At 39.0% G+C, this 970,153-nt stretch overlaps 61 protein-coding genes, 6 long non-coding RNA genes and 3 other non-coding genes across 106 annotated transcripts in view; 33 read left to right on the top strand and 37 right to left on the bottom strand.

Moving 5' to 3' along the window:
* Window positions 1-14,757: 14,757 nt before the first annotated feature.
* On the bottom strand, window positions 14,758-16,306 carry LOC135940411 (uncharacterized). Its single transcript, XR_010574851.1, has 3 exons — window positions 16,112-16,306; window positions 15,909-16,028; window positions 14,758-14,895 (listed from the first exon to the last, which is right to left on the bottom strand). It is a non-coding gene; the product is annotated as an uncharacterized LOC135940411 (long non-coding RNA).
* Window positions 16,307-24,333: 8,027 nt separating this feature from the next.
* Window positions 24,334-129,437, top strand: LOC135938888 (uncharacterized). The gene is made up of 12 exons (XM_065482896.1): window positions 24,334-24,614; window positions 48,502-48,534; window positions 74,374-74,582; window positions 75,027-75,189; window positions 114,061-114,191; window positions 115,010-115,244; window positions 124,502-124,670; window positions 124,903-125,067; window positions 125,448-125,730; window positions 125,784-125,958; window positions 126,018-126,224; window positions 127,103-129,437. The coding sequence occupies exons 3-12, from the start codon at window positions 74,382-74,384 to the stop codon at window positions 127,855-127,857; spliced, it is 2,484 nt and encodes an 827-aa protein (XP_065338968.1). The 5' UTR covers window positions 24,334-24,614; window positions 48,502-48,534; window positions 74,374-74,381; the 3' UTR covers window positions 127,858-129,437.
* Window positions 58,983-60,145, top strand: LOC135940564 (uncharacterized). Its single transcript, XM_065485496.1, has 2 exons — window positions 58,983-59,115; window positions 59,180-60,145. The coding sequence occupies exons 1-2, from the start codon at window positions 59,105-59,107 to the stop codon at window positions 59,943-59,945; spliced, it is 777 nt and encodes a 258-aa protein (XP_065341568.1). The 5' UTR covers window positions 58,983-59,104; the 3' UTR covers window positions 59,946-60,145.
* LOC135941314 (uncharacterized) lies at window positions 70,904-73,430 on the bottom strand. The gene is made up of 2 exons (XM_065486699.1): window positions 72,703-73,430; window positions 70,904-71,556 (listed from the first exon to the last, which is right to left on the bottom strand). Exons 1-2 carry the CDS (start codon window positions 73,428-73,430, stop codon window positions 70,959-70,961), a joined length of 1,326 nt encoding a protein of 441 aa, XP_065342771.1. The 3' UTR covers window positions 70,904-70,958.
* LOC135938889 (uncharacterized) lies at window positions 129,431-131,448 on the bottom strand. Its single transcript, XR_010574700.1, has 4 exons — window positions 131,103-131,448; window positions 130,085-130,945; window positions 129,950-130,024; window positions 129,431-129,896 (listed from the first exon to the last, which is right to left on the bottom strand). It is a non-coding gene; the product is annotated as an uncharacterized LOC135938889 (long non-coding RNA).
* A 1,866-nt stretch (window positions 131,449-133,314) lies between these two features.
* Window positions 133,315-138,164, top strand: LOC135938887 (snake venom 5'-nucleotidase-like). Its single transcript, XM_065482894.1, has 9 exons — window positions 133,315-133,819; window positions 136,224-136,418; window positions 136,475-136,679; window positions 136,810-137,007; window positions 137,066-137,229; window positions 137,283-137,382; window positions 137,442-137,603; window positions 137,656-137,859; window positions 137,952-138,164. The coding sequence occupies exons 1-9, from the start codon at window positions 133,478-133,480 to the stop codon at window positions 138,128-138,130; spliced, it is 1,749 nt and encodes a 582-aa protein (XP_065338966.1). The 5' UTR covers window positions 133,315-133,477; the 3' UTR covers window positions 138,131-138,164.
* A 15,698-nt stretch (window positions 138,165-153,862) lies between these two features.
* Window positions 153,863-158,524, top strand: LOC135939812 (bifunctional 3'-5' exonuclease/ATP-dependent helicase WRN-like). Its single transcript, XM_065484385.1, has 16 exons — window positions 153,863-153,984; window positions 154,035-154,178; window positions 154,236-154,471; window positions 154,520-154,821; window positions 154,874-155,011; window positions 155,792-155,927; window positions 155,977-156,159; window positions 156,209-156,441; window positions 156,493-156,613; window positions 156,664-156,831; window positions 156,889-157,003; window positions 157,057-157,198; window positions 157,396-157,684; window positions 157,749-157,885; window positions 157,937-158,046; window positions 158,105-158,524. The coding sequence occupies exons 1-16, from the start codon at window positions 153,868-153,870 to the stop codon at window positions 158,462-158,464; spliced, it is 2,931 nt and encodes a 976-aa protein (XP_065340457.1). The 5' UTR covers window positions 153,863-153,867; the 3' UTR covers window positions 158,465-158,524.
* Window positions 158,525-159,018: 494 nt separating this feature from the next.
* On the bottom strand, window positions 159,019-159,575 carry LOC135939813 (mitochondrial translation release factor in rescue). The gene is made up of 2 exons (XM_065484386.1): window positions 159,350-159,575; window positions 159,019-159,286 (listed from the first exon to the last, which is right to left on the bottom strand). Exons 1-2 carry the CDS (start codon window positions 159,573-159,575, stop codon window positions 159,063-159,065), a joined length of 450 nt encoding a protein of 149 aa, XP_065340458.1. The 3' UTR covers window positions 159,019-159,062.
* On the bottom strand, window positions 159,474-159,958 carry LOC135939814 (mitochondrial ribosome and complex I assembly factor AltMIEF1). Its single transcript, XM_065484387.1, has 2 exons — window positions 159,679-159,958; window positions 159,474-159,616 (listed from the first exon to the last, which is right to left on the bottom strand). Exons 1-2 carry the CDS (start codon window positions 159,841-159,843, stop codon window positions 159,578-159,580), a joined length of 204 nt encoding a protein of 67 aa, XP_065340459.1. The 5' UTR covers window positions 159,844-159,958; the 3' UTR covers window positions 159,474-159,577.
* A 79-nt stretch (window positions 159,959-160,037) lies between these two features.
* Window positions 160,038-161,941, top strand: Mpi (mannose phosphate isomerase). The gene is made up of 7 exons (XM_065484658.1): window positions 160,038-160,284; window positions 160,347-160,474; window positions 160,531-160,672; window positions 160,726-160,899; window positions 160,958-161,125; window positions 161,312-161,514; window positions 161,580-161,941. Exons 1-7 carry the CDS (start codon window positions 160,077-160,079, stop codon window positions 161,796-161,798), a joined length of 1,242 nt encoding a protein of 413 aa, XP_065340730.1. The 5' UTR covers window positions 160,038-160,076; the 3' UTR covers window positions 161,799-161,941.
* On the bottom strand, window positions 161,930-166,011 carry LOC135940017 (cytochrome P450 4C1-like). The gene is made up of 12 exons (XM_065484657.1): window positions 165,855-166,011; window positions 165,319-165,425; window positions 165,168-165,258; window positions 164,751-164,945; window positions 164,501-164,570; window positions 163,349-163,475; window positions 163,206-163,281; window positions 163,046-163,155; window positions 162,911-162,979; window positions 162,395-162,563; window positions 162,158-162,337; window positions 161,930-162,105 (listed from the first exon to the last, which is right to left on the bottom strand). The coding sequence occupies exons 1-12, from the start codon at window positions 165,997-165,999 to the stop codon at window positions 161,945-161,947; spliced, it is 1,500 nt and encodes a 499-aa protein (XP_065340729.1). The 5' UTR covers window positions 166,000-166,011; the 3' UTR covers window positions 161,930-161,944.
* An 83,464-nt stretch (window positions 166,012-249,475) lies between these two features.
* Window positions 249,476-250,297, top strand: LOC135941385 (uncharacterized). The gene is made up of 2 exons (XR_010574982.1): window positions 249,476-249,684; window positions 250,127-250,297. It is a non-coding gene; the product is annotated as an uncharacterized LOC135941385 (long non-coding RNA).
* Window positions 250,298-255,599: 5,302 nt separating this feature from the next.
* On the top strand, window positions 255,600-326,636 carry LOC135940266 (uncharacterized). 2 transcript variants are annotated; one of them, XM_065485077.1, is made up of 6 exons: window positions 255,600-255,759; window positions 313,156-313,364; window positions 318,289-318,424; window positions 318,585-318,718; window positions 324,094-324,307; window positions 326,151-326,636. In XM_065485077.1, the coding sequence occupies exons 1-6, from the start codon at window positions 255,714-255,716 to the stop codon at window positions 326,246-326,248; spliced, it is 837 nt and encodes a 278-aa protein (XP_065341149.1). In that variant the 5' UTR covers window positions 255,600-255,713; the 3' UTR covers window positions 326,249-326,636. The 2 variants fall into 2 exon arrangements, with proteins under 2 accessions (XP_065341149.1, XP_065341148.1); XM_065485076.1 differs by having other exon boundaries at window positions 318,585-318,736.
* On the top strand, window positions 297,359-298,971 carry LOC135939790 (G2/mitotic-specific cyclin-B2-like). Its single transcript, XM_065484357.1, has one exon. The coding sequence runs from the start codon at window positions 297,439-297,441 to the stop codon at window positions 298,861-298,863; it is 1,425 nt and encodes a 474-aa protein (XP_065340429.1). The 5' UTR covers window positions 297,359-297,438; the 3' UTR covers window positions 298,864-298,971.
* Window positions 326,637-352,445: 25,809 nt separating the features above from the next.
* LOC135938293 (cytochrome P450 4C1-like) lies at window positions 352,446-360,161 on the bottom strand. Its single transcript, XM_065481893.1, has 13 exons — window positions 360,083-360,161; window positions 358,687-358,835; window positions 358,518-358,624; window positions 358,302-358,392; window positions 357,778-357,972; window positions 357,293-357,368; window positions 355,916-356,042; window positions 354,075-354,162; window positions 353,896-354,020; window positions 353,694-353,762; window positions 353,485-353,635; window positions 353,072-353,251; window positions 352,446-352,988 (listed from the first exon to the last, which is right to left on the bottom strand). Exons 2-13 carry the CDS (start codon window positions 358,823-358,825, stop codon window positions 352,774-352,776), a joined length of 1,563 nt encoding a protein of 520 aa, XP_065337965.1. The 5' UTR covers window positions 358,826-358,835; window positions 360,083-360,161; the 3' UTR covers window positions 352,446-352,773.
* Window positions 360,162-360,921: 760 nt separating this feature from the next.
* LOC135938294 (copper homeostasis protein cutC homolog) lies at window positions 360,922-365,121 on the bottom strand. Of its 2 annotated transcripts, none has more exons than XM_065481896.1 (3): window positions 365,040-365,121; window positions 362,122-362,578; window positions 360,922-361,437 (listed from the first exon to the last, which is right to left on the bottom strand). In XM_065481896.1, the coding sequence occupies exons 2-3, from the start codon at window positions 362,563-362,565 to the stop codon at window positions 361,141-361,143; spliced, it is 741 nt and encodes a 246-aa protein (XP_065337968.1). In that variant the 5' UTR covers window positions 362,566-362,578; window positions 365,040-365,121; the 3' UTR covers window positions 360,922-361,140. The 2 variants fall into 2 exon arrangements, with proteins under 2 accessions (XP_065337968.1, XP_065337966.1); XM_065481894.1 differs by having other exon boundaries at window positions 364,921-365,060.
* A 73-nt stretch (window positions 365,122-365,194) lies between these two features.
* Window positions 365,195-366,496, top strand: LOC135938295 (stress-associated endoplasmic reticulum protein 2). Its single transcript, XM_065481897.1, has 3 exons — window positions 365,195-365,392; window positions 365,838-365,910; window positions 365,979-366,496. Exons 1-3 carry the CDS (start codon window positions 365,309-365,311, stop codon window positions 366,014-366,016), a joined length of 195 nt encoding a protein of 64 aa, XP_065337969.1. The 5' UTR covers window positions 365,195-365,308; the 3' UTR covers window positions 366,017-366,496.
* Window positions 366,482-369,017, bottom strand: nst (phosphoglucomutase 3-like protein nst). 2 transcript variants are annotated; one of them, XM_065481892.1, is made up of 2 exons: window positions 368,917-369,017; window positions 366,482-368,839 (listed from the first exon to the last, which is right to left on the bottom strand). In XM_065481892.1, exon 2 carries the CDS (start codon window positions 368,718-368,720, stop codon window positions 367,218-367,220), a length of 1,503 nt encoding a protein of 500 aa, XP_065337964.1. In that variant the 5' UTR covers window positions 368,721-368,839; window positions 368,917-369,017; the 3' UTR covers window positions 366,482-367,217. The 2 variants fall into 2 exon arrangements, with proteins under 2 accessions (XP_065337964.1, XP_065337963.1); XM_065481891.1 differs by having other exon boundaries at window positions 368,966-369,014.
* Window positions 369,018-369,290: 273 nt separating this feature from the next.
* EloA (elongin A) lies at window positions 369,291-373,916 on the top strand. The gene is made up of 8 exons (XM_065481890.1): window positions 369,291-369,519; window positions 370,370-370,553; window positions 370,660-371,567; window positions 371,908-372,044; window positions 372,097-372,188; window positions 372,240-372,439; window positions 372,638-372,787; window positions 372,842-373,916. The coding sequence occupies exons 1-8, from the start codon at window positions 369,451-369,453 to the stop codon at window positions 373,061-373,063; spliced, it is 1,962 nt and encodes a 653-aa protein (XP_065337962.1). The 5' UTR covers window positions 369,291-369,450; the 3' UTR covers window positions 373,064-373,916.
* A 733-nt stretch (window positions 373,917-374,649) lies between these two features.
* Window positions 374,650-377,499, top strand: ATP6AP2 (ATPase H(+)-transporting accessory protein 2). The gene is made up of 7 exons (XM_065484962.1): window positions 374,650-374,769; window positions 374,959-375,089; window positions 375,153-375,407; window positions 375,464-375,571; window positions 376,527-376,799; window positions 376,855-376,960; window positions 377,016-377,499. Exons 1-7 carry the CDS (start codon window positions 374,682-374,684, stop codon window positions 377,093-377,095), a joined length of 1,041 nt encoding a protein of 346 aa, XP_065341034.1. The 5' UTR covers window positions 374,650-374,681; the 3' UTR covers window positions 377,096-377,499.
* A 198-nt stretch (window positions 377,500-377,697) lies between these two features.
* On the bottom strand, window positions 377,698-379,749 carry LOC135939612 (brachyurin-like). Of its 2 annotated transcripts, none has more exons than XM_065484080.1 (7): window positions 379,472-379,749; window positions 379,245-379,299; window positions 379,050-379,197; window positions 378,828-378,997; window positions 378,664-378,765; window positions 378,461-378,609; window positions 377,698-378,402 (listed from the first exon to the last, which is right to left on the bottom strand). In XM_065484080.1, the coding sequence occupies exons 1-7, from the start codon at window positions 379,526-379,528 to the stop codon at window positions 378,226-378,228; spliced, it is 858 nt and encodes a 285-aa protein (XP_065340152.1). In that variant the 5' UTR covers window positions 379,529-379,749; the 3' UTR covers window positions 377,698-378,225. The 2 variants fall into 2 exon arrangements, with proteins under 2 accessions (XP_065340152.1, XP_065340153.1); XM_065484081.1 differs by having other exon boundaries at window positions 379,245-379,340; window positions 379,472-379,587.
* A 282-nt stretch (window positions 379,750-380,031) lies between these two features.
* LOC135940390 (DNA damage-regulated autophagy modulator protein 1-like) lies at window positions 380,032-383,253 on the bottom strand. Its single transcript, XM_065485259.1, has 6 exons — window positions 383,135-383,253; window positions 382,183-382,331; window positions 381,604-381,725; window positions 381,313-381,545; window positions 380,422-380,560; window positions 380,032-380,362 (listed from the first exon to the last, which is right to left on the bottom strand). Exons 2-6 carry the CDS (start codon window positions 382,257-382,259, stop codon window positions 380,145-380,147), a joined length of 789 nt encoding a protein of 262 aa, XP_065341331.1. The 5' UTR covers window positions 382,260-382,331; window positions 383,135-383,253; the 3' UTR covers window positions 380,032-380,144.
* A 398-nt stretch (window positions 383,254-383,651) lies between these two features.
* On the bottom strand, window positions 383,652-395,178 carry LOC135940167 (glycine receptor subunit alphaZ1-like). The gene is made up of 10 exons (XM_065484950.1): window positions 395,018-395,178; window positions 386,942-387,069; window positions 386,819-386,886; window positions 385,922-386,069; window positions 385,705-385,795; window positions 385,444-385,526; window positions 385,242-385,376; window positions 384,812-385,115; window positions 384,519-384,657; window positions 383,652-384,264 (listed from the first exon to the last, which is right to left on the bottom strand). Exons 1-10 carry the CDS (start codon window positions 395,032-395,034, stop codon window positions 384,028-384,030), a joined length of 1,350 nt encoding a protein of 449 aa, XP_065341022.1. The 5' UTR covers window positions 395,035-395,178; the 3' UTR covers window positions 383,652-384,027.
* A 985-nt stretch (window positions 395,179-396,163) lies between these two features.
* Window positions 396,164-398,094, bottom strand: LOC135941369 (solute carrier family 66 member 3). Its single transcript, XM_065486856.1, has 4 exons — window positions 397,743-398,094; window positions 397,094-397,316; window positions 396,873-396,993; window positions 396,164-396,815 (listed from the first exon to the last, which is right to left on the bottom strand). The coding sequence occupies exons 1-4, from the start codon at window positions 397,889-397,891 to the stop codon at window positions 396,679-396,681; spliced, it is 630 nt and encodes a 209-aa protein (XP_065342928.1). The 5' UTR covers window positions 397,892-398,094; the 3' UTR covers window positions 396,164-396,678.
* A 49-nt stretch (window positions 398,095-398,143) lies between these two features.
* Window positions 398,144-400,493, top strand: LOC135941370 (ras-like GTP-binding protein Rho1). Of its 2 annotated transcripts, none has more exons than XM_065486858.1 (2): window positions 398,144-398,257; window positions 398,546-400,493. In XM_065486858.1, exon 2 carries the CDS (start codon window positions 398,640-398,642, stop codon window positions 399,216-399,218), a length of 579 nt encoding a protein of 192 aa, XP_065342930.1. In that variant the 5' UTR covers window positions 398,144-398,257; window positions 398,546-398,639; the 3' UTR covers window positions 399,219-400,493. The 2 variants fall into 2 exon arrangements, with proteins under 2 accessions (XP_065342930.1, XP_065342929.1); XM_065486857.1 differs by lacking the exon at window positions 398,144-398,257 and adding an exon at window positions 398,317-398,484.
* A 171-nt stretch (window positions 400,494-400,664) lies between these two features.
* LOC135941371 (transmembrane protein 208) lies at window positions 400,665-402,150 on the bottom strand. The gene is made up of 5 exons (XM_065486859.1): window positions 401,997-402,150; window positions 401,781-401,939; window positions 401,582-401,718; window positions 401,440-401,524; window positions 400,665-401,383 (listed from the first exon to the last, which is right to left on the bottom strand). The coding sequence occupies exons 1-5, from the start codon at window positions 402,006-402,008 to the stop codon at window positions 401,246-401,248; spliced, it is 531 nt and encodes a 176-aa protein (XP_065342931.1). The 5' UTR covers window positions 402,009-402,150; the 3' UTR covers window positions 400,665-401,245.
* On the top strand, window positions 402,151-404,640 carry beg (malonyl-CoA-acyl carrier protein transacylase beg). The gene is made up of 4 exons (XM_065486855.1): window positions 402,151-402,571; window positions 402,987-403,336; window positions 403,927-404,144; window positions 404,213-404,640. Exons 1-4 carry the CDS (start codon window positions 402,234-402,236, stop codon window positions 404,606-404,608), a joined length of 1,302 nt encoding a protein of 433 aa, XP_065342927.1. The 5' UTR covers window positions 402,151-402,233; the 3' UTR covers window positions 404,609-404,640.
* Window positions 404,641-404,822: 182 nt separating this feature from the next.
* LOC135941367 (sodium-dependent nutrient amino acid transporter 1-like) lies at window positions 404,823-428,627 on the bottom strand. The gene is made up of 16 exons (XM_065486854.1): window positions 428,497-428,627; window positions 420,238-420,510; window positions 417,647-417,943; window positions 408,590-408,701; window positions 408,374-408,505; window positions 408,159-408,316; window positions 408,037-408,092; window positions 407,887-407,979; window positions 407,666-407,822; window positions 407,510-407,613; window positions 406,560-406,812; window positions 406,334-406,462; window positions 406,173-406,272; window positions 406,019-406,116; window positions 405,766-405,951; window positions 404,823-405,235 (listed from the first exon to the last, which is right to left on the bottom strand). Exons 1-16 carry the CDS (start codon window positions 428,542-428,544, stop codon window positions 404,960-404,962), a joined length of 2,472 nt encoding a protein of 823 aa, XP_065342926.1. The 5' UTR covers window positions 428,545-428,627; the 3' UTR covers window positions 404,823-404,959.
* A 990-nt stretch (window positions 428,628-429,617) lies between these two features.
* Window positions 429,618-431,807, bottom strand: LOC135940644 (myosin heavy chain kinase A). Its single transcript, XM_065485614.1, has 5 exons — window positions 431,618-431,807; window positions 430,970-431,206; window positions 430,773-430,908; window positions 430,067-430,221; window positions 429,618-429,999 (listed from the first exon to the last, which is right to left on the bottom strand). The coding sequence occupies exons 1-5, from the start codon at window positions 431,735-431,737 to the stop codon at window positions 429,775-429,777; spliced, it is 873 nt and encodes a 290-aa protein (XP_065341686.1). The 5' UTR covers window positions 431,738-431,807; the 3' UTR covers window positions 429,618-429,774.
* A 978-nt stretch (window positions 431,808-432,785) lies between these two features.
* Ns4 (Nucleostemin 4) lies at window positions 432,786-438,121 on the top strand. 2 transcript variants are annotated; one of them, XM_065485385.1, is made up of 11 exons: window positions 432,786-433,086; window positions 433,150-433,282; window positions 434,184-434,394; window positions 434,449-434,589; window positions 434,645-434,852; window positions 434,934-435,032; window positions 435,092-435,180; window positions 436,149-436,400; window positions 436,468-436,615; window positions 437,294-437,434; window positions 437,541-438,121. In XM_065485385.1, the coding sequence occupies exons 1-11, from the start codon at window positions 432,990-432,992 to the stop codon at window positions 437,768-437,770; spliced, it is 1,749 nt and encodes a 582-aa protein (XP_065341457.1). In that variant the 5' UTR covers window positions 432,786-432,989; the 3' UTR covers window positions 437,771-438,121. The 2 variants fall into 2 exon arrangements, with proteins under 2 accessions (XP_065341457.1, XP_065341456.1); XM_065485384.1 differs by having other exon boundaries at window positions 433,147-433,282.
* A 1,245-nt stretch (window positions 438,122-439,366) lies between these two features.
* LOC135939573 (uncharacterized) lies at window positions 439,367-441,007 on the bottom strand. The gene is made up of 2 exons (XM_065484038.1): window positions 440,645-441,007; window positions 439,367-440,576 (listed from the first exon to the last, which is right to left on the bottom strand). Exons 1-2 carry the CDS (start codon window positions 440,871-440,873, stop codon window positions 439,411-439,413), a joined length of 1,395 nt encoding a protein of 464 aa, XP_065340110.1. The 5' UTR covers window positions 440,874-441,007; the 3' UTR covers window positions 439,367-439,410.
* Window positions 441,008-441,109: 102 nt separating this feature from the next.
* LOC135939574 (mesoderm induction early response protein 1-like) lies at window positions 441,110-444,305 on the top strand. Its single transcript, XM_065484039.1, has 3 exons — window positions 441,110-441,241; window positions 441,744-442,294; window positions 442,736-444,305. Exons 1-3 carry the CDS (start codon window positions 441,235-441,237, stop codon window positions 443,192-443,194), a joined length of 1,017 nt encoding a protein of 338 aa, XP_065340111.1. The 5' UTR covers window positions 441,110-441,234; the 3' UTR covers window positions 443,195-444,305.
* Window positions 444,306-444,308: 3 nt separating this feature from the next.
* Window positions 444,309-446,393, bottom strand: LOC135939572 (RNA-binding region-containing protein 3-like). The gene is made up of 6 exons (XM_065484037.1): window positions 446,146-446,393; window positions 445,943-446,089; window positions 445,776-445,883; window positions 445,031-445,716; window positions 444,562-444,721; window positions 444,309-444,512 (listed from the first exon to the last, which is right to left on the bottom strand). Exons 1-6 carry the CDS (start codon window positions 446,277-446,279, stop codon window positions 444,329-444,331), a joined length of 1,419 nt encoding a protein of 472 aa, XP_065340109.1. The 5' UTR covers window positions 446,280-446,393; the 3' UTR covers window positions 444,309-444,328.
* Window positions 446,394-446,568: 175 nt separating this feature from the next.
* Window positions 446,569-448,886, top strand: LOC135940483 (integrator complex subunit 15). Its single transcript, XM_065485388.1, has 8 exons — window positions 446,569-446,766; window positions 446,879-447,021; window positions 447,167-447,388; window positions 447,447-447,624; window positions 447,686-447,839; window positions 447,901-448,036; window positions 448,090-448,294; window positions 448,752-448,886. The coding sequence occupies exons 1-8, from the start codon at window positions 446,658-446,660 to the stop codon at window positions 448,829-448,831; spliced, it is 1,227 nt and encodes a 408-aa protein (XP_065341460.1). The 5' UTR covers window positions 446,569-446,657; the 3' UTR covers window positions 448,832-448,886.
* Window positions 448,713-450,814, bottom strand: LOC135940485 (EP300-interacting inhibitor of differentiation 3-like). Its single transcript, XM_065485391.1, has 7 exons — window positions 450,598-450,814; window positions 450,002-450,088; window positions 449,804-449,940; window positions 449,532-449,750; window positions 449,274-449,475; window positions 449,111-449,217; window positions 448,713-449,047 (listed from the first exon to the last, which is right to left on the bottom strand). Exons 1-7 carry the CDS (start codon window positions 450,662-450,664, stop codon window positions 448,943-448,945), a joined length of 924 nt encoding a protein of 307 aa, XP_065341463.1. The 5' UTR covers window positions 450,665-450,814; the 3' UTR covers window positions 448,713-448,942.
* A 977-nt stretch (window positions 450,815-451,791) lies between these two features.
* LOC135940482 (PI-PLC X domain-containing protein 1-like) lies at window positions 451,792-454,911 on the top strand. Its single transcript, XM_065485387.1, has 6 exons — window positions 451,792-452,126; window positions 452,193-452,480; window positions 453,269-453,545; window positions 453,721-454,013; window positions 454,064-454,228; window positions 454,281-454,911. The coding sequence occupies exons 1-6, from the start codon at window positions 452,054-452,056 to the stop codon at window positions 454,547-454,549; spliced, it is 1,365 nt and encodes a 454-aa protein (XP_065341459.1). The 5' UTR covers window positions 451,792-452,053; the 3' UTR covers window positions 454,550-454,911.
* A 381-nt stretch (window positions 454,912-455,292) lies between these two features.
* On the bottom strand, window positions 455,293-699,111 carry RapGAP1 (Rap GTPase activating protein 1). 8 transcript variants are annotated; one of them, XM_065485376.1, is made up of 15 exons: window positions 698,609-699,111; window positions 696,004-696,069; window positions 506,038-506,128; window positions 500,865-500,957; window positions 479,237-479,563; window positions 471,527-471,709; window positions 465,208-465,446; window positions 464,147-464,298; window positions 463,596-463,722; window positions 463,367-463,532; window positions 462,922-463,218; window positions 462,724-462,863; window positions 461,960-462,245; window positions 460,926-461,068; window positions 459,172-459,287 (listed from the first exon to the last, which is right to left on the bottom strand). In XM_065485376.1, exons 1-14 carry the CDS (start codon window positions 699,094-699,096, stop codon window positions 460,928-460,930), a joined length of 2,796 nt encoding a protein of 931 aa, XP_065341448.1. In that variant the 5' UTR covers window positions 699,097-699,111; the 3' UTR covers window positions 459,172-459,287; window positions 460,926-460,927. The 8 variants fall into 8 exon arrangements, with proteins under 8 accessions (XP_065341451.1, XP_065341448.1, XP_065341447.1 ...); XM_065485375.1 differs by lacking the exon at window positions 459,172-459,287 and having other exon boundaries at window positions 459,583-461,068; XM_065485377.1 differs by lacking the exons at window positions 459,172-459,287; window positions 696,004-696,069; window positions 698,609-699,111 and adding an exon at window positions 645,039-645,328 and having other exon boundaries at window positions 459,583-461,068.
* Window positions 456,170-459,535, top strand: LOC135940480 (PI-PLC X domain-containing protein 1-like). The gene is made up of 8 exons (XM_065485386.1): window positions 456,170-456,474; window positions 456,563-456,697; window positions 456,760-456,843; window positions 456,910-457,197; window positions 458,070-458,346; window positions 458,563-458,801; window positions 458,864-459,028; window positions 459,081-459,535. Exons 3-8 carry the CDS (start codon window positions 456,771-456,773, stop codon window positions 459,407-459,409), a joined length of 1,371 nt encoding a protein of 456 aa, XP_065341458.1. The 5' UTR covers window positions 456,170-456,474; window positions 456,563-456,697; window positions 456,760-456,770; the 3' UTR covers window positions 459,410-459,535.
* Window positions 498,460-500,383, top strand: LOC135940484 (dipeptidase 1-like). Its single transcript, XM_065485389.1, has 9 exons — window positions 498,460-498,654; window positions 498,711-498,867; window positions 498,921-499,053; window positions 499,189-499,415; window positions 499,482-499,658; window positions 499,723-499,807; window positions 499,867-499,942; window positions 500,052-500,190; window positions 500,240-500,383. Exons 1-9 carry the CDS (start codon window positions 498,527-498,529, stop codon window positions 500,336-500,338), a joined length of 1,221 nt encoding a protein of 406 aa, XP_065341461.1. The 5' UTR covers window positions 498,460-498,526; the 3' UTR covers window positions 500,339-500,383.
* Window positions 664,444-679,321, bottom strand: LOC135939252 (uncharacterized). Its single transcript, XR_010574728.1, has 2 exons — window positions 678,862-679,321; window positions 664,444-667,470 (listed from the first exon to the last, which is right to left on the bottom strand). It is a non-coding gene; the product is annotated as an uncharacterized LOC135939252 (long non-coding RNA).
* A 992-nt stretch (window positions 699,112-700,103) lies between the features above and the next one.
* TRNAT-UGU (transfer RNA threonine (anticodon UGU)) lies at window positions 700,104-700,176 on the bottom strand. Its single transcript has one exon. It is a non-coding gene; the product is annotated as a tRNA-Thr (tRNA).
* A 426-nt stretch (window positions 700,177-700,602) lies between these two features.
* Window positions 700,603-700,674, top strand: TRNAD-GUC (transfer RNA aspartic acid (anticodon GUC)). The gene has a single exon. It is a non-coding gene; the product is annotated as a tRNA-Asp (tRNA).
* A 578-nt stretch (window positions 700,675-701,252) lies between these two features.
* Window positions 701,253-709,213, top strand: LOC135940341 (carboxypeptidase B-like). Its single transcript, XM_065485188.1, has 7 exons — window positions 701,253-701,496; window positions 702,609-702,923; window positions 703,865-703,958; window positions 704,821-704,973; window positions 706,023-706,365; window positions 707,141-707,361; window positions 708,936-709,213. Exons 1-7 carry the CDS (start codon window positions 701,434-701,436, stop codon window positions 709,118-709,120), a joined length of 1,374 nt encoding a protein of 457 aa, XP_065341260.1. The 5' UTR covers window positions 701,253-701,433; the 3' UTR covers window positions 709,121-709,213.
* A 3,080-nt stretch (window positions 709,214-712,293) lies between these two features.
* Window positions 712,294-719,683, top strand: LOC135938948 (carboxypeptidase B-like). The gene is made up of 6 exons (XM_065483018.1): window positions 712,294-712,802; window positions 713,264-713,477; window positions 716,389-716,494; window positions 716,562-716,723; window positions 717,742-718,329; window positions 719,212-719,683. The coding sequence occupies exons 1-6, from the start codon at window positions 712,492-712,494 to the stop codon at window positions 719,592-719,594; spliced, it is 1,764 nt and encodes a 587-aa protein (XP_065339090.1). The 5' UTR covers window positions 712,294-712,491; the 3' UTR covers window positions 719,595-719,683.
* On the bottom strand, window positions 719,650-726,378 carry Ing3 (Inhibitor of growth family, member 3). Of its 2 annotated transcripts, none has more exons than XM_065483019.1 (9): window positions 726,217-726,378; window positions 725,461-725,532; window positions 725,251-725,379; window positions 723,448-723,582; window positions 723,311-723,388; window positions 722,966-723,249; window positions 720,989-721,149; window positions 720,531-720,789; window positions 719,650-720,233 (listed from the first exon to the last, which is right to left on the bottom strand). In XM_065483019.1, the coding sequence occupies exons 1-9, from the start codon at window positions 726,242-726,244 to the stop codon at window positions 720,120-720,122; spliced, it is 1,260 nt and encodes a 419-aa protein (XP_065339091.1). In that variant the 5' UTR covers window positions 726,245-726,378; the 3' UTR covers window positions 719,650-720,119. The 2 variants fall into 2 exon arrangements, with proteins under 2 accessions (XP_065339091.1, XP_065339092.1); XM_065483020.1 differs by having other exon boundaries at window positions 722,990-723,249.
* Window positions 726,379-726,661: 283 nt separating this feature from the next.
* On the top strand, window positions 726,662-731,324 carry LOC135938947 (protein VAC14 homolog). Of its 2 annotated transcripts, none has more exons than XM_065483015.1 (13): window positions 726,662-726,949; window positions 727,000-727,150; window positions 727,460-727,570; window positions 727,619-727,738; window positions 727,786-728,003; window positions 728,059-728,179; window positions 728,239-728,362; window positions 728,431-728,687; window positions 730,096-730,313; window positions 730,372-730,665; window positions 730,744-730,823; window positions 730,876-731,014; window positions 731,073-731,324. In XM_065483015.1, exons 1-13 carry the CDS (start codon window positions 726,849-726,851, stop codon window positions 731,230-731,232), a joined length of 2,094 nt encoding a protein of 697 aa, XP_065339087.1. In that variant the 5' UTR covers window positions 726,662-726,848; the 3' UTR covers window positions 731,233-731,324. The 2 variants fall into 2 exon arrangements, with proteins under 2 accessions (XP_065339087.1, XP_065339088.1); XM_065483016.1 differs by having other exon boundaries at window positions 726,663-726,949; window positions 728,476-728,687.
* A 1,282-nt stretch (window positions 731,325-732,606) lies between these two features.
* by (blistery) lies at window positions 732,607-789,695 on the bottom strand. 11 transcript variants are annotated; one of them, XM_065486777.1, is made up of 24 exons: window positions 789,516-789,694; window positions 776,394-776,499; window positions 772,927-772,964; window positions 758,055-758,123; window positions 757,109-757,330; window positions 755,727-756,070; window positions 754,041-754,209; window positions 753,823-753,986; window positions 753,661-753,761; window positions 753,031-753,237; window positions 745,013-745,386; window positions 743,067-743,476; window positions 741,758-741,850; window positions 737,940-738,107; window positions 737,416-737,568; window positions 736,897-737,143; window positions 736,091-736,171; window positions 735,875-735,996; window positions 735,532-735,576; window positions 735,049-735,212; window positions 734,475-734,687; window positions 734,271-734,414; window positions 733,933-734,215; window positions 732,607-733,557 (listed from the first exon to the last, which is right to left on the bottom strand). In XM_065486777.1, the coding sequence occupies exons 1-24, from the start codon at window positions 789,594-789,596 to the stop codon at window positions 733,386-733,388; spliced, it is 4,170 nt and encodes a 1,389-aa protein (XP_065342849.1). In that variant the 5' UTR covers window positions 789,597-789,694; the 3' UTR covers window positions 732,607-733,385. The 11 variants fall into 11 exon arrangements, with proteins under 11 accessions (XP_065342849.1, XP_065342853.1, XP_065342855.1 ...); XM_065486781.1 differs by having other exon boundaries at window positions 738,000-738,107; XM_065486783.1 differs by lacking the exon at window positions 736,091-736,171 and having other exon boundaries at window positions 789,516-789,695.
* Window positions 789,696-796,056: 6,361 nt separating this feature from the next.
* On the bottom strand, window positions 796,057-798,817 carry LOC135940410 (short coiled-coil protein B). Of its 3 annotated transcripts, none has more exons than XM_065485284.1 (5): window positions 798,692-798,817; window positions 798,505-798,580; window positions 798,320-798,445; window positions 798,172-798,267; window positions 796,057-796,662 (listed from the first exon to the last, which is right to left on the bottom strand). In XM_065485284.1, exons 2-5 carry the CDS (start codon window positions 798,575-798,577, stop codon window positions 796,520-796,522), a joined length of 438 nt encoding a protein of 145 aa, XP_065341356.1. In that variant the 5' UTR covers window positions 798,578-798,580; window positions 798,692-798,817; the 3' UTR covers window positions 796,057-796,519. The 3 variants fall into 3 exon arrangements, with proteins under 3 accessions (XP_065341356.1, XP_065341357.1, XP_065341358.1); XM_065485285.1 differs by having other exon boundaries at window positions 798,172-798,246; XM_065485286.1 differs by lacking the exon at window positions 796,057-796,662 and adding an exon at window positions 796,701-796,768.
* A 581-nt stretch (window positions 798,818-799,398) lies between these two features.
* Window positions 799,399-805,123, top strand: EMC1 (ER membrane protein complex subunit 1). Of its 2 annotated transcripts, XM_065483167.1 has the most exons (14): window positions 799,399-799,518; window positions 799,629-799,875; window positions 799,940-800,055; window positions 800,507-801,129; window positions 801,274-801,460; window positions 801,517-801,633; window positions 801,705-801,722; window positions 802,096-802,442; window positions 802,716-802,997; window positions 803,168-803,366; window positions 803,419-803,616; window positions 803,697-803,822; window positions 803,887-804,120; window positions 804,691-805,123. In XM_065483167.1, exons 2-14 carry the CDS (start codon window positions 799,730-799,732, stop codon window positions 804,849-804,851), a joined length of 2,754 nt encoding a protein of 917 aa, XP_065339239.1. In that variant the 5' UTR covers window positions 799,399-799,518; window positions 799,629-799,729; the 3' UTR covers window positions 804,852-805,123. The 2 variants fall into 2 exon arrangements, with proteins under 2 accessions (XP_065339239.1, XP_065339240.1); XM_065483168.1 differs by lacking the exon at window positions 801,705-801,722.
* Tti1 (Telo2 interacting protein 1) lies at window positions 805,119-811,392 on the bottom strand. Its single transcript, XM_065483166.1, has 15 exons — window positions 811,242-811,392; window positions 810,941-811,137; window positions 810,741-810,880; window positions 810,509-810,686; window positions 810,287-810,461; window positions 809,882-810,174; window positions 809,263-809,465; window positions 808,563-808,736; window positions 808,094-808,403; window positions 807,093-807,450; window positions 806,416-806,766; window positions 805,948-806,216; window positions 805,652-805,808; window positions 805,465-805,593; window positions 805,119-805,227 (listed from the first exon to the last, which is right to left on the bottom strand). The coding sequence occupies exons 2-15, from the start codon at window positions 811,129-811,131 to the stop codon at window positions 805,153-805,155; spliced, it is 3,003 nt and encodes a 1,000-aa protein (XP_065339238.1). The 5' UTR covers window positions 811,132-811,137; window positions 811,242-811,392; the 3' UTR covers window positions 805,119-805,152.
* Window positions 811,393-814,519: 3,127 nt separating this feature from the next.
* hdm (hold'em) lies at window positions 814,520-822,315 on the bottom strand. Of its 2 annotated transcripts, XM_065486560.1 has the most exons (10): window positions 822,041-822,300; window positions 821,281-821,424; window positions 820,940-821,009; window positions 820,686-820,875; window positions 819,983-820,136; window positions 819,731-819,922; window positions 819,249-819,387; window positions 819,016-819,196; window positions 818,520-818,732; window positions 814,520-815,195 (listed from the first exon to the last, which is right to left on the bottom strand). In XM_065486560.1, exons 1-9 carry the CDS (start codon window positions 822,156-822,158, stop codon window positions 818,547-818,549), a joined length of 1,374 nt encoding a protein of 457 aa, XP_065342632.1. In that variant the 5' UTR covers window positions 822,159-822,300; the 3' UTR covers window positions 814,520-815,195; window positions 818,520-818,546. The 2 variants fall into 2 exon arrangements, with proteins under 2 accessions (XP_065342632.1, XP_065342633.1); XM_065486561.1 differs by lacking the exon at window positions 819,731-819,922 and having other exon boundaries at window positions 822,041-822,315.
* LOC135941218 (uncharacterized) lies at window positions 815,090-817,625 on the top strand. Its single transcript, XR_010574970.1, has 3 exons — window positions 815,090-815,217; window positions 815,779-815,965; window positions 816,505-817,625. It is a non-coding gene; the product is annotated as an uncharacterized LOC135941218 (long non-coding RNA).
* A 623-nt stretch (window positions 822,316-822,938) lies between the features above and the next one.
* LOC135941213 (activating transcription factor 7-interacting protein 1-like) lies at window positions 822,939-835,828 on the bottom strand. Of its 2 annotated transcripts, XM_065486558.1 has the most exons (12): window positions 835,685-835,827; window positions 831,384-831,761; window positions 830,156-830,530; window positions 829,972-830,108; window positions 829,781-829,921; window positions 829,619-829,726; window positions 829,354-829,563; window positions 829,161-829,302; window positions 828,924-829,109; window positions 828,817-828,866; window positions 826,302-826,503; window positions 822,939-823,792 (listed from the first exon to the last, which is right to left on the bottom strand). In XM_065486558.1, the coding sequence occupies exons 2-12, from the start codon at window positions 831,742-831,744 to the stop codon at window positions 823,503-823,505; spliced, it is 2,202 nt and encodes a 733-aa protein (XP_065342630.1). In that variant the 5' UTR covers window positions 831,745-831,761; window positions 835,685-835,827; the 3' UTR covers window positions 822,939-823,502. The 2 variants fall into 2 exon arrangements, with proteins under 2 accessions (XP_065342630.1, XP_065342631.1); XM_065486559.1 differs by lacking the exons at window positions 822,939-823,792; window positions 828,817-828,866 and having other exon boundaries at window positions 826,314-826,503; window positions 835,685-835,828.
* RpL18 (ribosomal protein L18) lies at window positions 823,264-936,008 on the top strand. The gene is made up of 6 exons (XM_065486563.1): window positions 823,264-823,267; window positions 935,040-935,050; window positions 935,165-935,251; window positions 935,339-935,545; window positions 935,605-935,728; window positions 935,784-936,008. Exons 2-6 carry the CDS (start codon window positions 935,048-935,050, stop codon window positions 935,927-935,929), a joined length of 567 nt encoding a protein of 188 aa, XP_065342635.1. The 5' UTR covers window positions 823,264-823,267; window positions 935,040-935,047; the 3' UTR covers window positions 935,930-936,008.
* LOC135939606 (uncharacterized) lies at window positions 847,587-851,687 on the bottom strand. The gene is made up of 3 exons (XR_010574766.1): window positions 851,528-851,687; window positions 851,031-851,159; window positions 847,587-849,579 (listed from the first exon to the last, which is right to left on the bottom strand). It is a non-coding gene; the product is annotated as an uncharacterized LOC135939606 (long non-coding RNA).
* LOC135938810 (uncharacterized) lies at window positions 863,882-892,627 on the top strand. The gene is made up of 7 exons (XM_065482747.1): window positions 863,882-863,900; window positions 867,862-867,998; window positions 868,049-868,256; window positions 868,324-868,473; window positions 868,528-868,740; window positions 869,891-870,108; window positions 892,113-892,627. The coding sequence occupies exons 3-7, from the start codon at window positions 868,050-868,052 to the stop codon at window positions 892,126-892,128; spliced, it is 804 nt and encodes a 267-aa protein (XP_065338819.1). The 5' UTR covers window positions 863,882-863,900; window positions 867,862-867,998; window position 868,049; the 3' UTR covers window positions 892,129-892,627.
* On the bottom strand, window positions 870,296-882,696 carry jim. 2 transcript variants are annotated; one of them, XM_065482746.1, is made up of 4 exons: window positions 882,272-882,696; window positions 877,619-877,812; window positions 875,213-875,965; window positions 870,296-873,576 (listed from the first exon to the last, which is right to left on the bottom strand). In XM_065482746.1, exons 2-4 carry the CDS (start codon window positions 877,695-877,697, stop codon window positions 872,636-872,638), a joined length of 1,773 nt encoding a protein of 590 aa, XP_065338818.1. In that variant the 5' UTR covers window positions 877,698-877,812; window positions 882,272-882,696; the 3' UTR covers window positions 870,296-872,635. The 2 variants fall into 2 exon arrangements, with proteins under 2 accessions (XP_065338818.1, XP_065338817.1); XM_065482745.1 differs by having other exon boundaries at window positions 875,129-875,965; window positions 882,272-882,695.
* Window positions 897,565-906,504, top strand: crc (bZIP transcription factor crc). Of its 2 annotated transcripts, XM_065483420.1 has the most exons (3): window positions 897,565-897,726; window positions 898,682-899,002; window positions 905,324-906,504. In XM_065483420.1, exons 2-3 carry the CDS (start codon window positions 898,801-898,803, stop codon window positions 906,028-906,030), a joined length of 909 nt encoding a protein of 302 aa, XP_065339492.1. In that variant the 5' UTR covers window positions 897,565-897,726; window positions 898,682-898,800; the 3' UTR covers window positions 906,031-906,504. The 2 variants fall into 2 exon arrangements, with proteins under 2 accessions (XP_065339492.1, XP_065339493.1); XM_065483421.1 differs by lacking the exons at window positions 897,565-897,726; window positions 898,682-899,002 and adding an exon at window positions 902,426-902,645.
* Window positions 907,584-912,579, bottom strand: LOC135939807 (UBA-like domain-containing protein 2). Its single transcript, XM_065484378.1, has 4 exons — window positions 912,376-912,579; window positions 910,375-910,449; window positions 910,148-910,256; window positions 907,584-908,579 (listed from the first exon to the last, which is right to left on the bottom strand). Exons 1-4 carry the CDS (start codon window positions 912,481-912,483, stop codon window positions 908,395-908,397), a joined length of 477 nt encoding a protein of 158 aa, XP_065340450.1. The 5' UTR covers window positions 912,484-912,579; the 3' UTR covers window positions 907,584-908,394.
* Window positions 913,762-915,733, top strand: LOC135940471 (membrane protein BRI3). Its single transcript, XM_065485370.1, has 3 exons — window positions 913,762-913,981; window positions 914,044-914,189; window positions 914,565-915,733. The coding sequence occupies exons 1-3, from the start codon at window positions 913,921-913,923 to the stop codon at window positions 914,694-914,696; spliced, it is 339 nt and encodes a 112-aa protein (XP_065341442.1). The 5' UTR covers window positions 913,762-913,920; the 3' UTR covers window positions 914,697-915,733.
* On the bottom strand, window positions 915,833-915,905 carry TRNAK-CUU (transfer RNA lysine (anticodon CUU)). Its single transcript has one exon. It is a non-coding gene; the product is annotated as a tRNA-Lys (tRNA).
* On the bottom strand, window positions 927,954-934,757 carry LOC135941212 (neurofilament heavy polypeptide-like). 3 transcript variants are annotated; one of them, XM_065486555.1, is made up of 13 exons: window positions 934,629-934,757; window positions 934,330-934,427; window positions 934,178-934,276; window positions 934,033-934,125; window positions 933,867-933,972; window positions 933,094-933,803; window positions 931,639-931,855; window positions 930,725-931,605; window positions 929,194-929,937; window positions 928,743-928,839; window positions 928,504-928,677; window positions 928,288-928,446; window positions 927,954-928,236 (listed from the first exon to the last, which is right to left on the bottom strand). In XM_065486555.1, exons 2-13 carry the CDS (start codon window positions 934,414-934,416, stop codon window positions 928,019-928,021), a joined length of 3,585 nt encoding a protein of 1,194 aa, XP_065342627.1. In that variant the 5' UTR covers window positions 934,417-934,427; window positions 934,629-934,757; the 3' UTR covers window positions 927,954-928,018. The 3 variants fall into 3 exon arrangements, with proteins under 3 accessions (XP_065342627.1, XP_065342628.1, XP_065342629.1); XM_065486556.1 differs by having other exon boundaries at window positions 930,734-931,605; XM_065486557.1 differs by having other exon boundaries at window positions 931,639-931,843.
* A 674-nt stretch (window positions 936,009-936,682) lies between the features above and the next one.
* CSN3 (COP9 signalosome subunit 3) lies at window positions 936,683-939,067 on the bottom strand. Its single transcript, XM_065486562.1, has 7 exons — window positions 938,972-939,067; window positions 938,515-938,760; window positions 938,270-938,451; window positions 937,835-938,083; window positions 937,452-937,603; window positions 937,046-937,319; window positions 936,683-936,936 (listed from the first exon to the last, which is right to left on the bottom strand). The coding sequence occupies exons 1-7, from the start codon at window positions 939,030-939,032 to the stop codon at window positions 936,766-936,768; spliced, it is 1,335 nt and encodes a 444-aa protein (XP_065342634.1). The 5' UTR covers window positions 939,033-939,067; the 3' UTR covers window positions 936,683-936,765.
* A 382-nt stretch (window positions 939,068-939,449) lies between these two features.
* LOC135939603 (U5 small nuclear ribonucleoprotein TSSC4) lies at window positions 939,450-940,208 on the bottom strand. Its single transcript, XM_065484072.1, has one exon. It carries the CDS (start codon window positions 940,206-940,208, stop codon window positions 939,507-939,509), a length of 702 nt encoding a protein of 233 aa, XP_065340144.1. The 3' UTR covers window positions 939,450-939,506.
* Window positions 940,098-946,871, bottom strand: LOC135939604 (p53 and DNA damage-regulated protein 1-like). Of its 2 annotated transcripts, none has more exons than XM_065484074.1 (4): window positions 946,739-946,871; window positions 946,377-946,668; window positions 946,131-946,322; window positions 940,098-940,238 (listed from the first exon to the last, which is right to left on the bottom strand). In XM_065484074.1, exons 2-3 carry the CDS (start codon window positions 946,624-946,626, stop codon window positions 946,147-946,149), a joined length of 426 nt encoding a protein of 141 aa, XP_065340146.1. In that variant the 5' UTR covers window positions 946,627-946,668; window positions 946,739-946,871; the 3' UTR covers window positions 940,098-940,238; window positions 946,131-946,146. The 2 variants fall into 2 exon arrangements, with proteins under 2 accessions (XP_065340146.1, XP_065340145.1); XM_065484073.1 differs by lacking the exon at window positions 940,098-940,238 and adding an exon at window positions 945,430-945,571.
* LOC135939601 (decapping nuclease DXO homolog) lies at window positions 940,395-943,177 on the top strand. Its single transcript, XM_065484069.1, has 5 exons — window positions 940,395-940,822; window positions 941,837-942,066; window positions 942,339-942,552; window positions 942,649-942,784; window positions 942,846-943,177. Exons 1-5 carry the CDS (start codon window positions 940,509-940,511, stop codon window positions 943,050-943,052), a joined length of 1,101 nt encoding a protein of 366 aa, XP_065340141.1. The 5' UTR covers window positions 940,395-940,508; the 3' UTR covers window positions 943,053-943,177.
* LOC135939602 (cilia- and flagella-associated protein 36) lies at window positions 944,292-946,129 on the top strand. Its single transcript, XM_065484070.1, has 6 exons — window positions 944,292-944,478; window positions 944,529-944,596; window positions 944,668-944,775; window positions 945,350-945,552; window positions 945,601-945,710; window positions 945,768-946,129. Exons 1-6 carry the CDS (start codon window positions 944,355-944,357, stop codon window positions 946,028-946,030), a joined length of 876 nt encoding a protein of 291 aa, XP_065340142.1. The 5' UTR covers window positions 944,292-944,354; the 3' UTR covers window positions 946,031-946,129.
* Window positions 946,872-947,609: 738 nt separating the features above from the next.
* On the bottom strand, window positions 947,610-951,570 carry tej (tejas). Of its 2 annotated transcripts, none has more exons than XM_065483584.1 (11): window positions 951,420-951,570; window positions 951,035-951,135; window positions 950,876-950,974; window positions 950,575-950,819; window positions 950,483-950,518; window positions 950,273-950,350; window positions 949,849-950,202; window positions 949,317-949,473; window positions 949,088-949,221; window positions 948,525-948,826; window positions 947,610-948,468 (listed from the first exon to the last, which is right to left on the bottom strand). In XM_065483584.1, exons 3-11 carry the CDS (start codon window positions 950,964-950,966, stop codon window positions 948,360-948,362), a joined length of 1,506 nt encoding a protein of 501 aa, XP_065339656.1. In that variant the 5' UTR covers window positions 950,967-950,974; window positions 951,035-951,135; window positions 951,420-951,570; the 3' UTR covers window positions 947,610-948,359. The 2 variants fall into 2 exon arrangements, with proteins under 2 accessions (XP_065339656.1, XP_065339654.1); XM_065483582.1 differs by having other exon boundaries at window positions 949,849-950,220; window positions 951,420-951,567.
* Window positions 951,571-951,843: 273 nt separating this feature from the next.
* eEF5 (eukaryotic translation elongation factor 5) lies at window positions 951,844-954,478 on the top strand. Its single transcript, XM_065483585.1, has 5 exons — window positions 951,844-951,974; window positions 952,478-952,616; window positions 952,675-952,842; window positions 952,925-953,059; window positions 953,267-954,478. Exons 2-5 carry the CDS (start codon window positions 952,503-952,505, stop codon window positions 953,336-953,338), a joined length of 489 nt encoding a protein of 162 aa, XP_065339657.1. The 5' UTR covers window positions 951,844-951,974; window positions 952,478-952,502; the 3' UTR covers window positions 953,339-954,478.
* A 12,608-nt stretch (window positions 954,479-967,086) lies between these two features.
* The window catches only part of Ptr (Patched-related), a 31,872-nt gene continuing 28,805 nt past the window's right edge, over window positions 967,087-970,153 (top strand). The window contains exon 1 of the mRNA XM_065482771.1: window positions 967,087-967,316. Within this exon, the coding sequence (XP_065338843.1) occupies window positions 967,314-967,316 (3 nt within the window). The 5' untranslated portion in view covers window positions 967,087-967,313. The remainder of the gene's footprint in view (window positions 967,317-970,153) is intronic.

Here is a 970,153-nt window from a genome sequence, read left to right as displayed (position 1 = left end):
TTTTTCCGACGCGACGGATTTATTTGAAAAATGCCACTACCAGCATTCCCTTTCTCCGACTAACCCTCTTTTTGCCCTCGTTTTTTAACGCAGCAGCGAGAGCGAGTGGCTCTGGCTTTTTGTTTTTCCCGCTGGATCCAGAGAGGGAGGAAAACGAGCGAGCGAGCGAGCGAGAGAGCCGCCTTTATAAATCTTGTGAGAACTTGAACGGCTGATATTCTCGCACAGAAAGAACACAATGGCCGCTTTAATTAAATACCAGATGTATGAACGAGCAACGGCGGAGGAGCAGGAGACGAGGACATGGAGAGCCTGAGAGCAAGCAAGGACAGACGCACAGTCTGCCGGGATTAGCTTTCCTTGCCCAGCGGAAAAACGGCGAGGTCTCGTGCGCGTGACACGCCGTTTCGCAGCTTGCTGCCTTAATTAAGTGTGTGCAAATTTTTAGGACGTTAAAGTTTGTATTCTGTCTGGAAAACACCCCCCTTGCTCGAGCAAGGAGGAAGGGGAGGGAGAAATATGCTAACAGCTATTTAAGTTAGGGTTGCACTTGGAGCATAGTAAAGTGACTTTACGAGATTAAAATATTCTAACATTTATTTATCATTTTCACAGGTTGCTTTTTTAAATTTCTGAGTAAATCAGCTTCTAGTTTGCAAGCAAGCATTTTTCTATTGAAAACAATGATTTATTGCATCAGAAGGGAGAATGTACCTTATAATTAGAACAACGTTGGATTGATCGCGACGAGAGAAATGGAAATAATCGAGCAAAATCCGAAATTAATTTCAATTGTTGCCCTGCATAAATAAAAATGCACTTATCTAAAGCAAACATAAGTAACAAAGATAAAGCATGAGATGCAACAGCAATTTTGTAGCGTACGTGGATTCAATAATTTTTCTACTCGCTAAATCGCAGCATCGTTACCATCGTTACATTAGAAAGTGAATGTGCGCCTGACAAAGTTGGGATGCTGTTCCGCCGAACAGACATTCAATGCGGTTTGCATATTTCCTAACGTCATTCAAAGCTAAAATGTATGTTAAATCAGAATTTTTTTATCGATATTTGTGCTGATAAATAATTTGGCTGCCTTGTTGCATATATTCGGCTATTTTGAATTGAAAAACACTAATTCATTTTTATAAAGAGCCGCCAACTGATGGTATATTTCCAAGCTTTTAGGGAGATCACTTGAGACACTTCTGCTCCGAATTTAAAATAAAATAAGCATGCAATTGGCTAATTCAAATTAGGTAGTTTTTCTCGAATTAATAATAAGTAGTATGGGGAATGGTCGAGATAAGTCAAACCCCACAAATTGTTGCAATGCCTTTATTTGTATTTGCCGTTATTTAGTCTGAAATAATATAATAAATTCCATAAATGCATGGAAAGGAATGTTAAAACTAAACACATTAAAAAGGCAAAAGGCCATTGTCAATTATTAAAATATAATATATAAAAATGACAAGAATAAAACTCAATTAATAAAACACAACACAATATATAATAACATAAGCTTACCCCTCAAAGGGAGTTGTCAGAGATTGTCAATATACAAGCAAGGTAGTTCAATTATTCGTCAATTATAGGGTTCGTAAAAGGGAGCTATGTGCTCAAGGTTAACGAACTCCTAAAATGTGCGGCCGAGGGAGCAATATTTGCTGCTACCGCACACGTTGATCGTCGAGTATAGAATAACTCCTTATCAGGTTAACACGGATATACTCAGGCAGCCAGGGTAGGAGAGAACGCCACCTTTCGGCAGCCACCATAGTAGGATTGCGGTCTGAAATTGGAGCAGATAATATATTTGTGTCTTTCAGTTTAAGATGCAAAATAGCACCTCCTGTTGGACAGGGCTCACAAAACCTGATTATTTCGTTAAAAATAAAAAATGCCCGCGCATAATAAAACATTTACTGTCCCTAAACACTTGCAAATAAATTATCTCCAAAAATAATAGTCAAAATTTGCCTCTGATTTAACAAAATATTGAATTAGTTTGATATTGATTGAATATTCATACTTAAAATTCTAACAATTCGTCCTGGTCCCGGTAAAATTGCGAACCTTAAACAAACACCCAAATTTTCATCGCCGAATTGATTGTTGACCTTTTCTAGCAAAAAGGAAATTCGCGTTAGGTTGTTGAAAGTTGCGCAATTTTACGAGGACTAGGACGAATCGAAAGATTTTATAATTTCGTGGTAAACCTTGCTGTTGGCAACTATCTGTAAAATTTATCTTTCTTCCATTTATTTGGTCTGAAGGGAGCGTGCTTCTCAGAATTTTTGGTATTCTTGTAACAATTAATTTTATATTGTGCAATATGTATTGGCAAAGACACGTAAATTATGGAAATGATTTATTTATTAATTTTGTTAACACTCTTTCCTATTGTCCCCCTCTTATTTCTCCTTCGTGTAACAAATTGTACGCAAGTGAAATTTGTGAAAATGGTGTTTCATTGTTACATTCTTGTCACACATCTAGTTAGATCTTGAGAGGTATAATATCCAGCACACTATTGCGCGTATTGCACCTCTGAATATTAATCAAAATCAGCAATTTAACCGAAACGCACGCAATATGTTTCTTGTTAGCTGCGAGATGATTGCGTTTACGGTTGAGGAAACCATATCAAAGCTACATTGGCCACGCAAGCTAGCTGTCTGTCGGTTGCTGCAATTGCCATCGCTAATGATGCCATATACACGTTGCATTCGAACAGCTTCTCGCTTGTTAAAATTAACCCAGCACGCGCCAATGTGGCGGAGGCGCCTCTTTTCAGGTGCAACTTTCACAGAGCTGCACAAAGAGGAGCACCTGGCGAATCAATATTCATCCCTGCCTCGGGGGTGGTTGCCCCCGCACCGACGACTCTCTCTCTCGCGCGCGCCGACTTTTTCCCGTTGGCCAACTTTGCGTCCCACCAGTGTCGGTCTGCTCGAATTTCGAGCTTCATTGAAAAGAGATTTATCGCCAAAAATACTTGAGCGTAAGTCGCGAGATTTATGGCAACCCTTGGCTGCCGCGCGCGCTGCCGGCGACTGTTTTATGCTACACACTCGCATTATTATGATTATTATTATTCCGCGCGAGCCGCGCGTGGGTAGCTAACCAACTTGTCCTTCTTCAAAAGTGCGTGTGTGTGCGCGGCGAAAATTAATTTCCCCCGCTCGCGGTGTTTTGCCCCCGCTCGTGGGTGGGAGGGTCGGGGCCGTGAGAGGTGGTGTGCTCACTCGTTTCGAAAATTGGTTATCTCTCGGCGCGCACCGAATTTGCAGGTTAAACTGATTGGGTCTGGTAATTCGCGCAAATTGCCCGCCGCAGCCGACGCGCAAAGTTATAGACGACACCTCCTACCAGCCTTGCCGGTGTAATTTTGTTTTATGTTTTGCTGCGTGCAGTTGGTTTTGTGCAGCGCTTATAATTGTTAATTGATTAAGGTACGTGGATGAGCGGAGAGTCTTTTAATCTGAAATACAAATTCGTTGAATTACATTTGATATTAGATATTTTCAATTGAAATATGCACACTTATCTTCAGTATAATATTATTTATCATGCATTTTCCTAGACGAACAATCAAGTATATCAGCAAGCTATTAGTATTTCTGCAATGTACTGATCATAATGAGCTACATGGTTAGAATATATAAATTAATTTAAAAAAGCAAAATCTCTAATTTAAATACTGAAAAAAATAATTCAATATTACGTAACTCTACAAATAAGATTTATTAATGTAAATTTGTTTAATATTTAAAAAAGTATTCATTTTAAAAATTACAATAAAACTTCACTTAATGTATGTTCAATAATCTGACGTAAATAATTTATGATAAAAAAATTTCGTTGTGGTAGCGACTATTGACTCTAATTACGCTTGGTAGCGAGCGCAGAATGACTGGTAATTACAATACCTCCGCAATTTTTTACCTCTAACTGCACAGAAATCGATTTTACAGGAGCAACAAAAAACCGGTTTATTAATATCCTCTTTAAGTTGGACAAATAATATTTTTTGGTATTATGAATCTTCATTATCATCCGGTTATTTTCATGTGTCTTACCGATTATCTATTGGCCCGTTTCTGTTGCCTATTCTCACTCAAACATGGCAACATCTGTGGCAGCTTTATTTTTTAATTCGTTACCGCGTAATAATGTAGACTTCCACGCACGAATTTTAGTTGTAATGAACAATAATGTCGTGGAATATTATTTGAGGGATAAAGGACCTACTGTGATGGTGAATTATCAAGCCCTCAGGTTCGATAAGTGACGATGCATTTGCCAAAATTTCGTTCATTAAAAGACTTACCAAAACAGCTCTTCTTGAGTCAAAAAAAAAAATACCTGAACACTTAACTGAGTCCACACTATATGTATTTATGCTCAGAAAAAAATATTTCAGTTTTCAAAACATTCCAAGGAAGTATTTTTTCGATTTTATATATTATATATGTTCCTAATTAGTGCGTTAAAATTATTTTCCATTCTTTCATATTTTTCTAATTGTTTCATTCAAAAATTTTCAATTATGGAGGGCTCAGTATGATCGACAAAATGTCTTTCCAAAATTTGCGGGTTTTACGGGCCTTCAAATGTCAAAATCTGGGAATTTTGAGCACTTCATAACTTTGCTCAGGGTGGTTCTAGAACAAAAATTTAAAAACCCGTAAGCTCGTCTCAACAAGGCAAACAACTTTTATATTGACCTCAAAGTGGTAGGTCAAAGGTCAAGGTCATAAAAATTTATTTTTTATTTTGAACTCTAATTTGAAAATGAAAAATATCAAGTTTTTTACTTCCTTCATAGCCATTTTTTAGAGCACAAAAAATAGACTAGAAACATTAAAATTTGGAATGGCAATTTGCCTCATTTTTTAATAAAAAATGAAAACTTCGAAAAATCTTGTTTTTCGAGGTTGCTAAAAATCGTTGATCGACTAAATCTCGACTTGTAATCATCCGATTTTGAAAAACCGCATACCGTTAGACTCGTCTTGACATCCCCAAGTGCACTAAAGGGGTATGGGACCCACCAACCCCCTACCCCCTTTTAATCCCCTCAATAACGGGAAATTTAGCATTTTTTGTCCGTTTCAACACCTTAGCACGACGTTGACGAGTAATTGTCTTCTTCAAACCAATTCAGCTACTTAGTTACATCAAAGACGAGTCAAACGAAACTTATTTTTTGTAAATAGAACCACCACAACCTGAGATTCAGGTGCACAAAGTTTTTTTTATCGAGATGGATGCAATAAAATGCTTGATGAGCACCAAATCTCGAATTCTGCAATAAAAATCTCGTCGCAATTATAAAATAAACAGCACACCACTCAACATGCCCTGACATCCCTTTCGGGATTAAAGGGTGCTATCCCATTCAACCCCTAATACACACCCCATCCCAAGCGCGTTTTTGTTCGGAAAATTGTAATTTAACCACTTCTGAGACACTGACAACAGAAATGGAGACCCCAAATATCCATATTTGGCTTCTAGCTTCCCAGAACCATCAACCCATTTAGTGCAGAATTCGAGATTTCGTGCTCATCAAGCATTCTATTGCATCCGCCTCGATTAAAAAAACTTTGTACACCCGAATCTCAGGTTGTGGTGGTCCTATTTACAAAAAATAAGTTCCATTTGACTCGTCTTTGAGTGAAATAAGTAACTGAATTGGTTTGAAGAAGACAATTACTCGTCAACGTCGTGCTAAGGTGTTGAAACGGACGAAAAATTCTAAATTTCACGTTATTAATGGGGTTAAAAAAGGGGTTGGGGTTGGTAGATTCCATACCCCTTTAGTGCACTTGGGGACGTCGAGACGAGTCTAACGGTATGTGGTTTTTCAAAATCGGATGATTAGAAGTCGAGATTTAGTTGATCATCGTTTTTTACCAACCTCGAAAAACCTTGTTTTTCGAAGTTTTCATTTTTTATTAAAAAAAAGGCAAAGTGCCATTCCAAATTTTAACATTCCAAACTTAATTTTTTGTGTTCTACATAATGGCTACGAAAAAAAATAAAAAATTTCAATATATTCATTTTCAAATTTGAGTTTAAATAAAAAAAATCAAATTTTATGTCCTTGACCTTTGACCTACCACTTTGAGGTCAACATAAAGTTGTTTGCCTTGTTGAGTCGAGTTATACGGTTTTTTAATTTTCGTTCTATGACTACCCTGAGCAAAGTTATGAAGTAGTCAAAATTCCCAGATTTTTTTACATTTGAACGCCCGCAAAACCCGCAAAAATTGGAAAGTCAGAGTTTTCTCAACTGTTTTGAAGTTCAATTAGGGCAAAGTTCACGCAACAAAATTTTCATTAAAATCCATCGACAACAATTTGCTGTGTTCAAGAGATTTTGGCTCAATAATTATATATTTTGCAACTCAGCACAGAGTGTGCATGAACGTCGGGAACGAAATATATTATTTTTTATCTAATTGTAAACAAAAGTAATGATTCTGGATGAAGTATTGCCTTTTTAGTCCAAGATATTAATTGGTCGTGACATTTCTCTATACTACTACACTATAGGGCAGATTGGGTAGAAATAATTGCAAGGATTACACTAGATGGCATAAAAATCTTGCTTCCCATCATCAAAACGATGTAAAATTTTGCTATGTTGTGTATAATGGATCAAAAATTCAAAATTCGCGCGAAAATGTCTTTGGTAGCGAAGTGCAATAATTAGAGGTAAAAATTGCGGAGGTATTGTAATTACCAGTCATTCTGCGCTCGCTACCAAGCGTAATTAGAGTCAATAGTCGCTACCACAGCGATTTATTTTAGCAGTATTATAATTTATTTTAAATTTAAAATTGCTTTACTAATGTAAACACAATTTCCTATTAATTTAAGAGGAATTTCTTATTAAAGAAACTGTTGATGATATGATTAAATTAATGTCCCGGAAATCTGAGCCGAATTTATCATTTTCCCTGAAAATAATGTTATAGGCGCTGCAAGTATTTTTCATTTTCTTAGGCAAAAAACTACAAATATTCTGGAAGCCGATTAAATATCTCATATTTTTCTATGCTGGGCAAAATTTTATTACATTTCTTAAAAATCCAAAAAATTACAGTACTGAAAGAACTTAAAATTCCGTTGATTAAAAGAACCTAATGATTTTTTTTCACAAAGATGGAGCAATATTACCAGGTAACCAGTAAAAATGTAATAAAAAATTACTTCCAGCCATCAGCAAGCCATTACCAATTTTTTCCGGACAAAGTCTAAATGTAGGGAATTTCCAGAAGGAAATCATACTTAATAAATTTATTTTCCCCGATATATAGTCATCAATGATTGATCTGGCTTCAAAATTAGGTTTTAAAGCATTTCCCTTGGTTTCCCATTATAATTTTTACATTTTTTTCCTTACCTAAATCCCATACGCCGCCAAAGTAAAAATTTTCCCCTGGTGATTGTTCAGTAGTTTTCGAGCTAAATTAATTCACCACAAACTAAGACGTAGTACATAGCTTTCCTTGTAAGCAAGTATGTTTTGTTTGTATGTACATTTGCGTCGCAACTGCCACACTGCCAACAATTCGCTCAATAAACTTCTCTTTTAAGCATTCTCATGTAGCCAGATAGAATGGTACGCATGCAATTTCAGACATATATTCAATTTCACCGTAACAAGCGAACAACTTTCGTGCAACAACTCTCAGCTTTGTTTGCGCGCTCTCCAACGCCAAATTAACCGCACAACGGCAAGAATTGTAACCGGATCTCCAATGTCTCGAGTTGCCTGCTTTTGTTTTCTCCGGTTCGCCAAATATTTATCCCATTGAAATCGGAGCGGCGTAATCCCGTGCGCGCATATATCACGAATTAGCATGGGGCCCGACCGACGACGGTCGTATAGCGGTCGAGCCGAGGGTGCTGTTTGTTTAAGACGATCTCACAAGGGGCGCAGTTCAATCGTGATCCGGCAGCTCCTTCCCTCCATTAAGTTAATTAATTAGCAAACAGGTCTCAGAGCCGACCCTCCGTCCGTCCGCCACAGGTGCCTCTCGCCGTGGCTGAGTAATGAATACAAATTCGCCCAGGACGTGCCTCTCGCTCTCTCTCGCTGCATGAAAGGGTGCCGCAAGCAGAGCGGATGGCACTTGCCTCCGTGCAGCAATTTGGCCAATTGCGAAAATACGCCCAGCCGGTCGGCTGCAGAAATCGCTGTGCACGGCCGGAATTAAAAATGGCGTCGAATGAATCACTCCCTGCGGACGCCTCACCTGAGCGGCCCTTTACCTTCCGCGTGACTCAATTTTTCTTTCTCTGTTGGGTGGCATGGCATGGCATGCGATTGTCTGCAGTTTTACGGTGCTCAATTTGAAACATGTCAGGCAATGACGCTTCACCGCCCCCAGCAGCTTGCTCTTGCCAGCAATGTTTTATTTAAGTATGCAAATTTTTTTGCATGCCTTGCGAAATTTCTTGCATGTAGATGTGTGGAATTAAAAATTTATGAGGCAGGAAGGAGGTATTAAATTTTCATTTGCGAAAATGAGTTCAAGGCTGACTCGGATTGTGCGGCGTGTGGCAGCTGTTTTTTATAGCTAACTTGCGAGAGTGGAATTTAATTGAACAAATGACGGCTCTTAATTCGTAAATCTTCAGCCTCCAGTGATAATTTTGTTTACCAAATTAAGAACTTTACTGCTAATTATAGGCCTGAGGGGGAAGACACAGCTGCGATTAAAAACGAGAGTGTAACTCTAAACATTCACGAAAAGTGCAGAGTTTAAAAAATAGGAGAAAAGAATATGGATTTTAATTTAAAAAAAAGTTAAGCATCAAATCTAAAAATCAGAACAGGTGCATTTTGTCCTCTTGACGAGCTTGGTAAAAAATAGATCAGGAAGACTTACTCGCCTTTAAGATGAAAGAGGAATGACAACTAGAAACTCCCGAAACTCCTTGTTGTTATTTATGATTGTTTTTTATGCTAAAAATTATTAAATTAAATTACTGACAGTTTTTGAAAAATTTTACCTTTGAAATAAATATTAACTCTAAAAATTGGAAAAGAGCTAAAAATATTCCTAGGTTTCCGCTTAAATTTGGGAAGAAACCTGCTCCAAGGTTTGCATATGCGAACGGCGAGCAGAGTCTCCCTATATTATTGAAAATCAAGATTTATTTCCCCAAGATGGAAATTTACTTCAAAATCCGCACACCGTACGTAACGGCTGCTTCCAAAAATTCCAATGATTCTTAAATTTTAAGACACATGGTAATGTCCGTGAAAATATTATTTATTTTTACATTTTTGCCCTTGAAGATTTACATAAAATCCATTTATTTATATAATTTTTAGTCTTACTCATCCACTTAAAAACTCGATAGCATACTGAAGATATTATTCCTAAAAAAAACTGGAAAACAGAGTCATTTTCGCCTTGCTGTATCATAAAATGTTTTTGCAGCTCAATTTAATTCAGGCGGGGAATTGGACTGATTTAAAAAAAAGAAAGTGTCCGATGATGATTGCCCATTGGCAATGAGCACACATTGCACATTATCCTGTCATGAAGCGAGCGGTCGCAGAAATAACCATTAATAATTCATGAGATTTGTTGGTAAGTATTCCTCTTCTCGACAAGCCGCCATATATTCAAATGGTCGTCCGTTTTACGAGCGTCCATCGCACATCTCAGACGGATTTTACGTCCGGGGTCGAGTGGCGCGGGTTGCATGCAGCTGCACCCGTGTGTTAGCGCGTGTCCATCTGTTCTTGCAGACTGTACACGTGCATGCCTGTATATAAGCATAAATCCACAGCGCCGGTTTTGCAATTTATTCGCTCTCGCTGCTGGAGGAACAGCAAGCTGCTTTTACAGTCGACTCCCGTTTATGAATACAAATCATGTTTTGTATGTAATAGTATAAAGTCTGTGCCGCCCTGCATGCCAATTTTTTGCCAGATACTTATTCTCTCGCTCGCTGTGCTCTGCAACAACAAAACGGACGCGTCTAGCAACGACAACACGAGCCGACTTTTTCTTCTAAGAGACAAATTGAAAAATCATCTTGAAGTTGGGCCAACTTCGCCAGCGGCGGGCGGCTGCTGGATTTTAATCCCGATCGCGTGCAATTTGCAAACACGGCGCGCGGCGTAAAGGCCTCCGGGGAGTTTAAGTCTTCGTGCACATTGATTTATAAGGATGGGCGCGGAAAAGTTGGCTTTTGCAACTTTCCGCGCGCGCGAGACTTGTCGGAGCGAATCGCCTGAAATCCAGTGTCCCAATAAAGTCATGCCCGAAACTTTTTCTAAAGAAACACACCGCGTAGTCTCCCTGCGAGGCGCACAATCGGTCTGATTTGTTGGCCACTCCGGCCCGGCGGCCGCGCGCCTCCGTCGCCCCGTACAATAATTTGCGCGCAGACCCAATAAATCTCGCGCGGGCGTGGGTCTTGCCAAAAAGAGATCGGACCGCAAAAAAAGCTCACTCAGTGCAGAAGAAGGCTCGCTATAAATTGTTCTCGCTAATTACAAGCTGTCGTTAGCATCGCATAATTGCACTCTGTCACCAGGCCGGACGTTTAATTGCTCCGCTCGGCCTCTCTCGGCGCTCCATGTTCTCGTGATTTGTTATGTGCTGTGGCAAAAAAATGGAAAGTGAGCTCGTCCCGCAAAAGCTAGCCACAGCGGAGATCCACAAACCACATAGAATTACAATAAATAAGTCTTTCACACATTGGAGAGTATTGAATTATTTTTTTAACAGTTCCGTAAGTCCAAAAGAACGATCGAATATTATTATGATTCAACAGTTAATTGAACATGAAAAAGGATAGTTTTAGTTCTGTTTGCTTGAAAATTATTTCCTGAACACATTTAATATGTATATTCATGAGATATAATTGAGATTTCTTAATGCTGACAGTGAAATAAATAATACAGTCCTGGAAGCGCATGACTCAAAAGTCAAAGTCAAACTTCATTCGGGCAAGAAATGGGCAACAATCCATTCGACAATGAAATTTGGAGTGTTTATTGAGCGATGCACAAATTCTCCGCTCCAGGACGATATTATAAGATTACTTTAAATGTGCAAGGATTATCGCTAAACCGATTACATACATAGTTCATTTTAAGTAAGTGTCTTTGTTACTTTTATTTTAGTTTTCTACTGTAACTTTGTAATTCATGAACGAAGACTTCAATATGATGTTAAATTATAATAATAACTATAATAATGCTAAGTGATATGCAGCTTTCACAATACTATTAACTAAATTAAAATACATTGTACCTGTAAAAATTGTGTAGTTTAAAAATTTTAAAAAATTTATTTAAATAAATTAATTTTAAAAATTTTAATTATACTTTTTTACTTTTTTTTAAATATTTTTTTAAAAAACTTTTTCAGATTTTTATGCTCTTAAATTTTATTCCATTTTAGTATTTAAAATTTTTATAAGCTTTGAATCATTCCCTTATCCTTTAATAATCTTAGAAATATTTATTTTCTAATCAGTTGCACTATCGGTGGTTTAATAATCTCACCTAAATTGTTATTTAATTAATAATCTGAATGGAACATAATAAGTATAGACTTTCGTAGGCATTAAATTTATACTACGTGGTAATTACCCAACGGAATAAAACAATTAACGCAAGTTAGATACTGCACTAAAAAATCAATCACACCGAAACGTTAGTCAAATATGATGAATATTTTTTTTCCTAATACAACAAAAAAATCTTATGAAACAAATGTTGTCAAAAGGTGCAATTTTTCTTCTTAAACCAAAAACCGAAATTTGACAAAGACAATTTTTCGGGGATAATTGCACCGTATGTACTAAATTTGCAACAATATATTTTTGAAGAATTCAAAAGTGAATGTGATTATCCAGTTTCTTCTTTTTCTTAACACGCGTGAATATTGCGCAACTCGAATTGTATAAAATAATCCAGTCCAATATAAGAGTAATCTCGTCAGTATATAGAAACCAAATATGGTGTTCAATAACAGAGAGCCAGTAATAAGCGCTTGGTTTGGGCAGATTGTGGGATAAAGAAAAAAGGAACCGCCGCTCCTTAAGCTGCACCATAAATCTGACGGATCAGAAGGAATTGAGCGGAACCAATTCGGAGAAAAAAAAGGAGGCTCAGACTGGCGAACCCATTAGAAAAATTAACGCCGAATGTTTGTTTGTGCGCCTAGCTCTTCTCTCCTTCTCACTTTTCTCCACCATCGCAGTGAAGGGGGCAATGGGGCATTCCGACGAGCGCCGCGAGAAAAACATTGTTAAACAAGAATTTACGACTCGACCAGCGTCTATGTAGGCAAATTAATCGTTCGTACATACTGTAGCCGCTGCGAGGGGAGAACGGCGTGTGCAGGAATTCGCTATGATGGAATTGCTCATTGTCCGTAATGCCGACCGCGCTTGCAACTCCGCGGCCATTCAGTCAGATGAAATATCGTCCTGCAAGGTACACACGCTTTACTTCCTTTGAATCTGCTTGTTTGTCGTTTCAAGTGTAATTTATGATGCGAACAAAGACGCCCTTTTGTTTCTTCCAAGTTGCTCGTGCAGAGCGAATGCACCGATTTACTAAATTCCAAATTCCTGCATGCAAAATAACGATTTTTTTTGTACGAGCTCTAATTTTCGGCAGGCATGAGAATTGTAGGAGGAATGACTTGGAATGGAAATCGTGACCTCACAATGAGAAAGGAACCGATGCAGAATTTTCGACGCCCAGGCTTTTAAAATGATCGCAGTGTATTATGAATTTTAGGGATTTTTTTCTTTACTAAATTTCCCTTTTTTGTCTTAGTTCGTACAAAGCAGGGTTTGGCAAAAAGGCAGAAAATTTACAAAACGACTCCATATTCCAGGGTTTAAATTTTGAAAATAAACTCATAATTTTTTAATTTATAAACTTAAATTGTCTTGCTAATGTAACAAATACGCAAACAAAATTATGAGTTGCACCACCAATTTATGAAATTAAAATATAGTAATAAAATTTTATATAAATCTTTTAATTTATATCTTAAATATTATTTTACTATTACCAGTTAAAGAATAAAATGCTTTTACAGATTAACTCAGCATTTAAAACCTTTTTTAACTGTCATATTTTATTTATATATAAATCACACTTTCAAAGGTCTCAGAAAGTTTTTGGCAATAATTTGAACATCAGAGCTCAAGACTTTCTGTTTCTAGTTTTAGAATTTTATATTAACTTAAAATAACAAAAAATTTAATTTCACCAGTAGTTACATATTAACAAAACATCTTCTAAAAACTGCTATTCTTCAAAGAAATGATACACACAGTCCGGGGGCTTTGAGAAAGGTTTTAAGAAAAAATAGAAAAGTGTATTACTAAGAAACAAACAGACTTCTTTGGCTATATATTCTGGAAAAACATTTGGACAAAACAAAATCCACGATGTAAATGCTAAAATCAATATTTTTAGAAAAAATTATTGCGTAAAATCTTTTATTTAATTTTAAGTTTTGGATCAATTTTCAAAGTGCAATTTCTTGAAGGCTTTTGCAGAAAAGTAGTGTTGATTCATTCAATTGTTTAATTTCTACATCAATTTGAAATAAATTATTACCACATTATCGTCATCAACAATTACCAAATGAAATAAATACATTCTGAGATATTACAGGAAACAGCTATATTACCTATGACGACGGTATAAATAATATGATTCACAATGAAGAAGTTTCTTCTTTCAAGTTCAAGGTCTAGGATATTTTTATTTGTCAGCACCGTTAACAAAATCACGTCACCATGAATGTGATCAGAATTACAGAAAGGCTTCCAGCCGTTCAGCATATACGGACGTGTCAAAACATTTCTTAGTAATTTTACAAGTTCAATAAATACATACGATCGTTTGAGAAGCAGTCAGTCACAATTCGAAACGCTGAGCCCGCGTGCACGCGTATATTTTGAGTGCAAACAGCGCTAGAGTCAGTCGGCTGCGCGCGATCGCACAATGCCGCCCTAATGCATTGTGCAGTCGATTCCAGCGCGCGGATATAATTTCATAATCATCGTGATGAGCAGCGCTCTTTCACAGCCGCCACATTTTGTTTATCATGCTCATCTTTGTCCATTGTATTGTTGTCCGCGGCACAGATGCTGGTGGTTTATGCGACTGGCTGGGTGCCCGCGTGTGCGATAATGCCGCGCGCGCAATTACCGCGCAAAATATACATATTATTGTGCTTGGTCAAATTGTTCAATAACCTCGCCACTCGCAATTATTGCCTCTCTTCAGCCGGGAATTTAATCAAATTGACGATTTCCTTTAGCTGCGCGGTGATTCGCAATTAGCCAATTTAGTGTCGGGCGATTTTCAGAATTGCTCCTCTCGCGGCGGGGAAAATTGATTCACAGAAGGTCGGCGGCTATGCGTCCGTCTCCATTAGTGGCATAGTTGCATAAACACTCTCAATCGCCTTCGTGATTCGCTGCTATAAAATTGCAGGCTTAGAGTGGTCTCGTCGAGTCGATGCATTTGAATGCCATAAAACGATCATTATTAAACAACTGGAAATAAAAGAATAAACATGATAAATATGGGTTTGTTTCATAACTTTCTTGCCGAGTCATAAATGTTGCTTTGTTCCACATTTTGGGCAAATTAGAGAAACAATCATAATGCCTTTTAATGTGGGGATTTTTTACTGATCAAAATTTATTTTCAAATTTAGTGAACACCATAGACCAGAGTAGAATATTTTCAAATATAAACAGAAACATGCTTTGTTGGAAGTTTTCTTTTTTTATTTAGAACCTCTGCCGACGGCTATGAGCTCACCAGGTCCCAATAAAACCTCCGAGCGGATAACATGAAGTTTGGATCTGAAAATATAAAAACATTATAGCACGCGTAATGCTTGTTTGAGTTGTAAGAGCATGTTAAGGGTAGTATTTTCGAATTTGGCTAACGGAAATTTATTTTTCTTGAACAGGGAAAAAACAAGAGCTGCAGTTGTTTTGGCCTTTCAAGTCTCATCATCCAGTTATTTACCTGCAAAACAAAGGTAACGCTGATGACGACTTTGCCTCACCAGCCATGGAAAACGATTGAGTTCACTTACTGTCAGTTAAAAAAGCGACAGATTAATTTACTGTCGGCACTCATTCTCCGCCTAAGACAAAATTCCCCAACAATTTTGTCTCTTATTTTGGTTTTTTATTATTTGATATTTTAATTTTGCAAAAAGGAATTTATTAAATTACTCCTGGACCTACATATTTAAGCAGAGTGATATAAAATTTAGGACGGATTTTGAAATTTTGCGATTTAAAAACTTTAAAATTTTGCAATATCAACAGCAAACGAACAACAGAATTTTTTGCAGCCGTCAGAAAGGTGCAGTGTAATTTTACCTTCTAGAATTCTCATGCAAGCAAAATTTCACTCTTCGAAATTAGATTTTCACTACAAATGATGGAATTTTGAGCTTTTGAATCTTTTTTAGAAAAGGATTAATCACAGGGACGGTGAGTGGTGGAGTTGACAAGGTTTCGTTATTCGTCTCCTCTTTCCGAATTTGCTCATTCAGCAATGAGTTATTCTGTCGCACGTTTCCGACGGTTGCTGATTCAAAATTCTCTTCAGTTTATCTTTTGGTTGTGGAGATAAAGTAATGGTGCCGAAACAGCTACTGTACAGGACGTACTAATTAATTTTTCCTTTCATATTTTCAATACCGAGTTATTCCGCGCAGTGCTTAAGCCATTCGTTAATTATAAATTTTTTAAATTACCTCCGTGTTAATTTCTTTCTATTTTCCTGTTCATAAAAGCTGAATTAATTTTGGTTGTAAATCTAAATTGAAAATCAGAATCTATTTCTGGATTTTCCTTACATCCTTACAACCTGTGGAATCACTTGAAAATAATTCAAAGGTTATTCAGGTCTCCTCCAACTTGAACTCCACTCCACAGCGGTAAAAAATTTGGCGGCCAATCATTCCACGTACGTACGTCTAAAAAGAAAAGCACAGGAAAGGTGAGCGAGCGAAAAGTTTGATTGCGTGAAGCAGAAAATGCAAAATAGCTGGCGTGGTACCTGCTGAGCCGGAGTCGTCTTGCAGGATCGCCTAATCAAAAGTTTGTGCGGCGCGCACGGTGAAATGGAGCTCGACCTCACTCAATTAGGCACAATAAAACCCCAGCGTGGAAACCCGACCAGCATGTGTCTCCGCGACCGAGCTGGCTGCAAAAGTGACTTAATTGCCGGCGACAAACGGTCAGAGTCCTGCCTGCGTACAGTGCTGTGTGTACTCGGTGAGCAACGTGACGCCGAGTCCAGCAGGATGACACACTAGAATTGTGTGACGCTGCAAAATTTCAATTTCATTCTTGAATAATTTCCATTATAAACTTCTGCTTGATGCATCTTGAAGCTATAGTGCTTCATCATAACGACTGCTACCAAGACAAGTGGTTTGTTGTCGCTCGAGGAGGTCCGTCAGAGGCGGACGCAGCATCCGGATGCTGCCACAAGAGGCCCTTTGTCCTGCCTGCGTGCTAAAGTGCCTCATTTGCGATTCAGCTTCAATTGTCAATTTACTTCAAGTGAGAAATAAAGTTTTCAATGTTTATATTTTTACATTTTACGTTTTTTAATTCAATTTTTGTTAAAACAATAAAAAATCTTTATGTATTTTGTTTAAAAAAACAAATTTGTTTTGATTATCTTTTTAACAGAATTTTTTCTTTTAATTAGTCCTTCAAAATATCCTGATGAAGTTAAAAATACACCTATTGAACTTAACTCATTTAACATTAAATTTTAAAGAAAAGTAAGAGCTTTTTAGAATTTATTTTATTTAGCCTATAGGGAAAAGGAAAATTTTAATAAATTGTTGTTAAGTAATTATTTATTAACATATAAAATTACAACAAAATGAAGCTTTTTCTTCATAGAAAATTGCCTGCGTGAATCTTTTTCTCTGTGTTGTCCTTACAATTTTTCTCAGGCTGAAACTCAAATTTTGCTCACTGGAGGGAAAGAAACTTAACGACCTTATTATAAAAGCAATTTTTGATGGTTTGTACACGGATTTCAGCCATTTTAATAGATGATTTTGTAGAGCTATGACTTCTTCAAGTCAATCATAAGTTTAGTTCAAAGTTTAAACGGCTTAAAAATTCGTGTTGCATGCTCATTTGATGTTCCCATATCGACGGAACAATTAAAAGGTTCAGATAAAAATAGCCGATCGTTTAAAATTCACAGCCCTCTATAGTTCCAAACCACCAAAAGTGTTACACAGATTGTGGGAAACATCGCCTGTTTCACGAGTAGCATAGTTTAAGTGGCAAATAAAAAAGCAGTCCAGTGCCTGTGCCTGAAGCGTATTTATAAAACAATTTTTTTTTCACATTCTGGATCCCAATCAGCGAGCAGCGCCTTCAATTTCGCCGAGCCGAAAGAGGGCTGCGAGACGCCACTGAGAGACATCATGTCGTTTCATCCGTCGAGAGACAGTGAGAAGCAGCAGCCTCGGCAAAAAGCCGCGTTTTGCTGCTTTAATTTACAAATTACCGTGTGCCACGCATGTTGGCGCGCAAAGGCGGCCGCGCGGCCGGGTTGTTTTTGCGGGCGAGCAAATTAAGAGAGCAGAGGAGTGAGTTAAATCCGCCATATGGTGAAGCCGAGAGCGAAATTGCAAAAAGTAGCGAGCCGCGCGCGGCCATTGCTGACCAGTGCAGTGCACTCGCGACTCTGTCCTCATTATCGAATCAATTCATTTCTGCCATTCAACTACAGTCCCTGCGAAATGCTGAATGGACGAAAGAGAGTGATTAGACCGCTCTGCCGTGCTGTGCAGATTAAAAAAGACAGCAATATATATGCGTTTCGAATGAAAGAGGCGGATTATGGAAGCCTGAAAGAGTGCTGCAGCGGTTTCCACCTAGCTTTTTGGATTTGTGCAAATTACTTTTAAATTGGTTTTAGCTCTTTTGCAAACGTAGACTTTCGAAAGCTGCGATAAAATAAATACAGTCTTCTCATTATATCTTTATGCGAATATTTTGAATATTTGATATTATTTTAAATAGTAAAAAGTAATAAGTTATTAAAAAAATTGTTATCTAAAATTAATAAATCTATATATAGTAATATTACAATTTTGTTTTAACTTTAATTTTACCACATACTTTTAGTTTTTTAGAATATAATTTTTGTTTTAAACTAGAATAGTTAAAATATTTTTCATAAAATTGATTATAAAATTAAACAAAATCAAATTTTTGTAACACAAACTAAACTATATATTTTAATATATAAAATCTCGTAAGCAATTCTGTAATAGATTGGCCATTAAAATCCAAATAGTTTGATATCAAATTTATTGCTCAAATTTTGATGATTAAGATATGGTTTTAATTGTAATGATATGTTTTGGATAATACGGATAATATCTAGACATGATGAAAAATCACTGCATTAATTTGTTCCATAAATTAAATTTGTAGACTGATCGCGTTGGATCGATTTTAAAACGCCGCTTTTTTATATTTTTGGAATTCTGCCAGAGGAGACCAATAGAATTTGATTAAAATAAGGTTACTCTGAATATTTGTGTTGTTTTTGGGGAAAAACATTATTCAATGATTCTTTAAGTCAACTTTTTAACTTTAATTCAATTTGCAAAATAAAAAAATGAAAATTCTGGTGCATACTGTATTAAATTGGGAAATTTAGTGAGTTCGTAAGCGAAAATACGCGTGGGTTGAATAATTAGCAATGCCAGCGGATCGAGCGACACGATCAAAGAGCTGCCGGCGAAAGGGTTAATGAAATGCGAAATGCGCCGTTGAGCGGGCTGGAATTGAAGCCAGCCGCGGACAAATTTATTCACGCACCTCGCCAGTCGAAATTCAAATAAATGATCCGAAGAGAAGGCAGAGAGTGCACAGTGTTTTGAGTAAAAGTTTGGGCCGCGGCGCGCACGTGGCTCGAGTGCACTCGCCAGTTCCGAACACAAACACTTATCCGCGTCTCATCAGCATGAAATGAGTTTTGCAACAACAAAAAGAGCTCGTTTTGTGTGAGCTGCTATGGTCATTATTAAATTCTCTGCGGCGAAAGACGTGCCGGGATTAGCTCCGCCGGCCTGGCAATATAAAGGAAAAGGACAAGCGGCCGGATTGAGCTGTTCCCTCTCGTTGCTCTCTCGCGGGCGTCTTGCTTTATTTCATCCTCTTCTGTGTAAAGCCGCGAATCGAGTGAGGGGCAATTAATGGAACGAGCTTTCGAGCTGCTGCTTGTGCGATCGTGCTGATTTCTTGAGCGCAAATCAAAGGCTTTTAATAAATTCTTGTTTCCTTGTCAGACCATGATTGTTTTTGCGTTCAATTTTATTTTAGAGCATAACTTATTTTCTATAAAATTACAGTATGGTATATATAAAATAATTTAGATATGTTTACGCATTAATATAAAATATTTTAAGTAAAGAGATGCATGAAATAAATTTGGTAGTGAAATTTAAATCTTGGAAAATTTTCAATCGAGGATGGCGTTGTGAAGAGAAACGACGAGCGAGGCAAGGCCATTTGATTTTACTTTTCAATCAATTTCATCGTTTTAACAACTTTTGCCGTATTTTTTTTAATATTTCCTCCTGGCATTATTAACAATAGCAGTTCTTGTTAAATGTAAAAAAAGTAAGTGGGTATTTATCTTTCAGATGGGTTTCCCCGGAAAAATTCTATCAAACGCTTTCCTGCTCAACCGTTTTTTAAATAAGTATTTTTTCTACACTTTCATATAATTGGTTTGCAATATATATTCATTTTCATACACCTCTAATGGTTTTGCGTCATCATTGCTCAATTAACCAACCTAAACATTTAATTCTGCATGTATAACGCAATAAATAGTTTCGCCCAGCTTAAGTCATTAGTTTTCATTTTCGAAACTGACCACTTAGAAGTTCTCGGTACCTTTCTCAATTAGCTAATTGAACATGATTGGTTGATTAGACAATACATGGCACACGGCGTGTCCTTGAACTTGCTGGCGCGGCCATAAAATAGCGCCCAATTAAAGCAGTTTGTGCGATGAAAACGACTTTTACGGCGTGTCCATTAAGGCCGCGAAGCGAGCACATCAAACGCAGAGAGGAAGAGACACCTAAATACTGACCGCACTCTCGTTTTGACGAGCGTAACTGTATTAACAAGTAGTCTAGCAGCTTGTTTTACAACCGTGAAATCAAAACGATCGACTTCTGATACACTCGAGTCTTAGTGTGCGGTCTCTTGGCGCGCGAGAGAGAAAGAAAAAGGAATCGATCTGGCCCGCTGAAATCTCTCCTCTCGGTCCAGGTGGAGGCTGGCTAGCTGGCTGGCTGCGACCACCGCGTCGGAACATGCAAATGGGCGATTCATTCAATTTGCAAGACGCTCGCCGGCCAAGCAGATGGGCCATAAAAGTGTCTCGACCGGCAAAACACCGCGTGCGTGGAGTATAGTATACGCGCAGCTCCCCATCAGTGTTCACTTTTACGGCCGTACGTGCAGCCCTGAATTGAGGGAAGGAAAAGCAGGGTCGCCAATACGACACGTGCTCAACTTTTCACCAAGGTCTGGAATTTATTTTGTCGCCGAATGAAGAAAGAAAATTGCATAGCCAGAACGAGACTCATTTAAAGCGTAAAATTGCGACTGTTACGGACTTTTTAAAGCACTTTATTTTCCAATAAGGTTATCTTTTAAAAGCAACGTGCTTTTTGGTTTGAATGTATTTTATTTTTAAGTCAAACATGATAATTCTAAAAATAAATTAGGGCAATGGAACCATTTAAATCCTCATATTCATTATCGTCTTTCTAAACCGATAAATGAGCATAGATGTTTCAGAGTTTTATAAAAGGTCAACAATCAACGGAGACTATTATATAATCCATTAAATTTTTCCAACCGTTTTTATGGCTTCTAGAGAATGTTTTTAAGTGTAACAATGTATGTTCGTGTCACGCATGGAGGTGGGAATGGAGTACTTTCTTAAATTAGAATTCCTTAATTTTCTAAAAATATTTAAATAATACGAGATTTAAAAATTTAGCTTGTAAAGAGAACTAGTTTCTTTTTATAATAAAGTCTCCTGGAAATTCTATGATCATTTTTTAAATTTATTTACACTAAGTATTATTTCCTTAGTCAAAAACCTGTTATTGAAACAACTATTTTGTTATTTAAGAATGGAAAATTTGATTAATAGTTTGATGAAGGCAAAAAAATCCGTAAAATTTCATTACCGCTCCGTCACACTCGATAAAATGATTCAACACGCAGGCAATAAAATTGTAGTCAACTACAAAAGCCGGGAAGTCAACAAAGTTGAAAGTTAGAGCGCTGTGTAATTTTGTGCTTGCTGGAAGTTTGAATTGCAAGGTTGCTAGCGTGAAAATCTTTGCGTGGCAGCCAGCAGTATCCAACTTTTAATTTGCCTCTTCCTCCGCGGGTGAAAAACTTAATTCCAGCCAGCTGCATGCACATTATTTTTCACCATGCTCAGTTGACAGCGCCGCTGAGGTGCTAACCTCGCAGCGCTTGTAATAATTATGATGATTAGGTGTCACTCAAGCTGTCTTTTAAAAAAATGTGGAACCCGCCGTCCACGACAAGCTGCAGTATTATTATTCATGAGCTGCACGCGGACATTCCTCTCGTATTTCTCGGTTGCGGCAAAACGTTTCTCTCGTTGCTGTTCCATCGCAAAGTTTGCACGGATTCACCACAAAATTTAGCATATAAGTCTAACCAAAAGTTTTGTTTGTGGCTAGAAGTACGAAATTCAATTGCTGCGAGGGGAATTCAACCACCACTGTTGTAAAGTCTGGTAATTTCTTGTCAAACCAGAAAGTGCATTTAGATATGAAATTTAGGAAAGAACGTTCTCTCATGAACTGAAACCAAGAATGACGCACTAAAACTTAAAGATAATTAGAAATTATATTATAATAAAGAATTGAATTTTCTTTTGTCATTTTGAGTGTGAGTTGTTCAATTGGATTTTTGCTCCAGTTTCCGATCTTAAACATTCAAGACATGAAATAAGTAGAGTTTCTCGTCGCAGAAATTTTAGTTAGAAGCACATCAAATTAAATCTTTACATGTGTCTATAGAACGCAATGTAACGGAACTAAATCCGAGGCATAAAATAAAAGAGATGATTTGTGATAAGGGTCAAATCATAGTTAAAATAGTGTTTTCAATTTTATTTCGCAGAGAGAAACTAGATCAATGCAAGCAGGAAAGTATATATTACCCGATTTTTTACTCTCACGCATTATCAGAAAAAAATCTTCTCGAATTTTAGTAAAAATATTTGCTTAAATAGTCAACATAAACTTTGAATCTATATCAAACTTGGCATTTTGACGCTACGGAGGCTTTTCTAACACTCTTTGTCTTCACTCCTAAGTAAACTTAAGCCACACTCTAACTTTTCTTATCTGCTATTTTATGCTCCAAATGCCAAGGTAAAGTCAGTGATCAGAGGATAAACAAACAGGCACTCTTGGCAGATACCCTTAGCTGCTGCGAATGCTTCATTTGTCTAGCGGAAAATTAGCTTTCCATGTTTGCTTCGAATCGGTACCGTGAAACCTCCGTCTTGAATCATTCTCGAAGTTCAAAGTTTTGCAAACAGCAGCAGCTAATTGAATTTATCGCAAGTTTGCCGGCGAGACGCATAGAAATCCGGGCACCCTTTGGCGTCCGTGGGTGCGTGTTTGTGTGTGCATTATTTTCATTTGCGTAGCCGAGCTATTCGGGATAAACAAGCGCGTGGCCAGATTCCCTAGGACGAAATACCCAAAGTTAAACTGTCGGGGCCGGTGCGTGCTTTAATTCTCGCGCTTCACTCAGGTCGACAAGTTTAATTGGATTAATTTAATGTGCTGTTGATGAAGCTGTTTGGAGGCGACGTGGGCTTTGTCCAACAGCGTATTACACAGCGCATATTTGAGCACATTACAGCACACGGCGCTTGCACCCATACATTGGCAGAATGGGATTATTTGTGCACCACGGTTTTAGGCTGATGAGGTGTGAACACCAAAGATACTGCCTCTGATAATCTGGTCTTTAGGGATTAATTATAATGTGATTGTTTTTTCAACAAAAACGACTTTAAATAGACATTTATTTTAGTGATTGCTATACATTATTCATTATACGGTTAGGCCTCTCTAGAAATTTTAATTCGTCTTGAGTTATGCCACACCGGAGTTTAAAAAAAATGCAAGGATCTATTTTCGGCTCCAGCAGATTGGACCAGGCTTAATCATTAAAATCTGCTTTAGGGAAATTCCATAGACAGGCAAGCACATCCTGCGCGAACAGAGTTTGTGATTTGCTGTTTAAGGTTCAAGTCCAAGCAACCTGCTGGTGACCAGGACTGGAAAGGTGCCTTCACAAATAATGCCTTGTATTTATTTGTTAAGCTATTTTTTTAAACAGATGGCAATTCGCCGTCTAAAGAGAGTAATTTCATGAATTGCTGCAGAGGAGACAAAAACAATCAATCGGTAGGGGGCCACGTTCGCCTCTTACAAAATATTCTTGGTCAGTCTGTGTACACATGTGCCAGGCGACTGGTAAGTGCTTAAATTGCCAGGTGTGCTTACGAGGCTTGGGATTAGCCGAAATAGCTCTACAAACCAGTGCTCTGATTGTTCTCCTGGCACAATTTTGAAATTTCCCGCCTGACCGGACAGTAAAATGTGAAAATTTCACTTCCCTCTAGAGAATGTTTCCAAAGTTTGTATCTTTTTCAAAAATTAATAGGTTAAAAAATAATAATTTAGGCTCAGAAACGTATTATTTCCGTTCATCTGGTTCAAGAGCTTTTCTTGCAAATGACTCTTTCCTTGCTAGTCCTTCCTGCAAAACGATCAAATTTTCTGCGATACTAAAATTTCAATCCACCCTCTAATAAAATTATTTAACAGGAAGCTGAGTGTGCTGTACATTTGAAAGCTTGCAAATGAGAGCTCTCTTTGTGTACCGCACAATAATTTATTTTAATTGCCTGCACATTTCGCAACGCTGACTGTGTGTAGGTCCGACGTGCCAAAACAAAAATGCGATATTATTTAGAACCACTTTTTACAAGGTAAATATAAATATATTAATTTATCGAGGTGCGTGTGTGTTGTGGTGTTGGCGAGAGGCGATATCGAGGCATATAGGTGAGCCTGGCGCTGCAGCAGGAGAGTGAGCCGAGCCGAAGCAGAGCAGAGCGGGCGGCGTTATTGGCGCGCCGAGAGCGCAAGAGCCGCGCTGGCTGCTTGGGAGCGAGGGCTCAGCCGGCTGCTGGCTTTGTGTCAGTGTTGTTCTCCGCACCGTTGTGCAGACCAGACTGCGGCGAGTGTCCTCGAGTGCGCGAGACCGGCGTGTGCCCAGCATCCCATCCGTTTCTCTTTCGCTCCACACACTCGGCCGGTGCCAATTAATTATTTCCGATCGCCGTTTGTGCGCATCGTCGGGCGAATGTGCGGCGTGACGAAAATCGGCCCTCGTCAACACGAGTGAGATTGATTCGGCAGGTAGGCAATTATTGCGATTTTTCATTCTGTTTTTCCTAAACTGGAAATTTTATTTTAGTATGGTTTTTCTCTATAAAGAAGTCCTTTTTGGAGATGAATTGGATTTACTTTATGTGCAAATTAATCGTTTCTTTATTGGTAAAAGACTTGTGTTAACAATTCAAAATGTGATTTTATTTGTAAAAATTATATTTTTTGTGAACCGACTTGAATAATTAGTGTTTTGGAGGGGAAGTAACATTCTAATTGAGTTGCCATTAATTTTTATTTGAGTAAAATCACGTATCAACATTTTAAAGAAATAAAATCCTAAAAATTAACCGTCATTTAGGAAATCCCATTGTTTTTGGTATGCTAGTCTGTTTTAATCTTATAAAATTCGATTTTAGTCCGTTTAAATCGGAATTCAAACCATTTTGTCAGTTGTTATCTCTATAGCCATCGTGTTCCTAAATTGCCAAGGGCAGAAAGCCGTTTTTCGTCCACATTTGGAAGTTAGGGAGGGTTTCAATTTTTATTGAGGATTATTTTTTGCGCGTGCCACGGAAAAAATACGCCTGACAGGTGTATATGTGCGGATTTGTTGCTGCTGGGGAAATGTACGTGTATATATATATGTAGCCCATCATGCAGAGTGCCGTTGGATTCTTTAGGGAATATATAGGCTCGTGCGCCTGATTGTGTTTTGATTTGATGCCTTTTTGCAGCAACAGATAGCTTAGTGTGAGTTTATAGCTCCATTTCGTCGCGGCTTTAATCCGGAATCGCGGCCGAAATAATGGGACTGGGAGCTGAACAGAGGAACACACACAACGCACAGAGCACAAAGGAAAGGTTTAGAAAGCAAACATAAACTGTTTGGCTCACGACTGAAAAGGGATCTGTGCAGTTTCAATTGAGAATCACGAGACGAAACATTTGAATTTAAACGTATTTCATGGAAATCCCATAGCGCGAATTTCAAACAGTCACCTTCTACTTATAACCGCAATCGTTGATCTGAACATGGAGGAATTGTATTATTGATACTACATCAAACGCCCATTTAAAAGTTTCTAGATCGATATCAGCCGGAGCAATAACTAACCTAGACATATAATTATAGCATTATTAAAACTGACCTAGTTTCCTCTGAATGCCGTGCAAATTGATTGGAATTATGAAATTATAATAACAACACGCTTTATTTTAGCTTTTATTTTTTTATGAATCGATTTGAATAATTAATTAATCACCGAGTAATAAAAGTAATAATGTTTGGTTGAGAAAGAAAGAAAGAAAAATAAGTTTATTCAGGTGCGATGTAGGCTAGAACTAGATCAATTGCATAATGATATGTACTTATTTTGTATCAATAATGAGCGAGATTTACATATAATTTCATTATGATCTAAGCTGGATTGACTGCTCCTTTGTTCGCCGTATGTGAAAAGTCGTAACAGTGCGCTGCGCACAATTGAAATGTATGGTCGAACGCACTGCAAATGGACACATGCATAACTTCAAAGGGTCTGCTGCAGCTGGAATATGCAATGCAGTGTAACATTTTCTGGTTAACAGCCCTTTTAGTGCCGCAACACTCGGCTCACGCAGTGCTCCATCAGGTGCAGTGGGAAAGAGACAAAAAGAATTAATTAACTAACTATACTCGCAAACACTAATCACCCAAATGGATGGAGTTATAAAGTGCACTCGCAGCAGCCTGCACACACTCTAACTTACAATTAGCTCCGAGCAACACACACGCTAATTAGCGATTTCCGCTAGGCTGGGCACGCGACTTGGAATCTGCTTTTCGACTTTGAACCCAAGAAAACAGACACATGACTTGATTCAGTGTTAATTTATGTATCACAAGCTGCATGCTACATAAAAATCGTTTTAATTAATTATAGATATTTGACGGCCAGACCAAAGTGACGTGTAATTGAACAGCTGCAAAGTTGGCAGAGGCATACTGAAACAGAAAAAATTAAAACGAGCTATTATTTTATGTGGTAAAAATGTTGTTTACCTCTTTTTGAGGTAGCCTTTTTTTAAAGAGCATTAGAAACCATTGGGAGATCGCCTCAATATCTTTTTATAAATCTGTCCAGTTTTTTCCGAAAAAAGGAAAAATAAATAGAAAGAGCTTTCCTAACAATAGAATATTAATTAGAATAATATTTAATATCAAAATATCACTCGATCAAATAATCTAAATCAGAGGTCTCAAGTTTTGAGTGTCATAGACAGAAGTAAAAAATTCCAAATATATATTTTAAAGCAAATAATTAATGTCATTTTCAACCGTGGAAATATAAAATTCCTATTCCAAAAATTACTTCGAAAAATGTGGTTTTAATTCCGAAAAAGCCTTTAACTGTTTTTTTTTTGCCAATTTTTCTTTATACCCTAGAGAAATGTGCCAACTTCAGAGAAAAATGGTGCATTGTCCTAGAAGTGTGTTAATAAAAATTCCTATTTCTATTATTTTAGCAGCCAATTTTTTGTTAAGTATATGACCCAGTTAAGGATAAGAATTAAAATAGGACAAAAAACACAGTAATAATGATTGGAAACTCCTAATCGTCAGTCAGGTGCGCAAAAGGAGAGCATCAATTGGCAAAAATAGCGATCGTCCGCAGCACATCCTTCTTTGTTCTTTGTGCACAAGTAATTGAATTTTTTACAGCAACAGCAGTAGAAAATTGGCGGTCGTAAATAGTAGTGCATGGCAATAATAAAGCATCATCTCAATACTTTTACTGTTACGATTTCCAATAAAAGTTTTTGCCGGCGCACAGTGTGTATCAATTTTTCCCTCTGCTGCTCATTTCTGCACCAGAGCAAAAGAGAGCATCCAACGGGATGAAAGAGTTGACGTAATTTTCAATCAAATCCCGAGTGCCCCCGCGCGCGCGTGTGTGTGGCAGTCGGACGCGAGTAAAAGGGTTTGCTCTCCTCTCGAATGTGCGATCATCTTTATGAGGAAATGAGCCGCTGGATATCATATTCCCCTCAGTGGGCCTGAAACAACGCGATAACGAGAGTGAGAGCGAGCCAGCCAGCCAGCCTCTGTCTATAATATGCATCTCCGGCCCTGTTATGTAGCGTGTTGCAAAAAGCGCCGCGCCGCCATAGCCGTTGGGCGTGCATACACATAAATTATTGGCGAGCACACCGATAAATTTGCATAGAGCTTCTTATCGACCAGACTTGAGTGATTCTCGGCGCTAATTCGATTTCGCGCACTCGCAGAGCTCCGAGATGAGCAAACTCGCTGATTTTCTCTCGCAAACTGTTGAGCTGGAAATGCTGCTCTGGCGCGGCGGTCGGGGTCGCTGAAACTCTGTGCAAAACCTTTGATCCGCCAGAGTCTTCCTATATTGTTCGTAAGAGAACAAGACGATTGTATCGCGCAGCTTCGTTATTTAAGGTCGTTAGCTGAAGCGACAGAGCCCAATTTGGCTCTTCTGTCTTGTTGCCGCAATTTGTACAATACTCTCCGTCTTCAACTTTTATTGGCCTTCGGGAAGAAAAAAATTACGCCTTTTTTCGTTCAAGAAGTGTATGAACCGGATGTTTTGTGATAATTCTGTTAAACTTCTGTTTGTTAGCGCTGCACCATGTTAAATTTTGTCGTACAAACTAAACACTTTATCCACTTTATAAAAAAATGCAAGAACGTCAATTTTCATTTACATATTGCAGGAATTTTCCTGGAAGACGCCTTTTAAAACACAGCTTTGGTTGGAAGCTACTTTTTCAATAGTACGATGGTAATAATTTTCTTATAATTATTTCCCATATTACTTTTCATCACTTTTTAATTATTTTGAGTCTTTTGAATTGCTTTACATGATCTAAAAAAGCTATTTGATTTGGAAACAAAATATTTACAGCAAACACAGATTGGCACACAAAGTTAATTGTTTGCTGACATTGTTCACTTTTACTGCTGAGATTGTCTTTTGTCTCAGTTTATTTGTCTTCTACAGTATTTGTGAGTGCAGCAGTCATACCATCCGAGTTTGAACTTACTACTGAACTAATTTGTGAAAGCTGTTAACAGTGTTTATTCTCCATTCAATTTTAGTGTACTTAAAGTGTTGTGTAATTTGTGAAATCAAACGGACTTTGCACCCCGTGACACTCTACTGTATTATTATTTTTTTTAAAATACGTTTAGCGAATGACACTTTGCAAAAAACATTTAAAACTCAGCTGCAGACCATAAAAGTTTATTGTGGCATACGATTTTAGCTCTCTACGTGGTGAAATCCGGGTTTCGGATGAATACAAAGGCACAACATTTTTCAATCAATTGACTGTTTACTGGTGTTTCTGTTGTCTTCGCTTTTTGCACAGGATCGAGAGTGAGAATGCAAATGAAATTCGCGAAACCTGTTGCGTGCATGTTAACAGAGCAGAAGGAAGAAAGAACATCTTTTTCACACACACGAGTGATAAAGCAATCGTCCGCAAAACGAAACCGAACGTTCGCACGTGCAGAGAAAAGGACCGCAAAAAGCAACAATGTGCGGTGCGAGAGACGCAATTTTCACACACACGCCGCCCTGAGACAATATTGGCAACAAAGAAAAAAGGCTGAACAAGCAATATCCTTGGCGCGAGGTGCAAAAAGAGCCGAGACGAGCTTGCTGACTGGCCGGGGGTGGGTGTCTTTAGGGGAAAGCAGCAGCGAAAGGAAAGGCTTGTTTATCGAAACGCAATTTGCATCGAGCCATCTCAAAGTTTGATGCTAACCCGGAAAACTCACAAATTCATTTCGAGGGTGGCTCCGTCGAGCAGTTTCACTTGCAAATTCCGTCGACATCCCAACTGAGCCCATGCTCTTATTTATTATTTATGCGCCTGAAGTCCTTTCCAGACGCACATGGCTGATTCTGCGGTCCTATTATCATTAGAAAGGGAAAGCCTGTCGGTAAATCCAGATCCCGACGGATTATCCTCCTTCCCATACCTTTCCTCTTGATTTTTTCATTCAAATTATTTACGGCCTTTTTGCCTCGAGACCTAATTTTGCACAAGAAAGTTTTAATGAAGACGCAGCATGTTTTTTCAATTTATTTTATGAATACGAAAAATGGCTGTTTTTGTTGCCTTCAGAGCTTCGCGAGATTCAAAATATGTTAACAGCAGATCTGCGTGCGGAGCCAAATTAGTTATTCTGAAGCAGAACCTTTTGTGATTATCCACTCTTCCGAATTAGAAGCACTGTCTTCTCCAAACAAAACGTTGAACAGTGCGCCTTTTCAGAAGTGGCTACGGTCGTTGAGAGGCTTTCCAAAGGCAATTGGAATTAATGTAACGTGGAGTTTGTTGTGCCAAACATACCACTGCTCACGTAAACTGAAACTTGACGTAATAGATTCTGATATTCAGTCTCTCAAAAGACACACTAGCTGACTGTAAATTTGAGTGGCTCATTTCCAGTAAATTCGAGATTTTCATTTTCATCATTAATATAATTTTATAACACAGAACAAGGCCAATTAAAAGATAATATTGCCCCTGTCGCTGTTCAAATTTATTAATTTTCTGCCCAAAAATAACATTTTCCCTTAATGACGAATTTGTTTAGCACGCTCTCTTTGACGGTCTCGTCCAATTACCTGCTTCAAATAAAATTCGTTTTCATTGGCCGTGCAAAAGAGCAACTTAAACGGCCGTGAATTCCGCACTGCAAATTTAATTGCCTGCTCAGATTATTCAGGTTCCTTCGCCCATTAGCCAGTGTTTGTTTTTGCGTCGAAGCGGACAAAATTCAAATTTCGTCGAGGAGCGCATGAATAATTCGGCGGCATCGTCGCAAACGAAGCAGCTATAGTTGGTCCCTTCGGTGCACGGAACGAAACAGCGGCGCCCACTCTGTGTGTTTTCCATTAGGGTTTCTGCGAGCGCCTCCAACACACAGGTTTGGCCCTAATTTCGTTCCGCAGACCGTTTTGTGTGGACACTGGCTGCTCCGTGTTTGACCCTTCCAATCCGCTCGCAAATGAATTGAAATGTCCCCAGTTTGCGGATTGGCATGTACATGTGCACACCGTGTGCTTGTGACCACACGGTGTGCATTTGACATCAGCTTGTATCGCCCATTCAGTAACCAATTAATTTAGATCCTCTCTAATTTTCTCAAAGAAATAAATTTGCAGAGTATGAGAGAGGAAGAAAAATTGTTTAAAAAAAACCTTTAGGTTTTTTTTAACTTACTGCACCTTGAATAAGATGGGAATTAGTTGGGCTTTGAATTTAAGAAGGATTTTTCGAAAAGAGTCGAATATTTTATGCTGTTTCTCTGTTCATATTAGACGATTTCTGACCCGATTTGTAAAAAATGCATTGCTCTAAAAGCATAAAAAGTAAAATTTAAAGTCGTTAATATATTAAATAAAAAATAGGAGAGTTTCAACTTGATTTACCCCACAAAAATATAATTCAGGCACGAGTAAAACTTTCAGTAATGCATTTCTTTAAAAAAAGCTAATTTTTAGATAGCAAATAAAAACTAAAAATTTCAATGATAGGTTAATCTTTTTACTCTACATGTTATTTATTTGCCATTCATAATAAATTTAAAATTACAAAAAATAAGAATTATAAAATTTGAAATAAGGTTAAATTAAATAATAAAACAATAAATCGATAAAAGTTATACACTTGTTAAAGTCAAATAAAATATTAAAACAGATCGTCTTTGAAAAATAGAAGCATTAAATTGATTCTAAAATCCTGGCACCAAAAAGAGGTTTTTTATATTAAACAATTAATTCTAAATAAAATTGTTGATCGCATAAGGCTTTGTATTTATTTGCTTTGGTTGACGAGGGAATGAAAATTCAGATCTGCTTGACAACTTAATTAAAACCATTCGGCCATAACATAAAAAGCAAACGCGCAAGAATGTAAAGGACACCATTAAAGTCTCATCAGCTCGCGAGTCACATTCTCGCGGTCTGTCTCTTCCAAATACTATTCACATAAATATTTCTGTGCGAATGGAATTAATATTCCGCCGCGCTTCTTAATCACAGACGGCTCAAAAAGAAAACGCCGGGAATGGCCGCATAAAAATTGATCATTACCGAGCAGCTTTGCTGGCTGACAAAGAAAATCCTAGCTGTTTTGTTATTGTGTGAGTGTGTGTATATATAGACGGCACTGATGGCCGTCGGCGAATTTCATTTTCGCGATTTAAATATGCACACACACGGACAAAAAATGCGTTAGCGGTGCCGGCTTGTTTTTTTTTCTGGTCATGGCCGTCGCGAATTGTAATCAATTACTCATCAATGAGATAATTGCTCATATTTTGGCTCATACACACAATCAAAGCGAGACTCGCGAGACGGACGGATTAATCGCCGGCGGGCACCTCTTTTATCTTCGCACCGCGACGACAATGGCACTTCCTTATACGGATGTGCCGGTTATTAAAATCAAGTGTATTGGCGCTTCTGCTCTGCAACACGCACAAAAGGAGCACTCCCTTGGAAGGAAAAAATTGAGATTCTCTTCAAATTACTTTCTGCGCGCTGAGGAATTGTGCCAATGATTTTCACACTGGTTGCTTCTGGGAGCAAAGCCGGGGGATGCGGACGCGGTTATTGAAATGGAAAAATCAATCCGTGCACAGCGAGCTTATGACTGAATTGTCTCTCACCCTTGCTTTGATCTGGAGTAAGTGCAAAATAAAACTCGTATTTTATTACAGCCCCCTGCTTGGCGTTTATTATTTAAATAATCATTCCATTGCAAACCCTGTCAATTGCAAACCCTGCAAGACCGACAAATTCCAAATAATTATTAGCTGTTGTTTCTCGGCTGCACAAGGTAGATCTTGTAAATTACAGTGCTTGACGCAATTTAAACACGCTGAGTTATCTAAACTAAGGGTTTAAGGCAAAGTTTGGACAAATTGAGGAAAATCACACAAAACAACGTTTTTTTATATACTTGGGTTTTTGGGAACAATGTGTGTTTTGCGATCACTACCAATTTTTTATAATTGTTTTTAAATGGAAAATTTCAATATTCTTTCAGCAAATTCCATCAAATGAAAATTTGATCATTTTGTTTGACCGGTCAATCGACTTTTTGAGCCATTTTGTGGTAGAAAATTCTTTGGGAAGAAAATGCAGACAATTTTTACAAAACTTACTCTCTGAAATAAGCTAGGATTCATAATTAAGTGTTAAGGTATGTTTAAACCTTCTGAGAAAAATTCAATTCAATGAGATATCAGAAAATCTTTGATTCTACAAGGATCAATATTTTTCCAGAGTGAAAATATTGAGAGCTTGAAAGGAAAATCAAGATTTCAAAGCGAGTAAATGGTGGGTTTGTGTCCCCATTTTGGACTTCTCGAAAATTTGCTCAACTTTGCCTTAAAATTGGGCTATTTGACTCAAATTCTTAAGTTCAAGCTATGGCAGCTAGATTTTTGTTATTTTTTTTTTCAACATGTTGCGGTATCCTTCCTCTTAACCAAAATTCTGCTTGAACGAAGACTTTTAATTAATTTCATTGCTCCCTTTGAAGCTACATTCCTACACGCAAAATTAATGGTGTATATCTTTCAAAGTTTCTTTCTCAAGGAATTCAATTAGTGGGGGCTCCATTAAAAATTCCAATACAGATGACTCATTAAAGGAATCGACTGCATGGGTAAATAGAAAATCGAGGCAGTTGAGCTTCCAAACACACTCCACCGACGGCAGTCTCACGCGCGCACAAGTTATTTTGAGCCGTTTAATGAAGATGCCGACGCGTGATTGCTCGTTAGGCGAAAGTGCCTGGACGCACGTCGGAATTCAGTTTTGCCGCCATTCCATGTTCGAGCGGAACGGTTCATAATGATGGGTACATATTTATGAATCGCGCACGGGCGGAACGGAAAGTGCTCTCTTGGTACATGTAGTGAGGCAGCAGTTTACGCATCCATTATTATATCGATAATTTATGCACGCCGCCTGCTCTCTTATTGGCGGTGTTTAGCTGCTTTCGCCCTGCGGGCCGCCTTTGTTCTCCGCCGAATTGTTGTCGGCCACTGTCACTCGCAATGCATCTCAATTAATTAGCCGCACGGACAATGGTCCTCAAATCCGGCACCGCCTGCCACTCCTGTCGCGCACGTGTTTCCCAGTATTTTTATCTTTCAAAGGGCTTGTTTGGGTCGGTTGAAAATTTTCAAGTACGAGGTCCTTGAATGTTGGGACATTTCCTCAAGGATTAGAGCCTTTTGGAATCAACGTTACTATGGTTGCAAATCAGTGTCATCCCTACAATCCAGAGGAAGGGAAGCCGGTTTAGGGGCAGGGCGAATTATAAAATAGAAATTGCTTTTGGTGGACCCCTTTGAAACAAAACCAAGAGCAATGTTCAGCAAAATTCTGAAATATCTTAAAAATGGAGGAAAAATCGGGAGAAAGTTGAAATTTGCCCCGAGTACCGTTTAAATTGTTGAGAAATTCTGCTCCAAGGTTTGTATGCAAGTCAAGTGGCCAGCAGTGTTTCCTTATTGAAAATCATAATTGATTTCGCCGCAGAGTAAGGTAAATTTACCTCATAATTTGTACACCGTTGGATATAGATCTCGTCGAGAGGAATTAAAGTAAAAAAAAAATCATTGAGAAGCCGATTAATTTTTCAGTCTCGTTGGCTAAATGAGAAATTATAGTAAAAAACCATTTTGAAAATTAAGAAAAGGCTGTAATTCTAGTACAAGAAACGAATTTCAGCACGTCTCTTTCCTGCAACCAGTTTGCCTTGATCCCTCCCTTGTTATACAGGTTGATGAAAAATGATTGTAAATTAATTAGCATTTTTGGCAACTGAAAAAGGTTGCCGTTTTCGTTAGAGCTCACAATCAGTGATGAAAACTTTCTCAATTAGAATAAATCATTTCGAGTATATCAGAGCCAACAACTCTCTGAATCAAATTTATTTGATATAAGCGAATATCAAAGCGTGAGGCAACCAGCTTTTAAATTTATTGTTAGTACAGTGCTCGGTGGAACACGTTCCTTTCGGTTGCGTCAGCGGCAGGAGCGCGCACATGCATAATTACTTGCTCGTCTGAAAATACTCGTACGCATTCACATAATGAGATGTATTGCGAGAGCTAAGAAGAATCAGAAAGCGTACGCATTCTATTGATTTTATTTCCTTATTTTCCGCTTCCTTTGCCCGTCGTGCTGACGGCGGCAGCGACTGACAGATTCAAAGGCTTCATTACAGCCCAAGCGAGAGAGTGCACGACAGGGCCAAATTGAAAAATGCGTGCAGACATCACAGTTTTAAAGAGCACAACCCTTGATTTTTGTTTTTTTCGCTCACTGGCAAAATACAAATAAAAAGTCGGGCATGTTTTGACATGAGACGGGTACGCTGAAGCGAAAAATCCATTTTATCTGTTTGGAAAGTAAAAAAAATATGGCGCACGCGTTGCTGCCGCTGCTGTCGTGTGTGTTTCACTGGTGCTGTCACATTTTGTACCAGCCGGATGATAAACTAGCGATAAAGTGGATGTGTCTTATGACCTTTTCCAAAAGGGTTGTATATTTGATCTAATTTGGGAAAATTAATATTAAATTTTCCCTTCAGCGAGATTTAAATAATTGTTTAGTGGGTACGTTGAGCCTTGAGATGAGTAAAGCGTCTAATACCTTTAGTTTTTAGTTGGTCGTTTATTGAGATCGAGGCGTAGCATTTGGACTGTAATAATTAAATAAAATATAACATTCATTGATGTTACAAAAAAACAAGTGTAAAAACAATTAAAAATACGCAATTGATTTTTATATAGCGACGAGTCAAATAGTATATTAATTATCACAAGAGAAACTTACCACGGTGTAATCGGATTTTTTTCATTATAATTCGTCACAGCCTCCTAAATACTACGGAAGCACGGTTACTCTTCCAGCCAAGGAGCGTGTTAGCATCATGAACTTTGGGTGCGGTGGTGGAGCGGTCAGTTAATCTGAAGGTAGCGAGAACGTTTACCACACAAAAATAGTGACGTCCGCTGGAGTGATAATGGTAAAAACTAGATTTACGCCAGAGAGCACAGGAACCGCTACAGTTTTAACAGTTCTTTTAATACAAATGAGACATTTTTTGCTGTTACTTCTTCTGAAAATGAGTAGGTTTTACAGGCCTCAGCCGCGTAATTTTAGGCGACTTTTGAGTGATCACATTATTTTTATTTCAACCAAAATAGCACATAAAATTCAACTTGGAAAAATATTCCGTCTTTTTGCTGTGACAGTCCAGCATCAATTTATAGCAGAAGTGTAAGCAAACTGCATTTTTGACATTTCGAAAGTTTTTAATATTTATCCTCTAAACTCACAAGATATATTTTAGTCCGGTCTGTTTCCAAAACATGAGTTTTTTCTACATTATCTATTAGTTATTTTGACGGGTTCATCGAGTTGTTTATATAAATGATGAAAAAAGTTAAGACAAACATTCTTAAAAGTTTGATTATTTAATAAATTAAATTGTCTGGAAAGAGCATTTCTATTTGGAGATTCTTCTTTCTCTCAGTTATATGGGATCGTGCCCTCAAAATGAGGCATCGATCTTGATAAAACTCGATCAGATAGGTGCTCTCATGGAGGCAACAACAAGTTTTCCTGTGGACAAACGCACGGTATAAACAATATTTAGTGTCACATTGGTGTTGCAACGGCGCAGAAGAAGATGGAACGAGTGGAGTTCGCGAACCTCGCTCTGTTAGCAGGGGACGATGAAATCTGGAAACGTCGGTACATATCGAAAAAACAGTAATCGCGTCTGCTGCGTCCAACCTGCCGGCCGCAGCAGCCGTGGCACCGTGCCAACTTTGCAAAGCAGAAGATTTCTCGGCGACGACCGATTTATGCAGAAAAAGCTTTGCTTCAATCCACAGACGTGACTAACGAGCTCTCGACTTATATTATTATTCGATGATTAATTTAATTGAGTAACCGGTTACATGCACACACACACATAGCACGATCGGTCACTTGCACTCTTCTCGCGTCGAGGTCGTTCACACACTCGCCGGATGCATAATTTGCTTTTCAAGCTGGAAACTCAAACACACTCGCGTCCATTAAAATTTAATTGCGAGAGCCGCGCGTTGTGGAATTCTGCTTTTGCCGTCGGTTTATTTGCTGAATACCCTCTCTTCCGCCCACTTGCATACTAACACTGCGGCGGTGGTGATGCGAAATGAATTTCTCGCTTTGTGTGCTCGTTTCATTTCAGACTTTGTTGTGCGTGTGTCGCAAAGAAAGCGCCTTTCGCGCCATATTATTGCTCCGTTTCACAATTTAAATTCTGTGAGCTCGTGCGTTTCACAAAAAATTACTCTTTGCCAAGAAATGGTAGCTTTTATGTTCTTCCCTGCTTTTTATAACACCCTTGTATCTCATACTTTTCTGTTTATAGAATATGAAAATATTATACCTATCAAACTGTAGCAAAAATCAGGGATATTTAATTTTCCTTTTCATTTCTGCAAATTTCAATTCAATTTCCAGGGGGTAAAATCATCCAAATAACGTTTTACTGTAAATTGTTATGGTCTTCGATCATTTATTTTTTGGTAAGAGTTGTACACATAACCAATAGGCCAAGACTACCTTAATTATTAATAATTTTCAATTTCTGGCATGGAGCAAAGAAATTGTTATCTTTCGCACTATTTTACCCTTTATGCAAGCAAAAAGCTCTTTGCTGGGTGCGCGTGATAAGCAGAAAATGTGCAAGGCCAAACATTTTGCCCGACAAGCCCTTATTTGCGTGCAACCTATCCCGGATCGCCTGGTGAATAATTGCCTTTCTTGCACTGCTCTCTCGGTGGTGGCGGCGGCGGCGGCTGCTGTAGCGGAGACGCTTTTTGCACTCTCGATCTCTCTCGCGCGCGCACTGCATGATTTAGTGGTAGCCTCTGCTTGCGTCTGGGGGCAAAAAATTTCATCACTGCCGGCCTGAGAGCGCAAAAGACAGTGCCGCCGCTGGAGAAATATATGAATTTGTAAATGGTGTTCCTCCCATGTTCTTTTCGCGCGCGAAAGCTTATTTGACAGCAGCCACTTCATAAAACTTCATCATTGCGTGGCGTGGAAAAATGTGATATTCAGGCGAGCAAGAGCCGGAGCCGGCACCGGCTCTGGCCATAAATCGTCCCAGGAAGTGTGGGTAAAATATGCGCACTGACCCTTAAATAAAACTGCCAGGGGTATCTCATTCAAATAAAACCTATCTGCCGCCGTCTTTCCCTATTGGAATGTGAGTATGGGAGATTCTCAATTGAAAGCGCTCCCACGACGACCGGTTTGTTGAAAATATTTCCGACCGCTCTGCTGGCAGATGATTATTATGTTCCTGCTCTTAGAATCGAGTCCGGTTCTACAAAAATGACGTGCGCAATTCATTGTCTTCATTTAGTGAGAACAAGTTCTATGTATAGATTAGAAAATTGCTCTGATGTTTCGTGAAACCTTTTGAATTAAAGTGGAATGATACAGGACAAGAATTGAAAATTATTTGAATTGTTGGATGCCATTTACAATTGATCGATAAACAATTTGTTCAACAATTTGCAATAATAAAAAAGGACCTTCCTACAGTAAAAATTCAAATTTTGCCAATTTTCTCCAAAATTTACAGCGCTTGAACATATTTTCTTGGCATATTCCGATTCCTCTCGTCGAGATCTGTCCAACGGTGTTTGCCACTTATTGGGGAAACTCTTGGTTTTGAAATTAAATCGGATTTCAAGTAGGGAGACAGCCATTACCATTTGAAACGCACGGTAACTTTCCAGCCAATTTTCTCAAAAAATTACAGCGCTCCTTAGGTCAATTTAGGCTTTAACTGAATCCTAAGGGATGAGTTTATGCATTGGCAACAAGCATTTTCCAGGCTTCTGCAGTATCATTCCTCTTTAATAGAGCTTTGTAGACCAACAACTGAAAACATTTTGCATTGTTGGCCTTTAGCATTGTGGTCAATTGATTTGTGGAAATAACCAACAATATCTCTATAAGTTGCAATAATCAAATCAGGGCCAAGTAACAGTTAAATTTCTCGAAAAATTATACGGTTTTTCAAAATTTTTTTTACTATCTAAAGACAATAATGACGAGTCGAAGGGTGTGCAGTTTTTGAATATCTGATGGTTAGAATCTAAGATTTGGTGAAAGACGTGATTCTTTCGGCATAACCAAAATCAATGCGTCAACTAATTCTCGGATTCCAAGAGTTGCATTTTGCAAAAATTGCATACCACTCTACTTGTCTCCACGTTCCATGATGTACTGAAGTAGTTTTATGGTGATAAACACTAAATTCCGTTGCGTATGTGAGTTTCAAACAATACAAAATTGTAAAATTTAGGTTTTCCAGATTGAAAAAGGGAGGTTAAGACTACTAAGGTTATCAAAAGAAGGTTGAGACTAGTCTATCAATGTGTGGTTCTTGAAAATCTGACCATTAGAAGCTGAAATTTGGGCGAATATTCATTAAAAAATAATACGAAAATGCATTAATTTTTTAGTTTTTATTTATTAATAAAAAATTAAAACTTAATTTTAAATTTTAACACATATCTGACCTTTTTTGCTCTCTACAAGATGGTAATATCAAAATTAAAAATGTCAATACATTCGTTTTAAAATTTGAGTTCCTTTTTATAAATTTTAATGGCATTGACCTTAAATTACCTCTTTGATATCAACAGAAAAGCTATTATATTCGTCAAGACAAGTTCTACGGTGTCCAAATTTTAGTATTACAACCAACTTGAAACAATTTGGTGATAGCTCAAAAATTTCCAAGCTCGAAATTTAAGTGCCTGTAAAATCCGCAAATATGGGAAAGTCGGGGTTTTCTCAATGGCGTTTACGGTAAAATAGGGCCTAGTTTCAATAAAATACATAAAGATCCCTCTGCCTTTTATATGCTTCCCTAGATATGGTAACTTATATTCCATTTGTATCGCAAAAACAGAGCAGGAAGAAAGTGTTTTTGGATGCGTGGGTTTCATCAAATTTTCTTTGGTCGCAATAATCCAATATCAAAAGGGCAAATGATGAAAACACCATGTGCATACAAAGCAGGTGGTCCCTTTAAAATCCGCTTTTGGGAAGCTCTCCGGTGTTTTTTTTTCGCCGCCCGAAAATCGCGGGGGCAAACTGCGTGGTTTCGGTTTCCATTGGCAAATGCGCTTTGCTGTAACACCCGTGGCGCGTGCGGCCTGGGAAATGGAAGGCGCGTGGGTGGCAAAAAATTGCGGAGCGAAGAAGTGAGAGTGCTGCTGCGGCTGCTGGATGGAGCCGGGCGGGCTCACTTTTCGGGTTATTATTTCACGAAAGCGGCCGACTCACACACACACGCGGGCGAAAAGTAAAAAACGGCGGCGACAGAGTCATTTATGCGCGCGGCGGCGACTGTAAAAGCGAACTGCGCGCCGATCCGACCGTGTGTTTACATTTTGAATTATGACGCCTGTTATTCAGACTTTTATTGCGAGTAATAAAATTATTTCCACCGCATTCGGTAGCGAAGTCGCCGACTCAAAAATAACAGAGCGAATACTAGCCGATTAGTGGACGCCCGCCCGTCAGAGCCATCCATAAAAACTTTATTAAGCCAATTCAATTAAACCTCCGTGTTTGTGAGCGGAGAGATATTATTTGTTCCAGCATTTTATCTGCGTCGCGAACGCCCCATTAAGATAGACGAATATTCGGCGAGATGCTAAAACAAATCTGACTAACTCGGTTGCTTTCGTTTTACGAGTTTTCGGCTCGTTTGCATATTTTTACGATCGCCAAATTGCACAATGCGCGTATAGCGTACTTGCTTCACGAGAGGCGAAATGCTGTTTGTTTGCGAAGAAGACTGCTTCAAGTAATTGGAGTTCATGCGAAAAATTGTTCTCACAGAGATGCGAGGGTACTCTTTCTTCTCGTTATTTTGGAGCCATATTTTGATAGTCTGCTGTGCTGTGTTGCTTAACAGACAAAATCTTCACATGAGTGGCTGTTGGGAAGAAAATTTCCCCAATTACCCTGTGCATCTTTGTGAGCACATTCACTTGCACGCTCCAACTTATTTGCCGAGCATGTAAACTCTACTTATTTTCTTTAGATTAAAGATCATACATATTTAAATTGCTGAAGGATGTTTGCTCGGGGCAGAATTGATAAAATAATTTCACTTGGTCGTGGTAGCACCAGTTTCACAGTGATTGATCGACCTTGCCTCGTTCCACCTGTATAGGTGTTTATCTCGAGAACCGGTGGTCGACTAATCAGAGCATAATTGCAGCTAGTTACTCCTGGCCCATCTGGCAGACAGCCTGATTTTGCGCAAAAATTATAGGTTCCGATTGCATGAGTCGTGGTTTCTGCCCGCAGCTCTCAAGGGTCCAGCGTAACGGTGCTCCGGTATCGCGTAATTATACACAAGTTTGAGGAAAACATTTCGTCCGGAGCTTGTTACCGACTTTGTTGCTTGTGAAATTGATTTTCAACATCAACCGGCCAAAAAGCAACACCCACTGCGACGAAAATGCACGGAATTAAATAAGGTGTTGCAATGCAATAATCTGAAATTTTAATTCTTCAAATTTAAATTGGTTAATCAATTGCAAAAAGTGATGAATTATATTGCAGTTTCTAGATTAGATAACAACTGTTTAGGACCGTTGTTTTTATAATGCAAACTAAATTCAAAACCTAAAAGCAATCTGCGAAGGATTTGCATCAGAAAACTCAATTTCAGTTTGTTCGGTGGGTTGCATGGATAACAAGAATTCATGAATGTATTCGCCTTGCCTTCAACACAACCCTAAAAGGCGCAAGCTTAATTTTCAACTATTTTGAGAACACACCACGTATGGGCCTGATTGAAAAACAAATACTTCGTGCATATCTGAGAGTCACAATCAAAGAGTTGAGTTGCAGCAAATGAAAATACAAGAAATACAAGATTTTTCCATGGTTGCTGTTTTATTAATAATTTAAAATATCTTGGCCGCTTTTGCTCCGTTGTGCGAATGTATCCAAGGCATTAATTTGCGCAAAGAAGTTTTAACTTCATTTGAGCGAACCTTCACCCTTGATTTTCGCCTTAACTTTGTTACTGGTTAATTTCCCATCTGTCTGCAAGGCAGAGAGTTTGTTTTCGCTGGCGGCGCTGACAAATTGGCCTTAACTGTGGGAATATTAATTGGATTGAGGAGGATGAGCAGCCAGCTGCCGTTTTCACTTTGCGTGGGCGGAGTAAACCTTTTGTAAACGGAAGTCATATAATGCGTAGTTAATTTTGCCGTCTTGTATCAAGAATTAATAATACTCCACTGCATGAAATCGATAAAAATACGACAGTGTGTTCAAAAATTCGAATGAGAGAACTAATGACTTGGCCAATCAGTGGTTAATAAAACAGCTCTGTCAGGTTAACTAACTGAGCACACAAAAAACAAAATTCCGGACGGATTAATCCTCTGTGTTGACGTTTGACGACCGACGCTTTTGTCGCAAAACACAAGTGGAAAGCCAGCGACCCGAAATTTTTTTAATTGAATCCCATAATTTGTGTGCGTTTGCTCGCTTGGCCCTACACTTCCCTTCTCTGCAGCGGGGGCGAATTAATTTACTTTTCAGCAGCCCTTTCCGCTTCCAAAAACGAACATTTTGCTGCTCTTGCTCTCTCGTTCCCTATGCTGCTTGCCATTCAAAAGAGCCGCGGTTGCTCTCGTGAATTGTAAATTAGATTTGGCTCCATAAGTTGGACCTCTCGCTTTAGTTTCCACGCATCCAGATGTTTATTTTGGGATGTCAGAGTTCTACATTTACCACGCCATACATAATTCAGACTGTAAATTAGAGCTGTGAAAACATTTCTATTGACACTGTTAAGCCACCATGGACCGCAATTAAATTGAATCAAATCAATCCTGAATGACCAGCTGAATATTTTTGTGAGATTTAAGTAGATCATTACTAAGCAACAATTTTTTGCTCTGACCAAAAATTAAGTTAATTGTTTGTGGGATTTAGCAACAATTCATCTCTTCAGTATACCAAAATCCAATCAGGGGCCTCTTAAATTTCAGAGTTTGCTGAATTTTTAGAAAAGTCAATGATTTTTTTGACTTTTGCTTTCAATTCCTCTCGACGCGATCTATCCAAAAGTGTGATAATTCAGAAGAAAATTTCCCTTCTGGTGAAACAAATAATGATTTTTCAATAGGGAGACAGTGCTTACCTCGTGATTTGCATGTATACTTTGGAGCCCACTTTCTCAGAAATTTAAACGGCAGCCCGGAAAATTTTTAGCTCGTTCCCAATATTTAGAGAATATTTCAAGTATGTAGATATATTAGGATCACAATTTAGAATGCAGAATAAATTTCCTTTCCGACACTGAAAGTCGCTATCGCTATCACAAAGTTCTTTGCGTATAAAGCGGGGAATTTGTCACGTAATTGATTCTCAATTTGCCGAGCACTCGAAACTTTTGCTCAAAGACATCAAACTGGCGAGCACAAAGGGCTACATCGTGTGTGTCAACCAGGCTTTCCCAGCAGCTGCATCAGCTCCGCCAGGACATTGCTCTGAGTAATCTGCGAATCAATCTAGACTCGTGGATTTGACAGATGAACTGACATGGCAAACTTTGCCAATAATAATTTCTTCAATTACCTCTGCGATTATTCGCCGAGCCATGAATATCCGAGAGAGCTGGGTGGAACGTGAAGTCCTACTTACTCGATAGACCAGCTGCTCAAATGCACTCACCAACTTTGCGACTCGAGCGAGTTGATTCCACGCCGTGCGTCAAAACGGAGGAATACTTTTGATGAGATTTTCCATTCAACATAACCATTTCTTGCTGTCTGGAATTAAAGTAATTTTCTGTCTGATTGGACCAAGCTCCGATTCAATTCAAACATCCATCACGATAATGGAAAGTGCACATGCTTGGAAGATTTAATACATCGCATATTTCAGGAAAAATAAGAGATTTTCAAATGTGCATTCATTCAGTTCCTGTTTACCAATTCATTGCAATGAGAAGTGGATTTTTTATCTATACCTTTAGTTAGTAATTTTTATGCATAGCTGGTTAATAATTTTGTAAATCATATTTATATTATATTTCCTTTCTTCAAATGTAAACCTTATTTGAGTAGACCATTACAACATTTCCCATACACATTTTTCACACCAACACTTTAATATATTTTAAAATAATGATATACTCCCTCTGCATTTCAAAACCAACTACCATTTCAGAGTAGGATACATGCTGCACAAATATGAGATTCTTCGAAAAGTTTGCTTCAAGGCACACTTCACTTTCGTTAAAATATTTTCTTAAGCATCTCCAGGAAGGCACCCCCGCGTGTACTTTCCCGCCTCTGCATATTTTCAACCCCAGCACAAACACCAAAAACGTGCTTCGGAAGCCCATTTTACCCGACGGGCCCCTTTGGTAACATCCCTTATCGCTTTTGTTGAATGATATGTTGTGCAATGGACTTCATTGTGCATTTTGTAGCTCAGAGTAAATTGCGAATAATGTGCCATTATGAAACTACTCCGCCATTTTTCCCTCTTTGTGTGTAATATAACTCCATTAAAGTATCCCGCCGGGGGAAGAGTAAATGTTTTTGTTCAAGCGACGGCAAAGGTGGGAAAATGCGCCCATTGCACTGACTCAAAATGTTAACTATATGGACTGCACGCCGTCGGTGCGCGCGATAAAAAGGAAGCGAGAATGTGGAAATATGTGCGAGACGTGCTAAGTGTGACGTTTTTAATCTTTCGCCACGTCGTGGCATTCACCCTGGTGTGAATGAATTTGGTGGTTGGCGACATGCGAGCTCCGCACCTGTTTTATTATTCATTGGAATTTGCCGTGTCGGAAAATCCATCAGGAACCGCAATGTGGGTCACGCGCGTTGCCGGGAGCGGCTTACGAATTTTGGTTTTGGTCCGCAGTCGGGATTTATTTTCAATCCCCATTGTTTGTATTCATCCACCTTAAAAAAATAAATTAATATTCTAAATAGCCAGTTCCTATATCATTTCCAACGAGGATGAATCTACAATCTCGTTTTTCTCGAATGGATCGTTTCAAACCCTATAGTAATTTAAAATTGAAGCTATAAATGCTTACTTTCCTCGTGTACATATCAAACTAAAAATATTATCTAATGCGACAGTAAAATGCCTTTCAGCGGGGTCCAGATCCGTACGACGCGCAGATATGGCATCCAGTGGAGTATGGCGCGAAAAAAAGGTCACGTGAAAATGCGTGAAAAGAACCAAGTTTTCGTCAATATTGTGAAATAATTTTCATTACTTGTACTAATTGTGTCTTTTGGATCGTAAAAACAAACTCTTGACACTCGTACGGCAATCCAAAGAGAGCTTTTTGCTTCCCACATTCAGACGCCATCTTGGATCTGCGCAGTGGGAACCAATTTTATCGCACATCTGGACCCCGCTGACGCCTTTTATTTAAATTAGGTTAATTTGTTAGTTAAAATCTTTCGTAAAATCCATCTCAATCGGCACACCTAACCACAAAGCAACGTATAATTTCTTCACTGGTTGTGTCAGTCACCGTTTTGCCGAGTTAAACAAAGTATCGGGTCCGAACACGACACATGAGGTTGGGAAAGGGTGGCGCAGGACGAAGATCAGGTTGCCGGCGTAATCCGTGTCGGCAAGAATTGCATCTGGTCGAGTGCACTGGCAGTCGAGAGCTTCGACTAATGCGCGCGTGCAACTTGATCCGTCCATTTGTCGGGCAACGAGATCAAGGAGCCGGTGCCGATAACAGTTTGAAAGAGCAGACGAACGAATGCCCGTGCTGCTGCGCTGCAGAGTTTAATTGGCGAAGCGCGTGCAGCAGAGCGTCGCTAATTTTCAATCCCAAAGAGTGCGCATTGGAGATTAGCCTGTACGACCGGCGATCGCGATTTAATTATGCTTCCTGTCAAGAGGGGAATTAACAAGAATCATTCATTGCCGCTTTTGAAAGCAGAGAGCAGGGCTTCGTCTGACATAAAAGTGTTCCTGACAGCATCATCAACTTTTTGCTGAAAGCAGTCGACCGTGTACTCTTTGCACTGCTCTTGCAGATGATTCGCATTTTTAACAATATATTAAAAAATATAATATACTCGCCGGGGCTGGACGTTTCATTTTTCAATTTTTTCTTGTACACGCGCTGGAAAGTAATTCAAATCACTCGCATGAAAATCTAATTTTTGTCCGAAACCCAAAAATATATTAAACTTTTCTGACCTATTCTCTGAAATATATCGTGCTATTCTTGTCATATAACATATATTAAATTAGTATATTTAATTTTTAGTGTTAATCTTACCATTAATTTGAGCGGAATCACATTTCTACGAATGAAATGTTACCTAAAATTTGTTTGACAAAATGACCTGAATTAAATTTTTTATCGATAAACATTTTCAGGTTAAATTAAAAAATAGCACTTCAAATAGATGTTTTCTGAAGTAATACAACATTTCATTATGAACTTAATAATGATTGTAGATGTTATGGGGTACGTGGAAGCCGTGACAGAAATGCGTCTTTTTGGTAGTGCAAATTATTCGTCTTTTATTTAGGTCTCGTGGTTGAGGTATCAGTAATCAAGACCAAGATTTAGACTGTGAAATTACATTAATAATCAAAATCACAAATACAAACAGTAAAAATATCACATTCGAAATACAAACAATTATTACAACTTACCCCGTAGTTCGGGTCTAATAATTATGAAATCGTTTTTATGGAATTTTCTCGCACCAAATCTCATCCTAGCCGGAGAGAGAATATTTGTGTTGCGACTGCTTTGGTGCGAGTCTGATTGTGCAGTGGGGGATATGGTGCAGTAAGGGTGCTCTGCTTGTCGCACACCTTTGTACTGCCACCTGGCGATATGGGTTAAATGCAAGGCAGTTATTAGTGGCGAGAAGGCGCCACACTACTCCCCCCTTTTAAGATGGAGTCTTATAAAAAAACAATTGTTTTGTGAAATTATTGAGCTGCCAATGCGTCCGGACGGGGGTCAATTCTGAGCCAGAACAAACCTTGGTTTGTAAACTAGAGGATAGTGTACCTGGCAACCGTGGCTGCGCAGACTATCAACTGTGCGAAGGGAAGCGAACATCTTCCGGCGTCGGACTCTTGAGTCAGGACGTTACGCGTTGTAAAGACGGGACTGGGGGGTCTGCTGTGTGTGCATGGACCGCGCGCTCAGCCCTCGGCATCCCCGGGTGTTTCAGACTTCATCGCGATCGCCTTGAGGGCGAGTTAGTTACTCGGGATACTCAATGGGCGATATCTAACTCTCGGACGGGTACCGTACTTGGAACGCAATTGGGCAACCATTAATCGTTGACTAGTTGTCAAACGGCAATTATTTTCGCGGCATGCACAGTGTGTGCTGGCGGCGATCACATACAATTGCTTTTGACATGTTAAACACAAATACCGATATCTGGGAATTTGTTAGAAATTTTGACTTAGCATCAATCGTAAATATTTGTTAAAAAATGTTAGCTATTCAATCACGTATTTGGGGAAAAATTGTCACTGGGCTTCCACTATAAGTTTACCACATTTTGTGTTTCTTAAAAATTGCAGGAATTTCATCTTCTGCGCTGAATTTTGTTGTTGGCTGCGTTGAAATTGGAATCTCGTCTATTTGACTTCTCACTAAATATTTGAGGCTTGGCTGGCATCTCAAATTTCCGATTGTTCGTCCTTCGACTTTCTCGCGCGGGTCATGTCTTGGGTTGCTGACCACGCGCGGGTCACAAAGGCAGGTCACCAGTATGGGGTACGTGGAAGCCGTGACAGAAATGCGTCTTTTTGGTAGTGCAAATTATTCGTCTTTTATTTAGGTCTCGTGGTTGAGGTATCAGTAATCAAGACCAAGATTTAGACTGTGAAATTACATTAATAATCAAAATCACAAATACAAACAGTAAAAATATCACATTCGAAATACAAACAATTATTACAACTTACCCCGTAGTTCGGGTCTAATATGAAATCGTTTTTATGGAATTTTCTCGCACCAAATCTCATCCTAGCCGGAGAGAGAATATTTGTGTTGCGACTGCTTTGGTGCGAGTCTGATTGTGCAGTGGGGGATATGGTGCAGTAAGGGTGCTCTGCTTGTCGCACACCTTTGTACTGCCACCTGGCGATATGGGTTAAATGCAAGGCAGTTATTAGTGGCGAGAAGGCGCCACAAGGTAACTACTGTGGCGAAATATGTGAAAAATATAATACTCAAAAGTGTACGGAAAGCAAATTGACTTTGAGAGAAGCATAAAAATTTGTAAAAATTGACGAATTGTAGATATTTAGTGTTGAACGCATATCTGCGTTTTATAAAATTATTATTTTTCATAATAGATGGGGTTTTAAACAATAAAATAAAAATTAGGAGACGACCATTTTGTGTCCTCGAAGCTTCAAGATGTTTGGAATAGTTGTTAGGTTTTCTTTTCATTAACAACCTCACTTTAAAGTATCCGGTATGCTGATTAATTAATTATCACTCCAAAGAAGTGTAAAACCAGCTGTTTAACTGAATAAAATTAAAAAATTGAAAAAATAAACACGTGGGGTAATTTAAGCCATCGTAAAACTAATTTTAGAAGTTAAAATCGGCTATTTTAAAAGGCAAAAAGCGAAGAACTATTTTGACCCAAAAACCCAACTAAACGCGTGGTTCTAATACTCGTCGCCATCTAAAAATATAAATGACTAACGTGTAAAAATAATGTTTAATCAACTGATCTCAACAATAGACGTGCATCTTTTTGTTCCAGATGTTCGTTGGGGCGCAGTTTCTGGAAGATAAGGCAAGTATAATTAATCGTCTTAGCTGGAGTTTAGGTTTAAGTTTCGAGGGAATCCTGCCCCTTTTCCAATTTCACTTTCAGGCAAGTTTCATCCATCCTGAATCCGCAGATTTGCACGCAAAACCGTCTAAAGCAGCTGCAGAGCGTAAAGCAGCAGCAGCTACTATTCAAACAAACTTGCTCGGCGCGAAGCGCATTCGCTGCAGCACGTTCCCGTGTAGCCCGGCCGAAAATTTGCATTTCAGCCGCAAACTTTGTCCAGCACCTTTAAATTTCAGGCGGCGAGCAGTGAAGTAAGTGAAGGGGCTCAAAGTAATTTAAAGTTCCAGCATTTGCATAAAACACGCGCGCACGCTGATTAATCGCGGCCGCAGCAGCGAGTATAATAATAACTGTCTGCCGCCAGCGAAACGGGCTCGCGCCTCATAAAAAGTCTGCAAATCGGACATTTTCACGTCGGCGTCTGCGAATGCCCAAAACAATAGTGCGCGAAAAAGACTCGTTTCGGCCCTCATTCTCGGTATGCAATCGGCACAAAAAACAAATTCCGCTGAAAAATTGAGAAATATACGAGCGCGGACCGTTTTTACAAGACACCGGCGGCGGCGGCTTCTCGGAAGAACAGCACCTGCCAAAGTAAATGAGACGTGACGACGGGCCAAATTGTTCTTCTGGGGGCAAAAATGTCATTAAGACGTGGCACAAGAAAAATTGCCTGCTGCCCCTAATGGAGATAGCTGCGTGCCGGTCATCGATTGTATCAAACTTATTCCATCTCGTGCGGCGGCGGTGGCGACGTGTGCTGCCAATGGATTTCTATTGATTTCTAGCCGCAGCTCTCAGTCTCAGAGATTAATGAAGCACAAGATAAGGTAAACATAGTGGGGAAACAATTTCCATTCGGTTTGTACGTTTTTTGTGGCATGAGATTTCAAAGGCAAAGTCAAGAAATTATAACAAATAAATTTTTATGCGACATAGTACTATGTAGTAAAAAAATTATCTTTAGCAAAATTATTAATAACTTATCTGCTTTTTTTAGAAAAATACTGCACATTTCAAAATAAATTTAGATAAAATATATATTTGTTTATTAATATTAAATTTTATATTTTATAGAATTTTAAAAACATTAAATTTTAATAAAATGTAAAAAATGTTCACTTTGTTTTAAGCTTTTTAACATTTGTTAAACTTTTATATACAGCAACACGCACCTCAAATGAAGCACGTACAAATTCGAATAACTCGATTTTTGTCAAGTGTTGTTACATTTTTTGTATTTACTAGTACTATTTCAAAATAAGGCTTTTGAAGGTGCTCTAATGTAAATTATACACGCGGAATATATATTTTTTTAGAATTTTCCCTACAAATATGAAAATAGGATATGTCCATAAATATCACAATATGAGAGCATTTTTCTGAATTTTCTAAAGGATTTTATTAATTTTGAACTTTAACACCCCGTCAAATTAAAAAATTCCACTGGTTATCTTTCTTTTACCGTCGAAAAGTCCTCTATAAATTTGCTGAGACTTAAATGTAGATCCTTAAGAGTTTCCTTGAAAAAGCACTGTTATTTCCCAAAGGATCTGTGCTTATTTGGTTTTAGAAAGTTCGCAAAAAATATATAAAAATACAGTGATCAAAGTATTTAGATCATTTTATTCCCTGTTTCATGGAAGTCCTCACACTTAAGTCTCGTCTTTGCAACTTCAAACGTTTCGAGCTTTTAGGATCTGAATCTTTTTCTGTAGTCTGTTTACACAGTGTGTTTAAGGTTAATTTCCTCAGCCGCTCTTTACCGCGTGAGTCGGTGTTGTAAAGCAGGCACACGCTCACCTTACAGTCCTTCGACTCAAGTGAATAAATACACAAACACAATATTCCCGAGAGCCTCTCTCTTTCTCGCCAACAACTTCGCCTGCAATGAAACTCGATGTTTCAGAAAGAGAAAAAAAGGAGTTGAAATACTAATTTCATTAAAGAACGAGCTTGGAAGAGTGTCACCCAAGCGGGAAAAAACACACGACGCGACAGAAACATAATAATTCCGTCTGGAATGTTTTGATTGTCATGCACACGCATTAAATTATTTCCCCTCGACGACGCGGCAACGCAATTATCCGCGACGCACCTTCTCTGGTCGTCAGATGCATTCATAATCTTTAAACACACCATAGGTATACGTACTCACGAGTTCAAGTGAGGTCGGTGTGCGAGTGTCGTAAAACTCCATTTTAATTGAGGCAGTCAAAAATTATTACGGCCGACGCTCGGCCAGATGCTCGGCTGGCTAATGCATCGCCGTAACTTCTATTGGTGTGCGATGACGCGTCCAATCAAAAGGTTCAAAGCAGATAAAACACGCGCGGTAAATTTCACTCCTTCCCCAGGGTTTATACTCGCAAGCGGGCCATAAAATGTGCGGAGCCTATTTAAACTGCGCCATTATTGTGCTCGCCGTTTATCGGAAAGTGATTTTTGAGTGAACGTTCACAGGTGCGATCCCAGTTTCAGGAAACAGCTGTTCCACTGAGAGACATTAATTTTTGACAATTTTTAATCTGTGAAAGTCTTCGCTATTTTGTCACACTCACTGAAAATAATTGGGATAAGGAAAAATTTATAGAAACTGTTCAGTAAAACACTTCAACATAGAAAGGAATTATTCCTAAATAATTCTGGGAATTTTCCATATTCTAGTATTATTTTAGGCGTTTATCTCGTTGTATTCTAAGAAAAATAGTATTGTTCTGATCATGGAAATTATTTTCGACATTATTCGGCTACAAAGATGAAGATATGCTTTTTAAATAAGTGTTGAGAATTAACTGTAGTCGGTTTCAAAATATTTTCAGGTTTATTGCTCCATTGGATTTAAGATTAAGTAAATCAATCTGATATTTTTAAGCACCGCGCCAAACGCGGTTTCATCAAAGAATAAATTATAGGTAGACATATAACGTTAACAAAATTTCCTTTCTCTACGTAGGTCGTTAAAAATTGAACACCACATATTGAATAAATATTTCATTGTGTGCAAGAGCATCTCGAAAAGTTCTAAATATTGTTCAATACACATTATAAAAAAAGATTATTCCTGCCTATAGAGTTCTTACAACCGTTCTGAATTTTTCATTCAGGTAGAAGATTATCATGGAAATGCAATATGGTGACTTCCCATTTTATATCCTTATTTCTGACCTCAAAATAAAAGTTTTAAGTTTTAAAAATCATTGTCAAATTTGTAGAAAATTAAAAAAGTGGATTTTAAAAGAGATTGATACTGTAAAACCTCGGGAATCCGTCTTGAACGTGATTTTGTATAAAATGATTATATTATGGAATGTAGCTTTTGTGAGAGAAACTCTCCCTTTAGCGAAATTAATTACGATTTTCGCCACTTAAAAAGCAAAAAAGGTTTGGAGGGAAATTTTTTTCACAGTAATTTTCACGGCAGCTTAGCTCGAGCATATTTTCCAGGGAATAAACATTAAAAGATATAAATAACTTTCCTGAATTACGCAGCTAGCTGGCAGCGTTCTGAAAATTACCATAAAAGAATGGTTCGGACAGGTCGAAACAAACGATTCGTTTGCTTAAACAAACCACATCGGGCCAATTCGCTTCAGAGCAAAAACAGCAACAGATAAAAATTCAAGCTGGCTGAATATCAAAAGGCGTGATGCAAAAATGGGAGCGGGCGCGCTCTGGAAACGGTCGCGCAATTACACGCACGGTGCAATCGCGGTGTGAGAGCGCTCGAAAAATTGGCCCGGCGAGGCGTGTTTTCTTTCCGCGCGGCGTGCTAATTAATTTGTATTATGATTACGCACCTGAGGCCGAAAAAAAATGAGGTGCGGTGCTCATTACCAATTCAGCCGGCGAGCTCACCAACGCAATTTTGGCGCACAGCCACTCGCACCAACACTGCGAATTTTATGGAGTGAATTTCATATGTGCGCCAGTCCTCGAGCAGTTTGTCTGATAAGAGTGTACGGATTTTCTGCCAGTAAATTGTCGATATTCCAATAAAATAGGAAAGCAGCAGCGAGTGCGTGTGTGCAGAGAAAAGGCTTGCCTGCCGGGTAGTCAGCACGTGAGGCGGCCCGACGTTGCGGTGCAGTCTAAAACACATTTTTGGGAGGTGTTCCACCGACACGCGCCGATTTTTGGCTCGCAGCGAGCAAAAGTCGCTTGCGGTCGTTATTCATCGCGCTCTCTCATCTCGAGATAACCTCTCGCTCGTTTTCGCCAACTTTTGCCATCGCGCGGCACGATTTATATGAACCAACTTGCTGCCCTGGCGATGCGGTCGAGTAATTTCATTAAAATCAGATCGGCGGTTCGATTCCGCGAGCTCGTGCTGCGATTTGTGGATTGGGTGTGGGAAGTCCGCTCCGCCGAACGTTTTCCTCTTGTGAGCAGTGAAAATGAGATTAACGTTGTGCGAAAAAAATTGATGTTCTGCAGAAATGATAAAAATAATCAAAAAGTCATCTCTGAAATTTTCACTCGGTAAGTCGTTTTTTATTCAGCCTATTGACAAACCCCAAATATGCCTGGAGCTCTTCTCTATATTTGCCGGATAACGCATCTGCTGCAACGCCTTAACTTTTTCCATCAGTTAAACGAATCCTTGTAACACCTATGTTAATCGGTTGAAACACACGTATCTAATTTTATTTTCAAAATGTCTAACAAGGAAAAATAATTTCCTATTTGGACTACGGTTTTTTCAAAAATGTGCGGTCAGTCTAATGAAATATAATTAAAAGAAATTGATGAAGTTGAGCGAGGCAAATTTTACGAATAATTATATACATCAATACCAGCCGAAAAAATGTATCATCCCATCCAGAGAATATATTAACACATTTAACACCTAAAAAAACAATACAACCTGGTCAAATCGTTTTTCCACAAATTTGAATTTTTTCACTCATAATAATTACAATATTTAAAAAAAAACCTTAATGCATTCCGGCTCATATGAAAATTTATGTAAGCCAATAAGGAAATAATTTTGGACCAAATATATCTAGTAAAAAAATTTGAGATAGCAAAAATTTCGGTGGACATAGTAAAAAAACGCTAAAATGTTGCGAAATAAATCCAGCTCTAATTTTCATTCAAATTAAAAACCTCTTCCTCGGCTTCATTTTGCTTCCAAGAATTTTATGGCAGAAATAGGAAGAATTTCCTGAAAAAATTTAAATTTGACGAAACAATCCATAATTTCATGTGTATTAATTATTTAAATCCAGCCGATTGAATTTAAAATTTCGAAAGGTTTTATAGAACTCGTTCCATGTGGATTTAAAAAGTAATTGTTGGTAAATAAAGCTTATAAAAATGTATACAGACATTTATTTTGCTGGAGGCAATGAATTTTCGTTCGACCTGATCAATATTTAAACAATATTTTTTACATTTTGTTTGTAACGATCCGAGCGTTCACTCAGTAAAAAATGTATCGACATATATCATATCCGTGAGTTTTTTGCGTCCTCATCGTGCAAAAACTCGTTAGCTGGCGTCACGCACGGAAATTCAGAGGCCACAGCAGCTTGAGTGATGAAGCACATGAGAAGAGGGGACCTGCACCGCGGACAGGAGCCACTGACGAGCTCTAATGAGCGCAATTTTACCTAGCGCACAAACCCACTCAACGCGGTCCAGTTCATTTTTAATTTAATCCCTCATCAAGTGAGCGAGATGAGGTGCCCAAGGGCGATGAAAAAAAGTTCAGCCCGGAATGAACATAACAACACTTAACACACGAGATTAAACCTTTCAGCAGGCGGCACCAAATGCAAAATATAATCAAATTCTGCACCCGACAAGTGGATTTTGACTGGCGCTGATGATTTTTCCCATCGGCAGAGTTTATTTTGGCTGGCGAGAGCAAAAAAGCGTCAAGCGCAGGAGTGTGAGAGATGCTCTCGATTTTTTCATCTCCGAAAATGACCCTTAAACATCCACTACTGCTCTCTGCGTCTAGACACATAACGGAGCGGAAGCAAAAAGGGTATTAGAATGAAAAAGAAGTGTTCCGGATCATTTCCGAGCCGCCACCTCTTTTTGCAAACGCGTCAGCTTGTTATTACTCGAGATCTGCTACCAAAGTCATCATTTTGTTGTTTCCCATTCTTTATTGCACGCCAGAGGAAAGAGAAAGAGAGTGATCACCAACTTCACGACATTCCAAGTTTGTAAAAGATAAACGATGATAGAAGAAGCTGAAACTTTCGCTATATTATGTGCATTAAAATTCTTACGCGATTAATTTTTATTACATTAGGGGCTAATTATATACTTGAATCTAAAGTTGTTAATTTTGTCATCAATGATAAAACTTTTCAAAATATAAAAAACATGATCATGATTAAAACCACGATAAATTTAATTATGCAGGAACTTTCTGCCTATGTTTGCAGCATATTTTAATGTTGATTAAAAAATTTGTTCATCATTTTATGCGATACAACATAATTATGAATCTAAATTAATGCGATGTAATGGTTTCCTATCGTGATAAATAATGTAAAACATCTCCCGCGTTGCGAAGAACTCAATGCAATTAATTCGCAAAATAATTTCACAATTCACATTTAATTTTTTTAGGATGCATTCAGCAAAAAACAAATATAGATGAATCAGTTACACGAATGAATATTTAGCACAAAACTCTATTGCTCTAATCCAATAGTATCTCTATTGAAATGATAGATGAGAATTGGCACGCAGAAAAGAATAGCAATTTATCACAGAGACTGACGTTGATGTGGTATACTGTATCTGTGCTCCACATAAGATGAAAAACATGGCTACATATACACGAACGCTTCAAAATGAAGTGCTAGTATGGTATTGCAAACAGGTCTTTGAGCTATTTTGACGAACGACGAACAATAAAGCGATTGTTTTGACGTCTCAGTGTTCGTAATGGTTTTTCGTATAGCTTTGATGTCGTTCATAAAGACACACACGACGCAAATTTACATCCCGCCTGGCGCAATTTAGTGGCGTGTTGTAAACCAGAACAGGAAATTAAAACAAACGAAGTGTTTTCCATATTGATCGCTATCTCATCCTACGAATGCTATGAGTCATCATTACTGACGCTTGCTTTGATGTGCAAACTGATTTTAAAAGATAAGTGCGATCAAGATTAGAGAAGAACACGTTGCCATCGTACGATGTTTTGGTGTTAACAAAGAGTGTTCATTTGAGAGTAATAATTAATGTAGTATGTTTCTAAGAGATAATTTTAATTGCTTATTAAAGTGCCGATAAAAATACCGATGGGATAGGTCATAAAAATAAGTCTTGCCATTGTGAAACTAGCTGTTTAGGTTTTGAAAGTTAATCCAGATAAATATGACGCTTGTTTACTTATTTTATCGAGAAAAATCTATGGCATTTTACTGCTGATAAGATCTTCAGTGTTACAATTTTTTATGACAGTGAGTGAGAAAATTACGCGTGAATCGCGAGTTTTTGCAGCCGTGGATTCACTTTTAGGGCGATAATTATTCTGTTTGAGCAGACGAATCCTAAGGCTGCAGCTTGCCTCGCTAAGCCCTGGCAAAGCTGCTGCGAGAGTAATTAATTTACAAGTCTGGTCGGCTAATGTTTGCCTCCGGCTCCGCGGGATTTGCATGAATTCGGCGCGTAGGAACCGCGAGAAACATTAGAAGCATCCATTCCCCGATCCGCGAACAAAACCGATGGCAAATAATAAAATGCTCTCGGTAATCTCCAAACGCTGCTTTGCTTTCTCTTTGTTTGACTCGATGCATGCCGTGCGGATTTCGTTAGCGCACAGAAGCCGTCCCAACAACCCGGCCTGAAAGCTTACACATGCACGTGTGGCGGAAATTTGCTGCTGTCCAAATATATAAGGGCCGTGTTGACATTCTCCACCTCTTTCGTGTTTGCTGTTCGCGGCGGGGCGGAGAGCCTCGCCGTTGATGATTTGCAACTTGTTCCATAGTTGCGGCGGGTTTTTGCTGTAGTCATCTAAACACTCGAGATTTGCAGTGCTTTTTGCTGCTAGTTAATGGAAGATAATTATTTTTAAAGTGTCAATTGCAGACAAGTGATGCTTTCCAGCGTGTGTATGTTTTGAGCCAAAAGCTTTGAACGAAATTTCGTAAACAACATTTAAAAATAATTGCAAATGTGGAAATGTGTGATTCAACTAAGCGATGTTAAGCTTAAAAAAGATTGATTACGTTTCTTAATAAATGATCAACGCCAACTTCAAAGAAAACTCTTAAAAGGATAAATAATTCGCTTGAGTTATTTTTAGTTAAAATATATTTAAATAGTTTAGTTTAATTTTGAGGGCTTGCACAATTATTATTTACCAAAAAAAAAAGTTTGCAGCCCATTACTAAAATATAAAACTGGTCTGGAAAATAACAAATAACTTCTTGAATTGTGATTGCTATCCGGGGTTTTTAATTATAAAAGTTTTGGCGAACTTAAGGAAAATATGGACGGTTTTAGACTTTTTAAACTCATTTACAAAGCAAAAGTTTTATGATTTTCCCTTGTTCTCAAGTTGAATCGTTTGAAACCTTTAATTGCGATTAATATCCTTTAGCATTTTTTCTTCTTAGCAGGTGTCAAAAGAGTTAGCCCTAGATTAAGAAACTTTATAATTATTCATCTGTTTGAACAATCGTATTCACGATGGCATAAAACTTTTTCGATTTCCGCGTTTAATTTGGCAGAGTTGACTCTGTATGCAAATTGAAACTCTTGTCAAGTGACGGCTGTAATTAAGACGCGCGTGAATAAAGCCAACTTCAAAGCAAACATCGCGTGTATATATATGTATATATCCAAAAGCACTCTCGCTCTTTTTCAGTCAGAGCAGGCAGTGAGCGACGCGCATGAAAAGCGATATCAGCCTCACGATGTCTCGCAATTAAAACTTTGAAACGCCCACGCTGGCTCGCACTCACGGCTTCTTTGCTTTCTTTACTTAATTACTGTAATTGGCTTAATCTCTCCTCGAGATAATTAAAAAAATCGCTATCTTACCTGGGCAGCTTCGACCAATTATAATATACTGGGTAAGCGCAGCGCTGAGTGTATTTTTTGACCAGGTCAGTGACGTCATTGCGGGCAGATTAAATTTATCCCCTGAAATTGCTTTTTGGACCAAATATATGCATGGAAATTCGATTCGCGTGCTATCGGGCTTAAAGTGCCGCTCTTTGCGAGCACTTGAGACTCTTATGAATTTGTAAATTTGCTCGCGAAAATGTAAATATCTAAAATTCATCAAGAAGGACTTGCGCGTGTGCTTCTTCGGCAATTAAAGCTCCGCTCTCCTCTCTTGTAGCACTCTCTCGAGAGAGAATAACTCGCGTCGTTTTGCAACGCTTTTATGAGGCTGTTAATTTTTATGCGAAAACAAACTCTCTGCGCTGTGTGCATGTTCTCTCTTATTTGGACCAAACATACGTTCTTCTCATCGCCCACGCCCTTTTATTATTCTGTGTGTGATCTTTTAAGTCCACGACGGCCGCAATTTCTTCCCTGGAAAATCTTTCTCCCCCACTTAAATGCAAATTTGCCTGCAGAGGAGAAACAGTATTGTTGTGCGCAATTTCCACATTCTGGTGTGCTGTGCAGAGCTAGCTAGGGCGTCAACGAAAACACTACACGTTGAGCCTGAGATCAAATAAACGCGATAAGGTGTAGAATAAGGGTCATACTCGGAACAATAATGTATGCGGAGATCACAATTGAGCCAAGCGTAATTATACGATTGCGCTGAACAAAATTGGCAATCATAATTTTCTATTAAAGTTTTTCTCACAGTATAGAGCTATTATAGCTTCGCTTACAAGATTCAATCTGGAACGAAGCAAATTTATAAAATAATGATATCGAAACATAAAAAACACAATAAGTATGAGCTATGCTAATTCTTATTCCCAGAGTATAACTTAAAATTAAAAAAATAAACTTCCACTGTTTTTAATTAATGATCCATTGCAATTTATTCTTACACATACACACCCACCTTTTTACCCCGTGACTTTTGCCTAGTCTGTTTCAATAAAAATCAATAAATGAAAAGATTAATTCATATCAAACCAAGGAAAAAGATTACGATCTTAGTAGTCAAACAACACGTGTACTCCAAATCTGATATTTGGCAATGTTCTTGTTTTTGCCAGAATATAATCAAGTCTTTTGATACGAATACAAACAAATTTGATTGATTGATTGATATTTCGAAGTTTGATTAATCCTGGAAAATTGCGGCGCAATTCTTATAAGGAAATGGACAGCGACATGTTTTTCCAGACAAATCTCTTTTCGTGCCAAAAAGTGACGTCTTACTATGCTACTTAGACACTTATCTTGAGATCGTTATCAACAAAATAATCATAAAGATGCCACACACTGTGTGACGCATGGAAGTAGTCTCCGCCGACAGGTATAAATGCTGAGCATAATTGCTCCTTCTGGCACAGCAAACTGCTAGTTCATCAAACCGAGCAGCTTCACGTAAACTCTACATTTCAGCAACAGAATGAGGACTGTGTAAGTCTAAACTAGAATTTGACCGCATACGACAGCTTCAACTTTTAATTTCTTATTTTTCCAGATTTGTAGTAGCTCTTGTGTGCTTGGCACTGGTGTGCTTGAGTGAAGGGCGTCCACCGAGAGCTCCCAATAATGGTCGTGGAAATGGTAACGGAGGTGGCAACGGCAACGGAAATGGAAACAATGGTATTGGTAATGGCAACGGTGGCTCAAACGGCAACAACGAAAACGCCGGAGGCAATGGAAACGGAAACAATGGTAATGGAAACGGCAACGGCGGACCAAACAACGAAGAGACAACTAGCAACCCTGAATTGACTACTGAGGGTGCTCCTGAACCTACCGAAGGTGCGACTGAACCTACCGAAGGCGCGACTGAACCCACAGAAGAAGTTACTGAGCCTGCAGAAGAGACGACCGTGGTCGAGGAGCAGACGACCGTTGTAGTCACTGAGGAACCGCCAGTTGAGGTCACTACTGAGGGTGCTCCTGAACCTACCGAAGGTGCGACTGAACCCGCAGAAGAAGTAACTGAGCCTGCAGAGGAGACGACCGTGGTCGAGGAGCAGACGACCGTTGTAGGCACTGAGGAACCGCCAGTTGAGGTCACTACTGAGGCCGAGGTGACCACAGCTCCCGCAGAAAACTCGAGCGAAGAGAGCAACGAGAGCGGAACTAACGAGGAAAACTCGAACGAGGCGAGCCAAGAGTCGGGAGAGAGCAACTCAACAGAGGAGGGCACCGCAGAAAACAACTCAACTGAGGAGGTCAAGTCTGATGAGAGCAACCAAACTAAGGAGAGCCAGGAAAGTAACGAATCCAAGTAATTGACAATTATGCATATTATTGGATTTCTATAATCTCTAACACAATAATGTACAGCAGTACGTAGTTATATAGCTGTTATTGGCCAAAATTATGAAACTGCCCATTGTTGTGTTCTTTTCAATGACTGTGAAAGTTTTTCTCATGTAATAGAAGACCAACCATAACAAGATGAATAAAATCAGCTTTAAAAAATGATAAATCTACTGAGTTTTGATTTTTTTCCGGGAACTTTAGGCTTGCTGAGTTACGTGAAAAGCATACCTTTTAACTCATTTACACAAGTTCCCTCGTCAGCAATTTTCCGCCTCCTGTTTTTCATTAAAATTTTCGTGTGCAGCGCAGCAATTCGTATGCGCGCAGCTGAACCCAAGAGAGGGGCTGCAAAACAAGACGACAACCAGTTAATGCAAAATTCAAAGCAGAGAGGTACAAGAGAGCGAGAGAGGCAAAATTCTAACTTGCTATACAGCAGAGCTAACCATATCCTTGGAGGGAATATTTCTCGAATTGAATTGCATTTATATGAGACACCTGACATCGCTGCTGAGAAAACAAGATGAGTTCGCTGAGAAAACACACGCCTGTAATAGAATAAATTTTCCACACGCACATATCGTTTTTCTCCGTAGCATTACGCAAACGTTGCAACAGATAAAGTACTTTCCTCTTGCGCTAGTAGAATGAATAATAGTTCGGAAAAAGGTGGACAATAGACCAAATTACTACCAAGCATTTTTTCGAAACTTCCGTGAATAACCGCCGTAATTAACCATTTAATAAGACTGAAAACCGGAAGCACCTTAGCATGAAAAATTTCGGGTATATGTTTGTAAATTTGGTAATACAGAAAATTTCCATCATATATTAAAAAACAACGGCGTTTTTCTCTAAACGATAAGCAGATGGACAATTGTGCGAATTCTTGGCTATTTTTCTTGCAGGGGAAATATTGATTTTAGGTGATATTGCTGCCAAATGTGGGGCAAATAAAATCTCAGGAGCAAAATTCTAAGCCTATGTATGGTTGAAGGGGAGTAGGAGAAATAGGCCTGCAGCTGCGCTATCTCTTTCAAGGGGCCAAGAAAAGTGTGTACAAACCATTAGGGAATCACTTTGTACTTGGCATCGGGAAACTAGCTCACAAGGGGTTCCGAGATGATGAAGAGTTAGCCAGCAGAGCGGCTCAGCAAGTAGTTACAACTGGAAGTTGTTTTTTTGCTATTATAAACAAGAAAGAGAAATGAAGGCAAGTGGAGTGGAAGAGCAGCCGGGCAATTATTAGCTCTGCCTACGACACAGAATAATATCGCAGAAGCTGGTCGGAATAGCGCTCCCTTGTTCCGGGCTTTCCGCACAAGCGGCTTCAAGCCGTGCATGTATAAAAAAGAATTTTCCGGCCAACGATGGAAGCGCAAATGCCGCTCAAGTACCTTGTTAAAACAAATGTAACTCGGTTTTGCAAGCAGCCGTGCCCTCGACTCTCGACTGGCGGCTCCTTTTCGGACGGCGCGCAGTTTGTTTTCAGCAATTTTCTTTGCGAGTCGTTTGCATGCTCAAAGACGGAGCAAAAAATGAGCGGAGAGAAAATTAGACTCATTAGAGAGAAGTCGCAGGGAAATTGATTTAATCTCAACTAATTCCGCTGGACGAAAAAGACCCATGGAAATTTCAGCTTCCTTCACTTACGACAAAATTGAAGTGTTTGGATAAAAACTTTTTTGCGGGAGGCCCAAATCAATATTCAAGAGGCCCTCTCTTCTCAAACTGACAAAGCGTCAGTTACGAATGATTTATTCAGTTCCTATTCGCGCGTTTGAGTGCTGGCCGCAACAAAATTCGGAACGTGCTCCGAAGTCCGCACAAGAAAGACCTAATGGCAACTTGAGCTCATCTGCCAACTCGGAATGGGGCGCGAGATGGATATTGTTACGCTGCAGGCTGCATCTGTTGCAGCCAGCCAGCCAGCCAGGCAGGCTAACGTGTTTTGGGTCGCTCCCAAAAGTTAACGCCCGCCGCGCGTGGCGCAAGAGCAACAAATTTGAGCGCGCAGAAAGGGAGATTTATTGAATTTCAGCGTTCGCCTTCACTCCCGGATAATGCAATTAAAAGTTGTCGCTGCGGGATGTCACGTTCAGCTCCATTGGCAGCCAACGTCCGACTGTAGCACTGTACTGACTCTGCCGGAAAAGCTAATCAGCTACAGCTTTGTCAGTCTCGAACGCTATTGTCTAAAACTGAGAAAGAGTTTTCTAGAACTTTGGGAGATACATCAATTAATACATCAAGGCAGAAATTGTGAAAATGCGAATTACAAATGTTTTTTTATCGGCAAATATTTAACTTTTTCGGACTGTTTTTCAAGCAAAATAAATTGTTTCAGACCATTTTTTTTTGTATATTTTTAGCGGTTTTAGATGTTTTGAGTGCTCTGTTTGTTGCAAAATTCCCAAATTATTGATAATTCAATTTATTTTACGGAAATCTCCTTTTGTATCCATTTTTGTTGAAGGGTTTCATTTTCTTGAAGAATTTAAGCCCTATAATCCAAAACAAATTAATTATGTTTTGGATATTTTGTGCACTCCGGTTTAAAAAAGTTAATAGGCTTTTTAATTGGAAAACTGATTTTTTTAAATTTAACTAGAAACATGGCGCAACTACAACATTAAATTTTTTCTCCACCTGTGACTTGGGCCGTAAAAGGGGATGATGCTTATTTAATTAATTGATTAAGTTAACCCCAAACACTCTAGTCCGGTCCGCTGGATGGTCGCCGTGACTGGAAAACAGCCTGTTTATTTTGGGTCGCGGTCAGTTTCAGATGTGGACGTCCCATGGAATAGCTGATTAAGCTTCGATAGGCCGGTTTGCGGTGGCATCCTAAAGCCGGGCACTTACTAGAATGAGCCGGGAAGAATAGCCGTGTCCTCAAACCTCAAACAAACTCCACCACTGCCAGACGGGCGAGTGCAACTCACAATCAGAGATTTACGTAATAAAGATTATCTTTAAGTCAAACTTAAGCTTGGGTCGAATGACTTGAATTGTGTGATCCATGCTTATTTCACGGTCCCGTAGCGATTGGAAGCTCAGAAAAGATTGTCTGATTGTCTGAAGTTCACAAAAACTCCGTTAAATTAAAAAAATAATATATTTTCTCAAGAGCAGAGAGAAATTCCAGACCACATTGCTTTTATAGCATAAATTTTAAATAGAGAGTGCATGAACAAAAGTGGTGAGTTTTGTGTTCGAGTTCTCAAAAGCCGCATATTGCATTCATTCCCAAAGTGTTTTGCTAATTAGCTATGCGTCAAAATGACGACATGCATTTATCAGTCACGTCTTGAGCAACATTCATATCTGGGTTGACGTGAAAACCGTGTTGCCGCGAAATGCGGCTGCCAGGGGTGCCGAAGTGGTTTGCGAATGCGATCTGAATTCATTGACAGTGTTGTGTGTAAGCGGTGGCGGTTTACTGAGCAAATCGATTGGAAGATGCTGCTTTGTGCGGGAGAGAAGTAGAAGACATCAAAAAGATGTGCTTCCTACCCAAATACATGTACACTTCATAAGTGTCTGGCCTGCAAAAAGTGGTCCTTTGTGTGTATGGGGGCCGAGGACGGAGCCATCTTCGCTCCAATGCTTTCTCAGACTCTCGCTCGTGAAAGAAAATAATCTTTCTCGGCAAATAGTGGAGCCTAAGCCCGAAGATGAAAGGGTGCGCGCGCAAAATGTTTGCCTTGCCTCGATGGGAGAAAAGCGACGAAATTAATTAAACATTTTGAGTGGGTCCATATTCGAATATTGATTCGTCCGCAAACACTTGCAAAGCCAACACTTGAGATTGAGATTGCAGGAGTGGAATAGAAAGTGTGGCAACTGATGGAGCGTAAGGGAAATATTTTCATTTCATCCCCCATTAAACGGTGAATTTTGTATTTTTAAATAAAGACGTTGTATGATGAATTTAACGGACCTCTCCATGGATGAAATTTTCCGTTAATCCTTCATTTTGACAGGTTTCGACATCACAGTAGTATGAAACAAATTATATACAAATCAACACAATAAAATTTCAAAACAAATCACAACAATGAACAATGATGCGACAAAATTATAGGAAAGTCCAGAAAAATTCCAAGCTGTGCCTATATCAAAGGCTTAATAGGCTATAAATGACATCCGACAAATTTTTCTTGGCATTAGTTGATAAAGCAAAAATAATACCTTTATTGTTTCCTCAAATCTCAGTGTGTCTCTCTGATAGCACAACTCACTCTTAGTTTATGATGTTATAAAAAGTTTTAATACACACTGGGAGCCGCAAGATTTGATGTAAGCTCTATAAAAACCTTTCCTCTTCTTCAGAGCCTTCTCATAAAACCTTTCCGCCTGCGTCCGAATTCTTTCATTTTAGACGAAACTCTGCACACAAGAAGCTGATTGGATCGGGGAGCCGCGGAAAATCAAATTACCACTCTAATAGAGACAGAAAAATATTGAACGCGCAAGATTGGGATGGAAAAACTAGCAGAAAATTAGATTGGTGTGTCTAGTATATGCGCATTAATGGTTTATGAAAGCAGTGAAATTGGCCATTGGCCCCCTAAATGCATAAAATTGAATTATCTTGGGCGAAAAACGAGCCGTGTAAATAATCGAGGCCGTTATTTACAATTCAGGCGTCGTTAATGCCGCACCAGCAGCTATTTCAAGAAGAATAAGTATTAATTATGAGCGAGTGGTTCTCTCCCTCAAGCACGCTAACCCGCTGAACGACCGCCTTAAATAACCGCACACTAGCTCTTCTCGAGTGGAGTCCGGGGAAACAAAAACTGCCTGCGACGCACTCTAGATCATTATGAATGAGATGCATTTCGCTCTTTATTTCACTGCGAAAAAAAATAGCTGCGCAAAAAAGGGTTCATGTCTGTTGTCACATCACTCGTTCTGAAATGCTTTTCTTGATGATATGGGCGCGGTGTCGAATTCCATCCGCCTTCTCGATTTGTCGGTTTTATCGCCTAAAGCGAGAGTGACATTTTACGTCCAGAAGCGAAGGTGGCCATAAAATTATCCGCGCTGCTGCAGCTGTCAAAATAAATAATCGTGATCCGCATACGTGTTGGTCTCTACTTTCGCGAACGACCTGCTGGCACTGGAGCCAAAAAGATCGCCACCGACTCTCACAGTTTTATTGCCAACTTATCCTGCTTGTTTACTTTGCGCATCAACTGGCTGGCAACGTGTGTTGTTGCATTTCGCACCTGCTACCTTTCCTGCAAAAAAACTAAGAGTTAAATAGAAATTAGAACTTAGAGCTTTATGAAAATAAAGTAATTCGAATTAAACTGATTGAATATTTTTGTTACAAGCATCAACTTTTTATATTACATAATTGAAAATCGATTCTCTTTCTTAATAAATCTTTTTAAACGCACTGGGGTTAAATACTAAAACTACGTATTATTCAGATCAAGTTTTGCTGCTTTCGTTTGAGTGATCAAAGGATGAAAATTAAAAAAATTGTGCTTCAGAAGTTACACAAAAAATTGACTTATATTTTGTTAGTTATCGTAGCTTTTTTTAATTTAATTTTTTATTTTCTTTATTTTAAATTCATAGCAAGATCTTTCATATTTTTAAATGCCTAGGAATTACTTTGAAAAGCGTGTTTTCACAGCTATGTCTACGTTTTCAAGATGATGCACACAGTAGCTTTATTATATAATTTTTTCTCCTATGAAATATTTAATAATTAATCACAAAATGAATGAAATCTTCACAGCCCATGATATTTAAAAAAAAATCCAGTCGAAACTTGAATTTTAGAGCCAAATAATTAAACTCATGTCATAGTATAGCTGTCTACGTGCGTTGTTTAACAAAGTTTGACCATTAGTGTTGGTGAAGTAAAAAAAAACCACAGTGCCTAGCGCACAAATAGAGCGTTCGTATAAGAGTGGTCGTTTGCAAAAACTGTCGGAAATAATGTAAACTGTTCCAACATGATTATTAGCGTTTTGTCCACGCACGGAACGCGGCTTTGATACAACGGGCGTTGGTCATTTGGCCGGGGCCCAAAACGCCAGGAAAGAGAAGCAGCCGCACATGGCACCAAACTTGAGGCCGAAACGAGCAAAATCATCTGCGCTAAAAGGGGTCGTATTCGGCTAAAAAGGATAAGAGAGATGAATCAACATTAACAATGAAGTTTTGCGGATTGGACTAAACAGCAGACGGAGCAGGGGACATTAGCTGAGTCGTCATTGTTATTGCAAACGACTTTTTCGGGCAGACACGCGAGTCGAAAGTTTGCAGCCGCACAAGTTCTTGCGAGAGTAGAGAGACGGCCACGGCGAACTCTCTCTCCCTCTCATTTGGCTGAGCGAGTTTCGTTCGACTAATTGTGCCTGACTGTTTGTTAATATTGATTATTGCCCTTCGAAATGAAGACAAAAGAGAGGCTGCCTGAAGAGAACAAGTTTCTCGATTCGCATTGTTGAATTCAAGAAGGGCTCTTCTGCCACCGCTCATTACTCAAACGCGAATTTTTCGGAGCGAGCGGTGGGTAAAGTCAGTTAGCCAATTAACCGAACAAGATTTGGCTGAGTGCTCACTTACAAAAGCGCAATTTGCTCCTCTAAAATTTTCACCTAATTATAATTTACGTTTATTATTGTAAATAATGGCTTGGCATCCTTTCCTCCCCCAAAATAAAATGGCTAATCGATCTCGGCAGATGATATTTATATTGTTGCAAAAAAGCAAAGTTGAGCAGAATGCCAACTTCCCATATATTCCGTTCGGAGGGAAGCATGTTGAATAAATGAGGAGCATTACCATAAATCCAAAAGATCGAACGAACAAGCAAAAAGTTGGCCCATCAAAAAACTTTTGCATTTCTGTTCATCTTTCTACATCTTTTATACGAACGTAAAAAGCCATGTTTACGACTTGTAACATTGTAAAGGATCAGTCTGCGTATATCGCGACCTTTTTTCATCTCGCCAACTGTAAAATAATACTGCTCAGAAATACTCTGCTTTATTACATGGCAAGAAATGAACTACACACCTAAATTTAAGTTAAAAAAATGAAATAAATAATTTCATTCAACCCGAAATGAATGCAGCACTTTTAATAACAACAAATTGACTGGAAATGGATAAGACAAAAGATATTAAATCGTGGCCCTACCGTCACCTGGCATTTATGTAAATCAAAGAAACATTTTTTATTTAAATAAGAAAATAAAATCCTCATCTAAAAATTCTGCTCTTATTTCATAAATTCCTTTTCGGGATAGATTAGAATTAAAACATCATTTTAACAAATTTATTCTAGATCAAAGATATCTGGTGATGATTGTCATAAAAGTCCAGGAACAGCATCAAGGAAAAATTATCGTCGGGAGTAAAAACGTTTTAACTATATTTCAACAGATAAGAAACCTCCTTATTATTGTTAGCTCAGCAATCTTGGGCTTTATATGAAAGATGAAAAAATATATTTAAAAGATTAGCAACGCGACAGAGAAAATATTTCCCTCCATAGAGGAAGGCTGAAAGCTTCTAATCTCAGCAAAAGAAACAAAATCTGCAATCTATTACCTTGGTTTCCGGCCGCAAGATAAATCTAGGTAGTATTAAAATGCAATCACCTGTCAAGCACGAGTGGCGATAAGTGCAGCGGCTTAACGAGGATCTCGCAGGAATATGGCAATAAGGGTTGTGCGTTGGTGTGCAGCTGAATGGTGCGGAGCAGCAGCAAAAAGCGGTCTAGTAAAAGAGCGTTGCCCCGCTGGAGACACAATGCGAAGGCTCTCACGGGGGGTGGTTGGCGTAATTGCGCACCAGGGTGGCGACCTACATTACACAAACAAGCGCTGCTGCGAGAGGTAGGACGACATCTTTGCTTTGCATTCAGATGAGCTGCTGCAGGCTCAAATTTACTGCCTCCAGGCTGGCTAATACCTGCGCCGGGATTACAGCGAAATGCAAACACGTCATAGCAGCACCCCGTTTCGACGCTAAAGCGCGTGGGGACCACTCTCGTTGGGGGTCGTTAATGCACAAATCCACACCTTCCGTCCGCCGTAAAAATGTCAGCGTGGGTTATTAAACGCCGGACGCAGATCTGCGGCCATTCTTCACTTGAGCACGAAATTGTGATTTTTTAATTCAAATTATGGGTTTTTCCGATTCAGATAAACAAGAGGAGATTTAAAGAGGACACATTAAAAAACCCTTGTTGACACTGAATGAAAAAGCTTTTGAGAATTGAGGTAAAGCCTGAATTAAGCCTGCTGCTTTTCCCAATACAAAATCTTATTTTTCACTATCAAACCCCCAAAATTGGCACACGCTTCCAGATAGGTCTTGACGAGAGGAATTAAAATTAATAGTACAAAATGTGATCACAATAAACTGTTAATTTTCAAATGAATTTGGATCCATTTTATAAACTGTGTAGGAAAAAGATACATTTATTGCCTAAATCATTGCGACAATTTTCAACACACATCAAGTTTAATCGGTCTAATGGACAGAACATAGCGATACATGATCTTTAATTTAAAATTGATATACTGAAATATTTTGGAATTTTGTAAAATTAAAAAAAATCAGCAGTTTGGCTTGCAAAATGGGTTAGCAGTCCTATTTTTTCTTATTTTAATTAAAAAATACATTTTACCTCTACACTAACGAACACTGGCTGAAACCAATTCACTAAACACAGTTCATTTCATGATGCAATTGCAATTAATAATGCAAACAGTGCGAGCTTCATTTATTTATGCCGATTGCAGAAAATTCCAATCACGTGTCGCAAAAACGCTCGCTGTGCGCTGATTCTCTGTCGGTTTAGCTGCATCAGCACAATTACTCACAATGCAGCCACGGAGAGTGCACGTCAAAATATGCTGCAAAATCACTATGCAAATTCATGCCGAGTGCAAATCAGGATGCAATCGACTTTGCCGAGGGCACGTGGTTTTCCATGGAGCGCGGATTCGGTCGAAATCGCCATAATTATAACAGCTCTACGAGCGTGAAATGTAGATTGAATGAATTTGCAATTTATGCTAGGCACTGTCTAATGAATATTTATGGCACCTCGGCTCGTTATTCACAGCGAATATATTCTGGCACGCTCGACTCCCAGCGAGATGAGTGATGTACTGGCTGCGCGCAAGTTCGCGCTAAAGACAGAGAAAAAAAACTGTGAAATTAAAACTGACTCGGTGGTGAGACTCTTTTGCGAGCAGAAAATGACTTACAAGGAAACTCTTAGGATTTGCTTCGTTTTAATTGCCGGGATTTTTTTTAAACGCGAATTCTTTTCAACGATGTTAGTTAAGTCACCAGGGTGAATTATTTTAATTGAACGGTGTTAGCGCGCTATGGAGAAAGATATAAATTACTTGTGTTATTAAACATGAGACTCGTTTTAAAAACAATTTTGGACATGCAAGTTTAACTCAATTTAAAGTTTTTTGAGCCAATATTAACTTTTATTGGAAATCTTCATTTTTTTGGTACTGCCAAAAAGTGGTCAGGATTTCATCAGCTTTTAGGATAGGTGCAATTCATTGATCTACAAAAGAATTTTATAATTATTAACATATAGAAGCACAAAGACATTTTTATATTTTTCTTCTCTTCACTTTTCAAGTGGCGAAACCTGGTTGATTTTGAACGAGTGATAAAAAATTGAACAATCCTTCCGTGATTCCAATGACTTTATGATTTCTGATTTCCATTTTGCCTTTCTACTATTTATACAGACCCATTCACCGTTGTAGATAAGCTGCTTTCAGGCAGGTGAAAATGGGCAAAATATGTGTGTATAGCTTGCTTGCGTCAGACTTAATCCTGACGAATGCGTGAGTGAAGGTGAACAAAACTGACATAATTCCCAGCTGTGACAAATTTTCAGAATGAAAAACTGTTAAACCGATAAAATTTCTATTCAAGGCCATGTTGCAACATCGGGCGGAGGACTGTTAGGGAGTAGGCTCAGTCAGTTAAGTGGCGTTTCAAGCCACCCTCTACTGACGTATTCAACTCTTTTAGCTCTAGCGCTGACTAATGACACGGCATCGCTCTTCTGTCAGGGACTATAAAAGAACCATATCTTGCATTTATGCTGACCACTCATCTTCACATGGCATGCATTTTTCACTCTAATGCCACGCCTCATGCACACCGGGAAAGAGCTCCCGTGCGGAAAAGTGCAAATAGAAGCTGTATGAGAATGCAGGCAGATATTTGAATGAATAATATTATACAAATACGCTTTTAATGTATTTAACGCTCTATATAAATCAAAACTGGAACTTTAAGTCTTTTTGATGATAAAATTAGGATTTTAAAAGGGTGATCTCCTAGATGCTTATTTGGAAAAAATTAATTACATAGATATATATGTTTGATGAAATATTTAAAAACAACAATCTGATCTATGATCTTGATTGTAAATTAAAAAATTGAAGCTATAATGTTATTTGGTCCAAACTGTATCACTCTTGTAATCTTAGATCCAAATCATTGTTGTATTAAATTATAAAAAGGAAACTTATATGTATTGAAAATCTATCTGGGAGCACAATAGTTATATTTCAAATTGAAATTTTAAGAGTGAAATCTTCTGATCCAATGAATTTAAAAATTACCCAAAAAATTAATTGATGACAGTTAGAATTTATTCCTGATTAACAATGAACTCTAACCCATTTTTCCAGAAAAAAATATATGGATATTGGATATTACTGTCCGAAATTGCAATTTTAAATTATAATTTGAGCTTTAAAAAGGCAATTTTCAGAAATTATTGTTTTTACGATGAAAAACTAAAAAAATATATGTAACCATGGGGTTCCCTAGAATGGGAGAGTTTTAAAAATTCGTTTTTCTTTCCACATGGCAAATACAATTTGTGTCTCTATGAAAGATATCGCTGTAGGGTGTGTATTTGTGACGCCAAAATCGAATTTACTTTAATCTCGTTCATTTGTCCCACCGTCGCAGCACATTCTTGTACAGCATAGTGGCGTAATCAAATTTAGTGCCTCCTCCGTTGTCGTTGCCTTCGTCGGCGCCGACGCCTCGCTCTAATTGCGCCAATTTCTCTACAACGCCGAGGGCCTGGGCCGCGTGCTGCCGTCTCACGCGCCTCTCGATCTCTTCCTCGACGGCCGCCACCTGCTTCTCCCTCATTTTCTCGTGCAACGCAATTTTCTCCAGCACGCCGAGCGCCGCGTATTCCTGCTCGCTGGGCACCAGGCTCGCGAGGCAAACTTGCCGCAGCACCTGCACCGACACCGGCGCCGAGATCCACGAGTAGCACTGCTCCAGTCGCAGGGTCTCCTCGGCGTTAGCGAATTCCTTCTGCACCTCGCCGAATTGCACGTCAGGGTCCTCGAAGCGGCTGCGTTGCTTCCACTCCAGCACGATGGCGTCCAGGGTCGGCAGCGGAAAGTCGCGGTTCCGACGGTGCCACAGCGCCTCGTCTGACTTGAATTTCAGGCGGAGAAACTCGAGGTTGTACGTCTTTTCTGCCAGGACGTACTTTGGAGGAATGTATGGAGGAGGAACCTTTTTCGGTCTGGAGAGATCCAAATTTAATGGAGATGTTATTAATAAAAAATATTTTCTTGAAATATATTTTTAAATAAAAAATTGATGCAAAGTTGCTTTTGTGACCCACAAGGATGAACTAAGTTGAACCTAAACAACGTACTTAATTTGTAGTGGTTCATTTCATGTAAGCGAAACCTTTTATTTATCATTACTGCTATCTCCGAGGAATTTAAATTTATTTCATATTTTAGTAGAATGCCATGTGGAGTTCGAAATTAAATTTAAATTCTGAAATTGTACACTTATAAATTTATGTAATTAAAAATAGATGCCTATTATTATAAGAGTTAATTTAAACAAAGTTAGTCTGAGGGAAATTAACATTCATAAGCCAAGACAGATTTTAAAATAAAGCTAGATATCCAATTTTAACCACCAGGAAATTTTCATAATTTATCGGAGAAAGACTGGACTGGTATCAAAATTTTAATGTGTTAAAATATGAGAGCAAACACTAAATAATTCCGGAACAGTCTGTACTAGTCTCTTGGCACTTACAAAAGATTTTTTATATTTTTCTGATCATTCCATTGTTTGCTACATATGGTAAGAGAGTTAAAAAATTGTCTAGATTTTTTTTAATAATCTTACATCGATCAAAATTTTTAATTTAGTAATTTCGCCGATTGCCTTGTATGGCATCGAAGCTATTTATAGGTCTAATTTATCATGAAATGATATAAACGGTTCGTAAATTGCCACCTACTGAAAAAAGCTGAAATTGTGGAAAATAAGAATTTAATCGAGAATCGAAGAGGAGCTGTATATTGATAACTAGGATCTTTATGATATTATATTCAATCATTGCAGGTTCAAAATTTAAATATTTAATTTTTAATACTTTAAAAAAGGAGATTAAAAAGATTGCCCAATAACATACTGAAAAAATCACCACATCCATTAAAATAAAACAAATATTAAAAAAATTAGCAAAAAATATTTTGCAAAATAATTTAAAGTTTAAAATTTTTTAGGTCAAGCAAATTTCTTTTTCTTGACTTAAAAATTTGCTATTTTTTAATTTTTTAACATTTATAATAGCTAATTGTGTCTCAAAATTAATCATTATAATAATTTATCAGAAAATACCATTGGGATTTTCTACTTTTACCTTGGTTTAAAAAGGCACTTCACAGGGGGCTCAGGCTCTATTCCAAGCACATAGTCGGCTCTCTGGTTTTTGACCTGAATCTCGTTGGCCACTATCTCGGCTGCCTTCTGCTTAATCTGCTGGTGCTTCTGCAAAACCCGCTGCACGGCCGTCTGCTTTTGCTTCTTGAGCGCGTCGCAGGCCGCCTGCTTGGCCTTCCTCATCTCGTCCAGCCGCAGTTCCGCCATTTGACTTTTGTAGCCAGAGCCAATCGCGGCCGTCTTCTGATGTTCCCTCAACTGCAGGGCCTTGTTCTCCTGCACCTCCCTGATGTGGCCGTCGTCGTTCTTCAGCCGGCTCTTCCTCGCAGACGCCTTCTTCACCCCGTGATGCTCGTCTTTCAGCTTTTTCTCGAGCTGCAGTTGGCTCTGGCGTTGTTGCTCGAGCTGCTTTTTCCGCCACAAGACCAGCTTCGCGTGCGCCTCCTTCGCCTTCTGCTTTTCCGACGCTGCGACGTCGACGGCCGGCGCCTCTTCGCACGGTCGGCGCTGCAGGTAGTCGACCTTTTCCTGGTGTTGCAGTTCCGCCAGCAGACGCTTCCGCTCGCGAATTTCCCTGCCCCGCTCCTCGCGTTCTTGGAACTTGCATTTTTCAACGGAGAAGTGACGCCGTCTTCTTATCACCTCGCGCGGACACTCGTTTTTGGTGCAGGCGAACTTGAAATCGCCCGAGTTGAAAGCGTTGACCATCGTCTGCACAATTTTTGACGTCACTGTAGGAGCATTATGAAAACGGAATTTGTGAAATTTATAACGTCGATGTTTCAATCAATTTTAAAACCAACAAAAGCTTAAACAATAGAATTTAAGATCACATTAAAATTGTTAGTTATGTTTATCTTCTTACAAAATTGGTCAACAGTGCATTGTTATGTAGGTTTCATTACATTTTTACAACAGCTAGACTTCAACGATCGTAAAGTTAGTTTTTTTTTATTAAATTGAGGATATTAATCCCTTTTCTTAGTAGAAATTCTACAGATTCCCCATCAAAATGTAATTTTCTGAGGGCAAAGCCAAGCTTATTTTTCTGTAAAACTCCACTCATGACTTTTGCTAACTTATATGTGTGCTATGATAATTCCATGCTTGGATTGGCTCACATCGACTATCTAAGATATTTTTTAAGACTATTTATTAATATGTATATTATGTCTAAAGAAAAGAAAATAAAAGGGAAAATTTTAAATTTAAATTCTAGCACTAGACAACAAAAGTACCTCAATTCTGGGCTCTTTACCTTCAAAACGAAATAATAAACATTGTAGCAAATTGCTAGGACTTGGCATCATCGGCTGTGGAGTGTAGAGTGGTTGACTGCAGCTTGGCAAAGCTTTATTAAAAATATAACCACATGGGGAATATTAAATATACTACCCAAAGAACCAATATAAAGATTAATTGTGTAAATCATCAAAGAAGATTTTAATTAAAAATAAACGTGAATCACGTGAATGAAGAATTGATATTAAAAATTCCTATCTATATTAAATTCATAAGCTTGTTAGATGCGCGTTTGATGCTTAAATTAAAATCAAACCTTACAAATTAGTTTTATTTCTTAATGTTAAATTGCCGAATAATAAAATTTATTTCCAGTTTTAACATAAAATTTCCGTGTCTCGTGTTTCAGGTGACTAAATGATGCACAACAAACGAGTCACCGTTGACGTGGAGGGTTACTCGAGCGAGGATATGCCGCACCACCACCATCACCACATGCACCACGAAAATCACCACCAACACCACTGCTCTCCACCTATTTCCCCGTCATTGTCGCCTTCCCCACCGCCACCACCAACACGATGGGCCACCCTTATGCAAGCGAGGAAAAATAGACAGGTAAAAATTACATGGTTTTAAGATGCACACAAGCAAGAAAATTTTTAAATTGGGAAATAGCTAACATTCACGCTAAAAGTAAAATGCTAGATATTATTTTGCCATATCACCGCACGGTTATTTTCATTTATTTTTGTGCTGGAGTTTTTTGGGTCACAGTAAACTGGGTTGCAGATCAATGCTTTTCCAAATTAATATTCTCTCCGCACACTCAAACGCCAGAAGCAGAGAGAATGGTTTGAGCAGTTTTTAATAATAATTCCAGTAGCATTTTGGTGCCACATTAAAGTCCGAGCACACACCTCGCGCAGTGTGAGGCTGTGAAAGCGAGTGCTGGCGCAAAGTTTGCTAGGCAGGGCGGAATGTGCAATTTGAAGGAGCGGCTGCTGGGGCTGCCGGATTTCGCACCGACGAGTCATTAAAAGAGATTCTCTGTTTTCAAAGGAGCGCATCCGAGAGGCAAACTCGGCCCTGTCGTTCTCCGAGTCGGGCGACTCTTGTCCTCACTGCCGGTGCGGCAGGTACTCGAAATTGAACCGGCACAACAGCACCCACAGCAACCACAGCGCCAGCACCACCCTCAACAGCTACAGCACCTCGCACCGGGGTAAGTCATTTCGCCTATTCGGCCTGCCGGCTGGCCGCCCCGCTGGCTAACCACAATACATCAGCGCGGGCACACGCAGCCCGACACTAATGCCGAGTTCACGCGCTCTCTGCAAGTGAGGCAATCACCCGATCCGACCTCTTCGACGGCCATTCATAACCCGTTTGCGCCCCCCTCCGAGCTGGCACACAATCCAAATCAAATGCTGGCTCGGGATTGCGGCTTTTCCTCCCAGTTTATCGTGCTTTCCGCGTTTAGCTCAATTTATATACCACTGCTGGCACTGTCGGTTTGTTTATCCTTAGCTGCAGCGAAGTTTTAGACCTTAAAATTAATGTATGGGTAGGGCTGTGAATTAAAGATGTATTTTTTGTGTGGAAAATTGCTGAAGTTTTTAGCTCTTTTAGAATTTCAGTTTAATTTAAAATATCCTAAATAAATTTGATCTTATTTCTTTTATATCTTTGAATTAAAAGTGGATTATTTTCTGAATCTTGTCCCGAGACTTGAAGTCATCAAAACGAACATATTATATATTAAGTCGCCTCCAATGGAAAGAGGCATAGGATTTATTGTTAATTTAAAAATTAGCACGACACAATTATTTTAACCTGTTCGAACCGGCATTACACCCCAAAATATTAAAATTGACCAAATGGCGGTATATCAATTTGCATGAAAACTGAATTTTTTGTTATGAAAAAATAATGCAGTCTGGAAAGCCTCAAAAAATATTTTTTGGGAATATTCCGTTTTATTTTTTTTATATCTAGGAAATTTTATTTTCACGATCACAAATAGTCGATTTTTACAGGTTTGACTCAATTCTAGTTGTTTTGCAAAGTAGTTCAAATGCTCAAAAACGACAGAAAGCTCAACAAAAACATCGATGACCTAAAATTCATAATCCATTTATCGTGTTTGCAAAGGAACGTTTTGAATCGAGCAACAAGTTGCGGACTGAAAATTATCTAAAGGAATAAGTAAAACATTTATTTCCACCTCCTTTAAGCCTTGCATTATTTGCTCATTCAAGGGAAGAGGGATAATTAATTTCCCTCTGGAACACGGAGTTTGCATCAGATATCTTTTCAAATCCCGCGGGAAATCGCACGCGAGGGTTAGAGCTACACACACGTTTTTAATTCTTTCGCCGCCACAAGCCGTCGAGGCTGACAAAGCGGCGTGTTCAATCCACAGCTCGGAATAATCCCAAGCCCTAATGGTAAACGAACAAACGAACACACAGCGCCATTCAGCTGCTTCGACGAAGCGTGCTATTGCTTTATTTGCCTCTTTTTTCCATTCCGCGCAGGCAGAAAGAAAGACAATGGAAAATTCATGGCTGCTTCTCAAACTCGATTTATAATTCACGAAGTTGGCGCCCATTTGAAAGAACTCACCTTGCCGCTCCGTGTATTTTTGCGCGAAATAAACCATCTGCGGCATGGCGCAGAGTGCGAGGGATGCAGAATTTCCCGTTCTGCATTATTCGCCTTTGACTTGGGGAAAAGAGGGCTGCGAGGTGCGCGACAAGAGGCAGCACAGTTCTCTTACAACAATACGAGCCTGGCCAGCGAGAGCCTCATTTTTTTATTGGACAGCTCTTATATATAAAAGCAGCGAAACTTTGTCCCACTGCTGTTTCTGCTGCAAACTAAGTGAGTGCACGAGCAGCCGAAAGAAGCAAGTTTGCTTTCCGTTCGCGCTCTTGTTCGCACAGGGTTGACAATGCTGGAACTTTTTATATTGTGTGGCACGAGGCGTTATAAAGCAGCAGTAATTAACATAATGAAAAAACTTTCTTTCGCGCCACCAGGCGAATTTCATTCCAAACTCGGTTTGCGGCTCGTGTGGTTTTCATCGTCTGTGATTCGAAAGAACGGAATATGGCCGATTGGCTCTCTCGGCACACGGAATTCTATAATGTGCTTCTGACGCCGAGTGCTCTGGAAGTGCTCCAAATTTTATTACTAAAAGGTAATAGAAGGAGGAACGCCCTTTTACACTTCCAGCCATGCAGTCGATTTTCCACCAGCCCGTCCACACACTGGCTCGTTTTCCGTGATAAATTATCTTCCAACCCACTGACGCAATTGGTCTACTGGAAAGTGTTTCAATATTCTCTCATTTGTATTGCAGAAATTCGCTTCTCATTTTCTTTTTAAATCTACATAGATCGTGACCTTTGACCTAGGATATCAAATATGGTGGTAGCTCGTTAGTAGAAATCTAAAGAGAACGCCTCATTTTTTTAAATTGCACTTCAGGTAGATGAGGTATTGTGGTTTGAAAGTTTTCCAAAATTGTCCCGTAAAACCCATTTACATGATTTTTTTGTCGAAAAATCTTTATGACGCAATAATATGCTAATTAGACTGATTTCCGTGGAGTTTGCATGACTTCGTATCAATTTTGTCCTTTAACCTGAGACATTTCGTAATTTTAATGGTTTATAGACAGCATTAAATGGAACGAAAGCGACTTTAATTATAAAAAATTGAATTAATGCTGATTTGATTCGCTCAGAAATGTAATAAGTGGAAAAATAAAATTAGTTTCAACTCCAAACCCTTATCTTATCGGCATATAGCAGAGCTTCTATCCTTAAACACTTCGTTTCCTCTTTTGTAGAGTCAATATCAAATGTCTTTTCATTTTAAGAGTGCGTTGGCGGAAAAACTAATCATGTAAACAAACTCTTGAAACTGCCGGCTGAGTATTATATTAATAAAGGGTTGAGAGTTGACGGAAATGGAGTGAATCGCTGCAACCGGGACAGCATATCCGCTGCGCAGGTTGCCTACACCGAAAAATCCTCTTTAGCACCACGCTCTCCTCTGGGCGGCAGGAGCAGTTTAATAAAACATGAGTACCTTTTCAGAGTAAGCGGTGCCCGTTTTCTGAGCCAGCGCGGGAAACAGCTCGAAACCAAAACGTCTCATCCGCGTCCCCGGCGTGGCGAAGAAAAATTCCAGGTGCCTAGATTTTATCTCGGCTCGGCAAATATGCTCTGCGTCGGGTATCTAAGCGGCTAGGCAACCCTCCGCGTAGCAAATTGCCAACCGAACTCGTTCGCCGAATCCCAATGAAGTATTTTTCCTTATCAAAACGTCGCAGCTGCAACATGTGCAGTCAGCTCACTCTCAGATAGGGTTGCAGCCAACTAGATTTATCTCCGGTCGTCGGTTTGACGGGCGCTCCGCAGCTCCTGCCAGGAGGTTAGGGAAGTGCAAAATAGCCGGCTTTACTGACACTTTCCTCATTTTTCTTCTTTCCCCGTTTGGGTGAAAAATCAGAGTCGTCGTTTGAGGGTGAGTAGGGGATTTTCAAATCAATTTTTATGTCGGCAGCAAATAAATACAAAAATATATATTTTTCTTTATTATTTGGCCTAAACGGATTAGAAAAGAGTTTTATCCGATCAATAGCAAATTGGTAGTCCTTTGAATGAAAAATTACAATTATTGTCCTTATTGATTTTTAAATAGTACGAAAAAATAAAATAGTACGAATTTAAATAGTACGAAAAAATGTCTTAAATACTTGTTAGACCAAGAAAAGTCTTGTTGGTCCCAGCGGTAAAATTCGTTCCCGCTGGTAAGATCCAAGATGGCTTCGAAATTAGAGAAGAAACTAAAGAAATGGCTGAATTTTTGTTACAAGAGAATAAAGGCTTCTGAAAATCATAATGAACTCAATCATCTTTAAACAGCTTTTTATTTGGAAATCGTCAAATCATCTGTTGAATAATTGGAAATATCTATCTGTAAAGTTATAATGGTGGTTTTTCATTGCAACAAATGTTTTAAGCTGTCCCATTCTATCCGCTTCACGAGATTTGCTGCCATTTTGGCCAGGAGAAGCAGTTTAAAAATTAACAAAATTATCCCTTATGAAAGTAATGAATGTTGGTCATGAAAATGTGACCATTATTTCCCTATCTCTCGAAATACATACAAACCATTCCAGTATTTATTTACAAATTTAATTTCCTAAAATTTCCCTCCCGACAACCATTTCCTTTTCTCCAGTGACGAGGCAAACGATTCGTTTTTCACATTCCCCTGTCCAGGCTGACTTTTCCTGCCAGCCTTGCACTTTTTCGCCATTAAAATCGGCACAGGAGCTGACTGTCTGTGTTTATCTCTGCTTCCGTATCCAAACGTTTTCTTCTCTCGTGCTCCTTATCTGCGAGACGGCAGGCAGCGTGACGAACCGAAAACCGACAGCGCAGCAGAGGTGACGTGCGTCTGTTCCGCGATTGCATTGACCTGCTGCCGGCGTGCGTCTCATTCGCGTGTGTCAATGAGCCACCACCACACCACCACCACCGCCACCCTTATCGCGAACGAGCATCATTCCTCCGCCGCTCGCAACTTTTCCGCTTTTTCCGCCAGCGTTTGCCATGTTCATGCAGGCGGAAAGTGGTACATCATCGTCGTCAAGTTAGGAGCGTGCTCGGCTGTCAGTCACTCGCGCACGTTGCATTAGCGAAATGAAACACACAAGCACACTTAATCTCGTTTCGTTTGCGTTCAGGCGTTCGCACCTCGTTCCGCCTCTGCGAAACCGTGCGCCACGTTGCGAAACTCGACTGCTGGCAGCAGAATTAATCACTTTGTTCTCGGCCACGAGAGGAGTTGAGCAGTTTGAATGACACATATAGTGCACTGCTCGCGCATGATGCTCGGAAACACACAACACAGCTCGTGCAGATTTCGTTTCTTATATTGTGTTCCAACTTGAGGCAAATATAAAAAAAATATGCTCTCACCTTCTATGTTGCACGTTGAAGTCCATATTTCCATTTTTCTTATGTAAGTTTCATTTGGATGAGCAAAATGACGATACAAATAAAACTATTGATAATTTTGTACAAAAAAGACTGTCGATATTAAAAGTGGATGGGTACAGAATTTTTCCAAAACGATTTGGTGATGACTTTTACATGTCCCAATAACCACTTGCATTTGTGATAGGCCTGCGCATCTCTGACCCTTGAACCTCGATTCCAACGCTGCAAAGATTTGGTATGAAAGCTTTGCGATGAATACTTGATTTTATTTTATTTTGGCTGTAATTCGCCCGCAGTTTTACAATCAATTTAATTTGCGCTAATTAGATGTTCGAAATAAAACCCTTTAGATAAGAAAATATGAAAAGCTCTACTTTGAAAAGGCAGAAGACGTGGTATTCAGTAATTTTAGTATTAGATCTATGCTGCTGAAACAGCATTGTTAATTTATTTAAATTTTCAAAAACAATAATAAATAATAATAAAAAGCCATTTTATATAAAAAATGACCTGTTTTATTTTAAAATAGTTATTTAACAATTTGTGTTTAAAAAAAATTAAATATAAACATAATTTTTGCTACACAAAAGTGAAATAATTTAGTTGTATCATTATAAAATATAATTTTGTTATAATCTAATTAATTATTTATAATTAAAATAGAAAGCACAATTCTGTATCATTAATGTTTCACTGTATTTTATTAAACCGATATAGCCGAGATGAAACTTGCTTACTCAAGAACGAGAGGTGTATCTGACTGCACATTGGGAGAGGAAAAACTTGCAGAATATGCCAAGAAAAATAAAATCATAGCATTTTTAACATTAAAAACAATTTATTCACCTCTAAAAAGAGCAGAGCAAAATGACAATAAAAATAAAATTATCGATAATTTTGTATAAAAAAGATAGTCGATATAAAAAGTGGATGGAAGTAATTTTTTTTTACTTTATTTGTGATGGGCACAGAATATTGCCAAAACGATTTAGTGATGACTTTTACATGTCCCAATAACCACTTGCAAAGTAAAAAATGGAAAAAAGTGCCGATTTTTCTTGAAAGTTCTCTTTTGCAAATAATCGAAATTTTACTTGCAGAACACTTAATGCCAAAAAATTATTATTTTTCCACATTTATTGTACATGCCAATGCATTCTTAACACAAGCTTAACGCAAGCATTATAATATCCCTAGCCTTTTCTTTTATTACTATTTTTTAATATCTCCTTGCCGAGAAGAAACGGAAATAGTGAATATTAATATTTTTCTCAAATTTCATCAAAACTAACGTTTATTTTTTTACTCTTTTATCGGAGTCAGGAAGATTGATCATTAAACACTTTCATTTGCTCTGCAGATGACAAAAATATATCCTTCGCAGATATTTAAATTTGTGTAGCTTCAACATTCTCAACACAATTATGGAAAGGGCTAGACTTTCCCAGGTTGCCGTTTTGAATTTCTGAGCAAATCAGCTACAAAGTTTACAGCTTTATCAACGAGGTGAGCACTATATCTTAATGAAAATCATGGTTTCTTTCACCTGAAAGGAAATTTACCTCATAATCTGCACCCTGTTGGAAAATCGGAAATAGAGTAAGAATAAAAATAAAGCGTAAAATCTTTAAAAACCTATTTATTTAATATTTCAAGAAATCTAGCCAAATCTGAAATTTAACTGTTTCTTGGTCCTGATTAGATTGTTACACATTGTGGAGAGAATTATTCAAACTAACAATTCGATCAGTGGCTAATGTGGTTAACAATTCATGTAAATTTAAAGTTTTGCCCTGTGTATCAATCCACTTTACATAAATAGTGCTATGATAACGAGAGAGAAGAGAGAACCACAGCCAGTATGTACAAAACAAATTATCCCTTTAATAAATTTGGCCACTTTTCCTCTCGAGGCGTAATGCAGACTTGGACACGCGGCATACCTTGGTGCCCAGCATGCACATTCCCATGCAGCATTCAACAGCCGCTTTTTCCGGTGGGTCGCCTAAAATCAGCTAGTTTGCGACACAAGCGGCGGGGCGAGCAGCAAAGCAGAAATATTTGCCCAACTAAGCATTAGCTGGCCGCCTCGGGTGGAAATGCTCGCGCTCCAGCGCACGATTATTTGCATCTAGGACGGTCGGTCGGTCGGACGTGCAAACGTTATTCATTTCACACATTATGCATGCGAATTACATCCAAAGCGAGCCACAGACCGACCGAGACTTTGTTGTTTTAAATGACCGTCTAACCGCCAGTTGAGGCGAAACCTCTATTGCGGAATTCCTAGCAGCGCGGCTGACAATAAATTTCATTAGCGCGCGGGCATAATCCTTTTGAAGCCGTGTGTTTTCTTTCAAAGCGCGAGCAGTTTGCTCAGCAGCGTGGGCGCGCGGGCAAATAAATTTTATTGCCGACGTTGTAACACCCTCTCTATTCATGTCGGGATTATTGTTATTATTCCCAGTCGTGGGCTCTTGCTTTTGCGTGTTGTGCTGTGCTGTGCAGCAAGCAGTGTACGTACGCCATCGCAGAGTGAGAGACAATAAAATAAAATATATAACTATCTCTCGGAATTCGATTCAATATGCAATAAATAAAGGTAATCCCCCCTTGAACGCGAGCAAACGTGCGACTGCTCCGCAATAATTGAATTTATCTGCCGTGAAATCGGCTTTGTCGTACTGCTCATTTATTCCCACGCACTACATACACGCCACGCTTTGAATGACTTCTTTGCCTTATAGGTAATATATTACTGCGAGCATCGAGAGGCAAAGTTTGGCCTTTGTTGAATGAATTGCGCTGGTGTACAATGAAGAAATTGTGCTGCTGTCTCTGCTCTAATAAAATAATGTGGAAATCCTAGTTTGATGACAAGTGAATTAATTGCTGCAAATACATATGCCTATTATGACATCATTTTATAGGTGTAATTGAAAAATATGTACCGACATCTTTATTAAAAGGATTTAAGCTTTCCATTACCGTTAAATCGGCAGGTTCTCTTCAAGTACTTTGAGTACTTCAATAACAGAATTATTTTCAAAATGTTAAAGACCGTCTTGGACGAAGTTTCTGAGCACACAAATCGATTCTTGAGGGTCGAATTAGGTAAAGTGGATATACCGACCAAAGTGTCCAGTGCGACGTGCGCAGCACAAGTAGAACTTTGTTTTACCGCCAAAAATATGAACCTATTTGTAAAAAATGCGCATGCGTCACAGCTAGTGTGGCCGATAGCAGCCGGCGGTTGGCATGTGTAATCTTCTTAAAAAAAATCTTGAAATAGTGTATGCTGTGTCTCTGTACAGTCACATTTGATTAAAAGAAACTCTAAGCCAAAATTGTCCTTTAAACTTTCAAAAATTGTTTTAGAAGAAAGTAAAAATCGAAATTTTAAACAACATTTTCGTTTTTTTATCGATTGATTGATTTATTTATTAAACGCCAACGGCGTACAACTATAAAGCTAAACATGTGAAAAAAACTATCTTTCCAAGGCCACCGCCTATATAAAAAGTTGTAATTCTATGTTTATATATAGTTGTACACCGTTGGCATTATAAATAAAGAAATAAAGCAATCAATTTGTTTTTTATAAGATCTCAAACAGAAAAATTTTTCCCAGCGGGGTCCAGATTCGTGCGACGCGCAGATATGGCGTCCGGTGGAGTATGGCGCGAAAAACGGTCACGTGAAAATGCGCGAAAAGAAGCAAGTTTTGGTCAAATTTGTGATATAATTTGCATTACTTGTACTAATTGTGTCTTTTGGATCGTAAAAACAAACTCTTGACACTCGTACGGGAATCCAAAGAGAGCTTTTTGTTTCCCACATTCAGATTCAGACGCCATCTTGGATCTGCGCAGTGCGAACCAATTTGATCACACATCTGGTACCCGCTCCCCGCTGAACTTTCCGTTTTCCGGACCACATCTTTTTACTACTATCTGTCGATTAAAACAATTATCCAGAGAAGTTTATGGAAAAGTCAAAACCCTCTTAGCTATAGTTCAATTTAAATTTATCAAAGTTACTGCTGATGGAGTAAATTATATATAAATTGTAATATTATTAGTATGAAATCTGCTAGAAAATCGAAACAAGATATTCTTTCTAAATTTTATCGTTTATTAACTGACGATTTTTTGTTAAAAAGGACTGAAATCCGTCTAAATTATTCCTAAAACCAAATGAAAACATGCACAGGGTTGGTTAGAATGACTATGAAAAAGGAAAATATTCATTTTAAAAAATATGAGTAAGAGATTCCATCCCTCTCAAAAACCAAACACGTTTTACGCTGAGCGAAAGTAGGAATTCAATTATGATTTTCGAACATTCCATTTGTGAATGTGACGTCAATCATCCTTTTTTATTAAAACCTTATCGAATTACACCAAATGCAGGGAATAAAGTTATACGCAGGCTTTCAGTCCCAATTTCCAGAGTGAATCGTGGCGAGAGCACAATTGCTTTTGATTGATCCAAGCGCGAATTAAAGAGACGCGTAGCAAAGTCACAATTTCATCGCGCGAGCGAAAAGCAGCGCAGGAATGAAAAATGAGCTCGGGGCTTGAGCTGCGTGCTTTTTGTTTCTCACTGTGAGGAAATTTTTCAGCAGCAGCAGCAGTGAGATTCTTTTTCAGCAGCAGATTTTGCTCGCCCGCTTTTTGTCTGGCCGAGCCACCCACACCCACCAACCGGCCGCCAGCAGGGCCACGTCGCGCGCCGACAGTGTATTAACGGCTCGGCGAAGATTACTCTCGTGACTTGAGGCATACAAAAGTGACAATCGTCAAGGGTGAAAACTCTGGAAAACAGGCACCTTGGACGAGAGTGAGAAGAAAAGCTGCAGAGTGTTGTTACATTTTTCCTCTGTAATTTGCTAAAACGACACGACTTATTATTTTTAAGCCACCCGTGCCGCAAAATGACAGCAATTTTTATTCATTAAACGACAAGCAAGTCAAAAGTTTGTTGATTTAAGTGTCGGCCGTCGAATTTTATGCGGCCATGATTCATTCGAGTAATAGCCTGGGCGCGCGAGCGTGTATGTATAAAAAGTGGCGCGTCGCCGGTTAGCTTATCTAAAAGACATAACTCAGCATGGAGGTAAAACTCTTTACTCCTGAGAGGGAAGATTATTCAAGGGTGATACATCTTCGCTCTCTTTCACCGCTTTTACGCCCTCCTCTTTATGCGCCCTTTCGACAGTGACACGCGTGCTCCAAAAGTGCACAGCTTATTTTACGAGAGTCGTATAACAATACGAGTTTCCCCGACATCAAAATTAATTTGGGAAATTTCGCCTCTGAGATGAACAAACTTTATGGTTACCAGCGAGTTTCACTGCGCTATTCATAAGCTTAATTTGTATTAACAGATGCAAGATTTTTTTATTACGAGTTTCTTAATTCATATCTAAACATGCAAACTTTGCGGGTTTTTTATATGAGATTAACAATATTGGTTTTCCATTCATTTGAAAGATGATAAAACAAATTTGTGGCCATGTTTATTACGTATTACATTCCTAACAAGCTTAACAGGAAAAAATATGCTAGCAACAACTAGAACATTTATTTGATTGAAATTTTATTGAGTTGGCGAGAATCTGTTTCATATACTTCGAGATTTTCTAACTTTTTTCTTGGAAAGAAAATTTTAATAACGTTTGAAACTATTTCTAGTAATCTAAATTTTCTTGTTGTCTGACCCTAATCGATTGATCTATTTTATTTTAAATATAAATTTTGTTAAAAGTCAATAAATTTGACAAGGTAATAATGAATGGTTTGCTATTGTTGTTAAATTTCCATCAGTTCCAACAGGAATTTGCATTCCTGTTTAATTTTAAACCATTTTCGAAGCACTCTTGCGCGTTTATCGAATTGTATTTAATTTTCAAAGTAAATACTTTTAAATCAAGCCATTATTTTGCAATAAATTGTCTGAAATTGTCAACCATTAAAAACTTTTAACTGAAATTTTCACAATTTTCATTATATTTCATGCACCACCCAGAACGGAAAACAGTTCAAAGCGCTTGAAAAGCAAATCGAGTCTGTTTTTCCGTGTTTTAAAATAAATGAAGCTCATTAAACTGAACATGCCAAATTGATCAGATGAGATTGCTTTCCGGCTCAAAGACATAACTCAACAAAAATTCCTGCTCTGATAAATCCGCGCAGCCAATGATGGTGGAAATAAATCCAATCACCATAAATTGCGAGAACAAATCTGTTGCTCTGTTTGCTCTCCGTCTGCCGGCAGGCGACTAATGCCTTGGTCCAGTTTTAATTAACTGGCCGCCATCTGGGCCCTGGATGCAGTACGTTACACACCACGTTAATTATGGTGGTCCGATTCATATATTATAACGCTCACCGACTGCTGCGTTTAATTGGACGCACCCAGTGCAATTGTTAATAAATTGAGAAGCCAGACAAGTTTAATTATAGCAACCGCAACTTAATGTCGCCAAGCTTAATGAGCCTTGTTTTGGCATTTGCATCGCCTCGGGCGTCATATTAACATTGAGGCTTTTGAATCTGTCATATCGTGACGTGATTTTTATTTTTGTGTTCGCAATATCAGCGATTTTTTGTTCAAGAGTGATGCAGATTATATTTTTATTTTTGAGTGCATCACTTCTAAAAATAAGTAATTTATTTACTTCTATATTTTTTCGGAATTGCCGCTGTTGCTTTTTGCACAGTTCACTTTTGGTCATGTTAAATATTTACGAAAAGAAGCTTTTGCTGCAGGAGCGTTGTTTCAAAAAGCAGGAAACCAGCAGTTAAAACAACAGACTCTCGAAAAGAAGCTGTATAAACAGCGAGATCTTAGCCATGCAGAACAAAAGGTTGTTTCTTGCATAAACACAAATCCAAAGTCGCCTGGAGCTGAAACTTTGACAGCAGTTGTGCCTCAATCGGTCCTTGTTTCCGTAGTGAGACAACAATATCAAAAAATTTTGCCAAAATATTCCGTCTCGGAAGTTGTTCGACGCTGCATTTCCGATGCGAGTGGGCGAGGCCAAACAAAATAAATTGCGCCAACTTTTTGTTTCCCTTTCCTGCTGAATAAACCATGGTGCCCCTTTTGCTCGCTGCCTGTTTTTGCACACGTCCGCGTGTGTGTGTGTGTTTGTGTTGGCTCCGCAACATTCGCGCAGCTTACATATAATTTCAATCACACGTTGCGAGTCGGCGAACAAAAAGCTTTTTACCCCGCCACCACGTAGCATTTATTTGCGGAACAAAAAACCCACGTCGCGCCCTGGGGCTGTTTCGTCGAGACAACGCACACTACACATCAACTATTTTGATTGCTTTTCATAATAAAATAGGTTTGCAGCGAATCAGATAGGCGATGGAGCCGCATTAAAGGCTTTGTGCGGCGGCAGCAATTAATTCGAAAACACGGCTCGCATCAATTTTGGTTCGCCTGCCTAAATTATACACCTCTTCGCGCTTTTTGCTTGGGTAATTATTCTTCATGTGCAAAAATACAGATCCAAAGTAATGATTTTGAGATGAAGACGCGCAGAAAACCTTTTCCTTTGGTAAGTGGTAATCATTGATTTTTTTTCTGGCTGAGGAAAGTTCTGTAAATCGTATTTTTGAACAGCAACCTTAATTTTTAGCGTCACTGAAATACGCTTGAGGTGTGATTGTCTAATTTCGTGTCTATAAACGGTCGGTGAATTAACGAAATCTGATGTTTTTAATTTTTTTCAAAAATTGCTTTTTTTATTTTACAGAGTTTTTGTTTCCCCACTAAAGACATGAAAACTCCTTTAAAATGCTTGTATAGGCTTAAAATATTTATTTTAAATACCGCGCAAAGTTCAAATTTAGTTTAAACACAATTTTACGCTGTAGAGTTAAGTAAGTCTTAATTAAAAGAGGAAACAAAATTATTATTGCACATCAAGCTGCAATAAAAATCGCACCCCTCAGAGTGCTGTAGCGAGTATACATATTATAGTGCACCTTTCCACGCCGCACTTGCAAGCAAAAGCTAGGCCAGCTGTTGTACAGGACGGCGGTGTGTCTCCATCTCCACCACTGTACTACATAAATCAATAGGAGCTGAAGGGGTCTGGTGTGCTCCTTTTCCAAGGACCATTCACCGTGCACAATGCAAGGTGCACAAAGAAAAAAGAGAGCTGCACCGTGTGTTGCATCAGAGCAGAGCATCTCAGCCAGTCAGTGGGCCACTCGGCGCAGATTTACGCTCGGCATCTTGATCAATCGACTCCGCTACATATATGTATTGTGCAGCTTAGACTTGTTGCCGTCGTTAATTACGCCGGCATTGTTCCACCGGGACGTTCAGTGTATATATGATGGGTTGATTGAGTTGGGGTCGCTCGTCGCGGTAATTTCGTGTTTAATCGCGATTCCAATGTTCGCGCACACGTAATTGAATTGCGCTCATTGGAGTGTGCCTCATGTTGTCAGTCGATTGATTGCCGTCCGATTGGAGAACGCTCAATTCACTCGCTCTAATTTGATTCCGCGTGACATATACACCGGAAAATTTGGTAATCAGTTGACGGTGATGGCTGATCGCAATTCGTTCATTGACTGCGTTAAAAAGCAAATTACTTATTTTCCAATGCCATTCGCTGATCCTAAAAACAGGAGTTTTTAATGAGGAATTGAAATTTTGATTTCTTGAAACGGTTTGCGTGTTTAAGAATTTTTAATGTTTGAATTGTTTTCTCACGTAACAGGTTCTGATTAAAACATTTCTAATCTTTCAATGCATAAAAGTAAAAAGAGAGGGAAGCGATATATATGCATCCAAAAAATTAAGTGTTGACTTAATTAATAAACTATTCAAATGAAATATTGTTTAAGTGCTTCTTTTATACTATTTAATATATTTATTTATTTTTAAAAACATATTTCAGTAACAGAATGACGAAAGTGAAGTGGAAATGGATGAATAATTAATTTAGTTAAACTCAATTCAATACCGAATAAAATTAGCAACACAGTAGGTTATGTTCATGGAATGCTAATGCTAATATGTAACAATATCTTACTGCACACGGGCAAGGTATTTAAAAACAAAATCTTAAATTAAATAATTCTTTTAATTGCAAAAAACTAATACAAATTAACTATAATGGACACTAATGTTCTAGCTTTTTAAAATTAAAAAGAATTAAAATAAAAAAAAATTTTTAAAAGATAATTTAAATGTGTTTTTCTTTTATTAATTATAAAAGAAACATTTAAAAAATAATTATTATGTTATTTTTTATTAAACTTAAACTAAAATAAATTTTATATTTTGCATTTTTTTAGATATACCTATTGTATATATATATATATATATATATATATATATATATATATATATATATATATATATATATATATATATATATATATAATATGTTTGATATATTTTAAATGGACATTTCTAAGGTAATCTATGGAGCTTTCACTGTGGATAAAAGTCCATGCATGTTAAAAAAAAATTATTAAAAAAATTAATAACTAAACAGTTGATTTTGTGCTGAACCTAGAATCATCGTTCAAAATATTTAAAACAGATTCTGCGATAAATCTCATCTCTAAATGCTGAGCAAACTGGCAAGAGCTAAAAGAAGAACAACACACGCAAGCATTTTATCTCGTGGCTTTTATCCGCACAGCTAGCTCTATCTTCCTCCTCTCCTGAAATGGAATAAATTATGGGTCTAATTTTGTGAATGGATGTTTATATTCGCACAGCAGCGTGCACATTTTTCGCTGCTGGCTGTGTGTGCGCGCACACACAGAGCAGAGAGAGCTTTCATGCAGGACGAGCCTAATGCTGAATAAAGCAGCCGCCTACTACTCTAGTGAATTGTGAATGGGGTATGTATTATTTTAATTGCTTTCGCAGTGACACGCGCGCCGCAGCAGCTTTTTCACTTATTTCATTCAACGAAAGTGCACAGAGGAGATAATGGAGCGTAAGCAGCGCGTTTTTTCTCTTCCTCCGCGCATGAAATCTCGGTGTTTATGAAGCTATGAGGCTGCATTCTGAGAGCTCACGACATTAGCTCTTTAATAAATTGAGTTTATGGTCGTATACACTTGAGATAATAACACGGTCTGCCGCAGAGAAGTCCACTCCGTATGAATTAATAATGCAGCTAATGCTCAGTGTATTATGCAGGATGCGTTATTTAGGATAATGGATTAGAAGTTTACTGTTATTTGCATTAAGTAGTTTTTTAATTAATGTTTCGTCAATCAAGCTTAAAATATTTGAAAAATGTGATGAAATTATGTGATGATGGGAGCAAGAGGTTTTTTTTATCACTTTAAAACAAGTCGAAGCGATTTTTTGTGTTCATTTTATAACAAATCAAGATTAATAATCGGTAATTTATACAGTAACTCCTCAGTTTTAAGACTTTTCCACTTCTCTTTCAAAGATTCAATACTCGTACAGTAGAGTACATTTTATACGAGGAAAGACGTTTCTTGATTAAAGTTGATCAAGAGTGATGTCTTTAAAATTAAAAAAAATTCTGGCTGAAAAATGAATATCTTCAATTAATTTTTAATAATAATTTGTATTGGTTTTATCTATTTTGTTACAAATTTTCTCTGCATATTAGAATAAATAACTTTTTATAAAACTCAAACCAAGCGGCAAAATGTTAACAAAAATTCGCAGATACTTTATGAAAATATTATAAATTTTTACATTGGTTGAATAAATGATTTTTGTTTTCAGCATCAGTTGAAATATTTTCCATTGATCTCTAAAATTTTTAGTGAACGGTGGCACCAATTTTTGGCGTCTTCCAACGCTGAAGAGCTCCCGAAATTGGCAATAGGAGAACCAGCTCTATTTTTGAGAAAAGAAAACTTAATTTTCCTCTCGATTGCGTTCTCTGTGAAACACACCCATCGGACTTGGATGATAGTCACGAATTAAGGAGCAACGCGTTAGCCAAAAGCAACAATTGCATAATTACTGTCCCACAGCGCGCTCATGTAAATGAAAGTTAATCCCCTTCATTGCGGCGGCTGCGGCCGACGGCACGCTTTAATTAAACGAATCGCAAATGGCCCGCACCCACAATTTGCCAATTTATTATTTCCTTGCCTTTGCTCTCCTCAAGCGGCGAAATTTCGCCGGCCGCAATAATTTATCACCGCAACCAAGCGTGCACACAGACGTTATTAATTAAATCGTCCGCATAATGAAGATGATGATATTAAGAATAGCCGATAATTAATTGCGCCGCGGCGGGAATCGTTTGAAATGCGACCTTTGTCAGTCGCGCTCATTAATTACTCAGGTTGTCCACCACCAGATTCCTTAAATGGCAACGGGTGGCATTTTAACAGATGTTCCAAACGCCGATGGTATCAATAAAAATCTGCATATCGCACTTTAGTGGTTCAATCTTAGACGCTGCTGGGGTTTCCAGCTCAAGTCACACTTCCAATTCAGCCGTTATGCAAATTTTTATTGCTTCAAGTTTGAGTGAGCGCCAAATTCTGACGAAATTTAATGCCGAACTGCTTTGTTTTCGCTGTTTTATTGCGTGGAATAATTTATCATCAATCAAAATATATAAAGTTACAAAATAAAAATTACTCTCGTGCAATAGACGTGTGATTTAGCACATAAATAACACTGCAGGCATGAGGGTTTTTTATTTTGTAAACGAAAAAATCTGGAAAACAGTCCATTTGAAAATTTTTAAGCCAACCAATGTGTTTTTACCGGAATTTTTTTTCTGTCAAGGCCAGAGGGGTCGAAAGAGCTGCTGCCCGCTAGAAAACGTGTAACACATTTTCCCCAATTAGATACTTCTATATAATAGTAAAGTCTTATGCAATATAAGTATTTTTTTCTAAAGAGATATTAAAAAATGTTGGTATTTGGGGGGGGGGAAACCACAGAGAAATATTAGATTTTTGTAAAAACCTTACATTTCGAGTGTTAAGGTGCTTATGAGTTATTCACAAGTGAAATAGATGGTTTTGAGCCTCAAATATGACTTTAGACGATTGTATAAGTGTTGGTCATAAATCTTAAAATCAGACAAACAGGAAAAAATCCCTATACAAGGTCAAAATTTTATTTGAAGATTTTAAATAGTTAAGTTTGGTTTATTATAAAAAATCTCATCATTTTGTCCTACGTTCACAGCAAATTACATCGCTATGACTTTAAAACATTCGTAGTATGCAAAGGGAATTCAATGATGAGAACAATGAAAATTATTCAGAAACCAAGTTATCGTATGAAACAAGACCATTCCGATTTCATCTCTAGAGATGATATACGATAAGCGAAATCTCGAGAGTAGTTTGTGCCTCGATATGGGTGCTTGATGCGCATGAAACATTCATGGTGATTGCACGCTTTAATGTCTCTGACGTCAAACCATCGGAGCCTCAAAGCACCGATGTTCATCAATTGCCCAATCCTTGATGAGATCAAAAACCGAATTCCTCGCACGAGTCATCATCGAGAGCCTGGCAAATTCCCATCCGCGCACACTCGAATTAAATTCTCGCCTCGCACCCTGGGCTGTGCTTTGTTTGCAACGTGTGTACAAGCAAGCCTCTCGCGGTGCCAAAAGATGAACAAACGTGACGTGATTTGATAAATTTTTTAGGCAATAAGCGCCTCTCTGATGCGTTTTTCGGTCCAAATGGCCGGCGCCGAAATTCACCATTCGGAAATGAAAAATGAATTATTTAATGCAGCGGTAGAAGGGTTTACGGCCGGTGGGGCGTGGATATACATTTATTTTGCAGGCGAAGAACGAGGCGGCTCGCATTACGCGCGCTCTATGTGCTCTTTCGCATCTCGCAGCACGGTGTATCGGCGCGACAAGACATGATGGGCACAATCGAGCAGCTTCCCATTTAGGCGGCGGCACCGGCTCCACTTAACTCAGAGAGGCGTGAAGAGATACACACGTCGCGTCACCGTCGTCGTTAGATTGCCTCCGATAGTGTCCAGGCTTGATCCGCAACACATCTCGCTTATCATCTCGAACAGTAGCTCAAGAGTTTACAACGCTGTACATTGTCAACTTGAATAATTTGACATGGTGTGATAACAAAACAACCAAAACAAAATTTGGTAACTAAAATCTTACTGATAATAATTTAATAACCTGTGTATATTTATGATTTTACCACAAAGCAACGGAATTGACAACTCCGCAACTCGCAATTCCCTGTGATAGAAATTTTAAAAAATTCAACTAAGAAAAATATTCCATCGATTCTTGTGTAAGCTGTTTTCAGAGACCGAAAATTTACTCCTCTTACATTACGAAAAGATTCTAGAAGGAAAAATATGAATTTTTCTTGTACTTAACTGAACGTTGCTATAGTGCAACCCAATAAAAAAGGGTTTTAATTGGAAATTTACCATGGAATTAATTTCTCTCGTTGAGGAATAAGCTTTAACTTTGAAAGAAAAATGAAAAAAAATCGAAAAATGAACTTTTTTAATAACTGATTCTACAGTGGTTGCATATTATCAAAGATTTAAATTAAAAATAATATTAGATGTGTCTAGTTGTGTAGGGACAGACATAATTTTGACTTAAAAAGCACTAATGTTTTTTGTTGTGCAACTGGCGGGCCACCACCAATCCTTCTGCACCCGCTAATGCACGATCTAGTTGTCTTCATAGTTTGATGGGCCCAACACCAAACTGACCAGTGGGATACTTTAGCAGGACTTTTAAATATGAGGTTTGAAAAAAATTGAAATATCTGAGTGATTAAAGTGACTTCATCTCTCACTCGTTCACGTTTTGGGCTATGGGGAACGGAGAGTCAACTACAGGGCCAACAGATTTTGCCTCTAAATAAAAATTCACTAGCATTTTACCGTCAACTTTCCAGAGTAAACGATTTCAAATCAAATGGGGCAATTTCTACTGCGTTAAACGCAGGGTTCGCAAAAACCAGCATTTTTTCTGGAAAAAACCACTGCATTTCAAAAAACTGTTTTTTGCGGGTTTTTCTGCAATTTTGCGCATTTTTCCAAAACACATTTTTCAAAATCCCCAAAATCAGTATTAGATTCCTTCAAGGTTCTTTCAAGAAACAGAAAATTTTAACTCTCAACGAAATTTTATGAAATTTCAGACTGATTCGGAGCAAAAATTGACTATTTTTGGGATAAATTCGGAAAAATGCGGAAAAACCCAAAACTAGTGGGTTTTTCCAGCCGGTTTTTTTGCGGAAAAAACCAGTGGTGCATTTTTGCGCATTGCAAAATTGGCGAACCCTGGTTAAACGTGTAGTTTTATATCTTTTCCTCTAATTCTGAGTGTTTTATTTTAGAGAAAAAGTCATATCATTTTCAAATTAAATTAGCTCCAAAAAAACATTGCAAGTGAGAAAGGTCAAGAAACCTCCAAGGAGGGGGGAACGAGCTCAAATTAAATCTTGATGACCTTTAAAGCGTCTAGCGCGTGGTCTGAAATACGACACCGCTGAGACGAATCCAATTTTGCATTACACGTCTGCAAAGTTAACACAAACTGCTTTTTAGCGGCCGAAAGGCTCGTCGGTTTGCCATGTTTTTGAGCCTCTCTACAAAATTCTATATGAAACGTGAGAGTAGCCAGCGACGAGGCCCTGGAGTGTATTATTCTTTATGATGTGCCGGACTATTAGGCGCGTACCGCACGCAGGGGGTGGCTCAGTTCACGGCACTTTTCTGCGCCGAGTGCGCGAATTGAGAGCTCTACGACGCGGCCACTTAGCGCTGCAACAACATCCATCGCGTTGAGCCGCGCGCGCGTGTGTGTGTGTACACGGACGGCGCTCAAAAATTGCCTCGGCCGATCCATCTTGCTCAATATTATGCACGAGCAAGGGGTTCCATCCCTCTCGACCACCCCCAACGCCACCAGTATATATACGGGCGAGCAGGCTGATTTTTAACCTCAGTGCCCTGCAAACAGCCGTCCGCTCTCCGCGCGATTTGCCTGCGCTTCTCTGACCCTTGAACCTCGATTCCAACGCTGCAAAGATTTGGTATGAGAGCTCTGCGATAATTGCTTGATTTTATTTTGGCTGTAATTCGCCCGCAGTATTCTTATTACAATCAATTTAATTTGCGCTAATTAGATGAACGAAATGAAATTTTTTAGATATGAAAATATGAATAGTGATTCCTTGACAGAGCAGGTCGTGCGCCGCGCATTAAAATTATTATTACTAAATCTATCCTTTGTTACAGCTGAGTACATTTTTTTAAATTTTCAAAAATAATTTAAATAAAGCCGTTTATAAAATTATCTGTTTTATTGTTTTTATTTTAAAATAAATGTTTAATAATTATTATTTAAAATTAACTACATAAAAAACGGGTTTTACTACATTAAAATGACTAAATTATAAAAAAGTGATAGCAAATAAATTAATTAATTATAAACAGAATAAAAAAGCAAAAATTTAAATTTTGTTATACTAAAACAGTAAATAACTGAGATGTAACTTACTAAAGAACGAGAGGTTTATCTGACTGCATTTTTTGTCGACATAGAGAGAGGAACAACTTGCTCAAGATGCCAAGAAAAAAAATCATAGCATTTTTAAAATTAAAAACAATATCTCCACCTCTAAAAAGATCAGATGAATCTCTCTGCCAGCTGGGCATGTAAGTGAATCGAACGAGGGCGTTCTATCAGCTTTCGTTTTTGAAACCATTGCCAGCGAGGCGAAAAGGGCCGGAGGAGTATATGTGTTTTTATTTACGAAAGTAAATCCACACGGGGGCGAGCCCTCCAAAGCCCAGTTCGCATGTTTCGCTCGGCGGCAAAAGGGCATTTGATAAATTGGCGACGAGCTGAGCGAGAGAATCCCAAGCGGCAGCGGCGGAGATCTTTCAGGGAGGAGGAACAATATTATAAATCTGACCGCGGCAGCTCTATCACCAGTCGGTGCTTCACTTTGGTCCAGGCCACACGGCCAGCCAGCCGCAGCATCCCGAGAACGGACGGGTCTCGCTCGTTTTCGTGAATAATTCAGCGAAAGGCTGGTGAAAATCTCATGATGACCCCGGCGCCGTGCAAATTGTTCGGCCCACCGCCGAACTCGCTGACTGATTGATTGACGTCTCGTGAGGTAGGCCCAATTATCCGCCGCTGCTCAACACGCATGTAATTTCTTTTCTCAATAGGCCAACGCGGGGTTTCCTTAATTGGAGCGAAATGTACGCGGAATTGCGAAATTTTACGAGCGCAAATTTGAATGGGTTTCCAATGCCTTAGAATGCGTATAAAAATTTCGCTCGGGACCTTGGCAAAATTAGATTTCCCTTTTGATTTACTGTTCAAAAGCAGCAAAGAAGGAGTGTTTTACAATTCAAATGTGTACAATTTTATGTGCCCTTTCCCAATCGATACTCCAGCCTTTTAAAATAACGATGTGTGCGAACCATAAAAATGTTTGAGGAAGAAATCTGGAAGATCTCGCATAAAAATGTAAATATTTCAGGGCGTATATAAAATACGAGTGAAGAGCTTGTTATCGTTAAACCAAACATTTAAAACAAGAAAACTATTCATAGCGATAGGAAACTAACTATTTTAAAGTTAAAGTCCATAATAAATTTATAAAATTGAATTAAAGTGAAACAAGTTTTAAACCAAAATAAGTGAGAGGTGCTACAAATTAAAATGTGTCACTAAAGTTAGGTGCAAAGAATTATTTTTGAAAAGAAGAAAATAAAATAAGTTGGAGATATTTTGAAAATTCGAAGCCTTTGAAATAATTTCAAAAAATCTGTGCAGTGAGAGAATTAATTATAGGAAATTGATCAAGCACTGGTTTGGTATTACAGTCGTGCATTTATGTTTTTAATTATTTAAATACTATCCGTTGTCTACAGATTTTAATATTTATTTTTATTTAAAATTAAGAGAATATTCAAGTATTTACGTAAGATACATCCATAAATGCCTGCTGTGTGTAAAAATTGGAATTTAGCTTTATTTTATCATGAAAATCCCTGTTTTTTCTGTTTTTAAATTTTATGTAAGTCACAGTTTATAGTGTTAAGGAAATGCATTGATATTGGATAAAGCATCTAGGATTGAAAATTTATTTTATAAAAAATATTTCACAATAATGTAAACACAAATTTATGCACGAAGAGATAAAGTTCACTTTTTATTACCTTTCCACTTGGGATTTAATGCTGAAAAAAGATGAATGACGAGGATAATTGATGCACCTGTGGTGCAACGTTTCGCTTTCATTGCGCGAGTGCATTCCAGTGAATACTTGAACAGGTTGCAGCGATGTCTGGATGCAGCGGGCATAGAGGTCAAAGTTAACCGCGTTTGAAAATTTATTACCTCAAATGCCATCTGTCTACTCTTTCCATTTGCATAAAAATCGCTTGCCTGGGAACTTTAAAGAGCGCCATTTAACAATGGAGAGAGAAGCCGTTTCGTAAAATATCTTTATTTCCAAGCAATAAATTTTCAATTTTTCACGGAGCGAGATGCCCATAAGCGCTTTTAAAAACGTCGAGGCAGATTTAAAATGCCCGAAACTCCGCCTGATGCTTGACCTTTCGCAAAAAGCGATGAATCTCGGCGGCCGATAAGTCTGACAGCGGCTCATCCGCCCGTCAATTACAGGACGCGGCGTTTAATTGGCTGCCGCGCGGCTAACAGGTTCGAGGGAAAACGCTCTCGTTTCCGAGAAGAAAGGCGCCCGAGAGTATATTTTATTTTACACGTTGCACGGTGTAAATAATTAAAACGACTGCAGCATCACTGCCGAGAAGAGTCAAAGGAGCAGCGCGAACCTATCTAGGCAAAGCAGAGAAAAGAGACGCGCGGAGATGAGCAGTAGTCGTCAGCATCCGAGCTATCGCAACGGCACGTTTTTCTCTCCTCCGCCGCCGCATATTATAGTTGTTGTGAAAAGTGACGTGCAATAATAGCCAGCTATCATGTTTTATCTGCTGAGTCGCATTAAGCAGCCATCAGGTAGGAATAACACTCTCTTGCTTGATACACGCGCCTCATCTCACGCGACTATAAGTAAGTGCACGTCCGCCGACAATTGTATGTGAGAGCAGATAAGCGAGACGGCGAATATAAATGCTCATTGTCGCGCACAGCTTAATGCTTTCCTTGTTTGTAATCTGATATTTAAATGGCGAGAACTCAAATGGCCATCTGCGTGAAAACCTTGTGCTGTTATTTTTTTAATTAATTAAATGCCAGCGATTATTTAGAAAGCCTGCTGTAACGCATTAATTCTGAAAGGGCTACATAAAAACTGGGTGCTCTTCATTAAATTCAAAGCGAACAGATGATGTCTTACATGAAAAAAATCTAAGTCATCGTAACTTTTGTTTGAAACTGCCAGAAGGTTATTTTCAAGTAAGATTATTTGGAATGATTAAAAATGATTGACTTTTTTCTGTGCTTTTTATTACCTTTTAAGCAGCGATCATCATGCCTTATTTTGCTAGACTTCTAAACCACATATCAAACGTCTGAATCTATTTTGAACCCAGAATTTGAAACAGTTTAAAATACCTGAATAATAATTTTTTATAAGATCTCATACAGAAGACACAAATTCCTTTCTAATTCAATTTCAATCTACTTACAAAAAATCCGTATTCTAGGTCAAAAGTGGAAAAATATCAACTATAACTGAATTTTCTTCCTGTCATTCTCTCAATTGAAAAGTGTGTTATTAAATCTCGTGCAAATAAGACACAATTTGCTAGTGATGATTACTGTTTTAATTTTTTTACGTTAATAAACTTGATAAGAAATTTGAAAGAATATTTACTTTAACACAACAAGCCTAGCAAGTAAAAACGCTTGTTCAAGTTGTTTAATCCACAAGTTTAAAAATAAAGCATCTATAAATTTCCCAAATTTGGGACTTTTTTATAAATTTGCTTACTCGGGTTTTAATATTCAAATGAATTATTATGTATCATTAACTTTTTTTTATTTTTTTGCTCTTCGAAAAAAACATTGAAATTAGTCTTCTTTATACAGATTTAATTATTTTAATAATTCAAAAAATAATGTGTTTTATGTCTCAAATGTTAACGGCACCGTGATTAAGTAACATCCAAAACTAAAACCTAACTTTTTACGCTGACGTAGTTTTTTGCAAATTATAGATATGTCGGAAATTAATCATCGATATTAAAATCAAATCGTGCAGTTTTTTATGAAAAACCCCTCACGACCCTTAATATTTGCTGTGGAATTAACAACAGCAGCTAAAACGGGTTTGTACGATTATACACTTTAACTCTAATTTTTTACATCAAAGGTAATGAGTAATGAAAATATTAACTCAACTGGCTTTTTCACGACTTTGCCGGTTGATTCATACGCTAGATCCAGTGGCGTAAATTCACAAAATATAACGTTGGAGGCAAACAGCGCACAGCAAATATACACTTGAGCGGTGCTGCTAAACGGTAATTACCCCGACGCAAACAAAGAGAGCGTAATGAATTTCGCTCTTGAACGATGTTGAAATAACGCGCATGGCTGGCCTGCGTTTTGCCACCAAAGTTGGACTCTATAGCTAATCATCAATTGAGCGTGAAAATTACCTCGCTTAAATTAATCGGCCGCACTAATAGCTCCACTTATATATACGCGCATCCAATTTTGCGCAGACAGGAAATTTGAAGCTTGCACGGCGATAAGCTTTTCTTCTTTTGTGTACCCCCTCGGAAATATTCGCATGGCACAAACCGAATTTGCCTCTCAAATGGTGCGTGCTGGAAGCGCACAGAGCTGATTTACTTGTTTTGTTGACGCTGGGCTGACAGCCAAACGCGTTTTTCCCCGACGCGCACACGAGAGTCGTTTCATCTCTTTCCCGGCAAAGCCGTCTCGTCCTGATAAAATTTCAGCGGTCGGATTTACTTTCCCCTGACGGAGCTTTTAGCAAATCCATTCTTGCTCTATAACAAAAAGCGAACGTGGCTCTGACTTTTTTTTTGAAGAAAAATAGTCCACTGTGAAATGCTGGATGGCATAGTGCACGCGTCTTTGTGTGAAACATGATATTTCAGATTAATCTCAATATTTCACCCTCTACTTACAAGGGAAAATTCCTCTGTTTTCTTTTGCATTTGTGTCAAAGGCATTGGTGGCCTAGCTGAGATCTGATTCTATCACCTCTGCTAGTGTCTATTTTGAGCCAAAAATTGGCTTGGATTATTGAATCTGATTTTTTGCTGTGGTCATCTGACACCATAATCTCGCAATGCTTAGTGTCAGATGGTATTTACTCTAACGCTTTCGGCTTTGCCAGTAAGGGTAAAGTTCAAAGTGAAGCCAGCAGACTGTGAATGAATGATTTCAAGCCTGTAAATTTATTGCTGTCAGAGTTGACAATGCATAATATGTTACAGCCAGTAATTATTAAACCCAGAATTATACTTTAGCCAAGATAAAGGACCTTTTTCCAAATGGAAAAGAAACAATTTTAAATGTGTTCTCATATAGATGGAAATATAAAACTTCATACTTTTTTTTCTTAGAATAGATTATGTTCAAAGTCGGATTTTTGCAAAACAAACTGCCAAGATGTTTTCCACTCAGAAATAATGTCCTCATAGCTTTATAGCAACAAAAAAAAGAAGAAGAAGAGATAATGTAAAACAATCTTCTATACTTTATTTTATACATGCAAGCTTCCATCAAACATAATTATATTCTTTTCTACGATGTGCAAGAATCAAATCATCGTCAGAACCAAGAAAAAGAAACAATTAAATCTCAAATTTTGTAGGATTTCTTAAAACAATAATAATTATTCAGCTTGTCATTGAATTTCTTTATTCCACTCGTCGAAATGTAATCGGTGTGCAAATTATGCAGTAAATATCCCTCTTGGAAAAAAATCATGATTTGCAGTTCCACTTTAAATCGATGACATTTTGAATTTAGTTATTGTTTTAATAAAAAAGGACCTTTCACTCTGCTAGAAATTTTGGTGTTTTGTGCGAAAATCCGCAGGGGTCAAAAGGCCTAAAGTGACAGGCTCTTATTTAGTTATTTATCTCTTAATGATTGCAGTGTTTGGCTCTCTTAGCACTAACTAGTCGTGCGAAATTAACTTGTTTTGGGTAATATCTCATTTACAACAAGCGTCATTAATATTCGCATATAATTAACGACGTCCATTTGGCCGCTTGGTTGACTTCATTATCAATCGCCGCGGCTTTCCTGGCATTCCGCTCGGGCAGGAATAAATGGCCCGGCATTGCAGCTCCTCCTCCCGCCCTTATCTTGCCCATGTAATTGACTTTTTCCATTAAGTGCGACGCGCAAAGCTGACTTCAGAGGCTCTCGGCAATTTAGTATGCACGAGACACACACCACGCGTGATTTAAAAATAATAGGAAAGCGTCGGCTTTAATTGATTCTGAGCAAATGGATCAAAACGCGTTTGATTGATTGGCTATTTGCGGTTCGTGCTGTCTGCGACAACAATGGTCCGATTGGAAAAGGCGGCCGTGCGCATTCAAAACGTCTATACGTTGGATTATATTATTTTCCGCCGAGCTGCCTGGTTTTGTGTGTCTTTTTTGCTCCGCCAGACGGTGAAAAAAAAGGGAAAATCCAGCGAGTGCGGTGGCGAAAAGAGCTCGGGCCGCTGAATGAACTTCTCCTATCGCTTTTTTCCGCCTTCATAATAATAAATCTCGTCTCTTTCCTCCCCGTTATGTACGTCGGCGGTACCTTTTCCTCCTCTCCGTTTTATTTCCAACTGCTGGAAACAGACTCAGCGCTTCCATTTCATGGCATTGAGACATTGTTTGTCCGAAACAAGTGATTTGGTCACTCTGTACTTTTTTCCGCTGCTGGAGTTCATTCGATCGGCAATTTTTTTCTCTTCTTTGTGGCGCCTGCAAAATGTGTTGACCTAGCGATTCATAGGAGATTAGTTAAAATAAATAGTATGAAGACAACACCATTTAATTTCAGCCGTTGCATTTTATTGCCAAGAACTAAGACCACAATCTTCAATCTTGGCACTCTAAAGGGATGATTGTGGGACTTCTTTGAAATTTCATACAATATAATTAATGTATTAATGGATATCGTCAACGCGAACATAAAATAAAGAAAACCGATCGAACATTTGTTTATCTTAATTTAATAGTGATAATAAAGAAATAAAAATGAAGCTCAAAAGAAAATTTGAGTCTCATAATTAATAAATGTATTAGAATTTAAGGAAATGTATGATATTTTGTCAAAATGAAAGCGCTTCTTTGTAATTATATTTAATTTATTTTTGAAACTGTACATACCAAAATTGGTTGAAAGGTACAACTAACAAGAAATTTGGGTGAAAAAGAATGATCCTCATCCTACAACTATTTGATTGCTCTCTAATTTGATCGATTATAGCATTCGAAATTTAAAATAAAATGACCGTGACATATCGCTCCAATTTCACTTTCACAAAAATGCGATTGGACTGCATCCTCTGCGTCGAGTGTGTGTGTCTCGGTTAGAAGAAAAATGTTCTGAATATTAATCTGGCGCCAATGAGCTGTTTCCTTGTGTATTTTTGAGCCTCGTCCGTGGAATATTATTAGGCTTAGGCGCATTAGGCTGAGATTTGAAGCCGGCAGCTGCCAGAATCCAAACACCGCATTTATCATGCATAAATTTAATCCTCTCTCCACGGCCTCGTTGGCCCATTCGCAAATCAATGTGCAATTTGCCTCCCGTCGGCTCGGTCCTCTCCGTTTTTCACGCGCGTGTGCTAAAGTTATTGACACCGCTGCGCCGTCAAAGGAGTTATTTTAATGAGAAGAGGCAGCGAGCTTCGCAACACATTTGTTTTCTTGCTGTACAAAGCCGTGTAAATATTATTGCACAGGGGACAACACGTTTTTACTTTGTTTGACAGCGAGTCAAATTAATCCTCAGAAAAATTTGAATAATCTGTCTTCTCACATTTTTCAATTTTGAATATCGTAAGACGGCATTTGTCAAAAGGAATCGTTTGTGACCGTCATTGGGTAGTAAAACTCACTTTATTGTATAGGAACAGGTGTAAAGTCATCGGCGGGCCATTACAGATCCAATCTGGCCGTGGAACCACTTTGCTTATCGCGCCGGAGAGTTGGGGGAAATATATAGCCGAGAAAAGCTTTTTGATCTCGACACGCACACATCGCAGCCGCAAAGTAAACATCTCTCGAATTAATTTTGCCAAAATCGGCTATAGAAGAATTGTGTGAAAACACAGCAAGCGACGCAAATCGTCGGAACGGCTCTTCTGGGAAGCGCGCGCGCGACAAAGCGCGGTGGTCCGATCGGATCGACACGCGCGCTTTGTGTGCATTTGATTTGACAAGGCAGTGCCCTGACGCGCTGTCATTCTTCCTGGCGCGCGATTAATTAATCCAATTAATTGGGCCCACCACCCGGTGTGTGGAAAACGTCGCCGCCGATCAGCCTCTGTTAAATGCTTTTAATTCAGTCCGCAGATTTCCCTAATTGAAATTCCATTATGTCGCCACAGCTGCACGATTAAATTACGAGAGTCCTCTATAGATGCATAGGTGTGATTCCCAAAGGTATATTTTTGTGTCATAAATCAACAACGTTGAACTCTAACAAAACATTTATTGCTTTGAAAGAGAAAAGTTAAATTTACACTATTTAGACGGAAAAACAAATAGCTAAAAATTATTTAAACTTATTAAATTAAAAAAAATATTTTTTAATCCCTTGAGAGGAGCATTTTATTTCCTCCTTATACTGAGATTATTATCAGAGATAATAAACGATTGCTAAAGCGCTGCAGGTGAAGTGTAATTTTTAAAAACATTTAAAAGTTTTTTATAGTTTGGTTTATCTCCATTTTTAACCCATGCTAATACAGGACCCCTGCGAACAAAATATTTTTTCGCTTAATAAAGCTGATTTTCAAGCTGCCACTAATATTGTATAATATTATTATCAATTAAGCACGTGCAGAATGTGTATAGCTTTACAAGCTTTTAAATTTTAATATCTATCTTGCAATTGGGCCAATATCATAGAAATATATTTTTTTTATAAAATTAAGTTACAAGTTCTCATGCACTATATTAATCATAATTAATTTTTCTTTACACATATAAATGCAGCACACAATATATAAATATATTAAGTAATTAGTTAATTGATTAATAAATATGGAAATTCTATAATAATTTTTAATTGAAATTTTTATTTTTAAATATTTAAAATTAAAAAACAATCTAAAAAAGTTAATACTTATAATTATATTTATGCTAAATTATTTGCGCATTACATCTACCATTTTGAAAACTTAAGTTTTATATGTATTATAAGTTTTTTGCAGTTTCAAATATTTCAAATTTAAAAATCAATTAACATTTAATATTATACATATTAAGAAAAATGATTGCGGTATGTTATGTAACTCTCCTGCATTTAAATTGTAAAAAATTGATGATTGTGTTAGGGGTTTTGCCTAAAACAATTAAATATTTTCTCTGTTACCAAGTGTGGACAAAAATAAACTTTTTTAATGGAACGCTTCTATAAAATGAATCTATTGAAAAGATACACATTCTCGGAATTTTACTCTAAGTAAAAAAGGAAAATTTTCGGCACAGAATCGTGGCTGCCAGTTTGACGAATTATTATTATAACTATGAGTGTCTTGGCAGAGCGCACAATAGCTTTGTTAAAGCAGAACAAGAGGCTCCTCCCGACATAATATTGAAAGCGGCGGAAAAAAAATTCCACAAGCCGCGAGGGGGATAAAAAGGCCCAGCGCGCAAGATAGGCCCTTTCTCTGAATACGTACACGTCTCTCAAAATGTATATTGTGTTGTGTCGTTTTTGTATCACAACAAAGCCGATGATGGTCGCCGGAGCTGTTTTGTCTTGGATATATGAAATATATTGTCTCCCTGAGCGAGAGACAAACCACACAAACGATGTGTGTGCGTATACATCTACAAAACCTCAGTCGACAAAACAACAACAAACATCTCAGCCGCGGCCGCGGCGTGGCAATCGTTCACGTGCGGTTTAATTTTTAATTATTGATTCCGCGCCGATGGTTATCTTGAAGAGTGACGCGGCTCATTTTTTGCCATTGTTCCCTGCCGACGATTCACCGCCCCGTAATGATGTCGCAGTAATTACTCACGCCGTTCTGCCACCGCACGCTTTAATCGACTCTGAATTCCGGCTGCTGACGGAAATTCTCGATGGACCAAACCTCTGGAATTTGATCGATTTTCAGTGTTGCATGGTTGTTCTTACCACCTGGCTTTAACTTCTCAATTTTTCCTGGCTTCGATCACAAGAAATGCAGAAATTGAATTTGAAAGCCGCACGAAAAAATACTTCTAAACGTGTTTCACTGTTTTCAGCTTCTATAAATAACGCGTTTAATGAATTTGAAAAATAGTATAAATATTTTAATTAATCGCTTTCGTAAAGACTCTTAAAATTAAGAACGCAAGAATAGAATTAATTTGAGATTTAATTTTGTCTGAATGCCAGGTGCATTAGGGGGCGCGCCTGATTTTGCCCGAAATTTAATGCCTGATCAGAAAAAATGGAAATGCCTCTAAGATAAAGAAAAACTGAAAATGTTCTGTCACCACATTCCTTTGTAATTGTTTCAAAAGCAATGAAACATTCCAGTATCACATTCATGAAATTCATGACCTCTAGAAATCATATTTAAGTACTTTAAAATCAATGAAAAATTCGTGAGCATTGAATTTTATTTAAATTGTTAAAACCGGTGGACTATATCCAGAGCTAAACATTTTTCGTTAAAATTGCGGAATTTTTCCTGTCGATTTTTTATTTTAGCTGGCAGTGAAAAGGCGAACCCTTGCCTCTATTTATATTGTTCCCTGATGCTATCGGCTCCGATTGTAAATTTGTCCATTTTATCTGCCGGCCAGGCCAGCGAGCCAGCAAGCATTGTTTTTGCACGGCTAACAACCCTATTGTTCGCGATCATGTGTCGATACAAAGTTTATACTTGGTGTGCTGAAGCCTCTTGCAGCTCGGTGCCAGCCAGCGGCCGTGGCGTTATTTCAATTGTGCAATCTCGCACTTTTTCCCGGCAATCATCGATTGCTGTTTGACTTTACTCGTATGTGCATCAGCGCAGATCGGCATTTTGCCCGGGATGTAGTGAGAGCATTTTGTTGTAATGCTGTGTACTACATACGCTTTTTATGTACGTAGGTGCTTTCGAGTGAAGCAGCAGCACTCGCAGTTTGCATGCGTGTTGTCGAGAGCAGGCAGCTAAATAGAGGTAGCTTTTTGCAACAATGGATCCCCCGGCTGACATGAGCGATTGAACTAGTTAAACAAAGATTGAAGCGTGAGTGAACGAGCAATGACAGAGATTCAGTGTGCAACTAGAGTTTTGTTTGACTTTCAACTTTGTGCGCTCTGATATATACGTATGTTCTATATATAGCTATTTAATATCTATTGCATATAAACTTTTTTCAACCAAAAAGGACAAGGGGTTAATTTCTACTGAGTCACACATTTTTGCTTCATGTTTCGTGCATAATTATAATTGTATTAAGGGTTATAGTGATGTGTAGGCAGTTCTTAACTGGATAAAATTAGTATTAGTATTTTTTTTTTGGTATTTTAAAACTTCATTTTAAAGAACCCCCTCCCCCACCTGTCGTTAAATCTTTAATTAAATATAATTCATTCATTAGTCTTTATACTATATTCCGAAACAATTTCGTTAAATAATTATTATATTTTTTTAAATTATAATCACTTTGTAGCAATTCATCATTTTTAAACATTATTCATGCTAGAGAGACCAAGCATATCTAATATAAGAAATATAATTTATACCTTTAGAGTTGCCCACATTGAACCAACTTAATTAACAAGATCTTATAAAAATGCTTTCACAGAGTTTATATATTTCAAGCTTAAAACTATAAAATTTGGACGTGAAACAATAGAAAAAATATTTATTCAGCAGGTTATGAATATAATTATAAATCGCTGAAAACATATTTGAATTTTATCCAAAAAGGTACATTTGAATGAGTATCCACATGATTAATTTAAAAGAGATCGAGGAGTAACATTTTCTTTCTATGCTGATGGAATGTTGCTCTAACAATAAGGAACGGAAATAATTTAATGAAAGATGCAAAATGCAATAAAGCTAATTAACTCATTGACAGAGGAAAAAATTTGTCATCTGAGAAACCACCTTGGGCAGATTTGAGTGTCTACATAAAGAATATAATGTATATTTTGCACATGTAACATTTTGATTTAAACTAAAAACTGATTAAGCATTTTAAACAATTTTAATACTAGTTCAAATGACCATATATTGTACGATTATATGCTCTTTTACCGGGTAAAGAGCTTAGAAAAAATTCAACCGTCTAAATTTCCCATGAGCCCTTTTATATATATTCCGGAATATAAAAAACTTTCATAAAAGCAAAATCAGCTTTTTAATCTGGAGCTGACTGAAAATGTCCGAGTCAAAACCACTTTTTCAACACGCACGGACCGTTTAAGCTGCTGGGAAATTTATAAACACCGCGCGTATATAAACCAATCTGCAGCGCGGGGCTGACGGGCTCAATATTTCACAACCGCGCTGATGAAATTCGGTCTCGTCTCATTAGCCCGAGCGAGAGCGCCGGGGATCTCCTTCTCGCATTCAATACCATGCAAAGAGCTGATGTTCATCCGACGGCCAAAAAATAATATTTGGAGCAGGTACCGCGGCTCGGGCTTTGGCTCTGGGAGGCCTGCTGTTGCTTTTTTATTGCCTTTCAGTAGCTTCATTATCGAGAAACAGAAGCCAAATATGCGGCGTTTAGTAACGCTACATTAACTCCTAAACAGCCAATTTGAGAGAGAGCCGAGCTCTTTTGCACAAGAATTACGCTCTTCCAATGTAATTTCGTGTATGCGCGCACCGCCAGCAACCAACTTTTTGCGATCGTGGATTTGCCGTTTTGCGCGAAATTGAGACGTAAATAAAGAGCACAAGCTTTTGTATATCGTGTGCACATGAAAAGGATGGTGGAGAATGCGCAGGAAATAGCCAAATATGTATAAGGTTTAATGCATGAATCACCTCTTTTAAGTCGTGCAGTTTATTGTGTGAACCGTTGAGCATATTTAACCTCTGCGCAGCATCAAATGAAGGCTCGGATTATTTACAGGCAGATGGTTTATTTGCTTGTGCAATACCTTGATACGCACGAACTCAATTTTTATATCCAATATTTATACATACAAATAGCTATTTGGAAGTCGTGATTAAAGAAATAGGGGGTTTCAGGTTCGGAAATGATTTTCTGCTATTAAAGGGGATCTTATGGGCTTGTGAATTTGGGAAGGTGAGTGGTACGACAGTCGTTGTTTGTTCTCTTTTTTTATTGCAACCTAGAGCAGTCATTCGTTTTGCACCGCTGATTAAGCAGAATCCTGAGCATGTTGCTGCGTGTTTTTTTTATTATAAGAAAAGCCCGAGAGGCCGAAACAGCTGGTGACTAATAGAAGAACGTGCCAGAAGTAACGCTCTTCGTTTTTTTCTGCCGCACCCATTGCATCTATAATACATATATGTCATTCCCAACGACCAAAACATTATCATACAATCGCATAATTATATAGAACAAATGTAGAGGGTAGAATTTAAGTACTTAATTTGTTTTTTATTCTTTGTTTATTCTTGCAATGGTCAATGCAATAAATACATTAAATATGAATTTTTAAAAGCAAGAAATAGTTTTTAATAAAGAGTTAGTTTTGATAAAATACCATACGGTTTTTTTTATAAAATTTTCCAATATAGCCCGTTCGTGAGGGAGGTTGTGAAATTGTTTTGTCAAATGATTTATTCACAATATATTTTATTTTGTTTTACTCTGTTTAAAAAACGAACTTCAGGTGGAACAGTATTTTAAGCCCTTTTTGCTTTTTTTTTAAAAAAAATCATTTTTGCAAGGGCAGCAACTGCATTTGTCAAAAAGATACTCAGATTCTTAATTTTTCGTATCAAATAAGGATAAATTTATTTCTCTGTGAAATAGCTTTCAGAATAAAGAATCGAATTATGGGCTTTTATATTTTTGTAAAAGGGGCAATAGAAAAGAAAGGCAACGATTTCTTCACTCGTTCCTCTTTAGAACTTTGCTCACAAAATCAGTAACGAATGCAGGTGAATGAACTCAGATTCAGAATAATCTGCCGCTAATCCTATAGCACAAATTTAGTTTTGAGTGTAAAGTGCTGTTGCTCATCTGATGCCTGCGGGGCTGGAACGAGCTTGTTGTGCAGAACGAGATCGTGTGATTCGATTTTTCTTTTTAATTTTCACTCATAGCCGCACATCCGTAGTAAATCCCACGCAGATTAGAGCAGATTAATTATTTTTTGCTTTAAATTTCAGCACCAGAAAATAGTGCTACGTAATTGGCTGGATTTGTTATGTTAACAAATTCATCGGTTTTTATAAAAATAAATATCAACCAAGAGTATAAAGTTTTAATTTAAGATTATTCTTTATGTAAACGACATTTTTTTTAAAGAAACTCATCGCGCCAGAATTTAGCAGAATGAAATTATCAAAACAACGATGAACCATAATTTAAATTTGTAATTCATCAAATGGGTCAGGAGAGAGAGAGAAAGGGACGCGAAATTCCACGCTGCCAGAATGTTAAAAAGTCGTATTTATTTATCCCAGAGTTGCAAAGTTTTGCGCATAAATCACCAAATGCTAAGCGCATTAAAATGCCATAAATATTTATAAACGCTGGCTATTAGATCGGCGCTGCAGATATAGTCGTGTTCGCACACACTCACCGCTCGCGTCGTGTATACATATTATTAATAATCGGTCAGACCCGTCGGCAGCAGTTTCGGCATTCGCTTTGGCTGAGAGCAAACACATTTTATCCAGGCCAGCATCGCTGGCGAGTTGCCGTGTGCGCCGACAGCCATCGATATTATTAAGAATTAATTGTCACCAGGGTGTGTTATTGCAGCGCAGACACTTCAACCCGTCCCCAGGTTCAAATAAATAAAACGCCTCTGCAGAGCGCTCACTCTCCCTCGGGGCTGGAATTAATTTCACATATATATGTACCTCGTATGTGCACATATAGTATATACACGGCTGTGCGCAATGCATGCGATCCGATCGCCTAGATAAGGTGTTAAATTTTCTCGCGTAAGTTTCTTCTACCTCCACTTCAAGTTCAACACGTTCTCATTTTAATTGCTTCAAGACAATAAAGCTTTATATTAAAATTATCTTGCTCACAAATTAACAAAAATCTTTGTTAAATATAATATTATTTGTTTGCAAAATATTTTAAAATTCTTATGTTTCAATCAAAATCATATTTTTTTAATATACATGTTTTCGTCAAAAATATTTTAATGTTTTGAAGTTAGACTAGATTATTTAAATAGCTTTTGCGTTTAGTTTTTATTTTTTGAAATGAATTTATATTAAGAGACGTGCAAAGGATCTAATTGTTTGTTATTAATTATAATGTGAGTGTAAAGTGCATGTAGGTCCATTATTTAAATATTAAAATAAAAATGTAGTTGTGAGAATAATTTAATTACTTCGATTTATTTCATGGTAATTAAAACCCAGTCAATTTTAAGAAAATATTTTGTTTATTTTATTAAATTATGCTTAATTTGGTTGTCTATTAAACTTTTGGTTTTAATTAATGAGCTAAATAGTCTTAAATTTTAATTGATTTAACATATAAAATGAAAATATTACATCAATGTTAATAAAGTAATTGAATTGAATATAGGATTCTTCCCTTCGTTTTGACTTTAATGTTTCATTGATGTGTTTCGTTTGGTTCGTTTTCTGATTCAACATTTATATATTATAAAGATAGATATTTAATTTATCGTGCGTATAATATCAGTAATCTAAATTAAAAGTTAAGACTGCTGGTGTTGGAGTTGATGGTTGACTTTGTGTATTTAATTCCCTTTTTCCTTGGCACACTCAAAATCGTTATATTTCATCATATTTAAACGATTAAATCGAAATTTCCACGGAAATTTTCGTTTGGTCGGATCAATATTAAATCTCTTGTGCCCTTTGGCACTGCTAAAATATTTTACTTTTTCTTTATGATTTATTTTAAAATTATTCAAAGGCCATTTACGTTTAAATGTACAATGCAATTATTACATTATTATACTCCGCTTTTTAATTTGGTTGCTTGGTTAATGATTTTAGGATTGTGAGGCAATAAATGGCTCCCTGCAGTTTTAGCATCAGTTAAGCAGCGGGGGACTTGGTTTATTAATGTCCATTCAATAGGCACTTAGCGCCGATCTACGGCAAATTAATTTGAAAAGAACACATGTCCCAAGTGGGAGTTAATGGAAGAGAGATCAATTATTAATCAATTGCTGGCCTAACTTTTGCGAGCCATTTTACTCTTTGATGTGAGGACAAATAAAGCATTCTAGGAACGCACTTTTGTTGCCTCTAAATTAATTTAAATATTAAAATGAAAACTTGAGAGTGACACAAGATTTGAAAATGGAAGAGCCGTTTTCTTTAAGAGAGCCCAAACTGTGCCCACGTTTCATCAACTTTTATAATTTACGAGCGCGTCACTTCAAAGTTCCGAGGCTTTGATTGCATGGAGGGAGCAGGAGATGTATTTTCTTTTAAGGCGTGCTATAATTGGCTCAGATGTTCGAGACCAATATCCTCTTTACATGCTTCTAATTAATAGCCTCATCGTCTTCAACAATATTCTTAAGTTCCAAATCTCGAAAGCTATGATTTTGCTATCACGTCGACACAAATTAAAAGCAGTTTTTAGCTGAGGCTGCCTCCCGTAAAAGTGGAGCAGGCCCTCTCGTTAGTCTGATATTGCTATCGACATTATTTCGGGCGCGCGTTGATCTCGTCAAATTAGCCCTCAGCTCGCTACCCGCCACCAAGAAACAATTTTGTTTATGACGTGCTGATGAGAGGCGAGACCGCAGCCCGAAGGCAAACTTTCGACCTCGCCGGCTGGATTTTTCGCGCACCATTTTTCACCGAAACAAGAAAATGTCATTCCGCCGCCGCTGCTTGACGGTAATTGCTCCTGTCTGATGCCAAAAGTGGATAGAAGGGAATAAAAAAATCTCCCCGTGCCGCCTGTGCGTGCGCGGCGCAACAAAAGGCACGCCGCGAAAGTGTCAGGGAAAGCAATAATCGCTACATCATCAGTGACATCGAATGTCACACCTGCGCGATGAAATTAAATTACACGAAGACGCCCAACGCACCAAAATGGCAGCCGCTGCTGAATGTTTTTATTTCCTCGGAAATGTGCTAAATGACAAGTGCAAATAGCAAATAATGCTCGTCGTGATGGCCAACCGCAGTCATACGTGACTAAAAGCAAGGGAATGCAATTTTCACCAGGTGTCAAAGAGTTTCTTGCACCATCACTAATAATAGCAAACAAAACAATCCTTTAGATTAGAAAGATCTGAAAGAGGAATACTGTATTGACGTTAAATCGAGTTTGAATACAATGATTCAAATATAATATTAGGAATCACTATGTTATAGTCAAATGCAAGTTCATCACAAGGGGGTTTGGAAAAAACGTCTTTCTAAAAAGTGTACAGCCAGTTAAATAAATCGTCTGAATGGAGGATGTAAAAAACTTAATTTTAGGGGGCGGATTACGGCACCGTTTTTTTAAGCTCGACCTTGAAAGAAAATGGCAACGCTGGGCATAAGGATAGCATTGTACAGTGTTTCAAGGTCGAGCTAAAATTCCGTGCCGTAATCCGCCCCCCAGGTTGAAAAAATCTGATATGATTTCGATATTGATTTAACATTTTCAATTTCAATTGGAGTGTAACTTTAAAAGCATTACTTTATTTATTACTTTCAAGCTACAAAATTTTGTTCTGAATAAAATTTACTGTGCTTGTTGGCTCTAAGAGAAATTGCTATATAGAGGCTAAATTTGGAGCTGTTTGGCAGAGAAAAAATTAAAAGACATTGAAGGAAATTGTAGTATATTAAGGAGGCGGAAGAAACCTTCTGAAAAGTCTAACAGGCACGATTAAATATTAAGAATTTGTTAGTTAGCTGCAAGGCCAAACATAAATCTAAAAGTCACAAAAAAAAGAAAGAATATTATTGTATCATTAACGTGCAATTTTAACATGACATTAATTCTGATAAGGGCTGCAATCATCTCACACATGAGTGGACAATTAAAAAATGTATGCCCGGTGTTAATAAGCGAACAAAGAGCTTTGGGCGAAACTATTAGTCAAATAACAGACGCACGACCACAAGTCGGCTCATCCCGCTGCTTGCCCTTTTTTGGCCTTTTTTACGACCTAAGCGCGTCTGCCGGCGCATGCTTTGTCTCGGTTTTGGCGCTTTGCTCTTATTTTGCTCAAATCTTAACGCCTTTTTTACGTCTCTTTTTTATTATGTATAAGAGGTGCGCGCGCAAAACCGCATCGCCAGCAGCCCAAAGTGAAAAAGACCACTTTTTTAGCCCTGCTCTCTCGTCGCTAGTTCATTTTCGGTGCTTGCATTTCGACCCACGCACACGCACGTACTGGCTCCAAAGGGATCTGTGTGCCCTTTCAGCTGGCGCAAACAGAAACACACACACACACACACACACACACACACACACACACACAAGCGTGCGCCCTCTGCATAGAATGTTGTGCAGATCAATTTTTACGCTGCTCTCGAGCCGCACGTTCGCAGAGATGAAAATCTGGCGGCCGCTCGCGTGAGAATTTTTCAAGTTTTTGACCTGCCGAGAAAATAAAAAGTTGGCCCTTTCCTGCTTTAATCAGCCTGCGTTACACGCTAGGTTTATCAGATTTGTGTGTTTTATGAAATAAGTTGGTGCCGACGAGTGCTGAAAGAGGAATGTTTTCCGCAAGAGTAATGGCTAATGGAAAAAGTTTTAACATGCCACCTACGATTTGTCCGCAGATTCGAGAGCTCATGAGCGCTACTGCGACGAGGACGACGATTTCGGGGGCGGAGGAAGTGGAGGCAACGGCGGCTTCTGGGGCGGAGGCGCTTTTGCTGACGCTTGCGGTGGAACGGACGACTCCATTCAGGTAAAATGCTGATGCGCGACGACTGTGCTTTTAAAATCCCAAACACATTTACGTCCTGCTGCGAAACTCTAAATTCTCAAAGGAAAAGCTGGGATCCCTTTTATCCTCACATTTCACAGTAAATTAGGTGTATTTTTTTCAAAGGGCAATGGGAGCTGACACATTTTCCAGATTAAAATCTAATTCTGTATAAAATTTTTATGAAAAAGAGAAAACATTTGTCTAATTTTTGGTGGAAAAAAAATTAATTGCGGGTAATCTCTCTCGGCCTTAGTCGTTTGCATTTTCAGTAACAATATTATTAGCTCGGTTCTGCACTGGCAGGAATGTAAATGTGAAATAGCCTAATTTGCAAGTGTATTAAAATACGAGAAGAATTGCGACAGAAATTTGAGTTAGTTTAACACTTCAGTACATTTGGAAATGTGGTGGACGTTTTTTCTCCGCATTTTTCATGTTAAATTCCATAAGGATGTTTTTCAGGATGATAATCAGACTTAATTATTTTTCTCCAATTTAATCAGCTCAAATTTCGGCCAAATTCCTTACGTAAACAATTTCAAGTGAAAATCCAAGTTAACTCTGCACAACGAGAAATTAAATTCGCGCGCACCACACAAAAGCAGTTCATCCCCCTGAATGTTCAGAGATAGTTTGCACAGCTGCAAAATAAAGAACAATGAAGTCGCAACAGTCACCCGACAAATCCGGCACAATGAGGCCATTGAGTCGTCAGCCCTGCTCCGGGTGGATGTTGTGGATGTTTTGCCCCTGCCACAGTTTCACTCTCTCGCTCTCTTGGCGTCTTGTGTTCGCAGGTCCTAAACGAGCGCGATATGAACTCGTTACACAAAACGGTGCCCGCATTAAGGAGGCATGACGTGAATACAGCTACCATAAGACAACACTACTACCCTGAGGGTGGCTGGGGGTGGATTGTGTGCGCGTGTGGTTTCCTCGTGCACGTCTTCACCACCGGCTTGCAGTTTTCGTACGGCGTGCTGTACCTCGAGGCCGTCAAGATCCACGGCCGGGAAGCAGTCATGGATGCAGGTGAGACGCCAAATGCGCAAAATTTATTTATTTGCTCTCACATGCGAGCAGGGGAGTTTGCGACGTTCGCAAAGCACCGCCGGCAACGCACGCGGCTTTTGTTTGCCTTTCGCCGAATTTCGCCACTGCCGCGGGAGTTTCTCTGCTGTTTTGGCAGCAAATAATATACAAGTGTGTCGAGAAGTAAAGCTCCTGCTGGAATTAATTAATTGCATTATTATGTTTCACTGGCGTTGCAGGATTTCATGAATGGGAAAATGCTATTGAATTACTCGTGTTATAATTAGAAATTCTGCCAATCATTGGCAACCACTAGTTGGAAATATTGACGGTAACTTCAAAATTAATGAGATATCTGACACTGATTAAAATGGCGCTCAACCAATAGAGCGTAATTGAATATGAACTTTATACCATATAATGCTTCTGAGTTAAAATTAAAAATTCAATGCTCAATGTTTTTACTGCAATTGGCTCAACTCAAAGTAACAATTTGTGTGTCTATAAGAGATGTCTAAAACTTTTGAATAAATAGTGCTGCTGTCTGTCATCAATTTCAAACACCGAAATTTTAGATTTTAAAATTATGTTTCCAATCTATTCCTCCGCAAAAAGTAACGAAAACTACTAGAAAGACCTATAAATCATGACTCCGAACAAAATCACATTTACATTGTGTAAAGGAGTTATCCAACAGACGAGCAACTTTGCGAGAAAAAATTCCAATCTGGAATGCTGTTGGCTGGCACCGGCATGCAGCAAACAACGCTAAAGAAAAGAGATTATATATTGCAGACTTTTCTAGCGCACGCGGCGCCATAAAATTGTTGTTGCGCGCATATTCAAAGCGGTAATAATCACATTAATAAATGAGTATGCTTACGAGGAATTTTTATTGCGGCGCGCTCGAGGAAGAATAAACGAACGTGTACACAAAGCGGTGGCGGCGAGCGGCGCACTCGGCTCAGCGGAGGGAAAAATTCGCCATAGAGCGCGCGGTGTGGCGGTGGTGGCGGCGGCGGCGGCGGTGGCCGATTTGCAATGCGAGCGAGCGGAGGATCGCGTGATGCAGAACATTTTGCTTTAGCAGCCGTAAAAGGCGAATTTCTTTCGCTCTCTTATCAAGTGTGCTTGTGCTTGCCTGCCGGCAAAGTCAGGCAAGAATAAAGTAGTCCATCTGTGCAATATTAAGATGCTTGGCGTGAGATTCAGAATTCAAAATCACATTTCATGCTCTTTAAAGCTTTGATTTATTTAAGATTGTATGTTACATAGTTAAATACACATTTTTCACTAACAATAATCAGTTCAAACGGAGCATAAAGTCAAAACTTAAGTCATAAGGGGACAGGGGACATCTTTTGATGACTGCTGCTATTTTTAGATGATTATTCGATTTCAAAATAATCATATGTGATTTCAGAATATTCTGAATCTTGAAAAAATATAAAATTTCTGCAAAATTTACCGTGAATCACACTCAAAAAAGATTTTTTTCTATGTTTTGACTATGACTGTGTATATTTACAGTGAGCGTTAGAATTGCAATTTCAATAGGGGACAGTTAATTGTTTATTTGAATTTCTCAAACTTAATTGAGTATATAGCGTTGAACTTACTTTTCATTTTTGTTCAAGGGAATTTCTTGAATCCTGAAATGAAATTATATGCACTCGTTGAAACATAATTTTAGTTTTTCGAGTTTTCCAAGCGAGCAGTTAACTTTTTTACTCCCCATGACCTGAAAAGCAATATTTCAAAGAAAATAAGCCACTGGATAACTGCGGAGCGGGAGCGTAAATTGAAATTATGAACGGCCTTAATCCGATCTGCCATGCATTGATGCTGAGCTACGAGATAATTTCTGCTTCAAATAAATATGAAAACACGAACTGGTTGGTGTGCGTGACCTCGCGAGCGGAGCATCTTTTTGCTAATAGTGCTCTAGTCCCGGAGATATATAGATGCGAGTGAGGCTTCTCATAAAAAGCATATAATCGGTTGAAATAAGCAGTCGTTACATTCGATAATCCTCGCAGACGTGTGTTTGCCTATGTAATCAGCCTGTTGAGACTTTTTTGGTGTTTCTCGCGGTCGAACCCGTTCGAAATCGCTGTGAAACCAGCAATTTTCATGCAATTTGCCGACCTCTCGCCAACCCGTGCTGCTAAGACTACCTGCTGCTTTTTCCTCACGTAACAATTATGCTAATGACTGAATTTGTCTGCTGAGCTGCGCGTGCAATCATCATGCCTGCGCTCCAGGTAAAAACGCGACGCGGCTAATGGCACTCTGCTGACTGAGTGACTTATGGCACGTGGAATTGGTGAGTTCGGAAAACACGCTTCGAAATAATGGGCGACGAGAGAGCAGGTCTGAAATTCCCTCAAGGAGCAAATAAACGGTGCCTTCAACACGTAACGCTTCTAAAACTGTCAGATCGTTTTTCAACTGTTCAACACAGATATTTTGATTTTTGCAGACCTCATTTTGGAATAAACATATGTATATAAATAAAATTAAAGACAAAGAGAACTTGTGTTGTTGTAGAAACAATTATAAATACATAAGTCAAACTATAATTTAAGTTTTTATTAATAAAATTTATTTTATTATTTTTAAATTATCATAATTATATTTTAACTAATTTTAATTTTTAACATTTATTAAATTTTATAAAATATTTTTTAGACTTATAACTTTATAAATAAATATAATACAGTACACAGAACATTCCTGAACGATTCTCTAAGTTAATAGATCTTCTACGATGTTGAAATAGTTTTGATAAACCTATACGTAAAAGGAAATAAACCTAATTTATCCATTCCTATCCAAGTTGCTTCCTTTCAACCGCAAGCGTGCACTCGATCTTCCACGCGTTAATATAACAACTTGTTGACATGTTTATTAGGAAAGGAGTGGCAGCAGGATAAATAGCGGTGGCCGATTAAATTACGCCGTGGTGAGAGCGTTCGCACAATGACTCAGATTTGCATAAAAATATAAATTAGACGTCCGCGTGCACGTTTTAATTATACATTCATGTGTGTGCATGTACATAATACGGACCTCGCGTGGAGCAGGATAACTTTATACTTATATGTAAATTACGGTGCAGCGCTCCTTCGCGAGAGAGATGTTTATTGCGGCGCTAATTCATACCAAGGGAGTTGTAAATTTGCGTTCTGCGTGCTATTGGATGGCGACTGCACGCGGTGCAAATTGTGATTTAACGAGTCAGGCCTATCATGATAAAGGGAATAATCTCGGCGTCCCCTTTTTGCCACTCCAGGCTCCAAGCGAGTCCCCAAAGAGAGAGAAAACAAACATATTTGAGGATGCATTTGCAGCAGACAGTTATATAGTAACTTAATACCCTGTTTTTCATACTATCTACAGCTGCAAATTTGGTTTAAGCTTACCAGAAAATGATTCTCCTATCCAAGAAAAATATTTTAATTTTTAATGAAGATCTAAAACTTGGAATAATTACTTTTTTGACATTTGTTTTGAATTTGTATTGTTGATAGCAAAATCTTGAAGAGTTAATAAATAATATTGAATGGAATAATCTTCTTTTACACCTGGTATTTTGACAAACGTATGACATTTCTAGCTTTACAAAAGAGAATGATTAAAAAAGAGCATAAAATATTATAACCAAAAATGCTGCCAACACTAAATAATGTTAATTATTTTTGGCAAAGCTTGAACTCAGCAAACAAATCACCTAGTTATTTGGTAATCCTGCTTAAACATTTTTTTATATAATCCCGTATGCATATGGTTTTTAAGGGGTAAAAAAACCATGTAATTTTTCTCCTAAAAAAATCCACCTACCCATTTCACTGCAGGCTTGCGTATATTTATCTAAAAATATTTCGCAGAGGTCAAGGCACCTCTTTATTTAACGAACATCTGTATATTTCATTTATTCTCAGCTTCAAAGAACGCGCCTCTGCAGTCTGCAGCACAATAATTATGTGTGTGATTCAGTCAAAATACCACATCAGCAATTTTGTGTTGCTCTCACGTGCAACTTCCTGCCTGAACCAAAAGCATCAATCTCCGTGAGTTGGCGACTTTGAAATCTGTTCCATTGAATTTTCGCGTCTCTTTTGGGGGCACATGTTGCTTAATCTTGGCCAAACTACAGGTGTTCCATCAACCGTAAGATTGTTTCAAAGCCGCAAGCAATAATTCAGACAGCAATATTGCCTTGATCGGCGGACACACCACCGCAACGATGAAATATGTGACCACTTTTCAACCTCTTCCCGCGACTACCAAATTTATAGTTTTGATTTAGCATCTCGAGTCACGGACGGCAGCAGATTTATTTATAATTCATTAACGTGCGCCCGGCTGAAAAGCCGCCTTTGCATCTCACAGCCGTAGTAGAGGCACTTAGGCGTTCCTTTTAGGGGGCCTGCCTTTTGTTTAAAATTGTTGCGCCTAAAACTTCACCTTCACGAAGTCCTTTAAAAGGAAGATCATTAATATTTCGGCGTTTTTAATGACTTAAAACTTTATGTTTCTTTAATCAGGCAGAATATTTCTATGAGACTGCAATCGTTTTTCATATTAAAGACTAAAAATGCAATTAAATTCAAATCATAATAGGGTTTTGAGGTAAAAAATTTAATTGTTTACCGTACTAAGCCGTTTGAGTCATCTTTAAAAATGTCTTAGCCAATTTTGCAATGCACCATGGTTTTTTAATTAAAAAGACGTCTTAAGTAAAAAGAAAAAATGTATTGCAGGACAAAAGCAAAATTTTGAAAGACCCGCAGGATAAAATTTATTGAAATTAATGAGCTTTAAATTTTTCCGGAAAAGCGAGTTTCCTAAACTGAAATAACTGAAAATTTTGATATCTTAGAAACAAAATCTTTACCATTAAAGATTGTTCTTTTTTCCCTACAAAATTGCGAAAGTAATTTTTCCAACCGTAGAAACATGCAATTGCTATACTTTCAAAAACTGCAACAAAATGCTGGCGACCTCTTTAAAACATGCGTCTTATTTTGCTTCACGTCATAATTTTAATAAACTCTATCTCCCTACGCAGCAGCGGCAACAGTTCAGTTCGCGCGGCTCTCTTGACCTTGATTAAGAGGCTCGCGAACGAATTCCGCCTGCTCCTGCTGTCTTTCCACCGAATTAATGTTCATTTCTCGACGTAATTAAGTTGCAGCCGCAAAAAAGAATACATCACTCGTCGGTGCTGTTGTTTTCTGCCAGGGGACTTTTTGAATTATGACACGCCATTTCTTTGTAGGGCCTAGCGCGTGTCTAAACGAGCTTCTTAGCCGCGTCTACTTTAATCCAGGTGAACTCTGCGGGTGTTATTTCACAACACTTTCACCAAGTAAACCCGAATTATGCGAATTGGTAACTGTTTTTAAATCTGCTTAGTTCGAAAGTTTGTGCAAATTATTTGCTATCCAGAGATTTTGAAATATGGACTGATATAATTTATGCTCTACGTTTTTATTTTATTTTTTACGAAGTTAAGGGCTTGAAATGAGCAATGGCTAATTAGCAAATTCAAAATAACCTTTCAACAAGTATTTTTTATACAAAAAAGTACATATACTTGTCAGCATATTTTTTTTATTCCTCAACCAGTTTTGGCGGTGTTGGCCTTATACTTCACGAGAAGGTCCAAAAAGTGCCTCCCATACTGATAATTCAGTAATTAAAATATTGCGTACATTTTATGCCAAAGCTTATTACATTAGAATTGAATAGAAATAAAAAATATTGCAATAATAAAAGCGTGTTCCAGATCTAAAGGCATGTTCTATTTTCCACGTCGCTTGATAAAAAGCGCAATGGTGCTTTTTAAACTAAAAGCTTCGCCGCTGATGGTCTGATGGAGTATCAGCTGATTTTTCCACGCTTTTGCCCCGCACCCTGTGAGCGCTCATTTCAGAGAGATCAAAGTGTGCCCTGAAAGAGCATTCTCCTGCCTGCATAAACCTATAGCTATTCTGAAAAATGTATGCCGACCGTGTTTTGCAATCGGGGAAGAATCATGGTATCTCGCGGTTCGCTGCATTGGATCAGAAGAACTCGGCGGGGCCACGAGAGCGATCTCAATTTTGTATTCATAAAGTTCTTCTTTGATTTAAACGCACACTCCTTTTGCCAATATATACGCATGTGCTGCTGCTCTCTCCAATTTTTCTTTTGATGTGTGCGAAAGCAGAAATGTCGGAGTGCGTTCTGCGAGTGCTTTTTTCAAAGCCTTTCCCCGCAGTGAATGAACTCTCAAGTTATATTACATATGCTCTTTGTTGAGTAGCTGAAGTAGAGTTATTTCGGATCAACTTGCGTTTTGCATATTTAGGGCAATCAATCTTACTTCAGAGTAAAAATATTTATTTTCTCAATTAACCGAACATAAAAATCTCTTAAACACACTTATTATGTTTTGAACTACAAGTAAGACCGTCACATATACATCAAATCTCATTTTCAGCCAAAATATATCTTTAATATTAAAATAGTAAAAAATAAAAGAAATAATTCATCAAAATATCGTGATTGATTAAAAATTGGAAGGTGGGCATCGGTCAAGGAAATTATCGCCGCCCACGACGCGTTCGGCGTGCGGCAATATAAAAAATGATTAGTCGCGGCGGGCTCTCAGTCAGCGGCACCATCAATCAATCATTTGTGGCGGCTCGCGAATCGTGCGCTTGGCGCATTTCACGTCGAGTTGTTGGCGAGGCGTCTGCATGCATCAAGCAAGAAAAATGTGATGACTCTTTTTATTTGTGTGCAGCCACACACGACGCGCGCGCTCTTCTCGGCGCTGATATTGATGATGTGTTTGTTCCATTGAGGATGCCTCTCGGAAAGAGCAGAGCACGCCGATAGATAGATTAATAAGCCAGACCGCCACGTGATTGATTTAATTGCGTAAAATCAGGAGCGCGCGTGCCTCTCGACGTGCAGCGCTCTTATCAGCTGCCGTGATTTGTTCAAGTGGTCCAAGCTGTCTGCCGCGTCTTGATTACTTGATTGTGGCTTCTGCTGATGCAATTCCCACTGATTCAATGGCTAGAAAATTGCCTGATTAGATGATAAGAAAAACTGATTTTTTTACAGGAAAATTTTCTTATTATATTATTAATCAAATCCGATTCTTTTCTAATAAACCAACTAAACCACAAAATTCAGATCCTTTAAATAATTTGGGCAAAATAGCTTTATCAACATTGAATTATGAATCCTCACCATTATTAGCAATCTTTTTAAGGACTCAAAAGAGCGTAAAGACTAGCAAATTAAAGACAAAAAATCGCATTAGTTTCTTGTATATGTTTGAGAAATTCCGATTTCGTTTGGGAGATTTCCGAATCCATTGGGGAAAATTGCTTTCGAGACATTCATTCAGGAAATGTTGGTAGAGTTCGCCTTTCACTGCGACCCCTTCCCCCCAAACAGTTAATGGAATATAAACCATATTAAATTTTCAAAAGTTTCAAGATTTTGATTTATTTGAGAGTGTACACCGACTAAAATTTTTGTTTTCGAAAGATTAAAATAACAATCTGCGTTAAAACAACTTTGCTAGCTCTTTAATTTTCCTCCTAAGACAAAAACTATCATTTTTGACAAGGAAAATGTTCAAAATAAGCGTCTAAAATTTTATTTCCTCGAGTGAAAGTCATATTAACTTCAGAAAAGAAATTAAATCATTTTTCAGAAATTAAAACTAAAAACTGTTCCCTAAAAATATATTTAAAGCCCACCATCATAGCTTCTCGCAAGTCTTAAAGACGGAAGAAAAACCTGTTGACTAAAATATTGCTAAAGCGAACGTAATTCAAGGTCTAGTTTGAGAAGCATCAATTTCCCATAAACATTTTTACACGTTCAAAAATGTTTAATCTTCTCACTAAGTGGATTTTTTTATGTTTCGTTCTCGAATCATATGTAAATTCTCCCGTCACAAGTGCGTGTAAAAGAAGCAAAACAAGTTCTTTGGAGAAGAGACGTCATGTAGATCAAAAGATAGTCAAAGACATTAACGTTCATCTTATCAAGCAGCGTGAGGAACAAATGGGCAATCAACGCGCTCGAGCTTTCGACGCGCGCGCACGGGTTTATTTTACTCGTGAGAAATTGCCCTGCTCGCGTATTTATTCGGTATTAGCAAGTGTCCATGGAAGACGCCAAGCGAGCGGCACCGGAGTCGATTTTTCATTCCGCCCAGGCATCCATCTCTCCTGCGAAACGCGCGCGCAACAAAATCCCGTTCGCAAAGCTAGCTGATGTATAGCTTGTCAAAATAATCACGATGATGGACTATCCAGGGTTGACTGAGGTCTCTTCGCAGGTCGGAGGTTGCAGCTTAATAGACGAACGTGGTCATTTATTATTTGTATGTTCTTGGGTGTCGCGCAAATCTCTATGAATGCTATTCATATAAATAAACGATCGGAGGCAAAGTTTCAGATGGTATAAAAAGGCGGAAGTTGCCAAAATGGTTGCTTGCAAATTTAAATTAAATGCAAATGATGAAGTGTTTGTTTAAAAAAAAATAATGACAGAATTATAGAATTATAATTGAAAAATAAATATTCTCTTTTACGCACAAGGAAAATTGCAACCAAAATTCTTTTTTATTGGGTCACAGCTTGATATATTTAGTGAAATAAAAGAAAATATTTATTTAAATATTCCAATTAAACGCTGCACGATAAAATATGTTGCATATTTTTTAAGAAAGGGTTAAGTTGCAAAGAGCATAATTTTTTTTATTTTCTTTTTTAATTTAAAGATTGCACTTTAATTTCTTTTTACCAAAAGAAAATTTATTTAGTTTATTATATTATTTTTTCACGAATATTTCAATCATTTTATTAAACAATTCATTTTTATTCATATAATCTACATAGAGACATGTTAATTCTTTGTTTTAATAAAAAATATATTTGCTCATAACAGGATCGCAATAAATCAGTCTTAAGAAAATAATCATTAATTCTTCTTTAGTTAGTGAGCTTTTTCATATTGTAGCATATTTGATTGCTTAATTTACATTTTTTTTTTTAATTCTAAACCTAAACGCGTTTAGAAACATTTGTTAGGTACTTCATTCAAAGAACTATGTCCGCATTTTCTGTCGGTTTCATCGGTTAAAAATTAATTGTAAAACTGTCGTTTTCCAAGAGCTTATACGTCCTTTATCCTGTCTTTGCAGTGTCTAATCTTTGTTCCGCGTGATCTGTTTGCAGCGTGGATTGGCGTGCTTTGTTTTGCTGTGTCACTAGCGACGGCGCCTCTAATTGTTGCTTTCTGCCGGCGCAAATCGACTCGACTGACGGCCGTGTTCGGCGGTCTGGTGATGGCCCTGGCCATGCTTTTTACCTCCTTTGCTCAGCAAATCCATCAAGTCTTCCTAAGGTAAAAAGTAAAACATGCGCGTCTGCAATACAGAGGAGGCGTGCGAAAATGGATGGCGCTTTTTACTCGCTGCGAGAGCCGCTACGGATTACACGGCGAGCAAAAAGTAGAGCCGGCCCGTCGCTTCTTTTAGTTCTGCTTAATAGTAAAGGACAGCAAATTTAAACCCGCCTCCAGATCAATAAAGGCAATTGCTTTTCTCTTACTCGACCGAATACTTTTTATTCCGCAGTTACGGGATAGTTTTTGGCGTTGGAATTGGCATGGTGCGTGAATCGTCGGGACTCATGCTGGGCCAGTACTTCAAGCGCAGAAGAGAATTCGTGGAAATTGTTGTGCAGGCAGGAGGAGGCATTGGCATCACGCTTTTTTCTGTCTTTTACAAGGAGGCTATAGGGTGAGTATGCACTATTTTTGTTAATTATTTGAGTTGTTTCGTGTGTTTTGACAATATTTACGATTAACATTGTGAATGTTAAAATCTAATTAAGGAGTCAGATATATGAAAAAAACTGTCGTTACTTATCCATGCCTTTGGACAGCACATAAAATTATAAAATTGCTGATAAATTGATTTCTAATTAGTAAAATTGACCAATGTGAAAGTACAATCTATGTTACGCATGTGTGCCAAAGAACTAAATGAAGAATAATCAGCATGTAAATTAAATTCAATTATGATAACTCTTAAATCATTATTTTTAAATACTAAAAATTATCAATTTTACTATCTTAATAAAAATAGCATTTTCATTTTTCAATATTTATCTGTTGCAGGAATATTGGTTGGCGCTTAGGCCTGCAAGCTGTAACAGGGGTTGTTTTTATCTCCTTCTTCTTGGGCGTGTGCTACCGCTCCGCGTCTCTTTATCATCCACAACGAAGAGCGATTTTGCATTTGAAAAACCAGAAGAAGAAGGTGAAGGAAAAGAAAGGCCACATAACCATAGAAAAGCCTCCGTTCTTCGATTTTTCTCCCCTAAAAGTCAGAACCGTGCAGATTCTGCTGATTTCCTCCGCCACCGCCGCGGTTGGGCTTTACACCCCGATTTTCTACCTGGTGAGTGCGCGAGTGCTCGTTAGCATGCCGTTCTGATTCCCGAATGAATTCAGGTGATGCATGGATACAACGAGGGCCTCGAGGACAGCGCTCTCGTTCTCCTGCAAACCTTCCTGGGCTTCGCCACGGCGCTCGGATGCGTCGGTTTTGGCCTGGTGGTGGTGCGGCCGAGCGACCAGTGCCTCATCTCCAGGCAGTATTTGTGCCAGGCCTCGATGGTCGGCATAGGTGAGCCAGTTTTGCGCGCCTACTCGAACGAATTATGCTAAAACCCACGCGAATTCCAGGAGTTTCGCTGCTCGCCCTCAGCACGGTGCAGGGATACCACGGCTACGTGCTGTTTGTGTGGATCTACGGCATATTCCTCGGTGGCTTCATCTACTCCCTCAAGATGTATGTGCTTGAGAGGGTGCGTGCCAAACATTTCACCCGCACTTGGGGATTTGTGCAGGGTGCCAAGGCGATACCTGCTCTTCTTGGAATTCCGATCACTGGTAAGGCTGAGCACGCACAATATGCGCTAACAAAGCTGGAGTTGACGTCGACACTTCCACGCGGGGCACAGATCATGCATAATATATTTTCCCTACTATTTTTGGATTCGCTCTTACTTCAGGCGCAATGAATATCAACACTGTTTGGTTATGTTCCACTAAAAAAGGGGGTTCGGCCTACAAGTCGACAGTCGTTCTCTCAATTAACATATAGTAATTTTAGACAATGCGTTTCAAAGCGGTATAATTTTTTCAGTAAATCTGCAATAACAAAGCGAATATAACATTTTTTTGTATTTTTGGCATTATCCTGAATTTATGTTTGCATTAAAATTATTATTTCTTGCAAATTAAAACTAAGAATGTGAAGTTTCTATTCATTTAGGTTCTTAGACTTTATTTATGATAAATTCAGAAAATTATCGCTCCCTTTTTTATAAATTATAAGTTGGAAATACACTACATATATGTCGGGAGGCATTTCATTTTATTGGGCAGTATATTCAGTAGCATCAACCTTCCTGAGAAAAAGTAAACTCTGGAATAAACATAAAAATTTAATTTTATTCCCCTCGTAAATGCGTTTTTTTTACACAATTTCTTGTTAATAATATTAAATGGTTTAAAACGCTAAATTTTGAAATATCTTTCAATAATAAAAAAGAAGAGGTATTTTAAAGGTTTAAGGTTTTTTCTAAATCAATGTGGATTTTGGCAAAACATGCTTTGGCCCGGTTGAGAAGCAACCAGCATAACCAAATGAATAAAACGCCTGCCAAATTGTGAATATGCAACCTGCGAGGCATTGTAGCCATCCAGGTTGCATACACCACACCATCATCACAACCGCTTAACCAAAAAATCTCTAATTGTTTCAGGCTACATCAACGAGAGCCACCCGAAGGCAGGTTACTACTTCTCGTCCTTCTTCACCCTTCTGGGGGCAGCACTGCTCTTCCTTATGAACTGGTACAAGCGGACAGTGGTGCAGCACCCGGACCCCAGCAACTGCCTGTCCTTCTCGGAGGCGCCGCCTTGCTCGTGCAGCACGCCAACGCCCGGGCCGGGCACGCCAGCGACCATGAGGTCTCACAATCAGGGCAAGATTGCCAAGAGCATCTCGTTCGCCACGACGCTGGACCTGGCGGACACGCCGCCTCCGCCGCCGCCGCCCCCAGCCGCGGCCAACGACCTGCTCGGCTGCATTTCGGAGGAGGCCCTGGTGAACCACACCAACTCGGCGGACAACTTCATCATCGACTATGACTTCTACCAGGGCCACAACCACCACGACCTCAACTCAGGTGGCTTCCCGGGCAAACGGCCCCTGAGACCGAACATGACGATGAGTCTGAGCGAGCCGGAGAGCCTGGCCCGCAAGGAGGTGCTGGTGAACGGCCACGGTCCGCACAACCACCACCACCACCATCACCACCACCACAACCACCACCACGCCCACCAGCACCAGACGCCGCAGCCGAGCAGGCACAACGGCGACGTGAAGCGGCGGGGGGACGAGGCCGACCCCCTGCCGCACATCCTGCCCAGCCCGGCCTTCTGCAGGCAACAGAGCTGGGCTGGCCGACCCGTCAAGAACATCACGGTGATAGAGCAGCTGACGACGTCCGTGTGACCCAGGCCCTCTCCCAGTGTGGAGGAGAGGCACCCTAGGACGTTCATCGAAGAACCGATTTACATTAGATGCTAGTTCTTTCTTGTGCGCAACACGCATTATCCCTCTCGTGACAATAAAATCGCAGTTGTTGTTGTTGCGTAGTGCCGGTTGTAGCTATTAGGGCCTTTCTCGTGACGCATGCGGTACCTAACTAGATCCAGTTAGGATTCTTGGTTGCGAATGCGTGGAGAGTTTGTGTTTACCCGTTCAAATACTCAACGATCTTTTCGTCTTACTTTTATTATCCGTTTTCTAGTCAGCTTTAGTTTTGGAGATTTTAATTTATTTTGTTGTTCTAACAAGACTGCACCAATCAGATGTAAAATATATTATGATTTTGTTTAAGTTTTCACGACAATCCTGTGCATTTGCGTTCTAAATAGCGGGAAAATCGATTTGCACTACTGTACCTTGACATTCACTTTAGGAGCAGCGCGAACAAGAAATGTGAGCATTGTTCAGACTCGTTCATAGGCTATTCATTTATTTACAATCTCTATATAACTGGCATAGAACGATTAGGCAAAGGACTCGCTCTTTGTAAGTCACTTTATTAATGTGAAAAACAGGGAAAATATACGCTGCAATCACATTTTAGTAGTGTTTACTCTAGAAGTAATGTTATTATGCAATATATTACGTCAGAAGAAAGAATCAAAATGTTTTTAAAAATGCTTCTTGGTGTTACAATAATTGTTCATTTCGTGTAAAAAATTCAAACTCTACAAACTCTAAAAAACAATTATTTATGCATGGAAATTGTAAATTTTTAAAGCAATATATTCAAATTTTAATTTCAATGCACATCATTGGCTGCGCACACTTGTTCAAATATTACAACGCGACAAATTTATTTTCATAATTAGGTATTCAAACCTAAGAGTTTTCTTAAAGTATTTAAAAATATTGATTGATATTTAAACGGATTGTATGATCAAGAAGGGGAAAATGAAACTTTTCAGAGGCACAAATGAATGGTATTGTGGGTGATTCGTGCGTTTTGTAAAGCTATAAAACCAATGTAATTTTAGCTAAGCACCAACATCTGTGATATGTAGGGAGGACAGAAGGACAGACAAAACATTGCTGATGCAGACAAGCGATCAATTCAAACATGTGATCAAAACGGATGCACGGTTGACTAGTAGGAATCTCGCAAAGCCTAAGTGACAGAATTCTAAACGGTTTTAATTGCTAATTTTAACCAAACTCACGAAGAATTGTAAATAAAAATAAACTCATTGTTGATGTTCCAAGTTAGTCGCATGCAGAGAGGCGCCTATCCGCTCGCGTATTAAAGTTGACAGGCATTTAGAGCTCAAAACATGATAAAATTAATTATTATTATTATATTAATGAGAATGTACTAAATATTGCTCGCATAGACGAGCACTTTAACGCACGACGCGAAATATCTACTAATAATAAATTATGCAGAAACACCATTGTCGTTGTAAATATTTTCCTCTACGACCCAACTATATTTATTGTTGTAATTGAAATCTAATGTTGGAAATTGAAAATAAAATAATTAACAAAATCAACTCAGTAATTTATTCCAGTGCTCCTTTTGAAATTTGACAGAAATTAGCTAAAATTTAAGAGCCAGAACGATTCGTGTGGAGGGCACGTAACAACCTTTGCAAACGGCTTTTCCATTTCGGCTTTCTTGCAGTTATCTGCTCGCCTCCCGCTTCCTCTGCTTCCAATTCCTCCTCGGCCTCACTGTCCAGCCACCATTCAAAGTCGTATGGCTGGTCGAATCGTCGAGTGTCCAGGTGGGTCTCAAACGGAACCTGATTCGCTGCTGACGAACTAAATTGTGCATCGGCCCGAGCTGCGATGCGTTGGTGCTCCTCGAAGAGCAGCCGAGGCAGAACCACGTGTCGGTAGACCCAGTCAGGGTAGCGAGGAGCGTCGCCAGATCCGATTCGGAGGAACTCTCCTCGCCCTTCAGGAGCGGGGTAATGGGACGGAAAGAAGAAATCGGTGTCGCCCTTGCATTGTGTGTGAAAATTGAAGCTGTTGTGCGAATTATTTTCATGCTTACAGACCCAGCTGGATTCCAGACGCGAAACACAAAGAGGCTCGGGCTAAATATCGGGCTTCTAGATTCCAGCAGCTCCTTGTCAATGGAGTTTTCGAACAAAATCATTTGTTAAAGAGAGATTTGCTCAAATTTTACCTGCATTTTTGTTTACAAAACCAACCAGAAAAGAACAGGAGAGGTGCTCCATAAATAGACCCAGGTCATTTGAAAATTTTCGCATCCAAATTGAATCAGAAAATAAGTTTAATTTAAACAACAATGGCAAAATGAGATATTTCTCTCATTTTTCCTTGTGATTGTTGTCTCTCTAGAATGGATAAAAATATGGTTAATTCTTTAAAAATTTGTTATGTATTATAATGATATCAAAAAGAAAGTGTAAATCGTTTGGCGACAACACACATTAACACTATACTTGACTGTTAAAACTAATCATTAACAAAGAATTTCAGGTTGATATGAAATCATGATTTTTTTATTTAAAGCTTTTGCAATAATTCCCCATTCTTAACCATTAAAAAAATCTATATTTAATGGTCACATCTCATCAATCATGCGGTCCCTAGTAGATCATGCAAAACTGAACAGACCCTATTTTTTAATTCTTAATTAAAAATGCTCTAAATAAACTACATTTTCGGTGTATTGATTAAGTGAGAAACTGTTAATGAGGAAGGTTTTTCTTTTTTGATGGGAATTAGAATTAAATAGAAAATTAAATGGAATTGGGTTTAAATTTTTTAATAATTTCAAACAAATTTTATCAGAATCAGGGGGAGTTAAGTTGACGCTGATTGAAATTTAAAATTTCGTAGAGCTTTAGGAAAAAAATTAAGGACTAGAATATAAGTTTTTCAAGCTTCATTAATATTTATAACAAATTAATTTTATACAAAACCGTCATTGGCAAGCAAACATGCTAAACTAAAGGGCGAACGTCTTTCTGACGTTGTTGACCTTCTGCATCAGCTTCAGGTGCGTTGTTGTGAGCGGCTCCTTAAGAGAATAATATGTAATTATTATTTAACCATTTAGGTAATTAAAAAAGAGAAAACAAAATCAATGATTCCTTTTACTCAATTACAACACTCTCTTGCACTCTCTTCTTATAAACTAGATAAGCGCAATTCACTGCGTATTGTTGCGTACATACCGTCCATAAAATATTAAAACTGCAGAAAACAGAGTGTGATTAGATTGATGACGTTGAAGGTTGTCAATCATCTTCTCTTATATCGTAATAAGGGTCACCAGCACTTCTTGTATCGCTCTCAAGAATGGGAAATGACGTTTCACGCGCGAGAGTGCTGAAAATAATTGGACTATTCACCTTGGGGCGAATATATCAATTATACAAATAAGTGTGTGCTCTTGAAAAGCCGTTTGACGCGTACTTCGGCACAAATATTTGCTAAGAGGATGCACCGGCAGTGAAGCAGCGAAAACGCCGCTTTTGTTGTGTTGCTTCCAGCGGCCAATTTTATCTATCTTTTATTGTTCAGTAGTGCTGATTGTGAGTGCGCGGCGCATGTGAAACGGTCTTTATTGCCCGCAGCTATTTTGGCTTCCTTTTCGCGGCCAAGAGACCTGAAAAATGACATGGCACCTCTGTGGAGAGGCTTGTATTTTTTGTTCAACTTTGTAACTTTATTTGGTGAACTTTTGTAACTAAAAATACAATTTCTGGACTTCTCTGTTGTAACTATAAGGTAAATTAAAAGCTGTGTTTCTAGCAAAACTTTCATTAAAAACGATTCTTGTATTTAATATCAGTTTTGAACTGGCGTGGAATGGCTCCCCGATTCACTTTGGATCGCATTTTAAATACATTTTGGGGGATTCTTTAGTTTTGGAACGTAAAGCAACATTTAACAGCACAGTGGCCTTCAAAAGCTTAGATTTGAATTGTCATGTCAAGGAGGCAAGAGTTCAGATTTAATATAACACATGATCACACTGAATATGGTGTTGTTAGCTTCCAGGCACCGGAACCTGTTATTATTTCAAGATTTAAAAGTCATCTCAACACGAAGAATAGAATTTTTATGCACCAAGCATGAGATGAGAAAAATAGTAATCAGGATGTGCTCCCTACTTCTCTATAGAAATTTTACTTCATATTTAAACAAATAAATATATTGAATATAATTAAAACCAGGCTTCATCCTCGTTGTCAATTAAAGAGAAATTCGTCTGAAAGGGGAAAATTTAGCTCACGGAACAAAAAGGTTCCCTACCACCTGTGAGATGTGCGTGTTATTTAACAAAGGGGTGGCTTAGAATTTGTTACATTTGGTCTTTGGAGCTTGCCTCAAGTGCCTCATGAATAGGTGGGTGTTTTTTAAGAATTGTATGGAATTTATATGATTTTAGATGTGACATTATTGCATTGTTTGTATTTGATTGTAATTGTAACTCATGATTAGGACGTACTTGATGACGTCGAAACTGGTCGAGAAATAAAGAAGACGAATTTCTCTTTAATTGACAACGAGGATGAAGCCTGGTTTTAATTATATTCAACATGAAAACAACCTCGAGTGGTCACACTTTTCAAATATTAAATAAATATATTTTTCTAAGATTTTTAAATTGGAAATAAAAACTTATCTCCTGCTGCAATATCATATATGAACTATTTTACAACCCTTAAAGCTAGATTTAAGTAAACATTTGGCCACAAAATAGCATAAAAACTTTAGGAAATAAATAAAAACAAATTTCTAAATATATTGCAACAAATGTTCGAGTGTTTTGGTAATGTCATTTTTGCCTGTGTCTATATTTTGGCTTTGGCCTCCTGGGTAGCTTTATCTTGAACACGCTGTTTGGTTGACATTCCCCTCTTCTGTTGTAATGTATTGTTTTTAACATTGTGACAGCGACCAATCCCAGTATCTTTTCGGGTTGTAGCACAATTTGCGTGTTGCAAAAATCACTCAACAATTTATGCAAAAATCGAAAATCAACCCTTTTGTTGGGGATACTGGCTATAGGCGCTGCCACAAAATGTTTGATTTCATTCATGAGATTAGTGTACGTTATTCTGTTCGGTAAATGAATGCTTCGTTTGCGTGGAAAATTTTGTGCATCTCGCAAGTTGATCTATTTTGCCATTCGTGAAAAATTTGTAGCTTAAATAAATGTTACACAAAAAGCGCAAATAATAATTTAAACGCCATCAAGTGGTCAACTGAGAGCATCATCTTCGCGCAACAGTATTAAACGAGCGGTAAATAATAGAGTTAGAAATATTAATAATATTTACCATTCAAGAGCTTAATAATAATACCATCATTTTGTTATCAGGGACCGTTCTAATCCATCCACAATAGTAGATAGCCTTTGAAATGTTCAGAGTCATTGTTCAGGCAGCGACGGTTATTCATTAAGCCCACACTCCACTTTCTGCTCGCGAGAGCATGCGCCTGCCGCCGCCGCCGCCTTGGAGCGAGAAGAAATCGAGCTCGCGCTGCGCCAACCCTGCTGCAGGTGCTCCATTCATCAGTTCAGGTTAAAGGAGGCACGATGCTGGCCGTCACAGTGGCCGTCTGCTTGCTGGCCGCCGCCGGTTCGATGGCCGCGGCCGACGGCCACTTTCGCCTGGTCGTGCTGCACAACAACGACATGCACGCGCGTTTCGAGCAGACGAACGGCAGGTCGGGCAAGTGCTCGCAAAAGTTCCTAAGCACCAACTACTGCTTCGGCGGCTTCGCCAGGGTGTCTCAGGTTGTGAAGGACGTGAGAAGCGCCGAGAAAAACGTGTTGTTTCTGAATGCGGGCGACACTTACCAAGGCACCACTTGGTACACCGTGCACAAATGGCGTGTTGTCGCGTTTTTCGTCAATTTGATCGGATTGGACGCAATGGTGAGAGAAATTTATTTATTACACTCAATAAAAATTGCGCCAGAATAATTGTTGAGAAATTCTGCAGCTGTTGTGATGACTAGAGAGTGACAGTCGTTTGAATGATTATTTACTCGGAGAAAACATGTTTGATTTTGATAAACTTCATTGCGTTGAACTTTGTACATAATGATTTTTAACCAATATTTGTTCAAGAGTTTGTTAGCAATTTTACTGGCTGACTTTTAAAAACCAAATCCCCTCTCCCACAAAAAATCCATATAGGCTATAGTTAGTTTCAAATGTTTTTATAGTTTTTTTTATAACCATTAAAATTTGGCCATAGACAAACTCACAACAAAAGAGATAAAGTGAACCACTAATTTTGAGTCCCACATACCATATTTCATTACTTTCCAAATCATTCCTAAAGTTTCGCTTTTTTAAATCAGTACACCATGTGATAAAATTGATGCACAACCAGCGCTTTGACGCTTATTGGCTTATTGGCTTATTGTATGAAGATGTGATTGAAATATTAATTTTTACTCACTCATTGTCAGTGCGCGCGTGCTTATCCAATACCACGCAACCAGTCAATCAAGACCAGTTGACTCAAAAGGAGCTTATATATGCGGCCCAAGTTCTATGTTTCTTGTGTTTTGTGTGGTTTTAAAGAGGAATGATACTGCAAAAGCCTGGAAAATGCTTGTTGCCAATGCATAACCTCGCCTCTTAGGATTCAGTTAAAGCCTTAATTGACCTAGGAAGCGCTGTAATTTTTTGAGAAAATGGCTTGGAAAGTTACCGTGCTTTTTAAATGGTAATGGCTGTCTCCTTACTTGAAATCCGATTTAATTTCAAAACCAAGAGTTTGCCCAATAAGTGGCATACACCGTTGGATAGATCTCGACGAGAGGAATCGGAATATGCGAAGAAAATATGTTCAAGCACTGTAAATTTTGGAGAAAATTGGCAAAATTTGAATTTTTATTGTAGGAAGGTCCTTTTTTATTATTGCAAATTGTTGAACAAATTGTTGAACAAATTGTTTATTGATCAATTGTTTATGGCATCGAACAATTCAAATAATTTTCAATTGTTGCCCAGTATCATTCCACTTTAAATAAATCATGAACAATAATATACAATGTATGTATTGTTGAGCGATTTTTGTAACACGCAAATTTTGCTACAATCTGCAATCCGAAAAGACTCTGGTATTATCCGCTGCCACAGCTATGTCATCCACGTGTGCACTACTCATTACATTAGGCTTTGTTTTCAATTACACTTCTCTTCTGTCACAACCGTTTGCATAAAACTGCAATCTGATTCCATTCGTCTCCTCGAAAAGTGTTTGTGGTGTTTTCTTCACATAGTTGTTATGACTGAGAGGAAGAAAACGTGCCTGACTCTGTCTGATATTAATTCAAAACATTTTGTGCTGCACCGGTGATTACCACTGACACGCACTAGAATTAACGCAAAACCGTGGGCGCAGACTGACAATTATTTGTTAATCTTGGCTACATTGGGCTAGATCCCACTGCGATGAATTACAAACAAGCCTCAGGTTCTGAAATGCTGTAAAAATATTGACCCTCTCTTTCGTTTTTTAGTCTATGCAATTATAACTAACTGAAATCTGAATCGCGAATGTTGAGCGATTGTTGCAACACGCAAATTTTGCTACAATCTACATTCCGAAAAGATACTGGCATTACCCGCTGCCACAGCTATGTCATCCCATTTTTATCAGGGCTGGGAATCTCCCGGGGAGTTTCCGTAACTTGCAGTGCAGGTTTTTTTGCGGTTTCCACCAGTTTTTGTTGTTTATAATAAATATAATATATTAAAGAACTCGAAATTGACCAGTTTTACCATTAAAACATGGTAAAACGGTATCTAAAAATCTGGAGTTCACAGCATTTTGTATTTTTAAATGATTTTTTCGTAAAATTATTATCTGATACAAATTTTATAAAAATGTTTGCTTTCATAAGTTAGCAAGAGCTAAAAATACAAGAATCGATAGCTGGAAAAATTGTTTGCAAAAACCGGGAGAAACTAGCCGCAAATAAAGGATACGCGAAAAACCTAATTATTCCCATACCCAAACCCTAATTGTTATCATAGCAAAATAAATTAAAAGACTGATTAAATGATAATAGTGACTCGATAATTGTGTTGGCTCTCACATTGTTAAAAGGCATTCTCAGGAGTATCAAAAGCAGTGGGAGATATTTGTTCAACGTTTGAAATTTTAAGCACGTCCTTTTGTATCAACGATGAAGAAGTTAAAGGCGCCTCGGCTGCTCACGAAAGCGCCATAAAGTGTTGGCCGCTTTTTAATGACATCGCCTATGAACTATGAATAATTTTCCCCAAAATCTCATTATTTTTTCCAATCGATTATTTGCAGAGCCTTGGCAACCACGAATTCGACGACGGTGTTGCTGGTCTTGCTCCGTTCCTGGAAAACGTAACCGTGCCAAATCTGGCAGCCAACTTGAATGTGAGCGGGGAGCCAAGCCTAAGCAAACTGCGGCCTTCGGTTGTCTTGGAAGTAGGCGGCCGGAAAATTGGAGTAATTGGATACCTCACACCGGAAACTAGAGTTAATATTCAAATTGTAAAGAAAGCAGCCCATTAAAATATATCTTAAATTCGCAGGATCTGGCAAAAGACATTGGAAATGTCGAGTTTGAAGATGAAGTTACAGCCATCAAAAGAGAGGTCAAGCGTCTAATAGCATCAGGCGTTAATATTTTAATCGCGCTTGGCCATTCCGGTCACACGGTAGACAAAAAAATTGCTCAGGAGGTAGATGGACTGGATTTGGTAATTGGAGGCCACACCAACACGTTCCTCTACTCAGGTTATTGGTTTTACCTTTAGTAAAATTGAGTCGAGAACAATAATTATGCAAATGCGTATTCACTTTAGAATAGATCAAATTTTTCTTTAGTCTCTCGCTAGAGGAGTAACATTTTTTTTATTAATTGCAGGCCACCGACCTGACTCTGAAATTCCGTCTGGTTTGTACCCGACGATGATGAAACAGGCGAGTGGAAAATTGGTGCCAGTAGTGCAAGCGTACGCTTACACAAAATACATGGGAATGCTGAACATGACCTTTGACGAAAACGGGGAAATTGTGACGGTTGAAGGAAACCCCATTCTTCTCGACTTCAACATTAAAGAAGGTATTTATTTATTTTACGCTGATACTCGATTCCTTGTATTAATTTATAATTGTAACAGATCCAGCGATTTTGGCCGAGTTGAAACCGTGGGCTAACAAAGTTGCCAATTTGACAAAGGAAAGAATCGGGAAAACAATGGTTTTCCTGAACGGATCTCAATCTGCCTGCAGGATGGAAGAGTGCAATCTGGGAAATCTGATCGCGGACTCCTTTGTGTACCACGTGACTGGAAATATGATCGATTTTTTGCATTTTTCTTATTATTTTTTCTTTAGAATGCGAGATCGTATTCCGGTCAGGGATGGACGGACGCTCCCATTGCGATTCAGAACGGCGGCGGAATAAGGAACTCCATCGACAAAAGCAGCGATACGGGTTCGTTACTATTAGATATTTTCCTTGGAAAAACGAAAAAAATCTTCGCCTTTTTCCAGGATATGTAACCATGGAAGATGTTCTGGCCGTTTTGCCATTTCAGAGCGGTATTATTAAAATGAAACTCAAAGGGACATACTTATTAGAGGCACTGGAAGAAAGTGTTCGCTATTATGATTTCGCAGGGACCGAAGCCCCTGGTAGATTTCTTCAGTATTCAGGTTGGTTTTAGTTTTATTTTCTGACCTTTTCTATAAAATTCAATTGCTCAAGGTCTCAATGTGGTTTATGATATGAAAAAACCACCTGGAGAAAGAGTAAAATCAGCGACAGCACGTTGCGGCAACTGTCGAGTGCCCGTTTTTTACCCGCTCGACCCTGAGGAAACCTACACCCTGATCATGAGTACTTATCTCTCTGATGGTGGAGATGGCTTCCGCGTTTTTAGCAATCATGGGATTAATAAATCAACGCTAGGTAAAAAAAATCGTAACTAGTTTCAAGCTCCTTTTTTTAATGTCAAGAGATCACATATTTTTCTTATAAAAATAACGTGAATAATGTTTCAGACGCAGAGGAAAGCTCAATATTTGCCGATTATATTAAGCAAAACAGCCCGGTTTTTGCTGCCGTTGAGGGCAGGATCACGCTGTTGATTGGAACCGCAGACAGTGGAGCCGCTTCACTTTTTTACCCGTCTGTCCACATAGCTGGGATTGCGTTACTTGTTGCTTATTTGCTTCAGTGATCATTAAATAAAATGAAATAATAATGGAAACCACCATAAACTCTTGTTTATTTCTACTCTACATTAATTTCAAACAAAATCTTAACGCTGGTAAGCGATTTTTTTCATTTTAAAAATTTGAATAACGCTTAACTTTATTGCTAAATATTCTATTTTCAATTTTTCAAGATAAAACTAGGAGATATTTAACAATCTGCTCGATGTCTTGCGTTATATCAGAAAAGTTAAAAAATATATAGGGAAAAATAGTCTCTAAAACATAATACAAGGGAAATTGCATAATATTTCAAACTATTTTTATGAACTGGAATACGTTAAAATCGCATTAAAAGTGTTTGAGGAAAATGAATGAGGAAAAATTTAAAATAATATTAACAATAAGAGTCGAAAGGTGTGGCGAGGTGCGGGATTCCCAGTGAAAGAGGTCGCAGCGACAGCTAGCAGAGCACCCACTGTATTACACGGTATTACACAGCTCCAGTGCTCCCGCAAAAAGTGGCAAAAATATATCTGAGAAGTGGGGCAATAATATGAACAGTGGTGCTGCCACCTCGACCGCGCTTTTCTCCAACTGAACTAAACGACTAAACAAGAATCACCTGGGAACTGTCAAACAGTAGCAAAAATTCATCGATAAGAATTCCCCCAATCAATTACCTGATTTTTGTGTGATAACGATTTGCCAGCGTAATGAGATTTTCCTGCTGAGTTTCTTAACACCTTGTGTTGGTAAAATCAAACAAAGTTTTCTTAGAACGCCGGAAAAAACACTCGGTAAGTTGTAAATTTTCAACGAAAACAAACGAATGTGAACTTAGTTAGCCGCTCGCGTTAGCCGCTCGCGAGAAGATAGCCGCTTTTTCAACAATGTTGCCAACCTAAATTTTTTTAGACGTTTTGGGGGATGCTCGTCTCGTTTTAAGGGATAGGGGTGATTTTAGCAGTGCCTAAACGATATGAAAAATGTCTTAGAGTTGAAAAGTTATTGGAGAAACTAAAAAATGGGTCCAAGTTTAGAGTAAAAAATTAAAGGGGTGGGTTTTCCAGGGGGTACGTGCCCTTACTCAATCTCATTTTGTTCAGTGCAATAAACTGAATAATTCAGGTCAATTTGAACGACTTTGACCAGCCCTAACTCGAGATTTTTAAATTAAAGTTCGAAAATGGGCAATTTTTAAGGGAAAAAATTATTTACACGGATTTTCCAGGGGGTACGTGCAATTACTCGATCTCATTTTGTTCACATAACTAAACTGAATATTTCATGTCGATTTGAAGGACTTTGACCAGCCCTAACTCGAGATTTTTAAATTAAAGTTCGAAAATGGGCAATTTTTAGGGGAAAAAATTATTTACACGGATTTTCCAGGGGGTACGTGCAATTACTCGATCTCATTTTGTTCAGTAAACTAAAGTGAATAATTCATGTCGATTTGAAGGACTTTGACCAGCCCTAACCCGAGATTTTTAAATTAAAGTTCGAAAATGGGCAATTTTTAAAGGAAAAAATTAATTTCACGGATTTTCCAGGGGGTACGTGCAATTACTCGATCTCATTTTGTTCAGTGCATCAAACTGAATATTTCATGTCGATTTGAAGGACTTTGACCAGCCCTAACCCGAGATTTTTAAATTAAAGTTCGAAAATGGGCAATTTTTAAAGGAAAAAATTAATTTCACGGATTTTCCAAGGGGTACGTGCAACTACTCTGTCTCATTTTGTTCAGTAAACTAAACTAAATATTTCATGTCGATTTGAAGGACTTTGACCAGCCCTAACCCGAGATTTTTAAATTAAAGTTCGAAAATGGGCAATTTTTAAAGGAAAAAATTAATTTCACGGATTTTCCAAGGGGTACGTGCAACTACTCTGTGTCATTTTGTTCAGTGCATTAAACTGAATATTTCATGTCGATTTGAAGGACTTTGACCAGCCCTAACCCGAGATTTTTAAATTAAAGTTCGAAAATGGGCAATTTTTAAAGGAAAAAATTAATTTCACGGATTTTCCAGGGGGTACGTGCAATTACTCGATCTCATTTTGTTCAGTAAACTAAAGTGAATAATTCATGTCGATTTGAAGGACTTTGACCAGCCCTAACCCGAGATTTTTAAATTAAAGTTCGAAAATGGGCAATTTTTAAAGGAAAAAATTAATTTCACGGATTTTCCAAGGGGTACGTGCAACTACTCTGTCTCATTTTGTTCAGTAAACTAAACTAAATATTTCATGTCGATTTGAAGGACTTTGACCAGCCCTAACTCGAGATTTTTAAATTAAAGTTCGAAAATGGGCAATTAATAAGGGAAAAAATTAATTGCGCAGATTTTCCAAGGGGTACGTGCAATTACTCGATCTCATTTTGTTCAGTGCATCAAACTGAATATTTCATGTCGATTTGAAGGACTTTGACCAGCCCTAACTCGAGATTTTTTAATTAAAGTTCGAAAATGGGCAATTTTTAAGGGAAAAAAATTAATTTCACGGATTTTCCAAGGGGTACGTGCAACTACTCGGTCTCATTTTGTTCAGTAAACTAAACTGAATATTTCATGTCGATTTGAAGGACTTTGACCAGCCCTAACCCGAGATTTTTAAATTAAAGTTCGAAAATGGGCAATTTTTAAAGGAAAAAATTAATTTCACGGATTTTCCAAGGGGTACGTGCAACTACTCTGTGTCATTTTGTTCAGTGCATTAAACTGAATATTTCATGTCGATTTGAAGGACTTTGACCAGCCCTAACCCGAGATTTTTAAATTAAAGTTCGAAAATGGGCAATTTTTAAAGGAAAAAATTAATTTCACGGATTTTCCAAGGGGTACGTGCAACTACTCTGTGTCATTTTGTTCAGTGCATTAAACTGAATATTTCATGTCGATTTGAAGGACTTTGACCAGCCCTAACCCGAGATTTTTAAATTAAAGTTCGAAAATGGGCAATTTTTAAAGGAAAAAATTAATTTCACGGATTTTCCAAGGGGTACGTGCAACTACTCTGTGTCATTTTGTTCAGTGCATTAAACTGAATATTTCATGTCGATTTGAAGGACTTTGACCAGCCCTAACCCGAGATTTTTAAATTAAAGTTCGAAAATGGGCAATTTTTAAAGGAAAAAATTAATTTCACGGATTTTCCAAGGGGTACGTGCAACTACTCTGTCTCATTTTGTTCAGTAAACTAAACTAAATATTTCATGTCGATTTGAAGGACTTTGACCAGCCCTAACTCGAGATTTTTAAATTAAAGTTCGAAAATGGGCAATTTTTAAAGGAAAAAATTATTTACACGGATTTTCCAGGGGGTACGTGCAATTACTCGATCTCATTTTGTTCACATAACTAAACTGAATATTTCATGTCGATTTGAAGGACTTTGACCAGCCCTAACTCGAGATTTTTAAATTAAAGTTCGAAAATGGGCAATTTTTAAGGGAAAAAATTATTTACACGGATTTTCCAGGGGGTACGTGCAATTACTCGATCTCATTTTGTTCAGTAAACTAAAGTGAATAATTCATGTCGATTTGAAGGACTTTAACCAGCCCTAACCCGAGATTTTTAAATTAAAGTTCGAAAATGGGCAATTTTTAAAGGAAAAAATTAATTTCACGGATTTTCCAAGGGGTACGTGCAACTACTCGGTCTCATTTTGTTCAGTAAACTAAACTGAATATTTCATGTCGATTTGAAGGACTTTGACCAGCCCTAACTCGAGATTTTTAAATTAAAGTTCGAAAATGGGCAATTAATAAGGGAAAAAAATTAATTTCACGGATTTTCCAAGGGGTACGTGCAACTACTCGGTCTCATTTTGTTCAGTAAACTAAACTGAATAATTCATGTCGATTTGAAGGACTTTGACCAGCCCTAACCCGAGATTTTTAAATTAAAGTTCGAAAATGGGCAATTTTTAAAGGAAAAAATTAATTTCACGGATTTTCCAGGGGGTACGTGCAATTACTCGATCTCATTTTGTTCACATGACTAAACTGAATATTTCATGTCGATTTGAAGGACTTTGACCAGCCCTAACTCGAGATTTTTAAATTAAAGTTCGAAAATGGGCAATTTTTAAAGGAAAAAATTAATTTCACGGATTTTCCAAGGGGTACGTGCCCTTACTCGGTCTCATTTTGTTCACATAACTAAACTGAATATTTCATGTCGATTTGAAGGACTTTGACCAGCCCTAACCCGAGATTTTTAAATTAAAGTTCGAAAATGGGCAATTTTTAAAGGAAAAAATTAATTTCACGGATTTTCCAAGGGGTACGTGCAACTACTCGGTCTCATTTTGTTCACATAACTAAACTGAATATTTCATGTCGATTTGAAGGACTTTGACCAGCCCTAACTCGAGATTTTTAAATTAAAGTTCGAAAATGGGCAATTTTTAAAGGAAAAAATTAATTTCACGGATTTTCCAAGGGGTACGTGCCCTTACTCGGTCTCATTTTGTTCACATAACTAAACTGAATATTTCATGTCGATTTGAAGGACTTTGACCAGCCCTAACCCGAGATTTTTAAATTAAAGTTCGAAAATGGGCAATTTTTAAAGGAAAAAATTAATTTCACGGATTTTCCAAGGGGTACGTGCAACTACTCGGTCTCATTTTGTTCAGTAAACTAAACTGAATATTTCATGTCGATTTGAAGGACTTTGACCAGCCCTAACTCGAGATTTTTAAATTAAAGTTCGAAAATGGGCAATTAATAAGGGAAAAAATTAATTGCGCAGATTTTCCAGGGGGTACGTGCAATTACTCGATCTCATTTTGTTCAGTAAACTAAACTGAATATTTCATGTCGATTTGAAGGACTTTGACCAGCCCTAACCCGAGATTTTTAAATTAAAGTTCGAAAATGGGCAATTTTTAAGGGAAAAAAATTAATTTCACGGATTTTCCAAGGGGTACGTGCAACTACTCGGTCTCATTTTGTTCAGTAAACTAAACTGAATATTTCATGTCGATTTGAAGGACTTTGACCAGCCCTAACCCGAGATTTTTAAATTAAAGTTCGAAAATGGGCAATTTTTAAAGGAAAAAATTAATTTCACGGATTTTCCAAGGGGTACGTGCAACTACTCTGTCTCATTTTGTTCAGTAAACTAAACTAAATATTTCATGTCGATTTGAAGGACTTTGACCAGCCCTAACTCGAGATTTTTAAATTAAAGTTCGAAAATGGGCAATTAATAAGGGAAAAAATTAATTGCGCAGATTTTCCAAGGGGTACGTGCAATTACTCGATCTCATTTTGTTCAGTGCATCAAACTGAATATTTCATGTCGATTTGAAGGACTTTGACCAGCCCTAACTCGAGATTTTTTAATTAAAGTTCGAAAATGGGCAATTTTTAAGGGAAAAAAATTAATTTCACGGATTTTCCAAGGGGTACGTGCAACTACTCGGTCTCATTTTGTTCAGTAAACTAAACTGAATATTTCATGTCGATTTGAAGGACTTTGACCAGCCCTAACCCGAGATTTTTAAATTAAAGTTCGAAAATGGGCAATTTTTAAAGGAAAAAATTAATTTCACGGATTTTCCAAGGGGTACGTGCAACTACTCTGTGTCATTTTGTTCAGTGCATTAAACTGAATATTTCATGTCGATTTGAAGGACTTTGACCAGCCCTAACCCGAGATTTTTAAATTAAAGTTCGAAAATGGGCAATTTTTAAAGGAAAAAATTAATTTCACGGATTTTCCAAGGGGTACGTGCAACTACTCTGTGTCATTTTGTTCAGTGCATTAAACTGAATATTTCATGTCGATTTGAAGGACTTTGACCAGCCCTAACCCGAGATTTTTAAATTAAAGTTCGAAAATGGGCAATTTTTAAAGGAAAAAATTAATTTCACGGATTTTCCAAGGGGTACGTGCAACTACTCTGTCTCATTTTGTTCAGTAAACTAAACTAAATATTTCATGTCGATTTGAAGGACTTTGACCAGCCCTAACTCGAGATTTTTAAATTAAAGTTCGAAAATGGGCAATTTTTAAAGGAAAAAATTATTTACACGGATTTTCCAGGGGGTACGTGCAATTACTCGATCTCATTTTGTTCACATAACTAAACTGAATATTTCATGTCGATTTGAAGGACTTTGACCAGCCCTAACTCGAGATTTTTAAATTAAAGTTCGAAAATGGGCAATTTTTAAGGGAAAAAATTATTTACACGGATTTTCCAGGGGGTACGTGCAATTACTCGATCTCATTTTGTTCAGTAAACTAAAGTGAATAATTCATGTCGATTTGAAGGACTTTAACCAGCCCTAACCCGAGATTTTTAAATTAAAGTTCGAAAATGGGCAATTTTTAAAGGAAAAAATTAATTTCACGGATTTTCCAAGGGGTACGTGCAACTACTCGGTCTCATTTTGTTCAGTAAACTAAACTGAATATTTCATGTCGATTTGAAGGACTTTGACCAGCCCTAACTCGAGATTTTTAAATTAAAGTTCGAAAATGGGCAATTAATAAGGGAAAAAAATTAATTTCACGGATTTTCCAAGGGGTACGTGCAACTACTCGGTCTCATTTTGTTCAGTAAACTAAACTGAATAATTCATGTCGATTTGAAGGACTTTGACCAGCCCTAACCCGAGATTTTTAAATTAAAGTTCGAAAATGGGCAATTTTTAAAGGAAAAAATTAATTTCACGGATTTTCCAGGGGGTACGTGCAATTACTCGATCTCATTTTGTTCACATGACTAAACTGAATATTTCATGTCGATTTGAAGGACTTTGACCAGCCCTAACTCGAGATTTTTAAATTAAAGTTCGAAAATGGGCAATTTTTAAAGGAAAAAATTAATTTCACGGATTTTCCAAGGGGTACGTGCCCTTACTCGGTCTCATTTTGTTCACATAACTAAACTGAATATTTCATGTCGATTTGAAGGACTTTGACCAGCCCTAACCCGAGATTTTTAAATTAAAGTTCGAAAATGGGCAATTTTTAAAGGAAAAAATTAATTTCACGGATTTTCCAAGGGGTACGTGCAACTACTCGGTCTCATTTTGTTCACATAACTAAACTGAATATTTCATGTCGATTTGAAGGACTTTGACCAGCCCTAACTCGAGATTTTTAAATTAAAGTTCGAAAATGGGCAATTTTTAAAGGAAAAAATTAATTTCACGGATTTTCCAAGGGGTACGTGCCCTTACTCGGTCTCATTTTGTTCACATAACTAAACTGAATATTTCATGTCGATTTGAAGGACTTTGACCAGCCCTAACCCGAGATTTTTAAATTAAAGTTCGAAAATGGGCAATTTTTAAAGGAAAAAATTAATTTCACGGATTTTCCAAGGGGTACGTGCAACTACTCGGTCTCATTTTGTTCAGTAAACTAAACTGAATATTTCATGTCGATTTGAAGGACTTTGACCAGCCCTAACTCGAGATTTTTAAATTAAAGTTCGAAAATGGGCAATTAATAAGGGAAAAAATTAATTGCGCAGATTTTCCAGGGGGTACGTGCAATTACTCGATCTCATTTTGTTCAGTAAACTAAACTGAATATTTCATGTCGATTTGAAGGACTTTGACCAGCCCTAACCCGAGATTTTTAAATTAAAGTTCGAAAATGGGCAATTTTTAAAGGAAAAAATTAATTTCACGGATTTTCCAAGGGGTACGTGCAACTACTCTGTCTCATTTTGTTCAGTAAACTAAACTAAATATTTCATGTCGATTTGAAGGACTTTGACCAGCCCTAACTCGAGATTTTTAAATTAAAGTTCGAAAATGGGCAATTAATAAGGGAAAAAATTAATTGCGCAGATTTTCCAAGGGGTACGTGCAATTACTCGATCTCATTTTGTTCAGTGCATCAAACTGAATATTTCATGTCGATTTGAAGGACTTTGACCAGCCCTAACTCGAGATTTTTTAATTAAAGTTCGAAAATGGGCAATTTTTAAGGGAAAAAAATTAATTTCACGGATTTTCCAAGGGGTACGTGCAACTACTCGGTCTCATTTTGTTCAGTAAACTAAACTGAATATTTCATGTCGATTTGAAGGACTTTGACCAGCCCTAACCCGAGATTTTTAAATTAAAGTTCGAAAATGGGTCATTGTTTTAGAGTAAAAAATTGAAAGTTTGTTGGCCTCCCTGAAAAATTTTACGAATGTTAGGCACCATTGCTATCGTCACGCGTTTCCTCCGCCCCCGATGACCTAAAAACCCGCTCAATAAATTTTTTTCTTTAGATGTATTAATAATTCTTATCCTGGTATTTCGGGTAGATCACTGCTTGACACTTCTTTTCGCATCGCTAGACGTCGATTGGCTGAGCTTTAATGAAATTCACGTTTTTGGCGTTTCTTTCTGTTTTTTTCCCGAAACATATGCATTCTTATGGAAGGTTAAAAGTTTCCATGATGCCATGATTGGTGGTCAAAATATTGGATTGTAAGAAACCAGAATAAAAGCCACTGGTTACACCAAAAGACCGATTATTTTAACTCTGATCGTAATGTTACAAAATTTCTTACTTTTTTGCGGGAAATGTGAATTTTTTTCGTATTAAATTTGTAAAAATGCGGAAAATTCCAAAACTGCTGGGTTTTTCCAGCTGCTTTTTCGCGCAAATAACCAGTGGTGCACTTTTGCGCATTTCAAAATTGGCAACCAATTAAAATTTTGATATTCTAGCTCTAAAATATGATGCCTTTTAAGTTATTTAAAGAAGCTCCATAATAGAATTAGACGGTAAAAATATTTTCAAGGGAAATTAAATTCAATGACATAATTTCCTTAAACAAAGAGCCAATTGAAATGTCCTAATTAATCTATCCTTCCGAGAAAAGGAAATTTTTAAAAGGTCCGGTAACGAAGGACAAAAAGGGGTTAAAAAGAGGATTTTTCGGATTTTTAGTCTGCGCGCGGTGGCGGCGGCTGCACATGCATGCAATCGCCACAGCATGGTATGCTGCTGCCGCTGGGCCGCTGCTTTGGACATGGAGCGGGGGAGAAAGCGACGGGCGGTAGGACTAGTGAGCAGCTCCAATTCCCCCGTTATATACGCACTTGAATAAAAACCGTCTCTGATGCTTTGGAGAGAAAACAAGCAAAAAAACTGGCCTGTGGTCAGAAAACGCATTGGAAATAATTTTAAACGTAATTTCATAGCTGACAAAATTCATGCTAGCAAACTGACGTAATAAATAAGTGCATTCGAGCCACAACCTCTCAAAGCAACAAATTTTTGTCCAGGGGTCAATGGATTTTGATGAATTTTTTTTGCGTTAACTTTGCCCTAAATGACTGACAAAACAGTTGAGAAAACTCCGACTTTCCAGTTTTTGCGAGTTTTGCGGGCGTTCAAAGGTAATAATCTGGAAATTTTGAGTATTTTATAACTTTGCTCAGGCGGGTGGTCCTAGAAAAAATTTTAAAAAAACCCGTAAACTCATCTCCACAAGGCAAACATCTGTTACATTGACTTCAAAGTGGTAGGTCAAAGGTCATAAAAATTAATTTTTATAACTCAAATTTAAAAATGAATATATTGAAATTTTTTATTTTTGTCATGGCCATTTTTTAGAGCACAAAAAACTAAGCTAAAAACGTTTAAATTTGGGATGGCGTTTTTCCTTATTTTTTCAAATAAAAAATGAAATTTTCGAACACCCTTGTTTGTCGCGGTGATGATCGACCAAATCTTGACTTGTAATCATCCGAATTTCAAAAACTGCATACCGTTAGACTCCTCTCGACGTCCCCAAGTGCACTATAGGGCTATGAGACCCACCAACCCCCTTTTATCCATCTCATTAACGTAAAATTTAGAATTTTTCGTTCGTTTCAATACCTTTGCATGACGTTTACGTGTGATTGTCTTCTTCAAACCAATTTAGTTGGCCCAGTCGCAAAACGTAATTTATATGGCTGCGTATTTTAGTATCGATTGACTCTCTTTCTGAGCTCATTTTTTTAAATATATTTATTTGGAAAATAAATCATAGCGTTAACTGTTTCGGGTCACGTATATTAATTACGATTTCTCCCAATAAAAAAGTTCCACGAAACATAGCGTCCTCCCCTCCCGCATTTATTTCGATCTTCCAGAACGTCTAGATTCGGCAATTAGAAGAACAACCAATTTTGAATTTTATTAATCTGGATGGATATTAGTATTAAAGTAGAGTCAAATCCGTGCCTTTTAGAATTTTACGGCAAACTTGTTCAACTTAAAAAGTTACGTCTAGTGAAAAAACCATATCAAAATTCCAATCTGGACCAAAGATACCTTGAATTTCGGATCTACTAGAGGGAAATATAAATTTTCGAAAATCGCGATTACCCATCAAAAACCCCCGAATTTCTTGCTCAAAAATTTAGGTTACACTCTATAAAACACCTAGAAAAACATATGCAAAATTCAGGATGGGCAAATAAAGTCAGTAAAATTGACAATTGCCCTTAATCCTCTCGCGAAAATCGTCTCCTTGATTGAAGAGTTTAATAAATCTTGGGTTCATCTAACCATCAGAATTGCAAAAATTTGGACTCGTCAAGGCAAGTCAAGATGAGTCCATTGGTGGGTGCGGTTAAATTTCTGATGGTTATTAGAACCTGAGATTTAGAGATTTAAAAATAACGATATTTGAAGAATTTCAATTTTTTTTTGCACGCAGCGCTATTATTTAGAAAGTTTTAGGGCAATTTTTATGCACACCACTAAGGAAGCACGTTTATTCATGAAGAGTGTATAGCTTTCGAATGCAACCAAATTCATACAAGTTTCGTGTGAGAGGGGCGCGTTGCCGTTGTGGGTACGTGGAAGCGTGACAGAAATGCGTCTTTGGTAGTGCAAATTATTCGTCTTTTATTCATGTCTCGTGGTTGAGGTATCAGTAATCAAAATCAAAACTGTGAAATTACATAAATAATCAAAAATCACAAATACAATAAACAATTATAACAATTAAAATATCACTTTCGAAATACAAATAATTATTACAGCTTACCCCGTAGTGCGGGTCTAATAAGAAATAGTTTCTATAGAATTTTCTCGCACCAAATCTCATCCTAGCCGGAGAGAGAATATTGTGTTGCGACTGCTTTGGTGCGAGTCTGATTGTGCAGTGGGGGATAAGATGCAGTAAGGGTGCACTGCTTGTCGCACACCTTTGTACTGCCACCTGGCGATACAGGTTAAATGCATAGTAGTAGGACAGTAGTGGCGAGAAGGCGCCACACCGTGATGATGAGTAGTGAAGGCATAAGCTCTCGCTAGGTCCTCGGCCAACCATCACCAACCTCGGCCACCAGGGCCCTATGGAAAACGGGGGTTGCGACTTCCCCGTTGCTATTACTATTATTCGTACTGGCCTCTCGGACTTCAGAGGTATTTGGTGCGCTGTAATGTCTCTCGGGGAGAGGTCTGCGCGAGCCGAGCCACGCCGCCTTATTAGCTCAAATTTTGAGCCATAGGTCCAGTCGCCAGTTTTTGTGAGCCGCTATTATTTCACTATTATTTCAAAAATCCCTTTGTGAAGGTTCCCATGTATATGTACCGATTACTTTCCGTAGTTTCCGTTTGTCACGTGCTCACGTGGTACACTGCTAAATTCTACTATTCCTGGTGAAAACCTCATTCTAATACTGTACCACCATAATCTAAAATCAACTATTTTTATTAAGAATAAAATAATATTAATTTATTTCATATGATATTGATTTTGAGCATTAGATGATGTATTCAAATGTTGTCCCATGACAGAACATTGCAGAAAATTTCATTGAGGTAGATTTTCCTCAAGAAACTCCATACTCTAAATGTGTCGAAAAAATGGGAATTTTTTCCAAATTTGTTATTTTTGCAATTCCAAACCTCGAGTTGCAGCCATCAGAATTTCACAAACTAACCACCACTGAACTCGTATCAATTTCCTCTGACCACAGCTGAAGGGTTTAGGGATGCTTACCCTCCACCCGTAAGTTAAATTACTTCAACCCCCTCAAAAAGTTAATTTTATGCCTCCGGAATTTTGTATAATTTTCCAAATTATTGTGGTAAATCCCACCACTGACTGGCGAAATTCAAATTCATATTCTCTCGAATCGGTAGAGGGCAGTGTAACTGTGCGATAAGCGCGTTTCTTGCACTGACCCTTCCATGCACCTCGCACGACGATGGTCATGTCAACCGCTGTTGTAACTGACCCGCATTCAATCGGGGTAAGACATTAATTGTAATAAATTATTTTCTTGTAAACAGTCAATTTATTTAATGTTCAATATTTTGAATTGTAAATTATTTGTATTGCAGTCCTATATCACTAGTATAACTTTTAGACGTGAATTAAAAGCTGAGTGGATTAAAAAGACATTTTTCCATCATAAGGGCTCCTCGATCGTAGCCCACAGTACATTATCTTAAAATATTTTTCAGTTTCTGGCAGAAAGGGTGTCAATTTAGAAGAGGTTTTAAGGATACAATTTTTTAAGACGACAGAGGAAGCATGATAAAATATTTATCAAAATTGAAGCAATGGGATTGAAAGGGGATGAGGGCACCCCCTAAACACTTTAGCTTATTAGTGGAGGTCGACAGGTCGAGACGGGTCTAACGTTGGATAATTTTTGCAATTCTGATGGTTAGAGCCCGAAGATTTGGAGACGCAATTAGCCCAAAAAATCGAAATATGACATCATATTTTTTTTAAAATTTGGAGTGGATTTCTTACAAACTAATTATCCTAATTATAAAACAACTCTAAATTTACGGCATGCTTTTTTTGCTGCGGCGAGAATTGTAATTATTGATTTTAATTTAAAAAGATATATCGAAATTAATTCGTTTATTGAAATCCTGTTCAGTTTTTTTTTAGCTAAAATGTTTCTGGTTCTGTGTGAAAAACCGGAAAAGGACCGGATTTTGGAATCCAGTTTCAGATTCATACCTTTATATACACTCTTGTTGACTGATACGAAGTATTAAAAAGGAAAAATTCGAGATACTTAATTTAATTAATTACCTATTATGTAAGAAATAATAATAGTAAAAAACGTTGGGGAAAAAATCAATTTCAGAAACATGATTTCTGAGTAACTTGAGCCGCACCGCGAGACACACCGTGAGCCAGCATCCACCTAGTTTAGGCTAGAGTCCTTCTAATAATAGGATTCTAGTCTAGGTGAGCTGCCTTAGCCAAAAAAAGGTGGCTCAGCTCAGACATCTACTCTCGGGAATGCTTCAATTGGGCAAAGGTGAATCGAGCAAGGAATAAAAGCTAAAATTTTCGTATTTTCAACTTTTAAAGTCATTTCGTTAACCATAACCAAAGGATTACAATTTCATTTTCTTGAGTAAAGGGGGATGAAAATCGATTAAATACACAAAAAATTTATTCAATTTAGTTTCAAAAACAAATGGAGATGAAATAAAGGCATGACTCTCAGGAAAATCCACCCCATGAATTTTTGACTTTTGCTTTCGACCCACTTTTGAACTTTATTTTAAAAATCTCAAGTTAGGGCTGGTCAAAGTACTTCAAATCGACATGAATTATTCACTTTAGTTTAGTGAACAAAATGAGACCGAGTAAGAGCACGTACCCCCTGGAAAATCCGTGAAAATAATTTTTTCCCTTAAAAATTGCCCATTTTCGAACTCTAATTTAAAAATCTCGAGTTAGGGCTGGTCAAAGTCCTTCAAATCGACATGAAATATTCACTTTAGTTTACTGAACAAAATGAGACCGAGTAAGGGCACGTACCCCCTGGAAAATCCGTGAAAATAAATTTTCCCCTTAAAAATTGCCCATTTTCGAACTCTAATTTAAAAATCTCGAGTTAGGGCTGGTCAAAGTCCTTCAAATCGACATGAAATATTCAATTTAATGCACTGAACAAAATGAGACCGAGTAATTGCACGTACCCCTTGGAAAATCCGTGAAATTAATTTTTTTCCCCTTAAAAAATTGCCCATTTTCGAACTCTAATTTAAAAATCTCGAGTTAGGGCTGGTCAAAGTCCTTCAAATCGACATGAAATATTCAATTTAATGCACTGAACAAAATGAGACCGAGTAATAGCACGTACCTCTAGGAAAATCCGTGAAATTAATTTTTCCCCTTAAAAATTGCCCATTTTCGAACTCTAATTTAAAAATCTCGAGTTAGGGCTGGTCAAAGTCCTTCAAATCGACATGAATTATTCACTTTAGTTTACTGAACAAAATGAGACAGAGTAAGGGCACGTACCCCATGGAAAATCCGCGCAATTAATTTTTTTCACTTTAAAATTGCCCATTTTCGAACTCTAATTTAAAAATCTCGAATTAGGGCTGGTCAAAGTCCTTCATATCGACATGAAATATTCAATTTAATGCACTGAACAAAATGAGACCGAGTAATTGCACGTACCCCTTGGAAATCCGTGAAATTAATCTTTTTTCCCTTAAAAATTGCCCATTTTCGAACTCTAATTTAAAAATCTCGAGTTAGGGCTGGTCAAAGTCCTTCAAATCGACATGAATTATTCACTTTAGTTTAGTGAACAAAATGAGACCGAGTAAGAGCACGTACCCCCTGGAAAATCCGTGAAAATAATTTTTTCCCTTAAAAATTGCCCATTTTCGAACTCTAATTTAAAAATCTCGAGTTAGGGCTGGTAAAAGTCCTTCAAATCGACATGAAATATTCAATTTAATGCACTGAACAAAATGAGACCGAGTAATTGCACGTACCTCTTGGAAAATCCGTGAAAATAATTTTTTCCCTTAAAAATTGCCCATTTTTGAACTTTAATTTATAAATCTCGAGTTAGGGCTGGTCAAAGTCCTTCAAATCAACATGAATTATTCACTTTAGTTATGTGAACAAAATGAGACCGAGTAAGGGCACGTACCCCCTGGAAAATCCGTGAAAATAATTTTTCCCCTTAAAAATTGCCCATTTTCGAACTCTAATTTAAAAATCTCGAGTTAGGGCTGGTCAAAGTCCTTCAAATCGACATGAATTATTCACTTTAGTTTACTGAACAAAATGAGACAGAGTAAGGGCACGTACCCCATGGAAAATCCGCGCAATTAATTTTTTTCACTTTAAAATTGCCCATTTTCGAACTCTAATTTAAAAATCTCGAGTTAGGGCTGGTCAAAGTCCTTCAAATCGACATGAATTATTCACTTTAGTTTACTGAACAAAATGAGACCAAGTAAGGGCACGTACCCCATGGAAAATCCGCGCAATTAATTTTTTTCTCTTTAAAATTGCCCATTTTCGAACTCTAATTTAAAAATCTCGAGTTAGGGCTGGTCAAAGTCGTTCAAATTGACATGAAATATTCAGTTTAATGCACTGAACAAAATGAGATTGAGTAAGGGCACGTACCCCCTGGAAAATCCACCCCTTTAATTTTTTACTCTAAACTTGGACCCATTTTTTTGTTCCTCCAATAACTTTTCAACTCTAATACATTTTTCATATCGTTTAGGCACTGCCAAAACCACCCCCATCCCTTAAAACGAGACGAGCATCCCCCAAAACGTCTTAAAAATTTTAGGTTGGCAACATTGTTGAAAAAGCGGCTATCTTCTCGCGAGCGGCTAACGCGAGCGGCTAAGTTCACGCTCGTCGAAAACAATGCATTTTGCTAACTATGTGATATTTTAATAAGTTCACGATTTTATTTACAGAAAAGCACTAAATGGCAAAGCCTAATCAAGCCTTATGTACATGATTTTCATTTACAGGAAGCATGGCAACTGATTGCGCAGTTGCACCTACACCTGCGCATTTAAAATCATTAAAAAAATACTTTGGCCACAGTGCATTTCGTCCGCTGCAATGGAAAATTATCTCCACTGTCTTGGAGGTAAATATAGAAATTTGAATATTTTGTAATTTTATTATTCAACTTCCTAGGAGAAAAGAGACAGTTGTGTGGTAATGTCAACAGGCTATGGCAAAAGTCTTTGCTACCAATTCCCACCTGTCTACTCTGAAGGAGTTGCAATCGTGATTTCTCCTTTGATTGCCTTGATGGAAGACCAGGTCCTTGGACTGAAAGTAAGTCTTATTGGCTAAGCTCCTTTCCGATTAAATGCTAAACAATTTTGTTTAAAGGAATCAAACATTCCTGCGTGCTTGCTCGGCTCTGCCCAGACATCTTATGAGAGCACCAGCTATGAAATCTTGAATGGCTTGCACCGTTTGGTGTACATGTCACCTGAATTTTGCTCTGGGGATTCTGGGCAGTTCATGTTGAAAAAAATGGCTGCTCAGCTGAACATTGCGTTGATTGCCATCGATGAGGCTCACTGCGTCAGTCAGTGGGGCCATGATTTTCGCCCTTCCTACAGGTAATGAGTTAAATTTAGAAAGATAAAATATACAAGTGAACTTTCTAGGTCTCTTGGATCTCTGAAAACTATCTTTCCGAAAGTGCCATTCCTCGCCCTGACGGCCACAGCGACACCGCAAATTCGTAGAGATATCTGTCTTTCGCTGAAATTACGCGATCCGAGCATGGTGTGCTCTGGTTTTGACCGTCCAAACTTGTTCCTTGCTGTTGACTTGAAATCCGGCAACATTGCTGATGACATGAAGTCCTTGGCCATCAAGGAAGGTTCCAACTACAGATTTGACGGCTCCACCATCATCTACTGCCCGACCAAGAAAGAGACTGAAGCTGTGACACAAGCCCTTGAGAGTAATTTAGATTATTTGCTGAATTTTTTTATTTTAATTTGAGATTTGATTAGTGATGAATGTGTCCTGTGGAACCTATCATGCTGGGCTCTCTATGTCTAGAAGGAAAGAGACTCACCAGAACTTTGTCAGGGATAAAATCCAGGTTGTGGTGGCCACAGTTGCATTTGGAATGGGCATCGATAAGCCAGGTAGGAAAATTGCAGAGCTGGTTTACACTCTTGATCAATTTTAAACTGAATTAATATATTACTTTCATTAAATTGTAAATATTTTATTTAATTTAAATTTAGGGAAAAGTGATTCTCTCTTGAAAAATTATTTAAAATTGAAAGCATGAACTTTCTTATCGTAATAGTGAAAATGCACGACAAGAAATAGAAGCCTATATATGTCATCCATTTCTTTAATTTCTTAGTTGATTTTTATTCAACAGCAAAAAGTGGTTTAGAATTAATATTAAACGTACTTTTCCCTCGATATGAATAAACAGGTACCCAAAGTGCAAAAACATCTAAAATCGTGGATATTTGGAAATAAAAAATTAATTGCACCTATAAAGTAAACGATTATAAGCAAATCTTATGTGTTGAGGCAGAGTTCTCCAATTTTCAGTGTGTATAAACGCACCATTAGTTTTTGTACAAAAATATTGAGCAAAAAATACAAGATTTTCTGAGCCGCGATCGAGTCGCCCTAAAAACTATGTTCTTATGACTCCAACCTAGACAGCATCAAAAATTAAATTAATATTCAATAAAATCATTATTTTGTGAATTCAGTATAGGCTCAAAATACCGTTATTAATGATTTTAACTGGGGCTTGAATGTCTTAAAATTTTCTAATTTAACTCATTTGTTGCCTAGTTGAAATTAGGATTCATAAACAAAATCGCCTGTCTTGCATTCACAGCCCTTTTTGGCTTTTTAAATATTAAATTATATCTTATCATGGCTGAATTTATCTGTAGATGTGCGGCGTATCATTCACTATGGTGCTCCGAAGGACATTGAGTCTTACTACCAAGAAATTGGGAGAGCAGGTCGTGATGGCCTACCTTCCTTTTGCCAGGTGCTCTATGCTAGCAAAGACTTCAGGATCAACCAGTAAAACCATTAAATTAAATTACTTTTTGATATTTATTATTATGATTAGGTTCTTCCTCCAGGACATTACAAATCCAACTCACAAAAAGCACAAAGAAGAAATGATGGCAGAGATGACCAGATATTTGGAGAACGGTAAAGCTTGCAGGCGCCAAACACTGCTTACGCATTTCGAAGGAAAGTCGCTGAATCTGGATCGCAATGAAGAGTGCTGCGACAACTGCCTCAGGATGTAAGTCATAATTGTTTTTTGAGTGAATTCCTAATAATTGCTGCTTTAGCCTGAAATGCAAGGATCCTGCAAAGAAAGGAGCGTCCACTGATGATTATGATTTTGCGAAAGATGCCAAAATCTTCATCGATGCTGTCCAGGACGCCAACGGACAAAGCAGCCTGACAAATGTGGTCCTCATCTTGCGAGGTTCCAACAACAAAAAATTGAATGAAAGAAGCAAGAAGAGCTCTTCATATGGTAAAGGCAAACACAGACCAGAAATTTGGTGGAAAAGCCTTGGTAATTATTGTTTTAAAATGCTGGTAATATTGACTAACTTCCGTAAATTAGGAAACCTTTTGATGCGAGAGAGGTACGTCGACATGGTGACTAAAAATTGTTTCGGAGACATGCAAAAGTTTCCTGTCACGTTCCTTGAGGTGGCCAACAAGGGCACTCAGTTTTTGATGAAGTAATTTAAATATTATATGAAATCATTGTATGCTAAGCTCACTTTCTCAGCTTCAATGAAAATCCTTCAATGCAGCTGCTTATGGAGCCACCCAGGGACATTAAACTGATTTTGCAGCAGGAGAAAGAGAAGAAGAAAAGAATGGAGACAATGTCCTTTGCTCCTCTGAGCCGAGACAGAACAGAGACAATGCCCTTCGCTTCTCTGAGTCAAGACGAGTAAAGAGACATAATCTAATTGTAAGAATATTTTCTAACTGAATTGTCTGATTGCAGTGATGATGAACTTGCGCGTGACCTAGAGAAGTTCAGGTACAACCGGAACTTCATGGCTGTTGCCCAATCAGCCCACAAATCTGATCCTGTGAGCAACGAAGAGCTTCGATTGGAGGTTTTTGATCCTCTGGAAAATTTGAATTGCAATTCTAAAACGCTATTCTTCAGAGAGTGCTGTATGACGAACTGATCAGGCTGAGGGGTGACTTGGCCAGGGATTCAGATGCAATGCCGTACAACATTTCCAATGATAAAACGCTCACTCTGCTTGCACATCAGAGACCAATAACTTTAGAAGACTTGAAACAAGGTTTGTGGCAATAACTATCACGGTTGGTATAAGATAGGATAGAAAATTTTGGTAGCATGGAGTGCATTAGGACTCAGTTCTGATTTTTTGCTTAAAATAAAGTCATGCACAAAAAGTTGGACTAGATGAAATAAATATAGGAATAAAAAGTGCGGGAAAATCTAGGAAGTTAAGTCTCATATTAATTTTGTTCACAGTCGAAGGGTTAAAAGAGGCGACAGTCGTGAAGTACGGAGAGGCCTTTATTAGTTGCATCAAGAACTTTTGTTCCAAGAACAATCTGAAGATGGACAGTGAAAAGGCTGCCCTGCCAAAACCTGCTCCTGCATTTGATGTGGAGACCCAGAAGCAATTGATCATTGATACATATAAGAACCTTGGGAACGCGTTGACCTCTAAGCTCGAGTATCTAAAAGAAAAGCCTCGCACATCATACATTGGATTCCAGCTTCTGGGAATGAGCTTGAACGAGCTGGAGGTGATTAGGTAAGGCATTAAAATTATAAAAATGCTCATGTTGATAATTTTTTTTATAAAAATTAACTTTCAGGGGAGTAAAAAGCTCCACCATTGTCAATGATTTAGTATTAGCAATCAAGCTGGGCCTGCCCCTTGAATTGGAAAAATTGGGTCTCACCCATTCAGACTACAAGCAAGTAATCAGCGCTTCCAAGAAAATTACCACAGGCAAGTTTAGAATTTTAAATCCACCAACAAATAATCAGCTTTATCCTGTAGAAGAGAGAAGACTGACCGCTATCAAGGAATTGTGTGGCCCTGACATCACCTTTGAGAAAGTCAACCTTTCCCTCGCCATTCAAAGCTATGAAAGTTCCACAGGCGATAGAGTAATGCTAATTAACCACTGATCATTCAATTAATTAAAATCAACTTTTGAAATTTTAGGGAAAATATTTTCCAGAAACTGCATCAAACATTTCACAAGTATCAGGAGCACTGCAAGCTGCAGGTTCAACCTCAGCATTGTACAGTGAAGATTCCACTCCGACAAAAAAGCCCAAACTAGATCCAAAACCTGTAGAGGTGCAGAGCAAACTTGCAAAGCCTACCTCGTCGAGAGTTACATCCCAGAGTTCTGCTGATTTCTTTGACTCTGACAGTGATGATGACTTCTGTGAAGCTGCTGATGAACTTGAGAAATCATTTGAAGACCAGAAATTCACTCAACTCACGCAAGATTTGCCATCCTCCCTGGGCACAAAGAAAATCCGTAAGATCTTCTCAAGTTCAAAAGCTAAAATTTAAGGCGATTAATGTTGCTACACGTTTTAACAGGAAATAAATAGTAGTTATTTTTTTATTTGAGTTGCCATCTATTCTTTATTATCTCTCCAAGCCTCTTTCAACAGTTGCATCTTATTTCGCTTTGATTCTCGACTGCTACTCTTGCGAGACTCAATCCGTCTTTTTTGTGCAGCAACACTTTGGTCTCCATTGAGTTTTTCATCTAACTTTTCAATCAGGATTTCTCTAGCAATTTTCCTGTTTTCGATTAAGTTTCTAGACTTGGTTCCTTTCACTACAATTCCTTAAATAACACATATGGCTTCAATAATTAAGTTCAGCGTCATTATAATTCAAAGCGTTACCAGTGGGCTTGTGTATAAGTAATATGCAATTGGTTCTCTTATGCGTGCCACTGCCTCTAATAATTTGTTCTTCCAAATCTTCTTCATTTAATGTGGGGATCCTGGAATAATCTATTGTGGCAATCGATCGACATGGTTGGAAATTTAGGGGGATGATGGAACTCAGGAGGGTTGATTTAAACAATGGCGTTCGCCTGAAATCAGACAAAATTTTCAGCTCAAAATAAATTTATTCAGATTAAATTAAACAATTTTTACACATCATTTTGCTCTCGCTCTTTCCAAGCAGCCTTTAATTCTTGCATCTTTCTCCTCTTTGTCTCATTTTTACTACTTTTCTTCTCCTCTATTCTTTTCTTTTGTTTTGCTACACTGTCTTCTCCGTTCGCTAATTGATCCAGTTTTTCTATCAACAAGTCTCGAGCAAATTTCCTGTTTTTGTCCAGCAATCGAGACTGGTGGCACTTCACAACCAAACCTGTAAAGCAAACATATTTTTTTTAATTTCAATAGAAGCTAAGGGATTTTATCAGAATTTTACCCGTGGGGATGTGCTTCAGAAGGACACAGTTGGACCTCTTGTTAACATTTTGACCACCAGGACCGTGTCCCTTAACAAACTGCTCTTCTATGTCCTCCTCTTTTAAAACTGGAACTTTGGAATAGTCGATTGTTTGCCGAAGTAAAATTGCACCAAAGTGGAGTGATCGTTGGTAAATGAAGGCGTTGTAAGCAGCGTTTCGAAGCATGAGTGCGGCAGAAATCATTTTTACAGAACTCGTTTGTATTGAAGGAAGGCCTTTGCCCGCTGAAACAGCAACAAATTAATTCATCAGCCTGATTCACATTTTGACAATAAAAAATGCGTACGTCAATATGGAATTTTATCTCCTCGGGGGATTCAACGCTCTTGCAACTTCTGAATTCCTTCCTGATTTTCTTTTTGAAGAAATCCCTGTCGGTGTATTTGAGCTCTTGGCCGTATTTTAAAATGCTTTTGTAGAGTCTCAACACCTCGCTCCTAGCTACGCTCATCGCAAATCATACACGCAGATAAAAAATAATTTAGATCTCGTCAAATCGTTAAATAAAGTTTTGTGCGATGGATAATGTGAATGAATGTATACGCCAGGTGACCAGGTGTGCGCTTTGAATGAGCAAACATGTGATTTTATTTGTTTACGTGCCACGCCCCTCCTTTCTAAAACATAACAGTGTCACGTCGTCTACGATTCGGTCACTTTTAGAGGTCATTTGTTTGTGCTCAAATGGAGCTGATTTGCAAAGTTCAAACTTACGACTGGGGCAGCCGTGACCCGAACTGCCACGTGCACAACTTGTCATGCAAAAATGACCCTAGCAAACCAGATGAAAACGTCAGCAATGGACTTCTGGACCGGCCTCACGCGGAAATCTGGGTGGGTACCCACGTCAATGGGCCGTCTGTGATAAAAGATAGCGGAAAATTGCTGTCAGGTATAAATAAATTAAAATGCTAGTTTTACCTTGTGAAAATTATGTATACAATGTTTTCTAAGAATATATTTATGAAAATCCTGAGAGTATTGGCAATAAAACTCAAGAAGAGTTTGGCGTCCAGCTTCCTTACCTGCTGAAAGTTTTGTCTGTCAGTAAACCGCTTTCCATTCAGGCGCATCCTCTAAAGGTAAATGCTTGAAATATTAATCACATAATTAATATGCTTCATGTCAACCATTTCAGTCGCATGCCAAAGAGCTGCATGCTAAATATCCAGACATTTACAAAGACCCGAACCACAAGCCTGAAATGCTGGTCACCCTGTCCAAGTTTCAAATGCTGCGAGGTTTCCGACCACCAGCAGATATCAAAATCTACCTGCAATGTACGTTTTAAAAATTAAGAGCTATTATTGCAATTCATGCAAATAATTTGCAGCTGTTCCAGAGCTGCGTGATGTGCTTGGCGCTGACAGTGCAGACTTTTTGCTCAGTTGCAACTCGAGTCAGGAGCAAGAAGCTCTGAAGCAAGCCTACCGATCGCTCATGACTGCTTCAGATGAGGTAGTCAGCGATTGTTTGACTAAAATATTGTCCAGAGTCAAAACAGCCGGTCGGTTATTTAGTAATCCTAAATTCCGTATTGGAAATTGATTTAAATTTTTAAACAGATGAAGCTACCAGAGGTGCTTGCGTGGCTGACCTGCTGGAAAAGCTGTACAGTCACTTTCCTGGGGACGTGGGGTGCCTAAGTGTATATTTTTTACAAGACTTTGAGATGGCACCAGGAGAGGCTGCCTTTCTGCCTGCAAACCTGATCCATGCTTACATTGAAGGAGGTATGTTTTTGTGCAAAATGATGTTCACATATTAATTAAATATAAATATAATGATTAAATAAAATTTTCTGGTCTGGACTTAAAACAATCTACTAGTCAGAGTGTGATTAGTGATTACGATAAAATGCTAATTTGTCTTAATTTTTTACCTTTTCTATTTAAATTTATATTTTGCATACATTTTAGAGTGTGTTGAATTGATGGCCTGCTCCGATAATGTCGTGCGAGGAGGACTGACTCCAAAGCTAAAAGACGTGGAAACTTTGTGCTCTATGCTTGAGTATGAGCCAGTGGACAGATCAACTAATATGGACGTCGTACAGTTGTCTGATAACTGCACGAAATACATCCCTCACGGAATTAAAGACTTCTCAATGCTCTGCTTCAAGGTGAATAAATTAATAAATATTATCACCTTTAAATTTAAACAGAAATGATAATTCTTATTTTTTAGTTAAAGAAAGGAGATCCAGTCTCAACAGTTGCCAGCAATGGAGGGCCTTCTGTGATTCTCTCTCTGGGCACTGCAAAGTATTCTGTGGACAGTAACCCGCCTCAGTCTCTACTTGAAGGGCACGTTGTCTTTGTGCGTGCAGACCAAACCTTCAACATTTTCCCTGATCCAGACAAGGAGACGACCACACAGGTTTTTGTGGCTCAGTGCAACTTTTAGTCAGTTAACTAGTGCTGGTGAGTGGGATTTTAATTCTGTTATTTATTTCTCCTGTTATATGTTCCTCAGATGCCCTTTTTGCATTTAATTGTGATGTGGACTTGGTTTTAATAAAACACAACAATCTCTTGTGATTATAAATATATTTATTTTCTCAATGCGAGCTCGATCTCAATCCCATTTTTCGGTCTCAGAATCAAGTCTGGAATATATTCACTGCTCTTCTCTGGGTAAGCTGTTTTCAATTTGAAGTTCCTCAGCAGAGTTGACAAGAGAGACTTTTGCTCTAGCATAGCAAACTTTTGACCTGAAAACCATTTTGTTTTCAATCAATTCAGTGAAAATTTAAATTATCAAACCAATGCAATTTCTTGGTCCAGCGCTGAACGGAATGTACGCGTAAGGGTGTCTGCCAAGAGCGTTTTCTGTCAGAAACCTGTCAGGGTCGAATTTCTCAGGGTTGGGGTATAGCTTTGGGTTTTGGTGAATGCTGAGGATGTGCAAATAAATTCCCGTGCCTTTTGGGAAGGAGTACCCGTCTGAGAATTAAGTTATTAATAGCGTGTTTGTTGATAAAAAAAAATGGAACAGCCCACCAAATTTAAGATCTGTAGTGACCTGCCGTCCAATCATGAAAACGGAGGGTCTCAGCCGCAATGTCTCCTTGATCACGCGCTCCAAATATTTCATTTGTGACAAGTCGGTGTACGTTGGTGCTCGATTATCATCGCCAAAGATTTCTTCCAACTCTTCGACACATTTTTGCTGGAAAAAAAATCATACAAATGGCATAAATCAACTTTTTTGGTTTATTTTTGTATCTCTGGACAGGCTGCAAGACATGGAATTTTGAAAAATTGTTAAAAAAAGTAAAACAGCCTTTCTTTTGTGAAGTAATTCTTTTGTCGCAAAAAATCGGCTGAAGATTTATGCAGCGTTATTTTGTTCCATAAAAAATTGGGACCTAACGAGTTAAATTTTATATCAAGAACGATTGGTTCGTGTTTTTTACTGATAAAAATTGCAATTTTGTTAAATGCTATATGTATTTTTCATTTTGATATACTTACGTGTTTTTTTTAAATTTTATAAAAATTTGAAGTGTTTTCTACCTGCACATCAGGATTGCAGCCAAGATAGTACAGTCCCCAACTCATCGCCATTGCGGTTGTGTCGTGACCCTGTGAAACATAGATGGTTTCGTTATCTTATTAATAATTTATTTTTAGTATTAATATTCATCGTGCCTCAAACATGAAAGTATCCACTTCTTCCCTAATATCTTCATCAGAAAACTCCCCCTTTCCTTCACTCATTTCTAGCAGCAAGTCCAAGAATGCAGTTCTCTTTTTCATACCTGTCGAAAATTTAAATTTACTTTCAAAATTAATTTATATAATGTCCGACCTATGTCGTCCCCGTCGTGTGCTGGTTCCCCACTCGCCTTTCTCCGCCTGAACTCCTCCTTTCTCTCCTGAATTACCTGAAAAGTGGCGAAATTATTAGCCACATGTGCTGATGCTCCTCTTCAACTTGCAAGATCTCATTACATTATTTGTGAATCCGTGCAAAGTTTTGAGACAACGTTTGAAATTTCTTCCCGTGGGCGTCATATCGTGGATAAAGCCGGGATGAAGCCACGGACGCAGCATCCGGTACACGATCAAGTCGGTGATCCTGAGGGGAACATCACGTGTTGAAATTAGTAACTTGCCAACTTGCGAATCAAGGTTTGATGTCATGCTTTGAATTTTATCAGATACAAAAATCGGAAATTTTTATTAAAGTGCAATATTTACACCCTTTGAAATAATTATTTGATGGAAACACGTACAAAAAAGCAGATCCTTTTACCTTTATAAAGCATTTTGTAAACATCTTCTGTCAAATTATATCTTTTGTTGGGAGATTTGGATGGATTTTTCAAGAAAAAAGGGTATTTTTAGATGGCTTTGAAGCCAATTTAGACTCTGCTTTTATCCGTTTTAACAAGAGATTTTCTTGCCAATAATATCAAATTTCTGGGGGGTTTGTAATTTTTTCATGGTTTAGGCCTCTGACAAGAGCTTTGGTATCAAATTCTGGTAGTTTTACACTTGCGAATTTAGATTATTTTTGACAAAAAAGTACCTTAGCCCCCAAACTAGAAGCTTATTGAATTAGGGCTGTGGCCAGTAGCCGAAACTAGTTAAGAAGGAGTTCTTTCAAAATGCGGAAAAATAAATAGAGAAGCAATAATCTCAAGCTACCAATAATCATTACTTCTTTCCAAATGTTTTTCCTACATAATTGTCTCATTACTTTATGAATGTGTGCTGATTTGGGGCAGAGTTGCCCTGTCAGCTCACAATAAACTTAATTTTGAAACTAAATAGTTCGATTCACCAAAGAAGCAGCATTTAATTTGAACCTGAACTGTTTCTTCATTGTTTTTTTTCTTTTCAACAAGCAATTTGAATTTTTTAAAACCATCGGAAAATTTGTATGAACAACAAAAGTATGTGACATCAATCGCAAATAATTTTGTTTTTTCCTTAGGGTGATTTAAAGGTCTAGTAAGTGATTTAGACGATTTTTAGTAGTTTTTTTTAGATTTGGGCTTCAGTTTTGTTTGCTGAATGAAGTAAATGAGACAAAAAATAGTCGACCGTCTTCAATTCTCAACATCCCATTATTTTTGTTGTATTGGTGCGATTACTTACTCATACATCGCCGACACATACTCGGATTCGCTGTCCGTCTGCGCGTGCACCGACGTTCCCATGGCTGTTTCTGTTGGACATACACACACAAAGAACATAAACACTCGCAGATGAAATGAGTTTCCATCCTGAATAGAGACGAAAGCAGATTTGTCTAAGTGACAATATTCCCATCTGTGCGCGTGGGAGAGTGGCCAGGTGCGGCGGCGAATTAACGCGCGCGCTCGTTGGCGGATTTCTCATCACTCACCGCAGATGATGTCAAGGGCGCAGTGGGTGACCAACGGAACGATGTTCACGGGCGCCGAATTATTATTCTTTATCTTCTTCTTGAGTATTTCCACCAGTATCGCCGTGTTTTCTGCGAATACTGGCACAAACTGCTCCAGGATCTTGAAGTGGAACGCCGGCGTCAGCAGTTTTCGTCTCGAGTGCCACTTAGAACCTGGAAATTCAGTATACAACGTTCTGATAAACGAAATTGCTACGCTTCATAGTTGATGGTGAATTTACTGAATTCCGGACTAATATGATTAAATATAATCACCTGGAATATTTCTTAATTTTGACAGTAATTGAAAATGTTCCTTAATCGTCAGTTAATTTAATCCTGTTTTACATTTTTGTAGATTTTACAAATTTGCAAGTCATTAAGGGGTAAATTTACCAGTGCTGGTGAGAAGCCCCGTTCCGAGCCAGTCTGAGATGAAGCCGTACTCCAAACTCTTCGTGATGTGCTGGCTGCTCGTGAGAATGACCTGCCGACGTTTTCACTTTCTCATTTGGGTATTCAAACTTTTCAATCAGCGCCAGTTTACCTCGACGGTTCTAGGGTCCAGGGGGTGGATGACGGGATTCGGGCCCATCCAAGTGCGCATGAGGGGGTAGTAAGTTTTGGTGAGTTGCATCATTTTCTTATAAGCCTCTGCGGGGAATAAAGTTTGGAAAATTCAGCGGAGAAAACAGAGAGCGTATGATGTTTGAAGGCAGCGGCACGTGTGTTATCAGGCAATTTTTTACCGGCGCAGCATGAAAAAGCAGTAAAATTTGCATTTAGCGCGCGCAACGGCAGCAATTGGCGAGAGGTTGGAAAAGTTCCCACTCTCGCTCGTCCCCCCTTATCTGCGATTCGCAATAAATGTGCGCCTAAAGAGGGCATAATTCTCGAATTGTGACGCGGGGAGTTGTTTCTTATATGAAGTTGTTCGAGCGCGCCTGGCAGTAAAGTTGCTGCGGGCCGCGTCGAAATGGCAATAAAACCGTGCGTACGTCGCACTCACACACGAGGCCAACGAACTAATGAGCTCTACACACACACACTGCAGTACTCAGCAATTGCGAAAGACACGCGCACCTTCCCTGGAAGTGGCGAAACTCAACGAGTTTCCTATCAGAGGCAGGGTGGGTGGGCCGGGCACTTTGTCCACTTCGTGCGCCTTCTTGGTCAGGAGATACCAGGCCGAGAAGAAAAGGACCACCAAAAAGAAGACTGCAATCATCTCTGGAATAATACAAAGTTTATGTGTGAGAGGGAACCTTAAGATATTGATTTAAAACAAAATTGCTGTACCTAAAAAAAAATCATATCCCTTTTTGAGACTAAAAAAGCAAACTTATTAATACTCGAAACAGCCAAATAAAAATGTCGCGAGTGTATAATATCATGATTTTGTTCAAAATTCCTTCTTTTACCACATTTACATTTGCCCGTTTCAAGGCGCCGTACCTCACTCGACGCCAAATCTGGCCCTCGGTGATTCAAATTATTGAAAATTGGACATCTTCCCTTATCTGAAGTTTGCCAAGCTCTACAGAAGACACCAACTGACTTCAAACCTAAACTAGGATTATAAATATTTTGAACATTTTAACAAAACAAAAATGTTACTGGTCGAACAGAACTCAATTATTCGTTTTCCATTTACGCATACCAATAAAATTTAAAAAAAATCTCTGAATCACACAACAAGAAAATCGTGATTTCATCACAACATTTTCACGGGAAACGTATTAAAAACAAGAAACGGCTAAAATATTTATGTGTCTCCATTATTAAATCGACATTTTTTATTTATAGAAACAATTAACAGGATTCATAAGTCAACTTTTTAACTCAATGAAATATCACCTGAAAATTTCTAAGTAAATTAAAAAAATGTACAGATAATTTAGACCTTTTGGCTTTCACAAACGGTTTAGACGATTTTACGTGTGGCTTTTAAAAAGGTAAGTCTTTCTCTTTAGGTGTTTAGAAGTAAATCTGTCGCAGAGAAAAGAGTAGTCTTAAATTCCAACCCTATCGACCTGTATCCACAGTTAATGTGGATTTGGGATTTTTTATAAACTCTTTTCGCCTTATTAAATTTCATTTTAGATTTTTTTTAAAAACTATAGATTCTGTGCGTATTTAAAACATGCCCAACAGCTAGATTTCGAAGTCGATTTGCTACAGTTTCAAATGATTTCTGGTCCTTTCCGTCAGTTTTAGTAGGTTAGTAGGCTTAATCTAAAAATTTTACCTTGTGCTGATATTTTTGTATCAAGGCTAATATATAGGTACACACTGAAATCAAGCAACACAGACAGTGTAGGAAATCCCCAAGCCTAGTCGGTCTTACTATCAGAAATATAGTGGTACTTGGGATGTAAACTTATTTTTATTATTTCATTTTGAAGGACTGATAAGATTATATCATTTCATCATTCATTTTCTGAAGTAACATTTTTGGTGATAGCATTTCAGCAAGCATTTTTATCCGACAAAAAAGCTGCACAAACAAAGGATTGGAAGAACATAGCAATTTTACCACAAATTTTATTTTTCATCCATCTCACTTTTGGGCAGCTATGCCGGCGGCCATTTGGTGAAATAATTTCATCTCCTAATTCGATGTTTGGCCAAACATTCACCCGGATAATGCCAATCAAATTAAAACACCTCTGGCAGCAGCGACTGTGCGTGGTGCTGGCAATAAATAAAAGGCCGGAAAACTTTGTCTCTTGCCGTCGACCACAAACACGACCGGCATGCAACGGCTCACTAATGCCTCGTCTTTGTCTGCCGCTCTAAATGCTGCGCAAGAGCAATTTAATTGTGCAATTTATATTCCGCTCTTGGAGCAGTCCGGTGGTGCTGATGATCGCTCGAGCATATCGTGAGATTGTGAACTCTTCTCGTCACTGGAAATTCTATGTTGATAAAGCGAAATTTTACGCTCCATATAATATTGCGTCAAGTTGTTGATATTGTTGTTCTCAAGGAGAAAATATTATTCAACAGATAATCAGGTTGGGAATACCTCTCGAGAGCCTCTAAATGTGATTGCAAGGGGTTTCACGTTGAAACTTGCTACTCATAAAGATTAGTTTAGAATGCAACTGTGCTCTTGCCAAAAGATTGCATCGAATGATATGGAATTCATATCTTTTCTGATTTGGAGATTCAATTTTAAATGTCATTCATGTTCGATAAGATTCGTGACATGCAGTAGGGTTCAAAACGGTAAGCTTTTAAATTATTCTGTGGCATTAAATTATGCCCGAAATAATTTCAACCCAGAAATCCAGAACTCTTTTCATATAAACCTTGGAATGTTAAAAATTTAGCTTGTAACTATGTGCAGATAACACATCAAATTTAAATTTAACTTTTTCACTTTCCTAATTTTTTTATTCTCTCTTAGCTCTGAGATTATAAGTGCATCAAAATTTCACCATATTGACATCCTTGCAATTTTTATCAGAGTTATGCATGGAATTCTGTGAGAATCATGGCTGGAAATGGTTGATTTGAGCAAAACAACAAATAATTTCATTTTGTCCTTGTACAATTTTGAGACAAATTAATATTAAGCCCTTTAAACCATGAAAATTTATTTATTTGCGTTAGAACCGGAAGCTGCGATTGTTAGAGTAAGACCCATAGAAATTCTGCGGCATTCCAAGAGCTCCTTCTATACACGCACGTCGCAACGACTGATTCAGAGCCATAAATCATCAGTGGCACACGCAGAGCACGAGGCAAATAATATTTTAACGAGTACGTGTGCGTCGTAAACAGCTAACCGGCGCGGAGCCATCAATTCAACTTGTGCCAGATTTAATTCCGCGCCGCGACTGCAATTAATTTAAAGCACACGCAAGTTCGGAGGTATAAAAAGTGTCATTAAAGCAGCGTAAGTGGCCATTATGCTCGAACAAGAGTCGGCGTGCCTGCAATTAACAGGACAATAACCATAATCCGAATGCAGACGAGTGAGAGAGCGACTTAAGAGATTATCCGCCCCGCGCACCAAAGTTTAGAGCAATTAAACAATTCCCAGATAATGCGGCCTGCCGAGAGCACCGGCGGATGATGTTGTTGCAACAACACCCGTGGATTACAATTAAATTTGGTATCGAATATTCATACTTACCGATCAGTTAGCAGAGTTTGGTCTAATGCTGCAGTTGAATAACGATTGATCGGCGATCGGTTGCACCACAGTTGATGCTGCGTCTTATCTCTCGACAATTATCACGCACACGTGACGCAAGGTCTCTTGCAGATCAAGAATGGCATTTTTCTTGCAGCAAAAGTGCCTAGGATCACGTTATTTGTTTGTTTGGGGGTTTGGCAATGAAGGCGAAGCCAATAATCGAATTTGAGGATGAGATAACCCTGAAATCATCGGATAATATGTAGCTTTGGTGTTGACTCGGTGAAATGATGATTAGTCAATTTGAACATTCCTTTTAAAGAAAGAAATGTCAATTTAATTTCCAAGTTTATTTGTTTGATGTTGTCTTTATTGTATTCTTTATGAGTTCGATGAGCAAAAGAGAAAATTGAAAATTAATTTTCTTTTGATCTTTCTAAGTATCATTTTAAATTTAACATCTTTTGACATTCAAAATATTAATTCCTTTAAACCTTTTTTAATTTAGCTTTTATAATGGTTGTCTCCATTTAAATCAGCACTGCAAAAAACCTATGTTAGTTGCTTTTGACATTTCCTGAACCAATATATCAATGCTGAGTATGTATATTTCATTTATTTGTTGGTTATTTCGAAGTTTTTTTAACTGCACTGCTCCTTGCGAAAAGTTAACAAAATATATATACACAGTTGAGAAATTTGTAAATAAAAATTGTATATTTGTTGTGTTCTACTCTGGCTTTACAATTCACAATTTTTGTGAGGAAAATTGTCTTGATATTTTTTTAGAAATGCCTAATAATTAGCATTATCTGCAATTTGTTTAATTTTTATGCGTCAAAAGAGTCTAAATGTTCTAGTTTGAATTTTGCCCCTCAAAATAAAAGTTTTTTAATTGATGTTCTTTATTTTTAATTTATATTTACTAAGGAATAAGAGCAAGTTTTAATTAGAATTGGGATGCAAAAATTGATTTGTATTCGGTATGAAGTTGTTTTTTGTTTGCATTTTTATTTAGTTATTAGAAAATCAAAGTAAGCCAACAATATAAAGCTTTTCGTCATCTCTTCTAGTATGTTGGGAATTAAATTTCAGATATGGACAAAAACCACCGGCAAAAAATAATTGGGTTCAAAAATCCTTCTTCTTTGCTACAAATAGACCATTTTTAATCCGACTGCCCGCCTTGCCATTTTATTTTGCCAGAGGTCATGCGTTAAAAATGGTGTTTCGCACATCGCACAATCCCTTATCTGTACCATCAAGCGGCAAGATGAACGTCTCTGCACGCGAAGACAAGCAACAGCACACGTGGAACGGTACATCATCTGTGCAGGAACGAGAGAGAAAGGGAGAGAGCGAGAGAGAAAAATTGTATTTCACGGTGATGATTTTTCATTTGCGACGGTGAAAGGTCACTCTTTCCGTCGCAGACAGAGTGACAAATAGTTGTATTTTTAACGCCATATCCGGCACTTTTTGCGCCGAGCGCGCTCTTTTTCCCTCGCCGGTAATGCCACCCTCTCTTTGGGGCGGCGCTCGTGACAAATTGTAACTTCTGTCCGGCAGTGGCAGTGGCAGCAAGAGAGAGAGAGAGAGAGAGAGAGAGAGAGAGAGAGAGAGAGAGAGAGAGAGAGAGAGAGAGAGCGTGCGAATGTGTGAGTGTATGTAGTCATTACACGCACTGCATGTCTGTCATATCGCCAAATAAATAAACTGCCGCACGGACGAGGTTGGCCCGAAATAAAGGGGATTTATCGCAGAAACGGACTGGACGGACGGAGCACAAAGGATGCAACGCATTAAAAAAGACAAACGACGGATTATTAGCGCGCGGCAATTCGCTGCTCGGCTGTTTTCGATTTTTCCTAATGACTCGTTTTCCCTGCGGTTGCCCGGCCGCCAGAGCTGCCCGCTGTGCTGCAGCTGAAAACAAAATAAAAGTCTCCAATCTCGGCTAAAAGTACTTTAATCCGATTATGGGGCAATCTTTGTGATTACCGCCACTGCCGGATTTATAAACCCTTTGTACGTATGTACGTGGTGCTGGCGGCTGAGCGAGCGCAGAATATGTGGGGCGCACGAACCGACGTCCGCCTGCTTGTTGTCCCTGCCGCTCTCGAGATGTGATTAGAATTACGTAAAATCGCTGTAATTAGTCTAATTAGTGTTCACAGCTCGGATTTATCTCGGTCACCCAACAGACCTGCGTTGTAGCCGGGCGGCGTCCGCATATAGCACACCCCCTAGCTCTACCTTTTATTATTTATTTTTAAAAAGAAAAGTATGACGCACGTGCTTTGTAATAGTATGCAAAGCTGATTTAATTAGCGTGCTCGAAGTTGAGTAACTTGTAAGCCTTGCGTGCGTGGCAGTTATTTCAGTTATAAATAGCCTCACATATTGTTGGAAAATTGCTCTTTGGCTTTTAAGATTTAAATTTTCTTAATTTATGCTTCTAAAAGGAGACCCAATGTTGGCTTGCTAAAATCAACTATTTGGGGGAATCATGCAACACTTTAAATTAAAATTTGACAATGTTTTACTAGTTTTCTCTACAAATTAGACCCTTGTGGTTATATTAAAATATCACACGGATTTCATTTTTTTATAAAGGCAAACATATTCTTAACCAAAGCATGCGAACCTCAGGGCAGAAATTATTGAAATTTAACATGGCTAAGTATGCAAGGAATAATTTCCCCGTTTTTTGCATTAATTTAACTTTACAGCCAGCTTGTATTTTGCTTAATCAATTCTGTCTTGTCATGTTACGAAAATCCACGTTTGTCGCATCTTTGGGGATAGGCAACACGTTTGTTTCGCATGTGCTGCGGGCTTGCATACCATTCAAAAATTCTAAAACTTGTAGTATTTAAGAAATAAAAATTTAGAAAACTCTACTATTCCTATAACTACAATTATAATTGAATTGAAAGAGTGGCGAACATTCACAATTTAATAATTAAACTGTGAACATGTTGGTTTTTGAGATATTTCAGTTTAATGGCCAAAAATCGAAATATCGAGTGAACGTGAAATCTTGGCTTCTGCTGGTCAGAAAAAAAACTTCATGGCGTTAGAGGGTATCATCTTGATATCCTCTGTCGAGCCGTAAAGGTTCTAGGGTGGTAGCTCCCACCCAAGATAAAACATCAATTTTTCAGCGCTGACTGGCCTGAATGTTTGAAATCACCGAACCATTATTTTAAAAACCTTTCCTTAACAACCCCTAACATATCCCACTCGAAAATTACCTATGCTCTATATTCGAAAGGAATTAAACATCATTTTTGTCATGGCGGCCGTTCATGCCCACCTCGATTTAATTTGAATTAATCCGAAGTAATTTTAAATGTTTTCATTCGAATATTTGAAGCATAAAAGCAATTAATTTTCTATCCCCAAAAGGTTCCCTGACTCGAAAGAGCAGGAGTGTTTTTCGAGTGATTAGGCCATCATCCTAACTCCCTCGTTGACGGATAATCCAACGCCAGGATGAAGCTGTTTCAAAAAATTAGGTATGTAAAGCGTGGGAGGAAAAAACAAACAAGTCGTGATTTGCGGGCTGTTTCATTACGTGATTTATTGCACAAGTTTAAATCCCTACGCGCGCAGAGCGCTAACTAACTCTCTTGGCCAGAGCCAGAGCCAGCTGAGCTGCGGCGAAAGAAGAGTGAGAGAGAAAGAGAAGAGCAAGACGCGTCGAAGGGGGTGGTTGGCGAGCGGCGATAAGAAGCCGGTAATAATTCATCATCGTGCGTTCCGCCAAAACTTTCATTACTCCTGAAAAGCTATTAAATTAAAAGAAATTCCGGCGGCGGATCGAAAGCGTAGAGCCGTGGAGTGGAAAAGTAAGTAAGTCGTCCCACTCGGCCAGCCTTCAATATATTGGCGAGCTTTTGGAAAATCTCCCCGTTCGCGTCAACGGCACGCGCAAATCTCATTTCGTTTATTGTCTGGGGCGCATTTATCACAACCAAAAACACACACAAACACTGCTATATATTTGACAAACCAATCAACAGGTTTGTTCGCTGGCAGTGCAGCAACTGTGCATGAATGATGCCAGTGTTTTGTGCGTGTGATTTAAGCGTGTGTGTGTGTGTGTTTTGTTTGAAAAAGCATGTTCACGCACGTCAGCGTAGGTATAGGTGCCCGTTTGTTTCCTCTCAGCTGCAGGAGAGGATTTTTTCGGCAAACGACGCTGCCGCCATCAGGAAAAATATAAAAAAGGCGGCCGGCGAGCGTTTTAATATAAAAAATGCGAGGGCTGAAATTTGTAGTGCGCGCGCGGCAGAATCTGTAATGCGAAAGAGCATCCATCATGCTAAGCCCATTTTTTATTCTGGCCCATTATTGCCGGGGCGCAAAAATGCGGCAGGTAGCGCCGAGATGGAGCGAGTCGATTAGTATTCATTAGAGTTTTTGATCTTGCCGCGATAAAAATACTCTATCATGATTTTATAATACGCCGAGAAAGTAGCGAGCGCGGCCGAAAAATACGCTCACCACACACACAGCACACACGTCGCCCGCCCGCCCGCACAACCGCGCACGCCCCATTATGCAGTGAGTGCCCCGGCGTGTGTGAGCGTGCTGGGTGGTGGAATTTGGTCCATTTGTCTGTGAGCATGATATAAAGGGTAAAAGTGATCGAACTTTTTGCATTTTTGGCTCTGGCAAGTGGCCCACTAAATTTATTTAGCAACAATTCTCATCTCTAAAATGTACAATTCGTCTTGGTGCCGTAAAAATTGCGCATCCCAGTCGATAAAATTCGGTCAGATCAAACAGAAAGTTTCAGCGTTGATTTCATTCGTAACTAAAACAGTCCTTTTGGCAAGATACCATCCGGTCCATCGTGGGACCAAATAATAGTCCCACCATTCAGTCTTTTGGTGGGACCATTCGGTCCTTTGGCGGGACCTTTCGGTCCTTTCGTGGGATCATTCCGTCCTAGTCCCGGTAAAATTGCGCAACGTTCAACAAACACCCAAATTTTCATTGTTGAATGGATTGTGGAACAAGGAAATTCACGTTTGGTTGTTGAAAGTTGCGCAATTTTACCGGGACCAGGACGATTCGGTCCTTTCGCGGGACCATTCGGTCCGTTTAGGTTGTTATACAAATACGAGCTCAATAAAACCAAACGCGATTTTCCTTGTTGCAAGAAAAGGGCAACAATCAATTTGACAGTTTGCGCAATTTTTTACGGCACCAAGACGAATTACCAAATCAGGGCCGGGATTTCAGATTTTATCAAAAAATTAAACGGATTGTCTGTGATATTTTGGATTGATTTCAATTCATCTCGTCGCTATCTATCAAACGGTATGCAAATCATGATTTAAATTTTTCTTTTGGCGAAATAAATCATGGTAATGAGCATTTTCAATTAGGAAACAGTGGTAACCACATGATTAGCGTACCAAATAATTCACCAGCTGCGAAAAGCCTTAGTGTTCGAAGCCGCCAATAGATGGCGCCAGCGGTTACTTTCAATTTTAGGACGCTTTCGCTACGATTTAAAACTCAATCCTACCGCTGTGAATTCTTTACTGAAAATTATTTCTTTTGTTGTGTTGAAAACAAATTCCAGTCCTGCCAATCGCCGTTGAAACGTTGGGATTCAGAAATTCTCTCTGCTGTTTTGGATTTTGTTTAGCAGGTTGCAAGAGCTACTGCTGCTGATAAGGCCTGAGAATCTGAAACATCTACTGCTCAGTGCGCAGTAATTTTCCTCTGCAATTGTTCACCTTCTTAAGTTGAAACAAAGCAAAGCAAAGTCATTATATTGTAATAATTTCCAAGAAGGTATATTATAAAAATTAATTATAAAAGAAAACTCTTTACAACATGGAAGGAATTAAATCTAGTTTTTCTTTAGATACCTTGGAGACCGAAAAAAGAGGTGCTATGGTGTAGTATTGAGTACTTTTTATGTGAAATCCACGACCCCGGTGCACGTTTCAAACAAGTGCGTGAAAGATGAAGTAGCGAGATGGAGCAGACAGGGTTGTTGGCATTACCGCCGTCATTACATTAGCCCGAGCCGCTGAATAAGGTCGACGAGTGTGTTTGCATACGTGTCTGCGATGCTTTTTCCTCCGGCGCGCGCCTATATGCTGTGCGCTCGCGGTTGCTGCCTGGATTTAGATTGATGCCACTATGAATGGAGATAAAATAATAAATAACGTGTGTGTGTGTGTGTGCGATGCCAGTTTTATTTTGCGAAGGCGGAGTGGCGTCGTCACCCTTGTTTACCCCTGACGCCGACCCAGTTCACCTTTTAAAGTGCAAATAAGGATAGATTACCGCCGCGCGTTCGCCAAAGTGATTACTTTAAAAGCCCAACTATATTATATATTATGTATATATACGGAATTTGTGTTGCGAAATGTGCCGATGCGGGGAATATGAGATGCTTTCAATCTCGCCGAGTGTGATTTGCTGCGAATTCTATTCACCTGCTGCTCTCGGTTTACATTAATTTGCGCACACGAAGCCTGCTAATTACGCCTGCAGCGAGCGGCAAGGATGCATTCGCGGTGGGTAATTGCATTTGTGTAGAGCCTTGCATATTGGTAAAGACACGTAATACACACACTTGTCTCCCTCAGTCAGCCTTACGAGTGCACCCAACCTGTTAATTTAGCGATGCAGAATGCGACCGGTGCAAATGGAGTACACACCTTGGAAGACGTCGAGAGTGTTCTGCGCGCTCATTGAGGTCTATTCAGAGAAGTGATATATTACAGTGCTTGCTGCTGCAATTATATTGATGCGTCAACTCTAGGTCTGCGCCCCCTGGGGATATTGATTATTTGTAATTAAAGAGCTTTATTTAAGAGTATAACGAGTGACACATATATTGTACACATCGTATCTTTACCATTAACCGACAAAATTAAATTTAAATTCAAAACGGAAAACTGAAACTTCTGAAATAATTTATAAAATTTAATAACCTGGCATCGATTTGATTCTAACTGCACGCATTAGTGAATTAAAATTAAATTACTCACGTTTTTATTAGGATAATTTTGGGAAATAGATTATTTTTAGTGGGACGGTAGACTTAATTTTTTTAATAGATTAAATCCAAAAATATGTTTTTTAAACGATTTTAAAAGAGATTGTCATAAAAGTTATTTAACCTTTGCCCTTTTAAATTTTTGCTCTTAGAAAAAGTGCCAAACACCTAAAAATGCTGCAAAATAAAAACAAAATCAACTATGGAACTTGCGAAAATATAACTATTTTAGTCGTTTAGCTCAGCCGAAAGTATTTGTTTTGGCAGTGTTGAACTGTTTCTCCAGACGGTTGTAAATATTAATCCAACGTTAAAAATACACAATTTTTAACAGATTAAATGACAAATAAAAAATACCACGAAAGTTTCACAATGATAATCAACACAGGCATATTGGGTTACAATTTTCACAAAGATCCTCTAACAGTAAAAGCTCGAAGCTTTTTTTTACAGATTTGCAGACTGGTTCTGATTCCTCAATATTGGAAACAACAATTCAACGAAGCGAGTAAACAACCATATGTCGCAGCATCGGACGTTATTTAAGCCCCACATGCCAAAACGAATGAATCGAGCTTACGGGTCGAACTGAAACACACTGTAGGAAGTTGGCAGAATAAATAAAAGCAAGGGTACAGCAGCAGTTGCACAGAGAATATCAAATCCTGTTTAGATTTCTGCTTAATAATAATACTCGCGAACAATAACAAGCGTCTGCCGTCTGCTTTTCATTGTGCGCTGTGCTGAGCGGGTGTATTTGTGCAGCGGCTTATTTGCGGCAGGCAACCACAATCCTTTCATTGATGTACTCTCATTTCGCGATGCCTGCGCCCCGCGTGCATTGCCATGCACACACACACACACACACACACATCCCACTTCTTGTTTCACTTGTGTACGCGCGTTTTTGCATCTTGCTCGCTCGCCTAAGACGCTTTTGCGAAAACAGCACTTACTTAAACTGCGCAAGAAACGGCGTCTCTCTCTCTCTCTCTCTCTCTCTCTCTCTCGCTCCTTTCAGGCGGAATTTGAAACGAATATCTGCCGCACGTTCTCTTATTGCTTCTTGCGCACGGCGGGAATTCGCGAACGCCGAGTAAATTTAATAACGGCAGATGCGAAGCTGAAGTATGTCTTCATGCAGTTTAGCGAGACGCCCTCTTTGAGCGTGGTTGCTGAGGTGCGGCTGGACGGATTCCCTGAATAATGCCCGGGAAAGCTGTAAATTCCGGAATAATGCGCCTTATTAGAGAGTGTGCAAGTGCTGCCGTCGGGATAGCGATGAAAGCTGCTATTTCGCATCGGTGGGTTTCTAATTGCATCACAGGGAAATTGTCCTCAACTCAATTATTCTAACTATTTTGAGCTCGGCATTGCTTGGAGGTGAAAAGCATCGCAACTCTATCAAAAAAATTATTTTTGCAGAACAAGGTTTTTAGTCATAGGAAAATATCACTTTCAACAAGTTAGTTTTGTAACAGATTTTTTTAAGCCAAATTTTAAAACTGATTAATTCACAATCCCAAATTACAATAAGTCGGTCGTCAAATATTTATTAAAAAAGGAGCTTTTCGTATGTCAGTCTATAAGTTCTCGTCATTTCACACGGCTCAAATATAAATCAGTTTTATTCACTGGCAGTATGTTTAAAAAGATGGAAATATTTCAAAACCTTTTTTAATTTTAAGCCAATATTCCAATTTTGCCCGTTTGCCTCGAGAATGATTTTTAAATATTTAAAACAAATGGGAAAATATTCCTCAGTTGTTGGAGACATTGTTTTTATAGTTTTTTCTTCCTGACTGTAACGGAAAATAGAAAAATTTCAACCTCGACCAAATTTTTCAATCTGTGTTTAAACATTTTTTTGGAGCGAACAAAAATATTATTCACTGTTTTTTAATCTTTTGTCCTCATATAACACAATAAATATGTTGAAGTTTGTTAATTTTCAACACTTGTAGCAAACTAAATTTAACTGTTTATCGCAAAGATTGCCGCTATCAAAGTAACAATAAAATAAAACCTGGTTAAACCTGTTTTATTATTACGATTTACTTATTCAACATTTACACGGAAAGCCAAAACACTTGCAGTTAAATGTCGCATCTACATAAAACCCCCGCTTTTACATTCGATCGACCTTTCTCAAATCAAATTATCTGTTAACACACAATGCTAAACACTCGGCCCAAGAGCTGTGAATTTTGTGACGCACGTGTCAAAAAGGAGGACCGATTTCGACGGTTGCTAGCTGTGTGCACCTTCAATTAGGCAGCAACGGAAGAGAAGTGTGCTGTACTGCATTGAGAGCAAATGAACGAACGAACGAATGGGAGCGAGTGCGGTCGTTTCATTATTCAACAGGCGTCACTGCGTGATAATAATTGTTTCGCCATTGCCAGAGGTCTAGTGGAGGCGAATATAAAAGAGTGGCATCCGCGGGTGCGGCGGCGGCGGCGGCACCCTTTACAAGTATGCACACGAAATAATGTATTCAGTGCGAGGGCAAATAATATAATGGCAGCAGACAGGGAGTGTGTGTGTGTCGCCTGCTGGTTAGGCTATTCCGCAGAGCAAATACGCGGGGCGCAGAGTGTCAGGGGGAAGGAAGGAAAGAGGGCGCTCTCTCGCTGCTGTTTGCCAATCTTTTCACCGCTTTAAAATTCATTCCACCGTGATGATGTTTACCCGGAGAATTTCAATAGATATCGTCGGCCGTGATTCGGCGTAAGAGCAAGAAGCGCGCGCGCGCGTGTGTGTGTGCGTGGATGAAAGTTTAATCAAACGATCCTATTTTTCCAAATTGCGGCGCGCCAAAAGCAACTCGAGACGCTCGCTCGCTCGCTCGTCGCGCGCGCCTCTTTCTCTTTCCATTTCCTTTGATGGCGAGGTTTAGAGTTTCTTAGAAGAGTCGGGCGTGAAAAGAGAGGCGCGAAGATCAGATTTTTTGCGGCACGGATACGTGAAACTCGTCTTGGGAAAAAGAATTCACCATTTCTTTAAAGACCTTTTTCCTATAAGAAATATTGTGTTTTAATTATTTTATTTTTAAATTCAACTTCAGCCCTAACTATCCATAAAATGTGTATTGAGATATGTTCTGTCGGAAAATATTTGGTCAGTCTCCAGTGGTCAATAATAATTTTTTTTAAAGTGCTGCAGAAAAATATGGCTTTGGGCCAAACTTCAGTTAAAAAAAAATTGTCGGCCATGCCAGTAAAAAAGTACACCAATGCGGCTAAGCTAGTCCAGCGTGCTTCCACCTCAAATATCTCACGCTTGAGACCGATAAAAATTTAAAATTTTTAGAGGTGCCTGCCTCTTGATAAGGGGTTGCTGGTGGTGGAATCAACAGAAAAATATTTCTTATATATTAAATTTGACTCTGCGCTAAACATGAAGCAGAAATATGAAGACTCATTATATCTTTTGTCTGAATTTTGATAAGACAATTAGTAGAAAAATGCACTTGTTGCGAGGGAAATAAACAGATTTGAAACATTATTATTTATTTATTATGTGTGCTTTTCATTCCACCGTTGACGTAGCTTCCAGCCAAAGTTGCGGTGGTTGGCGGCTGACCATGCTGGCTGGCGCGGTGAAGTAAAGCAAGCAGAAACTTTCTTTCTTTTATATTCATTATAGAGACTTTTAAGGTAAAAAGAATGACAAACTTTTCCTTTTTTAGTTTTGCTGGGAGTAGATGTGTTCCGCAAAGTCCTGAAAAATCAATTTAACCTCTTTATTTAATTTTTTAAAATTTTCAAGGAAATTAGCCCCTAATTTTGCAAACTAATTAGTAGTTAAGTGGTGAGCACTGTCTCTCTGTTGAAAATCGTGATTTATTTCAACAGTGTATGGAAAATAAATCTAATAATGGCTCACAACGTTAGACACATCGAGAAAACAAGGAAAAGCCAAGCCGTCTAATGTTCGAGAAAGGAGACAAAATCTTAAATTGAAATGATCTTACCATGGTACATTGTTGAGTTGAATTGCTCCTGGATTCCACACAAAAATAGATTATCAATGCGGATTGTTGTCTTTCAATTTTCAAAGAAGCAAAAATTGAATTTTCAGCATCACTTTTTGCTTGAGACAATTCCAGTGCTCCCGGTGCCACTTTAAAGACTTCCCTCGTGACATATATATTCCCCGAATTCAATTGTTTAACCGTAAATGTCAATTCCAGAAAGATCTTCTCGCGATTTAATTCCTGACAACACTGGCTGCAATCTGTTTTACTACGGCTGCGTCCTGAGAGATAGGCATCAACTGTGCCATTTCCCCGACAGCTCCCTCAAGTCTAATTTTGAAGGTCTTCCACGGAGAAAATTAGAGATTTGATGTTCGAGTCCTATTATTTTTGGCACCCGAATGAAGAAGCCGTGGCCAAGCGGGCAAGTGGGCCGGACGTTCGACGTCTCTTTTCACTTATCTCCGTCGCACCCAAATCCCCTTCTATAAAAACCTCTGTAGGTCGGTGGCGGCAGTGTGGCAGCTTTTTTATCTCGGGCCCGCTTTTTCTCGCAGCCCGGCCTCTCCTATACAGCTTTATCTCGCTCCTTCGCAATTTGCCATTCCGTATAAAAGAAAAGGTGGCTCAAATAAACTGCCTGCTGTCTTTGCTGCCGGGATGAATGCCTTTTTAAATTGTAAATAAAATGAAACCACTCTCTGGGCCGCCGCCTTGGTGCCGACGAGAGCCTCCGCCCGAGCCTCTGTATCGCTCGTGTTCTGCTCGAATAAGCATCGCAAATTGCAATCTGGCCCGCTTTGCTATAAACAAGTGAGCAGTCTCGCCGCCAGCCGAGAGAAGTGAATTTTCATACTCTCTAGGCACAAATAATGAATATTTATTCCGGAATTTGCAGCGTTATCCGCTCGACAAAATTTGAGCGCGTGGCGTCCCCCCTTGCGAAAGTGAAATACGATCTCCTACGACAACAGCTTACACTTTCACTCCACGACCCAACAGCGAAAGCACATTTATTTGTTTAATGCTCCAGGGTCCTTTGTGAGCACGCTGGCAATTTTACGCTTATGTGTTTTAAGAAAGGCTTCGGAGCGAGCACTCGTAAATTGAGTTTAACGAGTCTTTGAATAAAAAAAACAAAACAATCAGTTTTATGATTAAGTCGTGGTCCTCTAGGATTGGGAAATAATTTTAAAGTCAACTTTTGGAATTATTTACAAACGTTGATCGTAATTTTTAGATAATTAGAATTTTTCCGTTATTGAATGGTCAGCAAGAGCTTTTATTTTTAATAGCCAAATAATTTTAAACTGTTTTTTTTAGCAAAATAGTTGGTTTATTTACACGACTTTTTAGTCTATTTAGCTTCATATTTGACACAGAAGTTTGTGCAAATTTTAAAATTACTAAGCATTAAAATTGCTGAGAGAAATAATGAAACAGCTATGACCTCTGACTAAAGGAGGAAAGAATTCTAGATAAAAATACAGAAGAAATTTAATATGAGATTGACCTGGAATCTGTTTTAATCGTAATAAAAATTCTCAACTCTGTGCCTAACTGCAAGGAATTTTCCGGGAAACGAATAAACAGAAGTAAATTCTTGGGTTAGGCAAATGTTTCTCTATATATTGCTAAGGAAGAGTTCACATCCTTGTAAACATACGGTGGAGTGTTAGAAAAATCCTCCACAAGGAATCTTTAAAATGGAAGTGAAAGGTTTATCTCTCGGATTTATATTTGTTTCACATCTTGTAAATAAAACAATTTTCCTTTGCAGGGATGAAATGGTGGCAGTAAAAAATAGGAAGCGCACCAACAGGACTATAAAATGGATTTGAAGCATTTACCGACGCAGACGGTGAAGAGTGCAGTCAGAGTTTTATCTCAACTCCATCGTGTAGAAAAGTTCTCATCCGTCATAAAAGCAAGCAGGACAAGAAAGAGGAACAAAGACGCGGCATTGAATGAAAGCTAGCCAGACACGAGCATCAAAACAGCAGACCAGCCGCAGCCAGCTGCCTTGCCAAAGAGTCGTGTACAAAAAGGCCTAATTACAGGCCGCGAGAACTGTTCAGCAAACCACACACGCGCGCCAGTGCGGACGGTAAAAATGGAATGAAATTAGAGCAGCAGACGAGAGCTGGATTTGAGTGACAGACGAAGCGAGCAACCATGCACGAGTCAGTCGCTCGCTCGCTCGCTCGCTGCGGATTGCATAAAGAGGAGGTGAATTTAAAACGGTCGTTTTCTCGCGTGACTGTCTACTTTGACACCTCCCGCAGGAATTGTCTTTTGGCTCGCGACGCAAAGCCGCCTTTCATGCAGACGAATGGTGACAATATTTAGTGCTCGGCTTAGCGGATTACGTGTTAGTAAAATAAAAAAATCAGCCTGGTCAGATTTTGCATGCGAGAGATTAACGCACGGCCAAACAACCTTTTGCCGGAGCGTCAGTCTGCGTTGTATATGTGTTTATGTGAACGAACATGCATTGAATAAGGTGGGCTAAATGGAAAGTGATGGTTTGTTTTTCGCCGCGTGTGTGTTTAGAATTTTTGGGATTTTTATTCAAACGCCGAAGCTTTTTAGGGCCGTTGCCATCGACGTACGCGGCCACTAAACACTCTCGCCGCGAAAGGCCAAACGAAAATTGAATTTTTCACATTAAAGCTTTTAGTACGTCCATAGAATTTTGTGCAAGTCAAACATATTTTTAATTTTCATTCCAATCTTTCAAAACACCGAATTAAAAATTTTACTACTTAGATTAAATTTTTGATTATTTCAATTTGCTTTTAGTCCAGCAAAAATCTAGATACTAAACCAGTGGAAAATTTGAAAATAAAAATTGTTGCCAAATGTGTTTTTAAATTCAATTTCTAAAAATATTTCCATTTACCCCACTCGGAAATGATTTGTAAAAAAACAGCATCATAATCTATTGATTAAATTTTCAAAATTGTTTAACCAGGCGTTGATCCAACGTCAGCAGCATCAGCCAGTCACCGCAGCCACGGGCAAAAAAATTAATAATTCACCGCAACAGATACCACACGAGGCCACAAACAATTTTTCCCGCTTACACGTTTAAACAGAGCGACCATCCACCCCTGCCTCGGGGCGTGACGCAGGATCAGTCGTCGTGCACACGTGTTTTTCGCCGCTGAAAACACTGCTCGTTGCTTGGCGCTGGTGAAACCCTTCGACTCGCTCCATGTACAAAAGCTGCATTCAGGCGAGCGGACTAAAATATTCATAGACTTGCAGCAACCACCGGCGGCGTGTCAACACACACTCACATACCTTGGCTAAATAACAAGTAGCATGTCACCAGGCGCAAAGCCGCCGCTGTGGCCCCTTTGCGTACACGCGTGCTGCAAGTTGTGTTCCTCGGCGTAATTGCAGCCAAGGGTTTTTCGTCTCTGCATCTTCCGCGTGCAGCTTTCAGGTGGGCTGACGCGCGTACAGCCCCCGCTTGATTACACGGCGGTCGCGCGTAAGCTTCCCCCGGGTCGAGTTTCCCAGATATAGGTTATGCAATTTAATTGCGGTTAATCAAGTTTCGCTGATAAAAATTATGCAAATCTGATTGCGAGCGCGCTCGCAAGAGCCGCCGCGCCTGGGGTGTTTGCCTCGAGCGCCTTGCGATTCCGAGGTAGGCAATTTGCACAACGCCAATGACGAGCGGGAAGTCTAGATTAATTTAGTTAAGAAAGTAGTCCTCTGGCTAAACATGGGCTAGATAGGAATTGTAAAGGAAATTTCGCAACTTAAAAGTATTTTGTTGCTTTGCTTGAGAGATTCTTTTCAATTTTGCTTAGCTTGCAATTACGGCTGATTTCATCTCAAGATGAGTTTTTTCCTTTTTTTATCTTTTTAAACTTTTTGTTATCTCTATTTTTCCCGAGGCCGAGAAAAATATTATTAAATTTTTCTACCTTGGTTCAGACTTGAACTTAAATGAAAATTATAGCTAGGAATGGAGCAAGGCTGGGAGTTTGAAACATCTTTTACCCAAAAGATGACTTTTTACTTAGTTGTTGGATTCATAGACGGTTTAAAAGCGGATATAAAGGGATTTTACCCAGCATTTTTGGTGACGATTTTCAGTTGCTAATAGCACCACATTTTTAGGAGTAGCAATTTTTTTGACATGGTTTTCGTTTCTATATAGGCTAAATTTAGAGGTGCCACTGGCTAATTTCGATTTTAAATTAAAATAAATACCATTTATTTGGAATACTTTTGGTCGGTCCACATCTTGTCCAATATCAGCAACTACAGCAACTGAATTCATTTTGCAATATAAAAATCAGAAAAGTCAAGTTGTTAAATTTTATCCTGTTTAAAAATATCTTAACAACAAATATTTTCAAATTTTAGCGTCTTTTAATAGCTCCTGTTTGTATTTTTATTTTTATTATTTAGCAGTACAGAAGTTGAGACTTCTCGAAGTTCTATCCGTTTATTTAAAACATTAGTCAAATAATTATAAAAAAAAGTTTCAGAAAAAAAACATTATAGCAGTGCATACTTTAATTTGTTGTGTGTAAAAATGTGTGCGTGTTTAGCTACAAAGTCGCCCTGAAATCGAGAAATTCATCATAACCATAAATTTTTTTGGGAAAAACAAAAATTTTCAGCTATTTCTCGGAATCGGCCTGGCACACATTGAGCACCTGTTTAAATCAATAACCTTGAAGAGATATTTCACCATGAATGTAACGGAATACAAAAACTGTCAACATTGAAAAAGGCATGGATCTACAAAAGGAAAAAGAATTAAATTAATGCTGATTGGAGTCATAATTGAACATTAACAACGAATCTTTATACAATATAAAAAAATGTAAATGGCAAAAGAATTTGAAATTAATAGTTCAATTTCGTTTTAAAAAAAAAAAATTTAGTATTTAAAAGAAAGCATGATTTATTTAAAAATATTGTAATTTTGATAAAAAAAAGAGTAAATCCCATTTTGCTAAACTTGAAATTTTTTTAAAAACCTAAAAATTTGCATTAAAACATTAAAGAGATTTTTAAACATTACAAAGTAGAGTTTTACAACAAAACTTACTATAATTGAAAGGTACATCCCACTAAGAATAAAATAGCATTTGAAGAGGCCGCAGATAAATGAAAACAAAACCTCGCTATCTTATTGCCAACGAATCATTAAAAGCTCGAGGGGGTGTGCAGAATACATCGGAGGCGATTAAATTGCTTTCTCTGTGCGAGCGCGGCGGCCGGAGAGTCTTGCTCACGAGAAAATCTCTTTGTTCTTCAAAGACAATTTTTACCTCGTCGTGCGTCTGTAGGTGGAAGGAAGAAAGAGCTAGTGAGCGTGGATGGAACTTCACAGCGCCAGTCGAGTCTATTAATCAAAAACTACTCCAACATCTGGAAAAGTTCTCACTGCTCGGCCGGCACCTCCTATTATTTCGGGGTTTCTCTCGCACTCTCTTTCTCGCCACTCCCACTTCCTTCTCGCAAACCAAAAAAGACAGCCCAGAGCCGAGAGTTCTGATTTAATGAACTGCTAATAAAACTTGCTGTAAATCAATCAGCTGAGAGCCGCTTCTTTTCTTCTGCTCCGTTCATTTTCCTCCAAATCAACCACTAACTTGTTCCATTGTGCGGAGCAGATTCTATATTGCGTCGTATAAATTGGAAATTTTTCCTCGTCCTATAGAAATAAGATGAAGCTATTCCACGTGTATCTTCTAGAGTATATTGTATGCTGGAAAAACCACTGTTATTAATATGAATATACGAAATTTACCATGTAAATTGCAGAAATAGAATTGCTCATTTCAGTTTTCCGTATTGTCCTTTCAATAAATGGACATTAATTAGATATAATTAGAGAGAAAGAATCTTCCATTAAATAATTAGCATTTTTTGGTTTTTCATTTAAATTTTTTAACTTGTTGGATTTAATGAAAAATACAAATATGTCGCTAAAAATTCATTTTAAAATTCCCTGCTCTCGACAAAGCATAAAATTTACTCAGTATTTTTCTCCAAAAAATTCAGGCACCTGGAAAGGCTTACATTTTGTTTTTAGAAAACTTAATCATCAAATACCTTTATAAAAAAAATGAACGTGCAGCTCCACCGTTAATATAGTTTAATGAGTTCCACGACTTGCAACAAAGACAAGATCTGCGTCTGACAAGATCTAGAATGTCTTTTACATTGAAGCACTAGAGTTCCTTTCCTCCCTGCCATCATCTTTTGAGAGCGCATAGATTTAACCCTTTTAGAAGAATGCCCTTTCAAACATCCTGCGATCCATTTATGATGCACATTCAGCAGGTTGCCTACTGACGACGACGATGAATGCTGCTCTCTTTTGAGCTCGAAACTGCATTGCACTCATTTCCCTGCGACGAGTCGCGCGCCGTGCAATCTAATCGGCGTCTTTTGAGCGAGACGCACGGCTGTCGAGTCTTCGCATGATAGCATCTCTCACTTTACAACGCGAGCGGGCGCAAGCGGCGTATTATTGTGCAGTCCCGTTACCATAAGAAGGCAGGCGCGGGTATGAATAAGTAAGGCGAAAGACAAAGTCAGCCGAGAGGCATACGGCTTAATGGGAATTCTTAAGCCAAGCTTGTTTGGAGACGCGGAGAGGAAAGGCAAACAGTACTCGCGCGCGCTCGCCGGAATGTAAACGTGTGTGTGCAGCTTGTTGCTTGTGCTTGCCGCCTGGGAAATCACAACAGTTTGATTAATAATAAATGTAATTAATACAATTCGCTCGCAGGTATTGAATGTGTTTGCGGCCGAGCGCGCGAGCAAACTCTCTTGCCGCGCACCTGCCCGCCCGCCTGCCCCGGTGTATTAATATCAATTTCTTGGCAAAATAAATCTCGACCCCTTTTTTCCGCCAGGGGGCCGCTGGGGAATCGCCTTGCGAGCCACGCACACGCCTGGCCATAAATCTTGCTTTTTATATTTTTGATAATAAAATTTTGAACCGCCCGCTGCCGCCGCTGGAAGCTGCGTGTTGTGTTGCTCGGCTCGCACGGCCCAGGTGATGAGTGTGCGGCCGCGGCTTTCATTCGTTTCAATATAGTGTGCCAAGTGTGCTTCATCATGAGAACTCTCTCTCTCTCTCTCTCTCGCATGCACACTCTCATTCTCGCCACTGCGCGATTGAAAAATCGATGCGTGTCGTAATTTGCGCCATGTTAATTAACGCAGCAGGTTTTGTTGTTATTAAAAAGTACGCGCAGTTCCTTTATGGTGTTATAATTAAATGAGGAAAGTGTTTCGTAACAAATTTGCAATTTCTGTACAAATTTATCCTCGTTTAACAAGATTTTCACACACAGAGGTTTGTTAACCTTCAAACTTTGTTTTATATCGCTCTAAGTTTGTTTCACTCATTGTTAAAACACATTTTAGAGTTAAAATTGACTCATAGCCTGCTCACAAGTGTTTAAAGAAACCACGGATACATCGAAACCCACAAATTCTATTTGATGCTGGGTGTTTACACTTTACACGAGAGTTGATATTTACTGCAATCTTATATTTTCTTTGAAACACCATCCTGATTTTTGTTATGTTGAAAGAATCGTGTCAAAATAACCAAGTTTATTGGTAAAATGAATGTTATGTAATTTTTCTGGAATATCAGGGGTGAAATCTGGAGTGAATAACTATTCGGCGTTCACAAAAATGAGAATATTTCGAGTTCTAATTAAACTAGAACATTAATCTGTGTGCCAAAAGATAACCGTAAACACCCTATATGTATATATCACGTATAGAAATTTTCAGGTTGGTGAAACTCGTAGTTTCTTGAGAAGTGCGAAACCGAAATTGCACGATTGGTAGATTCTTATCCTCGTATCATGCTTGGCGTCACTCCTGAGGTGGGACAAGACCATCAGAAAAGGTTAGAAATATAACCCTGGCGCCAGGATATCGTTAAATTCCCATTTGTAGCCATTTAACCAACATCTGTGGGCTCTATATTGGTTCGATTTGCGAGATCTGCACACCGTTGAAATGGCCCAGTAGTTCAGCAGTTCAGAAAATGTGTTATTCGACCTTTTGGGAGCCATCAGGATTGTCAGGAACGAGATGATTTGCACATCAAGGCATTTCCGCGGGAATTTGTGATATTCAAGTCTTTTTTGTTGGACTTATGCTCCAAATAATGACTAACGACAAGAGCAATAATTATGTGGAATTTGCGATGAAACTGACTCTTTGATGGTGAAAGTCCTGTTTAAATAACTTACCTTTAAAATAAATAGAGGTCTCATCCACGCAATTTTAATGGTGCTGGTTGCCCAGCTTTAGCCAAATTTTCGCTCGGCAGTGGCTGACCATTTTTGCCGGCGGCTGGCATGACTGAAACTTTTTTTAATAGTTCATATGGTTTAACGGTCAGAAACCAATCATTTTCTCGGCAATTTAACCGTCACAGCGGCTGGTGGCTAACCACGTGACCTGAAATGGTGCGGCTGGCAGAGAATTCTTAAAAAACCTGAAAAATAACTGAGCGTTTGAGAGATTTTAAGGATAAAATATAAAATGACCTTCATTTAAATGTAATCAGCTTGAAGCATCTATATGTACATATTATTTCCTTTTGTACTAAATTTTCTTTAAACTCACGAAAGAATCGAAGCAAATGAATATTCACAGTATCTCGGCCTGAAATGCGACACGCGGTATATATATATCGATGATTGGCCGCAGCGAGAAACCATTACGCCGACTCAATTTATGCTGTTTTACGTTTTGCTGATAGTGTGCATGCAAGTGTTGAAAAATGCGCGGCGAAATAACTCAATTCCGGGGCGCGCTCCCTCGGCGGGCACCACACGGGCCTCCGCGCGCGCCAATACAGCCATATGTACATATTTTGGTAACCAGCAGCAGCCGCCTGAGATGGAGCGCCGAGTGGGCGAGAAGAAAAATGCTCCTCGCATGTAGCCAGGCAGGCAGCGAGCGAAGATAGACATCTGCTTTGAGTCGATGCGCGAGTGTGCGATGGAAGCGGCGTATCTGTGAATATGCATCTCATATTCTTTAAATACGTTCCACCCATGACTGCCTTCTGTTATTGCGTTGCCTGATGCAGAGAGATCTGCTCCCGGGGAGTAGATCACAGGCTGCGGAGATGCTGATGCGCCCGCCGCGCAGGCCTCTGTGTGTGTGTGTGTTGATTTCTACCGGGGGTGAGTGCGCAGGAAATGGAAAGAAATGGAATCAAGTGAACGGCGCCTTCTTATCTCGCCAAGTGAAACATGAAATTTATGATCGCGCTCAGGGGAGATGCTCCTGCTGAGACGCGATTTTCGCACAAATTTTCCATGTCTGCCATTTCCGTTGCAAATATTACGCCCCTCATTCTTCCCACGACAAACACTCGATGGCTGGCCTTTGAGATAATTATTTTTTGTGGTCAGAATGGCAAGACGTTTTTGTTAGTCTTTGCCACTTATGCGGTGCAAAAGGTACTCTTTATTTTATCTGTCAATTAAATACTACTTATTTTTTTTATTTCCTCGTCCATTTACCCTGGTCCATTGTTATTTTATCCAATCAGATAAATTAGATCTGGAGTATAGGCAAATGGAAAGCAGGTGACTGAAAATTTCATTGTAGAATTAACTCACATGAAATCAATCCAAATGAAATGTTCTCTCTATAAAAAATCGTACAAATTGGGAAAAATTGTTTTGAGAGCTAAAATCATTAATTTATTTATTTATTCAACTTGAAGCTTTAATTTCAGGCTTAGTAATTTTAGTATTTTGATGATTTTTAAGCACTGCGTGGATGGCAACTGAAAAATTCTAACTGAAATTTCGAAAATCTGATCACAAACAGGGATGTGCTTGGTTGTTTTTTTTTTTAATTATAAAAAAATAAAAGTGACAGTGTAAAAATGAGGACTAGATTGTTTCAAGGAAGCGACTCTTGGAATAAAAGTTCAATTTCCGGACTTTTGAGGAGAATGTGATTTAAAAACTGAATTTCTTCCATTTCTCCCACGAAAAATGGGGTTATACGGAACCGTAAGTCCCGAGCGGTGTAAAAAATACTGAGTTGCAACCCTGAAATCAACTCTTATTACAAAACGCTCTCAAATACATTATATCACTTCCATAATAATTATTTTATTGCTACAATAAAATAACCAACTGATCAGATTCATTTAAACTGCCATAATAATCTTTAAAAAATGTTAAACACTAGAGTGAAGTTACAAATATATTTTGTACTTTGACAAATTGTGAGAATAAACAGCTAAACTAAACTAAACTAAATATGTCATTTCATGATCAGCAGCCTTAAAAGCCTTAATTTACCTTCAGGAGCATAGTCATTTATCTTTCAGGCAAGTGAAGAGCCATTTTAGATCGAATTACTTTAAATCGCTCAGCAGTCAAGATAAATTTTTCATCGGAGGAAATATAACGATGCGGCGATCTGGTGATGCGGGTCGCTAAATGCTGTGGAAAAACGTTTCCATCGACAGAAACCGGAGATGCATCGGACGCCGGCCAGCCGGTAAATGCTCCTGGAGGATACGGGCTGGAGATATAATTTGCCGGGCCGAATGGCTCCTTCCACTCTTATATTTAGCATCCTCTGTTGGCTGTAAACACTCTCAAGAGGGCTGTGCGGTTGAATCGAGATCAATAATGATGCCGTATTGATGATTATTGCCTGCGAGGCTAATAGTTGTCATAACTCGCCTCTCGGAATAAGCAGAGCGGCCGCCGCACGTATATGGTGTGCACTAATACACTTTGAGCAAGCAGCATCTGCGCTGCAGCTCTCGACGCGGCGCGCACACCGCGGCTGTAAGTGATGATACACTCTAGATAAGTGAGTCGGTGAATTGGAAATTTACCGACGCCAGTGCCTGAAATTCGATAGGCTGTGCGGCCAGCTGTTACACGTAAATATTTCGGCGATGGCAAAACTATGAAATGGAAAAGGGTATGATTAAATTTGAATAGTATTTATAGCGGAGGCGCGGTTTGAGCCGATTTTCGGTCATGCGTTTCCACGGTTGTTTAATTTGAATTTCAAGTGATTTATTGAACCATGAAATTTTGACCCTTTGAAGTTTTATCTGAGCTGCTAATCGTTCTGGGAACATGGTTTTCGCTACCAACATAATCGGATTGGAGGAAAGTACTGACAACCGGACTGAAGCTTTAACAAAAAGAATTATGTATTGATTTGCAACAAATAAATTTTATATTATTTCCACAAGGTTACAGAAATAAGGTTGTAAACCGACATGAACTTTATTTCTTAACACCCCCACCCCCTAATTGCATCCTGGATCCATCCAAAACCGTGGTAAAATCTTTAGCAAACCTACGTACGTTATTTTGCTTTGATATATAGGCAACCGTGTCTATTTTACCAATTAATTGCATTATTTTTAGCTCTATAATATGCTCCAGATAATTAAACAAGCCTCTTTAATTAATCACATCTCAAAATTTACTTCCGCAAGTACATCCTTTTAAAAGTGTAAATTTATTTCTAAACCATACACCCTAGCAAATTATTAGTTTTCTCAGAATTTACGAGTAGCAGTCATTTCCAGAACTAATCTGATCGGATTTTCCGGCTTTGGTTCAATTTTATGTTCCGAGAAGAGGGGTTTAGGGTATTATATTCTCTTGCTTCAGCTGAATTTAGAGTTAATCTTGATTTGATCTCCGCAAAGAAGTACAGGTATACCGAAGACAGCTGCGTGGGAGTCACGTTTCTGAAAAATACACTATGAATTATATGAATTCTTGGAAAATCCGTGATTTTCTAAAGACCAATGTAGATAAAATGCAAATATGGGAGTTGTTAAATTACACACCTGGTATGAGAGGAGAAGAAAGGAGACTGTTGGAATACCAAATTCAATATGGTTGTCACACAATGCGGCAGAGAAAGAGACAGACGACGAGCTTTCTCTAATTCCGCATTTGCACGCCTTTAAAAAAGAGAGACAAAATTTTGAGCATTATAATCACGCTCGGCGACGACGACTGAGCAATTTATGAGCAGCGAAGAGATAATAGCGCGCGAGAGAGAGAGAGAGAGAGCGAGCGAGTCGCATTTTATTGAAATTGTTATTCACGACGACAGCATATTGATTTAGCGTGCTCCTTTCTCGCCCAGTGCGCGGAATTGAATTTCAGGCCGCCCAGTTGATATGAATGTGGAATCAAAGCGACTAAGAGGAATTTATCCTTTTGGCTTTTTATTAAAATTGATGATGATAAATAAAGCATAAATTATTCCTCTTCATTTAATATCGCGCGCCATTAAATGTAATGAATTCCGCGCTGAGCCGGGAGATCCGAGCGCCGTTTAAATTCGTTTCAATGGTCGAGGAGATATTACACACTCAAATTCTGTCCGTCTCTCTCAGTGTGTGTGTGAATAAAGTGGCGAAAGACGGAGGAAAACTCAGGCCGCGTTTAATTCTCGCCCTTTCAATTCGATGCGTATCATCAGCAAAGGGCCCTGCTCGCTCGTTTTACGCGCTCGTCGATTGCCATCGCCCTAATTTGCACAAATTCACTCTGGTCCAGGGCTTTCAGCAAACTCGGTCCTATTGAAAGTTTGAGAGCCCTTTTTGAAATCGTTGAGCCAAAACTTGCGGGGGAAGCTGATATATCATCCGACAAATTTCTACCTCGATTTTAGAATCTCTCAGAAGCAACTAAATTTGTTTAGTATTTATTATTCAAATGGCTCGAATTAAATCATATAAATAATAAATAATCACTAGTTCTTTTCTAGAATGGGATATACACTCCATTGATGCCCGTGCGTGAGCCCATGTTATTCGGATGCGGATTTTTTCAATAGTAGGCGTGAACCGATCAAAAAATAAATAAATAAACGTGCGCTGCTTAATAAACAAATTTTTTTCTGCGTTAGGACGCAGTTCGAAAAGAGCAAATACTCATTTATTTTTTCTTTTGGGTACGTGAGGATGCATATGGTAAAGTTTGGTGAAATTTGAATCTAAAGTTACCCTACTAATCGGCAACACAATTAAATATTAAATCCAAAAATTTCAACTAAAATTGCACACCTTGATAAAATTTTGGGAATTTTGCTCAAAATGTCTAGCAATTTTGAAACAAAATCAGTCTGCAAAGAAGCTTGCCCTTCCAAAAGTTAATACCTCATAATTACCATCAAATGCGTTTCACTTGGAGAATAAAATCGTTAGGTACGAGATCCTACGCGCAGCGAGAATTAATGCAGCGAATGTTCAGGGGGGCAAGGGCCACCTTGGCATTATTTCTTGCGCGCGCCTTAATGCTGCACTAACGGTAGCGAAATCCCCTGGCCAAGCACACAAAGCAACGACGTAACGAGGTGTATCATCAGCTCGGCAACATCAAAGAGCGAAAATATAGCACTGGCGGCTTTGGCCCTTTTGTCGGAAATTTAATATAATTACTTAGACGACGCTCTCTAACATTCCTGCAGCGCCGTGCAGGACGCCACCGCCTCCGCCGCCCCGACTAGACGACTTTGTGAATGCGGCGATGTATGTGTGACTGAAATATTCGCGCGCACACATACGCTCACACGCCCGGAGGGTGGAAAGTAATCAAATGGCGAATTACTGTTGCAAAAGCCGCTGACGCCGGTGCGAATCTCGAATTAGGCCTGGTGATCCGTGCGTCAGTTGTACGCATTACAAAAGCACGAGTTGCAAATTTAATCTTATTTAAGCTTCATATCCAAAAACCGTTGCAATTTTGGCGTTTTCAAACAAAATTAGAAAGTTATGAATAAATATACTCACATAAAGGTTATTTATGAAATTTAAAATTTAGAAAAGTCAGAATTTTTACTAAAAAATGAAGCAATAATCGTTACCATCCAGTTTTGAGAAAATATTAAGCTTGCTTTTGTTGTTGTTGTTCGATTGACGCTCAGTTTCCACCCTCCACGAACGAAGCCCACTCGTTAGATGTCAAATTGAGTGTGCGGCCGTGCACTGCATACAACGCGCGCGCGACACCCAGCCGGTGCAAATAAAATAAAATGCAAGTTGTATCCTCGTTTGTAATGATCTGCCGGGGGAGGGGGCGAGTCACCAGGGTGCGCTTGTTTGTCATTCTGGCGTGTTTGTTTGCACGTCAGATAGCCGCCGCCCAGCGTTGCAGAAGCTCATTTCAAAGGACGAGCGCTTTTTTCCCGCAAATGCAACGCAGTTGAATGTTGAGCTTGTCCTTTGTGATTACACGCTTACTGACCCTTGTGATCAATTATTTGCCTGTGCGTGATGCAACCCCTGGAGCAGAGCAAATGCAACGCCGATCTAGCTCATGTGTGCTGCTGCTGTAATCTACATGTTCTGCAAAAATCCTGAAAATGTCGGGATTGAACATCAAATGACATTTTATTTCAATACGATGATAGCTCCACGTCACGGATAGTTTGTTGTCAAAGGGAAAAAGGGTTTTATGCTATTAAAGGAAAAACAGCCTACGTATTTAGAACGAATTAATTAAAAATGATTTTGTAATGGCGCTAATAATGTATTTTTGCAGAAAATTAAAAGGGAATTATTATGATCATGGCTGAATTTATTGCAGATAAACAACTTTTGCTAAATTTAATGCACGTTTTTTTACTGTACACAATTATCGATTAAAGCAGTTTATCATCCAATGAGTTGAAGTAAGAAATTAATATTTTGCGTGACATTATTTAGAGTTTGATACAAACAACCAATGTTCCGACGTGTAAACGAAATTTTGAAAATCTCAAAGGGCAGGATTTGGCAAAATGCTAAATGGTAAAAATTTGACAAAACATCTGCTTCATCCAGAGGATTTTCCGGAAATGGGCAGACTATGTTCATGGATTTAATAAGAACATCAATGTTCTGTGATTCTAAAATAATTTTTATGTCCATAACAATTATTGCAACCTTTTTGCACAAAAATCTATAAAAAATATATTATTTTGCGAACATGACGTTAGTGTTTTTCCTTATATTTGAAACTATCTCTAATTGTGAAGTATCCAAATCATACACCACGAAAAATCTAATAGGGGAAACAAATAACTGTGCATTTCAATTAAGATGACAAAAACATACATTTTTTGTCACATATGGCCTTTCTAAAATCTACACTAACAAAAACGGTCACATTATTTCTTATGTTTCCTCCAGATGCAGTACTTAATGAAAGGCTAAGTTGATTAAGGAGTCCAAAGCCGCTCTGTCGGACAGCAAATGAATTATTGACATATCTTATGTCTGCAGCGCATTCATAGCCTTTCCTCGCTAATAATCGCATGGTCTGAATTTCGATCCAAGTTTACCGAGAGACCGGAGAACAAGATAATAACGATAGGGCGATGTAATTTGACCGCTGCATTATTAAAGTGGGCAAATAAATAGAATTTGCTCGCGCGAGGGACGTATTATTGTTGCGGCTCCCACGCAGGGAGTGCGAGTTCTTTAATTCAAATTTATTGTTCGTCGGCGTCACGCTGCAAATTCCCGAGTTGCCGCAGGATGCGTGAGCGAGTGAGCCCCGTGGCTATGTGATGTTTTTGTACGCTCGTCGCGCGGCGGCGGCGGCCGCCCTGCACCGACGGGGAAAAGAAGAAACGTACCTGCCAGGCCGGCACTTCTGCACCGTGCAGCCGCGCCGCCGACCTCTCCCTTTATGCCTCAAAATAAAGAGAGCGGCAAGGAAAAATAAAAATGCTCGCCCTGCCATGCCCGCCTGCATACATAATAAATAAAAACTCCTTTCAATGCGCCTCTTGAATACTGCATTTATTTAAAGCCGCCACCGACGCTTTTACAACCTGGTCAGTCGAAAACGAAAGCTCTCAGTCGGGAAGGCAGACGTCCTGGGAATTTCAGGGAGCTGGACGCTGACATCAAAATCGACTAGGGACGAGTTTTCTTTTTAAAAGCAATACTGACATGACATTATAGTATAATTTTAATATATTTTTAATATTTTATCTATTTTTGAATTCAGCTAGGAAATAATAATTACTTTTTTTATCGATTTTCGACATACTCAATATAGTTTACTTTTATTTCGAAAAATTTATAATTAATAAGATGTGGGGAATATTTAAGAAAAATTCATGCTAAAACTAGTCAATCCAACACTTGTTCTGATAATTTTTTTTACTTCGCAAATAATCATCTTCATCGCAGTTTCTGCATAACCCACCTTAATTAGCAAAATGCTGATGAAGCGTGAGAGGGATAAAAAATCTACAATCCAGATAGAGAAAATTATTATCTTCAATATTTCTCTCTTGCCATCCTTTCCAGAGTTGAAAATAAAATTATGCTTTATATGACTTCTTGGAATCATTTGGTAAATTTGTTTTATTTTGATCACAAAAATTATCCTTGTACAAACATGATTTATTAAAAATTTATCTGACTGGACTCATCGCTAAATTTGGCCGAATTTCCCTGTGAATAAAAGTTTTTGTCGAGATAAAAGAACAAAAAAGAGAGAAAAGGGCGCGAGGGTCAATAAAAAATTCATCTCCCAGCACGCGGCCCGTTCTGGCTCTTTCTCTCTCTTCCCTCCCGACCCCTGTCCATTTTTGCATCTTCTCCGCTGCTAGTGGGCCGATCGGGACTGAACGAAGAGAAAGTTGCCCGCGATTGTTTCGCCCTATGACCTGACTCACTGCCGGCAGACCGTTTGCAAAAGCCGCTTTTATTGGTGCGTTGCTCTGTTTGTGCAGGCGAGCGTGAAATATTTAAGTGGCATATAAAAAGGTGCATATTACATTGAATAAAATAAGACAAGAGACAAATTGAACGGGATACTTCGGAGGCACGCCCAAACTCGTGAAAAATTCACCACCGCCTCAGCCATACAAGTCACGTTAAAGCTGATTTGTAACCTTGCCTCCGTTTTGGTCCCAGCACTGCCTTCTTAATTCCCTCGGAGAGTCAGCCAGGGAGCCGACCGGCGGAAAGAAAATGCGCCCGCCGCCGCCACCGGCTTATTTCCACAAGGTAAGAAGAAGAAACCGAGAAGTGTGTGTTGTGTGTGTCCATCCGTTCGTTTTCCCCCCGTTAATGCCTCGCTCACACACTGCACTGCACACACACATACACACACACACGTGTCCCCCCGACGGGCTGGTCACCTGCCCACTCAGCCGTGCCCAAAGCTGGAAAAGGCGATTAAAAAGCAAACAACTACCACATTAACCATGCATGGTCGGGCTTACCGTTTGGACGCCGAGCGAATCGACGTTTTGTTGTTTTACACAGACCGAAAATAGCGAGGAAACCACGATGTTTTTATTTAGACGTTGTTTACTTCATTCTCGCTTCAATTTTAGACAGTGCTCGGGTAAAAATGGCATGGAAATTAAAATACATCTTAACCAAATAGGAATAGTATTGAATTGGGGTTGTTTGTAATTTTAGATTTGCACCTCCGCCTGGTCGCCGACAGTGGCTTTTCTCCCTAGGAACAAGAAATGAGGGAGGGAGAAAGAGACAAATTATTTTGTTTTTAAATAACACAAAATAATCTTCAGTCCGCTTAATTATTTTCAAAACATTATCTATCCCCTAAAATCAAAATAATTTCTCTAACTTTACTATAGAGAATCGTATTTATAGAAAGAAAATGATTTTTTAGCTCGAAAGTCAATATATGTAATGTGCAAAAGCGATTTTATAACAATGCTAGTTCCAAAATATCCGATTTGGATTTGAAGGTATAATTAAATGCTTATTAATACGTCACACCCTCAGATTTTTTATAAATGTAGTCATCACGAGAATGAAAAAACGACCGTTTATGATAATTAATGTTGTAAAAGTGACAAAAGACCATACATCGATAAACTTGCCTTGGTTTTCCATCCTGATGTTCTGAAAAGCCCACACATGCCTCTTTTTTCGTGAGAAAAATTAAATATTTTTAACCAACTGTAGGCTGCTTTACATGGAATTTCAGTGTGAGTTGAATTCGTGGAAATAAATAAAGCAAATAAGTGCTTTTAATCTCCCGAAAGTCGAGCGCTGTGAGCCCATTCGCTTTATAAAGAGCGTCGGGCAGACACTGATCTGCGAAATTTCCCCGGTAGCGAGCGAGCTCCCGCAAATACCCGTGAGCTGTCAAAAAACCTTTTGGTGGCGGCCTTTTCGTTTTTGCGACTCCTCGAGCATGGGCCGCGGAAAAGTGGCGATCCGCCGCCCCGCGTGTGTGTTTACAGGATGCGCGCGTGTGTGGTAATGGCCGGAGAAATGGATGTGGTGCACGATGGTCTATAAACCCTCTGAGAATTATATTGAGAGACATTTATCTCTGGCATCTTTACTACGTATTTATTACATCACAGGAGAGAACATTATTGTCCGTGGGGATTTTGAGCCGAGACGTCATAACTCACGTGCAGCGCCGAGCAGCCAGCCACTAGATCACGTATTAAAATTGCATTACATTTATAACGTTAAGTGGCGCACACTTTTCATGGATCAGTTGGCCCCACCGACTGGAATAATTCAAGCAAAAACACCGCATGAGCTAGTAAATTAAAGAGAAAAAAATAAGAGGGTTGCATATCTCTTCCGAGCGACTGAATATGTCTGTATAATTATCACTGCTCCTGACTTGCATCTTTTAGAATGAGAATGAGTCGCGGATATTAAAATTCTCTTGGCATGAGAAAGAGAGCGAGCTCGAGATTTAATTAAGCCTTGACACTCCAATGTGTTTGTTGTAGAAAAAGCGCAGCATCTTCTGTTTCAACTCCTTTTCTACTGGAGTATTATACAGAAATATCCTTAAGCTGACATCTTCCTTTGCAATATATTGTGCTGCTAAAGGGTCGGCTATTTTAGACGGTTAAATTCGACTGTTTTTGGCTGCATATAGGTAGAAACCTTCTTCGGCTTTAGTTTGTTTTGGCCAATTTTTTTACAGTGAGGTATTTCCTGGCTAATGCATTCTACTCCCGGAAAATGACATCATAGCTAAATAAAGGATTTCAAAAATCTTTTGAGAAAGTCCCTTTGAAAACTACAAGTAAAATATAATTTTAAACACAATTAAATCAATTGAAAACCATAGAATAACGACTAAGAAGGTTAATTAGACCAGAGTAAATTGAGATTTTCTGTTTTTTTTTGTGTCAACGACCAATAGCTTTAAAAAAGCAACGATTTTATATTTTTTTGAAAAGCTCCCAGTAATGGAACCAATTATACAGCAATTTTTTACATATTTTGAAGCTTCAAAATAGGAATTTAGATGTCACAGACACTTTTCGTAATTTTTAGACTGTCGTTAGTCTTAGGTGTGTCTTTAAAGTCTTTAATGTTTCGTGTTTCGTCTCATTTGATGTCGTAAAGTAAATATGACGAACAGAAAAAGTTGACTGTCTGAAATTATAAACCCTCTACATTGTGTTAAATAAACACAAAAGCGGAGAGTAATAAAGCTCCAAGGACGAGCAGCGAGAAATTATATCCTCTAGAGTGTCAAGTCAAAAAGATAAAAATCATTTGCAGCTCTCGATAAAAGTGGTGACTCAATCTCTCTTTCTCTCTCCTGTTTTATAATCGCTGACTGGGGTCAATTTTCTAGGCTGAAGATGCCATTTCCCCCTCTCTTCTCTCTCACTCTCTGCTGGCTCGCAGGTTTTTTGTATGTGTGTGCGATGGACAAAGAATGCTGCTGCTGTGCTCCTTGAGGTGCTGCTCACTTCTCACGCCTCGTCGTTTCTCGCCCTCTTTCTCTCGCCGTCTGCCCTCACAGATTTAATAAGTTATGAGCCAGACAGACATTTTTAATACTCACTTTTCCTGCTCCAAATGTCTCTGCGCGCCGGGTTTAATTTCAAACTCGCTGTACTGCCTCATGAATGTGCGGAATGGCCTCTTTTATGTCGCCGAGCGCGGTCTTGGTAGGGCATTTCTCACGAAAATTGTCGCGTACCTGTCCACACTGCGGCTGGGATTTGTAATTTTGCCTTTTTTCTTTCTGTGTGATTCCGTTTATATTTTTAAATCGAAACTATTACAAACTGACAGCCAACGCCGTGAAATTAATAATCAGGTTGAATTCGCAATTGGCGAATAATTCAATTCACCAGTTGCATAAACCCTCAGTGTTCGAAGCCGCCAACAGATGGCGCCACCGTAGACATTCGATTTTAAGGCACTTCCGCTGCGATTTCAGACTCAATCTAGCTACTGTGCATTCTTCAATTAATTTGCTATTTTTTGACGTGCTGAAAATCAAAATCGGTTCAGCCAATCGCCGTAGAATCGTGAAAAACAATTTTTTGAAACAAAAAAATATTTTCCAACGTCCAACGTTTCTACGGCGAATGGCTGAACCGATTTTGGTTATCAGCACGTCAAAAAAAGCAAATTAATTGAAGAATGCACAGTAGCTAGATTGAGTCGATTGAGTCTGAAATCGCAGCGGTTTTAAAGAAAGTCTGTGGTTGCGCCATCTGTTGGTGGCTTCAATAACTAAGGGTTTATGCAACTGGTCAATTCGTTTTTATTTGTCCAAAAGTCAAAATATTTTTAAATAATTAAAAGTCAAGAAAATCACATTAGGAGAAAAATGTAGCCCGCTGGAACTGGTGAATAAAATTGTAGCAAAATTTACAACTACTTTAAACATTCGCCACGCTACAGCCAATACTAAACTAAATACTACACAACATTTGATATTGCATACGATTTACATATTATTTGGGAAACTGGGAACCTTGACACAATTTAATTTGGGACGGGAGGGAATTCCACTTCGGGGAGAAAACGAAAGCAATCCGAGGTCAGTGCGCGTTTGATGAGGAATCAGTCTGTGCTCACCGTCCGCATTTCTCATCGATTTTCATCATGATTTTCAAATTAGAGGCAGTGCTTTCTGCATTGATGTTTTGAAGCTGACTTTCCTGTTACTCATACGGCAACCTTTGAAAATTTTAGCGCTTTCTCGATGTTTTAAGAATAATTTAGACAGAGTTAAAAATTATTTTAATCCACTTTAATATTTCCATACTCTTTATTTAGCTTCAATTTCAACTCTAAGATTGTTAGATACAAATTTTAATATCCCTCACAACGTGTGTGTCCTTTTTATTTGTCCCCAGTTTCCCGTCAATGTATAACTATGGTGCTATATACATTTTCCTGCTCGACAATAAGGGCTTGTGCTGCTTGAATGCCAAATTTGTCCTCCAGCTTCATTAAAAAGCACGCTTATCGCCCGCCGTGCACATTCGGCGACGGCGGCATCGGCCACGCATCCCAAAGATAACACCTTAATAGCCTCTAAAGCTCTCAGCTCTTTGTGTCAAAAAATGCGCGGACGGGGGAATTGAAAACAATTCCGCTGACAAAGTACGCGCGAAATTCGAGTGTCCGGTTCAGATAACATTGTTCCGCGCCGGCATGCACGGAAATTGCGCCCGAGAGAAACGACCTAATTGAAAAAAATTACCCCATAAATTTCGTTGCATGTTTGAATAATGTGCGTTTGTGCACATTGTGCTGAGTTGTTGACTCTAGAAATACGATCTGATTGTGAATGATGTCAGCTGCGTGACTCGCTGTGTTGTATTTTGCGAAAGGATTATATTCTTCTGTGAAATAATAATCTGCATTTCAATAGTGGATATAACGCTGGATTTTCGCTATACATGAAACGTATCGTTTTTTTAGGTCATTACTATGTGCACAATGAAATGTTTTAATTTAATAAGTCGGCATTGCTGGAGTATATCTGTAACTGTTTCTAGTTGGGATATCTGAATATTATCAATGATGAATAAAAAAGGATGCAATTAATATGAAAATTCAAGAAAAATGCCAGATTTGAAAGCATTCTAACAGATGATATAATCTTATAACAATCAACCTGAATCACTTCTAAATTCCACAACCTTCCGCTCCAGTATAATTTGAATTAATAAAATTTTAATTCCACATCATTAATGATGTTTACTAATTTGAAATTTTATTTTTAAGACGATCACTATAAAAATAAATTATTCCTTTCATTATGGTATGCACAATTGTCTGTCTGGAGTATTCGCGGCAACGGGCAGTTAAAAAGGGTGATTTAAAAAATAATTTAAAAAGCCAATATTTTTAAAATCTTACAAATTATACCGTTATTCTCGTGAAACGAACTAGTAGACATACCACGGCATTATTTAGCATGTTTTACACAATTTGTTTAAAAAATATATTTGCAACCTAGAGATTTTGTAATAGCTCTCGCCAGTTAATTTCAAACGGAACATTTTTTCTAAGAATCACATATGTATTGGTATGTTTAAAACAAAAATATCATTTTTATGTGCGTAAGGGAAACAAAGTTTCGCAGAAATAACGAAACAAAATATGCCCAAATCGAGTTTCCATTGGCAGACGAGACAGTTGTTGCAATCCTGTCTCGTTATGCAAACCTGGATATCCATAAAGCCAGGAGGCAATGGTCTGAAAATTCGCGACAAGCCACAGATAAGTCACGTTTTTAAAGGGGCGAGTTTCCTGTAAAGGAAATTATCCGGACGCGCGCGGTTTGTGTAAGCGCAGTAAACAAAGAATAAATAGCGCAGTTTACAACCAGCCGCTCTGCGAGGTCCGGGCACATACACACATTCAAATGCGCGATAAAAATTCAGCGTGCATGTGGCGTATGTTTGTTCGTGTGTGTGTGTGTGTTCCCCTTTCTAGTAAGTGCAATATTTATGACTGCCCCAAGAGGGTTACTAGGTAAGAGGAGGCGGATGGAGTGGAAAAGGTATTCGAGGCCCAGCCTCCTCTCATCCCGAAGGAGCAAACCTTTAAAGCTGCGTATTTACATCATGCCGGCGTGCCTACTTTTCCCACTCGGCAACGAAATTAGCCACTCGGCTCGAGAAAGAATGGCCAGAATTCTGTATAGCGCGTCGAGTAGGGTCGCGAAGAATTATTTCTTATTACGCACGCACCAGCAGCAACAAGAGACGCGGGACATGACTCTTTTAGCCTCCCTTGTTTTCGGGCGCAGCTTGGAGATTTCGGGTTCCTTCCTGCCCCTGCTCTGTGTGCGAGGGGAAATCTCGAGGAGAGAGCGCGTAGAGCAGCGGCTTTATTTCATATCAAGGTAAAATTTGTCGCAGGGTTTTCGAAAATGAAACGAATCATAAATTCTTCTGTGAACTGCTGCATTAATTATTTTCAGAGGGAGGGTTTGCAAATTTTGGAGGGGAGGATATTTACCTTTAGTATGTAATTCGGAAAAAGTCACAAATGTTTTTAAACTGTATTCTAATGAGCAAAAGTATTGGTGTAAACGGGCACTCAGTCAATTTTAATGGCTATTAATCACCAAGAACATGAAACCCTTTGATTGCGTCATTATTGTTTAACAAATCTTTTTGTCTTCAATTAAAGAGGCCTTTTTCACCGGAGAAAGATACAAACAGAGTAAGCTAATTGATTTTTAAAATAATGATTAACAGGCTAAACTAAACTGATTATTTATTTTTATTGAATCCTATCATAAAACTCTGAGTTAGAGAATTTTAAACAAATTTTAAACTGATGATCTGGCAAGCATTTTGATAGTTGTAGCTGTTTGGAAAAGAAGATTGTGTTGCAAGTAAATGCATTTTAAATTGATTACTTTGCTGTTTAGATATTTCAAAAATTAACTGATTCTCAGAAAAAATGCTGATCTTTAAATTTCATTGCTCTTTGTTGATTTAATAATTTGGTAAATTAATTTTCGGTTTAAATTAATTCAGCGAAGAACACGAACGCACAATTCTACAAACGCCCTGGAGTTCTCAAAAATAAAATCACCGTGTCAAACAAGGAAAGTTTTTCAGTTTTAATTTTCATTGGGGCGGCAAACCACCGCGTACAATTTCCGCAATTTAAAAAAAAAACTGGTAGAATTTCTCTCTTCCAAAAACTCCAGAATTGCTTCCGCGACAAAATTGTTTTTTTTTTACGGCTACCGGAGGTGCACAGCGCCACAGCGGTTTCAAAACTCGAAAGTCCGCAGCGGCATAATTCACGTAGGAAGAGTCCCTTGATTAATCATCATTGCACGCAAGAGAAAAAATTGCCGGGCTACGTGAGGAGCTTGACCGGCAAAGCGGGTAATTCAGCGCTTTTTCAGCCCGGCGTAAATTTTTATGAGCTCTCGAACGGCAGGTTCGTCCCGAATGGGTTTGTTCGCGCCTAATGGCCAGCCGGCGGCGGCCGTATCCTAACTTAATTTGGGATGCCCCGTTTGATTTACTCCAAGTGCTTCAAGCGCGTGAGTGCAAAGATTGCCGCTGCCTCTCTTGAGCTAATTGTTGCTGCAGTTAAGTCCCCTTGCCCCTGCCCGCCACCCTCCCGCTCGCCTGACAAAACAAGCAAGGTGTTATGCGGCACGGTAAATCACACACAAAGTTAGCTCGCCGAAAGATTTAGAGGCGACACTTGCCGTCGCTGGGGATCTGCATCTGGCGACGCGGGGTCGTGAACCCGCGCCCTTAAGAGTCCTTTTTGCACACTTTTCAGCCACTGCATATTCGTGAGTGTATATGTGGTAAATTGTGTGCTCCTTTGCAGGCACCGCCGAGGAAAGTTGGCGCTCGAGCCAAAAAGCTATCAAGTTGCTGCCCTGCTGGGATTAAAATTTCCATTCCCACTCTCCTGATGAAAGATTAAGATATTCATCGTGGCATTAATGCTATTTATTTGCGCTTGGGTAAAAAGAGTCAAAATGAGAGAAATTAAGAGCCTCTGAAGCGTCCCAGCCACTTTCTGACTTATGCGATTTTTGTATTATTCTGTTTTTGTATATTTTGAGTGTTAAGAATTAAAATTGAAGGATTACATCTTTAAATCCAATTTTCCTGAGTTGGCCATAATTCCAATTAAGCAATTTTTGGACTTAAACTAAGATCATGGCTTTAAATATGATCTAAGAAATTTCAACCTTTGAATAGGTGCGATTGTATGATAGAAATTATTGAGGATCAAAGGAAAAAGTTTATTGATAATATGCCGCATTCTTTAATTTGTTTTCCCCCATTACAGGGAAACGTGCGGTGATTATAACAAATCTCTTTGCATTTTTCCTGGTGAAATTCCTCCCCATCTAGCAAATTGAGAATAAAGCTTTAAATTCGCCATTGCGTATAAGCGTATAAGAGTGTTTAAAGCCCCCGACAGACACCTACTATTTTAAGGCACTTCTCCTCCTCGATTTAATACTCATTGTCAGTCCATGCTGCTAAGCATTCTGTACTTCAAATGATTTCTTTTGACGTGTTTCAACTAAAAATTGGTTCAGCCAGTTGCTGTGGAAACGAAAAAAAAATTAAAAACAAATTAACCTTTGCTGATGTTTCTACGGCGATTGGTTCTACTCATTTTTGTGTTTACCACATCTAAAAAAACAATTTTATTTTTATTGCAGAAAGCACAGGATTGAGACTTCAATCGCAAAGAAAGTTCCTTACAACCGTAAGGAACCGGCGTTGCCTCTATTGGCAGTTTTGAAACCCCCTTCCTTGGCTTAGCAACTTTCGTATGAGATAATTCTTTGACTTGTACGAAAGGTTTTATCTCAAAGCATACATTCATTCGTTCATATGGCTTTGGCCACTTTTATTGTAAAATTTAATATTTCAAAACCATCTTAATACTGGTCAGCTTAGACAAACTAGCTGGTGCCTCTTGAGTCTTGAGGCTCATTCCAATTATTTCTAGTAAGCCTTATGGTGCCTTTGCTTCAAATAGGGCAACGCACGAAAGAGACGGGGTTGCCGTGGCTATAATCTGGATGGAGCATCTGTAAACGCTCGACCCTTAGCAATCGGCAAAGGGTCGGCATGTTGGGAAGACAATGAAATAAAAACCGCAGCTCTTGAGGGAGGCAAGGAGCTCACGTGGCACAATATTATCTGATGTTACCATGGCGCGGCATTAATTCTCGAAATTTGCCAATTCAATTGTTTCCGTGAGCCGACCCGCCCGCCCGCCCGCGCGTCGCTGCATGCCGAGTCTTACTCTCGAGGGTCCTTATTGCTTGGCATCGGGGTCATCGAGAGGGCCGCAGGCGGTTGCTGCCTCGCAATTGTGAGAGCGTGCCAGCCTTTCGTCTGATCGGCTCTTTTGTTCGCGTTGTTTTTCTGCTGACCTCCCTTTGTTTCGCAGTACAATAAAATGCCTGCTTCCAGCACGAAAAAATGATAATGTGGAGATGGCACTTGACGGCAACGCGTATTTGTTGTCGAGCACTTTTCTTTGACGCGTGACTCTGTCGCGCTATTCGTGTAAATGCTCACTTGTGCATTGCTGAGGTGTGCAGAAATGTATTAGTTGAATAATTTTGTTTGAGCAGGATGCGCATTTGTTTTTTATTTTCAAAATACATGCTGATGCAGAAAAAATAATTTAGTGAATGACACGTTAATTTATATAAAGCATGTCAATTTATTGCTTACAAAGAATTGATTTGGTGAAAAATCAACACTAACATTTATTTATTTATTCTAGATGGGTAGCTAAATTTAAAAAAATATTGACTAGCTCTCAAGTTCCTTGTATCGCTTCAGCAGTAATAATTGGGCCCCTCAGACCTCCAGCGGAACAAAAGCATACCTACTGAAGATTAAAATTAACTTCCTGAGCAAAAATCAGGCATGTAGAAAATAAATTATGAATTCCGTAAACTCTGTCACTTACTTTTCTTGCCAAAAAAATCACAATAAGCCCTCAATTCCGTTGAAGAAAATTAATTTCCCCCTTCTTTTGATTGATTCTTATTTTTTCGAATTGCAAGGAAAATGTTACATCCAGACATGGCTCATAAAAATTTATGTAGAACCAGAAAATTCAATAAAAATCGATCCTCTCTCCTTTTTCTAAAAATATTATTTCCTGAAGAAATTTCCCCGGAATATATCCAGTTTCAAACGCTAAATAATCAAACACGAAGCACTTTTCCGCAACTTGGCAGCTAACTTTATGCTCGCTGATTTGTTTACGCTTCTCCCCAAGGCGGTAGTCACGAGGGAAAGGCAAGTCTCGAGCGGAAAATTCCCGTTAATAAATAAACATGAATCTGGCCGAAGAAGCAAAAAAGAAAACTCTGCGAGCGAACAGTTTGCCTGGCGGAATTTGATGCTAATTTTCCCGCGGATGCAAAATGCGCGGTGAATTCATCTGCAAAAAGAGCACGGAGCGAGGCAACTGCTGCGCGGTGCTGCTGAGTTTCGAGAGGGCGAAAGAAAGGCTCATTTTTATAGACAGTTAACCCGGCCGGCGGTTCTTTTTCCATCCAAAAATACGGACAAAAAACGTGTCTGCTGCTGCTACTCTGTAAGTACAAGACCCAGCCGCTTATTAAGTAGCTCATAAATGATTATTATTCCTGAGGCAAGACTAGACGGAATATTCATAGAGCTGCTGCAACCTCAGCTCTTCTGCCTCCACCAGTGAGGCGCAAGCGGCAGCGGCGGCGGCGTTGGCGTTATTGTAATGAAGTAATCACTGGAGGTTACGTTATTATGATGATTATTATTATTATTCCTGGCTGGAGCAGGGCTAATGGAGCCGTCACAACTAAAAAGACACACACACAACAAGCAACCAACTTCTGCTGCTTCGTCTTGCGAGAAGCGTACAAGTGTTATTTTCGCAGCGACTCTTAAGATAATAATCGTGGCGCTGCTCGTGAACATTCTCATAACATCTTCTGATGTTGAGCACTATTTTTGACGTATTTTACGGTTGCTACGCGGATAGATTCAACAGATTTTGCGTTTGCAATGACGCAGAGAACGAAACTGGCACGCTATGTTCATCAGCCTTTGCAAATATTAGCAGTAAAACCTGTAAATGCGCGTGTTGTTTGCAAAAATATATCAACATTGCGGTCCAGAGAGCTCTACTCATTGAAATTATAGAGTCAATAAAACCATCGCTTTTGAATTTTAGACTTTTTAGAGGAAATAGGTTGGGAAACACGTAGGATGTTTTCTGAGTCAATTAAAATTGGCAAAATTGCTATATTTAAAGAGTGTTTTTTTTTGGTAACATTTAAGATTGTATTATTTAAGAGATATATATATGTAAAGGAAGTATTCATTCTGGCTGTTACACTAAATGTGGACACAAAAAACACGTTTCCTGAACGATCAGCCAGATTTCCCAAATTGTTAAGCTGAAAACCAGCGCTAAATATTTTTAAACCTCGAAATTTTGATGTTTATTCTATCCTCTGCTCAAAATTTGAAATTTAGGGTGATTTCTTTAATATTTTTTTCAAATTAATGTGAAATTTGAAGCCCGAACGATGAAGAACACGATGCCGTAAGGAACAAAAGACGGAATCGCTGAAAAAGGATACATTGTTTAAATAAACGTTAATTTCTACTGAATTTTTTTTATTGTTATCTCCAAATTAGAATTGCAAAAACTCCACTCCATTTAACTCATCTCGATCTAACCTGAGGCACTTAAGGGATTCATCAACTGTTTCGCTGAGTGAAATATTTATAAATGTTTTTTATTCAATTTTGAAACTATAATAATGAAATGAAAAACATTTCTCATCAGATTGACCAGCGTTCTGAATTCTGGAACGAGACATTAATGTTATTAACACACGGATAGATTTCATTGTTTTTGCTTATGCAGAGAAAAACAAAGTGCACGATGGCAACCGTGGTTTTGTAAGCAAGAAATTTCTCAATAACCAAGCGCATGCACGCTGTTCTCTCTTTTTAGGCATGAGAATGTACTTATTGGAGCGAAAAGGCATCATCCCTTCTTTCCCACAGCCGCCGCGCATCTGCTTTGTTGAAGGCGAAATTGCAATTTGAGTGAAAGCAGCGAAAAAGCTTGCACAAACTCGCACTCACGGAGAATGTGCTTCTGAGCGAGAATAGCAGAAATCGGAAGCAAGCTTTTAATAGAAAAAACGAGCAAGAAAAACAATTTTGATACAACGTAATGGCGTGCGCTGGCTGAGAGCGAGACGGTTCATTTTTCAGCTCGCGTGCAAGATCATCGAATGCGCGCAATGGGGTGCTATTGGAAATCGTGTTTTACCGCAGTGGAGTGTTTCTGGGTGCGAATGAATCACGATTGCACCCCAGACGATTTCGATTACAAAAACGGAAAACACTGAACAGAGAAATCGATTTAGTATCAAAACGAATCTAGCCGAAATTTGTATTAATTTACCAAGTTATAGTTTTTTGTAGACCTCAAAAGAGCTGTTTGCTTTTTCCTAGTGTTTCAAGACACTTAAGATAATTAATTCAGCCATTTCAATTCAGAAATTTTATTGCTGTCTTAAAGTTCATGAAGAAAACTTGCTCAACTGGCCTTTGATAATTTTTTAAGACAGCTTAAAAACATATATTTCCCCTAGCTAATTTTCATATTAATTGATTTAGTTGATGTGTTTCACTTCCCCAAATAAAACGCAAATATCAATCATTTTGACAAATTACCTCTTTTCGAGTTGCAATGCCGAGGAAAAACGCACAAGTCGCTAATAATCAATGGGCGCGTGTCAAGAGCAATGAATGGAAAACGACCGACCGTCCGCGATTGTGGCTTTCCATACATTTGGCAGTTTAGCGGCAGCGAAATTTACAGCCTGCTTGGTGCTGCCGCGGCTGACTGGCTCTCTTCAGGTTAAAATTAAATAAATTTTACGAGCCCTTTATGACCTGCTATAGTGTGTGGTGGTGGTGGTGCCGGAGAGCACAAATATATTTACAAGCCATCATGTTAGGCATCACGCAATTCCCAAAGTGGCGGCGGCTCTACCACCGATAGTGCCTCACGTACACGTTATTATTATCCCGTCATTGTTTTTGCTGATTGAGTCTGGGGGGTTGCAATGTATGGAACCTGCGGAGTGCAGCGAGGGGCGGGCAAAAGAGAAAGACATTCCTTGTTGCGGAGTTTTCATTGATAACATTTACGCTATGTAGACCAGGAGGGACAGCAAAATGAGTTATTTTTTGTGCTGTAGTGATTTTTAAAGATCGCCTTTGACGGAGCTTCTGAGCACACCAATTGATTTTTGAGGGTCAAATTTGGTAAAGTGGATATTTTCCCGAACAAAAAGACCAGTGCAACGTGCATAGGTTAAGTATAACTTTTTTAGCGCCAAAACAAAATGAACGTATATGCGAGAACTGCGCATGCGTCAGGGCTGATGTGGCCGAGGAGAGGCGTTACATCAGCCGCTAGCACTCAGCGGTTGGCGTGTGCCAGCTCTGACGCATGCGCAGTTCTCGCATATACGTTCGTATTGTTTTGGCGGGAAAAAAGTTCGCACGTCACTCTGGTCTTTTTGGTCGGAAAAAATCCAATTTATCTAATTCGACCCTCAAGAATCGATGCTCAGAAACTTCTTCAAAAACGGTCTTTAAGGTTTTGGGCTTTAATCTTATATAGCTTGAAACTGTTTATGGAAAATTTATGCAGACCATTTTTTGAAGAATATTTCGCTTGAGAAATGAAGAAAAAATTAGGCTCTCCTTTTAAAAATAAGCGATTTTAATTGTTGAAAATACAATGAAGACAAGTTCGATTAATTCTTCAATTATTTTTAAACTTTTTGCCTTTCTATCAAACCCAGATTTTTCATAACGATTCGCACGAAAACTTTTTCAGCATATCAAAGAAAATATATTTTAACACATACACATAATGAGGCTGTGAATAAATCTGAATTTGAAAAGCAGAAGTGTGATCGTAATTTTTAATTGAATATTGGAGTCATATATGTAGCTTTTTTAGACACTAAGAACTTACATACCGTACAATGGCTTATTTAAAAAAACGCTTCAAGGTGTGTTTGAATCGTTAAATTTTCAATTTAGAATTTAAATAAGCATGAAGGTATCGCAATCTTGATTTTGAATTTCAAATATGGCTTATTTATTGCGGTATTAGCATAAAACCAACACATTTTTTTCTTCACACAACGTGACAAATTTAGCCAACAAAGTACGCCTTAATCAATTTCTCGTGACTTGTGAATTGGGTTGTGGCATGCTATTTGAGGATAACTAATGAAAAGTGACATTTTCTCGATATTTCCATTGGGCTGGAAGAAAGTACTTAAGAGAAAAACGCGAATTCATGCGGCGCTCGAATAAAGATATCAATCAAAAGGCCGCAACGGGTCGGGCAGGTGGATGGCACGCATGCACAGGAGCATGAATCTCTCTGGGGACTTGTGCAGCTGCACATATACCCACTTTTCTTTATTATGAATGAGTCACGGCGACCGCAAGTGATGGCGTGCCGGCGTCGCGGCTTTAATTTGAATATGATACGATACACCCGCGGTCCGAACACTTAGAAGTGGGCACGTTAATTAATTACTCGGCCGCGACTGCTGCTATCACTGCTGCGGCAGCGCATTTTCCGAAAATGTACCACATGAATAATGTCGTACGTATAGATTCAGCCACCTTTGCATGCCACGATATTGTAATGTGCCGCGCGCCGCATTCTTTTGTTCAACAAAAAGTGGACTTTTGTGGGTCAAAAGCCGATCAATTATGCAGTCCGCTGTCTTTGGCCCCGACCAAAGCGATAGCGCGGCGAATTAAATTATGGCTGCTCACCTAGCAAAGCGCATGCAGTCTTTTCTATTTATGTCCGACGCAAAATGCGATGCTAACAAGGCCACGAGAGTGCGTGCCGTCTATTTGTCTAAAATCGTTGCTAGAAATCATATTCATGAATTTCATTTATTTCGATAAAATGCTTTCCATAAGCCGGATTAAAGTGTTCCAAATATGTATTTTAGCGTCATTAGTGATTTTTTGTAATATATTATATTGCGCTCGCTTCGAATCATTTACTTCCAAATAAAACGGATTTAAATTTTCCATCATAATTTTTTTCTGGTACTTAATTTAAACAGAATTTGAACTTTATTTTACTAAATTTCTAGGAAAATTTATATCCCAGCGGATTTTCTATATGGATATTGTTTTTAATGTAGGAATGGAAATTAAGAATAACAAAATAAATCTCCACGTTGAGAGAAATCTCTCTTGTTTTGCCAGCTATGTCGCACACAACTCCATTAATCATAGAATACACATCACACCTGCCCCAGCGCTTTTGACAAAGTTCAAAATGTTTTCGCACGTGCACTGTCACCGCCTGCTAATTGTTGTCTGTAATACATTATGCTTTAATGGAGAGGTGGCTATTAATAACACGTACCTATTGTGTGATGCCACCCGCCGCAAACGAGAACCCTGTGCAAATTAATTCCGGCCGTGGATTTCTGCTGACAGGAAGCTCCATCATAGCAAGTCCGAGAGCATTTTAACTTTGGGAAGCAGCAAATTTAGGGGATTTGTCGTCATCAGTGCAATGTACACACTAGGGCAATTTAAGTATATCTTGATGAGAAACTCTATTTATTTATTTTCTTTTTTAATGTATTTTTTTGCCATGATTTTTGTGTAGATTGAAGAGAGATTTAAGTAAAAATCGTGATACATATAGTCTTTGAGTTTCTTTCGTTCGGTATTTGTCCAAAACACTTCAGAAAAAAAAATCAATTTTATGTTATGAATAAATTACATGTGAATTGTTGCCGATTTTTTAACACAACGAATTCAAAAATTGATAGAGAGGTGTTATTTATAGGTTGGTTTTGAGGTATTTATGATTTTCTGCTTCATTTTTGAACAACCAAGTAAAAAGGCTCCATTTTTGAACGGCAGAACAAACTGTTCCATTTTTAAACGAAACATTATTATTACAGCACACACTTCCAAACGGACTCTTGAGGGAGAACCTTTGCAGATTAACGCAAGCCTTATAATCACTTCCCCCCGAGAGAGTGGCCCGAGCCAGCAATCTCTAAGCCCCTAAATAATAATTGTCGTGACTGCGAGAAATATTTCACGAGAGCCGGGCAGGCGGGCGCACAACGTGGGCATAGCTTCGGAAAGACATTTGTAAAGATCTGCCAGCGAGTGGGCACTTTTGTGTGTCCAGTGTAGGCAGGCGATTTTTGAGGCCGGCGGCGAGCGAATTAGCCGGTGGATTATTTTAATCGATACGCCCACCACACGCCGGTTATTATTAGGGAAATGAAAAATCGGTGCAGCCAGTGCGGTGGCAGTGGCAGCCGAGCGCGCCCTTTTATGATGAAGTAAGGTTCACGTAACGACGGCAATCAAAATGTAAATTTCCGACCGTGATAAGGTGCCGCCGCTACTTTCTCAATATTATTATAAGCCTTAGCCGCGCGCGCACACTCTCTTGATTGTTCGCTTTTGATAATTCCAATGCTTTTGCTTTGCCCACCCGAACAGCTAGCTCTCTACTGGAGGACAACACGCAAAGTGTCGCAGTGGCGGCGGCGAGCAGCCTTACTTTCGCGACGTGTCTCTCGGTCCGATGGGGGCAGGAAATAAAATAATGGAGAGCGCCGGCCAGAGCAGCCCCTATAAACAGCTCTCGAGCCGCCGTATAAAGTGGAGGGAATTATTTTCCTTGCGAGGCCGCCGGGATATGTAACTTTTATCGCGCACCCCCTAAATCTGATTATAGTTTTTATTTTTAAACGTCGCCCGCGCGTTACTCTCTCTCGCTTTGTCCTCTGGCGGTGCGATTTTCCTCTTCTGCAATGCTACGAGACACGTTCGCTCTTCGCGCCCACGCGCCAAAAGTTCCGAAAGCATGTTGTATGCGTGCAGTGTGTGTAGACTTTCCTGGATGTGATCGGAAAGGAAACTCTTTCATGACTTTTGCAAATGTGCGTTTGGCAGCCAGTTCAAGTTGGAAACAGTTTGAATTCAATACATACGTTAGTCTGGTGTATAGAAATGTCTTTAAAATCGGAGTCAAAACGAGCAGCAGTATATATGATATTGATATCAATTGTTACATCATGGCTTCATTCACTATGTTGCTGAGTAGCACCAAACTTTCTGGAAATAATTGAATTTTCGGTGTAAATTTTACACATGAATTGAATTTTATTTCAAATGTTCAAGAGTGTTTGTAAAAATATGTATTATTGAACAATGAAATAATAATTACGACTAAACGGGGAATTTCAATTCCAATCTGCTCATGTTTGAAACATGACGCTTAGTTTAAAAAAATGTTACACAAAATTTAAATAAAAAGCGAACCTAAATTGAGCAAATATTTTTTTGATTTCTTAGCACGAGAGTGGATTCATATATTTAAGTTATTATTCAACCAAATTAGTGTAATTTGAAATCACTTCTAAATAGAATATGAAGGTATTTGTAACTTATTAGAAAATAAATAATGTCGCAGGGTGGAATTCTTAAAATACTAGTTAACTGTTTATGCTCACCTACCAATATGTTAAGTCTAATTTTTATCCATAATTATCTCTATGTGTTTCGGTATTTTCCATACTTAAGTGAGAGGTCAATAATTACTTGGCAAATCAAAGGTATTTAGAGGCAAGAGAGGGGAAATGGGGGCGCCCCCGTGGAGCATTTTCGTGTAGCGACAAAGGTGGAGTAGGAGACTTGTTATTAGTTTGTCATTTAATTACAATGCAGCTCCCATCGTCGGCAAGCTGATTACCTGCCGGTCTCGCGCGTTGCAAAACCAGCACGACAACCACCTCTCTGCGGCACATTTTCACCCGAGACGCCAGCTGCCTGCCTCTTTGTGATGCAAGGGAGACACGGAGAGAGAGAGAGAGAGAGAGAGAGAGAGAGAGAGAGAGAGAGAGAGAGAGAGAGAGAGAGAGAGAGAGAGAGAGAGAGAGGGTGTCGGCACCCGAGCTTCGCAAAATATTTGCCCAACACCTCCAATTAACACTACTTACGCCTAAATTCTACTAAATTGAAGAGCTGCGCTGCTTTCAAATTAGAGATTTGTTGTGGAATTTACTATTGATTAGGGCGGTTCAGTTTATCTAAATTTATTCAATATTTTAGTCTTAAAATCAAAACAGGCGTCAGTTCATTTAATCACTCGTTTGTCTATAAAATATCATTCCCCTCATTCCCGGTAAAAACTCAAAATTTAATTAAAGAATACCAAATGAGAAGTAAATAATAATTTGAAGTTTCCAGTAAATGCGAAAATAATACCTAATAATTACCTAATAGTCTTAGGCAATGGACAAAAATCCGATATGGCCATCAAAAGTTTAATTTCTTAGCTATCATAATGTACATTTTTTATCAAACTATATTCAGTTCTCATTTATCATTTCCGTAAAATATATTTTGATGTGGTAAATAAAAATCTAAACATCAAAGTGCCGTTCGAATTTTTGGAACTGACAGCCGCTTTAGCCATCAAACGCTAGAAAAAGATAGCGGCTAGAATATTGTAAATATTAAATATCATGGTGAAGTAAGGTAAATCCAACAATTCGCAGTCCAAAAATCACTGTAAATTTCTACGCATCCTTATCCTTGCTTCTCTAAGTAGTGATATTATCACAACGTACTTTCCAGCGCTAGACAACTAACGTAGAAGTCTATTTAAAAAATTCCAATGGCACTCTAATTTTCATATTATTTTGAGGTACCTTTTTAATGCTAAGTACGGCCAAATTCTGTGTTTAAATAATTTTTGTCTCCTTAAAACAGAAATTCTGTTGTTTTGATGGATAGTAGAAAGGAATAACAGCTATGAAAATAAATCATTGTGATCGTCATCACAGATTTTAAATTCGTTCACAACTATTTCACAACCTAAATTCGAGGTAAAATTTAATGAATTACCAAACTTAAAATTAAAAATTCTAAATTTTGTTTGATATGGCAAATAGTTCACATTGTTGCGTGTGTGGCGCTAGTCGAAGATACACTTGTCCTTTTAAATTAGAGCGGAAGCGGAGTCTTGAGCGCGAGACGCAGTTGTTAAACATAGCTTGAGGACGTGGTTCTTGAGTTATGTTTGCACTCGAGGAAAAGGGCTCGGCTATAAAACACAATATCTCATATTATTTGCTCGGCTCGGCGCGCAAGTGGGATTGTTCATTGGTACATGTGGCGCGCGTTCTTTGTGCTCGCGCGCACGATGTATGCAGCGAGCGAGCGAGCGGAGGCCTAGATGAATAAGAGGCTCGGCTCTTGTCTTTCACGTGCCTCGCCTTATTTGCCGGCAAATGAAGAATATTATGTCTTTTCATATTGGATGAGCCGCGCGCCCGCTCTTTGCGACAATATTGAAACCGCAATAAGTTCCAATTTGCCACTCGAGCTGCTCAACAAAAGGGAAATGTTGCGCGAGTAACCGAGCAAAAATGCGTTTTTTATGAAGGCAGACATTCTGCGCGGCGCGTCCAATTCAATTTCGCAGAAACGACGTTTTCTGCATTGCGATATTAAAAACTCGCTCGACCGGGCAGAAATCACTCACTCAGAACGAAATACACGGCGTCGTTTTATTAAAATTGTTGCGAATCGGGTGAATACATAAGTAGTCTATCTCTCGTCTTCCTCCTTGTCGCTCAAACGCAATTACTCCCGAAATGAAATGAATTCACGTGCAAGACAAGATGTTCAAGTCACTTTATCTTCCCGGATAATGATTTATTCTGCGGGAAAGAGAAAAAAGCAGCTCATCTGAAAGGCAAATCAGGCAAAGATAATTTCAACTTGTAAATTAACGAGGCGAACAAGGCTTTTATTTTCAATTTTAATACCTGTCCGAGGGCAGGGGAGGTCATTCAATTCATCTATTAATATTTTTATGGCCCGGCCGAGCTGCTCGGGGGAAGGTAACGAGCGTATTCCGTGTCTGCAGCCCCCTTTCCTCCTGCCAGACACTCGCCCTTATTGTTTTGCTCAAAAGAAATCTGCCGATAAAAAGGTGCTCGAAACACACACACGAAGCAGCGCGCCCACAATGCCTCCGATCAAGATTAGACGCAAACAACAACTGACATTGCCGAATTGCCCGAGACGCCGTGCGATTGTTTCTTGTGTCTAATGAAGTCGTGCGCCAAAGTGATTAATAGAGTCATACTCAGGATACGCAGACCTATAATCAGAGTCGAATTTCGTCCGGCAAACGCATTCACTGACAAATGGGCTCTGCGCTCTTTAGATTTGCACTCGAGCAATCTTGATGGGAGGTTTGTTTGTCCAAAATAGGGTTGGTCACCCTAATGCGCGATTTATTCATGATCGGTTGGCCAGTGGTCTTGAATAATCAGAGAAAATCTAGGGGTGGAATAACGATTTGCGGATATAAAGCTCTTAAGTAAAAAACTAATCGATTTTTAATCGCCCTCTAATTTACAGATTTACAGCGAGTTTTCAATTTTTCATGATAAAACAAACTTTTAATCACATATGGCGTGCCAAAAACCTATTTCTTATTAAAATGACCTAAGAATACTAGAATTGTTGATGCTCAGGGCTTTCAAATTTTGTACACTACAAGTGAAAAATATTAAAAAGTCGTTCTTAGATGTTTTCTAGGGAAACCTTTCAGATTGGTTTTGGCAGTTTAAGACTGCTTGATTTTAAATGGGTTTAAAATTTAAAACGTAATATATAACCAGTTTGCGGTAAATATTTGTAAAATATTATCATTTTCCTACAAGCATATTTTTCAAAGAGACCAGTTATTTTAAAATAAAATACAAGGTTTTCAATTTCAGTAGGAATGAAAATATAGGACTTTAGCTTTCATCGGTCTATTTTTTACTCTAGAGTATACTATTTTTTGTCGGAAACTTCGACTAAAATTTCTTGCGTTTATTTTTTATTCCCTTTCTGCATTAATTTAAATACAAAATAGTCTAATTTTAAGCTGAGAATCAGAAGAAAATTCAAGCCAAATTTAATTTGGCGTAACTTAGCTAATCTGGCCCCATTAGGTACATCAATGTTTTTCTCGTTTAACGCTGGAAGGTCTGTGTCTGTGTGCTCAAAACAAACAAAAAAGTGTGCAAGTGCTTTTTGGACGGAGGCCAGTGGGTTTTGGTTGGAAGTTAGCTGGAAAAAAAAGAAAGAAAGAAAGTCGCACACATCCAACTGGGTGCACTTTTTCTTCCGGCCGCTCGGATTTCTTCCCCCTTAGTTACTGCAGCAGGTGATCGATCTGGCGGAGGAGTGAAAGAGGGCACACGGCGCGATTTTCACCTGGCTCTCGCTTCCTCAAATTGACCCTCGCAGGCACAGGCAATAAAGAGCGCAGGGGCGAGGGAGCAAAACGGGGATAATATGATTTCTTGGCCGAAGCTGCAGAGGGCAATGAAGCTTCGTTTAGCGGCTGCTAAGATGATGGAATTTAATTTGCCTGGACCTCAGTCAATTGGGAGTGCCAAATTTGAGCTAAGTGGCAATTATAACGAGCACCGAGAGCTGCAGCAGAATATTCAACTCGGGGCTGCTCGCGCGCGTCGGTGCGGGGGCGAAACCCCTTCTGCTTGCCAGTCGGCGGCAACGTCGCTCTAAATCACACCAACACCTTTGAGACTGTCACTCCTTTGGAGAAAGACAAACGAAGAAATACCGCAGTGTGCAGAAGCGGAGCCGGCGCAGCTTCCTTTCCTGTCCCGGCTTTATTTTCAGAGTAGCTAGCTCCCTTCTTTCTTTCTCGCCTTCTTCCGAGCGCAGTTTGTCTCCTTTGCAGTCGAGACTTCTTGCGCCAGAGATAACTTGCCTGACGTTTTATTAGCATGCTGTTAAGTGTTTGAGTTTGGATTTACGTACACTAACGTCGATCGCCGGCTGACGATCGCGTAACCTGATTGAAAGAGAAGGCGCAGGCGACTGATACCACTTCTCGCCGTGGGAAAGTTTTACGCGAGTGAGAGAGAGGAAGAATTTACACAGACCAAGTTTCAACTCGTGCATGCATGTTCTTGATCAAGTTCAAAGTGCGGAGTCACCTTCTCGTGCTATGGAAATTCAATTTCCAAGAGCAATCTGGAGCTCTTTTTTATGATGGTAATTTGAAACGATAAATAAAATCGAGATGATACCAAGAAAAATAAATATTATTTAGATTAATAAATAAACTTGAACATATTGAACAAAACGAATTCATTTTATTGTAAAATGTTTCAGCGTTGCATTTTCTTACCGCCTGGTTTTTTCTTCACTGGATTTTACAAGTCAATTTATACCCTATTTCTTGCTGAAGAAACAATTAATTTATAAATTATGTTTTTACCATAAATCTAAGGTTAAGTGAAAATTCTGTGAGAAGTTATAATTCCTTTATTTTACCAGAATTTTCTGTTCACCCAAAGCTCAAGTCAAGGTCATGGGCTAACAAACATACCAATATTAATGCCAATATTTAAATTTGGTGTAAAATGTATGGTCTTATGCAACCCTGAAATTGTTAGTGATCGTACCAAGGAAATCTTTTAATCAATTTGCAATTTTCTGAATTTTCTCAAGCTCAGAGCGTGAAAAAGATGACGGCTGATAAATGTTATAAAGTGCCGCTAGTTTATTTCGGAAAAAAAATAATTTGCTATTAAGCAGGAAACTAAAAGGAATTAAATATAATAGTTAAAGATATGAATCTTAAATTCTAAACTTATGTCTTTGCTGTTCATAAAATTCACGCAATCAAACAGGGTCAATGCTACATGTTTCTGAATATCAAACAAACAACAACATAATAACAGCGCTTGCCGGTCAACGTCGATTTGCAAACTACAAATCTCTTTGCTGGCGACTACAAATTACAGATCAAGAATCTAAAAGGCACATTTTCCGCCGCGCGCGCACAAATCACAGGCGACCGAATCTAATCGGCGTAAACACTATATTTTTGGGCGAAATTGCCTGCAGGTGTGGCCGTCGCATTCGGAATAGACCAATTTGCGTCGTGCATGCAGTGACCCGCGCGCGTTGGCGAAACAATTTTTCTAAGAGATTTCCATTTTGCGTATTCGGCGTCGCGATTGATTGCGGCGTTAATGCGAGGCAGACATGCGAACCGTCTTATTGCTGCTGCGAGATGCGATGCATATCGGTGATTTCGCCATGAACTGCGAGCGAGTGAGCGAGTGTACTCCAGCCGGCCGCCGCGTGTGTTTACCGCTCGCCGGGCAATTAGGCGAGGTGGCAAAGCGCATTTCCCCGCGTGCGCGCGCGCTCTGTTATTAGCGGCACCTTGGCTTGCTATCGAGTGCCGGCCTCTTTGTGAGTTATGGCCCAAGCTCTCTGCATTAATTACTGCAATTAGTGGGTGGATGGGTGGTTCGTTCGCTCGCTCATTCGTTCGTTCGTTCGTTCGGCGCACTGTTGCACTAGTTTGCCATTACGCTTGTGCACGACCTGCCTGTTCCCTCGCTCTCAGTTGCAGGTTTGAAAGGTCATTGATACCAATCGTTGCTTTCGAGTGCCTCGCCGAGATTGCAATGTGAGGATTAAGCGTGATAAGCGCAGCGAGCCATCACGTGCACTATGCCCAACAGTCTGATCTTTTTTCAAAGTGAAATGCTTGGATTGTTTCAGAACAAAGCCCCGTGTGAGGGATTTTTCCTGGTAGGATTTATGGGAAGAGAAAATCTGCCCTGAAATAATACTATAGTGTATGTTTTTAATTAAAAATTCGTGGAAAAAAGACAATTAACCGTCGCTTTATATGGCATAGATGCTATCTGGCTATTTTTATCTTTAAATGATCTGAATTTGCTTGAAAATGCTTTCAAAATGCTCCTTATTTCATTCATTGTTAGCGTCTCGATATTCCAAACGTGCCCTTTGTGTTGACAAACGGATGAAGTCCAAATTGGATTATGAGCTAATTCAGTCAGATAAAAAAACAAAATACGTCATCTCCCCAATGCGTGAAAAAGTTTGTAAATAACTTAACTTTCAGGCATTCAATTGAATTATGTATTTTAGGTTGTTTAATAAAATTTGTACAGTTAAAAATGATTTAATATAAATTGAATATTCCTACGTAAATTTCTCTCGAGGGAGGTATTTGTGGCGTTGAAGAAATGAAGACTTCTTATTGGATTTTGTTGCTCGTATTTTTTAAACCAAACAACCGGCAAAGCACAAAAATCAGTGCAACAACAGATGTGACATGCACTGAAAATCAGCAAATTTAATACTGATGACGTCAAAATGTACTGACCGCTCTATTTATTCAGTGCTTGAGAGCTACCGCGGCGACTGATTACGAAAATTCTAGCGTGACACTCTGATTTACATAATTTTAAACTGAAAATATCGGATCATATTTTTTCTACTTCTACATTTCTTTTAAATTTCTAAGATTAAGACGTATTAAAATATCCTGACTACATATTTTGCCTTAAAGAAGAAATTTTGAATTTTGTGTGGCTATCATCTAAGGCAAAATTAGTGCCTGTTCATTTATTATTATTATTTTTTAATAAGGGCTATTGATGAGTCTTCTGCCTTTGTCTGAAAAGATTAAAAATGCTTTAGATTATTCATTGAATTATAGGAAACTTCAACCAAGGCAACCAAGACTTAACTAAAACCACAAGATTATTGTTTCATTATTTTGAAGCTCTGATTTTTATATTTGTTTGAATTATTCGTATTAATCACTTAAATTTTGAATGATTTTCTGAAAAGTCCAATTATTTCACTAATTTTTACTTTGGCACAACAGCCCATCGAGAATCGAGATGCAAGCAGGGTTTTCATAGGTTATGCAACGCGCCGAACGGGAGCGCCGGGCGCGTTGCAGATACGCATTACATCCGCTGGGTGTCGAGGAACGGCAAAATTATCGTGTTTCAAAGGCATTTAATTTCAAGCCACGTTTGCAACGTGCGCGATGTGACCCCGTTTAAAAATCGGTTCCGATCAGATTTCAGCTGGACCCCTTTATTACCTGCACGGAAAGGATTGGAGCACGGCTTTCGCTCTTACGCGGCGCAACATAATTTTATCGCGGAGAAACAAGCGGCGGCAATAATTCCAGGGGACATTTTATTAGCTCCATAAAAGTGCGTTTAGTATTGCTGAAGGGGAAAGAGTGCGAGCGAGGGAAGAGGGAGTGAAAGAAGTAAAAGAAAGAAAGAAAGAGCCGAGCCGAGCGAAAAAGTTATCATTCATAAGTTACGGTCGTCGGTGGCGGCGGCGGCGGAGGCAGCGCGCAAACTTATACGCCGCTTGCTTTCGCACATGTGTAAAAATAAAAACGTCAATTGTCGTCGCAGTCGAGTTTGCCGAGGAGTACTAAGGGTCAATAGCAGTTAGCGTCGGCTGCATGGGTGTGATTTAGCCGTCCACATAAAAAAGCGAACGCGCGGCTTTTACGAGCCGATTTGAAATGCTTGCGCCGCCTGCAGATAATTCTTGATAACAAGCCCGTGCATTCGTACGAATTAGTCAGACACGGACTGCTGATCCAACTTTTCTTCATTACGAGAGCAGCCTCGCTCTAAAGTTTCGCTTCTATTTTACAGTGTAATGTAATGGCCGCTTTTGTGCAGATACCGCGGCAAAGTTTCGGCCAGCGCACTTTATATTAGCTAGTTTATAAATTCTGGAGAGATTACACAATTTTTTATTCGTGTTTGGTAATTAGAATGCATTCTTCGGAGGATTTGTCGCAAAGTTTGCCGTGGTCCCAGTTCTATCAAAAAATAATGAATTTGCCAGTGTTGTGCAATAATTGCATCGTTCTCGCGAAGAAAATATCTTCTGCTTGCTTTGAAGCCAATAAAAATTTATGGAGAGTCAGAACATGACACAATAAATTGAACTAGATAATAATGTTTTATGATCTAGTGAAACAAAGTCAAATGAGAACTTCATTTCCAAGATTTTAATGGCTCTACCTATACATATTTTTTAGTAAAATATTGCATTATGAACCAAACGATGAATGTAGATATAAATTTTGTGGTGAAAGTTGTGAAAAAGATCACAAAAAATAGTATCATTCAATAAAATGACTCTTAGAGAAGCTTTAAACTGTACAAAACTCGAAACTGTATGAATGCGTAATAGCCAAATCAAAGGAGGGTTAGAAATACCGACTAGTACTTTTAAGTACCCGTTTAAATTAACGAAACTTTTTAAGGTTTTCTAGGAGGATTACTCAACCTGTATGCTATATTATACGTATTTTACTGTTTAAAATCTTTGTTAACCAGTATAATTATATTATATTGAAGCCTAGCCATATATAGCAAATTAAATCTGCCGAAATTGGCCTACAAATTTTAATGAAGTTATTGAGACAATTTTTAAAGATTTTAAATTTTTATTTTACATATAATATATGGCCCAGATAAAGGTAAGATTTTAACCAGTAATGATAAATTGCATACAATATATTCATACTAAAATATAACAATTAAAAACAAAAAAAAATAAATTAAAAAAACTCATCAAATACATTAGTTGGAAACGTAAAGTAAAATAATAAAAATATTTAAACTTGTTTTTAATCTTACTTTTTCTTTTTACTTCTTGTAAGCTGAATATTTATGCACACCGGATTCCAATAACACTGCCCACGAATTTGGGCATAATGTGGCCATATTTTTCCTGCCCGCACCGAGGTCTTTTATTGAAACTCTACACATAAAACGCCACCCCCTAAATTTTCAATTTTCGATGTTTTGCTTACTTGGAAAACATGATATTAGTTCGTTTGAGTCGAAAGCACTTTTCAGTTTAATTTTCATCAAGGGCTGTTCATATTCCGATCATGACCCCTCCAAACGACTCCTTTGCAACCCCCAAACACAAGCAAATACCAAACTAGGTAGAAGCTCACGTCCTTTTTATTTGTGTTTAGATTTAATATACAAAACTGATTACATCGATACTACAGTGACTCCCGCACCTCCTTTTACACTCTTGTTTCCATCACCATAATTGCACAATAATTTTTTTCAACGAAAAAAAAGATTTGCTCGCTCAACGAACCCAAACGATCCAACTCCAGCAATCGTCATATTTGGAGAATACCGAAGTCTTGAAAAAATTACTGTAGTAATTTTTTATTTGTAGTATTATAATTTCATTAAAGAGGATCAGCGTAACAAAGCCACAATTTTTAAAACAGACCCACGGTGTGCGGTGTGCGCCAGTAGTTGAGCTGTGAAAAATCATGTTCACACACGCATCGGACCACAATCGATTCTCAAGGCAGCTAGACTTTACTTCTGGCCTCAATCAATACACAGGAATATTCGCCTTTTTACCATTACTCAAGTGACGTGAGCTGCCAGTCAGTCCGTGCCTGCAGCGTGGCAGGCGGGCACCGCACGGCGTTTGTAGGTGGAACAAACACCTTCTCGAGTTACCCGCCGGCGTGCATATTGGAGTTGGCGGCCGTTAATTCGACACCTAGCCAAGGGCAGAGTGCGCGGCGGCTTTGAGAGAGCGCCAAATGGGTGATTATATCGCAACATTGCGTGCCGCGAAGCAAGGAGGAACGTCCTGCTCCCGAGAGGAAATATTTTCAATCAGCCCCCTCGCAATATTAATATCGACCCGCACTGTGCCGGCTAATTATTTTTACAGCCCCAAAGTTACTTAATTATTCGCGCCGGCTCTTGACCGTAAACTTTGCAAGGAAAGGGCTGCACGAGGGGTGCACGTCGGAATTTTTAGCCCGACAGCCAGAGGGGCAAAATGCTCACTGACGCCTCCAGTTTCCGAACGTGGTCTGCTCGGCCGGAAAAAACGTATGTGTTGGCGTTCTATGTACTCCAGTGGCGTGACAAGGTCGCGTATAAAACTTGCGAGTGTGTACTTACGCGCTGGCTGCTTAAAGCCTGCCCGCCAGCCGATTAGACACACGACGCAGCAGAATCCGATGGATAACAAGCTGCCTACAACTTTTAAAGAGCAGGAAGTAGCTTAGTTTATTTTCGTTTGTATAAAATATGCATGCGCTTTCTCGTCGGAAACACAAAAGGGAGACGATCGATTGGCCCTTGTTGATAGAGATGGTTTGTTTTGCGCGGCGGTACATCGTTTTCGCGAGACGATAAATTTCATGATATGCCAAACAATGTTTTGACTCATAAATAAATAAATACATAGAAAACTTTGAATGGCAGATCTGAAAAATACGGGATTTGCCTTCTGTTACTTTGCTCATTGACAAATGACTAGGGCTGTGAATTTTAGACGAATGACTATTTATTTCTAAGATTCAGATCATTGTGGGACAATCAAATGAGCACGAATCATGCAATTTTAAGCTATTTAAACCACACTTAAAATCCTCTAAGACCGTCTAAATAGCTAAGTTTGGCATGCAAATTTTTCTAAAAACAAAATTTTTTGTGCCGTGACTGCCGTGAGAAATATTCATAGCAAAAATTTGAGCTCTGATGGGCCAGTGAAACGGCACCAAACTTGTCCATTTTGGACATTTTTTCGCAATATGACCCTCAGGGCCATGTCAGGGCAAGAACCTGAGGGTCAGAATCAACCTTTGGAGGTTCAATTTTGATTCCCACAGTGCATTGAAGTAAACAGGAGACTGAAAAATCGAGTTTTTAAATGATGGGCATATTTTCTAATTAAAGGTAATGCTCGGGAGACTGGATTCGAGCCGGTTTCTCGGAAAAGGTCGCAAAATGTGATCTTGACTTTTGACCTACGACCTTTTCAGGGTAGGGAAAGTTTTGTTGAGGGTGATATCTCAATGCAATCAAAAGTTGCAGTCCGACTTTGATTCTGAGAATTTAATCTTTCTATATTTTTGGAATTATGAAAAAATATGGAACGCACCCTCTCCCGGGTCTCAAATCTAAATTTATCTGTAAATTGACTCTAAAAATTCAATTTAATACATAAGTTGAACATGAATCTGTATGAAATATATAAAAAAAACGCGAAGGAAACAATGAAAAATAACACCGTCTAAAACCGACTAATTTGCTCTTAGAAACAGTCTAAAAAGAGTCGACTATTTTGGCCAAAAAAATCATCTAAAATTCACAGCCCTATAAATAACAACTAGTCTCGCAGAGTTGAATGAATTTTTTAAGTTTTTTTTTTTAAAAAAAACTCGCAGATTTTTCTCCTGTATTGACTAATCTTGAACAAGATATTCTACTTTTCTGAATTAATAGAGATCTTCCTTTCATTTCACAGGTTTTTGAGATTCAGGCAACTATAGTTATTGCAATTGTCCATGAAGAGCTTGGTTCCAACATTATACAGTTGTGCTAAAATTTAAACCAGCTTGCACTTTAGGACTGAGGCCAGAAAGTTAAAGGTTTTTCGTGGCTGGTGCCGCCCCTGGATGTAGTGTAGTGTGCTGGGCGACGACTTGTCTGGTGCGTCTGAGCGAGAGCAGCGGGGCCACTTCATTGTTGGCTTGCGGGCGCGCGGGCCAGAATATCAATGACCCGGGCCGGCAGCTTGATTATTCAACACTTTGTGCCCGGCTGAGTTAGTTTTACGATCGGAGCTGGGAAAGGGCGAGCCTCTCAATTGCTCCTTACAGATTCTTTTGCGTGTGCCAGTTTCAATTTTGACTAACTCGCCAGCTCTCCCGCCAACACACGGGGCCAGCTCGCTCGTCTCCACTCGGCGCTCGGTCCAAGATGGAAAAACTCGCGACTTGAATTGCAAATTTCCAGCCCTGCCCGCGTCAATGCCACCCGCTGGAACGTAAAACAAAGGAAAATGCGAGTTGAGTGCATAATTAAATTTGTGCCAGCCGCTCTCATTGTTGTGCAGATATTTCTCCACTTTTGAAAAGATTTAGCCAAGCAGTGTTTAGCAGATTTTAATTTTTAACTAAACACTAAAAATTGGAAAGTTATTTCTGGTAAAAAATGCATTGATTAAATTTTCGTTAAATCATATATTTGGCCGTTTGTTTAAATTTTAAGTGTTTAAAACCACCAACAGCTGGCACCAACTCTGGTCAACTCTTTCTAACCTCCTCTCCGATGCACTGAAAGGTTTTAAAGTGCTCACCCGCCACTCCCTTACAATCCTTTGTTTTCTAAATTTTAATACCCTCCAACTCAATGTTGGGCTCCATTAAAAAATAACTCAAATATATTTTTAATAAATAAAATATCAGCTTTAACATTAGCATTATTATCGATTTTTTGGCCAAGGAATGGCTTTATAACTCGAGTTGAAATACAATTGAACTTCAGAAACACGTACACTATTTATGCAAAATAAATGCAGAACGAAACTCACACAAATGACCTTAATTGCAGTTGTGCTCGCTTGAATAACGGCATTTCAAACAAAGAGGCAGCAACTTTTTGAAGAAAAAGGCGAGCGTCGCGCGTTGCGGAGGCGGCCATCTAGAGAGTTTGATGGCGTGACTGTGGCACCATTAAAGGCCGAACGTGTGTATGTGCACTCAGCGCGCTAAAGCCGCCATAAAAAGCTACAATGGGTCAAGCCTGCGCTAGTTAATCAAATGGGTGACACACGCATCAGATCAGAAAGCGCCGCCGCCGCTGGGCTCTTGACTGACGCTATCGCCTTAATAATAAAACACTCGAGAGCGCACCCTGCCTCAAAAAAGCACTTTTCGCTCTCAGCCGCGCAACCGAACATTCTTCAGATTGCATATTATTAAAATATTATATAGTTTATTTCTCCATTCCCTCCGCCGCGCCGAGGCTAAAAGTACTTATTACGTGAGTTTTTATGGCGACTCGGCCCCGTAAATAATTGCTCTCGAGCGCATTTGCATGCCGCGCCTTTTGTGCCGGTTGTCCGCGTTGCACGCTGCAATGACCGGGAATGTCTTTGATCCTGTAAACGCTGTCGAATGTGCAAATGGCACACGCCCACAGAAATTTATAATATGTTTCTCGCAAAGTTGCAAACTGTGAACGGTCCAGTTGATTGGGATCTTTCATCCGGAATTTATCGCAAATTATATAGTTGATATGGGATTGAGATAGAAGGAATAGTGTTCTCTTAATTTCGTATTAAACAAATGCTGGGGAGTGAGCTCTAGAAGCGAGGTCTTTGATATTGTGATAAAGAATAAGCGTCAGTGCTAGGTCTCTGACTGTGTTTTTGATTTTCTGACTCAAATTGAATCTTGTCGACATTCCAATTAATTTTATAATATTTGTTTGTAGATTGATGCTCTTGTTCTGCTCTTAGACTTCTCTTTAAGGGATTACAAAAACTCAATTTTGACCACCTCAATTTACTATTTAGTGGTAGAATAGACAATGATTAAAAATCGTAGCAATAAAAAACGGACATTGTATTTCCTGACTTGAAATTTTCCCTCGAGGGAGGCATTTCTGCTGGACGATAAAGAAATAAACGGACTTGTCCTCGTTGGTTTCAGTTGAGACTTAACTTGTTATCGACATATTCCTGCTCTAGCTAGCACCCTAAACATGAGATATTGTACATTTTATAGTATTTTAGTAAAAACATTTACAAAAAAGTTTAAAAAATTATTTGCTATTTTTTATTAAGTAAGGAAAACTTGATATTACGTTAAACAAATTCACAAAATGTTCAGAATCTTCAAATTGTACAAGAAAGAGGAAAGAAACACATCTATCCATCTTAGCAATTTTGTTTTAGTTTCAAAACTAAGTTAAATTTTTTGAAAGTAAAATAATGCTAATATCACATTTAATCGCCGCTCTGTTTTTCGTTCCGACAAAGTATTTTGTCTCATAATATCTAGTTAATCCCACGATCAAAGGTTAAATTCATTACTCAAGTCAAGTTATCTAATTTTAACTTTTAATTGGATATCTATATAAGTGACATGTTGCAGCATTTACATGACTTTCCTCTTTATGCATCACAACAATAATATATGCGTGATACATTTTTCGCGGGAATGCAAAGTAGGTCAATTAAAACGAGCTGTAAGTGGCTTTGCTGCGTATATTCCGCGCTATAATTAGGCCTCGCTGTGCACACCGCAGCCGGAAAACTGCATTATTGGGTGTGCATGTGTGTCGTGTGCAATGTGCACTCGTTGCCGCGCGCGCCAAACACACTCGGTCGAGATCATTAGCATTATTAGCACACGCGGGGTGGCATGCGAGCGGATTCAAAGATGGATTGGCAATTTAATTAATTATAAACCGCGCCTAGAGGCAACTTTCACAGAGTGTGTGTGTGCTGCGCGCATAAATCCATCGCAATGCACATACGGCTTTGCACCGGAACGGCGGTGCACTGTATGCATGTAATATGTGACCGGCCGCGTATGCATTTAAGCATTGCGAGCTGGTGTAACGAACGGCACACGCTAATGCTAAATGGACATAATGAAATATGCCTGCCTGCATGAATGTTTTTTCAACTCATCGGCCCTGCGGATGTACGAGTGCACAGTCAGTCTGGCAAACCCTTGCGCTACTCGCCCTGCAGGTGTTTATAATCACATTTAAATTGAAAAGCGAGCACATCAAAGTGAATGCAAGCAGTGCATTTGTCGGATTTTAGCCTCCCTGCTGTGGGGGCGATAAAAGAGTTCGTTTTCGTTTATGAGTTTGTATTTCATGCGGGGAGAAAAAACTCGTTCCTAACAGAAAACGCGAGTGCATGGCAACATGGAGTTGTTATATCCTTCATTCTTAACTAATTTTCAATAAAATCATAAATAAAATTGAGCATCCCAACTATTTATCCTTTACAAATAACCAGCTCCTTGATTAGATTTCTTTGTTTTTGAAGATTTTTATGGCGGCTAAAAGCCTAATGTATAATTTTGAAGATATAGGCGAAACTTATAATTTTTATTTTTAGTTAAAATCTTTAAAATTTTGTGTAAAAATCAAGTTAAAAATAGTTCATTATGTTTTTGATGAAGTTGAGAATTCAAGCTATAAGCTAATAATTTTAAAGCACGTCGTTTGCATGATTTACTGAATAATATTTATTTTAAAATTCGCATATCATGGCATGGCATTAAATGTTTAACAGCAGAGAGAGCTAAAATCCAGCTTTCGGAGAGCTTCATTTTGCCTAACTTTGGTTTCGGAGCTTTGGTTTTTGCAACTAAATTATAGAGCAGATAAATAAACAAGCTCCAAAAAGCGCTTTAAAGAAAAAATGTGCTTCTCGTTATGTTTACGTTGAAAAGAAAGCTCAAAAGCTTTCTGTGTCGTACAAAAATTTCAATCTGTGAATATTTCACAGTATAGAAGAAAGGACTAAATTTATATGGACTCACTATAAAATCTATATAAAAATTGTTTACCTTTTTTGAAAACACTTATTGCTGGTAATCGCCTATAATTTGGATATTTTGATTCCAACGAAAGTAATTAATTAATAAATCGTTTATTCCTCTACCAATATAATTTTACATAATATACAAAAAGAAAAATGTACAAAGTGATCAAGTCACTGAAACGTCGGCAGTTAAAAAATAGTCGAACCGTAAACGGCCCCATGCTAAAACACTCTCAGTCAAACACAAACTCCCGCCACAAATAATCTTTGAGCTCCGATGGGAAATATTCATATTGCAGGTCAAGTATGTAGTCAATTTCTCTAAAAATGTGTCCTAACAGTTCGTTTTAACTACAAACTAGGGTTTTCCCTCAGTGGGCCCATAAGAATCATAAGAACATGTTAAATCTCATAATGTAGGGACAGCTCTCCTTTTCCTATTCCTGAATTGTATTTTAAATTTTTTCTGTAAAATCAATTGTAGATTAATTCGCATTGCTAAACCATAATTAAGTAAAATTTGAAAGTCTTATGCATGTAAATATACGAAGAAATAAAACAGAAATCCCTAAAATCTCCTAAAGAGAAAAAAATCTATGTCTATTGCCATTCTTCCTAAGGGAATTGAAAATTGCGTTCGCTTGTATTGGATGAAATTAGCAATCGGCACAATTTCTCATTCACGCAGGGGCTGCAATTTGAATAAATTTCACGTGATTTCAATCTGCCAGCTCGGTGGTGACGGCAGCAGAAGGAGCTGGCAGCTAGACGCGATCTCGATTGCGATTCGAGTCACACGCGCGCGCCGACACAATACGAATATGAGGAATTACAAGAGAAACGGCGACGGAGTCTCGTGCTCGGCACAAAGGCTGCTTGCCTTTTAGCATGCAGACCGAGTGCAATAATGAAATGGAGTGGAATTTTTGTTTATCAAATTGATTCGGGGTGGCAGTCCATGAAAATCGCTTGCAACGAGGGGATTGACGCGCTGCTCTCGTTCCCGTCAGAGACGACCGCGCTCTTTTATATTATGTCTCTCGACTCGCTTTCCAACAATGCGCCTGTACTAAAGGAGGAAAACGGCAGTTTGCAACTTTTGGGATAGTTGTGGAGCACTCGTGCCGCACAAATGAAATAACTCGCGTCGACACCAATTTGTCACGCCAGCAAATATTTGCGTTCGCATTCTTATTTTGCAACTCTACTGTGAATACAGCGACTTTGTGAATGCAAAATTTAATCGCCTTTGAATTGAGAGCCAGCGATGGTGGGAACTTTGAAAAGGGTATAAATGAGAGAAAATATTATTAATCGTAAACCAAATTGTTCGAAATAAATATTCCATGCTGTTTTACAATTATTTTTTCTATCTTAATTTAGTTTAATGTATATGTTACTTATTGGTGTGGAATTTATAGACATTTTTTATTTTCAACTTCATTTTAGTCTATTTCCACCAATTGTATAAAATTTTCATGATTTTAGCGTCGAACAAGAACTTTAAGGTTAAATTTCATTGCGTTGCATGTTGAAATTTAACAAAAATAAATAACAGCTGGGAAGATTTCTTTGCCCAAAACATTTTCCAAGCTACTTAAAAGTCTAGCAACTGAATTAGTTAGTTAAACACAAGAGATGTTCTATTTCAAATTATTTAAATAGCAAAAACTGCTGTTTTTTTAACTTGTCATCGCACTCATCGCCATAAGCTTTCAATAACAAACAGCAATTCAAAATTCAAAAAATCATGGTCAAACATAGTTAACTTTTTATTTGTTGCTAAAATTATAGCATTGAAGATGGGAAATCGTTAAAATCTCCATATTATTTTTTCTACTTCTTGGACCAACAAACAGGTTTCAAAATGTTTCCATTTCAATTAATTGTAAAATCCTGAAATAAATTATCGTATTGAGATCCTATGCACAGACAATTTTGACCACTGCGCTTTTTAAAAATGCGTAAATGAGGCTTCGTAAGTGATTTAAACTCTTTTATTTTACTTTTTATCCTTACTACGTTTTTTTTTACCAAAAATTGTTTTACACGATTTAAAAGTGTTGAAACTGAGTTATATAGTGTTCTAAATGAGGCCAGTCACGAACTCTATGCCTCCAAATTTTGTATTCCGACCCTTCTGACTCTGACCAATACCCAATAAAATGTGTGGTATTCCAATTACTAATTTCAATATAACAGCTCAGCGATCCGAGAAGTCTAAATTAACGATGATTGCCTCAAATCTGATGATTCGTACAAACAAAGCAAAGTGCTTTTACACAGCAATATAATTGTATCAGTACATGCCAAATGATTAATAATTAGCGTTCTGACAAAAAAATAAATAAAAATACACTATTTCTACCCTTGTAAAATCAAATCCTAGATCTCTGACGTGTTTTTTGTTGCCGATTGTTTGAATTATGCCGCGGAACGAAATTAAACAAATTTGCTCAAGGGCGGCGGTGGTGTCGTGTTAGTCCCGAATTAATTATTGAATTAATCAACGCTCCATTTCGCGCCGCGCGTCGCTGCAAATTGCGGCTGCCGTCGGCTCGGGCGAGGTGAGGCGCGAGACAATTGATTTTGATAGTTTGCGTGCGCAAGATATCAATTACGCCATCAGGCATTCCACCCGTCAATTATATGCAAATATCAACAGCCCTCCGGTGTTAACTTCCGTAATAACGCTCTCGGCGCCGAGCAGAAATTCCCCCTACGCAAAAAGCGCTTCCCTTTTCGGCGAATAAGTCTCCCTTTCCTTGCGAATTGTGTGGTTTTTTTGCCCTGTGAATAGCATTCTGCGGACCTTAGAGGAGAGTCGAGGAAAAGCTGAGCTCTTATTTCATGTCCATAGGCACGTACAATGGAATTTCCTTCGCGTTTGGTTACGTGACCATCTCTTACTCAGCTTGACATGGGTAGCCTTTTCAAGTTGGTGTTTATTTATTTATTTATTTATTTATTTATCAGTTAATAAGCATCGCTGTAATTATTTTACTCCTAGGCCTTCTAGGATATTATAGTATTAGGTCAGAGCGCATCAGTCGAAACCCTACGTACAGCTAATTGTAGGAAGAATTGTGATTAAATATTTTGCCTTAATACATGGCCACAGTTTTATTTGCATCTTTATTCAAACCTGAAAAAGCTTTTACTTTTTCTAGGCGAGGTACGCTATCCTGCCAATTAACGACAATTATTTTTTTTATAAAAATCAGCAATTAACACCATTTTTAAAAAGCTAATATGTTTTAAAATTTCCTAAATTTTTCAAAGTACCATAACTTTTTGAAAAATGCTCAGATTTAAAAAAACCAAACATTTTTGGAATCTGCACTTCATGCCGATTCCAAAAATGTGCATTTGACCATATCCGGAATCTTTCGATGATATTTTGATTTTACCACGTGGACACTTGATAAATCAATGCAGCTCTGTTATTCGTAAACTATGCTAGATAGAAGAATTTTAATTGGTTCTCGTTTCTTACTGCACGTTAATTAAAATTGGCGACGAGTATTCCGATTCGCCGGGCGGAACATATACCCAGGGTTCCCTTGTAAGGGTTCAGTTGGTAACGGCACACAAACAATAATGATCGTTCACTGTACTTATATCACAAGGGTTCGTACTGAACTTTGTGCAGGGTTCATAAATAAATTGTACACTTTATGCACTCTGGTAGCCAAGGAAGGAGAGAGCGCCACCCTGGGGCGGCCACCATACAGCCCCCAGAATGAAGACTGAAAGTCGAAGAAACTACCATAACGGTCCGGAAGGAGTTCTACCAAAATGGATTGTTTTAGGTTGAGTTTCGGCAGGTGGCTGAATTCGAACTGTTTTGCGTTTTGGGGCACTTGGCGCAGGCCACCATAACATTACTAATATATATATATATATATATATATATATATATATATATATATATATATATATATATATATATATATATATATATATATATATATATATATATATATATTGTGCGCAGATAAATCATATTAGAATAAGTAATTCTTTATTTCAAACAGGCTTTACGTGAATACGCTACAGTAGCTAAATATAAACGATTTTTTTTAAATGTATATATTTTGAGTAATCGGCGCAGCTATTAATTTTTGTCTCTTGTCTTTTCCATTACATCATCCCTATACAAAATTTCCAGACAATCATGAATTAATTGTACCCAATGTGATCACTGTGTGAAGTTTTCTGTCAACCTGCTAAATGCAATCATTGTAGCCACTGTTAGCGAATAAAATGCCCATCATAGCGAAAAGTGAAGAGTTCATTAACAAAGCGTTTAGTTGGGAGGTTCGGAAGAGGGCTTTTCACCTCGAGTCGCAATCAACGCGCACAAGTGACAGAGCAAACCTCAAATTACTCCGGGCGGCGCGTGCAGATTGATTGAGCTTAACTGCATCATAGCCGAGAGTGTGTAACCTTTTCGCCCACTCGAGATTGAGTAAGTGCTCGTGGAGGCCGCGCGGGAGCAGGGGAGCGAGTGCGGCTTCGGGTCGACACCATTTGGGCGATGAATAATTACACGATGATAGCGGCGCTGTTAATCTCTTGACCGTAAGATAGATCCCCCAGGAAATGAATGTCGCTCTCTGCGCCGCGCTGATAAATTTGCGCCGCGCCATGTCAAAACGCCAGCTCTCAATTGCAAACTTTGTGCTCCAACAAAGGCAAACACCCAGAGGAGCCGAGTGCGCGCTGCACAGACGACATTATTACCGACCAAAGAGTGGGTTAGTTGGCGTGTGCTAAAAACACTCGCGCAGACACATTAACTAAATAAACACACCGAACTGCTCGGCGCGTCCCGCGAGGACCAGCCGCAGCCTTTGCCCTTTTGCCCAGCAGTAGAGTCGACCCCCACCGGACGCGCCGACAAAATCAATCTAACCGGCTTAATTAGCAACCGGAATTCACGCCCCCGTGTGTCACTCACCGGCGGGCGCAGCATTTTGCACTTGTGTTCCGCGCCATCGGCATCGGCGGCGGCTATTGTGGCTTTTGTTTGCCGCCAAAGTTAATGTGCCAGAGTGTATTCCATTGTTTGCCAAACGCTGTGTGGCTTTCTTCTTTGTCAATATTTGCGCCGACTTGGAGATATCCTGCCTCGGGGGATTTGAAAAGGGGTTTGTTAGATTGCCCTCCTTGATATTCACAACATAATCAGAATGTTTGCAACTTTGCGGAGGATTCAGGGCATTTTCCCACGGCACGTGCTAAAATAAAATTATTTTAAAAATACATCTTACAACTTAGATCGTTTTAAAGGGAAGAATAAGAGGTGGGTCAGAAACAAATTAAGATATCGTCGACTCTAAACAAAAGTCGCAAAAATAAAATATATCAGAGATTGCGAAAATTGGTCATTTTTACCAAACAAAACTGTTTCAAAAAGTAGATTTTACCGATTGTATTCTATTTCAGCAATCACATTCAAAAAATTTGAAGTAACGACACATTTGAACAGTCACAAAATACTTTTAATGAACTGTTGGACTATCACTGATGTTTTAAAACGTTCATTTTGACCTTTTTACCGAAATATCACTCTTTATTTGAATAGATAATAAAAAAATAAATGCAATAAAAAAAACAATAAATACAAATATATTGACGATTAGATGAATTACAAGACTCTATAGATTATTGTCTAGTTTCAGATGATATCGACATATTTTTGTAATTTAATTGCATTCCTGTACAATGCGTTAAACTAGATTAATTTTTTATTTCTGATATAACTTTTAAAAATTAAATATCTCTGAAAGTGGAACATATTAAGCTCGATATTTTGGTGAAATTTGCTTCTCTTTCCTTGCTCCTTAAATTTCAATATTACATACCGCAACGAATTTATCATAAGCTCAATTAACCCGAAAATATAAACGTTCACACTCAGCAATCTGTAGAGAGTTTTGGCTTTACTGGTCGAGGAAATTAAATTAAAATCAATGTTCAAATTTAGTTAATTTTGCTATCACTCTCCTTGCTTCACTACATTTTTGGCCAAATTTGCTAACATATGTTTTTATTCGTTTTAAACAAATAAATTTTACATAATAATTACAAATCAAATAATTGCATTTAATGTATATTAACACTTTTAAATTTTATTACAATAAAATAACACCTTACTCTCCTCGCTTAATGATAAAAAATATTACTTTTTCTGAGTTATTGAATTTAGGGATCTAAGTATAAACCAATACAAATTACATCTGTTGAAATGATCGGAGTAGTGAAATTAATTCATTTTCTCGTTATAAAGCATTCAATTTGAGCCCATATAATGAATACATTATCACTTTCGTGTTGCTGAGCTAGAAAACTTATTATGCAGCCACTTAACTCGTGGCGAACGAAATGCTTCTAAACTAAAACGAGGCCGTTAGCACCTCTTGCGGCGGCGGATGGATATTTCTATTCAGCCGCGCGCAGCAGCCGCGAACGCAACAAGTCAAATTAGGAAAGTCGTATAATACGCGATTCATGCCATGGTGTCGGGTGCGGCGACATCAAAAAATGCTGGCGCGTGGCTGCATCGTAAAGCCACTCGGCTTTATGGCGGCATAAACAAAATCAAAAATTCATGCGAGTGTCAGCGATACTCGCCGCTTCTTTACGGCCTGCCCGCGAATGCTAACTACGGCAATCTGCCGAGGCAGCTTGCCACCAAACTTCGAACAAAACACCGTAATTACGCCAGCAACGACACCGGAGAGTGCCAAACTAATTAACAGAAACTTTGCACTCGCTTCTTAAAAACATCTTTTCGGCCCTGGTGGCGCCGCCGCTCAGCCCTGCGCCTGCCATGCTACGGCGATGAGGAAACTCGAGTCGCGTCCGCCATTATTTCAGCCTCTCCCTGATGCAAAGTAAAGCTGGCAATTAGTTTTAATGTACGTGTTGTCCTACGACGCGCGATATATTTCGCACGAAATGACGCGATGGCACGGCTTATATAGTTGCAAACCTGTTACGCTCCGCACGCGCGCTGCTCCTATCGGAAAATGGAATATTATGCCTCGGGTCGTAAAGAACTTTCAAACACATTGTCAATCTGGATTTTTATGTCTGGGCTAAAACTCAAACGTCACTTCTGATTATCCGTTATCGATGTAGGAAAATTCAAATAACGAAACTTATAAAATGTGGATATATACATAATAACAGATACTTTTTTAGGGTTTTTGATACTCGTTTGAGCCAATGTGTCTATCCGATCGACCAACCACATTTTTGAGAATGACAAAAGAGGATAAATATTTATTTAGTAAACAAAAACGATTGCAAAACGCTGAGCTTACTAAATTTTTGCTCCGAACGCAGACGTTTTTCCACAGATTAGTTCATATAATTAAGTGTTTAATTAGCATTTTGAAGTGTTGTTCTGTGTTTGTATTTTATAGTGCTGTTGCTATAACTTTTGGAAGACAGAACTTAGGACTTAAGCGGTAAAAAAAGTTTACGCTAACTAAAAACAGCTCTGGCAAGCACATCTATTTTATTTCACGATCTGTTTGAAAATTTTAAATAAATCAGGAAATTTCAAAATAATCTAGAAGAGAAAGTTGCCAGTGAGCTTGAATTTAAATGTTTTTTGCTTAAAGATTTAAAACTTTTTCCTCAAACAATTTTTAGATTTTAATAATTTAGACGTTAAAAAATGGTCTTCGAATTTAATTTTATAGACACATAAGTCAGTCCTTTTTTGTTTTTATTTCGTGGCTATAGTCTCCCGCAAATATCCGTGTTGGTTCGCATAATGCCTCATTGATCGGTTTGTGGTTCGGGTGGGAAACCTGTAGGCGCGGCCGAGAGCAATCTTTTGTGATGAAGTGCAGCGTTCACGCTGTGACAAAACACCGCATTAAGAGAACAAAGGAGGGCGGCAAAAAGCAGAGCGTTGGGTCGACGACAAGTGTCCAAGCAAAGGGCTGCCGCTGTCGTCCTCATTACCGAGCTCCACAATGAATGGGCGTGCAGGCATTTTTCCGCATCAAGAGAACATATTATAATTATTTTAATGTGTCAACCTGCAAAGAAAAACGTATCCGTGTGCTCCCCCGCATTTCGCTCTCTCTTGCGCGCGCGTCTGTGTCGCCGCCTCTGACGACGACGACGACGACGGAGCTGCTGCTTCCTTTTCACCGTCACCGTCGTTTTCACTCAGCGGACGCGCACAAAAATCAACGGCGGCAGCGTCCTTTTGCTCTTTCTTTGAAGTCATTACGATGTTGTTGATGATGATGATGCTCCGTTTCGTCTTCTCATCTAAATTTCTTTTGATTTCGTACCTGTAAACATGAAAAGCAACACCGCGCGTCAGCCGCCGTGGGGAAGCAACCTGCGCGGCACATCCATCAAGCGCACGAGCTCGGCACACTCGCTCGCTGATTTACTGCTGTCCTTTTTTGTCCCCAACTCGGCACGTCGTTTCATCTTTTTCCTCTCGCCGGTACTTGCACTTTTTGTTGTGTGTCCGCCTTTCAAAATCTGAAATTTTTGCTCTGGACACAACACGCCAGCGACATGAATAAAAAATGAATTAAAATGGTATAGTCGCACGACAACACCATTATTTCATGCACGGCGGATTACTTGCAGGCTTTGTTTCACACTTTTTTCTCCATTATCACTGTTGTTTGTTTGCCTGCTCTGATTAGTGATGAAGGGTAAACATGTTTTTAACCTAATTTTTTGCATGGTTTCATCTGGGAAATAATTGCAAGCAGCTATATAGAGCAAATTACTGTTTGTTTATTTCATTGCATAAAAAAATATTGAAGAAATATTCTCTAAATTGGACAAGTATAGTAAAATTGTTCCGAACCTATTGAAACACGATTTAAGATAATTTCTTTTGAAAGTGTCTGTAGATACAATCACATTTTTGACGAAAGGAATTTTACTTTGTAGGTAACTTTTCACCAAGCTCTGAAGACGATATCAGGCTACAAAGCTTAGCATAAGTTTAAAATAAATTCCTCGCGTGTTCCTCAAAATCTGTTTTACTTTTTACAGAAAAGTTTTGCAGTCCCGAAATTCAGAAGACCAGAGGCATAAGACATTTTCATTTTCACAACGAATTCAAAAGCTTGAATTTAAAGCACTGACCAACGAGGAGATATTGGTTTTATAACTATTTTCTATGAATTAATTTTTAACACTGATAGAGTGTATCAATCGACTGTTTTCTCTCTTCATAGTTCTCGTTATAAAACTGAAGAGCAGTTTAAAACCACAGAGAGTAAGAAACTTTGTACAATAAAACGAAAATTTGAACATCCCTTGTGTTATTAAAGTGTTTTCCCTCCTAATAGATGGTGTCGAGGAAGATTTTATGGTTTTACACGTGTGTCTCAAATGTCTTAAAATTATGATTTGTATTTATTTGATGTTTAAAAGCGATTCAAATAGTGTTAAATGTCCAACTGAACCAATTTTTCAAGCTGTAGATTAGCAAACAGACAAATTACGATAGAAAAACGTCATTTTCCTTGTGTTTTTTATTCATGACCGTTAATTCGACCAAAGTTTTACCTCTCCTCTGTGTCTAAATCGGAAGCAAGAGTCAGCAAACGACCTCATTCCGCAGCCGGCGTGGAGTCGAGAGTTTGAATTCGCCGGGCTAATGGCGCAGAAAGTGCATTTTCCGCCCATGCAGCCGGCAGCACCCACAGACCGCACCTGTGCCAATTAATTGGCGCACATTTTCATATACGCCGGCGGCTGCTCACTTTAATTGGAGCGCTGACGAATTGAAAATGTCACCGAAATGTGCACGTCCATGCATTAACTCGGCCTGTCTCAGAATGGGCCCTCTTTTATTTGATTAGTGACCGCGCGCGGCTGATCAAATTTGCCTCGGTCAGCTTCGATATTCACGCGCTACATTTCTCTCTCTATCTATCTCGTTCATTCTCGCTCGCTCGCTAGCTGCCCTGCATGGCGAGCCACTTTTTCCGCCGGTTTGGCTTCCTCTCGCAACGCATCGTAAATGAAAATGAGCCTTCGCGTCCGTTGAATAATACGCGCCTCTCCTGCGGCCGAAAAGGGATATTTTTCGGCCTTTTGTTTCTCGCCCCGGCCGAGAGAGAGAAAGTAGCTCTTTTTTGATGAATGCACGTGCACGCGCATTAAAATTTGCGGTTTTCTTCAAACTTTTCCTTTTACTCGAGTTGTGAATGGAGAGCAGCGGAGGTGTGGCCCCTGTAAATTTCGACCGGCTGAATGTTGCCTGCTGATGAGAATGGGTTATTGTTCAAGCCGTCGCAGAATAATTCACAACGGGCCTCAGAGCTTTGCATAAGCTGTTGGATATGTTGTGAAAACTCCATGAGCATAATCTGAAAATATGTGGCAGTTCACAATTAAAATTAAATTGTGAACAAAAACAAGAAATATTACACAGAGATTGGTATACAATTTGCTTTGGCACTGAATTGTGCGTGCATGTTGAATTTTAATCTAATTTTTGGGTAAATTTGCAACATAGCAATTAATGGGTTTTTTGATTTGTTGATAATTTACATATTTATAACTGATTTAGACGAGAATCTGATTAATCTCTAGAACGTGGATATATCCCACTTTTTTGGTCAATATTTTAATGCAAAATCGCCACATTTTGAAGCTTGGTAGATGGGATGACGGCTTCGCGCCAGTTTTTAAACTTCAAATAAGAGTACTGCTTCACTATAGCGATTGAAACATTGAAACTCAGTGCACATATGCCGAAATTAATCCCAGTACCCCCAATACCTTAAAAATCAAAAACCCTGAAAAAGTTTAAAAAAAACGTCGCGAAATATGTGACATTGACCTTTAATATCCTGTGACTTTTTAGTTAACTGTGAAAAATGTCCAGGATTGATATTTTGGTTGGATCGTGCTGTTTCAAGATGATAAGAAAATATCTCATCTCAATATAGAATTACAAATCTTTATTTTCAGGGCTTTTCAGATTACCAAAGATCCACAAAGATCCGCTTTTCTGGTCCTCAAACTCAGAATTTCCCCATCTCGATGGAAGTACTTTCAGTAAAATTCGGCATTACTTCAAAATTTTCACGCCGAAAATAACCCGTCCAATGACCACAAAATTCGCCTGAAACTGCTCAGGTAAATTCGGTAACGATGTCGATTTCCACATTTCTCGAACCTAAATTTTGCCAGTACTTCCCAAATTTACTTTGTTCCTCTACTTAAGAATGCTTTGAATTTCAAACAAAAATTATTTAAGCTTCTTGTTCGCTAAACACAATGAGTTAAGCTGGTCATACAATTAAAAAATCATTAAAAACTACATTTTTAAGATTCCTAAATCGAACTTTTGGAATGATTAAATAATCTCATTTTGGAAAAATGAACTAAAATTAAGAAGCCTTTTACAAACTCAAGTAAGATTGACAATAAGACAGTAAAAAATTCATTTAATCGGCTGAATTCCCATTGAACCGCAATTTTAAAATCACTGTCGGCAAACACTTCGTTGATTTGACGTTTTGCAACTTTGTTCAAACCAATTTGAAGACACCATCGAATGCGTCGACGAAACGTGCCAATTGCATTAAAACAATTCATTACTCTCAAGATACGAACGAATTTCCATTTCCTGCCTGCTCGAACCCCACGGCCGCCCCTCACCAGCGCATGACGCGATAATCACCCTTTCCCTCGAGTCTATTCGCGCCTCTCTGATCCTCTGGCATAAGAAGTTGAGCGCAGTTTCCGTCTGCTCAACGAGAGCCGACGGGCGGGCGCGGAATGTAAGAATGGCGAGTGAATCTACAAGTAGCGAGGTGCATACTAAAATTTCGGCCCGGCCGCTCGCTCTCCGCCGCACGTTCGCTGAATGACATCATGAATACTCTATTACACTGCACACCCCTCTCTCTCTCTCTCTGTCTTTATTCTTACTATCTCCAGCTTCCGCACATCTGTTGTTGAAATATTGATATTATGCACTAAAACCATCTTTATCTGCACGCGCCGCCTTCGAATCGCGCGCGCGCGATACTTTACGGGCGGCTGTAAAGCGAAAACGCACCCCGATGACTTTGCTACGAAAACAACGCGCTTATTGTTCATCATCGTGCGCTGCTGTCTTGCCTCGAAAAGGATTCCCGCGCCGCTCTTGTGTTTGTAAGGGAGGGTAGAGAGGGCTTGTTTTTCCATATTTCTCGCGTGTGCAACTCCTCCTTCAAGATACAAATAATATAATGCGTGTTCCGAGTCGAGACAGCGCTGGCCTTTTACCGCTCGCGTGCGCTGCCTCCTATACGTTTCGCGCTATTTACGTGAGAGATTTAAATTGAAATCTAACGCTGGCTTGCGAAAAAGTGCCACGCTGGGAAATGAAATCTTATTTTCTTTTCTGCACACAAAACAATCATTTGGCAGGAAGATACTAAATTCATGCTATTAAAAAGTGATTTATTCGTAACATGTATTTTTATTATCAAACAATGATTTTGCATTTAATTAAGTTTTAAAATTTTCATTGATTGATTTAAGTCTTATAAAAAACATAAGTACTAATTATATTTATAAATAAAAGTTTATAAAAATATTATTAAATTTTACATTTAATAAGAAATTCAATTGTATAATATTTTTTAAATCTATACATTAATTATATTTTTTAATATTTTTTTACAGATTTTGTGCTTTGCTAGCATATTTTTTCTTATTAATTTTAGCATTCATAATTTTTGTGAAAAAAATAAATAAACTCTGATAGTGATGAAATTTTACAAATGAATTACAATATATTAATGCTAATCCGTCTTCATTCATGCTAAATTAAATTAACTAATCGTACTAAAACTATACTGAGCACATAATTAGGTAACATCTGCTATCGATCTTGCGGTAAAAATAGTGATTGAAATTTTAAATTTCATAGAAGCACATTTTGTGGAGGAATGATAGGACGACGAACGACTAGATTGACTATTTTTACAAATGACTAAAACCATATAAAAATATAGACAAAAAAAATAATTGATTTTGCAGAAAACGTATAAATATTTCCATCAAGAAAAAAATTTAAAGCAAATAAAGAAAAACTCTAACCTCCCCATCGATTTTGTTTTCATTTTATAAAGGTTAAAAAACTAAAATCTATCGTAACCTTAATTGTGGCATTCTTATATTCAAACTAAACAAAGAAACATACATGCGAAAGCAATTTTAGTAGCAATCCAGTAGTCCCTATATATGACTTGATTTTAGTCGTCCTCCTGACCTCAAACAATAGCAAATTCTAATTACCTGTAAACTGCATTTCAAAAGCATATTAAGGAAGCTGGTGTTTTAATTGGAAGCCAAGTTTGCATTCCTAGATATATCAAATCTGCCGATGGTTAGTACGGTATATATTAACTTATAAATTATTTAAATGATCATTTTAAGAGTAAAAGCGATTATTTAATATAGAATTAAAATAACACGTAGTTTACAAAGCATTTTTCTCCAATTATTGATTTTTAAATATTTTCTGAACAGAAAATTGGCAAGCGCATAAAAATAAACCTGACTTGATATCATAGTTCAACAGTTCAAAAGTTCAAACTGTCTTATAAATCTTTGTCTTATCCTTCCCCCAGCTAGGGATAGAGAAAGCCCAAGCTCCAAGATCCGTAAATATTGCCAACTCCTTAATTCTCGGAAGCCTTAAAACCAACTCTCTCTCGTCTCTTCTCAAGTCATCAAGAGCGTCGGTCCCCAGAGTCAAAAGAGCGGTGGCGGCAAAGAACACCCAGGCCGGCACTCGACTCTGCTGATTTGACAGAGCGGCAGCGGGGTCGCCTTGAGGACGCACAACACTGCCGCCTTTTCAGCTCTCGCTTCTGCAGCTGTGATTATTCAATTCCGTGCATGCATCATAATACAATTTAGCAGCCGTCCGTCCTTGTATTCTAAATAGCAGAGCAGAGGAAGAGCGGAACAACTCTCAGCGGTGGCGGGCGGAGAGCAAAGGGGACAGCGGCGCGCGCGTTTCAATTGTCGTGACACGTAATTACGGGCAGTCGTCGGTAGGAGTGGAGAGCCACTGGACACCTTTCATTTGCAGCGCGCGAGAGACCCACTCGATTACAATAATCATGCACCTCACGTTCCCAGAAGCGCGCCGTCACAGTGGCGGTGCCGGCCGGCCGGCCGGCATGCCTTTTTATATGCAGCGTGCCGTCCGACTGATTACCGACCCTGATTGAGCGCCCGCCGGCCTGGCCAAACGTCTCGTCCGCCGCCAGCCGGGCTTTACTCTTTTGTACCGTCGTTTGAGGGGTGTCGGCGGTCGTCCGCTGCAGCGAAACACAAATTGCAGCCAATGCTGCACACACGCTACAAGCCGCCGGGCAAAGCACACTCGTCAGAAACGTGTGGTGCTGTGCATGCATATGGGAAATAATAACTAAAAGTATAAATTCATAAAACTATATATATATGGAAAATTTTAAAATGCAGTTATTATTTGTCAATACCGGTCACTAAAAATTGTAATTTAGAAGTTTCATGAAAATTTTTCATGTCATTTTTTAAAAACAGGAGCTCAACCAAATTTTAATATTTACATATTTGATTAACCACGATACAGCGACTTGATCGCTTTTGCAATTTGGGGCTTGAGGCGCCGTGACAAAAATGCATCTTTTCTTATAGCATTCGTCTGATTTATTACGGAAACGTAGCACTTAAAGTATCATTTAGAACCGTAGTTCAGGTCTGATTATTACGACATCGAACCTTTTAGATATTTATCGCACGAAATCTCGATTCTGGCCGGAGAGAGAACATTATTCGTTACGACTGCTTTCGTGCGAGGTTAAAGGTACAGCTAGTCAGGGTGCAGCGGCAATCGCATCTTTACACTGCCAACTGGCGATGCGTGTTTAATGCAAATTATTTGCCGAATTGTTAAACCTTAAAATTGGAGCAACTGTTTAATGTAGCTGACAATGATCTAATAATTTTCATTTCTTGCCTTTTTATCATGCAATCTACTTTAAAGACCCCTCTGAAGTGAACCTTTTTCAACTTCTAGGGCAATTAAAACAAATTATTAGATTGTTGCGCGTAATACTTGTTTTGGTTATCAAATCATTGGAGCGATTACCGACACTTGTGTCCTAACTAAAGTTTTCCAACATTAAAGTGCCGGAAAAATTTCATCTCAGCGGGCCTTTAAACGAGACCGGATGAAACTCACGAATTTGGATTTCGGTACTATTAGCCGAAACTAGTTCTTGAAGCGAATACGGAAAAAGGTAGCCGTTGCATCAAATATTTACATAAACATTAAATAATAATATTTCCGGATTTGCTTTTGCCCCTAACTCTTCAAGGAGCTTTTAAGAGCAACAAAATAATGTGATTTAAAACTACCCGAAACCCCAAGTCAAGAAGGATAGAGCTGAAAAAGGCCCGGAATACGAAAAAACATTCAGTTTATTGCACATTAAAATCCCATATTGCAGAGGGAAGATTGCTGTAACGTTGAAGTGTATTAGAGTGAAGGTGGCATGAATATGAAGCAGAACCTAATATGAATACATAAAACGGGAAAGGGTTAAAAGTTCACGTAGAAAAAGGTTTATGTAGCTTATTGCAAGATGTTTCTTTTATTTATTTATATTAATCTTACTGCTCTAAACCAAAACATTCTATGACAGTGATTAAGTCATTTTTGGTCCTTAAAAACATGCTATGCTGGTGGATCAAATTAAATTAACCTACAGTTTTAAGAAATATCCGTTAACTTGATTTTGCAAGACGTGTACGAGTAATAAATTAAAATTATTCAATTTTTTCTCTCCTGTGGTCGACACAAAAAATATGTATGTTGCTGTCAATAACAAATCAATCAAACAAAATGAATTGAATCTGTATTGGCCCGTTGTTTACCAGGAAAAAAGTTGATGACCTGGATTGTTTGAAATAACTTTTCAACTTTATTCATTAAACACTATACTTCAATGGTCTGCATGCCCCAGTAAACATAGCTGAAAAATTAATTAGAAAACAGGCCACTCTATATAGAACTCTTTATTTTACATCCTACAAGCTTCAAACTCAAGTATATGAAAGTAATCTAAAATTGAAATTCTTGTTGGGCACATTTTAAAAAAAGAAATGCTTATTATGGCAAGAAAAGCCTTCAGCCAGAGGAGCAACTTTACTTGTGCTTGCCGCTGCTGCAAAAGTTGCGTTCTAATATAAAACCTGCCGGTGAATGTGTGCAGCTAGAGCAAGCGCGGCGCAGAGAATAATGAAAAATGCATGAAACATGCACACACAACACGAGAGAGCAGCCTGCCTGAAATAATGCACCGCTCAGTGTTTAAAACTACAATGTTATAGTGGCATGCCGGTGGTGGGAGGTATTTTGCATATTAAAGTGGTTCGTGTGGTGGCTTCTTCTGCTTCTTACATCTCTTTAAGCCCCATATGGTGGAGTGTGTTTAGCAGTTAGGTAAACGACCTACACTTCAGGTTGTATCCAGCTTCGCTCTGCGCGTCTCTAGCAGCAACACGATACGTTCTCGTAGGCCGCGAGTAAATGTACACGTTTCTTACTCGCAGTCGGGCTCAGTCCTTGCGTTCTACCGCAAAATCAGCGGTCTAGCGCCAAGTGTAGCGTGAATGCGCCCTTTGCTGCTTTTTCTTGGTGCATTTGCACTCGAGGGCCTGACGCTGCTGTTGCTGGTCGTCGCCGCGCCAGCGTCTCACCTCTAATCCGCACCGCTGATTTCACAGATTGAGACCGAATTGAGAGTGCTATATATATGTATAGCTCGTGGTTTCGCTCCATAAGTGCTTGAGGATTTCGCGGTATAGCACCCGTAACTACCAGGAAATAATGATTACATGCTTAGATTCGCCCTTCACTAGAGTGAATAAATATATTAGGTTCAGAAAACTAATTAGTTAAAATCTTAATGTAAAAATAGAAAACGATAAAAGGAAGAATTAGACACACTTGATAATTTTAAATTTAGTAAAACTACCTGCGAGTGCATTGTTTTATTTTTCTGATTTTAAAATAGATATCTTTTAGGCACTTTAGCTATAAATCAGGCAGCACTTGCAGCTGTCAGTAATGTAGAAGGGAATTTTTCCTTCTGGAATTCTTGTTTTAGAAAAAAAGAATGTAACTCTTTGAAATTACTCTTGTCATTACAAAGGATGGAAGTTATATGAGGGAATGTTGATTAACAGGGAGGGTGAGTGGCGTGGTTGAATAGATATCATCACTTGTATACTATTTTTTATTTTACTAGGCAATGAGTGCAGTCGGATGTTTTCAACGATCACGCTGATTCATGATTCTATTTTGGCACAGCAGATGAGGCCTGCAGAGCAGAAATAGCTGCTGTAGAGTATGAGTATATTAATTATTTTTACTCTTAAAATTTCACCAGTCTATCCTCAATGTATCCACGGAGAGCAGAGCCTTTTGAAAATTGAAAATTGAAAATTGTATAAAATCTTTCTACTCCCTAAAATTTAATTGAATATTTCCGGTCATCACGAGCAATATTTTTCCCCTTTAGCAGTTGTATTTTAAGCTCAAAAACTGAATCTCCACGGATGGAAATAATTAATCCAAATGAACTAATTTTCCCGGAGATTTGATCATCAGTTCATGGGAGAAAGTGTGCAGCTGTTATTAAAATTATTTCAATATTAATTTTGGCAGCACCTTATCAATAAAAATTAAAAATTGAAAATAGTAGGTCAACAAAATATCCCAGCTCCATAATTATGCTCTCGGATTTGGTAAAAAGTCAGGAAATTGAAAACATAATGTTTAAAATTGTTAGACCTTTTAAGACTATTGACGTGTAAGGATGCAAAAACAAAAAAATCATAGGTTAGTTGTTTTATTTGCATGAAGTTTTTTGCATAATCATTGCCAATCCTTGACGATGGCTCTCAAAAATATTGTACCGCACCCTTCTTCTCATGGAAACAATTCTAAACTCTCTGTTGAGATCCCCCCAAAAATGTTTAAGTAACCAGATTTAACTGAAAGCCAGTTTGGTATTGTGACACTGATCTGCTGACCCCAGCCCGCATTTTATCCATATCTAGTTTTTGAACACAGAGCTGGTGTTTCAAGCATGCGTCGTGGCGACCAAATTTACTGTGCCACGATTTCCACCCAAATTTTCTAAATTATTTTACCACCCACGTTAACTCTTCACTCTAAAGCCTTCCTCGTCGGAATCCGTCAAACGCAAACAATCCTCGTTTGCAAAGCAGGAAGGACGCGAGGAGGGCCGAATTATTAGCAAACTCACGCATCCAGCGCAAAGCTGATAATTGGCGGGGTGGCTTCCGAATCGGTGGCGAGAGGCAGCGATTTGGCTGCTCAAAAACAGCCCCGTCGCTCGGTCCATTTCTGTGCGGACGGCGGACGCTCTCCGACCGCAAACGCTCGACACACATAACATACACACACCCGCATAAAAAAATATAACCCAGGAATATCCGGAATAATCTTAGATTAATCAAAATTTACCCGAAAAAATTAATCCAAAAAAATGATCCAGGATTAATCCTGTATTAATTGAGATTAACCTAAGAATGTTTAAGATCAATCTAGAGATTAATCTAAAAAAATATCCTCAGATTATTCTTTAGATCATTCTGAGATTAATCCAAAAAAATAATTTTTGGAACTTTCTTAGAATGAATCCAGATTAACCTTAAAATGTTTTAAAGTCAATCTAGAGATTAATTTACAAGAAAATCCCTAGAATAATCCCAAAGGGGAAATTTGAATATAGTTAATAGAATATCCCCAGATTATTCAATGGATCATTCTGAGGTTAATCCAACAATATTTTTTTTAATGTTCCTAGAATATTCTTTAAAAACCCATAAAAGAGAAGAACTTTGATATTATTCTTAATATTAGAAACAAAATTAAATATGAAACATAATTTAATCAAGAAAATTAACTGCCATATTGTTAAATATTTTGAAATCAATATCACAAAAAATATTTTTCTTGGAAATAATTTTTAATGAAGTCGATAATTAAATTTTAATAATAAAACCTGAACCTTTTTCGCATTATCTAATACAAAATTATGATGCCTTTTTTCAAAGAAGCTGCCCAGATTAAAAAAGGTAAAAAATCATAAATTCGATTGAATAAATTAATTTCTTAACACAAAGAGTCTTAATTAATGCTACCGACAAACAGGCAAATTTAAAAATAAAGGTCAGAAGGACAAAAAAGGGTTAAAAGGGCGATTTTAGTGTGCGCGTGGTAGCGGCGGCTGCACATGCATGCACGCACTTGCATGGAATGCCTGCTGCTGCTGCCTGCCACTGTTGTGGAGCGGGGGAGGGGCGACGGGCGGTGGCAGCAGGACTAGCGAACAGCAGCAGCAAGAGACTTACAAAATCCTGCTTCGCTCTCTTTGTTTTACGCGTCAACGGTCAACCGCCGTTCAAATCGAAGTTATTAACGGACGCAGGACGCCGGACGCCGCCAGTATGGGACAACACGGACGTCCCGCGGACTCGGACGGATGGCCTGGATCTGGCGGTTAACAGGGTAAGTCTCATTTTATAGATTATGATAGCGTCCAAAGAAATTAGATCTGATCGCGCAACTTGAAAATCTAACGGTATTATGGTAAAATTACACTTTTCGCCGCCATAATTATGCAGTTTTCGCCACCAATATTTTGATATGGGATTCTCGCCAGTCCTTAAGTTATTAATTAGAACCCCATTAATAAGTTTGGGTGGCGGAAACTGTAAATCGGTGAGGAAAAATGTAATTTTTCCATGTAAATCACGGTGACATTTCTTTTACGCTTACGAGAATTTAGAATGGCATGCTTTCTACATTCTGATTCAATTGGCTTTGCAAGGAAAATGGGAAAATATAATGCATGAACTTTTAATACTTGAATAACCTTCCATTTTCCAAGCAAAGCTAATTGAAATAAAAGATATTATTTATTTTTTTCTTAGAGTCTCCCTTTTTTTAGCTTCAAGCCGTCCGGTGACATTTTGCACGACGAAAAAAGATGCAATCGTAAAAGTTCTGCAGTTTGGGCTTCAAGATAGGCGGTGCTGGCATCGTATGATAGAAAATTTTGTAGCTATAATATGTGATATGATTGATAACTAATAAATTATGCATATTTTTAAAATTTAAATTAAGTTTGTAATTATTTAAATATTTCCCAATTAAATCGCAATAATAAAGTATTTTGTAATATTCTAGGAACACTCTGAGGGCAGTTTTAAGAATTATTTAGGGATAATTTTTGTCACACTTAATGTTAACCTTAAAATTATATTAGAATAACCTAAGAACATTCTAAGATTGTTCTCAAAGAATAATACAAAGTTAAGATTTGATACGCTAAATATTAATCCTGGATCAATCCAAAGATTAATCTAAGAGAATATCCTTAGAATGTTCTAGGATCATTCTTTAGAGCTTTTTGAAACAAACCCCGGCAGAATAATCCTGGAACATTCTAAGGATATTCTCTTAAATTAATCTACAGATTAATCCAGTATCACGAAAAACCGTATCATAAGTTCATATATAATTAATTTTTTAGATTAATCCTGGGCGAAGTCGGTATATTCTTAGAACATTCTCAGGCGATATTTTTTTATGCGGGCATATATATTCAGAATGCTAGGGTAGTGGTGTATGGATCTGAGCGAGGCGAGAGAGAGAGAGAGAGAGAGAGAGAGAGAGAGAGAGAGAGAGAGAGAGATCCATCTTCATCATGTGCACGTAGAACGCCGGCCGGGCGTGTAGCGCTAATTTCCACACTCTGCCCTATTTGTAATTATTGCTCGGAGGCATTTTGAAAAGCTAGATGCGAGTTGTACGTACGTGTGTATACACGACATGCACGAGCTGGTAACGAGCTAGGAAATCGGCGTGCATGTGTATCGAGTGTGGCGCAGGATATTAAGCGATGCTGCAAATCAATCTGCGGAGAAGGGTGCGGGCAAATTGCACATCATTAGCAAACTGAGTGAGCTCGAGAGTATGTGCTGTGCTCACATCTAGGTGAGAGCTCGCACATCTGCCCGGTCCGCCATGCATCACGAGAGGCAATGTCGCTACGCAGAGATAATAATATTTTTCAACGCCAGTTCCAACTCTCGAGCTAAACGCACAAATTGGCTGGAATCATAATTTTTTTCATTTCTTGCCAAGGCTTTTTGATTGTCGAAGATTTGGCTCTGATGGAAATCATTGAATCATAGGAAAAAAAATTATTTGACGTCCAAATCCTCGAAACATTGAAATTTAACTTGACTTTTACAATTATTGCTCAAAATATGATTACGATCTCAAAAGGAATTCATCTAAGTATAAAATACGCAGACTAAAATTCATAAGTCATGTTGGCTCGGCTGTTCTCTTAGAAACAGGAGAAAATTTTCAAGAGTTTCGCAAGATATTCACACATCTAAGAGGTCCTGCACATCATTACATTTATTGGAGCTAAATTAAACAAAGTCGTAATAAAAATAAGTTGTGAGTTAGCAATTGAGACTCACAAGGAGGGTTTCATCATTAATAAAAAATCGAAAAAATCAAATCACGGATAATTTCCTCATTAATAAAATGTCCTAAATCTAAATTCCATTGGTATTAATTTTATGACTTTTGCTCATTTGATGTTTCAACAATGATTATAAAAGATGTTAAGATATGGGGAACAAACTATCTCAGAGCCCAATGTGATTTTATTAATAAAAGAAAAAAGGCCATAATAAAATTTTCGTCTAAAACCTTTTGTCCAAGAAAGGCAAAATAAATTTCAATTTAAAAATCATCTAAAATTCTTGGAACTTGCCTCAAATTTAATTATTCTGAAGCGAAATTCACAATTTACCATTTATTCTGCCATCATGTATCATTTTAAATTTGGTAATTGGCGTGAAACAAAATGAAAAAAGCCTTTCATCCAGATAAAAAGATGTGCGCCACTTTATTTTTAATCCATACAGCCGCATATTGACCATTCAGTGTCATTAGCATCGCATTTGGTACAAATAACGACGCCAACAGATCATTGCAGAGCGCCAACAAGCCGCGGGAATACGCACACAGGCCTGGAATCGGCAGTCTGCTCGCTTTGTCGCAATAATCCAGCAACGCGCCGGCAGAGATAGAGCGAGAGGGAGAGCTTTTTGCCAATTAATTTACAGCCCACATGCGACGCCGAACCAAAATAAACGGACACACAGGCACATATTTCCCTTGCTTTTCTGCTGGAATAAAAATTCCGCACGGTGCGCGCAAAGATTGCCTGGCAGGAGAGTAATTATTGAGGACATAAATCAGCGGTCACCATAGAAACGAACGAAACAAGAAATAAAATTATTAATCACCGTTGCGGAAAGACGATGCACGCGCGGGTGCCAGTGCGAAATTAAGTGCATGAACACGCCCGTGCACGGCTCCTCGCTTCTAATTGGCCCGGCGACGCAAACAAGCGCACACGTTTGTTGCAATTAGCCGCCGGTGCAAGTGGCAATGCGGGTAATTTTTAATTTGCTCAGCCCAGCCAACCGTCCGAACGCCAACTTTTCAGCGCGCATTTCGCAGTGCCGCTAATTGTCCTCCTTGGCGCATTAATTACGGCGTTTGACTGTAAACCCGATCCCCGCTTGCGAGTCGAGTTGCAGGAAATTATAATGATGACAGGTAAAAATAGCTGCGATAGCACATCACATGTGCTAGAATTCATCAATGCATTTAATTTTTGAATTTTGGTACATTTAAAATTGAGATATTTACAATTTTGGTACGAAATATTTTTTGTCATCCTCTAGAAGACAAACACAAAAGAGAATTTTTACTCGTTTTTGGCCGAATTAAATAGGAATTTCTATTTTTTTCCTCGCTCTATATATACACCACTATCAATGAGTTTGACTAAAGGAAATGAAAACACAGAGCTAGCTGATTTTTCTAACAATGATTTTATTGATTTCAAAATAATTGGGAAAAATCGTGCTTAACATTCTCCACTGGAAAACGAAATAACCCTAAAACAAATGAGCTACGAATGTAAATAACAACAACTCATTCATTGTTACAAATGACAACGTTGTCATTAACTACCAAAATTTAATTCCATTAAGAATAACAATTTTTAAATTTATTTTCAACTTATAAATAATTATTTTATAAAATTCTAGCAAGTTTTATTTTTACTGTTTTAATTAAAATTATTAATTGCATGTTTTTAAACTAAATTTCCCCTTTTTACTGATAAGAAATAAATTGTCATTCACACATTTAAAGAATCATTAAATAGAATAATTTTAAATCATTATTGTAGCTGTAAGGGCTAATATTAAGTAAAAGGTGGATCAAAAATTACAGAATATACATTAGAACCAAATTGTTGGCCAACCCACCGAGTGGTGAAATATATATATCAATTGAAATCGTGGTCAATGAAGGTAAGGAGTAATGACTTCCCAGGTGCACCCACTTTTGTTACTTCTAACAACAATTAAGTTAAATTTAATAAAAATATTTGATGCATGGTAAATCTCACAATGCTAAATCCGCGAACATTAATTTTCACTTTCACTGTTGAATTTAAACGCACAGAAGGACCCAATTTGAACACGCGAGAGGTGGCGTTCTGCCTCATAAAGAGACCTCGCGCGTCGTCACTACACAAAACTGGCACACAATCAAAAAGCTTGTTACCCCCTCGTCATTTCGCGCGCGTCCTCGCCCGCTTCGGGGCGCAATAAAAGTGACACATGCGGCGCCGCCCACCATCCTTCGAAAAATAAATCCGGTCCAGGCCATTTAGCATCCTGTGAAGTGACCATCTGATTTGTGGCCACCAATTTCCGCCACCACTGGAGGGTACTTTATACAATAACAGGCAGATTGTTCGGCTAGAAAATCACGATTTTCTGTTATCCCGATTGCGGTTTTCAATTCCCAAAATCTCTGATAATAATTTAAGATTAAATTGCAAATTTTAACCGGTGTGTTACATTTTTTTTGACAATATATATAATATGCAATCAATTTTTATATTATCAGCGGTGCGTCTTGAATTTTTTTAGTGGTTGTTCAACACCTGAAAACAATAATAATGTTTAATTTTTTAACTTGTTTTATTAATCTGTTATTAGCACTTGCAGGTTTATTTTCGTATTTTTGTCCTTTGTAAACGTTCGTAATGAATTGCGTCAAATAAATCAATCGTGTTCATTATAAACTCCGGAAATATTGTGCTTTATATGTACTAAAATGCATAACTTCGATACTATTTATAACGCACTTTACGAAACATTGGACAATGATGATTTGAAACTGTTCTAGCGGATAGGCGTATGTTTACATTATGCAAGCCACGTGAATCATTAGGTGCACTGTTTGAATGTTTTTTAACCAAGCAATGTAAGCATTACGTTTACTGGCAACAAAATTTAAAAAATTCTTACTTTCCAAAATACAGTGGTTAAAAATTAAGTCACAAGGAAGCAGCAGCCGTACATAGAAACCTTACAATTCACTACACTTGTTGTACTGTGTTTGTAATTTAGTGTGGCACTGGCATAAGCTTTGGGCGTGGAATAAATGTCATTAAAGAGGATTAATATTCGTTTAGTTGCCAATGCGCGGCAGAGACTCAATTCAATTAAAGCCAAAATTGGCCTATGTTTTGTATAGTCCCCCTGCTTGAAATTTTATTTTATCCCACGACAAAGAGTTTCCTAAAAAAGTGTCACACACCGTTGGAAAAATCTCAACGAGAGAAACATCTGCCAAGAAAATGTGGTCAAGCGCCTTAAATTTTAGATAAAAATTGAGTTCTAACGGTTGCAAGGTCCTGGTTTTTACTATTGCACATCACAGAAAGAGTTTTTTAAACCAAAATTTTCATTCACTTACTTAAATTACTGTAGGGGACAATTGTAAAAAATTTCAGTTGTTTTTCCCTAATACCTTGAAAAAAAAACATGTTTTGCGATCATCGTTTTTAGTTTGGTCAGTGAAGTGACATTTTGAATTCTACAACTCTCCACCAAAATTTTATCCATGTCTATCTTCAAAATAGGAATATTTCTCAGTGGCTGAATTCAGTTAGAGTCTTTCATTCAATAATTTGTTGTCATTTCATTTATTTTGAGTTGATTTCGACAAAATCAGAGCACGTCAAATTTGGAGACGGTTCCATTTAAATTATTAATCATTCGGTGGCATTCTCTAATGGAAAATATCGACTGAAATGTTGCTTTCAGGAAAACTATTAGCACGAGCCGAAAATGATTTTGGCAAACGCACGACAAGTCGTCGTCGTCGTATGGAGTGGTGGCGGCGGCGGCGGCGACGGCGTGCTCGTCCCATTAAGATGCGCGTAGGCGCGAGGGCGCACGCGCTCGGCTCTACATCTGCGTGAGTTAGTATAGGTAGCCGCCTGCTGCTGCTGCTGCTGCTGGGTGACTGACTCACAGGGCCGGCAGTCAGTTTGTTGTTGGTCTGCGGCCGAGTGCATCCTCGCTGCTGCCCGTCCGGCCTGCGAATTTCGGCGCCGCAGCGCCCACCGCACACACACCATGTCCGGCAACGTGCTCCTCCTGCTCGCGGCCCTCACGCTGAAAGGTGCGTTATTCTCTAATTCTTATTAATTAATTTCTTCCCCCACATACACACACACACACCGCGGCCGCCAAATCTATTGTTTTTAATAAATTCGCCAGTTTTTTAATAACTGCCGGCCTGATGACTCAGCTGGAGTCTTATGAATTTATTATTTTTAATTACGCGAGCGCGCGCTTGGCCAGCAGAATTGCTACCTGCTGGGCCGCCGCTTTTTGCGCTCTTTCTCTCTTTCTCTCTCTCACCTGCTGGCCTGACCAATTTCGGCGTGGCACCTGCAAAAACGTGCGCGCACAAGGGACGAGCGGGCGGTAATGAATTGCTAAGAGGGTGGAAAGAATGCGAATGTGTGTGTGTGTGGCCCGTTTTCGGGTCTCGGCGGCCAGATTTTTTCCCGCACTGAACTTTCTTCTCGTCCCTCTCCGCCGGTGCGTCGTGCGTGCTGCATAATTATTCACAATGTACACCCGCAGTGCTCTCGAGCTTGACAAGCGGAGAATTATTCAATTCTTTTCTTCCGCACCCCCTTTTCTCTGGCTCGAAACGCATTCGATTCGGCTTTGATTTCGCCGAAACGTCTTTTACCGTCTGACGCAAATATTTGCTCTTCTCTATTTATTTATTCTTGTTTGGATATCCGCCGCTGCCTTGCGGTAATTACTTACTTTCGGAGCTGCTGGCGCGGAAGCGAGTGTTCCTTCGATTCGCACGTGCGTCTTTTCGAGGGGAGGAATTTGCCTCTGCTTCTTGCTGCTGCCACGTTGAGCTAATCAATTTCGCGGTTTGCGTTAGGTAAATATAGCTCGGGATTTGTTGACAACGCCAATTTTGTCAGCGATGAGAAAAGGGGAGAAAACTGCCTAGGGCAGGATAAGCTTGAGGAGAAATGAAATATTTTGCATTCGCAATCCATCCGTTTACTCTAAAAGTGCAGTATTTCAAATTTTTTATATTTTAACAGCAACACTCCAACTGATTGAAAACCATCATAGCTAAAGGCTATCAAGCTTTGCATCATAAAGTTTATAGTTAGATGCGGCAAAAGAGGAAATTAATAAAGCACTCAGATGATTCCATTCAACTAAATATTTTTTTCTATTCCTAAAAGTTTTTGGAAAGATGTACAGGTTGTCAAAAAATGCAGCAAAATTATTATATAACCATATTCTTTTCTACGTGAATATATTTATTTAAAACGTCTCATTTTAAAACTATCTTCGTGGATTTACAAAAATTATTCCGAGTGTTGAAAAAAAAATAATGGAAAGTCTTGCATTACTTTTTTTAATGAGCAGTACGCCACTACACAAATTGCAGGCTATGAAGGATTGTTCTCATAAGAAAAATATTGGACGCCGAGCGCTGGAAAATATTGTCTTTGCTGCACACAAGAAGTGTCTCATAGTTGACAGAAGAAAATTGCCTGTTTTGCTGCAAGTGCTTTGCGTATGAAAATTGTCTTGATTAGTTGGCGTGTTTTACTACTGCAATGTTGATTTGTAAGGTAGTAGGTCGCAAGTACATCCAATGCGACTCGTGGCGTCGGTTTTAAAAATGTCGGTGTTCGAGCAATATTTGCAAATTGTTGGTGGAAAGTTTATCTGCACCGAATTTGTTTTCATGTGAATATATAGGAACTCTAGTTCATTTAAACTAACTATTTTTAGAAACATTATTTTTTCAAGCACATTTTTATTTGTAATAATACTAATTGAATATATGATATTTTTTACGTAGCTTACTTTTCATTAATTGCGCTTGTTTAAACTGCTCTGTTTGATTTTTCGATTTTCTCTTCAATAAAATATTAGCATTTCCTTGTTCATTCAAAAAATCAGCTTTTTAAGTGATATATATGTACATCAATATATGAATGTATCATTTTAAAAGCTGATTTTTCGAATGAACAAGGAAATGCCAATAATTTCCGCTGCCTTATTCAGGCAAATATTGGCCATCAGGCTAAATTGAGGAAACTCTCACTAATTACCTATGCGATGAAAGCTACCAAAATATATCCAATATTCTAATTAAATTACGTTTAGTGATTTTACCACTTCAGACTGCTTTGTTGGCCTCGGTCGGGCTTCCACGGCAATTACTCATCTGTGAATTTTAATTTTATATCTTGAAGAGGGATAAAGGCATCTAGGGTGAGGGGAATTAAAAATTTTCCGTTATTGTATGACCTGTATTGAAATAATAATTAAAATTGTGCAAAATAGAAAGGTAAAAATTTCCCATCACTGGTTTGTCTTGCAATTTTGAAAAATCCCACTCCTAATCAGCTAAACCTGTCTGCGATATATATAAATTGAGTATATTAAAAAAGTGTAAAAAAGCCTTACTCTTGGTAGAGTTTACTTAAAGGAGTAACAACTGTTATTCAAGCAGAGTAGAGTCATTGTCATTACGTCAATTTGCTGCTCCTGGATTTCTTCGTTTTTCTGTAAATTAATATTTGCCAATGAACCTCGCACTAAAACATCGGTTATAACGAGGATAAACGAAAGAATAATTCATATAATCATGATCAGATAAAAACAAAACAGGAAGATCTAAAATAAAATGGACTCCAAGGAAGCAGAACGTAATCACTCCCTAGAGATGGATTTGCTTTTAGTCCGACAGTGGATCTATTTTTGATTTGACGGACGTCATAAATATGAAATAAAAACAACTTAAAATTTCACCGACCTTTAGGCGCAGCAGCTAGTCAGTTTTGAGTGTCGATTCAGCGAGTCACATTCTTTCCTTGTTCACGTAGGCGTGTAACTGGCTTTTGCGCAAGTTCGCAAAGAGAAAAAGTTTTAAAAAACCACTCGGCTCGCATGCAGCGGCCAGGGACTAATGCCGCTGAGAGTGGAGCGATTATCTCAAATCCGAGCGAGTCACAAACGCAGACGACACAATCCCGCGCGTTGTGTTTCTTGCTGAGCCGCTCTCCTGGAGCCACAGGCTTTGTTGTTGTTTTGCAAACCGCGAAACCGACGGCACGCGGCGGTTGCATACCTTTCAAAAACGGGCGGGGGCGTCCACATCAAAACAGTGCTCGTCCGCAGGGTTCACATTCGGAAGCTGACACTCGGTGGGCGAGCGGGCGGGTGTGTGTGTGCACATTAAGAAGTTCCACTCGGCGCAAAGTTCGTGCACAAATTTGCAACGTTGTTAGTCGGCGCGGAATCTCTCCCAAGACGGTAATGGATGGCAGCGTTTGTGCCGACAAACTCATTTAAAATCCTTAAATGCGTTCATTCGGCGTTAATCATTGAGAAACCGCGCTCGCTTGCTTACGAGCCAATTCATTCTGCAATCTTGTTCTGAAGAGCAAAAGCCACTTGGAACGCCGTGTGCTGGCTCTGGAGAAAATGGGAAAGCCGCTTTTCCTCCTTTGATATTGGACTCGCGCGGCGGATATCCCATTATCGTGCCATCAGCTGGGGTTATTAAAAATGGGAGCACCGTGGCGTGAAATATCTTCTATTTTTAATCCCCCAGGTCTATCCATTGGATGCAATCTCCACCCAAATCGATTCCTACTTTCCATTAGACGTCATATGTGGAAATTGCACTGACTTTAAATTTTAGAGTAATTTTCCATCAAGACTGCTTTGAAAAATGTTTATGACTTACGACTCAAGGCTAAAGCTCGTCGTCTCATAAAAGTTGAGATGCGCGCACACTATATTTATCTCGATATTCATCAGTATCGCAGTGTAAATATTTGTTGATAAATTTTTCTATCTGAGATCTGTTAAAATAGCTCATGAAATCAAACCTTCATTGCTAAAGTATGGGTAAATCAGGAGTTTTTTCCTTCAAAGCATTCGGTGGTTGAACTTGTGTAAAAATGATGCCACAACCTTGATTGTAATTTTAGCTCTCCGAATTGCTGGAAATTTTTAGAATAATAATAATAAAAGATGATTAAAACAGCATTAAATTTTTAACTGTTGGCTGATTTTTTTCCGTTAAAAGAAAATAACGGCTAAAATGATAAAAAAATGCGCATTATCAAACAGACGTATATATCTCTAAAAACAAAACCAAAATACACCAGTGTAATAACAGCCTAATAAAGATGAATATATAAAACCTAAAATAAAGTCATTATAACAGGGAAAAACAAGAGCTTTTATGTTTCCAAATGATGGTACACAAGCGATGCGAAATTTTCAAAAATTTTAGCTTATTCAAAATTTTACAATGGGACATTGGTAAACAGCCAAAATTTGCGATATACCCTCTATTTTCGCTTGCTTCACAGTCAGAGACAATTTTGCATGCTCTAAAAACCGATTTTAGAGAGCCACGACGAGTCAGTCAAACGGTCTGATTTTGAGGCAAGCATCAGCAAAAGCGGCACCCCAACCCACACTAGTGTGTGAGATCTTGGTTTCAATCGCACATTTCTCTTTCATCTCGACCGCTGCATTGTCGGCCAGCCGGCCGGCCGACCGACCAAAACGCACACAAAGTCCTGGGCGATCGGCGAAATTAAATTCCCACCTCTGCCCGTCGAATTAAACGGAATAAAATTAGAATCGGTGCAGATTCCATTGAACGAAATCGCGCGCGCACCCACAAAAGGCGCCGTTCGTTTTAATCTGATAAATGGGCAATGAAAGCCAAATGCGACGATTTACACGGCGCGTGTGCAGTCACAGACTCCCGCCACCGAATGCAGAACACACAAAAAACCGGAGGAAAAAAGGAGGTAAAGTAACTCGAGCAAACAGAGCACACACACAAACATTTCCTCTCGCACGTTGTGCTGCGAGAATTTTACAACCTGACTCTCAAGCCTGTCTACTCTGCTGCGCGCTGCCTAGACTAATTGCCCGTAATGTGGCGTGAATGAAAAGAGAACGAGTAGGAGAGAGAGAGAGATTTTGCTGCAGTTTTACTTCACTCTGGCCATGTTCGGAAGGGGTTTGCTTTTATTTTCCGCGGCTTTGAGCTGCATGTTTTTGCGTTAAAGAATGGTTTGCAGTAATTGCGAATCCTTATGAAGGTACCACATTTATATGTATGCAAGCTACAATTAAGTGCAATGTACGGAGTAAGGTATGATTTTTCACTTTATAAACATTTAAAAAAAATCAAAGCGGTGGACATGGTGGAAAATAAATTGTTTGTTTTAGATTTGCGCTGCAGGAAACTTTTGATAGGTTGATAGATTGATTGCTTGCTTTTGATATTTTTAACAACAGCTGGAACTAAAGATATTTTTAGCATTAGCAAACAAGTCGCTGAAACTCATGACTTGTAATTAAGATAAGAGCCTGTTCTACATTAAAAATTTACGAAAGTAGTGTATTTTTGGTTTTTGCCTGACAAGCGTTTAGTAGGAGAATAAGAAATGGGTACAGCTTTTGAATCAATTGTATCGATGTAATGGACAATAGGTCACGTTCTAAAATTAACTACTAATTGTAAGGCAAATTTTAAATTGCATATATAAAATTATTTAAAAATTCGTCGCTTCCAAGTTGCACTGCCGTGAACAGAAAATTAACTTTTTGTAGACAACATGGTTCTCTTTACAACCAACAGGCTGGTTAATTATTATTTTTAGTTTTCTAAAATTTTAAGTGCTCGCCATGGATCTTACAAAATTATGACAGTGAATACATTAGAGGTTCAGCGGAAGCTTTTCGTTCAAATTGGTTACATGAAACGTGAAGAACGTGGTAAATTTGGCCATCTAAGTGCACGTGTGTGTTTGTAGAGAGCAGAGGAAGAAAAACATTGTTCCGCCTTGTTGAGTGGCAGGAAGATGCGCTGGGAAAATCAATTATTCACCTGAGCCAACCTACATTTCTACCTCGCAGCTACACAACTTGGTATTTGTGTTTGATTTTCCGGGCGCCACCTTTTCCCGTCTTGTGCGGCGAACAGAAATTGATAGACAAACAACGGAAATGCGCGGCCAAGCCAAATTCATTCTGGGAAAAGCAATGACGAGCAATTCCTTCACCGTGAATATTTTGAGAAAGTTTCTAAAGGAAAACGTAAGCTAACTCACGGGAGAATGCGTGCAGTTTACCTGAAGCGACGTTTTTATTCAGCGCGTTGCTGCAAAAAAATGGGTTTCGTAACATTTTTACTCCCAAATACGCCTTTGATGTTTCGCGATGCCAATTCTATTATAGGCCTTTGTTCGCCCCCCCTGACGAGCAAAACAGTTTTCTTCCTCGCAGCAACCACCTGGTGGACGGGGAAATATTCGAAAATGAGTTCAAAAGAAGGATTAAATTGCTCTTTGTTGCTGCTTTTCACGAAATATACACGCGCGAAATTTGTCTGCAAACTTTTAGTAGGAGGAATGACCGAGTTGCTTGATGATGAAAAGCACTTTGTGCATTTCACACACATACGTACGTGGCGTAAAAGCGCTCTCGCAATAAATTTCCAGTGGAAAAAAGTCTTGAATTTTCGACTTTGCGCTAAACTTTTTGCCCTGCCCAGCAAAGTAAGGAACTGTCTAACCAGAAAGTAGGAATCCGAGATCAGTTTGCAAAAGTTTGGCAAAAAGTTGGCCCGTACTAATTTTTCCCTCGCAGGGTCTAACAAGTGTCCTTTGAGAATGAAAATTGGCTAATGTATGCAGAAACATCGTCTTTCGTTGCGAAATGGCATTATTTGCATAATGTAATTATTTTGCGGCAAGCACGTCGACGTAAAAGTTTCATTAATATTTGAAATCGTGCATTTTAAATGCTCGGCAAACTTTCTGCCCACGCGGAAGTGGCCGTTTCGATTTAGACTCGTGTAATCTCAGAGAAAGAATATTAAATTACGCCCACCGTGATAGTTATGACTTTTGGGTTGGGAATTCAAGATGGGTGCTGACTCTTTATTTTTGTTCGTCCTGTTTTCAAATAGAGGTGACAAATTCGATGTATTTGAGCCACTTGAAACCTCAAATTCGCTCTAATTCGTTCACTTTTCTAATTTCAAATAATTTAATTTCAAAATTTTGAATTTCATGTAAATTTTTATTTTTTTAAGTTACTGTTAGCACCTGTAAATTTTAAACATTGATTTCAAACGATTTTAATTCGCTTTTAACGTTTGGTGCAAAAGAATTCAGATATTAAATCGTTAAAAAACCTTCTTTAAATGAATTTTTCTTGAGTTCTCCGCATTTCCGCGATAAAATCGGTTACATTGCAGGAAAAAGACGATTTCATCAAGTTTAGTAGAATTATTTTATGGTTTTTTCTATGAATATTTTATAAATTTATGATTGTGAGTTTGTTTTAATGAAAATTTAGTGGTCTCATTGAGCTACACATTCAGTTTTTGAGTTGAACAGAGTAAGATCAAATTGGTATAATGAATTGAACTCTCTAAATAGTTAAAAATTTACTTAACTACCGAATTTTTTTAGAAACCCCTTAGAGTTTAAAATGAAACCCCCTTTTTTATATAGGAATTTTGATTACAAAATCTGCCCGAATGCAATTGAAAGATGGGTTAACACGACCTAAATTAGCGTCAAAACCATATTTTCTTCATTTTTTATCGACAAAAAACCGTCTAAAAATCCCAACCTTAATTATTACTCGGGAAAGCCTCGAAGCTTTATTGAAACTCAATTCGGTGGGAATTAATGTATTGACATGTCTGCGAAAGTTTTGGGCATATCTAAACAATCATTTTGATAAATACTTCTCACGCGCAACTTTGGGGCCGGCTCGCAATATTTCAGAGGAGCGCCGGCGTGCATTGCAAGCAGGCATAGTGGCTGCGTGCCTGTGTGTCCGATATAATAAGTCTTGGCGGCGCGGTGGAAATTAATGCGAGTTGGGCCAAGTTGCGCCGGCGGCTAGCACACCCTGGGTACCTTTGCAAATAACCATTTTACACGGGCGCGCTCTATTATGTCGAAGCGTCATACACGCTCCCCATAATTAAGCCGCGCTGTCAACTTTTCCGCTGGCTCGGCCGGCAGCCCGCCCCGACCGGCGCGCATCAATAATGCACCGCCGAATTAATAAACTCGGTCGTCAAAGTTGGCCGGGTCAATCCAATTTGGCCGTTCAATTGGCCTGAATCATTCATGTAATTGTGCCCGACCGACGAAAATGTGTCTCCTTTGGTGTTTGTTCGCTGAAAGTTGGCCACGAGCAGGACAATGACGAATGCTGAAGAGCGGCAAAACGCGTTTTCCCTATATTATATAGCTCAAGTCTTGGATCGCTCTGCCTCACTGCGCACGAGTTTGTATCTGATTAATTCAAGCTTACCCTCATTGTGTGTCGTGCGTACACAAGGTTGCGTTCCATTCAGCAAAGTTGACTTGAATCAGTCGAAACTTAGCTCCCTCTGCTGAACTACTTTTCATTTCTTCAACTTTTAATCTGTGCGTAACGTGATGTGAAGCTATGCAACACGCTGATCAAGAATGCCGAGCAGTTTGCATATTTGCTTTGCCTTTTTTTATTTAAATCTCTGACAACGCAACTCAAACGCGTTAAGGTAATTTTATTTGTCTAAAGTTTTAATGTTTAATATTATCAGGCTGCAAAACATATAAAATGATTAAAAAAGAAATTTTGTTTTGAGCAAAAATTTACTACGTTTAACTTTTATGATTAAATACACTAATTACAGCTGACTTAATAAACATATTTTTTTCAAGTCTTCATGATACCAGTGTAGCTTAATTTTGCAGACTGAGACAAAAATAGACTGTCGCGACCTTAATTAATAATTTCAAAATGGGAAAAGAGTAAAACTTGATCATCCTAAGCCAGAATGAGCAAAACTTAGTTCTCTTTTCTGCTGGATTGAGTCATCTGTTTCTTTAAATCGAGACAAGCGTTGGTGAATGTTTATACAGAAAGGAATTCTTCTAATTTCGTTTGATCTTGCTAATATATTCCTAAATTTGACATTTTCAGAGAACCTAAGGAATGACTTATTTACTTATTTAGAGGAATTGAACTGCACTGAATTTTCGAAGTTTCGTTAGTTGGATAGTTTTCAAGACGACAGGAATCAATGATTAGCTTCATTCAGCCCTTCCTTCAGATATTTTCCTCCCTTTAGCGAAGGAACTGGAATTTTTATTAAATAAAACTTATTGAATGTAAGATAAGAAATTAATTTCGCGTAATTTTGGCTTACAATAGTTGGAAATTTCTACAATCTTACATTTTGCAGATTTTAACCCCAATAAAACCTCGAAAATTAAAAGCTTAAGGATAAAAGCTAGACCTTTTGATGACGGAAAGGTACAGTGGCAGCTTATTTTTATTTAAAATGCAAGATATTAGCTATGTTTGAACCTCTTCAAGACGGCTTTCTCAAAAGATGATGAACCGTTAAAAAATAATTCTCACAGTGAGATCGGTTGTGGGCTTCGATCTCAAGGTGAAGCGGAATTTTTCATTCCCAGATGAGAACCGTTTTTTGATCTCGTGGGGAGGTTTAACTACAATTTTATTTATTTGAAATGGTTCATGAAGAAGTTGACCTATCCCATTTTCAACTGAAAGTGCATTTTGAATGTCAGTCAAACATTTAAAGCCTCAACAAAAATGTGACCTTTAAAAGAAAAACAAGCAAGACACTCCATTTTTCAAATGAAATTTCCATCTCCATACAAAATCTAAGATTATAAAGTGCGATTAGCCCGGTTCCTTAAGAATTATGAAATCTTTCCGCTAGTAAATACATATAGCAGTTGTCCCTGACCCTATCCCTAAGTAAATCAAATTGCGAGCTGAACGCCGCGTGGAAATTAAGTTCACGGGTGGAGATTATCAGCAGACGTGATCTGGTATAAGAGGGGCTTTTTATTATACGCTGGGTGCGTCGTACATCAGCGCAGGCAGGCGAACTGCATTTGCCAGAGAGAGTGTGTGTGTGTGTTCCGCAAGCCGATTGCGTTCGCACGATAAAGACCCTGAAATCGCGTGCTAACTGCTTTTTCAGGTTGCAGCGATGCGTGAGGAGTGTCGAGAGCTGCGTTCGGAAAAGAAGGCGCAGAATACCGCACATTTCGCTCCGAGGCGAGACTTTTTTTCGCTGTTGCATATATACGGTTATTATAAAGGCAAACTCGGTGCGCTGCCGATAATGGGCGAGTGTAAAATTGGAAAAGCGTGGCGTTATGTTGTACAAATACATACGCGCGCAGCCAAAGCGTTTTTAGCTTAATGTGCTCACGTAGCGAAGCCTGCGCCTGCAGTCCCAACACGAGAGCGAACAAGAGACGCTTTTCCAGCGGAAAACATTAGACTGCTTGCAAACGAGTCCGCTCTCTAACGGAAGAAACTCTCGCAGCGGCAAAATGTGTGGAATTTCGAGTCGGCAGGCAGGCATGCACTTATTTGAATAAACAACCGTAACGCGAGCTTACCATTTTTTGTGCTGCTCTTCTTATCGAAAGACTGCTCTGTTTCAATTACTTTTATTAAGTTTCTTAAAACAGACACTTTAAATGAGCACTGAAAATTTTCCATACAAAACGACGGACGAGAATTTTTCGTATGGAAGGTTATTTAGAGGCAAAAATGAAACTACATGATGTAAACAATACAAACTTCATTCTCGTTGTTTAATAATTTTCCTCTTAATTTCTTCTTCTGACAAGATTCGGTGGTACGCAGTAGCACTCTACTTCATGACGACATCAAATAAAAAAAATATAAAACCTTGGGAAGCAATTAAGGAATGGCTTTAACAATAGCCAAAGTTAGAGCGCGAACGAAAAAATGTTAATAAAACAAAAGGCAAAGTTTCAAAAGATATACTGGTTTATTGTGCGAAACTTCAAAAACATTTTGCCTGGTCTGGAAGATTTAAAAGACAATTATTGAGAAGTGATTTCTAAAGATTTGAAGTTGGAAATTCTCTTGATATGGAAACGTAATTTTTGTCAAGCTTTGCATGATGCCAGTATTGAAATCATTCTCTGTAAATCTCTTTAAATATTTTAATACCAATCTAGCTTTCATTTCATAGATTTCCTTGAAGGCAAAATTGTAGCGCTTCATTTTAACAAACAGAAAGATATTTTACAAAGATTTTTCCTGATGAATATATTTTACTAATAAATCAAAATTTTAAATTGTTACGTGTTTGGTGCATCATAAGACAAAATCATAGGTTTTGATATTTCACAGATATGACTTAATTTACATCAAAATTATTTTAAAAGGATAAATACATTTTTAGCTGAGAACAGGCTAAAACTCAACCCACGGATGAAACTGTGTGCTTCGTATTTTCTCTCTAGAATTTGTCAATTTGTCCATTACATAGATTGGCACAGCAGTAAGTACAAGGAAATAGGAACTATTGGGGTTGAGCAATTTTCGATGATGAAGTCAGCAATATTTTGCCTTTCTATTTTCGTGCGCACAGAGAGGTTTATTGATTTTGGACTGGCAGCGTGGGACCCGTTTCACATTTTGGACCAAATCCGCGAGCATGTCACCTAATACGCGAGGGATCAGATTTCTTCATTTTTGCATCACCTCGTTCGTCAGCTGTTACTGCCGCTGATAATGAGATTGCGCCCGCGAGGCAACAGATTCTCGCATGTTGCCGGCTTCACGAGCACATGTGTTCCAGATAAAAGCCGGCGCTGAAGTGGCGTCACTCTCGGGGAGGCCCCCCGATATTCTGGCGCCGCGTAATAGGCTTAAGTTATTACACACGCGGCTGTTTTCCAATTTAATTGTAATGCACTGTGACGCAAATCGCTGCTCAAACATTTGCACGGCTCGTTCACTCGAGCGCGTCTACAATATAAGCGCCAATTTGCAAAACGCCGCCCGTCTCTTGAAGCGAAATGAGCCAGACTCACGCGAATCAGAAACTGCATGTACCAGATTCGACTCACACTCGCTTGGCTGATTGCGTCACTCGTGAAGACAATTTTGCACATTGCTTCGCTTCATACCGCACTCCTTTTTTGTAAGGAACGTGACAGTATTTCGACAGTTGAAAAACTTGATATTTACGCTTGGTATAATTTGAAAGAGAGTGTTTAAAACGTACCATTTTAAAGGTTTAATATATTAATAACATTCAATCCTAGCTATGATGCAATCGAAAAATGAATAAATTCATTAATGACGTAAAGTGAAGGATGGATGAAAAGGGGTGGGGGTATCTGAAAACCTTTTGGCTCATCAGGGGCATCAAGACAAGTTAAGAAATATTCGGTGTCTGCGTTTCTGACCAGCAGAAGCCGAGATCTCGCGTGCACTTGATATTTTGACTTACTTCCATCCGCCAGGTTTTGATCTTTGACCTGAAATATCTCACAAACAAAGACATCCTTCTGAAAATTACAGGGTTGATATAGATAGATATAACAATTTTTAACAGTTTTCGCGTGTACTAAAAAAAATGATGTGCATTTTTTCGAAATTCGATTTAAAACTCAAAATTGAAAACTGGTGACCTTGATTTTTGCCCTAGAAATCTTCACATTTTTTCGCTTAAATGTTACTTCGTATAAATTTTGGTCCATTTTAATATCTTCTATAGATTCCGAAATAGCTGATTTGAAATAAATAAATAGCATACATAAAATTACTTTGAATATAAATAAAAAATCTGGGAACGTGCTAAAAAATTTGGTTCTAAATGTTAAAATCACAAAGTTCCAATTGTTTGTCGATACTAACGTTCTGCATTGACACAGTTTTATACAGTCAAAATTGATCGTGCTGTCGCGTTTGGTTAGTTCTATCATTTATCATTATATTCACGTTGTGAATTTGAGTTTAACAACCCTTTTCAACTTTGCAGTAAATTATTAATGACTCTTATACAACTGGGATTTATTGATAGGCATTCATTTCAACCAAAAGTATCGTAAATAATTCAATAATTCATAGGCAATCACAACAGCCTCAATTTAAACATAAAGCTTTGTCAAGTCGAAATCATGAACCGTCTGAAGTACACAACCCTTTTCATGCAATTCAAGTTTAAGGCTCGGTCCTCCGCAAACTAATTTCATCCTTCGCTTATTTTTTCCCAATTTCCAACAAAAATCCCACTGATAATGATGCGATAATTAAAAGCAAACAGGACTGGTGCCTCTGGAGAGTTGGTATAAAGTGTACATCCAAAGCTTCGTGTGCCGCCGCGGCTGCTCTTGCTTTCCGCTCACGAAGCAGCCTCATGGCGACCGACGGGGGTGCATTGCCGTCGTTAATTTTCACTCATTGTTCCAAAATACACACAGGTGAGACCAAACAGGTGTTATCCTTAATTAATACAGCCGCACAATCCCCTGAGGCTTCGTCGCCACAACAATTTTTCAGCGTGATTCAAACCAACGTCCCGCAGCTCTGATTCCTCCCCCGCAACTCGGTGTTCCTTTGTAAAATGAGCGCGTGAAAGACAATAGCTCTGAGCTTGAATGTGCACACGTACATTTTTTTCGCTCTGTGAAAATAACAATACAGTATTTATAATATAAAACGTTGAATTCAAGGCTGCCTCTGAGGATAATTGTTTCTGGAAATATTTTCCTCTTTATTTGCTGAGCTAGCGAAGATTTTATCCTAGGATTTATTTTATATTTTAAATAAGCTGGATGGAAAAATTGGGCACATCTGAATTTGAAATAGAGGTAAAAGGTTTTAAATAAACTTTCTAAGCTGCTCTAGCATTTATTTATTTTATTTTATTTTTGTAATTTTAAAATAAGTCTTTAAAATATATTTATCAACCAACAGAGCGTTTTGTCGTGAGGTCTAAGCAAAAACGTGTTACTTTCCTTTCTTTGAAAATTATAACAAATTCATGGAAGAATTTAGCATAAATCCAAAATAACAGCGTGATTGGTGGTTTTGTGATTTATTTATTTATTTTTCTGAATCACTGCATGAGATAATTGGCAAATATTTCATGGAGAGGAACGCACTTAATCGTTCACAGTAAATACAATCATATCTATATTTCAAAGCACTCCTGTTTATTTACAAAATATTTGATCGATCCGTTGCACTTTGATGAAAGCCGAAAACAAACATTTCCCAGTTTAATTTTCAAGGGACGAATGTAGCGTGTAATGGAGCGTGTATCATTTGCACAGTTTGTACAGGATACACAGCGCACCAGAAAAGGTAATGAAAATGTTTCCCCCATTTCGGTCTCTGAACACATGTAGCCGCCCGATTACAAAAGATATTGGGTCAAATTGCAGCGAACACGCACGACGACCTAGCTTTTGCCTCTTCTCTCCGCAGGGAACACGCGCCGAATTTGCGAATCGTACGTGGCCGCGTTGTAATTGCACCTTCGGGCAGTGTGTTTTACGTTCTCGCGTGAAAAGTGCGCGTGTCCCGGCCAGAAATTCGCTCGCGTAAATCACGCTTCTGCCGCAATATTTATTGTTATTTTCTGCAAAGAGCAATTTATTGCGACATTTATTGCGGCTCGCACATTGCGAACTTTCGAAATCGGCTTCAAAAATTGACAAACACGTTCGTTGATAGGATTTAAATGTTTCGTTTTTAGCACGCAACTCCAGTGCCGGACGGAGACGGATTAAAATCTCCAGAGGGGTGCTGTCTCGCAACCCGCAATTACGACTCGAGAAAAAGCAGCAATTTCGCTTTTAATAAACGTTTTCGCTTTATTAGTTTAATCGGGCGCAGCAGTGAGTGTTTGGAACCGAGTGGAACAACATTGAGCCCCGCGAGGAAGCGGTGTGGAAATTTCGAATAAAATTTCGGCAGAAGCCTTTTTTTGCTTGCCTCATGAGGCCTCCGAAAGTTGGCTCTCTGATGAATTTTATATTTGGCCTCGTAGAATTTTGCAGAAACCAACTTCAAAGCCGCAAAATGGAACTTAAATTGCTTTCCGGCAAGCAGTGCAAATTGAGAAGCGCATTGGAGAGTATCTCTGGTGCCCCTGTCATTTCAAGTATGCTTTCTCCTCCAAACTTTTCAAGAGGAGAAATTTCATCCCGTCGTTTAAAGATCAACTTTCAAACAAATTCATGAAAAACTACCCTAAATTTACTCAAAATTCATCCCGAGGAAATGTTAACTATAACTACCCTTACAAATTTTCCTCAATAATCACGAGCATCAATAAAATTGAGACTCCCTTTTGATGCTACATTTATTTATTTATTTATAAAAAAAAGAGTAGCAAAAGGTGTTTGGATTTTAATACACTTTAGTATTATGGATAATTTCTCTTTCTAGAACGTATCATTTCAAAGAGATTAGAGGTCATAACATATTGCAAAATTACGATCGACCAGATTTAATCACGAGGGAAAGAGATAGAGATTTGCTAAAGCTGTAATCAACTGAATGTATTTTCGTTTAGTGAATCCGGGAAATTGAAATAGGTAGGCACAGAATAAATAGCTATTAACGTAAATAAAATTTCCATATCCCGCTTCAGCGTGCAATTTAATGAAAATAATCGCTGCAGAAGCAAAACAAAAAAAAGTAAAATGTTATTAAAAAGGGAAACCTCAATTTATCTCAAAGCAAATTTTACCTTGTTACGTTTTAACGCTAATTTTTTTTTAATTAAGTAGTATGCTCCAAGAAAGTGATATTAAAAGGAAATAATTTACATAATATAAATTATTGCTAATATTTCTTATTTTCTACTGTAAATTAACACGCGAATAGATTCAGAATAAAATCTTTGGAATAAGAGGCAAAAAGAATTCAAGTATAAAAATAAATTCGCCCGATGCAAAATCACCACGCCCGCATAAAAACCTCCAAAAATATCGAGAGTTCACAAATGGTCCTTCATTACAATTTCAGGCCCTTTACGGCGACCCGTTATTACTATTACTCCCGCAGCCGTGTTTTTTCCCCTTTCTCTCGCTCTCTCTCTCTCTCTCTCTCTCTCTCTCTCTCTCTCTCTCTCTCTCTCTCTCTCTCTCTCTCTCTCTCTCTCCGCATGATATAAAGCGTGCGCGGCGAATATTTCGCACGCGCCGCTGCTACTGTTGGGCACTCTCTGCTCTGAGTTATTATTGTTCTAGACCGTAGTCAAGGTGCGATAAAGAATGAGTGCCCCGTAAATCTAGATTTATTTTGCCGCCCTCGAGTTTCGCGAGAGTGAAGCAAATAGCGTTTGGCCCTCGCAAAAGCACTTGGGTGGTGGTTCACCCGGTCAAAGTAAATAGGCGTGTGAGTGAGAGAGTGCACAGCACACCACGCATCAGGGTGTAAGTGGGCGCTATGGTAGAACGCCAACGCGCGACGCGTGCTTTTGATTTGCTTCTAACTGTTCTCCGCACTCAATCCCGTGTCCGACAAACGACCTCGTGTAATTTTCTGGTGCCCAGTGTTTTGCAAGAGCTGAATGGCGTGCTCGAACAAGAACATGCGTTTTTATATGACTTTCCAGTTTAAGGGTGAATTTTGTAAAATTTCCTCCCTCATATTAAATCTCTACCATAATAAAATAAGATCATTGATACGTTACAGCAGTCTTTTGAGGTGCCCTTTGGCTCAGCAGTTAAATTCATTACTTTACTCGTTACTCTATGCGTATGTTCTTTGAAAAAGAATGCTTTCTCCTAATCAATTATTTATAATTTTCCCATTTAAAAAATTCCCCAGTGATTGGAGCCATCGACAGATTAAATCCCCGTTCATTTGCAATTTTCTGGTACTTGCACTGCGATTTCAAATTCTGTTTTGGTACTATTCTCGTAGCGTGAGAAGATTTTATTTGGACGTGCTGAAAGGAAATTGGTTCTGTTAATCCTCGTAAAAGAATGGCAAAATTTTAATTGTAACTGTATCAAGGTCCTCTATTTATTTAATATCAGATGAAGTTGTTTAAAATCCCATCTGACCAACTGATTATTGTAGCAAAAAGTCTTTGTTTTTCGTTTGTTGCCCAGCTCATAACCTTAATATTAAATTTTCGCTTTTTCAAGAACCAACAGATTTTGCAAAAAAATTATTAACTTTGAAATTTCTGAAAACCACAAATAAATAAAAATGAAAAATGACGCGGCGAACTTGTCAATCCACTTCAATGTTGCAAAAATGAAAATAATGTTTTACCACTTTTCTGGGAAATTTGCTCGGCATATTTAAATTTCTCTCAGATCGTTCTTTGTAACAACGAGTGGTATTATTTAAGGGTTAATTCTTCATTCTGCGGAATAGATCACGATTTACAGTAATCATACCGTGCTTGACATTGAAATAAGCATTCAAATTTCTTAAAAACACCAACAACCTGGAAAACAATTAAGAGAGAAGAAAAAGATTAATCACTTTAAACATTTAATTGAAGTCCCTTTGCTTGCCGATCGGAGCCAAAAATATTATGCAAATATATATACGTTGTTTGTGCCAGCGATTGTAAACAGGTTGTTTATTGTGTGCCTTTTAGCGCGTCGACAAAATCATATTAGAAGAGCGGTGGTTAACCGCCTATTCTACACTGAGTGAACACACGGGCCGCGAGTGATGAATCATTAATAACTGCAAATTTAAACAGGTCGCTGAGCGAGCCTGGAAAGTGTGCAGCACCGCTGTTGACATGGTATATAGCGCTGGTAAATGCAGCTCCAAATCGGCCTCGTTAAATAAATAAAAAGGAAAAACAAAATGATGGCGGAAATAAAACTGCTCCTGCGGCGGTTCCTTTGTGTACGCATCCATGAATTTAAAATGTTGATGTTCTCATACCTTAATACATAAACAGAACTTGGGTGTGTCCTTGCTCCGAGGGATAACCAGGTGCATCATGTCTCGTGTCCTTGAAAACTCTAATTTGTTCGTGGTAGATTGAAATATTTAGAAGAGGAAAACAATTAACAACAGTTTGCAATGTTTGCTTTAGCAACTAGTCCATTAAATCATTTTTTTTATTTATTACATATTTTAAATTTATCCTTCAAATTTGCAATAATCTAATCAGGGGCTTTAGTTGTTACATTTTTGCATTTTTGTATGTATTTGCCTTATTTCTCAAGAAATTAGACCAGCTTTTGGTCGATGTTGATTTTTCTTGCTGTGATCTATTGAACGTTGGGCTAATCATGAGATAAATTTCCCTATGGGTGAAATGAATCATTATTTTCAGCAGGATGAAGACATAAATCTCTTCGTGATTCCCTGCAAACGCTGAAGCCGAATTTCATGAAAATTTACAACGCAATCTGGACTGATTTCAGCTCTTCCCCAATTTTAAAATATTGTTAATGGTTAAGGGGATTTTTTTAGAATTTTGCAGTTCAGATCCACTGAAAACCAAAACACAACGAAGCATTTTCATTTGAAGAAGTGACAAATTAAACTTCTTGTAATTTTTGTGATGCATCAAAAACACATTTTTATCTACAATTTCAAAACTCATGTAAATCTTGTTTGTTTCAGGTAATTGCCAAAGAAAATATCCAGATGATATGTGACCCTAGAAAGTGAGTAATTCCTTGAGCAAGCTACAAAAGAAGTTTAAAGAGAATCCCTCTTTAAATTTGCTCAGTTTCTCCTTATCTTTGTCGCAATAATTCTTATGCCGAGCGCGTGTGTGTATTTTTGCTCCTGCAAAAGGCAAGCTGTTTGCATTTGTCGACGAGCGGAAAAATTAAAATAATATCCCGGAGCGGCGCACCGTCGGCATTTCTCGGTTCATTAAACTAACTAGCGAGCTAATCTCGCAGCTGCTGCTGCGCGAAAATCCGCGTGTGTTTTGCTTTTCTTCTTGCTCTTGGTGGAAAAAAGAGAAACGCGAAAGGAGCCGGCAAGATTAAAGAGCTCAAAGTCGGTGTGACGTGTGTTATTTAATCCAGCGCGCCGCGCCAGCAACGCGGGGCGGCGGAACAAAAGTCACGTCTCTATATCCATCGCAGCATCCAGTCTGGGCGCCGTTTTTTCGTCCCTTTGTGTTATTATTACCGTGCCCCCAGTGTGTTTACCGCCGACTCGCCTCTCGTATTTCCTCTCAAAAGTTTCAGTCTACGCGTCGCGCGAAAAGTCTATGCAGATAAAACAGGTTTTATAAAAGTCTGCAGCAGGTACTTAACTGCGATTATTTAATGCCTTTTACTAAACTTTCTGCTGGCACTAAAGCGCAAAGTTGGCATTGTTGCGAGCTTCTTGCATGGGACAGACATACACCTGCATTGTGCAATGCCACTTTATTGCCCACACTCGAGAAAAGATTGCAGAAGAACATTTTAAACTTGCTTGAAATTCACTGCATTGCATATAACGAAACAAGCTGGCAATTTAAAGTAGAAAAGTGATTTCATCAGGGACGACAGAAAATTATTTTTTGAATCTTCAATGAAGAGGAAGCCAAAGAAGAAAATAATTAAATTATCGCTGCTCTTGATATCAGATGTTTGTTGCCATAGAAAAATGTTTTAAAAATATTTAAATGAAGAAAATTGCACTTTATAAGCATTTGTTCACAAATGAAATTTTAAAACATTTGTAGAGACTTAAATTAAAATACGGCGAAAGGTTTGTGCTCTTAATTATAAAATATTATCGGCAAGATAAATCAAATCTAGCGTTCTTGGCTAATTGTAAAAAGTTTTCGTAGTTTTTAAATATTAAATATAATTCAATATTTGTTTGAGGAGCCAAGGAATTATGATATATTCCCCTGGAAAGATTTTTTTTACTTCAAATTGTGAAATGCATGTTACATAAAATATACTGATTATGTCTGAAAGCTTGCCAACAATTTGCAACCTGGCAGACACCTTAAATTTCCACAGATGCCCGTCCAGGGACAAAAATTTGCAATGAAAGAGTGAAAACCTCTAATTATAGTTTCTCAAACGCGAATATTGTTACCTTTTACAAATTAAAAAAGTAAAACGAGATTTCTAAGCAAATCGTCACAATTTGACAGTGCCCCCCCCCCTAAAGAAGTGGGGGTTTTATTGATTAAAAAAAGGTTTTTATTTTTACCTTCTATTTGACTTAGAAAAAGTAGAAGGAAGACTAAAATTCATAAGAGTCTACGTATTTCCATTGAATTTGTTTCAAAATTCATCCTTCACTGCTCTAAATCATCATTAAATCTGTTCCTTTTTACACTGTCATTCTGAAGAGATTGAACACAAATTATGCTGCTTTCCAGTGTGTTTATGAGGGACTAAAAAGCTATAAACAACATTAAGCATGCGCCAATCCTGCCTGCAGACGTCTGAGGTGGAATTGTCGAGTGATTCAAACTTTAACAGCGAGCTGCGGCGCCATAAATACGAGAATAACTCAATTTTACAGCCACTTCTGGCGCGAGACGTTGCTCTCTTTTGGCGCCCGCCCTTCTTCATAAATATCACCGGCGCACAGCCGCATTTAATGTGTCGCTTTTATGATGTATCCCCTCATTTAGGAGTAAATCTCCTCGGCTTTCTCGCCACTTATTAGGCATCTATTTGGGAACGGCACGAGCCAGTTTAATAAAATGCCGGCGCTACCGGTGGCTTGACAAAATTTTAATTAATACATTGAACTTTTATGAGCCTCCTTGTTCACACTGCGGTTGAAATATTCAAGGCAGCAGCTTAGTTTCGGGACCGCGCGCGCATGTGCTTGTTCTTGACTCATTGTTTCGCGAGTCGGAAATTTGAGCCTGTATATCTAGCCAAAGCCGGGCGTCCCAGCAGCGTTTTGCGCCAGATTTACTTGCATGGGCCAGAGTGGAATTTGAATTTTTCATGCGCAGATTAAAATGCAGAGTGGCTAATATTAAAAATCGGCAAGGACGCTCGTGGGCGTGAGAATTTTCAAACTAGAGGCCACACGCCGAAGGGTTTTTCCATTTCAAAAAGTGAAATTTTTTAGTGGTGCTTTTTCCCGGATTGAAAAGGCGGATTCGTAAATGAAAATTTTCGAAGGCAGGGCCTTACCACTCCTCTCTGCAGTCCTTCAATCTTTTTGTGCTTCCTAAATTAAAGTGTATGATATAAAGACCAGAACAACTCCCTCTTCTATATCTGAATTGTAAATATTGCTTTTTTCTGATGTAAAAGAAAATTAATTCTACACATCGTATCACTGAATTTCAGTATCTAAATTTCATGCCTTCTGAATAATTCTTCCTAAGTGCAACAATTCAGCAGATTGAAAATAATACCCCTGGCACTTATTAAATGGGTTGAATTTAAATTTCCATCTGATTGGAGAAAATTCCCCCTGCGTGATCCGCATCATCGATCAAGATAAGCCCAACTCAATTCGGGAAGAGCAAATTAATGCAGCGGTCTGAAAATGAAATGTGACAAACGACGAATTCAAATTGATTCGATCACTCGTCAAAGCGGAGGAAACTCCAAAGTGGCATTTTTCTCCTTGGCAATAATAATAACGTGGAAATGGGGCCGCCATTGCTTTCAACAGCATGACCATTCCTGCATTATTCATTGCATTGTAATCGTTTAACTTAATTGGTTAATTATATTTTATTGTTTCTTGAGCGCACCGTCGTAATGGCCTTATTGATTCCGCGCGGCAGCTGAAGCACCAGCACCGCCGGCACAATTTCCAGCGCGCGGCAACAATAGAGCGGACGATGATACATGCCGTGCCAACTGTGCAAGCTAGATATCTCTTTCTTTCTCTCTCTCTCTCCTGCAGCCAGCATTCACGCAGCAGCGAAATTAGCCACCGGCTTTCTCAGACCAAATCCTTTCGACAAAGAGCCGCAAAAGAAATATGATTTCGCAAGTCGTGCAATTCATCTTGATCAAACATCAGGCCTCGCTCGGCCGTGCGTGGTCTCTGCTTGAAACTCGACCGACTTTGTGCGCCGCTGACTTTTCGCAGAGAAGTTTGCTCCAACCCAGAAGCCCGGCTAAAAGCAGTCACCTGAACACCCACCGCTGTAATTAACTTATTAATTCTCCTTTTCGGTCCAAAAGGAGACTACGTGTTTGAGCTGAATGCCTAATCCAAATTGGGATTGTTCACAAAGATTGTTTGACGCGAGGTTTTATTTTTTGGAGCGAAAATTTAAATAAATGCGTCACCAGTCCAGCAAATTATTTAACGTAAAATACAAATTTAGTATAGAAAAACATTCTGAGAATTTTCCAACCATCGTGGAAACAAGATCAACAGGGTTGAAAAATTAAGACGGCCAACGATTTTTTCTGAGCGTCTGAATTATACTTCTCGAAAGTAAATGAACAAAAACCATGCAATATTTTTACTAAAGGCTTACTTTAAATCGTCTCTAAACCCAAAACTGCTGAAAAACCTTCAAAATTGGCTGAGGAAGATGTTATGAAAAACCTATAAAATTGATGTATTTTTATTAGATTGTTCAACAGAAATTTTTACTTTCTAGGGAAAAATTTAGAACCAAGAAAAACTAACATTTTCCATCTTTTCATTTTTTAACAATCGAATAAGTCGCTTATTTTTATTTTAACCTTCACGCAATATTGCCAATAATATTGCAACTTCCTCAAAACGTGATGTGTACACTTGGCACTTTGATGTTACCCAAAAAACTAATTAATAGTTGAAGGTTTGAAATTTTGTTATTTTGCAAGGGTAAAATATACAGTTGTATTGCTCTTGCTCGGGATTGCGACTTAAAAGGAAACCTTTAGGGGTGCACCAACATGCTCGACGAAAATTATTGAATTTCTTGTTAAATAAATCGGCTTTTCTGTTAGTTTGGCTTGACCCTACTTATGTTTTACTCCCCTTCGTTGGCTATTGAATAACTATTCACATACCTCGACGGCATTGCACGCAAGGCTATAATTAGACGCTCCTGCCGCCGTCCCAGCAAAATTAGTTGCCCTTTATGAAGCCCTTTATATCAAACCCTGTTTTTCTTGCTCGGCGTCAAATCTGAAATCAGCTGAGACTAATAATAAAATACCGAAAGTAATTTAGACTGAAATTGCAATTCCGGAGAGTTCGTCGCATTTTAATTAAAACCTTTCTGCTAATTATCTTTTGTCCTTTAAATGAGGGTCTCTCGGCCGAGTCAAAAGAAGTGCAGGAAAGTTTGCTGCAGGCCGAGGGAATTGTTGAACTTTGGCGTACATAACGGACGGAGTTAAGACGTCCCGCGTGCGCTTTAAATTTCCTTGTGCAAACACGCGAAAATGTCAACAGCGTTGTAATTATTGCAAAAAGCGCGGAGAGAGAGAGAGAGAGAGCAGGCTGCTTGATTAAAATACTCTACTCCACTTTGGCCCATAATCGGTGCACACACGCGAGTATGCGAAACAATATAATAAATAATAAAAAAAGGTGGCCTTAGGCGCTCAGGGCGAGCACGTTTAACGAGCAGCGTATGCAAATCGCACGCGGCCGACGTATAATTAAACGTCGTCGGCTGGTCTTTTCGGGAAAAGATTAAAGACTGGCGTTTTTTAATGATTGCACTCGTCGAGCAAAGGAAAAATACTCAAAAGTCGTGTTTTTACGATGCGGCTCGTTAAGAATCACGGCGTTTCATTAAAAATCATGACCGAGCCGAGCAGATATTTGCATTAACTTGTATCGCTGTTCACGTGCGCGCGTGCGCTCGCTCTCTCGCCTTGACGTACACACGGAGACGAGACATTTGGCCCCAAAGTTTCTCTTCTTCGGCTGGTTGGCTTCGACTCTGCTTCTTGCTCACTTACAACCCATCTGGGGGGCAAAACTTCTGACTATCTACTCTCACTACTGTTATTTCCCTCCCCAGCAGCCTCGGCAGCAGGTCGCTCTTGTTCGCCATCTGCCTATATGTATGCCGGCGCAGGACTGCTGCTTCTTCATCAGGCACGGATTGACACACGCAGGCCCAAACAAAATCCACTTGGAAACTGCTGCCTCTTGCCAAATAATAATACCGCTTAGCCAGGATTTTGCCCCGAGACGAGCATCGCAATATCTGCAAACGCATTTCCCACTCGAGACGAGAGTGCTCCTCTGCAGATAGGAATGAGAGAAAAATGACACCGTCATTATGGCTTTTTTCTCCGCTCGCTCTGGACCGTTACATAGTCTCTATGGCAATCGATTTGTCTCCTGAAATCCACGCGTGGTTTATTCTTTAGTCTCGATTGATATCAATATCACCAGAGGGCGTGAGAGTGCCGTTAAAAAATAATAGTGAGAGAACGTGAATCGTCCTTCAACGAAATTTGTTTAGTCTCAAAATTTCCCTACAGAGTTTTTATTACCCTTGCTGATGAAATGGTGCAGAATAAATTTTCAAAACGGAACGCTGACCTCCCTATTTTTTATGTGAAAGAATAACAAACTTGTTTTTGTTCGGGAACTGGTACGTTGTATCCCAAGCTGATGTTGTTTTAGTCAAGGCTCAAATGATTCAAGCTTAAATAGACATGTTGCTTTGTATGTAAGCCAACAAAGAAAACAATAGGGGCCTGGCCATGGGCTATGTTGTTTTATCTCCAGCTAGAAACCATTTATCTTTTATTTGAAATCAGAAGAGCCCTCTCATAAAACGGAAAATGGAATTTTGAAGTGCTCTTTTTATGTTATTAATATAACAAAGAGCTTTTTTGAGAATTGAAACCCAAGGCGGAACTTGTCCAAAGATTTCATTTGATGTCAACACACTGACTTGCTTAAAAAATCCCAGCTTTATTAGATTTATATAACTTTATTGCTCTTGTTTTACCTGTGGTGTCATCTGTTAAATGCCACTGAACTGACAAGTAAAAATAAAGCGCAGCGCAAGAGAAACTTTCGCTCAGATCGAATGGGGTACCGTGAGTTCTGCGTTTCGGAAGGGGGAATCCCGTCGTGGGCAGTGGAGGGGGAGCGATAGGAAGAAAACGCTTTTGTCCCCCTCCTCTCGCAGCGACAGAGACCAACAGCGCACATTCTCCGCTTTTCTCGCCACTCCAGCTGGTTGGAAAAAGACAAATTGGTCTCTAATTGACTGCTTCCCAAAACCACCTAAAGGTCATTTTAGCCCACTAAGTGCAAATGGAAACAAATTTAATTATAGCTGTGGTAAAAATAGGAATTTTCTTAATTAAAAGAAAATTTAAATTCAGTATTTGGAGGGCTTTAAGTTACAAATTTGCTTCCCCCTTTAAAGTGAGCCATTTTATGCTCTGGAAAATTGATTTTTGTTTGGTGATTTGGCGACAATTTTCGTGAAAATCAAATTCAAAACGATGCCATCTGCAGACGACTATTGGAAAGCATTTAGAAGCACCTGGTCCAAGCCGTGCCTGTGGCCTATCTGGCCCCGACGCCTCCTTCGCTCCTCATCCGCCCATAATAGTAATGGTCCATACGTGTTTCCACATGTTGGAATTAAGCGTCGGGTGGCGCCGGGCCTATTATTAGGTACACGCGAAAAACAACTTCCTGGGGACCGAGGGCGTATTTATGCGTAGTAGACGAGCAAAAGGGGATTCCGCAGACAGAGAACAGGCGGTCTTCTCCTCTTGGCCGCCGCTGCCGTGTTACAGCCAGTCGTTACACTCGGGTTTGTCCATAAACTAGGCAGGCTTAGGCTTTAATTTATGCCCTCTCATGTCGACTTTCAAAGGCCGGGACCTGAGGGCTGGCGGGACAGCCTGATGATTATGACGTCCAGCTTTAGTGTGCAGAGCGTAAAACAGTGCGCCGGACGCACGCCACCTGACTGCATAATTCAGGCGCAATTCCCGGAATTGCCGCTTCCTGCTCGCTCTCTTTTTTATCGGCCCGATTGATTTATTAAACAATTGCTGCGCCGCTCGCTTTTCGGGGGCACGAGCCGGCAAATGAGTCCATTTGCGAGAGGCAGCTTTTTATGCTTGCGGCAAGAGAGGAGGAGAGAGCAACTCATGCTCTTTTTTAATATAGGCTTCTTGTCGGGCCGCAGCGTCAAACAGGTTGCCTATACCATCTCCTTGAACATGCGCGTGCTGCCGAGCGTGCATTATGCAGAAATGCGAGGCACGTTCTTTTCGCTTTGCCGGCAATGCATTGGCTGATCAAAGAACTCGCTGCCGGAAAGGAGCCTGCATTTTAACTGATGAAGAAAAGGCACTACTTCCAGCGAGAACTTGATTAATTGGCTCTAAACAATGGACGCTTTCTATAGTATTCAGCCTAGAAAAGCTTTTCAAGGGAGGGCAATTAATAAATGTGAAAGGTTAAGTTCACCTATGAAAATAATATTTTTATTATTAAGTTTTCCATCAAGCTCTTATTGAAGTAAAATTATAGAGAGTCATAATATACATTTATTTGCAGTAGTCTAAAAAATTGGGAACAAGCTATTCATTTTCCTCAAGTGCCGGTTAAAAATCCAATAATTTCGGCTTAAATGTTTATTATGTGGCGAGCATAATTTAGCTGCGCTTTTGAAAATTTTCACGGGACTTTTTTCTTTACTTATCTATTCATAAATTAAATAAAATACAATTTCATCCAAGTTCTCCTCTCCTTGATTTGAACTTTGAAAATAACTTGCCATTTTAATACGTAGGTTGAAACAAAAATTTATGAATCATCTGGGAAAACCAACCAGATACTTATATTTTTGGCTTTATTTGAGCAAAATTATGAATGGGATTGACAATCGTGCAAACTCAAAGGTGGGTTCTTTGCGGCATGAGAGAAAAATTCTCCTATTCACCAAATTAGTCACGATAATCAGTTGATAAACAGTGATCGCTACTTGAAATGCTACATTCTTTTAGCTTTTTGATACAAAAAACCTATGTTTTAAATTAATCATTTTTCAAATCAGAATAAAAAACTAGAAAAATTAATTTAGAGAGAAAATAGGCATTTGTAGCATTAGCGGACAACTCCCTGAAATTCATGATTAAATAGTTTGCAATATTCACTGCTAAGTGTACTTCAGAGAATTTAATTTTCCTGGCTCATGCACCGACAGCCTAAATACATACACAGTCTTCGTTTCAAGGTTAGAGGAACTTGGCTTACATAAAGGGCAATTGAAAATCGATTAACTATCCCGGGCGCTGAATGGCCCGATTACCAACAATGGACGGCCTTTCCTCGTGGCGATGCGCCTTGACAGAAGTACAGCATTTGCAGCTGCCAGTTACAAGGGCTCGCTGGGGATAATTGCAGCGAACATGTGGGCTGGTCGGAGAGCGTATTGTTTGGCGAAACTGACCTCGTCCGCCGGCGATACAGCCCTTTAATATGAAGACCGCAATGGGGATTCCACAAGGGGCAAAACTCGAGCGTGGCGGGCGCAAAAGTTGAAATAATTTTCTCGCGCGAACACGCGCATTTGAACCCTTTCGCTCCTTCTGACGAACTGCTGCCGACCGGCCGTCCTGCGAGAATAATAAATTACAATTTGCGCGCGCGGAAAACGGTAATTCATCCGGCGAGGAAAGCGGCCGAAAAATACATACACACATTGCGTGAGTAATGGCTTCGCCCGGGATGAGAAGCTGTATATATTTCATACATATTGCGACGCGTGTCACCGCGGTGGCCGGCTGAATTGGCGAAAATTGTGCCCGCCGGTTAGTCTGATAATTGAATCGTGATTTTTGCCCCGTCGAAATGCACACCGTGCACTAATCAGTCGTCAAAAGCTGGCGTCAGTCTCCATCAGCCGGCCGTGACGATTGGTTCGGCCGCCGCCGCTGCCGCCGCCGCCGGCACCGGCCTTTCACAGTAATTGAAAAAGGCAATATACACGTTCGTTGTGTGCGCTTTTTGCCCTCATGCTGCTCCATGGTGTTAATATAAAAAAGAGCTTTCGACAATTGTTCGCGCTCGCTTAGCAAATCGCGAACGAAGGGCGGCTGCTGCAATTGTTCGGCACCGCGTAATACGAACAAGCGTCGTTACCATAAAAGGCAGTTTTGCAGCGGAAAATTCCGCATGGAAACGGTGTTCATATAAGCATGAAGCAATTAGACTGCGGCGATTGTTGCCACACATCACATTTTTATCCCTTAATAAGCTCTGATGGCAGTTAATTCAAATAGATACTGAAACCTTTGATGATCCCCTGATGCATTTGATCATAATCAAACTGGGCTTAATTCTACTTCAATGGTGGTCAACTTCATTGCTGGAACTTAACATAATTATGAATCAAAGGGACGTTTAAAGCTAATTATTATGGAGATTTAAATCCTGCAATTAAGATTAAATATAAATTTTTATTGTTTTAGTTTATTTCAAAGCTCAGATTAGGCCAATTTTGCGCTGCTGAAGCTAAATTAAATTTGCTTTTGCCGAACAAGGGCTGTTTAACTTTTAAGAAACATTTTATAAATTCATGATCCAGTTGATTTGAACCTGGAAATTAATTGAAGCTGAATAAAATATATTCCAAATTCTTCAAAAGACATGGGCATGAGCATTTTGTGGTTTAAATAAAAATATATAATTGCAAAAATTTTAAACATTTACAGAATAGCAACAAACAGCCCAATTTTCCTGAAAAAATGCCCTAATACATATAATTTTTATCTCGTTTAGAACCCGACAAAACACCTATAAAAGATCAAATTATCAAGAAAATTCCATGCACTCTAAAAAAATATAGTACGGATGCCATCTATTTGGAACGGAGCTTTCCAATTGTGTGTTGCAATATGTTCATGCAAGAGGAAAGATGATCAACACATCTTACTTTCAGTATAACTTCCTGCCGTTTCAGTTTCAACCCCGTGAGCGTGGCGCAAAGGAAGTTCTTATTATTATAATAAAGTTATAATGAGATGCGACACTCAGCATCCTTTAGAAGATCACGTGTGTTCCTCGGCTTTTGTCGTAGAAATGATACACAACATCTTGCCTCGGCTTACACAACACTAACTATGAATAGCAAAATTAAATACAAAAACGTCATTTGCAGCGATTGTCCGGCGGCGGCGGCTGCGGCAGCGAAAAGTTTCCACTTTCATTAAAAATCAGCCAAGCATCCTTTTAATTAAGGCCGGCGCACTTTGGCCCCAGAAACCGAGTTAGAAAACTAAAACTCGTCCGCCGCGCGTTCTGCTCCCCTCTCGCTTTTGTCGAGATGATAATAAAGATGCAGCAGCAGCAGTGTTACACACTAGAGGAAAAGGGACGAAAAAGATGACACGTCAAAGGTCCTCCTGCATGTTTGAGCAGCTCCGGCGCCAGATATGCCCCTTGAGGAACATCAAGATGCGACACGGCTGTACTTTTGCGCGCGGCCAGGGTGCATGCAGCAGCGCCAGAGCAGCTTTATCTCCTCTCAGCCGGCGGCCAACTTAGCATAATTGTGTCTTGTGGCGTATATAAAGACTGCGCAGCGAGAAACTTCTTTGTTTACCCGGCTCTTGTTTATTTGAGAAACGCTATTATTTGTTGCGTTTCCGCCGAGCCCTCTCGTTCTTTGCCGCCGCCGCCGCCGTCGCGAATTAGACGAGAACATACTCACGCCAAATTGCATTAGGCGTGATGATGAACGCGAAACTTTGTTTCCTGCTTTTTGAGCCGAACATAATTCGGCTGCGGCGAGAGGGCTGAATGGCGGGCCGGATAATTTGATTGCTCCGCCGCCGCCCCGCGCCCGCCCGCCCAGATATTGTAATAGCAATAATCGTAATCATGTCGTGCGCCGCGCTTTATTTGTCTTGTGTGCTGCTGCAAAGGGAGCGTGTTTACCCGGGTGGTGGAATTCGACCTGCAGCCGGCGTCATTAATAAATCACCGCGCACAATGCAACACACCGCACACGAAACAATGCAGTCGACACGTACAAAGAGCACCATTGTGCCGCCGGCGCCGAGAATTCAGATTTTCGGCCCTCTGTTGATTATCAATTCATCAGGTCACGCGTGCACTGCTCGACATCTGAGCTAACCATTTGTCGGCTAATTAAGTCGTTCCTTCTTCAAATCAATTTCCCTTTTTCATACACTTGAGTATCTTTATTGTTCGGAATTTTTCGTTGACTTAAAGTGGATAGTTTGTATGTACTGCAAAGTACATCATTTTACCTTTAATTAAAATACTCTCGGAGTATTAGGGAAGAGCTATTTTTTTCCTAGGTTGCCGATTTAAGTTACGAGAAAATCGGCTCTAAAGTGTGCATGCTAACTTAGCGGTGAGTATTGAAAATCAGGATTAAGTTCCCTAGAAGAGAAAATGTTCTCATGAAAGGAATAGGAATCAAGCAAAAATCACTGACAAACCATTTAGTTTCCAAGAAATTTATCAATAAAAATATTCTTTCTCCAATTAGTCTGTTCACTTGATCCTATTTTTATTCTTGATAATTTTTAAAGTATTATTCACACCAAAAATTAATCAACCCCTAATTGTGGTCAAATAAAATTCAAATTATATAATTTTAACTATTGAGTTGTAGCTATCCACTATAGAAAACAAATTTATGGCATAAAAAATTACGCAACAAAGAGAACCTGAACTAAAAAGTACAATTAAATTGACAAAAATAGACAGAAAAGAATATTTCTCCAAGGTCAAATGGTTTCAAATGGTTAAAAAAGCTGCAAAATTTAATATGGTGCGTATTTCATATCATTGAAAGCCAAATTCTGAATAAAATGTTCACATCCACAATTTAGATAAACTAAACTAAATCTTGTAGCAAAACTTCATTCTTTAAATTGTATTTTTTAATTGCCAAAAAGCTCGTACAACAGGTGGTCAGGGACCGACGAAAAACAACCTTTTAATATCCTCCTCAAAGTGATGAGCCCTGCAGAAAGGGCAGCGTACTGGTCCTCCTCGTTCCATATCCACCATAGTCCTCATGCATTCTTCACAAACACCGACGTGCATGCAGAGTGAGAATGCGAAGGTTGCTTCAAGTTCTTGGCAGACCATGCACTTTCGCCCTGCTGCTGGCTCCTCCTGATCACCGGCACCGTGTTCATCTGCTATTTGCTTCTCTCTGATGAAGCTGCGAAGGCGCTGTGCCACTGTAAACTTGCCTGGAATTTTAATGGAATTTTTCAGATGTTTTGCTTATTTTTAATAACAAATTTTTACTCCAGCAGCTCTTGCATCGGACATGATTAAGTCGTAGCGCTTTTGCAAGTTCTTTTTTATTGAGGGTCATAAGCGTTGCCGTGTTGAGAGTGTTGGAAAGAAGTACTTGCTTTGCTCTCTCGGAGAGTCCCTCGGTACGGAAGTTCTGTAAATGCACGAATTTTGATTATTATAAGCTTTGAAAATAGAGTTCTGCAGTATCACTTACCTCCATAGCTTTTTACTACTCTAATTTTACAAACTCGTTTTGAGGCTGCACTTTTGAAAAAACCAGGAACAACAATAGACAACACAACAATTTTTTAAAACTTGATTGTTATCATGTCTTGCTCTAATATAAGATTTTGTGTCTTTTGCCAGACGGTGAAATAATTATTATCTTTTAGATAGGCAGCAATATAAATCGAGATTTTCTCAACATTCAAACGTTTTTACGGTTTATACCTTGTTTCCATAGAGCTAATACAATTTAGAATTCCCTCGTGTGAGGCTTGTGATGAATATTTACATTTTGGCGGAATAAACCACGATTTTCAGTGGGCATAACGTTCTCACCGCTTGTATTGCATGCAAACTGCGTGGGTTCGTTCTTCTCGGAAACTGACATGGTACCAACAAAGCCGCATTTCAAATGTCAAATGAATTTTCGTTGAAAATATACATTAACATTTTAGCAAAGCCCAGAGCAAACGACTGTCCCTAATAGCAATTAAGTCGTCAAAGGGTCGAATGTTAGTTTTACCGCTAAATATAAATATTGCTCGACAGGTATAGATTGCATTGAATGTAGTGTTCCCTTGAGAAAGCAATAAATTGAACTCGTTCTTGAAGGGTTTACTCCGTTGGTGCGCACACATGCAAATTGCCGATCACATTTCCAATTTCATTCCGCGTTCGCATTTCTAGGTCATCTATAATCCGCAACCCTAGCTGCCGCGTGGCATTCGTTTTCCATGCAATGCAACTCAAGGGGTGCAGCGCGGCTTGTTTGTTTGTGCTTCCAATATATGCACACACGCTCTCTCTGTCAGTGTTCGAGTGTATATACATATGTGTGTCGGTGTATTATTGATGCTGTTTGCTTGTTTGATGTTCGCGGGCGGGCGCATGTGACCCAGCGCGATTCCTCCACGACGACGATGGGTACTGTCCCTCCTCGCCCCGGCATGCATGTGGTGCAGCGGCACGTACCACGTCCTTCTGCGCCGCCTCTCACGGCGTTGCATCACTCGAGAGATGCAATAAAGCCTCGTTAGCGGCATCCGGCTTCTCCTGTGTCAATCACCGGCTTGATTGCACCCTCATGTGCTACTTGGACCTTAATGCCGCTAATCTTTATGTTAGTCTAACAAACCTGCGACATGGAATTATTGCAATAAACCAGTTGTATAAGCCCTTAATTAGTGTTCTGAGCCTCCAACAGATGGCGCCACCGTATACTTTAATAATAAATTATATTTTAAGGCACTAAATCCGCTGTGATTTTAGACTCAATATCCTGCTGATGTGCACTCTGCTTCTAGAATTAATTCTTTAGACGTGCTGAAAACAAAAATCAGTCCTGCCATTCACCGTAGAAACGTCGGGAAATATTTTTTTATTTAAAAAAATAGTTTTTCATGATTCTACGGCGATTGTATTAACTGATTTCGGTTTTCAGCACGTCAAATGTAAGTGAAGAATGCACAGTGACAAGATTAAGTCTGAAAATCGCAGCGCAAGTGCCTTAAAATCAAATATATTACGAAACTTACGGTGGCGCCATCTGTTGGTGACTTCCAACACTAAGGGGATTTATACAACTGGTTTTTTCTCTTAAATACATATCGTACTTATTATTTGAGTGTAATTTGGACTCTCATTTTGCAGGGAATTGTAATGGTTTTATCTCAGCCTATTAGAAATCACTCACAATCTCTAAATTTTAAAAGATTTTCGCTATTGTTACGTCTCGAGCGCAATTAATTTTTCAAGGGAACCTCGCACAAAAAGATTTTAGTGATAATACCATTTTAAACCTCAAGTCTGTGTGATTCTACTAGATACCGTCTTTGTTCATTCTCTTTTCAAATGTGCTTCGGTAATGAGTGTTGTCAATCATTTTCAACGGCCTTTGATTTACAATCCTCATCAATTAATTCTATGAAATTGGATTTGATTGAGCTACGAGCAAGCCTAAAGGGCTGAAATAGCTTTCTGTGCATGCGAATATATATGATTTTCCTTGAATATTTTACACTCAGTCTCATATCTTCCATCCTGCATGGCTAAAAATCCAGCACTTGAGTAATTTTTTGTAGTTTATTATAATACTTAATCACTTTTAATGGTGTAACCAGTAACCATAGCAGAAAAACTCATTTTCTACTGCATGGCTGGGAGAAATTTTTAACAACATGAGCGCAAATGTCGCGGTTGCAGTGTAATTTGTGAGAAATGCAGTAACGCTAATCTTCTCCCGCTCGTGCCGCACGCAGCGGCTGTCACGGCGTTAAGCTGAAAGTTTATTGAAGGTGTTGCGGGTTAAATTCGACTTCACTAGTGCGCCAGCCTAGTGAGCGTAAGTTTCCTTTGATCGTTGAGCTGCGCACCAGCTTGATAATTGGTGCCTAAAGTTCCAATAAATGTGGACAGGAGAAGAAGAGTTAATTAAAAATGACTAGATCCAGCTCCAGGAACTTTTAATTAGATACTTTTCATCTAAGTTTCAATGACGTTTTATCGGAAATAATTACATGCGCATCAATTGAGCTCGAAGATGAGAGATGTGCAATTAATATAGGTTGATAATTATTAATTCTAGGTTAAATCTTGTTGGAAATAGACTCATCAAACGATAAAAATTATGGAACTGCTACGTTTATTTCTATGATTGCAGACAAAGAAAAAAATTCTTCTCCTATAGTGCGTAAAAATTAAACGATGCTATATTCGGTTTAATATTTTAAAGTTGCATCAAGTATTTTGTCAAACTCTGAGGAGAGAAAATCAAATTTTCCTCCGTCCAAAACTTGACAACAACCTGCTCTCAAATCCTGCTTTGAGCATCTCGAGATTTCAGCACGAGCCACACAATGCTTCAGCGCGGCGAAACAAAGCACCGTGGAGGCGGCGGCGTCTCATCAAATAAGGCACACTTCCAATCTCCTCTCCAAGTTTTAATTGATTTTCGGCGCAATAATCGAGCCGAGTTATTCCACAGCCGTGCTAATTTCGATTACAAACTTTGCGAGTGCAAATCCCGCGCCGTCTCGATTGTTTTGTTTCCATCCGCCTCTCTAATTCAGTCGGCGACGCTTTGCATTTATTGCCAAATTACTCGAGATGCGAGAAGGGTCCGCCGCCGCTGCTTCTTGCTTTCCCGAGCACTTTTCTGCCCGGCGCAGATCTAATTACTCGAGCCAAATTAGATGTTGCCCGCTCTGCTCTGGCTCGCCGGGCCACCAAAAAGTCTCTTGTATTTTTCCACCACCAACTTTAGATGGAAAAAGTAAACCTCGGTAGCCGGGCAGCCAATTACGCGCCACACGTGGAAAAAGTAGAGGCGCCGCGTTAAAAATCCTGGAACTGAAACCGCACGCAGACCATTTTGGAAACTCGATATTATTCCTCATCGCGCGCTGCGGGGGAAAATGAAACGCAACACTCGCCTACCTAGGCTCCGATCCCATTTTTCTTTCTCGGAAATGATCAGCGGCAATAATAAATAGCAGGCGCAATAAAGTGTATACGCAATTCCAGCCGAGGGGCGCGATATTTTTTACTGCGCCCGTGTGGGTCCCCTTTTGCCGTTGTTTGGCACTTTGGAAAATGGAACGAGCGTAAGCATCTGTGGCCAGTAAAGCGATTGGCGCGACACAATCTGGCCACAAGTGCCACTTCATATTTTAGAGTCTCTCGCCGGCACTCGACGCCCCTGAAAGGTGCGTCGAGAGCAGGCCACGACTTTGATTTTAACACGTCGGCGTGCGGCCGCCGCAGTATACGCACCAGACGAGCGCTTGACACTTTTGCGATCACGAGGGCCATTCAGCCATCACGCAATTTGTGAAAGGACTTGACGACGCCGGCACGTCCCACGCATTTACGCAGTCATTTCCGGTTATCAAATGCGCGTTTGTCACTTCTGCTGAACGAATTTGAATCTAGCAGCTCGTTTTTTCAGCTGAAGACCATCGGATTTTTATTATAAAACAACATTTGGGATATTTTTAAAATTTTCTCTTTCTGAATTACAAATCAATTTGTCTGACGATGTAAAAAGGATAAATCATACACATTATTTAAGGCAACAATAAAGAGTTGTTAAATTTGTTAGTGTTACACTTTTTTTAAAACTCTTTGGGAAACTCAGTAAATTAAAATATAAGATTTCAAGAAGAGAGACAGTCCTCACTATTTGAAATACAAGCTAACTTTGTAGAGCTTTTCCAAAAAATTTACATTTATTTTGGGCAATTTTAGCTTTAACTGAATTTTTAGGGGCCCGATTAATTTAAGCATTGGCAACAATAATTTTCCAGGGATTTTCTGTATCAATACTCTTTAAAAATTAATGTTTTTCCGCCTTTTCTGACTTTCAGTTTTATTATTAAAAATGAAAATTAAAATGTCAAAGAGCATTAATACCAAAAAATGGTAATCCCCGCCAGTTTTTACCACGTATCTGCAGTAGACGACGACCCACGCCTGAGCTGGCAAAAGCCTCAAAGTAATTTTACCCAGATGTTTATCATTTGTCCTCATTCTCAGAAACCACGTCGCTCATAAAAATTTTGCTTTAGCTTTTAGTTCTTTCTTTCATATTTTTTGTTGTAAATTGTTATTTTGCTATTTTTAGAATTTCTATCCAGGCTGAAAATCTTTTTTTAAAGGAATAAAACAAATCAGTAACACTTAAAATTCTGAATTTGCCAATTTAAACAGTTTCTCGTCCGCTATTTTTTTGCTAAATTTCCATTGCTTTTGTTGCGTTTTATCAAACGCTGTTAGAATAACTACTAGGTACATTTATTTTTGGTGAAATAAATTACGATTTTCAAAATACGAATAAAAGTACATGCTAATTGCTCAGTTGCAAACTTTGTATTCGATTTTCTTAGCAATTTAAACGGCAACCTTGAAAAATTTAAGTTTTTTCCCAGTTTCCAGAGAGTATTTTACGTAAAGCTATAAATAATATTAAGAAATTCACATCACATGTGCCCACGTCAATTGATGGCAGGGATAGTGTAAAATTAATATCAGAAGGATTAATCCTGCACTCGTTTCTAAATGTAATTTCTGGCGTAACAACAAAATAAATTTGTTTTAATCAGAGCTATACAATCAGGAATAAAAAATAGTATTAAAAAAAACTGGACACCAGCAATCCAACTTTCCAACTGTTGCGGCTGATCTCTCAGATCATAAATTCGTCACGCTTGACCTGCTATGCATTCAAATCCAGAGGGGCTAATTTAAACAAGTTGCCACACGCACTTTCGGCACGATGCAAAATTAAGCGTGCCCCGCCAGATTTCAAAACAGGGAGCTGGGATAACAAAAAACGCCGGGATTATTAGGATTTCGCGATGCAGTGACGGAGCGACTGTATATATACGTACATTGAGAGCTGGGCGAGATAATAAATGTTAATCCAGCGGAAAAGCAAAGAGAACTGGTTGACTGCTGTTTGCATCTCGCTTTATTTTGCGAGTGGGCCGCGCTTTGTCCGCCCAGCCTGCTACCAGCTCGGGGGAATGTGAAAAAATGGTCGATTTTCCCCAGAATAGAACACACTCGGGTATGATTTTTTAAAAAGAATTCCTCTGCGATTCAGAAATTCAATTTTTTTATCATCCTGACTATTGAATCATTATTTGTTTTAGCCCTCGTTATAAATTCTGCCATTGTTTTATTGCAAAAGTAAAATTCAATATCTAATAAAATGTTCATATTTCACTTACTTCTGAGAGCTTATAAAGATCGAAAAATATCTTTACTGTTATTAGTAATTATGGCTTTATTATAATTTTCTGCTTGATTTCTCACACCCCCAAACGGCGGATCACTCATGAAAATTTCAAGCGGCTTGTTTTGCATATGCAGCTGGCCTTTTTATGATGAATCGCCTTTGCGCCGAAACGAATTCCAAGCATTTGTACTTGAAAGTCACAATTGCGCAAAGTCGAGTGTGTCTCTGTGTTGGCGAAAGTAGTGCTCTAGCGCCTCTGCTCTTGAGAGTGATTAATTACCTCGTTAATATTCACAAGCCCTTCGCGATTATCGCTAAGGAAGGAATGACAGCTCAAATGAAGCGCTGGTAATGACTTGACACCCTCAATGCCCGCCGAAGATTTCGCTTTCAGCCGCTTTGATTAGATTTAATTATGACTGATTACCCGTCAGCCGTGCGAAGGATGATATGTCAAGTTAAGTTTAATTGATAAATTTCAAAGCTGTACGAGGAGCAGAATGTTTTTAGCTATATTTTCCTTCCTAGCGAGCAAGAGAATATGATTGATAACTTTCGAAAAATATTTAAACGTGAATTAAAAACGTTACAGACAGTTGGTAAGTTGGCCACAAGGACAGAATTGTTACAATTTTTTTTTCATTTGATAAAAATCGGAGAAGAGATTATTCAACGCTGTACAGTTTTCCGCTTTTTTTCTAAATTTGCAGAACGTCCGTTTGCTTACATTTGCTCATTTTATATCCTTCCTCTTCCCCCTTGTGGGATGTTTTCCTTTTTTTCCATGCCTGTCTACATATTCAGCTGAATTTAATTAATAGATTTTCTTTTTATATATCAAAGTTTCCTAACAGGAAAAATCTGGTTTTTTCCATCATCCTTGTTAGAGAGATAAATTCCTCTTTTTGTGTAGCTTGGTCAAATATTTAAAGGGTTTTGTTGTTTTAGGGTTTTATTCTTCAAAGCTTTGATGGAAACGCCGTTTCTTCGCAATACAATAAAAATGAAAACACGATTTTTCCAGAAAAACCTAACGAATGACGGGAAATGTTTATTTCTTTTTACTTTCATCTCGCTAAAAACCAATTAAATTAACTGGTTTTCTAAATGTGGCATTATTGCCTTAACAGTAGTTTCTAGGTAGGTGTTGATTTTTATCAATCGTCTTCCAACTGGAAACTTTCTTCTGGCAGACTGCGTGTTTTAACAGTAAGTTCGCGAATGTGTGCCCGTTATTATTTTCTGAAGTCACATTGTAATTCCAGTTAAATCCAAATGGACAAATATGGTTGGTTCGCCTCTAACTTTCGAGCATCAAATTGTAAACAACGCCAAGTTTAATCTCCACCAAAGCCCTTTTTTGTACTTGTAAGTTGGGATAAACTGCAACGAGCGAAAGAGAAAGTTGCCCCGCCTAATCCAAACTTTTTCCATACACTTGAGTGCAACATTAAAAATTCCCACTTTCCTTTCGTGAATGCACAAAAGCACAAAGTGTGGCTGAAGGCAGCCATGCGGACAATAGCGGACAATAATATAAATTAGACGGGCGCACACTTTGCGTCCGGCTACAACTACAAGCTTGTTGCAGATTTTTAATTATCGTAACTCTGGCGCGCTTACACCCTGGATTAGGCCCTGGCCGCCTCGACTGGAATTATACGCTCGCTGGTGCCGTTTCGTCTGGCTTTTTATTCCGTAATGCCACCGGCTGAGATCAAAAATCCAAGATTAAATAACACGCGTGTATCGTGCAAACAGAGCGCGCAGATTCACCGAAAATAAGGCGGCGTTGGCGGCGGCGGCTGCTGCGGATGTTTGCTTTCCAGATTACTTTTTGCACCGTGCATTTTGATAAAGACGCCTCTTGGCTGTACATATCTAGCCGGCGTGCAATTTGCCTTTTCCGCTTCGTACGACTCGTGGATATGCGTGTGTGGGTAATTTCTGCGAACTAGAGCGGCGGAATAAGAAGCGCGGATAATTTGATAAGATTGGACGGAGGAATTGGAGAAGAAAATTAGAGAGCCACGACGGACTTGAAAAAACATGCAACACGGCGCTCCGATGAGCCTCTCACCGTGCGTGTTGTGCGAAATTGTTAAAGGGCCTTTGTTACCTGATATTCAATTTATTATTCAGTCAGAATGTGTCGAGTTGACTTCTCTTCCGCTCCATCTCTCTCACTTTTTCGGAAAGATGAGCTCTTGATGCAAACGAAGACATACGCCTGCTTATTGCTCAGTTCATTAAATTTGCTGCTGCCTTTCACTCCGTGACGCACGAGCACTTTGACATCGCCTCACAAAGTAAGCTTTGTAAAAAAATTTCACGAGATTTGGAATCCAATTTGGAATTAATGGAGCCAAGCAGCAACACAAGTCGAAGAAAAAATTTCCAAGAGAAAAATTAGGTAATTTCAAAGAGAAGCTTTATATATACACTTTGTTTTCAAAGCTCCAGTTACCATAAATGTTGACGAGTAGATTAAGGGAATTTTTATCGAAATTACCTGATTATCTGGAAAAAATTCGATAAAGTTGCACGGCATTTTTTGTAGGTACCAAGAACGCATTTTTAGATTTCAAGGAACAGGGAACAGAAACTCGTCTCGAAATTTAACTTAATCGCATCAGACCATTTGACTCCGTAAAACGCTTGCAAAACTAATCTGCAATCACTAAATTTTAGGCCGGTTTAGTTTCTAATGGAGTTTAGAATAGAATCAATTTAATTGCAGATTTTAAAAACAAAAATCCAATTTTAACCACGTTGTCTTTTTCAAAATTGTTGTTATTTTTTAATTTAACCGGTTTCTCTATGTACAAACATGAATCAGATTGCTTTAATAAAAACAATCAACATTATCCAATTAGAAAAAGATAAATAACCTGTAAATATTGTTCTCTAGAAGCAAAAGATAATTTTTTTTCAAAAAATGTTTTTTACTTCATTAATTTTTCTACAATGTATATTTACCTACATTTAAAATTCTTCTTTTGCTATCTTTGCAGCTCAGTACTTAAAGCTACGAGCAAGTATAATTATACAGAATTCATTATAAACACACTGGAAAAACAAAATCACACAAAGTGTAGCCGTGCAAAACCAATTTTCCCGCACTGATTCCCATCTGGCTCAAGTTTTATAGCAATTATTTTTCTTACGCAGTTGAAACAACTTCAATCCTTGCTCACATTCATTATGAATGCTCAACTTCTTTCAAGCTAGTTTCCCCTCAATCTTGCCTTTGGAGTTAATGGGAAAGAGCATTTTACTAACAGACTTCTCTATGGTAAAATAAACATTTGGACTGAAATTCCATTTGTAAATCGTCTCATTTGCTCATGGAGATCAAAAGCGGAGGAGGACAAGAGTCGCTTTGCATTACAAACCAAGCACAGGGTCTCACCGGTTGGTGCGTCATCCCGAGTCGTGTGTCATTCATCCTGCAATTTGCAATATTTACGAGGGAGCGTGCTCCCAAGAAGTAAGTCTCGCTCGTGCTGTCGTCTTTTCTAATTCGCCGCCCCGCCCGTCGGCGCGCACATCAATTACAAGTTAGAATTAGCTGCTAAATGATGCATTAGGCCGTTAAGGCTGAATTTTAAATGACACGCCCGGCGCCTTGTCTGCCGCCGCGCTGTGTTGTGTATCTTGCTCTCGCCGAGGAGTGGAATAATGACGCGATTTATCTCGCCGCCGCTCGAACATAATGCAAACCATTATGACGGCCGTGTATTTCGGTGCTGAGCAAACTTTATTCCCGCCGCCGCCGGAGCAAAGAGAGAAAGCAACTTTTCTCGAGAGTACGTACACGGACACGGATCTCTTTCCTCGCTATCTCCTCTCCTCTCGGCTCGGCGCGCGCTTTTTTACGAGTCTTTTATGTAGTTCTTCAATTGTATCTGCATTTTAAAGAAGACACAAGTCGAGCAGCTGACTGTGCAAAAGTGGCGGCCGCACCAGTGGAAATGTAAATTTCTTAAATACCATTACCATCTATGAATAATTTTGAATAGCCGCGCTTGATGGATCTAATTTCGGCCTCTTTCGCGCTCTGCTTTCTCTCCCTCGCAGCGTTTCCCATTCCGCGCGCTGCTTTTCCGACTGCTGCACCGCTCCCCGGTAATTTTTATGCAAAATTCTCATATTTACGATAAGAGAGAAAGAGAGGGGGTGCGAGGTGGCCGCCTCCGTAGGCTATGCACTTCCATTTCGTCAGAGATTTTATCCCCTTGCGGTTATGGCAGCAAGTTTCGAAATTGCACCCATTCACATTTTAAAAAGGCAGCGTTCCATTGCACTGCCGAGGAAATGAGCTCTGAAATTTCTTTTGAAGTTCCAAGAGTAGCTTTTAAAATACAAAAGAACACACAAACAAAAGCAAAAATAGCAAATTGAGATGATATCGCAATTGTCAAGCATATTTTAAAAAAATAAACATGGATACATTAAAAGAAAACAATTTTTTAAGAAATAGAGGATTTTGCAGGGAGTGAAATTTGTTGAAAATAAATTCAAAATGTTCACAATAAAGATGAAAGCCATTTTAAGCAACAAAAAATATTTAGAGAAATATTTAAAATCTCTTGAATAATCACAAATTTCCAGAATATTTTCAACAAGATTCACCTCTCCGTCGCTCATTGTCAGCCGGCAACAATCAGCGATTTGATTTGTCGCACTTTGAACTTGTCCGTTGGAATAGTGTGTTGTATTCGTTTCGTTGTGTCAGTCTGTTAAGTTTAAAAAAGACGGAATTGTTGCGGAGAATTTGTCACATCTGTACCAGAATCCAGTTTGAAAATGGCCCACGTCGCAAGACCACTTCGAGTGACTCATCGCACTGCCCAGACCATCGATGTAGAGAACACGGAGAATGATTTGCCCAAGAATGTGGTGCGAAAAGCGGCGCGAGTCCCACAAGTGAGAAGCACCCTTGGCGCGATCGGCAACAAGATGACTGCCCAACTGGTCCCCGTTGGAAAGGGCGGCCTCGCCGTCAGCAAACAGAACAATGCCCCGAAAGAAAAGCCCAAGTCGAACGTGCCAACTGGCAAGCCGGTAGACCAGAAGACCGGACTCACCGTGCGGGACAAGCAGGTGCCGCCGACCAACGGCACGACCAAGCCCTGCGTCATTCGCCGCGTCGCCAACATCGTGTCAGCCCCGAATGCGCAGCAAGCAAAGCCGAAGGTGTCCCTGGCCGCTCCGAAGCCCCAGATTGCTGTGAAGCCGACAGTCAGGCCCAAACCAGCAGCACCCAAAAAGCAACCAGGCAAGGTGGAGGTACTGGGCAGCCAGCCCGACCTGAGCTGCTTCTCGCAGGAGGAGATAGCCAAATTCGAGAGTTTGAACATCGCTGACTTTGACGACGCCCAGCTTGTGGCCGACTACGTCAAAGACATTTACTCGTACATGAGGCAACTTGAGGCTGTGTACTGCATTCCAGAGGCTTACGTCAGGCAATGCAAATTCATGACGAATCTAATGCGTGCGAAAGTTGTTGACTGGCTCATCGGCGTCCACCACCAGTTCAAGCTGATGCCAGAGACCCTGTACCTTACGGTTTCAATCTTTGACAGATACATGCTGACAGCCCTGGCGACACCCAAATCGCAGCTGCAGCTGGTCGGCGTGACGAGCCTGCTGATCGCGTCCAAATACGAGGAGATCTATTGTCCGACCATCGCCGACTGCGTTTACGTCACCAACTATACGTACACCAAGAAGCAAGTCGTGAAGATGGAGTCGATGATCCTGGGCGCCTTGGCCTTCAACATCGGCCGCCCGTTGCCGCTGCAGTTCCTGCGGCGCTTCACCAAGGTTGCCCACGCCACGCTCGAGGACCACTGCACGGCCAAGTACTTCATGGAACTGCAACTGGTGCGTCACGAGATGTGCCACGTGCGACCCTCGCTGCAGGCCGCCGCCGCTATGTGCCTCTCGTTGTTCGTCAACCTGGACCAAGATGTGTACGACAAGTACAAGAAGGCTGAACAAAGCCCCTACGACACCCTGAAGCACCTCTGGAGCCCCACGCTGCAATACTTCTCTGGCTTTTCTTTCGCCGAGGTTGAGGAGGCCGTCAAGCAACTCGCGCCTGTCGTCCTCAAGGGACACTCGTCCGACTTGCAGAACGTCCGCAAGAAGTACTCGTCCAAGAACACGTTTGAGGCAAGCAACATTGTTGAAGGACGTCTGAACAGGATCGGATCAATGAGGGGATGATTTATGTGCATTATGTTACTTTAAGAAATACTGTAATTTTACTGATTGCATGTTGACTAACGAACAGTTTGATAGCGCCAGAACTTGTAAATACAGTTTCTTTGATTATGTCCGTTTTTTAATCTACCCCAGTTGTATAACTTTGTACGTCGTCGAAAGCAGGGAAGCAGCGTCCTTATAGAGGTATATCGGAAAATTGTGACAATCTCGTGTTTCCATTTTAGCTCAGGAATTAGGGCTGCAACGCAATAGCCGAAACTAGTAGAGCAGGACATATCTGTAGAGTTACGGAAAAATAAACAGTTCGCAACACAGCGAGAATGCTGCTTTTAATTTCAGCTGGAAAATCATGATATCTTCGTGTGTTTCAGCCTTCATTGGCAATAATATGACCAAAATGATTCAGTACAAAGGAATTTGTATTTATTACGAGCTAAAATAATTAATTAATATCTAAATTTAGTTGAACCCATTAAGGAAAGCATAATTTCTTGTAATAAAAATTTGAAAATTCCCACCACTGCGGCAGTAAGCCAAAATGCAAACTTTACTTAGGACTTGTCTGTTGGGAAAAGAGCCCTTGTCCACGGTCCAAAGTTAAAGACACCATCTTCTCTCAGACGGTGTAAATAATTATCTCGGGATTATTGCGCAGTAAACGTACTTTTCCATTCGCTTATTGTTAGTTAGCGGTGGTTAAAATAGAGCGCGGCGAAATGAGCCTTGTGCGGGATTAAAAGACTCGCTCCTTTGTTGTTTTACGTAACACTAGGCAGCGTCTTTAAAAGTCTCGGCTGGCGGCGGGGAGAGAGAGATGGCGAGCGAGAAAGAAAGAAAAGGGACGACGGCGCGCAGCCAACTTGAGACATTAAGGCGATGCTGCCATTTATCTACTCTTGGGAAATGTAAATGCCGGGAAAAAATCACACTTTAAAAAGCAGCTAGCCGGGAGTCGCAATAAATTGCGAGTGTGACTCAGCTCGCAGATGAATTAAGACGTGCAGCCCGGCTGACTCGCGGGGTTAATTCGTCCAGAATCACACACACCTTTCGCTGGGGGAGAGGGTGGAAAATAATTTATCGCGCACCCTCTTTTTGACTCAATGATTTCCAGGCCCCGCAGTGGAGGCGCAACTTTTTGCCCCTATTCACCAGCCGCCGGACGGCAATTTCGGAGAAAATTAGAATGCGCTGACAGTTTTTTTTTCCCGCCCGCCAGCCGCCCGCCCATACACGCCGCGTCCCGTGTGAAATTAAAAGTTGGCGGCTTTGACGCGCGTGCTGATATAGCAAAGAGGCACACGCTGGCAGCTTATGAATTCGGAAAACGTGCAGAGCAAAAGTAGGAGAAAAGCGTGCGCCGGGCGCAAAAAGTGCCGGCCGTCGGGAGCACGTGCTAATTTATTTACACAAAAGAATTCATCTCGCGCAGGAAATTAAATCATGCAGTGCTAGCAGCTTGTTAATTGTTGCGAATTAGCGTGGGGCGTTTCCATCACCGCTCGACGGAGACTGAATTTAAAATGCACCCGCCCGCTCGCCGCTTTTCATCGGAGATGAACAAACAGGAAACACACGTTGTGATGCGAATTTATGGCGCCGGCTGGGATTTCTCCTGAGAATTCTTGTAATTAGCCCCGTCCGTAACTGGACAGCAGACGAATAACCTAATAAAAAGTGTGCCTCTATGCTCTCTAAATTTTTGACGAAACTTTTACATTTGCACGTACGCCTCGTGCTCTTCCATCGCAAATTACATTATCCAGCGTGACATTTGAGATATTTGCGCGGAAACGTGAAAGTTACGCTCTAACACTCGTGATAAATATGCATGACAGTCAGAGGAGGAGCTACGTGGGTTTAATTGAAATAACAAATTCGTAGAGTGCGCAAGAAAATTTGTCAAGGATCATCGTAAAGATACCCTGCATTGCACCAGTTCCACCATTTTTAATTAAAAAAGGATTATCATAGCAAGTGTGTGTTCATTTATTTTTGTCTCCCAACAGTGATTCCATTTAGGAGACCTTTAAACAAAAATTTTAATCAGACCGAGACTAAATCTGTGCCTTTATTGACAGTGAAGAAAAGGCGCTTCGCATAATATTTTTATTTGAAAGTGAACCTTGTAAAATAAAGCAAAGAGAACAAGTAAACCGCACAAGCAGGTAAATAATGCTGTTGTTTTTTATTTCCCTCAAAGAGTTTCATTCTGTGCGTAGGTCCATGCATTTATTAATTTAATAAAGTTAATTAACGTCTGCAATGCCAATATTTTAGTTGTTACCCTACGTACTTAACAAATTTGCTTCGCAAAAATCTCTCTGAGATCCTGCCATTCAAAGCTAATCGCCTGGATCATGCCGAAATCGAGCAATCCACCGCAAAACCTCTTGACTTCCTCTTTTTATCTGAACTCTGAACGGAAATCGGCGGCAAATTAATTGCGGGCATTCAAGTTAAACGCGTCGTAAATCACAGCCGGCAAGCCGAGGGACTCAGAACAGAGAGTGCATCGGTGTGTTTCTCCAGAGACGCGTGTTCGCTTCAATGGCGAGCTTGTTAATCACAAACTCGCGTATTTGCCAACACCATTAGGCGAAATTGCCTCTTGACTTTAATTAAATACCGTCTAATTATCCCTGGCTGCCGGCGAGCGTGTTCGGTCGGGCCATATTGTTGCCGAAGGAGCGTACGCGATTGTGCCCAGACCGCAGGCACAGAAGGACGCACATTACGCGGTCAATGAGTTGCTCAATCTGCCCAAGACACGCGTCATTTAACTCGAGATTCGGGTAGAAAAGTGTGGCCACCCGCTGCCACCTATGGCACAGCTGCTGCGTCCTCTCATGTTGAAAACGTTTGAATCCACATTGTCCGCTTTAATAAACTGCCCAGCCACATCCGTTCACTCTCGTTACAGCGGGTAAATTTTTTATTTGATTTTCACAACGAACCGAAAGACCCGAGGCAATACGCAAAGGCCGGGTTTTATTTGGAACTTAATTTAGTTAGCTCGGCATTTCATCTGAAACTGTCGCTTCTAACTCTTTGGTTTCACAAACAGAAAGCTAAAAAATATTTCTGGCCTCACAAATAATGCTTAGCGAGATTGCAATCATGCCAAGCACAAATTAATCGCTGGAAGAAATTTAGGCAATTTCTTTGTCAGGGCTGTTGCGCAGGTTGCATAAGCTTTGAAAATTTGCCAGATGTGAAATAAAATTATTGTTGATTTTTACTCAATTTGTATTTTTGGTTTGGAGACAAAGGGCAGAAATAGAATTGAAAAATAAATGCCGCCAACCACCCTCTCTGTAACTCTCTCTTCACTTTAAAAATTTACAAGCTAAAAATTGAAATGCCATTTCATATTATGGAGTAAAGGCCTACTTAACGTGGAGTAAAAATTTCGAATTTCTAAAACAAAAATTGTTTTGAGTTAAAATCAATTTTCCAGCTAGCAAAAAACAACACAGAAAGAAAATATTTTCCATGTTTAATTTCCTTAAAATTATTTTCCGCGTGTATATTCTGTTTACCGAACCAAATTTAAAACTTCACGAAACATTTTCCCGCTAATATCTTTGTTCACAATGTTGATATTCTTTCGTTCTTTCAGACAGTGAAAAAATCAAAAGCTTTTGAGAACAAAAAATCGCAGCACAGGCTAATAAAGGGTTGAAAAATAAACAGATCCCGTTTTTCTTTATTATTCAAATGCTCTCTCAGCATCGCTATCCTTCACCGGCGGGCAGAAAAAGAAAAATGCAGTGTGATAAAAGCGCGAAGCAATTCCCCACCCCGCTGAAGACGCGAAGCAAACATTTACCGCCGACGCCTCCATTATTCAAAAAAGCAGACAACAAAGTGCACACAATAACAAAGAGGAAAAGAAGCGCATTCGAATTCCACCTGCGTTTCTCGGCTAAACGCTGCAGCTCTCTAATAAATGCGAAAAAGTCATTACGACGAGCGCGAGTTTCCCCGAAATATACGGCGAGAAAGGGGGAGGGCAGCAAGAAACAAGCAGCTTTCCCTTGCATGCACATTTTCAATTTCTTTCCCGCCTGTCACATTTACATTCTTGATATTTATATTTCTCTCGAGGGGTCATTATAATACGCTCTCATTCTTATTCTCGCTCTCCTGCCGGCTGGCGTTGTATGTAACACCAACAAAACAGCGGCTGCTTAAACACGCCCGCGACGCTCTAATTCATCTTTCGATGCAGGAGTCGAGCAATTTGGCCGGCGAAAAGAAAGACAAGGCGCGTGCATACGTATTTCTCGGCGTTTTCTGCCCACCCGGCCGGTTGCTAAGGCTGCTCAACATCAAAACACGTCACCTTGGGCCAACAACGCACTAACAAAACATCGCAGCCCCCAGGTAGACAAGCGGCTTGCTTGTTAGCTGTCAATACTTCGGCAGAAGTAAATAAAGTAGCTGGATCCATGAATTTTGCATCAGCAGGTATCGATTTCCAACACTTTTTAATACATTCGCATGCACAAACCGCAGCAGACGCTTTGAATAATGAATCCCGACGCGCGAGAAGGCGCCGGTCGACGGCTTGACTACTGAATATCGTTCATTTCCCAAGGGCTTCGCTGAGGAGTCGCAAATTGAGCCGGAACCGTGTGCTTTTCACCTGAATAATTGTCACGCAAGAAATGAGATTTTTATCGGAATGGATCGAAAACCGTACAAGAGCTGGTTTAGATTGTTATTTTTTTGTATATGCTATAGAATCTTGCTGCCAAGTGTTGGAAAATTCAAATAACAGTCTGAAATTTGTGGCTTACGTTGATCGCGAATAATTGCCTGAAAAAACAATTTTTTAAAACAGATAATCTTAGCTAAACCGATTTGATTTTCAGCACATTAAATTAAAATTTTAATCTCCAAGAACGCACATTAGCAGAATTGAATCTGAAATCGTAATGGAATCACCTGGAAATTGTAAATAAATGGTGGCGTCCAAAATGATAAAAAAAAATGCAAATTTAACTGTTGGCAAGAACATGGAGCACTGAGAACAGGTAAAAAAGGATCTAACTCGGCTTTAGACCCATCTTAATAAGTTAAAAATTGTCCAAATAATACAAGATCTCGGCGATACTTTCCTTTGCCTTCCTTTTCATTGAATCAGCTACATGCTATTGCTCGTATTATTTGGAAATATTGAATATATTTCTTTCTTAACGCAGTCAATACCTGTTTAAAATCACATTCATAATAGGTACGTGATATATTTTGAAAAGTCTAGGCCATTTCTGGACAACTTGAGGAGAGAGAAATTTGTTTACAGGAACACAATATGAATTGGATCCATCGCTGACTATTCTTTCGAACGTTTATCTTGAAGAATGGCACTTTTCTCCATAAGCGATTCGAACGCTTCGGACTAAAGTGGCGTATCGGCAGAGTGCAAATAATCACCTGCGACGCGACGTTGGGCCTGCTCTTTTTCATCGCACTCGGCTGGCAAACCGGGAGCGATCGCCGCAAATCCCGGTCCTTGTCTCGCGATAATGCACATGCACAGTCTCGCTCTCGGCGTCAGACAATAAAATAAATAGGCCCTCTCTCGCTGCATCCCACCCAATTTTATTTATATTTCCGCGTCCATTTTATTGATACCGAAGGCACACATCTCTCTACCTCAAATCACAGAGCGCATAAAAATGTCAATACGAATCTCGCGTCCATTTTTCCTCCCTCTTGGGTCCCTTTTTTATGCATTCCGAGAGACTTTTTATGGGCGCAATTTACAGATGTGAGCGGCCGGCCGGCCAGCCTTTCTCTGCGCTCCGCGCTGCGTGTGTTTCTTTATCAACGTCATACCGCCGGGCAAAAGCATGTACCGGCACGATAAATCAAAAAACACGCAGACAAAAAGAAAGAAAAACACGGAGCGACGTGGAAAAATAACAGTCGGGTGCGGTCCTTCGCGCAGCCGGCTTCTTTGATTCATCTTGGGCTCGCCGAAAGATGGACCGAATGCGAAGCGAAAGTAAAATAGCACTGTTGACCCTTGCCCGCACACTTGACTAAATACACGCATTACAAAATGAAATATTAATACCGCAACACTGCGATTTTCACTACATTATATAACTTTCTTCTGAAAGATTCAATCCAAAAGTTTCATTAATGTAATATTTCGAAAAAAAAGAATACATTTTCCATGGTTTTCACGGTTTCATAAAAATGGTGGTACTGGAATTTTATTTTTGACAGAGTCAATTAATTCCTGACTCGTATTAAACTAGGCAGCTGAATCACTCTGTAGACTTTTCGACACAACAATGTGCTGCAAATCAGTAAAAACCGTTACTCTTGCAGTTTTTGGTCAAAAGTCTGGACCTAGCAAAAAGTGCCACAAGAACACTGGCGACTATTCAGAGAAACGAGTTGTTCTATCTGATATCTGATTGACTTTTAACGTATATAGCGCTGCTCGAAGGTACAGACTGCAGCGTCATAGCGGTAGCAAGTGCAAGTAACAAAAGGCTGTCTGATAATTAGGTCCTGTCACTTGACTCGCTTGCACTGGCTGTCACTGTGGCGCTGCTGTCTCGTTTTTAGACCAGCGCTACGCTAAAAAGACACTCAGAGAAAACTAATCTGATCGATCGCCGGTGCTCGTTTGGCTTTTTTGCTAAGTTCGGACTAAAAATCGTTAAAGTAACGGTTTTTTTTCTTTTCCACCGATTTCCTGCATGCATAATTGTTGATTAAGTGATCCAGCTAAATTTTTTGTCTGTAATTCATATGATCCTTTTTGATTTGCTCTTCACACAAAATCATCAGAGAAAAATTATTAATTGGATTCCAGAACAATATAATTGTAATGAAACGATCTTCACAGTAAAACCATCCTTATATTTCCCCGTAAAAGCCAATCTAGTCGTCTCCGCAGCAGGATTCAGCAAACTTTTGTTCCAGGGGCGAAACTTCCCCTTTCACGTGTGCCTTACCAAAAGCGACAATGAATTAAAATTCTCGCCGGCAGAGCAGGCAGGCTGACAAAACTTGAGATTATTCTTCCTTTGTCGGGGCAGCAGCGTTGGCTAACTCGATTTGTCTCTGGACCGGGCTGATTGCGCCTGCGAAATTCAGGCTGAGAGCGGCCCTGCCTGCTGACGGACGATTTTTATTTATTTTTTGACCGATTGTTTGCCGTCGCCATTGCCGATAAAGGAAGCAGCAAAACGAAAATATATAGCACCTTTCACGGAGATAACAACAACAGCGCAGCAGAGAGTGGAAAACTTTTGCCGCCTTCTCCTGCTCGCCGAGAGTTTATTGTGCGCAGACATGTTATACACTGTGCCATCGCGGATAGATAGATAGATGCTTTTCCAGTTAAATAACGCCGCGTGTGTATACAGTGCTCGCGTTTTATACACAGTAGCGGGTGGAGAACCGACACACATACTACCTACAGAACAGAAAATACACGTGCCTTTACGCGAGCTGGCGAGAGAGAAACGGGGCATACTCCTTTTTCCTATTTTTATTTTATTTCTCGGAACAAATCCATACATCATTTCTGACACCCAACTAGCCCTCGTGTAAATACTACAGAAGGCGCGGGAATGGAACATTATTTCACGAGACGCCTCCACTCTTCCTCGCACAGTGTGTTTCTTTGCACAATAAAGGAAACCTCACTGCCTGCCAAAGCCGCGCCTTTTATATCTCCATGCTACAAAGGCAGGTGGAAAATGAATGTTATAATGCAAGTTTCCTGCACAAACATGCGCCTTCCTTTTCAAAAGGACTCTTGTCTATTACTTTGCAACTCAAACGACGAGCAAATAATGACGCTTTTCCTTTTTCAGGATTTCAATTTTATCAAAGTAATTGAGTGAAATTTTCAGCCTCGGAAAGTTGCTTTTCTAGGAAATTTCAATCACATTGAACTATTTAAGGTGCATCAATTTATTTTCAAGAGTGAATATAGATAATCATAACGATGGTTCGTCTCTATAAAATAAATGTATCTGGATTAAATTATCGCAAAAGCACACTCCAATGAATCTTGCACAGTATTACAACTTTTCCTCTCTACAAATGTGTTGTATACTTCAATTTACAAGTTTGAAACCGTTAAAACGTGTTGAATCAAATAACATACAGGGACAGAAATTTTAACTTTTATTAATTTAAAGTTAACAATTTTAAGATTAGAAAAGTGCGTTCGTTCTTATTTTGGATGGAAAAATCAATTTGTTTATTTATTAAAAAAATTGGAAAGTATAATAAATTTCCTAAATATAAATCAATTGAATGCCTCAGCAAGTAAATTATGCTCTAAAAACGACTATATTATTCCAATAATTCTAAATTCAAAGCCCTACAGATTATATTCGTTCTTGATTTAGCAAACCAGCGTCGTTTCACTATGAAAAAGTTGGGTCGTAAATTCCGCGCAGCTGAGCGTTAATGACTTCGATTAAAAACTCTCATAAATTTGCATCGGCGATCGCACCGGGGAATCGCGGCTAATCACGCTGGAAATGGGAATTGAATAAGGGAGCGCGATCGCAGCCAATTTCCGCCAGCCGTCGGCAACCCAAAAGCTGTCCGCAAAACGTAACTTTTCCGGAGGCCAGCTCGCTGTATACTCTTTCTTCTCTCTTTTCTCCACTCGGCACACAAATGGCCTGGTTGTATTTATTGATTTCCACATAAATAATAAAGTGTGTGTACGCCGGGGATGAATAGCCGTAACGGATAATAATGATGGCGGCGGCGCGTCCATTTTTCAGCAGCCAGCCTGCATCTTGCCCCCTCAGCAAGATAAATAATAATCACGCTCGCATTCACCGGGCTAATAATAAAAAAGGCTGCGAGCGCGTGAGTGAAAAATCGGAAAAGAAGCAGGCCGAAAATAAATCGATGGATGTGTTTTCCGCCAACAATGAACGGCCCATTCCAATCAAGGCGGGGAGGAGTCGCCGCCGCCACTACCACCGCCACCTCCGCGGCGAATAAATCAAGCCGCGGAAAATCTGCAGCATTTCATTTCACGCACTCACGGAAGTGTTGGGGCACAAAGGTGGCCGTGCCGTCAACACAATAGGCGCGGTTTTGACATTAATCATCGGCCGAAACCAATAACTCGGGTGATCGGCACACTTTCTTCCGCTATACCAGCCGAAGTGCTAAAATTTATGAAAAATCGCCTCTTTTTGCAATCCAAAGCGTTTGCACTCGCCGACCATTTTTCGCATCGCTGCGCATTGTTGCCGAGAGAAAGGCACACGAAAACGTTTCTTTGTGCTTTTGTTGCGGGCCGCTCGCGAGGAGGAAAAAATGTAATTTTCATGTTCATGCGCCTGTACTTGTGGGAAAAGATAAATGGCGAACTCATATTTCTTATTTGCACGGTGTCTCGGGCTCAATAAATCTCTCCGTGCGAGCAGCAGCAGAGTATGTTGCTGAGAAAAGTTTACAGCTGAATTCGCTGCTGGGCCGGGCGAGATGCAAATGTCAAACAAATGTGCTGCTAAGTAAACTGTGTCTTTGATAAACTCGCCCATTTGTGCAAATAAATCCCACCAACAATGTACTAACATTCAAGCAACATTCTGCTCTGCAATGAATTCGTGTCTCATAGAGAAATTTCTCAAATCCTTGATACCCGAGAAGATTTAAGTCCTCAAAGGCGAAACTCATTTCCTTAAATTGAATTTCTAGCAAAGTGGATTTGGAATGTTTGCTAAAATTGATTGTGTAATGGATCTCAAAATTTTAGTCTAAAACCAAGTTGACAAACAAATTAAAATTGCTCGTTTTCGATCTAAATACCTTACAAGAAAACGCTTTAGATACTGCGTTTTTGTTCAGAAGTCAAATTTAACGATGTTCAGAGATTTGAAATATTTAAAAATGATTATACAATTTTTCTTGATCCAATTAGCATAGTTAATTCACGCTATGCAAGTAATATCATAATTTTGTTAAAAACTCGCGTCTTTTTCACATTTTCACTTGTCGTTCCGAAAGTTCTGTAACTCAGCCGACGCCATACGTGCGCGAATCTAGTTCCCAGTGTTAATCAGCTCAGAAAAATTGGAGAAACCCTGAAATGAAATTTTAGCAATCTCCCTTGCTTAAGTCCATAGGGATTTATCTTGAAAGTCAAAAATTCACATCAATCAATTCGTATAAACTATACCTGTCAAAAATCATCATAATTGAGCGAGTCCTAGCTATTCAAAATCTAGTTTTTAAGCATATCCATAAGGATTTTATTCCTCCAGATTTCGGTAGCTCGCCACATCCCCCTGGTGGTCTTGCTTTAATATGTATACCGTTGAAGTATTCAAGTTTTATAAATTTATTTCACCAATAAAAACGTAGAAACATCTTAACATTTTCTCTGTTAAATCATCTCACGCAATATTCTAAATGGTTTTAATGCAACAGAGCAAATTTATCCCAGAATAATGCCTGTTCGTGGAAAGGAAGAAGCACAATTAAATAACAAATGTTTCAAGTGGGCTTAATTATGTTACTTTCCTCAATTGGAAGAGTAGAGAATAAAGCAACTCGGTTAAAATAAAATATGGTCCACTTTGTGTGAAACCAGGAAAACCCATTTAATCACTTTTCCCTTATTTTGTTCTCTAAATTTAAATGTGGTGGTGTCTCATAAAGTTTGCCTTTTACAACAGCCAAACAAATATCTGAAAGCTGTGCGTCAAGCTATAGAATATTCCGTTCTTCACTGAATTTCATATTTCCAAGTCCCTTGCTAATCACGCGAAACAGGAAACTCGGAAGAGTAAATAATTGAGTGCAACAAGCGTAGTGGAGCTGTTAAATTAAATTTTCATAATTTACCCCAAATTCAGGGCGCGCTCCCCCCGTGCTGTGCCAACAGCCACTTGTCCAAACAATTTCGGCCCCGCTGTCCCCGAGTGGTAATCACGCGCCATAAAAGTTGCACGACACGTCGCCTTGCGCGGCGTGGGAAAGAAAAAAATCTCCATATTTCGCCAGCTGCGCGCTTGGATTCGCCGGGCCAATTTCCATAATTTGGCCCGATAAATATTTCAGCCTCAACAAGCGCCATTACAGTGTCGCCGCAGCCACTTTTTTCTGTCTGCGCACCCCTTTCCTCTATCGCACCGTCTGATAAATTATTTGTCATTGTTGTGCCCTCGTGTGTGCACAGATATGTGATTTGATGCAATTACCGACACGCCACCCACCCTCAAACAGACCGACGGCCGGCCGGCGTCTGTGCGAATGCAAACAGGCGTGCACCCACCCACCCAACCACCCACCCACCCACAACCAGTGCAGGGCTAATTGGTCGTTAGCGAAGAATTAGCAAAATGATTACGCTCCAATAAACAATAGAATGTAATGGCCCGCCTGCAAGCCGTCGAGGCAATTGTTGTGCGAGTAGCCGTATTGTGTGTGCGGCGACTGCACGATCCCCGGCTGCAGCCAGTCAAACGTCCGCCCTCGCCTAACTACCCCCGCTCTGCCTCACACAAACGGTGCTCGTTTATCACGTGAGCCAGATCTTCATAGCACGGGATCAGTCTCGTTTGCAAATACATGCACGGCTTGCTATTCGACCTCCCGTAACAATGCGGCTGATATTTTGCACCGCTGTGCTTTCGAGTTGGGATTTTAACCTGTAGGCATAGTAAACAAAGAAATTATATACACATATAGATTGACATTTTGAAAAACCTCTGACCAAGAAGGATTTTCAATCGCAATCCTGCAGCACTTGAATTTATTTTAACTCTTGTTATTATTTTTAGTTGATACCAATGTAGGTGAGTTATTGCAATTAAATTCTGTTTACTTATTGGTGAAGAGCGATCGTTTTTTATTCAAGTAGAGCAGGATATTTCTGTGGAAATGTAGAGTCACTCTACACTGAGAGGGCTGCATTTAATTTCAGCTGAAAATTACTCAATTAAATATTTTCCTGCTGTTGCTCCTATGAAGAAAACAGTAAGAAATAGCATTTATATTTAATAGTAAATGACAACTTTAGCTTACGCGGATAATGTTACACGAAGTTAATAAAGAAAGTTTTGTTTTTATGGCTGTTTAAAAAGGCATAACCGACTTTGTTTGATGATTTAAATATGAATTGGTGGCAAACCGATTCTTCATTTTGAAAGGAGGCCCAAAATAACTGTGAAGTTGTCTTTTGAATGACGCCGTTCTTAGAACTTTTCAAAAGGAAACTTTTGAGATATTATGTTGGTCGTGAATATCATGAATTTAGACACTTTTCAACGAGCTATAAATAAAATAACCAGGAGATTTGTTTGTTCGATATTGTTAATTAATTAGCTAGCTAAAACTTTAAACTAGTAAAATTCTTTCTGGTAATGAAAAAGAGTGAGAGCAAACATGTATTTAACATAGAAATCGTTTTAATAACGAATTTTGACACCTGATTTTGTTCAATCGTGATAATTACTAAATCAGAATTGCTTCATTTTTGTGTGAACAACAATTCAATTTTAAACGGCAAGAAAATAAGAAGAATGTCTGATGGTATTTTATTCTCCACAATCAACTTTTTTTTAAAAAGATGCAAGGCCTAGATCAGACAGCGATAGAATCTAAATCTATATAATATTTTCCTGATGCGTCAAAAGTGGCCCATTTAAAAAAAAAACGTGTAAAACCTTTGATCCTTCTAAATTTAGCAGAAACTATATATTTCTATCAAATTTAGCGATTTTGGCAAAATGGTTTTTCAAACCTCGAATCGCTAAAGTTTTTTCTGTGAACTTTTGATTCACGCCAGGTCAACATTATTTTTATAACCAACAAAAATTTAACATTCCATGAGTTTCAATGTCAGCTGAGCTTGAAAATTTATTATATAGAAAACAGAACAGTTATAAGTTATAATGATAATATGTACCAACTCCAATAAAAGATAATATAAACGCATTTTTTATATAAATAGACAAGGGAATTTGTAAATTCCTTTTCGCTACGATACAGATAAAACAGGACGATGAACATTAAAAGATCAGATCAGCTTCTTTCCCGAGTTGAATCTTCACTATCAGCAATTCTTTCGAGCCACTTCGTGCACACTGCCGACCGCAAAACTAGTTTCTCCCCTTGAGAAAAGGGTATGTATATGTATATAGAGTGGCCGGATTTCCTCGCCGAAGAGAACAATGCCTATATCTTGGCCTGCTTTTCCTCTTGGCGCCGGCATTTTATGCGAAATTGAAATTAGCCGAAAAGTTTTAATCGCGTGCGATCAGAGCGAGCGAGCGAGCGAGCGAGAGATCGCCGCCTATTCAAAGTTGGGAGAGGACCGATGAAAGAAAAGCAGAGCACGAGTGGAGAACAAACGCGCGATTGCTGCTGCTGGGCCAACCGCACTTCTTATTGGTATTTTCTCGATCGGATCTTCCTTTAAAGAGCAGGCAAAAAGCGGGCTTAGCCCGAGCATGAGGATCGATTCATCGGCGCGCGCGGAGCGAGTGAGACTCTGCTTTATTTATAAGTGCGAGGCATTGTGCGGCGGCTCGGCTTGTCTGTTCGCCGCCAAATCCCTGGAAACTTAGTTAGAAGAATGTCGCCCGGCCGTCTTCTCCCTTTCTCTTGCGCCGCCGGAGCCGTGCCGCCGGCCGAGAGAAATGGAAAATTGCGAATTAGGTCCGTTGTTGAGAAATCAAGGTCCGTGAAAGAAGATTTACGCCGCGCCTTCAATCTCTTTTTCCCTCTCCTCATCGTGCGTGTAACTACGTATATATCGGCTGAGGGAGCAGAGAGGCAGAGCACACTCTTTTATCATTTTTCGCCGACTAACTTTGATCCACTCCCGCCGATTCGTGTTGCCCATTTTTGCTTCGTTTCCCATTCTGAATTGTGTTAATCGGATGAAAGGAAACGCGTGCCACTTTCCGTTTGTGCTGACTGGGGGAAATTTGATAAGTCATGCAACCGTGAACGGCGAGATTAAGGATATAAACAATTGAATGCTGATTTCCTGATTCTTTGGTTTGATTGATTTTTTTACTTAATCGCCTTTCAAAATGTCCCTTTAAGGAGTGCGTGTTTAAAAAAGATCCAGGTACTTTTGGAATGAAGTGCATTTCCCCAATGAATTCAACCCCACCAGCACATAAGAAAGAAAGAAATCAATTTGACAAAAAGCGTTAACCATTTGAATCTGCTTCCGAGAGTGATTGTTCTCGGCAGCAATTGGATACAAAATCTGCCGACTCAGCAACATTGATTAATCAAACGAAATCTTGCGTGTGTTAACAGGTGCTGCGAGCGTAACACTTTTCAAAGTGGAAGTGCCGGATTTCAAGAGGGTTGGAGAATCAGCCACGTTGATGTGCAATTATTCGCTTTCCGACGGCGAGGGACTGTATTCTGTCAAGTGGTACAAGGACAACGAGGAGTTCTACCGCTACGTGCCGAGATCTCGACCCGCCACAATCAGCTACCAAGTCGATGGCGTCGAGGTTCAGGTAGGTCAGAAACGCGGCCGCTTTTTTCCCGGCAGCTGCTGCTCCTCTTTCCACCAAGAGCTGTCAACGTCCTTTCAGACACCTCCTGCAGCTTTAGCGACGGCACTTTGCTTGTCACCCACCACCCGACTGTTCACTTGCGGTGAATAATGTGGCTCGAGGAATTTTAAATGTCACGCGTGGACGTTTTCCTACAGTTCCATGAGCGGTAGAAAAAATATGTGCTCTAGTTTGACTTTAATTAAAGTGCGTTCAAGTGAAAGAGCAAACTTAGCTTTGGCTTCATTATTCTCTGGCTGCTCTTTATTTTCAAATTGCACACCAACAAAGTCTAGTTAGATATCATTTGACATCTCATTTAATTTTCTAAGAATTCAACCTGCTGCTGGTTGTTCATTTCATAGAATCTTATACCATAATTTGATTTAAAAAAAACATTGCTCCATATTCCCTCCAACTATCTTCTGTGAGCATCGTGGTGTAGAAAGATAATGTGCGTGTTTGCCGTGTTCAGTTCAAAGCATATGTGAGACATGCAGGTTGCATGCATCAACGTTTTCCAAAAAATTGCTCCAATTTCAATTTTCCATTTTTTACCGTGGGCTTTGTTAATATTACATTCAAATCGGATTTGCGAATAGATGTTAAATTCTTATTATATTTTTTATATACTTACAATTCATTTTTTCGTCAATTTAAAATTTTAAATAAATACATTCTCTTCATTTTGCAGTTCAATCTATGATGTTCAGTAATTATTTACGGTCCAATAAGTGATAATTGAAGTCTTCTATTTGAATTCGGAAAATAACTGTGCCGCAACGAGATAATAAATAAAAGCTTATACTGCGTTATTTTGATCTGGCGGCTCAACGAGATTATTTATATTCGGCGGGCGTCACAAAGCCTTTTCGCCTTGATAGATTGAACGTCGGACAAACGGGTGAGTGAGCGTTCCAGAAAACGCAGTCGCCGCTGGATTAAATCAATCTCCTTATTATTAAATTCCAAAAGGCCTTTGATGAATCACAGCAGCAGCAGCAGCAGCAGCAGTAGCGTCGTTCGACCAAATCGTCGAAAAAGATACGCGTCGACTTTTAACCTCTCGGAAAAGCCTTTTTACAATTTCATTGCTATCACCTCCAAGCTGGACTCTTTTTTATTTCCCACTGCAATAATATAAGAGTATGCAATAAAATGTTATTCGAGAATTATCACACGAGGCAAGGAAATGCGACTATCATTTTACGCTGAGTGGAAAAATGGCTGCTCGCCGGCGCGAGTATAAATCATGCCAAAATTTATACACGCCAGCCGAGCAGCTCAGCTCCTTAATATTATTAGACTACTCAGTGAGCCGCATCACGCGAGCAGGCCAACAGTTAAATTATTGTTGCTGGCGAATCGATAAGCAAGGGAGGCGGCTAGGGATAAATTCTCGCCTAGCCGTCCGTCCAGCCGGCACACACACACACACGCCGAGCGTCTCTCTGCGGAAGGAGCTATAGCACCGGCGTAATCTGCTCTAATTGTTATTTTATCTGGCTGGGGAGGAGTGAACGAGCCGAGAGGACTGAGTGAATATAATATCCTGCGGCCGCTGATCATCAATTATTTACATCCTAATTCCTTTTTCCTCTGTTGGCCGCGCCGCTGACAAAAGTTGCGTGAATAAATCATGATTTCATTACGCGCGCACGGGGCCCTTTGTTTTATTGCCCTCTGTGTGCGAATCGCCTGCTCTTTCTCTCTCTCGCGGCCTATAATAATTTCGCCGCGCGCGTTTAAGCCGCCGCTAAAAACCCGTAAACACGCTCATTTGTGCAGCCAGCGTAGCTGATTAAAACACCTCTCGTTTTTCCCTTTGTTTCTATTTCGCTGAATGATTGTTTCGGCTCACATGTCGTTTGTTTGGGAATTTTTGTTTGAACTGAATTTCCTCTCAATTTTCCCTGTGCTAAAGAGAATGCACACCCGACTGAAATGAGATATTATTTAGCTGATGAACTTCTGCATGAACAGACTTGAAAGCCTTCCGGCATATTTCAAGTTGGCAGAAGGGGAATGAAATGAAACATAAAACCAAAGTATTGTAAAAACAGCCCTATATGGTAATTTCCATACAATTTTGTTGCATGGCCCAATTTTGGCTAAATCTTCATTGAGAAAACTCTGAGTTTTATTGAAGTTTAGTTCCGGTTGGTCGCAGGAAATAATTTAGAACTTGTCTCGTTGATCTAAGCAACTTTTCTGTTGACCTCAAAGCGGATGGTCAAAATTTAAGGTCACTGAAGTCGAGTTGCACAATTTAAATTCGTATTTCAGAACAAATTGCCATCAAATAAGCACGGTTCTCTAAATATCAAGCCACTATATTGCATCGAATCATATATTTTGTCTTACACTAAAAAACACACCTTACTTGGCAAAATAAGAGCTTTAAATTCAGTAAATCGGGGCCACCTTTTTTAATCTTGTTAACCAATTTTTTTGAACCAGCATAGGCGGTGTACGACTCGACGATCTTCTTGATGTGCCGACGTTTCTGTGAGCTGATCACTTGTAAATTTGCCTGTTTCACTTTTGTATGTGAAATAAACATAAATTAAACTCTAAAAAGTTACAAGTTTAGCTTCCTAGTTTATTGGAGTGGCGAGATCAAGCAATAAAAATCACAACTCAATTATTTTGAAATTGGCTAAATAACAATCAACTATAGCTTCTTCCATAGAATGCCAAAGTATCAAATAATACGTAAAATTTCAAGAAAATTAATTGCACCAAAAATCCAAACCTTTATTATTTTTGTTTGAATTTAATGATTTTTAAGGGTGCGTATCAATAAAACTATTTTAATTATATGGCTTTGATTATCAAGGCAATATTACCTTTCTAACATTAAAAAGTGCTGAACAAATTACAAGTAATGGTGTTAATAAAACATAAGTTTAGCTCCTCTAGCACCACGTCCAAAATAAATAAAAAATTGCTATGTGCCTCATAATCGAGAATTCCAAGAAAATTAAGTTCGTAGAGAATTTGTGTAGGAGAAAACACTTTCATCAATCCAAATTGACTTTGAGCATTCTTTTGGAGAAAACAACTAATAATGGCCTCTACATCCTGGAAGACCGAACCTTGTAACAAAATGTGACATGATCAAGAACGAGCGAATACCTCGATTCCGCTTAATGGATTCGCTAGTGTTAGTTTAGAATTACTAATTAGCCAAAATGTCAAAGCAACCCACGTCTTGCAACCGAAATAATTAATGAGAAGGACACATTTCCTTCCTTCTAAATAAACCATCCTTGCAAAATCTGGGGGCTGACTCACTTATGGTAGGCGGCTCATTCCCAACCGCAGCGAGAAAGCCCGGAGCAAACACAAGAGCCAGTCGAGTAATGTGATATATCGAAGAGACAACAAGAGCGGAAGCTGAGGTCTCAATTCACAGCAAACACGCTACTATTTATGTATGCAAACTGAAATTTAGGGTCGGCAGCGAGAGTAATTTGCGTGCGCACAATCATGCTAATCACGCAAAGCCATTTTTGCCTTGCTATATTTATTTGCATTTTTATCCGGTATGGCAAACAAACTGGGCAGGTAACTGGTGGATTTGTTTGTTGGCCTTCATTTGTTTGCGTTGCTCTGCCTGATGATTCCCTTTTATCCGCTTTTTGATGTTTGATCACGGCTTCGTATATGTATAAACGTGTGTATTTTCGGGGCGGGGGAAAGCAAAAGCAGCGGTGGCCAGCCGGCAGTTTCAAAAATATGCGCTGAGTGCTGCCAATAACAAATTTATCATTTTGCGTTGATCATAATGATTATTTTCTGTCAGCCGTTAAAATATCATTGGCTCTGCACCGGTGCAAATTATTATCGCCACTGCTGCCGGTAATTCAATTCTCACTCGGCTGAATTACGGAGTTTCGCCGCCGCCAACGCCAAACACACTGTGTGTTTGTGCCGCGCTTTTTGCCGCGGGTGAAATGACTGATCGTTAAAATAATAAAACAATGCGCGCACGTACTCGCGCATTCACAATCCGACTTGAAATATATGCACGCCCATAAAGTGCTAACAAGCGATATGAGCCGCTGGCGAATTTGTAAGGCTTAAACCCCGTGCCTTATGACTGGAAATTTTGCCGCATTCAGCATTCGCGCTAGAGAAATGTTGTCATGGTGATAATACTTTGTGTAGAGTTTTCCTCCTGTGTGATGTTTCGCCAAATTACTAAATTATTGCTTGTCCTCGTGGTGCCAACTCAATTTGTCTGTAAAACCCGAAATTTGAACTGCTGCCCTACCTATTTCCATCCATAGCTTTCTAACTGAATAGCGTAATGTTTTGCTGCAATAAAGGCTTTGAAGAACAAATTTAGGAAATTTAGCCTGCCAATGTTTGATTAATCAAAGGCTAAAATTTTGCTATGGTAATTAGATAACATTCCAATTAATGAAATATGATTTGGATGCAAATCGTTGGTTAAGTCAAGAATTATTTTTTTATTTCATGAGACAATTTTAGCAATTTTTTCATTATTGTATAATGTTGCCGACGTAGACAAGATGCTGCAAAACTGCGTCCTGATTTGATTAGATCTCAATCGAAAACAACCGAAATTTGCCAAATAAAACCATCGGAATTAGGTCTGGATAGAAAGAACTCTCTGCTGTGGCAAAAAATGGTACCCCATGAAAATTTGATTGATACGCAAGAAAATTGATACAAAGCTCTGCAAAAAACACAAATCGGCTTTGAACTCCGCCTGGAAGTTCTAAAAATATTCGTGTTTTTGGTGTTAAAGTTCCTTCTTTTCAACACAGTAGACAGTATAGGCTTTGCAAAAAAAGTTGCCGTTGAAATTTCATTTGCCAATTATAATTCTTTGCTCCCTCTCGTTTTGTTACAGCGCCACTTTTCCAACAACTACAACGTTCACCTGCAATCACTCAATTTGCGCTCAAGTGGCCTCTACAGATGCGAAGTGTCCGCAGAAGCTCCATCGTTCAGCTCTGTAAACGGCGAGGGTCGTATGGAAGTTGTCTGTAAGTGAAAAAACAAATCGAATTCTTCGAGGCGGAATACGCTGCCGCCTTTGTTGATTTTGCCCTGTCGGCTGCTGTTAAATAATTTATCGATCTCCGTCGTTGTGACGCCACTCTGACAGTTTGATTGATCTGCGCCGTTGTTCCGGTCTGCTTTCAGATTTGCCAAAACACGACCCGCTCATGACCGGCGGCGAGATGGTCTACGCCTTGGGTGACCAGGTCAGCATCAACTGCACCTCCAGCAAATCGTACCCGCCTTCTGAGATGAGATGGTACATCAATAATCATCCTGTAAGTGTCCAGTCTAATGTAAGCAAATCCTCTTTAATTAGTAAAAAATTGCTGATTGAATTATTTTTTAAAAGATTTAATTTATCGCTTCTAGAGATTGGCTAGAAAGTTGAAGACTTGGGAATTTCAGTCGATATAGCACGCAAATAAAAGCATTTTACTAACAAAATCTGGAAACTCTGGCTAAAAATGGTGTCTTAAAAAGGCAGACCAATGCAAAAAATATATATTTTAATCTTAAACTTCTCTTGAATTGTATGTTCGCAAGGAATGCGGCAACCTTAAGATTTTACCTAAGTAAAATTTAACTAATTTAAAAGATCAAAATTTGTGATTTGACGGATCTTTTAATTTAAGCTCGGAAGTTCTTTCCGAAATTAAATAAAAATTTAGTAAAATATTTATTTTTAAAATAGATAATATGTCATTTTGATCTAACATCATCTCTATGAAACGACTAACAATAGACAAATTTGCCGATTAAATTACTTAAATTCCCATGACTTTATTGTAGAGCATGTCAGCTAGCATGTTTCTATTTTATTTTTGTAGTCATTTTCAATCTTGCTACCATCATAATTTTTTAACAATTTTAAGCATAAGATCAAAGCAAGTAACAACAAGTGGAAATAATTACTAAAGAAAAAAGAGACGGTGCACTTTGCAAGGACTGAAAGATGACAACCACCGGGGATAAAATGTCGGATTTGGCAAGCTAATTTCGCTGACATACCGTCTTTTCCGTGCTCAACAAGCAAAAACTAGGCAAACACAAGAAGAGAGCTCTCGGCTGCGTGCAATCAATACCCGTGGCGCGCACTTGGCTCAATTACTTCCTTTAATACCCGACGATATGGCCCATAAAACCTCTCGCCGGGCGTTTTTTGCATCGCGATTTTCGTCCAAAAATCTCGGGACTAGTAAGAAGGGTGGCGGGAAAAACACGTAAACTGTGAGCTGGAGCGCGAAAGATGCTGCAGCTACATTAAAGCGATTACGCCAGCAATGACAGCAGAACAAAGGGCCAGCCACTGTCTTAAAAAGTTGTGCACAGCAGCAGCTTTTAAGCTTTTTTTTCTCGGCCGCCGCCGCCGCTACTGCTGCCGAGAAGAGGAGCAAAACGAGCAGCAAGAAGACACACCTCCACGTCTTTCTTTGCTCCGTCTCATCCATCCATAACGCTATTTATTTTCGTCAATACAGCAGGAAAATTGTGCACGACACAAAAAGTAGATTCCTCATCCCCTTTGCGTCGTTATGCGCCCACTGCCTTTTCCCCCAGGCAGCCAGAAGAAGAAGGTGTATTTATGAATAAATAAGATTGTGCCCGGTTTGATGCTGATGCTTTTATGCACGGCAGAAATATTCGAGTGATATTTTATGGGAGGCATTAAACAAGAATCTTCCATCATCGTCGTGCTGCCTTTCATTCTCCTTTGGAAGGCAATAAAATATTCAATAGACTGGCTTGTTACTCGCGGAGAAGCCTCCGCCACCCTTTCTCTCTCCCTTCGCGTTTGTGATTTTCGTGTCAACCCGAAAGCCGTCGCTGCGGACGCGATCGCCGCGCCTCCGTCGCAGCTAATTACTTAAAAAGTTTTCCGATTATGGAAAACAAGACCACTCTGGGAGGCGAGATTTCGCCGTTCGGGAACGCTCTTCGATTCGTTATTCCACGAAAATTCATCTGGAAAGTGAAACTAAAGCCGCTTTTACGTTTTGACTGACGTGCAAAATGAATTTGGTCGGGCGGCGCGTGCTCGTGTTTCGTATCGCCAACTAAACGTATATATATCTGAAATGTGATGTTTTTCCGCTTGAATTGCTTTCCCTCTGGCCGATTTCATTTTCTACGAATGACCTTTTTACCAGGGGCTGTTCTTTTCAATTTGAGATGTTTCGTGCCCTTTCGTGCGAGCGGAAAAAAATTGAAATTGCAATAATTGATTATAAAAACTTCACTTCAAATCATAGCTGTTTAACAAAATTTAAAAAAGTGACTGTAGAAAAACAAAGTATGTTTTTGGATCGATCGGACCTTTTCCGTGCATTTTGTTTCATTTTGAGCACGAATCACATTATTTGCAGGCTTTATTTTTGTCTAATTTGTTACTTTTTGCGGAAACAAATGGTTAAGTTGATCATTACCAACAAATTTTGTGTTTTCAAGGTGACATCAAGGTAAACTACTGTTTTCTAAACATTTTTTTATCTCGTGTGAACTATGAAATTAGTTGCTGACTTATGTAGAGCGTGGTCAAAACTCCCGAACAAATAAAAATGATTGAAATTTGCGGTGAAAACATCTGAATTTGACATTTTTTAGCTCTAAAATAAGAAGCTAAAAACATAATTGTAAAATAATGAAATTCCCAAAAAATGTGGAATATTTGGCAGGAATATTTCATAAAAGGAATGAGTAAAAACAGCTTGTAACCATTTAAAAAGGCTCCAGAACCACGTAAAAGCGTCTTAAAGGAGCCCAAAATCACGTAGAATAATCTCTCATCTTTTTTTAAATCCTCTGCTCAACACTTTTCACTCAATCGAAAAAATCCCATCCCTATGCTTGATATTTGTGCTCATCATTTTTGGTTATTTTTTTGTGTTGCCTCTCTTTTTCCAAAGGAAGGCAATGTTTTTAGGGCTTAATGCTCCCATGACGGCTCGTCCATTAAAAACGAACAGACAGAGTTGGAATCATTTCTCATGATTGTAAAACAAATAATAGTATATATTCTAGGGTCGGGAATTTTTTACGGTTGACATTTTTTCTGAGCACCAAATTGTCATGGGATCTTAAATGGGCATAAATCGTGCAATTTAAAACGTCTAAAAACAGTTTAAAAACATCTAAAAGGGTCAAAAGATCTAAAGGAATGAGTATAATTAAATGTCGCGCCAGGACAATTTTTTAAACAGTTGTTTCGTTCATTTGGTGTTTTACTCTCCATGAAAATTACATTTTTATTGCAATTTTTACAATTAAAAACGTAGGAATTTCAGTAAATTTTTTTCTAAAATTGTGTCTCCAAAAAACCAAATCTAAATTGGCTTAGAGACCATCTAAAGTAATCGAACTTGTGACAAAAACTGTCAAAAATATTTAACTACTTTTTGGACACAAATCACATCCTTCTTAATATTTCACTATTTTTGTCATCAGGTCTCACAAGTTTAAAATTGTTACTATTTCCCAGGTAACACAAGTCAAACGATTGCCGTTCCTAGTAAAATAAAATATTAGTTTGATGTAAAATTTACTGCTCAAAAGAGTGGCTAGAATACGTCCGGGGATTTTATCGACTGGTATAAACATCATAGACACGCAACGCGCAATTGTCTCGCTTTGGTCCAATCAGCGGAGGCAGGGGACGCACAGTCCAATTGTGCGTTTGATGGATAAAAAGCTGCCGGCTTTGGAATTTAGAATTGTCTCTCTAATTTGGGCCTCTGGTGAATATTTAATTGGGCTCGTGATTGAGCGGCTGATTGAATCTCGAGGGCTCATCAAATATGTAGGGCTGGGCGCGCAACTCACACAGCACACGCGGCTGCGAAATGAAGGGGCCAAAGCTGATGGAAAAGCCTCTCTCGCGTCGTGTGATTTTTCACCTAGATTGATAAGGTGCGCCTCGGTAATAACTAATAGCGGCTCATCAAGCTTTTACACGGTTAATGCCAAATCGATACACACCTGCCTCGGCCAGCCTCGGATAAATTGCACCGTCGCAATTTGGACACTTTTATAAATTACGCCCGCGCGCCTTTGAATGGCCCTTGCTTCGCCCTCTCTCCCTTTCTCGGCAGCCACTTTTTCCAAGAGAACGAGCATCTCGAACCTTGCTTAAAGCCTCTCGCTAAATACCTTGAAATTTATTACGAAACATTCTGACTGGCCGTGCTGCTTTGCGAGAGGGAAAAAATTGAGTTAGCATCGTTTTGTGGCTTCGAAATTATGAATGCCGCAGTCTTTATAGCAACATTGATCGCTTGAATCTAACCGTGTTTTCTTTCCGCAAAATTCCCTTCAAAGCTGTTATTATTTAATATATTTTTTTTGCAAATTTCCCATCAAATGGTTTGCGAATAAAACAAATAAAGCCGGAGGATCTAAATAAAGTCGTTTCAGACCGTCAGAGCAAGCAGTTTAAAAAAAATAAGCTCTGCGCGGAATTAAAAACAAGTGGGCCGCTAGAAGTAAACATTTTGAAAAGAAAAATAATTTTTCATGATCGTGTACTATTCAGCCGGCTGTTTCAGCTCCTTAAGCTTCATCAGAAGCATTTTTACCTGTTAAAAAGTGGTTTCTGGCTAATTAGTTGTACACCGTTAGTTTAATAAATTAATTTTAATAAATCTACACTATTCAGAAGCAAATATTTTTGCCAATTCCAAAATACGAACTAAAAAATATTCAAAATCGACTCATTGATGGATTTTTCTCTGAAAATAATTGATTTTAAAGCATATTGTAAGTTATGCTCGAAGGGGTTTATTGTATTGGAGCATTTTAACGTGTTAACTCCGTCAAAATTAAGATTTTCCTTACCCTGGTGATCTTTCTAACATTAAATAATTGTGCCCAAAATTCAATAAATTCACTAAAGAGCTAAACCGCAGCATCTCCTGAGTGATGAAATTCTATGAATCTCCAACACTCGGTTTCCCTGCAACGAAAATTTCATCCTTTCTTGAAGCTATGTAGGTTAGAGTTTAAATAACCCTAAAAAAATACTCGTTATGAGTGGTGTCTAGTTTCTTACATTAAATTCAAATAACAGCTCGTCCTTTTTAGGCAAAGTCGCTTTAATCCTCGCGCGCACAAAGGCCCATTTTCTAGCTGGCCTATTCAGCGAGCTAACTATCATCTCACAAACTCATTTAATAATACATAAGAAATGAGAAGCGGTGGAACACGACGACTAGCAGATATTATCTCAGACGTCGTGCCGTTAATGAATGCTGCAGCTCGTGCCGCTTTTTTGCCGCAAAAAATGGTGGTCAAAGAAGGGAAAAGGTGGCGGGAGCGACCTCAAAAACCTAGTCAGGCGGGTGGCTGGCTCGCTTTGAGGGTGGCAACTACCTCACAGAGTCAAAAGCCGGGCCGGCCGGTTGGCATTAATACTTGATCAAGCGGGCTGGCCTCAATTGATATGCACCCAAGCTGCTTGCCTTCCGCAAAGTTTGCGCCAAGTTTGACCGCTCGCGCCGGAGATATTTGACCCTTTCAGTCCGACCGATCTCTTATAAATTGAATAAACAAGCGGGCGCCTGCCCCGACACCTCCACCGCCGCCGTTGCTGCTTTTTATTTGTCGCACGTTCGTCTCCAAGCGGCAAACGGCGCCTCAATTATTAAGCAATATGTCGCAGGTCTCGGGCGACAACGTCATCCAGTACGAGCCGGTGGTGCACAAGCACGGCCTCGTCACCACCAGGTCGGGCCTCCGCTTCGAGGCGATGGAGCACCACTTCGTCAACGGACGCATGACCGTCAAGTGCACGTCCAACGTCAGCCTGCGAAAGCCGGACAACCCCTTCCAGCAGAACGTGCCCTCGCTGGACAGCAAGTGGGTCGTCATGGACTGTGAGTTGCATCAAAAATAAATAAAATCGTCATTCATGCGCTATGCGTCTAGCATACCTAATAAATTGCTTTAGCTCCATATGTGTGATTTTTTTCGATTGCGGATTGCTTTTGATAAAAGATAAAATAACATGCTCTCAAGTTTGTGTATTAAAATTTCAAACTTATTTAGCTTGTTTAGCAGTTTGCAACCTAACTAACAAGGAACATGTAAGGGTTCGACATTTTGACTGGAAGTAATTTCGTTGGATTCGTGTGGAATGTCATATATTTTATTAAACTTTATTATAGGAGCTTTAAATTTAAAAAAAATGTTTGATTCACTTTTGGCGAAAGCTCTTACAATTAGTATCCACCAGATGGCACCACCATATATTTACGATTTTAAGTTGATCTAAGAATCAATCCTGTTACTGTGCATTCGCAGCCCTCTCTTTTGGTTTTAAGCATCAAAAGAAATCATTTTAAGGGTAGAAAGAAAGCACAGCAGCAGGATTGAGTATTTGATTACAGCGGAAGTGCATTATAAAAATTAAAGTAACCGCTGGCGCCATCTATTAGCAGCTACGAACACTAATCAACTTTTGCAACTGTTGAATTTATGAGAAAATTTATAGATATTAATAGTTTTTTGTTGAAACAAAACGGTCCATGGGTTGTTTTTCACAAAAAAAGTTTGAGCTCTAACTTTTCCTATGAAATTTAATCGTTAAGCAAAAAATGCGTATACGAAATCATCATGCTCAGTGGAAACTGGCTTCAAATTTAATGTAAATCAACTCATTGTGCTATATATCCAACAGAATGATTTTTCCTTCCCGCAGCTTTATCTCACGAAACGAATTTATTGAAAAATTCATGCCGGTAATTTTCGTATACCTGCAGCACGAATCCAATTTCCTTTTTCTAAAAAAAGTCTTAACATGTTCCCTGGAAGTATAATTAAATGTTAGCCGTTAACCAAGTTCTTAAATTCAAATAGCAAGATGGTTAACCTCTGCTGTCAATTAATTTATAAAAATTATTAGTCTACATGCCAAAATAAATGTGTCCTTAAAACATAATCATAATCTCCAGCAGTATAGTGTTTCATTTTGCTTTCCCATTTTCATATTCAAAACCAGCTTAGGAAATTCCAATAAATTATTTAAAGCTTGCAGTCCATGACACGAAGGCTCTTTTAAATTTTCCGTGTCACATTTCCAGCCTTTTCCGCTGCGTTTCTCAGTAATGTTTCTCTTCTTTAGTATTTCGAAACACGGGGCAAGCTGAGATGAAAAATATACAAGCGCGTAGGCTGCATTCCCGGTGCCTTTGACATCAAAGAAAATGCCATAGCGCACCTTTCCTGCAAAGCCATTATTCCGGCAGTCTTCATTCGAGACACTCTCTCGCATTTGGCGAGGCGGATGGTTCTAATAAAATTAGAATGGTATAAATGTACTTTTCCGCATCATGAAAACTTTTGGAAAGCCTCCTGGTCAAAAAGGGCAAATTATTATATAACTTGTTGAATACCAAGATACCAAAGCATCGCGCGGAAATTTCCTCGACTGCAATGCAGTAACTTTATTTCGCAATCACATATTTAGAGACAGTAATCAGTAAATTTGAACGAGAGCAATTATTTTCAATCAATCACGTGAGCCTTTCAATTTACCTGGAAATCGAGGCCGTGTGTGTGCTGTCATCACTGCTTATTGCTGTCGAAGCAATAAGTGCAAAGTGATGTTTCGCCTGCGCTCGTGCACGGCATTTTTGCCAAATGAAATGTGGCAATCACTCACTCCGCTGCCTCTTGCTCGCCCACTTCATTTCGCCTTTGTGTGTGTCTGTGTTGCAGTCCTCGGCGGAGCGTCAGGCGTGTCGGCCTGTCCGGCACTGGTGAGCGCGTCGCTGTTGCTGCTGTTGCACCTGCTGTGCAGCCGGAGAGTGCATTAAAAGGGCCCAAGTCGGTCGGTCGGGGCCGCGCGATCGCCCTGGGACAAATCATTCTTGGTGATATTTTGTTATAAGTGATCGAACGCTGTTGGCACGAGAAGCAAAGAAAGCAAGCAAGTGACTTTAGAAGAGACGTATGTATGTACTACTTAACGCATCATCAACAACAAAAGTGTTCCATCAGGCACCTATTTACTTAAATATATCAATGGACTCGAAATCGTTTTTTAGGATTGCGCACTGTTCCTGTTCCTTGTGAATATCTGAGTTGTTTACTGGAGTACTTGGAAAAATACATAGATCTCATTACAGAAATACGCCCATGTGAGTTGCTTTCTTTTCCCTTTTTGGAAATAAATATTGTCCTGTTGAGAATTCTGTTATAAAATTATTGTATTTTTGAGCCTTCAACCGTTGCATTTTTTTCGGAAAAGGTAGGTTTGAAAGACTAACCTTCAAAAGTTTATCTAAGTTAATTTATTTCTCTTATTAAATCTCCCTGGCTGGAAAGAAGTAGTATTGTTTTAATTTGAGTATAATAGGACCACAATTATTTCACCTTTTTCCTAATCTTACATATTATTTGGGAAAAAATAATGTAAACAGGTCAGCGTTTATCAATACTAAAAGTCTTAGAAATCCCCAGCAGAAGGCGACAGTTTGAAATTTATACGAATAAGAATTCATATATCAAATTCAATCATAAATTTTCCTGATCAAAACCGTAACTGGCCGAACCAATATTAATTTTCAGCACATCATGGGAAATATTTTCAGAATCAAGAGTGCCATAAATTTGTAATTTCACTGTCTTTTGATGGCTTTGAACACTAGAAGTTTGCATAAACTCACTAATACTGTCGTTCCCAATTCATAACGTCTTTTTAAATCAATTTTCAAAAGAGAATGAACAAAAGAGATGTATTCTCTACAGCTCCTCCGAGTAAAATCTTCTCTCCATTTGCCTCTCTCTTGAAATTATTCCATGGCCACAATAGATTCAAAACTCCTTTAGCTTCCCTGGGATCTTCCTCTGTCACAAATCCGACCTCTCTGCTCCGGCAAACTTGGATTCCTCTCAATTATTCGAGTGAAGGGAGCTAAGTAAGGCGTAGTCCTCTGCAGATATTTTCTTAGCGCGTAATTTCCTCTGCCAGAACGCAAACAAAGTTCGACGGCCCCTAAATCAACGGGCTTGTCTTCTACGTCAGCGGCCACTATCCATTTGGAAATGGCTCTCAGGCGCCAGGTGAGAGTGTGATTTGGGAGAGCTTACCTAGCCTCGACGCCAATCAACCATTCAATATACACAAACAGATTAAAAAAGATTAAGTAATTAAAAAAGAAAAGACTATTGGAATTAATGATAAAATTAAATTAACTTCTTTTGCTCTCAAGGGAATATAAACCCTTTTCCACATGTCATTTTCTTTGTAGAAGGTTCGATTTTTTTTTCAATCTTCAAAAACACTGGATCCCGTCTGTCTGGGTTGAAAGGAAAGCGATTGAATCTGTCGAGATCAATTATTTCCTGTGTGCAGGGCATAGAAACAGGTCTTGCCTGGTGGGTCTGCGGCATCCAGAAGAAGCGAGCCGAAGGAATTGGCTTGTTATATCGGCTCTGGCGGAGAGAAAATATTTGTACGTGAGTGGAATGGGTGCGACAGCATTTTAGCGGCAGATTTTTATTTCACTGTGTCACGAGGGTTCGTGCTTTGATTTTTTCGCAGGCCACCGTGGAAAATAATTCATGGGCCATCATCGAGCGCGTGTTTTGCTCTCTGTGCGTGTATTTGGCAAATGTATGCGCGTTGCCATCTCTCCCTCGCGGTCCGCAGAGCAGAGTGTTGCTCGGTGTAAATAATGCAAGCGCCGAATAACACACCGTGGGCGGATGAAATTATCGCATGTATGTTACATATATCGATTAAAAATGGCGACTCGTGTTCAGCTGCCGCCCCCGTCGCGGAAATCTGGCTGATGCCGCGCGAAACTTTTGCCGAAACTCTTTGCAACTTGCTCAGACTTGTTGGGCGAATGCAGCAATTCCGGCTGATTAGGGGATTAATTATTTTCACCCCGTGGCCCCTGTTGTTCGGTTCACTGTTCAATTATGCGGGATTTTAATTTTTCGCTCGCAGCCTTTTTATCGGTGGTTGATTGCTTCAAACACACACACACACACACACACACACACACACACACACACACACACACACACACACACACACACACACACACACACACACACACACACACACACACACACACACACACACACACGCCGATAATCCAATATTTATTCAACGCGGCTCGTTGATACCGGAGGAATTAATAACTGTTTTTAATGAAAATGCGTTCGTTGTCCTTTACCGAAATCCAGAGAGAGAGAGAGCATATATTTTTTGATCACTCAATTTGCCGACTAATAGTCTATCTGCTTAGCCAGCGTACAGGCAGTTATAAATATGAGAAATATTGATAGGCAATCAAATTGAATGAATATTGGGTGAGGGTTAAAGTTTTTAATCGGTCCCAATCAACGTCATGTGTCATTTTTCATTTCCCTTCACCGCACGAATGAGCTTGAGCTTACAACAACTCTAATTAAATAAATCCTTTTTCGCTTGAAACTCGGGTGTAATGCGAATAAAATCCCAGGAAAAATGGCGATGTGATGCAGAAATGAATTGCTGAAAGTTTTTGCTCATATTCTTATAGTTTCCAACAGTTTATGATAATTTTCCTATGGTCTGAAATTCTATTATTGTGAATATCTTGGTTTTATGGACCTTTAATAAAAGAAGTATTTCAGTAAAAAATAATTATTCATATTCACTTATTTATCTCTGAAAACGATCACTTTTCGGGACAAGATTTTAATTTGAAAAATCAACTATCACTTGAGAAAAATATATTAAATCTATTTGATTCTGTGCCCCGTAGTTTCAGAATCGAGTCTAAGCATGATAACGCCTTCAAAAAGAACTGATGAATTATTAGTCAGCTAAAAAAAATCACGACCACTCAAAATTGACAGAAACGAGCAGACGTCAGGCGAAGTTATCAATCAACCTATCGGTCATTTTCCCCTGACCGACGTGAGTCTCTCTCATGCCTCGTCTGAGTGATATTGTTAATTTAATCGACACAAAATGGTGCATGCATTGTACGTGTGTGTGCGGGATGTGCACATCGTACAAAGCACAGTTTTTCAAATGAAAATGGAAATGACAGAGCGCGGCAGGCGGAATGCGACACGCGTGGCTGGTGACACGACGACTACACCGACAGACAAGCGCGCGCGGACGGAGCAAAAATGAGCAAGCGGCCGGGGATAAATCAGCGCGGGCATTGTCATATAGCAGACTGCTGCCTGACTGGCTCCGCATTTGTGTGATTATTCGGAGACGTGCGCCAGCTAGGTGTGCAACACGTGTAAAATTGGCAGATTAATGAATCGGCGAGTGCGCGCGCCCTAATGATACACACACTCGCATCCGCCCTCGCGTCTCTATTCCCACTCCATTAGCGGCACAACGTGCGGTCCGCTGGGATTCGCAGCGAATTCATCACTCCGCCGGCTGATTTTTCCTCCTGCGCCTAATCAAACACCTGTTCATCTGGAATGCAAATGAGCCGCCACCGCCGCTGCTCTCTGAGGCAGCATCAGCGTCCGTGTATTATGTATGGGTCTGGCGTGTCAACAGATATAATTAGGTTAATTTAGAGGGTTCATTACACGATCGAATTACGTTGTGCTCGATGCCAAGTGATTTTTTTAATGGAAGCAAATATTAGGAGGAGCCACGAGGTCAAATAACTAGGTCATTGTTGACAACTGGAAGACATTCGATTTTCTTATGGCAAACAAAATGTTAATCCGAATTTTTAAAATTACATATTTATGCTACATGCTCAAAGTCGAAAATGAGTTTTCAAAGACAGTTGATAAAATGAGAGCTTAAATTCGACTTGAGGAAAGAAGCACAATGATGAGTGTCTAAAACTGAAAAATTTAAGAAAACGACTTATTCGGACAATCTTGTACTATGGACAGCAGCTGTTTCCGACCCTCAAAGGCCTCGTCAGCAGCTATTTATAGTTCTGTAGGATAAAATCAACAACCAACGAATGAGCTGCAAAGAATTCTGAGTCCCCAGCCATAGAAAAAGAACGACTGCACTCTTTGCTGAACACCAAAACAAGAAAGGCAAGATAGGAAATCTCGTGGAAATCCGCCGCTCACTCTCCTGTTCAACAAAAATTTCTCTTTCACAGGAATTCTTTGAGCATGATTCCATTATATGTTTCGAAAAGGAAAGTGATAATTTTTGTATTTTGATCATTCAAGAACGAATTTTTTCGACAACTCTTGCCAGACGAAAATATTGATTGCTTGATTTCATTCGAGAAGCGAGAACATTCTTCCTAAAAAGTTCGAGGTCATAAAAACTAACATTATTGGTTTTGAAAATAAATATTGGAAATCACACAATTATTGAAGTAATGCATGCATAGAAACTTTTATAATTCAATATTTGCATGGGTATTAGATATTAGTTTAGAGTTTTATAAGCATATATGTATATTCATATACATACTATAACCACATGCGTGTTTTTAATAATCTTACTCAATTCTTAGTGTTTTGAGATTTTTATAAATTTGATTACAATCAATTCAATTGAAAAGTGCAGACTAATTCTTGCAGCTACACTTGAAAAGCGAAAAGTTTGATGCTGGGAGTTTCAACGTTTTCAGCTTGATTATGCTGGTGAAATGGAGACTAATCAGATTGAGTAGTTCGAAAATTCCTAGCGAGTAATCGGTGTGGCTATTTTGGTTGTTGTGAATGCGTAATTTTGGTAGTCTGCCTGTGCATTTACCTCAGCCATCCAATGGCTTCCCAGATTTTGGCAGGACTAGCAAAGTTTTCAATTAATTAAATATATAGTTTCTTAAAAATGTCCAGAACCTTTTATGTTCGCCTTAGTTTTTAACAAAGGAAACAAAATACTGAATCTAACTCATTGACAAATATATTTTCTTTTTACTGAGATTGTGTACAATGAACGGTGAAAATAATTCTTAAGTTTTGTTTGTTACTAAGGATTAGCATTGGCATGCAGTTCTGAAAATGATTTAGTAATACTGTTTTTGCGCTGTAGGTAAATATTCGTAGCCTTTTATGCTCAACAGAGTTCCTCCTTGTGCTACATCAATTTTCATTTGCTATTATATTCCACGCCCAGTCATAACTGCAGTCACAGCAGGAGCAACTTTCAGCCATTTATCAATGAGGATCCAAAATTGGGCTTCGAAATTAAAATTAATAGAGCAACAGGCGTCCATCTCAGCTACGCTACTTTGCTTAGAAATAATTTACAGACTCACAAGAAAGAAAAGAGTTTTTTTCTGAACTTCTTCTCATATAGTTGATCGATATTGCATCGATGTGTAATCCAAAAGCTTTGCGAGTTCGAACGAACAAATTCTGTGTACTATTTTGCGTTGAATTAAACGAATATATCAAAGAGTGCGGCGCGGCGCGCGCGTTCTGCGCTGACGACAAATGGATGGTGCATGTTCGTATGCGGATAATGTGTTTGCGAGCGGCGTTGGTATCAACAATAACGGTAAGTGGATACGAGTTTGCCAGCAAAAAAGAGCGAAATATAAAACAAACGAGCTTGTCGGCGCGGGTATGTATGTGTGCCGGTTGTTTTCCGCAAAAGTATTCATCATGCAGCGTGACAGCATTCGATGCGCGCAAATGATCATTACGCATTGCGAAAACGATGACACGCACTTGGATATGATATGCGAGAGAGAGACACGCTATAATTTGTAATGGAACACGCATAATTTTCCTTTTTCATGTAAGTGTTGTGAGCTAACGGTTTATTGAATTCTACGCTGAAATACACGAGCACGAATTCAGTATTATTTGTATTTGAATAGCGGCCAGATTCCTCTAATTACTGATATTTGAACACTCCAATTAAAATTATTGCCTCACTGGCTGCGGCTTTTCTGTTTCAAAGGGCATGATTCTCTATGAATGTCATGACGTGTAACGTTCAATATCCTTCTGTCATTAAACATGTATATTTTTTGTTTCACGGTCAATTTAATCCAGCAAAACATTATTTATCACCAGATGCTATGGCTAAAATCAGCACGATTTTTGACAAGCCAAATTACGCAGATTATTCAACACCCCCTTCTATTTTAAATTATTTAATATTCATGAAAATCAAGTAAAATGTTTATAAGCATTTCTCAAAAATGAGAATTGCAAATCAAGCCAGAAAGATGTATCAGGAAGAGAAATTAAATAAGCTAAATTAATGTTTATATTTTTGGTTTAGTTATAAAAAATATTTTTAAATTTGCTTCATTCCCAATTTTTATTAGTGCACCTTGCAATTCTTACTGGATTTCTCGAACAATTGGGTTTAAATAGATATATGTACTGCACATTTCAGGTAAATTTAAACTGAACAAAATATTTGTAAAAATTTGGTCAAGTTAAAATTTGACTGCCAAGCAGTTCCAGGTGAATTTGAACTACAATTGGGCGCAAATTTTTCGCGTTTAAAGTTTTCCGTGACACTTTTTTTATTTAAATAAGAGGTGGTGAAATTCCAGGTTTGAGGCCCAGAAAATTTGAACTTTTAATTGAGTCGAGAAATTATTTGATTATTTTCATCATCCAAATTTCTTTTTTTAATCCTGACAACTTTTCATGTTACAAAATACTTCAAAAGTCAATGCCACCTTTTTTGAAGTTAAATTGCGATAGTGAACTGGCAATCTTAGTTTGAAGTATGTCTAAAAACTGGATCGAATCCATACGCGTACTCAGCCCTGCATTGCCTTTAAATTGAAAAGGTTCCTTAACATTGATGAAATCAAAATTTTCGTAGCCACACAAAGGGCAACTAGATTAGACCTTATGTGGGCAATCCCAATTGTAATCTTCAGGGTTCAACCCTGATATGATCCTGAGGATCAAAACACGAAAAATTTCCTAAATCATCAAGTGTGGTGTTAGAAAAAACGGGGAAAGCTTTCTTTTCAGGGCCACAAACTTGGAATTTCCCCACCTCTAAGCAAGTACTTCAAGTAAGTGTCAATCAAAAATTTTAACGCCACACATTAAAGTCTCGATTCATCTGGGAACTCGCCAATCATTAGAAAGTCTTCTGCTTTTATTTTGTAAATCGTATTTTTTAATTTTACAATTTTACTATCATATTTAAATAGGAATATATTACTGGGTGTGGTTCCTGCTATCAACAGCTTAATATTGCAATGATTTTCCATGCAAATTGATGCGACTCGAAATTTATTTCATTTTTCATTTACCAGTCATAAAATAAATCCATCTATACCATCATTTTTTCATTTTCAAAAAGCACTAAAACCCGGCTGATTATTGAGAGCACGGCGGTGCCAGGAGATATATTAAAAAAGCAGCAGGCAGCCCCTCGCATGCAGGCGCGGATGTTGCCTGCTCTAATAAAAATGCGCTCTTTTGTGCGGCGAGAACGCGCACACTGCGTGCGTTTCATTTCATTTTCCCGGCTGCCGATTCTCAATTTTATTGAAAGTTGTGTGTGTTTTTTTCCAGCGAACAAAACCATTCATCTTTCATTTTGCGAGTTTGGCTAAATCAGGTTGGCTGCCAAACGCACCCCGCCGGGAGGAATATGTATTTTCCATACACACACACACACGTCTCGCGCTCCTTTTATCGCCGGCGGCGCCAGCAGTCATTTCTCCATCAATAACTCCTTTTTATTAATCAACACCGGCATATATATTCACAATCGAATATGCATTGAAAGCTCGGTCCACCGGCGCGAGCGCAGCCATCAAATTTAAACACACTCACACACACGCGTGCATTAGCTAGATTGAGTTGGCAAATAATTATCTCCGGCAGTTTTATATATCGCGCCTCGGCGGCCGCTAAACACCACCTGCTGCATATACGCACGTATAAAACAGCCGTGGGTGTATTAAAATACCGTCGCGTTGCGCGTCAAGGAGTGCTGCTGCCACGCAATGCCACTCGTCGCCGAAAAGAGACAGACGCTCGCAAGAGATTTATCTTAACGCTCGAAATGAGAAACACGCGCTGACAGGATCGGATGTGAAATGGAATTTTAAATGGATGGGACCTGCTGCTCTTCGTTTCCTTTCCCTTATGCCAAATGGAGAAAGCGCGTTTGCGGAATGCGTGAAATTAAAGTTTGTCACAACGCACAATGAATCTGACTGCGATGTCTGCGCTGGCTTCAATTTTATTTTGCTTATTAAGATCTCGAGTCCTTTGAAACCCAGTGAACGGAAAGAAGAGAAGATATTAAGGATTAAAATCAAACCTTCATTGTGATTGTGGGTGTTTTCAATTGATCTGATTAAAAAAAAATTCTTTACGTTGCGTTTAACACGATTACATTTTTCTTTCCATGCCAATCTAGACGTTCAAACTGATGCGAAATAAACGAATCTGAGAAGAATGTATGATCAATTGAAATGTAAACTGGAAGTGTTGTTTTTGATTTGTGACAAGTTGAAGCCTAGAAAATTAAATATCGAGTGAGAGAGAGGTTTCTTGAGGTGGAAAAATATCGTGTTTTTCAAGTTTCAAAGTCGGGAATTTCATATCAACAGCAAATTGGTTGGGCATAAAAAGTTAGATCTTTAGAAATTTTATTTAATTTTCACTAGAAGCAGAGGAATTATAGTTCAACGTTTTTTCAACATTTCTGTTTCCCAGAAAGAACGAAAATTTGAGCAGCGGAATCTCATACATATGCCCTAACATCTAAATATCACGATTGTTTAGCTGTTTATTCTCACAATTTGTCAAAGTACATTCATGTTATAACAGGTCAGTTTACAAATAGGAAGAAAAGCATGTGAGAAAGGGCGACACTTCTGGAAAACAAGTTTCTAAGACTTTGTCCAGGAGGACATAGCCGAAGTGAGCCCATCACGATTGGGAAATTTCTAGAAAAAGTATGACCGTTTATTCGGGGAAGGACCCTTATTATATAACTGTCATTTTTAATTATAATTGATTTAAGAGTGTCCTATTTTCACATCTTGGAATTTTTAGGCCAAAGTAATATTCGCACTATGATTAAATCAATTAGCATCGCCCTAAATAGCCATTTAGATTCAAAGTGATTTTATTGCGGATTAGTATTTTAAGAAGCAGTATATAGAAAATCATAAATGCAAGTGATTTTTGGGTTGTAAAACAATGAAACAACTTTCCTTGTGAACATCATTGAGCTAAACGCACAAACACTATCCGCAATTTAGGATTTTTGTTTATTCATTTACGTATGAAACAAGCTACACACATGTTTGGCAACGCTTGTTGGCTCAGTATTTGCTTTATTAATATCACTCAAATAGGCGAGGCCGAAAGCAAACAAATTAGAACTGGTTTATGCGTGGATACGGCAGGAAACGCGTCCACATCCATTGATTTTTGCCCGTCAAAGGCAAACAGTGCCAAATTAATGGCAGATCAAAGGCATTATTTTATTTGCATTAGCTGTGCAGTCTCCACTAAATATTTACATTTGCTACGAGTCGCGCGCGGTGGCGGCACGCGCGTTGCCAGTGAGCAGCCGTAACGGCCCTACCAGGAGGAATAGTTCGCTCGCTCTCCAGCTCGCTACATTTTCGAAATGCAACAAAAAGTGCTTCCCTGGAGTCCTTTGAGCGGCATGTATAAAAAGTTAAAAAGGGGAAAAGGCCGTACCAATATATATTCTCTCGATATCGAGATCACGCGTAAACGCTGAAACGTGGCAGGCAAAAAATGACCTGGAATTTTTCTCTTGCTACATCGCGCCTGCCCGCTCTCTCCGCTCCACGCCAAAGGGCCTATCATTCCTCCTAGGACGGTGGATTCTAGGCTTATCTATTTCATCAAGCTGTAAGCGTGACGCTCTGAATGCGGCTTTTGCATTTGTAGAATCGAACGAGTTAAATTTTATCGAACAGTATCCAGATTAGGGGAAAATTTTCAGCACTTTTTGTTTTGGAGTGTTTCCTATAAAGCAGATTTTCCAATCTTGTAAATACTTCCCCTGAAATTTAAAATAAAATTTTCTGGTAGTTTAGAATTGATTTGAATTGGTGTTTACTTATCAAGAATTATTTAAACGGCACTCGCATCCAAATGAAAGTGAAAAGATGCGCATAATGGTTTTGGGTTAATTAAAATTAATTAAAATGAGATGGTTTAATTAAAATGATTTTTGATTGATACATACAATTTATGAAATGTGTGTTTAGCTATTATACAAAACAGTACCTTTACTTTTCATATTGCTGTTTGTTTGGTGGATGTGTAATTTCTGGTTTTCAAATATTTGCCAATGTGGAAACGATGCATCACGCTTCAGCGCGCTTACAATGCTACCTAAAAATAAATGCAACTTTTAAGTAATTATTAATAAAAAGCAATGACCAAAATATACATTTTGTATAACAGGCCAAATTCAATTTTGTGATTTTTATTTTGGAATTTTTTTTCCAAAACTGATATATTTCAGAAAAATAACAAAAAAATATTATATACTTACAAATTATGATTCAAAATATACAGTTTATAATCCAGCTTCTTAACCAAAACCAACCAAATTTACAGATTTTCGTAGAAACAAAAAATCGATTCAGCTAATCTCCGTAGAAATCCTTGCAAATATATAAATTACATTTAAAAAATGTGTTTTAGGTTCCTGCGATGATTGGCTATACTGATTTTTTGTTTTCTGCACATCAAAAGTAGTGATTTTAATCGCTTAGAATGCACAGTGGTAGGATTGAGTGGAAGGTTCCTTGAAATCGTAAGTTACCGGTAGCGCCATCTTTTATTTGGCAGCTTTGAACACTAACGGGTTAAAGTAAATGATAGATTGACTAACTGGAAGCAGAAAAGATAGACATTTTTCTTAACCTGTCTCTAATTTTGGTCTCCCAAAACATAAAAAACTGCAAATTTTTACGCAGACTATTTAAAATAAGCAAACATTTAAAATAACATAGTAGTAGACTTTGAATTTAAATATTTGATTTTAAATGCGATACTGATATGTTTGCTCAATGAGATGAAGTGATCCCTAAAAGGAATTGTTGCTAAAATCCACCCTCCGCACATTGCCACAAGTTGGTGCAAAGGGCACTAGGCTCGAAACTCGGTGAGCGGGCCTAATTTGCCAGAGTACTGGCGGCCGGCCGAGCTGATTATTTATTTAGAAATTAAAATGTGGGACGCGAGCTGCTGCATTATGGATGGAAACGACCTTTTTCCGAACCGATCAACCCGACGCTGGCTTTTTTCATCGCACTGCACCGACGTTGAACGGCTCTCGAGTGCATTCATATGACAGACGGGTTGCGCACTTTGAAATGCCGATGCCGGAGGACTCTGCCGTGCAATTTCATCTATTTGCCAACAGCTCACTGCAGGCGTTCGGTGTGTGCAAAATGCAAGTGCCGTCTCCTCAGGTGAAATCATTTGCGGGGCAGCTTTCACCGGCTTGCAACAGAGGGTTGTGCAAAACCTGGTCGTCAACAAAAGTAGAATCTTGAAAAGTTTGCATTCGCCTTTTTTGAAAATATTGAAGAAGAGAAGCAGGGAAGGAGCTCTAAATGAGCTTCGATATTTTATATTCGCCCTTTAGAACCAATTTTGTTTCTATAATGCTGAATTTAATTTGAAAGCACTTATCAAGATTGATGTGTTATTTGACTTCCCGGAAAATCCATCTGATTTCACTTCCAGAATAATATGGTATAGCTCATTACTTAAATTAATAACTAAGCTCTATAATTTCTCAACTGACTAACAGGCAAGATAGCTCCAAATTCACTACGAGGAAAAGATTTAAAGTTTTTGAATAAAAACACCAATGATAAAATTCCCTTAATTGGTCCTTGACTTGTACCATTGTACGCGAACTTATTCTCTGGAGTGTTGCACAAGTACGCTTTCCATGAAGGTATATAAAAGAGAGAACTAGAGAACTGATTTATAACAAAATGCTGTGCTACCAACCTTACAAGATTTACAAGCATATCAAAATATTTCAATTTGATAATAGAAAATGTACTTACAGTGTTCAAGACTGCCAATAGATAGCACCACCGTTAATTTAGAACTTTCAAATTTATCCATTGCAGTATATGGTAATTTTTAATTAAACTCTGCCGCATAAATTGCCATATTCATATAAATCATGCAAAGCAAACTACTAAACGTGGGTGAGAAATTTGTTCAAACATTTTTTAAGAACCGTTCACAATTCTTAAATTTGCAAGTTTGTTCCAAAAGGTGGTAACAGGTCTTGAGAGAAGTTTTCTGGGAACTTCCACGATTCATGCTGTGCATTATTGGCACAAAAAATGTCATTTGATGTTCTGGAAACCAGAATCAGTTCAGCCAATCGTGGTGGAAATAACGCAGCAAAGTTTTTCTTCATCTAAAAAATTTCCTTTTAGGTTTCTAACGTTATTGGCTGAACCAATTTTGGGTTTCAGCACATCGCGCAAAATTTTGTATTCCAAGAATGCACCACAGGGGGAATTCAATCTAAAACAAAAAATCACACTGGTAAAGTAAAAAAATTGTTAATTAATTATTGAACTATATGTTGGTAGGCTAAAAGGTCTTTCCCAACTGACAATAATCCAAATTAAAACTTAATAAGTTATTTTTTAATAAATTGTCAAGAAAATAGATATTATAAATCTGTCTAACCGTTACGAAGGAGTGTATGAATGAAAAAGTTCATCTATTCCTATTCAAAGCTTCAAATGACTTTTCTTCACAGCAACAATAAAATAAAATGGTAAGCTTTAAAACGAATACAACAATAAATTAAAATTTATCACAATCTATTGAGAATCAAACACTTTTTTCTTCGTGTACTATAAATAATTCTTCCATGTCAGCACGTCGTGAACGCGATCTTTCACAACCCTAGAAACTTTTGCAGCTAGGCGAGTGTATTGAATGTTGAAGAGCTCAAGCTCGCAGCAACTTAATGATTTCGCGATTGATCACGGGAAAGCATGTCGGCTTGTTGTTCGATTGTGCTGCATCTATTTCGGCTTGCGCAGCTGCTGGCGGCGCGCTGGTGGATGCAACGGTTTGATCGATGAGCTGCGAATGGGGCAAAGAAAGTTGTAATTCAAATTCAATTGGTGTTTCCTGCACAGTTTTATACCTCCTTTCGCAGCGCATGCAATTTTCTTCCCAACTGGGTCAGTTCTGTTGTAAATGGAAACGTCAAACGGCTGAGAAGTGTAATGGCATTGCTTTTCACGATCTGCCCGTAAACTGGCCGTGGGAATGTCTTGTTTGCATTGCCAATTGCCAATTTAATAATGTAACATGTCAAAGACTTGGCGTTTATAACCATGTGCACTGCTGTTAAACCTTTTAATATGTATGGCAGAGAGCAGTCTCACAGTCTCGCAGTCCCATCATTTTCTTTTTCTGTAAAAGAGCTTTCAATAAAACGGTGGTTCAAATTTACTTTCAGGCAATTAGAGGAATATGATTGACATCTCTTTAATTAGTTTTTCCATTGACTGCTGTGAGAGTGAAAATAATAATTAAAGTGTTCCACGAAATTTTCCAAATTATTTTAGATTTAATTTAGTCCGGTGCTCAGGAATTTACAGTATACACGAAATTAAAAAAAAAATAATTGCTTTTTAAATTTCTAAATGATGGGTTTTCAAAATTTATAATATATTAAATAATTTAATTGAAATAAACTATTGCTGCGGCACTTTTTGCTGAGGTAATTGCTTTCAATTGTGTTATTTATTCCAATATTTACTTTATCTTCGATATCAATACAAACTAGAGCAAGAACAGTTGTTGAAATGAAAACAAATTATTGCAGAAATATTGGAGTGACACATTTGTAAATATCAGACATATTTTGATTTTTGAAAATTGGCTAAAAATCTGTACTTCTTCAGAAAGATCCTTCTAGTTTATTCCTTTTTTATACACAGCTGCGATGCTTTCCATTTAATTAAATTCCGCAGGGCAGGGGAAAAAAGAGCTCCAATATATTTTATAATTAATTTGTCCCTCCGTTTTGTTCTCTTCTAAAAAAAAGTGGCGGTGAAAAGAAAAAGGCTACCGACTCGGCCGCACGTCATCTCATTGCGCGAAACACGGCACCAGTGCCCTTGCTTGCCGAGAATTATTTTCAAAATTAGCTCCTGGGGCGAGCGAGAGCAAGCTAAATGAGTCGGCAGCAGCAATAATTAATTTTATGCAACCCGCAAGTCGGGCCTGTTTCTCGGGCGGCATAACTAGCTCCGCCGCAGGCGTTCGCACCGTGCGGGCGGGCGAGCTCACGTCAGAAAGCGTGGGTCGGCGGCGGCGGCGAGACCAGCTCAGCGAATTCAGAGCGACAAAATCGACGCCAAATGGACCGCGGTGGCAAAGGGCGGCCAATCACCGGGCCGAGACGGGAACCTGCCAGAGGAGAGCACCTTTTCAGATTTAAATTAAGTCGGCGAGTGGTGCAAAATGCCGCGGGCTGTTTCGGCGTCAGCAAAAAGCGCCGGCCGAGATGGAGATAGAGCTGGAACTGCTGAGAGAGGAAATGTATGGAGATTGTCATCGCGCGCGTCACCAGACGGATTGAAGTAAAGCAATAATAATCATTTACTCTGCTCGGGGAGCTTTTTATTCTGCTGGGGAATAAAGGGCCGCCGTCTTTTGTCTTCAGTCAACGACAATAGAACAAAGCATTGACTCTCACAGTTCAAAGAGATATCTCGGTTTAATGGATATTGATTTTTATTGCATTACCCTTTTTCAAGATAAATAAAATGGAAAATTTGCATTTGATTATTTTATGGCTGCACATGGCAAAAATATACTCTTTATCGTACCAAGAAATAAGAACAAAAAATAACCCTTTTTCCTTTAAAATGTACCTTAATATTCTCTGTGGAATTAAATTAATAAATTAAAAATACTTTCATAATTTTTCGTTGCCAAAGAGATTGATTAATTTTTAATATTAAAAGAGTCCTAGAAATTAATATAAGTGTAGTAAAGAAATTCAAGATAGAAAGGCTGACCAATTTGTATCATCTAGAAATCAGCGGGGTCCAGATTCGTGCGACGCGCAGATATGGCGTCTGGTGGAGTATGGCGCGAAAAAACGGTCACGTGAAAATGCGCGAAAAGAACCGAGTTTTGGTCAATATTGTGACATAATTTGCATTACTTGTACTAATTGTGTCTTTTGGATCGTAAAAACAAACTCTTGACACTCGCAAGGAAATCCAAAGAGAGCTTTTTGCTTCCCACATTCAGACGCCATCTTGGATCTGCGCAGTGCGAATCAATTTTTTCGCACTTCGGGCCCCCGCTGATTAAAGAAGCAGATATTTCTCTCTTTAATTTCGCTTTACGCAAATTGACGTATATTAAGGGCTCGTTAATCTATCCCAATGAACTGTAGTTCTGGCGGAATTAAATAGAAATTTCAGAGTATACATTTTCCATTTCTGACAATGGAAGGTGACCCATCGAACGCCTCCTTTTCTATCACCAGCAGTTTTCCTTTCTTCTCTTCCAGCCAGCAGTTGTCGTCAGTGTAATTTTATTTCTACTTGCGATCTCAAAGCAGCACATGCGGCTGCCATTTTTCCCTCCGCTGGCACGCATTACGTTACTTATCACGTACGATTCGGCTCCCTTTTCACCCCTTTCGCGCAGGTGAGAGCAGCCAACGTTCGTACCTAAACGAACGGCCGAAGAAGGTTTTTGCTGTCTGTTCGCGTGCCGCGACAGTGGCGGAACCTGCCGCTCGCCGCCATGCAGTTCGCTGGAGCAGAAAACTGGAAAGCCTGCCTGCGCCAATGGGGAAGTGCTAATCAGAGTGGAAACACACAACACACGGACAATCGCGAACAAGGAGAATCGACGCAACGCACCGGCTTTCAAATTTGCGAAATGTGTAATTTGCCTCGTGAAATTGGATGTCCGGCTCCGGTTATGTGCTTTTCGCTCCAACAGTTACGCGGCATCAAACTTGTATGCTCTGTGATACGGAATTTTAAAATGGAATTGGTTTGCTTTAAATAATACACGTGAAAACGGATAAAATTGTATCCGTGTTGGGGTAAAACCCTGACAATATTCACGTTTTCCTAGGGACGATGTGAGAAATTGATAGTCAATAATGTCCTCCAGGCCGGATGCGTTTATTGGATTTAATTTCCTGGGCCAAATTTAATTATCATAATACCGTGGCACAAGTCGCATTTTTGTTGTGCCTTTATTTGACGAAATTTGAGGTTTTTAATCATTCAAGCTTCATACAAGTTTTAGGTCCAGGATGAGAAATTCGGCTATAATTCAACTCTGCGACGTGTAAAAGTTCAACAATTTTATTCCTCAATTGGTCAAATGTTTTTTGAACAGGGTTTGCATAAACCCGAATTTTTCCGGAAAAAACCCACTGCATTCCAAAAAACTGTTCTTTTGCGGGGTTTTCTGCAATTTCGTAACACATGCATTAATGTTTACTGAAAATCAAAATTTCTCATGATGGATGACCAAAAATAGGGATTTTTGCAAATCAGTAAAAATGGCACTGGTTTCACCAAAAGACCGAACATTCTAACACAAATCGTAATTTTCCGAAATTCCTGCCTTTTTGGCGCGAAATACTATCTTTTCGGGGTTAAATTCTTAAAAATGCGGGAAAACTCAAAACTGTTCGGTTTCCCAGCTGATTTTTTTGCGCAAGAAACCAGTGGTGCATTTTGGCGCTTTGCAAATATGGGTAACCGTTTTTGAAAAATTAAAGTAGCAGTTTTTAATAATTTCCCGCTTGATTTCTATTCCTCTCGTTGCGATCTATTCAAAGATGGGTAAATTATGAGGTAAATTTACCTACTTGCGAAATAAATCGTGATTTTCAATAAGGAGACAAGTGACACGTTCAAACTTGGAACAAATTTTTTCATAAATATAAACGGTAACCTGAGACAATTTCCGCTCTTTCCAAAATTTTAGAGAGTATTTTAGGTAGTGATGATTTTTACAATTTTTTCGGAACAGATTTATCTCTAATAAAATATTTTTGATAGATTCCAATGAAGGCAAATGCAAACAATTTGTTATCATAATTTAAATTTGAGACTAAATGCTGCTTCCTCGATCGGTATCAATATATCAAGCGCTGCATATTTTTCGTATTTCTATACAGATATATCCTGCTATGAAAAAATTAAAAATAGAACATCCTTCCTCTCAAATGTACAGTAGCGGGAATGAATGTGAAATCGGGATAATATAGACAAGCTTGCAATTATTTGCCTTTGGCATCTGTTGTTGACTTACGCAAGAAGCCAATTTCCAAACGAATTAATATAAAATGCCTCTGATAATGACCAAACAGAAAGTGTGTTTGATCTCCACTCCTGTCACGGGATCGACCATGAAATGCAAACAGACTCCAATTAACTTGATTTCCACCATGCTAATAACAGGTCCTCTCTTATTTCGGCGGTTCTTTTTCCTCGGCCGTCGGTTGGGCACAGTAGCACACACGCGCGCGCGGGCAGGCTTCCAGCTCGGAAAATCCGCAAAGAAGCCCGAATAAAGCGAGGTCCCTCGGGGGATCATTATATGGAGCAATTAGTTGAGCGACGAAAATTATGATTTATCTCTTGCAAACAAGCACCCAGGTAAAAAGCTGGCAGCCCAGCCACACAGCCCGGCGTGTGTATGTGCGGCAGCATGGCTGGTGTATATTTGCAACAGCGCGATACCGACAAAAAGCAAGCAACATTATTGACTTGTCTCTCTGCGATACACCCACACCGGCGAATAATGATCACGGACTCGCGCAATAGCCGGCCTTAATGCAAGGGGAACACCTGGGAATAGCGTTGAAAAATCGTCCGACCAAGAATGGATTGGATGGATTTTCAAAGTATATATATTTTTCATCCTATAATGTATCATTCTTGCTTCCTATTTTCAGGGGCAGAAATGTAACACAACATTTTGAAATCACTGAAAAGAGTAAAACTCATCAAACTAGTCAGTTGGAATTTTTGTATGACCTCTTAAATTTTTTTATCAAGTTTGATGTTACAAAACATTAAATTTTCTGTCTCTTGAGGGCATATTTGATAGTAAAATTTAAATACAAAAATTACTGAGTTTAGACAGAGGCCTCTCGACCTCTAAAATTTGATGTTTTTAGAGATTTTTAGTGTAGAGTTCGAGATTTTTATTTTATATTGCATCGCATCTCGATAAAAAACTTTGTGCACCCGAATCTCGGATTGTAGTGGTCCTATTTACAAAAAATACGCACCGTTTGACTCGTATTGTGGTGAACTAAGTAACTCAGTTGGTTTGAAGAAGACAATCACTCATTAACGTCATGCTAAGGCGTTGAATTGGACGAAAAATTCTAAATTTCACGCTATTGAGGGGGTTAAAAGAGAGTTGGTGGATCTCAAACCCCTTTAGTGCACTTAGGGACGTCGAGAGGAGTCTAATGGTATGTAGTTTTTGAAATTCGGATGATAAGAAGTCGAGATTTTGTCCATCGTCGTTTTTTACCAACCTCGAAAAACAAAGGTTTTCGAAGTTTCCATTTTTTATTTAAAAAAATTAGGAAAAAACTCCATTCCAAATTTTAAAGTTTTGAACTTAATTTTATGCGCTCTACAAATAGGCTATGAAAAAAATAAAAATTTAGATAAATTCATTTTCAAATTTGAGTTTAAAATCAAAAAATCATTTCTTATGACCTTGGCCTTTGACCTACCACTTTGAGGTCACACAAAAGTTGTTTGGCTTGTTGAGACGAGTTAAATCGTTTTTTAATTTTTGTTTTAGGACAACCCTGAGCAAAGTTGCAAAGTACTCAGAATTCCCAGATTTTGACATTTGAACGCCCGCAAAACCCGCAAAAGTTGGAAAGTCGCAATTTTCTCAACTGTTTTGTCGGTAAATTGGGGCAAAGTTTACGCAAAAAAACTTTCATCAAAATCCATCAACCCCTGGACAACAATTTGTTGTTTTCAGAGATTTTGCTCATATACACTTTCAAATGAAAGGGAAAAATTTGGCAAACTTTGAACTTTACTTGCGTCTCGCGATGGGGCCATAACCAATTGACGCCCCTAATGCTGTATAAACATTGCAAATTCGAGTCAACATAATTTCACTATTTAATGTCAAGTGGTAGAGCACGCAAGTTGAAATGCGGTGGCGTTATAATTGATGTTGACTGCCAGTCCGATTCCTGCAGACGGAATCTTGAGCCGGTGAGTGGATATGCAAATAATAAATGATCTGCATTCAATAGGCGAGCCAGCATGAGGTTGGATCAATAGTGACGAAATATCCCATCCGAGCGCGCGAGGAGAGGGCGAGCGTGCCATCAATCTGCCCGAGCAAATATTAGGCAAGTAAACACGGTGAAAACAGGATTGTATTTAAGTATGAACGAGTGGCTGACGTCTCGCTTGAAAAAATTATCTCGTCATCTTGGAAACTTAGGTTTGCTTTTTCCGTCGACTGACAACTAGCCCGAGGCACGTTTCCCAGAGCTACTGAACACACAACAACTCTTTCCATGAGCTGGTTTGTGAAATGCATTTTCAAGAGATAAGCGGCGGCCTGCTAAAGAGGTTGCTCTCCCATGCTAAACACGGCCGCGGGCATACTTAGTTATTTATAATTTTTTCTAACGGAACAATGCTGTCAGCGAACAATTTTCCGGCTTTTTTAATTAAACTATAGGGATGAAATTTGCAAATTTTCAATGAGGAGGATAAAATCTTTATCAATCAGAATTGGAAGTGATATTTGATTGTTTTCGTTGCATGACAACCGAAAAATTCGTGAATAAAAAATTGGCGGGATGAATTGTCAGTAAAATCAACGATACAAAGGGAGAAGTATTTGAAATAATTTGAATGATCTAAAAATGAGTTCAAAATGACAGCTTTTCTGACGTAAAATTTTGCATAAACCTGAATAATGTATTGCTCTTGGTGATTTTGCAAAGCTTAAATTACGTTGCTTTAAAGTATTTAGCGAGTATGATTATTGCAAGAAATACCAACACATTAAATTAATATAAACTATCAGACCGTTTTCAATCGTTGTAATCCTACTGATTGTATTTATCTTTTTTATTTTGCCAAAAAACTGCTGTGTAAAAGTGTGATTTTTTAAAAACACTTCTTTCTTTTTGTAAATTTTTCATGATGAATTAAGGAAAAATTGATATTAAAAATTATTAAATTTACTCAATAAAAACTCTCCGTAAAATTAATTTTTATTGCAAAATTATTGTCAATTTAAAAATATATATATTAAAATAGGCTAAAACTAAAATTAATAACACATTATATCTTTTATCATACAGCTCCATTCAAAAATTTTCAATCAAAACCATTTTTCTTGAGACTAAAACCTCCCCCATGCTGCAAAAATTGTTTCGCAACCGCAACAATCAATGAAGATCCTTCGAAAAGAGAAAAAAGAGCTCCTTTTTTTTAATAACTAGCTCCCTCTCTCCTTTTGAAGCAGCTCGGGTCACAAGTTGTGATTGCTTTCGCAACCCCCTGATTATAAATTCCATAAAAGAGCTGGTTTTGTTCTCGGGCAGCGTGTGTTCGAGGAGCCAGAGGGCGGACCAAGTTAAAACAAACACGCCGCTGGATATCACGGCTGCAGCGAGAGAACGTTGTTAATCAAGGAGTGACCACTAAGTCTGGCGGTGCAGGTAGAACAGCAGCCGCCGCCGCCGCCGCAAACTTTGAGGTTCGCCTGAGCATCGACAGCAGAGATTTCTCTTCTCGCTCGAGATTTATCATCCAAGTGGATGGCTTTTGTTTGTATTGGAAATAGTTGCAGCCACTCTGAAGACGTGCTTCCTCCTCCTCCTTGCCTTTGCTTTCTGCTTTCTGCCCTCGTGCAGCCAGAGCAGAGATGGATGGGCGGGCGAGACGAGCCAGCCGCATAATCAGCGACTGCGTAATTAAATGGACTGCGGCAGGCGCCGGTGAATGAAATTTATGAGCGCGAATTTCCACTTTCAGCTGCGATAGGCAACCTGTTGTGGCGAAAATCTGGAATGCTGCCACGATGCGTTAGTTATATATAAAATAGCTGACCGCGAAACTCGGGAAGCGCCAGATTGGATTTTTTGAAAGTTTCCTGCTCAATATTTTTTCGTTTTGCATTAGTTTGCAAAAGATTTCTAACTCTAAATGGTGTCTAAGGTGAGAGCAAAATTATATTATTCTTGAATATCATTCAGTGAACGTACAGTAAAAAAAGGATCGTCTTAATAAAATTTAGGGAAAAAGTAAAATTGAAATCAGCCCCAATGGCTAATAGCAAGGGGAGATAAAATTAAAATAATTTCTGGTAATTCATGGTAAATATTTCTGATCTTTTAAAACACGATAAAACACGTCATTCCAATTTTCAGTTACTAATTCAAATTTGAATAATTGATGACTAATTACAGTGCTTTGCAAAACAGAACTAACATGGTGTATGATTTGATGGTATGCTCTCGTTGCTAATTAAGTAAATATTTTACGTTTGCCTGACTGAAGAGCAGAGTGAAACGAGCACGAGAGAACTACTCCGCAGTTAACCGTGCGATTTCAACTCGCTAATCAAACGGGCATAAATAATATTCAATAATTCATGGCATTCGGCGATGATTCATTCAAATTAGATCAAGCCCGCCTTGCTGCTGAGCTGCTGGCAATGAACGCCAATTTCAGCTTTGTGATAAATGGACGCCACAAATGTTGACAGATATTGCGATGGTTTTATTTATTGAAAAACGGTGCGTGCTGAATCAAAGCTGAATTTATCTGTAGCTGTGTTTTCTCCGATTTCGATTGTTTAAATTTTAAAGAGGAATGATAGAAAAATGGTATTGCATGTTATATGAAAAACTCAACTTGCGCAATATTTCACCAAAATTTGCAAAACTTGGCTACATTTTTTAAGGTTGATTTTAGATTTTTCTCATCAAGATCTGTCCAATGGTGTGGGCCACTTTTTGGGGAAACTCTTTGTCGTGAAATAAGGTAAGATTTTGAGAAGGGAAACAACTCTCGCCATTTGAATAATCTTTTTCAGCTACATTCTTAAAAAATTTAAACTGTCATCCAGTTCAAATTTAGGCTTAAAATCGATCCTAAATTATTAATTTATGCATTGGCAACAAGGCTTTTCCGAATCAGTATCAATATTATGCTCCTATAAAATTTTTAATTAAAAGGCGGACAATTGACAAAAAGACTCGATAAAATTTCCGTTAGTTATTGCTCTATTCGCTACAATTGTGTATATGAAAATTGGGAAATAATGTTTATTTTACAAATTGGTATATTTCATCTCTATTATTTTTCCTCCAACAAAAATCGTGAGTTCATGAGGAAACAAACCGTTTTCCAATTTAACTTTTTCATTTAGTGGTTTACATGAATAGCCCAAAAATTTAGTAAAAGGCATAATTACCATAAACCCCATAAATAAACTCTCGAGGATTTTTCACAAATATTCGTTTTGATATTGGTCAGGTCAGGGCTCTATTTTTTTTCAAATCAACATTTACTAAAAATAGAAATTCTACTTGTTTCGTAAATTTTTGCAAATAATGATTGGTACTTTCAGGTCTTAAAGAAATATTTAACAAATTTTGAGGCGTAAATGCTGCAGTCTGATTGTTAATTCTAATTTAAATGGGCCAGTTTATACTGTGTGAGAAAACGGAAATGGTTCTTGATCAAGTTATCTCAGCAGGCAGATCTACAATACACTCTGGAGCCGCACTGAATCATTTCAATACATACTGCTTCTTGTTGATCTAGCAGATTCGCAACCTGACCGCAGAGAGTGCATCGAAGAGGACAATAGAGCGATACGTTACATCAGAGGCTGCTTATTCAAACCTGCACTCGAACTCGTGCCGACGTTTACATAAATACGTGCACACACGAGCAAGCAAGCATTGTGGCGCAAACGCTAGCTAACTTAATGCACGCCGTATGTGTGTTGGCGAACGAGGCCCCCGGTGAATGGGCGGCTGGAAGCAAAGCCACGGATTGTATCTTTCTGCTCTTTAGTCAACACAGCCGTCGTCTGCCGCATTCATATTGCAAAGATCAATTACACGCCCGTGAATTATTAATTGCGGCGGCAGGATTTACGACACAAATTAACAGCAGGCTGAGATGAGGAGCGAGCGAGAGGGTTGCTTGGCGCAACTTCATAAGTATTTACCGCCGTAAACAGCTTGCAAAAAGTCTCTCTCTCTCTCTCTGGCTCGCTCTCTCTTCGCTCCGCTACGCAAACAAAATACTTGTTTGCTCTCTCGAGCCTCTCCAGCGTAAAAAGAGATCCAATTGTTTTGACACAAACGCGCGCGCACTTGCCGACCTGAATGCTTTGAATGCGTGAGAAACCGCCCTTTCGCATCCGCATGCAAAATTTAAATCGTGTGTGCGTCTCGGCGTCTCTCGTGGTCGTTGGTTTTGTTTCAATTTGAGCCGGTGAATGGCACGAGGGCCGCAGGGGTCGGCGTCAATGTCCTCTCCCTGGCGTTGCGGCTGCCCTTCCTTTTTTTTCCTCCGAAGAGGCGGGATTTTCTCTTCTGCAAATGTTTGCTTTCGCGTTTCGATTCCATCTATACAAGGGGATGAATTTGTTGTGTAAGATTTGTTGGGCAAATACGCCAATGGCAAGAAAAATCGATTCGCCATTGACCGAATATGAATGGAACTTGCGTCTGGCTTGTTTGATGTTCATGCGTATAGGGTTGGGATTTTAAGACGATTTTCCCAGAGAAAATTCATCTACCGATTTTATTCGACAGCGATATTAGGGAATTTCAATCGCGGAACTGTTTCGGTTCCATTTTGGATCCGGTGTTGGAACTAATTTTTTGGTTATTATTTTTTTGGGTTTCTTTTTCGACAGTAAATTAAATTTACAATATGACCCATTGTCAGCTCTGCGAGGGATATACATAAAATGAAAAGACATTTTTTCCCTCTCAAAATTTCACTGATCTATTCTGGGGAAAATCCTCGCGGAGCTGAGCCATTTTGTAAACATTATTTAAAAAATTGCCTGCATGTTTGCTCCTTTCTTTTTTAATATTTTAATTGAGTTGGCGTTTTTCCTATTCATATAGCATTAGTGGTTAGATGCGCGTTGAAATTGGTTCCCGCAGTTCAGATCCAGGATGAGGTCGAAATGTAGAACAAATTTAGCTCTTCTTTCCGTAAGAGTGAAACGAGAGTGTGTTTTTCAGATCCGATCAGCGTAATTAATTCATGTAAGGCCAATTTAACCAATGATTTCTGGAACTTAAAGGTTGCAAAAAGCAACTCATTTTTCTATTAAAGCCAAGAAATTCCATTTTAATAGCAAATTCTAAATTTACGTGTACTATTTTAAGGTGTTTTTCATGCCACCAAACGCTTTTTGTCAATTTTAAGGGTGGCTCAATCTCAATAGTCTAACAATTGCGTGATTCGTGCTCATTTGTATCAAGAAAGACATGAACGAAAGTCTAAAATTCCCAACCCTATTCATGTCTATTATGTCTATATAGAAATTGGTTGGTTTGTTGAAAATTGAAGCTGAGTAAAATTCCGGCCGAGATGTGGCCGATGTTGCATGAAATTAGTCACCAAACAATTACCCCATTCAATGAGCACGATCGCATTATATAGAGCGACGCGTCAACCAGCATGCACCGGCAATAATGAAAGGGGGAGATTATTAATATAGATAATCCTCGCGCACTCGGCAAATATTAGTAGTGGATAGAAGTAGAGAGGATGGGCTGATGCAAATCGGAATTTGAGCACCAACAGACCAGTTTAATGAAGGCGTCGAGGGAAGTGATAGACGCGTAGCCGGTTTAATTCGGTTATCGAGCCTTTATTGAATATAAATTGGTAATGAAACGGGCTCCTCGGTACTCCTTCGCGCCCCTTTCAGGTGTGATAATGGCAAAAGTAATGAGAAACATTTAACGTTTTTATGATACGTGACTTCGTGCCGGCGAATCAGGGAAATATAGCCGGGCGTCACGAGCAAGAGTGCTTTTCAATTACCGTGAATTAATATTGACCTAGCTGTTTGGAAGCGCATATTTAAATGAGTCGCTGTGAGCACGCCTCAGCAATGAGTGCATTTGCCATTGAGAGGTGTGAAATGAGAAATCAGCCGGCCTGGTGCCATAATTGATTTTTCCAGCCACCGCGCTCGGCCCAATCAATATGCACACACACACACACACACTCACTCGGCACCGATTTAATTAAAATTCCATCCGCAGCATTTTTCCACAATGCGGCTGGAGCTAAATAAACTTATCGCCGTGAAATAGATTTGGGTAGAAACGAATATAATCGAGAGCTGTGAGCGAGCGAGTTTTGTCTGCCTGAATAAATTTTATGAGACATAATTCACGGACGCCGGCCAATCCGAGGCCGAACGCTTAACTCTACTTTAAAGGGTTGTTATCGGAGCCAACACTTGAGCTTGCATGAGGCACGAACGCCGCCGCCGCAGCGTGTTTTCCTCTGACCGCTGCTACTGCCGTTTAATGTTTCTCTCGCCGGCTCTCTTTCCTTCTCCAACAGGGGGAATTTCATTATGCAAATCAATTAACACTTGGAAAAGTAGTACAATGGAGTCGGCCGGGAAAAAGAGCGTGCTCGGCTGTCGGGCGGAGGGCGTTAGCGGTAATTGATCTCTGATGGCAGTTCCTTGGAGGAACGGTTTGCACGCCGAGCGGCGGATTCATAAATTCCGTGGTCTCGGGGGCTCCATGCACGTCAATCAAACTTATTTATTTATAAATCAAAAGCAGAAAGCCAGATGAACGCAGACATAAATAAACCCTCAGAGGCAAACGCGTGAGTTATTTTGCTGATTTGACGGCCGCGTTTGAAGCCCTGAAAAAACTTCCAAAATGGTAAGAGATGCGAAAAGCAACGATTTGCCTTTAAATGTGTCTTTCAACAATTCAAAATGATGCTATTATTCGATGTTACAAACAATAAAGGTTTGCAGGAAAGAAATACACAAATCTAGAGTTCTTGTTTTATTTTTAACAAAGAATGGTAACAATTAAACATAGCATCAACATGCAGAGTTTAGCTTCAGTATATTTAGATTTTGCCGAAAGTTTAAAAAAATGAAACTGAATTTAAATTTCTATCCCCGCAATACAAATTTTTACAACGCAGAGGGAAATCACCGTTTCAAAAGCAAATTTCCTCTAATATTATGGATGGGAACCTGAGCGAATTTTAATTTAGACTACATTTAATTAAAGGATCTGTAAAATTAGTATTTTTCCTCAATCATGCAGTATCAAAGATCAAAGAAAATTATCTTATACCCATGTACAGAAAATTCACAGATGAGTTACGCAATGCTCTTCATTCTCGCCTTTCTCGAATCCAGCTAACTTTTCACGAGGCGTAAACCGCAGATGAATCCCGTGCTTGGGTCTCAAAACCAGATCTGGCGCGCACTTCGAGTGCTTTTCTGGGTCCACTGATTCAAATCGGAAACGCCTTATCAAAGTTGCGAGCACAATTTTCATCTCGAGCACAGCAAACTTTTGGCCTGCAAAGTTGGTGGTTAATAATTACCAAGTGATCCGGAGCAAAATAATCTAATTAAATACACTACATGTGCCAGAAACGTACCGACGCAGTTCCTTGGCCCGCCGCTGAACGGGATGTAGGAAAACGGATGTCTTCCCTCCATGTTTTCTGGCAGAAATCGGTCAGGTTCGAATTTTTCCGGGTTTGGAAACACTGCTGGGTTTTGTTGTACGTCGTAAATGTGAATGTTGACTTTTGTCCCGCTTGGATACACTACGTCATCTACAAAATTAACCGTGCGTAAAAATATAAATATTTTAGATCGTGCGCGATATATTAAAAATAAAATTAAATATTTTTGCGGTGAAAGTCACGAATTTTTATATTTAATTAATGAGGATTTTGAAACTCCAGAATTTTCCCATATGAAAAGCTACATTTGAATCAAAGTTAGAAGCTTTCGTCCAAATTCAATCTAAATCTTAACCTTTTTAAAGTGCTTAAACGTATATTACCTAGCTGTAAAGGCTGCTCCAACAGTCTGAAGATCATGTACGCTGGCGGTCTCAAACGGAGAGTCTCTTTTATGACTCTATCCAGCAGTTTAAACGAGTTTAGATTTTCATTGCTCAAGTCTGATCCTTCGATCTCATTGAACACCTCCTCCTACAAGTTGTAATATCAAGAGCTGTTAACGTCAACGCCATCTCTCCAGCAGGATTACCTGTATTTTTAAATTGCAGCCCAGGTAGAAAAGCGCCCAGCTAATGGAATTGGACGTTGTGTCGTGTCCCTGTAAAAGAGCGCCGCAGCCAGTGAGAATGTCAAGAGAAAAGCAGATCGGAAATGTGGCGAAAGATGTGTAGCGATCAGGCTCGAGATTAAATTGGCACTTTAATTCAATTTGCGGCTCGAGACCTTCTTACCCCGAACATAAAAGTGTCAACTTCCTCGCAGATCTCTTGATCTGAAAGTTTGCAGTCCCATTCGTTCAGCTTGAGCAAAAGATCGAGAAAAACTAGCCGATTTCTCACACTAATCCGCTCGGGATCTTAAAAGGAAGAAGTGTGTGTATAACAGACTTTCCATCTCGGACAGATAATACCTTCGTATCCATTAGAAGTGGGCACGGAAGGCACGACCTTAATTTCCAGCTCGCCTTGCTCCCTTTCCAGCCGCTTTTCGTCAATAACCTGTATACATTAAAGTTTTCAAATAAATTTGTTGTTTTAAAAGTACAGTGGCTAAAATTAAAAATTTTAAAACCATTATCGAATAGCCTATTTTACAGCGGGGGCTAGATTCGTGCGACGCGCAGATATGGCGTCCGGTAGAGTATGGCGCGAAAAAACGGTCACGTGAAAATGCGCGAAAAGAAGCAAATTTTGGTCAATATTGTGACATAATTTGCATTACTTTACTAATTGTGTCTTTTGGATCGTAAAAACAAACTCTTGACACTCGTACGGCAATCCAAAGAGAGCTTTTTGCTTCCCATATTCAGACGACATCTTAGATCTGCGCAGTCGGAACCAATTTTATAGCACATCTGGCCCCCGCTGCTATTTTGAAAAACAAAAAACTAGTTTTCAAATCTGCACACCCATCTATTTACAATTTTATAAATTTGAATTCAATTTCAGATTCAAACCTGCTACTGGGCAATTTTGACTTAAAAATACTTCTTTTGTTGTACTTAAAACCAAAATTGTGTTTTTAATGCACAGAATCAGGATTGAATCTGAAATTAATTCCCAAAAGTTGTATAAAAACGGTTTGCAGCTTTGAATACAAAGAGAAATTATTTGGGCAAATAGAAGTGTTATTGGAAGCGTGGAAATTAAATGTCAAAAGAAGAACACAACATATAGTGGCTACCGGCAGAAAGTCGAAACGAAGCATTCTTCCAGGGCATACACACGGGCAAGAGGACACCGAATGAATGTACACCGGACACTACTGACTTGACAGACGAAAAGGAACGCGAAGCCGGTGTATGAGTATAATGTGTATGCGTAGCTCTGGGAAAATGATGCGTAATGAGAGTTTGTGCACGGGTTTAGGTGTGGAGAAGGCAAGGAGAGAGAGAAAAAGGGCCAGCGGGAGGCCTCAAGACGGGCTTTTTGGTGGCGAAGTGCGGGACAAAGAGTGTGTGTGCTATGCGTGTTGTGTGGGGAGCACCCCGAAGAGCCAGACTTGGACTAATGTGGGACAATTTGGCCGTCTCTCTTTCTCTCTCTCTTCCAGCGCAGACGGATTGAGGGATCTTTTTGGTCTACTTAATGTACCGCTTTGACAATGCTGAAGACACATTTAAAGGTTAGTTTTTATTAAGCCGGATGTTTAAGTGGTTTTGCCGCCGCCGTCCCATCAATCATGCACGAGTTGATAGTTTCTGAAATGACCAAGGATAGGGTTGAGAGCATAATACTGGCCATTTGGGCCTAAGTGAGAGCTGCAGGAGGCAGAAGGACACCGCGCAGAGGCACCTAGAGGCGAGCAGGATCGATCAAGGTTCAGTATTCATTACCATTAGAATTAATTTATAAACCCACTAAGACCATTCAAAAATATCCAAAGATTGTTAATGCAACTGTGTGAGTTTGTACTGATTTTTCTTAAGAGCAAGAAATATAATGTGTAAAACAAAAATACAATTTGTAACAAGAAACTGGCGTGACGCCGAAATTGTTTGCTTAAAAAAGTGATAAATAGTGCTTTACAAAACTTTCGTAAATAATATGAATATTTACTTTCCTTTAAAAATATTTACCGCAATTTAAATGAAAAAAGAAACTGTTTTTAAAACAAAATACAAAAATTAAACTATTTTACCACAAAAGTACACCGAAAGCACAGCTCTAAAAATTGCATTCATGGTATGTAATAATATTTTTCTTTTGAGAACTCAACAATTAAAGTAGATTTTGTAAAATGAGCACGTACATTTCTGGTGAATCTGTGCAAAGTGCGGAGACATTTGGCGAATTCCCTTCCAGTCGGTGAGACGCGGAAAATCCAGTGAGGGTGGAGCCAAGGCCGCATGGCGCGATAGACAATGAGGTCCATTATCCTGCATAAGGATTTGCAAAATGAATGCAAAACACACCACACTATAGTGCTGCTGACTGAGGGAGAAGCGCGTTAGACGCGACAGCGACACGATGAGAAGAATCAGCCGCGTTGGCAGAGCTCAGGAACTGCTCTAATGTGCAATTGAATATATGTCAGCTCCACTTGCTTAGCTAGCAGCTAAACGAAGGCCTGAGCGATGCAATAATGAACTTCTCTCCATTCTGCCATAGATGCGCGCCGGCAAATATGCACACACGTTCATGAATGTTAGGCAAACTTCTTCCCTCTAACGAGACAGCTCGCATATCGTAACGCGTAATGTGGGCGCATTATTTTGCTATATCAAGCTTGTTTACGACGAGAACACGCTCTCAAAGTTACAACAATAAAGAATACATTCTCTAGTGGAGGAAAATTGTTGACGAAGAGGAGTCCAAATTTACTTTAGAAAGGGCTTGTCTGTTTTCTCTTGTGGACTCTTTAAATATGCAACCTGCGTAGCAGTGGTGTAATCGTGTTGCCTATCTTATTGTAAGCTTCAACCGAAAGGTGTTCTAATATACAACGTGTTTATGAAACGATCAGAGAGCTTGAACCACAGCAGGCAAGGAAATATGCAAAACTTTACATAACGTTTTCCAACTAGGTTTAATTTCAATGATTTTGGATCCCTTGCTGCTGTGAATAATACTTTAATTAAGCTTAAAACTTTTCCGCATTATTTTTACCAGGTTATTCTGGATTTTAGTTATTTTATTATACTCTGAACATGCGTACTTGCAAGGGGAGCGCACCATTTAATAAAAAATATAGTACTTTTTAGTATCATTTGATAGTGTTTGATAAAAGATGGCAATTGGCAAAAGGAATAGCTCTAGTTTTAACCAAATCCAAGCCTTGGAAATTTAAAAATCAAAATTTACGAAATTCAAACTGCCATAATTTCTTAAATAAAAGTGGTTGGATTTCAATGAACTTTCCATTTTTGGAATCAGCTGTAACTCTCATTTCTTATGGAAAACCCCGTGATTTTCCCAAACTTTTCAGAACTCTGGAAATATCGCATGCTGAAATTAAGCGGCTTGTAAAAGATTTATAAATTTTTTCCTTAAATCAAGCTTCAATATTTTGGCTATTTGCGAGATGCATATCTTGCTGGTAAAAGCGAATCCATTTTAAACCGGGTTTGAGAAAGGACAAATTTTCCAAGATCAAATAAAATTCGACGTTGCTAAAATAATTACATACCTATGAATACTAGATACGTATTCAGTATTTTTTGAATCTTTGTGTTGCGCTCGAATTGATCTCCCCATTGCAGTTTCTGGAATGAAAGAACGGGCGCATGAAATAAAACGGGGCTTAAAAAGAATGGAATATGATTTGCTACAACGCAACGCCAAATTATAGTTTGGAGCGATATCATACGCATTAACATTTTTTATCAAGCGAAATGAAAAAGAAACTCGCTTTGAAATTCAGCATCGTGTTTAAAAACGATATAGCGAAATGCAAAAAATTATCTCTTCATCGCTCATCGCAACGGCACAAAACAGAATTAATGAAGTGCAAAAACACGGGAGCGTGGTGTTCGATTCCTTTTACGGCAACCATTCGACTGGCAGAAATTTGGCAAAAAGTCTGCCAGCGGCGGTAGAGCGGGGGTTGGGGGAGGGGGTAATTCGAATCTAATTGCCGGGCGGGTGCGTGTCGATAATTTTCACACACGTTACCGCAGATGATGTCGAGAGCGCAGAGAGTCACCAATGGGACGACATCGATCGGCTCATTCGGCGACTGACACAGCAGCAGCTGCAATTTTTGTGCCAGCACGGCCGCGTTATCACTGATCGTTGGCACAAACTGCTCCAGCACTTTGAGATGAAAGGTGGGCGCGAGCAGTTTGCGCCGCTCCTGCCATTTCGCCCCTGTGAAAACCAATATTATACATGCACGAGCGCAAGGCGGAGGCGGAGGCGGGCGGGTGCTCTCTTAATCTTCATTTTAATATTCCCGTGGAGAGAGAGCAAGCAGAGAGAGAGATATGAAAAGTGCGCCGATCAACAGGTGTCACCCTTCTCGCTGTATGTGTGTGTGTGTGGCTTCAAATACAAACAATCCTTCGGCCTCTGTGACAAGGAGAGAAGCTCGTGTTGTTTCCCGGCACACTGCACTTTTTTAGCGCCGAACTGTAATGGCTTTTCGCGTGCACCTTTCTCGCTTTTCTCTCTCTCTCTCCCCCTTTTCTTTCACTCACCGTTGCTTGTGAAGAGACCGGTGCCGAGCCAGCTCTCGACGAAGCGGTAATCTCGACTTTTCTGTGTGTTTTTGCTGCTCGCTAACACTTTCTGTAGGGAACAAACTTTTAATTGACTGTTTTTTTACCGCGGCCATAAAGTGGTAAATTAGTTTTGTAAATAATGTGATATAAAAAAGTCGAGAGCTCTCTCTCTCTCTCGATTTTTGCCCTTGCCTCGACGTGCTCGGGCAGCAGGGGGTGAATAACTGGGGTGTTGAGCTGCCAGGTGCGGTAAAGCGGCCAAAAGTCACGAGCGAAAGAGTTGAATTTCTCAAACATTTCTAAAATCAAAGATATATTATATACATACAGCTTTTTCACTATTCGTAAATGGAAAGTTTACCTTCTGGTGTTCCGACAAAAGTAAGCAAGTTTCCTACAAATGGCAGGGTGGGTGGACCAGGCAGTTTGTCGACTGGATGCCTGCGTAGCTTTGAGATGCATAGTGCAATCAGGGCTAATATGGTGATTATAATTAGCATAGCTTGGCGTCTGTTGAAAAAACAAAATAATATGATGTGTTTAGTATGGATGAATGAAATGTAAGGCTAACAGGAAGCAAAAATAATTGTCTAGCAGTGAAATCGATTATTTTTTTATGGATATTCTGAAGCTCATTTTTATTTCATAAAAAAGAGGAAATGAAAAATTAATCTACTCTAAATTGACCGAGGAATCTCTTAGGATTCAACGTTTTAGTGTTCGATGAAATCATTGAATTCGTATAATAGCCTTTAATTCCTGATCTGAACCACGTACATTAGCGATTTATAGAGAACTTTAAGACATATAGTGATCCAAATTTTCAAAATTGTTTTAAACATACGTGTTTGTGCATTTATTTTTAAATTTGGTTTGTAAAAGAGTAGTTCAAAAGCTCTCTATGTTGCAGACAGTTTTCAATGAGATAAATCGATTAGCGAAAAAATAACCATTTCTTAAAAGGGTTTGTTCCGGGTTTTTTAGTGACTATAACCATAAAGCAAAAAACCAAACATATTCTGAGAGGTGATAAAATTTTCTTATTTTTTCACATTGCTAAAATATTTTTCCATTATATTTTATTTCCAAAAACATTAGTTAATCGAAAATTCAAAAATTATTTCGCAAGTCCACGGTATACTATACACCTCTAAAAGACGGAACCCTCACGCCACAGTGTTAGTCCCGGGAAATTTTTTACTACTGATCATTGAAACTACAATTAACTGCACCCATTGCTGATAATCAGTCCTTTAAATTTAGATCTACTTTTTCTTTTGTACAGAATGATAACGAGGTTAGATTCATAATCTACAGAGACTCTAGAAAAATATTTTTAAATAAATTGCATATGCTTCATGCTTTATTTTGCTCGAGAAAAAAACTTAAAAATTTGAATACATAGCTGATTGTCAAAATTTATGTTTTTTGCCAAAATAGATTTCAACAAAGCCATTTTTGCTCTAACTGACAAACAATAAATATTAAAAATAAATTTATGTCATACATAGTTTATTGCAAGAGTTAAAATAATTAAAATAATAAACTGTTTTGATGTTAAACAATAATAAATTTTATGGAAGACAATGTTTGATTATTTAAATAAGCGTAAATGATACATATTCATTGCAAATTAGCAGTAATGTTGATTTGCGGCAAATGTGAGACGAACACTAATGTTTCGCAATCTAGCCCGACAGCGCATATATAACCTGTGTGGTCAATGCACTGCGCACATGTGCAATTCAAATATTTACTCTGTCGGTGCAGCAGGAGCAGCGGCGGCAACCTTCTCTATGCAACAACTGCAGTCTCCGCACTCGGTCACTACACTGACTCACTCTGGACCACTGCACAGTCAGCTTTCTACGAACCATGCTTGCGATCGGGACAATAATTTTAATTTCCCACCACAGGTTTACACGCCATCGGAGGATGAAAGTAACGTCTATAAAGCAATAAACACAAATTTTTTGCTCCACCGATATTCTAGTCATGCGTTAGTTCTAGACAGTTTCATTTTTCTCAAGCCGGCCGTGCCTATACTTCCGAATTGTATATATTATATTGTTTTATTATTATTAGAGCGCTCGCAGATATTTCTTACCACATTGGGATACACAAGATCTTGAGGTTAGAAAGTGAGGAACCGCTCTATCAATTCAGCTGTGTTTGACAATAAAAAATGAGTAGTCATGCTCCTTGAAAATCGTTAGAGAATAATATTTCCATTTAACAATAAGAATGTTATAATAGCTGCGGTTGATTTCGTAACTTTTACTCCTGACCACTAACGGATAACAGAAGAAAATGTTTGATTACTTTCTTCCAAATAATCAGATGCCTTTCAAATGATTCGTGTCAAGAGAATAGTGTCTGTAAAAGCGGTTGCTGAATTTGTAATTTAGCATTTGTATTATTTACCAATCGTTTTAGCGTGACGCTTTAAAAGGCTTTCAGCTTAGAATTACTATATATGTGCTAATAGATTTTCGAGATATTCCACTATTTACACCGTTCAGCTGAAAGTGATGTTAGTTACGATTTCATTTTCGAGAAATTACTTTTAATGAATTTTTTATGTTAAAGAAAAGCGTTTTCTCATTACATAAATACTTCATTTTATTGGCTATTTACAGTATCAGTTCTTTTGCCCCGTTTACAGGAGGAAAATAACTTTGGTACAAAATTCATGCGGAAAAACTTATCACGAAATCCAACAAAAATAATTGAACATCAAAAGCGATAACAAAGATAGAATAAATGTATATATATAAATATATTCGGCAATCAGAGCAGTCTCATTTTTCTCTAATCAAAAAGTATTTTTCCTTTTTGGAAACTTAAAAATCTGTACCAGCTGTTCGACCATGCCGACGTCGGTTGTTTTAACATTGATATCCTGCGTGCCCATACCGCAACTTGGATTGTGGTGGACCTGCACAAGCTGGCTGCGTCTTGCCGACGCGTGAAATTCTACCGAACCTGTTTTCTCCAGGATGAACTGAAGATTTTGCGAGTCTATGCCACACCCCGGCATTATAATGATGCGACCTTCCGCCTGGTTGATTAGCTTTTGCAGACAATCGACTCCTTCTTTTGCAGTTGCAGCCTGAATAAAAATACAAACAAAAATATGAGATGATTTTTTTAAATATTTGTCATGATAGGAAAGTTGTTTATTTTAGTTTAATTTATTTGGCTGTGATAATTATAGGGAATTTCTAAGAAATTGCAGACCTGTTATATTTATACTGCTTTAATGTAACTAAATATTCAGATACAAGAAACTTTAATAATGCTTTTAAGATTTTTCTTCATCATTTTTGGCCTCATGGCTTGATGATAAAATTAAAGTAATACTAGAAATTTGTCGTCAACTGTTGTGTTTGTCATTATTTGTAATGGCTTCATTTTATTAAAGACAGGCATGCGAGAAAAGTTACTCAATTCTAGTGAGATAGGTAAATGACCGTAATTATTTCAACTTGACCATAATTTATAGAGCATGTAGTAAATCACTGTTAAATTTCACAGTGTAATAATTATTACTTCAATGAATAAGTCAGGATTAGTTTTAAGAAATATTAGAAAGTAACAAAATCTCTGGATATATTTCCATGTTTCCAAATAATTAATACTATAATCATAGCTAATTCATTTAATCAAAGCCATAAATTTCAAAATGATCGGTTTTATTAAAAAAGAGAAACTGATTGTGAGGCAAAAGCACTTTATATAGATAAAACTCTATATCGAATGTTTCGAAATAAATAAATAAAAATACTTTACGAACCTGCCCACTGGTCAAAATCCTGTGAAACTTGAGTTTGATGACGTCCTCCAAAGCAACAAGCGGGTCCTTGGCCCAGTCGAAGGCCCTGTGGAAGGTGATGGGCGTGCCTGCAGGCAGCACGCTGATCACTTTGCTGCAGGCGTCCTCGTCGACAGCGCCGTCGGTGGTGAGGGCGCCGAAGACGACGCCGTCGGCGCCGGCCTGCATGAGGGCGTCGGCGTCGATTTGAATGCTCCTGACCTCCTCAGGGCTGTAGGTGAAGTTGCCAGCGCGAGGACGCAGCATCACGAAAACCGGGATTGAGACCATTTCCTTGACGACCTTTAGGAGGCCCACCGACGGCGTGAGGCCACCCTCCGACAGGGCGCTGCACAATTCGAGGCGGGCGGCGCCGCCCTGAGCGGCCGCCACTGCTGATGCCACACTCTCGACGCAGACTTCCATGATGTTGTCTTGACTGAAACCAATATTAAAATAATTACAACGGTCGCTGAGTTAACGCGTCAACAAAATTGTAATATTAGGGAAAAATTTATTTGTTTTAAACGTTTTAAAGTTGTTCTGTAAACCAAACAGGCACTATTGAATGGAAATTGTCATAAATACTTGCTAATTATTATTTTGTTTCAGAATGATTTCAATATCTCTACTTTAAAAGTTAAAGAAGGAGGAGAAGAGTGTGTCCCATTCAACATTGGTTAAGGTAAGGGGTATTCAAGAAATTTAGATATATTTATGGTTCTTGTATTTCCTCTTGACTCTCGTGGGGGAAATGTGCAAAGTTTAAAAATAATTGGAAAATAAGAAAAAATAGCAGTCAGATATTTTAGGTTATTCTTTTCAGGAAATAATTTGAATGCATGAAATTAAAATTCAAAAACGGATTTCTTGTTTTAAATTTTTTTTCGGGAAATTCACATCTTAATGGGGAAAGTATGAACTACTGCACAATCATATTTATAATCGTGCACTAGTTGCCATGACCTCAGGGCGCAACGCAGCTACTGTTAAATAATTATATATTTAAAGGGAAATTTTAAACGAGTTGCAACTCCATGTTAACCTTAAAAATTCACATACAGAGATCGCACGTGAGATCGCTCACCTCGCTAATAAATCGAGAGATGGATTGAAAAGCTGCGCTTTCAATTGAACCCGCCGCAATGATAAACGTTTTTCTGATATGGTTACTTTTTGTGTATATTTGACTTCCAAAAATAGCAAATATCAGCAATGAAATGATTCATTCATACAGTTCTAAAGAATCAATCTGAATAAACCATTTAAAATAAAGAAGAATAAATATAGCGGCCGTAATTTGATATTATAAATTAAGACTTTCTATTGGCAAGGCATTCTCAATTCTCAAGTAACACACACTAATATAAGAAATAATTTTAAAAAAATACATTTGACGAGCATTACAATGAACTGAAAAAATAATCGTGCGTGTTGTTTCAGAATCAAATTTATTTTGATATTGATATTTCACTGATAAAAATGAAAATATGTTGGAATGCATTGGATAAATTTATATTTTCATGGAAATATCGTAATATATAATGCAACATCATGCAATTGCACATACCAGTGCAAGATTTCAATCAAAACGTAAAAGTTCTATTCTCTGGCTCTTACAATTAGGTGGATAATATATGCAAACCTTAAAATTTCCATAAATTCAAATGGACTTTAGCTCCGCAATTTCTCGGTGCTCCCATGCAGTAACCTTTTCAACGAGACTAAAGCTTACAGCTAAGTCTCATCGCGTTTCGAGTGTGAAGCAGTTATTTGACGCCCAACGCAAAATAAATGTATTACTTAGATAATGCACCTAAACTCAGTAAAAAAAGAAAGCAGTTTCAAACCATTGATTTTAATATATCGAAATTGTTACGGGCCGGTGACACTCTGATAAGAAAAGTAAAAAATTGAGCACAAAATAGCATGCATATCGCACTAATTTGCTAATTTCAAAAATTTATTGATTTGTGTTGGGTAAGTTTAAGAGGAGGTTACTTTTTATGTCAAGCTCAATTAAATTTATATAAAATTTTACCAGATGAATCGATCCATAATGCCTTTCATTCCACATAATTTGACTTTAAATTGAAAATAAAGCTAGTTAAAGTAGCTATCATTTGTTAATTAACGGATGCAGATGAATTTAAAGTTAAACCTTCTGTGAGCCCAAACAGAAGGTTTGGCTTGTTTATTTAAAGTATAGTATTTTTTAATACGTAAGAGAACGTGTTTTGAATTGATTTCCCAACTTAACCTGTTCGCGCTAGAGTTTTAAGAAATTTTGCCTTGACCGGTCAATTTTTTTTTCAAATTTAACGTGTCTTTTAATATTTTAGTTTTTAGTATAATCTAAAAATTTACTTCATCTCCTGGTCCCTGGTACAGAAAAAAAAATAAAAATGTTTATGTCTCCGCCCAATATATAAGAAATTTTTCAGCGTTTCAGAATTTGAATATTTAAAAGGTAAATGGGAATTCTCGAAAAGATTCGAAAAATTGCTATGAACCTATTTAAAAATTTGAGACATTTTAGAAAACAATATTTTTTAATAAACTATGTACTTGTCTGATGGTCTTCTTAAAATTACCATTGAATAAAAATAATTTTCTGCTGTACCGTGTGTGTGACCTATAAAATCGCTATGATGTATTTTTGTCTCTAAATTAAAAAAAAAACTACACTCTCCCAAAGATTGCTAGGATCAGCGTGATTTTTTGTGGAAAATTTGGAGATGGACTTTTAAAGTGCTTCAGTTTAAAGAGTTAAAAACTTACAAAACCTTCCGATCTCCCCCATCTCCTGTAAAAAATACGTCTTTTCAATTTTAGTATGTATAATTACATACTTAATCGCGGGGACGCTATGTAAATGAATAAAAATTATTTTAAATTACACAAAAAAGGAAGAATAATCCGGACGGAACAGGTGTGTAACTGTGAATCATACGGTGCACCGGTGAAGCCCTCAGCTTTTGTTTGGGCCTGTGTTTGCAGCGTCAACCGGCAGAGCGCGCACCAGTCCAGTAAGCTTGTTGGCATTGTTGTTACCACTTTCTGTCTCTGTCTTTCAAGCCGACGTGGCCGCTCGCTCGGAAGCACGTAGGACGTCGCCGCATCACAATTTTCCTGCTTTTTCCCGATCCGGTACCTTTCACCTGACGAAATGGCCCCAAAACAGAGAATGAGAATCGCCAACGAGAAGGCCAGCAAGAACGTGACTCTGCGAGGAAACGTTCCAAAGACAACCGTGAGTTGAAAATCAACATTTCGCCAGCCGCTTCACCCTTTCGCCTTTGTGGTCGTGTACCTGAAGTTTTTACCGTTGTTTCATTTCCTTGTACTAGATTTTGATGAAATCTGCCGTTTTAGCAAGTACGTAATGAGTGAAAGCTCAATTTTGTGTCGAAAAAATGCATTCACTGGTCCATATCAGCCCGTATCCATATGCGTGGCTCGTGAATTTCGGCAGACAAAAACCCATTAAGATGACATTGACCCTTGTTCCCTTAAAGTGTTTATTAAACACAGAAAATGTTTTTAATGCATATCGACTTGGAGTGTTTAAACACTGCCGCAGATTATTTGCTGTATGTGCTACGTAGTCACTTTTTCTCAAGGTTCCTTGCCAGCAACCTTCTTGCCCTGCTTCTATGTTGTATAATAATGTTTAAATCCGTTTCTTTCTTTTCCAGAAACAAGAGAATGAGAAATACCCAGTTGGGCCATGGTTGCTTGCCCTATTCGTGTTCGTCGTTTGTGGATCTGGTAAGAATTGACATTCTAAAGAAGGAAAAAACCTTAACATATTTTTTATAATTCTCGCTCCTTTTCAGCTATTTTCCAAATCATCCAGAGCATCAGAATGGCGTAATCGGTGTGGTTTCCTTCTGAAAACATTCAACAATTGGACTTCAACGTGGACGTGACTAAAATGAAGAACAAATTCTGTACCGCCTGCTATGTTGCAACTTCTCTGTCCACACATCTACAAACATTTTTTTAAAAATACAGCACAAACTTCCTAAAAATTTATTCTTAAATCAACTTTTGATCATTCCCACAAGGGTACGCTTTTGTTTCAAGGTTCTGGGGTGTTTTTGTTAGAAAAAATCGTGCACTGTACCCTTTTCCATTTTTGTAATTAACAGTAAACGCCAGCTCGATCACACACAGCTGCTCTGATCCTGCTGTCTGCGCCCAGATTTTATCGCTATTCAGTCCTCATTATTTATATACATTTTTGTTGACAATATCAATTTTATGGTGTTTCTTGATTTGTAACTTGGCTGGAAATTATTGCATGGAGATGGTAAAATGCAATAAAATGTTAGGAAAATTTGCATAAAAATAATACTTTTATTTCTCACCTCCAAATATTATTTTGACAGTTACTAGATACGACTCAATTGTAAATTTTTGACATAGTTAAAAAATTATTAAGGAAACAAATAAGTCTTGCTTTTAAGTGGATCTTTACAGGGCAACAGTGGACCACATTTTGAATTTTTAGCTCTAACAGGCAGGCCATGTAATTTTTTTTAAATTAACTAACAATTCTCTAAACTTCAATATTTAAAAATAAAAAAATTGCCTAATTTCTGGTAAAATGGAATGTTTAGTCAGTGATATTTTGATAGGATAAGATTCTTCTTGTGCTCAATACAAAAGCGAGCAAATTATGAGCATAAGTAAATTTCTAATCATATTTTACAAAACGAAGACAGTTCTTGCAGCTTTTGATTATAAAGCTGATTTTCTCAGAAACTAAAACGGCAATCTCTTGGCTCTTACCTGAATTGTATAGAACATTTTAGACAAAGATAACAATGATTTATACAGTTAAAAGTACAGATCCACCTTAAATTTATCACAAACAGAAGCCTACAGCATAAATCGAACCATTTTTCTGTTTTATTGCAGTTATCTATTTATAACCAAATTTAGATTCGCTGCCCATCTTATGACATGAGATTAGAACTTATAACATATGGGAAAGGAACCAAAGGCCCAATGTTTGTGCGAAAAATAAATAGTGACCAAAATTTAGGTTAAAACATCATTTCCTCGATCTTTTATGGCGCAGGGCCAGTTCCGTTAGCGAGGTCGTGCACCGCTCTGGCCACTTCCTTTGCCAGCTCATCCGCTAGCTCCCTGCTCTCAGCCTCGGCATAGACCCTGACCACGTCCTCGGTCCCTGAGGGCCTGACGAAGGACCTGCCCTTGGGGAAATTGGCAACGATCGCGTCGATGCGGTCCTGCAGTCCTGCGGGTGTCACGCACTTCCTCTCCGCATCGGTCGTGCTCACGACGTTCCTGTCCTTGACCGTGACCTTCAGCTGCCTGCTGGGGAGGTCGGTGTACGCGTTGTCCCAGTCAGCCACGCTCCAACCCTTGCTGTGCAGAATGGTCTCGACGAGCAGAAGGTCGCTCAGGGCGTCCCCGACCGTCTGGTTGATCAGCTCGCCGAAGAGGCTCAGCTTCTTGGCCGCCTCACGCTGCGCCTGCGTCAGTTCAGGGTTTTCCAGGGCCGCCCTGACGAGGTTGGTCGCCTTTTTGCTGAAGATCACCGTGCCGTGGCCGTTGGCCTCGAAGTAGACGCCGACGTCGAATTCCTGGGCCTTGTGGTGCAAATGCTTGACCCCAGTTGGCACACAGGCGACTGGTACCTTCAGGGTTTGCGAGATGTACTCGGTGGAGCTGCCGTTGGCGTAGGCCGTCTGCACCAGACCGAGGTGGATGTCCAAACCTGAGGCCGAGACGAGTTCCATCAGGTGACCGGCGACCAGAGTGGCGATTTTGTCTCCGTCCAGCAGGTGGAACTTGTTGTCGCTGTCCGTGTAAAAGTAAATTATGCGGTCGGCGTCGCCATCAACGGACACTCCCCTGCGGTTGACCGTCAGGGGCACCCCCTCCGGCTTGGCTTGCTGCACCTTGACGAAATCGGCGCCGCAGTTGAAGTTCAGCTGGCCTTCGCCTGTGTTGAAGTGCGTCACGTCGATCCACTCGGTTAGCATTTTGGCGAACTGGGCCATCTTGTCGGCGCCCACCCCGTTGGCCCCATCAAAGTCAAACTCTGGCTTGTAATTTCTGTTTTCCCTTCCAAGTCCTTCCTTTTCCTTCAGTTGCACAAAGGCGCTGCTGATTCTGTTGAAGTAGCCACCTTCTGTAGGCAGACCGAGCTCTCCTGATGCATTCCTGCTGGCCACAACAAAATGCAAAATCGGCGTGGAGACGATTCCAATGTCTCGGACAAGGGCGCCCAGATTCTCAGCGCCCTCGATGGCAGCCTTGGCCAGAAAGTCGCTGCTGGGCCTCGTGTCTTGGCCGACAAACACGAAGGGCTTTTCGTTTGAGCTGTCAAGACCAAAGTCCTCGATGATCTTCTTCAAATAAGAAGCAACGTCGTCTGTATTGGCCAATTCAGTTCCAATTTTCTCCCAGGCTGGCTCCAGCATTTCGCCTTGCGGGTCGCACAGCTTGACTCCGTTGTCCTGGACAGGGTTGTGGGAAGCGGTCACCATCACCCCGATCGCCGCTTTCTTGACAGCTGACCTCAGGGCTGCCAGAAGTCCCATCCGGTACAAAATGTGAGGCAGTTCTTCAGCTTTCTCTCGGAAGCCGGCAGTTCCGTATTGGAATGTTTTGGGAAATTTTGGATACTTTTCATCGCCTTTAGCTGCAGCGTTTTGGACATCTGCGGAGGTAAACATTTTAAAGTAGCCGGTACTAGCAAAATGCCGACGGGTCAAGTAAGGAAATAACAGGAAATACTGTAACGTGTTTGTTTTAGGTGAAAGGAGTTTAGTCAGCCTAATCTCACAGCGAAGCAGTGACACGTTTAAAAGGCGGAGCATGCAAGCAGGCAATCAGGCCAGGCACAGGCATCCCAAATAATTTAAAATCCAGCGCTTTAATGACTGAGGTGTGACGTCAGAGCACCAACTTGATGGCCCAAACATAATATTTTCGCTTTGAAAGCAATAAGCAATGGTTTTTTATATGACTCAGAAAATAATAAATATGTTTTATTCATTCAGAGTTGTTTTCTGCTGTGCGTTACATAGCAAGTAATGATTTTTTCAAACATAATCGAATAGGTTTTATAAGAGGCAACAGTTGGCATTTTTGGCTACAGCTGACTCTCATCCAATAGGCATAGGCAGGCAATCGTCGTCTGATCGTGGTTGCCGTAGCCGTCAACATCCAATTCAGTGAGCTGCTCATTAACCTCGGTTCTGATACGTACAGAAGGAACTCCTCTCTATTTTTCTGCATGCAATTTTTGCGACCTATCGACGTGTAATTATGTCCGTGATAAGTTTCATCGAGCACTACCAGCGCAGCATTAAGAAAAACGAAGACGACGAGAGCAGGGTAAGCCTTTGTGCTTCGCTGCGCCACTTGCGGATTCGTGTCTAGCCATTACCGTTTTTCATCAAATAGCTAGTAAGGTGACAAGTTAGCAGTTAAGCCTTGACGTCCATATGTATACGGGGCGCCCTGCTATACATAATCGTATACGCATATTACTTGCTGTTTGCGTCGGTATTAAACGAGGTCAAATTAAAATTGCCGATTTAAGCAAATTAAAATCAACTGATAAACGCCTTAGAAAACTGACGGAAATTTCTATTCGGTTTTTAAATTTTTTTTTCAAAGGATTTCTTCTGTGCATTTAGAAAAAATAGTTTATCCCATGTTTGTTTAATTTAACTACATACGGTAAACAAAATGAAAATATTATAGCATTATCACGTATTTATGATACTCGGATACAGGCTAACAATTTTTTGAATAAGTGGGGTGAATCACCACAGGTCACTAACCAGGAAATACAAAAAAATATTACTGTTGATGCTTCAAAGAGTCTGATGCAATTATTTCTAATTGAATTGAGTAAACAAATTTATAAAATTATTGAAAAATAAACACTCAAGCTTACGTAATACATTACATAAAAGTAATTTAGAGCAAAATAATGGAGAGTTTCTGAAAACTTACATCAGGATGCAAAGCGCTTGAACTTCCCCCTTATACCATTATTTAAAAACGACATTCTATTAAGAAGGTCGTAGTGACCATTGTGATTGAGGGGTTTCGTATTTTTAGAGGGTTGCCCAGAGGTAGGTTTAACTTCCCCACAACACTATTTATAGTAGAATGACCAGTATGCACGCTCAAGAGAAATTTGGTAAATATATCATGTCACGTGATTTGTTTCCAGCTTCTTCACTGCCTTGAGAAGTTGTCCAATCTTTCCATCAAGGTTTCTGATCTCGAAGCAACTGGAATTGGCCGCACTGTCAATTCCTTGCGTAAAAAGCCTGGAAAAGTGGGCGAAACTGCGCGTGGACTGGTCACTTCGTGGATGAAGCTAGTGGAGAATACTGGGAATGAAGACCATTCTGGTAAGAATTCATGTTCGTTGCGCCTGTAAATTATCAAGAATTGCGTGGTTATAAAATAATGATAGTTTATTATTTTAATTTTGACAAACTGATCTCCATTTTTTAGGAGAAGAAAAAGAAACCATAGAGAGTAATGGTTATGCAGAAATGACCAGCGGAGATAAGGAAATGTCTTCACCTGAAAACTGCTCTGAAAAGTACAATAACGGACTCGGCGAGACTGTGAAAGTGAAAGAGGAAAAAAGCAAAAGCCGGCACTCGCACAAAGACAAGAAAGCTGTGAAGGAAGAGCCCGGGACAAGACACAGTCGTAGTGACCGCAAAGGGGAGGAGAGCAAAGGACACGAGTCCCGGCATAGCAACCACCACCATAAGCGCTCCGATTCAAGCCACAAGAGTCGGAGTAAAGATCACAGAGACTCAGACTCACGCAGCAAAAGCAAAAGGAGCCACGAGGAGACTAAAATCAAGACAGAACCGGAGGAGAGCGACACTTACGATCCCTCTGATTTTGATGGTTTAAAAATCAAAGAAGAAAGACTGAGTCCTGCCGAGTTATGTAAATATGATCCTGAAGTTCCTGCAAAAGTCAAGAAAGAGAAGGAGAGCTCGCACAAAGATAAGAGGGAAAAGAGAAAAGCAGAAGAATCGAAAAGTAAGCACAAGGGCGAGAGTTCTAGCAAGAAGCCTAAATTGGAAACTGAAAGATCTAGCTCTGAGCGTAAGGAGAGGCACGATAAACACTCAAAGTCATCCACGTCCAAGAGCAAGTCCAGTGAGAAGATAAAGAAGGAGAAAATCGACTCTCCAGAAACAAATCCTATGAATGGAAATGCGGGGCCGAGTTTTGAGGAAGCATTAGGAAACTTAGACAGCGCGCCACCACTAAAGAAATCCAAAGACAAGAAGAAAAGTAAGAAAGATAAAACCTCTTCATCGTCATCGTCAAAAACTAGTTCCTCAACGAAAAATAGCAACTCTAGCTTATTGCCTCGGCCCCTGCCCCGAACTGAAGTAAGTCTACATAATAATTAAAGTTTAATGCATGGTTCGAATTTATTGCATCTTCTTCGGTGTTTATTTTTCTGTATTTCTACTAGTTTTGGCATCCATTTGCAGCCCTAATTATTGAGCTAGGATTGTAATTGCGTGGCTCATGAATTTGGGCCAAAATTGAGCAGGAAACTTATGTTGAAATACTCTTAAAATAAACAACTTCCTTTTTATCAAGGAAGCTGCATTTCATTTCGGCTGATATTTATTACTTCATTGTTTGCTTTTGCCTTCATTAGAATCTTTCAACTAATTCAGTGGGCTTCTCATATCCCATTTAATTCCAAATAAACCATTTTAGGATTTGGCTTCCTTGTTGGACCAGCCTGCATTGACCTACAAGCCGTTGCCGAGCATTCCCCAAAAAAGTTCAAAATCCCAACTATCTGAATCGAATATGTTTTCATTTTCTGATGTGATAAAGAACAAAAACCAAAGGTGACTTCATTTAAATATAATCTGTTGATAGCATACTAATTTTTCTGTGCAGAACCAAGGTTTATTCAGGTACAAAATCTGCTCTGACCGGAGTGCCAACATTGCTGGAAATATGTCAAAAGGTCCTGCTTGAAAACATTGATGGTATTATTTCAGTTCAAAATTTGTGGAGATGATTTCATTGAAATAATGCAGCTATCGAGCATGTTGGGAGTGCCCCATTTGAAGTGCTGGAACCTGTCTTCTCCAAAGCTAATGCCAGTCAGCTACTACGAATTCAACATCACAATGACCATTTCTACGAGGAGTTAGACGATCTGTGGAGAACTTTGGTGGAAACAGAATTCAAGAGTGCTACAAAGCAAGAAGACGAGTGTTGGTGCGACGTGTATGAGGTAAGCAAGAACAAGAAGTAGTCCATGAAATATATATTATTTTATTTTTAATACTAGTGTTATTGATCTGATCAGCTTGATTTTTTTTTGTGTAATGCTGGTCAAATTTTAATTTTAATGTTTACAGCTGTAAACCTCTGTAATACTGTTTTTGTCTCGCAATGCACTAATGGCTGTTGAAATAAATGTGACTTGCAGAGGTCAATGATCGAAAGGAATACTAAAATGAGCGAGCTGGCTGCCAAAATCAAAGCAAACACAGAAGCGCGACAGGCTCCGCAAAGAAAGACAATGCTCGCGTTCGAGCATTCCCTTGCTAAACCCCCAAGGACGATTAGGAAGCAACAGGTGCGTTTTTCGTACTCAACGAAGTATTTACTCTCTAATTTTGATGTTTGTTAGATCAAAAACGGAACAGCAAATGGATCGCTGCCTAGGAACGTGGCTCGATCTACTTACAGTGAGCCTGGTCCGTCAGGATTGTCTTCGTCGAAGGAAAGCACTTTGGCCAGAACTGTTGGGCTCCTGCGGGAAGGCCCCTCCACCATGATTAAGTCCAAGAAGCGACCGGCCCCACTGATGCAAAAAACACTGCAGCTTATGAAAAGCAGTTACCGTCGATAAGTGACAACATTTTTTGCGCTTCTTGGTTGTCACATTTTGCCTGAATCTTTGAGTGGATATAATACATGATAGGTCGATCCAAAATATTCTTAATTGGAGCCTTTCATTTGTGATTCATTGAATATAAAATAGGATATTCTGGAAAAAGTCCACTCTACTTATTTTCATTGCATTCTCTTGTGCCAGTGGGATTTTTTTGCGTGAATTGGAGTTGAATCGTTGGCACAAGGGCAAGAGAATATTACATTAATGTCTTGAAAAGACCTCATTCAACCTGCAAGCTAATTCCAGGCAATTATTATTATTGCCTGAATACTTAATAAATTATTTCATATCATATAACTTTATTTTGTTTGAGAAAGCAAACAAGACATCACAACGTAACCAATGAAATGCTACCGTATTTATTTATTTGATCTAAAAATGCTATGATTGTGTTTTTAAATATTTCTGATTTAAGGTACTCATACAACTCAAGCAAATATCTCGAAAGCGATAAAGCCGCTGATTCGGGATTAGGGAGAAAGAAAAAAAGGGGTTCACCCAGTTTTCAATTGCTATCATTTACATGTCAAAAACTTTGTTATTTAAGTTTTTGTAGCTTTGTATGAATGTAATTTAAATTTTGACCTTAATTTTTACAAAAATATTTGTATTTTGAAAAGTATTCTCATGTTTTTGGATCCTGGGGGTGATTCAAAATATTGTTGTTGATCTTCCGAAAACTTTCCAGACCTTTGAAACCTATGCAACAAATTCGGTTTGTTTCATATTTTGTGAAATACAATATTTCTGAATGCTGACTACTCTATTTAAATTGACTGTCTCGATTAAAACTTGTCTATAATAGGAACATTTTGTGTTTGATATTTCATACCCTATCATCCCTCTTCCAAAAAAATTAGCAGAGCTAATTAAATTTTTTCCTTGTATGCACACATTAAATAATATTATTTATAATTTCTTTATTAATGAAGACTGAAAGATACAGATGCGATCTGAGCACTGAAATAATTACAAAGTACGAACTGTTTGTCAATTGTTGTCATTTCAAAATAAGTAGAAGTAAAATTATGGTAGACACAGGATACAACAATCGACTTTGATCCTAGTTATTTCCCAATTGTTCGCATATTGGCGAGAAATTAGGATCCAGGTCGATTGTCGTATTCTGTGTCAGCCATACTTAAGCAGAAAGCAATATTATCTAAAAATTTCTACAATGATGTGCAATTATGAAATAAGGACCTCTAGGAACAGCTCAGATTTTGACAAAAATTTAGAAAAAAATTCAATTTTCTATTTTTATGAATTTTAGTATAATATTAAGCTCAAGGTTATTATGTTGAACCTATCACTATTGTGTTGCAAACGTGAGTCTTTATATGTATAGTTATATATTATTTCATTTTAGTTATTTTATTTTCTGCATTATACGTATTATATTAATATAATACGTATAATACGGGCTGAAAATAATATTAATTAATATTATTTTCAGCCCTATGCGCGCCGTTTAGATTTTGAAATACAGTATTTCAGCCAATGAGAACCGCCTCATCTGATTGACGTCTCTCCTGGGCAGGCAGCTCTTGCGCACACCACACCCACTCATCACATGATAGTTTCGAGTTTCGATTTTTCTTGGTCGCATACGGTCAAGATGTTGTCCATATTTTTAGCGATTTTTTGTCTTCTCGGGACAGGTGTGTACGAATTTTTCTAATTCCATGGAATATTGACATTCCTCTCAATATTTTTTGCCATTAAGCGTCTTCAAAGTTTCCCACTTAACGCTTAAAGATAGATTTTTCGTCTCTTCATAGATTACTGACATTTCCATAACAGATGGTATGGAAAACATTTCTTTTTACAATTATTTTCTATCCTTACAGCTCTTGGAAATGGAGAGTTCATCGTCTTCAGCTCACCAGAATCGGTGAAATTCGTTGACACCAACAAACCCCTTCCTGCTGATCTAGTTCCCGATGTTATTGCAGCGAATCTCGGCTTTTCAACCAATGCGGTATATTAACAATAAAACCATCTAATCTTACATTATTTTAATAAATATTCCAATATCTCTCAGGATTCTTCTTGGCCTGGAATCGTTAGAGTTTCGCCATTTAACTCTGCAAGGGTAGCTGTCATCTTTGCCCTTGATGGACCCTGGGCTCGCCTTCCAGGAGAGGTGTACAAGAATGCTGTGTCCAAACATCGGTACCAGCTGTCCCCAGTCGCTGGCGAGGGTCCTTCGGCCTGGTGGATGCAGCTGCAGCACATTGCTGCCCAGCGGATGATGATCAAGGCGTACTCTAAGCAAGTCGCGCTCAGCGAAGAGCCGGTAAGCTCATTTGAATGCGTTTTGATAAAAAAAAATTGTTGCAAATTTATTTCAAGACCAATGATGTTGCTGATGGCATTGATGTTGGAGCTCTGAGTCAGAAAATCGACGAGGACAAGGCTTGGCTCACTGAGATGCAGGCTTTGAAGAGCGTCATGAGGAATGTAAGAAGTACTTTAAATATTATTGAATCTGGGAGAAAAATATTTTTAAGAGTTTAAATTTTGAATTCTGGACACAACATGTTATCCTTTGAGTTAGAATTTTAAGACAGTTGTTTTTTTCTGAGCGTGTACTTTTAGACACCACATGAGCATGAATTACAGATTACAGGGTTGGCCAATTTTGCAATGTGCAAAAATGAACCAATGGTTTTTTGCGCAAAATAACCAGCTGGAAAAAACACCTGTTTGGGGGTTTTCCACATTTTTCCGAATTTAACCCCCAAAAAGGTGACATTGTGCGCCAAACAAAGAAAATTACGTTGACTAATAATATTTTCAGTCTTTTGGATAACCCACGGCTTTTGTAAAAATCAAAAAGTGAAAAAATGTGTTTGAAAATCCGTTACCGGTTTTTAACACGTGATATAGGGATTTTGGGCATCCAACATGAGAATTTCTGATCATCAATTTAATTCATGTGTTTCGGAAAAAGGCGCAAAATTGTAGAAAACCCCGCAATAAAAATGTTTTCATGAAAAATGCGGGTTATTGAGAACCTTGATGAATAATGCAACACTGTCTTAAACAAGGTTTAGGACTCAAAACCGTCTTAAATCGCCCTTAATCTCACATCAAACCTAACATTTGCTAAAATTTATTCACTGGAATCTGCGATATTTTTTTTCTACCAAAAAAACAATTTTTCTAATGGTTTTTGTCACTTTTTGGCTCCTTTACATTATTTACTTAAATACTGAACGAAGATTGAGTATGACAACAACTACTACTGCCTGGCCATGTATCTCCCATTTAAGAATACTACAAACAACTGTCTAAATATACGCTCCACTTAACCAACTAAAAAAACTCCAAAACAGTTGTCTCTTTTGTTCAAACTCCTATCTAAAAATCCCAAACCAAGCTATCAGATTTGATAGTAAAATTTCCATTTCAGGCTAGCCAGTTCTGCGATGCGTCCAATGGTCCGGGAATCCTTTGGCTCGACTCGACCGCCCTCCATGCCTTGGCCGATCTCCACGGAGACGGATCATCCCCTGTTCTTTCAGCAACGAAAATCCTGAGCTCCGCCCTGGCTGGACTGAACGAAGTTTTTGAGAAGAACTGCGATGGCAAGGTTTTCATTGCCACCATCACCACGGACTCCAGCCACACTCGCAGGACCAGATCTCTTCTTGCTGAAACTGGATCTGTGAAGGCTGAAGAAGATGTGAGATTATCCATTTTTATCGGAGGGGGATTATTTACTGTTTTCTGGTTTTCAGAACGACTACAATCTTTCTAAGGACTATGACAAGTACTATCCCGTCATGTTCACAATTTTCCTCTTTTTCGGAATTGGATTCTTCATGTCTTTGATCGCCATTTCCAGTGAGTCTCGATTGAATCCTTTGTTCTATTGAATTTTAATGTTTGAACGTTTTAGTTGCAATTGGAACCATGGACCCAGGAAGGGATTCCATCATCTACAGGATGACCAGCACAAGAATGAAGAAAGATAACTAATTTTATTTAGGCATTGATCCTCATCACTTTTAATTTGAACAACTTGTTTGTGATACCATGTTAGTTGGAAGTCCCTTTTCTGCGCGTTTTGTGTAGCAATCAAAGTGTCATAAATATCTATCCTGTAACATAAAACTATACAGTATTCACTCTATCGCAGTGTATAAAGCTTCCTAAATTTTCTCATTCTGAACTGATTTTTATGTACACACATGAATTTTAGCCTTTTGTCCACATTCCACTGATTGATTTAATGACTGAGGTGCACTTAATGAATTTGTAGTCGATTCTTTCTTGTTTGTTGTACATAGTGGAAGTTACAGTAAGTAAAAGAAGTGTATGAACGGATTAATTGTTGTTATTGCTGTTAAATGTAAAAATATATTAATTCCAAATCACCAAAATTGGTTTGTTTTGAACTCTCCCTTTTTTGGCTCTTTATTTTTAAATCTTTGAAAGGAAAAATATCTAATATGTTTTTCTATTTAAAAAGGTATCAGAAAATATAATTATCTCTAAAAACTAATTTACACTTTGTCGCGTCTTATATGGTCCCAAAAAATGTATGCTCCAGGAGTGAATATAAAAGAAAAGCATATAGATACAATTTTTAAACAGCAGGCAACTAGTGATTTGGATACACGCAATCTTTATTAACGTCCATACAGGTGAGATACAATCTTTCAAAATTACATACACACAGGCCCCAATATGCTATCTGCTCGGCGGTGATATTGGTAACCGTGATAAAAATTTGGAGTATTGTTTAATTATTGTTAGTGGCACTGCGCCGCGGCGCCAGCAGGCTAATTTTGGTTTTCGTTATAGTCAGCCGCCGTGAATTTGACCAAGCTATACGCCAGCCACTGGTTTAAAAGTCGAAAAGTGTCAGAGAAAATTTGCCTCCTGCCCTTCACTCTTTTAAAAATTTGCAGCTGCCAGAAAAAATGCTCCTGAATAAAATCCAGCTTAAGCCGGCAATCAGCATATTCACACTAAAAATTGAGCGGCTGAGACCAAGTGAGACATTTATAAATATTTAATTTTGTCCATGGATATTATATTCAAGACAATCTGCTGCTCCGCCTTAAATCATAAAATAAATATTTTTATGGTAATCAGTGATAATTTTAATCATCGATTGCCACATCTGCGTAAAACCCGATCCAGTCGAGATATAGAGACAATCGTGCCGCAATCACAGGCATTTCGTATCCACACGGCCCAGCAGAAAAGCTAATAGTTCCAATCAACACAAATTTTCCGTCCTCTGGTCTCGTGGTGACAATCGGGCCTCCAGCATCGCCCTTATTTAAAGAATCACTATAAGTATTAAAAAAATCCGCATATTTTTCGCACACTTACGATACAAGCTCCTGAAAGACCAGAGTTGTCGAGGCATAATTTACGAGGCGTCACATATGGAACAAACAATTCGTATATATCCTCGCACACAGTATTATTGATAACCATGGATTCAGCAGTGTGAAGGATATCCGGAAAAATTGCAGAGGCTGTAATTATTTTAAAATAAACTGGCTAAACTGAAAAAAATATTATTTCCATACGTGCCGATGACCTAAGTCCCCATCCAAAAATTCTTGCCGTGTAATTTTCGAATGAATTTCCCTCAGCAAAAGATCGACTAGGAAGTGCCACAGGCAAAATATCTGAAATTTGTGATAAGTTTGAGCACATTACATGAAAAAATGAGGAGAATTTATTGAATTACTGGACGCTTCCACGGACATAGGCAGCTTAATTATTCCTATATCGTTGTCCAGGTTGAGACTGTTGAACTGCTCATGAGCGATGGTCCTTGTTGCTTTAATAATAATGCGACCAGTCTCCGTGTCATCCGTCAAATTATGCACCCCGAGATGAACATTGATGACCTCAAAGCTGTTTGTTTTATTATTAAAAAATAGTAGCTCGTATAATAGGGTATATTAACCTAGTTAATAGGCACTGGGCTGATGTTAGAACAGAGGTGCTGGAAACTAATGCGCCTCCACAAAGGGCCGCTTCGCCCAAAATAACAGCCGCCATGAAGGGGAACTCGTCTCTGCCTGCCTCGACGCCTCCATATATTCTGTCAGTGGCTAGAAAAGCATTTTAAAATTTGTATTGCTTTCGAAAAAATTGCTACCTTTTGGGCTTCTTTTTGGTTCCGGATTCCACAACACTCCCCACAATTTTGAGGCCTATATTATAATATAATGTCGGACAAAATCTTCCATCAGATCTATAGACAAATATTGATAAGAAAACTGACTCCCTGCTCTGGTTGTTATTTATAAATTGAAAGATATTTCTAAAAATGGTTGTACCGTCGCACTGTAGGAGTCAATTCTCATTATATTTGTGTTTACTTACAGAATTCAAATTGCAATGCAACAGGATGATCAAAAATGCTATTGAATTACACCGCATTTTAGTCTCTTTGAAGGATCAGTTTGTGCAGACCGCGCAGCCATAGCCATATCTGTACTTTTTTTACTAGTTTTGTTTCGTTATCAATTACGAGTGATGAGCGATGACCAATTCGTTTTTAAATCATGGTCTTTCCAAAGCTGAATTATCTGATTAAATGCGAATTAATATCAATACATTGAAGTGCCGTTTTTTTGCAGCACACTTGAGGATAGAGTAAGGCGCGTTGCATACTTTTCTTGCAAAACACTTTTATCATTGGAGCAGGCTCTGTGTTACTGTGTTCAGTTTTCTTTGCACAAAATAGTCTCGTTTGCTTTTATTTGAAGCAGAATCGCCTTCTTCTTAGTCGGTTTAAACAGAAAAATGGCTCCCATAATTATCAGACTCTTAGAAGAAAAAAGGTTTGATGCCTATATTTGGCCTTTTCCTATCAAGCTGATAACAATTACGCAACTATGGTGACTTGCAATATGATAAATTGAGGCTTTTTTCACAAAAGTTTATTTAAATAGGGTGTATACGTATATAAATAACATTTGTTTGTGATATATTTATGAACTTGGATTAAAACAGCTCAAGTTTCCTCCCGACAGTCCTTCTTCCTGTAATTTAATTATATATCCTCGATTCTGTTTGGGCCATTTTTCACTTGGTGCTCGGCCGATCTGACCAAAACCACCTTCATTGACCCGATGCGGATGTTCTTGAATTCGTGCGCGAAAGACAGCATGTACCCGGCATAGACCAGAGCCAAAATCCACTCGCACACGGAACTGATCGCGTGCTCCACGTATCCTCCGTCGTCCGGCGCCCACCTATGCAGCGCGTCTCCTATTACAAAATCGCATTTTTAAGCAGAAAGTCTTGAAACAAATTCGAAATTTTATTACCTTTGAACTTTGAAACGGAGAGGAGGCCAGACAATACGCCAAAAACAAATGCGACGGCGCTGATTATGGTGAAAGTGAGCCTCAGGTAGAACAGGTATGGTGCTGTGTAATACGGAATCATTGCTCTTGTGCAAATCACCTAAAATAGTTCAAATGACTTTGAAAAAATGGACACAAGGTATTTAAGAATATTACAGATCGCATTTTTAATGTGAATGAGTGGCCGAAAAGACTCAAATTTCTTTGTTGTTGATGTATTAGAATTAAATTTAACATTTAACAAAGTTATTAATTTTTTTGTAGCTCAAAGATGTAAAATAAACAGTTATTTTTTGCTGAATTTAATGAGACTGAAATAATGTTAAATGCAAAATTGTAAGTTCTGCCGGGAGTGTTGTGAAAAAATACTACATTCTAAAATGTCTGGAGGGAAAAATGACTCCGATATAAGCACAACAACTGTGTCATATTTTCAGTCTTGTACGCTTGGAAAATGTATGTTAATTATTTCTAAATTATTTTTAATTCAATGTCTTGGACTACCAACAAAATAAATTTGAGCATTATTCTGCTTAATTTTAACTTCCACTCAGGGTTCGCCAGTTTTTTCAATGGGCAAAAATGCACCACTGGTTTTTTTGCGCAAAACAATCTGGAAAATGTTTCAATAAAAATGCGCGTGTTTCGGAAAAATGCGGGTTTTTGCGAACCCTGCTTCCGCTAAAAATAGTGTTGTAATTTTAAATTTCTCTCTTGGCATTTCATGAATATAAAATGTAATATTTGTACGCATCTCATTAACATCTTTTAATTTCCCTTGAGGGTTGCGCGGCCCATGATCAATGCGTATTTTTCTGTGTTTCCATATCGCGCTCTCTTTTTTGTCACTACCTGCAGGAAGCAGTAAAGGACGCCGAGTCCTATGCCGATGAACGCCATGGTGCCGTGCAAAAACATGGTCGTGTGCACCTGGAAATGGGCCACGAAAATGAGGCAGATGACCGACGTGAGAGCCAGCCACCCCGACACATGGTTGGCGAGCCGCACTTTCGAGGTGGCGATTTCTGGCCTCTCCTCACACGCGCATTCGACCAACTTCTTCCTGACGTATGTCGAAACCAAAACTGCAGTATATAATTACGTCATAATAGAGAAAATGAATGATTTAAGTGCAGTACTCACAGGCAATCATGGAGTAGGTGAGCAACATTCCGAAAACCCCACTTACTGGCGGGTCTGTGCTCGCGTCGCTGATGTAAGTGATCCATAGACCGATGTGGTTTAAAGCTAGCGCCAAAATGTAGCTGCAAACATTTAATTCGGATTAATTTAAATTGGTAGCAACAACAAATTTACTCATTAATACCCTCTTTAGTTGTTTTTAGATTGTGCTGTGAATCGTTATTTTAATTTTTCTTATTTGATTAATTTTAAAATAAAATTTTTGTGATTTTGTACAATTTAGAAAAATATGGTTGGATCGATATTGGAATAAATTCTTATTTAATAAGCATTTGGACTTACAACTAGTGGTAATTTTCTAAAAGCCGAGAAAAAATGCGGAAAATTCCAACCGTCAGGAAAAAACAGAGGTATTATTTATCTTGCTGTTTTTCCCGAAAAAAAAAACTGGCGGTGGAAAAACCAGACCAACAATATCGCTAACTTTAATTTTAAAATTGAGCTGACGAATCATTTAAAAAAGATGGACTATAATAAAGCGTCTTAAATAAAAAATTATCATAACACTCTTAATTTTACCTGAAAAAGCAGGTGAAAGGAAATATAGTGCCGGCAAAGTAGGCGATGAGGTGTGGTCGCTGAAGAATCGAATCCATTTTCACTGCTCCAAACTCAAAAGCAGTCGTACAAATTTCTCGCCTGCTGCTTCAATCGGCGACAGAAAGTGTCTGAGTACGAAACAAGAAGGCCTTTTAATTATTTTTCTTCCTACGGGTCGGAGAGAACAAGGATGTGCGACGCAGACACAAGATTATACCGCGCCTTTTTATATGCAGCTTGCGATATATTTAAGCGGAGAACACGTTAGATGACCCTTGATAAGTCAAGAAGTGACCGAAGTCTGCTGCAGATTTTCTGCCGCGTTATTGGTAATGAAGATATACTCAGTGTGTTCGTTAATTAGCCCTGATTGCGCGCTTTCCCTTGTTGCTGATGCTATTTTTAAATCTCATGTTATGATAGGTCAGCATTATTATTTACTTAGATTGAAATAGATAGAACACGTTTATCTAACTGGAAATTGCAATCTGCAAGAATTGTTTTTGATCTAAATTAATACAGTTTAAAACAAAAGTTTCGTTTACAACTAGCACACAATAGAGATAATTCTAACTATTCAGTCACCATTATAAATAAATAAGCCTGCTCTGGCGTAGCATTGAAGTTAATGATTGCCATTGCCATTGCATAATGTACGCAAGGCAAGGTCACGCATGAAATGCCACAAAAACTCGACTTTACTCCCACAGTAAATGTCAAAGTATCACAAAGTTTGATTAATTTTAAAGAAAAAAATAAATTTGGCATTCATAAAACTTGTTGATAATTTTAATCATTTTGATAGCAGCTAACTTGCTTTACTTTTATTCTTTTAAAAATTCATCATAGAATAATTGGTCCCAGCGTAATGGTAAAATGTTTTTCAAAGTAACAAAAATTAACCATTAAAAATTTAAACGTTAAAACTTACCTAGAAAACTTGCACTGTTGGTGCTCGGTACCGCCGTCTTCACAGCCTCCGCCAACTCCCAAGTGCAGCAAGGTGAAATAACCATCCAAGAATGCAACTCTCTGCGTTCGTATCGAGAGTGAGAAAAAGCGCAACTATAAAATAATAGCCTGGAGTGGTGATGCGGCGGTGTAATAAAACAACCTTCCGCGCAGGAACGTGTATTTTGCATGCACTTTGTACACCTGCTGCGTTGCCTGAGAAAACCACGCGTCTTGCCAACCTGCGAAAGCAACTGCCGCGTTGCTCTCGCTTAAGTGAAACTCTAAATCTTTGGCGGAGGACTGGACCAAGAGCAGAAAACGGTATTTTTCGGCACTCGGCGCACGATTTAGAATCTGGATCGTCGCAGAGCCGCTGCTGCTAGTTGTTTTGTCCTACTTTTTCGTAATTAGCAAGCTTTTTATTTATTGATTTTGAATTTTAATGTAAAAATATTAACTTCTGGGAGATTCAAACAATGAAACAATTTATCAGCTATTAGTTTACGGTTTATTCAAATTGTTAAAAGTTTGAGGGTCTTATCATTACATTAAAAATTTAAGTATTTCTTTAATCGCAGCGAGTTCACTGGAGGCTAAACAAAATTTGACACGCGCAGCATATATCTGGTTTAAGTACTGGAGCACAAAATGAAAATTAAGAATATAAGCGTAGTAAATTCCATAAAATTGTTGAATGTGGATTAAAGCTTTTTTAAGTACATTTATACATACAGGTATCTTGATCAGGACATATCTCACTATATAGTTACAAATATTTCAAAAGAAGAAACATTATTAACATGTAGTGAAGGTAATTTTAAATTTTCACGCTTGAAAACAGGTCACTCATTTGTCAGTAAAAAGTTCTTTTTAAATTTCGGTTGTGGCCATGTTGGCAGCAACAATGCTAGCCAGGTATGACCAGTAGACTATGTTGAAGAAAATGAACGAGCCTGGGATGAAAATGCAGCTGACAGTCTCGAGAATGAGTATTCCGCGTTTGGTGGGGCGCCTCCAACAGTCCGGCCCGTAGCCCTCGACACACGCGATTAGACAATTTTTCGGCGAATCTGTCGAAGGAGGACCGTTTGCTGCTTCTCCAGAAAACTATTAAAAAAATAAACAATTAGGAAAAGCTCAAATTATACAGTTCTATAAATTTATAGATAAAAAAATTAATTACAAACTGTGTCAAGACCATGGGTGCTCACAGAAAACCACAGCAATATAGAGAGTGCTTAATTTAATTTGTTCGCATTTAAACCGAGAATTAATTGAAAACAAATATGTGATGCAACACCCTGAGCACACATAGTTACTATTTTGTTTATCCCCGTCGATCGCAACAATGGAGGGCGAACCTTGTGGAAGGCAGTGCTCTGCTCCTCTCCGTTCTTGGACGGCTGCATTTGCATCTCTAGAGGACTGGGTTTAGTGTTCGGCTCACTTTTTCTAGGACTCGTTGGTGGCGTCTGACTCTTCTTCAGGTTTTTAGTCAGTCTGGAATTTACACGATTCATTAATTCAGTGATATTGGCAGTAAATTTTGATATTTTCGTTTCAAATTCTAATTTTTTTCTTTACGTTTTCTTTTGTAAACTGGAATAAATTAAATTAATAGCTTTGGTTGAGATTGAATTTGACAAATTCATACCTGAGCACCAAAGTGTATTCGACCAGAGTGAGAAAGACGAAAAATATGCAGGCGACCATCCAGATGTCGAGCGCCTTCACGTAGCTGACGCTGGGCGTGCTCTGCCGGACGGCGGCGAACATGGCCGTGAGGGTGAGAAGGGTGGTCATGCAGATGGCCATCCTGCCGGGCACGCTCTCAGGGGGAACGAGGAACGAAAGCCATGACACGATGACGAACATCAGACTGGGGATGTAAGTCTGCAGCATGTGGTAGCTGATGCGCCGGTGGAGACGCACGGTCATCGTAATTGCAGGGTAGCTGCCTGAAATTCGGAATGGTTTTGTTTGTTCTTTGCAAAGTCAATACATAAAATAACGATAAATTTAGTGTTGTTTTTATTTTCCCTTTGGGAGTTTTTAAATGGCTCATAAAATGAGAGATTTTGTACCTGAGGGAAAATTGACATTTTCCTTGTCGTTCTCGAAAGTAAATGCAAAATCGAAATGGGCCAATCTGTGCGCAATATTTATCGAAGCACCTTCTGGCCTCCAGCTGTAGTAAATTTTATCCCTCGTAAATGCATCTGAAAATTAATAAACGCAGAGAGTTTAAAAATAATGAAAATATTAAGTTATAAATTAAAAATTTACAGCTTTCCAGGCTCATATCACAACTTTGTGAGTCAGCAGGGTAATTCCTGAAGTCCATGGGGCACGCAAACTGCATCGTAATTCTAAAATAAACCGCAAATAAAGGCAAAGTTTATATGGCAATTTATTTACAAAATAATGGTGTTTTTAAATTTTATGCTACAAGCTTAGGCAGATTTCCCCCCTTTTTTTGGGAGAAAGGGCAACATGCCACCCTGCTGAATTAATTTGAATTTACGAGAGTCTAATTTATTATCGTACCGTGCCGAGTAGCGCACTGTCGTGTTGGGGTAGATGCGCAGAGAGGCGGGAGCTGCCAGGATGCGCGGCGCCACCACGCTTTTCGTGTAATCTGCCAAAATCACGACAGTAAAGAATTAATTCACTTTGAAGTTTTCATGCAAAAATAATTATATTTTGGCTACCTGAGAAATATTTACCAATTTTCCGAATTTTATTTGAAAATAAAAAAAAATACCTGTGTAAACGTCTGGCATCCAGATTTTGCTCAATATAGCCGGATTGGCGTTCATGTAGGTGCTATTGGGGAAAGCCTCAAAGTATGGGCCGACCTCAAGCCGTTTATCCACCCAGTAGATCCTTAGGTTCAGCTCCATGCTCAGCTCCTAAAATAAAGATGATATCACCTTTTATTAGCGTGTTGCACTTGCAGCTAGTTATCCTTGTGGTTTTACCGCAGAGTTTCTTTCCTCGAGATTAATTTGAATCTATATTCAAATTTATTTTCCAAAAAGAAATTTAATTTATGTAACATGTCAGTGCTAATTGTCTGGATATATTATGTTGCAAATAATGAGAGCCAGGTGTTCTTTCGAAACCTTGTTTCATTGAGTCAATATACTGTATTATCATTTATCAATACACACGTCGATAGTGCGGACACAAGATTAATTCAAATATACGAGACGCCTGCAGCACGCAATCCTGCAATTTGCTTTTTTGTTTTGGGTAGCCTTGGTCGGAGTGTAGCAAAGAAGACGGGGATATTTGCATTTCCCATTTTAGCAAGCGGCAAAATTCCCATCGGACACCTTCTTAGTCTCATATATAGCTCACTGCTACTTGTGAAGTTCGTCTTCAAACGCGCGCTGTTTGCGTTTTAGATTACCTTACGAAGGGACGAGGCAACTTGCGCAGTAGACCTTTAATTTTTTATGCGAGCCAGTCACACACATGTCGTAAAAAATACAAAATAATAAAAAGGGATGCATCTGCCGTTATACTGGCCGACACCCGACACACGTTAAAGAAAATGTGTGTCAATTTTATGATGTTGATTTGTAATTCAAGAGAAAAGGCGTCTTTGAATCATTAAAAAAAGTTATTTGATGCTAAATTTCTCAATTTTACTAACCTGTTTCAACTCGTCGAGACTTGGGATATTTTTTACGCTGACTGAAAATTCCACTGGCACTGCTTTGCCTGCAGACACACAAAAATGACAAAATGTCTTTGGTATGAAAGTCTTTGACGTTACCATCAAGTAGAGGCGGCGGCTCATGAATAGTGTAATCATCAGGCACAATATCATACAATTTTGGGGGTGCTCGTTGGCTCTGGACCATCGCCGTGAAAATTGCCCCCACAAGCAGAGAGCACTGCCATCTGAAAAATCAACATTTTATTTAAATTAGTCCCTGTGAACTATATTTATAGTCAGAAAAATAGATGTGGACTTCTGGCATGTAGCAATAAAAATGTCACATTTTATATTCACGCTACGAGGGACAAGTTAACGAACGACAAATGGGATACGAAAACTTTGATCATTATGCGTTCAAACAAATTTAGTTATTTGACATGATTCTGGTTTTCACAAGATACAAAGACAGGTTTGACGTTGACATGACAATTTCCCAACCAAATTTATGGCGCTTTTGAAGTTTGCTGAGTTCATTTTGCACCAAATATTGTTTCGTATTTTATTTTAAAATTCGCTTAAAACGAAATTTGATCCAACCAAGATTTAAAGAAATTACAGTGCCAGTGCAGCTTGATTTATTTAAGTCAAACAAAGTGTGCATGCACGCAATTACAGAGAAAAAAGTATATAGTATGGAAGAGAGAAGTCAATTTACGACACGCACAGCCACAGGCGCGATTCAGATTTCAGGGAGTTAATTGCATAGACTAAAAACGACAGAGAGGATCAATATTTTTACAGCATTTCAGAGCCTGAGGCTTGTTTGTAATTCATCGTAGTGGGATCTAGCCCAATGTAGCCAAGATTAACAAATAATTGTCTGTCTGCGCCCACGGTTTTGCGTTAATTCTAGTGCGTGTCAGTGGTAATCACCGGTGCAGCACAAAATGTTTTGGATTGATTTCAGACGGAGTCAGGCACGGTTTCTTCCTCTCAGTCATAACAACACTGTGCAGAAAACACCACAAACGCTTTCTTGAGGAAACGAATCAGATTGTAATTGTATGCAAACGATTGTGACGGAATAGAGTGTAATTAAAAACAAAGGCTAATGTAATGAGCAGTGCACACGTGTGGTTGCTTTGCTTTCAAACTGATTATTACAAAAGTGTAATGTGCAACAACCTTGCCGCACTTTGCCAGGGCACTTTATATCGCACGCGACATCGAGTGAGGGGCCGGCTTTGATAAAGCCGTCGGCGTCACAATTCAACCCCTATATAAAGGGCGCCTTCGTAGGTTTGCGGGGTTGATATCAAATGTTGCAGCAAAGCGTGTCAATCTGCTCTGTCCTCGGCGTAGAATACACAATGAATTTCACAGCAAAGCCGTGAGCCAACCGCAAGCAGTATAATATGTATCAATGGAAGCGGGTGAAAATGAACCTCGTTAAATTTTCACAACTATTCGTGCGCAACAAGGGCAAAAATCGAATCACGACGTGCTTGCGATAAGTGAAAATCAGTTGTTGGAGTTTCTTTCAGATGGTTGAAATCGTAAATATACGTTGAAATAATTATGTGGGGGATGGTCATTTAATTCTCCAATTACGCGCTCTCAATAAATTCAACAAATTATAAAATTTTTAATTATTTTTATCTACGTTATATTTGAAAATAATTACTGCTATGAATCAAGAGGGTTTGACAAGATGTCTGGACTCTGGACCTCTGAAAAAGGTAAAAATGTATTCCTACAGACTTAATAAATAATTGAAAAACTGCACCCATTTCCATCATATTGACATTTATATTCGAATGAGGGGATTTTCCGGGATATGATAATAAAATTTGAATTTTTATGTCAGGTCGGCTTCTGGAAATAAAATGAAAGTTTTCAAGTAGGCCGGAGCAAAGCCTCTTCAAAATATGAGTTGTTGAGTTTTCGCTCATATATACACGCATTAAGAAATGAAGCGTCTTAAAGAAATTATTCTTGTACGGATGAGTGGAAGCTCTTCATAAAGAGCAGTTGCCAAACAAAGTACATATGAACTAAGTGCACGTCGTAATTAATTAATTAGCCCTTCCTGCAACCAATGTTTGCGACTGCGTTTCCCATGTTGAAAAGGCCTCCCAGCAGCAGCATTGAGTTTTCTGCATGAAACAGTCATCTCTCGCTGTGTGCATATGAACCGTATCCGTACTCAGTGAGATAAAAAAGGCTTCGGACGTAGCTACGAGCGAAAACCATTTTGCTCTCTGGAAACGTGTTTCGCTCGCTCTCGCTTGAATGCGGCACGAACGGAGACGCGCAACATTTTGCCCTAAAAGCCGCAACAAGCACGTTTTAATGGAATGGTCGATTCCAAAGTTTAGCTTGGGCTTCATGTCTGCCAACATTGACCCTGTTATTTAAAAAAAAAACGACGATAATCTAACCAGTGTCGTAATCTAAAAAGTATAACAGATCGTTGGCGTGATTTCAGCATTGAACTACCAAGCGAAGGATTTTGAAATTTTCTGTTTTTCTTATTCTAACTAAGCTCGAGTTGCGTGGGATAGATCAATTAATTCAAATACACTCTGACACGGATGGGTGTCTCAAAGTATCATAGAAAAAGTTAATCGCTTAAGTAGGATTGCAGCGATTTGGCTTACGAGGAAAGTGTGTGTATATAGGACCTAAGGGGATCCTTACGTTGCAGATCAGGATTGGGATTTCCTGGCAAGCGTTAAGAATTAGCAGAGGCGTGCGACTCACTGAGAAGGCAGCACTCGCACTCGTGATGAAAAATGAACGTATGCTATAAAAGGATTTCTGGCATGACTATGCACGTTTATGATGAGTTTTGAAGATGCTCTTGACCCTTTGGCGTGGACAAATATTTTTTCTCAAGAGCTGAATGGTTCTTAATGATATAAATTTTGTCACTGCTTCTTTTCCTTTTTACCCAACACATAAGGAAAACTGAAATAAATTTTTTGTTTGTTTATTTGTCGTGTGCATGTGCAAATATGTATTGAGGCTCAGACATTTAACATTCTTTCCCTTCTAAACCGATAGCACCATTTTTCAAATAATAAATTCAGGGATGCGAACATAAGCTTTATCGATAGATTTCGAAAAGCCAGCGGTGTGGAATAAATAGATAATGCGATTTCCATGCTTTAGAAAATAAATCAAAGGCACCAAGCATACTGCTGGCAGAGCTTATTCGCAACGAACGAGAATTGTCTTGCAGAGTCATATATATGCAAAGAAATAAGGAGTTGCATGCGAGCAGCAATAATAAAAAGCGTCTAGTCGAGAGCATACCATAGAAGCGAGTACGTTGACTGATATTGGATTCTCAAAGGTTATCACATTTTTGAATCACGTTACAGGAAATTCCGAGTATGCTGACGATCTCATTTTTAAAAACTCATGTCTGCGAAATGTACGCCTCGAACGCAATTATCTCCGAGTTGTCAAGTAGGCGAGTAATATGCTTTCTGCTTCTTCATAACGTGTAGTGTGTGTCGCCAGAGAAAGTGATCTATTTGGGCTGGCATGCCGTCAACACTCGTTTCAAAATAAATATTCAAGGGTAAAAGAATCATGCACTCTTCTTCAGAGTTGAATGGAGAGCGAGCAAAAATTAAAAAAATCAATAGACCAGCTATAAAATTATGTTAAAAATGTAGCCCTGCGTAGTATACTAAAACAAACTATTTAAATTTAAAAAAAATAATAAACCTAGTAATTTTAGAAAGAAATAAACCCATTTTAACCCAAAAGTCCAGCCTCGATTATTTGTCTTTGTTAGTCTCTTTTTAAAAGCATGTAGAGTAAAATGCCAATAATATGGCATTTGAGCCTTTCTAGCTCTCAATCTCCAGGGGTGCTATCGGCATTATGGACCCTGCGAGGCGGCAGCGGCGAAACAAACACTCTAGCCATTAGACTTTGACGTTTGTTTCTGCACGCTCGCTGGCTCAAACGAAAAGAAAGACACGCTGTGTGCCTTGAAAACTTCTGGCGTGAAGAGTGGCATCCCCCTAATGAATCTTCTCGCGGGACGCACTGTAATTTTAGCGCCGCTAATGAAAGTGATTGCTGTGCTGCCGCAGAATTCCTCTTGCGGCTGCCAAAATGAGGGTTCGTTCGCCTCTCTTCATGATCTATTTACTGTCAGAAAAAGACAGTCATCGTGATTTTCGCACGAAAACGCACGCCGCGACAATGTTCCCTCTAAGAGACGGCTTCGTTAGCAAATTATACACGGCTGCATTTCTGAATCTTGGATGTTGGTCAAGAAGAGAGGGCCGACAAGAATCACGTGTATAAATTTCTTCAAGATAGGAAACGTGTGGTCTAGTCATGGGGGATTTAAATAAAGAAACAATTCACGACACCGGGTAGACCGAGGAGATATTCACGACCATTTTTAATTGAGGCCCTTTGGCATTGTGGTCTTAAAATGAGAAGGTCTACTTGTTCACCACTTCTGCTAATCAGTTTAAAGAGAAAATACTGTCTTCCTTTTGATCTTAAAAATAAAAATAACAGTGTTTGTAGACCATCAAAACGTTAGTTCCGCTCAGTTCAATTAAACAAGGATGCGTTGTAAAAGATAAATGTCATCTTTCTACATTTTGTTGTGTCTGCTAATTTAACACCATAAAAGTGATTGCGAAATTGCAACTGTTGTATTCTCTTTTAGTCCCAAAACGATATTATCGATTAAATGACGATAATACATAAATCTTTGGTCAATATTTTATCAGCGGCCTCACTCCAACCGACTGTTTATTGACAGAACAATTATATCTCACCTGCGACGTGCGTAGCGATAGGCTCAAATGTTTACTGAATGTATTAAAACGTTCAAATACTATATTCGCAAACATTTATGCCGATTGCCTACACTCGTCGTTTCCACATGTTAAGCTTCCTTAACCGAATTTGAAATTAAAATTACTAAAATTATTAACGAAAGTTTAAGTCGACTCCGCAGGGAGTCCCCTATCAACTGATCAATCTCGCGTTCGAAGATTTCAATAAAAATCCTAGATTTCCTGTTCTTTCCCTCTTTGGCCTAAAGCCAAATGTGTTCGCGTGGATCAATGAAGTTTATTAGAAACTTTGGGGGCCGTTTTGCCTGTCGTTGCTGAGTCTAGGCAATCCTTTAGAAAATTATCACCGCTCATCGATTGATGGTTCTGACAAGCGGCTGTAAAGAAGGCCGCTTGGCTCTCTTTTGTTTTTAAGTGCCGGGGTGTCAACCTCAAAATAATTTTTTTAAGAGCAGCCGCTGATGATGGAAGGATAGTGATGGTCTCTGTCAGGTTTTTAATTATAATGAGAGTCAAGTGTGTGCCAAAACTAACCTAATTTAGTGCGTCTCAAATTTAGAATTTTTTCTGGTGTAAATCGTGGCCAAGAAATTTCATTAAGGTGATCCACACAATCGCTGTCAGAATAATAGACAAATGTGCTGCGATTGACCTTGGTGCTAGATTAAATTTTTTATTATGAGAAGGTTGATGACGCAATGTACAACAGGTGCGCACAATTATATAGTCGTGTTTTTGTCCTCAAAAGAAAAGCAACAACAGAGCATATATAGCGTCTGCAATTTGCGTCCAGACGGTGTTCCTTAAAGGATGAATTTAACGCGGAAATAAAAGGTAAAGGAAACGCCCCCCCGAAAAGGTTTTAATTTATTGTGCGGCGTGGGCAATAAAAATGTCCGAGTGAACTGGTCGTGACTGCATTTGGCGCATTCCTAGTTTCTCGCGGACTATTTCGGCGAAGATCACTCATGCGTGGCTGCCAGTCTGCAAAGTTTACAACCTTGACCATCCTGCACCTGATTTAGAAGAGGTCAGGCAACCGACAGCAACAAACAAGATTTGCCATGAATCGTGTGAAGTTTATCAGGCGGTCCTTTCACTTTCAACTGTGCGACCGCGCAATCGGCCGAATTCTCTGTTCTAAAATTTAATGCGCCACAACACAATCAAAGGCAGCATTTTTTTCTAGTAAAGAAAGAAACAGAAAAAATTCCTCATGTTGAATCCGGCAACATTTATTGGGCCCAGCAGCAGAGGACTAAGATTGATAGACATGCTGCTTATTTGCTACTGCACAATATAATATGTTATTTGTTTTGTGTTTTTTAGGGGAAGAACAGACAAAAAGCTTGTTCTTCCCGCGAGAGCAATCTGTCTGTCTGGGTGTAAGAATGCGGCTTTTATTTCAATCCACGCAGAACGGTTCGCATGAGAAAATAACTAATTAAATGACTTCGTAGGAATAACAAAATATTAAATTTATAGAGTGTTCGTTGTTTGCACATTCTGTACATATAAATAGTATTAATTCTGTTCGTATAAATATCGTTTTGGTCTGTGTTAACGTTAACTAGTCCCTTTATGAAATTTATTCTCAAATTAGCACTTGGAAGTTGCATGGAGAAGATGAAAGATCTATAATTCCAATAATAGTCCCATTCGCTCACAATAAACAAAAATTTGACACCTGCCCATCAATTTCTCTTATGATGCTTTTAAACTATCGGCATCAGGACCTCAACACAAACATTGGTCTTTCTTCGGCATGAAAAGGTTTATAGAATGGGTTCCAAGCCCTGGCTTTCTTGTGAAATGTGCACCAATCAAGTCAGTCGCAGCAGATCGGCATCTGTTTGAATGTTTTTGGCGTGCGTAAATTATAAATTTCAACCCTCGTCGGTTTTCATTGGGTTGCCAGCAGGCCTGTGCTGGGTCGGTCGTAAACCTTGCAAATTTAAGACGCGCGCTATTTAATTACTACGCATTTCACTCACAAAGAGCAGAGAACGCGAGTGAAATGCGTTTCGCTGCACACGTTTATTACTCTTAGAGACATGCTAAAACACTACTCGTCCTCCCAATAAGATTGTTGAAATTTTCGGCCTTTGATATACGACCGATCTGTTCAACAGCTTGAAGGCCAAAAGTTGGGCAAAAAATTATTTACGAGTTTTGTTTCAATAACAGCCTGTGCGGTTAGTACCAACCGAAACGCGAAATGTGATTTTAATTATTGAGTGGAATAGCGCCATGTATCACTGCGGACTCGCACCATATACACACACACGACCTAATTCCGTCATTAACAGCATTTTCCTGAAATCAAACCGCGTATCATGATGCCCAGAAATTCATACTATCAAAATCTCCTATAGCTCATTTGTTTATTGTTTTAATGTAGGAAAATTTGTTAGATAAATTACAACAAATTTGAAATCCTATAAGAAAGGGATGATGATGACGCATAATCAAATTATATTTTTAAGCGTGGGATGAAGAAAAATGAAGAGCTTTCGATGTAGCTTGCTCGGTAAAAAAAAATTAAAGGGAGAACATAAACCAGTTTTAAATATAAATATCTTTCTTGTCGACCCTGACCAGTGTTAAACGCTTAAATTGATTTCCTAATTTGTCTCTTTGTAATTAATTTAAAATCATTACGATCAGTCTCTGTCAATTAGACACTGCATCGCAAAATAGAAACTTTTACTGCAACACAAACTCCTTGGCAGATTTGAGTGCATTTCACTCAAGCTTGCGAAGCACGCGAGTACTCTTTGCCAAACAAATATCGACATTGGCACCTCGTGTGAAAATAATTTTACTGCTGAATGCGTGCACGAATAAATAAATATAGCCGCAGACTGAAAGCGAAATCCTAATTACGGAGTTACCAAGGTTTGCAATACACGAAGTTAATGCACTACTTTTTTGAGCAAAAAAAATACCAAGGTTCTGCATTTTTTGCTATCTTTGATCCCAAAAAGCTCAGGTATCGCGTCAAATAAGAGCGATATAAGTATGACAATTTCTATTTAATTTGAAAAATATCCAGAAATCACAAAAAAATAATGGGTTGGCGTCCAAAATGAAATAATCTACATGGTGTTTGGGAAAATGCGCAAAAATTGTGGATATTAAAACCTGCAAAACAATTTTTGGCAATGCTGGAATTTTTCCCAGAAAATAAATGCGGAATTTAACAACACTGGCTGGAGCCAGCGATGAACGAGAACGATTAAGTCAATTTAACAAAAATTAATATTGCTTGTGTGTACTGACAATGAGTGCAAAAAGAAAAAAATGTAAGTCTGCGCGTCGCTGCCGAGTCCGGTTTTAGAAGGAATTTTACCTGCTGTGGAGCGGCATATTGTGCCGAAGACCAGTCACTCGCGCGCGCACCGTGTGTACGGAGACTGACCCTCGGCTGCATCCGCACCAGAGACCGCTCTCTCGTGCGCGCCGATGTCGGCTCCACTCTTCAGCTCACCGGCCGGCCGCACCAACTCTCTGCGTTTGCCCGCTGCTCGCGATCACTAGGCGCTGGCGCAAAATTGCTCTCGCCTCTCGTGAATGCTGAAAAGCAAGGGCGCCAAAATGTGCCGACAAAGTTAATCAATTTCACCGTCTGATGCCTCTTTTACTGTCAGGATGTACTAGAAATTGCAAATGCCATCAAAAAATTGGAATTTTGGAATTGTAGAGCAGTTTAAGTTACAAATTCATTTACTTAGCATTACTTTTGGTGAGAATTTGTCCACCAAGAAAATTGCACACCCCAGTAACGACCCCTCCAATCGATATTACTAATTTCTTTCCCTATTTTCTATCCTATTTAAAATTTAAATTTTACTCAGAAAGGAATAAATATTAGACCGGTAGCCAAATTTTTGAGATTAAAATATTATCTCAGACTGAATTTTTTCAGAGTTGTACGACATTTAGTAAATATTGCAATGTAAGTTAAAAAAATAATGAAATTGAGAGAAACTAATTACTGTACTAATAACATTTTATTGTTAGTTGTAGGTTTCTCTAATTTTAATTTTTTTTTCAAAATGTTTGCCGTAAAATCTTGGAAAATATTTTTATTCTATTTTTTATTTTTAAACTTTATTTTCCAATTAGGATTTCAAGATTATTTCCCATGTTAACAAAACGATAGTTGAATTTCCCATTCTCAATCAATATAATAGTTATAGTTTTATTGTTCATGCTAGCTGTAATTTTAATTAATAAATTGGCATGCTGCAGCCTTGTGGCAATTACAAATTGTTCACATAAAAATCCAAAGTATTCCGCTATTGCGTAGGAAAAACTGCTGAAGGTAACAAATTGAATGCCAGGCAAATCTATTAAAAATTGATTGAAAAAAGCTATTGTTTTCAATCACATTCAAATACCCCTAAATTTTTTAATGAAACTTCACAGGCTCACAGTTCTAATTCTATAAAGCCTGCGCTGCATTAATTTGGGTTAATTGAAATTAAAACTGTACTTTTTGCAGGGTTTGCTATTATTTATTCAGTTTGATTTTTGCAAATTTTGATTTAAAAATATGACTGTGGTAATTATTTCTAGCTCACAGTGAATAATACTTGTCTTGTGTTTGACATGTCCTTCAATTATTATAATACCTAATCTCTTCAAATCTAAAAGCATCGAAATCACATCTTCACTAAATTATAACTAATATCTGCAAAATGATTTGTTGATGTGCAGGATTAACATTCCTATTTTAACAGGCTTGAGTAAAATAAATGAACACACAGAGAGCTTTTGGCAAAATACTGTCCAACAAATAGGCTCGCTCAACCAAGCAGGAAATCCATCGACAAACGTCGATTCAAATGAGCATTAAGATTTCATTATAATACTAGCCTAATTACAAATTTAAAATAATATCCAGGTAAATAGGCAAAATTGACAATAGGTTAAATAGGAACAAAAATCAATTGACCGCATGAGGCAAGTGTCATAAGCAAAGCTTGATACTGAATGGCAATTTCGAGTTTAAACTTCTTTGTCTTTCTTGGGGTTCTTGTAATAAATAGTTGCAAGCATCATGGAGGTGCTCAGGAATGTGGAAATTGCGAAATTTGTCAGTAGAGTCAGATCCGCAGAGTCCAGGTAAATGGTGAAGATTCGAGCTGAAAATATTGTCTCATTAATACAAGTCACACTCGCAAATATTAAGAAACGCTTACAAAAATTTGTAAACGCGGAGAGGAACCAGGTGAGCACGCTGATGGACTCGGAATCCTTGCTTCTGATCAGGGCAACAATTTGCACAATTTTACTTGAAGCAGAAATAGGCGTGCACATCGGCTGGAAAGAAAAGGGCGACAGACAATTGTATTAGTTACAAGCAACAGAATAAGTGTTTTTTCCGTGTAGTTACAAGAAGCCGTTCAAATGTAATACTCACAGCTAGGATAGAGAGAATGACCGTGGGAACAATTTTCAGGCCAAAGGCTGCCAGCACGGCCAGGTAGACCCCGAATCCAGCAATGCTCGTCGTGTTCACGAGATTCTTGTATTTTAATACAAGGAAAATGAGTACCAATTCTTGCACAAGAATAATAGGGTACTCCATGTACGACATTAGAGAGTATCCATTGCAGTAGTTGTAACAGGTCATAACGGTGTAACTGAAACAAAATTATGCCAAATTTAATTCATTTTTCCCATCATGACAATTTAGAGAATTGTAGTTTGCGTCTCAGTGCGGCGGCGGCGTGATATTACTTTTTAATGGATTGTTTTCGTTTTATCATTTTTTCGCTAGTATCTGTTGGCCTTTTTCTTGCTTTGAAATCTTTATGATAAGTTATTTTTGATTGTATTTAAGTAGATCAAGAAATAAACAAGAATAAATAGAAAATACATTAAATTTTATTTTTAAAACGGTAAAAAACGACAAACACATCATGATAAAGGCCGTGATTGACTCGCATTTTCTTATAGTGCCATAATTTCACACGTTGACCGCGTTTATGCAAACATTCTCAAAGTCTACAAAATTATTACGTCACTATCGTGCACCTAATGTATGTATTCAGTGAGTCATCAGTTACCTTGTCAGCTCCAGGAAAAGTCCGGGCAGATTCATGCCTTTAGCCGACTTGAGCTTGAACAGATTTATAATCTGCGGAACCTTGAGGATGAGGCATAACGAAATTGTGATAATGCTGAGGGTGTCAGAGATCATTTGCAAGATATCCATGATTTCCCGATTTTCTGCGCGCCGATTTTTCACTTCACACTGATCTAATTTTAGCAGCAGTCGGCGCGAAGCTCACGATCACAATCGGTCGTTGTTGTTTCGTCGGACGGTCTCATTTTAAATTTAGTCCGCTAAATAGGCTTCGTGGTGTTGTGTAAAATCGGTCGAAATCTTCGTTCGGGAACTTCGGCCTAATCAGCTGTTGGCCCAAGGACAAGGGGCGCGGCTCAAGTGTCAAAGAGTTGTGGCTGTTTCAAACCAGGAGGCGCTGCGGGCGCACTGGTCGGTTTGAGTGAAGCTTACTCACCGCTTTGACTACCAACCTAACACCGCCCGTGCCGAATTCTCCCAACTCGAATTTCTCTGGTAATTTCATTATTCAGCTCGAAAAACCCTTAAATTGGAACTGAAATAAGAAAACAAAATCGATCGAGAGTCGAATTAAGTCGTCACCTCGCGGTTGGAAGGTGCGAAACGGCTTGACCCCTATGACAGGGCGTGCCGGTATATTGGCAGCAACTTAGTATCTCTCGTGAATACACCCGAAAACGTTCATCTTCATTTTCCTGTTGGAGAAAAAGCGATTCTGACACGTAAATACCACCGATCGGTCGCGTCCGACCCACTAATCCGTTGGCCGTGTCCTTTTTGCAGGGGTGCACAAGGTGAGAGGTGTGCGGTGCGGTGTATTGGAGGCCAGAGAGCGGTTCAAACCTGGTCCAGCTAAAGACCCATAGCGCAGACAGACATGGCGGCAATCCGCAAGAAGCTGGTCATAGTCGGCGACGGTGCCTGCGGTAAGACGTGCCTGCTGATCGTCTTCAGCAAGGACCAGTTCCCCGAGGTGTACGTGCCCACCGTCTTCGAGAACTACGTGGCCGACATCGAGGTGGACGGCAAACAGGTGGAGCTGGCCTTGTGGGACACGGCCGGGCAGGAAGACTACGACAGACTAAGGCCGCTCTCGTATCCAGACACGGACGTCATCCTCATGTGCTTCTCGATCGACTCGCCGGACTCGTTGGAGAACATCCCCGAGAAGTGGACCCCCGAGGTGAAGCACTTCTGCCCCAACGTGCCCATCATCCTAGTAGGCAACAAAAAGGACCTGCGCAACGACCCCAACACCATCAAGGAGTTGGCCAAGATGAAGCAGGAGCCCGTCAAGCCCGAGGAGGGCCGCGTCATGGCCGAGAAAATCAACGCGTTTGACTACCTCGAGTGCTCGGCCAAGAGCAAGGAGGGTGTGCGCGAGGTGTTTGAAACGGCTACCCGGGCCGCCTTGCAAGTCAAGAAGAAGAAGAAGAGCAAGTGCTGTCTCCTGTAAACCGCACCCATTCTTCTTCTTCTTCTCGTCTCTTTAAAACTACTACAAAAACGAAAACAAACAAACAAACAAAAACAAAAAAGATTATACTTCGCAACAGCCACACACATGATGTATTAGATTTTCCTGGGGGCCGCGCCGGCGCCCGCGGAACGGCCCCCAGCCGCTGGGGACCGTTGCGCGGTGCGAGGGTCGCACTCGGACGAGATTGTGGCCCTGAAGCCGCCTCCAGTTTTGTCTGCCTCTTGTTCCTTGCTTATTTCGTGGGATACTCCCGCGACGAGGTCCGACGCTCTTTCCTGAGCCGCCAGCTTGGATCTGGTGCTGGAACGAAAACAGCCGCATTGTGGAAACACTTGGTAATTTTATGTGCACTAATAAGATTCGCATAAGGTTTCTATCATCAGAAGTTCTGGAATATCGCTGTTGTTGTAACTATGATTAGAGCAATATGCAATTGTAATTATTTTTCTATTTTTTCCAAGATGGAATAAATCAACAGTGTACTTCCTCTCGAACAGCAAGGATCAGTGTGGAACTGTAGTCTAAATCCACTAAAACATAAAATGCTATTTGAATAATAATAATTATGATTATATATTGCAGTTACTTTTAATGTGTAAAACCAAATGAGCTGCTTGCGCGTCATTTGCGTCTCCAACTCTATCAAGTGAATGTTGAGGAGTCCTGTAGCGTCTGTCTCTTTTTAACGCCTGAAAGGGTCGTCATGCTTGATTATTGTAGTCTTAAGGAATACTATTATTTAAACTTTTCTAGATTTAGGCTTTGCATCCGGAGCGCGTTTAAAAAAAGAGGAAAAAATAATATGGATATTCTTCCAGATTTACGAGCTGAATTTTCGAAGCAAGCTTAATTAATTTTGAAAATTCATTTCGTGCACAAAGAAAAATATGTATTTCATCGTTCCAATCTATTATGACAAAAAAAAAAAAAAGAAATGTCCACTAACACAAAATTGCCTTTAATTTCCAGTTACGTGTTTGTCGCCGTCTTAGTTTGAAATTGGTCAAAATTGTTGTAAGCACTGCCACCCATGTTTTCTCCTTCCCCCTTTAAAAACGTTTAGTTGGCACTAACAGACCTTCTTGCAAAAGAAGCCTTGATTCAGTTAATACACACCTTAGTTGCGTTTCTAATTTAGCCGAGCAAAATGAATGAGAACCTTATAATATCTCTGATCATTTAAAAGCTATTTTATAAGTAAATACATATTTTGTAATGTGTTATGAAAATATAAAAATGTTTTCAAAGAAACCAATTGTTTCATTTCAATCTAGCCCTCCTGATACCATATCATTCTTAAAAAGTGAATCACAAAGTTCACACACATAGCGTCATTAGCAGATGAGGAAAATATTTGATGTCATTCTCAGATAAAGAAAAATTGAGACGCAATTCGTTGCAATTATCAAAAACACGCTTAGCTCAAATTTAACTTTTGTTAATTTTATTATTGAAAGTTATAAACCATCAATCTTGAGCAACCAAAAACAAAGTAACAATAATTATTAAAAAAACAAGTTTGTTTTGAAGATTTCCGTTCAAAACATCTGTCAGCTAATTGTGGATTCCTTCAAATTGGGCGAAATCATGCAAGCTACCGCAGATACATAATTTCGTTTATTTACAAAAGGCGCTGCGACGTATTCTGAGAATATTATTTACCTACCATGTTGGCTTAACAAATATTCACCAATCTATTAACTAAGCTAGATCTCGCTATAGGGAAGAACAAGCTATTGACCAATCATTGCTAATACGATCAAAATCAGTTTCAAAGCTCTTCAAAAAGTCTTCTAAAAGTTAGAAATTGGCGTAATAAGTACAGAACAATCGGCGTTCATTGATGTATCGAAGAGATTTGATGTCGAGGATGGCTAAGATTTTAGATTTCTGCCTGGAGAGTACCATGGCTTCAGTCGCACAGATTATGCCAAAGTATATATTTAAATTGATTGATTGAGGTCCACTGTTGAAGTTTGAACAAATTGTCATTCGCTGGAATTTCACTGCATCCTCCTCATCTTCCTCTCCATCTTCTTCTGCTTCTTTTCATTCTCCTCTGGTTGCTGCTGGTCATTTGATTGTGTCAGCCAGGGCTGAATAACACTGCCCCACAGCAGCCACAGAGCTCGACCAGGAGCCTTTTTAAAAAGCAATAATATTATTGAATAAAAGGTTGGGTAAATTTAAGTCTCACCAGCAGCCAGAAAAACCAGGCGTAATTCGAGAAGAGTGAAAACACTTGGCAAAATGCTGTCAAAATGACCATATCCTTAACATGCCTGGAAATTAATCAATCATGATAAAGATGACAATGCAAATTGTGTTGTTGTCATTACTCTGCAACTCCGTCTTGCATATTAAGGTCAAGTCCAGCGTCTAGGAGTTGGCCCGTTTCTGTAAGAGAGGCTTTGGCCATCATCCCCATGAACATGTAACCTCCAGTGTATATGATAGTGGCAAAGATGAACAGGAGCTGAAAAATTAATTTTAAAAGAGTTTTGAAGGAATTGTTATAGATAATGTCAAATAGTATACAATATTTGATGTGGTGAAGATTTCAAAGAAAATGGCAGTGACGAGTGCAAAAGATCCAGTTGCCCCGAGAGCAATATTTCGGTAAAAGCTCAGGGTTGCGATATTCTCCTCATAAATCTGTTTCTGGCCTTTCGTGCCTTGCTTGCCTTTTTGTTGAGGCTGTAAAGTAAAACGCCATAAAAAACAAAAAACAAGGACTCGCATCGATCAACTTACTGCCATTGTCATAAATTAATCCTCTGCCTCCAGATCCTAATAAATGTTCCCAGTTTTCAAATATACAGCTCCGAAAATAGTGACCTGAACACTAAATTTCCCGCATCTGCTGAAATTCGAGCAGCTCCACGTCCGTACACCTGGCTTCTAATGTTATGCGCCACGCCCCCTCCTGCGCCGGCATGCGTTTTTGTTTATATCGTCGCGTTTCACGTTACGGCAGCGATTTTGAAAGCAATGTCGAGGGTTTTGTGTCGGAAATTGCGTTCGTACAGGGACGTTTTCACCCTTTCAAATCAGGTCAAGCAGACAGCTTCAAATGTGGCCGGCTTCCATCCAGTTTGCTGCAGAAATTACGCTCGAGGATCAAGATTTCAGGGTCCACCACCTACAGACGGTGGGGACAAAAAAGACGTCGAGGGAAAACACGTGGATGAATTACTGAAGAATTCCACAGTTGGCTACCCAAATGATTTTATGACACCTGAACATTCCTGGCAAACAAACCCCTACACCATGGACCCAACCCTAAAGCAACGCCTAACAGAAAGAAATCAGTCTGCACATTCATTCAGGTTAATTTAAAATTAAATTATATATAGGGATTTTGTTTAAAAAAAATTATTTTCGCACATTTATATCACACATTTAAGTGGCATGTAAATCTCAATCGAAGCACGCCTCGGAAAATAGTACATTTGTATACTTTATATATTTTTTTGTTGTGTAAAACAAAACAGCAGGCAAGAGAATGTAAAATCTATAGGTTGCTTGAAATTAGAGAGCTTTTCTACCTGCAATTCAAAACAACACTAAAAAAACAATGCATCTTATATTTCATCGACTTTAATTGGTTCATTTTATTCGCTTTAACTTAAATCTTAATCAAAATTTTCAGTAAACGTTTTATATTTTATAATTTTATATTTGGTATTTTATATTTGGTATTTTATATACACAATTTAATGATCAATCGTATTATTGTTACAGGCCTGCTGTCAATCCGAATGACACATCAATCTTGATCTTCCCCGGTCAGGGTGTGCAGCATGTTGGCATGTGCAAAGAGCTCCTCAAGTTTCCCCTCGTACAAGATCTGTTCTCTGTCGCAAGCTCGATTCTAAATTATGACCTCTTGAAATTGTGCCTGGAAGGGCCGAAGGACCAGCTGGACCAGACCAAGTACTGCCAGCCAGCTGTGGTTGTTTCCTCGTTAGCGGCCATCGAGTGGCTCAAAGAAGAACGACCGTCGGCCATTGAAGGATGCGTGGCCACAGCCGGGTTCAGCGTTGGTGAAATCACTGCCTTGGTATTTGCAGGAGCGCTGACTTTTGAAAGTGGTAAGAATCTCTGCTGAAAAAGAAAGTTAACTAAACACGGAACAATAAATAATGGCTATTATCAAAATTTTGGTTGGTTTGTGATGTTTGATGTCAAGCAGCATAATTATTTTAATCAAGGTGTCCGCCACTTTCCACAAGCACCAAGGGGTGGGTTTTTGGGTGAATTTACCTAGAACAAAAGTAGGCGTTTTTCTCTTCATTCCCTAGGTTTTCAGTCAACAGGAATTCAAATCTGAAGTCTATTTTTACAAATATTGATCAATTTATCCAATATTGGTTTGGTGCACACTCGTTTTTAATTCCATTCATTCATTTTTTCAGTCACAAGATTTTCCAATTTTAATGCGATGTCATTATAATTTATTTTGGAGTGTTTCTGCTGCCTATCTAGAATTTGTTCATTTGTAGACACAATTTTAAATTAAAAGTAGCTTCATCCTAAGCTGTTAATTTAAGCTATAATTAATTTAAAATCCATAAATTCAAATTTTGACTGAAAATGATGACTATGCCAAGTGTGACAGGCCTTCATTGGCATCTGCCAACAATTTTAAAATCATTTACACCTGATCTATGGTTTGTTTCAGCAATAAAATTGGTGCGAGCAAGAGCTGAGGGGATGCAGTATGCTTCAGAAATGGTGAATTCAGGCATGGCAACCGTAATGTACGGGCCTGATTCAGATTTAGGGATGGCATGCGAGAAAGCTGTTGAGCACTGCATGAGCAAAAAGATCGAGAGACCTGTGTGCCAAGTTGCCAACTATTTGTATCCTCATTGCAAAGTGGTTGCTGGCAATGTTGAGGTGCGTTACTCAACGCCAATTATTATTGTTGGCCAAGGACTTACAAGTGGTGATTTCACTGCTTACAGGCGCTGGACTTCTTAGCCAAGAATGCAAAGAAATTCAATTTGAGAAGAGTGATGCGTTTGCCAGTCAACGGAGCTTTTCACACCCCTTTGATGGAGCCGGCCGTGGAGGTTTTCAGAGCAGCTTTGAGGAAGGCGCAGGTGCAGGATCCGCTCGTCTATGTGCATTCGAACGTGGACGGCAAGTATTACAAAAATGCGAAGGAGATTCGCAAAAAGCTGCCGCAACAAATTGTACGCGCCGTCAAGTGGGAGCAGACGATGCACATTCTCTATGAGCGACCGACTGGTGAAAATTTCCCAAGGAGTTTCGAATGCGGCCCAGGCAAATCGTTAAAGCCAATTTTAAAGCAAGTTAATTCCAAAGCCTTCGATAATTGCTGGAACTACTCCTGTTAGACCTCAATAAATTTGGTCTTAGAAATTTTTAATTTTCTTTGTGTTTTTCTTGTCCTTTAAAAAGACAGCTAATGAATCAATTCTATAAATTCTTAAAGAGGAAACTTTACTTGGCGATCGGAAATCATTGGCATCTTTAACACCAAAATTGTATTTTTAATCTAAAATTGAGTAATTTACTCATTTCCTTTTGACGAGACTCAAATCAAACTAATTATTCAAAAGGCATAAAAATTATTTATTACAATAGACATTATTTAAAAATCAGTCGGCTCACTTATTCACTAAATTATAAGTTCAATCTTTCACTCATTGGCACTGACGATGTGCTGGCGACTCGGCCTTGAAGATTCAGGGCGAGGGATTCGATTGCCAGGGCATCTCGGGTGCCACCGGCGTTGAGGTTGCAAGGGGCGAGGGCCCGTTGGCCTTCTTGGGAGTTCGCACTAACGTTGTGTTGGGCGAGGCACGCGCCGAGTGCGTGTAGTCCCTGGTGCCCTTCCGGCGCAGTGTGAAGTCTTTGCGGCCTGTCGTTGAAAACTGCGTTCGCCACCGCACCCAGCCATGCCGGTGCAGTGGATCTGCTGGACCCCATTTGTGGGAGGGCTTTATTGAGCTTCTTAGTTTCTGCAATAGCGATTTAAAATTATTTTACGATCACATAAAATATATTTTCAACATATTTTTTTTTTAATCTCTGCGTATTCAGTTTTTCATATTTTTGATAATTTAATGAAATGAAAAATGCTTTTGAAAATTTATTCGCGCAGTTTTACTGCAATACAGTGCGATTATCTACGAATTTTGAAAATTGCTTAGTTTTTATTTGACTTTTGCCTCTTTTTTCATCAGCGCAAAAGTCACTGAACAAAGTTCATTTTAATTTAATATTGACTGAGGCTTTCTCTAAGAGCTAAATTTATTTTATGAATGTGGAAATTTTTCATAAAAACCAACAAGAAAAATTCAAATAAAATGCTGAGTTTCTGAAGCCATTGTTTATTGATGTGATTTTATATTTCAAGCAACCTGAATATTATTAAATTTAACAGTTTCAAAAATTAATTAAAATCTTTTCTATTGAAATTAACAAATGATTATTCAGTAAATAATAGCCAACTAAATGTCACTGAAAATTTAAAATAAAATATACTTACATCTGTGAAATTGTAATCCACTTGATGGCTCACTGTCCTAATTGCGGACAGTAAAACGATGGCCCACATGCTCAAATACATGGTCCAGCCTGTGATTGTCACCCATTCTGGATCGGGGTGAATTGTACTTTGATTACTTGGCAGGCCGTTTAATGGAAGACCAAATATGGACCACAACTCAATAGCCTAGAGGAAAAATAGTTTTAAAATTAAAAATGTTTAAATTTTATACCAAAATTAAATATTTACATACCAACAATAGCAGTGGTGATGCCATCCAAATGATTTTCCAAATTTTGTTCATTTTTTGGCCAAGCACGAATTCAAAATCGTTGTAAAGAGTTTCACACCCTGTAAATTGTTTTAATATTAATTCAATTTCTCATCAAAATTATTATAAAATATACCATAAATCCAGGCAAAACCAACAAGTTCAAGAATGCAAGTGGCCATGATGAGTCTGCCAATTACGTAGTGGTCCAGCAAGTGGACGAATACAATTTGGCCCTGAAAAACAACAATCGCGCGTTGAGAATCTCAACATATATGAACGCAATCTGTAACTAACCGGCACGAAAATGAGCACGCCCGCCACGAAGCCAAAGGCGCAGACGGCGGCGACGATGTGCCAGCGACGCATCTTCTCGGCAGGTGTTTCCGAGGAGATGGCCGTTATTACAGTAAACAGCATGGACGTCTGCAATTATCGCGAATTAATTAGGCAAAGCGGTGGTGCGTTAATCCAATCGGCGCGAGCACAATAATTAGAATCGAATTACACGACGCTAACTCACCGTGCTGATGAACCCGGCGACGAGCAGAGCGGCGCATCCAAGCGCTGCCCACAGCCTCGACGCGGACGCCGAGGAGCCGAGATCGACTATGCTGCCTGCGTAGTCGATTAAGAGGGACAGGACCACGATTTCGGGTAGATCTGATTTGAGGTTGGAAGGTGGATTCACAGAGCTGCTCTTCAGCCACAGCCACGCCACCCAAACTGCGCCCAGGGCAGCAACGATGTTGAAGAAAATCATGCTCAGGGCAACCCTGGTGTGATTTGAATAGGTTAATTGCAGAATTCGGCAAAAGGCTGGATTAATTAACCCGATTAATTAATTTTACAAAATGTTTAGTGGTTTTTTCCGAAAAAATAGGAGTTTTTGATTAACTTAAAGACGGAAATCTAGCTTAAACGCGATTGGAATATTTTGAAGACGTTTAATACTTCAAATCTGATTTAAAACATAAAATCGAGAGGTCACTTTTAAACTTGTTGTATATTTCCCATTTTGGAAAAGGAGTAGCAAAAATACAGCTTTCTATTAATATTATATTTTTGTCTGTGTCTCGTACAAATTAAATGTTTTTAAAAATGGAAATTGTATATAAGCAAAGTTCAATTCTTATTTCTAGCTTTAATTTTTACTTCTTATGGCCTAATTAAACAGTTTATAAATATTTTAATTATATACATAAATGGTAATGGCGAAAAGTGAAAAAGGCAAAATGTAACAGCTATTACATTAAAAGAAAAACTGATAAATTAATTTTAACCAATCGTATCTTCCGACCTTTTTAAAAAAGGGCTTCCACCCTCTGATCTTTCAGTTAACTAAAAATTATTTGCTTTGAAATTTTAAAAAGTCCTGACTCTTTGCGCTTTTTTTCTTGTATAAAACACCGACGAAAAAACCGCAAACCCTTTTGAATAATTGATTTTTGAGAAAATAGATTTTCCTCTTACCAAAACGCATTCTTCTTGGGGAAGATTTTCCCGGCGTTTGTGACGTTTGTTCCAAATCCAATTTGCGTGGAGAAAAAGACTTGCACCATTGCAAAGTACCAAACCTATAAAGTTGGTTAAAGTCACACTATATTACATTTATAAACCTCTTGTTACCTGTGGCTTTAAAAGGACGGACCAGTCTGACCATTCCAGCGGCCAGGAGTCCAGCGAGAAAGAGGCAGCCTGTGCCAAAATTGCGATTAGGAGTCCAAATCCTACTGGCACCGTTAACAGCATGGTCCGCCTCTGCCATGCTACGTAACCCCATTGACTGCAAACAAATTAATTATTTTACGAAAGCAGTTCTTGAGATCTCATATATTGAGCCAACAAACCTTAACGTCAGAAGCCCCCAGAGTAAAAATAAAAGCGCGTAGTTCACTCCCAACCACATTGCATCTTCTTGGGGAGACTTTAAAATTGTATCACTAACATGGAAAAGAAAATATTAAATTTCCAATTAAAATTGAATCTACATTGCATACTTAAGGCATTTCTCTGCCTCCAAAATGGGATTTTCTGATTGCAAAGCTACCGCTTCCTGTGTAAAACAGCAATTAAATCATAATAATTAGTGCCTTCAGCTTCAAATTTCAAACACACTCACCGAGTGGTCGTAAAAATGCATGCCAAACTTCTGGGCGCACTCAGCAAACAGGACGGGTCCTTTGGCGCTCCAGATGAGCGAGAAAAACGAAACCGCCATGAGCACCGGGTAGTAGGCGCACATCAGCAGGCTAGCAATCAGCTTCACAATGCCCACTCCTACACCAAACGCGTTCATTAGCACAAATTCCGTCTGAAATCGCGGCAAAAAATTACCTTTGAGCAGCGGCACAGCGCGGTAAATTTGCAGCGATCCCTGCTGGCAGAATTGTCCAAGGCCGATCTCGAAGAATACCAACGGCAGACCAATTACCACCAATAGCACCAGGTAAGCGACCAAAAAAGGGCCTGCAACGATGAGTGAGCGCATTATTGTTTGACGCATTGGATGAAATAGGCTTTTGATTATTCATTAGTATAAAATAAACTCACCTCCGCCGTGCAAAAGGACTAGGCGCGGAAGGCGCAGAATGTTGCCTAAAGACACCGCCGCGGACACGGCAGTCAGAATTGATGCCACGCTGGTCAGCCAGCCCAATTTTATCTGGAACAAAACGAATGAATGATGATTAATGTCTGACCTTGAAGTATTTTAATTTTTTTAACAGGGAAAATCTAAATTTAATAGAAGATATATGCTGGCCTTTTTTTAAAAGTCGTTCTTTTAATTATGCACATTATTTTAGGCTGTCAACTGCAGACTTATTTCATGTAATATAGTGTATAGAATTAATTTATGCAATATGATTTAAACTAAATGCAACACTCAATTGTTATTATTAATCAAATATTAAAATCATTTAAGAAAAAATTAATTTCAACGTGGAATGTTCGATTTGCAACCTCGAGTGCAACCTTAATGTCTTTTAAATTTGATAAAATAATTATATCGATTTCTCAAACCTAAAATTTTAATACGTAGAAATGAAGCTTCAAATCTATATTTTCTTTAGGACATTATTTATAGAATGATAAATGGACCAGTGGAGCACATTTATTTAAGATACACGAAAGAGGAAAATGAGTTTATAAATTTTCCACTTTATTCATTTAAAAAATATCGGCAAAGAAACCAGTGATAGATCAATTCTGTTATCGTGTGTTCTCTTATTACACAATTTAAATATTAGAGTGAAAAAATTTATAACCCCATCTAGAAATCTATTTCCTGTTTTTAAACATCTCAACATTTTTAAGTTTTATGCACACTTAAATTTAAAGATAAGTTTATTATTTAATTCTCATTGTAATTTTATATGCATGTGAAAAACCGCGACGCCGTGACTAAACTGTTGTGCCCTTGCGATAGTTAACGTCGAGAGATGTACAAAGTAATCCTTCCGTCATGCCATTATTCACGCCACACACGACAAATAAAAAAATGCCCGCGCTCGTTACGCAACAAAATTCAATGTCAGGAACGATAATCCAGCCGCAGAGCCCAGCGACACACACTGTTGGCAAATTTCGTCAATGTTGTAAAAAACGACGACAGTACACACATATATTGAAGTTTTCGCAAGAGGAAAAAAAATAATGCTAATGAGTAATCGGGCGAGACATTTTAAAGTTGATCAAACACACACTGGTTGCGCAAATGGGCCGCCGGTGGTGTAATTATAAATTTGTGCCGACGCCGACCGGCCAGAGGCGATTAACGAGAATTCGATAGCGGATCCGAAGGCGCGGCATTTGCATTAATAACTGTTAATTTAATCAAGTTGGGTGCTCTCTGTATTTGTCAGTTTAATACCAACGGTCTCTGTATAGTCGGCTAGTATGTTTTTCGATCACGCCTTGGTGAACAAGTACGCTTATTTGAAATTCTGATCCTTAAAATTAAAACTCTTCCTGATAACTGTTCTTGTCCAGAACATACATTATACGATTGTAATCTCGCACACCGTGGCCTTTTTCAAGCATTAAAAATTCAATGCGTAGTTTATTTGTCTTGATGGAAGTTAAAATGAAGAAGCCTTTTAGATTTTAAAATCAACTAAGCTAAAAGCATTGACTGAAGCCTTTAAAGTGAATGTAAAGAGCTTTATTGGCTTTTTGGTGATAAAGAAAAATATATTTTTAATCACACTCGATAAGTTTAGTTCAGAAATTGCCGACGAGAAAAATTGACACGAGTTTTCGATGATCTTTTCAATAAAAAATCCGAGTTTTATTGTGAAAAACACGTGTTTTTGGGAATAAGACAACAAGATGAAATTTAAATAACTAAATTTTTGCTTGTTTTCTAGATTTGTTTCAATATTTGTGCTGCGAATAATGGCAGAGAGGGTTTGCTGCAAACTTAAGAACAATCTTTCCTCATTGACAGATTCATTATTTCCTGAAGGATTTCCCTTTTTTTCAAAAATTTCCGCGAAAAACAAGGAGGGACGATTTTTTAATTAATAGGAAATCAGTCCGACAAGGGCGGCACTTAGCACATCCTCAATCTTTCATTATCCACACACAGGGAACGGAGATTCGGCTGAGCGTCCTCATCGCTTCTTCATACAAAAAAAACCTTCTCTCCACCTGCGCAGGCTGCACAACGATTGTTTTGTTCCTGCCATCTCCGGCCTTGGCAGCCAGCGCTTCTTCTCATCTTCTTTTGCCAATTGTTTTTCTCTCCCTGAGTGAGCAGAAACCGCCGCCAGGCGCGCGCACACGTTTGCTTCATTGCACTTTTCAAGAAAACGACGACCGATTGAGCAACAATTTATTTATGTATAATTTGAAAGGCCAAATTTGTGCCACTGACAAAACCGCAGAGCGCAGCTTCATTTTGCTGCACGCTCCTCGCGTTTTCGCTTTCAAGCATACGAAAATTAAACGATTCTGCGGTAGAATAAGTGAGCAAGCAAGAGAGGTGATCGCTCTCGGAGTTGTTTGCATTTTGCAATTATTTGCCTCTTCACGCGCAATTTACTGCGGGCTCTTTATCAGACGCACTTGGCTATTTTTGTTCCTTGGAGCAACGAATCAGTTTTCAGTCGTTTGGAAACCATAAATTAATCCCTTATTCAAATTTAAGTTTCATGTTTGCACTTAACTGAGAGAGTTGCATGTGTTTCCCATCTATTTTTAAATGTTGTTTGCCTCTCACTCTAATCTTATCTAATTTTCTCTTCATGAAAGGGAGCTTTTATGTTAATATTTGAACTAGTACAGAATCTTGCTTCACTTGGTTTAAATTACTAACTGTATTTGTGGCATTAAATTTAATGCCATGAATACACAAAAAAAAGCCATGTGCATCTTTGGGAAAAAAGGTTTGGAAACGTATCGCGAATTGTCATTTACATAAAAATGCTTCATAAAAAGGAGTGTTGTTTTCCGTGACCCTCTACGCGAGCTTGAAACCACAAAAAAATTGTCATACTTCGCAGGGTCAAGTTGGTAACTTTTTGTTGTACAGTTATGCAACTGGAGCTTTCATATATTATAATCTATGTACTTTGCGGGGTATCCGATGAAAACACGAAATAAAAAAGCAATGCTCCTGTTGTAAACGAGGATTAGCGCGATTTTTCAAAACCAGTTTCTCAATAACAAAAATAAACATATATATGGGAAGGAAATTAATTAATTTAGCACATTCAATCTATTGAAAATTACAAAATAAATTAGCTCTACAATGATATGTGATTGTTGTCAGCAGACAAAAGATTTCTCATTAAATTCGGATTTTTTTAAATTTGTTGAAACAATTTTATAACTAGCAGAAGTGGTTTCCAATTGGAATACGTTGAAGACAAATTCGCAATGCTCACCTATGCAAATTTTGGCTTCAACTCTCAATCAAACCTCAAGAAATAACAAGGATTTTCTGCACAAACACATACATTTTTTGTAAAATTGGCAGAATTTTCGTGCGACGCATTTTGGCAGTACACCGCTTTTAAAACTATATATAAGTTATCATTAATTTCGGAGAAATAATTTTGGCAACCCTTGAACGCACTTCATTGAACAAAAATATCAATCAGTCACGAAGGTTGCTTTCCGAGCCAAGTGACAAGAATTATCGCTTTCCAGCCGCGCGTTTGTAGGTTAAAGCCTCGTTCGTTCGTCCGCAACCAGAAATTGCATAATATTATGGAAAATATATATCGCAGCACGCGTGAGCGCAGCCAATGCCAGTAGGATTCTCTCGGTGTTTATGTCTCTTCCTCACTTGAGTCTCAACAACTTTCCGCTTCCTTTCTGTGTCAGTGTGTTTGCACTTTTGTCCGCGTACAAATGACGGAGGCTGAAATTTCTCTGCAATTTGGCACCAAATTGAGCTCACTCAATCAATGCACGCCCGCGATTTTCCTTCAACACACACACAATTGAAATTTCTTCACGGTGACCTTAAAAGCGAAATTAGCGTGAATAATTCCACGCGTGCGTTGCGCGCGATTTAATGCAGGGGAAATCGTGTTGTTCTGAAAAAAGCAACTCAATTTAGCGTCAGAAGCCTGAAAAATTGTGTCAATAATTCACGTGTGAAACTGATTTATAGCAAGTGAATTGAGGAAAATATGCTTATTCAGCTTATTGAATTGAGGCATGAACGTGATTTTTTACTAAAGACCTGTCACTATGCTTCTATAATTCAATATACCTGCGGCAGTTTTGTTAAAAAATGTACAATCCATTTATGCCTCTCAATGTTATACATTTTCTTCTGGTATTGAAAACATTGCTCAGTCAAAGTGCAATGATATTGGAAAAAAATTAAAATTATTTGCTTGCACTCGAAAGAAACAATTTTTTGCCATCATTGCAGCTCATTTTCTATAAAAATTTAGTGTTTTTTGCTGTTATGTAAGCATTTGCGGTTTGAACTCAATTACCCAGACTTTCCTGCATTTTTTTATTTAAATTTTAAACACTAAATCTATCAATACCAACAAAATAGCAATTGAAATTTTGGAATTGATTTTTTTTTCAATTTCTTAATCTTAATTATTAAGGAAGCCTCTTTTGCTGGAGAGCTCATGTTTTTTCACGGGTTTCACTGTTTAATTTTTATAAAAATAAGTGACCTAAAACTGTGAGGTTTGTGAGTGCAAATATTGTGATTAACCAAAATTCCCTTCTACCACTATTCCATTGGAAGGAAATTTTAACTTTGTCTTAAGCAGCCAAAGCAAAAACGAACAATAACGTTGGAATCCTTTTATTCATCTGTTGCACACTTAGCGTATTAATTTAATTTCTTAGATGATCATCCTTAGAAGACGTAGGAATATAAAATTATATATAGTTATCTTGACTTCAGTAATTTCGTAATAACCTACTATTGAGCGGAGATAATCCCTGAAAATCTCCACAAAATCCAATGCTAATGCGATTTTCTATTAGTCACGCGGGCCATTCATCCACGCACCTTGCCAACAAACAATTCTCCTGCGGATAATGAATCGGCTGCGATTTCGTCACGTCTAATAGCTCTTTGTGTGCCGCGCGCACGAGACGCAGACAATGCACTTTCGGCGGTGCACACATGTCCGCGCCCGACTCGGGGGCAAGGGCCAAATAAGGGTCCGTTACCTCGACGCCCGAGACGCTTCGGGTCCTTCCTGCCTACCGAGCTGCACTCGCTCGGCCTTAATTAGAGTGTTTTCGTGAGCGTGCGTGCATACATTACAATCTGCTTGAGGTGCTTGATCGACGAAAAACAGCAAGTAGCACTTCCGCTGATGAAAAATTCGTGTTCTGCCACTGCAAGGCTCACACCTCGTGTATTACGAACGATTAAATTCGAATTTGGAAAAGGTGCGTTGACAACTTGAGAGGCTTCCCTTGGAAAACCTATTTTCCATTCTTCGTGCTTATCAATTGGTATATAGCGGCCTGAGACCCTGAAAATCCATATCTTGGAGTGTTTGCGTGGCTCATCGCTGATTGTTAGGAATAATGTAAAGTAATACCACTGTTTTTTCTTTCTTTCTTGAAACGCGTGAGCACCGATTTGTGCACGTTGATTTACAACGCAATAACTCTTGGCGGAGAACAATAGAGTTTTTCTTCATTATTCTGTTTCAAAACCCAGCGTTTTGTCGTTATTGCCAAGGATTTTGTTTCTTCTAGGAGTGTTTTTATTCAAGCCTTTACATTCAGAGAAGTATAATCAAAATAAAATGATCGTTTTTGTTAAAATGGTATAAAAAAATTCGATTTTTCCCGTACAGGATTTTATAGAGTAGGCTGGGAGTCGGTATCGTTCTTTTTTTAATTTTACTTAAACTATGTTTAAAGTATTATTATTATTTTTTCATTAATCTTTTTCTAATCTTTTCCTTTCTATCCAGTAGCAATTAATTCGAAAATGTCGTATAGTAAATCATGTGAAATGTAAAGCAATTTTTTTTAATTTTCATCAAACCACACCATTAAATTCATAGATTCCTACGTTGAAAAAAACTAATTAAATGCACATGATATGAAATCATAATATACCTGCTGGCCGAAAGTTTTCATTTTTCACTTTCAGTAATTTACAGAGCTTCAAGCAAAATTCAACTTAAATTAAAAAGGATTTAAAAATACACTATTTTGGTTGAATTGTTCTGTTTGAACAATGATTGTGTCAATTTTGACACTTTGTAAAAGGGTGGTGTTCTGGCATTCAAATATCTACATCGTCCTATTTTAGGTGAGCAAAACGCTGCACATTTATTTTATAATTGATATTTTTTCCAATTACTCCTAATGGATCATAAAATATTTTAGCTTTTGCAATATTTTTAAAGCAAAAGTAAAGTTCAAATTTATTGATGAATGATAACAATTTATTATAATTTTCGGGTTATGCAATCGATTGCATTTTTAGTTAAAACAATTTGTTCTACTATGAGATAAATCAAAATACGACCTACGGCCTTCAATTAAAATTAAAATTTTACCAATCTTCCTAAATTTTTACAGGGCATGACCATATTTTCTCATCACATTCCTCTCGTCGATCCCTATTCAACAGTGTGTGAAACATTTTTGGGAAACAATTTGTTGTGAAATAAAATAAGATTTCAAGTAGTTAAGCAATCCTTTCCACGGCGCTACCTAGGTAAATTTCGGCTTCAATCAAATTAATTGGAATTCTTTTATGCATTGGCAACAAGGATTTTCGGGTTTCCTCTTCTGTAAATGATACATTTTTCAAAACCTTCTATCCATGAGCAGATGACATGCCGTCTGGGACAAAAAATGAGCTCAATCGTATGTGTTCCAGTTGGAAATATCAATGCTTCAATCACTTGATGAAAACAAAGATAAGTCGAATTAGCATAGCACGCGCATAACTTTTGTTATTCAACGCACAACCACGCACACTTCTCCATATTCATAAGAGGCGCGTCTTTCTTCTCGACCCGTGATCAGTTGAACTGTCGTCATCGCAGTCAGCAGTAGCAAGAGGTGAAATAATTAAGTCGCATACGCAAACAAATATATATAGGATTCACCGACCTCATGTTAATTTGCATTAACACACGTTTCGATTGCTACTGGATATTCTTTGGGTCGCACATGCAGTCAGTCAGCGGTCGAGTGACACACCGCAGCGAGAGAGATGCCTGCACGTCCAATTTTAATCTCTCTCTAACGAACGCTTTTCCTCAAATACCTTAGAAATTTCTCTCTGAGCATACCGACAAAATTGTGTCGCACGTTTGGTTTTCTTGGCTATCACAGGAGAGCTATAGGCCGGTCGGTGAATGCGGTTGATTCGGTAAAAGCGCGCGGCGACCTTGACAAGACCTTTTTCAACTAGAGCTTGCGGCCTGCCTCTTCTCTTCTACATTTAGAAAATATTTTTTAAAGCGGTGTTTCCATCCCACTAACGCTTATTTGTCTGCGTCTGCAAAAGGCCTTTTTCCGCATTGAGTTTGTTTATTGAAGTGGATTCGGTTTGACGGTGAACAGCTTAATTGACAGGAACTAGCTTTATGCTAATCAGATCAGCAGACGAGAGTGACTAACTTAAGTGAATGGAGCCGCCGCGTGGCGGTACAGCACCGCGCCGACTGTCTGGACGGACGGACACGCGTTTTCCATTTTCGCAAACTTGATCGCCTCAGCACTTTTGATTCCACTGTTCCAGTTTTATATGTACAATTGCCAGCCAACAATAACTGGTTTGTGTATTTTTGTCTCGCTATATATACAGAAAGAGCTATTTTAAACGAAGAGTAGGAAGAATCAACAATTACGTTACTTTGTCGGTGCGTTAAAGTTATTTCTTTGAAATTTCAACTTTCCAAACAGCTTTATAGACATTTAAAAGTTTCTTTTCAAACCTATTGGTTAAACAAAAATATAATATTGATGAAATCAAAAAGAAAATGTGAATAAATTACGGAAAATTCACTATCATTGTCTTTTTTCATTATGGGAATTTTACCAACAAATTAGGAAATTTAAGGCCTCCTTAATGGTGAACCTTTGTCGGCATTCTGAAGTCTGAAAACGGTTGTTGGCATTGAAATGTCGGTAATCACCAATGAAATAAATTCCAAAAAACAGTTTTTACTCAACAATCTACCTCACAATCTGTTTTAAAAATCCAAATTGTACACAAATGAATCATTAGGGGGACTTTTTTATTTGATATTTTGTTTATTTAAAATTTTCTGGCATAATTTTATGATTTCGTTGAGCTTTACTGTAAGATGTTAACATACAAAGCAGATCTTGGAAGAGTTTATGAGCTATCAAATTTTAAAATCACATTTAATTTTGTAAAAAAAGATACTATCGATATTTTACGGTGACAACCATTTTAAAACTTAGCTAAAAACTTTATTTATTGATGCGGGAAGAGTAAAATAAAAACGTCAAATATATGGCAAGAAAATCAATTTGCAAATGGTGTGAAACTGAAACTACATCTAAATTGGACCCAAATAACCCGTTCATGTCAACTTTTTACCAGAGAAAAAAATCGACTGAATTTCCCAAACCAGTGAATTCTCAACTTAGTCAAACTGTACAAAATTAAGAAATAACGTAATCTATTTTTTGTAGCAAATGACTGAAAAAATCGTTGAAAAAGGAAATGCAAGCATGGCGAAATTTGTTTGGAATGCAGCCGATGCGCAAAAAAAACTTAATTGCCAGAATATACAACTGTTTGTTCAAATTCTCACACGGCAAAAACCATTAATCAAATTCCCGTGACTAATTCCATGTAAATCCAATCTATCTCCTTTTAATTCCGACGTGTTTGCCCAAGCGAGATGAACAGGGAAATTCCTGGTTGGACGTATATCAAAAAGCGACGATGACCGCAGAACAAGAGATTTTGCTTCATCAAGCGTTGCGTCATCGGACGCATCACCTCTCAAAAAGCAAACAATTTACGATCGTTCGGCACGCAGAAAGTAATAATTAATTGGCGTGTGAGGTGTATGTATGCGTCACTGACACAAAAGATACAAAACTTTATTTTATTATCAGCGCGCGCATCGAGCCCGCATCATGACGCAAAGGGTCGCGACTCACCTTGACCTTGCTCGAGGTGAAAATCTGGCTGGAGATGAGCGATGCCGTCGACGTCATTGGCGATGAGAACTGGGCCTCCATTTGGGACTGGTGGGCCGCCGCCAGGGGCTGCGGCACCGTCGGCGGGCCCCACGCGTCCAGAATTGAGTCTCGCTTGCGCATTTCGGGGCTGGACGATTGGTCAGGGGTCGGAGACCGGTGGTGCACCTCGATTTGGTCTTCACTCACTGCCTGATTGAACGACTCATCGACACTGGCCTCACGATGGCTGTAGCTCCACGGGTCACTGACGGGACTCTAGAATGAGATACAAATAATGCTGTTTGTTAATCGAGATATTGTGTGGTTCATCAGTGATTTCTGCTAATAACATTGAACTTTGTAATCCCTTTGAATGATTGTGGACAGGAAAGCCGAAAATATTTTTTGAATTGTTTGAGTAAATATTTAAAAAAATATTCTTGTTTATTCTTGTTCGGGTCAAATACAATAAAATTTGTACATAAAATATGAAGATTCATTTTGTTGAAACATTATTGCTACAAACGCAAATGTTTGCTCTTTTCTAATACGTTGAAGATTCATTAGGGAATTTATTGCATTTACTTTTTATGTATAGTTGTAGTTTTCCAGATTAATATAAAAACGACCTCCGAGATGTTTATTATTCTACAACAATTTCCTGCTCAAGTACGGAAAAAAGCTCGTTATGCACAGAGGAAGCTGCACTTCTTAATGTCTCAACTGAAAAATGTGTTATTTTGAGGCTAATATTCCAATCTTTTAAAATGATAACTAGACCGATTAAGATATAGAAATAAATGGAGAAAAAATCCCCAGTTCGAGGTTGAAATTTCTTATTTGCTGGTACGGCCGGGAGGTAAAATTTAAAAAATGTGCATTGATGAATTATTGTGATTTATCTCCATTTATCTATTTATTTATCTATTTATCACTTCCTTCTCGTAAAAGAAAATAATAGAGAATTTCCACATCTAACTAGCAAATTTTATTTCTTCTTTTGAAAAATTAAGACAACCACAGCTTCTATCCTCATTTACATCTACCTCCAACACAACTATAAGGTTTACGTTTAAAGTCTTTCTTTGAATTGTGCTTCATATTTATGAAAATCTTGCTACAGTAATTTTAATTGCAAGTCAAGATCAATGATTAAAATTCACGAGCAATTGCAAGCAGGAACGCGTGAAAATTGAGTCAAAGTGATTATATGCACCAGAATCATTGTTTTTTTACGAATATTTAGAAAGTAATCGGGAATAATTTCAAAACACAAATTCATATTTAGGAATATGTCACAAAAATATTGCTTCTGGTTGAAAAAAACCTGTTGCTGTCATCGTAAATCCTGTTACGCCTGAATCTCCCGCTTCCCTAGCAATCTAGTCAAAATAGCAAATTTCTTTTGTCAGTAAAGATATATATGCCGCCAAAGGTCTTTTTTCAATTGATCATTGTGGGAGGAAATACAAAGAATATACCTTAAAAAGAAACTGCGTTTCCCCTATCTACAATAAATTTTTCATCAAAAGATTCGAAATGCGACTTGAAAAGACAGCCTGCCGCGAGGAGAACCTTGTTTGCTACCATTCTTGTCGCACATTGAATGAACTCGAGCACACAGACACTTGAGAAACGTCGTTGAGACAAAATTGTACAATGCAGAAGTTTTTCAATGGAAGAGGGTTGTAAAAGAGCACATTTCAACTGTTAAGCCATCCTTCTCAGTCCTTTCTGAGTAAGAAAGAACGTCCTTGCAATCTATTGGCCGGTAAATTCTGGCAAGTTTCTAAATCGAACGACCCCTAATTTTGTCCCTTCCAGTTGCACAAGGAAAATAATTTATTAGTTAACATTTCTATCCTACAATATTCTTAAAAAATTATTTTTTATAAATTAAATTTTTTAGAAGAGAGATAGATCAATATTAAAAATATGGGTTCATAAAGATAAATAATTTTAGTCAGCATTTCAAGAAAAAATTTAATCAAACCAATTTTCCTGCTAACGTATTATTTGACTTTTATAACCACTTCAATTATAATTTATCGTGCATTGAACGGTAATTTTTTACCAACTCCCTTCACATTAAGGCGATTATAGAGCCCACAAATGCTTTTACTATGGCAATAAATGTTTTAAAGGTTTTCAAAGGTTAAAGTTAAATCAAAGGTGTAGTCGGCTAAGCCCTCTATTCACCTCTGTAATGTTTGTGAAGGCTCAACAAAAGTAAATTTGAACGTGCTGACAGATAATCCAAATTGAAATATTCTTTTTTAGGTGTGGCATCTTGAAAGAGACGCACATAAGTGAGGTTGGAAATATCTCGGCAATGTGCGAAATGCTTTGCTCTAATTAAAGTTAGCATTGATAAATATAGAAGTTAGTTAGTATTTACTTAAATGATGTCAAGTCGCACACTTACTGTTATCAAAGCGCTATTCAAACAAAATGTGACTAATTGCACCATCAAATCATAAGAGCTGATTATTTAAAGCTTTAAGCCTGATTTTCGGAAAATTTAGTAATCCACCTACTGCATTTAATTGTGGTTAACAAAATATATTTACCTTTTTAAGGCTTAATCCAATTGACGGTCCCTCGTCGGTGGACTGCGAGCTGAGCGAGCCCAACGAGCCCTCGACCTCGTGCACGTGCAACTCAAATTTCTCCTCCGACAGGTGCGGAGACTCTGGCGCGACTAGCCGCGGCTGCGGCTGCCGGGCGTCCTCCTGCTTGGTCAGGTGCGTCGCAGTGGGGGCCGTGGAGGGGGTGGCCGCGCCGTCCTCTGCCAGACTGCGAAACGCCGAGCCCCGAATGCCGCCAGATTCGCTCTCGAGCACCTGCGAAACCGGCCATCATCATCCATTAAGATTATACTCACTTTTCCCTTCATTTGCTATGATAATAATTGTAACTGTGCCAGAGGATGAGTTTATTTAGTGCAATTTTGCAATTAGATATGATCACTTGATGCTTTGGAAGCAACCACTCTCGCTCTTCATCGGCGAAAGCTTGTTTAATTGATTCCGCGCGCGAGAGTTGTTCTTCCTTTGGGCGCAATCAATCGCGCGGAGAAACTTTAATGACAGATTAAACACTTTGTGTGAAGTTTTCTTTTAAATATAGAGCTATTTTATTTCAAACACTAAACAATTGTATTAGCAGTTTATTAACATTCACGCGTCTTTATGAGTTAATGAAAAGCCGGCTCTTCTGTAAACAATAAAAAAACTAGGTAGTTTATTTTGTTCCATTTTTTTATCGGTTCACCTCTTTTGAGTTGGGTGACCTTCCAGATGGCGAACAACTCGTGAAAACTCGTGTCCCAATAACACACGCACCAGGGTATTTTTATTAAAAAGCTAGACATTCGTACAGTGAAACTAATTCACGCATGTTAGAAAGGTGCAAACCAGCAAGTAGTGAGTCGGAAAGCTTTCTTAAAAATCCCAAATCAAAAAATGGACACGTCATTGCAATCAGCCCGCACTAGACCCCAAATAATATCGCTCGAATTTTTTTTGTTCGCTGGAAAATTCATTCCAAATCGGCCAAATTGACAAACTTGATATACATAAGGGTGGATTTGGATTCCATCTACTTAAATTTTATGTTTTTTGATAAATCAAAAATATTTAAGGAGAAAAGAAACGATTACACACGCTGCAAGTAATTTAATGCAATTATATTTTTCCGACAATGTTCACCCAAATCTGCGTGGACAGTGGACAGATAGGGACAGAGAGCTAGTGAAATTTGAAGATGATAAGATCAAATTAAGAATTTAAATATAAAACAATTAGTATTATTTATTTATTTCCTCTGCAAATTCATAAAAATATTTCAGCTGTTTTTTCTACCCTTTGCTCATAGACCTTTAACATTAAAATGTCCCAGAAATGTTTCATCAAAGAGTCAGTTTAAGGAATTTTTTAAAAATCAAAAGTTTGGATAAATTAGTAAAAAAATCAATTAAAGAGCCAAACAAAAACGTTTTGTCTTTCTCAAATAGATAATTGAAAGTCGCTCATGCACTAGATATTGGTATCAATTTTAAATATTTTCATATCACAGCAGAGAGAAAAATATGATTAATTGTTTGCTCTCGATCTATTTGCAGAGAATGAATTTTGTATCCGATTCCTAAGTCCACTTTTTGTTAACAAAACCACAAATTTATGTACAGTAGCATGCGCAGCAGCACTCTCACAAACAACATATCCAAAAAGCGCAGTTACTTATTCGCGGTCAGTTGGTGTTGTCGTCTCAAGACCGTGACGGTCATTCGCACAAATGTGAATACGACTATATTTTTAGCGTGTTTTTGTTGAATTCATATGAGCTTGCGTAAGAACGGGCAAAACAAGAAGATAATTTTCCATTAACGTTCACACTTTACGTATATATGCGCGGTAAATACTTTTTTTTTGTCAAGGTGTGCTTGTGTGTCACATTTGCCTATCAAACATATGTCACCGTGGAAGCGCATAAAACTTAGATAAACCTTAGCAAAGGAAGAGGGGAAGGAAAGCTCGCTGAACTTGTGCGCGATAAAGCACTTTTCCTTTCAACCGCGATGATCTTGAACCGCGTACACTCGATCAGCACGTGTCTTGAAGGAATAAATTTAAATTAAAAGTTCTCTGTTTGACTTCTGTAACCAGGGTTCGCGATAAACTATCATTTTGCTGAAAAATTACTCTAATATTAATTTAAAAAAATATTTTTGCAGGGATTTCCGCAATAGTAAATAGCGATTTTTTACGTACCAAACAATCAAATGTATAAGTCATTCAAATCATTTTTGAGTGAACTGATTGCTTTATGCTAGATATTTTTAATAAAACTAAAATAAATTAAGTACATTTTAACTAAATTTCAGCTCAATATTATCTTATTTGTTGCGAAAAATACACAATAGGTTTTTTATTTAAAAAACTTAAAATAGTCTTAAATTAAGTTGGTTCTCCGTTTGATTTTTACACCAAAATCCTGTTGTAAATTATTGTGCATTGCACATTTGACAGCCTTGCTTCCAACTGTTGTATACGTCAAACAATTTTTTGTATAAATGAATAAATAAAAACTCATCTATTTTAGGAAAAGTAAAAAATCCGTTTCATTTATCCCAAGAGATTCGAGATATTTTGTTTGACTTCCGGCCGTCATGAGGAAATCAAGTGCTTCAAGGTGTCAAGTCTTAACATGTTCAATAACCATTACGTAAAAGAAATTATTGCATGAGGAATTTTTTAAATTTAAAGGTTTTGTTTAATTATTGGATATACCAACGTTAATTTACCCTTCAAACATCACACTTCCTGGGTCTAAAGGTTAAATATTTACGTGTTAAAAGGCTACTTTGAAATCTCAAAAGTGACACAACAGCTGCTGAGCGATATCGAAAACTGTAAGTAGTTGAAGGAGGGGGATGTGTGTGCATGCAGCCTCGGCATGAATGATCGCGTGTCCTTAATTATATTTCACTCGCCAGTAGCGTAACCTGATAAGCGTGAACTGTCTATATGCGAAGGAAGACAAACGAATTAACGAACTCACGCGTTAAAAAGAAGTTCGAGTACTCACGTCGTGCTTTGAAATTCATGTTTGATTAACATTGTGTGAATAGGAGTGCGGAAACTGGATCATGAGTGCGTTACTGCAGCATTCTGTCAATCACCAAATAATGAAGGAAGACACACTCAAAATATGAATTTCGACTAACTGAGAGGTCTGCGAGGTGATGCACCGAGCGGCGCCCTCTCATTGTGTGTGGAAATCACATGTTTTGATAATGCATGGGTGAAATGCTGGATGGAGAGCGAAAGGTGTGGTCCAACAGCATCCATCCGAATGAACACGACGTGACACAAGCGCGGCACAAAGGCAGGAAATGCATGTGGGGAAACTGTGCCGGACCTGCGTTTCATATTTGATATTTTAGTCCCTGCTCGCGGCTTTTTACATACAAATTAGTGTTATTTCGAATAACAGTTAAGAGATGGAATTTAGAAAGGGAAATTACTAGTCTGGGCGGTGATTATTTAAATTTTTATTAAACGGAAACGCAGCATTATTGAGTATGCAATTAGAGTTTGCTAAATACCATTCCTGCCATATATGGCCTAGAAAAAATGCTCAGCTAAAATTTGAGCCATTCAATTGATTGTGAGTTTCATTTCAGAGCCTGTAAATTTAAAAAAAAATCTACCCTACAGATCTTGAGGGCTGGCTGCGAGAGTGAAAATTTGAATAGCTCTCAGAATTCATTTTCTTCAGAGGGCTCATCAATAGAACATTAAGTGAAAAAATGAATTAAACTAAAGAAATAATCCGCAAAGATTTTGCCTCAACGGCTGTAGAAAACGATTGGCTGCACTTCAGTACCTCATTTGACTGAACCTCTGCAAAATTCATAATCCAACAGTTTTTGAATATGAGATTTGTCCTTTTTAAAGATTTTAAAAATTCCGATTTCATCCGCAAAAGAATTTATGGTATAAAGACTAGACCGCAGTAGCAAATTTTTAAACGATATTTAAATTTATATGGAATGAGAAATTGTTTTGGTCTGTACGGCTAGTATCGAAATAATTTAAATTATTCTATCGATAATTTATTTAATAAACAATAGCTGAAAAACCTGATTTCCGTCTCTGAAGATTTATTTTCTTGTTGAACATCCTGGAATAATTTTGTTTTTATATTCTTTGTCGCGCTAATTTGAGAAAAATTGTCATTTCGTTCCCATCCAAATGTTGTTTTCGCAATGGTGCCAAAAAATGTATTTTACGTGGCATTCGTTTTGCCTCTCTTTGAAGGTCGTGGCATTATCAGAGTAAGACATCTTCCTTATATTCCAACTCATTCAGCGGCACATCCGGCATTGTATAACTACTCTCCGGCCGCACGAGCACGCTGCGTTTTTTTTACCACATTACTCGAGTGCATAATTACTCCAATCTGGAAAATCACCCTTTGTATGAAAATGATTCGACTCTGGGTGCGACAGGTGGCGAGCGATGAAACGACTATCCGGATAGTTCCATGGGGTTTGTGCTTCTAGGCGTGACGGAAATGGAAAGATTACTGCAGCTTTGCTCGAGCGCATCCCACCCAATTTCGGCTCCGAGTCTTTTTTAATTCCCATTGTCAGCCGCGCACCATTCTTTTTTTATTCATTCTTTTCGCGTTGACAATCGTGCACAAGAGACGGGTGGTACAGTTAGGGCACGCTGTTGATTAAATTTCACGCTGGCGGCTATTGAATTATTTTGAATGCGTACTTAAAGAGCCATTCATGCTAGGAGAATGCCAGGCGCCACTTCACTGAATGGAAAAATCACGAGAACCGAGTGATTTTCTCACAAGAACCGCAGCTTGCGAAAAGTCGTGGGATTTGTAGCAGCAATTTATGGTCGCGGGTAACTTTGAACCGTAATTAGACTTAACCCGGACTTAACAATGTTTATTAGCGGAGCGAAATGAGGAAACATAGCAAGAAAAAATTCAACGTGCCCTCGAGTTATCATAAATCCGGCTTGGGCTGTTTATTGAGCGACGAATTGTGTAAATCATATATTTTACTCCAGAATATTAGTTTGTGCTTACGCCCAAAACTATTGAATTTGTGAGGGACTGTTTTGTTGTCATTATCATAACATAAAAACACATAGTTTTGTTAGTTATATAAAATTAATTTTTCACTGAGACAAAAAACTAGTTTTCTTGAATTTTTTTTCATTTTAGTTTTCGGTTATTTTATCAAGCGCTTAAAAATGCTGTGAGAGTTTGAAAACTTTATTGAAAACTTTTACTTCAGCGGAAATCTTTCCTCAAGAAAATTTATATCTTTTAATTTAATGCGAAATTATTTTAACCGCATTTCATTTCAGCGATACAAAAATTTCCGGGTTAGAGGCACCTTATTTATAAAAACAGGATTTTATATTTCAAAGTAGAAAAAATGAATAGCTTGAAGAATAAAATCGATTACCACAGATGTCAAAAATCCAAATTTGAAAATTTAACTCCACGAAAATACTTGCTGTATCATTGCGACTGTCTTAAGCTTATCTAGAAATATTTCCATTCAAATTACTAAACCAGAAAAGTTTTGATTAGAATTGTGTGCACTAAATTTGTTCTGGCAAAACACAAAAAGAGATTAAGGTTTTTATGCCACATTTTTATTGAACATTTCAAAATCTAAATTGACTAGGCAGAGTATTTTGACCGTAGGAAATTTAATTTCTCTATAAGTGCAGTGTGATTTTTATTTTTAGTTCTGTACAATATGAAGGCACGAATACGAATTGTTGGTCAGTCTTGCATGCTATTCTCGTTTACGCATTCCGCCACAGCAAATTATTTCATACCTATTGCCTCACTTTTGCGATACTTAATGCACGCATAATAATCATACTCGCGTGCTTTGCGACACACGCGGGCTCGTCGGATAATAAAAGAAAACACTTTCTTCTCTCCACCTGCGAACGAACATTGCTTGTTTTTCTCACTCATATAAGGAGGAAATAATTTCTATCGCAAGCAGCAGGGGAGAGTGATTTACACGGTGCACTCGAGAGTAGAAGTAGTAGCGCCTCCAGTCGCGGAATGCAACCTGATATACTCTTGTCTGGTGGGAAACTCAAATTTGTCTGAGCCACTTTGCACCATTTGCGCGCGACGACATTCTAACTTTTAATGCGGTGTCACTGATAATTCGAGTTTTAAATTTCAACGTGAGAGTGCTCGGATTAAATTTGATATCTTTTGTGGTTAGTTGTATTAATATTTTCCCCAATGTATACAAACATATATAAAATATCCTCTTTTGTTTGTTTGATTCATTGCTTTTTGCCCACGGGGAGAGAGCTGATGATTGTGTGTATTGTGTCTTTTCCCTCAAAGTGGCACTATAAAGGGAAACAATTGACTATTATTTATATTGTTGGCCTCCGGATGTTTATTGTTTATAAATTTTCTGGCATTACAAATAAAAACTGATATGTACATATATAATTTTAAAGTTTTAATTGAAAATCTAAAAAAATATTTTCACCCTTTCCTTAAATTGTATTTGGAAAATTGTAAATCAATCAAACGTTATTAATATACTTAAAATCTGGACCTTTCCTTGTCAATTAATAAAAAAAGTGTATTTTATTCATAAGACAAGTGCTCATAAATTTTGCAGCCACTAAGTTTATGAAATACATCTTTAAATCTATAAATTAAATCAATTCAAAGAGCAAGTGTTAAAGTCATGACAAATATGACCTTTACTCTTCTGCTACGAATTTATAAATAAATTGAAATATCTCATTGATGTGCAATGCGATGGTGAAACAAACGGAATTTTATACATATCATAGTGAATAACATCTAATGGGGTTTTTCCAGATAAGACACATTATAAGTTCCTTGTTTTTATCAGTTACTTATTAAAAACTGAGTCATCAGCTTGAATAACAGCTAATAGAAGCTTTAAAATATTAATAAGTCGAATTTATTTACTGCACTTGATTGAGCAAAAATCCTTGTGACCTGGATAGATTAATTTTCACATTATCCTTTCATGGAAGATTAAAATTAGTACATAGGACAATTATTTTTCGGAACGATTATGTCACAAGTGCGAGGGAAAGTGATATTCAAAGCTATGCACTACATGGAGATGAGATAATTAGCAGCATTGTTCTCTGCGAGTGTGCGCGGGAGGAAAGGATCAAATCTGAATGTGAGACGTAATAATTATACGGGGCAGACGAGGTGCGTTTAACCGGCCTTTGTTGCTCCATCAGCCTGCCACTCACGCTTTATTCTCTGTGCTGAATGGACGCGCGTAACGTGTGCATTGTGCGCCTATATATATATTCGAGAAACCCTTTGCGCGAGACGCGTGAGAGAGGGCTTCATTCGGATGAGATGATGCAAACAAACGAAGCTTTGGTTTGTGCAGCTGCCACCTTACCTTACCCCACTTATCGTACCATCATCCATCGATGGCTGCTGAGAGTTGATTTCATACTCGCTTTTCGCTTGGGAATGCGGTAAGAGGTAATTATATCAATCAACTCGAGAGCAGGCCTCTCTGAAATGCGGTATGACGCTCTGCGGCGGCAAAAATTATTCCTTGATGCAGTTCACATTGCACCATTAATTGTGGCTACCTGGGTTCACTCATTTGCTGCTTCAAATGATGAATTAAAACATGGTTGATATTTTTTTAAGAGAATGGTAAAATATAAAAGCACACAGAAATTGATGTTAAAATTGGATAATATTGCAATAAAAAAACGGAAAGTGTAAAGGTTGATTTTCAGCTGTGGTCATTCATATTCATAATGAGGATGTTCGTTAAAAATTCCGGATCTATCTGAGAAATTAAAATAACCCTCGTTTTGCAGTTTTTAAACTATTCAAGTTTTTAGTGCAAACAACAATTAGGAAGAAATCAAGAAACTTGAATAATCCTACCTATGTTGTATGAATTTGTATCAAATTAGTGGTGCAGGCTTTTACTTATATTTATTTATTTTTAATTCATGACGTCCAATTATTACTTTAGCTTTAGAATTTTAATTAATTTAGAATTTAATTACCGAATGCTTCAAGTCATTGATTTATATGATTGTTTTAAATATTCGCGAATGATCTAGAAAATTTATCTCATGGAAAAATATGGGCGCATTTTGTTGATAACCATCTTGGCAAGCGTGATATGCCGGTTGCATAGCCCTTCAGTAAACACAAAGTGTATGTAATTATTTTTGTTCAACATTATGCGCACAAAAAACCAAAAGATGAACACAATAACTTACTTGAAATGGATCCGCAATTTCCTTGGTTGCACTCCATCGTTTGAACATGCTGGAGGAACAAAAATTTGGTGTTTCTTTTTATCACAGTTTCATGAGTTTCACTATATCCGCATACACATTTGTTTAATTCTTCAGCCTACAGGCAAGAAGAAAACAAATAAAACCTCTGCACTACCTTGTCTACGTATGATTCGTCCCTATATGTAACTTAACGTATCCAATCACTGTTATTAGACAGTTGCCGCGATCACGGATGGAAACAAAATTGCGTTCCTGCCGTACGCTGATTGTAGCGTACTGCATGGAAAACGAGGCTTCCGTTATCCCTGTTAGTAATCCTTATCAATGAAACACATTTTGATTCACCTACTCATGCCAGCTGATAAGAGACGTGAGCCACATTATTATTTGATATGTTTCCATTCGCTTATCTGTACGCATGATGAATGGCCTCGCGCTATCTCCGGTATAAAAGGCTTTCGCAATCGCGAATTCAAATGCGGCGTGAACGCGCCACACAGGGAGGAGATATCTAGAGGTGGCTCAAAATTTATTGCGGAGCAATTTGGTGGAGTGCGTGATAAATATCTATAATTCCGCGGCAATAATCTCTTTAACAAGCTGATAATTTAACGAAGTTCTATATAGTGGCACTGAATTTGTTTCTCAAAATTTGAATACCTTTTTGTCACTTTTGATGCCAGAATTCCTCTCATTTCAAATGGCTCGCAGTATTATAGACACTCAAAAGGGATTGTAAGATATTTCAGCGTTTCTGAGATTTATTGCTGGCTTCTTTATGCCAGAGATGGCAAAAGGTGGTTAATTATATAGTTAATTAAGTGATTCAAAGTTTTCTTTACAATTAGGGCTGATTGTGAGAGGCGCAACGCTGCGCCGAGCGCCGAATCGTAACTTGCTGGTTGTTGCAGCTTTCCAGCGGCTTTAGGGACAACTGAATGGATTTCCAATAAATGAACTCGGTTTGGAGAGGTGAAAAGATGGCTAAATTGGGCCCTATTAGCTACCCTACGACCCCAGTTATTCGCTCGGCGGTGATATTTTAGGATCCGGTAAGCACAAAACTCACAGATTGGTTTTATAAAAAAAACTAGAAGAAATAAAAACAATTTTTGTTTAATTTATATGTTCTTTGTCTAAATCGACAATCTCACCATCACATCCAAGTTTTCCTTGAAAATTAAAATTAATAATAATCGCATAGCATTATCTTTCGCAGACATTTCTCATGTCAAAAGTCTTAATCCAGAAGATCAATCATTTTTTAACAGGTGTAATTTTAACAAGAAGGCTGTTTGCTCCGCCAGCGAAAACTGCAGATCCGTCAGCGTTCGACTCCATCGCGTTGATATAGACTCCCGCGTCGACGTTTGCGTAGCATTTGTGCGTCTGCAAGTCCCACACTCTCACGTGATTATCCCAGCCGGCAGTGAACAAGTACTTGTCCGTGTGAGTCATGCAGTTGACAATCTGATTGTGGCCCTGTCCAAGTCGTGGAAATGAGATGAATCAATTATTGCTGAATTATGTATGCAATTCGCTCTATTACCTTCATCGTCGCAATTTTGGCGTACTTATTCTTTGCCGTCCCGACTGCTTCCACTGTTCTTCCGTCGCGAGTCATGTAGTACACGTTGTCGTTTACAATGGTCATCGGAGCTCGGCCGGGAAAAGTTGCTTTGTTTTGAGTGAAAGAAGATTGTTCTGAAACAAAAATTAATTTTTCATTATATTGGTAAGCTGGCTCATAGATGTTGACGAGAAAATATCAACCAATGAGTCATTTTTAATTATATAAAAAATTTATATTGAAGTGTTTTGGTTCTCTGGTATGTGCATCTCACAATCAGCACCACCTAAACGTAATGCAAAATGCGGCACAATATTTTAAAAGTCGATGCGCAATTTTTATTTGCTTAAAAAAATAATAATCTGAATAATCTAAAAGCTATGCGGATTAATCTCTTGTCTTGTAATGTTTATTAGGGGGTTTCTTTCCCTTTAGCTGCTAATTACTCCGCAATTTTCTTTTGAAATTTAATTTGTAATTTTTTCAATTTATCAGAATGGACCTTCAGGCGACCTTCTGGCAGCTCGCGGAATAAGTTTAAGCCAAAGGATTCCCAGTTAGTAGCCTATTAACTCAATAATTATTTCCTTTTTTTAAACACAACTTCACTCAGGGTTTGTTTAAAATTAATAAAAATGGACTAGCACTAATTGCTAAAAAGCAATAAAATGAAAATAATACTAACCACTCAAAAGCCAGACTGAAATATCCCTGTCACGCGCTGTGTAGACAAATCCTTCCGAATCAACGACCAAATCCCAAATTTCTTCTCCAATCGGCTCATAGCCTCGTTTTGCATTTTCTCCGCTCCAAACTTGCATCTACAATAAATCAATCGATTAAAGTTTTAAAAGTCTCTCAACCATGCAGATATACACCAACCATCCCACACTCATCGCCAGAAATAACATCGCCACTCGGCATAGCTCTGATCCGCCGTACAGCTTCCTGGTGCGATGTGAGGGTTGGTCCTGGCTCCAGGGACGGCAGTCGCCAAATTTTGATTGTGCCGTCGTTGCAGGCGGAGTAAAGGCTGTCGCCGATCACTGCAAGCGCATACACCAAGCTCTCGTGCGCTTTTACCTCTGTTACGTAGCTCAAATCTGTTTCATTCCACACCTAAAAAGTCACAAAGTTCTATCATTGGAAATTGAACAAAGTTATATAGTGCAAAATGTCACGGCAATAGTATTTGAATGAAAGCATCAAATTGGAAAGAGCTGTTGGCTAAAAAACGCACATTCAGACATTCAGACCAATAAAGGACAAAAGAAAAATGATTCGGAACGCTTTTGGTATTATCAGAAATAAGCGGCTACAAGCATAACAGTTATTTAATTGAAACCGAAATTAAATGTGAAAAAGTTATACTAATTATATTTTAATTAATGTTACTTTTATGATGATCTCATTTACGAATTACAGCATGCGGTGTGTGAAAAGAAAACATGTTTATGTACGTTTTGTGTTATCACCATCACGACGATAATTAGTTTCCAACGCTTTTCACACTCATCACTCATGGCTTACTTTGATAATTCCGTCATCTGCTCCGGAGTAAACCTTTCCTTGGTGACAAGCCACGGCCTCAATATCGCCCTGATGCTTAGAATCATTTGCAATGGTGAATTCAATTCGATACGGCTCCATTTTATCAGTGGAGTCTCAATATAAAGATTCTCTTATTCACGAATTTACTCGCCAGTGAACTCTGCGTGTCTGCTTCGCAGCCTCCGCTATTTGAATTTAACAGCAGCGGTGCCAGAAAGTTCTCGTGGCTTCCTAAAATAGATTCGGCTTGTCTAATTTTAGACCAACGTAAAATCAAGAGTGCATGGCGTCAATGCTTGGAGATTTTTGGAAAATTTAATTTTATAATTATCGATAATTATTATGAATTTGAAACTTATTTTTGTTTCATGGCTGAAATAAATACAGCAAAATATTTTATTGAAAAAAAATGTAAATAATGAAAAATAAAAAGCAAAAAATATGAATTCAGTAGTTTGGTCATTCAACTGGAAGGAGTCTTCCCATCTTCAGCCTCCCTCATCCCTTATTCCTGAATTTTAGCTACAGTTTGTCGCAAACTTCTAAGACTGTTGTGCCGAAATGGTGATCCAATTTAGTATTCAAATTTGTTTTGTGCCTAGTAAACATATACAGTAGAGTAGAGTAAAAATTGAGTTGAAATTTTCATTACAGAGCTTCAAAGTCATAACAAATATTTAAAATGATGTACTATCTAAGTTTAATTTGTAATCATGAAACCATTCAATATTTAATCGAATTTAAACAATATATTAGGCATTAAAACACAATTATTGTTTCCTTTTGAGGTTAAAGTTCCGGGATCAATTATCATTTACAAATGACTATAAAGGAATGTACATTATTTTACTGAAGAAAAAATAAACACAAAAACGAAACGGCTTGACAACAGCAGAGAACCAAAATCATTTTAAAAATTCCGGAAATCAAAACAGAATTTTACACTTCATTGTATGATTTGAAAAACTTTTAAAATTTTGATCATTTTTAGAAAGTTTGATAAAAAAAATGGTGGCCTCATCCGCCTCATCTGTGTTATACAGGGTCTCACAGCGGATTGCACACTCGAATGCCGCCTTTCCCGAGCAAAAAGGAAACGAGCCAAACGACTGGCTGGCGGAGCGAGCGTTCTGATTTGACAGCTGCACTTTGTTGTTTGTTGCGCGCGTCTCTCGAATAATATTGTCATTCTCAATGTCAAACACCACGTCTTCTTGATTTGTACTTATTTCACTAAAATCAGGTCTTTATCATTCCGAAACACTTTTGAATTTGTGGTGCAGACCCTCAAGGAGTTTCCCTAAGGCACTGTCACGTCGAAAAAACTCGAACGAAAGTATTAAATTGAAAAATGCCGCAAGGTGGGCGGAAAGTGCCGTTCAGTGGCAAAGCCAAAAAGCAGCAAATTCAGGCCAAGAAAGGTCGAAAGAGAAGTGAGCCGGAACGTCGTAAGTGAATTCATTATTAATGGCCAAGTGCACCATATCCAGGAATATTTAATATCTCAGCAGCAGGAGCATTCGGCGAAAGGTCGATGAGGCATGTTCGGAGCGTTCACGAGTCGGAAGATGGCGAATCCGACGGCAGCGGAATCAAGGTTCACAAAATTAACCAGCAACCAGGCAAAGGGAAAAATTTAAACAGGTAGATATTTGTTTCTGAACATAAATTCCTCTGTAATGATCTGAATTGTGCAAATGAAAATCGTTTACACGAATTCAGCATAACATGTTTCTACACGTATACGCCTACAAAAAGTGCTATGCCAAGATCAATATTCACGCGTTGTAGCTCTTTTAATTGTTCTGGTATTTGCATTATCAATTTTCGTGCTTTCATGCAATTTTACATTTTAATATTTGCGTTACATCTAAATTTTTTCCCTCACTTCGCCTAATTATAGAGAGAAAGACTTAAAATAATACTATGTAAACAATAAGTTTTGAATTAAATTTAATGTTATTTCACATGAATCCTATAGCACCAAAAATTTGGATAATTTGAATCCCTCAAATTTAGTTCGGTATTTTGTATATTTTAATTGATGCAATTTGCACAAATCACATAATTATGTTTATTGGTAATGGTGGAAATTATTGCTTCCTTTTAATATTGGGGTAGTTGTTCATTACAACGTGACCATTATTTAAATTGTATAAATTTCATAGATATAAATTCCATTTTATTTACTCCCTAAAACGATTACAGCCATTTTACGCAATTAAACATTCACCGTTGTAAAAATGCACTCTCTCATGGGAGCGTCAGTCTGCGACACTTAACGGGGTTTAGGCCCGCAGCAAATGAAACTGTTATTATTTGCCCATGACCCAGACAGAAAATTCTGGCGAATTTAAGTGCAGGAATTTGTGCATCATTGAATGCGATTACTTGGCTGAATCTGAGCGATGTTAGGCGTGTCGATTGTGGGTTGCAGGCCGAAATTCAACTGACTTGCATTCCCGCAATTTGAATAAAAAATTTGACTGTTACATAGCTTTCCTTGATCGTGAGTTAATTTCTATGGTATTTATTAAATTTGCAGATACGCGATTCATTTCCAACAAGAGACAAAGGAGGGGATTGAAGCTCAAAAAGAGTTGGCCCGCAAGGAGCTCGTACATATTCCAGAAAATGAGCTTGAAGTGGAGAGGAGTTTGCCCTTTCCTGCAGAACTAGATTTCCCCAAACGCCCTCCGTGGGACTCAAGTATGAGTGCTGCAGATCTCGAAAAGAATGAGCACGAATACTTTGATGTAAAGCAGCAACAAACTGACAACAGGGATAGTTAATCATCTTTTGTTTCACAGGCTTATATGAAGAATGTGCAGAAAAAGTTTCCTGCGTCTGAGTTGAGCTACTTTGAAATGAACATCGAAACTTGGAGACAACTCTGGAGGGTGTTGGAAATGTCGGACATTGTGTTGTTTATCGTCGACATCAGATTTCCGGTAAGTTTGCTTTTCTTTTTTTGAGTAAACTTTTTAATTCGTTAATTGTCTGCAGATTTACCTCTTTCCTCCATCACTGTACGAGTTTGTCATTAAAACTCTGAAGAAAGACATGATTCTGGTTTTAAACAAGATCGACTTGGCTCCAGCCCCATTAGTATTAGCCTGGAAACACTACTTCAAGAATGCTTACCCTGAGTTGCAAGTTCTCACATTTACTGCTTACCCAGGCTACAATTTGCGCGACCCAAGTGACAAGGAAGGTAAATAATACGGCTAAACTCTTGAACAGATTTAATTTAGTTTAAATGGCATTATTTTTACTCAATTTTTCTGATTGTTAGGAGGCCTGCAAGTGCGTCGAAGGAGAGGGAAAATGCGAATGGCAGCTGAAGGCGCCGAGCAGTTATTGAATGCTTGTGAACACATTGTTTCTGGGCAAGGTGTGTATCGGTGCCTGAACTGGAATTTATAACAATGTAATGGTCTTGCCTCATTGCAGTGGATCTTTCGTCATGGCACAAGAAAGTAGCTGAGGAGCTGAATACAGTGTACGAAGATGACAGCCTCATCGTTGGCAAAACTCTTGAGGTATGACTTATGCATTTACTTGGCTTTTCACTAGCCTATAAATGTGATTAAGTGCTAGGATTAAAAGATTTTTTGCAACATTTTTGGTGGGATAATTAATAATAATATTGGTTATGGTAGGTTGATTCGTAGCAAATTAATTAATGATTTTTTAAACGCAATATGCATGCAACACTAAATCTATAATTTATCAATAATAATATTGATTTATTTATTTTCTAACAAAATTTGACATTTTTGTTTTATGGAGTTGCCAGGGGAAATTTACTTCTCAGTATTGATTGATTCAAATGGGTTATCGTTTGTAAACCTCGTGCAGGTTTACAGTTTCTTGAACCTGATTGCACCATTTATTGCAAGTGGATTTTAACAAATTTCTAGCGCACGATATATATATCGTATATTTTTTTAATCATCAAATCAATCAAAATCAATTTTTTGTTTGTACCATTTTCAAAATGGGCGTACCCTGGTAGCGACAACTCGCGAAAGCTCTGTGCGGTCATAGTGAAAATTTATTTGTTGCATAGAGTTATAATTTTAAAATGCTATTCCTGCCCTCAATTTTGTCTTATTATTCTGTCAGCCCAATTGATCAAGTCAAGATCATGGGTACAAAGTAACATAATTAACTTAAAGTAAAGTGGAAATATATTGGCAGGAAAATTCCTTAAAAAAAAAAACGCCGCAAAATCCAGTAGTTCTTGATTTGATAAAGATGCTAATTTTGCTCAGTTAGCAATTTATTTTTTTTTAAATGGAAAATCTAACCAAAAGCAATCTTTTTCTCCAGAAAAAACATTATAAATATTTTTGTAAAGGAAATTGTACCAGTCAAATTTCTTACGACATTGCTTGTAATTTAGCAACCCAGATCTCATAAATTAAGTCTGGGGAAAATGGTATAAAAAATCCTGACACGTTTTGTTTACTCTTCAAATTAACATCTATATCGATTTTTTTTGCAGACTACTGAAGCAGACACAAGCTATCATGATCACAAAAAGTTCAGTGATGGCATTTTGACGATTGGCTGCGTTGGGCAGCCAAACGTTGGCAAGTCGTCTTTGATGAACGCCATCATGGGCAAGAAGGTGGTCAGCGTTTCACGCACTCCCGGGCACACGAAATACTTCCAAACCATCTTCCTGACGCCAACAGTCAAGTTGTGCGACTGCCCTGGTTTGGTCTTTCCATCCAAAGTGCCAAAACCTCTGCAGGTAATCCTAAAATTATGTCAATGATTTTAAATCTTTTTCTATCAACATCATTCGCTGCCTTGAACAGGTGCTCATGGGCAGCTACCCCATTGCTCAACTAAGGGAGCCATTCTCGTCGATCCAATTCTTGGCTGAGAGGCTGGACTTGGTGAAATTGTTGAAGCTACACCACGCAGATAATGAAGACACCTGGTCTGCTTTTGACATCTGTGATGGTAATCAAATGTTATTTTATTGATAGGTTAATTCAAATTCAGGGTTGGATTTGCTTTTAGCACGGTTTTTTCACCACTGGCTTTTAATGGTTTTTACCACTCAATTTTCACTAGTTTCTTACGCAAGAAATAAATTTATTCCATATTTCTCCTGTGAAAATCTAAAGTTTGCGGTCGGAGTGGTCAAAATTTTCTCTACTCTGCAGATTTGTTCTTTTAAATTACCATTTGCTGCCTCAATTTCTACAAATATATTTCTCTCCGACAATTTATCAAGTAGATGTCATGAGCTAATATTTAGAAAATTATTGAAAACTGAAGTGCAAACATTGCCTGCAAGGAACTGGTTAAAATTGAAAAAACCCGTTTTTTATCACTGCACTGCATTTTTTTTAAATTTGGGTTTTTTGCAACTCTTTAGATGAAAAAAACAATGGTGTGTGTAAACCCGGTAAAAATAGTTTGTCCTGAATTGCGCAACTTTCAACAAACACTCAAATTTTCATTGTCAAATTGATTGTTGCCCTTTTCTTGCAACAAGGAAATTTGGTTTGGTTGTTGAAAGTTGCGCAATTTTGCCGGGACCAGGACGAATTATTCCTGTTTCTGGTGTCTCAATTGTTGATTTTTGCTCATTTCATTGCGGTCATGAGTTGAAACAAAAATATAATTTTACAGCTTGGGCTAAGCAGAGAGGATTCTTCACAGCAAAAGCAGCTCGTCTTGACTCATATCGTTCAGCTAACCATTTGCTTCGTATGGCCTTGGATGGAAAAATCTGCCTATGTTTATACCCTCCAAACTACACAGCTGAAAAAGGTAACTTAATCATCAATGAGGAATTTTCTTACGCAGAAACAAATGCCAATTAAATTTGAAACCTCAAAACTTAATCTTTAATACGACATTATAAAACATTTTCCAGAGATGTGGCTGTCACATTCTGAACTAGACGGCATTAAGAAAGTGCAAGCCAAGTCAACAGATGTGGCAGGTACATATGAAGAGGAAAACTACAGCACTGATGATGACGAAAGTGCGTCCAGAGGACAAGATAGTCAATCTCAGGACGCTGGTTCAGAGTCAAGTGGTTCTGAAGAAATTTCGGGATCCAAAAATAAGTTCGCTAACCTTCCTGAAGACGAATGCACATAGGTATTCCGAATCAATTTGTTTACTCAGATTCACGTTTTGCATGTTATGTGTTATGCTGAAATGTCAAAATCAAAAGGATCTGGACCAAAATTAAGTCTTCACTTGCTCGGTATTATTTTTTGTTAAGTTGTCAGGAAACACTCTGGTAAAGAGATCTCTCTGTACTCTGCTTGAATATCGGAACTGTTGGGTAGATTCATGTCTTGATTAATATGTATGTGGTTCATGCTTAAAACATTTTACTTTATATTTGACTTCATGCCGATAGATTTGTAAAATAATTTATTGCCTGTGTACACAATGTCAAATATGTCTTAAAATTTAGCAAAATAAATTAAAAATTCGATCTAATTCTGCTGGTTTTTCGCTTTAATATTAGGATGTAATCAATGCTAGACTGAATACCGAAAACGCGGGTTGGTTTAATCGAATATTGATTAAACTGACTAGGTCTCAGCCGCGTAATCTTAATAGGCGCCAACTGGCTGTCCTGGCTACAGGTGGATTTCGGCTCGGTGGCGGCTGGCGCGGCTCACAAACTGAAGGTAAAGTTAGATATTTACTAGCATCCTAAAGGGCCGGAGACCAATTTTTTCTCAACCATGTGTATATTTTTTTACTAGTGGCTGCAACAGCTTGGTCAAATTTGCGACGGCTGACATCGAGACCCAAAATTAGGTGGTTGGCTAAGACCTCTGAAATAGACCAATTAAAGCTGCAAACGATTGAATGTGTCTTATTAATGATATTATGTTACTATATATATATATATCTAATTATGAAACCAATTTATTTAAAAATGTAATTATTAATTCTGATTAAATAATTAAACTAGTATTCTTTTTTGAAAATTTGACTTTTCTCAACATATTTTGGCAAGAACTTAAGGCACATGAGAACATCAATGAATTTTTTTTAAATTAAAAATTGTCATTTATAGTAATGTTTTTTTGTTTTATTTTAAAATTTTATTTCTTGATAGAAAATGCCAATGAAGGCAGAAACACGAGAGGTTGTCATAGAAGTTAAATGCGGCTTCCTCGATGTGTAGCGAGCATTTTTCTCATTTTCACTGCAGTTTCCTTCTCAACTATAGTTGAGGTTACTGGTTGCAGTCCTAATTCATGCGTTTCCTGTCCTGTCTGGGGCCCGAGTACAATTTCTTTTTTAAAGGAGTTTCAGATTAATGTACTACGATCAAGATATTTTTCTTCTATATATATTAATGCGTGCTATATAGTCTAAAGCCATCAGGGGCATTTAGGCTTTTGGACCAATATATAATCTTAAAAATTAGGAACTATTATTTTTAATCTTTTGTCCATGTTTTAATATTAAAAATTATATTCTACTGATAGGGGCGCAAGAAACGAGCTGACTCACGTCGAGGAAAATCAAATCTTAAATTTCAAGCACAGATTAAGGAAAAGTTCGATGATTTAATAAGCTCAAACGCGTTTAGAATGAAGACACCTCCAGTCATAAATAATTGTCTTCTTAAGCATCTTAATCAACTTTAGGAAATTAAGTGATAATAAAAAAAATCAAGAGGTTTGTACTAATAAGATAAAAACACTGGCCAGAAATTGTATTGCAAATAATTATTATTACGTGGAGTTCGAAAGCGCTAATACCATCGATTAGTCTGACATCTTGGCATAATCCTTCAAGGGTCGTGTCCGTTGCGGGCAATTTAACAGATGCCACTGACCACATAGTGATCCGCACAATTTGCACACACAAGAATAGCGATTTGCCTCAAAGCACTGATTTCGGTCGTCACTAAATTTGCAAATTTGGTTGTGAAAACCGTGCATTGCAAAGCTGCATAACACATGTCTCTCTTCACATAGCGGTTGTTTCCAACCATCATCATTCATGGCAGGCGTTTCTATGAATCCATAATTGTAATGCTGTTTAAGCTCTGCCGTGTATGTTGTACTAAATTTTAGGTAATTTTCAGTTTCAGGGAGGTTGTGCTTTTTTCTTAGATCACTGACAAATAGTTCTTCCTCTGCTAGCATGTAAACGTAGGTATTCTTGTTGTATTTTGAGCAACCCATCACTTTTTTAAAATACCTGGGTTTCACATTTTCTAGTTTTGCGAAATCTTCGACCGACAAGTACTCCCATATTATTTCAACGCCGTAAGAAGCTATTGGAGAAAATTTAAGCTCAAACAGTCTTTTCGCACATTCCAATGACATTTTGCTTAAGTCAGAGTGCTCGTTCAAAGCTTTAATAAATTTGGCAATTCTTTTATCAATGTGATCCGTGAACGAAACGCCTGCTGATTTCTGGACGACTTGGTTCCCAAGGGCCAGATCATCGCTGCAACCTTCCTGTTTGATTTCAGGTTGTTTTTCTGTCATTTTTGATCTTTCATGATTCAGCAAGTCTATATCCTCTCCGCTCAACTCTGTTTGGCAACCAACGTCATTCTGACACGAAAGTGGATCCGTTTCAGCTGACGGTTCAAAATCAAAAGGGACACATTCTTCTTCATTTTTCATTATTTCTTCATCCAGGTTTTCCTCCAGCTTTATATCCACTTCCATATCAACTGCCTTGTAAGCATCAGCAGGTATTGGTTTCTGATCAGTTGGTGAACTACTTGGTGTACTTCTTATTAGTTTGTGACCAATTGGTGCACTACTAACTTCTGGACTGCGATGACGATTCATCCTTCTCAAATATCGCGAATTTCGAGTTGATGCTTTTTGGGATTCTCTAACGCAGTCACCACCTAAATTCACAGATGGTTTCCAGTCAACGTTTGTCACGTCCCGATAGTAGCTTGGTTTTTCTGCAAACAAAATTTAAAGGAGCCACTTTTTTGTTAGTTGCATTTATCTATAAGGTTGAAAAGCTTACTCCCGAGAAAATGATCCTCGCAAACCCTGATATTATTCATACTCCTTGAGCCGTCTTTAATGTCTTTCCGGTTAATGATAGCCAGCCATGCAGCTCTTCGATCAGATGAAATCTTCCTGTCGTCTTCACCTTGGTGTAGCAAAATCGTAGGCAGAGTGAAAGTACGCTTTGAAGGACGCGTAGTTGTACTGTTTCTACAGTGAGTAAAAGCGCACGCAATACCAGGCATCTTTGATAATTTCAAACAGCACAATTTCGTAGTCTATTTGAAGTAATTAGCAGAGGATACCAGATGATATTGTTATGATGAAGCCATTACTATGTGGCGCAGCATTGTAACATGTCGGACGCAAACACTACCTTTTTAGAGCCAATCAGATTCAACCTATGACGTCAGCTCTGCGCCAAAAGAAGTTCAAATATTTGTCATACGGCGCAGGCGCCGCTAGAACTCGGCACTCGGCAGCCATCAGCAATCATTAAACCATCATTGACTACTATCCAAACGGAGGGTCAATAATCTTTCGCTATGCGATTTTATTTTCTGCAAATTTAGTGCCGTTTTAAACTTTCAAGATATATATGAGATAATGAGCAGTAAGTGATTTTTGAACATGTGTATCTGTTCAATAGTTTTTCTTATATTTCACCGTCATAAATCTTAAAGACTGTTTTTATTGAGAAGTTCAGCAGTGAGTCGTAGCGTTGCTGTGCCTCTTGTTTTCGTTTCGCTATCCGTCCAACCCTCATTCAAACCTCATAATAATGTTTTTGTGCTTTTTTTTGTTCTACTTTAAAATTATATTGTTTCGAATCTTGTGATAATTTTCAAACGATTTAATGGAATCTTTATTTTAGTTACGGTTTTAGTGAATCATTTTCTGTTCCTGCTTTTATTGTGCCAGAATTTCTACTAATCACTGTGTGTATCTAAACGAGAAACTAAAGACATTTTTCCCCACAAAAAGGGTACTCACTTTTAAAATTATATCTGTTATTTCAAGTTATGGAACTTAAATTTGTGGTTCTGTTTTTCATATAAAAAGGTAAACGGAAAACTTGAAAGCTTCATTAATTTTGTTTATGTATATATTTTTAGGCGCCAAAATGGGGGAAATAGGTGAAGTGGACATACCAAACAATGAAGACAACGACGATAAGGAGTTTGATCCACCGATTGAGATGATGATTCACGATTACGACGACGAGAGGACCCTTGATGACGAAGAAGCCCTTGAAGAAGAAGCTGAGAGTGAATTAGACGAGCTCTCCGAGTTGCAAAAGGACAATCAAATTCCTCTCGCTGAGCTGTTCGCCATGCATGGCTACGGCGAGGTCCACCCAGTGAACTCCATCAACGTGGAAAACGACATCGAGGCCATCATCGAAGACGACTGCAGCGGTGTCGAGGAAAACACAATACAACCAGGCATCACCAGCACGCAGGTGCTGCAGATGTATGTCGAGGACGAGGAAGACCTCTACACGTCCCTTGACTTTAGCAACTCTGGCTCCTTCAAAACCACCAGGGTTGGAGACGAGTACCAAGCACAGGTTCCTGAAGTTGCCTGCAGCATGGACACGATTGATCCTCACTACGGAAAGCTGGACACACTGCTCTGGGATCCGAGCCATTTGTCAGAAAATCAGGTATTGGAATTTTTAAACCCTGACATTTGAGCGTACTATACTAACTAGTTTTAAGTAATGTGTGATATTTTTTGGCAATTTTAGTCTAGATCTGGAATGCCGTTAGTTTACACATTGAGCCCTGGCGTCAGGGTAGCCTCGATTGATTGATATAATTCCTGAATTTAGCCATTGAACTGACAACTGATACCTGTAGGCTTTGTATTTTTTTATTTGCAAGATCTGAACACTGTTGGAAATGTGCCGTTTGGCCCTTTTGAAGACATCAGGGTGCTCATGACGCCTTGATGTGCAAAAATCTCTTTCCTTAGCACCCTGAATGGTTCTAAAGGGTCAAGTTTAGTTATAATTCCAGAATTGTTTTATTAAAATTCAGGAAATAATACACTTATACCTGAAATTGAGACGCAAGTTAATGCTATTGCTGTTATTTTTTCTCAGGTTGAGGCTTTCAACAAAGCAACAAATAAAGCGCAACTTCAGGGCAGGCACGCGTGTGTACGAGACAATGACGAGAACTTGTATTCTCTGATGATGAGCAATTTCAACATCGAAGAGGCGCTTCGCAGACATTCGTTCAACACAACTGAGCCAGTGAACACCATTTCTCTGTGGACAGAGCAAGAGGTGGACAAGTTTGAAAATGGACTTTGCACCTACGGCAAAGACTTCTTCAAAATCCACCAGAATAAGTTGCCCTCCAAGTCGGTGATGGACATAATCAAATTTTACTACCTGTTCAAAAAGACTGCACGCCACGAAAAACTGATGACCAGAAATGACGTGAAAATAAGCAAGAAGCCAAGTAGGCCTTTTAGAATTAGTTCAAACAGAAATCTGGAGTTTTTGGAAAACTTGCTTGGGGACGGTTCGGGAAAAACTATGGCAGCCGAGGCTTAGAGCGTCGCACGAAATATCTATCATTTATCATTTCTGGCAAATGAGTAACACGATTATTTATATTTTGATCTCAAGTGGAGGAGGTTATACGGTGGGTCAGAACTAACTTGTATGATTGCTGCAAACTACTAAAATCACCATTTTATTGGCTATTTGGGAAAGTCTTTTGCATTTCAAGCCACAACCAGACAGAAACTATTTCAAAGTTTAGTTTATTTTATCTGCGTTCCAGACTTGATATCCTGAAAACAGAAATCGTTCGGAATCACATCTGGAATGCACATAGTAAAAGGCTTAAATCTGAAACCTATTACGATGCGCGTGAAAATTAAAATAAAATAGTGGGCTTCAAACTTTAGGGACTTCTATAAAGGATCCTCTTCTCATTGCTCATAGAATAGTTTAAAAACTGCGCATTCATTGTTGTAAAAGTCGTCTTTATTGCTCTAAAAATATATTTTCCATGAAAAAGGGCTGGGGTTGATAGCAATGAAGACTAATTTTACGAACCAAGGAATGTTCTTCTAAGGACTTCCCTAAATAGCCAATATGATCCCAATTAACGCAATGTGTGTATTTTTATATTTAATTTGTCTGGACACGCGTCAACTGAACTTATTAATTGTTCACAGGGGTGTGAATCTTTGGAGAATATTTTTGGACATGTGATTCTGTTTGAATGATTCGTGCAAAATTTGGCAAGTCTTTTAGTTCTCATCATTTTTACGAATACTTTACAAAAATAATTTTAATTGTTTTAAGTTCACTGAGCTTGTCAGATGTTTTACCTACTTGAAAATGTGCTTTAGCTTGAATTGTGGCCAGTCCTATTTGCATCCCCCTATGGATTTTGTACTTACAAAATTGATAAAATTAAGCAATGAATTGAAAACTTAAATTGAGTACGATGTTACTAGTGGTTCCTAAAATCCTGCAATTGGCTCAAATTCTTAGTGATTTAAGTCTCCAACAAAGAATAATTAACACTATTAAGTGTGCCATATTATATCAAAACGATATCAGTTTGCATTGCTTCATGCTTGTGTAATACTCATTAAACAGGTTAAATTATTCAGAAAATAAACATAATTTTACAAGAACAGAAACAAAACAGTCTTTTAATGATAATAAAATTTAATCGCTCTGTTTACTAACAGTATTTTGTACTTTTGATCTGCCAAATTGGATGACCATTGGTTTGTCATGAAGAATGTAGCCGTTTGCCTCCTTCATTGCGTTTTGAGCTTGCTCCACAGAAGGAAAAGTGATAAAGGCCTGTCCTTTCATGCGTCCTTCAGTCATCAGCAGAATATCAAACCTTTAAAAAATTTTAAATCACAACTGCAGCATAATAAAAGACGCCTCACATTTTATTTGCTTCCTCATCCAATGGTCTGTGTCCAATGAAAGCCCTGAAGATGAAATGCAGGTCTCTCGCTGTGGTTGCCTTGGCCAAATTTTTAACATACAGCCGGCAAGATGGAGCTCCAGGCTGATAGTTTCGAAAAACAGGCAGGCTTGATCGATCTAAAATAAAATTATTATAGTAGAATTGACTAGGGTTGCAATAATCTTCAAGTCTGAAAGTTTTTCTCCAAATTTTTACCAAAATCTTGCACTTCAGTTAACAATAAATTTTGATTAATTATTATTATTCGCTCATGACCTACATGTGATATATTTGAATTCTGGCGAATTTGAGGGCAGTAATTACTCAAAAGAAGAATAAGTTTTTTCATACAAGTGCAAGTAAAAAATTTACATTAGTATAATGTTTGAAGCCAGTGTAAAAAATTCAACCCTGAGTATTCCCTCTTGCAAAGAGATAAAACTCACCTCTCTCAGGTACCCTGTTCCCCCTAAGCGTGGCTACAGAAATATATGAGCCATCATTGCTGTCATTTTGGTCCTTTTCTTCATGTTCTTCATTGCTGGGCACAACTGGAAAGAGGATACCAAAACCGTCTGCTTGCACTGAAGGATCACTTGGCGCCACAATGGGTTTAACTTGACCATCGTCTTTTTCACTAAGCTTCAACGTGATGTTCTTTTGCGGCTCTTTGGTGCTCAACTCAAAAACATCAGTAACTGGCACTGCTTGTTTGGTTATTTGTGTTGAACTTTTTTGCGGCTTTGACAACTTTGGTACTTTGATTCTTGACCTGGTGTCTGCAGACTTCCTCTTAAGTGGCAACAGCTCGGGAACCTTGTTCAGCGGCTCAGAGTCACTTTCAAGTTCAGATTCACTGGAAGAAGTCTTTTGTTTGTTTTGTTCTTCCTCTGTGGCACTGATTCCATTTAAATCTGGAACTGGCGATTTGCTGCTTTCACTTTGAAGGTTTAACTGAAGACCCAGAAGGGAAGCTATGGCAGACTGATACTCAGGGGACGTTGAGTGGAATGGCGAAGGCAAATTCATTTTGTTCATTAGGTGCAACACTTGGTTGTAAAATTTAGGAACGGAAACAAGAGCTCGAGCTATGTTTGCAAGCACTTCGATCGAAGGCGGTGGATACAAATATCTGCAATCAACCCATAAACAAATTAAATTTTCGGAAATTTCATTAGTTGGTTGGCTTACGTTATGTGTGAAGGCGGAGGCTGGCTTAAATTCAGTGGCAAACTCCAGGCGTTGAGATCTTGAAGAAATTTTTCATAGCACTTCTGACTGCCACCATCCTTTGCATCTCTATAAAAAATATTTAAATATATAATTATTTTACACGGACAAAAATTTATTTTACTCACTCATCAGGCTTTTGGGACTCTAAAATATTCACAGCAGTCCAATTCTCAATTTTTCTCTTACTGTAAACTGTAATTAAACGCTTCCCCAAGATTTCCAGTTGGTGCAGCCTCTTGAGAGCAGTTGACGCTCCATTTTCACTGTCGAAACTGAAAAAAAAATATTTGCTAAAATTATCTTTCTAACATAAATTTGGGAAACTCACCTAGCGAAGGCAAGGGAATTTTTTGAGCCTACGAAGTCAACTGAAACAGCACCAAAATGCTTCAGAAAGTCCTCTTTTTCCGCGTTGCTAAAACTCTCCGGGAAGTTTGAAATCTTCAAGCAATTCATGCTCATTTTGACTAAAAGAGTTTTAAAATATGAATGAATTGCCCTTAAAATTCATCGACTTGTGAAAGCATCAACACGTTCGTCTTTGTTTACATCCACATGAAGTGTGCGACTGTGCGTTTGTTTGTTGTTTGTTTTCGCACCTTTAGTTAGAATTTTGGTATTAGCAATGCGTGTTCGAAGTTCGAACACGACAGTAGTGTGCGCTGATTGGGTCACTTTTATTATGCGAGTGTTCGTTGGCTGTAATGGGGGTGTGTCATGGTCTTCATTGTTTTGTAAACAAGACGGCGAGGAGACGAGACCTGTTACTTTTCGAGCAATAAAATTTAACAAACGACAACCAAAAACCTGTTTTAATAACAGGAGCAACATATTTATTTTATGGTTTTTGGTGAAATGTCGTATAACGTGGGAAATCTTGCAGAGATCAAGACCACAATCAGGAAATTTGAGTTTCCTTATTGTGCTAGAGATGCTTTGGAACATTCAGGTATACTAAATGGTTTAAAATCGCCATCAATTTAAATTTAACTCACGAATACATGACACTGTGATACAAGATCACATATTTATGTTTTTCTTTAATTTTTCCCATTTTTCAGAGGCGTTGCTTATGCCCTACTTGGCTGCAAATCCAAACGATGATGTCCCTCAGTTTGCCAGGGATTTTGTGAGAGAAGTTGCGTCCGAGTTCGTTTTCTGCGATGTGGATCCTTTGCATCCACTTCTAGGCGTTAAAAGAAGAGTGAGCAAATTTACCTAGATAGTTTTTTCAATTGAATACTGCTTAAAAAGCAAAAAATTGCTGCCAATTTCTGATTTTACCTTTCTCAAGAAACACCCTGGATAAAATACGAAAATATCAGTCTTAAAAATGATTTTAATTTCAGGTGGGCCTCAAATCATCTTCAGAGCTTAGTCTTCTTGAAGTGCTCTGTGATCACTTTTCTAAAACAAGTCAAAGCAACATATGTGCTGGGCGCAATCAGCTCTTTTTGGTGCTCTTTCATCCCATAACTGACTCTCGGATGAAAATCCTTTCAAAACTGGCTTCCTTGGCGATATCAACCAGGAAGATTCATGTGCTACTCACCATCGGCTATTGGATGCACGTGAGTGCAATTTAATCAACTTAACTTTGTGATTTTATTGAATTAAGATGTTTTTCAGTGGACCTTGCCCATCAGCCCAGACGCCTCTCTTCATTTGGCACAGAGTTTGGTTAGCGATTTCTTTATACTCACTCCAAGTGCTGCACCGAAATTACAAGAGCTGCCCCAAGTTTCTCCTCTATTCACAGCTAGCCTTCTCACCTCTCTCGTCCAGATGTACGGATCAAAGCCAGGCAGTAAGTATTTTCTGTTTCTTTTTTAAATTTGCAATTTTATCCCATTTACCGAAAATTTCAGAGCTTTACAAAGCACCTCCTCAGGCACTCCTCAGAATGGTTACCCAGTGGGTACAGGAGAACACGCATTTGTGTTTAGCCCCTTTGCAGCAGCCCAAGTCTGGACCAACTGGCATTAACGAATTCCCCGCCACACCAATCGTTGGACTATTCAGGTTGAGATTTTATTTAAAAAATATATCAGGAGCAAATAATGTAATCTGATGTGAATCGAAGGTGGACCATTTTCTCTCCATTCCACGACGGCCGAGTAGAAATCACTGAAAGTGCAACAGAACTCAACACTGAACCAACTCCCACTCTGACTGAAACGGAGAAGTTGTACTCCACCTTGCATTTATCCCTAATGCAGGTTAAGTCCTCGTAAATTGTTCTGTTCAAATGACAAAAATATCCGATCCATAGGGCTTGCTCACAGGGACACACGCCGTAAACCAAATGATCCAAGGGAGAGGAGTGTCTGCGATTGAGCTTGCATCGTTGGTAGACGACCTCAGGAAAGAACTGTTCTCTCAAAATGTGAACGAACCGAGCAGAAATTTGGCTCTAGACCGCTTCGGACAGGCAGTGCAGAGCGTCATCAGCGCAGGATGCGTATCAGGAAACAAAAGTATGTATGCAATTTATTACTTTTCATAACTTTAGGCTATGAACTACTAGGGTTTTATTTAATTATTCTAAAATTGACAAATTTGAAGACTGATCAAAACTGTCATGATAATCAACTCGTCAGCAAAATTATTATTCGGTACAGCACCATCAAAATCATTGATGCAAAAATTATCACATGGAAATTAGCATTAAAGCACTATGGCATTCAGCCATACTATTTCATTTTTTATTTTACCATCAGATTTGGAAAGATGAAAACTATTACTGATATTGTTTTGCATGGCATTAATTGGAAAATCTTGCCATTAACTTATAAAAATCAACGGTAACCCAGGATGTGAATAAATTTTGATATATATGCAAAATCTGTGCAAATAGTTATAAGCTGTAATCATTATGCGAGAAAATTAGATAAATGTTTGCTAACGTATATTTATTTTGGTCACTGCTTACAGACTCATTCATGGCTCAGCTGTCAACGCTCCCAGAGACAAGGCTGCTGAGTATACTGAAGAGCCACTATCAAATTGTATAAAATTGTACATAGAATTATAATTAAATTGACTCTTGATTGTACTGCATTCAGATAATTTAGTTTCATTCACGAATTTGCTGATTCGGCTCTAGAAACTGGGCTTCATCTAGCCTAACGCTTGCGCTTCTGAGAAGCATTGGTTTGTTTGGTATCAGGAATATCACTCTCTTTCAGAATAATCATGGGTTTCTTGACATCGAACAACCTAACAGCCTCCTGTAATTATTACACAATAAACATTATATTTCCTGATTAAACCATGCAAGACTAGAAACGTACCTTCCACTCTTCAGGAGTGACACTCATGACTAAGGCACACTTGCTATCTCTGCTCTTGGTCCAGTTTTCCTTTGGAATAGGTTTGATCCTGGGTCTTTTATCCTTGTCTAAAATAAAAAGTTGAAATCATGAATGCATAAACCTACAAGAACAAACCACAAACCTAAAAAGATGCTCGCTCGATTGCTGTTGACCAGAAAGGAAATGTGGAAGATGTTTTCGACAGTCTTTGAGAAGGAGTCGGGGTTGAAAACGAACTTGATGTAGCTGAGAGACGAATCTTGGTTCCGTTCATAGGCTTGAATGAGTTGCCTTTCAATTTCCATCACAGTCTCCTCCACAGTTCTGCCCTTCACAGCGTCCACCTGATTAAACGTTTGGTTAGCCTCTAAATAATTGTTGGTGCGACTTTGTTATTTGCCTTTTCGGGAGCTTTAGCTGGCTCGATCACATCCTTTGGCAGTCTGACAGGAGCTGCCCTGACCTTGGCTTTTTTCTCAGGGTCGGTGATCTCCAGAGCCCCAGCCATGACGCTGAGGGAGGGTGCTTTGAAGCCAAACACTTTGGAAGCAGAACGAGAGAAGTCCTCGATAAGGGTGTCAGCCCAGTTTTGACCATCTTTTTCTTTCACCACATGCAGCTGTAGCAAAACAAGAATTTATCCGACAAACTTAGAAACAGCTTAAATCTTACAATTTTGTGAGCGTGGACCACAGGGTCAAAGTTGAACTTGTCAGGTGAGAGAATGCGAATATTCAGTTGGAAGATTTTAAACAGCACGTCCATCAGATTCATGTCCAGCATGATCATCTGCAACTTCTTGTCTTCAGCTGTTTAATAAAAAATAGCTCAGTAAATATATGTTAAACCAGCAAAAAGTGAGAGGCGCACCTTCTTCCTGCTTTAAAATTTCCATCCCTCGGTCCGAGAGGCTTTTCAATTGGTTCAAGCACATTTCTCCCTGTTCTGCCTTCAACACTGAAAATAGCGAAAAATATTTTGTTACTATTCAATCATTTTTTCCCATGAATTTGTATGTAATATGTATTCAAATTTTAAAATATTGTAAATATATGAGCACAACAATAAAAAGTAGCAAATTTCATTTCGCAAATTTCAAATTGAATTTAACGAATTTAATTAGTAGCCAATTTTGTAACTCGTTTTATATTGATACTAACTGCTCCCAAAATAAGGAGAAAAACAGGAGAAACTATAATATCAAACACGTATATCTATAGTTGCGAAATTTTTAATTTAATAAGTGTGAGAATTTATGCAAACCTGAAAAACACTCTTATGTATGTAATTGCAGAGGATACATACATAAGTACATATTGAAATGTTGATTTGATATACACATAACAGCTCTTCCGCACACTACGAAATACATACAGACACTGAGAAAACAGCCCCAATTTAATTTGCTAAGCAGAATATAAGATGAGCATGATTTTTTTGCGGATTTTGCCTTTACTTGAACTTACGAAATTCTTTTGCCTCGTCGATCAGGTCTAGGAAATTGTTCCACTGCTCAAATGGTGTGCCTGCCATCGTGGAAATTCAGTCCAAGTTGTCAAAGTCAAACGTCGACAAGTTATTTATGATAATCCTAACAATTTAAAAGAAATAGTCAGTGTCCAGTGTGGGCATCCCTGCAAGAGAAGCGTGGAGTGGCGTGGAGTAGCAGCGCGCAAGAGAACAAAAACAACACACACAGAAGCTCAAACAACGGTCCTGAAAGGCGGGCAGAAGTTTTCGAATGCGCATGCGCTAAAATAAAAGTATGGTAAATATTTGAATTGTTTAAAAGTTTTTAGCTGGCACCAGATTCATGTTAGGTGTGCCGGTGTGCGCTTGTTTAAATAAGACATTTTTTATTATCTGATTAAACTGGGCAAATAAACTACTGAGTTAATATGTACTACTGAGTAAATAATAAAAGAGAAATTGGACACATTGAAAAAATTAATTTACTCACCAGCTGTTTGTCAACAATACATAATGAAATTAACGAAATATAAAGACGATAAAGACTTTATTTAACTATCATTTGAACTATCACTGATTAAAAAAACATTATTATATTGATTAAAATGAATGTGATGGAACTGTTTTGCCTATGACTAATTATATCAGCTTTTTCTCTAATCCAACAAAAATTTCTAATAGACTTTTACGTTAAACTAGCTAAAAATCACAATACGTTTTGTTAAACTGAACGAAGAGCAATAAATATTTTTTATGCTCGTGTCTAAAGCAGCAGAGAAACCCATAATAACTTGCAGAGAGCATTAAACAATTTTTCAGAGTTTACGCCTCTCACGCGATCGTTGAACTGTGCTGGCCTTAGAAATTGTTCATATTGTCATTAACAACGGGGACGCAGAGGCTCAAAATATTTCAGAAATGACCGCGAACCCTCGTCTCTTCTTTCTTTCAATATGTTAGTATAACGAGTAGTGCCTTTGTGTAGCATTTATTTTGACACTGAATTATGCTGAAGTGTGTTACGAGGTCATCTCACTCTGCTGCCCCAACCGGTCTGCTCTCCTATGCGTAATATGCATTCGCAGCTCGTTTTTGTCAAAGAGTGGTTGCTCCTCGCACTGCTCTGTGCGCTCATCCCAACATCTGCAACTGTTAAGCTTAGGTAATAATTTATTTAGCCTTTCACTCTATAACGTGATCGATTGGCGTTTTATTTTTATTGAAGATTGTTTTATAATATTTGTTATTGGAGAGTACGAGGGAGATAAGAAAAGACAACGTCAAGCATTATTTGGTTTCGCTTTCGTTGCACAAACACTTGATGCGGTTAAAGTTGCGGGTAAAAGTTAATCAAATTTAATTCTGATAAGAGTGAAATGGAGAAAGCTGTCAACAAAGTTTGTCAAATCGAATCAGTTTTATTTTTTGATCGTCGTTGCAGGGATCAATAAAATGCTAGTCAAAGACACGTTCTTGGTCTTTACAATATGCGCATTTTCCACGCTGCAAGCCGCGCCTGTGCATCGTAAGTGATAATAATACAAATTTCAATTATTTCTTCTATTTAATCTAAAAAAATTCAACCTCATAGCCACGTTAGAATGCACGTCTGGCCTTCGTGTCCATCTCACAGTCAGCTCCATCGCCAACAGATCGACCTTAAACCAACTCGAGCTCAACTGGATGGGAGCAAGCCCTGCTAGTGGAGACTGGATCGGTATCTTTAATTCTGACCCGACTGTGTCTGGCACGGCCAATCCTCTGGAGAGGCTTGATTTGAGCCCGACCGATGCTGGCAAAGGCTTTTATGTGACCAACACTAAGGTGGACAGTTACGTGAATTCTGGCTCTGAATTTGGATTCGTTTCAAAATGCCTAGGTGAGGATTTTTTGCTGGAATCGAAATACAGAAACAAAATTTAATTGATAAAATTAAAAAAAATGTTTAGAGTCCACTAACTGACTTTACTAAATCTCTAAAACTTTTTCCCCTAGTCACCTTTTCTTAAAAACCCTTTGAATTTAAATACATAATAGGGTTAATAATTAAAGACAATAGATTAATATATTTGTGCGTCTGATATTTCTTTCAAACGCCAAATTGAGAATGAAATCACACCATTTTATAATTTTTTATCTTAAACATTAAAATTCTAAACCTGTCTTTTGGAACAAAAATGCCGAAAACATTTCAAACTTGTAAAATGTTTAACATTTGAGGTTGAATTTAGGATTTTTCTACGAATTTTTTTTTAATCTCGGAATCTAAAAAATTAAATTTATCTATTCATATTATTTTTAGCGTTTCAATAAAACGATCCCCAGTGCGTAGGTAGTAACAAGAGTTGGTCTTTTTCTGACTTGTCTTCCGTGCGCCCTGTTTGTTCGCAATGTTATTGGGAAGTGGAGTTTTCGCGAGTTGTTCGCTATCAGGGGGTCGCCTATCTCGGAAGAGGTAAACCGATCAAAATTCACCACTGAAAAATCCAATTTGACTTTGAGTCTCCTTTTATAAACAATGATTCGAAAAATTAATTTTTAATATCTGAAAATGAAAAACACTGGAAAAATCGCTATGGATTATTTTTAAAATAATTTTCACATTAAACAAATTTCATTGTCAACTTGAAACAAAATTTTGCTGATTTGTATAATTTTATATCTCAGCCTACCACATTGGATACGTGTCAAGCGGCGGCCAGGTCTTGGCGAGCAGTTGCCTCCGCCTTGAGCCAACCTGGATGGCCGATATGGTTGGCCTAGGAGACCAAATCATAAAGGACATTTTCATTCCCGGCACACACGACTCAGGCGCTTACAGCAAATACGATCCCGTTCTGGGCGAATCGATTGTCTTGAAATATGCGTTGACCCAGGATGAAGACCTGCTCGCGCAACTCATCAGGGGAGTGAGATATCTCGATATCAGGCCTGCCTACTATGGGTTCGTTATTTAATTTTAATTTAATTTTTATATCTTATAAATTGTTTTTCGGGGTAGTGAATCATGACAATTCCCTGTTTGTGAATCAGGTTTTTTCTCTTTGCTTGTAGATGTTTGTGGTTTAGATTGCTTTTGTTTTGTTTGTTGCATGTTTGGTTTGCCTTTACGCACGCAGAAAGTTTTCGGACAGATTTTCTCAGTCAGTTTTATGCCATTTTCCTCGCTGCAGACCTCAAAGGGCTGAAAACCAAACAGGATTTTGGATAAACCACGGCATTGTCCAAGTCCACCGCCTGGAAGTTGTTGTAGCCCAAGTTCGGCAGTTCTTGGCAAACACCGAAAAAGAAATAGTCATTTTCGACGTCAGGGAATTCCCCTACGGTTTCAACAGCGATGCTATTCACGAAAAGCTGATTGCATATCTGCAGCAGGAGTTCTCGCAGTATATCATCCCTCGCGGGCCAGAAGGTAAAATTAAACTAAATTGCGATTTACCCAATTTTTGTAAACTATTCTAGGATGGAGCTCGAGAATAAGCGATTTGAGGGCTTCCGGTGGCGGAAAGCTCATTATTTCTTATGATAATTCCAATATGTACAACAAGTACGATTGGCTTTGGAATCGAGTTGAGCACAAATGGGGCAACGTCAGAACACTTGTAGACCTTTACAGTTATTTGAGTGGTAAATTAGTTTAAATAGAAATTAAATAGAAAAATAAACTTGCTTTTCGCAGAGATTTCAACACCTACAAATAACGCGTGGTCTGCGATGACAGAATTGACGCCAGGAACATGGGATGTTATCACTGATAAATTCGGCGGATTAAGAAAAATGGCAGATTCAGTCAACAGGAACGTAACGTCGTGGTACCAGGGCTCGTGGGGCCGAACTGCGAACGTGGTCGCGGTTGATTTCTACCGTGGGTCGGATATTGTAAGGACTGCAATCGAGTGGAACAAGCAGAAGATCAGCTCTGGCAATATTAAATGCGCAAACAAGTGAGAGAGAAGCCAGCACCGCCTGAGAAGACTGTTTCAATTTTTCCAGTTCAAATTCTTTTAAAACCAGGGTCACACTGAACCAGCACCGATTAGTTTAATCTTAAACAGTTAATTTTTTCTGCCTCCGTACACACCTCCTGCTGGCCGTTGCTGTCCATGCAGAAGCTGCATGAGATGGGCTTGTGCGGCGTCTCGGCGCTCGACATGCTTTCGAGCCCCGTGGCGCTGTTCCCGTTGTACATGCCGCCAGTGTCCAAATCGTTGCTGTTCAAGGACGAGGCATCGCTCTCCGACAAATTTAAAATGTAAAATTCAATTTCAATAAAAAAGGTGATTTTAATACAAACAAACAGCCTAGTTTTAAATTATTAAATTGGTTGATCATTTTATATCTTGAGAAAATCTGATGTGTTGTAAATTTAATTTTCTTGATAATTTTCAGATCTGGTTGACTTTTTAGTATATTTCAGCTGCAAGAAAATTATTTTTCACGTTCTCTAAAAAACTCTCTGACCTGATCGGCAGTACTTTTCCTGATAAAAAAACAACAGTGCTGAGAATTTTGCTTCACAGTTGATGGAATTTATCAAAGGCAAAATAAATAAATAAATGAACATAAAAATATTTTTCATGCTTTTAACAGCTTCAAAAATTAAATTTCACCTTAATTATAATAGTGTGTAGCGTACCATAAAGTGTTTGGATGACTACTAATGATTTTAAATTTTTTAATCCCTTATTGATATATAAAAACATTATTTACCTCGCAGCTCGATGAGTAGGCATGTCGGGACTCGACGCCGGAGAAGAAGGATTGCTAGCCAAGTTGTCTTTGCCACTGCCCTTCTTAACACTGCTGTCGCTGTTGTTACTACCTGTGCTCTTGAGACTCGGCCTCCCATTCTATAAGAAAATCCATTATCACCTCCATTGCGTGACGAAAATACTCGCAAAGCATTACCATTTGAACGTTGTCACCGGTGGCTGGCGCTTTTGGCGCGGCGATTTTCTTTGTACACATTACGACATTGTTTTTGTTAATGTTGGCCAAGTTCATTTGAACATAAATACCTAACTTGGAACGTATAAAATAATCAATTTTTTGATCAAGGAGCATAATAATTTGACAAATTTATTTCAACATTCTTGTGTTAAAATTGAAAATTTATGAATCTCGTTCAAGAGACATTAGTTTGTTCTATTCAAATTTAGATTTAAAAATATAATAAATATTAATATTCATAATAACAAAATCATCTCTCATATTAGTTGACACACTTAACTTAAAACTTAAACCCACTTTAAAACTGATGAAAACCACGATTTACGTAATGGCCACTCTCTTAAGTCAGCTTTTTCTCTAATGAAACAATAATTTAAACAGATTTTTACGTTAAGCTGGCCCTAATATTAAAATGATTTTTATTTTATGTCCCAAATACGTTTTGTTAAACTGAACGAAAAGCAATAAACATTTTTTATACCCGTGTCTAAAGGAGAGAAAACCATAAAAGCTTGCAGAGCACTAAACAATTTTTCAGAGTTTACGCCTCTTACGAGATCGTTGATCGGCCTTAGTAAATACGGCTATAGAAATTAGTCATTATTGTCATTAACAACGGGGGCGCAGAGGCTTGAAATATTTAAGAAAGGACCGCGCGAACCCTCTTCTTCTTTCTTTCAATATGTTCCAATGGTGACGAGCGCTACATCCTCTCCTCTGATAGACGCTAGTAACGAGTAGTGCCATTGTGTAGCATTTATTTTGACACTGAATTATGTTGAAGTGTGTTACGAGGTCATCTCACTCTGCTGCCCCAACCGGTCTGCTCTCCTATGCGTAATATGCATTCGCAGCTCGTTTTTGTCAAAGAGTGGTTGCTCCTCGCACTGCTCTGTGCACTCATCCCAACATCAACAGCTTAGGTAATAATTTATTTAGCCTTTCACTCTATAACGTGATCGATTGTCGTTTTATTTTTATTGTTGATTGTTTTGTAATATTTGTTATTAGAGAGTACGAGGGAGATAAGAAGAGACAACGTCAAGCTTTGATTTCGCTTTCGTTGCACAAACACTTGATGCGGTTGACAACGGTATCACACTGGGGTAAAAGTTAATCAAATTTAATCCTGATAAGAGCGAACAGGTAAAAGCTGTCAAAAAAGTTTGTCAAATCAAATCATAGTTATTTTTTAACCGTCGTTGCAGGGATTAATAAAATGCTAGTCAAAGACACGTTCTTGGTCTTTATGATATGCGCATTTTCCACGCTGCAAGCCGCGCCTGTGCATCGTAAGTGATAAAAATACCATTTTCAACTATTTCTTTTATTTAATCTGAAAAATTTCAACCTCATAGCCACGTTAGAATGCACGTCTGGCCTTCGTGTCCATCTCACAGTCAGCTCCATCGCCAACAGATCGACCTTAAACCAACTCGAGCTCAACTGGATGGGAGCAAGCCCTGCCAGTGGAGACTGGATCGGTATCTTTAATTCTGACCCGACTGTGTCTGGCACGGCCAATCCCCTGGAGAGGCTCGATTTGAGCCCAACCGACGCCTGCGAAGGCTTCTATGTGACCAACACTATGGTGGACAGTTACGTGAATTCCAGCTCCGAACTTGGATTCGTTTCAAAATGCCTAGGTGAGGATTGTTTGCACTTAATAAGGGCTGGAATCGAAATACAGAAACAAAATTTGAGTGACCAATTTGAAAAAAATGTGTAGGTCCATTATTGACATAACTATATCACTTTCTAAATTTAAAGTTTTTCCCCTGGTCATCTTTTCTTAAAAATCCTTTGAAGTTTAATCATTAAAGACAATAGATTTTTATATCTGTGCATCTGATATTTCTTTCAAACGCCAAATTGAGAATGAAATCACACAATTTAATGACTTTTGAGCTTAGATATTTAAAGTCTAAGCTTCTGTCTTTGGAGACCAAAAATGCCAAAAACATTTTAAACTTGCAAAATGGTTTATATTTGAGATCGAATTTAGGATTTTTCTACAAAAAAGTACAAATATCGTGTTATACTAGCGGTTTTTTGAAAAATATATTATTCTCTTTTTGATCTTTGATTCTAAAAAAGTACAATTATCCATTTATATTATTTTAGCGTTTCAATAAAAAGAACCCCTGTGCGTGGGTAGTAACAAGAGTTGGTATTTTTCTGACTTGTCTTCAGTGCGCCCTGTTTGTTCGCAATGTTATTGGGAAGTGGAGTTTTCGCGAGTTGTTCACTAACAGGGGGTCGCCTATCTCGAAAGAGGTAAACCGAAAAAAATCACTATTGAAAAATCCAATTTGACTTTGAATCTCCTTTTATAAACTATCACTCGAAAAATTAATTGTTATGTAACACCTGCAAATGAAAAAAAATGGAAAAAATCGCTATGGATTATTTTTAAATAATTTTCTCATTAACAAAACAATTTTATTTTCAACTTCAAACAAAATTATACTCATTTATATAGTTTTATAGATTTAAAAATTGTTATTTTTTTTATCAGACTACCACATTGGATACGTGTCAAGCGGCGGCCAGGTCTTGGCGAGCAGTTGCCTCCGCCTTGAGCCAACCTGGATGGCCGATATGGTTGGCCTCGGGGATCAAATCATAAAGGACATTTTTATTCCCGGCACACACGACTCAGGCGCTTACAGCAAATACGATCCCGTTCTGGGCGACACGCTTGTCTTGAAATATACGGTGACCCAGGATGAAGACCTGCTTGCGCAACTCATCAGGGGAGTGAGATATCTCGATATCAGGCCTGCCTACTATGGGTTCGTTATTTTCTCTCAATTTAATTTTAATATTAAAATATAATTGTCTTTCGGTGTTGTGACGAACCATAATTCACTGTTTGTTATACAGATTTTTTCTCTTTGTAGTTTAGATTGCTTTTGTTTTGTTGTTGCATGTTTGCTTTGCCTTCCCGCACGCAGAAAGTTTTCGGACAGATTTTCTCAGTCAGTTTTATGCCATTTTCCTCGCTGCAGACCTCAAAGGGCTGAAAACCAAACAGGATTTTGGATAAACCACGGCGCTTTCCAAATCCACCGCCTTGAGGTGGTTGTAGCCCAAGTTCAGCAGTTCTTGGCGAACACTGAAAATGAAATAGTCATTTTCGACGCCCGGGAATTCCCCTACGGTTTCAACAGCGATGCTATTCACGAAAAACTGATTGCATATCTGCAGCAGGAGTTCTCGCAGTATATCATCCCGCGTGGGTCAGAAGGTAAAATTAAACTAAAGCGTGACTATACTTTTAGTTTATTCAATATTTGTAAACTATTTTAGGATGGAGCTCGAGAATAAGCGATTTGAGGGCTTCCGGTGGAGGAAAGTTAATTATTTCTTATGATAATTACAATATGTACAGCAAGTACGATTGGCTTTGGAATCGAGTTGAGCACAAATGGGGCAACGTCAGAACACTTGAAGACCTTTACAGTTATTTGAGTGGTAAATTGGTTTAAATAGAAATTAAATAGTAAAATAAACTTGCTCTTCGCAGAGGTTTCAGCACCTACAAATAACGCGTGGTCCGCGATGGCTGAATTGACGCCAACAGCATGGGATGTTATCACTGATGAACTCGGTGGACTAAGAAAAATGGCAGATTCAGTCAACAGGAACGTAACGTCGTGGTACCAGGGCTCGTGGGGCCGAACTGCGAACGTGGTCGCGGTTGATTTCTACCGTGGGTCGGACATTGTAAGGACTGCAATCGAATGGAACAAGCAGAAGATCAGCTCAGGCCATATAAAATGCGCAAACAAGTGGGAGAGAAGCCAGCACCGCCTGAGAAGATTGTTTCAATTTTTCCAGTTCAAATTCTTTTAAAATCAGGGTCACACTGAACCAGCACCGATTAGTATTAGTTTTATCTTAAACTGTTAATTTTTTAGGCATTTTATATTTTTCCATTCAAATTAATATCATTGCCTCGTAAAAAAACGAATTTTTATTTTACAACTCATTCCATTCTTTAGTCGATAGGAAAAATGAAACTGCCGTTTTTCGGGCTTTGTTTATTAGACACCTGAGTGTACCAATTTTTATTTACATTCAATTACATTTTAATTTTTGACATCAATTAATGAAACAAAAATGTATGTCTCTAATCTATAACTTTCGCAATGAAGTTGTCGTTATACATCCGGATCTGTGTAAGGTTTCCTGCACATATTTTCTACGTGTCTATTACGATATTTCAACTTAATTTATTATCCTTTGGTAAGCGGTTTTGTAGGTATGATTGATTTTTGTCGCGAGGGATGTCTATCTCCTGCAGTGTTACACCAAATATATGCCAGCAATTCCTGAATGAGGTTTGCAGAAAGAGTCACGCATACAAAAATAACATGAATCGAACTTATTGCTAAATAAGACTAAAGCCCAGCGAAATGAACATAAATTTAATTATTCTTTGCGGCCTAAAATTTTATTTTATACACTTAATTTCAACTTTTCGCGCAAAGTTCAGGTACATCAATTGCAAATAATTTTATATCGAGACGCCAAAGAAAATAATTTAACCGGTGATGTCTCTCTCTCGTGTAAGAAAGGAAAGGAATTGTGAAGTGATATCTAATTTTATGCACATTAAACAATATTGTTTGGTTAAATATTTGTGTCAACTACGGCTGTACATTCAAGATATATCATCTACTTATACATCATTTTGGTTTGTCTAGCCAGATGAATGGTGCCATTTTATATCAACTGTTTTTGTGCAGTTATATGTTTCAAATCTATATATTTGCAAAAATACTCTTGTCAAACTTTTCAGTAGTCTCAATATCTTCATCACCACTTTGCATATTCCGCACGTTCGATTCAAAAATAGAACCGGTCCGGCCAAACAACTCTGTTTTTTAGACATCATTTTTAATTCACATGTGTATGTAAGCATTCCTTCTTTTGCGGGGTGTTAGTAACTTAATAATGCTGGTGATACATAATACATACGTCATAAACTTACAAATTAATTGGAGATCACACAATGTAAATAGATCTATACGATAACTTTCCCGAAGAGCGAAAGAACGTCCTTGTGACTTCATACGAAAAACTCAAACCTGCGTATTATATACAACTTTGGTAAATAGAAGGGAAACGTGTAAAGGACTTGCGAATTTAAATTAACACAATTTTTGCGCGAAGTATAAGAGCAGGGGATACAATTTAACTTTTATATCTTCGAATCGTTTTACAAGGCTGGCTGTCTTTTCCAGCCACCTTTTAACAATAAATTAAGCAAATTCAACAACGACACAGAAATTTGAAACGCTTCCTTTTAGTCCCAGCAGAAGTCCATCACCTTCCCTCAAATGTTTAACGCTCACACGCAACTAACTTTTAGACGGCAGAACTCTCGCTGCCGCCCACGCACTCTCGCAGCACGGAGCGCAGCCGGTGCAGCTCTGACGAGGCTATGTGCAGGTCCATCTGCAACTGCATGTCTTGCTCCTTGAGCTTCTTGATGTCTCGCTGGCAGTTCTGATGGCAGAAGAGTCACACAGATTTGCTTTTTAAGTTCTCAGTCTCAAACGCTTGCTTGCTGTCTACATTCACCAACCAAAACACCACCACCACCATCACCACCACCACCATCTGAGGTCAGCTCATTTGACTGGCATGTCCCGGGGCAAAGTGTGTTTGTTAATTAGTGTTCAGAGTTTATGAGAATGTTGTGGAAAGTTTGTTATGACAGCAGAAGGCAACAAGTGATGTTTGTTTTAATTGTTTTAAAAGCTAAGGAGAAGTGTATGTAGCACCAGAGAAACAGTAACAGAAAAGAGGCTGATAGTGTTGGTGATATATCGTTTCGCAAAAAGTCAGTCAGTTTATTAATCTATTTTTGTAGGCCAGTTTGTGGTTTCGGCCAAAACTTCCGCATCGAAATTTTCATATTTTTCTCAACATAAAAGCTGCCGTTTATAGCAAAAATGGAAAAACCACAATATTTCAAACGATCAAAACACATTATTTATCTTTCAATCCAATGAGCCTTGGGCGGAAGTGAAGTGATTGCAGTTTTATACAGAAAAATTCAACCTCTACGGAGAAGTACAAAAAATACGAATATATAACAAATTACAAAAGAAGCACAACTAAATCCCACTGAATACAGAAGCAACGAAACTCAATGAGAACGGAAAAATTATAGGCATACCACACGCAACATAATAGAGACTGTATAGAATGTATAGAAGAAGCAGATGAAAAGAGTGAGAGAGCAGAATGAATGAATTTTCTAGTTTAGAGCCGGTCAATGTGAGGGTCAGCACTCAGTCTTGTTCGGGTGGACGAGGAGGAATGAGCAGGGAAATCAGCTGAGGTTGAAGGACTGCCACCATGAGGAGAAAATCGAACGGCGCCTTCACTCACCACATTCTGCCGCAGCAGGTCAAGTTTGTCGCACTTAAGCCTGGTCACTTCTTGCCTGAGACTCTCGAGCTGTCGCGCGACAGCCGCCTCGACGGCCGAGGCTGCCTCCGGACACACCTCTTGCTGGCCGTTGCTGTCCATGCAGAAGCTGCATGAGATGGGCTTGTGCGGCGTCTCGGCGCTCGACATGCTTTCGAGCCCCGTGTCGCTGTCCCCGTTGTACACGCCGCCAGTGTCCAAATCGATGCTGTTCAAGGACGAGTCGTCGCTCTCCGACAAATTTAATCTGTAAAAATCAATTTCAATTAAAATAAGGTAATTTTAATACAAACAAACATCAGGTTTCACATTGTAAAATTGATTGATCATTTTATACCGTCAGAAAAATTATGCACAATCTCTTATGTGTTGTATATTTAATTTTCTTGATAATTTTAAGATATGGTAGGGTTTTTAGTATATTTCAGCTGCAAGAAATTTATTTTTCACGTTCTCTCAAACTCTTTGACCTGAACGGCAGTACTTTTCCTGATAAACAAAAACAACAGTGCTGAGGATTTTGCTTCACAGTTGATGGAATACTTATCAAAAGCAAAGTAAATAAATAAATGAAAATAAAAATATTTTCATGCTTTTACCAGCTTCAAAAATAAAAATTTCGCCTTAATTTTAATAGTGTGTAGCGTACCATAAAGTGTTTGGATGTCTCCTAATGATTTTTAATTTTTTAATCCCTTATTGATATATCAAAACATATTATTTACCTCGCAGCTCGATGAGTAGGCATGTCGGGACTCGACGCTGGAGAAGAAGGATTGCTAGCCAAGTTGTCTTTGCCACTGCCCTTCTTGACACTGCTGTCGCTGTTGTTACTACCTGTACTCTTGAGACTCGGCCTCCCATTCTATAAGAAAATCCATTATCACCTCCATTGCGTGACGAAAAAACTCGCAAAGCATTACCGTTTGAACGTTGTCACCGGTGGCTGGCGCTTTTGGCGCGGCGATTTTCTTTGTGGACATTACGACATTGTTGTTGTTAATGTTGGCCACGTTCAGCGACGTTTCCGAGCTGTTGGATGGATTTTTTCTCGTGATCACCTTGCGTACTGACTCGATAAAGCGGCTGCCGGCCGAGTCTGGCTTTTCCGCCTTGGGGGTGTCCGGTGCGGCGGAGACGGGCGTCTGACCCAGAAACTCCATTGACTTTAGCCGCAGCTCATCAACCAACGACGCAAGCAGAGACGCTCGAGTTCGACACTGAAATAATTGAGTTAGGAATATATAAATAATGCACGACTTCTCTTGAATTAATTAGAATATTTAAAAAGCCAGCCTGCTACTTTCGTGTTTATTTTTAGATGCATTTGAAAGGCAAATTTTTTATTGGTATTTAATTTTTGTATACCTCTAATTTGGCGAACTTCTCAGCCTTGTAGCACGCGTTCTCGGCGTTGATCAGTTTGGTCAGTAAAAACTCCCTGAACTCTGGCCCTTTCTTGAAGATGGCCGGGCTCGGCAGCGCCGGCCCGAAGAAGGGAACGTCGTCCCTTGCAGTAACACTCACTTTGTAGCTGCGAATGGTAACGATAAACGCGTCATTAGCACCGCAGGCAGGCGGATCAAACGCCACTTACCTCGTGTTTGGAGTGTTCGGCTCAATGGCTTGGACTACAATGAACGCGTGGAGGAAGTGCGAGGCGATCATATCGGGTGCGAACGGTGTGTTTGTCTCCTGGAATACAATCGCGACGATGTCGTTGCCTGCAAGAAAAATACGGCACGTTATGAGCGACATTATGGATTGGTTCAATGATTAAAATCTTTGGAACAATTGAGAGTTCAGCTTGAAAATAGGGCGTCTTCTGTGCCGAGCCCATATTTATTCCAACGATTTTGTCTGTTCAATGTTCAAAATTATCTTTTTTACTCTGCTCTTTTCTGGTCAAAAATTTTAATAAGTTATTTTACTCTTTTGTCTCTTTTCCTTTGAGTTTATAGTTTAATTGATTTAATTTACAATGCTCGCAATACAAGCAATAAAAAGATCTTGTTACGAAAGCAGAAGTTCTATTTTGGATATAATTCCAGTAAAAAGCTGCGCGGGCGAGACGCCTGGCGCACGCCGAGGTTATGCGACCGTCATAATGGGCGCGTCGCGCGGGCTGCCTACCCGCCACCCACTTACCTATGTGCCTCTTGCGTTGCAACTGCTGAGGATCGTTGTCCGCGTACGGCAGCAGCGGCGACACATGGAACATGATCTCCCTGTCCCTGAAGACGTCGTACACAGCATCTTCGCCCGTCTGGCCAAACTGGGTATCCAGACCACCTCGGTACCTGAAACGATCGTCCATCAATCAGACGCTAGACCAAATAAAGAGAGCGATTTATGGCCGAAAAGACGGCGGCGTGGGAGCTCGTGCTCGTGTCCGGATTAATTTATATCGGCAAGTGCGAATTTGTCAAAGCCCACGGTTGTTGTGCGCGGCGCAGTCTTTGCTGGGTGTGTCGGTGGTCTCACCGTCGCCGACAAACTAACTAACTAAATGAGATTTCCGTGGGCGGTCATTAACCCACTTGCCGCGCATTTTCCATTATTAGCCGCCGCAGCTGCCACGAGGTGCATAAACGCAGAAAATGACACTGACGGCGATTACGCCGAGTGCATGAGTGATCACCGACCGCAAGGGTTGGACTCGGAAAAATGGTTTCGCGCAGTGTGCATTACACGCAGCATGCACTCAACATTAATGAAACTTTATAGTGCACCATTTTTTCCGCTCGACAGATTTCAACTCAACCAAAGAAAAAATTGATTTTTTTTAAATAATAAGCATAGCCTTCCAAGGTGAATTGAATTCATCAGATTCGTAAGATAAAAATTAACAATAAAAGTTTGTGTTAAAATAGTAAAAAGTCTGGCCATAAATGCCGTTCCAAAATGGTATAAATATTTCTTCCATAATTTCAAAGGGTAAAAATAGGAAGGAAGGAAGGAAGGAGAGGAAAGATAAAAAGGGTTAAGAAAGAGTAAGGATAAATGAGCAGCACAGTAGACTCGGCACTACATCTGTCATATTTTCTCCCCCTTATTTTTTCCTTTGAAAATATTAAAGAAATTAGACAAACTATCTTGGGCTCTGGAAATCCCTTAGTATTATCTTTAGAATATCCCTATCAAAATGTTTCATTCACAAAATTTAGTTTGAAAAATATATCATTGAAATAAAATGTTTTTGTGCTCACCCTTTGTGATCCTTGAGTCTGATTCTCTTTCCAAGCATGCCGAGGAACTCGTCTAGCGCTTGTGAAGGTTTGGGGTTGCTGAACAGTTGCTCTTCCGTGGTTTGTCCAAACCGTTGGAACAGCACGCCGAACTTGAAGGTGGAAACTAGAACGTGCTCATCGTAGGTGGCGATCAGGTCGGACGCCTTCGGGCACAGGATCGGACTGAACTTGTCGGCGGTGATTTCCTCGTTCAGCATCTGCGAATCAATCACGAAAGTTGCATGAGTTTTGAGTAAAACGTAATCGTCACGCACAAACGGACACATTTACGATTTAATAACAAATCCAATCTGCTAGCCGGGTTTATTTTATTGCGAGGCGAGTCATTAAAATAATTCGCGTGTGCATTATTTGCGTGGCTGAAGGGCCTCAAAGCATTCCTCGCGGCGAAGAAATTCCGCGCAGCTCCGGGCCCCATTATTTCCCACACTCGTTTCATCTGCCTCAAAAAGACGACGAGAGAAAGAGAAAAAAAGAGATATTCCCGGAGGAAAATTAATATTTTTGCACGGACAGAAACGAATGATTTCCTCGCTGTCCGACTGGCTCCAATTTGCACCAGCTTTTCGCCTCGATTGTGATATACGACAAGACGGGAAATCGTTGCGCGTTTGAGCCGCAAGAGGAAATAGAGTGGTGAGATATATAATTGCGGCAGCGATTACTTTTCGGTGGGACGCGGTGATTATACCAGCACATTTATGTATTCGCCCGCATGTGCAACTCCACGCAAACAACAACGTGGTTTGCGCTTAAATTATAGATAGAAAATTTACTAGAGCAATATTAAAATAATTAATCGATTGTAAATACAAAAAAAAAAACAATTTAACCAGGATATACTTATTGAATCTTCAATCACATGGAGCACTGCGCTAGAGCTTTGTAAAATTATTCCTATTTAAGATGGAGGAGGAAAATGGCACTTCAAAAAATTTAATTAGGCAAAGCTCTGGTCCAACTGGAATGATTTACTACATTTTGTAACTCTCAGAAATAAATCGTTTTCTATTATTTAATATAAATTTAAATAGTAGTCTTATTCTTAAAGCATGAAGATTTTTTTTATCAATAAAAGTCTCGTTGCATATCACGCCGTCAACGAGCCAAGTAAAACACCTCAGTCAGTGGCGTAAAATTCCTTAAAATTAGCGAGTCGAGTGTTATTCTTGCGCGGATCCGAGGACTCGATATGCCATTTCGGTCGGGCACCAACCGATTGGTCGACGCCAATTACCACCATCAGACCATCACGCGCTGAAACACTTTTGTTGTTGTGCAGCAAGGTCGCTCCCGCTCCAGTGCTGGTCAAAAAAGAACCCTTTCGTCAGGGGCCCCAGTTCACGCTCCGCAGCGCAAATTATGCTAAGGCGGTGCGAAAAACGTGCGAAAGTCATTACCAGCCGAGGCTATTAACGCCGGCGGATTCTTATGGAAGGAAAAGGGAAGAGAGTTGCTCTGATTTAATTACAATTTCAGCTGCGAGCCGGTCTGATATTTTCCGAGATATAAAATTGGTCTCAGGGGAATGGGCTCGCATCCGGCGGCGCGAGAAAGGAATTAAGAAAAGGAAAGAAGCTATGCTGAGCGTGCTAATGATTTTTCTCCTGAGTCGGAAGCACCGAGCGTGATTCCTTTTCTTCCTCTGACCCTGAACTGTTGCGTCACGCCCCCGTGTCAAGTCGCTGCAGGAGTAATTTGGGCCCATTCCCGGAAAGCACGACAGCTTCTGGCCAAATTCAGCTTTTAAGCCGAGTAATTTGAAGCGTTTCTTCTCCGAAGCAAGATGTTTACGGACGGGTAGACGGCGAATTAGGCACCAATTATCACTCTCTTGTCGGTGTGTTTTACTATGTCCACTTTCTACCTTTTCGTAAAAAAGTGTGGCGTTTTCACTTGACTTCATTCGTCGGAAGAATTGTTCCTAGATGCTCAAGTAGGGCGATGAATGAAGTGTTGCTCGATTTTGCTTACAAATAGAATTGCGTGCGACTTCACACACGAGCCCAAGGCCTCGTACTCTGTCTGATTAATTTATTTTCCCAGGTGCCGATCACAGCGCGGACATAATTTGCCGTGAGATTTGCTCGAAATGAAGTCAGCCGCACAGAAACCTGAAGAGCGTGTGATCAGCCCGGCCGTTTCGCGAAGCCGATCCCTCTGAGAAAGGGTAGGCGGAGGTTGAGAAATTAGCATACTTTTCTCACTCAGCCGCCGCCAAGACCTGCTCGCTTCTTCATTCTCGCTTGAGTATATGCTTTTATCATTTTTGGGTAGGAAGCAACCGCGATATTTCAGGTGTCACATCCATTTTTGCGTCGAAAGCGTTGCAAGGCGCGGAAAAAACTCGGCTGGCAGGCTCATTTATTTTTCAGTTCCGAGTGACTAATGCACGTGGCCTTGCTCCTTGGGTGGAGCAGGACCCAAATTTCCAACTCGAGATGCTGGCTGGGCAGTCAAAGTGATCAGTTTTGTGAGGAGAAAATAACCGGTTTCCCTAATCAATCACAAAAGTTTCTGGACGCGCGGCGCGAGAAGTCAGATTTTCTCTATCGTATAGCAGGTTTCTCCAAAAAACGCGTATTACTTTGGACGGGCGACAAGCAGATTACATTTTGCTGCTCCCCGTGCGGCACTACACGAGACGCAAAAATTTACATTTTAATCGATTTGGTTTGTTTGCACTGCTTCTAGTGTATCGAAAAATTCCCTCGCCTCTCTTCGGAGTTTGATACGCGTCATGGGAAGAGAGCTGAATGAATTGGTTTCGCACATCCGAGGAAAACATCGCCCGGGGCGGTGAATTCTCACATTAGGAGCAGAGTGATTTAGTGCTCGGCAGTGTTTTATCTCGCGCAGTGTCACGGCTACAGATCAATGAACATGCCTCCGAACCGGCTCAGTGTGCGATCTTTGTGCGTCGCGTTACGAACGAATCGTATTGAACGTATTGAATCGGCATTCTTTTTGTTTCAGCCTGAGAGGCGTGATCAGGAATTTCCAATCGACTGGGTTATCTCAATGGAATCGACTTTTCATTCTCAGTGCGCGAATCGCAGCGATCAAACACAAAGGTTAATTCTATTTTTTGTTCCGTTGTCTTCTGCTAAAGAAGTGAAGCGCCATTATGTTTTTAGGCCTGGGAATTTCCGTCGATCGATTATTTTTTTCTAAGCTCTGTAGATGGCAAGTGCAAACATTATTTACGAATCGTGAAATCGTTGAAGTATTGATGGTAGCAAAATCTTTATAATCCGCTCGAGCTATAAATATGTTTTCTGTGGAAAAAATAGGCCTGAAACTGATTTGTGGGCCTCTGAAGAGTTCGAGAAACACGGAAACTTAAAATTTATGTAAAGTTTAGATATAAATTTGTTCCAAACGTGCGCGTTTGATCTCAATTTTCACTCAAAAGAAAATAAAATTGCTACAAAAACATAAACATCATTTGTCCCTTTTTCATCTCTGAGAAAAATCAAAATTTAAAAATACGCAGAGAGCCTCTCTTATATAATTTAGACTTTAATCTATTTAATTCATCTCCTCGGTTATAATTCAATGATTAAACTGCTCACTCCATTAATCAATCAAAAGTTTAAAGACCTGTTGAGCAGCAAAACGCCTATCGCTCTTTCCTCTCATTGTTCTCCAGTAATGAAAAATGAAGAAAAACACGCTCTCCGGATTTGACAGCCATTTTTCATTGCTCTATCTGCAAGCTCTTCTGGCGATTATTGCATCAGTGCTCTTTATTAAAAGTCTCAATCCTGCCTGAAGTTTATCCAGACAAGAGGCAACCCATCGGCTCTTGGCGTATGTATATGTTGCAAAAGTTTATGTGTGTGCAGCGCGCGCGGAGCTTTGAAGAGGCGCCCAGTGTGTTTGTTTTATCAGGACGAGGCAGTCGCGCAGTCAGTCAAGTCTGCGCCCTACATGCGGGTCGTGCGGAGAGCATACAAACGGGCAGGCAGGCGGCAGACGCGCAAGTGGTGTCCCTCGGCCAATAACGGCCAGCCACCCCCGCTGCCAAGAGGGCGAAATTAGATTTTGGCGCTAGTTCCTGCTGATCAGGCCCCGGCGACGACGAAAGGCAAACATAGCAGCTCTTGTAAACCGACAAGAACGGCAAAAAACCGCTGCTCCGGTTCTCTCAAGAGAGACACTCTGTCTTATCTCGCGGGTCACGCCGCTCCCATTGTCTGACGCATTCCCATGGCACCGAAAAATTCGTTTTGCACCGTGCGTAACGCGAGATCTTTGACGAGATGCTGTGATTCCGGCAGGTATCAGGGGGGCGGAAGGCGCGGATCGAATTTTAATTGGATTGAACTACTTTTACGGCACGAAGATGAGCGCAGTATGGTTATGCTGAACGTCAGTAGCCCCTAGCCGTTCCGAAGATAATGCCGACGCGGTATGGACGCAGCTCCGTCTAAATTTAAAAAAGAAAAAAAAATGAGATTTGGCAAGTGTCTCGCTGAAGCATAGATAGACGGAAGATCTTCTTCAGTTAATTGGTGCTTTTATAAATAACATATATCGGTTAATAAAAGTCGAAGATGATTCGCTTGTTAGGCCGGAAAGATGATAGAAAATTGGTGATAATTATATAAAGTCGGAGCAAACACTTAAGCCGTCGAAATTTGATCTCTCGCGTCGAGAGAACTACCAGCTGCATCTTCTACAAACATGATTTTGATTTTATGCATATGGTTCCGATCGCGTTCTTTTCCCTCTCCGAGCCTGTATAATTATGCAGGGACCAAATTAATTTCCACCTGGCGTGAACGGAAAGGCTAGTCACGCGTGTTTTCTCTTTTGAATGCGCTTTTCACGCCGATCAACAATAGAAACGCTCATTTTGGTTTGAATAATGCTTTCCACGGTTCAAGGGCGCGGGGGAGGCCGGCTGAAAGGGGTTACGACCTGACAGGGTCATTACCTGGCGAGAAAAAGGTATACCCGCCTATTATCTGCTGAGGGAGCATTTCGGGAGTCCATCATCGGAGAAAAATCGTTATTTTCACACGTAGTTGTTAAAAGTGTCTGCTTTTTAGTATCCGTGCTGATGGATTGGCTGGGAACCGAGTGTCTGTTTGGAGGAATTATTAATATTTCGGGGGAGAGGGTGAGCGGCGTCGGACTATCGTAATTTAATGTGGATGCGAGCAGACAATCACGATTCTGAGTAAAAACGAGCACGCAACGAAAAGTCGTTTGACAAAACAATCCATCATTCAAACGCACATTCACAGGCGAATAAGAAAGGGTCAAACAACAGTTATATATACGAATTGAATAGCCGTGCGCGAGGCTGCAAAAGTTTTCCAATATATCGCCAAACAAATCGCATATATGTGCCACTCGCAAACAATAGTGGGAAAGTGGAATTAGTATTGTGTTTCTTTATGCTTACACGTCAGCAAGGAATCATTTTGCAACCACACGTCAGCGCTTGCGATACATAAAAAGCGGCGGAATGGAGAGTTTTGCAAGCCGGGATAAAATTATCTCCACCTGCCAACTCAAGTGAGTGTGTTTTTGTTACATTTTCGGACGTGATTTGAAATTCAAAATGCTTGGCGGGTGGAGCCAGCACGGACAACAATAATAATAACGACCGCGGCTTGATTTCTAGGCGTGATCAGCACTCTCTCACTTGAAAACAAAACGACTTCATGGGCGTCGGACAAACGCTCGCACGTAAATAAATTTAAACCAGCGGTGTTTCCTGGCAATTTTCAGCTGCTGTGTGATTCATCGTTTGCTCGCTTTCGTGGCGAGGATATTTGATTAATTGCGGAGCAGATCAAGGCCGTGATTCATCATCTAGGCAAGCATGAAAAATGGCAGAAAACCATGTCCCACGCTTTAAAAGGGAGTTTTAAATTGAACGCATTATTCACCTCGTTTAAACGGCGTGGTTTGTAAACAAGTTTCAATTTCTACACATAATCGAATCGCTTGTTTGAACAATAAATTTCTAAAAAGGGGCGTTTTAATCTTTAAAACTGTGAACTTGCAAGACCAAGAATTTAAAAGTGCAGAAAATTGTAGCTGTGAAACATCGCACGATTCTAGCAACGAGCTGCAGCCCTCTAGCAATAATAATTATAACTTTATTGTCAGCACACGAGGTGTAGAAAATTATTCCTGTGTCAATTTACAAATCCTTGTAAAGGTCTGGAGCACGTCTCGCGCAAGGCTCGGGGAATGCCTTGAGCAATTGGATCATAACGAAATTCCGAGGACAAAATTCCTTCTCATGTGAACCTACCTTTGCCAATTTGGCCGGGTTTGGCGACTGTTGGATGCACGTGTTTGGCAGCAGTTCGTGCACCGTGCCTGACTTGAGCCTGAGGACGAGCCTTGTGTGTTCCTGGCTGGCCATCAGCTCGTTTTTGACGGACAGCAGCACCGGTCCCAGGACAGGGTCATCGGCCACTAGGTTGTAGTGTTCCTGCAATCAAATGGAAATGCGGCTCGTGAACACGATTTTAATTAGTTCTGTCTGCCGGGCCGGTCGTGTTGGCGAAAATTAGACGATTAAAACGATCTGCCAGGCTTGAAATTGGAAACTGGCGATTCAGGGGGAAGAGTACGAGGTTGTTTTTCTTCTTCTTTTCCCCAACAGGGATGCATTTTCTTTACAATCGTATTTCCTTAATGAAATGTTATTTATATTCTTGAAAAAGAATTGAAAAGACATGTTTTATTATATTTTATTTTTATTTTATTCGACATAAAATGATACGCTTGTTATTTCAGCGTGTTTTGAGAATGTAAAAACAAACAAAACATTTAAAATTAAAAAAATACTCAATTCTTAATTCTTAAGACACATTAAACAATTTTTATTACAACATTTTGGTAAAAAAATTGGTTATTGAGGAAAAACGATGTGTCCTAATATAAAGGAATATTTTAAATCACTGGATCCTTTTAACCCATTTCACGTTGACCCATTTGCATTTTAAATAAACGTTAGTTGTTCCCACAGGCCATACACAGGACTTGTCGAATTTCACGTAGCATTTGATTCCGTTCCGCCGTAAACAGCCCGCGAGAAGCACGCGCGTGGAGCAGATGTGAGCGCGGCGCATTTGTTCGTGTGATCTATTTGCGGCCGCAGGTGGTTTTAACTCGCCAGCATCAATCAGCAAAATTAGCATTCATCAGCTGTCGAACACAGGGATATCGCGGCGGAACACACACATGCTTGTTCCCATCATCATCTGCTGTGATTCGGCGTGCACCCACGCCCACGAAAAAATAATCACAATCTGATTGCGGCCTCTAACGAACCTCTTTCATACACAGAAAACGAAAACATCGCTCCTTTTTGGGAAAACCACCATAAGTCAGCGTCAGTCCAGTGATGGGTCTCCAGAGAATTTATTTTTACTAACGTGAATAGCATTCCAGGAAATATTTTGTTATTGTCGATTTGAACAAGCGACATAAATTTATTTCTCGGCTGTGAAGGGCGACTGTGATGCAGCTCGTGCGAGACCTTGAAATTTCGAGCCGTCTCTAATTAAGAGCAATCCATTTTAAAGCAGCGCATAGCGCTTGGTTTTTCGCTAATTTATCAACACGGCGTGGTGCGTAATAGAGAGATCGTGTCTTATCAATCGCCCGGCTGGAGCTGACGAGGCACATTTTTGCCTGCCCGGCACGCACTAATCTCAATCATGGGTCGCGAAATTATAGAGTATATGACCCGACGCAGGGACAGAGTAATGGAGGGTCTCGCGCAAATTTGGCAGCCTGCAATTTGAGACTTCTACTTCTAATTCGTTGATCGCGGAGCTGCGGTTAATTACGCTCGGGGAAAACAATAGAGCAGTTTGGTCAAGTAAGCTTGGCGTGTTGCAACAAACAGCACAAACATAATACTGTGAGTATAAAATTTGAAATATCATGTTTGAGAATATAATTAATATATGAAATTTATTAAAACTAAAATATTTTATGGCTACACTGATCGAATTTTGGCACTGTGGAATTTAAAAGAGTTCATTGATTTGTTTTCATTATTTTTGCAACAAGTATTTTTTGGACACACAAGAAAATTTATTTTATTTTTAACAGCTTATCGAGCACCAGACTAAAAAAAGCAAGTATATTAATCTTTGGTGAGTTGTGAAATAATTTAGTCGATTTGCATTCAGCAGAAAGGTCAAGCTGTTGCATTGAACTCGCGTGATCTGGACCGCGCCTTCTTCAACAGAAAAAAAGCGTGCCTCCAAATAGACTGCTTTCTCCGCCCAGCCGTCGATATAGAAATAATAGAAAGCCCGAAGGCGGAGCAATTTTCGCCTCGAGAAGACGCTTTAATTCGCGTTCGTCGAGCGGACGAGGTGAAAATGCCGCACTGAAAGTGAGACGGGGTGGACTCATTACAATATCAAACTTCACCGAGCTCTTCTCTGCGTAAACGCAATATGTTTTGCGTCGCCGTGACTCATCTCAAATTATGTCAGCACCGGTAAGCACAGAGTTGGCAAAAAATCTGCCTTTTATACGAAGAGGTGAACCGAATTCATGTATCCCCGTTGACGGTTGGTCGGACCGAATGTGCTCTCGTGACTCATGCACCGAACACCCGCGTATCGGGTTTCTTATTTTCCCTCAACTGGAACGTTTTCTTGCACTTTTGTGTGGCCGCTGCTTTGTTGTCTGAATCATCACTCACTCATCTCTTGCGGTGATAGTTTGCGTCTTGTCCAGCTTTCATGCAAATCACTTAATTCACGGCAGGTTTTCGCCTTTTCCTTTCCCTTTCAGCATTAATCTGCGACAGCTCGAAAGTAAAACATTCTGGCCACGTGTTGGCAGACAAGCCGTTAATTTGAATTATTTAAACGCTCTGCTCGTCCCTCCACAGCTGCGCGGTCGCCCTTTCCGAGAGCTAGATAAATTTATTGGTGGCTACGCCATCCCATAATAATTCAAAACTTGTAGGAGATCTAGAAACTACATCACGAATTCCCCCTGAATGTTATAAAATATAAAAAAAGAAGAGCAACAGGAGCATCGCTTCCTCGTGGTTCCCCTCCCCGAATTTGTATAATATTCTTATCACGTGATTTCGTCGAGAGCATAATTCATCTAGATTAAAAAACTCGTTCACGTTTCCTCCGTTTATAAGTCAACGTCAGCGTACGTTTACTTGGCCCTTAATTTGCCTGCATTTTAAGGTCTATCCGCTGTTCTGCTTCATTTGCTCGGCAGGCGAAATTGCTCAGCGCCTAATTTTTTTAATGATCTGCTCACCCTGGAAGCTAGCAGTCAGTCGTGCGCAGCGCGGTTTTATTTCACCCAACCAAGGAGATATACTGACTTTTGAAAGGATTTTTATCATTCGAATATATGCATGCATGCGACCCAAATCGTAAAAATAGCCGAGGTTAACGATTCTTGATCAGGCGAGCTTTTCCAGTAAAAAGCACATTATTTTTATTTCCAATGGTGACGTAATTGTTACAATACAGAAATCTATACTGCCTGTTTCGCAAACTGAAACAGCACGAAATGCTTTTCTTCCGGTCTCATTGCATTTATGAGTCACTTATCAAATCAAATATTTGCTCCTCATTTTAGATTATCTCGTCGAGTAAATATATATTTTGTTCTTTCGCAAACAATTAACCGGCTGTGGGTTGAACCAACTGAAAAGTTCATTTAGGAAATGGGGATCAGAGCTCCCACGCTCGTTCGGCGGAGGACAGTTACTTTTGAAAATTCAATTAAGACGGAATTCCCACGCGCCAGGGCAAAATTAATTATTTCCTCCTCATTCCCTGCATGGTTGTCATTCGCAATTATGCTAAGCAGAGTTCTGAGCTCTGTAAAAATGTTCCTACAAGTTGCATCCTGCGTTTAGCCGAGATAAATCAGCACCTGCAGCTGCAATTTTATTGTCTTTCATCTTTTTGCTCCGATTTGCAATTCAAATGGCGTCGCGGAGGTTTAACGAGAATTGTGGATTTCATTGCGAGGCAAAGAAACTTTATTCACAACGGGGTTGTGTCGAGAGGAGCAAAACGAGAGAAGGAATTCATAAGGGCACGTGAAAAAATGTGTTTATATACAAGAGCAGCAAGCTGGAAAATTCCGCTCAAAAATTGTAAGAGCTGCATTAAACCACTGCTCGCGGCATTTTTTTCTCCTAGTTTTTCCTTCAAGTGGTCTTTTATACGACTTGTTACGTAGGCAGTGAAACACGAGAGAGAGGAATTTTGCAAAGTTAATTGAAGTAATATAAATTCTTCCTAGATAATCACAGAACCGATAAATTTTTCTTGAATCATCCTGATTTTTTTTAAAGAGCGATGTTGAATTTATACTTCAGGAGATTTTATTTTTGAGATTTGAAATCATCAAATGGCCGATTCCGAATGCTCTGCAGCTATTTCTATGATTATTAATTTTTTTGGAGGTGATATGGTCTGAGGGGCCAACACAACCGCTGAACATTTCGAGATCTTTTGTTATTAGTTTTTCATTTCAAAATTTCACTAACAGTTAATCATCCCGAATTAATCCGCACAGAGCTTCACACTTCGATAGGTTGAAATTTCATTAATTACCTTCATTTTTTCAGACTGGTACTTGCGTTCATTACAAATTTTTGTTGGTCGATTTATTTCAAAAATAAATCGCATTCGAAGATTAGGAAATATATTTGAAGTCTGTATGCAAAGCCCATTCAAAAGCAGCATTGAAATAAATTAAATAAACATAAAATGTAAGACCATTGAGGTTGTTGCCAATAGAGTTTTATTGCTTTGGCTAGTGTTCAAAAGCAAGTAGCAGTGTTGGAAGAGTTCCACGGAGATGAAAAGTAAAAGACCGCAGAAGGAATGCAAAATAGAAGTCCTTGGAGGTTGACAGGCTGCGTATATTTATTGTATGTATGTTTGTGTGGGTGCGCGGGCGGAATTTTGCACTGCCCTTTGGCATATATGCGGCACTCTCGGTTCGCGCTTTTGTAGCCGGCGGCGGCGGCAACGAGGTCAAAAAGCCAGCGACAAAGGCTTACACGAACAAGTGCATGCATCCCACGGCCAAGCGAGCGGGCGAGTTCCATTCATCCTTTTGCGCCTTAGCCCGAAGAATGATTAACATGCAAATGTATGGGTCGAGCGCCGGACTCGGTATGAATTATGCATTGCTGACGCCGAGACAAATACTGTTGTGTGTTATTTAACAGATAAAGACGCCGGTTCTGTTTGTTCGCGTGCGCACGGTTAAACACCGCTTTCGTGCTGCCCGCGCAACGCGTGCATATTTTTCGCTTTCAAAGATAAGTCGGTCGGTCTGCCTGCCGTCGAAAAGGACGCACAGAATTTGCATACTCGCGACCTTCACCCAAATTGAATCTTTCACCCCGCTGCGTCTTTCCAACTGATAGACTGTATTTTCCTTTGCCAGCTTCAGGGCCGAGATTCGCGTCTACTGATAAAAAATAACGCCTCCCAGGCCGAGACTGCACTTAAGTTTCCCACCGTTCCCGTTTGTTTAGGAACTTGGTTTCCGAGGCAACAGAAGCACGCAGCCGGAACTCAATCTCTCTCTCTATGCGCTCATATTCATGCTAATAACAGCTATTTGCGTTTCGCTGAGTTGATTTCGTTATGAATAATGTGAATGTTACAAGCTCTTTCCATAAATTGAACAATAGCTTACGTAATTTACATATATCGAGATATCAACACTTCGGTGAACACAAAGAGGAGTGAAAAAAACAAGCTTCGATCTGTTTGAAATTTTAAATTCGAAATAGAAAAATTATAGTGGATATTGACAGGACAACATTTTACATATTTACATCTGACAAGTGCTCCATTTAATTTATTGCTTGTGGAATTTAGCAACAATTCATTTCTAAAATTTACAATAAAGAAATCAATACCAAGTAACAGTTAATTTTCAGATTTTCCCCATTTCTCGAAAAAAAATTAATCGGTTTTTAATCATTTTTCGCTCGTTTACGTTTCCTATCGTCTCCGTCTATCAAATGGTGTGAAAATTATGAGATTAATTTACAGTCTTTCTACCCGATTGGCAACTGAGATTATTTTAAATAAAAGTAATTCGAATTACAGTATATCTTTAAAAAAATAATATAATTTTCCGTGAAAAGTCATTGACAGTGTGTGGCAAATTTACGGTAAAAGGAAATTCTGTGTACCACAAGCTGCGGACTTGGTATTTTGCTCTCCCCATCACAGGTTTTTGCTATTGAATTTCCCCTCCTGTGAAAAAAAGCTGTCCCTCTTAGGCGCTTGCATTGCAATTGTTGCGACTTGATGTACGTATTTATTGTTGGGCCAGCTGCCAGCATATCGCTCACTGCGAACGCGAGGGCGGAAGTTCAAGTTCTCACCGCCGGTCTATCCGGTAAAAGAACTCCCAGAAACACATACACGCCATGCCACCATGCACGTTGGCTAACCACCATGCGAACGAACGAACGAGCCAGCTCCAAATTCGCGCTTGGCTGATCACACCGGCGTTTTTATTACACGCCGTTTGAAAATATGAGTATTTAAGTTTCAGCCCTGCGCATTAGCCGAACCACTTCCCGTGAAAGAAGCAGCAGGGGTGTGCCGCAAAATGCATTACACAGACTCGATTTCGTATACACCTTCCGCCCACAAAGAGTTCGTTTGTGCAGACGAATAAAATACTTTTCTTATCTCCTGAGTAGGAACTAGATTATTTTCCGTTTTTTTTCAGCACGTACACACTCGGATTTTCTTATCGCGATTCTGTTTTTCTTTTTGCTGGGTGAAATTTGTGTTCGCTTTTTCATTTCCCTATAAGCCGGCGCATATAATGCACGTTCAGCAAAACGTGAAAGGAGGCGATAAGATAAGAGATTTCTTCAGCTGTTTCGCACCGTTCTGTATGATTCACCTTTGTGTTTGAGCGAGGGAGCGAAATCCGATGTCCTCGCCTCTGATTTGTTACGCGGCTGGCTGCAGCAGTGATAAAAAATTACCAGCTCTCATTTTATACTATTTCTCTTTCTTTCATTCTTTCACAAAACGAATTCACGTCACAAGGAGATAAAAACGTGCTGGGAATAATTTTTAAAGCAGCAGTCGTAATTTGAGAGAGAAGTCGCCTCGAATGAGAGAAGACGACGGTTGGGTAAAATAAAGTGTGTGCACGTGAAAAGTTTGCTGTTGGCGCGCGCGAGAAACAATTCACGAGAGCGGAATATCAAACAACAGCGTCAAAAGTGCACAAAATTCGCGCACACAGCACCGTTGGGATGGAAATATTAAAACATAGTAGTAAAAAATTCAGCCAGCAGCTCGCAACAGATGGTTGAATGGGGACGGAATGAATAGCGTGTTACACAGAATGTGGATATAAAATATTCAAATTGCACCCTTCAACCCTTTTTGTGACGAAATGTAGTGCTGCTTTATGATTCAATTAATTCTGGCCGACGAATATTTAAGGCAAAAAGGACAGTCCACATGAAAAGGAGCAGCCGGTTACGATTTAATATTCAACTAAGGTTTTAGAATAACAATCAAAGTAGAAAGGTTCTCGAGAGAGACCGAAATTGCTGCGTTTTAGATTAAAAAAAGAATTTGTACTTGTTCTTGAGCGTGAATGAACGCAATGAACAACTGATAATGCTATTTTAGTTTATGATAGGCAGATAAAGGAGAACAATAATGCGATCTTTTGCAAGAGCTAATTTCTTTACGAGATGAATTACTGAATTATTCCCACTGATAAACCTGATTTCAAGCCCCAAATAATTTTTTACCAACAGCGAAACAAAAACACTATATTTGACTGACCGAGATTAATAACTCGCAGAAATATTTGATTTGGCCAAACATTAAAAACCTTTTAACATATTTTTACCGGAATAATGTGCAACTCTTGTTTTTATGTTGTACACTCTGGGGGTCGGCATTGAATTTTGCGGACGAGGAAGCGCAATGAAACTTACCCTTCCCATGAAGAACCTCCGGTAGCACTTGGCAGTCTCGTCCGTCTCGAACTTGACCTTCCAGCCAGGGGCAGGCGCGGAGGCGGCCGCGGGCAGCACGGGGTCGCCCCGCTGGTCGAAAGCGCACTCCTGCTCAGGGCCGTCGAGCCAGTAGCCCCCGCTCGTGGGCACCACCACCATGGGGTAAGGCCCGCTCCTCTGCAGGGTCTCTTCCAGGAGGCGCTGCGAGGCGGGCGGCGTCACCGGCACCACCGGCGTTGCGCCCGTCGGCGCCGCCAGCGGCGCTGCACTCGTCGGCGCTGGCAACTTGGAGTCGTCCCGAGAGGTCTGAAACACAAGATTTAATTGAGGACTATTTACTTGCAAATAAATTGTAATAAAAAATGGAAGAATTTTAGGCTGCCAACTGTTAATTTGGATGTAAATGTGATATGTATTAGTTAGCAGGAAAAAATAATGGAAAATACTATTTAAAAAGATTTTGATGTGTTGAAAACCAAAACTCGTTCAAACAATCATGATTCAAACATTGTGAAAGTTAAGAGCATTTAGTTTTGCTCTTTGCCCGCATTTTCTCTTACTTCCGAGCCGAGGTTTCGAAAGGACAAAGCACGTTAAAACAAATTTGAGTTTATGCGAGCGTGAGAAATGGGCGAGTAGCAATTGAGGCTTTGTTTCCTAATTGCGGGGGCTCATATGCAAATCGGCTTGGTGCTCTATTTTTGAGTCAGCTGGCCAAGCGAGAGAAGATTTTCGGCAGGATTCTCACACGCTTGCTGAAAGTGGACGGTTTTGTTTTGTCTCTTGATGGTAATTTCGGCTGGCAACATACGCCCACTTTCTAATATTGAAATAATTCCATTCTACGGCCCCGTTTCACTCAAAAACGCAATGAATTATTTAAACGGAAGCGAGGACTGCAGATAGCGCCCAAGTGTATGTGTGTGGTCAATAATTTTCATAGCACGCACACCGTATGGCGCGTTGCATAATTGTGTTACGAACGAAACCAGTCACACGCAATTGGCCAGCAACGAAAATCGATACGCAAGGTGTCGGCGACGAGACGTGAAAATAATGTGACTCGTGTCGTCGTGAATTAAACTTCTTGATCAATACAGTCCTGCTTATTATGTATTGTGCACACGACGTGGCACACATTATTGCCGTCCGTCCGGTTTTGCTTCACCTACAAACATGCAAATCGGCTCGAGTTGCGCAATCGCATCTTGGTTTTCCGTAAAAACGAATTGACGAGTTATCGGCCGGCGTGCCACTTATACGCGATGAGATCTACTTATTCTCGACTGAAAGCGTAAAAGCGTATACACGGCTGCTTCCTATTTAATATTTTATAAGAAGAGGAATCCTGTGCGTCAACGGCTAATATAAGTGGCGCAGAAAATGAGCGAAGAGCTGCAACTTTATCTTTATTATTAACGCTTGAAATATTCATCAATCTCGGCTGAATCGAGGCGAGGGCGTAAGTTTCGCATTCCATAGCACGGATGCCGCGCGGGGATGAAGGAGCAAAAGTTGCAGAACTGCTCGAGAAGCGACTACGCCTTCCACTTTTATTGTGTTTAGTACAATGCACGCTGGGTTATTTTCCAGGGCGGTGTGAATAAAAATACCTGACAACGTGAAGGCGGTAATTAGAATTCCTGAGCGCGTCGTTATAAACAACACAATTGACGGCCGTTAATTTCGCTGGGGAAGAATAAGTTGTCACCATTCCGCAGAGACAATTGGCTGCCCGCGATCAACATCCGTGCCCATTCAAAAAACAAAGCGCTGACGGGCGGATATTGGGAAAATACGACGGGAATATATTGATTAAAAAGCGCGTCTAAGCATCTGTTGATATTTCCGCCCCCGCGCGGCTTGCGGTTTTCAGCCGACACGGGGGAATTTCTTTCACGGCGATCGATGTACCGGCAAAACCTGTCGCAATCGAGGCTTTAATGAGCACGACGGCGTTACTTGAATAGGTCGAATAAGCAATCTCAAAGCAAGCTCATTACGCGAAAAGGTGATTGAAAAAATTGTAACTGCAGGAGAAGCCAATCATTTTGTATTTGTTTATCAGCCATAAAACCCAGCAACGTGAAGAAAAACGAGTCAGTTTGTTTGTCTCAGCTGCTCTGGGATCTGTGCCACCGCGTGGCGAGTAAAATTTATTTCTCTTTGCGTGCATACATTATGGAATGAAAGCACACTCGCTGCGTCTTGCCGTCAAAGAAGCCCGATTTTCTGTGAGCAAAGCTAAACACCGTGAGAATACAGCAGCAGATGGGCTCTCGGCGAGCTAGAGAGAGTCGTCAAGTTGCTGCGTGATATAATTATGGCGTACGAGGAAGGTCATGAACACCGAACACCAAGCCAGCGCTTCCCTATCATTGCAGATAAAGTGTGTGCACAAGGCATGCCATCATGTAATTATGAAACTAAACATTGTCTCTAAATATTACTAATCTTCTCTCCTGCGGGGAATAAATATTTTGAATTTATAGGTTGCAGAGAGAGAATTTCTCATTTATACGAATTACACATTTTCTAGTTTCAGAGCTCGCGGAGAGCACGCTCACGTCAGACGAGAAACAAGGGCGGGCTCATTGTACAATTTATAAGAACAAATACAAACAGCTCTGGCGCATTATGTTTTGTAACGTCTCTCAGCGAGCACAATAACAATAGCGCGTGAACAGAGAAATATAAAATTGCGCCAACGGCTGAGTGCTTATTATGTAGGGTCTCCAATGCTGGCTGGGTCATTAGACGTGAGTGTGTTGTCTTATTTGTTCTCCGGCCAACGAGTGTGTTTGCTGCGTTTCTTTTAGTGAATCGAGCCGTGCGTTTTGAGGATGCGTTTTCATCGCGCACGATCCGTGGTTGAAAATGTGTTTGATTGATGGACTTGTTCATGATGAGAAATTGCAATCGGAAAACTGCTGCAGCACGAAGTTCGTAAAGGTTTAACTAATCGTCGTGTTGCAGTCCGAAAATGGAATTCTGATTTTTAGTGTCTGCCATAAACCATTAACTTTCATCGGGAAATAGAATGAAATTCCTCACCATATTTTCTAGAAAACAAACGGTGTATTTTATCCAAGACACGTATTACCGTACACACGTCGATTTGAAGAAAGCAATTTGATTAATCGTCTAAGCTGAAAGTGAAAAATTCCCAGTAAAACATCGTATACTGTATGTAGAGTGTATGTCTCGGAGCAATAAAAGCGGCTGCGGTTAAAACCGTTGTTACGTCTCGCACGCACGAAAACCCTCGAACGCGAGACCGGGATGAGCAGCAAAAAGCGCCAGCTGGTTTACATTGTTTCGGTGTGCATTGTTGTGCCGTTAGTTTCGCTGGAAGTCGCGACGGATCGGGTTGCATGCGCGATCATCGAATTAGAGCCGTAAAGAGCAGCCAAATGAGATGCGTTCGTTTCAAACACGGTGTCGGAACAGTTACGTCTCAAGTCTCGAACTGATCGACATAATGTGTGCTCCAACAAAAGCCCCTAATTGCCTGAACAATCGTGTCACAGGTTGCCAGATGCGAAGCTAAACTCGCAGATGTGCGTGCTAAATTTCTGCGTTAGAGGATAGATTCCTATATTGTAATCAGTTCATTCTGGGAATTTATTTTGGCCGACAAATTGTCAAGAAAAACAGCCTTTTTATCGGTTCTGATAAATTAGACCTTGAGGCTATGCGGTTTCTTTTTTTATCATTTTGATCATTCTATTTGCATCGTTATCGCTGGAAAATATTTTAAAATTTATGCCCAATAGCACAGTCAAATAGATGTACTTATGTTTAATTTAAATAGTCAAATCTTAATAATTTGATTAATTTTTCTTTTTCTTTCCAGGAAAGATCTGCACTAAAAAAAACTATATTGAAATTTCTTGTAAAAATAATTCAAATATTGAAATTCTGTTGTGGTTTTGTGGGTTTTCTCTGCCGTAAAAAGTAGAAAACTTCCATCAACGAATTATATTAGCAGTTCGTTTCCTTTTCAAATATCTCAAGAATGAAGATGATTGAAAGTGCAATTTCGTCTGATGGTATAGCCCAAGCCCATCGCGTTAAAAACCGCAGTTTGAACTAGTTCTTGAGGAGCTGTTGGCCGACGCCGGGTTAACAAAACGTAATTCATTTCGCGGAGCAGTAATAAGCGCTATATTTGCTTGCTTTTCTCTCCGGCTGGAATTTGCGGTCGCGTCACTTTTGCGGTGTGATCCAATCAAAAGCTGCACCGCACTTCTCCATTCACGCCGCGTGTGCTGCTGCTGGTCTCCGCTCATTGTCGTCGCGGACAACACACTCATCTCTCTTGCGGTTTCTTCCTTCGCTATCTTTGACCACGCGATTACGTCAAAAGCTGAATTTTTCCTCGGTTTTCGATTTTGAAGAGGATAATAATTTGTTATTTTTCTCGAAAACGTAATTTCCAGAGGAATTGTCACCGCAGCCTTGTGTGAATACGCTCATGACTTTTTAAAACCAATAAATACAATGCAAGTAAGACAAAAGGTCACGCGAGCTAATTAGCATCGCTTTATATGAGCATTCGTGGAGAATAGTGAGAGGCGTATATACGCGTGCATGAATTCTAATAATTGTCAAGCGGCCACACATGCACGAGGCAAAATGTAGGCCGGATGCAGGGGAGGTCTCTCGCGACGGACACCGAGTTTGCCGTCGATGTCCAGTGGAACCTTGGCGACGAACCTTGCACATCATCAGCGGCCAAATCACGCGTGCAGCTGCCACTGCAGCGTTGGCACCAATTCACGGAAAACTTCATTAGAGGGCGTCGATGCGTCCGAATCTCGCACCGAACAGAAGACGTGCTCGAGAAAGGCTATTGAGGCAGACTTGGCAGCGCAAATTCGATGAAAAGAAACACCATTGCGGCAGGCACGACACAATCGACGCCGGTGGTTTGCGAATAGAGCAACAATTTCCTGTGTATGCGATGCGAGCCCCAAAAGGGTGCTGCTACTTCCAAATAAGCCGCAGGAGAAAGTGCTGAGTGAGCACACGGGCCAAAAGGACGTACCAACAAAATGCCCTTTGAATACATAATAGCTGTCGACAATATTCGACAGCTCCCAAGATCAAAATTCTGCTGTCCAATGTCGCAATTGAAAGCAATTTTTGACTCTTGCAAGGATGGGATAATATTTTATTAAAGTAAGACCTGAAAAATTACGTAATGACCCACTCAGCAATTTCAAAATTCCTTTTCTAAACAAGGGTCGGTATAAAATTCCAGAAATGAAACTACTTGAATTGGTACATGTTTAAATTTTTATCTCAGTCTCCTAGAGGGAATCGGAAGGCCAACGTTTTGATAAAAAAACTTGCTAGCCGTGGAAAATGGAATTACGCAAGGAAAGAAATTCTTTGTATCTTTTATATCAACCCAAGTTCCCAACGTAAGAGAGTTATTCCACCATGGATGTTTTATTCTCATTAATTGCTTTTTGTGCTGGTAAGAACGAATTATGAAATTCCTTATTCTCTTTTTAGAACAGTTTCTTTTGTTCCCATCTGAGAACAACTATATTATTGCTACAAAGGGTTGAGCAAATCGCCCTCATTACTCAGTTCTGAGAAAGCATGCGAGCTCTAGGCCAAAACTTTGAACTTTCGCGTTCTTTTCCGAGGGAGAGACCACTTGAAAGGCATTGTTCTGGTAATTAATATAATGCGGCCTACCACCTTTGGTCTCAGATGGGCTGCCCGGGTGGTTGGCCTTGCCCCCGGTTTTCAAAAAGTCGGCCACATGCGCCTCGCAACAAAGGGAAAAGCGGCTTCAGATCCTGCCAGCTGAAAATTCGCTTGCATCCAGCCCTCTCTGCCGTGTTTATATGTACGGGCGTATTATGGTGTAATTAATTAATATTCGCGCCAGCCTCGCCTCCAAGCTGCTTCCAGAGGTTGAGGTGAACATCGCGTTTGTCTCTCTATTGATTAGAAATCTGCGCTTTAATAGACCGGTGTACACAATGGGTACATGCGCTATATGTGCATCGTGTTTAATGTATGCAAGGGATGCATGAACTGCCAGCGTGCGAAACTGTGTCAATCAATAAACAGGTTTGATTGAAATTTCGCAACTTGATGATGGCAGTTCATCAAGTTTTGTAACAGTAACGTGTATATGATTGAATTGTGATCGCATAACGAGGCGTTATTTCATCGCTTTATTTTTGGTCATTGAGACACCGATATCGCAAATTAACAGTTTTGGACGTGCAAATCAAAACGCTGTTGGAATTTTTTATATTAGCCGCCACGAAGAAGCGCTGGATCATGACGTCATCAATGCATGGGCTAGTAAAGATTGTAAAAAATACAAACATAGGATATGTCACTTTTGTTTGACTACTTTGTTTTTTATGTCTTGCTTGCACCATGGTGTTTGTTATTGACAGAATGTTACAACAAGTATGTAGTGAAAAATCAACAAGCAGCTAAACAATTCCGGCAACAGTTGATCTTCGCCTTTCCGTGCGGTGATGACATCACGACAGACTGACCACTATCTTAACATTTGTTTTTCTTTTCCCTTGAAAGCAGAAGTACGAGACGTGAATTTCAGCTTGGCTTGCACTTTTCCCCCCTGCGGATTTTGCTTGACCAGTCGCTAGAGTATGAATGCAGACAACAAAAGAGGCTGACATTCTATACGAAGCGCAGCAATGTATTGGAAACCGCAGTCGTCCTGCACAATCGCGTGCTTCTTTTGTAAGCCGGCGCGTTCTATGTCTTTTGGACGTCGGGAGGAAATGTTCCGAACAAAGAACATCCTTGCACTTGCATTACCGGCGAGATGCATAAAAAAACGCCTATAAAGTGAATTATATTTATGTGATGCAGATCGTGGGAATGTAAGAAAGCGTGCTCGCAGGCATACATCCGCTCAATTTTCATCGGCTCGGGCTTTTAAATGTTTATGGCGGCGCACAGCAGTGAAAACGCTAGGTGGAAGCAATCGAGAGACTTCCTTTTGCTCTCTTTCGCCGCAGTTTATTGCTCTGGCGATCACCGAAAAGCAGCATTAGGAACAAAAGAAAGAAACCGAGTGAGTGAGTGAGTAATTCGCACCTGATGCCATCATTGCGCGGCTTGTTCCACATACTGGGAGCGCAGCGGCCCCCCAGGAGAGCAGGATTTCGCAATTTCAGCAAAAATGGGTCTTGCATTACACATATTGAAAGCGCGGCAAGTATATGAGTGCACGAGGGATTGATTTCTGGCGAGAGAGCCGCCTCATTTCGCTCTCAACCCTTTTCCGTCATCGTGCAAATGTATATTTTGCTGGCAGGCTCTCGCACGGATTGTTCGGTTTAGCAACAAAGCACCGAGCATAGCCTCCTCGACTGCTGCACGGCACATGGGGTAGGTTATTGTTTCTCCACCACCGCATATTCGAATGTATACAGCGCACATACGATTCGTATGAATAACCCTGCTAGCATTTTTTACCAACGTCAGCTGCTCTTGTTTTCGACCCGACATGCTACGGGAAACAAAATGACAATTTGTCAAATTCGGCGAAAAACGACGCACGCACACCCGCCCCGTACGCGAATTCGCCGCCGGCGGGCAGGAGCGAGGGATGCGTGCAGATGCGGATTTCATTTCCACGCGACATAAAAGTAATTTGGTTCTGACGTAGCTGTAAAAATTGCAGAATCATGCAAAATGTTTTTTCGTTTTTTTTTTTAGTTGGTCGAGTGTTCTTTGAAAACCAATATTATTTTTGCCAAATACAAACAGCTGTTGGCTTTTATCAAAACCAGCTAGTCCCGAGGGATTTTATTTTATGAAGCCCATGTTTTAAACAGGAAAATGACATGTGCATGTGTTGAAAAACAACGAAAATGAAATTGAGTAATGAGAGTTGCGCCATTTTATCATAACAATTTTTTTAGAAATTTTCTAGTGTTTTAAATTACTCCAAAATAAATTGAGTAATGAGTTGCGACATTTATTCTAACGATTTTTTAGAGTGTTTTAAATTCCTCCGACCCTTTCACATTTATTCTTAAATCTAACAAAATTGGGTCTTGGGAAAAACTAAAAATGAAAAAAATTCAATATATTTTCTATGGATTTTTCATGAAAATGCGTGTTCAATCAGGCAAAATTGAAGACAATTCAATTTTGGTACTTCAAATATATTCAATAAACCATTTTCTTGGCCAAACTTACGGGTGTTAAGAAAATTGAACCAAAATATTCAGGTCTGATCGAATTCCACGAATTCTAGGGCATAAAACAATCTATAATTTGAGTTAGAACACCTGTTGAACGACCAAAGATGAGTGCTAAGCCAAAACCGATCAAGCTGATGCTCTCCACACATGCATGAAGCGACATATTTGATCATGGATCGTGAATTTGTGTGTCAGTCCGGCTATGGCCAACGGACCATCTGCCCACATGCAGGCGAATTAATAATTCGAGTGAGCATTATATGTATGATCTGTAAGAGCTTTCGAGCCGCGTGACTAAATACACATTCTCCTCGGGCCATCTGGCGCGGCTGACATTGGAGAAATTTAATAATTTCCAACGTAATCAGCTTCGTCAACGGCACCGAGATAGAAAATTCCGACGTCTCTTTGAAACGCGGACAAAGCAGTAGAGGAATGAATTCGAAACCGATTTTATTGGGATCTGGTTGCTTCTGAAAAAGGTGCACACACGTGAGGCTATGAAGAATTTGAATATGAAAGCCTGCAGGGTTTACCCACGTTTTGTCAGCAAACCTCCTCGAGGGTTCGCAGCGCACGCACGTCACTCTCCATTATCATTCAAATGGCCGGATTTTAAATAACAATAAAAACCCGTCTGGCGAGAAAGTGCTGCCTCTCTCGAAACAAAAAGCAACGCTTTTTTGGGAGCAACACATACACGAGACGCGAGATGAGTGGCGATGCGAAAGGTTAAGGGCGTCCTTTCCTCAGGCAAAATGATATTCATTTCTTGCATCGCGCATCTCTATGCGTGTAATAAAACTGCTCCCTGCGGCCAAAAACCGCGCTCCGATTTACATTTTTTTTTACGGCTGGCGTCCGTCTGCGTGTGGGAGATTTAAAATTTATGATTCACTCAGGGTGGAATGTTCCAAGGGAGCACCTGCGAGGATCAAATTCTTGCGGGGGGTAATTATTCAAAGTGACTGGCTACTCATCGGGGCAGTCTTAATTAACTGTCTGGAGGGGCGGTATTTTTTTTCTATATTCAATTTAGAAATATTTCAAATTTCTCTGCGTCGTCAGCCGCTGGAAATAGACTCTCGCTCTTCAAGGGCAGTGCAAGTGCAAATTTCTCCAGCTGCTGTGGATCGGAATTAAAGTCACTTTTGTAGTGAATTACGGCGCAATTTCTTGAGGCAAACAAACAGTCTGCGCCCTTTCTAATTTCCGCGCGCGTCAAGAGCAGAATCCAGAGCGGCTCTATACATGAGATGCCGTGCTTATTAAATTTGCAGCCGAGCCGCTTTGATTGGGTTGCAGTTAATAACGCGAGAAAGCCTCGCCAAGATTTGATATTAAATAACACGCACTAATAAGGCGATTTATCAGAAGAGATTTATTGCACCGCCAAGAGTCAATTTTGAAATTATGTGTTTTTTTCTCTCGCGTTGATTTAACCGGGCTAGCATGATTTGGAGATAAGATAGAAATTGAAGCGACCGCATGGTGCAGCTCTAGTGCATAACCTTGATTTCTGTTTTGTATCCGCCATCATGACTGCTGGATTGCGTCAACTGCTGAGTTAGGATCGAGCCTGGCTTCATTCTCGAACGAATACTTTTATCGAAAAAGTGAGGTTTCGAGAAGGAAATAATGCCATTCACATTTGATACGAAATTGTGGTGGAAACAATTCCAGGAAATGACAATATTCGTCCGCAATCAAGCCTCGTTTGTGCAATTTGCATTTTTCCTCAATTAAAAAGGCAATCCACGCGCATAGGCCGCGGCTAATCTCCAAACTTCATCTTCAGGTGCAGCTGACGCCGCCAACGAAATTGGACGGCTTCCTCAATTAAGTTGCGAATTGGCCTGCGTCTCTCGCCTCTGGACGGAAAAAAGGACGCGTGCGTGTGTCGCACGAAACACATGCCAAGCAATGAATTATTCCGCTCATTAAAGCGTTGAGCAGCCGGATAATTAAACGCGGACCAACGCGGGCATTTCAACGAGCAAAAATTGTAAATGGAAAAATATCGCATTGTGCATGCAAAATGCCTGCTGGTAGCATACGTGCCGGCTCTCAGCTCACTCGAAAATTATTTCATACACATATGTATACTATTATGGAGAAGAATGAAATAATACGGCGTGGCGCGAGGGCGACGACAGACAGAGAGAAGGGTTAACCAAGCCGTTCATGCGGCCAGATTGCAACTGCTGATAAAGGGTTGGAAAAGCCGTTACTACACCCCGCCTATCTGTACCCGATTGTTGTTTACTGCTCACCTTTAAAATGAGTTTGTGCCACGCCGAAATCGCCATGAACCAATTTATTTTCTTGAGAAATTGATTGATTTTTTTCCGAAATTACTTGTTCTAGTGCAATCTCTAGATAATAAATACTGACTGTTGGAATGGAATATATTCAGTTTAGTTTACACTGCCCCTTTATACATCAGCGCGAATTTCTTTTCTTTAAAGAAATAAATCGTAGTTAAATTAATTGGTAAAATCGAAAGTCAATTTTTGCTGTACCTGTCCGAGACTTTTCCTCCTGGGCAGCAGCTGGCCGTCCGAAATGCTGCGTTGCTTTTTTCCCCACATGGCCCTCATTTTGCAACCGAAAAGTCCGTGTTGGCCAAACTACAAACTCGGGTCCTTAGAGGAATGGGTCGGGCGCAAATCCATTTATCCTTCCTCAACACTGCTCGGCGGCAACGGCAACGGCGGCGGCTGCGACGACGACGACGGTCCGATAGCGCGGCAGGAAATAAGAAGCGCGCGAGAGTGTGTGTGTGCTGCCGGCGCGGCTGTCGTTAACCGACTGATGGTAAACTCACGCCCGCAGAATAAACTGGCTGGCTGGCTCACTCGAGCGGCCGCCGCCAGGTGAGTTTCCGCCAGAGGTGAGCTCGCGACGAAACGTGTTTTTCGGAGCAGCAGGGTGGCAGCTGCTGTCTTTTCCCTTTTCCTTTCGACCTTTATCATGGTTATGTTCGGAAGTGGCCTTTTCGGTTCACCATTCGTCTCGGATACATCTGTACTATACACCGCAGAATGCATTTTTTGTTCGTTTGATTGTCAAAAAAGCTTTTACGCTCTTTTAAAAACGTGCGAGTTTGCGTGTTTGTTGTAAGAAGGAATTTTTTATTTAATTTGATCTAACATTTTTTAAACTTTTGGAGTGAAATTATTAAGATGAATGGTCTAAAAAACTAATTCATTTGGAAGAAATAGAGGCTGGGTTTTTTGCGTGTTCATTCGCGCACGTTTAAAAGGTTGATGTGATGTTTTATCTTAAATTAATTTGAAAGCTCACTGATGAGAAAATGATGTTATCTCAAAATCATGAAGATAACCAACCAAATGAATTAGAAATTCCTCTCACAAAAACTGATAATTATAATCAATTTAAGTTGCATAAATGATCCTATTTTAATTTTAATTTTACACAATTTGCCAAGAGAATTTTTAAGAAAACAATACATATTTGGCCACAAAGTTGACAGCATACATGTTACAAAGTTATCTTCATTGTACAAACTGAACTTGACAAAAAATGTTTGCATATTTTATTTTCCACTTTTCAGACTGTGTGTTTGTTGTTTGTTCTCTCGCGGGACTGGAAAACGGCGGCATTGGCCCAGTTTTCAACATATACTGGTTTCATACCAACTTTTCCACGACCACATTTGACGCAAACGAACTCATGGTTAAAGGCAATCCCTCAAAACGTTATATTTTACACACCTGGGTTGAAATGTGGCAAAATGACGCGACCTCATTAGCCGATAATTCTATTTGCTTTCCAACCCATCAGTAAACTGATAGCGAACTTTCATATAAATATTTCCCTAATTGTTATCGCACTTTTATTTATTTCGAAAGTTAAGGATTACGTCACCAAGGAGTGACTTTAGCAAGTAGATTAAGTGTGATAGCCATTTTCACTTGAAAAAATATTTTATCTGAAATGCATCTTTTTCAGGTAGATAAACCCCAAAAAGACAGGCAGCTGTTGAGCAATTTTTTGTCTTGAAAAGATCGTATAGCGGCTTTTATTTTCACCGGCAATAAGGCAACAACAATGAGAGTACGTGTCAGCACGTTAAACCGCACATCTGTATTATTTGCTCTGACGGGTGGACCGCGTTTACGTTTACACTTGGAGCCAGTTTTGAGGAAATAAATAGCAGCAGGCAAGATATTTGCTCTGATTACGCGCACTTTATTAAGCTCGGCGCGACGAATTACCCGCTAAAGTATGTGTGCAGATAACAACAGAGAGTCGCGTGCGTGTCCATCAACCGTAAATATGCGCGTAAATACACACACGCATACCGTTAATAAGCAGCTCAATATTTGAATTGCGCGCTTGGTCACGTGTGGCTCTGATAATAAATTAGATTATTTGCACAAGCAGCGGCGAGCCACATGGGGCTGGACAAACAGAGAGTATGCAGAAATGTCCTGGCACAGATACCCAGTTCGCCACAACTGGCGTCTCAGCAACGCGTATTAAAAAGCAGAGATCAAACATGGCACAATTATTATTTTGCGCTCCGTGGCAGCATAATATTTGATGACAAATAGCACTCATTTTAAAATTGTGTGTGAGTTTTAGTTGAATAGAATTAATCTCAATAACACTTTCAAGGAAACTTTTCGGATTTTTTAATTAGCGAAAAATTTATTTAATTTAAGCACTTTTAAACGATCAACAGGTATGTTTTTATAATTAAAAAATGAAATACTTGCATGTTGCTTGTTTTGGATATTTTTTTAAAAACCAAATTTGAATCCAGATTTGTTTTTACTTTACTTTCCCACCCAGGAAATAAAGAAACAAAATTTTTATCAACAAAATTAATCAGTAAATTTAATCAGCTATCAGGATTTGTGAAGTTTTTGCAGAATAATTTATTAAATTCAATTTCATGAAAAATTTTGAGCCTCTTCTTTTTTTCAATAAGATTTGTCTGCCTCACATCTCACCCAAGGTTCGCCAATTTTGCAGTGCGCAAAAATGTAATAACGGTTTATCGCGCAAAAAACCGGCTGGAAACCCCAAAATTTTGGGTTTCCCATTTTTTTTATCGGAATTGATTTATTCATAATAATATTTTTGCCATCGAAAATAAAATATTTATGATCTCGTGTTTCGGAATATTGCACAAAATTGCAGAACACAGATAATATGTGTTTTGCAAACCCTGCAAGATCAAATTTCACGTAAATTGAACATATGTTTTTTTTTAAATAATTTTAAATATCAGAAATTCTTTCAAATCTTTGCAAATTGCTTAAATCGTTAAATCCTGAAATTTCAACCAACGATGCAAAATGGGCCACATTGCACAAGCTCGATAAATTCAGGGCCAATAAATGAAAGAGTGTCAATGTCGTAGATTTAATGATTCAGAATATTATTGATGGATGCGAATTTGCCAATTCTAACTATCCACAACACGTTCGATATATGAGGGTCTCAATTTTCGTTTTTAATGTTTAAGGAATCGGTTTAAAAGTGTATAAATATATTATCTTTGTCATGTAATGCAGGCATTTACATAGAGCAAAGTTAATGTTTGTTTAACATTGATATAATAGGGAAATAAAAATAGAACAAAAGCGGAAATAACATTTGAAGGGGCTCACCAAGGAATTGCGCCAGAAGTTCATGACCCCCTCGAAACTGAGCCTCCTGGGCAGTTTATCCGGCTTTTTCTTTCGCTTCCTGACTAAGGATACTTCTCTGTCGCAGCCAGGTGTGGAGTGGATGCGATCCCTGCCGGCAGGGGCTTCCTTCCGCTCGGCGCCGTCCGCCGGCGATCCACCTGAATGGCCACCACGCTTCATTCTTTCATTGTCAGCGGACTCGCTCAGCTGTCCCGTGAAAACGCTGCTCGCGTTTGATTCTTTACTGCCGCACAGGAGGAAAATAGAAGGAAAAAGAAGGAGCAAAGGCGGTTTCACGATATTGAACAAAACAAGGAAACGGTTCGCCGAGTGAGATTTATACGTAGGAAGTCATACACAATATATACACATCCTTCAAGTAGTAGTGTTTCTTGCGGTTTGGTTTTTTTTTTGAATGCGCTATTTTGAGTTGAGCAGGAAAAAAGTTTAAATTCTGTAAAATAATATTTTTTGTTTTATTCAGAAATTAAAATGTTATAATGAATTAAATATAGCTTCACTAACAAAAGTTCCGCCTTTCCATAAAAGGCAATTTTTAAAAATGGACACGCGCCTGCATATAATGTGTGCTTTTCTCGCAGTGTATTGTAGACTCTTTTAGCATAAACGCAGTGTTTCCATTTGAAATAATATTTTGCATCAGTAACTCTTTCATTATTACCAAGGTGACAGTTAAATTTTTAACAAAAATAAATTTCAAAAATATTAAAAAAAATGTTTCAAATTTAAAATGTTAAAAGGCAAATTTTTTAAAAATTTAAATGAATTTTATAATAAGGATAATTATAACGGAAAAAAATTAACTTTAAAAATATGAAAATAAGAAATGTTATAGGTTTTCTAGTAATAATTTTTAATATCTGTTTTTTATATCCTGGCAAATGTTTGCGGCTGACTCCAGAGGGCAGCACGGAGAAGCATTTTTATATCGCTCCAAGAGTTCAGCGTTTGCCCGGCAGATGTAGCACCACAAAATGATTTTTTCAATTTTTCCTTCACTCAACAGGAGCAATATTTCGCTCGCAAAAAAAACCTCCAGAGCAAAAATATTCTGTCTGCGTGTGATGTTCCCTCGTTGAAATGCGAAATTATAATTTTACGATGCGTGCGTGAGCGACTGCTTTTCCAAGTGACATATAAAGACGACTTTTTGATGGCAGCGCGTGTGTGGCATTGCAATTCCGCGTCAATCAAATACAGTGCAGATGAGAGAGCACATCCGCACAATCTGCAATTTAAGCCACACAAGCAGTCATAAACTAAAAAAAAAAATAATGCGAGTGCGCAGCTCACAGAGAGCAGCGCTTTCATTTCGAAATATTGCATTATTATATTCATGATATATAGCAAGCCAGCCGCTCATCTGCAGAGACAGAAAATAATAATATTTTTTATAGAGCTTCAATGAGATAAATTAGCTATTGGGTGATTAGCTCCGACATAGGATATAGCTGGGATTATCGGAGCTCGCTCGTTTGTATTATTCTTTTACATACAGTCATGTAAATTGATGGAGGGAGCGCAATCACAAAATCGATCGAGAGGTGCTTATGCTATAGGCAACCGGTGGAACAAACCAGCGCTGCCGGTTGCATAGCCATCGCTATTAATATATGCTTTTGTGTGTACAACAGCCTGGAGCGAAATTATAACGTGATTATTACAGATTTTATTTCCAGATATTTGAAAATCTGACTGAATTGGATAGATAAAAAATATGGAGAGTGAATAGATCGAGGAACCAATTTCGCTATTTTTTTTATTTAATTGATATCTCTTAAATCAATCCAATCGTATGAAACAATATCTTTTAAATAAAACTAATTTTAAGTTTTTAAATCTCAAGCTCAATGAATAAAAAAAAATCCTGTAAATATTTCTTTAATTTCACTGGTGGCAATGGTGATTTTTTTTAGAATAAAACAATCCTTCATATTCTCGCACTGGAAAGCAGCTTCTGTTTTGGCTCCCTCAGGCCTCATTTAGCAAAACTTTCGCTGCAAATCAAAATTAACATTGCAGTAACACCTGAGGCGGATTTTACCTCCCCGGGCATTTGAAACAACTGACTATGCATATGCTCAAATGCAATAAAACAGTGACGTAAAATTGCCACCATTCGCGCCCTTCCTTTATAAAATACACAGCTAGCTTTTACGAAAATACGAGGACAAACATTTAGTACGATTTTAGAAACGTTAAATCCTCCATCCAGTCCTACATCACAAATTTAGTATATGACTGAAAGAGATAGAAATTTGCGCTTTTAATTTTTCAAAATAGACAGTCAGTTTTTAAGAAAATCAGGCAAAAAAATTAAGCATATATTGCACTAATTCATTGAGTTTAATTTAAAAAAAATGTACGGCTTGTGTCTATGATTTTTCACTTGATTTCGTTTTCTCTCCTCACGATCTATCCAACGGATAAATTTTTCCTCTTGACTGAAAAAAATCCTGATTTTCAATAGGAAGAAATAGATCAATGCTTTATTTGCATGCAAAATTTTCTTAGCAATTCCAACGCCCAGATCAAATTTCAGTTTTTCCACATTTTTAAAGATTATTTCAAGCAGTAGAGATCCACTTTTGAAATAAACCAAAGAGGCTGCCGTAGCTGAAACCACGATGTGTGTTCTCATATAATTTATAGCTAACGTGCTTTCCAGGTCATAATTAAAATGCATAAATAAACGTGATCGTGGAGTGGTATAAAGCCGCGTCTGAAAGCGTCCGCCTCGTACAGTGAGGGGGCGAAGTGACATGTGGCCGCGGTGCCGGTGCCGAGAGGAGGCCCACGAGATGCAAGTGCCGATAAAATTAGGAGACGAGCAATGAATTTATTTGGGCCCAACATGCCGATGTCTTGTTCCGATAGAGCGGCCAGTTTTTCACTTACGAAACCAGATGATCGTAAAACGCAGACGAAAACGAGAGTTGGCGCGCGATTTGCTCTCACGATACAGCTTTTCGCAGGTGCCGTCACCGAGGAGGAGATGACATAAAATTGGTGCGGGTGGGTGGACCGCCGCCGCGTCTCCGAGCCGACTTTTTTTCTGCCAATAAGCCGGCCGGACGACAAGCACTTAAGACTGGCAAGCGAGAGAGCCGAGCCAATTTGTAAAACCCCACACGAATTGATCTGCGACTGCTTGGCACGCGAATTTTCCGCCAGCGCTCACTTTCTCATTGGCAGCTGCGGGCTAGGAAAAGTTTCTGTCAGCGCTGCAGAGTTGAATTTGTCTTTATTGTCGATCGAGTGTGTGTCTGGAAAGTTTTGACGGAAAACGACGCAAAATAACAATCTGCCTTGAATATATAAAGTCTCTGCTTTTGAAATATGTATGCTGTTGGAAACATCTGGATTTGATGTTGAAGTTACGTTAAATTTTACTGTTTTCCAATTTCGTGTTCTGTTAGGAGAGCAATTTAAAAATTATTTCAGTCCTAAATGGAATAATAATTAAAACGCAATTAGGTATTTTCTCAATTTAATTTAAAAAGGAAGTTAAAATTCATAATTGTATTAACTCCTATGGAATAATCTGAGTTCCTGTTTGGCAGGACCGGGCAGGACGAGAGCGCACAGAATGAAACTGCTGGCCCCGTTTGTGAGTAAGTGCGATAAAACTGCTTTCATAAGTTCAGTGCTACCGCATGTAATTATGTGGAGCAATCTTCAGCCAAATCTAAATTTGAATAAAAACTTGAGAGCATTCCAAGAATCTTTATTATGCTGTTATATGATCCATTTGTCTGGAGATAGCAACGTATGGGGCAAATTAGCCTTATTTAAAAAATAAAGACCAATTTGAAACTAAATAAATCAAAGAAAAAATCACTTTTATGCAAAACTGGCCATTCCTATGCTTCTACTGCAAATCCGAGTCTAAAACTAGCGACATTAGTTGACAAATTTCCCCAAAAGGGCCGTAAAAAGACTCGTTGAAAATTTCCCAATTCTAAATCTCCTCATTTTACACCTTGGTGATTCAAAATTTATTAACCAATTTTTATCAATCTCAATTTAGCTAAAACAATTAAATCCTGGAGGTTCAAATAAATCGAATTAAGCCATTTAGTTTATGATTTACGTTCATATTTTGCTAAAAAAAAGGAACACACGCATTTTGCAGGTCCATTATTAAATTACACGACACGCTTATTGCCATAATTCGGTCCATTTCCATATAAATTGCGCGACGGGAACACTCTGATTATCCCGCGTGTTAGATTTCCTAAGCGCAATAAAAGCTTCAGCCGGTGCCAAATTTATCGCGGGCATTTTTAACTCGAGCTTCTTTTTCTCCGCGACTGTCCCTCTCGGGTGCGCGCGGGCATTTTTCTCTCGGCAGAAAAGCATTAATCCAACAAGTATACAAATTAGCGTGGCAGCTGCGAATCATTAACAGGGCGTAGAAAACGGCGCAAAACCACTGCCGGACGCGCTGGATTATTTATTTATTTGCTCTCAGCCGTGCGAAGGAAAATAAAATGTGCTACTCGAGCGATAAATTAAATTTGCACGCCGGTTGTTTTGCTCCTTTTGTGTGTCTTGTTGTTATTTATTGTAATTGGCGCATTCACAGCAGTCCCTAATATTTCATTTGGTAGAAAGGGAAAATTGAATGCGTTTCCCGCCGAAATATTCGGCTCATTAACAAGCTGAACTACATAACGTGGAAACAACTCATAAGCCACCGCACGACTGTTTTTTTTTATTTATTTTTCCATTGTTTCTACCCTAAATTTTGAGGGGGTGCAATTACCAATTTCGTGGTTATTAAGAGTAATTGGCCGATTGTTTCTCGTGGAGCGATTTGGTGAGCGCCGCCCTTCCGGTCGGTTTTGTGGCTCAATGCACTTTCAACCGAAACGGCACCAAGATAAAGAGGGGGATGATTTTACGGCTGCACGCGGTGCTTTCCTCTATCCCTGGACACCCGCTTTAAGTATAGTCCCGAGCACGGCGAATACAAATGAAATCGTTTCTTTTACTGCGGCGTAAAATTTTTATTTCCGGCGGCAAGGATTTTCGTTATCTCCAACCTTTATGTATATTACAGAGGGAAATTCCGCCTCTACCTGTGGTTTTCCAAAATATAAAAACCTGTTTTAGTTAGTTGAGCAAATTAGTATAATTTCTATTGCGTAATAGCTATTGTAAATTTATAGCTTTTGAATAGTTTATCTTGAAAGCAAACGAATAATGTCGCTCTGATTGTAGATCTAGACCATTTCATTATCGTACTTGACAGGTAAATCCCGCGAATTATTGATTACAGCAAGTCAAGGTGGCTATAAGACATTTGCCGCCGCACTTTCCTGCACTCTTGTTGGTCTTGCTTTGCTTGAGAGCTGAAGATGTCTCTCACAAAAGCGTTGACGTTTTTAGCAGTGGTTGTGCTCGCGTCTGCTGCGAACCGCAGAACCCCGGAGGAAGCTCGGCAAATCGCCCTTCGCGTGCTGGAAAGTGTGCCACTTGTTGACGGGTATGTATTCTGCTCTCAGTCACAATAATCCTTTCATAAGTCTGTGTTTTGACAAGACACAATGATCTGGCGATGAACATCCGACAACTAGCTGATGGCAAGCTCTCAAATGTTGACTTGAGTCAAAATTTGACCGACAACCCGCTTTGGCAAGGGTGCAACAACTGCCACACCGACATTCCCAGGCTCAGGGCGGGCATGGTCGGAGCTCAGGTTGGTCGTTTGCTTTACATTTGCATTTGGGGAATTAACTCATGCCTATTTAGTTTTGGTCCGCGTACACCGGCTGCCGCACCCAGTACCTTGACTCTGCTCAGTGGACCATTGACATTATTGACATCATCAAGAGATTCACCACGAAGCACAGCGCTGACTTTAAGTTTGTTACCACTGCTCAAGGTAAGAATTTTGATTGGTTTTTGTTTTATTCAATCCAATTTTAAAACAATTAATCCATCAATGTCCAATTTCCTAAAATTAAACTTGTAAAATAGTATTCTTGATGAAATAATTTAAATCAAAACCCATTTACAGGAATCTGGGATGCATTCAACGAGGGAAAAATCGGCAGTTTGATTGGAGTTGAGGGTGGCCACAGCATAGACAACCGTATTAGCGTGTTGCGCCAGTTCTACGACCTCGGGGTGCGCTACATGACCCTGAACCACGTTTGCAACACTCCTTGGTGCGACTCGTCTCCTGTGGACGATCCAGAGTCAGGCATTGCTCCCAATCTCAACGGACTTAGTGACTTTGGAGTTGTATGTGATAAGAAAAAAAATCAATCAAAAGCCGTCAGGTCTGGATTGAACGTGTTTTTTTTGCAGACCGTGATACGTGAGATGAACAGATTGGGAATGCTGGTGGACTTATCTCACGTGTCCAAAGCGGCTCAGATTCAGACGATTGGAGTTTCCAGGGCTCCAATCATTTTCTCTCACTCAAACGCTTTTGCCTTGTGCAATCACCACAGAAACGTTCACGATGACGTTTTGCAGCTTGTGGTAAGACAAAATAGAGATGACATGGATCGAGTGGTGGGTTTTATTAACAATTTTTTTTATTCAGAGGGACACAAACTCTATTGTGATGGTTAATTTTTACAATTATTACGTGACGTGCAGTGGCAGTGGAACCATTCAAGACGTAGCAAGTAAAATAAATGCATTCCAATTGCGGATGTTGGTTTTAAAAAGGCATTTTTCATTGCAGATCACATAAATTACATTGCTAATCTGGCAGGATTTGACCACGTGGGCATTGGATCCGATTTTGATGGCATTGAGAGGTATTTTTAAAATTTTTGTTATTCAATTTTTCTTGGGAAGTCGAAACAACAGGTCTAGTCATGCCTTTTAATCTTAACTGAATTTTTATTTTCGTTTTTTTGATTCAAGTCCGCCTGTTGGCTTGAGCGACACTTCCTACTACCCTGATCTGTTTGCTTTGCTGGCCGAAGACCCGAATTGGACCGAAGCTAACCTGCGCAAACTGGCCGGAGAAAATCTGATCCGCGTCTTCACAGACGTCGAGAGAGTATGCCAAATATTTATTAAATTCAATCCCCTATAGCTTCAACCGACAGGTCCGCGATGAAATGGCAGCTGAAGGAATCACGCCTTTTGAGGAAAACATTCCAGTGAGTGATTTGGGCACAAACACTCAGTGCTACACTGACTACTAACGTGGATTCCAGATGTTTTAATAAATTTAAAAAATAGCCAGCAAATTAGTTTTCTTTGACGTTCACCAGATAAAAAAAACTTTCTGCCTTCGCCATCTGGAGCCGATTTCCAGCCGCTCTCGCCAATGGTGATGGTAATTGAAGCTGAAAAGAGATGACTGCGAGATTCTCATTTTTTTCAATCGCATCGTCACTTTCCACAAAGGATAAATCGCGATAAAACTTGAAAATCTGCTCAATCGGCGCGGCGGGCTTACTAGACCATGAAAAGTGGATTTGGCATGGAAAGAACGCATTTGTGGTAGGACGTGCCTACTTTTTAATTCGTTCGCTTTTAATAATGGGACGTGCGAACTCAGCTGCTGCGTCGGGAGAATTTTTTTATCGCCGGTTCGCGTGCTGTTTGTGCTTTATTTGGAATTAAATTCGTTCGGCTCGTTATTTCACAGTGATTATCATCTTAAAATAACGATCCGTAATGCAATTTGATTGAAATGGTAACAAAAAGGGGGATGATTGTACTCACCTGTTTGATGTAGGGTGGAAGGACGCATCGTTGGTCGTCTAGCCGACTGCTTTGAACCCTTTCTAGAAGCTCAAAGAGGTCATGCGTGGTGCCCTGAAAGCAAAGGACAATCAGCGTTGTGGTCGTTGGGCACAAAAAGTTTGATTTGTCATCGATTTTAAGTGAAAAACGCGACCAGCCTTGCGAAAGGTGAACTCAGCAATTTCCCAATGACCTGAATATCAAAGTGCTCGCCGGTTTGAAGTGACGAGAGTGAGTAAATGCATGACGTCTGTGTCGTCGACTTCTGTTATCTCTAATTACCATATTCCTGATGTGTGTGCTTCATTTCAATGAAACCCCCACGAAACTCACATCATGGAAAGTGGTTTCGCCAGCTGCGGCTTTCCTCTCTTGCTCCTCGACGTATATATTTTAGTGTCAAGAGTGGTCGATATTATAAAATAATTATAGTGCCGAGGTGTGATGGATTGTGGGAGGCGAGCTGGCGTGCGCGCGCGCGTATTGTACAAAAAGCGCTCGTTTTCCTTTCTTTTCTCGGCGGGCGAAAAGGAAGCAACCTTGGCTCGAGTTGAATTTCATTTTATATGCCCTGGGAGAAGCAGAGCGCAATAACGGCCAGATAAAGATCTGCACTCGCGCTCGATTGCTGTGAAAATTCCACTCTGCATGGGTGGATGAATTAATTTATTTGATAAACAAAGCAGCTCACATCAAGGACCGCGCGGCGCGCTCGGCCTTCTCGCCGCTGACCATATTTCATGAGAATTTGTGACTTTCGGCTCTGGGCGAGAAGCTCAACACAGCCGCTCTTACAAAGAGGAGCAAAACCAAACCCGCCTGCTGGGCTTTAAACCTAATATTTTAGCTGGGACGTCCGTGTGTGTACGTGCTTATGCTGCGCATATTAAAATAATAGAGAGCCAAATCAGTCACTTCATGTCGAAATAAAATTTTTCTAATTTTTTGCAATTTAACTGATTTTAGTAAATGTGTAAATAAGAAAATTGATTGTTTTATGAATGCGTACATTTTAAGAAGAATATCTCACGACAGAAATAGTGTTTTTAATTTTATTATATTTATAGATTGAAATTTAAATATTATAAATCTATATTTATGGTTTAAAATTGATTACAATTTTTACAAATTAATTTATTATTGTTAATTAGATTTATTATGAAGTTAGGCTGCTCGTGTAAGTTGAAACGTTGCATAGATATACATGATTTGCGATTACAATGAGATCGGCTTGGGTCCTCCACATAAATAATAATCCGAAGATAGATAATTAGCTAAACTGCAGCTTAGGAAGATGTGCGAATGTAATCTTTATAAATAGCAGCAGATCAACGACGGACAAAATTTCGCTAAATTTGATGTTAGGAATGACGACATTGACACTGACATAAAAAGCCTACGAAAAATGTCCACTTGTCACAGTTACTAAATTAATGTATCTTCTCAAAGTTGGCCCACTGCTTAGAAAAGCAGGCCCTGAACTAATCTCAGTCTCATCTGGTGGGCGGCCCCCTTGTTTCTCTGCAGCTTCCGCAACAAGTAATTAGAGCGGATTAGCACGGCACGGAATCTACGTGAGAAATGGAGATTGAATTTTGTTTGGCCGCACTGCAATTTCTGCCGCTTGCGTCATTTTTCATAGCGCCGGAATAATTTTCCGGAGCGAGATGCGTGTGTTATTAAGGCGGCCGGAGCCGTGCGCGTCGCCCAATATCGGAGCCTCTGAGGCAAAAGCAATATCTCTTCGAGACAAGACATGTTAATCCGTCAGTGTAGGCGCCGCTGCTCTTTATATGCGCGCCGCGTACAAATAAAACGTGTGCGCGTCTGCCTTCGCATGGACCCTCTGCAGCAGCTCCGAGATGAATTAAAAATCGATCCTCGCGCCGAGCCGCCTGATTGACACAATCACGCCGAATGCGGCCTTTTTCCCTCTCTAACGCAATCGCAATCACTAAAAGCAGCGACGTGGTGACGGCTGACGAACAGGCTGTGGGATCACGAGTGCCGTTTTTGGTCTGATTTCGTGAGACACGTGTGACTGAACTAAAGCTACACATATTTTTTACGCTCGGGAATTTTTATTTCATTTTTCAGGTAGTTTACTAAAATCTGTAACTTTTCAATTTCATGCTGAGAACCAATGGTGCCCATCGTTCATTTACAATTTCAAGGCATTTCGACACCGATTTCATCCTTCTGTGAAACGAAAAAAAAATCTAGATGAAAATAAAAATAGATAAACTAACAAGGCTTAAAGGCAATGTTGGGGAATAAAGAGAGCTTTTGATGAATTTTCCCTCAAAAGCTCTGACGTGGATATCTGATCCTATTTTTGTTTCCAGCCCAACCAGGCAAATATTATTCACGCGGAAAATACACTGGCTCGAGTCTGTTTATTTATAGGCTATTTTTAGAATTTTCTCTTCTGGGCATATCGAGAACTCGCTTTTTTGTTAGAAAATCAATGGTTTTGAAGTTTCTGGTTTCTTGCAGTCAATGTGACGTAATAAATATTTCGTTGTGAAAATATAAGACTAATTTATATTCATCTTTCATCCAAAAGTGCAGCAAAATCTTTTAATATAAAAAATGGTTGGCGCAAATAAAGTGAAAAACAGTTATGCCCAGGCAAACTGACTTAAAATCCTGATTTCTGTTACGTTTTGGAATAATAGCCAGAGTAGAGAAGTGCCCCTAAAATTCCATTAGAGGAAAAACGTATTAGAAAAAGACATGATTGCTATATTTTCGGGAGCTTAAAATTTTTAAGCGCAAGTAACAAAAATTATCAATCATTAAATGTTGATTTTTACTTCTTGAAAATCACGAATGCATAAAAACTGGTAGTTCTGGCTTAATTAGGAAACCCCAACGGGAGCTGCATTTTTTAGAGGTTTCTTGTTGCAACAAAACCGTACAGAATTATTTTCTAGATTGCTTTTATCTTTTTTATGCAATCTCTGTATTTTATTCGATAATTCCCCTGGATATTTTATCAGTATAGCACAATATTTAATTAAATTTCGTGGAACTACTATCAAGTGGGAAAGGTGAAACATTTTTTCCTTTCTTAACAAGGAAAAGCATTTCGATTTCCTACATATTCTCCCGTTGTGAAAAGAACACTCTGGCAGCTATTATGCAGTGTGAAAATTGCAAGCGTGCTGAAGACAGAATTGATATTTTCCATCTCGTTGTTGTGACGTTTTGTACGTGAGCGCCTTGCTCTCGGGATAAAATTAGTAACTGCTGACGACCTGTGCAGTCAAACCCCCGCATTTCCCCCGGGGTGGCAAACAAACTCTTTCACGTGTCGGATTCACGTGAAAAGGAAGGAGATGAGAGGTCGGGTAACATATTATTTGTTGTTGCTGTTGCTGCTTGGGCCCCAACGTGGGCGACAAACCTCTCGTGTGTGCGTGTGTGTGTGTGTGCACCGCACCGAACAAACGTGCAATCAAAGTAGCGAGTTTAATTTCGGCCTCGGCTCGATTAGCCGCTAATTAATCCCCCTTTGCCACGAGCATGTGTCGAGCAGGAAAAACACAGAAATGAAATATTACCAGGGCCAACACACTCACAAATCGGCTCTCCTACACGTTCTCGGAAGATGAGGCCGCTTGGAAAATTCATTTCGCGTGTGCGTGTGCGAGCTCCTGTGCGCAAACTGCGCTCCTCTTTCGCTTTCGTTTCTCAGCCGGCAATTTGCAGGGTCAGTGGAATTTAATCCGGATCAAATTCTATAGCCGCTGGTGAATTTTCAGTGAATTTCGCAACGCATTAACTTTGTAATGGACGTTCTGGGAATTATTATTCAAAACCACTGCTAACGAGCTAAAATAAAATCCAATAATGTAGCAGGGGGTAATTTATCGTTATGGTTGCCAAGTTGAGCGATCGAGTGATCAATTAAAATAAAATGGAATCTGATAATGAGGCTCTTTAGAATGATTTAATATGACTGATAACCCAATTATAATGGGAGAAAAATTGAAGTCATTAAAAAAAATACAGTCGTTTCTTAAATGTTAGCTGTTTGTTTGTTCCTTATTTTAATAATTCTGTGCTCAGCAGGTTGAATTGAAAGCCATTTAATAAAATTACCTAATGGAACGAGTGTTCCTCCTTGATAAATTTTTCCCATTGTCTATTTCTAACATGTCCCAGAATTCAGTAAATTAAATTCAGGAAAATATGAATATTTTTAGCCTACAATCTCAACCTAAATAAATAGCCAATACCTTTTGCGCCGTTAGAAATAAATATTCAGCGAAGATTTCTTTTACACTCCCATATGTCACAGTGCACTTTGCCTCTATGGAGCATGATAATTAATTTACGGCGTCCAATTATTAATGGAGGCTAAAATCCACTGACCTGGGAGCCGAGGGCCAAGATGATTTATATGCGGCTACGGGTTTGAAAGCAACTCCCATCATAATATCATCATCGTGGTCAGCAGAAGCACAATTCATTCTCTTGCGGCCCACTCGCTGAATAAAATTACTACCATTTTTTGTTTTCGAATTCATTTTTCATATTAGGCAGCACACGAAAAAAAAGCTGCGAGCCGGCATGAAGGGTACGAATTTTGCGTGGAGGCACTGAACTTTGTTCTCTCGCAATTAATTAAAAGCGCGCGCGGTCGGGCGGTTATTTACGAGACGATTTTCCTTCCTGTGGGAGGATCAAACTATTTGTTTTGATGTCTTAATTAGCCCGATTTCCCGAGAGGCAGTTTGTTTAAATGTCACAGCAGCTGGGGAGTGAGAGAGAGAGTGATTCGGTTTTACGTGCTTTCGATTTTCTTGAAGGTTGAGACAAAGACGTTTGTTTGGATTTGATTGCCTGTCGCGAGCACGAGCCTCACCGCGGTTACCTAACGAAACTCCGTTTAGGCTGCCAAAAAAGACAGGTCTTTTGTGAAGCAACTGTCAATCGAGTCTTCCAATATGCTCGGTCCGATCCAGCAACGAGACATAAATTTTGCGACAAGCAGGCGAGAGACATTAAAAAATAAAATAACCGAACGGGCATTTTAAGTGCTTATATACTCTCGTTGAACGAGGAATTTGAAATTAGATAATGCCGTGCAGAGCTAATCCCACACGAGGAGAGAATGTTTAAAAGCTTCCAAGAAGTCACTTACCTTTAATTTTTCATCAGCTGGACTGCTGGGGCTACTCTTGGCGTGCGGATTTGTCGCCGAGTAGATCTGGTTCGCCTCAGCTTGTTGCCTCCTGCAAGCACAGAATAAAGCGGCGTCGTTATCTTCAAGTGGAGAAATTCGAGAAACGCGATAAATTTAATCCGAAATTCCGCAGGGAATCACGGAAAAATGCAGCACGCCCGCTGGCGACACTCACGGATTTTAATTATTCAAAGCCAGCTTGGCGTTTGTACACGTTTTTTTCTGAAGGATTTATTCCGTTTGCCGCGGAGGTGCATGTTGACAAGTTATAAAACACGCGGCGGACATAAAAACGAGCCATTAATAACCAAAACAAGCCGGCCAAAGAGCAATGTCGCCGCAGCTGAGAAAACGGCGTGTTGCGCTGCAAACGTTTTCCTCTATTTTAAACTATTGGACCGCGTGTATACACCAAAGGCCACGTGCACCTCTTTTATGTGCGTGGGCCGATCACAGCTCAAACAAGGCGATCGAGGGAAATTTTTTAACTCATCGGAGAGATTAGGCGTTTGCCTGCACATCATCATCAATTAAAAAAAAAACTCGTTGCTAATGAAGTTGAGTTATGAGGTCTCGTAAAAACAAGTTGGTCCATTTACGAGTTTATTTCCCATCAACAGGGTTTACTGGGTACGTGACTGTGAGCCCAAGCCATTCATTCAAGTATGAAAATAATTGTAATATAGTTTTCTCATGAATATTTATCTCTCCCTCTCATGAAAACAGGATCGAGACACAATAAAATTTCAAATTCTGCTATTTTCTCGAAAATGTACAGTGCTCCACAAATTTCAATGCCCTTTCAATGAGATTTATTGTGGGGAAACTCCTAAAATTTATTTCATATGCAATTAATCAGGTAATTCTTTAACATTAGGATTAATCTAGTTTTCATTATACCATTTTTTAAATACAGAAATTTTGTGCATTTTTTACAAAACTTTTCACTAAATTATGCAAAAATAAATAAACACGGAAATTCTGCAGAGAAGCCGAGTTGAATTCCAGGCAGAACGCATTCAAAAGTGCCGTTTCGTTCTCCGGGCCTGCGGACTTAATCCTGGTTGCTCTAATTTTCCTCAGGCCAGGATTGGTTAATTACCTCCAGAATAAAGTGAATAGGCCAACCAGGTGGAGAGTCGCGGCGGTGCTTTTTAATTAAAGTCACTGCCTTCCCACTTGAGTCGCAGGCAGCAGAGGCAAAATGAATGGCTGGTGTGCCAAGTGTAGCGTGATGCGTGTGTGTCTCATCAAAGGTATAAGGCAAGGGTTGAAATCCGCCTTTGCATCACTGAGAGAGCAAGAAACGCGGCGAGGCGTAACGGCGCTCAAATTTTTTTGAGCTTTCCTCGAGTGAAAATTGACGTCAGAATAAAAGCCGGGGATTTTGTTTGATTTGTGTATGGCGAGAGCAGAAATTTCCGCCTATAACTGGCACGTGCTGCCAGCTGAAATGCTTTTCTACGAAATTCGATATTGACGAAAGAATTTTCCGAGCCGCTTTCATATTTAATTAGCGTCTTCTAGCGCACCGACTCCCCCAAGAATAGTTTCGCAAAGTTAAATGTGAAACTTTAACCGCGGCTGCGACGGCGAAAGAAACTCATTTTCCACGGGGGAAGAAAGGAGAGACGGCGGAAAGCTCCTGAGGGCTTGGGCTCCGCAAAAATTAATATGGGCAGCATTGAGCCGAGTGAAAAGCGAAGCCTTTCGTGCAGCAGGAAGGGAGCGAATCTGCAACACAAAGGGCGGTGGCTCCTTTTACTTGTTCACCGGAGCTCCGCAACTTGTGCAAAGTCCTCGCTGCAATAGTGTTTTATTGCACTTCTCAATTATTACTAAGTACGTGTCTGTTCATCGGAATAAGGAGCTCACTCAGAACTACAGCGTATTAAAAGTTGTTGCTGCTACCTATATATTAACATTAAAGAGCGGCTATAATTTACTTCTATAGAAACTATCTACCCATTTAATTGCAATAGACTAAAGAATAAAAATGAGAAATTAAATTAGCTTATCTTTATCGAATTAATAAAAGGGACATTTTAATTACAGCCCCGACTTTTTCTGACGACAGAAAGACAGACATTTCGGCATCATAATTAACAAGAAATGATAATTTAACATCAAACTGAGTTTGTGGTTTGAATTAAAGGTTTTGAAAAAAAGAAAATAAATGTTTTCAATGATATATTTGCAAAATATATGTCAGTTATGAGGAGCAAACGCTGAAGAAAATTTGTTGTGTTTGGTACAGTGAGCCACAAACATTCATAATTAGCTCGCTATTATGAAATGCCATGCTAATTTCACTTATCCTCCTGACCCTCACTTGCCAAATCTGTATCTTCACGAACAAGGGACCCGCACCGCTCCTTCCCTTTAATATTCTACATAAAGCGGAGATATTAATTACTCGAACGCGTGAGCACCGGCCGCCAAGAATAGCGTGTGCCAGGGTGGCAAAAAGTCACCGCCTCGTTGCGTTGAATAATCTGAAATAAGAGATGCGTTGTTGTCCCTATTTGCATAACAAATTACGCATTGACGTCGGCGCGAAGGCTATTAAACCCTGACGCGGCCGCAAATTACGACTCGCACATAATTCGGGGTGCACATATGGCAAATGTCAATTATCGAGTGTGCTCATCCCGCGTGCGTGTAGTTTGCAGCAGTCGAGCGAAAGACCGGCTTCACCTCTCGCCTGCAATCTAAATACTGATGAGCCGTGAAAATAAATATTCATCGCAGCCTTTTTTTCCGCCGTCTGCGCCCGAGTGGGCCTGAAATTAATTCCAGTCTGGTGACGAGAGAGAGAGAGCTCCTTAACTAAAAATCAATGTTTGAACGCGAAAAATTCGAAGAGATAAAATTAGAACGAGACAGAGGCCAAACAACCCAAAAATTCAAGAGTTTACACAATATCAGAAAATTAAGAACGAGATGTTCGAATTAAAAAAAAATGATTTTGAAGAAATATCAAATTTTAATTCACTCACGCGCGCTTAATTGGAAAAATATATTCATGCAACACAAACCAATCAAAGAAAAAACATTATGTTCCATGTTTTAAACCCCCAACAGCTAATAGTGTTGAAATTAATTTCCAAAGAGTTCAAAACTAATTACGCTTTAAAATTTCTTCAACATTACATTTAATTTCCAGTTGAAAAATGGAAAGAGAAGTCAGTGCCCTAAGAGTTTTGAATGGCGAAAATTCGGCGTCCGGATGCTATTTTTTGTTCCGCGAGCGATTCGAACAAGGTGCCGCCAGAATTGGAGATTAACAAGCGACACGCCCACGTGCAGTTTGTAAATCGAAAATAATCTCCCACATTTTTACACGACTTTATTGACACTGCTTTAATATTTCGAGCCGAGAGCGAGTCTGTGTGTATTTTGAATGGCCGATGCCAACATTAAGTAAATTGCTTTTTCGGAGAGGAGGAGAAGTCGGTAAATTACTGTCGGAAATAAATAAAAATAAAAAAAACAGCAAACATCGCGCGCTGCAACATCCACGCACGATTTTCGCGAATCAAAAGCTGCAGCTCTCCATTTGGCCAATTGGATTTTCGGGAGGAAACGGCTCCAAGAGCGAAATTATAGAAGTTTATAACAAGTTTAAATGGCGACTGCCTTCAGGACGAATGGGTGCATTATGTTAATTGGATTATGATAAATTTTTCGACGGAATATAAATTTATTTCACGTGGGCTGGTGACTCGTGAATTATTTATTTAGGAGAGAAACCGAGAAAACACAGAATCATCGCCGAAGGGGTAAATTTTTGCATCCATTATAAATAATTTCAGCGAAAATTTAAACAAAAAATACATCCAACTCATCCGCAAATGCTGATTGCGATGACATGGAAAAGCAATTACACGTATAAGCTACACACAGTCGATGGGTGTGACGGGGCGCACATCTGCATCGAGTCGAAAAATCCATCCGGCAAATGGAATTAGATCGCTTTTCCGACATGACAATAAATAAACACGCTGCATTCCGCGTGGCAGGCGCGGCTGCTGCTGTGCGAGCTGATATTGGATTGGAAAAATGAGCAGGGGAGATGACGCGCGTGCTGATAACAAACACCCCGATCCGTAAATTGGATGCTGCGGTTGCCTACCTGCCGGCGGAGCAGCAGCTGCCGATAGCTCAGCAGGATGACGAAAACCACCGAATCGAACGGTGCGGGGATTATTTGGTTACAATTTTATAAATTCTCCTTGGGGGAGATAAAAGGAGAGAAATGGCCTAATAAAGGGTCGAAACACATACATACACACACACGTGCGTGTCAACGTGCAGCCCCTGGAAGAAGAGCCACGCCTTTCCCGTCAAGACAGCGCACGTGTGTTTGTGTGTGACTGTGTTCACGGGAAACGTGTAAAAAAATTATGGAAATCCGTTAAATTACCAAACAGTACTTTCTCACGAGGAAGACAAAAAATTGTTTTTACTTAGAATCGTTACGCCCGACCCAGGGGAGATAAAATCAATCTACGGAGTGAGCACCAAGGAAACAGTTTTTGTTGTTTCTCCGATCGTGATGCGGAATGTGGGTAATAGAGACATTGCTTCATATATAAATTTCGCCTCGCTGCTACAAGCGAGTAATAACTTTTTCTCTCTCTCTCTCTCCGAGAAACACACAAACACAAAATGGATTTATTCCGAGAGCAGAAGTCGAGACTTGTGTGCGCCGCCGAGTGGAGGATGATTTCGCGCATTTATTTACCGAGCGCTGCCGCTGTCCTCGCAATTTCGTCCCTTTTCACCGGGTGCCAGCGAACAGCAAAATAAAAATAAAAAATACTTCCTATTCCACCTTCTGCTTGCGATGTATTGAGGAACGAGCTCTGTTTGTGTATATATATCAAATGATCGACGTCGGAGCAATAAAATTTTAAAACGCTGCACATCATATCAAGGCTGAAATTTGACCTTGCTTGATTTATTGCTCAGCACGCGGTAATTGCAGAATCATTGTCGTGGGTGCCGCGGCAATTATCATCGCAATCAAACAGCAGACCCATTAAATCACATTAAAGCAGCACATTTTATTCGCAGCCTATGCAAGAGAATGCAGACGAGAGAGAATACCTTCGTTGCGTTCTGCGCTGCAGAGCAAAAAGCAAATGTTTCACATTAAGGATTGAGATTGTTGCTCTTTGGGGATGTGAAAAATAGTCTTTAAGAGAAATTTTTGCGGTTCACAAATTGAAATTTTTATTTTCTCATTGGACTCGCCGTCCCACATTTTTGAAAATTCATAGAACAATTTTTGTAAAAAACAGTAGTTTTAACTAAAGGGGTTTTCCTAAAAATCTCCTACTTTTAAACGTTCTAAAATAGCTGTAATTTTTAATTCCCACTGGTAAAAACCCATTTTCATTCATTAATAAAAATTCGTTGGAGTCACTTGACTATTTTTCACATCCCTAACGATCTCGGCTCCAGCGAGCTCAGTGTTTTTATTATTGTAAAATATTACCTGCACACATCTCTTCCATTTAAAGACTCTCTAACAGTCTGACACTGATGAGCGTTAAAACATACATCATTAGAGGATGAGCGAGAGAGATACAGATGCGAATGATCCATTGTAGCAATAGTAATCATAATAATCACAATACAGTTATAATGAATCGTCTCATTATCGCGCAGCATCATTTTTTCGCTTGCTAGCGTGCATCGCAAAAATAAAAAGCTCTTCTCTATTCACGAGCTAATGTTTATACGTGTCTCATTAACACAGTAAATTTTTATTTTCTCTAGTAAAAAAATTAAACGCAGAGTGGCAGTATAGACACACTCCCTGCCGTTTTCAAGTGCGTACTTGGGAAAGGGGGAAAATTTCTGCTTTTGCTGCGTGTTGCTATTTTATTTTTTCCCCACTGAACGCTGGCATTGTTTGCCGGTTTGTGATATGGCATAAAACAGAAACGAATCCTCTTAAAAGGGAGAAAAAGTCTTGGAGGAAAAATATGCCACCCCTCCGCTTTTTTCGAACCACCCAGACGGAATCGAACAAATCTAGAGGCACTTAAAAGCGTTCGCTTGGAAGACATTCACGTCCGTGGGGTGTATGCCAAACAATCGTTATTGCCAAGGTATATACTGCTGTGAAGGGGTGGACACGACAGTGCTTCAGCGCAAATTGCTTATGAAATTGCCTGATCAATTCAACACAGCAGAAAATAAATATCATAACTGGAGGATCCGATCGCATATCAAATTCAAATCGGAAACTATAAGGGGCTTCAATCACACTTTAGAATCAATAAAAAGAATATCATATTTATAAAAATAGAACACGATGGTTGTGATTGGGTTAGAAATGGAGATTCCATCGCCTGCACCAGCACCAACCCACTTTCTGCCATCGAAAGGGCCAATCGGAGGGTTGGCATAAACCCGAATTTTCCAATACATTCTCAGTTCATTGAATAAACTGATTTTTGCAGGGTTCTTTCGTAATTTTGTGCATTTCATTTAGAAATACATGCAATTAGATTGTCAAACATGGATAAACCAAACTATTTGATAAATAAAAATTGAAAACTATAGATTTTTTTAAATATTATTAAATTTTCCATTAATTTTAGTAAAAAAATACGTCTTGTCACTCTTAAAATTTTTAAAATGAGCAAACCCCTGAAATGTAAATCATTTTACCATTTCTAAATTGGTTAACCCTGGCAAATTGAACTACTTTAAAACAAAAATGAATCATGTCCACGGATAGTATTAAAAATATAGCTACAGCGACCGTTTTTAAGATGCTGTCGGTTGAGCTGTTGTTGTTCCTGACACGGACTGCAATAAGGAAATTTTACCTTTTGTTTTGGTTGCGAATATTTCACCTCGCGCGTTTTAGCCTTTGTCAAATCGAAAACGATATAATTTGTTTGTCTAAGAATCAACGACTATAAAGAAATGTTATTACTGTTTTAAGGACACGATTGGAATCATCATGAAAAAAACATGATAATGAAAATCCTGTTAATACTCCCAAGAAAAATGAACTTGTTAGTTGCTGGTGATGCTCAAACCAAACGTTGTGATTTTGACACGGCTCTTATATTCACAACAAGAATAATGCATCGTTAAACAATAAAAATAAGACAAACATCTGCAACACGGTGATGCAAGCATAAAGATTACATTTACACCGTGTAAAATCTGATTGTTCCTACAATACAACCTTGACTTTTGATTCCAAGGTAATTAAGGTCAGTTCATGGTAGGGGCTGAGAACTATTTTCGGGTCACGAACTTTTCCCCTGGGAGCCGAGCAATAAAAGCGCGCGCGCAACAAAAGTTTTTGCCCGGTGCACGTGGTCGCAGCGCAATTAAAATTTATCGAAGAGCTAATTACTGCCGCAGCATGTGTCATTTTAATGAACGGTTCCGAATCTTCATTAGCATCGCGGCGCGGGCTCAGCAGCAGCCGGATCCTGCCTCTGCTCAGCATATTCATCACTGGCCAAACTGTTCGCGATGATTATCTCCGAGCAGAGCACAAAAAGCTGACGGATGAGCCGCGATTTGCTTAGTCTTTTATTTTCTCTCATGTTTATTCGATGCTGCCGTTTGAAATAAAAAGCAGAAAATCCATAATTCCGTCTGCAGGAGGTGAAGGAACTCATCAGACAGAGAGATGCAGAAAAAATACACACACAGAGGGGAGTGGAATAGGCAGTCGGCTGGCTGCCTCTTTATTTTCCCAATTCCGCGACGATGCTTTTTGTGCAATGAGAGAGGCCAAGAGGCATGTGTATTGAACGTGATGAGGCCTTTACTAATTCAGCGGCCGGCCGAGTGATTGATTGATTGATTGCTTTCGTGTCTTTTTTGACCTCAGTGCGGCAAATCAAGCGCAAAACCTTCTAGAAATTAAATCAAGCGGCTGTTCCACTCGACGAATTTTGTCTTTTCTAGCGAAAAATTGCCTTCCAGCGGAGCAAAAACGGACCAAAATTCTCTCGGGGTCTGTTTGTTCGCACAGAAAGTGTGCTTGGAGAATTCTTTTTCAATTAAAAGTTCCGCCAACTTTCCATCGCAATAATAATCACAAACACAGAGAGCAGACACAAAACAGTCGTCTCCATCACCGCATGCAGCAGATGCGAATGTTCCCAGCCGCGCAGCAAAGGATCTGGAGCGAGTGCGTCACGTTTCTGCATCATTTAATTTCGCCCGCACAAACGCAGCTATTCGCGATCCTCGGGAAATCAGGAATTAAACCTGAACTCACGTCCTGCTGAACCACAGCGCTAAATCACTCCAGGATTAATTAAATTCACTCCTTTTGCATGTTGTTCCATAGCGCAGGACAGCTTCCTGCCAGCAATACGCCGCGCTGAAGGAAATCAAAAGCAGATAGCGCCGTCGAGTTTGCGTTTCTGCAACTTCGCTTTAATCTAGAGGAGAGCTTGAGTCCGACCAACTGTCAAACTGTTTATGTTGAGAGATTAATAAGCCAGGAATAGAGCCTGGAATAATACTAACTTTGTTACCATTTGTAGCGCAAAGCTAAACAGACAAATTGTCAAACGTAATTGTACAACAAGGGACGCGGAAAATTAATGGAAACTATGTGCATTGTTTTGATTTAATTATAATTTCTAGTGACGTTTGATTCATTTTGTTTATATTTAGAAAATTAATGAAATTTCGACAACATGCAAAAACCAAAATACTAAAATTTATTACGAGGAACAAGAATTCTGAAAATCAGGACACCGTAGGAATTATCGGAATCGGCCTCCGCGTTAAACGTTGGACAAAGATAGCAGATAGTATTATTCTGACGTCATCACTTCTCAGGATGGCAAAGATAAGGATGGGTGAATTTTCACAGTAGTTGCTGGGCTGCTTATTGGATTTTCCTTTGTTTCCCTAACATCGACATGGAACAACAATCAGAGCAACACATGTGGCATGTCCTCTACATATTAGCAGAAACACAAAATTATATACAGTCCTTTTTGTCCAGCGCTTGAATGCTAACGCGCCGCCGATTCAGAAAATTTCAATGGAACTTTGATTTCCAGAATGTTTTTAGCTGAAAATAAAATTCGTAAATATATAGAATTCGACATGAACGAGTGAAAAAACGCCGTTCAATACATTTCCTTGCCTCAGTCCTATAAAGAAAGCCGCGCACGAATGGAAAATTTCGTCGCCAGAACGATTCAGTTCCAACCGCAGAACGTTTTCAACTCGAATGGGCGCCGAAATATTTACAGAGCAATGGAAATGATGTGTGTGTGTTTCAATTAAATTCACTCGCGTCGGTGAACGAACGCGGCGGTGGAGGCAATCGGCAAGTGATTTGCGGCTGCAATGTGTGCGGTTGCAATTATTTCTGGGCTGTGCACCGACTTTTTTGCTCGCAGCACGCTCTCTGCGGCGAAAGAGGCGCGCACACGCCGATTTTTAATTGCTCTCGTTACTCATTTGGGCGCGCTCTGTGCCATTTCGATGTAATTACGGCCCTCATTGCCGCATGCACGCCGAACGGTCAAAAGGTTAATCAGCAAACGTTGATCGCAAATCAGATCGGCTTGGATTGCTCTTTATTGCCCTTATCGTGTTACACACGGCGCAGCTTTTGTCTTCCACGTTTATCTCGGCTGCCGCGGCTCAGCAGGCAGTTCTTTGTAGTAAACTGCACGGAGCTTGCTCTCCAGCTGGCTCCTCCTTTTCAATTGTTGCCCATCAGGATTTAATCTGTTTTAAAAATTTGACCTTTAATAATGATAAATTATATTTTTTCTGATAATAATTATTTCTAAAATTTTAAAATTATTTTAATAACTTCTTCTTGTCAGACAAAACCAGAAATGGTCTAAAAATGCTTTTAAAGTGCTGCATAATATGCTCTGAAACGTTCTTAAAAAACAGCTGTTTTCAAGCACTCAAATAGGTTTTCTGGTGACTCTAAAAATATTAAATATGCTGCGAGTTCTTTTCCTGCTACGTGCATAATTTATTGGGCTTTGGTGCCGACTTTCCAGTTTATATATTCATGGTACAAAATGTGCAGCCGTCGGTCCATTTGCCTTAATTACATCGACGCCGCAGCTTGCATACAAATTATCGTGGAATGGAGCAGCCAGTTTGACGCACACGGCTTTCGAGGAAGAAGCGCCGCTCCAATTCGCCCACGCCTAGCTCAAACAACTAGAAAATTCAACACAAAAACGGCCTAGCGAGAGCTGCTAGCTGGAAGGCACACACATACACGTAATTAATTTGCGCCGAAACTAATTTGACGCGTGAGATGGTGCCAGAAATGATTAAAAAATCCGTCAGCGCGTTTATCAAATTTTGAAATGGAAAGGTCGTGCTCTCTTAAAAGCCAAAACGGATTTCGCAAGCGGTGTGTGCATTAATATCAGCGATTTACGGCCGGTATGTGGAAGCTCCTCATAAAATCGAATCAATTTCATACACCCCGGACTAATGCAAGTTTTACGACGCCTCGGCCATAAAGCTGCAGCTGCAGTGCGGATTGCATAAGCTGCCGTTCACTGCTCGGCCAGTGTTTGTACAAGCACAAGTAGTTTTATTGCCGCTGGATGATTGATGTATTGCGCTGCACGGCAATAGCAAGCAATCGAGAACGATTTCGTCAGCACACAATGAGAAATTAATTTCCATTTCAACCGTTGCAAACCAACACGCTGCGGAAATCGAATCTCCGGCGGAGCGAAATTGCGTTAAATTTCGCCGCGGAAAAATGTTTCCGCCTATTTTGGGGCGATAAGAGGATTTTCCGGCTGTGGAGCGGCGCTATTTGTTCCAGCGTGCCCTTTGCCCTTGGCAAAAGATTACCTCCCTCCACGCCTGCCTGCTAATGAAGTTCATTTTTCAGCGCAAAACTACAGGTTCAACTGCAGCTTAGAGCACGAAAGCATTCTGACCTATATAACTTTATCTGGAGATGCATCGTCGGCGCCCGAGGCCGCACAATTTCCGTCAGAGCCTAGCCACATAGTGCGGAAAGTTTCTGAACCACGGAACGGGCATTTATTTGCTTCAAACTCAGCAGTCCTAAGTAAGCTACTTCTATGTGCATCTAGTTACCTGCACGGTGTTGATTTAAGTTCACTCTGAAACTAAGCTGAAAATTGAATTGACTTTGTGAGTGAGGGTTTTTCCGTTTAGTTGAGTAAAAGTTCGGTGTGGCGTGGAATACGCAATAGCTGTTTTAATTACATCATAATTAAGGTAGTTCGCTGAATGAATATTATGAAGATAACCTAACCCAGAGTTGATTACATTTTCCTGGAACATGTTTCATTATATTTTCACTTAATTAGAGTTGAATAGTTCAGGTGGATTTCGGTTACATAGTGAACAACGTTTCTAATTAAGTCCATTTTCAGAAGCAAATTTAATGTTCGTTTATATGGACAGTCAGACTTTCCAAATTTTCCAAAATTTTGATACTTGTATCCTATATTAACAAACTGAAGTTTAAAGTTTAGAATTTCAGGGGTTTTCTCAAGCCAAATTTATTATTTAATATTTGGCCACATTTATAGAATTATTTGGTTTAGGGGGTTTAGGCCAAAAAGGTGGTTTTAAAACTCAGAGTTTCATGAATTGCTTCCTATCATCTAACAATGCTAAGAATCAGTCGATGTTTGACCTATTTTTCCAAGTCTATTATTCTATATCCTTTATTATTTCATTCTTCAAGCTATCTCGTCAAAACGTGATATCGTTCCACTCGCAGGAACTTTCAAAAAGCTTACATATTCGATTCAATCTTGTAGCTTTCAGACATATTTCTACCTTCTTATCTTTACAGCCGGGATATTATGCTCTGCAAACACAACTGCAATAAAATGACAATGTGTCTAAAGTCCGGCCAAGGCTTTTAATGCACCTATCAAATGTAATACGATTATGTGTACAGTTTCTCTCATATCCATTCGAGAAATGGCATCCACCCAGTATCATTAAAAGCAGCCTCTTTCTTGCCACACGAGAAACTGCAACGTGTTTCACGCTTTTCAAAATCACTTTGCGAACTGGCTCACTCGCGGTTTGACGAGTGTGTCGCCTTCAAAGCGAACGGGTCCCACCTGCGCACCGATAAGAATCTGATGAGCTTCGATTTTTCACACCCACCAGCGCAGTAAATATTATGCGCGCAATATTATAAAATTGACGGTCGTAATAATCATCGTCGTGTCGAGCGCGTTCACACACACTCACACACACGAGCCACTTGGCACAGTTCATGTAATTCCGTTCGACTCGTTCTACAAAGTTGCACTTTGCATGCAAGAGCCAAATGATCGCATGCACTGATAGGTCGGAAAGGATAAAATGGGTCCTGCCTGTGAATTGCGGATTGCGGGAGAGCAAAGAGGAGGAACCCATTAATGAATAATTCAGAGAATGAGCTTGCATTTGAAGTGCTTGAGAAACAAAAATAATTCCAGTAAACAGGAATAAAATGTAAGCGAATTAAAATTGTTTAAAAACACTAAATATTTTTATTTAATTTGCATATATTTTTAACTTTCATACAATTGTTTAAATTTAGTTATAATAGCTTGAGATAAATAGTTTTAAATATATATGTAATAATTAGTAATTTAGTAAGATTTTTTAAATCTATATATTGTAATTGCTCCATTATGAATAATATTGTTTCACATGTTATCATTAATTACGCAGATTTGTACCTCATTTAAAAATATTGAAAATAATCTCTCATTAATAGCAACAAAAAATCCATCGTTAATTTCATTGCCAATTGCTGTGGTTGCGCTTCACAGCGCGACAAAACTATCGCAAAAAGTCAAACCCAATCGGACATAAAATCCATCTCGTTTTAGAAGAGCTCGTATTTTTCAGCAGATCGTCCCACATTTTCCGCAAGTCCTACTTGCGCCTCGCATATCAAGCGACTTTTCAATGAAATCAATATATTCAGTCTCAGGAAAAAAGCTCGACCGCCAGATATGGCTACAGCTCGTTTGCATTCATAAATATAAAGACGAGTTGCAACACACACACACACAAGCATGTATACACACTCACTTCATGTGTGCGGATAACATCCAGCGTCGCGCCAGCCGCAATTTTTTTTCTCTCTCCGGTGTGCAGCAATTGCACGCGCAGAAAATTTATATTCACGACGAACACGGAGCCCGTGTGCGAATGTATGGAATAAAAAAGCGAGCAGGATTTGTACTTTTTAACAAGGTCGGCGACGAAAACGAGAGGGCCGCCGCCGCCGCCGCTATACTGCTGCTGCTGCGTCTGCTTCGCATACGCAAGAGAAACAATTTGAAATTTAGATGACCAGCCTTATTTGCAATGGTGCATGCACGAATTGCCAACCGAGTCGGCTTGCAAACGGCAGCGAAAGCACAGATGATCGATCCCCGGCTTGCTCGGTGTACCGGTGAGGAGCTAGGCAGCCCGCCGGCCTCGCCGATTGATCATTAATGCAAAAAGAAGCGGCTAGAAAATAAGAGGCAGCTGCTCAAACTCGCCCCTTTTATCATCTTTTCCCTGAACAACCTGCTACGCAGTGGCATGAGATCAAAGGGCGCGCGCGGCCCGGTCAATAAAACGTGTGTTTGCGCTCGAGGATTCGTAAATTGCACAAGCCCGGGCCGTGATTTTCTGATAAGAAGCTCGCAAAATCCACGCTGCTTTACGACCTGAGGCAAACTTCCGCTTGATTTCGCCGTTTTAAGCTGCAGGAAGTTGCACGTAGCAAATTTTAAAGAGCAAACATGTTGCTTTTATTAACTCACAACAAATATTCTGATAAAATGTTTAAATTAGCAATAATCCTATATGATGTATATTTTGCAGACAAAAGAAAGTTCATAAAGTGAATTGTTGTCCTTTTTTAATCGACGAGGCCCCATGACTCATGAGGGAAGGAGTCACTTTGAATATACCTATACCAGAATGTTTAAAATATATGTGGAGCATATTTTTATTTTCAAATTTCAACACTTGACTGCTAATGGCCTTCTGCATAATCCCTTGGTCGCATAAAATCAACAAAATGCCATCCATGAACAGCAGCTTTTGATACTTCTGCTAAAACCATCCATTATTTTAATAGTTATTTTTTCAAATATGGATTTGCCGATTTAGCGAAATTATTTTCGTCATTGCAGATCGCCGGAACTGCTGGTCAGCGTGTTTTTATTTGAGAGTTGTTTGTAAAAAGTGCAAGCTAATCATAAGTGAGAAATTTTATCTAATTTTTTTCATAAAAATGAGCCCTAAATTGGAAATTAAAGTGAGGAAAAGGTTTTTTTAAAGAATTTTTCAATTGAAGCGGACATTCCTATGTGGAATAATGCATAATTGTCTTTTCTTTAAACGAGTCGAATTTATTCACCTTGTTTCAAACCCTGCTTCTGTAGCCCTAATCATGAGAAAAATTAGAGCCAATCAAGCATTAAAACATTAAAAAATGGCTCATCCTGCTAAATTTACAAATTAGTCGTTTTCTTTGGGTCTGGAAGACTTTTGGTTACATTTATTGCAAGGAACCAAGAAAAAATATTAATTGAAGGTGCAGATAATATATCATTTGCGGACATCTAAGAGCACGTGAATTTCCCAGCAGAACAAATGGACTATTATTTCCCATGCAGTGTCCGTGCACCACCTTCATTTGTCTTCTTCCCGAAGAATTGCCTTAGTTGGGTGGCAGAAAAGGCCTGCCCTTATCTTTTCCGATGGAAAAATCCTTCAACCTTTCACTATAAATCAAGCGATATAAATGCACTTATATTCCTTGGATAACACACTCTCTTTCTCTCCATCGAGAGCGAAACACTACACCGCGTGCCGAGTATATCTCTCTGCATCCACGCCGAGAGCGCCAAAGCGGCATTATTATTGTCTGCATTATTTTCCCGCCGCTGCAAATGTATTAAAAGGGCAGCGTTTTATTCCTCTCGAGCGTGTGTGTGTGTTTGTTTTTTAAATTCGATACTGTCAACCCGAGTACACTCCATAAGGAGAAATAATTTTCAACTCTCTGCGCGCACGTAAGATAAAGAAGTCACAGCCTGTTGGAGTTTCCATTTCGCTCTTTATCTGGTCTCAGAAAGAAGTCATACCACACTTAATATAAAACAGCCGGCGAGACACACGCATGCAGTGCAGAAACGGCTAAGGACGTTTTTATCGTTCGGTTCGGAATAAACCGAGCAAGTACATTCATCTCTTTTCGCTGCCGCCGCCGCCGCCACCGCGCGCACAGCGAATTCTCGAAAAAGCAGGGGAAAATATAAAAAGTAAAAGCCCCGTCTGCAAACACGCCGGCGAATCTCGGCCGACGATCGGCTGCATGCAAAACGAACGAAGGCTTATACACATGAGACGAGAGAGGATTTATGGAAAATTGAATTCATAATCTTTCGTCTCCTTAATGGCTTGATGTGCTGACTGACTTGCTTTTTCTCTCTCGCTCGCTCGTCGCTGCCGTTGCTCGCACGGGCGGAAAATCTTTGCTATGCTGGAAGAGCCGATTTATTGGATTGTCCTCGAGCAAGAACACACATGCTTGGCTGAAAACAGATGGACTGCAGACGAGAGAGAAATTTAAAAGCTAACAGTAATTTAGTATTTTGCCACGGGATAGGAGTCGAAAGTAAATTTATGCTGTCATAATACGCATAAATCCGGATTTTTTAAAATCAGGTCCAATCGGATTTTTCACCACTTTGGTTATTCCCATTTTTGAAGTGAAGAACATTGACTATCTTAAAACTGTTTTATGTAGCGAGAAATGAAAATGGAAAAATCTTGGTACTGAATATAAATTGACACTTACTTGTACTCTATAGAGAAATATTGAAATTAAATAAAAAATAATTTAATTGATTCCATTTTGCACGACGATTGTCAAGCGTTTGAATTTCCAGTTATTAATTCTTTTTGCTCTGCAGCCATACAGAAACATTTTAATTAAACTAATAGTTTTGCGTGATATTTCAAGCTTTGCTCAAACCATTTTCATTAAAAAATATGGGTTGTAGCAGCAGCTGGACGGCTGGCTCTTTAAATTTACATGAGAACAGCGAATTAAAAAGCGAACCGTTTGTTTCCTCTCCGCAGGCGACGAATTGTTTTCACCAAATTAATTAGGCTCCTCTTCTCGCCGTGTGTTTTTAGCTGAAGGCGCGGACACAAAAAGCAGTTAAGTTTGGCGGCCGTCCGAGAAGAATTAAAACACACTAATTCCCTGACAAGCTTGGAAAAAATATGCATCGCCAAATAATCCGAGACACAACGCTGGCCAAATAAGGATTTCCATGCTGAGAGCAGAGAAACGAGCGCAGAAAAGCGGCGGATTATATATTAAAACGGAGCCTTGAGCGGCGTCCTTTAATTCTCTTCGGATTTGACTGCGGTGCTTTTCCTTTATTGTTGCCGCACAAAAGCGCAGTCTCAGCGCAAAATCGGGCAAAAGTTGGAGCCGCCAATGATAAATAGTAACGATAATCGAGTTGGCCAACAAACTTCGAGCATTTCGACCGCAATAAAATGATGATCCGGCCGCGCGAATAATCACTTTCGCGACGCGCAGCATCTCTGCAACGGGGCACACCCTCGGGAAATTTATTTAACACGAAAGCTGCGGCACAAAGACTCCAGAAAAACAGATACATTTTTTGGTGAAACAAGTTCCAAGCTTGTTTTTATTGTTATGTAGACCACGCACAATTTATTAAGTAATTAAATATTTTTATTTACGACCCTATTAAGCGGGCATAACACTCGCGCCGAGGTGGCCAAATGGGAAGAAATTTGCATTTAAATTATTGTTATTATGCACGCGGTTCCCAAGCTAGGAAATCGAATCGCTCCTCCTTGGCATTCGTTTTCTTTTCTCTCTTTAAAGAGCGCTCTCGCTGCTCCGCGTCTCGCAGGAGATCGTTATCGGGATAAAATAATCACGCGGACGGCCGGGAGAGTGCGATAAAAATTTATGCCAGCAAAGGATTCTCTCTCTCGCGCTGAGGAAGCACGTCTTTGGCATCGTTCCCTCATGCTCTGCCTCAATAATTGTGCATGATCTGCTCTTTTTCTTCAATGAAGCTGGAAACTTCTAACAGACTGCATTTCACACACATGCATTTTATGTTTCCAGAGCATCTTCAAAGGCACATCCGATCGCGTATTATCGCAGTTTGGTCGGACGTGCGGCGAGTTATAAAGTATATCTTCCGACCGGCAGATTTGCAGACTCGCAGTTTTGTAATTCTTTGCGGAGGAAGGATAACTTTCTTGCTATACAGGAGAAATAAATATTGGAAATTGGACACGTTTGGAAAATTGATTTTAGTTATATCAACAATCATTCAACGATTTGCAAATTGATTTCTCGATGATATTTTCCATTATTCCAATGAAAAATAATCTTTTGACCGTTTGTAAACAGGTGCAAAGCCAATTTACAGGGTTTGAAAGGAAATTTATCATTTTTTTACTGAAGACATTAGGTTTTGGACATTTGTGTCAATTTTAGCTATCTCTAAAGGATAGTTTAAATGGGTTTGAGACAATCTATAGTTTTGCTTGATTATATTATCAGTGGAATACAATTTTTGGTCAAATCAGGATAGACAGCCGTATCACTCAATTGATAATTCAAAACAACGTAAAAACCGTCACTTTTCAACAGTTTATTTCTGTCTGAACCTAGGAAAAAGAAATACTAAACTGAATTTAATAAAACTATAGTTAACTTCCAAATGTTGTACCCAATTGTAATCATCACAGAGAATTATAAGTTCATTTCACATCCCAAGTGTCAACGCCCTAGTTCATGGGGCTCATAATTACATTAATCAAGAGTTTAATTACTAATTACACTGCACAGCCAAATTACAGAACCAAAAATATAATATCAGAGTCTCGATTTCGGACTTGCAGCGCGATAAGTGCATACTAGTGTGTGCGCCCCAGCTTTGATTCTCACGCTGGCTCGTGCACGACCGCGGCAGTGTTCGGGTGTTTGCTACATGTGCAGGTGCTGCAGGCTTAATTAGGCGCTCCGTCGCAGTATTAAACAGCACGTCGGGCGTAATTAGCATCGGAATACACATCACGGCGTGGCGTTGTCTCTGCTGCTTTCGCCCGGCAGCCACGCCGAAGGCACACACAGTTGTCGTTGTGCACTTGTATTGCACATTATCGCCCTGTTATTGTTCGATTAGACTCGCTCACTCGTTTCACTGCCCACCGCACCGCACCGTCCGTCGGTTTGTGATTCACACAACAAGTGCTGGAAATTGGACTTGGCTGTGTTTTTGCTCCTTTCGCGTGAATTTGTATCGCTAATAATTGCTGCTAGGCGAGCAAGGAGAAACTTGGCTGGCCGTCCTTTTGGGTCGCTTTTAGTTAGCTGGAATTCTTGGCAGGACTCGACCATTGTGTTCTGACCCGGCGGCGTAATTAGTGCAAATTGGCGGTAAACATACACCAGAGACAACTTTGGAGTCGCAGAAGAGGCTTTTTGCTCGAAAGCGTTGTTCCGCGAAATTAAGGCCACCAGTATAAGTACTTTTAGTTTAATTGTTGAAAATTGGCTCCACGATAAAAACTTCTTGCATAAGATTAAATACCAACAAAACAGAAACTTCTTCGGATGATTTTTCGTCTGTTTTTAATGCAAAAACTCGTCTACTCTGCATGAAGTTGACAAAGGATGGGTGTCCATGAGTTAAAGTTGAGAGAAATAAATTAAATTCTTTGCAGCTAAGGTAAGAATTTTGCTTTGGACGTAAACTACCGCTGTCTTACAAAATTTTCTAAAATTTTACTCCGAGCCAATAATAAATCAATTTTTAATTTGAACTTAGCATTTTTTTGTCTATTTTAAAGCATACTCCGAGTTAAAGTGATAATCTTAAATTTATTTCAACCTTCAGACGTTGTTTTTGCCATAAACATGAAATGCTTGCTCACCATTCTTGAATAGGTTTGCACATTTTTTTTTAAATTTATGTGGGGAGTTGCATTGGACAAGGTCATGAATAAACAAAAAACATTTTTTATTTCCTTGATTTTCTTACATTTTTTTCTGCCGACTGATTATGCCAATTTTTCGCTTAAATAACTCCCAGTTCAAATCGGTTTGCAGGCGTGAAATTATAATGATGGTAGCAATAAAGGCCATAAATTTCACTAATGTGCCAGAAAATCTTGATCAGCCGTAACGCATTAGCTTCGAATCGCAACTATGTACTTGCAATAATTGGCAGAACAAATTAGGAAGCAGCTGCGAATTTCACTTCACACGCATGCGGGAGAAAGATGTGCACGTCGATTAAAAAGGGACTCGGGTCAACGAACAGCCGAATATTCGCTTTTCATTATGCTTCGGCGGGCGAGAAGATGATGATTCTGAAGTTTGCACCTCCTCGCTGGCCGGACAGAAAAGAACAATTGGTGTGCGCGGCGTGCATTATCATTATTATACGGCTGTCACACACCGCAATGATGGAAACATAAAAAGCGCTGGCTGGCTAGCTGGCCTGGCTGAACGCGCGCAGAGAGTGAGAGATGGGTGATAATGCAACGCACGTATATGCGCTCGTACTCCACACACGCCACTTATACAGTTAAAAAGCTCTCCAGCACTTTTGTTTTCACGGACCATTAACCTCACCCCGCTCTTTCTCAAAGGAGCTCTTCTTTTCTATGCTCGGAAAGACACGCGAGCGAGGCAAGGTAGAGCGACGGGGTTAACTAAAGGGCCGCACTGCCAAGACAAAGGAAAATTGCAATTTTCACCGACTGAGCAAGAGCTCGGAAAAACAGCAAATTTTTAATCCGGTTACGAGTCTCTGAAGCATTCTATAAGAGGCTTTGGATCGCACTCTCGAGTTGTTTTTCGTTACTGCCTAATTGGTCTTTTACGTAAGTTCGACCTGAAATATTTTATACGCAGTTATACGTGTAAGCTAATTTTCCAGATTAATTCAAATAAACAATTCACTGTCACAAATAGATGACCCCAATTTTTATTATTTCATGATAATTTTTGCAACTGTATCCACACTAGAAAATAAAATTTTGATTGAGGTACATCATGGAAAACATAGTGATAGTTTTTTCCAAGACTGATTTTTTTCTTTTAGCACTTTAAATAAAAATATTCTCACATCTGAATTATATTGGAAGGATTTAATCCGAAATCGGAGCTTAACACTAACGAAGGACAAATTGAGCAAGCCGTATTTAATTTCAAATTGGCTTTACAACACCTCAATTTTCGGCAAATGTCTTGCAACAACAATCCAGAATAAATCAAGCCCCAAACGACCTGTTAAGTTATTTCAAAATTTTGTTGCCACGAATATGAAAATCTCTATACTTAACAATAATTACCAACTTTCATTTCGAGTCCCGATTTTTTTTTTATAAATCGGGAATTGCTTCTAATGATTTAATGGAATATGGATGTTCACGATTCTCGAGAATCGATTTGCACTGAAGAATCGGTTTCACTGCGAGATCTCTTCCGCACACGCATAATTAAGTAAGATTCGATTGGCGGAGATGGAGAAGATGATTGCCTCTGACACTAATTGCTATGCGCATATGCTCAAAATTCCTCTGCACATATAGTATATGCGCGCGGTGTGCACCTCGCTCTGCCTACCCTGTCAGGCCGCGTGTTTTACTCGGCGAGAGATGCAAGCGACGCTTCCAAGAAGTGCAAAACAATCGCCGACCAGAGTGTAATAAGTCACGACTGTAACCCCTTTAGCCTCTCGCGTGACAATGACAATTATTTTTCACGCTCTGCGGACCAAACAACACACACCTTCCCGAGCGATGCAGTTCGAGTTTGCTGTTGTGCAGACAAAAGCGGTTTCTGACTAAATTGATTTGATGTAAAAAGCGTTAAAACCATAAAACGGTGTATTTAAGCTTTGATGAATTCCGAAGAAAAAAAAAATGCTTTATGCCGTATAAATCAACCTAAACTGCGAAATGAAAAAAAACGAAACTATGAAAAAAAACACGATTACACATTTTTATTGCTGCAAGCCATTAAAATTTACTCAGGCAATGGACGTAACAGTAATTTAATGTTTTATTGCTCAATTGCAAAAGTGGTGATGCAAAAAAGAGGCGCGCGATACCAGTTTTGGCGCTGCAACTTTATGATTACGATTATCGTGTGCTGTGTGTCAGCACCCCTCGGAAGCGAGTGCTTGCTTTTTACGAATTAATTTGAATGGACGGCTGCGATGCGTGGCGAATGGCTAATAAAGGGCATGCATCGGAATCCATATCGGCCGCCCCCTTATCACCCGAAATTTACACTGTGCGAGCAACAGGCGCGTTTAATGGAGCCGCTCGTAAAGTCGCACTTTATAGCCGCATTATTTTTCGGCCTTGGATGGACAAACACACTTTTTCCGCCAGTAACGTTCGCGTCAAGCAATTAAAAGTTTAATTGCGTCTAACGTTTGTGTCCACTACTGTCTTTCTAATTATCCCAGGCAGGATGGCCAGAAATTGTATTTGTGCACAACTGCCGCTGCTCTCTCGCATTTATGGCCCGCGACGAGTTGGACACGTTACTCGCCGGATTAAGTTTACAACTTTTCACGACGGTATAGACCTGCATATATATGCATTTGCACGAGAACGAGCAAAGTTTCGAATTTCCCAGGACGATTATATCGACGCTGCACTTCTCATTTGCATCGATCGTGAAAAATCAGCTGGGATTCTTGCAGGGTCCTGAAAGCTACATTATTCATATTTCGCAAGGCACGAGCAGCTAAAGGGAAATGCAGCATCTGTTATGCAAATTGGGCGAAACTTTCATACATTACATATGGCATGACTAACAGAGGCATTTAATTATGCAAAATCATTTGATGGCGAGGGTTAAATGTTTTGCCGATAATTGTTACCGAGTAAAGATTGGAAATATTTTCGTGTGTAACGTGACCTTTGCGTGCTCCACTGATAAAATGAAAAATAATTACTCAGTGCTTGTATGGCCAAATAAGTAATTTGGCAAGGTCACAACTAAAAGCAGCCTTTCCTGTTGTGAAAAATTTCTGTTCGTATTCATTATTAGCATAGAGCTGTGAATTTTAGACATTCGACTGTTTATTTTCCAGAGCTTCTTAATTACCACGGGACCATAAATTAAACCAAGGATTTTTAACAATTTGAGTAATTGCTTTGAGCACAAACCGATCAAAATTGCTAAAAAAGTGCGAAAATCTGCTAAAATTCTTGTGCATAAATACACCTTTACTTGCTCTTGTTAGGACATGTTGTACAATTTTGGATTTTTCCTGTTAATTTGCTTCGAATTTACGACGGTTTTTTTGTAGCAAAAGACACCGCACAACGTTGTTGTTTTCAACTTCAATCTCTTTGTTCCGGACCACAGAATGGAATGCTGCGGTCCTCTCCAACAGAAGGCAATACGTTTAAGAGCAGACGTGCGGAAAAACAACAGCAGGAATAAAAAATATATGACATAATTTGCCTCGCCGCAGGAATTTCATTTCTTTTTACGACGACAAGACACGAAGAGCGGAGGCGAAAGGAAAAATAAAATTCGACGTGCACCGCTTTTCCTGCCTGCCTCAAAGGGTGCAAAGTACGTTTTCCCGGCGCGGCCCTGCTTAAATAATACATGCCGCAGACTTTCGGGGGCTGCGCGAATGGCGTTCCCTGAAGCACAATTAGCCTAAGTATGGTTCAGGTGGGAGCATTATCTCTGCGCAGGGTTGACAGGCGGCTCTAAATTGAGCCTGTTGCATTATTAAAAATTCGCGCCGCGCGCCAGACCCGAATGAGACAAGGTGCTCCCGCGGGAGAAAAATTTTCGCGCGCGGCCACTTTTCCCGGCCAGAGAAATATCGTGCTCAACACGTCCGACTGATGTAAAATTCATGTTTTCCGCAGCTCCTCGAAGCGAAAGGAGTATTAAAACGATATAAATCTACTGTGGATTCCGCCGGGGATTTGCTTTTTTGTATTTGTCACGTCGTAAAAAATGTTGTCTCAGCGGAAAGGGTGCGGGAAGAGAGCGCGCACGACGCTTTTGTGTTTTATGGTCTTAAGCGACGAAACTTGTTGAGAGAGAGCCATCATTTTTACGGCGCCCTAAACTGATATGGATTGCGCACAAGAATTTCGGCACAAAACGGGTTCTTGAAAAGTAAAATCACTTGACTGCACGCAGCGGGGTCATTTCTTTCGAGGGAAAATTGCTTTCGCATAAAATATTAGGGGAGAAAGTTAACTTCTAGGAATCTATCATAAGGTCGAGTTTTATAGACCGTGGCAAAAATTTTTGCAATAATAATTCGAATTTTCTCCCATTACATAAAAACCACGCGGGAACAAGGTTTCCTTTATGATTATTGGCACAAAATTCACACCTCTCTGTAATTTTAAACCGAATAAATTTTCCCCTCCGAGATTAAGCACTTAGTTAAAATTCTGGAAAAAATTCCAACAAGTGCAAAAAATTGATTCGGAAAAATTTATGGTTGATCCAAAATTTAAATTTTTTACTCTTATTTGGTTTATCACATTTATTTCGTTAAAAACACTTCAGGAATATCAAAACACCACGTTCTCAGCTAATTTTCCGCTCACTATTCGTCGCGGTGGGTCGAAACAACATCAGTTTTTCTCGTTCGACTTCAGCAGACTGTGCAAAACGAGCGTCTAATTCGATTCTGAAGAATAGCATGCGGCGAAAAGTTGCTGCAGATCAGCCGGCCGGACGGCGTCGCTAATCGGACAACTTTTGCAGTACGTGAGCGTGCCGCAAAGTTTAAGGCCGTGAGAGTTATCGCGGCCTGTGCAAAAGTTTGACCTACCGTAATGGACGCACCATTAATTTCCGGAAAATTGAATGACTTGCCTATATGTACAAACGCCAAAGCTGCTGTTCGAATTTACGAGTGAGGAGTACATGGCTCTTACCTGGAACAAAAGAATTAGGAAAAAGGGTTAGACATTTCATAAATTTTCAGCACAAGATAGGGATAATTTAACTAATAAAACTGAGACAAAAAACATCATTTTTTTGTAATTTTCTATACAGACTGATTTTAAAAGCAATTCACTTTTATTTTGTATTCGGTACAGTTAAATTCTTCATTTTTTTTTTATTCATAACATATTCATGGAAAGAAATATATCATATATTTTAATATTCTAAAAGCCCCCTGAATATTTCATTGTATCACTCTATAGAAATCCTTGAGTTCTGAGAGAATATTCTTTCATATTTTTTTGTAAATCCAGAACTTTTCGACGCCAATGTCTAAAGTCTAAACCACAAAATCCCATTTGGACATGAGAAAGCGAAATAAGAAGGAAAGAAACGGCGAAACAAGGCAGTGGAGCGATTCCATTTCCATAATAACGACCGCGCGGCGTTTCGTTTTTTGGCGACAGAAGCCGGGGAAAAGTGGAATTTGCATCTGTCCATATAGGTGCTCCTTGAAGCATGCCGAGCGCTGCATAAAGTGATGCGCACTTTATTTATAGCGGCGGTGTGATTAAAATTCACGTGCGCCGCGTAATTTGAGGCACACGCGGCTGCAAGCACCTTTAGTGTCATATGTTATTAGCCAGGAGGATGGAAATAATGGGCCGGCGGCGTGCAGCCACTGCTTTCGCCCCGCGCAATATTACACGGTACAGCGCGCATCGCTCTTTTCCATCTCGCCGTCCGCTCGTGCCGCAGAAGCAGTCACTTTTCGGTTAAAATGCCGCCACTCCATACTCGTAATTAACATGCGTGTGTTACTTTGTGTCTGCGAGGGAGACACGAGCTTTTTGTAAAAACAATGCCCGGCAGTTTGATTATTATCGAGATGCACCCGCAAGTCCAGTGGCTAATTGATACGTTGGTCTGTGACACACGATTACAAACTGGGTGCTAAACAGACAGTTTCGACCAAAATTCGTTATTTTTTGTACACATACGTAAGGCTGTGAAAAAAATAATACAAAAGCAGAATTTCAAGATTTTTTTTTCCAAAATTTACGTAACTTCGAGACGGTTAATTATATTTCATTTACTTTGGATAAACATAATCTTTTAGAGGGAGACAGGAAACATAAATGTTCAACCTTAAATTGGCGATTTTTTTTGCTTCAAAGCGCCGGGTAAATGCAAAAAGCTTCAAAATTCATCACGATCTATCAATAAATTTTAAACTCGAATTAAGAATCGTATATCAAGCATTTGTTTTTTAACCGAGATATTTCAAAAATTATCATGTTTAATTTTGTATCAAAGATGTTAATAATAACCTGATTATTATTTCGGGACAAGCTTGATGTAGATGACACATGTCCTGATATATCTTCCCTAAAGCACAAGCATTGAATATGTTAATTTAAATATTGAAATGAATATTAAATTCATGAATTGCAATAACATCTAAATTTAAACGCATAACAAAAAATATTAATACAAATAAAATAAAAATTAATAAAAACCTATTCAACAAATATTTTTTGGCTGAAAATTCCATCTGAATATTCATGTACTTGAGAGGAAAAATGGTAGCGTTGAATTAAATAGTTATGAACTTGTAAGGAATGAAATCTTATTATTAATTTTCTTCTCAAGAATGAATAATGCTTTAAATGTTGTGAAAATCCACTCAATTTTAAACTAAGTACGGGGTATGTATTCGATTCAGATAAATTATATTAATTCGGGAGTAAAATATGATTTTTGTGATGCTTAAATTAGTCAAACTTCTAAAGTTCCGTTAAATGCCACCTTCATAATTTATAGAATCTTACAGGGCTCTGTTTACTCTTGTTTGACTCTTTCAGACAAAGGACGAATTTTTTAAAACTACAAAACCTTATTGAAACTGGATGGCCATTCAAACTGAATGGCCATTCAAACCGAAATCCCGCAAGGAATTGGAATTTTTGCTCACAAGCAAGGAATATTTCCTCTTTGTAAGGCATAAGAGGCATGAAAAGCGTCTCCTTCTCAATGTCAGCGTCCTCCTATTCAATAAACGACGCACACAAATTTTGAGAGACTTCTAGGAAAATGCAAAACAAGAGCTCATTCGTGGGGAGTCTTTGCATTGTGTCGTGTGTACAAATTTATCGTCGAAACTTTGCCACCCTCGAGTGGAATTCATCAGCAGGAACTGTATTTTCTTTTCTCGAGCGTTGCTGCGCTGTCGGCTGGCTAAGCACACACTAATATTATTAGCCAGACATGCTGAGAGAGACTTGTCAAGCTGCGCTCTTTTTCCGATTGCTCGTCGGGAAACAAAGGCAGACGAGTCGAGAGATTTAATGAAATCATTTTTCATAACTTGCTCGCCACGGCTCAGAGAGAAAAGGACGGACGAGCCCTTTGAGAAAGAAAAGCAGTGGCAACCGAGTTTTCATTTCTGCTCTCCGCAGTCTTCTCTAGCAAAAAGATGCAACAATTTTGCTGCCGTTATACCGCGAGCGATGGCTTTTTCCGCTGACAGCTAGAAACCTATTTCGAGCGCGCGCTCTTCCTTTTTCCAATTTAATATTAAAGGGAAAAAATTGCAACACACTCGCGCACACACTGCTGGTTCGTTGCGGAAATTGTACCGAGCAGGGCAAGTGAATTTCTCTGGCGTTCTTGCATTTAAAGCATTTATTCCCTCCACAGCACTTGGCTCATATATAACGGGGTGCCGCGCCGTGAAATTGCTTTTCAAAAACAAATCCAATTTTCCGTGCGAGACTTTGTTTAAAAGTTGCACGTGCCTATGGTTGTAAATTGAACGGCGTTTGCTGTAATTTGTCTCATGTGAAGGGCGTAAATGAAAGGTTAGGCAAAAGTGGTTTAGAGTCGTTTATCACCTAATTTTAAAAATTTCATCAGCGTTAGTCAGGTTGCTGACTTTTCTGAGCTTCCCTAATCTTCATATTACCAAATAATGAGCAAGAAATATGCTATTTGAACGGTCTAAAACCATCTACCTCGGCTGAAATCTTTAAATATGGCACATTTTCAGCTTGAGTTAGAAAATTTTTAAATTTAAAGCTCAAATATTTTTTTATCGATTTTCCTGATCGAGAAAAATTTACTTTGTGTTCATTGCAATTCAATTAAATTTACTAAGATAATTTGGTCTTTGCATAGGATACCATGCTCCGCAATTCTCAATTCAAATATTAATTATTTCCTGTCTCCAATTTAGAAATTTTTTAATTTTACCTTGAACAAATAGATTTTATAAGGAAATAAATGTGATTAAAAAAACGCTTTCTTAAGTCATCTCAGCACGCTAAAGTCGACTGCGTTTCTCCAAAAATAGTCTTTAATTAAAAGACCTTTTTAGTAGATGAACAAAAAAGTATATATTTTGAGTTGAAGAGGGAAAGGATGAGCTTGTGTCAGCATTAATGACTATAAACGGTATTTTTCAGGACCTTAATGACGTAAACATTTTTATCCCTTAAGTAACAAAAAGGTCGGCCATTTCCAAATTCCATATAAAAGTTTCCTTTTGCGGCTAAAAGTTTTCTGTCCGAACAGCCCTTGCTATAGATTCCTGTGAACAAGACTTTATTGCCACCTTTTGTTACCCCTTAATTCGCACCCAACATACAGACATAATAACTCCTGCTCACGGCAGCGAAAGAATAAGTTTTCGGCCGTCGTGCTTTTTGCCGCGCGTGGCGTTCCTTCTGCGTTTTGTCGGGGCAACAATGGGATTAATGTCCCGCACGCCACACTCTTTGCCGCGCGCCGAAAAAGCGGTTTATGTACGCGGGGGCGGAGTAATGGTCAGCGAAACAATGGCACCGCGGCAGCACATTTGTCTTTGGCAAGAACTGAACCATCGCATATGGCCGAGAGACATACCCAACATTTGCAATTTGCGTTTTAATTAGTGGAGGTGGTTGAGCAAGCTTTTCCAGATTAATGGATCGAGCAAACTGGAGTGAGTCTCCATGGAAACGCAGCCGGGAAAAATTCTGAAACAGCAGCAATCTTGCAAAGTACCGAGTGCAACGCGATTTTATATATATGTTTCTCGGCGTAAAGCACTGCTGGGTGCAGTCGTTAAAGCGGCTGAAAAGACCGCGACTACTTTCAAGAGTTTGAGATGTTTAAACTATTAAGAAGTGTAATTACTCTAATTAACTAACTAAGCAATGAAAGTGGCTCGGTCTGAATTTTTAATTCAATGAAGCCAACTTGTAATGTGCTCCAGTTCCGATGAAAAGGAGTTAAGAAGGTTAACAAACTTTGACGGCGTGTCTGATACAGTTAAAAAAGTTGCGCAATAAAATCATAGAAGAAAAAAGCAGAACAATATGACCACGAGAGCCAAAAGGTCGATAAGTCGAGTCATGCGAGTGCAATTACTTTCCACCCCAATTGTTCTTTACTGCATTCATAATTCAGCCCAAGCTTAATTTGCCGTGTGAGTGTGTGCCAATAATGCCCACAAAATGCAGCGAAATGCTGTGTAATTGCCTGCACTCTCGTGGGTTTTCTCTGACGCTTGAAACTCAGTTGGCTGCGCCGGCAGAGAGATGCATCGCTGAATGTGTATACACAATTTATAATTATATGCAGTCGGCCGGGAGGTCTTGGCAGTAAAATAAATAAACTTGTCAATGCTTGCCCCAGCAGCCAGCCTCTCGCAATTGTAGATGCATGCGTTCACACAGGCTCAATAACGAAGGAGAAAAATATTTGATGTTATCAATTAGCTGCCTTTGGAGAGGAGTTATTCCTGGGTTGCGAAAGCGTAAAAATTTGCGTTCCCACCACTTCTACATTATTTTGTTGCGTATTGAAGTAATGAAGCTCGATGAATTAATCAATTATATATGTAAATTCAAATGGTCAGAAAAATCTATTTATTAATTTTTAAAAATATATTTCAAGGTGGAATGAAAACTTTTTCCAAAGACAGTGAACATAATTATGCAGAGAGAAGAAATAATAATAAAATTGTTGAATTATTTCAAAAATGTCACAAAATCTTTGATGGATTTATTTTCCTATTTGCCTTCTTAAAATATTTTGCTCCCTGTCTAGTCTTTATCCATTAAATAAACGCCTTGCAATTTAGTTTTCATCTGTTTTAAATAAAAATATTTTATGTACAGTTAAAAAAATTAAATTAAACTTTTAAAAAAATACTACTCTCACCACTTTTTGCGTCTTCGCTTCATCAGGTCCCAGTCCACAATCAGGTTAGTGTGGATTGTGGACATTGCGAGCTGCAGAATGGACATCGCGTGTGTTCGTGTCCAAGTCAGGATTATTTGCTTTCGAGTCGCGAGCCGACTTATGAATGTGCTCCCGACCGGCACAGGCACACACACGACTCCCTCCCTTATCAAAGGCCCTCCTTTTCAACCCTCTCCCGTGCGCCACCCTTGGAAAGAGGCGGAAGCGCTTCGTTCCAAGTCGTACACATAGATGGGGATGCCGATTTCAACTTTGCTCGTTTGATCTAATCAGCAGCAGGAGAGGCATGCACATAAGGGAATCCGGAATGGGGGAAGCGCTTTAATGATATGTATCTTTCATGTAGGTTAATGGTATGGAATTTTAAGGGGGAATTCCGGATTATTAAATGTATAGCATTTGTTTGGACCGATGAATCTTTCGCCGTAGGACCGTAACAACTTTCTTTGAAGCATCGGCTATGAAAAATTGTAAAAAAATTATCAAAGTCAAATAGTTACTTTGGAACAACAATCACACTAATTTGCAACCAAATTTTGGTGGATTTCAGATGTATAAGATTTGTTTTATGTTTCTACCTATAAACACTATTGTCACTTTTATCTAATTCAGCAACGCGAATATAAATTCAGAAACGTATTTATGTTAACACATCATACATGGAGAATGGTGATTGCTATTATATAAATAAATAAATATTTAAATTAAAACATTTTAAAATTATTTGAATTTAATAAAAAAGATTAAAAATGTAGACATTAAAATTTTATATATAATAATTTAACTGCAATTATAAAAACTATCACTAAAATATTGATAAATATAGTTAAAAAAATCTTTTAACACTATTTTAATAAAATTTGAAATGTTTAAAACAATTGCAAGTGTTTTACAAGGCAGAAAAACTTGCCGCGAATAAAAAGATTTTCAAGCCGCACAGTCGCCCGTCAAGGACCCTTGATTCTTTGACAAAAAATGTTGCAAGTCGAAGTGCAGAGAACTTTAGAGCAAAAGAGTCGAGAACAGCGGCACACAATGCACTTACGTGACTTTGATACACTCGAAACGCGCTTTTTAATGAGGGATTAACAAGCCATGCATGCAAATTGAGAATGCAATCAAGTATATAGCGGCCCCTTCTCCATTTGCGCCGACGAAATGTGCCGTTCGAGAGGTGGCGATTTTTTGATATGCATTTTAAAGAACCCTCTGAAACGTGCACGAATGTTCTCATTACAACCCTCTTTATATGTGCGACTTTTTTTCTCGACTTGAGCGCTGAAAAAGTTACAAAAGTCCCCCGAGGAGCCGAACACAATCGTTACTGTTGCCGCCAAGTGCATTTCGCTTGTTCATTCTCTGCATGAGAAAAACCGACGCGTTCGCCTCTCAAAAAGTGTCGATTAGCATAATGCGGTATTATGGCACCTTTGTGCTCGGTGCGAAAAAAAAAGCTAAAATGATACATTTCAGGTATTCATACCCATATTAGTAACTTGAGCCGTTACGTAATTTAATAGTAATCAGTGAACACTAATGCGTGTGCAAATTTCAGAACAAAAAGTATGAATTATATTATACCGTTCTGGATTTGGAGAATTGAGCAATTAAATGACATTATACTTCATTTCCCCCTGAGTAAGTTAAAAATTCAAACATAAATTTCAAGAAAAAGTATCACACACGAAGAACAAAAAATTATACTTTCAATTCTCTTGCTTGGCACAGTTCGGATATGAGCCGTTTGTAAATCACGGACGCGCGAGTGTGAGACGAATGTGTAAATTTATTTTCCCGATTCACGCGATCGTCCTCTGTGAAGGCATCTTGCCGCACTTTTTGCCCCGCAAACACCAGTAAGCAGTTTCTCATGCTCAGTTGAGCGAGTGTTTAGCATGCGTAATAAAATTCAAATGTTGGAATATCTGTGGCGCTGGCTCGCTCTCTCGCTCCGCGTGTCTCGTCAAACGTACACATTATTCAAATCAGATCGCTCCGTCGACGCCGCTCACATTTTTTGTCCTTCTCTTTCGTAATGGCCATTTGAATATAAACACCAATTTGAGATAATCAACGCCTTTGAAATGCCGTTGATGTCGTGGCAAAAAGTCTTACAGTTGCTGCTCGATTTGGCCGGTTGCAATTTGAAGTGCAAGCAGGCGAAATGCGCCGATTCATTCCAAACAATTTTTTTGAAGGAAGAAAATCGATTGGATGAGCCGTTAGTGCAAATAATGTGACTTGCAGGAGTGTTTTTTCGTCCCAGATGTCACTTCAAACCGATTTTTCGCCCGGTGAAAGCCACAAGCTAATTAAAACAAAGTCCATTAAGTTGATCGCTGGTCTACCAATTTAAAACGGTCCAATGCACAAAAAAGACATAGGCTCAATTTCATTTTCCCTTTCCTCGCGTCTATTATGCTTTTTACAACTGTTCGGAACGATGGTTTGAGGCCAAAACCGCAGCGAGAGGATGCGTGAGTGTCATTGGCACCGGGGCCGCGCCGAAACACACTCTCATCCTTTCATTCTCCCTCGCTCGCGCACTCGGCGTCGGCTTCTCATTAAAAACCGCACGCTCGTTTTCGAAATCCATCTCCTTCGTCTTTTCCTGAGGCAATGTAACAGAAGTAACTCGTGGATTTGGCTTGCATGTTGCCTCGAGTGGCGCAGACAAAGCCGGAAAGTCAGGTGAAAAAAGCCACGCGACTTCTGTCAGCCGAAATCTGACATGTTGTGTACATGCTTCCAGGAAATTTGTCATCATCATTTAAATGAGTCTGTTTATACAGCTATTTGAAGTTATTAAAAATGCAAAATAAGAATTTTAATTGCAACTAATAGATGCAAGGCGTGCAAATAATTATTTTACCGAACTTTTTTAACAAGCTAATTAATAGCGAGTTTGTTTAATGTTGTGATAAGTTTAATGGCGTAAAATGTTAAAATATTTTGAAATGAAATGCTAGCATTTTATTTTAATTCACTTTTAAAAAGCCTTGTTTAACTATTTAATTTAAAATGCTCTTTAATTAAATTTGTTTTTTTCTGAATTTGTCGCATTTTGGCCATGGCCATAGACGTGCAAAAATTAAATATTTAACATATTTTTGAACAATCAACAAGTGAATTAAACGGATAAATATTTTGCCACTCATAAAATATAGATGTAAATTTCTAAAAATTAATACATGGAGCATTTTTCAGCATCAGCATCATATTCTACATTGTTATGAATTAATATTTTGTGAACAAAGAGCTATGTATATGGTAATTAAATACGGAAAAGAGCGGGAAATTCTCAAATTAGATATTATTCAGCTAATTTTTCACACACTGTAAAATTTTCGAGCCCTGCTTGCCCTCATGTTTAGACGTTTGTAATATTAAATTTGTTAATTTAGGTAGATTCTTTCTTGCCTGAGCATCTTCATTCTCAATTAGAACTTTGACCAGAAAATTTCAAAATTAGTGCAAATAAATTGTTGATTAATTAGCAATATAAATATTTTAAATTATTCCTTGTTCTACCCCTTTGGCATTTTTATTAGTCCAACTATATCGACTATAGCTGCAGAATTAATAATGATATCGCTAAAAATCCCAAATTACGGAATGTCTTTGGAGCTAGTAGCAATTTCTAATTTGTCGTCATCACCGAAAACAGGGCAACAAACTCGCACACATCTGTAAACGGCGCGTTTTAGCTGTAAATGCTTGTTAAGATCAACCACGCGGGCTCCTGCTGCCGCGCGCGTCGATGTCTTCCGTGATAAGCGCGCTGCACGCAAGGTCCCCATCTCATAAACATTCAAAAATCTTGTTCTTTCCTGCGCTAATGTCTCCGCTCGTTTGGATGCGAGCGCTGCTTTATCTCGTAAACGTGTCCAAATTGGGCGAAGCCATCAAGGAGAGAACATCTCTCTAATCAGTCGCGGAGAGAAAGGTCACGGGCTATAAAGCCGCAGAATTATGTTTATTTTCCGATTTGTGAGTAACTCATGCGCGCGGCTGAAAAATAAAATGCCACATAGTGCGTCAGTTTCTCCAACCGAGAACAAAGTAGGCGTCTCGTCGTAAATCGCCGTTTCTCTGAACAAGTGGATAAAACAGACCGCGCGTTAATTAATAGTCAATTAGAGCTTGCGGCCGATAGATGCGTTGATCACACAACGCTCACAATTAATGCTGCGCTGGAAATAATAATAATTCAGGTCGCCCTTTCTTGCATTATGCAATCGCAGCGGTTGCAGCCGGTGTCTAATCGATGCACGCCGCGCACTGCTTCGAAATTAAAATTACATATCTGCCTGTGCAATCACACGCGTTCTCTCATTATATGTATATCTCCGGTTGAACGTAATACGTATAAAAGTAAAGCGAGAGACTTTCAGTCTTAATAAGGATGGGGTCAATATAAATGAATGAGAGGCGCGACCTCCAACTTCCAACTGCTCATTGCGGTGTGTGCCGAAAGGAAAAGGATCCGTCACGTTTTCGGTCGACGGATCAATTATCGCCCAGACTCTCGAGGGTTAAAACTAATATGTGCTGCCTGACCTCGGTTGACCATCAGAAACGGTGCGTGGGCGGAAACAATGCGCGACTCGCTGGAATTAATTACGGAGGCTGACGAGTTCGTGGGTTAAGAAACAGTAAGTTATGCGCAGTGGATTTTCGCAACGAGGACACCACATTATATCCGAGAGCGAATTACGATTGACCGATAGCAACACCCACGCAATCTAATTCTTCAAATGCAAATCTTTTCAAATATTTTGTATATTACATTAGGATTTTAGGATTGCAAATCCTTTTCTGTAGATCACGCAATTTTAAGACACCGTTTTTGAAGCCCAAAAACGTTTAAAACCACAAAAACATATTTACTTGGGAACTTTTTTTTACCTCCTAATCACTTAAATACGGTCGGAATTACTGCCATAGTTGTCTGAAATTTTTAATTTTTTCAATTTTCTGAGCATATTTAAATAAAAGTGTTTTTTCCAGAATTTTTCAGTACTGATCCACTTCGAGCATATCTGATGGTTCTTTTAATCCTATTGAATCCTGTAGGAAGTTGTCAACTTATGTAAAGCATGCATTGGAATTGATTACGAGCAAAGAATCCTATGCCACACTGCTCGTAGAAAAATAATTGAAATTTGCAAATTGAAAGCTTTCGTTTGAATAGCATCAATCACGCGTAAGAATCTCAAACCTTGAAAATGGGATTTTATTTGCAGGAACATAGCTAGCGAAAATGAGCAGTAGTTGCCGTCTAAATGAAGCTAAACCGTTCAAAATTTCAAAATTTTTCATTTTGGTTGATCGCGGTGGTCAACGTTTTGAGACTAAATTGTGAAAATTTACAAAATTGTTTGCGACTGATTTTGTAGAAAAAAATCAACATTTCATTGTTTAGAAATAATGATTTATCTGAAAAATCTGAAAAATTAGATAAATGCAAAATAGGTCATTAAAATGAGAATAGAGAGTAATTTTAAAATTAGACACAAATATTATTCTGTATTTATTGAAGCGCGTAATCCGAGCTGGAAACTCAAGTGAATTTCCATTTGCATAAACTCTACCGCAGAGCTGCCTGGCGATATCTGCATTTGATTTGAATTTGCATAAATGCCCCGTTTCTACGCAGCACGTACACACCTGAAAACGGCAGCAATCGCCATTTACAGAGAGCGAAATTGTCAGTCGCGGGCAAAAAATCTGAAATAATGGCGCAAGGAAATGAGAAACCGGCGAACACGGCAAAATGCGAATAATAAATAAATACACGCGGAGGCTGTCACACACTGAGAATATATATTTGTGCAATACAAAATCCACCGCATAAGCAGTGCAATACTATAAAGCTCCCATTCTCTTCCCAGCTGTTGCTCCTTTTTTATGAGAAAAAAAATTTATATGCACGCTATTTCCCTAGTCGTGTGTATGGTATACAATTTATTACGCACACTCTCGATTTTCCGCCTTCGCCGTAATTTTCCAGCTAACTCGGCTGCATAATTCTGTCCTCCCACGCACACGCGACATTATACAAACACACAGCAGACTGATGTTTATATGCACATGCATGTAGCTAGTGCTAATTATCGGTCATTAATTAAGTGAGCAGTCACGGGAGACTCGCGCGCGGTCGTTATCCGCTCTGCTGCCGGCGAGCGATTAAATTATACAATAATTATGAACATTCATTTTTTGCACTCTTCTCTGCGCATTCTCGCCACACGCGCGCACGGCCATTGTTTATGACGTGTCTAATTGAAACCGATGCTTTTGCGGCTGCAATCACGTTCGCTGCTGACCATATCGCAGGAGTATGTAGAGATAAACATTAGTTTTGATGAATATTCAGTGCAAGCAAGCGCGGAATGCATGAATTGATTGCTGTTAGAATGGTTCGAGAAGATAATAATTTTTCCTTGAGGCTGATATTACAGTTCAATCCAGCAACTGAATTCCTCTTGTGCATAATGATCGCGATTTTCACAAAAATAGCATTTGTAAAACGATATATTTTCAGCACATAATGCTTTAACTGCAATTTTCCTGACACACTAGATGGAAACACGAAGCTTCCAGAGCCCTTGAAACTTGCAGAAAGTCTGCTTTAGAACTTGAGAGATGTACTTGAATGGAGCAAAACATAACGAACATCTTTTGCAGCGAGTATTTCTTCGCTTTCATGTTTCTTACCAGTCGCAGTCGCAAATGGACTTTTATGTCTGATCTTTAGAATAATAAATTCATAATGGAATATCTCTTTCTCAGAAAACACTTTACGTATTTTTCTACCTTTTAAAGCTTTGGGAAAAAATATGACCTAGTTTCGAGAAATACAGGGAATGAAAAATACAAAAAATATCCAACTCTATTTCATTATTTTTAAAATTTTGGTCCGGTTGAATATTCAAAAATTGATTAAATTTGTCATTTTGTGTAATTTATCACCAGTTCCTCTAATATCCCATGCACTCAATAATTCTTCTCCATGTTGCAATGCACTGTGTTCCTAGTGTATTTTTAATGATAACTGTCCAAACACGAATACATTCAAGTCAATAAAATTTCCTATTAAAAAGTTGTAGTGCTAAAAATAACGTATATTTACAATTAATTGGGGATAAAATAAAAGTATTTGACAGAAACAGAGCAAAATTAGTTGCTCGCTACTATGCCAAAAAGTTGGTTCCAGGAAAAATAGTTGAATCTGGCTTAATAATACACGCCTAAATTGCTCGTTTTTCCGTGATCCTGCTTCCATTTCCATTACTTCGTGGCAAGTATAACGGAGAAAAACAGTAAAAAATATAATATGGACTCAGCACCCTGGCCATTGTAGATTTATTCAGAGTGTATTTTAGCCATTACATTCAGTGAGCAATTATTATCGCAGTGGCAGTCCAACTATAAATGCAAAAACTTTATTTGATAGCAATCAACGAGCGACTGGAAACAACAATGCGCAATTGAAGCACCACTCGTCCGCGTCAACCACCCCTTCATGCAATCTCATCGGAAGGCCATGTGCGTGTATGTGTACACTACACAAAAATTATTACTAGCCGGTTAGCTCTTTTGCTGGCTGCAACAATGAAACGCTTCATTGCAGACAATAAATTCGCAACAGTAAAAAATTCGCGTCGTGCCTCCCCCCGCACGCGTGGTGTGGCTCGCGAAAAGGGCTCGCTTTGTCTAATTAAAGCCAGCCAGCGTAAAAGGGGGTTGCGCGACTTATTTCCAGCGGCGACTGCTTTTCTACTTTTTCTTTTTGCCTTTGTGCCGCACAATGGAGACACCGGCGGCGGCGGCGTGCAAGTGAGCCTCCGGCCAAATCCCGGCTTTCGCGGCGGCTACGGCGGCGGCAGCTGTGTTTTTTCGCATCACTTGCCTCCGCCGACCGCGTTAATTGAATGCGACACATTATACCGGCTAGTTACAATTAAAATATTTCTCTGCATGCCGAGTTGAAAAACCTCGGGAGAGTGCTCCTCTGATTATCTCCCTGTCCGTGTGCATATGCGAGCGAGCCAGCGCTTTTTTTTTGCATATTTGATGAGCCGGGGAGTTACATCTCACTTAATTCATTACACTCGGCTTGTTAGTGCCGAGGAGAGTGCGGCAGTTAGTTAGAATGCAAATCCGATTTGCAAAATTCATGATGTAATCGCCGCACAGCAGCAACAGTAGCAGCAGCAGCGGCAGAGCTTTGTTTCCAACTAACTCACTCCCGCAGCATGCAGATTCGATTGGCGAAGGCCGGCCGCGGAGATTTGGAAAGCAGTGAAAATGCAGGACGCGTGTGGCGATTTAAAAAATTTATTGCATTATTATTCTTATCCTCCGCACATGGGCTCCCGACCAAACCTGTTGCTCAACTCTTTGCCAAGTTCAAATAAACAAAACATTAAAGTCTATGCAAATCATCGGTCCGGTATAGGCAAATAAAATTTGATTGCTATCGGTGAATCCTTCACAATGGGGATCAATGTGAGTCAAGAGCAAACAAACTCCAAATCTGTACGCGTTACGTCACGAGCAGCGCTAATTCGCCCAAAAACGTGACAAAAAGTAAAAGTGTGCATGTTATTATAATTCAACGAAATAATTTTCGCACCTGCCGGCGTCGTCACTCTCGGCAGACAATATGCTTTTCATTTTCGTGCTGCTGAGTGAGAAAAAAACGCGTGCATCATGCTTATTTACAGAAGATCGCAGTTGCGTGATGAAAGTAAACACAACACACACACACTCGCGCGCGGCTTGAAAGAAAAACGGTGCTCCTCACCTTACATAGGTGTGGACATGCGCCTGGGATGAGAAGGATTGCTAAAAAAGTATTTGATTAAAATTCTGCGGGATTTATCTGCTGATGCTAAATTACGCTCCTAATGGACTTGTTCAAATTTGGTCGTGACGCCCAAGATATACGAATTGAGGAGCGACAGGGGCTGTGAAAAACGTGAGGGGAATGTTTATGATTTTATGGACATATCTCAAGAATTGCAAAAAATTAATTACTAACCACATTCCACATATTTTTAAATTAGGATGGGCGGCAAAAATTATAATAAAGGAACGAAGAGAAAAATTTTATCGTTATAGCATATTTTCTTACTGGAGAGTAGATGATTGCTTTAAATGCTTAATGAATTCCTGATTCTTATTGCAAATTTAATTTTTAAAAACTATAATTAGTTTATTAAATATTACTGAAGATTTCTCAGGGTGAAATTTTTTAATTTTTTATCCTTTTATTTAATTTATATATTTTACAAATAAATTCAAATTCGATTACTCTCCGATGTATCTAACGTGACATTATTTAAAATATTTAGTCTTATTATTTTTTCGCGAAATGAGGACCTTCTGTTTTTCACATCCCTGCAGGAGCAAGACGTTTACGCATTTGGAGAGGAGTATTAACTATCTCTCAAGTCTGCGCGAGCACATATCTAGAGGTATAATGTGTTTTGTGCGAGAGGTATTCCTCATCCTCCTTCGTCGTAAATTACTCGGTGTACCGCCATTTATTTCGCCTGCAGGTCACTGGCTACTTCAGGTATGTAACTAGCCGCGCACGGTGCTCCACAACGCCCGACCCATACAAATGAGAGGGAGAGACGTTTCGACGGTTCCTTTTGCACAGTCTCCTGGACCGCCACATTTTGCTCCAAAGTGTTTGGTCATTATTTCACTGGAGATTGAAAAATTGTTAATTTGACGGATGGCAAATCAAAATTTTAAAATATTTCAAATTGAAAAACGTAGATTTCACAATGAGAACAAAACAATTTTTTAATTTAGAAGGAATATAGGGATAATTATTTTGACTGAGTCTTTTATTCTGACTTCAGGAGAGTTGAATACTTATTTTTGTGATTGGAAATTGACCTTTTAAAAACCAAAATTCTATGCCAAAAGTAAAAGAAATTTCACCAAGGATCAATGCTCCTGGCCTTTCAACACCTGTCAAGAAAAACAATTAAATTTTAAGTTCTGATAAACACACCAACTTTTCAGCTCCATTAAACCAATGGAGCCGGAGTTATTTAGAAAGTCAAATTGAGTCATTTGACTAATTTTCATTCTCGGATATAATGCGGATCCCCGAGCGCCATCCCTTTTAGTAGAGTTCTGCTCCTTTGGTTCGCCTGACGATTCATCGGCTTGTGTAAACATCGCAGTAGACTGCTGGATAAATACAGAACACTACTGCCGGCCTGAATGCTGCTTGATTGCAAACCACGCTAATTTGCGCTTCATTGTTTGCTGCGCAAATCGAATTAATTGTGCACGCGTTGCTGATTTGAATGACGTTTCTCGCGCCGCTCGGCTTTTCATGTCTATTGACAGCACCGTTCGCGCTCACTCTTCCGCGTGCACGCGGATCAAAATGATTTCTGACGGACGCGCTCAATGGACGATTGAAACGGTTAAATATTTTTAAATTTGAATGCGAATCGAACAAATAAAATGTACAGCCAGTCACTTCCTTGGTTTGGCATTGCTATCGAGGCTTTAAATAGCTTTAAAAAAGGCCTTCCTGATCAAGAAAAATATTTATAAAACAAGAAAGTTGGCTTGTCATTGTAATTCAATTCTTTTTCTCGCTTCCTGAAAGTAAAAATCAGAATTAAATCCTTTTTTCTTTCAAGAATTCTCTCAAACTCTTGAAGATTTTCAAAACTTAAAATAATCGTTACCAAAAACAATACGATTAATTTTTCTAATTTTAAAGGTACTAATTTTTATAGGCACAGAATCAGAACCGGAACCAGACTGAAATTGTGAGAAAAAGTGTCATGCGTTGCCAAAAACTAGAAAGGAAAGAGGCTTGTTTCGCGAAGATAGGTGCAGTTTATTTACTTAGCTTTTGAATTTCTAGTTATCTGTGATCTAACCTCCTTCTTCAGCGTATTTCCACTTCCAAAAGTGTGCTGTAGCTCTTTCGCAATCACCATTTATTTGCATTTTAATTTCAGGCCGGCGTTGTTTCAATTTGGAGATGACCTCGGCTCCATAAAACTTTGTTATTGCTTAGCAATAAAATTTTCTCGCTCATCGCCGGCCGCGCGGTTTGTTATTGTTTTATTCCTCCCGAGTTAATCTCCAATCGCGTGCGCGTGTGTTTCCTCTAATTCCAGTCGTAAATATCAATTTTCCCTCTCGCCAATTGCAAGTTATTTCACCTGGCCGAGTCGTGAAAGACGAATGGCACACAGTGCGCTGCGGCGGCGGCGGCGGAAAAAAAGAAGCTGCCGCTGATAAGTTACAGTTATATCCACTCGGTGAGCAGGTTATCAGCAATATGAGCTCGCACACGCTCATTGCCGATGCTGAATAAGCTCTACTTGGACCAAACTGGCTCACGTAGCCGTCTTTATTTTCATTATTTGATATTTTTTGGCCTACATTTCGATCACCAGGCGCAGGTAACCGGAGACTCGGAATTATATACAAAAGAAGCGACTTTTTGACGCGGCCTCGCGAAGGAAATGCCTCGGGAATCAAAACTTTTGTCTGAAAAATTTTGTCGACTCGATGATGTCATTCAATAGCACAGAACTTCTTTGTGAGCCGTGCAAGGTGCCGAGTAAATCTTCCTTAATCTTCAAAAGCTCGACGCAGATGCGGAGCAGCTTGAAAAATGAAAGCATATTGTGTTACTGCAGCGCGCGGGGAGAATACAATTTTTTTATCTAGTATTTTCCATCCGGCTCTTTCTTTGTCTGCTCAGTTGTTGGCTTTAATTTGAATTTCTCGATAAGCGCGAGCGAGAGCAGCTTTTTTGATTGGGGATTTGACATTTCCTTATTTGCCAACACATGCGTGACGAGGGTTTTATCACTGGACCATCTACACGCGCAGACAAATTACTTTGAAATTTAGGCCGAGTCTTGATATCAATCCGCAAGCCAAGGAGTGGACGAAAGTAAATCATCATAAACAAGTGAAATGTTAATTAAAGTTATAACATTTTCACTCAAGGCGGATAATAAACTTGTACGTCCATCAATGAATTTCTCAACCTCGCCATCGAGAGAGCAGCTAATTTAAATTTCGATGGATTCAATCGGTGAACTCTCGGCCTCGCAGATGGACCGAATGCATTATCAATTGGCAAATCTCTCCTTCGTTTTATTAGCACGCATCAATGGCCAGTAAAGATGCTTTTAGAGCGCACACATGAAGAAGAGAGCCCCGGCCGTTCTTCATCGGGAAACACACACCGGCAATTATTACGAAATCTATAATTGAAGGCACTAAATCTCTGCTTATCCAAATAAATAATCTGGAAAGGCAATCAATCTACTCGCTCTGCATGCGCCGGACCAGTTCAAGAGGTCGCGAGCAGCATCTCTCTCTCTCTCTCCCACTGTAATTGTTCAGACCTATCTTACTACAAACGAGCTGGTGATAACGAGTTGCATCAGCATCTCGATTTCCCAGTTTTCACCCGCAGCTTGGTTTTCCGTAATTGTGGAGAAGCTTGCTTGCGTGCCTGATTATTAATTAGGACCCCTCTGGGCTAATCTATCTCGCTTCTTCAGGTGTGTGTGCCGCTTCAAATCCTCGTCATTACCATCTCAGATCGTGCCGGGCGGATTATAAAAACGGAGAGCGAAGAAAGTTGCTGATTTTACAACGTGCATGCTGCTTCATTCTCGTACACATGCATGCATGCATTATGTAACGAAACGAGAGCTCTATTTCGGCGTGGGCAAGCAAAGATTTCGTTTCCGCCGAGCTCAAAGGTGAAAAGGAGGAGCAGCGTCTCGTGCCTTATGCCTTATTTAATGAGCATCAGCATTCATAATTGATTTAATTTCACCTGACTTCCTCCTCCTCCTCCTCCGTGATGAGCACCATTACCGAAACTTTCCCTGATTATTATTTGCCCGCGCGAGAAAGTGTATTTATTGATTAGACGCGCTCGCTGAAGTAACGAAATAATAAAATCAGAAGGTGTGAGATTTGAAAACGGCACGTATGGGAATCGAAACGAGTTCCAACCGTCTTCATAGGCGAATTTAAACTTTTCAAATGGACCACATTTGCACGGGCAATTAAAGTCGATCCGGCGGCGGCGGTTGGTGTCTCTAATGGTCCAGATCTCTGCTTGACCCCGTCGCGATCCAAAGTAATTTATGGGACAGCGTGACCCTTTGTTTTTGCTCTCTTGATTGGTCACAGGCCGAGGAAGAAGAGGAAGGAGCATGACGCACCGCACGAAAAATGTAATACAAATAAAAAGCTGGTCTGCGGGCCGGTTTGTTGAATACTCCACACAAAAGTTAGGTCAGCAGGATCAAAAACTGGGGTGTCCACATACGTATATACATACATCTCGGCTGGCGTGGACCGAACAAGACAAAGCAACAATAACACCAGATACCGCTATTGAGAACGAGTACAGCGAGCGAGCGAGCCAGCGACAAAAAGTGGCTTATAGACCCATCCGCCGCGCATGCATGTTCCTCCACTTCCCCCTGAGGGCCTGTTGACGCGGCTAATAATTGCCTTTGTTCCAGAAACAGCGGCGAGAAAGGCCGAAGATGCGCTGCGCTCCACGGTCAGTCATGTGACAAACGAGCCCGTTTGCTTATTAAAGATACAAATAGTATAATCAAAGTTGCCTCTGCCTCCCTTTCTTCCCAGATTTTACTATTGTCATCGTGGTGTTTTGTGGCGTAATTACGTTTATTGAGTGTGCGTATAATGGGCCGGCTGCTGATTATTCCATGATTGATGGCCCGCGCCAGCCAGCCTTTCTTTCATCCGTGATTAATTACGTTGTGCATATAAAATTCCCCTTATCAGATTTGTTGGTTAATTAATTGAACGTATGAGCCGACTCGAGAGTTTGATTTTTTTTCAGGCAGAAAAGAAGCAGGAGGAGGAGGACGCGGAACCGCTTGAAAAGAGCCGTGCGGTGATTTGACAAAAATCGCGGACCCACACATAAAAAAGCGACGTGTGTGCACTTAGATAAATCGCCCGAAATGAGGAAGTGAAGGTTCTCATCAATCCCGCGTCCATTAGAGCAAGAAACTATAACATATTGACAAAAAGTCGGCAGAGAAGTACGGTATCTGCCGGCAGAAAACGTTACGCGAGGAAGCAGCCGGAGAAAAACTTGCACTTTTCGCACGCCGGCCTGCTGGGAGCCTCTCAATGTCTCCGGCTGGCCAAAATTACGCCAATTATGGTAATGGGTATCAAAAATCTGACGGGCGATAGTGACCACATCCTTTTTAATCCCCTTTTGCACTGTGATATAGCCGGCGCACGGGCATGAAGATGGAGAGAAAAATGCCTGGCACAAAAAATAAAAAGTAACGCTTGGATATTATTATGTCTATCTATCCGCGCCGCGCGCACGGTCATTGCTATAAATACAAATGCGCCGCTTATTATATCGTGATTGTTCTTTTACGCTACGATGGATTTTCTCAAAGCAGCGCTACTTCCAAAACAGGCAGCTCCTTGCGGTTTTTTTTTTAAAGAGAACCTCCTTCAGAAAGAAATAACATGAGATGTGAGATGACACACGTGCGAATATGCGCTGCGGAGATCAAAGGGCTGAGACGTTTTCCTCCCAAACGCCGAGTTTCTCCGCAATAACAAGACGAAATGATCGGCCTATTTGTATTGTCTTCTTCGCCTGTTTGTTCGTGCGTGTGAGGATGATAAAACGGAAGAAAATTGCCGGTGGAGTTTCAAAGTAGGAGGACTTTCAGTTTCAACATATACACACACACACACAGCTGATAACCCACAAAAGCGAACGGGCAGGCGGACAAACCCACGCATTCGCTGTCCCTGGTGGCTCTTTTCTTTTTATTTATTCTCTGACTGGAAAATATCTTAAATATTGGTCGTAAATTGTGCCGTAATAGGCTCAGCTAGAGAGGGATTCGTCGAGACCGAGGTGGCGATGATGATAAAAGCCGAGACAAAAGCTTGAGAGAATATAACGCACACACACACACAGAAAGACAGATAGTGATGAGATTTCTGCCGACTTTTTACTATTCTCCTGAGTGTTTGTTGTGATTTATGTGGGATGGCCAATTTGTTCTGAAGCGTAATAAAAGCGGCCTGGATTGAGCTGTCGCTATTTGTTCGCACACACTTGTGTAAAATAAATTCAGCGCATTATATTTCCGCGTGGAAACTAATTGCTTTTAAAACAAATAAGGAACTTAATTTGATTCCGTTGGAAAAGAATTCAGGAGTTGAAATCTCCCGATCCGATTCAAATACCTGGCATATTTCCCAAGCATTTCGTATCAAAGTCGTAAAATTTAATTGCCCGAAAATTCTTTCATCTGTCGTTTGATCGAGCACTTTCGTTACGCTGATAACCCATCTCGACCGGCACAAAAGGCAGCCACCCCAAAGTTCGCGGAAAACCGGCCGTTGGAATCTCCGAGTGCTAATTGTGTTAAATCGCACCCACGAGAGGAAAATTGATCCGGCTTAATTATCCGCGGAATGCCGTTTATGAAAATTCCTCTCGCCGGTCGGGCGGGCGGGCGTCTTCAGCATTCCAGGCCGAGGAAGCGGCAGGTACCACTGAATGTGTAACATATGCACACACGAAACACACGCCGGGTACAATTTTAATACGCTCCGGCGTTTAAATCGCCCTTTTCGCTGCCGGGCACGATGGATGGCTTGTGGAATTATGTACTCGCACGCCAGCGTATACCCAAGAATGCCCCTGCCCGTCTCAATTAATTGTTTTCTCCTGCTTTGTTTCGACCCTTAGTCCATTTAAATTTCATTAAGGCCCAACTTGACGGTTCAATAGGATAACCCTTTATTTTTTCAGGATATCTGACCGTATAATCAAAATAAATTTGCAAATTTAAAAAAGCACTTTAATTTTAAATTTCATTAAAAAATATTTTCCAAATTTTTTACCTTCTAGCCGCGGTCAGGGTGTACGACTCCCTTCGCCTGCCGGTCGTTGGCAGCCTCATTTTCGCCACCGCAACAGTAAATAAAAATCACAGTTGATAAGCACACGAGCAATTTGGACGGCCAAACGGTCCGGATCACATGTCACCCACGGAGCACGGCAGAGTTGGTAAGTCCGGTGGAGCGAGCGAGCGAGCGAACGAACGAGCCACGGTCGTCCTTCCGCAGGAGCTGCGTGCGTGCGTCGGGGAGCGCGGCCACTATGTAAATGCCGCGAGCCGCGAGAGCAGCGAGAACAGCGAGTAGTGCGGTGCGCGGCTTGATTTGCTTTGGCGTGCCCCTCCACTCGCGCCGTGCCGCAGCCAGACCAGATTCACCTCAAGCGAATCTCCAAAAGCAGCCTCTCCCGGTCGCGAGAGAGACCCGCCGACCATAACGACCCCGCGTGGAATGCTCAAGAAGAAGCGCGGCTCTTACGTCGCGCCCCTTTTTTTGGACTTTCATTCATCACGTGCGGCACACAAATTTCGGCACTTCCTGTCGCAAGGCCTTTCTTGAGTGTGCTCGCCTAACAATAAGCTTTGTTGACACCTTTCTGGATCCAAGCGAATTTTCTAATGATCTACTTCTTCTATAGGGGACGGGTGTGAAACGGCTCTTTGAGATGTTCGTTAGTAATAATTAGTAATTATTATTGAGCTTTTGTGTAAGTGCTAAATAGTGCAGAGTGAATTGCAATTAGTCAAATTTAATTTATATTGTGGCAGCTGTATAATATCAACTGTTTTCTGCTAATTTATAAGTAACAAAATTTACGAAAATGGGAACAAATCTTGCTTTATCTCCGGACTATGACGTAATTAAAGCTGTAATTCGTCCATCGCAATATTTCAAAATAAGAGAATATAACGTTGAAGGAGGACGCAGTCTGTTTCAAATTATGTTTTGTGAGAATCAGCCTAAAAAATGTTGGCCTCTCTGTTAAGTAATAAAAATTATTATGTAACAAATTAAAATATTGAAATACACACCCTGGAAATTTCCTGTAAGATGTATTTTTTCATATAAACAAGCCAAATTCATTTGGAAAACTGCCACTTCGACGAATTTGAGCCAAAACGCAAATATTTACAAACTTTAACATTCAGTAATTTTAAATTTCTGTTTTTCATAATTTTCAGAGGTATATAAGAAGAAATATTTAACCTATATTAAAAAGTAGCCCATATTATTAAATGCCTTATAGATGTTAATAATTATGAAAATGTGTAGAATCCAATCAAGCTTAGCAAAATAACGAAACACTATTTTGGAACCAAGCACGCGTGAAAAAAGAGCAAAACCGCATAATCCGGCTGACCCGTTTTGCTCATTTCCAATTGCGAATTTCAATAATAAAAGCGCACGCACTGGCAGCAACAAAACGAACGAGGCGGTGGTCAAAAGAACCAAAAGAACGCGCACGGTGTGCTGGTTGACGTTTCAATTGGCAAAAGGTGAATAGATGAAAAAAGACGGCAGCGCGCAGATTGTGTGTGTATACAGTATATATTATAATTCACTTTGTAAGTCGAGATGCTGGGCTGAAAGTTGATCCCCAAGACACACACCGATTGCCGGCTACTCTTTGATTATATTATAATATATAGTAATAAGAACAAGACGGGAGTGTTTTATTATTTCCTTATTGGCTGGTGTGATCATATTTCATTCCAGCTCAGATCCAGTTTGAGTGACGTTCGCCACCAATCATGCGAACGCACCGCGTCACGGGGGCAAAAGTTTTTCTTTGTCGAATCTGTGATATTTATGAGATTGATATTTCCATCCTAATTTTACCATCGAGAGGCGCACTCAGTGTGATTATTTCCATTTCAAAGTGTGGCAAATTGGATTGGCAAAGAAGGCGACATTGAGCTTGATTTATTGCTAATGCTGGCAAAGCTCGATCACGTTTCTCAGAAGCTGTGCCCTTTTTTGCAAAATTGTTGCACTCGCCGAGAGTTGTTCGCTGCTAATGCCGCTGCTTGAATTGGTAATTGCGATCACCGACGAGGATTATCCCCGCCTCGTGCATGGCATAATATTGACTTTAAAAACTTCTCTTGAAAAGGTCTCGAACAAAATATTTCCTTGCCCTGAGATAGAGTTTTAAGGCAAACAATTTATTAAAACAGGATATGCCTTAAATACTTGAGTTAAAATTGTGCATAGAATAGGAATATTTCAGTGGAAGGAAGCCAAAATAGTTAATTTTAGTTGCATGGTTTCTAGAATTGTTTAAAAAGATAATTTTTGCTATATAACGGTCTATGAATAAAGTTAAAAAAATATATAAATGCAGCCCTTATTAACAACACCGCAATCGCATTCATTAAAAATTAGACCTATAATACCGCTGTACAGTCATTTTTTAATTTAACATTATAAATGGGTATAACATAAACCTGATCGAGATCTTTATAAATATCCCAGAATAGCTCAGTTAAATTATATTTTTCCAGTCAAAAGTAAAAATAAACCAAATAATATATAGATTTTAAATATAAAAATCATTAAAATAGAAAAAAATATATTAAATCTGTTTAAATTGCAAGCCTTATGCGTTTAAATCCTTAACTTAGAAGCTGAGAGGATTTTCAAAAGAAGACAAACAGATTTTAAAAACCAAGTTTCATCTTAATGCAATCTTAGAAACAGAGGGGAGAATCTTCCAAACTAGACATTTAAATTCTCCTGCTAATCATATATTATCAATCAAAAAATGGTTGGGATAATCAGTCTAATTTAAATTTTTTAATCGCTTTCACATTTGAAAATATGGGGGGTAAATGAAATTAAACGAGTTTCTTTAGAGGAGAATGGAATGGTGCGTTTGAAAATTTCAAAACGTCCAGTGCCTTTGTTCCTGCGATGTCAAATGCATATAATAGTCAACGCTCAGAGAATGCAGTACTGAATGCACATAGCCGCTTCGCATGACACGTCAAAGGCATTGCGAGGCGTTGCTATTCGTCTGGCATCGGAAGTAAATCATGAAGTGCGATAATGGCATTCCCCATTAGGAACAATAAAACGGCCGAGATTGCCGTTAATGCACATTATAGTATGTGCGTGCGTGCATGAATTTGTGCAAGTTCACTCTCTGCTCACTCACACCCGAGGATGCATGTGTGTGTGCGCATTAAGTAAGGCGGGCGGACGGGCGCGATCGTCATTATTGTTTTCCCGTCGCGAACGCCCTTGGATCGAGAAAGCAGCAGCAGCATATAATGAGGCTCCTTTGATATTTTAATTGAGTTATGCAAATGAAAGCGAGTGCTCTCATATTTCATGAGCGCGAGACACGTGTTAATGTATGTGTGTGCAAAGCGTTTTCGAGCAACTCGAAGGGGTGAGCGCAAGAAACATTTCGTATGAGTTGTAGAGATGTATGTGTGCTGAAAGTTCAATGCAGGTCGTAAAAGGAGCGGTCGTAAATTTCGACGCCGAGAGTAAAACCTATAAAGATGTGTGTGTGTGTATCAAAACGCGGTGTGTGTAAAAAAAAAGCATTGCTTTTTGCTGGTGCTGGCGACGCATAAATAAAATAATGTGCGTGTGTGTATCAATTCCTCCCGACTAATAAACTTTAAATGGTGGAGCTATTAAAATCACCATAAAAACCGCAATATAGAGGACTAGATAGTTTAATATTTTACGTCTTCAGGAGCTCTACGGAGTATATTTTTATATCACGCTTTCCTGCTTTTAATCAGTTAATTCGAATTATAGAGGGTATTATATTAAATTTATATGATTCACCTATAGCTCTTACCATGAAAAAAGCTTTTATAATTAATGAAGAATCTGCAGGCTATTTTAATCTATACTTTGCAATGAAACTCTATCTGGAGTGGATCAGCAAATCTCATGGGAAGCGAAAAGCGAACTCTATACTGACCAGACGACCTACATTAATCAGTTAAAATAATATTCTATAAACCCTAATCTCACTAACACAGTCATTTCTAACAACATAGGTAAGATTAAATATTTTTTATTAATATTTCGCTCCATTCATTGCTTCAAGAACAAATTAAATTGGGGATTTGAACATGAAAAATTTATGTGCTGCACCAAATGTAAGAATAAAGTGAAAATAAAGAAATTAGACCCTTTGATCAATAATAATTACTCAAGCGCAAGATACTCTGTCTGACCCGTTTTTTCCGGCCTCAAGCCGCGCAACTTGGCTATCTCCAGCGTGTAATCAGTAATCAGTGAATAAACCGAGTAGATACAATCAAAGACCCAATCAATAAAAATCGGTGCCGTTTTTTTCCTCAGATCCCGCACAAATCACTGACGAGGCGATAATTTCATTAGCCTTTCATCTATAATATATACAGACTCGATCGTCTACGGTTTGAAGAGGTTGCACCCCGCCCGGCTCCGAGCAGCAAACTCGTGAGCAGGAGCAGGCCCCTCCGAGGTGATTATTTCCCTCTTCATCCCCACATCACCATCATAATAACAATAATTACAGAGTAGGCCTGCTGAAGAAGAAGAGTTTCTTTATATTCATAGAGCGGCTGGTTGGAAATCTTTTTAAGTAGTTGCTGTTGCGTGGACGCGCGAGAGAATTAAAGAAAGTGTTATTTACAACAGCATCAACGGTTATTTTTTTCTTTATTTGCGCGTGTGGAGAGAGGATAGAGCCGAGACGCGCTGGGCAGGAAGGATTGTGTGCGTACAGAGAAGATCAAACAATAAACAAACCTTGAATTACAACTCAGCGCATCGTCTGCACCTGTACTTTGCAAATATAACTGACCACGCATGCTTTCAAATTTAAAAGCAGCTATTTTTAGCGATGCGCTTCACGTCTAACGTTTATCTATTCTGTTTTTGTACATTTAAACAAGCCGTTGTCTCACTTTGTTGAGCGATTGCTTTGCGTGCACTTGTAATGTAAGAACATATACGAGAAATGTATGGGCTGATTATGTTTTCTCTTACATTGCAATGACAATTTCATTCAGAATTGGGAGGGTTGCGAAAGCTTTCCGACTCGCTACTTGCTGTAGTGCACCTTTCATGCATGCGTGAATTAATTAATTAATTTCACGTAGTCAGAGGAACACAGAGTTTTTTTTAATAAATGCAGTTTGCCATGCATTGTGAAAACTGCATTTTTCAACTAGCTCAAAATTTTAAAAAATTCCTCTAAAATGGGAACTATTTCTTTGGCTGCCTCTTGGTGCTTGAAGATGGATTAGTTTCCCAAAATATTTTAAACTGAGGGTTGAATTCCTCAAAAATTACTACTCATGTATTTTTCATTCACAAAAAGAGCCGATGGTTTTGTGATCCGCAGCGGGTGGTGCGATAAACAGTTTCCCGTTCAAAGGGTGGCTCTTTTATATATTAATTTAAAAATATCACAAATCAAACGTGGGAGTTGCAGGGAGTTCCGAAAGCGCAGCAGGGGTCGAACGGGGGTCTATTGTTTCTCCGATTCTCATTGCCTGGCAAGCTGATAAAAGGGAAACTATTTTACCTCACATCTCTGTATCGCTAGGTGGGGGTTGAAAGGATATCTTTTTTGTTCTTTTTGAAGAGAGTGTCCCTTGTAAAAAGATAAATGAAAGAATGCTGAACGCATTAGTCATCTATTGGTGCGTCCTGTTTGTAACAGGAGAAGGAATGCCACAGCCAAATAACAGGTGATAATTGATGCTTAAATAAGGATCTGAAGTTGCTGTAAATTGCCTGCAGAAGCTCAACCAAAGCAGTTTCAATGAATAACAAATAATGCGATTTGTTTTTATTGTGGCTCAAAAAAGTGCATCACCTATAAACAAATTAAGTTCCTTTTAATTCAAGTATTTTGATCATGATTTTCTTATAGTTAATTGAAATTTAACTATTTTGTCCAGCAAGTATTCGTTTCTGTAGAATAGTATTCGAAAAATTAGACAATACCATGTTAATCATTCACAATAGAATCACGCTACAGACTGAATTAAAATTTCAATAATTTTCTCGAAAATTCAGAAATTCCTCTATAGACAAGCTAATTTAACAGCAATATTGTGCATTATACTTTAAGATGGATAACTCGTTGTAATGAAATAAAAAATTAAAATATTGTTATTAGTAGAGACATTACAAACACACCATATTTAAAGATCGCACAAACTTTGCTGACCATTTTTTTTAAAAAAATATAACATTTTGAAACGTTCCAAGATGATCGGAACATGCTACGACAACAAAAGAGGTTTTTGAGTTCAGTTGTAAAATATTTTTACAGTTTAAATGTTTGATCCTTATCGAAAAATTATTTCGGTATGCGACAGTAATCAATATTTTGCAACAGTTAAAGCTATTTTAGTATAAATATTTTCTTATTTGATAATTTTTTGTGATATGATGATTTAATATCCAAACAAAAAAATCAATCCACATTTTCTCCTTGTTCTTCACACCAGATTCCATAGCCTCTCTCACAAGTCTCCAAAAATCTCGAGGCAATGAATGAAATCCCAAGCGAGTGAAGCGAACAAATACTCATATATATTTATTATGCATGATAAATTTGGACCCTAAAGGTGGTGCTGCTGCTGTAATCCGATCCGTCTCGAGAATTAAATTCCTCTGCCCGCTTTTCATTGCTCTCAGACAAAGAGCATCTTTCTCGTGGAAAGAGAGAGATGGTATGCACGGGGCGATGATGATAAATAAATTTCCTCCGAGAGCACAACTGGAAACGCGGCTCTTATTCTGGTACACATAAAGAAGTGCGCGCGAGAAGAGAATAATAATCTAATTCATTACAACAATGCCTCGCAGCACAAATGAAAACGTTCTGCATGTGTGTGTGTTTGTGCAGTACTGGAGAAACGAATTTTGCAGCAAACTCTCTCGCGAGTAAGTTCTCTTGTCAATCAAACAAAACACGCTCTCTACTCGAACTGCTCGGCGGCTTCCTGTGCGGCGAATCATTTATTATGCCTATATGCCTCTGCTCAAATATTTCACCATTGCACATGTGCGTGTGCGCATTTTTTACCTAGCATATATAGTGATCGGCTCAAGAATGCTACCAAAAAACCTGTTGAGTAAGCAACGCAGCACTCACGCCACATTTGAAAGTGTTTGATCTCGTAATTGCGGCGGGTGCAATAACGATAATTATGCCAGTCAGATGCTTTTTGAAAGCAGAAGCGTCTTCGTTTTTAATTGAAACTGGGTATTATATGGTGTTGCGAAAAATGCAGCTGCCGTGTCTTGGTGATGAGTTTTCGATTTCAAACCGCAGAGGATTGGGTTTTATGGTGTTTTTACCTTTGATTGGATAATCATTTACGCAGAAAAAGAAGATGCTGATTGTGAGAGCGCGTTATACTGTATAATTACTGTCTATTTCAACATGCTCTTATTTCCGCGTTAGATTTTAGAGTAAAAATCAAAAGTACTAATTGTTCAAAAAACTTTGAAAACAAAAAATTTAATTTATTAAAAAAACGTATAAGCTGATAAATTTTAAGTTTAAATAAATTGAACAAAAGTTAATATACTTTTTATTAATTTTTGTTTACTTTAAAACAAAAATTGCATTAATTATAATAATTTCAGTAATTTAAAATGCCTTATTAAAAACATTTTAATTATTTATTATTTAAAATTAACGTCAAGTCTCAAGGTGAACAGTGCTTATAAATGAATTTTACTAAAATTAATTGTAACACAGTGGTTAAATTTTGGTTAATGTAATTTCATAAATAAATTTTAAAGGTGCTCAGTTAAAAAGGAGCATTTCTCGTTATAAATTAAAAAAAAGAACACCAAGCCAAAATATTCAAGTAACTGAAATGGCATTCGCGTGTTTCGGCCGTTATGATAGCAACCAGACGATCTCACCGCTTTCAACACGATGAGTTGTGTGTGTGCGAAAAACTCTTTGTCCAGCACGTCTGCAATTTATTCCGATTTCCCACACCCCCTCTCATTATTATTCAAGTACAGCCGTTGAGAGAATGGAGCGGAACCCTATAATAAAATCCACATTACGAGTCCGCTGCCGGATTTGAGCAGAGCGTTCGCCGCGTGCACTTGCCGCGAGTGCAAACAGAAACGAAGAGGCCGAGCTATGGCTATATAGCGTCGTTAGAGAATCAGTGTAGCTGAAAATTCATTCCGACTGGAAGCAACACGCAGAAAAGCGCATCCTCGAGTCCAGTCGTCGCTTCCGGTGCGGCAGCGGAATTGTAGCAAACGCAAATATCCGTGGCGCGTGAAAAAAACGAAAGGGACGGTTGGAAACTAGACAACAACAAAAATTTAAGTGTTTGACACCCATCGCGCGCGCGGCGCTAACGAAATTAGCACGCGTGCAACTAAATTGCGGGTGAAAATTATTGGCACCTTTTTCATTCAAAGGTTCACGACCTTCGTAAAATGTCGACAGAGACTTCCTTTTTCGAGCGGTGCGATGCTGCGTGATTATAATAATTTTGCTGCACCTTTGTTTTGTTTTCGTCGCGTTGAGAGTACTTTCAGGCAGTGCCTTTTCATTTTTCGTTTGGGCACGGATAAATCAATTTGGACGCTTTCAATTTTGCTCTCGCCGATCGATGGATATGCGAACGTGATTCTCGTCCTGCGCGCTGAGGAAAAGTGCGGTACCGAATAATGGGAATTGTGAAAATATATTGTACTTATGATGTATGATGATTTTTCCAGGACAGCTTATGTGGCTTTCATAATTGTTTGACTCACCTAGAACAAAGAGACAAATATTATAAATTTCTGTTTCAATTCATTTGAGATTTAATCCTTAGAAAAACTTCTAATTGTAAGTCGACTGGGTTGGATCAAAATCAAAATAAATCTCCGATAAGTGGATAAAATTTACGATTTGCTTTTAAATTAGATGTAAATATTTTCGCTCTGAAATGATTGGATCTGTTGAATCGATGCATTGCCAACTAATTTATTTTCGGCCTTGGTGGGGTTAAAAAATCATAATTTTTAAGAGATCTACAGAAAAGAAAAGTTGCTTAACATGCATATATTAGCTTACTTTTGTTACAGAGAACCAAAAAATCATTACGTCTGAATGAGACATATTGTAGTCGGACACGTCAACCAATTTGTTTCGAAACGTTAACACTACACCTCAAATTTTCGGCTGAAATAAACGAATATTAAATCAATTCTAAAATGAAGCCCTGAACTCGATGCGTAAACTGTAGAAATTTTTAATTAAAACAGCATTTATAGGCTGCAAAGAGTTTTTTTTTTAAGTTTAATCGTTTAATAACCATACAGTTTATAGCAATTTATTTATTTTTTAAATTTAAAGATCATTATTAATTTTATAATTGTATTCTTATGATCTTTTTATAATTTTTGCGTTGAAAATGTTTATTAAAATTTATCTAACCCTAATATTTGGTAAGAAGTTTGTATTTTTAAATTTTGTTGGAGCCATGATAACGTTCAGACATCTAGACAAACAATTTAATGAGTCAAATAGAGCGTCACCATTCCTTGGATAATCTGCTGAAAATGTAATAAATAAAATGCAATTTGTTTTTAATTTCAAAAAACACAAACATTCTATAGCTGCAGTGGCCTTCTTTGGGTCAGCCATGTGTGAAGGGTGCGTGAATGTGATTTATAAAAATATCAAGAGCAGCGCTCGAACCCTTTCACGTCTGGCCGGCCGTGCGTATGCTTTTGTTTGTCCACAGGAAGTAATGATTCCTTTCATACTTCAGTGAGAGCTACTCGAAATTAGGCATCTCATCATATGACTAAATCAACCACCCCTCTCGTCCATATAAAATTAATGCGTGCTGCGTTTACGTGTTTATGATGCGCGAGCCAACCGACCAGAACCCCTTTAATAACAAAGCACGCGAGTTTTTTTTAACTGTCGAAAAAATGCACCTTTTGATGCCCGTGGGTAATCAAGAAAAAAATGCGTTCTCCTGGATGACTGATTTGGATATTCTCGGCACTCCAATTTGTTTAAGAGTTCCGAGAAGCGAGAGATTACATTTTGACTGGCTGAAAAATGATGGTCCAGTTTAAATCGTGTGTGTGTGTGTGTGTGTGTGTTGTCTTCTGATGAAAATGGGCTCTGGTTGCGTTTCGAAAGAGTCTCTCCTAACAAGATTAGCAGCAGAAGGCCGCGTTTAAGAATAATTGATTTTTCCTCCAGTCATATGATCTGCTAAACTTCAGTAACGGGATTGCGCAGCGAACGCGAACACAAGGAGCGCGCCGCCCGCTCATTAAAATAGGTTCTCTCTCGTCTCATCCGAGAGCGTTAGCCGCCGAAAGGACACTATTGCTGTATGCGTGTTGAAATATACATGACTAATTAGCAGCGAGCCGCTCTTTCGCTCTCCTCGCGCGATAAATATGCATGTTCAAAAGCCACCGAAAATGAATAATACAACTCATCAGTGTGTTGCCTTCTGGGAACCGTGAATTTGACAGAATTTTTCGTAAATGCATAGTTAAACAAGTTAAAGAATTTTACGGTATATTAGAATTTGCTGTGTTATGTTTACAAAACTATAAAAAATATGATTTTGGACATCTATCGGTACATTGCAACGTGCGATAATTTGGCACTTTTAAATTTAACCTGAAGCTTACCATCCTATACTGAAGGTTCACACAGAGTGGAGTCATAAATTCAGCTTTCCTTATAGATAAATTCAAGTTCACAACACCGGGGGCCAGATGAGCGGTGAAATTAGTTGCCGCCGGTCAGATCAACGATATATATAGAGTCGAATACAGTGGGCAAGTTTAATCTTTCTTTTGTTTTCTGTGCAAGTTTTACGAGTGCGTTTATCTAATCCACTTGGCGTAATGCAAATTATATAATTATTTTGTTGAAAACTTGATTCTTTACCACATTTTATCTCCCCATGCTAAAGCACCGTACCCCAACCGACGTCATTATCTGCGCACCGCACGAATATAGCCTCGGTGGTTCACAAGGGTGCAGTTTTTTATATTTTTTTTTCTGGTTTCCTATATAGAAGGAAGCTAAGAAGAATTTAAACTCCTGACAAACTGAAATAAAGCAGCAGCAGACAGAGAAATATAATTATAGTTTTTGACTCTATCTAATTAACAAAAACTCCTCAAAAACAGACATAAAAAAACACCAAACAAATTTTCTTTTTGTTAATGTTTTCTTTTAATGTAAAACTGAATATTTTTTTTCAATTTTTGTCGCATAAATAAACCAGCCTGCAGATAATTCTCTACTAAAGTGGACGAACTTTTAAATATTCTCACAACAAAAATTAAACAAAATGTAGAAAAATAAATGTTTTAGAGACGTGCAGTTAAATTAGCAAAACGGAAATGAATATTCTATGATTGGGTATAAAACATTATATATTATATTAATTAATTAATTATTATTATAAACATTATATTTTTTGTACTTTATACTCTTTCCCAGACCGAATATTGCATATAAGCGGAGACGGAAAGGCAAGACTTTAACAAAAGTTCCCATATTCAGTCATTTTAATTTTCATAAAATATTAATTGAAACCTGATGATATGAAAAAAAACTCATTGCACTTTATGATCCGCTATACAGACAAACTCCCATTCGCAGTAAAGCAGTGTAAACGGACAGGCCAAGCCTTTTCTTCATTTCCGAGAAGAGAACCAAACCGCTCGAGTTGAGTTACTCGCTTCTCGAGAAGAGGCAGAAGATGTTTCTTTCCGTCATGAAGACTTTTTTCACCCTATATGCGTCCAGCAACAATGGCCTCTTCCTGTCGTCGAAATAAATGATTCTTTTTGCGCGTGACCCAGATTCTGAGTGCAGGGCGATCGACGCGCGCGTCATTTAATTGCGAGCAAAGAGCGCGCAGTCAGCGCCCGATTGATCTGATTGCTCCTTGGCTGGATGCAGCACGGCGCAGCAGCTCCCCTTTTCAATTGGTCGCGAATGCATGCGGCGGCGATACACACACGCAGGTCAACTCTCTCATCGACTGTCACTGCCATTGACATCGTGTGCGCGCGGTAAACAAATCCATTAGACTGATGGAGGCCATGCGAATATTTTGCACAATTGCATACCCGCTATCGGTAAGCAGACACGTACGTCAAAGCCGACTTTGCATTGCATTGCATAACAAAACAAACTAAAAGTGCAGGCTATTTGCGTTTCAACACATTTATATATGATGGGAGGAATGAGCTGGGATCATCATAAATGGGTCAATGTAATGTATGGCTGTGCGGTAAACTAAATGACTGTTCATCACGACCTTTATTAAAACATTGTAGTTTTACTTGTAATTAAATTATGTTATTTTTTTAAATTAATTTATAAACGATTTTATAAGTATTCAGTCAGATTTGGACGTCTAAAAATTAGAATACTGTAAATTTATATTTTTTTAAGAGTGCAGAATAGAGCATAAGAATGAAAGAAAAATCATTTTACTCTTCAATAGCGAAGATTAATTTAATATTAATAGGATGCACACAAATGATCTAAAGATGTCAAATAGAGGAATAACTATAATATATAGAAGGACGAATAAAATTCAAATACCGTGTTGAAACAAAATTGGAAAAAATTATTTAGAATTTTGAAAATCATATTTATCCGAAAACTGCCTTTGTAGGAAAAATTGGAATTTTATTTTCAATTTAAAGTATGATTTAATAAAAACTTATAGGTTTCTATTCATATTGACATCAAAGTTATGACGTAATATATGAGTATGTGTATAATTTTAGGCCTTCCAGAGCCCTGTAGGAAAAGGATTCAAGTTTTTTTTTATTTCTGTTATGCAGTTTGCTACACCCATTATAATTCTCAAAATAGACCTATATTATGCACCCAGCAAACGAGTTGACTCACGTGCAGAGCAAAATAATTGTTATTCAATATCCCCCACATTTTGATTTATGCAATAAAATCGAGTGTGTCTTGCTGATGTACTGCAGCAGGAAAAAAAGAGTGGAAAAGCGCCTTATTTCGCCGTTGCTTAGCATGTTCGTGCCACACATGGGCACTGACGGGTTGCATAATTACTTTTAACTGGCTGACTGACAGAGAGGCGGTTTCAGAAGCCAACACGTTCGTTATTTGTCTTGTCGTCGATTTCCATAAGCTGTCAATGTTATCGATAAACCGCTCTGCTGTATGTGCGGTTCGCATTTTCTCAGTCAGATTCGCGTGTGTGTGTGTGTGTGTGCAGCAACCCGCGCTGACTGGCTGACTCGTCGCGGCAGACCTTGACGGACGCGCGTATACATACATGTGTGTGTGTGTATATGTTATTTTCTTCTCTCCATTCCATTGAGCAGAAATGGTAGAGAGTAATTGAATGGGCTGCAGCGGCGGATACGAATGACGTGCGCCTATTTGGTGAATATATATTTACTCTCGGTGGCGGCGTGATATCGTGTTTGTTTGCAAATACGAATAAACAAGCAAGCAAATGAACAAATAAACCGCGAGCCGCCCCACTTTCCAAATAGGAAAAGCTGCTGCTGCTGATGCCTTGGTTAGCACAAAGAGGGAGACAATGGCCCAGCGAGACTATTTTCATCCCCTTTCCATCTGATTGTCCGTGAAAACACGTTTTCTGCGTAATGCAAACACGAGCTCAGATTTTAACGCCCACAGTTTCGTCTGGAGAAGGGAGTAAATATGATTTTTCCAGCAGCTTTTAAAGACAAAAGATTGCGCTACTGGAAAATTAGATTTTTTGATTCAATTATTGCTTGCGAAAAAGTCCCTTGGTGCCAATAGATGGTGCCAGCAGTTATTTTGGATTTTAAGGCAATTTTGCAGTGATTTTAGATTCAACCCTGCCCGTGTGATTTCATTTTAAAAAGCTGGAAACAAACACTGCTTCAGTCAATCACCGTAAAAACGTCAGAACGGATTTTTATTTGGAAAAATTGCTAATTAACAATGCTATGCAGATTGGCTGAACCAATGTTTGGTTTAAGCCCATAAAAATAAATAATTTTAAGTGCAGAGCACACACCGTAGGATTTAAAATCGTAAGTATACGGTGACGCCATCCATCAAGAACACTAAGGCTTTGCGCAAATGGGGAATAAAGAGTTTTTTGTTTTAAAGATATTTCCTCGGTATATATTCCAGGATTTGATGTGCTCGCGTTATTGCTTTAAGCACATCAAATGATATATTTTCGAACCTGATCTGCACAGTGGCAGAGATTTATATCTGAAATTTTAAAACAATGCGTTGCCATCAATCTGTGGTTTTAAACACTACAAAAAAGGTTTTCGCAACGAGTCAACAACAATCCCTTAGGTATGAGTCTACTAAAAAACATATTAATGGCACATGAGAATTTTTAGGTGTCAAAATGATGCTCAACAGAAGAAAAAATCGATCTTTATTCGCTTTCTTCCAACCCCCTTTCCCCCAAAAAGAAACAACTCGACTGGCAAGTTAGCAATCCATTTTCATTTACTAAATAAGATTAGCGGCTGCTCCAAGTCTTCCGAGAAATCTCGTCTTCCGCAACCCTACTCGAAATTTGACGGGATTGTTAGGGGGGAAAACAAAATTACAGCAGCAGTGGGACTGCTTCCCATCTGTCATTTCCCCTTGTATCCACCCTTAACTAAGAAATCGACAGCCAATTTGCTGATAATGATGGCCAAATTGCGTAGCCTGAGACGCACCAAAAAGAGAAGAGCAACTAATAATGTGAGTGGTGAGAAAATCTCTAAAGGAAAACATAAGCTAAAAAGTTTAAAAATACAACATATGGTGCAGGTGTCTGTTATTCAGAAGCAGTGTGGTTAAAATATTTTGTAAAAAATCCCGGACTTGCATTATTATTTTGCGATTCCAAATTGTGCCAGTTAATTAAATAATCAGTGGCGGTGTTACAGCACTTTGAAGCGAGCAAATGAAAATGAGGAAAGGAAGCGAGTGTTTGAAAATAGCCCGAATTAATTACGCCGATTGAATCGGGGAAACACACTCATCATCACACTTGTACGTAGAAAAAGGTCTCGACTGCCCACATTTTGATGCCATAACGAATCTGTCTGGCAGGAAACTGGCCCTGCTATCAATTATTTTAATTGGTCTCTGCGGAAGTACGAAGGTGCTGAAGCAAAGGGACAAATTGAAAAATAAACTTTCAATAAAACGAAAAGCATTTGCCCACACCCCTGATTGTGATTGTGGCGCAGAGGAGATGGAACGGCGTCATTTGGTGGTTGTGGGTGATGCTGAATCATCCATCCGTCTAACTGCCGAGTGCACAAAGTCGTCGCTCTCTCGTTTCAATTTGGCTCTTTAATTTGCAGCGCGCGGCAGAGACGGGAGTAGCGCGCTGATTTAGTCGCTCGAGTGTAACCCCATCACGCCCTTGAGGGATTCTCTCGCGCTCGCTCCATCCATCCATCCAGCGTGTTGCGAAAGCCAAATGACTGACGGCAAATTGGATCGCGCGCAGCACAGTACACAGCCGAGCATAAACTACATAATCGGCCTGCCTACTCGCACACAACGAGGCGACGAAATCTACCCGCCACCTTCCAGCAGCGCGGGCGTCATTTGCATCTCGGAGGTTTTGCCAGCTTGCGAGTTGTTCTGCTTCGATGACTGCTGTTGATGTTCCGAGTACTTTCTCTGGCTCATCAATTTTGATAATGAAAATATTTTTTTTCGACTGTCCTATTTCTTGATTATTCTTTTGTTCGCTGATAGTTTTCTCGTTCCACAATGCAGTCGATAATTTAGACATTTCATCAACAACTTCATCTTTCATTCATATTGATACATGTGAAGAAGAGGTCAAATCTTCATTTTAAAGGTATCTCTTTTTGGCGTGTTAAAAAGAATAATTTTAAACAACATAAAATTCTCCTCTCTCAATGTGATTAAACTGTATATTATATGATTTTGTGCAATTTCTGCAACAGTTACATATTTCACGTGAACAGGTTTCAAATAAATAAATAAATAAATAGGTCTATCTGTCAGAAATTTTACTGTTAAATTAATATTTGGAATAAATGAAAATTTTGAATTCAAAATTTTAGTCACTGCACCTTATGATTGCCAAAAACCAGTTTCTCGGAATAATCGTTTTTAATTTTCAAACGAACATAATGAACAATGACAGTGAAAAATTCTAAATGAGTTTTTTGATGCGCGTTGCTTTTTAATCTTAATTGCTTTTGTTACAATGGAGTATTTCGCTTGGAATGGAACAAAAATTTACTCTTAATCTGCATATTGCTGAAACTGACAATGAGAGGATTATTTCCCCACAAAATTGAAAAATTTCTAATTTTCGGCAAGGCCCAAAATATTGATTTTTAGCTGAACATCCGGGCTGTTTTCATGGCGAGTCTATTTATAAATCATTGCATCGACAGGAAAGAAGCGCCTGTTTTCACGTCTCTGAAGCAACGCGTCTATAAAAAGTCATCAATGGTCCATTGCCCCGTGAGAAATCGTATCTCGATTTGGCGATTTTCTCGCGTCCTTGACTGCGCTCACGGCAATGGCAGAGATAGATTCTGCAGCTCGAACCTTTAATGCGGAGCATTTTTTGTAACTGGGTCGCTCGACCATTGATAATCACACATCAGAGACGTGCATCTTTTTTATGTTTGCCCAATGGCGCGGCTCGCATTGTTGCCTCATCAATTGGCTAACGGGCCCGGGCTCCGATACCATTTTTTCTTCGGGGCGCGCGTTGTTCATTGCGAATTAATTCCATCTTAAGATTACCTCCACTTGCTGACTCGCAGATGTTGAACACACTGCTTCATTTACATTTTTTGCACATAAAAATGACCCATTTTAATACGCGCGTCGATCAGATTGCGGATCATGTTCGTAGTGTTTTACACTTTTTTCACGCGGCGTGTAAGTAAACTGTAAAATTTCTGAGCCGTTACGCTCTTGTTTGAATTACAAATTAGATTTTGAATGTACCTGGTGAAAACATTAAGTAAATAAATTAATAAATAATATATCCTGGCCTAATTTATCTGGGATCTAATAGACTCATACCCTGATAAAAAAATTCTCAAATGATTAAGCACCCTATTATGTGATTTTACGTAATTTCACAGGATGCCTTTTAAAATGACCTTGAACTTGGATTTTCTGCTTGATTTTCAAGCAAACACTACATCGATACAATTGAAATGTAGAAATTTGATTAAATCAATCGATTTAAATTGCAAATGCTTAGATTTTTGTATCCTTTTAGAGAACACAATGCCAATGACAGCCTTCAAATGAGCATGTAACGCGACGCAGCCTTTTTCTTTTGCAACTGGACGAGCCATCATCGCGAACAATGATGAATGCGACGAATGTGATTAATTAATTTGTCTAGTTTCACAATAAATCCTTATCGGGCAGATCAGCTGACTGCAGTTCGCGAGAGAGGCTGTGGTCCACTGGGCGAGCATCATCAATTACAGTCTTATGTGTCGATGCTCGTGGCCCGATAAGAAACTGAGAACGCCACCGCGAGAGCGGCTGTAAAAGATGAAAAAGCGGTCTTCAGTGAAAGTCTCGCTCCGTTTGATTGATATTTTTTCTCCAATTCGAGCTCGTTTATTGCGGCGTGTGAGGTGCGAGAACGTTTAACAAAGTATTTTTGCGAAAGATGTTTCTCTAGGAAAGAGAAAAGGAGGGAATTGCTTTTTTACAGCTCAAGAATTTGATGCGGGAAATTTTTTTCGTCTGCTTCACGGCTCATTAAACCGATTCTACTGGGGATCAATCGTCTTTTAGCCTTGCGAGTTTCTATTCATAAAATTCAATTAAAAATAATTTCTTTGGAAATTTGCTTGTGCTGTAATCAATGTGAGCGTCCCACGAGTCCAGTTATTTTCAATTAGGCGCGAGTAAAAATTAATTATCAAGTATCGGACAAATATTTACTCTGGGAGAGTGCTAATTAATCACCTGGTGCGAGGCGAGAGCTGATAATAAATGTAGTGGCGATGGCCCACACCTCTTTTTCGGCCTCAAGAGCGGTTATTGTTTGATTTATTGGCCGTCAACCTTATTAACTTAAGGGATACGTCAGTTCAATACGCTAATACGCACCGACCGTAAGCACAGAGTGCACCGCTTTTTATTGGGATCAATCTCCCGCTGAAACTGTCTGCGTGGTTTACGTAAATAAATTCGTTTATGAGACACGTCCGACCATCAATATTCATTTTCAGAGGCCGCCCTTTCATGTCGTGCTCGAATCAAAGGCGCTCTCTGGCGTGTCTGTGTTGTAATTTCGCCTAATTTATAACTTTTATGCTTCAATCACGCAAAGTGCACCGTGGCATGCATGGATGCAAGAGCAAGGAGATAATCGATGAATCGGAATAGCATAATATATGAGAAAGACTCGAGAGAGATTGGAATTTCAATGAGTAAAATTGTGAAATTTTAAAGCAGCACTCGGCTATAAAAGAAAATTTTTAATTTTATGGCTTTTTTCTTCAGCTTAGAAATTGCTGTTTTTAGATTCAAATTCTAGCTTTTCGAAAAATCCATAAAATGATTTTTGTTGGGTTAATTTGATAATGGAAGCAATTTTTTCATATTCAAATTGAAGCACGTGCACTCAAACTCAATGACAGAGTTTAATTTACATTATCTTATGTAATTATGTAACCAGCTTGTCTAGTTAAATTATTTTGAGGGAACAAATTGTTTTAGTGTGTGAGAAAATATTTAAAAATTATACAGATTAGATTTTTTGTTTAGCTTTTAAAACTTGATTAATTATTACAAAAATATTTTTCGCGAAAATTAGGCTGAATATTTGAAATTTATGCGATTTCACAAAAAGTTACATTAGTTTGATATACGCAAAACAAGTGGGATTATTTAAATCACAATTTTAAAGTTCAGGTTTTAGTGCTTCATAAAATCTTGAACAAAGTTAACCGTGCATCGATTATTTCCCTAATGCGACGGCCAAAATCCTTGCTCAAAGTCTCATGTGGCGTTGGGCTGCGAAGAGGATGAAAATATTTATTTGAGAGGCGAGAAAATCTGTGCGCAACACGTCCCAGCGGCGTCTCTCTTCCCTTTCCAGGGCAGCAGGCGCCGCGGAGAGACAGCCGGGCGCCCGCCGCGTCTCGTGTGTCACATAATCCTACCAGGGATGTGGAAGCAAATTAAAAATATCGATTTGTCTTGCAGCAACAGCATCAGCTCGGCGACGGCAGCGCAGCAAAATCGTCCGACACGAACTTGCGGCTCGACTTATTTTTTGTTTCAGGATGTGAATCAAGAGAGGCATATGCGTGTCATACAGAAACGAGAAAGCCTCCCTCGGAAATCCCCTTGTGCCTCGCCACTTCAATCTATTCCGGGGAATTGATTTGACCTTTTGCCTTTCTACTCGACATTCAAGACGCGCCGCGCGCTTCCATTAAAACTGAAATAATAATATCAGTTCGCGGGCAAAATTGCTTCAGTATAGTTTGCTGCTATTTTGGTCAATTACCAGTGTGTTTTCGGCGATTTCAGCTCTCTCTCGTGACTTCCTATAACCTTGCTTCTCTTTTCACGGTCCAAATATCGTGGCTGATAGACATAACCTTGTCTTCAAGCTGGTTGTTTTTCGTTAATTTAAAAGATAAAATAACGTAATCATCGAAATTTCAATCAATTGATATATTAAGTAAAAATAATTTTAAAAATAAATTCAAATCTACTAATATACGAGTGTAAAATAAATAAATAGAATAAAATCAGCGCAACGGTATAAATTAACAGGATAGAAACTGTTCGTTGCAAATTAAATATTTAAATTCATCAAAGTGTTTCTAGGCCGTTAAGCGCTGGATAACATTTGATTATAAATTAGTTCATAATTGCGACAGAATCTCGAACAAGCTCGAGCAGTCGGACGTTTTAACACGATTCCATCTTTTTGCTCTGTTAATCAAAACGATCGTCGCCCTTGTAAATCTAATTTACACACTCCCGCAGAGATCTGTCTGATCGATGTTTATTTTCACGGCTGTGTGTGCTTGTGAGGCGCAGCGGCAGTGTTGAACGAGTTGTGCAAATAAAACGAAAACACTGCAAACAAACTTACCACCGCGCATGCAACAGCAGGAACACACAACTCGAAAAAGGAAATCGTGTGTGTGTGCTCTTTGTTTCTGGAAGACCCGATTAACCCTTTTGGCAGAGCAAACATCCGTTTTTCTCTAATTCGTTGATAATCGTGCATGACCTCGGGAAGCTCCACCGCAAATGAACTGAAACGCGCGGCTTAATTAGGGGAGAGTGGTACGTGGCTGTAATTAGGGGATTAGCTGACCACGGCACAGAGCGAAAGAGAGAATAAAAGTGAAACGCCCAAGTGAGTTGTTTTGTTTCATTCAGTCCAGCTTGTTTCTAATAAAATACCGTCTTCATACAAGTCTGCTTTCACTTTTCTGCAGACAGAACATTAAAAATTTGAAATAAGCAGCACGCATTCAAATAAATTTATCGCTTCAAACGCAATCAACAGGTTTGGTCGGCGGATAAAATAAAATTATTTACCAGACGATTCAATAAATTCCGCGAGCAACACGTTCGGAATCAATGGCGACCGAGCGAGTGCATAAATCATAAACACACAGAGCGCGTGCTTGTAGAACCCGATATTCCCAAATCATAAAATTCCCCGGCGAGCACAAATATTGAATGTCCCACCCAGGCTGCTTGTGCATGCGGTGTGTGTTCAGAATATGTATTGGAACAAGAAAAGGCCATAAATTGAGAGGTTGTCCCCTCCACGTAGGTGTGATAATATTTTATAATAACAGCGCCAACGGAAACATTCATAAGGTGCCCATAAATTCATGCAGCGTGCGCCAGAGAGAGAAAAAACGAGATGCATATAATAAAACACAATTTCTTCGCTTCCATTGTACGTTCCGAACCGGGCCGGGCGTTTGAAAGGATAAAGAAGGAATATAATCTACTGGTCAGCGGTTGTTGCAGTGGTAGCCAGCCGTGAAATTTGACCTGTGACCCGAGGACCGAGTCACAACATCCGTCGGCCCGCCCGCTATGCGTAAAAAGTACTCCGGCAGCATCGTGTTTCACTACTTCCACATCAGCTGCTTTAATCTTTTTGAATGAAGGAAAGAGTGCTTGGATTACCTTCATTTTTTCTCATATGTAGGGATTTAAAGATATAATACTTCTTCTTGTATAGGTCTAAATGGAAATTGATTTCCATTCAAGCTCACTGCTCTATTTATGGAATGAGGTCTATTTATGGCCAAGTGATAAGCTCCAGCGTTGCTTTGACAATGCGTCCTGCGTCCCATTCACTTTTGTAAAAGGCTTTTATTTTTTTCTATATTGAAGAGCATAATTTTCTATTGATATATTTATTTCTCGTGTCCCAAGCGAGCTAAAAATTAATTATAATTTTGTCATTTTGTCCTTCCTCATTTACCATGACACATTCCATATTAGTTTATTTAAAATAAAAACAAATCATCAAAATCATTTTCTTTGTCTTGCTACATTTTCATGACACTAAAAAAACAATTGTAAAAAAGAATAATAATAATAATAAACAATTATAAATTGACACAAGCAAAATTAAATGCCATAACTACAATTAAAAGCAAAAATTATGTTTTAGTTTAAATCTATCAGGCTTATCTAAGTAGTGGGACATAAAATTCCAATTATTGGTGTAGTGAAAATGATTAAAACGAAACTTTGCTCATTTTGCAGCATTGAAGCATTATATTAATTTTTATTTTACTTTTAAAAAGCTCAATCAAAAGGGGCTAGACTGAATTTCTTTCGGATGACGTGTAGAGCAATACAGGCCGATTAAAATTCCAATTATTTGATTTAAACTGCTCTTCAAGATACAATCCAAGCTCTCAATAGCATTCGGCATCGCAGGGGGCCAATAAAAGTCTGCATTCCCTTAGAATTATGCACGCATTTGCATACCTCATTGACCTCGGTGGCCTTTTGTAAGCTGAAATTACCGCTCAAGACTGCTCTCGCCAGTTGTTTTTGTTGCCGGGCTCACTGCCTAATGGTCATCGCGTGTTCGCCACAATCATCTGGGAGGGAGACACGACAAGAGAGAGAGAGACCGAAAGGAATGAGAGAAGCGTGTAATGCCTCGCGTTTTATGCGTCACTTCTCGGAAGTTTACTGTAAAATAATTGAGTAAGGAACATTGACATTTAACAGTGCGGCCAATGGTGATTTTGTCTCTCGCGGACGGACCACAGTACTTGGCGTTGGAAATGGGAGCACGTCTGCTCGAGATGTGGTGCGCGCGTCTCACTTTTGTTTCTCAAAAGCGCTAATCGTTTCTCAGAAGTTGCGCAGCAGCAATTTGTCAAACATCTGCTGGAGACACATTCCCGCAATATTTACGGCATTTAAACGCTTCACAAAATAAAATAGTTCTGACACATTTGGACTATAAAAGTTTTATTGGTAGAGTCCAACTCAGAGACGTCAATGGAGTGTAATTGGCTTGCCTTTTTGGTTGATCGTTAGTGTTTGAACCTACAGACAGGTGATGCCACTATTCATTTAAGGGTTTTTGAAAGTCACTGCGACACTACTTTCTGGACGTGAAATGCGTCCTTTAATGAGCTAAAACTAATTTAAAATTGATTAACAGCTCCAGATGCATAACATAATTCAACCCTGAAGAATCGATTGTGCCAAAAATGTTTTTTTAATTCAACATTAATTCAGCGGGGGCCAGATGTGCTACAAAATTGGTTCCCACTGCGCAGATCCAAGATGGTGTCTGAATGTGGGAAACAAAATGCTCTCTTTGGATTGCCGTACGAGTGTCAAGAGTTTGTTTTTACGATCCAAAAGACACAATTAGTACAAGTAATGCAAATTATGTCACAATATTGACCAAAAACTTAGTTCTTTTCGCGCCATAATCCACCGGACGCCATATCTGCGCATAGTACGAATTTGGCCCCCGCTGCATTAATTATTTTATGTATTGAAACTCATTCACAATTTTAATCAATATATGAGTGTAAAATTCAGAATATTAAAAAAAAAATGATTTGACGCTGACATTTTGGTGGCAAACATGATTTTTATCCAGGCCAAAATCCTCTATAGGCTAAGCGCCTGTCGATGAGTTCACAATCGAAGCACCGTGACCGCACAGAATCCAATGACAGCGCGACAAATTGATGGAAAAAGCCGCACAGCAACAGCGTGCACGCGTCCGCGATTTCGCGACGTGATCTAATTATCCCTTCGATGTCGAGGGGTTTTATTTGTTCGCTGACGGTTGCTAATTGCACGTTTCAGTTTGTCCAGCATTGCGTGGCAAACAAATCGAACAAATCCTTTCTGAAAAGCCACTCTGCAGCACGTTATTATGATGTCTTGCTCCACATTGCAGTCGCATTCTTGGCGAATGAATATATTTAAACGCGCGGCGAGATAAGAGCAACTCTTTTTATATGCGCTGCAATGCTATTTGCGGGCAGAACTCGACTCTTTTTGTGTGCCAGATAAACTGCGCGCAGACCAACACACATAGAGACGGAGCATTATCATCTGTTTAGGTCAGCGCCTTTATCCTTTCAGCACACGTCAAATAAAAGTAATTCTTTGCGAAGCGCAGCACACGCGAACCGCTCTGTTATCTATGGAGCGTTGCAAAAAAGGAAAATGTTATGAAAAGTTGGGATATGGTAGAAATGGCTGCTGCTTTGGCGATAAGGAAAATGTCTTTTGCAAACGTTTGTGCTTTTCTTTTGTGCGGCCACGCGATTGAGATACGAATTCTGAATAGCTTTATGGCAAACTTGATATTTTCGTATTTTCCCGAGAGTTAAAACAGCAGGGTTGCTCAATATTTCCAAGAAGAAATTAACTTACAAAGCTTTTTAAATAGGAGATTTTATTTTCCAATGCTCAATCGTAAAGGGAATGTAGGTGTTAGTAAGAATTAAAATGAAATTTCGTTTGTTCTATTTTTTAAACTAATAAATGTCCAGCAGTTTGAAAAAATAAAGATCAAATAATTGAAATCAAATCAATTTCAAAAAATATTCCCTCCATTCTAACAGGAATACAAATTGGTCTTTTGCAACCATGGTGTGAAGATGTGGGGATTAAAATTAAACGTTTCAAGAAAATTCTTGCATAAATAAATTAATTAATGGCCAGATGGATCATAATAATTTAATGGTGTGTGTAAATAACGATAATGTGTGCGGTGCAGTTTGTTAAAGGTCGTTTGTAACATTGTAATTTTATATCAATCCAGTGTGCACGGTGCATTAACGTGTCGCGGATGAAATGTGATACATCTCAAGTCGAGCATAATCGTAATTAATTTCATTTGCGCGACAAACGAGTCTTTCAAGTGCTCAGCGGCGGAAATGTAATTTATTCACCCAGAACCGAGCGCCTCACACGTTATTATTTATATATAAATATATATTCGAAACAGAGGCGAACATTTCCCAGCGGCATACGGCTCGGCGGCAAATGGATGCAAACACACTTTAGTAATTTTCACATTGTCAGAGCTAATGAATAACTCGGCATGTACGTGTATCACAACCGTATTACTTCCCGCTGCTTTTGCCTCGCCGCAGACACGCGATAATTCCATCCGGGCTATACGGATTAATCAGCAAAGAATCGCCTCCGTAAGTCCGTCGGGGCAGCAAAATAATACTGCTGCGACGGATGAAAGTTTTTGCGCCGCGCGGCGCACGTTTGTTTCTTCGCAACGAGTTGGCAGGCAAACCCGCCGAGCGGCGCTTAATGGCGGGTCTGCCTAATTACAGCCTGAAAATGCTGGGACGCCTGCTCTCCTGGGACACTCACATGCTCGAAACGCACGCACCTCTCGAGACAGGGGCGAAAACTTTGCTGGATTTGTGCCCTCTTCCCACTCATATTCCCTGCTACATTAAAGCAGCGGCGGCGGCGGCGGCGGCAGACTTGGCAAAAGTGCGCAGCGCCAGCAGGTCTGCTGGGTAAAAAATGAGCCTCTTTCTCTCTGTGTCTCCAAACGAGAACGCTCCTTGAATGTAGCAGACGAGACGGACTGCTTCTGCAATGAATGCACGCCGATTCATTCCTCTTTTTGTCCGCGAACTCTTGATTAATGCTTGGTGACAATGGCAGTCGGCACCGCGCCACCAGAATTTCGCGGAGGAATAAAAAATGAATGCTTTTCGAGATTTTTTTAATGCTTTCAGGAGAGAATAATCGTCTTGGGCATTCAAATCATTTTATCTGGAGGCAAGCAAATAAAATGCTCCTCTCGGGAGCTGAATTGAATAAAAATTTTAAAAATATCTCCCTGTTGAATGGAAAATTATTTATTCAAATATCAAAAATGTTTGAATTTGCAATTCTGGATGAAAGGCATATTTAAAAAAATATATAAATTTATGAAAATTATCCCACTTTGTTCTAATGAAAAAACGTCAGTGTTTGTCCCTCAGGCCTTATCAGCAGTGATTTACTTGCAAAACAAAATCAAAACCAATCTGCAGAGTATTTTGCTTCTCAGGTCGTGAAATGAATTTAGAGAGTTAGGGATGCACGTTTTAGTTTAGTGTGGCATGATCAAATTTATATTTAATTGTACGGTTTATAGTTGTAAAAATTAGACAGTTAGTCTTAAGACTGTGAAAGAAACTCAAAATAAATGTTCTTCCATTTTTTGTTTTATTGGAAAATATAATCTTGCAGTTTTTTTTTATTGAAAAAATTTTTTTTTATTCAAACTCAACGGTCTAAAATTTTAATTTTTCTGTCGTTTTCTCAAAGAAATTGGTTAAAATTATTACAGGGAAGATTTTATAGGCCTGTAACAAATGTGCCAGAAAAAAAAGTTGTAAAAACTATACTCACAGCCCTATAGCGAGTTTTCTTTAATATTCATTCTACCCCTCTTGTGCATATCATATCGCATAATAGCGAAATAAGACCCTCGCAGTCAAGACTTGACGTCAGCTTCAGCTTCCGCTGGAAATATGCGGCGGCGGAGGAAAGAAATAACCGAGTGCATAGGCGGCCGAGAGCGAGGGAAAAGTAAACGGCGAGGCTAAAACCATCAAGTTTTGCCTTTGAACGAGTCGAAACTGGCGTTCTCGCCGGGTCTCCAGGGATGTTCCCGCGTGCACAAGGAGCGAGAGCGAAAGGGCGGAATGGAGAAGCTCATAATGCTCGCACGTCAACTCTCCTGCGGCCCCTTATAAATTGAAAAAGCAGCGTACGCGCGACGACAGGTATTCCAACTTTCATTCGCCAAGGCACGCTTTTTGATTTATTATTCCTGGCAATGATTTGATGCGGCTCAAGTTTTATTTCGCATCCTATACGGATAATGATCATAAAGCGACCCACTTTAAAAGGGGCGGATTTTTTTGGTGAAAACACATGAGGGATTTTTTTTGCTTATTTAAATTTTAATGATTTATCCAAAGTCAAAACATCTGGTCTGAATCTTTCCCTTGGTGTAGCAATAATCATTTGAGAATCATTCCAGGAATATTGAGAAATTCAAGGCTGTAAACTTGGTTGAGAGCCAAATAATAACTTACCTTTTATATATAATAATATCTAGAAGCTCAGTTTTAGGTTTGATGCTGCTGGGTACTTCAATATTTTTACGATCGATTTCACTGTACCAATTTGTGTTGTGATACTTTCGTCTTTTTCCATGCACACAAAGGGTTCTTGCTTCAATTTCCGTCTTGAGAAACTTAAGCATTTTGGGTCTGAAGTTTTACAACAAAACTGACTGCTTGACCACTCACTGCGTCTTAAACGATTTATTTACTTTATTTTAAATTATTTAATGATTATTTAGATAATGTGGCACTGTAATTAACCCTGAGATCATTTGTATCATATTTAATTTCTGAGGCTTCATGTGTTTGTTTTAATGCAAAATATTCAAAACAAAAAATTGAACTATTTTTACTTAGTTCAATGAGTTTTTAATAAAGCGTTAATGTAATTAAAATGATAATTATGTTTTTAAAAAATGTATAATATTAATTAAAATTTCGAAAATGTTATTAACTTAATAATTGAATATTGCTTGACATTTAACAAATTTAGTAATAAAATGTTTTACAAAGTTGTTCTTATTAAAAGAAGAAAAAATGAGATTTTCATCTTAAAAATTACCGTGTAAAATATATTTCAGAATTAAACCAAGTTTCTTTTCTGAGCTAAATATTTTTACTTCTCCGCATCTCCAACAGCTGATAAGATCTTGTTTGAAATATTTTTCAACATACACCATACATGGCAACTGGGCAATTTACATAAAAATGAATTGAAGATAGCACTCTAAAAACCTGATTACCAAATGATCGTTCAATTTCAATTGGATTTGCTAAGGCGAAGTTTACTAACAAATTTCTTGTGGAGCTAACAGTAAACTATGCCAGCTTTGCTTTCGCAGGGCAAATCACTGCTTTATCGAGCACCAGGGACAGCCTGGTGCACTTTCTCACTGTCGTGTCGGTCGTTTATATTGTGCCGAAGGCCGGGGGGTGGCTCGAAACAATATAAGCATCGCCCTGGATAAAAAGCAGAGGAAAGAAGGGCTGAGCGAGTGCGTGCTGCGTGTGTTTTATTGGAGTTGTTGTGACGTCATCCGCTGGTGCTGGGCGCATATTGAATTACATCGCCAGCACCACGTGTGTGCGTGTGACCGAGCGAACGAGAAGAAACGAGCTGAAAGAGAGAAGGAAAAGAAAGAAAGGAAGAAAAAAGCAGCCGGGAAAAACGGCGGAGGAAAAGGGAAGAAAAAGAAAGAAAGGGCTGACTTTTCTTCTCGGGCCCGCGTGACACGCAGCCACATGCCACCTGTTATGCACGTGTCCACGGCGCGAGAGGGGCTTGACATGGGAAAACGACGGCGTGCGTGGGAGAGCATTATTTTGCATCACAAGAGATGCGGCAGAAGCCGCTGCGTGTTCAAGAAAAGCTGCTTTTTTGTTCTAAGAGATAAGGAGATGCGTCCCTCTTGGCGATGGAACTCCAGAAGCCGTCAAAACATATGTCACATGTACGATTGTGATACGCGTGTATGGAATGAAAATGCTTAGTTTTAAGCGACACAATTTTTCAGTTTCCAAACCAGCGAAATTCTTTCAAAATTGAATTTTCCTTTTTTTAAAGTATTGGATGAGATCAATGGATAAACAATTCTTTGTTCAGCATGTTATATTTGAGAATTAAATTAAAATCATGTCTAAAAAACAAAGATTTCTGGGAACAAATAAAATATTAATTTTCTTATCTGATAGCAAATTTTCTAAATTTATAATTATCATCGTCTCACTGAGCTCTGGTTTGATGGAAATATACTGGTAAGAAGTTTGTTAAAAAGTTATAAACAATTGAAATATAATCCAGTATCGACTTAAAATCTCATTCTTTAAAAATAATTTGCAAGAATTTATTATTTATCACTGCAAAAAATATGAAAAACCGTTAAATTCGGCTTCGATTTAGTCTCTTTTGTCTAGAACTCTATACCCAATTCATCATCACTTGATATATTTTCATTCACAATTTTACAAGGTAAATGAATTATCTAATGAAGCATTCTCGTGCCCAGAATCAATTTTTTCCAACTCACTACTGGTGATCATTCAGGATTATTTGTATGACCCGAATAATGTGATTCATTCAGCAATGCAATCCAAAAATAATGATATTTTCTATCCTGATAAATGATCATTCATCAGAAAATGAATGTTACACGGCTTTCCTGGCCTTGCTTCCCTCGCCCTAAATCAATATTTGACTTCCGTCGAAAGCAAATAGTCGGATATTATAATTCAGGCCAAAAAGGGCTATTAGTTTCCAAGAGAATGAGCTTTAGCGAAAGTAAAGGTCGGTTCCGGCGTTATTCGGGAATCGATCGAGCGTCAAACCGATCAGTTATGCAACCTCCACGCACCTGTAGGCACCGGGTTGCATACCGTGCATTGCGACCTTGCTTGTATTTGCTCGCCGGAATGAGCGTGTGTTCGCAGAAAAGCGAGTGAAAGTCAATAGAGGAAACATTCCATTACTTTTCGTTCATTGATAAAGCAGCTGCTGCTGCTGCCAGGGATAATAATGTTATAAATAATATATCCGGCGCAGTAAAATCGAGAATATTGCGTGTTGCAGGAAAACGAGGCCATTGCAGAATCGCGTCGGCCGGCACTTTCGATCGGAATCAAGAGCGAATTTGAGGCAAGAAACCTTATATTTCGTTGCTGAATGTGTTTAACCCCGATTCGCGCTTGCAGACAGACACTCGAGCCCGCCGGAGATAAGCGCGAGTAGCTGCAAATCCAGCCCCGGGACAGATATGATCGCGGCGAACGAGAGCGAACAAGCGGCCGGTGTAATTGGAATTAGAATTTCTCTCGTCTGCGCGCTCGCCGTTTTATTTATTTATTTACGACGGACTCGTTCGCATTTACACGACAGACGGAGCAAAAAGTGTAAGTGATTCTGTCTGACAAAGTCGGCGGCCGGCTCGGATTACTCTCCTCTGCAGCGCAAAACTTTATGGGCTCGCAGATAAATGTACTACGGATAAAACGAGGGACGTACGGTTGCCTGCGCTTGCCTCTCCGTGAATTTCCCTCCACTTGATGCAGCTCACATTTTTCCCTTCTCTCCGACCGACCATTATTCTTCCACATTTCTCTTCAAACGCCTTTGTCAGAGAACACAGAGCGACTTTGAATGTTACAAGTCATTTCCATGTGTCGCTAGCTGAATTTCTATTTTCTGCCTTCTCTAGATCACGATCTGCGTCTTTTCACCAATTCAAACCAGCTCAATAAATTATTTGAAAGCGTGTAAACTTTTGCTGTGGTGAAGAATTTTATAGTCATTTGCGAGACACCCGGTTGGTTCGAGGCAGGAGAAAATTCAAAGAGAAATAAATAAATTTTATCTTATTTAACCGTTTCTATAGCTTAAGATACAGAGGGTTTGTTATTCTATACTGAGAAAGCACAAATTAAAAATATAAGTTATTAAGTTCGTTTAAAAAGAGCAATTTTGTAAAATATTTTGTCAGTTACCTTTCAAAAATTAAATTAGTAAAAATATTTTTAATTTTAATTATTACATATTTATATTGTTTAAATTAATTACTGTTTTTATGAAGTAATATTAAATTAGCATCGATTTAATGGTATTGCCGTTTTTTGTGTTAAATATTTTTCAGTAACACTATGTGCCGAATCGTTAATAACAACGTTTGTTTTTCTGGCAAAGGTTTCACATATTACACGTTATATTATATAATCTTAAAATATTTTGAACAAGACAAGAAATTCGTTTATGACCAAGAATTATTCAATTTTTAGCCACTAGTGCCATACTAAAAGTCGTTTGAAACTGTAAAAAAGCATATGAAAAAGTCTAAATCTTAAAAAAATCATAGCACAGTATTGTATGGTTCATTTCAGGGCGTTTTTGATAAAATATTTCCTGGAGAAATTATTCAACATTGAAATGTAAATTTTCCTAATTCTTAAGAAAAGTAAATTAAGCAACAAACCGACTAAAATTGTCTGAATGGCTAAGAAACTTTATTTTTAAGAAATATTTCAGCTCCTGCGGGAGGGTGAGTGCGGTGATAGTTAAGGAATTTGTCACAATTCCTCTCGTTTTTATTGCAACTTGCAAAATTCATTTTCCTAGACCAACGAATCCGATTTCTCAGCAGGTTTATTTAATTTTGCAGGTAAAAATTAACACTGATGAGGCATGAAGGGGCTTAAACAGCTGCTGATGGCAGGGAAAATAGTTTTCTGCCCAATAAAAAAAAAGAAAAATTTTTAAAGCAATTTGTATAATTAATATTTCTGAAAATCCTTCGATATTCATAGATCTATTTTTATGTACATTATCCAGAGCTCTTTAAATTCTTCACTTAATCATGAATTTGTAATGAATCGTTTTCTCTCTCTCAGCATTGTGGACCGGCATCAAAGCGAGGCTGTTCGCACTCTAGGCACGGATATTTAAACACGGACCGTGCATTGTGCCACTCTAAACAGCATTGACAAAACTCGTATTATTTGACCTGGTGGCCCAGAGAGATGTGAAATTGCCAGGCACAAAACTGAACTGTTTTCCATTGTCAATTCAAACCGAGCGAGTCACGTTTTGGACTGCGTGTTCGCCATTTAGAGACGTCTGTTTTCATTGTATGTGGCTCGTCCGCCCGATAACTCTGCGCCTGCTTTGTCCTGAAAGGCTTAGCTGCGCTTCTCACTTAAGCGCGGCAACACGCGTGCAATGCCGGCCGCACTCACAGATGCATTTCGCGTGTCATTACTTACGGTCCAATTTTGAGCGTGCACTTGTTGTTGTCAAACGTGTGACACAATGCTTCCGTGTCATTCACCCGGACTGGAAACTTTAAATTTTCGTATTCGTGCATGAGTTGCAAAATGTAGGTCATTTTTACGCCCCTATTATGATCATGCCGTCACATAGTCTGAATCTGAATCCGTGAATCGATGATAGCGGAAATTTTAAATTGGAATATGATGATAGAGCCACTGTGTAGTTGTGTACAGTAAAATTTATCTTCAGTTTAATTATTCTCAGCACTCAAAGGCTTTATTTAAAAAAATTTTAATTAAAGTAAATAAAATAAATAAATGTTTACTAAAAAATTGAAATTGATTTAAATAAAAATTTTTTTAAAAATAATAAATAAATACAATAATTGTAATTGCAATAAAAAAAATTTGGGAAAACAACCTACAATATTTTGGGACAACATATTAATTTTTTTATAATATTTTTAGATATATTATTATTTAAAAAAATTCAAAGTAGTTTAATTTAAAGCAGTTTTTGTCAATTTTTTGCTAAAATTTTAATTAAAAAATTAACATAAAAATTAATATAAAAATAATTTTTTTGCTAAAATTGACAAAAACTCTCGCGGAACCGACTTAACTGCACTGCACTTCACACACAATCAACCGACAGTATGAGCCTCTGCCTGTGTGCACACAAGAGTTTAATGCTCTTTGTAGTGCATGCACGTTATAAAAATCAACACGCATCTGTCTCGCTGACTGACTGCCTGGCTGGCAAAAAAGAAGAGGTGCCGCTTGATGCTTTTGCTTGTAGTGTCTGGGCAGGCAGCGCTCGTATAAAATGCACACGATGTACACACATACACTAACTAAAAGCGCGGCTGAGTTATTATTATTGCACTGCTGCCGTCATAACACGTATAGGACAAAAAAGACTGGCACTCTAGGTGCGTGTAGGAAATTAAAGGTGTGAGGTGAGATCTGACGGAATGTCGGCTAACAGTGCCGTGCAATGGAAATGCACTCAACGTGAGTAAATTTAAAGAGGGAAATAAAAGGAGAGTGTATTGCTTTCAGCATCAGATGAAAAATGAGGGCAAGTTTAGCAGATTGTGCAACGTTGAAAAATGGTTGATATATTTTTATGCTTTGTGTTAACAGTTTTCAAGTAAATTTGATTTATAGACTGTTTTTAATTAAATGAATTCATGAACGTGTATTTTTTTGTTATTTTTAAGATCGGCCTATTTTTTTGTAAAAACTGATTAATTTTTCCATATCTTTCAACCGAATTTATTTGTTGTTTCTACTAATTCTAAAAATAGGTTGTAATTTAAATCAACAAATTCTCAATTAATTTTGAAAATAATCGTTATCTTTTTTGTAAAAATTAAATTAAAAATGTAATTTTATAATTTTAAGAAAAAAATTGTTTTTTGTCGATTTCCTAGAAATATAATACTGTTTTTTTATTATATAATAAAAAAATAGGAATATACAGAAACTAGAAATTTAATTTCTTAAAAAACTGTTTCAAAGTCTTCGATGTGAGGTTTTAACTAACAGAATCACAACAAACCCTTAACTTGTTAGCATAATATAATTAATCCCGATCTCCCCACAGAGTTCTTGCCAAGCATGGGCATGATTTAGGAGTTCCTCAACCCGGTTTGACACCAACACATTTGAGAAAAGCTCCGGCCTCATTATTCGTGAAAAGAAGTTCTCGCAGCCCATTTGTATTTTTAATCCGACCTTTGGTTCAGTGTCTTCATCTCGGCTCAATGCAGAGCTGAGCGCGAGGTGCATTCCACATTAGAAAAATAGCGCATTAGTTCTGGTCCAACCACATGCCGAGAGCGATTCCCTCACTCATTCTTCACTCGCATTGTGTTCCCAGAGCCGTGTGTGGCGTCTGTGCGCCAATTTTTGAGCTCGTTTCATTAAAATTCTTATTATTTATAATGGTATACATCATCCGCGCCGCTTTTCATAATCAGCTGGCATAACAGGCAATTAATCTAAGCACAAAAAGCTCATCAGAGCGCAATTTGACGTCCTGCTTAAGGAAGTTCGAATTATTCTTATAAAATTTCCGAAACGGAACACATATATCACTGTGCTGGGTACCGTTTTCTTTTGAAATTCGTGTCATCGTTCTTGTGATAGTTAATTGGAGTTGCTCGCAGAAGACATATCATTGCATTAGTGCACTTGGAATTTTAATCGAAAGAATGATTTCTTTTATTATTATGATTGTTGATGCTTTGTGGATCGAGAAAAAGAAAGAAATTTCACTCATAAATTATAATTTTAAATGGCTATTAGGATGAAAAAATTAAAATTCTATAACTTTGCTTTTAAATCTTGATGTTACTCTCAATATTTTCAGTCTGGAAAAAAGCTTAGTCGCTCTAAAATAAAAAATGTGGCCCTTCCATTTAATTTTATGTCCTCCAGAGAGGGTCAGAGAAACTCGGAACACTTTTAAATGTGGAATCCAGCAAAGTTCAGAAAAAGAAAAATGCATTGAATGACATTTGTTTGCTTCAATTAATTTGCCCGAAAATAATATCAAAGTGCCATTCCTCAGCGAAAGTTGAAAAAAAGAACTCAGAATTTACCAAAAATTTCTGCTCAGCAGCCAACAAAAATCTATTTAAAATTTGAAGTCTGCGTGAGCATGAGCAATATTAATAACTAAATTCTGATTAAAAATATTTTGTAAATTTGGGCTATTTTGAATCAAGAAGTTAAAACAGTTTTAAACGAGAGGTGCAGCTTTTCACGGTAATTATTTATCATGCATGCTTTTGGAACACTTCTTCTCAATGTTTAAATACAGCAAAAGATTGAATCAATTTCAGTTTTCGCGTTTATAGTCTTGTACGTAAAACCAGGAACTGATTCTGAAATTAGAGCTTGAAACTTTTAAATAAACTGTGATGTCATCTGTTCGTGACAAATTGTAAGAGCGATTTTCATATTGAATATTAAAAACATAAATCATGGAATGAATTAATCTTGAAGTATTTTCCTATCAGCCACACGAAATTTATTAGAGCAATTTGAAAACTATTACACGAAAAATATATCTTTACATAAATTTAACATTCTGATTCACATTCGCTGCTCATGAAATGTTAATTAGCTTTCCTCGGAGAAGTATTACAAAAATAATTGCTGCACTTCTTCTAGTTCCTCGTGTCCATGAAAGTATTTTCAAACTATATGCTAATTTAATTAATTTGGCAACCGTTTCAGCCAATTGAATCGTCCTATTTTATTAAATTTCCGCAAACGCTGCTCTGCTTGGTGCACAACGCGCAAAATAATGTTCGAGAAATAGTCCAGAGGAGAAGAGCGCTCCAGACGTGATGATGATATATCAGGACAGGAATAGATATCAGCCATATTCAACAACAAGCGAGAGCAAGTCCGGCTGAATTTATTACCGACACATCGCACGCCGAGAAAGAAAGAACAAGCTCGTAATAATCATCGTGTTTTCTTCTACGTACGCACAACATACATACATACCTTAACACCCCACTGGCCGGGCCGCTCTCTACAGTGCATAAACACCGCATAATTTACATATTAGCATGTCTATAGCGAGAGCAAGCGAACGCGGAGCAAGTCGTCGGAGCCGAATGTACACAACACACACACAGGCGCCTGCCGAGGGATGATGAATGAGAAGAGATCCCGCCGCCTGATGATGATGGATCGCGAGCCGGCATTTCTCGATCGTGTCACTGAGCCCCAGCAATATTTGAAGTGCCCAATTTTTTATGGGATGAGCTGGAGCAAACAACTATGCTGGTTCTTGGCCGAGCAAAGGAAAAACGAGAGCTATTTCAGAGCTCTTCTAAAAAAGGCGGCCGATCATTTAAAAGCGGAAGCATTCTGTCTTGCGCACTGCAGTGCCTGCTTGATGAGTAAATACGCGTTGAAATAACAGTATATCCAGTCAAAAAGCTGGCATTGGCAATCGCCCAATAAAATTTTGGACTGATTTGTTTTTAAAACGTTTTTATTCGGGGCTACGTTCGCCTCTGTTTGCATCCTTTTAATAAAAAAAAATCATTTTCTGTAAAACTGTTGAGAATATTTAAATGTAAAAAATTGTTTTACTCCTCAATCAAATAAGTCAAACCAGTTTTTAAGTGTGTCAATACTAATAAATTGTGAAAAATCATTCTAATTTTTGCCTGAAACTTAAAAAGAGTTACATCATTTCTCAGGCTGCCTTTTATATTTTTGAGCATTTTTGTTTATGCTAAACAAGCGGTGTGTATCGTGTATCATTAGTCAGCCTATTGAAAATAAATTTTTATTTCATCAGAAGGGAACTTTGCATCATAATTCGCTCAACTGTTGGATCGATCGCGATGAGCGGAATTAAATCAATCGAAATGTTCGAGAAAATTTTGCTAAATCTGGAAATTAGCAGTAGCGTGGTCCTGATTTATATATTGCTCATTTTAACCATCTATATTTTGCTAAATTTGACAAAAAATAAATTTAATGAACGCTTAAAATACAAAATTTTGTACTTTGATATTTATTAAATTTTCAAAACATCTTATAGTGAAATAGTTTAACGTTCTGAATTTCCAGCAGCAAAATTAATTTAAAATCAGAGCGGAAGTGCTCGAAATATTATACGAACGGTTGCACACAATCTTACAAAGCTTTGCGGCTCCAAAGATAAAAAAAATTCAAATTATACGTCTCAGCTTATATGTGTTTCCAAGAAAATCAAGCATTTTCTACGTCGTTGGCGAAAAGAAATTGCGACGTGTGCAGTATTCATGCGCGGAAATAAAAGACGCAGGGTCCTCACGCGTGCTTGTGACCGGTGTTGACGAAAAAGTCTTTTGTGGGAGCTGAGAGTGAGTGAGTGAGTGTGTGTGTGTGTGTGTGTGCCCAGCCCGCGCCTCGTTATATTTACGCCTTCAAATATACATGGCAGAGGCACGTGCTTTTCACGACTGACAAAATGCAGGAGACCGACCGACTCAGCCTTTTCAAAAGCAGCATTTCGTATGGATGTATGCATAATGTGTACTACGTGTTCTGAAACTTGGGCCCCGATGAGCCGTTATTGTCACAACGCGAACGCGAGGGCATAGCGGAACCAGGCACACTCACGCTAATCAATGCGCACGCATTGCTCCACGTTCGTTCGCCTGCTGCGAAATAAAGGAGGTGCATCCTTTTTGACAGCTCGTGTGGAGAAAACTTTGAAAATTAAGAGCTGTTAATTAAGGCCTGCACTACTTGCTATACATATTAGTGACGCATGGAATGAATTTTAACCGTGAATCTTATACATGCCCAAAGCATTCAGTTAAAATTTATCAGCTTTTGCCAAAAACAATTGACAAAAAATAGCTTTTGCAAATGTTCCAACCCCCACCCCTCGGATCTGCAGGGTGATTTTTGGAAGAAGTCAAGGATTTTTGATAGCAAATAACTATACGCTCCATAGGTGCTGCTAGAGACCCGATTATCTAATTATGGGTGTCAATTTTGACCGTATTTTAATACTCAGAGTAAATGATTCTGTGATTAATCGCTTCTTTTTTAATTAAACTGATGCGTGAGAAAATTTTAAAAATTAAAAGCTGTTAATTAAGGCCTGCCAATCGTAACGCATGGAATGAATTTTAACCGTAAATCTTACATGCCAAAAGCATTCAATTAAAATTTATCAGCTTTTGCCGAAAACAATTGACAAAAATAGCTTTTACAGAGGTTCCAACCCCCACCCCCTCGGATCTGCAGGGTGGTTTTTTGAAAGAAGTCAAGGCTTTTTTATAGCAAACTACGCTCCAGGTGCTGCTTCAGACCTAATAATCTAATTAAGGGTCATTAAACCTCAGGATGTGAATTTTGACAATATTTTTGCACTCAGAGTAAATAATTTTGTGGTTAATTGATATTTTTTAATTACATTGCTGCTAAGGAAAATTTCAATTTTTAATTTGTACGAACTGACCTAAACAAGGAAACAAATTTTTCTGAATGCTACTCATACTCACTTAATTAATACTGAAGATTAATAATATTTTGACATTATCGTTACTGTCAACATTTACATTGAAAACAACGGCATTATTACTAAATTTATAGTAATGATTACCAGACTGACAATACAAAAAAATCAAACAACGTCAGACAACTATCATCTTTCATTCAATTGTGAAGAATTTCATAATCTGACTAAATTTCTGATTATTTTTATCACTTATACGATAGCACAATTGAGTCCAAATTTAACAAGCTGAAAATGAGAGAAAACTTTCAATCGGCGAACGCTCTCTCTCTCTGTTTTTTTTTCTGCTCTCGCCTCACGCTGTGAATCCGGCGGCGATCAAACTATTGTGCGGCGCGGAGAGAAACCGAATTTTTGTGCCGGCCAGCAGCAAGTGCCCTAGTGCGACTGCTGGGGCGTGATGGAGAGCTTTGTTTGCTGCGAATGCCACCGCAGTGGCGGCAGCAAAAGTAATCCCTTTTAATTAAAGTGTAATCTGTGCACTTAGGAGCGCGCAAGAGGTGAAGCCATAAATCTGATTTGCTGAAAACAAACTTACACAGTGCACCAGCGGCGGTCAAGGGCGAAAAAAAAAGAGCGAGCTGGCAATAATTGAAATATTCTTAATTGCTTTTCTTCCTACTGCTTGCGCACACGCCTTTGTTTTGCAGACCCCTTAATTGAGTTTTCTTCGAATTGAATCTCATCTCGGGCTGCGAGATTTATTACTACTCGCTGCCGCTCGATTATTTTTCAGCGCCAAATTAAATGAAATGAATTGATTGCGGCGAATATTTATTTGCCCGCCGCCGCCGCCACTTGATGGATTCCGAGTGGAGGGCAAATAATGAAATATCGGTATTGCATTCTCCAGTGCGCGCCCGTAACGTGTTTCAACACTGTTTTTTGTGTGGTTATAAATGTGGAGGGCTCTTTGCTGTTAAGAGCAGACTATCGGCCGTTTTCATTTTTATAATGGTCGCTGTGGAATGTTTACCGATGTGTTATAATGTAAGAGTTGAGGAAGAAAAAATGTAATTTGTATCAGCTCTTTAAAGAATGAATCCAACTATATACTCAATGGTTATTGAAGGTGTTTTCATTTTGATGGTTATGATCAGAAATAAAAAATGGGAACTAGATAGGGTTGCGAATTTTAAACGTTTTTTCCAACAAAAAAGACAAAAAAATATTTTAAAATAGTTTCAATTCTGGAAAACCCTGAGAAATCCTTATTGCCAAAATGCATAAACCTCAGTTAAAGTCAAAATTGACTAAATCGACACTAAATTTTTTAGAATAGTGCTATTCAAAAGTCTCCCTGCTTCAAATATTATTGTATTTCATTGAATCAATCCACTTTAAGTCTGCATGTAGATAGTTTGAAACGGTTTCTGTTTCTAACCACTTATTCCCAATTTTTCTCTTTTCAATACCAATTTCTGAACAGCTTGCAAATAACTGTCACATATATATTTTACTTGCTAATATATGTGCCAATGACGGCAAGACCACACGAGTTCATGATAATTTTTTTACATTTCTGTAGCAATACGGAAAATAAAAGCTTGATTTACAAAGAGGAAGTTGCATCCAATTTGAACCAAATAATTTTTACTTTTGTAAAATGAGCTTTAAGGTCAAATTAAGATAATTTCACGGGTGAATTAAAATTATTTTATAGAGGAAAATGCATCACAATATGGATTATTTTTGTCAATACCTTTTCCAAAAGCCTAAATGCATAGCTCATTGGAGAAGAATTTATGACTCAACTAGGTTTTTAAACATCTTTCTGCTTACAAGATGAACAAAGATTAAAAGAGATAAGATTAAATACCGGGTAAATTGTGGTTTGAAGTGTATTTTTATGTGACCATCGCATTGAAAACGATTGATAAATAAATGAATCCTGACATTAATTTGACTTTATTTCATATCTATATGAGAAAAACTTTACACGTTTCACCAAGCAACACTTTAATTTATTGAAAAAAATTAACTCACTTAAACAATAAAGAAAAATTTAATAAATAATAAATTTGGATCATTTTCCAAGTTTTTATGTGTTAATCAGGCATCATAGGTGAACTAGACCATATTATACTGTTTAAGAAATACTTAAAAATATTTAAAGTGCATGATTTGTGTTCATTTAGCGACCAAACATTTTTCAGATGCATCACTTTCCTATCATTCCCTACCCTTCTATGGAGAAAAGCAGAATCAGAAGAAAAAATCCTAGATTTTAATATTAAAATAAATTATTTTACTCTTACCAAAGACAGTTCCAGTTCCATTTAACATGTAAGATGAACTTTAGTCGGGTTTACTTTTTACAATTGAGAACTATCCCCCGGCTATTAATAATTCACAAAAATTTAATGCACGTACGTGCCAGTCTCTCTAGTGTAACATTAAAAATTTATCCGACGTCAAAAAAGTTTTCAGCGGCACTCGGTAAATAAATCCGTCATACCCGGCGGAGTTTGTTAATTTATTCAGACACCGCGAGCGCCTTTCCCAGCCGGTCCCTATCAAGTGTGCAGATAAGCTACTGCGTGACCCCAAGTCTATCGGCATCCCCCGGAACCTATTTCAACTCTGACCTTCACCAGAGGAGGACACAAACAATAAGGGCAATAAAAGCGCAGCAGCGATCCTTATTTTCGAAACTATATGACCCCTGTTTTAGGCCGCGGTTGAAGAGGATAGAACCCACTCGAAAGGAGAGTGAGAGAGAGATAAGTTGTCCAATAAAAGTACCAGCACGCCAAATGCACATATTTAATGCGAGATGCTCGCTTCTCGGAACATATGCACGCGGCGAGACGCGATCGTAACTCATTTGGGATGAAGAACACACACGCACAATGCGCGATGCTAGGGAAAAGAACTACTACTACTGTCATGTCATATTGTTCGTAAAAAGTGAAATCAGAACCCGACTGGATGTCCGATTATTTACAACTTTGGACATGCTTGGGTGACAAGAAGAGGCAATTAGATAAATTTACATGGTGTGTCGTACAAGGGAACATTAATTTTGTACAACCGTCGTTTTTTGTTGATTTCTTCATCAACTTTAAATTGGTTTTATTTTTTTTAAATCGCTGTTTAAAATAAAAATGTTCAGAAACCTCTCTGAAAATTGGGAAACAACTCAAATTCACGCAGGATGCCGTTTGAATTTGCGAGAAATTCTGTTAAAATAATTGCACGTTAATAAACAGCGGTATGAGCACTGTCTGCCCGTTAAAAATCATGATTAATTTCATCAAAAGCAAAATTTAGCTCGTAATGCGCACGCACAGTTGGATAAATGACAACGTGAGAAATTGTAACGAAGCAAACAATTACAGAAAAAACAAACCGTTAATATATTTAATCGTTTATTGGTTCTAATTTGATAATTGCACATTTTAGAGGTAAACTATTGCTAAATACCACAAAATATCAAATCAATGAGTAACTTTCTAAAACCAATGTTCTTAATTGTTGACCTGTTTGTTCGTTTTAAAGACAAGCTTCGCGCAAATTTCCGGGGAAATCGGCTCTACGGTTTGTATATTTTATAGTTATGAACACATTTAAAAATATAATTTTTCTCCTATAAGAAAAATTTAGCTCGTAAAATCCCCATGCTGCGGTTGATATGTAGTTTTTGTGACGAGAATACTGGAAATCAGTCATGGAAATGTAATCAAGACTTCTGTATTGCTTGTGTGTTTCTCGTGTTTGGATTGTTCCGTAAATTAGAGCAATAAATTGTTGCAATAGACAATAGATTCTACAATCAAACAATGAAGAAGAAATTTTCATTTGTTTTGATTTGTTTTGAGTAAGATTTTATAATATTTTCTGTTTAATCTTCAATTGAAATTTTATCTTTGAATATAGCTCCCTTGTAACTCTTTTAAAGTCTGCAACTTGAACATTTTTCAAGACGAATTTGCTGTAAATATAGAGAGCCACCATTGAAAAATTTGAAAGAACTATCAAACTTTGGCATTTTAAACGTAAAAACAAAAATTGAAACCAAAACCTTAAATCATTAAGCTTAATCGTTATTTCCTTGCGTGTTTCTACGAGTTACGAGATACTTTGCATCGCAACAACAACAAAACGACCCTATGAGCAATGAAAATGTTTTTAAATATTGCTCTTTTTTAGTAAAATTTAAAAACAGTTTCTAAATGTTATTTAAAATATTTCCCCAGCAAAACGCATAAAAATATCATTAGAATGATTTCTAAATGTTGGTGAAATATTTAAGTAACATTTTCCAAACATTGCTCAATATTTAAAAATGAATATTACATTTAAATGTTCAATAAATAATAACATAAGATAAAAAGCGTGTTAATTAATATTAAAAATAAATTGTACCGAAATTTTCTCGGAACATTGAGCAATATTCCAGGCATCTAATTAGCTCATGGGAGATGTGTATTCCTAAAGCAGTCAAATTTAAACTGTAAACTATCCTCTGTCGAAAGTAAAATTTTAGATATGTTTATATTCAAAACAGTTTCTAATAAATAAATAATTGTAATTTAAAAATTAAGCGTGAAAGTGTTGTATTCCATTCAATGGAACTAGGAAAATGCACCATTGTCAATAATCTGGGATAAATTATTTAAAAAATTATGGCATCACTGTGTGAAAGATTACTGACCCTTGCTGGCTGGCACCGGAAAAGGTTGACGACGACGAGGAGGAAGAGGTCGACGAGGCCGAGGTGGAGGCCTGCTTCTTGACCGTCTTGTCGTCCTCCTGCTCCTCCTCGTAGTTGGACAGGTGCTCGAGCATGTGGATCTTGAGCATGGCGAGCGAAAAGCACTCACGGCGCCGCACACAAATAATCCATTCAGAGGAACAAAGGAGAGCACGAGACTGCTGCTGGGGAGACGGCGGACCACATACGCGGCGCACGCGGCCGACTCTTGGCACCAACTGGCTGAGCGGACGGGCGCCGGCACACTGACTGCCTGCGCATTATTCCGCTGCCGAGTGGAAGGCAGGCAGACGAGGAGTCTCGCTGAGGACGTTTCGAGCACCGCGCGGCCAAGCAGGCGCACCAGTCGCGCCCTTAAGGACACGGCGGAAGTCGGCCCGCTCGAGAGCCCGCTGAGCCTGCACTTTCAAAGCGGCGCCGGCCACAGCATCTCTCGCCGGAACAAAGAGCCGCGCCGGATCAAATTGGCCAGCCTCTCATTGCAGCCAGCAGCGGCGGAAAGACAAAGTGGCAGCCGCAAAAATTTGTTTCCCCTGCTTCTGTAGTTTGAGGCCAGTTGCTGATAACTCGCATCAGAAATTCGAACGATTTCTGCAATTTTGTTATGGATTCATAGCAAGAAGAAATTTGAGCTATTTCTCTAGAAGACTCGGGAATTTTCATCAATAGACAATTCTTCTCTGTCAATAGCAGCTGACAATATCGGAAATGAAATGCGGACAAGAAAGGATAATTATTGATTATTTAGTAGAGCTGTCAATATTTCCGCTCGTGACAATAAAATTTTATTGATCTACTAAGCACAATTTTTGAACTTCCCTTCCTGGCCGTACAAGCAAATAGCATATTTGTTCTTGAAACTATGGAATGTTTCTCCAATTTGTGTAAACTTCATTTTTTTAAATAACCCAAAACATATGACCAATGGCATGTAATAAAGAGGAAAAATTGGAAGAAGCTACACATTTAAATAAAATCCAATCAAAAGAAAGTGCCCTGATGCGTTTAAATGGTAAAATTTCGTATTTTCACAAAACTCAAAATGGTTTATAAACTTCCTAAAACCTGAAAAATAAAAGAATGACAATAACTCCTAATTCGAAAATCCAAAATAGTTGCCAGTTTTCCAGAAATTTTCAAGATCCCCACATTTTAAGTAGATCAAAGCTACAAATTTTAGGAAAATCATTTAAATCTTTACCTAAAATAATTTCTAAAAATTAGTTAAGTGCTTAAATTCGCCCAGAGTGCTGTTAAATTTCCGAAAAAAGGCTCGGAAATTTACATATGCTAATCAAGAGGTGAGAGTACTCTTTCTCGCTACTGAAAATCGTGATTTATTTCATCAGAAAGGAAATTTAATAAATTACATTACTCGCACACTATTCTGCATATAGATTACAATAACGAAGGGAATCAAAAAGCGGAAAATTTTGACAAGTCGATCAACTTTTTTTAATTAATTAATTTAATTATCAAAGAAAAATCAGGTAAAACTGTAGAAAAGAGTCTAGCAGGAAAAAATAAAGTTTGCTCTCGAAAATGCCAAATTGAAACATTACTCGCTCAAATAAATTTCGCACTAAAGGCAATTTCCCAGACTATTAAAAACTCCATTTGTGCAGCAAAAGTTCCCAAGTCAAAGGAAGTTGAGATAGGCGAACGAACGCAAATAAATCAAACTGAAATGTTCGCACGTATAGGTGGCGTGTAGCTCGTTCATTTCCAGCACAAGCGCAGCATATGCAGTTTCGAACATTTTTCATTAAAAAATCCATTCTTTTCAAGATTAATTGCCAGCAGCATTCTTCCTCTCGCACGTGACGTACGCCTCTTTTCCCTTTTTATTTAAGAATTAAGTACGGAAATTAAAGCGGAGAACAGATTGCGCCAGTTTTAATTTGCACTTGGACAATGAATAATTCAGAACACGCGCGCGCTCATCCTTGGAAGTCTTTCTCTCAGAAGCACTTTTCTCGCAAAAGAGAGTCCCTCGCGACTGTTGTTCACCGGAGCTAAGAGAGGTGTCAGTGCGATATAAATTGGAAAAGCTCGCGCGCCAGTCTTGCAAATAATTAATTTTCACCGGCAAAAAAGGCAACGAGCATTAATTCAGATCGCGGCAGGGAAATCGCTGGAAGGAAAAAGAAAAATAAGGACTTGAAGATAATCGATTCATTGTCTTGCATGCACTCACTCAACGCCAACTAATAAAGTCTCGAGAAGTTTATCTTCATTGATCGTATATTTTCATCACATACACACATACATACCTCGTCTATCTATCGGGTCGTGACGCGTCTGGTTCAACGAACTTTGCGTAAACTATGACGAATTTCTTGCTCACTATCGCATTTCCTATACTGTTAACATTTTTATCAGCATTTCTTTCAATTCGTCCACTTTTTACAACTCTATATAGCGAAAGAAACTGTTAGTTGCGCAAACAAAAATAAATTAGTCGCATATATTTTAACTTCATCTGATGTTACAAATTTAATTTAAATAATATATTTATTTCGTCCCTGCAAATTGGCTTCAGATACTTCCACGTGGCTAATTAACATACCGCGTCTCCAAAAGCGTTCCATTTGACAACGACGAGCCCCATTACATCAGATCTGGCAGAAGCATCTCTCTGACTAGAGCATAATTACGCGAGAACCAGCTTGAGATTTGGAAAGAAGAAAAAAATCAGTTTCAGGTTGGCAGGCGAGTGTCAACACCAATACATCAGTTAATCTTAAATTTCATCAAGCAGTCAGAACCACTCATCGAAGAGCTCTCAGCGCCATGTCAACAAACTCCTAATCTTCCGAGAGCCACGCCGAATTTTCCTTTCGCAGTAAAGAGGATGAGCTGAAGCTACTTTTGACAAAATAATATAGAAGGAACGTCGGCGCTGATTTTAAAGTTTTGCAAAAGAAAGGAGGAAACTTTTCCTTCGAGACGACGATGGCAGGTAACAATAATAAACTTTGAGCTCAAGGGAAGAAGAACATGATTATAAATAGACACGGCAAAATCTGAAATTTAAAATAAAATAAAAACTTTTAGAGAGCTCCTATAGGCTTATTTTAAAACCGAGGAGAGTGTTAATTAGTATTCTTATGGTTTAGGACTTAACTAAATCCAAACGAGCACACATCACGATATTTTTTAAGACTTTTAAAATCGTCTAAAGGCTTCTCAAGAGCGCAAAAATTATTTTAGCAGTTGTAAGTTTCATTCAAGTTTGATTAAAACTTTAAAAATGGAGCGAAATACCAACATTCTTACCATTCTTAGAAATGGAGCATTTTTTAAATGAAGATATATTCTCTTTTTTAAAAAAGATGGTGCCGTTAATAGGGTAAAAAGCTGGTTAATTAAGATTCATACGTCTTTATTTTAATCCAAGAAAATCGTAATCGAATAGGAAAACGATCTGAAATTATTTTGGCAACCTATTTTTATATCATAACAATTGTTTTCATTAATTTTGTTTGCAAAAATTGCTAAAAAAATAACTTTAAAACCCTCTTAAAACACCAACCCTTCCCATCATTCTAGATTTAAATAAAGTTTTTTACACGTTTTTAGATGCGAACATAGGACGGGGAGAGATATAAAGAAGTGCTTGCACAGATGTTTATGGAAAAAAAACACTTGTTGCGTGACGTGAAGATGTCCTCGCGACCTTGGTAACGCTAGCAGCACAAAATATAGCCGAAATCGCGCAGCCTGGTGCTCTCCGCAGAGTCCCTTAACCCCATTAGCGTCGTCGTGCGGCTCTAGATGCTGAATAATTCGCAGGTTTGGCGTGAGTTATCCGTGTGACAGACAGCAAGGCAGCAGGACGATAGTGCGAGAGCGTCTTCTCATAATCATCTCATCTGTCACATCATGCTAATGGAGTCGGCTGTGATGCTGAGCAGATGCTGCGCGCTGCGTCTCGGAAAACATATATACAACGTGCAGCATTCCCACATCGTCGCTTCAGATGTACACCACAGCTCGCATTCTCTCGTCCCTGCTACTTACGCTGATAAAGCAGCTCCGGCGGTGTAATTGCGGGCGCCTCTTCGCGGATAATCGCGCTTATGCAAAAGTGATAATTCCTGCACGCTTGCCGAGACTTCAAGCGGGATAATTAAGCGCAAAAGTCGTGATGTAACTGGCACAATGCGGGTCCAATTATTACGCTCTCTTGAAATTCCGGCTTTGCTGTGTGCAGAATTAAATTTAAAAAAAATATAGAACTTTTACATATACAAATTTTTGCAGTGGGGAAACTTTTTCATGAATTTCTTTTCCTTATCTCTGACAGGAAATCGTACCACATGGTCAGATATATGCACCACAAAAAGGAAATAATGAAATAAAGCAAGTTCTTGTACGTCAATGATAAAAATGTGATGCATATATAGTGCTTTAAATAACTAATTTCTCCCCCGCTGATGAGGCATGTAGGGCCAAGAACTTATTGTGCAGCACTAAACGTCGTACTATTTAAAGACCGTCTTTGACGAAGTTTCTGAGCACACCAATCGATTCTTGAGGGTCGAATTATTTAAAGTGGATATTTTTCCAACCAAAAAGTGCAGCGTGACGTGCGTAGCACAATTATAACTTTTTTTTACCGCCAAACACATGAACCTATATGTGAGAAATGCGCATGCGTCAGAGCTGGCACATGTCAACCCCCGGCTGCTGGCGGCTGACGTGAGGCCTCTCCTCGGCCACATCAGCTCTGACGCATGCGCAGTTCTCACATATAGGTTCATATTTTTGGCGGTAAAAAGTTCAACTTGTGTTACGCACGACGCGCTGCACTTTTTAATCGACAAAAATATCCACTTTACCTAATTCGAACCTCAAGAATCGATTGGTGTGCTCAGAAACTTCGTCCAAGACGGTCTTTAATTATTCTCATCAAATTTTCACCCAACCGAAAATACAGAAACATGGAATTCAGGTGTGTTTTCTGGAATAACATTCCTAAGTGTTTTTAAAATTATAGTCATCGTGGAAATATTTATTCAAGTCGTTTTCCTTTTCGACAAAAAGTGTGAGTGAACCTTTCATGACCACTGCGCTGTTTTCCCTCTCCGACTGGCGCTAATTAATCTCTTTTCCTCGGCTTCGCTATCGAGTACAATAAAGACATATATTTTGCATGCGAGCCGGAGAGTTCCCACAGTCGAATGGTACAAAGGGGCAGAGAGAACGCGCGTACGCATTCAAACTATTGGCTCGCTTAATCATTCTGGACCACTCTTGGCTAAAATAAATACATCGGAGCTCTCAATTACCCGGCCGCGTCGATAATGACCCGCTCTGCTTTGAGAAAAGATGCATGCGTGCGTGCACCGAGCGCCGGCGGCGGCAGCCAGACTTTGTTTTACGACGCCTGGTCGCCTGACCTCAACTGAAAGCTGCTGTGCACCATCTGAATCATGCTTTTACGGCTGCCCGCCGGCATTTCTGCTCTCGTGCACAAAACGAGTGTCCATAAGTAATTACTTATCATCAATTTATAGTTTAGTGCACAAGAAAAAGTGCGCTTTTATGAACTCATTTCACACGCTTATAATTAGATTCAAAATGCGCTGATTGAATTCCACGGGGACAGATTGCTGATACGACACCCCGAGACACATTCTTTATTCGGTTTGGCCGAATAGCGTGACTGGTAAGTCGGCGCCAGCGGGTCTATAATTGCCCCAGACAAAAGTATATGCATGCATGTAAATAAGTCTAGACCAGCCGCCGGAATGAAAAACACTTTCGTGCAAGAACGTTGTAATTTTTCAGCGGGCTGGGGCTGCTTGAGAAAAACGGATTTGGCTCGTTAACCGCGAGGGCTCTTATCAAATTCACTTGAAGGCCGAAGCTTTATTTGTTTATTATTCCATCGGGGTAATGAATGGGGTACTTAAGCACATGATCTCATTATTCTTACAAAACTGAGACTGTTATTATTATGTCGTTATAATTAATCATATGCATTCATTTTATTTAACAAGGGAGGTCACACGTAAAAACGTAATATTTTTAAGATGGATTCCTTCATTTCCGTACGACTTGCTATTAGATTTAAAACCCTTTATATTTTTTAATTATATTATTAAATAATATGATATTGGCCTGTAATATGAGCAAATTTATCAGACGAGATATGCTTTTCTCCGAAAACTGTGAATTTATAAAAAAAATCCAGTCTAGAGCCACGTACATTTTTAACCAAGAAAAAAGCTTATTTTAATCGTATAGACATAATATTAATTTTAAGACTCCAAAATTTAATATACAATCATTAAAAATCCAACTTAAATTTATTTTATTCCATGCGCCGTCACTTTAATCTTGATCTTGTGCTCTTTGCGCAGCAGTATTGAAATCTATTCAAACATGGCCGCTCCCAGAGTCTTGAGGTAGTTCAGGAGCACTTTCATCCCTAATAGTTGCAAGAATAAATTCGACAGTGATTTTTTTCCATTTAAAAGAATCCCTCTTTTCTGCTTGTCATGAGTTAAACCATTTTTTTTGTTAAACGTTTGAAAGCAGAGGCAACAGAAAGTGATGCACCTTTTGCAAGGTTTAGCAGGTCACGCTGGTCACATGCCATCCTTCGGTCAGGCCAACGTGATTGTATAGTCCAATTGCACGGGTGGTCGCGCGGACAGTGCGATGCTGCTCCACAATTCGCCCCCGTGCGTAAGCAACACGTGCGTGGCCTCGTAACGAGTATGTACGTCGTATTTTCATTTCCTACAGGGACACACATGGCACGTGTGCGGGTGGTCGTCCTCTTTAGCGCAGACCGCAACAGCTTTTGCCTTTATACATCATCATCCCTATTTTCACGCAGGTGCCCCCTGCAGAGCGTTGACATATACAGATGGAAAATGGAATAGTGTTCGTAACGTACGCATGTAATTTGATGAGTAGCCCAACTGTCGTTTATTTACTTTGATCCACTTTGTTGGATAGATGGTTCAGTCACCCCGGGGATGATTGCACTGTTGTAAGTTTATTTTAAAACCCTGCACTATATAGCTGCCTATGTTTTTTTACGCAAGAGGGAGAGCGTAAAGGTCCAAAGGGATTGAAATTATAAAAATACTTAATTATTTAAACTGCCCTCTGTATTCAGCGTTCACTAATTTTGCAATGAGCAAAAATCCAATATTTTTCGTTAAAAATCGGAAAAAATTAAAATTACGGGGATTTTATACGAATTTGACCCTAAAATCTCATAATTTGCGCCACAATAGGCAATTAATATAATTTAAAAATATGTTCTTTAAAAATAAAAATATATTTTAAGAAACCAATGGCTTCAAATTTCAAAATTGATTTTTAAATTTATTTTGTGCGCGTCTAATATTAATTTTTGTTGATAGAAATTAATGTTGTATTCTGGATAATGCGCAAAATTGCGGAAAACTCCACAAAAGAAAACAGCTTTTGAAATGCAGTTAGTTTTTCCAGAAAAATCCACGTTTTTGCGAACAAATTTCAATTTGTTATTAAATGTTACGGAAATTTGTGAGTTTCTACAGCAAAAAATGTGTTCTCTTGTGTTTGTGCTGAACTTCTAAGTGTTTTTTTAGAGGGGAGGAAAACAGGCAGCGTTAGCAAAATTTGGTTCCCATCAACTCAATTATTGGCAGCGTTTTCGCAAAGTTACAGCACTCTTTTCAGCCGTGGAGCTATTCTGGTTCGATTTTTACCCTAGCGAATTGGAAACTTCGCAGCACTTAGAGGAGACATTTTCAATCAAGAGAGCGTGTGCTGCTGAGAGTGACAAGAAGTTTGATTAGCGCCGCCCGTCTGACTTTTAATTATTAAACGAAAATCACTTTTTGCTCCCGTGGACGGCAGCGAGTGGCGAATAGGCAACCGGGCAGACACGATCGTCAGGTAGACGAAATGACTTTCTAACCGAATTACCGCGCAGCAAGCAGGCCGAGCCTGCGTCGGGCTGTATGCAAATCAGTCCGGCAATTACGGCACGCCAAACAACGCTCGCTGCGTCACGGCAATGAAATGAAAAAAAAAGGAGGCAAACTGCATTTCCAGAGCACGGTGCCGGTCTGGAATTTAATTACGAGTCGTCCGCAAAGTGCTGCCCGTGTTTATGACACGCAGGAAGAAGGAGGCGAGACACTTTTTCTTCCTCCCAAGTTTGATTCGAAAGAGAACAGTTAATGAGATTTGTTTGCTGGAAACTGTATTAAAGGTTTGCGCTTTGCAAAATTAAATTTCTTCGCACTTTTATAGCTAAAATTATCAGGTTGGGAGGAAATTACATCATTCAAGGTGAATTTTCATAGCAAGAACTAAAATTCCCCGCATTACAAAAATAAATATTTAAGATTGCTGTGGGGAAGGCTCCCTATTTTTTGTAATTAATTTTTTGTATTTATTTCTTTATAGATTGAAATGAATGAATTGATTTTAACGATTGTCAGACGTGTTTTTACTATCACTAATTTTTAAATATAGTTACAAGAAAATCTTAACGGTCTCCGTTAAAATTCGTAACCATCTCCTCAAAATTATATTTTTATCTTCAGAAAAATTAATTTTGTATGCAACTCTATAAATTTAATATTAAGCTTGAAAATCCGATTTAAAATTAAAATTAAATATTCTAGCGTCAAATTGTGTTATATTCAATTTTAAATCTTAGTTATATGTAATTTGCGATAAATATTTGTAAATCAGCTGTCTTCGCACATTAAAAAACCAATTCTAAAAATAAGAAATAATTCATCCTTAACAATATCGTTCATATGTCTCAAGTGTGTGTGTACAGTAACGATTGCAATCCATCACCGATTGATCATTAATTGTTGCTAAATTGTTCAATTACGACGGTGAAGTGGATTGGTCAGCGGAATGATTGATTTTCTCGGTCAGTCAGACGAATATTTCAGCTTGACTGCTTCCCGATCCTTCACTAGAACGTTTCTAGACCGAATCTCGCAACGAACGCGATGAATATTCATGATAAATTGTGCGTATCAACAGTGCATACCGAATGAGAGAGCGATTGTAAAGTAGCCGCGCTGCCGCGACGACGCGCGTGATGTGCTGCGCGCTCGAGAAACTGGCTTGGTGCGCGCATTGAGGCCGTTGGCCAACAATAATCGATGACTAATTGGCACCACCGGCTTTCTTTCCTTAATAAAATTTGAATCGTGATTGCCTCAATCAGCTCGCTTATGGCGTTTGATGCACTCCGCGTGCGGATGCCGGCTTCCCTCTTAATTTATTACGCAGAGAAGGCGAGAAGCTCCTTGATAACCCTTCGCTTTTATTAGGTGTCATTGAACAAAAGAGGAATTTTTATGAACCCCCTTTTAGTATAGTGTGTATTCCTTTATGGCGTTCCTCGAAACACTTTTACTCATGTCCATATATACAAAATTGGAATTATTGAAGGAAGATTATGTCCTTTAGGATTTTTTCATGGTGGTCAGATTTACTAAAACTGCACACCGTTCGACTCTTCGTGATCTCACCTAGATAACTATAAAGAAGCCAACCCCATGGAAAATAGAAAAAAAAATTTATTTCAAGGCTTTCATGCACTAAAAACTGTCTATTTTTAATCGAATCGAAATCATCGACCCACCTATTTATATAATTAAGAGTTTAAAAAACAATTACCTCCCCCCAATAAAAAATAGCCGTCTGAAATTCATAGCCATATCATTTTAAACGTAACTTCTGCCTCTGTTCTATAAAACTGTCCTATATTTTCCTCTTCTAGATCATGCTTGTGACGCAAACCTGTAAATAATTTCACAAAGACCCAGGAGAGCCCTGTACAAATTGAATGAATTACATATCGCATACCATAGAAGCGTTGAGCAACATTGAAAAATGGGCCTCGTGTACTCTGCGAATTCGAGCTTTGCGCGACCTAATTCAACAGGACTGCACAACGACAAAGGGGATAATAACCTCAAAGGCATCAAACGCAACCCTCGGGTGCACGGCGAGCTTCAAAGGGTTGTGTCATGTGTCGCGACGAGTTCCCATGGAGGGAAATTTGCGCAATCATCTCGGGCTCTTTCACTCACTCATCTTGGATTCATAAAACGCTGCGGAGCGAGTGCAAAAACAAGCCATGTGACCGGAAACCAGCCTGCATGAAAAAACACACACACGTCTGGGGCCTAATGCAAGACCAATGCTCCCTCTTTCGTACTCGTACACACACATGTATATATATTTTTACATTAGAATATAATGTGCGACTGTTTCGTTCGCGTCTGAATGGAGAGCATTGTTTGCATGCAAAAAGAGCCGCGCGCGTTTTTCTTCCCTCGCATTGTGCTCCACTTTTTGCTGCTCTGTTTAATAATGCACCCGCTTTTTGCGTCTCATGAAACCACCCCTGTCCTAAAAAAATAATAATCTGATTATTAAAAAAATAAAACTTTTTACAGGGTGGGCTGTAAAATTTTTTCACGCCGTTGAAATTTGTCTTTCCTTTTTTCACCGGTGTAATTAGCGCCCTATTGTTCGGTGTGTGCGGATTGGAATGCATTAATTAAAAGCGAGTCGTCAAGTGTGTCACGCAGATCTGTATATAGCGGCGAATGCTTTTATAATAAGGATGTGTGCGCGGTGGAGAGAGAGAGAGAGAGTCTCTCTACATATGTATTCATTTATTTTCCCCATTGCGAATCCATTGAATGCATATACTGTATACAGTATACAACCATTCAGCGCCACCTCGTATATTTATAACGAGCTTATTCCTGTGCCCCATATTTTCCGTCTGCTTTTGCACCGGCACACCACAACACACAGGGTTTGAAAGGAAGATTCCAAGCTGGAAAAATCAATGAATTAAAGCATACCAACATATTTTAAAAACGCCATGATAGAAAATGTTATTCTTTTTTATTTCTAGATTTCAATTGTTGGGAAATTTTTTCTAAACTTTTTCCTAGGTTCTACAAGCCGTTCTTGTACTTTCTATACCAAAAGATCAAATTATATTTGGAAAGGAGGATTTTTAAAAATATTTTAATAAAAATATTATTTTCAAAATATTCCAAGGCTGCTATTCTCAAAAGACAAATTAAATTAAATAAAAAAAAGATGGAATAATTCTGGGAATCTTGAAATACCGAAGAGCTAACCAACCAACCGACCACTTTTTCAACCTCCGACCTCAGTCCCAATCACCACTCACATACAGGACTTACAGAAAAATTGGTTTAAATTGAAATTTCGTCACTTAGACCCGCAAGGTTCACAGCAATGAACAAGAAAACAAGGGCAATTTGTACACTTGTTGATTTTAAGGCCAAACCACAGAGAGAGATAGGGTCACTGCTCCTCTAACGAACAGCCGGCAATTGATTAGAAGAGTGATTAATATTTCACAAGAGGGCCTTTCGCTGCTCTGGCCGCCGCCGCCGATTGCACTAACTCACCAAGCTCGCAAGAATCGAGCGGCTTTTAATGGGCGAAACACACTCATTTTCGCACCGCATTCCCCTTGCGCCGCCGAGAGGAACAAGGATATGCACTAGCCCCAGCTGGTGAATTATTGCAGCACGGCGCCGCGTTGCCCCATATAATGCATCACTGACCTATCCCCCAAGCTGCCTGCCTCTTTTTTGTCCCCATATCAAATTGCCGGCAAGAGAGAGAGAGACGACGTGTCAGCGTTATATTTATTGCCTCTCCGCGCGCACGTCATTTCGAAACGCAACGACGACGACGGTGGTGGTCGTTGCGCGATATTAGATTGACTGGCGACGAGAGCAATGAATGGAATTCGTTGTGCGGGCGGCCTCTGGACCCATATAGCAGCTCCAGATGTGGAGGCTGCGAAAAGGACATCCGAGGTAATAAAGGAGATGATGCCCCGAGAAATGAGTGATTTCGCCAAAGGCGCTGTTTCAGCAGTTTTCCGATTAAGTGAGCAATTAATATTGATCTAATATCCTCGCAAAAAGGTTTAGCGAAAGGGCCGTCAGTTGAAGGATGCGATACATTAAAAGGGAATCAAACCCCTAAACAAATTTGCTATTTAAAAAAGTCGCAGGATACCTTTTTCGACCATTTTTAGAATAAATATTCTTGATCAAATAAATATATCATACAGCATTGGTTCGATTAATAACAGCAAATATAATCTGATTTTGAAACTATAATAGCATCAATCTACTTTTCGTAATTTAATTTAATTAAAAAATAGACAGCCTGCATGTTGGCACAGATAACACTGACACAAATTTCAAATGTTACGAGCACAGATTTTCAGGTGTCATATTCCAAGCAAAATTTAATAAATCTTACAGCCTCAGGCACTTTTGCTAAATTACCAAATCTGTTTTGACGTTTGATTTGCGACTGGAACAATATGCTATGGTCTGAGGTAAACGCTCACTGGACGGCCTTCCCCGAGGAGAATACAATAAATTAATCAGCCGAAATCCGAGTGTGCTGTGCATGCATATATACGTAAGTAAAAGCGGCTTTTACTTTCACACCTGCCGCAATCACGTTTGCATCGATCGGCTATCTGCTCCCTTGTTCCAATCAAGCTCACTTCATCTTCTGCTTCGATTAACATATACATACACGTACGCGCGGTGCTGCAGGAGAGGCGCATTTCGCAACGCCGAGAGAAGCAGCAGCATATTTCACTCGGACGGTGCGATTTGTATATGTGTATTGAGCCATTAACCGCGTGCCGTGCAGCCTCTTTCTCAATGGTGTTATTTATTATTATTGATTGAGATATCGTGTCATCGATCATTTGTGCGTATGTTTATTCTCGCGACAGCCAAAGGTCTCTCTCATGCTTTCAAAATTCGCTTTGTGTGCTCTCTCTGCAGTCGAAATCCGCAGCCTTTAAAGGAGTTGGCACAATGAGCAATTTGGCCCGCGTGGTATGCAGCGTTGGAGTCATGATGCCTGCATGGGCGTGAAGCCAATCTCCACCTGGAATGCAGATCTATTTTTCAAGCTCGCTATGCACTCCGCTATGAATCGCAATTTGACCCATATTATGGGTGTGACTTGACTATCTTCGACGTCTCCATTGACAAGAAATGAATCTGTATACAAAAGGCCACATTGGTTTCTTCGCCAGAAATGTTTGAAAACTTTCAAATGCATGTTCAAAGAAATCTTAACAGGGCAACAATGAAAAATGGTCTGCATGTTTAGCTCTAGAAATTTTCCATAATTTTATCTCTACGATTTGCAATAAATAAATTAGAAGCAAAGACAGCAAAAAATTCCAGAGTTTCCAAAATATTGGCAACAGCTTGCCAATTTTCCCTTCACTTCAATCGAGGGAGGCAAATTAGCTTTCTTTCAAGATAAATCATGATTTTTTCAGTATAGGGAGACAGAGCTCGCCGCTTTTAAGCATGCAAAAATCCAGGTCGATTTTCTGAGGAGTCTAAATTCTGCATTTAAAAATTACCAGAGTTATGGTTAATTCAAGGTTTGAGGTTTTGATAAATTTAATATCAATAATGATGATTACCTCACTTATAATTTGAAGTTTTGTGGAGCAATTATTTTTATGATTTTAGGCAACCGCAAGCCAGGGCTGATGTGCAAGTTGCATAATTTACGGCTCCGCAGTTAACTTTGTTAGTGGATAATGGCTTCAGCATAAGTCAGTTTGTAAATTATTAATTTTAATTAAGGTTCTTTTATGTACAAAGCCATACCAACAGAATTTAATTACAAATTTCAGGCCAAACCTCGCCAAAACTTCGCTAAGAAAACCGCGATAGAAACGTTGATTTAGAATTTAATCCATGCTGCTCTTTATTCTTATGTAAATTACTGAACAAATGATAGATTTAACCTTTTTCGCAAATAAAAAGCCGTTCCAAAAATATACAGAGACACTCAGTAATATTGTAACTTAGAACGCTGAGCCTTTTACGTAAAAGAAAAATGCAGCAGAAAATAATTAATTCACCCCATGAGATTCATACTGATTTTTTAGATTTATTTTTTTTGCGATGGATATGGCTATAAAATCCAAGGTCCCCTGGCTGGAATGCTATCAATAATAATTATTTGAGTATAAATCTTTATAAATGAAGTGGTTTACCAAAATAACCAATTATGCGTCTACAAACAAATCAACTGTTTTAGTGCCTTTTTCTATAAAACTGGAGCATATTAAGCGAAATTTATGTCGGTTATCCATTTCGAGCAATTAAGGCAATTATGTTATGATCTCTTTTATAATTCCATTCCAAGGTATCTCATAAATCAACAAATGAGCCGAGTCACGGCTGCGATTTTGATCATAACATGGCCTAGATTATGCAAAATGGCTCGCATAAAACACAGGAATGAGAGGCAAGATATTACGCGCTGCTTTGCCGCAATGATATTCGAAATAAATCTGTCAGGTGGACGCACGCGTGTGACGAAACCTTTTGTGTGCCGTTTTCAAAGCAGTAAAATATTTCAAAAGCAACTCTCGGCTTTTTCTGTCATATCGATAAGCCAACAATAATTTCTAATAACAATTTGCCAGCTCATAGTAGTTACAGCAGACGGAATAGGGCTGTGTCTTTTTCTCCGGCGCGCTTATTTATTGGTCTTGTTAAAACGAGAGTGCGCTGTGCCGCCGCGCTTTCATCGCCGGGGTTATTGGGTCCATAGCTCATTCTGACATCTCGTACCACACCCATCAACTAGTGCGCTGTGAGCACCGATTTTGCTCGAAATAATGCGGCACACTGTTGCTCTTTGCTGCATTTGCTATTGTCTTCGGATTACTTCAAAAATGATTAACCGGTAAAATTTACAGGAAGAACTGCAAACAATTAATTCAAATTGTTATCGTCTTAGTTTAGTTACTGTTAGACACAGTGTACAGAATGAGGAGTATTTTATATTCTAATTTTCCCTTGATTTATTTCAGAAAACGAAATATACATGTTCTGTTCTGACTCATATTTTTTATATTAATGTGTTCATTTTGAGAATGTAGAAGTGGATTTATAAATAAATATTTAAAAAAATAATTGCATGCATTACTCAAAGTTTTGTTCGTATTTATGACTAAACAAAACTAAACATAAATAAATTTATGTAATTAAATTTAATAAAATTAAAATTATTTTAACTTTAAAATACATTAAAGAAATAAAAACATATATTGAAGAAGTAAAATTAAAATTTTGTCAACATGTTCAATTAAAAACACATGTAAAATATGCGTTATTTGTATATCTATTTTAATCAATTAATTTTTCCAGCAAAAAGATCGCTTCCCAAACTTACGATTTTGGAGAAAATGAACTGCTTGAAGTCTGAGCTGTACTCACCTGCAACAAAGAAGGAGAAAATTAGTCTGAATTGCGGCACTGCATTAAAATTTAACGCGCGCAGCGTGCAACAAATAATGTGAGGTCGAGATTGAATTATTGGCTCGGTGGCGGAGGCGTCGTCCGCACTTGAAACCAATTATTTGCACCTCCGGCCGCCGCCAGACCGGCTGACAGTGAGTGGCTGGCGTGTCGCTTTCCAGAAAAGCCATTTGGCCTTAATCAATCTCAATAAATCGTCGCCTAGGTGGGAGCCGCGCTAGCTGCTCTCGGAATTTCACGCACAACCATTTTCTGTTGATGGCCATGCGCGCAGAAAATCGCGGATAATTGGAGTTCGCAAAACTAATCTATTTCGGGCGGTGAAAGAGAGGGCGTTAATTGTGTGCCGTGTCATTGCAGCCTTGGTGCGCTCCAGGCTCCACACACAGGCCTGACGAAACTTTTGAACCTGCTTATCTGCTGCCGAGAGCACAGCACGACTCGTCCTTGTCCGTTATGAGCTTTTGGCACACATCTCCTTTTAATTTATTCGCGTAAAAATAAACAAAAATACAATAGAGACAATTTAATTAATATTTTCGTGTGGATTTCATTGTTCTTTTTTATTGACTTGGGAGTTTTAGTCGGCTAAGAACAATTAAAAATTAAATATTATTTGCATGAAATTAAAATGTGATAAATAAAATTTTGTGATGTCTTCCAGAAAATTCCTTTGTAAAATTGTGAAATACCTTATGATGATGATGAGTGCTATAAGCAATATTTTTTTTACAAAACTTTCATGTAGCTCTAAACTAATATTAACAAAATGTTTGCTCTTTGAAAGCTTCAATGAAAAAAAGCTAGTTTTTAATATTTGTTCCTTTAAGTATTCAAAGTTAATTTTTGCAATAAAAAAAAACTTGCTTCTTGTAATATAATCGCATCTATTTAAGTTGTGGTCCATAGCAGTGGTTCAATGTTGAATTACTGACTATTAAATTCCCAAACTTTGTTATTACTTGAGTTGAAAGTCATTCAAGGATTTCTTAAATCGAGGGGTGAGTTTTTTTATATTTCAATGGGATCATAATTATTGTTCCTTTCTTGATTCAATCAAACGTTGAATATTTCTTTAAAAGAAACGGCGCATAAAATTGTTCTTTGGCAACAACGTGCTCAAAAAAATTATAAATTGGATCAACTCCATTCATGAAGTGCTTTTTCCGTTCGTTAATTAAGATAAAATGCAATTTGTCAGTTGAAGCAAGAAATATAGAGCCGGTAGCACAAAAACTTCCGCATACTGACTTTATGTTTTGAGTTGCATTCTTCATTAACGTCAAACACGATGTGCCAATCCGAGTGGAAAAATGTCTTTTGACTCGCTGCTGCAGCCTCGTTGGCCGTCAAAGAGAGAAAGAAAGCTGCATTATGCAAATTCCCCGAGAGTGCATTCTCGAGAGGCGACTGCTGGACCATATATGCTCCGTGCGTCACACGCTCATGCAGCTCCTTTGTCTTGCGCTCGTTGATTGTGACCCGCAGAGTAAATGCAGTTTTGTGCAGTGAAAATGACTCTCGAGGGGTGCATACACAAATGTGAGCCGCAGCACGATAATTTCAAAAACATATTTCCATGAGAGTTTTTTATTCGAATAACGAAGCCAGTTTTGTTTTCCCTCCTCACAATTAAGCCGTTTTTTGTCTTCTAATTTCGTCATTAGGGATTATTTTCTCATGTGTGTGAAAGAGAGAGGAGGGAAATAAAATTCTCCCGACTGCCAGAGTGATTTTATTCAGTTGATATAATTTTTTTCTCAATTACTGTGCCGACAAATTTGCTTTTCGGTGGCCAAATTTATGTATTTCTAAATAGACCTGGGTGCCGCTTTATGATGTTTACAGTAAAACAAAAAAGGAGATGCACTGAACACGCAGTCTGGCGTGCTTCGAGGGGTTGTGCCGCAGCACACAGATGTGGATTCACATTAAAAATAATGGCCCAAAGAGCTTTTTTGTGTGCGTCGTAATGTGCTTTCCAGTCGCATTGGGCTTCGCTGGCACAAAAACTGCAGTGCGAGAGAGAAATAAAAACGTTGTCGCCCGTCAGAAAAGGATTACTAATTGAGAAATATTTAATGAAAGACTAAATGCAGACAGTTAGTTAATAAATAAAGCAGATCTGACGATCACAAAAAGAGGAAAGCCGCAAAATGTAACCAGAATCCTGTTTTAAGCTCGGATCACGCTTCGATTTGCACGCACAATCCGAAAATTGCCGCGTGCAAACACGCATCCATGATAATGTATTCCGATTTACCGCCGGTATTTATATGTGATTGCCAGCCGCACAATGGGCCCGTTGAAAGGGGTGGCACGCACGCACGAGGGCGAAGTGTATTTTGCCGCTGAATGGAGCTGATCTACTTTTCTGCAGATTTGAATGCATTACGCGGCTGAATTCCAAAATCAGGCACAACGCGCATGCCGTTTTTTCCATTCTCATCGACGCGTCCGCCCGGTAACCCAGACACACACACACGGGATTGAGCTATTGGAAAGGACTACAATAGACTTGGAAACCGATTGAAATGCAAATTAGCCCTTGATGCATCTGTGCGAAAGCCAGAAGTAAAACTTTCAAACCATCGAAAGCCATCGAAATTACTGTAATTGCAGTTGGAAATTCAATTAAACGTAATTCCCCAGATACACTTTCCTCGTTTTTAAGCTTGTCGTTCCTCTGAGTGGAGGGGCGGCAAAACGGATAAGTTGAAAAAAGGCCCGTGCAAAGCACGTAAAAGCTTTTGCCTCTGGCGAGCGAAAGGAAAGGATTTGCTAAGAGTGTCATCGCAAACACTCTAAGGTTAAAGCTTCTAGCCGTTGGACACGCGTTTGTTGAATCGTAATGCCGGCCACTTTTCACTCTATCCGGAGATTCATGTTGCTCGAAAATTAAGCTTAAATATTGCAAGACTGTAGCCAATCTGATATGATTGTTTTAACGTTGTAAAATTGTTCAACAAAGAAAGAGAGTTTCTGGAAAAATTATTCAAAACCGAAAATGGTGAGCCTTAAAATTGATGCTCATTTTCTTGGATAATGGGTTAATTAAAACACTTTACAAAATATTGGAAGGTTATTAAAGGTTTCTGAATTGTTCAATGTAGATCTATACTTTAATTATTTCCTAGTATAATTTACTGATCATTTTCTTAAAACAAACTGTAATATTTTTTAACTCTCTTAAGTTTGCAAGTGACGCAATTGTGATAAAAATTTAATGACCACCTTTTTACGAAAGTTATCAATTTAATATTCTTTGTACGACCGTCGCCGTCAGGACGTGTCATTAGTTAATTCAAGATAAGCACATGAGCGGCTCACAAGGCGCACTTCTTCTTCTTCTTCTTCTTCCAGTTCCAAGAGAGCCGTTCTGACTCTCAGCTAGCTTTTCCGTTGAGGATTATGCGATGTCAGTGGCAGAGATCCTTTGAGGGAAGCGTTATTTCAGGCTCATCTCCTCCAGACGTATTCAACACGCACTTTAAAGATGGAGAGAGCGCTCACGCTTTTGTCTTAAGGTGCAAGTCGACCTGGCAAAAGCCGCATTAATTCACTCGCGGGAGGAGTTTGATGTGCCGCGCAGCCACGACTTTTTAATTAATACAACTTAGCAAGTTAGTCGGCGCCTTGTTTCTTCCAGTTTAATGAGAAAAGTTTGGCGCCAAAAAATTAGGGAAAATCTCCTACAATGTAAACTAACCTGCAGTGAATTAATGACTGTTGCTTTGGGAAACTTAATTTCAATTAAGGTTTAAAAGGAATATTGTATGAAAAATAGTTTTATTTGACACTTTATGAGTTTAAAAAATATTCATGAAAATTATGGTAATTTTCCAGGTATTTTTTCGAAATAAATTCTATATTAAAAGAAGTTCAATCCAGTTTTGCCAACATGTCCATTTTGAAGGGAAGCAGCGAAAGGCACTCCAATTTGAATATCCTCAAAAAAGGCATATTTATTTTTCATTTTGCCTGTTCACGTGCCGTTTGGGGAAGGTGGGAAGGCGGAATGGGGTCAAGGATGAAAGTCCAAGGACGGCGTAAATCCGCTGGAAAAGCATACGCATGCGGAAAAGCGGCAGTCGGCATTCGCAGACACGGCACCGCACCCCATCTATGTGGAATCGGGCAAAACAGCGATTTTCCGGCCGCCGATTTCCCGAGAGACCTCGGCAAGTATTACTTTTTATCAGAACCTCCTTATCTCCCCAGGGACGCGAATACGAATATATATAAGAAAACTAGCTAGAAACTCCGGCCGCAAGTTGATTTATCGTCGTTATTATCGTGATACAGAAGTAAACAAACTCGATTTTTCATTTCACTCGTTTTTGCTGCGTGCGGAGTGAAAGAGTCATTTCAATTTAAGGCGCAAATCTTCTCCACTCTCATCCATCTTCGCGAATTTCATCAATAAACGTCAATATTGACCGTGGTGATCCCTGTTTTTTCCGAGAAAAACTTTTTTACGCGACTCGAGCCAAGGAACACACACTTGAGACGTAAATTAAGTTTGCTTTTTTGTCGGTAGTGTGCGTGTTCCTGCCGTCTCTGCGCTCACTCTGCGCGCGGCCAAAACGAGACGAGCAGGAATTGGTTCGGGAGAGAAAAACGGCCTGCGCCCATAAAATGTGACTGCCATAATAATTTTCGCAGCAAAAGCAAACATCAGCCAGATGCCAATAAAACGCCCGGGTTTGCACAGCCCACAACGTTTCTCGTTTTGTTTGTTGGTTAATCCACTCTCTTGAGCCACAAGATAAAAGATTGGGTGCGACATTCCCCGTTAAAAAGTAGAATGGCTTTTTTTGCGTCTAGTGGCTTCGTGTGCTTCGAGACAATGACCTGAGACAAGCTTTTATTATTCATCTCTTAAATGTTTTCTATTGTAACGATATCTTCAAATCAAGAGGAAAGATGAGTTTTTTTTAACAAAACCTTTAACGTTTTTACTTACAGGGAGTTGTTTATATCTAAAAAGAGAGAATTTTGTATCTTAACATTGACAATTTTTTAATGGATTTCATTTAGTTAAAAAGTGTACTAATCATTTTTGGGGAGTTAATAAATTAGTGTGAAAATATTAAAAATCCAATCATCAGAAGACAAAAATTTGATTAACTTTATATCAACTTTAGGGACAGCAAAAATGTTTTTTCATCAAATTTTCTCTCACTTGTTCCAAAGCTTTTGTCAAGTTTGTAAGTAATATGAATATTATAAGCAAAATCTTGATCCAAAATTCTATTATGCTCCCGCAATGTTAAATACCGATTGGAAGAAAACGAATTGTAAGGATCGTTCCATGTTAACCAGATATTCTTTTCGCATGGGTATCATTTTCTTCTTTTCACCTGGATGTTACTGACAAATGTAAATGTAGTTATTGTAATGCTGATCTTTTTATAGTATGTAACATATTCTGGATTGTCCTTTAAAACCTTTGACTTGAACCAAAGCAGCCTCTCATATAAATGCTGGAAATAGTTGTACGCCGTTGGCGTTTAATAAATATTCTATTCTATTAAATTTTGGATGAATTTATGGAAAATTTGTAACTCTGCAGAGCAAAATTTACACATTTTAGACTGTAAATGGATTTATCAGTACATAAAAAATTGAATTTTTCCTAAATATAACGTTAGTTCAAACGAAATTCATTGGGTATATTTTAACCAAACAGTTTTCACGTGGAAAAGTTATTCGGTAAATTTAAAGAGCAGATGTAAAAAGCCAATCTGATACATTTCTGAAAATCTGTTTAGAAAGAAAATTTGCCATTCGTAGAATTTGCCAAATTTAATAGCGCAAAAATGCCCCTTTTTTCATGGAGGGAAAAACACCAAATAATTAAGTTTTCCTCAAACTTGGGTGAATTAAAGAATTTTGCAATGACTTCTCCAAAAGTTTTAGTTTAATTTTTAATTCCACTAAATGGAAATGTCACACTTTCTCATGCTGAACAGCTAAAATAATTTGAAACACACGTCCTACACATTTCGGAAAATTGCAGAGATAAAAGCTCTGTCTATGAAGTCTCTTAGACATTTTAACTTTTAAAATAGAAGTCACCCTGGTCGTTCTGCGATTTCTTTGTATCTATTTTCCATTTATAGCTTCCCTCGCGTTTATTTGCAGTTCAGTAGGAAATTTCTCAACTCGTTTACCTGAGAAAAATCATCGAGCGCGGGCAGGCAGAGAAATATTGTTGTTTCCTGGAAAAGGCAAAAAGGATATCGATTCATTCCGCCTGCTATTTACGAAAATAGCCTGTCACTCTGTGTCAGCCTTCTGCAGGAGGAACAAAGCACCTCCTGCCGATTAGTTTCGGGTTCAATGGGTCGAAAATTTTTAATTTGCGCCCCGCACAATATCCAGGTCAACATTGTGACGCCGTCGCGTGCGTATTCCGCGCCGAAAGTCTGCTGCTTGCTAACTTCATAAATTTCTGCTAAACGGATCGTGTAAAAGTCGCTCAATTTTGACGCCGGTGACTTTAGGCAACCGTTTGGGCACCGACGCCGCGCAGGTGGCCTAAGCAAATAAAAAAAGAGAGTGCAAAGCAAACAAGTCGCAACCCCTGTGTGCGTGTGAGTGTGAAAAAAGCAGTGCGAAAGTGGCCGGCCGTGAAAGGAGGCGTTCTTAAAAGGTAATTAGAGGGCATAATGCCGCGCCGAAACTGGTTGCCACTCATTATGCGCGCGGATAAATGGACTCCCCGCGCGATTTTGTAATGAATCCATCCGTCATTGACGAGATTCATTCGCATTCCGTTGATGTTTTTATTTGGCAAATCGAAACCTGATCCGGGCGAGAGCTATTTTGATTTGCGACCAGCACGCCTCTATTCAGCACGCACTCTCGGGGCGCGCTTCAATGCATTCCGGCACACACATGCATGCAGAAAAGTCACATTTCGGCTTTTCGCATTCACCAGATGCCTTTCACGCTAATCTCCCTTCATGAGAGCGACGCCGCGGCGGCTTCCTTTGCAGCACGGCGAAATCAGCGTGAAACAAGAGCGTTACAGCTTTTAAAATTTACAACTTCCTTTCGAGAGGGTATTGATAGATAAAAGGGGCACCAGTGATTTATGGCCTTCCGGTTCAATCGCTACTGTTTCGAAAGCATTGCATCTCTGTTTATTGCATTTTTTCTAATGCTTGCAGCAGAAATAATTACTGCCAGGTAATTTCTAATCGGCAATTTTAAATTGAATAGTTTTCTTTTAATTTCATAAGGATACATTTGTATTACAACACCACGAGCTGGTTTATTTCATTTCTATATAATATATCAATTTCATAAGGGATCTTCCTCAGAAAAAAGATTACTTTTGGGATGTAATTATTTAATGTATTTCTGATAAAGTGTGAGAATAAATAATAATATAATAATAAATAAATAAATAACAAATTAATGTTATTTTATTTTCTTAGTGGAACGACAATATTTTTTTGTTTCAATTTTTTTAAATAATATTTATTACTTAGTTATTTGCATATGCAACATATGAAAGCATGTGTATAGGAATTGAAAAATCATTTTTAATTAAACAGCTAATTTTTTCCATTTTAATTGAATTAAGTTTGAAGATTTTTTCCTCAACGAGGAGTAAATTCATTTCCGGGTAGTTTTCCTGTCAATCTTCTTGATTTTGCAACAGTTTGCAGCCTTGAGGAAAGTAAAAAGGATATCTGTTTATGGGCCTGGCACAAGCGAAATTATGTGATTTTTTTTCATTTATCAATTATTTAAATAAAATTATATAAAAAGTCACCCAGCATTTCTTTGTGTGTTTGTCAGAGGGAGTAGCCCTTGTTCATCTTTTTATTCGTTTTGAAAAAATCTATTTCCAGAGAATCATAATTAGAATGAAAGGTGCTTTTGCCATAAATTAAATAATATATGACAATTTGTTATTAACCTGACAGGTAATTTTTTTAAAAAGAGAAATTATTCAATTATTAATTATTTTATTTCTCCGAATTTACTTCCTGCCAAACAGCTGTTGCATCGCAAACCATTAATAATTCCGCAGTACGTACCATAGTTGAAACATAAAAGAACGCTAAGCAAACACAAATGTTTCTCATTTTTCGCAAATCAAACAAAAAAAATCGAGTAATGCACACATAGCGAACGTTGATACCTTGTTTCTTTTGACAAGCGATTTCCTGTTTATCCAGCATGCAGGCAGGCTGGCAGGAGCAATCGGATATCGCGATCGAAATCCAAGAGCAGCGTCCATTGTGATGCAGATTATTGCGCCGAGCGCGTGTGTCGTGCGCGAATCGCTGAGCAGAAAGAGCTAGCAGATGCAAACCGCAGCGAAAGCGGCCTTTGTGATTGATATGCGATGATGATTTATTTCTTACTTGACGCCACAATGCACGTGGTGCTGATGCTGAGGTGTCTGTCCGTGAGCACGAGTGAAGGCTTGTCGTGAACGGCAAAAAACCCTGCGAGACCCGCGAACATAAATTGCAAATGGATACCTCACAGTTTACACTTTCAATTTTAGAATTTATTTATTCTAAAAATATCTTATCAATTACATTTTTAAAAGAGGATATTTTGGTTAATGAAAGATTAGCTTTCATTAAATTGTTGCTAGGTTTATCTCCTGGATATGATTCCCGCGATTCTCGCGAAAAAAGTATTTGAAGCCTTCTTATTGTTCAAGCCACGGAAGAAATATGTATTTTTTAAATGAAAAAGTAACTATTTTTAATGAGAATATATTGATTTTTTATGTAAAATTTTAAAATCTGAATTTTAGATGTATGGATAATAATTTAAATTTAAATTTTAGATTGTTATCATAGATGCTCACTCAGAAGCGATTTATTCTTTCTAAAATACGTATAACAATTTTTTCCTAACATGCAGACTGCCGCGGACATAAGTAATAAATAAACCCGATGCAATTGATAATTTAAGATTTTATTTATTTATTTTACATCTATGTATTGCAAAAAATATCAATGTAAAATCTAATGGTTGTAAATCAGCAGTAAAAATTTAAATTTATAGTTGGCCTTATTGTAATACAAACAAGCATTAATTATTAATTTTGTAAAGAATAAATCTCGATGAAAATAGTGATATGCCATTTCTGACGTTTGATGTTTGGATTTGATCGATCTACAAACGTTAAGCTTTCGAATTCTGAATCCATCCATCTGCAGCTCTTTTCTCTCAACCCTTTCAGCGCTTCAGCGGGCCGCAGCTTTTAGTGTTTAATATCAGTTTAACTCTCGGGCTTGGATACAATGCGAAAGAAGCACTGGCTGCGCTCTTTCATTGTAGCACGTGGACGCGATCAATCATTCACTCTCGAACGAGTGAGAAAGGAGGTCCACTCAAACCGCCGCCGGTTTTCCGATGAATAGAGCCCACGATATGTATTTTTATTGAACACTGCGTATGTATATACATAGAGGCAGGAATCCGCCGGCAGGAGCGAAGATGAGTGAGCCTCTCCACTTTGAATGCTATTCCGTGCCAGTGTTTATTGGTATTGATTGGCTTTAATAGCTTGGCTGAAAGGGACAACGGTTTTTCTACGGCTTTGATAGCAAAATTTGGAAGAAAAGTAAAGGTGCGACACTGCCTTGCAGGTGAAACGCGTCCTTACTGTAAACTAACGACCTTGCTGTAAACAATCGAGTTTATACAACTGGCCTAACATTCAACCTACAGAGCTAATTTTTAGCCGAGCCATTTGAATGGAAAAATTTAATTATGTTATGAAACAATAAATAAAAATATTATTTTGGCACAAACGAATATTTTTATACCTGCTAAAATTGATTCAAATATTCTCGTTCCATGAATAATGATTTTATGTAATTGAATGAATTGACAGCTCCGTTTTGGTAATTTAGCTTCATTGTTTGAATATTTTGTAATAAATTTATAAATTTAGAATCGCGTATCCTCAATTACGGCTGACAAAGCCGAGGCCGGTAATTCTCGCCCATGCAATGCCCAGCTGGTTTCCGGGGTGTAGCCTTTTTCGCTTTTGTGTGGTGCGACGGCTGCCACGGAAAGACCACTCTTCACACGTCCTCGCCGCCTTTTACAGCGCACGGTCACGAAACTATCGTCTCTCATTTGAATTTAATTGTTTGATTGGTGTGCGACGCTAATTTATGAAAACACCTGTTGTCGAGCGAACGCAATCGATCGGATGCGATGCCATCAATCACGCCAAATCATATAATTTCACAGTCGGGAATTTTCGGAATTTTTGGCACTCATTTTGCCCTAATTTGAGCGGTGAGATACAATAATTCGCAAAAATTATGCTCACTCTCGTGTATTATTTAGATCTGTGTCCTCTCTTCCGTTATTCGTTTTCCCTGCGCATCAAAATTCGAAAAGACACCGTAGGCTGATGATGACGAAACTCTCGCATCTGACAACCGTCCGGATGATAAACTGGCCGATGGCGTATCACAAAGGTTTCTAAATTATCCGCTCCGGGATAAGGCATGCACACTTTTTATCCACGAAATAGACGATGGGCACCAGATCGTTATCTTGGCGCTTCTCGATGGATGGCAATACCAATTTACGGGCGAGCGTCTCCAGTATCGGGGTCACGAAGGCGCTTGATCTCGGCGGCCGCGCGCGTTAAAATAAATAAAATCTTGAGGCAATTAGAAACCATTAATTTTCACTTCTCTTTCTCTTTGCTTTCAGACGCTTAATCATTGCTCTTTTTCCTCGTACACGCAAACAGAAGATTAATATTTAATTAAAAATTTTACAGAACATAAAGTTCGCTCGAGAAAAGAGCAAAAAATCTTCTTAATTGACTTTTTGCTCAGGCCAGATGAGAGTTAACGCTCTGTTTTTCTCCCAGAAGCAAAGGCAATCCCGTTCTCCGCAGCTCCTCGGATTTATCACGGACGGATCATTTGTTTCCAACCCTTTCCCGCCCTGCTTGATGGTCCGGGGCGTCGGTTGGAGGCGCGCCCGTAACTCTTTGGCCCCCAGAGTGTTTTACTGCCGCAATAACCTGATGAACCACACAGTCAAAATTACAACTGCTGCAGAACTTTTGCGCTCTGAATCAAGAAAAGACCTTCGCTTCCAGTAAACAAACCATTTTTCAACTGATTGTACGATTTTTGGTATCTGCAAAAGCTGTTTTTTTTATTTTAACAATTTTTGATCTCATTAAATTACATGATGGTGTAACTAATAACTAAAATTAATATTGATGTTGTAAATTAACAAGAATTTGCCTGAAATTTTGGTGGCAGGTTACTTCATGTCTTACTCATAATAGGTTCCAACCCCCACCCCCTTGGATCTGCAGCGGATTTTTTAAACCCATGTTTTTAAAATTATTCCGAATAAACAAACAAAATCAGCAGTGCTAATCAAAAAATTCTTTGATTAACTTCTTCGAGTTTCAAGCTTCCTGTGGATGATGTGTAGATATATTTACAGCAGCCATCTGCAATTTATTTTAATGATCGTTCTCTTGAAACCGGCTTTTTGTTTGAGACTTTTGCAAAACGTGAGCGCAGCCGATGGATTCGGTTATATTGTGTTCAAATTTGCATAACACACTGACGGATCAGCAGGATCTTAATTAAAATTTCGTGATTGAGTCGAGCAGGTACACAGCACGTGTTTACATCTTACATGCGCGTAAATTTGGCGGGGCCTCGGCGAATGGCGACGCTGCTGCCGAGCTAATTTCCACTCTGACAGCAACTGGCTTTTCTCGCCACAGCCCACAGATGCAGCGACTAATGGAAAATTTAATAAAGGTTTCGCGCGCATACAATGTGTGAGCGCAGAGAGGCGCAGACAACCTTTTAAAGTCCCTCCTGCCGGCCTTTGCTCTTTAATAATGTGTGCGCGGCTTTTTAACAGACCACTGGCCGTTTCCCGGTTAAAAATGGTGGCATTGCACGTGAAAAATACATATGCAAACCCCCGTGGGAGGCCGGGAATGTGTGTAATTACTGCTGAGGCTCTGAATTACAGTGGCTGCTGAGGAATTCTGTTCTTTGAGAAGGTGAATCAGACGGAAATTGCGTTTCAGGGAATAGAATCTGAAGTCTTATAGGCCGTGAATGTTTAATTAAACATCTATGTGCGTTTAGCAGAGTCAAACAATTCGTTACGTAAGACGTAAAATGTAATCAAACTTAATAATGTAACTTATATTTGCTTCTCATATTTGAATAACCGTTGTCCAAGAATGGCGCATGAGGAAACGGATGATTTAGACAAGAAAATGCTTTTCCATCTCCATAGAAAATCTAACTACGTTAATTCCCTCAAGTACTATTTTATTCGGAAATTTTCTATCAAGCTGAAAAGACGGTGAATGTATTTTTACGGACCCTGAAATTCTGGAACTTTATCCTGCTGTTTTTAATTCCGCACTTCACATAATTTTTATTTAAACAATCACCACAAAAAGCAATTGTTTTTTAGACAAAAAGTATTTGTTTACGTCAAACTAAAATTCAAGAAACGGAAATATTTTTTTGCTGCTTTCGACAGTGCTAATAATTCTTCCTCTTTAACACTTTTAAATTTTCTTGATTGAAAAGAAATTCAGAATTATTATGCTGGTTCACGCCGTTCAATTAACTCGCTTTGAGTGAAAAGACCTGCGTAAAAAGCGCTCCGAACTTCCACGTGAAGAGATTGGTGGAGTTGTAAAAAAAAAAAATCCGGCGCGTCCCTTGAGAGCAAATGGACCCACGGGCGCTACTTGCTTTTTACTACACGCACCGCCGGTGCAGCTTCTGCTATTTGAACTGGGATTAAATCACGGTTGAAAGTAAATAAAGCCTGACGGAAGACGCATTCGCAGAAAGCGGATTTGCAACAAAGAGCCGGCGGAATTTGCAGCGTGCTTTTATTGCCCCGCTTTTAAGCCGTTGTTGCAGCTCAGGCCAAGGGGCACGCCACGCGCACGTTCTTCTTTTCCGCAAACATCAGTCTCGGGGCGGCGGGCGGCACTTTAACCAACCACTTTTTGCTCCCAGAACGGGAAATATTTCGTGAATGAATATTATTTCTCCCCAGTGAAAAACATTACCGAATACACACGGAAATCACAACCGGTCCAAGAAAATAAACAGTTGTTGCTCATTTAGCGTCTATAGTGTTGAATAATAATAATAATTTTTCCACGCCCTATCGACGTGGTGGGCACAAAAGAATCGTAATTTTATTTGCTTTAACTGCGATATAACCCTTTTTGGATGTGGAAATTCGCGATGCAGGGTTGAATTACGATGATGGCGGTGTAATTTATGCTCGGCCCGGGCGTTGTATGTTATTATTATTTTAGCGGCAAAAAGCGCTATTTATGCCAGGCCCGACACATTTTTATCGAAATATACGGCGTGCGCATTCACGGCCCCTTTGAGGGAGCGCGACACCTTTACCGCGCGCGGCTTTTATTGCTGGCAGGGGGTTCGTACTCAGCGAATAATATCGGCATAGTTCTCGTGTTTCATCAAAGAGCTGCTGCATCCCCTGAAGAGAAATAATAATAATAAAAACACCGCGGCTTCCTCGAAACACTTTGCTCTCGGGGGGAAAAAGGCTGGAAATTTAAATAAATTTTAACGCACCTTTGATAAAAATTAAATAACGCTTTTCGTGTGTTATGACTCGAGTCCGATAAGCGAATTCTTTGAAATTCGTCCCGCCCGATTAAAAGAGTATAATAGACCCAGTTTCTGTGGAAATGAAAACATTTCCACGCTCGTTTGCATCCGGATATGCAGGTCTCTTGAGTCAGTGAATCGGGAAAGATGCTTCGCATTAGTTCTATTAATAATGTGCCAGTTTTGTTTGAGCGCGCGGCTGTGCATTGACCGAAACTGGTCCCTGTCCAATTATGGGAAAGCGTTGAGTCGAGCGCGTCTCTTCTCAAAAGATGCGTGGAAACGTGTCAATTCGAAAAAGAGAAGTAGTGCTGATTCAGGATCGGCGCAGGAAAGGGTTGACAGCCACGTTGAGAAACTTGTCACTTTTGTAACGATTTTCTCTTGCGTCAGTTTTCAAATTAAAAAGTAATCAGTATAAAAGCTTTAGAATTGGACTACGTTAATATTGTTTTTTTAGCATTCTCATGTGAGAAACTACCTTGTGATAAAAATAAATTTGTTTCTCACAGATGAAAAATTCCCTGATTGAACCAGACCTCATTCTTGTTTACAAAAATCATTTACAGAGGCATCTTTCATAAGAAAACATGAAATCAAGAGAAACTATTATTTTCATTTCCAGAAAAAAGAATTTCTAAAACTATAAGCTTGTTTATTTATGAAAAAAAGCTTGCATGAAACCGTAAATTTTGTATTAATACAGACCCACATACGATGTAGACTATTTTGAGGGTTTTAATGAGACTTAGATGGCCAGATTTATTTGCGGTTCTTGTGGTGTAGCTCCAGATACTTAAATTCGCATTATTCGTGCTCATTTTGTGACTTAAAATAGATGAAAGGAAGACAAACAGTTGACCCGTGATGAATTCCCAGCCCTCATGACCAAATAACGAATAAATCCAAACCAAAAATTCTCCCTTGAAATCGCATAAATAACATTTTAGAGAAAAATAGAAATTAATAATCTCCAGGAGTCAAAACGTTCCACCCATGGGTTGCGCACAGTGGGTTTCTGTTTCTCCCTGCTGCTCTTCGACACAAAAGGCCGAGACCGCGATTTGAGGTTTCAGCGCCATTAATCAAGCAATTATGTGAAAGGCATGAGAAAGGAAAATCAATTTACATGCAGGTATGCAGATGGCAATGAATGAAAAATATTTCCATCCGCGCGCGGTATCAGCAGCCGGCTCCGCCTCGGAATTTGATCGGCGGCGCGGCGCGGTCACGAAAGGGATGATATTAATAACAGAGTGACCTGCATGTGTGAGCAGGGCAGCAGCAGTGGGTGTTGGTCGGCCCGGCTACTCCTTCCAGACAACCGACACATAAAATAAGAGAATTATATCAGTCGGCGGGGCACACCCCCAGGCCGCCGTGTGTTTTGTTTCATCGCATTCCTCGCGTTCTCTGCGGCGCAACTCTCACTCACTCGGCCCTACAAAGCAAACTAGTGTACCTGGGAAGTGTAACACATATGATAATAATTATTTTAAACAAAATCATGTTTAAAAAATTAAATTGCCTCCTTATATAAATTTGTTAATAGTAAATATAAAAAACTGATAGTAAATTCTTAAACGCAAAATTAAATTTTTTAATATTAATTAAACATATTTTATAGAAGGTATTTATTTATTGTTTTATTAAATTGCAAAATCTTCTTTTACTGGGATTTTGTTTTATATATTTTTTTTTATTAAAACACGAGTTTCATTAAAAGATTGTATTAGTTCATTAGAATTACTTTTTGTAAGGGTCGATTTTGATACAGCGTAAAGCTACTAACCTGATAAACTTTTACACAATAAAATAATTTATTTCTCCCATAAAATAAGCATTATTTCACTGCCCACAATGCCCACATCAAGAGCCATGCACATAACCGCGTGCTACCTTTGAACGATTATCTCATTTTTTGTCTTGTCGACTTGAATGTTAATTATTCAAATTATTTCGACCCGACGCTGATGCTGTTGTTGATATTTTTTATACGCGGCTCGTCTCTGTCTGCGGACGAGAGAGCCTGATCGCTCGTTGCTTGCCCCGTGAGACGAGCATTTAAGATCAACTTGATGTATTTAATGATAATTATATATACGAGCAGCAATAAATAAGCTGCAAGAGTATCACAGCCGTGTGACAAAATTGCCGACAGCACTTGAAGCGATTACATATACACAGCCCGAGAGGCGATTGTTTATGGAGGGAAAATTGCTTTAATCAATTCTGCACATTTTGTGTCCAAAGAGATTAATTTTTTATTGAAAATACCAACTTTTCTTGATATTTGCCACTGGAAAATTATTCCCCTGTAAAATTCAATTTGGCAATTGGCTTTCAATAGACAATTAAATTATTTTAAGTTCGGCTATACTCTGAAAATTATGGTACCTTTGGAATTTTAGGAATCAGTTGCAATTATTTTAGCCATCAAGAACTGGTTGTTAAACTGTGACGTCATAAAGTGTTCAGGAACTTTTCAAGACAAACAACTTCTGTTGCCCGAATTGTTGTTAATTTGGCAGGCGATTTTTTGGTTTACAAACGAAAGAGAAAATCTAAGAGGCAGCTCAATAATCACTTAAAATGTTGATCCATCCTTTTATCTCTACCACCCTGAGCAGTAATAACGTCATCAAAATGTGTACTGACCACTCTTTTTCTGACGCTTGTGTTGCTAAAACAAGGACAGATTCCAAAAAATCCATTAGCAGTTTTGCTTTTTCAATAAACAAAATAAATTCATTTCGAAACTAATGAACTTTAAGTGAAATCAGCCTTGATTTTTTTTAAAGTTGACCAAATTCAATTCTATTTTCACAGTAAAATAAATCAGTATTTAATATTATTCAACTGTTTCATTAGTTGAATCGTGTGATGAATGAAGATGAATCTGTTCAACACAACTTGTTTGATATTAGCTCTATAGGCAGCAATGTGTTAAGTGTAGCAGAAGAGCGGCTTAATAAGTGTGAGACGTGCCTTCAAAAATTGATTACGGCACACGTGCGTTTACCAAAGTTCTGAACCATCAAAGGCAGAGCCTATAAAACCATGAATAAATTATAAATTCCTTCAAGAGCTGCAGCGCAAACTTTAGGATCGCTAACGGGTATGTGAGCACGTCGATGAAATAACTCACTTATGTTAGCGATTTTGAGCCTTTCGCGCGCATTACGGCTATTCGCGCAATGAATTCAAGTCAAGCACCGTTATTAAACCGCCTCGAGCCGATTGTTGAAACTTTCATAGCTTTGATAATGCATTGATAAGGAAACATGGAGATGAAGCGGCTTAGTAATCTTGCCAGTGAATGCACCTGGCGCTATTGGTTTCCTTTCAATATGTGAAATCGATTCTGCTCCTTTGCTCACAGGGAGTAGTGCTGTTTAATGAATTTTCCTCAACTATTTCTGAATACATTTTGAAAAAGAATGGTAGCAAACTAGTAAAGTCAAGGAGAAATTGGATTGCAATTGGAAGAAAACTTTTGGCTTTAAAAATTTTAAGTGACACTTGATTTTACTTAAGAGTACTTGCTGAAAGACGGAGAAGTTTTTAATTTGAAGCCCGAGAAAGGAGGCGTTTCCTGTTTTTGGTTATCTCGATAAATTTAAGCTCTACGGGGTCAAAAACCTATGAAATGACATCAAAATCTATATTTTAGACAATTTTTCATATTTTATTCCTTATGGTTACGTCAGGGTTGGACCCTGAGGGTTGAATTCGACCTCAAATAATTCAATTTGGTTGGTCTTTTTGTGTTTAAGACAATTTGATGCGAAAAATTGATTTAATCAACCGAAGGAGAACTTTCTTTTTAAGGGCAGGGCAGCTTCAAGCCGATTTTCAAACTTCAAACTAGGATTGCTACTTAAATATCGCAATTCCCATTATGAAACTTTATTTACTTGGTCTATGTATTACTTTGTAAATAGAAAAATTTGAAAAGTTATTGAGGATAGGTTTGATTGTGAAAGTTTCTATCAAAATTCTTTCCTATTAATTCATTTTCTGGGTTGTTAAATATAATCAAATATAACGTTCTCATGTCATCCCAGACACAAAATTTTCAGCAAGTATGGCCTTCATGAAAATAGAAAATTAAAATTTTAGAAGGATTTCTACATCGTTTCTAAATTAAATTATTTATGATGATTTAATCCCCAAACAATGCTTTGAAATCTGCGGTAAATAAAGCAGAAAAATCGAATCTATTTTAATTAATATCTCAACTCTATCATTCGCAGGTTCTGTGCGTTAAGCTTTGTGCGGGCAGCAGTTCGAAGAGTCCGTCGAGGAGGCATCGGTGACGGTGAACTCCATTATGGCTATCATTATCAAGCTGAGCCTTTCTGCCAGTAGCCAAGAGAGCACGTACACGAATAATCGCTCGGGTGAGGAGAGAAGCGAGGCGAGAGAGCATAATACGAGCGCGATAGCGCGCGAAAGGAGATGAGAGCACAGGTGGCGGCGAATTGAAAAGGTGTCACAAGCAGCCACGCCTTGGTTAATACACGTACGCATTACGTCGTCGACTTGGGCAGATTAGGCCGCAAGTGCGCGCCACGCCGCCGGGGGTGAGTCCCGATCCCGAGCCTCTTTATGGGGGAGGGCTGGCGCGCAAATCAGGCTCAATGCAAATAATAGGACTCGAGTGGAGTTCGCTGATCCAAGTGCAAGCAGATGACGCAGCTGCCATATGATATTGTGCAAGCGATAAGAATGATCATAAAGTCGCTAAGCAAATTAAGAGATAAATTGTTGGCAAAATGTTCAGGATGAAAAAAGCAACTATTTGCCTCGTGTGACATAATTTTTTATATATAGTTTGGGGATAAATATTTGGACCGGGTTTATCAAAGGGGGTTAACAATGGTGGGATTAAGGTAGAGCACTGTGCGGTTGCGGTTTTGGTACTTAAAAACCGCAAACAGCCCACCACAACCACAGATGCGGTTATAATTTTGCGGTTGCGGTGCGGTTGCGGTTTCATTTTTGCGGTTGCGGTGGAACCGCAATAAACCGCAAATCTTGAGAATCAAAATTTACCATTTTTATTATGCGACTGTTTAGCACGGGTAGGGCGTTACGCGGGACGGGTAGGGCGTTACGCGTAACGGGCAGGGCGTTACGCGTAACGGGTATGGCGTTACGCGTAACGGGTATGGCGTTACGCGTAACGGGTAAGGCGTTACGCGTAACGGGGAGGGCAACGGGTAGGGCGTTACGCGTAACGGGTAGGGCGTTACGCGTAACGGGTATGGCGTTACGCGTAACGGGGAGGGCAACGGGTAGGGCGTTACGCGTAACGGGTAGGGCGTTACGCGTAACGGGTATGGCGTTACGCGTAACGGGTAGGGCGTTACGCGTAACGGGTATGGCGTTACGCGTAACGGGTAGGGCGTTACGCGTAACGGGTATGGCGTTACGCGTAACGGGTATGGCGTTACGCGTAACGGGTAGGGCGTTACGCGTAACGGGGTGGGCGTTACGCGTAACGGGTAGGGCGTTACGCGTAACGGGGTGGGCGTTACGCGTAACGGGTAGGGCGTTACGCGTAACGGGGTGGGCGTTACGCGTAACGGGTAGGGCGTTACGCGTAACGGGGTGGGCGTTACGCGTAACGGGTATGGCGTTACGCGTAACGGGTATGGCGTTACGCGTAACGGGTATGGCGTTACGCGTAACGGGTATGGCGTTACGCGTAACGGGTATGGCGTTACGCGTAACGGGTATGGCGTTACGCGTAACGGGTAGGGCGTTACGCGTAACGGGTATGGCGTTACGCGTAACGGGTAGGGCGTTACGCGTAACGGGTATGGCGTTACGCGTAACGGGTAGGGCGTTACGCGTAACGGGTAGGGCGTTACGCGTAACGGGTATGGCGTTACGCGTAACGGGTATGGCGTTACGCGTAACGGGTATGGCGTTACGCGTAACGGGTATGGCGTTACGCGTAACGGGTAAGGCGTTACGCGTAACGGGGAGGGCAACGGGTAGGGCGTTACGCGTAACGGGTAGGGCGTTACGCGTAACGGGTATGGCGTTACGCGTAACGGGGAGGGCAACGGGTAGGGCGTTACGCGTAACGGGTAGGGCGTTACGCGTAACGGGTATGGCGTTACGCGTAACGGGTAGGGCGTTACGCGTAACGGGCAGGGCGTTACGCGTAACGGGTATGGCGTTACGCGTAACGGGTATGGCGTTACGCGTAACGGGTAAGGCGTTACGCGTAACGGGGAGGGCAACGGGTAGGGCGTTACGCGTAACGGGTAGGGCGTTACGCGTAACGGGTATGGCGTTACGCGTAACGGGGAGGGCAACGGGTAGGGCGTTACGCGTAACGGGTAGGGCGTTACGCGTAACGGGTATGGCGTTACGCGTAACGGGTAGGGCGTTACGCGTAACGGGTATGGCGTTACGCGTAACGGGTAGGGCGTTACGCGTAACGGGTATGGCGTTACGCGTAACGGGTAGGGCGGTACGCGTAACGGGTATGGCGTTACGCGCAACGGGTAGGGCGTTACGCGTAACGGGTATGGCGTTACGCGTAACGGGTATGGCGTTACGCGTAACGGGTAGGGCGTTACGCGTAACGGGGTGGGCGTTACGCGTAACGGGTAGGGCGTTACGCGTAACGGGGTGGGCGTTACGCGTAACGGGTAGGGCGTTACGCGTAACGGGGGGGGCGTTACGCGTAACGGGTAGGGCGTTACGCGTAACGGGGTGGGCGTTACGCGTAACGGGTATGGCGTTACGCGTAACGGGTATGGCGTTACGCGTAACGGGTATGGCGTTACGCGTAACGGGTATGGCGTTACGCGTAACGGGTAGGGCGTTACGCGTAACGGGTATGGCGTTACGCGTAACGGGTAGGGCGTTACGCGTAACGGGTATGGCGTTACGCGTAACGGGTATGGCGTTACGCGTAACGGGTAGGGCGTTACGCGTAACGGGTATGGCGTTACGCGTAACGGGTAGGGCGTTACGCGTAACGGGTAGGGCGTTACGCGTAACGGGTATGGCGTTACGCGTAACGGGTATGGCGTTACGCGTAACGGGTATGGCGTTACGCGTAACGGGTATGGCGTTACGCGTAACGGGTATGGCGTTACGCGTAACGGGTAGGGCGTTACGCGTAACGGGTAGGGCGTTACGCGTAACGGGTAGGGCGTTACGCGTAACGGGTATGGCGTTACGCGTAACGGGTATGGCGTTACGCGTAACGGGTAGGGCGTTACGCGGGACGGGTAGGTCGTCGCGCGGGACGGGTATATATATAACGCTGTTGTAATTTCTGGGAATGGGCACGGCACTTTTTATAATATACCAAAAATTTAAAAAAATCTCCTTTCTTTGAATAAATTAAGTGTTAAATCTAATATCAAGCCAATCAACTACTACAACGTTATTGATGCATCATAAATGGAATATATGGGCTTCTTTTAGTGGACAAGTTGATCGGATCAAGAGCCACTTAAATGTGTGCCAGCAATTAAAAACCGGGCCAAATTTTTCAGAATGGTGTAATTTTTAGGATATCTTGATAATTATTTCATAACTTAATATAAATTACATTTTTCCACTTTTTGGGTTCTTTGAACCTCCAAATCTCAGGTTCCAACAATCAGAATTGCAAAAATTTCCTACCGTTAAACTCGCCTTGACCTCCACTAACAGTCCAAGTGTTTATGGGGAGCTTACCCTCATCCCCTTTCAACCCCATTGCTTCAATTTTAATAAAAAAATTAACATGCTTCCATTTGCATCGACTTGGCTTCAAAACATTTAAAATTATATTCCTACTGAATTACCACCCCGCCCATTCAACCAAAACTAAAAAAAATATTTTTAATAAAATGTAAATTAATAAAATTATCCAGAGCTATAAAATGTTATTCATTTCCGAAGGGTTTAAAGTATAGGGGTGGAGGGTAAGAACCCCTAAACCCTTCAGCTGCTCAGGGGAGGTCAAGACGAGTCTAACGGTGAAAAGTTTTTGCAATTATGATGGTTAAAACCCGTGATATGGAGTTGCACGCAGAAATAATTAAATTTAAGCCTTGCCAAAAGAAAACTATTTTTTCTAAAACATTAAATAAATTGCGGTTTTGCGGTAATTTTGCGGTTACCGCAACTACGGTTTTGGTCAAGACCGATGCGGTTGTGGTGTGGTTGTGGTTTTTGATTTAAAAAAATGCGGTTACCATGGTAATGAAAATTGACACCGCACAGTGCTCTAGATTAAGGCACTAGATTAAAATATTTTTCTGTCTTTATTTGCTCAAAAAGGTGAAAAGAGCACTGAAAATTTAATCCGCATGTTAACTCTAGCTGTTTTTGCAGGGGAAAAAAACAAAATCATAAATTCATCGTTCTTAAGATAATTTTTGGATATAGTTTCGGAGTAGCCAATTTAAGAATATAAAAATTGCTAAAAAATATTTATGCTGAATTTTGTTCTTCGAAGAAAATGACGCAGATTGATAAAAGTCGCATTTTTATAACCATGATCAAGCGGAGTTTATCTCCTTTAATGGGAAAAATGATTAAAAAGTCCAATATTTAGCCAAAAAATTCCCCACAAATGATGTCATGAACATAAAAATAAAAGTCGTTACCAAGTAAAATAAAACGCTGTTTGGGTGGAGCGAAGATTACAATTAAGACTGCATTAATGAATATTGCACCCTTTCTGACAGCATTTACTACGTAATAGTCCACTTTTGCGCCATGACGTTGAGCTCGACTCGAATTAGCACTCATCAAGTGTTTCACCAGCCGCGCGCACGAGAACTTAATTAAAACAATTCAGGCAAATTGCACTCGGAGCAGAGGAAGCGCAGCCGCATCAGTCTGAGTAAATACATATAAGCATGCACACGTTCTTATATTTTCTAATACTTTCATCTTGTGTCCACATCTGGCCGCTCTCATAATTACACAGCTCGCATCTCTGGATATTTCACGGAGCATTATTCTCAAAGTGCAGCATCACGCTGCTCGCGCACAGATTGAAAGGAAAACAATGGTGCTGCCGGGTCGATTTTTTACGTAACAATGCAAAACGTCCCTCAAATTGCGCTCTCGGAATATACCTGTTATTATAAAGAGAGTCAGATCGTGACTTTTCCCGCCGCAGAGAGAAACTCGATATATATTCAATTTTACCCCCGAGGTGCTGCTTATTGCCGTACTCCTGAAGTCGCTGCCGCGCGGACGAATTTTACAGATCGAATTAAGATAGCAACCGAACCGAATGTGTGAATAATTCGTCGCTTATCGCGAGGATTTATCGGCAGGATTCAATTATCGCAGCCAGCTTGCCTCCGCGTGCGGTGAAAGGGCAAAAAAGTGGATCAATAGTAACCAGCACTCGACTTCATTAAGCCGGCGTTCCAGTTTTTGTTAACGCACCGCGTCTAATTTGGCGCCCCGCGCGCGCCTTAAATTGACATCTGAATTGCAAATCGAACGATCGGAAGAAAAGACAGCGCTCCTTGCTTTGTTCTTTCCAGCAGCAGGTGATCCGGTGCTGAAGAAATCGGTCATTATGCATGCAACGCGTCTTACGCAACGCTCTAATATTTGAATGTCGAGTTACGCAATCTCAATTATTTATATTATTCTATATATGGCTTTAAATTTCTTGCTAAATTCTTTAAGGGAGAAATATTAATTGAAAAATACAGGGGTGGGAAATTTACTTGTTATGGAAGATTTTTTTACTTGATATATAGACTCATATCACATTACGGCTTCATTCGAAACGATTCTGATCTAACAGGCAATTAATTTTCCGTTAAGAAATCAGGTTGCTTTGATACTTTTACAGTATATCTAATTGAAAAAGGGTAAGCAAAAATATTGGTTTTAAAAATGATAAAAGGAAATTGTTTTTGAAATTTATATAACCCAATTTTAATATAAAATCTGAATCACAAAACTAGGGCAATGAGCAAAACAGGGATTTTCCTTCACATTTGAGTACGATCTCACATAATACTATTAATTTATTTCCTAAACTTAGACTCTACTACTCGAAATACATATTTTAACCTTGCTTTGAAGTCATGCCTACTTAATTTTACTGACTGTTTGAGTTGAATCAGAGATCAAATTAACAAGATTAGAGTTGTACTAATTATAATATTCCCTCGCCGATTGGAAGCTCAGTAAAAATTGACAAGCATATCAAATTTTACTTTTTGCGATTCAATTTAAAAAATTTTGAAACTCTTTTTACATGAAGAAGCTGTATTTGATTTTGTCACAGAGAAAGAATTAAAATAAAACATTCCAGTATTGATTTTCGTGGGAATATCAGCAGACATGAACCAAATTTCCAGATTGCGGAGAGGCCTTCGTTTTTTTTTTTGGAAGCTTTGAAGCTCATAAATTATTCCCATTCTGCCTGAAACCAGTAAACAGAAAGCAGCGGGTTAATTTCAAGCGCCAGCAGCTTGATTTCCTGTTTTCCTCGCACAGATGCGAGAACGCGCGTCTCTCGATTTTGATTTATTGCAGGAAAAAGTTCCTTTCGTTAATCTAAACAAGAGTGCGACCAGTTCCTCCACACGCACGGCAGAAATGTCGTTGCGAGATCTCTCGTCTTTTTTTCCCTTTAGCGCGGCTGCGACATCAAGATTTTTCACCCATTTCTCCCAGGTTTCTCATCAGAGGATCAAACGAGCCTCTTTGAAAGAAATGAATGAATGAATTGACTCTCGTGTAGCAGTTTCCCGGACCTGCCTGGGTATTAGAATAACAAAATCTGTTGGCGCACACAGAGAAGATTCTTTCCTCTCGTCTCGAACCCGTTTGTGTATTAAAGAGATTACGCGCGCTGCAACTTTATTTTTTCCTTGCGCAAGAGATGCAGCAGCTTTTAAGGGTGTCAAATCTAATCAACTAGTGCCATTAAATAACCAGTCCCTCTCGCTGATATTTCCAGTTTCAGTGTTTGAAGAAGCAGCGGCGGCCGAGACGCGAGAAAGATGATTGAATCTTGGCTTCTCATTACCGATGCGCAGCATGGCTTATGAAAAATTTCCCTCTCATTATGGACAAAAGTGCATTCATTATTTTAACGTGCAGCGCCCATAATCGCGCGCTTGGCTGCATTTTCCAAGACGCGACTGCACCGGTCATCTCAGCGCGCTTGCCGATATGATTCACAAATTCAAATGCACCCATTCATCGCGACTGCAGAAATGGGAACAAGTCGCTCGCTCGCGCTGCTCTGGGACCACCTATGGTTTATAGGCCTTTTGGAATGTGATTTTATGGAGCAAAAAAAACATGAAAAATACTAATTGTTTTCATTATTTACAAGCAATTTTTTTATAGGATTGCTATTTACTGAATTTGAAAAATATGCTTGCATGGTGCGAGTTTCTGTCATAATTTTGAGAAATTTAATTTCAAAATTAAAAAAACCGTATTGTTTGCGAATTGCAAAATTTTCTCTTCCAAATCTCGAGTTCTAGCGCTCAGAATTTAAAAAAAACTGCACACTGTTAGACCTCGCTCACCTTCATCCGACCAGCTGAAGGGTTTGGGGGTGCTTATCTCCACTCCTTTATTTTAAACTCCCTGCAACAACCTTTTATTTCCTCTGCTCAGTACATCCCGTGGGCTATGAGCTCACCGGGATTTGAATAGCAAAAATGTACTGCCTAGCGTTCTTCCTCTCGGGCCTGGAATTATTTTAAATTATCCAAAACTCACTCTATACAACCACCCCAATCCTTATTTAAAAATCAAAGCAGTATATTATATTTGAATATAATTCAATGGAGTTCGAAGGGATAAAAAAATCGGCGTTATAAAAGTTTCTCTTCTTTGAATATAGTAATTTAGGGGTGGATGATAAACAGTTGGTCTGAGTCAGTGCAGTTTTTTTTTGGAATTCTGATCGATAGCACCCGAGATTAGGAGTTGGCAGTATTTGCAAAACACGAAAAAGTAAAAATAGAGTGTTTTTTAGTTTTATGTACTGGAATTTCACGAGAGCAAAAATTAACAACAATCTGATGTTATTTTAAAACCGTTAAAATCTACTTTAAACTGTCTATACAGCGGTAGTCAAAATCATTCAACCGTACTTATCGCTCTACTGCAAAGTTACTTTAATTAAATTCAAGAAAAATGAAAAACTACCTTTTTTAGGAATCATTGTTCCTCATTTCTACAAGTAAAGAAAGCATTTAGTGTGGAGCAAATCCAGCCCGTTCTGGGGAGGGCCTGGTTCTTGTATTCTCCTGCTCGAGTCGTATGTCGGCTGAATGCAACACAAAAATAAATGCACTCTCGCTATTTATGATTCTCATGGTCACGACCGCTTTTCTTTCTTCTTTCAACATGCCAGCATCCGCGCGCGCTGGACCCTCGTCCATTTTTCCCTGCCGCGCTGCCATTTATTATTTATCTCAACACACAGGAGCTGCTGAATAATAATGACTGTTGCATGTAGATATCGCATTTATAGCAGTCGCTGCGCATTAGTCTCTGAAAGGCGGTGGGTCAAGCATAAAAATAGTGCAACGTGAGAAATGCACATTCGGTTTGATTCGCCAAACCCATTGCTGTGCGGCTTGAGTGCATCAAGTGCAAACACCGTTTTGTCCTGGCTGCGCAAACACGTCAAACTTGAATGGGAATCGCGTTTCACAAAAAGGCTGACATGTGGCATCCAAGCAAATGCAGTCGGGGTTGAATTGCAAAAAGGAAATGGAATAAGTGTCAATAAGAGGCGCTCTCTTTTGGATAAACAAGAAAATATATAGAAATAAAAAAATGCGAAAGTGTGATTTAATTGAGATGCAATTTTTAAAATGAAAAATAAAACACAACAGACTTCTCTACTTTTTTAGTGAATCCTATGACGGCAGCAATGAACAACGTTTTGTAGTTTTTATAATATAGTTTGTGGTATACAGTAACAATGAGGAGTTTCTAACTTTGCCAAATTTCTTGAAAAATTATAGGTTTTGTTAATGATTTTTTTCTTGATTTCGATTCTATCCAACGGTGTGCGAATTATGAGGCAAATTTCCCGTCTGGAGATATAAATCATGATTTTCAATAGGGACACAGTGCTCGGTCCTTGATTTGTATTCGAAATTTTGAGCCGATTTTTTAATTGAAGAGGTTACCTGGGAAAGTTTTAATTCTTTCTCAATTTTGAGACAGTAATTTAGGCAAAGATTGGAATTGATTTTTCGTATTTTTTATAGCAGAGATCGAATATAAGGTTTGTTTTGAGTAAATTTGGCAAGCTGCTTTCCAGAGATTGGAATAATATGTTTCTAATCCGCAAAAATATCTACGAATAGTTAAGACTCATGATTTAATGGGATAATAAGCAATTGTCTGCCTTCAAATTTTTAAAATGTTTGTTCAGGAGGTCAAATTTCCAAATATTTTGACTTACGGCGGCAGCCATCGGTTCTATATTTGGAAGAGTGAGGAGCAAACACGCGTAATTCAATCAGGAAGAAGCGGCATAATCAAATCCCAGCAGGGCTTCATTTGAACAGTTAAACAAACCGTGGTCTGCTGCTGGAGCGCCTATTTGTTTTTCCAGGCACACAAGGGCTGTTAAAAATGAATCTAATTTAACACCGCTGATCGTCTCTGGAATACTAAAACACAAAACCTGCACACGGCATTTAATAACAATTAAATTGAACTAACTAAAATAATTTCATGTTTGTAATATTAATTTTAATTTCTATGAAGTGTAATTGGTTAGCTAAATAATTAAAATTCCATGCAGCATTTGAAATTGAATAAATTGTTAGCATACTCTCAGTCAACATGACATGTCTTAAGAGAAATAAAAATGGCACCGCTTAAACTCACGTTCAATCCACGTGTATAACGTATTTTATTTACGACACCGCGTCTGTTTGTTGTGTTCAATTGCTAATTAACAATGCACAAAATCACGAACTGTTTGCTAAGCAGGTCAGATGGAGTTATGATCGGAGTTTATCCCAGCGTGCTGTGTATGTGTGTGAATTTTGTAATTTCACTGTGTGTGTGCGAGGACGTCAGCCAGCACGCAGATGCATGCACTCTGATAATAATGCGCGCAAACATACGCGCCTGATGAGCGTAATGGGCCCCTCTCTCTATGCAAATGATAATAAACGTGGTCACTACAGCAGAGCTGAAATTATTGGTTGTTTGTTGAGAGCTCTTGCCGCGCTGGACAGCCACTCGAGTTCCGATTCAATCTTCTCCCCGGTAATTTACTGCATTCAAATCAAATCCTATATTCGTTATTCTATACCCAATCTGTTTCAGCCATATATATTGTTATTTAAACTCGAAGCATGCGATAATAGCTCATAAAAGTCACGTATTTTCAACGAACATAAATTTAAACTATCATGTTTAACGTCCGACAGGAACTTCATGATGTGTTTAATTTAAAATTCTCTTTCTGATTTTATTATAAGAAGAAATATTACACAATTTTCCAATTAAAATATCGTTAGTCCTGGGACAAGACAGGAAGACCTGATAAATTGTTATTGCATTTATAATTAAAAAATAAAACCTTCCTTGATTATTGTAAACTGAGAACTTAAAAAATAAAATATGCATTTTTACGTATTTCACAACTTTTGAATGCACATAAATATTGCAATATTCACCGAAGAAGCTTAATTTATTTATTTAAAATTATCCCTTTTTTGCAACCTTTGTTAGACTCTCAGTTAAAAATTTCACGAGATGATGATCCTCTTCAAATCTTGGATCTAGCTTTTTAAACCATCCTTTAGAGAAGGAGAATCCTCTGAACCAGACCATTAATCAATGAACTCCAAGATAAAATTTCCCGCCATGTTTCCTGCAGCAATTTTGGCCAAACTGGTCCAGCAATTACAGCCGCGAGGCGATTAAATCTCATGAGCGGCATCAAAGAAATGACACAGAGAGCTGCTAACCCATTTATTTCGTGTCCATTCCCATCGCGTCACTGGTGTCCGACTTGCTGTAATTCTTTTATTTCCACTCGCGACACACACGGACTGCAGCGCGCAAATTGCATCTGCATTCAAGCCGCTCGTTCTTTGTCGTGCAGTCCGAGAGTTGTTGCTGGTTGCTGCCCGTGAGCAACGACGAGTGAGCGACAAAGAGCAGCACGTCCAGCAATTAATCGTGACCGTCAATAAAATGACAAGGTAGTTTCTTTTGATGAAGTACATGTGTCAGTTTAACCAAGACATTAAAAACTGGCGCTGGCACGAAAATTAAACATTGACTTACGCTTCACCAGCGCAGCACAATGCGATCAAAGGGGTGAAGGGGCGCAAAAGAGGTTCAGGGGGTGAGAAATATGAATATAAGCATTTTCTTTCAGCTGTAAAACCTGCTTAGAACAGTGATACATTGTTTATAAAATTGTTTGTTTGCTTTTTCTGGGAATACTTTCGAAAATTCTTTAGCGTTTCAGTTAATCCAGATATTCAGCTAATATTTCGTTGAGGAATTTAGGCATGGGAATGGCATAATTTATTTTAAACTCTAAATCATATTTTTTTTCTTTGTAACTCTCACCAATACACGTTCAGAGATTACGATCCAATTGCAAAGGTTCAAATCATTAAAGTCTCTAGACATTTAAATCATTTTCATTTGTATTGTAAATTTTTCATGGTCTTACACTAAGATCTTTAAAAGCTCCACACAATTAAAATGAAAAAAATAAGCCACTGGGCGAGAATTAAAACGATGAATTTGAAAACAACGAGGATTAAGCCTGGTTTCGTTTTTTCTCAATATGAAAACAACCTCGAGTGGTCGCCTATTTCAAAATATGAAAAAATAGGTTTGGAAAATGTTTTTCTAGTAATTATTTTTATAAGACAAAAATTATTATTGTTCCAACAACTTGGCAACTTTTTTGCAGTTCTAGTCGGTTTTATACGATTTTATTGATTGGGACTGTGAAGTACTGACATTATTACGTTACTCTTGCTCAATTTGCTGTCTAAAACTTGATCGAATCTACAGAAAAATTGTTGATTTTATTCATCTTATCAAATTCCCTTGGCTTTCAATAAATATTCCAAAGCTATAATATTATTATTTGTCAAATTTCTATTTCAACAGTAAGAATTAAATAAAGTTGTAAAAGTATTAATCAATACCTTTGCTTTCAATTACTTCACTGTTTTCTGTAAAATCGCTGTGCAGAAAATTAAATTTTTGTTCCGCTGTGTCCATACCCGGAACATGTTCAATGCCGCTTGGACTATTGTATTAATTTCGTACTTTTATTTTCATTTAAAACCTCAGGAATAAAAAATAATGTAGAAAAATAACGAGCTGAACTTTCATTCAGTTTAATCCAACATTGGCAAAACGGTTTAAAAACCTCTGAAAGTCGCGATAACAGCCTGCTATTTTTCCCTGATGAACATGAAACTGGTTTAAAAAGTGGTGAGATTACTGCTGGCTCAACTGGCGTTTATGCAACTGGTGATACACTCTGGCTCCTGCATTGCAACCATCACGATGAGCGCGTTAGCGAGGATTTACGCTGCCAAAATACACGGACTGGGAATCAATGGCTGGTTATTCAGACGTGACTTTCGCGGTTAAGCCAAATGGACCGTGCTGACCAGGCCATCAAGCCCATCAAGCGGCGGCGGCTGCATTGTTACCATGCCGCGTTCATTACCGTTCGGACTCCGCTGCAAAGCGGCCTCTCTCTGTGCGCGGATATTTTCGTCCTCATTGTCACAATGTTGACGCAATTATCGCCGACAATACACCGGCATTGTGTCGAGGAGTTAGTGTATGTATGCGTCTCTGCAACCCTTTCTTTTGTGCCTGCCGCGCACCCCTAGCAGACTTGTAAGCGGAAAGAAAACACACGAGTATATGGAATGAAAGTTGCAGCCGAGTTGTTCAACTTGTGCCAGCATTGTTATTCGCCGCTGGCATTGTTGAGCGTTCTGTATGGAATAATTTGCACGGTGGAATTTGATCTACATAATCAAGAAGAGTCGATTTTAAATTTGATTAATTAAAATGTTCTCTGCAAATAGGATTTATCGTGTTGTTAAAAATCTCTCGTTGAGATTCATGTCTCTCTGAGGAAAATTCTCCTCAAACTGCACACCACTGGACCAATTGTGAGGAAAATATTAAAATCAAACTTGAAAACATTGTCAAAACGTGTAAAATCGATATCAACTGTATTTCGTTGAGGCTTTTTGTCCTATAGATTTAAACTTTTAATTATTTGCTACATTTCACAAACAAAAATTTGTTTAAATGATCAAAGCTTGTGCCCACAGTCCGCAATGTAAACGTTTTGTTTGTCCTGTAAATATTTACCCCAATATGGCTTTCACGTGAAAAGATACAAAAATATAAATGGAGAGTTTAAGCCCTTTAACGTTTATGTCTCTCATTTAAATTACAAACGCTTGGAAAATCGTTGATGCCTATGAATAAATTAAGCCTTGAGGACTGAGTTAAAGCAAAAATATACCTAAAATTAACACTAAAATTATTTTAGAAAAGTGGCTGCAAATTTAGCATGCTTTCAAATGGTATATGTACTTGAAATCCTTTTTTTCACAGCAAAGATTTTTCCAAAGAGTGCAAAGAGTGTTAAACACCGTTTGATAGATTTTGACGAGAGGAATTAAAATCTGCCAAGCGCACTAAATTTTGGAAAAAATGAGAAACTTTGTTATTTAAACTGCAGCAAGGTCCTCATTTGATTTTTACACAATGTAGAATAAAAATATCAATTTGATCAACGGTTAATGCAACCAACAGCTCAAATCATTTTCAGTTTTTTGATCTGCTTCAATCTACTTCAATTTAATGTTTGAATCAAATTCTGACACATTTCCGGCATGTTTTCCTACTGTTTTTGATCTTGTGTCACAAAAAGGATGCTCGCAAAGGAATCTTCGCAGTGCAGCTAGCTGTGAATTGAATTCATGACTGGATGAGCACAGAAGTTTAATACGAAATTTCCACCTCTGCGAGTCGTTCGAGTGTCCAGGGAGCAGAATACAAGAAAGGAAAATCTCCGAGCTCTCGCACGTCGGTCCTTGGATTTGAATGTTTTATGAGTTTGCCGGCGAAAGGTGAGGACGGGCGAGGCGAATTTGCACTTTTCGCGTCGACAGCAGCCGCCGCCGCCGCCGCCGCCGTCGACTCCCGGGCCCGGCATATATGCACAATTAGAATTTAGCAGAGCGCTGAGCCCCGACGAGACTCGTGCTGGAATGGAACACACGAAGCGCAAGCTTGTCTCCGGCATGCAAACCGGGCAGTGAAATATTGTTAATTGTTGTTTGCTGCCACGGTCATGTCTTTTGTTTGCAGCACGCCTGCGATATCTGCTAATTAGCTGCGTGATAAATCCCTCTGCAGGGCACAAACTGATGGACATAGATTACGAGTGTGCTGCTCCATGATCTTTTAATAAAGAAATAAAACGTACACGGCTTTTGAAATGTTTTTAGAATTTTAGTTTCGGAATAGGAAGAGGAAGGAGAAAAAAGACTTTTCAATTAAACCTCAATTTTTTAAAAGTAGCTAGAGGATGTTTTATGACAACAAAGAACTGCATTGGGCATTGTTAAATGTAGAAAGTTGTGGATTGTATCAGTTAGTTGTCGGTGGAATCCAGCAGAAATTTTACCAAACAACTTGCAGAAATACAATTAGGATCATTTTCTCGAAAATATTAATATAAATCACACCTCTTTCAGATCATACATTTTTCAAGCATCGGAACCTATTTTCTTGGGTATTCATTCAGAAAACTATATGACTTTTGACTTTCCCTAGCTTTGAGAACGTAACAGAACTTTAAAATTTTAATTTGAAGAATCCAAATTCTGTAATTTGTGACATCAGTCTTGTCAAATTTTCATTATCTTTTTTGGATGCAAATTGACCTGTCGTATAAACCGAAGCCGCCAACAGATGGCAGCGGTCAGAAAGGTGCAAGAAAACAAAATATGGTTAAATTGACCAGCAGAAGCCTTCAACAGATGGCGCCACCATATACTTTCTTAAAAATTTAGTTTTAAGGCACATTCGCTGCTATTTCAGACTCAATCTAGCTACTGTGAATTCTTCACTTAATATGCTTTCTTTTGACGTGCTGGAAACCAAAATCAGTTCAGCCAATCGCTGTATTATCGTGAAAAACTATTTTTTAAATACCTTTTCCGATGATTCTACGGCGAATGGCAGAACTGATTTTGGTTTTCAGCACGTTAAAAAGATACACATTAAGTGAAGAATGCACAGTAACTAGATTGAGTCTGAAATCGCAGCGAAAGTGCCATAAAACTAAATTTTTAAGAAAGTCTATGGTTTGCGCCATCTGCTGGAAGCTTCAAAAACTAAGAATTTATGCAACTGGTCAATTCCACATGATTTTGTGATTAAAATTATTCAAAGGAAAATAAAAATGGGATAAAACTGCTTAAAACTCTTGAATTTTGCTAGAATGATCTTCCTGACTTCGTACAATAAAAAGAATTGTTTTCAATTCTTTAAGAGCTATAAAGAATTTTATCTTAAGTGTAAAGTGTATATAATTTACAATATGACGCGCAATAAGTGTTACCGCGATGACTTCAAGGCCATAGTTTATCAAACATAAATGTTGATAACATTTCAAAGCCGTGAAAACATAATCTCTCTTTAAAAAATTCATGATTAAAAACAAACTTCGTAAAGACGAGACCTTGTTTGCACACAAAAAATGACCTATAAAGCCAGTGCATTGCTCTCATTGTCAGAGATGCATTTTCCACTTAACGGATGAGTTTTATTGGGGTTCAAGGCTGGCGAAATTGAATGCATCCTTGGCCTTGCTGCATCTGGTCGATTTTAATGAGAGGTTGCCGTGGAGGTTTAAAGAGCATCCGCAGAAGGTCTGCAATGAAATCGCCAATTATTTTCACGGCGCGTGGTGGGGACCGAATTAGGCTCGACAATTTCGATAGTCTGCTGGTACAATTAGCGCGAAATGACGCGCGAGTACACTACCAGGTCGCGTCGGTCGCGTTGATACAGAAAACGCGCGTCTGCTGGGTAACGAGAGCGAAGCCGAAATAAAAAGCAGTCCGCGCCTATGATTAATGGCAGACATCGGCCTTGAACGGAGAATTATTACAACGCCGCTGTCGTAAAACGAGTGAAAAATGCAGTTATTATTGTTAAACGCCGATTCGGCAGACAGACGCAACAATAAAACTTATTTATTATTTTCTGTCTTGAAACGCGCCATAAAAGAGCGCCGGCATAATTAATTCCCGGCGCCGCGAGCAACACTACATATCATACATATACGATTTCATCCCTTTATTCCGAAGAGACACACGTCACGCCTCATTTGAACCCGTCCTGTTCGTCTGACTGAGAAGCAGGTGTGCGGGAAAAGTTTCCGAGTGTGTCTCCCTTTTTGCACGAAAAAGATCACTCATTCTGAGCGAGAGACCGCCAAGAAGGAGAGATAGACTGCCAACTGCACAAGAATGATTATAACGGCGCACTTGTGACAAAAGTGAGGACGCTCCAAAGTGCCGGATGATGATGAAGATGGCAGAGCTCTGTTGAATTTCATTCTCAGAAAAGAATATATGAATGATTGAGCAAGTGCTGAAGGAAAATAATGAGTGTTTAGCAAGTGATTTGCGTCCAATCATCATGTTTTTTTTATAAAACAAAGAAAGCGTCCTGTATGATGATTCAGGAAAACTTTCAATGATCAATGATCTTCAAAAACAAATCATATATATCAAATATCTATCTAGGTCACTGAGTTAACTTTCGAGAATATCGACTCCAAAGTTTAAGGTGGCTCCTGCAATGCTTTTCAAGGAGTGAGCACTGTCCACCTACTGAAATTCAAGATTTATTTCGAAAGAAAAGTTACTCTCAAGCCACCCATTGTCGTTTAGTTTGCACCGCAAGTTAGAATATAATCGTAAAAAACTTGTAAAGATGCTATTATTGAAATTCGATCAATACTTTGATCTTTGTACTATTTGATTTTTCTGGCCAATATTATTTGCTTCAGAATATTCAAACAAATTTAATGTGGTTTAGGGTTAAGTTAAACTAGATCACTGAAATTGTCGACAGCAAACGTTTTGTGCTGTTAAGATGATGATAAATTTTCTTTCTTCGTGTAAAGCTTATTTTAATTTACCTCATATATGTCTTCTCATAGTAAACAGCAGATTATGTGTAACATAAAAAGAAGTGGATTTCTGCTATTTGAAACGTTGGATATAAAAATGTACTACTAACAAAATTCAATATTTTTAATTTTTCGTTTCTATTTTTAGAGTTTAATAGTTCCAAAAGTGCTCTGAGCAATACACATTTGTATTTTAATATTTTTCTGAACACGAAAAATTGCCTCACAAATCAGCCTTTTAGACGAAATAAACACAGCTCACGGGCGTAAATTTCGAGTGGTGGCGTGCCAGCTGATTTTCGCACACGCGTGACACAGTTTTCTGATTTCGTATATGTATTAATGATCCGTTGGAAAAGCGGCGTTCCACGCGCTTTTGGCATCACTTCTGACGCACAGGGGTTTCGCTTTCAAATCCCACGACGAAATTAATGGCCCTCTCTCCCATATAATAAGTCACCGAGAGAGCAGTGTAATTTTGACACCTCCATAAAAAGCTTCAAGAGCCGCCGTGCCCACCATCAAAACTAAAATAAACCCGCCATGCTTGTGCACACACACTCACACACACGTACCAGACAAAAATCGCTTAATTATAAGAGGCCGAGACGCGCGGACAAAAAAGAATCATAATTTATATAATGTTCGCCGGGCTGCAGCAGCCGCACGCGCCAACCTCTCCAAATTAATGAATGGCGCATTTAACTTTTTAAGAGCGCAGCCAGGTGAGCCGCAAATGAACGTGTTAATTACACACAACACTACGTACGGAACAAAACATTGCTAATTCATTTTTCTCTTGAAAATGACATTAAATTTGCTACAAATGCGAAAAATAGTTAGTTTCATTTTCAAATTAAAAATAAAATTATTGTTAAACTCTAACCCCTAATTTAAAAATATTAAAATAAAATTCCGCTGTCTTTTGGCAGGAGGAATAATTTAAATTTTATTATTCCCCTTAGTAAAATTATTTCACTAATGAGTGAAATTGTAATTATAATTTATGAATTTATTTTAGAGCCGAGAGGAAATACCAAGGAAAATATGAATTAATTAATAGGGTATGAAATACTCTGGTTAAGCTTATAATATTTATCATTAATGAGGAATTTTCAAAGATATATTATTCTTTAAATATTTATTTTAAAAATAGGTGCTTAAATTCTGGGCTAGCCCCCCCCCCCCTAAAAAAACGCTTAAATAATACACTTAATAAACATATATATTCAATTACAATTAGCACTGTCTAATTTTATTTTAATCTCTTTTTTTAAAACGCAGCCAAATGTCTGTTCACGGACTCACCGATTGTTCCTCTTAGGCTTGGGCGGCTTGACAAAGTTCATGGTGGCCGACCTTCGGACGGGGGTGGCGCCGTGGATGACCTCGTGGCCCTCGGAGAGGTATCGGTGCAGCTGCGGCCTTTTTCCACTGTTGGCCATGGTTTCGCGCTTCTTGGCCACGGCACTAAGCTGCAAGTTCAGGTCCAGGTCCCACTCCTCGAGCAGCGAGCCCAGCGGACCCAGCATGCAAACACGCAGCTCCGTCGGAACGAACGCACGACGAGGATCACGCGCGGGACGGCCGAGCGAGCGAGCGAGCTAGCGGGCGAGCGAACGGCACAGCTCCTGCTTTGTCGGCAACAGGCCTGACACTGCCGAATGCTCTCGCCGGCCGCTAATCTGACAGACCCCACTGCCATCTGCGCCCGAGCGACGCGAGCACACACACACACACAATGGCTTCTGTTGCCTTTTGCTTTCGCACACGAGAGTGCAAGCGACGAGTAGTCGTCTCCCTTTCGCCAATGGATGATGCACTTTAGCTACCGTTTGTTTTTACCTGTATATTCTCGTGCAATTCAATTCAAATACTCGAAATTCCACCCAGCAGACAAGCTAAACAGGATTATGAAATTCCTAGAACTATTTATTTCATTGTGGGATATATATTTAACAAGTTTAAATGTTGTTTTATTTTTACTTTGATTGTACAGCATAGTAAATGTTTACATTTCATTCTACATGGGTTGAGGAAGTTGAGCCTTAAAACCAGAAAGCAAGAAACCTGTTTTAATTAATTGTAATGGTTTGCGGATAAAGGAAGCAAACGAAAGGATAGTTTTATATTAACTCTAAAAACGTCGTTGAATTGGATAACTTAATATTATGAACTTCAGTTAATTTTGTCAGCAGAATAGTTGAAAGTTCCTGTTAGCGCATAATATTTATACCATAATGGTTAATTTTATTTTTATTTCTAATTATTTAATGAGGGAATTAATTTAAGTCTTGTTTCATTTAAATTGAGAATTTTGGTCATATGAATTTCAATAGAAAATTCAGTTGAATATCGCAACACGTATTTTGTCGAAAAAAAATTTCATAAATTTAAGTCTTCCATCACTCTAATCATTTATATTATTTTTTATTTCCTTGGCTTGATCAAATTTTAGTAAGGTTAAGTTAATTAGTAAACTAAAGGGTTAATTTTTGGTTTAGATCTGGTTTAAAAGTGAAATTTGAATAGAAAAATCATTCCTCGCGTGCTCTATTATCTGCATAGCAAAGCGTTTTGACTCTTAATAGGTTTCATAAGCAATGCTTGTCTAAAAAATGAATATTCCCCCCCCCCCATATATAGATTTAGTTACAAAAGGTTTTTAGTTCCTTCAGCTGTTTTAAATTATTTAGCATGAGTATAATATCGATATTTTATGAGTAACGGTAATTTTGTTTGTATATTTTGCAAATTAATTCTTTTTTTTGGTTAAAAATATGTTTTACGTCAATTTAAACTAATTTCTACGATTAAATTTTGTAACACAACTTTTTATTTCAAAATTTAAAAATAATATATTTAACTTTAAAAATTAAATTTATGTTTTTTATGTTTTTGCTTATATTTCGCTTATATAATTGTCTAAACTATACGTTGTTTAAAAATTTAAAAATTAAAATCTTGAACTAGAAGTGATAGGTTAGGTAAAAAGTATAAACTGAATATCTTTATTACTAAAGTTTTGTGATTATGCAGATATGTTCTAATAAAGGTCTTAACATCAACGGTGAAGATTAGTGAAGAATCTGACTAAAAGGGTTGAGCTCATTATCAGCTATGGGGCTATTCGTCCTGATACGTCTTTATGCGCAATGAATTACTACTATCCTTGGCCTTTGCAATGATTATAAAAATATAGTAATAATTTGATATCACGCTCTTATACAAGAAGGTGTTCACTCAACATAAAAAAATCCCACACCTTGATCTACTTGTAGAAAATAAGTAGTGTTGTTTTGATGAACACACATACCAGATAGAACATCCGATACATTGAGAAGTTTGAGTTTCACCTTGGTGGGTAACCCGATCCACTTATTGCATGTGCCGAGATCTCGTTACCGCCCAAAGTGGCAAAAATGTGCTCAGCATGTTGCTGATGGAGCAATTTTCGCTTGTAAAAAAACGCATGCTCGAAATTTACATCGAATCTCTGATTTGCATAAACCCTTTTATTCCCTTTTGAGCGACGGCAAAAAACGCGTTCACAGCGCGCTGTCGGCGGCTCTTCAATTGACATCGCAAACACAAAATATGAATGTGGAGTGCCACTCAAAAATCTCTCATTTTTCGCTCGCGCATCTGTTTTTTTCCAGCAACAACAAAACCGAGAATATTATATTATGTCTTCTCCATCTGGACGCATTCAGCAGCGGCGAAGCCGTTTTTCACTTCATGTTGAGATTTCCTCTTCCGCTCTGCACAAGAAATAATGCTGTATTCCATCATGATTGGCGAATTTGCGTCTGCCGTCCGGGAAGCGCGCCGACTCGTAATTACAATTTTTGTGGTGTGGCCTGCCTAATCAAGTGCACGCTTTCCGTTCCAATTAATTGGCGCAGCTGCTTGAAAAAGGCTATTATTAAAATCGTGTCCGATTTGCCACTGAAAATTTTAATATATTTCATCAAAATTCTATATCATATTGAAAATATCTTGCTTTTAAATAAAAAAAATCTTCAGCTGAGTGCAATCTGTCGTTTCCTTCGGCCGTTTTGCACTGCTGATGAGGCCTGAGAGGTCCAAAAAGCTCCTGTCCGATAAGCGAACGTTAAAAATCATTTTTCCTTTCTTTTTAATTCATATATTTAAGCTGAAAAATTCTGGAAATAGTTTTTACGGTTTTTACCATAAGAGTCCCCTTGCTAAAAGAGACATTACAACGTTTAGACCGAGCATAACAAAATCATCCTGATTTTAACTGGAAGTTTTTAATTAAAATTTGTCCCTGCATTTAGCACAACAGCTCCTATAGTGTTTCCCGCAGAGAGAACTAATAGCGCAATTCTTTATTTATAAAGTTGTTTGCAGTAAACTGTGCAGCACGCCTAGAAAGCAATAAATGGGGTGCGTGTTTTGCGGGTAGTTTACGGTGAACCGCCAGCGAATGTGCCCTTTTAGCACAACGCTCGGCCGATCAACGCTCTAACGCTCTCTCTGCTTTTGCGAAATTGCTCTGCTCTAACGCCAAAGCGAACGAGAGAACCGCGAAGCCACCAATATCACCGCCTCTGCAATAGCAAAAGCGTTTGTGTTTATTTGGCTTTGTTTGTGCTGAGAAATGTTTTAAATTCGATGCAAATAATTGTACACAGAAATGGCCTTTGAGGTTATTGTTTATATCTTTCAAAATTAAGCTAGAAATTTTTAATTTGTCTGTGGTTTAGGGTCACTTCGACTATCAGATTTCACGATAAAGGGGAAATTTCTGTGATTGAGATTTCCCACCCATTATTTAAAAACACTTACAGGAATATTAATGAACAAATAATTGTCTTTATACAATAGTGAGTGCTGAGCTGCTCTGTTGCAGTCAATTTAACTTTCATTTGAAATTGCGTCATTCCCCGCTCGCATCAATTGCGGATAAATTGAATGAAAGAGTCGCGCCTACTTCCTGTTATAAATTGGTGCTTTTATCGTCACAAAAACACATAGAATTGCATTGAAATGATTATTGAATATTTAAAAATACACATAAGCCATTAATTATTGAATTTCTTCAAACACAAATTAATTTTAAGCAATAAAAATTACCTAAAAATATTTTGTTTCATTTCCAAAGTTTTTTTGTGTGTTTAGTCTGATGAAAATACAAAATTACCATTGCAGTTTATTCCGTTCGAATAATTTGCAATCAATTAATCAAGCGCTTAGGGTGATGCAAGCGGCAACAGTTGCAAAAACAGCTCGGCAGCATTTGCCGAGTCACTATCGAATCCGCCAGCACATACAAAAGCGAAAACCTGACCCGCATTCGCGTGCATTAATTTCCCTGGCTGATTGAAACGTTATCAATGTCGGCTGCCGATGCAGTGTTAAGTATTCAGCGCATGATGGTCGGGAACTGAACGTGTTTATTTAGTGTAAAACTCGCTCAAATCGAGGTTTGACGACCGCCGCGGAGAAAGAAAGAGTACACAAAAAGCCCCCACATCATCACCCGAGTGATTGTCTGCGTTTTTTTCTCGCCAAATTTCGCCGCGGGGTGCATCGGCGGGTTTGTAATAAAATATTTGTTCTACTTTCGGCCTCGCGGGGTCGGCGGCAGAGGTGGAAAAATTACGAGCGACCCTCGCCGCTCGTCGTGTGTCACTCAATGCACTTTATTACGGCGGCATTGTTAGCGGGAAATGTGCTAGTCTACGGCAAATAGCTGCAAAAAAATGAGGATGCATGTGCAGGAGAGGGCCCAGCATCCGCCTTTTGTCATGGAAAATGCGCGTATCATTTTTATTAGGGGTACAGCCCGTCGCACTCGGATTTTTTCTCGCAAAACTTGGGAGCTTTTATTTTACGTTGTGGGGGATGGTAAGCAGAGAATCGAACATGAAACAAAACTTTGCGTGGATCTTCACAGGACATCAATGGACAATGTGTTACAGTTAAATGTTCAAGGTATTTAAAAACAATTTTCTTTTCGATTAGCAGCCAAACAAATATTTGAATCAAAACATTTCAATTAAATTTGATGCTTGTTTTTTCGTTAGATTATTCATCTTCTCTATTACCTATTCGTATTATTGCTTGTTGGGAAACTTCCCACTTCCCATAAGCAAGAGTAAATAAGTTTCATAAACACAATTATAATTATTTAACAAAAAAATTGGATATTACAATTCAATTAAACGATATAGATTCAATAATATGAAGCATATATACGATTGATGTTATATTTATTATCTAATATGAACTTTCATTAAATTGGCTTGGTTATATATTGAATAAATTTTAAATAATTTAACAGTATTGAGAAATAAAATTGAAATTATTACGTATGTTTTTCATAAATATGTACTTTATTTGCTTAAATAATAAATTTATTCTTACTAATAATAATATCAATCCCTTTAGAAATAGTGTTTAAAATTTTCAATGAATATTAATAAATTAAATATGTTTTTAATTGCATTGTTTTAACTTTACTCTATAATACACACAATGATTATGCATAGCAGCGCGAATTGATACATGCGGCGTGTCGCGCGGGTAATTTTATATCACACTACTTGCATTAGCTAATAATCTACGCGCGCGGTGATGCAAGTATTAAATTACTCTTCTTTGTCTTGCTGCTCTCTCGGCAGCCAGACGACAGGGCAAACTTCCTCCTCAACCTTTTGAGTAAACTCCCATTCAATTAGCCACGTCGCAAAAAATGCTGTGCACCTTTATCGCTCCTCTTATCTTTCCACTGTGCAGTTTTTGTCGCAAATTGACATCAGGGGCACGGCTAATTTATGGAGCAACACTGAATGATCACTTATGTTGTTAATTACGTGATTTCCTGCTGTTAGTTAATTTGTTTACTAGCAAAAACATTAGTTTGAAATGTTTACAGAGATACAAATCTGATTTTCTTTTTTTAAGTGTTAGATTATCGTTTTTTTTTCATTACAATTTAATCATCGACATTATTAATTACCATGTTTAGCCACTTTAACGACGTTTGACGAGATTTGCATTCGTTTAGTTTGCAAGAACTGCACATTGTTGGAACGGCCAAGTCAAGAGCTTTCAGAATATGTCCATTTAAACCTTTGGGAGCCGTCAGGGTGCTCAGGAATCAGGGTGCAAAAAATCTCTTTCTTGGCCAGCAGAACCTACTCTAATTTTAGAGATTAAACCGCGTGTAAAGCTCTCAAACATGTTTTTCTGTATTCAAATTTGTTATTATTTATTGATACTCAGCTCAATAAAAAGGGCCCATCATTGTGCATTATTATTTTGAACAATCGCTGAGGACGACTTTCAAAATGACTTGCTAAACAAGTTTTTCCTGTGCGCGCGCGTGCAAGGGAAAAATAACGTACGTCAGCCACAATGCAGTCGGCGAAAGACGTATATCATATATGTACATTTATATATTCGGATAAAGAGCAGCTTGGCCCTGCGCCGGCAAGGGTGTTTGCGTTTGCTCGCGCGCGCAATTAGCGCCAATTGAAAGTGTGCGCACCAGCACTCTCTAATCAACGCATTGTCGTTTCGTCATTAGCCGAAAGTCAAGCCGAGCGTCTGTGTGTCCATCAACCGGTGATTTGCATATACGAAACTTGTTGTGTTGCGAATTAAACGGGCCGATAGATGAAAGTGAAGTCATTAATAAATGTCATTAGGATTAATTACGCGTGCATTGTTGTCTTGCCCTACTTGTACACTCGAGCAGATGATCTTTTATTTTATAGAAACACACACACAGAGGCCAGGAAGCGCATCTGTCATTCGATCCTCTCTTTTTGGAAACGCACCTTCGCTCCCTTTCACTTATAATGCTGTCGCCGGTCGAAAGGTCGGCACCGGCAATAAATTACAGCTCTTCGGTTAGATTCTGTCCACCACACTATTGACACGGCGTTTGGCATGATTAAAGACTCGGTGTTAAGGTGATGCGCACCCGTCAGGAGTTTGTTTGTGCGGCTTTCTAGTTTTTGGACACGCGTGTCACCAGCCTTGATAGCATACTAATTGGGAAATTAAGTCGTGCGGTGCTCCCTGAACAATAATGGCGCACTGAGAAACCAGGAAAGTGCTTGAGGAATTATTCAAATTGTTTTTCCACAAGATAGAAAACTCGGTAAAATTTTAAAATGTGTTCTTTGAGTTTTCTCTTGAAATAATAATTGAAATGCGATATATATTATTAACAAATTATACATGTGCATGTCAAAATTAAAATAATTGAAGTAGAGCTTAACAGAGCAACAATAAAGAAAATTTTGCTTTGATCACTGTATGTAGCTAAAGTTTCATTGGGTATATAGCAAGAAATTATCTCTATAATTTGCAATAGTAAAATTAGAACCAAGTAACTGGCAAATTTCAAATTTTGCAAAAAAAATACAAATATTCAGTTTTTTTTTGCTTGATTTCGATTATTCTCTTTGTGATCTATACAATTATGAGCTTAGATTTCCTTCTTTAGGAAAATCATAATTTTCAATAAGAAACTGCAGCACAGAATATTCAAGATATGTTTCTAAAAAGTATTTATAATACTTTTAAAAGTTTTTCTGTATATTTAAATTTAAAAATATGTGACAAACCTCTCAAACGTTAATTAAAAATTTTAATTATTTTTTTATGTTGTACTAAATTAAAATTGTTATTATTTGTTTTCGAAATTATCTAAAAAGATCAGATTTATATTCTTTATACGATTAAACTTCATACTAAATATTTTATTGATATCTGCAAGCCACAAAATACAATATCCCAAAGAAATTAAAATAGTATCAAATGTTGGACACTTTGCATCCATTTTAATTTACTTTACTATGATAATACTAATAATTAATAATAAGTAATACAACAAACCACCTCAAATTGATGCAGAAAGCTGCATTTCTTGGAACTGCCAACATTATCAGATAGACTCTTTATAATTTCCACACTGTTTGTTTGCTCGCCATTTCCCGGCTTGGCCTCATCTTGAAGGCCCGCCGGGTTATGTGTATCACTTTAAACCAGAATAAATCCAAGGTAATACTAAGTAATAGATCTAGAAACATAGAACCGGTGTGCAGATTTACAAATCAGGAGAATGCTGTTCTTCATCCATTTACTCAATTTTTAACTTTCCACATTCCAATATGCTCGAGGCTTTTAAACAGGGCTGAAAATTTTCAATTCAAAACTAATACACTTTTAATAGACACGCTCATGATTTACGAATTTCTACATTTCATTTGAGAAAATTTGTCGTAACGTAAGCTCAAAAACTAAACTAAACATCAGCCTTTTCCAAATAAATCCTGTTAACTGTGATTACAAAGACAGCCCAAACAAAAAGTGAACTCGATAGTTAATATATTCAATTTTCAGTCTGTCACTGTCCAATTTTGTTTATCTATACACGTCTGTCAAAATGTTGAGTATTTCAAAAATAAAATCTAGCATTTAAGTGATGCTCTCCCATCAGAAACAATGCGACGAGAACTATATACCTGACATATCTGGTTTGCTCATTTCAGCTTGATCATTTCAGCCTGCCAGGTCACATGCACGGCTTTCAATGGTCGGATCAAGTGCGCGGACAATGCGAGTGCAGCATGCAGTCATAGTAAATTATTCGCTGGCCGAGCAGAAAGAGACAATGCAGTGTGTTACTTCAAGTGAGTGAGTACAGCAGTGGACATTGTGCTATCGAACAATGAAGGCAATTATCGCACTCTCCAGAAGCGCGTGTGCGTGTCTCTTTTCACCCGGGGGTGTCGCGCTCGTCTCACGTACTGGTCCAGTCGGATGAAGCTGCGCTAGCTGCGACGGCCGGTGTCAAGCACAATTGAAAAGCAGATGATACACTCTGCTTAATTCGTTTGCAAGCCGGATTCTCTGATTGTTGAGCAGAAATCAAAAGTTTGGAGGACTTCATGTGTGTCATTCGCAGTTGACCGTTTTTTTCAGCTCACTGCACTTGAAAAAAATGCTGTTTGTGCGTGTATAAGTCTCAAACCTGATTTTTTACTACACGAATATCCTCAAAGGTATTTTAATTAGAAACTAACAAGCTACAGTAAAAATTGGACATTATGCTAAATTTATTTTCTTTACATTGAACACTGGAGCACTGCAAAAAATGTATAATTATTTTGTTAAATTTCACGAGTTTCATTTGGCGAAATCAGCTCCGTTAAGACCTGTTAATCAACATTAACCAGCTCATCCACAAACATTTTGAAGGAGGAAATAGTGTGATAAAATGAGAACTAATCACATCAGAAATAAATATTAAATCTAATTGCAACTATGATACATTGAGACCAAAATTTTGAACTAAAGGACAGTAGTAAAATTAATGACCTTGATTTTTAAATGAAGTGCCCCACCCCCTTCATTTAAAGAAAAGTTCATGTTTCAATTTTTTAAACTGAAAACATGCATAAAAGTTTTGGATAATTGATATCAAGCAGCAATAAAATATTACCGAACCTAAATTACATTATTAATTAATTACTATATTTTTATTAACAGAAGTAAACTTGGTTAAGGTTTACACAAAAAATATTGAAAAGAACAAATAACTACAGAGCCAACAATATAAAAGTTGTTCTGAAAAAAAGGGAAAAGAAACAGATCATTGTTATTTGTGGACTCTTACCTGGGCAACAATTGAAAATTATTTGAATTATTGGATGCCATAAACAATTGATTTATAAACAATTTATTCAACAATTTACAATAATAAAAAATGATCTTCCTAAAATAAAAATTCAAATTTTGCTAATTTTCTCCAAAATTTACAGTGCTTGAACATATTTTCTTGGCATATTCCGATTCCTCTCGTCGAGATCTGTCCAATTGTGTATGTCACTTTTTGGGGAAACTCTTGATTTTGAAATTAAATCGGATTTCAAGAAAGGAGACATCCATTACCATTTGAAAAGCATGGTAACTTTCCAGCCAATTTTCTCAAAAAATTACATCGCTTCTTAGATCAATTAAGGCTTTAACTGAATCCTAAGAGACCATTTTATGCATTGAAAACAAGCATTTTCCAGGCTTTTGCAGTATCATTCCTCTTTAAATGATCATCATTTTATAATTATTACAATATTTAACAATTTCAAGCAGCCAAATATTTGATACTTACGTAACCCCAAATAAAAAAAACTCTTTTAGGTTCATCAGTTTAAATAATCTATCTTGTTTGTCGCATTGCTTATGCAACCTGTGCAACCTCCATGTCGAGATATTGCATAGAGAGCGTTTCTCAAGGCAGGGATCCATTTTTCTGCATCCTTTTCGAAACAAATTGGCTTAGGAACAAGTTTGATTTTCACAGTCCCCAAATAATATCATTAGCATGCGCATTGTTGCGATTTTTGCTCGCATCAATAGATTCTACCCGCAGAAAACAGCAATAGTGAACAAACGAGTGCGCGTTCTCACGCGCAAAATTCACCGACAAGTTGTTTCTCCGTTAATTGAGCTCATTTCGCGCACAAAAAACGTCCCGCGGCGCGCGTCCAGGAGTGCGGAAAGAGTTGTTTGCAACCCCTGCCCCCTGCGACGCACACGCAGTGCATTAAGCAAACCCCCCGCAGTGTGTCCAGTTTGGTCAGTTGCTCCGATCAAAATCAAATATTATGTTCCGTTTACACTGGTCGAAAAAAACCCACGCAGACACGACAGCAAAAAAATGACAAACCGCATACATTTCGAAAACATGTCTAAGCAGCCCCCGCGCCGAAATATGAAAGCTGTCAATCAAAAGCAGCGATCGAGCGTAAAAAATAATAAAATAATTCGCCGCCCCTTGCCGCCGATAATGGAGCTGCTGGTCAATTTGAGCTCTGGAGGGCACCCGTTCCGTTAAACTCGCTCCCCGTGCACAAAGGCCGCCGGACTGCATTGCATAATGCAGCTAAGTGAATGCGTAATGCATGCTGCATTCACTTTTTTGTTTATGACCCGGTGTGGTCTTTTCGTAATGATGCCGCCGTGCCAGCGAGAGAGAGAGCGAGGGAGAAGGTCCAGCCGGCGCGCAAACCTCCGCTTTGGCGCGGAAAAGATGAAAAAGGTGCGATACGTGGTGACACGAAATCGGTGATTGATCGTCCCGTGCTCATTATGCAGCCACCAGCTTCCTTTTTTATGCAGAAAATGGCTTTTGTAGAGGTTCAAAGGTCACGCGAAGGGAGCACGTGTCGCTCGGGGGAAAACTCGCTTTGAAGATGAAGAACAAATTTTCCAAATTTCATTGTTTTAATTATTTAAATTTGTTTATTTTATTTTAATGTCCAAAATGAATTTTTCTATATTATACATGTGCTTAAAATTAAAGAGGATGCTAAATCGAATTACCAATCAATGTTGTCAGAATTCAGTTTTAAGGTGTAAAATTGTTAACCTATTAAAAGCTGACTTTTTTATTTTATTGAAAAGCATTTTAAATGAGCAGCCAATAAAGCCAAGGATTTCGGCAAAATGGGTATAAAGTGGCCACTGTTTGTTGCTCTTCTGATTTTAAATTTTTGATTCATTCAAAAATAAAAAAAAAATCTAAAATGGACGGAAAAATAGATTTTAATTAAATCTACAAATTGCATGTGTTCGTTGCTGTCCATCTTATTTAAATTTAAAAATTCGTGAATTTATTTACAGTATTAAATGACTGAATAATTGATATTCACTACTAATATTTAATTTTTTTTAAACATGAAATAAAAACTAATTATCATGATAAAATCTACCCTGACGATAAAAAAAACCCACATAACTTACAGCAACATCCGAGACAATTTGAATTCAGCTCACGGTTTCCTAATACATTTTCCGAATCGCTCGCTCGTCCGTCAGCAGCACACGTTGGAACACAGGAGAGATAATCCCTCGACAGCCCTCGGCAGTGACGCATCTGCGATTTCAGCTGCACGCTGCGCCAACTTGGGCGAGAAAATCGAAGTGACGTGAATGAGAAGTGCAAAATCTTAAATAAACACGTCGGCTGATTGTTCTCGGCCATCGCTGCGCGTTAATGAGAACGGACTCGTCCAAAGCATTTTCATGCAGATGTGAAGGACCAGTTTCGAGCGATAGTACAAAAAAAAATTAATCAATCAGGGGCAGCGCGTTGTGGTTTTTCTGTGGGAGGTAAATAGGTTGGTTGTTGAGGGGTGTTTGTATAGGAGAACAAATTCAAGCTGCAAATTGGAAGTAGTGGTGTTAATTTTCCGCCTTTGATGGTAATTCACACAGAGAGGAATTGCGGCTGGTGGGAAAAATACAATGTCTTGATTTTGATGAATTTTTTAATTTTATTAATTAATATTTCAGGTTAATAAAATATTATAAGAGTTGAAGTTCCTTATGGTTCATGCAAAATTTCCATCATCAAAATTAGGTCATTTAATTTCATTTCAGAGACAGAGCTACTTGAATTCTTAGTGCTCAAAAGCTGTAGGATGGAAAATATAAATAATTAAATTTTAAATTTTAAAAAATATGATAAATAAAAACAAAGTTTTATTTAAATTACTTTTAGTAATATATTTATATACAAATTAAAAAATAAATAAAAATATTTACACATTAAAAATTTTTACATTAGGACTTAAAAAATTAAGATTGTTTTTATTGTCTAATAAATTGTTAAATTATTATTTATTACATAATTAATAAAAGCAATTTAAGCTTGCAATGAGTGATCACTTTTTTATAGACTAAAAATTAAAGACCGTGATAGGCGTGCCACGTGAATGTGTGTCTGTCTTTGGAAAGGGGTTCCTCCCAATTTTGGTTGGCCTTAGCGAGAGTGCCAAAGAACCCCGAATCGATCTCGGAATCCTTATGGCGTTGGTTCCCAACAAATCAATGAAACGTTTCAGTTTCCTGAAGGGAGAATCTGGAATGAATTTCGTTGTAAAAAGTCAATGTCAGCCAATTTACATTAAATTTCAACTAAGCGTCTGGTTCAAAAATCTAGAATTTGCAATTTATAATTTATAATAAATCATTTAATTTTAAATATGGCCAGATCGCCTCAATGCCGTAGCTCACAATTGGAGCTACTATATGCTAAAAAAATTAAAGATTTTTAAGGCAGTGCTGACTGAAGACCTGGAGGGAGAGAATTTTGGAGGCTGACTAGAAAAATATTATATACTTTTTTCATTTGATAACATGGTAATACAACATATTTTTATTATATTTAAGGTAACAGTTTGTACTACACTTTAAAAATCTGCTTCCAGTGTGGTTGATATGATCTGTTGTTCAAATTAAAATCCATCTTTGGCCGATTTTCCTCATAATTCACCAGTTGCATAAACCCTTAGTGTTTGAAGCCGCCAACAGATGGCGCCACCGTAGACTTTCGCTTTTAAGGCACTCCCGCTGCGATTTCAGACTCAATCTAGCTACTGTGCATTCTTCAATTAATATGCTTTTTTGACGTGCTGGAAACCAAAATCGGTTCAGCCAATCGCCGTAGAGTCGTGAAAAACTATTTTTTGAAATAAAACATATTTTCCAACGTTTCTACGGCGAATGGCTGAACCGATTTTGGTTTTCAGCACGTCAAAAAAAGGAAAATAATTGAAAAGTGCAAAATAGCTCAATTTAGTCTGAAATCGCAGCGAAAATGCCTTAAAATCGCTTTAAACAACAATTTTTAAGAAAGTCTGTGGTTGCGCCATCTGTTTGCGGCAAGAGTTTATGCAACTGGTCAATTAATCAAAAATTTTATGTTCACCAAAATATAAAACAGGTTCAGATTTCCATTAATATGCTTGAAATAACAATCAATTTAGAGCAATTTTAAATTTATTGCCTGTATACAAAATAGAAAACGGAATTCTAAGATTAATGGACGAGAAGGACACAATAAACAAGCAGAGAATCAATCACGCGGGGGAAACGCTTGCTTGCTTGCTCGCTCACCGCGCGCACGTTTGTCAAAGTGAAGTCAAGATTAATTAAATTGAAAACCGCACCAACAGCACGAGTGGAATGGCGTGGCGAATGCAGTAGTGCTCTCGACCGACCGACCGACCGTCCGCGCGCGGCACGCCGGCTTTTGCATGAGAAGAGAGGCAAAGTTTACGCATCTCATTATTTCGATGCAAATTTCGGGGGCATCGCCAATCGATGCGCCGAGAGTTGTTCGTTGCCGAGCACAATGCCGTAATAATTCCAACCCTTTGACAGCAGGTCCCGCGATTTGAAAAGTGTATCGAATTCTTTCAGCAGACAGAGGCAGATGCAGCCAGGGAGAAAAATGTGTTCGATTCAGTTTTGTTTCACCAGCCGAGCAGAACTCTTTTTTGCCCTTTGTGCGCGCGCCCGGGCCGATGAGTATCGCACTTTTTTATATTTTCAGACACAAGTAAAGGGAGTCGCTCTCGCTTTCAATAGGCCCGCGAGAGGGAGCGTGCGGATTTTTATTTATGCCGAAATAGACCCGTGGTTTTTTTACGCTCTGCAGATCGGAATTTTACACTCTGCGTGGAGGATGCTAATCAGAAGCACAGCAAATAATAGATATATTCTGCCTATGAAAGAGGATCAGTAGCTTTGTATCGGTGCACTTGAGCAGACACGGCACGTGTATCCTGCGTGATTATTCAGGCAGAAAAGATTTGATTCGATCAATATGCTCTATGCCAATGTCAAACAGTGATCAATATCATTCTTCAACAATACAAAGACTCATCAATATGTATGACGTAACACTTAAATAGGGAAATGAAATTTAAAACAAGCTATTTAACGATCAGTGAGATTCTTCTAGCAAATAGGTAAAATTTTGTTTTATTTGCCTATATGCGACAGGTGATAGTGCTTGATTTTTACTCATACATAATTAAAGAAGAATGATACTGGAAAAGCCTGGAAAATGCTTGTTACCAATGCATAAACTCATCCCTTAGAATACAGTTAAAGCCTAAATTGACCTAAGAAGCGCTGTAATTTTTTTAGAAAATTGGCTTGAAAGTTACCGTGCTTTTCAAATGGCAATGGCTGTCTCCTTACTTGAAATCCGATTTAATTTCAAAACCAAGAGTTTCCCCAATAAGTGGAATACACCGTTGAACAGATCTCGACGAGAGGAATCGGAATATGCCAAATAAATATGTTCGAGCACTGTAAATTTTGGAGAAATTTGAATTTTTATTGTAGGAAGGTCATTTTTTTATTATTGCAAATTGTTGAACAAATTGTCTATAGGTCAATTGTTTAAGGCATCCAACAATTTAAACAATTTTCAATTGTTGCCCAGTATCATTCCACTTTAAAAGGCATGTTTCATTCACCCAAATTTTCACTGTTGAATTTATTGTTGCAATTCAAACAAATTTAATTGTTGGCCTACACAATGGAAATATATTATGTATTTGCAGAAAAATGTGAAAATATATTCGAATTTAACCTGACATTTGCATGCACGTTAACGGACATCATCAACGTTTTCATTTTTAGTTAAAACATGAGATCCATTAAATTTATATTTTTCTCGGTATAAATTCATGATGGGCAATAATAAATCGTCAGAATCAATGAAATAAAAAAATTTCAAATATAACCAAATTTAAATAATAAAAAAATAAATGCAGTGCCAAATATTTATTTATTTGATTTCAAATGATCTTGTCACGATATTTCCAATTGATATGTGCCAATTAAAAGGTATGTTCGCTTAATTTCCTAATTAGGAAATTTTAACATCAAACTTGGAAATAATATAGCTCTTTTAATAATTTTCAAGCACATTATAAATAAAGATAGGAATGATTTTTCAGTAAGGATCCACTTTACATCAATGAACTTCAACCTTCACAATAATACCAAACTATAATTGAATATTTATATGATTAATCTGAATTAACAGAGAAGATGGGGCTTGAGCACCAAAGACAGCAGCTGCAAATTTAATTTAATTCCTCTTATTATAATTTCAACTTTGCAGGGTGTGTAAATCAGCGTCCGTTTTTTCCACCTCATTAATTTCTGGCGTACGCACTAGTTTGTACAGTTTTGGCACTCCTCGCTTTTCAAACTGGCTGCAAAAGCTGAAAAGGCACTTAATTTCGGCACGCACAGACAATCGCTGTTTTTGTTGGCATCGCGCGCATGAAGCTCCAGATAATTGATTTCGAATCAATAACTGCTTTATTTCGCAGCATTGTGAGGATTTTTACAACAAATAGAGCGCGCCCCTAAGCGTCCGTTTGCGCAGTAAATCAAACACTTTCCGCGCCAGCGAATCCCTTTGTGTCCTACACAGCGGGAGGGGGTCAGCGACTAGACATTTTTCCATTTTTGTACCACTTCTCCTTTCGATTTTATTCGACTGTATCCCCTTCGCTCCGATTTTAACTCTGCGCCTTTTGTCCACCAGCCGAAAACACAAACTATATAGCTCCTTTCTGTTTGCACCAAAACAAGTCTCGCAAAAGTAGAAATTAATTCCGATCGGGGCGGGGGCTTTCTCCTCTTTCATTCTGCGTTGAGCCCCGCGGAGAAAACTTGACCCTGGGTCAGCCGTGGACGGACGCTAGGCCACATGGGTGAGCTTTTGTTTAATCCGCGGTGCGAGCAAGATTTCACGAATCAAAGAAGCGTGAATATCGGCTTGACAGGTAATTCGGAAAAAGGACACAAGAAATTTTATTGTTACCCTTTTCTGTGCAGAGGAAATAGGGAGTGGAAATAAATTTCAAATTTAAATTATTGCTGAGAACACTCCTCCAAAAAAGGATAACTGACGGTCGGTCATAAAGGTTATCAGTAAGCTTCGGAGGTGAGTTTGTATGAGAAAAGGTCAAAGCAATTCTATTCGACACAACAGAAAGGAGCGTTACTTGTTATTTGAACGGGAGAATATAAAAAGTGAAGCAAAAGAGCACCCGCGCGTTCTTTATTTTTTTTGGCACGCGATCCATGTTGGCAAATTGAACAGCAGAAAGGGAAATAGATCGGTATGGTGGCAGTTGGGATTAATTTTTCCGCGCTAGCTGTGCGAGCGCGGCGGCACAATGCGGATGATTTAATCGCGTTCACGACAAGACTCATAAATCTGTCAAGAGGCAGCGTGAAATTGCATTCGGATCGATTTATGACCTTTGGTGGCTGCGTGACCGATGTAAAAAGCAAATAATGACCAGTCCGGCGATTATCGACACTTAAATAGTCAGCTTATGCAAATGGGAATTAAATATTTTCATTATCGCCGGCGGACGAAAGGTGCAGACAATGCAGCGCGCGAGAATCTGAACGCGCGCAGATGCCTAATCAAACTGGTTTCGCCCGGATTTTACGTATTCCACGAGAGGCTTTCATTATTGGTATTCATATTTCATAATTCCCTGACACTCCCATTGTCCGCTGCTCCGTCCGTCCTCCGCGTGTTGTGCCTCCCGCTCTCTCTGCTGCGTTTGTTTTCGCCCTGCTGCTCTTCAGCTCGAGAGCGGCTTGCGAGCAGCGCGTAAAAAACCGTGCGTTCAACTCGCCCGCTGCTCTCTGTTGATGTGAATGTCTTCTCTGCGTTTAATCCGTTGAGCGCTTTGTTTGGACCATTAAATAAACAAGAAAAAGGAAAATTTATTCACAGCCAAAAAAAACTGCTGGTTTTTTCGAAGTCCCATTCTTTTCTTTTAGCTGTTATGAGCATATTTAATGGAGCTTGCTTTATAAACTACAAAAAATTAAATATTTGTAATAAAAATTTTTACAATAAGCAGCAAAATATTGCACTTTTGGTCAGCAATCCAGAATGGCAAAGATTTTAAGTAAAATTTATCGCAATATATTTTTGTTAAATTTTAAATTTTGAGCTTCAAACCTTAATTTGGGCCTGGCATAGCGAAACAATTATTCCTGCGGCACTTTTCTTTTAAAACCATATATATGACTGTATCAACTCTGTCTTTCTTGCAATGTAGATAAAATAATTTTTAATATTTCTTCTTGTGGCATGATATTTTATTATTAAATTCCTCTATATTATAATTCTTTTCTAGTTTTGTTTTTAATTAGAATAAAAACTTCGTGAATAACCCATCGCTTTTCCCATTCGGTGAGGTAAGTTTTGTGCCCAATTGATATTTTTTCTTTCTTTAGAATTTGGGGAATCATTCGGTATTGTTATTGTTATCCTACCGATTCCGTATTAATACATTTTTAACCTAAATTCTTCTGCAGGTTGTTGTTATATTAATTTCATTCTATATTTATGAGACCAGATAAGCTGGCCTTGATGCTGTTCAGAAGAATTTTAAAATTTCTGCCTTTCCTAATTAAAAATAAATAAATAAATATGAACGATGTATCTTGCATATTAAAAATTATTCTAAAAAAAACATCTTTCAAATAATATCAGACCAAAAATCCCTAGATAGGACATGTGATTGAGAAAACTCATTTCATTTTGTTTGCAGATGATCAGTTCTGATAACGGCAGATCCAAAATTAAGCCGCTATATGACGCAGATCTGACGTACAGAGCGGAGTTCAATTATTCCTTTTGCAGCTTTGGAGATAAAGAGTAATAGCACGTTGCTCTCTCCATATTATTACAATAATGATACGGTCTCTGGTGTGGGGCATGAAATTCATATTTCGCTGCCGTTTTTGCAGGGCAGATGTTTGGCATTGATATTATTGTGAATATAATATACTCACTCAGAGAGGATTATGGGTCATATAATTTAGACAATCGCGGCTTGGCAAAAAAAAATCAGAATGAGAGAGACGATAATGACGCCGAGAGCGCGGCCACCTTTGTTCCCGACGCTCTTGATTTGTTTTCCGACCACCAACCCCCGGGGGGTGGGCTTGACAGACACTCCGGCTCTCTGCCCCTCGCCGCCACCGGGGTTGTTTTATTAACGCGTGTAATGAGCAGTTCTCGAATGTAGTATGGAACTAGAATTACCAGGTGATTGTAGGTTCTGTGACGACGAATATGCAACCGGCACATCTCTCACGACAGACGAGTTGCATAATATTATTAATTTTATAACAAAGTGGAGATTCATAAAATAATATTTTTTGTTGGAGAGGCTGTGTTTTTGTTCATATTGGAAGGATCAAATATTATTTCCTCTATATTCGCTTGGGGACAATTGTTGAAACAAGTTTCGTTAGATTTTTTAAGCGCAATTAAAGATTCAACATATGAGACGGTACCAGTCATCAACGACCTTTCAATAAATTTCAAATCTGAAAGTTAATTTTAAAATGATAGTTTAAAATATATAGATATTATTGAAGTACAGTTAATAATCTAATAATTTACTTAATACATAATTCCTACTTTATTTCAATTTTAATTAAAAATTTGGCAATGTTTTAAAATAATAATAAAAAATAAATTATTTTAAATTAAAAGTGAGTCTTTTTAAATTAAAATTCTATTCTCAATTTTTAAAAGTTTGTTAACTATTATATTATACGTTTTCCTGTTTAATGTGCAACAGCGACATCATGTGGTAAAGCCGCAAACTTTGTTACTGGTCCAAGATACATGGTATTGAGGAGGTGCACCACATAGATAACCATTTATTTATAACGATGTAACAATAAGAATAAGAGCATAAAATTTGTTTGAATTATGATCTCATACAATGCCTATTATTTATTCAAAACTTAACTAATCTTTAATTTAGTTCGTAATTAATTTTTTTGATATTTTAATGAAACCAAAACATGCTTACTCGTGTTTCAATTTTTCTTTATTGTTTGTCCATCAGCTAAAATATAATCATAAATATATTATTTCAACAAGACAATGCCTTATTACATATTCAACACTTTGATTATTTTTATGAAATTAAAGTGACTACACTGACTATCCCTCTTGTCTTCTTTTCATGTTTACAATAGCTCGTAATGATAATCTTACACACGAAAAAGAACAATGAGTGAATACAAGAAGGCTTATTTTCATCTTTTTCAAAAGTGGAAGAGTGCATGCAATGAAATGGATTCAATTCACTGGGGATACACGTACATATATTTTAATTGTTTCTTTTCTCTCGGTAGGAATTACACGCGTACATTATAATACGATATATATTATATTTTATCATTATTTAAATTACTCCCCTAGATGATAAGACAGCCTCTTTGAAAGCAACTCTTCGTGGTTTCGAACGATCCACGGAAGAAAACCAACTAAATCAACCGTGAAATATGGTGGAGCAAGAGAAAGGTGGAAAAAAAAACAACTCGCTTTAGCGGAGATGCGTGAAATTGAAGTCCTATGTGCTTTCGGAGCTTTTTTGTACGGGGAAAATACACAACATATGTCAACGTGGAAAAGGAAAATCATGATGCTCAGACATAATCCTGACTCCTATAGAGGTTGTCATCGCTGCGTTAATACACGGAACCTGAGATAACAACTCCGAAAAGCCTCTCGCGCTCAAATCATGCTGAATAATGCTTGGAAATCATTACAAAACACATTCTTTCATCCAGTCCTAGGAGAATTATTGCGGCCTAGGTTTGCGTTTTATTTTAATTACATTTTGTTGGGATATGCTGCAAGTCTGAAAGGGATTTGAACCGGATCCAGTTAGCAAGTCTCCTGTTTAAATTGCTATCGAAAAAACCCAAGCAGAACTGATCCATTCGGTAATGTAAATTTAAAAAAAAAATATCCTAAAAGATTGTATTATTAGTCTCCAAGACTCATTGTGTTTCAAACTAAATTTTTATATTTGATTGTGAGACTTGACCAAGCTTGACCGGTGACCACCCCTCCTTTGACTAGACTGGGTCTTGAGTTACTCATATGCAAACGGCACAGCTATAATTTTTACAAGAGCGATTTTTCGTCCTAGATTACGTACTTAACGAGTTCTTTATTATCCCACACACCGATTCTGCTTTCACATTAATTATTATCTCTTGCTTCGTTATTGACAGACAATTACAGGCGCGCGCATACTTGTAAAGCAATTATTTATTACAAGACTCGGATGTTCGCAGCGCAGCACGCTTTGCATGTCAATTCCTAAGGGTATACTCACAGGTTTGGAGCTAATCGCTTTAAAAGTCGGTTATAACGCAATAATACAACAGCTATATACTGCCGCACTCTCGATAATTGTTTAATTAGAGAAGTAATTCGGTTAAAATTGACATGGTGCTATGGTGAAACGAGCGAAATGAGATCTGCGCCTCTGGAGTTTGAAAACGAAACCGCCCTTTGAGGACACGGCGGTTAGGCATTTTCTCATTGAAATGATATTCGAGTACGCGCCTCCAAATGGAAGTAATGCCGCAGCAGCAGCAGCTTTTGCGGGCGGAATGCCGCCGAGGCTTGAGGAGGTTTAATCACACGAGCGCAGCATCCGCGCCGAAAGCATTCCGGCAAAAAGCATCACACACGATTAGCATTTTATTAGCGATTGATTGAACGGATATTGGATTCGAACGCGTTCGCTCCAGATAATGGGGTGCGAACGTGCACGTGGCAAACGCGGCGGAGCGTCTTTAATTAGAACCAATAGTGCACGGCGGGGCCGGGGCGAGCAAACGCATGGCACACACGTGAAATTACGGGGAAAAAAGAGTCGGTAGCAAATGAGGAGGTGGACGTGAAAGTTAATTAAATGTTTGAATAAATTTAAAGTTTAATCGCACATACTGAGGAGGGCATTCACAAGAAAAATAAATGAAACGAAAAAGGGAATTGGAGTAGCCATAAATTTTTATGATAATGGACTACCATTTGCAGAGGTGTTATAGCGATGTTTACAGCAAGAAAACTTTACGAAAAAGCTGTTTTTTCATTGGGTTTTTCTAATTTCATGTCAATATTGGACAAACAAAAGGAAACATTTTCCAAATATAAGAGGCTTGCAAAATTTAGCAAGCGTCCAAAAAGTAACGTAAATGAGAGTTTTTATATCCAATATTTTTTTGCCGTAATTTAATTTTTAAATTGCAAAATCCTTGCTGAGTTCGCTTTATTTCTGGCTCCCTTGAGAGTTAAGAACGCAACTGCAATTCAGCGTAAAAGGGATTTTAACTCAGTTTAAAAAAAACAATTCAAGGGATCTAAACGCCCTGAAGGGAATACAAAATTTTGAACAAAAAATTCCTTAAATTTTTACTATACTTATCATAATGATTTGTGTTACTTGAGGGGGCTTTCCCTTTTAAGTGCGAGAAAATCAAATTTTATTTTAATAAGAAGTGAAAACTACCCCGATTTGCATAATTCGTGCCGTGTGCCACGCGAAAGCCAAAAAAAGGCATGTAAGTATCACCCGAAGAAAATGCAACACATCGATCGCTCGATTGATTCCTCTCTTGAAAAATACCTCTCTTCTCGTGAAAAAATTTGGATTTTATTGCTTCTCTCTTCGCACGCCTCCAGCTTCAATGAGGAATCCGCCCGCATCAGCGACTTAAGCTTAAAGTTTAGAAGATGAGGAGGTAACTTCATTTTCTTTTCTGGCTCTCTGCTGTCAGGACTACATCTCTAGGCTTGTTGTGTGTGTGTGTGTGTGTTTGAGTTGGTTGGTTGGTTGATGGTCTAGCAGACGGTGCTCAGCAGCAGCTGCGGTAGCCGGAAGATGCGATGCCACGAGCCTCTCTCGCCCCTCAGCGGCGCGAACATCTTGGCCGGGGTGCTCGGAGGCAGCACGGCCGGCACCATCTTCTTGGCGGCGATCATTCCTCTGCAGGGATGAGCCATTTTGGTTTGGAGTTAACTAAGGCGGGCCTACAGAATACAACCAAACAAAATTCATGCAACAGTGACCTCTAGGATACTCGGTTCGCATGCTCGGTCGCTGGAAATAATTTTCTGGGCCAGCGACTCGGATGTACTACGCTAATTTCGGCTAGGCAATGGAGTCATTGATCACCGCCGTGTCTTGGACCGTTGGGCGTGAAATCAGCACCTCAAAAAGAGACAGATTTTTGCCCCGCCGCTGGAAAGGTGCGAAATCCAGCAAGTGGCGCCGTCCAGCCCGTTGAGCTATTTGAGCATTTCGATTATTCACTTCATTAACCACCTCTGACGTTTGGAGGCCGATAATTGATCCCCGAAATGCTCCAATACCTCTTAACCAACGGGCTGGTTGTCAGTGTGAAAATGACTCCAGAGCCGCGCACGGAATGTATTTCGAAAGAATGAAATTTGAATATGCATGCACCGCACGTAATGTGCATAAAAAAATTTACGTCCTGCATCAATTTTCAATTTTCTCATTGTGCCGTGGGCGGGAGAGCGAAATATGCAAATGCAGCCGCGAGAGTGACGCAACGCCTTTTACGGCTTGTGTACCAAACGGATCTGCATCTCCTCAGGAGAGAAAGATATGAAAAATAACTACTGCTTTTTATCTCGTTTCCTTTTTCTCACTTTCGCGTGTATGAGTACCGCTCCCATTGTCATCGCGCGGTCTTAATGTTTACAAATTTGATTCTCGTACCTGCCGCACACCACAACAATGTGCCATTGTTGATGGTTGGCTGTGTGTATGAAGAGCGAAGCGACCTGCTAGCTTGGAAACAATAACGATATTTTACATGGCTGCATTTTCGCAAACGCTTGCGCACAGCCCAGAGTTGGCTCGTGGGCGAATTCATCCTGGGAGGGGAACGACGGAGTTTTTCATTTGCATTTCAAATTGGGCTAATTGCGTGGAAAATTGCCTCATACATTATAGAAAATGACATCTTTAGCGTCATGTTTGCGCGTTTAGTTTAACACACGAGAGCAAAGCACAACTCGTTATCTTGATTATGAGAACAGAGCTGTGATTTTTAAGATATAAAAAAGAAATTGTTTAAAAAAACACTAAAATGAGTCGGCTAGTTTGTTTAAAGGGTCTTAAAGCATACATTTATAAAATTCTCAGCGTTAATTGTGAGATATTGAATGAAAACTATGATTAAGAAGTGATCGAAAGCACCAATTATATTTCAATCAGTCTGGCTGAAATTGCGGGTTATTATTTAGCCAATTCCATAGATCAATATTGAGGCGTGCAGCATGAACAGCGCTAAACGCCGCCGGCTTAAATTGCTCGAATGCACGTAAACGGATTATGTTGGCCTAATCTTCCAATAAATCGGCACACTTGTAGCGTCTGGGAAAAACAGCAGACAAAAAGCCATGTTCGCTCTTTCGCAAACGTTATAATTGGCAGACAATTTGAGCAGCCGAGGAGAAAAACAAAACAATGGTCCGCACGCGCACTGCATGAAGACGTATCCTTGACCTTACTCCACGTTGTTTGCCCCGACAGAAAATCCTCAGCAGCGCCAAGAAAGTAATATCATATAAGAATTAAAGTCAGGGCAAATAAACACCACGTGCGTCTGCTCGGGTTCAATAAAATCAGAAAGCCCTGCTGCCAATAAAAACAATAGCCTATTGAATCAGAGTTGTTTGATAGGATCAATCCCTGCGTTGGCACAGCAGCAATGGAACTTTTCAAAGGCAAAGGATTATATCAAAGAACTATAGAGAGATGAGCTCAGTTTAATATTTACATTTTGGCTGCTAGTTTCAATGATTCCTTCACTAGCATGTAGGTCGAGTGCCATGGCCATCCATGAAGTAATTGAGTTAAAAAGAGTTCTGCTTACATACACTAATTCAATGTGAGTATTAAAAAAGAGAGGTTATTTAGAACTTGGAATATGAGAAAAATTGTTTCATGAGCTTAAATCGATAAATTTTGTTTGTTGTGCTCTCGAGTTCATACTTCAATCGGAAATTTTAAAAATCTACTGCAAAAGAATCAGAAAATACGGTTACCCTTGCTGGAAATAGAGTTTTGAGGGTTCGGAACTTCGGAAGGAACAAAAAGGAAGCTTTGAAATATTTTGAGCATATTGAAATACTCAAGATTTGTACTTTTCAAACTTCAAATGGTGATCACTGCCTACTGAAAATCGAGATTGATTTAAATTTGAATTTTTACTGTAGTAAAAGGCGTTCTTTTTATTTTCGCACCTCATAGTTTTAAATGGATCTTAACAGGAGAACGGCTTCATTTTTATAGCTCTAACAAAGTGGTATTTTTTCATGAAAAATTGTAAAAACTCAAGTATAGTGTAGTATAATAAAATTAGGAACGAGTTTAACAGTTAAATGGCAAATTTTTATAAATTTATCGAAAAAAAATGGATTAACTATCATCGATTTTTTGCATTTTGATTATTGTGCGATTCATGAGGTAAATTTCACTATTAAAGATATAAATCCTGAATTTCAGGGAAGAGTATTCGCCGAAAACTTTGGAGCCGATTCAGAACTTCGCGAAGCTTTGCGAATCTCCCTATTTCGGTGGCAGAGTGAACTATTTCGCAGGTACGTACGCTATCTCGGTCGCCGAGTGCAACATCTGCGAGTCGTCTGAGGTGCGACGACCACAAAGCAGATGGGGGCGCCTGAGTCAATGAGACAGCGAGTTGTCGCGTTGATTGAATTCGAAGGAGTGTGCAAACGTTGCCGACGGCGTACGCGTGAGTCCCAGGCAGAGGCGGAATTCACATTATATACGTACAGTAGGTTAGGTATTGATCCTTTCACGGCGCTGCCCAGCTGATAAGCGCTATTTAACTGCGTCACAGCGCGCGCCTTCTCTATTAGGCCATGCTCGCGCTCGCAAATCCAGCCCCACTATTCATCGGGTTCGATCATTTATTTATTTTTTTCTTGCCCCAGTTGGCGAGCTGAAATGCAGCTGATTTAATGTAATTGTCAGTCCGCTGGAGCACAATGTGCCGCGAGAAATAATAGCGCAGCAGTCGAATTGATTCGTTTCATCGGCTCGGCTGACCCCTGTCCACTGCAGAATCGGCTGCGCAATTTTATATCCAATGTGACGCGTTCGCTACCCTTATACCTTTTATGTCTATGTACCGGCGACGCACACGCTGTGCCCACCAACTCTTTTCTTTATTGGATTGAGAAGCCCCGGCAAATTGGTACAAGAAAAACGAGCTGAGCGCCACTTGTTTCGTTTGCATTGAAAATGAAAGTGAATTATGTTCTTCTGAATTGTCAAATTCCCTTTCATCTTATTTAACAAAGGAGACGTGAATGGAATAAGATCCTCGTCGGTTAAAAAATTACTTTAAATTCAAAGTAAAGAATTTTGTCTTGAAAAACTACATATTTTAAATTAAAAGTGGCATTGAATTTCATTTTTGACATTGCCAATCGATTCCTGAGGGCCTAATTAGGATTTACAGCGGTTTTAAAATCATTTTATAGCCAACAGGTTTTAAAGAGCAACTTTTGATCAATTTTAAAAATAACAACTTAGTTGAGCATTCTTTTTTACTTCAGACAATTTTGACCAGATTCATTAAAAAGTTTTTATCCAGCTTCAGATCCAACTTTTCATTTTGGCAAAATTTTAGTTTGGCTCATTGACCCTTTCGATTGCGGCTTTCCTGGGAACTTTTTCCTCACAACTTCTCACAGCCAGAAAAATTGAGCACCAGCCGAAATTTATGGAAATAACGCCTGCGTGCTGTGCAAATCGCGAACCTGAGTTTGCCATTTCGACGAGAGTGATCTCGAGCGTTTGAACGGTGTGTGTGTGTGTGTGTTCGTTGGGGCCCTCAGGCAGGAACGTCGAGAGAGTTTATTTTGTACTCAACTCGCATCATGCAAGAACACTTTTGTGTATAATTGCCGCGCGCGGAGCGAATCTTGCGCGAATGCACGGCACTTTCTAAACGATGAATTGGCTACTCAGCCCTGCTACCGAATTTAATTTAGTGGCGTTGTGCCGCTTACGCCGCAGATATTACAATATGCATGCGAGTGCTAAAATAGACACTCAGCTCACTAACCTCAGCTGACACCGGGAACAACCGAAAGCAGCGTGTGCGGCTAGTCACGACAATCGGCTCCGAGGGAATTAAGCTTAAGTTGTGGGAAAGTTTTTATTATAAATGTTGGTGGTTAAGCTAAATGCGTATAACGGAGAGAGAATTAAGACGATGAGGTTGGCGGTTCTAATTGATCGCCTTTAATTTGATTATGTAACTTTCTGGAATTTCTGCGGGTTCATTCCATGGGGGATTTTATGAGAAAGTAGTGCGGTCCATTGAAAATTGCTGTCTTTATAGAAAGATCTTTAAATGGGATCAATTCTTTGCAGTCAAATAAATAAAAAACGAATTATTGCCCATTTCTTGAAAATATTGCAGTGATTAATTTTTTCTCTCGTTGAGATGTACACAATTTTAATGTGTGGATATTGCGGTTGGATTAATTTTAAGTCTTCATTTTCAAGCGTTTTGATATCGTGAACAAAACAATACATTTTTTACAATTTACCTTGCCTGATTTACTTAACGGATCAAAGCAAAAAATTTTTTTAACGAAACATTTCCTTGTTTTTAACTCTGAAAAAGTTTGCCAATCCTGCACGGCAAGTATTGCCTCCGTCAGCATTGTATATATAGCTTCCATAATTGAATTTCTTTTTGCTATTTGTATTGGCTGGATCGATTAATTGCTTCTGCGTTAGAGCCGCATGCGAAAGCATGTTTGTTTGGTTTTGTGTGAGTGTGCATAAATTATGCGTTCGAGAGAGTGCGGACACACACCTGCGTGATGTAATCTCCATTGAACGAGCAAACACGGCGAGTTGTCAGGCCGCCGCGTTGATGAACAGTTGATCCGAGCAGGGAAACGCCTCACACGGTGCACCGACCCAGTTTCAGGGTTTAAAAAGTTCTTATCGTTTCGGGAAACGAGTGACTGATACGGATTATCTGACTATGTGACATTCGGCTATTTAGGGAGACTAAAATTTCGGTTGTGTATATCATTCGGAAATTTGAATTTTAAATTTAATTAGTTCAGAGATTTTATATATATGGGTAATTTGATTTATATATAATTTTTTGGTCATATCATAGAGTCCTATTATTTTCTCTTGTTTAGAGGTCATAATATCTAGTCCAACCCTTATTTTATCAATTTAATTTTTTTTTTGGCTAGAAATTTGAAACAAACTTGAAAATATTTCATTTCCAAATGGACTTAATGTGCGGCCCTGTTGGCACTCAATTTAAATATTTATAAATATAAACTTCAAGGTGCCTTTGGTTTTCGACCAAAACAGGCTGCATGAATCAACGCAGTAAAATAATAAACATGTTTTGCAAAAACAACCGGCATGACTGAAAGTGCCTCTCCTTCTCAAAAAAAAAATCCCCCATGCCAACGTTTTGGTGATAGAGTGTCAAGTTTATTCAGCGGGTCCCTTGGGACAAATTGCCATAAACTGAGCCTTCTTCCATGGATTCGATTCCCGTCGTACGTGTTGTCATTAATTTCATTCATCAAATATTGACTCGCGCGCGGCGTCGCGCAATAAAACCGTGCCTTCGCATATAAATATTTCAATAACCTAAATTAGCGGACGCAGAGGAGTCCTTGCTTGCGGAAAATGTATGCGTGAATAAACGTCGCCCAAAATAAGGAGGTGCCGCGTGTTTGATCAATATTGCAGGCGACGCGGCTTAAATTCTCTGACGAAAATAGAGCAACTGCTGAGTCGTTTATTTGCGGAGGAAAACGAAGAAATGATTAATTAAACACCTGCTGGAGTCGATTTCTGGGAGTGCGAGGTGATTTTAGCGCGAACACAGATTCGACCAGCCTGCTGCTTTCGCCACTTTTCGGCCCGTCCTTTTATTGGCGGCCGTAAAAGCTGCGCTTTTATTACGCACACGCATTGTGTCTAAATGCTGAACGCGCCTTACTGTATTCATCTGCTGCTGGAGATGAGTATGTCACACACGCATCTACCAGCAATTTTATCTTTATGATTATGGTGTCGGCCAGAGCCGGAGATAAAAGTAATGCACGCTGTCGTAAAATTTGCCGCGGCCCCGTTCGAAAGAAATTTCCGCACAAAATCAACGCTCAGAAAAGTTTTTAATAAAATGGACACGCGACTTTGTCTTCCTCCCCGCTAAAATTATCGGAAATCCCATCACGTGTCTAGTTTGCGGCGGAAACCGATTTTGGCGTCGTAAAATTGCTGTTAAAAGTGTTTGCAAAAAAAGAAGTATTTTATTGCACTCGATCTAATCGCATGCAGCGTCCAATTAAAGTCTCTCAGTATCCCTTTTCTTTTTATTAATTTATTGCACTCGATGCATGAGGCACACAATTCTGTACTCCTCCGCAAAGTCTAGAAATAAACCATTCTGATGCCCAACAACAGGTAAAAATGACGCTCAGCTTTAAAATCTGGGTCAATAGAAAGCATAGATTACAATTTTCCATCAAAAAGTTGAAGAGAAATTATGATTAACAGCCAATTTAAAGCATTCCTGCGTAGATAAGTTATATAACTTTTTAACGACGTCTTATTACAACATTATTTTGCACATTTAGCACACACTGCTCAAGTTGTAAATTGCTAGTTGTTGAGCAAAAATAAACTCAACTATGGCCAACAGGATATTAACGGCAACTTGCGCCGTGAAATGAAAAGATCCCGCCGCTTGTGTGCGCTGCTAACTTCATCACAATTTTATGCAATGTTTGTAAGCATGAATGCTGAGCATGTTGATGATGGGCGAGTTCTGGGTTCTGGCCCGAGATCACCAGCATCATCGCGCACCAGCAGAAAGAAATGTGCCGCGTAATGGTGAGACAGCGCTGCTGTTTTGAAACCCACGACACCGTGAACATTTAATTTTTAAGAAAAGTCAGGAACACACAAACGCGGGGACGACAGAATGGACCTGTTTGCGGCAAAACGAGATTGAGTATTCTCAAAACTATGAGGCTTAAATAAAAAAAAAGGTCGTTTACACCTGTGAGTGCAAGCGTGAAAATGAAATCTCGTAACTATACACAAGGCTGAAAGGAGTGTTTGACCTTGACCCTGGATTCACAAAGGGTTCTTGCTCCATCTTTAAGCTAAAATATAATTCTTGCTTGTCCGGTTCGAAACGGAAACGTAAATTTTGTCAATTACCTCCGAAATATACAGCACTTGACCACATTTGCTAGGCAGATTTCGATTCCTCTCATCGAGATTTATCAAAAATTGTTGGGGAAACTCTTTGTTGCGAAATAAAATAGAATTTCAAGTAGGGAGACAGTCCTCGCCATTCAAAAAGCTTGCTAGCTTTGCAGTTACTTAATTTTAAAATTTACAGGTCACTTTTGACCTTAACTGAAGCCTCAGGGATTATTCTATGTATTGGCAACAACAATTATTCATCCTTTCTCTTATATTATTCATTTCTCCACTATCGTCTCTAATTAACTCATCACTCAAAACATCTACGTTCTGGTAGCAGAAAAATTGCGCATAGCTCAAAGCTCTCAAAGCCCTGTCTACAATATCCTGATTTTTCAAATTGTTTCAATACCATCTTCCAAGGCATTGAGAGAGCGATATGGTATGCGCCTCGTTACAGTTCTCAGGCGTGTTTTAATCGCACGCACTCGCGAACGTGAGATAGATTTGCACGAGAAACGAATACAAAATTACGTGGAAATTGCCAGCAGGTACAACACGGTTGTTCATAAAATTCTTTCATATTTCTTGTGAGAATCGGAAGCATCTGATAAGAGAGGCTTGCAATAATATAACATTCCCACAAAGAGAGTGTATTAACATGCAGGGACATGAGGCAGAAAACACGCGCCCGACCACAAAGCCGTCGCATTTAGAAACAAACTTTTGCTGATAAAACCCAACCGCAGTTTGTTTATATCCTGTCGCGACTCGCGGGTTTTCTGATAAGCAGCCAGTGTTCGGAAATTGGGCCAAAATTGCGCAGTCGTTTCGTCTATTACGCGCCTTTTCCTTTCTTGAACCACCGACGGGGTCATTAGGGCAATCCTCTGCTGCCATTAGGATCGATAATGATAGCTCACAGGCTCATATTCACTTATACTATGCCGTCGCTTGGTTAGCTGGCCAGTGCTATTAAAGAATAGATAGATTTATGTATGCAAATTGCTGCAAGAGATAAAGCCTTTGGCCGCATCCTGCGGATTGAGCCATCCATTCATTGGAACAAATTGACAAAGTGACAGCAGCCACTTTAAAAGGTGATACACACAGCTGTAGAAAAACAAATATTAGGTGTAATAAAATGTGTACAGTCTTGTGGATTGAAAATTAATTGAATTGTTGTTGTATACAATAAGCAATTGGTCAAATTTTTAGTTTTAACATTTTATTTTACAATGTGCGGTATTTAAAAGAGGACCTTGCAACATTTATAATATAAATTTTGATTGCTTTTTTTCCCAAATTACTTTACCATATTTTCTAGGCATATTTCGATTCCTCTCGTCGAGATCTATCCAGCCGTGTATGACACTTATTGGGAAAACAATTTGTTGAGAAATAAAAAAATATTTCAAGTAGGGAGACAGTCCTCAGGATTTTAAAAGCATATTATTTTTGCAGCCTCAAATAATACATACAGTGCTAAACCTAGGTCAATTTTGGATTTAAATGAATCCTCAGGGATCATTTTATGCATTGATAACAAGGATTTCCCGGAGTTTTGCAGCATTAATCCTCTGTTAAATTTAATTGGCGACTTGAAACACTAAAGACATTCCTTATTGGCCAAATAGCTAGTAAATACGAGAAAATAATTTAACGAAGATGATTTATTTCAGATTGATTCGTCTCCCGCCTCCCGCAAATACAATTTCACGAAAATGCGAAGGAGTATCATTCATCTCTCTGACTATATAAATCATTTTTTCTTGCAGGAAGTTTTAAATCAATTTTTCCAGTTTCTGTATTACGTATGAAATTAAATTACACCGTTAGATCCGTCAGCTCATCTTTACAAAGGTCTCAATCTGGCGGTGAGAAAAATAAGGCCCGGAAAGAAACAAAGGCGGCACGCCGAAGAGGCTCGAATATTAATTCAATATGGAAATGTGTCTCATTCTCTCCACGACACGAGCGAGCGGCCGAGGAAAAACAGGCGCAGGGAGGAAATGATGAAAACGGTGCCGACGCGATTTTATCTCACGGGAGTGAGCCGATTTTTATTACGACGTGCCTCTTGTGTGCGCTTCCTAGTATAAAAAGATGAGAGCAAGTCGGGCCACCGCCGCGATTCAAAGGATATTATTTTATCTGCGAGAGCGCGCGAGTCGTGTTGTTTTTATCGGCGGGGGCCATTCAAATAGATGATGATTGATTGCAGAGTCTTGCTGCGCGCGGATCAATGGCCCACTTCAAAGGCCAAAAATGGGGGAATCAAAGGATTTCGCTCTGGAATTTCTGCCCGGCCGAGCAAGCAGCATTCGGAGAAAATCAATTGAATAAACAAACACGCAAGCAAAACGATCATCTGTGAGAGGTGCAGAGAGTCAATACTGCTGCTTAGGCACTTTTGTATTTTCGCTCGAAATCTCGGCGGACACAATCCCGAATGCCGACAACTGGCTTTCTGCAGCAGATGTCAAAGAGTGTATTCACTATTTTTATTGCGCCGCCTTTCAAACACCTGGCCGTCTTAAAAATATGCGATGAGCACAATCAAACTGGCAAAAAATGGACCATTCTAAACGTAGATTTATCTGATCGAGCATACATTTTAAAAACGACCAAACAAAATTACAAAAAAATCCACATCTAATTCTACTGATGAAATTAACTAGTTTTTTTAATTATTAAAACCTTAAACTCTCAAGTGTGCCGGTAAGAAAGATTAATTTGGAGTTGTTGCTCCTGGTGTGCCATTGTTTACCATTTAAGGATGGCAACTCTCTTGAATTCTGCTGCCTAATGCAAGTTTGTAAGTCGACCTAGAAATATTGCAGCCTGCTCCTTCACTCTCTCGACAGCAGTGAGCAAATCGGTAATTAAATCGGTTACGGTCACGGAAGCGCAGGGAAAATGACGAAATTTCGACTCTTACGTGGCGCCGATCTTCTGACAGCAGCTGATTTCGGTCAAGAAAAGTGAGTGCTGCACTCGCTTATCGCTGCGGTGCCGTGCGTGATGCGCGTTTCAATATTTACTCGGGCCGCGCGCGCGGCAGTTCCTGCATCTCGGCTAATTAGAATATTGCATGTCCCGCTCGCACCAGGGCGATAATTAAGAGGGATCCCTGGGCGGGCGAGGAAGGAGGCGGGCGGGCGGCTGGCTATTCTCTGAAAGCTCACTCTTGCCAGTCTTGGCAGACACAAACACACACACACAGCTCACGTCTCCACGGGCCCTGATTCTGCGGCGCTCAATGCGAGAAAAGCGGGGCATTATTTTCCAGCCAAATGAGAGCGAACGTACTTTCTCAAGTGGAACATAAACAGTGCTATTCAGATATTATTCAAATCCTTTTATGTGCATGCATCTGCCGTAATGCCTCGGCCTTGCATTTTCACAATCAATGTTTGTTTGAAAACTGGTCGCCATATACATTACGATCTCCTTAAAGTACATGTACATCGAAAAATTTAATTCATCATGGAGCTAGAAATTTTGAAAAATGAAAAATGCCAGTGAACGACGTGGATTTTCTTTCATTACAGGTTAAACAAAGAGAGTCATTGTGACCTCATCACTGCTCAAGGGTACAAAAGACAAGGATTTGTCAAGCGATTGTTGGGCTGCCTGTTAAATTTTTCTTTGTTGCTCATGCTATTTATACAAAACAAAATTGGCAAGGAACAACAATCAGGGCAACAGAAGAGGTGTCTCTTTTTCCAACAACTTCATTTGACGACTATGGTCAATTTCAAAAATTCCAAGGGCACTCTAAATTTCATAATTTCTAGCTTTAAATATTAAATTCTATTTTTCACGTCCACGTAATTTACTAAGTGACTAAAATGTTTGTTCCTAACTGACCCAGAAACGATGAAACCCTTATTGAAAATCGATGCAAAGGACGATAGTACAAAAAAAAACATATTTCTGTATTGTTTTGGGGACCGTAAATTTACGACTTTAAGTGCATGCTTCAATGGAAGAAACGAATTTATAAAAATAACCAACGCGCACGGAAGAAGAGAAACAAAAATAAATATATAAATAACACGAACTTCGGAAAAGTCCAGGAATAGAAATTTAAATTAAAAAAAGCTGATCGGACACCGTAATGTCCGCTCGGCTTTGACTTTCACCTTTGACGGGTGCGTGGGTGCCTTTGGCGCAGCGACTCAGGTAAATGCCAGTTTGGGCCAACAGCTGATCGCGCTTGATGCCAGTGAGCGACTGAATGTTGTGGTGCTCACTCAAAGGCGCACGGCCCCCAGCCGCCCCTCCGTCTTCTCCTCCTCCGCCGCGGCCGCGGCCGCCGCCGCTGTGCTGCTGCATTCATTAATACCGAAACCAGAGCAACGACTGAAAAGCAAGCGGCCCGGTGCTTTCGCTTTCCGAGTGGAAGTTTGCTCTCGAGTTTGTATTGTTGAAAATGGAAATGTGCCACCACGGAAAGAAAGACTCTTCAGGGCGAAAATCGATTAAAATGCACTCGCTGAGGAAGCTCGGTGGCTGCATGTGGGTGTATTGTGTGCACGGCCTATATTTAGAAAGGAAAATGAGAGACGAGAACAGATCGAGTTGTCAAGGAAACATATAAGATGCAAGAATCAAGAATAGATACTTTTGTTGGGGTTACATAATTTGTTTCCATTTAATCGATAGGGCTGGAACACACTAGAAGTAATTTTCGCTCAATTTTAACTGAATAGAATAGTGCCATCTGCTGTCTTAATTCTTGAGGAAATGAGAAAAACCTAAATTGTATCTAGGAAGTAATAATCTTTTTAGGAAAACTGGCTTTAAATATTTTTTATTAAATAACGAGCGCGGGTAGTATTTAACCTGTTTAACAATTATTGAAAGTTATTATTTTATTTTAATTAATAGAGGTTGCCCGTCATAAGTTAGATAAATCTTGATAACAGGAATTCTGCCACAATAACACTATCAAGCCGTGCATTACAGTTTATAAAGTCTATGATATATCTGGTTATTAACAATTGCAGCATATTCCTTTATTAATAAATATACAGAGGATTGCTACCACAAAACTCCTGAAAAAACTGTATCCAAATGCATAGAATTTTCCCTAAGAATTCGGAAAAAATTGATCTAGGTAGATCTACAATTTTTTTAATGAAACTATGAAATTTCACTCGTGTTTTTGGCCAAACCAACAATTCGATAAACCGTTTACAGTATAGAAAAACAATTTAAATCATTTTCAAATTCCCTCTAATCCACTTGAAAGGCTCCACGAAGGGCATGATTGTCACAACAATTAACATTTTATTATTATTAAAAAACGTCTTCATGAGAGTCAAAATTCAACAAACTTTCCAAATTAAACATGGTGACAATATTGAGGTGCTTCTAAAAATAAATCATTTGAACAAAAAATTACTGACGTCCGTCTGTAATATGCTGGCGAATAAATCCAACCTGGGCCTTTGAGGGTATTTTAAATCTCCCAGGTCACTCCAATTTAATATTTTTTTCCTGATTAATCGTGCTCCCATTGTATTCTCTCGGCATGAATGCGCTCTTTCTGCGTTTGGACCTTTGACTTTTAGCGGAGCAACTCTCGCCAAATAATTCATATCGCTGCGGACAGGAACACTTCCCAATTAAAGCGTGCGAAAAAAAAGTCGCTGCTTCTATTTTTGGCCTCCCGAGAATTGTCCTAATCGTGTTCCAAGTGGGTTTTGCGTAGGAAGCGAAGCATTATTTTTTCATTTCGATGCTGCGCCGAAATGGCCGTTCTCGATAGGACAAGAAAAGGCAGCAATCAATTAGGTGACAGACGAGGGGAGACCCGGTCGGTGCTCGTAAATTATGCAAATTTATGGCTGTGCACACGTGCTTTTGTTTGCTGAAATAGGTTTGTAGTCATTTTTGAACGCTGTGTCAGTCGGGCCATATATACATATATACACACATGCAAACGCTGCTCGCAGGCGGAATTAGAAAGGATCGAGCCAGCCAGCACTCGAAGCCCACAAGCTCAACGTGCTTTGGCATTATATTGCGCAAAGGCAAGTACGCCCGTCCAATTGGACTAATACGGCAGCCGCACAAAGGGGCCCGTAATTGTCTACACATACGTGAAATTAATTTCAGACAGCGGCTTTAATAAGGCCAGCCGAGAGTCGCAGCATGGAAGTATGGAGAGTGCAGCGGTTCTTCCATTATTTCGTCGTTTATTACTAACCAAAAGGGTAGCAAAAATTACAAGAATAATAAATTGCTGGACCTTTTTTTGCTTTGATAAGCAAAAAAATTAATTGCTGAAAGACTGTAAAAAGAATTTCCTATCTTTGCTTGAAATTAAAATTGGAAAACGTTTTCCCAGAATTGTCTTTTAAATTTCTGAGTAAAAGCAGCGAGAACTGTCTCCCTATTGAAAATCAGGATATATTTCTCCAGAATTCAAGGAACCTTATCTAATAATTCGCACACTGTTTGAAAAAGAGGAATCAAGTGAAACAAATAAACGACAAACCTTTTAATTTTCAATAAATTCGGCTTAATATTTTGTTTTCTAATTTTATTCTTTCACATTTATGAATCGTGTCTAGATTCCACGCACAAGAAATTCAATGGACCGCAATTACTGCTAAAATGCAAATTTTGTTTCATAAAGTTGCCCTGTTAAGATTTAAAATGTGGTCCTGCGGTCGAAATGGAAATGTCGGAAAGTAACTTTTTCTATTAAAATATAAATATTTGTCACAACAATTGTAATAAAAATACAAGAATGGTTTAGATAACAATTACTGAGCTATCATAATAAGCATTCAAAAAAAATAATTAAGGTTTGACAACCATCTAAAAAGTCAACAAGAAACTAAAACGAAACTGTTAATAATTTATAAAATTGGTTTTATCACACTTTAGAATACTTTTCCTATTAAATGGGTGTGTTTTGATTTAATTTTGGTCGAAATAACAGAGTTAAGTGATAATTTTTTATTCAACGCTCTCGTTAATTTTTATTATTAAGAAATCTAGCATCTAGCTCGTCCTAATTTGACAGGAGCGCGCTTCTCTCTAGTAAATTAAATTGGCATTAGGCAAACAATGAGGAGATTGGTCTTGATGATCTCATCAGGAGTCAACGTCAAAACAAAATTTATCATTCTTTCCTTCGTTGGCGAAAAAAACGGTCGCACATTTCACTTCGTCGCCTGCTTTGCTGACGAGTCATTGTCCCCAATTAAATACCCATTTTCCACTTTGCAGTCGAGCGACACCGCGATTTTTCACCCTGCCGTTTGGCTTTTCCGCAACGACGGCAGCCACCCCTCCGCCAAATATTGCGCAGTTGCCTTTGGCGCGGCGGCCTCGTCCCGTTCATCCCCCGGGAAGATTTGGCGCGCGCCTAGCTGTTGCAGGCAGCACAGCTCGCGTCAGCTGACTGAACGAACGCTCGCAGGCCCGAACGCAACTACGCACTTTGGATTCCCTGTTTCCAGGCGGCGGCAAGGCAGGCAGGCAGGCATTGCATCGCAACAAAGAGCACTTGAGGTTGAATGGCCCGGCGCGACGCCGAATATAATAAAAGTTAATGGTCACGTGTGTGTACCGCGCGCACGCAACGCACGTTAGGCAGGGATGGAAATTTACGTGTGATAATAAAAATTCGCCGCTGCTCTATTCGCAAGTTGGCCGCTCGATTCCGCTGGTGACTGGGTGAAAAAAAAATGCTGAATGGGTACGAGGGCGTGCACCTGAGCTCTGCAAAAAATGAGCAAAATGTTCGTGTAGAGATGAGTGTGAAAAATATTCGTGAAACTTCGTCTTCTCTGCAGTATCGATCGAAATAAATTTATTTTCTGATCATTCTTTAGAGAATTTGAAAGGGTTGATTATTTTTTAACCAATTCTTTAAATCGTATTAATCCCAACATTGTTAAACAAATTAAAAACCACCCGTTAAAGTATCATTACTTACTTAGTATATCTCATTGATGTACCCCTACTCTAATTTAAATATTTAAAATATAAAAATAGTGTTTAAGTTGAATAACATGAATAAATAAATAAAATTACATCTTCATGAGAGTTTAAACTATATATTAAGTCATTAAATTTTTTTAATTACCACTTTATACCTTTTTTAAATTAAGTGCAAAATAACAAAAACCCCTAATATATGTTTATCTTTACTTTCTTCAGGAGGTTAAATATTGTAGTTTGAGGGTAGATGATACGCTACCCCCTTCGGCTGGTCAGGGTAAGTTTAGACAATTCTAACGATGGTTATCTTTTGCAATTCTGATGGTTAGAACACGAGATTTCTAGTTGGCAATATTTGCAAAACATGATATTGTCGAAAAAAATCGTGTTTTCTAATTTAGAGTTGGAATTTTTCGTTGACAATAAATAACACCACTATGAACCTTCAGACAAGTCCATATGAGATGTCTATTTAGCTTTTTTTCAAAATTCCAAAATTTTAATTAGAAACCAAAATTAACAGTATTGGCCTAGAATATCAAATTTGATTTTAGTTCGACCGGGATTTGCGAAAGGAATCTATAGCACACCTTAATTTTGAGATTTCACCGCGGTGACATGAAATACTGAGGTTTCAGTTTTTCAAAAATGTCCCGTTACCCAGAAAAAATAAATATTTTGCCAAATGATTTTACAACACAATAATTATTATTATTGTTTGTTTATTCTTGCCAAAGTCATAACATTTATTTAATCTAATAATAAGAAATGGTTTTTGGTATAAATTTCGTGGAGTTTACTTGATCGCATGCCATTTTTCTTCTTCAACCCATGACATTTCGTCAAATATGATTGTTATATTCATACGCGATGTTGTTGGGACATAAAGTTTTCACGAGTTGTTCGCTATCAGGGGTTCACCCATGTCAAAAGAGATAAAACGATACACACATGAAAATAAAATAAAAACAAATAATTTTAAAAACTACTGATGATGAGCAGACAGATTCATATTTTTTTAAATAGGAGATATATATCTCCTATAAGTCCCTAAGCCCATTTCGATTACCATCTCAATCAGTTTTATTTCGTGAAAATTTAATTTCCGTTGCAGGAAGTCATTCTACAGCGTGAAAATTCGTTTGAACCAAGCCAATTTAACGTTGACAGCGAGTGAAAAATCAATAAATCAAGTCACGTTCATTCCGTTGGTGGCAGCTCCATTAAATTTTAATTTGTAATTGTAATTGTCTAGCTGAACAAAAAGTGGCACGCTCGGCCGGCACGTGAAATAATTGTTCAATTCTTCACACCGAGTCAGCGGACAGAAAAAAACAGTAGTTCCTTATCAGCTGATCTAACACGAAACACATTTCACAACGTTTATCGTGATTGCCGCCCCTTATTAATATGAAAAGCGTGCGCGAGAGGATGACACAAAACACACACCACCCTCGGTGTTTGCGACAATCCTTTTCCTCTTTATCCGTCCGCGTACGTTCCAGGAATAGGAAATATGGCGAAAAGTAAATTGCGGAGCGAGCTCTGTGTTATTTGGCAGGCGCTGAGTTGGCCGACGGCCGACTCTGACCTATATTCGTGAGGGTATCGATCGACACGGTGCTACCACCACCACCCCAGAATACGCCACCCCTGTGGAGCGAGGGGGCGCGTCTCTATCAGCTGCTCCAAATGAAACTTTGCTCGTTCTTCTTCCGATTTGATCTGCGCGTTTGATTGACGAGGCAAGCGAACCACAACGTGGTTTTTCTCTTGCAATACGAAATAAGTAAAATATTTTTTGAAATTTTAGATAATATCTAAAGTCCATCTTACTTAGACAGGTGGATTAGATAAATAGATTTATGTGTCGTTGCCTTTATAACAGTTTACCTATTTTGTATGCTGTCTCTTCTAAATAAAACATGACATTAACCAAGTTAAGAAGTTAACTTGGAGTTGGAAACGTATTTGAGCGATTTGAATTAACTTACATTTCATCTTAGTTATTGATAGTGGGTGAATAAAATAAATTTTTAAATTTATATTGTTTTAAACTTTTTAATTTTGTACAGCTAGTTTAAAATGGCGCAAAAAGAAATTTAAAAAAAGGAAAAAAATGTTGCAATCTTTATTATTATTCAAAAATTAAAATTATTGTTATATTATTTAAGAAAACTGAATAATTATTTTAAAAAAATATAGTTTTAAGTTAGTAAACTATAATAACAAGTTTTTATTCCTTCTCTACACAATTGGAGGCGCCAGATGCTGCAAAGTCGCGCAATCACGCTGCCTGTCATTAAATCAACCAAAACGCAAGCCAAGTCGCCAATTACGCAAATCACGCGCCAAGTTGGCACACCCTGCCACTTTTTATCCGCTCCCTGGACGCACTTTTGCCCCAGTCGTAGCCCAAGCAGACTCATACATACGTGTGTATATCTCTCCGGCGCGAGATAATGACAGGACTGGTGGTGCAGGCGCTCACTCGCGTTGACGCCCACATTTTCAAATGCCTTGGCGAGACCTTTACTTTTTCACCCTTACTGCGCTTCTCTCCATTCGAGTGAGCCAGCCTAATGAGTTTCTCACCGGCTCAGCCGTAAAAATTGAAAAAATGGAGCACTCTGAGAGCTGAGACTGTTTCTAGGGCTGCGGAATTAAATTTCGAGACGATTTATGATTGCGGTGCAATGCAAAATTCAACGGCAATTCGTGAGGGGAATTACTAAAGATTTTTTTCATGAGGTTCACCGTAAGATAGGAAGATCTAAGCACTTGATTCTAGGGGTGAGATTAAGGATGATTAATTAGACTGAGTTTGAGCCATTTTTAGCTGTTTTCACACTGAATTAGTTGCTTCCATTCTGCGAAAAATTGATTTTTTGATGGAGGTTAACACCCTTTGACTGCATCAGCTATACAGGGAAGGTCACGACGAGTCAAAGGGTGTGCAGTTATTGTAAATCTGATTCTTATAAGCAGAGATTTGGTGGAAAAACGTATTTTTTGGAGAACGTCGTAATAAAAAAACTGTCACAAATACAAAAACCTAATAATGTGTTTGACTCGTCTTTACGTCTCATGATGTGCTGATGCTGAAGTGGTTGAAAGGCACGAAAATATGTGATATCCGATATTTTCTCAAAAGTTTATTCGGTCAATTAGGGTCACGTGGATAAAAATTAAAAAAATGCCGGTTCCACGTTCAACCTTTTGCTGCTTTCGGTGAAATTTTGTTTTGCGGTTAAGTTTTTCCATAATATAATTTCTCTTCAATTTATAATCCATGTTCAAAAACTATAAATCAGTAAAAACGAAAAAAGGTAGAGACAAATTTTGAAATTTCAAGCATTCGTCATATAGAAGTCAATTTCTGAAATGCGGTGTGATTTCAGCATTAACAGCCATCTCTTTTCTGGCCCTGCGCGTTTTAATTAAGCTCCCATGGCGAGGAGCACAGTGCAAATAACTGATATTTCCTTTGATGCTCCAAGAGTTCAAGGCGCATCGAGTGCTGACGTTGGCAAACGGCGATTTCTTCTGAGTCAAAGCAAAACGGAAAATTACTCGGCGCGGATCAGAGCTATATATAGAAGAGAGTCCTTTGGCAGCTAGCTTTGCGACTATGCGGCGCGATGATTGCCGCATTACATCTCGCATGAACGAGCGAGTGTTACTTTTCGCGGACGCACTCGCCAGCAGTGCGGGGTTGGCAGGATCAATGGCAGCTAGGCAACCCGCTGGACACAGCTGTTGGGCTGTGCCGCCACTGTATAATACGTGTATATAACAGACAGACTCTCTGTACACATGGCCAGAGGAATGCTAATTCTGTTTGCCAAAGCTCGCGCGGTGGCATGCACGCCTGCATTAATCTACATTAACGTGCGGTGGTTCCACGGCGTTGCTTTTCTTTTCTACTGGAATTAATAAATGCGTATGCTAATTTGATTACGCCAACGAAATGAAGAGACGACTTCTGTTTTAAAATTCCATCTACGATAGTGAAAAAGCAACGGTTCTTTCATGTCGAGTATCAAATTGAGGAGAGAATTAATTGCATTATTTTGGTTTCATATTATATATGCAAAAGAGCTAGTGAAGCTTGAAAATGGGAGGGTAAAACAACAAAAGCATATTTTGTAAGCACCATAAATATTCGCTTGAATGTTTGTATTGCTTGAAGACCACAATTGCTTGATTTACGGGCTTATTCCCTTCATTCGTTGCTCTGGGAACCAAACAGCACTCTGCCAACTTTTTATCCGATAGTAAAAAGCAAAAACGGAGCTGGATAACAAAGTTTTCTTTCGCACTTTAGGAGACCCTCTAAAATATAGGCCGTATTATACCATTAATTCAATTATTTTCAGCTTTATTCTTCCTGGTGGCCTGATTGAGCGATCAAAAAATTAATCAAGCAAGAATTTGTAGCGTTTCAAAGTTAAAAGAGCTTTTAAAAATTATAAAATCTTTTTAATTGGCTCATAAAATATAAAAAATTTGCTTCTTGGTTCTTAATTGTTACCGTAACAGTTAATTATGAGTATTTTACCATAAAACCAGGATTGCAGCCGTAGCTGCGCGATTAATCACCAAAGCAACAGAAATATTTTTAGACTGGAAAATAAATCGTAAAGGCCTAAAATTATTGTTCAGGTATGACTGTAAAACAGATAATTTTTCACTGCACTAGAAGGACATTAGCAACCTCGTGATGTTTTTTTTTATCAAAAATCTAGTCTCTTTTAAAAGATAAAGAAAATTTCATGCAGTTTTAGATGTTCCTTGACTTTTTTTGCAAAGCCTCCACAAATATTAATTAGTTTTAATAATGAATTCTACTTTTGTCTCATTTTAATTTTGACGAATAACACTCTGCAAACAAAGACATCCTGCATCGATTCTTTTCCGGGAAAATGCCTCTTGAATTTAGGCTTCAGGCGCCGCGATTTTACAAAAAAAGTGTCATTTTGTGGGTTTACACTTTCCGCTCATTCTACCGCAGCAGTATTATTTTAAAACCGCACAATAGCCTTGAAAATTTCGGTCCCAGGGTTGAGTCCCAAGCGAATAAATTTTATTTTTAAAAGCTGCAACCAACAATGGCTGGGTTGCGGCCTGCACATCAGTTGGCCGTGACTTGATATAAAAGGTTAAAAAATAGCATCAGCATCCGCCGCCGACACTCTGAAACTTGGCTTTCAACTGGCTGCTGCTCACACACGCACATTGGCAAATTTCGCCGCATGAGCACTAGCGCACAAATCCAATTTCATGTCTTCCGCGGGCCTAAATTACGAGCGATGCTCGCCGCAAAAAGTACAAAAGCCATCCATTTTTCCGGCTCGAGCACTCTCGAGACCTTGCTCCACTAATTCCGCCCGGCTTGAATGGAAAATTAGCCTCTGTTGTTTTTTCGCAGGCCAAACGGAAGATAAGGAAGGAAGCGCACGGTGTCTTCAGAAGGAGAGACACAATTCACTCACTTTCGGGCCGTCTCGCGAGCGCCTCTTCACTGTGCGGTTTTATATGCGATGTGACATCACACGTGCTGTATCGATTCACTATTAATAGAAAGAGACAGAAGGACTGGCTCACAAATGTGCTGACTGACGACGCTCCTTCCTCCTCCCTATCGGAGGATGCATGTTCAATTGTCGCTGCGCCGACAGTTTGTGTTTGTTGGCGACTTGGGTGGAACACAACGCCAGACTTAGTGGTGGGTTTTCACCCTTCAATTCAACTCGACGGATGGTACAAAGTTTTAGTTAGAGGTGAATTTAATGAATTTAAGCACCTTTCAACAAATCACAACAGAAACAGCAATTCTATGGAGCTCTGCAGAGATAAAATCTGATTGGTATTTTACCTGAAGGTCGTTTTTAAATTAATTCAATCCTATCATTTTTATGGATGTAGACTCTGTTTGAATATTTAAGCGATAGAAAATCAAAATTTCAATTTTGGACACTGGAAAATCCGTAATAATGTAAAATTTAAAGCAAAACAATGCTAATGTGTTGTAAATAGCGTCTAAAAGAAAATAATAATTAAATCTAAACATATTTTGCTTATTCTTTAAAACAATTATTATATTTATATGTCCTGCTTTCTACACAACAGATTAATTTCTAAATTATTATATGTTCTAAACATAAATTATTGAAAAATTTTGCTATTTATGTTCAAAGTAAGTATAAATAATTTCTCCAGCAGACATAATTATAGAATTTAATAAAGCTAGAATCAAATCTTCTCCCAATTTCGCGTTGGATAGGTGTACTGTACTAATTTTATATTATGGCTATGTCTGTTTTACACCATTGGTGTTTCTGAAATTTAAAAAAAAAACTAGAATTTCCCAGTCGGTAGAAAACAGGGTCGCATGGTCACACATTTCATTGAGTTATGTTTCAAATTTTATAATCATTATTATTTATATATAAATATTTTCATTTGATCCTGACTGCAATACCATTTTTTTAAGATCAGAATCTTTCATGTAAAGGCTCTCTTTTTTCAGCATGTCGACAACGCATTTTCATATTGTGTCCCGACGGTTTATTTTTACAAGCGTCCCTTCGCTGACATCACATTCCATTTCCGCGCGCTCACTTAAGCACTATGTATACCGGTGTTGTTTGCTTACTCGGTGCGTAGGTCGATAATGCACGCCTAGAAAAAGGCCACTAAATTTTTTTGTGTGCCCAGAATGAATACCATAAGCACGTCAAGGGCGAAAAATAATTTGATATTCCAGCAGCGTTGCGTAACTGTAAAAGTGGGTGCTAAATTTACTCGAGCGAGCTGAGTGGATGAAGATGATTCACTGCCGCGCGGTGCTTAAATAAATAAAGTCTGTCAAATTTATTTTTAATTCTTTACTCACTCAAATGTGTATGTGCAAGCTCTTTTATTACTTAGTTTTTAATTAGAAACTTTTTATTTAGTAAGGAAAACTTGAAGAAGGATGCTCTTTCTTATGCACAAGAACTAATGAAGAATTAAAAAGTGCATGAGCTTTACATGCCAACAATTACGAACATTTTGCATTGTTGGATAAGCAAAAAGGAACCTTTATTTGGAATTTAGCAACAGGTTATCTCTACAGTATTTAATAATGAAATTAGAACTGATTGTGAGTGACTGTTAAATTTCAGATTACACCAAATTTCTAAAAAAAAAATATACGGGTTTTCCGCGTGACTGTAATTCCTCTTGTCACGATCTATCCAAAGGTGTGTAAATGATGTGGTAAATTTTCCTTCTGCCGAAAAAAAATCATGATTTTCAGTTTGAAGGCAGTGTTTGCCGTTTGATAAGCACGCAAATTTTTGTGCAGTTTTTTTATAATTGAAACAGCAACCTGGGAAAATATGAGCTTATCCCCTCTTGTTAGAGAGTATTCAAGCAAAAACAGAGGGGGCCAGATGTGTGATAAAATTGGTTCCGACTGCGCAGATCCAAGATGGCGTCTGAATGTGGGGAAAAAAGCTCTCTTTGGATTGCCGTACGAGTGTCAAGAGTTTGTTTTTACGATCCAAAAGACACAATTAGTTAAGAGTATTGCAAACTTTGTCACAATATTGACGAAAACTTGCTTCTTTTCGCGCATTTTCACGTGTTCGTTTTTTCGCGCAATACTCCACCGGACGCCATATTTGCGCGTCGCACGAATCTGGTCCCCGCTGAGCAAAAATTGAAATTATTTTTTTACATTTTTTCTTTACAGGTTTTCTTTAAGGGTGTTTAGCCACCGATCAATTTTGAAACGGGAATACAAATCACTCTTATAGCGAACTAATTTAGTAAACGAGATGCCACTCCACTCCACCCTTTCTGAGAAGCCACTCATGAAATATTTATCACTCAAAAGAAACATCATGAAACACGAGTTTGTGTGTGTGTTTGTGTTTTTCTTTTCTTATATATTCCCTGCGCGACTAATTAATGACCTCACGACAGAAGCGACCATCATAATAAATGCGGCAAGTCGTGAGCCACACCGCGACGCGTGTTCCAATTAATTAAAAACTTACTCCTTTCGAACACACCGTGCATTTTTACACAAATCGCGCCCTTTGAACCGACGCGGCTGAACAAAAAGGCCCCTCTTGTTTTTCCTTCCAGCCAAATAAATTGCTTTCCGCAAAAATAAATCAATCATTTGGCCGTGCTCTGTGTATTACTCTCGAAGTGAAAAAGAGACCTACCAGGCAGATTAAAGAGATGAAAAGAGAACTGCCATCCGTCATGGAAACCACAAATCAAGTGCGCGCAAACTGTTGAACTGCTGCCAACAGACAGGAAACATTATCCAAGAAGAAGATCTGCGGCTTCAAATTGGTGCCAAATGGACGAAAATTTGTGTGCGGAAGTCTGTAGCACTGACGCGAGGAGCCACGTTAGAGCAGAAGAACATTTCGGTTCTGGTAAAACAACTCCTGTCTGCATATAGGAGAAGATAATTTGGATGAAATAGCTTGTTTTTTTTGGAAAATGTATGCCATGATTCGTAGAGAATGCTCAAATTACGAGTTTAATAAAACTGTTGAAAGGAAAATACTATGAAAGTGGGATATTTGTATTTTCTCGAGAAAGAAGATTTGTACAGTTGGTTTCAGCCACTACTGCATATCTCCTCACAAATAATATACAACTAAATTTATATCAGTTTCTTAAAAATTATAAGACAAAAATAGTATTGTAAACTAATTTTTAAATTACCAAATTTTTGCTTTGGTATAAAAAAATCAGAACACACCAAATGTCATCACGAGGTTTACAATTCAATGTTTCTTTGAAGACAAAAATTAATTAAACAAATAATGTAATTTAAAGAATGCAGCCATGACGCTTAATTAATTTTTTTAATTTTCCCCTGTGAATAGGGCTGCGGAAGGAGCCAAAACTTGGTGAATAAATTAATTAACTTGCAACACTTTTAATTAATTCTTGCATTCTTATTTTAAGAAATAAAAAAATATGCTACGGTTAATTTAATTAAATATGAAAACAAAATTTAAATTTAATAAAATATGTATGCAAATTAAAGGATTTTTCATTATTAATTTTACTACAAAAATAATTTAACAAAATATCGTTCACCTTTCTAGACATTTCCCCTGCCGATCGTTTCAAACTTTACAAGGTCTAAATACTCTCGATAATCCGGCCGTGGCAGAGGATGCCGCAGACTCAACGTAAAGTTTTGATTAAGTTATTAACACTGAACTGCGGCCCGAGTTGCAGAAGTTACACAGCAGCGTTTAAATTAATCAGCGCGATCCCGAGTGACAGAGTTGACGGCAATTGACACGTATTGTGGCGTGTTAAATTAATGCATCAGCCGGTGCGATAATGGGCAATCTGTCGGCAACCGTGTCTGTCGCCGTCTCGCCGTCGATATTATTTGCAGTTGCCAACGAGAATGCCTGACTAATCAGCTCGACACCCCTGGAAAAAAGAAGCCACTTTTCGGATCTGTTAATTAGTTTAAGCTTGGTACACGGTGTGACGGGCCAACTTATTTTTGGTAAAATTTGGAGCTCGAGAGGCACTGCTCTGTGTGTGCGTGTGAAACGGCTAGAAATAGCTATTCCGACGTCGCTCTCTTTTTTTGAAGGGTTCTTTTAAAGCTCCCTGGTGGTTCAACAACCTCTTGGGACGCTGTATGTTGTTAAAAAAACAAAACTGAAATGAAATTGCGAGTGATGACCTAATTTTCTACTCACACGGAAAAAATGTACAAATGTAGCCTTGCTTGGGTGCATTTATAATTTTTTTACAACAAAATGTGGAAAATTCCTAATACAGCCAATCAAATTAAATTAAATTTTTTACAACTCCCCAAGTGACTTCAACTGTCAGGGATGTGATAATATTTATATAGGATGGTTTGACGTCGCACGAAAGGTAAGAATTTTTGAAGCAGATTTACCTTAAAAAATCAATTTTTGTTAAACAGTAATTTTATTTAAAAATATCTCATACCTCATACAGTGAGCTACCACTATTTATTTCTTTTCTAGTTAAAAATTTACCTAATAAACTAAAAATGTAATTTATATTTAAATTCACTGTGTATGATTTATAGCAAACAAATTTTAATATAAAATTCAAAATTTTTAATATCTCGTTATTTAAAAAAAAACAGAGCTAAATAGATAAAAATGGTAATTTTATAGTCTAAAAAATGTTATATTAATATTATTTAATTTTAATATGTACATTTTCAGTCAAGTCATCAGACTGACAAGTTACAAAAAATATAAGAACAAAATTTGTTCTTATATTTTTCATTAGAATAGAATATTTATTAAACGCCAACGGCGTACAACTATTTCCAGCATTTATATGAGGCAGCTTTGGTTAAAGTCAAAGGTTTTAAAGGACAATCAAGAATGTGGTACATACTATACAGATCAGCATTACAATAACTACATTTACATTTGTCGGTAACATCCAGGTGAAAACAAGAATTTGTGCAAATAAGAAAATGATACCCATGAAATGAATATCTGGTTAACATGGAATATAAATGCTGGAAATAGTTGTACGCCGTTGGCGTTTGATAAATATTCTATTCTATATTTTTCATTATTGTTTATTTGTTTGTTTTTTTAGTAAATATAGACAAGATATTATTTACCAGTCCAGAAAACATTCCGGGAGAGAGAAAAATTTAATAGAAAATACGAGACACACGAAAACCTAGTCAGGAAATACAGTCAAAAACTTTTACACAGGAAAGCAAGAAGAAAATTTGCATGCATTTTTCATCATCCATTCCGTGAGCCCTACCTGGAAGCAAAAATTTTCCGCCTCCAAGTTCTGGATGGCAAGCAAAGTTTTTTGTGCCAACTCGCCCGCAGAGTATGCTGCGCCGCACATTCTTTGGCCGCGGCAGGTTGCATAGCCGACGGAGTTTTATTAAAAAATCATCCGCATGAGGAGGAAGCACGCAGCTGCTATATCCTCTTCGTTTTTTATCGCCTTTCATTCCCGATATAAAGTGGGCTAGGCTAAATTCGCAGGAGTTAACTGCGAATCTCGCAGCCGTAATTCACGCTTTATGAGCGGCTTTTCCAGTCCTCCAGCTGACTTACAGCGACAAGGCATGCGATGGTCACTTCACAACTTCTCGATACGCGAAGGAAATTCGGGGAAATTCTGACTAATAGTACATCAAGATAAAAAAATTATTTACTTCACAGAGTCACACAATGGAAACGTTACAATAATTTGAAAAATAAAATTACGCAGTTATCCATCCCACATCACGATATTATGAAATATTTAACTCATTATTTTTCGCCGCTATCCAAACATTACGGATAAATCTATTTTGAATGTTGTAATGAACGATAAATTTGTAAAAATGGGAAGCATTATTTATACGTTTGCACAACCCTGTAGTTTGGGCTTCCGGATCGCGTGCCTCCAAGTAATTTAGAGCTGTTGGAAGGTTGATGCCACGATGCCATTTATTTTGCCCGTGAACTTCACCCTACCGCACGATTCATTGAACCCGCAATCGTGAAACAAGAAGTTTTGTTTCATTCACCGTTTTCCCCCATATTTTCCAAGAATGGACAATGAGTATTTGTGTTCAATATTTTTTAATGTTTTTGATTGAAATGATCTCACGTTTTGCACCGTCATTTTCACAATTGGGAAATTTAGTTGAGCAAAAATTTTAAAACTCTGTTGAAAAGTCAATTTGCACATCATGTGTCTACGTGTTAACATTTTTTTATTAAAACGTGATTGGCAAAATCCGACTTTGACGGGTCATTTTAATCAATTTTTCGCTAAAATTCATCAGAAATGACTTAAATTATGAATTTGTCTGAAGAGCACAATCAAAATTTGTATTCCTGAACCTGAATTAAGAGTTTGTACTAATTTTTTAAATAAATAATGGCTCCTCTCTGAAAGGTTTTTTCAAAAATATCGCGATTAATGATTAAATTTGTAAAATAAAATTAGTTTGCTTATTTTACAGTGGGTTCTCAGCAGGTTTCACATTTCAATAAAATTTAGCCCTTTAAAAAGTATATATTGAATAAAATCTCATGATATAATTATTTTAAGATAAATTTTACTTCTCATACAAAAATTTTATCTTTCTATCCACAAATTTAGCATAACAGAGATCTTATATATTTAAAGGGGAAACATAGTTTGGATTTTGCTGGTAAGAAAAAACTAACAAAATTGAACAGTCGTTGTAACTAGATGATCTGACTAAACACTTGGCTTCGTTGATGAATGGCCTAAATGTCAGATTTTTTATCAACGCACTTTCATTTCTGACATTTAATCTCCACGTCCCATATTATTGTAGTCTTTATGGTCAAAAAAGATAACTACTTCACATTTATGCTAACGTATAGAATCGAACATTAATTGAACATTTACTGAATAACCTAATGTGCTGAGCTAAAATTGTTGTTTTTATTTAAATTAATTTTACAACTATTTATGCGTGTATTTTATTTTCTAATTATACCTTCACAATTAAAAAGACAATATTTGATTTAAAAAAATTAAATAGTTTTTAAAAATATATAAAATGATATAAAAATATTTTTCCGCAACAGTCTTTTTTAACTTTAAATTTAATTATAGTTAAAATAATATTATAATAACCTTTTCTGTAGCTAGTCTCAAAAGTGTGTTTTAAATGTCATGTTCCCATTACAATAACAAGGATAAACGCAGACGGTGTGGTGTTTTGAATGACGAACGAACCTCAAAGCCATGAAAAGTAAAGTCTTGTCCGCATCCTGCAGCGAATGAGAAAAATAAGAAACGTCGGGAGTGCGGCAGCCAGCTAAACTGCGGCAAATTTTCAGTCGGCGGCTCCCGTGCGAGCTCTGGCCCGCCGAGATTTTGAGCACACCGACGACCAACTTCTCGCTGCACCCGAAACGATCGCGCGTAGAGAGCAAAAGCGGCTTTCCGCGCCTGGAATATACATGAAGGCCATTCTTCCGTGGATAAATGGAGAGGTAAATGCAAATTTGCGGTTCCGACGCGGGGCGGCAGCGGTCTCTTTGCCATTAGCTGAATGCACGGCCTCTCATTGTGGCAAGGGCAAACCCAGCGACCTTTTCGGAAACTAGTACAAGCACATGGCGGTGCGGCACACGGCGTTGGGCCGAAGAGCAGCCGCCCCGCGCCAACCATAAATAATGAAGCGCCTAGATTAATTTTAATTGTAACCTGGCACGTGATGTTTGCACAATGCATGCGGGGTCGATTCGGAATTAAGGCAGACAAAAATGCTTTTAGCAGCCAACACTTACCTTTCAGCAGTGGTGTCTCTCAAGCTGTACACTCTGATGGCCGGAGTCGGAAGGTTGATCACGCCACTATGAAAAATAAAATTAAAATAAATTTGATGCCGGGATGGAAATACATTTGTTGTTGTCGTTTTGTAATGAGGGTTGGTTTTAAGAAAATATTTGCGCGTTGACTGTAGTATTTTAGGGAAGTTCTTTCCAATTATTTCATTTGGAAACAAACAGTAAGTCTTAAAAGAAAATTATCTGGAGCTTTAATTTTATAGAAAAACTGCAAAATCTCTACTAACGCACATTTTTTAGAGTTTTAGTGGGTATTCACAGAATAAATATCTTTGCGTAAATTACTCTTTAAAATTTGGAATGAGCTAAAACCTTCTCAGGTATGTCCGTTTAAATTTCTGAGAAAATCGGCTCTAAGGTTTTCACGCTAATCAAGCGACGGTCACTGCCTCCTTATTGAAAATGATTTATTTCGTCTGAAGGGAAATTTGCCTTAAAATGTGCACACCGGTGGATAGATCAAAAAGAGAGGAATCAAAATTAAGCAAAAAGTCAATTGTACAAACCGGTTATTCATACCAAAATCTGATGATTAAATGTTATACTTGGTCCTATTTAATTTATTTTTCAGTGTTAATTTTTCATTTATATTATACACTTCTCAAACTGTCGCTTGCAGGAGTAATTGATGCCCTGCATAAATTCACTCTAACTAAATAGGAAGTTATTTGCAGGATCAAAACAAGCAAAACATTGTGTGTATTGTTGGCTTTAACAAGTGGTCGATTGAATCAATGGTTTGTGTCATATGTAACCACAATCTATCTCTGCATTATGTGGTAAACTAGTAACCTAAATACGACTTTGTAGCAATTACAATCTATGTCCATTTTTCAAAAAATAGAACACTTAATGGGGGGGTTTTAAATCTGATTTTCCTCATCACAATTTTTATTGATGTCCTTCTTTTAGCCGAAAAAATCACGAATTACAGAAGTCAAATATTTGCTCTAAACTTTGAAGACGATTTTGCAGGAATTTCATTAGAACTTTTTGATCTTTAAGCCAATTTTTTAGGGCTAAAACATTCCCCAAAATATGCAGCACATAAATACTTGTGAGTGCGCTGCTTTTACAAAGAACTATACCAATGTTTTCTTTTACTTTTAGTGGTCACTCTCTTTATCATTTGTCAAGGATATTAAATAATTTAAAATTAGATTTTCGTCCAAGGAAAAAACAATTTGTAATGTATTTCTTATTTCCTCTTTCAACATCAGGGATTCCAGCATTTGTGTTTTAAAAGGTGGATATATGCGTTTTTCCTGTGAGTTGCGGTTTTTGGTGCACTTGTTTTCACCGCTCTTTAGATATAATGTAATGTAATGAAACGCAGCTACAGATGTATAAATCTCGCTCAATATGATTCCAACTGTCGATTCCATTCAATTTATTTTCTAAAAATTAAATAAGCAATTATAATTTAGGAGAAATTAGGACAGGATCAGGGGCAACAATCAATTCAACAGTTAAAACTTGTTTGTTTGTTGGGCTATGCGAAATTTTGGCGCTACAACAACACGAGACTACATATTTACATTGGGCACTTTGCTGGCCAAAGGGGTATGGGATTTTGATGAAAATCGGTTGGGGAGTTGCCTTAAAAGATCTACGACCAATTTCAGATCAAAATTCCAAAAGTTATAAATTTTACTAACAAAAAGTTCGCAATTTTTAAAAAGGTGATTTTTTTGTGAATTAAGGGAAGAGAATGAAAAATTTTGTGTCTAAAATAATCGACATTTAATTAAATTGCCTAACACTTGCACATCATGATACTGGAAAAGCCTGGAAAATGCTTGTTGCCAATGCATAAACTCATCTCTTAGGATTCAGTTAAAGCCTAAATTGACCTAAGAAGCGCTGGAATTTTTTGAGAAAATTGGCTAGAAAGTTAGCGTGCTTTTCAAATGGTAATGGCTGTCTCCTTACTTGAAATCCGATTTAATTTCAAAAGCAAGAGTTTCCCCAATAAGTGGCATACACCGTTGAACAGATCTCGACGAGAGGAATCGGAATATGCCAAGAAAATATGTTCGAGCACTGTAAATTTTGGAGAAAATTGGCAAAATTTGAATTTTAATTGTAGGAAGGTCCTTTTTCATTATTGCAAATTATTGAACAAATTGTTTATCGATCAATTCGTCCTGGTCCCGGCAAAATTGCGCAACGTTCAACAAACACCCAAATTTTCATTGTCGAATTGATTGTTGCCCTTTTCTTGCAACAAGGAAATTAGCGTTTGGTTGTTGAAAGTTGCGCAATTTTGCCGGGACCAGGACGAATTGTTTATTGCATAGAACAATTCAAATAATTTTCAATTGTTGCCCAGTATCATTCCACTTTAATAGAGAAAAAAATCTGGAGATACAGGACCACAATTTTGTTAATTTAAAGTAGGCAAGAAGTAGTGCAGATATTGTCTTACACGTGTGTTCAAAATCTAATCTTGGAACAACCCATTCAGATTAAACCCGGAATAAAATGAACTTAACTTTAATAATTTCAATGACTAAATATGTGAAGTTATTTTTAAAACACTTACTGTCGCATTTCCCTGACGACCTTTGCCGAGTCCGATTTTGACTTCCAGTTAAACCGATTTATTGGTCTCGGACTCAGTGGCAGCTTGGCCGATTCGGACGAAGGGCTTGCCAGAGCAAATCTCTTCTTCCGACCCTCTCGCGGCGAGTTGAGTTCCTCGAAGCCGTCCGACGAGCATGGACTCATCTTGTCGGACGACGTCGGACTCGGCGGCTGGCTAGAACTGCCCGATCCAATGGAGAAAAGCCTGCCGAAGCGCTGCTTCAGGCGGTTGACCGGTGGACTCTGGTTTGACTTGCGATTCTCGGACTCGATGGACGGCGGCCGCGGACTCCTCGGGCCCGGAGAAACCGGCCTCGGGTCCACAGGCATCAACGGGCTCAGGGTGCCCATCTTCAGTTTCCCAGGTCGCGGTGGCACCTTCGGCCTGGCGCCCTTGGCCTCGGCAGCGCCCTCCTCTCGCGCTTTGAACCCTTTCGGAGAGTCCATGTCGAACTTTTTTGTTTCTTTTGCTCTCCAGAGAGGTTAAAACGCGACTACGACGTGACACAAATTGTGGCTGTGAAATTCATGTGTGTGTGGTCGTTGGAGTGAGAATTCCATGTAGTTTCCGCTTATGATAGGTCCCTCTTGATCTCTCTAGTATATAAATGTTTATCAACCATACACACATCCAGTCGGGAAAAAAACACCGCACGCAGTTTCCTTTTCCTGCGACTTATTGTCACCCAGCTAACTTGCACGCACACCAATTTTTTTATTTTCTTCTCAAAATCCACAAGTCAAGGTGAACGTTTGAAGGATATTGTCTATTTTACTTAATTTTCTGATGCTGAACGTAACCCTTCATCTCAGAATTTCTTGGACTGTTACATGATAGTCAGAGGCAAAAAATTGTTATCTTATTTATTTATTCTCCATTCAGAGATACACTAAGATGTACAAAAGACAAAAGAAATTACTATAATGTTTACAATGGTCCAGATTAACAAACAAAAATACAAACATTACTAATTGTAAGGAGCGCAAGGACATTATTTAATGGTTAACCATTTTTACGTGTTTTGTAATTAAAACCAACTGGTTGAAATCTATTTTTGAGTGAAATTTCTTGAAGGAATCAAATTATCGGCGATAACCGGTTTTTATAGCATTTTCAAAATCTCAAAGTGCCGAAAAAATTTCGTCATTGTGTGTTTTCTAGGAGTTTTTATTACCATTGCTCACTATAAGGACCTCGTTTTAATTACGCTACAGCTTAAGCTTGAATCAACATGCTATTTGCGCTGTGTTATCTACCTCGTTTATACAGCCTTGGTCGTAAATTTACGATATTTACAACGCGCCACCTGGCGCCTAGGAAAAGAACTGTGCTTAAGTTGGCTTTTTTATCTGCATTTTAATCATTGTGATTAAAGCTGAGCAAAAATGTTAACATAATATAACCGGTAGATGTGACGATTACATCGTAATCTCAGTTTTGCCCGCAAAAATGAAGCCCCCAGGGAGGATCGAACTCCCGACCCCTGGTTTACAAGACCAGTGCTCTATCCACTGAGCTATGGAGGCCGACGATGTGACACATAGCTCTTTGTCGTACATAATACTGAGCTCAAAATTGTACTTTCTGACATCAACTTATATAGAGTTGTATTATATTGACTTGCTACTGAATTGTTAAATTAAAGAGAGGAAGGAGATCCTGGAAAGCTGCTGACTGACTTATTGAGCTTGAAGTTAAAGGAGCAAAGTAAAATCTTTTCTGATTATTAGCTTGTTATCTAAATAATAATTGTTTGCACGTTCTTTATCATAAGATTTAGATTTGCTCAAAATAAAATTATGCGAGACTTTATTGCTCGTTCATTTCAAATGAATTAAATTTAATATGAGGTACACAGTTCTGATTTTAAAATTTTTTCTTTAATCATTTCTACAATACCAAATACAAACTGATGCAGAATATTATCTAAACTTCATCGCTGGTGTCTCAAGTCCTCGGTAGTATAGTGGTCAGTATCCCCGCCTGTCACGCGGGAGACCGGGGTTCGATTCCCCGCCGGGGAGAGTTTTTGTTTTTTATTTTCTTGTTCGTAATTTATGAAAACCTTTATAACCAAATTAATTTTCTTTTCAAGATTTCCCTTGCACTGCATGATAATTTTCAAAAATGGATCACAAAACCCTATGGAAAAGTGCTAGGAACGCTGTACAATTTAAAAGAAAGGATATTTTAATAGCTTCTCACCACAAAAGAGTTTAGAACATAATATCATAGCGACTTTTCCTTATTGTTGAATGAAAAACCGAGAAATTTAGAAATCCGAATTGCGTGCGGAGATCGCGTTCAGCGTAGCAAGACCTTTCCAGGAAATTTCTCGCTGATTTTCCTGTTCACCCTCTGCGCGATTTAATGCCACCCCATTCCACTTCGTGCTTCTATGTATGAAAGAAACATTGCAGCAACAAAGCAGAATACATAATTTAAAGCAGATGGAGATCGATAGACAGAATGCAGATGGCTTCGCGGAACCATTAGAAATCCGGCGGCGCGCGGCGGTGAAATTAGCCGGAGAACTAGATTGCCGATCGGGGCACAGGTGGAGGAGGAGGAAGAAACATCAACCTTCCATCAGTATACACACGCGAGTGCTGAGAGAGACCGACGTGACGTCACGCAATTGTGAATTGACCCCCTCGTAGACTCTCTCATTCACGGCAGTCCGTCTCAGGTAGGGAAGGTTGATTAGTCAGTCCTGTCCCGTCGCTCCTCCACTCACAGTATCAGCGTCTCTGCAACTGCGGCGGCTGCTCATCTCGCTCCCGATGGCCTTTTCGCGGGCCACCTTCCTCCTCGCAGCCCTTCTGGCCGCCCTCGTCGTCATCACGGTTTGGAAATTACTTATTTTTTTTAATTTAATTTTTATGATTTACGCAAACGACTTTTACTTTCGGTTATGTCGCTGCAGGCGGTGTCTGGTGAAATTTCATATGAAATTTTGCTGAGGAATCATGATTATCAGTTGATTCACGCTGATAGGAAATAATTTTCTGGGATTTAGAGCTATATTTTTTATTAGGGGCGTCAAATTTAAAAAATACATTTGAATAGATATCGGAGTCAAAATCCGCTGAAACCGTTCAAAACTGATAAATTGCTTAAATTTGAGGAATTCGTTTGGTTGGGATCAGGGGCGGATTTTCGTGGATAGTGGACTCTCTTAATGTCAGATAAATTATCAGATAATAGGACAATATAATATCCACTTGGAGTTTTCCGGACTTGTAAATGTAAATTCAAAATAAATGTTATCATTTTTTGAAAAACAAATATCAAGGTTGTTATATACGATCAAATAGCTGAGGTAAAAAACTAAAATTGAGTACATACATGTAAAGGAAAAGAGGAAATCGTCATTTTCTCTCTATTGTGAATAATTGCTTCAATTTTTCAACTCATTTTCTTCTACGAAACAGTCAACATTATAGTCTGATTATTATATTGAAATTCAAATCAAAACAGCAAATTTAAGAGAAATTGAGCATAAGCGAAAACCATTCAACGAAATGAAACTCATGATCCAATGCAATGCTCATATTTTTTAAAAGATTTGAACGCAAATCAAATTTTACAGCTTTTTAGTATTTGCAATAATTTTTGCTGTTAATGATTTTATTTTCATCCAGAAAATTTCCTTTAAGCTGTGTTCAAAGGTTTTTATAGAGTTGGATTAGAATAGAGAAAGTGTTAATAAGTTTTGAAGGAAACGCATTAAAAGTAATTTAAAATTTACCACAGATTGCGGAAACTTCCTCTTTTACAGAAAACCCCAGTAATGTTCTAAATTCGCACCTGAATGGCATAACGAGCGCCTGTAATCACGTTTCCACGAAACTGGAGCAAATCATTATGTTTATAGACCTTCTGTCAATACACGTCGTCCGAGGCAATTATCCTGCTTTTTTTAAAAAATAAATGCCTGTGATTATCCATGCTGCAGAGCGTGCAAGGTAGCGGCCAGGACGAAGATGCGTTGGACCGGGAGTCACTGCAGGAAGACGTGTCTCTGGACAACGACCACGCTGTCTCCTACAAGGGCTACAAGCTGCTTTCCGTGGCGCCGGTGACCAAACGACAGAGGAAGTCGGTCATAAGACTCGCTGGAAAGCAGGGCGTACAGTTTTGGCTGGCGCAGAGAAATGCCACCGGCAGCTTTGTGGCGCAAATCCTGGTCGCACCAGGGGCGGTCGCCAGGGTCACCAGGAGGCTCAAGGACAAGGGCGTCGACTTCAAGATCGTCATCCAAGATTTGCAGGTGACTTATAAATAAAATTGTTTCTTTTTTATTTTGGTTTTAGCTGAATTATGGCTGGCTTTTACATTTTATTTACACGAATTATAACTGACTTTGAATCAGCATGAATAATGGAATTTCATGCAATTCAAACTCTTGTCGAAATAAACTAAAAATTTAAGGGACAAAAACGCGAAGCTTGATGTTATTTTAAAACTAGAATCGAACCGTTTTAATCTTTTAAAAATCTAATTAAAAATTTACGTTCAAAAAAATAACTTCTTTGTTATTCTATTCAATGTCTACTTTTGATGCTTCTCTTGAGTTCCGATTAATTGTTGATTAATTATTTATTCCCAGCAAAAGTTCCTCTAGAAGTTTTCCTTCTACCAATTTCAACTCTGCAAAACTAAGAAATGCGCTTCTCTCTCTCTCTTTCATCGCTTGCCATTCATTTGCCGGCTTTGCAAGCCGCATTCTACAATTCAATAAACTTCTTGCGCACAGCGTGGAGTGCCGACAAAAAGTACAGAGCTCTAGTGCTGATGTTGTCTCAACAAGAAATCGCGAATTCAGAGCACTGCACGGTAGCAATGCTTAATTAGCGCCAACAAAGTTGAAAGCGGGACCGAATTGAAGAGCAGCACAGCGTGCATGCAAATTGCGAGCCGCGCGTTTTTGTCAAGGGAGTATAGCAAAAAGACGCGAGAGACGTACTTGAGCACTGCACTGCTTTCTTTTCTACACAGAAAAGGCGAGAAATCCAATAAGACTTGGCCCACATCAGCAGCCGTCTCGTTTTTTTATTTTAATTATTGGCGCTTGCCAATTACGGTCCTTGAATGTGTTGTTATGGAGTGTGGCGCCTCATTAACTCGCATCTCGGCCAACCAAAACATATAAACACGTCCTCCTCCACTCGCAACAGACGCAGCCCATTAAATTTTCACTTTTCGGCGCAGAATGCAATTAACAACGACGTTACGTCTCTGCGAGACACCGATGCCATCGAAAGCGGCAGGCCTTTCGTCTGGGACAAGTTCCACCGATTGTCAGGTGAGGCAAAACATCTCTAATGTTATACTTTCTCTTCATATTTCATGTGACCTAAGAGATAAAATTAATAAAAGTAAATAAACGTAATACTTTGTTGGGAAACCTCAGGAAATAATTTATATATTTTTTAAAATTATAAAAAACAGCAAGAATCAAATTTAATAATTTCTGGTCTCCTAATTATTCATCCTTTCCTTCAAAACTCTCTTAAAAAATTAAAGAAATTTGCGAAATTTATACAGAGATCATCTTAGATATTTTATTATTTTAGAAAGAAATTGTTAAAAATCATTTTTATTTCGTGTTCATTAATTTTTTCACTTTTTTCGTTATTTTAATCTTGTTGATGGTGATCATAGTTTGTCAACGTGGTGGGAAAACAATACTTCTTGTTTCATAAAAGTTAAATCGCTGTTATTGTCCAGTGTGGCGCTTGCACGACACTTGTTGCGCCGCCGGCCGGACGCTACACACAATACCGCACATTTCTGTACTTCTGCGAACGTACATTTGGTCAAGATTATTTTACCAAATGGGAACAAACTTTTCTCGCAAATGAAAACAGAAGCGACATTTTTGCGTTATTGTGCTGTTTGCCTCATAATAATTTCTATATAATTTAAATCGATTTATGGCGTGTGTGCTCCCATTTACGTGCAAATGCATTCACCGCGCCGTGCGGTCTCATTATTGCATTTCTGCTTTTTGACGAGGTGTGTGTGTGTGCATTAAAGCCGCGAGCGACGAGTTCACGAACCTCTATATATGCCTTGTATATATAATAATCCAGAGTAAACTCGTCGCGTGCATACATAGGCATAACGCAATTTGAGTCGAAGCTAATTGTGGTGCATTTTCACAGCTATTTACGCGTACATGCATCAGGTGGCACGTCAACACCCTGAGCTGGCCGAGGTCAAGACCATCGGCAAGTCCACGGAAGGTCGCGATCTGCTGGTGCTCAAACTCGGAAGGAAGTCGCAGAGTGTCAAACCAGCAATGTGGATTGACGGAGGTATGGTATTTGCTATACATAATTTTTTTAATAAATTAATTTTAATGCATATTAGCAGGAAGACCAAAATATTTAATCAAAAACGAAATAAAATAAATTAAAATTTTTTCTAAATAGAGAGAAAAATCATTATGTTGAGGGAAACATCATCTATTTGAGTAATTTTCATGCTATATATCATGGAATTCCAATTTTATTTAGGGAAGACAGTGCACACTGATTGGAAAGCACTCAAACTGCAATTGAATTTCATGGAATGTTCTACAATTTTGGATTTGAAATATACATTGGAATTTTCGCAATAAAATTTGATTTTTCTTATTAAAAAATTTAAAAAATTTTGCCACTTTGATAACATGAATCAAATCTAAAATTTAGCCACGATAAATTCTAATGAATTTTAACTGCAGTTTGAATTCTTTCCAAGCAGTGAATATTTTCGACCTTTAAAAATTGGAATTGATTTCGCTAAAATATTATTTCCTTCTAAAGACCCAAGAATTTTGATTTATCGTGAGAGGAATAATTGAAAGGAGCCTCGTGGACAGGGCCATTTTCGAGAAAATTGACAAAATCTCGATTTGTCCTATATTCTGATTTGCACATTGCAGAGATACATATTCCCAAAGCAAATTATTCAGACAGTCCCTCTCTAAAGCCAGCAAAGCACTTTTTGCAGTTCATATTTGTCATAAAAAATCTCTAGGTGTTTTTAGCCAGCAAATTGAATCAAAAATAATAATAATTAGGACATTGTCTACTTATTTAATATTTATTTAATATTCAAAACCACAAAAATTATTCTATAACACAATCTTAAAATTAGAAATTCGCTTAACCACATCATGTCAAATGACATGCTTAACTGAATTTGAAAGTCATTCGTCATTCAGCAACTCTCATTCAACTTTCAATTAATTCTTTCAGTCGAGATGAGTTTCTTACAAGAAAGAACCACACGTTGCGTTTAATCTGCTGAAGCATCTTTATAGCTTCGATATAGAAATTAATTAATTAATTAATTGACACAATGAAAAAATTGCTCTTAGGTGTTCACGCTCGTGAGTGGATCTCGCCAGCGGCGGTGACATACATCATCCGCGAACTACAAAAGGACACCGGTCTGCTGAACAAAATGGACTTCTACCTGATGCCGGTGGCCAACCCTGACGGCTACGAATACTCGCACACCAAAGACCGGCTGTGGCGCAAAACCCGTTCAATGCACAGAGCCGCAAACGCGACAAAGACCGCCTTGAAAAGAAGCCGCCCGTGTTACGGGGTTGACGCTAACCGCAACTGGGACAGCCACTGGGGACAGCGCGCCGCTTCCATGGACCCGTGCAGCAACAACTATCAAGGACCGCATCCGTTTTCTGAGCCGGAGACCAAGTAAGTGTGTCTCGGGGAAAGCGACAAGACAAGGCTGAGTTCAATTGAGACCTTAATAATATAAAACCGTTCTCATTGTTTTCCTTTTGTTTCCATGTACAGAGGACTAAATTTTTAATTATTCATAAGTTATTCTTTAATTTTAAAATAATAATTTAATTGATACCTTGAAATCTCATTCAAGACAAAGTGCTTTCACATAAATTACAATATTATTTTTCCGTTTACATCTAATTTTCTCTTTCATGTTCTATTATATTTTATTTACCGCAAACTTTATTTAAATAAGATTTCAAACAATCACTGCTTAAGGCTAGAAGTTGTTTCTTCATCTCTCTGACTGAGTTCAAAGTAAATGGAAAATTCCAGCTGTGAAATATTTACGCACTGTGTGTCTGTTTGAAATTAAATGCGCATATAATCACCGCCGAGAAAAGCGGTTAACGTTTGTAAATTAACAGAGTCCGTTGTAATTCGAAATTTCCGCTTTACCCAGAAAATGCTCGTACATTATCCGCAGAGACCAAAGTTGGCGGCCGCACAACTTGTAAAGTTATTCAAGCCGCGCGCACATTTTATTAATTTCTCACTAACGAGCAGGATATGATGGTGCAGTAAAAAGGGTTTTTGCCGTCCCCACGCGTTTTTGTTAATTGAAACTAAACCGCGAAACAATAAAATTCTCGGCGGGCGATTCGTGGAACAATAAAGAGAGGTTTCTTTTGCCGTGCGGCGCGTATTAATAAATTAAATGTGTGGCTTTTTGCTTTTCAAGAGCCGCCTCCGAGTTTATCCTGAGGCTCGCGCCGGCTGCCTACCTTTCGCTGCACTCGTACTCGCAGCTCTGGCTGATGCCGTGGGGACACAGCGACGAGCCCTCCCGACACGACCTGCAGCTCAGGAAGGTCTCCTTGAAGGCGGTCGAAGCCATCCAGGACGTGTCTGGACACACTTACAAGACGGGCTCCATCAACACGGTTCTCTACCCGATTTCAGGTACAAAATACACTTACAATTTGTTGGTGGATGCCAAAGAAGACAGAGAACATTCAAGGATGTCTTTTTAATTTTTCAGTTGAAATTTAATGCAGCACACTTGGTGCATAGAGAGCTGATTATTTTGCCGAAAAAAACAGCCAATGAATCCTGCAATTAATTTTAAGTGAAAAATCAAACCCTTTAAAAAAAAGGGTAATATATTACTGCGCTCTAATCCCTTTTAAATTAATTCTCTAAGAATTCCTTGAAGGGTTAAGATAAATCTATACCAAACAGTAAATTTTCGAGAAAAATGGCAACATATTTCCTGTCTTCCTTCTGGATAATTCTAAAATTTAGGATTGAGAATGTAAGACAAAACGACTAATTTTTGTGTTTGATTTACTTGTAGTCACCATTATGATCATTATATTTACGCAATTTTACGACTTTTGACTTCTTTGAGCTGCACTTCACACCGTCTAATGTTGTTTTTGAAGCCCAATACAGTCTAGAAAGAGCTGCCAAAAACTTTCCAACGCTGTCTGAAGCCCTTTTGAAGCCAGATAAACGCACAAAATCTTGTAAAATATCGGTGCATTTAAGAATTTTCTACAGAAGATAATTTTCTGTTTATTTTTCGTTAAGAAGTTAAAAAAATTATCCTATTATTGAAGTAAACGTTTTGAAATTCACTTTATAAGTTTTAACTGTCTGAAAAAATTGCGTTTTGAATTCAATTAGTTATTTTTAGAAAAAAGTCTGTTCAATATGCTGCAAATAACCCATTACAGTCGTTTCGGAGTTTTCCGGTACCCAAGAAAAGAAAGTTTCAAAATTTAAAGTTTTTTGTTTTATATGATGCCTTTTTTCAATTTTGTTGTTTTTGTGATTAGATACAGATGGTTAAGCTCAGTTTCACCAATCACCTTTGTCTTTTTGAGATAATTTCAGGCATTATTTTTCTAAAATTGTTTTCTATTAATTGAGAATTGAAGGCAGTTGCTGAAATCATAAGCGCTTCAGAAAAATTCCCAGTAATTGTGATTTTACTTTTTATACAAAATTGTTAAAACTTACATTAAAAAAAAAACATCTGAATCAGGCCTTAAAAGCAAAAACTCATGCTTCATAGCATTGTTTTAAATTGGCTCCTTTTTAGCAAACTAATAATCTTATCTTTTCAAGAAATGTAACTCTTGTTCCATTTTTACATAAAGACTTTTGATCAATTTAAAGAAAAAAATTCCAGCTTTGACGGATTTTATTTTAATTCTTTTATTATCATATTGTTTGTCCTTGTCATGAGAATAATAAAATTTTAAAATCTCTTTATGGAATGAGAATTTTTCCATTTTTTCACGGCCAGTATATTGAAAAACAATTCAAATATGTAATTAAAATGGCATATATTAAAATAATATTCATTGAAATAGAAAAAAATAATATACAACATCAACATAATTGTTTTCTATACAAACAACAATCATTACCGTATTTTCTAGAGAATAACGTTTCTTTTCATATGTAATAATAATAAAAAGTGCAAATATTCACTGATTCAATATCTTATTTCGTTATTTCGCATGCAGGTAGCTCACTGGACTGGGCCCACGAAAAAGCTGGCATCCGATACGCATTTTTGGTCGAGCTAGGAGACACCGGCGATTATGGTTTCGTTCTTCCTGCCTCAGAAATCGAACCTACGGGGAAGGAAATGCTCGCGGCCGTGCGAGAAGTCGCGAAGGCGGCCATTGAAGATGCTAAGAGCAAGTGAAATTAATTTCATTGCTCAGCAGTTAATCAATAACTTATAAAATTATCATTCATTGTAAATGCGTACGTCGTAAATAAAACCATTCAAAAATTTTGCTGTTCGTTTTCAATCATTTTAAGAGGATTAATGCTGCAAACCCCTGGGAAATCCTTGTGTTCAAATTTTCAATGCATTTTAATTTTTGAAAATTTTTGCATGATTTTTAAATGATGAGGACTGTCTCCCTTCTTGAAATACGGCACATATTGTAGAAAAAATTGTGTGAAAAACTAACAATTTAATCCGCTTCTTATTTTAGCCCACAATTCTTAACCTGAACGGGACTTTTTCTCGAATAAATACCAAAATGTCATTCTGTATAAAATATTAAACACTGAGTAGCCTTATTAGAATATCCGCTTTTAACTGTTCTTCGTGGAATATATCGCCAGAATCCGTTTCCCTCGTCAACAAAGCCACAAATCGGCGAAAATACAGCAGCATCTCCAACTCTGATTGATTAAACGGTGCATGACAAATGATCCAATTGACGACCAAGCAGGGAAAACCACACATACGCGACTGACGAGTGCGAATTGAAAAAATGTCCGCGCGCACGTGTATGGAGGTCAAGGTAGTCGTCCGGGATGGTGCAAGGCGAATAGCGGCCCAGACTGGTTTGCATCCAATATAGAGGAGTGGTCAACGCTCCAGTCACATAATATATATAATATATTCAAATGCTGCGCAGTGTTTGTATGTGCATAAGCAGTACATAAACACAGCACGCTTGTTATATAAATTCTTAAGTGATTGAACGCCAAACGGTAGACGATTTAAGCAAAGCCGCTCACCACTCGGGTGATGGGCCGTTGTAAACGATTTTATAACGCCCTGGCGAAAACATTTCAAGTCCTGTTACGGTATCAAGGGCGGTGCAAACCAGTCTCACTGGAAAACCCAACAGCTTTAAATGTGAGATCTGTTCATCAGGGAAGCTATCGACTAATTTTAAAAAAGTATTACGGTTAACTTATAAATTCAGCAGGTGGTGAAAAATCAGACAAGAAAAGTCCAAAGGAACTACAACATGGTACAAAAATAAGCCTGTATGGCATCTGCCCTATTATTCTTCGAAGAGAAAATATATTTATTCAAAATATATTTCTGAGCGTACATAGATTTCAACCCAAGTTTATATATTAATAAAAACATCTGTTGTATTGTTATTAAAATGTTTAAAAAATAATACAAATAATATATATTTATTAGTATTAAAATTGTACAATAAATAAACTAAAAATATTTTAAATAAATTAAAAGAATAGTTATTTACTTTAAATAAGTTGAAAATACTCTTGTTTTGTAAAATGTCTAACAAAGTAAAAGATCTAAATTTTGGTTTTAATAATTTGTAAATTTTCCAATGTCAGTAGCTTTTACTTGATCGATCATTCTCATCAAAAATAATCTTCAATCCCAATTGCACAATATTTGAGTTAACCTTTTAGCAATGTTCTTTATTTAAGCTTCTTATTAAAGTGCTTTAAACTGACTGATTAAAAAATTTAATTTATAAAAATACATCAAATATCTCAAATTAACCAGTGAAATTTAAAAAATAAATTATAATTAGGAATGAAACATGCAATTGAATGTCTGTTTGCAAGCAGCTTTCATAATAATGACACAGTGAGTGAAAATACACAACATAATTTATCAATCTCTGTTTGCAATAACAATAAAAGTCCTGTGTCATTGCTTCATACAACACAAATATATAATATATCCATTTGACTGCCGTGTTCGCTTGATCACGTTTGCCATTCATCGTTTGAAACAGTGTGTGTGTATTATCAGAAGCATTTCATCGGTACGCAACCTGGAACTTTATGAGGCCATGCCTGCGCATGTCAACTCGTTTATTACGCACTCCAAATAAATCCCGCTAATTAGAGAAAAGTGTCTTCTCAACTGAATAAAAGTTGCGGCATCACTCTTGGCACTGCGATGGAGACAAATACCAACCAACGAATGCAGCTGTGGGACAGTAACCGAGTAACACACAAGCCGAGTCGACCAACATCTATCTGTTTGCTAAGCGCAACGTGTGCAAGACCGATTCGGAATAAAAAACGTCTGCTGTTTCATTGTAATCCATTGCCGTGGTCCAGAAACGACAGACGATACCGTTTTTATGTGGACATTACAGTTCCGCCGGGAATAAAATATTTACTTTCAAAACAAACATTCTTCTGCATGATATAACTTACCTTCTAGACGAGGAGAGTGCTCCTCATACAAAAAATTAGAGCGTATAAAAAAGATATCACTCTCATATTTTATTAAAATTCGAGTAGAATCTAACGAAATAAAAATATGAAAAACCCAAAGGTGCATGTAGTGATTTAATTTGTCAACAACCCAAAATACTGTTCTTAAAAATGTTTATATTTTATAAATTTTCAGGCTAAGGAGACTTTGTGACAATAATGGCAAAGAATGTGTTATTTTCTTTTAGAAAATAAAAATTTCCTATATGCGTTAGTTTTGTCTCGTTCGAAATGGACTAATCACCGTTTAAAATAAAAATAATATCACAGTTCGCTATTAATAAATAGGCATGCAGTTTTCTAACATCAAACGATTCCTGGTTTATAAATATTTAAATTGTTGTGTATGAATCATCCTTTCTTTACATCCAATTCTAGCTCTTGAACAACGGCTTTCTAAAGACAATAAATCACTTCTGCAACAAAGATTTTTGTACTGCAAGGCTATAAATAAATCCTCACAATGTACGGAAATTATAATCCAGAAAATTCAGCTCCTTCATAACGGCAGCGAAATTTTCTTTACAGTAATGCTACGGAAAGTCATTATATGTATCCAATTTTCTCTAGGCGTATTTTCCTCAAAACGCCCGAAGCGGAGGCGCCATCAAACTTAATTACGAGCCAAAGGATTATAGATTACATTTTGCAGGGCCATTAATCACCATTCATCCTTGCATTTTGAATGACAAAAACCGTAAAAGAAAATTCCTTAAGGGCACCACCTTTTTCCTCCCCACCACGCGCGGCAGAACCGAAAAATTTGATAAAACCGAGGCGAGCAGAAGCGCCGGTGGACGCGCAGGTTGCTTCCTGCTTCAGGTGAGCAGTGGGTTTGGCCTAGAATCGCGAGCCTACCTGAGGAGCCGGCCGCGGTGACCTACTACTCGAGGGTTCTCCGCTTGGCATCGGCGGCGGCCGCTTCAGTGCTGAATTTACTTTTGATCCGCGAAGACAAAAGAAGCGGAACAACAAAAAGTGCGCGAGCGTCGGGCTTACGTATAATGCGGTGCAGTTGTCGCCTTCGAAACGTGTGAAAGTGCTCCATCATCTCGAGCAATGAAACTTCTTGTGGTTTTGCTTTTGTTCGCCGCCGCCGCAGCCGCCGTTCTTTGCTCGGCCGCCAGCGCCCCCGGCCCACTCGAATGCGCCCCAGCGGGCGCACCATGTGCCCGGGCCTTCAGAAACGTCGCCGCCAAGGACGCCAAGGACGAGAACGACGACGAGATCTCCCTCGGCTCCATCTTTAGCTCCATTTTCGCCTTTTTCAGCGATGGATTCAAGAGTATTTTTGGTGGAGAAAACGAAGAGATTGCCCAGGAAAAAGAATCCAAGGCGCCGCCAAAATACACAAGAGTTCTCTACAAAAAGTGAGTTTAATTTTTTCACCTAGAAATTTCGTATCAAAACTTTTACCTTTAATGATGCAGATTTTTCTGTTTAAATTAAAATTTAAAAGGTCAATTAGTGTCAGACAATTTCTGATTTAAAATTATTAGAATTTGTACTAATTTAAAAAAAATGCATTTCTCATTAAGGAACAGAAGAAATCATTTTTCAAATGTTTTCTGCAGAAAATTCACCAGAATAGAAATAATTTATTTAAAAATATCGATCTATGAAAATAAAAATTAATAAATGCAACAATATGAATAACCTTTGTGTTTTGCAAATTGAATTTGTATTTTTCTATTTTAAAAACACGTTTAATAAAAGCAATGAGGTCCAAAAAAATTATAAATTGCATCAGGTTTTCTCATGACATACAGAAAAATTCACAATCAAACTTTATTTGACCAAAATCACTAATTTTTTCTGCGTTGTTGCTCAGTTGGCGTCTGGTGAAGGCGACTCCCAGGTCACAGGACCAGCTGGATGAAATGTACACAATTGAGGAGGACTTTGACAAAGTGTCCTACTGGAAGCACCCGACGTTCCGCAACGAGAGCTGCGACTTCATCGTTCCTCCAGGAATGATGAACGTGGTGGAAGATTTCCTTCGAGAGCGACAAATCAGTTATAAAATCGTCACGAACGACCTGCAGGTCAGTGTTCTTTTTGCGTAACGGCAGCGGCCGGGCAGATCGTTGAGACCAATGCGATTGGATCGAGTGTCGTAAACACATTAAACCTTTTTTCGGTGTGCGTCCGCAGCATCTCGAAATGCCGCATTTTTCTTTCTCACTTCGCTTGATTGCATGAGAAAAATGAGAGACGAAACGTTACTCTGCCAAGAGCAGCGCAAGGCAAACAAAGATTCTTTTGTGTCTGCTCATTTGGCTAAGTGCTTTTCCATAAATCAACATCAACACTTTGGGGAATTAATATTTGCAGAAAATTACGAACAAATAATCAAAATCTTCTGTAGACATCGTACAGACTACAGACGCGTGTTTTTTCTCAAAGAAGGCTGTAATTCGGCACATAAAAGCGGTACTCATTCATTAAATTTTGTGCGTCTCGCACGCCTGACCCCTTTTCCGCCACCCACGCCAATTTTAACAGGTCTGACGTTCTGTCAATTTTCTCTCAGCTCCGCACGGTGTGAAATTAAAAATGCGGTACAAAACACACATTTCCTCGAAAAAAACTGTAGCCGGGCATAATTAACAACAACAACTGTTACTTCCTCATCTCACACGGGATATTTAATAAAAAAGGCAAACAATAAAAGCCAGGCATTGTGGGTCATCATCATAACAAATTTAAAAAAATCCTATTTTCGGTTGTGTACACTTCGCATTCCGATTGAAAAAATTGCACCTGTGCCAAATTCGTGGCTCTTTTGACACACTAATTTAACTGGCCTGAAGTGCAGAGTAAAATAATGCGTGGAGAGAATAGAACGGTAAAAATCATTAAAAGAGTGCGAGGTCCGACCCTGGCTTTCTTGGCATCATTAGTGTGTATCCACGTGTGTGCCAGCCGGCCTAATCTGATGGCCAACTCCTCAACGCACGTCAGGTACAGTTTTTTTTAGCAACGCGTGTGTGCTCCGGTAGGCCGCGCCTGCATGCGTCTATTATGCTGCAATTAGTGGTCTTCTTTGCACTAAATTTCAAAATCAGTAGGTCACTAGAGTACGGAAAATGACCAAATCCTAGTAACTTAATTAAATGCAGTTAACCTAGACTCATGCAACAACAAAATTGAGATTTAATCTAAGTAAATTAAAATTGTGAAAAATATTTTCAACTTAACTTTAAATATACTCTCTGAAAAATGCCGTTTAAATCGGCTTTAAAGTTTGCAGATTCAATCAAGCGGTGAGCACAGTGTCTCCTTAAAGAAAATCAGGATTTATTTCAGCAGAAAATAAAAATTTTGCTCATAATTCGCACACCACCGAATAGACCGTGACGAGAGGAACCGAAATCATGCGAAATATCAATTAAAAATTTTGGCAATGTCTAAAATTTAATTGTTCATTTGGTCCTGATTGAATTATTGCCATTGTGGAGATAAACTGTTGCTAAATCCCACAAACAATAGCTCTATAAACCACTCGCTAAAGACAGCAATGAAAAAATTTGCACAGTCAGCAAGCGATCCATTATTGAATCCATTGTTTATGCAATTCATCTGCTACAATACGCAATTATCACATCATGAACAAGTAACAGTTAAAGTAAATTGATACAGAGCAACAATTGAAAACTATTTGAATTGTTGGATGCAATAAGTAGATGATAGATAAAAAAATTGTTCTTCTACAATTTGCAACAATCAAAAAAAGGACCTTAATAATATACAGAAAAATTCTTTTTTTTTCAAAATTTCTCCAAAATTCACAGCGCTTGACCCCATTTTCCTGGCAGATTTCAATTCCTCTTGTCAAGATCTATGCAACAGTGTACGACACTTTTTGAGGAAACTCATTATTTTGAAATAAAATTAGATTTCAAGTAGGGAGACAGTTCTTACCATTTGAACAGCATGTTATAACTTTGCAGCCACTTTAAATAAAAAAAAATACTGTGCTACATGTGTCAATTTTGGCTTTAATTTTGGTTCATGCATTGGCAACAAGGATTTTCTTGGATTTTGCAGTATGTAGCAATCCTCTTTAATTTCAGATTTTGCCAAATTACTCGAAAAATTAAAAGGTTTTTGTCAGTTAGTGATTTTCCCCTTGATTTCGATTGCTCTCCAGCAATTGTGTACAAATTGAAAGATTAATAAGTCTTCTTCAGTGACATGAATTTTCAATAGGTAAATATTACCCAGCTATGCAAAACTCCGACCTGATTTTTCCGAAAATTCAAACGACGCTCTGGAAAAAAAATTGTTTCCAATTTTTTTTTTAAAAAAATAGAATTTTTCATTGCAGATCATTTTTTAAAAAAGAAGCCAAATCCAGACGTAATAATGTCTACGTTTCACAACTGATAATCAGACCATAGCATCGAATCCGCCACAAACTATCACCGAAAAATAATGCCGTGTTGATATTGAGGCTGAAATAATCATCCGACCGCAACACAGCTTTTCCGCGTATCGCTTTTTATTCTCTATGAGGCGCGTGTCAGAACGTATCATCTGCATAAGCTGCATTCACTACATCTCATTAGTCCGATATAACGCAGCTCCGCCTTGGGCCTTTGTGCTCCTGTCGGGCTGCAGATGGAGCGTAATGATGGCACTTTGGTGTGCAAGTGCGGTGAAATTCTCATCTCGCTGCTGATGAAAAGCAACAGTCACGCCAAGCGAAATCAGTTACGTACTTGCACTTTTCGCAACTCTCTTCTGATGCCCACTGCAACGAATTTGTGTTAGAAACAAAAACGCTTGGGAATGAGGAATATTTCATTTGGAGAGACGAACAATTCATTTGCATAAATAATGAATAAGTAACTGTGAATTGGCAGCCGACGTGAAGGGGGTTTCCCTGATACATCATCTGCTCCCTTTTCTTTTCTTGCGAAATGTAATTTCCTCGATTTGTTTCCTTTGCAGAAAATGATCGGAGCCGCAAACCCAAAAATGATGAAGGAGCAGCGAGACGCTATTATAAACGAGGTTGGCCACACGATGACCTGGATAAGATACCACAGATACTCAGGTATACACATTTTTATGAGCATTCTCGCTTGGACGCAGAAGTAAATAATGTCTTTCTTCTATGTCAGATATTCTAAATTACATGGACCACTTAAAAAGGAAATACCCTGATAAGGTGTCTGTGATCAAAATTGGCAAGTCGACAAGAGGACTGTCATTGAGGGTGCTCAAGATCTCGACTGGCCAAGCCGAAAATGTAACAGCAAAACCAGCCATTTGGATTGATGGTGGTGAGTGAAGAAATTAAACTGATTTATATGCATTTTATTGTGGAATTAAGATGTGTATGGGTCCAAATCATGCCACCAAAACTCTTTTTAGGATAAATATTTTTATTTTAAACTGGTAATTTTCTTTAATCGCCTCAGATAAAAATTTCTGGGTGAAAAACGTCTCAGGATTGGAATTTAAAAGGTCAAAATTAATTTTTAAAAAACTCCTTTTCCACCTCTCAATTAGAAAAATAAATGAAACTTTTTGAATACCAAACCAAAACCAAAGGAACATGAAAAAAATCAATAAAATATCTTCATTATAAAAACTTCTCGATTGTTAGAAAATAAAATAAAGGAACTTCCAGAGGACGAGGGGAACAATTCCTAATTGTAAGTCAGATCGGCTATACTAAACACGCTAAGCACTCATGGAAAATTAAGTAAATAATGCTAATTACGGAATTTGCCTTAGATATAGAATAGTTAGTGTAACGAGTTGAATTGAATTTTATGAAGGTTGTTAACTAATTTTTACCTACGTTTTCTAAAAATTTCACATTCAAATTTCTGAGCAGAAAAAGGGATTAGGTTATTGTCTCCACATAGTAAATTAAATCAATTTTTAACATTTTAAAAGGTAAATAATGAAAATAATATCTTTTATGCACAAACTTTTCAATTGGAAGAAAAAAATAAATAATGGAACATCCAGAGGATGATAGGAACAAATATTGCTTATTTTATGTTAATGTAATCAACAAAAAATAGTTAAATTTCCTAATTTTTAAATATGCAGGACAGCTGAGCCAAGCGCTGCCCTTAATTTCCTCGTCGTTTTTTTATTATTATTATTAAAGACTTTAAAGCCATATTCCGCAAGTTCTCGATTTATTTTTAACCCAAACACGTTCTTTGAAATGTCGTTTGCTGAATATAAAAAATTAAGCTGCACAGAAATAGAATTATATGTCATCGGCGTCAATCTTGAAAGCAGAGCAATGCATTATTAAAGCTGCAACAACTGTGTTTTCAGGCACACACGCTCGCGAGTGGATTTCCCCTGCTGTGGCCACTTACATAATGAAGCAACTGGCCGAGTACTCGAAGACAAACCAACTAATAGTCAACTCCTTTGACTGGTACATCATGCCTGTGCTCAATCCGGACGGCTACGAGTACTCGCACACGAGTGACCGCCTGTGGCGCAAAACCCGCTCCAAGAACAAGGACGATGGTCGGGCCCTGTGGGGCGACCTTTTCAACTTCTGCGGCGACGATGTGGGCGTCGACCCCAACCGCAACTGGGACTTCCAGTGGAGCAAGCAAGGCGCCTCGGACAGCCCTTGCTCGGACACCTACGCCGGGCCCAAGCCATTTTCGGAGCCCGAGGTCAAGGCGGTTGCCGACTTTTTGCTCGATAACATGGTGAACATGAAATTCTTCCTCACTCTCCACTCTTTTGGCCAAATGTGGCTGCTGCCGTGGAGTTACACTTCTGAGAGGGTGGCCGACTTTGACGACCTTATGAGCATGGGAAAGAAGGCCACCGACGCGATTGCCAAGTTCAGAGGCACCAAGTACAAGATCGGATCGACCACGAAGCTGCTTTACCATTCTGCAGGTAGTTAAATATATGATTAAGAAAATGCAAGGAACATTATTTTCAGTTTAAAAAAAAGATTGGACAATGGACACGTGTCCTTATGCAACAAATAATGACGATTGGTAGGCTCAAAGTGAATTAATTGCAAAGAAAATAATTTTATATATTTAAATTAACTCACACCCTGCACATGGATTCTTTTCCTTGATAAATTTTAGTCTGAATTTTTCAAAACAAATTCAAACATAATCGTGCAGATTTTTTGCGTACATCTTAATGCAGAAGACACTCAAGATTAATTGGTTTTATTTTTTTTAATTTTAAACAAAATTAAGTTAATATAATAATTTAATTATTTGTGCAGGAGCATTTGAATCGTATGTCTATATTGAACGTCTCTAGTCTGATTTTTTTTTTAAAAAATCTTGCGTCACTGGAGGAAAAATTCAGCATCATATAATATATTACATTGCAAAATTTGCCGCGGTTTTTTTAATTAATTGTTTCTACTTTTTTATCTTCTCTCTTAACTGTGACTTTGACTTGATCTTAAGAAGTGCAAAAGTTAATGAATCGTTGGAAACACAAGAGCAGTTTTTCCTGAGATATGGGCTCGTTAATAGGGAAATTTGTGGAAGAAAAATGACTTGTTAGAACGGTTAAAACCCATTAGTTAAAACCGGCAAGGCAACATTAAGTAGGACTCAACGTTTTAATGAAAATGAAGAATAAATTAACATAATTGTTTTGGTAACAATGAGTGATGCGAGTAAATATTTGTCAACTTGATGGTGTGAAAAAAAATCAGCTGTCAGAATATGTTTAGTTTCTTTGCTCTCCGATCAACCGTTAAAAACTTTTTAAGTTTGAGACTAATCAAACATAACATTGTCTTTGCAGGCAGTGCAGATGACTGGGCCAAAGCGGTCGCTGGAATCAAGTATGCATATACTGTCGAACTACCCGACAAAGGAGATAGCGGATTCCTCTTGCCTGCCAGCGAAATCACTCCAACTGGCAAAGAAACGTTTGCTGGCATCAAAGCAATGACCGAGGCGTACGTGGAGAAGTATCATCCCAGTTGGATGACCGCGGCCAGAAAGCCAAAACCAGCGCAGTCCTCTGCCACGAAACCAAAACCAAACCCCGCGAGTAGCCAGCCTGTGAATGCTTCAGCGACTGGCGCCAAGAATAAAGGCGTCGTGAAGAGAGGCCAGCCAATACGCATTGTCGTCGCGAAACCAAATGCCAATAATCAGCTAAATAAGAGAACTGGAAACTGAATTTGTGTGCCAACGAAATGGACGTTGTTGCGAGTGTAATTTAAAGAGTGTCTGATTTTCTTATAGTATTAAACTGAATCATTTATTTACATCATTTGCTTTGATTAATCTTGCAAAACAAACTGCAAATTTCGACTGTCGTCAAAAAGTGACAGAACCTAAGGATACATAAGCGTGAATTTGTGCACCACATCGGGACACAGTAATGATTATCTACATAATATATGTTACATTCTGCAACACCACAGATTTTGGTGTCCAGGAGAGGCGGGTAAATTGCAGCATTTCGGCAGCCGCTCGAATCCTCCTCTATCCTTCTCTCTACGCTCGCCACCGCATCTTTTCCTGCAGTTTCACGTCCTTTGCTAACCCTCGCTCATTGCCGCTGGGTCGATGTAACCTGGCACTTTTGGACGGGCGAGGATGAATGGTATGCGCCACTGGCTGCGAATCAACTTGCAGCACGTAGCCTGGTTTGCTGACTGTAGTTGTTACAACAACATAAAAAAAATAAACAAATGAAGCCTATTTGCGAGATCCGCGACGTTTCATATGGTGAGTGCACCGATTGCAGTACCACTTTCCTTTGGGTGGCGCTGTGATGTTGACGCATGGATAATGGAACCACTCGAAAGGACACTGAAATTCGGAAAATTCAATAGTTAGCAAATTTAAACAAAGAAAATAATTATTAATCTGAATAGATTTTGAAAATAAAAAATACAAGAGGAGATTAAATTAAAATAAAAAAATCATTAAATTAGTATTTTAATTTTTCAGAAATTTAAACCGTAACCCAGGGAAACTTAAGCTCTTTTCTAATTTAAAAAGAAAATTTAAGGCAAAGTTATTTTTTCCTAATTTGGCAATGCAACAACTTTTATTAGCCGGAGAAAAGTTTTAAGTAAAAAAAACATGGAATAAAAAAATACTCACTTCTTCATTGTCGCAAGCAACCATGTCTCCGTAGGACACCTGATTGCAGAAGCAGTACCGGGGCTCGTTTGGGTCGTAGTTCCAGTCGGTGTTGTCAGCGTTGCCATCAGTAACGGTGTCGTATACCTCATCAGTCAACGCTGTGGGCGGAGACGGCTCAACAGTCATGGAGAGCATTGTGGACGAAGCTAGAGTTGACGCACTTGGAGCCGGGTTTGCAGACGCGTTGACCAATGATGCAGCAGTGCTGGTCCTCCTGCTATATTTGTATATTTTATAAATACACCGTTGTCTTTTGAATTGTTTCATTAAATTGAAATATTATTTATGTTATGTAGATGCAAATAGCAGCTAATAAAAAAATATTTCATTTGCATTCCAATATTTTTCTTAAAATTTCCATTATTTTTATACTGAAGTAATCTGTTTTAATTTAGAGTTGAAGAATGACGCTTTACCTCTTTTGTTTCTTGGGCTGTTCAGGCAAAATCGCGGCTGCAATGGCGGATTGCGCTGCACCAGCGAGTTCTCGGCCAATGCTGAGCTCGTGGGGGTTGATTCCGGTGTTGATCGCCTCGTAGCTTGCCTTGAGGCTTGCTGTTCTTCTGCCCTGCTGCATCTGCGGAACAAAGAAAACAATGATGGCGTTAGTTGCGCAATTTCTTCAAAATATTTCATTAATACAATGCAAGTAAATTAGTTTTACTAGAGCCATCAGCAAAGTTGCGTTGGAAATTTATAGTTCTTAAGCGTATTTTTTTCCTAATGTTTTCAAAACAAGTGTAATTCAAAATTATTTTCCTAAAAGCATGCCCTGACGAGATTAACGAGAATCAAAGCTGCTCGGGAAATTAATTTGAGTCAGAGATTGTTGATTGCTTCATGACATTTTTTCACAGTAAGGTAGGAAATTAGATGGTCTAGTCAAACGAAAGACATCATTCCTAAAGACTTGGTAGATTTAGTCCATATTTGAGACCAAATTAGTTGTTATTTTAGTCGGTTTTCTCTCAGAGATGAAAGGCGCATTTTTAAAAGACAAATTTGACTTGAAAATACATTATTTTGAAACAATAACTGATCAAACAGGCGAATTTTCCTGAAGACCACACTTTTTTAAAGTTTCTCTAATCTCTAACTCTTTTGATGACAAAAGTTAAATGAAAATCTAAAAACTTTGATTTGACGGGTCTTAAATTTCGTATCAAATCAAAAATATTGACACTTTAAGAGAAAAAACAAGTTTAAAAAATATAATTTTAGATTTTTCCGCATTTCTGTAATTTTGGCCTAATGTTTTGCCGTTCAAAAGACCTCCAATCGTTTCAATCGGAATTTCTAGACTTAAAACTACACAGGCCGACTATATGTAAAGGGCTTGGAAAAAAATTAATTTGATTAAAATTCACGTAGGGAAGTAATTCCTTGTTGAGGACTCAATAATTAACTTAAATTCTCCTGGTGCTGTAAAAATTGCGCACAGCTTCTTTCTGTCTTTGTTGAATTGATGGTTGCCCTTTTCTTGCAACATTGAAATTTGAGTTTGTTTGTTGAGCTATGCACCAAGACGATAATATGTGGTTAAAAAAAAGCTAAAAAAACAAGTTATGATTAGTTGGAAGTAGAAACTTTCTATTTGCTTTTGGGGTCAGGAGTTGAAAGCTTCAATAAATTTTCCAGAAATTCGAATATCAATCAATTGTAGCTTGGGTTTGTTTTTATTTATTCGCATCCCTTTGCAACTTATTTAAATTTTCAAATCCTGTACAAGCAAGTAGAAAATTTCTATTTTGAACAAAGGAATGCTCTCAATCTGTTTCTACAGGAGTCATAATCGGTCAAGGCATCTCATTCCTTAACTTTCCACGCGGTCTAGTTAAAACGAAAAAAATTAGCTTCCTTTAGACAAATGTTTGGACCAACAAAAATTAAGAGGAAAAAACCGCCAAACATTAGACAGCTCTCCTCTCAACCAACTTCTATTCTCACTCACTAAAAATGTTTTGAATTGGTTAAATATATGTCGTCCTGGTCCCGGCAAAATTGAGCAACGTTCAACAAACACCCAAATTTTCATTGTTGAATTGATTGTTGACCTTTTCTTGAAAAAGGAAATTCACGTTTGGTTGTTGAAAGTTACGCAATTTTGCCGGGACCAGGACGATGTGTTTAATCCTGTTAAAATCATGCAAGTTGTTCCCATAAAGAAACCAACTCCAAAGCGAAGTTAACTATCATGAATCCACAAACAGCAGACGTCATTCTATGCACTCTTTTTTTAAAAAAAAAATCGTATTTCAAATCGCAAGCAAAAAAAAATTGAAATCCAGTGGACTAAACATGAACTCAACATCACATTATGCTGGAGAGGGCTAATGCAAAATATGCACGCAAAACACGATTTGTAAAAGGAGAACCCGAAATAAAGCCTCTACCCCTTTCGTCCCAGAGTTCATTACTTGCTGAGTGGCAGCAATGGCTTGCGACGCCGCGGCTGCGATAGCAGAGCTTCCTGCGCCGATGTGGCTTAAGGAGAAGTTGATCTGCTGCGGCGTCTGCTGTTGCTGTTGCTGCGAGGACAGCATGCTCACGCTGTTGCTCAGCGGCCTAGCCTCGATTTGCGGGTGCGCGTGCTGCGAGCCAGAGCCGCTCGGGGTTCGCTCCACGGCAACTTTTTTCTCAAGCAACGCTTGTGGAGTGCTACTCGATCTTTTTTCAGCTTTACCGAGAAATCAGTCCATAAAATTCGGCCGCACATATACTTTTTGGGGTCTACAAACCTGGATTCCTTTGCATGCCAAAACTATATCGGTTCTCTTTCTGAGCGCTTTGCACCGGTTGGTCGAGTTCCAAAGACCCTAATTCATGGAAAACACATAAATATGCTCAGCAAGTAAATCATGGCTCCTAGACCCACTTTTCTCGAGTATTTCTGTTATCCCTTTGTTATCGGCTTCCAGCTCCAATTTGAACTTATGAAGCTCTTGGTCCAGTCTTCGCAGGTATCGGTCAACCAAATCGTAGATTTGGCCTGCGAGCGAAACCTTTTCATCTGTAATTAGAGCGTTATAAATGCAGGTTCATTTGCAGGTCATGTTTGAGCTCCTCTTTTAATTGGTACCCTATCCTAACTCCCACAGTCCTATACTTTAGCTACTTAATACGCTTGACAAGTAGAGTAATTAAAGAATTTTAATCATTTTAAATTAAAATGGTGGATATTAAACGAGGAATTGACAAAAGGACAGTCTATTGGTTTCATTCCGGAAATATATCCGCCCTTTTCAATTGTCTTTATGACAGATAAAAATATGAAAACCCACTTTGGTACAAATAGGTGGGGAATAATTGGCCCCCAGCAAAATATACTTGACTTTTCAAATTGAATTTTAGTATTCTGTTCCCTGCTTGAGAAGCCCGAGAATTTAAAGAGCGACAAAATTACCAAAAAACCGCTCTTCAATATTTTTTCCCATACAATTCTCTTAATTTTGAACAGGGTAGTATTTTTTAAATCAATAAACGATGAGAAAATGCGTTTACAATAAAAATTGATTTTTCCAGAGCATTTCAGCACAAGATTTTGAAGCTGGAGCATCTGGAAATGAGAAGCTATCTATTGGTATTGAGCGATTACTCCAAGAAGCCAGTAATTTCAGCTTTGACACTGCTAAACATTCTGCCTCCCCCTGAAAGTTTTAAAAATAATTGCGTTATTTTATGATAATTTCAAGTGTAACAGCCGACAGCATGTGCAAATCTCACAGATTCTTAAGGAAATATACTGAAAATTTACAGAATCTGTTAAATAAAATTGTACAAATTAATAAGTGAACATCAGCAGTCTTCTCGGGAAACACAATATTAGGTATTTCACAATTTTGCTTATTTCCGGGATTCCAAATGCGGGCAATACCATGGCATCTGATACACACATCCCATGTTATCAAAAAGGATGATGTCTATACCCAACACAGCCGGATTAAGTCAAGCAAATTGCATTTAATTCAACGTTTGAATTTTTATAACGGCATGTTCACTACTTGTGTTTCATTGTAAATCCTGTAATTTTAATCAGGAAAACCTATTTTGACTGCCACTTAAAGGTAATCAAAAGTTCGAATTTTGAATACAATAATCAGTAGCTTCCAAGAAAAATATTGAACGTAAAATTAAATTACAAATGGCTTTTCCTTCTTAAATTCTATGACCATTTCAAATCGATATGGGTTTTAAAAAAATAATTTACCACCCAGCACGTTCTAGTTTTCTGGCCCCTCAGATTCTACTCTTCACTAGCAGAAAAATCTTAGAAGATTTTGCCTCCATATCCGTAATAGAATGACTGCCTGATCACGATTTCTAAGCGCACTCAAAAGATAAAAGCCAGATATGAATATCAGGAATGCCGCCACTCACTCTCTGTGGTACAACCTCTCTAATGAATTTAAATTAAACCCTTCATTGAGATTCCATATCATAGAAGATCAGACGTGCTACTAGCAAATATTTTTTTCACTTTGCTAATTAGATTTTTTTTAATTCCGTGGTTTACGTTTTTACACCCATACTTTCTTATTCATAAAAATTATATCTGCAACTTAGCCTTAAGAAGAAAGTTGGGGAAATTTTTATAATTAAATCCTCTATAATGATTAAGAGGTATAGATCAAAATTGCCCTAAATACTTTTGATGAAATCAATAGGGTCAAGAAATAACCTGCAATCTCCAAAGCCTTGTAATAGTCTTTAAGAATAGCCGAGTGCTCAACGTCTCTTTCCACTTGCTTTAATTTCTTTGCCTTGCCGAAAAACCCTTTCATTTGTTTCTCCAAGCTGTCTGCAGAATCTGCAAGAGTAAAATGCGATAAATCAAAATGTCTCAATTCATCAGCAAATCTGTTAGATTCTCAAATCCTTGTCCACGCACTTTGAACCTGCAAGTCCATTTCTCGCATATCAGTAAACCTGTCCCTCAGCTCTTGTGGCAGATGCTCAATCACTGAAAAAATATTTGCAAATTCTTATGTGTCAATTCCAGATGGTCTCCGTAATTTTAATGGTCTTGTATCAGCTTGTTTTGTACAAACTGCTGCAGTTACAAAAAAAATTTAATTGGTGTTAATTAATGAAACTTCCAAATCAGATAAAATGAATGAATTAAAATTTTTTTTGTTGAAATTTTTTTTTAATATTTTGGCTGAAAGATATCTTGTCATTAAGATGCTAAAACACGATTTAAAAAGAATTTTAAACTAGACAAAATAATATTGATAAAACAGTTAGATAATTATCATAATATTGATTAAATCAATAAATTTTATTGAATTATATACATAAAAATCCTCAGCAACAATTAATTTTGCGAAGAATTTAGTCATAAGCCCATCTTAAGCGCCAAGCCAAAAAGAAATTTGAAAATTTTCCTCAGAAATCGCTGCACGACAGGGTCACAAGGTGTGTTGAATTAGGTGAGTGTTTAATGATATGGTAGAGATTGTTTACACGCAAAATATGTTTGTTTATTCGAAATATGGCAATGAAGGTGATTATTTACAAACAAAAGTCTCATTTTAAGACCATTTTCCTAGGGAATGTCGGAAAATCGATGTACTTTTACGTAAATATTTCAATGGCGTCGGCACGAGATCGACCAATTTTACCAAAATTCAGCAGAAATACTCACTCTCCAAGTAATCTTCAAGGTACAGCATTATGCTTGAGTATTAGATTGATCGATTACAAGAACTTTTTAAGGTCGCGGAACACTCGTTTCCCGATATTTTCGAGAAATAGCACAATTTTGAGCAGTCTGAGGCACGCAATAACAAGAATTATGCTCAAGCGCTGCGCTCACTGCGCCACGTATGGCATTTGTTTTATTTCAAAGTCTTTGGCGCGAAAGGAAGCAGTGAGCAGTGGAGGAATGTTTATCAAATGATTAATTATTGAGTTTCACTCTAATCTATCTAACCTTTTTATAATAATTATTAATGATTGATAACTGTCCTTTTCATCCCTTTATTCTCAATCGTATTAATTTAATTTTGGCGATACAAAATACTAAAAAGCACGTGATTTTAAAGGGGGCGAGTTTTCAATGAAAAAGGGGGCGTGCTTCCAAACTGATTAGTTAGTTATATTTTCCGTGTTTCTGTCAGCACAGCACAGGGCGAGCCAAATCCACCAGTTTATTTGTGGTTTGTTTCGTCAACAAACTAGTGTGACCGAAACTGGTCATTTCAACCGCTTAGTAAATATTTTTCGGGCCTTCAATTTCTCACCTGGAAGTGTCCTGACTGACCTGAGACTGCCAGAATGAATGACAAGGATTACTCGCCGCTGAGTGCTGCCTGCGTGAGAGCTCTGCAGGACAAACTCTACGAAAAAAGAAAAGCGGCCGCTGTGGAAATTGAAAAGTATGATATTAAAAATTGAAACACGCTGTTTCACTCTGCTTTTACCGTAGGATGGTCCGTGACTTCAACGTTAGCAATAATTCCATGCAAATAAAGAAATTGCTGAAAATACTGGGACAAGATTTTGCTCTCTCTCAAAATCCACACTTCAGAAAGGGAGGACACATAGGCCTCGCTGCAGTTGCTATCAGATTGGGACCGGTATGAATTTTTCTTTGTCTTAAACTTGCTGTTACATAATTATTATGTCTTTATTGGTCTCACGTAAAGAGTTTCTGGTGTCACTGGTGTAGAAAGAAGATAAAAATTTTAAAAATTCATCAATTATCTTTGAAAGCTCATACTCTCCTGTTTATGCTGGCGTGAACATTTTAATTCTTTTAGCTAAATTTCTGCAGTTTTCTTTGTTTTAAGAATCTAATTGTGTGATAAAGACTTCACGCAAGCAGAGGCTAAAACTGACACTTGGAGTAGGGGTTTCTTATAAAATTTGTTCTTTTGTGTTTGAAGGACTGTGCCCAATACGTGCCAGAACTGATTGAACCCTTACTGGCGTCATTTACTGTGAACGACTCGAGGGTTCGTTATTATGCTTGTGAGGCTCTGCACAATGTCGCCAAGGTGCTGTTTAAATTTTCTTATATGTGAGTGATTAAGGGTTGTTTAAAGGTTGCTCGTCATGAAATCCTGCCAAGTTTCCCTCAAATATTCAACGCACTTTGTGGTCTTGTTGCGGACCCTGACTTGAACGTGAGAAATGCGGCTGAGTTGCTCGACAGAATTTTAAAGGTTTGCTGAAATTAATTGTAGACTTGAATTCATCGTTTCTTTCGCAGGACATTGTCACAGAAAGCCAAACATTCGACTTAACCATCCTGATTCCTCTGCTGGGCGAACGGATCTACACAAAGAGCAATTTTTCTAGAGAATACATTTTGTCGTGGGTGTCGCTGCTGCATCAACTGCCCAAATTAGACCTCATAATTTACCTTCCGGAACTGCTGGATGGTCTGTTTAAAATCCTGGAAGACCCTGCTCCAGAGATTCAACAGAGGTAAAAAATTAGAAATGTTGAAAAAATCTATTACATGATTCAAACACTCAAACAGATGTGACAACGTTTTAGCCCAGTTTCTAAGAACCATTAAAAAGAATCCATCTCAAGTCGACTTCCAGAAAATGATAAATGTGCTCATTGTTCACGCTCAATCAGTCTACCAGTCTTTACAAGTGAGTAAACTAATTAATTAATCTTGTTGTTAAGTTGTAAAACATGTTTTAACTCTCAGCTCACTGCGATAACATGGGTGAAAGAGTTTGTTCAGCTTTCGGGGCCAGGAATGCTGCCTTACACGTCCAGTATTTTGACGGCTGTCCTCCCCTGCCACTCGTACGAGAACGAAGAGCGGAAAAGTACATTATTTCTCACATCCGCTAGTTGTCAGTTACTAACCTGCAGTGTTCACGATAATTTTACCAAGGCTCTTCAAGTCGTTATAAGAGAAAATTTGCTTCTCTTTCCCTAGATATTAGAGAGACGGCGAAGGCAGTCAGTTTCAGTCTTCTGCGGCTAGTTTCCCAGCAGGCTGAAAACCCAACCGACGATTTAAGCTGTCAACTCGACACGGACAGCGTCATCGAGGTTCTGGTGCGCAGTGTGGGACAGGGATCGGCCACCCCCAGCAAGGTCGCGTCCTTGACATGGCTGCTCCATTTGAATAGGAAAATGCCCGATCAGGTAAGAACTTGTTAGTTTTTATTAAAAATGAGTTTTTAATGAGTAACTTCTGAGATTGGATGTTTATTTTTTATAATTATTATTATCTTTGATAATAACGGGGTCTGGATTCACGCGACGCGCAGATATGGCGTCTGGTAGAGTATGGCGGGAAATTTACAAGCGTAAAAAGGTCTAAAAAATTTATCTATCATGAAAATATCTTTAGCAAAATGAATGATTTTGTTGTTATTTCTTAAGTAGCAGCTGATTACCCCGGTAATTGGCGAATTGATCATTAGATGGCACATAAGGATAATGGAAATGTCACAAAATACGCGGGAATTAAATTATTATGCCGACGCGCCTCTTTTTTTACGCTTCTGATTCGCCACTGGACTCTTTCCTAATTGGCCTCGGTTATTTCGACGCCATATTGACTTCTGACTGGCGGGAACCAACACGGATCACAACGTGGCCCCCGGTGTTTGATAATATTCATGTTTCATTTCAAAAAATAACTGTGGTGCAACTGGCTCTTACTCAATTTTCCAATAATGTAGACGTAACCACTGAAAGGCTCAAAATGTTAAGTTGATGCTTGAGTTTTTTTTTATCTGAACAAAAACTTGCTGTACGATGACAGTCGTTTGAGTTGGCGTGAGATAAGGCTGTTATTATATAATGGACTGCACAAATGATAGCAGAAATCAGGAGGCGTCAATGGTACTTGTAAGAATTAGAAATTGCGTAGTGAATTAATTACTTTTCTCTCATAACGTTAACATTGTTCCATTTATTAATTCGTCCTGGTCGCGGTAACATTGCGCATCGCTCAACAAAGCACCAAAATTTTCATTGTTGAATTGATTGTTGCCCTTTTCTTGCAACAAGGAATTTCGCGTTTGGTTGTTGAAAGTTGCGCAATTGTTACGCTACCTGCCTTTAATCTAATTTTTCTCTAAAAAGTCAAAAACTGTTTTAAAACTTTTTTAATTTGTTTTTTGTTCATCAGAAGACTCTCTTCATTTATTCCAGGGCTGGGAATCTCCTGGGGAGTTTCCCAAACTTAGTTTATAGTGTTTTTTGCGGGTTTTACCTGTTTTGTGTGGTTTATTGCACTTAATTAATACAGTATATAAAACACTCGCAATAGATCGTATCGTTTTACTATTAAAACTTGAGTTAAACGGTATCTGAAAATCCGGGGTTCACAGCGTTTAGTATGTTTGTAAATTGTTTTTTCTTAAATATTATCAAAAAAATTAATCAAATTTTGCCTTTTAAAAGTTGACAAAAGAGTTAAAAAGGCAAACTTCAAAAGCAAAATTTGTTTACAAAAACCCAGGAGAAACTAGCCGCAAAAGATCGAATTATTCCTATCATAATATTATATGATTTAATCAATATAATCTTTCTTTTGCTTCAGGTAAGCAAAAAACTGCAAGAGTCGTCAAACGCGTTGGTCGGCGCTCTGTCGGACCCATCAGACGAGGTTGTGTGTCACACCCTGGCAGTGCTCTCGTCACTGTCAGACAATGCTAGTCCTGGAGGGCCTGAATTCTTCCCTCAGTTCTTGGGTGCCCTTCTCCAGCACTTCCACTCCGAGAGAAATGTTCTGGAGGAAAGGGGCCCCTTCATTTTACAGTAAATTAACCCTCCCTTTGCATCCAAGCTTGTCAGACAATTTAATTTCACATTGCAGACAACTGTGTGTTCTCCTCAACGCAGAGTCAATTTACCGCAGTTTGTCACAAATCCTGAAAGGCGAGGAAGATCTGCAGTTCGCACGCAAGATGGTTGACTGCCTGCACGAAATCCTGCTCACCTCCAGCGATCTGGCGCATCTGCGGAAGGACCTGCAGCTGCTCAAGACTGCCGAGAGCGCCTCTCTTTTCGTCTGCCTCTACAAGACTTGGTGCCACAATCCCGTGGCCACGGTATCGCTCTGCCTCCTGACCCAGTGCTACGCGCACGCAAGCACACTAATCAAGTCATTGTATCCTTTCTAAAAGATAATAATTTCAATTATTTATTATATACAGAATCTGAGAATTTCCTTAATAAAAGATTGCAGTGGGGATTTGGAGGTGACAGTAGAATTTCTGGTCGAGCTGGACAAGCTCATTCAATTGATTGAATCTCCGATATTTTCAAGTAAATTTGTATGTTAATTAGATTTACATTTTGTTGCAACATTTTGCTCCAGATATGCGTCTTCAACTACTTGAGAGCCCCCAACCACTGGTGCAGTCCCTTTATGGTATTTTGATGTTGATGCCACAAACAGATGCGTTTCACACTCTGCGGCGGAGACTCAATTGCATTCCAAAGATTGGAGAATCCAAGTCAGTACTAGTTTATTTTAACATGTCACATAAATTATGTGTTGCTTTTTTTCTCCAGAACTTCTCCGTGGAAGGAAACCCGCAGTGAAGTCAATAAAATCAACTTTGCAGAGCTTCTTTCGCATTTCCAAGATGTGCAACAGCGCCATTCTGCTCAGAGACAGAAAGGGAAGAAAAGCAATATCTTGTCAGCTGGACAGAGTGTGGATATTGAGTGATTGGTTGTTATTTATTTTGAGTTCATATTTTTGTAAAGTCTATTATTTTAAATTTTAAATCATTCCTAATAAATGAAATTAAAATTGGATAATAAGAACTGATTTTGTCTTCTGTCTGAGGAATCCATAATTTTTGCTAAGGAATCTCTATTTTAACATCATTTACCCCAATTTCAAGAAAAGGTTCCATGCCAAATTTTTGCTAATCGGATTGGAGTAGCCATAGCATTAATTAACATAGAATGAACAAACCATAGTCAAGATCATGCGTTGATTGGTAAATAAATCCCTTAAATTCTTAGTTTTAGGTTTAAGTTAGAAAACTGAAAAATGTTATATCTTTACCAGTTTTAAAAAGATGGAATATTAAAGGTCTAATTGATTATTAATTCATATTTCATTTTTGGTAGTGGTCCTTCGTTATAAGAGATATATGCGTTTTTTGTTTTGATATTTGTGTGTATGTAAATGTAACAACCATTGATTAGGATTTCCTTAATACGAGCGCAACTATAAAAAAACACCTGAAAATTTTTTGACCTAGTGTTAGTGTGCATTTACAAATTCAAGTCATTAAATACTTCGCTCCCATTTCCCAAACTAAATTGCCGCCGATCATAAATTGAGATAAACCGATTACCGCGTGCGGTGTTTCAACACGTTGTTTTGCATTATTTTCATGATGATGGTTTTTCACAGTTGGTATACCGGTATTTTAGCTGATCAGCTGTTTCTCGGTAGTTGTAGAACAAAAACCAAAACAATCAAGAACTCCACGGATTTTCTGCCAAAGAAATAAGAAACTCTGCAATCTGTTGTGCGTGCACTGCCAAGATTTTTAGATTAGTTCCCAGCCAGCTTCATCTTTTAGAGAAATCTTCAACAGACACGATCGAGACCAAACCTTTTTGAGATCGAACTCAAACAGTGAGTGCCTAACATCGAATAATCAAGTGACCAAAAATATTTTAATTTACATATGCATTTTCAGATTTTCAGTTCGCAAAAATGATCAGGAGAAAGCCAACCCGTATCGAACTTCGGCTGGAGGACATCAAAGAGTGGGACGAGAAGAGGCGGGAAGAGCAGGAGTCGAGGACTAGCAAGACACCGGTGACAACGCCCGCTGCTCCCAAGAAGGACAGCATCCAGGAGAGACACGAAAGGATTGGTTTCTTCCCACAGCCACGCATTGCCTAGATTTTTCAAAAATTTCTTGGGCAAAGCGCCGAAAATATTATCTGTTGGTGAACAGTGCAAAAGATGAATAAGGTGACGTGTGATGTTTGCAAACTCTTCAAGTCTAGTTTTGGTGCCGGTTGATGTGAGGAATGTGTTGGAGATAAGTTTTTTTCAGAACGAATAAAATACGCATTACCACTGTTTAATCGATAAAATTTATTGACATATCATAATACACAAATTTGTATAAGCTTTTTGCTCACTATTTTTCTAAACAGTTCGTGAATCGAATTACAACTTTTGCTATAGTTTTTCAAAAACGAAATGACTCCTAACAAGTTGCCACAAATAAAACCAAAGAATTCGTTTCAAAGAGTGATATAAATACAATATTTAAGTTTGGCTTGTGAGATTTTAGTCGATAGCTTTAATATATTTATGCGCGCGCGTCTGTGTGTAAATATATTATAATAATTAATTATACAGAGGACTGACAGAGTATATTATTATAAATATAGTAATAATGGAATTAATCAGATCTGACAGAATATTCTCAACCTGAGGAGAAAAACAAGAGGAAATGCTGCAAAAATCGTGTCTTCGAATCGTTTCAACACATTTCATTAAGTAGAAATATGGCACAAGTTGGTTTGTTACAAGAAATAACGCGAGTTGATGAGTGGCAGAGGTGAAACACTTGATTTTCCTTTCCGATACAACGCAAAAACTAGAAAACGCAGAAAGAAACGCCGCATATAACTTTGTTCGCCGTTTTCAACAAAACTTTGGCTCGAAAACGCCGTTTTGTGCACAAAATAAGTCCACTTTCTTTATATCCCGTTTGTATAGCTGCTATATACTTTTTTTACGAATATACTTTTTATTTATATAAATTTAATTTTGCAACATCAACAATCGACTGATAACATAACAAGGCGTTCGTTTAGACACTCTCTCTTTCTCGCACTGACTCAGACGTTCTTGCCGCTGAGGCTTGGACTGTGGCTGCCCACCATCATCACCTTGGACACAAAGTTGACGATGGCCGTGGCGGGCTGCTCGGGCTCCAGCTCGGCGAACAGGTGGCACTGGTTGTCCGCCGTCAAGCTGCCTTGCTTCCGCGCCACAAAGCCAAAGCACCGACTGAAACACATTAAAAAATATATAAAAATGAAGTTGTTTAACTATATACTAGGAGGTCGTTTTGGTCTAGTTAAATAAAATAAAATTTCTAACAAGAAAATAATTTAAAAATTAAATTTTAATTTTCCAAAGATGAACAGTTGAAATTTTTATATAAAATAATAGGATGGCCAAGCTTCAAATTTAAAAATTTCCCCAAACAATTTTATAGGTTACCTCCTGTCTATGAAAATGATTAAAAATAAAATAAATGCAATATTTTAATTTTTAGAGAGATTATATTGTCATGAATGTATGGCGTGTTGCCGCTCGATCGAGATGCACCTATTTTCATGAATTAAATCTTATCCACCAAAAGCAACTTTAAGAACCTACTTTGAACTGATGGGCATTCCAGTGTCTTCACTCTTCTGGCTCCATCGGTGGTCGTCAGGGTCCTGTCCGCAGAAGGAAATGGCGTTGACAGGGTAGTGTCTTCGGAAGAACAATGTGCGTCTGTTGTCGGTCAGGGTGATGCCTTGACTGGACACCTTGAAGTGCACGATGGTGGCTTTGGGCAGCGGACGTGAGCTGAAGAGCTGCGCCACGGCCCTGCGGATGGCCTGGGGCCCTGTCAGGGACTCGGTGTCCACGGTGATCAGGTAGAGAACGTTGCATGCTGCGCAAAGAAAATCAGTCAGCTGACGCAGGAAGAATTAGCGAGAATTGGTTACCTGCGCCCTGGGCAAGCAGCTGTTGGGTCATGCTCAGGGTGCCCCTGGCCTCATTCTGGGCGATGTCCTTCTCAGGGAGCAGAAGGCGGCAGGGCAGGGCGATGGCCGTGATCGAGTGCTGATACACCAGGGCCGAGAGAGAGCCTGGAAAAAGCCATCAGGGTCACCTGTAAAGGTTATTTTCTCAAAAAGGTAGAAACTCACTGAACACGGGTTCGTTGGCGCAGCCCTTCAGTTTGACTCCGCGGGAGGTGGGCTCGATCAAGAAGTGCCTGACCAGTTCGTTGTCTCTGCCACCACCAGGCGTCGAGGGTGGCGCCGTCGCCACCTTCAGGGCCAGACCGAACGCGCCAGGGAATGAGTTGGAGTCGCGCACTACGAAGGTGCCCGGCGCCTGCTCCTTCAGAAGGCCGATTGCTGCGGAAAAACAAATGTGAATGTTATATCTAAGTGCCAAAGGGACCTTTAACAGGTTCCTAAATATTGAAATTGAGTAAAAGCGTGCTAAATTTTAAAGGAATTGGAAATTGATCCATTTTGATAAAAATAATCGCTGTTTTGCTATTTTTTCCTTACACGTTTTTATAATTGGTTTGGGCTTTGCAGAAATAAAACCTATATATTTGTTAAGCTTATTAAATTTCCAAATAATATAACTATGTGAATTGAATTGAATATGCAATTCGTCAAGAAAAATTATAAATCTTGGTGAAAATTAATTTTCAACTCTAAATGATGATCATGAAACGTTATTTAGGAGTCACATGAGCTGACTTACCATCCTCCCTGGAGATGTTGGGCTTGTACCAGAACTTGGACGTGTCCCTGACGAACTTGACGTGCACAGGGCTCACCTCCTGCGTGACGGTTTCGCCGCCAGACGACTGGATGGACGAGCGCCGCGATGTGTTCATCCCTTCAGGAGACATGGACCGCTCACGGCTGCAAACGGACATTTAAAATAAACGATAATGGCCTTTACGATGACGACCAAGACTTGCACCGCCCATAAAAAGCACAAAAGGAAAGAGACAGAGACAGTTTTAAATTTAAATTTGCCATATTTGAGTGATAAACCGTTAAACCGCTTAACTTTTTTCCAAAAATATAATAAGCAAAATAAAAACAGCAATTTAGCAATTTTTGGCTCTGTCCTCTAAGAGAGATTTTGGAGAAGGAACATGAACGTACGAGTTTCGAAATTAAAAAAGGACCAGATAAGCCAGGTTAGTAGGGGAGGAAGAGTGGCTCACTGGCTTACCTAGAGAGGGAGGTATTGGATGGCCACTTTCGCATCCGAAGCCGTCTGGCAAAATAAAAACAAGGCGAAAATAAAATGATTCGAAAAAAGCAGCACCCACAGAGAGCAACAAAGGAAAAATGCCAATTTTGGGTCAGCATAGACCCGACAAAATTGAAAGAACTAGATGAAAATAGTACAGATAGCAAGACAACAGGACTATTTTTACTGAGAAATATAGATCATGCAAATCATAGAAAAATACAGACAAAGAGTAAGAATAAATTTTGTTCCCCCAAAAAATCGATCTGCCGAAATAAGAAAATAGTAAAAATACATGATCAAGAAATTTAAAAGTCTTTACCGTTGGGCGGTGGGGCTCTTCGGAGGCAGGCCGGCGGCCTCAGCAGCATTGTTGGAGTAGGGGGTGCGAGGGTGCACGGGGAAGGCGGGCGTCTGCGGCCGACTGCTCGCGTCCAACTCATCCTGCAACAAATTCGCACAATGAAACGCGCCGAACCGTGAAGAGAGGGCGGAAATTTGCGAGCTTCCGACGTCGTTATGAAGTGGCTTTGCTCACCCCGTTGTGCAGCGTGGGCGACCTCGCGTAGCCGTTGACCTTAGTGCGCACGACTGAGTACAGCTGCGGCGGCGAGTAACTCTATTCAAGCACAAAAACCATGCCAAAATGAAGAGAAAGCAAGCAGACAAATGCAAACAATAAATCGTAATGAGCAAATAGGCCGTGATCGGATCGGTTGCACAAATTTTGAATAGGTTTGATAACTTTCAAGTAAGAGGAGAAAATATTATATGTTTGATGCCGAGGTGGACAATTATTGCAGTAAAATTGTAATGTAACTAGAAAAATTAAAAGTAAGGAAAAAACTAAATGCAATTCGGTTCATTCTCAAGCAATTTTTTCACATTCTCAATTATTTACATTTTAATGAATGAAACGTGGCTTTTATTTTAAATAAATAAATTTAAAAAAAAGATTTTTATTTTCCATGTGGCAAATTGAAGAGTTTCTGTCCAGAATGAGCGCAAGCGAGATGATTTTTCTATTTAACTTTTCACTAACACCCGTCAATTAAATTTTGTTATTTTTTATTTGGCTGTAATCAAAATTACAAAACAACAATATCTAGGAATTTGCTTGTGTAAATGTTTAAGAAGTTAAGGTCCTCAGATTAAACTAAATTTTAAATATTTTAAAACACCTTGTGTTCAATTATTGGCAAGGATGGTTTTGAGGGTTTAAAAAGGCGAGAAAAAACAAAATGATTCAATCCAAAACCAGGCTCTAAATCAGAAGAGACAGTTTGATGGGACATGGAGGATGAAAGTCACAGGTGAATGAATGTAAATTATTAAGTTACTCACGGGTTGGGAATCCAGCCTGCGGTTGTTGATTTGCTGCTGCTCGTGGGCGCGTTTGACGGCGACGAAGGGCCGCTCGCGGTCGAACGACGTGTCCGACTTTTGCCTGCTCAGCGGCTTCACGCCCGACATGATGGTGGCCAGCTCCTGGTGGTGGCTCTGGCTGCCTTGGTAGCGCAGCGTCCGCTCGCGGCTCGAGCTGCGGTTCGGCAAGATCGGCGACGACGGTGCCGAAATGCCGCGATTGAAGCTGCGGGTGAGAAAACGTGATTAATTAAACACTCTGGTGGAGCTCGATATCGACTCGTGAGATTCAAAACAACAGGCAGGTTTAATTTTGCAAGGTTACTGTCCAAAACTTGAGAAATATTTTACAAAATAGTGATTTTATGCATGGTGTCAGGCGTGAAACGACTCAAATTTCATTCAAAGCCAAACCACATTTCACGGTTGACACCAAAGTATCGGGTTTGAGCGTCTTTATAGCTCTCAAATCCGACTTGTTTTCTGCAGATTGTGTACCTATGGGTGGAATTGACTGCGAACGGAGAGGTGTATTGCGGAGAGGGACTGTCCGCAACGAGAGGGTCGTCCTCGATTCCGGACAACAAGAGGGTGGTGTCGCTAGCATAGCCATCCTCAGTGCTTGGCCGGCGGGGGCTACAGCCGTTAGGTCTACAAAAGTGACCGCCAAACGGTTAGTGCCGCGTTTATGTAAAGTGCTTTCTTGCCCAGCGAGAAGATACACACACAACTCACAGGAACAAAAAAGTACAAAACACACAAAGGAATAATAGGAATTATCTCAGCAGGATTTTTTGACTATTTAAACTAAAAGCTAGATAAATATGTACAAAGGATTTTCAGGAAAGGTAAAGCGGAAAGAAGTCGGACAAATTTTCTCACTGGGCAAGTCGAGACGTGAGAGAGTGCGAAACACACAAAACAAACAGTCAAATTTTTAGCAAAACGTTTCTGTGCGCAACGTAAGGTGACAAAAGCGGTGCATGTATTTAATAGGTTGCGAAAAAGGTGGCTTTTGGCACCTGCTGATTCTGTTTTGCACCGTCCTGAGCTCGGTCAGCAACTTGGTTTCGTGTGGATACCTTTCGGCACGAAGCTGTTGCTCCTTGCGCTCCCGCAGCTTCTGCTGTTGCCGCTGCAACCACGTCAGCCCGCCGCTCGTCGTGCTACTCAGGGTGCTGTCAGGGTACCTGTCAAATGGAAAGGATTTCTTCATTTCATTATTATTTATTTTATTTACGGGCAATACTTGCAGCAAAGAAAAACGTTAGTGAAGTTGGCGATATCGCCAGCCCATTTTTCAAAATATTTAAAAGTAGTGAACTTGGCGATATCGCCAGAATTCGATTTCAACAAAAATACGTTCGGAGGGTTGAAATCAGCATAAATGTACCAACCCTGCACACACAAGTGGTTCTAAGGGGTAGAAACACGCTCAACAAGAACAGAAACGCGTGAAAGCCGAAGAAAACAGCGAAATAGCGATACTTCAACACTCAGCAGGGTTTAGCCACCTTGAAACCTCCTCAGGTGGACTCCGAATTTCATGTAGAACAAGATAGGATGGGTGCCGAAGTGGCTAAACCCTGCAGACTGTGTTCAAAATAGTTTTAAAGCAGAAAAAACTTAAAAACGTCGTTTTTCACCCTTTCGTCCCTTTTTAAGGGTAGACTGCAGGGTTTAGCCACTTCGGCACCCATCCTATCTTGTTCTACATGAAATTCGGAGTCCACCTGAGGAGGTTTCAAGGTGGCTAAACGCTGATGAGTGTTGAAGTATCGCTATTTCGCTGTTTTCTTCGGCTTTCACGCGTTTCTGTTCTTGTTGAGCGTGTTTCTACCCCTTAGAACCACTTGTGTGTGCAGGGTTGGAACATTTATGCTGATTTCAACCCTCCGAACGTATTTTTGTTGAAATCGAATTCTGGCGATATCGCCAAGTTCACTACTTTTAAAAATTTTGAAAAATGGGCTGGCGATATCGCCAACTTCACTAACGTCAAAGAAAAAACATAAAAATACAGTTGACCACGAGTTTTTTTTTATTATTTTGTTGCATATCAGCCATGTCAAATAAAAAAGTATTTATTTGATCCTTAGATGTGTTAAAACTGTAATTTTTACTTTTAAGGGAGGCTCGCAAATTTTTCCAAGCTTCAGAAAATTAAACGCAAACGTGGTTTTTCCAACTATTTTTGTTTCACGCCTTTTTCACCTGATTTCATTTTCAATAAATTACAAAATTTGAGTTAGGGGTTGGTGAGAGAGGGCAGGCACACCATTTTTTGGTGGTTCAGGGCCATTAAGGGCCAGCCCTCGTAAAATAAGTATTGCTGTTTCCATCCATACGAGATTTTCACATATTCTTAGTTAATTCACGATTTTGTAAAATTAATTTGGCCCCTTTCTATATCTTAGGACTGAAATAGGCCAATTATAATAGTGGAAAATGTTATTGCAGATGCAGATTGCAAACCTTGTCATTCATTTGAGGCTTTTCTCGCGGAGAGGAGCGTAACATATTTAATTAAATTGAACTCTTTCAAGTGCATTCGACTAATTGGTCTGAGCAACAGCAAAAACCCTTCTGGTCATTGCGCTAGTTGGTTCAAGTGGGAGGCGTGGATCAAATGACTCTGACCTTGTCCAGAACACCAAACTTGCAGCAGATTGTAATTTATCGCTTGAAATAATATAGCGATAAAAGCGGAGCAGGCGGGACGAAAACGCCTCCTAATGCAATGGTAGAAAAGAAAATTTCTACCCTGCAATTATGTTTGTAAAACATCGGTTTGGATTTTTAAATAATTTATTCAACATCCTCTAGAAAATAAACAAGCTGCTGCAGAGAGTGAAAATGTTTGTTTCTTGTGCCAAGAAACGGAGCCAGGGGAAATTCATTCCAAGTCGTTTGTTCGCGCCACCGAAATACAAGTTGATTCTGCTAATTACGCCCGAAAATTATTTTGACGCCGCCCGGCGAAAATCGTAAATCATAATAAAAATAACTCGCAGTCGTTTCGCCCAATTGAATGTCCCGAGACGACGCTTTTACTGCCGCCATTCTGGCACTCCTCCGTCGCTGCTCGGCTTATTATTGCTTTTTTTTAAATCATCTCCAAGCTAAAGAATAAATTTCAACTTTGAAAATTAGCGTCTCAAAAACAAACCGGCGACGAAGAAATTCGAATTTGAATATATATCGAAGCATCCGCACAGACGGGGGTGGGAGGCGGAGGAGACGGCGCCAAGACGGCTCTATTTCAACATGACTGTGCGCTGGCGGAGCACGAGATTTGTGGCAGACGAGAGCCCAAAGCCAGAGCCCAGAGGAAAAGTGGAAAGAGGCTATTTTCGGGCTATTTATTTGTGCAACGCGTATGCAAAACTCGCCTCCGCTTATTTCGGGACCGAAGAGCAAAGCTAACAAAGAACAAGACAGCAGCTTCTCAAAATCAAAATTTCTTCTGCACTTGAAAAAAAACATCACAATAAACTTAAATATATTCGAAATTTCTAGGATAGGCATTTCCATACAACATAAACCAATGTGAGATATTGAAAATTCAAAAATAAATTCTAAATTATCCGGACGCATTCAGCAAGCGCTGAAATAAACAGAAAAATTTGAAATTTAAAACCTGATTGTTTTCTGGTTGGCTGTCATGCTCATCCAAGGGCGAAAAACAACATCTTGGCGAGCGTGGGACCACGCCGGCCTAAATTTGGCTGTTCTGCTTTAAATTCGAGCGGCTTTTTGCACGCTTCCAAGCCAATTTGCTGCAGGTGTGTTTCTCTCGGCCAAAAAATTGACCCGGCTGGCGAAACGAGTTTCCTAAAAAGGGCTCGCGAGAATTCGTTTGAAACTGTCCATTGTTCCGTTCTGCACAGCCGCAATTGTTAAAGGGAACATTCCAGACATTGATTTTACTTGGAAATTCGTCAGACTTTATTTAAACATGAATGAGATATATTTAAAAATGTCTTATTCATTCAATATGTATTTTAACTATTCGTTTGTCAAGTCGGTGAAGTGCTTAGCATGAATTTGAGTGATTTGGCTCAGAAGAAGCTTCTCAAAGTGACGCAATTTGGCGACTCTCGTTTGGTTCGTCTCGGAGGAGTCGGAGGGTTTTGTTTGTGTCTGTCGGCGCTCGACGAGCGTAAAACAGCGATTCTCGCCGGCGAAAAAGTCATATTTAACTCGACGCGCAAATAAAGGCGGAGTTTGGCAGCCAAGAAACGGAACGCTCATAAATTATAAAAGCGTCAGGCACCTCTTTGTCTACGTCCCAGGGAAGCAGAGGACACACACAGAGAAAGAGATATAAATGATTTTTGGCCATCATCGCTTTCAAAGTTGCATTTAACTTTGCCTAAGTGACGACATTTTAATTTGTTTATTTTTGTTTTGTATTTAAACTCCTAAATTCCAGAATTAAAAAATTCTGCATTAATTTTTAAACTGCCTATAATCAAAATAAGTTTAAATAATCCAATATCATACAAGGTGCATCGAGTAATAAAGAAAATTTGGATTAATTTTAGTGTCATTTTGTCCAAATCGGTTGCCCGGTTATTTTTGTTGTTGGAAAGAAGCGTTTCGGAGTTTTCTGGTGCTCGGCCAGCGGTGTTAATTAGCAAGAGCGACTCCCCCGCGCCAGCGAAAACCAGGAATAGCCTCTTTGGCCGCCAACACAGCCGACAACCAGACCGAGTGCATCCGAATGTTTCCCTAGCCACTCGAGCTTGAAAACTTGTTAAAAACAGGTTGTCTAAGGTGTTGAAAATTTTCAACAACAGATAATTAGATTTCTTAAAAAAACAGCATTTTCACTCACCCGTCAAGCACATCCCTGGAATCGTCATCCTCGATGTACAGCTTCCCTCTCCTGGTCGTGGTGCTGCTGCTCGAGGGAGATACATACGCGTTTCTGAGAAAAAAAATAAGAACAGGTTGAAATTCTATCAAGTCGTTCGGTCTATTATGTTTCCCACTAAACTTAAAACCAGAGTGAGGTGTTTCTTTGGGAAGTTTTGCAAGTAGGCGCGGCCCACGTGACAACCCACATTATTTACTCCATCCTGAGCATTCTATTGCTGACAGAGAAATATAAAGCGCCTTTGAAGAGTAAATAACCGATAATTGATGAGCTCTTAATTAATTAATTGCACTTTTTCTACTTGAAAGGGTGATAAATATTGTCTTTTGTATTCGGTGCGCTTTAATCAACGAAGCAATTAAGGAGAGGAGCAGGCAAAAAGCATGAATCCGACGGCCTTTGAGTGCGTGTGTAACCGCGAGAGCAAAAAAGCGATCGTCTCGCCGGCCGTGGAACGAGTGCGTGGGCTCTTTCTCTTCTCTCTCTCTCTCTCTTGATCGTCGTTTTCTCGCGGCCTATAGAGTTCGTTGACTCGGCGACACCTGCTCGGCCTTTCGACCTGCGACACCTGACGCCAGGGTCAACGCGAGCCACGTTTGTCCCCAACGATGGTGAATGTCGCGAATTTTCTGACGGCACCGAAAACGCCGAATTCGGACAAGGGGATCGCCAAAAACAGGCTGGCAGCCCAAAATGGCTTTGTTATGCGCGGAACTCAAAGGTCGATTGCAGTTTCTAAGAGGCACTTTCGAAAAAATGTGTGGAGATTAACGTGCGTTGAGTAATATATATTTTTAGTCGTGTTTTTTAGGAGAGGAACCTGGGTATAAAGGATGAAATTTCATTTTTTTTTTTTACTTACAAGCTTGATTAATAAAAATGCATTTTTTATGAACTATAAGAGCTCCCTTAAAAAAGGGGGCAGCAATTTTCCTCTCGCAATCTGATTTATCGATCTCGTGGTGACATTTTATTTATTGATTTTTTTAGTGCCCGTACAACGGATCATGATGCTTAAAGCGCTGCAAAAAAGCACAAACCGCCTTAATTAGATTACTCCTCATTTTAAAAACAAAGAATAGCCTTGTTACAGATTCAGAAACAAGACCAAGGTCTTGTAACTGAGCCTCCCCATCATTGAACTGTTTAAATAAAAAAAAATAATAAGCAGATGTAATTTCAAACATAAAAAATTAACATGTTTTACATCCCTTAAAAATTAATATTTAAAAATAACAAATTAATTGAATCAATTTAAATTAATTACCCATTCGAGTAGTGGTGGTTGGTGTCGCTCCATTTGCTGGTGCCGTTCGGGCTCCACGTGTTGGTGTTGCTGTTGTTGTGATTGGGGGTGCTGACGACGACGGTCTTGCGCACGAGGCTGGGGCTGGCGAGGGTGGCGCGGGGCTGCGGCTCGTTGAACACGACCGAGCGGAGGGTGGTGCTGGTGCTGGCCGAGGAGGACATGGTGTCCGACGACGAGGGCAGCGTGCCGTACGTGAAGGGCCGGCTGTCGTGTCGCGCGTGGTACGGCAACTGGTTATCCAGCTCGGCGGGCAGCGCCGGCCGCGGTGGTGGCGGCGGCGGAGGGGGGCACGACGCCCCCGGACGCCGCCAAGACCCCACCGCTCCGCCGGCGGCACTCGCGGAAGAGGGCGATTGACTCTGGAACTCCTGAGAAAGCCGACCGGTTTCTGCGTATTAAGCTAAGCCGTGTATTTTGTAAAATTTAATTTCCAAGTGCAGTTGATTGGTTATCAAGTTTTAAAAAGGCGACTTTCAGGAAAGGATTAAAGAGCCTCAGATCCAAATAATGACTCACTGCTGTTTACTAGAAAACAGACGTAAATTGTCTTTGCGGATCTCCACCACTTGAAATAAACTAGACTAATTGAAAAGTGAGTTGATAACAATTAATATCTCAACAAGGTTTGTGTTTATTAACACTGGATATCTTAAGAAAAACACTTGTCAAACAATGATCAAAGCGCCGATTAAATGTAAAAAACCATCTAACTAATTGGTTTTTATTTACAAAAGAGGCCTAAGAGTGGAAAAAATTATGTAATTTTAAGCACTATTTAGTGAGTGATCCGTCTAGCAAAGTTGGTTTCGTCACAGCGCCTTTGATCGCGGGAAATTTGTCTATTGGCATAAGTGAGAGCCAACCGGAAACGAAGGACAAATCTTCCACTAAAAAATTAGCAACTTTTAGATACTTTTAATTAAAAGAGGTATACAGGCATTTTAGGTGGTCGTCAGATTCGGAAAAACGCGTAAAACGCACAGACCTAAAAAAAATTGGTGAGAGTTTTGCCATTTTTTGTTGTGCATTGATTAATTGGCACCAGAAATTAATTTTAATTAAAGTATTCAGACCTCTTTAAAGCTCTTAAAGAGAAAAATCACCAAATTTAATTCACAATTCAAAGAAAAATGTCAAACTTGTTTTGAAATAACAAATATGCAGGCTTGTCAGTTACGTTTCGCCAACACTTCTTGATTCCATTTCAGAGCAGAGGATCAAGCAGTTAGTGTGGGACTGGAAATTGCACGTTTGGATTGATCTGTCGAGTGGGCGCGCTGAGGATCATGACATTTATGGCGCTGGCTTGCTCCAAGGCTTCTGCCACCTGAGCAACCGTAATTGGCCAAAGGTAACGCCGTTTTTCTTGTGCCCACTCAGTCGTTCGCAGATCTCAACACAAAAAGGAATGGCGTTTTTGAATGTTTGGAAATAAAACGTAGAGTTGTGACACCGTTTGGCAATAACAATGTAAAGTGTGGTTTAAAAATAGCTAGTAAGTAGGTGGATTTTTCAACTGTTCGAATGATGAATAGAAATTCCTGTCTTAATGATTTTAGGATAACTGTTTTCGCCTGTCATTTCGATGTAAAAGGTGTTGAGAAGAAAAATACAGCAATTTCATCAACAATTTCAAATCCTAAAGTTACTAGATAATTCGTACGGAGGGGATATGAGGATCTTTTAAATTGTAAAAAAGCTATAAAATATTCTGCACGGTAATTTCTATAAAAGGTAGCCTATGTATAAATAAAAAATAAGTAAATAAAATAAATTTCTGAATAAAATTCCCTAAATTTGATTAAATCAGGGAACAAATCATGCCAATGGAATATAAAATCAACTTTTTATGACAAATTACTTTCACAAAAATTCTATATCAAGAAAAGTTGCTGAGAACTGACCTGCAGGGCTCGCAGGCTGTCGTCGATGCCGTCGATGACGGTTGGCGTTGTGTTGGGCGACGCGGGCAAATCGGGTATGTTTTCCACGGTGAGCAGCATGTCGGACAGCAGCTGGTCCAGCATCTTCTGGTGCTCGCTGGCCGTGGCAGTGGCGCTGGAGGCGCCGGCCGTGGCCGTCTGGCCGCCGTTGCCGGCCGACGAGATTCCAGAGTCCATGGAGACTGTGAGCGGACTGTGGACGCCGCCCGGTTGCGACGGCGACTTCTTTGACACGGTCGCGTACAGCGAGCCGTCCACGGGCCCAGGGGTGTACGCGCCCCCGGAACAGTCGATGCCCAGCGGCTGGCTCACGGCCCCTGGTGAACAGCTCCCCACTGCAACATGAACGGTAACGGAGGAATGAATATAAATTCATGACATAATAATTGTTGTATAAAAAACTGAATGAAACGAAGGTTATTTCGGTTGATGATTGTAGAGAATTATTTAACTGCCCCGTTTATAATAAATACCGCCCTTAACATCTTTGGAAACTACCATTCTAGCCAGAAAACATGAATATCGTTCCAGAAAAATCATTGTTTTGGCTAAAACTACCAACTAACACACCCATGCTTGTGTCTGAAAGAGGGATTTTTCATACAAGTAGATTATGATACCACATTAGTTTCGCAAAATAAATTATTAATTTCTTCTGTCCAAATTATTCAAGCCTGAAATTTTCTCAATATAACGAGAAAATTGGCTCCTAAGTTTTCCTGACTGCTGTTCTAGCTTAATTCATATTATACAGTTTTAGTGCCATTCCTAAATTCGTGTATAATCCCATCTATATATGGAGCTAAAAACCGTTTAATACCGACTGTAAAGTTCCAAATGCCTTAGAAACTCGCGAATTGTTCTGAACTTTAGGTAAATTCGTGATTTTTCTTATAAAAATTTGATTTTAGCCTGTTTTTCAAACATCTAAATAAAAAGAAATTCATTCTGATGTATCGCGTTACTTCTCTGTCACGAGGAGTAACCATTTTGGTCATTTTCATCGTTTTTAATTTTAATTAGAAAAACAAATGATAGCGGGCAGTGTACAGCTACTTTAATCGTTTACACTGTAATTTAAATCACAATATTTAATCAGATTTTTAAGCCCTGTCAAGATTATGTCAGTTGTTGACAATGAGCTTGGGAAATTTTAGGATGAGTATCAGTTGAAAATTTGCCTGTTAAACCATCTGTCCTAAGGGATCTTTTTTAGAAAGCGTGTAAAATCGCAACCCTTCGACAGAGAAGAAAGGCACTAAAAGAAAAAAGCAGTTAAACACCATAATTTCATTTTAAAACAGCCTGAATATACGTAAAATATATAAAATAATGAAGAATTGTATTGCTGAAAATGACCACCCATCATAAGACGAATAAATAAAAATCATGCAGAAACAAAAACATTTTTAAGACATGAAACGCTCGGGTAAATCGGCAAAAACTGGATTGTCAGTTGAGGTTGTCTCTTTATAGTGAATAAAAATTTTGGCTAGCCTCCAAAAATATTCCCTGCAAAACCAACAATGCAAACCATTGTTGTCCTCCGTCAAAAAGGTCGCCCTTATATCGCAAACTCGGTGCGCAGAAAATTGAGACCCCTGGCGCGCACAGTGGTTGTCATTGTCACTTGAACTTAAATTTAAACCGGGTATGTGATTGAAAGCAAAAGCGAAGTCGCCGGCTCTTGTTTGTCGTCGTTTGCGGTTGAAACAATAGACCGACAGGCGAGTGGCGCAATCAAAACATCAGCTAACAACTCGTTATTTTCACGCATCTCTCGGCGAAAATGTTAAATTTAGCCGCGGCGCAGTCAAAAAGCCATTAGCAGCTCTAAATTCGCCCAGACTGACTCATTGCCACCCCTGCTGGGGCCACCCTGGCTCGCCGGAGCTCACCTTGGGGCACCAGGTGCTGGCTGGTTGGTTGGTTGTGGCTGTGCAGCTCGATCTGGGGGCACCCACACGGCCCAGCGCTGGCGAGCAGAATGAGCCGAATCTCGTCGCTTTCACTCGCGCAGATGCTTATCTGCCAGCATTCCGGTTTCTCCAATCGAAAGTCGCGCGCGTTTGCATATCGAGCAATTGCACTTTTCAGTCACTTTGTTTCGTTGTGCAATGCGTGCGTTATTGTTGCGCCTCCCAAGTCGGCCGGTCAGCCGGCTAATTTGAGAAACGGGTCACTTTTGAAACGATCGACCAAGTCTCGGAGCCAAATTTGTCACCACACTTTTTGTTTGTCATTTGCGTGAACTGCGTGGTTTGAAACTCTCAGAGGAGATTAATCTGGAAAAAATTATGGTATAGCAGCTTGCTTGGTGTGTTTTTTGCCAAGGAGAGCAAAATTCTGTAAAAAAAAAATCGGAAAATGAGCAGCTTTAATTTGCCATATACACCGAGGAAGCTGATTTCCTGAATTAAAACCAAAAAATAGTTATATTCTCGAGCGCATCTGCCTGTATTGGCGCCTACCAACACATATAAATTTCCTCGGTTTTATGTTTCGGAGAATCCAGACAAAATTCGGGCGGGTAATTGAATTATTTAAATTTTAATCTTTTTTAATGGCTAGTAAAAGGTTAATAAATTCAGGAATTTTTCCAAGGACCCTGATTGAAAAAATGAGGAGACGGAAAATTAGTTTTGATTTGAGTTTTCGTTAAATTGGCAAGAATGCGCCTGTTTCAGACTGTAAAAAACGTTGACGTGTAAAAAACTTGTTTGTCAAATCAATTGATTGTTGGCCATTTTCTTATAAAATAACCAAAGGGTCAATTTTTTTCTGCTGAATCTTAATTTTAAAATTAAAAAAACGTGCAAAATTAAAAAAATGCCAACCAGGAATAATTTTCCTGTCATAAAATGCAGTAAAAAACCTTGAGCGAATTTTATTTTAAGAAAATTTGGAATCTTTTTGAGAAAAAAGCCATAATAGTTGCTTTCGACATGGTTTTAAATGGCTTAATTGAATTCCATGATTTTACTCATTTCAAGTCCATTCCTCTGCAGTGCACATTCTTTAAAAATGTTTGAAGCTTTTAATTTATTATCCTGTCTATAAGAACCAGTTAGTATAAAATACTAGGAAGTCCTTGCATAATGGAGCAGCGTATCAGCTGAAAGAAATCAATTTAACGCTTCGATTGTTTCAACCTATGCAGCGTAAAATGCTTCCGCGCTATTTCTATTCATGCAAAGCCTCCTCCTACTAAGCATCAAAGAAATATATATCAATCATTAGGCTGTTCCCATCCCACGTCCCACATGGCCTCGTACAAGTGCGCGATTTTCGATTTCGCACCACTTGTGGCCGAGCAACCGGCTCAGATGCACTCTCGCGAGCGATTATTTCATTAGCAGGGCGCGTGGGCGTTAGAATAGAGGACGCCTTTTAAGGAGAGGCGCGGTCCAGTGATGCAAGCAAACGAGCGAGCGAGCGGCCGTTCGCGCTGACGTCACCCCTCGGGACTAGGACAAAGTGCCTCACGGCCCATTGAGCGCAAACTCGGACGCCCTGCCCGCACATCCGCCGCTTCGACACCTAATTGCCCGTCAAACCACACTTTTACCCTCATGCTAATCGATTAAAGTGAAACTCGAATTATTAAATATGCGCAAAAAAATTATTAAATGATACATGTCCGCAGGGTTGCAAAGAGCAAGCAGGTTTTTTACATTGCTGTCAATTTCTTGCAAACAGATTTTAATTAATTTCTCGAAGTCTTTCCTTTAACCTTGGCTTTCGCTCGAGGGAGGTGGTACCAGGGCAAAAAGTAATATGCAAAATTTAAGACAACGACTGCGTGTACTGCGTGGCAATTCTTCAGGAATGAAGGATTTTTTTACAATTTAAATTGTTTCTTGGAACCCAAGAGATCGGAAAAACTTGCGGTAAAAAAGAAAAGCAACCCTGTAAGTCTTAATTAGCCTGACAAAATATTTTGGAAAAAAATAAAAACAAAATAAATGTAAAAATATAATTTTTCTTAAAAAAAACATGCTAAAATTTCGATGCCATTTTGTCTAAAAGAATTCACACACTAAAAATAAGAACAGGCTATCGATTTTTCGGATAAAGCCATTACTAGCTAAGTGATACATTAAGGTGCAGATCTAGCGAAACTAATTTGCAGTGTTCTTTCGTCAGTATATTGGAGCAGACTTTTGGGAAATCGACTTTGTCTGCTGAAAGGGCGAGGAAGCGGCAAAATAAACGGCGATTACGTCAGCTGGTGCGAGTCTCGCGCACATAGAAAAGGCAGTGTTGATAAAAGCGAGAGGCAAATAAGGCGGAGATTAAAAGGAGCAGCCAAGGTCGCGCCTTTTAATCAGCTAATGTGCGCACAACACACCGCCAAATGAGATCCGAAGCCGTCAGCGCACCTTTCCTCGGCTCTTTTGATGCTTTGCGAAATGCAAAAGCAATTTAAATATTTTTTGCTCCTCGACATATCAAATTAAAAAATAAAATAGACTCATTAATTTAAAATAACCATAATTATACTAATTTGGACCATTTTAAAAATACCGTAGCAAAAAAAGCCACAAACTAAATATTTTCAAGCCTCAAACCTATACAGAAAGTAATTTGCTAAGCATGTGCAGTTATAATTAATCTAACAACAATTGTACAATCATATGCTTCATGTTGGAATACAAAAGGATCACAAAGTAGCTTCTTGTTGCAAGACGAGCCCCGTTGGCATGAACGCTGGTTTGTTTTCAGCGCCAAAGAAGCACGTCGGCCGCGCGTTAGTAATTTGGCGAGAGACGAATTGGCTGCTTTCCGAGAAATGCACAATTTCATATTTCAGCCGGATTCGAGGAAAGCCGCTCGAGATTTGTTTCCCTAATTAACCTCACTCTCCTTTCATTCCTTGTTTTTTTTTTTAATTTATTCAGGGTGCGCGGTGAAAAAATCCGTTTGAAATAATTCATGCAATGTATTCCTTGTTGCGGTCGGAGTAAAAAGGAGATCGAGTTTCGCGGGGTTTCGCGCTGCCCCTTGGTTTGATCGGGTTTCACGCTCTGAGTAAAGGGTTGAGTGACAACAGACAGACACTTGTTCCACCGCAGCCGCACGCCTCCACTTTCCATTGCAAATATTTTCACGTGACATGACAACCAACTCTACTCGCTCTTGTATAAAGGCTTTGACATTCGTTCCAGCAATTTGCACCGATTCCGGCGTTCGTGCCAGACTAAAATTAGACGCTTTATTAGCCATGTTTCCTGACTTTTATCACCCCGCTGGAATTTTGCCTAATTCCAACACCATGCGGTTCCGACCAAGAGCGTTAAAAAGCCCACAAAATCAGGCTTTGCTCTTGAATATGCATTCTGGACGTGAAGTATTGGTGAATTGAATTTTTTATAAACTAAATGTAAAAAATATCACAGAAAATAGCAAAGTTTTAAATCAAAAGATTTTAATTGAAATTATGAATATAAAAATTAATTTTTTCCACTCCTGGTTTTTACAAATAAATAAAAAAAGATTTCATGACTCATCATATCGAAATTTTATTTTTTATCTAAGATTGCCGACTGCAATTTTTAAAATTATTTAAAGTCAAAAATTCAGGGGTGTGAAGGGAGCTGTTCTTTCCTTAAATTTGAGTCTGACAGGTAATCTAAATGAGAGCACCGATAAATTAAATTTACAATAATTTTAATTTATTTTGTCATTTTTTTTTCAAATATTCCCTTCAACAAGTTTCCTCGCAATTCATACACACAAAAAAAATAAATTCCAAGTGAATGTCATTTTAACGTATCTAATTGACATTCCTCCCTCCCTTTCAGCGTGTCACTCACTTACCGCGCCCAGGGTCGGCTCAGGGTGCAGCGGGCTGCTGTCACATGGCGGGCGCGAGCGAAGGCGGCGCCGAGCGTCGAGCGACTGAGCCCGAAATAGCGTGGCGGCTGCAAATAGCCGCAACCCCCACCCCTTGGACGCCCCTCTGCCGCCGACACCTTTGCTCTCGCCGCCACGGAGCGCGGGTAAATAAATAAGAAGTGCAGCACGCCCGAATGTGGGCCGTTCGTTGCCCCCCAAGAAAGAAAGAACGAAAGATAGCTCATTCACTGCGGTCCAACTCAATGAAAATAAAAACACTCGATCAAACTCGCTTTCAAAGGGGTTGTTGGACGCAAAGTTCACTACTTCCGCTGCACCGCGTTGCAGCTGGGGAAAATTTGTATATAGGGTGTGCAACTGGCTTGTTGAGAGCTGGATTTGACTGACAACTGACTACCAAAGAATTTTATAAATGAGAAAAAAACAGGTTTTTTACTTTCACTGTAGAAGTACAGATATTATTTTTAATAATTATGTTGGCAAATTCCTGTGTATTATAATCGTATCAAGTGTTTACAATATATTCGTTTTCCATAGCCAGTTATGATATGCATTTGCATTCTTGAAGTGAATGAATTACTTCATCCTCGTTGATGTCGGAGTTATTTAAAGAATGCAACCAACCTGAAGTGAAAATTTGCTCTCAAAGAGCTACGATATGTTTTCTCGCTAAAAATTAAATAGTTGAAATAAAACTTCATTTAAAAAATTCAATTGCAGCTTTTATCGAGTTTAAGAAATGGATAAACCAGGTAAAACTCCTAATTTTAATTTCTATACTTAACAAGACAGTGTACTAAAATTATAAATTTGATGATTTGACCCTAAGAATTGGTTTTTAAAAACCATCATGCATTGACAAATACTGCAAGGAGTGAATAAGTGTGTATTTCTAGTCTGGTATTCTCATTAAATTCCAAGAATTACTCAGGGGGGAAATTCTAAAGAAAAAGGTACTGACCAGAGGTCTCGGCCTTGGAAATAGTAGCAATATAAGCTGAAATAATTATATAAAAATGACTACATTATATTAAGATTGGCTGGTAATAAAATAAACCCTATAATTTCAAGTTAAATTCTCAAAACTAAGGGGAATTTCCCAAGGAAAAACATTTAAATTCTCGGAACACACGTCAGATCTGCCACGCTTGGAAATCGAGGGTACAGCAGCATAACGAATTAAAAAGATCCCAAGTTGATCGGTTTTCCTAATCTAAAGCAAAGCAGAAAAAAGCTGGACGGATTCAACTCAGGTGTTTTCCACTTTTATCTTATCACCGTCCCGATAGAGGGAGCAAACAAACCAAATTATTAATTAATTGATCGCCACTAACCAAAAGGCGTGTTGTAATTTTGTAACTTTACCTTTTCCTAGGAGTCACTGTAGCTTTCAGTTTCAAAACAACGCTCGAGGAAATTTCTGGAAAGTTCTACGCGTGCTTTACCATCACGGTTTTCCCTCCACATGCGCCGGTGGTTAATTCCTCTGCGGAACGAACAAGTTGCATCGATGCAGGCGCACAACCAACTGAAGCTCCACTCACTACGCTTATCTCGCATGATAAAAGTGATAACAAATTCGGAGGCAGCTGCAACCCTTTGGCGTTGCAATCCCCCTTTGGAGTCACTCGAGATGAGGAAAAACAAAAAGATTCAGGCAGATCCCGTTTCATTCGACCGGCAAACAAGAGCTCTCAACAGATCAATTTCTTTCTTTGGAATGAAACTCGAGCTGATCAACGCGCGAAATCGGATTTAATATTTTTTTCGTTTCTTACCCGATTAGTATTGAATTATGATGAGCTATAGGTGATATTAATTTATTTTCAATGAATGTAAAAATAAAAGATAAGTATTTTGGCGTGAAAATGTTTATTTTTTGACCAGGTAATATTAATGTAAGCGATAATTTTTTGCAACATAGAAATTACTCTGTCTGCAAATTATTGAGATTTATTTCTTTTATGCAAGAGTTGCAAAACTACCCTACCAAAAACAATAAATAAATCATTTTAAATAAACAAGGGAAAGTTCAGTAAATTTTGTATATTTGTTTAAATAAAATTTAAATTGAATTTACGTTAACTCTATAAAAAGTAGTTTGAGTCAGATGTACTCACCTCTGTGGTGGGGCGGCGTAATGCACTCAAAAGGGCCAGGGGTGACTTGTGCCGGGCTAAGCAGCGTATCCAGGCTGTCCCACCTGGTGACAGGGTCTGGGGAGGGGTCGACAGGTACGGACGGCGTCGGCGCAGGACTAGGTTGGCGTGGACTTGGGCTCGGAGAAAAAGTTAACTCCACCGCCCCGTCCAGCGGGAATCGAAGGTCTGGAAAGTACAAATTAAATTTTAATTTCAGATCAGATGAAAACTGTAGAAGAATCTCCTTTGGAACTGATTTTCATCTTGGATCGATACCAGGCTTTAAATTTTTTTTAAAGGAGAATTATTTGATGATTAAAGCTGTCTTAACTTTTTCCTTTTTTTTAATTCATTTGGCCCACAACCTGAGCGGCGGGTGAAACAAAATTTGACATTTTAAGGCAAAATAAAAATAAAATAATTAAAAACGAAGATAAAAAATATTTTCATCATTTACTTCAGACCTCAAATGAAAGTTTACAATCTCTCAATTTCGCGTCTTTAATTTATTTGGATATTTCTACCTTTTAAATACTATGCTTTGCTTAATATACAGTATTTTAATTTATAAGTTGAGCCTGACTAGAAAATAAAAATAAAATCTATTACCTAGGCACGCATGGTCGAGCTCTTGTCTTGTGAAGGTCAGGTTGTAGTCTGCAATGGCGCAAGTGTGGAACTGGCAGCTGAAGATGAGCTCTCTGCCTTCCCTGAAATAAATCATTGAAATGACTCCACCAAATAATTAACAAAATTTAGACAAAAACTCACCCTGAGTGAGTTGGCGCCTGGTGGGGCGGATATCTGTGGTAGCACCTGAGCATCACGTCTCCCCTGAGCTGCAGACTCCGTTCGAACGCGACGGTGAGGCGCCTCGTGGACCCTGCCACCCTGTAGACCGGCGACGTGTGCACGGGCACCAGACCCTGATACACCTATGAAGGGGGGTAAAGGTCAGAGGTGCGTGTGTACAAAATGGAGACTGGTACCTTCAGGAAGAGTCTGCAGCCTCCACCGTTGTAGTTTTCTGGCGTGGAGGGAAGCACATCCGCGGGCTCGTATGAAGGCGTCCCAATCAGGGTCACATGCGTCAGGTACAGAGGCTGCGCGTTGATCTTGATCGTGCCCGAGAGCAGACCAGAAAAATAGTTCAGGTACCTGCACAGAAAGATTAAAAATTGTTTTAAAATTAAATTAACCATCAGAAAGTTTATTACTCAACAAGCTATCGTATAATTCACCTTTAAGAATTAGACTCGACAGGAAATTTAAAAAAAAAATCAGGACAAAATATTTAAAAATTGCTAAGTGGTCAAAAATATATTTTAAAATAATTATTGGTTGAGATTGAGTTGTAAGTTGTGTAGAGGAAAATTTGTCTTTGTTACAATATTTAAAGTTTGAAAGTTTGTTTGAGGCCCCTCATCTCTATAACTCCTAGCCGTAGAGCAAAACAAGCACTGCACATAATTTTATGGCATTTTATTAGATACAATTTTTTGCTTATAAATATTTGAAAAAGATTCATGGGTTTCTTTAGCGCGTGACAAGGACGAGAGTCTTTAAAATTTTGAAGAGATAAAATTATCTCGCACATTCCTGTAATGTACAAAATTTACATGGCTTCTTAGACTTCAACAACAGTACTTGAAATACCTTCAAAACAATTTTCAAATCTGTGATAAAACTGCATGATATTTGAGTTAATGAAACATTAAAAAAGTAAACGAATGTTTTGAGAAATGATTCTATAATTATGCTTCCACACAAAAAATATTAATTTAATTCATGGTGTTTGTTAAATTCACTAATTTCATATTTTCTAAAATTATATTTATTCTCAAAAACAAAAAATAAAATAAAGTTATAAATTAATAAATAAATGAAACCCGTTTAGTAGCCAAAATTACTTGACAAGTTAAGTTGTATTTTTATTTACATCATCCATTTTACTTTTTTGCTCTGATTGACCGACACAAAATCATTTTAGTCTGTTTCCTTTTGAAGTGTCTATATGGGAAAGGCCAAAAATTGTGTTTTTCTTTGATATATTATATATCTTTATTGAGTCATTTAAAACTTGACTATATACCACTTGCCTTATAGTCTGCTTTATAACATCATAAATTTATTGACCATTTTTTTAATTTTTCGGTCAAAATATATCAACAATAAGAAAACAATTTTTATAAGTGACAAAATTCTTTGTATCAAATTAAAAAACTAAGAGTAAAGCATTTTAAGGGAGCGATGATACAAATTATTCCATTTTTTAAAATAGTTTAGCTTTATTTCTTGAGTCAAGATATTTGAAATTAAAATTTTTTAATCTCAGCTTTTATAAAACGGGTTTCACTCTTTTTTATCTATAGATTTTTGCCTGTTTTGCCAAGAAATGCACGAAATAAATTTTTTCCAAGGCAAAAATACAAAATGAGTGGTTGAAGGTGAGCTCTAATTTTGAAATTTTGCTATTCCCACTCGCAAATTGCGGCAGAATATTCAGACAGCGTAAGTCAAGGTCATGGCTAACAAATTATTGTTAGCTCAAGTGCAAAAGTAATTGGTAAAAATAAAAAATTAAAGCAGTGCTCTAAATTTTCTCAAAAACTTTCGGATTTTTTTGCAATCGGTATATTTTTGCTGCCTAAAAATACAATAAAAAATGAATTTACCTCTTGTTGGAGGGCTGCAGTAAGTTCCCGACCCTGTCCTCGAGGAACCTGGCCATGGCGTAGCGGTCGAGGGCCTGGTCGTCGGCGCCGCAGATGAGCGAGTAGTGCATGAAGGCGGAGACGGCGACCCCGAGGCGCTCGCGGCCGTCGCGGCCCTGCGCCGACAGCACGGCCAAGCGCAGCGTCGGCTCGGCGCACAGCCACGCGTCCAGCTCCTTGCACAGCGCGCACAGACGCTCGAGCGGCGGCGCCAGACCGCGCGCCCAACCCACCTCGCGCACGCTCATTGCCTCGCTCTCGTCGCTGCCGCCGTTCAGCACGCAACGTGCCGACAGGTTGAATATCTGCACGCAAAAATAGCAATTAGAAAACAGCTTTTTGCTGCTTAAAATCTAGAGCAACGTCGGATTACTTCGGAATGTATTATTATTATTAGTCTGCTTTGCATGTGAACAGAAAATCGCTTCAATTGCAGCAGAGATATGTGATTTTGACAGGTTATAATAACTGAAATTAAATTCGATGGGAAAATGAGTATAAATATAATTCAAAATTTTAAAACAATGCACAGTTAAACCATACTCTATTAAAATTTTCTTTTTTTTTTGTAAATAAGTCGTGATCTGTTATACTTAAAAATAATTATTTACGTTTTTTTAAAACCTAAAATTTTTTGAGTCTCACAAGTCCAGTCAAATCGGAAGAATTTCATAAAAAATTAATCTGAGTTAACGTACATACAAAAATGCAATTTAAACAATTTTAAAATTAAAATGCGCTAAAACGAAAATATTTACGATTTTATTAAGCAGCTAAAACGGACAAATTATCGAAATAAAATTTAACAAAAATAATTTTCAATATTTAAAAATTACAAATGCAATTCACCACTTGCATAAATCCTCAGTGTTTGAAGCCGCCAATAGATGGCGTCACCGTATACTTTCGTAATAAATTTAACTTTAAAACACTTTCGCTGTGATTTGAGTTTCAATCCTGCCACTGCGAATTCTTCATTTAATATGTTTTCTTTTGACGTGCTGGAAACCAAGGTCAGCCCAGCAATTCGCCGAAGAAACGTTGGAAAATATTTATTTCGAAAAATAGCTTTTCACGATTCTACGGATTTTAGCTTAACCGATTTTGGTTTCCAGGACGTCAAAAGAAAGTATATTTAGTGAAGAATGGACAGTGGCAAGATTGAGCTTGAAATCAGAGCGGAAGTGTCTTCAAATTAAATTTATAATGAAAATATACGGTGGCGCCATCTGTTGACGACTTCAAACGCTGAAGGTTTATACAACTGGTGAATTATTTCAATAATTTTATCTAGGCATAAATAAAAAGATCGAATATGTGTGTATTTCCATTCAGTATTTTACCATGTAGTGGTGGGCATGTTTGTTGGCGAGGAGGCCGGCGGCCCTGTTGAGGCCTGCACGGGCCTCGTTGGCGTCCTCGGCCGGTAGCCATAGCGCCAGCATGCGCTCCGTAATGTAGTTGAGCTGCATGCTGGCCGAATCCCGGCTGCTGGCCACCGGTCTTTGCATCCACTCTTCATCGCCGCCCGGAATCGAATCCGACCGGCGCGGTGTGCTCACCATCTGCAAAAATAAATAAAGTCAAATTTGACGTCAGTCAGTCCAGACTCTGTCTATTTAAAATAAACTCATTTCAGTCTGTTTTGCCAGCAGAGTTGACTGCTAATGGATTTACGCAAACTGCTAGTTGTGCGAAAATTACGTCCATAAACCATAATCAACTAATTTTAAGGAATACATTAGGCGCCAAATTACTCACTCTGGAAATAATGGGCTTCAACGAAAAGGTTGTTTCATGCTTGCTCGGTAATTGCAAGAATTAAGCGTGTGTGAAATGATTTAACGCTTTTTTGTTCTGCAGGGTAATACGTTTATTTATAGCCTCCGCAGAAATCGTAAATCGTGGTGTTTTATGTTCTCTGCGAATTGCAGTAAACACCTCTAAAGTGGCTTCAAAAACAGCTTTAAATAATCTTTAATGTTGTTGTTTTATACTTTAAATTTTGGCGAAAAAGTTCAATAGAGCAGTTTGCGCAAGGTTATGGGTTATCATTTAACCTATACTGTCACGCTGTTCGCGAATGCAAAGTAAATATTCGGACATGGAGGACCTTGTTTACGATTTTTCAGTATACAAAAAATTTCAAATCTGGCAGAGCAATTTATTTAAAATTGTAATTTTGACATCGTTTCTTTAAGTTTAAATTAATAATAAATATTTTCAGTGTTCCTGAGTGATCATTTTGGAGAACGGTGGCTTAAAATTAATAATAGTTATCATACTGACCGATAGTTGTTTGCTTCTCAAGGCGCTGATTTTAGAGATAGCTCCATTTTCCGCCACTGATCCATTATGCTGCAACAAAAAATTGCTGTGTAAAAACATGTTGACAACTCGTTAAGTGGATAATGTGGAAATTCTAAAATTTATTATCGATTGCGATCGGCGTACGCGCCAAAGGTTAAAAGTCAAGGCCGGTTGGTTCGCATTCGCAGCCGCTGCGGTCTTTTTCCTCTATTGCGAAAGGTCAGTTCGCTTTTGCTTCGCTCGATTCCTGCCTATTTTCAATTCATAATAATATAGTCCAGGAAAATCACGAAAAGGGTCAAAATGTAATTAATTACAAATGGGAAGCACTCGATGCTACTGCAGCAACGAGATGCAGATTTTTTGAAAATTTTGAATAATTAAAACATGGGCGGAAACTGAGAGTGCTTGACTTGCGAGGGGCGAGATGAAGTAGCGTGTTTGCCTGTTTTTGGTGCAAGTGGAGAGCCGAGTGGAGCACGGCGAAAGCCAGTCTGAACAGGAGTGGCTCCAACCCCTCCACCGTCCCCGGCAACCCTTGCATCCCTGCGACGCACCCTTTTCGTCCTCTGACCACCCCCGTAAAAGGAGCCGAATTGAACATTTCGTCAATTTTATGTAATTATTTACTCCGAAATAAAAATTTGGCTGCAATATAATTCCATTTTAATATAAATGGATTAAAAATGACGATCGATATGGTTGTTATAAAATGTTGAGCAATATTTTTTTAAAGTGAATGCCTCTACTCTGTGCGGGAAATTAATTCTGGACGGTTAGCAAATAGTGAAAATTCTATGATAAAAAATTAAGTTAAATTTTATCTTCGATTTAAACATTAAATCTTTGTGTATTTCTTTCCTTGTCTTAAATTATTCATTTGCTAAATTTAGCAGAAGCATTTTTCAAAACAAAACAAAAAAACTCGTTTAAAATTAAATGAAATATAAAATTCTGACGAATGAATTCCAAAACAGTCCTTTTGCGGTGGCAGAGACGGGCCAAAAGTGTACCTTGCGAGGGAGAAACGGCTGTCGAGTCGATATGTCCAGTTTGCGAAACTTTCACGCGCGAGTCGACCCAAAGGGTGCAATAAAAGGTGGCCCAGGGCGCTCGCTGCGGACCTTGCGAGGCACCGCGGACGACTGCGGCCGCACCACGACGCCGACCAGTCTATTGCGGCACTTCTCCTTCTCTCTCGCTCGCTCGCAGAGGGAATTTCGACCGGTTTCCATGACGACCGCCCAGAGGAAGACGCGGTGCATGCCAAATGATCGCACTCCAGCCCGGTGCACCTTGCAACTTGCACTTGAAGGAGAAAATCCCCAACTCGATGTCAATTTGAGGAAAGCAGTTGAACGAGTTTAAGCTTCAGTTGTTGTTAATTAATAAGTGGAAGAAGTTTCAATATTTTTTTAATTTATGACAGATTTTAATAGTCAAAAATATGTTTTACAGTAGCTCCTTGAAAGATTTTTTACTTAATTTAATTTAATGAATTAATTGTAGGTGAACTCACAGCAATTTTTCTGAAATGTCAATTCAGGATGGGAAAATGAATCTTAAATTATGATTTTGTCTACTAGGAAATTTAAGGAATTAACTGGTAAAATTTTTAATGTTTTAAATACGAAAAAATTCAATGAATCATATTTTTTGTCTTTTTTGCACATTTATTATTATTTCAATGCTGACCTAAAAATAGTTTTAAAAAATAATAATTATTTCTCCTAGAGATTTATTTTCAGATTTAACATCTTACAAATAAAAATCCCAGACAGGATTCAAATGATCTCAAATAACACTTTAAAACATTTACTCATATTTAATTATATTCTTTTTCACCAATCCCTATATTTTTACAAACTATAATGAGATTTTCACTGGCCATAGTCCTAAAAGTAAGGAACGCTTTGGTCTAAATTCATAGAGAGGATGTCACGCCACTAGAATTACTACAAACTGGTCAGTGCCTGCGGCTGTGAGAAGACCAATGAGGCATAGAAAACGTTCGGCTCTTTTACAACCCTCTTCCTGTTTACTTTTGATCTGACAATAAAATTAATTGTTCCGAGTGCGAGCAATAACCGAAACTTTTCAGCGACAAAAGAGCACTTTTAGCCGCAATCCATTCGCCCGAGGAAGATTATTCGGTTAGTCAGCACTTTCTGGCTGAAAGCGCTCCCGGACGCGTGTCAAATTCGATAATTGCCTTTCAGCCCGCCATACACCTATTCCTCCCATCGCTCCTCTTTCAAATCGAAAGCATAAAAACCATCAATAAAAATTACTCTTATAAGAATTTGAAAATAAAAATGGCAATTTTGCGTGGAATAATTTTTTCATCATAGGAATGGATATTTTACACAGCTGGAATCCGCAACAAAAAAGACACGCAAGGAATGAAAGATCATCGGGGAGGGTATGCAACACGCATGACTGCGGAGTGCAGACGGTCGTCTCGTCGGTAGGCGCCACCACTCTTTTTTTATCCTCGGCTTCGCTGCCAAGGGAAACATCCCCTTTAGGCAGCAAGGGCGGTAAATTGTGCCTTGGCCTCATTTCCGTGCAAACAAACGGCAAAGGGGTGAAACACCCAAACACACCCCTGCAGACAGGACTGCAAATTGATACAGAAATTCACGTAGCCATAGTTTTATTACTATCTTTTTTATTTGTCAGTTGTTGCAAAATATTTCCCCGTAGCAGTTGCCACTTCCAAGTATTTTTTTATTCGCTAAATTGTGCGGTGGAGTGGACTAATTGTGTCGAGAAGCGCTCGGCAATGAAGCGGCGCCATTATCAGAGCTTTTACTGCGGCCAATGCATCAAACGCGACGTTCTAACTCGATAATTTGCGGCCCCTCGAGGTATCCAATTTTCTTAATGCACACAAGCGCAAAGCGAGCCGAAGGACGCCGGTCAAGCCTCTGATAACCACGGAAACCTAATTTGCAAAGAGCAAATAAATAGATTATTCCAGTTTTCAAAATTAGCTCCGTGTGAAACTAAAAATAGACTGCAAAAAAGGAAGAAACGCTCGTTTCCTCGTGGGTAGAGCGGGAAAACCCGATCACTTGTTATTTATTAGAGAGGAGCAAATGCGTGGGCGCAATTCGTGCATTCGAGTTTTGCTTTTTTTCTCTTCGCCGCCGCGTTGCCAAGCCGATTTTCGCGTTTGACGTCACCGTCAATGAAAAAGAATCAGTCTCTTTCATATCGCGGATCTATGAAATATGTATGCTAGTGCGATGTATCTAAACATAAAAAAATGATGAGATATTCAGATATAAAATCTGATGAACAACGGAGAATGAAGATAGAATTGCAACTTGTCCTGCAAGGAAAAAAATCTCAAATTGGAATAAATTTTTCACACTAATAAAACAAAAATGCTAAAATATCGGAGTAAAGTTTTAATTACACGTTTTCCTTTTGTGTGGTCAGAACTACTCGTGTATTTAACAAATTAATGGAATTCATCAAAGCCCGAGGAAATATTTCTGAGAAATAAATTGCATGCTGATTGCCGCGTGTTGAACAAGCTCTCGTCGCGGCGCGGATCGGATTTTATCGAGCACGAGCTAATCGAGGAGTGTTGTCTGCGCGAATTCCATTGTTAGATCATCAATCAGGAAGCTGAACACGGCGGCACACTACTTGCTATGCTTACTTGCTTGCTTAATTAATTTCGAGGTGTCACTCTGCTTAATCACCAGAATGAGAAACGACCGCACGCCGTGAATACAAATTATTAATCGTTAGAATGTCGGCCAAGCAAATTATGTCTCCAGAGAGAAAATTAAACTTTTTACGAGTTCGGGGGGGACAGGAGGAATTCGGTTCGAAAAAGGACGGGGGAAGCGAAGGATGGCTGGTTTGGGTTTGGAGCGCGAATGGGCGTCGTCGCCAATTCGGCGTCAAGAGTATCGAACGGCCAGATCACTGCCCTCGTCTCCTGCGACTTTGGGGGCTGCTCGCCCTTTCGCCTTTCTATACAAAAGCAGACCTACATTAAATTTATTTGATTTAATTTAAGATTAAATAGGATGTCCTATTTTTAAATAAAAGAAGCAGGGAATAGAGACGTTTTTCCTCTGACAAATTGAAGATTTCTTATAATTGGATAAATTAAAAATAATTATCACTAAAAATAGGAAGAATTTTCTCCTTTTTGCCAGCAAGCATTTTTGAGCTATAATTAATTTAAACGGATATCTACAATAAGCTTGTCACTCATCTTGATTTTTCAAGATCAACCAGGTGAAGAGAAAATATTTGATGCTGAGGTTCAATGTCGGGAAACTGGATTTGGCGCCCACGTGTGTTTTTATAAGAGTCCCTCTTCAAGGTGGACAGAACGGTTTTCCGCCTCCGTAAAAATTATTTTCTTCTGGCTGAAAGACTCAATCCACGGTGAAACGATTAGTCTTTGAACAAACATTCAGATAAAAGCTCAATTTTTCATCGATTTATGAGAACTCGTTGGTGAATTTCAGCGGCAGGAAAATTTGGCATTTGACTCTCTTCTAACTCCTTTGATGAAAGTATTCGCAACTGGTATGATCTCAAAAGGTATTTGGTTTGCTTCTAGAACTTACTATGTTGATACATGAATTCCAATTTCTTTAACAAAGCAAACACTCAAGGTTGATCTTTACAGGCCAACAATTAAGAACATTTATTTGGTATTGTTGGCTATAACAAGAAGTAAAAGTGCATTGAGTCGCAGTCTTATTTAAAGTGGAATGATACTGGGCAACAATTGAAAATTATTTGAATTGTTGGATGCCATAAACAATTGATCGATAAACAATTTGTTCAACAATTTGCAATAATTAAAAACGGCCCTTCCTACAATAAAAATTCAAATTTTGCCAATTTTCTCCAAAATTTACAGTGCTTGAACATATTTTCTGGGCATATTCCGATTCCTCTCGTCGAGATCTGTCCAACGGTGTATGCCACTTATTGGGGAAACTCTTGGTTTTAAAATTAAATCGGATTTCAAGTAAGGAGACAGCCATTACCATTTGAAAAGCACGGTAACTTTCCAGCCAATTTTCTCGAAAAATTACAGTGCTTCGTAGGTCAATTTAGGCTTTAACTGGATCCTAAGGGAAGAGTTAATGCATTGGCAACAAGCATTTTCCAGGCTTTTGCAGTATCATTCCTCTTTAAACGGCAAGCTGAGAAAATTTTAGCTTTTCCCAACTTTTAGAGAGTATTTCCAAGGAAACAAGATTTACTGTATTTAAATTTCAAATAAAAAAGTTAAATTTTGACTTTTAAACGACGCTATATATAGAAATTAGCTGTCAAAACTCAATTGTGTTGCTGAATAAAATATCACATTACCTACCTAATTATTTCATTGCGTCTCAGCTTTGTTAATGCTTTTTGATTTGAACTGCAAACAAGTTTTGACATGAATTACTTTTGTTTGACACTGGCTGGCGGCGTCACAACGATTTATCGAATGCGAAACAGGTGACACGAATTTGCATATTACGTTAGCTCGGTCTTCTCAAGGCTGGCAGCCGAGAGCGATCGGGTTTCGTTTCATGCGCGGGGAAATATTTATCATTCATTCTATTTCTTGAAACGAAACACCGCCGACACAAACACAATCTGAACAGATTCGAGTTTCACACTCGTCCGTCAATCAAAAGAAAAGCGACGAGAGAAATGGTTTTCGCGGCACACGATCATTAATTTAAACGATACCACGCTGGAGATTGATTGATTTATCGTTTCGATTAAAACGGCCGTTTACAAAGAGAGAGAGAGAGAGAGAGAGAGAGAGAGAGAGATTGTTTCGTATTTTATTCATTATAGGTCTCCTAATTTTAAACATGGTTTATGCTTCAACTCTTTTACCACAACTGTCGATTCGCATTGGCCCGCAGTCCAATTGACTCCAATTGCGTCCAATTTACTTTCCAATTGGCAGCCGAAGCGACGCACGTTGCGATGCAGCAAACATTTTGAATAAGTGCGCGCCAGTCAATCGGTATGCTAGAAGCTTCCTAGTTTTTACTACTTGTTCTACACTCGTAAACATGACCATTGTTGAAGCGATTGTTGCGATTTGACAATAATACCGTTCTTTGGCCTCATTTCAACTAACAATAAGTTGATTAATTTTAAAAAAGATTTACGCTGAAACCCTTGGAAAATCATTGTTTACAAACCCCAAGTATTTATTTCAAGCAAATATTTAACTTATAGTGTAAATTATTGAGAAAAGTGGCTGCTATCCATATCATCTGTCTCCGCCTACTTGAAATGTTATTTTTATTTCACAACAAAAATTGTCAGACGCCTTGGAAAGATCTCGACAATCTGGTCAAAAGTTGCGAATTTCAGGGAAAATTGCAGAAATTTGAATTTTATCTGTAGCCAGGTCCTTTTTATTATTAATTTTTGTTGCCAATCAACTTAAAAAATTGGGGGTTGTTCAACGCCCAAAAAAACTGGAATTTGTATTTTAAAATCGTTACGAGATCTTGGAGTAAATAGATATTTCTCTTCACGGAAAAACGATAAGAGACTATCTTTCTCCTTTTACGATGAAAACAAACCTCGAGATATAGAAGAGTTGTAAATCCAAGTTTAAAAGGATTGATACAGGAATGGTTTACGTTGTTTACTTCAGAATAAGCATTTTTTGAAGACTCAAAATGTCGAAGAAGAAAAGGTGTTACAGTTTAGTCCTTATTTTTAATGTGCTGCGCTTGGTCCAATTCTCCCTGCAAGACTTGATTCATCTCGTTGGGTCTTAAAAAAGCCTTGCTTCATGATTTCTAGCGAGATTGAAATTTAACGCAATTTACTGCTTGTGAGCTACTTGAGAAATTTTTGGCAAAGTCGTTTTTCAAGTTGAAATTTTGGATATGGATTTTGTAGCTAAAAAATCGTTTGTAGCTAGTTTTTTTCTGGATAAAAGAATAAATAGTTGGCTTCACAGAATGCAGGAACTGATGACTTTCATGATTTTAAAGGCGATTGATTTTTTCTAAATTTGGAATACAAATTTAACATTTGCATGCATTTTATTGCAACAACTAACACTGGATCTTTGGAATGTTCTAGACTTGATTGCCTTTTAGTTTCACAAACCCTTTCCTCAGGAAAAAAGAAATAAATGGAAAGTCAGAAAGTTTGGATTTTTTCTGAGTGATAAATTAGCCGCTTGAAAAAAATAAAAATTTCAAAGCAAATGTAGATTTTTGTCCGTATTTTGACCAATCTATAAGTTTTGAGTCTTCCACCTAGGTGGTTTAAATTTATTGTAAAATGGCATTTTTTAAATCAGAATATTTTGTATATTTTTGACGCCTACAGATCTTAAAAATTGTTGATTTAATAAAATACCAACTTTAAAACATTTTTCCTCGCGCATGCATCAGCTTTAAATCTTAAAAAAAGCATCAAGAATTTTTAAACATTCCGCTTGGTCTGCTTTAATCCATGTTATTTAAATCCACTCGAAAAAAGTGACAAGTAGCACGTGAGTAACGAACGAATTGGGCTCTTGAAGCGTAACAATCGATTTCGCGGGCTTTTCACGCAACGAATGGACCTTATTCATCTGGCAGGGGCTGTCGATGAAAAGCTCGAGTTTCGGGTTTCGCTGCGCGTCTCGCGTTACGGCGGTATGGAGCAGCAGCAGCAGCAGCGAGCGAGGTCAGTGTCCGATGCAAAAGCGGTCTCATCTCGATGATCGTTGCGCAGGATATGCAGGTGTCTAATCCGCGTCCGGTTTTGTTCGCCGACAAAAAGCGGTCCAGCCGTTTTGGGCCATTTTCTGCCGACAGATCGGTCGTTGCTTCGACAGGTTCAGCGCGACTTTTATGCGCTCCCTGCGACTCTGCGGTACAATCAGATCGATTCATAAACCTTTTTACTCTGCAGAACCGTTAAACTTGACCAACGATTCAATTTACAGAGAAATAACAGAAACTTTAAGTGACAATAAACGTGGCGAAATTTACAATAGCAGGAAGACTCATTTGTGTCTGCCTTTTAAAACTGTTTGTTTTGGCGGGCGATGCTCATAACCAGACAACCGTCAGGACGAATTATATTGTTTTCAGGCTTTTGAGTAAAGCATAAAGCAACGAATTAGAAGTCGTTGTTTTTTCCAGCACATTAACAAACCCTCATAAATGAAATAATTAGTAATATCGGTATATAGTAGTAGTTCTTATCTGTTACAAATTACAAAAGATGTATGTGTTGTCGACACATATGTTGTGATGTGTATTTTTCGGTCATTACACAGGTGTGCAGCATTATTACCGTTAATAAAGTGGAACTTTACAGTGGGCTACAATGGGTTACAAATTTCTTTAGTTGCGGAAAAAAATCATTATTTTCATTAGGGATCCGAGACAGTGCTCGCCGCTTGATTAGCATGCAAACTTTGGAGCCAATTTTCTCGAATATATTTAAACGGTAAACAGGGATATTTAAAGCTCTTTCCCAATATTTCAAAATGATTTTTACAATTTTCAATACATATTCATCTTTTATTTCAAAACATCTCTCATTAATAGTAAAAATTCTTCGTTTTTTAGTATTATTTCAAAACTACCAGAAGCTTTTTATCCCCGATTTTTTCTTCAAGTCAATTACAAACTGTTCAATATTGATTCAGATGAATAATTTTGCCAATTTTCGTAGTGGAGACGAAAGATTGTGAATTCATCTAATCTGAATGACATAATTTGTCCATATTTACACTTTGGAAGCGATAAAAGCAGCATATTATTCGGTTCGTTGGCAGCACTTTGACGAAATCCGCGATAACACAGGGGCAACAAACAGAACGTTAGACGTGTTTTGAACAGATATATCAAGTGGCACTCTACAGGAAATTCACCGTTTCAGATAAAGGCTATTTTATAAAATAAATAGGCTATGCTAACTCCTTCATATAGTGCTTCTGATTGTTAACTTCAACTGACGAGAGACTACTTGTTATTTTCATCGCAAACTTTGCTGTATTTACTTGGATTTATCAGTTGAAAGGTTATAAATAGTCATCTATGAGGAAAAAATGTATTTTTGCCGAATGAGCTAACGTTTCCGATTGATTGAGGAAATTCCTCATAACATCTAAAATTTGAAAGTAAATTTTTGTCGTATTTTCTATGATGTTTGGACGATCAAATGAGCACAACCCATTTTTCAAATCGAAATTCTTTTCGATCAAATCTGAAAAACAACTAAATTGATCTTTTAACCTAGATTATTTATCTCATAAAAAATTTCAAATTTTATAATTTCCCGCGCTATCCGACACGTGCCACACTATCTTTTAAATTTTCCGGGGAACGATGTCCCCAATTCAAAATTCCCGCTGTTCGAAGAGGATTCCAATAAACGTGTTTTTGTATAGAAAATGTTGATATTGAAAAAAAAGAGTAATTTTAATCGTAAAAATCGAGTATTTACCGTTCTTAATCGAAAATAAACTCCCAGCTACATTACCTGATGGCAGTTGGAAAAAGAAATCAATTTCAAACGTTTAGAAACCGATTATTTTCCTCAAAATGATTAATTCAAACACACGAGTTGACTCGATGTCGTAGGGCATCAAAGAATTTCGCGCATTTGTACGGTTTGAAATGGTATTAATTGGTGTGTTGTCTTACTTTTTGTGACTCCGATTCTGTGTTGTTGTTGTCAACGTGTTGGTCATCCTGCTCAGGGGGGCAGGGGGTCGCGAGGGGGCAGAGATCGAGCAGCGGGATCAGGCTGGCCGCCCGCTTCAGCTGCCGGTGGATCTCGCGCGCCGTGTCGCGGTACCGACTCGCCTTACCCCTTTCCTTCGCCTGCATGCACACACACTCACTCAGCACTTTTCCCACGAGCTGAGCCACTTTCCACTCGTGCCAGAAATACACTCTCTCAAGGTCGAGGGTGAAAAGCTTGTTTCTTTTTACTAAAGGGGAGTTATCCTCCATGATATGGGTTGATTAGTTGCTATTTTAAATTCAAAAAAATATCTCAAAGAAAAAAATATAAAGCAGTGTTTGACTTTTTGTTTATTTTTTGTGTGCCTTGTTAAAAAATTATATTATCAATTTTTAAAATGAAGTATCATGATTTCTAAATGCCCTCTTTAACGGTGCAATTCGCGTCGAGTAAATCCCAGTTCTCGAAATAGATGAAAAGATCTCGCGACTGGAATAATTTATTTATAGCGGAAAGGGGAGGGGGAGGAGGGGACACGTGGTCCGGAAGTGGCTCAAGAAATCTTGTCTTGGGTGTGCAAACGAAACTCGTGCTTTCAATTAACACACATCCGAAAAGTATTACGAGAACGACACAGTTCAATTTCTTTTAGAATAAATAAATAAAAACTAATTAAAAAAGAAATTAATATTAAAAGTGCAGTGAAAACAAACATTAAATACTGCCATATTGTACAAGGAAATAAATATCAATGTTAGCAGTTTGCACGATTTAAAGGTCAGGGTGTTTGGGGACGTGAAAAACTCACCACAGAGGTCATGATTTGAATCGACTTACACTACAGACAAGATAGCAACTGACATGTGTGCATAAGTGGCGATTGCAAATGAGGAGGAACGCCCCCTCTCCTGTCTTTCTTGACAGTCAACACAGTAAACAAAAAGCTCATTGCGTCACCTCGAGTGTGTGCTAAAGTGATTCAATGTGTCCCGCGAAAACAGAACTGATGTTAAACAGATTGAAAGCAAAGGATGGGAACTAACCGCAGGTTTTGCTGAGTAATTTTCAATAATATTTCTTAGAACTCCAGCACAAATATCGAAATTCTTTATTTTTCAAGAGTGCTGAGCAAAAACAAAGCTGAGTAATTCAAGACGGGGAAAGAATTAATTATAAACACGTAAAGTGTAAAGAAACACGAGCACGTGTTTTTAATTTGCTCATGATTCAAAGAACTTGAGCCTTTGCTTTATTTCTTAAATAGAAATGCTCGCGGTGGCGTGAATTGGAAGGTCCGAGGGCAAAGGTCACTGCACGGATCTTTTCTTCGCGAGAACAAAGGAAAAAACTTGCTGATCCTTCAGAGCCCTTGACTGATGCTCGCCCCTTTATGCCCCAAGGCGGTATCTTTACAGAATTCGATTGAAAAGCGCGTTTTAGTCACCCACGGAGGTCCCATTCAAACATTTAAAAAAAAAAAGAAAAACGAATGACCAAACTTTAAAACAGTTTTATGGGGAGCTCATAATTCAACTTCAAAGCACTTTTTGTGTCAAACAACAAACAAGTCAAACAGTTTAATAGTCTTTAAGTTTGTTTACTTTTTTATATAAGCTTGAAAATATAAAAAATTGTTTAAAAATCAACCCTCTTTAAATTAACCCTGACAAAGTGTAAATTAAAGAAAAAAATAGAAAATAATATTTTTCAAAGAATTAGATTTATCAAAGAGCGGAGCGGCTCGATCTACCTGGTGATTGTTGTGCATTGTTGACGGTGGGCACGGCAGCCGCGGCGCTCGACCGTCGGCTTCTCGCGCCGCACACTAACTAAACTAAACTAAACTAAACAAGCAGGCAAGGCAGCCCAAGAGAGGAGAAAAACGCGTCTCGACAAACATGGAAATTGCCTCGTTGCCACGTTTCTTTCTACTCGTTTGCCGCTCGCAGTGACGCCTCTTCAAAATAAATACCTTCGACTTCAGTCAGTTGCATCTCGCCGACCGATAGATAGCCAACCACCAATTTTTTTTCACCAAATTTTATTTAATTTATTTATTAAATTAATACAAATATTTTTTGTATTGTATTTGTAAATAAAAATATGTTTTTTTAAATTTTGTTTAATTTATTTATCGCTTTAAACATTAATGTTTCCCTAATTTCTCTTATCCTGAACCAGATTTTTTTTGGGGAAATCTCATTTGCATAATGGCCATCACGTCCGTCGTTATAGTTGCAAGTAATTCAATTAGACACGCTCGAGAAATGGAAATTACTCTCGGATAATTTATTCCGATTGACAAGGAAGAGGAGACAACGCCTCTTCTTTTACATTTGATCCTTACAAACGAGTTTTTTCGTTCCTTGCAGTAAAAGCTTTTGAAACGAAGGGGGACAAAAGGGACAAAGCTGTCCGCGTGGCATTTGCAGCCCCATTAAGCAGACCAAAGTGCTCTTCACCCCTAGCAAACGGAAAAGGGCCTATTGAGGTTCATCTTCAAGTTTTGGAAATTTTCTCACAGATTTTTTTTTCTCATATGAGTTTAATAAAATTCCCATAGTGCATTTAAACAAGTTATAATGTTGGTAGATGCCAAAAAAGGCAGAAGAACACGAGGTTGTCATAATTTTTACTGTTGTAATTATAAATTCAGCTATCTTGGTGTATAACGAGCTGTTTATTTTTCAGTTTAAACTCTCCAAGCTTTTATTACAAACTGGCAAGTCCAGACAACTTCTTGTGGAATTATTTTAGTCAAAAAATTAATATCTTTACGACTATAGTCTCAATTTGTGTGGCTTATCAAATGTTATTGTTGAATTCGCAGGATGACATATTTTCAACATTTGTAGGAGCTCCTACACATTTTCTCCTCTGCGTTCCGATTCGTCAATCTGCATTTTATTTTTATTTTTGAGTGATGTGCGTGAAACGGTATTCATAATGGAAGGAATGGGAGAAAGGAGATGGCACACGCACCCTCTGAGAGCGACTTTCCCTTTATCACCGCTGAAAATGATGAATGATGATGGCACAAAGTCGATTGTCTCGGCTAAGCCTCTGTCGGAACGAAAGCTATCCTTTTTGCCCATTCAAACCGCGAATGCAACTCGGCTTATCAATCAAGAATATATGCGACAGAAAGAGTGGGGGCCCAAACCTATTGGCTGCCAAAAGAGTTTTCTTTCTGCCTATAAAAGACACGTTTCGGACTCATTTTTCGCCTATTAACTGTCATCAAAAATGAATCACAAAAAAACCAAGCCACGAAATCCTTGCCACGACTTGCTTTGAAAACGAAAAGTGAATAGCAGAAGGGCAGAAAATTTATTTTCACTTTAATTTTAGGTCTGTTGATCACATCTGTGACTCGACGAATTCCGTGCCTGCACTTTCTCATCTGCTTGCTCTCAGTTTACAATTTGGACTGCTCGTGCAGGAAGAAAAGGGTCTGAGAGCGTGCAGAGGCTATTCTCGGGCGAAATACCCCCGCCTAGCACACGTGCCCTTAACGTAAACACCATCTGGCCGACGCGTGCGATAAGTCAATTTCAGAATTTAAATTACGAAATCAAATCAAGCGGAAATTAAAACAAAAAACAACCCTTTGTTCATCATAACAACCAAATTACAAAGTCCATCCTCTCCATTGTCTAAAGGTTTGCAATTTATGGTCTGACCTTTCGAGCTTCACCGCAGGGGAGAAAATCGATTTCAATAACCGAATAAATTCAGCTTGTGGCAATTATTATGATGAGAGCGAATAATAAGTTCAAACTCTAAATAAATTATAGTAGTTCTTAGTGGTATGAGTTCAAATTAAACAACATGTTAAAATGCTGACATTTCAGCTGACGAAACGAGAGATGAAGAAACGGCTGATGCATCGTTCACTCTGGAAAATGAACGAAATGCAGATTCTGCTTTGCGGAGTAAGTGATTTAAAATAAACACGCAAATCTAATGAGCGGAAAATTGCTCAGTCTTTAAACTGGATCATAAACAACTTAACGCCTTTACATGAAATTTCATCAATATAAATCTCAGTTTAAATTGTCTGCAATAAAAAAACCAAAAGAAGTGATTCATGTTTTCCCGTTGTTAAGCTTGACGTATTCCTTTATATCTGAATTAAATTGCAATCTTTCCTCTTTCCTTAACCCGTTCTCTCACGGATATTTTATACATTCTTGAATTTTGACCACTAAAATATCTTCTATCAACCAAAGAAAAAAAAACATTGCTAAAACTGACCACTGACCGTCAGCATCCCTCTGTTCGGATCAAGTGTCCGGCAGGTTTTTTAAGAGAGCGACAATCCCAGTGCGTTTTCTCCTAAATATTAAATACACCACAAAATATAAAAAAACCAAGGATGTATGACCATGTAATACTCCAATTTCTCATGTATTCAAATTCCTCATTTTGCTAAATTAAAAGATACAAGAATTGTTAAAAAAATTCGCGGTTTGCTTTTTCGCTTGAAATTTTTTGCCTAAAATAAATTTTTACCTTTTTTAACACAACTATTGAAAATTCTGGCTAAAAATCTCATCCGAGGGTGGAAAAATTCGTGTTTGAAATTTCACGTGTTAGTGTCCAAATTTGGAAAATAACGAATTTTGGGAATACAGAAAACACAAAGCGCAAAAAACACTTTGGCGAAATGCAAAAATCGGCAAACCAACCTTCCGCTTTTCGGTTTTGGGCAAAAGGGCACTGACCTGCGTGGGCTCGACACGGCGCCGCCGTGGCCTTCTGGCACCGACTGACGCGTTTGCGTCGCAGACTCGCCGTCGGCCGCTTTCGCGAATAGAGATGCGCGAAAGGAACCGATCACTGTGAAATCGCGGTTCTACCGGTACCGCCGACAATTTACCAAAAAATCGAAAAAACACCGAGCTCAGCAAAAGCAATTTCTTGACCGGTTAGCCACCGACTAGTGCGATTCGAATGATTTACCGGCTAACATCGTGTTTAATGGCCTGTAAATTCCGGTAGTCGGTGTTCCACCGCAAATAAACGGTATATAAGTAATAGTCGGAGTATCTTGAATGTATCTCTGTTGCGGTGCACAAGCCGTTGGCCGAGGCACCATCTCGCGGCTGCGCCCCCAACAGATTTGAGCGATTGAGCTACTCACCCGCGACTCGCACTCCTCGTGGCACACGTATTTGCACACTGAAACACACAGGATATCTTTGTTATTCTTCAATTGCCGCAGAAATGTTGATAGAATCAGGGTTCGCCAATTTTGCAATGCGCAAAAATGCACCACTGGTTTTTTGCGCAAAAAACCGGCTGGAAAAACCCACCAGTTTTGGTTTTTTCCGCATTTTTCCAAATTTATCCCAAAAATAGTCAATTTTTGCTCCAAATCAGTCTGAAATTTCATAAAATTACGTTGAGAGTTAAAATTTTATGTCTCTTGAAGGAACCCGTGGCTCTAATACTGATTTTGGGGATTTTGAAAAATCCTATTTTTGGTCATCCGCACCATGAGAATTTTTTATTTTCCATAAGAATGCATGTGTTTTGGAAAAATGCGCAAAATTGCAGAAAACCCCGCAAAAAAACAGTTTTTTGCAATGCAGTGGGTTTTTCCGGAAAAACGCGGGTTTTTGCGAACCCTGGATAGAATACAAATAAAAATAGAAAAAAACGCACACTTCCTGGAAATGGAGCAAAAAATGTAAGAGTTGGCTTTAAAAAATGGGGGTTTTAACATTTCACAATATTTAAGTGCTCCTCAATTCTTATCATGTTAATATTCAAGCCAGAGGTCATATTACTACACGCAATTAAAAGTTTAAAAAAATGTTTGTCGACGAGATCAAAGGAACAACAATTATGTGTTTTAAAGTGGGCGGTATTTAAATTTGAGGTTCATTTTTAGGAATTTCTCAAAAAGTCAAACGGTGTAAATGATTTTTTTGCTTGATTTCAATTCATTCCGTCGCAGTTTATCAAATGGTGTGCGAATTATGAGTTCGGTTTAATTAATTTTTTTAAATTAAGCATGATTTTCAATAGGGAAACAGAGCTCACCGCTTAATTAGCACGCAAAACTTTGCAGCCGATTTTCTCAGAAATTCAAATGGCAACATTGGACGTTTTTAGCTTTTTCCAATTTTTTTTAGAGTAATTTAAATGAAGTGAATAAGGATTTTTTGAGCTCTACTCTTTTAAATAAAACAGCAAATGGTTTATATAGCAGGCAGGCTTGAGAGTAAAAATTATAACCATCTTGATCAAAGCGCCGACATCAGTTTGCATCTTGTTAACTCGATGAATAAATTTTTTAGCTTCATTGGATATCAAAACGGCGTCGGAACAGGTTAGGAACAAATTAAGATGACAAGCGTGTAGTTCCAATCCTTAATTGAAAATATTTGGTCATTTCCTCGATACATGAATACCGCGCGGTAATTACGCAATTTAAACCAATCTCTCTTGTTCAAATAAATTGAGGCTAAATCGGCCGACAGACCTTGAAACGCCACTTTTCAATTGCCATTGAGGGAAAAGGTTGGTCCGAAACGCGAGGGGCACTCAAACTGCAATGACATTGAAAGTCAAATGATATGTAGGAAAAAAATCAACTTCTCTCAAATGGTTTTTTGTTAAATTTAAATGATAAGAATCAATCTAAAATTCTGCTAAGGCTAATTAAGGCTTTAAAGCAGAGTGGAAAAAATTGGCAGACGAATTTTAGGCCGTTCTATACGTCTGTGAATGATCTCTGTTTGCGGTTTGCTGTTAACAACACTGATTGAAGTGGTTTCGGCTCCGCTTTTGCGCCAGACCAACCAAAAGCGCCATGCTAATAATCACTCCAAACCTTTTTTCGCTTTTCCCCTCCTTGATGGAGTGCGTGCAAACGAGAATGCGATATTTTACCTCTGACAAGGAACCTTTTAGGATATATACTCAACATGTGTACCGCGCTGTTTATTCAAGATCGCCATTTTTTATTTGAATGCGAGCTATCGATTTGTGCGGAGCTCGAAAAGAGTTAAATTCCTATATGCTGGGATTGAAAGGCTAAATTTTGTTTAATCATGCTGATTTCCATTAATGACTCTCTTTGACGAGCGTAATCGATTGATGCGTCAATTTTTACTGCCGAGGAAAACTCCAGAGATTTTTGATGTGGGTCAAGAAATGCTAATTGATGGTTTGATCGGTTCAATTTTGAGATGAATGACAGAGCGATAAACAAGTTAAAGAATTTTAAAACATTAAAATTCATTCCAATAGAGGTACTTGAAAGTTATACAGGGCAACAATTGAAAATCATTTGAATTGTTGGATATCGCATAGGCAATTGATCGATAAACAATTTGTTCAACAATTAGCAATAGTTAAAAAGGACCTTCCTACAATAAAAATTCAAATTTTGCCAATTTTCTCCAAAATTTACAGTGCTTGAACATATTTTCTTGGCATATTCCGATTCCCCTCGTCGAGATCTGTCCAACGGTGTATGCCACTTATTGGGGAAACTTTTGGTTTTGAAATAAAATCTGATTTCAAGTAAGGAGACAGCCGTTACCATTTGAATAGCACGGTAACTTTCCAGCCAATTTTCTCAAAAAATTGCAGTACTTCTTAGGTCAATTAATAGGCTTTAACTGAATCCTAAGGGACGAGTTTATGCATTGGCAACAAGCATTTTCCAGGCTTTTGCAGTATCATTCCTTTTTGGAAAAGAAATTTTGGCTGACAAAAATATTTTTTATTGCTTTTAGTACAGTGATCCAAAGCCTTGTTAGCATTTTTTTTCTTTTTTTATTGGACTGTTCAGGGAAACAGATGATTGTTGGCTACAATAAGCAGTTGATCGTAAGGAGAGTAGAGAGAGATTAGTTTTTAGACAAATGCAACAAGGGGTTTCCGGGATTTTACATTATTAATCCTTTCCAAAGTAAAAAAATAGCACCTATCAAAGTTGTCTTGCAAATTTAATCTGATTTTAATAAATAAAGCCTTTTTCAATATTTTAGTCGTTTACTCCAAGCTCAGTAAATCACTAGAACTGATGATAAAAAATCAGTAAACTTTCTACACATCGCACGACAGCTCAATGAGTTTGCTATATGCTTGTCAAAACATGTTAAAAGGATGCTTGTCAGTTTGAAGTACGTATCAAAATTTCCTACAACACAGGAATCAATGGGATCTGACGGGCCGAATCCACATTAAAAAGGCACAATGTGGGGAGAGAGGAAAAGACTACAATAACTTTTCAGACGCCGACTGTATTATGTTGCTCGCCACTGTACTTTGATAAAATCGCATTGCAAGTTTGCTCGAAACCCCTTGACCCCATCTTTCGTCTCTGCACAACAAGCAACGCTGATTCAAAAAAGCAAGTTCGTGCTTTGCAGCTCCTCGGAGAGGAAAAAAGAATTCTTATATCACAATCTGTTTCAATTTAAAAAAAGGAAGAAGAAGAAAACATTTCCTGCAAATCAATTTGGAGAATAGGATGCTAGAAGCGTGCCCTCGCCCTCGCTCGCTCAGCAGCAAAAGGTGAGCATTTGGGGGAGTTGCTCGAGTGTTAAATTGTATTGTTGAAATGGGGAAAAAAGTTTTTGCTGTCCATACCTCTGCAGCAGCTGGCTTGGCGCGAGACGGGCTGGTGGCAGAGGTGGCACGGCTGCGCGCGGCGCAGCACCTTCTTCTTGAACGCGTGCTGCTGCACCTGCCCCGGCTGAAACACGCACACAACACATTTATCATTACATAGTTTTGTTTTGTTCCCAGCATTTTTTCATCTGTGACTCTTGTAGCCAGGACACAAGGAGATTCCAGTTTGAAAACCGATGCATTTTGGGTGTCAAGCAATAAAAGTATTTTTTCTGGGCAAACGACAAGGGATTCTCAAGAACAACGCATAAATTGAAAACGTTACAAGAGTTTTTTGAGGTAAAGGACTCTTTGTTTTGGTCTCAGGCACAATATCTCCACAAAATTGTAAATTAATGTGGTTTTACTGCCTTTAGAGGAATGAAAAATTGGTGCCACTCCAGGAACAACTGTGTTTTATTGCTGGCTCGAAATATCTTTATTTCATCTCCAGCCGCTGAGCTTTATGATTTCCTTAATTCTTTCCTAAACACCCGCTAGCCAAACAAAGAAATGTTTAAAAATTCTATGAAGATTTTCTCTAAATTCCTGCGTTGGAATAAATCATAATTTTTCTCTTTCGAATTATCCTTCAGAGAGAGGAAATTGAAGATTATCTTCCTCAGCGAAATCGTGGTGCTGGAAAAGGAAGTTGTTGTGAAACCGATTCAAAAATGCGCTTGACTGGCGAAACGGTCTTCTGTGAAACGCATCAAATTCGCATTTTACTGCAGGAATGAATATGGGACGTGACAAATCAAGAAAATATGTTATTATATTTTTCTCACTCATGCTAATACAGCATTATTAAAAACAAAATAACAAATTAACCAGCGAATGCTGTAAATTATTACTTTGAATATTTTTTTTTAAATAAATAATGCCCTAACAGACTGAATAGCCACTTGTTGATCTGCTCAATGCGCCTGTTGATGTCACAATTTCGACTTAAGTCCCCAAATTATCGCCCAAGCTCTCTGTCAACCTTGACATAATAATATAAATTTAAGCTGAGAGGGTTAAATTATAAGGATTTTCCAACCCCTCGCCGCGAGGACCAATCAAAAGCGTATCTAATGTAATTGAAATTTATGTAAATCGTACCAGCAGCTCCAAATTGAAAGCTGAGACGGGACGGAATGTGGGGGTGCTGCCCAAGGCTGTAAAAGCCGGGCTCGTAAAATAACGAAATTTTACGGCTGTCTGCGGAATTAATAGTGGAGCAACAAAATCAAACTCTTGGGAGTTTTACCGTGTTTGCCTTAAAAACTGGCCTCGAGACTTTGTTTAAATCGATTACTACATACATAATGCATCTTTGCCTTACGAGATAATAAAATGTCGGGAAAATAATTAACTCACCCCAGTTGAACCTCAAAATTAATCTGTATATATGCAAACAATTGTCTTTTGAATTGTTTCCCAACCAAAAGGTGCGATAGATCCAAATCACAAAAATGACAATAAGACAAAAGAGTTAGCATAAATAATAATTTGATTTGCACAACAATAAGGTTCATTGACTGACACTTGATTTGAATTTAATCGACGTGTCATTATTCGAAACGAAAATTACTACTGCAGCAAGTAAACGTCAACTATTTCGTTTCATAATTGTTTGAGTTAAAGGTAGATTACATGTTATTGAGTATTGACGGGATTGAAGAGCTTAGACTCGGACGCGACGCGAGTAGTGTGTTTGTGCGCCTGAGGGCGAAGCAAAAAGCTTTTGCCTTCGCCGCGATGCAATCATTTGATTGGAAAAGTCGGCGATACGGTCGAACCGCGCTTTTAATTGGACACTCGTCACGTCGCTTATCTTTGCTCTGAACTAAACCGAGAGCTTCACTCTGCATTTCTTTTATTCCGTAATGTAGTTCAGGACAAAAGCAATTGAGTGTTCTCAAAACTATTTTATTTATACGAATGTATTGGGAGCAATAAAGATTATACAATATTAAGGCATTTTCTTCGGTAATTATATAAATTTAAATTAAAATAGCTGAAACATAAAGTACCCTTCTCTGTTTGTGTGAAAACGTGAAAATTATGGAATTTCAGGAAAGTAAATAATTTATGGCAGCTTCAAATTTATTCTGCAAAAATAATGAATATTAATCTTGCGAAGCGTTTTACTTGTCTGTGGAGGAAATCCGCGATTTGGGTGGCATACGACGTGCATATTTCATAAGGGCGAAACTTGGAAAGAAAATTTTCATCGACCTGAGGATGCGCAAGATTCCCACGATTCACAGGAGAAAATATGACGAGAAGTGAAGCGGATGCGGACAATAAAGAAAAATACGCGTGGGAGGAATGAAGCTGTCTCTCGCTAATTGGATGAAAAATCAGTCCAAATTCAAATTTAATTGAGATTTATAATCTGTTTAACTTAACTTGGCACTTAAGAATTTTGTGTAATGATTCCAGCTCTGCTGGGAAAGATCCAAAAAATAAAGATATTAATATTTCAGCAATTAATTAACGAGCCCAGAAAATAATCGTTTCGTGCGCCACTTTTGCTACTGAAAGTTTCCTTACTGACAGGTCAATTCAATTTAATTAAACGGCGATCGAAAGGCGGCAGAGCAAATTACAGACCTTTTTCCCGCTTTGCGATAACTTTTGATTGAACGACCGTCGGACGGTTTCAGCTCTGCCGCCAACACGAAACGCAGCAGATTGAAGCTTTCAAACAAACTCGCGTGACTCCCGAGAGCAAAAAATGACTGAAGAAAACGGCTTCATTCATTTTCTCAGGAGAGGATAAACCTGTCAAAATCAATTGCCGACTTCCCAGATTCAGATATAATCATACCTTTCTTCTAGATTTTAGCTCCGAATATTTGCAATGCAAAGCTTATAGCTGTCCAATTAGCGGGAATTTCGGGCTTGAATTTATGTTTAATTTAAAACGATGAGTGTATTTTTTTTTTCAAATATTCCGCTATAGCTAAAATGTTTTTCTGAGACTTTGGCAGGAAATAGCGTGCTAAAAACTAGTTCAGTCTTTTGACAGGAAAACAGGCGTCATTCAAGAGGGATCGGAAAATCTAAAGCTTGATTGACGCGCTTTGCGTGTTTTCCCGTTTTTCCCTCGAAATTGGTTGGTTGATCAGCACTTTAAATGACGAAAATGGCCGACTCCAGGAAATGAGCAGAGCGTGAAAAACAACCGTTTCTTGGCTGCTTTTTCGGGAAGACGAAAAGCAAGCCAAGGGGAAAGAAAGAGCCAGCGTGCGTTCACGGTTTTGCGCTGCGCTTGGAATTTGATGGATCTCTTCAAGTTGCATTATTTGCTCGTTGCAAAATGCGCACGACTTCTCTTTATTCCTCTCGCAAACAAGGGAAACTAACAAATTTCAAAGAGAAAATGCTTTGGCATAAAACACGGGTCAAACTAAGGTCAAAATCATAACGAGTGCTGAGATAAAAAGAAACTGACCGCTCCATCTATTCGCCGGGTTGAATTCTAAATTAATCACAGTCCGGTTTGTTTTCGGCGTGTGACTCGAATTCGAAATGCTCTCCATCTCATTCTGAATTCAGCTTCCGGTCTCTAAAGGAGCGTTCACGTTTCTTGCGGAGGCGACGCAACAAAACACGCCAAAAACAAAGAGGATGGAAGTAAGAATTTTAGAGGCTAAAAATACCAGCCGGAACGAATATATATTAAGATTTTTCTTTTTCACATCGTCCGGCTCGGAATTGAGAGAGAGGGCCGAGCGTATTTACTTTTGTTTCGTGAAATTCTGCGAATAAATATTTAGTTGGGATATAAAGCAAATAAATCTTGGTGATTTATTCCTTTTGGAGCGTTTCATGTCGTTCTTTTCGTGACGAAAGAGCAACAAAGGGATCACTTCTTTTTCTCTTTGCTTCTGCACGCTCTCTCGCTCTTTAAACGGCGCCTTTTATTTTTGTGTCGTAAAAGAAAGATAAGCCAATGAAAAAAACGACCGACAGACGAAAAACAGACGCCTTTAAAAGCATTTTAAGACATAAGTCTATAAAAACAAACTAGATCGGAAGTTCAATTTAAATCGTTACAGTCCGAATCATAATAAAATTTTTAACTAGTTTTAAATTATCTTATTACAACAATTCGATAAAGAATAAGACGTATTAAAAGCTCTGCAAAACAAAAAAACGCTTTTTGAAGGTCACAATTGCCTGAATTAAATGTTGAAGTTCTCCTTGCAAAGGGCAATTTTCGTGTGAATAAAATATCTCTTTCGCTTTTCGGACAAGAGGCGCACAAGAGATCTTGTCTCGTCGCTCTTGAGAGAAATGAATGAGAACTTGACCATAACGAGGAGGAATAAAACGAGAAGAGAAGATGCTATCGTCATTCTCGGCGCCATACGTTTTTCTCCTCTCTTGCAATCAGAGAACCGGAAAATCGAGAGCAAAGCTCAAACAAAGCGAAATATACTCTTGACCAAAATATCACGTCCGCATAAGCTCGTTTTTTAAATTTATGAAATCAAGTTTCCTTTTACTAACTTAGAAATTTCAGTTTTAATTCGAGGGGGATTGATTTGAAAATTTTTAATTGTTTTGACAATAGTGAATGCTGGAATTTTACATTCCTTGAACACAAGAATCAATCATTCCACCTTTTTCCTACCTGTTAGCATGTTTTTCAAATGATTAATGGAGCAATTGGTTGGGAGGGTATCGGGATGAAAAATGATTCTCTTATGCGCTCCAAGCGGAGGATGCAATGCCTTAAACAAATTAACAGCAAGCTCAAATTTACGGAGAGAGTCGGAATTTATGAGCAAAAGTTAATTAAAACATCATTGCTTGATTGCATTTCAGAAATTTACGAACATGTCTGTCAGTTCAGGGAGATAATTAACAATTAAATTACGCTTGAATGACATAAACGACGTTTCTTAGTTCATTTTCCGCTTCGTTGTTTCCAAGCTGAGATGAGTTTACCAGAAACAAGTATTTCCAGCATTAAAGGAGAAGAGTGTTCACTTAATTAAGAAGAAAAATATGACGCCACGATCCATAAAATAAAAATCAGTTGATAGGTTCGATTAAAAATATGCAAATGAACTGACGAGATATATTTATTCTGCTGGTCATTCGATTTAATGGTGATTTCTCACCGCATTGTTAGAGCAAGTCAATAATCGATTTTAAACTTGAAAAATTTTGCTTGTGTGCAGCTAAAGTTAGCGGTGATTTGGCGTGACTTATTGGGTTTACAAAGCGATGAGTTGTTTTGGCGTCTCACGTGTAAACGCGGATCGCGAGGCGAGTCACGCACACGAGACCGATTGGCACGAGAAGGCTTTTGCATGCCAAGTGCGCTTTCGTCCGTTTTCAGCCGTGCCAGCCGCGTTTTCGACCCGCGATGAATGAATGGGATACGGCGTCGACCACCGCGCAATACCATCGTCAACGCGAAAAAAGGCGCTTGGGCGCTGTCATCTCAACGCCATCGGACTAGCAATTCAAATGGAGACATAAATAATTAGAAATGCACAGCTATAATTAAGTGTGACTGCGAATTAGATTTTAAAAGCAGGACACGTTGCAATTAAAAATCGATAAAATACGTTCAAACGATTTCCTGTGAATATTCTTATGATTCTTATTATTTCGAAAAAATCACACTTAAAAAAAGGGAAATTCATCTATTCATTAAATTTATAACTTAAATAATTCGATGAATGGGGTAAAAAATTCAAATTTAACTGCAAATATTCGATATCATGTGTGTGTTTTACGTTTAGTACAAAATTTAGCAATTTATTCTCTCTATGGCTGTGAAATTTACATCATCGACTATTTCTTTCTGAACTTCCACATCCAGTTGCTGCGGGAACTTTAAATGAGCACGAATCACGCAATTTGAAGCCATTTTAACCATAATTAAAACCGTCTTAAGCTGTCAAAACTATCTAAATGCGTCTAAATCGGTGGACAGTCCTAAGAAAAGTGCATAATTACGTTGCATGTCAAGAAATGTTGCTCGCAATTTGTTTTCTATGCATTTGTTTTGGCCAAAATTATTTTTAATCATTTTTCCACTCAATTTTTTTTACGAGCGGAAAGTCGGTTTTGTTGCTACTTTTATACCTGTCAAAAAACAGACAAACTGACCTTGTTTAGGTTTAAATATTATCTACTTGGACAATATCAGCTTCTATTTAGATACAAATATATGTATTTCAAAGGTCACACGGTTCTTCATCGGAAAAATTAGCACCTGGTTCGTTTTAGTGGTAAATGACACGCGATGAACACATTAAAAAAATAAGATAAAATAAGGTTTAGACAGAATTTTTAGCCTTTCACGGTTAAAAAGGCATTTAATTCAAACTCTAAAGAAAAGGAAAATTATAACAATAATGACAGTAACTTAAAATCGCTGATATTTTAAATATAGGATAATTTTACAACATAAAATTACATGTGATCTGAGCCTAAATATGTTTAATAATATTTTTGCACTCCAAATGGTCTGAAAAACATTTTTTAAATTAGTCTAATAAAATTAAAATTTTAAATTTGTGCCTTTGAAAACTCATTCCAGACCCAAACACGCGAATAAAACACTTTCAGCTGTAAAAACAAATATTAATCTTTCGAAACAAACTTGACTAAATCCAATTAACTCTTTCAAAGTCCAATTAAAATTACATAGCTGATTCTCATTCAAAAACAAATATTTAGCTGGTATAAAACAAACAAACTATACTCATCTATTTAATCATAAAAAATTACCAATCTATAAATGACTCGTAATTTGAAATGATGCGATTATATATTTTTTTCTGACTTTTTATGAGCCATAAAAGAGTGGGCATGCACACATCAGAACGTATTCATTTCAATTTTAATAACGAAATGGCACTCTAAAAGTGAAGTGGTTCAAAAAGAGGGAGGTCAAACATTTGCTCATGGTATGCGTGTATCTCAGTATGTCATCTTTTCGCTTCTTCTTTGTTCCTAAAATAGCGCGGACAGATTTACGGCTCTAATCCTCCACCTAGAACAAAGATGGCGAATTGTTCGTTATCAGCCAGCGCGGAGATAACATGACCTCTCGGCCCGCAATCCAATTAGCCAGCTGAAAACGAATGTTCTCTGAACATTGTTTTCGATTTTTATGGCAGACCAATAAAATAGTTGGATCTAATGATTTCTTCCCGCTCAACCGCAAGGAAATTAAGGAATTTTCTCATATAAACCCGATTTCACATCGTGTTTTCTTTCTGGGGGAAAATTAGAGAGGAGCAAAAGGTAACATATTATTTTCCTTTCTGCAACTCCTCTGATACAATCGATTGTACATAATATATTGAATAAATTTCGCCTTGGAGTTGCACATACAGCCGTTGCTCCCAAGAATCCCAAGAGTGAAATTCGCAATTGACATGTTGTTTGTCCCCTTCTCTTCATGAACTTCAATTGAAATTCCGAGCAGATTTTTGCCAATCAGTATTCTACTCTTTCCTCTGCAAAAAGAATAAAACCGCAGCCAAAATTGCGAAACACGATTGCCAAACGATAAAGTATAAAAGTCAAGACAACAAACAACTGTTGCCTCAGTGATTTGGGAGGAAAAAAATTATATAAAATATGTTTTGACCCCTGATCTTAGAACTATAATGATCACTATACACAATTTAGGCAACGAACCGATTGAAAAAATGTTCCGGAAGACTATCAATTTGCCGGGTAATGAATGACGATGAGCGTTTTAATTGCAGCTTCGAGCGACAAGATTAATCATGTTAATTGGCTCGTATCTTTGAAAAAGGACCGCTTTTTGCCGTTGCTGCATGGGATGCAATCATTAATCGTCTTAATTATCACGTTGCGTCAAGCAGGTGCCAAAAGATCTCGCGCAGGCACTTCGATTTTCTTTTTGGAATAATTTATTTGTTCCAATTTTTGGTTGCATTTAAATTCCTACTAGAAGCAGTAAAATATTTTTAAAGCCTCACTGCAATATTGATTTATTGGCCGTCTAAAATTTCTAGAGTAGCAAAAGCGATAAAAAGATTGAAAGATTTTCAAATGTTTTGATCTGCGTTTTCATCTCTTCGCGTGTTTTCGTTTGGGTTTAATGATCACTTTCTTTCGGGCGCAAGGCAGATGACATCAGCCTTTAAAAGCAAACAAACGCCATAAAAGCCGAGCGAGAGTGATATCACAGCTGAAAATGGAGAAAAACGGGTGTGAAAAGAGGCCGACTCTCAACTTCTCCCAATTCCCCATCTCCCTCGTTGGGTGTCGGGCGTTTTCAACACGGCCGGTCGGAATAAATAAAATAAAAAAATCAAATTAAAATTAGACAAAGTGTGTCGGCAGCCGCGTGGAACTAATGGTCGCCGTCACTTCCTACCCAATCAATTCCGAATCGCAATTCGAGAAGGAGAAGAGTATTTCACACAAAAAGCGGATCTTCGCGCGCGTGGTTACAATTACTTCAGCTTCTTTATTCAATAAGGACGCTTTCCTCAGGGAATCCCAAAGATTTTTACCTCAAATGAGAAAATTTAAAATGGATCTGTAATGAAAAAAAGTGAAAAATTATTCCTGAATATTCTTAAAATTGGGAAAGACCTAAAAATGTACAAGGTTATATTTACAGTTTAAATTTAGCTCCAAATTTTCATGCTAATCAAGCGCTGACTAATATCTCCTTTTTGAAAATCATGATTTAATTCAAAGTGAGGACAACTTATCTCAGAATTCACACAGAGAGGAATCGAAATCAAACTAAAAATCACTGACAAACCGTTAAAGATTTCGATAAATTTGGCAAATTCTGAAATTTAACTATTGCTTGGTCCTGATTTCATTGTTGGCACATTTTACAGACTAATTTTTGCTAAATTCTACAAAAATAAATTCAAAGGAACTCTTGTAAAAATGCCGTTCATTGTTGCAATGTAAATGTCCACTTTAAGATCTCTTTTCCAGATAAAAAAAAAATATTTTTTATTCATAAAGCTTTTTGTATTTTATTAAAAAGAAACGTATGCGGATGGGAAAAATCGAATTGCAGACTTTTGACTTTGAACCATATCTCGAAACGTTTTTGTCGAGTTCGCAGGTGCGGCCGAGACTTTCGGCCGAATCGTGACGCGCACATTTGAATAGCAAAGAGCGTTCAAGGATTTTTCTCTCTGCTCGCAGATGCAAATCGCTGATACGCACAAACAAAAAAATATATAAATAATAACAACAACGACCACACATTCCTCTCGGGCACAAAATTGGCGATAAATCAATTGCATGCCGACTTTCCAATCCACTAATGTGAATAATATTGCAGAGTAGGAATTCGTTATACTGCTTAATCTAAAGTAAAAACGGGAATAAATTATAAAATATCGTCTCGTTAATAAATAGGAAGCGACGAGAGATCGGATAATTGAAAAGTTGCCAGTGCGCTTGAGTCCGAGATTGGAGGAAAACGGCGCTGAAGTCGCGGAGCAAAAGTCCTTGAGTCTTTAATTTGCAACAGCATCACAAGACTCGACGCAAAAAGCGTCAAGCCAAACATGACTTCCAAATTTAGAAGAATTTCAAGCCGTCATTTCTAAATTTAAACCGAATTTTGAAAGAAGGAGAAGAGCAGTGTCGAAACGCAGCCACATATGGCGCGAGCTTGCCCCGGCTGGCATAAATTAATTTACTGCATTGATATTATTATTTGCTTTTTTTGCCATCGGCCATGCTAATGCGAAAATGTGACTATAGAGTCGGCGGCGTCTGTGAGTATTTTTTTCCTTCTGCTCTTTGACACCCATAAACTTGGATTCGCGCAGAATGAAAGACTATTTTTTGTTGCCGTTTGCGTGTGAAAATTCTGCGGTAAAGGGTTTCCCTTGTAATCCAACAATCTCAGCGCAGCGAAACAGCGAAAGGAGCAACAGCTGGAAGGATCGAATTTCGCTAACGCTTCAAACGTTGCAATGTGGGTGAGGCAAATGCGTCGCTCTAATGAACATCTAATTAATGTTTTGGAATGGAGGAAGGTAAAAAATAAACAAAAAAAACTTGGCCTTTTTTCTCAGAGGCAAAAAATATTTAAAACCTATCTTCTTAAAAATCTAACGCACATCAAAAATTTAAAATTAAAATTTACTCACACTTTGAGAAGGCATTCACATACACAACACAAAACGAATAAGAGAAATTAACAGATCTATCCTAATAATCGTATAAAATCTCGTACATATTCACATCAGTCAGTTTTAAAACTTTTTAAATAGGAATCAAGTGACTCCGTGCAGTAGTACATCGACCAACGGAAGCAACCGAGCGAAATCAACTGTGTGATTGGACAAAAGATTGCGTCGCGCAGTCGAAAGTAAGCCAAATGAAAATCACTCTGCAATTGACGGCCGTGAGCATTGAGATGGCAGAAGAAAGGACCGTTTACGCCTAATTAGCTTTGAGCCACTTCTCCACGCCATATCCGCCCGCAAGACCCCGCGTCGCATGCAGTTTCGCACATTCAAATCGATCAGCCGAATGTACTTTCAAAACTGACAACGTTTATATTAATATAATACTGGCGCGCAGACTGCAGACGGAAAATAATATCACTGATTCGTCTAATAGCCCTTTTGATATGTAATTTTATGCCCTGCCGACTCGTAAAATTAATGCTTGGTATATTATTTGAAACTCACAACAATAGAATTTATATTGATACTTATTTGTTTGCATAGAGTTGTTTCAATTTGGATTTTTATAAAGGCCAACATTTTTTTGTTCTTAATCAAACTTTACTCTCATTTTCCCAAAAAAATTTACTGCATTTTACTGTTATTTCCTTTTGCACATTTCGATTCGTTTCATCGAGATCTAACCAACGGTGTGTGACACTTTTTGGGGAAACTCTTTTGTTGTGAAATTAATTAACATTTCAAGCAGGGATACAGTTCTCACCATTTGAAAAGCATTCTATAGCTTTGCAGCCACTTTTCTAAAAAAATTTACTACGAAATTTTAGAGTTTTTAACTCTCATCTTTTACAATAAATGATGTTCACAAAGGTTTTTCCAACATTTTAATAGCAGTTTCACTGCCACTTCTCTGAGGAAAGATTAAAAAAATGAAGAAAGTTTTGGTAACTCTAATGACTGACACTGGATGCGTCACACAAAAATTAATAATTCTTATTTCGTCATTTTAAAAACACACATTTGTGATTATGATTGTTGACGTCGTCGAACGGTGGACAATCAAAATTTAAAATTCGAAATTCCGTTATTGCGACTGTGTGTTTCCATGGCGACGAAGTAAACACGTTTTTTGTCTTTCTCATCTAACAGAACGTAATTTGCACGTATGGAGGGAAAATTATATTTTCGGCGTGACTCGAAAATCGTGATACGAAATTCATTCACTTGGTGTGGAGGCGATGGAGGTAATGATTGTTTGAGTGCAACAAAAAATAAATTAAACGCGACTTTCGTTTTGCATTTCATTTGAAATTCAGATGGAAATGCATTTCTTGTTATTATTTAAATGAGCCAAGTAGTAATACGTTTGCTGTTCCAACTAATTACAATTGCAGATGAAGCAAAATAATGTTGTCACTTTGCTCGCCAATTCACCTTTTAATACTTTGCATCTCATGAGAGCAGAATATAATTTAAAGTAAAAAAATATGTTTTTTATTCGGAATTTTATTTACTAGTGAAAATGTAAAGGCGAGCCTTATCTGAAAAACGCGCATAATGAGAAAGCAACGTTGCGTGTTTTCCGAGGGCAAATTGGTGCGTGTCATCCCCTATTAAGTTGAGGAGGCAAGGGTGACTCCTTGACGCCGAAAATTCTAAATCTTGCTGATTCACGCAATTTCGTTTAATTAAGACCATCACGGGAGAGAGAGAGAGGGACACAGGGGGGTGATGAACACAAAACACAAGGGTGCGCTTCACCCTCCCAGCTGGAAAAAATGCATCCCCAGTTGATAAACTAAACTGATACCGCAACAATATGCTGTGCCAACAAATAATACGGTTGATCCGTTTTAATTTAACGTATACGATACCAACCGGATAATATATAAAATTAATTCTGGTAAAAAAACTGGATGATGAATCGTTGGATTAAAAGAGAGTAAAATGATTCACAGTTTCGCTCCTTTAAATCCCCTTTGAAAGCATCGCTTATGCGGACGGAGGCAAAAGGTAAAAGAAAAAAAGGAAGGGCCACACAGCGTTTCGGAGATGAAAAATGGCCTTGAATAGATTTGTCTCGTGCTCGTGAGCACAACAGCAGCGGACAAAAGGGAATTCCTCTTTTCCCGATTCCGACATCACCATGACAAAGAGTTGTTCCAAAACGTTTCGTTTGCGTTCCTCTCAAATGTGACACTTTGCTTCACAATACAAACAAACGAATCAATGCTGTCACTACAAAAAAGAAGATGTGACGTTTTCTTTTGCGAATCGGTACTTTTCAAGTTTAAAGCGCGCCCGGGGCTTTAAAATGTTGTTCTTGCTCATACTTTATTTCAATTAAGTAAAAAAACGCGCGAAACCGAAAACGAATCAATGAGAAATTTTTTTATCAATGTTGAGTCAGTTTTCTTGATAAAAATTTGTGTCTGTACTAAATTAATCTGTAGTAATTTTGTTATCTCTTTCTTCATTCAGGCTTAGAATAATTCCATAAACAGGCATACAGTAATGAAAAAATTCTTGCTCCATCTAGAAATTTTTCCTATTTTAAAATATTAAATTTCAACACGGCTCTAGTTTTCATTTCTAGCTCTCCTAGAAAGAGTTTTCGTACACTGTTTGCCTTTTCTCTAATGCTTTTTAAAAAAATTTTCGACATGATTGTACTTGGCAAAATGTGAAAATTAAAAACAACAACAACAAATTCAAAATTATGCTTTAATATTACCATCTCAACTCAGGGTGTTTACTCAACAGAAAATTTATTTCTCGACAACCTAATTTTCAGGTCAATTAAATAAACCTCGGGAACTCTTGACCTGACAGCTCAGAAAACCCATTTGTCATTAATAATCAACACGGTCTCCAGTGCATGAAATTAAAATTGACCCTTCCTCAGGGTCGCAAAGGGCGCAGGACCGACCTTGAGCAGGAGGTGGAGGGGTGGGCTGACGCTGGGCCTCCTGGCACCCTTCTTGCGCCGGCCGAAGCACGTCCAGGGCATCTTTTCGGCTTATTCGGCTCGCATGCCTCAAGATACACACACCACGTGAGACGGGCGCCGCGGCTCCGTCAGCGACGCCGACCTTGGCTACCGGCTCCGACTGCTCGACTGGCGGCTCTCGAGGATCAAGGGGAGAACCCGGCCGCGCCCCTCCCTCCCGGGGCCCCTCCGCTCCATCGGCCAGACGGTCGGAGGGGGCGGGGGAGCGGCCGCATCTGTGCCGCATCCAAAACGCACGAGGAGTAGTGCACGGCGCGGCGAGAGGAGATTCCTTCCTATGTGTGTGTGTGTGCTTGATTCACGAAGGAGAATAAAAAACATATCCCGCATTCCTGCCAGGAAGGCAAGCGAAATGCCCAAAGACCCTTCACTATCGCCGATAATTAATACGAAAAATGAAGAGTCACTTTGTAAAAATCGGTCCTCGGCGGCTCTCAATGTTTCCTTTTGGATAATAACATTTTAATTTGCCTCCTTTTACTTACAATCGAAATTTAAAAAATATAATAAAAAAAACATGAAGCGAAATTAATCACAAATCATGAATAAATAAATAATTTTTTCCAGCAGTGCAGTGGAGCTAAACCAAAACATTTTCTGTCTCAGTTAAGCACAGTAAAAATAATGAAAATTGCAAATCAGGATAGATTCCTTCGCACCATATTTTTGCGATCCTTGAAAAAGGAACGAGAAAATATTTATCTGAGGTCATTCAAAATAAACATTAAATAATGATATTTTTATCGAGTTGGTGCTGAAATTTAAAGTAAGATGAATGTTTATATTGTTCAAGAGACAGGCTGTGATTTATTCAATTGAATGTCTCGACATAACTTTCGGAAATTCTGCGAGGAGAAAAGCTGTAAAGTCAGCAGGAGCCGCTAATTCACTTACTTTCAGCACGGAAGAAAATAAACAAGCGATTGTTGAAAGGATGACGAGTAATTTTTCAACCCGCTTCTTAGCATAATAATGGTCCTTTCTTCTGCTTCTTCTTCGGCGAGTGTTGCAATCTGTTACATTATTCTCAAACGTAATCCTCTTGAAAAGATAATTCCCTCTTAATGCCGTCTAATTTGCATGAAACCATCTTTCATAAACCTAACCAAGGCCGAAAATAGCTCCGATATTCCACTCTGGAGTCCGAAAAATTTATTTCAAAGCTAAATCCCTTTAACGACTAAAAATATGAGAGATTTTGGGCACATCAGGGCGTTTCCTGAGCGCCCTGATGGCTTGCAAAGGATCGAATTGCATATATTCTGAAAGCTCTCGACTTGGCCGTTCCAACGGCGCGCAGATCTTGCAAATCGAACCAATAAAAAGCCCGTCAGGCGTCGTTACACATGGAAATTAATAACTTTGATCGCTTGGGGGCTACCCTGACGTCAGGGTCCGATTTATTGCCTGTTCTGATGGTCTTATCTGAACTCAGGGTTGACCCCCAGCATGTTCCGAGGGTAAAAATCAACCTTTTTTTATTTTCTCTATCTATATTCATTTATACCCAAACTCAAAAATTCCTTCTGCATTTCGAAAACTAGAAGGTTCTAAAATTTCGAGGCATGTTAAATATATGCTTGGCGCAACACTTAATTCCATACATAGATGTGCATTAACGAACTTGTTTTTGAAATATATTCAGAATTGAATAACTTAAAAATAAATTTAATTTAAAAAATACAAATATGAAAGTTGTTGGCCTTCTATAAATAAATAGCCATCTTTCGACGCAAAGTTTGATGTTCTAACTTCAATAGAACACTCGAGATTATCTTAACTTTTGTAAATTCTAGGAGGGTGCGTTTCCACGATTATTTACCCTGATTTTTCGGAAAATGGCCTTATATTTTTTCGTCAAAATTAAATATGTGTCGACACCTCTATAGGACCCTAACACCAAACTAAAAAGTCACATTGGTGCTAAAAAAGTCAAAATTTTGCAGGTTAAATCAAATTAATAACGGAAACGCCCCATAATGTGATGTATAGAGCTTAAAAATTATTTTTCTTACTGAAAATTAAATGAAACACTGTTTTCATTTTTAAAAACCCTGTTAATTAATTTAAAAAATGAAACAGTATATATTTAAAGACACTAATTGCAACGTAATACCTTACTCAAAAGATTATCAGATTGGCAGAACAGATAGATAGTTTTTGAATCGATTTTAGCTGCGATCATTTAATTAACGGAGTGTCGATTATGCCGATTGGTTCGTCGAGTATTCGCGCAAGAAGGGAATCTTATTGCGTCTCGGGTGCGAAGCCGAAAATAAATTAGTGATCAGCTGCCGCGGAAAAAGAGCAGTGGAAGGGTGCATGCTGCTGCGCTGGGGGAGGAACCCAATCACTCCAAAGCATCCGCCGAACGCCGACCGCCGGGGCCCCTTGCTTGCACTTCTCCACACACAAAAAATTGGTCAATAAATTACTCGAGAGGCGCGCTCTCTGCATAATTTCGTCCGCTCCAAAACATCCTGTTGCGCATTCAAAGCTAGAAACTCCAGAAACGACGGTTGAATTTTTATTAAATATTGTCTGGAAGTTCGGAAACTATAAAAAATTATTACTATGCAAGAAAATTTATAAATATCAGACACGCTACGCAGTTAGGAATGGGACCCAATTTTTTTAATCCTGTTAAATGTTTAAACAACTGAACAATTTGATACAATAGCTATAAAAATCAAAACTAATCCAGTCATTTTTGTATTTGATTTACTTTTACAAAATTCGATTCTATATGATTTAATTTTTCAAATTATGAATTTTCTCTAGTTTAAGTGAATTGCTTTTTTTACTGAATTTTCGATTATCCTGGGTATGGAACATAGAAAAAATTACATATATTTCGCTATGTATCGAGAGAAAACCTGATATTTCAAAGCTTAAGAAGAAAAGATCAAATTTTGCTTGAGTCCCCAATCCTGTGGAGGGTATTATTAGGTGCTTTTTTGTCAACCCCTCGAAACGATAGTAAGGGACATTTGAATCCATTGGGGTGGGTCAAGATTCTATTATCTCTAAAAAACATGAAATGCCACTCAATCGTTAGGCAATCCGAAAAAAATCTCGCATCAAAAAGCGGCGCCGCGCCTGATATCTGTGCTTTTGTGATGTCTCCCGAACTGCAGTTGAAGGGAAATTCCCGTATTTCGTCAAATTTGTAAAATACCGTTGTTATATCTGGGAGAGGCTATTTTTTTATTTATTTCACACCCAAATTTTCATTTTAAGCATTAAAAATTAAAATTGGAGACGTTTTTTAAATGCTTTGACTATTTTTAGACATATTCGGTATTATACAGTCTGTTTCTGGGCACATTTAGAATATTCTTAGACACATAATTAGAGTCAATTGACATAAAAATCATATTATAATTTCTTAACCCATATTTTCCTTGTTTAAAATTCATCATGCATGACATCGAAACGGACTAGGCAAAAGTATACACGTTGGAAAGACATGGGAAATACTTTAAATTTTCAAGATAAGTAACATTTACTGGATTTTTACCACAAAAATAGGATCAAAACTCATACAATACGTCTAAAAACAGAAATAAAATCAACTTTCACATTTTAAAAAATTAATTTCACGGGAAAATCGATCAAAAATAATTTCTGGGCTGAAAATTCAAACATAAATTAATTTGCGAGAAACCTCTTTGACGTTATGCACTTCACTTTGGATTACTCGCTTGTATTTTTTTATTTTTGAACGTTTTGAGAAGGTTTTAGACGGCTTTAAGTGTGGTTTAAAATACATTTAGCCCAAATGATGTTCCCGCGAGATTATGGAAGCTTAGCAAAAAAAATGGTTGATCGTTTAAAATTCACAACGGTTCTGGAATCTGGAATATTCTAGAATCACATTTGGTCCTTTTAGCAGATTCAGATCTGCCATACAACCATTTTTGGATGCCGACAAAGGTTGAACGGTTCAGCAGATGCTGTTTTGGTAACGAGCCGCTATTGAGTAGGGCGAATGGTCCCCTTTTCGCCTTTTCAACAAGCAACTAACCTACCGCACAATCAGTCTCCCTTCGAAATTCGTGACCAAATGCGTTTTCTGCCCCTCTGCTCCCCTCCAACAGCGTCAGAAGTTAAATAAGGAAAAATAAATAACGCGGGTAGGGAAAAGAAATAAATGTGTGTCGCAAATCCAAATCCATATAAAAGCTCTAAAGGCGCAAGATAAAGAGGGATTTTACGCTTCTCCCATAGCAATGGAAATAATGAATTCCTTCCACGCTCCGTCGGTCTTATCAATGCCATCAATATTTTCATTTGAGAGGGATTTTCTTGTTCGAGAGCAATTGTTATTTGTAAAAATCAGAGAGCTTGAAAACTCATCTTCCGTTCTCAGTTTGTTTGTTTTCACAAAATGTTAACTTTAAGCTCTCCGAGTTTACCAAACTCATTTGGGAAAGCAAATAAAACGACCGCGTCGAGTGCATTATTTTGTCGCCTCTACACCAAAATAAATAAACCCCAAAACACAAGAATCCGCAGTTTGTAGATTTTTTAATGTCTGCTCTTTTAATCTATCCTCAGCCCTCAGAAAGGACAGGAAACTCATGAATTAGGGCAGCCGAAATTCGTTGAGCAGGACCAACAGTACAGTGCGTAAAAATGTGGAAAAATAAACACCTCGCTATACACCGAGAAAGCTGCATTTCATTTCAACCAAAAAGAAAAATCTTAAAAAAACTCTTGATTTTATTTTAAACTTCTTAAGCATGTTTTTGTTCACTTTTTAGATTCTTATTTAAAATACATTAAAAATGTGGCATATTTGCAGGAAAACTAAATTTTTAAGGGATTATTTAGTTTTTTCATAATTTAATTTTGAATTTTCTTTTGTGGTTCTGCTAATACCTAAAATAGAAAAAATCTTTGACACCTTTTTGCGTCTAAATTAAGTCCGAAATCAAAGAGTCGCGCACCGCGCAGTGCTTCACTCAAGAGGGCGGATTTCACCCCTGGCGCGCGTAATAAACACACCAGCCGGCTTCCTCCCTGCATGCGCCGTCACTGCAGCCCACCCTTAGCATGCAGCCACCCGCATATCCTGTTGCTTTCTCTCTTTTCCTTCCCTCCTTTCTGTCAATCACGTGCTTATTATTAACTAAACTGCATTTTGTTGAATGCACTTTTCACAGTCCCACTTTCAAATTAAAAACGGTAACTCAACACCGCAGCAATGCCGCATTCTAGTAAAGACAATTATTACTTAAGTTTGAAATTTGAATTTCAATGATTTATTAAAAGAGTTCCTTCACTTCCTTCTAACGGTTTTTAATTCAATCTTCAAAATCTTCCGCACCCGGAAAAAGGGAAACCTTTATTTTTAAGGTTGTAAATAGAAAAAATCCGAATTTTAACATTAATTCAAGAGGAATTTTTTATTTGGTGTGCAGCACAATGAGGTTTCGAGCGTATGCTAAGTTAGAACTGCTAGATCCATAAACACTTCATTATACACTGAGCTGGAAATGCACTCTCAGGCGAAATAAAAATAAATGATGCGTCAAGTCAGCTAAAGGAATAAAGACAGCTTTTGTCCAAGTCCCCTTTCAAAAGAGCGGCCTGTTTTCTTCCTTCTAGCCTGCTCAAGAAGCACCACGCCCAACTTCTTGACTTTATAACCTTCAAACTGACACATATTTTGAGATAAAATGATTATCAAAATTTTTTATATCAAGTCAGCTAGATTTTAATTTTGAATATTAATTAAATGTATATAAAAATTTGAAGTTTTGCTGTTAGCAATTTTTCAAGGTGGAAAATATAAAACATGGCCATAATTAGCAGAAAATTAAGAATATTTTGAAAATCTCGAAATCTTAAATTATCAACAGTCAGGAAAATAAGTCTCATCACTTCAACAAAATCAATTTTGATTTAATAAATAATATGATTAATAATTCTGATTAACTCGAATCAAGAGCTATGAAGATGAATTATATATTAAATATTAATTTGAAACTGTCAGACATGGTTTCATAAAAGAAAGCAGTTTGATCGATTTTTAAATATTTATCTAATTCGAATTTGTTGAAACGCAGTTTAATTTTATTTAAAAAATAGATAAGACCGATCATTGGCATATACACCAATTTAGCAATGCACCAAAATGCTACATTGATTTTTTCGCGCGAAATATAGAAGAGAAAACACCAATTATAGAGATTTTCCATGTTTTCAAATTTTTCTTAATTTGATGATTTGATCCCTGAAAAGATCATATCTGGCTCCAAAAAGTATACGGAATGGCACAAGTGTTTCCAAGAACGCCAAATCGCGGAACAACTCGATCTCTATAAATGATTTTTTATTGCAAACATGCGGGTTTTTGCGGACCTTGGATTAGTTTTTTGACAGTGTTAATTAACAGCTAGTTTCAATATCACCACACTTGCAATTTAGGATGAAAATATAGTAAAAATGAAGGTTTCTGTTAATGTAGTGGGTTTATTGCATTAAAATATTAAAATTATAAACACTTACGCTGCAACTTTACCGTATTTAACAACCTCAAGCAGGAAAATGTGCTTGCAAAGTTGATTTAGTAAATTTACATTTTCGCAAAATCGCTTTAGTGCACTTAATTTAATAAAATACAACGATATAAGAAGCTTATACACTATACATTATGTTATTATCGACAAATAAAATGTGTTAATCAGCAAAGTGGAATGCAAGCTGACAAATCTCCAGAGTAAAGCACTCATGCGTCATTAAAATTAAAGAGAATCTGACTAGACATCAGTTCGTTCCTTCCGCAACATGGGTATAATAATCAATCAGCGCACTCGGACAAACGGGAATGAACTGCTTTTCGATCAAAATGCAGAAATTAATTTTGGTAAATAGCCAGCTTGTTTTCATTTTGTGTGTTGTCAAGGCAGAAAAGCTCATTTCTTGCGGCTCTTGGGCGAAGTCGACTGGAACACGCTCGAAGCGGACATCAAGTTCTCAATGTACTGCCCAAGAACCTGGTTCTCAGACCGTAGCTTCAGGTTCTCTTCTTTCACGCTGTCCACGCGCTGAGATAAATCTGTAATGTTTGAATTGGAATTGTCATAACAAAATTAAGAAACCTTAGTCGATATTACTTTTAAGTTTTGGTCGGTTTTGAAAAGGAAGGTGCCGAATTATATTTTCTGAAGGCATGAACAGACCACCATGTTAAAATTCCTATTTTATTACAAAATGAGTTTGTAGAACAACTTAATTCTTAATTCCCCAGTTGCATAAGCCCTTAGTGTTCGAAACCGCCAACAGATGGCGCCATTGTATACTTTAGGAATAAATTTATTTTTAAGGCACTTCCGCTGCGATTTGAGACTGAATCCTGCTACTGTGAATTCTTCACTTAATATGCTTTCTTTTGACGTGCTGAAAACCAAAATAAGTTCAGCCATTCGCTGTAGTATAGAAACGTTGGAAAGGATTTTATATTTCAAATAATAGCTTTCACAATTCTACGGCGATTGGATTAACCGATTTTGGTTTTCAGCAAGCCAACAAAAGCATAATAAGTAAAGAATGCACAGTGGCAGGATTGAGTCTGAAATCGCAGCGGAAGTGCCTTAAAATTACATATATTACCAAAGTATACGATGGCGCCTTCTGTTGGCGTCTTCGAACCCTAAGGGCTTATACAACTGGGGTATTGAAATATAAATAAAAAATCTGGGGAAAAAACTCATTCCAACAAAAGATCTTTAAATTAAAAAAAAAATTAATAAACTGTGCTAACCAGTTGCAAAGGTCAGTAAAGATTTAATTCCTTGTAAATTTTATCAAGACTCAAAATAAGAGTGCGGGGACCAGAATTACTTTTTTTCTCTTTTTTCCAAGCATAGATATTTAAATGGATTGTTTTACAAAGTAAATTTATCAATGTATTCCAAATTTCCTTCAAGAAATACCTGAATTTTCGATATGTATTGGGGAACGATTAATAGTCAATAATCAATTCCAGGAGATAAATTCTTAAAATTATTTTAAATCAAGAAAGCAAAACATAACAACTGTATATGCGATAAAATACATTTTTCTTTAAGGAAAATTGCCTTATTGGAATCAAGTTCTTCGCAAGCTTACAACTGGAAATTATGTAAACGCGTAAAATACTGACAAAGTTAATTTTTTATGAAAATTTGGCTTTTAAATTTCAGCTCCATAAGCATTCTTCTAGGTTTCAGTTGTTTCTATTACGTTTTAGCAAAAATAGAACACAGCCGGAAGCCTTAGGTTTGAAGAATAACTTCAGTAATTTTATTACGATCAGTTTTTGTAGTATCCAAAATATTGAATTTCTGTACTGTGCATAAAAATTATCCATTTTTTGGTTCAAAGCTCCTATCTCGATGAATCATATAAATTTCAACCGCTGAATCTGGTCCAGATCACCATAGTCATGATAGACCACACAGATCAGCAAACAGAATCCTCCAAAATTCCCAAAAGAATTACTTAAAACTCTTCTTTTTCAAAAGGTTGACAAAAATATGTCGACCCTAAAATTAATAAACTAAAGACAAATAAATAAATATCTTACCATCAAGCGTATTCTGCAGTTCTAGCACCTGCGAAATGAGCCTGGCCTTTTCCTCCTGCTCGTCTGGACTAATGTCTGGGTCGAGGCCAAGGTGATCTGCAAATTATATAACTGAATTTCATACAAAATTCAGATTTGATTCACGTACTGCTCGGTCCAGGTGAGCTGCTGCCGTTGGTGAAGGTGGACTGGATCGAGTCCATGCTGCGGCCCCTGACCATTGCGTCCGACACCAGCGACAGATCAGCTGTCGTGTCTGCGTCCTCGATCACGGCTGTGAGAAAAACGAGTTTTCTTTTCTACTTTGCATAATAAACAGCAATGATAACTCACCTTGCGGGTCATCGTCAGCCAGTGGTATGTTGCTCAGGTCTTCCTGCAAACTCGGCCCACTCGACACGGACATGACCTGGAAGTTTAAAAAATTAAAGGGCGTCACTGTCACTGCTGAGGTGCTCGGTGTCAATACAATTTCCACTGAATTGGATGAATGATCTTGAATAAAGCACGCGGAACTCACTTCTGGTCGCAGAAACGAAGCAAGGAAACCAGCAGAAATTCAATTCCTGCTTATGGAGTCGACTTCGGGACAGAGCACCAGCAATCTGAGTAGACACGCCTCTTTTACAGAGAAAACAGCCAGCTGGAGATGGGAGTACCGGTTGGTTATCAGTTTAATACCGGTTTCAACTGCTAATACCGATTTTAAATGCTTTGTATTGCGTCAAATTAATTAATTCTCTCAAGAAATATTGCAGGATGGAATTTCTTTGTCAATGTTTAGATAAAATTTCTCATTAGCAAGGCAAAAATTAAAATTTGCTTCATTCTTCATTCATCAAGGTCGCTAAAACTGCGGTTTATACAGCGTCAAACTATATTAAAAATGTAAAAATGCGCGCATTTGAGCCGGCATTAAAGCACAAACAATTTTACCTAAAATAGAGATATTTAGTGAAAATGACCACATAATCTCAATTTGAGATGCTCAATTTTTATTTTTTTTCTTTCATAATATCTTTGCTGGATTTTAAACCGAAAACTATGTGCTTGTAAGATTTGTCAGGCGTGCATCTATTGACTTCTAATTTAATTAATAGGACAGAAATAAAAAAAATCCTAAACTATACAAGAGATAATTGCAAACGCGATCCTCTATAGATTTGATCCGCCACTATAAAGCTGCATGCCTGCATGACAGCAAGTGTTTCGTTTGTTATTTCATGAGTTACCGTTTGTGACTCCAGCTGGCGCTGAGTTCGCATCTCTCAACCAGCACCACAATAATTATAATTCCGGCCCTCAAGTCATCGTCCATCGTCGGGAGCGGAAAATCGGAATTAAGAGGTACAAATTAGCATTTGAATCCGTCGGCGGCGGTTCTGCCTGTCTGGTCAGGGTGCGCGCCACCTGTGGAGGGCGCGAGAGCGAGGTTGACGAGTCACGATTGTCCGCAGACGAGAGTCACCGATCGATCGGCTTTGCTGTGCTTTGCGGCCCTGCATGCGGGAGTAGGATTGTCGTCGTTGGAGGGCCACTAATTGGATTAATCGCCGGCATGGCACTCACCGTGGCCAGTGGACCTGTCAGCAAGTCCTCCGACATGTGCTCCAAGGGCTACTACATTCTCTGGACCCTGTTCTTCCTGCAGTTCTTCACCTGCGTGTCTTGCCTCTTCGAAGACCAGATTGGGAAATTCGATTGGTACATATACATAACACGCGTGTGTGTTTCGATCGGGCGTTTTGTATTTACTGTGCCTTTGCAGGAGACAGCGGTACATCGGGAAGATCAGGTTCGCCGCCTTCGATGCCGTCAGCGGCACCAGGAAGATCCTGGTGGCCACCGAGCAAAACGTGTTGGCCGCCCTACACCCCAAATCAGGTGAAAAAATATTTTTAATATTGATTTCCTGTTTCCTAATTATCATTTCCTATTTATCGAATTGTATTCCTGATTTTGGCGTATCTGATAATTTGTCAAAGCTATTTCCGGACGGAAATTTTAATTAAAAAACTTATAGTTTTTTTTAACTAAATTTAAATTGTTTCTGCTCGTAAAATCAATTTTTTTAAAGCAACTTCAACTATTATGGCGTGGAAACTTCCGGTTTAAGTCGCAGATTACTTACTTTTTGTAATTTAGCAAAGTATTAATTAGGAAAGCCCCCTTACTGTTTTAAACTGCCAACACAAAGATGGCGCCACCATTCATTTACAATTTTTTTGCTCTTAGCACCGCAATCTTGAAGCGAATGAGTTCAAAGTTAAATATTGAGATTTAGCGCATTATGATCATGCGCATCCGATGCTAATCAAGTCTGTGGTGTCCATAGGCAACATCCTGTGGCAGCAGGTGCTCGAGAAGGACGAGTCGGTGCAGCACATGCATGTGGGCAAGGAGCTGGTCTCGGTGTCGGGCGGACCGCGGGTGCACGTGCGCGCATGGGACAAGACAAACGGGCTTCTGGCGTGGGAGTGGTCGCTGTCGCAGCAGCAGTCCGCGCGGGCCCGCTGGGCCGTGGACAAGGGCCGGCTCTACCACGTGGTGCCGCTGGACGGGCAGCTCGAGGTGTCGGCCTTCTCGCTCGAGTCGGGTTCTGATCTCGGCTCCCGACGACTGGCGGCGCCCTGGACGGCTGGCGGCGCCTACGACTGCGTCCTGGTCGGCGCCAACGTCGTCTGCGTCACCCAAAAATCGTTCTACTGGACCTCCTTGGCCGACGGCGCTGCCTTCGCCGAGGTGCCACTCGCTTCGTTCGATCTCACGCCGGCCGCCGTGCCCATGCTGAGCGGCGTTGGAGAATTGGCCTTCTCGCTCAGGCTGCCTGGAAAGCAGACCGTGTTCCTCATGGGGGACAAGGGACCGAGGGCCATCCACGAGGCCAGCGCCACTGCCTCGCTGCTGGCCACGCCGTTTGACTCCAACATCATGTTCAAACTGGAGAACAAACCTGATGTGAGTAATGATGATTCAGTTAATTAAAGTAGGACAGGAATCAGGGTTGTCCACAAAGCAAGAGAACTGGTCAAATTAGAAAAAAATCGCTTTATTCCACTGCACTGCATTTTTTGAACTGAGCAAATTAACCCTCTTGTCCAGAGCTCCGCTCTTCAAGTGTCCGCCGTTTCTTTGAACACTGGCGTTGAGGTGGACGAGTATTCAAACACACTGATCCTCGGCTCCAAGTTCAGTCCATGCACCCTGACCGCCGCTATTTGCATCAAGGACGAGTGCTCTGCCGTGCTCAGCGGTGAGGACCACACCATTTCCTTCGTCAACATTCCAGGTATTTCAATATGAAACCCAATTTTAAACGGTTTTTCTAATGGAGTTAATCTGAAGGGCAAATCACTTGGACGAGGGAGGAGGCGCTGGCTTCAATCATCAGCATAGAGATCATCGACCTTCCTGTCTCGGACTTGGACGCGGCTATCGAGTCTGAGTTTGGCAGCAAACAAGGTGAATATGAGCAAAATACGGTTTCGTTGGCAGATAATTTAAAACTTTTGTCTGAAACACTTGCTCCGCAGAGGATTTGGGGGCGGCCAGTAAGTACTGAGCGACGTCGGTGTGATTTTTTGCCAGAACCTAGCATGCTAGTGATTCTTACTTTTGGCTTAGCAGTTTTGCTATGCTGACTATGCGTTTTTTACTTTGACAGAGTAGGATTTTTCATGCTATGTTGTGTGAGCTGTGCCACCAGAAACTTGAAATTCCTACAACGGAGCCAACTGGTGGCATTTTTTTTTTATCAGAACGACTAATTAACTTTTGTTTTTCGCTTGTTGCAAATCTTACAGAGTGTATAACATTTTGGACCTGTAAATAATTCAAGCTTCTTGAGTTAGGCACGATTGGCTTTTTTTATTGCTGCTCATCATGCATTATCCTTCTCTCCAGTAAAAAAGAATGAATTTTCAGCCGGAATCGTGGGCATGGTGATGCGCAGGCTGACGAGCCAGGTGTTGCAGATCAAAGTTCTGGCGCAGACAGTATTAGGGCTGGTGCAGCCGGCCTCTTCGTCCGGCCCGTCACGCGCCTCCCTCATAAGGGACACATTCGGCCTACACAAGATGATCGTGGCCGTGACATCGGCCGGAAAGGTGTTCGGCATCGACAACCTCAGGGGTGAACTCATCTGGCAGATCCAGCTGCCGAGGTTCGCGCCCCTCCACGTCGGCAAGTCGCCCGTCGTGCCGCTCTACGTGCTCAGGACCACGAGCCACGTGCCTTTCACGCCTCTCTGCGCCATCCTTGGCAAGGACAGGGTAAGTGAATGACAGGTTTTGTTCAAATATTTGAATTTTAATTCCAACCATTGCTCTACAAGCATTCTCATTGGTCCTTCTCCCCCTACTTTTAAGAGGGGAGAGTTATCAGCCAATCCAAGCTCTGCTCGGCCATTGAAACCTGGAATCTTGTAACTTTCTGTCATTAATCTGTAAAACGTAATAGTTAAATCGAAGTTCTTAGCTTTTTATTCCGAAATATCAATCAATCGGCGGGAAATTTCACGACAGGGTATATACTTTTGATTTTAGTTGACTGGTGAAGGCTTAGCCGTGACTTTCGAGCCGATCAAGGGTCTGGTGCAGAGCTCGGACACTCTGGGCTACAAGGTGCAGCAGGTGATGCAGCTGCCGCACCCTGACGACGAGTTCCTGCGCGGCCTGGTCGTGCTGGACGACCAGCTGAAGGTGCACGTCTACCCACCAGAGTCCAAGGCCAACGCGTTCAAGCAGGCGGCCAGTCTCTACATGTTCACCACCTGGCCAGCCAAAGGCACCTTTGCCGGATTCTCGTTTGCACACTCGACCCCAAAGGTGCGTGGAAATTTTATTCCTCTCCCTGCTTATGAATAGAATAAAAAATTCTCTTTTAAAAATTCTCAAATGCTAAGAAAATGGCTCTCATTCTGAAATTTCATGCCTTTAATTCAAATAAATAAATATTTTTTTAAAAAAAGGCTCATAAGTGTCTGTGAATCCATCAGGATTTAGTAGCAACGAAAGTTTGGGAGCTGCAACTGCCAGATGGACCAGACCGCGAGGTGGTGGCCGTAGTTGGCAAGAACCCCACCGAGCGAGTCAACTCTCAAGGACGCGTGCTGGCCGATCGCAGCGTCATGTACAAGTATATCAACCCCAATCTCATCGCCATCATAAGCCAAGTGTCCGACTCGTCCCACAAATGTAGGTTTCACTTTGGGAAATAAAAAACAGTTTTTACCTCAAACGTACGCAGACATCCTGAACATGTACCTGGTGGACGGAGTGTCGGGCGCCGTTGTGCACTCGGCCACGCACAAACGGGCGAGGGCACCCGTCAACGTGGTCCACTCGGAGAACTGGCTGGTCTACAGCTACTTCAACGAGAAAATGCGCAGGACGGAGCTGGCCTCCTTCGAACTGTACGAGGGCAAAAGCCGGAGCAACACCACAGGTTAGTGTTTAGTGCACGTGGAATGCCACCAGATGGCACCCCGAACGGAATGGAACCTAAACAATTTTAAAACCCTGCAGCATTCTCATCAAAGTCCAACTCGGTTCGTCCACTTGTGGAGCAGCAAGCGTACATTTTCCCATCGGCCGTGGACACGATGAAGGAAACGATCACCGAGAAAGGAATCACTAGCAAACATTTAATCAGTGAGTGCCTCGCCACTCGCCATCCACCAGGCCGCTTTAATTTGACACTTCTTTCTACTCGTAGTGGCCTTGCCGAACGGCAATATTCTCGAGTTGCCTTGGATGTTCGTCGACCCGCGACGGCCGACTGTTCAGACTGGCGAGATGCGCGACGAGGGCGTCATCCCGTACACGCCAGAGCTGCCCATCCCACCGGACGCCATCATCAACTACAATCAGACTGTTAATCGAGTCAGAGGCATTCACACAGCACCCAGCGGCCTTGAGTCTACCTGTCTAGTCCTTGTCTACGGCCTTGGTAAGAATATATTTGAACTTTTTTTAAAAAATTAATGTACTTGTTGTCTAAGCTCTAAGTGTTCGAAGCCGCCAATAGATGGCGCCACTGTATACTTTCGTAATAAATTTAATTTAAAGCACTTTCGCTGTGATTTCAGACTCAATCCAGTGTGCATTCTTCACTTAATACGCTTTCTTTTGACGTTCTGAAAACCAAATTCGGTGAGCCATTCGCCGTTGAATAGTTTGAAATTTTAAAAAAATTTTATCATGCTCCTACGGCGATTGGCTTAGCCGAATTTGGTTTTCAGAACGGTTAAAGAAAGCATATTAAGTGAAGAATGCACACTGGATTGAGTCTGAAATCACAGCGGAAGTGCCTTAAAACTATAAAATATTACCAAAGTATGCAGTGGCGCCATCTGTTGACGGCTTCAAACACAAAGAGCTTATACTTCTGGTGTATTCAAGAATATTATTTTAGACCAAAGTCCTTGTTCAAATCCTGATTTCTTTTACTCTCTTTATGAAAATTTTCTCCTTTTTAATTCATTAATCATCATTCCACACATTTTCTCTTTGATTCCAGACCTATTTTACATAAGAGTGGCACCGTCGAAGGCGTTCGACCTGCTCAAGGACGACTTTGACCACTTCCTGATCGCGGCCGTGCTGCTCGGTCTTGTGATAGCGTCGTACGTGACCAAAAAACTGGCTGCGCGCAAGGCTCGCAATCAGGCGTGGAAGTGAGTGCGCGCTCGAGTGAAAGCAAGCCGAGCCAGAGAAATAGTTAGTTGTGCCGGTCGGTGGTTGGACAGTGAGTGGTGCTGTTCTCGTTTACTTTGTGATCCCTCTCGTTCATTCCTCGTCGCGGGACAAACGTGGCCCAAACCATTCAGGGAATCCCGACTCTTTATTGTTTGTTTGTTTGTTGAATGTTTTCTATACGACCTGTCGCAGCAGCAATATCACTGGAATAAATATGAAGGATGCGATTGCGGAGAAAGAAAAGATCCCTTAAAGTTGACGTTGTTTTATTTTAAAATATCTGTCAGCATTTAATATGCTGCAATAACAATTGCACGTTGGCTTTGTAGCGGCCTGCATTCGCTGCCATGAGTGGTAACTGAAAGAAGTTAAAATTAAATTATTTAATTAAAAGGGAAATGGTTATACTGCCTCATTAAAATTAATTAAATCTTAACCAAGAACAAATGAAAGTTAAAAACAACGTGATGAGTAATTTCTAATCACTTTACTGAAAAAAATCAAATCACGTTTACTAAAAACTTGCTTTATAGGCTTGATTCAATTGCCTCTGAATTTTTAGTTTACATTCAAGGAAAAATCAAGTCCAACTTACTCTAATGTTAGGACACGCGTGAGAAACGCTTTTAAACTCCCTGCCTTCATTCCAGAGAATATTCAGTCTCAGCCACACGGCGTCAGAATTAATTCTGCTCATTTGCTTGAACAGCTCAACGCAGCTCTCCTGCGATTTAGAAATTAACAACCTGAAAATTCAATTCAAAGCATTGTTCTTGACTGACCTGGAGAACCACAGGCTGCTCGCTACTCAGGCACGGACTGCATGCCTCTAGGATCGTGTGGATTTCTTCCTCCTGAAGGTCCAAATCGCGAGCAAGAGGGGCCAACCTGTCCAGGGCCGCTTTCTGAAGCTTCATGCTCTGGCTCAGCATCGTTTCCCTGAATATTTGGTTATTAAACACTGGTATATCAAGGAAAAAGTGAGTGAAAGTTTGCTCATCATGAAATTAATTTTAAATTATCACTTTTGAACAAACAGACAAGGATTTTTTTTAAATTTTTAAAGTGAGAAATTAACCTGTGTCTGCTGGTGACATTGGCCTGTTTGCGGACAAACTGGCAGATGGACGGCAGGACCTGCTCGAGGCACCTGTGCCTGATAAAGTTCTTGCTGCAACTGGCCACAATGCACAGCAGCTCGAAGCTCAGTCTGAGTACGACCACGTCCTGATTTGGCGAGAATCTCTGCACGAGCGGAGACCACAGTTTGTGCACCAGAGGCAACAGCTGGTCCTCGTACGGCTCCAGAATCGGCAAACCTCGTTTCATCGCTCTCAGAGCCAAGATCTGAATGGCGAAATTTCAAAAAGGTAAATTAAATTTAATAAGAAAATATATGGATTTATAAAATTGGCAGAACACTTTCACAATAATTTAATTATTTTGTTCAACATTAATCTTAATGAGAATTTAAATTAAATAAAGCAAAAAATACCATCAAAGGCACAAAATCTCCAAAAATTTTATGAAAAAGGTGCATTCCTACCTGAATATCTTTGTCTTTTGAAGGCAGCATGTGGAAGCACCTTTGCAGGACCGCTTCGATCAGCCTAATGTGAATCGGAACTATCTTTTCCTTCTCTTCCGACTCAGGTTCAGCCATTTTCTGCGCATCCTCCTTGGCCTCCTCTGCGTCCGTCACAGACGCCCGACTGAGTTTTTCAACGAGTAGGAGCTGTTCCACGACTGGAGATTCGTGGTGGAGTTCTAATTCTACTTTCTTTGCGGAGTTCTGCACCTCCTCCGGCGGGAAGAACCGACGAATGTTTGAGATCAGGGCGAGGAACACGTCCATGTAGCGTGGAATGACTCTGTTGTCTTGACACCGAGTCAAAACCTAAAAAAAGTTTCATAAAACGTTGATATTAAATTCATGTTGGTGACAACTAAATCTTAAACTTCACTGTAAGAGACTTATTATTTTCCTAACACACCACGACTATTAATAATGACGAAAAATCGTTTGTAATTTGCTATTTCGTTTACAAAAGTAATTAAATGAAATAATTTATAGCCGGATGTTAGAAAGGGGTTCAAAATTAGATATAATATACGGTTTAAGTTCAAACTGTCTTGGATCGTTCTTGAAAAGAAAAAAAAATCTTCTTGCCAACAGTTAAATTATGAAATTTCATCAAATCTAAATAAAAATAAAGAGCTTACATCTCCAACAACAAGCTCGACCGATGGCAGAATATCCTTGGAGCCGTGCTTGAGGACGGCGCAGAGGACGAGGAGCGCGCCAGGGTTGTCCTTGGGCCTGCGCAGCTTGACTGTGACGTAGTGCGTGAAGTACTCGGCCTCGTTGCACACGAGAGCGGCCATGCTCGGGTGTCCGAGGCACGAGGCCACGGTGGACAGGGCGAGCCGGCCTGCCAGGGATACGAGCTCGATGCCGCTGCCGGCCCTCTCCAGCACAGGGTACAACACCACGCTCAGCAGTTCACGCACCTTGCGACCTGACGAGGTGGCCGCCGCCGCCAGACCTTCGCACAGCAGGCACGCCAGCACCACGTTTGACCTGACGGTTTGAAATAAATTGTAAAAAGTGCTTTTTTTTCTTGAATTCTTGATATCACGTGTTGCTTTGGCGCGCGCAACGCATGAACCTTTTGGTCGCTACTGCGCAAGCATCACCCCTCTGACGTCACAGCTCTCTCTCATCTACCAATGCCATGCTTCATGAATGGCACGTGAGAGAATTTTGACGTCAGGTTCATGCGTTGCGCGCGCCAAAGCAACGTGCGTTTTTCTATGCACCTCTTCCCGCAAGTCACAAACATTTTTCGACCGAAAAAATGATTAAACCCACCTATTTCGACCCTCAGGAATCAATTGGAACTTACAAAATGTGGTTTCAGTGCTTTTTAAGTTGAAATAAATCGAAGAAATATTTGTAAAACACTTTGGTTATAATTTCAATAAAAAATACTCCAGTGCATTTCCCTGATTTTTTGGTTTTCGTGCCTAAAACCAAAAAATACAATCCCAATAGCAGTTTCAATTTGTTAACTGTCCCCTAAAATTAAATAAAAGCCGATCGACACAGGCAGACAGAAACTAATCAATTTGCAGTAGACATATTAATCTAGTAAAAATTTCCTGGCTGTAAATTCAATCATAGAATATCAAGACACATAGCAAACACAATTTTAAAGACTGACCTGGCTTGAGCGACAGTCGTGTCTCCTTCAGGGGTGAGCTGCACGGCCCAGACGGCCGGATCAGCGAAGCTCTCAGCCACCAATTTCGCCTTAGGAAACTCAGTCAGATGGCCAAGCGTCAGGTTAATCAGGTGCACTGCCTCCTTCTGCAAGGCCGGTTTGTCCACCATGACGGCCAGAAGCTGCGGCACCACCAGTTCGGCCTCTTGAGCAAGAATTCCGCACGCCTTGCGCAGCAGCACGCCCCCGTCGCTACCGATGAAGTGTTTGTGCTGCAGCCATGGCCGATTCTGAACTGGAGTTGCGTCGTCTACAACATCAGGTTGAGGTTTTGCTCAGAGACCACATATTAATTTGGATACCAGTCAATTAATTTCTTTGGGGGTAAGATTGTAAGCGGAGTTTAATTTAATCAAATGCAAAAAAATTGACTTTGTCTTAAGTAAGAACAAGAAGTGAACCAAATTACCTTTGATTGACAGGTCTTCAAGCAGGACAATATGTCCGGTTTCAAATGTGCAGACGAACATCAAAGAGTCCAACACCAGTTTGCAGTGGAGGAGCAACGCATCCTGGAGTTTGTGGCTCAGAAGACGGAGGTATCCAACCAGAAGTCCCAAGCCGGCGAGCTGTCGTCGTTCATCTGAATTTCATAAACAAATCTTTTTGACTGCTAATAAATTGAAACGGAGATTTTGACGAATAACGGCAATTTTGGAGTATTTTTTCTCATTTTCGTCTTGCTATTTATTTGATAGGATGGCTATATTCTTTTAAATGTTTTCTTTTTAATTTTAAAATGCTTTAAAAACGATTTCAAATGGTTTTGCAACTCAACAGGACCAGAAAATTTCCCTTTAACCGTCAACACAAAAATTGATTTATCTAATTTCTTACTCAAATAGATTTAAAATTTGGTTTTTTATTCATTTTTTTACATAACATTAAACGTATAAATTGCACGTTTCCACAAACAGTGTAGACGATGGAAAGTTAGGCTCGAAAGTCTTAAAATTGTTTTATCCGTGATCGTTTTGTTCATAAAATAATATCAAACATTCAGAAAAATATTTTACTGTTCCTATTCAAGAGAAAAAAACTCGTTTTTAACAAAGTGATTATATTTGTGTAACCCTAACGGTAAGAATAAAATTAAACCGTGTAGTTACCCTTCTTGGTGAAAATCGACGGCAGCTGCTCAGCAACTCGATACAAGTTTCCTTCGAGAATCTCCGTCAGATCCATTTCATCGCCAAACACTCTAGACACGTCCTCCAGAGCAGCGTTTGCCGCATTTGACACCTCAGAGACCGTGTCTTCGCTCAGGGCAACCAACACCTCCAGCAGGGGCACAACACAATTCGGCAGATTTCTGTTTACAAAATGTTTTATCAAAATGGATATTTTTGGTGTAATTTTGAGAAAATCTGATTTTTTATGGGTTGAAGATTTCATTATTAATTTTTGCTCCGACCAAATGTCAACTAGAAAAAATTACAGATGGAGTCCAAAGGTGCAGCAATTTTCTCGTCAAAGAAGCTAATTACTCTCCCTTCTCTTCAAATTCATTTCTTCATGTCCATGACTTGCTTTTAGGGAAATAAAATGAGGACTGCGCCCATTAATCAGCTTGTGCGCCCTCTACGGACCTCTCTGCGCACATTTATAACTTAACATGAAGCCTCAAATATATTTTTTCCTAATACAAATTTATTTTCTTTGCTCATAAATCACAGTTTCAAAGTTCCTGCTTTCCACACGTGCACAATCATGAATTAAAATACTCACTTTGAGCATTTGACCAGGATGAGTTTGGCCGAGGCAATGAGTTCAAGGCGGACCTTGTGATGCGAGTGGTTCTGCGCGCTGCACACCGCCTCCACGTTCGTCTGCAGCATTTGGTCTGCCAGTTTGAAGAAAGCGGCATTCCTCTTATTATCCGAGATGACCTGTTGAACTTCTGCGAGGTTGCTGGCCGACGATAGCGACTTGGGTTTCTCCTCCTCGCCGCCGATCAACTGAGAGCTCAGCGGGACGTCCATTACCTGGGCTATCAGACAACCCCAAGCCCGCAGAGCAACCTTTACAACAAAATTTTATGTGAAATTAGACTGGGAAATGTTACAAACACTTCAATGACAAAGGTTTGAGTCCAAACATGGTGTAATTCAGTAAAATAATCACTAAAATTACCACTGTGACTTCATGACCTTGCTTCTCATCTGCGCAGATGACGTGCTTCAAGCCTTTCACGATGCCAGGCACAAAATTCATGAAAATGTCTCCAGCTTGAGTGTTTTCATCGTCGTTCTCTGGGGGATTCTTCAAAACTTGGGCGCACGCCATTAAGCACTCAATGGCCGACACCCTTTGCAAATTTACTATGATAAAAACCTTTTAAGCAAAAGAACATACTTAATTTTCCTGAACTGTTGCTTCCCAGCCTCTTCAAGACACAGGCAGACCAGAACTCCAAGAAACGGAGCAGCTTTCGGGCTGTAAAATTGTTCTTTCTGGCTTGAAGTCAAATTTGTCAGCAGCAAGCACATCGAGTTCAGGGCACACAGGTGAAGTTCTTCAGGAATGTTGCAGCCTTGATTTAAAACAGATTACAGAATTTAATTTTTTTTCTTAGTTTTAGAATTACTTAATTTCGAATTTTGAGGGTCGAAGAGGAGTTGAATTAAGTTTTGGATGAGATGACGCAGAATCAGAAAATCCGGGACAGTTGGAATTGTCATTAGAACATCCTCTAAGGTCGAGACAGCGGAAAGTTTGATATCAGGGCTGTAAATCGTGATAAAAATTAAAATTATAGAACTAATAAGTATTATATTTTTAATTCACCTTATCCCTTGACTCGAAATGACCTTAAGCAATGTAAGTAAGATTCGAATTTGATGTTCTTTCAACGACGACACATGCAGAAGTTTTATTATTCGATTTAGGTCAGCTGCATTCGTTTTTGTTGGCGATTTTAGCAGTTGCTCGCAAGCGCAGCTAAGCTTCACAAACATAACTTTTTCTTCGTCCCTCATAGTTTCCTGGATACATAACAATGAAAATTTACAGACAAACAAAATTAGTGCAAAGTTTTGCAGCGGTATTTGTGATTATTTAAAAGAGAATACTCATGCCCATACTATACCTTGTTCTCAAATATCACTGTAAATAAGCCTTTTTGTCCTTTTTTCGATTTCAGCCAAGAGAAATCGCCAAAATTTCATTTAAGTTTGGAGAGTAACATGTCTCAGTTTATCGCAGCATGTGTTTGTTTACATTCTGTGCCGGCCATTGTTCTGATTGGTTGAAATTTTCCAGACATCTCATTGGTTGAAGCTCTTGAACCGAACAAAAGGCGGGTGGGGAAAAGTGAAAAGTGGATCCTTCCCTCAACTACCATTTTAATTACGTTTTCATTATCAGAAAAATTTGAAATTTTCGCACGAAGTAAATAACAAATCTGTCTTTGAAAAGCAATCAAATATTTCTTTGTTTTACACGCAGTCTCTGTTAGCCATAAGGGTCACGAATGTGAACTTACTGTTAGCCGCTCGCGTTAGCCGCTCGCGAGAAGATAGCCGCTTTTTCAGCAATATTGCCAACCTAAAATTTTTAAGAAGTTTTGGGGGTTCCTCGTCTCGTTTTAAGGGATGGGGGAGGTTTTGACAGTGCCTAAACGAAATGAAAAATGTCTTAGAGTCGAAAAGTTATTGGAGGAGCTCAAAAATGGGTCCAAGTTTAGAGTAAAAAATTAAAGGGGTGGATTTTCCAGGGGGTACGTGCCAAAGTTTCGTTGCTAACTCCGTTCCATAATCTCCTGACACTGCGCGCGTTTTAAAGAGCAAGCGAGCCAGCGCCGAGAGACGGAAAATAGTGTGTGTCAAGAGGCTGAGAGGGGAGTAGGTGAGCTTAACACATTCCGTCGTGTGTGCTAAACAACAGGCTAACCTGGATACTTTTGCTGTTATTGGTGAGTTGCATACGACTGTCTGAAGGTGTCACCGTCCCAAACGCGAGATTTCAGGGCTTCAGTGTTCATTACCCTTATCCTTACCCCGACCTGCGACCCTCGGCAGGTGGCAAGCGCCCGGGCTCGGGGGGAATACGCGACCGCGACTGCCGTATTATCGTATTATCTTCTGGTTTTTTGAGTTTTTAGTTTAATGCGCTCCATGCTAGATACCCATCTTGGGAGCAGTGAATTCAAACTTGAAACAATCAAACATACGCAGTAAGCATGTAAAACAAAAGCTGCATAACCTAAAGAAACTTGCCCAGGCGCGCTACTAAAAAATTTATTGACCTTAATCCCGCTATTTTATTAATGACATTTTAAAAGATCGGGATTCTCCGGGAGAGCACCCATGAAATTGAGAACCAGGACAAGAGCGGGAGTAATAATGCGGGACTAGACAGGAGCGGGAGCAGTGCACTAAACTGAATAATTCATGTCAATTTGAAGGACTTTGACCAGCGCTAACTCGAGATTTTTAAATTAAAGTTCGAAAGTGGGTCGAAATCAAAAGTCAAAAATTCATGGGGTGGATTTTCCAGAGGGTCATGCCTTTATTTCATCTCAATTTGTTTTGGAAAGTAAATGGAATATAATTTATGTGTATTTGGTCGATTTTCATCACCCCTTACTCAAGAAAATGAAATTGTAAGCTTATGGTTATGGTTTACGGAGTAGAGTGTATTTTCAAGACCAAATTTTTGTATTGTCTGGAACTTTTCTTGACGAAACTGGTATTGTTCCGGTATTGTTTCTGAAAGGAATATTTAAAATTTTCTTGTCTTGTATTGTTTTTCAAACCTTCTTGTCTTGGTATTGATTTCTGACAAAATAATCTTGTTTCGGTATTGTTTTTTTGGAAAAATTTCTTGTTTTTGGGATTTTTTCTGGAAGACATCTTTTTTAAGTTTTATATTATCAAAGCTTACTTTGGCATTTTAATAAAATTGTCATTTTGCTTGATTAAATAAATTTTAAAATTGAAACTAGAGAGGGGCCAGGGACAGGGATTATACAGGATTCCCGTCCCGTCCCTGAGGGACGCGGGTTGAATTTTTTATTTCAAGACAGGGATGGGACGGGACAGGGAAATTTTTGGTCTCTTGGTATAACCAGTGCAGGGTTCGCAAAAACACGCATTTTTTCGGAAAAAAACCAACTGCATTGCATAAACTTTTTTGCGGATGTTTGTGCAATTTTTATTGAAAATAAAAGATTTACACGACCTAAAAATAGGGATTTTTAAAAATTAGAAGAATTTTTCTATGAAAATTTCTCTACCACCATAAAGAATTCAGGAAAAAACAATATTCTTGTATTGCCTTTTCCAGTATTGTTTGGTATTGTTCTGGTATTGAATTTTGAAAAAAAATCCGGCAAAACAAGAACAATACCGGAAATCCGGTATTATTTTTCGGTCTTGTTCTTGAAATACACTCTATTACGGAGATGAATTGAAAAGTTGAAAATACGAAAATTTTAGCTGTTATTTCTTGCTCGAACCCCCTTTGCCCAAATGAAGCATTCCCGAGAGTAGATGTCTGAGCTGAACCACTCAATTTTTTTATTGGCTAAGGCAGCTCACCTAAACTAGATTCCTTGTATTAGAAGTACTCTAGCCTAAACTAGGTGGCTGCTGGCTCACGGTGTGACTCGCGGCGCGGCTCAAGTCACTTAGAAATCATGATTCTGAAATTGATTTATTTCCCAACATTTTTTACTAATAATTTCTTACAAAGGTAATTAAATTAAGTATCTCGAATCGTTTCCTTTTTAATACTTCGTATCAAAGAACACACAAAGCGAAAGTTGCATCTCATCCAAATTTGTTAGTCGTTATCACATAAAATAAAATTTGTATATTCCTAATCTTTATTTTTTCTATGTAAAAGTTTCGTAAATAAATCAATTTTTAATCACTTTTTCGATGAGAAAAACTTTCCGATTTAAAGAAAAGTAAAATAGAGCAATTTAAAAAGGTTAATCTACTGAAAACAATTTTAAAAAAAATGCTGATTGATGCTTAAAAATGCTTCTTTTGCTTCCGTAGCAATTATTTACAGCAAGAGCGAAGAGAGCATAAAAAAGCAAGCATATCCGCTTGGAACCGCTGAAAGCTAAAACAAGCATCGTGTTTGCTTTAGAGCAAAGAGGAGCAAATTTGCTTTAAAGCTTACGGAGCAAAAAAGTTCGAAAAAAAGCAAGCAAGTTGGCTCGATTTTGCTACAAGCCAAAAAGAGCAGCTTTGCCCGGCTCCTTCTTGCTACAGATTTTTTGCTGGGAAGAGATAACCAGAGCGCGCTTGCTATAGTGTCTTTGAAGCTGTGTCAGTCTTTGTTACTATTCCACTTTAAAAGGCGTTCGTGTGATATATCATTTTTTATTATGGGTGATAAATAAAAATTAACCGGTTTAACATTGAATTTACCTTATTTTATTATCAACTGCAACTAATTTTAACCGAAATTATGAATATCTAGACAAAATGGTCAAACACAGCACTAATGACTTAGATATTGGTATACATCGTCAGTCTTTTGATAGCCTTCACTTAAATACATTCATATTTATTAGAAAAGTAAGAACAACAATCAATAATATTAGGAGTTAAAAGCAATGACTCGATGATTTTATCAACAATAATTGATTTATTCATATTTGAGCGTTCATCGGGAGCTAGCGGGACTCCGGAGTTTCCCGTAATACCCTCCAATGTTTTTAGAATTGTTTTCTTGCTGCGAAAGCAAAAAGAAAAATTATAGCGAGTGGCCACCAATTCTTGGGAGGCGGGTCAAAACCGGGAGTTTGGATACGGAGCAAGACAGGAGTGGGAACAGTTTTGCTCTCCCGATGAACGCTCTAGTTTGAAGCGAGCTTTAAAGGTGGCGTGGGCCTTGTGGCTCTTGGAATAAAACGTAGCAGAAGAAAAAACCAGAGCGCGCTAGCTAAAGCGGAGAATTATTCGAGCCTCATTCGGGTTGTGGTGATGCAGTTTCGATGAAGACGTAGAAGGAGACAACCCAGCTTGGACGCTGTCAGTCTCTATCAGTCCGTCAAGCAGGAAGGTCGCCTCTATCTGAAGAACACCTAGAACCACCAGAAATGAGACGTAAGTTTGATTTTTCATTTCTCGCTGAAGAGCGGATTATTTTCTGCAGTTGTAATGAATTATTCATCTGTCACATTTTTAATCAATATTAAGAGCAAGTTATATTTTTAATTTTAGACCCTTAAAATATTAACAGTGGCTTTTGAAAAATAGTATGGCTTGTATAAAAAAATATTGTAGGAGCTGACGAACCACTACTAAATTTTACTTCTAAAACAGGGAGATTTAAATGACTGCAAATTTTTAAATAAAATCCAGAACCAGAAGCAGTTTAAGTTCAACACTTAATGATTACCTTTTAAGTAATCTAGAAACGCGGGATTGTGGATAATTTATCGTTCTTAACACGTTTTTCGTCTGAAAGACTTTGAGAACTAATAATAAGGGAAAATTTCAATTTTACGGTGTTACATTTCATGAATTTTACTTACAAAGAACTGCTGAAATTGATCTTACTTTCATATTTTCTACAGACATAATACTTTTTGCTCTGCTTATTTTTTTTATTTTAATTTTTGGTATCCGAAAATTGTTAAATTTTTTTCCTGGATGTGTTCACAGACGACGTGAGTGATTTGTTCGGAGTCTTAATCGCATCAATTGATTATGCGTTCAAGAATGGATATACGTACGATAAGTTTGAGGATCGTTGCGACTATGATACGCTCTACCAAGTACTTGGTCGCCCCAGCAATAATTGCGGACGACCACTTGCCGCAGCCCCCAATCCCCATGCCGCAGCCAGCTCGTGAGTACCAAAATTTTTATATTTCCTTTTTCGTTACTATACACATATCATAAAGGTCGCGCACAGGTTTTAGCAAGGGGCCAATCTTTTCCGCTTCCAAAGGCTAGCCAATCACCGTAGAATCATGGAAAACTATTTTTAGAAATAAAAATGTTTTTCCAACGATTTTACATCGAATATATGGACTGATTTTGGTTTTCAGAATGTAAAAAAAAAAACATTTTAAGCAAAGGATGCACAATAGCAGGGTTGAGTCAGATATCTAAGCGGAAAAGCCTTAAAACCAAATTTATTACTTCAGTATACGGTCGCGCTATCTGTTGACGGCTAAAGTATTTCTACAACTGGTGAATTTCAACCAAAAATTAAGTAAGTTCGTGTGGCCGCGGTGGCTTGGTGAGCCGCGAAAATCAACAGTCCCCGGCCCCGGTAAATCACCACTGATAGAGTGCCTCGCCTGTTCGCTGTCTTCTAATTCTTTACAGGACTGTTGTCACGTTCATACTTTTTACGGTATTTTTTCCCTGTTGTGATTTCAGGGAAGAGCGTTGACTGCAATGCGCCCTCTGGCCACTCGGGCAGCCCCGCGACCAGCTCCTCCCCTCCCGCAACCAAGCACATCGAGAGCCGCCGTGGAAAACGCTGCCCCAATCCGTCGTAGCGGACGGATAAGAAAAAGTAAGCAGCCTGGCTACGAACCGATCCCGACAAAAAGCAGAGGCAGTGGGGGTCGCGGCCGTGCGGCCTTGCTGCCCAAAGGCCCCAAACTCTCCCTCCCCGCCCCAACACAGATGGAAGTGGTGCCGGCTGAACGTGAACTGAAGGCTCCTGTGGGTAAGCGTAAACTCACAAAGGGGAAGGAGGCGAATAAAGTTGCCGAAAAGAAACGACGAGATGACCAAACAATAAATTACGAGAAACTTTTGAAATTATTTAATGTGATGGTGCTAAAAACGGCCTCGCTGCCCAAAGACCATGAACTCTACCTTCCCGTCCCGACACCGAAGCAAGCCAGCTCGGCTCAACGTGAAAAGAAGGCGCGAAAGCCTAAAATGTCCGCGAAGGAGAGGAATGAGCGCAATAAAATTGGCGAAAAGAAGCGACGGACTATAATACAAAAGGGTATAAGGCCTTGCAGAAGCTTAATGGAATGACAGGGAAGATAATCTAGGTCCCACTTCTTAAACGTGCTATAAATAACTTCGAAAACATTATTCATACCTTCGATTTGCACAACAAGTGGACAAATGAAAAACGTGCAATTTTTAACAGATTGAAAGCCTGGAAAATGCTCATCCCTTAGGATTCAGTTGAAGCCTAAATTGACCTATGAAGCACTGTAATTTTGTGAGAAAATTAGCTGGAAAGTTACCGTGCTTTTCAAATAATAATGTCTATCTCCTTACTTGAAATCCAATTTTATTTCAAAACCAAGAGTTTCCCCAATAAGTGGCATACACCGTTGGACAGATCTCGACGAGAGGAATCGGAATATGCCAAAAAAATATGTTCAACCACTGTAAATTTGGAGAAAATTGGCAAAATTTGAATTTTTACCATAAAAAGGCCCTTTTTTACGATTGCAAATTGTTGAAAAAATTGTTTATCGGTCCAGAAGATCATATTTTATATATTGTAAAAAGTGGTATACGTTTAGCAATAAAAGTTTCTCGTTCGAAAAGTGCCCCTTTTTGTCTTTTTGACCCCATCCCATTTGCCAATCTCGGTGGATTTTATGTTATTTTTCCCTATGCCGCGGTGGATTGGCATATATCATAAGCACAGCCTTCAGTTTCGTTGCTAACTCCGTTCCATAATCTCCTGACACTGCGCGCGATGAAAAGAGCAAGCGAGCCAGCGCCGAGAGACGGGAAATAGTGTGTGTCAAGAGGCTGAGGAGAGCAGGTGAGCTTAACACATTCCGTCGTGTGTGCTAAACAACAGGCTAACCTGGATACTTTTGCTGTTATTGGTGAGTTGCATACGACTGTCTGAAGGTGTAACCGTACCGACATTAATCCCCCTATTTTGTTAATGCCATTTTAAAAAATCGGGAGTCTCCAGGAGTGCAAGTGCACCCATGAAATTGAGAACCAGGACAAGACCGGGAGCGAGTGGTCACCAAATCTTGGGAGCTGGGCCAAAAAAACCGGGAGTAATAATGCGGGAAAAGACAGGAGCGGGAGCAGTTTTGCTCTCCTGATGAACGCTCTAGTGTTGGTGGCGGTGCGGCGCAACCATAGACTTACTTAAAAATTTAGTTTTAAGGCACTTCCGCTGCGATTTTAGACTCAATCAAGCTACTGTGCATTGTTCACTGAATTTGCTTTCCTTTGAAGTGGTGAAAACCAAAATCAGTTCAGAACGTCAAAAGGAAGCATTTAATTGAGTGTAGAATGCACAGTGGCTAAATTGAGTCCAAAATCGCCTTAAAACTAAATTTTTAAGAAAGTTTATGGTTGCTATTGGCGGCTTTGAACACCAAGGGTTTGTGCAACTGGTCAAACAAGTTGATCTTTAAATTTTTAAAATAAATACTCGAAGGTATACTTACAGCTATTATTCAAATTCAAATTGGATTCTACATCATGGCGATGCCTCTGGCTGACGATTCGTGAGGGTTTGGTTTCTCACAACTCAGCAAGGTCACAGCTGGTCGTTGAGTCTGGCTTAGCTGAACCCAAATCTTCATATCCCATTTTTCCAGCAGCAGTTTCTGCTTGACCTGGGCAACTTCCTTTTCATCCAATTCCAGGAAGACATCGGCCTGCATATCAGACTATTGTAGTTAATAGTTTTCATTTATAGGAGCATTAGGCCCCTCTCTTTGATGGTTGAATTGGGAATATCGGTAGATTGCTGCTCTTCTTAACGTTCTACCAGGTTTAATTCAACTTAATTGGATCATGGATAAAAAATATATCATATTGGAAGGAATCGTGCATATTAACACTGGCGCCATCTGACGAGAAGTTTAGTGCTCTTGGGGAATTTTAATTCTTCACAAAGCAGAATATCGCATTCAGTATCTTATTGTTTGTGGCAATTACATCAATCCCAAGGATTTGATCTGCAGCTCTCCCTCCGAGACGAATATTTTCCAAAGTTCCTGTTCGATCTGTGATCGAGGCGAGCACATTGAAGGTGGCCGAAAAGACTTGCTCTTTTCCCACGCAGTCGCTGCTCACGCAAATGTTCTCGTCGTGTTTTCGGATTTGATGGCAATGCCAGCTAAAATATCATTCAGAGATTAGGAATTTGGATGGAAAAGTTGTCATAGAACCATCGCAAGCTGACGGCATTTTGGGGCTCGTCAATGTTGAGCTTGCTGAGGAAGGCATTAATCACGGCTGTGAAGGTCTCTCCTTCCTCAATCTTCTCTTTTGCTTGCTGCACCGACATTTGGTTAGTGATGGAGTTCACTGCCAAAAACAGAAGGTGCATATTATCAGCATTAATTTAAAATAAGAAAAAACGGCCTTTAACACTGTAAACACTGGAATTGTTATATAAAACCACAGCAATCAAAACATGGAAACCCAAAATTTAATTTTAAATTAAATCATTGAGCTTTAAATTATTACGGAACATTATAGGCTTAGTGTAGTAGGCATAATTGCGTTTAATTGGTTAGAATTTATGGGTAAAATAGGCTTTTACTACTGAAGCACTGTTAGGATTATAAAGAAATCAACTGTATGGGCATCTAGGTATATGCATAAATAATAATAATAATAATAGAGAAATAAAAATGGTCAAACATACAGTCTGGCAGCTTGTTGCTCATGCTGTGGACCAGTTCACTGAAACTGATTGGCACGCTTTTGGCATAGTGTCTGAGGGCCATGGCTTCAGGTACATTTGGGTTCTCAGTAATTAGGGTGCTGCTGTTGACAGAAATGACTTTGCACTGCTTGAACTCGTCCCATTTGACCAAGCCGTCCGCGATGTACAAAACTGATTGTTAAATCGTGGCGATTAAATCCAATCAGTCATAAACTCAAACGTCCTACAAACCTGTCTCTCGAGGCTTCCATTCAGCCGCCATTCGAAGATACTCTGGATCCCAAATTTCAATTGGAACCGCTTTCGCAGTAAAATCCAGAAGGCGGACTAACTGCTTTCTTACTTCCCGGTTGTCCTTTGTATTAATCACTTGCACGGGCTCTACCTATCCCAATAATATGGAAATGAAACCATATTTTTAGTTAATAAACAATTATAATAATTATACAGCTCTTTTGACACAATCCACTTTAATTTAATTACCGCCTTTGACGCTGTTTCTGAGTACACCAACCGATTCTTGAGGGTCGAATTAGGTAAAGTGGATATTTTTTCCCGACCAAAAAGTCAAGCGCGACATGCATAAATAAATATAATTTTTTTACCGCCAAAACAATATGAACCTATACGTGAGAAATGCGCATGCGTCACAGATGGTGTGGCCGAGAAAAGGCGTCACGTCAGTTGCTAGCTGCTGCCGGTTGGCATGTGCTAGGTGGCATGCACAGTTCTTGCATATAGGTTCATATTGTTTTGGCGGTAAATATTTCTACTTGTGCCTTGTGCTGGACTTTTTGGTCGAAAAAAATATACACTTTACCTAATTCAACCCTCAAGAATCGATTGGTGTGCTCAGAAAATTCGTCTAAGACGGTCTTTAACGGGATGGATTTTATTCTAAATTTATCAAATGGCTAAAAATATCCGGTCTCACCTTGATGACTGAGACAAGAAAGTTTTCTGCTTTGGGAAGATGCTCCTTACCCTCCTTGGTGTCGACCAGTGACAAAATAGTGTAGTCATGGGCAGGACGCGTAGGGACGTGCAGAAGTGATTTGTAAGCAGCGGGGTCAGCTGTGAAGGGATTGATTTGTCCATCGTCGGACACCACCAAATTGTAGGCACTAATATCAACATAACAATGCTTTCAATATTGAAAAGGTACAACTGAGGTAACTACGAGTTTACCTCGAGGTGAAAGGTTGGAATTTGCCACTTTCCTCGTTTCGAACGCTGACTCGGGCGTTGAAAATTTCCACTATAATTTTTATATCATTTATTCCGTAACAAAAATGCTCGGCGAGAGAGAGAGAGAGAGAGAGAGAGAGAGAGAGAGAGAGAGAGAGAGAGAGAGAGAGAGAGAGAGAGAGAGAGAGATTTCAATGAGCGAGTCTCAAATTAGCATGGTCGTTGAACAACCTACTCAGTTAATATAAATAATTTTAATGGAGCGAGGGGTGGAAGCTGTTACCATACTAATTTTGATTCGCCTAATTAATTTATGCATTCTATCAACATAGTCAACATACCTATATCCCCGATGTGGAAGTTTTCAGCCTCTTGTCCAATCGCAGAGACGGTTCCCCAACGTGATACATTGATGCAATCACTTGGCGAGTCTCTTAAAGTCAAATTAAATACAGCTCTGTCAGTTGATGACTGGCCATTGGGACCTGCGCACAAAAGTACAACACATTTTAAAAACTGTGTGATATTACCATACATGAAAAAGAAACCATTCTAATGTAACTATGGCACACTCACACTTTTCGCCCAACACTCACACTTCTCGCTAGGATAGGGCATTACGGGCATTACATTGATTTTCCCAACATAGAGCGAAGTGTGAGTCCCCCATTATATGTAATGCTAGTGCTAACATAACACGGATTGCATAGTGCGGAAAAGTTATACATACATACATAAAGTTCTCGTCTCGCCGAGTTACAGTTTTCGCCTTTCAAGTGCTTCCAATGTTTTACTAGAATGATATGGATTTGATGCGTGTAAATGGTAAAGTCGGGGAGAACCGTGTAGCTTTTTCATACATAATGTACATGCAATACTTTAGTAAATTTTCTTGAGCAAAGACTGTTAATATGTAGTACGTGTAGTAATACATAATATAGCATTTGGCTCTTATTCTTCGCAACATTACACAATTTACATATCACACACATTTTAAGAACAAAACAAGTGTTTGGGAAATCCTTGAGGGAAATCGGGATAAAAGAGATAAAAAATATCACATCCATGCATAGACATGATTGTGATTATGTGTATACGAACATTTTTTGTTCCCGAAAACCCGTGGTTGTTGTCTAGCAATGATGACTCCAACGACCACAATGTTGGTGAGATGCGAACTCAGTTTTGAGATGTTGTATTTCGCAACTCCAGCAGCCATTGTGTGCAATTTAAACCAAATCGGATGGAATTTGATCGCAATGAATGCAATCAAGTTGTGGGGAATCTGGGTTGAGTGTGAAAATAATTTTGTGACGCGCGTAAAAGTTTACCGCTAAAATCAACCAAGATCTCTAGTCCGACATAAATGACATCAGACATCTAAAATGCACGATATGCGCCTGCGTCATCAAACACGCATGCGGTCCAGGGGGCGACCGGCGACCACTCTCAAGGGCCGAACTCGTTCCCGCTAAGAGTTTCCCGACCCAACCGATGGTGTCGCGTCGGTCGCTTTACAACAGGTCTTATGGTCACCTTATACGGTGTTTTGTGGGCGTAACTTTGGCGGCCATAAACCTGTTATAAAGTGACCGACGCGACACCAACGGTTAGGTTGGGAAGCTCTTAGCGGGAACAGGTTCGGCCCTAGAGTGAAGAGTGGTAGCCCCCTGGACATGCCGCTCGTAGGGGGCGTGGTGCATTAATTCCTTAATATTTTCCCTCGGTTACGCCCCCTTTTTTCGGCGGCCGATTTCGGCTGTTTCAACGCCGAAAATTTTGGTTTCACGCACATAAAAAATCGGCTAAAAAATGTATTTTTAATATCTAAATCCGGTCGTGAAGGACACATAACATCCCTCACCTTACGCGCCATTAACGGAACTGTGTGCCCAACTGCCTAGCCCTTCATAAGCAACTTATGGTGAGTGGCAATGATTTAACTTAGGTATCATATCACATATGCGAGATTGGTTGACTGACAATTAAACACACACTCTTATATCATATTAATATTTAATTTGTAACTCTCCAAACTGATGCTGAAATTTGGGGGTCCTATTTATGTACAACACAAACAATTAGTTTGTTCCGAAGTTGGCAGTGTTGAATATTTTATAGCCGGTTTCATTTATACGCAAGGGAATAAATATGATGAACGTTGGAATTAAGAAGGAGTAAAGAAATTTTTTCACTTAATAATCGCAAGGCATCAATGAAAATTTAGCACGGCTAAAATTTTACTACTCTAGCCATTAATATAGAGAGGCGGCGATTTAGGTATACACAGAGCAACGGGTTGAAAAACGTGATTATTTCACAAGTCAGGTAATTATCTGGCTAATGATGACAGCCTTTGGTGGAACTACTTTCGTAGCGATCTGACTAGTGTTATCACGGTGGCTAACGCATTATCTCTTTCATGAGCTCTGCGTGCATACAATTAGAAAATTTGTCGAACAAAAGTTTCCCTTTTTGTGTTTGGAAAGCAGTTTGCATTCAAGACGGGCCCCAATTCAGTCCCCTTATTTACTCCCAAACCGGCAGCAAAAGGTTCTGGAATTTACATTTTTGAGTGGTTGGGAGGCTTCAACTCGATGTTCATGGTTTCGCTGCTGGGCCCCATTCTGTTGCGTATGTCGACGGCGCGCACTGCGAAATGGTACTTGTAGCCATCTTTGAACTGCGTCAGGGTGCAGGCCATTGGCAGAGCAAGCGCTTTCACGTCACCCACTGTCTTCCAAAGTCGCTGGCTCGGCTCCTCCGACGTTTCTTGATACGCGTAAATTTGGTAGCTCTTAATCTCCTCGTGATCCGAGTTGAACGTGAGCAGATTCCATGACAGCATTATCCCTGAAACCAAGACATGCATTACTCATTTTACTATCTGTCAGGCTTTCACCTAACGATATTACGATCAATATTATTTGTAACGAGGCAATCAATGTAAAATATTCGGGCGCCCAAAGGGGAGCGTGGAGGGGGAGAGTCTCAGGTTATACAACCACCCCTCACGGAGGGGAGCGCTCGCACACGCATACACTCGCGACACTCTTCTCCTGATAGCCGCGGACGAGTCAATTCGGGCCAACTATTGGTTTGTATACAATTTCAGGGTCACTGCAATTGCAGCTGCAAAGTTTATTTTCAACTTCTAACAAAAGGCTAAAGGCAACTACCCCCAATATCCCCAAATTTTTATTAACATCCGCTCACCTTGTTGCCTTGCGAGCAGCTTCTCAATTTTTGTATTTTTTACTAAAATTATATCATTAGTAAATATCCCTCTAGCCCTAGGCCCTAGAAATCAGATTTATATATATATTTTTTTAAACTTCCACTTTGTATTTTGATATAACTCACACAAAATGATCCTCATTCGATACCTATCTCAGATGGCTATTTAGCATATCCGACTAAAATCTGGGTCACAGTGAAATTTTTTTTACAATTTTAATTTTCGAAAAATTTGGCCGAAATAATCGCGCCGCGTTTGGAAAAATGGTCAGATTTTAAATAACCAAACACGAGCAGATAAGCACCGTCGAGGCGCATCGTCTGGCGTAGAAAAAAACTTCGCGGCCCACGGGACCCAAAACCCAAACTTTTGAAATGTCGCAAACCGCGTTTTTTGACCTATAAAAATTCCTGACTCCGGTCCTATGGAGTAGTAAGGAATAAGGAATGGGTAGTAAGGAACGTAGTATATGTGTATTAAGAAAAGTAAGGAACGTGAGTGGTTTTTGATTTTCGCGCCACTTCTAAAGTGTTATGAAAAAGGACTCTCAGAGTGTACCAAAACGTGATGCAAGGTGATCAGTTTAGAGTCAGCAAGCATAGTGAGCAGATCATACACCGCAGACAGTTCATTGTTAGTTTTGTTTACCATTTCTATCCCTGTTTGGGGATCGGGAGTTAGAAGTACGCACAACGACAACGCACAAGCCATACCATCTACTTCAAGGTAGGGCAAAAATTTGAAATCTCTATTTTTTATACCAGTTTGAAATCTTATTGGGTTTGATGAGCATCAAAAGCCACACAATGTGCCCTATTGTCTTTTCTTAGCTACGTGAAGAGGCAAGTTAAAAGAAAAATTTCAACAAGAGCCAATTTATAATTTTTTACATCAAATCATGTACACAAAACACGTGTAAAGAATAACGTTTCAAAGTTTAATTTTTTGAAAAATTTGGCCGAAATAATCGCGCCGCGTTTGGAAAAATGGTCAAATTTTAAATAACCAAACACGAGCAGATAAGCACCGTCGAGGCGCATCGTCTGGCGTAGAAAAAAACTTCGCGGCCCACGGGACCCCAGCCAGGACCCAAAACCCAAACTTTTGAAATGTCGCAAACCGCGTTTTTTGACCTATAAAAATTCCTAACTCCGGTCCTATGGAGTAGTAAGGAATAAGGAATGGGTAGTAAGGAACGTAGTATATGTGTAGTAAGAAAAGTAAGGTACGTGAGTGGTTTTTGATTTTCGCGCCACTTCTAAAGTGTTATTAAAAAGGACTCTCAGAGTGTACCAAAACGTGATGCAAAGTGATCAGTTTAGAGTCAGCAAGCAGAGGGAGTAGATCATACACCGCAGACAGTTCATCGTTAGTTTTGTTTACCATTTTTATCCCTGTTTGGGGATCGGGAGTTAGAAGTACGCACAACGCACAAGCCATATCATCTACTTCAAGGTAGGGCAAAAATTTGAAATCTCTATTTTTTATACCAGTTTGAAATCTTATTGGGTTTGATGAGCATCAAAAGCCACACAATGTGCCCTATTGTCTTTTCTTAGCTAAGTGAAAAGGCAAGTTAAAAGAAAAATTTCAACAAGAGCCAATTTATAATTTTTTACATCAAATCATGTACACAAAACACGTGTAAAGAATAACGTTTCAAAGTTTAAGTGTGCGATTGAATTTTACAACAGCAAAAATATTTAATTTCAATTTTGAATGCAAATTTAGACATTAATTTAAAACTAGCAAAATCATTTGATTTCCTCCATGTAAACTTATTAATCTTATTTTGGCAAAAACCATTCTCGAAAGCCTCTCCAAATCCCAACAATCAGACATAATTATTCAAAATCGCTGCCGCTTCTGAGCAGCTGAGTTGCTGAGTTGGTCTGAGGTAAAGATCTGCCTTATCTGATCTGCCCCCCTCCCCTAAGGATACCAAGGATGCGAACAATAAGTGTGGGATGTTTGCTCACACAACCAATTTTAGAATATTGTGTGGCCTCCCTACAGCTTTTTTTAAGAATGGAAAATTGTTCAATAGCCTTTGGTGAAAATCAAGCGGCGGAAGCTTGAGAACTGAAAGCCATAATTAAACAAAACACATTCCAGCATATATACCTCCTTTGGTTGCCTGTGTAATTTTGAGATTTGGCTTAGGCGGCGGTTGCTTCCAACCTGGCCGCGGAGGGATGAAAGGGACCGACGGCAGGGGTGCAGGGTGAGTTGGCGGTCTCAGGGCTTGGCTGAATCTTCGAGTGCCATTTGTGAAGGGTTGGCGCATTGTTGTAGAGTTCTGTGCCGTCTGCGGCATGAATGGTCTCTGAAAATACGGGACATTTCATGTAATGCATAATACATGGCATTCAAATGTCTCAAAGAATGCCTGAGATAATAGATAATAGATAATAGGCATACGCATTCAGGAAGGAGACAACCCTGACAGTTATTATAAAATTTTAACGTCCACTAGCGGTTTCATTTGGGTCGAAATGAATTTAAATTTATTTTAAAAAAATTCAAGAGCAATTTAATTGTTTTTACTATGTTGGTAGATGCGAATGAAGTCAACGAAGCACACGAATCAACTAATTTTTGTATAACCTATTGCTGTAATTTACATCTGAAAAGTGAATAAATAAAATAATTAAAATATCCAGTTTTTGTTTGATGAATGAATGACTTCTAATTATTGGAAGTTACTTTTTCATTTAAGTCAAACAAATTTCATTAAATTTGCAGCTTTTACGCTACTTTCACCTTAGTATAAATAAAAACATTAGAATAAAAGAAAAGAGTTAAGTTAAAAATATACTTGAATAATTCATTCCAGTTTATGGACAATGAGGCCAACGCAAGTAGGGGAAGAAATTTATTTTATTAAATAACTTGTATTAAATATATTTGTCATCAGATTCGATTAAAAAGTTTAGCGAGGCTAGAGTGTCTTTTTTTCAGGCTGCGGTGGCCTTTGATCATTGAATGAAAAAATGCATTCCAATTTCCCCCGTCTAAATATTTCTTTGAAAGGCAGGCAGAATATATTATGCTTTATTTTTCTTTTTAATGCAGGACTCCACGCACATGGATGTTTTCACCTGCAATTAAGCTGCTAGCGCAGCTGTCCCAAAGGACCTACTTTAAAAACGCATTATAAAGCTCAGGCGAAGCGAAATTCCGGAGAATTGCTTCCTTGTGAATAATCGTGGTACAATTGAGTCGAAAAAGCGAAATTGCTCACAGGACAGGTGTGTTTTCCACGTTTATTTTTAACTTTTGATTCAAATATAATTAATTTTATTTACGCACAGAATTCCCACATTATCAGCCGATTTTTATATAAAAAAGTTTCACTTGTTTTAAATGGATGAAATGATTCGACCTCAAATGCTAATCAAGCGTGAAAAATTATTTACTGGACCACAAGGGTAGAAGGTGGCCAATTGTGACGTCATCTATTTAGAGCGTGACAAGGGTTAGTGAGTCTTTGCATGACTTATTTATTTGTATTCATATATACCAATATTTCTTGGCTGAATTTAAATGATTGAAGCCTCTTTTGGCTGCGATTATGCGTAATTGAGGCAACTTATATCGGCCAAAATACAATAAATATGTTCATTAGCGACTTAAGTAAATGCTTGTCCTAAGTTCCTCGTCCTTGAGCGAGTGGTTTTGGTCATCACAGTGAGTATCAAAAGCGGTCGGCCGCTTCTCATACTCACTGTGATGACGAAAATCGTCGCTCTCTTCAGTATCAACTGAGAACGAGTGTTTCGATCTCACAGTGAGTATGAGAACGAAAAGCGTCTGGCCGCCTCCGATATACTCACTGTGAGACTCAAAGCTGTATTATCAATTTGAGACCCGCATTTTGATACTCACAGTGAAAAATTTTTCTCTGAGTCCACGATCATCTACCATTTGGGTTGGTATTTTTATTAATAGAGCAGCAGGTAAACAGATATTTTGATAAGTTTACATTTACGTGATGGGCGAAGCCCAGTTTATAAAAGGGCCACATATCGAGCGATTTTAATTAGTTTCGATTTAGTCAAATAATTCAAAGCAGCCAGGGAGCTGATGGCGCATCAAAGCAAAATCGTTCGTGCCGTGGCGCTAACACCTCGGGAGTACAGGAGCGAGCTTGTAGCTTCTCCAGACATCCCAGCTGCTCTGACTCTCAGTGCGATTCTTGCCGTTGCCCATTGTATTGACGACATTTCGTTTATAATGTCACCTTTGGAGGTTTAATGCTTGGCCAAGGAAAAAATGTATGATTCCATCGAACGAACAGAAAATAAGACTATTAAAATTTCCTGGGCGATTAGCACAGGTTTTATCGCCAGAAGAAAGTGGCAATTTCGAGACTTTCCGCGGCACGAACGAAATGTCAACAGTGTAGCATTGAGCTCAAGTTCGTTGCGCCGATCCGAGTTATGATTAATAGGACACTAGTCCTTCCTGAAACTGCACTGATGACGTCAGAATGTTATAGCCGCTTTGTTTCAGAGCGCTTGTGCAGGTCTAAATATCCAGTAAAAACCGGTGACTATTATGATTTCCTTCTGATTATTTATGTTAAAGCGCCTATTTTCTATGAATGACTTTACTGCATGTTAAGAGATGTCCATACATTGCCTAGAACGTTGTTGTTTCGTGATGTCTGCATTTGCACTGGACTGACTGCAAGAGAAACTAAACAATCAAACCCGTACCATTTGGAATCATTAAACGAATTACCAGCGGATGGAGATGCCTTGTTCAGCAGGATTCCTCCCATTTGAGACTGCAGCAGCATGTTCCCATTGTTCGAATTGGAGATCAAGTAAGCAACAGGTTGCTTAGTCTGTTGCATGCCCTGCAGGCCAGTTGAATTAGGGATGATGATCCTGTTGCCGCTCTGCATGAATTGCATGGGTGCCGCTGCTGTTAAATGTGGTTAGGTAAATCTGAACGGGGCCTGATTATTTCTCATACTATCGCTTCCTTTCATAGTTGTCTGTCCGTTTCTCATGGTAGTCTGTCCGATCGTCCGCACAGGAGGGTTCGGTGGCGTCGTGGATTTGCTTGTCAGCCTCAGGGGCGCAACCATGCCCTGGGATGCAGGCGTGGTAGTCACCTTTAAGTTACTGGTCAGCACTCGTGGTTTTTGAAGTTGTTCTGGTCTCACCACTGCGCCAGCTGGAGTCGTTTTGGTCAGTAAGACCTGTCTGCTTGCAGCCTTCAAGGTTGGAATCCCCTGCGGTGACTTGACAGCGGCAGGCTTTGGACTGGCCTTGGTGATGATGGTGTTAGGCTGTTGTGGCAGCGGCACGCGATTGATAGGAGTTATTGTTTTCACCTTTTTCTCAGGCTGAGGTGTGATCCCTATGTTTTTGGACTAGATTCAGATAGATTAGAAAAAAACGAAGGGGAGGGAAGGTTTTACAACTCACGGGAACTTGAACAGCGACGTGCCGAACGATTGGTTTTGGCTTCAGCGCCTTTGCATTAGATTTGTTGGACTCGGCAACTTGTGCAACGCTGTTTTGGATATCCATACACTACAGGAGCAGGATTTTCATGATCTGTTCACATTGGCTTTACAATCAACTCACTTGTTTGGTGAGGGTGGTGATTTTTTTCTTGTAGGAGTCACACTTCAACCTCAATTTAACCAACTCGTGCTCCATAGTTGCCAACTCACTCTTCCTGGTTTTGCTCGTAATGAATGCGTCGATTAAAAGTTTTGCCAGTTCCTAATAAGAGCGTGAGAAATTTAAGCAAATTTCGCGTAACTTGAACTCACATCGCGGGTCATAGTTTTTACAAGTTGCGCGTCCTCTTGCACGCTCATTTCTGCACTTCGATCAGCAGTCTCGATTTTAATCTTCTTCACTGCAACCTCCTTGTCTGTCGTAGAGGCTGGCCTCTTTCTTGGAGAAACTATAACCAAACATTATCGCGGGTGCCGAATGTAAAGCAAATCTCACCTTCTGGCTCCTCGTCAGCACAATCAAAATTATTTGTACTATCCGCAATGTCGATAGGGGTACTACTAATACTAATTACAGCTTCACTAGGTGGGTTTGAGTTTTCATCCCCATTTTTTTCTCGGTCGACGGCATTGACATCTTCCTCGACTAAAGTATTATCACTAGCATACGACTTTCCGTCGTTCTCTTGCAAGTCGTCTACGAATTCTCTTTCTGTACATTCCTCCAACTCTAGGTCCTCTGAGGGTGCTTTATTCTCATCACCACCTTCAGAACCATCATAGGCTGGGTCAGACTTCCTTTCTAATTCGTCTTCCATCACTAATCTGATGTCGTCTTCAGGCTCCTCTTCTTGATGTGCACTTCGCGCGTCTGAAATACACAGAAATTTATTAACTTATTAAGGAAACGAATTGTTGCGACCGATTGTAGGTTTTTCATTTGTTTATTTCGCAACGAAAGGAAACAAACGAAATATCTAACAACCATTGATCTTGTTCCTAGATCCATGAATTAGCTTAGGATTCATGACTATCTTGGTCAGTATTTTCTCTAATTAAAAGCCTGTGCTTGCCTTAGTGATCAAAGTCGCCAATGGATATCAACACAGGATAAATCCGATTTTAAGGCAATTCTGTGATTTCAGACTCAATCCCGCCATTTAACCTTCTACACTTAAAATTAATTATTTGGATGTGCTTGAAACAAGAATTGGTTAAGTCGATTGCCACAGGAAGTTCCTATTGTTTGATTAAATAAGTTTAAGCTGACATTTCTATAGCGACTGGCTGAACCGAATTTTGATTTTATCGCATTTTAAGGGTTTTATTTGAGTGTGAAGGCAGAGTAGCTGGATCGAGTTACAGAATTGCCACATATCACAAATATGCAGTGGCGCCATCTGTTGGGGATTCAAACTCTTAGGGCGAACTCATAATAATATGTAGCGATGTATCTATTTTATTTTCCTAATACAGATAGCTGGAAGCAAACTGCAGATGAAAATTGCTTTTCAAAATAATTTAAGGATCAAATGTGCCAAGGATCCAATGTACAGGAGTTGGCATCATGTTGGATTCAATTTTTTGCGTCAACATCTGAAGGTGGCTTCCAGCGTAAATTGAAGAATATTTAATACTTCAGGAGGTTGTCTGTAGGCAACTATTTCTCTATCATCTTATTTTGGTTTCGATTCGAATTTCATCACGTCAAAATCAGGACCAACCATCATTCAGATCATTCATTGGGCTTAAACTCGATTCATTCTCTTTGTTTGCTGCTACTCCGAGTCTTTCATCTGCAAGTCGACTCTCAGCTCCCAAGCGATCACCACTATCACAATTGCCGTTCACAACGGCAAAGTTGCTGCTGTCCACACACTTGATGACAGGTTCCCTATTCTCTTGAGAATTTTCACGGTCACTTTCACTGAGGCCATTCAGATTCAGGGTCGGAAATTCGTCCATGCTTGGAATTCTGCTTTCTGCTTGTTTCTCTTCATGCAAGTCCTTCATGACTTTCACAAGTTGTTTCTTTGTTTTTGACTCAGGAATGATGTTCTCTTCACTGCAGTAGCGCTGGACCATTGCTCATTAACGACAGCCTGTGAACAAAACACTGAACTGTGAGTTCCTCATAATCTTCAATCAGTTCGTCAACCTGAATCTTTCAGCACCAAACAATTTTCAAAACAAATTGCACATTTTTAAGTTTAGTAACAAATACAAATAACTTTCATGCATAATATAACAAATTAGACGTCCTAGAAAATTCAGTTAAACTTTGCTGCTTAAAGACCGTCTTTGACGAAGTTTCTGAGCACACCAATCGATTCTTGAGGTTCGAATTAGGTAAAATGGATATTTTTGCCGACCAAAACGTCTAGCGCGTCGTGCGTAACACAAGTAGAACTATTTTTACCGCCAAAAATATGAACCTATATGCGAGAAAAGCGCATGCGTCAGAGCTGGCACACGTCAACCCCCGGCTGCTGGCGGCTGACGTGAGGCCTCTCCTCGGCCACATCAGCTCTGACGCATGCGCAGTTCTCACATATAGGTTCATATTTTTGGCGGTAAAAATAGTTCTACTTGTGTTACGCACGACGCGCTGGACTTTTTGGTCGGCAAAAATATCCATTTTACCTAATTCGAACCTCAAGAATCGATTGGTGTGCTCAGAAACTTCGTCAAAGACGGTCTTTAATTAAAGAAAACCAGCAGGGTTTTCAAGGCTGGGGATATTTAGTTAAGTAAATTTGTAGTTATTACCGGCTAAACCAACAAGCAGTCACACTCGACACTATTCTGATAGTGATAGCATGACGTTAGTTTAACCTTTTTTGAATACAATTATTTTGATCAAATTTGACCATCATTAATTTTACGCTTCCTGGTCTCTTCTCTTGCAGGATTAGCCAATTTTGCAAACCAGTCATTCAATTTTGCTCAAATCCAAGGAGGGAAACTAGTTCTTTTACTTAAACACGTTTTAGCTGACCTTTCATATTTTGTAAGAGAATAATAATTAGAAAATTTACAAACCCCAACAAATTTTTAAATAGCGGTGTGAAAGTGAGGTAGGTTTCTTTCAACTTCTGATGAGTGTATTTAAATTCTTTAATTTATTTCAACATGAAACTCATTGTCAGGAACATTGAAAAGGTGGCTGCTTTATCTTGGGAAATATTCTTTCTTGCAAAAGCAGGTATTTGCCAAATTAAATCTAACGGTGTCGATTTAGACATCTGAGCCACCCTTTTCGATCGGCGGCTGGCTGGCTAAATTTCGTCGTCGGCTCAGCTGGCAGCTGGGCTTTTTGAGACTGCATTACTCAGTTGATCATAAAAACCCGCATTTTTCAGATTAAAACACTGCATTGCAAAATTTGTATTTTTGTGGGTTTGTCAGCAATTTTATGCGTTTTTTCCGAAACATGCATTCTTATTGAAGATAAAAAATTCTCATGATGCTGGATGACTAAATATAGGGATTTTTAGAAAATCAGTAGGTAAGATCAAAAATTTTGAAACTCGGCAATCATCATTTTCCAAAATTTCAAATTTCTGACTTTTATGACGCAAAATGTGACTTTTTGTTTTTTTCTGTAAAACCAATAGATTTTCAAGTTGATTTTACACGCTGCAAAAGGGGTTAATTTTAGCACATTGTCATATTTCGCGCTATGAAATGCTGAAATTTTGGAAAATTACGATGATCGAAGAGTTAAAATTTTTGGTCTTTTGATGAAACCATGAGTGGATTTTATACAGATTTTTTTAAAATCCTTTTTATACGACATCCATCATGAGAATTTTAAATCTTTAATAAATATGCATGTTTTGAAAAAAATGCGTAAAAGTACAGAAGAGGCTATAAACAGTTTCGTGCCATGCAGTGGGGTTTTTCCGAAAAAATGCGGCGCAGCTGACTGAGCCGATCAGCTCGACGCGGCGCGGCTGACTCAAATGTCTTTGTGTGTGACAGTTTTCTTGTATCTCAGGAGGGGTCGAAATTATAAAAAAAAAAATCTCCAACTCGGTTCTTACGCGAAAAATGATTAAAACAAGGTAGGTCAAGCGCAGTTAAAGGGTTGATTTATTGTGTCAACATTTTGAAAAACAGAGAAATTCACACTGGAGGATTTGTCTGTTGGCAACTACTTTCTATTCGTTTCTGTGATCCTCGTTTTTGGTTTTAGTTAGGAATAGGAATGCCACTGTTGCGCAAATTGCCATAACACAGGGCGCTACAATATGCTTCCCGTGTCGATCCTTATCCACTGCCTCTTTTAATTAATCCATAATCATTTTAACTTTTCGTCATTTTACATTTTTAAATAGTTTCCATACCCCTGGTCTACAAAACTGCAAGTCATAAATTATTTGTGATTAATTCAATGCATGATTCCATTAGTTTCACTGGCATTAAGAATTACAGATTACGTGATTATCAATTTAAATAAATACCAAAAATAATAAAATAATGCGTTATTTTTGGGGGAATATAAATAAACCAAAACACCAACAAATTTTAATTAGTAGATGACAGTAAATAATGCCTTTCACCAACTAAAGTCGCTTTGAAAACTACAGAAGGTTGAGAGTCTGTCACCTAGCTGATAAAGCAATAATTATAAACTCACATTGTGACGTAGTTTCTTACGAACTAAGACGTTTTTTAACGGTCAGAATAGCAAGTACGCAAATTGTCCAAAGAGCATACTCGACTTCTTGGAAGCCCAGCGAGGGCCTCGGCCGCTTCAGCTTTTGATTTACTTAAAGGCCGCAGCTAGGCAAGCCGAACTGATGACGAAAAGACGAATACTAGAAAATTCCAAGCAGTCTAAATTCCACTTCTAAATATTTGTTAACCGCTTAAATTCCTTGCATTGTCCCAATATTTGGCATTCCTTCATTTCAGGGTTCATTTCTAACATGTAATGACATGGAAATTTTTCACAACCGTCCTAAAATGCAAAAGTCTCAAACGGCAATTTTAAAAATTTCATCATGACCAAACTTTAAAAATCATAATGTAAAAAACAAGCACAGCACAAAAAATCGTTTTATATTTTCTCGTTTCCACACACTTTTGTGAGAAGCATCGAAAATCTGGGCTCGATTTGCTACGCCTCGACCTTTGAAAGGCATTGTTATTTTTTATTTTTTCTTCTCAGGATAGGATTATTTCTGAATAGTTCGCATCTGGCTCAAAGGCCACCCAGCAGAACCACTGTCCCTCTTTTTCTCCCCATTCTTTTGTGTGCCTCTCGCTGAACCTTCCCTTCATCTTGGGGAGAGAAAAAATATTTTTCAACAGCAAGCCGATTGTAACATTTTCAAGCGAGATTTCAAGAATCCTGGAAAATTATTTTCGACTATACTCAAACTTTCACAATGAGGTCATTCTATCGCACAATATTACTAACGGCAAGAACTCCATTAGTCAAATCAATATACCAAAAATCAGGGCTAGTATTGGATTTTCCTTTACAAGCCAAGCAATGCTAATTAATTTAAAATTTTCGGCTTAAATATTAATAAAAAAATAAACGTTGGAAAACTTTTCTCATAATAGAGCTAAGAGCTGCAGATTGCGGCCACGGCAGCGCTGATGTCGAAGTCCCAAGAATTCGACGCCGCGCTGTTGCAACTAGCAAGCTGAAAAAGCCAAGCGACAACGTCGCACAAAGCATGGGGTCGCCTCACCGTCGGCAACACAACTAACTAACTGCTGCAAACGCGATTGCAATTCAAATCAAAGTCGAATAGCAAGCTCGCTCCGCTTGAACGTCATCGTGATAAATATGGAAGAGAACATGTTAATAGTGTGAGTTACGGTTGAGATACACACGGAGCAACTGAAAATATTTTTGATTGGGAATTTAAAGCTGATATCAAGGAGGTTAAAACGTTTTGTGATTGTACAATGCGGCAGTCTAGGAATGTAAAACCATTAACAAAAGGTGGGGGAATCCAAGGGTAAACAGCAGTGAGCGTCTAAGTTAAAAGGGAAATGAAATGACCTGAGTGAGGGAGTGAGGATTCTCCGTGTTGCAGCAGCCTCTATAGATTGTTCAGCTGTTGGCCGGAAACGCCGTCTCGGCACTAACGTTGAGCGCGCGTTCGCCAGATATTCTCTTTTAGCTGTCTCTACCACAGCAGGGTCGAGGATCGGCCTTACCCCACCCCTGTACCCTTTCCTCTGCGCAAGAGCGCTAGGAGGGAATTTCATGTTACGACGCCATTTTCGTTTACATTCAAACATATAAAAGTTTTGGACTATCTTAAAATAACGGACAATATCATTTTTGGATAGGATAGGAAAAATGGGACACGCCGGACACGCGCATCAATGGAAAGCAATAATCTGATGCGAACAAGGGGCTCGCACGAACAGAATTTGGCTTTTAAGATGCCTAAATTTGAAATTGTTGTCACTCATGCCAAGAAGGGGAAGGTGCAAACGTTCTGGCTGCAGAAACAACAAGCATAGCTCCCGAACGTAATTCAACTTCCTTGTTGCAAGGGCAACAATCGAACAAACATGTTCATGTGCTCGTTGAGCAATGCGCAGCAATTGCTCCGCCACTGGGATGAAAATGTACAAGTCAAAACTGGAAGGCTTGGCTGACATGAGTGGTAATAATTATTGCTCATTTAGGAAAACCACCATGAAGGAACATCCAGTGAATTTTGAAGGGGACTGAAATTGAAGATTTCGAAGCAGCCATGATGTCACAGGGGTTTAGTTTTCATCAAATAGTAACTGGCAGCTTCAAGCAAAAATTATTTTCGCCCTTCCTTGTTTTGTAATAGGGCGTTATTTATTGCCAAGAACATTCGCGTGACTTCAGATTCTGAATCTGGCCGGGACTTCAGTTAGGGAGTTTGAAAGTTAGGTTTTTAGGTTGCCTTTATATCGAGTCCCTGAACATTCTCGTCGTCAGAGGAGGGAGAGCGAGAGCGGCCAAGCGCCGATGAGGGGGCAGGCAACGTTGCCGCTAAATCAGATATTCTCTTCTGATACTTAACGTAGGAACGAAAACCAACTTATTAGTCTCAGCCGCATATTATTTATCGTAACGTGAAAATAATTCGCGCGCGTTCTTTTGCTTCGAAATTAACTCTCCAAAATTTGGATAAACTTGATTTCTTATTTTATCATAATTTTTTAAGATTGAAAATTATTTTTTTATGGTTTTCATCTTCCGATTCCTTCAGATTAAACATAATTATTAACATTTAACTTTCAATCTAAGGAACAATAAGAAATATAAAAGAATATGTGCCGGTTTTAAAGAAAATTTCTGTTGCTATGCGAACCAATATCATCTGCGCAGATTTCTACTGCGCAGCAGCTCATTGCGGAGAGCTTGGAAATGTTGTGAGCTGTAGGGATTACTACGCCGCGGCGCAGCACCTATAGCGTCCGCTCTGGCGGAACGAAAAGTAGCGCTCCAAGCCAGGATTATGACATCAGATAACCAAAATAACTAACTGCGACCATGGGAAAGCCATGCCACCATGGCATAAAATATTTTAAAGCATTACTAAAAATTCTGTTCTTTTGCCGTGTCAACCCATTGTAACGAGAAGGTCGACGAGCATATGAATTAAAATAATCTTCCTTAGAAAGGTAAAAATATTCTCGATCTTATCCACGAAAAATGAAAAAAAAATCACGGATTTCGGCTGAGGAACTGATGTATTTCCGTGAGAGCTAGAAATGTTAACTCGTTAGTCTCGCGGTCTTAGCGAGTGCGTACGCGTCAGTCTCGCTTGCGCCACATCAGATTTAGAACTTTTGAAATGAGGACAAAATCCGGCCCTATTCCGTTAAAGAATGAAGCCAAATATTAAAACCGGCCTTCATGCGATTTATTTTCCATGCCAATATCAGCAACTCCGGCATCGAGCCCCCCCACACTACGGCGTCAGTGATTTTTCGTGATAGATGGATCGTTGACTAGGAGTAGAAAGTTCGGAAAGTTCACCACAGGCTTGGCGCCAGATGCATTTTATTTTAGTCAAGTTTCTAGATTCATGCGAATAAACCATCTGTAAATCCAACTTTTTGGTCAAAAGGTAGATACGATTAATTACTAATTAATTCAAGACTCTAAAAGAGTGTGGACCAGATGTGAGTTGAGGGTTTGTATGGTTTCTATTAAGACAGTAATTATTGCATCCTGCGGAAGGTGTCAAGGGTATATCAACAAAAATTTTAAGGGGTTGAGATTGCAGTTTAAAATATTTCATATTCAACAGTTTCTGAAGAGACTCTGCAACGATTCTGCGGATTCTTCGATATCTAGTACCGTGGACGACAAGAAAAATGACCGCGTTGCCTGGGGGGAAATCTTTGTTAGGGGGTGAGCTGGGAGCGCAAAGGACACAGATGATACTCTCAACTGCTGACGTCACGATAGTCATGCGCGTCGCGCTCCATGTAGCACTGGCACGAATATTATCAGGGCAAACGTTTATCAGACAATTCAAAATTATTATGAAAAATGAGGGGCTAGAATTTAGGTGCCAACTATTCCACATTAAACTGTGATTATTTAACATTTAATTTTTTTCTGGTTAAATCATTTACGGACATCTGGGCTAGGTCTCGATCTTGATATTTTTTCCCATGCGACTAGGAGAATTTTTTAATTTTAAAGAATATCACTAATTTTTCCACAGTTTATTCCTTGCTGTGCGTCGTGCGGCCTGAGCGGTGTTACACCTCGGGAGTACAGGAGCGAGCAAAAGTTGAGTTGCAAGACCGACCGTGCGAGTTTAGCAGCTATCGCGCCTTTCTTGTAACTATCCCAGCTGCTCTGACTCCGTACGATTCTTGCCGTTTGCTGCATTGACGACATATCGTTTATAAATCAACTTTGGGTGTTAAATGATTAGCCAAGGAAAAAATTTAATGATCCTATTGGACGTACCGAAAAGAAGGCTATTAAAATTTCCAGGGCGGTTAGTACAGCTTTTATCGCCGGATGACGTTTTAGTTTATTAAAATGTTAAGCCGCTGCGTTTTTACTATTATTTGTAACATAGGGGAAAATTAAGGGCGAATTGAAGGGGATGGTGAGTCAAAGGTTAAAGAAAAACAACCAACATTTCTTGAGCGAGCTTTGTAACTCCCTAATTATGATTTTGAGCTCAAAGCCTTGAACTTTTCTCTGGCTGCGCGTGCGTGCACCAGCTGCTTTCGAAGAGCAGAGCGGCCCTGAGCCTGGGATTCTCTCAACCAGCAACGCGCTCACACAATATGTCCAGTGGAAATTTCCACTACGACGCCATCTTGGATAAGAACCAAAACATAAACATTAAATCTTCTTGAACCTGTTGGAAAAAACTCGCGTTAGGCGGCAGGCGAAAATTCGGTCTGAACAATTAAGCTAGAGTATGCCGTTTTTAATTTCAACCCGTCGATAAATGAAGTTTTTAAAACAAAAAGACTTAAATATTGAAATCTAAGTCGAGTATTCGAAACGATAACGAAGGGTGCGACTGAATTGACTTAAAATGATGGCTGCAGTTACATTATCCGCTTTTAATTAAAATTCAATGTCGCGACACTGTTCGAATGAACTGGAAAGGTTCAATTTATGAAAATTCAGATATGATTTAGTCGCGGCAAGTTGACAGTTCTCCGAGTCTGAAGCTGCAGCGATAAATCAGTTTGCTTAACGTAGATTAATTATATAAGTAAGTGCTTTCACTTATTATTAGTTTCACATCAGCTAGGCTTTGGACTGTGCCAGGACTTGAATTTTGAGTTTTGTAATTAGAATTTAAGGTTCTCATATGAGTCCTGGCCGCGCGAGTCGTAATAGTAGGGAGAGCGGCGGAGTCCCGTTAGAGGGGAATTGAGCAGCAGGAACTGGCAACGTGGCCGCTATCAGAGGGTGGGCGACGTCGACGTATTGAGCGCTCAAACCAAAACCTTGTGTGCTTGTCGCACATAATATATTAAAATTAGAATTAATTATGCTCGTTTGAGGCGTTTTTGCGTGTAGAAAAACATATGAAACCTTTTTTCACAATTTTATATTTTGTGATTTTTTTTTAAAAATTCAGATTTTGCGGCTAGGTAAATGATTTGGACTATTTCTTAATTATTCCACCATGTTAACACTTGAGCGTGTTATTATGCACAAAAAATTAAATAAAGGATGAATGATTTTAGTTGCTATGCGGCCAGGAAGATTAACAGATGCGCGGGTCTATTGCGCACATGTAACAAACAGAATGAGGCCAGTTTTTGGGATTGCTGTGTGGCGATCACCGCGCCTCTCACGTCTGGCGGCCTTGTTGGAAGTTACGTAACAATCCCCTAACCTTAATAAAATTACCATGGATTACCCCACAAAATTTTAGTTGTTAGGTCATTCAGATATCTTTGCATGTATTTACCTATATTAATTTATTGAAGAATTAACGTGCCGTGAGTTGAGGTCTGAGCGAGCTGCGCCGCCTTTTCTGATCAAATTTTGAGCCAGCCGCAGCCGCCAGTTTTTGCGAGCCGCGCCAGTCAGCCGGGTACTATTTTAAAAACTGCTGCTACCATTGCAAAGAAGCCGCTATGTAGATTTCCATGTACCGGTTACTTTGCAAATAACAGGTACAAAAAAATTCTCAAAACAGTTAAAACATCAAAATCGTTTATGAATGGAATATTTGGTTGGAGAATTTTACCCGATTTTACTACACGACATGACGTGTCGTTAATAGCGCTATTTTCCCAAACTAAAACTATTAAAGTGCTTTTTTAAACCATCACAATCTATTGAACCTGACGCAAAATATCCTGGTTTAAATTCTACTAACTCGTAACTTTTTCTGTTGCAGATGAGGTGAGTGAAAGTGACTGCGCGCGGCGAAGCCCAGAGCTGATCGTTCCTTAAAAGTTTTAATTCTGTATTTCCTGGGAAGACTAGTTAGGTGAATAGTTCAAGGCTGCAATTGCTAAGCTAGAAGATAGCATTCCAGGTATTTTTGCTTTTTTCACTTTTGCTTACCTTAACCGAAAGTTGCTCAATCTCCCAAAAATATTTATTAAAATTTATAAAATTTCTTTTAAAAATTATTCTTTTCGACCAGCCCGTTGGCTCGTATTGTTAAGGCACTCTCAGGAGTGTCAAAGCAATGGGAGGTATTTGAGCTGTTGGGAGATCTAATACTGGCTGCCCAATGTCAGAGATGGCAAAAAGTGGTTAGTTTAGTGACTTGAAATGCTCAAATTGCTCAACGGGCTGGGACTCGCTACTTGCTGGTTTGCACCTTTCTAGCATGCGTGATTTGGCTTCACGGGACGAATGTCTAGCGTTTCAATGCAGTCCTCGGTGCGGAGGCAATGGGCTGGGTCCCTGTGCGGCCTGGTGCGCCCATGTTATCCGTTCGTGGTATTATTGGGACCCGGGTTTCAGCATTCGTGCTAGTGCAGTGCACACCCTTCCCGGTCCTCCGGTCCTTGGACAGGGGTAAAAAGAGCAAAAAAGTTCTATAAGTATTAAATTAAATGCAATGTCAATTTATGCTTGTGTGCTAGTCCTAATCTCTGCACTCAGAATTTGAATTCCTGAAGGAATCAGTGATCTGGTGTCAACAGCTTTATGCTTTCGTTGTTGTAGATTTATGAAACTTTTAACCGTTCTTGATGAAAATGCATCAGACATTATGAATCTTTGTCTTTTCTCATGTAGGCAGAGGAGTTTTTGCTTTGTTAAATTCCACTGAATTTTCCGCAGTTTTCCTCAATGTATGCCGCCCATTTAGTTTCGGGTGTACAGAAGTGGACCAAAAGTTGAGCTGCTAAATAGGGTTTGAAAGCAGCGAACGCCTGCTTCTCTGCAGCTTGAGCTTGCCGCTTGATTGACAGCGCGGTTCAACTACATCTGGTCTTCTGCCACCGTATTTTCAGCCACCTATTGACAGGCACTACACGATTAATTTTTTTTTAATCACGCACGATTTCTTCTCTCGAAAGATAAACCAATTAAAGTATTATCTTAGTTTCTAACAATATTTTTTTTACTCTTTTTATCCCTGTCCGAGGACCGGGAAGGGCGCGCACTGCACTAGCACGAATGCTGAAACCCGGGTCCCAATAACACCTCGAACGGATAACATGGGCGCACTAGGCCGCACAGGGACCCAGCCCATTGCCTCCGCACCGAGGACTGCATTGAAACGCTAGACATTCGTCCCGTGAAGCCAAATCACGCATGCTGGAAAGGTGCAAAACAGCAAGTAGCGAGGAATATTTCTCTGCGAAAACTATAATAATCAATAGAATTTGAAATAATTAACCTAGACGAAAAATCAGGATTTTTTTAAATATAACTTAATATTATATAATTGCGAAAAATTGCTGTAAATTATTGTCAGACATCTGAGCCAACCGCGCCAGCTGACTGAGCCGATCCTTTTATCGAGCCGCCGGCCGCCGACCTTTTTTATCGGCTCAGCCAGCTGATCTAAGCCGCGCCAGCCAGCAACCTATTATTTTTATCTGTATCATTTTGTCATTTTCACGTGCGCCCAAGTTAGAAAAAATTTCGTGCCATTCTCTTTTTCACAAAATTTTCTTAAAGTAGTTTCATACTCGATGTCGTAAAGAGGAATGATAGTGAATTTCCCCCCAAAATCCTTTAACACACATACAAGTTAGGTCCTAAGGATCAAGGATCATTTACAGTTAAAAAAACATAGGCAGCACTGTACATTTTCGAGAAAATCAGCCTCCAAATTAGCATTGTTTTAAATGGGGAACTCTCAAAAGAATTGCGCAATCGCGATTTTCACAGAAATTCCTCATTTCCCCCTAAAAAAGACTGGCCTTCAGATAGATCTCGATGAGAGGATTCCAAATCATGTGAGAAAACATAGTCTAGCACTGTAAATTTTGGATAAAATTGGCAAAACCAATCTGACTGGTCAGCGTCCAGCGCTGCTGGCCAACGGAGGGGGGCGTTTCACGCTGTCGCTTCTGGTTGTATTACAGCAGGCGAGCAATTTAACTTCGCTCAATTATTATTTTAATTACGTTTTCATCATCAGAAAAATTTGAAATTTTCGCACATGGTAAACAATGAATTGAATGAAACTGTTCTGTCCTTGAAAATCAATAAAAAATTTCTTTGTATTATACGAAGTGTCTGATAACCATAAGGGTCCGAGTTTGCCTTTGAAAATCATAGAAATGATTAAAATCAAAAATACATTTTTCCTTAGATGATTCTTGAATAAATGAACTTAATTTTGGGTATTTTGATTTTTCCCAAAAAATTTGAAACGTTCTTTAATTTAAGAAACGTTTTTTAACTATCCAGCATCATGAAAAAGTTTCATCTTCAATTGAACTGCAATGTGATTCGAAAAAATGCGCAAAATTACAGAACCCGCAAAAATACATTTTTTTGCAATGCAGTATGTTTTCCGGAAAAATGCGGGTTATTGCGATATCTCCAAGTCTCCAGTTTACAGCGTGTTACATACAATAATTAAGTTTTGAGTTGCGACTTTTGAGTTATGCAGTTTTAAAAAGCACATCATCTGCGCAGATCTCTACTGCGCAGCAGCTCATTGCGGAGAGCTCAGGAGAGCTTGGAGAATGTTGTGAGCTGTAGGAGTAGGAACTACTACGCCGTGCCGCAGCACCTAGCGACTGCGTACGCGTCAGTCTCGCTTGCGCCACATCAGATTTAGAACTTTTGAAATGAGGACAAAATCCGGCCCTATTCCGATAAAGAATGAAGCCAAATATTAAAACCGCCCTTCATGCGATTTACCATGCCAATATCAGCAATTCCGGCCCCGGGTGGAGCTCTCCCGCGTCACGGTGTCAGAGATTTTTCGTGATAGATGGATTGTTGACTGGGTGGAAAACGTTCGGAGAGTTCACTACAAGCTCGGATCCAGATGCATTTTATTTTAGTCAAGTTTCTAGATTCATGCGAATAAACCATCTGTAAATCCAACTTTTTGGTCAAAAGGTAGATACGATTAATAACTAATTAATTCAAGACTCTAAAAGAGTGTGGACCAGATGTGAGTTGAGGGTTTTTATGGTTTCTATTAAGACAGTAATTATTGCATCCTGCGGAAGGTGTCAAGGGTATATCAACAAAAATTTTAAGGGGTTGAGATTGCAGTTTAAAATATTTCATATTCAACAGTTTCTGAAGAGACCCTGCAACGATTCTGCGGATTCTTCGATATCTAGTACCGTGGACAACAAGAAAAATGACTGCGTTGCCTGGGGGAAATCTTTGTTAGGGGGTGAGCTGGGAGCGCAAGGACACAGATGATACTCTCAACTGCTGACGTCACGATAGTCATGCGCGTCGCACCGGCACGAATATTATCAGGGCCAACATTTATCAGACAATTCAAAATTATTATGAAAAATGAGGGGTTAGAATTAAGGTGACAACTATGCAACATTAACCTGTGATTATTTAGCATTTAAAATTTTTCTGGGTTAATCATTTACTGACATCTGGGCTAAGTCTCGATCTTGATATTTTTCCCCATGCGACTAGGAGAATTGTAATTTTAAAGAATATCACTAATTTTTCCACAGTTCATTCCTTGCTGTGCTGTGTTAAGCGTTGAGCGGCCTGAGCGTATACCTCGGGAGTACATGAGCGAGCAAAAGTTGAGTTGCACGACCGACCGCGTACGAGTTTAGCAGCTATCGCGCCTCTAATGTAGCTTCTCTCCAAGCATCACATTTCCCAACTGCTCTGACTCTCACAATCAGTGCGATTCTTGTATTGACAACATTTCGTTCATAAAATCAACCTTTGAGGTTAAATGATTGGCCATGGAAAAAAATTAGTACTTCCATTGAACGCACCGTAAAGACGACTTATAAAAATTTCCATGGCGATTAGTACAGCTTTTATCGCCGGATGACGTTTTAGTTCATTAAAATGTTTAGCCGCTGCACTTTTTCTCTAGACTATTATCACTCTGTAATTGTTTAACCTTTCTAAAGGTTCAACCGTGTGCCGACTTTAGAGAAATGTGATTGCTATTGTGGCTTCAAAGTTAGTATAAACCAAAATGACTTGGACAGTTTCAATAGATTTTTATTTTGGAAATTTTTCCATTTTTTCCACTCTGTCATAGAGAATGCTTTTCAGAATTTCGAAAGGAGGTTCGATTTCGTGGCATCGTAGATAAAAAAGATTTCTGACTATGGTTTTAGTTTTTACACCCCTCAGTAACTTTCACAATCTAAGAGGGAATTTTTATAGAAGCTTCCCTTCCTGGCCAAGATGGCCGATCGTTTCCCCTCGCGATCAACGACTCGTGTGAGGCAAGCTACGGCAAAAGGCAACACCGCCGGCTCCAGTAACAAGTGAGCGCATTGCGTGTTCTTAAAGCTCAGAGCTGCTCGCCCCTTAAAAGTTAAAAATCGGTATTTCCTGGAAAGAATTTTTATGTTAATAAACCTTCCTGCAATTTCTAAGATGACATTCCAGGCATATTTGATTTTTTCAAATTTGCTCAACTTAATCGAAAGTTGCTCAAGGGCAACAACTCCATCGCGATAACTCAACCTTTGAAGCGATCACATTTTATGTTATAGTATATCACGTTTAGGAGCTGGCGACAGAATGTGGAATATCACCTCAGCGGGATTTTAGAGGTTTCAACCCATAAGCCACATAATATTCAACAGCCCTTAGTCGTAACTTCCATCTCCTTAAAATATTTAATTTTAAAATTAATTTCTTTAATTTGATTTAAGATTAATGCAATATCAATATACGCTTCTGCTAATCAATCTCTGCAATGAGAATGAATTTGAAAAAAATTTGAAGATAAACAACCTAGATTCTTCAGCGAGCTATGTATAGCCATAATAAATTGTGATTTTGAGCTTGAAGCCTTTAACGTTTCTCTGGCTGCGCGTGCGTGCGGCAGCTGCTTCCGCGGCCCTGAGCCTTGGGATTCTCTCGACCAGCTAGCAGCTACGCGCTCACAATGTCCAGTGGAAATTTCCACTACGACGCCATCTTAAATAAGAACCATAAGAACCAATAAATATTAAATCTTCTCGAACCTGTTGGAGAAAACTCGCGTTAGGCGGCAAGCAAAATTTTGGTCTGAACAATTGGGCTAGAGTACACCGTTTTTAATTTCAACCCGTCGATGGTTTAAGTTTTTAAAACAAAAAATCTAAGTCGAGTATTCTAATCGATAACTAAGGGTGCGACTGAATTGATGTATACTGATTGCTGCAGCATATTATCCGCTTTTAATGTAAATTAAAATTCAATGCCGTGACACTGATCAAATGAACTGGAAAATTTCAATTGAGGAAATTTCAGATTTGATTTTATAGTTGCGGCAAGTTGACAGTTCTCCGAATCTGAAGCTGCAGCGATAAATCAGTTTGCTTAACGTAGATTAATTATATAAGTGCTTTCACTTATTATTAGTTTCACATCAGCTAGGCTTTGGACTGTGCCAGGACTTGAATTTTGAGTTTTGTAATTAGAATGTAAGGTTCCCTTAGGAGTCCTGGCCGCGCGAGTCGTAATAGTAGGGAGAGCGGCGGACGCCCGTTATAGGAGAATTGAGCAGCGAGGAACTGGCAACGTGGCCGCTATCAGAGGGTGGGCGACGTCGACGTATTGAGCGCTCAAACCAAAACCTTGTGTGCTTGTCGCACATATATTAAAATTAGAATTAATTATGCTCGTTTGAGGCGTTTTTGCGTGTAGAAAAACACATGAAACCCTTTTCCACAATTTTATATTTTATATTATGTGATTTTTTAAAAAATTCAGATTTTGCGGCTAGGTAAATGATTCGGACTATTTCTTAATTATTCCACCATGTTAACACTTGAGCGTGTTATTATGCACAAAAAATTAAATAAAGGATGAAAGATTTTAGTTGCTATGCGGCGAAAGGTTAACAGATGCGCGGGTCTATTGCGCACATGTAACAAGATGAGGCCAGTTTTGGGATTGCTGTGTGGCGATCACCGCGCCCCACGCCTGGCGGCCTTGTTGAAAGTTACGTAACAATCCCCTAACCTTAATAAAATTACCGTGAACGATTATCCCACTAAATTTTAGTTTTAGGTCATCCAGATATCTTTGCATGTATTTACCTATATTAATTTATTGAGCGCTTGAAGAACAACTAACGTGCCCTTTTTACTTCTTTGGTTTGCTGGATTTTTGGGCTGGGTAAAGTAAAAAAAGCTTGCTTAGCGAAAACTAAAAAATAACATTTAGTATCGAGTCTACAGACTGGTTGTAGTAGTTGTACACACATCGCCGCGTGCAGCCACTCTCACTCACCCAATCTGCAACAGAAAAAGTTACGAGTTAGTAGAATTTAAACCAGGATAATTTGCGTAAGGTTCAATATAGATTATGATGGTTTAAAAAATCACTAATAGATAATAATCTATTTAGTTAGTTTGGGAAAACGCTATTAGCGACACACGTAATAAATTCGGGTCAATTTCCTCAACTAAATATTCAATTCATCTACGATTTGGATGTTTCGAATAATGTTTTGAACCGTGGACTATACAAAAATTCCCCTTAAGCCTGGAAGGAATTATTCACTCGGGGGGGGGGGGGGGGGTGAGCTGCGAGCAGCAAATTCTCAACTGCTGACGTCACGACTGCTTATGGTATGTGGGGTATGTGGTAAACAGTGCTTATAAGTGCAAAGCTATCGTCCCTATCGTCAGTGGAATAGTCTTTCCCCAAATTTGTGTATGAACGAGAATTCAAGTGCGTTTAAGAAGAAAATTGAAGAAGCAATAATATCAAGCTACCCCATTGATCATTACTTCCTTCCAAATGTTGTTCCTACTTAATTGTCTCATTACTTTATGGATGTGTGCTGATTTGGGGCAGAGTTGCCCTGTCAGCCCATACCCTAGTAACCACTCAATGCTGATTCAAAATTGAATCAAGGCTGACATTCAAGGGCGTCAAACCTGATTCAAGTTTGACGTCAAGATTGATTCAATATCTGGAATGGTCCTTTTTTTCTTTGATCCAGACTTGAATCAATCTTGAATTTCAAAGTCAGCCAAAAATTCCCCTTGCGGGTATTTCACTTTTTTCGCATTGTTTTTCGGTTAATCACGTTTTTAACTTAAGTTTGTTTTCCTTGACGTCAAGACCAAATCAACAAAGAATCAAGGCTGAATTTCAAAATTAAATCCGTTGGTTCTATTCTTTCAAAATTCAATTAATATTTTATTCATTTCAAAACATAACATACATTTTAACTATAAATACACTGTTTTCTTTTTCATTGACCAGTTTTATTAACCGTTAGTGTTCGAAGCCGCCTATTGATGGCGAAACCAGAGACTTAAATATTAGTTTTTAGGCACTTCCGCTGCAATTTCAGACTCAATCTAGCTACCGTGCGTTCTTAATTAAATATATTATGCTTTCTTTTGACGCGCTCAAAACGAAAATCGGTTAAGCCAATCGCCGTAGAAACGTGAAAAACTATTTTTTGAAATCAAAAAAATGTTTTCTAACGTTTCTACGGCGAACGGCTAGACTGATTTTAGTTTTCAGCACATCAAAAGTGAGCATAATTAATTAAGAATGCACGGTAGCTAGATTGAGTCTGAAATCGCAACGGATGTGCCTTAAAAATTAAAGTTTTAAGAAAGTCTATGGTTGCGCCATCCGTTGACGGCTTCGAACACCGGGTTTATACAACTAGTCAATTGAGATCTGCCAATTAAATTGAAGTATATAGCTACAATACTTTATATCACACCAAGTAAGCGTAATTAGCTTGAAAATGTTCCCTACAATTTTAACAGTTGCGAAAGTCTCATACAAATAGTTTTTTAAGCTGTAAATAAATGGCACCAACAGTTAATTTTCATTTGAAAACACTTATTAGAATTATTCCTGCTATCACACATCCTGATAATTAAATTTCATTTGAATATTGTTGAATGAAAATTCAGCCCAGCCAATCGCCGCATAAAGAACTGTCGGGAAATACTATTTTTTTCGTGATCCTGTGACGATTGGCTGGATTTATTATGAGTTTCAACGCTTAAAAAGAAATTATTTTTAGAGCAGAATGCATAAGTAGCAGGATCGAGCCTTCAATATCAGAAGTATACGGTTTTACATCAGTACGTGGTGCCATCTGTTTGCAGCTTCAAACATTTAACCTTTCGAAATTTGTTAATTCATTAACACAAATTCACATCAAAACAAAAATACTAACACACTGAGATTTCATCATAAATTTAAGGAAAGCTGGATGGCTCTATTGTCTGTGAAACTAATTCTAGATGATCATCGTGTAGTGAAAATTACACAGCAAATATAAAAATTTCATCTTCTCGTACAGTGCAGCAGCTTTTCCGACCTCGCAAACTTTATCAATATGGTACTCCGTATATTTGAATTTGTTTTAGTTAGAGGTGAAGTATACCTATAGCTGTTGAGATGATCTGCGAGGCTGAAACTGTTGCTGCAGAGTACGAAAAAACATAATTTTTGCCTCACAGGTTAACTGCTCTATTCAATTTGCCTTAAATTTGAACTGACCATTTGTAGTAATTGGGAATAAAAAATTCACCATTTGCGGAAGCCCTTGATGTTCAAAGCCACCAAAGGATTGCACCAGCGTTTTTTTAATTTAAAATGCATTATTTATGCTTCGACTATAGAGACTCAAGTCCTACTACTGTGCATTGTCCTACTGGCGGCTTAGAACAACAAGGGCTTTCATAACTGGTGAATCAATTTTGTTTCTTTCTTTTGCTCTTCCTGGCCCTGCTTCCGTATTCTTGTTCGGTAGACGAGCAGACCGCGCAGAAACATCTTTATTTTGGCTTCGGCTGCTACTCGTAGTGCCCTTGTTGCTCAGCATGCTCTTGTTACTGTGGAGATAAAACATTTTTAACCATCTAAATTCTATTTTAATCTTAAAATTGCAAAATTATTACAATTTTCTTTCAAATTATTCTTTTCATCACACTAATACATATGTGGGATAAAGGCATGATAAAGGAAAAACTCCTTTATAATAAAGTTAAATTTCTAAATATATTATGCGGAAGTGCAGGAAACTAGTTGAAATGCTGGCACCTTACATGAAATATTTTATGTAGAAAAGACAATGTTTGCAGATTTTTTAAAAAAAAAATACTTCAAAAGCAATTATTTGATAAAAATTTATAATTTTTATTAATTAATTTGAGAAAACTTTAACTCATATTTATTGGTATAGAATATTGATGTTCATATTTGTACGTTTATATAATTAAATATTAACTCCAAGATATGTTACAATAAACATTATAAATTTGCAATGATTCTATTTTTAAATTTCGAGTTCACTTTCAAAAAAAAAATTAAAAACATAATAACTAATTTTATGAACCTGTCTTTTTTATGTCTTCAGGAAAGATGTTCAATTTATAGTCCAGGCTCCAGACTGTGGACAAGTTGGTGTTTTCTCAAGAGCGATTTTTAAGTCTAATTTTAGTCTGTCATTATTTAAAACCATAATGAAAATAATTAAATATAATTTAATTCAATCAGAAATTTTTCGAAATAATAGGAATGAAAAATTCAAATTCAAATATAATGCTGATCGACCGATGAGAAGATTTCCCAACATCAATTAATATTTTATATAAAATAATCAACATTTTTTACAGTGTGAAATGGTGTAAAACCTGTCACTTAAGTAGAGGAAAAATTTAAATATTTTTTCTAATTGGTAACATAATTTTCAAATTTGTTTGTGAGGTATTAAAGAAATAAAACTTAACTTCAGTCAGTTAGCCAAACATGCAGCATCAAATTAGTATAGAATATCTATAATAATTCATGCACTCAATTCTCTCAATTTTCAATTATCTGTGACACTCAAGTACGTTTCGAAAGTGCTGGTTTTTAAATTAGTTTCCAGCAAGCCAGTTTTATCCAGATTTTTACCGGCTAATTGGCAAAACAATATCGGCTATAGTGAGAAACTTCAGTACTAAAATTCTGGTACAGTAAAAAGTTTCACATTTAATTTTAAAAATTAAGGGAAATTCTCCATTTATTATGAAAATTTAAAATTGAGCATATTATACAAACTATAAAATCAAACACTGTTTTTTTCAGGAAATTATCTATCATAGCCATAAATATTCCATCCAACTTAGAAAGGCCGAAAATTTAAGCTAGCAAAATATCTGGTTTTAACTTTTAGAAACACATCAAGAACTGGCTGGTCAACCAGTGTCCAAAGTTCCAAATTTTAATTAAAATCCGGAACTCTGGGAACTGGCTGATGTTCGCTGTTAAGGAAAATTAATTTCAATATTAAATATATTACCTTGTTGAAGGCTGCACAGCAAAAATTTTCTTTCCAACCGTCCATCTGGGTGCCCGGAAACAGATCAAAGCTGAGATATGCAAACAGCAATAAAGGATTCTTCTCTTTTCCTCTTGAAAATGGCTCCTCCTAAAACGATAAAACAATAACAACAAATTATATCTTGCATGTATATATTTTACAAAAATTCATGATGAATAAACCACCGATAAAAATAAGACTACATACAAACATTATGTACGTGTCTTAAAAATGAACTCTTCAGCCAAAATTATGGACAAAAACTAATTTTTGAGACTTGATGCAACACCAGAACGAATGATATTGGAAAATTGCATCACCTATTTAATGTTTAAGTTGATAACAACGGCAAAAACACGCAGAAATTCAAATTTTTGAGCTTGTGTTTTTTGGTACAAAACCAAAACAAACCAAACTCTGCGCGTAATACCCGTAAACTCCCGCGACCATATTAATGTAAAATCAAAAATCCTTACCTTGTACGACATAGCCATCATCCGATTAAGGGTCCATTATGCAGTTGATCTGTCACAAAAACCACTTAAAACAAAGGAGATAAACATCCGCGGCCGCCAGACATGAAGATGATGCAATCCAAACCAGCTGTTGCGTTGGCTGGCAGCGCGAGCGACAGTGGCGACAGTGCGACGAGCGCGCGAGGCAATAAGCGAGAGCGCGCGCTGGCGCTAAGCCCACACACACTCAAGGGAGAAATAATTACAAGTCCACGGAAAAATTAAATTCACCTCGAATTAAATGAAAATGTGTTTTTATTTGATTTGTTGACACGCAAACAGATTATTTAAATCGCTAAAATAATTCAAGACTGATTCAACGCTAAAGCAGATCTGAATCAGACTTGAATAAGTTCAGCTATTGGCGTAGCAAATTCCCCTCCCCCCAATTTTCGATTTGGGCCATTTCAACTTTTTTAAGAAATTTTCTGGAAATTCATTTTTCTTCAAATTTAATTCAACCTTGATCAAATTTGATTCGGTCTTGACATGTCAAGAGTGCTAGTATCAGCAAAGCACTTCACTTAACTGAGTTAATGATGATTAATTCGGCCATTTTGAAGCTCATTAAATAAATTCCAAACATGAGTTTTTTCAAAAATGCCGTATTTGATGATTGTTGAAATTCAAGACTAATTCAAGAATGCTTCAAAATCGCACTTGCCGTTACCTGACCAAAACAAAAATTGTCAAATTTGGTAGCCATGAACGTGATCTTAAATTCCCAAAAAGAATTTCATCAAAATGAGCAACTTTTACCCTTCTTGAATTTCAACAGCAAATCAAATGACTCTTGATCAACCTTGATGGTTACTAGGGTAATACAACTTAATTTTGAAACTAAAAAGATCATTCAAGGGCAATTTTTTCTAAGATAATTTTAAATCCTGAAGGAATTAGTGATTTGGTGTCAACTGCTGTAAGTCTTCCTTTTTGTAGATTCACGAAATTTTAATCCGTTCTTGTTGAAAATGCATCAAACATTACGAAGAATTTGTCTTTGGAGATCTTTTCTCAGGTAGCCAGCAGAATTTTTGCTTTGGTGCATTCCACTGAATTTTCCAGTTTTCCTTAACATATGCCGCACATTTAATTTCGGGTGTACAGAAGTGGACCAAAGGTTGAGCTGTTAAAGAGAGTTTGAAAGCAGCGAACGCTTTTGCTTCTCTATAGCTTGAGCTTGCCGCTGATAGTCAGCGCGGTTGAACCATGTCTCTGCTCTTCTTGCCATCGTATTGCCACGAAAAACTTCGTCACACGCCCCTCATCGCCTCCCTCTGCACGTGGGAGTTTCCTATGCTGTGTAGCGTTTAGCGATCGCTGCGCCACTTATTGCACCTGGTGGTCGTTCTGGTAAAACGAACGGAAGCATTCCAAACTCTAATGGCCTAAACTCGTCCCAGCTATGAGCTTCCCGACCCAACCGTTGGTGTCGCGTCTGTCATTTTGAAGAGCTCAATTTTTGGCGGTGTTTTATGGGCAACTGGGCGTAACTTAGTGACGCCCACTATTCCAAAATCATTATAATATGCAACATTAAAACCTTCATCAGATAAAAAGATTAACTGAAATATTTCACAAAATTACTTATTCTTTTGTCGCGTCGACCAATAATAACGAAGGTCGACAAACATCAAGGCAAACAACTTTTACAATGACTTCAAAGTGGTAGGTCAAACGTCAAGGGCATACAAATAAATTTTTTGATTTTTAACTCAAATTTGGAAAAGAATATATTAAAATTTTTATTTTTATAGCCATTTTAAAGATAGCCAAAGATAAAAAAATATCTAACTATGGTTTTAGTTTTTACACCCCTCAGTAACTTTCACAATCTAAGAGGGTATTTTTATAGAAGCTTCCCTTCCTGGCCAAGATGGCCGCCTCTTTTCCCTTGCGACCAACGACTTGTTTTGAGGCCAGCAATGGCAACAGGCAACACCGCCAGCTGCATTGAGTGAGTGCTTTGTGGGTGTTCTAGAAGCGCAGAGCTGCTCTCCCCTTCAAAGTTTCTATTCAATATTTCCTAAAACGAATATTTAGGTGAACAATCGAATGCTGCAGTTGCTAAGCCAGCATTCCAGGTTTTGCTTTTTTCATTTTTGCTTAACTTGACCGAAAGTTGCTCAAGGGCAACAACTCTATCGCGATAACTCAACCTTTGAAGCAATCTAATTAGTGTCTGAATTTAGAAATTAATCTCATTATTTTGTCCAAATAAGACACGCAACTTGCGAGGCTACCAAAGCCAATTTATTATAGGAATCTTAAAAAACAGATAATGTTTAAACAAAACATGATTCTTTTAAAAATATATAAACTTGCTTCCATATATTGCTCAAATTTGTGTTTTCCTGTCAGCAGGAAAAATGCGAAAATGTCCCAACACGTGCGATGACTACGAAAAGCGCTCATCGCGGGTGTCAAGAGCAGTAGTTCATTTTGCGAGATTGGAGATCGATTGGACGCGGTTTTTCAGCGTTTGAAAAATATTCGGTTTATTGAAATTATTTCTGGTCCTTTGCCGGTTAAAATATTTCTGGTTCCGTGTAAAAAAAACGGAAAAGGACTGGATTCCGGTTTCCATTTTCGGTTTCCTGTCTTGAGACAAGTTCATTTTGTCTGATAGGAAAAGTAAAAGGAAGTTAATTAATTTGTGAAACTCAATTACTATACAATCTTAAAAATAATTTTGGGAAAAATTTGTTTAAAAAAATCAATTCAGATGCGTGATTTGAAAGTCACCCGAGCCGTGCCATGAGCCAGCGTAAAAATTGATCAATATATTACAAATGCTTCCATCTGTTTAGGTCTCAGCAGATATGTATAATTATTTCTTTCCTAATGCTGTGTGGCGTAATCATTTCCACCAACGATAGACATTTGGACATCAACATAAATTATACATTAGCGGCGGGCCGCCCACATGAATTTATTGTTTGTATGTTCACACTTTTACTGACTAACTGGACACCAAACAGTAATGAAGTGTTTTGATACCAATATTTAAACTATGTACATGATTTTTTTATTAGTTGTTTTACAAGCAAGCAGTAAAACATTCATCTCACCGCTTTATTGGTTGGCATAAAAAATTTAAATATTGAATTCTCCACACATTTTTTGCTGGTAGCAGCGGATTGAAGTTACATATCATTCAATGACCATAACAAAGAACGCCCAACCTTCTCTGATGTATGACGTTGCCAAAAGACAATAAATACGAATATCAATTAATTTTTATTTCTCTGAGTGGAAAAAAGCGAAAAAAGAGTCGAATGGAGGGAAAAAATGCTCCAATCGTGTGATAGTGCGTTCTACTGACGATATATTCGTCTGAATTTCCAATTGGGAAAAGGTATTAAAATTTGTCACAATAAATTTGTATTTTACTAGTCAGCAGGAAAAAAGCAAATTCTCAGGAAAAGAGAAACCACCAGGATTCAGACCTGAGAAAATCTACCAACACGTGTGCGATGACTATACGAAAAGCACTCATCGCGGGGGTCAAAGAATTTTTGTCGGCCTTTCATCCCTGTTGTTTTTATGCTTTTTCTAATCTCCTTAGCGGACTGTTTTGTTCTATTTTAACATTCACTCAATTCAGCGGGGGCCAGATGTGCTATTAAATAGGTTCCAACTGCGCAGATCCAAGATGGCGTTTATGAATGTGGGAGACAAAAAGCTCTCTTTGGATTCCCGTACAAGTGTCAAGGATTTGTTTTTACGATCCAAAAGACTCAATTAGTGCAAGTAATGCGCAAATTATGCGTCACAATATTGACCAAAAAAGTCATCTTGGGCCAAACTGCTTAAAACCGGTTTTAACCAGTTTAACCCAGCCCTCCGGGTTGTTTGCAGATCTGACTGCACTCTATATGTTACTTAACTTATTGGTCAGCAAAAACACGTAAAGCACTTTTATAATATATAGTCGCATATGATAATATTTAAGCAATTGCAATTTACACAATTTCTAATTATTGAGGATGAATTCTCACTCTTCGCCTCTTAAATCTAGAAATATATAGGCCAGCTATCGAGGGGAGGGGGTGGTAGGAGTGGCTACACTGTCCCAATTTTTCCTTATTTTACTATACTCTCTCCCCATCACATATACATACAGTATATATTAAATATATCTCTCTCATTATTGATGCGACATCATACGCAGTTCATACGTTAACGATTTGAAACCATTTTCTGAAGATATAAAATTCATTTTGTACGATGGAGCAGTCTGTAAAATTCGCTTTCAACAATGGAGACAAGCAGTATCTCCAACCTCAAGCAGCAAGTCGTTTCTTGGTTCCTGGCGGACCGTCATCTTTTAATCAGGTATATAATTACACTAATCATCCCAAAAGATCAGAGCAGAACAATTCTTTTCACCAATTTTGCATTGCGTAACAAAATGAACCACTCTGTTACATTGCGCATGAAACCAGCAGAAAAATCCACGACTAATTTAGAAGTTTTCCGCATTTTTCACAAAAAAATTTTCAATTCAATTCTGTTTATTTCTCCATGACAAGTCAAACATTTAAAACATATGGTATCACAAAAAATCACATTATTGTAGAAATTTAGGCATTTGTAGTATAGATAGATCCAAAGAATAATCTGAGGATATTTCCTGTGTAGATTAATCTCTAGATTGATCTTAAACTTTCTTAGGTTAATCTTTTGATTAATACAGGATTAATCCTGGAACATTTTTTTGGATTAATTGTTTAGGTAAATTTAGATTAATCTAGGATTAATCCAGATATTCCTGGGTTATATTTTTTATGCGGGGCTATTATATATCACGTTTAGGATCTGATGAAAAAAGGCGGAATATTACCTCGGCGAGATTTTAGAGGTTTTTACCGACAAATTCAACAACCCTTATAGTCAAAATTTTCATCTCCCAAGATTATTTAAGTTTAAAATTAAGTTTTTCCAGATTTAAGATTAATGCTGTGTCAATATATTCTAGTGCTAATCCTCATCTCTGTAATGATAATTTTTAAGAAAAACGACCGTGATTCCTCAGCGAGCTTTGTAACGCCATAATTATGATTTGAGTTTGAACGTTTCTCTGGCTGCGCGTGCGTGCGCCAGCTGCTTTCAAAGAGCAGAGCGGCCCTGTGCCTGGGATTCTCTCAATCAGCAACGCGCTCACAATGTCCAGTGGAAATTTCCACTACAACGCCATCTTGGATAAGAACCAATAGATAAACATTTCGTGAACCTACCTATTGGAGAAATAAAAAGTGGCAAGTGGCAAGCTCGCGTTAATTAGGCAGCTGGCAAAAATTTGGTCTGAACAATTGGGCTATATACACACCGTTTTGACCTTCAACCCGGCAATGATTAAAGATTTTAAAACAAAAAGGCCTGAATATTGAAATCTAAGTCGAGTATTCAAAACGATAACTGAGGGTGCGACTGAAGTGACATTTGATTTTAAATTAAATTAAAATTCAATGCCGTGACACTTTAAATAAACTTGAAAAATTCAATTAAAACAAATGAAAATTCAGATTTGATTTTGTCGCGGCAAGTTCCCAGTTCTCCGAATATGAAGCCGCAGCGAATGATAAGTTGCTTAACATAATATTAATTAAATAGGTGCTTTCACTTATTGTTAGTTTCACATCTGCTAGGTTTTTTTTTAGAATGCCGTGACTTCAAATTGGAGTTTTATAATTAGAATGTAAGGTGGCATAAGGAGTCCTGGCCGCGCGAGTCGTAATAGGAGGGAGAGCGGCAGAGTCCCGTCAGAGGGGAATCGAGCAGCGAGTAACTGGCAACGTGGCCGCTATCGGAGGGTCGACGTATTGAGCGCGCAAACCAAAACCTACCCACCAACAAATTGGACAGGTTGGGCCGAGTCAGGCGAGTCGAGTCAAGTTGGACCAGTTGTGGACGGTTTCAATCCGGTAATAAAACTTGCGTACTTGTCCTGTCCTTCATAAGGACGAGTCAAGTCGAGACGAGTGTAGAACATTTGAAAAAATTAATGGTTTTAATTCAAGATTTTTTTTAATTTCAGGGTGGTAAAGTGGTCCATTTGAGTAGTAATTTCTAGTTTCGGCTACTGGTTTTAGTCCTAATTAATGAGCTTCCTGTCCCGACTAGGGGCTGAGCGGACCTTATTTCTCTAGAAATACGGAAAAATAAACAGCTCGCTATCAGGGTTGTATTATTTGCTTTATTAATACCACCAGATTTTTTCACCACTGGTTTTTAACGGTTTCTACAACTCAATTTTTACAACTTTCTTGCGCAAGAAATGAATTTATTCCATTTTCCCCTTGTGAAAATCTAAGATTTTCGGTCGGAAGTGGTCAGAATTTCTTCTACTGTACGATTTTTTTGTATTTAAATTGCCATTTGCTGCCTCCATTTCTCCAAAAAGTTCTCAAAAAATTTTGAAGTCGAGGTCTTGAGCAAATAATTAGAAAATTATTGAAAACTTATATGCAAACATGGCCTGCAAGAAAATGGTAAAAAATTGAAAAAAAACTTGTTACCACTGCACCACGTTTTTTTTAAATGCCGGTCTTTTGCAACCCTGCTCTCTATCCACCGAGGAAACTGCCATTTATTTCAATTGAAAATTATAAAGGTTCGGGGGGGGGGGGTAGTGGGCCGCGGTGGCTTGGTGCTTGGTGGGCCGCGAAAATCAGCAGTCACCGGTAAAAAAATTTGGTGCCAGTCTGGGTCTGTTATTGGGACCCGGGTTTCAGCATTCGTGCTAGTGCTGTGCGCGCCCTTCCCGGTGCGAGAGGACAAGGATAAAAATAACAAAAAAAATGCATCACAAATCAAGCGCCTATTTATAATCTTTATATTAACAAACTTCTTATAATTATCGGTTTCAGGGAGATCATATTTAATTTTTAGATCTGTAGCAAAAAAAGTTTAAATCTTTGGCCACTAGATCATAAACGTAACGCGATCTATTGTATTTAGATATCCCCAGCACTTTCTTTAGGTATCGGGTTTTGACTCGCTCTAATATTTCAAAATCATTAATAGTAAGATAAGGCCAAATAACTTCTATGCCATAAGAGGCAGTAGGAGAAACTTTTAGGTCAAAGAGTTTAACTGCCGTTTCAATCGAAGGTTTATGCAAGTTTTTAATACTATAAGTTGCCATAAGGGCTGCCCTCGCTCGTGTCTCCAAATGCCTACCAAAGGATACTCCTGATACTTGAAACATAACACCCAAATAACAAAATTCTGGGACAAAATCCACATGGATTACACAGTCTTACACCTTCTAATTCAATTTTCTCATTCAATGCATAACGACCGCGTCCCTTATTTCTAAATTTCATTGTCTTACATTTATCTAAGTTTAACTGAAGACTTCTACTTTTTAAGTATTCCTTTACAGCCACACATGCAATGCACAAATCACTCAGTGTCTCACTGGTCAGCACAATATCATCCGCAAATAAAATAGCTTCAAGTCCAGGAATATGATTAATTACCTCATTAATATCACATCATTGATTGAAAGATTAAAAAGAAAAGGAGATAAACATCCACCCTGACCTACTCCATTGGACTGCACAGTTATTTCTGACTAAGTAACACCGTTAACAATTCTTAAAAATTTTAAATCTAAAGAATGAGCTAGATATTTGAGTTCCACTAGTGACATTTTGTTTGACTCAACAATTTCCCTGAAAATTATAATTCTATCCATCGAATCAAAAGCTTTCTTCACGTCTAAAAACAGCGCAAACAGTTGTTTTTACTATCATATACTGAGACATTTATTTCTTCAATGAGCTGCGTAACTGCTTGCATTGTGGACTTCCCTTTAACAAATCCAGATTGATTTGCCGGAATAATATCTGTGAAAATAGAGTACAATCTATTGTGCATGATTTTGTGGTGCCTCCTCGCCTCCACTTTCCTAATAACTTGTTCAGCATTTTAACCTGTATCGCCATGTGGCAGTACAAAGGTGTGCGACAAGCGTGGCACCCTTATTGCACTTTAAGCCTCGCACGACAGCAGTCGCAATGTGATTTGATTATTTTTGTAATTTCACAGTCTTGATTACTAGTTACTTCAACCACGAGACATGAATAAAGACGAATAGTTGCACTACCAAAAGACGCATTTCTGTCACGGCTTCACGTACCCACAATTTTATCAATTAAATTATACAACGCATGGTTCAAACTAATTCCTCGGTACGAATTTAAATCCTCAGAATTGCCTTTTCCTTTGTACAAGATTTTCAACGTTGAAAAATGCAAAGAATTAGGAAAAAATGTTCTATTCATAATACACAGATTAATAAAAGAAGTGAGCTCAGGGAGTAAAAATTTTGCTAAGATTTTAAGATTGTCATTATTCATCCCATCAGAACCAGAAGCTTTGCCACTTTTCATTTTTTGAAGGGCAGGAATAACTTCTTCCTCCATGATAGAAAAGAACTCTGCAGGCCCTCGATAATTTTCCAGTAATGCTTCTAAATGTAATGAGTCTCAACTCACTCTCAACCACATTAGTTTATTCTGTTCTACCTCATTTAATAAATTAATCATAATTTCATAAAACCCCATTAAAGTCCTTTGTGTTTGGGGCTAATTGATATTATTATTATTGATTTCACCACGATTTAACACTCGAACGTGTTTTTTATATACAAAAAATTATGTTAGGGATGAAAGATTTTAGTTGCTATGCGGCCAGGAAGGTATCAGATGCGCGGGTATACTGCGCATGTAATGAACAGGATGAGGCCAACTCTGGGATTGCTGTGCAGCGAACACCGCACCTCTAACGTCCTTTCTGGAAGTTACAAAACAAACCCCAACCCTAAATGAAAATCTCAAATAAATGAACATCTCACTAAATTTTAGTTTTTATTCTGGGTTCCAGGTCCCAATAATACCGCCGAGCGGATAACACAGTGCCTGACTGAGTGGCTCGAGAGCAGGGCGTGGTCGCATGGATCCTATTTTTAATCATCAGCGAGGTCTCTATTTTGATATTCCTATGGTCGAATTGGTGGCTCTGTACAACAGATCGGCAACACTGCTCTCTCATTTTCACAATACTTTCATACACTTTCCGTAATACCTATTCAAAATGCTTGATTCACATAATTTATGTTGAGATGTTACGCCGCCTGCATTGGCATGCCGCGCATTTTAAAGATTGATTCGACAATCTGTTGGTAATCAAATGGCCCTATCGCATTTTCACTAACGGTGTCAAGTCCGACAGTCAGTTTCCGTACTGAGGTTCACGACGAGTAAATAATAACTCGCCCTCTGACGCCGCGAAGGTTTGTTTCGCCCGGATAGGCTGAGTCCGACTCATGGAGTCCTGACGGCAGGCAGTTGTTGAGGGAATGCTTTTGTTGAGTACCATTTTTTGATAAGCGCAACCTTTTCTATTTCTAATTGATACCACCACTATCATTTCCTATTTTTTTTATATTTCTTGTTACACATTGTCACTACGCACATCACCATAGCGATTTTGTAAATTGTGTAATGAATCAGACACATTTTCTTCTCATCTTAAGTATTCGCTAATGTTATTTCCATTTCGCCTCTTCAAAGTGAGCTTATATTTGATATTTTCCACGGAACCGAGATCTGCACCAAACGCATTTTCTATAAATTAGGATTTATTCTGGATTAGATCTAGTAGTGCTTTTCCTCTGCAAGGAGGAATCAGTCGGTGCTTGCCGTCCGCGTTTCTCATAGCTCTGCCCACCATAACTTGCTCCATTGCGTCCATTTCATTTCACCGTCAAGACATTTCCTGAAGAAATTCATATCATTGTGGCTGAGCTTCTGGTGGAGTCAGCAGCTCTTTTCTTGATTTTACGAAAACGTGCCGCCCATGCACGAACCGAAGGGCCCGATTTAGCACTCTCTCAAATTTTAGAAGGTAGTAATGGGTGAACGGGTGCCACGCTAGGGTGCTGTAAAACATGAGCGGCTTGACCATCGTCAGGTTGGCCAGGCGCTTGACGCGCGGGGTGCAGCCGCGTAGATGTTGCGCGCTGCGAAAGAGAGCACCTTGGCCGCTTTGCAGCGCGCGAAGTCTGTGTCCTTGTTCCACCGCAAGTCACTGCTCACGTGCATGCCGAGGATGCGCTGTGTGAAATGTCGTTGTACTCGAGCATTGCGCCGCCGACGGTGTAAGGGGTATTCATGCAGCACTATCGCGCGCTTTTTGTGCTGCACTCGCTAGCCGCATAGCATCGCGCCACTCTCCTTGACGTTTGAGCTCGTTGTAGTAGAGTAGAAGTAGCATTAGCAATAAACGCAGTTGAGATCTCCTGAACGACAAATGCACCCCCTGGATTTTTTTCTGTTAACTTTTGACTCTTATAAATACAAGGGATGACTGGAACTTATGCAGCAGTAAATCCCCAAATGCAGCTCAGGTTGCATAAGTTCAATACTATTTGACCCCAAGTTAGTAACCTTGACCTTTGACCTACGAAGTTAGTAATCGTGGAGCAGTTGTTGGGCGTCAAACGTTGATTATTTTGGATATAAAATTTTTCTGTTTACCACAAACAGAATCCAAGTTACAAATTACAAATCACCAAAACCATCGCCTTTTTCAAAAATCTCAAATTTTGAACCTGTGGTGCTCGCCGCTCGATGGCGCGCGCGTCTGATTCTGCGAACTCCCCCCCCCCCCCCCATTAACTGAACAAACCACTGTGAGTAAAATGGGCAATTTTAGGAATTTTCATCTAATAATTTAGGGTCCAACTTAGGTCTCCTAGGGCAACACCTCAAACGACTTTCATCAAGATCTGAAGACTTGCCAAGGGTGTCATTCTATTTGGATCCTTCCGTCAGCGTTTGGCTCTACGCTTCGTAAGTGACTGGATGGCAGCACTCAAAAACCCAAAAAATCGAATTAAAAATTTTCTACTGGCTCAAAAAAGTCCTAAATTTGGTATGCAAATGCGCGTTTGTTTTCCGCATTGGGTTGAACTAATGGCTATACATTTTGGGTCCGCGTTTCGAAAAAAAAACGTCAATTTTCGATTTCCTCCGGCACATACACGTGCATACATTGAGGAAAAGAAAAGATGAAAAGTAACGAGTTTTGTGTAAATCAAAGAAATAAAATTACATACCTGGAAGCCTGGCAGGGACAATATTGCTGCGTTTACGTTTATCCTAGTTTATCCACTATTTTTTTCAATTTTGATTTTAATAAAAGCAACACGGAAAACGGCCAGAAGGGACTTGTTTCATCGACAGCGTTCCGCGCTGTTATGAGAATATGAGTAAACAGCTTCAGCATCCCCTGTACCCCCCTCTCCGAACCCTTAAGCTCCGCCCTACCACCTCCAAAGTATCACTGAAAAAAATGTATGTTCTATTACAAAACGTGGTTGACTGTGTTTTTTGGGCGTCTGACGAGCTTAAACCATAGGCGATCGGTGGATTTCGATACACTTCAAGCAGGCCAGGACTCTGGCACCAAATTTTTTTTACCGTGGACTGTTGATTTTCACGGCCCACGGACCAGCCGCGGCACACTCCCCCGCACCCGATAATTCATATTTTTCGGTTTAAATTCGCCAGTTGTTTGAAGCCACCAACAGATGGCGCCACAGCATATTATCGTAATAAATTTACTCTGACATTTTAGACTCCATCTAGCTACTGTGCATTCTTTACTTAATATGCTCTCTTTTGACGTGCTGAAAACCAAAAAATCAGTCCTGCCATTCACCGTAAAATCGTCGGAAAAGGTGATTTTTTATTTAAAAAAAAAAGTTTTTCACGATTCTGCGGCTATTGGTGTAACCGATTTTGGTTTTCAGCACGTCAAATAAGAAAGCATATTAAGTAAAAAATGCACAGTGGCAGGATTGAGTTTGAAATCGCAGCGGAAAAAATATCTTAAAATAAAATTCATGACTAAAGTATACGGTGGTGCCGTCTGTTGGCGGCTTCGAACACTTAAGGGTTAAATAATATAACTGGTGCATTGAAGGCAGCTTCCTCGGTGGACAGCATGTTACAATCACTTGTAATTGAGGCAATAGCAAAATTGGCAAACACGTAATTAGTGTTAAATGCGTAAAATGATTGATTTATTTTTCTTTTTGTTAAAAATCTTTTCTATCTTTCCCTCTCTTCATTCGTTTATTTCTTGTATTTCGTATTTTGCGTGATAAGTGACAATGTGCAAAACTGCGCGAAAGCTAACTTGGGTGACGCACGAGTGCGACAACAAAGCGAGCAACTGCCTCGCCCTACCAATTTCTCCACCTTCGATAGGTGATAATAAGATTGCAATGCATTAGAACTTCAGTTCTGAGAATGAGGTTTGAGTACTTTTCTGGTTGAAGATGAAGCATGATTGTTTTTTTTTTTTTTTTTTGAAAATACCCACACCCGGTAGACTAACCCGAACCTTCCCAAACCCGGCCCGACGAGAGAATAAATTATCTTGTACCGGGTTTACCCTTTATCCGAGCATTTTCGGGTACCAATAAAATACCTGGCCCGGAGTGAACGCACTCTCGGTACATTTCGCACAACTCTATCGAAAACCGGAGTTAGGCACGCACGCCTATTTCCCATTCACTGACGCTGTCAAAGTCTCAAATCCCTAAAAAATCCAAAAAATCCCTTACCTTTTTCTATCTACATATCCAATTAGGTATCCGTTGCTGCGTATTCAATTCATGGCAAAACACTGATAACTTGCAGTCGGCAGTGGGCGTGTGCGACAACGAGTGTGAAGATAGCCGCTCGCAATAAGCCGCTTTTTCAGCAATGCTGCCAATCTAGAATTTCAAACGCAGATAGAGGGTAATTCGGTTAGTGCAAAAACCGCAAAAACATTATAAAATGCGTCTCTTAGTGAACAAATTAAAATATGAGCAAAATAAAGAAAGGGCAAAAAATTCAAGGGGAGGTTCCTATGAGGGGGTGCCCGTACTTGTTCTCAATTTGTTTAGTCAACTGCGTGGGTGTTAAAGGTATTATTTAGAGGCTGCGTGAAATTTATTTATGTATGTACTTCCCAACAATTCTGCTTGATAAAACTCATAGTTGCAATTAACAATTAGTTTTTGTAATAAATGAATAAATTAACATGTATTTAAATCACCAATAGAAAATAAAATTTCTCGCCCCGAATCCGGGTTTAAATAGTTTGTGTTCAACACACGTGCTCAAAGCGGCCTATTTGCGCGGATTCACAAATCACAAGCGAGCAATGCTGGAAATTAATAACTATATTTCAATAAAATATACACCAATATATATCTAAAATCACTGCATAAATAATGTCGATAAAATTCCTTGAGTATGAGCTTATGCTCCGAGAGAATTAATTAACTGATGCACTATACTTGTGACCGCGCTCGACCGCTGCAGGGCAAATGCGTATATATGAGTGGCGCCGAGACATGGCGCGTTATTTTCGACCGCTGGACTTCACTGTAGAGACCTGCGCGGTTCCGGTTTCGGAAAAAAAATACCGCAAACCGCACTCTAAAATAGAGCGTATTCCAAGACAAGAAACCGTAACCGGAAACCGGAAATATTTCATCTGGAACAGGACCGGACAAGATTTTTATTTATCAAAAAATTTTCCGGTTTTTTCATTTTCTGAAAATAAATATATAATTAAAATAATTACGGCCCGAAGCAAAAAAGAAGGCTAAAAAATTTCTTAATTTTCAGAGTGTTGTTAATTTTAATTTTCGTGTAATTCCACTTCAAATTTTTAAAATAAACATGGAATTTTTCTATTTTTGTTGTTGTTTTTTTCTCCTACAAATCCAATTTAAATCAGAATTGCAACAAATACCCACCGTTAGACTCGTCTTGGCCTCCACTAACTAGCCAAAGTGTTAAGGGGGTGCTTGTTCACATCACCTTTCAACCCCAGTGCTCCAATTATTATTATTGTTGTTTATTCTTGCCAAAGTCATAACATAAGATAAAAAATATAAACGTTACAGCTAGATATTTTTATATCAAAAATTTTACCATGTTACCTCAGGGATCAAAAATATTTTAAACTATCCAAAATTCAATCTAAATAACCACCCTATCCCTTCTTTCAAACTCAAAAATAAAAATGTTTTAAAACTATATGCAAATCAATTCAAAATTCCAGATTTTTAAAATGTTTTACTCTTTTCGAGGGGGATGAAGTATAGCAACTAAGGGGTGATGGGTATGTGCCTCTAAACCCATCAGCTGGTCAGGGTGGGTCTAGAAGAGTCCAGCGGTGAGTAGTTTTTACAATTCTAATAGTCAGAACCCGAGTTTTCGAGTTGCAAAAATAGCAACTCAAGAAAAATTTCTTTTTTTAGTTGAAGCGGAATTCTTTAAATATAAACCAGTCTCTATGAAATTTTCTGCAAAGTACGGACTTGTAATATGGGACCAATTTTGAATACCTTTTCTAATTTTCCAAAATCATATATATTAAAAAAAGTTTAATTTTTTATATTTTTGTTATTTTAAACTTTTAAACTTGTTTTAAAACTTTTTGGAATTCTATTTGTTGATGCGTAATTGCTTATTTATCTAATTCTCCTTTATAAACTAAACGAGAAAAAGATGCACCTTCACAAACTAAAATTATCCATACAAAATATTCATATTCCGGAAAAAAAACAATCTAATTGGTCAGCGCCCAGCGCTGCAGGCCAACAGAGGGGGGCGTTTCACGCCGTCGCTTCTGGTTGCATTACAGAAGGTGGCCGGCGCGCAACTCAATTATAATTTTAATTACGTTTTCATTATCAGAAATATTTGAAATTTTCGCACATGGTAGCCAATGAACCTGTCCTTGAAAATCAATAAAAAAATTTATTTATATTATACGCAGTCTCTGATAGCCATAAGGGTCCGAGTTTGCCTCTGAGAACCATTGAAATTATTAAAATGACAAAAACCTTTTTTCTTAGATGATTCTTGAATAATTTAACTTAATTTTGGGTATTTTGATTTTTCCCAAAAAAATTTTAAAAGTTCTTTAACGGACATCTGAAATTTTCAGGCGAATTTTTATCGAAATTTTTTAATTTGAGAAAATTTTGCTGAGTGAGGGAAAACTGGAAATTTAATCAGCTCTCTGAATTTAGGCAGTATTTAACGATACTATGAACTAGTGAATTTTAATGAAGCCAAACGCAGACCCCTTTTGAAAATCTGCAATTTTTGAAAAAATAAATTTTTTTTCAAGACTCAAAAGCACTATTTTTTATCTTCTCACTATTAACTTTTCATAATTTTTCTCACCCCGGAAGCAATTAATTTCCTATGCTAAAAAAAGAGGGCGCAACCGGTAAAATTCGAAAAATTGGATTTTGGGGCACTTTAGATCAGATGTACATGTTAAAAAAAGGTCTGTTAGGGTTAACTTTACATGAAATTTCATTTTTTAAAATAAAAAAAATCACTATCATTCCACTTTAAATTGAGTCTGCGTTTGAAATTCTAGGTTGGCAGCATTGATGAAAAAGCGGCTAACTTCACACACGTAAAGAGCATCATCTCTCCTTAAATGTTACGCCCACATAGCAGAACCTAAACAAATACACGTGCAATTCTCGTAGAAGACAATGGTAGACTTCAGATCGTCAATTTGACTTGATTTCAATCGTATGAAACACATTCGATGGGATCGCTTATAAGAAATTTGTGCAGGCGTTGGCCGGTAAAATATTGCATTGTGAAAAAAGTAAGTGTCTTCATTTTAGTCCATATTACAAATTACAATAATGAGATAGATACATAAACCATCGAATTAGCAACTTTGTTGTTTCCTCTCCTGTTAGTTTTTTCTATTGACCTGGTAAAATTATTACATAAAGTTTGGTGATTGTGCTTTCAAAGAACAATCTCTTAATATTTTCTCTTTAATTTTTTGGCGAAATTATTGAATTTAAGTTATATTCAGACAAGTTACGAGACACCACACCAGTGGATTTTCTTGTACAATATTAGCTATATTATATTGAACAAAAACTGTATTTTTAAATCAATTTTGAAATATTAGGACATTTTCTTAATTAATCCAAGTATCATTGCAGTCATCGAGTCGAAAATTTCCACCGTTGTATGTAGCACACATTGGAAAATGCTTTTTACGAATACATGCCAAACGTTGAATTCAAAATTCAAGGATTTTTCCATATTATAGTAAAAATGAATAATATCTTGCGAAAGATATTTATTTATCTTTTAAAATGTTTGATTTTTTTCTTGGACCAATTAAAAATGTTTTGCACGATTTTCAATTCTTTTGTATTTTTGTAGGACTTCATCTGTTCGACAGCAGTGCTGCAGTGCTCTCCCCAAGCTAAACATATTCAACTAGACACGAAATATAACATCCTCCAAGTCTCGAGTATTCTTAAGAAGATTAATAAATGTTCCGTAAATGATCTAGTCAAGTAAGCCATTTAGGAAAATTTAAAAGCGTTGAAACTAATTTAAGTTTCAGCATGTCCTTTGATTTTTTTGAAGCTGAAGAGATGAAGAAATACAGAAAAGAAAATGGACCGTTTAGAAAATTAAGCGACCTTCTCAAAGTACCGGCTATTTCGGAGGAGAAAATTGAGACTTTTTGCAGCTTGGTCGCTGAGAAAATCAGAGAAAAGAACAACAGTTTCAGGGGCGTGATCAGCCCTTATTTTCCAGATTTAAAAGAGGCATTGAATGTTTTCACTGCAATTAAATAACTCTTGCAAATTTTTCACAATTTTTACATTTTCTCAGGAGCTTTCAAACGTTGTGGGCGTGATGGTCAGCGCTGACTGCAGCATCTCATGGGCTGAAATCACCAAAGACTACCGTCTGGACAATTGGGGACAGGTGCCCATGTTCAGCGGACAGAAAAAACTTGCTCCCCACGAAATCCACGAGGCTGTATGATCATATTTTAAAAGCTTCACTTCAAATTGACACAAAATGTTTTTGAAGGTGTGCAGCGCAGTGAAGGAGATCCCTCAGAGTAGAGTTTACGTTTTTGAGAGCATCCCAAATCTATCGCCGCAACAATCGTACATCCAGCCATACATTGAGCGAAAGGAGACGCACGCCATGTTGCTAGCGCTCCTGAATGCTCGAGAACCTGTAGGAAACAAGGTTTTCTACCTCAGGTCTAAACTCCCCACTAGACTCTTCAAAATCATGGTATGAATATAAATTATTATGTATTAATTTTTTAGGTGTTTCAACGAGAAAATGGACTGTTGGCTCGCATGTTTTCTTTATAAGTTTTGGCAATTGCTTTCCTGTAACTAAGAACTATATAAAAGAGCGTTAAATTTATTTTCAGGCCAGGTCTGGCTTAACAAGTCTGTTTATTCCACGGTGATAAAATATGATTAGTACAAAATTTAAAATTACACTGGTTGAGACTAGAGCGTCCATTGGGACTGTATTTTTCTGTCCCAAGTTTGCCTTTTCCCAAAAATGATTCCCAGTAAATCCCGGCTTGTTCGTCATTCGATGGAAAATGTATCAATAATTTTTAATTTGGAATTTAAGGTGTCAAATTTAAATTTTAAATTAAAAATAATCATCCTTTTCTTGCGCATATGTTATCAAATTTTACTGTCGGAGCCGTTGAAGGCGAATTTGGACAATTGGAGGTCAATTGGACAATGGACGGAATTTTTCGCGTTCTAATTTTTACGTGACACTTATATTTGCCTTATAAATTACTACTTGTTAATTTAAATGGTTAAATTCCAGGTTTGAAGCTTGGGATTGGGAGCGTTCCCTATTTATTTGCTATCTCAAAAATCATCGAAGATTGAGTTCTGTGAATGAAAGGTGGACTGCAATTCTTGACTGCGTCCCCCATTCCCGAGTTTCTATTCTAGAATTTCTCCATCTAATAAAAAGTACTTTAAGCAAATATATAAGTGTCACCTAACAATTTCAACGCCACAAAATCCCGTCCAATCACCAAAAAATTCGCTTGGAAGTGCTCATTGTGATTCCTGTCCCAAAAAATACCCAATTCCGGCCAAATTCACAAAACCGCGCTTATAATTCTGCTCACGATCTGCATCTGAATTTTCCCTGGTACCTGAAAATTTCCCAGCCCGGTGGATGTTCCAGTTGATAAATTTTGGCTCAATCCGCTTATTTCCGATTTATTTTAAATATTTAAAATTATCTTTCTGTATTAATTCAGGAATTATAATAAGCAAGCTTTTGAACAGGGTAACCGCATTAAATTTCAACTGGATATACTGAATCATTTTATCCGATTTTAACAATAATAATATGAAAGCAATATTCTTATAAATTGTTACTCGTTCTGTTTGAACAGGTAGGAAATGAAAGAATCTCATCGAGGCCTCTGGTGACCAGGTTGCTGCAGGGCGAGTGCGTGGGAGAGAACGATCCGTGCCGCCTCACTGATCTCAACCCTGAAACCTTCGACGCCTTCTCCAAGCTGCCAGGCGTGCAGCAGGAGGCGTACTCGAACGCTCTCATATTGGCCATGTCCTTTCTCAAGTTGCTTCCCATCGAGATGAGCGACAGGAGGTGAGAAAAATCGTTTGGTGCTGTCGATAACCTTTGGCGCTTTAATAAAGGATTTGTTATCATCATATGAGGGAGGAATTAATCTTTAAAAGCTCATGAAAAATATTAGGGCTCGCAAAACACAATTTTGTGAGCAGTTAAAACGAATTAAAATAAAATAGACCAAGAGAAGGAAAACGCACAAGCATTTCATTTTCAGTAAAGTTCTGAGTTTATTCGTAAGTCGATCTGATTTTTAAAAATTATGCTCAATTTGTTGAGATGGCCGCACACAGTGTTTAACTAGCTGTGGAAATTAAATTAGTTTAATACAACACCGAGACGATTGAGTAGCAGGAACTTTTAACGTCATTTTGTCTCTCCTCTAGGAACAAACACGCTGTGTCTGAAAAAATGAAACACGATTGATGGATTGTAAGCACACTCACTCACTCACAAATTCAATTTTTTTAACTCGTTGCACAGTCTTGGATGCTTTCTTACTTTCTTTGCACTCGCTCGATCACAAAAAAAAGTATGAACGAATCGGAAAGAAAAGGAATTGAGAGTCGTATACATCGTTCTTTTTAAATTAAAACGTACAGAAACAAAATTTGGAACCAGCTTATGAAAGACAAAACGTGGCCAATTGTTGCTTGGCAAAACACAAAAATAGCCATTGACATGATAGCAGTCGTTCTTCAGCATTTTGTTTAAATTTCTTAACAGAGTTGATTGCTTGTGACCTTAGACATTGTCTTTCGCTACATCGCTCTAAAAATAAACTCTATCGCTCTAATCTTTCAATAGTATAATCCAATTTGAAAGAAAATGCTTGCATCTTGATTTGTAATTGATTTTACTGTGTATCACAATGGAAATTCAGTCTAAGATCAATCCCGATGATCCACTTTTACTATGTGCCGTGATGTGTTTATTTTTTTAAGTCAATTGTTAGAGCAACAAATAGGTATATTTTATTTTTCTGCAGGAGGAAATGCATCTGAAGTTTGTTTGAACGCGAACGAAACGTTGGAACGTCGAAAGCGCGGCAATTTTGAGACAGAGTAAAAACCTAGAGCATTTTTTTAAACTTTTACTGGCTTTTCCCTGCATTTTGAAATAGTTTATTTTGAGCTTTAAAATGCATGTGTACAATAACAGCTTGGAAATTTTTTAATCACAGTGACAAACGAAAGGATGGATGTAAACTGCAGGAGATGCTTGAAATCTCGTTTAAAATCTTTTTCATTTTCTTTCTAAATTTTTTCTCTTGAGTCGATCAACGTATGAGATGTGACGAAAAAGACGCACCAAGCAATGCAAAAATCAAAAAAGCCTTTTTGTAATGTCCATACCCTCGAAGCGGGCGCATTTTTGCTTGTGTATTAGTGTAATATCCTTAATTGCGAGAAGCAGCTTTTTGACCAAAGAACGCAGATCTTTCACCAAAACACGAAAGTTTCTTTGTAGCGACGAGCCGCCGTCACGGTCGAAAAAGGTGGAATTTGACGAAAATTGATTGGCCAATTTTGCCTCTGATTTGCCCTTAAAAATAGGGGCTTGGGAATTGATTTCGAGAAGGTAAGAAACGATGAGGAATAATTTTTTTCTGAAACTGAGGTAAATCTAAGTGTAAATTACGTGGCGTTTTAAAAAGGGAGTAAACTTAATTAAAATCTTTTGATTTTTTTTAAGTTAATAATATGGGTGGAATTTTAAATTTAAAACTGAAATTAACAGTGGTGACTTAGTGCGATCTGGCTGGGCGAGAAGAATCCAAAGGACATTTAATTTTTAAAATTGCTTCACTTGGAGATGAAATACCGAGCTTTCAAAGTTTTCCAAAATAGACAAGTTGTATAAACCCTTTGTGTTCGAAGCCGCCAACAGATGGCGCAACCATAGACTTTCTTAAAAATTTCGTTTTAAGGCACTTCCGCTGTGATTTCAGACTCAATCCTGCCACTGTGGGTTCTTGACTTAAAATTGTTTATTTTGATGTGCTGAAAACCATAATCAGTTCAGCCAGTCGCCGTAGAAACGTTGGAAAAAATTTTATTTCAAAAATTAGCTTTTCACGATTCTTCGACGGTTGGTTGAACCGATTTTGGTTTTCAGAACGTCGAAAGAAAGCATATTAAGTGAAGAATTCACCGTAGCTAGATTGAGTCTAAAATCGCAGCGGAAGTGCCTTGAAACTAAATTTTTAAGGAAGTCTATGGTTGCGCCATCTGTTGGCTGCTTCAAAAATTAAGGGGTAATACAACTGGTCAATTGCCCAGTAAAATTTTGTTTGACCCCACGCTAATTTTGTCCTCGGACCTGTGACTTATGATTTTTAAAATAACATTACGCCACAAGAATCTGGCAACTTTGTTTTTCCTATAAAATGGATTTAATCCAACACCGTTTTTACTAAAGAAAAACTTCTCAACAGGTTCAGAAAAGCTTTGATTTTTCCCCATCCCGACCCTAAAAGGTGGAAAAATTCGTCTTTCCCGCCGTTTGCAACCGCGAGGCAGGCTCGTTTGGCTTTGGAGGGAGCTCACTGGCTGACGGGAATGTTTCCCGGCTGCTGCTGTTGGGGCGGGCCAAGCGGCTGTTGCGGCTGCATGCCGAGCAGCGGCTTGAAGTCTGCGGCTGCGGCGAACTGGTGGCCCTGGTTGAAGGATGGCGCGTAGCACTGCGGGAAGTAGAGCTCGTGCTTGACGATGGGCAGGAGGGCGGCGGCCGCGGCCGCCGTGGGCTTGCACTCGGCCAGCAGCTTGGCGCGGCTCTTCTGCGGGTTCATGTGGTTGTCGATGTGCTTCTTGACCTCGGCCTCGGTGGAGAAGCGGCGCCGGCAGTTGGGCATGGGGCAGCAGAAGGGCCGCTCGCCCTGGTGGGTGCGCGCGTGCTGGTCCAGGATGGCCTTCTGCCGGAAGTCCTTGCCGCATTGGCCGCACTTGTACGGCTTCTCGCCCGTGTGGATGCGCAGGTGCTGGTTGAGGATGGTGCGCTGCCGGAAGTTGCGGCCGCAGTAGGCGCAGCCGTACGGCTTTTCGTTTGTGTGGATGCGCAGGTGCTGCGTCAGGTGGCTCTGCTGCCGGAAGCGCTTGCCGCACTCGGGGCACGGGTACGGCCGCGACTCGATGTGCACGCAGCCGTGCTGCAGCAGGGTCGACTTCTGCTTGAACTCCTTTTGGCAGATCGGACAGCGCACGTACAGCGGCATGCCGCGGTTGTTGTGGTGCGCCTCCTGCTGCTGCTTGACGGTGGCGCCCTGCGGCGGCGGCTGCTGCTGCTGTTGCTGCTGCTTCAGGTACTGCAGGGCGCCCAGGTTGCCGCCGAACACCGAGTGCTGCACGCCCTTGCTGTCCTTGAAGTAGGCGCTGTACTGCTCGTCGCCGGCCAGCTCGTCCTCCTTGCTGTCCGGCGGGTAGGGCACGTCCTGCGGCCACAGGGTCGGCGTGCTGCCGTTCTTGAACACCAGGTGCGGACTCACATCTGCAACCGAGCAACCGATTAGTCTGTTTCGCCATCGCACTCTCGTGCAGCGATAGTTTTTTGTGCGTGAGAGCAGCGCGGCACACCAGCTACAGCCCCGCGAATGCAATGAATTTTCCGATTTTTGGCTTTAATCAATCTGTCCGAATTGTGAAAAAAGCACTCGCACTCACGGCGGACGTCGCACCTCTCTAAACCGTTAGTTATTATGTGTTTTCGGATTGGGGAGTATAGCAAATAGATTATAATAAAGTTTTGTTTGAGTTACACTCTGGACAGCAGCCAAATATTTTTTCAATTTAATAAAAAAGTGGCTATAACTTTGGGAATAACTCCCAAGCTCCTCTAAAGGACATGAAAGGTGGGATAACTTCTCTGGAGGAAAAATCTGAATAAAAAACGCGTAATAAAGGGATGAAGAATTTTAAACCCTCTTTTTCCTAGATTTTTAATATCTATATAAACTGAGTTTTTAAAGACATAGTTAGAATTATTTTAAATAAAAATATGATATTCCCTTGAGGAATTGGCCAATTATTGTGGAACTCTTTAGCGTTCAAAACCAACTGATGGCGCCACCGTTCATATACAATTTATGGACACTTCTGCTCCGATTCAGATTGATTTCCTCTATGAGCATTCTTGGCGTAAAAATATTTAATTTGATGCCCTGGAAACCAAAATCAGTTCAGCTAATCACTGCAGAAACGGCAGCAATGATTTTTTGCTTTGCAAATTTGATTTTAAGGTGACTATACGGTTGGCAGAACTAATTTTAGATTGCAGTTTGACTTATTAAATCTTTTAACGCCTGGAATTATCAGTAGCAGGATTTGGAAGTGTTGCGAAAATTGTAAATGAATGGTGACGCTGTCCCTTAGTGGATTTGAACTCTATGAGGCCTTTATTTAAATTAAATTCAATCGATATTTGCTTTAAAATAAGAAATTTGAGACATGTTTAGGACTGTACCCTTTAATTATCTTTACTTTGAAGATCTAACCTTTTCAATCATTTGGTAAATTCGTCTAAAATGGAAAACGAAACGTGAAATTTTTAATTATCTTAACTCTTCAAACGTACCCTGACCTTATCCTTGGTTTAATCACTGCGCCAGAATCTATCAGGTCTTAACAACTTTTCCTTATACTTGAATAACGTTTCCCTCTTGCATTATTCATTAATGTTATCATTTGGGATTTGGGTATAATTTGATTTTTCTATAAATCAATAGTCCTCAACGTGTCTTTCAACTCAGATTTTTCCCAAGACCCAGAGAAGTTTTCGTTTCTCACCGCTCACGTCCTCAGAAGGCGATTGAGGAGCCGCCGCCAGCGAGTGGCTGCACCTAGCGGCGGCTCGGCGCACTAGCGGAGACCGGAAGAGGGGAGAGGGCGAGGGCGACCGTGCGGCGGTGCGAGTGAACGAGCGAGCGCGAGGAGAAGGGCCAGAGCCCTGGCAGGGTGGTCTGCCGCGTGAACAGGGTGATGACGATGAGGGGATGGTGGAACGCAGGCGGCTGGGGGTGGTCGGTGATGCGTGTTCTGCTCGCCTTGGTGTGTGCGGACGTGCTGGTTGAGGATGGCCTTCTGGCGAAAGTGCTTGCCGCACTCGGCACACCCGAATGGCTTCTCACCCGAGTGGATGCGCAGGTGCTGGTTGAGGATGGCGCGCTGCCGGAACGTCCTCTCGCAGTAGCCGCACGAGTAGGGCTTCTCGTTGGCGTGGATGCGCAGGTGCTGCGTCAGGTGGCTCTGCTGCCGGAAGCGCTTGCCGCACTCTGGACACCCGTACGGCCGCGCGTCCGTGTGGATGCGCTCGTGCTGCAGCAGGGTCGACTTCTGCTTGAAGTCCTTGCCGCACACCTGGCACTTGAACAGCCGCAGCTCGCTCTTGACGCCCTTGAGCGGGCCCCCGAGCTGCGGCGGCTGGCCCAGCTCGCCGCCCCCCGTCTGCGGCTGCGGCGGCGGCGGCTGCTGGTACTCCTGCTCGGGCTGCTTCAGGTAGTGCAGCGCCCCGAAGCCCCCGCCCAGCAGCGGCGGCGGCCCCGGACCCATGCCCCCGCCCTGCGGAGGCCCTCGAGGGTAGTTGTAGCCGCCGCCGTTGAAGGTCGGCGGCGCCGGCGACGCCCCCTTGTCGCCGCCCTTGTCCGCCTCCGGCACCGCCTCCGCCGCGAACGGAGACTGCGGCGCGGACGCCTGCTGCCCGCCGCCGCCTCCCTCGCCGGGGCTGCTACTCAGGTACGCGTCCTGCGGCGCCGACTGCTGCTGCGGCGCCGTCGGCACCGCCGCCTGCCCGCCCGACTGCTGCTGCTGCTGGGGAGGCAGCGACGGCCACTGCCCGGCCCGTTCCATGCCGTCCTTGTACAGCACATACGGACCACCGCCATCTGAAACAGGATTTAATCAGTTTCGGAAATATCTTAAAAAATTGAGGCATCTAAAAATGAAAGTTTAAACTGGAATTTAAGACTTCATTTGGTAAAATTTTTAACATCCACTCGCGACGGAATTTTAGAGAGATCTCACGGTGAAAAATAATGTAAAGCTCAAAACAATCTAAGGCAATCTCAAAATAAGATCTTGAACCGTTTCTTGCTTAATAACTGGTTAATATTCCGCAGAAAACATTAAATTTAATTTACGTTATTACAATAAATGAAGCTCTCCAGATGCAAAATATTCCTATTTTATCAAACGAACCTCTAAAAAAACAGTGCGTTTCCCACCATTTAATTACTATAGCGATAACAGTTTGCTAAATTCCCCCCATCAACGGAAAAGGAAAATTTCCAATTATTTCAAATGGAAATTTACATATAAATTATACTGCAAGCTGGGAAAATGTTTAGTAAAATTCCTTATGGATTAAATTGAAATTAAAGCTTACATTCCATTACAAGTCAATACTACTTTTTTAAATGTATCAAAGTTATTGAACTTAAGTACTTTTAAACAAATTAAACTAAGATCCCCGGGGGAAGTCTTCGATCTGGTCTTATGAGCGAGTCGTGAAGCAAGGGGTTCGTTTCAAAATCTAATTTAGAAGCCAGTTTTTGACTGGTCCAATGATTTTTATTAATAATGCGTATTTTTTGACGAGACGAATTGATTGGGTAAATATTAAAATTCCAGCAAATATTTAACCGTCGTCTCTGGTTAATCATTTAAAACGTAAATATCTTCATTAAGGCTTGAAATATTTTTTCAAATCACGACAGGCTACACGAATCTAATGAGTCTAACGCCATCAAAAAGTACCAAAGTGGACTTAATTAATATCAAACGCAATTATTTGCATTGTAATCGTAAATCGAAAAGCACTAAAACGAGCATGAATGTTAACTGTTTGTCCAAGTCTCTTTAGATAGTTTTTGTTTTAAATAGCTCTTCCTTTACTCAAAATAATTCTTAAATAAAATGTCCTAGAATTACTAAACATGTTTCAATGGAAAATTATATTGAAGCAATTCAATTCTAGTCACGTCTTGACCGTTTTTAGTTTTCCTTCAGTAATGATTCAATACTGAGTAGTACGGCAATACAAATCAAGTTTTTTTTCTTGAGCAGATCGACCTTCACTAACCTTCACAAAATGTTTGCTCAATATTAACTGCACTTGGCCTTGACGTTCCTTTAAATTTTATTTTAATACTCGCGAGTCCGTTAAACCTTTTATTGAAAAATAAATAAATAAAATAAAAAAAACATCTGTAACGGCCTACCAATCATTCAAATTGCAAATCAAACCGAACACTGCTGAAACAAAACAAAAGGCATTGCGTGAAAAGGAGGCTGACCGCCGCCGCCGCCGCCGATGCTGCAACGGAACGCGCGCACGTCACTTTCGATATTGAAAAGGAGCATTCAATTTGCCGTGTGCGTATCATTACAAGGCGCATTACGAATTCTTTTCCTCTACAAAAAGCATCTCGCGCGCGCACGCCTTTGAAAGGAAACGCGTGTTTGTCGTTTAATCCAGTTTCGATTCAGTTTGCAAAAACAAACCGTTGTCTTTTATTTAGATTGAGAAAACTGAATACCTTGAGCAAAGCAGTACATGAACTGCCGAGGTAGTTTGAGGCAGGCCGCAAAGGAGGCCGAAAAGTTGATGGCCGCCATGTCTCGGGGGGTGGGTTGCGGGCCGGCAGGGGCGGTGCTGCAGGGGTGCACATGCCCTGCCACTTCGGAGGCCGTGTTCGCCACACTAGCAACAAATTCTGCGACACCTCTCAGACTGAAACATACAAATTAATCATAATTCGTGAGAAAATATTTTTTTTAAAAAGTATAATTATCATTTTTAATTTATGATAGAAAAAAGAAATACGCCCACAGGTAATTTATGAAATTAAAATAAATGGTGAGACTCTGCACGTGGTATTAATTCAGGATTGTTTGCTATTAGGGAACTTTAAAAAGGAAAAAAAGGAAATCTCGTACTGTACAGCGGCTGTTTCGGCCTCGCAAGCCTTTCATAAGCAGTACTTTACTTTTAGCTGTAACATTTAGCTGCAGAGAGTTCTGAATAAGCGTCAAAAACGCCCGGCTTTACTCATTACTGATGAATGAAATCTTGTCAACTCCACCTCTCACACTTCCTGTTATTTCTTAACCTTCTCTCACAAAATTCACAAGGTTAAAAAACAATTTTCGTCTGAAAATGATTATATTCTCAAAATTTATTGAGAGCTAAATGTTTATGGAACCTAATACGAGTTTAAAAAATTTGCGACACAAATAAAAGAGATCGTGTTGCATTATTTGGCAAAGGTGGAGATTGTTGCTCTAATGGGAGTAATAATAAGCAGAATCGTAAAATGTTAGGCTATATAATTCCCTTAAATATTTTTACAGGCTCTTGGCTCTCTTACAAATATTTATTGACTGTATGGTTTTATTTTTTCATGAAAATAAAATAAAATTAACTATCAAATGGGTTATGTCTGCGCAGATTTACCAAGGGTGGATTGTTAAAGTGGAATGATACTGGGCAACAATTGAAAATTATTTAAATTGTTGGATGCCTTTAACAATTGACAGATAAACAATTTGTTCAACAATTTGCAATAATAAAAAAATGACCTTCCTACAATAAAAATTCAAATTTTGCCAATTTTCTCCAAAATTTACAGTGCTCGAACATATTTTCTTGGCAAATTCCGATTCCTCTCGTCGAGATCTGTTCAACGGTGTTTGCCACTTATTGGGGAAACTCTTGGTTTTGAAATTAAATCGGATTTCAAGTAAGGAGACAGCCATTACCACTTGAAAAGCACGCTAACTTTCCAGCCAATTTTCTCAAAAAATTACAGCGCTCCTTAGGTCAATTTAGGCTTTAACTGAATCCTAAGGGACGAGTTTATGCATTGGCAACAAGCATTTTCCAGGCTTTTGCAGTATCATTCCTCTTTATTTAAGTGCAAAAAATTTAACAGTTTTCATTGTATTGTTGAATTTCAAATTAATTAACGTTGTGTAATTTCTTTCATTTTTTTTTTATTTTCTATTCAAGATCTGAGAAAAACGATGAAACTAAATTTCATTTTAATTTTGATAATTTATTTGGAATTAAGGGATGTAAAGGGTTGCCGCGTTGATCCGTATATAAATTTACAAAAACGGTGGTAATAAAAGTTCAACACCATACAGGCTTAATCCCACAGCAAACTTCGTAGGTCAAAGGTCAAGGTCGCGAAAATTCGTTGAAAAAAATAAATTAACAAAATTCTCACACACCTTTGTCCATCGCACCAAAATTATTCTGCTGCATAAATTCAAATAATGGAAAAGCAATTTAGATATTCTCTTTCTAAACTAGTGATATTGCATTTCAATGAGTAAGAGAAATTTGAAATTCATGAGAACCATTTGTGTAGATTAAATTATATCGATTTCAAAGTAATTAATTTCCTAAGTCTGCGATTCCTGTAAAACCTGCTTGACGCTCGGTTAGTTCTAAACTGCAAACTTCTAAGTCGATTATGCCCTTTCTTCGTAGATGCAGAGCGAAAGTTGAAGCACACATATATAGTTCTTGCTCTGGTAGGAAAGGGGTGGAAATAATGGCGCATCTGCCACTACAGGACAAGTACTCATCCAACAATTTTTATTAAATTTGTTTGTTTGAGTTTGAGCACCAATTTTTTTTACAAAAACAGTGTCTAAATAATTATCAGTAAATAAGAAACTATAGAATTGCGCATTACAAAATGAAGAAAAAAGCTAAACAAAACGTTTATCAAAACCTGTTTTTCTATTTCTTTCTATTTTGAATGAAAAAAGCAAATTTTAGCGACCCATTAACATTCTTCGCATCTCCATTTGAAAGTTTTGCTCCTCACTATGATCAAACCCACAAGATAAACTCGTCAGATATTAAAATAAAAAATAAATATGGGCTGGTTTTTGGTTGTTTTCGTTTCAGAAACAGTCTTTAATATTGTCTTTCGCAGCGCATTTATTACCAGATATAATCGCTTTCGTGCATGCAGAAGCACATAAAAACATTCGTTATTGCCTGCTTCTTCTCATATGGCGAAAGGATGAAATGAAAACGTTTTTTTGCTCTCCGTGCCCGCGCGGATATTAGATTTGTTTTGTAATTGTCGCCGGGGTTTCTCTCTCTCTCTCTCTCTCTCTCTGGTATAAAGCTGCTGATCCTTTTTTTATTCGGACTCGTTTTACGACAGAAATTCTGGCGGCAATAATAATTGTGTCGGATGACGAGCAAAAAGTAATTATTTCGGTCTTATCGGCCGGACAAAAGTGTTTCGTGCGTAACTTAAATGGAATTTTGCGAGGGTCGCAACACAAACACTGTCATTAAATTTATTGGCACTGACCGACGTTGCGCAATATACACACACATGTGATTCACTCACTCGCTCTCTCTGCTCGGCAGACAAAACTTCGCCCGCCAGCTTTGTCTAAACCGAAACTGAAAATTGGGACAGTAAATGTAAACGGATCAAACGGATATAACAGAGCCGAAAATCTAGTTGTTTTGAAAAGGGGTTCTTCGTTTCTGGCTCGATCTTTTAATTATTCAAGTGGATTTGGTGGAAAAAAGAATATTTTTGATAACAAAAAATTGGGCGTGACGCATTTAAGTCAAATGAAGTCGTTTAAAATCTAATTTTTCAAATAATTTTTAATAAAAATGAAGGCGAAGGAATTCCAAAGGAGGAAAAAGCAGCATACTTAGCCTCAAGGGTGCATAAAAAGTTGGTGGTGCGCTAAATAAGCTATTTTGAGTGAGGGAATTGAGACTTAAAAGAGCTCTTCACTTGGAAATAGAGGAAAGCTTTCACCGGATGTTCATTTTTCATCTATTTTTCCTCATTTTAATTTGTTTGATTGTGATATCTTCAAAAGGTGCCTCTCTAAAATTTCAAACACTATTGAATGGCATTTCTTCCATTTCAAACGTTTTGACACTAGAATGTTTGATGGGGGGTTAAGCTTGCTTGCTTGTCATTCCATTAAAATAAATTTAGTAGCCGAATTTCAAGAATCAGCATTTCTATGTGGGCTACAAATTGAACAATTTAATGCAAGCGCAATAAATGATTTTTTATAAAGCTGAGTGAGCGTTCCCCTTTTCAATGAAAACCTCAACAATGGGCAAATGAATTGTATGTACTTGGCAGCGTTAGCATCAGCAATGGGCCCATTGTTGCGAGTGGCCACCAACAATTGTATGAATGAGTCTCAATGAAAAATGAGCGAACAGCGAATAAAATTGAGATTGCCCGGTTTGAGCAGGTCTGACCACATATGTTCATCCAGTTCTGCGTCAGTCAATTGATTAAAAAAAAACTTTTGTTGCTAGATTCTGTAAAAAATGTTTTACTTTTGCACAATATTAGAAGATACCTGTAATTTTATGAATTAAAATTACCTGAGTTCATTTTTAAAGTTTAAAATCTGATTTCTCAATGGGAGAAAATCAATTTTATGACAGTCCTCTTGATTGGACGGAATTAAAGTGACAATTTACACGAACACATTATAGTTGTTATCTTTACAGCGAAAATTATCAGCAAATACTGCGTAAATTCCGATTTTCAATTAATTTTAAATAATTTAAAGGCCTGAGGTGCCAAAACAGCTGCTGCACGTGCATTTTTTTGACAAATAAATATTTCGCCAGGAGCTAGCCATCGCCCTGAATTGTTTTCCAGGCAGAGTTTTACTTTTCGTTAATTTTAAACAATTTATGGGACATCAGGAATACAAAAATACGTTTTTTAGCAAAGAAATGATATTTTGGTTGAATTGGCAAGGCACCGGAAAGTGCGAAAATTTCCGCTGAGTGTGAGAACTGAGAAAGCGTCGCGTCGATTGAGAAATCGCAGAGAAGAGAACGAGAGAGAGAGAGAGAGAGCAAGCAGCTCTGGGGCGAACTTGTTAAAATTGCTGTCGGGCCGTCTGGCACGCGGCATTGATTTTCTCGACGCGCGCGGCTCCTTTGCATCCGCCGCCGTCTGGCTCGGCGTCTGGCGGCCCCGGGGCCCCGGAGGCCGGCCCAGGGCCCTGCGGGGCCGGACGGCAGGGGGCGGCCGGCGCCCAACAGGGCCCCCGGAAGCGGGCCCGACGGGGGCCGGCGGGCGGGGCAGCGGAGGGCGGGCGGGCGGCCCGGCGAGACGGAGGCCAGACGAAAATGAAAAGAATCGATGCACTCTGTGACTCACCGTGCGAAAAAGAGGAGAACAATTGGGAGGCGGCCGCTGCGTCAATTACATCACTGGCACGCACTCGGCCGAGGGACACTGGCTGTCCTGTCCTGTCCGGTCGGACAGCGGGGCTCACTCAGCGGGCCTCATGCTGGCCGCACGGAGCAAAATAGACTGGCTCCGGCCGGCGGTGGCGCGGCTCGACTGCGCAATGTTGTCGCTCTTGCCCTCGCCGCCGCGTTCTCCACCTCGCTCTCTCTCTCCCGCCGAGTCTCGAGTCTCTCTCGCTCTCTCGGTGTGACCTCGACAATGGTCCTCTCGCAACCCTTCCGCGCTGCTCCAGCCACCGCGGCTAATTACCACGCGCGCTGGCTGCCGTGCCGATTTTCGCCAATCGCCGATCGAGCCCGGCCGCCTGCTTCATTAATTCGCAGTTTGACGCGGCGAGAGGCGGTACTGCACACTCGCACACACACACTAAACTATTCCTCTCGGGCATTTAAATGCCTCGCGGATCATTTATCCAAGATGTAGAGGTGCTTTTTGGAACCGCTCCAGCTCCGAGGAATTATTCAATCTCTAACGAGATAACGATTTATTTCACGGCGAATTTTTTGCAACCAGGAAAGTCTAATATAACTTGCCATTTTTAAATTATGTTGTCAATTCACTCAGGCTTTATTAAAATTTATGAAATATTGTCAGATGTTTTTTCTCTTTTTTAATCTCCAGTTCTTTTCCTTGAGAAGATGGAAATTCACATGAAAAAAGCAAATATGGAGAATAAAGAAGTATGAAATTCAACAGATTTTACTGTATTTTAGTTTAATAAATCTATTTCTTTTTTATTTTCATGAGTATTTTAACGCAATAAACAATGCGTTTTTCAGGATTTGACAAAAAGCGGGCCAGAGAATAACCAATGTTATTTTGCTGAAATTTCTGGATCTAAACCGCCAATTTTCTCGCAGCAATTTTTTGAATAATTAAATGACGCGCGGTAACATGATTGAAACGAATTTAATTCCAATTAAGGAACAATATAGCGCCAGGAGAGACGTTTTTACGTCAAATCTGTGCTTTAAAATTGATAATTTATTAAAAACCGCTAAAGCTTTCAACTTTCTCTACTTTTTCCGATAATTTTGGTTTAATTTCTAATTGAAATTTTAATTCTTAATTTCTTAGACAAAAAATTTAACTTGAGAACTTTTAAAAAAAATGTTTTTTCCTCAAGCTTTAAAATTTTCCTTTTGTTGTTTTTTTTTTATTTTTGGAAAAAAGTTGCAAATATTTTTACTGTTTAACAAATTTGCACTTTTCATATCCGCTTTTCAGAAAAACCTGATGGAAAAAAAAATTCCAAACCTAATTTTCAATAAAATAAAAATAAAAAAATTAAAAAAAAATCCCACGTTTGTTTCGTTTCATTAAATATTTGCAAAAAAATTAAAATAATACGATGCTTATGTAACAAATGCTATTTTAATGTGTAATTGATTACAATAGGTTATTAATTAAACCATTTTACGAGAAAACTCCACCTCTAAACTAGCTTTTATGCTCCAATAATTGAATTTGAACCAAACTAGCGTCTTCAATCTATCCGAAAAGTTGACGTTAATCGAACTATAGCCGGTGACAATGGGACGCACACTCGCACAGAGCCGTTTTCCAACCAGCCTGCTGTCAAACTGCGAAAATGTCGTTTTTCGGAGGAGACATACAAGTCGGCGGCCGGTTGCTCTCTTAATGGGCATCAATCGTGTTTTCGGTCATCGATCGACGCGTAACGAACTTTATCCAGCGCGGCACGAATAATTCCTTTCTCTCCTTTTTTTTATTTTATTCTCTAGTACCAAAAATTGAATGCGGCTAATGAATAGCGCGAGCGATTTTTTTTCCAGGCAGCTCCAGGCGGGGCCGTTAGATACGCACATGCACGCACTCTCCGCGTGTTTACTGCGATCAATTTTTTCCCAGGGTGTCCAGTCAGTCGGTGTTTGTGTGTGTGTGTGATTCCAGTTCCAGAGAGCCTCTTTTATTCTCGCGCGTCATTTATAATCCGCGAGCGCAAAAGTGGTCCTTCCAGTCGGCCGCGATGACACTGCCGCGCTCGCTGCCTGGATGTGCACGCGGGGATGCTGCGCGCCGCGGCTGGAGCTGCCTGGAGATGCCGAGCAAGCACAATGGGCTCTCTCGGACCGGCTCTCGGGCCGTGGACAGCGTCTGCCGCTCTGCCCCGGACCGCATTCCTCGCGGCCCGCCGGCGCAGACGCACGCTTTTTGCACTGATTCTTCGCTAATCGCGAATTTTGTCTCTATACACACACACACACACACACGCTTGACGCACTCGCCACTAATCACGTGCAAAATCACGCCTCTCCCTCTAATATGACGAGCACAGCTTTTCTTGAGAAGGGAAATTTGCATGTTTTTCATAATTAAATTTTAACAACGCTCTTAATTAAAGCACTTCAAAGGGGTGGCAGTTCTCTGATAAAAGACTAATAAACTGCCATGGCAGAGCCGGGTTTTTTTTATCCAGTTTTATGCCTCGGTCTACTATAGCGGAAATATTGATTGTACAATATTGCTCCTTTTAAAAAGAAACAATTCAGCGGCGTTTATTAAAAAATATTAACGCGTTCAGGGCAACAACCTGTCTGGTTTTTTTAAGGGATCTCATGAACACATAGAGTAACTAGAAACACTAAAAAATCGCAGATTTGACATTTTGGAACAAAATATAAAAAATTAATAGTAAAAACGAACTCATTTATTTTAAATTTAATTATTTTTACACACTTTTTAGTTGATAAATTCAGCGCTGACCAAAAATTAAAAAAAAATCCAATAAAATGACCAGACCCTTCCTAAAAATAACAAATTTTAAGATGTTAAAAAAGATTCTTTAAAATCTTTAATCGAAATATTGTACGGCCACTATTGGAAAAACCTCTTTTTCGTCTAGAATTTTTTTCCTAGTTAATTTAAAATATTTGTTTGAAAATACAGTCAGCCAAGATAATTTTTCCCAGAATCAGTCAGCTGAAATTTAAAATTGTTTAAATTACCCAGAGGGTTTTCGCGTATTTTATTTTTTTAATTAAGCGTTTTTGTTATAGATAGAACCGGTTTTTTTTAGATTGGTGTCCTTTTTGAGAAAGCAGGTGACACTAAAGGTTCCCAAAAACTCGTATTTTTTCGTAAAAAACTGCGAGCCAAAATTAGTTGTTTTTCCAAAACACGTGCATTCACAAATACCTATTGTCAGATGGCCAAAATATTAATTTTTGTCTTGTTTTGGCGTAAAATAATTGCCTTTTTGGGGGTCTATTTCGGTAATGCGGAAAAATCAGAATTTAAATAAAAAACAAGTCGATAATTTTCCCGCATTGCAAATATGATGATGCCTATTTTTATTTCAACTATTGATGTTTTCTATTTTAAATCCCTTACTCCTCCTCCTCGTCTATCATAAATAGCCAGGTCTCGTCAATATTGCAATGCGCAAAAATGCACCACTGGTTTTTTTGCGCATAAAAAAACAGCTGGAAAAAACCACCAGTTTTGGATATTTCCGAATATAACTCCGAAAAGGTCACATTTCGCGCCTAAAAAGTTAGCAATTTAGGAAAATTACGATGAAGTGTTAAAATTTTCGGTCTCTTGGAGAAACCAAAGGCTGTTTTACTGATTTTGTAAAAATCCCTATTTTTTGGTCATCCATCATGGGAATTGACCTTCAGTTAATATGCACGTGTTTCAAGAAAATGCACAAAATTGCAGAAAACCCCGCAAAAATAAGTTTTTTTTAAATGCGGGTTTTTAAAAACACTGTAAATAGCTGGAATTATTTGCTTTGTTCGTAACTGTAAAAAATAGGAAATGATTTTTTTCATTTTTTTATTACCTCCCACGGAAAGAAAATGTTTAAAAACCTTTACCTTGTTTACTCCTAAAAATTAAACTTGAAGACCGAGAGGGACGCCGTGTGTGTCACATTGTGCGAGCAATGTCGTCTCATTCTCAAGAAGCAAGGCAGCAAATACACGCTTTGAAAGGGATGTGATGTAATAGCCTCTCTCCCAAAGCCGAACTCGCATCGATGATGATTTTGCGTATTTCTCAGAGGAAAAAATTGTTGCAACGCAATAAGAAAGACGACACTGCTCGGCGCGATTCAAAAGAAGCGAGCAATTTTTTCGCTTTTTTGTGATGCAGGCAAGGCAAAACAAGTTCTGCTCGAGATTAATTTGCCTTTTTTTCTCTGCAAATTTTCCACGCACGTTCGTCTCACGATTCGCTGTTTGATGCGTGCGCGCGGCGTTCGTTAATTTTTACTCTCTTTTCCGTGGTGGGTCGCACTGCTCTTTCTCCAGCAGCAGGTTCACACAATGCACGCCGCGATGAAATTAGAAAAAAAAACGGCGAATTTTATTTGCATAATGGCTCCAGCGGCATCCTCCAGCAGAATTAAAAGAGTAGTGAGTGTCCGTCCGTGCGTCCACTCTCTCCTCCTTTCCATTCCAGTTCTGGTGGCCGCTGGAGAAAAAGGAGCAAATAATCTGCCACGATGGGATGAATCGAGTGAGTGCAAAAAGACGAAATTTCGAGGCCGTTAAAAAATCGGCGAGCGCCCGGTTTCCGGTCCAAATTATTTTTGCTCTCGTCAACGCGATTTGAAACCTGTTTAATCGGGCCATTTCGCGCAATGATGATCACGCTTTTTAACCGACGCATTTTATTTTTCAACCGTGTGATCGCACGTTAAATTGTTTTATTGCACGCGGCCGCTGCAGAAGTGCGTCTCAAGCACTTTCAGCGACCTGAGATTCTTTATTTTTCAGAAAATGAAGTAAAAAGCGCTGCTTTTGTTGAGGCCTGCAAAAAACCACAAAGTTAAAAAGAAATGCTCAACACCTGTCTAAATTTTTACATTTATTTGGTAGTTTCTTCCAGGTATTTTTTCTTTTGATTTGTCAGTAATCCGCCAACAGCTTTTTTTGGGGAGCTTTAGAGAGATTATCAAGATTAGAACCGGATTTTCGGCATAATTAGAGATGAGGAGAGTATTTCTGTGAGAAAACCTTCAAATTTAACATTTTTAGCTAAATTAATATTTAGTTTTAATTTTCGTGCAATTTTGTTTGTAACAAAATACGCTTTTATTCTGCCGTTATTAAATTTTTATAACTTAATCAAGTTAATGCAGATATTGCAAGTTAAACATTTTTAATTATCACTGAATTCCAACATGCTTGAGAGGAATTTTCACTTGTTCGGAAATTTTGAAAACCTTCACCTGAGGTAGTTTTACAGCCACCAGCGATAATAATTGTTCTTTGTTTTTGCTCAAAATCAGTTCGGCGATGAGAGATTATTTTTTAAAAAAAGGAGTACAGAAATTGAATTGGAAAACGTTTTAAAAAATGGGAAAGAGCTAAAAATCAAGTGGTGAGCACTGTCTCTCGATTGAAACCAGACGCGAAATTCCGTGATGAGGGAAATCGAAATCAAGAGAAAAAATAATTAACAAAACGTTTAAAATTCGTTAACTGTAACTCGGTCCTGTATTAATTTTGTACTGTTCTAAATTCCTTAAACAATGAACTCAATGAACCACCACTTGCCAAAACCAACAATATACAAAGTTTTAAATTCTTGGCATGTATAACTCTACCTTTAAATTGTAACAAGCCGTTTTTGCTACCTCTGTTTGTCCGTGTTGTTTTATTTTGTGTCTGATGGCAAGAGCAAAGAAGTGGGAAAATAAGACGAACCAGGTGAAAAGTAAACATGATGTTTTTAATTAAAAGGCCGCAAAAAGCGGGCGCGCAACAGTGTATTTTGCTCACATCGCTGTCGGAGTGTGTTTTTCCTGTGTGTCTGGAGCGAAAAGCAGATCGCGAGGTTCGGTTTTGAGCAAATTTCGGTATTGATCGCTGCGGGCCGAGTTCAATTGTGCGTCGTCTAGCAAATAAAATGCGAAACGAGCGGGTACGCTGCGAGTGAGAGAGAGATGAGAGAGCGCGGAGGCTGGGCGTGCGCCAGCCACTTTTCCTCGTCTTCGCCGCGCGTCTTGGTGTTAACTTTTGCGCTGCCTCCCGCACAACGAGAAAATATAGAATATGTATGCAAAAGCCAAAGAGTGTGGTGGTCATGGACTGACTGGTGTATGCTGCTTGGCCTTGGGGCCGCGCGCGCGGGCAAAAAACTCGGAAAAAACGCCAGATTTCCGGGTCTCCTTTCACGTTGCAGGCCTTGGAGCCGGCACCGCCGTGCTTGTGCGCACCAAAACATTGCGCTTTCATTGTCCCGAATTAGACTCCAACTTTGTTTGTCTTTGCGGTGCGCCTGCTTTCTCGCGTGCTTATGCAATCCGCGGCGCGCGCGACCGCCGCTTTGCATACCCTGCAGGCGCTCTTTCTCTCCTTTCCGCGCGCGTGTTGTGCGTGCCCGCCCGCCACACCAGACCAGATTTCCACCCAGCTCGCGCCGCCGGATCGAATTTTCCGCAAACGAACGCGTTCGCCATTAATCATACGAGTATGAAGATGGCAAAGAAACATTTCCGCCATCGATTGAAGCAAATGACCCAGAAACTTGTTCCCTCAACGTGTGAATCATAAAACATTAATTAGAAGCTGGAGGGCATTAAATGGGAGTTTTTTTTTAAAGAAAATATCCAACGGGATCTAATTTCTTGGAAAATTTATAAAAATACGAAAGAAAGAAGAAAACTAACTACGAGGATGAAAAGCAATTTTACATCAAAATACTTTTTCTCGGGTAAATATTTTTTTAGGTTTTCGAGCTGTTTATGAAACAAAAGAATATTATCATAAGCTCCTCTTTATAATATAAAATTTTTCAAGAGAGGGGTGTTCCCCTTTTTTATCTGTAATAATTTATTGAATTTTTTAATTTAGCTCAAAGAATGATCGCAATAACTGGTATGCGGAAAAATATTTTATTTTCAATATTGAAGCCATGCCTTTCTGATTAAAATTCGACACAGCTTAAAATTAGCTATATTTGTTGAAATTTTTAATTTAAAATTTAATATCAGTCAAGGTCAAAATTGATATTTTTCCAAAACTCATTGAAAATAATAACTATTTTTCTCATTGTCACTGATTTGGAGCCTCCCGGAAAAGTTAATTTTACAGATTTGAGCCAACAAACAATTATTTTAGTTTCGTATTTATTATTCTTTATTTTATTTTTTGCTGGGCGCAGTACGTAGTTAGTACATACGTCAGCGCATAAACTCATATATGCAAACTTCTCTCTTCTTTCTTTCTTTCTCTCTCTGGGTCTCTCTGCTTCGGCTAAGCGAATCTATCGTGCGCGCGTGTTGTAAGCTGCCTTGGGTTTATTTTAAGCTTTTGGGAGGGGTTGCAAGTTGATAAACCGCTTGATCAACTGAAACCACTTTTTTCTCTCTTCATGAGCGCGCAAAACTTGCAACTTTTAATTACGCTCCGACGCAACATTAACAACACCCTGCGATACAAACTGCGGATTTTTTATTTTATAAAATCGGCTCGCTTTATTTCTGTAATCTAGGACTTTTTATATATTGTGCGTTTAATTAAAATTTCAGTTTTCTGAGAAATCGCTGGTATTATTAATAATATTTTATCAACATCAGAAAATATACAAAAATGAGGTTAACCGGTACCATTCTGAGTTCTAAAAAAAATATTTTAAAAAGGTGTTCATGAAAATTAAATTTTTTAAAGCCTATTTCTGTAAAGGATTTATAAAAACCGGGGAATAATCTGATTTAATTTAATAAACAACCCAAAAATTTCAACACCAGTGTTTACTGATTATTACAAAAATTCCTTTGTGTGTAAAATTATAAAGCTTCTCATTAAAACGAATTGTCAACAAAAAAATCCTGCGTTAGTTTGTAAATCATCCAATTTGTTGTTTTGCAAATTGTTTTAAAGTGAAATGCTCTCGTGTTTATTATAAAGCTAAAAATTGAATAAAAAGCATCAAGTGCGGAGAGAGTGGTAGATGGCTGTTGTGCGGCGCGCTGAATAAGTGATACGCTCTCTGTGTTTTGTTCTCGCGCGCGCGGTGCACATCATCAATATTAAATTAAACGCGCGCCGCGAGTAGTCGTCCAGCCACTAGCAGCAGCTAGCAAGCGAATACATAGGAATGAGCAGACGTTTTCATTCAGCACGTAGTTTCATTGCGCGCGCTCGACTCGCGAAGATTATTTCCAACTGATGTCATCGGCCAGTCGAGAGAGAGAGAGAGAGAGAGAGAGAGAGAGAGGAGCCAGAGAGACAGAGACAGAGAGAGAGTGAAAAATAAAAGGCAGACGACGCATCAGCACTCGCTGTTTGCCGCCGAGTGGGTGTTGTCAAGGCTTGCTTGCACTTTTAATCCGACTTACTCGTGCGTCCTCGCTGACAGGAATACGTAATAGTGACCACCGACCGTCATGTAATTGAAGGAACTGCTTAAATTTTGTTTAAAATAAATCGAAAATTAAAAATCTAGGTGCTAAACTTGTAAAATAAAGGATAGAAAAATTAAATCTGTTAAGACTTATTTTTTTCAATTTTTCTTTTGGTAAAAAACGTTTTCTCTTTTGTTGGTGCATGTACTTTTGTAGAGCAGAGGGCTTTAATCATTAATTTTTTTTTTAACAAAAATCGGAATTTTGAAATTACAAATCAGCTTCGTGTATTTTGGCATTTTCTTAAAAACTATTGTAAGGTTTGAAATGATTATGGTCGACACCCTGTTGGCATATTACGGATCCTACGACTAGGACGAAATTTTATAGGTTATTGGCCAACTAAGCCTCTGTTGCACCCTAAAATATTGGTTCCAATAGTTTGAAATTTTTAAAATACTATTTTTTCAAAATACTGTAACTTTCGTACAAGCCGGGGAAAATCCAAAATATTCAGTGTAAAAATATTCTACTTTTGATACTCAACAACTTGTCCCTGGTGAACAACTTTGTAGGCCAAAAGTAAAGATCAAAATGTCAGGTTGATTTTTTTAACAATTTTTGCCATGCACATGAAATTTTGAAAATCCTTTAAAACCAAAATCGGGCAAATTTTTTAAATTAAAAAAATATATTTATTCAAATGGAACGCTGAAAAATATTTTTCGCCCCTGAAAATCAAATTTTTAATCAAATTTTTAGCGGCTTTGATTTAAATTGTATTGAAATTAATTATTAAATATATAACTTTTAAGATCATTGACGGGGTCTGGAACCCACCCTCATCCCATGGGGGCGCGATTTTCAAGTTAATTTAACTCTGTTCAGAACTGACAATGAGTGAGCGTTCTTTGCGTCATATTTCAAATATTTTTCACCACGAGAAACTCGATTCTGGACTTAATTTCATCACATCGATGTTTTTATTTAATTTGGCTAAAAACCAAATTCATTAAAAATTATAAATACAATTTAATCAAAACTAAAAAACATAAACCGGGGCCAATCATTGTAAAAAAATACTTCACAATTTAATTAACGGTCTCCTATGCTATCTAAAAAAGGAGGGAATTATTAACTTTTATATTCTAATAGATTCTACTGATACGGGGCGTCATTTAAAAAGAAAAATCTAAATTAGACAACTATAATACAACCTTTTATTAAAGTAAATGATGGTATATTTTAGCATCACCATTTCCATTAAAATAATTTCGCAATGCTGTTGATGCTCTGCTTCCAGAGTGGAAAAATACCCACTCATCATTTCACTCTGTGATTGCTTCTCTGATCTGATAGTCGGTCCGTAATCCCCTCATTGACTGACGGTTAGCGACTGATCTGCTCATGTTTGTGTGTAATTTTCAGGAGCGGCGACGAGTGAGTATTGATCTTCTGGTGTGGCGAGAGTAGCGAGCGCAAGAGAGCCGCCGAGAGCAGCTCAAGTTTGTTGTCAAAGGTGGCCGGCCGCGTGTGTGCTGGTGCATTGGAAAACGAAGCAGCCTTGCACGACGCCCGAAAATCACACCGCACGCGATTGATGCAGATGATTGCATTGGCACAGCCGCCGCCGGCGGCCGTGCTGAGAGCGAGCGGCAGGTGCGGGCGGGCGGGCGGCCACGCTCGGCCGCCCCCGCGGCCGACAGCCTTGCCCTCGACTTGCCACCGCGCACATGCGGCAAAAAATTCGGCTCAATTCCGTTTTTCCGCCTTCGACACCTTGTCAAAGAACGCTCTCGCATCAAAAGTGCACTCGAATGGAAGAAACAATGCTGATTGAATAAATCGACTGTAACTCTTTATTTTATTTATTTTTATGATGAGGATGTGGTGAACTCTTAAAATTAGAAGCTGCCTTGCTGGAAAACAATAAAAAATTGAAAAGAAAAATGAAAGAGAGCTTTTATTATTATCAATTATTTAGAGCGCTAAATTAACTTTCTATTGATTTAGGTAAAAAAATGCCTGGACTTTTCCTGGTGAGTTTCCCTTTCACAGAGAAGAAGAGATAATCTCAGTTGTAGTAACGTAAAAATGGTTGCCCAGAAAGCAAAATTTTCTGAAAAAAATGCTCAATTTATACAGTAAAAATATTTTAAACAATGTCTCGAAAATCCTTCTAAAACCGTCTAACTTCCTTGAATTTGCTGGTCTTAAAATAGTTGACTATTGCCACAAAAAACCGTCTTAAGTTCACAGCCCTAGTTGCCAAAAAACTATTTTAATTTTTTTCTTAAAAACGTGATATTTCAAGCCTCTTGGGATGATCTCACACAGTCAAATACTTTTTCTGTTCTCGTAACACCCCCAGAAATTCGTTTTTTGATTTATTTTGCCTCAAAATAATCGTGACTAAAGACTAGAAATTTGATACAAATAAACTTTTTAATGGATATTTAATTTTTAGCCATGAAGATCAAATTTCTACCCCTAAAAATGTGTGTTTTAACCTAATAGTATGATTTCTGTATTGCATAACTAATTTCCTAGATAAATATTATTCAGTCAAAGGTTTGCAAATATATTTCTATGAGTCAAGAAACAAGATTTTATCGTTTTTAAAATTATTTACGGTAGGAAATCGAAAATTTGCAGAAGTCACCCTCAATTTTATTTAGAATTTTTGTTTAATTTGGGAATTTCAGTCTATCATAGCTATAAAGATGTTAATTGACAACATATATATCTTACAAATCATTAAGTTCAATCCAACAAATTAATTCACCAGTTGCATAAACCCTAAGTGTTCGAAGCCGCCAACAGATGGCGCCACCGTAGACTTTCGATTTTAAGGCACTTCCGCTGCGATTTCAGACTCAATCTAGCTACTTTGCATTCTTCAATTAATTTTATAATTTTTGACGTGCTGAAAACCAAAATCGGTTCAGCCAATCGCCGTAGAATCGTGAAAAACTATTTTTTGAAATAAAAAAAATCTTTTCCAACGTTTCTACGGCGAATGGCTGAACCGATTTTGGTTTTCAGCACGTCAAAAAAAAGCAAATTAATTAAAAAAAGCAAAATAGCTAGATTGAGTCTGAAATCGCAGCGGAAATGCCTTAAAACCGCTTAAAACAAAATTTTTAAGAAAGTCTGTGGTTGCGTCATCTGTTGGCTGCTTCAATAACTAAGGGTTTATGCAACTGGTCAATTAAATTCTAATTTTATTCCATTGCGGCTTAATATGCGCAGATAAACATGTTCCATAATCTATATTTTCCTCAAGCAAAAAATCTTGATCGTTAAAATAAAAATTAATCTGACCCCTACGATAATTTTTGTTACCAAAAGAGCTAAAAAAACTAGAAGTATTTATTTTTAATTAGTTTCCTTACTTCAATGCAAAAAAAATCAAATTTTTCAAAAAATCACACGGTAAATGTCCTATTTTAATTTCTGAGAAATTTATATTTTTTTGCATTTTACTAGTCTGGGCACACTTTGGTTTTTGTTCTCCTGGACATAATGTTATAATTAGCTAACTTGTTTGCCTGATGACTTTGACTGTGATACACTAATGTATTTATGGCAAATACCTAACAAACAAAAACAAATTGCAGCTGAAGAATCGTTTTAAAAATAAACTTTTTGGTATTTTTTATTGGCATTTGCTATTTTGTCCGAGTTCTGAATTAATGGAGGCATTCGTGTTTTTTATGAAATGCCAAAATATCCGTTTAAAATTTTCAGTCTTTTTCTATCAAATTTTAAAAGCCCGTGTTCATTTTATAAGTGATTTTTCGTGGTTTGAAGTAAGATTAATAATTACAATCACAATTATTACAATAATTATGACAATGAAAATATCACATTCGAATATAAATAATTATGAGAGCTTACCCCGTAGTGCGGGTCTGAAAAGAAATAGTTTTTATATAATTTTCTCGCAAGAAATCTCATCCTAGCCGGAGCAGAGAGGACATCATTTGTTTCGACTGCTGTCATGCGAGGATGAAGATACAGCGGGGATGAGGGTGCAGCAAAGGTGCGTTTCACCTTTGCACTGCCACCTGGCGATACAGGTTAAAATGCGAACTAGTTGATAGGACAGTAGTAGAAGGCGCCACACTCTTATTATAATTGAAATCTAACATTTCTTCTCGCTACATCCTTCAGTTTTATCAATTTACGAGGCACAAGTGTCAAGTCGAACAAATTGGCTGCAAAATTGCGAGTTTGCACAAATGTAGCTGTGATTGATTGATCGAGATTGAGTGCACGTGTTTCATCAGGGGGCAGTTTCAGTGGGCGCAGGGCGAATTATCGCAGCTTTTATCCGATTGGTTGGGCCGCTGAATTCGCAGTTTGTGTCGGTTTTCCTTGGCTCTGGCTGGAAAAATGGCCCAAGATATTTTTCACCGCCATATTTCACTGGCTGTTATTTTTTCTCACACACACACACATAGACCGAGAGAGAGAAGAGAAGAGCGAGCGTGGCTGGAGCTTTCATCTCACTCGCCATTTATCTCTCGCCGCTATTTTCCATCCTAAAAAAGCACGCTGGTTGTTCAGCTGAACCAATATTTTTCTTCGTTCAGCCCAAAGACCTAACAAAAACAACCCCGGCTCAATTCACCCTGCGAGCGAGATGGAAAATTGAAAATGCGCGTCGGCCGAGCGCGGTCTGCCGACGCGGACGCGGTCGCCGACGAGAACAAATAAATAAAAATGCAAATTGCGCCGGGACGGGAGTGCGCGAGTCAGTCAGTCAGGAGATAAATCTAGCTGCGCTTGGACCGAGCAAAAAATGCGTTTTATCTGGCGGCTGCCAAGGTCGGCAGTGCTGAGCACCGAGTTTCCTTGGGCGCCAATCCTCCTCGCCACGCTCGATGTGAAAAGAAGTACACAGACGGGCCGGCCGCTCGACCCACTCCGGCCGTCAATACACACACACACTCACACTCACTCGCCGCCAGCCGCCGTCTATACGCTCCTCTCGCAAAACGTATTATTCATCTCGCAAATAAAAGCGTCTATTAATTTGATCCCTCCCTAATGACGCATTTCGAATCGATTTTTATTAGATGTTTTTTTGTTAGAATTTATTTATAATGAAATTTATTCTCTGCGTTTTGTTTTTTACAAATCCAGATTTATTTTAAAAATTTATGAAAATTATTTTGGAATTCTTAAATTTTTATTTTCAGTCAAAAATGTTTAAAATATTTAATTTAACCAATGCCTAGGTAGTTTTTACTTGCAACGAATTGAAAATTTATTTACGAAACACTTTTTTTTAAAATTAAAATTTTAATACTCAAATCAAAAACTAAAATTACTTTATTTAGATATTCTTATACAGCAAGACTTATTAATTTGTATCTTATAAATAATCTATTTGTTAACTTTTTCCCTCTTCTCTTTAGAATAAAAATTGTAAATGTTTAATAATGTTCGATATTTCTTAAATTTTAAAACAAAATTATTTATTTAGTGCCGAATTTTGATTAAAGAAAAAATTATTGTTCTTATTATATTATTGCGGAGAGCGAGATTGAGTGTTTGATACTTTCCGCGTCTTCCGACCGGGAAGGTTATTGATAAAAAGAGCTGCACAGCGAGCCGTTCGTGCCGAGCAAGACCGGTCTTGCGATTTTCAAGTGCGCATGTGACCATCTACCGGAATAATTGCACACGACGTGCAGACGATAGTGGATTTCGCAACCTCTAGATGGTGGAGCTCTGCAGCCGAGAACGCTCCAAATTTATCACTCAACTCAAAATACACATCTGTTTGAAAGAAATATAATTAAATCTGTGAAAAACAAATTTTCTGAAAATTTAAAAACAATCATTAAACGACAATTATTATTATCTTAATTGAAAAAAATGACTTTCAAAATAAAAGTACATTAAAAGCTTTTCTCTCATTGCTTTTTCTTTAAATTACTTTAACAAATAATAGAATTAAAATTTAGACTGTAATAGCTATGCATAATTTCTACTTTGTCCCGATTTGTTATATTTAAAGGAGAAGGAAAGATAATCATACCACCTGCGTCTAAGGACTGTTCTGCGGCACAGTATCGCTGCCTCAGCAAGGCGTAAATTGAAGTGGGAGATAATTTTCATGATAAAAAAGTGACGTGTTATTTTCCTAGTCTGTTCGTTGTCCTCTTGATTGCGAGCAAGGTCAAAGTCAGATGTTGCTCTTTATCAATCACACGCCTTTAATCAATCATATCCATATATGCATCAAAACAAAAACAAATAAAATTAATAGTTGCTCATTTTAACGATTTTAACAAAGAATGGCTTCAATTTATACTAAACGAATCATGCTAAATAGGTAAAAAATTGATTTTTCATTCAATAAATTTTTACACATTTTATTAATAATTTCTGTTGATCAAGAACAGAGAAAAATGCACCACCGATATTGCCCCAGCCTTCCCTTAAATTAAATAAATGCCAATACACTGCTGGCTGAATCTAGTAATTGACTCCGCTGACGTGTTGGACGTGTTTGTTCGCTCAAGAATTGACGAGTTAAGAGGTACACGTATGTATGTATTATTGCACACTTTTGCGTCAAAGCTCCACGTGTCTGTGGGCCCTTGGTTAATTTGGCGCCGGTTAAGAGTTAAACATCACTGTTTAAACTGCGTTGATAAAACATGAAAACTACCGTCTTAAAGCAGATAAAACCGGTTAAATCAAGCATGTTCCAGTTCAACTGTATTTATAAGTCGCGGTTATGAGTACTCATCTCGATTTAAAACCGGTTTTAACCGTTGCAGGTTAGTGCTCTTGACAGCTGATTGGCCCGGACTATTGGCCGCTTCCTGTTTTGGCGGCGCTGGCGTCAAGACGGCGGCCATGTTGGGACCTGTAACCATGTTGAAGCCAAAGCCAGTCGCCCCCGATGCAAAGTTCAAGGAAGAGATATCGTATTTTCACCGCGCTCATTTAGCTACATAATGATGGTCTAGGACCAACAAGCCGCGCACTTCGTGTGCCCTAGCACGCCTTGCATCATGACGTAAGTTTTCAGCTCATTTTCAGCACTTAAATCGCCTCGAATCGGTTTAAAATCGGTCTTGAAAATCGGCGCTGACTAGAAAGCGGCGGCTGGAATGCAGCGAGGATGACGCAATCGCGATAAATTAACTCTGACTCATTTTCCCGCGTCCCGCCCCCTGATTACTTGTTATTGTTGTTGTTTTAAATTCATTGTATTGATCTTCCATGCAGTCTGATGATTCTGATTTAATTTTTCTAATGGCTACTGGGCAAGAATTAGCTCCATCATGCCCGCCATTGCTAAAATTTATCACGTGGGCCGATTACTGTTGTGAAATCCGTCTAAATTTTGGAAGTTTAGAAAGTGTTTCGTAATCTTTTTATAATGACTATTTACATCATTTTAAGGGACACGAAATATGGTGAATTTTTCACAACCAGAGTGCATTTCGAACGTCGTTAAGTCCGTTTAATTTTCAAAACAATAGATAATTTTGGGAATATTGTCCCCCAATTTTATCTAAACCGCTTGGAGGTTAATGTTTTTACTTTATTGAATTTCCTTGATTAGATATGCGTTGAAAGCAGTTTTCAAAATTGCCAAGTAAAAGGAGGGCATGCGTGCATAGCTGTTTCCTACTTGGCTTTGAGCGTCGGCGAAATGTAGGACACGCTGATGTGTTCTGTGTTGTGTTTCTAAAGGATTTAATTATCGTCTGTTGCCCTCGTCAAACCGCAGACGGAAGATAATCATCTATAAAGAGTCAATCAATTACAAGACATCAGAATTTCATGTCAAAAAACAATCAATTTAAAAATGCAAAAAAATAAAGTACTTGAAAATATTTTTTAAAAAACAATTCAAGAAAAATAAACCTGCAGTAAATTTGACATTTTTTTTATTTGAATGCTTAACTTCAATAAATTGTATCTTATGGTAAATTTTTGTTCTAATAAATTTTTTCCTGTTTCAGTTTCTTGTTCGCCAAGATGGGGTCCACCCCCTTTACCACAACCACCACAACTACCAAACAAACCAACTTTGAGCAAATCGATTCGACGATTTTTAGCCTGAACCGTGAAGAAACCGACAATGTTGTTCGACGACCAAACGATCAGGCTTCTCTTGGTGGCTGCGCCCACCTCAGCTGCTAATTATGACGCCACCCCTTTCATCAGGGATGAGACCGCCCTGGACCAGGGCAAAATGCAAGGGATCAAGGTTGAGGAGTCCGCTGCAGAGAAGGCTTGCCGCCTGCTCAAAGAACTAGAGCAGGAGGGCGCCTCTCTTGAGGGTGAGCACCCTTTTTATTTTTATTTTGATCTTGAATTTCGTCTCTAATTGTAAGAAGCAACTTTGAAGAGTTTTTAGGCACAGAAATGAATTTAAATAGTTGAAGGTTTGAATCGGTAGTGATTTTTCAGTTTTTCAAGTATAAATCTTTCAACAGATGGCAGCACCGTTAATTTTAAGGAGGTATCCACCTTTAAAATTTCTTGGTACTCAAAGTACACATTTAAAACACTAATATTTCAGCTAATTTTTCAGACTAAATTCAGCTCCTGAAATTTGGCCGTTGGCCTCTGGTCCTCCGATAAGTCGTTGGACACGCCCCCTTTCAGTGAACATGGTGGTTTCACTAGGACCATTTTTAAGTCAGTGGTTTAAGTCTGTTTTTGCTTCGACAACAGCGCCATATTAACTTAAAGGGGCGTGCCATTTCGTCTCTTGGGAGACCAGACGCTGACTTGTGACGGAAGAATTTCAGGGGCTGAAATTTGTCTTTAAAAATTGGCCGAAAAATTAGATCTTTGAGGTAGACCATGAAATATGGCAACCACTTCATACCAGCAAACCTGCCACGATTTCATACATTTAATCTTGCGACTGAGAATTTTTGACATTTTGGAAACCATAATCGGTTTTGCCAATCGGGATAGATAAGTTTTATAAAAAAAATTGCCCGCGTGTCACTTGTTTTAATGCTATTGGTGTGTTTTTTTAAATTAAAATAATGGCGGGAACCGGGAACATGATATTTATTGCAACCATCGCATTACGTTGCTTTAAATGCCATCCTCTTCACCCATGGACCCGTGCAAGTAATTTTTTTATAATTAAGATCGCAGCTTTAAGTTTATTCTTAGGTGCCATTTTGGAAAAAATTGCTTCCTAGACTAAATCTTTGATTATGCTGTAAGGAGCAGCGGGAAAATTTGGCAATAATTGGCAGCAGATTGATAAATAAATATTTTAATTTATATAGAATCCCTTAATTTGCCATAAGACTTGATGCATCTTTGACAACATCACACTTCAACAGTTATTCAAACACCAGAGTCCTACCACCATGGCGTGTCCTATCTCCTCCCACTTTTTAAGCAGCAAAAAATGGCTCCATGAAGGTTCTAGAAACCTATAATTTACCGAACATTTCCCAAATTAAGTGTTTTTTTTTCATCTAATTGTACCAGTGACCAAAAAACCTGTATTTAAATGCTGTGAAAGTGCATCTTTTCAACCGTTTATATTTCAACAAAATTAAGACGCAATTCCTCCAGAAAGGCAATAATAATTATTCCTTTGTACCTGGCAACAATTTTCTAAAAAAAAATTCCAAGCGCTTCGCGTAATTGCGATAATTTGCTGTTGACCCTTCTCTGGTCGGTGCCGGAGGCTGCGTGGGGCGGCGGGGGGAAGCTCTAAATTCGGATCTCATCAGTTGTCGGCGCGAACTTGTAAAACTTCTGTCGAGCGGTGATTAAAGTACCGATCGAATCGGGAGCAGCCAGTCTGTCAAGTCTGTGATGATTGCGATGCAGCGCACAGCTAGTAGCTAGTTTCCATTAATTTCCACTCGGCCGCACTCTGGACTAACTTTCACCTGCGATCCGATTGTTGCGCAGTTTGTGCATTTCGAAACGCCGATTCGCGTGCAGGCTATCAGTGCTCTTGCGAAATGATCGTGAAAATCGACCGAAATACCGTTTCCAAATCGAGTTGGATATGATTGAAGATTTTTAAAATTAAATAAAAATCACTAGATGAAAATTCCTGATCACCCTGAGAACTTCAAAATGGTCGAATTCTAACAGCTCTTGACTTGGTCTTGTTGGTGCTCGAATTGTTCGGCTGCGTGCGATATTTCAAACACCACAAATTTTCCTTATATTCGAAGTATGAGTTGAATTTATGTTTTTTTTTGTTCCGCCTGAGTGAGTCTTTCGAATAATGTGCATATTTTAAAGATCGAATAAAAACAGAGTCTGTCAGTGGCTATTCGAAGGAATTAAATTTTATCGAAATATCGAGGGCTGCCGCACCTTGACGCCTCCGTTTAGTTTTTTACCTGCTCTGATGGTCTTATCTGATCTCGGCAGTGACCCTCTGCATGTTCCAACTTGCGAGGGTAAAAATCATTCGATATTGATTTTATCGCTGTACTTCCAAACACTACACCACATATTTCAATATTTTACTCTTTATTTCACAAAAACTTAAGATTTTAACAAGCGTGCAACTTAATATACTTGGGGCAATATTTAATCTCTGAATTCAAAGAGGCTGTTTTTGAGGAATATGAAAATTTAGTAAAAGTTAATCAAATTTAAAAAAAAATCCTTAATGAGTGGTTTAAATTTATGGTGGCTGCCGAAAGGTAGTGCTCTCTCCTTCCCTGGCTGCCTGAGTATGTCCGTGTTAACCTGATAAGTAGTTATTCTAAACTCGCAGATACGTGTGCGGTAGCAGCAAATTAATATTGCTCCCTCGGCCGCACATTAAGGATTTCGTTAACCTTGAGCACATAGATTACTTTGTAAGTGATTATCTCAGTGAACAATATTACTATTCGTGATTTGTGAATTAAGTTAGTTATAATGTACGTGTATGTCTTGCAGTACGAACCCTTATCGACGATTAATTGAACTACCTTGTTTGTATTGCCAATCTTTGACAACTCCCTTTTTAGGGGTAAGCTTATTATAATATATTGTGATGTGTTTCATTTATTGAGTTATTATTTTGTTCTTTTCATTTTCATATATTATTTTAATCATTAACACTGGCCTTTTTACCTTTTTAAAGCGTTTAGTCTTAACATTCTTTTCTATGTATTTACGGAATTTATTATATTCTTACAGACCAAATCACGGCAAAAAATACTAAAGGCATTGCAACAATTCGTGGGGTTTGACTTATCTCGACGCCTTCCCCATAAATTTATACGTTATTTCCCGTCTAAATTTGCATCTTTTTGGTACTAAGTTTGATATTCTAGGTGCATTAGAACTAGAGATATTATCAAAATTATTTCTGAAAAGATACAATTCTTTAAATAATTACACCTTTTTAGATTTTCTGCTGATTACCAATTTCGATTTAACTGATTTGTTCGATGCTTGGTTTTGGAGAAATCGGAGAAATATTCCGAGTTAAATTTGGCCCGATTTACAGATAATAAAATGCCGAGTAGATTCTAGGTCAGAGTAATTTTTTAAATTACACAGCCTCAAAGTCTTTGAAATGAGAATCACTGAAAAGGCTGGGGAATTGAGATCAGTGATAACCGCGGAGGATGAAAAATAAATAATGAGAAAATCGGGAAGCTGTGTGTGCGTTTGGCCACTCGTCACGCACGTGTTTTCGGCCCCTCCACCGCGTTGCGTCGGTCCGTCCGCCGCGCCCGCCGCGCCGCGGGTCGGATGGCCAGAGCGTCGCGGCAGTCAGTCGGCTCGGCAGCGTGATGGAGTAAGTTGGGTGTGCCCTCGAGAGGTCCGTGCGTGTTTTTGTCTGCCTGCCGCGAAGCTAGCCATGCTGTGCAAGACCCTCTTCACCTGGATCAGGGAGATTATCGTAAACGCAGAGAAACTGGTCAACAGACGAGCCTGAGACCGCCGCCATGCCGCCCCCGTGGCCACCCCTGCTCCGCCACTCTGGTGAGAGACAGCCGCACGGGCCAAAGCCAAGGCCGCCATGGCCGACACCGCCCAAGGTTGCCTTGCAGACACTTCTTGCGGCCATTTAAAATTTCGAAATTGCAAGAAAGTAGCTCATTGATCAAAGGAAATGGAGATTGAATATTTAAAAAAAAAAAAAAAATTATCGTTAATCCCTTTCACGGAGACCAACTATCACATTAAAATTATTTCTGAACTTTATGCCTCCTAAAATGCTTATCTTGTTTAAAATTGTGGAAAATTACTTCCTCTTTTAATGTAATCTGAACTTTCCGGAAACAGTCCAAACCGAAAAACCTTATTTTAATTTTTTTTTTCAAGATTGGTCCTCTTTTGTTCTTGGTTTTCAATTTTTATATCTTGATTATTCGATTGTTGCAATGAACAAGTAAAAAAAAAAAAATGAAAACTTCCCCCTATTTCAAGTAACTGGAAATTAAAGATAATATTTAAGCTGCGTTGTTTTGCCGCCAGATTTGTATCCGCTGGCTATTCGGATTTTTATCAGAGCCATTTGTGTAAATAATAAGATTCTACCTATATCAGAAACGTGAAGAGCAAATAAGTCGCCGCTTCTACCGCAATCAAAAAATCGTGAGCTCAAACTTGGTTTCAATAAATTTCCATTTTAATTTTAAGTTTTTATGTTCTTCAAATTCTTGAAAATTTTACCAATGCCCTAAATCAATAACAAATCTTTAAATATATTGCCCGTGAAGCCATTTCCGTCCAGAATTTTTTCTTTCCTCTTCATAAAAACAATGGCAGGGAATCCCAAAGCGAAATGTATCCTCGTCGATGCTCACGTAAGCAAAGCAGTGATGGAAATTTTTTACAACCTCTCAGCTTAACGCTAACCAGGGAACCGTGCAATTAAATGGACCACTTTTTCTCGGGTAATAAATTAAATCTGCGTATGGTGGTCACGTGATTTCCCTCTGCGGGTCATAACATGTCGCGTCGAAAACATTTCTGGTTTGCTGATTTAACGACTCCAAGAGTCGAATCAAGGTTTTCCCCGCTGCTTGAGCTTGAACCAGGAATAAATGCTCTCAATGCCAGCCTTTCGAATGATTATCGCTCGCGAGAGACTCTGTACTCGGTGAACTACGCGCGACTCGTGAACGACAAAAAAAAAGTCGAGTAAAGCAAGTAGTGAAGATTCGGGAAGCGCGTGGCGGCCGATATGAAATCGGGAACGATGCTCGACCCTTGGCCTCGCGCCCTTTCATCTTCGGTCAGACGCGGCGCCGAGCGGCGGAAAAAATGCGCGCGTACGCAGCAAAACGATACAGCCTTGCCCCGCTTTTGCAATGCAACAACCAGCAGCATTGCTAATCGTCAATGTGCTTGACGTGCACATTAAATGAATAATGAAACGCGTTCGATGGCTGCTCAAAATGTACCACACAGCGACACTCTACCCGATTAGTCGTGTTTGGTGTTTGTTCTCGGAATTGGTTTAATGTATATAAGGCAACACCTACCGAACGACTTGACTGGAGATAATATGAAAAACCTGTTCTGTGCTCGTCGGATATGAGAGGATGTGTCTCAAGATCGGGAAAAAATTCTGAAGGATAGATAAAAATGAAACATTCTTTCGGACCGAGTTATGGCTTCTTAACGAAAAGGGAGGTTATTTGATTAAAAGACCCCAGTATTTTTTTTCCGGAAAGTTATATATTTTTTATTAATACGGTATGCTGGATTATCTGCTCTTAAAATCTCTTTTGGTTGTTTGTGTGCTTGCTTTGACATGATGAAATGGTCTTAAGGCATTGGGCTCTGAAAAAACGAGTGATGATTGACCAATCTGATCAAATGCTTGCTTCTAAAATTGATTTAATTTTACAACCAAAAGCCGAGCTTAGTTTGAAGTAATTTTTCTCGCTTTATGAAAAGAAGGAAAATAAGTTTCAGACGGTCACTTAAGATCGCCGAGGAGAGGGGTGGGTGCTTACTAAATAAATCATTTTTTTCATTATTAAAACATGAAGAAGGGTTTCTGAATTAATTTGTTTTATTCAGTCGTTAGTTCCGTAATAATGGTCCCTCTCAGGGTTAAGATTGCTACATTATTAAACCATTAGCATTAATTTGCTCTAGCTTGATCCAGCAAGATTTTATTCTATGTCAAGCATCGCATCATCAATGCGTCATTTTTACAAAGTTCATCTACATCTATAACAATGGAAAAAGCTGGACTACTTATTTCTTAGGAAACCCCGGATGGACAAAGCTGCAAATTCTGAAATTAATTTGTATGAATCTATATTTACAAAATCATCGATTATTTTTCAAGCGGCTGCTTTGATGGCCAACAAAAAGCACGAATCATGATTTTAGCTAGCCAAAAATTCCTAATATTAATTAGTTTGTCTTCAAACTCTTCAATGTTGCTTAAAAAATAAATGCTATGAATCTTAAAAAGATAATAAATCTCGGCAACGTACCCGATCTTCTAAATTATGGCTCTTGAGATTTATTTTAGTCACATCAGACAGTCTTGTCTTTTGGTCTGGGCCCTTATCAATAATTTTTAATTAGGTTAATTTTCATTGAGGCTGAGAAACTATAACACTTTTAATTTCAAGATTCCCTAAGTCTAATGTCTAAATGGCCCTTTCTCATTCCTGACTCTTTGTCTATTTCAGAGTCCTTCAAGGATGCTTCCTTGGTCTATCTGCCGGACCTGGACGTCCTGGACGTCGGGCTTCCAGAATTTGCCAAGCCCAGCTATGCGGAATCCGTGCTGCCGTCGCTGGACCTCGAGTCCTCGGAGCAGATGCTGATAGACCTGGAAACCATCCTGCCGTACGCCGACGACTCTCCTCCTCTGAGTCCCATGGACGATTTGGACGAGTTGTTGCAGACGCACGCGCAGACCCTGCTGTGTGAGGACAGTGTGGACGACAGCAGCTTCAACCTGCAGCCGCTTAGCCAGCAGATGCCCCCGACGCCGATGAGCTGCGTCGCCTCACCCGGCCCTTCGTCCGTTGGAAGCCAGTCGCCGGACTACGCCAGCTCGGTGTGCTCCGAAGAGAGCACTGACCCCGAGTGGGTGCCCGAGCTGCAGTCGCCGGCGCCGAAGGAGGCCAAGAGCGGCGGCAGGGCCCGCAGGAAGCCGTACTCGCGGGCGCCGACCAACCGCGCCGAACGCAAGAAGCTGCAGAACAAGAACGCAGCCACGCGGTACCGCAACAAAAAGAAGCAGGAGGAGGAGGAGCTGCTCCAGGTGGAGGCCGAGTTGCTCGAGCGCAACCGGGAGCTGCAGGCCAAAGTGGCAGAGGCCGAGACCGAGATGCGCATCGTCAAAGGCCTGCTGAGGAAAAGGTTCCAGAAGATGGGCCTTCTCAACTAAACGAACCCTTGCATTTTAGCCCTAATTGCGTAAAACTTAACTAACCAATCATAGTAGTTGTCCAGGGCCCGCGTTCGCCCGGGGACGCGTTTCGACAGATCAAAATTTTTCGTGAATATCGTGTCTATTAATTTGAAAATCACGGACGAAACGCCTCCCCTGGCCGAACTCTTGTCTCGTAGCAGTAAGAGGTGTGGAGTTTTCTTTCGTATCAATTATACACGCGTCATTCCACCAGGTGCAATGATATCTTTTTTCTCTTTCGACTAGCGTTGTCCTCGCCTTCTACCCGGAGTAGCGGTGCCGTGCGTTCGCCTGATGAGGTGCAAATTTTTCTATCTGAGCGAAGTAGTTGGGTTGTCATGGCACGTCTACCGGTACTTTCGTCTCTTTGTCGGCCCTGGTTTTATGTTTACTAACCAAAGTTTTAAAATTAAAACAATAAACTTATTCACCGGTGTTTGGATACCAAAATTAATCTTGTTTTCTTTCCGTCGAAACCCAAAATAGTATTCTTATCAATGATGAGCATTTTTTCTAAAATATATGTTCGTAGTAAAACTACAGGTAAATTGGGGCAAGTTCCTTGAAATGCGAGATTTTCCTAGGGTGTACCGTTAAAATTGAAGAGAATATCATAAAATCTTTATATTAAATTTTACTTTGTTCTGTTTACACTATTTTTCATAATTTAGAATTAAACTGTTGCTAATAAATTCCTCAAGCAACATTTTATCAGATTAGTGATCTCTGATCTTTCAAGATTGCTAGAGTCAATGAATCACTTCTTTGTTTTGCAATAGCGAACAATGCAAAGTGTTCATACTTGTTGGCCTGTTAAGCTCTGCCAGCGAAGACATTTCCTCATACAAAATTAGAAAAAGAAATATCTGGGACACCAGAAAATTTTTAACTGCTATCCAAGGAAGAGTGGATTAAAGAAAATTTTTCTTTCGTCGCCAGCAAATAATTGACTCAAATTTATCTTGATGAGAGAAACGAGGTAGTTATATTTCCAAACTTTCGCAAATAATATCAAATTCATGCGTAATTCTGCCATACTCTTTTTATCAATTTCTCATCCCGGTATTTTCGTAGATTGAACTGAAATATACCATAATGACAAATTATTCAACTAAATCAAGCAAGGCCGTGAATAGTGTTTATGAGTAGAAAACAAGTGCGAGAAGTCCCAAAATTTGCATTTAAGAAAACTAAATTTGTCTTTTAACTTTTCTCGAAATATTTTACTTAACATTTTTAGCAAAAAAGCAAATAAAATCATTGTTGATGATTGATGATATATAGTGACAATAGCGCTTTATAGATTTACATAAATATTTTCCCAAGTGACCAAGAACAATTTACTTAACGATTTCTAATGCCCTTAATTTTAATCAAAAAGTCCAATCCACTGGCTTAAAAAATAATTACAATTATTCAAGGAAAAAATACATTTCCAGTAGAATTTTTTTGCTACGATTTCCTCTCAATGGCAACAAGTTTTCAAGTATGTATAAGGAAGTAATCACGGTGAATTAAAAGAATCGAGATATTGTACAGTACCATGCATTTATTGTTCAATCAATCATACATGATGATAGAGTGTGAATCATTTTATTTTTTATAGCTATATATTCGCAACTCTAAACGATATTATCACATTTGGATTTAAAATACACATGTATTTACATGTAGTTGTGTGTGTGTCTGCTTTTTAGTAATGAATTGAGTTAATTATGATAGATTGTAAACACCCATATGTACCTAGCATGCACACCAGAACAACTCTCTTGTGAAGCGTCATATTTGTTTGCATTGCATCCTCGTTAGGCCAAGATAGTAAAAATCGTTCACTCGCTCCGAAGGATGAATTATTATTACGTTTTACACATATACATAGCGTTAGGTATATATCTTCGTGTAACAACAGAGTGTTCTCGTTCAGGTATTTATTCATTCACTCTCTCGGTGTGAGCAAAACCTACGAAAAAACCAAGTCCGACAGTGGCGGCAGCGGCGGCACCAGAAACTAAAGTCATCACTAGGCTCTACGCTTCGTTACCAACGTAAAGAGGGGAGGAGGAGGAGGAGGAGAAGGTGCTGGGGGGTCGTGTTCCCTCGTGGGGGTAAAAGAGGATCCGGCGGCGGCAGGGGCACGTGCGAGGGGAGGGTGGATGGCCGAGGACGCCCGGCCCGGAGGAGACTCGGCCCACCTGACTAGGCCCTCCGAGCGCGCGGAAAAGTGAGTGTTGAGTGAGTTTGCTCCGTTTCCCCTCCGCTCGTCTCGTCAGTCGCTCCCCTGGCCGCGCGTTGGCGACGGCGTCGGCAACAACAGCACGGTGGCGGGCATCGGCGGCCGACTTATCTGCCGAACGGGTGCTGCTGCGTCGACTGATGAAGGTGGTGGTGCGTCGTCGTTGTCGTCGGCTGCTGCGCCTGCTGCGGCTGCACCTGCACCGGCTGACTGAAGTGGTGGTGCTGGCCGCCGGCGCCGCCAGCCTGCTGACTCACCAACGTCGTCTGGTTTGGGGACGTCGAGAAGAACCCTGAAACCGATATTCAGTTAGATTGCACGATTTCACTGTACCAAAAATATTTCAAAGGAATCGTTTGGTTTATTCAATAGGGATGTTTCCTTTGTCCGGGGAGTAACCGAGGAATACAATATGGTGGCGCACCACGCCCCCTATGAGCGGCATGTCCGCGCCAACATATTGTATTCCCTTGGTTACGCCCCCTCTTCGTAGGCCGATTTCGGCTGTTTGGACACCGAACATTTCGGTTTCACGCGCATCAAAAAATGTGCCAAAGGATCTAGTATTTTTTAACACCCAAACCTTGAAGCCAAAAGTCGAAGGAAACATCCCAATATGGCACTACCAGGATCAGACCTGGGATTTGGCAGACAATTAAATTTAGCCCTTGAATTTTATTTTTGACAGTGTAAATAGATTTTCAAAGGTCGAAAATTCGGCTCACGTGTAAAAATCCGTTACTTTGACGGTTTTTTGGTCTGAACCATGCAAAAGATGCCACAAGAACGCCGGCGACCAATCAGAGAAGGGAACGGTTCTCTGATTGGCGCCCGTTCTAGATAGTAGCTAGCGACACAGCGGCAGCCAGCGCAAGCAACAAGGCAGTTCAGCCAGCAACTAGACTACTTGTCGTTTGACTCGCTTCTGCTGGCTTTCACTGTGGCGCTGCTGTCTGGATCTTAAGTCAACGCTACATCCAATCAGAGAGCCGCTTCCTTCTTTGATTGGTTGCCGGCGTTCTTGTGGCGTTCAATTTAAGCATCAATAAATACATTTATGAAAACCCTCCCCGTCTACAATGTTGATTAGGATTAATTAAAAACATGGGAAGGAAAAAACAGGATGACAACTCTACTAACGTTAACTATTTTAAAATGTAGAATAAACAAATTACTTAATTGGTCAACACTCATCGGTGCTTTAATTGACCGTCTTTATCTACTTGAAATGTAGCAATGGACTGGAAGAAACGTAGTTTATTTGGATTCTTGTAGCTAATTAAAAAAACCAGTCTCACATCATGAAGCAAGAACAACTGTTTGTTATGCTTAGCTTTTGAATGGAAAATCAAATTAAATCAACTTCAGACGCAAGCACTGGATCAGATTGGTCAATCATCAGTAGATTTCAGAGCCCAATGCCTTTAAGACCATTTCATCATGTCAAAGCAAGCATAAAAGCTGAACCAAAATCGATCTAATCCAACATGGCGTCCTAAAGCACAAGCCGATAAAAATAGCATTGGAATTTCTCCAGGTTTAAAGACAGAGAGACGTCCTCTGGCAAGATAAAGAAAGCCACCAGGCTCAAACTAATTAATTTGATTAGTCTGCCTACATAATTAATGCAAGGCAACAGCGCGACAAGTTTCACATTCATTTTCTCCTGAAAAGTTTTACGTCAAAGGTTCAACTATTCAATCATCGCTCTGATTTATTAAGAAATATAAAACACCGCAGTTATTATACTAATAATTTTAAGTAGGCTTTAATAAAGCGTTGACCACAGCCAATTAGTAAAAGAAAACTTGCATGAGTCCCAGATTTCCTATTAAAAATTAACAGACGACTAGCAGTCACCTGTGTTCGGAGAATTGGACATTTTGTCTGCGGCGGACAATTTGGAGAAGGCCAGCAGCGCGTCTGGGAAATTGGGCGGAGTGGCTGGCGTGTTGCACGGCGTGCACACCTGAAATCAGACACTCGGCGCTGTACTAGGGTTTCTTTCACCTCGCTAACAACCTCGGCCGGCAGCTGTTGAGCCGGCCGAAAAGCCGCGACCGAGTGCCCAAATATGAGACGCATACCTGGCCGAAGTGGTGGCTGTTTTGCGGATGACAGCTCGGGATCGCCGCTTCTTGGAAGAAAATACTCAGCGCCGTCTGCAAACACACGAAAAATTCATTTAATACTTTTGCCGTATTTTTTTAAAAAAGTAATTCTTTACGAAATAATTCGGTTTTTCACTGAAATTATCAAACTTTTTTTGGCTAATACTTTGATAAAAAAAAAACTATATTTTGGAGTTAACATTTTCACGTGATTTATTTCAGTCCGAAGAAACATTATAAAATTTGAAATTAATTCCAATCAAAATGCGGCAGTCTGATTGGTCATTGAGCGCCGTAAAAGGAGTGGGGAAACGACAGCAGCGCCAAACAGCCATGGACAGCAGCCAATCAGAAATCCGTTCTGACTTTTTGCTGTTCGGTTATAACACCCTAGGGCTGCTGACTTGGTAAAATCGCCAACAACGGACGTGGAAAGGGTGTTCCACCCCTATTAGCCCATATTTTAACCAAAAATTTCAGCCTAAAAATTCCGGGACCAGGTAATAAAATTACCGGGGATCTTCGGGACGCTGACATTGACAGCCCTATTACATTCTGACACGAAATAGTAATTTACTATGGACCCTTTTCGACAGTTTTGACAGGCGATTTTAAAATCATTTGAAACAGACATCACAATAGAGGGTAATTTGAACAATCTATTGATACAACACTAAAAACCCCCCGATGGTTTCATATTTCTAGAAACCTCGAGTAAATTTACCGTATTTATAGACTCGAATAAACAAAAATGGTGACGTAATTTTGCGAGAGTGGCTTTTATTTGCGTCATCAACCTTCGGGCTTAGCAGCACCTTTAAAAAACTTTTCCGTGTCTTTTCAAGAAAACAAGTTCTCAAATTCGGTGCTGATAAGGCTTATTTTTGTCTTGCTTGCTCTGCCGACGCTGGCTTGGAATATTCCCAAAGGTAGAAATGCTGTGAATGTTGGGGTAAATGTTAAAAATGTGTAATTTTGCTCGCATTCTTTGCAATCACCGAGTGCCTGCGTGACGTCACTGTTTGTTTGATAACAAATCACGCATGACTCTGAATGAGACGCAGAATTTTTCTCGATTGTTAATTCATTATAATTGCATTAGGGTTAGGGACGAACAATTTCACCGTTGCATTTTATCATATCTAGAAAATTCGACGCAAAGTCCGTTACAAAATCTTTATTTCGAAGCACGGCCTGTAAAATATAACTGCAAAAATGGTTACGAAATAGAGATAACGTGAGAGGTGCGATTTTTGTTCGTCGTGTCTTGTGCACAGCACAAGCACACCCACGTGCTGCGGAGCGGAGAGCAATCAATACGCTCGCGTTGTTTTCCCCGCGCGAGAGCAGGAAAATCGGGCCGTGGGAGACTTGTTGGGCTTTTTGTGCAGTTTTAAACACACGGCACACAACGCACGGAAATAATACATAACACGAAAAGACGCAGAGGGAAAATCCGTCGTCTCGTGCTCGAGTGTAGTATCGATTCACGCCAAAGAACCCTCATTGTCTGGCCGGGGTGCGCATGACTCGCAGCCAGACTCGAAAACAAACCCTTTATTTAAATCAAACGTCTTGCGTGTTGTCGGGAAAGCCCCATTTCCAGCCGCAAAATCTGGCAAGATGAATAAAAAACAAGCCCGCAGCTGGAGGGGAGGAAAAGGAGCAGCAAAATTCCATAAATAAATGCAGCAGCACACGGCGGCCCGCATGCATTGTTTGTAAATAACCTCGCGGAAAGGTCAATAGCAAAACAAGCGTGACGTCACGGAGGCTGCTTTCGGGTCCGGGGGCCGTGGGCCGGGGGTCGCCTCGCTCGTCCGGGCTCAGACCGCGGCTCGAGCCGCAGCATCCGTGCGTGCGTGTGCATGTGTGTGTGACCCTCTCTCGCTCTCTCTCTCTCGCGCACACACACAAACAAGCAGCAGCCATTTTCGTTCTGCACTTGCACGTTTGTTTACTAATTGGCGAATTTACCTCAAACTGCCAGTGTGCCGACTGCAGCAGCTGCTTGGCCTGGTCGCGGGCGCATCCGGCGGCCAGCACGAATTGGTTGATCATCACCTGTTCCTTCAAAGAGTCCATTTTCGGCCCGAAATATCGGCTGCGACCTGCGGGGTTTGTTTTCAACAACTCGTCGCTCCCCCACTTCCACTTCTGCCTGGCCTGCTTGACTGTGCTGCTGCTGCTGCTCGGAGCGATACAATGAATGACGTCAACCGATCCCCCTTCCTTCGCCCGCCTCTCTTCCTTGCTCCCCAGTCACAGATTTAATATAGCATGCACACGTAAAACGTAGCTTGCTAATCGTAAGAGAAACGCGTGCGAGTTTCCCGTGCTTTTCCGGGGTTTCCACTTTCCACATCCTGTTAATGATTTTTATTTCCAACGCGAATTTTGTTTAGTTTTCTAGTTAAAACATTATTAGAAAACTCAAAACTTCAATATATCTTTTGCAACAAAATTCTGATTCAGTTATTTTTAAATTTTCCCTGCAATAATTATGAAGAGTTAGGAAATTACGTAAGAACTCGATGATCTCATACAGTCACAGTTAAGGACAGTGTTCTTCATTATATACCTTGTTCATTTAGCTGGAAAATAAAATCACCACTTCAATTTTTTGCATTAGATTGGGATTTAAATACTTTCATATTTTATTTTTTATAATCATACCTGATTATTAAAGAATGAAAGAAAACCCTAAATTATTATATTTTGCCAGCACAACCAGAAAATCAGTGAGGAAATAATAAAAAATTCCGACGTAGGAGAGAAGGGAAACACGTGTAGTGTGTTTCACTTAACGGTTCATTTTGGGAAGTATGATGAACTTTTTTGAGATTTTCAAGTTTATAAAATTGTCATTTTGAATTAAAGAAATTAAAACTGCATCTAGACCACGGAAAAAAAGTAGTCAAAAGATAAAAATTTGTAAAGAAGTGAGCCAAGAGTAAGAACAGGTTTCTAGACCGCTTTGATCAAACCAGAAAAGAGAGTAGAAAGTGAAAGTTTGAAAATTAAGAGATTTTATTCACATCAAAGTTTTTCATAAAAGAATGAATGATTTTTTTAGCATCATTGTTAGTTTCAGTTACATAAAATCATATTTTTAAATTTATTAAAAATTCTTATCTGTAATATATTACAAATTTTCTTGACATTCTTGACCAAAACCTCACTCCAAGAATTAAATTTCATAGCTCTATTATGATTCTTTTGAGAATCTTGGCTGGCAACTGGCAACGGTCGATCTCATAGTAAATTAAATTACGAATCCGTAAATTCGGTGGTGGCATGCGTTCTTCGTGTTTGAGGCGTTCAAAAATTTCCCGCCTTTGGTCGAATGTGTTGTGTGGGGGAATGACGTAATCAAAACATTGCAGGCTCTGGTCATGTGAATTCAGCCTGCTTGCGTCTCTTATCGCAACCCGTTTGGGTGAAATTGTCTTCGAATTTAACGAAATAATTGTTGGCAGGCGCTGAAAACGAAATCGACTATTCGTTACCCAGAGTGACATCATGTCCGAAGTTCCTAACAACGAGAAGCCTCCGCCGTACTCGGCTTACGTCCCTTCGCAGCGTAAGAAGCTTAAAAAAGTTGACCTTCGAGCAACCATTGTAAACAATTTTGATAATTTACAGAAGGTGCGTGTCCGCCACCCGGTTACCAGCCTTATGTCGGGCCCACTGCCCCCCTGCAGGGGGCTTACTGCCCCACTTATGGTGCGACAGCCATTACCGTTCAGCCGCAGGAAATCATTATCGTCGGTGCTTGTCCAGTTTGCAGAGTATTAAGCATTATGATTTAAGTTAACGTTTTCCTGTTGTGTTGACACGTAAAATTAAATTACTAGAAAGAAAGTCTCTTTTTAATGCTTAAAAACTTTAACTACATATTATGATACATTATTTGTCAATCCTTTTTATAACATTATATAAGCCTTCCTAAAATGCTAATAGAATCTAAATTGGGCCAAATTGATGATCTCAAGTGTTTTCTAATTTTTTCAGTGTAATTTTCCACCTAATTACAAAAAAGGATTCCCCCCACTGCCAGTAGTTTTGATTTTGTATTTTTAAGCTTGTTAATAATTTGTAAATAGAATTATTTTATTTTAGCAAACACAAATATCAATATTAAACAAGGATTTTTTTCTTATCAGGTCGGATTTCTGGAGGACGACTTCACGTGCTTGGGCATTCTACTCGCAATCTTGTTTTTCCCCTTCGGAATCCTGTGTTGCCTTGCCTTGAAGAACCGTCGATGCTCCAACTGCGGTGCTTACTTCGGCTGAGCCAGGCTTGATCAACATTTTTTCAATGGGATGCAAACCTGCTGCAACAAAAAATCAGGAATCATTTACTTCTGTGCTACAGGTGATTGAAGCTATAGTTTTAATTTTTTTCTGCAGAGTTTTTATTATAGCTGGTAATCTTAACCATCTATAATTATTATATTTTTCTCCTAATTTTGCTAAAAAGTTTTGTTAGCATTGTTATTATGCATTTTATTGTGTATTTTTTCCACATATCGGTAAACTATATTGGATTTAATATAATATTCATTTATATTGACCAAGGCAAGCGCATTCGAGAATAAGATTTGTGTCTGGCTACGCATGCTTTTGTTTAGGAGGTAGCCAATCAGGCTGCAGCAGCGAGAAAAGCGGGGAATGTGTTTGTATTCCTCTTTCGCTGTGAGTGGAGGGGGACGAACGACGAAAGCGTGTTCTTTCGCTTGTTTGCTCCCCCTCCACTGCCTAAAAGCACCACAACTGCTGGGGAATCCCCACTCTTCTGAAACAAAAACAATAATTTGTATATTAATGGTTCCCCATCTGCTGCCATGTCTGAACGAAAATTTCTCTTGCGCTGCGCTTGATATTTACATAATAGGAAGTGTATTGCAGTTTTGTGTACGAAAATCCCTTCAAATTGGCCCCTAGTGAAACAGAAAACCGTTACAAATTGAATTTTAGATATGGAACATACACAGGTATCTCAATATTTTTTGAAACAAGTGGAGAGTAAAGTGGCTAGACTCTCTAAAGGCTGTATTGATGACCAAATTCAAGACCCCATAACCTGAATATGAGATTAGTGCCTTTCACTGTTTAAAATTATTAAAATTCATCGCGAAGTGGTTTACAATTTTGTACTTAGGTAAATGTTCCAAATAATCATTGTGTAAACCAAACATACACCTCTAATTATGCAGCAATATTTATGTGCTGCACATTGTCATTCCAATTTGTAATTTACATGATTGTCCTGAAGTGCTGTGCTATCGTAATATGAAATAAAATGAAACTATATATTAAATTTAAATAAATAGCCCGTATCAATTTTAAAAAGATTGCTCGATTTTAAGTTAAAGAATTATTTTGCATTGTTAAACTGCAAATCGATTTAATCAGAGAAGCAAAAAGTGCGCCCAACGTGGGGCTCGAACCCACGACCCTGAGATTAAGAGTCTCATGCTCTACCGACTGAGCTAGCCGGGCTTACTGGCGGTGGGAGAGTTGCACATAAAATAAACCAGAGCGCGCGTACGAGCGATATAATACTACTTCAGAGCCTATAGAGGGAGCTGCTGTCCAGTGTCTAGCGGAGAATTTATATTATCTGCTCCTAGAGTGCTTTTTATCGCTCGGTTTGTGACCTGCATCACTTGCATGCAACCTGCATAACACATAATTATTCTTAATGTTTAATTATCTTATGGTACATATTATCCATTTCGAAATAAATACACCACTCAATTTCAAATTGAAGTTTTTTTAATGAATTATGTATTGATGAGTAAGTATTTACAAGTACAAGGGCAACAGTTTCAATACAGAATTATTTATTAAAAATAAGTCCCGCACACCATAAAATTTTTAAGTAGGCGGGCTGTGAATTTTAGACGATCGACTATTTTTTTCTACGCTTCAAATCAGAGCGGAACCATCAAATGAGCAGGAATGATGCAATTTAATGCTGTTTGAACCATACTTGAAATCGTCTAAAACCAAAAATTTCGAGGTAAAAAAATCTTGAAAATTATATTTGTTGATAAAATATTAAATATTTATTATTTAGAAAATTGCATTATGCATTTTTGATTAAGTTTTGTTTTCTATCAGTCGCATTTGCATGAAACAATCGATATTTTTAATAATTCTCATTTCAAACTGTACATTAATCTTAAATAATTTGACCATTTTTAACCTACAGTAATTAGATTGTAATTTCCTTTTTAACCCATAATTATATTTCATAACCTCTTACGACAGGCGTGTTGCCTCATTTATATTCCTTTGCTGTCGCAACAATTTATTAATTAATTGCTAAAAGTGGGATATATTTTTTTCTATTCCTTTTTAATGCCTTGGTTCAATTAAGAGTGACGCTTACTCTTGTTCTCGTGTACTTATGCAGTGCGATGCAATCGTCGCGTACAGCCCCAAAATCAACAAAAGGAGGCTGTCAAGAAATTTTATGAACCAAACCGCTTACAGGGATTCAACACGGTTTCAATTCTTTGACAGGGTCAAATAATTGCTACATTTTTTTACGATTTTTATCTAGTGAGTTCTTTTTTACGTTTATCACAACGTTAATTGTGAGAAGCAAAAAATAATTCCGCACAGATTAATTGAAATTAATGATAATCAGGAATGAAACTTTAATTCAAATCGCCCTGTAATTATAAGTGAAATACGTATCAATCAAAAGTATTATCAGAACAATTTATGGACTTTTTTAGAAGCTGGCCAACTAAAATCTTAAATCGAGATGTCTGGGTTTTTGAACAAACGATTTTTCCTATATTAACAATAAGGAGAATAAAGACCTGTCCAGTCTACACCGGGTGCTTCAGGCTGCAAAGAATTTAATTTCGTATTTTTGTAGTTATTGCTGCCAATAACAACCTCGCTGGGTAATCATTAAGTATGATTTTATTAAACTTTTTCATTAATTTTAATATTTATTAATTAAATAGATAATATCAATTTTCCCTGTTAACGCAAATTTTAAAGTTTCTTTTCCTTTTTTCCCCGGTCTGTACTAATTATAAGCAATTAAAATATATGAAAAATTAGCAATGCATCATCCATTGGCCCTAAATATTTAAAACAAATTTGTGCTCATTTTAATTTTCAGATTTATTTATTTTTCACTCGCATATAATAAAATACAAGCGGGATTCCTTTGTTACCCAGCTTCTTCAAAAGGTTCTAGCTATAAGAAGAGACGATGAATCCATGATGATTTCAAAGATGTAAACGATGAACGAATATTAACAAGAGGCGTGTGCTTTTGAAAAATATAATTTGATTTAAATCTTTGGAAAAATAACGTTTCTGTTTAAGATTTTAACAATATAAATTAAAGTATAAAAATTAAGTAAAATGATCAGTCTACTTCTCGCTTTAAAGCCTCCCTATGATTCGTCTCCATTGTCTTGTCGACCTTTCTGGGCTTTTTATGGCACTATAATATCGTGGGATTGTCATTGTTAACTATTCAGACTTTGTTAAATACATTTTAGTCTCCTCATTTAATCGTGTTTAAGAATTTGCTCCATCTCCAGGTTTCCGAAGTTTAACAGCCATCAAAATCTTGTCGAACTCTTCCTTCTGTGCACGTAATTCCTGATCATCACCGGGCAAGGTGCTCTGACACGCAGGCGCCACAGCCAGCGCCTGTGTCTTATTATCACAATTACAAAAACCATGGCTCCCACATGTTGCGCAACAATGTGCTTCATCATTCCAGTAAAACGATAAAGTCTTGTCGTGATCTTTCATCAACTGTGCAGACAAAGGCAGCGTCTGTGTCGTGCTACAATAACAATAACCTTGTCTTTCACGTGTTCCACAACAATATTGTCCTTCCTGTCCGATTATGGTACCTTTTTCTTTGTGGTCATTAGAGGTCGATGGCAAACACTGCTGCTGCCCAACAGGCGGATTTTGGGTTGGAACCATTTTTTGATAATGCTGCTGTTGAAGGAGCATCGCACATTGCGCCATTTGCGTCTGTTGCAATTGATAATTTTTCCATGGCAACTGCTGTTGTTGAGGTTGAGCTGTCTGCGAGTTCCGCGCGTAATACATGCCGGGGGGTTGCTGAAAATACTTTTCTTCGCCTCCATAATTGCAAATTGGGTTTTTGTCAGACGGTTTGTTGCTGTTGTAGTAAATCTGCGGCAGTTTTTGCTGCTGGATCCCTGAGCTGCTGTGATATTGCTGCGTTGTTAACTGTATGGTTTTGTTCTGAGAAGGAAGATCTAGCTGTTGGTGGTTGGTCTGCTGCGGCGGTGTATTCTTGCAACTACAAGTACAAGAACCTCCGCTTTCGTGAGCTGCACAAAATTTTTGCAGATATTGTCCAATTGTATGTGTTTTGTCCATTGAGTTGTTGTTGTTCTGCTGTCCCGCCACAGGTGGATTTTGTAGTGGTGCCCTCTGTTGAAAGGGCGGCATCACCGGCTGTGGCATTTGATAATATTTCCTAGGCATCTGCTGTTGCTGAGGATGAATTAACTGCGAGTTCTGCGCGTACGTACTAGGAGGTTGCTGATCTCGTCCATAAATACTAAACGAATTTTGGTTGAAATGAGTATAATAATTATGACTGTAATTATTGTATGTCGTAAAGCTGCCAGATTGCTGTGTTGGCCGCTGGAGAAGGTGCGAATAAGAAGGTGCGGAGAGGTTTTGTTCATCTCTCTGTCGGTTGCTCTGCATCACGTTCGATACAGAACCTGCTGGATAAGGTTCGTCCCTTGTGTGCTTCCTTTTCCTACGTTTCAATTCAACGTAGTCAATGCTCCACCATGATGATAATTTGCCAGAGCCCGGAATTGGCGTGCGTACAAAATATTTTTGCAGTGACAGATTGTGCCTGATTGAATTCTTCCAACCTTCTTTGCCACTATTTTTAGCGAAGAACTCATAATTTTCGATCAGAAAGGCATAAATTTCTGACAGAGTGAGTCGTTGTTCTGGTGAAGATGATATGGCATGAATTACCATTTGCGCGTAACTCAGCTCATTGCCCCACGGCTTCTTTTTATTTTCCAACGTATTCGTATTATCTTCCCGGTGTTGGAATAATTGCCGCTCCGGCTGCTGTTGATCCAGCTGCCCACCTTGTTGGTAGCAAGATGGTTGCTCCACGTGTGTTGTAGATTGGACCTAAAAACCAAAAATAAAAAAAGGTTATCAAAATAATTATGTTTTTAAATTTTTGGGTATGGAAGAGTTAAAATTGAATAAGAGATTAATTTGTATCCTTCAATAACACACTAGAATATGGGAATCCACGGAAAATTCGACCCCGGAAGCCGTGGCCGCAAAAGGCGTAAGTAAATTGCATAAAACTACCCACAAGGAGAACACGGGACATCTCTGCGGACGAGAACGCGGGTCTAATAATAGAAGGAAATTGATCAAAAATCGTTGCGGGTATACAGTATAGAGGGACCGCCGTGCAGAGTATGCAACCTGCACGGCCGCCATCGTCGCTGCAGCAGGTAATATTATACAAGTGCATTACCTAATACTCTCGGAGCAAGCTCAGATTTGAGGTATTTTTAATGACGATATTTGTGAGGTGATTTTAGTTTTATTGGTTTATATTTTATTGTATTTAATTGAAATATATGGTGATTTTAATTTCCAACGCTTATGATCTGCGCAAGGCCGCTTTGAGCGAATGTTGAACACAAACTTTTTGAACCACGATTCGAGTTGAAAAATTCTAGTTGATTTTCTATATGACTTTAATGCGTTTATTTATTTTATAAAAAGCTATTGTTTATTAAGATTATTTTAAACCAGCCCGTTGGCTCGCATTGTTAAGGCACTCTCAGGAGTGTCAAAGCAATGGGAGGTATTTGAGCGATTCGGAGATCTAATACTGGCTACCCAACGTCAGAGATGGCAAAAAGTGGTTAGTTTAGTGACTCGAAATGCTCAAATTGCTCAACGGGCTGGGAGGCGCACCAGCGCCGACTCGCTATTGCTGGTTTGCACCTTTCCAGCATGCGTGATTTGGCTTCACGGGACAAATGTCTAGCGTGTCAATGCAGTCCTCGGTGCGGAGGCAAGTGGCCCTTGAGTGGGCTGGGTCCCTGTGCGGCCTGGTGCGCCCATGTTATCCGTTCGCGGTGTTATTGGGACCCGGGTTTCAGCATTCGTGCTAGTGCAGTGTGCGCCCTTCCCGGTCCTCGGACAGGGATGTGTTGTGACACTCTTTGGCCTGTTACTGACCTTAGAGGCGCCATGACCAGGCGCAAATATCGACAGTCAAGAGCACCGTATATTTTACTGAAATGGCATTTATTTTGGAAGCGTAAGACGAGCACTGTTTAACTTGAACGTGATTTTCGCGCCCTCAGCGCACGATTTGTCTGAACCAACCACTGGCTGACGCGTAAACTGGCAGCCAAATGCACCCTCCCCCGAAATATCGGAGAGGCTGCATTTGGGCTTCCTCTGAGATGGTTTTCCGACCTCTGCCGAGCAACACCTAGCGTACGCGCCAGCCAGCCACAGTAATAAGTAAGCATTTTGTCAAAGTCTCGTCTGCGTTTTAATATAGTTAACGTAACGGTAAATATGGCCAATATCGCGATTGAAAGCCTTTTTATAATTGTTAGAGTCACTTACGTTCCAATAAAACCACATCATAAATTATTGTTAGACAGCAGTTAAATGGCGGTGTATAATTTCTACTTTTCCATTTGATAAAATACAGAGAATCCAAAGATAATAACGTAATTAATATAAAGGAGATTAAAGTTATCAATCAGTTTGCAATTTTCATAGTTTTTGCTAATTTTGGAGAAACTGGACTATATTTGAGATTAGAAGTTGCTGAGAATATTTAGTCGCGAGCTCTTGCCAGGCCAGCAAGACGCAGATATTTTATTCTAAGGATTTCGGACTGCTCACGAGCAGTGAGGCAATTAATATTTCTAAAGTCTCATAATTATTCCAACTCGCTGCCGTGCATGAGCAGCCGAGTTGGTAATAATTATGACCGATTGTTGGCATTATTAATCAGCCTAGTTGAATAATATAGTTCAGTGGATCACAGTTTAAGGATAGTGAGTTTATTGTTAGAAGTATAATTAAAGAGAACAAATATAATAATATAATAATAAGCGAGGCAGAATTATTAATATTGAGGAGAGGCTTTTGAGAATGGCTTGGTCCAGCAGCAGATTGAGTGTTAAATAGAGAATTATCAACGCGGCAGCGGCGGAGGCGCAGGTTTGCTCGGCATGTCGGACAGCCCTCCCGGCTCTGCGTGGACCGTAAGTTACATGGAACAGCCAGGCATTTTTCGAGGTGCTACAGAGAGAGGGTTTCCAAAGGATGAAAAGAGCAAAAAAAAAAGATTACGAGTTTTATTATAGTAGTTACGGTAGTTACGAAATATTTCATGATGCAATTCGTCCTTGCCCCGGTAAAATTGCGCAACTTTCAACAACCAAACGGAATTTTCCTTGTTGCAAGAAAAGGCCAACAATCAATTCGACAATGAAAATTTGGGTGTTTGTTGAATGTTGCGAACAGGACGAATTCATGTTATTCGAGCTGTTCATTAAATGGGAATTTCACTGTTCAGTTAAATCTACTTTTGACTACAATAAAGAATAAATAGTCCACCGCTCAAGCAGAATTGTTGGGAAGTTTAAATTCCACGCAGCCTATTTACCTTGAACACCCACACGGAGATACATTCACAACAACCCGCACAGAAAATTATATTCCAAAAATATCCGGAATAATCTTGGGCTATTTGATTTTTATCCGAAAGATTAATCCAAAAAATTAATCCAAGATTATTCCAGGTTAGCCACAGAATGTTTAAAGTTCACCCTTAAAATTAATCATCAGGAATATCCCTGAAAAAATTAATCCAAAAAAATGTTCCAGGATTAATCCTGTATTAATCAAAAGATTAACCTAAGAAAGTTTAAGATCAATCTAGAGATTAATCTACAGGAAATATCCTCAGATTATTCTTTGGATCTATCAATACTACAAATGCCTAAATTTCTACAATAATGTGATTTTTTGTGATACCATATATGTTTTAAATGTTTGACTTGTTATGGCGAAATAAACAGAATTGAATTGAATTGAATATTTTTTTGTGAAAAATGCGGAAAATTTCTATATTAGTCGTGGATTTTTCTGCTGGTTTCATGCGCATTTCATTTTGTTACGCAATGAAAAATTGGTGAAAAAAATTGTTCTGCTCAGATCTTTTGGGATGATTAGTGTAATTACCTGATTAAAAGATGACGGTCCGCCAGGAACCAAGAAACGACTTGCTGCTTGAGGTTGGAGATACTGCTCGTCTCCATTGTTGAAAGCGAATTTTACAGACTGCTCCATCGTACAAAATGAATTTTATATCTTCAGAAAATGGTTTCAAATCGTTAGCGTATGAACTGTATGATGTCGCATCAATAATGAGAGAGATATATTTAATATACTGTATGTATATGTGATGGAGAGAGAGTATAGTAAAATAAGGAAAAATTGGGACAGTGTAGCCACTCCTACCACCCCCTCCCCTCGATAGCTGGCCTATATCTTTCTAGATTTAAGAGGCGAATCATCCTAATTGTGTAAATTGCAATTACTTAAATATCATACGACTATATATTATAAAAGTGCTTTACGTGTTTTTGTTGACCAATAAGTTAAGTAACATATAGAGTGCAGTCAGATCTGCAAACAACCCGGAGGGCTGGGTTAAACTGGTTAAAACCGGTTTTAAGCAGTTTGGCCCAAGATGACTTTTATTGGTCAATATTGTGACGTATAATTTGCGCATTGCTTGCACTAATTGAGTCTTTTGGATCGTAAAAACAAAATCCTTGACACTTGTACGGGAATACAAAGAGAGCTTTTTGTCTCCTACATTTATAGACGCCATCTTGGATCTGCGCAGTTGGAACCTATTTAATAGCACATCTGGCCCCCGCTGAATTGAGTGAATGTTAAAATAGAACTAAACAGTCCCCTAAGGAGATTAGAAATAGCATAAAAAACACAGGGATGAAAGGCCGACAAAAATTCTTTGACCCCCGCGATGAGTGCTTTTCGTATAGTCATCGCACACGTGTTGGGAGATTTTCGCAGGTCTGAATCCTGGTGGTTTCTCTTTTCCTGAGAATTTGCTTTTTTCTTGCTGACTAGTAAAATACAAATTTATTGTGACAAATTTTATTACCTTTTCCCAATTGGAAATTCAGACGAATATATCGTCAGCAGAACGCACTATCACACGATTGGAGCATTTTTTTCCCTCCATTCGACTCTTTTTTCGCTTTTTTCCACTCAGAGAAATAAAAATTAATTGATATTCGTATTTATTGTCTTTTGGCAACGTCATACATCAGAGAAGGTTGGGCGTTCTTTGTTCTGGTTATTGAATGATATGTAACTTCAATCCGCTGCTACCAGCAAAAAATGTGTGGAGAATTCAATATTTAAATTTTTTATGTAACCAATAAATATAGCGGTGGTAAGATTAATGTGATTGCTTGCTTGTAAAACTACTAATAAAAAATCATGTACTTGGTATCAAAACACTTCATTATTGTTTTGGTGTCCAGTTAGTCAATAAAAGTGCGAACATAACAAACAATAAAGTCATGTGGGCGGCCCGCCGCTAATGTATAATTTATGTTGATGTCCAAATGTCTATCGTTGGTGGAAATGATTACGCCACACAGCATTAGGAAAGAAATAATTATATGAGACCTAAACAGATGGAAGCATTTGTTAATATATTGATCAATTTTTACGCTGGCTCATGGCACGGCTCGGGTGACTTTCAAATCACGCATCTGAATTGATTTTTTTAAACAAATTTTTCCCAAAATTATTTTTAAGATGGTATAGTAATTGAGTTTCACAAATTAATTATAACTCGCTTTTACTTTTCCTATCAGACAAAAAGAACTTGTCTCAAGACAGGAAACCGAAAATGAAAACCGGAATCCAGTCCTTTTCCGTTTTTTTTACACGGAACCAGAAATATTTTAACTGGCAAAGGACCAGAAATAATTTCAATAAACCGAATATTTTTCAAACGCTGAAAAACCGCGTTCAATCGACCTCCAATCTCGCAAAATGAACTACTGCTCTTGACACCCGCGATGAGCGCTTTTCGTAGTCATCGCACGTGTTGGGACATTTTCGCATTTTTCCTGCTGACAGGAAAACACAAATTTGAGCAATATATGGAAGCAAGTATATATATTTTAAAAAGAATCATATTTTGTCTAAACATTATCTGTTTTTTAAGATTCCTTTAATAAATTGGCTTTATGGTAGCCTCGCAAGTTGCGTGGCTTATTTGGACAAAATAATGAGATTAATTTCCAAATCGGACACTAATTGCTTGTTGTATGGGAGATAATAAAAATATTCAGCTTGGATTAAATAATCGATGTTGAAAATATGTCAACATTTTTTCTGAGAATTTTCTTTTTTCCTCCTTACAAGGAAAACACAAATTTGAGCAATATGGAAGCAAGTGTATATTTTAAAGGAAAACAAAAATTTAATGGTGTTTCTATAAATTTTATTACCTTTCCCAGGTGGAAATTTATATTTATACGAATAATATCGTCAGCAGAACATAACATTGCACACGATTGGAACACTTTTTTCCCTCGATTAAAATTTTTATTACAAAACAAAGATGAAAAAGACTCGTAAGACAAAGCTATTAAAAACAACACAAAGACAACAGCAAACTCCGGTCAATTTCGTAACAGTTAAAATTCCGTCGTAAGTTTCAGGTAGATTTTACGAACAAAACTTCCCTTTTTAGTGAATATTCATTTAAGTTTCCGTTTATTTCTTTAAAAAAGAGCAATTTAATTTTATATAAATATGTTTACCTTTATTTGTTGCAACAAGCATTTTCTTTATTTTAATGATTCTATTACCATATTACCAATTTCCATAACATACTCTCTTATAAAAATAATAATAAGGAAAAAACAATAACCGATGAAGTGACGCTTGAACTCGGCCTAGCTGCCCCTTCCTACTATGCGGTCGTGGTTTTATTTCAAAAAGGCGATTACCATGCAATGCATGGTAATAAAAGTTGATACCACACAAAGTGCTCTAAATTTTTAAATCAGAAATTTACCTGTAGAGATTGATTTCAAATGCAACATGAAATTTTTACACCAAACATTTTTTAATCCCTCATTTTATTAAAGAAACAAAACTTTCCAAAAGAGCTAAAATAAAATTGTTTTTAAATGTAAATTAATTTTCTCGTCAAGACCTTTTATTTTTTAGTTTTCCTGCTTTATTCAAATTAGAGCACTGTGCGGTGTCAATTTTCATTACCATGGTAACCGCATTTTTTTTTAAATCAAAAACCACAACCGCACCACAACCGCATCGGTCTTGACCAAAACCGTAGTTGCGGTAACCGCAAAATTACCGCAAAACCGCAATTTATTTAATGTTTTAGAACAAAATAGTTTTGTTTTGGCAAGGCTTTAAATTTCATTGTTTCTGCGTGCAACTCCAAATCTCGGGTTTTAACCATCATAATTGCAAAAACTTTTCACCGTTAGACTCGTCTTGACCTCCCCTGAGCAGCTGAAGGGTTTAGGGGTTCTTACCCTCCACCCCTATACTTTAAACCCTTCGGAAATGAATAACATTTTATAGCTCTGGATAATTTTATTAATTTACATTATATTAAAAACATTTTTTTTAGTTTTGGTTGAATGGGCGGGGTGGTAATTCAGTAGGAATATAATTTTAAATGTTTTGAAGCCAAGTCGATGCAAATGGAAGCAGATTAATTTTTTTATTAAAATTGAAGCAATGGGGTTGAGAGGGGATGAGGGTAAGCTCCCCATAAATACTTGGGCTGTTAGTGGAGGTCAAGGCGAGTCTAACGGTAGGAAATTTTTGCAATTCTGATTGTTGGAACCTGAGATTTGGAGGTTCAAAGAACCCAAAAAGTGGAAAAATGTAATTTATATTAAGTTATGAAATAACTATCAAGATATCCTAAAAATTACGCCATTCTGAAAAATTTGGCCCGGTTTTTAATTGCGGGCACACATTTAAGTGGCTCTTGATCCGATCAACTTGTCCACTAAAAGAACCCCAAATATTCCATTTATGATGCATCAATAACGTTGCTTGATATTAGATTTAACACTTAATTTATTCAAAGAAAGGAGATTTTTTTAAATTTATGGTATATCATAAAAAGTGCCGTGCGAATTCCCAGAAATTACAACAACGTTATACATATAACCGTCTCGCGCGACGCCCTACCCGTCCCGCGTGACTGCGGGACGCCATACCCGTCCCGCGGGACGCCCTACCCGTCCCGCGTGCTTGCGGGACGCCATACCCGTCCCGCGGGACGCCCTACCCGTCCCGCGTGCTTGCGGGACGCCATACCCGTCCCGCGGGACGCCCTACCCGTCCCGCGTGACTGCGGGACGCCCTACCCGTCCCGCGTGACTGCGGGACGCCATACCCGTCCCGCGGGACGCCCTACCCGTCCCGCGTGACTGCGGGACGCCATACCCGTCCCGCGGGACGCCATACCCGTCCCGCGTGCTTGCGGGACGCCATACCCGTCCCGCGGGACGCCCTACCCGTCCCGCGTGCTTGCGGGACGCCATACCCGTCCCGCGGGACGCCCTACCCGTCCCGCGTGCTTGCGGGACGCCATACCCGTCCCGCGGGACGCCCTACCCGTCCCGCGTGCTTGCGGGACGCCATACCCGTCCCGCGGGACGCCATACCCGTCCCGCGGGACGCCCTACCCGTCCCGCGTGCTTGCGGGACGCCATACCCGTCCCGCGGGACGCCATAGCCGTCCCGCGTGCTTGCAGGACGCCCTACCCGTCCCGCGTGCTTGCGGGACGCCATACCCGTCCCGCGTGCTTGCGGGACACCCTACCCGTCCCGCGGGACGCCCTACCCGTCCCGCGTGCTTGCGGGACGCCATACCCGTCCCGCGGGACGCCCTACCCGTCCCGCGTGCTTGCGGGACGCCATACCCGTCCCGCGGGACGCCCTACCAATCCCGCGTGACGGCCTACCCGTCCCGCGTGACTGCAGGACACCTTACCCGTCCCGCGGGACGCCCTACCCGTCCCGCGTGACTGCGGGACGCCATACCCGTCCCGCGGGACGCCCTAAAACCATCACGCGCGACGCCCTACCCGCGGCGCGACGCCCTACCCGTGCTAAACAGTCGCATAATAAAAATGGTAAATTTTGATTCTCAAGATTTGCGGTTTTTGGTGGTTCCACCACAACCGCAAAAATGAAACCGCAACCGCAAAATTATAACCGCATCTGCGGTTGTGGTGGGCGGTTTGCGGTTTTTTAGTACCAAAACCGCAACCGCACAGTGCTCTAATTCAAATGCGTACCTAGCAGAATCATATTTAAAAACTTTGAAAAAAGATTCAAAGTTCAAAGGACAAAATCCAGTTTTTTTGGAATATCATAAAATAATAACTGAAATTGGTTAGCAGCGCTTTCACAGCTTTTAATGGCATAATATATTTATACAGGCCAAGAAATAATACCTACAAAGAATATTGTTCGAGACAAACGATTTTCTGCTGTTGCAAACACTCAAAGAAGCCCTGCACAGTGACGATCAGTACATTTTTCAGCTTCTTGGAGTCCCTCTTAACTGCTTCGTAAATAGCTTTGTCAACTTCACACGAAACGATCATCAAATTATCAGGCCACTTCTTCAGTTTTGTGGGCAGAAACTTTCCACCCAGTCCAACGACGCAATCTGGAATTAATACATTGGATAACAGTAAATTGCTTAATGGAGAATTCTCACTTTTCAAGCACTGCCCCTTGGGAGTGACATTAGGAGTAAAGAAAACGTTCCAGCCTTTGAACACGTTGCGTTCCTTGCTAGCCTTCAGCAGGCACTCTTTCAAATCAAACCCAAACTTTTTCTCTGCTGCTTTGTCCTTCAGGATGTAATCCCATGCATCTGAGACAAATTTTAATATATTAAAATCAAGTATGCTGGATTATTATTGAAACTGACCAACGAAGCAATTTGCTTTATTGCAAGCCTTGAGCCACTCCTGGCTGACGATAGGGGCTCCAAATCCGATAAAGTCCAGAACCTTCAGGGTGCGCTTCAACGTTCCGTTCACCACGAGAATGAATTCTTCACCCTTGTGTCTGACGTCAGGAACATCGTCCTTTGTCTGTCCCCCTGGAAAATGGAGGAAGCCATGATTTGAGTCGGTTGGGCTTTTGACATTTTTTTATAATTTGTACCTAGTTTGGCAACAATGTCTTTCTCCGCGGTAGTTGGTCCCTCAAATCCGGAGAAAAAGACGCAGTATTTGGTCCGAGTCCTTGACAGACTGTCACCCTGAGAAATTTGAATTGTTTCGTTAGGTCAAATATGGTTAAAATCCTATTTTGATAAAAAAAAATCAAGCTGCAAACGACTATTATCAGAAATTGTTTACAGTAGACGGTTTAGATTTTGAGCTAGATTATTTTACCCATTTTACAGGTAGACTTTATGATCAGAACTCACTTTTTAAGTGATTGTTTACCTTTTAATTACTCTTTTTGTATGTATAAAAGAGCAATTTAATTTTAGATGGTCGTCTTGATTAACGATCATGACAATTTGTTGCAACAAACATTATCATTCCTTTAATGATTATATTAATATCAAATTACTCTCTCATAAAAAAATAATTACATAGATACTTACTGATGAAGTGACGCTTGAACTCGGCCTGCCCCTCCTGGTGGCCCTTGCAGCAGGGGCTGCAGGAGCGGCAGGAGTGGTTACTTCCACCTTGACAGCCGCAGCTTTCTTTACCGGTGGGCGTCCCCGCGGCGTTTTAATCGGTTTGGCCTCTTCCTTGACCTCCAGCACAGGAGCAGTCTTCCTCAGCTTGTTTGACTTGGGCACCTGGTCCTCTTCATCTTCAGACTCAAACTTCTTCCGCACGGACACTCGTCCAGAGCGGGTCCGCACGGCCGGCTTTTCCTCCTTGGGCGGCTCTTCTTCCACCTCCACCTTCACAGGCGTCTGCTTGGCTGAAGCCGCGTTCCTGGTCCGCTTGATCGGCTCCTCAGGGGTAGCTTTGGTCTTGGGACTTTTCTTTGGAGACTTGACGGGCGGCTCCGACTCGGCGGCCGCCTTTCCCGCCCTCTTCCTCCCTCCGCGTCCCTTCCTTTCCTCAGTCTCGGGCTCGCTCTCCTTCTGTTCCTGCTCGGCCGGCGCCTTGGCTACTTTCCTCCGCGCTCCTCCTTTCTTCGGCGCCTCCGACTTCACTTTGCTGTCTGGTGGTGTGCTTAGCTCAGCTGGCGCATCTTTGCTTTTCCGCACGGAGCCTCTGGTCGGCCTTTGTTCCACAGGTTCTTCCACTTTTGGCTCGGCTTTCTTCCTCCTGCCCCGCGGCAGCTTCTCCTCGGCAACCACTTTAGCAGCTCGCGGAGACATTTTCACCTGGACAGAATAAGTTTTTCAGTGGAAATTCGGACCGTGATAAAATTTTTGCTGTGTTGCTTTTGACTTTCCTGCTCTGAATGAAAGTCTTTTATAATTGATAACAAAACGTTGCAGAGCAAAGCCACTATGATTATTCCCAAGAGATTAAAAACATTTTTAAGCTATGAAAACAAAGAGTTTTCTTTTCTCCGAAGCTATTATTCCATATTATTATCTCGAAAGTATATAACGGGGTGGATTGCAAAGATAATATACTTGGAACAACTATATAATCAGAATCATGATAATTTCACCAGCTCTCGATGATAAGAGGTCACGGTTAGCATTTTACCAAAGGCCATTGAGGAAATGACTACGAAAATGCGCAATGTGACGTAATCAAGGGAATTAATTCCGAAAATTTAATTATATACCATTATAAGGCACTTACGCGGAGTTTAGGAGTCGATTTTGATGCTGTGAATGTTTAGCGTAAAAATATTTGGTGTGCTGATAACCAAAAACACAAAGTGAATGAAAAAATATTTGTTTTACATGTAACATGCGCACAGTGTCCAATATCACAAGCAGTGGCGCCATCTGTTAGCAACTTTAGGCCAAGAGGCTTACTCAAAATTGTATCCAAAAGCGAACAAAGCGGAAATGCCTCAACATTAAAAATATTACTAGAGTATATGGTGGCGCCATCTGTTGGCAGCTACGAACACTAAGGGATTATACAACTGGTGTATTAAAATATTTCCGCTTTAAATTTGATAAGCATTTGAGGAGTAAAAAAATTCACCTCTCTCACCTCTTCTGCAATGGAAATGTCAAGACCAGGTGAATTTTCCCTGACTTTCTTGACCTGTTTCTTGGAGGGAAAAGCCTTCTTTGGCTTCCTGCCTCTCTTCAGCTGCGGAGTCTTTACCACGTCCTCTGCCATCACAGGAGGTTCTGGTTCCTTGCCATCAGGCTTGTCGTCAGGTTTTGTCTCTTCAGGGACAACTGGCTCTTCAGGAGCTTCTTCTTCTTTTTCAGGAAGTGCTTCCTCTTCCTCTGCATTCTCAATCATCTCGATTTCCTTCATTGCTCTGCTCGCTCTCGTCGACCTCTTTACAGGGCTAACACTCAGTCTCTTTTTCCTGGCTGCACTCTTCTTAGGGGTGGCCACGACCTCTTCTGGAGAAGCTTCCGCGACAGTCTCTTCCTCCTTCTGAGGAGTTTCACCTTCAACAGGCTCTTCCTCTGCCAATTCAGTCGATTCCTTTTGAGGAATTTCAGGTTCTTCACTTTGTTCCTCTTTCTCTACCTTCTCCTTTTCCTCAGGAATTGGCACTTCCTCACTTGGTTTCTCCTGCGAAGGGGTGGTCTGTTCAGTCTCCTCTGACTGCTTCTTTGGAGTGACTTCGACCGTTGTCACGTTTTCAGAGTCATCCCAGGCGGTGGAATTATCAACAGACGCAGTCTGCGTGTCCTCAATGATCTCTTGATCCTCACCATCCGACTCCTCAATGACGCAGCTGGTCACTTTGAGATTGGACTCATCCAAGGTCTGGTCCTGGGTGTCCTTCACCAGCAACTGTTGTTTCAGCGCCAAACTTTCGTCATCAGAGCCCTCTACTATGCCATCAGATGATTCCTCAATGATTGTTGACTCGTCAATCAGAGATGCAGGCTTCTCAGGTGACTTGTCAACCAGAGATGCAGACTTCTCAGGTGACTCAACAGGACTGGGCGACCTTTTGGTGGCCACGGGAGACGATTGACTGCTGGGCTCTTCATCAACCTTCTCATCTTTTACGGCCACCTTGGGCTGACAAACTTTTCCGTCTATTTCAATTATTTGAAGGCTATCCTCCGAGTCCTCATCGTCAAACAAGGCCTTCCTCGCCTCGCACAAGGACTGCGGCAGCTCTACCACCTGCGACGGTGACTGAAATGAGAGCAAATTTTTCGATATTTTTTTCAGGCAGCAATGGATAGTCAAAAATGTTTTGGTGAGTTCACAAAAACGTTTTTGGGTACAGAAAACAGGGTTCCGAAAAACCCGGGTTTTTTACATTTTGCCCGACCCACCTGGGTTTTATTGGGGGGTAATATGGGTTTTTTTGGGGTTTTTTGGGTTTTTCTGGGTTTTTTCAAATTTGCTATTCACTGCATTTTTTCAAGAAACGGAGAAATTTAATCCTCATGGCCCGGGACTTGCGAATTTTTTAATATGCAAAAATGCAGTATTACTTTTTCAGCGTTAAAAAAACAGCCAAAAAACAATTTTTTTTTATTTCCCAGCATTTTTTATTTTTGATACTAAAAATATTGGAGGCTTGGGCAAAATAGTGGGTTTTATTGGGTTTTTTAGCCTGGTTAAACCCGATAAAACCCGGGTGGGTTTTATCCGGGTGGGGAAAATTCGGAACCCTGACAGAAAAAGCCATGATTTTGGTTTCAAAGTCAAGAAAAATTATGACGTGAATTGACCAGTTGTATAAAACTCTTGGTGTTTAACGCCGCCAACAGATGGCGCCACTGTACAATTTCTTGATAAATTTTATATCAAGGCACTCTTCCACTCGATTTCAGACTCAATCCTGCCACTGTGCAGTCTTTACTTAAAATACTTTCTTTTGACGTGCTGAAAACCAAAATCCAATAAGCCAAACGTCGTAGAATCGTGAAAAACTATGTTTTGATGTATAAAATCTTTTCCAACGTTTCTACGGCGAATGGCTGAACTGATTTTGGTTTTCAGCTAGTCAAAGGAAAACATATTAAGTGAAGAATTCACAGTGGCAGGATTGAGTCTGAAATCGCAGCGGAAGTGCCTTAAAAATAAATTTATTACGAAAGTGTACGGGGGCGCCATCTGGTGCCGGGTTCGAACACTAAGTTTTCATACAACTGGTGAATTTAACACATAAAAAATTATTTTTTGAGTTTTTTTCAAGTTTGATTAATAAGCTCCAAGGAAACTTTAATCGCATCTCTGACAGAAAAAAATTAGGATTTTATGAAAAAAAAATATACAAAACAAATGCGACAAATCATGCCAAAAAATCCAGTTTTAGTCAGTTACCGTCAAAACCAGCTGATAAAATAGAGAAACACTGAAAATTAAAGCGCGAAATTTAAATCTTAAAACCAACAACTCATTACAAAAATATTCATTCTTACCTGTGTATGGTCTGGCGTTTTTTCCAGCTCTGTCGCGGTATCATTGTTTTCCTCCGCAGCAGTATCGTCCTCCAGCACAGTTACAGCTTCATTATCCTCCTCTGGGACGGTATCGTTGTCCAGCACAGTTACAGCTTCATTATCCTCCTCTGGGACGGTATCGTTGTCCAGCACAGTTACAGTCTCATTATCGTCCTCTGGGGCGATATCGTTGTCGAGAACAGTCACTGAGTCATTATCAAGCGAAACACAGAGTTGGAGAGTGGAATTCTGCGTTTCCTCTAGTTTCTTTTCCTCCACGACGGCCTTTGGTTCAGGTGGAGGACGCATCGGCTCATCCACCGCCTGAGTCTCCAGCTCAGAGACCTCCTGCTCCTGCGTCTCAAAGGATGGAAGCCGCTGCAGGCGGAATCCGCTATCCCGAGGCTTCGGAGGCGTCATGTCTGACTCGTCCAAAAAGGGATTACTGGCTGCTGGAGAGAGACTCTTGTCTGCTTTTTCCTCTTTATCAGCTTTGACTGGGGAATCAAATTCAAACTGCGTGCACTCCCCTTCGTCGACCTTTTCGTCCTCGTCAGTTTTATCTTCCTTGTCTTCATCCTTTTGATCCTCCTCGATCATTTTATCCTCTTTTTCCTTTCCTTTCTCTTCCTCCTCAGCGATGCTTTGTGAAAGTTGTCCGTTTCCTATCGCTTCATCTAGGGAATCCTCTGTAAGAATAAACAAATCGATTTTATATAATTTTTAGCATGCTAAGCGATATAATAATCTACCTTCATTATCTGGCTTCTTATTTTCTTTGTAAGTCGCCTTGATGGAACGAAAGTCCAATGTGTCTCCGTCAGTCACTTGATAAAACACTTCGGGGTCGAGTTCAAGCTGAAAAATAATTCGCATCGATGAATTGGAGATAAATTAGATCAGTTTTCGGTTGACTACCAGTTTTAAATAGTTGTTCTTGCCGTATACACAAACGAATATTGTGCCTTCAGCTAGATTGGCCTTAACAGTGGCGTGAAGTCTTGATATTTGCTGAAAGTCACAGATCATGAAATCTGCTGACGGCCTCGATTTGTTATCTTACCGGAGCGTCAATGACGATGTCCGCAGTGGTCTCTCGTCCGATTGTGGTTTTCTCTTTGTATATGGGTTCTTCTTGGTCGTTCACGATCAGATAGCCAACCTAAGTTTTGAATGATCGAATTGTATGGTTTAAAACTGAACAGAGAGTCATACGGGATTGTCTCGATCCCTGGATACGTCTGCTGCGGCGGTTTTTGCATCGCTAGGAATGTAATTAATGTCTTGTGTTTCCATCATCATGCCAGCATTTCCTGTCAAAATCAATGAAATTTAAATTTCAATATCCGGACACCTCGCAGCACGGAAGCAGTACAATTCGGTGGAAGGGACTGTTTAACATTAAAAACCGGAGCCGAGGTCAAGAGCCGCACATACAACCTCAATTTATAAATAACGCAGAAATATATAACGCGATTGAAAACCTGAAATTCCTGCAAATCAACAAAACAAACCTTTGAAATCGCAGTGGAGAATTAGAGTGTCTCTGTCTCTGCGTTATATTACAACATCGGCTTTTAAAGCTTTTGTTTACTGTGATCACCTGTTTACTTTTTGGCTTTCCCGCGCCAGTGAGGCAGAGAGTTAAAAAATCAGCCATAGAGAACGCTCGAGAAAGCTCTGACATTAAAGCCAACATAAATAGTTAATTTCTATAATTTTGCTTTTGTTTTTATCTACTTTAAATTCCTTGAACAATCAAATTAACTAATTTAATTTTATAATTATAAACGATGATTCAAATTTTCACAATTATCGGCAAAAACTAATCCTGATAGCACCTGGGTAAAATTTTATTCAGTTGGTACACTTGGTCCAATCGCCGAACTCTGCGTGCTGTGTTACCAGCTCCCCTCATTAACTAGGCCTTGCGATGGTAAGCACGATTTTCTGAAACTATATTTTTATCTTCTATCATCCTATTTAATCCTTAATATTATTGTTTCTCGTGAATTAAAATTAAAACTAGGATGTTTGATCTTTATTTTAGGGTATTGACATCAACCACAAGTGGGACCGAAAGGTCGTCAGGACAGAGCCGAGGTCGCAAGACGTGTACTTGCGGCTTCTTGTCAAGGTATGGCACCCAGCGTGGATTTATTTTTGTAGCAAAACAATGCCGAAATAATCGCATTCTCTAACCTGTCGTGTTATTTCCTTTCAGCTCTACAGGTTCTTGGCCCGTAGGACTGGCTCCAAGTTCGACAAAGTCGTGCTGAAGCGTTTGTTTATGTCCAAGATCAACAGACCACCAATGTCGGTGGCCAGGATTGTGCGGTACATGAAGAAGCCCGGCCGCGAGGGCAGGATTGCCGTCATTGTCGGCACCGTCACCGACGACCAGAGGATCTTCGACATCCCCAAGCTCACAGTGAGTTTGATTTGAATTAAATTCCGTGGTAGTTTCGTAAAACGTGTGTTCGCCGGTAGATCTGCGCCCTGCGCGTCACCGACAGAGCTCGTGCCCGCATTTTGAAAGCTGGAGGCGAAATTCTGACCTTTGACCAGCTGGCCCTTCGTGCCCCCACTGGAAACAACACAGTACTTTTGCAAGGTTCGTTTTAAATTTAATAATTGATGAATGAGATTCGAGGTTCGTTCAATTTTAGGACGTCGTAATGCACGTGAGGCTGTCAAGCACTTTGGACCTGCTCCTGGTGTGCCACACAGCCACACTAAGCCCTATGTGCGCTCCAAGGGTAGGAAATTCGAGCGTGCCCGTGGTCGCAGACGCAGCTGTGGCTACAAGAAGTAAACATTTGTACGCGATGTGGAATTTATCAATAAAAATTCAGGTGTTAAGTGCAACGCCTTTGTTTCGGCCACGGTGAAAATTACCTGTATTATTACTCTTCTTTCTGAATATTTCTTAATATCTTCTTAGTAGCCTCGCGTTATTCCTAAATTTTCCTGCCAATTTATTGACCCATCTAGAGTATTCATTATTCACTTTAAATCAGAGTTGCAGAAAAACCCATTAAAAAAACGCAGAGCAGTGGTAAAAAGAGATTTTTAATTTTAACCAGTTTTTGCAGGCAATGTCTGCACCTCAGTTTTCATTAATTTTCTAATTATTAGCTCATGAACTTGACTTGAAAAATTGTTGGAGAGAATTTGAGGCAGCAATGGCATTTTAAAAGAAAAAATCCGCACAGTAGAAGAAATTTTGTTCACTCGGACCACAAATTTTAGATTTTCAAAAAAATGTGGAATAAATTCATTTCTTGTGCAAGAAATTGGTGAAAACCAGTAGCGATAAAATCCGGGTGCAACCCTACTTCAAATTAATGAACTATTTGTGCGACAATTTTAATTTTAACTGTTACACTGAGTGGATGTAATACAAAAGTGTCCAGGGATCACTTGATTGCTTGTCAAATTATTTAGTGTCAGGTTAATTTAAGAACTAAAAATATTTCTGTATTTTTTGTTATAGTCGTTATTGTTTATTTTCTTTTTTGCCTAAATTTCCACATGTTACGACGACCTAATTCATTGAAAATTAGCCTTCCTTCTGTGAGTTTTAATTCGGTCAGACATTACATAGTAATTCAGATTTTTTTACAAATTATTTGTATAAGCGATTGTAGCTCAAACACTGTACGTGTTGGCGATGCCTGCAGCCTTGGGAGTCTGTGTTCCGGCTGGTGGAGCTATTTCTTCCTCAGCACCAACACCCGCTTTCTTCACGAACTGTGGGTTGGTGGTGATCTCCTCTTCCATACTTTGCACCTTCCTGTCTAGTTCCATGCAAACAGTCATCTGAAACAAAGATTGAATTATTATTGCGGTGATCAGATGGGATAGACATGCCAAAAACAAAAATTAAGTCAATTAATTTAATATAAAAGGAAAAATAAAATAATGTCACCTCGTGTCTCAGTCTGTGCAGCATTTCAGGGCTGTTGTACATCTCAGGGTCCTCGTTGAACACGACCATGCCGTCCCTCTGGTTGATCGTGGCAAAGATCTCGCCATCTTCGATCATGTTCAGAATGAGGCTCTCGGCCTCCGCTGGTCCAGCCAGCTGCACCCTGCTGGCCACGTCAGACAGCGACAGCGTGATGAACGTTTTGGTTAACCTCTGGATGTTCTTCTTGGTCAGCGACGCAACCACCTGCTTCGCCAAGCCGAGGTTGTTATCCCTGCAACGTTTTTTTTTAATTAAGTTTCTACTTTTCAATTTTAAAGACAATGTGTAAGAGACACAAATAGGGGAAGTTATCAAATAGAAACCGAAAAACAGAAAATAAATTTGACAGTTGTTAATGCGGTACCTTTCAAGAACTTCTCTGTGCTTGTTGACAGCTGCTTGGACATCAGTGATTGAGTTCGTGCTGTACGCGGTGGCAATGTCCAAGTAGGTTTGGCTCAGAGGCTTGATGAACCGCATCATAGCCTGTGATGTGTACTTAGGCAATGGATTCAGCTGAGGAAATTAATGGAGATAAAATAATTAAATCGTAATTTTCTGAAACCTTAAATTAAGGAGCGAATTGAATTTTTTAAAGTAAACTACAAGATGTACAACTATAAATTTCTTTTAGATTTATATTTTTAGCTGAAAAATGATTAATTTATTTCTAAATTTTTAAGGCTAAAATTAATAATGCTGTTGAAAATTTGGAGGACACTTCAGTCACACATGCGAATTTTTTACCTTTCCTTGAAGGATGAGGGACACCAGGATAAACTTTTTGTAGGCTTCGAGCATGACGTGAGAGACGGCAAAGGCTGGCGTGGTCAGCGCCACCTCGTAAAAGTAGAGCGCCCTGTCATATTGCTTCACGGCTGTGTAGATCATGCCACCGTAGTAGAAATAACGCAAAAAGTGTTCTGACTCGAATTGGTGCGCTTGCACTGGCGCTTCATATTCGGGGAGAATACTTGTGATGTCCACGTCCAGCACCTGAAATAATAATTATTTATCATTTTCTAATATAAAAATGTAAAAGACTGAAAATATATCCCCTTTGAAAGCAATACCACATTATGTTGAGCGAATTATTTCAAACTTCTCCCCAAAGAATGAGACAATTTTAACAGTAAAATATTATAATCATGCCCCTTCTTAAAATGTAGTTGTTGTGTTAACCTGGATGGCAGGTTTGAGGCATTTGGAAAGCAGGCAGAGTTGGCAGAGGTCAGCGTGCACGGAGGTCAGCTGTGCCTCGTTGGTTTGGATGCGGTGAATTGCTCTCCGCAGCACATCAATGCCTTTCATGACGGTCTTTCGCTCCACCATCCACTTGGTGAACAGGTGACACAGCTCGGCGACTGAAAAATAACAAAAAAGTTATTTTTATCAATCGTATTTTTCAAGAAAAATACAAAACTAACAGATGTCGATGGCATTGCGGACTTGGCTGACGTTGAAATCATTAATGAAGTCTTGGAACTGAGAGAACAGACTGTCTGCCTGCTCTGGCTGAGGATTCGAGGAAAATTTTGCAACCAGGACGGCGAGGATTCCGAGCGAGTGTTGATTTACGTTCAGCGTCTCAAGCACGTTGTCCAGATGTTGGCTGTTTCTGGTCAGCACCTCGCTGCATTTGGGCAGCAGCTCAGCCAAGTCTCTGAAGCTCCCTGTTGGTTGGGAAAAATTTGTTAATTTATTTAAATTGGAAAATAAGCCCAGGAAGAAAAACAATGACGACAATGTGTCGGCACTTTTGATTTAGAGCGTTAATTTCTTAGAACTGCATGTCCGAAAAAGGCGTTTTATCAGCGGGAAAAGGAAAGTTTGCATTTTTAACTCGAATTAACGTATATGCAAGAGGAAGGATGGATTTTTTACCACTTGCGGAGTGACTTCGGACACTGTTCACGAATTGCTCCAGCGCTGAAGCGGTCGCCATTCTTGTTTATGTACACTCTACTCTACCAGTGTTACCAACTTAATAGTACAGTAGACCAGAATGAATTATAATAAATTCGTTTTTTTTAGTTTGGATTACTGCTTTTATCATCTTTTCAGCTCTATTTTATGTTTAGTTGTTTACAATAATGTTTTTGTGACGCGAAGAAATTATTTACTGCATTTTCCGCGCATATCTATAGCGTAAAAAGCTCTTTAAATTCTCTCAATTAATTGAGCTGACCAATTTGTGTCCAGATGTTGAAAAAATATTTTAATGGATTTGTATTAAAGAGAAAATTTGAGATTTCAAAGTAGGAAAAGTCATATGATCAAGATCAAGATGTTCCACTTACATGATTAATGATATTTCTAAACCTATAGCCACGTCTTAAAATACAAAACAAACAGAGAAAAATCTTTTTTATACATTATTTTTAATTATCTTACAATAGTAGTAATTACTAAACTTTACTTAGTCACTATCAACAGTTGCATTGTCCTGATCATCATCATCGTCATCTTTCAACAAGTGGAGCAGTTTAAGTTTTTTACTGTCCGAGTGCATTGGTTTGTCTCCTTTCCGCGATTCCTTCGCCTCACGGCCCACACCCCTTCTCTTCTGTCCGACAACATATTCGGGCATGACCCTTTTGGTGCCTTGGAAGACGGGCCCTTCTCCACTCTTACTAGGCTCTGGACTCTTCTTCCTGTCCCTAGCACTCCTAACGGGCTTTTTAAACAGGACAGGCTGCGGCGGCTGGCCGTCCACCTCCATGTCCTCTCCGTCGCGTTCACGCCGCTTGCGCAGCTCGTCGAGGAAAGAGAGGGCAGTGCTGGTGTTTGTCCGGTCGGACATGTCGTCGCGACTGACGTCGCCGAGGGTGTAGTGCGTCCACCTGTGCGGATTCTTGTGGTGATCCGGCGGCTGTCGCGGTTGGTGCCGCGGCGGCGGAAGCTCCGGACGCTTGAACAGACTCTCCTGGCCGCGCAGCTGTCGCGTTGTCTCCTTCTCCTTCGAGCGGCGCCGCGGCGACGCCCTCGACAGGTCGCTCAGCGACACGGCTGGCGCCGCCGCTGCCGACCGCGGGGACAGCGAACTTAGCTGGTCGAACACGCTCTTGTTGCGCGAGTTGAACTCTGCGTCTCCGCCCCAAAGGCGGAATTCTCCGGACATTTTTTGATTTAAACCCTCGAGCGTCACCTGCTGATACAAATTAAGAAGTTAAAAAGTGTCCGTGATGGATCTAAAGAGTAAAAATTACATGAAATTCACGCAGATTCAGTCACCAGCCACCAGCGTTATGTATATAAACAAATCAGCTGATTGGCTTTTGTTGGTAAACATGCGCATGCATTGAATCAATGAGAGGGAATTTGAAAGAAGAGGGGGAATCACAAAAACAAAGCGAAAACGTGAAAGCTTGCTTCTTGAAGGCGCACTCTTCGAAAGTTTTTAATTATTTAAGACAGAGAAATGGATTCCAAGACGAAGTACACGATGGAGCTGGAGGACGACGACCTGTACGACCTGAGCGACGTGGATGATCTATTCAAGGTGAAGCAGATCGCGGGGTGGTACAACAAGGATCGGCACGGAAATTACTGCAAGGACGAGCAGTACGCCAAGTACCTGTACCTGCCAAGGAATATGAAGCAAGTCAGCTTTGATCTCAATCAAAAACACGAGGAGGACGTTTACAAGCCGCAAATTGAGATGAAGGAGTCCATCGATTCCATTCTCAAATGGGTGGTTGAAAATTCTAAAGACTCTGAAGGCAAGCCTAAAAGGTAAAAAATATGACGGACAAACCAATTTTTATAAAAAATTAAAATACCACTAGCCATTATCATTTTAAATATAGGAAATTCAATTTTTAATTTTCATTCTGATACAAAAATGTTTGGGTAAAAAATTGCTCCAAATATCTTATTGGATCAGTTTCACAGTTCATGACATGTGCTCCAAATTATCGTTTTAGTTATTTGAGGTTTAATTCACGGTTAAAGAGGAATGATACTGGAAAAGCCTGGAAAATGCTTGTTGCCAATGCATAAATTCATACCTTAGGATCCAGTTAAAGCCTAAATTGACCTAAGGAGCGCTGTAATTTTTTGAGAAAATTGGCTGGAAAGTTACCGTGCTTTTCAAATGGTACTGGCTGTCTCCTTACTTGAAATCCTATTTAATTTCAAAACCAAGAGTTTCCCCAATAAGTGGCATACACCGTTGAACAGAACTCGACGAGAGGAATCGGAATACATATGCCAAGAAAATATGTTCGATCACTGTAAATTTTGGAGAAAATTGGCAAAATTTGAATTTTTACTGTAGGAACGTCTTTTTTATTATTGCAAATTGTTGAACAAATTGTTTATCGGTCAATTGTTGAAGGCATCCAACAATTTAAATAATTTTCAATTGTTGCCCAGTATCATTCCACTTTGAGGCCGCCATTATACAGCATCGTTGGTTAATAATTCTGATTTTAAAGCATATCTGCCTCAATTTTAGACTCAAATCCTGCAATTAAAATAATTTCTCTTCGTGGGCTAATATAAAATCAGTACATATAGCAGTTGGCTAAATTATTTTTTGGTGTAAGCCTATCAAAGAAATAATTTTATGTTCAAAGAATGTACTGAAGCAGGAAATCGCAGCAAAAATGCGTAACATTCTTTACATTTAAACACTTACGGCTTGCGCATGATAAAAATAATTAAATTATATTTATCTATTTGGCTTCAAGTAAATGATACTTTTTGTCCTTTTTTTAAAATTTAAAAGCAACTTGGAAATTTCAGCCCTGACGCAGATTTCGTCTGCTACCGCGGGATCTTGTACCAGCTCATGTGCGTGCCGTACCAGAATAAAGACAGTCTCAGGGTCTGTGCGATAAAAGCCAAGGGGACAACGTATTTGTGCCAATTTTTCACGGAGGAAAACAGAAAGGACAGACAGGCGCAGGCAGAGAACCCCGACATGGCCAAGTTTACCAAGTGGGGGCACAAGTTTGAGCACTACATGGTTTCAGGTTTGTTCCTTAATTTTACTTTAATTATAACAAAAATAAAATTACACAATTTTTTTAATTAATAAAAGGCATATTTTTCAGTTTAAGCCTTCAGCTTGTATTGAATCATGAAGGTAGAATTAAATTTAAATACTGCTAATCATTTTTGTACAGTAATTGTTTAATTATTTTACCAATATAATTCCATATTAACTGTAGCTACAGTAAGTTAAAGATAAATTTAAGTAATTGAAATGTCAAGTGCTTGAAATATAATTTCTAACGTTTCACAGACGAGCCTGGGAAGCCACCAGACGCAACGCAGCCCATGTCCCAGTACGAGGAGCTCAACATTGTGTACCAGTCCATGCTCGGACCGAACACTCTCATTTACGCCGCCGAAATTGACGGTCTGACCAAAAAGGAAGACCTGCAGGACCTTTACCAGGCGAAACTAATTGAGCTGAAAACCTGCCACCAGAATGCCAACAACTACTCGTTTTGCAGGTGATTATATTTCTCCTAGGCCATTTTTTACTTTTTAATCAAATGACTAATTTATTCTGGTTCTATTTTGTAACTCAATAAAAAATAATTTACCAGGCACAAGCTGATTAAGTGGTGGACGCAAAGCATGCTGGCGAAAATCGACTCGATCGTGGTCGGATACAGAAACGACGAGGGAATGGTGAAGCGTTTGGAGCAAATGGCAGTGGCAAACATCCCTAAAATGGCAAAGGTAAGCGAATTCTTAGCACGCAGTTCACTCATTGTCATATTAAACTTAATTTGATTTTCAGGGATGGAGCGCTCCCAGGTGTGTGGTGTTTTTGAGAGACTTCCTGAGCTTTGTCAAACACGTGATGAAAGACGCGACAGAAAGTGACGTTTTTGAGTTTGTTTGGTACCCCGGTGAATCGAGCTACTCAGCCAGGAAACTGCCGCCAGGCAACAATTGCAACTTCTTGCCTGACTGGTTTCAAAGCTGGCTTGACACTGTGCCCTAAATTTGATTTTATTTTTGACGAATATGTTACTGTGGAAGTTGTTGTTTTTTTAACTGCAATGTCTAGGGCAGTGCTGCCCTGCAGACCACATAATAAAGATCAATTTGAAATCAATATTAAGCACGTGAATGTGGTATTAAAAAGTTTATCTTATAAATTAGCATTCCTTGTGAGTGCGAGTTTTCAATTATTTAGATTTATTGGAAATTTATCAGTGAAGTGACGAATTAAAATATCTCAAGCCGTAGAGCTCAATCAGACCGGCTTTTTTGAACGCGAATTCCATTTGTAAAAGAAAATTCTTTTCTTTTTCTATGTTTGGGAGTGATTTGAAAATACGTGGTATTTATAGAATCCTGGATAATGATCATTTGTTGTTGCACATCGCGAGAAAAGTTGTCCAGAATTTATAAAAAATTATTTATAATAAGACATTCTGCTCAATAGCCGCAATACCTATCAGAGCTGACAATGAGTTATGCCACCCTGTTTGACGGCATAAGGTGTTATTGTTTTTAGTGTGGCAACAGAGAATTCAGTCATTCTAACGTTTTGGTTTAGTCCAAGACATGGTCAGTTTGTGCCCTTTTGACAGAACAGAAAGCGCTGTCAGACTTTGATTGCGGAACAATTATTCACTTTATTATGGCACGAGCGAAATTATCGAAGTTATTAATTTTGATCGATCATGATTGATTGACTGAAAAAAGCAAAACAACCGCCCGCCCGCACTAAGCTCGGCCAAAACTAATTTGAATTGAAAGCTTTCTTGTTGAACAAATATTGTGCCTTCCGCCTCCCGGGCCAATAATATCAGATCGCCTTTTAAACCTGAGAGGGCATGAAGCACATTATTTCCTCTCACACGCAGCCATAAGAAAGGTGATTTGTGCTCTGTTCGCAGTCATATAAACTGCTGGCATCCCTTTCTTAAACAGTAACACAAAAAAGGCTAGCGAAATGTAAACTCCTCGCTGATTTATGTAGATTGAACGTGAAAATCGCAACTCCGGCGTGACTATCTACAATCTCTTTTTATACAAAATGATTTCAATAAAATTATCCGTTAATTTTTTAGTCTGAAACAATGATGTTTTTATAATTGAGGTCATTACTCTGAAACATGCGTGTGAACCATTCTTTTTTTTCTAATTAATTGTAACGATTGGAGAGCTTTCATGAGTGACTCATGTGGAAGTTTAGCGCGCTGCATTGCTTGTTAGTCACTGGCCGGCCTGGTCGTCATGGCAACGCACCGCCACACAACTCGGCCGAGCAGTCGTCGGTCAGTCTGCTGGCAAAATGAGCAGTGGAAAGGACGACCCTTCCGATGGCAACTCCTGGGTCATCGACTCCCTGATTCAGTTCCTCAGCGGACCCGTGTGGAACAAGCCAATCGCAGCTTTCATCGAGAAGCACTGCGCCAGTACGTGATTAAAATTATTTTTCTGGGTTTTTAATTAAAATCTATGGCAGTATTCGATCCTGATGGCGAGCACGACACTCAGGACCATCGACAGGTGCACGTCGAGTACAGAACTCTGGTGAGAGAGAGAATGACGCCTGCCGGATGTGTTTTTTATTGATAGTGAGAATTTTATTGTGATATTGGCAGGTTGATTCACTGCTGGGCGGATTCGTGGAAGAGTTGCAAATTACGCCGGTGCAATTTCAGGATGCGGTCAGCAACCAAAACACAAATACCGCGGCCAGATTTCAACCAGTAAGTTTCTGAATAAAATTGAAATCAATAATAAGTAAAATAAATTCGTTGAATTTTTGAAGTTTTGAAACATAAAAATTTAAAATCCATAAATTTATGGGCATAGGGGAATTTAATTATTAAATTGATTCTTAATTTAAATAAAAAATTTGTCAGAAATTGGGCTTTGAAGTAATAAAATAGGTCAGTGAACTTGTCCAATGAAACGAAACTATTTCATATTTATCCCAATTGAATTGAATTTTAATATTTTAAATCAAATCTTGAAGGTTTTTTAAAAGCAAAACGCATTGAAAATCCTCCTGTCTACAAAGAGAAAGTCGCGTGTAAAACCTCTTGATACCCCTAACCTCCCTACTCCGAAGTGTCCAAAGCAAATTAATAATTTGTTTCAGTTTTAGAAGATATTTAAGCACGCTTGTCCAATTTTTCTTATTTCACTAAAAAACCGGGTTTGCAAAGGAATTATTTTGAATTCTTGAGGTCAGCCAATAACCTACAACAAAAGCCATAATATTTTTCAACCAATATTCTTCTTTAATAATTTTCTTAAAATTAATTAATTTAAAATTAGGGCGCCCTTTTGGAGCAAATCTGGGCTGCTTCGGATTTTGCGGCCTTCAGCCACCTGATGGGCCTGCACAACCTTGAGCTGCAACTGCAGGCGCTGAGCGCCATCAGGAGTCAGAGTGGAGCACCACTGCCGCTTGACTACAGCGAGGACGGAACGCTTCTCACCGGAAACGGAGAGGATAGGCTCCTCAAACATGTGCTGCGGTGAGTCGAAAATCGAATTCTGCAAATAAAAATTAAAAAATGCAACAGACGCTCGATGGAAGAGGCGCAGATTTTGGAGAGGATGAACAAGAAGTTAAACAGACTGAGCCTGGCTGAGGACACGCGCAAAGTGGAAGCACCAACAACCTCTAAGAAAGGTAAGAAACAAAAATTCCGTCCATGAGAGGGGGTAATTTAAGATTTGGACCTATTAGAGAGGAAGACGGAGGCTCCTAAAAAACCAGAAGCCCTCACAGAAGAGGAGATCAAGCGGAGGAAGGAGTACCTGTGCCAGCAGAGGGATAAACTGCTGCTGGCCAAGGGCAAGACACGTCCGCAAGAGGCGGCTGAGAAGAAAAAGGTGGAAATAGTGACCGAGGAGCATGAGATAACGCATCAAACCGAATCCGAGGAAGCGTTGCAGATGCGAAGGGCCCTTGTCAACCGACTCAAAGCTGAGATAATCAACAAGAAGTGATCGATTTTTAACTGACGTGATTGGCGCTTTCATGATTTAATTAATGTTACGTGTATTCCAAGACATTTTGAAAAAATAAAGAAAGATAATTCGCACTTACTTTGTTGAATCACTTTTTAATCCCTGGATGATCTCCCCAAGACCTGCCCAACCGCAGCCATTTCGACCTTGGACAGAGGCTTCAAGTCGAAGCCCTTGAGCGGGTCTTTCAGCTCTAGCTCTTGCAATAGATTGACCTTTTCTTTCAATTCGCTTCGGATACGGTTGCTCTCGATGTCCAACTCCAGCAAATCTGTTCAAACATAATGCTACAACCTCTGAAAATATTTCACAACATCTAAATTACCCCTCTTGAGAATGCTCTGCACATCTTTCTTGGGCAGTTTGAACATCACAGCGCCGGTCAGCAGCGTTATTCGCTCATCAGGGCCACCCGCACTTTGCTCAATAGAGCGAGCTGCAACTCGCATGTTTTGACGGCTTTTGTCCGCCTCGATGAGGGCATGTCGGTCCGCTAACACTTCCTCAGCGGCTCTGTTTGTGGCTATCAAGTGCCGCAGCTCAACTGGAAATTCAGAGGGCCACTGAGATTCCATTCTGAATCAACACGAACAACCGTCTTTTGGGCTCAGCGAATTCTGTAGTTACAAAATATAACATACTTCAGCTGTATTTCGTGATATTACAATAATAATTAAAATTACAGACCTTAATGGTGAGAATATCAAGAATTTATAATGTTGAATAAATTGATTTAGTGAGAGAGAATGATTTTTAAATCGGATTTCGTTGACAAGGTTCACTGCTTTAATGAAAATGAAAACAAGATAATCAGCATGTTGAGGGGGCGTGGTAAGCGTTCAGCGCCCACATTCTATTGGCGGATTGAATTTAAACGTTGACGCGAAAGCCACGTTGAAAATGCGGTTGCTCCCATTATCAGAACTGCGATTGAGGGGCAAAGTCCAGAAGTCCAGGTGAAGTTTTTTATGGGTGCAAGCGAAATATATTTGACATGTTTATATTTTAATAAGTTTACACTTCTTACTTATCGTTACTTACTCTCTCGTTTTTTTTTCATAAGAATGGCATTGCACCAAATCGTGTAAGTGGTTGCCAAAGTTAGTAATTTTTTACTCTATCAGTAGAGCTATTAGTAAAGATAAATGTAAGCGACCAGAGGGAGAATTATGCACCATGGTTGGCTATAGCTCAAACAAACTTTTCGGAAAAATTCGAAAAATTGTGCAAAGCTCAGAAACTAAACTGAATTATTTTCAGTTGCATGAAAAGAGCCCGGAATTTGTCTAGTTTGCTAGAGTGAAGGCGACGAGGGAAATTCTAATCATTTGCTACTCAGCTAACAATAAATCTGCATTAATAAGTGTTAAATTTTAATGATTTTCCTTACGAATTATCAAACTTGCAGAACCGATTGTGAGCTAACAAATAAATTTGGAAGGCAGCATCCTAGTTTGCTTAACCTGGTTTAACGCATTGCTGGGAACTGGGAAGCCCTGATCATACCCACGCATTCAACGAGTTCCAAATTAGGGTGTAATATTAAAACAAATGAGTGTTAGAACTGAAAATCTTTTTATTAATGCCTCTTTGTTTCTCAAAATTTTAACACAAAATAAATCTCCTGCAAAGTTGCTTGATCAAGCAGAAATGTGGATTTTTATAATCGTTCCACAGCATTCCTTCCATACAATTCTTATTTAAATTTCTTCCATGCGAGAACTAGCCAGAAAACCCTCAAAGAAATAAGAATGATTTGGTCCAGAGAATCTATACTAAAAGTTACTTTAATAGCAAATTGAGTGTCAATTCAATTTCTTATCTCACTACTAGCACTGGGCCTACAAAAATAACCCTAATGCAAATAAAAGCAATATTATTATTATTTAGGTATAATTTTACTTATATTATTTATTTCTCCGCTTTATTTAAATTTACGAGATATTAAACTGCTGAGAAACGAAATTTCACTTTTAGTGATTGCAATGGTTTAAGCCATCTAAGAGGGTTAGAGTATGGAAAATCAGGAGATTCTTCTTATTTCTTGAAGCGTCAATTTTATCTTTTGTGTTAATTTGACTAAGAGGTACTCAAGATATGTACAAATTTATAGCGGAAATTTAAGTACTTCTTTGTTCTGTAAAAATAAACACACCCCACTTAAATTTTAGGGGTAAAAAGACGGGCGGCCTTTGAAAGCAATCAAAAGGCTTTACATCGTGATAAGCCGTACCAAGCACATTTTCTTGGCACAGAATTTTTGTAAAAACGAACAAACTGATTTATGTACAAGGATTAATCTGAATCCTTACTGTTGGGGGCAAATCAACCTCGACAGGAAATTGTAGACAAACTTCCTTGTCGAATGAGTCCACATGCCGATAGAGAAGTTCTTTCCCTGAGGGCAGTGCTGCTGGCTGAACAAAGCTCCAATTAACTTAACAACCCTCAAATTTAGAGGCCAGAAAGGTACCTTTTGTAAGTTCCACACCAAGCCAGGTTGGTGAAGAAAGCGTATTTCAGGTCGACGATTGTGACACAGTTCGGGGCCTCTTCAACGAGCCTGTTGATTTTGTGTCGCCTTCCAACAAGCGAAGCTTCACCGCTTGGTTTAAGGGACTGCAGCCATCTGTTCCACTCTTCAATCCGCTTCCCTATCTCTGTGTTGCTGTTCACCATAGGCAGAGTGAGGACAAAAACACTGGTGCACTTCTCAGAGAGTGTGTCCAAAATTCGAAGCATGTTGAGCTTGCTCTTCTCAAAGTTATAGTTACTCTGGTAAGGCACATATATATGCTACTGTTATTTTGAATTCTGGGAAGAGGTTAACTCAGGATTGAAAAATAATTCCGGTTGACGCTCTAGTTGGAACGTTATCAAAATATGCTTATTTTTCAAGAGGAATTATTTTAAGTAAAGCTCATTACGTATTGATAAAAAAGCCACCAGAAGCTCTACTACAATTATTGTTAGAGATTAAAATAGATCAAGATGTAATTAAAAATACAAGAGAGTTTGAATGACTTATATTTATACCTCAAGAATGTCCATGTAGCCAAGCATCACTATCATTTTGTGCCACTGAGAGTTCCTGTTTTGCTCCACCAGAAGAAGGGCTTTGCGTGTGTTTAATCCAGAGTAGGACATTCCACACCAAATTGACTTAGAATCTGTAATACAATTAATTAAATTTAAAGTAAAATTTAAAATAAAAAAGGCCAGTTCTTGTTAAAACAAATATCAGAAAGTTAAAAGTATAATCAACCTTTTCTAATTTTGCCTTTGAGGTTGCGGTAGGCAAAGTAAAGCAAGAAATCATCTCCTAGGAACTGGTAATTCAGCAGCATGGGCTCATCAGTCCGAACTGTCCGAGGTCTAACAACGAATTCAACCAAATCTTCTTTCTTCAGAGTGATTAAATTCTAGAAAGTAAAAAGAATAATTTAGTAGCCGAAACAAATGTGCACAAAGCCTACTAAACCACATTATACTTCCAACTCAAGAATTCGAGCATGTGGGTAGAAAATTTCAGCAAAAATGAAATTTAAATTTAGTTATTTACAATGGCTTTCAGAAAACCTGCAATAGAAAAAAGTGTGGTATTCTAAACGAAGCACAAAATGACCACTATGTAGGTCAGAAAATACTTCTTGTATTATTCTTATTTTTGACCACTACTTTTAGCCATAAATTTGTAGGACTTAGAAAGGATTATGCTAGCCAAATATTAATATCCAGTTAAATTAAACAGTTGGGGGTGAAAGGGCTGCCTTTCAATCAGCAAATAGATTTCATACCAGATTTTCATCTGTCATAGGCATGAGAACATCACCAAATTTCTCAATTTTTTCCACTTTAGGAACCACAAATTTTTCCACTTTAGGAACCAGTAGCGGCGGCTGAGGCTGGGCCGAGTCTTTTACAACAGGGCCATCAGCAACACTTAGGGCTGGTTTATTTTCACTCAAGTGCGGAATGTAGACGTTCTCCTTCTCAAAGCGGACACTCCTGCCACCAGCATTTGTGCTAAGATTCTTGAAGGCAGGCGCGAGCTGTTTCTCAGCACACAGCACCGGCCTCGGTTGCAGGTTCTCCGTGGCCCCCATTGGATGCATCCTCGCAGCTTCCATGCTAGCCTTCAGCTGCATCTGCTTTAAATTTTGAGCATACTAGGGATTAAAGACAAACTTTTGACCTGCCACAGAACGAAAAGATACTCACTGAAGGTACAAACAGAGGCACAGGCTGCACCGAATGGTACACTGGCGGGGTTATCACAGGCATTTGTCTTGGTGGCGGCTAAATCATGTTTGAGATTTAATAAAAATTAACAGATAAATTTTTTAACTCTTAAATGGAATTTGTGCTAGGTTGTGATTAGCTTAGCATATTTATTCAATGAAATAGAAGAGAAATTATGTTTTTATTTACCACATAAGAGGAATGTGGATTGATGTACCTAGTCGACTGAAAATAAATCATGAAAATAGTTTTTAAAATTTCTCTTGACAAGAGACACATACACGGATTTGCATGGGAGGCCTGAAAGTGCCGGGCCGGCCAAATTTCTTTGGCTGATTTTTCTGCCGCATCACCAGCTGCTGGATGTGTCCAGAGCTCGTGTGAGATGCGTCATAGGCCAAGAGCGTTTCTCTGTTCATCCCGCTCGTGACACTCATTCCAGGTATAGTTTGCAGCAGCTCTATCAGATTGTTGTACCCCAGCTTCACATAGGGAATGTTTTCTCCCACCTGATCTCTGTACTGTCCTGAAAATGAAGTAAATGATTTACATTTCGTTCTGATAATTTGATTTTGGACGCACTCATCAGCTCGTGGGGTGACATGCATTTCTTCTCGGTCACCAAAATAGAAGTGATCATTTTCACAACCTTTTGCTCGTTTGGCGGATTCATTTTGGTATCTAAAAATGGGAAGATTTAATTATAATTCTTATACACAATTTTAAGAATTTTCAACGTACATTTGAGAGCAGACGTTTCCTAAAGAGTGGCCTAAAAGTGTGATTGAAACTTGGCAGCAAGGTACGAAAGGTGGCGGTGAAGCAACAAACCAAACAAACAACTGGAATGTCGGAAGCAAGAGAAAAGGTTAGAATTTAGAATGTTGGGAATTTCTTCAAAATGCTAGTATATACATGTGTACATGGGACGAACACTGTTGTACATACATATTATATATAAGTACCTGGTTATGTAAATGGAAAAAATTACATTCTACTGATGTATGTAATTTAATTACAAAATGACCAAAGTATGTTTACATAAAACTCAAGATCAATTTAAAATTCTCCACAAATTCAACTTTGTTTCAAAATTAATGATAAAGAGTTGTACGAGCTTCATTACCTGTATGTAATGTAAAATGGGAAACTTCGTTAACAATCAGTCAGCCAGCCTTGCGTCACTTAGCTCTTGTCCATGAATGTAAAATGTTTTAAGTAAGAAGACCACAACGACCGCGAGTGTCTGAATGGGGAAGGACAGCTAACTATTTCGACTATTTCCAGCTCATGTCAGTCCATCCATACGTCCTCTGCCTTGCCTTCAATAAAATGCAGTTACGAATTGCCGAGAATGCCACGGAGAATGCATGCATAAAGGAATGGATGAGACAGACATTCTTTTTTTCTGATTCGTCGATTTCGCGTTGCAACCTGTTCAACTCTATCTTTTGCGGGAAGTTCCCTGCGCGCCAGTACGAATTCCCGCCCATCGAGCGATCAATTCAGGCAGCCTTTGCGCTGTCTTGTGCTGCCATCCAGCGGTGAACTTTAAAGAAACCGTGTCAAAAGTATGTAACTCGACCGTCCGCGCCGCTGCCGCCGCTGCTGTATGAAACGGAAACGTGGTGCGTCTGCGCAAATTGACTCTCGCGACCCTCAGTTCCCATTTTGGACACATGTGAGTATGCCTCTTCGACATTTTTCGCCATTTTCGCCTATTTTTCGGCCGTTCGGCCGGCGACGAGTGGCGCTGATCGGTACTCGGAGCCGCATTTTCATGCGTTCGGCCAGCCCTGCACGTTTCCGTGGCCGTTTTGCCCCGAAAAAGGCGATAAACCGGTCGCCCTGTTGACGGCCGAAGCACGAGGGCCTCACCGTATTTCCCGCCATGTTGACTTTCTTTTCCCAATTTCGGCTGAAACGGTCACGTTTCCACCCTCCGTTCGGCGTCCCACCGCCGATTCCGGCGTCGGGACGCCGAAAGGGCGCACCCCCGCGACGGGGGTGCGTGGGCGGCTCACGCAAGAGGACAGCGACGCCCTCGGCTGCGTGTGTGTACACTTCGGCCATGCCTTTTAATACCTCAGTGTCTGTTTTCGCCCACTACGCACGCATAATCTTCCGCACGGCGTCGTCGTGTTGACAAACACATTCACTCAGACGCTGCGTCTTTATTTGCAGATTGGTTAAAACACCTTGAACCACAATGGCAGATACCCAGCTTGACGATACTCAATTTGAAACCGGAGATTCCGGCGCTTCACAGACCTACCCCATGCAATGCTCTGCCCTCCGCAAAAACGGATTCGTAATGCTCAAGGTAAGCGTAGGAATTTTTACCCGCGTCATTCCGCTTCATTCCGAGTCTCATTCCGCAGAGTCGCCCCTGCAAAATCGTCGATATGTCCACTTCAAAGACCGGCAAACACGGTCACGCAAAGGTTCACTTGGTCGGCATCGACATATTTTCAAGCAAGAAGTATGAGGACATTTGTCCTTCTACTCACAACATGGATGTGCCTTTCGTCAAAAGAGAGGACTACCAAGTAGGTTTCAATTTCCCTGCTGCTTTATTAAAAATTGCTATTTCTCTTGGGATGAATCACGAAACACATAAAACTCTTGCAGCTAACCGACATCTCTGATGACGGTTACCTAACCCTGATGTCCGACAATGGAGACCTGCGTGAGGACCTGAAGGTTCCCGATGGAGAGCTCGGAGAACAGCTCCGCTCTGATTTCGATTCTGGCAAAGACTTGCTTGTGAGTGTCAAATCTTATCTCTTGCTTTTTAGCAGATAATGAATTGCATGCATCGTTTTAGTAAGCTGTGAACCTTGTTTTTCATGTTTGTATTTTCTGTTAGTAAACCAGTCAAACGAAAAATATCAGCAGCGTGTTCGTTGTTGTCTTTAGCCAAAAATGTTGTTGTTTTCGGGGTAGTAACACTTAATATTTTCTCAATTTTAGTGCACTGTTCTCAAATCTTGCGGTGAGGAGTGCGTGATTGCCCTCAAGACCAACACCGCCCTGGAGAAGTAAACATCCACAACAAAGACGGGGGAAGAGAGCCAAAAAAGAAGTTTGTCGGCCGATTGCCGGTCACACTTTTATATAAAAAAACCTATTTACCACCTAATAAAAGAGTCAGCAAACATTGACGTGGCCCTGGAAGAATAGTGCTTTTGGCTCTCCTCAACACATCTATTTCGAAAAAAATGTATTTTGCTCCCCTTTCTATGGCTTAACCACTGAATCGAGGCGGTCGCTCTCAAGCCTCGTAATGGCTTCTCTATTACTCGGCCTTGCGTTTCAATTTTCATCATTTCATTTGCAGCACAACAGTTATTACTTTCGTTTGAGGACATGAACTTTTAACAGAAATCGAAATTTCCGTGCGTTGGGGTCTCGGCCAGCGAGGAAAATTGTGAAATCGAAGCAAGTGATGTCACGAGTTGTGTAAAAGTTGTAATTTGTACGGCAGTGGTGACACTATTCCGGATAACGCACGTTTATTTCCTACAAATTTTTCTTCGCAAGCTGGAATCCACCTGCACAAATTTCCGAAATCTGCTTTTGTCCTGTAATCCTGACTTTTGCACCACTTGCTCCCGCCAGTCCGTTTGTTCAATTTTTATTTTCCTGTTTTTTTTCCTCTGTCCTTTTCGAAACTTATTTCGAAATACCAAACAATGACGATCGAGGTGTACGCAGTTGTAGTAGTTGTTCCAGCTGGTCTGAATCTTTCTCACCCTCACCTTAGTCATTGGAATGAAATATATTATATATCGTCCCGGAGCAAGGCGGCAAACTGAACGAACACACACATACACAATTTTCAAGTCAAAAGAAAAATCACAAATCTCGGTATAACAACAACCACCTGTTATTATTTTTCTATTTTTTGTGTGAAGGGTGTTCTCTCTTTACCTGGACAGTGAATGGTTCTTTTTTGCGCGACAAACATACAATTCCTGCATTTACAAAAAACCCCATTGACGACTACAATATATGCGATCGGCTTGCTTTGATTTGTCTATGCAAAGAGCAATATTGTACTACAAATCGGTTCATGACATTAATTTAATTGCCAATTTAAGATGAACCATGTTTTCGACATAAGCAGCAAAGAAGTGGGATAATAACAAGTTATAATAAAAATCAGTAATCATTCCCAATAAATGTTTCATTTCCAGTAGCAAAACACAACAGTTAGCAAACGAAAACTCTTCCAATACTGAAAATATTTTGTGCTGCAAGCAAAAGTAGTTTAGAGGCCAGTGCAGAGATGCTATTCCCCCGATAATATTAACCATAGAATAAAATAAGAGATATTGGTAGATTAAAAATTGAAGAAATAGGATAATTGACAGCTCAATTGAGACCTATTTCATTTTAATTTCAAATTTTATTAAAATTGACATCATACTAACGTTACAAAAGAGTTATGAATGTTTCTAAATAAACACTGTTGACATCCTAAAATCAATGCTAGTGGGGTCACACCGTAAATATTGGTCCATAAAATGGATTATTAAAGCGAGACATTTCAAAATTATGGGATGCAATAATCAGTTGATCGATAAAACAATTTGTTCTACAATTTTCAATAGTAAAAAAGGACCTTACTGCTACAGTAAAAATTCAAAACCTTCAAATTTCCTACAAATTTTCAGCACTTGACCACATTTTCTTGGTAGATTTCGATTCCTCTCGACGAGATCTATTCAACAGCGCATGAAACCGATTTGGGAAACTATTGTTGTGAATTAAAATAGGATTTCAAATAAGGAGACAGTATTTGAAAAGCATATGCTAAATTTGCAACCACTTACTGATAACAATTTTTCCTTTAAATGATTCCGAAGGTCTTGGTTTATGCATTGGAAACAAGCATTTTCCAGGGTTTTGCAATATCAATCTTCTTAACTGCCTTTATTACAGGAGCTCTTAGTTTGCGATTTGTTCACAAAATTGCAGCTTTTGCCTGGATTAAAAGTATATCATATAAAAAATTTGGTTTTGAAATATTCTACATGGTGAAAAAACTAGTAAACTATAGGTCAAGGTCACGAAAATCACTTCATTTAAAAAAAAATCTGGCCTATTAAAATCTCGTTGAAATTGTAATCAGATTTCATCACTTGCTCTCTTTTTATGCGCATTTAATGAAGTTAGATCGTTTTCAACGGCCGCTGATGGCGATGATGATCCAGCCCAGAATCCTATGCTATCGTGGATTATTTTGTCAATTTTTGCTAATGAGGCCCGAAACCGACTGCTGTTTGGAGTACGATAGCGTGTTCTGGATAATTTTTTCTTTAATCGTTATATCACTTTAAACCCGGGCCATATCCTGATCAGAGCTCATCACTTTGCTATTTATCAAATTAAAATTCAAAAATTAAAGGACATCTGATATTTTTGCATTGCAACACACTGAAAATGGGTTTCTCCCGATTCCAAGGTGTTTAAAAATAGAAATGCAACGTGATTAATTAACTTAGCAGAAATCCATATTTGATCGTCACAACAGGCATGTTACGCGTATAGAATAACAACAGAATCCATAAATAAAATTATTGCGCTCTCGGTGCAATGACTTTCACTTTCATTCGGAGTTCTCTTGGGGCAGCAGCAGCAGCAGCAGCAGGTGCCAAAGCTGGATGCATTGCTATTGCTCCAGTATAATATGTGTGTATACGCGAGCGAGCGCGCGCGAGACAAACTCTCCGAGCTAGGAATAATAATCATCAGCCGGCGCTGAATAAAGCATTTCAAATGCGTATTACTCTTCGCGCGCGGCTTATGCAATTTTCTCCAGTTGCGTAACAACTAACTGCTTTCCTCCACAGAATTTTCAAGAAAATTGTTTCGAAATTTCACACGCAATTGATTTGTAATGAAAAACTTCATGAAAATTGGATAGTAAACTAGGAGATTTAAGATTAATACGTTACATCAATCCCAGCATGTATTTTAAAATATATTGAGTAAATTCTAATTTTTGTTGTTTGTTATACAACTATTTTAGTTAAAAATGAAGTAGCATCAATAAAAAATATTATATAGAAAATTAATAATTGAAAAACAAAACTTAATCAAAAGCGTCAAACTTGCTTGAATATTTTTCTGAAATATTTAACAATAAAGCGGTCTTTGTAATTTTTATGTTTAGTTTTCAAATTTTATCACAGCTTGCAAAGGAAATTTAATAAGTAATGACTCGCACCAGCATTAAAAATTTTAAGGTGTTTAGAAAATAAATCTCTAGACCGAGTCTAAAATATTTTTGCCATTGGCTTTTTCTTAATTCGAATTTCTCAGGTTTTTGTTGGATTTTTTCCAACAGCAGAGATTGTCGGCGGGGAAAGCAATTGGAGGCAGTACTAATTCTGTAATAAACCGTTGTATTTGCCGTGTGATTACTCTATACGCGCAGAATTCCTTCAGATTCACCGACAACGATGATTGGGTCGGCTACTCTTTCCGACTCGATCGAGTCTGCGGACGGACGCGTGTGCGACGATCAATTCACACTTTCTTCCGCATACTTCCGCGCAGCCAGAGTGTCCGACTGACTAACCAAGAGTGGCTTTCTAATTTATTGTATACGCGCGCAGCTCCATTCCATCGTCTTCCCATTCACGGCTCAAACCTTACCTGCTGCTATGTGCTATGTCCGCTGCTTGCCGATAATAACCGACTGACGACTAAATTTCTAAACCTCTCCACCACCACGTGGATTAATAATTGCGTAATTTGTAAAGCTGATGACTCATGGATGCATGGGTTAATTTTTAAATCCTTTATTAAATTTAGTTCCGGATTTTAAGGAAAGATTTAAACATTTTCTTTGCTCATAATAACTCAAGTTCGTTTTTAAAAATCGTAGTTTCTCAATTTTAAGAAATGTTAAGGTTGTTGTTAATTCATATTTATTTGTGCTAATTTTGTGACAAATTTTGACCTGATCTGCTAATTGATAAATTAAATATTTGACTACCTTTACGATTCTGTGAAATTCTAGACAAATCTTACCCATCGACTTATTTTTAATTTTTAAAATTATTAATTATAACAGTCAAAATTTTCCTTTTTATTTCATTGATTGCACCGGCAGAGCATTAATTTTTTTCCGATGAGGTTTCTTGGTTAGGTTTTAGTTCCAAGTTCCAAGTTAATTATTAGATTTTAATATTTACAATTACCTAATCTTTGAAAAACACGAAATAAAAAATTATTTAAATAAATAAATTCCAGTAAAAATATAGGAAAAAGAGCTAATTTTATACAGGTGTGGACGTAATTGCAAACTAAACAAACAAGGTGCGGCCGTGTGCACCAAAGCTCGTGATTTCAACCGAAAATTTTCAAGGATGTGATGCTGTGTGTGTGTGTGATCAGTTGCGAGAGTGTGCGAATATAATTACGGCGCCAAAGGCGGTGATTTCACTTTCGATCTCATCCCATTCGGACCGACCGGGCAAACCCACGTGTGTCCGTGTTGCATTTCACGAGCATCCTTTTCAATAAAGCAAAAATTTCTCTCTCTCGCACACACACGTCAGAGTACGCGAGGACCTTTTCGTGCATGAGCATTGGCAATTGGCGCCGTCGTCGTGTGCTGATGCTGACCCACTTGAATTTTTGTCGCCGTTTGCGACATCTCGGCACGCTCGCCCTTTGTTTTCAGAAACAATTAAAAAATCATCTTCGGTGCTTTCTCTCGCCAGTGCGAAAATGAACAATATTGAATATGCGTGTGACGCACGTTCGTACTCGTTATGAGAGCGAGGTAATTCTCACGCAGTGCGTTAGAGACTGTCGCAAGAGATTTCTTCATAAATATTTAAAAAATAAATAAAGCTCAGAGCCAAAATCTCAATGAAAGATTTTTTGCTTATATCTTTTTGATCGGTAAATTCGTTGAGATAACCACACGATTCCCATTTTTGCTGGTTTAACCGGCGTCGAAAGACCAAAACCCGGTTATTTTTAGTATAATCTAATCTCTAAAACTATAATCTGGTTGGTCGTAGAGCTAAAATTCGGACACCGTTGAATTCGTCTCATCCTAATAAACAACTTTGCTGTTGACCTCAAAGTCACAAATATCACATTTTTGAAGTGGAACTCGAATATGAAAATAAACATATTGATTTTTTTTAGTTTAGAAATCACCATTTTTTAACGTAAAAATCTAGAATGTCGTTTACTTAACAAAATTTAATTCTTCGTTCCGGTTTGAGTGATCAGGGTTTGACAAATGGGCGGTAAATTGACAGCGGTTTGTACGGAAATTTCTGGAAATAACCGTCCTATTTTCTACAATTGTTTTTGAGACGAATAAAAATAGGAAAATTACAATTTTACATGGTTGATATTATAAACATTTTCCTGCAACAATAACAATTTCCAATTTGATTTTGGCATAATGGGATCTACATCAGAAACTTAATGTGCGAAAAAAAGTTCAAAAAATCCCCTCACAATATTTTTAAACTGATGACAGACTTTCAAAATACCAAATATTTCGGTTCATAAAAACTGATTCATCTTGAACTAAATTTAAACAGGCATTTAAAAATTAAAACACGACTATTTTAAGAAAAATTTTACTGGCTAATTTACACTAAGGAAATCAAGATTTATATGGCCTTTAGATTTTGAACTGAAAGTCAAGCTGAGGAAAAATCGAAGGCTTTTTGCATGCATCAGAAAAATATTTAATTCTAGGACAGTGCACGCCAATCAATTTTTTCCTTGCGTTGCAGCCGCTCACATATATATTTTTTATAATTGACTGCAACCTATTCTCCCTTTTGTTAATTGTTATGACACAGATTGAGAATGCGAGCGACGCTGAAAGTGCGCCTTTCAGGCTGCAGGCACACTTTTGTTGCCCGAATACAATTGATAATCCTCGTGAACTTGGCCTTAATACTGAAAAAAAATTGGACTCGGGCCACGCATTCCACTTGAGGCGTGTGATTGATTGTCGTCGGCAATTTGTTCCCATCAGTCAGAGGTAACCACTTTTAATTATATTATCTTGTTCTTTTAGCACCTCCAAATAAAAAAAACTCTAAACTGAATTAATTTTGATTAATCTGTAGTTTTTGTCCATTCATAATAATTTTTCAATGTAATTACACAATTTATTTACAGGTGCGTACAAAATTTATTTAATTATTATTGTTCCTTTTAGATGCTAAGAAAATATTATTTAAAAAATATTTTAAAAATTTTGCAAATAAATTAAATAATTTTAATTATTAAAATTATATAAAATTTAGAAATTATTTACAAGTAATTTGCATTAATAATTTTAAAAGCCATAAAACAAATATAAAAAATATATGTTGTACACATCAGCGTTAAAACAAAATTTTTGCATTAAATTTAGCAGAAATAAAAAACCTGGTGCAAAATCAAAATCGATTTTGTTTAATTTGCATACCTATTTTGGTATATTAAAAAAACCACCTCCAAAAACACCATTTTCGCTTATTTGAATAATTTTATTATATAACAAAAATCGGCATCAAATAAACAAAAAGGCAGTTGCAGCAATGTCCTTGACTAGCATTAGAATAAAATCATTTTTCCGATGAAGGAAAAACGTGTTTCGATGATTGTTTGCGACAGATTTCAGTAGCCTCGTATATTTCACAGACTGCGTGCTGAGGTTGTGGATCAAGTGATCTAGGTTTTGTCAAAACGCAGCCTTGGCACAGTTAAATTGGCAAACCGCAAAGGATGTACCCACGCAAGAGCAGATTATTTATGTCTTCAGGTCTTCGAACGCCCAAACGAAAGTTCGATGAAAATTCTCAAGGGATTCCCCTCAGCAACGCAGTCTCGAGTGCGTCAGCACAAAAGTGAAAACAGAGGAATTTACCTGCGTTTTAATAAAGGAATAAAATGCGTCGGGAGGAGAGATGAAAAAAAGGAGATCCGGGATCTCTGAGGGGAGGGAATGATTATTCTTTGAAGGGCTCTCCTGATCTACGCGTGCCGCACTCGATTATAAATAAAATTACATCGCATCCCGTCTGGATAAGGGGTTGAGTCGGTTTTTTGCTCGATCCCGGAACCAATTAACAAAGGCATGCGCTCCCAATCTGTCAGGCAGAAGGTGATCAAAATACTATTCCAGATAAATTATATTTTTTTATAAAGTAAACCCGGATACAACTGAGTTCAACCAAGCTTCTGTTAATTGAACAATTTGTCACACGGTGCGCATCTTACAAAATAAAAAATAAATAGAATCATGTCTAGAAATATTTGTAAGATTTATTTTTAGGGAAAGATGATATGAAGGAAATCTGAAAAACAGTCTTTTAAAAATAGCATGTTAGTTTTAGTTAACCTTTTTGCCCCGCAGTTGTTCAAATATGGATTTAAAATCAATTGAGTTTTTAAAGTAATCAAGTAAAGGGCATAAAGGGGTGTTTCCTCAATAGATTTGATAATGGTCTGCAATTTTTCAAGCACGATCCTGGTTTTTGTTGTTGTTAGGGTGCTGAACGAATCATAAGATTGTCGGAAAAATTAAATTCAGTTTATACAGGAAAATCGTGGGTGAAAAATTAGAATATCTCGAGTTCAAATGATGCTAGAACATTAAAATTTAGATTATAGCCTGAAGCTTTTGAATTAAAAATGAATTATTTTTGGGTTGATCGCCTGCCAACCCCAAATGGCCTTTTTTAAACCCTGCTGTGATGAAAATTGAAAAATTAAAATGCGATGTAATTTGCAATTCTGCTATCATGAATTAGATTTTTGACTTTTCCAGTCTTGAGAAAGGCAAGGTTTACTGGTTTAAAATAGTTGGAGGACGTGAGTAATCGGCCGAAGAAGCAAAGTAACGAATGATGATTTTTGTCATTGTGATATTGCCGAGGGGTGAAAGAGAAATAGGGGTTGAACATCTCCAAAAACCCTTCTATTCTACAGGGGAAATGGCGATGAGTTTCAAAATATGTAAAAATTAGAAGAGGCACGTTTCTTTGAATTTCCGCGTGACAAAATTACCCTCAATTCTATCATAAAACCTTTGGTTGATTTTCATTCCGAGACGAAACAGCTTTATTGGCGATAAAATAGAATTCATTAAACCTGACAAGGTCTAAACTGGGGTGTTACTGTATCCTTGTGATTTTTTATTTAATTATTTTTAACATTTAAAAGAAAGCATTGATTTTTGTTGATTTTGACCTTTTGAAAATTAAAGCTTTTTAAATTTCATGTTAATGGAATGTAATTATTTACTCCTTCTTAATTGCAGTGTGTCAGGTCTATTAATTCCCTGCAGTATCACAGATGATATAAATGACGTCAGTGAATAAATATTTCATGAGAAACAACGCACAATAACTGCAGAGAGGAGCAATTAAATGTGCGATAGACTTAATCGCAATCTGGAGGAATAAACAAGCACAAACAGTCAATGCCAAGAACGGATAATTGCTGTTTTCTATGTTTATAAGTACTTGAACACGATTTAAATAAATATTACCCTATTCCAATAAAGGTTTTATAAAATTAAGGACAGATTATTAGCAAAAATAACGCCAACAGAACGATTTAAAGAATATAGGAAACGTGTTTCCTGTTCAATAACTGTTCATTGGAAGCGAGCAGAAAATATTTTCGTCCGCGTGCAATGCCCTTTCGGTTTGGACCGGTTGCGACGAGATTTCTGACGAACAACAACTCAATTCAAAAGGTCTTTCTCCGGCGGCAATTTAATGTAAAAAATGGCTTAAAATGACGAGTGAAACGTCAATATGTTGCAGAACTAGTCTTCTCGGCTCAAGATCAGACGGCGGCAGTCGCTGCTTCGAAAAGAAAAGCGGTAAATTAGAGCAGCCTTGGCGCAAAATAATCTTCCCTGATGCCGTGCGTACGTGCAAAGTTTATTTCAAGTTGCGCTCGAAAGTGCCAAAAAAATTGTTTCAATGACGCCAGAATTCTACTGAAATAAACGTGTATATGCCCTAAATTCGCGGGTAAATTGTCAGGTTCACCTTAATACTTATTTGGCAATACGTAAGGGTCGAAAAAATTTAAATCGATACAAGAACTGGATGTAATTAGAATTCGGAGCAAGAAAAATTCTGGTTAAAACTACTCATGGGGAAATTTTTATTTTCGATACTGGTTATTAACGATATATTGCGATAATTCTTGTTGCCATTGCATAAACTAATGCCTTTAAGGATTCAGTAAAAACCAAAATTGGCCTAGGAGGTAGTGTAAATTTTTCAGAAAAGTGTTAGCATACTTTTCAAATGGAGGACTGTTTCGTTACTTGAAATCTTATTATATCTCGCAACAAAGAGTTTCCCAAAAACGTGACGTATGCCGTTAGATAGATCTCAACGAGAGGAATCGAAATCTGCCGATAAAATATGGGTAAACGCTGTAAATTTTGGAGAAAGTTGTCAAAATAAGACACACTTCTTATTGTATCCAGCAATTCCAATAAATTTCAATTTTTTCCTGTCTATCAATCAACTTTAAGGGGCAAAAATTCATCGAACGTCAACAAAGGTCTTTAACCCTTTTCTGAGTAAAAGTGAGACCAATTCTCTTAACCTCGGAAAAAAAAGAAATATTCCAGATTGAAAAATTAGATAAGAAGCGTGTGAAGGTCTTTATCCGTCACATAGTGAAATAGATCCAAATGAATGGGTTCGGTTGACCAGAAAATGGCTTCGAGAACACGCAATGTGACCCTCATTAGGAGCAGCAGACACAAAGGTGCAAGGACCGCCGCTGGGCACGATCACCTGCGGAGTGAGAGTGAAGAAGGAAAAACGAGCGACGCCGCCATGGATTACATATATTTGTCCGAGAGATAAGACGGCGGCCGGCGGACGAGAGGACGAAAAGAACGACTTCCTCTCCAATATTTATCCACCTGGAGGGCATCCAAGCGGCTTCTTTGATCGTACTTAAATAAAGGTTTTAAATTTAAACAACAGAAGCAGAAAATTTTAGGTAAAATTAAAACAAAATTTCTCCTATCGATCAAAATTTAAAAATACTCAGGTTTTGGATAAAAAATAAGGTGGCTTGGTTTGGTGTCGGCCTGATGTTCAAAATGAATTAAGTTAAAATGAGTTTCGAGATGGCTTAAACCAAAATTTTTACTTTTTTAGGCCAATTGACGTCCTTTATTTGCTTTGTACATTTAGGGAACATCATGGAGAGTCTAACGGTGAGCAGTTTATGTAAATCTGATGATTTGAAGCTAAGATTTAGTAAAAAACTTTTTTCCTTTGGAGACGAGCATAATTATGATATATTCATTTTTAAATTTGAGTTCCGTCTCGAAAATTTGATTTAAATACCTTGACCTATCAATTTATGGTCATCAGGAAAGTTGGTCCACTTAACAAGACGAGTTCAACGTTGTCTAAATTTTGGTTCAACGACCAATTTTAACGGATTTGGAGAAATACCTGAAATTCAAGTGCCCGTAAAACCAAAAATGGGAGAAAATTAGGTTGTTTCTTAAAACTGTCTAGTTTAACTAAAAGAAAATCATCTAGGTCCTTAGATTCCTGCCAGAACTATGTTCTTTTCTCGGATATACGATCGGCAATTTTAATGTTGCATCGTTTAATGCAAAATTTGCACATATATGAAGCTGTAAATGGCAATTTTGTAAGTAAGTCCTCGATTTTTATTATTTTACAGCCATAGTTTGGATGAATTTTTTGTTCGCAAGTTTCAAAATATTTTTATAATCAAATTCAAATTTTTTTATATATTTCTGACCTTTGACTGTTTTTTTAATTTTTCCACCTTTAATTTTAAAATTTCAGATTTTATGCAAAAAGAGTTGGAATTTTTTTCAAAAGTTTTCAAGGAACTGGAAATTAAAGCAAGACTAACACGTCGTTCTTTATGAATGATATTTTACAATTAATTTTCAATTTAATAATTTAATAGCAGATCTTGAAAATTTACAGATATTTTTTAAATTAAATCATATTAGCTTCCTTGATTGGGAGAACAGTTTTTATAACTGGGTTTAATCCATGTTGTCCCTTGGGCACCGCTTTTTTACAAGATGATCGCCGGCAAATTTAATGGAGAGTGCTGCACAATTTTGCTCTATAATGGGAAATAAAATTGAGGTCAAGGGAGGCGTTCGCTCTGAATGAACGCAGCCTAAGGCCCGACGTCGGAGACACCAAGGCGATTTTCTGCGCGCTGTTTGTTTTTGACGCTCACACACACACCTAGAGCAGCAGCCGGCCGCGTCCCTCCCGTATATTTAAACTTGAGATTTGGTTCTTAAGCCTGTTCGCCGATTATTTGAACGTACAGTCTGGTATATCTGTTCAAACCGCAACCTTGGCCGTCTGTGTTCGTAATATTTTAAATGGAAGATGAATTTTGCAATATCTGACATTTTGGATAACACTTTTTGCTCAATTTACATAAGAATTAAATTATTTCCCATGTCTTACTTTAAATATTCAAAGGGTTTCTAATCTCGTGTCAGACGTTTTACTATGGATTGCGAAATGGATGTCAGGTGTTTTGAGTTTTTCAATTAATTAAAATTTTAATATAATTAAAAGTTTTAAATGAAATAAAGTCCATGACTTTTCCTATGCCTAAAATGTATTGCATGAAATTAAATATCAAATCCGCTTAAATTGTAGTTTAAAAATTAATTTTAATATTTTATCGGCTTCTTAAATTTGTTTACTGAATTGAAGACTCAGTCTTTCGTACTAATGTCAATCGAGAATTTCTTCTTTCTCGAAGATTCCGTTGGCACGGCACAAGAGAAACCCAAAAAAAGGCAGCACGCGTGACTCGATTGTTAAAAAACGGCAGCATACTGAGATAAATTATATACTCTCTCCGGTGGGCAGAATGTGGAGCATTACCGGCGTCGGCGGCTGCTTTTGCGCCAATTCGGTTCGGACGGAGCCCTTTGACCAGTTCTTTGGCACGGATGTGGCACACACACACACACACACACACACACACACACACTCACACACACTCAATCGGCGGCAGCGGTGAAATGAACACAAATGCATTGATGTAGGCCAGCGTCATCCTTATGCAAGTGGGTTTTCCGAGGAGCTGCAGGCTGACCACGCGGCCCCAGCCAGATGCGCGTATATACTCTTCGGATTTCACTTTCTCTCTCTAAAGATTGTGTCCTTAAACCGCTTTTGTCTAGTTTTGGAGTTTGGACCCTCGAGAATGAGGAATCAGTCTGGTCGGAGCTATTAGGCTTTTAAATTATTTCGAAACGCACTGATCCTTGTCAAAACGGAGAATGGAATTTTTCTTAATTTCTCTCAACATGAGCATTATAATATTTTTAATTGAAAATTAAAACTCTACTTACAATTGCTGGAATATTTCTTTTAGAGATGAGAGTTAAAATAAAATATTGATTGAGGCTCTCTGTCACTAAGCATAATTTCAAATGATAACGATTGATTGGAAGCCTGCAGCTAATTTCGTATTTATTTATTTTTTTTCGAAAAAAGTTGGCAATTTTTTTAATCTGTTTTTCCTGGAAACTTTACGGTTATTGACTCATCATTTTAGTCAAATTTACACGTTTTTTTTTATTGAAAAGGCATCTCCGAAAAAAACCCTTTTTTTAATTTTAATTCATTGTGCCATTTTGCAAAGGATGTGCGATCAAGAACGTTTTGTACTTAAAAAATTATTTTAAGTAGATTATTTTTATCTCTTTCCCACACTCAAAATGGGTCGTCTAAAATTGATAGCTCTCAACTTGGCCAAAGGGATTTGAGTTCTTTAAAATTATTTTAATTTAATTGCCGAAAGTAAATATTCCTGAAATAAACAGATTGTTTTGGAAATTGTGACAAACTGACAAAATTTGAAACATATGCCAATTTTTTTGTTCCGAATTTCAATTAAATAAATTCAAATTAGTTCAGACAGAAAAGTTGTGTACTTTGGCCGAGGAATTTCATTCCTAGATTCAAATAAGAGATTACGCAGTTATCGAAATTGACCAAGACAAGCTGCTGTATTTTTTCATAAATTGAAAGTAAAATTAGGAAAGGAGGGGGGAGGAGGAAAGAGAAAAATATCTAGCGAAAGCATTCGGGATGTTAACAGACAGAAAAATATGCAAATTAGGGAGTCAGCGATGTTTATGTTGGAGATTTTTGTAAACATTTGTAGATTTGATTACACAACCAAAAACATTTCTCCGGTATTATGCCGTAATAATTTATTTTCACCTCTGCGTAAATGCGATTTTAAATGCTGGACACTTTTCTCAAAGCGAACAAATTTCACCATGCCTGAACAACATTAAAATAATGAGAAGATAAATTTTTCACGATTTAATTTTTTTCATAAAAACCAAAACAAGGAAAAATAAAATAAAAATCTCATATTTTCATCATGGATTATGTCCTGGTTGGAGTTTTTCAAGAAGATTCGTTTATAATTCAGCCATTTTGGCAGCGTTGGTATCATTGGCCTTTCCTCTGCGGTGTGTACTCCACTTTTCACTTCCGGAAAACTGTCAATGCCACTCGCTAGTCAATAGTGTCGGAGCGTGCAGCCCGAGAGAGGCGAATAAAAATCCCATTTTTCGTGGCTGCATCGAAATAAAGGGTGATTGCGTGTGGAAGAATCCGGAGCCGCGGAGGAAAGCACTTTGTGTGATCGATACGGTGAATGGATTGTGAGTGTCGGCGGCGGCGGCAGCAGGTCGGTCGGTCGGTCCGCAGGTTTCTCGTTCGCTCCCTTCCCTGGCTGAGTCGTCAGTCTGTGCTCAGGTTGTGTCGGAGACAGAGCTCCGAGAGATGACTCGCTAGAGCTAGCCATGGATACCTTTCTGGCAGTGCTTAGTTCCTCAGCAACCAATTTGGATAATTAGTTGAAGAAGAGACAAAAAAATATTAGAACGTCTGAGTGATCCGTTAATTTATTTTCAACCGATCTTTTCACTTCTCTTTCGACGACTGTCAAAATGGTGAGTTTTCAATCTATTTATCTAGATTAATTTTTTTTTTGTTTATTAAATTGATCAAGTCAATAATGAATCATCAAGTTCCTTATCCGACTCCCCCTCGAGAGGTGAAGGAAAACGTGTGTGTTGCGCGATTTATTTATTTATTTCTATTTTTCCCGTCACTGTAACGAACGAAAGGTTGACTTGCCGAGCTGCACGTATTTTCAGGAATGTTGTTGACAATCGGCGATAAAGGTTGTTCAAGTATGATGCAAAATTTTAAAGTTAATAGGTAATTAATGAGATATTGGTATTTATTGGAGTAGAGCAAACAAATCAGCAAAATATTTAAATTAAAATAGCAATATTTTCAGATTTTTAAAAACAATATTTAAACCGAATAAAATTTATTTTTGCCATTTTAATTTAAATTACAGAGCTGCGTGAATATTTTCATCATAACAAATAAATTAAAATGTATCTTTTAGTACATTCATGAATATTTATAAATTCTGTTTCTCTAAAGATAATTTGACAAGTAAAATATATATAAAATGTCATTAAACAATCACAAAGTTTACTACCGTGAGGAATTTTTCGAGCTTTAGGTCAAATTATCCGGATTGTTGTGCAAACAAGCCCGTTTGTGGGCCAGTAGAGGCAAAGGCGTTGTGCAGATCGTAGCACCGTGACCATCTCAAGATCAGGAAATGCGTCTCCTCGGGCTCGGCGTTGGCACCAAGCGAGAGTAACTGTAATACTCGTTTTTCGTCAAACGAATTAACCGTTTGTGCGTTTTTAGATACCGAAATGATGCAATAATTGGCATGGGCGCGTGCGACAAGCCGAATTATGTTCATTTCGAATCATTTGTATTACATCGGTGGTTTTCGCACCGACTTCCTCTCTGCCGGCAGATAATACGAAAGATGGCACTATTAGATTTAACTCAACATAACTGAACAACAAGGTGCTTAGTTAGCGGCACACTGGCTTAGTTTTCCTAATGAACGGAATTTGTCATTCATGACTGCATTTTTTAGTTGATATTTCTTGCGTAACTTTTTAATGAAATGCCACTTTAGGCTTGGATTTCATTCTGCAGCAAAAATCCAAGCGGTTTAAGAGATAAATGTTTGAATAGCCACAGTTTCCTTTGATTTTTGCCACAAAAATTTCATTAAAAAGCAGACAAAAAATTAAGCTCAATTTTAAAGGAGACTTCAACGCCTGGATTTTTTTATTAAAAAAATCTGAACTGCCAAAATCTCTATCTGAATTTATTCATCTCATTTTGGATTTAATTTAATTAAGATTTATATGCTTTTGCCGATCCTAATTTCATTTTAAAATTATTTATATTTTCATTAAAATCGTTACCGGTTTTAGGTTTTAAAAATAAAATAAATTTATAATTATATGATTAATCCACGTGAGTTTGCTCGATTGTATAGAGAACGTGTATGCTACATCGAGTCGTTTTGAGCGCAAATGCATGCAGGTCAGGGAGAGCTGGTCAGTAGAAATAATATTGCAGTTCTCGCCGAGCGCCGGCGAGAAATTGTGCGGGAATCTTTAAAACAGCAAGCGCTCGGTTTGTAATTAATTGAAGCAAGGTTGCAGCTGCTGCTTTTTTATCTCTTTCTCTCTCTCTCTGCATGAAATATATTCCGGCCGATTGCAATATAATTAGATTTCGTAATCGTCGTTGCTTATCAATTCCGCAGACGTCCGAGTCCGAACGCGCAAAAGTAGCTCGCGCGTGCGAAATTGTTTGGACTGCGGCCACAGAACTTTCATAACCTAGGCGCGTGTGAGAGCTAATTTTATTTTCTGCTTCCTGTCTGTGATTAGGTGGGAGATAGTTAGGTGATTATTAGATCTTCCTCGCTGATCTCTCTGCCAAATATGAAATGAATGCAAAATTTGGCTTTCAATGAGTGGCTGGAGAAATTATTAGAAAGGAACTTCATGCAGAGATTTTAATTATTTAATCAGCAAAAATAAACACTGCGGAGGATAAATATTAATTTTTAGCCTGTTGAAAACAGTCAGATAAAAAATTGGCCAGAATGATTAAGGAATGAATATTTTTAAAGAGATATTAACGCTGGAACTAAAGTGAATTTTTAGTTCTATTTATAGGCACTTCAATTTATGACTGTTAACTTATTTGTTTGAAATATTATTAATCCAATCTCATAATGAGAGAGAAAAAATGAGCTGCATCTTTTTATAAACCTGAGGAATATATGATATACAAAAATAAAAGTCAGACATTTTTTTAAAAAATTATTTGGAAACAAAAAACGTACCAAAACATGCTAAAATTGCTCTTTTTAATTTTTATAAAATTATATGAATTGTAATTAAAATCCGGAAAAACCGTGGAACGTCTGCAGACAGTATTTTCCATAAAACTAAGCTTTTTCAAAACCCACTTGAAGGTCTATATATCTTGTGACGTCACAACATCGAGAACAATCTCTCTTACAGCTTTCTTAAGACGCCTTCCGATCTAATTATTCCGATTTTTACGTTTCCCTTCAATTTTTATACAAAAGCAGCGCTTCCTATACCAGCCAAAAAAAAATCACTTACCGCCAGAAATTCCAGAGCAAAATAAAATTCTTCCACTTATAAACACATTCCGAGAATCTCCGCGAGGTTGGCAGGTTTATATCTAATTATTTGCACAACAAGGAAAACGGTGGCGCGTGTGTGTGTATCGATTTATTTCATTCACGCCGCTTGTTCCAATTTTCCTTCGCTCGCTCGCTCACTCGATCGCCGCGGCTGCTGCGGCTATTCATTTTCCTCTCGGCGCGTTATTATTGACTATTAAAAGCGCACACCAC

The sequence above is a fragment of the Cloeon dipterum genome, chromosome 3, assembly GCF_949628265.1.
Source record: "Cloeon dipterum chromosome 3, ieCloDipt1.1, whole genome shotgun sequence".
NCBI classification, from domain to species: domain Eukaryota; kingdom Metazoa; phylum Arthropoda; class Insecta; order Ephemeroptera; family Baetidae; genus Cloeon; species Cloeon dipterum.
This window is presented reverse-complemented; position numbering and strand designations above follow the sequence as displayed.

Bases quoted from the DNA above. Each gene is read 5' to 3' on its own strand.
- LOC135940410 (XM_065485284.1), bottom strand. From the start codon at position 798,577: ATGTCCGTGTCGAGTGGGCCGAGTTTGCAGGAAGACCTGAGCAACATA. The intron at 798,446-798,504 runs GTGAGTTATCAT...TTTTTCTCACAG, and splicing joins GGCTGACGATGACCCGCAAG to CCGTGATCGAGGACGCAGAC. The intron at 796,663-798,171 runs GTAAGATATTTA...CAAACATTACAG, and splicing joins ACTGCAGAATACGCTTGATG to ATTTATCTCAGCGCGTGGAC.
- Mpi (XM_065484658.1), top strand. From the start codon at position 160,077: ATGGAGCTGATTTGCAAAGTTCAAACTTACGACTGGGGCAGCCGTGAC. The intron at 161,126-161,311 runs GTATGTTTTTGT...CATACATTTTAG, and splicing joins CCATGCTTACATTGAAGGAG to AGTGTGTTGAATTGATGGCC. The intron at 161,515-161,579 runs GTGAATAAATTA...CTTATTTTTTAG, and splicing joins TCTCAATGCTCTGCTTCAAG to TTAAAGAAAGGAGATCCAGT.
- tej (XM_065483582.1), bottom strand. From the start codon at position 950,966: ATGAATCCGCCAAACGAGCAAAAGGTTGTGAAAATGATCACTTCTATT. The intron at 950,820-950,875 runs GTGCGTCCAAAA...CTTCATTTTCAG, and splicing joins GTCACCCCACGAGCTGATGA to GACAGTACAGAGATCAGGTG. The intron at 948,827-949,087 runs GTATAAATATAA...GTGCCTTACCAG, and splicing joins GCTACATGGACATTCTTGAG to AGTAACTATAACTTTGAGAA.
- LOC135938948 (XM_065483018.1), top strand. From the start codon at position 712,492: ATGAAACTTCTTGTGGTTTTGCTTTTGTTCGCCGCCGCCGCAGCCGCC. The intron at 712,803-713,263 runs GTGAGTTTAATT...GTTGTTGCTCAG, and splicing joins ACAAGAGTTCTCTACAAAAA to TTGGCGTCTGGTGAAGGCGA. The intron at 718,330-719,211 runs GTAGTTAAATAT...TTGTCTTTGCAG, and splicing joins GCTGCTTTACCATTCTGCAG to GCAGTGCAGATGACTGGGCC.
- LOC135939790 (XM_065484357.1), top strand. From the start codon at position 297,439: ATGGCCCACGTCGCAAGACCACTTCGAGTGACTCATCGCACTGCCCAG.
- LOC135940266 (XM_065485076.1), top strand. From the start codon at position 255,714: ATGTCCGGCAACGTGCTCCTCCTGCTCGCGGCCCTCACGCTGAAAG. The intron at 318,425-318,584 runs GTAAGTGAAAAA...GTCTGCTTTCAG, and splicing joins GGGTCGTATGGAAGTTGTCT to ATTTGCCAAAACACGACCCG. The intron at 318,737-324,093 runs GTAAGCAAATCC...AATATGTCGCAG, and splicing joins CTGTAAGTGTCCAGTCTAAT to GTCTCGGGCGACAACGTCAT.
- LOC135941213 (XM_065486558.1), bottom strand. From the start codon at position 831,744: ATGGTCCAGCGCTACTGCAGTGAAGAGAACATCATTCCTGAGTCAAAA. The intron at 830,109-830,155 runs GTGAGATTTGCT...GTTTGGTTATAG, and splicing joins TGCTGACGAGGAGCCAGAAG to TTTCTCCAAGAAAGAGGCCA. The intron at 829,564-829,618 runs GTGAGTTGTAAA...ATCTGAATCTAG, and splicing joins ACGTCGCTGTTCAAGTTCCC to TCCAAAAACATAGGGATCAC.
- LOC135940017 (XM_065484657.1), bottom strand. From the start codon at position 165,999: ATGATTGCAGTCTTCTTTTTGGTGGTCCTTTTCTTCTCGGCCTGGTAT. The intron at 165,426-165,854 runs GTGCGCGTGTCT...TATTCCCCGCAG, and splicing joins TTTCGCCACTTCCAGGGAAG to AGGCTTATAAGAAAATGATG. The intron at 163,476-164,500 runs GTAAGTAATCGC...TGTTCCCCTCAG, and splicing joins TATGTGTCGGCGATGTATGA to GATCACCGACTTGATCGTGT.
- by (XM_065486777.1), bottom strand. From the start codon at position 789,596: ATGCCCTGGACGTGCTTCGGCCGGCGCAAGAAGGGTGCCAGGAGGCCC. The intron at 735,577-735,874 runs GTAAAGACTTTT...TTATTTTGCCAG, and splicing joins AAGAGCCCCACCGCCCAACG to ACGGCTTCGGATGCGAAAGT. The intron at 734,688-735,048 runs GTAAGTCAGCTC...GTTTTTCCGCAG, and splicing joins CAACATCTCCAGGGAGGATG to CAATCGGCCTTCTGAAGGAG.
- LOC135938294 (XM_065481896.1), bottom strand. From the start codon at position 362,565: ATGGAAGTCTGCGTCGAGAGTGTGGCATCAGCAGTGGCGGCCGCTCAG. The intron at 361,438-362,121 runs GTTCGTAAAGTA...ATTTTTATTCAG, and splicing joins GGATTTTGACCAGTGGGCAG to GCTGCAACTGCAAAAGAAGG.
- LOC135941369 (XM_065486856.1), bottom strand. From the start codon at position 397,891: ATGGATATCTTGCAAATGATCTCTGACACCCTCAGCATTATCACAATT. The intron at 397,317-397,742 runs GTAACTGATGAC...ATTTTGTTTCAG, and splicing joins CTTTTCCTGGAGCTGACAAG to TTACACCGTTATGACCTGTT. The intron at 396,994-397,093 runs GTGAGTATTACA...TTTTCTTTCCAG, and splicing joins TCATTCTCTCTATCCTAGCT to CCGATGTGCACGCCTATTTC.
- RapGAP1 (XM_065485376.1), bottom strand. From the start codon at position 699,096: ATGGACTCTCCGAAAGGGTTCAAAGCGCGAGAGGAGGGCGCTGCCGAG. The intron at 463,533-463,595 runs GTAAGTGGCGTT...TACCATTCGCAG, and splicing joins CCGAACACTCCAAACACGAG to CTACAAAGTGAGTGTTACTG. The intron at 463,219-463,366 runs GTATACAAAAAT...CAATTATTTCAG, and splicing joins AGAAGTTCGCCAAATTAGAG to TGTCGAACTCGAGCGTCTCT.
- EloA (XM_065481890.1), top strand. From the start codon at position 369,451: ATGTCCGTGATAAGTTTCATCGAGCACTACCAGCGCAGCATTAAGAAA. The intron at 370,554-370,659 runs GTAAGAATTCAT...TCCATTTTTTAG, and splicing joins TGGGAATGAAGACCATTCTG to GAGAAGAAAAAGAAACCATA. The intron at 372,045-372,096 runs GTGACTTCATTT...TTTTCTGTGCAG, and splicing joins ATAAAGAACAAAAACCAAAG to AACCAAGGTTTATTCAGGTA.
- jim (XM_065482745.1), bottom strand. From the start codon at position 877,697: ATGGCGGCCATCAACTTTTCGGCCTCCTTTGCGGCCTGCCTCAAACTA. The intron at 875,966-877,618 runs GTATTCAGTTTT...ATCCTGTTTCAG, and splicing joins CATGTACTGCTTTGCTCAAG to ATGGCGGTGGTCCGTATGTG. The intron at 873,577-875,128 runs GCGAGCAGAACA...GCTCGGTTGCAG, and splicing joins GCACGTCCGCACACACCAAG to ATGTGAGTCCGCACCTGGTG.
- nst (XM_065481891.1), bottom strand. From the start codon at position 368,999: ATGCTCCGCCTTTTAAACGTGTCACTGCTTCGCT. The intron at 368,840-368,965 runs GTGAGATTAGGC...TTACCTCCGCAG, and splicing joins AAACGTGTCACTGCTTCGCT to ATGTCCAAAACGCTGCAGCT.
- LOC135940341 (XM_065485188.1), top strand. From the start codon at position 701,434: ATGGCCTTTTCGCGGGCCACCTTCCTCCTCGCAGCCCTTCTGGCCGCC. The intron at 702,924-703,864 runs GTGACTTATAAA...TTTTCGGCGCAG, and splicing joins TCGTCATCCAAGATTTGCAG to AATGCAATTAACAACGACGT. The intron at 703,959-704,820 runs GTGAGGCAAAAC...GCATTTTCACAG, and splicing joins CAAGTTCCACCGATTGTCAG to CTATTTACGCGTACATGCAT.
- LOC135940485 (XM_065485391.1), bottom strand. From the start codon at position 450,664: ATGGCAGGCACACCATTTGAGCAGTGGAACAATTTCCTAGACCTGATC. The intron at 449,941-450,001 runs GTGCGCCTCTCA...TTTATTAAACAG, and splicing joins AATTTTAAAGCAGGAAGAAG to CTGAAGACAAGAAGTTGCAG. The intron at 449,476-449,531 runs GCAAATAACAAA...ACGTTTAATCAG, and splicing joins CAGCTAAAGCTCCCGAAAAG to GTGGACGCTGTGAAGGGCAG.
- LOC135938947 (XM_065483015.1), top strand. From the start codon at position 726,849: ATGAATGACAAGGATTACTCGCCGCTGAGTGCTGCCTGCGTGAGAGCT. The intron at 728,688-730,095 runs GTAAGAACTTGT...CTTTTGCTTCAG, and splicing joins ATAGGAAAATGCCCGATCAG to GTAAGCAAAAAACTGCAAGA. The intron at 731,015-731,072 runs GTCAGTACTAGT...TTTTTTCTCCAG, and splicing joins CCAAAGATTGGAGAATCCAA to AACTTCTCCGTGGAAGGAAA.
- RpL18 (XM_065486563.1), top strand. The intron at 935,546-935,604 runs GTGAGTTTGATT...GTTCGCCGGTAG, and splicing joins TCGACATCCCCAAGCTCACA to ATCTGCGCCCTGCGCGTCAC. The intron at 935,729-935,783 runs GTTCGTTTTAAA...GTTCAATTTTAG, and splicing joins CAACACAGTACTTTTGCAAG to GACGTCGTAATGCACGTGAG.
- LOC135939604 (XM_065484074.1), bottom strand. From the start codon at position 946,626: ATGGAATCTCAGTGGCCCTCTGAATTTCCAGTTGAGCTGCGGCACTTG. The intron at 946,323-946,376 runs GTAATTTAGATG...ATGTTTGAACAG, and splicing joins GCAGAGCATTCTCAAGAGGG to ATTTGCTGGAGTTGGACATC.
- LOC135939572 (XM_065484037.1), bottom strand. From the start codon at position 446,279: ATGAGCATGAATTGCTTGAAGATTTCAAACTTCCCGGAGAGTTTTAGC. The intron at 445,884-445,942 runs GTGAGTAAAATA...TATTTTTTATAG, and splicing joins GAGTCCCAAAAGCCTGATGA to AGATGCAAAGGATGGTGGCA. The intron at 444,722-445,030 runs GTGAGTTTTATC...ATTTTATTTTAG, and splicing joins GAACAGGGTACCTGAGAGAG to ATCGATCAAGCCTGCCTGTT.
- LOC135940167 (XM_065484950.1), bottom strand. The intron at 385,377-385,443 runs GTAAATTTTTAA...ATTAATTTTCAG, and splicing joins TGATATGAGCCTGGAAAGCT to ATGCATTTACGAGGGATAAA. The intron at 384,265-384,518 runs GTTCGCCCTCCA...TTTTTTTAATAG, and splicing joins AGAGCACTGCCTTCCACAAG to TTTTCTGGAGAAGCAGCAAA.
- LOC135938887 (XM_065482894.1), top strand. From the start codon at position 133,478: ATGCTGGCCGTCACAGTGGCCGTCTGCTTGCTGGCCGCCGCCGGTTCG. The intron at 137,383-137,441 runs GTTCGTTACTAT...GCCTTTTTCCAG, and splicing joins CGACAAAAGCAGCGATACGG to GATATGTAACCATGGAAGAT. The intron at 137,604-137,655 runs GTTGGTTTTAGT...CAATTGCTCAAG, and splicing joins TAGATTTCTTCAGTATTCAG to GTCTCAATGTGGTTTATGAT.
- LOC135939602 (XM_065484070.1), top strand. From the start codon at position 944,355: ATGAGCAGTGGAAAGGACGACCCTTCCGATGGCAACTCCTGGGTCATC. The intron at 944,479-944,528 runs GTACGTGATTAA...AATCTATGGCAG, and splicing joins CATCGAGAAGCACTGCGCCA to TATTCGATCCTGATGGCGAG. The intron at 945,711-945,767 runs GTAAGAAACAAA...TGGACCTATTAG, and splicing joins ACCAACAACCTCTAAGAAAG to AGAGGAAGACGGAGGCTCCT.
- LOC135941370 (XM_065486858.1), top strand. From the start codon at position 398,640: ATGGCGGCAATCCGCAAGAAGCTGGTCATAGTCGGCGACGGTGCCTGC.
- LOC135939814 (XM_065484387.1), bottom strand. From the start codon at position 159,843: ATGAGCGTAGCTAGGAGCGAGGTGTTGAGACTCTACAAAAGCATTTTA. The intron at 159,617-159,678 runs GTACGCATTTTT...TTGCTGTTTCAG, and splicing joins AGATAAAATTCCATATTGAC to CGGGCAAAGGCCTTCCTTCA.
- LOC135941314 (XM_065486699.1), bottom strand. From the start codon at position 73,430: ATGGTCAACGCTTTCAACTCGGGCGATTTCAAGTTCGCCTGCACCAAA. The intron at 71,557-72,702 runs GTAAAAGTAGAA...GGATCTCTCCAG, and splicing joins AAGTGCCTTTTTAAACCAAG to ACCGAAAAAGGTTCCTCCTC.
- hdm (XM_065486560.1), bottom strand. From the start codon at position 822,158: ATGGCTGCTGGAGTTGCGAAATACAACATCTCAAAACTGAGTTCGCAT. The intron at 819,923-819,982 runs GTTTGTAGGACG...TTTAACAATCAG, and splicing joins ATGGAAGCCTCGAGAGACAG to TTTTGTACATCGCGGACGGC. The intron at 819,197-819,248 runs GTTCTATGACAA...ATGATATTTTAG, and splicing joins AATGCCGTCAGCTTGCGATG to CTGGCATTGCCATCAAATCC.
- LOC135941212 (XM_065486555.1), bottom strand. From the start codon at position 934,416: ATGATGATGGAAACACAAGACATTAATTACATTCCTAGCGATGCAAAA. The intron at 931,856-933,093 runs GTAAGAATGAAT...CTCTCATTTCAG, and splicing joins AAACGCCAGACCATACACAG to TCACCGTCGCAGGTGGTAGA. The intron at 928,840-929,193 runs GTAAGTATCTAT...CAAATTTCTCAG, and splicing joins GTTCAAGCGTCACTTCATCA to GGTGACAGTCTGTCAAGGAC.
- LOC135940390 (XM_065485259.1), bottom strand. From the start codon at position 382,259: ATGGATTCGATTCTTCAGCGACCACACCTCATCGCCTACTTTGCCGGC. The intron at 381,726-382,182 runs GTAAAATTAAGA...AAATGTTTGCAG, and splicing joins CCTTTCACCTGCTTTTTCAG to CTACATTTTGGCGCTAGCTT. The intron at 381,546-381,603 runs GTGAGTACTGCA...TATATACTGCAG, and splicing joins CACCTACTCCATGATTGCCT to TTTTGGTTTCGACATACGTC.
- LOC135940482 (XM_065485387.1), top strand. From the start codon at position 452,054: ATGCTAGTCAAAGACACGTTCTTGGTCTTTACAATATGCGCATTTTCC. The intron at 454,014-454,063 runs GTAAAATTAAAC...AAACTATTCTAG, and splicing joins CATCCCTCGCGGGCCAGAAG to GATGGAGCTCGAGAATAAGC. The intron at 454,229-454,280 runs GTAAATTAGTTT...TGCTTTTCGCAG, and splicing joins CCTTTACAGTTATTTGAGTG to AGATTTCAACACCTACAAAT.
- Tti1 (XM_065483166.1), bottom strand. From the start codon at position 811,131: ATGAGGGACGAAGAAAAAGTTATGTTTGTGAAGCTTAGCTGCGCTTGC. The intron at 810,687-810,740 runs GTAATTCTAAAA...TTTTAAATCAAG, and splicing joins CCCTCAAAATTCGAAATTAA to GCTGCAACATTCCTGAAGAA. The intron at 806,767-807,092 runs GTAAGCTCTTTA...AACTTTTTTTAG, and splicing joins TCGAGCTTGTTGTTGGAGAT to GTTTTGACTCGGTGTCAAGA.
- LOC135939603 (XM_065484072.1), bottom strand. From the start codon at position 940,208: ATGTCCGGAGAATTCCGCCTTTGGGGCGGAGACGCAGAGTTCAACTCG.
- LOC135938295 (XM_065481897.1), top strand. From the start codon at position 365,309: ATGGCCCCAAAACAGAGAATGAGAATCGCCAACGAGAAGGCCAGCAAG. The intron at 365,393-365,837 runs GTGAGTTGAAAA...TTTCTTTTCCAG, and splicing joins GAAACGTTCCAAAGACAACC to AAACAAGAGAATGAGAAATA. The intron at 365,911-365,978 runs GTAAGAATTGAC...GCTCCTTTTCAG, and splicing joins GTTCGTCGTTTGTGGATCTG to CTATTTTCCAAATCATCCAG.
- Ns4 (XM_065485384.1), top strand. From the start codon at position 432,990: ATGCCGCAAGGTGGGCGGAAAGTGCCGTTCAGTGGCAAAGCCAAAAAG. The intron at 434,395-434,448 runs GTAAAGCAGCAA...TTTGTTTCACAG, and splicing joins ATGAGCACGAATACTTTGAT to GCTTATATGAAGAATGTGCA. The intron at 434,853-434,933 runs GTAAATAATACG...TCTGATTGTTAG, and splicing joins CGACCCAAGTGACAAGGAAG to GAGGCCTGCAAGTGCGTCGA.
- LOC135938810 (XM_065482747.1), top strand. From the start codon at position 868,050: ATGTCCTTTGATTTTTTTGAAGCTGAAGAGATGAAGAAATACAGAAAA. The intron at 868,257-868,323 runs GCATTGAATGTT...ACATTTTCTCAG, and splicing joins ATTTTCCAGATTTAAAAGAG to GAGCTTTCAAACGTTGTGGG. The intron at 868,741-869,890 runs GTATGAATATAA...CTGTTTGAACAG, and splicing joins CTAGACTCTTCAAAATCATG to GTAGGAAATGAAAGAATCTC.
- LOC135940644 (XM_065485614.1), bottom strand. From the start codon at position 431,737: ATGGAGCCGTATCGAATTGAATTCACCATTGCAAATGATTCTAAGCAT. The intron at 431,207-431,617 runs GTAAGCCATGAG...GTGACTTTTTAG, and splicing joins CAGATGACGGAATTATCAAA to GTGTGGAATGAAACAGATTT. The intron at 430,000-430,066 runs GTAATAGAGCGA...CGACTTGGACAG, and splicing joins CCAAAATTGCGACGATGAAG to GGCCACAATCAGATTGTCAA.
- LOC135939612 (XM_065484080.1), bottom strand. From the start codon at position 379,528: ATGCGGTGTAATTCAATAGCATTTTTGATCATCCTGTTGCATTGCAAT. The intron at 378,766-378,827 runs GTAATTCAATAA...CACAAATTTCAG, and splicing joins TATGTCCGTGGAAGCGTCCA to ATATTTTGCCTGTGGCACTT. The intron at 378,610-378,663 runs GTATGGAAATAA...AAATAATTACAG, and splicing joins GGGACTTAGGTCATCGGCAC to CCTCTGCAATTTTTCCGGAT.
- LOC135939601 (XM_065484069.1), top strand. From the start codon at position 940,509: ATGGATTCCAAGACGAAGTACACGATGGAGCTGGAGGACGACGACCTG. The intron at 942,067-942,338 runs GTTTGTTCCTTA...AACGTTTCACAG, and splicing joins TGAGCACTACATGGTTTCAG to ACGAGCCTGGGAAGCCACCA. The intron at 942,785-942,845 runs GTAAGCGAATTC...TTTGATTTTCAG, and splicing joins ACATCCCTAAAATGGCAAAG to GGATGGAGCGCTCCCAGGTG.
- LOC135941371 (XM_065486859.1), bottom strand. The intron at 401,719-401,780 runs GTATACTATTTG...TTAATTTTTCAG, and splicing joins TCTTCACCACATCAAATATT to CTCCTGTTCATCTTTGCCAC. The intron at 401,384-401,439 runs GTGAGACTTAAA...CTTTTTAAAAAG, and splicing joins CCTGGTTTTTCTGGCTGCTG to GCTCCTGGTCGAGCTCTGTG.
- beg (XM_065486855.1), top strand. From the start codon at position 402,234: ATGTCGAGGGTTTTGTGTCGGAAATTGCGTTCGTACAGGGACGTTTTC. The intron at 402,572-402,986 runs GTTAATTTAAAA...TTATTGTTACAG, and splicing joins CAGTCTGCACATTCATTCAG to GCCTGCTGTCAATCCGAATG. The intron at 404,145-404,212 runs GTGCGTTACTCA...CACTGCTTACAG, and splicing joins TGGTTGCTGGCAATGTTGAG to GCGCTGGACTTCTTAGCCAA.
- LOC135939813 (XM_065484386.1), bottom strand. From the start codon at position 159,575: ATGATTTCTGCCGCACTCATGCTTCGAAACGCTGCTTACAACGCCTTC. The intron at 159,287-159,349 runs GTAAAATTCTGA...TTTGCTTTACAG, and splicing joins TCTGAAGCACATCCCCACGG to GTTTGGTTGTGAAGTGCCAC.
- LOC135940480 (XM_065485386.1), top strand. From the start codon at position 456,771: ATGCTAGTCAAAGACACGTTCTTGGTCTTTATGATATGCGCATTTTCC. The intron at 457,198-458,069 runs GTGAGGATTGTT...TTTTTTTATCAG, and splicing joins ATTCGTTTCAAAATGCCTAG to ACTACCACATTGGATACGTG. The intron at 458,802-458,863 runs GTAAAATTAAAC...AAACTATTTTAG, and splicing joins CATCCCGCGTGGGTCAGAAG to GATGGAGCTCGAGAATAAGC.
- LOC135940484 (XM_065485389.1), top strand. From the start codon at position 498,527: ATGTCTCTCACAAAAGCGTTGACGTTTTTAGCAGTGGTTGTGCTCGCG. The intron at 498,868-498,920 runs GTTGGTCGTTTG...ATGCCTATTTAG, and splicing joins CGGGCATGGTCGGAGCTCAG to TTTTGGTCCGCGTACACCGG. The intron at 499,943-500,051 runs GTATTTTTAAAA...TTTTGATTCAAG, and splicing joins GATTTTGATGGCATTGAGAG to TCCGCCTGTTGGCTTGAGCG.
- LOC135939807 (XM_065484378.1), bottom strand. From the start codon at position 912,483: ATGGACTCTTTGAAGGAACAGGTGATGATCAACCAATTCGTGCTGGCC. The intron at 910,450-912,375 runs GTAAATTCGCCA...GTGTGTTTGCAG, and splicing joins CGGCACACTGGCAGTTTGAG to ACGGCGCTGAGTATTTTCTT. The intron at 908,580-910,147 runs GTGACTGCTAGT...TATCGGTTTCAG, and splicing joins GTCCAATTCTCCGAACACAG to GGTTCTTCTCGACGTCCCCA.
- LOC135939574 (XM_065484039.1), top strand. The intron at 442,295-442,735 runs GTATTGGAATTT...ATTTTTTCTCAG, and splicing joins GCCATTTGTCAGAAAATCAG to GTTGAGGCTTTCAACAAAGC.
- eEF5 (XM_065483585.1), top strand. From the start codon at position 952,503: ATGGCAGATACCCAGCTTGACGATACTCAATTTGAAACCGGAGATTCC. The intron at 952,617-952,674 runs GTAAGCGTAGGA...CTCATTCCGCAG, and splicing joins ACGGATTCGTAATGCTCAAG to AGTCGCCCCTGCAAAATCGT. The intron at 953,060-953,266 runs GTGAGTGTCAAA...TCTCAATTTTAG, and splicing joins ATTCTGGCAAAGACTTGCTT to TGCACTGTTCTCAAATCTTG.
- LOC135938888 (XM_065482896.1), top strand. From the start codon at position 74,382: ATGATGCACAACAAACGAGTCACCGTTGACGTGGAGGGTTACTCGAGC. The intron at 75,190-114,060 runs GTAAGTCATTTC...ATTTGTCCGCAG, and splicing joins CTACAGCACCTCGCACCGGG to ATTCGAGAGCTCATGAGCGC. The intron at 115,245-124,501 runs GTGAGACGCCAA...ATCTGTTTGCAG, and splicing joins GGAAGCAGTCATGGATGCAG to CGTGGATTGGCGTGCTTTGT.
- crc (XM_065483420.1), top strand. From the start codon at position 898,801: ATGTTGTTCGACGACCAAACGATCAGGCTTCTCTTGGTGGCTGCGCCC. The intron at 899,003-905,323 runs GTGAGCACCCTT...TGTCTATTTCAG, and splicing joins GGAGGGCGCCTCTCTTGAGG to AGTCCTTCAAGGATGCTTCC.
- LOC135940471 (XM_065485370.1), top strand. From the start codon at position 913,921: ATGTCCGAAGTTCCTAACAACGAGAAGCCTCCGCCGTACTCGGCTTAC. The intron at 913,982-914,043 runs GTAAGAAGCTTA...GATAATTTACAG, and splicing joins GGCTTACGTCCCTTCGCAGC to AAGGTGCGTGTCCGCCACCC. The intron at 914,190-914,564 runs GTATTAAGCATT...TTTTCTTATCAG, and splicing joins GTGCTTGTCCAGTTTGCAGA to GTCGGATTTCTGGAGGACGA.
- ATP6AP2 (XM_065484962.1), top strand. From the start codon at position 374,682: ATGATAGTTTCGAGTTTCGATTTTTCTTGGTCGCATACGGTCAAGATG. The intron at 375,090-375,152 runs GTATATTAACAA...AATATCTCTCAG, and splicing joins TCGGCTTTTCAACCAATGCG to GATTCTTCTTGGCCTGGAAT. The intron at 376,961-377,015 runs GTGAGTCTCGAT...TGAACGTTTTAG, and splicing joins GTCTTTGATCGCCATTTCCA to TTGCAATTGGAACCATGGAC.
- LOC135940483 (XM_065485388.1), top strand. From the start codon at position 446,658: ATGGTTTTTGGTGAAATGTCGTATAACGTGGGAAATCTTGCAGAGATC. The intron at 447,625-447,685 runs GTAAGTATTTTC...CGAAAATTTCAG, and splicing joins GTACGGATCAAAGCCAGGCA to AGCTTTACAAAGCACCTCCT. The intron at 448,037-448,089 runs GTTAAGTCCTCG...TCCGATCCATAG, and splicing joins TGCATTTATCCCTAATGCAG to GGCTTGCTCACAGGGACACA.
- LOC135939812 (XM_065484385.1), top strand. From the start codon at position 153,868: ATGGCAACTGATTGCGCAGTTGCACCTACACCTGCGCATTTAAAATCA. The intron at 155,928-155,976 runs GTAAAACCATTA...TATTATGATTAG, and splicing joins AAAGACTTCAGGATCAACCA to GTTCTTCCTCCAGGACATTA. The intron at 157,886-157,936 runs GCAAGTTTAGAA...TTTATCCTGTAG, and splicing joins TTCCAAGAAAATTACCACAG to AAGAGAGAAGACTGACCGCT.
- LOC135938293 (XM_065481893.1), bottom strand. From the start codon at position 358,825: ATGCTAATTATAATCACCATATTAGCCCTGATTGCACTATGCATCTCA. The intron at 357,369-357,777 runs GTAACGTGTGTG...CTTTCATTCCAG, and splicing joins CGCTCTCGACATCATCTGCG to AAACTGCAATGGGGAGATCA. The intron at 354,021-354,074 runs GTATTATCTGTC...CTTCCTTTTAAG, and splicing joins CACTTCTAATGGATACGAAG to ATCCCGAGCGGATTAGTGTG.
- Ing3 (XM_065483019.1), bottom strand. From the start codon at position 726,244: ATGCTGTACCTTGAAGATTACTTGGAGA. The intron at 725,533-726,216 runs GTGAGTATTTCT...ATATTTTTTCAG, and splicing joins CCTTGAAGATTACTTGGAGA to TGATTGAGCATCTGCCACAA. The intron at 720,790-720,988 runs GTAAAGCGTCAT...ATACAAATATAG, and splicing joins CAGCCCAAGAAACAAAAGAG to CAGGAGGACCAGCACTGCTG.
- CSN3 (XM_065486562.1), bottom strand. From the start codon at position 939,032: ATGGCGACCGCTTCAGCGCTGGAGCAATTCGTGAACAGTGTCCGAAGT. The intron at 938,452-938,514 runs GTTAGTTTTGTA...GTTATTTTTCAG, and splicing joins CCGCAATGCCATCGACATCT to TCGCCGAGCTGTGTCACCTG. The intron at 937,604-937,834 runs GTAAAAAATTCG...TAATTTCCTCAG, and splicing joins CCCTCATCCTTCAAGGAAAG to CTGAATCCATTGCCTAAGTA.
- EMC1 (XM_065483167.1), top strand. From the start codon at position 799,730: ATGGCACTCACCGTGGCCAGTGGACCTGTCAGCAAGTCCTCCGACATG. The intron at 801,130-801,273 runs GTGAGTAATGAT...CCTCTTGTCCAG, and splicing joins AACTGGAGAACAAACCTGAT to AGCTCCGCTCTTCAAGTGTC. The intron at 804,121-804,690 runs GTAAGAATATAT...CTTTGATTCCAG, and splicing joins AGTCCTTGTCTACGGCCTTG to ACCTATTTTACATAAGAGTG.
- LOC135941367 (XM_065486854.1), bottom strand. From the start codon at position 428,544: ATGTTCAAACGATGGAGTGCAACCAAGGAAATTGCGGATCCATTTCAA. The intron at 408,093-408,158 runs GTGAGTGTGTTT...TGTTTTACACAG, and splicing joins TGCATTTTTACGACCACTCG to GAAGCGGTAGCTTTGCAATC. The intron at 406,117-406,172 runs GTATATTTTATA...AACAATTTACAG, and splicing joins TGGTTTTGCCTGGATTTATG to GGTGTGAAACTCTTTACAAC.
- LOC135939573 (XM_065484038.1), bottom strand. From the start codon at position 440,873: ATGCCTGGTATTGCGTGCGCTTTTACTCACTGTAGAAACAGTACAACT. The intron at 440,577-440,644 runs GTAAGCTTTTCA...TTTTGTTTGCAG, and splicing joins CGAGGATCATTTTCTCGGGA to AAAAACCAAGCTACTATCGG.